Here is a 1,032,731-nt window from a genome sequence, read left to right on the forward strand (position 1 = left end):
TCGGGCCCTTGTGCTCTTGACGCATTTAAGCTCTTTATTGCGTCAGTGATGTCGTCTACATCCCACTCGAAGTGCCATGAAGGAGTCTTTGTGCACTTTTTGTTCTCCTTCTGGAATGTCTTTTCTCCATATAGAGCCATGAAGTATTTTGTCCAGCTTGTCTCCGGGACATTTGCTGTCATGGCGTCTTGTGTCTGTGGCTTTGCATTCAGCAGTGACCATAGCTGCCTTGTGTTCTGGTTTCTTGTGGCATGTAGCATGCTCTCTGCATCATCTTGCAGTATCATTACTTTGTTGTTTTTCATCCAGTTTCTGTGTTGCTGCTTGGCCCACTTCACTTTTTTTTACACGATTTAGTGAGTTCTCTTTCTTTAATATGTTTATTGCATGTCTCAGGTCTTTCTTCTTTTGTACTACTTTGTGATTATACGCATGTTGATGTCTCTGCATTGCATTTTGAGTTCTTTTAGTCTCTTTCCTGTATGGGAGTAGGAGCCAAGCATAATTCAGTTTTTGTTTGTCCTCCAGATTTGATTTTGACATTATGCTTGGTAGCTTTCCTACTTTGTGCTGGCTGATCCTTAGTCTGTTCATCCCTTCGTTTATCTCCATGTCAGGTAGGGAGCAGGTGGCTTTCTTCATGGCCACGGTGTTCAGGACTCTTTTCAATATGTAGTGATCACTATTTGTGTTTTTGAGGTTGGCAGCAGACTTTATCTCTTCATGTATTCCCTTGGACATGTAAATATAGTCTATTATTGTGGTTTTGTTACCGTTTGCCCAGGTTTCGATCATTCGGCTTCCTGTATTATCCCTGCAGTCTGATCTGAGCAGTTGTCTGTTTGCTGTCTCTTTGTTCCATTTTCTCGCACGATTTTCTAGTGCAAGATCGTTTAGTTCATTACCTTCTTTATTGTATAAATGTATGTTTAAGTCTCCACAGATAATACATTCTGAGTCTGGATATTTGATTTTGGCTTGGTCAATAGTTGTGAACACATTGGGCCTCATTACGACCCAGGCGGTAAGTTACCGCCTGGGTCGTACCTTTACCACCATGGCGTAAACTACGTTTACGCCATGGTGGTTGGTGGACTTACCGCCCCATTCCGAGGTGAGTGGGGCGGTAAGTCCCCATTAACCCATTTACCCTTCCCCATTCCCATTTTTGCCCCATAGGGCATAATGGGAGTGGGGAAGGCGTTAATTACGCCACCGTAAATTACGGTGGCGTAATTAACAACAAGGTCCCTTAGCGCCATGGATTTTAACACCTGCTAAAAGCAGGTGTTAAAACCTCCATGGCGCTAAGGGACCTCGGAATCAGGCGGTAAGGGTCGGCGCTGTTTACGCCACTGTAAACCCCTTACCGCCTGGGTCCTAATGAGGCCCATTGTCTATGAAAGTTTCTTCTTTTATTGCGATAGGATTACAATATATGTTGAGAATGCACCATATGTGCTCTTTCTCAGCATCTTTGTTGGAATTGGTCCCAGCTTGTGTATTCCTTAATTTAAGCGTTGTTGCTTGAACCCAGGGAGTGATGTTTTCCGACTCAATTATTCCTATGTTTGCTATGAACTTTATCATAGTCAAGAGTCCATCAGATGCCCAGCTCAGATGCCCAGCCTTTTTTCCTTTTTATCGCTGGGTTCATCAGTACAATGTATCCATCACAAATGGGTTGGTCCATTAGCCAGGATTCTTGTATGCAAACGATGTCGCAGCCATGTAGAATTTGACCTGTTTCTCTAAAAAGATGACTATGTCCACGGGTATTCCAGGAGCATATTGAGAGTGATGTCGTCTTCGCATTCTTTAGTTGTTATCTTTGTTTGGTTTAGTAGTCCTGTTCGCTTATGTCGGAATCTTCGAATTGTCGCCATATTCCTTGTTTGCTGCGAGATTCCTGCCACTTTCTCTGTATTTCTTTCTCTGTTGGTTCCAGCGCTGTGCTTCTTTCTCAAGTCTTCTGCCCTTTATCTCTCTTAATGTGTGCAGCATCTCCTTTGATGTATTTTGGATTTCATTTCCCTTATTGCAATCTTTGTTTTTCTGTTGCATCATTTCTTGAATGTCAGACTTCGATCTTTGTTCTCTATTCCTTGTTTCTTCCGGGTCTGGAAACGCTAGGCTGAATCCCAGTTGTTTTAAAATCATCATATTTTCAGTCATCCTTGTTAGCGCTTCTTTGTTGGTAAATTCAATCCCGACTTGATCTGTTGTTACTTCGTCGAAGAATTCTATGATGTTGATATCTTTAGTCGTTATTTCTTTCATATCTGGTATCGCATGTAGCAGTCTTAGTACATTTGTTCGATTTAGTATCAAGTTATCGTTTTGCTTCTTTATTCTTTGCAATTTTATCTTGTATTGCTGTCTTTTTACTTTTTCAAGTGGATCGATGAATATCGGTAGTTGTGGTTTGGTTTTCGCTTCTTGTTCAGGCAATTCTCGCTATTCCTTTTTTTTCTGTTTTTCTCAGTCGAGGTATCATGTTCCTTGGATCTGCTTTTTCCATAGGACTTTTCGTTCCTTTCATCTGGTCTGTATTCTTCTTCAGAATCTTCTTGGGTGTATGTTGTATCTTGTGTTTCTTCATTTGAAATGTCTTCAAGAGAAAAATCATATCCCGTGGAATCCTGCAAATGGATTTCCTCGTAATGATCTAAGGTAATCATGGAGGCTTGGCTCATTTGAATTTGTGCCTCTTCTGATAGATCAGTAATTGCATCTTCATGTACTGACATCTCCATCAGTTCTTCCATTGATCTTTCTTCTGTATCTCCTTCACATCTTGGGGATTCTATTTTCTCCTTATTTTCGCTCTTTGTGGAGATTAAGGGCATTTTTGCCGTCTGCGCCTTATTTTTGGTTTTTTCTGTGCTCTCTATATCTGGAATTTTTAAATTTCTCAGAAATGCTTATGAACCAGTTTTTCTTTTATGTTTCCCATTGGTGCAATTTTTTTGTTTCTCTTCTTTGGCCTTAATTTTATTTCCTTTACTGAAGATGTCATAATTTTCTGTTTTTCCTAAAAGAAAATTTGTCAGAATCGTCGATGGATTCAAAGGCTCAGTTAGATCATGGGGGTATTGTGTATTATTCTTTTGTGCAGCATGTTCCACCCCTTCAGCAGCATCGTTCTCTGTCCCTTTTTGATCTTTATTGCACGACTGAGTGTTTATTTTTTCTTTTGTCATGTCAATCTTGGGCTGGTTTCTCTGGTAGTTTCTTTCAGTCATCATCGTGATCAGCACGTGCGTTAGATCCGATTTTTCCGCACGTTCGCTCCTTGCAATATCAATCAGTCTTGATTGCCATAGATGGCTAGTGGTTGCTTCTGTGTCTAGGCATTCCTGCAGTTTCTTCATATGTGCATCTTGGTAAGTTTGTTTTGAGTGTATTAATGCTAATAAGGTGGCTTGATCTTTTATTGTTTCGGTTAGAGCTTCTTGCAATTTCATGTATAGAATGAGAGATTGTGATGTTGTCGTGATTAACATGTTTTGAAGATCCAGTAGCGATGTTGGTATTGATGCCATTTCATGATTATATCCCTTCTCGCATCCACATATGTTTGGCGTTGATGATTCTTCTGGATAAAATGATATATTGTTTTTTTTAGCTGATTCGTCTGCAAAAGAATTGCCTTTAATTGACCTTTTCTGTCTTTCTTTGTTTTCTCTCTCAATTGGGTTTCTGCTTTCTTGTGTATCTTGGGCATTGATGTACTTCGCGTCTGTTGTCTTAGGAGGTTGTTTGTTGCCAAATAACTCTTTCCTTTTTTCATGGCTTTTCATAAGATTTTCTATTTCCGCTATGTCTAGCGATAGTCGCGCTACCTTGGGGTTTGCTTGTTGATCCATTTTATTTGATGGCGCTTGAGATTGTCTTCTGCTCTCATAGAGTGATTGCCATTTTCTTCTTGCCCTTTTGACTTTCTTATTTATTTATTTATTTATTTATTTATTTATTTATTTATTTAAATTTGTATAGCGCGCAGGCAGCCCAGGGACATTGAGGCGCTGTTACTTGCATGAGCTTAGTTACAGGCATGGTATCAGTAAGAGGCATAATACAGATAGGAACAAGCAAGGTTATCATTACAGCTTATGCGGTTGGTCAATACAACTTAGGCAATGGGTCATATGGTTGGTATTATGCAGCTGCGAGGGACCTTATGAGAAGAGAGTGGTTTTCAGCGCTTTGCGGAAGGCTAAGAGGGAGGGCTCACCGCGGATGGTGGGAGGTAGGGCATTCCAGTGAGTGGGTGCGAGATAGGGGAAGCTGGATCCACCTGCTCTGGATCTTTTTACTAATGGCACAGAGAGCATGTTGGTGTAGGGTGATCTTGTTGGTCTTGTAGAGGCGACGGAGTGGATTCTTTGTGAGAGGTAATCGGGGGCAGTGTGATGGATGCATTTGTGTGTCAGTGTGAGCGCTTTGAAGATTATTCTTTCCTTTATTGGGAGCCAGTGGGCTAGTTTTCTGGCTTCAGAGATGTGGTCCCTTTTGGCAATACCTTTCTGCTGCTGGGTTAATTCCTTTTCTTTATCCTCGCGTGCAATATGGTATTTCCATATTTCTTTTTCATGCTTCGCTTCATTTGTTGTGATATTTGTTTCGCATTCTTGTCTATCAGTTTTTGTGTCCGTTTCAGGCGTATTGCTTTTTTTCATTGGCTTATTTTGTTTGTCTGTTGTTCTGGGGGTAGTGTGATTTCCAATTTTCTTGTATTCTGTCGCTATTTCCTCTCTCATCTCTTTTCGGTCACTTCTTTCGTCTGCATTTATTAAATCCCGTTCATCATCCTTTGTTTTTCGATGATTTAGAACGCTGTTGTTTGTTTCTGGCGAGGCAGGTACAGGGAGGGTTTTCTCTACCATGTAGTGTGCGCTGTTATCATCGTATTCCTTTGATGGATCCTTTCCCAATTCCTTGCCACCTGGTTTTTGTGGTTCGCTTTGTTTCATGTCTATACTTCCCCCTTCCTTTTGAGTTTCGCCATTTACGCTCACCTGGTATCCACGGGGACACCACCCAGCCCTGTTAGAACGATTTGCACTCTCAAACCCTCTCCCGGTCCCTTGGTAAGGCCTCTGGTTAAAGATGGGTCTGCAATATAGGAGAACTGGATTCAATACCAGATTGTCTTTATGTTTTCCCACCTCCCTTGGCCTCAACTTCCTCCTCCACCTTTGGCATTCTCCTCACCTTAATATTGTAAAAGGTGGATGGATTTTCTGTCCTGCTCCTCGTGGCAGGGGCACGTAGATGTGGGGGCGACCAGCAACCAAGTTACTTCACTGGTGCAAGCCCCCCTGTGGGAATCCAGGCCTGCTGCGACTCCATAGGTTTGCTGCTTTACAGTCTCTACACGCAGTTCTTATGTTCCTCTTAGTTGGAATAATAATGTCTTGCTTCTTTCCTTTTAGATATGGAAAGGTATTTTGGTGTTGTCATGCAGTTTGAAGATGAGCATGGGCCGGTAGACGAAAGCGCAGTGTGCGCGATGCTGTCCGGTGAGTAATGCGCGATGCGTGGCGCTGTTTCGCCTTTTATATTGCTAACCTTTGTCTTTTCTCTCCTTGCAGGTTGCGATGTTCCTCACTGAGTGCCATAATGTTCCAGCAATGATACTGACCAGGAGATGACTACCCAGGTAAGAATTGTGTGGCTTTCTTCATTCGGGAGGAAACGTGAGTAAACGCTTACTAATGCTGTCTTTCTTTCTCCTTTTTCCAGGCTATGGTATTCCGGGAACTGAAGTCAGCGATGGATTGAAGACAGGATACTGTTCCATGTAAGTTTCGTAGTGTTCTTTCTCTCTCTGCAGGCCCATGGTTTCAGGTAAACTGGCATCAAAGAACTGGACACGGTGAGCGTTACGCTGCCCACAGCAGAATAATGCAAAGCATGTTCTGCTGTTTGGGTGTGGTTTACATAGTCTCAGGTAAAGTAGTCCAGGTAAAGTAGTCCCAGGCTTGCCACACCCATAATGTTCCAGCAATGATACTGACCAGGAGATGACTACCCAGGTAAGAATTGTGTGGCTTTCTTTATTCGGGAGCAATCATGAGTAAACGCTTACTAATGCTGTCTTTCTTTCTCCTTTTTCCAGGCTATGGTATTCCGGGAACTGAAGTCAGCGATGGATTGAAGACAGGATACTGTTCCAGGTAAGTTTCGTAGTGTTCTTTCTCTCTCTGCAGGCCCATGGTTTCAGGTAAACTGGCATCAAAGAACTGGACACGGTGAGCGTTACGCTGCCCACAGCAGAATAATGCAAAGCATGTTCTGCTGTTTGGGTGTGGTTTAAATAGTCTCAGGTAAAGAAGTCCAGGTAAAGTAGTCCCAGGCCTGCCACACCCAAAAGGCTAGACCGCATAGCTCGGTTCCTTGTAACTGAGCTATGTGTGTGCCCCCATGTTGGTTGAACCCCCCCCCCCAAGTTAAATAGTCCCAAGTAAATAGTCCCATTCTAATGTTGGTCTTCATGATGTTTATGAGCCTGGCGGCAAAGGCGCCAGGACTGACTCCAAGAGTGTCTTGGATGAGGTTTTAAGGCCTTTGACCTGGCCCTAACTGGAAGGCTGATTTGCCAGTGAGGGCCAGGGGCAAGGGTCATGACAGCTGGTGGACCCCTGGGAGACTTTGTTCCTTGCAGGATCAAAGGAGAAGTAAGGAGGTTGGGGTGCTAGGCAGCACAGCAGTGTTCTAGGCTGCATGGCGGAGGGGCAGAGGCAATGTGGCGAGTGAGCTGAAACCCATAGATGGTGTCCGTAGCCCCGAATGACCCTGGAAGAAGGTAATGAGGGAACCCGGAGGGCCGCTGCTGAAATAAGCTGCATCTACACCATTTGCCCAGTTCAATTGAAGTGGTTGGGTGCTAGAAGAAATAGGGTCCTCGGCTCCCCTGAAGATCCTCATCGAAGCACATATTAGAGGGGCAGGTGAGCTTGCCTTGCCGGGGTTGGAGGCATTACCCCCATTATTTGTACTGGTTGTTTTTAGAATGCTCCTCAGTCAGGGAGTTGGAGTGCTTCTTTTCCCCCAAATGAGTTGGAAGGACTTGTTGCAGTAATTTCAAAGGCAAGAAGTGCAAAAATTTGGAAGGGGAAGTTCACCGACTACACTACCCAGATATTGAGACCCAGGTGCCACCAAGAGTGACATCCTTGCTGTTCTAGAGGAGATTAGAGGTATTCGTGTGGATATAGGTTTGTGTGAGGGTTCAGAAATGTAAGGTGGACAACTGGATAGAGTTTTTTTTCAAAAGTAGTGTAAAGGAGGTATGGTATCAACAGCAGACACAGAAACACTTTATTTATTTATTTTATTTGTTTATAAAGTCCTGGAGCCCACTTCAGAGTGCTATGACAAGAAAACAACTTACAACATAGAATAACATAAACAGATCACAATCAGGTGGGGCACAAGTAATAACAGAGCTGTCACAATTAATCATGGTAACAATCATTCTGAACAGGGATTTATTGCCTAAAGGTAGCCCAATATAAGGCTTAAGTTTGAAGGACCCTTAGGCAGGTATTTGCAACTAGTAAGAAAAAAAGGCAGGTTGCTGGCCCCACATCCTACCAAAACGCAGTCTCTATTTTCCTGAGTACACCAGTCATCAAATCCAAGCCTATGTAACATTTTCTGAACATCTAACCACTCCTGGCCCATTTCTTTAATGAAGCCAAGCTAACACCGTATTCCTTAGTGCCTCTCATTGCTTATTTCCCGCATGGCTTTCCCGCATGGCTTCTCTATGTTGATTATAATGAAATTCCTGTGGTCTATAGATGGAGTTCGAACTTTCACAGGTTGACATAAATCTGTAGATCCTGGCTTTGGTTTCCAATAGATGCAATAGATGCACGTTTCAGAAACCTTTATTTTGGCATTTTGGTTGGGTTGGTAGAATTCCTAACTGGCCCTAACACTAGAATGGGAGTAGTCTCGACCATTAAACAAATAATGAACAAGTCCACGTCAGTCTAGTCAAAATAAAAAGCCTATACTAAAAATAATGAACCTTGCCCTCCTTCTGAAATGACAAATGTGTAAAGGGAAAAATAGTGTCTTAAAGGAAATGTCAGAAGTGGCTTATGTAACAACTCCCTTCCCCACTTTCAGAAGCACAGGGGCTCGCATGTTTCTTAAAAAGGATAGGTGGATGGCACAGTTTCTATCAGTCTTGCACACTTTGGCTTACTGGTACAATTCAACAGTTCAGGCTTGGCCTTCAAGCTTTTGCAAGTTCAATCAGTTCTTTAGGCTTTGTCGGCCTTGCTACAAATTCACAGTTCTACTCTTGACATTTGCTTTGCCACAATTCAACACAGGCTTCCTTCCACCGTCCTCGAGCCTGTCTTTCTCTTTGTGGGGGTTCCCTTCCCCCACATTTTGTCTTTATAACTCTTCTTTACTGTCGAAGACTTTCGAAACTGCAAGGATTTTACCTGCTTTCCTGCATCTGGGAGTCTGTAAGTTTTCAACTGGACCACTTTCCCCTTTGGAGTTCTGATATAGTGGTAAGTACCATGTACTCTCCCTCATTTCTCACAAAAAACATTGTGGAATTCAGTAATAAGGTTGTTCAAATCCCTTTGCTTGTCTTTAGTTCTTGGGAATAAGTTCTAAATTGTCACTCTCCTCGGGTACCAAACAGGATAATATAGAGGAGGTAGTAGCTGAAGGATCTTCTTTCCACTCGTTCAGGAGATTTATGTGGTAAAGGTGGGTCTTTTCCCATCTATCGGGTTGGGCTATTTTATAGGTACAGGTTCCTGTTCTCTCTAGCTCCTCATAGGGGCCGTGCCACTTCAAAACTAGTTTATTTTTACTGGTAGGTAACAGGACTAAAACTTTCTGAACTACTGAAAATGACCTTAGATTTACCTTCTTGTCATAGGTAAGTTTTTGTTGGGCTTGAGCTTTCTCCATATGAGTGTGGACTAGACTTCGGATGAGTTTCATGTGTTCTCGCAATCAAGTAGCTGCCTGTTAGAGGGGTATTGGCGCCTCTTCTCTTTCTTCCCAGGTCTCCCTGACCATGTCTAACACATCTCTTGGTTCTCTACCGTAGAGTAACTCGAAAGGGGAGAAACCGGTGGATGCCTGAAGGGTCTTTCTCACTGCAAACTGGGCCCAAGAGATCATACGATCCCAGTCTTTCCCAGCCATCGTCCACTTACTTTCTCAGAATCATTTTGACGGTCTTATTAACTCTCTCCACCAATCTGTCTATTTGGGGGTGGTAAACTGAGGTTCCTAAGGTGGTAATGTGTAGTAATTCTTTAACTTACCCATGAGCTTACTCATGAAATTAGATCCCTGATCCGTTAGAATTTCCTTGGAATAACCAACCCTAGAAAAGAATGATAGCAGATGTTTTAAAATTTGCTGTGTTGTTCCATAGGTGGAAGGCTTCTGAGTACCGTGTACCATATCAACGATTACAAGAGCATATTTATTGCCCAGTTTAGAAGTTTTCAATGGTCTGATAATATCCATCCCGATTCTAGAGAAAGGAACTATTATTGGTAGTGGGTGTAAAGGGGCAGGTAGGGGAATATGTGAGCAGTTTTTTTGGCATATCTCACATGTCTGAATGAAGTTTTCTATGACAGCATGGATACCTGGTCAGTAGAATTTCTCACTGATTGTCATGATGCCTACCTCCAAGGAGCCAGGTCTGACCCAGCAACCCCAGAGGCAGGCATCATTCCCCCCAGGGAAGTGCCAGCGGGCCCAAGCTGGGGCCCTTTGGACACAGTCCTGGCGCCTTAGGCACCAGGCTCATGTTGGACCCCTGACCTGGCGCCTTAGGCGCCAGGCTCATAAAGCTAGACATGTGTTCAAGTGTTTTAATGTGCACTTACCTGATGCAGACCATGCTGCTACATCCAGGCCCTCTTGAGGCCTGAATGGAACTACTTTACCTGTGGGACTACTTTTCACCTGGGTGTGGTCGGGGAAGGATACAAACCTGATCGGTGGAAGGATACATACCTGGAACTTCTTCCAAAGCTATTTAAACCACGCTCGATCAGCAACTCACGCTTCGCGTTGTTCTGCTCCTCGCAGCTGGATGCTCGCCGTGTCAGCTCCTGCATCTGGACTTCAGCCACGCCTGTCAGCATCCTGGGTCACCTGCAAAGGGAGATAAGAGAGAATTGGGGTGAAAGAAGACCTTACCTGCTAAAGCTGCATCACGGAGACATCACACCGACGATCCTGAAAGGGAAGACATCATTTTTTAAAGCATTTCGCTTTGATCGCTGCAGCGCTGCATTTCACTCACCTTTCCTGGGCACCTCCATCTTCAGCAGCGATCATCCCGATCCGCAGCCACTTCCCAGAGCCTAGATAGAAAAAGACAAGAACACAAGGTGAGAGAAGGAAGGGAATAGGAAAAGCTCAGTTTCCTTCTAAGACTTACCTGTTGGGTCATTCCCATTTCATTTGGGGTCCTGCCGCTTCCTGGCATTCCGGACCCCGGCCCCTATGGGGAAAAAAGACAAAGACATTGAATGAGCGATTGCAAAGACATTACCCGAACGCTCCTCCAGAACTTACCTGTCATTTACTGGAACTGCACGTTTCACTTTGGGTCGGCGCCATATCTCCGGCATTCCGAACCCCGGCCCCTAAGGGGAAAATGACATAAGCGTTAGCGCTTGCTGCAATAAGACAATGAACATTATTATTAAGCTTGAACTTTGGTACTTGCAACAGAACTCTTACAGCGCCTCACCTGAATAGTCAAGCTTATTTTGAACTCCCATCAAACCTCAATCCAGTGAAGTAACTGGGTTTCAACGCGCCCCTGCATCAGAAGCAGGATGGAGAACTCATCCTTCCAGACCCTAATGTGAGACTTAACGAGGAATCGTGGAAGGGTATCGTGGAGGGTTGGAAGGGAGTGGGAGGCTTGAGCATTATTCCGTCAGTAGGTAATACTCCTTTTTCACGCACAGGGGAATATTCCTGCAAGCCAGAAAAGCCAGAGTAGAGGGGCCCTTCCTGTCCATCTTCAGAGTCCTGCGCTTCACCATTGAAGAAGCATCAGCACTCGAAGCCAGACCTGCGCCTCCATGGGAATCAGGTGAGCGTGACAGAACGCGAAGCCTACCCACAATTTCCCACCCGGGCGCTATGGAGACTTCCGAGACAGATCAGCTGGCCCAGCTTTTAGGGGAATTACGGGCAGAAATGCACTCAGCCCGCCAGGAGACTAACGCTCTCAAAAGAGAACTGATCCTATCCAAGGAAAGAACAGATGACCTGGCCAAAAGGTTATTGCAGGCCCAGGCAGGGCACACTCCTTTACCTAATTCCGGAGGTACTTCCACATCAATGGGTTTGAATAACCCGGTACAAATCAATCTACCTGGACACATGCCTTTGGCCCCGCCTGAACGTTTTGCGGGGGATCCCAAGAAATATGCCGTCTTTATGAACCAATGTCGTTTACACTTTCTATGCAGACCCAGGGCCTTCCCTAACGACCAGACCAAGGTAGCCTTTATACTATCTTACCTCAGTGGCAGTGCTGCCGATTGGTCTATTCCATTGGTAAATCAGGATGATCCCATTTTCCAGGATTTTCAGGGCTTCCAGGCCAGCATGGAAAGATTGTTTGCTCGACACTCTCAAGGACAGGCCCTTGATAACAAACTGCTATCCTTACGACAAGGTAATCAGGATCTCCTGTCCTACGTTGCCACCTTTAATAGACTGGTTGTGGAAACTGGATGGCCAGAAAACAAAAGGATCACATTGTTTCATCGAGGCCTGCGCGGGGAGCTTAAGGATGTTCTAGCTCAGATAGTAGATCCACCCCAGGTCTGCGCAGACTACATAGACTTGGTGGTTCAACTTGATCACAGACTTCAAAATAGAAAAGCAGATTGGTTCAAGTACGAAACCCGAGTACCGATCAAAACCCATGCTAACTCCAAGAGTATCGACGTATCTGAACCTATGCAAATCGGCGGTGTTAAAGGACCATTAACGCAGAAGGAACGAGAGAGAAGGCGGCAAATGCAACTTTGTCTGTATTGCGGGACTTCCGGTCACTTTCTTCGAAATTGTCTGGTTAAACCACCTAAGAAGGTGGTTGGAGCCACTGATAACGATTTATTGACACCTGATTCGGGAAACGACCTAGCCCAACAAGCGTAGGGGTCCGCTTGCAGAGATTCAAAACAAACTCTTTGACCTCGCATTTTGTCATGCCAATGGTGCTCGTGGATCCAAAACAGCCTCAGCAGTTGCATGCTATAAAAGCATACATCGACAGTGGAGCTATTGGAAATTACATAGACCTTGAATTGGCTTCCAGGATTAAGCTCCCTCTCCGCCCGAAAGTAACCCAAGATGTCATTACTACAGTAGATGGAACCGAAATAGCCTCAGGGCCTGTAACGCATTCCACTGTTGAAATGACACTGGTGGGTCAGGATGGACATCGGGAAGCAATCGTGTTTGATGTGATCAAGGCCCCACAATTTCAAGTAATTCTTGGAATTCCTTGGTTAGAAACACATAATCCCAGAATTGACTGGCGAGCAAAGAAGATAAGTTTTCCTGATTGTGAACCAACTTGTTATCTAAGAAATCCAGTTATGGGTCTGACCTCAGCAACTTCAACCCCTGTACAGCTACCGTCAGAATACCAAGACGTTTTTCAGAAGGAACAGGCGAACACGTTACCTCCCCATCGGTCTTATGATTGCCAAATCGATCTGGTACCCAATGCTCAACTACCTTGTAGTAGGATTTATGCTCTTACGGAACCTGAGAACCTGCATTTGCATCAGTATTTAGATCAGTACCTAGCCAATGGTTTTATTCGCCCGTCCAAGTCTCCTGTCTCCTCAGCTCTGTTCTTCGTGCCGAAAAAAGAGGGCGACCTTAGAACTTGTATAGACTATCGCGCCCTAAATCAAATAACGATTAAGAATCGTTATCCTCTGCCCCTGATCCCTGAGCTTATGGACCAGGTGAAAGACGCTTGTGTGTACACCAAGTTAGATCTCCGAGGAGCTTATCACCTGGTGCGTATAAAAGAAGGCGACGAATGGAAGACTGCATTCCGCACCAAATTTGGGCTCTTCGAATATCAGGTGATGCCCTTCGGTTTGTGCAATGCACCTGCCGCCTTTCAGTACTTTATGAATGATGTTCTTCGGGAACTTATCGATGTCTGTGTCATTGTTTACATTAAAGACATCCTGGTGTACTCTTCTTCAGAATCCGATCACAGAAAACATGTTAGGGCAGTTCTTGAGAAATTGCGCCAGCACAGACTATTTGCAAAGCTCAAAAAATGCATTTTTCATACCACAGAAGTTGAGTTTCTCGGATTCATCCTGACACCTCAAGGAGTCCGAATGGACTCGCGAAAGGTGGACGCCATCCTCAAATGGCCATCTCCTAGCTCGGTGAAGGGAGTTCAGAGCATGCTCGGCTTCGCCAATTTCTATCGCAGATTCATCCCGGAATTTTCCCGAACAGTCCAACCCATCACAGCTCTCCTAAAGAACAACAAACGCTTTGAATGGACTCTTGAGGCCGAACAAGCCTTTCAGGACATGAAAACCAAATTCACCTCTGCACCTGTATTGAAGCACCCGCACCCAGATCTCCCTTACATTGTGGAAACCGACGCATCCAGTTCGGCCATGGGAGCTGTCCTGTTGCAAAGAGACCCAGAAACTAACCAACTACACCCTGTGGGCTTTTGGTCCAGGAAATGTTCTCCTCCTGAAATCAACTACGCAATTACCGACAAAGAGTTACTTGCTATAAAATCTGCTTTCAAGGCTTGGCGTCACTACCTTCTCGGGGCAAGACACACCATCACCGTAATTACGGACCACAGAAATTTACAGTATTTAAAGACAGCCTAAGCTCAATCTTCACGACAACTCCGATGGGCTCTATTCTTTGCGGAATTTGATTTTGTAATTACCTATCGCCCTGGCTGCAAGAATGGTAAAGCGGACGCCTTATCCCGGATTGGCATGGAAGAACCCAATTCGAGTTTAGAACCTGTGCCAATCATACCTGAACAAAGAATCTTAGGCCTAACTTCATTGCAAACTATTGAGGACATCCAAATGCAAGTAAAACAACTTCTAGACTCTTCAGCCTTACTGGAATGGAGTCAAAAGGGTCCTCATTACACCGTTAAGGATGATTTACCCTACTTCCAGGAGCGGTTGTTTCTGCCAAGTAAAGAATTGCAAGAACATGTTATTGCCCATCATCATGAATCATTAATGGAAGGACACCCTGGTATCGCTAAAACGGAGGAAAAAATCAAACGCCACTTCTGGTGGCCTTCTTGGAGAAAAGACATAAAGTCTTTTGGATTGTCTTGCGGAATTTGCGCCCAAAACAAGGGTCAAAAGAAAAGGCCAGCCGGCCTACTTCAACCCTTGGATATTCCACCGGCACCATGGCACACCTTGTCAATGGACTTTATAACTGACCTGCCTCCTTGTGCTGTGTTACAACACTATCCTTGTAATTGTGGATCTATTCTCCAAAATGGCCCTCTTTATCCCTTTAAAAGGTTTGCCTTCAGCTTCCACCTTGGCCAAGGAATTTCTGGAGAATATAGTTCGCATACATGGTTTCCCTTCCATATTAGTCTCGGATCGTGGAAGTCAATTTATCTCCCATTTTTGGAAGAAGTGTTGCCAACTAGCACAAATAGATGTGCGGTTATCCACCAGCCACCAGGGTCGGACTGGGACAAGAAATAGGCCCGGACACCCAAGAAAAAGTGGCCCACCCATCACCTCATAAAAGTGGCCCACCGCTCGCCTCATGACCCTTGACCTCTGATGACATCACCGGAAGTGATGTCATTTGAACCCACCCTAAAGTGACATCCCAGGAAGCGATGAAACGTGACCTTTCACCCCTTGACAAAACAGGAAGTGGCATCAAATTGCATTGTTCCTAAGTACCCTACGAACAATATGGTTATGATTTCACTAATGTGATCTACATTTCCACCATATGTATCATTAATATCTGTGTGTGTAGATCATATTGTCAAATTAGTGTGAATGCAAGTAGACGTCCAAGGCAAAATGATATGTTATTGTATAGCACTTACACTTAAGCTCTTTTTTATAGAACAAATATGCATACAATATCACCCAACCTGTGTTGGTACTCATTTATTGACCGCAGAAGAACAAAAGGGTGAGATGGCCTTGCTGGGATTTGAACCTGCAACCTGTAGATCATGCACACATCGCAGCAGCGAGCGCTCTACCCACTGAGCTATCATATCAGCTATAGTAAAATGACCAATTATTCTATAGTGGATACCATTAAACTGGTAAGAGAGATTTAACAGCAGACCAGTTAAGTTCATCTGCAGGTCTGGGGCAAGCATGTCAAGCCTGCGTGCATCTACTTTCAGGCTTCGGAGGTTGGCAAAATTGGGAAAGCAGCGCACTCACAACCAAATGCCCAAGAATCTCCAGGTAGAACTGAACATATAACATTTCAGCAACAGTTACTCAACCTGCTGGGCTACCTTTTTAGCTTCCTAGTTTACATTTGTCTTCAATCTGAACGTTCAAATAACTCCTTGTGAATCGCTGAAACTGCCCAAAATCGCTGCATTACATGCAAGCAGTTCATTCGTGTATATGACTTTAAAGCCAGTGGTATTTTCTCTCCAACAACATTGACACTGCACACCGATTACTTGGTATGTATGGCCACAATTGGAAATTGTTTAATATGTTATTACCAATGTGAGGTTGCCCATGTACTTAGTGCCTATCGTGCACATTTTAAATCCTGTGAGCATGCTTAAGCACAGTAAGATCCCCCCCTTTAAAAGAAAAACGGGAGGGACATGGAATTGGTAAACTAAAATGACCTGGCAGGGAGAAGCACTTGCCCCCATCAATCCCCTTCATTGACAGCTTACCCTGTAGCCAGAAATATGTATTGCATTTGTAGCGGAGTGCTGCATTTTGAAATTATTTTCTGAAATAAACTGTTTCTCAGGGTGGCACGTTCCTCTGTGGTGAATGTCTAGTAATGATTCATGCATTCTAATCTTTACATTGACTCCCGCTGCGGGCCTCTGCATTGCAATGAAATATAATTAACACCCACTTCAAGCTATGCTGTGACCTCACCTAAGACGGGCAGTGGTGAAATTCGCCAGTTGTAAATGTCAGTCCTTTGATGTATTCTACACAAAACGTTGCCTTAGCTGGCTGCATGAGTGCACTTTGGAAGGAAAAAACAGACGTACCATCCCAGGGAAAGTGTACTCAACGGACAGACTAGTCACACTGTTAGGTTTAGTGTCAAACTGCAGAAGAATCGTTTAGCACAGTACCCTCCCACCCCACGCTCTCCATACCTGCTGTGTGCAAGTCCAGTATCAGTCACACCAGTCCAGTTTGTTTGGTGTGCCGAGGGTAAGAACTCCTCTGGGTCTGCTGCTGTTAGCGGACTGAAACTGCAGTCAAGATGCACGCTAGAATTACTGGGCACTGGCTGCTCGGCAGTCGTGTCCGACAGTCCACAGTACTCTGGGACAATGAGACCATGCACCAGCCTTTTCCCAGCCGGAGCAGAGCAGCCCAAGCTATACCCCGGCCGCTAGCACACGCTGCTGAAGCTTTTTGCAAAGCGTGCTGCGCTGCAAGAGCAAGGTAGAGGCACGTGTTAGAGCTGGGTAAAATAGTTACATTGGTCTTCTTGGGGGAGGGGAATATTGCAAAGCAACGAGCCTTGCTGTCTGTCTGGCGGCTGCTGATCACCTAATGTGAATGGGGTCAAGCGAAAAAACAAAAAGGTCATGTTCAAATTTGAGCATCTTTTCATGAAAATAAAACACATAGCTCGCCTTGCAAAGGTACTCTCAAGCACCTGTGTGATCCCTATTCATGACAGCCCGGAGGCCTCGCAAGCTGCAAATTTGAAAACGAGGGATCACAGGGGCTGGAGAGGACTGAAAGGAAAGCCCTGTGTTTTGTTTCAGGGAAAGTCTTGTTCAACTTGAGCATTTTTCTTCTCCCGCACTCTACACAGCACGTCGTTAGGAGGCAGCCCCGGGCAATTTGGAGGCTGCCATTGGGAAGCGCTGTTTAAGTTAAATCGGTGCTGTCTGTATCTTGGAATGATAAAAATATTTGACAGTAAAACATAAGTACTTTACTGTCTCCCCCAAGGTAGCAGGCAATGCAGGTGTGGCGCATGGTTCTGAATGCGATCGGCATTGGAGCAGAGCCTTGGGGGACAAATGGCAGTCCGCACTGGATGTTCGTGTGCTCTCGGCTCAGAGGGCCACTCACGGAGCTGGCTGGTGGTCCAGAGTCTGACTGCTAGCTCTGATTAGCTTAATCACAGTTGAGTATGGGCAAAACAGCAGCACACTACGTGCAACGTCACACTTGTACATCAAGCAACCCATGCAGACTCTGGTTCCCAGACTGGATGCAAATAGGGAAACCACACTATGCATTTTGCGGTCTTTAGTGAGCCAAGTAATGGTTATTAAATGCAGTTCATATTGTTCACGGTATACAAAGCATTCATTGTGGCACAATGAAGTCAATGGCCAATTGATGTGCTATGGTCAAACATTTCTACACTGTACTGTAAAGAAGCTTTTAGGCACAAGTATTTTGTCAAAGGTCTGAGGACACCGAGATGGAATGTAACAGAGACAACCACAGAAAAAAATATGCTTTAAAAAAAAAGAAAACACGAATGGCCGATGGGGCCTGTACGGTAGATAACTTATCTCAGCCCTCTGTGTAGAGATCGGAGGACTGCACGGCAGAGATCTCATCTCAACCCTCTGTGTAGAGAGCAGAGGACTGCATGGCAGATATCTTACCTCAGCCCTCTGTGTAGAGCGGAGAGGACTGCAAGGCAGAGATCTTATCTCAGCCCTCTGTGTTTGCTCCATCTCGTCATTGCTGCACAAGAGTGGTGAATGGAGGCATAAAGGCATTACACCTTGCTTGTATCCATCTATTTCTTGCTCTGCCCCATTTACATTGTGGCATATGTAGTTATTTACTTAATATCCCCTTTTCATGTCTCGACCCCTACTCCCGCCCTCCAAATCACCTGGCTTATCAAAGCCCATAGAAGCAAGTTGACTAAAAGACCCTCGAATACCGAACGCACATTTCCTTGATAACAATTCCGATTGTCAGGGAGCACTTGCTTGCAGGAGAAGGGCATATTTGTGGGTGCAAAGGGCCCATCGCCAAGCCCCTGTATGGGCTCTCTGCATCAACATCCGAGTATGGCTGGGATCACCCACATCGGTGCCGGGTGCACATGTGTATAGGCGTGGGAGCTTTGCACGGACATTTGCATCTGGGGATTAGAAAGGTGTGCAGGGGTCTGTAAATTCCCCTGTCAGTATTAAAGTTTCCGCTGCACCGAAACAGAGCCAGTGGCTTTGGGTGAAGCTGCATTCCAGAGTACGCCCCTTTATTACACAGCAGTGTGGTGTGGCATGTGGCAACCACACGCGTGCTGTGTTCCATGCATTATACCCTGTGGCTAACAGGAAGATGCATAGGCAAGGAAGACTCCCTTTTGCAAATCATTCCAAAAGCAACATGCAATATGTCCTATCACTTGCATGTACACATAGTGCATGGAAGTTGCACAACACTCCTGCGAGTTTGCCCCGCAGTCTTGTCGCGCCTACATGCCACATGCAGAACGTAATTTCCCATCATTAGTTTCATTCTTTTTAAAGAGGGTAGGACCTTAATCCTAGAAAGTTGGTCCAGAGGATTGAAGTTCGTCTTTTCATTAGCAGATAGCAATTACACTATTAGACCTACCGTCTTTTGTAATCAACGCTATTATTGATCTGCACTTATGTCCAAGGTGGTTCCCTGTAAAATCACCAATATGTATTGTGCATCATTGAACAAACTATTGCACGTTAAATGCCTGTTATTACCTGACGATAAATGGGCACTGCGGCAGAAGGAAAATGGGAGTGCAGATGGGGCATAGGGCGTACAATGTGACAGAAAGAATGGCATACGAAGGCACTCAGAGGGTTTGCAGGGTGGAACTTGCAGCCTGGCTCCAGTGTAATACAAAACACTGGGAGGGATCAGGCCGGGCTGAGGCAGCTCCGCCCAGCATTGCCGCTCCCTCCCAGTGTTTTGTAACACTGACTGCTGCTGGCGCCAGGGTGTCGCGGCCGGGCCGCGGCAGTTTGCCGCCGGCCCGCCGCATTTATCAAAGAAAGGTAACACTTCAGTGTTACCTTTCTCTGCATCTGCGGCGGGCGGCGGCGGGCGCAGGGCTGCAATTGCAAAGGATCTGTAAGTTGCTTACTTACAGATCCTTTGCAACTTGCATCCATCCGTCCGGCGAGGCTGAGGCCCTGGGGGCTGGTTCCTGAAGTGTGAAGGCTTCACAATGAAGCCCATGCCTGGGCCGAAACCGGCCCACATGGTCTTCAGGAACCGGCCCCCAGGTCTCCAGCCATGATTTTGCATCGGCCACGGGCCGATGGGCCGACGACCCAATCCGACCCTGCCAGCCACCACCCTCAGACCGACGGACAAACCGAGAGAACCAATCAGACTCTCGAGCAATATCTTCGGTGCATGTTACACCAATCCGAGTTAAATTGGAAAGACATCCTTTGGATCGCAGAATATGCATACAACAATTCAGTGCATTCTGGAACCGGACAAACTCCTTTTTATACTTTGTATGGTCACCATCCTCGGACCTCTGACCTAGATCCACCTCTGACCCTGGAAATGCCCGCAGTAAATCATCTGCATTCCACAATAACCCGAGCCTTCAAAGAAGCTGCAACTCATTTACAGCAAGCCAAGAAAAAGTATAAAGAAAACGCTGATTTGCACCGAAGTAAAACTCCTCCTTACCAAGTAGGAGACCAGGTATGGCTAGCAACGAAACATTTACCCCTCAAGGGCCCGCGAACCTTCAATCCCAGATTCACAGGACCTTATCCCATCAAGGCTATAATCAATCCCGTGGCCTTTAAACTGGATTTACCGTCTAACATGCGTATTCATCCAGTTTTTCATGCATCACTTTTGAAGCCAGTACAACCAGGGCCCCGACTGTCCAAGCCTCCAGACCCAGTTCAAATTGAAGCGGAATTAGAATTCGAAGTTAAAGACATTTTAGACTTCAAGGTGTTAAAGTCAAAACTCTTCTATCTTGTTGACTGGAAGGGATATGGACCTCAGGAGAGATCGTGGGAGCCTAGTAACCATGTTCACGCACCTCGATTAATACAAAGGTTCCACCGGAGATTTCCGAACAAGCCAAAACCCCTGGAGGGAACAACCTTGGGAGGGGCCTTGAGGGGGGGTACTGTCATGATGCCTACCTCCAAGGAGCCAGGTCCGACCCAGCAACCTCAGAGGCAGGCATCATTCCCCCCAGGGAAGTGCCAGCGGGCCCAAGCTGGGGCCCTTTGGACACAGTCCTGGCGCCTTAGGCACCAGGCTCATGTTGGACCCCTGTCCTGGCGCCTTAGGCGCCAGGCTCATAAAGCTAGACATGTGTTCAAGTGTTTTAATGTGCACTTACCTGATGCAGACCATGCTGCTACATCCAGGCCCTCTTGAGGACTGAATGGAACTACTTTACCTGTGGGACTACTTTCCACCTGGGTGTGGTCGGGGAAGGATACAAACCTGATCGGTGGAAGGATACATACCTGGAACTTCTTCCAAAGCTATTTAAACCATGCCCGATCAGCAACTCACGCTTTGCGTTGTTCTGCTCCTCGCAGCTGGACGCTCACCGTGTCAGCTCCTGCATCTGGACTTCAGCCACACCTGTCAGCATCCTGGGTCACCTGCAAAGGGAGTTAAGAGAGAATTGGGGAGAAAGAAGACCTTACCTGCTAAAGCTGCATCACAGAGACATCACACCGACGATCCTGAAAGGGAAGACATCATTTTTTAAAGCATTTCGCTTCGATCGCTGCAGCGCTGCATTTCACTCACCTTTCCTGGGCACCTCCATCTTCAGCAGCGATCATCCCGATCCGCAGCCACTTCCCAGAGCCTAGATAGAAAAAGACAAGAACACAAGGTGAGAGAAGGAAGGGAATAGGAAAAGCTCAGTTTCCTTCTAAGACTTACCTGTTGGGTCATTCCCATTTCATTTCGGGTCCTGCCGCTTCCTGGCATTCCGGACCCCGGCCCCTATGGGGAAAAAAGACAAAGACATTGAATGAGCGATTGCAAAGACATTACCCGAACGCTCATCCAGAATTTACCTGTCATTTACTGGAACTGCACGTTTCACTTCGGGTCGGCGCCATATCTCCGGCATTCCGAACCCCGGCCCCTAAGGGGAAAAAGACATAAGCGTTAGCGCTTGCTGCAATAAGACAATGAACATTATTATTAAGCTTGAACTTTGGAACTTGCAACAGAACTCTTACAGCGCCTCACCTGAATAGTCAAGCTTATTTTGAACTCCCATCAAACCTCAATCCAGTGAAGTAACTGGGTTTCAACGTGCCCCTGCATCAGAAGCAGGATGGAGAACTCATCCTTCCAGACCCTAAGGTGAGACTTAACGAGGAATCGTGGAAGGGTATCGTGGAGGGTTGGAAGGGAGTGGGAGGCTTGAGCATTATTCCGTCAGTAGGTAATACTCCCTTTTCACGCACAGGGGAATATTCCTGCGAGCCAGAAAAGCCAGAGTAGAGGGGCCCTTCCTGTCCATCTTCAGAGTCCTGCGCTTCACCATTGAAGAAGCATCAGCACTCGAAGCCAGACCTGCGCCTCCGTGGGAATCAGGTGAGCGTGACACTGATGTGAGCTTGGGTTTTAACTTGTCCCAAGTGTCACCTGGTCAAGTGAGAGTGTGCAATCTGTAGCACAATCTTACGATGGGATTTGGGTATTACTAATTGAGTCTTACTTAGGCCTTCCCTGGAGTTTTCCCTTCTATATAGTAATCTCTGTTTCAGGAAGAAAAAGGGACTTCTCTTTTCTTGTCTTTCTCCATCAGAAATCACTTGCAAGAACGCCTCTGGATGGATCATTTCGCTGAGCGAAGGCTCTGTCGGTACGTATTTCATTGGCCTCTCCAAAGCCCTGGTTACCTCTATAGTTTCCTCGGGTTCAGTTTCTTCCTCAAAACAGGGAAATAGAGCTTTCTTAAAAATGGCAATGTTGTCCCCAGGACGTATCTCAAACAAGCTCTCACCATGGTTCTGTAAAATAACTTTTACGTCTCCCCGAAAGTCTGGATCTATAGCGCCTGCTATGACATCCAGACCAAATTTCCAGGCTAGGACAGACTTTGCAGCAAGTCTTATATATGAAGCCGTAGGGGGTATTAGAGCTAAGTCAGTGGGAATCATCCCTCTTTTCCCAGGAGGGATAGTGGCCTCTCTGCTGCTACATACATCAAAGCCTATGGATTATTTTGTGGCGGTAGAGGGGTCTGAGGGTCTGTGGCTACGTTTCTGTATTGTTAGGGTCCCCAGTTTCTCTCAATTGACTCTAATCCCAGCTCTTACACCATATGTAAGGGAGGCATGGTATCATAAGTATGACACTGACACAAGAGGTACACGTTTCAAAACCTTTATTCAATTCTTGGGGTTTGGAAAAACTCCCAGTTTGCCCTATAGCTATGATGGGAGTAGTCTCTACCATCAAATAATAAAGAAAACACAGTCCTAGTCAAGTCAATGTCAAATCAAAATGGCCTATACTAAAAACCTAATGTAACCTAACCTGCCCTACTTCTTATACAAAAGTGTGTAAAGGGGAATCTGTATGTTGAGGAAAGTCAGTATTATAACATAAAAGATGAAGGTTGTTGTGTCAGCTCTCCTCTCCACGTTGGACAGCACAGAGTAACACGGCCCCCGTAAACAGGATGACACACTCTGGCTCAGCTTTTTTTAAAAAAGGCAGTTCAAGATGTGGGTAGAGGCCCACTTGGCTTTCCACGTTAAAGTCACTTATTCCAGTTTTCCTAAAATTCTTTCACAGTTCAGCAAAAATTCACGTAGGGCTCCCTCTGTCGGACTCGGACCTTTCAACACAGAAAGTACCTGATTCAATGTAACGTCAGTCTCCCTTAGTTGGGCTCGGACCTCGTAATCACAGCACTTGCAGGGGTTGCCTTCCCCAAGCTTTATTCACATTCGTTAGGGGTTCCCTTCCCCTATCTTATTTCATATTCCAGGTCTCCCTCGGTTGGGCTCGGACCTTCCACTGATATCGAAGACCTTCGAATTTGTGAGGATTTCTCCATAGACCTCCGCAGGACCATTTCAACTTTCACTTTATCTCTCCCTTATGGTATTTTCCCCAGTGTCTATTGGTCTTGGTAGTTCCATAACTAATCAAAAAAGTTCAAAGAGATCTTTCTCTTAAAGCAATCACTTTTTAACATCCCCTTTCGACGGGATTAATCTTGACCATTGCGCATTTCAGAGTTTGTTCATTTCCCTCTTTATAACAAGGTATACATGAAACATTGACTGAAAGATCAATGATGGCAAGAAACTATTCAGTGATTATTTCCAAAAATATATTTATTTCCAAATCTGACACTCATTTAGTGGTACTGAACTAACATAGGTTTACTAAGATCATCCATATATCAAAATACAAATCCAACTCCAGTCAATTCCCTCTATCAAGCATACTAATTCATTCACAGGCATATTTTAAATAATTTGTCCAATGGACCTATATATTATGAGACCTAAACACAATGTGGAGAAGTAATATATGCCTGTGAATGAGTGAGTATGCTTGATGGAGGGAATTGATGGAGGGAATTGAATTGAGTTGGATTTACTCTGTCACCTTGTTCCGCAGCCCTGTTTCTGTGTAGAAAGGGAGCAGGGGAGTTGGGACGTTGGAGAATCCTATAAAATAGGATGGGGTATGGGCACAGGATAGGGGGGATACCGTGTCTCACAAATGGTTGTCTCATCCCCACTCCCCAAAGATCCCTCACCCAGATGATCCTCCTGCACTGGTACACCCCCAGGGTCTGGATCCATAGGCGATGGCTTTGCCCTGGCCACCTGAGATATTCCTGGCGGCTAGCAAGTGAGACACCCTTTGGTTTCTCATAGTAAACTAGTACATTGTGCCTGCTTGAGTGTTCCTGCTGGGTATTTTGCATATCTCAAAATCCGGATAACATCTTGTTCTGAAACTGCTCATTTAAAGTCCTATTGTTACCACAGTGTCTGCAGGGCTTATTGCCCTGTGAACCATGGCAGTATTCTATTTGTTCCTAGGATTTAATCCGGAAAGGACTGTGTGAACTGGGCATTTGTTATACCAGAGTGACTGTTGGGCTTATTGCCCTTTGAGAGGTGGAATTAAATACGTGATTGTGGTTGAGAAGCGTCTCAGCAACACACTCAGCTTCCAGTAAGGGGGAATATGTCTCACGTGTACAACCTTAGAAGTGGCCCACTCTGGGATGACCTAAGAGCTCCAGAATTGGACGATTCAACAACTTGTGGGAGTCTGCTCCTAAGTCTGGTCAAGGTCTGTTTAAACACCTCCCGCACACTGCTGGTGCACGGTCACAGCTAATAAGAATGTCGGGGTAATCTCCCGGGGGCCGGCAGAGCCGTCTGCGGACCTTCGGGGCTGGGGAGGCCCCAACTCATACCGCATCCCAAAAAGGAGTATGAGGCACACGCAAGAGCAAAGTAATTACTGCTGTTTATTATAGTAACGGCAGGGATCGTTCTCCACCTGTATGCATCCGGGGAGATGCTGTTGACTTTAGTGGGGCTCGCAGGCCCTTTTTACCGTAGTATGATGCGCTGCTCGCGTCACCTGGGAAAAACCGTCACAAAACCTATCGCCACTTCGGGTTGGCTCCACGAGTGGTAAGGTTAGTATAGATGCTTATATGGAGGAATGTTAGTAGATAAGGACAGGTCAGGTGGCACACTTGGGTTGTCCCTAACACTTGCTACAATAAATTGGTTACACAGGGACCCTTGGTGATTGGCTACCCAAAATGGCATCAGTGAGGAGCCCCTCGTACTCTGATTGGTTCCCTCGTGATCCCCCATGCCTGGGACCATTGCTGTTTCCAGGCCGCGAGGTACCTGGTGTTGGCAACATTGTGCAGCTATGTGTTAGTGGCAGACAATGGACAGGTCTTTGCTAGTGGCTGATGATCACGCCTTTCCCATCAGTGTAGGTGTCCAACTTGTCGCTTCGTTGTTGCAACCTGCGTCCCAGACGAGGGACCTCGGCGACTTTCTGTCTCGCAAGCTTGGCATCTTGCCAGTTTGGCTCGGTCACGTGTGTGAAGACCGTAGCTGGAGCAGAATTATTAGCGTTTAATTTGTTTTTTCGGCCCAGAAGGGTGCTTGGCTGTGGCAGGTGTAGCCTTGGCACTGAGAGCTCGGCATGTGGGTTGCAACATTGTGGCCTTGGCGGTGGGCTCTCGCTGGGACTCGTTCTGCATGGTCAGCACATTGCTTTTCGTCTCGAGAAGGTTTTTCGTCTAAGAGGCTCCGGCCTGAGGAGTCTTGCTTGCGGCCTACTCGGCCTAGTTTTTCTGGGAGGTGATGTATAATTACTAACATAGGTGCCGCAGGGTGACAGAGTGTCACAAGTAGTAGTAGATATATATATTTATGATGGCATCTCTATGGGGATAGGGTAGCATGAAGCGTCTGCAAGCGTATACACAAGCTCTTCAGGCATCTTGCATTTCTGCGGTGCTGTAGGAGGCCTATGTGAAAAATAACAACGATGCATGCCCGTGACTGTGTCAGTTCGCTACGTCATAGCACTGAGTATGTTCTTCGTGTGAGTTGGTGTGTGAGTGACCAGGGTGCATGGTGGCACGGGTGTTCTTGTCTGTTGGCTATGTCGTCATGGCATCTCTAACGATGTTGATGCATTACGGCTGTTGTTTTAGTCAATCTGGTCCATGTCGCAGGCGTCCGCTTGGCCAGGGCATGGTAGTGGGCATGCTCCTCGTGCATGTGGGCCACGAACACATGGTACCTTGTCGTCTGGTAAGGAGGTGAGCGGGTCAAACTCCTCTCGCAGGGGGTGCTTGGGCTGTGATCCTCTAGGCCAGGGTCTGGATGAGAATGGGGGGAGAGTGTTTTCCCATTTTCCCACTTCCATCCCCCCTCTGGTCGACTTGTCGACTTGTCGACCACAAAATTATCCCCTCTCTTGTGTCTGCGTGGTCTCCATAACTTTATTATCCCTCCTAATTTTCCATACTGGTTCACATGATTTTCAAATGACCAGTACATATACACACATCCACCACCGGGTTTGCAGTAGACCCACTTCCCAACATAGCTCTTCGGGTTCCTTGAGTTATCTACCTTCACAGACAGCGGGTGCGGATCATTTTCTAATATTTGCTTGCGCAATCTCTCCCTTTCCTTTATTATTCTATCTGTGTGTCTGTCGTCTTCTGCTGGCATTAAGGCGTGCATGCCTATCATTTACATCATTTCATCAGTCGTCCGTGGTGTCCAGGCTTTCCACAACCTTAATCGTAAAAGGGCAGCCATTCCCAATATTATGCACCCAGCTATTATTTTAAGGCCATCTGACAACCATGATGGCATCCATGACCACAAGTAAGAAAACCAGCTGCCATCTTTCTTCACTCCCTTAGCTTCTTCTATCATCTTGGCGTGCATCTTGGCAAGTTGTGATACTGCCTCGGTGAGGGTGCCGTTATCTGCGTTATTAGCAGGGATGAATGTGCAACATGATTTTCCAATTTTTGCACAAACTCCTCCTTCCATTGTAGTAAGGAGATCCAGCACATATCTAGTTTATTGTCATCATTAGCTCCCATCTTGTTATTTGGAGCCATTTTGCATTTGTATACGCCTGCAGTCCTGGATGTATTATTGATGAGAAGAACATTGCCGCTCTGCTAAACAGCCTGTGTCCTGGTGGAATGTCACTGAGAGCTGTTTCTGATCTTCCCCATAGGTAGTTTCCCGTCAGTGGCTCTCCTGGTCTTTTTACTCTTGACAATATATTTGTGCCGTTATTTTCTTTTCCTCCTTCAATTGTCACAGATCTTTTCCTCCTTTTATTCCCTTCATCCATTTTAGGGAAGTTCGCCAAGTTCACATCTTTCTGTGGTACCACTAAGGATGGTACATTTATGTGTACCATGGTGCATAGTCCGTTCCAAGATGACGGCAGGCTGTGGTATGCCTTATCTCCGCAGGCTTAATAGTGGTCCATTAAAACCGCTGTACCGGCACCCTCCTTAGTTATGGTTACTATAATTTTGCAGTTGCTGTTCCTTCCGACATGCACGTCTTTGTTGTGTTGATAACATAGTGTTGGTGCAGTTAGTGGAAGTATTGATACCGGGTCTTCGTCCTTCTCTAACCAGGTCACCAGTCCGGCTGTCTTAATCCATCCGTTGAAACACTTGTTGTTTTCATCATCTATTTTTGCTATATTTGGTTTTGTCAGTGTTACCATTTCGCTCCCCACAACCCCATCTGTCCATCCTTCCTTCGTGTATACTTTCCCATATATTAGCAGCAGGGGTCTTTCCCAGCACCCCAATACTCCGGCAACTTCACTTGCGCGCCATTCACATGGTAGGTAATTCAGCATTACTTCCTTCGTCTCTCCTTTGTCCGGCCCATCCGTCACGTACTGGAGTCCTTCTGTTAGCTGCCTGTAGTTAATGTACATGTGGAGTGTCTTGATTAAGTTATTTTCATACGGGTATGTGTCTCTCGTCTTCCACTTTATTATTGCCATCCTCCCTTGGAAACCTCCTTTTGTTTGGAACAGGGCCAAGTATAGCAGGCATTCTACTGATGTTGCTGTTACTTTAGTAGCTACAAATGTCCTGGAGGCGCTCATGGCGTATGGGATCAGTGAGCACACATAGCAGCAATGTTCCCTCTAAGATGTGCGCATGTGCGCTTGCCCAACTTCCTTCTGGGTGCCGTTCAGAAGAATTTCAGCAGCACACAGACAATTCCCACCTATTTAAAATGATTTACTAATGCACAAGGCACAGCAGGTATCTAATATTTGCTTTCTCTCAAAATGAAGCTAAATTATTTGAACTAGTATTGATATTCTGGTTTAGCTCATTTTCATTGCCCTACTATGCAAGCTTGACCTTAAAACCCCCCAAACCCTAAAAGTAGAATACATTCACAATAGGCTAAAAACTAATATGAAAAAGTTACTGCATGAACAGAAGATATAATTAAGAGATGTCTGGACACATTAACCAAATTATCTCCCCTCCATACCCATGACTCCTATACTTGAATCAATCACACGTATACCTTATGACTCGAACTTCCGCCCCAGGCCTCATTCAGATATTACCAGACAACCTAGACTCTGCCTACCTTGGCTCTGCAAAAGGTTACCAGATTTAAACCTACATCCACTTGTTTTATGTTCCTAATATGAATGACGTGTTACTCATGGCGCCTTAGCAAAAGCGTCAGCCAGACTATGTAGCCCAACTGTCAGCTCAAATATCAGCTACTGATTGCAAGTAACCAGGCTACTTGAATGTGTAACCTCATACCAGGATTCCTATTCTGTGTACGTATATTACACAAGCACTTTGAAGCGACCACCCTTGCAAGTTAATACATTCTAAAACTCAATTAATTTGCCCTCTAAGGATTTTGAGTAGGCAAATGTCAGGTCTACTTTATAGGCGCAGAGCTTGCAATATCATTTACCTGGCCTGCAAGGGATAATGGGCATGGGCTATGCCTGCCATTATTCGTATATAGTATTAGGGCAATGGATATTCGGAATACTAGAATACTTTTCACACAATCTGCCACCTTTGCAAGTTTTCAAAGTTCCATGGGGCATAGACCTTAACAAATTATATGCTAACTCGCCGCAATACAAAAACAGTTTAACTGAGCATTTTTATAATCCTGCCCAACAATTTAAAGTTGGGGTATGTTGCAAACAATCTTGTATACACTTCATAGGAATTGGGCACTTACAGATTCATGGCATTTTCTTAAACTGCACATTTTATTGCTACAATCCCTCACTTTTTACAGAGCCCTGTCAACTGGTATTGGAGGCTAGCACAGGAGCCGGGGTGGGGTACAGATGGAAGGGCACAGGAGAACACTCCTTTGGGGTGAAAAACAAATCAGCAACTTTCAAAAACCAAATCAGACTTTTGTTTTGATAGGGCAGTACAGTGAAGGAAAGGAGTTTGTTTTCTGAAGGATAGGATACTCTAGGAACACTCTAGGAAACTGTGCCTTTGGTTTCTTTCTCTGCTCAGCTGCGGAGGGTTTTTCAATATGTTAATGTCTTTGTGTTTATTGCCTCTGGCATCCCCATGTATCTTGTCCAACTGATAACAGTGAATTTCATAAGTGGGGTCGTTAGTTAAAGAAGAAAGCACCCGATCTGTTGTACCTAGGAACATTGCTGCTATTGACTTAAAAGCCAAACATATGTGATTTGCTTCAACGGTGCTCCAGAAAAAAACTTCAGTAAGACTCTAGTGGAATTGTGTCTATGCTGTGGTGAGAAAGGGTGGGCAAAACTGTAAGCTATATTATGTATCCTGTCATATCACTTCCCATGTCAGGGTTACAAGGAGAGATCTGATATGATATTACTTCCGAATGAAATTATTTTTCAGGGAATAAGAAAGTAATTAGCTTTGCCAGTCGGGATATTTCATGTTTAATATGTTTTCCCTTAAGATTCCTCATAAGATTGGGCAGTAGCATTATTTGAGTTTCTACCAAAGCCACTGCTCTGCGAGTCACTGATTCAAAAAAATATCAGTGGAACTTGTGGGTAGAAGCAGAGTGTAGGATCCTATATGTTCATGGTTTTTCATTTTTTTGTTGGGTACATTTTCCTGTTTTAGGGAGCAACAATGGATCGTGTATATGCCTCTCAGCTGTAAGGCTGGTTTTGAGCAAATGTCACAACTCACAGGACCACGTAATGTGTACAGCAAGCAGAGGCCAAGGAATTCTGGTCATCATATTCTGTGGTGCAGTTATTCAATTATTATCCTTACACACATTTTGAGGCATGTTCTCCTGTCCCTTGAATTACTTCATTAAAGTGGCACATGAATTCCTATTTGCATGTTTTCTGACACATTCCTTTTAGCTGCCATTATTCCATTTGCAAAAATGTTATCCTGTCTGAATTCTTTGCCAGCCACATCAGTGATAAGTGAAATTTGTTTTTTGTAAAGTATTTTTTTTCAAATGGTTTTACACACTTTCTGCATTGTCTCCAAGCAGTGTCGACAAATGAATAGCCACAACTAAACCTATTGTGTATCCCGACCATACAAAGCTTTTTAGTGCATACACAATTTTTTCTCTGCACTTGAGTAACTTTGGTAAGGAACTATGGCATATCCTATGGCATATCTTGAAGTCTTGGACTGGTTGATGAGCTCTCCTTATAACCACATCAAATATTTGGTTTTGTTAAGCCTATGTTTGGAAAAAAGTGTTTCAAGATGCACCTCTTACACTGGGACTCATTACGAGGTGGGCAGTAAGGTATTACCGGCACCGGTGCTGGTAATCCCTTACCGCCTTACTACGAGTTCCCTTTGCGGGTCCTCCCTTAACGCCTGGTTTTCCCAGGCGTTAAGGACGAGACCCGCAAAGGGACTCTGGAGCTAATAACGGTACCGCAATTTTTCGGTACCGTTATTAGTGCCTTCCCCCTTCCCACTGAGCCCTATGGGGGCGGAAATGGGAATGGCGAATGGCCCTGGTGAATGGGGAATTACCGGTCCCGCCAACCTTGGAATGGACCGGTAATTGCTCCATTCACCAAGGTGGAGTTGGAACGAGTTTGGAGGCAGCCATGGCGCTAATAGCACCATGGCTACCTCCAACCTCGTAATGAGGCCCACTGACTCGTAAAGTATTGCAGTGGTTGGGAAGGAGAAATTCTGTTCCAAACTCTGTGGAGATGGTAGCTCACCAACTACGCATGCTCAATGCTCAAGTAGCTTACCTCGTAATTTAGTTGCGCACATGGAAAATAAGTAAGCATTTCCGCACTTAGGGAAAAATAATTAGAGGGAACATTGCATAGCAGTTGTTCTTAGTTGTCTCCTTACCAATTTTGGACGTGTGTTGATACCACATGTTGTTTGAAACATGTGCGGAATCTCTAAGATATGTGTCAACCCAATTATTATCAACATATGTGTTACGTTTAATCCTCCCCCCGTTTAATCTTTTTCTGCTCGTACCACCTGACACCGTACCTGTTGCAGCCGGGGTAGAGGGTTCATTAGTAGGGGGTGCAGCCAATACATGAGAAGCATAGTGTGTCTGCCAGACAGTGGCAAGTAGACCAGTGATAAACAACAAACCTATAATTTTTAATACAGTAGCTAATATCACCGGCATTTTCCTCTTACCTTTGCTGCGGTCCTGCAGCTTATTATTGACGATATATGTGCCTGCCTGAACAGTTCTAAAAATAGGTGTTAATTTTGTTAGTTCTGTTTATTCAAGCTCTCCCTATCAAATAATCGTTTAATGCCCAAGCGAAAAGCTGCTCCCACGCGCATCTTAGCGACCTATCTCTTAGGGCTCGTAAATGTTCGTGGAGATGTGGGAATGATTGCTCTATGGCCAGAAGGAAAGTGTTGTAATACACACGTATTTCTCTCTTCTTTAAATATTTTGGTCTTTTCATAACATATACAAATTGGTGTGACCGTGCTTCGGGTGTGTCGTTATCTGTGGGCAGCATTTACCCCTGGGCAAAACGCAATGTTAGTTACTTCACTTTTCTTTATACGTAAACAGTTGTACGTGGTACCTGCATGTGCGAGACAACAAGGAGAAAGAAAACATGCACGTGTCTACAAGTGTGGTGTGATATGACAGTTTGTTAGACAATGTCCTTTTATTTAGGTAGTGGCAGGGGCGGGGATGGGCGTGGCAGTGTTTTGTTTGCTTTGTGATCTCGTGACCATGGGGTGGGCTATGGGCGATTGTCCATTTGAGTCCTTTGGGGTGTTTGGGGTTTGGGAGGGGTCAGGGGCTGTGTCACCATTGTCTTTTGTTGCTGTTGCTGCTGCGTGGGCCCTGTCGTCGACGCAAGGTCGGGTCTGATCTTTGTAGGGCTTGATGTCGTGCAGGTGAGTCCATACCTGTTTATCCCGTAGCTTCACTGCTTTAGTAGTTACTTTCTAAACCTCGTAGGGCCCAGTAGATCTTGGGCTATTCCACTTTCTATCTAAATTACAAAGGAGGACGTGATCTCCTTCTCTTACAGTCCAATGTGCTGCTTGTTCCTGTCCTTCACTTGTATTATCTTCTTGTTGGGTGGTCTTCGACCCGCCCTGCGTCCTCTCGAGCTGTTGAGAGATAAAGGTGACACTAGTAATCAAGGAATTTATATATTCGTACATTTCATCACCAAAAACAGTTTGAACAGGGTGGCAATCTGTTATGGCCCTTAATGGTGGTGTCAGTGGGAGGTGCATCTGGCGCCCGGTCACCACCTCGTGGGGTGTGAGGTGGTGATCCGACCCTGGGCTGTTTCTTCACTCAAATAGTGCTAAGGGGAGACAGTAGAGCCAGTTTGTCTTGGTCGATTGCTGAATCTTTGCTATCTCTTCTTTTAGGAGGCCGTTGAGACATTCACACACGCCATTCGCCTGTGGGTGGTACGCACATACAAACTTGTGCTTGATGCCGAGGAGAGCAGTTATGTGCTGAAACATTTCGTTGGCGAAGTGTGGGCCATTGTCTGACCGCAATACGTCGAACACCCCCCCACCTTGGGAACACCTCCCTCACTAGGAACTTTGCTGCTCTAAAGGCGTCTGCATGGGAGCATGGACCGGCTTCGATCCACCTTGAAAATGGGCATACTACCCCAATAATGTATCTGTACCCTTGGCATACGTTGATCATGTCAACGTAGTCAATGTGGAGGTGTAGGAAGGGTCCTTCCAGCCGGGGTATAATACCTTTGATCACTTGCAGCATGTGACCGGCTGTAAACTGTTGGCAAGTGAGACAATTACTAATGAAATTTGCAATGTGTGAATGTAATTCGGGACAGAACCACCCCTCCTTAATTCGTGCTGGAATCACCTCTTTTCCTGTGTGTGCGGGATGGTGTAGTTGGGCCAGGGCAGTTTTCAATAAGGCCAGGGGCATGACTATTTTACCTGTATTGTTTGCCGCCATAACACATCTGTGGGGGACATTGTGCATCCCCTTTTAACCCATAGTTTTTTCTCTGCCATGGGTGCTGCTGCCTGTAACTCCATTATTTAATTCTCAGGGATATGAGTGTACCCATCTTTCATCAGCATCTGTCTTGCCCCCACTCTGCCCTTATCTTTTCCTTTTTCTGGGGGGATCAATTCAATTACTTCAATTAGTTCAGCAAGTAGTGGGGCATGTTGCACTGGGGTGCCGTCTGCCCTTCTAAATCCTCTTCGCTGCCGCTTAATTAACCCAGAGTGTACAGTTTATGTGACATATGCACTGTCAGAATATATAGTTACTCTTTTGTCATTGCTTTCTTTTAGTGCCAAAATTAAGGCCACTAACTCTGCTGCCTGGGCAAAGTAGTGTTGTGGTAGCTGGACACATTTCACTGGAACATATGTCCAATCCTCTGTCAATCTCACCACTGCTGCACCTGTTCTGAGGACCCCATCACTTTGGTCTATTATTGAGAACCCATCAATGTACAGTATTTCTCCCCCTTCTAGGGCGTTTTCCAAAACTTTTCTTGTGCTGGAATATGTGTCGATAGCTTGTGTGCAGTCATGTGCATAGTTGCCATCTTCCGCTACCTCTGCTATGAACCTTGCTGGGTTCACATTGCTGCACCTTACAATTGTTAACTCAGGCCTGGAGAAGATTACTTTGGTATCCTGATGCCCTTTGAGTGGTCAGTGTTGATTTTGGTTTATTCAAAATGACAGAAAGGGCATGCTCCACATACAGTGTAGTTGGGCAACCCAGTGTTATTGAGGACTATTTTTCCACCGCAAAGGCTGCAGCAGCCAGGCTCTGCTCGCACGGGAAGTGTCCTAACATTACAGGGTCCAGGTGCCCGCTGTAAAATGCTACTGGTTTGAGCCCCATGCTAGTTTTTTTGTGTCAGTACTGCTCTTATCACTGCTGAGCTACAATGTGAAAAGATGAAAAATTGTTCTTCATGAGCTGTAATCAAAAATCCAAGCCCTGCAGTAATTGCATAGGCCTAAGAACTGCTGTAGTTCTCTCACTGTCTGCGGTTGCGGTGTGTTTGTTATGGCCTGTGCCCGTTGAGGTGCAATGTTTCTTCCATTTTGTGAAATGAGCTGGCCTACGTAGAGCACTTGTTCTTGGCAGTATTGTAGTTTTTCCTTGTCTACCTTGTACCCTTTTTCCGCTAACACAGTGAGCACCTTCACAGAGTCTCTCCTGCACTCTTCTATTGTGCTGCAGATGATTATGTCATCTACATATTGTAGCACTGGGCTCTCTATCTCAATGTTTCCCAAGTCCATTTGTATCACCCTGTTAAAGATGGATGGTGACTCACAATACCCTTGGGGCAACCTCGTGAGTTACCATTTTGTGTTGCGGTATGTGCAACTTGTCAAGTCTTGTGAGTCAGGGTGTAGAGGTATTGAGAAAAATGCGTTTTTGAGGTCAATCAAAGTGAATCGTGATGCCTCAGTTGGTATCCCACATAGTATAGTGGCTGGGTTAGCCGCTATAGGGTATTCTGCCTCTACAATGTGGTTGAGGGGTCTTAGATCCTGAATGAAACACCAAGACCCTCCCTTAGATTTGCACACAGGGCACACAGCAGTGTTGCATGGGGACTCTGATGGTACTAGTATACCTCTTTCTATTAGGGCGGTTATTGTTTCATATATTCCTTCATCTGCCTCTTTTGATAGCGGGTATTGCTTTACTCTCGGTAGTATGGCCCCTTTTTTAAACTTTATTTTCACACCTCCAATGCTCTTTATGCAGCCCAGGTCATATGGACTGGTGGTCCATAGAGATGCAGGTACTTTCGCCATATCCTCCTCATAAAATGGCACTACTGTAGCTGCTGGTGCTTCTAGCGCCAGTGCCATCCTCTGTGCTACGTCTCTGTATGTTACGGTCACCCAGATATGGATGCTCATTTGAAACACCATCTCTCCCTCACCATTATCATCTGGGAAGAGCTCCTTATCAGATACTTGTGTTAGTTGGCACCCTTCTGCTATAGCTATAACTGCCCGCCATACCCTCCCTTCCCTTGGGCATGCACCGCGATGTAGTCCTGCGTTGCCACAATACTCTCAATGCTCAGTGATATCCTCGTCCCTTCCCTCTCACTGGATGGTGTTTCGGGTCGGAAAAGGTAAGCTGCTGGCCTCCTCCAAACCTTCCCTTCAATTCCTGGCAGCCATGCTATTGCCATGTCTGTCCCATATTGGAATAGTTCTCCATCTATTGGTTATGCTCTTGCTACTGTTTTGCCACAATAAGCCTGTAATATTTGTCGTGCTGTGAGCATGCTTATGCCTGGTATAGAGCAAATTATTACATTGTCAGTAAAGGAGATAGTCATATTCAATCTGCTTGTGATGTCTCTACCTAGTATGTTCACTGGTGACTTTTTTGAGTATAGCAGTGGCAGTGGCATATCATGATCACCTACAGATAGGGAGATGTTATCTGTAAAAGGAACCAACCCATGAGCCTCAGAGTATCCTTGAGTGTTCATAGCTTCGCCTGACAGTTGAAACTTCCCCTCTCTTCTGCATGACCTAGTGGCCCCTGTGTCAACTAAGAAGGAACATTTTTTGTCACCTATCGTCACCTGTATGCGTGGTTCCTCCGCAGGGTTAGGTGTTATTGATAGGATGGGACACATCAAGGACGTCTGTGGGCTGTCCTATTGTGGGTATAGTGACTGTCCTTTTCCTGTGCATGGGTTGTGACCCAATATTGTCACCTTCCCAAGCTGTGTCTGGGCTACAGTTGTGTCAGTAGAGGTTATCACATTGTCTTGTATTTGTGCTAATTGTTGGCCAGTTTGTACCTGCTGCTGCTCCTATATACTTGGCTGTTGCTGCGGTGGTATGTGTGCTTTCATGTGTGGTTGTTGCTGTTGTGGTTGCAATGTCTGTTGTTGTTGCTGTTGTGGTATTTGTGTTTGTTGTGGTGGTAGTTCTTGCTGTATCCCCTGCTGTTGGTAAACCTGTTGTTCCCCCTTAGGCCCTTGCTGTCCCTGTTCTCCCCAGGTTGCCTGTGCTGGTCTCATCCTACATGTGCGCGACATGTGTCCTACTATCCCACATATCCAACATGTCGGTGGTTCCCGTGCTTGCCATTGAAGTCCCCCCATGTAGTCCTGATACCCCTGCTGTCCCTGTTGATTGTAACCTCAGAACCCTCCCCCTATCTGGTGGTTGTGTGGGCCATATCCTCTACCTCTCATTTGCCCGCCCCTCCCTCTGTAGTTGTTTGAGTACCCGTTTCCCATTTGCATATAACCTCTCCCCATTTGTTGTATGTATGTTGGGGGAGGAAGCAGTTGCTGTGTCACTACTTGTGCTTGCTGTGGTGGTGCTACGTGTAGTTGTGTTGGGCCTTGTGTTACCGTTGCCTGTGGTTGTGCGGGGGCTGTTATCAGTGCTCCCTCCATGGCATATTTTGATAGCTTCTTCTGAACCAATTTTGCTTCCTCGGCCTTCCTATCCTCCTCCTTTTGTTTCATTTTTTCCTGCCACATCCTGCAACAATGTACTATTGTCAGTTGTATTTCTGGCCCTCCTTTAGCTTCCATCCCCACTAACCTCTTTAACTGTCTCTGTACTTTCTCCGGGAGCCCTTGTACTAGTATGTGGTAAAAAATGTTAGTGTTTTGTCCCACAGTACCCGTGTTTCCAAGCGCCACTTCTGCTGAATTCTCCTGAATCTCCTGGATGCATTCAACAGGATCTTCATTCTCACGCATCTTTCGTGATGTAATTGCTCCTATGTCTGAAGTGTCTGGGAATTGTACTCTCAATGCTTGCCAAAGCGCATGTCTGCAATTGGCAAATGGTGCTCCATCATGTGCTGTGTCATGTATTGTCACCCCAGGGAATCCCGCCCTCTTCCATATGTCATCAGCAGCATCCCCCAGTATGGAAATTAGAAGGCCCTTCACGGATCCCACCGCTAATGTTTGCCCCACAGTGTGTTTTTCTATCTCATATATCCAATTCCCAGCTCCTGAATCAACAATGGGAGTCTGCATTTTATATTTTCCTTGTCTGCATGCTTCCAGGGGATGTATTGTGGTCTCGTTCCTCCCCTTTCTAGTAGTGGCATTAAATTGTACCCCCTCTCCTCTTTCTTTATCCTCCTGTGTGGTGCTATGTCATTATATTCATCATTTTCCTCCATGTCTGGTAGCTCTTCAATGCTGTCGATGTTACAGGTGTTTACCCTTTCACTCCCTATATCCTTCCTCCCCCTTTTGTGTCCTTCTGGTCCTACCATTGGCATGCTTGCTCTCTCTTCCTGCCTGCGTCCTGGGAGATCCCTAAGTCTGCCAACATATGGTGTGTGCACGGGGGCTGGTGTCAGTGGGCGTGGTGAGGGGCGTGGTGTTTGTGCGGGTGTGGGCGTTAGTGGGCGTGGCATTTTCCCTATCGTGTTCCTGTTTTTTGGTTCTCCTGCACTTGTCCTCCCCTTCTCTCACATGCCCATGGTGACTCACAATTAGTGCGCGATATGTTTAGTTTGTCTAAACTCTTCCTACTTCCATCTCTTCCATTGATGCTCGAACCTTCCTCTTCTTCGCTGCAAAACCCATCAGCTTATGTCAATCCCCACTCTGTGCGTTTTCTCCCCACTGTCACTGTCTTTAGATCTAGTCTGCATCTGTGTTCTCACCTCCTCTACCCCCAGCTATCTCCGTTGATGGTGATGCCATTTCCTTATCATGGCGTGTATATTTCCTTGCTCCATTTTCCATCCTCCTATCTCTTCCCTCCCCTTCCTTCTTTTCCACTACTTCACACCTATTTCCTCTCTTTTCCTTTTTATTTCTTCCAATATTTCTTCACTTACCCTTGCTAGTATCCTTTCCTCATCCTCTTTTCATCCCTTTATTACCCCTTCTCTTCTTAGTATGCTTTCTATTACCTTCCCTTCTTCATACTTCTTTGCGCTTTCAACTATAATCCTCTTTTTCCACATTCCCATTTCCCTATCGTTCTCTTCTCTCTCCTCCTCCTTCCTTCTCATCTCCCTTTGTTCTGTGTGCGCCATTCTTTCCGCTATTGCCCTAATGCGCTCTCCTTCCTTTTTTCGCTCTTCCTCCTTCAACTTCATTCTAGCCATCTCTTCCTTATGTGCTTTCTTTTCATTATGCCTCTTCCGTGTCTCTTCCTCGAACTGCTTGAGCAAGGCGCTTTGCACGTTCCTCAATTCCGCCAACCTTTCCTACAATATCTCTTCCTCCACTTATGATACTCGCCCTTTTCTTTCTTCACTTACCTCTGACCCTGTCTGTGTGTTTTCCTTCTCTTCCTTATTTACCTTTTTCACTGTATCCTCCTCTTCCTTAGTTAATGTTCCTCGGAGCTTCAGAAGCACCTGCACTGCTATCCACTCCTCTGGCCCTACGTCTGCAAACCTCCCCAATGGCCTCCTGTCATCCGCCTTCCTTACCTGCGTAGTTGTCGAAGCTACCGTACCTACCGTACCTACCTCCCCCGTCCTCTTTTGGCAATCATCCGTGGGTGCGTATGGCGGGGGGCTGTATGCAGGGTTGGAGTATCATTCAGCAGCCGTTAATTGCTGTCTAGCCGCTTCTCTAAGTTCTGTTAGTGGGTACAACCCCCCTTCCTCCTTTTTCACTACCTTAGCCACTTGTGCTCCTTCTGCCCCTTCTTGCTTGACCTTCACCTCTGCTACCGCGAATGATTCTTCCGCCTCTTCTTCACTTTCTTCAGGGCTGGGTACATTTTTGTTTTTCTTATCCCCGCCCCCTCCTTTCTTTTTCTCTTCCTTTATCTGGTTTTCCTCCCTTAGCCCCTTCTCCTCATTTACCCCCTGTACTGCATACATACCTGTATCCCCAGGTCTAGTTCCCTGGAACATCTTCCAGAGGTCAAAAACTTCTAAGTGGTTTGCTAATTTCTTCCCCTTGTAGGTATTGTGACTGTATGTTAACAAACCATGTTGTGCATATGTAGCGAAGCTGCCGTTAGGCGGCCACGGTACTCTTACTTTGTTGTCCATTCCTTGTGTCCACTCGATACTGTATTTAATCATTTTCTCCCTGTGTGGTGTCAATGTCGTGCAGATGTGCTGAAGTGGAGTGGTTAACGCGCTTCCCATGTTTCTCCACCCCGCTCCTGCCCCCGAGCCATGGTACAGGGCCATGTTACAACTTTTACTTTCCCAAATGTCAACCTTTTCACTGGCCCCGTAAACTGGGGACTTCAATTGTCCACTGGAAAGGAAAGCAATCTTTTATATGGTACAGTTGGTACTTATAACTACGGCCCCTTCGGCCGTGGCACACAAAGCCCCCTGCGGCGATGTGCCCTGTGCAGCGTGCCTCTGGGCTGCCCGACCTTCCTCTTCCTTTGTACTTGTCACACCTTCAACTCAACTCCTCCTCCTCCCCTTTTCCTCTTTCCCCTCAAACCACACCCTCTACTTTCGTAAACCCTTGTTGAGCGCTGCCGGCGTTCTCCATGCGCGGCCGCCACTCCCCCATGGCCCCTCCCCGTCTGAGCACGGCCGGCGTTCTCTGTGCGCAGCTGCCTCTCCCCCTTGCCTCCTATCAGTTTGCACCCTCTGTCCCCGGCCACCCCTAGATAGACGCGGGGTGCATCGCGATGTCCTATACAAACTCTATGGGTGACGTCACCAACTTCTACAACACACTGTAAGTACTTATAAATTTCAACACTTCACAAATGCGTTCTTGTTCTCACACTGTTATCCCCCATTGACCCCACAGCTATCTTCTCGCCTCGTCTGGAGCAAGGTAATCAACAATAAATTCACTTAATATAATCGGTCTGCGCACGCTGCGTCGCCTCGCGTTTGATACGCCCCCTCTCCAGAGGAGCTTAACCAGCCAATTATCTTCTACACTCGGTAAACAACCTAGCTACCCCCTGCGGGAAAACGTCATCTACTTAATAAGCTTCAACACTCAATTAGTAGGGAACCTCATCTATTAATTGATCTACAACGTCAACTCATAGGAAAGCCACACCCCCCTCTTACACAGGTGTCCGCGATCTCGAACCAATCCGCGCTCTCTAACCATCACACGTGGGTGCCTGAGGCCCCACCCAACCCACTTGGTGATGCTGTAGGGGACGGTCCTCGTGCCTGTCCCGTTACACCTCACACCTCTATTGCTGCGGAACAGTCAAAATCTATTTCCACACACTGTTACAACCGCCCCCCTCCCTCTCTAAAACTCCCCCCCCTCCCGCACAACATTACGTTGCTGGTTGGGTGTGCCATACTCACCAAGTCCTCGCAAGTCGGGGCTGCTCGACCGCGGGCACCCCTCCAAAGCGGCTCGCCACCGCCCCTCGTCTGTACCACGTCTGGACACACCGCGAGCGGGATACTTTTCAAGTCGGCTTCCGAGGGCCAATGTCCGGATTGCGCTGTCTGGTCTTCTCGCAGTTCCGCGATGGTCCTGTAGTCCTCAAAAGGGGCCAACGGCAGAGGGGGCTCGCGCTACGGGTTGCCTCGCTGCAGGAGGCCTGGTAGTTATGCTCTTAGGGTAGGTTAAGTAGACCTCAAACAGATCCCAGCAGTGCCTCCAACTTGTCAGGGTGATCTCCCGGGGCCAGCAGAGCCCTCCGTGGACCTCCGAGGCTGGGGAGACCCCAACTCCTCCCGCGTCCCAAAAAGGAGTATGAGGCACATGCAAAAGCAAAGTAATTACTGCTGTTTATTATAGTAACAGCAGGGATCGTTTTCCACCCGTATGCATCCGGGGAGACGCTCTCGACCTTAGTGGGGCTTGCAGGCCCTTTTTACCATAGTATGACACGCTGCTCGCGTCACCTGGGAAAAACCGTCAGAAAACCTATCGCCACTTCGGGTTGGCTCCCCGAGTGGTAGGGTTAGTATAGATGCTTATATGGAGGAATGTTAGTGGATAAGGACAGGTCAGGTGGCACACTTGGGTTGTCCCTAACACTTGCTACAATAAATTGGTTACACAGGGACCCTTGGTGATTTGCTACCCGAAATGGCATCAGTGAGGAGCCCTTCGTACTCTGATTGGTTCCTTCATGAGCCCCCAAGCCTGGGACCATCGCTGTTCCCAGCCCGCGAGGTACCTGGTGTTGGCAACATTGTGCAACTATGTGTTAGTGGCGGACAATGGACAGGTCTTTGCTAGTGGCTGATGATCACGCCTTTCCCATCGGTGTAGGTGTCCAACTTGTCGCTTCATTGTTGCAACCTGCGTCCCAGACATGGGACCCCGGCGACTTTCTGTCTCGCGAGCTTGGCATCTTGTCAGTTTGGCTCGGTTACGTGTGTAGAGACCGTAGCTGGAGCAGAATTATGAGCATTTCATTTGTTTTTACGGCCCAAAGGGGTGCTTGGCTGCGGCAGGTGTAGCCTTGGCACTGAGAGCTCGGCATGTGGGTTGCAACATTGTGGCCTTAGTGGTGGGCTCTCGCTGGGACACGTTCTGCATGGACAGCGCATTGCTTTTCGTCTCGAGAAGGTTTTTCATCTTAGAGGCTCCGGCCTGAGGACTCTTGCTTGCGGCCTACTCGGGCCTAGTTTTTCTGGGAGGCGATGTATAATTACTAACATAGGTGCCGCAGGGTGACAGAGTGTCACAAGTAGTAGTAGATATATATATTTATGATGGCATCTCTATGGGGGTAGGTCAGCATGAAGTGTCTGCAAGCGTATATACAAGCTTTTCAGGCAACTCTGCGGTGCTGTTGGAGGCCTATGTGAAAAATAACAACGATGCATGTCCGTGAGTGTGTCAGTCCGCTACGTCATAGCACCGAGTATGTTCTTCGTGTGAGTTGGTGTGTGAGTGACCAAGGTGCATGGTGGCACGGGTGTTCTTGTCTGTTGGCTATGTCATCATGGCATCTCTAACGATGTTGATGCTTTGCGGCTGTTGTTTTAGTCGATCTGGTCCATTTCGCAGGTGTCGACTTGGGCAGGGCATGGTAGTGGGCATGCTCCTCGTGCATGTGGGCCACGAACACATGGTACCTTGTCGTCTGGTAAGGAGGTGAGCGGGTCAAACTCCTCTCGCGGGGGGTGCTTGGGCCGTGATCCTCTAGGCCAGGGTCTGGATGAGAATGGGGGAGGGTGTTTTCGCATTTTCCCACTTCAAGAGACAATCAAATACCTTTGTGTTCCAATGCCCTGGCCCACATGGATAAGGGGTGGCTGCATCTGGGGATGTCCATGGTGTATTTGAAAACTGTCTAGAGTACATGCTTACATCAACCTTCATAAAGAGGAAAATTACAGACTTTTTTGGTAAAAGGAAATGTATGAGTTAAGGTGACAATTAATTTTGTGTCTCAAGTGAAGGAATGGAGCTCCTTTTTACGAGTCCCCGAGTTACTGAGGGACATGCTTTAATCTTGTGCAATGACCTTTCAGGTCCACCGCCAATGACACAATCACCACTATCCCCGACTCATTCCACCTTGTTGAGTCCTATTTTAATAAACACAAAGCGTCAAGGGTCAAATGACCAAAATGAACTATCACTCACCATCTATAGGCAAATAACATTCCAGGGGGGCCACCAGGAAGCCCACAAGGAGGCTAGTGATAAAACCTTGGCAGCATTGAATGTTGTCTTAAATTTCTTGATTTTTGTCTTTGAACATTTAAAAGCTGAGGTCCAGGTTCCCACTGGAATCCTCCTTGAGTTAACCTGGGAGGTTTCTGGTTGTGAATCCTCCCTGGTGGGCCTAAGGACAGTCTTACATGGTAGTGTGACTGACTCTTTGAGGGATCTGAAGGCTGGAATTCAACAACAGGTAATGGGTCTTTCTAATTTGCATGTGAAATGGGCTGCCACGAATCAGCAAGTCGAGTCTCAAAATAAGAACATTACATCCCTGATGGAGAAAGAGCATCCCCTTGGTCTCAGTGGAATGATCTTGGAGTCTGCAGTCGAGGCCGGTGTTGATCTTTGTTTAGATGATGCTCCTTGGTCGGAATCTGTCTTGGAGGAGTTTATTAGGCTGGCTCAGATTAACAACGCTCCTACCAAGGAAAAAGGAAAAAGAGCAAAAAAAATCAATTAGCTGAAGATTGCTAAAACAAGCCGGAGCCTCAAATTCAACTCAAGACCAAACCTCCGAAGGCTCGGAAGATATCCAATGCCACAAAAACTAAATTTGGGAAGTCCATTAAATTCCCTCAGAGAGAATGCCCAAGTACCTAGCATAAGGGATCTAAAATGTCTAAGAATCACGCTCAACAACATGGAAATGGGGTGAATCAATCGATGTGTAAGGGATTTAGTCTGGACTAAGGGACTCAATGTACTCAAACCGTTTGGTTAGTCAGCAGCTCAACAAGGGGAGAATGATTATCAAGGTGGGACTCCAGACTGACACAATTCAACCTACCACTAAGTGGAAACACATATTCTATTGAGGGAAGAAAAATAAACAGGTCCATCAAATCAACCATTAATACCTGTGAACCAGGCACAGGATAAAAAATAAAGTGCTAATGCAGAGTGCATTGGGTTCCGACCGGCCAAAGATCTGTCAGCAGACAGTGCTGCACAGGGGTTACACTCCCCTCGTCCTGTGGAACCATGCACCCAATTTCAAAGAACGTTGAAAAACAATGACTTTGGCCAGCTTGGTGCTTCTGTTCCCTGTTTGACCTTCAATTCTGAGGGTGTGGATGTGACGTGTAGCAAAGGGGAAAGGTCCCAAGGCGTTAAATCACAGTGTAATCCTTGACAGAAACGATCAACAAAAAGGTCATGGGAAATTGTCAGGATTCGCCCTACATCAAACCCTTCCCATTCATACAGACATAAGTATCAGGGTGTTACACAGTACTTGGATAGGAAAGGACCGTTGCTTGTACGGTCGTCTAATCTCCCGCTTCATCTACACCGTACCCGATTCCATGGATATAAGGGACACGGGTTACCATGGTGGCTCTGGCATCCATTACGCTCTCTCTACAATGTGTCACACTGAGGGCGTGGTTTTGACCCGGACCGTTATACTGATTTCCTGCTTGCCTGCCGATTTGGACCTGTTTGCTTACCTGTGTACCGAACCCGGTCTGCTTTCGACATTCTGCCTGCCTGCTGATTCGGAATTGTCTGCTTTCCTGTGTACCAAACCCGGTCTGCTTTCCGACACTCCCGCTTGCCTGCTGATTTGAAACTGTCTGCTTACCCGTGTACTGAACTCAGTCTGCATCCCTGACCTCCAGCTGCCTGCCGAGTACATTCAATATGATATTCTATTAACGATCCCGGACCGTTGTCTGGTCTGCTCCCCAGTAAACAGGTCCGGTTTTGTTTGCCATCAGTAACCCGACTGGTTGCCTTGATCAGGAACACTCAGCGACTTCACCTACCTGTATTGCCAACTTTTCATCACTCCTAACTTGGAAGACACCAACCACACCCAAGTGTATTACAAGAAAGCGCTGGAACTTGAGACTGCCACCACCTGCGCTGAAGTCGTTAGGCGTCTTCGTGCCAGCGGGATAGAACTGGGACTAGAAAATGCCTCAATTCGTTTAGGTGTCCTCGTGATGTCTGTTTAGGAATAGAATACACTGGGTGTCACGTTGGTGTAGGAATATCATCAGAAAGATTATTGTTAAGTCTCTGTAACTGCTGTTCCTTATTTCTTGATCCTCTATTCTATCCTTGCCTCATGTTACTCCTTATGTCTCATTAGATTGCATACTACAATCCAGTCTTGTGCTCCGAATTGACCCAGAGCAGTCAGGAAGAGTTGTTATTCACTCTGGTCAGTGCTTTGGTGTTTTTCATACGTTGTTCATTACATAATTTGAGATTAAGGGCCTCATTACACGTAGTGCGGTAAGGGTTTACCGGTACCGGTAAGGGCACCGGTACCGGTAAACCCTTACCACCTTACTACGAGGTCCCTTTGCGGGTTGGTACTTTAGCGCCTGCTGTTTAGCAGGTGTTAAAAACCAACCCGCAAAGGGACCAGGGTGCTAATTACGGTACCGCAATTTGCGGCACCGTAATTAGCGCCTTCCCATTCCCATAGAGCCCTATGGGGCAAAAATGGGAATGGGGAAGGGCAATGGGGGAAGGGGGAATTACCGCCCCGCCAACCTTGGAATAGGGCGGTAATTCCCCTTTCCTCCAAGGCGGTGTCAGTATTTTTACCAGCTAATAGCACCTTGGTCCTCCGCCTACCGTGTAATGAGGCCCTAACTATCCAAGTAACTTGCCCTTGTTTCTTTGCAGTGCCTAGTCGTTCCTGTGGTGTTCCTTATCTTTCGACTAATACATCCCTCGGTATTTTACCTTGTGTGTCCAGAGGGTTACATTGGTAGGAAGAACTCGACAACTACACTACGGGTCCAACCTCGTGTTCTCCTACCTCGGATTCTGACAGGAATAGAAAGGATCCGTTTGGAGACTTACAAAGTGTAACCAAGTCTAAAATCTGCTCCATCTTGCCTGACACCTTAACACAGATCTTTGAAAAACTAGGGGCTTCCGAGGATTGCCTCTAGTGAGGACTAAGTTTAGGTCTATAGGTTGGAACACAAACACAAAGGGATCCAGCTCCTTTAAAAATCAGGAAATAAGGGAGGATATTTTTGGAAAGTTGATTTGGTAATGTTCCAAGAGACCTGGCCAACTACCTCCTTTAAGCTGAATGGGTTCTTAATATCAGAACAATTGTCAGTAAGTCATGGAGAGGGCCGCTCCCCTGGTGGTCTATTGTTTGCAGTAAGGAATTCTTTTTTTATTAAATATTGAACTTCTGCACTGTGAATTTCAAGGTATTTTGGCAGTGAAATTTGATTTAAGAGGAGCTGCCTCCTCTATGTCTACAGTTGAGATAAACATCTACTGGAATCCCTCAAGTTCCAACCTGTCAGTCTTTCTATCCTTGTTGTCCGATATGTTGTCGAGAATTAATACTCTATATGGTCCCTCAGGCTTAATCCTAATGGTCGATTTTAACTCCCAATGTATTCGGTCAAGTAGAGGTGTAGGTGCCTATATTAAAGCGCCCATGGACAATGGCAATCAATGGTACTCTTTCCTAGTAGAGTGGGACCCGGTAATGATCAATGGGAACATTGAGGGGGACGTTCCCCCAGTGTTTACATGGAAGAGAGGCCCATCAGGCTCGACCATTGATTATCTCTTTTTTTTCAAGGGATTGGTTTGGGAGATGTAGGAATTTTCACATCAGAAATTTGGACATTAGTGATCATAATATGCTGGTTGGAATTCTTTTTGCTTCTTGGCCCGAACTTGCAAAAATGCAAGTCTGGCCCACTGATTGTTAACAATGGCAGGAACAGAGTGGTGAGGCTTCAAGGGGGCGGTGCAAGGTTAAACCGCTCTCTGAATACCTCTCTACTCACCTTTCTGGCGTCAAAGCTGAGAGCTGTGTGTAACCCTTTGAATTTTGCTGACTTTTTTGTGGAACCCGAATCCTCTGAGTAACGCTTCAGTAAAATTGAGGCCACATCATACCCAGGCCTTGATGACGCAACTTGGTTGCAGAAAAGAGATCTGAGACTGTCTATTCGAACCTTGAAAAATTCCTCATTAGGCCTCTCTTGTCAAACAATGCAAGTAAGGGCCCTCCATAACAACTATGAAAATTGGTCAAGATGCAATAGACAACTGTGCCATCAAAGGGATGGCGATTTGATGTTGAGGGCAGTGAATAAAATGAATTCCCGAACCTTGTTGAGCATAGGGGTGACAGAAATGTCCTGGAATAATTTCCTAGAGAAACTTTACAAGAAGCCGCCCTGTTTGGACTTTGATTTGTCATCTGACATTTCTTGGCAATTAAATCTAAACAAGATGTCATAGCTGATTTGATCTTAAGTCTTCTTCGTCCAGGGCGGCTGGCCCCATGGTCTATCCAACCAAATCATAACATTCGATATTGAACTGTGGGTGAAACATCTGCTGATATTGTTCAAAGAGATTTTGAGGACATTCATTGGGAGGCTGTGGGCAGGGAGATGGTTATTGCCTGATTGTTAATTTTGCTTTCTTATTCAGGTGTCTAGTGCTTTTTTGAGATTATCACCTATGTAGCCATGGTAGAACAAAGTGTTAATGATCTCAGTTGAGACTGGGTTAAGAGCATTGATAAGATCCATGAATCTGTTTGGGAAAGCCTGTGTCCCTGTGAAAGAGTAATACTGAAAGGATTTCTCAAAAACAGCGCCAGTAACAATTCATACCACTCAATAATTCATGATTCCTTTTTTATTTTTAGTTTTTTGTTGTGCCCCTTAGCGACACGTGTTTCGGCTAACTTAAGCCTTTCTCAAAGCTGGGCAAAAAACTACAAAAAACAAATGCCAATACACAATTGTTCAGCCAAATCAAGACACAAAATTAAAGAAGCAAAAGAAATAATGTTTACAAGAACAGACAATATATAGTCATAAAAAATAATTAAATAAACAAAGACGATTATTTGCATACATTTAACAACAGACATTGTATTTCAGTTGTTATGTCCAGACAGAGAGTTGGGGTTGGTATAGGGAAGGACGGTGAGGAGGAGAGACAGGAGAGAAGACCAATATTGTCAGTTCGAGGGAAATCTTATTGCTCTAAATATCATATTTATTGTGACTAGGAAGGTGCTTGGCTTACCTAGTTCAAGCCGTTTTCATAATAAGTTCGGGTTGAATCCCATTTTGCCTGTGGAGATTAGTTTGGAGGAAACATCTGCCCATTAGATGCATCAGACAAGTATATATTATTCATCATTAAGTTGGATATAGAAATAAATGTATGCGCCTTAGTACAACGGTTAATTCTTGTGCTAAGTGGTAAATCGGAGCGTCCATAATTTGCAAAATGCCCTCATTGTTAGCATTGTGTCTCTCATTCCGAATGTGATGGTACTTATGCATTATTGCTAGTCCAATTCTTTGTTTGTGATATGATTTGAAACAAGTTCTAGTAGAATCTAATACGGCATTCGGATAGTGTAAAACCATGAATATTAATAAGGTCCTGTTCATAATTGCAAAGACAGCTCGTACTATTCCTGTGGGCGGCAATGACCCCACTGTGTAACTAGTTTGTTTCATTATTTTGATACGATTATTTTAAAAGACTGTCGGGCATTTCCTTCCCCAGCGAAATATGTGAATACAAATGCTAGTGCTGCAAGGAGCTTACCGTAAGGTTTGTTGAAGTATGCGTTCCAATCCGCGTCTGCTCCAAAGTAACCGTGGCGCCACAGTTACTGCTTAAAGCCTTCGGTTTCCCTTGGAAATGTCACGCTCACCTGATTCCCACGGAGGCGCAGGTCTGGCTTCGAGTGCTGATGCTTCTTCAATGGTGAAGCGCAGGACTCTGATGATGGACAGGAAGGGCCCCTCTACTCTGGCTTTTCTGGCTCGCAGGAATATTCCCCTGTGCGTGAAAAGGGAGTATTACCTACTGACGGAATAATGCTCAAGCCTCCCACTCCCTTCCAACCCTCCTCGATACCCTTCCACGATTCCCCGTGAAGTCTCATCTTAGGGTCTGGGAGGATGAGGATGAGTTCTCCATCCTGCTTCTGATGCAGGGGCGCGTTGAAACCCAGTTACTTCACTGGATTGAGGTTTGATGGGAGTTCAAAATAAGCTTGACTATTCAGGTGAGGTGCTGTAAGAGTTCTGTTGCAAGTTCAAAAGTTCAAGCTTAATAATAATGTTCATTGTCTTATTGCAGCAAGCGCTAATGCTTATGTCTTTTTCCCCTTAGGGGCCGGGGTTCGGAATGCCGGAGATATGGCGCCGACCCGAAGTGTAAGTTCTGGATGAGCGTTCAGGTAATGTCTTTGCATTCGCTCATTCAATGTCTTTGTCTTTTTTCCCCATTGGGGCCGGGGTCCGGAATGCCAGGAAGCGGCAGGACCCGAAATGAAATGGGAATGACCCAACAGGTAAGTCTTAGAAGGAAACTGAGCTTTTCCTATTTCCCTTCCTTCTCTCACCTTGTTTTCTTGTCTTTTCTCTCTAGGCTCTGGGAAGTGGGTGCGGATCCGGATGATCGCTGCTGAAGATGGAGGCGCCCAGGAAAGGTGAGTGAAATGCAGCGCTGCAGCGATCGAAGCGAAATGCTTTTAAAATGATGTCTTCCCTTTCAGGATCGTCGGTGTGATGTCCCCGTGATGCAGCTTTAGCAGGTAAGGTCTTCTTTCTCCCCAATTCTCTCTTATCTCCCTTTGCAGGCAACCCAGGATGCTGACAGGCGTGGCTGAAGTCCAGATGCAGGAGCTGACACAGTGAGCGTCCAGCTCCGAGGAGCAGAACAACGCGAAGCGTGAGTTGCTGATCGGGCGTGGTTTAAATAGCTTTGGAAGAAGTTCCAGGCATGTATCCTTCCACCGATCAGGTATGTATCCTTCCCCGACCACACCCAGGTGGAAAGTAGTCCCACAGGTAAAGTAGTTCCATTCAGGCCTCAAGAGGGCCTGGATGTAGCAGCATGGTCTGCATCAGGTAAGTGCACATTAAAACACTTGAACACATGTCTAGCTTTATGAGCCTGGCGCCTAAGGCGCCAGGACAGGGGTCCAACATGAGCCTGGCGCCTAAGGCGCCAGGACTGTATCCAAAGGGCCCCAGCTTGGACCCGCTGGCACTTCCCTGGGGGGAATGATGCCTGCCTCTGGGGTTGCTGGGTCGGACCTGGCTCCTTGGAGGTAGGCATCATGACAGTACCCCCCCTCAAGGCCCCTCCCAAGGTTGTTCCCTCCGGGGGTTTTGGCTTGTTCGGAAATCTCCGGTGGAACCTTTGTATTAATCGAGGTGCGTGAACATGGTTACTAGGCTCCCACGATCTCTCCTGAGGTCCATATCCCTTCCAGTCAACAAGATAGAAGAGTTTTGACTTTAACACCTTAGAGTCTAAAATGTCTTTAACTTCGAATTCTAATTCCGCTTCAATTTGAACTGGGTCTGGAGGCTTGGACAGTCGGGGCCCTGGTTGTACTGGCTTCAAAAGTGATACATGAAAAACTGGATGAATACGCATGTTAGACGGTAAATCCAGTTTAAAGGCCATCGGATTGATTATAGCCTTGATGGGATAAGGTCCTATGAATCTGGGATTGAAGGTTCGCGGGCCCTTGAGGGGTAAATGTTTCGTTGCTAGCCATACCTGGTCTCCTACTTGGTAAGGAGGAGTTTTACTTCGGTGCAAATCAGCATTTTCTTTATACTTTTTCTTGGCTTGCTGTAAATGAGTTGCAGCTTCTTTGAAGGCTCGGGTTATTGTGGAATGCAGATGATTTACTGCGGGCCTTTCCAGGGTCAGAGGTGGATCTAGGTCAGAGGTCCGAGGATGGTGACCATACAAAGTATAAAAAGGAGTTTGTCCGGTTCCAGAATGCACTGAATTGTTGTATGCATATTCTGCGATCCAAAGGATGTCTTTCCAATTTAACTCGGATTGGTGTAACATGCACTGAAGATATTGCTCGAGAGTCTGATTGGTTCTCTCGGTTTGTCCGTCGGTCTGGGGGTGGTGGCTGGTGGATAACCGCACATCTATTTGTGCTAGTTGGCAACATTTCTTCCAAAAATGGGAGATAAATTGACTTCCACGATCCGAGACTAATATGGAAGGAAAACCATGTATGCAAACTATATTCTCCAGAAATTCCTTGGCCAAGGTGGAAGCTGAAGGCAAACCTTTTAAAGGGATAAAGTGGGCCATTTTGGAGAATAGATCCACAATTACAAAGATAGTGTTGTAACCAGCACAAGGAGGCAGGTCAGTTATAAAGTCCATTGACAAGGTGTGCCATGGTGCCGGTGGAATATCCAAGGGTTGAAGTAGGCCGGCTGGCCTTTTCTTTTGACCCTTGTTTTGGGCACAAATTCCGCAAGACAATACAAAAGACTTTGTCTTTTCTCCAAGAAGGCCACCAGAAGTGGCGTTTGGTTTTTTCCTCCGTTTTAGCGATACCAGGGTGTCCTTCCATTAATGATTCATGATGATGGGCAATAACAAGTTCTTGCAATTCTTTACTTGGCATAAACAACCGCTCCTGGAAGTAGGGTAAATCAACCTTAACGGTGTAATGAGGACCCTTTTGACTCCATTCCAGTAAGGCTGAAGAGTCTAGAAGTTGTTTTTCTTGCGTTTGGATGTCCTCAATAGTTTGCAATGAAGTTAGGCCTAAGATTCTTTGTTCAGGTATGATTGGCACAGGTTCTAAACTCGAATTGGGTTCTTCCATGCCAATCCGGGATAAGGCGCCCGCTTTACCATTCTTGCAGCCAGGGCGATAGGTAATTACGAAATCAAATTCCGCAAAGAATAGAGCCCATCGGAGTTGTCTTGAAGATTGAGCTTTGGCCGTCTTTAAATATTGTAAATTTCTGTGGTCCGTAATTACGGTGATGGTGTGTCTTGCCCCGAGAAGGTAGTGACGCCAAGCCTTGAAAGCAGATTTAATAGCCAGTAACTCCTTGTCGGTAATTGCGTAGTTGATTTCAGGAGGAGAAAATTTCCTGGGCCAAAAGGCCACAGGGTGTAGTTGGTTAGTTTCTGGGTCTCTTTGCGACAGGACAGCTCCCATGGCCGAACTGGATGCGTCGGTTTCCACAATGTAAGGGAGATCTGGGTGCGGGTGCTTCAATACAGGTGCAGAGGTGAATTTGGTTTTCAGGTCCTGAAAGGCTTGTTCGGCCTCAAGAGTCCATTCAAAGCGTTTGTTTTTCTTTAGGAGAGCTGTGATGGGTTGGACTGTTCGGGAAAATTCCGGAATGAATCTTCGATAGAAATTGGCGAAGCCGAGCATGCTCTGAACTCACTTCACCGAGCTAGGAGATGGCCATTTGAGGATGGCGTCCACCTTTCGCGAGTCCATTCGGACTCCTTGAGGTGTCAGGATGAATCCGAGAAACTCAACTTCTGTGGTATGAAAAACGCATTTTTTCGAGCTTTGCAAATAGTCTGTGCTGGCGCAATTTCTCAAGAACTGCCCTAACATGTTTTCTGTGATCGGATTCTGAAGAAGAGTACTCCAGGATGTCGTCAATATAAACAATGACACAGACATCGATAAGTTCCCGAAGAACATCATTCATAAAGTACTGAAATGCGGCAGGTGCATTGCACAAACCGAAGGGCATCACCTGATATTCGAAGAGCCAAAATTTGGTGCGGAATGCAGTCTTCCATTCGTCGCCTTCTTTTATACGCACCAGGTGATAAGCTCCTCGGAGATCTAACTTGGTGTACACACAAGCGTCTTTCACCTGGTCGATAAGCTCAGGGGTCAGGGGCTGAGGATAACGATTCTTAATCTTTATTTGATTTAGGGCGCGATAGTCTATAAATGTTCTAAGGTCGCCCTCTTTTTTCGGCACGAAGAACAGAGCTGAGGAGACAGGAGACTTGGACGGGCGAATAAAACCATTGGCTAGGTACTGATCTAAATACTGACGCAAATGCAGGTTCTCAGGTTCCGTGAGAGCATAAATCCTACTACAAGGTAGTTGAGCATTGGGTACCAGATCAATTTGGCAATCATAAGACCGATGGGGAGGTAACGTGTTAGCCTGTTCCTTCTGAAAAACGTCTTGGAATTCTTGGTATTCTGACGGTAGCTGTACAGGGGTGGAAGTTGCTGAGGCTAGACCCATAACTGGATTTCTTGGATAACAAGTTGGTTCACAATCAGGAAAACTTTTCTTCTTTGCTCGCCAGTCGATTCTGGGATTATGTGTTTCTAACCAAGGAATTCTAAGAATTACTTGAAATTGTGGGGCCTTGATCACATCAAACACGATTGCTTCCCGATGTCCATCCTGACCCACCAGTGTCATTTCAACAGTGGAATGCGTTACAGGCCCTGAGGCTATTTCGGTTCCATCTACTGTAGTAATGACATCTTGGGTTACTTTCGGGCGGAGAGGGAGCTTAATCCTGGAAGCCAATTCACGGTCTATGTAGTTTCCAATAGCTCCACTGTCGATGTATGCTTTTACAGCATGCAACTGCTGAGGCTGTTTTGGGTCCATGAGCACCATTGGCATGACAAAATGCGAGGTCAAAGAGTTTGTTTTCAAGCTTGGCAAGCGGACCCCTATGCTTGTCGGGCTAAGTCGTTTCCCGAATCAGGTGTCAATAAATCGTTATCAGTGGCTCCAACCACCTTCTTAGGTGGCTTAACCGGACAATTTCGAAGAAAGTGACCGGAAGTCCCGCAATACAGACAAAGTTGCATTTGCCGCCTTCTCTCTCGTTCCTTCTGCGTTAATGGTCCTTTAACACCGCCGATTTGCATAGGTTCGGATACGTCTGTACTCTTGGAGTTAGCGTGGGTTTTGATCGGTACTCGGGTTTCGTACTTGAACCAATCTGCTTTTCTATTTTGAAGTCTGTGATCAAGTTGAACCACCAAGTCTATGTAGTCTACGCAGACCTGGGGTGGATCTACTATCTGAGCTAGAACATCCTTAAACTCTCCGCGCAGGCCTCAATGAAACAATGTGATCCTTTTGTTTTCTGGCCATCCAGTTTCCACAACCAGTCTATTAAAGGTGGCAACGTAGGACAGGAGATCCTGATTACCATGTCGTAAGGATAGCAGTTCGTTATCAAGGGCCTGTCCTTGAGGGTGTCGAGCAAACAATCTTTCCATGCTGACCTGGAAGCCCTGAAAATCCTGGAGAATGGGATCATCCTGATTTACCAATGGAATAGACCAATCGGCAGCACTGCCACTGAGGTAAGATAGTATAAAGGCTACCTTGGTCTGGTCGTTAGGGAAGGCCCCGGGTCTGCATAGAAAGTGTAAACGACATTGGTTCATAAAGACGGCATATTTCTTGGGATCCCCCGCAAAACATTCAGGCGGGGCCAAAGGCATGTGTCCAGGTAGATTGATTTGTACCGGGTTATTCAAACCCATTGATGTGGAAGTACCTCCGGAATTAGGTAAAGGAGTGTGCCCTGCCTGGGCCTGCAATAACCTTTTGGCCAGGTCATCAGTTCTTTCCTTGGATAGGATCAGTTCTCTTTTGAGAGCGTTGGTCTCCTGGCGGGCTGAGTGCACTTCTGCCCGTAATTCCCCCAAAAGCTGGGCCAGCTGATTTGTCTCGGAAGTCTCCATAGCGCCCGGGTGGGAAATTGTGGGTAGGCTTCTTCGCGTTCTGTCACGCTCACCTGATTCCCACGGAGGCGCAGGTCTGGCTTCGAGTGCTGATGCTTCTTCAATGGTGAAGCGCAGGACTCTGATGATGGACAGGAAGGGCCCCTCTACTCTGGCTTTTCTGGCTCGCAGGAATATTCCCCTGTGCGTGAAAAGGGAGTATTACCTACTGACGGAATAATGCTCAAGCCTCCCACTCCCTTCCAACCCTCCTCGATACCCTTCCACGATTCCCCGTGAAGTCTCACCTTAGGGTCTGGAAGGATGAGTTCTCCATCCTGCTTCTGATGCAGGGGCGCGTTGAAACCCAGTTACTTCACTGGATTGAGGTTTGATGGGAGTTCAAAATAAGCTTGACTATTCAGGTGAGGCGCTGTAAGAGTTCTGTTGCAAGTTCAAAAGTTCAAGCTTAATAATAATGTTCATTGTCTTATTGCAGCAAGCGCTAATGCTTATGTCTTTTTCCCCTTAGGGGCCGGGGTTCGGAATGCCGGAGATATGGCGCCGACCCGAAGTGTAAGTTCTGGATGAGCGTTCAGGTAATGTCTTTGCATTCGCTCATTCAATGTCTTTGTCTTTTTTCCCCATTGGGGCCGGGGTCCGGAATGCCAGGAAGCAGCAGGACCCGAAATGAAATGGGAATGACCCAACAGGTAAGTCTTAGAAGGAAACTGAGCTTTTCCTATTTCCCTTCCTTCTCTCACCTTGTTTTCTTGTCTTTTCTTTCTAGGCTCTGGGAAGAGGGTGCGGATCCGGATGATCGCTGCTGAAGATGGAGGCGCCCAGGAAAGGTGAGTGAAATGCAGCGCTGCAGCGATCGAAGCGAAATGCTTTTAAAATGATGTCTTCCCTTTCAGGATCGTCGGTGTGATGTCCCCGTGATGCAGCTTTAGCAGGTAAGGTCTTCTTTCTCCCCAATTCTCTCTTATCTCCCTTTGCAGGCAACCCAGGATGCTGACAGGCGTGGCTGAAGTCCAGATGCAGGAGCTGACACGGTGAGCGTCCAGCTGCGAGGAGCAGAACAACGCGAAGCGTGAGTTGCTGATCGGGCGTGGTTTAAATAGCTTTGGAAGAAGTTCCAGGCATGTATCCTTCCACCGATCAGGTTTGTATCCTTCCCCGACCACACCCAGGTGGAAAGTAGTCCCACAGGTAAAGTAGCTCCATTCAGGCCTCAAGAGGGCCTGGATGTAGCAGCATGGTCTGCATCAGGTAAGTGCACATTAAAACACTTGAACACATGTCTAGCTTTATGAGCCTGGCGCCTAAGGCGCCAGGACAGGGGTCCAAAATGAGCCTGGCGCCTAAGGCACCAGGACTGTGTCCAAAGGGCCCCAGCTTGGGCCCGCTGGCACTTCCCTTGGGGGAATGATGCCTGCCTCTGGGGTTGCTGGGTCGGACCTGGCTCCTTGGAGGTAGGCATCATGACAGGAAACCCGAATGCAGAGTTTACACATTGCTAGAGCAACGAATCATGCCCGGGGGAGTCCTTTTTCGACTCCACTGCATTCAACGCTAAGGCAGTTGCCATCTTGGAAAGGACTTATCGAATGTAATAAAAGCCTATTATGTTAAAAACAGGTTCAGAGCTGGCTAATTAGCTTGAACAAATGTGATAATTTAAACAGTATATGTATAATAATTATGCAAGTTACGACGGTAAAGACCAAAAAATGTAACATTGTGATAATATACATTCTATTTAGTGACAATCTTGATAGATTGTTAAAAGAGGGTAATACGTGAGCGGCAATCAATGTAAGGTTTTGTGTATCATGCCGCTTGCCCAAATTTCGTGGTTTTATGATTGCTCCATCACGTATAGCCCTTGTTTTGTTTGAAGAGGTCCATAAGAAAACACATCGTTCAAGCCGTTATTTGCATCCTTTCTCTCAAGGCATTCATTCTCCAAGAGGTTTGAAAAGCTAATTTCTGTAGAACGTGCATATGTTGCATGGTAACAAAAGAGCATTAGGTTACCTGTAATTGCATCGAATTACTCAGTCAAGTAAGGACTAGATTGCCAATTGGATAGACTTGAGACAATACTGAGAAAGAAAAAACCTGATAATGGGTAATAGTAAGGTTAGAACATTATGTCAATACATTGATTCCAACAGTTAATCCCCCTTTGTATTAAGTTTAATAATATAGTACAGAAACTTTGTTATGTGGGCCACTTACATATAGACCATTATTCAAAGGAAAGAAATCATCGCATTATCAGAATTCAACCCATAAACAGTAGTATTAAAAAGACAAATGATTTTGGCCTCTGCTTGTCTCAGTTTTAGACGTCTATTGCCCCCTCTTCTTGTTTGAGGAATTTGTTGTAGTCATATGAATTTAATTGCAGTTTTTTCTTCCATCTGGTGGTGTGTCTGCCAATGGTCTGTCAGAGGGAATCTCAGGTCCCGGCTCCCAATTGTTGCCATATGCTTTCTGATTCTGGTGCGAAGCTCTCTCTTGGTACTACCAATGTATATTTTACTGCAGGTACAAATGATCCCTTACACAACGAATTTCGTCCTGCAGTTGATTTCTTGTTTGATCCTGAAGGTAAGTCAATTTTTGTCCTGAAATTCTTTGGTTTGTACATGTGCATACTTGCACATTGTGCAAATGCTACATTTTCTAAAACCAATATGGTCAGTTTCTAACCATGTCCTCTTTCTTTTTTCTTTTAGGTCAGGTAGGGGTGATGGGCTCACAATGTTCTTTAAAGTGTCAGCTTTCTTAAATGTGATGATTGGTTTAGTATCAATATAGTTCTTGATATGTTCGTCCAATTTCAATAAATACCAGTGTTTTTGTAAGGCTTTCCTTAGTACATAATGGTTCAGACTGTATTTGGTGATGAACCCGATTTGCATCGGATTAGAGACACTGGGCCTCATTACGAGGTAGGAGGTAGCCATGGTGCTATTAGCACCATGGCTACCCCCTTCCCGCATTCCGAGTCCGTGTTCTCGAAATAGGGATTTACCTGGTCATTCCAACCTTGGAGGACCCGGTAAGTCCCCATTCCAAAAACCATTCCCCATTCCCATTGAGCCCTTATAGGGAATGGGGAATGGGAATGAGGATGGAGCTCATAACGGGCCCGCTAATAGCGGGCCCGTTATTAGGTCCCTGGTCCCTTAGTGGCTCCCGCTAAGGGTGCCTGGTAAAACCAGGCGCCCATAGCGGGACCCGCTAAGGAACCTCGGAATAGGGCAGTAAGGGTTTACCGGCACCGGTCTCCTTACCGGTGCCCATTAACCCTTACCGCCCACCTCGTAATGAGGCCCACTGTCTTGTTTCTTGTGAAGCATATCTATCTGCTTCTTGGTCCTGGTAACATTGTAGGCTTTCTCAATGTTTTTTTGGTGCATCCTCGTTGCTTAAATATAACTCTTAGCAAGTTACATTCTTCCTCAAACTTGTCATCTTCCTGACAATTGCGTCTTGCTCGAGTATACTCCCCAATTGGGATATTGTCTATTGTTGGCTTGAAGTGACAACTTGTATCGTATAAGGTGGAGTTAACTTCCGTTTCTTTTCTATATGTCCAGGTCTCTAAGCCATGTCCTTGTACTTTTATAGTGAGGTCCAAAAAGTTAATGTTTGAATTGTTGCATTGGCCTGTGAACTCAATACCGAAGTCATTAGTATTGAGTCTGTCCATAAATTGAAGAAATTCGTCTGTACTTCCCTCCCAGATTAGGAGGACATCGTCAATATAAGGCGTCCAAAGTTTCACTTTATTCTTGTACCCAGGGACCTTGTATACAACATAGTCCTCCAACATACCCATAAATAAGTTGGCCAGGGTGGGGCATATCTGGTACCCATGGCCACTCCCTTGGTCTGTTGGTGTAGATGGTTGTTGAATGTAAAGATGTTATAGTCCAGGGTTAATTGTAGCATCTCTTTAATCATTTGTATTTGCTGAAAATATGACACCGAGTCATCCTTGAAATCCTAGTCAATGGTGGTGATTGCCCATTTGTATTTTATTGACGTATAGAGGGCCTTTACTTCCAAAGTAGCTAGTTGATGTGTTTCTTGCCATTTGATAGATCTAAGAGTATTACTGGCACTTGTTGTGTCTTTTAGGTATGATTTAACCAGACTTGCTCTGGGTCGGAGTATATTGTCAAGATATTGGGATATATTCTCTGTTACCCATCCGATTGTCACACTCCCCTGTGTCTCTGCAGGAGTGATGGATGAGCCTCCTTGGACCCCGAGTTCTCACTTCCCCAAATTCACCCGGAGGAGCACCTGTCAAATATAAGATGCACACTCACACCTGGATTCACCTGATTCCCCTGGGCCCCTGCCCTTCTCTCTACTGTGTGCTGTGATATCCCCTAAAGGCTTACCTTGCTTTTTAATGGGGTGTGCACTCCGTCCTGCATCTGCAGGGGCGCAATTCTATGGGAGATTCACAGCCCTAAACTTGTAGGGATGATGCCAATGTCTGTTTGCCGAGTTCTGATGCCACACGCTGTTATATGCCTTCACAGCAAGGCAGAGTGTTCAATGTGCTAGTTTCTTCACTAGCAAGAAAGTCTTTTCCACAAGGCGAACGTTGCGCGTTGGATTTTGAGAGTCTAGAATTGTCCGAATTGTCTTTATTTGCCAAGGTATCTTGGGTGAGTAGCACTGCGTGTAGAACTCAGAACCGCCGGTAGGTATGCGCAGCGTTATAGGTTCGAGTGCACCCAGTAATGTCTCTCCTTTCCCTTGCAGGAGTGGATTATTGAGTTGCGCCATGAGCTTGGATTCAGCGCTACTGGAGAGCCTCGGTGGTCCGGTAAGTATGCACAGAGACTTCAGTAAGTATGCACAGTGTTACTGGAGCGAGCGCAGTAAGTAATGTCTCTCCTTTCTTTTGCAGGAATTTGGGCGCTTGAACTACGAACCTGAATTCCAGCCAGACTCGGTGAGTATGCGCAGCGTTACCTGAGCGAGCACGCTAATGAAAGTTCCTCTTTGTGCTTACAGGTGCCAGTGTAGGTTTCCCCTCATGACCGGAAAAAGCACGGAGGTTGATCCGGAGCTGGTAAGCAGAAGCAGGATGATCCGGAGCAGGTAAGTAGAAGCAGGATGATCCGGAGCAAGTAAGCAGAAGCAGGATGATCCGGAGCAGGTAGGCAGAAGCACAGTGAGTGTGTTGCTGATGCAGCTTACAGAAAGCAACACAAAGCACTGGAAGAATCTTGGGTGTGGCTTATATAGCCAGCCACAGCCAAACACTAGAGAGCTCATGGACTGTCATGCACTCGCTGTTTGGCAACAGGAAGTGGTAACCAGGAAGTTACTACAAAGACCAGGAAGGAATTAAAACATGGTATCTGCTCTGGTTTTTTTTTGTGTGCCTATGCCAGGCCTGCCAGGCCTCCACCCAGCTTGCCCCGACTACATGCCTGGTACCCATGACACCGATGCCGCTGAGTATTGGACGTCCCTCGGGTATTGTCTCGTAGTCCTTGTGTATCTTGGATAAAAAATACATAGTCGAGGTTGTAGGTTCCTTGATCATTAAATAAGTTCTTTCATCTTTCATCGTCAGTCAGTAGGCCCCTCTTGTGCCAGGTGATGACATGTTGTTCCAATTCCAAAATTATTTTTGTTCTCAGGTTTTCTGTTAGAGTCTTGTAACATCCTGGTAAAGATAAATGGTTCACAGCCATTTGTAAATAGTCTTCCCGGTTCATAATAACAATATTACCGCCTTTTTCTGCTTCCTTGATGGTTATCGATGGGTCAACCGCAAGTTCTTTTAGTGCTTTCCTTTCTGCATGTGTCAGGTTGTTATTATAGTTGTCATATTGTTTACTCCTCTTTCTTTCCTTTTCAGAGATTTTGTATAATTCGTCTGAGACAGCTTTGTAAAAGGTGTCGATCATATTGTCTGTGGAGCTGTGGTAAGAATTGTTATTTGTTCTTAAGTTCCTTTGGGGTCACAGAGTCAGATCTGATGTTCAGTTCTTGTAACAAGTTCCTCATTTCATAATCTTCATTTTCCACAAGGGAACGCAAGACACAAGTGTCATCTATTTCTTGAATTGTTAGCTCACTGATCGGTTGGGATGCTTCTGTGGAATTGTGCAGGTGCTTTCGTGGCAAAGAATTTCTTCAATTTGATTTTGCGCACAAATTTGAACAAATCTATATGGGCGTCAATATGATTGTATTTGGCCGATGGTGCAAAGGAAAGTCCTTTATTCAGTAAGGATCTTTCATCTGGAGTGATGCTGTGTTTGGAAAGGTTGAGAACTAAGTCTTTCATTACTTGTTTCGGTTGACTTCTTTCGCACTGGCCCTCATGTTTCTTTTGTTGAAGTTTGCCAAGGCACCTGGGTTGCCGCAGTCTTCTACCCCCCCTCCTTCCTCGCCTTCTGGTGTGACTTGGGTAATTCCCATAGGTCCTGGGATTTGAAAATGGACAGATTTTTGTGAAGCATTAGGTTGGATATTTCTATTCCCCTTTTTATAACATTTAATCTGGTTCATGTAGCTGTGTTGGTCTTTATTTTCATTTGTAGATGTGTTGCAGTTGCCATTTTCTGATGCTGTTGTTTCTTCCTGATCCTGATTATCCATTTCCGAATCTGCATCCGAGCTCGCAGATGATGTGTTTGGGGTTGTATTTTTAGATGAGGGTTTTGAAACCTGATTATATTTCAACGGAAATGTGTATACTCGATCTCCTTATATTCTCTTTCATCTCTGTAGCTTTTTCTTCATTTCCTAATTTTCACTTCATCTTGATATACTTGTAATATTTCGTACATTTTGTCAAAATTATTTTCCTTTGTGGCCTCCAGTGCTTTCATTTCAGCTATTTCCTTCTTAAGAGCTTCAATTCCTTCCACTGCCCTTTTGTGTTCCCTTTTGGCATGTTCAATCAGTAGTTCTATCATTGATGTTGAGCTAGCATTCAGGTTTTTCTCCCAAGGTTCCCCTAGGTCGCTATCCTGCTCATTGTTGAAGTTAGGGAATATTAGTATCCTTAGTACTCTAGGAATGCGATTTGTTTTCAGATAATTTTCTAGGGATACTTGCTCCCAGTATTTATCTATTTCCTTCTTTGAGACTCTTTCTAGTTTCACAAATTTATATCGTAAGTCCTCTTTTCTAGTGCCTAAGATGGCAAACGCATGTGTCATATGCGTTACCAGGACAAAGAAGCAGATAGATAGTTAATCCGATGCCAATCAGGTTCATCACCAAATACAGTCTGAACCATTATGAAAGCCTTACAAAACACTGGTCTTTATTGAAATTGGACGAACATATCAAGAACTATATTGATGCTAAACCAATCATCACATTTAAGAAAGCTGACACTTTAAAGAACATTGTGAGCCCATCATCCCTACCTGACCTAAAAGAAAAAAGAAAGAGGACATGGTTAGAAACTGACCATATTGGTTTTAGAAAATGTGGCATTTGCAAAATGTGCAAGTATACACATGTACAAACCAAATAATTTCAGGACAAAAATTGACTTACCTTCAGGATCAAACAAGAAATCAACTGAAATGCGTTGTATACGGGATCATTTGTATCTGCAGTAAAATGTACATTGGTAGTACCAAGATAGAGCTTTGCACCAAAATCAGAGAGCACATGGCAACAATTGGGAGCCAGGACCCGAGATTCCCTCTAGAAGACCATTGGCAGACACACCACCAGATGGAAGAAAAAACTGCAATTAAATTCATATGACTACAACAAATTCCTCAAACAAGAAGAGGGGGGAATAGACGTCTAAAACTGAGACAAGCAGAGGCCAAAATCATTTGTCTTTTTAATACTTCTGTTTATGGGTTGAATTCTGATAATGAGATGATTTATTTCCTTTGATTAATGGTCTATATGTAAGTGGCCCACATAACAAAGTTTCTGTACTATATTATTAAACTTAATACAAAGGGGGATTAACTGTTGGAATCAATGTATTGACGTAATGTTCTAACCTTACTATTACCCATTATCAGGTTTTTTCTTTCTCAGCATTGTCTCAAGTCTATCTAATTGGCAATTGTTACATCCAATTTCAGCACCTGTAGAAGAGATTTTGAATTTTCTAGCTTCCCTAGCGGAAAAAGGGCTCGCCTACAGGTCTGTGCACGCCTACCGTTCAGCAATTTCCGCAGGTCATGACCTTAACCGTCCCACCTCCAACTTGCTATGACAAGCTTTGGGACGTTAATAAAGTAGTGAACCTTTTCCTGACATGGCCTAGTAACGAAGAACTATCACGTACAGCCCTATCTGGCAAACTCACTACTCTACTCTGCTTGGTCTCCTGCAGGAGAGTCTCAGACATCAGAGCTCTAGATCTAGCAGGCAGAACCTTTTCTCCTGATGGCATTGTATTCCATATTCATAGAAGAACAAAGTGAAATTCCAGAGTGATTTCCTTTACCGCCTTTAGAGATCAACCGAAGCTCTGCTTGGTTAAATGCTTGAAAGTCTACGAACAAAAGACGGCTCCACTCAGAACCTCCCCTAACGGGCAGCTACTGATCACTCTGCATAAACCGCACAAAGCAGTATCAGCACCGACCTTAGCACGTTGGGTCCGGTGGACGCTAGCTCAAGCAGGGATAGACACCAAGCATTTCGGAGCCCACTCAGTTAGAGGAGCCATGGCCTCCAAAGCCTTTCTGGCAGGAGTTCGCCTAGAAGATATCATGAGAATGGCAGACTGGGCTAGTGAATCAGTTTTCAAACAATTCTACCTAAAACCGGTAGATCAGCCAGCATCTATTGTGGTAAGTAAGCTTTAAACAAGCATAATGGGAGCCTCCGGTCTTGACATAGAATAAAGAGTTTCCATAATAACTTACTAGAAAGTCTTGATTCTATTAAAGCCTCGGAGGTGAGCATTATCCCACCCGGCGAGAAAATAACAGCATGTTACCTGATGTTAATTAAAGATGTAATGTAAAGATTAATGTTCTGAAATTTACATGTACCCTATCGGAATAACTCCTCGATTTTCTCCCACCCTAATAAAGGATCTAGGGTTGTCATATACAAGAGACTAAAATTTTCCTTTTTCTTGACAGCGTCTACAGACAAGTCTGCCTGATCACGGCCCGACACAAGTTCTTCTTCTTCAAGTTAGCTACAGTTATCCTCTACTATGGACAGCCAAGTTCGCAGCCCAGAAAGAGGAGGTGTCATCATGTTTAGGACTGTTTATGCAGGGGATCTGAACTACTATTGGTGGACTAGGTCACGTGTTGATGGTCTCTAAATGAACTGGAGCTTAGCTCCCTGGGAAATGTAGTTTTCTTCAGAGACCCTTACCTTTTATGTTAAGATTTTACTGTTATATTACTGTTATATTGCTATGTTTATTATATATATTTGGTGCACCTGTTTTTCTGCACATTACTCATGGCACATTCACTTTTGGTGCACAAATATCTTGCTGCTGAGCTCTTTTCTTTATTGTCGAATAAAAGAAAGAGAAGCATAATGGGAGCCTCCGGTCTTGACATAGAATTGGACTAGCGTTAATGCATAAGTACCATCACATTCGGAACGAGAGACACAATGCTCACAGAGCGCATTTTGCAAATTATGGACGCTCCGATTTACCACTTAGCACAAGAATTAACCCTTATTCTAAGGCACATACATTTATTTCCATATCCAATTTAATGATGAATAATATATACTTGTCTGATGCATCTAATGGGCAGTTGTTTCCCCCAAACTAATCTCCACAGGCAAAATGGGATTCAACCCGATCTTATTATGAAAACGGCTTGAACTAGGTAAGCCAAGTACCTTCCTAGTCACAATAAATATGATATTTAGAGCAATAAGATTTCCCTCGAACTGACAATATTGGTCTTCTCTCCAGGGCTGTCAGAAGATGTGGTGAGGCCCGGGGCAAAACATTTGGTGAGGCCCCCTTACAGTTTTTTGCACTCGGCCAGCGGCGGCATATCCGCACACAGGAGACTTGAGAAATCTACCCTTGAGTTTGTGTGCAGGATCCCAAATATGGTTTATTACTACTTTCTCTACTGAAGAAAGGTTCATGCCAGACTAACTTTTTTATCATATGAATAAATATATATAAGGTGGCATGAGCTCTTTACTGCGCCACCTCCAATTCTCTGAGGGTCAATCACTTTTCCAAGCAAAGAGTTGAGGGCAGATCTCTTTCTTCGGCTGGGGCCTCCCTCTGGAAACAGCCTCCCTGCCTCGCTAAAAACGAGGAGCCCCATCTCCGGTTCCGGAAGCACCTCAAGACCTGTTTATTTGCTTCTGCCTTCTTTCTTCCTCTCCCTTGCTGATCACCTGCCTGATCCATGCACTGGTCACCTGGTCAAGCTCTGAATTCGGTCCCAGGTCCCTGCCTGTACGTCCTATTGCAATCCCGCACTGCCTCTTGGCTCCCCTGCACTTGTGGTCTGTATCTGTAACCCTACAGTCCCCACTCTTGCTCGTATTGTCCACCCGTTGGCTACACTTATGAGTACTCACACTTGCCACCAGTTGGCTGCACTCTTGTTTCTACTTTGTTCCTGCACTTCTGCATCCTACCCCACCCTCGGCACTTCTCCCCTCCCCATTCCCTGCTCTTGTACGATCTGAATGACACAAGGCCTAGTAAGATCTGTGTTTTGTCCTACTCTTTTGTTTCTCCCTCCTTGCCTTGTCGCGCCTAGAAACACTTGCGTACAGGCACGTTATAAATGCCATATCATATAATTAAGGAGCACCCTGCCCCTGTTTGCGCATTAAAACACACATCATACACAGTGACAAATGATGTACAGTGGAGGCTGGTACATTTCTGAACTTAAGAGGCTTAAATGTTTGTTCCAATTAGTCAGGATCAACAGAGCACAGTGAGGGAGCCCAAACCAAAGGGTGGCTTGGGGGGGTGGGGGTTCTCACTCCCAAGAAAATGTTTGAAACATTGGGTTAAAAGTATGCATTTTATAGCACTTTCTTTGCAAAATTGGTATAAATCCACACAGTTTGCAATTGGTTTTGTATGGAAGCACATGGAAATTCCCAATAGTTGCAAATCACAAATTGTGCATAGGAACATTTTCCAATACATTTCATGCCGCCTTTCCACACGGGATATGCTAGTATAAACATATATTCATGCTGGTTGTTCTAATTATGTTGAAGCAGGCTGCATCAATATTTGCCATTATTACCATGTACGGATTCCCAACCAGTAAAAATGCCATGCCACAGAAAGTATATCCAGGCTGACTGTGTACCATAAGTGTTATTACTGGCTAGATTGGCCTACATTCAAAGTGGGCCAATTTAGCCAAGTAGTATGTTTGCTTTAACCTTGATGCATAGTCCTGTGCATCAAGGGTAAAGCAAAAAGAGCACTGGCAATGCTAACAGTTTGGGCATTTGTGTAGGCATGGCAAAGGCACTTCTGTATTGGTATTACCTGGCCATTGATAGTGCCAGTGCAAAATGGTTTGAGTACCTGAGCAGCTAATAGCAGTGCCTCGTAAATGCCTAATACTTATACATAAGCCAAAACTGTTGGCTTTGCCAATGCTTATTTTTAAAAGAATTTCAGCGAAAGACATGCAGGGTGTTTTTAAATTGAGTGGCCAAAGGCAGACCTGATTAAGACATTTTTATTACACCAGTTACGTGTTTACAACTCCAATGAAGTCATGAACTCTTAGAAGACTCCTTTGAGGAAACACTTGCAGGCACATTGAGGGCAAAGTTTGATGGCTAGCCATGTTTAAAGCTAGCCCAAAGAGTTCCAGTGAGGAGTTGTTTTGGGTGGGGAGGACAGGGACTGGGTGAGAATGCCATAGGGATAAGCATGGCCATGAGAAGTCATTTCACTGTTAGCACCTGCATTCATATCCATACACTTTTAGGTAATTGAAATCGTGATGTGGGGTTAGCACTTGCATGCTAGGGGAGTGATTAGAAGGGAAGTGGTGACATGAGACATCTCATTCTCACAGCAGTCCTTAAGTGTGATGTTTCAGAAATGAAGGCAAGAGGTAGCTGCTTGTAACATCGAAGCTTCACCAGAATAGTCTCATTCGAAAAGTGGAAAGATTTTAGGTGCCCCCACACAAGGAAGTTTGCCCCTTCCTCACAGCTACTGACGTTAGCACCTCTCCCAACATTTTAAGTATTAGTCCCCTTTCCCCCCTGACATTTTAGCCTAGGTGCACCTCTGATGCCATGAGCCCACCCCTTAATGAAGTGGCCCCTAGGGTGGCTACATTTAGGGGTGGTGCTGAACACACACTCACAAAAAACACTTTCACCCATGCATTCAACCACCAGTTACACAACTCCATACATGCATTTATACATAAAACCAAACACAGCATTGACACAAACATCAACATGCACGCATGCATTCATACATACATACACATATACATACTAATTTAAATACACATACACACTTTTAATTTAAAATAAAAAACACTTACCTTACCTCCATGCACCCTTAAAAAGCATCCACGCAGCCGACACGTAGACATGCTGCCTGACAAGAGAGAACTCCTCTCCCATCAGTCAGCGGGGTCACGCTGAGCAACGTGAACACACTGACTGACAAGAGAGAACTCCTCTCCCATCAGTCAGCGTGGTCACGCTGAGCAACGTGGACACACTGATTGACAAGCGAGGAGTCCTCTCTAATCAAGATGAACACACTGACTGACAGGAGAACTCTGCTGTCAGTCAGCGTGGTCATGCTGAGCAACGTGAACACACTGACTGACAAGAGAGAACTCCTCTCCCATCAGTCAGTGTGGTCACACTGACAACATAACACACTGACTGACAAGAGAGAACTCCTCTCCTGTCAGTCAGCATGGTCATGCTGAGCAACGTGAACACTGACTGACGAGAGAGAACTCCTCTCCCATCAGTCAGCGTGGTCACACTGACAACATGAACACACTGACTGACAAGAGAAAACTCCTCTCCTGTCAGTCAGCGTGGTCATGCTGAGCAACTTGAACACACTGACTGACAAGAGAGAACTCCTCTCCTGTCAGTCAGCATGATCACGCTGACATGAACATACTGACTGACAGGAGAGGAGTCCTCTCCCATCAGTCAGTGTGGTCACACTGACAACATGAACACACTGACTGACAAGAGAGAACTCCTCTCCCATCAGTCAGCGTGGTCACACTGACAACATGAACATACTGACTGACAAGAGAGAACTCCTCTCCTGTCAGTCAGCATGATCACGCTGACATGAACATACTGACTGACAGGAGAGGAGTCCTCTCCCATCAGTCAGTGTGGTCACACTGACAACATGAACACACTGACTGACAAGAGAGAACTCCTCTCCCATCAGTCAGCGTGGTCACACTGACAACATGAACACACTGACTGACAAGAGAGAATTCCTCTCCTGTCAGTCAGTGTGGTCACGCTGAGCAACCTGAACACACTGACTGACGAGAGAGAACTCCTCTCCCATCAGTCAGCGTGGTCACACTGACAACATGAACACACTGACTGACAAGAGAGAACTCCTCTCCTATCAGTCAGTGTGGTCACGCTGAGCAACGTGAACACACTGACTGACAGGAGAGGAGTCCTCTCTTGTCAGTCAGCGTGTCCATGTTTTCAGCTGAATGACGGGAGGCAGCAGAGCTCACTTCTGAGCCCTGCTGTCTCCCATTATTTTGCTGTTTGTTGCGGAGCCAAACGGCTTCACAAGAAACAGCAAAATCACTGCAGGGGCAGCACAGTCCCCCGTGTGAATAAAGGACACGGGAGACTGTGCTGCCTTCCACTTAGGAGAGGGGGCCGCGAGGCCCCCAGCAAGCGCGAGGCCTGGGGCAGTTTGCCCCCCCTGGACGCCCCTCGTGACGGCCCTGCTTCTCTCCTGTCTCTCTTCCTCCCCATCCTTCCCTATACCAACCCCAACTCTCTGTCTGGACATAACAACTGAAATACAATGTCTGTTGTTAAATGTATACAAATAATCGTCTTTGTTTATTTAATTATTTTTTATGACTATATATTTTCTGTTCTTTAAAAAATTATTTCTTCGGCTTCTTTAATTTTGTTTCTTGATTTGGCTGAACAATTGTGTATTGGCATTTGTTTTTTGTAGTTTTTTGCCCAGCTTTGAGAAAGGCTTAAATTAACCGAAACACGCGTCACTAAGGGGCACAACAAAAAACTAAAAATAAAAAAGGAATCATGAATTTTTGAGTGGTATGAATTGTTACTGGCACTGTTTTTTTAGAAATCCTTTCAGTATTACTTCCTAATAGTGGTTTCTGGCTATATCCGCTCTTCTCAAAAGGCGACAGTTTTTGGAAGTAACATCATTCTCCAGTCAATTAACACTAGCAATTGAATACAATGGGCCAACATTGAGGTGTCGCCACTTAACCAGTTTACTAAAGCCAAACACAGTCCATTTACTCCCTGTGAAAGAGTCCTTCATGAGATTGATTATGTGGGATCTACCACAACAATCAATGCAAAGAACGTGAATGCTGGAATGGGATGAGGGGGTGAAATGCTTTATGTCGCTGAAGATTATGGTAATGTTTTTAAACTCCAGGAAGCAAAACCAAGCTCCAAAAACCAGAAAAAATAAATTTTTTGAATATTTTGAATATCCTTCTCTTACTTCTTGATGATGCTATATTCTATCCGGTTCCTCTTTCCAGACTCTTTCAGTGTCCCATATACATCTCATGGGTTCAGTGACCCTCTTCTGGTCACTGAAATGAGGAGCTTCTCCTCGACAGTTTGTTTCACTTTGTTTAGTGTCACAGACCCCACTTCGTTCTCTTTCTTTACTTTGGCAACTTGGTTTACTCTCCTGCAAAAAATCACCCGGAGGGGGATTGCCCCTGATGCGCAACTGTTCTTTTTCAGCTCTTCGCTTGCCACTGATACCAGGTAGATGACTCCTGATGCAACTCTGGGCTTCTTTACTCCCAGTGGCCTTTGGCTTGCCACTGGTATGGGGAAGATGGTCTCTGGTGCAATTCTGGGCTTCTTGACTTCCAGTGGCCTTTGGCTTGCCACTTGTACGAGGGAGATCACTCCCGAAGCAACTCTGCGTTTCCAAACCCCTGTCCGGGCCATCGTGGGCCCCATTACCAGGGGCAGCTGGTGAACGTTTTAGCAAGGGAAACCGTTTGCAGTTGGTTTTGTAGGGTAACTCATGAACAAATCCAATAGATGCGAGTCACCAGCAGTGCACAGGAACCTTTCTCCAACACATTTTCATGATGCCTTTTTTCACACAATATGTGCCAGTATAAAACATTTTCATTCATTAAATGCCATTATAGGTACATATTAACACTTATCATGATTGCTTTATCAAAGATGCCCAATACAAAATGTCATGCCACAGAAAGAATATTGCCACTGATCATGCTTGCTTTATCAAAGCTGCCCAATATAAAATGTCATACCACAGTAAGAAATGGCTAGACCGCTGCATTAAAATGCCATTCTAGTTACATAATAACACTTATCATGCTTGCTTTATCAACCAAGCCCAGTAGGCAACGCCATGCCTGCTGCATGGTGCACCAGCACCTTGCAATCAGACATAATCACATTATTGATAAATGTGATTATGTGTGATTGTGAGCTGATGCGGGCCCAGGGAGCAGATGCGTGTCAGGAGCTGGGGTCCCAGGGTACAGCCATGGCATTTTTTACTGGGCATCAATGCCGTAAAAAGTGCCATGCCTGCCCCCTGAGTCCCTTAGTGGGTCACAGGCACACATTAATTGTGTGCATGTGAAGTGCTGGGAGGCCAGTCATGGTATTTTTTACTGGGCATCTATCTACCTGTCCCTGGATCCCGAGCTCCTCACACACGTACACAATCAACGTGGTTATTTGTGTATGCTAGGTGCTATGGGGCACAGAGATGCAGGTATGGCATTTTTTACAAGATATCTTGTCCATGCCTCTCCCTTGGGCTCCACAGCACCTAACACACACACACAATCAACATGATCACATCTATGATAGATGCCCAGTAAGAAAATGCCATCCCTGTCCACTGGGCCCCACAGCGCCAAATACACGCACCAAATCAACATGATTATGTGAGTATGCGTGGTGCTGGGGTGCCCAGGGGGCAGGCATGGTATTTTTGACTCTACATCTATCATAGATGTCCAGTAAAAATGGTTCCATCCCTGTCCGCTGGGCACCACAGCACCTCAGAAGGAGAACTGATTTTGGCCGGTGGGGAGGTGGGTTGTGCCACAAAGGCATTTTTAAAATGCCTTTGTTGTACAAATCCCCCCCACTCACCAAAATCAGCTCAGACCCGCACAAACACACACACACATTTACACAACATACACACAGCAAGCACTCTCTCGTTGGCACGAGCACCCATCATGCACTCACTCATAATACAAGCAAACACGCATCCATACAGATACTTAAATAATAAATAAATGAACATACAAGCACACACATTTGGACAACATGCAGACAGCAAGCATGCTCTCGTTCACACCAGCATCCATCATCATACATTCACCTAACAACACAAGCATGCATGCATCCATACACATAATTTAAATAAAAAAATACATGAACATAAGCAAATGTACCTTCTGCCGTTGGTCTTTCCTCTCCAGCGCTCCAGCCCGCTAGCATGAACAGGAAGCTTCCGGGCTCCTGCACATGCGCGCAGGAGCCTGAGCCTTGGTGACTAGATGCCCCACTCCAGCCTGCTCTGTATGTATGTATGTGCGAGGAGGCGCAGGAGTGCCACATACAGACATGCAGTTCCCCAGCCAGCATTTCCAATGAGCCATGCAAGGCTGGGGAAGCAAAACACCTCCAGCCTTGCATGGCTCACTGAGCTTGCGCGGCTCAGGAACTAAACTGTCAAAGGGAAACAAAGTTTTCCTTTGACAGTTCAGAGCGCTCCCTCAGCTGAAAAAACCGTTGAGGGAGCGCTCAGTGTTTCAATGGGCTGGCTCCTCCATAATAGGCAAGAGGGGGCCAAGACCTGGTGGGTTGACGCCCCCTTGCCCATTATGGACAAGCCGCCCCCTGCCCCTTATCTCCAGGGAGGTTCCACGTCGCTGGTTCTTCCTGGGGTGCTGGGTGCAGCCAGTTCCTCCAGCCGCTGTACTTCTTGGCTATCTTTCTTCCGCGGCTCCGAGCTAGTCCACGTTCAGCGTCTTTCCAGGTCGACTTTGTTTAGCTCTCAGAGCTCCCATCACCTGCAACATCCTTCCGGACCCTTCTCGCATCGGCACCTTCACCGACGAGGACCTTGTCGGAGAGAACTCTGCTTGTTCCCTTCTCCGGTGAACCTGCTGTGGCAGCTCCATCTCACTCTCCCAGGTTTGGGCTTGCCGGGTTTGCCTGTGTTCACGCCGGCTTCTTCTTCCTCTTAAGGTTAGTCTGTCTTTGCTTTTATTATATCCGAATTGAACAGTCCTCCGCGAAAGGCTAGAAGGTTGTTGTTGGTTCCACAGAGGCTTCTTCACGCCTCTGCATATCATCCTCGTGTCAGTACCTGATACAAGTACCCTCTCTCTGTTTTCTATCATCTTCCTTGTCTCAGTATAAGCAATAGGTACAGAGTGACAATAGCACATATATGTACTAGGCGTGGGGGGTGGTTGTGAGGAGGTGGTAGATGTCTTGTGGGGTTTAGGGGCACTGTGATTTACAGGCCTATGCCCTAGTGGTCGTTCTTTTCCCCAAGGAGGGAGTTCCTCCCCATGAGGTCCTCCCGCATTAAACCACCCATAGGGGGACTATCGAGTAGCGGCCTCACCTCCCTTGTCTCATGAGAAGTGACGACACCCAGTGACTTGTCAAATAATCCTCATCCAATGGCAAGAAAATGCCTGTTTCCTGGTTTTGCTTCACGTCTTACAAACAAATCTGCATCGTATAATCCCCTAATATATAGTTGGGGGCCTCTGCAGAAATAATTTTCCATATGGGCACCCCTCTGCTTGACGTTATTTCAAAGTAATTCCTTCTTTGAGGTATCCCATATTTATTTATGAGTGCAGACGGGGATACGTAGCCTCTGGTTTAGTCCATGAACCTCTAGTTTGTGGATTGCTTGTTATATGGGGTATATATAAGTGGTCAATCTGCACACTTTCGTCTCCGGTAGCAGACCTCATTCAAGATTCTTGGCCTCAGGGCAATCTTTGGTCCTATGGCGCTGCAATGGGATTCCTGTTGCTGGAGATTCCAAGGAGACTTGATTCCGCTTAAGGTAGATTCAGAGTAGGCAGTAAATGTTTTGGCTCCGGTTGCCAGGTGCCCCATCTGACCTCCCAATTACTATTTGCCAATATCGAGGAATATCCATTTGCTTGTGCCCACTGCCCACACGGCATACACCCCCTCGTCATGGACGAAGTGGAACAAAAAGAACTAGTGCCACTCTGGCTGCAAAGGAGAGAGTAGGCTGGCAGGATGGGGGAAGGGCAGGTCAGGGAAGGGCGGGACTTGCCCTTTGGTTTGCAGTCTTCATTGGCTCTTGTTGCATGGGGGCTTGACTAGACCATTGGCCTCATTCCGAGTAGGGCGGTAAGGGATACCGGGCACTGGTAAGGAGACCGGTGGCGGTAATCCCTTACCGCCCTACTATGAGGTCCTTTAGCGGGTCCCTTCCTTAACACCTGGTCTGTGCAGGTGTTAAGGACGGGACCCGTTAAGGGACCTGGGCGCAAATAACGGGCTTGGCATACACTGGCCCATTATTTGCGACCTCCCCATTCCCATTTGAGCCCTCTCGGGGCTCAAATGGGAATGGGGAACGGTTTGGTGAATGTGGACTTACCGGTCCCGCCAAAGTCTAACTAGACCGGTAAGTCCCCATGGCACCAAACCGGACATGGTACCGTTATTGGTAGCAGTCATGACGCAAATAGCGCCATGACTACCACCAACCTCGGAATGAGGTCCAATGTCTGGAATAATAACAAAAAAGGGCACTAGATTCATCCCGACAGAAATATCCAACTAATATATTGATAAATAGAAATCTTTGATCCAACTGGGCATGCAAATTAAGCAAAATATTATTTGGAACACATATTTCTACAGAATATGTTTATTACTTTATTACTTTTATCCTTGAGTCATCATTTATACTAATAATCACAAGTAAGCCATTGCTTAAACATATTGTAACTAAGCAATAACATCCTAGCCAGCAGGTGGGATTGGTTGGTAACAGCCTTGGGCGCAAGAGCCTTAACGATGGGTCCAGATGCCATTACCAGCTGATCCGGCCCATCGGTGAGGGTGTTATTGCTATTAGCACCCCAGGATTTTATTCCAAAAGCCTGGTGTGCTGATAGTTATCTATTTGTGTGAAGAACAGGACGTGCCCTTGCGGCGATCCGTTCATTCAAACAAATACTAATCTAAGATGGCCACCATGGAAATGGAAGGCTTAACTGGTCAAGGGCCTTAACGATGCCTACAGGTGCGTTACCAGCTGATCCGGCCCATCGGTGAAGGTGTTATTGCTATTAGCACCCCAGATTTGTACTCCGAAAACCCGGGCTGCTGATAGTTATCTATTTGTTTGAATGAACGGGACATGCACTCACAGCGTTGCGGTCATTCAAGCAAATGTTCATCTAAGATGGGTTCCATGGAAATGGAAGGTGGGGCTTCTCTTCCATTTATATCTGAGCCCGGGATGCGGAAGCAGCAGAGGAATGAGGTAAGTGGGTTGGGGATGGGTAGGGGGTGAATGACTGGAGGGAGGGGAATGCGGGGGACAATGGAAGGGTGGCACTCACAGTTACAAACTTGCTTGGATCGTGGGATTCACCATGCAATGTGGGCAAGCTTATTGGCTGCGGCGCCCACCCCAGGCGCTAATTGGTATTAAATTAGAACTGCATAGAGCTCTAAACAGAGCTTCATTTAGCAAGTGATTTGGTGCTTTCCAAGGTACATTTATTGAAGTCCTCGTTTAGACCGTGTAAGACAAATACACAGTATTGTATTTTGGTTTTAAAACTGAAGATGGAACAGTCCGCTGTACAAATTGTAAATTGTGGAACCAGAAAACCAGGGTTTCACCATTATGTCATCCTCAGCCAATCACTTTACCTCATTGTGCCTTTTTTTCCTTAACTCCCACTAAATCTGGGATCAGCCAGCTGTGACTCAATGGGCCACATTCCAATGTTGCCGGTCTGGAAACAAGGGTGCCAGTAAGCTCGCTGGTACCCTTGTTTCCAGACTGGCAAACTACGTGTTTGCCTGTCGAAGCCGTCTGATGGGACTCTATTGGAATGGGGACTAACAAATATACTGGCGCCTGACTTTCCGGCCGCCGGACTCATAATGAGTCGGTGGCACCGGGAGGTCAGGTGCCAGTAAATTATTGCTGGTCTGGCGGCAACCCGCCGGTTGCACCGGCAGGGTTACCACCGGACCCGTAATGAGGCCCAATGCATTCTGTTCTATAATGTATCGCTCATACTATGTCTGACTATATTATTACTCCATAGATAATTATAATTCTAACCATGTATATAATGCAGGCCTTTATTTCAATTGTTTCTGCTCACTCATGGCAGCAGCTTTTTGAGTCATGGTTTCTCACAAAGAAAGCGAAACATGCTATATTACAATGGTTACTGAGAAATCTGTTCTAAATGTATGTATATTTACAAATGGACACATATGCTATGTTTTGACATGTGTACCATATGTCAGCATTTTTCTACAGCCATCCCCAGTGGTGGGCTATGTCAGGATTTCTTTTTTTCCCATTGTGCCCTGCAATTCCACTCCCATACCTGGTAACTGAAGTATTGCAATATATCATATCATTAACACATTTTACCATGTTAAGATGAAAAAAATGAACATTTGAAATCGCAACTATTTTATGTTTTTACTTAATAGGCATTATTGTAGTTCACACTAAGGCCCTGATTCATGGAATTATTTGCGTGTAAAATGGGGATTTGCGTGCCATTCTGCCCGTAAATCCCCATACGTCAAGAAGGGATTTGCACGCATATGGCAACGAAATCCCCATTTTACACACAAATAATTCCATGAATCAGGGCCCAAGGGTAGAAAAGGTACTGCCACTAAATAACCCTACTAAAAACCCACACTTCTTTATACACCGTAGGGGTGGTAACTGCTGCACACCAGAGTGCACGACAGGGGAAGGGATATGGGCCACAATTAGTCAGAACAGCATGGGTAGGAAAGGGTACTGCCACGGTTATAGGTCAAATGGTCAAAAAAAATGATCGAAATACAAATTGATCGAATCGAAATGGTCGAATGTCAAATGGTCGACATCCCATGTACACAATGTAATCGGGTCATTACATCGAATCCAACTGGTCGAAAGTCAAATGGTCGACACACACATAATATACACGGGTCATTGAGAGAAAATGGAAGCCGATTGAAAGGACAATCAACATAAAAGAGGGTCACAGGAGATAACATTAAGTGAAGAGTAAAGCACCTTGTACGAGACCTATGATCACAGATGACGGTTACAAACAAACTGTCAGTGCGTCAGGAAAGTGACAGAGGGAGCAGCTGATCAAAACACGCAAGTGAATACCGTATACGTGACTAGAAAAAAATGGTGAGTTAAACACACTAAATAAGCAAATTAAAGAGTGGTTCACACAATTTTATATTATGAATGGGTGGGGGTTCCCCCCAACCCTCCATCTTTTTTTTAAATAGAAATGCGAACCCTCCCAAAAATAGAATTACAAACCGATCGTTTTTTTACCATTTATATATTCCATTTTGCATTTTTAAGAAACAAACTTTAACTACACACTTGTTTACCAAAAATAATAACACAATAGGTGGATTAATTTCTAAAATTTGCTATTTCAGATACGGCTTCATAAAAAAATGGAATTCATAAAATCCCAAAGGGGCGCAGTGCAATTAACGTATGAAAGATATATATACAATAAGGAATGCACAAGACAAGAAAAGAGCTATTGGAAGTGTAAGGAGTACAACAAAAATACATGCAAAGGAAGAGCAATAACGGAAGGCGAAAACATACGTTTAACTTGCGAACATAACCATATGCCGGAATTACGGCAGTTTTCATAAAGAAAACGCTTAACAAATTGAAGGAAAATGTAGAGAAGAATAAAAATGAAGCATCGACTTCACAAGTAGCCAAGGCATGTGAGAGTTTACCGCTTCATATAACGGCACAGATGCCAAATACGAAAACAGTAAAACGGAATATAAATAGACAAAAACAACAAATAGAAAACTTACCCATGGCACCACAAAATTATGAAAATATGATTATACCGGAAGTATTGCAAATAACAGAAAAAGGAGAGCAGTTTCTATGGAAATCTTTAGAAATAAAGAAGGAGAAAATGTTAATTTTTACTACTTTTCAGAACATAACACACTTAGGAAATTCAAACACTTGGCATGGAGACGCTACGTTTAAAATCTGTCCAACCCCTTTTCATCAGTTTTACAGCGTTCATGGAACAATAAATGAAACAGTTATACCTCTGATTTTCGTTTTAATGCCAGGAAAAACAGAAGAACTGTACAGCTGTATATACAAATTAATTCACGAAACACTGCCAGATAAAAACCCAGAAACAATAATCATGGACTATGAACAGGGACAAATGAACGCATTTTCAAAAATGTATCCAGAAACTCGTATTCAAGGTTGCTTTTTTCATTTTAGTTAATCATTGTGGAGACGAATTCAAAAATTAGGATTACGGACATTATACATAGAAGATACCGAATTTCAACACCAAATAAAGAGATTATACGCTTTAGCATTTGTGAGAGAGGACATGCTAATTAAATATTATGATACTTTGATTGCATCTGATTACTACACTAATGATGAACAATTATGTAATTTACTTGACTACATAGAAAACACATGGATTGGGCAACTTACTAGACATGGAACCAGACGAAAGGGAAAATATGACATTAAAATAGTGAATTGCTATACATCTGTGATAAAAAAAGGACCAAGAACAAACAACGTACAGGGAGGTTGGCACAGCAAAATAAATAAAGAATTTAATTCTAATAACCCAACACTATGGCACTTCCTCAAAAGTCTCAAAAATGAACAAAATGGACAAGAAATAAAACTATCCCAGACACTATCACTAGAAAACCAACCAGTAACCAAAAAAAAATACAGAGACCATGAAGATAGAATTGCAAGCATAGTACACAATTTTACAAATACAGAGCCTACACAGTTCCTGGAAGCAGTAGCCTACAATTTGAAATGTTAGGAATAAATAAAAATAACTCACCGGACAGAAAACGCCAGCTCCAGGCACGAAAACCATTCACCAACTAGAGGAAACCAACTCCAAAAAGGGGCTCGCTGCTAAATCCATAAATGGCAGAAAAAACCAGAATCCCAAAAAACACGAACTCCATGAAAAACCATGAAAACCAGAAATCCTCACGTTGCAAAATGAAAACATCAGTTGCAGTGAAAAACCCAAATCCATGAAAAAAAAATCATCTAGGACACAATCCAGCGAAAAAAAACATCCAGACAGGGGAAATCCATTATAAAAGCCATCGATAAATCCAAGAAAAAAAAATCCATTAGAAAATCCATTAAAAACCATGAAAAACAGGAATCCTCTCTTTACAAAAAAAGACATCCTTAGCAGTGAAAATCTCGAAATCCATGAAAAACTCCTTCCAAGACATGATCCAGGGGAAAAAAAACATCCAAACGGGGAAAATCCATTTAAAAAAACCATCGACAAATCCCCCAAAAAAAAATAAAATCCATCAGCAAATCCGGAGCGCGAGAACCAGGTATCCAACCGCGAACAAGGAACTTCTAAAATGGCGTCTACATCGAAAACGTAACACGTCATGAGTTACATTATTTGACAAATTTAATGTTAATATACTAAGCAAAAATGATACAATTACACCACCTAGTGTTGGAAAAGAAATACACATTTATAACTTTTTTTTCTGAAACAAAACAGTTGTTATATTTAATTAATTTTAAAAGTTAACTATAAAAAGTTTGGAAAAGTTTGAAATGTTGAAATTATACAAACTGTTTTGCAAAATACGACAAATATTAATACATTAATTTTTACCAAAACAAAATAAAATGAATGTTTTACTCTAAAAAAGTGTATGCTTCAATCATTTCGACCAAAATTAAATCATTTCGACCAAATTGTAATTAGACCAAATTGTAATTCGACCAAATTCATTCGACCAATTGTCTGTCGACCAATTCACTGTCGACCATTTGACTGGACAGCTACTGCTACTAACCAACTAACCAACCCCACTAAAAACTCACCCGTCTACATACACCTCTCACAATCTAAACTAATCACAATCATGCCTCTACAGCACAACAATCTGCACGCACTTCTCTATACCACAACAATGAAACAAACCACACATAGCCTCGCCCAACAGCACACGGCAGCAAGCAACTGAAAAAAACACCTACGCTCGGTGAACGGTGTCAACTGAACTGAAGCGGCCAACAGCTCATCACAACTTTCTTGCTCTTTCTGCCGCTCAGTGCTACTAACTTTCCCACCTCCCTCCCCCCTTGCTTTACAGATCCACCAGAGCGCCAAGAAACCACGCAGGTCGCAACAGTGTGCCGTATACAAATGTTTACATGACATAACATTAAGTTACTATCTACATGACAGAGTTGTTATGTACCACATGCATGTGTACCTCGCATCTCAAGTTTAGGCACTGGGCCCCAACCCAATTCTGCTGAAACGCAGGGCTATCAGTCTGCTGCAGTGTTGCTGTGCCATTAGCATCCACTTATTTCAGAAAAGGCTGGAGACAGCCTTGGGCGCTTCGAGGCTTGAATACTGGGGTGCTGCCCACCAAGAGAGCACTTCTTTCTACTGTCATGACAATATTATCAACAGGAAACACGACTTGTTTGAACAGTCTTTAGAGATTGCCCGCTATGTAAACGAACTGCAATGGGATGTGTTTGTAAAATGAGCATCATGAGTTGCTTTTTTAATTAAATATTACAATATACATTGAAGGGCTTTCAAGTGCAGCCATGCCATGCTCGAACTGGTCACCCTGGCCTGTCTTTTGCTAGTCTTGCAATCAGTCCAGTATCCCCATGTCATGTTGCTCTGCATGCATCAAAGCCCTCAGTATCAGGCAGGGCTCAAGTCAAGGGTGCACGCGGGTGAACGGAGCCCCCCCTTTCTTTTCAGAGGACCCCTTGATATGCTAATTTCTGGTGACGCCTCATTCAATTGGTATGTGATTGAGTCCCCCCACTTTATTTTTAGGACTTGACCCCTGCTATCAGGGCCTTCCGCAGGACACACGCTTTCTGCGCAGTTTCCCAGCACATGGCTCTATCATCTCATTGCTGGTCCATTCATGGCCTTAACCAGTCTTTTTCAACTTCGGACCTGCCAGTATAAAAATCATATCTCGGCACTTTCATGCCTTGCATGGGATATGAATTTCATGCTCAAATCAATACATGTTGTGTATATATTAAGTGTATATACACAAGCACACAGGTGTGTCCTTGCTATTGCCCCTTATAGATGCCCCCTTTCTTTTTCCTTTGGCCCCCTGTGTGTCCACCCTAAGTATGACTCCTGGAGACGCCACTGGGTATTAGGTGGTGCTATAGCAGCACTTGCGAGTCAAAACTATTGCATAAGAGTAGAGATAGGAGAGAGATGAAATGTGAGAATGGGCACATAGGCCATGGGCTTTCTTTGGTTTTTTTAAATGTATTTTTGTTAAATTGGTAAACCTTACACAAGACAGACAACAACAAATCAAGTTATAACATTTCATAAATGATGACTTGCATAAACCTATATTATTTGGTTATGTGCCCACACACTGCACGTTAATCTCAATTTAAATTCCTATGGCCATACCCACCCACTACCTGCCCACACCCCCAAAAAACACGCTCTGCAATGACTTCCTTCTTGTTTAAAAGATTTTATTGGATGAAGTTAGGTATACAAGGCAAATAAACAAAAAAATCATATATCAAGAATAGCAATTCATGTAAAGCCAGGTGAACAAGATCTAGTAAGGGTAAAAAAACAAAGTAAGCCTAGTATCCTTATATCATATAGTTACAAACTTGTGCTAATACATTTTTGAATATCGGGTGGTTGGGGGGTGGGGACAAACATTACAGACAGCAAGACAAAAACACTAAAACTGACACGCACCTATAAGAGGAGGAAGAAGGGAAGGGGATGAAGAGTGGGTACAAATATTGCATACTTTTTAACAGACTAGTGATACACAGGTTTCTAATGCAAATCTACACAGATAAATAGTCATTAAATGATTGCCATTTCAACTGAAACTTCTTTTGTAAATCGGGTGTAGGGGCATTACAGCCTTCCAATCTATGAATATCACATCTAGAATTCCACCAAAATATATAGTGAATTTGATTCAGGTTTTTCCAATTAGTCGTAATATTTTGGATTGCCACCATTAAGCATAAATCAAACAGATATCTAGGGTGTTTGTTGACAGAGTTGTTATGTAACATAGAGCTACCCAAGATAAGAACATCAAAACAAAAATCCATTGTAAGGTTCAAAATGCATTTGATGGTATTCCACACAGAGTTCCAGAATGATTTGACATATTGGCATTCTATACACATATGTTTAAAAGAGCCTTGAACTTGTAAGCAGCTCCAGCAGTTATCATTAGGTGATAAACCACATTTAAAAAGGGATACAGGGGTGATAAAGGCTCTGTGGTGAAAAAAGAATAATGTTTGGATGAGACTTGCAGAGGAGGTAATTTTAGAAATACACTGCCATTGGGTGGGGGGGGCAGCAAAACTGATGATCCAACAGTGCACAGTCTCTTCTCCAGTAATTGTGAAGACATTCAATCGTTGAGGTAAGTGAAGTATTTAATAAGATGTTGTAGTATATGGATGCTGTTGTATTAGAGCTGAGCATATGAAGCAATCTCAGCGCATCGGATTATTGGAACTATACAACAATGGGCCTCATTACGACCCAGGCGGTAAGTTACCGCCTGGGTCGTACCTTTACCACCATGGCGTAAACTACGTTTACGCCATGGTGGTTGGCGGACTTACCGCCCCATTCCGAGGTTGGCGGGGCGGTAAGTCCCCAATCCCCATTTACCCTTCCCCATTCCCATTTTTGCCCCATAGGGCATAATGGGAGTGGGGAAGGCGTTAATTACGCCACCGTAAATTACGGTGGCGTAATTAACAACAAGGTCCCTTAGCGCCATGGATTTTAACACCTGCTAAAAGCAGGTGTTAAATCCTCCATGGCGCTAAGGGACCTCAGAATCAGGCGGTAAGGGTCGGCGCTGTTTACGCTGCCGTAAACCCCTTACCGCCTGGGTCGTAATGAGGCCCAATGTCTCTAAATGTTCTACTATTGCTGCAATAATTGTAAGAAATTGCATCAGGGAAGAGTCAGGCATATGAAATTTGAAAATAAATTCATCAAATGTAATGGGAATACCACCTTTAAACAGCCGATTACAGAATTTGATGCCTTTAGAGAGCCACGGCTTCCAAAATATGGATTTACCTTTCATTTTAATCAAGTGGTTAAGCCAAAGGAAAGGGGATATGAATGAGGATTGCTTAGGTATAGATGGGACCATAAATACCTTAAGGGAAAGGATTGATTGACGAAAACAGGAGTATTTAGTACATTTATTTTTCCCTTTAGTGAAGTATAGGTCCGCAAGGGACATTGAGGAAGCCTTAGCTCTCTCCAGGCGAACCCACTTACGCACCTGAAATGATATATCTCAATCAAACCACCACTGTGTTTGTTTAACCGTAAAGGTAAGATGATATTTTTTTTAATCTGGGAAACCAGCCCCACCGTGGGAACGGGATCTTTTGAGCTTACTTAGCGAAGTTCTATGTTTCTTTCTCCCCATAAGAATTTCATGAGACAGGAGTCTATAGATTTGAAGACGGAAGGGGGAAGAGGATTAGGCGACATATAGAGAAGATACAGTATTATATGGGAGATTTTCATCTTAATCGATTCAAGTCTACCCCACCAGGCGAGATGCAGAGGGGACCAAGAAAATACTAACTCTTTAATTCTGGCTGAAGTACTATCTCGAGTTATACGTATGATTCGCCTAAAAGTACAATGTACAAAATGATGCCTCCTCCGCAGACGCAAATACGATTATTTGTTTGAATTTGAGTGCCTGGCAAAGGCTCATCAGCCCGACAGATCGACCTATTGAGAAATTATTTAGGTGTGTTGGGCTCTATACCATTTTAACTTGTACATACCCTATTTTTGAGCCATAAACATGGTAGGCGTTTTCGATCTAGACCTGGACAGCAAAGACGCTTTCGATCTAGACCTTTGCTCCATCGTCATGGCAACACCTATAAACACTAACACAGCACTCGATTTAGCGTTTCCAGATTGCCAAGCCGACACAAGCAAAGGGTTCTCTGCACTTTGCACGTAAGCCCTTGGGAACCTGTGCACTATTATCTCTTGCTTCGAATTATTTTGACACTCGTTTAAACTTGCCGAACAGCTAATGGAGTATGGGCATAAACTTTGCAATTTCCCTGGGTTTTTGCATTGCCATGCAAACTTTAGTAAAACGATTACACGCGCATGACAATGAGCGCCGGTATGTTTTTAATTATTTGTATGATCTTACTTCGCAATAATGGACATATGTGCATTAAGAAGCCCACACGTAGAACACAGCCCCATCTGTTTACGTTTAGCAAATACCTATGGCCAAGGTACGTGAATATCAGAATTGCAGTGAAATAATAGGTTCTGAAACATACGGCTCATATCAACGCCATAATATGTTTAGATCCATAACTACAGCATATTGTAGTGAAACCAAAAATGTTTGGGGCAAGAATTTGGCAAATAATAACCAGTGTATCTTCAAATCATCATTTTAACATATTGCAGTGATTAACACTTTTGAAACAAAATGTAGGCTCAAACCCAGGAAGTATTAACTGTGAGCATATATTGGGACATTTCACAATTCTCTAAAAACATCATACCTTACAGGTGGGATTCGAACCCAGGGATTCAAGCAAGTGACCACTATTTCTTACATCCATACATTTGGTACATCATAAGTGATGGTAAGAGTTCAATCACCATATCTAAAAGTGGAATGCACTTGGCAATCGAATATAATTATTTTCTTTTCCTACATTAGGAGATGACAGTACAAACAAATGTCTGACTAGTTGGATATTGTTAAAGCCATTAATATTAAAAACATCCTTCAAACACTGTGGGCCTCATTACACGGTAGGCGGTAAACCATGGTGCTATTAGCACCATGGTTGCCGCCGGTACCATACCGGCACCACCATGGAGGAAAGGGGAATTACCACCCCATTCCAAGGTTGGCGGGGCGGTAATTTCCCCTTCCTCCATGGCCCTTCCCCATTCCCATTTTTGCCCCATAGGGCTCAATGGGAATGGGGAAGGAGCTAATTACGGTACCGCAAATTGCGGTACCGTAATTAGCACCAAGGTCCCTTTGCGGGTCCCAACTTTAACGGCTGGTCTACACCAGCCGTTAAGGTCGGGTCCCGCAAAGGGACCTCGTAGTAAGGTTGTAAGGGTTTACCGGTACCAGTGCCCTTACCGGTACCGGTAAACCCTTACCACCTACCGTGTAATGAGGTCCTGTATGTGAAATGTTGCACTTAATACCAGAATGTGAGATTCAACATGTGATTAACCTGAGTTTTATTTTAATTCTCTTTTGCATTTTCTCTCATTTCCATGTATTCCTACCCTACACCCCTCCCTAATCTCTGTCCACATATGCATTGTTTTTACATTGTGTGATCAATAGTGATGCAATGACTATGAGATACGCCCTGTTTTGAAAAAGGCTCAGCATGAGCCAAAACACGTGTCAATAAAGAGGGGTCTCCCACGGGAGATTTGTGATTTAAACCTATACTTAAAGGATAGTTCCGGGACTTTTTTTTTATTGTTCCTACGGTTCGGCCATGTGTTTTTAAGCATAAATCGGTAGATCGTAGAAAACTTTCCTATGGACCTTACCCGACTTTTCGTCCATTAACGCACTCGAAATCAGCCTCCATTTTGTGATAATCCTAACATTTCCCCCCATCGCCCTGGCTCACCTGCGTTTGCGGCACTAAATCATACCCCCCACCCCTGAAACAGACTTTATCAAAACATTCATATTCCCCGCCTCTATACGTGACGTGACTGTTCTGCGTAGGCAAACGCGCCCAGGCGTCTTCTACGCGACTCCACACAGAACCCGGAAACCAACACAGATCAGCTCACAACACAGCGCGCCACAATTCGGAATATGAAACTGTACTTTTAAATCAAACCGCAAGATTGTAAATTTGGTAAAGTACATTTATTTGACATCAAATGTTTAGAGAATATTCAGCGATTTGCATTTTTCTTTGCTCTCGATCCAAAATAGTTCGTCTTGAGGCAAGCGATGTTCGTGTGCAGTACACAGGGTGTTGGTTTACGATAAAATAAGCTCTTCGGTCGCACTGATAATCGCATGGCTGTTCCAACAACGAGGCACTAGGCCACCACAACGGTATGTATGTTGCATCTAGCCATTAGTACCGCGTAAGGGCATACTTGTACTTGGCGATCGTCCCATAAAATGGTCAGGGTGGTAACGTTGTTCATGCGGAGAAGCAACTGGCGGTTGTAAAAGCCATCCGCCGGTGTCTGGTACTCGTGACACATACAATAATGAAGGATGTACCTGTTTTAAAAACATAAAAAATGAAATTAGTCTCACCAACAGATCTTTATTAAAATTATTCATTTTATATATTAGGTCGGGAAATTATTTCATAGCTAGGACAGTGCAACTGGGTATTATACGTCATTTCCAGTAACCCACCCCCTCTCCTCCGCCTTTTTCAGAGCCGCCTGAGCGCCAGTGGACCACTTCGTCACTGATATGATATAATATCGCATTTGCAACGCGCCTATACACAAGTTTTTCAAGGCGTGGCGAGGCAGGGAGGGGGGGGACAAGGAGAAGACAGACAACGATCCTACTAGGCCAGGTGTCATTCAGATCGCGCAAGTGCAGGGGTAGGGAGAAGGTAAAAGTGCAAGGGGAAGGGGAGGGGGGAAGTGGAGTACAAGGTAAGTAGCATAAAATAATAAATACATAGGGCCAGCTGGTGGCGAGTGCAAGGTAAGTGCAGAACAAGTGCTGGGAAGGGGGGGCTGTAGGATACTGAGACAGTCCCCCAGTGCAGGGGTTGACAGGGAGGCAGTGCAGGTGGAGAGTGGAAGGGCCCAGGACTGAGGTCGCAGACAGTGGACCAGTTGTAGCAGGGGAGAGGGAGAGAGAAAGCAGAAGCAAAGAGGAAGGTTTTGAGGTGCTTCCGTAAAAGGAGATGGTTCCCCTCAAGATAGTGCGCGGTACAAAACAATATGCCACATAGAACGAACAAGTACAACTTAACCCGTCTTTAAAGCTACTGTATAGTAATTAAATTGCGGTATAAACTCATCTAAAGAGTTACTTACATTATATTTGCATTTTCCATTGTGTCTGTGCGTAGGGCAGCCCCGAAATACCACTCCTTCTATGCCGACGTTATTTCTTCTAATGAACGAACATTAAATGGCTTTCGTTTCTGAAATGATATTCATTATCGTTTACGTTATTGCACCACACCGCCAAAAAGAAGTCTTTCGGGATGGTCCCGGCCTGTCAAGGTCAAATAACAATAAAACCTTATACTGAGTCGTGGGCCATTCCGGCACCCGAGCAAAAAATCAAAGCAGCTGACCTTCACTTTGAACGAGCACACATTCCTAGTTAGCTACATTCAGTGTAAGGCCATCTCACAGGACTTGAAATTTACCCTCCATCTTTGCATTTTGTCTGCGTGCATTTGCAGTCCCAGAGAACCATAAATACGGAGACATTCTATATTTTTTGAAAAATGATTTATATTACTGTTTGGTTTAATTTAATGCGCAAATGAACAAGGTTGGATAGACACATTGCATGTACACTGAGCAATCACTTTTATTTACACAATACATAGCTACACATATTCAATGGGCCTGCGACATGAGGAGACTCCAGAGCAAAGTCACAGGTGACACCCGGGTGGTTCGCACAACTGCACGGTGAAGGGAGGGGCAACGGTGGAGAGACACATTGCATGTACACTGAGCAATCACTTTTATTTACACATTACATAGATACACATATTCAATGGGCCTGCAACATGAGGAGACTCGAGAGAACAGACAATCAAATTACAATCATTTAAACCGTGATGTGTATTTCTCAATGAGCTCTGCTTTAGGTGGACATGGAACAGAGGCAATGTTGGGTGGCAATGCAGTTGTCCCCTGCACAGGTTCGTTCACAACTCCATGTATGTGCCTATCTAGGACATCAACAACAAGTCTCTCAATAAACTCATATTGCATATCCTGAAACACTGGTTTGATCACCCATTGTTTACTTCTTTTAGTGAAGGCCTTATTGTAGCGAAGCGTCCCTAAAGTTCCGGTCGTCCTACTTTGTTGACGGCCAACATTATGGTTATGTGCCAAGACCGCTAGAAGAGTCCGATTTATCATGCCCTCCATGCCAAAATGCAATCGTTTTGGCCTGTACTTTAGGCACATATTGTGGAACACCTCCAAATCTCCTGTGTGGCAGAATTCCGTGAGTCCCCTCAAATCTCTTGTTATAGTTTTATCAAATACAATCTTTTCAATGGCTTTGTGAGTGGGTGATGAAGGAATCAACCACTTTTTCTTCCGTGCCTCCTCTGTGGACAAATGGCCATGTTCACAATTGTGGAAATGTTGGTTTGTGGTCCAGCGGTGAACGTTGCTACAGTGTAGCATTACTGACCGCCATTTTTCCAGTAGAATTTCCAACGACCCTCCACATGTTTTTGAGCTCCACCAAAGATGGTTGCTGATTGACTTGGACCACTGTGAAATACCTTGCATATTTTTTTTTTTTTACCTGCAGCCGACATTTTTTTATTGATTGTTTTTGCAAGATGCCATACGTCAAATTGGTGATTTATATTTTTGTACTCTTCTCTCATTGTCTTGGCAATTGAAACGTGTCTGTCCGTGGCTATCAGGTCGATCACCATTCCCCGCGATTGTAGTTCTTGCAATGATGCTACAAAGCCAACTTTCTCCATGGCCACTGAGGATGTACTTTGTGACACCTGCACGACCACCGAACTCACAATTTTCTTACTTTCCATGTCCTGAAAGTGGTAGGTGCAGTACTTGGCTGAAAATCCTGGGCTGTCGCACTGTCCATCACCGGCTAGCCTGAACCGTTTGCCCGCGAATGTACTATCAATGGACATTTTTTCCATTCTCCAAGCTTCGCTAATGGCTGGAAATAGATAATCGATTTGGTATTTGTAGAACTGAGTTTTCGCAATGAAATGGATTCCCACAAACTGAAAGAAATACTCTAACTTTTTAAAACTTGAACCACTAAAAAGTGCAGCCGCTGCACAAAGTAGATTGCCTGCTGGCAGTTGCCCCAGCATGGGTTGTGCAGACCATGAGAAAGGATGATATTTTGTACAGGTGGCATGTATTTTAAGGTTAGTGCCTCGAATTGCACGAGTCACATTAATCAATGGCTCCCCACATACTTCCCCACCAACCGAATGCCCACATTTCATCCTAATAATAATATCAATCAAACAACTATCGAATACAATGAATTTGGCCTCTTTCCTTATACTGTCACTCTGCATCCCAGCTGGTTCAGCCTGTAACGTTGAGGACATGTCACTCACATGAAAGGTAGAATCTCTGATATTGTCTTCCGCTATGTTCAGTGATATTGATGGTGTTTCATTGTCGTCCACTTCATTCTCTTCCATTGCAACATCTGTTCCTTCTCCGGCGATGGGTGAATAAAACAATTTCTTCAACTTTCTCGCGGTCTTAGTTTTTGCGGGTGTGGATTCTGTGAATTGATCTTCGACTGCATCCGAACTACCAGGAGGACATTCACTATCAATGGCTGGTGGTGGTATAGCTCCGTTGTCAATCACTTCATATTCTTCCCATTGGCACGATGCATCTCCAGTCTCAAGTCCCTGCCAAAAGGTTTGACAAGCAACATCTCTCGTTCGCTTCACTGTCTGTGTAGATCTAGTTCGTACACCCACTCGCAACTAGAGGACAGATTGGAAAAGGGATGTTCAGTTTAAACACAACTTACAGTATTGAACTATTAACAGTGAAAAACAACATAATATAGTGACCAGGACACTAACCTTCTTTTGCTTTCTTTTCTTTGAAACTTTCTTGCCTCGAACTTCAACATCAGGACGCTGTTTCTCCGACTCGTGTGTGCATGTCTCCACTTCCTCTTGCGCTGCAACGACTATATTTTCATGATAAGCACATCCATCACGCACTGACGCTCCATCGACTCCCTGAAACATAGAACTTTCATTAGTATGTATAATAATATTGAAAACACAAAATGTACTTGTGGACCAATACCCACGTACATCTCAATAGCAAAACACGAATGAACGCATTGTGTAGAACATTCAAACGACAATTATTAACGCATTGTTGATCTAGTTAGATGGAACTGTCAAGATCCATACCTCGGGCTCCGCATAGACTTCCATTGTTGATATTATTGAAGATGACGCTTCAGCAACTCCCTGAAACACAGTAATTGCATTAGTATGGTTTTCTATTTTGTTAAAAAGAACATAAACTTTGTGCAGGCGTCAACGGCTCCTCTAAATAGACCTGCACAAATGATCAGTTGTCTAAAATAAGTAATGGATATCTAAATATGATTCGATTTGCTCGATCGTTGGAAGTGTCACCACCCAGAGATCTGCATCAACTACTAGGGGTGATGTTCTTGTAGAACATTGCGCCGACCCGTAACTGCATGCTCCCCCTTCTTCTTGGACTAATGCTCCATCGACTCCCTGAAACATAGGACTTTCATTAGTAATGAACACAATATTGAAAAAAGAAGACACATAGGAGGGCGACGACAGAAGGACATATCAATGGGTAAAAACGAAAGAAACATTGTGTGTAACAATCACGCTACAGGAATGCAAGATCTGATGATCTCCATCGATGGAACTGTCCGGAAAAACGTACCTCGAGCATCTGAGTGACATCAACGGTTGTTGTCAATGCGTTGGACTCCTCAGCATCTCCCTGAAAGACAGTACTTGCATTATTTTGGATAACAATAATTATAACTGAAAACAAAGACTAGAGGACGAGTACTAGGGTGTACCATTAGGTAAAATAATTACACGATAAATTAAAACTATTGATTTACATGCCTAAAACAAGTCAGTGGCAGAATAGCTAAGTAAGATTACCCGATTACCCGATAGGCGCTTGAAGTGGCTGATGACTGCAATAACGACACGGATGGAGAATCTTCCGCCTTCATATTGAGTGGATACATAAAAGGGGAAATTATTGTTAGCTAATGCTACACACTACCGCAAGGCCGAGAGCTAAATCCGTAAACTTGACTCACCAGTGGAGGGATGTGGACGAATAGAGTGGGAATAGCGGTTGAGAGCAATTTTCGCTTCGCTCGCGGTGTGTTCTTCTTTATTAGCAATGATGTGGAGTACATGTCTGAGCTAAAGTGCCTGCTGCAGATGCGGTATCGATCACCCCTCTTGTCCGCAAAGACTTCTAGGACTCTACTTTCAAGCTCAGACGGTGGATATCCGCAATATCGGACCCATTCTCTTATCTGATCTACTGTCTTAGGGAAAACATGCATTATAGTACCTTCAGATTTTTTATGGGTCTTCGAAGGGCAACCGCCATTGGAACAGGCAGGCATTGTGGAAAGTTCTGAAAAGTAAAGATCAACAATTCTCTATGAATACCAATGTGTTAAAAAATTAAATGACACATAAAAGGTTCAATGCAAGGTTCGTTTTGGTTCTTGGAACTATACACGTTATTCACATGCGGATAAGTATTTGAATAACTTTAAAAAAATAGAAAAATAATTTGACTAAACTCAGAACATGTGACTAGTTCCTTGCATGTACTATCTTGAACGAAAAGAAAACATGGATGCAATTTGATGACTACTAGCAAATAGATATAAATTAAAAAATTGGACGCAAAATGATTATGGTACATGGCCTTACCTTGACGAACAAAGTTAGATGCAGTGATCAGAGTAGTTTCTTGTCGTAGAACAGGGAGCAGTTCACAGGTTGCAAACTGACGAGTTTGCTCGAAGTGGTCACGGAAGTTCACAGAGACGAAGAGCAGATAACCAGCACCTTCACGGGTTGACTAGCAAAGCGCAAAGAAGTTCTCATTAGAAATATGAAGTGGGTTATAAAGAATTCGAAACAGGGGTGTGTTTGTGAATGAATGACGTGAATATGTCGTGGCATTATGCGGTTTGCAGGGGGGCGTCCATTGTGAGGGGGGATGCTTGGCCGGAGACACGGGGTCTGGAGGTAGACATGGGAACAACAACCCATGCTCTATAGACCACTTTGAAGTGTACATGGTCTTTGGCACCTCTTGGCCTTTATCGCTCCCTGACAGCTCCACTTGCCAGCGCAAGTACCCCGGTGCGAACTGCCTTTGATAGGGCGGGGGGGTGGATTGGGGCGGTGGTCGTGCAGACAAGACACAGGAAGACTCGAGAATGGAGACACACTTATGTGGATTGCAGGGGGGCATCCAGCGTGAGGGGGGATGCTTGGCAGGAGACACGGGGTCTGGAGGTAGACATGGGAACAACAACCCATGCTCTATAGACCACTTTGAAGTGTACATGGTCTTTGGCACCTCTTGGCCTTTATCGCTCCCTGACAGCTCCACTTGCCAGCGCAAGTACCCTGGTGCGAACTGCCTTTGATAGGGCGGGGGGTGGATTGGGGCGGTGGTCGTGCAGACAAGACTCGTTTGCCGCAGGGCCTCACCAAGGAGAGGCCATCTAACTGCATGTAAGAGGCAGGCTGCAGGATCTAGTACATGGAAGGCAGGGGGGTGAGTTTATAAATACCTCACCCTCACAGGAGAATATATGGGTGCAGTTCACCCTGGAGACCCTGGATGCCTAGGCAGTTAGTCAGCAGCAGGCTGGCCTGTGGTGGCAAGGCGGCACGGGCCAGAGGTGTTCATCTCTGTACCCGGTGCCCAAAAGGATGATTTATTATGATCAACCATATTGATTATTTACCTATAACCATGTTTTGTATCAATAAAATCCAACGGCCTTTTATTGCCAACGCTTGAACAAAGTGGTGTGGTAAGTATTTTTGGGGGAGGAGGCAAGGCCGGGAGGCTTGATGCCAACCCGCAAAATAACATATGTATGTCTGCTGCATATGGGTTCAACGGTTATGTGGATTGAAGGTGGGCGGCCAGCGTGAGGGAGGATGCTGGCCGGAGACATGTGGTGTGACAAGACAAGGCACAGGAAGACTATTCAATGGAGACACACTAGATTCATTTAAAAAATCAAAACAACCATTGTTAAAATATATGTTGGGTTTTATTTTAGATCTTAATTTCAATTGAACATAAATAATAAACATTACACATTGTAAAGTTCCGGTTGCAGTACATCCAGGGAAAATCCGCGGTATCTGTCGCTGGGGAAATGTTGTCTAATGGCAAGTACCGCACAGGCAGGTATTACTCTCCGAACGCGGTGTCCGAGCCTACCGTGAAGCCACCAAGTGAAGCAACGATAGGCCACCAGCCTGTGCCACCAGCCTGTACCACCTGTGAAAAAGAAAGATGCAAACTGTATTAAAATGACAAAACTTTCTTATCAATGTCGATTCAGGTAAAAAATGTCATTCTGCTTTGAAAAAAATTCTATCTAGAAAATACACAATATGGAACCAATTTACATGCGTTCGAATGATATGTAGATGTAATTTTATATGTGGGAGACGACCATGAAATAGTAGTGGCATCACTGACATCACAACCAGAGTATACTTACTCGTTACTCGGATTACGCGGACGAACAGTGCCGCGAAGTTCGTGCATAAGCACCATCATCATCCTCAACACGGTCCGTGAGAGGCAGGCTTCCCTGAACTCTGGCAGCTCGGTGATGCATTGCGGACTTGGCTCGCCTTCCGAAATGTAGGCCAAGCACCCGGAATTTTCACGGCAGCAGCAGTTCTCCTCCTCAGTTGGCATTAGCTCGCACCAATTGCACGTGCACCAGGTGGAGACGCCGTCCATGCGACAAGGTCCAGGTTCTTCATCCGTTGACTGGTCCTCCCAACTGCCGTCCGAATCCCCATCGTTTTCGCGTGCTTGCCTTTCCAGTAGTTCCTCCTCGGTGTACTCGGGCTCGTACATATACGGCATTATTGTAGCCATTGTGTGGTAAAGAAAGTAAAATAATTTACAGAGATGGTACAGGTGTTCACAAGGCCTAGAAGCGGCGAAGGTAGCTGACCAGAGCACAGAAATGAGTCACAGAATACTCAAAGTAACACAGAGAGAGTAATGGAATCGAAAATCTGCTGCTGTGTGTTGTGAAACGGTGTGTTTATACTTATTGAGGAAAGAGGCGTCCTGCCATTTCCATGGCGACACTTCATTAGCTGAGGCGTAGCGATTGTTGACACGAAACATGCTTTGGCGTTGGGAAATGGGCGGTACGCGTCTGCTGATGTCAGGCTCAGGGGCGGGGGATTTGATTTAGTGCCGCAAACGCAGGTGAGCCAGGTCGATGGGGGGAAATGATAGGATTATCACAAAATGGCGGCTGATTTCGAGTGCGTTAATGGACGAAAAGTCGGGTAAGGTCCATAGGAAAGTTTTCTACGATCTACCGATTTATGCTTAAAAACACATGGCCGAACCATAGGAACAATAAAAAAAAGTCCCGGAACTATCCTTTAAATCTGTTTCATTTTTTAAAAAAAAATGAATTCTTTAATTCATAACAAGTGTGTCGCAGTCACAGTGTGTAAACCCCAGAATTTCCTTTTTACAAATACCATTGATAGATGCCGAAATGTGGATACCTAAATATTTGAATCCTAGGGGACACCACTTAATACCTAGAGTACTAGTGTGAAACGGGGTACAATGTATGTTGAGTGGGAGAATCTCATATTTATCAGTGTTAAATTTGTTACCTGATGCATCTGAAAATCTGGATATAATATTGAGTAAATGTTGGGCACCCAGCTAAGGATCTTTCAAGAATAAGAGTACATCATCGGCATACGCCGCTATTTTGATATTTAATTTTTTGTCTTATGGCTTCGAGAAAGGGTTCTAACGCTAAAATAAACCGAATAAGAAATAATGGCCAGCCCTGACGTGTTCCTCTAGTTAAAGCAAAGATGGAGGATGATTGATCCTTTACAGAAATTGCAGTTTTGGGGTTGGAGTACAGGACCTTAATCATAGATAGAAAAGGGGAATCAAAACCATTCCACTTGACCGCCTGGATCATAAAGTCCCATTCAACTCTGTCAAAAGCTTTTTCAGCATCGAGACCGATCGCCGCAAAGGGGTCACTTGATTTATTGATAATGTCAATGATGTCTAAAAATAGTCTAATATTAGATGAGGCCACTCTACCTTTAACATAACCTACTTGGTCTTGCTTAAGGAGATTGGGTAGGAAAGGGAGGATTCTATTGCCGAGAATTTTAGCGTAAATCTTACAGTCAGTAATAATAAGGGCGATTGGACGGTAGTTTTGGGGGAGTTCGGGATCTTTATCCGGTTTAGGGAATACTATTAGCATAGCTTCTGAGAAAGAACCTTGGGCCATATTATTTAAAATAAAATGAGAGAAAAGTTTGCTAAGTTTAGGGACTAAAGTATTGGAGAAATGGGCAGTAAAATCAATAGGGAAGCCATCCAGTCCTGGGGCTTTACCTTTTTTATGATTTTTGATAGCTAAATGTATTTCAGGGAGAGTAATTGGGGCATTGACAGAAGAGAGGTCGATTTGAGGATAGGAGTCTCGAGGTATGTTATATAGGAAATCATTAACAGCGGGATTATTAGGAGGGGCTTCGGAAGTATATAATTTGGAGTAGAATTCCTTTAAAACATGCACTATTTCTTTATCCGACAATTTTCTATTCACCGAATGATATTTAATAACAACAATTTTGGATTTCTCCTTCTTAAATCTAAGTTAAAAAGCCAAAGTTTTACTGGTTTTATTGGAAAATTGGTATATTTTGGCTTTATATTTGAGCAGATTGAATCATGAATATTGTGTAATGATTTAATTGCATTGAAATTTTAGTTTTAAAATGTCCCTAAGGAGTACGTAAGAATTAGTGTAAGCAAATTGATTTTCTAGAGGTTTAAGCCGTTTGAGAATAGATTCAGATTCAGCTTTAAGGTTTTTCTTCCTATTCGCTACATAAGAAATAATATGACCTCTGAGGACCGCTTTATGGCAGTCCCAATTATTGGGGATAGAAGTATCCTGATCTTTATTTTCAGAGAAAAAGATATTGTGAATTGTGTAGTGTAAAGGAAGCATCATTTAATAGGCTAGTGTTAAATCTCCATCTGCAAGAGCTGTTGGAGGTTATTGGGGTAGCAATTTTAATGTGTACTGGGGCATGGTCAGAGATTGGGATGTATTCTATCTGGGCATCAAGTAGAAGGCTAACCATAGAGTTAGGGATACAAATATAATCTAGCAGTGAAAAAGAGTTGTGGGGTGTAGAATAAAAGGTACATTCTGAGTCAGTAGGATGTAGGATACACCAAGCGTCACTGAGGCCAGTTTCAGATATAAAGTTAATAAATTGTGTATGTGGTAGTATACTGCACATTGGATTTCCTGTCCAGAAAGGGATCTATAACTTGATCTCCACATACAATCAAATTTAGAGGGTTGTTGAGTAGTATATGATTTTTGAGTTGCTTCCAAAAGGTGGGGTCTGCAGAACTAGGTCCATATACATTAAGAATTGTATAGTTTGTAGATTCTACAGATATATTAAGAGTCACCCCTCTTTCTAACTGATGAGCTTCCGCAGATATAACTTTACATTTAAGGGTTTGTTGATGAGTGTAATTACACAATTCTTTATCCCGTTGGCAGCACTAGAAAAAAACCTGACCTACCCAATGTTGCTTGAGTTTTGCTGCTTCATCAGTGGAGAGATGTGATTCTTGTATACAAGCCACAGAGGGCCTTAATCTATTGAGGTGTGAAAGTACTTTTTGTCTCTTAATGGGATTATGTAATCCTTTAACATTCCAGGATACGATATTCAGTGGCATCAATCAAAAACAGAAGGATAAATGTATATTGACCTAGGCAGTATTTTGAAAAAACAATAACTTTAGAACATAAAATCTTATTAACGAGTAGAAAAGTATATGAACCCAGCAAGCTATTAGCAAGCAGAGAAATACATGTACCCATCAAAACAAAGGACAACATGAATGGAAAGAAACATGAGGAAGGGGAAAAGACAAACGATAAAGGCAAGAAAATCGGTAAAAACGAGTTGTATTAAAAAAAAGTCAAGATAACAGTGGCTAACAGGAACCAGCCTCACCAATCCATGTCCAAAAAGTGAATGTGATAGGGGTGAGGAGAACTGAAAAAAGAAAAAGGAAGCGGTCAGCCAATCATTCTCCGCTCCGACGAAGAATGATACATTTCAGCATAAGAACGTACAAGGTTGTAATGTTCCTTCAAGTGATAAGGTTGGAAGTATCCATATCAATTCTTTTATGAGATTGAATATATTGTCTCAGCTCCATTGTGTTTTGAAATGTAGAAGTCTGCCCATTTAAGGTAACCTTCAGAATAGCAAGGTGGATGATGCCATAGCTGGCATTTAATTGCCTAAGAGCCGATCGGAAAAAGAGAAGGTCCCCTCTTCTTGCAGCAGTTATCTTGGAAACGTCTTGTGTAATAAAAATGTTGTTTCGTTGCCATGCCAGTGTAAGTCTAGAAACTACCCTAACAAAGTATAGAAGGTATATTATGTTGGCCAAAAACCAATCGCATCATATGCCCTACATCGCCAATAGGGAATCGTCAGCATAACCATAGGGTGTCCATTTTGTGCTGTAACATCCCGCCATTTGCTTTCTCTTCCTTTCTGTTCAACGCTTTGCAAAATTTATTTTATTTTCAAAAGCTCATGCACGAAGCGAGGCCACAGTCCACATGTTGAGAGACCGGCCCAGACAGAAATGCCAAACAGTACAGAAATACATTGTTTTCCTCCCTCACAAGTCCTTGAAGGCGAGCAGAGAGGCATTTAATCGGCGGCCCAGGTGCCGGCTGGTCTCGCTGAAACTGTAGAAAAAGACCGTTAAACATGAATTATACTTTCCTAGCGGCCCCCTTCGGGGCTCTCCTTAGATCAGGCTGACCCCTAGTTCACTAATAGAAACCAGTAGATAACACGCTTTGGAATGTGTCTCTCCTACGAACACAGTATCCTTGCTGAACAAGTGCCTTATGTTCATCATAACAAAGAACTATGTCTGCTTACTGCAAATTGCAACTGTTGCTAAAACGAGTAATATAGATTGGGTAAGAAACGTGTCATAATGTGTCATATTTGTCATAATTGTCAATCACCGAACCCTAGCTCAAGAAGATACATTATGGGCAGTTTTGATGTGTCACAAAGAGATTGTATGATTGTCTTTTTATATATATGATACTGTTGTAGAATGTTCGCTTTCTTGCGTCTCACGAGGTCTGGGTGCCAAACATTGCGAGACGTTAGACCCAGTCGGCCGACTGAGAATATATTTGCTTTGCAATAAACCCTAGTACTTGGAAACTGAACCTCGTGTCTGTCGTATCACTAGTATATGGTGATTATGCCTTGTTTCCATATGCGAAGGGTCTTCAGGGCCTAGCAAAAAATGGCGCCCGAACAGGGACCCTCTCCATTTTGCTCCATCGTGTACGTTGAATTTGAAGAAGGCGAAAACGAATCGAGGACGAGGCCATCGAGCCGGGATCGAAAGGTGTTGGGGGCGCCCCTGTGAAAGTGATGAGAGATTCCTTTGCAGATCTGTACACAGCCGATTCCTGATCGACGAGCAGCGGCCAGAGAACATCGAGGCGAGGGTCCTGAAACGAGGCAGATTGAGTCAGATACGCAGTCACAACGATTCTTGGTTGCATCTGTATACGGAAGAATTGCGTCTTGAGTAACAAACTGATTGATCAGGTGAGTCATGCCCCGATTCTCAACAGCCCTGATAGTGGTTGAGTGTTGCTCTTGTAAAATCAAACACCCAGGATAAGGTACGAATAAGATCAATATGCCTGGGAAATTGTCTTCCTGTCTAGTGGGATTTTTCCACTGCTGTAGACAATCTTTGGAAACTGGCCAGGTTGCGCCACCCATAGGGTCGCCAGCGTTTGAAATGTATGTAAAATATGGGATAAGGGCAATAATGTTTAATGAAATTTGGCATAGGCAGGCCAGACATGTAGTAGATTTGCAGTGGCCGAAAGGTGGTACTTTTGAAATGGCACGTATAGAACACTTAAGGCCTCATTACACAGTAGGCGGTGGACCAAGGTGCTATTAGCACCTTGGTCCATGCCGGTAAAATACCGGCACCGCCTTGGAGGAAAGTGGAATTACTGCCCTATTCCAAGGTTGGCGGGGCGGTAATTCCCCCTTCCCCCATTGCCCTTCCCCATTCCCATTTTTGCCTCATAGGGCATAATGGGAATGGGGAAGGTGCTAATTACAGTACCGCAAATTGCGGTACCGTAATTAGCACCCTGGTCCCTTTGCTGGTTGGTTTTTAACGCCTGCTAAAAAGCAGGCGTTAAAGTACCAACCCGCAAAGGGACCTCGTAGTAAGGCGGTAAGGGTTAACGGTACCATTACCGGTGACCGTTAACCCTTACCGCCTTCTGTGTAATGAGGCCCTTAGAGTCAGTACTGCTGCACAAGAAAGCACGCCCCGCGTCATTTGACGTCATAAGAGACTGGAGGAAGGAAGCCAATCTCTGTTTAAAAAGTAGGGAGAAACATGCACGCAGACACAAATCAAAAACAGAAAAAGCGCTAGAACTATAAGAGTTCAGAATGACTGAGGATATCAGAAGAGGGGATAGGAGTATCCAATTAGGCATACAAAAAATATATCCACAACAAGAGTTGCATGCATCAGATGAACTGATAAAATCTTGAACGAACAGAGAAATGAGCGTCCTCAAAGTAATGTTGACACTATTGCACCAATGCACATTGGTCCACCTCAGTTGCCACCCCCCCATTCCTGTTCTTCTAACTGCACCATCTCCCCCTGTGCACATGACACCATTTCCCCCACCACCGACAGAGCATGAATTAGTAGCTTCTGCAGGTGGCAGTTCTACGGTGGCGGGGCCTGCACATAGAGGGGGCACTAGAGTAACTCGTAGTACAGTTAGCAGGGAGAGAAGAGAAGAACTGAAAGAATGGGCAGAAACATACATTGAAGGCAATGACGAGGGATCCGCGCTGAGTGCTGTGTATGACTATAAGAAGCTCGGTGAACAACAGGTATTGTTAGAATGCATGGGGGAGTATCTTATAAATAGATGGAAGAAATTGACTGGTATGTTAGCACCGCAGAAATTGCGGGATCTAAATGCTGACTATTTCAATAGATTTGAAGAAGTATTTACAGATTTAAGTGGCCAAGATGTAAGCACTGAACCCGGGAAGAGATTATTTGTTGACAAATATGTGAGAGGGTTGCTACCGAAAATTCAAAATGTAATAATGACGTCTGAAAGTGCGTGGCAAGCCAAATCACGGAGTGAAGTATTACACATGGCACAATACTATGAGAATAGAGTAAATACAGAGAAGGAGAAAGAAATGAGGGAAAGAGTTAATCTAAAAACGAGAGTATTAATGCAGCAGGTTGCGAATAATAACAGGGGCAGAGGAAATGCACAAACAAGAGGGAATTTTTCCAACATGCACGGAGGTCCAATTGGACTGAATCAATGTGCATATTGTAGAGAAGAAGGTCATTGGCGAGCACAGTGCCCACATTTGGAGAATAGAAATGGAAATGCCCCAAGAAAGCAGAATAGAGGTCACCTGGGAACACAAGGACAAAATAGAAACTCAAGGATGCCACAAAATCAGAATAACCAGGGAAATAACAACCCGAATCAGAACCAAAACCAACAACAGCAGAATAGTGGAGGAGAAGGAAACGTTTTTGATACTCAGTCCAATTCATACTGCTCTGGAGACTACCAGTGTCTATTCCCGTTGACCAGAAAGGGCCCTACATAGAGATGAAAGTCGGGAATAGAGAGCATACTTTTCTAGTGGACACAGGTGCGCGAAAGTGCTCAATAGACCATCACTTGGTTCCAGAAATACCACTGTCAGGGTAAAAGAATGTTTCAGTAGGGTTCACAGGTACACCAGTAATTAGCCCTGTGTCACAGTCTGTACCTATAACATTAGGCCCATTCACAGAGTCTTGCCCATTTCTTTTGTCACAAAATTGTGGTGAAAATGTATTGGGTTTAAATTTGTTGAAAAAATTGAGTGTGGTTATTCATTGTTCCCCTGATGGTGTGTATTTGACAATAGTACCACAAAAGATGCCAGTGTCACAATTTTTGTCTCAACCATTACCAACTGAATTAAGTAGTGTACCAATTTGTATATGGACAATGAATTATAATGATGTTGGCTGTTTGAAAATAGAGCCAGTAAAAATATATTAAAGGAAGGAATTACATTGCCACGCATTCCACAGTATAACATTTTGGTAGAAGGTGAAAAGGCATTAAAATGCATTGTTTCTGATTTGATTAAACGGAACGTAATTGAAGAAATTACTGGTAGCACTTGCAATAGTCCAATTCTTCCAGTTTACAAGAAAGGAGGGAATGAAATACCATATCGTTTCATAATTGATTTTCACGGATTGAATAAAGTAGTTGATCCCCAATTCCCATTGGTCCCTGATGTCACTACCATTTTAACTATGATTCCAGCGTCCGCATCGCATTTTAGTGTTGTAGATTTGAAGAACGCATTCTACAGTATTCCGGTACATCCAGACAGCAGATATTTATTTGCTTTTACATTAAGAGGATGTTCTTTCACATTCACACGAATTCAACAAGGTTACACTGAGAGCCCGAGTATTTATAGAAGAGCATTAAAAGAACAACTAGACATGCTAGAATTATCAACGGGTTGTGTATTATTGCAATACATGACGACCTGACACAGAAGACATTTGTAAAGAAAGTACAGCTAAGTTGTTGACACATTTGGCAGCACATGGACATAAAGCTTCATTAAAAAAAAATCCTGTATTTTCGAAAGGAGGTGGCCTATTAAGGCTACCTACTTTCGAAAGAGGGAAGAAGACTGACACCAGAAAGAATAGAAAGCATCTCTGGCATGCCTATTCCAAAGACACAGAAGGAAGTCAGAGCTATAATAGGCATGGCTTCATATTGTAGGCAGTGGATTGCTAACTTTGCCATGATTGTGAAACCGATGGTGGCATTGACAAAGAAGGATGTTGCTTTGCCTTTGCCATGGAGCGTGGAATGTCAGAATGCATTTGATCTGCTCAAAGTTGCATTATGCTCGGCTCCAGTTTTGGGCACACCAAATTATGAAAAGGATTTCAAATTATTTGTGCATGAGAGTAATGGTTGTGCTTTGGCTGTTTTGACTCAGGAACAAGGAGGGAGAAATAGACCACCCTGGATCCTGTTGCATGCGATTTGTAGCGCTGTGTGCGAGCTGTTGCTGGGGCTGCTGCATCAGTAAAACAAACCAAGGGAATGGTTTTGGGTCACGCCTTAACCTTAATGGTGCCTCACACAGTAGACGTTCTTCTAAATAGAACGCAGATGCAACATCTTACATCAGCCAGACTGACGAGATATGAAATTGTCCTATTTGCACCGCATATTCAAATTTTGAGATGTTGCGCTTTGAATCCTGCAGAGTTAATGCCCCCTCCCAATGAAAGAACGGGTGATAGGGAATCACCACCCATGATTGCATAATGGTTACTGAACAAGAAACAAAAGGAGGAATTGATTTAACAGACACCCCACAGAAAGAGCCAGATGGAGAACTGTTTTGTGACAGTTCCTGTTTCAAATTACCTTATGGTACATCAACTGCTGCATATGCTATCACAACACTAAAGAGTATTGTAGAGAGCAAAAGGATCCCATATAATTCAGCACAGGCTGCAAAGATAATAGCGTTGACCAGAGCATGTGAAATTTCTGAAAACTTGAATGTAAACATATATACTGACAGTCAGTACGCATTTGGGGTGGTACACAATTGTGGTCGACTCTGGGCTGAGAGGGGTTTTCTAACATCACATGGAACCAAGATTCAACATGGTCCTTTGATAGCAAGATTGTTATCTGCACTTGCGCGTCCTAAGCGATTAGAAATAATGAAATGCGAAGCCCATAAGAAAGTAATATGTAACGTTGGAAAAGGAAACGCATTTGAAGACAAAATTGCTAAACAAACTGCCACTGATCTACACACAAAGACGTTTATTGAGAGGTCAGAAGAAGAACCCTGTATGATAGAAAATAGGATTGCCACAGTAAAGGAGATGCAAACAGAAACAACTGCAGATGAAATAAAAGCTTGGGCTGAGGGTTCAGCAGAATTAGACATAGAGGGTTGCTGGGTAGACAAAAAGAGTAAAAAATGGATGCTGCCTAACTCCTATGTAACAGCGATGGTCATTATGGCCCACAGTCCCACACACATATGTGCTAGGAAAATGATTCAGCATTTAGACACAGTATGGCAAAATCCACACATTAGAAAAACTGCTGAAAGGCTGGTTCAGAACTGTATGACATTGTGATGCTGGAAATGCATCGGAGGGACAGGGCCTCCGTATCCTTGTCCTTTACTGCTTTTTATCGTGTGTTCTGTCGTGTTTTCCACGCAGGAGTTCATGTGGGACTCCTGGCGGTGCAGTTCTCTCTCTTTTGGTTTGGTGAACAGACCTATGGGTAACCCTTATGGCACCCATCGGTAGGGGTGCAAACCTGCGCCCCTAGTGTATGTTTTTGGGTACCTTTGTGTGACCCACAGAGCAGGGTACGGCTGGTGGCAGCTCCGTGCTGAAATGACTGGTGCCCTGAGCGTCCTCCATTTTGGGACGCCCAGGCCCTGCCATTGGAATCGGTAGATTCCGGATGGAGACAAAATGGCCCCCATGGCCTCTTGCCTTCCATCACCTGTTACCTTGATCTTCCCGAAGTCCTGGGAAGCCCTGCAATCTGTCCCTTCCCCCTGACTGGCTGTTGGGTGGAAGTTCCACATATGGTAGTGTGGGGAAGTGCCGACCAGACTGGCTGGAGCCTTCTCAACGACCGTATGTTGTGGGTACGCCTGTGGGACCTGGGTGAAAGGAGTGTGTGACAAATATACACTCTATGTTGTGGCTGTCTTGTATCTGGTGGTTGACACAATGGTTGAGACAGCCCTGCCCGAAACCGGTATGAATGCAGCTTGGAGTGTAGAATGGCTCGGTACTTGTCCCAATACACATAACTTCTTGTGAGTGTCTGGAGAGAAGTGACTGGCCTGAATGCCCCGTGTGCTTGATTGGCTGCCTGCCTGCATGAATGACCGTAGTCGTGATTGGATGCTTGAATGTGACCCAGCGGAATGAATGGGAGATCAACAGTATATCTGGAGACCTCTCAGTGCTAGGAATCGTGTTCAGAAGCTGAAGTCCACTACGACGAGTAACTGGAGTAACTGAAGCTTGATCTTGAAACCCTGCTGGACGAGATGAATTGCTGTTGCTCTCCTTCACAATCTGAAAGCTGCTGTGCTTCAAGAACTGACCCAGAGAGGACCTGGTAAGGCGCCCTCTTCCCGAGCTACGAGGGACCATCGTGCACAGCAGATCTTTGCCTAAACTACCTGGTAGACAGAACTTCGACAGGCTTCCGACCCGATACGGGGATTGCTGCGGAACTCCAAGGAGAAGCGCCCGGACTGTTGTCCGCCACTGCCGACGACCGCTGTCGCCGACTCGAGCCGCCGTGCTCCCGTTGCCTAAGAACTTCATTGATCCAAAGACGCGCTCATCCGCATCATCGCTGCTGTATCCTGCTGGAGAAGGCCTGACCGTCGACGCGCCGAGGAGCATCCACCGGTGGGTTTCCCGCCACCCAAAGACCACAGAGACGTCAATGACTCGACGCCCTTGCTGGGCCACAGTTCTTCAAATCTTTGCGGTCCAGAACTATCGACACCGAGGTGCCCCTCACGCCTCTTCCTGGCAGGACGTTTACGCTTCCCCGTCAACGAGCACCGCTAGGAATGATGCGGCCACTTCACCGTCGTAGCTCAACCTGTTCTCCGTCGGACGTTCGACGACCCATGACTCCTGCCTGAAAGAGAGGACACTCAAGAAGGGCCGTCGATTCCCCGACGCAGAACACTACAACGCCAAGGTACTTTGGGGGTTGCAAAACTATTGGAAAGTCTAGTGTGAACAATATATGGACTGGGCTTGTATCTTTCTTCTACAGGTTGCCCAGGTGGGGGGATCTCCACACAGATCTGTGTCTAGGTATCTGTCATGACCTACAGAACGTGCACCTTTTGGACTTCCTGGTCCTTGTCTCAATGGGGCTTGCCCTCCCTGGTACATCCAGCGTGAAACACCTTCCTCACTCTACACGTTGGACGTAGCGTGTTCTATTAATAGACCACGCCCCCCGCGGCTCTGCGTGTCTCAATGCTATTGCGAAGTAGCGACCAGACGTATGCTCCGTAGCTCGCGGTATTGCTTCCCTGATTCTGTCCCTACTAACTCCATTCCTAGTCCCTCTCCTTTCTTTCTTACTTCCTGGACTCGTGGGCTGAGTAGTGCACTTTCTTAATTTCCCGGATTCCTGGATCGTTGCATCCCGGAACTTGAACGCACGCTGGAGTCGGAAGAGACTCATGCAGCCTTATTCAAGACCCGATCCGTCCGCAAAAAGGCATCGACCAAGAAATCCAGCAAAAATCGGACTCAGGTGAGAAGGGGGGAACTTCTTGACAGTTTGAGACGCCACCCGACCGAACTCAATATGGACATGGAAGCGGCCGTTCAGGACCTGATGCGTGGCATGCAAGAACTAACAACCGAGGCACAGAATCTAAAGGCGGAAAACGCCGCTCTCAAACAATTAGTTCTATCCCGTGATTCTGTCACAAAAGAAAGTGTGTTGCTGGGTGGCATAGTTGACAAATACGATGGGTCGGCAAAAACCCTTCATGGATTCCTGGATTCATGTTTGGTCCACTTTACTTTTAAGCCCTACTACTTTTGGACTCCCAGGGCTAAGGTGGGTTTCATAATTTCTAACCTTTCAGGAAATGCCTTAACCTGGGCTACGCCCCTCGTTAATTCCGGCGATGCTCTCCTAGATGACTATGATGGGTTCATACAGGCCCTTAAAACCATGTTTCACTACCCAGAGCAGGTCTATAGTGCCCAGGAACGCCTGTTACACTTTCAGCAGGGATCCCAGGATATGCTCACCTTTGTAACCCGATTCAAGCAATTAGCCAAGGAAGCTGATTGGTCTCCTGAGGTGAGTCTTACCCTTTTCAGGAGAGGACTGAATGAGGAGATTAAGGATGAGTTGGCCGGAGTGGCTTGCCCAAACTCATTCCAGGCACTAATGGATCTTGCCATGCAAATAGACTTTCGTATCCAAGAAAGGAAGGCAGAGAAGAAGAAATCCAGAGGAAATCCTCCGAAAGTGTCCTTTGAGAGCACCACCAAGATGGACACAAACCCAGGCTCAGTCACTGAACCAGAACCCATGCAGATAGGAGCCTTCCGTGGGCCTATATCCCCGCAAGAAAGGATGAGAAGGATTCATACGGGGTTGTGCATGTATTGTGCCTCAGATAAACACTTGGTTAGGGAATGTCCTCTAGTCCCTCCTCAGCGTTCGGGAAACGCCAGCTCTCGATACTAGATGGAGCAGAGCTTCGGGAGAGAGATGTTTGCTCCACATCAATTCCATCCTTGAACTCTCCTGGACAAAACAATTTGGTGATACTGCAGGCCTACCTATCACCCTCCAAGAATAAGACCTATTCCATTTTGGCCTTGGTAGACTGCGGAGCTATGGGAATATTCATTGATCAAGATTGGGTTGTTAGTCATCACATTCCATACAAGACACAAAGCACTATGCAGCCGGTGGAAGCAATCGACGGAAGACCCCTCACTTCAGGGCCCATAAGCCCGCAGACTAAAGAGATCCAGCTTTCTATAAACCATCACCAAGAGTGGATTAGATTCAACAACATTAAGTCAGCTCATTACCCCATGGTATTGGGTATGCCCTGGTTACAGAAGCACAATCCGTATATCAATTGGACAGCAGGATCACTATTCCTAGGCTCAGCGTTTTGTATGTCTCACTGTCTATTCCTGGATCCCTCCTTGACAACCCCTAAAGAACCACCAAGAGACCAGCAAACACCACTCATGGTTTCCAATATTATACAAGTCCCTGAGGCCTATCAGGGATATGCTGATGTATTTTCAACTGCCATAGTCCAGGCCTTACCCCCTCACAGACATAAAGACTGCGCCATAGATACAGATCCCTCAGCAGTGATTCCCTTTGGCAGAATGTTCATCCTTTTCGAACCTGAGAAAAAAGGCCCTCCGAGAATACCTGGATACCAACCTTGAAAATGGCACCATAAGACCTTCAAAATCTCCAGCGGGTGCTTTGTTGTTCTTTGTTCCCAAGAAGGACACCAAGGAACTCAGACCTTGCCTCGACTATTGTGGCTTAAATCATTGCAACCTCAAAGACCGGTACCCATTGCCCTTGATCTCGGATATCCTGGAAGCTGTGAGAGGCGCCGTAATAGTCACGAAGTTGGATCTCCGGGGTGGCTACCATTTGATCCGTGTCCGGGAAGGAGACAAATGGAAAACAGCCTTTAGAACACCCTTTGGTCGCTATGAATACCTAGTCATGCCCTTGGGACTAGCTAATGCCCCCGCAGTTTTTCAACGTTTCATGGATAGGGTGTTCTCTGACATGTTATTCCTCTTCGTCATTGTCTATCTGGACGACATATTGATCTTTTCCAAGGACCTTCTAAAGCATGAAGAACATGTAAAGGCAGTATTACAACGACTCCGTGAACACAAACTTTTAGCCAAACCCGAAAAATGCTTGTTTCACGTTACTTCTGTTCACTACCTAGGATTCATCCTTAGCCCAGAAGGAATTGGTATGGACCTTTCAAAGGTAAAGGCCATACTGGCAGGGCCCACTCCCACGTCCGTGAAACAAGTTCAATCCTTCCTGGGGCTTGCCAACTTCTACCGGAAGTTCATATCCACCTTTTCCGAGATCGTTCAGCCGATCGTTGCTCTCTTGAAGGAAGACACCCCCTTTATCTGGTCTACATCGCAAGATAAGGCATTCCAATGTTTAAAGGCAGAGTTCACGCAAGCCCCCATCTTAGCCCAACTCGACATAAATCGACCATTCCTAGTGGAAACGGATGCCTCTAACTACGCCATAGGAGCGGTGTTGAAGCAGGAATTTGAAGATAAACTGGAACACCCCATTGCTTACCTTTCACAAACCCTGACTCCCAGTGAGACACACTACTCCCTCCTGGAAAAGGAACTGTTAGCCATCCGCCAAGCCTTCACTGAATGGCGACATCTACTTCTGGGTGCTAGACATCAAGTTCAGGTCAGCACGGACCGTCGGAACCTTCAAATTCTACAGTCATTGGAGTGTAGGAACAGTCGTCAGGCACGTTGGGCCTACTTCTTTGCCCAGTACCAGTTCCACATCACTCATGTTCCCGGATCACAAAACCTGATTGCTGACGCCTTATCTCGACGTCCTGACTATGTAACTACTGAAGATAGGGCCTATCCTAAGATGTTTCCCCACTCGATCTTTGTAGCTCAAGCAGTCAATCTCCTGGAAGACATTCAAGTGCAAACCCAATCCTCTGATCTTTGGAAGGATATTTCAAGGAAGAATCAATGGAATCTAAGAGTCAAGGAAGGATATTTATTCAGGGACAATGCACTGGTCATTCCCACACAGAAATTACAACAAAGAACAATAAACCTCTGTCATGATACCCTTCACTCCGGACATCGTGGCATAACCAACACCCTCCGCCTCATACAAAGACAGTTTTGGTGGCCTGGAATGAAGACCGACGTACAGCAGTACATCCAAGCTTGTGCTATCTGTAGTCAAAATAAACATGATAACAAGAGACGGTGGGTCTTCTACTGCAACCTACACTGCCAACAAGGCCATGGGAATTAATGGCTACAGACTTCATTGTGGAATTACCACCTTCCCGAAGATACACGACCATCATGGTTACAATTGACTTGTTCACTCATATGGCTCATTTTACACCCTTGTGTAAGCTACCATCCTCGTCCGAACTTGGTGGAATCTTTCTGGAACACATATTCCGTCTGCATGGACTTCCTTCCAAGATCATATCTGATCGAGGACCTCAATACGTCTCACAATTCTGGAAACATCTCTGTCGCAATTTCGGAATCCAACGCGCCCTCTCATCAGGTTATCATCTCCAAACCAACAGGGCCACAGAACGTGCTAATCAGACCCTGGAACAGTATCTTCAATGTTTCGCCACCAAGGTTCAGGATGACTGGTCGCTCCTGATGCCTGTGTGGCTGAATTCGCCTACAACAATTCCGATCATTCGGCACTTAAGACCAGTCCCTTTTATTGTAGCCAAGGTTTCCATCCATCGGTTCTACCCTCTGTTCTCCCTCATCCCACACCGGTACCTACTGTCGACTCCTGGATCGAAACCCTCATCAACGTACACCAGGAGGCCAAAGAAAACTTAGAGAAGGCCGGAACACAGACTAAGAGGTATGCAGATTCCAAAAGAAGATCAGGGCCTTCTTATGCAATTGGTGATCAAGTCTGGTTGTCCTCGAAATTACTACCCCGACATCTACGGCCAAACAAATTGGCCCCTCGGTACTATGGTCCATTTCCCATCAAGGAAATTATAAATCCAGTCTCATACCGATCAAACTACCAGACTCCTGGAAGAAAATTCACCCAGTTTTTCACACATCCTTATTAAAACCCTACATCCAATCCTCCCGGAAATCCTGCAGACCCCCTCCTCTGCTGGTCGACAACCAACTGGAATATGAAGTGTCCCGAATATGCGACTCCAGGTATAAACAGGGTCAGCTTCAATACCTGGTTGAATGGAAGGGATATCCTCCTAGTGAAAGAACCTGGGAACCACCTTCTAATCTCAAGGCCCCTCGACTGCTCAGAAAATGTCACCTCATACACCAGGGCAAACCTGGAGGAACGGGTCTTCGGAGGAGGCATGCTGTCATGACCTACAGAACGCACCCCTTTTGGACTCCTGGTCCTTGTCTCAACGGGGCTTGCACTCTCTGGTACTCCCAACATGGCCGTCCAGCATGAAACACCTTCCTCGCTCTACACGTTGGACGTAGCGTGTTCTATTAATAGACCACGCCCCCCGCGGCTCAGTGCGTCTCAATGCTATTGCGAAGTAGCGACCAGACGTGTGCTCCGTAGCTCACAGTATTGCTTCCCTGATTCTGTCCCTACTAACTCCATTCCTAGTCCCTCTCCTTTCTTTCTTACTTCCTGGACTCGTGTGCTGAGTAGTGCACTTTCTTAATTTCCCGGATTCCTGAATCGTTGCATCCCAGAACTTTGAACGCACGCTGGAGTCGGAAGAGACTCGTGCCGCTTTATTCAAGACCCGATCCGTCCGCAAGAAGGCATCGACCAAGAAATCCAGCTAAGATTGGACTCGGCTGAGAAGGGGGGAACTCCTTGACAGTATCGGGGCAAGTATTCTGCCAATTGTTCAACCAGCTTGCTTTCCTTCCTCTCTCTACTGCTGGTTTCCTCTTTATTCTGATCTTTGTGTCATCCTGACCGTATGCACTTTAACGGGATCTAATAACGTTCTCAATAATAGAGAATCTTGGCAGTGGTCTCTGTGCCTCACCTCTACCATATAAAGAGCGGAAGTGCAGACGCCCCCTTCGGTCTTTACAGACATGTTTGCAACACAACATTGGGAAAGGAACAACTAGGCCAGTTGGTAGTTTTGGCCCCGCCTCAATGCCATTTGAAGTGGTACATTTAGATTTCATAGAAATGGAAAGATGTCAGAACTTGAAGTACGTCCTTGTGGTAGTCTGTGCATTCAGTAAATGGGTGGAAGCATACCTGCTTAATGACTGCACAGCGATGAGCACAGCAAAAATGATGCTGAAGGAGTACTTTTCCAGATTTGGCCTGCCACGTGTCATATGGTCAGACAACAGTACGCATTTTGTTGCCGCCGTGATATTACAAATTTGTGCAGGTCTCCAGATTGATAAACGATTCCATTCGGCCAGACACCCAATGAGTGCCGGTCTTGTTGAGCGCCAGAACGGTATCTTGAAAAACAAGATTAGTAAAATATGTTCAGGGAGTCAGTTGAAGTGGCCTGATACGCTGCCCTTAGCTTTGTTGTGCATGCGCACATCTGTGCAGGCAAGGACTGGACTCTCCCCTTACGAAATCTTGATGGGGAGACCCGCAAATGTTTGGAGAGCCCCGCAGCCTAGGCGTTTGAATGAAATTGAATATCCTTTGCTCAGCACTTATTGTAACATGTTAACTCAAAAACTGTGTTTGATTCATCAGAAGGTGCAGGAGACTCTTCCTGTCAGATACACTGGCCCAGGGCATTGTCTGCAGCCAGGTGAATGGGTTCTGGTAAAGAATTTTGAAAGAAAGTCTTCACTTGCACCGCGTTGGAGAGGCCCCTACCAGATCCTCCTGGCAACACAGACTGCAGTCCGAGTGGATGGGCAAAAGGCATGGATCCATGCCACTCACACGAAAAGAATTCCATTCCCGTTAAAAGAACTGCCTGATCCAGACATCAAAAAAGAAAAAGAAAAAGCTGCACTTGATCAGAAAGACACCATCGCCAGTTCTCTGCCAAAAGTGCTGCCCAAGCACGAGAAAGTGCCTAGGGAAATTGCAACGAGGAAAAGAGGGCCGCAGGTGCCTCAATTTTGCCCAGCAGTGGCTGCATCATCACTTGCTGCATCACAGGCTGGCACTGAGCCTGCATCCGGAAGTGAAACTGCATTATTTATGGATCACACAATACCTGGAGCGATAAGGTACAACCTATGTTCTCAAGCTTGGAAGTGATCTGATTTACATGTTTTGCCTCTATTCCTGACACGGATGAATTGGGAATCAGAGGCCTAGGGAAGTGGAGGGTGGGATCTGTATCAATCTGCATCAACTTAAAAAGCTCTGGAACGCAACTTTCCGGTGCTATCTTTTAAAAATGAATGGCCTATGTTGATCACCCCGTGCGAACAAGCGGGGCGCATATGGTACCGACACAACTGATGCTTGCTCTAACGTTTTGGAGCACTGTGCAGAGCCACAATAAGCTTGCTACTTCTTTATAAAGCAGGCTAATGAGAACTGGCCTAGACGCTTTGCTGATTTCTTTGGACGCTCTGCTGTTTAAAAGGGTGCTGCTGTGAAGTAATTATTCACGATGAACATTGCCAAGAGAAGAATTGCAGACAATTCCTATACCCACTTCTGTTCCCTCCTGCACCAATGCTGATGACGTTATAGATATAGAGACTATAAAGATGTCTAGAAGGATTTGCTGTAGGAAATGTATGCTAATGATTATAACACTACTTTGCATTCTGAGTACACTGATCCCAGTATTATGGTATCCGGAGAGCATGCATCCATTAAGTTCTCTTTTGCCTGCTACCAATGCACCTGCCACAGACAGTCCAGTCCATGTACTCTCTTATACTCTCCCTCCACTAGAAGAAAGACACAGAAGAGGGTATGACAATAACACGTTGCTTTTGACCATGAATATGACTCACTCTGTCCTGAATAGAACAAATTGCTGGGTCTGCTCCCATTTACCCCAGCATGGCAGGAAAGGAATGGATTGGTATGTACAGCCATTACCCCTTAATACGGCATGTTATGCATCATTGAGTGCACTATTTTATGGGAAATGGAATAAGAGTGATACGGGTCAATTAGATGGAACAAACATAGACGAGTTTGAAAGTGTAATAATGGAACCGGTGGGTTGTTCCATATTTAACAGAGCAAGGGTAATCAAACCAGTGGTAAAACCAGTAGATAGACTTTATGTGCCTTATAAATCATCTGTAATCATTTTTCTCATGAATCCTGTAGGGAACAAGGACGTTGTGCCCCTCTCCATTACTATTAATTACAACCCGCGCACTGTCCCATTTTGCTTATGATAGAAGGGTTCCTATTCAGTAGGGACATTCACTAGATGCATGAATATTGCAGTACTTAAGAAAGAAGAAGAACCAATATATGTAGGTGATCCCGTTTATTTTATATGTGGAGAAAAAGCTTATCCCTGGTTGCCTAGAAATTGGGGAGGGACTTGTTACTTAGGGATCCTTTTCCCTGGTGTATTCCTTTCTAAAACATCAGACATATCCAAATTATCTAGATCTCGGCCCCGGCGGGATGACACAGGATTAATTGCGGAGGACATAGCAAAATAATTTATTCCATTTTGGGGGCAAGCCATAAACTCCTGGAATATACGAAGACTGTCCAGGATATTAGAAAAAACGAAAATTGGAACAACCGACATATTATATAATATGACCCTAGAAGAAAAGGCAGTTAGATTAATGACACTTCAAAATAGAATGACTCTTGATATAATCTTGGCCGACCGTGGAGGCGTGTGTAAAATTGTGGGGTCAGCGTGCTGTGTATTTGGAATCCCCTATGATTTTTGAGGCAATCAAGAAATTGCACATCTTGAGTTCTGACATTCATACTCCGACAGGCGGTTGGGAGCTGAATATAAGTTAATGGTGTTGGGAGTTACTGCGCTCATGGGGATGGAAACTAATTGTAATTCTAGTAACATTACTTGGAATCCTCATGACATGTTGTTGTTGCATACACTACCTGCCAATCCTTTGCTCTGAAATAGCAAATTAATGTGTACACATGCTAACAGAACAAAGAACTTCCAAGTTGAATACGAATGAAAACCACGAGATAGAAACAATGAAATAATTCATGTCAATTAATATTGATGATGACGATTACAGTAGCATGCATAGCTCAGAACTAGATACATGGTCAGATGAAGATGCGATGTATGGATGATGCTCTTGGCCAAAAAGAGGGTTTGTAAGTCTAGAAACTACCCTAACAAAGTATAGAAGGTATATTATATTGGCCGAAAACCAATCGCATCATATGCCCTACATCGCCAATAGGGAATCATCAGCATAACCATAGGGTGTCCATTTTGTGCTGTAACATCCGCCATTTGCTTTCTCTTCCTTTCTGTTCAACGCTTTGCAAAATGTATTTTATTTCAAAAGCTCATGCACGAAGCGAGGCCACAGTCCACATGTTGAGACACCAGCCCAGACAGAAATGCCAAACAGTACAGAAATACATTGTTTTCCTCCCTCACAAGTCCTTGAAGGCGAGCAGGGAGGCATTTACTCAGCGGCCCAGGTTCTGGCCGATCTTGCTGAAACTGTAGAAACAGGCTGTTAAACATGAATTATACTTTCCTAGCGCCCCGCCCCCCCCGTCGGGGCTCTCCTTAGATCAGGCTGACCCAAAGTTCACGAATAGAAACCAGTAGATAACACGCTTTGGAATGTTTCTCTCCTACGAACACAGTATCCTTGCTGAACAAGTGCCTTATGTTCTTCATAACAAAGAACTATGATCAATGTTCCCTCTAATTATTTTTCCCTAAGTGCGGAAATGCTTAGCTTTCGTGCGCAACTTATTTTCCATGTGCGCAACTAAATTACGAGGTAAGCTACTTGAGCATTGAGCATGCGTAGTTGGTGAGCTACCATCTCCACAGAGTTTGGAACAGAATTTCTCCTTCCCAACCACTGCAATACTTTACGAGTCAGTGGGCCTCATTACGAGGTTGGAGGTAGCCATGGTGCTATTAGCGCCATGGCTGCCTCCAAACTCGTTCCAACTCCACCTTGGTGAATGGAGCAATTACCGGTCCATTCCAAGGTTGGCGGGACCGGTAATTCCCCATTCACCAGGGCCATTCCCCATTCCCATTTCAGCCCCCATAGGGCTCAGTGGGAAGGGGGAAGGCACTAATAACGGTACCGCAAATTGCGGTACCATTATTAGCTCCAAAGTCCCTTTGCGGGTCTCGTCCTTAACGCCTGGGAAAACCAGGCGTTAAGGGAGGACCCGCAAAGGGAACTCGTAGTAGGGTGGTAAGGGATTACCGGCACCGGTGCCGGTAATACCTTACTGCCCACCTCGTAATGAGACCCAGTGTAAGAGGTGCATCTTGAAACACTTTTTTCCAAACATAGGCTTAACAAAACCAAATATTTGATGTGGTTATAAGGAGAGCTCATCAACCAGTCCAAGACTTCAAGATATGCCATAGGATATGCCATAGTTCCTTACCAAAGTTACTCAAGTGCAGAGAAAAGAGAAAAAATTGTGTATGCACTAAAAAGCTTTGTATGGTCGGGATACACAATAGGTTTAGTTGTGGCTATTCATTTGTCAACACTGCTTGGAGACAATGCAGAAAGTGTGTAAAACCATTTGAAAAAAAATACTTTACAAAAAACAAATTTCACTTATCACTGATGTGGCTGGCAAAGAATTCAGACAGGATAACATTTTTGCAAATGAAATAATGGCAGCTAAAAGGAATGTGTCAGAAAACATGCAAATAGGAATTCATGTGCCACTTTAATGAAGTAATTCAAGGGACAGGAGAACATGCCTCAAAATGTGTGTAAGGATAATAATTGAATAACTGCACCACAGAATATGATGACCAGAATTCCTTGGCCTCTGCCTGCTGTACACATTACGTGGTCCTGTGAGTTGTGACATTTGCTCAAAACCAGCCTTACAGCTGAGAGGCATATACACGATCCATTGTTGCTCCCTAAAACAGGAAAATGTACCCAACAAAAAAATGAAAAACCATGAACATATAGGATCTTAGACCCTGCTTCTACCCACAAGTTCCACTGATATTTTTTTGAATCGGTGACTCGCAGAGCAGTGGCTTTGGTAGAAACTCAAATAATGCTACTGCCCAATCTTATGAGGAATCTTAAGGGAAAACATATTAAACATGAAATATCCCGACTGGCAAAGCTAATTACTTTCTTATTCCCTGAAAAATAATTTCATTCGGAAGTAATATCATATCAGATCTCTCCTTGTAACCCTGACATGGGAAGTGATATGACAGGATACATAATATAGCTTACAGTTTTGCCCACCCTTTCTCACCACAGCATAGACACAATTCCACTAGAGTCTTACTGAAGTTTTTTTCTGGAGCACCGTTGAAGCAAATCACATATGTTTGCCTTTTAAGTCAATAGCAGCAATGTTCCTAGGTACAACAGATCGGGTGCTTTCTTCTTTAACTAACAACCCCACTTATGAAATTCACTGTTATCAGTTGGACAAGATACATGGGGATGCCAGAGGCAATAAACGCAAACACATTAACATATTGAAAAACCCTCAGCAGCTGAGCAGAGAAAGAAACCAAAGGCACAGTTTCCTAGAGTGTTCCTAGAGTATCCTATCCTTCAGAAAACAAACTCCTTTCCTTCACTGTACTGCCCTATCAAAACGTCTGATTTGGTTTTTGAAAGTTGCTGATTTGTTTTTCACCCCAAAGGAGTGTTCTCCTGTGCCCTTCCATCTGTACCCCACCCCGGCTCCTGTGCTAGCCTCCAATACCAGTTGACAGGGCTCTGTAAAAAGTGAGGGATTGTAGCAATAAAATGTGCAGTTTAAGAAAATGCCATGAATCTGTAAGTGCCCAATTCCTATGAAGTGTATACAAGATTGTTTGCAACATACCCCACCTTTAAATTGTTGGCCAGGATTATAAAAATGCTCAGTGAAACTGTTTTTGTATTGCGGCGAGTTAGCATATAATTTGTTAAGGTCTATGCCCCAAGGAACTTTGAAAACTTGCAAAGGTGGCAGATTGTGTGAAAAGTATTCTAGTATTCCGAATATCCATTGCCCTAATACTATATACGAATAATGGCAGGCATAGCCCATGCCCATTATCCCTTGCAGGCCAGGTAAATGATATTGCAAGCTCTGCGCCTATAAAGTAGACCTGACATTTGCCTACTCAAAATCCTTAGAGGGCAAATTAATTGAGTTTTAGAATGTATTAACTTGCAAGGGTGGTCGCTTCAAAGTGCTTGTGTAATATACGTACACAGAATAGGAATCCTGGTATGAGGTTACACATTCAAGTAGCCTGGTTACTTGCACTCATTATCTGATATTTGAGCTGACAGTTGGGCTACATAGTCTGGCTGACGCTTTTGCTAAGGCGCCATGAGTAACACGTCATTCATATTAGGAACATAAAACAAGTGGATGTAGGTTTAAATCTGGTAACCTTTTGCAGAGCCAAGGTAGGCAGAGTCTAGGTTGTCTGGTAATATCTGAATGAGGCCTGGGGCGGAAGTTCGAGTCATAAGGTATACGTGTGATTGATTCAAGTATAGGAGTCATGGGTATGGAGGGGAGATCATTTGGTTAATGTGTCCAGACATCTCTTAATTATATCTTCTGTTCATGCAGTAACTTTTTCATATTAGTTTTTAGCCTATTGTGAATGTATTCTACTTTTAGAGTTTGGGGGGTTTTAAGGTCAAGCTTGCATAGTAGGGCAATGTAAATGAGCTAGACCAGAATATCAATACTAGTTCAAATAATTTAGCTTCATTTTGAGAGAAAGCAAATATTAGATACCTGCTGTGCCTTGTGCATTAGTAAATCATTTTAAATAGGTGGGAATTGTCTGTGTGCGCTGCTGAAATTCTTCTGAACGGCACCCAGAAGGAAGTTGGGCAAGCGCACATGCGCACATCTTAGAGGGAACATTGACTATGATTACTGCAAATTGCAACTGTTGCTAAAACGAGTAATATAGATTGGGTAAGTAACATGTTATAATGTGTCATATTTGTCATAATTGTCAATCACCGAACTCTAGCCCAAGAAGATACATTATGGGTGGTTTTGATGTGTCACATAGAGATTGTATGATTGTCTTTATATATATATGATACTGTTGTAGAATGTTCGCTCTCTTGCGTCTCACAAGGACTGGGTGACACACGTTGCGAGACGTTAGACCCAGTCGGCCGACTGAGAATATATTTGCTTTGCAATAAACCCTAGTACTTGGAAATTGAACCTTGTGTCTGTCGTATCAATAGTATATGGTGATTATGCCTTGTTTCCATATGCGAAGGGTCTTCAGGGCCTAGCACCAGCTGACTTTTTGCATAATGAGGGTGATGTGAGTGAAGTCCAGAAGGGCTCAAATGAGAGTTCTGGAAGGAATCCAAGAGGCCGAGGATAAGTTCCTGGGGCCAATTCGATGAGCTCTCTGGATGCTGAGTTGCACTGATGATGGTAGGTTACGAATGTGAGGAAGGAACAGATATACAAAGGCAATAGCATCATCTTTTTCAATTCCTTCAATTCCTTCAGGAAGGCCCACAATGCGCAGGTTGTTCCTTCTATTTCTATTTTCAAGATTCTCAGCTTTTTGTTGTAGGGAGGCAAATTGAGTTTCTAAGTTAGTAACCTTGTTAGAGATATCTTCTGCGTTGCTAATTCGTTTTTCGACTTCATTCATGCGGGCATCAAAAGCAGACCATTTATTGTCGAGTAGTTGCAACTTGGCATTAGTATCTTCCATGATTGGCTTCAGGGCTCTGATTTCTGATAGAATTTTTGCATGACCAGGTCTGTTGCATCTTCTTTGGTTGTCAGAGATTCACTCTTCTGTCTCTTTAGGGTAGTAGGGGACGACACACAGCCTCTTTAGTTTGACCATTTTCAGTGGCCATATTGTATATGTATGGGGATGTAGGAATAATTTAGTTTGACAGAAAGCAGAATTCTCTTAGGTCTCTTGTTTTCCTCTTTTTTCCCCCTACCTCTCTCTCCTAAGCAGAATTAATGCAAGAGAGTAGCACACTTAGAACTCCCTTATGTAGTTGTCATTAGATAGCATCAACAAATCAGGGTATTGAATTTGAGGAATAAAACCCTAGCAGCAGAAGCGCAAACAATATGAGGCAAGATGTGAGGTAAGAAAAATGAGTTTTGCTCGAAGACATCAGTACCAGCAATGAAAATTATGTATGTGAGGCAAAAACAATCAAACCTCACTGAGAAAAAAGTAGAAAAAAACAATTGTTGTACAGGAAGTATAGTTACTTGTGATAAAGGCAGTCCAAAATACTTTAAAAAAGAGTTCATAGTTGATAAAATGGAAGAGACGTTAAAAAAGAGGGAAAAAAACTTGTGTTGTGAAAGAAACCGCCTTCCCCCAGCAGGGCGTGGCAGCCGACCTCTGACAGGGAATGTCGGCTGCCCGCGTTACTGGATGACGTGGCTTGCTCCTCGGCCTCCGGAGGGTTCTGTGAGCAGATATGCTGGCCACAACGATGTCCACACGGCGTACACAGACTTCTGGGGCTGAAGAAGGGCTTCACAGAGGTGAAATGCCAACTAAATAAAGGTACGTTTAATTTAAATGACATGAAAATAATTTGTTGGAGCGGAGCGCCTCCTTCAGACGACCGCTCTCATCAGCACCAAGCCACGTCCCCTTTAATGTCGATTAAAATTCCTATGGCCATACCCACCAACTACCTACCCTCAAAAAACACGCTCTGCTGGGACCTCTTTGAGCTAGCTCTATTGTGCACTAAATTGGGGCCTGTGGATGGCCTATCACTGTTATTTGTAAGCAGGTTACTGAGATGTAAAGGCTTGATTGCTGCTTTAAATGAGCTCCTGGCCAGTGGTGTAATAAAAATGTCTTAAAGAAGTGTGTGTGTGTGACCTCGCATCTGTTCCTTGCATTGAAGGCCTGTTAAAAACAAGAATTTGGCAGAGGCAGCAGTTCTGGCGTGTGGAAAGTTATTTGATAGGCATTTGTCAGGCACTGGCATCATATGCCCATGAGGTCACACCATTTTCCACCTGTTGCCATCTTATGTCCAGGTAGTACGGTTATGCCAGTAACTGGTAAAAAGCCTAGCTCATGCCTACATAAAAGAAAGAAAACGGTTGGCGCTGCCAATCTGAGTTAAATGGTGATGTTTACCGCCACGTGCTTGTGGTGTTTCCTGATTACAGAGACATTTAATATTGAATATGCAAGCTTTCACCAGAGAAAGGTGGATTCCCAGAGATCATTAGTACAAATAATGTGCCGATAAGCATAAATGGTCAGTGTTAATTCACTTTTTTAGACCGAATAATTATGAAGAACCACTAGATGGCAGCAGATAACAAAACTAACAATTATTTTCATTTTAAAACATGCACTTTTTTAGGTCATGGCAGAAATGCATTTTTTTCTTGGTCTCTGCTAATTCCTAGGCCGATCCTAACCAATCAGGGTGTGGTTTACCTTTGCAAACCCTCGGCCCACGCCCTGTGGCACACCTCTGCGGTGGGATCGCAGGGGTGTTACTTTCGTGAATATATTTTGCTCCTCCCTTGCAGTTGGCCGTCGTAGAGAAACATGTCTCTTTCTGCGCCTGAACCGATGGAGAACTATGACATTAACCCTTAAAAACCCAGTCCCGTTTAGGGCGGGGCAAAACGCCAAACAGCGCTACTGTAGGTCTAAAAATAGCTGTCGTACAAATGACCGCCACGTACGCAGCAAATGCACAAGTGGCGAGTGCTAGCCTTATGTGGTATTTTTACTTTACTATAGTGTATAATTTAATTTTATGCACTGCAGCTTCTCAGAACTAATTATACGAAGGTAATCGAAACATTATTTTTATTTATTTTTTTACATTTGTATAGCGCACAAACAGCCCTGGGGCATCGAGGCGCTCTAACTTGTAGGGCACTTAGTTACATGGGCAGAGTACAGGTTAGATATACATTTACAGATTATACATTTATGCAGTCGGATTTGTGGGGGTGGAGGGGGTGACCAGAAGAAGAGCATTGTTTTCATGGCTTTTTGAAATGCTGTGTGTGATTCGTCAGCTCGCAGAGGTGGTGGCAGGGCATTCCATTGTAGGGATGCTAGGCACAGGAAGCTGGCACCTCCTGCTCTCACCCTCTTGACCATGGGTACTGTGAGCATGTTTGTGTATGGCGTTCTGGTCGGTCTTAAGGATGTGGAAAGGTGTATCCGTTGTGAGAGGTAGGAAGGTGCAGTAAGGTGGATGCATTTGTGGGTCAATGCCAGGGTTTGAAAGATTATGTGCTCTTTGATTGGCAGCCAGTGGGCTTGTTTCCTGGCGGCAGTGATGTGTTCCCTTTTGAGGATGCCAATAGCTGCACGTAGTGCGTTGTTTTGGGTGACTTGCAGCTTTTCCAAGTTCTTAGCAGATGTTCCCAGGTCTGGCTGCATTCAGGAGTTTGGAATGGTATGCTGCGGAGGAGGCAATCGCATTGACTTGCCTAGTCATGGATAAATTGGAGTCCAGGTACGCTCCCACTGTTTTCACTGATTCAGAGACTGGGATTCTGATGAAGTTGATGGTGAATTGGCTGAATTGAGTGTCGAGATTCTTGAGTGTGTCGGTGGACCCTACCAGGAGAATCTCAGCGTTGTCCGAATTCAGGCACAGTCCGTTGGCCGCCATCCAAGTCTGGATGGTGGTGTAAATGTTGTTGAGGGTTCTAGAGTAAGTGTCGTAGTCGCCTGTAAGTGTGAGGAGGATCTGTGTATCGTCCGCGTAGTTGGTGTAGGAGATACCTAGGGCACCGAGGATGAGGGAGAGGGGCAGTGTAAAGATGTTGTAGAGGGTAGGCGAGATGCAGGACCCTTGTGGCACGCCGCATAGCATGAAAGTCAGTGATGTGGAGGCTAAGTCAGAGAACACTTGCATGGTTCTTCCTTGTAGAAAAGAGGTGATCCATGCAGTAGCATTTCATGAGAATTTGGCCGTGGAGGTAAGGTGGTGGCAGAGGACATTATGGTCAACGAGATCAAATGCCACAGAGAGGTCAAGAAGTAGGAGTAGGGCAGGTTTACCAAAGTCTCTGGCATAATCCATCTGATTTTTGAGGTCAAGTAGGGCGGTTTCCGTCCCATGCCCTGGACACAAACCCGATTGGCGCAGACCTAGGAGTTTGTTCTCCTCAATGAATTGTTGCACCTGTAAGTAGGCTGCTTTGTTCATTATTTTCAGTAGAAATGGGATGGTGGTTATGGGCCTGTAGTTGTTCGGTGAGGTGGGGTCGAGGGTGTTTTTTTGTAGAAGAGGGCGGATCCAAGCTTCCTTGAGGCAAGAGGGAACCTTCCCTGTGGGAAAGGAGGCATTGAAGAAGGCTGTCAGAAATGGGGCGAGGGTGCTGGCACAGTCCTTAATGATTGCTGCAGGACATAGGTCCCCTTTACAATTGGAAGGCTTAATAGATTTCATGAGATTGATCATGTCATGTTCCTCAATTGCCTTGAATGAGAATAAGGTGGTGGTGCTGGTGGATTGCGGGGTGTTGGGGATGGGAGTGTTTCGGAGAGTGTTAAGTTTGTTGCGCATGGCTGTTTGTATTTCATAGCACCACATCTTGTCTTTAGTGATTTTTTTGGGGGGGGCTCTCTAGATCCCTGAAGATAGCGAAGATTTCTTTGGTATTGGATTTAGCTTCAGAGATCTTGGTTTTCAAAGAGTTCGCTTTGGCGCGAACGATCGCTTTTTTGTACTCTTTTGAGCGATTCTGGAAATCCTGTTTATCTGCGTCAGAGTGGGTAGTTTGCCATAAGCATAGGGCTGTATGTTTCTTAGTGCAGAGTTCAAAGAGGTCGGGGGAGAACCAGGCGTTAGTGTGGCTGGTGGGTTTGGCTTTCCGAGGCTTGAGAGGGGCAATGGCGTTGACTGCCGATTTGATGGCATTGTCATAGGATAGTGCGAGGGTCTCTGGGTCAGTGGAAAATGGAGGCCTGATGGCTGGTAACATGAATTATTGTTTGTTGACAGATTAAGAAACAGAAAATAAAACAGAAACGAGCCAATACATTAGTACAGTAAATAAACCATGCAGAAAAACAAGGTCCAGAAGAAAATTCATTTTAAGGAGAAGAAAGAACGGAAGTTGAGGCAAGAAAGAGAAACAAAAGACAGGTGTTATTGTCCTCCAACAGCCCGAACGATCATGGCGAGTGAGCCTGAACCATTTTGGGGTGTCCCGGAGGACCATCTCCCCCGATACATTTTTTAAAGTCATGAGTTGTCATTGTGCGCTTTGCACCACACATTTCAGAAGAATTGGGTAAAAAGCTGTTGATTGTGTGGTGTTGTACGATCGGACCGAAAAAAAAAGGTCAGACCGTACAAAACGACTGAAAAATGCTACCACTAAAGGTTCGAACACCAAAAGTTCAAACCTTTGGTGGTAGCATTGCAGGTAAGTAAAAGTACTATGATGTGTGGCATAGTGAGCGGGGGACACCCCCACAGCACACCCGCAAAAAAAGAAAAAACAGGGGGTGCAGGGGTGTCCCCCGCAACACTCCGCTGTACACTACACTTTACAGTATAGTGAGCGGGGGTTGTGAGGTAATCCCCTGCAGCCCCCGTAGTATGTAAGTGTGTCCGCATGAGAAAGGTGCACCTTTCTCATGCGAACATTCCGGCCACGGCAAAATCAGCCGTGGCCGGATCACTTAGAATCGATTCTGCAACGAAACTCAGGAAACGTGCCTATAGATACACGGTCACCACAAGTGCACGGTACTGGTTTAAAACACATTTTCATGCTGGCTGTGTCCAAAGTAAATTCACAAGGGCTGTCTCAGCAATATGTACCAGGTCTCTCATAGAAACACATCTTGGTGCTGCTAGTTCCCAGTAATATATGCCAGCAAACAATTTTTCATGCTGATGGTGTCCAACAATGTACATCAGTATTACCAGTGAAAAAAGCAATTTCCTCCTGTTTGTGCCTAATAGAGGCCAGTATTGCCACTCTAAAAAAAGTTAATGCTGCCTCTGCCAAATATGCTAGCAAACCACTGTAAAAACACACCTTTTACAATTTCTTTTATTGTACAGTTTATTTCAAATTTTATACATTCATAAAATCCATACAGAATGATTAGCAAGCGATATACAAAACTCTTCAAAACACATAAAATGCCATGATTCCCTCTCAAAACCTTAATTGAAGCTAAAAAGAAATGTATTAAATAGTCTTCGCTTTCTTTAAGAATTGTACCACACTAATTAAAAGTGTTTTGGGACTACCCTTCAGCATGTATTGCCAAAAATATTCACTATTTAAAGTTTCAACTTCATGAATAAATCTACAAAAAAATTCCTCCCTTATTTCCTGCAGCTCAAAACACGAAATCATCAGATGTTTTAGTGTTTCTAGGGGATTTCCACCGAAGCGACATATTGCACTTTCCCATTGGCCTCTGATAAATAGAATTTCTGCAGTTAATATCAAATGAAACCAAATTCTCATACACATTTCTCTAAAACGCCTATGCAGACTCTGTTTCAGGTAATTCGTGAGTATTCCCTTTTTTTGACTCAGTAATTATATCTGTAAATAACTTGTATTTGCTCCTCTCAAGCAGGTCCCAAACCAATCCAGATCCAGGATTTTCTCTTTTCGCCAGATCAGGATTAAACAATAAAAGTTTCTATTGACACCTCATACTTCCCCATGATGGATTGACATTTTTCTTTATAATTCTAATGATAATTGGTTATTTGTAATGCACTTAATACCCAGATTATTCTAAGCGTGGACGCAGGGACCAAACCTGTGTTCTCCGCGTCGTCTTGCTTCCACGGCGAGTGAGTTGCCCCTCAGCTATCCTCTCAGGATTAAAGAGACAAACCGGTTCACCACACACTTTGTCCATCTGACCCTCCATGAATATGTACAGCGTATTAGGTTCACCTAGAACTAACTTCCTATATAGTAACAAGATCTTCACATGTATCAGGGCTGCTAATGAATTAAGCCCCGGTTCAAATCTCAGCATGGTTACAAGAACACAACTTGGAAGGGACAATACTTTCTTTCAAATCCAGCCCTCTAGCTTACCAAACTTCAGTTTCTCAGAAAAACAAGTAATTTCTAAGCCATATAGCAATGAGGGAATAACTTTGGTTGTATAATACTGTACCAAGGGCTGAACTGTAAAGCGACAATATTTTTTCCAATATAAGACCATTGTCCTGCAAATTGTCTAGCTTTAGCCCAAAATGTCCTCTTACCTACCTTGCATTCCATTGGTCTAATTAACCCAAATCTAAATTATTTAACCAAAGGAACAACATTCAGACTGGATGATTTCATTCTCCACTTAAACTTTTCTGATTCATGTATCTTTCCACTATGGCACAAGACACTTGATTTATTCATATTAGCCATTAAACTATTTAGTTTTACGTATTCTTCAAAACGAGACAGAAGTCTCTGAAGTCCGATTGGTGTCTTGTCTATAAGAAGAACGTCGTCCGCACTGACCACCCAAAAAACGAGGTTCCCCGTTTATCCTTGGTGGAACGAATGAAGCTTCCTCCAGAAACTCACCTAAATCTGAAAGCTATAAATTAAAGAAGCAGGGGGCCAATGTGCATTCCTGCCTCAATCCTTCAGCAGTTTTTATAGGTTTAGTCACTTCACCATTAGTACCCAGCCTCACTTTTACAACAGTATCGTTATATAGCAATATCAATATATCAATATATCCAGAATATAATTCGGGAGGCCCCAGTTTAGTAATTTTGCCCACAGCCTTGCTAAATCCACTTTATCAAACACAAGGCTCAGGTTCACACTTGCTACATAAATAGGGACGTTTCCCTCCACACAAGCCTGGTCAATTAGTGACTGGATTAGCAGGCCACTACCGTCTGTTTCACTTGCCCTCCTAAACCCAGTCTGAAAACAGGATAATCGTTCTGTCGCTGTGCTCCAGTCCTATATGCTCTTCAGGACGTATCTAGCAAACATGTTGCTCTCTATGTCCAGGAGAGTAATTGGACGATAGCTTGAGGGATCTGAACAACTTCCCTTTTTAAAGATAGGGACGATTATAGAGGAATGCCATGTCATGGGAATATTTTTATTTTTGAATCTATTTTGGAATAGTATATTCAACATCTGGGCCCATAATTCGGGACAAAGTAGCCCAAGTGATTCAGACTTAGATTATTTGTATAACTCTATATCCAAACCTCTTCAGAAAGAGGACTTGTCAGGCCCATATCAACCTTCCCATTTCTTTTATTTACAATATCACAAAAGTTTTTCCCTGTTTTTTAATAACACCCTCTAACATCAATTCCCCATCTTTTTGTAACAATAGATGCCTATGACTCTTCACCCAATTTTTATAGGATTGCTTTTGATGCCTGATTAGAAGCTGTTTCTCTTTCTCGCAGGATAACCTGGAGCGTATCTCCCTAATGTTCCTCTGCATTTCCTTTTTCCTCCACTGAATCACCCATTCATAAATGTGAGAGCGAGTTGAGTATGGTCAAGAACCCCGATGTGGCAGTGATTTGAACACCTTATCCATTATAAAAGTAGGGAAGTTCTCTACTTTCCATCATTAATTTTAATGGGAAAGGAATTATTTTTCCAAAAATCTTCAATCATCCTGTTTATGTTTTTGAGACCTTTATCGCTCCAGCTATTTATAAATGCCTTCTTTCGGGCAGTTTCAACTCTATCAAAAAGTATAAGACCAATACGTCATTGTTACTAGAGGAATTGGTGCATACTTTAAACAGATCGACTTCCCTGAGTACACCTTCTGAAACCACCATGCAATGAATCCATGAATGGGAATCGTCTCTATGTCAGGTGGCTCTTGCAGGACAATCTCCAGGAGGAAATCCATTCAGAATATATAAGACCCAGCCTTTAAAAGGGGTCCCTCCATTACTTGCCCTGCTCCATTTGAAGTAATGCATATTTGTTAGAAGAATCCAAATCCGTTTCCACAGCTATGCCCATGGGCAGACAATGGGAATTGAAATCCACTAACATTATTATTTCTGAATCAGGGAATCGTACTTTGTAATGTACCGGAGTATTCTCTATTTCCCCCAACATCAAAGATAGTCCACAATGTGTTGGGTGCCGATAATACGTTCACCAAATCGATGTGTTTCCGTGATATGTTGATTACTAGCTCCACGTCCACACCTAAAACCCCCTGAATATCACAAGAGAGAACAATTTTTCCTAATACCCACCCCAAGTTTAATACAGGTACAGAACCATCCTGACGGACGTCCTCCATTTGGCCTGGAAACCCATTGGTGGTAGATAAAATAATCATTCCAGGCCAAATTTTGCAATGCACAAGTCTCCTGTAAGCATACAATCGTATAACCATTTAACATTTTCATTACACTTAAATCATGGCTTAGCTTGCCAAAGCCCTGTACATTCCATGTGGCCATGGCAAGGTGCTATTAACGCCTTGGTTGCCGCCGGTATTTTACTGAGTCCGCCATGGTGAATGGCGGAATTACCGCCCTATTCCAAGGTGTGTGGGGGCGGTAATTCCCCATTCACCATGGCCCTTCCCCATTCCCATTTCTGCCCTCATAGGGCTCAATGGGAATGGGGAAGGTGGTAATTACGGCACCGCCAATTGCGGTACCGTAATTACCTCCTAGGTCCCTTTGCGGGTCCCGTCCTTAACGGCTGGTTAAACCAGCCGTTAAGGTAGGGTCCCATAAAGGGACCTCGTAGTAAGGCGGTAAGGGTTTACCGGCACTGGTACCCATACCGGTACCGGTAAACCCTTACCGTCGTCCGTGTAATGAGGCCCTTTGACTGTTATTAATCAGATCTATCGCTCCCCGGCTACCCAGGTTTTCAGACCTCTGATGCAATGTGTCAGTGACTAGCTGTTCGCCACAGGGTTGTGATAATGGTAGACCAATCTACTTTGTTTGTACCAGGTCTGGGGAGGAGGTTGCCACCCTTGCCGCTACCAGCACCACCAAAGGGCGTATACACCCCCCACCATAGTATCAGTAGTCCGCTGCTCAGTTACCCCTATGACGTTTAGAGACACCACAAGAAAACCCATATAACTGAGAGCTTCCAACTTTGATAAAACCTGTACAAATACCAATTTGGAGTTAAAGTGTTACGCCAAGGAGACCGCCAGCGGCTCATGGAACTTCTAACCTTACCTGGTATGTTGGCCCGCAACGTTCTGCCAGGCGTGCCGCATTTCTATGTCATCGAATACAGCGCTTTGCGGCCCTGTTTCATAGACTCTGGAGGTTACATTAATGGTCCGTGACGCGGATGGACTTCAATTCCCATCATCCTTGGTTCCTTGCTTTCATCCAATAGGAATCAGGGAGCCTTGCATTAGATTGCATATTACGTTTCACGTAACACGGAAGTACGCTTCCTATTGAAGTTACTCCAGTAGTTTGTTGCTCCTGAAGTTCCGTCTTCACTTACCTTCGGCTTTATTACCTTGAAGTTTTCTGCCTATGTACCGAACCCTCAGTCTGTTTACGGATTATTCTCTTAGCCTTTGCCTTAATTTCCGATCGCTCCTACCTGTGTACCGAACCTTCAAGCCTGCCTACGGGCCATCCTCCTGGACGCTGATGTTGCCTTGAGTAGCTCCTGCCCGTGTAGCGAACCTGTATTGTTATACGGATTGGAATTGGAACTCCTCCCCTCTACAGCGCGAACAAGCACACCGCAAGTATTTTTGTCCTTACCTGGATAACCTAGTTTGTCTTATTTCCTTTATGTTGTGGCTGCTTACCAGTTAAACTGTTTCCTCATACTTCCTGTTTAACTTACCTTCTCTGTGCACTAGAACGCTCTGCAGGGACGTGCACCATCCCGACTCTAGAGTGAACCACGTGCCGTCGGGTGTAGTTCCCCTACTAACCTCCCTATTTGTTGTTTTACAACAGTCATTGTGGACTTCCTCCTTCTCCTTGTATATATTAAGCTCCAATCAACACGGTAAGACTAACAACTCAGGAATACCTCTGCTTCTTCAGGTTTTGCCCTGTCATATTTGTTGAGCCTTTCACTGATTCCATATCATATCAGTCTTCAGTGTTAGGTTGCCTAAAGGGAGAATCAGCTATAGTCAGTGCAGGTATTACTAATATTAGACTGAGAAATAACTGTGTTGAATTCTTTATTTTTCCTTGATAATAACACATGTTCATTTCTTTACAGCTGGTGACTATAGCGGTGTGTGTTCCCGCTCTTTTGAGTGATCGGTCTCCTCGATTGTATCCTTTGAACAGTCTGGGGACATATTGCTAAAAAGAGATCTCTTGCCCTCAACAGAGAGGAGGCCCTGGTTAGGTCTAACTACGGGCTCTACTATCAAGTCCTGGGTCAACGTTCGGCTGCATCACCAGGATTACCAACCGGTGAGTGACATAAAGTGGATAATACAGCAGTTTGAATCCCCTTTATCTGGAAATTCAACCCTGTCTAAGTCCACCTTAGACAATGCTTCTGTGGGCCTGGTTTGCCATATGCAAAACACTGCAGAGCTCCACTGGCAGTTCACCCTTCGAAATAGTTTATGTGCGAGAACCCTGGGATGTGCTAGTCATGCCCCAAAAAGGCTGGGAAGGTCAAGAGAACCAGGGTGAACGCTAGCCCAGTTCACCCAGTATCCTAATACAAGAATTAGTAAAGGAGCATCTTTCTAAGGCCCAAGAAAAGAAGGTGGTCTTCAAGACCAAAAGTCCTGTATCCATAGATTCCACATCGGAGACAAAGTTCTCATACTTACAGCAGCAGTGAAACTTCTGGCCGAATGACAGGGGCCATACAAGATAACCAAACTGGTTGGACATGTTAACTACAGATGAGAGAACCAGATAGGTAACAGAAGGAACAGGTCTACCATGTCATCTTGTTAAGAGTAGAAATATCCTAATGCCCCATCTCACTCTATAGCCACTTTGTGAGACTCCAGAGTTACGTCTGAACTCATTCCTGAAAACCTAGGAATGCAGGAGAAGCAGCACCTACAAAACATGTTGGACCAGTTTCCCAACATGTTTTCTCCAAATTCTGGAAGACAGGAGGGTTTCTCCCATCTAATCTTTGCCCCTCAAGGTCAGCAAGTCCATAAGGGCTTATCAAACCAGTAAGTGCTGAAAAACCAAAGGTCTGCAAAAGGCCTGATTACACAAATTCAAAGAAACCTATGGTCTGGAAGAGGCCTGATCAAGCAAGTGCCGAGAAACCCAAAATCTGCAAGAGTTCTGATCAAGTGAATGCTCGATATCTAAAGAAGAAAAGAAAGAGCCCACAGCAAATTTTCCTCGGGTGAGATGTACAAGGACATTTGGAAAGCAGGGAGACTGAAGGAGGGCCTAAACTAGGAGTAAACCCTTGTACCAGGGGACCTCCATCACAAGTTATCCCAGTAAAGAAAAGTAATCCAAAAGAAAAGGACCGTCCACCGTGCATGAAGTAACTGTCATGCCTGCGCCATGGGCGCATACATTTACGATCAATATGGACTTTATTTTCCATTTGCGAGACTTTGGTGCTTTTCTATTTTTCCCAACAAACTACACTTACCACAATGCACTTGGCTATAACCATCTATTCCTGGCCATTCCTATTCGTCATTTTCGGAACTACAATCCCCAGAAGCCCTAGGGATCTGCTCTGCTTCCACCAGCTCAGGAACAGAGAGGGAGGAGGCCGATTGTCTGCAGGTGTGCTGATCCAGGTGCGACCAATTAGCCTGCCTCTGTGCTGGGCAGGGCGCTATAAAAGCTGCTGCCTGCAGGGGCTCGGTCTCTTGTATTATGAGTCCTTCCGGCACCTTTTTGCTTCGAGCTACGGATCTTGTATGCGGTTCCTCCTTACTTTTTGGATCCAGTGCCCTGCTGGGCTCTCTACATTGCAGCTGATCATGCTCTGCTGCTTTCCAGCCTCCGCCCTTGCCCTGCCGGGCTCTCTGCTTTGCAGCCGATCACGCTCTGCTGCTTTCCAGCCTCCGCCTTTGCCCTTCCGGGTTTCTGCCTTGCAGTCGATCACGCTCAGCTGCTACCTTCCACCCTGGTCTTCCAGGCTCCTGCCCTGTAACCTGCCTCACTCCGGCTGCCTACAGTCCTTGTCCTCTGGGCTCCCTGCTCTGCAGCCTGCCTCACTCCGGCTGCCTACAGCCCTTGTCCTCTGGGCTCCCTGCGCTGCAGCCTGCCTCACTCCGGCTGGCTACAGCCCTTGTCCTCTGGGCTCCCTACCTTGCAGCTTACAGTCCTCTGCAGCCTGCTACACTCATCGACCCTGCTCCTCTGGGCTTACTCCTTGCTGCCGGTCCTTCTGGCTCCTTGCCGCGCAGCCTGCTTCTCTCCGCTGCCAACAGCCCTTGTACTCGGGCCTTCCTATCTTGCAGCCGATCACGCTCCGCTGCTTGCTACCTACAGCCTTTGTCCGCTGGGTTCTCAGCCTAGCAGCCCTCTACAGTCCTCTGCAACCTTCTACGGTCAGCGGCCCTGCCCCTCAGGGCTCACTCTTTGCTGCCCGGCCCTTCTGGGCTCTTTGCCGTGCAGCCTGCTTTACTCCACTGCCTTAAGGCCTTTCCCTCTGGGCTTCCTACTTTACAGCCCTGCTCCTGTGGGCTTGCTCATTGCTTTCCTGATCCTCTGAGCTCTCAACCTTGTTCCTTACTGTCCTCTGCTATCCAATCCTGTTACACGACTTTCCCTTCATTTCCTTCGGCTAGTTTGCTATCAACTTCCATCAGGCAACCTCTGCCCCTTCCCTTGTCTCGTTTCTACGTTACAGACACCCATAGCTGTTGTTCCAAGCCATGAGCAAACAGCGTGGGCCTCTGTTATAGCAAACTGTGCAGAATGCTAGAGTTTTTCCTAAGGTCCGTGGAATACTCTTTTCCTATATCTGCATACACCCCTAGAGGACATCCATTCTGTAGTACCTTATTCCTTGCTACACTTGACTACTCTTCGTTCTCATTACTTTCAGCTGTGTGTGTACTTATCTGTCCACCTTACTTCGTCACAACCACCCGAAACCCTTCCTGGGTGTCCTGTGCCTCTCTTTACAGGGTGTCATCCCGTGACAGTAACGCATATTTATTTGACCCAAACAGCTGGGAAATGAAATGGGTTCTCGATGCCACCCACTGCAGCAGTGCTTTTTATACACTGACCATACATTTTAGTTACATTTTTCGGGCAGGTCAGAGGAGCTGATTGGTGGAAGTACATCAGACCCCTATAGTGTTTCTTACATTAGGCGGCTTCCATTGGATAAAAAATGTTTTGGAACAAATCATATCAACACCACACGTGACATCACAAACCTTCCCACACCGCAGTGCAATTATGTTATTGTTCTGAACAGTCAAAAACACATTATGGTCATTGGTTGGCACTGTTCAATATACAAAAGGATAACCTGCTGCATACTGATTGGACATGACATCTTGAGATGGCACAGGGCGAGACCTTCTCACTGAGTCTGAACAATCAGCAAGGACACTGGAATGTTGCACCATAGGAACACTGAACCCTCTCTCTGCTGATTGGCTCTCTGTCCCATGCCCCACAACCAATACCCCGTTGCACTAGCCCCCCAGCTCCAGTCTCACATCTAGCTACCAGGTGTGCTTCTAAAATGTAACCAACACAGTGAATATATTTGAATTAACTGTATTTGATTCCCTTTTCCCTGTCAATTCTTCTCGGACACCCAGGAACCTAGCTCAGTGGCCTCAAAAGTATCTAATGAAGAGATTTCGATAGGACTGCATTCTCCCGGGAAACTGCAGTCTTGCAACATCACTGTGCACTGTTTCTGCAGATTATTTAAAAAGATAATTTCTGTCACACAATCCTGCAGTCCTTTATTATAAGCTGTCTTCAAAAATACTTTCCTAACATGGGCCTACAAAACATGGCTTCTCTAATGTTTGTGTATTGCTCAAATGCCCGCTACCACGTTACCCCATAAGACACCTTTCACCCACACCCGTATGCCCGCGCTACACCGGCTACACCATCACTAGATGAGTCACACATACTCCTTCCCTTTCCCCTTGGGACTTCTTGCGCTGCGCCAGCTCTTGTGTCTTAACAAACTATATCTATACTACCTGCACTAAGCTCAATGACGGCACTACTCCTGATGTCACCCACTACGTGACATTTATGTCACCACGTTACTTGCGGAACTGGTACATGTGCCCCCTTTGACAGCGCTGGATCTGGACCCTCACAACATTCCCACCTTTGATCGATCTATCGATTGACACATATTTTTCCACCAGCTCCCTACTGTTGTCCTTTGGTATCCATACCCTTGTTACCATGCACTATGTAAGGAACTCGTGGTGGCAAAAGTACAGACACAAATGATCACAGTTCAAGGGTTTATATTAAACTGTATGAATGGGTGAGAAAAATGCCTAAATGAAACCTAAATCTAAGATGGGAGCAAGCTACGACCATCAAATAATAATAAATCAGTCGTAGTGGCGTCTTGACGACAAATAAAAAGGGCCTTTACTAAAAAAAAAAACAATTGCCAATCCTTACAACTAAGTTACAAGTAGTGCAGGATAAATTCACAAGAAAAGAAAGACGTGTTCACCAAATGATAAGTCAGGATGGTAGGGCTGGTGTCTCCCTTCCCCATGTTTTTAGCACGGAACAAGCCAGGACCTTTGAGCACAACACACACCTGGGCCTCGTCAGCACAAGGTTACAGTTCCTTTCAATGATGCCAGGACCTTCTGGGGCCAAATCTCTTTCCGGCAAAGTCTCTTGCCTTAGAAGGCGTGCTGAACCATAAACAATAAACAAAACAAAACTTCCTTTGGTAATCTTTCACGTTGGGCGATTTCTCTTCGCCCCTTACATCCCCCTAAACTGGGCTCTGATCCTTCCTGTGATGTTAGCCATCCTCAATCGGGTTCACTACAGCCTTTCACTCAAAAACTTATCATTCAAAAATCTCAATGGGCCTCATTAGAAGTGTGCCGGTCTGAAAACAACGGTACCGGTAAGCTTACCGGCACCGTTGTTTCCAGACCGGCACACTACAACTCTGCTGGGTGGGTGCCCACTTGGTGGGTGCCCACCCACAGACCTTTCACAGGAGCACCGGCACCATTAGCAACAGTGCCAGTGCTCCCGTGTCCCTATTCCCATTGAGTCACAGAGGACTCTATGGGAATGAAGACTAACAAAATTACCGGTGCCTGACTTCCCAGCCGCCGGTACGTGGAATAGCCCGGTGGTACTAGGAAGTCAGGCGCCAGTAATTTTGTTAGTACCGCCGGACCCGTAATGAGGCCCAATGTCTTTTTAAACAACTATTCATTGTGGACATCCCTCAGCCGGGTTCATACTTGTCGGCACAATGTTTGCTGGTATATCATTGTTTACCCTCATTTCGCAGGCATCCCTCTGTCGGATTCACATTTGCCAGCTTCACCATTCAATCAGTTTGGCATCCCTCTATCGGGTTCACATTTTCCAGTTACACAGTTCATTCAGTTTGGCATCCCTCTGTCGAGTTCGCATTTGCTAGTTTTACAGTTCAATCTGTTTTCTTCAATGTGTCCAAGACTTTTGAGCGTACGAGGGGTTTTGCTTGACCCTCATAGGACCACTTTGATACTTCACTCCGGCCTCGGCTCTTGGCTTTTGTAGCTTCAACAAAAAAAACACAACCCAAAAGGCTTTAGTTAGAGTCCTTCGAATGAGCGCCCTGCGACACCTGACCACTCTGCTTCTGAACCTTTTACTGAACCTTTTACTAGGGTTTCTTTAAAGTTCAGTTACACATGTTCTTTGTTCAACAAGGTTGCCGTCTGTCTTCTCCGACTCACCAGCTGTGCTGAACTGTTGGAGTTTCTTGCCTCAGGAGTCAGGGATGGCACCATGGCACCAAGCTCTTCTCCCTGCTTTGGCTATAAGCGCGGGAGGACCCCGTGTGCCGTTGACATCTGTCACACCAGCTGGACTTCCCGGTCTTATGATTTCCCTTTCTGAGGCTTTGTGAGTTGAGTTGAAAAGGACAAGGGCAGTTCCCCCTTTGTCGTCCCTCCAGGTCTCGCGGCCTTTCTCCTCCATTTGAACTGCCAGCCCGGTGCAGCTGTTTCCTCGTGCGTTCAGCCTTGCTCAAAGTGTGCTCTCGTGCTCCTCCTTTTATCCCTGTGGGGAAGGGAAAGGGCTGTCAGGTGTGCATAGTTATTGTCAATTGCCTGACTCTTGCCTGACCCTTGTGTTGGGACATGTCAGGTAAACGGCTCTGCTGTTAGTCCGTTGTCTTTCACGGCGTAAGGGAAGGGTTTGTATCAAAAAAGAGGGGGTAGAACTTTTGAATATCCTACAGCGTAGGATGGAAAAAAGGTGTTATGGGGAAGGGGTTACCGCGTCTCACCCGTCGGTGTCCCACTTCCACTCCCCGAGGATCCCCTATCCAGGTGATCCTCCTGCACTGGTCCACCCCCAGGAACTGGATCCAATAGCGATGGCCGTGTCCTGGCCACCTGGACGACCGATCCTCGAGTACTAGTAAGTGAGACACCTTTAGGTTTCTCACAACAAGGTCCCCCTTTGTTCCTCATATTCTTCCGGGGAGCAATCCAATATCAAACAAGCCTCCTTCTAAGCTAAACGATCTACCCAGAATACCTCATAGTTGTCTATATCCAGGGGTGGCATTGTAAACAGTCCCGGAGGCCACATTCAGGCATTTCAGTTTTTGTTTGTATGTGTCGGATACAGGGTATCACTTCCCTTGCCCCATCAGCAATCAGGGCACCAAGCTTCCCATGCAAATACTTAGCCCTATTTGACATGCACAAAAGGTGATGAGTACCAAAACGAGAATTGGGACAGTTGTCTTAAAAATATTGGACAACCACATGGGGACCCAGGAAAAAAGGTTTATCGAGCCAGTTTTCAGGTGTTAGTATGCTCGATTCTGTGATCATAGTCTCATGGAGTGTGTGCAGTTCTTCAATAGCTTCAGACAAAGTTCCATGGGATGCATCATTTTCTGGTATGAATGTATGAATGTACAGCAGATGCTGCCTATTTTCTTGCAAACCCTACCCTCTTAAAAGATACAGAATGTACTGATTTTGGAGTGCAACCAACCTTAAACTCCTCAGTTACTTCCTCACTGCATTCAGCCGAATTGTCGAATATTTGGATCCACTTGGAGTTCGCTGGTGCTTGGACCACGCGAAGCAAAAGTGACAAGAAATATGTAGACGCCTTGCTGAACAGATAATTTTTGGGACCAGTAGTAGTTGTCACTGTGGACGCTGTGAGAGTTCAATGATCAAGCTGATCATGTGTTCATCCACCTGCTCAATGCTTTATTAACATATGAGTCTTTATTCAACAGTGCAGGATGATCAACAAAAGAAATTAATTCTGATCGGGGTACCACAAGGGCACAGCTATGCAGTGTCACTAGGGAGCAAGTACCACCCCAGTCCGGGGGAAGCTGGGCATAGGCCTGGGTCCCACGTCCACCAAAAATCCATTAACGCTGCAGTCCCACTCCTCTATGAGGGCAACATTATCACCTTTTGGTACCCTTTGTTGGTCCCCAAGTAGATCGAGGCCTTGCATCTGAAACATAAAGAATATTGTCTGAGTTAGTTCCCTTATGCATAAAGTATGTTTATTTCCATCCACCCACGTTAGAGCATGGTGTCAAGGCTACACAAGGGAAGAGTACCAACACTCTACCCCGAACCACAGAAGCCAAATGGATTCGACCCTCCCACCGTGGTTGGCACAGGCACCTGATTGTCAAGACCACAGGTAGCCATGTGGCAGCCAATGGGCGGCAGAGGGATTAGGGAGAGGTTGTGGATAGGGTGGGGAAGTTAGGAAAATTGGAAAGAGGTATAGGGAAAACCTTGTTGGGATGGGTAAGGGGAAGCAGAGGGAAAAAATGTATACACCTACTTTCATAACCTGACACACACCTGTAAACCTACACCAGCCTACTCCCAACAGAGCTCTTCACCTCCTGTACCTAAATCTCTTTCCAAATAACATGTACTTTACTTTCTACTGACAACACATATCTTGGAAGGTAAAACGTCTAACATGAAACAGGATGAGCATGGAAACATGAATAAAACCTAGCAAGCAGATGAGACAGACGAGGATATGTCTCCAAATGAATATACAAACTCATGGCCCCACGGGCAGGCAAAAGCAGACATGACATGAACATAAATTAGCTTCCCGGCTTTAACATTATTGTACTTGAATTCATCTAGTGTACATGACACGTGTTTGTGGAGCACACGCGTCTGTGACTACACTTAATCTCATGCTCCCTCCCACCAAACAGCCCCTTGTTTATGCCGTACTCTTTCCCTACTTGGAGCATAATAGTTCACAAAAGAAACAAACAAGTTCCTCCTCGGAACGTATGGTATTCACAAACAAACATATCCCTCATTCACTGCGTAATGAATTGGCAAACAAACATATCCCTCATTCACTGCGTAATGAATTGGCAAACAAACATATCCCTCATTCACCGCGTAATGAATTGGCAAACAAACATATCCCTCATTCACTACGCAATGAATTGGCAGTCAAACATATCCCTCATTCACCGCGTAATGAATTGGCAAACAAACATATCCCTCATTCACTGCATAAGGAATTGGCCAAAACAAACATATCCCACATTCGAAGCGTGTAGCAAAATTCCTGCATGCAGTCAGAACTCCGACCACCACACAAATACTTATGCATACATGCCAACCCTCCCAATTTAGGTGGGAGACTCCAACCTTTCATAGAAAAATAAAGCTATTTTTCACGTTCTCCCGCCTAAAATAATTCCAGTGCCAATGTATTCCTATGGGGAAAGTAACGTCTCCCGATTTCTTACACAAAATCACCCTCATAGGTTTATCGGAATGTTGGCATATATGCTTATGGAATACAAGTACTGTCAACTTAGCCTTTGGTCCGGGAGCCCCACGGGACTACCCCGACGAGAAGAAGTTGAGCGTTGGAAGCAGGCAACCCACTAGTCACCACTGCGTGGCCCAGAATCCTTTCTCTCTGCCCAATCTTGCGGCATGCCGTTGCTGCTCCCCATGAATCTCCTCCTCACATGCCGTAACAACTCGTGCTAACAAAATAATCTGCACCTGGCACGAGTGGACATCAGCTGATAAGCAGGTTGCAAATACTTACAGCTGCCACAAGGTGCGAATGCACAAAACTACAAGATTTCCCCAGTGCTGCTGGGATATGAAGTTCAAAGTCCTAATCCAATCTCCACAGCATTTCCCTTGCTGTGATGACACTCAGTCATCTCCCATGCTGCAAAACCCCTCGTCTGCCCCAGGCCTTAATCCTGACACATGGTCATGCTTGATCCAAATTACATGACAACTACTATTCATCTTCTTCACCACATCTTCTTCAAACCCCACCAGCCCTTCCACCCTACATTTCAGCATTCCCTTCTCTCAACATTCATCATAGAAAACGGACCCGTGAATGTGCATTTATGGTCTGCTATGACACCATGGTATACTATACCCTGCTGCATTGCAGCACACTAGTCTGCTGTGGGTGTTATATATTGCAATATTATGTGTTTGTTGGCCTCTACATTCTCCATCTTTGTAATTTTCAAATAATTATCAGCATACACTACCTCCCCCTTATCTATCCTGTGGACAGTAACTATATATCCCTGGACAGACCCCTTGTTTTACACAACACCAGATGCATCAAACATCCCCCCACCCAAACCGATACCTCTTGAGGGAGAAAGAGCTTGGGTGCCCCTGTAACGTATGGAATGAGAGAGCACACATAACGTGTCATTGGCCCTCTCTCGCCCCACCGTTCTCATATGGTCCTACCATACGTTGCCATACTCAATGCCATTTCTGCCCCAAATACCATCTTCAAACAATTCAGAATTAAACACTTCTCTTTTAATTCACACTGCATTATTACTTCTACTGGGGACAACCTCTCCCCTTCCAGCTTAAAACAAAATAAAATAAAAATAAAAACAAAAACAAAAATACTACACTACAAAAGCATAGCTTATGCAACCTCTGCTCTTTCCCTGCTACTTCCACATGCAGCAACTCCTTTGGACCACGCACTGGTCTTCTATTATGGCGAAATAACGATAAAAATGTCATAGTCAATTGGGTAATTCTTCCTATCAATCGGCCCTCTTTTCTTCTTTCAAGTCCCGGCGGATGTCTATAAAATGAAGGAAGGCATCCTCTTTACTTCGTACTCTCTAGCAGCTCCTGCTGCTGAGCAGAGATCACAGAGGCTCCCAGACTGACAACGCTTACCCAGCCCCCTTGCTACAGGCTGTGTACGCATTGTCAGTCTGGGAGCCTCTGGGCAGTTTGCCGGCATCCTGGCTCCTCGCCTGGTCCCACTCCAGCTTACTCCTCGAGAGCACGGTTACACGGTTACACGCTGGTTACTTCCATCAAGTCCTCCCTCTTGCTCTCTGCTAAGCTCTACCTGTCTTCTTTTATACAACTGCAGCCCCTTGATAGGCTCCAGGTATAGGTCTCTAATGAGACTTGCCTGACCATAATTACAGGGACATGCCTGATCTTTACAGCTCTCTGCAGGCATCTTCCTCGTCCCAGTAACAAAGTGGTGAACGTGTGTGGTGTTGTCTCTTCTTCATTTTAGTGATGTTAAGTGTTATATAAGTGTTGTATGTGGGGAAATTAGGGGAATAGCTTTACAATAACCTATAAAAGGTCAGGGGTCAGTTTGGTTGAGTCTCAACGGGATAAGGGGGATATCATGTCTCGTCTAAGGGTACCCCACTCCCAGTTCCCAAGGACCCTTCACCCGGGTGATTCTCCCTCTCTTCTCGACCCCCAGGGTTGGGATTCAAGAGCGATGGCCACATGAGAAGAGGATCCAGGGGATCTAGAAGTGAGAATGCCCTGAGGTTTCTCACAGTGTCCGGCTGTAAATTGCTAGCCTGTCACACACAGTTATTTACAAACTCAGTTATCAGTTCCTGTAAATTTGGCATGAACTATTGTTGGTTAAGCTCAGCAACAACATGTTCCTTTGAGACATGTGCTTGGCAATGCAACTGATCCAATGCTGTTTTGAGCAGCCCCGGGGGCACTACCAGTTTCCCAGTGATGATCTGTCTCCACACCAAATCCATGGGTGACTGTCATGACCCCTCGGAACACAACACACACACCCTTAGGTGGTGGCAGTCACAAGCGTAGGAACTGGGGGGAAGGCAGGACTTCCCTGGTGGCTGGCTGGAACAGACACCTTATGACCAATATAAACAGAGAGGGCTCTGGGAAATTGCGCTGGCCTGGTAAGTATTATTCTCTTGACAAAGGTAAGTGATTAAACTCCAATTCGTATTCAATATAAGTCAACACAAATGTCTTGTTGCGCTAATACAAATGTAATTTTAATTCAGTGTGAATCAAAAAAAAAAGTTGAGCCTTCCAGTCTACACGTGTTTTGACAAAACTGTCTTTGTCAAGGCAAAGTTGGTCTTAGAGAAAGGCCTGGTAGTTGAGACTAGGAAGTCTTGTAGCTAATGATAATCATTTCATAGAGCCCTTTCTGTTTATACTTACTCAGCTTTTGTGTTTTGCAGTAGAGCCTCTTGGATCTGCTGGTGCAGCAAGCCTAAACATACTATAGGACCCCTAGCGCACTAAGAGTTGGATCTACCCATACAATTTAACTCAGTACCTTATGGCCAATGGAGGTGTTCCAAGCAATCAGCCACCACCAAGATGGCCGGCAGGTACGGAAACAACCTGGAATCCAATATGGACCCAAGACATCCCCATTGTTTCAGCAGGCCATGCGGTCTAGGCGCACAGGGTGAAACCCAGGCCTATAAAACCACGCCCTGGGCCACACCGTGTGCTTTGCGTTGTTTCTGCGGTCTAAAGCAGCAGCTTAACGCTTACCGCTCCAGCTTCTGTGCTTCCCTGCTCCCGTCTGTTCCCATACTCACCGGACCTCAAACCTGTAACGCGCCTGCCTCAAGCTCCTGCCACGCTTCTCCCTCGAGCTCCTCTGGCGCATCCCTGGAAGAAAAGACAGCCCTGTGAGGAAATTGTGCAGAACAGGAACGTCAAGCTTTGCCTATGTTTCCCTCCCTGGTTTATATGACACTTCCAGTTCTTCGGGCGCAGTCGCCCCATTCTTCGGTGGCATCAGACATTCCAAGTAGGTCCACCTGCAAGCAAAAGAAGGAAGAAACCTTCGAAGAGACATTAAAGCAGTGCTTCGCACCGCGCTGTGCATACATTGCAAGAGACATTACGGAAACATTAAAGCAGCATTGCAAGAGAAGATCCTAAAGCAGTGAGACAGAGAGGGCACCTTGCCCCAGCACTACGCGAGTCGCAGCTGGACTGAACCGCTCATTGCCAGTGGAGGAACTGATCTGGTGCGTTACCTTGCACACTTGGGGGCATGCCAGCATAATAAGAGGTAAACCAGCCTACCTGCAGGCCAGCACAACCAGTGTGTATGGGGGAGAGGGGGAGGATATGTGAGGGAAATAGGTGAGAGCACTCAATAATTTCTCATTGTCTGGTTCCTAGATTCCACACCTCAGCCACATCTTGGCCCTGCTCCACCAGTATTAGGATCTATCCATCCATCGCGGAGGGAATTTCATTCCAACCACTCCCTACTGCACCTCAAGCTGGGCCTATTCTCGCCAAACTTTGTAGCTGTGGGGAAGGAGTGGTTTGGAACACACACTCGACATCAGAAGGCAAGATGCTCCTGCTGGGCATCAGGTAAGCGTTACAGTGACAGTGAGCAGCCCTTCCTTTTCCAGAACACCTGCTCTTGCTCGGGTGCACCCCTCTATAACTCTTTCACTTGGGCATTGAGTAATGTATTGACTGCTCCACGAGTGTGGACCTCTGCCATTTCAATAATGCCATCAAGTGTGTCTGATCCTTTTGAAAGGGCATATACAGTGTTGTGTGGAGTGGCAAATATGTTGCATCTTTTGCTGCGTAATCGCTGCTGTCGTTGCCTTTTGAAATTAAATCTGTGCCGTTTGTATGGGTGGTGCATTTTACTAATACCGGTGCTGCTGGGAGGTGCAGTACATCCATTAGCTGAGACAATAATTCTGCATGTTGCACTTTGTGGGCTACATTGACCCATTCAACAGAATACTTCCCCATATCACCAAGCTGCACTTCAGCACAACCAGCAAAATGGCTGTGCTGGGTCCTCTGAGTACCATTGCATCCAAACTGCGTTTTGCAGTGACAAAAGGAGGGCTGCGCTGTTTTGCCAAGTACCATTGGCCAATATGGAACAGGAAGCACCCCAAGAAAGGCTACTAGGGTGTGTTCTTGTTTGTCTTAAAGAAATGGAGTGAAAATGCAGCGCTGCTTTGCTGCAAGCCCAAAGTTCCTGTTGAAAGAGGGAATATTTCACCTTAAAAAGGATGCCGCTCTGATGATATTTTTCCCTGTTCTTCATCACACTACCTTTATCAAAAACACCCTGTCATGCCCAGCCATATTCACATTGTGCTCCATCAGAAAAGAGCCTTATTCCTAAATGGCAGGCTGTGACAGCCAAATCTGAGAAAATCCACAAAAGCTTTACTTCAGCTGCACGGAAAAACGCTTAAACTTTTGTTACAAAATGTCAAAAACCACTGCTTGAAAATAAATTCTAGCTTTCTGTGCACATGTCAATTTCAGGAGACCTTTGCCTTTGCCTTGTACAGACCTTTGTGTACAAGAAGCTAACTATGGCTACAAAACAGTGCAGATGGAAGAGACAAACCTAATTTGCAAGGAAAATGCCAGCTGGCTTTACACATGGAAAAATTGGCTTTTGCAAACCAGAAAACAATGCCTGTTTTAAAAGTACCATGATGAACAAAAACTTGTCTGTGCCTAGCAATGTAAAGGGGTTTGTTGCTGGGAAACATACAGGGGATGTTTTATCCAACAGGTTTGTTTTGATCCAGGACAAAATAAAATAAAAGGAATTAAACTGCATTGGCTGAATTTTGCAAGCTCCAGAACAGGTTTTTCCCTACTGGCTAAGCTAAGGCTTCCCCCAAAGGAACCACCATAAACTTCCAGGACACGAAAGTGAGAATTACTAGATTGGAAAACTTTGACTGACTAACCAAGACAAAGAAAGTTCACATACTCAGACTTTGGTCTGGGCAGGAGCCTCTTACAAGAGAAGTTCTGGGACACGGGGATGTGAAAAAGAAAATCACACCTCCCTGGAACTTCTACAAAAAGCTTCAAAGAAAAACCCCATGACAAACCCTCAACTTAGGGGGATGTCCTGGAAAAGCATGACCATATTTGAAGGACAATGCTGACCATTTGGTTTAAACAGCTATTAAGTTATTAAGAAACTTTTCAGACTGCAGTTTCATAACTTCAACCCCTTTTATCCTTGCAACAGGTCTTTGCAAAAATGTGAAAAGTTAACAGTTTAAATGTGATTTTATGGGCTTTAATTTAAGACGTCATAGAATTCACTGCCACATGGGGAATAGAAATGGCAGAGAATTGGGTATTATAAGGAAAGTATCCATGAGGCCATTGCACATTTTAATACTTACATGCCTAATGATAATCCACACCCATGTATAAAGTTATGGAATTTTAGTCCGAAGATTTTCACTAAAAACGACAAAAACTGTTAAACGGACAAAACAGAGTCTCACAAACTGTAGAGTTGGACTATCAGGAGCTGCACAAAATATGTAATCTGCTCATGTAATTTGTTACAATGCTACTATTGTACTCATGTGCCATTTATGGCAAAACTGGGTTGTGGCAAAATTAACTGTGGGAGGTTTTGAACATTGTAAAACTCAAATCATAAATCTGACATCAAGCCCTTGAAACCCAACCAGCTAAAAGCAAGGTGTCAACCATTACCTCTGACCAATCCAGTGGTTTAGAGGTGTGCTTAGCTAAGCCTGCCCTACCATATACTTCTATGATGTCACCATGCTCTATATAAAGAGTGGTTGACAGAACTAGAGCTCTTTCCTGAATTTCCTGAGCGTGTGTTCCTGAACTTCCACATTCATCCTGCCAGACTCCAGATCCCACTGAAAGGCCAAAAGCAGAGCTGACCCTACTCCTGCTAGGCCAAAGCATAGCTGAACCATCTCAGCAAAGGCCTTAATCCGGAAATCCCACTAAAGTCCCATTAACCAGGGAAAAGCTGTGGTACCTTTAGTATCCTGAGACCAGACCGGCTTGTCCACTACCTGCATCCAGCTGTACTTGCCTTCCGGTGACCAGACCTTTGCCCAGCTGTCTTTTGACAGGAGAGTCTGCTATCTGGTGACCAGAATCTTTTGTGACCAGAACCCTGACCGTTCCAAAATCCCAAAACTCAAGCATGGACTGTGAATATTTTCCCATCCCAGAGAAACACATAGTCTACCCATCTTGATTTTTGCCTTTGTTCCCCTCTCTAAGCAACCTATCCATATCCTGATAACTTGCCCACCTGTCAATTCTCTATGCATCTTGTCCTTGACCTCCAAGAGTTAGCTCCACTTCTCTCTTTATTTCTGTATGGCATAGATCATAAGTCATTAGCAATATTTTGATTAAATTAATTAATTTTTCCAAAAGAAAAGGGGTACACTGCGTGAAGGGTTACAACTGCAGCGTAACTTGTATATTCATGGGTGGCTTTCCTCTTTTCTTTATTTTTTTAAAAAACTTATTTTTATTGATTTACAATATAAACATTATGCAGTTTCATAACCTCAACCCCCAACAGCCATCCCCCATCCACCCACCCACCCCCTCTCCGGAAGAGTGGCTGATTGTTATTTTGGTTCTCGGGACTGGTTATGAGGAAAATATGTCTGTAAGTTTAATGTTGTGCGGGCACCATTGTTCCATATGCTCCGATTGCAGGTATTCCAAACCCCCCCATTCCTTCATGAAAGATCCGCTCGAGCCCTGCAGTTGGTGTGTTATCTTTTCCATGGCCATTTGTGACCAGATCTTCTGTAACCATGTGAAAATTAGTGGTGGATTGCCCTTCTCCCAGTTCTGTGCAATTGATGCTCAGGCCGCGATCACGAGGCACATGAAACTGTGCCATTGTGCTTTACTGTATCTCTTGGCCTGTTGCTCTTTCCAACCACACAACCACACTTTCTCTCCCAGCTGGTCCGCCTGAGGGAACATCTTTTTCATTTCCAATATCATTTCTTTCCAGAATCCTTTGACCCCCTGACAGTCCCACCAAATATGCCTCCAGGTGCCGGCTTCTGGGCAGCCCCTCGAGCAGCGGTCTGAAGAATGCAGATACATGGTTTTTAGCCTTTCTGGTGTGTAGTGCCATTGAATGACTATTTTATCCACATTTCCCTAGTCTGCACTGCTCGTGTTAATTTAGGGATATCCGCCTGCCATTGGTGTCTTGGAATTTCTTCTCTTAATGTTCTTTCCCATCGTTTCATGTAGGCCCATTTTATTTTCTCGTCTTGTGCATTGATAACACTGTAGAGTGAGGAGACTAGTTTCTTGTCACCGGAGTTAGTTAGGAGGAATTTTTCGAAGTCGGTCAGTTCACTGGTGGCCACCCTTCTAATTTCTGGCGTTGATATCCAGTGCCTGAGTTGTTCGTATTTGTACCTGTCCGCTGTGGTGAGGTTCCACAACGTTTTGCATTCTGTGAATGTTCTCACTTCATTGTCATGAAACATTTCCCCTATTTTCCTACATCCTGCGTCTTCCCATTTCTCGAAGGCACCCTGCTCTTGACCGGGTGGGAATTGGGGGTTCCTATAAATTGGCGTGAATGGGGCTGTCACCGTAGTCATTTTGCCCTTTCTAGTTTGCTCATCACAGGCGTTCAGTGTGGTTTTCATGATCTCACTAATGCGGAGATTTGGGTGTCTGTGTTGCTTGAGTTTCCATAGCACATCCTCTAGTGGGGTTCTGGCTACCGCCCTGTCTTGGGATACCCAGATTGTCCATTGGTCGTCCCCCAACCATTCTTTCAGCACCCACAGCTGTGCCGCTTGGTAGTCATTTTTGAAGTGGGGAAGTGAGAGTCCCCCCTCTCTGGTATGAGTCGTGAGGACAGTTCTTGCGACCCTCGGGGGCATCCTGTTCCAGATAAATGACGAAACAGACTTATATAGTGCCTTGAAGAACGTGTTAGAGATTGATATCGGGAGAGCATGGAAGTAGTACAACAATTTGGAAAGAATGTTCATTTTCACCGATTGGATTCTTCCCCACCACGAAATCATTAGCGGGCACCATCTTTCTAGGTCTTTTTTCACTCTTGCAAGTAGTGGGGGGTAGTTCCATTTGTATAGAGAGTTCACCCTGTGTGTGATTATAATCCCCAGATATTTGATTCCTACTTCTGCTATTTTCAGGCCTAACTGTAAGAGGATTCAATTCAACACTACAGCTAAGTCAATGCCTAGTCTGGGATGCTGAATGGAAACCCTTATTGATATATCTTTATGTCCAGTTCATGCGTTCTGGATGACTACCCCTATATAACACCCCTCCCTGGGAATCCCCCTGACCCCACTGAGCCAAGAAGTAGTTCTGTTTTGCAAGTTGAAAGGTTTATTTGATAATTTAAACAATATATATATATATATCACACTTTATAATAATTTAATAATTGAATATCACACTGAATCTGAGCAGTAATCAATAATGGATAGTCTGGCACTAGCACACTTCTTTATAATCAATGATGAGTGGTTATAGGATGGATAAGATAGCAACAATACTTTATGGTTTCAAATGGATGGAAGGTGGAATGAAAATGCAGTACAGAAAATACTCAATATGCGTTCAACAAAACAATGTAATCACTTTTCTCTGGCAATCCCCTCCCCCCTTTATGCAATGCAAGGAAATGGAAGGAAAGCACACAGTTCTCAGAAATGCAATCAAATGTAATTCAGTTCACCCCAGCAACTTAGACTACAGAAGTTTACAACACAGGCCCAAAATGCTTTTATATGTGCTGGCAATGAAGTGAAAAATACGCTAAAATGCTTTTAATTCCCTCTAGAGGTTCAGGGTGAGTGGTATCAAGTTAATATTAGTCCAGGCTCACTTTAGCAAGGATCTAGGAGTAACTAGCAGGTTAAACGAATTTTTAGCAACTGAAAGCAAGAAAACTGCTGTTTTCACACGTTGAGAAATTTGCAAATCGCCGCAAATTCGCGAGTGCGTTTTTTCGCGATTACAGAGGACTAGCACTATCATTTTGGGGTCCTAGGACAGCCTAGGATCTCAGCTTCCAGATGAAAGTTACTGCAAGTCTCTAGGACAAACGGTCACGGAGATATGAGCGATTAAATAAAGGTAGTTTTTCGGATTTGGAATGTTAAAATTCAAAGTGACAAGTGCAGCTTGCAACTAGAAAATGACAGGTGACAGCTTTACAAATGACAGGTGACAGTTAGGAGGCAGTTCTACTTAGATTAAAATAGCTTGAATTATATTATTTTAACTAAGAGATTGGTTCTGCACAGTCTGGTCAGGTTTTAGACTGGACTCTGGTCTGGTCTCTGCACTTCACAGTGATCTGGGTCAGCTCTCTCTCTCTCTGGATTCTGGAGATTGATGAATTTGAAGTCTGGATCTTTCTGCACAGCTTTCTCTAGAGATTGATGGAGGTAAAGTATGGATTTTCCCGGCAGAGCGTCCCGCAGCAAATGGATTTGAAGGTCCCTATCTGTCCTGTCTGTCTGCTTTTATGTGTTTTGAAAATGGGTGTGTGCAGCATCACTAGGCTCTACCCCTCTCCACTCGTCATTGGCCACTTCATCCTCTTCCACTTGATTGGGGGAATGAAATGAAGTGTCATCATGATGAGGTCTGTTTATGATACAGAGAACCCACCCCTGTCAAATTACACACAATCTATATTTTGACCCAAAAGACATATTTCATAGCTACACAGTGGTTTGAAATTACATGCACCCATCATGCATCACAGGAGGTATACCCTGTCCAAATCTGCTCTTCCTGGGAGCTTGCATTCAGAAATGGCGACATTTGCACTTTTTAACTGGTTTCGCAATATCGGACATTAACCCAAATTTACACACATGTGCGCAAGGAGTATGGACATTACTTGATGAAGTGTCAGATTTTTAACATGCATACATTTTAAGTAATACCCTCTTAACTGCTAGTTTGCCCCCAGATCATGCCACCGGTTCTAAAAACCTCTTAAAATGTGGGCAGAAAAATCACAAGAAGTATGGTATCATTTAAATAATTTTCACAAGTCCGCTCTATGAGTTATTCATCTATTTCTAAAACCATATTCTGGCTACAGGGGTGTGGTTTCCCCCCAGCACAAGGTTGAATTTCTGGTTTTTCCAGTTCTGCCAAGCCAGCTTGCTCTCACAGGCAGTGCTCCTCCCCTTTGCTTCAGGAGGAAGCTACTTTTACAGCCCCCGTAATAAAACATTTGCCTGAGTCAGGACATGGCTTTGTTCAATTTCCTGCAGAGCCCAGGTAATTCAATCAGGGAAGTGTCATATCCCTTTTGGTGGGAGCAGCAAAAGGCAGGTAGGCCTGGGAACACAGCTGTTGTGCAAGTCTCAACTCCTGTCGGGGGTAGCTGGTGGGCAGAATTCAGTTCCTTAAACCAGGTTTCAGATAAAATGTCACTTTTTGTTCCCCTGTTTAAGTCAAGACAATTTTTACATATGCAGCTAGAATGCTGATTTTAAGTTTAAAACTATGACATTTCAACAGTTACAGACTATGTGACACTCAAAAGTAGGTCACTTATTTATTTTAAACATTTGGATTTTTAATGTCTGTAGTTCAGTTAAACTTAAAACTGCTGACTCCATAGCTCAGCCAGTTTGGTTATAAGCACAGTTCTGGGCTCTTCATCTTCCCAGATGTTTGTAGGCACACAAAATTTCCTTCTGCCAAATGTCTGCTGGTGTTCAGTGAACATTTTGCATATGTGCAATGTTTAAAATGGGCATTCGAAGCTTGCATTCAGGGAAACCAGGGTGGTTTTTGAAGCGCTGTTTTGAGCTAACCGGCGCTACTGTTTTTCCTTTGGCAACCCATTTTGGTGTGCGCACAACTGCGCAGCTCTCCTGGATTCTGGGATGAAATGATGGGCGGCGACAGCGCATCCCCATCTTTACCCACTCCAATGATTTATTTTTGTTCTGGGGTAAAATGATGGGCAGCGACAGCTTAATCGCCACATTTACCCCGTCTAATGATTCCACATGGGTCAAAACCCTCCACAAACCCCCCCGCCCGACTGCGCTTTGACTTGAGTCGAGGGGGAGTCGGTTGCAAGGGAGGTTTTGAACCCTGGCGCTGGTATGTCCACATTATCTTCTTCCAATTCTGTAGATGGCACAGTTCAGCATCTTCCTCTCCATCCGGTCGGATCGGTCAGTTCTCCTTGCCGGTCCTGATGGGAATGTTGGGCGGTACCCCGGGCCCCTTGGATATTCGTTCCCGGTCCCTGGGTCGTCCTCCTTGGTCATTCTCCATGGTTTCATCTCTCCTAGGATGATAAAGCAAAAGCGGCAATACCTACTCATAGACGTTTTTCCACAACTGTCGAGATAGTGGGGCAGCATATACATTTCACAATAACCTAACATTACATTCTTATTTTAAAAACGAAAGGATAACTAAGAGACAGTTTCATGCAAATCACAATATTTTAGAGACTAGATGTGGTATGTTTTATGGTTGGAACTGAATTAATCTGAGACAGTACCCGCTAGGATTCCAGAGGATTCCTCCAGTTGTTGCAGAGTGTGCCTGGGATGGCAACATTTCAACTGGTTTATGTGGACCCACTTGTCTTCCCCCTCTGCCAAATGACCTTTGGGGATGTGGATTTTGTAGGCCACAGGGGAGATTTTGTCTATAATCTCAAAGGGTCCCTTCCATGTAGGCAAAAATGTTCGCTGCTTGGCCTGGTTCCTTTGGAAGTTGTATAGATAGACCCGGTCTCCCACCTGATATTCCTTCCTGGAAGTTTTCAGGTCATAATGGGTCTTCATGCTATCAGCCGATCTTTCTAGATACCGCTGAGCGTAAGCAAAAGCATGTTGGAGGTGTTTCCTTAAATTCTCCACATACTCATGAGTAGTGGAGGCATTTATCAGTGTCTGCTCTTGGGTCCTATAGAGCAAATGCTGGGGAAGCACCATCTTGCGTCCAGTCATCAACTCAAATGGTGACATTTTGGTTGCAGATGAAGGGGTAGATCTGATGGCCATTAGGACCAGAGGTAATCGGATATCCCAACTTGGCCCAGAATCTGCCACAAACTTCTTTAATATGCTCACAATGGTTCGGTTATATCTCTCTACTGCCCCAGAAGAAGCTGGCCGGTAAGCAATATGCAACTTCCTTTTGACCCCCAGTATCTCCCACATCTTTGTCATTACTTCACTGGTGAAGTGCCTACCTCTGTCTGACTCAATCCTTTGAGGTAGGCCGAAACGAGAAAAAATGTGGTTAATCATCAGGGCAGCTGCTGTTTCTGCCTTGCAATTTGGGGCTGGGAGACATTCCACCCACTTGGTAAACAAGCATGTCACAGTCAACATGTACTTATTCCCCCTAGCAGAGCGAATCACGGGGCCTACAAAGTCGATTTGTAAATCTGACCATGGCAGTGTCATCCCCCTCTTTTGGAGAGGCGTGCGGTGCGTGAGGGATGATGGCTGTAATTGTGCACACACAAGACACCCCTTCAAGTATTGGTCGAGGTCCTGCCCCATGTGTGGCCAGTATGCAACCTCTCTTAAGATTTCCAATGTTGTGTGAAACCCCCTATGACCGGCGGTGGCCGCATCATGGGCGTGACTTAACATCAGGCTTCGGAATGAGGTAGGAACCACCCACTGATCGTGGCCAGCTTTGGATTTCCTTACCAGCAAACCGTCTTGGATTCGGAACATTTTTGGGCATTTCATCAACACTCTTAGGTCCTCTTTCCCAATGTAATCGGTATCCGTCAGGGGAAAGTTCTCAGGGTCCTCAAGGTGCTGGTAAAACTTGCCAATAATTGGATCCCCCTTCTGAGCTGTAATCAAATCAGCATCAGGGGTCTCCTTACTCCATTATGCAATTGAAAGGTCGTTGTGAGCATTTGTCTGGGACCCAGTGATAGCAGTGACCTGGATTTCCCCCAACAGGGACTCAATCTCAATTAGATCCCCTTGGATGGCCCCGGTTTTGGCCAGCTGATCAGCTAAGTCATTTCCAGTTTTGTCTGGTCCCTCTACTTTGGAATGACCCTTGATCTTTTTCCAATAGATGGTCATCTCATTTGAGGTGACCAGATCATCAATGTTTTGGATCAACTTCCCATGTTTCAAGGGTTTGTTGTTAGCACATAACATGCCTCTGGTTTTCCAATTAACCAGGTGCTCCACGAACCCGTTCCGTACATAATCCGAATCTGTGATTATGACCAGTTCGTGGAGTTGATGCTGGACAGCAGTGAGGATGGCCTGATGCACAGCCATCAATTCTGCCACCTGACTACTTCGGGGAACAATTTTGTATCCAGCGGAGGGTTCTGGGGACTCATTCACCCATGCATTCCCTATGCCTGCCACCAGTTCTTTCTCCCCGTCGTTGTCAACATGGTAAGAGCATCCATCCACATAGACAGTGGGCATTCCCTCACACTTGTCCTCTTCAAAGACTTTGTGTGGGGAATTAAGGTATGCCTCCGTGTTGTCCTTGATTTTTAGACTTTCGTCCTCGAGACAGTTTTCTCTGGCACAATCATGCAAGTCCGCCAGACCTTGCGCGAGGGGACTCTTCTTGTTTTGGCCATATCTGACCTCCACAGGAAAGCCTTGCATTGACAGAATCCAGGAAGTAATTCGGGAATTACTCACATTTCCGGCCCGGATTCTGTCACTTTGGAGATATGGCAGAGGCTGGTGTGGAGTCTCCACTATGATGTGTTCCCCATGGATAAACGGGCGGTAATTCTTCAATGCCCACACCATCGCCAGGAGTGCCTTCTCACAATCGTTGAATTTTTCCTCCACAGAGGATAAAGTTTTGCTCGCATAGGAGATTACTTTATTGACCTTGTCATGCTTTTGGTATAATACCGCCGTCAAGCACGTATTAGAGAACCCCGTCTCCAGGAAGAACTCCTTGTTTCTGACAGGGTACGCTAGGCAAGGCGCTTGTGAGAGGCTTCTTTTGAGTTGTTTTACTGCCTCGGCTTGTTCTGGACCCCATTCCCACTTGACCCCCCCCTTCAGGAGATGAAACAGGGGTCTGGCGATCTCTGCGTAGCCCTCAATGAACTTTCTGCTGTAATTAGTCAGTCCAAAGAGGCTCCTTAGTTCCCGCAGAGTTGTGGGGTCTTTCAGTTTCTGAAGTGCTTCCACTTTCTTTTCCTGGGGACAGAGACCCTGAGGAGTAATCTCATGCCCCAAGAAATTAACACGGGTTCTACACCACTGTGCTTTCTGAAAGGAAAGTTTTGCTCCGGCGGCCCTCAACTGGGTCAAAACATAACGGATCTCCGCTATGTGTTCCTCCACAGATGAACTTTTGATGAGGACATCATCTACATAAGCCAGGTTACCCCTCGCACCCAGGTCGGGCATGGCCTTATGTATGAATATTGAACTCATTACCGGAGTTAAGGTATCCGAAGGGAGTCCGGGTCCATGTGTACTGCTGGCCCCCAAAGGTAAAAGCCAGCTTGTATTGGTCCTCCCTACTGACAGGCACAGTCCAGTATCCATTGGTCAGGTCTATTGCAGTGAATACCTGTGAACCCTGGATCTGGGCCAGCCCTTGGTCAATGTAGGGCAGAGGCCATCGGGAAGTATGGACCCGTTTGTTGAGCTCCCTAAGGTCAGCGCTGAGTCTCCACTGGCCGTTTGGCTTTAATATTCCCAGCACCGGATTATTGAAGGTGCTGTGGATGGGACGGATTATTCCCCTGGACTCAAGGTTCTTAATTATTTCAGTAAGGGACTCCATTGATGCGAGAGGCAAGCAATACTGCTTCACAAACACTGGAGTCATTCCAGGGTCCGTGGGGATTGTTGTTGTGTGGATGTCGGTGCGACCACAGTCATATGAGTCTACCGCAAAGAGATCTTGGAAATCCAAGAAAACTTGTTTCAACTTTTGCTTCTGTTCCAGAGTCACACAGGCATCAGCTCGGTTGACTCTCTCTTCCACCATCTGCCTGAAGCCTGGAAAGACTTCTGGTTTGGCTATTTCAGCGGCCTCCTCCAGCTGGGTGGAGAAGTCCCTGGTCAGAGTGCTGATTTGGACTGGAGGCTTCAGGTGGGAAAGGCAGCCCTCATGGACCTGGAAAATCACCTCATCCCTCCTGAAGTCACAAGTCACATCTTCCTTACCATAGGGGCAGGAAGTGTACACCAGGAAGTTCCCCCCATGCCGGGTAAAAATCCTGTCTGGTGTTGTATTGTCATCACTGTCACTGTCAAAGCAGTCCTTGGGGATTGGCCCTAACAGTTCATTACCTAAATCGATGGAAAAATGACGGTCATCAACCGCCATTCCAATAATGGTGCCTGCGGCTAGAATAATACTCTTTAAGTCGCTGTTATCCACCTCTATTGGAATGGTGTCATGTTCTATGTTGACTAATGGTGTTGGGTTTACCCCCAACCTTTGCTGTTGGAGAGAAGCGTTTAGATGTATGTAAGCATCAAGGTTTTGCAAATATTGTCCTCTTTTAGCTTTCACTTCCAGGGAGAATTGTCGGGTCCTTTCTGGGATGGTGACTTCATCTGAATTTCAACTGCATAAGGTAGCAATTGAGCTGACCTAAATGCTTTTTCTGGATCATCAAAGCCCATGGGATTATCCGCTAATCGGGACCAAGCTTTGAAGTTTATTAGGTCCAAACTAATGGCAAAGCGATTGAGAATGTCACTGCCTAAGTAAAAGGCGGCAGGGACGTCTCGCACGACCCAACAATTGTGGACTATGCTCTTGTTGCCAATGGAGATTTTGAGCATACACCTGGTGGGCAGGAGATGTTTGGAATTAGGTGCTTCCAGGTCCATTTCCCATTTGTCTATCAGTTTGAATGTGGGAATGGCTGGATCTTTTGGGAGTTGACGGAACATGGCTTCGCTGATGAAGCTCTTACCGTTGTTCACACACACTCGAGCGAGAACAGAGTCCTTCCCATCATTTAATTGGACAGGGATGAACAACTGCTCTCCAATTTGCTGAATATCAGCCAGGCTCTGAGCTGATTTCACATCTTTCTGGACTATAGGAGTGGGAGTTTCTGATTGTGGATTAGTATAGAATCTCAGAGTGTTTCCTTCCAGCGTGGAGTACCACTTTAGACTAGAAGGAAGGTTGATTTTCAGAAATAGAGAGGACCCTCCATCACCAGTCTGTTGTCCTACTGCTATTACTGTCACGTCTGGAATTTGGCTATTCTGGAAGTGAAATTCTACTTGGTCAGATTTTTGTTCAACCATGTGGCAGGTGCCGTTTAAACTAACATGGTTGACACTCTGTTTTAATTTTATTGGTCGGCTAGTCTGGGTCCAGAGGACCTTGTTTACGCAATCTATTAGGGGTGACAACCTTCTCAGGAGGTCATTCCCTAGTAAACAAGGGGTGCCCTCTGGAGTCACTACTATGACTGGGTGTTTCAACTTGTGTTGCCCAATTTTAATATCCAAACCTGCCGTCCCCTCGACGGGAATTTCCTTCCCGTCAAAGTTCTGGAGTTGTCCAGGAAGAGAGGTGAGAGGAATTTGGTAATTCTCTCCCCTTCCTGCATTCAGTTCATCAAAGGCCCTTCTGGACAGAAGGGTAGCTTGAGATCCAGTGTCCACCAGTGCCAAAATTGTACCCTGCCCCTGTACTTGTATCGGGGCATAATATCTTCCCTCCTTCTCCTCAAGGGGGCACAGATAATGCACATTTTTGGACAACTGGTGGGCTAACTTTCTGGTTTTGGACATTTCCAGAGAAGAAATTTGGGCAGAATTCTGTGGAGAGCCTTGGGAATCTGAAAGAAAAAGTTGGCAACTGGAGATCAGAGCCATTGTGGGTTCCCCTGGCTCCGGTTCCGGGCCGCCCCCCCCTTTTTGGAGGCAGTCACCAGGATGGGTTTGAACCAGGGGATTTTCTTGCTGTTGGTTCTGGGATGAGATGGTGGGCGGCGATAGCTCAGTCTCCACCTCTCCCCAGTCTGGATTTGCATCCCTAGGGACCCATTTTTCTTTGGGAGGAGTTCCCCCATCCCTGAAGGAGAAGATCCTTTTCCCAGGATCCTCTGAGGATCCCTCTCCCTCAAATTGGAAGATCTCTACCTCCTCCTCAAACTGAGTCTGTTTGGGTCTTTTGTTTCTCCTACCCCCCCTCTGCTCCTTAGGAGGCAGGCTTTCAGGGGCAAGAGATTTTGTTTCCGGTTCCTGGGTTTCCAGGGGCTGTTTACAAGTGAGGAAGGAAGCTTCCTCCAAGGCTTTACACCCCCCTTCCCCTTGTGCCTCCTCCCTGGGAACCGGTGAGTTATCGGGGTGCTGCCCCCGTCATTGTTCTGGAGCACCAGGTCCAGAGTTGGGTGCGTTCTGCGCCGGCATGCCGATCTGAGGGTTCTGCTGAGCCCTCAGTATGTGACCCAGATCCCGCGCCATGTTTTGAACCTGGCGCTCTAACAGCTCAGGCTGATACGGGGCCCTGTTTTCTCCCCTGGGCTGATCCCGGGAAGGGTAGCTATCCCTTCTTTGGTAGTACCCCTGGTTGGGAAGATTTGGATACCCCTCCACCCTTGGCCTCCCCTCTCCCGGATTAGGTTGTCTGGGCTCAGGGAATTGGGGAAAGAAGGATGGATGATTTTGGGGCTGGAAATTGGGTGGATACCTGGGGAAAAAGTTCTGCCCAGGATTTGGAGAATTTCTGCCCTCCTGGGGGAAGTTAGGAGGGAAGTTCCCTGGGTTAGGTGCTTGGCCGGATCCCCCCCCTTGGGCTGGAGGAGTCCACACATAACCCAGGATGGGTCTGTTTCCCTTGTAACGGGGGCTTACATAATCAGGAGAGCGAGGGACCCCATTTGTGGGGCTGCCTCCCTGGCTCCCTTTCTGTGACTGGCCCGAGGACCTTCTGGGCCTAGCATTATTAGGTGTAGGTAGGTTTTTAGGCCCCCCCATCTCCAAATCTAAAACGGGGTGACCTTTACTTCTGCCACCTTGGCAGCAGCAGGGGTGCTGTTGGTTTTGGGGTTTTTAGGCTGGTTTTTGTTTTCCACCGGTTTCTGCACCTCATAGATGCGGGTGGCTTGTTCAATGACCCATTCTAAAGATCTTTTCTCATGAAAATCTCTCACGAGCTGGGTCATTTTATATTTGGGCAAGGCATGGAAAAATGTATTGACAAATTCTCTGCAGTCTGTGCGCACCCTTCTGGTGGTCTGCGCAAAAGCACGCTTTAACTCCTGCACAAATTCTTGTGGGGCCTGATTCTCCCCACATTGTAAATTGTAGGCTGCCTTGCGAGCCTCTTGAGGATTTCTATGAGTAGAAAAATGTTTCAAGATGGCCGCCTTATAGGTGGACCATCTTAAATGATTTTGGTCCTCCAGCCCCGCCAAGAAACTGGAGTATTCTGGGGAGAATGTCCACTTTACATATTGGATACAGCTTTGGCTGTCCTTCAAATGAAAAGTCTCCATCATTTGCTCATAGAGCTCCAAGTGTTCCCAAACAGAGTACTTGGCGTTCTTATGATAAGGCATGATGACACTCCTGATTGCCTTAATCTGTTTCAATGGGTCCTTAATCAAGGCCCTTTTTGCCTTATTGGCCTTTTTGGTTCGGGTAACCCTGGTCCATTCATCTTCTGACTCAGAGGCACTGCTCCCAGAGGTTCCCGTCTGTTCTTCCAGGTTTTCCCGGATTCTGCGAGCCTGGGAATGGCTGGCAGAATGTGGGGACCTGGTCTCCTGTGTCCTGTACCGCTCAGAGGAGTCTTCAGATCCCTCCTTGCTGCCAGGGTTTGATGGGTACCCCCCCACTGACCTAACTGGGCAGTGGTTTTCAGGATGCCCTTAATGGGCCTACTCTCCTGGGGTTCCCCATTAAATTGCACTGTGCTTGGGTGCCCAGACCCGGATGCCCGCCCCTCCATTCCTGGGTGGTACTGGCCTATGAGCCCCATGCTTCTGGCTGGATAGTAATCTGCCATCCCTGTGGCCCTGTGCTCATGTGCGCCAGGGGACATGGGGGTGGCAGAGTCCAGGGACTGAGAGAAATAAAGGCCTCTGGTACTAGGGCTCCTGGGGTTATGCTCAGGAGTTTCTCTTTCCCAGCGAACCTCATCTCTATCCGCCCCTGCTCCCTGTTCCAATGCAAGAGCCTGCGCCTTCAGTTCCTCAGTTAAGGCCTTACTACACTCTATCAATCTCTCCTGCATCGCTACCTGTTGTTGGAGCCTATCATTGTGCTGGCAGAGAGCCTCATTCTCTCTCTGCGTTTCCTGATTGGTCCTGGAGTACTGGGCCAGTCTTTGCTGCAGGAGGGTTACCTCCTGAGCTGTGTCCCTATTGGCCTGCTCCTTTCTTGCCAGAGCATCCTCCACCTTCCTGGTGTGCTCTAACAAGTTATGGTGTTCTTTTTGGAGGTCACCCAGTCCCTGGAGGGCCAGGTGATTTTCTTCCATTTTCCTTTTTAAGTGGCAGACTTCCTGGCCTAAGGTATCCCTTTCCTGACTAAGAGCCTGCATCTGTGCCGCCAGGTCGTCCCTTTGCCTTTGGAAGGCACCAGCTTTCTGGCGCTCCTGGTCAAATTCTGCCTGGGTATCCAGGTCTTTCAGAATCAGTTTATTGCTCTCTGCCTTCTCCCTATCTAGGTGGCTTTGCAGGGTGACTACCTGCTCAGCACATACCCTATTGAAGTCTAACTGTTGCTCCAGCTTTTTCTGGCTTTGCAGTAGGGAGTCCAAACCTTCTTGGTACTCCTTCTGCAAGGCCAGAAATCTGGTATCCTGGTCAGCCTTTTCCTGTTGCAGGATGTCCATATCCTTCTTTATTTTAATGATGTGCTGTCTACTCTCATTTTCTGACTCCTGGCTCCCCTGCAGCCTCTGCTCAGAAGAGACCAGGTCAGATTGGACCTTCTCTAACGCCATCTGTCGCTTATTCGCCAGATCTTGGCTTTCAGTACATTTATCCTGCATGTCTCCCATATATAGGTACAGGTATGCCGCTATCCTAACCATCTTGTCTTGTTCATCCTTAGCTTTAGGAGCCATGTATAGTTCACTCAGGGCCACATGTAGGGGACCCTGATCTCCCCATATATCTGACCCTGTTTCAGTGACCTGTTGCGTGATGGCCTGCAACCAGACCATGCGGTCCTGGTGAGTCCACTCACCTCTCACAAATAACTTATGTAAGAAGTGCTCTCTGGCTATTTTCATGTCTACTAAGGTCGTCATTCTAGAGATTGGTCTCTGTCCTGACTTACAGAAGTTTGTATTTTATTTTTGCAAAACAGACCTTTTCCTTAGAGCGTTCCTTTGAGGAGTGCTTTACAGCGTAACACAGCGTGTGATCCGACCGGATATGTGTATCTGGTCAGCTGGCACGCTGTATTAATCTGCACAAGTGATAGATCTAACCCAAACGTCCGACACGAGCCCCCAATTTGTAAGAGGATTCAATTCAACACAACAGCTAAGTCAATGCCTAGTCTGGGATGCTGAATGGAAACCCTTATTGATATATCTTTATGTCCAGTTCATGCATTCTGGATGACTACCCCTATATAACACCCCTCCCTGGGAATCCCCCTGACCCCACTGAGCCAAGAAGTAGTTCTGTTTTGCAAGTTAAAAGGTTTATTTGATAATTTAAACAATATATATATATATCACACTTTATAATAATTTAATAATTGAATATCACACTGAATCTGAGCAGTAATCAATAATGGATAGTCTGGCACTAGCACACTTCTTTATAATCAATGATGAGTGGTTATAGGATGGATAAGATAGCAACAATACTTTATGGTTTCAAATGGATGCAAGGTGGAATGAAAATGCAGTACAGAAAATATGCGTTCAACAAAACAATGTAATCACTTTTCTCTGGCAATCCCCTCCCCCCTTTATGCAATGCAAGGAAATGGAAGGAAAGCACACAGTTCTCAGAAATGCAATCAAATGTAATTCAGTTCACCCCAGCAACTTAAACTACAGACGTTTACAACACAGGCCCAAAATGCTTTTATATGTGCTGGCAATGAAGTGAAAAATACGCTAAAATGCTTTTAATTCCCTCTAGAGGTTCAGGGTGAGTGGTATCAAGTTAATATTAGTCCAGGCTCACTTTAGCAAGGATCTAGGAGTAACTAGCAGGTTAAACGAATTTTTAGCAACTGAAAGCAAGAAAACTGCTGTTTTCACACGTTGAGAAATTTGCAAATCGCGGCAAATTCGCAAGTGCGTTTTTCGCGATTACAGAGGAACTACAAGGACTAGCACTATCGTTTCAGGGTCCTAGGACAGCCTAGGATCTCAGCTTCCAGATGAAAGTTACTGCAAGTCTCTAGGATAAACGGTCACGGAGATATGAGCGATTAAATAAAGGTAGTTTTTCGGATTTGGAATGTTAAAATTCAAAGTGACAAGTGCAGCTTGCAACAAGAAAATGACAGGTGACAGCTTTACAAATGACAGGTGACAGTTAGGAGGCAGTTCTACTTAGATTAAAATAGCTTGAATTATATTATTTTAACTAAGAGATTGGTTCTGCACAGTCTGCTAGGTACTCACAATATATTTTTGAAATAAATGGGCCTCGCCACGGATCTGGTCAGGTTTTAGACTGGACTCTGGTCTGGTCTCTACACTTCACAGTGATCTGGGTCAGCTCTCTCTCTCTCTGGATTCTGGAGATTGATGAATTTGAAGTCCGGATCTTTCTGCACAGCTTTCTCTAGAGATTGATGGAGGTAAAGTATGGATTTTCCCGGCAGAGCGTCCCGCAGCAAATGGATTTGAAGGTCCCTATCTGTCCTGTCTGTCTGCTTTTATGTGTTTTGAAAATGGGTGTGTGTGCAGCATCACTAGGCTCTACCCCTCTCCACTCGTCATTGGCCACTTCATCCTCTTCCACTTGATTGGGGGAATGAAATGAAGTGTCATCATGATGAGGTCTGTTTATGATACAGAGAACCCACCCCTGTCAAATTACACACAATCTATATTTTGACCCAAAAGACATATTTCATAGCTACACAGTGGTTTGAAATTACATGCACCCATCATGCATCACAGGAGGTATACCCTGTCCAAATCTGCTCTTCCTGGGAGCTTGCATTCAGAAATGGCGACATTTGCACTTTTTAACTGGTTTTGCAATATCGGACCTTAACCCAAATTTACACACATGTGCGCAAGGAGTATGGACATTACTTGATGAAGTGTCAGATTTTTAACATGCATACATTTTAAGTAATACCCTCTTAACTGCTAGTTTGCCCCCAGATCATGCCACCGGTTCTAAAAACCTCTTAAAATGTGGGCAGAAAAATCACAAGAAGTATGGTATCATTTAAATAATTTTCACAAGTCCGCTCTATGAGTTATTCATCTATTTCTAAAACCATATTCTGGCTACAGGGGTGTGGTTTCCCCCCAGCACAAGGTTGAATTTCTGGTTTTTCCAGTTCTGCCAAGCCAGCTTGCTCTCACAGGCAGTGCTCCTCCCCTTTGCTTCAGGAGGAAGCTACTTTTACAGCCCCCGTAATAAAACATTTGTATGAGTCAGGACATGGCTTTGTTCAATTTCCTGCAGAGCCCAGGTAATTCAATCAGGGAAGTGTCATATCCCTTTTGGTGGGAGCAGCAAAAGGCAGGTAGGCCTGGGAACACAGCTGTTGTGCAAGTCTCAACTCCTGTCGGGGGTAGCTGGTGGGCAGAATTCAGTTCCTTAAGCCAGGTTTCAGATAAAATGTCACTTTTTGTTCCCCAGTTTAAGTCAAGACAATTTTTACATATGCAGCTAGAATGCTGATTTTAAGTTTAAAACTATGACATTTCAACAGTTACAGACTATGTGACACTCAAAAGTAGGTCACTTATTTATTTTAAACATTTGGATTTTTAATGTCTGTAGTTCAGTTAAACTTAAAACTGCTGACTCCATAGCTCAGCCAGTTTGGTTATAAGCACAGTTCTGGGCTCTTCATCTTCCCAGATTTTTGTAGGCACACAAAATGTCCTTCTGCCAAATGTCTGCTGGTGTTCAGTGAACATTTTGCATATGTGCAATGTTTAAAATGGGCATTTGAAGCTTGCATTCAGGGAAACCAGGGTGGTTTTTGAAGCGCTGTTTTGAGCTAACCGGCGCTACTGTTTTTCCTTTGGCAACACATTTTGGTGTGCGCACAACTGCGCAGCTCTCCTGGATTCTGGGATGAAATGATGGGCGGCGACAGCGCATCCCTATCTTTACCCACTCCAATGATTTATTTTTGTTCTGGGGTAAAATGATGGGCAGCGACAGCTTAATCCCCACATTTACCCCGTCTAATGATTCCACATGGGTCAAAACCCTCCACATAACAGACCCACCTCCCTCTCCAGAGCCCCTCTGTTCCCTTCTAAGTGCAGGATTTCTGACTTATTCCTATTTATTTTTAAGCCAGATATTTCCCCAAATGCCTCCAGCACCTGCAGTGCATATGGCAGTGTCTTCCCAGGGTCGTCTAGTACCAGTAGGATATCGTCTGCATAGGCAATTACCTTGTGCTGTCTGCCTGCCATTTCTATCCCCTTGATGTGAATAGCTTCCCTTATTTTGATTAGTAGTGGTTCCAGAAAAATAGCATAAAGGAGGGGGGATAGCGGGCAGCCTTGTTTATTTCCCCTGGTGATCTGTACCCTTTCTGTGACTTCCCCATTTACCGCTATTCTTATCGAGGGGGAGTTGTAATTGGCCTTGACCATGTTTATAAAGTGGTTCCCAAATCCCATGTGTTCCAGGGTTTTAAAGAGAATAGACCATTCCAGCCGGTCAAAAGCCTTTTCGGCATCAAGCAACAAAAGAATTGCTGGAGTGTGCGTAATGCCTATTTTTTCTTTTTAATGAATTACCCTTCTAATGTTGTGAGTTTGTCTGCCCGGGATAAAGCCTGATTGATCGGGGTTTATTATTGTGGGGAGTAATGGGTTAAGCCTAGCAGCCAGAATTTTTGTGTAAATCTTGGAGTCCAGGTTTATCAGTGCTATGGGTCTATATGATTGGGGGAGGGAGGGGTCCTTACCAGATTTGTGGAACACCAGGACCTTCGCTCCATTCATGGATGGGGTTACATTTCCACTTTCCTTGAAAGTGTTAAGCAGTCTCGTTAAAATTGGGGTGAAGATGTCCGCATATTTTTTTATAGAAGGGGGCCGTGAAGCCGTCCGGACCAGGCACCTTGTTATTTGGTAGGTCTGCTAATGCGTTTTTCACTTCTTCCTCCGTGATCTGGGTAACCCAGTTCGAGTTTGGCTTCTTCAGATATTTTTGGTATGGGGACGGACTGTAAAAAACCCACTTGCTCATCCTCGTTTGGGTGTCCTGTTGCGTATAGTTTTTGGTAAAATGCTTTGAATGCCTCCCCAGTGTCCTTGGAGCGTGTAAGGGTCTCTCCCCGTGTCTTTTTGATGTTTAGGATGGTCATAGACTTTTGCTTTGCAGATAGCTGCCTTGCTAGATATCTGTCCGCTTTGTTGGCTTTATGTAATATTTTTGCCTTAGGTATAGGAGGGATTTCTCTGCTTTTTTGCTACAGAGGAGTTCTAGTTGTCCCTGCGTGTGTCTGAGCGCTTTCTTGAGTTTTCTGGTGGGGTGTGTCAATAGTTCCTCTCGGATGTCTGTCAGTTTTTTCTCAAGCTCTCCTTCCCAAGCATACCTCTGTTTGTCCTTGGAAGCCTTTAAGGCGATCATATGTCCCCTGAGTACTGCCTTAAATGCCTCCCATACTGTTCCCATTGGGACGTCCCCCGTATCGTTATGCTCAAAGTATTCAACTATTTTGTCCATTAATGCCTCTCCCGCGACCGGGTCCATAAGAAGATCCTGCAGAAGCTTCCAGCGCCAGAGCCCCACTCCTCTCACTGAGGTCAGTATATCTAACCACAGCGGGGCGTGATCTGACAGTGAAATAGGACCTAGTTCTACCCCCTGGACCTTGCCTAACAGCCCTACTGACACCCAGAAGTAGTCGATTCTCGACATCGTATTATGTACGTGCGAGTAGTATGTGAAGCCGTTGTTTTGACCATTCAGCTCCTGTCATGATTCCTGTCCCTCATGTCCCCAGCCCTCCAAGATGTCAGGCTGGAGCCAGGCCACGATCACCTACATGGCCCTAAAGGGCCTCTCCATCCCTCCAAAGACCCACTTGGAGTCAGACTTGGCACTTGTGGCATCAAACTCATTCACTCCCATAGGATAACATTGGGGATTGGACTTGTAGTGCATTGATGGGGACAAGATGGATACCGCCACATATTTCGGTTCCCAGAACTGCATGTGCAGTCTAGTCTTTTGGGTGTGGTTCAGCCCAGAGACACCTGGGATACCCAGAGACTAATTAAGCCACGCCCAGGCTGAGAAACATGTTTTGTGTTTTCTGCACCTGCAGCGTGACACTCACCGTGTTCGGATCGGTCTCCAGTAGGCCTGCATCTTTCTTCTGCTCTCAGCTCCTGCAAGAACAAGAACACAGTTAGGAACAGCCTTACCTTGCAGCGCTTCTGCCCATCATTCATCGCTTCTTCTGTTCTGCGGGCAGCTTCGGCGGTGTCATTCCCATCCCGGCACGCTGCTTCCTAAGGAAAAGGGAAAAGAACAGAAAAAAGGCATTAGTAAGCATTCAGCAAATCTTTGCTTATTTTTAAAGACTGTACAAGCTTCAAACGCTTACCTGAATCTCAGCCGCTCTGGGGGAACTCTGTCTCCGGAACTTCTCATCCATCTGCAAGAGGGAAAAGACACTCCAGGTTAGCGTGGAAACATCTAGAGGCGCAGCACTCGCTCTTACTCACCGCATTTCTTCTTCATAACCGGCATCCACGCTGAAAACGTTGCGGCCCCTAAAAGACACAGAAAAAAAACTCAGTTCAATACAAATACGAAAGGGTTGCATCGCGCATCGCGCTCTCACTCACTTTCAGTGCTACTCATCTCAGCAGCACGTCGCCATCCCCGGACGCTGGCCATCATCTAAGGAAGGAAAGGAACGAAGTTAGAGAACTGTTCAAAAGACTCATTATACTTATCTGTCAGACTCTTGCCAGTGAAGTAACTAGGCAGCAACGAGCCCGCATCAATAAAGGCGCCTCTGCGCTGAAAGCAGGATGGAGAGCACTCCAGGTTAGCGTGCAAACATCTAGAGGCGCCACATACCGCGCTTACTCATCGCATTTCTTCTTCATAACCGGCATCCACGCTGAAAACGTTGCTGCCCCCTAAAAGATACAGCCTCATCACGACTTGGGTGGTAACGCTGGTGGTATTACCGCCGGCGGTATTAGCCCTACCGCCGAACTCCCCGGCGCTAATAGCGCCGGATCACAAGTTCGGCGGTAATGTTAATCCCCATTCCCCATTGAGCCCATTCGGGAATGCCCCATTCCCCATTGGGCTCAATGGGGAAATTCTGCGCTAATACCGCCGGCGGATTTCCCGCCGGCGGTATCAGCGGGAATTTTCGGCAGATTTCCCCCCAGCTAAGAGCTGGGGCGAAATCCGCCGAAGTTCTGATTTGGCACACCCTTCAATCCGGCGGTAATAGCGCTACCGCCAGATTTAAGGGTTACCGCCAAGGTCGTGATGAGTCCCACAGAAAAAGAACTCAGTTCAATACAAATACGAAAGAGTTGCATCGCGCATCGCGCTCTCACTCACCTTCAGCGCTACTCATCTCAGCAGCACGTCGCCATCCCCAGACGCCGCCCATCATCTAAGGAAGGAAAGGAACGAAGTTAGAGAACTGTTCAAAAGACTCATTATACTTACCTGTCGGACTCTTGCCAGTGAAGTAACTAGGCAGCAACGAGCCCGCATCAATCAACGCGCCCCTGCGTTGAAAGCAGGAGGGAGAGCAGACTTTCCAAGAAAACAAGGTGAGCTGTGGATCAAAGGGAAGGGTTGGACCCCGTGGAAGAAGGGGTTCAAGCACACAGAGACAATAGGGAGTTAAACTCTACCAATCCTGTGTTTCAGGCCCAGTCTCCAGTCGAGTAGACTCCAGCGAAGGGTTTGAGGTCATAAGAGGTCAGAACAGGCTGAGTGACGTCCCCGTGGATACCAGGTGAGCGTTACAGAACACAAAGCCTCACATCAAAATCCACCTGGGCGTCATGGAAACGTCAGAAACTGACCAGTTAGCCCACATGTTGGGGCAGCTACATTCCGAAGTACATGCAGCCAGGCAGGAGACCAACACCCTGAGGAGAGAGCTGATAGTAGCCAAAGAACGCACTGATAATTTAAGCCGGCAACTTCTTTAGTCACAAGCAGGGCATGCACCATTGCCGGGAAGCGTGCCCTCGATGCCAGCACCATCAGCCAATCCTGTTCAGATAACCCTTCCTGGGGAAGTTCCCTTGGCCCCGCCTGAACGATTTACGGGGGATCCCAAGAGGTTTGCAACGTTCATGAACCAGTGCCGCCTGCACTTCCTTTGTAGAACAGGGGCCTTTCCGAATGACCAATCACAGGTCGCTTTTGTGCTATCCTACCTGAGAGGTAGCGCCGCGGACTGGTCTGTACACTTTGTGGCCCAAGACGATCCTTTGCTGCATGACTTCAGGCGCTTTCAGCAGGAGATGGAAAAGCTGTTCGCTCGTCGTACTCATGGGCAGGCATTAGACAATGAACTTCTGTCCCTATGCCAAGGGAATCAAGACCTATTAACATACATAGCCACGTTCATTAGACCCGTAGTTGAAGCAGAATGGCCAGTGGAGAAGAGAACCACGTTATTTCATCGGTGGGTTGCGGCGGGAGCTCAAGGATGTTCTCGCACAAGTAGTGAACCCCCCCGAAAGACTGCTCAGAATTCATTGACCTTGTTGTTTAACTGGATCATAGGTTGCAGGACCAAAGAGTAGATCGAACCAGACCGGACCCTCGGCTTATGTATGTGCATTCAAAGGACAATATTGCCCACACAACGGAAGGTTCAGGAGAACCAATGCAAATCGGGGGGTCAGATCCCCCTTGACTAAAGCGGAAAGGGATAAAAAGAGACAGCAGCAGTTATGTCTGTACTGTGGAAGGTCAGGTCATTTCCTTTAAGAGTGCCCTGTGAAGCCACCGAGGAGGAGGGTAGGGGCCACGGACAAGGAAGATACCATCGAGGAATCGGAAAACTCCCCAGCCCGGCAAGTGTAGGGGTCCAATTGCGAGCGAAGAAAGTAAACTACAGACCTCCCATTTTGCACTATCTGTGGTCTTGATCAATCACCAACAACCATCTCAGATGCACGCAGTAAGAGCGTACTTTGACAGTGGAGCTGTTGGGAATTACATCGATCAGGATCTTGCGGAAAAGATGGGGCTTCCATTATGCTCTAAATCAACCACCGACACTGTTACCACTGTCGACGGCACGGAAATAGCTTCTGGTCCAGCATCCCAATGCACTGCAGCTTTAACCCTTCTGTGCCAGGATGGACACCAAGAATCTATTGTGTTCGACCTCATTAAGGCACCACAGTTCCGGTTGATTTTGGGAATGCCATGGTTGGTAGCTCACAATCCCACACATGTTATCACCAAGAGAAACAACCAATAGACACCAGAACCTCCACGCTTGCGACTGTGGCAATCGGCACCCTACCAAGTGAATACCAGGACTTTCAAGATGTCTTTCAGAAAGAACAGGCTAATACCCTGCCACCGCATAGACCATACGATTGCCAAATCGACCTGATACCGGTGCACAAATCCCTTGTGGGTGAATTTATGCACTCACAGAACCAGAAAACCAGCACCTGAAGGCCTATCTTGACCAATACCTGGCCAACGGGTTCATCCGTTTCTGGAAGTCTCCAGCAGCCAGTCCTTTCTTCTTCGTACCGAAAAAGGAGGGGGACTTGAGAACGTGCATCGACTATCGCGCACTGAACCAGATTACCGTAAAAAAACGCTACTCCCTGCCACTGATCCCTGAATTGCTTGATCAAGTCAAAGATGCCCAAATCTACACAAAACTAGACCTGAGGGGGGCATATCACCTTGTTCGCGTAAAACAGGGGGACGAATAGAAATCCGCTTTTCGCACCAAATACGGCCTGTACGAATATCAAGTAATGCCCTTTGGCCTTTGCAACGCGCCTGCAGCATTTCAATACTTCATGAACGATGTCTTACGGGAATTGATTCATGTCTGTGCTCTAGTGTACATCGACGATATTCTAGTATATTCTTCATCAAAGCAGGACCACGTTAAACACGTCCGATCTGTATTGGAGAAACTCTGTCAACACCAGCTCTACGCCAAGCTCGAAAATTGCTCACTCCACGTCTCCGAGGTAGAATTCCTGGGCTTTATTCTCAGCCCGAATGGAATCCGAATGGATGTACACAAGGTAGATGCTATCCTGAACTGGCCATCCCCAAATTCATTCAAGGGGGTTCAAAGTATGCTGGGTTTTGCAAACTTCTACCGCCGGTTCATCCCAGGATTTTCGCAAATCGTGTATCCCATCACGTCATTGCTAAGGAAAAGCAACAAAAAGTTCCAGTGGACAACAGAAGTCGAGGAAGCTTTCCAGGAACTCAAAGCAAGATTCACATCTGCCCCTTTGAGGCAATCTTATGTCACCCTCGCCCTCATCTCCCATACCTGGTGGAAACTGACGCCTCAAGCATGGCAATGGGAGCCGTCCTCTCACAAAAGGACCCCGAAACAGGCCAGTTACACCCTGTTGCCTTCTGGTCATGTAAATTCACACCCCCTGAACTCAATTACGCTATCACAGACAAAGAACTCCTAGCCATTAAGTCAGGCTTTAAGGCATGGCGGCACTACCTCTTGGGCGCCAGACACACAATCACCGTAATAACTGACCACCGGAACCTCCAGTACCTAAAAACGGCAAAGGCCCAATCCTCACGACAACTACGTTGGGCTCTTTTTTTTGCTGAATATGACTACGTGATTACATTTCGACCAGGGGTGAAAAACGGGAAGGCCGATGCCCTTTCCCGTATGGGGGTGGAAGAGCAAGGGTATCAGACCCCTGACCCAATAGCAATCATCCCGAGTGACAAGCTCCTAGGAATCACAGCAACCATAACTCAGAAATAATTACATGAAGAAATCTAAAACCTGATGAGTCCGGAGCAATTATAAGCGTGGAGTGCATAAGGAGAACATTACATGATAAAAGATCAGTTGCCCTACTTCAGGAATCGTTTATTCTTACCAAACCAAGAACAAGTCATGTCCGGTTATCATGATTCCTTGATCGAGGGCCACCCCGGAATCGCTAAAACCCTAGCCAAGGTAAAACTAAATTATTGGTGGCCCACGTGGCATAAAGACATTTTCCAATTCATCCTATCTTGTGGAGTGTGTGCTCAAAACAAGTCATCCAAGCAGAAACCGGCTGGGCTATTCCAACCATTGGAAATCCCACCAGCACCCTGGCACACCTTGTCCCTCGATTTTATTACTGACTTACCACCCAGTCAAGGGTTTAACACTATTCTTGTGGTCGTGGACCTATTTTCAAAAATGGCACATTTCATTCCTCTTAAGGGGCTCCCAAATGCTCCCACTCTGGCAAAGGTATTTCTTGAAGGCATTGTACGGCTCCATGGGTTTCCTTCAGTTTTAGTCTCAGACCGAGGTACTCAATTTGTATCTAACTTCTGGAGAAAATGCTGCTCTATGGCCCAGATCGATATCCGGCTATCCACCAGTCACCATCCCCAAACGGATGGTCAAACTGAGAGGACAAATCAGACGCTCAAGCAGTATCTGCATTGCATGTTACACCAAGCTGAAGGAAGATGGTTCGACCTATTATGGATAGCTGAATATGCTTATAATAATTCCCTACACACCAGCACTGGGCAGACACCCTTTTATACCATCTATGGCAGGCACCCACATACTTCTGGGTTGGACGTTCCTACAACCCTGGAAATACCAGCAGTAAAAACCTTGCACGTGACCATTTCTCAAACCTTTAAAAGGGTAGCTGAACACCTACTTCAAGCTAAGAATCGCAAAAAGAAGTTTGCTGATCAACACCGAGCAAAGGCCCCCAACTACCAAGTGGGAGACAAAGTCTGGCTGGCGACTACACACGTGTCCATTAAAGGAACCCGAACTTTCAGTCCAAGATACCTTGGTCCATTCACCGTCAGCTCCGTGATAAATCCTGTGGCGGTCAGACTAGCTTTGCCGTCAAACATGCAGATTCATCCTGTGTTCCACGTGTCTCTCCTTAAACCTGTTCAACCTGGGACCCGGATAGCAGCGCCACCGCAGCCAGTAGTAGTCGGCGGGGAGCCAGAATTCGAAGTCAAGGACATCCTGGATTCAAAGTACGTCGGATCCAAATTATACTACTTAGTAGACTGGAAGGGGTATGGTCCACAAGACAGGACATGGGAGCCTTGTGAGTACATCCATGCACCTCGCTTGCTTAGACGATTTCATCAAAACCATCCAAACAAACCAGGACCAGACAGAAGAGCCACCTTGAGAGGGGCCTTGGGGGGGGAGTGCTGTCATTATTCCTGCCCCTCATGTCCCCAGCCCTCCAAGATGTCAGGCTGGAGCCAGGCTACGATCGCCTACATGGCCCTCAAGGGCCTCTCCATCCCTCCAAAGACCCACTTGGAGTCAGACTTGGCACTTGTGGCACCAGATTCACTCACTCCCATAGGATAACATTGGGGATTGGACTTGTAGTGCATTGATGGGGACAAGATGGATGCCCCCACATATTTTGGTTCCCAGAACTGCATGTGCAGTCTAGTCTTTTGGGCGTGGGTCAGCCCAGAGACACCTGGGATACTGTATTGCTCGCCAATAGTGCACGGACAGTAATTTATCACCAGTACAGCTGCAGAGCCAAAACATGTATTGCTCGCCAATAGTGCACGGACAGTAATTCATCACCAGTACAGCCGCAGAGCCAATACTTTGAACGCAGGTAGACAACGCAATGACTTACAACCACACGCACGCTTAGAGAGTAAGTAGCACTTGTACGGCTATTTATTCATAGTTAGGAATATATACAATACAAGCATTGATCAGATAAATCATAGGAAAGACAGTAAATTAGCAAGAATACATCACCATGGGCGTAACTTGACGAAACCTCATCTCGCCACAAGCGGCTGAAAGACCCCGATAACAGCCAGGCCAAGAGCACAACAGCCCACAGGTATATCGGACCAGGGCGTCCCCCCTCCGACTGAGGTCTTTGTGCTTATCCCGTCTGACCGTTGAGGGTTTCCGCATATATGCTCTCCTCAACAAGGGGTGGCAACTTCTCGAACCTTCTGGCAATGCGCTTGCGCATTGATGGGTGACCGTTGGTTGCCAGCTGGGTCAACCGACAGTAACCTCAAGGAGCAAAGCGCTTCCCTCTCCTAAACGCCCTGGAAAGCAATTCCATAACTCATCTCAAAACCTTGGCACAAGCATAGCAAACCAAAACAAACCTCGTTATCAGGTACCAGCCGGCACCTGCGGATCTTAGCTTTCCCAGCGCCGTGTCCTTGGCTGAGAAGGCCTGCATTCCAAACACATCAACGAATAACGTTGAAAACATGTTGTTTCGCAAAGCAAGTGCAGCTTTCCACTGAGGCATGGATAAATATCCATTATGGCTCTGAGTTCCCCCAGAATGCACTGCGCACCAGCGCCATGTTTTTTAGCTCGAACACCACAATCCACCCTTGGATATTTATCTTCCATAGCCCAGTGCAAAGGAGGCGGTCTTTGAAACCGCCGAAATATTAGAACCAAGTTGGGAATACATTGAATACAACAACAAGCTATTATGATAGCTAATATAATACAAATGCAAGCAAAAGCATAACGCAGTGTACCTCCAATATCAGGAACCCATGAAAATAACCAATCCCACCAATTCCCAGTATGCTCTTGGGACACTTGAGAAATGAGATCCCTCAAACCTCCAATATGACTTTCAATGGATCGTGAATGGTCACTTAGATTGAAACAACACATATCTTCAACTGCGTTACAACCTAAATTATGCTTTAGCAATAAGTAATCAACAGCAGCTCTGTTTTGCAAAGTAGCTTTTCTAATAACTTTGCTGTCAAGGAGTAACTCTTCTAAAGCTTGAGAAGTATGATTGAGTCCTTTTACTACTAAACATGCTAATTTGATCAAAGACTTGTACCCCCCAGCAGCTAAACCCCAAACTCCCACTAATGAAAGGGTTAATGCTAGAACTTCAGCTTCTGATAGCAAATGCACATGTGAATCCACAGATTCAAAAGTTGATCTTTTGCTTCGAGATATTGCTGGGTGTAAAGGAAACATCATTAGTCCTAATCGAGTTAAGGCACATGGACCTCCAGAAATGTTAGCTGGAATATAAGTGTATGTGATGTTACCACATGAAAAGAGCCATCCTGTTGGAAGTTTCACATGATTCAGATGACTGGCAGCTATCACGGTATGATTGCAAGACATAGTATTATTCACACTGGTACATGTGCTTGGAACTCGTGAACACAATCGTTTCTCGAACACAGTTTGATTTTTCTGTTTGGTTAAATTTAACTGTTGGCATTTGCCAATTTCTTTAGCATTGCAGGTCATAAAGTAGCACACATCGCCTTGAGTTATATTGTAGGTTATAATACGTGTCAAATTTCTCCATTTGCGATCCGTTTTCTGGCAAAACCTGCAGTAACCATAGATGGAAAAGGATTGTCTGATATCGGAATCTTGAACTAACGAATCATTGCGTGTGACGCCAAAAATGTGCTTTAGAACCGGAACTGGCGTCGGCACTGCAACTAAACACGTAGTCAGTAAAGCTTCAGCATTGGGCACATCGGTTAAGCAAAAGTGCGTAATGTTGAGTACTTGTTGTGCCAGGTATGTCCACATATTCTCCGTTTGGGTAATCATCGGGGAATATTTTCGCCGTCCTAAAGACGCCTCTTGCATAGCTAGCATCGATGTTGTTTGCACTTGCACCTGACGTGTTCGTCGCCTTCCATGAATCCATGTCGTTGGTCTGGCTGGCTTTTCGGCATCGGTATCGAGCTGCTTTCGGACATATTTGCTCCTCATCATCGGTCTCCCATGGATCGTTGGCACAGATATGACATTTTTTATCCGGAGCATCATGCCGTTTGACTCTCCCAAATGGAGTCCATTTAGTTCCACAATCACACCAGCCAGACACAGGATCTACAAGGCAAACCCAGAAAAGAGATATCAGTGTTGAAAATCACTCCCATAGGTAACATTTGTCTGCGGGCACATACTGCCATCTGTCTTTACCAGGTTCCATTACTAAGACTATCTGGTCTTTGCCTGATGCAATAACATCTGCGGGCACTGGTGGACCACTTGGCCTTTCGACCCACACCTTTGCACCCGGTATCATGCTTTCTGAAGAGCCAAAACCACGATTTCCACGGGTAGTTAACACTGTGGGAGGCTCCCCCTTTTTAATCATGGACAACTTAACAGGAATGATAATTAGCTGAGCCACTCTATCACCCTTATGAATCGGTAACACTTGGTCCCCACTATTCATCAAGATGACTTTGATCTCGCCTTGGTAATCAGCATCAATGACCCCTCCCAGCACTTGAACTCCCTTCAATGCTAGTCCAGATCTAGGGGCAATCCATCCCATATGCTCTGGAGGAATTTGTACCCCAATCCCTGTTTCAATCACAACAATCCCTCTCGGGTCTAATCTGATTTCTTCATGAGAATACAAGTCTACCCCTGCTGACTCGGGAGTCGCCCGATAGGGAGCTAAAGAGCCCGGGGTAATTTCCCAGTACAATAGAGTCTCTCTAACTAGGTTAGGTTGAATCTGTAAAGCAGGAGTCATTAGTCGCAACAATGGAGTCTCATGATTGTTCACCGGTCTATTATTCAACACTTGCACCGCATCAAACACACGATCACGCCAACCTGCCAAACTGCCATCTCCAGATTTGCGTAGCTGTTCCTTCAATAACCCATTCATTCTTTCAATTAACCCTGACGCTTCCGGGTGATAGAGCACGTGGTAAAGCCACTCTATACTCTTCTCCTGGCAATAGTCCTGAATTAATTTGCCTTTGAAGTGTGACCCGTTGTCACTTTGAATTTGCAAAGGCACTCCGTAATGCAACGTGATCTGATCTAGCAACTTAATGGTATTCAGTTGTGTGGCACGCTTGCATGACAAAACCATCATGTATCCAGAGTAGGTATCCACAATGGTGCATGCATACTGACAACCTTTGCTGATTGGCAGAGGACCGATATAATCGATCTGCCAAATTTGACCTGGTAACTTTCCTCTTCGCAACGTGCCGTGAACAATCTGAGGGATAGGCCTATGCGGTTGGTGTTGGCACACCGGACATTGCAAGATAACTGTTTTCACTACCTCTAAAGGAATACTAATTCCTCGAGCTTGTGCCCACCTGATAGTAGCCGCGAGGAGAAGGCCAGAGGACAAGGCCTGCACTCCTCTTTGCAGCTCCGCTGCGAGTGCCTCCATCAGCTGTGCTCGATCAGCTGGCAGCAGAATTCCATCTGCTTTACGGAGCTCCAGCTGATCTCGCGCACATTGCGAAGGCCTCCGCCTTGGAAGGCATGATCACCGCTGACAAAACATCTTTTGAATTACGCGCCAAAACGACGCTGCTTCCCGCCTGCAGCCCGCAGCCTGATACGGCTTCCCGCCCTGCCGGCTCCACCCCCCCCACCATAAAGGGAGACGGGGCTCACCGCCAGGCGAAGCCGCGAGGAGAAGGCCAGAGGACAAGGCCTGCACTCCTCTTTGCAGCTCCGCTGCGAGTGCCTCCATCAGCTGTGCTCGATCAGCTGGCAGCAGAATTCCATCTGCTTTACGGAGCTCCAGCTGATCTCGCGCACATTGCGAAGGCCTCCGCCTTGGAAGGCATGATCACCGCCGACAAAACATCTTTTGAATTACGCGCCGAAACGACGCTGCTTCCCGCCTGCAGCCCGCAGCCTGATACGGCTTCCCGCCCTGCCGGCTCCACCCCCCCCACCATAAAGGGAGACGGGGCTCACCGCCAGGCGAAGCCGCGAGGAGAAGGCCAGAGGACAAGGCCTGCACTCCTCTTTGCAGCTCTTCGCTGCTCGGCTGCCATTTGCCACGATACTTTGCAACATCACAGAGGTAAGGAGCTTGCCCACTGCCTCCTCCTACACCAAGACTTGGCCACCAGGAGCTCCAGACTACGTGCTCGCACTATAGAGCCCACCATCAGCTCCAATCCCCTTCCCTCTAACATCCGCAATGCGCGGCTATGCTCCTGTTATCTCGCAACCCAACCCACCCACTTACATGGCCATACCCAGGCGGTTAACCACAAAGCCTAAAGCCTTCTCAATTACCCCCTATACAGTAGCAAATGATACACTCCACCCCACCCCTAATTGTTCCACCTCTACCTGCAATTTCTCCCCATCCGTGCCCACCACCACTGAAACTGCGCCCCCCAGTGCAAAATGTGTGATATGCAATTCTTCTACCCCCTTTGTGAATGCTATTGTGCCAAATGTGATCTCACCTGTGCCCACCACTCCCAAAACTGTGCCCCCAGTGCAAAATGTTTGATATGCAATTCTTCTACCCCCTTTGTGAATGCTATTGTGCCAAATGCGATCTCACCTGTGCCCACCACTCCCAAAACTGCGCCCCCCAGTGCAAAATGTGTGATATGCAATTCTTCTACCCCCATTGTGAATGCTATTGTGCCAAATGTGATCTCACCTGTGCCCACCACTCCCAAAACTGCGCCCCCCAGTGCAAAATGTGTAATATGCAATTCTTCTACCCCCATTGTGAATGCTATTGTGCCAAATGCGATCTCACCTGTGCCCACCACTCCCAAAACTGCGCCCCCAGTGCAAAATGTTTGATATGCAATTCTTCTACCCCCTTTGTGAATGCTATTGTGCCAAATGCGATCTCACCTGTGCCCACCACTCCCAAAACTGCGCCCCCCAGTGCAAAATGTGTGATATGCAATTCTTCTACCCCCATTGTGAATGCTATTGTGCCAAATGTGATCTCACCTGTGCCCACCACTCCCAAAACTGCGCCCCCAGTGCAAAATGTGTGATATGCAATTCTTCTACCCCCTTTGTGAATGCTATTGTGCCAAATGTGATCTCACCTGTGCCCACCACTCCCAAAACTGCGCCCCCCAGTGCAAAATGTGTGATATGCAATTCTACCCCCATTGTGAATGCTATTGTGCCAAATGTGATCTCACCTGTGCCCACCACTTCTAAAACTGCGCCCCTCAGTGCTAAATATATTATATCCAACTCCTCTACTGCCGTCCACCACAACACCACTGGAGCCCCCAGCTCCACACCGACCATGCCCATCACCTCACCCTCTCCTCCCACATACCCCTCCCTAGTCGTCACAGAACCCCACCTCAAATGCGCCATGATCAATGCTAGATCCATCAGCGCCCACGCTCTAGACATTCATGACCTCATAACCACCCATGACCTTGACCTGCTCATGATATCAGAAACATGGCTGCACGATGCCTCTGGCCCTGCGCTCTCCCTGGCACTCCCTTCTGGCTACTCCATCACCAGACAAGATCGCCCATCTAAAGGTGGAGGGGTCGCAATCATCGCTAAGGACTGCTATAGTATTAGAAAGGTAGAAAAACCCCTACACAGCAACTATGATTACCTCCAAAATTATCCTCTCCCCCAACTGTACCATTACCGCTCATATTGTCTATCGCCCTCCTGGCCCATTAGAAGACTTCCAAGCCGCCCTCATCCATCTCCTATCTGACAACCTCAAAAAACATTCGAAAGCCATTCTCCTTGGGGACCTCAACTTAGGCCTCCAGGATAAAAAGGACCCAGCAGCCAAATCCTTTGACTTAGCCCTAACAACACTAGGCTATAAGAACACCATCTTTAGCCCAACGCACACTCAGGGCAGAACACTCGACTGGATTGCTCAGCACAACTGCCCACTCATCATCACTGGAAACACTCCCACCCCATGGTCTGACCACCATATCATCACATTTAGCATCCTCACCACCAGCTCCTCTACCCCGCCACCCCAACCCCTACCACCTTGCCTCACAAGAAGCTCCTGCCAGCTCACTAAGGAAAGACTACTGCCCTTCCTACAAGGCCCAGCTTTCAGACCACCTTTCTCCGCAGACCCAGAAACTCTTGCATCAACCTACGATGCTGCCATTAAAGCAGCTATCAACTCCATTGCCCCACTAAAACCCCGTAAATACAAACCCACCACCCACTCTAACTCCTGGTTCACCCCAGACTTGCTCGCACTCCGTAACGAGAAAAAGGCAGCACTTACTCAGTGGCAAACATCCCACACTGACAAAGACAAGCTGATCTTTAAAGCCTGTTCCACGGAGTACAAAAAAGCTATCACCCGGGCAAAATCCAAATCCTTTGAATCCAGAATTTCGGAAGCCCAATCCAGCACAAAAGAAATCTTTGCAATTTTTAGGGAGCTAGAGACTCCTACGCCCACCCCCCAGAACTTCACCAAAGACAAAGCCTGGTGCGACGAAATTCAAACGGCAATGCTAACAAAACTGAGCCGCTTCCAAAGCAAAATACAAGCTACCAAACAAGCCCTGCCCAATACTCATATCCCTGTCCCACCACCAGCCCAAGACCCTCCCCAACCCTTCTCCTTCAAATCCATACAGGAAAAGGACATCATTAACATAATGAAGAACATCAAAGCATCCAACTGTAAAGGTGATGCCTGCCCAGCCACTCTCATCAAGGACTGCACTGAAGCACTTGCTCCCTTCCTGACAGCATTTGTTAATGCCTCCTTCGCAACAGGGAAAGTCCCCACCTCCCTCATGGAAGCATGGGTCCGCCTCCTCCTAAAAAAACCTACTCTCGATCCCACCTCCCCCAACAACTATAGACCCATCACCACTGTCCCTTTCCTCCTCAAAATACTCGACAAAGCAGCCTATCTGCCGGTTCAGCACTACATCGAAGAAAACAAACTCCTGGGACTCCGCCAATCTGGCTTCCGCCCTAGACATGGGACTGAAACCGCCCTACTTGACCTGAAAAACCAAATGGACGATGCCAGAGACATGGGCAAATCAGCTCTTCTCCTACTCCTTGACTTGTCTGCAGCGTTCGATCTCGTAGATCATGACGTCCTCTGCCATCATCTCTCCTGCACTGCCAAGTTCTCCCCTGACGCCACAGCATGGATCAAATCCTTCCTACAGGACAGAACCATGCAAGTATTCTCCGACCTAGCCTCTGCCTCACCCACTACCATACTCTTTGGCGTGCCCCAAGGCTCATGCCTCTCCCCCACACTCTACAACATCTTCACACGACCCCTCTTCCTCATCCTCGACGCTATGGGTATATCCTACACTAACTACGCGGACGATACCCAGATCCTCCTTACCCTCACAGGCAACTACGACACCGACTCCATGACCCTTAACAACCTCTACAACACCATCCAAGCCTGGATGGCAGACAATGGACTATGCCTCAACTCTGACAAGACAGAACTCCTACTGGTAGGTTCCCCCGAAACGCTAAAAAAAGTTGACTCCCAATTCAGTCACTTCACCATCGACACCATCAAAATACCTGTTTCAGACTCAGTCAAAACTCTTGGAGTCTATCTAGACTCTAACCTCTCCATGGACAGACAAGTCAACGCCATTGCCTCCTCAGCCTCATATCATGCTAAACTGATCAACGCAGTCAGGCCTTTCCTCTCCAAAGAGAACTGCACAAGCATAGCCAGAGCCATCACCGGCTCCAGGCTAGACTACTGCAACATACTCTTCCTAGGAACCTCAAAAAAAAACTTGGAGAGGCTACAAGTCATCCAGAATAGTGCTCTCCGAGCAGCCCAAGGTATTGCCAAAAGGGACCACATCTCGGAAGCCAGAAAACTAGCCCACTGGCTCCCAATAAAGGAAAGAATAATCTTCAAAGCGCTCACACTGACACACAAATGCATCCATCTCACTGCCCCCGATTACCTCTCACAAAGAATCCACTCCGTCGCCTCTACAAGACCAACAAGATCACCCTACACCAACATGCTCTCTGTGCCATTAGTAAAAAGATCCAGAGCAGGTGGATCCAGCTTCCCCTATCTCGCACCCACTCACTGGAATGCCCTACCTCCCACCATCCGCGGTGAGCCCTCCCTCCTAGCCTTCCGCAAAGCGCTGAAAACCACTCTCTTCTCATAAGGTCCCTCGCAGCTGCATAATACCAACCATATGACCCATTGCCTAAGTTGTATTGACCAACCGCATAAGCTGTAATGATAACCTTGCTTGTTCCTATCTGTATTATGCCTCTTACTGATACCATGCCTGTAACTAAGCTCATGCAAGTAACAGCGCCTCAATGCCCCTGGGCTGCCTGCGCGCTATACAAATTTAAATAAAATAAAATAAAAAAAAAAAATAGCCTTTTCTCCAAGGTGCCCACATTTCTGGTGAGCCCACTTGGCCAAACCCTCCAAATCGTCTTCCTGAGCCTCCGCATCCACAGATGAAATCTTGGTGTGTTCATCTGTAACAGAATTAAACCAACGTTCCAATGAATCTGTCGCACAATGCGCATCCACATGATACACCGTGACTTCACTTTGTGATAACATTTCTGCAATATCTTGCCACAATTCTTTTCCCCACAACTCTTTCGAATGAATCTTCCACCCATTCTTTTGCCAGGTTGGCAGCCACACCGCCAACCCATTTGCCACTGACCATGAATCTGTGTACAAATGACATCGACCAGGGGCCTCTTGTTTCAATGCTTGGTAAACTGCGTAAAGCTCTGCAAACTGACTGCTCTTCCCTTTCCCTGACGTCGTCAAAATCTTTTTTGTCTTGGGATTATATGACACTGATTTCCAGTATCGCTCTGTTCCCACATATCGGGCTGAGCCATCAGTAAACCAGGCATGCTCTGTCTGCTCTACGGTCAAATCGCCATATGGTACTCACCATTTCACGGGAGACTCGCGTTTCTCAGACACATCCGGTGGTATGTAATCCGAGGGCGGTATTTTGGCTACTTGCTCATGTAACTTTGCAACCCCACCCTTTCCTGATTTGGCTCTGTCTTGAATGTAGCATTTCCATTTAATTATGCTGGCTTCCTGGGCACGTCCTATTCTGTGTGTTTTAGGAGAACTCAACACCCATTGCATAATCGGTATTTCTGGCCTCATCAATACATCATGGCCCACCGTCATTTGCTCAGTATCAACCAGGGCCCAGTAACATGCCAGCAACTGCTTTTCAAATGGAGTGTATGAGTTACCAGCATCGGGCAACTTACGACTCCAAAACCCCAATGGCACACGTTTCCTGTCCTGTTTCTGCCACACACTCCAGTTAGCATAATTGTCTTGTACAGACACATTCAATTCCACTTCGCCTTCCTTTAATGGCCATAGATCGAGCACCTGCTGCACGGTGTCTTTTGCCAACTCAAATGCTTTCTGCTGCTCTTCCCCCCACTGAAACTCATATTTCTTTCGTGTCACTTTGTAAAGGGGGGCCAGTATCTGCCCTAAATGGGGAATGTGCTGTCTCCAGAACCCAAACAGCCCTATGAACTGCTGAGCTTGCTTTTTATTCATTGGCGTGGTAAACTCAAGTATTTTCTGTCGGGCCTTCGGCACCATTTCTCGATGCCCATTATGCCACTGAATTCCTAGAAATATCACTGTCTCAGCTGGGCCTTGAATTTTGTTCGGGTTAATCTCCCACCCTTCCTTCTTCAATCCCTCCATAATGACTTCTAACTGGTTTTGCACACTGCGCTCATCCTTGCCCTGAATCAAAATATCATCAATGTAGTGAGAGATTTGTATGTCAGGTTTACACGGTATCTTTGTCTAGGTGCTCTGCCACCAGCCGGTGACAGATAGTGGGGCTATGTATGTACCCCATAGGTAACCTTGTGAAGGTGTACTGACGCCCGCTCCAAGAAAATGCAAACTGCTCTTGACACTCTTCAGCAATTGGCACAGAGAAAAATGCATTGGCTAAATCTACCACTGCATACCACGTCCCCTCAAACTTTTGGACATTTTCAATCAAGGTAATGGCATCTGGGACTGTGGGCACCAAGGGAGGAGTGTGTTTATTCAACTCGCGGTAATCCACCGTCATCCTCCAAGACCCACCCCCTTTTTTGACGGGCCAGAGGGGGTTGTTCCATGCAGTAGTGATAGGTCGTAACACACCCGCCTCTACATACTCTTTGATGGTGTCGGAAATTTCCTTGTGCCCCCCAGGAATGCGGTATTGCTTCATTGCTACCCGCTTGGTCGCCACAGGCACATGTACTGGGGGCATCTTCAATTTGCCTACTGTAATGGGTGTACAAGTTAATGCACTCACCCCAAACTGGTATGTTTTACCTCCAAGTCCCAAAGTCAACCCTTCCAGAATGTCAAAGCCAATTATGTACTCAGGTATCGGGACTATCAACACTTGGTATTTCTGCCTAGCCAAACTGCCTATTTTCATTTCCACTTCAGTTTGCACTGCGGGGGTCTCCTTCCCCCCTAGACCTGTAATAGTAAAGTGTCTGCCTTTGAATCGTGTCGGATTTCCGTGAATCAGAGAGGCCTTCGCCCCGGTGTCTATCAATGCTCGCACCCCTTGCGTATTTCCTGGTCCCCAAAAAATCTTAACATTAACATGGGGCCGCCTATCCACTTTTATGCGAGCAGACGCTGCCGGAGCTTGGCCGTAACCCTAGTCGAATTTTTAATGAGTGTAACCTGACTCTGCCTCTAGCATCGCACTCACCACCTTCCTCAAATCAGCATATGTCGGTTGGTACGGGGAAGGTGTCCCCATAGACCCCTCCTCCTGTTCTTCCTCAGGAGGGGCAGAAGGTGTGGTGTCCCTCTGTGGTTTAGTCACTACCTGTTTCTTAACCTGTTTGTAGCGCATGACCCTGGTTTCAATGCCATCAATTTCTTCCCGTGGCACACCATCTTTTAACAGGGCCAAAAACATGTCTTTTCTGGACACTCGGGAGTCTCTACTATCTTGCCTCCTGCCTTCAGTTCTTCTCTCACGACGCCCCTCTCTCTCCCGTGGCTTGTTATCACTCTTATCCCACTCCCCTAAATCTGCCAGTTGCCGAATGGCATCCACTACTTCATCTGTGGGTTTGCCCGTCATACCTACGAGCAAAGTCATAATGACACTTTTGTATGCGGGCGGTGCAGTTCTGATCACCATGTTTCTAGTTGAAACTGAGAGCGACACGGCCCCCATGTGTCCTGGAGCATCTATATGAATTGCCTCTTTCATAGCATGCTCTCTGACCTTTTGAATTGCCTCTTTCAAAGTATACCACTTTGTTTCCTCACTAGGCCAATCTGTGGTGATGGGGTACTTGCGGTAACATGCTTGGGCTGCTAAATTCAACAAGGACATTTGTGAAAGTTGGCCATTCTCATCAGGGGGCGGCCCTGCCCTTAAGACCTCCTGTACATTAGTGTCATTGGACAAAGGCAAAAAGCGCGGTGAGTCTGCAGCATCTACGAACAACCCTACAGCTCCCCCGTCTAGCAATCTCACCATCCATGTCAATAAAGGTTCCCCTGACTTTTGCCTCAAACGAGTAATGATTTCTCCAACCTCCTGCTGAGTGTAATCTTCCAGCGTGGTTAAATCCACAACCCCGCCTTCAGGGTCCTGCGGGTGGGGCCCAGCACGGCGTCTTCTGACCGGCTTGGCTGCCACTACCTTTTGATTAATTTCTGCTTTGGAATCTGACTCATTTGCCGAGCTACTCTCTGGGCTTGTTGAGTCAAAGATGTCTCCATCCCATTTATCGGGATCCCAATTTACATCTGCGGTAGCGATTACCGCTGCCACTTTTCTTTGGTTGAGCCCTCCCCGTCTTTTTTTGACCTCTCCCCGTCTTTTTCTATACTTATATCGGGCTACTCTGACTGCTGCCCTTTCAGCCACAGCCTGATATTTGTCAGCTTTATCTTTGAAAAGTTTTATCTGAATCTGCTGCATTAACGCAATCTGTTTCTCAGCAGCTAACTCTTTTTCCAGTCGCAAAATATTATCCTTCATTTCCACATTTTTCTGATGTATCTTTGGGTAGGCATGCAGGAGAACCCAACCCCGCCTGCCTAGCGCGGCATATTCCTTTCCCCTCTCTACTGAAATCTGTTGTAAACAAGACATTACTTCTGACGGATCAGCGTCTCCCACTTCATCATCGCATGTTTCACACAGCCCCGCACCGCATGCCCATAACTGAGCCAATTTATCATATGGGCTTTTCACCCACCCTGGAATCATCACATCGGGACATTCACCGCCAGCGAGAACTTTTTCTTGAACAGACTATTCATCACTGCAGTAATGTACAAAGCCTCTGTATATATATATATAAATATTTCTTCCTACACCGCAGTCACTTGCGCAGACACGCACACAAACACAGATTAACACCATCCAGCACTCTCTGCCAAATGAAAACAACCTTTTGCTCGCAATGTAAGCAAAACCTATCTGCGTTCAAACGGATTCTTTAATATTTGGAACAATTCATCACAAATATCCCATCCTCGTCGCCAAAAATGTATTGCTCGCCAATAGTGCACTGACAGTAATTTATCACCAGTACAGCCGCAGAGCCAAAACATGTATTGCTCGCCAATAGTGCACGGACAATAATTCATCACCAGTACAGCCGCAGAGCCAATACTTTGAACGCAGGTAGACAACGCAATGACTTACAACCACACGCACGCTTAGAGAGTAAGTAGCACTTATACGGCTATTTATTCATAGTTAGGCATATATACAATACAAGCATAGATCAGATAAATCATAGGAAAGACAGTAAATTAGCAAGAATACATCACCCTGGGCGTAACTTGACGAAACCTCATCTCGCCAGAAGCGGCTGAAAGACCTCGATAACAGCTAGGCCAAGAGCACAACAGCCCACAGGTATATCGGACCAGGGCGTCCCCCCTCCGACTGAGGTCTTTGTGCTTATCCCGTCTGACCGTTGAGGGTTTCCGCATATATGCCCTCCTCAACAAGGGGTGGCAACTTCTCGAACCTTCTGGCAATGCGCTTGCGCATTGATGGGTGACCGTTGGTTGCCAGCTGGGTCAACCGACAGTAACCTCAAGGAGCAAAGCGCTTCCCTCTCCTAAACGCCCCGGAAAACAGTTCCATAACTCATCTCAAAACCTTGGCGCAAGCATAGGAAACCAAAACAAACCTCGTTATCAGGTACCAGCCGGGACCTGCGGATCTTAGCTTTCCCAGCGCCGTGTCCTTGGCTGAGAAGGCCTGCATTCCAAACCCATCAACGAATAACGTTGAAAACATGTTGTTTCGCAAAGCAAGTGCAGCTTTCCACCGAGGCATGGATAAATATCCATTATGGCTCTGAGTTCCCCCAGAATGCACTGCGCACCAGCGCCATGTTTTTTAGCTCGAACACCACAGATACCTAGAGACTATCACTCACCGTGTTCGGCTCGGTCTCCAGTAGGCCTGCATCTTTCTTCTGCGCTCAGCTCCTGCAAGAACAAGAACACCGTTAGGAACAGCCTTACCTTGCGGCGCTTCTGCCCATCATTCATCGCTTCTTCTGTTCTGCGGGCATCTTCGGTGGTATCATTCCCAACCCGGCACACCGCTTCCTAAGGAAAAGGGAAAAGAACAGAAAAAAGGCATTAGTAAGCATTCAGCAAATCTTCGCTTATTTTTAAAGACTGTACGAGCTTCAAACGCTTACCTGAATCCCAGCCGCTCTGGGGGAACTCTGTCTCCGGAACTTCTCATCCATCTGCAAGAGGGAAAAGACACTCCAGGTTAGCGTGGAAACATCTAGAGGCGCTGCATTCGTGCTTACTCACCGCATTTCTTCTTCATAACCGGCATCCACGCTGAAAACGTTGCGGCCCCTAAAAGACACAGAAAAAGAACTCAGTTCAATACAAATAGGAAAAGGTTGCATCGCGCATCGCGCTCTCACTCACTTTCAGTGCTACTCATCTCAGCAGCACATCGCCATCCCCGGACGCTGGCCATCATTTAAGGAAGGAAAGGAACGAAGTTAGAGAACTGTTCAAAAGACTCATTATACTTACCTGTCGGACTCTTGCCAGTGAAGTAACTAGGCAGCAACGAGCCCGCATCAATTAACGCGCCCCTGCGCTGAAAGCAGGATGGAGAGCACACTTTCCAAAAAAACAAGGTGAGCTGTAGATCAAAGGGAAGGGTTGGACCCCGGGGAGGAATGGGTTCAAGCACACAGAGACAATAGGGAGTTAAACTCTTCCAATCCTGTGTTTCAGGCCCATTCTCCAGTCAAGTAGATTCCAGGGAAGGGATCGAGGTCATAAGAGGTCAGAACAGGCTGAGTGACGTCCCCGTGGATACCAGGTGAGCGTTACAGCTCCCTCCATGCGTCACAGAGTGCCATATGATCCATTCTTTGTTTGAGATGGCTGGAAGGAGTGCCCTGATTTTGGGGGCCCCCCGCACTCCTGTCTAACTGCGGGTGCCATGCCATGTTCAGATCACCCCCCATTACTATCTCTCCCTTCGCAAACCCATCTAATCTCCCCATTGTATCCCGCAGGAATCCATCCTGGCCCGTGTTTGGTGCATATATTGATACCAGTGTCAGCATAAAGCTGTCCAGCTTGATATTGGCGAATGCATATCTCCCGTCGTTGTCGGTCTACTTGTCTAAGATAACTGCATCCAATCCCCCCTTTATTTCAATCATTAGCCCCGCTCTTTTCCCCTCCGCGTTAGATTGTACCATTACCTTGTATCTTCTAAAACATATCCTGCCCTTATCCTGTGCTTTAATGTGTGTTTCCTGAAGCAGCAAAATGTCTGCTTTCTCCCTCCTTATCATATTCTCTATTTTTTTCCTCTTCATGAGAGAATTCAGGCCCCTTACATTTAGTGTTAGTATTCTGGTCTTAACCATGTTGCCGGCCCAGATTGGCTGCCTTATGTGCCCGGATACTGAGGTCCCTTCTCTCTTCCGATGATAACCACCCTCCCCTACCCCCGAACTCCCTAACTCCCCCCCAACATATTAACGGTAACCCAACTTTGATCCCGAGGAGGGCCCAGGTCCCTATGGTAGCTATGGTGTTGCGCCTTTCGCTCCTTGCCCTCTGTGTACTCGGGTCGAGCTTTACGGGGAGTCCTAAACCCTGTATCTTCCTCGGACCTTACTGTGTGTACATTCCATATCCCCGGCCGGACCGAGGAAGGAGTTAACTCTGGTCCCGCACCATGAGTTCTATCAGAGCTTCTCCAGATTCAGTGGCTGGTGGCTGTTCCTTGTCGCCGCCTTGCTTTGATGCATGCCCTATTCCACTGTTGCCAGCTTGGTGCCCCCCTTTTCATTTCGTCTTTTTCTCTGCCAAACCTCCACCCACCCTCTTGGTCTTTTTGGCATTTCCCCCCTTGCCTTCGTATTCCTGCCTTCTGATTCCTCTGGATGAATGTCCATTACATGGAGTCCCTCCTCGCAGGTTGTCACCCTCCTTTGCTTTCCCTCCCACTCGAATAGCAAGCCGAATGGAAAAGTCCACTTGTACCTTATTTCTTTTGTGACCAGTTCCCTGATCAGTGGGGCCATTTCTCTCCTTTTTAGAAGTGTCAGTGCTGCCAGGTCCTGGTACAACTGGATGTTCACCCCGTTCATCTTTATTTGGTTCAGCTGCCTCGCTCTCCTTAGTATGTTTTCTTTCTGTGGGTATGAGGATAGAGCTACTAGGACGCCTCTGGGTCTTTCCCCAGGGGCACCTGTGCGTTTCGGACCCACTCTATGTACTCGGTCTATTCCTATGACGTCCACATCTTGTGCCTCAATTATGTCTCTAAACACCTCCTGTACCGCATTCTTGAGGTCTCTCTCCAGCACTGTCTCGGGCATATTTTTAAGTCGGATGTTTGATCTGCGGGACCTGTTTTCCAAGTCTTCACATTGGATTTCCAAGTTGTGGGTTAATCGCACTAATTGTTCTTGTGTTTCGCTTGTCTTTAGTGCTTCATCTTCCACATTTTGTACAATCTTTTCAAAGGTATCTGTCCTCTCTTCTAATTTGGCTACATCACTTTTTATCTCGTGGACTGCTTGCTTCATGTCGTTTCTCAGTGAGGCAAATTGGTCTTGTACCGTCAACATGAACTTGTCCTGCAGTTCAACGAACCAGGCGTGCATGTCTTCCTTCGATGGGGGTTGATTGCCTGGTTTAGGAGGGATGCCGTCTGCTGTAGGGTCTTCCTGTGTCCTTCCCCTTGAGGTCACTGGGGTGTCTAAAGCCCACATTTGTAGAATGTTTGAATCTTGTTTGGCCGCTTGTGGGTTCGATTGGGCAGCGCCCCCTTTACCCTTTGCTTTGGACATTGCCCCGTTGAGGTAAACTTTTTGTAGAAAGAATTTTCTCTCTCCTTTAAGGGGTGTAAGCAATGTGCCTTCGTGACGTTGCCTCTGCGACACACTTTCTAACTTGGAGGGGGGTGCCTGCTTGAAATTACTTCTTTTTGTGGGTTCGCTGTAATAGTCCTTTAATGGGCCAGGTTCCTTCCCACCTCTGACGAATTGCCGGCTTATGCGCCTCTTTGCTGACAGTGGGAGAGAGTTTAGACAGGTTCCACCACTCCTGCTTTCACTGCCCTTCCCGCGCTATAAGGTTCCATATGCAGTGTGAAATGGGGTGTCCACCCCCAGCTAATTGTGGGCCTGCATGGCCAAATGTGTCCTCTTTGCAGTGGGAAGGGTAGAAGGAGGGGGGCCAGAAAAGGGCCTCTCACCTTCAGCTCCTCGTGAGCCTATGGTTGCTGTCCTTGTGCTCTCTCCTGCTCCGGGGCCGCAATCAGCCCCTTTCACCTGTTGCTTGCCGCCTCTTTCTCTGGCTGTCACAGCGCTGGAGCGCGGGCGGAGTCCTCCACGCCCCCGCTCGGGATCAGCCAAGGTTTTTCTCGTTGGTTGCCGCGTCGCTGTGGGTCCCCGGACGGGTTCCCTGTGCCCGCGGCTTCTCCTCTTCTTACCGCGATACAATCCGCACCTCAGCCGGTGGGGGAGGGGCAGGGGATCTCCCGGTGTAGAAGTGCTGCTTCGTCTGCCCGTCGGCCGGTCTTGCGAGGGTTTTCCCCACCTTCCGCTGTCCCAATGGTGTGCCCTCTGCTCCGGTGGGCCGTGTCCCCCGCTCCTGCGGACCCAGCCGGGGCCTCCCTCTTCTCCCGGCCGAACCGCATTCGGGTGAGTTGCTGCTCTGGTGGAGGCAGGGGTGCTCCTCTCCGTCGGCGCTGCATTAGACTGCTTCTCCAGGGTGCCAGCTCGTATCTTGGGGTGCCGGGTGGTCAGGGGGGCATATGAGTGCCGTGGAACAGGTCAGGATCTCACAGATCGGTGCATTTTTGAAGTGCTTTATTTCGGCCCGGCAGAAACGAGAATCACACACGTCTCCCTGCGTCGGCGGCCATCTTGAAGTCCGCTTTCCTCTTTTCTTAGCTATTAAATCTAGTTTAAGTAAAATTTGCCTTTCATCTTAAAACCAATTTTCTCTTTTTCACTGTTGTATTTTCCTAAAAACGAACCTCACTCTACCTTCCAAATCTCCCTAAATTCACCAGCTAGAGACCTACTTTCACATCTACATTGTCCCTGTGATATATATCTATTCCCCAGTCCAAAAACCGCATTTAAAATCCAAGTATTTCACCCGTTTTTCATATAATTCGTTTATGTCAATTTAAACTGGAATTGAGAAAATGCAACTTTCCAACGCGTGAATTCGACTGCAGCATGTTTTAACTTTCCACTTGTTTTTGAATTGTATGCCTCTTGTTTATCCCTTGCCTTGTGATTGCTAGTGTTTATGCATTCCTTTTGTCTTGAGAAATCATATTTGTCTCAAAGATTTAACCGCACATTAATTATTTATTTGTCAATATCCGAGTGTCATTTCATGCTTTTGCTGCCTCTTATCCCTGATTACCTGCTGCTTCTTTCTATCTACTCAGAATTCGATTATTTGTGGGTTGAGGTAACATTGCAGGGGGAAACCTTAGCTTGGGTGCTATCTATACTAATTCAAAAATTGCTCCTATACAATTGTGCTTTGGATATGTTCATGTAGAAGGTTAACCAAGTGTAGGTCAGTAGTTTTTATTGATTGTAATTATCACCCCATTGGTGATTGCTGCCCAATATAAAAAAAAACTGTGATTGTTTGTGAATTCTAAAAAGAAATCAATATTGTATTTTCACAAACCGGCTTGGTACATGGTCCATTGTGACCTGGGATATTTGTAAAAGGGGGTGTGAGACAGGTCGGGTATTGGCACAATTTGAATTCATTGAAATTAAAGAAAAAGCATTCCTATTGAGTGCCATATCACAGGATAAGACCAAGTGTCCTGGTCCGGTGTGTGAGGCCGATTGGTATCCTTAACAACTTTGTGAGAAACCTGAAGGTGTCTCCCTGGCTAAACCCCAGGGATCTATCATCCAGGTGGCCAGGACACAGCCATCACTATTGGATCCAGTTCCTGGGTCTGGATAAGTGAGGGAGGATCACCTGGGTGGGTGGCCCTCGGGGAGTAGGAGTGAAAGACTGATGGGTGAGACGGGGTATCCCCCTTCCTTTAACACCTTTTCCCCATCCTTTTCTGTATAACATTCAAAACCACTGCCCTCTATTTCCCCCAGGAACACTTTTGCACAACATGAAAGATAACGGACTAACACCAGAGCATGGCCCAATACAAGGGTCAGGGAAAGTCAGGCAATTGACAAGAATCACAGACACCTGATGGCCCTTTTCCTTCCCAACAGTTATAAAAGGTGGAGCAAGAGAGCACAGTACGAGGAAGGCAGACCGCACAACGAGACAGCTATCCAGACCCGGCAGTTCAAGAGGAGGAGAAAAGCAGCAAATATCGAGAGGCTGACGAGGGGAGACATGACCTTGCCCTTTTCGACAAAACCCTGCGAACCCTCCACTGAAGGAATCATAAGACTGAAGACAATAGCCCAAGTGTGCTGCAGCAGATTTCAACGGTACACAGAGCATATTGACGCTAATAAGCCGAAACGAGGGAGATTCCTGCTTCCGTGGTGCCGGCCTTGACTTCAATTAAGAGACAAGCCAAGCGGTTCATCACAGCCGGTGAGTCGAGGGGAGAGCCGATGTGAACCAGGCTGTGGTGAATGAAAGTCGCAAAGTGGCAAAGTGAGAGAAGTTCAAAGAACTATAAAATTGCAAAGGGGAGGCCAGCGGCAGAAGGGGCCAGCACCACGTGGGTGCTAATCCGAGAAGCTCTGGTTGATCCCCGTCTGAGTGAAACTACAGATACCAGAAGGTCGTAGGAGAGCCACCAAGGTAGGTCAAATTGGTCATAGAGGTGGTCAAGCAAAATCCCCGTACAGTCGAAAGCCTTTGACCTAAGAACTATAACTAAATCAAGGGAAGTTAATCCCACCACATGAGAAAGCAAGGGAAGTGAATCCAGTGAACATTGAAAGTAAATGTGAATGTGAAGTTGGCAAGAGTGAACCCGGAAGAGCGATGCTGAAGAGAAGGGGGCAAATCTAAAGTCCCAAGAAACAGTGTGATGACAAAAGTGCACACAGCCGAGGGATGTCCACTGGAACTGGTTAAAAAGACATTAAGATTTGTGAATAAAGAAAAAGCCATAGGGAACCTGGTGGAGGGAGGCTGAAATCAAAGAGGGGTCTGCGCACGGAAGAGGGGGACCAAGGGGTGAAGTCATCACGTGAGAAATACATAGAATAGAACTTTGTGTTTGTTAATTGTTTTTGTAAACCTATCAGGCCCTCAGAACCAAGACACCACAACCACTGAAGGCCTTGACAGCAATAGGAACTATTTTAAGATCCAAGCCCAAAACAGGGACATTGAGAGGGTGAAATGTTATCACCCAAACAACGCCCGGAAGAGGGGGACCCAGGGGTAAAGAACCCTCACCCTAAAGTAAAACCAGAAACCAAACTTTCATTTTGTTTAAGAAACTTTTTGTTTGGTTACTTGAATACAGCAGGCCCTCGAAGGCAAGAGGCCCTGATAGCTGCAAGTGGAACTGTTGTCTCATGCTGGGGAAGCTCGAGAGTGTACTATGCTCCAAGATCCCACCTTACCCTTTGCTCAAAACGTGCATAAGGGGGACCCAAGCTACCACATCCTGACATTTTATTTGTGAACCCTTCTTATCTTGAAAACTATCCCACATCCTTTTTGTATTAGTTTCAAGGTTTGGCAATAGATTTCTTAGTATAGAGCCTTTTTATTAGACACAAGGCCATTAGGACTGGCTTATTTTCATTTGAGGGTCGACGCTTACTCCCATCTTAGATTTAGGTGATCACTGTGTCTGTCTTTACTGTTGCCACCATGAATTCCTTACAATGGGGGAGCCATTGTTCCTCCGGAACCCCCTACTTTTCCATTGGGCCAATCCTGAGGGCACCTTGGATGTGACATAGTCTATCATCATCGAGCCATCAACGAAAAGCATTTCTCCTCCTTCTATGGGCTCTTCCTGCACTCGTGTCATCCTGAATGGTTTCCATGTATGAGGCACAATCGTACACATACTACCCTTTCTCTGCCGGCTGTGCTATGAATGTTGCTTGGTTGACAACCCGACACCTCACTACCTCAAATGATGGATTGGACAATATCACTTCGTAGCCTGACACTTTTGGAGTTGTTAGTGTGGACTTTGATTTTTCAAGTGTTGCAATAAGCGAATGCTGCACATAAAGCGGGACTGCACAGCCAATAGTCGTGGTTGGCGATTTCTCAATGGAAAATGTTGCTGCAGCGAGTGCCTGTTCACATGGGAAGGGGCCTTGTATTACTGGGTCTAAAAGACCACGGTAATATTCCAAGGGTTTGTGCACTTGTGGCTTCTTTTGAGTGCCCCCGATGTCGCAAACCTGTACATGGCCAATCACGAAAACAAGTTCATTCTCGGGGCTGACAATTCTCTTCTGACTCATCCGATGCTAAAATTCCATCTTCAGCTATGGCGTCCTTATATTGATGATGTGTTCCTCGTCTGGAGGGGGTCTGTTACATCTCTAATGGAGTTCCATGAGTGGTTGAATCAATGTGACACCAACATAAAATTCACCATAGAGTATAGTCACCGACAGGTGAGTTTTCTCAATCCAGTGATTAAAAAATCAATGAACCGACTCAACACTACCCTATTCAAAAAACCTACTGACAAGAACTCCCTCCTCTACTTTAATAGTTTTCATCTTTCCAGCCTATGCCAGAACTCACAGTATGGACAAGTCCTACGAATTAGGAGGAATTGTACAGAGAAAGCGGAATTTAAAATTCATGCTGAGCAGCTTAAACAGAGATTAGTGAATAGGGGATATCCGAAGAGACTGGTGAAAGACCATATGAAAAGAGCAGAACATACTAATCGTGATACATGTCTAACCACTCGAGAGAAACACAAGAACAAACGCCTAGTGTGTGTAAATACATTGAATCCAATAAGTGGAGATATTAAGAGGATTATAAACAAACATTGGAATCTTGTTAAACAGCCGGGGTCACTAATACAGAAACCGATGTTTGCATTTAAAAGAAATCAAAATCTTAGACAAAGACTGGTCCATACTTACAAAATACCCATGAAAGAATAATCAATCAATAATCAGTGGGGACTGCCCCCCATTTTGGGTCATTATACATGTGGAAAATGCGTGGCATGTCCACTTACTGAGACTAAACGCGAATTCCATTATGGAAATAGAGTGTGGAAAATGAGCCATCATACAAACTGTCTCACAAAAAACGTTATTTATGTTGTCGGTTGTCCTTGTCAACTCCTCTATGTTGGAAAAACCACACAGGAGGTTAGGCAACGTATATCCGAACACAGGAGTTGTATAAAGAATAAAGTAGCAGATAGACCACTGCTCGTAGAGCATTTTGTGAGACTACAACCTAAAGACACTGATCTAAGATGGTTTGTCCTTCAACATATCAAAAATAACATGAGAGGTGGTGATATAGGTACAGCATTGCACCGTATCGAACAACGATGGATCCATACTCTGGACACGGTCCGAAATGGGTTTAATGTTTCAGTGGAATGGAACGCCCTCATTACAAAAAATTGAAGGACTATAGATGTTATTATGTATTGATGTGGTATATTTATTTATATCTATTTATATTTTTGACTTCAAAATTAGACCAGGAAATGAATAATATGGACTAATAACCATTGCTTTTATATATGTACATTCATGCACGACATTCCATCATAAAGGGCTAGGATGCATCTAGATGATGAAAAAACTGTGGTATTGGTTAATATATATAGTTGCTTTGGGATCGTCTAATGCTGTAGCCAGGGTAAATAAATAGACTGAAACAAATGTTAGACAATTAGACTCTTTCATGTGTGTTTAGTGTACATTGAGTTTTAGTAAGGGTACGATAAAAGAAAAAGTGATCCCAGTTTGTTTTCTGTGCATATTGTGGACATGTGATGCATTGAATGAAAATCTACCACATATATGATATTAATGGAATTGAAATCTTTGGTCCTAAAGTAGCACTATGAAACAACTTGTTAATGACCCGGTTCCTTTGCTTGGGGAGTTTAGCTAACCTGATGCGGGGTCCAACAATAACAACATTGACTCTTGCCCCTTTGTTGTGTTTATCATGGACACAATCAGAGATACAGTCCATTTTTTGTGTCTAGCGAAAGCTACAAGGATATAAACAAAGTGCTTCATCTATTTCACTGTTACAGAAGAAATGGCGTGCTGGTGAAATGCTCGGCAGTTTATGGCGACGAGGTTTCCACGAATGATTTAAACAAATACTGGTGAGTCATCCACAAAGTGCATTCTGGTGTCTCTCATACACGGTATGCGAAAGATTATTATGCGCATGCTGTGAGCAGGCCGGTAAATACGTAAGACGAGTTAGAACAGCATAAGACTACCAGGTACACTGCCAGTCTATTATATATCCTCTGATTTCTGACTGATTGGGATTTGTATGCAATGCACTAGTGATTCTAATATTTTGAGCGTCTTGAGAGCTCGCTAACATTATGTACCATCATATATACTTTACGTGCAAACCACGAGATACATACTAACAGACACTCCATGGCGTGTGTAGCTGCACATTAATTCTATAAATAATACGATACTATCCTTGCAATATTGCAGACGTGGCACCCAACTATCAGGATGTGGTGTATATCTTATATATCGGGCATTTACTAATTAGGAAGCTGACTACATTATTAAGGTACCCCCATTTTCTATATTCCCCTTAGGAATTTCAACATAAAACCATTGGTTGGGGTGTGCAACCACAGCCGGAGGACATTTATCAACATCTGTCTAATCTATACAGTAATATTCTGTGGGTGAGTCTATACATATAGTGCATTTGCACATTTTACAAATATTGCAAAACCTTAAATGAAGGAATTAAAGGATACATTTGTATGTCTTGTTCTTGTAGATTGTACAGCCTGATGCCGCTTGCTTATACCTGAGAAAACACTGTACCGCACAAATAAGTGGAGATTGTAAGTGCAGATATTATAATAATATATATCTTGTTATTAAAAGTAGAGCCAGATATGTTTCATTTTGCCTACCATTTATGAAAAAACAGAGAACTTAGATCTTTCTCTGTTGGTCCACAGGATCTTAACAAGGTTATAGATGCCAGTGGAGGATTGAATCCGACTTCCTACCTGCTATCCCTAGATTTGAAACGTGGGGGTGAGTAGGTTCTTATGTGTTTACTGATAAGAATTACACATGTGACAATATTAGTCACCGATAACAAGAAACAGTGATGATACCAGATCCTGATGGGTTTTTATGTATGTGTTACGCTCACCTGGTATCCACGGGGACGCCACCAAACCCTGATTGGATGATTTGCACACTCAACCCTTCTCCCGGTACCTTGGTAAGGCCTCTGGTTAAAGATGGGTCTGCAATATAGGAGAGCTGGATTCAATACCAGATTGTCTTTATGTTTTCCCACCTCCCTTGGCCTCAACTCCTTCCTCCCCCTTGGGCCCTCTCCTCACCTTACTATTGTAAAAGGTGGATTCTCTGTCCTGCTCCTAGTGGTAGGGGTGCGTAGATGTGGGGGGCGAGCAGCAACGAAGTTACTTCACTGGTGCAAGCCCCCCTGTGGGAATCCAGGCCTGCTGTGACTCTGTACGTTTGCTGCTTTACAGTCTTTATATGCAGTTCTTATGTTCCTCTTAGTTTGAATAATAAAGTCTTGCTTCTTTCCTTTTAGGTATGGAAAGGTATTTTGGTGTTGTCATGCAGTTTGAAGATGCGCGGCACTGTTTCGCCTTTTATATTGCTAACCTGTGTCTTTTCTCTGCTTGCAGGTTTCGATGTTCCTCGCAGAGCGCCGTAATGTTGCAGCAATGATACTGACCAGGAGATGACTACCCAGGTAAGAATTGTGTGGCTTTCTTCATTCGGGAGGAAACGTGAGTAAACGCTTAGTAATGCTGTCTTTCTTTCTCCTCTTTCCAGGTTATGGTATTCCAGGATGCATGCGGTGCCAGATGTTGGAGTTCGTACCTTCAGGTGCGTGGAACTGAAGTCGGCGATGGATTGAAGACAGGATACTGTTCCAGGTAAGTTTCGTAGTGTTCTTTCTCTCTCTGCAGGTCCTTGGTTTCAGGTAAGCTGGCATCAAAGAACTGGACACAGTGAGCGTTACGCTGCCCACAGCAGAATAACGCAAAGCATGTTCTGCTGTTTGGGTGCGGTTTAAATAGTCTCAGGTAAAGTAGTCCAGGTAAAATAGTCCCAGGCCTGCCACACCCAAAAGACTAGACCGCATAACTCAGTTTCTTGTAACTGAGCTATGTGTGTGCCTCCATGTTGGCTGAACCCCCCCAAGTTAAATAGTCCCAGGTAAATTGTCCCATTCTAATGTTGGTCTTCAGGATGGTTATGAGCCTGGTGGCAAAGGCGCCAGGACTGACTCCAAGAGAGTCTTGGATGAGGTTTTAGGGCCTTTGACCTGGCCCTAAACGGAAGGCTGACTTGCCAGAGAGCCAGGGGCAAGGGTCATGACAGCATGTTTTTTAGATTCAAAATTGGCCTATACGATTTCAAAAAGGGCGGACCAACTATATATTGCCCTACGTCCTGAAGAAGGTCTTTTTAAGAAGAAGAGACAGTAATTTCTGTTATATGTGGACCGAAACACATGTCGACGATTATGTGAACAATCTGGAAAATAAAAACCAGATGAGATATGACACCTGATACTAAGGACTGGGTCACTAACAACTGCTATAATTTATGGAAATGTTTGTGTAGTATTATGAATACACAATGTATTAGATGCCAAATTGGTTTTATATACGAATGTGTGAATGAGTAAGTATGGGATTGAGAATGAATGTTTGGAGTTTGAAAGATATGTTGAAGGAATGAATTATTGGTGTTAAGCTATTCATACAGTTATTTTGTTACATGATTATTGATTAAAATGTATAATTACTGAATAATCTGTGTCATCCCGTTCCACTGGTCTACCTTTTGCTCTAATTTCTTTTGAGTGAGGACAGCCGTCATCACTGTGCCATCAGAATGTGAAAACAAATACACATTTTTCTTGCAATCCAGGGTTGCTAAAACTGGTGCATGTACTAACGCTTCCTTGAGTTCTAACAAATGAGTCAAGCATCTCAGGGGCCCATATTATAGGGCCTTTTTTATTTCTGTACTTATTTTAGACCCTGAAGGAGGGGCTTTGTAAATGTGGAGTAATCAAAGGCCCAGGCCCTGCAATAATTGGGCAGACCTAAGAACTGCTGCATCTGATTGACCGTGCATGGCTGTGGTATGCCGTGTATGGCTTCTTGCCTTTCTGGTTTGATCCTCTTGCCTTCTACTGATATTATCTGGCCTAAGTACACCACTTCTTTTTGCCAGCACTGTAATTTGTCCCTGCCCACCTTGAATACCTTCTCTGCCAGTAATGTCAGGAGTGTCACAATCTTTTCTGCACTGGTCCTCCAATGTGCTGCACACCAGGAGGTCATCCATGTACTGTATAATTATGCAGAGCATTTGCAAGTTACTTAGGTCAATCTGGATCCCTCTGTTGAACACACTAGGTGACTCGCAATGACCTTGTGGTAAATTAGCATATTGGAATCTGGTCCTGCGATGCATAGAGTCTGGGTGCAAAGGGATGGAGAAGAACACATCTTCAAATCCATAGCTGTGACCTACATTTTCTGTTAAAGGCCTGGGGGTCTTCAACTATTTAGATGCTGCCCTAGACAAGTAATTCACGGAAGATGATCCACCCTTGACTAAATCTGCGAGCAAAAGCCCTGTGGTGGCATCACTGTTTAAAACACTTGAAGAGAAAAGAGCTTTCTCCTGCTTCTTGCAAAACCCGGGTCTCCTAATATAACCCCGCCACCATTCCGACATGTTAAATTCAACCTTCCGGCGGCAAAGGCTGTCCGCACCTCTTCTCACCCTCCAAAAGGCATAATCAAAGTAGACCGCAAAGCTACGATTCTTTCGTTGGAGCGAATCCTTAGGATTAAAGACAATCTGACCCTGAAAAGATCTAATGTTATGCAGCTTTTCAACACTATCCCAGCACTAAACCTGATAATATCTAAAGACCTACTGCTGGTGGAATTTCCAGAAGAACATTGGCTGGATAAAGTCTTGCTACACCTTGTGTCAACGTGCCAGAAAGATATCCTATTGAAGCATGGGGAGTCGGGAGAAGTTGTTACCATTTGGCTTTAGGATATCGGACTATGAAGGTAACTTCTCCGAGCTCTCCAGTCCCCCTCGTATTCAACCACACGAAGTACCCCAGGGGGAGTGAGCAGATCACTGCAAAGGTTTCTTGGTCCACCACTCAAGCAATAGGGCCGTTGAAGCTAGATTTTCTTCCAGTCTGAGTCTTCCGTCGTCCCACCATCAACCTTCGACTTCTGTCCGGGTCTCTACCTCTATGGGTAAAACAGTACAGAGTCCATGGCAGTCATCTGGCCGTAATCTGGAAACAGTTGATTGGAGCTGGCTGGCAGGCAACCTTGCTGGGGGGCATTCATCCCCATAGCTTCGGGCGTCTGGGAGGGGGGAGCGGTTGCAGGCCCCTAGTGGGTCGATTAGAATTTGCTGTTGGAACACACAGGGGTTCCTCTATTTGTTTGGCGAGGGCATCCCTAACCTCCAGGAATTCGACTTAATCTGTCTCCAGGAGACGTGGTTGAGGACCCTGCTCTTTTAGATGGTTTCTCGATCTCATTTAACCCGGCTGTGAAAGGCCAGAACAGTCGACCAATGGCCGGCCTGCTTATGTAGCTAGGGGATATAAGATTATCTCTGAAGACTGTCCCTCGCCCTTATTGCAGGCTGTTATAATATAGACGGGATCGCCTTCAGTGGGCTGCCCCCCGGAAGGTCTTGGTGGTCAGTTTGTATTGGAATGTGGCATCCAATTGGAGCGAGACGTTTTTGGGTACAGTGCTCGCTCTTATTGATGAAGCCAGGGCCGTTCATGAAAATCTTGAGCTGCTGCTGTGCGGAGACCTAAATATCCACTGCTTTGACTCTACACCCTCCCTTATCAAAGATATGACTCCGATGGCCCCAAGGCCAGTGGTAAGAGGCCTCCTCTGGAGGAGAAAATTGGAGGAAACAAATATGCTCTTGGCGAATGGTCACATTCCTGGCGATTGCCCCCCAATTCCAACTAGGTATTACCGCCGGGGCTATTAGCATTATCGGCAAACTCCCCGGCGCTATTTGCGCCAGATCATGGGTTTGGTGGAACGGTAAATCCCCATTCCCCATTGGGCCCATTCGGAAATTCCACATTACCCATTGGGCCAAATGTGGAATTTTGGGCACTACTACCACCGGCGGTATTAGCGTGGCGGTAATAGTGCTGAAAATCGGCAAAATCGCTGGGGGTAAATCCTGCCAAAGCCCTGATTTGGCGGACCCTTAATTGCGGTGGTAATAGCATTACTGCTGCATTTAAGGGTTACCGCCAAACTCGTAATGAGGCAGTATGTCTTTGCCTCGGAATATCGGTTCTGTTATATAGTCGGCATGGAGGTTAGGGAAACTACTATGAGTGACCATAACATCGTAAACATAGCATTGACAAATTGCCCGGTCAAAAAGTGTGCACGCAAATCTTAGCCTTGAAATTGAACTAGGTAGAAACAGGCTGAGCATGAGACTTACCCAAGCGATTGCATTGGTCTTAAACCAAAACACTCTGATAGAACCACTCAAAGCCTTTGACTCTAAAGATCCGGCTTCATGTAAAACTGGTTTTACTATGTGCCACAAGTACGATTAGGAAGTGGTCAGGAGGAAGAAAGCTATGAATAAGGAAATACGTCTTAACACCAAAAGTCACACGGCAGAGGCCAGGGAACACTCGAGACGGCTAAAGCAAGCCTTCAAGAATTGGCTTAAACCGCATAAGGCCCTGATGCTCCAACAAGAGACTCCTTAATCACTTGCTGGCCGCCAAGATGATCTCTTGCTCAACCCGATTCCGGAAGCAATTTGGACGTCCCATTTTTACCAGCTTTTTGCAGGTGTTGACGACTTAAATCCACAGGCAACAATGGGCTCAGATAGCCCTTGCTCTTTTCCAACAACCACAAGCGATATATACGACCTGATCCTTAGGACAAGTAACTCAAGAGCGCTGGGCCCGGATGGGATGTCTAATCACCACCTGAAAGAAGACCCGGAGTTCTGGTCCTCTAAACTGGGTGTCTGGTTTGAGCAAATTGAGAAGGACAAAAAAATTCCATCATCGTGGACCTGTTCGTTGATTGTACCGATTTATAAAAAGGGCAATAGAGAGGTTCCGGGCAACTATAGGCCCATCGCCCTTCTAGATGTCAGTGGCAACATTTTTGGGACTTTACTCCTTAAGGCCCTTTCTAGCTGGGCCACATCTACCCACCACTATGATCCCCGGCAAACAGGTTTTAAAAGAGGCGTGGGGACGTTGGTAAATCTCTTCATCTTGAATGTCCTTAAGTCTAAGGCCAAGGCAAAAAAGAGCCAAGAACTACACATGGCCTCAATCAATTTGGCACAGGCCTTTGACTCTATCGACCGCCAAATCTTGTGTAAAAATCTGGAAAAGTGGGGCTGTCCCCCAGACATAAGGGAAGTCCTAAAACATTTGCATACAAAAAACTTCATTACGAGTGAGATTAGATCGCAAGGCGATATGACTGATTCAATTAAAACCTTTAATGGCCTAAAACAGGGCTGCCTGTTGGCACCAGCTGTTTTAATTTGTTTATCTCGGATATAGAGTCGGCCTTTGATGCCATCAGATGTTTTCCTTCTTCATTGGAGGGGGTCCCGTTTGGAAGATTGCTTTTCACTGACGACCTAATTTTGCTGGACCAAACTAAGGTGGGCCTGCAGAGGAAGTTGGACACCTTGGATAAGTAGATAGAGCTGAATAAATTGAGAATCAAAGCCAAAAAAATCAAGGATTGTAACCTTTGGTCGCAAAATGAAAAAGAAAGGCTGCGCCATTAAAGCATGGTTTATTAAAGACGAAAAAATCCTTGAAGTGTCGGAATTCACTTATCTGGGGCTTTGCCTAAATGACAGTGCCGTGGACGCCGAGAGGAAATGCTCCCTTCGGAGCATGACAAGAAACCTCATCGCGCAAGCCAACATCATTATGACCAGATATTGCACGTTTTCCTTGATCCCTCTGATTGACTTTTTCCGCCTAAAAGTGGCCCCGATATTAACCTATGGGGCGGAAACTTCTTTTTCACTATCGACCCTCGAATGGGGGAAATTGGAAGGGCTATTTTGGCGAAAGGTGTTACACTTGCCAAACTGTGTGCCCATCCACGTCATATGGGTGGAATTGGGGTTGACATCCCTCTACTCCATAATGGTTTGGAAAACACTTTCGCTTTACAGAAAATGTTGTGCCAAAGGAATGGAAGGATGTCTCGCTGCTATTGGTTTTGCTTTATCAAGGCCTTCTGAGACTCTACTGTGCTCCTGGAGCTCATTGTGTAAAGACATCTTGACTGACCTAGGTAAAATATTGGACTCATTATGGCTACATCAAGCGCAAGTTAAAAGGAAACTGTATGATCTCGATTGGATCCAAGCGCTGGAAGCTCGAGAAAATTCGAGGATATATGGCAACAACTTTAAGGACACAAGAGCAAGGGGCTCTCTACCTCCATACATCTCTAAATGTCCTTGTAAATTCAAACACCAAAACATTTTAAGGGAGAGATTGAACTTGTACCACACCAAGGACGTTATTGAGGTTAGGAAACCATCTGATTCAAGGGACTTCGATTGTAGGCTGTGTGACTGTGATCGAGAGACGTTACATCATTTGATCTTAAATTGTTCAGGCGCTAGAGATCTCCGTTCAAAATGGTTGGCTAAGCATTTTATCAGAAGCACAACTTTTTCCGATGAGAAATAGTGGGGAAGATTGATGTTGACTCACAAACCTCAATGACTTTAGCCTTGTTGGCCTTTTTGAAAGAACTCTTTGAAATTTTTGCGACAAAGTAGTCCAAAGAAGGAGCTGACCTCTAAAGTGGAAGAGCTTAGATTTTACATCTGTTATGTTTAGCTTGATCAGCTCCTTGTCTAAGGATCTGCCCAATTCTGGTCTTTAGGAGCAGACAGGATCATAGTCTGACTAAATTTTAAGCTTTATACTTGCTCTATTCCTCTTTTTCTTCCCTTCGTTCTTTCTTTGTTATTTTTTCTTCCATCAATCTTTCTATTCCTCTGTGTTTCTAGAGTTCTTTCAAAAAAGAGAATTTTGTTAGATTGTTTACATTTTTTGTATCTAGCTAAGGTGTAAGGCTAAAACCAATGGCTAAATAAAAAAAAAAGATAGAACATATGAACGGAATGTGTTGAATAAATCTGTTACACAAAGATCTACATCACCAGAGGCCTTCTTTTCTTGTAGAATTAAGCGTAAAGAGCATAGAGCTAAGAAAAGAAGAGCTAACAGAAATAAGCAAACTGGTTCGTCACTCAAAAAATCTAAAAATATACAACTGAATAAAATAACGGGTCATAATTCCTCTGTTAAAAATCTCTGTAATTTATCCAAAGAGGATGAGATCATAGATCGCTATCAGACAAATTCAACAAATGTAAAGTCACAAACAAGAAATTTCAGATGGGACTACTAAAGACACTAATTCTAACCTCACCATTAAATGGATAAAAAAGAAAGTTGCACCTGGAACTTTACCTAATGTAGTTGTGGCTGATGTACAGGCACAATCGTGCACGCAGTCAGTAGACTCGATGACTTTACCGGCACGACTACTAAGTGGTGGTAGTGGCATAAAACAAACTACAATGGGCCTCATTACGAGTTTGGAGGTAGCCATGGAGCTATTAGTGCCATGGCTGCCTCCAAAATCGTGTCCGGGTCCGATCTGGTAGAGTGGGGACTTACCGGGATATTCCGCCCTTGGCGGACCCGGTAAGTCCCCATTCCAAATGCCATTCCCCATTCCCATTTGAGCCCCCATAGGGCTCAATGGGAATGGGGAAGGCGCTAATAACGGGCCGGCAAATTGCGGGCCCGTTATTAGCTCCAAGGTCAGACCAGCCGTTCCTGCTGGGACCCCCTAATGGACCTCAGAATTGAGCGGTTAGGGATTACCGGCACCGGTCTCCTTACTGGTGCCCGGTATCCCTTAACGCCCAACTTGTAATGACCCCGAAAGTCTAACTTCTTCCCCTGTACAGGAAAGAAAATAGTACGGGGTGATCTTGTATCTATGGGAATGGCTGATTCTAACAATATGAAATCAAACACTGGTGACGGGTAGATTCCCCAATCAAATATCAACAGTAATGTTATTGAAAAAAGAGTAGCATTTAAAGGAGAGACACCTATTCGTCCAGTAACTAATCCCACGGATGTGCTAGAACATAATTCATCTCACTCTATTATTTCGAACATTCTCGGGTGGGAAAGTGAGATTAAAATTAATGGGACAAATAGAATTAATCAATCCTACATTCTAAATACATTTAAACAAATTCCATCGTTGAGGTTATTGAATTCTGATGATACTGATTGGGTGGCCTTGTCTCTGAATAATAATAATCGTGATATATGTCAACTTTACTCACTTATTATTATAAAACTAATTTGGGAACAGCACACTGATCTTTTGTTATTGGGCTTTCAACTCACTATGTTGAACTCCAAGGATGAAGCTCATGCGTTCATTGAAACTCACAATAAAGAAATTGTGAATGTGAACACCAACCAACCACACAATGGGCCTCATTATGAGTTAGCCGGTCTGGATTTAATGGTGCCGGTAAAACCGTACCGGCACCATCTTCTGGACTGGTGAACTCCAAGTTGTGTGGCCGTGTGATGTTACGCCCGCCAGGTCAGACCTGGCGGGTGTAATGCCACCAGCCACACACGGACGTGGAAACACTGGAACCATTACCGCATGGTGCCAGTGTTTCCACTGCCCCCATTCCCATGGAGTCCTGTGGGACTCCAAGGGAATCGGGAATAACGGAATTCCGGCTCTGGAATTACCAGACAACCAGGGCTGTAATGTCCTGGTAATTCTGGCAATTCCAGAGCCGGTAAATCCCTACGGGTCCGGCCGCAACCTGCCGGTTTTACCCACACAGCTACCGCCGGACTTGGAATGAGGCCCAATATCACTTTAACACCACTAAATGAAAATCTGCTCAACCAATTATCATCCTTGTTCAATTCTGTTCAGGACTGGTCGTGAATTGAACCATTGATGAAAACAGTTGTATCGATAAAACAGGGACTTCCCAACCGTAGCATTGAAGTATTGAGGTTCATTTCATGGGAGTTCTGTGGTTTTAAGAACATGTACTTATGGTTAACAATTTGGATTTAGTTAGTAAACCTATGGTTATTTTACTGCAATAGACTATGAAACTAAAACAGTTCTACTTAAAAGGATATATAACATATACCTCCCTAGCTAAAATAGGTCCTTCTGAAAGACCCTTTGTGGGGTAAGCCATTGCTATTGATACCAATCTTAAAGCTAAAAGTGAGTTGATATCCGCATTGGAGGAGCTATTGGTTGTAGAACTGATACTGCAAGATGTTCAGAACTCTGCATTTCTCATTATTCTCTACTGGAATCCCATGAAGATGGACTTATCTGTTACACGTCATTCATTGCAACACAAACAATATGGTTATCATCGGTGGTGATTTCAACTGTAATTGTGTAGGGGGAGCTCTCTCTAACCAATTCTTATACACCACAGAGCGATACTCACATTCTGATATTAAGGGTCACAGGTGGGATACATTCCTATCGGAATGGGATATTTACTTAGTGGAATTGGATGGAGAAAGCAGCTTTTTTACTTGGCAAAGAGGCAGTTACAAATCACATATAGATTATTTATATGTTTCTTCGCATATAATGACTAGATGTGAAAAGGTTAAATCTTCGTGTAGGTGATCATATGATTATTCAATTTAATCTCATGAAACAATGCCTTAAGCGCTCACATGTAGAGTTCGAGCGGTCTGGGTTGTCTCTTGATGTAATAATAAATTATGTAACCAATTTCTCATCCTACTCAGGAGGCAATTGCAAATTATGCATGGATGGAATTTACATTTGTGAGACAGATTTTTAGCAAGCTGAAAATCGTATGCATGATATTGTTAAGGGCATCTTTACAACACTTGCTGAGTCTACGCATGTCAACTCTATTCGTAAATTCAGATGTTGCAGATTCCAAACGAGTGAAAAATAAAAAATTAAGCAAAACAATTCCCAGAATCTTGACTACAATCACTTGGCTACAATCACTTATAGTTCCAATACATAAGAAAGGTGCCCCTCTTAATGTATCCAATTATAGACTGATTGCTTTAACGGATGCTTCTTCTAAAGCCTTTTCCATCATTCAAGAAGACGCTATCTTGTCCCGTTTTCAGATCGGCATTCGAAAAAGAAGGGGCACTGCATTAAATTCAACTATCTTGTCTCATCTCCTTGAAACAGTAAAACAATTCGAAATCGGGCCCATCCATATGGCATTGCTCGATATGACCTCAGCTTTTGTATCATCCGAGCCCTTTTATGGCAAAATACGCAACCTATGGTATCTCTGCCACTTTAATTCTACTCATTTCTATGTTACATCAAAAGTTATTGTGTGTGTATTAACCAGGAAGGTTCATTAACAGATGCCATTCCCACATTTATTGGAATTAAACAAGGATGTACTTTGGCATCAACCTTGTTTAATCTTTACTTAAGCGATTTGGATGAGATATGGCAAGACCACAGAAATTTCCATTAGACTAGGTAAACTACGCATTAATTGGATGGCGTTTGCTGATGATTTAATATTCTTCGACAGAACTCCTTATGGGGCTCAATGGGAATGGGGAAGAATATTTTGCGGCGGCCAGGAATGGGCAATTACTGGGTCCAACAAGGCCGTAATGACCCGGTACTTGCCCATTCCTGGGCGCCGGAAAAAAAAAAAACACCGGCGGCAGCCGTGCCTGTATTACAGACATGGCTACCGCCAGCCTCGTAATGAGTCGATTCTGTTGAGATACAAATGAAATTGAAACTCTTAAACATCTTATCATCACATGTCCTTACTTTGAACTAGTTAGGATAAAAATGTTTGGCGCAGAGAACGATGGGGACACAATTTACTCAAGACATTTTCTTTGGATGAGATGTATGTGGGGGAAAACAACTTGTTCATTATTGCTCGCACCCGTTTTGTTACTGTTATTAATAAGGTAATAAGGAACTGATGCCAAATGTAATTTATTAAGACCAACTATGCTTAACTATGTGGTCTAGTAAAATTAATAACTTTGTATTGTATGATGATAATTTATGTATTGTGATCATAATTATATGTTCTCCTTTTTTCAGATATACGATGATTTGTACAGTGTGTTATGGAAAATTGTGTTCTCTGTCTTGGTTACAGGATATCTTTAATAGATGCTGTCTTTTATGTAAATGTATGTAGTGTATGACATTTGTTTTAACAAAACCTAAATCTTAAAAAATAATGTGTAAAGGTTTTGTACAAACCAAATACAAATAAAAAAACAAAGAAAGTGTCAAAAGAAATTGTCTATCAGTGCCTGGCATGCCAGTCTCCCACCCCTCACGTCATCTCTGGCAATGCATGTATTTGCCTCAGCCACAGGCACTGCATCCTCATCCTCTGGGGGGTGGCATGTCCAGGTCAGGGGTAGCAGAACATTTCTCTTCAGGCAGATATTGTGCAGCATTGCACACACATGCACAATTTTGCCAACTTTCTCTGGAGCGTACATCAGGGCTCCACTGGTATGGTCGAGGCAGCGGAAATGTGCCTTCAGGAGACCGAAGGTAGGCGTAATGCGCACACAGGTCCAGATGTGAGCGTGGTAGTAGGCATTCTCTTCCAGTGTTTGTGGATCATGCACAGGGGTCATTAGCCAGGGCAGCTGTGGGTATCCAGAATCACCGGTATGAGTGGAGGCACAGGCATCAGTCACAGTGTAAGGTGTGGGAGTGAACTTACACAATATTAAGTGAATGGACTCCTTGTGCATGCAGATGGGCCTTCATTTCATGGCATGTGTATATTCTATGTCTGTCCATGCAGTGTCACCCATGCCATGCATTGTTTGTGCTTCACATTCACCCATTTCCTTTGCAGCATATGTTATGTACAGTGTCTGACAGTGACATGTGCATCGGACATGGTGTCTTTACACCGTGCTTGTGGCATGCTGGGTTCCCCATGGACACACCCTGGGCATTTGGTGGAAATGGGTGGGCATGGTGGGCTGGCCGCAGATGGGTGCATGGGCGTGGCACTGGCAGGGATGTAGTTCTGTGGGCCATTTTAGCCAATTGTCTGCATTGCTTTGGTGTGCGCATGTTGCATTGTGGTAGCGATAGTCATGTTGATGTATTTGATTGATACTGCATGTGTACTACTGCTTCTACATGCAGTTAAGTCCAACATGTGCATGCTCCCTGGTCTGTACTGTGATGTTGGTGCGGGAGGTGGTGAAGTGCGGATTTCACATTTGCTTGTCATGCCATCCTTTGTGTGGTCTTTTGCACCCCCCCTTTGGGCATGTACCCCCAGCACATGTGCGCTAGCTTTCCTACTCATTCACTATCAATGTCCGTTGTCATCTGTGCCTCCCCATGTATCCTGGCAGTGTGCTGTTCCATAGGAACATGGCATCGTGGGTGGAAACAGGGTAGCAGGCACAGCAGTGGCTGATGATGGGGTTGCAGGTCACCTACATATTCAGGGAGTGGTAGTGCTTGCAGTTTCAGAACACTGCTTTGTGCACCGGGGCGCCACCAGCGCAACATGGGTACAATCCAGGACAGCAATCACATATGGCATTTGGACAACGGCATAGAAGAACAAGTTACTTACCCCTGGTAATGTTCTTTTGATTGGATGTTCTTCCCATGTATTCCTCATCTTATGATAATATATCTCTCCAGCTTCGCTGCTTCAGAATTTTATTTTCGACAGAGGGCGCTGTATGCAGTGTCGTTGAGTCGATCACCCTTGAAGGCCCCTGTCGACCGTGGCGCCATCATCAACATAAATAGCACATGCAGTGCCTGTTGGCTTCAGTTCTGTTTTTCTTTTCCCCTCCGAAGAGGAATTACCAGGCGTACCCAAGACCATAGGCTCTCAGAAAGCATATAGTGTAACAACACGTAAATTGTACGGCGGCGTAGGCTGGGAGGGGTGATGAGGAATATGTGGGAGCAACATCCAATCGAAAGAACATTACCAGGAGTCTTGTTCTTCGAATGGATTGTGTCCTCCCACGTATTTCACATCTTATGATAGACTCCCAAAGCAGTAATAACTAGATCTGATCATGGACCGAATGGAGGTCGACTTTTGCAAAAAGTCCTTCCTGACTGGAGTAAGAATCCAGACAATAGTGTTTCATAAAATTATGAATAGACGACCAAGTGGCCGCTGAACAAATATAATTTACTGGGACACCCCTTTCAAGAGCCGAGGTTGCCATGCCGCATTTGGAATGAGCCCTTAGGCCCTCCAGTGGGTCCTTTCCCGCTAGTCTGTAGCATTCTCCAATTGCCTGAATAATCCATCTGGATATTGTTTGGTGACTGCAAGACCCAATTTGGGACCAGTATATCAAATAAAATGTCGATCAACCTGGTGAAATTTAGCCATCCTGGATACATAAAAACTGAGAAACCTTTTTGGGTCCTATCTATGTAGCTTCTCCTCCTCTTTTCCCGGATGAGGAGGTGGGTAGAATGTTGGTAAAGTAATTTTTTGAAACAAGTGGAAGTCTGAGACTACCTTCGGTAAAAAAGAAGGTTTTACCCTGAGAGTTACTTTTTCTTTATAGAATATGGAATGAGGAGGTTTGCAGGAAAGAGCCTGCAACTCGCTTACCCTACGGCTTGATGTTATTGCAATAAGCAAAACAGTTTTAATGTCAAAGTTCTTAAAGGACATGAGTGAAGGGGCTCAAAGGGAATACATGTTAAAAATGTTAACACTAGATTGAGGTCCCAAACAAGTATATTAAATAGAACTGGTGGGTATACATTAGTAAGGCCCTTCAAGAATTGGCCAATCAAAGTGATCTTAAAATATGAATCTCCTCCGAGGAGCACTTGAAAAGGGAAAGTGCTACTAGGCTGCCCTTAATGGTTCCAATCTGGAGCCCCAGATTGGCTAAATGTAACAGAAAGGAGAGCACCATCGGTGTGTCACATAGAAATTGATCCACATTCTTATCTTTGCACCCGTTGCTGAACTTATTCCAACAGCAACGGTACCAAGATTTAGTTGCTGGCCTTCTGGCCGAAAGCAAAATCTCCATTACGTCATCCATGAGGTCTCAATCCTTGTATCTCAGCCTTTCAGAAACCATGCGTGAAGGCTGAGCGTCTTGACCTCTTGATGGAGAACCCAACCTTATTCTTGCGAGAGAAGATCCTCTCTTTGTGGAAGACATATTGGAGGGCACATGGACAAGTCCAGAAGGTCCGGGTGTGATGCTGGAAATGCATTGGAGGGACAGGGCCTCCCTGTCCGTGTTCTGTAGTCCTTTTTTGTGTATGTTCTGTGTTATTTTCTGCACAGTAGTCCATGTGGGACCCCTGGCAGTGCAGCTCTTCCTCTTTTTGGTTTGGTGTACAGACCCATGAGATACCCTTATGGCACCCATGGGTGGGGGTACAACCCTGTGCCCCTAGTGTATGTTTTTGGGCACCTGTGGGTGGCCCACAGAGCAGGGTATGGGCTGGTGAAAGCTCCATGCTGAATTTGACAGGTGCTCTAAGTATCTTCCATTTTGGGGATACCCAGGCCCTGCCATTGGAATCAGTTGATTCCTGATAGGAAACAAGATGGCCCTTGTGACCACCTGCTTTCTATTGCCTGTTACCTTGTTTGTCCCAAAGTCCTGGGAAGCCCTGCCTCTGCCCCTTCCCCCTGACTGGCTGTTGGGTGGAAGTTCCATATATGATATTGTGGGGAAGCACAGGCCAGACTGGCTGGAGCCTTCCCAATGACTGTATGTTGTGGGTACACCCTTGGGGTCAGTCCTGGGTGAATGGAGTGGATGACCAATATGCACTTCTTGTTATGGGTATCTAGTTTCTGGTATGTGACACAAAGACTGAGACAGCCCTGCCCGAAACTGGTATGAATGCAGTGTGTAGTGTTGAATGGCTGGGTACTTGTCCCAATACACATTTCTTGTTGTGTGTGTCTGAGTGGGAGGATAATGGCCTGAATGCACTGTAAGCCTGATTGGCTGCCTGCCTGCTGAATGCCCTTCTGAGTGATTGGTTGCCTGAGTGTGACCCAGCAGAATGAATGAGAGTTGAAACAGTATATCTGGGGGCCTCTCACTGCTAGAAATCATTCAGAAGCTGAAGTCAAAACTGATGCTTGATCTCGACCGCCGAGCCCGAAGAAGAAGATTGACTGCTGTTACCTTCACCGCAATCTAAAAGCCGCCGTAACGTCGAGACTGATCTGAGAGAGGACCTGGCTAGGAGACCTATTCCCGAGCTACGAGGGACTATTGTGCACCGCTAACCTTCTCCGAAGCTCCCTGAAAGTCAGACCCTCGACAGGCTGCCGTTGGGAGACGGGGACCGCTGAGGAGAACAAAGAGAAGCACCAGACATTCTGTCCACCATCGTCGACCCAGTTTGCAGGTTTGCTATAACGGCTGGAGGCCCGTCGAAGCCGTGTTGCCCAGAAGTTGGAACCGCTTGACGCTGTGCCGCCGTAGACCAGAGCCGCAACGTTCCACCTCATTAAGACACTTTGAATCCAAGGACGCTCTCGCCTGCACCATCGACTGCTTTGTCCCATCGGAGAAAGTCAAGGCCGCTGATGCGCCGAGGAGCATCCACCGGTTGGTCTCCTGCCACCCGAAGACTGCAGAGACACTGGACAATTTGAAGCCCTTGCTGGGCCAAAGTTCTTCATAGACTCTTTGCGGTAACAAACTATCGACACAGAGGTACCCTGCATGCCTCATCTTCGCAGGACGTCCACATCCGATCGTCGACGAGCACTGCCAGGACCAAAGCTGCTGCCACAATGCCATTGTTCACCATTTCTTCGCGGGATCTCGATGATCTGTGGCTTCTGCCTTAAAGGGAGCCGCTCAAGAAGGATCCGTCAACGACCCGACGTCAAATTCTGCTATTCCAGGTACATTGGTGTGGTAGAACTATTTTAGAAGGAAATAAGACTCATAGAAACAATATATGGACTGGGCTTGTATTATATCTTTATATACAGGTTGCCCAGGTGGGGGGAATACTCATACAGAACTGTGCCTGGTGGTAGGGGCCCAGTATTCTGCCTATTGTTCTAACCAACTGCTTTCCTCCTATGTCTATTGTTGGTTCCCTTTATTAATTGATTTGTGTGACATTTGACCAGAGTACAGCGGATGCACTTTAATGAAATCTGGTAGTAATTACGGTACCAAGTAGAACTGTGTATATATTTGCCATTGTAGATTAACTGAGCACAGCGTGAGTTATTGTGATTGAGTATATAACTTTGAACCTTAATTATATAAAGACTGTGTTTTCACTAATACAGTGTGTGGACATTCCTTTGTGGGTGATTGGGGACTACACTGTACTTAAGAACCACCCTGCATCACCTCCTGAGAGCTAGGCATTGATTGCTAACCCACGTTTTACCAAATAGAGAATCTTGGCTGGGGTCCTCTGTGCCTCTCCTCTACCATATGGAGAGCAGGAGTACAGACACCCCCCTCCAGTCTTTACACCGGGTACCACGTCCTCCTGGCCCAATCCAGAGCAATTGGGATCATGGATTTCCCAAACTTTCTCAATCTGCTGATCACATGAGGAATGACGGGGACTGGCGCAAACACGGACAGGAGTGTAAACTCCCAGTCCACCACGAACGTGTATCCTAGAGGTCTGCTTGGGGGAAATTCCCAGGAGCAATAATTTTTGCAATTCCGGTTGACACTGGTTGCGAACAGATCCACTTGAGGGGTTCCCCAAAGGGTGAAGATCTCCTGAAGGACTTACTGAGCTAGTTCCCACTCGTGGGAGACTTTGCTCTGCCTGCTCAGAGCATCCACTGCTGTATTCTGCTCTCCTGCTAGGTGATTCGCCGATAGAGAGATTCCTTCTTGAATTGCCCTGAACCACAGCTGCATTGCCTCTCTGCACAGTGGTATAGACCCCATATCTCCTCTCTTGTTGAGGTAGTACATGGCCACTGTGTTGTCTGTTATTATCAGGACATTCTTTCCCCGTACAAAGGGTAGAAAGGCCTTCAGCGCTAGTCTGATTGCCCTCAGCTCCAAAAGGTGGATGTGAAGTTTGGACTCCGATGGAGACCAACGACCGCTGATTGTCAGATCGTTGGTGTGGGCTCCCCACCCCGTGAGTGAGGCATCCATCACTACCGTTATGTCCAGCCATGGTTGCCAAAAATATTCTCCCTTGAGAATGTTGTCTTTAGCCCACCACAGAAGGTCCTGAGCAACTCTGCTCGGAACTTGCAGTTATGCCTTGCTGCCAAACAACCTCATGCTGTCAAAGGGTATGTTGAGCAGTTTTGCCTGCACTTCTGCTGCAAACCCCACAATTCTTCAACCACGTAAATCTGTGTAATACCGTTCTAGCAGCCATGGCTTTGGGGATGCTGTCTTCAGTATCCAAACCTGACTGGAGACATTCAGTCATTGTCTCTTTACCATCTTTAATAATCGCCAGGAAGCCATCTCTTTCTTCGCCTTCTGGGATGTGTTCAGCCGCCATAGCAACACAGTCCCACAGGGTAAACGTGAATCTGGACAGTGTGCAAGTCACATTAGGGGATTTTAAGGCCATACTGCCTGCAGTGAAAACTTACCATGCCCAGTCATCTACCCTCTTGTCATCCCTATCAGGGGGGATGGAAGGATAAGGTGATTGTCTGGTTGACGTAACTGCCTGGACTACTAAGCTTTCAGGAGCGGGATGCTTGGTAAGGTATTCCGGGTCACTGCTGGAAGGCCTGTACTTCCTTGCAAAGTTTTTGTTAACTGGAGCCGCACCTTCCGGGGTCCCTCAATTAGCTGGAACTTTTTTCTGCAGGGCCATTTGGAATGATAAAATCAGGTCTGTCAGAATCACTGTCCATCATGTCATCTTGTTTGTATGATGGAGTAGGCCTACTCCATCCCATAGACTCAATGACCTTTCCCATCAGCTTTCTGCAGGATGAGTCTGTGTGTTCAGAGGGGTCAGGCCTGCCAAACTCTAGTTCTGGCGAGGTATCCAAGCCACTAGCTGACTGGAGATTATCATACAAATCTCTCAGTCTTGATTTGTCTGAAATAAGTTCTACTGGCACATTGGGGGTGCCAAACTGCAGACCAAAATGTGTTGAACCCTCATCAGAGGATCCGTAATTGACATTTTCGACCCGCAGTCGTGGCATTTTTTGAAACCCGACTTGGGCATCGAAGGAGTTGATGAAGAAGACATTTTCTCACGACAATCTCACTGAAGCGCGCCATAATTACTCAAAGCGTAAGCTCAGAAAAACGGAATTGAAGCCAACGGGCACTGCATGCGCTATTTATGCTGATGATGACTTTGATGGATGCCCTCGAGGGACATCGACTCAACGACACTACATACAGTGCCCTCTATCAAAAACAATTCCGAAGCAGTGAAGCTGGAGAGATATATTATCATAAGATGAGGAATACGTGGGAGGACACAATCCATTCAAACTGTGCCTTCATGGCACTGACGTGTGCTGGGGTGGTAGGCAGTGACATCTGACATTGCACTTGCCGCAGGAGGGCTTCAAGTACCTGGGCCAGCACTGCACAGAATGTGGGCTATGCCATGACGTGCATCATGGCCATGAAGTCCTGGAAGGTGCAAGTTCCAAGGAATTGTAGGTTGGACACTAGTGTCAGCAGTGGGGGCACAGCTGTCCGGATGTTGGTCCTGCTCCCTATGTCGACCTGTATTGTTATGGTCTCTCTGTTGAGGCGGTACAGGGTGACCAACTGGCTGTCAGTGAGGGTCCACAGTGAGTGCCTGCTTCATCCTGGGGATTGAGGCGTGCCTTGCCTGGGCTCTCCTCCTCCTTCTGCCCATCCCCCTCCCCCTGTACTCCCTGTGCCCTATCCTGGTTGTCCAGCCTCTCTACCTCCAAGCGCAGCAAGAGCAACTGCCTGTCCCAGCTCACAGTGGCTAGTGGCAGCATGGTGTTGGAAACAGTGTTTGGGGTAGGGTGTGCCTGAAGTAGCCCTCTGGAATGTATTGGGATCACCTGTGACTTCATTTCAGGACCTGTGTTCAATTATATCCAGCTGGAAGCTGGAGGTAACTGCGCTGTGCTCTCGACGGTATTAGCTCCGGACATGGACTTACAGCGACTTTTAAGGGTTACCGCCGGATTTGTGATGAGGCTCAGAATATTTATGGTTCCTAAATGTGCCCCTCAATATGAATGGTACACTATAACGAATATCGTAAATTGTGTCTTCTGTAGGTCAACTTTCTTTAATAGAGTTAAAACCTTCAGCCCTCCTGTTAAAAGTGATCAGGGGGTGTGGGAACGTGGCTAAGCGTCGAAGCAGATGGCCACTTAATCCTTGAGCTCCAGCCCGGCATTAAGATAAAAGATAAAGCCGGCTCATATTTACACAAATATAGTGTAAAACTCACTGTGGTGCCTGTATATCAATGCCACAACATTCTATGAACTCAGCGAAGCTGTGTGAGGAAGTTCAGGTGAGTGACATTGCGAGGAGGTGCGGCCTGTGAGGCAGCAGAGTCACGCTGAATTTGCAGCCGCACGCCACATCAGCTGATCGGTGAATGTGACTGGGAGGTGCCGGAGTCGTTGGGAAGTACGTTTGCTTCACGATTAAGGTAACCTCTGACAAAAGTACTGTTTTACACACACAACTGTGCATTATAAATACATAAAAGCATCCTATAACAAAAGCGGATTACCACTTTTTTTTAATATATATCTTTTTTTTCTTTTTATATATTGATAAGCTTATTAAGGAATTTAAGTCTTGTGGACCGTATTTTGACCAAATTAATGGTTAATAAACCTGCTGAAATTACAATGAATCTGTGAAAAAGATTTCCTGAGAATTAACAAGGCATCTTGATACATGAAGGGTTTTGGTCTGAGGAATATATATATGTTAATGTGACTGACCTTAAAGCATTAGTACACTGGATGGCACTGGAATAAATGAAGCGCCTGAGAGCGTTGTACTGGGAATGTAATACACAAACCTGGATTGCCATAGATTTATCATAAATAATCTGTGAAATTAAATTTGCTATGTCTTTCTGATGCCTGGATATAAGAGATCAAGTTCATATTAGGATTTAGCGACTATACTAGTAACAAGGAAATCACAGATATTTCATCTTGCGTACTCAAACTAAAGGAAGTACCTCTGCAGTGAGTAACCAGTGTGCATAGCAGAGTTCATAGCCCTATCACAAAAAGAGACTCTATCCAGATTTGTGCAAGCAATCGACTCGCTCAGGAACATCTATCCTGCCTCAGCATTTATTTCTAAAAAGGAGCAATCCAAAGAAACAATATCAACGCCTACCAATTTACCAGCAATGCCCCAAAACGACAAAAGAGTGACTCTCCTACACCTAAGGAGGATTTACAAGATCCAGTTATAAATGCTATCCTAATGGAAATCAAATCACTTAAACCCTTTATGGAAGCCTGTCATGATGCCTACCCCCGGGCATCCAGACCAAGTCCATCAACCCCAGGAGCAGGCATCATGTTGCCCGGGGAAAGCCCAGCAACCCCTGCTAGAGGCTATCTGGGTACAGTCCTGGCGCCTATGGCGCCAGGCTCATAGGGGGCATCAGTCCTGGCGCCATAGGTGCCAGGCTCATATGTTTTCACTTACCTGATGCAGACCATGCTGCAAAGGATCCAAGCCAATGTGAGGCCTGGAAGGGACTACTTTACTCTAGGGACTATTTTTTACTCGGGTGTGGTCGTGGAGGAATACTTACCTGGGACTACTTTGGAGGCTATTTAAACCACGCCCGAAGAGCAGCACATGCTTCGCGTTATTCGGCATCCTGCAGCGCGACGCTCACCGTGCCTGCAGCCAGCATCCAGCCTTCTGCCACGCCCGCCTCGAACCCGGAGCATCTAGAAAGAAGGGAAAGAAGGAGAAAGGTTAGAACAAGAACATTACCTGATTTTTTACCTGATTTCAGATCCATCGCATCTTCGAACCTAAGGAAAGACTTCCTTTTAAACGCGTCGCTTCGCCAGCAGCAGCACCGCGCCATACTCACCGTTCCTGGCAGCATCTTTACGCTCCGGCTCTGCCTCCATCATTTCTTCGCTGAATCCCGGCACCTAAGGGGACAAGAAAACAACAAGGTGAGCCAGGGAACAGACAAAGACAATCTCTTTTGCCACCATAGACTTACCTGATTTTACCGCCGGAGGTATTATTCATAAGCACGCCAAATCTTCATACGCTGCACCTGAAGGAAGGAAGAAAGCAGCAAGTTAAACCTTGGCATCATTTACCGGACAGTGTTGGGTAACACAGACTCTTACCTGGACACTTTCAACTGCCACAGACAATCTTCTTTTGGGTCAAAGCTGCAAAACAGAAGTAAGGATTGGACAAAGGTAATTATCAGACATTTTGAACTCTTAAGAACTATATACTTACGGCTCTTCGCCCAGAGTTTTGGAGTCAGGATTGTTCTCGAACTCTTCCAATACCTTCAGGCCAGTGAAGTAACTGGTCATCAACGCGCCCCGGAGTTCGTCGCAGGATGGAGAGCTCATCTTTCAAATCCATAAGGTGAGATTCTTGAAAGGGAATATTGGAGGCTATAGTGGGGACGCAGTGGGGTGGCTAATTCCCTTTCTCCATTTCCAGGAGATTACTTCTACGGGTCAAGCAGACGAAACTAGGCAGGCCAGTCCAGTCAGTCATCTCTGCACTACGCATCACGTTGGTGGAGACCGCAGCAGTCCAGTCCCTCTTGACACCCCTGTGGGAACCAGGTGAGCGTAACAGAACGCAAAGCCTTCCTACAAATCCTCACCCGGGTGTCATGGAGACCTCAGAAACTGACCAACTGGCCCAATTATTAGGGGAACTTAGGGCTGAAGTACATGCCGCCCGCCAAGAAACTAATACCCTCAGGAGAGAACTGATTGTTTCTAAGGAACGCACTGATGATCTTGCTAAACAATTACTGCAAAAACCAAGCTGGGCAAACACCCTTACCTGGACACAGGGGGAATCCAACCCCTGTTTCACCAAGCAACCCGGTGCAAGTGATTTTACCAGGAAATATCCCTTTAGCACCACCAGAACGCTTTGCTGGGGACCTGAAAAGATTTGCCGTGTTTATGAACCAATGCCGCTTACACTTTTTATGCAGACCTGGAGCCTTTCCAAACGATCAAGCCAAAGTAGCCTTTGTATTATCATACCTTAGCGGCAGTGCAGCGGATTGGTCAATTCCACTAGTCAATCAGGATGACCCTATTCTTCGAGATTTTCAGGGTTTTCAAATGAGCATGGAAAGACTATTTGCCCGGCACGCCCTTGGACAGGCCCTGGATAACGAGCTTTTATCCCTACGACAGGGCAACCAGGATCTTTTAACCTACATCGCAACCTTCAATAGGTTGGTGGTGGAATCTGGATGGCCCGAGGTAAAACGGATTACATTATTTCACTGTGGACTTCGAGGAGAACTCAAAGATGTTTTGGCTCAAGTTGTGAATCCACCTCAAGACTGTGCTGAATATATAGACTTAGTGGTCCAGTTAGATCACAGACTTCAGAATAGAAAGGCTGACGAGCCAAGTTCAAGAACCGGGTATTGGTTAAACCCAACGCTACCCCCAAAGGAACAGATACCTCAGAACCCATGCAAATCGGAGGCGTTAAAGGACCCTTGACTCAGAAGGAAAGAGAAAAGAGACGGCAAATGCAATTGTGTCTATACTGTGGAACTTCGGGACATTTTCTTCGGGATTGCCCTGTAAAACCACCCAAGAAAGTGGTAGGAGCTGCTGAGAAAAGCCATATTGAGTCTGACTCGGGAAACGACCACGCCCGACAAGCGTAGAGGTCCGCTTGCCGAGCTTAAAGAAGGATACTCAGATCTCGCACCTAATCATGCCAATGGCCCTTATTGACTCAAGCCAACCATCGCGTATGCATGCAGTAAGAGCATACATTGATAGTGGGGCAGTAGGAAATTACATAGACCATGATTTGGCTTCAAGGATGAACCTACCTCTTTGCAAAAACACCACGACTGATGTCATCACCACAGTCGATGGAACTGAAATCGCCTCTGGGCCTGTAACTCATTCCACTACAGAGGTGACGCTGTTGGGTCAAGATGAGCATCAAGAAGGCATTGTGTTTGACTTAATCAAGGCGCCGCAGTTCCAAATAATTCTGGGAATGCCATGGTTAGAAACACATAATCCTTGTATTGAATGGCGAGAGAAGAGAATGACCTTTCCGGATTGTGCACACACCTGCTACCCAAAAACCTTAAATAAGGGCTTGGCCACAGTCACCAACCAGATTGCGCAGTTACCTCAGGAGTATCAAGAATTTCAGGATGTTTTTCAGAAAGAACAGGCAAACACCTTACCACCCCACAGATCATATGACTGTCAGATCGATCTCGTGCCCGGTGCACAACCTCCATGCAGCAGGATTTATGCCCTTACTGAACCTGAAAACCTTCATCTACGACAATACCTGGATCAATACCTTGCTAACGGCTTTATTCGTCCGTCGAAGTCCCCAGCATCCTCTGCTTTATTCTTCGTACCTAAGAAGGAAGGAGACCTTAGAACATGTATTGACTACCGCGCATTAAACCAAATTACGGTAAAAAAACGATACCCTTTGCCTCTGATTCCCGAATTACTGGACCAAGTAAAGAATGCCTGTATCTACACCAAATTAGACCTCCGTGGGGCATATCATCTGGTACGTGTAAAGAAAGGCGATGAATGGAAGACTGCCTTTCGCACTAAGTATGGACTATTCAAATATCAGGTGATGCCTTTCGGGTTGTGTAATGCGCCGGCAGCCTTCTAGTATTTTATGAACGATGTCCTTCGCGAACTCATTGACGTCTGTGTTGTTGTATACATAGATGATATCCTAGTGTACTCCTCCTCAGAATCTGACTATGTGAAGCACGTTCGGGCAGTCCTTGAGGAACTAAGCCAGCATAAGTTATATGCAAAATTGGAAAAATGTGTTTTTCACACTACAGAAGTTGAATTCCTTGGTTTTATCTTGACCCCAAAAGGAGTTCGAATGGACTCTCGAAAGGTGGATGCCACCCTCAAATGGCCATCGCCCAGCTCAGTTAAAAGTGTACAAAGCATGCTTGGATTTGCTAATTTCTACCGACGGTTTATTCCCGAATTCTCGCATATTGTGCACCCCATTACTGCACTCTTGCAAAAGAACAAATGCTTCCTATGGACCGAAGAGTCCGAAAAGGCCTTCCAAAATCTGAAAAGAAAATTCACCTCTGCACCTGTTTTAAAACACCCACGCCCCGAACCTCCATATGTAGTGGAAACTGATGCATCCAGTTTAGCCATGGGAGCTGTTCTTTCCCAGAAGGATCCTGAAACCGGACACCTTCATCCAGTGGCATTCTGGTCAAGGAAGTTTTCAGCACCTGAATTAAACTACGCAGTTACTGATAAGGAGTTGTTGGCCATCAAATCTGCTTTCAAGACTTGGCGACATTATCTTCTCGGTGCCAGACATACCATCACAGTAATCACCGATCACAGGAACTTGCAATATTTAAAGACTGCCAAGGCCCAATCATCACGCCAACTTAGATGGGCATTATTCTTTGCAGAATTCGATTTCGTGATCACCTATCGACCAGGTTGTAAAAATGACAAAGCAGATGCCTTATCCCGTATAGGGATGGGGGAAACATATTCGAACCCCGAACCGGCACCTATCATTTCTGAAAAAAGGATTCTTGGTGCAACCAGTCTACACACCCTAGAAGATATTCATTTAAAAGTTCAACAACTTTTCGATCCAGCAGCCCTGCAGGACTCGTTAAAGAAAGGTCAGGATTATTCAGTCAGCAATGACCTACCTTACTATCAAGGTCGTCTATTTCTACCACACAAGGAACTACAAGAACTAGTTATCTCTAATTACCACAACGCTATCATTGAAGGACACCCAGGAATCGCAAAGACTGAAGCTAAAATCAGGAGACAATTCTGGTGGCCCACCTGGCGAAAAGACGTGAAATCCTTTGTGCTTTCTTGTGGTATCTATGTCCAAAACAAAAGCCAGAAAAAGAAACCAGCTGGTCTTTTACAACCTGTGGACATTCCTTCTACACCTTGGCACACCTTGTCATTAGACTTTATTACTGATCTGCCCCCATGCAATGGATTTAACACCATTCTAGTTATAGTGGATCTATTTTCCAAAATGGCCCACTTTATTCCCTTAAAAGGGTTACCTTCTGCTTCGACCTTGGCAAAGGAGTTTCTTGAAAACATTGTTCGAATACATGGATTTCCTTCCGTATTAGTCTCTAACCGAGGTAGCCAGTTCATTTCGCAGTTTTGGAGAAAATGCTGTCAATTGGCGCAAATTGATGTGAGGTTATCAACCAGTCATCATCCCCAGACCGATGGTCAAACGGAGAGGACCAACCAGACTCTTGAACAGTACCTGCGTTGTATGTTACACCAGACCGAAGGTAATTGGAAGGATATTCTATGGATTTCCGAATACGCATAGAATAACTGTACATTCAGGAACTGGACAAAGCCCCTTTCATACCATATATGGGCACCATCCTCGAACCTCAGAACTTGACTCGCCGCAACACTTAGAAATGCCCGCAGTAAACCATTTGCACGCTACTATTACACAAGCCTTTAAGGAAGCAACAGAACATTTGAAACAAGCGAAAGAAAAATATAAGAAAAATGCTGATCAACATAGAAGTGATGCTCCACAATACCAGATTGGGGATCAAGTTTGGCTGGCCACAAAGCACATACCTCTAAAAGGAACGCAGACCTTTAACCCTAGATATTTGGGACCTTACACTATTAAGGCCATTATCAACCCAGTGGCCATTAAATTGGAATTGCCTAATATGCGAATTCACCCCGTCTTCCATGTTTCACTTCTGAAGCCAGTACAACCCGGGACAAGACTAACCAAGCCACCTGACCCCATCCTTATAGATGGGGAACCCGAATTTGAAGTTAAAAGTATCCTGGACTCCAAGATGGTTAAGTCAAGACTTTTTTATTTAATTGACTGGAAGGGTTACGGGCCACAAGAATGGTCATGGGAACCTATTGACCAAGTTCATGCACCTCGTTTGGTGAGAAAATTCCATCAGAATTTCCCAGACAAACCAAGACCAAGGGGAAGAACGACTTTAGGAGGGGCCTTGGGGGGGAGTGCTGTCATGATGCCTATCCCCGGGCATCCAGACCAAGTCCATCAGCCCCGGGAGCAGCCATCATGTTGCCCAGGGAAAGCCCAGCAACCCCTGCTAGGGGCTATCTGGGTACAGTCCTGGCGCCTATGGCACCAGGCTCATAGGGGGCATCAGTCCTGGTGCCATAGGCACCAGGCTCATATGTTTTCACTTACCTGATGCAGACCATGCTGCAAAGGATCCAAGCCAATGTGAGGCCTGGAAGGGACTACTTTATTCTAGGGACTATTTTTTACTCGGGTATGGTCGTGGAGGAATACTTACCTGGGACTACTTTGGGGGCTATTTAAACCACGCCCGAAGAGCAGCACATGCTTCGCGTTATTCTGCATCCTGCAGTGTGACGCTCACCGTGCCTGCAGCCAGCATCCAGCCTTCTACCACGCCCGCCTCGAACCCGGAGCATCTAGAAAGAAGGGAAAGAAGGAGAAAGGTTAGAACAAGAACATTACCTGATTTTTTACCTGATTTCGGATCCATCACATCTTCGAACCTAAGGAAAGACTTCATTTTAAATGCGTCGCTTCGCCAGCAGCAGCGCCGCGCCATACTCACCGTTCCTGGCAGCATCTTTACGCTCCGGCTCTGCCTCCATCATTTCTTTGCTGAATCCCGGCACCTAAGGGGACAAGAAAACAACAAGGTGAGCCAGGGAACAGACAAAGACAAAGACAATCTCTTTTGCCACCATAGACTTACATGATTTTACCGCCGGAGGTATTATTCATCAGCACGCCAAATGTTCATACGCTACACCTGAAGGAAGGAAGAAAGCAGCAAGTTAAACCTTGGCATCATTTACCGGACAGTGTTGGGTAACACAGACTCTTACCTGGACACTTTCAACTGCCACAGACAATCTTCTTTTGGGTCAAAGCTGCAAAACAGAAGTAAGGATTGGTCAAGGGTGATTATCAGACATTTTGAACGCTTAAGAACTATATACTTACGGCTCTTCGCCCAGAGTTTTGGAGTCAGGATTGTTCTCGAACTCTTCCAATACCTTCAGGCCAGTGAAGTAACTGGTCATCAACGCACCCCTGCGTTCGTCGCAGGATGGAAAGCTCATCTTTCAAATCCATAAGGTGAGATTCTTGAAAGGGAATATCGGAGGCTATAGTGGGGACGCAGTGAGGTGCTACCACTTAAATCCAAGGGTGGCTAATTCCCTTTCTCCATTTCCAGGAGATTACTTCTACGGGTCAAGCAGACGAAACTAGGCTGGCCAGTCCAGTCAGTCATCTCTGTACTACGCATCACGTTGGTGGAGACCGCGGCAGTCCAGTCCCGCTTGATACCCCTGTGGGAACCAGGTGAGCGTAACAAAGCCACAATTGCCAAACTATAAATTCTTGATGACAAGTGGTCCAATTTTGAATCTAGACTAACAGAAGTGGAAAGAAGAGTAAGTGATGCCGAGGATGTTGCAGGGAAAGTACGGTCTTTGGAAAATACAGTTGTTTCTTTGCAAAAGCAAGCAGAAAACTTAGAAAATAGAAATAGGAGGAACAATATATGCATAGTTGGCCTTCCCAAAAATTTCAAAAAGGATAATCCAATCCAGTTCTTATACGACATGCTTCCCATTCTTTTGGATCTTTCTACACCTTCATAGTTCAGTATCCAAAGAGCTCATCATATTGGCCCCATAAATCAGTCTCATAATGCACCGAGAACTCTAATTTTGCCTTGCTGTCATGACCCCTGCCCCTAACCCTCATAGGCAAGGCACTGGAGCCAGGCTACGATCCTCCATAATGGCCTTAAAGGCCTTCACATCTCATCTGAGACTCTCCTGGAGTCAGTCCAGGCACATACATAATGTGAGGAAGACTTGAGAACTGGACTTGGTAATGAACTTTTGTGCAATAATGGATGCCCCCACATAGCTCAGTTCTATGAACCATGCTATGCGGTCTAGTCTTTTGGGTGTGATCAGACCTAGGGCCTGGGATACCTGGGGGCTATATAAGCCACACCTGGCAGAGGAACATGCTTCGCGTTACTCTGCCCTCTGCAGCGTGATATTGACGATATCCTAGTATATTCAGCTTCAAAACAGGACCACGTCAAGCATGTTCGCTCTGTTCTTTCAGAACTCCGCCGACATCAGCTCTATGCCAAACTCGAAAAATGCTCATTTCATGTCACTTAAGTGGAGTTCCTTGGTTTCGTCCTCACCCCAAAAGGAATCCGAATGGATGTGCACAGGGTAGATGCCATTCTAAATTGGCCGTCGCCAAGTTCGTTCAAGGGAATCCAGAGCATGTTGGGTTTTGCAAAGTTCTACCGCCGATTCATCCCAGGGTTTTCCCAAATAGTGCATCCGATCACATCACTATTAAGAAAACGCAATAAGAATTTCAATGGACAGAAGAAGCAGAGAAGGCCTTCCAAGAACTCAAGGTGAGGTTCACATCCCCCCCGATCCCACAACATCCTCGCCCAGATCTTCCTTACGTGGTGGAAACGGATGCCTCAAGCATGGCAATGGGAGCTGTTCTCTCGCAAAGGGGCCCAGAAACTGGTCAATTGCACCAAGGAGCCTCTGGTCACGTAGATTCTCACCACCTGAACTCAACTACGCTATCATGGATAAAGAACTCCAAGCCATCAAGTCAGCCTTTAAAGCCTGGCTCTTAGGTGCCAGGCATACAATCACCGTAATAACTGACCATCGAAACTTACAATACCTAAAAACAGCGAAGGCTCAATCTTCACGACGGCTACGCGGGGCCCTTTTCTTCACGGAATACAATCATGTGATCACGTTTCGACCAGGAGACAGAAACGGAAAGGCTGATGCCCTTTCCCGTATGGGTATTGATGAGCAGGTATACATGACCCCCGATCCAGTGGCCATTATTCCAAGTGACAAACTCCTGGGCATTACAGCAACAATGACTCAGAAAGAACTACAAGAGGAGATCCAACGCTTGATGAGTCCTGAGCTGTTACAAGAGTGGAATACACAAGGAGAGCACCATACAATTAGAGACCAACTACCATATTTCAGGAACCGTTAATTCCTGCCAAGTAAAGAATTACCAGAACAAGTAATCTCTGGCTATCACGACTCTTTAATTGAGGGTCACCCTGGAATTGGTAAAACGCTAGCCAAGGTAAAACTAAGCTACCGGTGGCCGCGTGGCGTAAGGATGTTATTCAATTCATCCTATCCTGCGACGTGTGTGCGCAAAATAAATCATCGAAGCAAAAACCAGCTGGACTTATTCGACCATTGGAAATTCCACCGGCACCCTGGCATACATTATCTCTCGATTTCATCACTGATTTACCACCCAGTCAAGGATTCAACACCATTCTAGTGGTCGTGGACTTATTTTCAAAAATGGCACACTTCCTTCCTTTTAAAGGTCTCCCAAATGCATCTAGTCTGGCAAAGGTATTTCTTTAACATATCGTACAGCTCCAAGGGTTTCCTTCGGTACTCATCTCAGACCGAGGTACTCAATTTGTGTCCAACTTCTGGAGGAAGTGCTGTTCTATGGCCCAAATCAATATCCAATTATCCACTAGTCACCATCCCCAAACGGATGGCCAAACAGAAAGAACTAACCAAACACTCGAGCAATACCTACGCTGTATGCTACATCAAGTGGAAGAAAGTTGGACGGGCTTGCTATGGATAGCTGAATTTGCCTATAAAAATTCTTTACACACCAGTACGGGGCAGACTCCTTTTTATACCATATACGGCAGACATCCACGCACTTCCAAACTAGATGTTCCTACTACCCTGGAAATGCCAGCAATCAAGACCTTACACACGATTATTTCTCAAACCTTCAAAAAGGCAGTCGAACATTTACTCCAAGCTAAGAATCGTCAAAAGAAATTTGCTGACCAGCGTTCTGGAAAGGCTCCCAATTACCAGGTGGGAGACGAAGTTTGGTTGGTATCAAAACATGTGCCTATAAAAGGACTTTTCGCCCATGATATCTAGGTCCTTTTACAATCGAATCTGTAATAAATCCAGTAGCTGTTAAGCTGGCCTTACCATCCAACTGTCACACCCTTCCCTCTTTCTCACATGTTTGTCCTTGATTGCCGTCTTCTCGGGAGCTCCTTCCTTTTTCCTGAGTGATCGGGACTTGTACAGGAAAGGACGTGAGTCTTCGGGTTCCAGTGTGAGGAGTGCCGACTGCCTAAAGCAGAGTTACGTTCAGTATCCAGGAAGGTTACGGCTGCGGAATCCAGGAAGAAAGGAAAACAGGGTGTCCAATGCTCAGAGAGTGCCGGGGAGCCCGCGGCAACGGAGCACGAGACAGAGTCCAGGATGAAAAGGGAGAATGGTCTGGCAAAGGTGAGGACAGGAAAGAGGGGCTTCCAGGAAGGAGAGGTTGGTGGAAATTGGGGGATAACACAGATAGAAGGAAATGATACACTTGCTGAACAACTCGGAACAGCAGCGTTGAGACGCGCAGAGCCGCAGGGGGCGTGCCTATTTTCTAGGAGGCAGCACGTTGCACGTAAATGCTAGAAGGCCGCGTTTCCGTGCTGTCGGCCATTTTGGAAGAATCACTGACCTGATGTTGCGATGCATCATGGACCACGAAGTCCAGAAAGGCCAGAATCGGCGATTCATGACACCAACATGCAAATTCACCCTGTGTTCTACATATCTCATCTGAAACCTGTCCAACCTGGAACTCGTGTTACAACACCACCAAAACCAGTTATGATCAATGGAGAACCGGAATTTGAGGATAAGGACATTTTGGACTCAAAGTATGTCAGATCTAAACTATACTATCTAATAGACTGGAAAGGGTATGGCCCGCAGGACAGAATATGGGAACCTTGCGAATATGTCCATGCACCACGTTTGATAAAACAGTTCCATCAAAATCATCCAACCAAACCAGGACCAGACAGAAGAACTACCCTGAGAGGGGCCTTGGGGGGGAGTGCTGTCATGACCCCTGCCCCTAACCCTCATAAGCAAGGCACTGGAGACAGGCTACGATCCTCAATAATGGCCTTAAAGGCCTTCCCATCTCATCTGAGACTCTCCTGGAGTCAGTCCTGGTGCCTTTGGCGCCAGGCTCATACATAAAGTGAGGAAGAATTGAGAACTGGACTTGGTAATGAACTTTTGTGCAATAATGGATGCCCCCACATAGCTCAGTTCTATGAACCGTGCTATGCGGTCTAGTCTTTTGGGTGTGGTCAGGCCTAGCGATACCTGGGGCTATATAAGCCACGCCCGGGCAGAGGAAAACGCTTTGCGTTACTCTGCGCCCTGCAGCGTGATGCTCACCACGCTCTGCTCGGTCTCCTGCGATTCTCACCTGCCTTCCCGGAACCGCGTACCTGAAAGAACAAGAACATCATTAGCACAACACTTACCTGTGAGTAGAATCCTGTTCGCCATCCATCGCTCCTCTGGTTCAGAGAACACAGCACCCCGGCGACTCCTCCTCCTCCATCGCCGGAATGCCGCAACTTGGGAAGAAAAGAACGAAAACAGCATTAGTAAGCGTTCCATATTCCAATTCCGAAAATAGCAAGAACAATAACACGCTTACCTGGGTTCGAGCCGCTCTTGGTCAACATCCGCTCCGGAACATAACAACGACCTACAAAAGGGAGGAAACACAGGTTAGCCCATGAAAGGTCAAGAAGGCGCCGCGTACTGCGCATTACTCACTGCTTTGTACTCTCTCAGCCAGCACCCATTCTGAGACATTGCAGCGGACTGCAAGAAAAAAGAGAGAGACAGGTCAGCACAAGAAGAGGCAAATAGCGCTGCGCATCGCGCTTTCACTCACCGCCTCGTGATCAACCCCAAGCAGCACATCACCAATGACCTCTTCCTGCAACTAGAGGAAGAAGAAGAGACATTATCAGGGGCAAGAGAAAAAGAAAAGGACAGATCATAAAAACTGCAAAACCAACAAACCTACCTTCACGGACTGGAGTTACAGCAGGTCTGGACTCATAGGGCCCGCACCAGTGAAGCAACTAGGTCGCGACGCGCCCACATCAACAATGCACTCCTGTACCGAGAAGCAGGATGGAGAGCGCTTCATACAAGAAAGCAACGTGAGGAGAAGACTTAAGGGGAAAGTTTGGCCCTCAAGGCAGGTGGGAGCCAAGCAACAAGAGACAGTAAGGTTAAATCTGATATTCCTGTATTTCAGGCCCAATCCTCAGCCGAACAGATTCCAAGGGAGGGATTCATGATTGCAAGCGGTCCAATCAGGCTGAGTGGCGTCCCCGTGGATATCAGGTGAGCGTTACACTTACTGGACTATACCCATATCACACTCATAATGGAGAGAGTAAAACTGAAGAAAACTCTCATATGGGAAGGCACCAAAATCTGTATCACCCAGGATGTGTCAAATATCACGGCAGCTGGAAGAAAAGAACTATTGTCATTTAGAACGGTGTTGCGGCAGCTCAATGCCAGATATGGGATTATTCATCCAGCCTCTTTAAAAGTCACCCACGATGGTCAGATCTACACCTTTCAGGCACCATTAGACTTACATAATTTTATTCAAAATCATAAAAGGGAAGCGATGGATACTTCTAGACCGCACAATTGAGTTAAGTTGAGCGTGGACTAATTCAGTCTGCAAATGACAGTGTTGCCGAAACAGAGCTTGCAGTGGCCCATTCGTATTAGGCTCTCCACCCCCGCATATTATTGACTTCATTTAAACATGGTTTGGAGTGGCTGTATGCAGTTAGCCACTACTCGTTCATACACAAGTTTTTTTCTACGTAACATGCAATACTCCATGTTTTTCGTGTTTGTCCTTCCTCATCCCTTTTGTTTCATTCCCTTATGTAATTCAGCTCACCTGGTTATTACCAGAATTGTTATATTGGCGACACCTTTTCCATTGTAATCCATGGATCTTAATATTGTAACATGGAATGTCAAAGGTTTACATAATCCAGTTAAGCAGCAAAACATTATATTGCATCTCAATAGGGCCAAACCAGCCATTGCTTGTTTACAAGAATCCCACCTTACTCACAAAGAGGCTGCCAAACTGTAAATATTATGGGTAGGCCATGTTTCATCCAGTGCAGCAGATGGGAAAAAGAATGGAGTTATTACTCTTATTAACAAAAACACCTATAAACTATTGTCCTCAGAAACAGATGATGTTGGAAGATGGGTTTTAGTCAAAATGCTTATTGAATCTATAGAATACTCTATTCTCAATGTATATGGCCCCACTAATGCTGACCCAGGATTCTGGTCTAACTTAGAAATCGTATATCCAAATCCTGTCCCAATAACCTTATTGGATGCAGAGACGTCAGTGAAATCGTGGATCCTATCCTTGACAAAAAATCTAATGTACGTTTTAGAATCACTAAGTCCCACCTTCAATTTGTTAATTTTGTGTCAGAATTAGGTTTGATTGATGCTTGGCGTATTTTACATCCCTTGGACTTAGATTATACCTTCTCTTCTCCTCCTCACAACTCACACTCAAGTATTGATTACATTTTTATATCCAAATCTAATAGAGGCAAATATAGAACCTATTGTTTTATCAGATCATGCCCTGGTCCAGATTAAATTATCTAATGCGCAAAATACACACAAATTTAACAGATGGAGATTCAATTCAGCCCTCTTGAAGGATGAAGAGTTTGTGAAATTCATACACCAATAACACTCTTTCTTCTTCGCAGACAATTCTCCTACTGATACTTCGTTCGACAACATCTGGGATTGCTATAAAGCAACAATGAGAGGTCATATTATTTCCTATATGGCAGCCAAAAAGAAAAGACTTAAAAAAGACCTGGAAGATACTCTGAAATAAATAGAAATTTTACAATCACAATATATACATACTAACTCTGTCCCTATTCATCAAAAAATAATCAAACTTAGAATACATTATAACAACCTTACCACTGAATACTTGTGCGCCAATCTTTTAAAATATAAATCTAAAATCTATCAGTTTTCAAACAAATCGGGTAAGGCAATAGCATCCTATCTCAATTTTTTTTTAAATAAAGCAAGAATTATTGTTATTAAAGATCAAAATGCAAATAGAGTCCTCTCTGATGAAGAAATTCTACAAGTCTTCTCTAAATTTTATCAAAAATTATATTTATCAGAAACTACACCTGAAAGTACCCATGCCTCAGACTTTCTCAAAAATATACATCGTCACACTTATGTTAACACAAATTTCAAATCTTTATATTATCCCATATCATTAAATGAAATAGACATAGCCATTAAGAATCTCAAAAAGGGAAGGCTCCAGGTCCAGATGGGTTTTCTATCGATTCCTTTGCCCATTTCAAGCAAATTTTAGTTCCAAAGCTAAATGAATTATATAAGTCTTTTATTACCAACAAAAAAAGCCACAGGTTCCTTTTCAGAGGCTATTTTGATTGTATTTCCTAAACCCAATAAAGTCCCTGAATTGGCCCAAAATTATAGACCTGTATCCCTGGCTGAAGCTGATCTTACCATAACCCAGATACTAGACAATCTATCCTGAGCTAAAGCGAAATTATATCAACGGGATTGGATAAAAAACAGAGCGAACTGCATGAAATATAAGGACTTCAATAGTGATCAATTTGGATACAAAAGGTTGCGGCTCATGGCGCCTTATTTAATAAAGTGCCTTTCCACAGTAATAAGATATCAATTTTTAAGATTCAGGCTAAACCCCTGCCCCACAAGGGAGATCTTGGCTAGAAGGAAGGCTATTATACCTTCTTTAAATTACTGTCGCTTTTGCAAGGTGATTACAGAAAAGGAGACTTTACAGCATTTATTGGTATCATGTCCTGAATTGAATGTTCAAATAATGCTATATTTTAAAAACCTTTTAAGCCTATACAATGATGAAGGAGAGGCAAAGGTCTGGCGGTTGTTGTTCTCGACAGAGAGAATGGTAATTATGAAAGCGATAACTCAATTTGTAGACTGTGTTTTACCATCAGAACAAATATCATGAAGGAATGTCTAATTTGCCCTTGTCAATATGTAGCAACAGCCCATGTTAATTTTATAATACTTGACTTGAATATTTTATAATATTTGTTGGATGTAATTTAATGTAACTAACACATTTTATTTGAACAACATTTACAGGAGGAAATTAAATCTTTTTATTTCTTATTGTTAACTTTATGAATCGATGATTTCTATCTGTATTTTGTGATGTATACAAATAATTGTATTTGAAAAGTTGATTTTTCAACTAAATCAAATAAGAATGATCAGGTGGGGTATGTGAAAGGTAGACTGTCCTCTGCAAATATAAGATAATTCACTAATATCATCAGTATCATTCTAAACTCTCCCAATCCCTATCTGGCAATAGCATTACACGTCGAAAAAGCTTTTGACAGGGTCTAATGGGATTATATGTTTAACACTCTGGCATGGGATCCCTGATTCGTTCGTTCATATCAATGGTTAAAGTGCTATATTGTAATCCTACAACATCAATCTTTGTAAATAATTAAATGTCCTCATTATTCCCCCTTCACAGAGGTACTGGTCAAGGATGTCCCCTTTCCCCTCTTTTGTTTATATTAGCACTAGAACCATTTCTAGAAGCTATCAGACAAGAGGATAATATAATTTGCATGCTATTTAAAGACATTAAGATCAAAACGAGTGCGTACACAGATTATGTACTACTTCTATTAAGAGCCTCTGATCCATGCTTACAACATCTAAAATGTATTATTTAAGCAATATGCCCCGAGCGGCGGGGGCATTACTGACTCAGGTAATGCCCCGGGGCCCATAGTTATAGGCCCCGAGCGAAGCTAGAGCCGGTAATGCCCCACCACGAGGGGCATATAGCTATTAGTACCCCAGCCTGCAAAAACTGCGTGACCGGGGCACTAAAAGCTTTATTTTTTTGCCGAAACGCTGCAGAGTTTCGGGGAAGAAAAAAAAGACGTCAAAGAAAATGGCCGCCATGGAAAGGGAAAACGGATTCCGTTTTCCCTTTCCATGGCGGCCAACGGGAGCGGACACGCTGGAAACAGAAGCGTTTCCAGCGCGTCTGCTCCCGAAAAAAAGAAGGTAAGTGGGGTTGGGAGGACGGAAGGGAGGGGAAAGGGAAAAAAAAGAAAAAAAAAAACGTACCTGGGTCCCCGGCGGGGGACGATGGAAGTCTCCAGCCGTGTGGAGGCTCAGAGCGGGGATGGCCCCGCTCCGAGTCTTCACACAGCTGGAGGCTTTCATCGTCCCTCGTCGGGGACCAAGGAATAGAAGATGAGTGGGGAGGGCAGGGAGGTGGGAGGAGGGAGGGAAGTGTCATGATCACTGCTTCCAAGGAGCCAGGACCAGCCCAACGTCCTTGGAAGCAGGCCCCTAACCCTAATCCTAAGCACCAGCCGGTCCCCACTAGGACCTTTTGGACCTTGTCCTGGCGCCGGTGGCACCAGGCTCATCAAAACCATTGGTCCCGGCACTGGAAGCGCCGGGCTCATAATAGGTGTGAAGATGCTTGGGTGGACTTACCTGCAGCAGACCATGCTGCTTACTTACCAGCCACTTAGAAGCCATCTGAGAACAGGAACTACTTTCTTACCTGGGTGGGGCAGCTCCACTCCCTGGATACAGCACTGGAACTCTTCTGGAAACTGGAACTCTTTTCTTACCTAGGTGGGGCCGTGGAAGAAGACGCCTCATCACTCCAAGGCTATTTAAACCACACCCGATAGATGAAGCGTGCTTCGCGTTATTCTGCATCTGCAGCAGAACGCTCACCGAGTCTGCTCCGGCCTTTCTTCTTCCGATCCTGGACCTGCAAGAATCCTACTTACCATTTCAGTATCCAGACATCATCAGCACCTGCAAAGAACAGAAACAACAGGTTAGCAAGGCGAACTTTACACGCAGTGCTTACTTACCTGATCCATCGGCTGCGGCAGTTTCTTCACGCCGCATCTCCACCTGCAAGAACAAAAGCATTGCCATACTTACCGGCACGCTGTGAATTCCGGATTTCTTCATTCTGCATCGCCGCCTGTGAAGACAAAGTATCGTTAACAACTTACTGGCATTCCGCGGACTCTGGCCCTGCAACCCAACATCTGAAAGGCAAAAGAAAAGACATTAAGCAGGTATTTACTTACGTCCATCACGCTCGTCGCAATAAAATGCCTGCGAATACTCCGGCGTCTCTTTAAAACGAACTAAGCTGCAAGGAAAGAGACAGTTAGAGCGCTTGCCATACTTACGAACTTCCAGGCGCTTCACTACATCTTTCATTTCAAGAGCCCTGCAATACATAAGGGAAAGGCATTATACAGAGTCTGCATATAAACGTGCCACGCATGTAAAGACTATAAAGACAAAAGGTGTCCAGAAACTCACCGCTCGTGCAGATAACGACGGTAACCATCCTCTAAATTCAAGAGGCCTGTGTTTCACCAGTGAAGGAACTGGCAACGGCACCCTGCACCAGACGCAGATGGAGAGCCCAGCATTCACCTATATAAGGTGAGCACGTGGACCTGGGGGCTCTACGAAAAAGCTGGGAAGAGAGAGAGAGAGAGAGGGACATTCAACAACCCAGACCATTAACCCCCATATTCTTTCACCTGCAGAAACCTCACTCTTCGAGTCCGACACACAGTGCGAAGAGGTTCGACTCCAGAAGCCAATCGAGTCCTGCACATCACTTTTCGAGTCACAGACAGCTTCCTGCCAAGACCCGCGCCTCCGTGGGAATCAGGTGAGCGTTACAGAACGCGAAGCCCACCACAAAACTCCTACCAGGCGCAATGGAAACCTCAGACACTGATCAACTAGCCCAGTTTCTCGGGGAATTAAGAGCAGAAGTACATGCAGCTCGTCAGGAAACGAACTCTCTAAGAAGAGAACTGATACTTTCCAAGGAGCGAACAGAGGACCTTGCTAGGCAGTTGTTACAAACGCAGGCAGGACAGACACCTTTGCCTGTTCCAGGAGGAAGTTATCCTTCTGCATCATCTTCAAATCCAGTGCAAATCAATCTGCCCGGTAATGTTCCCTTGGCTCCGCCCGAACGCTTTTCTGGTGATCCAAAGAAATTCGCAGTGTTCACCAATCAGTGCCGCCTACACTTCTTATGTCGACCAGCTGCATTCCCAACAGACCAGACCAAGGTGGCTTTCGTGCTTTCTTATCTCAGTGGCAGCGCTGCAGATTGGTCGATCCCTTTAGTCACCCAGGATGATCCGGTTTTACATGATTTTCAGGCCTTCCAGTCCAGCATGGAGAAACTGTTCGCAAGACATGCACAAGGGCAGGCCTTGGACAATGAACTTCTCTCATTACGACAGGGTAATCAAGACCTCTTGACTTATATAGCCTCCTTCAATAGACTCATAGTGGAAACACAATGGCCCGAGGACAAGAGAATAACGCTTTTCTACAGAGGCCTGCGTGGAGAGCTCAAAGATGTGTTAGCGCAAGTTGTGAATCCTCCACAAGAATGTTCTGACTATATTGACTTAGTTGTCCAATTGGACCATAGACTACAGAACAGGAAGGCAGATCGTTCCAGATTTGATACCCGAGTGTTTTCTAAACCACAGACCTCGAATAAGGGAGCTGACACTGTGGATCCCATGCAAATAGGGGGCATGAAAGGACCTTTAACCCAGAAAGAGCGGGAAAGAAGAAGGCAGCTGCAATTATGCCTCTATTGCGGAAACTCAGGACACTTTCTTCGGGTCTGTCCAGTGAAACCAGCTAAGAAGACTGTAGGAGCCGCGGATACCTGTACCACAAATTCTGAGCAGGGAAACGACCTCGCCCGACAAGAGTAGAGGTCCTCTTGCCGAGCGTTAAGATCTGTCCCGTGACCTCGCATTTCGTGATACCCATGGTCCTCATTAGTCCTGAACGTCCGGATTGTTTGCATGCAATTGAAGCTTACATTGACAGCAGAGCAATCGGTAACTATGTGGACCGTGAAATGGTATCAAGGATGAATCTACCCCTTGTCCCTAAGGCAATGAAAGACGTCATCACTACTGTGGATGGCACGGAGATAGCCTCCGGACCAGTAACGCATGCCACCCAAGAAGTGGCACTAGTGAGTCAAGATGGACACCGGGAGAGAATCGTGTTCGATGTAATCAAGGCCCCTTAGTTCCAGATCATTCTGGGGATCCCTTGGTTAGAGAAGCACAATCCTCAGATCGATTGGCGAGCAAAGACGGTTCAGTTTCCAGAGTGCTTTACCACTTGTTATCCTCGGCCTGATGTTTCACTGGCGGCAATCTCTTCTGAGGAGGTGCCCAAATTACCTCCGGAATACCAGGAATTCCAAGACGTCTTCCGGAAGGATCAAGCCAACACCCTGCCTCCTCATAGGTCTTACGACTGTCAAATAGATCTGATACCTGGAACAACTCCTCCTTGCAGCAGGATTTATGCCCTCACCGAGCCAGAGAACCTTCACCTCAGACAATACCTAGACCAATACCTAGCTAACGGGTTTATCCGTCCTTCAAAATCTCCAGCTTCATCGGCTTTGTTCTTCGTTCCGAAAAAGGAAGGAGACCTTAGGACTTGCATAGATTACCGCGCCCTGAATCAGATCACCGTTAAAAACAGATACCCGTTACCTTTGATCCCTGAACTCCTGGATCAAGTCAAAGATGCATGTATATACACAAAGTTGGATCTCAGAGGAGCCTACCACTTGGTACGGATAAAAGAGGGCGATGAATGGAAAACGGCCTTCCGCACCAAGTACGGGCTATTCGAATATCAAGTGATGCCCTTTGGACTGTGTAATGCTCCTACTGCTTTCCAGTATTTTATGAACGATGTCCTTAGAGAACTCATAGACGTGTGTGTTGTTGTCTACATTGATGACATCGTCGTCTATTCATCATCTGAAGAGGAACATCAGAGACACGTTAAAAAGGTTCTCGAGAGATTGCGTCAACATAATCTTTTTGCTAAGCTTGAGAAATGCGTTTTCAACGTAACGGAAGTCGAGTTCCTGGGATTCATATTGTCACCTAACGGAGTCCATATGGATTCAAAGAAAGTTGATGCAATCATCAAGTGGCCATCACCAACCTCTGTAAAAGGAGTTCAAAGCATGTTAGGGTTCGCTAACTTTTACCCCAGATTCATTCCTGAATTTTCTCGGATAGTCCAGCCCATCACCGCTCTGTAGAAAAAGAACAAACGTTTTGAGTGGTCTTCTGAAGCAGAACAAGTTTTTCAGGACTTAACAGCTAAATTCATTTCTGCACCTGTTTTAAAACATCCTCGCCCAGAACTCCCCTATATCGTGGAAACGGATGCTTCTAGTCTGGCTATGGGGGCAGTTTTATCACAAAGAGATCCGGTCACACACCAACTACATCCTGTTGCCTTTTGGTCCCGCAAGTTTTCGCCTCCCGAGATCAACTATTCAATTACAGACAAGGAACTTTTGGCCATCAGATCGGCCTTTAAAGCCTGGCGGCATTATCTTCTAGGAGCCAGACACACAGTCACCGTAATGACTGATCACCGCAATTTACAATATCTAAAGACAGCCAAAGCTCAGTCTTCCAGACAGCTTCGCTGGGCTCTGTTTCTAGCAGAATTTGACTTTATAATTACTTATCGACCAGGCAGTAAGAACGGAAAAGCAGATGCTCTCTCCCGGATGGGAGTAGATGAACATTTGACCAATCCAGAACCAATACCCATAATCCCAGAACAAAGAATTTTGGGTTTGTTCAGCGCTCAATCTTTTGAAGACATCAAGACCATGGTTAAATCAATCCTAACTCCGGGCGATTTGCAAGATTGGCAATTAAAGGGGAAAGAATTCTCAGTGGATCAAGACCTACCATATTTCCGAGGACGATTGCATTTACCCTGTGAGAAAATACAAAAACAAGTAATCTCCTGTTATCACGACTCTCTAATGGAGGGTCACCCTGGCATTACCAAAACCATGGAAAAGATTAAAAGACATTTCTGGTGGCCGTCATGGAAAAAGGATATTAGAGACTTTGTAATCTCCTGTGGTGTGTGTGCCCAGAATAAAAGTCAGATGGAGAAACCAGCCGGCCTATTACAGCCACTAGACATCCCTCCCTGTCCATGGATTTCATCACGGACTTACCTCCATGCTCGGGGTATACTACCATTTTAGTAGTCGTGGATCTATTCTCCAAGATGGCTCACTTCATTCCCCTGAAGGGTCTACCATCAGCCTCAGTATTGGCCCGAGAATTCTTAGAAAACATCGTTCGGCTACGCGGTTTTCCCTCGGTTTTAGTCTCCGATAGGGGAAGTCAATTCATCTCTCACTTCTGGCGCAGTTGCTGTCGTCTAGCCCAAATTGATGTAAGACTTTCAACTAGTCACCATCCCCAAACTGACGGACAAACCGAAAGGACAAATCAAACTCTAGAGCAATATCTACGTTGCATGCTCCAACAAACTGAAAACCCCTGGAAGGATATTCTTTGGATCGCTGAATACGCTTACAATAATTTGATTCATTCTGGAACAGGGAAGACTCCCTTCTTCCTACTATACGGACACCATCCTAGAACCTCTAACCTGGATCCTCCCCAAGAATTCGAAGCACCTGCTGTGGATCACTTGCACTCGGAGATCACCCATGCTTTTAAGGAAGCGTCGGCCCATCTGCAAAGAGCTAAAGCTCAATTCAAAAGAGGAGCAGATCGACACCGTAAAGAGGCTCCTCACTACGCTGTAGGAGATCAGGTCTGGCTATCCACTAAGCACCTGCCTCTAAAGGGACCCCGCACCTTCATCCCGAGATACCTTGGACCCTATCTCATATCTGCCATAATTAATCCGGTGGCTGTCAAATTGGAGTTACCTACGCATATGAAAATACACCCAGTATTCCATGTCTCCTTATTAAAACCAGTACAACCAGAAACCCGATTGACTGAATTCCTAGAACCGGTTTTAGTAGATGGAGAACTTGAATTCGAAGTTAAGAACATCCTAGACTCCAAGATCTCCAAATCTAAGTTATATTATCTGGTTGATTTGAAAGGTTACGGCCCCCAGGAAAGGTCTTGGGAACCTTCAGAATATGTCCACGCACCTCGTCTGGTCAAGAAATTCCATCTGAATCACCCCGACAAGCCAAAACCCCCGGAGTTGACACGCTTAGGAGGGGCCTTGAGGGGGGTACTGTCATGATCACTGCTTCCAAGGAGCCAGGACCAGCCCAACGTCCTTGGAAGCAGGCCCCTAACCCTAATCCTAAGCACCAGCCGGTCCCCACTGGGACCTTTTGGACCTTGTCCTGGCGCCGGTGGCACCAGGCTCATCAAAACCATTGGTCCCGGCACTGGAAGCGCCAGGCTCATAATAGGTGTGAAGATGCTTGGGTGGACTTACCAGCAGCAGACCATGCTGCTTACTTACCAGCCACTTAGAAGCCATCTGAGAACAGGAACTACTTTCTTACCTGGGTGGGGCAGCTCCACTCCCTGGATACAGCACTGGAACTCTTCTGGAAACTGGAACTCTTTTCTTACCTAGGCGGGGCCGTGGAAGAAGACGCCTCATCACTCCAAGGCTATTTAAACCACACCCGATAGATGAAGCGTGCTTCGCGTTATTCTGCATCTGCAGCAGAACGCTCACCGAGTCTGCTCCGGCCTTTCTTCTTCCGATCCTGGACCTGCAAGAATCCTACTTACCATTTCAGTATCCAGACATCATCAGCACCTGCAAAGAACAGAAACAACAGGTTAGCAAGGCGAACTTTACATGCAGTGCTTACTTACCTGATCCATCGGCTGCGGCCGTTTCTTCACGCCGCATCTCCCCCTGCAAGAACAAAACCATTGCCATACTTACCGGCACGCTGTGAATTCCGGATTTCTTCGTTCTGCATCGCTGCCTGTGAAGACAAAGTATCGTTAACAACTTACTGGCATTCCGCGGACTCCGGCCCTGCAACCCAACATCTGAAAGGCAAAAGAAAAGACATTAAGCAGGTATTTACTTACGTCCATCACGCTCGTCGCAATAAAACGCCTGCGAATACTCCGGCGTCTCTTTAACACGAACTAAGCTGCAAGGAAAGAGACAGTTAGAGCGCTTGCCATACTTACGAACTTCCAGGCGCTTCACTACATCTTTCATCTCAAGAGCCCTGCAATACATAAGGGAAAGGCATTATACAGAGTCTGCATATAAACGTGCCACGCATGTAAAGACTATAAAGACAAAAGGTGTCCAGAAACTCACCGCTCGTGCAGATAACGACGGTAACCATCCTCTAAATTCAAGAGGCCTGTGTTTCACCAGTGAAGGAACTGGCAACGGCACCCTGCACCAGACGCAGATGGAGAGCCCAGCATTCACCTATATAAGGTGAGCACGTGGACCTGGGGGCTCTACGAAAAAGCTGGGAAGAGAGAGAGAGAGAGAGAGGGACATTCAACAACCCAGACCATTAACCCCCATATTCTTTCACCTGCAGAAACCTCACTCTTCGAGTCCGACACACAGTGCGAAGAGGTTCGACCCCAGAAGCCAATCGAGTCCTGCACATCACTTTTCGAGTCACAGACAGCTTCCTGCCAAGACCTGCGCCTCCGTGGGAATCAGGTGAGCGTTACAGGAAGGAAAAAAAAAAGCCTTACATCTGTCCCCGGCGGGGGGCGAAGGTAGCCTCTCAGCCTTGGGGAGGCTCGGAGCGGGGATGGCCCTGCTTTGAGCCTCCTCATTGGCTGAGGGGCTGCCACGCCCCCAGCCGGGGACAAAGGCTGTGGAATCCCGATGGAGGGATTCTCGGCCTGGTAACGACTCGGCGAGGGCCAATCAGAATGGCTCTTTCACTCTGATTGCGCCCTCGCCGGGTACTAATACACAATTTTCCCTTGCATCAGGTTACAAACTTAACACGGACAAGTCCGAAATGTTACCACTTAATGTACACTGTACAAGCCATGGGTTCCAGCCTTGGAATTAAATGGTGTCCAACAAATATTAAGTACTTGTAACGCTCACCTGGCTCCCACGGAGGCGCTGGTCTGGTCTGGGTTGCTGTGGCCTCTTCAAGCGTGATGCGCAGAATTCGGACCACCGATTGAACAGGACCCCCAAATCTCGCGTGTCTGGCCCGTAGGAATATCCTTCTGCAGATGAGAAAGGGGATTAACTGTCTGCTGAATAGTGTGCTTGCTCCCCCCTTTCCCCCTTCATTCTTCTCTGACTTCCTCCAAAACCCCAGGTTTAAGCTCACCTTATGGTTTGGAAGGATGAGCTCTCCATCCAGCTTCTGGTGCAGGGGCGCGCGTTTGTCCAGTTACTTCACTGGTTTTCAGAATGGCGCTGGCAAATCCACTTGACTTTTCTGAGCGATACGCCGTAAGTATGAAGATGCAAAAGTTCAAGTGTGAGCCTCCCTTTATGTTGTTTTTTCCTAACCTGATCTGTCCTTTATTTCAGGTGCAGAACAAAGGTGATGCGTTGAGGGGTTAAATTGCCGGTGAGGGCGACCCCTCTAAATGTCTTTATAATTCCCCAGTAATGTCTTTTGTCCTTTCCCCATAGGGGCCAGGGTGCGGTACCTGCCAAAGATGCGGCGCCGACCCGAGATGTGGAATGGTTCACCAGGAAAAGCCGGTAAGTAATATGGCTGAAAATTCGGCTTTCCTCTTGTGTTCTCTTGCTCACCTTTTGTCTCTTCTTCTCTCCCCTAGTTTCAGAGATGTGGCGACCGGTGCTGAGAGCCGCGATGGAGCCGGGTGGCGTCTCGGGAACAGGTGAGTGAAGTGCAGCGCTGCAGCGAGCAACGCGGTGCTTTTAAATGGAAGTCTTCCTTCAGGAATGCTGGTGTGAAGATTCCGGATGCAGGTAAGAAGGTTGAATAAGTTCTTGGTTTTCACCTTTCTCTTCTCTTCTTTCCTTACAGGTGTTCCAGGTTCAAGGCGGGCGTGGCTGGAGTCCAGGTGTAGGAGCAGACACGGTGAGCGTTCAGCTGCTGGGATGCAGAACAACGTGAAGCACGTGTGGCTGTCCGGGCGTGGCTTAAATAGCCTTGGAAGAAGTTCCAGGTGAGTATTCTTCCACAGCCCCACCCAAGTAACAAAATAGTTCCTTCAGAAAAATAGTCCCTCCTAAGCCTCATTTAGCTTGGTTCTTCATGCAGCATGGTATGCATCAGGTGAGTGTGCAGCATGGTCTGCTTGAGGTAAGTGCACCAAACACTTCCCCTTATGAGCCTGGCGCCTATTGAGATCTTAGAGTCCAAAATGTTCTTCACCTCGAATTCAGGCTCCCCATCTATCTGGATTGGTTCTGGTGGCTTTATTAATCTGGTTCCTGGTTGCACTGGTTTCAAAAGCAACACATGAAAAACGGGGTGAATCAGCATGTTAGCTGGTAGATCTAGCTTGACTGCCACTGGGTTAATTATAGCTTTGATCGAGTAAGGGCTTAAATACCTTGGATTAAAAGTCCGATGTCCCTTGAGCGATAAGTGTTTGGTAGCCAACCATACTTGATCCCCTATTTGGTATGGAGGCGCCTCCTTTCGATGCAGATCCGCATTCTTTTTGTATTTCCCTTTCGCATGTTGTAAGTGTGCAGTAGCATCCTTGAAGGCTTGAGTAATCGTAGAATGCAAATGATCCACTGAGGGCATTTCGAGGCTCAAAGGTGAGTCCAAGTCTGAAGTACGAGGGTGATGTCCATATAGGGTATAAAAGGGGCTCTGACCAGTTCCAGAGTGTATTGAGTTATTGTATGCATATTCAGCCACCCATAAAATATCCTTCCAATTACCCTCCGATTGGTGCAACATACATCGTAGATATTGTTCAAGGGTCTGGTTCGTTCTCTCCGTCTGACTATCGGTCTGTGGGTGGTGGCTGGTTGAGAGTCTTACGTCGATTTGTGCCAGTTGACAACACATTTTCCAAAAATGAGAAATAAACTGGCTTCCCCGATCGGAGATTAGTATGGACGGGAATCCATGCAGACGGATGATATTTTCGAGGAATTCCTTGGCAAGAACAAAAGCTGAAGGTAATCCTTTCAACGGAATAAAATGGGCCATCTTGGAAAATAAATCCACCACAACCAGAATAGTATTGTATCCATTACAAGAAGGCAGGTCCGGGATAAAATCTAGTGACAAGGTGTGCCAAGGTGCTGGTGGGATGTCTAAGGGTTGAAGAAGATCGGCAGGTTTTTTTTTTACCTTTGTTTTGGGCGCAAACTCCACAGGACATCACGAAAGATTTAATATCCTTTCGCCAGGACGGCCACCAGAATTGTCGTTTAATTTTTTCCTCTGTTTTGGCAATGCCAGGATGTCCTTCCATCAGAGTATCGTGATGACGGGAAATAACCAGTTCTTGCAATTCCTTTTCTGGCAAAAATAAACGTCCTTTGAAGTAAGGTAAGCCATCGTTGATTGAAAAGTCAGACCCCCTTTTGATCCAATCCTGCAAGGCTGAAGAGTCCAGGAATAGTTTTACCCGTGCTTGAATGTCTTCAAGGGTTTGTAAAGTGGTTATCCCCAAGATTCTTTGTTTGGGAATTATCGGCACAGGTTCTGAGTTTGTGTCCATTTCTCCCATTCCAATTCGAGATAGCGCGTCCGCTTTGCCATTCTTATAGCCGGGACGGTAAGTGATTACAAAATCGAACTCAGCAAAGAATAAAGCCCATTGGAGCTGTCGTGAAGACTGAGCCTTGGCAGTTTTTAAATATTGTAAATTTCGGTGATCAGTGATCACGGTGATGGTATGCCTGGCACCAAGAAAATAATGCCGCCAAGCCTTAAAGGCGGACTTAATGGCTAATAATTCCTTATCGGTGATTGCATAATTTATCTCTGGCGGCGAGAACTTTCTGGACCAAAATGCTACGGGGTGCAGTTGGTTGGTTTCGGGGTCTCTCTGAGACAGGACAGCTCCCATGGCTAAGCTGGATGCGTCGGTTTCGACTATATATAGATCAGGACGCGGGTGTTTCAAAATAGGTGCTGACGTAAATTTAGCTTTTAATTCCTGAAAGGCCTGTTCAGCTTCCTCGGACCATTCAAAACGTTTATTCTTCCGCAAGAGTGCAGTGATGGGTTGCACCACCCGTGAAAATTACGGGATAAACCTGCGATAAAAATGGGCAAAACCAAGCATGCTTTGGACACCTTTCACCGAACTAGATGATGGCCATTTGAGGATGGCATCCACTTTCCGTGAGTCCATTCGGACCCCTTTAGGTGTCAGGATGAATCCAAGAAACTCAACCTCGGTGGTATGGAAAATGCATTTTTCCAGCTTTGCAAACAGTTTGTGCTGGCGCAATTTCTCAAGGACGGCCCTGACATGTTTTCTGTGATCTGATTTCGAAGAGGAGTACACCAGAATGTCATTGATATACACGACAACACAGACTTCGATGAGTTCCCGAAGGACATCGTTCATGAAGAATTGGAAGGCAGCAGGCGCGTTGCACAACCCGAAAGGCATCACCTGGTATTCGAATAGTCCATATTTTGTACGGAAGGCCGTTTTCCATTCGTCGTCTTCTTTTACTCGTACCAGATGATAAGCCCCCCGGAGATCTAACTTGGTGTATATGCAAGTGTCCTTCACCTGGTCAAGGAGTTCAGGGATCAAAGGCAGAGGGTAACGATTTTTAACAGTTATCTGGTTCAATGCGTGGTAATCGATACAAGTTCTAAGGTCGCCTTCTTTTTTTGGCACGAAGAACAAAGCCGAGGATGCCGGAGACTTTGACGGGCGAATGAAACCATTGTCTAGGTATTGATCTAAATATTGTCTCAAATGCAGATTCTCTGGCTCAGTAAGGGCATAAATCCTGCTACAAGGGGGTTGTGCACCGGGCACCAGATCAATTTGGTATTCCGGAGGTAGTTGCATGGAGACAGAGGTTACTGATGCTAGACTGATCTTCAGATTTTCTGGGTAGCAGTTTCGGGCACACTCCGGAAAGGTTATTCTCTTTGCTCGCCAATCAATTCGAGGATTATGTGTCTCTAACCAAGGGATTCCGAGAATAACCTGAAACTGTGGAGCCTTGATTACATCAAACACAACTGCCTCCCGATGGCCGTCCGGACCTACAAGTGTCACCTCAGCTGTGGAATGTGTTACCGGTCCCGAGGCAATTTCGGTTCCATCAACTGTGGTGATGACATCTTTGCTGGTTTTAGGACGCAGAGGGAGGTTAATCCTGGAGACCAATTCACGATCCACGTAGTTTCCTATAGCCCCACTATCGATGTATGCCTTTATTGCATGCAACCGCTTAGGCTGTTCCGGATCTATGAGGACCATTGGCACACTGAAATGCAAGGTCTGAGAGTTCGTTTTCAAGCTCGGCAAGCCCTACGCTTGTCGGGCGGGGTCGTTTCCCGATACAGAGGTTTCATGGATTTTATCAGCGGCTCCTACTACCTTCCTGGGCGGCCTTGCCGGGCAATCTCGTAGGAAGTGTCCAGAGGATCCACAATAAAGACATAAGTGCATCTGCCGTCTTCTTTCACGTTCCTTTTGAGTTAAAAGGTCCTTTAATTCCTCCGATTTGCATTGGCTCAGAGGCTTCAGCCCCCTTGAGGTTAGCGTGGGTCTTGACTAACACCTGGGTCTCAAACTTGGACCGATCTGCTTTTCTGTCTTGCAGTCTGTGATCCAATTGGACCACTAAGTCTATATATTCTGAGCATTCTTGGGGCAGATTTACAACTTGGGCCAGGACATCTTTAAGTTCTCCGCGTAGACCTCGATAAAATAACGTGATTCTTTTATCCTCTGGCCACCCAGTTTCCACAATTAGTCTATTAAAGGTTGCAATGTAGGAAAGGAGGTCTTGATTGCCCTGTCGCAGAGATAGAAGTTCGTCATCTAAAGCCTGCCCCTGGGAGTGACGAGCAAATAACCTTTCCATGCTTGCTTGAAATCCTTGAAAATCACGAAGAATCGGGTCATCTTGAGTTACCAGTGGAACTGACCAATCGGCAGCACTGCCGCTGAGATATGACAATACAAAGGCTACCTTGGTCTGGTCATTAGGGAAGGCCCCAGGTCTGCACAGAAAATGCAAACGACACTGATTCTTGAATACGGTGAATCGTTTGGGGTCCCCAGCAAAGCGTTCGGGTGGGGCCAGCGGCATGTTTCCAGGTAGATTAATCTGCACCGGGTTACTGGAAAGCACAGGAGCGGGGTTCCCTCCAGAACCGGGTAAAGGAGTTTGTCCAGCTTGACCTTGCAAAAGCTGTCTAGCCAGGTCATCAGCTCTTTCCTTTGTTGCAATCACTTCCCTCCTGAGAGCATTAGTCTCTTGACGAGCGGCGTGTACTTCGGCCCGTAATTCCCGCAGTAGTTGGGCCAACTGGTCAGTCTCAGAAGTTTACATAGCGCCTGGGTGGGAATTTGTAGGAAGGCTTCGCGTTCTGTAACGCTCACCTGGCTCCCACGGAGGCGCTGGTCTGGTCTGGGTTGCTGTGGCCTCTTCAAGCGTGATGCGCAGAATTCGGACCACCGATTAAACAGGACCCCCAAATCTTGTCTGCTGAATAGTGTGCTTGCTCCCCCCTTTCCCCCTTCGTTCTTCTCTGACTTCCTCCAAAACCCCCGGTTTAAGCTCACCTTATGGTTTGGAAGGATGAGCTCTCCATCCTGCTTCTGGTGCAGGGGCGCGCGTTCGTCCAGTTACTTCACTGGTTTTCAGAATGGCGCTGGCAAATCCACTTGACTTTTCTGAGCGATACGCCGTAAGTATGAAGATGCAAAAGTTCAAGTGTGAGCCTCCCTTTATGTTGTTTTTTCCTAACCTGATCTGTCCTTTATTTCAGGTGCAGAACAAAGGCGATGCGTTGAGGGGTTAAATTGCCGGTGAGGGCGACCCCTCTAAATGTCTTTATAATTCCCCAGTAATGTCTTTTGTCCTTTCCCCATAGGGGCCGGGGTGCGGTACCTGCCAAAGATGCGGCGCCGACCCGAGATGTGGAATGGTTCACCAAGAAAAGCCGGTAAGTAATATGGCTGAAAATTCGGCTTTCCTCTTGTGTTCCCTTGCTCACCTTTTGTCTCTTCTTCTCTCCCCTAGGTGCAGAGATGTGGTGACAGGTGCTGAGAGCCGCGATGGAGCCGGGCGGCGTCTCGGGAACAGGTGAGTGAAGCGCGGCTCTGCAGCGAGCAACGCGGTGCTTTTAAATGGAAGTCTTCCTTCAGGAATGCTGGCGTGAAGATTCCGGATGCAGGTAAGAAGGTTGAATAAGTTCTTGGTTTTCACCTTTCTCTTCTCTTCTTTCCTTACAGGTGTTCCAGGTTCGAGGCGGGCGTGGCTGGAGTCCAGGTGCAGGAGCAGACACGGTGAGCGTTCAGCTGCTGGGATGCAGAACAACGTGAAGCACGTGTGGCTTTCCGGGCGTGGCTTAAATAGCCTTGGAAGAAGTTCCAGGTGAGTATTCTTCCACAGCCCCACCCAAGTAACAAAATAGTTCCTTCAGAAAAATAGTCCCTCTTAAGCCTCATTTAGCTTGGTTCTTCATGCAGCATGGTCTGCATCAGGTGAGTGTGCTGCATGGTCTGCTTCAGGTAAGTGCCCCAAACACTTCCCCTTATGAGCCTGGCGCCTATGGCGCCAGGACCGATGTCCAACATGAGCCTGGCGCCAATGGCGCCAGGACAGAGTCCAAAGAGCCCCTATAAAGGGCCGCTGGGCTTTTACCCGGGGGCGTGATGCCTGCTCCCGGGGATGCTGGGCCTGGCCTGGTGCTGCGGGGGTAGGCATCATGACAGTACTTAGGTATCCAAATTTCATCCTCAATTAAGAATATTTTTAATCTGAAAACAGACAACATTATCACTAAAGTGAAGGAATTAACAAACATGTGGTCACCGCTCTATTTGTCTTGGTGGGGGGATTGGAAACTGTTAAAATTATGTTGTCACCCATTATATTATATTTTCTTTATATGCTTCCTATGCCCATCCCGATATCTTTCTTTAAATCTCTGGACTACTGCATCTTCAAATTCAAATGTGGTAAAAAGAAAAGATGGATCTCATTCTGTAAACTCAAAAAACCCAGATCTGGATGTGGAGTGGGATTTCCAGATTATAGGAAGTATCATGTTGCCTTTATTCTAAAACAGACTCCATTATAGTTTTCCCCAAACAATGTAGATCTACCAAACTGGTTGCTTATAGAGAAAGCGATGGGCTCACCCCATGTTCTCTTAGACTGCCCTTATATCAATAATTATAATAGAAGCTTTACTAGCACCACTATTAATATCTCTATTAAATACTTACGTTCATATATATTTGTGCCTCATACAAATAACTCTCAGCTTATTTCCAAATATATTTGGATGAATCACCTACTAAAATAAATAAGAGAACTATATGTTGGATACCATGGCTATATATTGGAAACAAGTATATAGGACAGCTTTTTACTCAAGGCACCCCATTGACTACAGAAATATATTAGTTTGATAAATGCAGTTATGGAACATTATGAATTATTAGTCTTCAACTATAATAATTATCAAGCTCAAAGATTACTCCATTTATCTAATCCTAATGTTACAGCATCTATGTTTTACAAAGTTTGCTCCTCTACATCAACAGATGAATCTCTAATCAAATGCCAAGAAGCGTGGAATCAAGATTGCTCCCTCAACATTACACAATCTAGATGGCCTTGTATATGGACTGATATTTCGAAGGTAATTGTCTCAGCAAGCCTGCTGCAAACGCTCTATTTCTTTCACCATAGGGCTTTTCTTACTCCTGTAATGCTTTTTAATAGTGGAATATCTCAAGATAACAATTGTTGGACATGTATAAGTTCTCAAGGTTCCTTTAAGCATATGATTTTTGAATGTTCATATGTCAAAGCCTATTGGGGAAAGATTGGGGATACCTTGAGAAATATCTTCCGAATTCAATTGACTATGTCCCTTGATCTTTTATATCTGGGTAGTGAAACACTCCAACCTGCTTTGCATAAAAATGATGGCTATCTGTTTGACCTATTTATTGCTATAGCTATCCAGACGATTTCGTGAAATTGGAAAAATCTCAAAAATGTACACTTCAAATTATGGTGGAACTCAGTTTGTAATCTTAATATGATGGAAAAATGCACTGCTGTATCGCCACCCTTGATGCAAAAACATCTACTAAAATGGAAATCTTTTGTAGATTGTTTAAATAATGCAATGCACAATCAAGATTAAGAAGATGGTTAAAGAGTATTAGTCATTCTCTTATATATAAAAAGAAAAACCTTCCCTCCCCTCCTGATGTTCATGTATTTCCTGTTAGTTGTGTATGTCCACATGTTTTATCGTAAGTTGTATAACTATTAGCTTATTATAAATTGCATTTTATGCATTTGAATACAATATACATATATTACATAGGGTTGCATTGTCATTTAAATGTATTGTTAATGATTTACCGCAATATAGCCTTGTGTAGCGTTTACACTTTCCTATAAATTGTATTACTTGCTATAAGAACCTAATGTACTTAATGCTCTTAATAAAATACTAAAACAAAAAAAAAGTGATAAAGAAATTACATCTGTCACTAAAAATAAAACCTAACTTTAATGAAGCAGACTACATGTCCCAGAATCCTACAGGGACTGAGACGAAGAAGAGGACTGAGGAGGCATGTAGAGGTTGTAGTCAGGCAAGTAAGCCTAATAGCCTTTGCCAGGGTCAGGTAATTGAAACAAATGGCTCACACATGAAGCCAATTGCCACATCTGAGAGGCATAAAAGGTAGCAGCCAGAATGGAGCTGCAGAAGACTGGCAGTAGGAATAGCAGTAGAAGATAACGAGGCGGGCAATTCATGAGGAAGTGAGATCACAGAAAGGAGACCTGATCATGGAGACAACAGATTTCACCTGCAAGCTCTGTGAGGGGCGTCTCAAAGCCTGCATTGCTGTGAATGAACTGTGGAAGAAAAGATAAGAGTGGAGTTTTCCCCATGTGCGCCGATTAGCTGTGATTGCAGAGCTGTGACCTTGCTGACACCCGAGGCCTGTAGCAGAAGGCAAGTCAAGGGATTTAGGCGTGAAGGAGGCTCCTCATTGGCATAGCCAGATCCCAGACACCTGTTCTGCAGAAGGGTGTGGGTCTCAAGAGTGCTCGAAGCAGTAGTTAAAGAAGTCGAGAGAGTCAAGCAGCCCGCAGTCGCAGTGTTTCTGGAGCCGGTGATTGAAGCTTGGCTTCCATATTCACACAGAAAGCCTTGCCGGTAACTGTTACCAGTTCCAAAGTCACTCAGGTAAGTTAATAAACCAGTATGAACTGTTCTTCGTTTTCTTTGACAATGGAAATGTAACATGTGCACTATTAGCAAGTCTTTTATTTCCCTTTGTTGAACCAATTGCTGTTCCCCGAGTGGTCATGTGTCCCTAATTAAAAGAGGGAACGCTTACTGAAACCCATTTCGGAAGATTAACAGTAACTTTTCTGAATGTTACAAGTGAAAGCAGAATCAAAGGGAAGTCGTGTGTGTCCAATCGTGTTTCCCGAAAAGGAGGTTAAAACTGTCTATATAGTATTATATGGAAATATGAACATTCCCAATACTTTAAGGTAGATCTATTTTAAAAAGTAGTCGCGTATACCTAAAATTGGTTTTCCTTTGAAGTCTGAATCTTGTAGAATCCGAAACACTTACTCTTAAAATTCAGAAGTTGTTGTACTGAATAAAGGAACAAGCATTACCCTGAGCCAAGAGGCAAACCCTTTCCAAAGTGGAACAGGCCCTATTTAGATCTGTCCATCTGGTCTATTAAGTTGTTGAAGGTCCAGTGTCCTCTGATACAAGTGTGACATTCTTACCTCAGGCTGGAAAAGTGGTGATTCAGCATTAGGGTAATTACTGAAACCAAAAAGGGGTGAACAAAGTTGGGGAAGAGGACTGTGTGCTTGTGAAGAAGATTCCAAAAATAACCTGTAATGCTAAAGGCTGCTGGAGTTGGAAGAAAGTTGGTCTTGAAGCAGAGTCAGGTTATACTTGTGGCAGTAATGCAGACCGAAGAGGAAAAGAGGCTGCCCTTTTCGTGGGGCATAGGAAAGAAGAGTGCCTTGCCTACCTCTAGAGGTCGGAGAGTCTTGTCTTTAATTGCCTAACAATCCAGAAGTCTTAAGTTGAAGCAGAAACACCTGAACTGTAGTGGTGTATATAAACTGTCAGTGGATGTTACATTTCAAGTTGGTTGAAGTAGTAGTCATCATCCTCATCATCATCATTAACTTTATTCGGAAGCTAAATCTGCATTAAAGTGCAATTTTCACAATACAAAATTTACATTAATATCCACATTGATCTTAAAATCTTAAAATTGTTGTGCACAAAATGTGTACAGTAATAAAACCAATATCAATTTATATAAATCCAAACCTTAGTATCACACACACATCCCACGCAACCTACTGCTCTGTCAAATTTGTGCATATTCTAGTCTCTAACATTCGCTACTTAAATACGGATCTTAGACATTTTGAGACTGCTAACACATATTCAGGTTGGGTGCAGCATTCCAAGGTTCGGCTAGCTGACGGGATTGAGTGCTGGGCTAGGTGGCTCCAAACCGGGGTGAGCCAACGCGCCCTTGCCCGTCAGTGAGCCCTACAAAAAAAGAAAAGATGCGCCACATCATCGTGCCCCGTGCCACAAAGAGGGCAAAGGGACGAGGGACAGGAGCCACTCTTCCACTTGGCCGACCCATGTAGTAGTCTACTGTGAAATCAGAGAGTATGTCTTCACGGTAGTAGTAGAAGGGTGGTTGCCCAGAAGAAAGCAACAGCCCAAAGGGAAGCATCATGACAATTGTACAATGTATTGCAGAGGTCTTAACCAATTGTAGAGTTGCAGAAGAAGATATTATTAACCATTCAATTGAACTGTGTCAAATAATCTTGGAAGAAGGATATCCAGGATTACTATTCGTGATATTGTTTTAGCTGAAATTGGAAGGGGATCTTTTCATTTGAAAGCTGAAGAGATAGTACCAGTGGATTTGTGTATGATGAACTTTTGTTTACCCTTGGAACTGATAAGCACCGGTTTAAGACTTTTCTTTCTTTGTGAACTTTGGTTGAAAGAACTTATAAGAACTGGTTCAAGACTTTTCTTTTCCGTTGAAAAGAATTTCAAAGCAGATTCTGAATTCTTGGAGAAGGGATTAGACCGAAGTGCTATTCTTCCCTGCTAACATTATCCCGCCTCACCCTCCACCTCTGTTAATATCTTTTCCACCTCCTAGTCTTAATATTTCTCCCACAGCTCGGAATCTATCTTGGTCTTTATCTTGACTCTAATCTCTCCTTTGCTCACCATAGCTCTTACTTCTCATTCCTGTCATTTCCATCTATACAACATTTGCAAAGTCCACCCTTTTCTTACCTTTCAGGCCACTAAACTCATGCCTCATTATGACCCTTGCGCTGACGGAATGAAGGGGGCCGGTACGGGACCGGCCCCCTTCATTCCGTCAGGGCTGATTATGAGGTTCCCTTCGCAGGACCCGGATCAGACGTCTGGTAAAACCAGACGTCTTTTCCGGTCCCACGAGGGGAAGAGGGAGGTAACAACAGGACACTTGTTATGCGCCCGTTGTTACCTCCCTCCCCATTCCCATTGAGCCCTATGGGGCTCAAATGGGAATGGGGAATGGTTCCTGCAAGGAGGATTTACCGGGTCCTCCAATGTTGGAATGACCCGGTAAGTCCCCATTGCAGGAACCCGGTAATGGAGCCCAGTTTGGGCGCAGCCATGGAGCTAACAGCTCCATGGCTGCCTCCAAACTCGGAATGAGGCCCATTATCTCCTTAATTTTCTCGCAACTCTTCTACTGTTCTAACACTCTCTTCGGCCTCCCAAGTTCTCACCTTGCTCCTCTGAAATCAATCTGTAATTCCTCTGTTCGTCTACTTTGCCTTCTTTCCTATCGCAACTCCATTTCTTCTTCACTTGCATCACTTGGCTGGCTACATTTTCATTCTCAACTCAAATCCATTTCCTATGGTGAATATTAAATCACTCTACCAGCTTGCACCTGACTATCTTGCTTCACTTCTTTCCATCTCGCCCCTTGCGTTCTTCCTGTCTTTTCAGACTGAATGTTCTACGCCCACCATGTGCCCAGTCCTGCTTCCGCTCTTTTCAGCTTCTTGCCCCCCAACATTGGAATGCCTTCCTGTGGCCTTTTGTTCTATCACTGACTATTCTGTTTTCCGCTCTTATTTGAAATCTCATCTTTTACATTGTCCTCGATTGTCTGCTACCAGTATTGATGTTTTGATGTTTACTTACCATTATCATTGTACTGTACTTTGTTTTTAAATTGTACAGCGCTTTGGATAAAAGCGCTATATAAAACACAATAAAATACAAATAGGGGTTCACCCTTTTATTGTTTATTCTTGAATGTTTTGTTGTTCAGTGTGAGGGCCAGTTTATCTATGTTGTCCCCATAGCCTTTAGACTAGGTAGGGAATTTCCTGATAGAGTAGGGTAAGCGAAGTTTGTTTATTTAAATTTGACTTTAATAAAATGTCTAAACTTGAGAAAACTACAACCAGTTGTCCGCCTCACTTTACTGACCCCTTACATATGGTGCGATAGGTGGGATCATAACCAGCTGATACAAACTGGGGATCCACAATGTATTTAATAGATTCAGATCAAACTGAGGCTGTTTCAGAGAGACGTTGGTCTGTGCCGATTCTACCACACATGCCATTTGTACTTCCCATTCAAAGCCTGGTTCTAACCCCTCCCTGATCAGGGATGAAACGAGTTCTGAATCCTTTTCCATCAGAGGAACCAGGGACATTAGAAAAGTCCCCTGTAACCAGTGACCTCTTAAAATGAATGTGGGAATACATTTTTTTAAAGTCTCAGGCCAAGCTCTCTTACCAAAAAGACATTGGCCTCATTACAAGTATGGCAGAGCGGGAAGAAATTGGCGGTAACGAAATTACTATTCCTGCTCAGCCATACTATGAGTATGGCCCTGGAGTGGAGGATTGACCTCCAGAATTCAGCTCTCTGCCGAAAAAACTGGCAAAATCGACAGAATTAGCGCTGCGGTCATTCCGCCAAAAAAGCCCCATAGAGACCGAGTGGCGGTAACAGTAATTCATTTGGCCAGTATTCTGGCAGATTTACTGCCAGAATACTGCCCAACTCGTAATGTGGCCCAATATGTTGAAGGGAATGTATATCATCTGTATTTCCGTCAAAATCATATTATACCAGGAAGGGACAAATTGATAGTGTCTTTGCTACTACAGGCAGAATTTCCCATTTATATCTCTGCCTACATAATACCAGAAGAAAGACCCATATTTAAGATCTATCCCCTCATTTCTAGTGGAAACAAATGGAAACTTATGGTTCTTAATTTTTCAACTACTACTCATGAAATCTACAGAGGAGATATATTGGGTAGATTAATGTATGATGTAGCTTGGAAGTCGTGACATCAGGAAAGAAATTCGCCGGCAAATGCCGGTAGTGACCCTAGACATTCTCTTTCTGCCTGTGAACTTTATGACACTGTTTCATCAAATCAGTATAGGGAAGGTCCTCCAAGAACATCGGGAGACAAAACCAGGGCACACTAGGGCAAATTAATTTCTGAAGGATTCAAATGAATTGCACAGTTTTAATTATAGAGTGTCACAGTTTATTGGTACATACAATTAATACAAAAGTGACGATTCAACAAATAGATAATCATAAGTAAAAAATAATTAAGATTTTTGTTGCACAACATTTATTGATAACTGAAAGTTTTTCAGTGTCCACACAAAATAAAACAATTACTTTGTCCACACAAATAAGACACATTTCAGCTAGCCACCAGGTGGGGATGTCCCTTTGTGGCCAGTTGTGTAAGTACTTTACATACAGGCGTAAAAGAAAAAGTTACTTACCCCATGTAACGTTCTTTGACTGGATGTTCCTCCCACGTATTCCTCATCTTTGACACTTGTTGTCCAGCTTCAGCTGCTTTGGAAAATCATTTTGGCAGAGGGCGGTGGGTGGGTCGATGGCGTCGAGTCGCTGTCCCTCGAAGGCCTCCATCAAGGATGATGTCATCAAAGGCATATATAGCACGTGTAGCGCCTGTTGGCCTCAGTTTGGTTTTTCCCTGCTCTTGCAGCAGAGATACCCGAAAAACACAGGAGTGACTGTACTCACCCTTGATGGAGTGGGAGCTGTAATAGCACAGAAAATTCTACAGAGGGGTACAATGGGATGGCAATGAGGAATACGTGGGAGGAACATCCAGTCAAAAGAACATTACCAGGGGTAAGTAAATTGTTCTTCGAATGGATTGTGTCCTCCCACGTATTCCTCATCTTTGACAGACTCCCAAAGCAGTGTTAGGTTTGGGGGAGGGAGTAGAATTGGAATTCATACATTTTCATGCATAGAGTGAAGGATTGCCTAGCCAAAAGAACTATCCTGGCCAAGGGAATAATCCAGGGAATAATGTTTAGTGAATGTGTGTATGGAAAACCACATTGCCGCTTCACAAAATGTTCTGATTGTTATGCCCCTCTGAAGGGCCGTAAATGTAGCCATGCCCCTGGTGGAATGATCTCTTAAACCTTGAGGAGGGTCTTTTCCTGCGTGCCTGTAACATTCTGATATTGTCAGAATTATCCATCTAGACAAGGTCTGTTTGGAAACAGCCTGACCTAGCTTCTGTCCTGTATATCCAACTTAGACATTCTGGAGATGTAAAAGCTTGACGCTCTCAGAGGGTCTAACCTATGAAGTCTTTCCTCTTGCTTACCAGGATGAGGTGGGGAATAGAAGGAAGGTAGAACAATATTCGGACTCAAATGAAAGTTCGAAATGATTTTGGGCAAAAATGAGGGTTTGACACTTAAAACAACCCTGTCCTTGTGGAAGATGGTAAAGGCTGGCTTGGATGAAAGTGCCTGCAACTCGCTCACCCTTCTACGGGCTGATGTCAGAGCTACCAATAGGATTGTTTTGAAGGTTAATAACTTTAACGGACATGTGTGCAGAGGTTCAAATGGAGCAAACATCAGGAATTTTAAAACCAGATTAAGGTCCCAAAGCAGAACCTGGAAAGGAGATGGAGGGAACACATTAGTGAGCCCCTTTAGGAATTGAGTCACCAGTGGAATTTTGGAATAGGTACATTCCTCTGACAAGCGCTTAAAAATGGACAGCGCTGGTAGGTAGCCTTTAATGGTACCAATCTGGAGGCGCAGATTAGCTAAGGATAGAAGAAAGGATAAAATATCCGGAGTTTTACATAGAAAAGGATCAACATTATTTTCCTTGCACCAGTTGCAAAACTTATTCCAACGGCAACAATACAAATACTTTGTTGCTGGCCATCTGGCCGAGAGCAATACCTCCATTACATCATCCGGGGGGTCCCAATCCTTATATCTCAGTCTTTCAGATACCAACTGTGAAGGTTGAGAGTCTTGACCTCGGGATGGAGAACCCGACCTCCCTTTCGCGAGAGAAGGTCCACTCTTTGTGGAAGACTCATCGGAGGACAGATGGACATGTCCAGAAGGTCTGGGTACCACATCCTCCCGGCCCAATCCATGGCATTAGGATCATGTGTTTCCCGAACCTTCTCAACCTCCTGATTACATGAGGAATGACGGGGACTGGAGAAAAAGCGTACAGAAGCGGAAGATCCCAGTCCACTACAAACGCGTCACCTAGAGCTCATCTCGGAGGAAATTCCCTGGAGCAATATCTTTCGCACTTCGGTTGACCTCGGTCGTGAACAGATCTACTTGAGGGGTTCCCCAAAGAGTGAAGATCTCTTGAAGGACTTCCTGAGCTAGTTCCCAGTCATGGAAGACTGTGCTCTGCTTGCTCAGAGCATCCACCGCCGTGTCCTCCTCCCCAGCTAGGTGAACTGCCGATAAGGAGATTCCTTTGTGAATTGCCCAGTATGAGAGCTGCATTGCCTCTCTGCACAGTAGTAGTGACCGTATGACTCCTCTCTTACTGAGGTAGTTCATGTCCATCATGTTGTCCGTCATTATCAGGACATTCTTTCCCCGGACAGAGGGCAGGAAGGCCTTCAGCGCTAGTCTGATTTCCCTCAGCTCCTACAGATTGATATGTAGTTTGGTCTCCGATGGAGACCAACAACCGCTGACTGTCAGATCGTTGGCATGGGCTCCCCACCCCGTGAGTGAGGCGTCCGTCACTACTGTAATCTCCGGCCATTGTTGCCAAAAGGGTTCTCCCTTCAGAACATTGTCCTTGCAGGCCCACCACAGAAGATCCTGTGAGACCGTTTGGAATCTGATTTTCCTGAGATCTGGGACCATTGAGTTCTTAGAGCACACTGAAGGGATCTCATTCTCAGGGGAGCCTCTGGCACCAGAAAAATGCAGGATGCCATGAGGCCGAGCAACCTCAGAAAATCTAAGGCCGGTAGACTGTGGACATTCTGAAATTTGGACACCATCAGAATGTCTTGAGCCCTCACCTCAGGTGGTGAGCTTTTTCCCAAGGATGTATCTAGCATTGCTCTGATGTATTTGAGCTTTTGGGAAGGTGTCATATGGTACTTGAGGGAGAAGCCCAGTCTGCGAAGAGAGTGGCAGGTGATGTTGAGATGATCCCGGGCTTGTTCGGGAGAACGCGCCCTGATCAGCCAATCGTCCAGGTAGGGGTAGATGTGAATCCCCCCCTCTCCTGAGACTCGCTGCCACCACTGCGTAAAAACCCTTGAGGCAAAGGTCAGCCCGAATGGCAGAACTCGAAATTGATCATGAGAATTGCCAACTGCGAACATCAGGTCTTTCTGTGCTTGAGAAGGATTGGCACATGAAAATAAGCATCTTGAAGGTCCAATGACACCAACCGATCCAGGAGTTGGAGGGCCAGAAGGATCTGAAAAAGTGTGACCATCCTGAACCTGTCCTTCCTGAGTAACTTGTTCAAGTATCTCAAGTCCAAGATGGGTCTCAGTCCTCTGTACTTCTTGAGTATCAAAAAATATGGGGAGTACCAACCCTTGTTCCTCTCTGCTACAGAAACTGGTTCAATAGCACCTTTCTCTAGCAGGGTTAAAATCTCCTGCACAAGGAGCAGATCCGGAATCCTCAAAGAGCGGTTCCCCAGTGGATTGTTCCAAGGTCTCTTTATAAAAGGAATGCAGTAACGGTGGGCTACGGTTTCCAGAACTCAAGCATCCGAAGTAATGTCTAGCCATTCTTCTAGATGCTGAGACAGTCTAACCCCCACAGGTGAGCTGTGACTGAAGACCTCTGAGTGGTTTTGTGGCGGCTGATGCAGAAGCCGATGGTAAGGAGGCTTGGCTTGGCACCTATACCTCGTCCATCACGAGAAAATCTTCTCTGGCCTCTTTGACTGGCCATTCCTCTCGCTGTTCCAACTGAGGAGTAGTAGCAAAAAGATCTCCCCTCCCCAAGGTTGCCCACTAGGACGAAAAGGCTGAAGTTGCCTAATAGCGGCGCCTAAAGATTTGGCTGCCGACTTTCAGGTCTGCAATTTCTCAAGGCTCTCATCAGTCTTGTTGCCAAAAAGATGAGACCCGTCAAAAGGCATTTTGAGAAGCCTAGATTGCATATGAGGTGCAAAACCCAACTTCCTCAACCACACAAATCCATGCATAACGGTGCTGGTAGCCATGGATCTGCTGATGCTATCCACAGAATCCAATCCTGATTGAAGGGACTCGCACATTGCCTCTTTGCCGTCCTTAACAATAACTAAGAAGCCAACCCTTTCAGCCCCTTCTGGAATGTTGTGCTCTGCCGCCATTGAGAAACAGTCCCATAGAGTATACGAAGACTTGGAGTTGGCAGATTTTAGTGCCATGCTCCCTGCAGAAAATACCTGCAGTAATATGTTTAAATAGGTATAAAGAATCCCTATTAACATGAAAACATCCTACTCCACCAACGGGGATATAGATATATGTAATACAATAAACACCAAGATGATACGTGTTGTTTACTTGCCTCCAACCCCCTCACACAGGAACTGTATAAGGTTTTCCAGCATCACTAGTCCTGAAAAAATGGACCGTCTGCTATAACTGATTTACACAAATGTATAACAAGTTTATTATTCAAATAATTCAAACTGAATTTAAACAAAAAACACTACCCTCACCTAACACAGTGTACTAAACATTAAAAAACAAATATAAAACAAATATAAAACATCAGATAACTTATTTATACGACACAGAAGATATCACATAACACACAAAAAAAATCTCAATGTGTCACTAAAACAACAAGCATCCCAACATGTTTCTGTTCTTAACTGCCCAGTTCAGGCGAACATTCTTCAGGGGATAAATTTAAAAGCATCCACTAATCTCTTCCACACCGTGTTGAAAGGGTAGATTCAGGCACCCAAGAGGGTAAAAGGAAAACAACCTCCAAGCCTGTAAAAATAAAGGAAAGGAGAAACCTAATGAGTTCTAAAGAGGGAAGGAAGTACTACAAAATGTAAATGGAGGCATGGCACAGGGATTATGCCACACTCACAAGGGTCCCAAAGGGCACCCGCAGATTTACCTTTAAATGGTGAAACTTCAAAGCACGTCACAGGATGACAAATTTGCTGGTTTCCCTCCAAATGAGAAATCAATACTTCAACAAAGCGTCACAGTCCGCTAGAGTATCGCCACACCTAAGTAAGACAAAACCAATACACAGAGACCACATGCTCTGTTATATCCAGAAATCACACTGGCTTCAATACCACTGCACATAAAATCAAGGCTCCAAATAACAAAGTGAATTACCTCCACAAATGTAGGGATCAAGACTGCAATTCACAATTCAGTAATGAACAAGTTGAAATGGAAACATCCATACGATCAAGCAATAAAGTACAGAGTCAATCTGGAAAGCAATGGGAACATAACAGTAAACACCATTTATCTGGCATTACCAAAACCTCAGCTAACAACATGCCGTCAACATGCACTAGAGGGCAAACAGAAGGGGTTGCTTATATTTCACACACGTGAGGAGACCATGCATTATCTAATGTGTAAAGACAACTACTCAGCGTCCATGCTGTCCAACCTCCACAACGTAAAAGAAACGCGGAAAATGGATAGCCACACAACATGTGTAAAATAAGTGTAAGATAAAGTACCCCAACCACCAAATAATGCAAAAGGTGTCCCGACATGGAGACAATATCATGCACAGAGTCACATCCAAAGGCGAAATGCTGGTAGCGTGCTCACCTATACACACGGAGGGGTTTATTCACTCCACTTGCAGCATTCAAACATACTCGGCCAGCACTCGATTCAGAGGAGCCATGGCTGCTGCACAATCTCAAAGCGTCTATGGTTGCGCAGCAACACAAAGAAAGGACTCTGTTAAAGCGTCTATGGTTGTGCGGCAACACAAAGAAAGGACTCCACTTCTCGAAGTTAATCAGGAGTACAACAACCAAGGGGGCCATATTGGAACAGACCCAGGATCAACTGGTGTAGAGGAGTTTAGTGGACACTCAGCGCATCAAAAAGATGTAAATTGCACTAACTTCATCAATTGAACTAAAAACCAAATTGTTCACCAAAATTGGGTGCCCACATGGTATATGCATCACACAATGTCCAAAATTATATTTGGCTAACCAAATTCCAATCAATGCTTTCATTGAGCCCTAGCACATTGCTTTGTAATTTGAAAATTATTTTTTGCTCTATATTCAATAATTTTCAATCTGTTTCAATTTTGGTATTTCCATGCACCTTTTTCAAAATCAGCCATGTGAAGTCATTGAAACCATGTTTCTTTTCAATAAAATGTTTCACAAGAAGGGCAGTTATCACTTGATTCTTGATACAGCTGCGATGTTCCACCATTCGAACTTTACATTGCCTATTTGTTTTTCCCACATAATTTAGGCCACATGGACAGGTGATCAGATATACAACATTAGCTGTGTTACAATTCGTCATTTCAGTGAAGACCCACTTAACATCAGGTAGAATTTGCAATAATCTAGTTTCTTTTGTTTGTCCACACATGCTGCAATTCCCACATGGAAAATGTCCTTTTACTTCAGGCAAACCCCACAGTCTAGTTTGCCTAACTTGTGGTATCTGCATTTCTGTCACATCATTTCTGATCAGAATATTTCGTAAATTCTGGCTTTTTCTGAAAGCCACTAGGGGAGGCAACAATTCTTTACCACGATATATTTTCTTCCAAGTTTTCATCACAATGTTTTTGATTTTGTAGGACAAATTTGAGAAAGTATTAACAAATACAGTGCCAATCTTTTTAATTGGCCTACTACTTTTCTCCAAAAGTGCCTCACGATTGTTATTGTAAGCTCTTTTTGAAGCATTTCTTATAACTCTAGGCGGATAGCCTTTGGCCAACAACTTGTTGGTCAATACATCCGCACTTCGGGCAAAATCATCTTTAAGACTACTATTGCGATGCAGCCTCAAAAATTGTCCAAATGGCAAATTGTTCTTTAAATGTTTAGCATGGTGGCTATTGAAGTGCAATAAAGAGTTCTTATCAGTAGTCTTATTATAGGGCTTCACTTTTAAAGAACCATTGTGATGGAAAATGGTGATGTCTAGAAAATGAGTCTCACAATCACATATAGACCAAGTGAATTTCAGAAACCGATTTTGTTGGTTAAGCCATGTCACAAAACAATCTGCCTCTTCTCTTGAGCCATCCCATATGATCAGTATATCATCTATATACCTCAGCCACTTCCTCAAATGATTGCTGAAAGGGTTGGTGGCTGGGTATATTACTGCCTTTTCAAAATACTCGACATAAAGATTGGCTGTACCCTCAATCTGTTGAAAGAAAGAACCCTGGAATTGGGAAAAAATTTTAGTCAGGGCAAACTCCGTGCACCACAGAATGAAAGCATTACTCACAGGATGGCCATCCTCTCTATTCATCAACACTTCTTCAACCACCTCAAGTGTGGCTCTTTGGGGTATCACAGTGTACAAAGATTGAATGTCCAAGCCTATCAGCAAGGACTGGCCCGGAATAAACTCAATGTTTTCCAATTTATTAATAGCGTCAGTGGTGTCTCGCAAATAGCTTTTCATTTTCAAAACAGACGGTCTCAAATAGAAGTCTGCAAATTTGGACAAAGGTTCCAAAATCGAATTCACACCAGACACTATGGGTCTACCAGGGGGATCAACAAGTCTCTTGTGTACTTTGGGCAAGGTGTAAAAAACAGGTACTCTTCCTTGATCCCTAATCAGGAATTCAAATTCTTGCTTACTAATCATTTCGGCATCAAAAGCTGCAGTCACCTTTTCTTTGATAATTTTTTTGAGTTTGGCAGAGGGGTCATTAGCCAGTCTCAAGTAACTCACATCATCAGATAGCAGTCTTTCACATTCTCTTACATAATCACTACGGTTCATCAACACAATCGCTCCTCCTTTATCTGCTTGTCTAATAATCAGGTTCTTGTCTTTTGCTAACTTTAGTACCGATGCTCTTTGTAACCTACTAAAGTTGGAGTTGCGAGACTTTTCACCAGACTCCAATTTAAGAACCTCTGCCAGCACCTGTCTTTCAAAAACCGTAGATTCGGCAGTATAAGAGTAACTGGGAGCACAGAACGTAGATGTATTGCGCAACCCACTGAGATTATTACTGGTGTATCCTTCATGTTCACTGAAGTATTCATTCAACCGTACCTTGCGCATAAATGCAAAAAACTCTGTTCTAAATTCAAAAGGATCATGAGATTTAGTAATGACAAAACTGAGACCCTTATTCAGGGTGTTTTCCTCTTCCGAGGACAGCATGGACGCTGAGTAGTTGTCTTTACACATTAGATAATGCATGGTCTCCTCACGTGTGTGAAATATAAGCACCCCCTTCTGTTTGCCCTCTAGTGCATGTTGACGGCATGTTGTTAGCTGAGATTTTGGTAATGCCAGATAAATGGTGTTTACTGTTATGTTCCCATTGCTTTTCAGATTGACTCTGTACTTTATTGCTTGATCGTATGGATGTTTCCATTTCAACTTGTTCATTACTGAATTGTGAATTGCAGTCTTGATCCCTACATTTGTGGAGGTAATTCACTTTGTTATTTGGAGCCTTGATTTTATGTGCAGTGGTATTGAAGCCAGTGTGATTTCTGGATATAACAGAGCATGTGGTCTCTGTGTATTGGTTTTGTCTTACTTAGGTGTGGTGATACTCTAGCGGACTGTGACACTTTGTTGAAGTATTGATTTCTCATTTGGAGGGAAACCAGCCAATTTGTCATCTTGTGACGTGCTTTGAAGTTTCACCATTTAAAGGTAAATCTGCGGGTGCCCTTTGGGACCCTTGTGAGTGTGGCATAATCCCTGTGCCATGCCTCCATTTACATTTTGTAGTACTTCCTTCCCTCTTTGGAACTCATTAGGTTTCTCCTTTCCTTTATTTTTACAGGCTTGGAGGTTGTTTTCCTTTTACCCTCTTGGGTGCCTGAATCTACCCTTTCAACACGGTGTGGAAGAGATTAGTGGATGCTTTTAAATTTATCCCCTGAAGAATGTTCGCCTGAACTGGGCAGTTAAGAACAGAAACATGTTGGGATGCTTGTTGTTTTAGTGACACATTGAGATTTTTTTGTGTGTGTTATGTGATATCTTCTGTGTCGTATAAATAAGTTATCTGATGTTTTATATTTGTTTTATATTTGTTTTTTAATGTTTAGTACACTGTGTTAGGTGAGGGTAGTGTTTTTTGTTTAAATTCAGTTTGAATTATTTGAATAATAAACTTGTTATACATTTGTGTAAATCAGTTATAGCAGACGGTCCATTTTTTCAGGACTAGTGATGCTGGAAAACCTTATAGAGTTCCTGTGTGAGGGGGTTGGAGGCAAGTAAACAACACGTATCTTGCTCTTTATTGTATTACATAGAAAATACCTGCAGAAAATACCTTCCTCACCCATCCATCTACGCGCTTGTCGTCCCTATCAGGAGGGAGGGAGGGTATGCTACCTGTTTAGAAGTAGCCGTAGCTGCCTGCACCACCAGACTCTCAGGAGTGGAGTGTTTCAACAGATAGTCGGGGTCACTACTGGAGGGGAGGTATTTTTTGTCAAGATCTTGTCGACTGCCGGATTCTTGTAGATTCTGGAGTCTCCCAGTTCCTAGCCACCCTTTTTTGCAGTGCCAAATGAAAAGGCAAAATAGGATCAGAATGTCTGAGAGGTCATCTTGGTCATCGGGCAATGGGGGCCTACTCCAACCGATGTTTTCTACCACTTTGAACATGAGCTGTCTATAACATGCATCCGCATGCTCCCCAGCCTCTGGTTTTCCAAACTCAAGTTTGGGCGAGGTATCTACCCCACTTGCTGTTTGCAAGTTGTCATAAAGGTCCTTCATTCTGGACTCTTCAGAGATAAAACGCTCTGGTACATTGGGTGTACCGTACTGCAAGTCAAATGGGGCTTCATCATCTTCAGAATGCTCTTCTTCTTCATAAATGTTATCGAACGCTTCGACGTCGAAGACCTGGCGGGCGTCGAGGGCCTGGCGGGCATGTCAATGCCGGTAAAAGCATGAAATTGATGCCACTAACACCGGCATCGCAGGCTAGGCGTTAAGTGGATCCTGGTGTGGCCAAACATGCCACAGGTGGACAAAATGAGCACAGGTGGGGCAAATGGCCAGTGCAACGCCACAAAAGGACCACTCCCACACCCCACACGCCTCCCAAAACCAAACTGCTATCATTAGCACTAGCTTTACAGGAGCTGGAGGACATGCCTGCAGAGCTCCTGATTGAAGAGGCAGTGAGGCGGAGGCACATGAGGAGAAGGAGGGCCATCATGGCCCAGCAAATTCCTAACGTGCAGCCGGTTGTACCCCGCAGGCAGCCAACAATCCCTCGCCTAAAGACCCCCACATTCAATCTCACCCCTGCTCAGATTCACACCCTGTACCGACTAGACAGGGACACCATCACCACTATAGTGGACCTGATACATGATGACCTGATGAGCCTAATTGATATCCGGACAGCCATCCCCCCTTGCTGAAGATAGTGTCTGTGCTACACTTCCTAGCCACAGGGACATATCAGCGCACTGTGGGGCAGCTGCATGGAATCTCCCAACCCTGTTTCTCCCATGTCCTCTTCCAGGTGCTAGAAGAACTTCTGTCTCACGTACGCAACCACATAAGCTTACCATGGACTGCGGAGGAGGTGAATGCAACTAAAATTGCATTCCATGCACTTGCTTGCTGGTTGCTGGGTGAGTCTAACTACAAGGCCATGTGGATTGTTGAAATAGGCCCAGCATGAGCTGCATTACCAGCAGATGTGCACACTGCATGCAACAATACATCATTACTCCATCTGCAATATTCTGTAACCCAGAGGCGTTGCTAGGTGGGGGCTGAGGTGCTACAGCCCCAGATAGAAGCTCGGGGGTTACCACCAAAAAGGCTAGCTAGCCCCCCGTACCGAAAGTCCCAAAATTAGCACAGCCCCAGATCTTTTCCAGACCTAGCAACACCCCTGCCGTATCCTTTAACAAACATCTGTGAAAGTACACAGAGGCTGGATAGGCTATCAAAAGGCAAAGGTAGATGCGGAATAAGACCAAGGTACTTTACTACCCGCAACCTGCACATAAAAAAAACACACACATAAAATGGGACATGACCATACACAGCACTGTCATTGCATCAAAATACGCGAGTGTGTAGGTGTAATTGAAAGTGCAACACAGTGGTAGCATGCCAAAGCACAAGGCCTTCACAGCCGTGTCTCGATGCATGTAAAACATTCACTGCGTACACAACTACATGTAATGTTGGCCAACATGAAAATGAAACCGCATGTACTAGAATGCACCACACCATATTGAGCATGAATGACTAGCAAAAAAAGAGTCAAGTAACGACACAAGTCATGATGCTCAGCCTGAGATTTCAGTAGCTGCTGCACAGAATACTTCAGTGACTGCAGACACATTTTGCATGTACGCTGCCTGTTAGTTCCCTTCTCATGTCTCCTTAAGGGGCACCTTCAATAGGGACGTCATTTCACCAAAATGCCAGGGGTAGTGGAAGTGATATCACATGACCCTTGACCCCCAGATGACATCACAGGAAGTGATATCATTTGACCCCACCCCGAAGTGATATCGCGGGAAGCGATGGAACGCGACCTTTCACCCGTTGACAAAACAGGAAGTGGCATCACATAGCATTGTACACTATGAAAAATATGGTTACGATATCACTATAATGTGATGTACATTTCATCCAAGAATGGATTGCCATATGTATCATTAAGATCAGTGTGTATAGGCCCATATTACCAAATTACTGTGAATGCAAGTAGACGTCCATGACCAAATGATATTTGATGTATTATTATATAGCACTTACCCTTAAGCGCTTTATATAGAAATAATATACACCCAATATCACCCAACCTGTGTTGGTACTCATTTATCGACCTCAGAAGGATGAAAGGCTGAGTTGAGGCGTTTAAGAACAGACTTAATCAGTGACTCACCCCCTGAAGTGTGCCTGAAATAAACCTTTAATGAGTCTAGCAATCATTGTATAGAATTCCAGAAAGACACATCATTTGGTATTCCTATTCTTTCTTATTTAAGGTCAGTGTTGAAAGTGTTAGACTTGGGGCACTCCTGTTCTTATTTTTCTTCACAAGGGAGACCACAGAGGTCACAAGGGAGACCTCAGAGGTCGCACATGCGACCTCTGGCGCCCCCTAAATGGCATCCCTGACCTTCAAGTAGAATGCGTTCAGACAATATTTTAAGAAATGGAAATGCCTCTACTGCTGATAATACATGATTGTAAATTTGCAGCCTCATGAAATTCATCGTTTATCATACATGAATACACTCACCCACCCTTATTGATGTTATGTCACCCTTGACCCCTCACACATACAATCGGAAGATATGTGTTCTTGCCAAATGGGTTACGATGTTTAAGGATGTCTACACGAAGGACTGCAAGTAGAGACTGCATACCATGAATACCACTAAATCACAAATGCCAATCTAGTAAATGTCTAAAGTACCGTTGTACAGGGACAGTCCACCTTCTTTTGTAACACTTGAATGGATTTTACATCAATTGTCGTCAGACGTACGTACATTGCAGAGGCCAAGTTGACTGTGAATGGTCCATGTTAAAACAACTGCACTATCCCCCCTACACGCATCCTGCCTAAATTCCCTTGCGGTACACTGAAAAGTAGATATGCCAACTAAATAATTATTGTCTGTGCATGTTAGTCTTCTCAAATGGACACCATACAGCATATAGCAACATGAAATGGCAAATAAATTGACATGTACTCTTTCTCCTGCCCCCCTGCAGGTGATGCCGGGTAGCCCCTGAAGCCATGGCTCATGACCCCCAACAGGCAACCCAACAACAGGCACAAACAGGCCTACAACTGTGCCCATGTACGCACTCGCTGCACCATTGAGCAGATGTTTAGCCTGTTGAAGGCCAGGTTCTGCTGCCTCAGCAGATCTGGGGGACCCCTCACGTACCAGCCAGAAAAGGTGGGCAAAATTATGCTGGTATGTGTCATGTTGCACCACATGTGCATCCGGCGCAACGTCCCTCTGCCCCCAGACACGGACATGCTGCCACCAGAGACTGAGGACGAGGATGATGATGAGGAGGAGGATGCACAGCGCCTCGATGGCAATGATGGTCGTCCCACATGGCGTGAACTAATTCACCATTACTTTTGAGCAACTCTAACAGACACTGCACTTCACGTCAAGCACATTGGGCACTGGACATGGATCACACTGGGCACTGGACACTGTACATGAATAAATGCACTCACACTCAAGGAGCAATGTCCAGTCATGTTTTGTTTGCGACACCAGATGTATTGTGAAAATATCAACTAAGTACAATTGTGAATGTCCTTGCCTACCACTAACATCCCCTCCTACTATCCCCACCCCTTCCCCAACTATCCCTCCCCACCCCTTCCCCAACTATCCCTCCCCACAGCCCCTCCCCAACTATCCCTCTCCACCCGCCCCTCCCCAACTATCCCTCTTCACAGCCCCTCCCCCATATATCCCTCCCCAACTATCCCTACCCACACCCCGTCCTCAACTATACATCCCCACACGCACCACATCCTTGGCCTATTTACGCTGCCTTTTTGTCAGAGGGGTGTGCCCCTCTGCTGGGCGAGTGAGCTGCTGCGAATGACGCAAAGGGCTGCTTTGCCTGGACTGGAACTAGTGGGTGTTGTGCTGGAGAATGGCCCCAGTGACTTTGTTATGTGCCGTTGTTCGGCAACTGCCTGGACCAGCACAGCTATGGACTTCACAAGGGATGAGATGCTGCCATTGCCCTCCCTGACGAGCCGTGCAAGATGGTACACGCCATCCGTGGCTCTGCCCAGCATGCATGCAGTGTTCCTGCTGGGGGTGTCCTGAATTGCCTGCTGCATGAGCTGCGCCTCAGAATTGTATTGGTGCACCATTGTGTGCATTGCTTGTTGATGTTCCTCCATCCTTGAGAGGCATCCCTCAATGTCACAGACGTTATGGAGTGGTGGTTGTTGAATGGGTTGTGGGCTACGAGGGCTCATGGGACTAAATACAGCTGCATCCCCATAGCTCTGGTCACTGAGAATGTTATCCTCTCCAACATCATCCCCAATGATGTGCACTCCAACTCCTTGAGGAAGTAGTGCAGGTTCCTCCTGCTGGCATGGGGGCTGGGCGACGGGTTCACTGTGCTGGCGTTGGGGCTGCTCGACAGGTTCATCCTGCTGGGGGGGAGCTGCTCGACAGGTTCATCCTGCTGGGGCGGGGGCTGCTTGACAGGTTCATCCTGTTGGCAGGGGGTCTTGGATGCAAAGGCCTACTGCTGGCGGGGGGTCTTGGACGCAGTTGCCACCTGCTAGTGGGGGATCTTGGACGCAGGTGCCACCTGCTGGCGGGGGGTCTTGGTAGCAGGTGCCTCCTGCTCGTGTAGGGTGTTGGACGCAGGTGCCTCCAGCTGGCAGGGGGTCTTGGATGCAGGTGCCTTCTGCTGGCATGGGGGGCTGGGACAGCGGTGTTGTAGCCCACTCCGGTCTGCTTGTGGAGATGCTGGTTTCCTGGCTGGAGGTGGTGGTTGACCTGTGGCGGGGCCGTGCCCTGGTGCCCCTGGATGTGGTTGGCAGTTCCCCGTCATTGCCAGATGATGTGCCTGTGGGGGACAGTAAGTCAGGGCATCAGTGATGGGTGTGGATCCATCAGACAGACATCAATGCTAGTACTTTCTAATTAATGTGCATTGTCATTGACATGGTGGAGGGTATGGCATGGTGCACACATGCATGTGTCGGGATGCAGTGTGGTTGCATGTGTGGTGTGGGTACATAGTGTGAGCAGTGTCTGTTGTCTGGGGTACTGGTGTTTACTGGTTTGGGTGTTGGGGGCATGCCCCACAAGCTCTGTGACATGTGTCTGAGAGTGAGACGGATGTGTTTCACAGGTGACTGCTGCCTATTGCAGTTGCTGCATTGATGGTGATTTTGCGTGATGTGACATGGTGGGTGGGACAAGTGGACAACATGTGTCATTGATGTGTGCAACTTGTCATGTGCTGTTGGTGGGGGTACGTGACACTGATGTCCTTTTGCCCATATGGTAGCACAGCATTGACAACAGCAGTAACGCTTTGTCTGGGGGCTGTGTGTCTGAATGCATGCAGATGGGATTAGTGGGGGCAATACAGGTGACCTGCGTGATGTTTGAGTGGTGTATGGGTGGGGGTTGCGGGCAAGTGCAATGTGCATGTGTACAACGAGGTTGACGGTGGGTGGAATGCCAGCAGGGCCTCGGGTTCAACACACTTGACATATTGTCCTAGCCATTTTCTTTGGGGTTACAAGGTGTGTGATGTGGCCTTCGCCTTACGGGGACTCACCGGCATCATCGGATGACACATCTCCTGCCTCTGCATCTCCTACACCCTCTATCGCCTCCATGTGCAAGACACTGCTGCACGTTTCCTCCTATGCCTGCAGTTTGATCGGGGGATGGTGATCCTCCTCCTGTGGCCATGCCCTGGGTGCGATGTGCAGAGAGGAGGTTGCGCACATGGAGACGTAGATCGTCCCACCTCTTTTTACAGTCCTGCACTGTCCTGGGTGTGGTCCCCACCACGGACACCTTACGGGCAACCTCCTCCCAGATAGCCTTCTTCCGGGTCTGTGTTTGGCGCCGCAGATCGCTGCAGAACAGTTCAGCTGAGTGTTCTACAAGTATGTCGGCAAGCATGTTGAGTTTCAGAGAAATGCCCGAAATACGGGGAGGAGGATGCTGGGATGGTACACATGTTATGGGTTTGCCCGGAAATAACAAAGTACTGGGCAGAAATAGCACACCTCTTGGCTAGCAAGGGGATTAAACTGGAAGTGGACTCCCTGTGGGCGTGCATGGTGGGGGGATTCCCAAGACCGCACAAATCTAAACTGTGATCAAGTTAAAAGACCTGGCTTACATTCTGGCTAAGCGCAGGATAGCGATGGTCTGGAAGGCAAGTAAGAGACCAAATGTGGAAACCTGGTGGCGGGACCTCCTGAAGTGGGCAGATGCAGAAACAGTGGTCTGGAGGGAAGCGGCAGGTGGGGGGGGGAGAAGAGGACGCATTGATGCTCACTGCTTGGATACATCTAGTTGCGTCGCTGTCGAGCACAGAACTTGAGGAACCTGAATCAGATAGCTCCTCAGAAAGTGAAGGAGATGTAACGAACACGAGTTAAATAAGAGACGTTGTGGACTGCAAGACTCTGAAGGGAGGGAGGGGGGAAGTGGGAGGTGGGAAGTTGGTAACTGATTGTTTTTTAACACTATGTTGAAGTGCACTGTATGTAATTTGGTGTGGAAATTATAAAAATATAAAAAATTTAAAAAAGCATGTTGAGTTGCAGGTTCACTGATCCTGGGCTTGGGCTTGCGCTGCAAACAGCAGGTAATCTGGTGGGCATGTCTGGCAATCTAAGTAGTAGCTCAGGTTTAACCTCACACTCCTGTGTACTGAGGATTGCAATGGATTGTGTTTTTATAATGGCCGCCGGAGCATTTCCTGTGCCAGCGATGAGGTTAATTTTGGTGCCGGTAATACCAGTGCCGGTAACAGCGGTATGCGGGAAGACGGAATCGGAGTCAGCAAGGAAGCCGGTATGTTTTTGTTAACCCATTACAGGCATGCCGGTGCTACCGTTTCCAGCATGCAGGGATGCGCATGCAGGCTAACTCGGAATCACCCGTTGATTTCGGCAGCAGTGCTAAAGGACACAGTTGCACCGGCATGCCAGTAATTTTCTTTTTTTACCGGCCAACTCGTAATGAGGCCTGTGTCTCTGCGAGTTGCCTATCTATTTACAATGCGTTTCGGGCTAATGGAAGCCCTTCATCAGGTAAACAATGGGCCTCATTACGAGTCCGGCGGTAACCAGGCGGTTTTACCGCTGCGGTTACCGCCGGACTCGTATTACCATTCCGCCTCTGTGATTCCCGGAATTACCGGGGCATTACAACCCCGGTTTTCCAGGAATCACGGAGGCGGAATGGTGTAAATCCCCATTCCCATTGAGTCCTATGGGACTCAATGGGAATCGGGATCATGGAAACACCGGCAGCATCTCGTAATGCTGCCGGTGTTTCCTCGTCCGCCTGCATGCGGGAGGTGTTAAACCCGCCAGGTCAGACCTGGCGGGAACATCACCTCCCGCCTGCAGGGGTCGGGATCAGGCGGTCCGGAAACAACGGTGGCGGCGGGTTTACCGCCACCGTTATTTCCGGACCGCCAGGGTCGTAATGAGGCCCATTGGGCCTCATTACAACCTGCCAGTCCGGGACCGTGCAAAATCCGTGACGGCGGTAAAAACGTTTCTGTGTCCGCAAGGTTGCGGAAAAACCGTCCGATTACACGCTGTCGGTCGCGCGCACCACACGGACTCGGAAACGTTGTTACCGCCGTCACGGAAAACCCCACGGAAATGGAAATAACGCAGCCACAAGTGGCGCAAAACCCGTTTCCGCCTCCGCCGCCACGGACACAGAACCGGAAATACCATGATCGCCAACACAGGAAACAGAGAAGCGGCCATCATATAAAAGCACAATCCATTGCCATCCAGAGCCAGCACAAGCACAATCCTAACTCTGAGAAGCCAAAAGGGACCACCAGCATGTCTGCCAGGATTCCTGCTCAGAGGAAGCGCAAACAGCGCTTCAGCGAGGCGGAGCTAACCGTCTTGGTGGAGCACATTGTGGACAATGCTGAGATGCTGTTCAGCGCCGACCAACGGCGTGCCACACAGAAGCGGAGGAAGGAGGTGTGGGCCGAAGCTGCACGCAAGTGCACCGCTGTGGGAGTGGCAGTGAGGAGCTTGAAGGACTGCCACAAGCGGTGGGACGACCTGAGGCTGAGGGTACGCAACCTCATTTCCACGCACTGCCAACGCAGCAGTGGGACAGGCGGAGGACCCCCTTCCCCACTGAGGCTGCAAGCATGGGAGGAGCGTTGCAGCAGCGTCCTCCACCTAGAGGGAATCCATGGGATCGGGCAGGCTGAGGCAGGAGTGAGCCCACCTGCAGATGCCGGTAAGTGCCCAAACATGAATGCCACATGTAAATATGCAGTTGTGTGTACTGGGCCAAAGGACCCATTAACAACCCCTCCCCCCAGGCAGTGCATGTGTGGGCCAAAGGACCCATTAACAACCCCCCCCCAGGCAGTGCATGTGTGGGCCAAAGGACCCATTAACAACCCCCCCCCCCCCAGGCAGTGCATGTGTGGGCCAAATGACCCATTAACAACCCCCCTCCCCCCCAGGCAGTGCATATGTGGACCAAAGGACCCATTAACAACCCCCCCCCCCCAGGCAGTGCATGTGTGGACAAAAGGACCCATTAACAACCCCCCCAGGCAGTGCATGTGTGGGCCAAAGGACCCATTAACAACCCCCCCCAGGCAGTGCATGTGTGGGCCAAAGGACCCATTAACAACCCCCCCCAGGCAGTGCATGTGTGGGCCAAAGGACCCATTAACAACCCCCCCCAGGCAGTGCATGTGTGGGCCAAAGGACCCATTAACAACCCCCCTCCCCCCCCAGGCAGTGCATGTGTGGACCAAAGGACCCATTAACAACCCCCCCCAGGCAGTGCATGTGTGGACAAAAGGACCCATTAACAACCCCCCCCCCCCCAGGCAGTGCATGTGTGGGCCAAAGGACCCATTAACAACCCCCCCCCCAGGCAGTGCATGTGTGGGCCAAAGGACCCATTAACAACCCCCCCCCAGGCAGTGCATGTGTGGGCCAAAGGACCCATTAACAACCCCCCCCCCAGGCAGTGCATATGTGGGCCAAAGGACCCATCATGATCCGTATGGCAACCAATATCACTGAATGCAGACAACAGCAATCAGATGCATGTGACTAACACTATTCAATGTACAATCTCAATGACGCATGTGATGCACCCATCTGCCACCACAACAACACTAATTGCATGCCCTTTGTGTCCCCACAGCCGTTTCAAGTGACAGTGATACTGCACAACAGTCCAGCCAATCTGCACCGGCAAGTACACTAGCCACCGCCACCACAAAGGAGGATGCTGCCGGCAGTTCTGCACCTCTGGCCACATTACCAGCCACTTCAGATGTGCGGCACACCACCACCACCGACATCCACACAGTCTCCACTCTGGCTGAATCTATACAGGTGCCACGGGAACCTATCATGGCCACCCAACACAACACCGAAGGCAGCAGCACTGCAGAGGGGGCGGCCTGCAGTGATAACAGTGCCCCGCAAGAGCACTCGGAAACGGGGCCACAGGGGGAGATGCCCACATTGGAAGACCTGGGCTCCTTCCGTGAGCTGGGGTTCAGCCCCACTTCACTGGGGAGTCCCATGAGGTCGCCCACCCCATCCATGGCCAAACTGAATGCCCGCATGCAGCGGATGGAGGACCAGCAGGCTACCCTCACCCAGCTGGTGGAGAGGCAGCTAGAGGAATCCAGGCTGCAGAGGGAGAGCTACAGCGCCTCAGTGCGTCGCCTGTCGAGGTCCATTGGACGCTTTGCGAGCACTATAGTAACCCTTGCACGCCATGTGCGGGAGGGCAACGACCACACCTCCAGGCTTGTAGAGGCCATGTTGGTTGGCCCACAGGCAAATCTGGCACGGATGCCCTCAATCCCAGATTCTGGCCAATCAAACACAACCACCCCATCCAGCTCCACTACTGCCAGTCCAAGGAGGCGCTCGAGTAGGCTAACGGGTCCCTCGGGCAAGGTTGCACAGGCACAGAAGCGCACACGGAAGTGATGGCATGTGTGTGGGGCAGTGCAGGACACATGTGGACTACAAGGGTGTGAGAGGGGTGGGCACGTTTGGGTGGTGGTGTAGGTAGTTTTGGGGATTGAACAATGGGCTCTGGGTGGGGGTGGGCACGTTTGGGTGGTGGGTGGCCCCGGGTGTACAGCTTCCCTAACCAATGCACCTTCTTCCCTGTTGTTATTACATCAATACATCACCATTTCAAATCAAGACATACATGTGTGGACATTGATCATTTATTTTGCAGTGCAACTATTAATTCATTGTCGTCACCATGTTTGTACATTTCTGTGAATGTGCTGTGACTCAAAAGTAAATGCGAATCAGGGCATCCCGTGCTCTCTGGCCATCATGTGGACCCCCAGGGGGAGGCGGTGCCATCCCATCCCCATCTCCATCCCCATCCCCATCTCCATCCCCATCCCCATCCCCATCTCCATCCCCATCCCCATCTTCCTCATCTGCGTCTGGTGGCATTGGGATGTTCCTGCGCAGGCATATATTGTGCAGCATGGCACATACGAGCGTGATTTTACCCGTCTTCACTGGGCTGTACAGCAGTGATCCGCCAGATTTGCTCAGACAGCGGAAACGGGCCTTCAGCAGTCCAAATGTCCTCTCAATCATTCCACGTGTGCGGATATGTGCCCTATTGTATGCCTCTTCATGCCTGTTCCTTGGTCTCTGTACAGGTGTCATCATCCATGGCGTGAGTGCATATCCCGCATCACCTACATGGGATGTAGATGGGGGAACATGTCAGTGTTTGTGGCATCATGTCCTCATCTGCTGCTGTGCATTCTTGTATCATCATTCATTCATGCATATGTCCCATGCAGTGTATGGAGGTATGTTTTGGGCATCACGAGGTATGTCGCTGACTGCATATGGGCCTACACATTAACTTGCATGTTTACTGTGCCCTGCGGGTGACATTTGATTGTGTGCATGTCATGGTGCAGTGCTGTCCACACATGGCAGAGTGACTCCAATGTATGGAAGTAGTAAATACACGTCGTCTCATTTACACGCCTCTCGTGCTTTTTGAGGCAGTGTTTCAATTGAGGGTGGGTGTCTGCAGGGGCACAGGGTTCATGGGACAGTGACGGGATTGGCTGTGGCAGCGTGTGCACGGGCACATTGTGGTGCCCTGTCATGTCTTCCTTCATGATGTTTGGCATCCGCTGTGTATTTGGTAGATGGAAGGGGGGTGATGCATGTGCGGTCACAGCGGCACACTCACAATGCTTATTGGCCTGGACACACACACACCACTTCGACAGGGTTGTAGCATCGTCAGCTGTACTCACCCAATAGCCATGTGCTTTGTCCGGCATAGCGTTCCATGTACCGTGGCAACGTGGAATTCCGCAGTACCCTTGAGTCATGTGATGAGCCTGGGAAACGTGCGCAGCAGTGTGTAATCAGTTGCATGGCATCACAAACCATCTGGACATTCAAAGAGTGATACTGTTTCCTATTGCGGAACACCGCCTCAATTGCATGTGGTACTGTCAGCTCGACGTGGGTGCAGCCAACTGCGCCTATGCAATTTGGCATGCCTGCTATGGCATGGAAGGCCAACTTGGTGGCAATGACCTCGGGGAGGGTGCGGGGTAGGGCTATGTGTTCCGACACATGGCGCAACAGGGCATCCAGTACCTGTACCAGGATTTTGGAAAAACACGGTTGTGATATGCCGTGCAGCTCACCAACCGTGTGTTGATAGGTGCCAGTGCCAAGGAAATGCAGTACTGAGACAACCTTCAAGAGGGGGGGGGTGGCAGTGGGGGTGTCAATTAGGCTGCTGATGTTGTCCTCAATCATGGCGGTGATGTGCAGGATTGTTACACGGTCCAGCCGGTATAGGGTGTGGATCTGTCCTGGGGTGAGGTTCCAGGGTGAGGCCCTGATGTGTGGTATTGCTGGCTGGCGGCGGGGTCGGGCTGGCTGGGCAATGGGGTTTGCCATAGCTGCAGGGTTGGCTGGTTGCCGCCTGCGCCTCCTCCGCCTACGCCTCCTCCTCTGCGCCATTACAGCCACCATGTGCAGTGCTGCCTGTTGGTTGAGTAGGCCCAGTCCCAGTGCTACTAGACCTGCTACCTGCATGGTTCTGTGTTGTGTTGGGCTGGGTGTGGCCCTTTTGTAGGCTCCCAGTGGCCTGCTAGGTCCAGCTGGGCTGATTTGGTGCACCTGTGCCCCGATTCAGTTCAGCAGGCAGTGTATAACGCCATGTTCGCGGTGGCGGCGGTTGCGCCACCGTGATCACGGTATTTCTGCCATTTTTTTGCCGGTATTTCCGTGTCCGCGCTAGTTGTGATGCTCACGGTGTTTCGTGTTGACGGTAACGGAGGGGTTTCCGTGCAGACGGACTTAACGGGAACCCTATTTCCGCGGTGGCGGTTTAGGGTGGTGCTATTACCGGGGCCGCGGGTCATGATTGGGCGGACATGGAAACGGTGCCGGTATGGTTTTACCGACAGTGTTAATTCCGGACCGGAGTACTTGTAATGAGGTCCAATATCTTTATTTGCATGTTTCACCTACAAGTGAAGGGTAATGTAGGGTAAGTATGACTAAATAGCTAAACTTTCTGTAGCATTTAATACTTAACATTAGTGTCCTGTCCTCACAGATAACTGACCTTGAAGTTGGGGAGGTGTTGGTGTTTCAAATCAGACCTGACAGGAAGAGCAACAGAATACCATGATATATTGTGGGAAGGAAGAGAGTTGTTGCCCTAACCTTGAGCCCTTGTATAGAACAAAAAGGGACAATTCTCAGGCTACCATGTTATATTGTGTTGAGAAAAATAATAGTTACCAAGAACTTGAACCTCTTTTCCAAGAATCAACAGGTGATACTTGGATGATAGAAGAAGAACAAAACCCTCATTCTTTTGAAGAAACTACCAGATTCAGTAACAAACGAGCACATGAGTGTCCATCATCGTATCTAGATAAGAATTTTTCCACTTAGAAGCTGGAAAATAAAACTTTACCTCCAGTTTTTGATACATCAAATGCTCTAACTCTGGAAGTACACAGGAAAACACTTTTCCTTTTAGAGACTTAGGTGCCTACGGCCATACCACCCTGAACGCGCCCGATCTCGTCCTTTTAGAGACTTAGGTTGCTTTAAGATTTTTACGATGTGAGAGTTTTGACCATCATGACTATGGATGTAGACCTCAGCATCCATATAGAGTCTTGCTAGATGAGTGGGAAGAGGAAAATCAGGAGACTTGTAAAGACAGTGGGCCTCATTACGAGGTCAGCGGTACCTCGCCAGTGCTAACAGTGGGTTGCCACTGACCTCGTAACACCGTTTCCACCGCCTGATATCCGGATGCCACCGGGATATTCCAGTTGGTGACGGGCAGGGATGTCAGGCGGCGGAAACTGTTAGTTCCCATTCCCGTGGAGTCGAATAGGACTCCACGGGAATGGGGACACGGAATCTCCAGCACCGTTGTTTTCTTTTTAATACTTGATTTTAATTTTTCAACTCAACAAAAACATACAAGGAGTCAGTTTCCACCCACCGTAACAGAATGCAATCTGCATGGACAATACAGATGACATTAGCTTTGCCCACCATTCACAGTCTGCAATGTGCGTTGACAGTACATATGACATTAGCCTCGTCCATAGTTCCACACCACAGTTCTAATCAACCGCAGTGATCAAGTATCGTACATATGGAGACCCGACCTCTGGTGGCCGGGCGTGCAGCGGTAGAGTTCGAATAAAAGGCAGGCTCCACATCAAGGTAGTATGCTACCTCTTGCATCCACCCCTGCATGCTGGGGGGATGACCCCTCCCCCAGACCATGGCCACCCTCCTACGATCCAACACCAATAGCAGCCCCGTCAGGTGCCTGATCCCCAGCGGAAGGGACCTTGTACACCCAGGAGTGCAAGCTCAGGATCCAGCTCTAGTCATTCACCAATGATTAAAGGAACTTTCTCCAGTACCTCGGGCCAAAAGTGTAAGATCTGCGGGCAATCCCAGGCCAAATGAAGAAACAGCTCCGCACCTAGCACAGGAATCCAAGGCAGAAGAAAAACGCATGTGAAGTCTGGCCAGTGTATGATAAACCTGGTGTAGAAAGTTGAAATGTATTAGCTTAAATATGGAATTCAATGACACCCCCTGGGTTTGACCTAGTAGATAAGTCCAATCATCTTCCGCTATGCCCTCACCCAGGTCTCCTTCCCAATGCCGTCTCAGCGATTTCCCCTCCCGCGGTATATTTGCTATAAGGCTACTGAATATGCACGAAACAAGACAACCCTCTCGCCAAGATTGAATCACCCCCTGTAGCAATGCCCATGTAGGGGGCTGTTTGGGGAATCAGGGGAATAGTGCCTTGATATATATCTAGAGCTAATTCTCCCCCTTTCTCTCTTGCCTGCTGTATGGAGAAGAACTGATCGCCAATAAAGAAGTCCCCGAAGGTGACAATACCCAATTTGCTTGCTTACTGGTCATAGCTTGACCGGCCACATGTCGCACCGGAAGGAGAGGTGAATATACTGTATGTACACCCAACTTCCCCGCAATCTTCTCCAAACCGTGCAAGTGATCTTAACAATATTCAGGGTGCTGGGCAATATTGCAGGGGCCCCAAGGATTACTGAACGCAACAGGTCCCCAGAAATTACCTGTAGATGAGGCTGCACGAAGTAAGTAGCATACCAATGTCAAAGGAAATACGCCTGTGCAGCCCAATAGTATTGTCCTAAATTTGGCAAAGCCAGGCCCCCCCTCACATGTGGTTGTGTAAGCATGGCATACGCCACCCTCGCTAGTTTCCCTACCCAAAGCAAGTCAAGGATGAGCCCCGTAGCCGTCAGAAAAAGCCTTCGGACAGAAACAAGGGAATGTTAAGGAAAAGATACAGAAATTTAGCGAGCACAATCATATTCACAATTGAAATACGGCTCAGCAATGTGAGTGGGAGCGTCCGCCATCTCGCCACTGCCTCTTGAAGAGTCCCAATGTCACAAAACAGGTCGTCCAGACTGTGCGACACCTCGACCCCCCAGGTACCAGACTCCGTAAGATTCCCACTTGAGGCCGAACACATTCTCAAACGTACTCGTCCTCTAAGTGAGGGTAGAGACCACAGATTTGTTATGATTGATCCTCAGACCCGAGAACTCCCCAAACCTCAGCATTCTTGCATCAGTGGCCCATGTTACGTGCCAGATCCTCGTTGAATAGGACCACGTCGTCCGCATACAAGAAGATGATCAACGTGTGCGGCCCCAGCCTCAACCCAGCTCTGAACATGCTCTTCCCGTAGAACTGCAGCCAGTGGCTCCATTGCTAGAGAGAAAAAGAGTGGGCAAAGCAGGCAGCCCTGACGTGTCCCCTTGCCCATTTTTTAAGCTTTTGGATCTGGCGCAACCCACCGCGATTCTTGCTGATGGGTTGACGGACAGCAGGGACACCAGCGTTATAAAGTAAGCACCCAAGCCGAGTTTTTGAAAACACAAATGGCCATTCGACAGAGTCTAATGCCTTTTCAGCATCTAAAAAAACAGCAACCGCCTGTGACTCCTGTTCAAGCGCTGCTAAGATCCAAAATAAACTTTGTAGCCTCCCAGGAATAAACCCGCCTGATCTGCCAGCACCAGTCCTGGCATCAAGGGGAGCAGCCAGTTAGCGAGCACCTTGCAAAGATCTTGTTATCTACAGTAATTAAGGAGATCGGTCGGTAAAATGTGCAGTCATCTGCCAGTTTTCACTTCTTATGCTATAGCACAATATTTGCCTCACGCAACGAGGTGGAAGAGTCCCAGAAGCAAGCGACTCCGCTTACACCCACAGGAGAAGGGAAGCAAGGATGGGAGCATACCGCTTACAAAATTCCCCAGATAGTCCATCTGTCCTTCCAGAGAGATCTCCCGGTTTAGAGCCTCACGGAGATCGGGCTCCACCCAATACACCTCCACTTCCTCTATGTAGTGTTACAGACTCTCTGAGTCTTGCGAGTGCCTGGACCCATACAGGCGCTTATAAAAGGAGCAATATTCTGCCTGGATGTCCACCTCCACATAGAGGGGGTCCCTAATACACTCTACCTGCAGAGGTCTTCTGTCAACTGCCAATAGCCGAGCTAATAGAGCCCCTGGTTTCTGCCCTTCCCTGTACTGCCATACCTGATGGCCCCTGCCCAGAAACCGAATCTCCCGGTCAGCATTCGCACTTAACCCGTCAAGCTCCTTCCGGAGCTCTGCCAGGGTCCTAGGGTCTGCTGAGGATGCATAATCACCCTCCAGCTGTTTCAGTCACGCCTCGCCTGCCGCTAAGTTGCCCCTTACGCCCGAGTATCCCATTCTCCTTAGCCATACACACCCCTCTGACATAGCACTTAAAACATTCCCAGAGAATGCCCTGCAGAGAGACAGAGCCATCTTTAAATTAAAAAAAGACTCTTGACCTCGTCTTCCAATTCCTGGTGGAACAACGAGTCCTGCAGTGCATCAGATTTACATCTTCCCTCCCTCACTCAATGCGCACTCTGGGATCACAGGCGGGGTCTGAGGTCGAATCCAGCAATCACCCCACGTGAATCCCCCCACCAGGGACACCAACAAATAATCGAGCCTGCAGCTGGTCCCGTGAACCCAGGAGTGAAAGGTATAGTCACGTTCATCCCTGTGTTGCCTCCGCAAACCGTCCACAAGTTTGTAAGTCCTACAAATCTCCTGCATCTGCAAACTCGCCTTGGATACAGAGCCCCGGGTCATCCCAGATCTATCCAAATGAGGGTCAATTACTGTATTTAGATCTCTGCCCCACACTATGGTGGCATCCTGACACCCGGCCAGCTGGACCATTAGCCAGTCAAACGCATTCCCGTTATCTACATTGGGCCCGTAGGAGTTCACTAGCGCCACCGTCACCCCTTCTAGGATGCCACAGACCAATAGGGCCCTCCCCTCGTCATCCCTTGCCACCGAGACCATGCATAACTTGACCCCCCTGCCGTTAAGGATGGCCACCCTCCTAGCGTTGGATGAATATGATGAGAAATACCTGTGACAGTCCCAGGGTGCACCCCACCTAAGTTCCGAAGCAAGAGTGAGGTAGGTCTCCCGATGAAAGGCCACCTCCACCCGGTCCTTATGGAGGTACTGTGCAACCTTCCTGACCATGGAGGCGCGATTCCCCCACTAATATTCCAGGTGCCTACCCGACAGGTCATACTCGCTCAACAGCACCGTTTCGGCAAAGTCAGGCTTCCTGATATCTCCTATAAGGCAGCACCAAATTAACACCAGCCACGGACCGCTGGGCAGGAATTGGACTGCAAACAAACAGAACAGAACAGACACCCCCAGCCGAGCCCTCCTCCTCCTCCTCTTCCACCCAGCAAACCCCTGTTTCCTCCTCCCAACCTCCCACGCTCCCATGCCCCCCAACCCAATGGGCACATCCCAACCCACCCGAACACCCCCCCTCCATTTTTCCAAATTCGAACATAAACAATGCTGTGCTCGAGGGCGCTAGTGACCACCCATGCAGGTGTCGGCTCATCCACCTTCAGGCAGTCAGAACACATTTCTAAGGCAGCCCGAACTATCGGATAAAGGAGCCAGCGTAGCATTGTCAGCTATCAAGCATCTAAGTCATCTTTCCTCCCATACAATCTGAAGAGCAGCCAGCCATCAGGGGTCCTCTTGGCCATCCTGGCCTCGATTCCTGGCCCCATTTCAGGGTCTCATGCCGTGGGGATGATGTGGTCTGCCAATCTCTTCCAGAAATACACTCGCTCCCTCCGGGGACATGAAGAATTGTGTTCTCCCATCGTGCTAGATACAGAGTTCCGCAGGGAATAGCATGGAATATGGGATGTTCATATCTCTAAAACGACGTTTAACCCCTGCAAAAGATGTCGATGCCTGGACTGCCGCCAAAAAGTCAGGGAAGACCTGGAACTTGTCTTCATCATAATCAAGATCTCCCTTCTGCCTAGCTAATCGAAGGATTGTGTCCCGGTCTCTATAGTTCAAGATGCGGGCAATGATGGGACGACAAGACGTTCCAGTATTGGCCATGACGCCGGGATCCAGTGAGCCCTCTCGACCACAAATAGAGGAGCTAACTCTACCCCTCCAAAGACCTCCCTGCAGAGAGCCTTAATAATTTCCTCCATCTTGACCAGCCCATGGCGCTCCCGGATCCCAACCAGGCGGATGTTATTCTGGCAGGCCCTGCCCTCCAAGTCCTCATTTTTGGCAGCCACTGCCTTGAGTTGCACCTCCAGGTCCAATACCCTGGATGTGAGTAATGTTGACCCATCATTGAGAGCGAACACCCTATGTTCCACCTCATCCAGGCGGTCGCTTGTTTGTCCAGCTGGTGTTGGAGCATGTCCACCTTAGAGGAGAGCGAGTCCAGTTTATACTCTTGCCCGCCAATGCCCGCCTTAAGGTCCCGCAGAATCTCCCTGATATCCATTCCTAGCGCCAGGTCAGTTGCTCCTGCTGCTGGCTCCCCGGCCACCATCTCCTCTTCCTGGGGCTGGACCTGGCAGGCATTCGAGGATGAGGCCCTCTCAAATGTAAGCTTTCTCTACAGTTTATCTTCTTTCCCCATGGTAGGAGCAGCAGGCCGGGCCCACCGCCAATCACAGCGACAGACAAGGGAGAAACGGTTGCACAATGCACAAGGGGGCCGGAAGACACTGGCAATTAAGAGGGAGAACCACAAGCCTAGGTCTCTGTACCCCCAGGTCCCAACCGTGTATCTCCCTGCCCGTCAAAGAGGATTCCAGTCACACTGAGACCGGGGACGCTCTTCAAGAGGTGGTCCCACATGCACCGGAGCAGGGGGGGCACTCCTATGCCCCACTAGGCCAGTTCAACCTCACAGTTCAGGGCCTCTGACCCCAAATGCCCCGAAGGCTCTGCCACTAACAGCAGCCCTGATCAGGCCTTCGTTTATATCAGATATTAGCAGCATGTCGGGTGCCCCCGCAAGGTCTGCCTCTCAAAAGACACCACTGGGGAGAATTCAGCTTAGGGCCACTGACCCCCTAACTGCACCGCACCCAGGACCTCCTCGGGACATGCAGCCATCCTCTTCCGTCACCGCCTGAGGATCAGGTGTGCACACCACCATCCGCATTCACACAACAGGGGCAGCCTCTGGGGCCTTCATAGGCCTCAGTGTGTATACATGCACTAGACCAGTGCAGTGCACATCCCTGATGCTGTTGACAGGCTCCAAACTGCCTCTGGCCTCCGTTATGTGTCACTCCAGTGCTCACGTCCCATAGTTCTCCGCTAGGGATCCCCCTCCGGGCTGCAATGTTCTCAAAGCCCGCGTCTTGGCTAGGGCAACTTTCTCCTTTCACCTCAGGGCATACGTGGGGGTAGACCGCTCATTGCAAGTCAGCTCCTCCACTCCTGGCATGTGGCCTTATCTGGGGACCCCTCGGGGCTCGATTTGCACACAGCCTGCATCCAAGCTCAAGCCTCTCACCCTCTCTCTGCCTCAGGATATCCACGGTAGGTGGGCCGCCCACCACGAGCCATCTTCTCAGCAACTGGAGGGCCCTGTACCGCAATCTTCGCGTAGTTCCAGGAGCTCAGATTTGCCAGTTATACAAGACACACCGGGCCAAGACGCAGACAGGTTGGGGTAGCCACTCCCCGGCACACTAATCCACTGAAAGAATACATCGGGCTGCCTCCAAGCCGCTGTTATTCAGGATATTGTTGAGCCGACACACGGAGCTCAGCACGACTCATATCTGGACTAGCTCACTGGGGGTCCAGTGGCACAGTTGTTAACAGTGCTGATGCTTCTGTGAAAACCATGTCTGCAGGAGCCGATGCTCCCGGGAGGTGAGACAAGCCGGGAGACCCGGCCCCTGCAGGCATTCTCGTAGTCTTGCGGTCTGGAAAGAGTACTGGGACGTTGCTACCGGCACCCTTATTTCTGGACCGCCAGACTTGAAATGAGGCCCAGTATGTCTGCTGTAACTTTGTCTAAATCCAAACAAGAAGATTGGGCAGGTAACATGTTGTGTACTGGGGAAAAGAACACTTATAGAATACCCATGGTGTTTCAGGGTAAGGCTATTTGGGCCCAGTTAGATACTGGAAGGAAAAACTATGGGCTATAAAGAAGTAAATAATATATATGGACAGTTGGAAAAACACCCCTTAACCCTTCTTGATGTTACAATTATAGGGAATAATTATTCAATATTTGTGACTGTAATATCTGATCTTCCATTATCTTTGGTTTTGGGTAGTGAAGTCCCATGTTTTGATGAGTGGATTGATAATATTGCTCAAAAGAAACTAAAAACGGAGGTGAAATCTGTTAAGCAAACTGAAGAAAGAAATCAGTATATCCCCTTTTTAATTCATGGTTATGTGAACACTTTGTTGATAGTTATCAATTCTGGGACTGAAAAACTTGTGGGCCTACTAAAAATGCAGGGGAGGCATAAGTAGGAGGGGAAATGGAACCTGGACCGAGAGGTCAGGTCTTTAGGGTAAGGCTATGTGAAGAATCCTGCAGATCCCTCACTAAAACCCTGCCTAAAGTCTCGTCCCAGGTGGCATGGGGAAGGCAGGCGCTTCCGGATCACAACACTGGGTGTAGTGTACTGTGGAAGGATCGCTTTGATGGAGACAAGGCCCAGGGAAGTGGGGAGAATCCATGGGATGAGAGACAGTATTTTTCCTATGACAAGGAGGCTCTTACCACTGTACCAGAGGAGGTTATGGCTAATTGCTATTTTAATATATCTCAACCTCCCATTAAATCTAAGGTGGTAAAATTCAAGGTTGTACCACCCAAGCCTATTATGCCAAAAAACAGAATCTTTTTGGTTCATAAATGTCCACCTCAATATCAAAGGTACATTATAAGGACTAGCTAAAATTGTGTCTTCTCTAAGCCAACTTTCTGTAATAGAGTTAGACTAGTTGCATCCCACAGGAGCATAAGGTTGCAACCGTCATTCCCCTTTTTAAAAAGCCATCGTTAGATCCTACACTTCCTTCTAATTTCTGCCCCATTTCACTCTTACCTTTTTTCATGAAGCTCTTGGAGCCCCTGAATTTCCCCACTCTTGCCCTCCTTCATGGACTCCTCTGAATTCCTCGACCCTGCTCAGTCGGGCTTTAGGCCTGGCCGGGGTACAGAAAGTGTTCTGGTTTCGGTCCAGGACAATATGGCTAGGCTGGTCGATGCAGGTGGGGTTGACGCCTTGATTTTACTTGACCTCTCCGCGGCTTTTGATACTGTGGACCATCCTACCCTGCCTGTCCTCCTGGCTCAGGCTGGAATTTCAGGTCAAGTGCTAGCCTGGTTTACTTCCTTCCTGGCAGACAGAACTCAAATACTTCTACTCCCTCCTTTCTTCTCTGGCTCTTGCCCCCTTGGTTGTGGGGTGCCGAAGGCCTCCGCCTTGTCGTCCATTCTTTTTAACATCTATATTTGGCCATTAGTGTTTCTCATCCGCTCCTTCGATATCAGGTCCTATTCATATGCCGACACTCAGATCCTGATCCGTCTAGATCATGAGCAGGCTGAGATGTCATTGTGCCTGCATAAGTGCCTGTCGGCCGTGGGAGATTGGATGAACCACAATTGGCTGAAGCTAAATGGAGACAAGGCGGAGGTGTTGGTGGTTGGCTCTCTCCCTGATCCTACACTCTGGGTGTCCTCCTTTTGTCCATCATCTCTTGGCCATCTTCCTGTCCCGGTCGTTAAAGTAAAGAATTTAGGAGTGGTTATCTCTGCTACTCTTTCTACAGATTCACAAGTATCGGCGGTTTGTCAAGCCGGTCATTTTCATCTCAAGATACTGAGAAAAGTGCTTCCCTTTTTACCCCTGAACCTTCGGCCACCCGTGGTAGCCGCTATGGTTCTGAGTCGCTTGGACTATTGTAATGCATTAAACTTGACCCAGCCTAAAAGCATTGTCCAGCGGCTGCAGCGCCTGCATAATTTGCCTGCAAGTGCGGCTGCGGGATCCCCTTATGGGATTCATATCTTGCCAGTTCTGCGCTCCTGCTTTGGCTGCCTGTGGCTCAACGCATTAGGTTTAAGGCGTTCTGCCTTGTCCATCGTGCATTGCAGAATCAAGGGGCAGAATATTTACAGGCTATATACACCCGTTATCTTCCAAATCGGACATTACGATCGGCTTTGGCGGGTCTACAGAGCGTACCATCCTTTTGCTGCTCTCGAATATTTGTTCTACCGTTCTCGTATATTTGTTCTAGAAGATCTATTAGTTTTAGATGGGCATGCAGACCATGTACCTCCCTCTCTAGCCCCATGATACCTTTGTGTGACTGTGCGCTTTATACATTTTCGTAACATAACAAACATAACAGAGTTCAAACCTACAGCCCCTTTGTTAAAAGTGATAAGGAAATTAAATATGCCCCTCAAGCTACCAAGGAAGTAGAAAAAACCTGACTTTACTGAAGCAGACTACATGTCCCAGAATCCTATAGGGAGTAAGATGAAGAAGAGGGCTGAGGAGGCATATAGAGGTTGTAGTCAGGCAAGTAAACCTAAAAGCCTTTGCCAGGGTCAAGCATTGAAACAAATGGCTCACACAAGTAAGCCAAATAGCTTAAGCCAGGGTCAGGCAATTGAAACACATGGCTCACACCTGAAGCCAATTGCCACACCTGAGAGGCATAAAAGGCTACAGCCAGAAAGGAGCTGGAGCAGGAGTTGGAAGGCTGGCAGTAGGAGTATCAGTAGAAGAGCACAAGGCTTCACGAGAGAGTGTGATCACAGAAAGGGCGCCAGAGCATGGAGACAGAAGATTTCACCTGCACGTTCTGAGAGGGTCCTTTGGTCTTAAAACCCTGCATTGCCATGGCTGTACTGAGGAAGAAGAGTTAAGAGTGGATCTTTTTTCTTTTTTTTAGTTTATTTCAAACCTTTAACAAATATGTTTTCCATATACAAAACAAAGGGTGGTCTGGGAATCTCTCTACCAGCACGAACACAGCCCAATGACCTGTTCTTGGGTGAATAACCCCTAGGACAGACTCTACCAAGTCTTTAGCTCACTGTCCCTTTCACAGAGAAGACATTTCCCTGCATATCAGTCTTTGTCCTGCCCAGGGGCAGTCCAGCACCGAAATGCTAGGCAATTCTCCTCTGAACAAGAGTACCAACAGCAACCCCATACACGTTTTTCAGCCTTGTTGGGCATCATCAGTGAGGTGAAGCTGTGCCTCTCTAAGAACAATGAGCAAGGGGTCCACGTCTGGATCGCCCTGGCAACTTAGGGTGAGACCCAAAGTTAATTTATTCAAAACAGGGGGGGTTCTCCATATATTCTATTTAAGAGAAAAAGAGAAAGAGAAAATAATGATTAATATCAAACAAAACAAAACAATCCAGACAAACATGTAACCCATTTTAACCACATTACCAATCTAATGTCTAATGCAGTAAAATTCTTTCAATGAGATTCATTGTCTTCCAAATAGTCCTCACGTTCCTTATAACAATCAAATTACACCTCCAGCGGGGCTTGTCCTTTCTGTACCACCAAAACCCTGCATGTTACATGCCTATCTGTATTCATTACCCTCTCTCCTCCAACAATCCATTCAGAAAAGTAACCAGGGCAAAGATCACCGGTGGGTATTTGCCCATCAGGAATCTATGCCACCATTCATTCATGGACAGCGTCAGAGCCATTGCAATACTGGACCCCAGAAACAGAGTGCTGCATTCCGTTAGGCCTACGCAGGAGGTTAGCAGATGTTTTAGTGATTACGTTTCACTCAGCATCATACATAATCTGCATACCATCTCAGAGTTAGTCAGCTGTTTCCTCATAGCTAAAATCTCTTGGTTTGGATAAAGATTTAGATGCACTCTCAAAAAGTTTCCTCTGATCACAGGGCATAGAAAACTCTTCAAATATTTGGGTGCCTGCATTAAAAACCTACGCTTGAGGGTGTAATCTTTAATCAAAATCAGATTATTTCACTTGGATTGGGTGAGTATCCAGTCCTGTCGGCAGAGTTTATTCTTTACCATGACAGGATTTGATATTAAGGTTAGCACTGTCGAGTCCACGTCCACTAAAATATTCACACAAATTGTTTTCCACAGATTCAAATGGTCAGAGTTTGGGCTCAATGCATTATCACTCAAGATATTCAATTGAGGGGCTGTATGAGACAGCAGGCTTTTACAGAAAAGAGATAGAGTTTTCCAAAGGGATATAGAATACAAAGAGGGCAGGACTAATTCAAATCTAATACAAGCCATCGGCAAACTTCTAGGGAGCCGTAATATTATCTTCCAAAACACTTCCTCCAAACTCTCGCATACTTGCCATGCCAGATTTAAAGTTGATTCAGCTCCATATGACAAAATGCGGATCACCTTTTGATCTTAACAAGTTTGCCCATGGGGTTCCTACTACGCTTTGGTTGATGCATACTCCCAAATAGACAATCAAGTCAATGCGTTCAAGTGATTCACGGTTCAGTTGCGATTGTAGATTTCTTGTTTTCCCAACTATCTTTCCATTGAACACCAAGATTTTGTTTTTTTTAACATTGACTTTTAGATCATTTATAGTCGTATATGAGTGTAGGGCATTTAGGCGTCTCTCTAGTCCTATTGGTGTTTTATCAATCAAAAGAAGGTCATTCGCATAAATTAGCCAAGTCACCAGCTTCCCATTGATTTTTGGAGCCCCGAACCCCATTCTGTGTAGTTACAAAGTTCGACATATAAAGGTTAAAAAGGATCGGCGCCAAGGCACATACCTGTTTTAAGCATCTATTAACCTTAATTACCTCTGACAGGAGGCCCTGCTGGTTAGGGAGGACCTGAATCGTTGTGCCCATATACAATTCCTCCACCAGGTTCTCCGGGCAATTCCATTCCCTCAGTTTTGCTCATAGACTACCTCGATTCACACTGTCAAAGGCCGGCTCCAGGTCAACAAAGGCAACATAGAGTTTAGTCTTTCCCTTGATAGCCTGGAGCTTTAGTAGGTTCAGCAGGAATAGATTGAGGCTAGTGCCTATGCCCTTTACAAAGCCTGTCTGCCTAGGATCTTGATGACCTGAATTTCTAGGCCATTTCTCCAGGAGTTATTAGGGTAGCAAAAAATGTTCTCAAGCTGTCAAGAAGGGCTGTAGGCCGATAATTATAAGGGGCTGTTCGTAGCCCCTTTTTGAATATTGGTATAATCACTGCCTTATTCCAACTAGATGGAATCTTCTTTTCTCATGAGAACTGGCAAAAAAGAGCATAGGCAAATTCCGACCATTCCTCCGGAGCTAGCTTCAGTGCATAGTTGGAAAGGCCATCCGGGCCGGGAGCCCTGGAGGTACTCAGCCTTAGGATCACCTCAAGGATTTCATGTTTATTTAGATTCCACGGCCACTGGGAGGATGTCCCAGACTGTCGCGCTTCGTATGTTCCACAATCAGTCTGAGAGATCACTTGGGCTAGATGCCGCTAAAGTAATTCAGACTTCCTTCCCGAGAGCACAGCTTGCAGGGAAAAGAACACCTGTCAGGCCAAGGGCTCAGGCAAAAAGGCGGAACGCACAGCGGAGCTAGAGGGAAGAAAACAAGCAAAGCAAAGATTACATACCGTTTGTTGACAATTCCAGTCCCTCTACCCCCTCCGAGCCCCACAAGCTTACCTGTGTATTCCTTTTTTCCAGCGGAATACCTACTTGTGACAAGACACAAGACTGGGAGTGAGTGAAGGTCAGGGGAAGTGTTCTTGCTTGAAAGAAAGGGGGACCAAAGACTTCCCCCAATAATGGATCAGTGATGTCAACAGCAAAGCGTCCCCCAATCCAATGAATGAAAGCAGAATCCAATGTTCCGAAAGCAAATAAGCGGGAAAAAACAGCAGAGCGTCCCACAATCCAAGGAGTGAAGCCAAGGAGTGAAGCCAGGAGCCAAGTGTCTCAAGATCCAAGGGGGCGGAGCAACACAGCAAAGCGTCCCACAAATAAAGAACCAACAAGTGTGTAGTTAAACAGCGCCGTACTTGCTAGCGCGGAAAACGACACTCAGGGAGAGATTAGAAGTGGTGTTTCTTTCTTCGCTCGGGGAGCGGATGGCAAGGAGCGATTGGAAAATACGGGATTGAAGGGAGCCGGGAGCCAGACATGAGGAGCAGAACCCAAAGCAAGTCCGATGTGTATTCCGTGGTCGGGCAGGGGAGTTGATCAAAAACGGAAGTCTAAGACAGGAAAACGGATAACAAGGATAACAAGGTCCAAGGCAAAGGTAGAATTCAGCAACCAGGTAAGCAAGGAAAGAATAACTTATCCCAGGAGCGTAGCTCGCGTAACACAATGGTTTAGGAGCACCGGCTTACTGGGGGCGTGGCCAAATATAGGAAGTGAATACAAAGGAGGCGTGAAACGCACGCAAAAGAAAGTGAAAACATTCCAAAGGTTCCTTGCAGGCACGGTCCTCTTGGGAGATGTAGTTAATTACCGGCGGTGGCGTCGGCGTTGCTGTAAACGCCAGGGCAAACGCCATGGGCTTCTCACCTGAGCATAAGAATGTCCTTGGAAACCGGAATGCATGACACAGACGTCTCAGCAATCGGTTTAGTCAATTTAGATGAAAAAAGTAATCCAAAGTGGTCGACCCATTTCTGTTCGTCCAACATTTGTATTTGCACAGCATTCCGGGAAGTTCCAGTTTTATTAATCCATTCCCATGTAAGTCTAGAATTCTTTTTGTTGAATACACTGAGCATCCCTCCACTTGCATGCAGTCTGCTCTGAAGCCACGCAACCAGTTTGTATATTGCTGTTTCCTTATTTTTAATGTTGTGCTCGACTGATGAAAGGCCTATCATTTAAAGTTTTCATATCAGCCCTACATTTTTTACGCTCTGCCACCAATCGACTATTAAATTTATGTTTATGAATGAAGTTCGGTCTACCGCCTTTATGGTCCACCTACTCATATTTTGCTTAATTTAGTGTATTGTTTCCCAGTTCAGATCTAGAGGTTATGATGGTAGCTATATCTAAAACATCTTGCGGCACCTGGCGGAGCCCATTGCTCCCTTGAGAGACTAATTGCCGCCTTAAGAGACCCTCTTTGCTACAGGCGGCGCAGCCCAGCATATTTTCAGGAGGGAGTGATCGCTGGACTCTATCGCAATGATTACCAATGAATCAATTCTCTTTTGAACATTGCGTGAAACGAAACAGTAATCTATTACTGCCTTAGATGGGCCACATCCCCACGTGTATCTTGCAGGGAAGTCACCGGCCGTGTTGTTATTTAACATCAGTAAATCTCCAGCACTCATTTCCTCAAGTCATGCTTTAGTTCTTACTCTGTTAACCTTGTTTGAGACACACTCTGGCTCGGCTTCCAACATCACAAACAGTTCCAAGACGTGGATTGAGGCCCGCCTGGCCTTGCACGTTAGTCTCTTTTCCTAACTTGCAAAATAATGTTTCATCAAAAAGATCACAAACGTCCCCATCTGTCAGGCTCAGACCTCTCATGATAAACATTTAATTATTTTTTTTAAAACGTGCAAGGGTCTCCTTTTCCCAAGCTTATTATACTTCGTGTCTCCCTCTGTCGGGCTCGGACCCCTTTCAGATATCGAAGACTTTTGAATGTGCATGGCTTTGTTTATAGAGCACCGCAGGACTACTTTGACTCAAGGTTCACAATTTAACTTTCACTCTCCCCTTTTCTAGGAGTCAATCTGTTCACTTTTGCTGTTCATTCGCTTCAAACAATGTACCTTTCACAGAGACTTTTGAGTAGGCTACTTCCTTTTGCTGGACCACTCTGTTACTTAGTATCACTGATTTCGCTGCTGTACTCACTTCAAAGTTAATTCACAGGTCTGCCTTTATTCACGTCTCACAACACCCGTGTTCAGCTTTCACTTGCGATATAATGTTGCTACTTCAAACCTTAACACACACCGGTCTCTCAGTTCGCTTGCCTCTCGGATCACCTGTCTCGGGTTTCGCTCTTATATAACCAGGCTAGTAATCTGCCTGGTTTATCCCCTTCCGCATGTTGTCTCTCTATATATTTCCTATAGTTGACGTTACATAATCTCTCCCAGTGGGATTTACATTTTTCGGTTAACTGTCTTATCACCTTAGTCTTTTCTGGGGAGTCCGGCCTCTCTTGCATTTTATCCTCAATCTCCTTTTCTGTGGATTGTAGGTCTGCTGCTATGCCCCCCAGTAGCCCAGTCGACTTTGATATCGCTGCCCCCCTTATTACTACCTTAAATGCGTCCCAGAGTGTGCCAGCTGATGCAACACTTCCGTTATTTAGTTCAAAATACTCTTGTACCGCTTTCCTCAGGTCTTCCCTGAACATGGTATCCTTAAGTGCCTCTGCTCGAAGTTTCCATGTCGGTATCCTAGGTCTAGGCGGCGATATCTGCCATGCCACCAACAGTGGCATGTGGTCTGATAGTACTGCTGCTTTGTATTCCGCATTCCCTAATCTCCTCCACCATGGAACTAGACACTAGTATGTAGTCTAACCTGGTGTGTAAGTCTTGTGGGGCTGCATAATGTGAGTACCTCCTACATTCGGGGTGAAGCTTCCTCCATATCTCAGTGAGCTGGAAATCTCGTATGAGTGTGGTCAGGGCCTTTGCGGCCGTGTTAGGCTTAGTTATTTTATCATCTGATCTATCCATCTTGGGGTCTAGTGTGCAGTTAAGGTCCCCTCCAATTATGACCACTCCTTCCATGTATGGGCTAATAATGGCATAAAGATTCCTGAAATAAGATGCAGTACCATTGTTCGGGGCATAGATATTAATCAGGTTGACTACTTTATTGCCCACTATCCTCTTTACCAGCACCATTCTCCCATCTTCTCTCACTTCCTGTTGCAACAGTTTGAACGGGACGTGGGCAATCCATGTAAGGACCCCCCTAGCATATACTGAATATGTGGCCCCTATTGTGGTGCCTTTCCACTTTCTCTTCATCAATTCTAGTTTCTCTTTAGTTAAGTGGGTTTCCTGTAGCATTGCTATATCTATCTTTTGCCGGTGTAAATACATCATAACTTTGTTGCACTTAATATAAGTGTTTAACCCGCGTACATTCCAGGTCACAATTAAGGTCCCCCATTTCAGCTATATCCTACTGCGCCCACCCTCCTCCCCAACCTCTTCCTGTACAGCTTTAGTTGTGTTTGTAGACGTCCTGTGTTGTGCTCTTGTGCCATCTTAGTTGTTCCCTCCCTCCCCCGCCTCCCTTCCCCAAACCAAACTCCCCCTACCACTACAACCCCCGCCATCCCCCCTTTTCCCAACTGTTGCCCAGCTCCATCTCTGGATCTCAGGCTCCTCCGCATCTCAACCCCCACCCTGTGTCACTGGTGTAGAGGTCGCTGCGAGTGGATACTATACTATAATATCCTACCTAATCTAACCTCTGGGGGTGAAGTCGTGTTCCATGGTATTGCTCCTATATGTTAGTTTCAGTGCTACTTGTCCTGTTTAACAGAGTGCCCATTATCTACCCAGATTCTCCTATTTTATCGTTCCTTTCACCATACCAAGTAATCTAGCTGAGTCCCATGCTCTCCCCCCTCATGACGCATATTGGGGTGATGCTTTGGTTTACCCCACTGGGCCCCCTATTTGATGAGAAAAGAAAACAGCTGGCCACTTATCCTTTGCGTCGGGTCCTGGTCACCGTCCCAGTCTGGAAGTTTATCCCGTCCATCCACTGCGCTGCATCTTCCAGGGTCTCAAAGAAAAGTGCTTTGCTTCCGTGTAGAACTTTAAGTCTTGCCGGATAAAGCAGTCTGTATTTCAGGTTGGAGTTTCGCAGTCTCCTCTTGATCACCAACAAAGTTCAGACGTTGCTTTTGCACCAAGAAGGTGTAATCCGGGTATGCTGTGATGGTCGCTGAAGCCCTTGAGATGGTTCCGCCTTTTCGAAAGTACTCCAGTATTTTCTCTCGATCTCTGTAGCTCAAGATCTTGGCTATGATCGGTTGGGGCGGGGCTCCTGGCAGCGGCTTCCTTGTCTGAGCCCTGTGCGTCCTTTCCACTGCGAATCCCTGGGACAGCGTTCCTGCCCCTATCTCTTGTATTATCATGTTCTCAATGTACTCCGTGGGGTTGGGGTTTTCTTCCCCTTCGGAAGCCCTACAATTCGGATGTTGTTCCTTCTCGCCCTTCCTTCTGCTTCTTCAGCTCGGTTTTCCAGGTTCTCCACTTTCTGTTGTAAAATATATATCTTTTTTCTGTTCTCCTTACTAGCATCCGCAGTGGCCTTCATCTCATTCTCCAGTGTGCCAGTTCGTTCGGCTATGGTTCTAATGTCCTGCCACAGGAAGTTGACGTCGATACTGACCGTGTCTATCTTAGCCTCCAGGGAAATTTTTAGTTCTTCGAGTTTGGATTCCCATGCGGTTTTCAGAACGGAGTTAGCTTCTAGGATCTGCTGATCACCTCTCTGAGGCTCGCTTTTGCCTGGCGTGATTTGTCCCGACTGGCTTGTACCTTCCCCAACTTGATTAGGCTTGGCAAAAATATCCAGCGAGGATTGTAGCCAAAGCTGCGGCTACTATAGCTAGAAGTGCAAAAAAACTCACAGCAGCCAATATCAGCGCACTACTCGACGTCCCCTGTCTAAAGCCCCCGTTCTCATCAGACCCTAATACACTCGCTGAAATATTTAAAGACTCTATCACAAGGGCAGTCAACACTGCCGCCCCACTAGAAAGCAAAAAAGAGAAAAAATCCTTCCACTCCAACTCCTGGTTCTCAGAGGATCTGCGCACAAACAAACACCAAGCGCTTAAGACCTGGCAACGTAATCCCTGCGACAACACAAAAGATATATTCAAAACAATAGCCAAAAAATACAAAGAGGCCATCTTCCTAGCTAAATCCAAAACCTACAACCAACGTATCTCTGCGGCTAACTCTCAATCTAAAGAACTATTCTGTATCTTTAAAGAACTAACCATACCTCCCACTTGCCCAGACGAGAACATCAAGGACGAGGCCTGGTGCACAGGCATACAAACAGCCATGCTAGAAAAAATAAACCTCCTCCAAGAAAAGATATCACACCACTACAACTCCTTACCCAAGCTAAGTTCACACGCACATATGAAACATAGTGTCAAAGCCAACAACATACCCAAGTTCACTTTCACCGAAATCTCCAAAACTGAGGTCATCAACATCCTGAAACATCTCAAACCCTCACTTTGTAAGGGTGACATATGCCCCCCAAAAATCATCAAAGAATGTGCTGAGCAGCTCGCACCTCTACTCACTGCGTTCATTAATGCATCATTTAGGTCAGGCATAGTCCCAGACACTCTCAAAGAGGCCTGGGTGCGCCCCCTCCTAAAAAAACCTACACTTGACCCCACGAACCCCAACAACTATCGTCCCATAAACACAGTTCCATTCCTCCTAAAATTACTTGACAAAGCCGCCCATATACAGATCCAACACTACCTGGAATCTAATGCAATCCTAGGTAAAAGGCAATCTGGATTCCGTAAGGGACACGGAACTGAAACCGCCCTTCTAGACCTAAAAAACGAAATCATCAATATCCTTGACAAAGGCAAACCAGCTCTCCTCCTCCTCTTCGACCTATCAGCAGCATTTGACCTAGTAGATCACAACACTCTCACCAACCATCTAACACATGCAGCACACTTTTCCAAAGACGCTGCCTCATGGGTAACCTCCTTCCTACAAGGCAGAGCCACGAAAGTCTTCTCCAACACAGCTCATGCAGCGCCATCCATCATCCACTGCGGGGTTCCTCAAGGCTCATGCACGGCCCCAACGCTATACAGCCTCTTTACCAAGCCCCTATTCGACAAACTGGACGCTATGGGGATCACCTACACGAATTACGCCGACGACACGCAGATACTTCTGCCGTTGTCTGGTAACTACCATCAAGACTCCACCGCCCTTCAACTAATCTACTCCACCGTACAAGCCTGGATGGCCACTAACGGCCTCTGCTTGAACGGGGACAAAACTGAAATCCTCATTTTAGGCCAGAAGTCCACCCTCGCCAACCTCAACCCACTTTACATTAACTTTAACATAGACAACTGCACTATCCCAGTCCTATCATCAGTCAAAACACTAGGAGTCCACATATATGCCACCCTATCTATGGATAAACAAGTAAGCGCAATAGTCTCGGCCTCGACATTGAGCACTAAACTCATCAATGCAATAAAAGCTTTGATAGCTTCCTATCAAAAGATAACTGCCTGTCCATCGCAAGAGCCACCATCGGAGCTAAATTGGATTACTGCAACGCGCTTCTAGCCGGCACATCCAAAAACAACCTAGCAAGGCTCCAAACCACCCACTCAGCATACCAAAAAGAGAGCACATCACCCTAGCCAGGAAAGCTGTCCACTGGCTCCCAGTCAAGGATAGGATTGCTTTCAAAATCCTCACCACGACGCATAAATGCATCAATCATACAGCACCATCCTACCTATCCGACACCCTGTCTAGATCCCAGTCCACAAGACCAACCAGATCTACATACACCAACTGTCTCACCATACCGCGCATCAATAGATCCAAGGCAGGAGGTATAGGCTTCCCCTACCTGGCACCAAAGCTTTGGAACGCACTGCCCACCAACCGCAGAGCAGAAACATCCCTCCTCTCCTTCCGGAAACAGCTTAAAACTGCTCTCTTCAACTAACTTGTGCACCTGACCACTCTCGTGTTCTCTATGTACATGTACTAAGCATAACCACTGCCCAATGTAACCAAGGGTACAACGGTCTGTAACTAAGTTTAAGAAACACTGTAACCAGCGCCACGATGCCTTCGGTCTGATGTGCGCTTAACAAATGCGAATAAATAAATAAATTGTTTTGTTTTTGTTTTGGTCACCTTAGATGTCATTGTGTTTGCGATCTGTGTCGGTGACCTTATCTCCGTGACTTGTGGGTTTGGGTTTTCTTCTGCGAATAGCTGCTTAGGCGTCCTAGCTGAATGCACCCCGGTCCGGCCTGCGGCCACTCTGGTTTGTCTTGGTGTGTGCTTGGTTCACCTTTATATGTCTGGGAGACTTCTGTCCTCGCGTCTTTGTGTATCTGTGTCGCTATCGGAGTCTGGGCCTCAGCGGTACCGTTTCGTGGTTTCTAGATGCTCAGGTTCATTCGGTCTGCTCAGGTTATGCAGCTTCCTGGGTATCGTTCCCCCGCTGATCTTGCCCTTTCAGCTCTGCAGCATGATCATCCTTGACTGGCTGACTCGGTTGGATGCCAGCATTACCGTGGGCCTAGTTTGCAGCCAGCAACTTTGTGTGCTGCACATGCACACTCGGTGTCTACACTTCCCGTTGTCTTGTGTGTGCTTGTGGGCGGTAGTCTGCTGTAAGGTCTTATGTCTACCTCTGCGCTTCCCCCTCTTTGGGTACCGTGTCCAGTAGTTTGGCTTGAGTTGATTCTACCTCAGTCTGTCTGTGCGTCTACCATGTGGAGCCCTCGCTTTTGTCATAAAGCGCAGGTCCCTTACATGCTGGAACCAGCCTTAGTGGGGGTCGTGGGGAGGATTTTTCCTTTTGTGCGTAATTTGCCTTACTGCTGGCCTTCCGTCTCCCACGTGGCCTCTTTGACTTTGTATGCAGGGGCTCCTCCGTCCTCCACTGTATGCAGTCTTCCCTGCTCCTACTGCGCGTGTATGGCGAGCTTGTGTGCGGGCGACCTTGTTCACGTTGTTCTTTCTGTTATAGGTCCGCTCAGATCGAGCTTTGCGCCCTGCACACTGATTGTTGCGAGACTGATCAGCCTGTATGTCGCTCGCCCAGTGTCCTGGCAATATACTCGTCTCTTCTTCACCTCCACTGTGAGCTCTCAAGTGTGAGGCGTGCCACTGCGCTGCTTTGCCGGTGGCCGTGTCCCCCTGCGGCCAGTTTCGTAACTACAGATAGGCCAGTTCTGAACAAAGGATCCTAAATCACACAGTCCAATGTGTTCCTAAGTGGTCCTCAATTTAGCGTCTCATCCCATCCGGCCCTGGGCAAATACACTGCCATAACACACTATCTGCAGCTCATCTCCCACCAGATTTATTGACTGTGCTCACAATAAATAAAGCTGCACGCATCGTGCCTGCACTCCACAGTTGTATCAATTTTACTCAGCTGGCCCATGTATCAGCAGTCAACGTGTTATGCCCCAGGCTCCATCAGCGCTACTTCTGGAGAGCGACTGTGTTCAGCATACCTCCATTCCGTTCTGTTTTCGCTGCTCCTTTCACCCGAGCTGGCAACATTCGTTTATCTTCAGTGTGCGTGTCACAATGTAGCCGTCCCAACGTGATTGTTCGCAGCTGCTCCTGTGTCTCCCACCTGAAACACCGGCAGTTCACTGAGTTCGCAACAGTAGTAAGCTCACGTCAGCGAGCAATCTCGTCTTCATGGGCACCTTGTAGCTCTGTCCCTCGCTCTGTTGTAGACACTCTTCTCCTGCAATGGAACCTACACGAGCGCATTCAACAATCACCTTTACGTTGCACCGGCCGTGCATCACTCTGCTGCTACTTGCTGCCAACAACTTTTGTTGCTGTTAGTGGTCTTTACATCCACTCCGGCGGCGATTCTGGTTCAACCTCTTATATCTCATTCCCGTCTCTTTGTTCCGAGCGGGCCGCCATTTTGGTTTCACCTCCGGCGAGCCTCAGAAAGTTCCTATTACTCGTAATGTATGCATCCGAGCACCAATCATCGCAAATCCTTGCTGCCTGTGTGCCGTAGATCTTTATACAGCTGCTCCTTCGAGTTTATGTTCTGTCACGCATTTTCTTGCACAGTACTTGTCTGTATCATGTAGGATCAGCAGGAGCTCCCCCAAAGGCACGTCCTATTGTATGGCACTGTAGCCACGCTCCCCCCATCGCACAGACTGGACGTTTGAAATAGCATATTCCTTGTGAAATATGGGATTTGCCCATCTGATTTGTATAATGGTGACTATTGAAAATATGAAGTTGGATTCCATAACTGCTTTTGTGAAAAATGTGGCTTGAGGAACAAAAGGGGTCATAAAACACACACACTTAAACTGATGTCACTTTCTTCAGTCCAATCAGCTCTGAGGGAGGTGGCGACAGGATTAGCCTGACCTATCCCATCCAAGAGTTATGTCCAGGTTACTTCCGCCCACATAGTAAAAGTCTCTGATGTCATCCTGCTTATATAATAGGTAGGCATAGGGAGATTCAAGATATTCAACATTCAAAATTCACCCTGCAAGACTCCAGAAACCAGATCCAGGCAGAACCACCTATCCAGAACCTCCTATCCAGGCAGAACCACCTATCCAGAACTAAACGCTACAAAATCCCAATAATTCAGGGAGAAAGGAGGAAAGGCTGCTGATTCCTTTGGGAGAATCCAGTGACCAGACCTGTCTTTGCCCAGCTGATTCATCCCGCTGCCCAGTGACCAGATTCTTGCCCTGCTGTCCAGAGACCCGGCTGAGCCTTCCCAATTCCTCAACTCAGGTGCATTTTGTAAGTATCACCCTTCCCAGTAACAAAAAGCTGCATACACCGCTCTGTTACCTTGCATTCTGTCCCACCCTATAAAAATCCTATAAGAACACTAGTAACTTCCCAAATTGTCAGCATCCTCTGTGTATCCTGTCCTAAGAAGAATCTGTGTTAGTCTCTCTGTGTTAGCATAATTCTTTTCAAATAATTTCAGTCCTTTGTGTAAATCCGTAGTACCAATTTTAAATTCATTAACTAATTTCCCATAAGGATGAACGCAGCGCAAATAGGTAACATTTCAAATTAACCTCCTTGTGTGCAGTGTCTTTCTTTAATAATCTAACCACTAAAATATAGTCTCTGTAAAACAAATCATTTTGCTAACAAAACTGAATTTGCCCGTGAAATTGTTTGCATTCTAAAATCCGCTTTTCCTTTCCTATAAAGAAACTCATACTGTCACCCCATAAGTGTAACCCATACACTTATCCTATCTTTTATGTGCATTTGTGCCCCATCAGAAAAAAACTATTTCCAAATTTGGCTGTTTAGCTAATTTCTTTCGCTGTTTGCTTGTTTAAATCCGTGAAAGATAAGAAATTGCAATTCTGCCACGTTGTGATTTTTGCTGCACTGCTTTCCTTCCCAAAGTCGATTTCCTCACCTGTATTTGTGTTGATTAGTACCTTGCCTTGTAGCTTGTAAGCTTTCTTGCCTCTTTAGTCCAGCCACACAAATTCCTGTCTTATTCATTCTACCGCACATGTAAACTGATCTCTCTCCAGTGAATTCCTTGTGCCATTTTGCTCATTTTTCAAGGGTTTTTCATTTTGTTTTAACCTCCCATTCTGGGGTGGTAGGTTGGAATTCAAATCTGATTTTTGCCTCTTATTTCTGAGTCCTTGCTACTCCTTTCCATCTACACAAAACTTGGTCAGCAGGTGTTTGGGGGAGTGTTGCAGGGGGAGTGCATAACCTCAGTGCAATCTAACGGTATGACAAAGAGTGATCTTGCTTCAGCCTCCACTTCTGTAACTGATGTTAGGTAAAGTGAAAGTAATTGTATGATAACATTTTGCTGTATAGTATCACCACACTTGTGATTGTTGCCCTACCTTTGATTTGTTTGATTTTGCATTTGAAATTTAAATATAAATAAATATTTAATTACTACACACTGGCCTGGTTCATGGTCCATTGCGACACATGGTGTTTGTCCAGGGTGGTGTGAGATGGGTTGGCTGCCTTCTCAAAGCAGAATCTGAAATTAATGCATTTAAAAGGGTTTTTTCTGTGCACCACATCCCTTACCAGTGGGAAGAGCCCTGGTCTGGAGTGTGCCGTGTCTGTAAATGCTTTACAACTGCTACTTTCATGAACCTTCAAGAATAGGAAACGTAAGACCAGGAATCAAAGCTGAAGAATCCTGTATTGTGTGTCAGAAGTACCGGGGCTCTCCCGCGTCAATAGTCAAGGCGGGCAGAATAATGTTCTGCTGTGGTACTGTCCTTGGCTCCTACAACAAAGCAGCACCAGTAAAGTCAGCATAGCCGGTGAGTTGGGGAAACTTGATACCAGACCGGTCTGTGTTGAAGCTAAGGTTGCAAGTGGCAACATTGTATAATGAAACTAAAGAGAACAGTGTATGAAGCGTATGTTGAAAGTGATGCAAACACAATTAAACTGCAGATGAGTGATTGAACTTTGAAGCCAAGATATGCTACCATAGACAGTGGTCCGGCACCACATGGCTGCTAATTCGAAACGTCTCTGTTAGGTATCCAGGTGAAAGGTTGCAATTGTGAAGCGTGATAAAGAACTATGAAATTGAAGTGGTCCTGCAACAGGTCAGGCAAAGCCCTGTGCCATTTGAAAGTCATTGATAGTTGATGGAAAAGATATGTAGTTGGTCCGAGCCTGGCTGAGTGAGATCAGCTAAACGTTTTTGGTTAAAGCAAGTTTGTGTAAAGTTACATAAGAAATTGGAATTAGTCCGAGCCCGGCGGAGGGAGACTAACTGAACATTGTGTTAAAAGGGATCTGAGACCGACTGAGTGAGATCCGAGATCTGAGCCCGGTTGAGGGGGATCCAGGGTGAACCGTGAGTCACCGGAGAAAGAATATCATATGAGAAATTAGAGGCATAAATAATTTATGGATATTGTGTTCAGATGATCTGAGCCCGGTTGAGGGGATCCAAGGTGACTAGTGAATCACCAAAGAAATTGAGTATGTGTGAAAATCTTTGCTGGCCTCTTCATTCCAGTGGCCCTTGCTAATTTCTAGGAATCCTTTACTCTGTAGATCCCGAATTAACGCCACAACGCACTCGTCCTCACAGAATGTGGTAACCTTCTCTCTGTTTCCCGGTAGTCTGGACATGCAGTCTGCCTAGGCTTTCTTCCACCCTGCGATGTGCACTATTTCATTAGTATACTCTTGTAGTTTTGCTGCAATGCGTGCTAGTCGAGGCGTGGATGCATTTGTCCCTCCAGGGCTTAACATATGGATCAATGGTTTGTGATCCGTGACTAACACTCCATCCTCATAAAACGGCTCCATGATACCCTGGGTATCTTGGAGCGGGCACTGGACTGGCTGACCACCTTCCTAAGTGATCGCCCGTCCCATGTTACTCTGGGTACCTTCTCCTCCCCTACCTCTTTCTCCACCTGTGGTGCCCCCCAGGTCTCCAACCTATCCCCCTGGCTCTTTAACAATTACCTTGCTCCACTGGCACTCCTCATTTCCACCTTCTCTGCTAAATTCCAGTACTACACAGATGACACTCAACTCTTCTTCAAACTTCCTGTTGACCCTCTTACTTTGTCCTTCATCCCGGACTGCTTATCCGCCATCCAGTTCTGGTACACTTCCAACGATCGCTATCTCAATACCAGCAATACGGAAATCCTTTCTGATTGAGACCCCTGATCCCTCTTTCTTCACTCTGGCCATCCTCTATGCGCCCCCCCCTGCTCCTTCATCTGAAGCCAGAAACCTTGGCGTCCTCTTCTACTCCTCTCTCCTTCCTCCCTCACATTCAGGACATTGCCAAGGAATCCCACTTTCAACTCTTCCTTCTCAAAGGAATTCTCCCTTTTCTCATTTCCCCCCAGAGGATCAATGTTACCAGAGCCCTGGTTCTCACGAGGCCAGACTACTCCAATAGCCTTCTCTTGAATCTACTCTCTTCCTCCCTACGACCACTAAAGCTAAACCAGAATAGGGCAGCAAGACGTATCCTTTGCCTCAAGCCCAGGGACCACATCTCTCCTGCCCTGAAAACGGTTGCTGCAAGGATCAAATTAAAATCCCTATGGATCATCCATAAGGCTTTCTGGGGCCAGGGACTACGCTATCTGCCACTTGTTTTTACTAAATACTCTTCCTCTAGACCTCTACGTTCCTCTGGTACCAACTCGCTGTATGTAAAGTGTTTCGCTAAACAGAGGGCCGTTGACTGGTCTCTTTCCTCAGTTGGCTCCCTATTATGGAACAGCCTCTGCCTTCCTCTTCTTCTTGAGCCAGATCTCCTTGAATTCCAGAAGCTCCTCAAGACTTTCCTTTTCACCTCCTCCTTCCCTTCTTCCATCCTCTGCTAATCCCACTGTTGCTGAGATTGGTGACCAGGGCCCTAATGTGTCCATTGTGGCCCTGGCCTCCATCACACTCAATGGCCCATCAGCCTCCACCCGCACACAGCACTTGACTTGGCACCCACTGGCCTATGCCACTGTAGGCCTGCACTTACATACTTATTGCATCTGAACGCCCGCTAGCACTTCCTACACTGAGCACATACACCTGCTGCTCACCCACGTGCACTCCAGCACTTATCCCCCACTCCCTCTTCCCCTCTACTCTCTCTGCACTTGCACGTTCTCAATGCTCACAAGGCCTAGTAGGTTTGTGGTTATCCTCCAGTGTATTAAATGTCAATCCCATACTCCCTCCCTGTTGCCTTGTGGGCGCTTTGAAACACAATGTACTTGCTGTATAAGCGCATAACAAATGCACAATTAAATAGATAAAAAACAAATGTAATAACCTGTATTTGGTGCCCAATATGTATGTCCTGAAGTATTCCACCGCCCACGCACAGCCTAACATCTTTCTCCACCATCGAGTAATTTCTTTCAGCGGTTGACAATGCCTTGGACGCAAATGCCACTATGTGTTCTGTATCTCCCTTCTTTTTGGGTCAGCACGGCTCCTAGACCTTACGCGCTGGCACTGGTGGTGATGACTGTGTCCCACGCAGTATTGAATGGTTGCAAGCATGGACCTCTCCCGATTCGTTCCTTCCCTTTATGGTTTCAAACGCCACTTTCTGCTCCTATGAACATGCAAACTTGGCTCCTTTCTTGTCCAATGCTCTCAATGCCGCAGTGACCTCCGAGAAGTTGTGGACAAACTTTGCGTAATATTCATCAAGCGCTAAAAAGGATCTTAACTAGTCCTTGTTACAGAGTGCTGGGGCTTTTACAATGGCTTGCAACGGGTTCTGCTTGGGGCTGATTCCCTGACTGAATATCTTCTACCTAAGGTATTCCACTTTCTTGGCTCTCAGCATGCATTTATCGTAACTCCATTTACCCCTGTGTCTTGTAACTTCGTGAGGACTTTACGCTTGATCATCTACCACGTATACTAAGATATTGGGCCTCATTACAAGTACTCCGGTCCGGAATTAACACTGCCGGTAAAACCATACCGGCACCGTTTCCATGTCCGCCCAATCATGACCCGCGGCCCCGGTGATAGCACCACCCTAAACCGCCACTGCGGAAATAGGGGTCCCGTTAAGTCCGTCTGCACGGAAACCCCTCCGTTACCGTCAACACGAAACACCGTGAGCATCACAACTAGCGCGGACACGGAAATACCGGCAACGAAATAGTGTAAATACCGTGATCACGGTGGCGGAACCGCCGCCACCGCGAACATGGCGTAATACACTGCCTACTGAACTGAATCAGGTCACAGGTGCACCAAATCAGCCCAGCTGGACCTAGCAGGCCACTGGGAGCCTACAAAAGGGCCACACCCAGCCCAACACAACACAGAACCATGCAGGCAGCAGGTCTAGTAGCAATGGGACTGGGCCTACTCAACCAACAGGCAGCACTGCACATGGTGGCAGTAATGGCGCAGAGGAGGAGGCGTAGGCGGAGGAGGCGCAGGCGGCAACCAGCCAACCCTGCAGCTATGGCAAACCCCATTGCCCAGCCAGCCGGACCCCGCCGCCAGCCAGCAATACCACGCATCAGGGCCTCACCCTGGAACCTCACCCCAGGACAGATCCACACACTATACCGGCTGGACCGTGCAACAATCCTGTACATCACCGCCATGATTGAGGACAACATCAGCAGCCTAATTGACACCCCCACCGCCATCCCCCCCTCTTGAAGGTTGTCTCAGTACTGCATTTCCTTGGCACTGGCACCTATCAACACACGGTTGGTGAGCTGCACGGCATATCACAACCCTGTTTCTCCAAAATCCTGGTACAGGTACTGGATGCCCTGTTGCGCCATGTGTCGGAACACATAGCCCTACCCCGCACCCTCCCCGAGGTCAATGCCACCAAGTTGGCCTTCCATGCCATAGCAGGCATGCCAAATTGCATAGGCGCAGTTGACTGCACCCACGTTGAGCTGACAGTACCACGTGCAATTGAGGCAGTGTTCCGCAATAGGAAACAGTATCACTCTTTGAATGTCCAGATGGTTTGTGATGCCATGCATCTGATTACACACTGCTGCGCACGTTTCCCAGGCTCATCACATGACTCAAGGGTACTGCGGAATTCCACGTTGCCACGGTACATGGAACGCTATGCCAGACAAAGCACATGGCTATTGGGTGAGTACAGCTGACGATGCTACAACCCTGTCGAAGTGGTGTGTGTGTGTCCAGGCCAATGAGCATTGTGAGTGTGCCGCTGTGACCGCACATGCATCACCCCCCTTCCATCTACCAAATACACAGCGGATGCCAAACATCATGAAGGAAGACATGACAGGGCACCACAATGTGCCCGTGCACACGCTGGCACAGCCAATCCCGTCACTGTCCCATGAACCTTGTGCCACTGCAGACACCCACCCTCAATTGAAACACTGCCTCAAAAGGCACGAGAGGCGTGTAAATGAGACGACGTGTATTTACTACTTGCGTACAGTGGAGTCACTCTGCCATGTGTGGACAGCACTGCACCGTGACATGCACACAATCAAATGTCACCCGCAGGGCACAGTAAACATGCAAGTTAATGTGTAGGCCCATATCCAGTTAGCGACATACATCGTGATGCCCAAAAACATACCTCCATACACTGCATGGTACATATGCATGAATGAATGATGATACAAGAATGCACAGCAGCAGATGAGGACATGATGCCACAAACACTGACATGTTCCTCCATCTACATCCCATGTAGGTGATGCGGGATATGCACTCACGCCATGGATGATGACACCTGTACGGAGACCAAGGAACAGGCATGAAGAGGCATACAATAGTGCACATATCCGCACACGTGGAATGATTGAGAGGACATTTGGACTGCTGAAGGCCTGTTTCCGCTGTCTGAGCAGATCTGGCGGATCACTGCTGTACAGCCCAGTGAAGACGGGTAAAATCACGCTCGTATGTGCCATGCTGCACAATATATGCCTGCGCAGGAACATCCCAATGCCACCAGACGCAGATGAGGAAGATGGGGATGGGGATGGAGATGGGGATGGGGATGGAGATGGGGATGGGATGGCACCGCCTCCCCCTGGGGGTCCACATGATGGCCAGAGAGCACGGGATGCCCTGATTCGCATTTACTTTGAAGTCACAGCACATTCACAGAAATGCACGAACATGGTGACGACAATGAATTAATAGTTGCACTGCAAAATAAATGATCAATGTCCACACATGTATGTCTTGATTCGAAATGGTGATGTATTGATGTAATAACAACGGGGAAGGAGGTGCATTGGTTAGGGAAGCTGTACACCCGGGGCCACCCACCACCCAAACGTGCCCACCCCCACCCAGACCCCATTGTTCAAACCCCCAAAACTACCTACCCCACCACCCAAACGTGCCCACCCCCACCCAGACCCCATTGTTCAAACCCCCAAATCTACCTACCCCACCACCCAAACGTGCCCACCCCTCTCACACCCTTGTAGTCCACATGTGTCCTGCACTGCCCCACACACATGCCATCACTTCCGTGTGCGCTTCTGTGCCTGTGCAACCTTGCCCGGGGGACCCGTTAGCCTACTCGAGCGCCTCCTTGGACTGGCAGTAGTGGAGCTGGATGGGGTGGTTGTGTTTGATTGGCCAGAATCTGGGATGGAGGGCATCCGTGCCAGATTTGCCTGTTGGCCAACCAACATGGCCTCTACAAGCCTGGAGGTGTGGTTGTTGCCCTCCCGCACATGGCGTGCAAGCGTCACTATAGTGCTCGCAAAGCGTCCGATGGACCTCGACAGGCGACGCACTGAGGCGCTGTAGCTCTCCCTCTGCAGCCTGGATTCCTCTAGCTGCCTCTCCACCAGCTGGGTGAGGGTAGCCTGCTGGTCCTCCATCCGCTGCATGCGGGCATTCAGTTCGGCCATGGATGGGGTGGGCGACCTCATGGGACTCCCCAGTGATGTGGGGCTGAACTCCAGCTCATGGAAGGAGCCCAGGTCTTCCAATGTGGGCATCTCCCCCTGTGGCCCCGTTTCCGAGTGCTCTTGCGGGGCACTGTTATCACTGCAGGCCGCCCTCTCTGCAGTGCTGCTGCCTTCGGTGTTGTGTTGGGTGGCATGATAGGTTCCCGTGGCACCTGTCTAGACTCAGGCAGTGTGGAGACGGTGGGGATGTCGGTGGTGGTGGTGGGCCGCACATCTGTAGTGGCTGGTAATGTGGCCAGAGGTGCAGAACTGCCGGCAGCATCCTCCTGTGTGGTGGCGGTGGCTTGTGTACTTGCCAGTGCAGATTGGCTGGCCTGTTGTGCAGTATCACTGTCACTTGAAACAGCTGTGGGGACACAAAGGGCATGCAATTAGTGTTGTTGTGGTGGCAGATGGGTGCATCACATGCGTCATTGAGATTGTACATTGAATAGTGTTAGTCACATGCATCTGATTGCTGGTGTATGCATTCTGTGATATTGGTTGCCATACGGATCACAATGGGCCCTTTGGCCCACACATGCACTGCCTGGGGGGGGGGTTGTTAATGGGTCCTTTGGCCCACACATGCACTGCCGGGAGGGGGGGGGTTGTTAATGGGTCCTTTGGCCCACACATGCACTGCCTGGGGGGGGGGGTTGTTAATGGGTCCTTTGGCCCACACATGCACTGCCTGGGGGGAGGGGGGTTGTTAATGGTTCCTTTGGCCCACACATGCACTGCCTGGGGGGGGGTTGTTAATGGGTCCTTTGGCCCACACATGCACTGCCGGGGGGGGGTTTGTTAATGGGTCCTTTGGCCCACACATGCACTGCCTGGGGGGGGGGTTGTTAATGGGTCCTTTGGCCCATTACTCACAACTGCATATTTTCATGTGGCATTCATGTTTGGGCACTTGCCGGCATCTGCAGGTGGGCTCACTCCTGCCTCAGCCTCCCCGATCCCATGGATTCCCTCTAGGTGGAGGACGCTGCTGCAACGCTCCTCCCATGCTTGCAGCCTCAGTGGGGAAGGGGGTCCTCCGCCTGTCCCACTGCTGCGTGGGCGGTGTGTGGAAATGAGGTTGCGTACCCTCAGCCTCAGGTCGTCCCACCGCTTGTGGCAGTCCTTCACGCTCCTCGCTGTCACGCCCACAGCGGTGCACTTGCATGCAGCTTTGGCCCACACCTCCTTCCTCCGCTGCTGTGTGGCACGCCGTTGGTCGGCGCTGAACAGCATCTCTGCATTGTCCACAATGTGCTCCACCAAGACGGTTAGCTCCGCCTCGCTGAAGCGCTGTTTGCGCTGCCTCTGAGCAGGAATCCTGGCAGACATGCTGGTGGTCCCTTTTGGCTTCTCAGAGTTAGGATTGTGCTTGTGCTGGCTCTGGATGGCAATGGATTGTGCTTTTATATGATGGCCGCCTCTCTGTTTCCTGTTTTGGCGATCATGGTATTTCCGGTTCCGTGTCCATGGCGGCGGAGGCGGACACGGGTTTTGCGCCACTTGTGGCTGCGTTATTTCCACTTCCGTGGGGTTTTCCGTGACGGCGGTAACAACGTTTCCGAACGGAAACGTTTTTACCGCCGTCACGGATTTTGCACGGTCCCGGACTGGCAGGTTGTAATGAGGCCCATTGTCTTGAAAATACGAGACATTTTCCACATCGCGTAGCAACAAGTCCATCATCCGCTGGAATGCAGAGGCTGCAGATGACAGGCTAAACGGCACCGTTGTGAACTGATATATGCCGAATTGGCTGATAAACGCAGTGAGGGGCCTTGATTGTTTATGCAAGTATATTTGGTATTATGCATCCATCATGTCAAGCTTGGAAAATACTTGGCTTCCTTCATCATTAGTACCAGTTTGTTTATGCTGGGGAGAAGGTAGCTGTCTGTAATAAGCTCCAAATTTAGACTACAAAGGTCTATGCATACCCTCAAATCGTTTGAGTTCTATTTTTCAATTAGCATAACTAGACTCAACCACTTGGATGACTACACTTCTTCAATGGTGCTCTCCATCATCTTTTCTAGTTTCAGCTTCAACATGTTTCTTGCCGTCGCTGGCACTGGATGCACTTTGTGCTTTACGGGGACTGCATTGGTTCTGACCATTATCTTGTGCACATAGTTCTTGATTCTACCAGGTCCTTCTGAAAACAACTTGGGGAAATCGCCTTTGGACACCTGCGCTCCTCCTGCATTGACCACTATTACTTGTCCTCCCTGTTGGGGTCCAGCTTAATTTTCAGTTTGGCTTGCTCGTCCCATCCCAGGACCGCTAAACTTTCCTTGGCAAAGTAAACTCTGGTCCTGGTTTCTCTTCCTTTAAACTCAATGACACAGTTAGCGAACCCCAACAAACTTACTGAGGCGCCTCCGAATACAGTGGGCTTGTGTTTGGTGCTTAACACTTCTACATTGTCACTTCCTACCATTTTCTTATACGTTTGGAGGGGTATTATAGTCAGATCTGATCCTGAGTCAACCATCACTCTTGTTTCCTTACCATCCACCTTGATAACGCAATGTGGCCTTTCCCTCCTGGCTCTTGAACTATTAACCATTGTTATGGTGGGTCTTCTGTTATGACACAAAAGCTCAGTATAGTAGTGGTGGCTTGACATGTCGTGATGCAATTTAGGCTGACAATATACCCCTCAAGAGTACAAAAGGACAGATTGAGGTGAGTATTGCCCGAAAATATGGTACACCTTGGTACTCCAACAGCTGGCTGCAAAAAAAACTAACCAGATATTAACATGTGGGTTAAAGCAATGGACTCTCCAAAGCAAGATACTGAACTGATACTCACAAACAAGAAAATCAGACTGGGACTCAATAGTTCCAAGTTAGACTGGTGAATACCTTGAAAACGAGGAAAATCACTGTTACCAAGAATACAGAAATAACAAGAAAGTAAGAAACAAATAGTCTTGTGCTTACCAAATGAGTGCCCTGGATAGGGGTTGCAGGAGAGTTGGTAATGGAGTGACAGTCGGGAAACATAATGTTTTGTTTTCCTATACCCGCCGGCACGAGGACACCTAAAGAGTTAATTGATCCGGGCGCTGTTGCACTGGTGTCCTTTGATCCTTGCGCTGATGTGCCAATGTCCTTTGGTCCTTGCGCCGATGCGCGACAGTCCTGAATGTTCCAAAAGAGTCTTTGACAGTTCCAGAAAGAAGATATGACACAGGCGAGACTCAAGAGATGAGATGTATGCAGTCCGTGGGTTTTCCGATTGTAATGGAGCAGGTAAGACTTGTGAAATGAGATAACTGCAGTTCGTGGACGTTCCGGTTCTGGTATGAGCAGGTAAGACTTGAGGGATTAGACGAATGCAGTCTGTGGACGTTCCGGGTCTGATATGAGCAGGTAAGACGTGAGGGATTAGACGAGAGCAGTCCGTGGACGTTCCGGGTTGGGTTTGAGCAGGTAAGACTTGAGAGCAATGACACAAAGGAAGCAAGGATGGTCACAAGGCGGGCCGGGGATTCAATGAGTCAAGAAAACAAGGTACAAGGTACGTAGCTTTGAAAATAGACAAATTCAGAAGCCCCGCCGTGCACATGGGCACGGCTTAAATACTGGTCACCTGACCGTACGCGCAGGACGGCGCCGTAGGCCTGAGTACCTACGCGAACACCATGCCCGCCAGCGTTTCCATGGCAACCCATAGTGTTCTGTAAAAGGACACGCCAGAAACGAAGCAGCACAGTTCTGAGGCTTAGCAGACTACCTCGATTTGGAACCAAAAACGTTTGCTCCCCTGGGTTTACTAGGTAGGTTGTTATTGCTTGTTATAGGTACTGGCACCTTAATTGTGGAACAGCCTTCCCGATTCACAGAGGTCAGAAGCAAACCACCTTGTATTTAGGAAACGGATGAAGACACTCTTCTTCAGATAAGATCTCTAGCGGTAGTGGCTGTCAGGTCTTCCATGCCAACTGTTTCGCGTCTCTTTATGCCTGCTTTCTTCTCTTCTATGTTGTAATGTTCAAGCGCCCTGATGCCCTCGGGCTACCGGCGCTTTATAAAAATATATACATACATACATACATACATTGCGCAAGCTCCGTCTATGTTTATCCAACGAGGCATTCAATGGAACCCTGATAGTCTTCCTTCTTCTTCTGACAAGCTGTTTCCTTCACCCCCTTCTTCAGCTTGTATGGCCGTCACTTTTTTGTTGCACCACTTACATGCAACTGCGAAGTGCCCAGACCTCTTGCAGTTGGAACACTCTATGTTCCTTGCAGCACATTCTCTGTTGTTGGCTAAGTGCTGTATACTGGCACATCTATGACATTTGAGCGGTTCCCCTCTTCCCCCTCTCGCCTCCCTGAGTTCCGATGGCTGCTTCCCTTTCTTCCCTCTGAATGCTACAGCCTGTACTTCCGCAGCCACTTGGCCACCAGCAAACTCTTTGCGTCTGCCCATAGTCTCTTCTACTGCTCTTGGAATTTTGATGGCCTTTTCCAACGGAACTTCTTTCTCCAAGATAAACGTGTCCTGAACCTTTCTGCTGTTCGTGTGAACCGTGATCATGTCGCTAATCATATTTTCTGCATCATTTCCCAAATTGCAAAGGGCAGCCAACTCACGTAACTTTGTGATGTAATCATCCACGGGTTCAGTAGGTTCTTCTTTTCGGCTGTAGAACCTTATTCTATGTAGTAATGTGTTCTCCTTGCTGGAAAATCTCTTAATAATCCTCCTCACGGCTTCCTTCTACACATTATCTTAGTCGTCCACAACCACCTGTGGCGTAAGGCTGGCAAACACTCTTTGTCCTTCCACTTCCAATGCGTGGAGAATCATCGCCCTCCTCCTCGCAGCCGTGAAGTCCACACCACCCAGCGCGTCTGCATATGTTACGAACAGGGGCTCCCTCTGAGGCCATTGTATAGTGGGCCTACCTGGAGTTTGAAGAAATGGTGGAGGTGGTGTTGCACCTTGCATCATTGATCGTGGGGCTTCGCTTGATCCTCGTGGCCTGTCACGCTCACCTGGTCTCCACGGGGGCGTAGCACGTGGCTGCACGAATGATGTCTGCACTGGCGTGGCACTGCGCAGATGATGATGCTTGCTGCGACTTCTCCCTTGTTATCACCCTACGAGGCGTTTGTCTGCAGGATCGGAATAAGATATTAGCTACTGAGTGGGGTTGGATTGGACCCACCTCCTCAACCACCTGATACCCTACTCCTCTTTGATCTCACCTTAAAGTTTTGTAAAGTAGGCTCTCCGTCCTGCAATCTCAAGCAGGGGCGCAGTAAACACAGTCTTTCCCTGGATCTAGTTACTTCACTGATCCGTTGAGCGGTTGCCAAATCTTAGAGAGCTGGGTCAAACAGGTAAGTCTCTATGCCAATGGTTGCTTGGTATAGATGCTTGAAGTCTTTATTCCCCAAGTCCTTTCTTTGATCTGTGTTTTGTCTTTTCTTTCAGCCGCGGTCTTGAGCGGATTTTTGAATGGAGGATCAACTCTTCCTAAAATGCTGAGCAGATTTCCTTCAGGTGAGTAGTAGCGCAAGAATGAGGCGCTGAATGTCTGAATAACTGTTTTCCCTTCCGTGCGGGACTAACCTGCTGTGTCTTTTCCTTCTTTTGCAGAAGCGGCGTGGCTCCGGAATGAAGAATGGAAGAACCGCTCCGAGGTGTTCCGGAAGAATGCTGACCCCGGGTGAGTATTAGATGCCTGAGCGGATACCTTCCCTTCAGCAGGTGCGGAGGTCCGGAGAACGGTTGAAGGAGCAACCGATGGATGGTATGCTGCAGGTAAGGCCTTTGCTGCTGTACTGACTCTCTTGTCTTTCTTCTTAGAGGTACCGATGGATGGATTTCTAGACAGGCGTGGCTGTAGCAGTTCGAGGACAGGAAAGACACGGTGAGCGTTATGCTGCAGAAGTGCAGAATAACGCAAAGCGTGTTCTGCCTGCAGGGCGTAGCTTAAATAGCCTTGCAAGTAGTTCCAGGTAAAGTAGTCCCTTTACCACACCCTGCCTTTCAGGTAAAGTAGTCCCTCAGCCACACCATGGGTAAGCAGAAAGGCTCAGCCTCACTAGACTGAGTAAGTAGTTCCATGCAGTTTAACCCATCTTATGAGCCTGGCGCCAACTGCGCCAGGACTGAGTCCAGGAGGTTCTGGGACACTCCTTTGGGGCTTGATAAGCCCTTATGGGCGTCAGTGACTGGGGTGGGCCCATCAGATCCAGGGGGTTTTGAGTACGAACCATAACATGGCCAAGTATGTTGTATAATAATCAAGCCTTGTTGTGGGATGGTAACTTGCTTTAATAGTTACATGGGAAAAGCAACTTGGAAATATAAATATCAGTGACAGTTATGTTCACTGTCATGGCACATCTATTCTCTGACAAGTTCATCAGTCTCTGAGTGCTGGAGAGCTGCTGTTCTCCGATTCAAGGAGGATCGCCGGGAGCTGCTTCTTGCTCAGTTGCTCTCTCTCACTCTTCGCCGTCACCCGCTTCCGTCGGGCTTCCGCGCCTCCCGTAGCACGTGTCTCGCGAGAACTCGGCATTGCCGAGTTTCGCAAGTATGTTTCACAGGGTGTTATTATTTTAGGTGGGAGAAAGTTAAAAATAACAATATTTTTTGGGGGGAATATATTTTTATTATGATCAACAGTTGCACAGCATGTACATTTTTTTATTTTTATTTGTATTTAATCAATTTTGATTTTTACAAAGACTTTTTCTGGTTGTAGAATAGAGAGAATAGTCATTTTCTGTACATTAGTAGATTTCTCAAGCGGGTGCTTTATCGAAGAAAGGTCTCTTTTATGTCACTTGCATAGTCTTCTCCATAGCGATGGTTATAATTTTTGCATTTTCCTTTGCAATATAAGGCAAAAACATGACCAAGAGTTTGAAAAGTTTACTTCAAACCCCATTCCCTCTCTTCCCCCCTCCATGTTGGGTGTTGGCAAATGGCCTGTTGATTCTGTTAATCCCCAATGGACTAGATATATCAGGCAGCATGTTGGGGTCCTTGATGTCCGGTTCTGGCTTGGGATTTCCCCCCCCAGCCCAAGAGCGGGGATAGTCTCTATCATTCTGTAGGGTTCTACTGAGCCCAGGTATCATGGGGGAGGTATGTTCGATTCCTAAAAGACAAGGAAGGGAAGCCACTGTGCGTCAATGTGTGTGTGGGATTCCAAAAGTGCAGCAGTGAGGATTTCCATCTCATAGATTTCTTTGGCTTTACGCAGCCAGTCCAACTTTGCTGGGAGGACACTACCCTTCCACTTTATGGTTACACATACTTGCACTGCTAAAAGCAGATTTCTGGGCAGATGGGGTAGAACCAGGTATTGTCCCTTCACTACTAGTTCAACCCCAAACAGCACCAGGAGAGGGGAGAGTTCTCTATCAATTATCTGGATCCAGCCCAGGATCTCTTTACAGTAGGTTTATATGCCTGGAAAATCCCACCACTGATGCCAGTACGTACTAATCTGTGCACATCCGTGCCAGCAGTATGGGCTTAAACCTGCATACATTTTTGCTAAGCGCTGGGGTGTTAGGTGCCATTGCGTGAGTAGCTTGCAGTTGTGCATCTTATATTGGACCGCTATTGATGACGTCCAGACCACTCTGAATATTGCGGTCCATGCTTCCTGGTTGCCTTCCCACCCCAGTTCCCTTTCCCATTTCAACTGAGTGCAGGGGGTTGGCAAGTGCCCTCTTTCTATTAGGGCCATTTTAGCAATTAGCCCTTTGGTCCCAGATTGAGTGTTCAGAATGTTCTGAAAGGGGGCATTGCAGCTGCGCTTTCAACTCTGGGTCTGTGAGGACTCTCTTCAGTTGCAAGTATGGAAGTGGCCTAATCTTCAAGCCCTGTTGTGCATTTTCTAATTCCTCCCTGGACAGGAAAACTCTGTCCCTCCACATCTGGCCTGCTCTGACTAACCCCTGTTCGTACTGGGGCTGTAAGCGGATCAGGTCTATAATGAGGTCCCTGATCAGGGGGCCCAAATACAACTAAGGGGAGAGGACCAGGCTGTGACTCCGCTCATGTTTGTGCTTTTTTTCTATATCGTCCATAATACCCCTGCATGCTCTCTAACTTTGTGTGGAAAAGATTTCAAGGGGGCCCAAAGCCATTCTCCCAGGGTGACCGGAGCAAATCAGCCGTTCTCCAGGTGGACCCACTGTTTGCTCTTGGACTCCCGAATATGATCTACTAGCACTCGCAGCTGCGCTGCTCTATAATATTCTTGGAGGTCTGGGTGCGCCATACCTCCCTTTTCCTTGTGGAGAATCAAAGTGTTATATGCGATACAGGGTTTCTTGCATACCCATAAAAACACTTACAGGGTGCTCTTGGCCTCGGGAAGAAAGGAGTCTGGGAGAGCGATAGAGAGTGACTGAAACAGAAAGAGAAGCTGTGGTAGCACATTCATTTTTATGGCTGTGAACGTCCCCGCACAGGAAAGCTTTAATTTTGCCCACGTCTCTTTATAACGCTTTATGGTTGTCCAGAGTGGTTTGTAATGTGCCTGGTACAGATCTTTCAGTTGCTTTATTGTGGTGATCCCTAGGTAGCAAATTCTACTGCTAGCGACTTTTAGACCCCACCTCGCTGGGCTCGAGTCCGGGTGCATGCATTCGTTTTTCAGTGATAAGGCTATGGTCTTTGTTCGGTTCATGCGGAACCCTGACAGTGCACCATATTCAACCATCCTGGCCAGGAGTACCAGGGTGGACTGTGACGGGGGAGTCATGTAAACCAGCACATCGTCGGCAAAAAGGGCAAGTTTATATTCCTTGATGAACTTTTTAAGGCCTACTATTGAGTCATCGTTTTGGATAATCTGGGCCAGCGGCTCCATTAGCAGGGCGAAGACCAGTTGCGAGAGGGGCACCCCTGCCTAGTCCCTCTGGTCATGGCAAAGGGGGGAGATGCCACACCGTTAAAAACGACTCTTGCTCGCGTGTTGCTGTAAAGTGCTTGCGCCCCCTGTATCCACCCAGGCCCTAGGTTTGCTTTTTCCAGAACCTTGTGCATAAATAGTCACTCCACCCGGTCAAAAGCCTTTTCCGCAAAGATCAGGTTGGGGTCTGCGTTGCTTGCCTCGACCGATGCCATTAAGTCTAGGGTCTTGCTAAAATTATCCATACCCCACCTGGTCACTGTGCACCAAGAGCGGGAGGACCCTGCTCAACCTATTGGATAGGATGGTGGCGTATATTTTAGCGTCCACATTCAATAATGAGATTGGCCTGTAAGAGCTGCATTCAAGTCTATCCCTCCTCTATCTAGGTATCACTATGATTCTAGCCTCCGTAAAGGAGGGTGGAGCCTGTCCAGTAGTCATCATATCATTGAACAAAAGAGACAAAAAGGTGTTACAGCGCCTCTCAGCCTTTTGTAGTAAGCCGAGGTAAAGCCATCTTGACCCAGTGCCAATCCTGCCTTTAGGTTGGAGATGGCGGAGTCCACCTCTTCTGCTGTTATGGGAGCATTCCATCGGTCACGGTCTGAGGTTTGCATTGAAAGGAATGTGATATTAGCCATGAATTCCGCTATACTGTCATGGGAGGAGTCACAATCTGAAGTGTACAGCCGCTCATAAAATGTAGAGAAGCAAGCTGTTATTTCATTTGGGTCATCTAGTGTGGCACCTGATTGGGATTTAATCTTGTTGACCGCCCTTTCCGCCCTTTGCTTCTGCAGTTTAGCTGCATGTAGGGTGTGGGCCTTGTCCCCCTTTTCGTAGTATCTTTGTTTGACATATCTGAGATAGCCTACAGCCTTACCCTGCCAGACTTCCTTGAGTTCCTGCCTAAGCTCTCTAATCTCAGCTAGGGTTTTGGCTGTTTCCCCTTCTCCCTTCCCTAGGGTAGTTTCTTTGCTACTTATTTCCTTCAACTGGGTTTCTCTAAGCAGTTTCATTCTTTTCACTGATGCCCCTTGCACTAATAGGCATCTTATTGTGGCTTTCATTGCTTCCCATAATGTTGTGCGTGGGAGATCGCCTGTGTCATTCGGTTTGAAAAATGTGTTTATCTCTTCATCTAGAGATCCCTGAAGAGCCTAACCTTAAAATGTGTGTTGTTGTATATCCACTGTCTGTCCATGATCCTACTAGGGCCCAAGTCTAACCCGACCACTACCATATCATGGTCTGACCACCCAACTAACTCAATGGTTGAGCTTTTTAAGTGGTGTTCAAGTTACCCTTCCAGAAATATATAATCTATCCGGGAATATGTTGTGTGGGGGGGGAACAGAAGGTGTATGCTTTCTGTGGCGGGTGCTGGGCTCTCCAGGAATCGACCAAGAAATATTCCTTTTAGCAAATTCTGAAAGGCTCCCTTATCCTGGGTGGTTGGAGGGGGGACAGCTCCTTCCTTGTAAGATTTCCAGTCCCAACCTGGGTTCACAATCAAGTTAAAATCACCCCCGAAAATCAGGGCTCCTGTCCTCGCACTGTCCAGTAGCACAAAGAGATCCCTACAGAATGTTAGTTGATGAGTGTTTGGGGCATATACCGAGCACAAGATGACCCCCCTTGATGTAATGGTTCCATGGACTATAAGATATTGTCCGTCTGGGTCTCTGTGTGTTTGCAAAATCTGCAACCCTAGGGAAGTGCTTTATAAGATCCCCACCCCTCCCTTCTTTTCTGGCCCAGATGCTCATGTGGCTCCCCCCAATTGCCTGCCCCTCTGAGTAAATTCCTCATTACTTTTATATTTGGTTTCCTGCACAAATAAAATGTCCAATTTAGCCTGTTGGAAAGCTGTCACTAGCATGGACCTTTTCTGTGGCGAATTAAGACCCTTGACATTCAAAGACCCCATTTGTACTGAATCAGCCGCCATGGCTTTTATGAGGTGTGCGCAGTGTGTATGGCTGAATATGTTGCCCCATCCCCATCTCCTGTATGCTTCTACATCTTTGGTGTGGCCATGTTCCAGAGCTTTGTATGTTTGGCGGCCAGACACACAATCTGCCGGCCCTTTGACTGTTTGGTGTGTCTTGACGAACAAATCTGTGTTTCGACCTCTCACCCTTTCTCTTCTTCCTGTGAAAATGTCCCTGAAAACCCCTGCTTCCCCCATCCCCATTGTGAAAAAAAAGGATTAAAAAGGGCTCCACCTAACGTTGGAGACGCCCTAGGAAAAAATATATGGCCACACAACGGTGTCTCTCCGAGGACCCATTGAACATGAATCATTAACTTATCAACAGCTAACAAGCGTGAGAGCATTAGAACTACTCGATACATCGCCCAGCCCGGCTCACAGTCTGTGATGGGTCATGGGGGAGAGGCTCACAGTGTCTCCCTTGCGGTAAGTCCCTTTATTTCCTTGGATGGTCAGATCACTGTCCCCTTGCCTCCTGCAGAGTGTCTCATCTGTTTTTTCATGGCCCACCCTGGTTGAATCTTTCTTGTGATGAACCCTCCTCATTCAAGGGGTGTTTAGCCTCTTGTATTTTCTTGTGCCTTTTGATCAGCCCCTCTTTGGCTAGGCCCCTATTGGCTTCCTGGCTGGCTCTGAGGAGGACAGCAGTTCTTCATTGTCGGCTATTCCTTCCTTCTCTCTCAAGCCTTGCAGCACTCTGGTCGGTTACTCCCCTGAGACCATCTTGTATTCCTCGTTTGCGTGCTCAAACAGGAGCGCGAGGGGGGAGCCCCATCTATATCTTATGTTGTTCTCTCGCAGCTAGGAGGTAAAGGAGCGACAGTCTCTTCTCTGGTCAAGTGTTGAGGCTGACAAGTCTTGATATATTTTAACTCGAGTCCTCGAAGTCTGTGTACTCTCGTTCCCTGGCGTGCTGCACTATTTCCACCTTGTGAATATAGTGGTGGCACTTGGCGTGGACCTCCTGCTCGATGAACTCTCTCGAATTCTAGCTCTGGGACAGGGGGGATGGGAAGAGCCACCCTGACCAGTGCTTTTACCCTTCTTTCCAAGCTCGCTGGCGTTTTGTTAGGGGCTTCCTTGAGTCCTTGGATTCGTATGTTCACTCTTCTCTCTCTGTTCTCCACGTCGTCAACCTTTGCCACTAGGTTTAAGTTTCTTTGATCCAAATCTTGAAACCGACTCTCCGGCCTCATTTCTATGATATCGGTCGACTGCTGGTAGCTTTCCAGGGCCTCCACTTTGTCCTGGATCTTATGAACCCTCTCGTGAAGGGCGTTAACTGTCAAGAGTCATTCTACTTCTGAGTGAATATCATCTAGCAGAAGACGCACATCAGCTTTTGTGGAGGTCTCCTGGTCACCTTGGGAATGAGAGGGGCCTCCTGTGGCGGGAGAGCTGCCATGGTCGTTCTCTCCCGGCAGAACTTTTGAAACTTCTGGGCCATTGATGGGTCCAACCCGCTCTGCACATGCACTTGGCTGCACTGTTCTTTCGGGGGAGGGGTGGATGGGTGAGCCACTGTGAACCAAGCGTTACAGCAGGGAGTGCATCTCCTTTCTCTTCTATGCTTTCCCAACAGCTGCTAAGAGGGTACGTGGGGAGGTAAATGGTGCTGTGTCTGTTTGGGGGGGCTCTGCCCATGGCTTGGCCCTTCTTTCAGGCACTTCATACGTTTTTGCACGCTCCTTTCCTTTTGCTAGTGGTATCTGCTATCCCTGTTATCCTCAGTTCGCCCTGTTGTGCTCTCCTCTTCCCTTCTGGGCGCCGTTCCAGAGGGTGCCTCGGGGGAAGGGGCCTCCCAACGGTCGGACCACACTCACTGCATTGGATTTGCCCGCATCTCTGTGGAGTAACTGGTTTTTGGCCCTTATGTGCATGCACTCTGAAACATCTTGTTTGTGAGACTGGACTTGGTTTCCGACTCTGTTCCTTTGTAGCAGTGGGGAGAGTCTATGGTGCTCCCCGGTGGGCCTGCCTTGGGGGGGCCTCTGCCCCTGGTTGAACTCTACTTCCAAGCACGTAGTGCAACTTTGCATGCTTCTTTTCTTACATTAGTGATGTCGGCAGCACACTCTGTGGCCCTCCGTCCGCCCTGTTGTGCTGTCACTTTGTGGGCAGCGCAGTGCTGGTCTATGCCAACTTTCTCTCCGGTTCCCCCTCCTCTCCTTAAGGCAGACCGCGGTGTTGGGCGCTGTTCTGGGTGATACAATCCGGGAAGGCCTCCCCGCTGTCAGTTTACATCAACTGCGTAATTTTTGCCTGCTTTGCCATGGAGGGACTAGACGTTGGCATTGTTAGGGAGAATTCTCATAAATGTGCTAATTCCCTTCACCTTAGAGACCCCTAGCAACTTTGCTGGATTTTGAGGACTTGATTTTTTTACCTGGAGAGACTGAGAGTCTTTTTTTCCCACTCTCTCATGTATTTTGATGTATGTTTTACTCTTGTGTTCTTTGATTATGAGGTTTTAGATAACTCCATAGGCATCATCTTTTCATGTGCGTCACACAAGAACCTTCAGTGCAGTGACAGAGGGAAGCCTTTTAGGCTGTCCCAAGGTGTAAATACCTTCTCTGGGATAAACTACTGTTTCCCAGAGAATGTAAAGTTAAATTAACTACTAGTCTTTTTAAATTCCTAGTCCCAGCCCACACTATCTTATCATAGAGTGCTGGAGGGGTTACCTAGTATGCCCTATGTCTAGAAACTCATGTAACAGTCAAATTCTACCCTTTCCTATCGAAATGGCTGGTGGCAGTGGTTTTACAGCTAACTATCATGATTTTTCCCGACCGCGTACACCAGTAGCTAAAAATCACGGGAGACATGTTTTTTAAGATGGCATCTGAGCCCCCTTTGTTTAAACAGGTCCCGGTCTTCTTTTTTCGCCATTTCTTTTTGGAAAGGTCCTACTAGTGTTTGTCTCTGCACGCCAAACTAGGTTTGGTCACTTTGCTTCTATGCTTTTGGTGGGCTTCAGGACTGAAGTCCGCCTCTGGCGCCCGAGTATCTGGGGTGGGCAGGAAGGGAGGGAGGTGCCCGAAACTCCCTGTGCTTAGTTTATTAGGAGACCCAAGTGCACTCTGGTGTGATTGGCTGGCTGACTGTCCGGCAAGGACAGCCACCCTGCTGGGTGTGTGGCATCTAGGCTGGAATGATTGGGAGAAAACTGCTTAAAAGTTGAGTCTTTTGGACTGGAAAACAGAGTCGACCACTGGAACGAAAGAACCGGTGAAGAGCTGGAAGAGGACGGCTGCTGCAACTACTGGACCATTGGGGTGCCTGGTGGAGCCATGCTGCAAGTACCGAATCGCCAAGTTCACCTCGACAGAGAAGCCCTTCAAGGACGACTTCTTCCTTCGAGTTGGTAGGACCAATCAACTCGTAAGCCACCTGGATACCATTCTTGGAGCTGGTTAGGATTAACCAGGGGAAAGGACACCAGATTGTGTGCTTGAAGAACAGCAACTGGAATCGAAGATGTGCCACTTTGCCAGCTTTGCGACCAGTCCCTGTGCAGTGCAGGAGTCCCCCAACGTCCTCCCTCTTGTCCCCACGACTGAGGCTCAGGAACAGAGACATCGGCAGGAACTGCCAGGAACAGAAGTCTTCAGCTGCATCTTTTTCTTCAATATAAGGTACTGTGAAAACCCGACTGAGAGAATTTACCTCTCACTGCGAAAGTGCGTACACCTTCGGCAACTTGCAGGCATAGTCAGCTTGTGACCCGACATACAAACCTTTCTTCCGTGAACTACTTCTAAGAACCGTGGCAAAGACTTTTCCGTTTTAAATACCAGAACCGTTTTTACTAATACAAGACACTAGCCCATTGACTTTGGCCTACCTATTGCATTGAATCAACTCCTCTGGTGAACTCAAACTATTGGCACTGTTTTAGAGTAACTAATATTCGTTTTATGAACTTATGCCTTTTTGCTCCTATTTCCATGCTATTTTGCTCCTACTTCAAGGGAGCTCAACTGCTTAGTAATCAGTACTGTAGTATGATTTTCGTGTGGTATTGGTTGCCTCATCCAGTGAATGCTTTATAAATGATTGTGTAATAAATTAATAAGTGTTTCACCATGAAACCTTGAGTGCAAGTCTGAATACTCACATTCCCTCTTGAGATAAGCCTGGCTGCTCAGCTTGTTACCAAAAACTGTGTGGTACAGACTTATACCAAAGGTTGGTTTTGCTTACACCTGTAGTCCTAGAAGTAGCCTCCCTGATGAATGTTAGAGACATGAAAGCGCTTGGAGGAGAACAGCAACTTGAAATGCAGCAGGTATCTAACACTGGGAACCAGAGTGCGCGCCTCACCCACCCTCTGTTTTTCTACAAAATACTTGTCATTGTGGGCTTATTTTGGTATCTTCCCCCTTCCTCCTACCTCACTCCTTACCGGTTTCTGTGGGAGGGGCCTCTGGTGGGTGCCGTCTGTGCAGCTAGTGTCAGTACTGCGTGCTGGGGTCGTTAGGTGAGGCGACTCGCTGTGTCGCAGCGGCCGTCTCCGGAGCCGCTCCTCCGCAGCCTGAACACACAGGGGCAGTGCTCCAGCCCCTGCAAACTCCTCCGTACTACTAGCTCTGCTTTTCTTTGAAGCGCTGCGGCTCCTTTCCCTCAATCTAGCCTTCTGGGTATGATGTTTGGGCTGTGGCTGTGCTGTTCCTCTCAGCGGTTCTTGTAGCACGCCCACATGGTCACTCTGTTGGGCCGCTCACCCACGTTGCTTGCTCTCCGACAGAGCACCAGGGACTAGCGGTCTTGCAACGCACCATTAGTTCTATGGGATCCCTGCACCATTTTTCTCCAGAATTAGGTCGGGGGACCACTAACACCTTCCCACACCAAAACGCTGCTTCAAATCTGCTTGCGGGCTGGGCAAACGTTCACTTCTCTGCCATCACTCATGAGTCCTGGGGGATGCGAGCATTTAGGCTGCCGTTTCGCCTGCGCCCCCTGGTGGTCTCAATAGCAATATTGTTAACTGAAAAATCAGGAGTCTCCCGCCTAAATCAGGAGGGCTTGTGTGGCGCTGGCCCTATAAGGGCGCGCACGCGGTGGAGTGACGTCTCACTCCGTTGCGTGCCTGTATAAATAAATGGGGCGTTCCTGGCGGCCTCAGAGCCACCGGGGAGCCCGCACTACCAACACTGTGTCTGAGTACTTGGGCCTCATTACGAGGTTGGAGGTAAGTAACTGTCCTTACCGGCATGGAGCAATTACCATGTCCGTGTAGGAAAGAGCCCGATAATAGCGGGCCATTATGAGTTCGCAGGCACAAGCTTTGCGCCATGCCAGTAAGGACATTACCGCCATGCCACTAAAGACCCAAAAATGGCACTTAGCGGCATCAAGGAATGCGCTGATAGCACTACGGCCATCGATGGACCCGGCATTAGTGGTGACCGCTAATAGCGGTGACCGTAAATAAGCGGAACCGGAAGAAGCGTCATTGGACAGGAACGGGAAAGAGCACGACGGCCATCTTTAAAAACACAATCCATTGCCATCCCAGCACCCAGGACCTGCGTCAGCACAACAGCAGCCCCAACTTCACCTAACACTCCATCACAATGCCCAAGGCCCTGAAGAAAGGTGCTGCGCACCAGCACAAGGTCCGTTTCTCTGTGGAGGAGCTAAATATGCTTGCCGACACACTTGCTGAAAATGCAGACGTAGTGTTTGTGCAAGACATGCGGCGTGCCACCCAGATAAGAAAGAAGGAGATCTGAGAGTAGGTGGCACGCAAAATCAGTGCGGTGGGCACCACCCCCCGCACTGTAAAGGACGTGTGCAAGCGCTGGGATGACCTGCGCCTCCGTGTCAGGAGCATTCTTGCAGCCAATCGGAGCCAGGGCATGGGAACAGGTGGCAGAGGAGGCTCCCCGATCAAGATGACACACTGGGAGGAGACATGTGCCAGCACAATTGGCATAGAGACAATTGAGGGAGTGGGGGAAATGGAGCATGGAGCGCCGTCATCGGCTGATGGAGGTGAGTGTCCACACAAACCACCGTAATGCAAAGCATGACGATGTCCCCCAAATGTGACAGAGCAATGAGGCAATGCATGGGCCATCACACACACATGTACACAACCCTGCCTATAGGCTGTCCACAGCACCATCACATCCTCATGTATTGATTGATTGATTGATTGATTTATTAAGCGCTTTACACCAAAGCGCTGTACATTGGAACAACAAATACAAAGAAATAACAGCAATTAACAATGTGAGCAAAAAATTACAACTTGAATCATTCCACAAAACAGTGTAACGAGCAATTATGTGAGAGGGGTGGATGTGGAGTGGGAGTTGGAGTGTAGAGGGGACCAGGAGAAGGATTGAATGAATGTAGAAGGAAGGGAGGGAGAGTGTAAAGGGAGAGGGGAGAGAGGAATTGAAGAGGGGAAATCAGGGGGGGTGAGATGGTACGGGGGCTTCACGGAGGGGAATGGAGAAGAAGGGATTTAAGGGAGGTGCAAAATGAGGTGAGGGTGGTGGAAGATCGGATTGGGAGTGGGAGAGAGTTCCAGTGCAGAGGAGCAAGAAGATGGAAAGAGCGGAATCGGGAGGAAGCGCAGGGGGAAGGGGGTACAGTCAGAAGGAAGTGGTCAGCGGACCGAAGGGAGCGAGAGGGGGAGTAGAAGGAGAGAAGGGAGGAGAGATAAGGAGGAGCAAGACCATGGAGGGATTTGAAAACAAGGCAGAGAAAGTGGAATTTTAGTTGTAGGTGGAAAGGTAGCCAGCCAAGGTGAGAGAGCGAACAGGAGATAGAATTGCGGGGGGTAAGGAGACAAAGGATACGAATAGCAGAGTGGTATATGGATTTAAGAGGGGCAAGTTGAGAAGAGGGAAGTCCGAAGAGTAGAGTGGAGCAGTAGAAGAGGAGGGAGAAGATGAGTGAGGAGATTAGGAGTTTAGTAGCGTGGAAAGTGAGGGAGGGACGGATTTTGCGAATGTTATAGAGGTGGTATCGGCAGGAGCGGGAGGGGAGTGAAATGTGTTGCGAGAAGTTGAGGGAGGAGTCAAATAGAACGCCTAGATTGCGAGCATGGGTGGAGATAGGGAGATCAGAAGGAGGAAAATGGATAAAAGGGAGAGGAGAGGGAAGGGGAAGAGTATTAGCAGGGAAGAAAAGGACTTCGGTTTTATCGGTGTTGAGAGAGAGAAAGCGGGAGGACATCCAGTTCTTAATGGCCGTGAGACAAGAGGAGAGTTTAAGATGGATGTCAGGTGTGAAGGAGGAGAAAGAGAGAAAGAGTTGAGTATCATCTGCATAAAAATGATAAGAGATGCCAAAGGAGGAGATAACATGGGCAATGAGGGAGGTGTAGAGAGAGAAGAGGAAAGGGCCAAGTACAGAGCCTTGAGGAACACCGTAAATTAGAGGGAAGGAAGGAGAGGTCTGGCCTCCCCATGAAACAGCAAAAGAACGGGTGGAAAGGTAACAGGATAGCCATTTTAGGACAGGGCCTTTAAACCCGAAGGAGGAGAGAGTATGGAGCAGGAGTGGGTGATCGACAGTATCAAAAGCAGCAGAGAGATCAAGGAGAATAAGAATAGAGGATTGCTTAGTATGACGAGCAGAAAGGAGCGAGTTGAGAATGGAGGTGAGAGCAGTTTCAGTGGAATGTTTGGGACGGAAGCCAGATTGAAAAGGAGGAAGGAGAGAGGCAGTAGAGACGAAGGAAGAGAGTTGAGAGTAGGCAAGGCGTTCAAGAATTTTAGAAAGGAAAGGCAGAAGAGAGATAGGTCTGTAGTTAGCAGTGATCAGGGGATCCGCAGAGGGTTTCTTAAGAATAGGAATAATCGTTGCATGCTTGAAAGCAGAGGGAAATGTAGATGAGGAGAGGGAGGAGTTGAAAAAAGTGGTGAGGTAAGGGACAATAAGAGGGTAGATCTTAGGGATGAGAACAGAGGGGAGAGGGTCAGAAGGGGGCGGACGTGGGGTGGCTTTGGATAGAAGGGAGGAGATATCAGAAGGGGAAACAAATGAAAAGACAGACATTGTGGAAGATGGGGGAGAGAGGGGAGGAGGAGACGAGGAGTCAGAGAGGGAGATCATTTTTTGCCTGAGAGAGATGATTTTAGAGGAAAAGTAGTTGGCAAAGTCAGAGGGAGAAAGTGTGGAATTGGATGAGGGATCAGGAGTGGGAGGAGAGAGAAGACGGGAAAGAGTTTGAAAAATCTGACGAGGATGGGAGGCATGAGACTGAAGAAGGTTAGAATAGTAGGAGGATTTGGCCGTTGCAATACAAGAAATGTAAAGTGCATGGTAAGAGAAGTAAGAGGTTTGATTAGAAAGTGAGGGAGTTTTGAGCCAAAGTCTCTCGAGTCGCCTGAGAAGGCGCTGCATAGAGTGGAGATGGGAAGTAAGCCAGGGTTGAGAAGGTTTTTGAGTAGGACGGAAGAGAGAAAGGGGGTAGAGTTGGTCAAGGGAGCACCTCATACATGTGTCACCCAGACGTATGCCTGCATGACCCACCTATATGGCAAGCAACCTGTATGTCACAACTCAAAGTCCAAATAGCTTAAAATGTAGAGAACTGCAACAATACCAATATATACATGATGCACGTAGAACCATCACCGATGCTGTCCCTCTCTTGGTCCCCTACAGGCTCATAATCTGACAGTGAGGGTCAGGACTCCGCGGCGCAGGCCACAACACCAATGAAGAAGGGCAGGGGCATGGAAGGAGGCAACAGGCCCACCACATCAAGGGGCTCTGGCAAACCAGGACTGTCGCTGAAGCCCAAAGCCACTCAGGATGCTACGTCACCAAGGCGTGAAAGGGGCACTGAAACCACAATAGCACCCACACCAGCCACTACCACCACACAGGAGTCAGTGGAGGAAGGCTCACTATCCACTGCCAACAGTTCGGTTGGAGAATGTCATGCCTTCCACATCACGTCCCTCTAGTTTAGATCCTCCCCTACTTCCAGTTACCCCAGGCAACCCCTCTACCTCGAGATCCCCTGCGTGCACCCAGCGGCAGCATAATGTTGTCAGGCGTTCTGTTTCTTCCTTTTCAGACGGCTTGTTTTCATGCTGTTTTCGGAAAACATTCCGCCTCTGGCTGCAATGGAGAATGCGGTTACAATGGAGACGAGGCACAAACCAGTGCCACGTAACGCGCAACCAATCACGTGACCACGCACACTCCGATCACGGGACCGGAACAGAACATCCATAAGGAAGTTCCTCGCTTACAACTTTGCTTATCAGCTGTTCGCAACAGTTGCTACGCGGCTCCTCGACCTTGCTACCTTGGATCTGTTTTCTGGTTTTTGGACTTCTGCTTCATCCCTGGATTTGCTTCTGCCTCTTGTTTTTGGAACTGTTCACCCTACACTGCTAACGACTTCGCTTTGTTTCCTGGACTGCACTCGGATTACGTTTGGCTCTGTTATCGGTCTGCAAGATTATTTGCAGTTTGGACTGTTATCTGGATTGCAGTCTAGCCCTCTTGCTCCTGTCATTATAAGGAGTATCTGTCCCTCCCTGCAGTGACCTGCTACGGCTCCTTTCAACTTCCATTTTCTGTCAGCCCTCTTGCGTCCTTTGGAATAACAGTATCGTCACGCTAGTGCCAACTTAGTTCTGCTGCTGCTGGATCCACTTCCCAGTTCCTACTCCAATGGTCTTCCCTCAACTTCCCCAGGTGTAGAGACAGGATCTCTTTCACAGTACATCACCACCCTTATTTAGGTAGGTGTTCTTTTCTAGTCGTGGTACTATTCTTGCAATATCCTATTGGTACTTAACCCCTGCCTTTCTTTGCAGCGATCAGGGTTCCTGTGTTCCTGCTCTCACCTACCTGTGGCCCTAATAACCGGTCAGCGAGTTTATTGTATCTCTCTGACTGGTGCTTCGGGATGGAGGTTTTCATAGTCCACGTGGTTGTAGTTCCTGACAGAGAAGCAGCTGGCACGGCACCCCTGTCGGATGAAGAGGGCCAATGCCATACACCCATAGGACAGGGCACACCCAGCCTGCAGCTGTCAACCCACCTCACCCTACGCCCCACATCCAATGCCAGCAGCCATGAGATGTCTGGTGGTGAGTCATTGCCAGGGAGATGGAGCCCCAGGGAGAGTTCACCTGATGGCGGACCCATACTGCACGCTGCGTCGACATCCATCGGTGTCAGGGACAGAGACCAGGGAATCAGCCTCATCCAACAGCGCCAGGAAGAGCTCACTTCGCTGGTTGGCCAGCACGTGAACGAAGGTGCGCTGGCAAGAGAGGAGTGCCGTGAATACGCTACGGCCATTACACTCGCAATAGAAGCGAGTATCACATGCATCTGTGATGAGTTGGCAGGTGTGAGGCAGGTCCTCCGTCGCATCGCGGATGCCATTGAGAGCCAGCGTCCTGCACAGGCACTGGAGCAACCAGGCACCTCCTCCTCTGCCAGCTCCAGGCAGACCAGCCCCCTGCACAGGTCCGCGTGGACCTTGCGGCGGCCAGACATCAACCACCCAATGCTGGTAGAGGACATGGGAAGTAGGGGCAGCCTGTTATTGGTGACTCTTGCGGACTAATGCTGCACTGAAGTGCACACCATGTGTGGGAGAGTTGTCGGGGAAGGGGGAGGGTGGAGAGGGTGTTTGGGGGAGTTGTGGGGGGAGGGGGAGAGGGTGTTTGGGGGAGTTGTGGGGGCAGGGGGGAGAGGGAGAGGGTGTTTGGGGGAGTTGTGGGGGGGGTGGAGAGGGTGTTTGGGATGGAGGGTTCATGCACTTTCTAATCACTTTATGGTTAATACACCCGTTGTGTCAAGAACAAACACATGACTGGACATTGGTTATTGTGTATGTGTGCTTTATTTGTGAACAGTGTACAGTGTCCATTTCCCCCCAACACCCATTGCCCTGAGTCCCACATCCATTGCAGCCTCTGCATCCATGTATGTTAGAAATATTGGTCTATCAGATTCTGGTGCACAGCACGTGCCTCCTGTGCATCGCCACCTGCCTGACGTGCAACCCCATCTTCTTCCTCCTCCTCAGCATCACCAGGCCGTTGCAGTTCAATGTCAGGGGGCAGAGGCACGTTCCGTCTGATGCACATGTTGCGCAGCATTACACATGCCATGATGATCTTGGCCACCTTCTCATGCCCATACAGGAGTGCCCCACCCGACATGCTTAGGCAGCGAAACCATGCCTTCAAAAGGTCAAAGGTCTGCTCGATCACCACAAGGGTACGGGTATGTGCACGATTGTAGTCCTCTTCGTGCCTGTTCTGTGGGTTCCGGACAGGGATAAGGAGCCACATCTTCAAAGGATAGCCAGCATCACCTGCATGGGTGCAACATTGGTTATGTGTAAGTGATTTCATCAAATTGAACCTGCACCTATCACACACAAGCCTGCAGTGAATTGTTGCTCACATCCACATATCCCTGCATGAATGGAGATATTCAAAGTAACCGCAATGTGTGAAGTCCCATGATCCACAGGTGTGCGTAGTATCATCTAGTTGATGTAGGGGTGTCCGATTCCTTGTTGGTGTTCATGCACTGTGGTTGCCTACGGCAGTTGTTGCCATGATATAGGTGATGTTTAGTTAATCGTATGCTTTGATCCGGTCACTGTTGGAACCAGACTCTTAATGATCAGCCATTCCACACTTGATGTCCTCATGCTGGCATGCTGCACTTCTGTGTTGGTGTGCCAGTGACTTTCTGTATGTTGGCTTTGTGTGATTCCTTAGTATACACTCATGGACGCATGTCCGGTGTGATGCTGTTCAGCAGTCATTTGCATTGGGCATAATTGCAGCATGTTGCTGCATTGTGTTGCAGAGGGTATGTCTGATGATATGCAGTGTACATGTTGATGGATATGGTATGGTTGCAGTACTGGCTTGTTGTCATTGTTGTGCAGCTTACGTCTAGCCAGCTTTGGGGCACAGTGTATTACATTATGGGCATTGTTCAGTCTCTCAACAACTACCACCCAAGTGAAGTATGCATCTCCCTCCCCCCAATCTCACCCAGGTGAAGTATGCATCTCTCCCCCTCCAATCTCACCCAGGTGAAGTATGCATCCCCCCCCCCAATCTAACCCAGGTGAAGTATGCATGTCTCCCCCCCAATCTCACCCAGGTGAAGTATGCCTCTCCCCCATCCCACTGTCATGTGCTTGCCATGCAACTCACCAAGTAGCCAGGAACGTTATCCGGCATGTCGCTCCAGGTAAGGTGGTATCGTGGAGTTGCGCAGGACCATTGAATCATGAGTTGATCCAGGAAATCGGGCACAACAATGTATGATGATCTTGTTTGAGTCACATACCATTTGCACGTTGATGGAGTGGTATAGTTTACGGTTGCGGTACACTACCTCCATGGCATGTGGGACCACCAATTCCACATGGGAGCAGTCGAGGGCACCGATGCAATTTGGGATGCCTGCCAGTGCATGGAAGCCAATTTTGGTTTTGGAGATCTCCTGGTCAGTCCGTGGTAGGGATATGTGGTCGCTTGTGTGCTTCAGGAGGGCATCGAGCACTTGGCTCAGCGTGCGTGAGAATAATGGTTGTGATATGCCATGCACCAACCCTACAGTGTGCTGGTAGGTGCCTGCCTTCAGACACCACCTTCAGTAGAGGGGGGATGGCGGTATGGATGTCTATGAGGCTGGTGATGTCGTTTTGTATCATGTCCACAATGGTGGTGATGGTGTCCCGGTCCAGACGGTACAGGGTGTGGATCTTCTCAGGGGTTAGGTTGAATGGACTGGCTCTGATGCGAGGGATTGGGGGCTGCCTGCGTGGTACAACTGCCTGCACTGGTGGGGCATGCAGTGCCTGTCTCACCCTCCTTCTCCTCCTGCGTCTCCTCTGTGCTGCCTGTTGTTGTTGTTGCTGGTGTAGCAATGCAAGCATGTCCTCCAGCCCCAGCATTGCTACTAGTATTGGAATCATTTTGGTGTGGGAAGGAGTGTGGTGTGCTCCTTTTGTGCTGGCCCAGTCTACATTGCCTCCACCTGTGCTGATTGTGTGCACCTGTGGCAGTTGAGAACACTGCACATGGCAGTTTACGGGTGGTTCGCGATGCCGGTATTGCCGGCATGCCGGTATCCACTTTTAGCGCCTTCTTCATGCCGGTATTTGCATGTCCGCCTGACTTGTGATCTCCTCCTGTTTACGGCATGCCGGTATTGCCGCCATGAAGGGTCGCATGCCCGCGCCCATGCCGCTATTAGAGGCACCGTTATTTACGTAATGAGACCACTTGTGTTCGGGGAGTGGGGGGCTCACGGGGCATTGGTCATACGGCGACTGCTAACAGTGGCGACGAGTTGGGACAGCACCCGGGAGAGGCGGTGACTGTCAGTAGCGCGCGGATGATCGTATGTGAAGCGCACTCCATGAAACATGCTACGGAGAGGGGACTGATCCACGCAGTCGGCGGCCATCTTTGATAAAAGGCCCTGGGAGGTTCCGGCTTCGTTTGAAGCGACGGTGAGCCATCCATGCATAATTTTGGGATATTCCTGTGGCGGATAGTCACAGGATGCACAGATTGTGTTTTTGCAAGTGCATTTTTCGCATTTTCACCGTTTTTTACCGAGTGTTGGGTGTGAAGCCAAGGAAGGCTTGATGTGTGTGTGCATACCCTGGGCCACCCTGCTCAATTTTTGGGACCTCTGTACTGCCTGGCAGTAGCCCTGACATACTGAGGGACATTGTGACTGTGGAGAAGCCTGGCACTGAAAACTACTGGCCACATCTGGTGCCTGTTCATCCCCTAAGGCCTGTCTGGGCCCATCTGGAAAGGAGGTGGTGGTGAGTTGCAGCCCCTGTTCATTTTCATTTCATCAGGGGCGCCTGTGCGCTCGTCATCATGCAAGCTGCAGCCGCTGATCAACAGCAAGCCGCTCCAGTAGTGGGCCAACAGCCACCGCCAGTACTACCACCAAGACCACTTCCCAAACCACCTGGTGCCCTGCAGCCAATGCCTGAGTTTGATATCTCCGGCGCACCATCAAGTCTGGGGCCAAGGTGGAAAATGTGGACGGACAGGTTAGCAATGTACTTTAGGGCCACCATGGAGACCAGTGATGATAGTAAGGTGGCCACCCTTTTGTACTGTGCTGGCCCTGCGGTACATGAGGTGTTCCCGTCCCTCCAACCAGCAAATGGTTCATATGCGGCAACCGCTCTCCACAATCATTTTCTACCCATGGCAAATGCCGATTATGAACGATTCCTCATGGGCGCGGCCCACCAAAAGGACGATGAGACACTGGATGTATTTTATGGGAGGCTGCGCAGACTGGCAGTCCCCTGTGCCTGGAATGACCCCGAGACGATGATAAGGAATCAGCTCATCCAGGGGTGCGTGTCTGGCAAGCTGCGCCGCCAGATCCTGAGGGAGCCGGGCATCACCCTTCCTCGCATTCTGGAGCGAGGGAGGTGCCATGAGGTCTCCGAGTTGCGGGCGACCAAAATGGAGGCAGGAGTGCGCCCCAGCCAGGGGGGGAACATCTGTGCCATCAGCAGAGGCTAAGGGTTTCAATGCCCAGCGGCCAACCAAGGGATAAGAGAGCAGTCAGTAGTCAACTCATGCCTGAAGTGCGGATATGATCTCCCACATCCTACAGAGTGCCCGGTTATGGGTAAAACACGTGGTCGCTGTGGAGGTGCTGATCACTACGCCCGCATGTGCAAGGCCATAACACCGGTAATCGTTCCCAGAGGGCCGGTCCGGGCGAGTTTCTTCTGCCAACAGCGAGCTTCAAATGTGGCTCAGGTGGACCAAGGGGACGATGGAAATGGTCCGGAAGGTGAGGGAGGAAGAAGAAGACGAAGAAGAAAACATTTTCTTCGTGTCCAGTGTGGGTGTCTTGCGGTCAAACTCCAAGCGACAGCCCTGGTGTAATGTCATGGTGAATGTGGACTCAGTACCGATGCTTGTGGGCACTGGCGCATCTGTCAATGTAATGGCCAGGGAACATTATGACACCATGCAATCTCCGCCTGGCCTGTCCAAACCGAAGGCGCGTATTTTCACGTTCGGGGGTGGGGGGACAGCCTATTCCCCTGGATGGTGCATTCATAGCAGATGTGAAGTATGGCGAAGCTAAAATACGGGCCAGGTTCTACGTCAACCAGTGAGTAACAACACCTTACTGTGCTGTGGCAGAGGCTCTAGGCATCGTGACCTTTGCGTACTCGGTGTACGTGGACGATATCCAGGTGCTATTGGGCAGACACTCAACTCTATTTGAGGGCATAGGAAAGATGGTGGGTGAGCCTGTCTGGCTACACATTGACGAGTCTATCCAGCCAGTGGCGCTCAAACATCGGCGAGTGCCATTCCACCTCAGAGATCTGGTGGATCAGGGGCTTGAAAACCTTGTTAAGCTGGACATTATTGAAAAGGTGGAGGGCCCCACTCCATGGGTCTCCCCGATCGTGATTGCCCAGAAACCCAAACAGCCTGAGTCTGTGAGAATCTGCGTGGATATACGCCTGCCCAACAAGGCGATAAAGCGGGAGAGGCACCTAACCCCCCACGACTGACGACATCACAACTGATCTGCAGGGTGCAAGGTTCTTCTCCAAACTGGACCCCAGGGCCGGGTACCATCAGGTGGTGCTTCACCCTGAGGCAAGCTACATCACCACCTTCACCACTCACCGGGGGCTGTATAGGTACAAAAGGCTCAGCTTTGGGGTGTCATCAGCGGCTGAGGTGTTTCAAAATATCATCAGAGGGGCCCTTGCAAACCTGGAAGGGGTGCTGATTATCAGTGATGATATACTGGTGTTCGCGAAGTCAGAGGCGGAAACACCTGGCCCGTCTGGCAAAGACATTTCAACGCCTACGCTCTCTGGGACTCACACTGCAAGAGACAAGTGCGAATTTCTGAAGACCACCATAGAATTCTTTGGATTTGTCTTCAAGACGGATGGTGTGTCCCCTGATCTCTGCAAGGTGAGAGACATTAAGGAGGCCAGGGCGCCAGAAAACGTGGCAGAGGTGAGGAGCATCTTGGGCATGGTCATGTACTGTGGCCGGTTCATTCGGAACCTGGCATCCCATTCTGAGCCACTGCGGACACTAACAAGGAAGGACGTCACCTGGCAGTGGGGGCCACTGGAGCAAGCGGCCTTCGATGACATCAAGGGCGCCCTCACTGCAGAGGACACTATGGCATTCTTTGACTCTGCACTGCAGACGGAGATCATCGTGGATGCCAGCCCCTATGGCCTCGGAGCGGTCCTCACTCAAGTGGGTGCTGACCAAGAAGTCTGCACGATAATGTATGCCAGCAAGGTGCTTTCGGAGACTGAGCAGCGCTATTCACAAATTGGGCGGGAGGCGCTGGCTGTGCTGTGCGGCTGCAGACATTTTCGACTGTATATCCTCGGGAGGCCGGTGGCGGTGGTCACAGACCATAAGCCCCTGTTTCCCATTCTGGCGGGATCATCCTCCAAACCCCCTGTGAGGATAGAACGATGGATGCTGGCACTCCTAGAATATGGTGTGTCGCTGGTTTACCGCCCGGGCAGCAACAACGTGGCGGACTATCTGTCCAGGCACCCGAGGGGGGGTGATCAGCCATCCACATGCGCAGAGGAGGCAGATGAGCACATACGGCTGGTGGTTGACGCGGCCAGGCCCAATTCAGTGCCGGTAGAAGAACTGTAACGGGCCTCGCTGGCGGATGAGTGTTTCGGGATACTGAAGGTAGCCATGGGACAGTGGGCCTGGAAGACGGTGATGGAGTCTTTGGCCCGGAGAACACACAAGGCCACTCCCACTCAAAGGCAAAGGTGGCCCTGGAACAACTCTGGCGGGTCCGAGAGGAACTGGCATTTTCAGATTCGGGATTGCTGCTAAGAGGGGACAGAATAGTGATCCCGCAAGCCAAGGTGGAACAGATCATCGCACTGGCACACCAAGGACACCAAGGTGCAACAAAAACAAAGGCCCGGCTCCGGCAGAAGGTGTGGTTCCCCGAGCTAGAAAGGAGAGTGGAGGAATTTGTGTCCTCCTGTGTGTGGTGCCAGGCAGCCTCACCGGCACAGCGTGAGCCAACCATTGAGACCATGCCCAGATGAACAAGATCATGGGAGGTGGTCCATGCAGACGTTGGGTCCACGACCAGGGGCACCCACTTCCTGGTGGTTGTCGATGAGTGGTCCCGGTACCCGGAGGTAGAATTTTTGGAACCTGTGGCGTTCGAGGGAGTGGTGGTGGCGCTGGAGAAAATCTTTGCCACCCATGGACTACCCAAGATACTATGCGCCGACAATGGAGCCCCATTCCAGGGCGAGAGTTTCGCTAACCTCATGAAAGAGTATGGCATCCACCACAGGAAGGTCACTCCACTGTGGCCCTGAGCAAACGGAGAAGCGGGCGGATAATGCGCACACTGAACAAGGTCTTCCGGATCGCACAAGGAAAAGGCGAGTGCCTACAAAGGGCACTATATGTGTTTCTGGAAGGGTACAGGGCCACCCCACATTCTTCCACAGGGGTAGCGCCAGCGAAGGCATTGTTCCAGCGGTGCCCAAAGGATGTCATACCGGAGGTGAGGGAACGTGAACCTGCCGTCATCAACAATGAGCAGGTGGAAGAGAAGAGAAGGGCACGGACAGAGATGGAGAATGCCCGGAGGGGCTTAAGATCCCTGAGAATTGCCCGGGCGATGAAGTTCTGGTGAGAAACCGTCACCCTCAAGGCAAGCTATCCCTCACCTATGAACCGGCTCTGTTGGACGTTGTGGCGGTCAAGGGGTCCATGGTGACCGCGTCTGATGGAACGGCATCTGTCACCAAGAATCCAGGTTCTTTAAGAGACTGGGTGAGTCAAGAGCTGAGACCATGGCGGACGTGGGCCTGGAGGAGGTGCCAGACGAAGGAGGGGGACCCTCAGTCTGAGTGGAGTCCCCGACCCATGAGGTGCATGGCGAAGGAACACCAATCAGAGAGACAGGCAGGAGGTACCCTCTGAGGACAGGGCGAGGGAAACTTGCCCGTCTTACGGACTATGTCATGGACTAAATGATGGTTGTCTTGTTGTGAAGATCCCGGAGCCTGTGCAGTATGGTGCCACCCGGGGACCCAGGGTAGGTATCATTAAAGGTGCTTCCGGGGATATGTTGATGTTGTGCATGCATGCCAACATTCGGTCGCACCTGGGAGGGAAATTTCATCAGGGAAATCTGGAGACCAACATTTCCCTATAGCAATACATTGGGGCTACATTTATTTTAGGGGGTCGACCGTGAAAAATAGCTATACTTTTCACAGAAAAATTGGGATTCTCCCGCCTAAATCGGGAGGGTTGGCATGTATGGTTGTGTGCTGTGATATTTGAATAGTTAGGTTCTCCTTTTCAGTTGTTTGTTGTTATGGAAAAGGAGGAGTGTGGTGCTGGCCTTTTAAGGGCACGCACGCGACGGAGTGACGTCTCACTCCGTCGCGTGCCTGTATAAATAAACGGGCATTTCCCGGCGGCCTCAGAGCCACCAGGGAGCCTGCACTACCAACACTGTGTCTGAGTTTGTGTTCGGGGAGTGTGGGGCTCACGGGGCATTGGTCATACGTGGACCGCTAACAGCTGGCATGTATGGTCACCTGCCATAGAACAATTTCACTCACCTGCCAAGCCCATCAGCTTCCCATACATTTAACTGGACTCTCCCATGCCAAAAGTTTGAGTGGTGTGTACATCCCTTGACAGAGCCATGCATTATGTACAGTAGGGTATGTTTTCTGAGGTTTGCATAGCTCTCAACTCACAAGCTTTTGGCGGGTGTCACCCGCATTGCAATCAGCTGACTCATCAGTCAAGCAACCTTTGCGCCCAATGACTTCAATGGGATCTCACCCGCAAAAAAGAAAAATAGGGTGTTTTCACCCGCCGTGGCTATACAAAAGGTTGCGAGTCATGGGTTTGTGTAATGCAAAATAGTATAACTATAATAATAAGCTCAACCTTTTGATCCGATAAAGGTGCCCTCTAAAACTTACTTGGACAACATAAACTAAAAAGGTGCACGCACCTCATGTGCCTTTGGCATCCATCGCATCTTAACCGTTCCATATCAAACCTAGACGCTTTGACTCAAAATTCCAAATTACTACCACTCAATAAACGTGGCCCGCCTCCAAAGGCAGGCGAGCTGTGGTCGGTGGCGCTGGTGGATCTGTTTCGCCTCCTCCAAGATGGCCGCCATCTCGCACACGTGCGGCCATGCTGGACGTGGCAAAAGGCTTGGGAGAATGTCGCGTGCGGATGACGCTATCAGTTCGCACTGCCACGTCTCTCCCGGGCAGCTGCAGCAGAGGTAGAATTTAACCAGAGACCCAGGCTGTTCCTGCAGAGGGGAGGGGGATCTCCTACATCTGGGCTGCAGCATCCCCCCCAATGAGCCTTCCACGCGCCCTCCTGCAATCCATAGCCGCCCCCTGCGACAGGAACCAGAAGCAGCAGCTGTCAGTGCAACTTTTCCCCACCATGCAGTAGTTGCACGTTCTCTTTGGTTCGCTGTCCCCCTTGGGGTGTGGGTACATGCATACTCTGACCCCGTCTCGACCTCCTGCTGGTTTGCTATTTTTGCCCATTGTGTGCTGTGAAGGCTCCTCCATCTGATGACTGTCCAGCTGCTCCCCCCTTCTGCACTTCCATGTGTGAGTATTTCCCATTTACAGTCTGCTATTCCCCCTCACCGGAGAAAGTGTTGTTTGAACTGTACATATGTCATCTGCTTATGCACCTGGCGCAGATTATTTCAGAATTTGTGTTCCAAGAAACATGTTGAAGAAAACCCCTCGTTGATTATTTTAATTGAATAATGTATGCATTGTCACACCGTGTGTTGGCGATGTGTTTGTAGAAGTGACACATGTTCTTAAATAGCTGTAGAAGAGACGTTTGGCGATCATGGGAAGAATAACACAGCCCTGCACCGGACATGTGGCTGCACGTTTTTGTTAAGGGGAACTTTTCGCTAAGAAGCTGACAGCAACAGTATAATTAGCAATTGATTTCGTGTTGCTGGGCCCGCCGTGTTTTGTCCATACAACTTCAATTTGCAGTTCGCTGAAGTTTTATTTCGCCATTTGGTTCAGTGGAAATTGGCATTTTAAGGCAGACTCCCAGGCTGCCTTATGCTTATAAATGAGATCTCGGTATTAGAAGATCTTGACTTGGGTGACATGCATTCATCTGGTAACCCTAGCAGAATGCATGTGAGACTGAGACAGTTCTTTGTATGCACGTGGAGAAAGGACAAATATCGCTCAGCACCTGTTTTTTTTAAAATAAATACTACTGATAATTACGCCTTGAGGTACATACAAAGCATTACATTAGGTAAACATTCTTTAAATTTGTATCTCATGCCACACTTCCTATGAACACAATGTCGATAAAATCTTATGCAATCCCAACTGCTAATTAGGTGGTGTGTCAAAAAACAAGTGGTACTTAAAATGCCACAGGTATTTACTGTTCGGACCATACTCATTTCTGGTCCGTTTCCTTTCACACACATTGGTATCGAGTGCTTGCATATACTTTGTTCCATTGGCGTCAACCAATTCTACGAGTGTGCTTAAGGGTGCCCTCTGGCAAGGTGTGGCCTTGCGCTTTCCTTTTCCATTGGCGTCAACCAACCATACGAGTATGCTTAAGGGTGCCTTCTGGCAAGGTGTGGCCTTGTGCTTTCCTTTTCCAAAACATTGGTATCAAGTGCTTACATTTTGTTCCATTGTAGTCGGCCAAGTGTAAAAGTTCCAAAAAAGGGAAGTTAAACGAGAGAGTCGCAAAAGTAGGGCAGCTATCTGGGCACTGTAGAGCTAGGCCAGCAGACTGTGCATGGGTTTTGGATGCACTGCACTGGCAATGCCAGCGGTGTCGTGCTCTGCTAATGCCAACACTTTTTAAGTTGTCCAACTATAGGGTTGATTGAGTAGCTCATCCTGTCCTATTTTCTTGTGGTGCGTTTAATTTAGTTGCGTGTTGGTTCAACAACATCTCGCAAGTCACGACAACAGTGAGACGCTTCGGGGTTCTGCATACAACCTGTAGTTAGTTACCTGTTCGAATCTTGCAGGGCCTAGTCAAACCTTTTAGCCGTCGGTGTATTTGCCAGTAATAACACCCATCGTTCTAGGGGAGGAGTGGGAGGTGTCAGACACGAAGCCCTTTACTTTAAGAGATTATTATTGTTTGTAATGTTCTTGAACCAGCATGGCTACAGACTTTTTCAACATCTGGAACCATGACAGCAGTGTGTGTTTCATCTTTGCTGCTTACCGAACTGCAGCGTGGATACACATTTATTATAAGTACTAGTTGATGGTTAAGTAAGCTTGCTCTGCCTTGTGATATCGCATCAGAAAGCATCTTTATTCGAACTTCCTGTTTTTGGCACTTCTTTCTCAGTTCGTGGCCTTTTTCCGGGTAGGGACACAAGGCCATCTTTTTAATTTCTTTGGAAAGCAAACACTGCACATTTTTGCCCCGGTTCTCCCGCATGCACACTGTTAATTTTGCTTCATGTATATTAACGTGATTTTGGTAAACGCTACATGTCTTAATGTGGCCCATTCGAAACACCTGTCAACTTGTCGAGATGGAAGTTCAGGCTTCGTGCTGGTTCGTGTGATCGTCTGTCATTTCTTTTGTATTTGGAACAGCAGAGACTGGCTCAGCAATCTGTGATTATTTGGGGGGAGGGGTCCCTCAGTCCAGAGGAGGGAGGAAGCACTACTTCAGGTCCTCCACCTCTGCACTGATAGGGACCAGATTTTAGCGCTGTCTGAAACTTTGGTACACCCAGGCAGAGAGAGAGCGAGGTGGTGGTTAGGCATTTTGGACAGCCACTCGCCCTGTAGTTAGTGACATTTTGGATCTTCAATGCGTGAAGAACCCTTGACCTGCTGTTGCCGGAGTATACGGTGGCAACAGCAGGTCAAGGGTTCTTCAAGCACCGAAGATCCAAAATTGCATCCATCATGTATTTTATTCAGGAATGGCACAATGTTTTTTTTTTATTGCGCATACACTGCTGCTGTTCTACTTTTTTAAAAAAATGTACTCTTCCACATCTGCTTATTTTTTTAGTTTAGCTTAAGCGTGTTGGTACCTGTGGGCCTGGAATGCGATTGCACTGTGGGCTTAGTGGTTGTACCTGTATTAGAGCAAAGCTTTTACAGGGATTTAAATAAAACATGAGTTAAGAGTAGCTCCTTGGTGTAGGACACCAGGAAGAGAGCAGGAGCAATTTTTGGAAAATAAGGAGCTTGTGGCGTGTATAAATGATGTGCTACAAATCTTACCACAGGACATTCAAGAAATATCACCTTCTCGTCGCGAATAAAGCTATTGACATAACGTGTGTTCGAGTACATTCTATTGCAGCCCACCTGAAGTAATGTAGAAATGAAGGAAAACGTTCCTGAACAACATAAAAAGGGACTGCATCTGTATTAAGCCGATGAGCAACACCTTACTTGTGGTAATCTAAGTTCCCAAATGGCATATAAAGTGACTTGGCAATTATGTCCTAATATTGCATAATTCAGAAAAAAATGCTATTAGAATTGCTTAATTATTTACCGACAATTTTCATTACTCCTAGTCTTACTCTTCCCTATCCCAGTACTTGCTTCATGGATGCTCCACCTTTTCACCATGCCTTCAGAACTCCTCGTTCCTCTTCCTGTGCCCTTTAAAGGACCCTCACAACCTTCTGCCGACAGACGCAATGTCTGGGAAGGAATAAAGATGTCTTGTGAGAGATGGAATACTGACACCACTGTTGGAAAGGTGTAGTCGCATTTGATCCTCTCTACGGAGACCACCAACCAAATACACAACAGCGCCCCTTAATCCCATTTCTTCTGTGCCAGTTGGATTGCCACCAGAAGATTGTTTTGAGGGAGAGGAGCGTTGGATCAAACTCAGCCATATGTTCAAATGGGACCCCCTGCAAGGCTCCGAGCCGGTAGGTAAATCCTAAGTATAGCTCAACAAACTGACCCAAGGATGGGTTAATGCAAAGTGTTGTAGTAGTCTGCGCTGCAGGCATGACTCCACCCCAGGCCTTCCTGAACGCCCAAATAGCCACCTAGTGAGATCACAAGGAAGAATGTGCCAATCCCATCTAATAAACCATTTTACAGACATCTGGTAAAACGAGGTGTGTTGCATTCAAATGGCAATATCCCATACCGGATAGACCAGATCACAAACACCCAATGTCGGGAACATACTCTCGGGGTAGATGTGTGATGCACCTCTTGCAGTACCTGAGACATGGCCCTCAGGAGCCTGTGTCTCCTCAACCCTCCCTTCAACCTCCAGGCTGCCCATCTGCCACCACAATTGGGTCCTAAGCCCTCTCCCTCGATCATGGGTTATGGGAGAAAACACAAGGGGTTCTTCCACTGTCAACCCCGGGAGCAGTGGAAACCAGGCTTATCTCGGCCAGAAGGGAGCAATACAAATCACTTCCCATCTGCTGCGCCATATTATGGGAACAGTTCTGTCTATTAGTGGAACTGAGGGCAAGCCATAAAGTAAACCCCTGGACCAAGAGGCAGGTGGTTTATCCGACCGCACAAGCTGTCTGCTCCCAGATTCGGGGTAAGAAACAAAGAAGATGTGTGTTGTACACAGTGGCAAATGTCCACCCAGGGAACAATACAAGCATGGACCACCCTCTGGAATGAATCCAGAGACAGAACCCACTCCTGGAAGTGGGAAAAATCCTACTGAGCAGGTCACCACCCCTTTGTCGATACCCCAGATGTGTGCCTCCCTCAAGGACCTGGAGGTAATGTTATTAGTTCATATATATGGGAATTCCAAATGTCCAACACACTGGTTGTTAGAAGCATATAGTTGTGTAGGACCAGTTGTCTTGTGTGTCAAAAGTGGCTTCAGGTGATATAAGTCTCTGTACAGCTCACCAGGGTCTTGTAAGCTTCAAGCAAGAATCTAAGAGTTTGCAGTTATTTCAATTCCATGATTGAATTCGATGCTGGCATAGTCTTAATCGTCCACCACACCACGTATTTTAGGACCAGTGTTAACCAGAGTAGTAGTGGGGTTTAATCAAGGGTATACATTTTTGAAATTCTCAGTCATGGGGGTAAGCCCTTGTGTCGGACACATCCACAAACTTGTTGTTATTTCACTGCTCTAAACCACATCGTTGGGTCTCCAGAGCCGTGGGTGATAACAATGAGGCAGTGATTGACGTTCGTCAGGCAACATCAATGCTGCATTTTTAAGCACTGAAACTATATATTGCACTTGTTTTTCGTCTGAAGTGGGGATTTCGTTCTAGTGCTAAAATTGCCAGTGGAAATGGTATTTTGTATTGAAGAATTTGGTAAGAAGAAAACTTATTCAGGATATTTGCTCATTAAATTCTCACGTATGTGTGAAGTGCACATCCCTTTCTTTTGAAATCTACTTTAATCATCATGGGTTCGGTTGGCTGCTTTGAGTGCTTTTTCCCCCCTGTAGTTCTAGGTTTGTTGGTTTAGGTTGTGCACACGACAGTCATTTAGTTTTTGTTCAGCCCTGAAGTTTGTGCTTCTAGCACAGGGTTGGGAGCTTTTAGGCCTTTGACCAACATAGGCGTCCGGCAGAGTGTACAGTTGTGCCCAAGTTCTTCTGTGGAGTGGAGTGTGACCAGATGGTTCAAAATGTCTTTATTATGTAGTTTACCCCCCTGATGAGACAGGGGACAGCCGCGCATTGGATACTAACCGTAATGGTGGTGGTTGTTTACAAACTGGTTTCTGCACAGAGGTGCCTTGACGCCTTCTACCGTGGCACATAGGAAGATCAGGCGGCATTGCATTTATGAAGGATTGATGCAGCGATTGAGAAGCTGAGCTGCCCGGCCCAAGGGCAGCCTATGGAAGTGGGGTGATAAGAAAACCATCTTCTCAGCAGGTCCCAGAGAGTGGCTGGGATTGATGAATTGTGCTCTTGGAAATAGTTGATGCAGTTCTTGAGAACGAATGAAGACCATGCATTGCGATGTACCTGCACACTCAAGACTTTGTGGATGTTGTGTGGTGTCTGCTTATTTTTGTTTGTATCAAAGGCATTCTGTAGTTTATTTATTCATTAAGTAGACTGGGACTTTCCTTTCACAAGGGCAATTATGTTGACTCTGGACTCAGTAGGCCAATTTCTTTTCTTTTTTTTTTTTTACAATTGCCTTCTTATCTTGACCATCATGTGATCGTGGGCAATTTCCCTTTTGTATTTCTGACACCCTTCCCTTTTGCTACCATTTTTAGATATGCGTGTATCAGAATATATTTTCATTCTCATATTAACAACCATCCTCGACTTGGTTAGGTTAACCCCATCGCCCCCTCTTTCCAGTTTATAACATTTTAACTTTTTGTAGTTCTAGGAGAATACTTAACAGTAGAGGTTTTGTTTGCGGTTTGTCTTTGTAAAGCAATTTAGCTCGGGGGAGGTGGTGGGGGGTGTGTGTGAGTGTGTGAGCTTGGCACCCTTGTTCCTCAAAATAAAGTAGAGATTCTGGATCCTAAACTGTATTTTCGTTGTCAGTGGTGGAGAAAACTGAACCATGAAGGCGTTGTTTGCTTTATGTTGCATATTTCATTTACTTCAGTTTGTTGAGGAGCCGCTGCAAACACAAAGGCAATTCATTGGAGTTTTCCCCTTCTGTCATGGATGGCATTCTGTTAAGAGTGGCACAGGACACCCAGGAAGGGTTAGGGTGGTTGTGCCGAAGTAAGGTGGACAGATAAGTAAACACATAGCTGAAAGTAAAGAGAACAAAGATTAGGCAAGTGTAGCAAGGAAATAAGGTACAACAGAATGGATTCCCTCTTGGGGTGTATGCAGATATAGGAAAAGAGTATTCCACGGACCTTAGGAAAAACTCCAGCCTTCTGCACAGTTTGCTATAATAGAGGCCCATGCTGTTTGCTCATGGCTTGGAACAACAGCTGTGGGTGTCTGTCACGCAGAAACGAGACAAGGGATGGGGCAGAGGTTGCCTGATGGAAACCAACAGACAAGTTCTGTACAAAGGGGTCTACAAACAGTTCAAGAGAAGACACTAACCGACAAATCCAGGAAAAAGGAAATCGATAAGCAAACTAGCAGAAGGAAATGAAGGGAAAGCCGTATAACAGGACTGGATAGGGATAAAGAACAGAGGGTTGAAAACAAGGAAGAAAAGCAAGGGAGCAGCAGTCGGGTAACAGGAGGACTGCAATAACTGAAAGTAAATAATGTAGGTAAACTGTTGTGGATAGCAGAGGATGGTAGGGTACAAGGTTGAGAGCTAAGAGGAGCAGGAAAGCAATGAGCAAGCCCAAAGGAGCAGGGCTGTAAGGAAGGGAGCCCACAGGGAAAGGGCTTAGGGCAGCGGAGTGAAGCAGACTGCACGGCAAGGAGCCCAGAAGATCCGGGCAGCAAGGAGTGAGCCCAGGGGAGCAGGGCCGCTGACTGTAGAAGGCTGCAGAGGACTGTAGAGGGCTGCTAGGCTGAGAACCCAGCGGGCAAAGGCTGTAGGTAGCAAGCAGTGGAGCGTGATCGGCTGCAAGGTAGGAAGCCCCGAGGACAAGGGCTGTTGGCAGCGGAGAGAAGCAGGCTGCGCGGCAAGGAGCCAGAAGGACCGGGCAGCAAGGAGTAAACCCAGAGGAGCAGGGCCGATGACTGTAGAGGCTGCTAGACTGGAAGTCCAGCGGACGAAGGCTGTAGGTTGAAGGCAGCGGAGCGTGATCGGCTGCAAGGCAGGAGCCTGGAAGACCAAGGCGGAAGGTAGCAGCAGAGTGAGATCGGCTGCAAGGCAGAAGCCCGGAAGGGCAAAGGCGGAGAGTGGAAAGCAGCAGAGCGTGATCGGGAGTAAGGAGGAACCGCATACAAATATCCGTAGCTCGAAGCAAAAAGGTGCTGGAAGGACTCTTAATGCAAGAGACTGAGCCCCTGCAGGCAGCCGCTTTTATACCGCCCTGCCCAGCACAGAGGCAGGCTAATTGGTCGCACCTGGATCAGCACACCTGCATACAATCTGCCTCCTCCCTCTGTTCCTGAGCTGGTGGAAGCAGAGCTGATCCCTAGGGCTTCTGGGGATTGTAGTTCCGATTATGACAAATAGGAATAGCCAGGAATAGATATAGCCAAGTGCATTGTGGTAAGTGTAGTTTGTTGGGGAAAAATAGAAAAGCACCAAAGTCTCGCAAATGGGAAATAAGGTCCAAGAAGTGAATAGTGGTTGATCCAAGAGTTTTCCGCAGATAAATGAATAACAATTAGTCCATATTGATCGCCAGTGTATGCGCCCATGGCGCAAGCATGACACCTTCAGCCACAACATGCACTCCTGCACGGGAGGCTTCGCTGCAGAAAAAAGAGGAGCCACGTCTTCAGCCATTTCCCTAAAAGCAAGTGTTCTCTGTAGGATCTTCCTTCCGAGGTTGCGTGGTTACGAGTTGAGGGAGCAGAGGCTGAGGCACTTCGGCCATGTTTTGAGACCTGGCGGGTTCATGAAATGTCCCATAGATGAGATTTGGCCTGTAGGTAAGAAAAAGAAAACCGTAGGGTAACCGCTTCAGAGTGTGCTTGCCCACCAAAATTAGTAGTTACCAATGTGCTGCAGAGCTGGTTAATATAGGTCCTACCCTAGACCCAAACGCATATACTGGAAGTATTCACAGCTAGGGCTATGAAAATTAATTTCAACCCATGTGACTTATTATTTGTGTTGGACAGCTAGATCTGAGAAGATAGAGGATCATATTTCAAATATATTATTGCATATTTAACTATGATGATTACTAGTTCAATTTTGTTAAGATGTTACTTTGGATATAACTAAATGTATGATGAGCACAGGCTACTGGTTTACTTTATATCCCATGGCCTGTAGGTAGTTCATAGGTTGGTGGTGTTTGATTTTGTTTGGTTGGTAGGCTGGCTCGTCTCTCATCCTCCTTAATGTTTTATTTGCCCTTTGGTTGGGTGCAGTACAGGTTGGGGTTTGATTTCTGGTTCCTGGGTGTCACTATCTGTGCACAAATGTAGTACATTTGTTTAGAAATAAGGTAGACAGCATTGCAGCAGTCAGCTGAGCTATTCCTAATCGACATAAATAGAATGTTGAGGCAATCTATGAAAGGGTGCTTTCCTTTAAGGTTTTAGTTTTTTACTTGTGTAGGATGTGGGCGTCTGCATCCTAGTTTCATCCACTGTCATTGCAGGCCTGCAGTGTGATATGAACCTCTGGCACAGCTGTGCCGTAAAGCTGAGAATGACGGTATGCCATCATTTTTTCCGGTGTGGGTTAACTATTGCTCCAAGCTTTCTTGCTTTCAGTGCCTTTTGTGGCGTTGAAGGGTGTGGGGTTGGAGGTGATGGTACCAATTGTTTGGTTTGCTGTATGCAGGACCTGATATACATTATAGCTCCTCCTATTGCCATCCCTGCATACAACAAACCCTTTCTCTTATGCAACTCAACCACCAGTTCAGAGAAAGTTGACTTGCGTGGGAGTTTCAGGTGGTTCCCGCTGGAAAGAACGGTCTGAGGGAAGAAAGTGGCAGTGATTCACTAACAATTTGTATCTTCTTTTTAGGTCCTCGAAATGTTAAATGTAAAGTTAGCAAGAGAATGTCAGTTGTGGCCGGAAGGGGTATGGTGTGAGTTGCTTTTAATAGATTGGCCAGATTGCCAGTCACAATCTCCCTCAGACTCATTCTGAAGACCTAGTTTGTGCCTCACCAGAAATGTACTTCCAGATAGCTTTATAAGTCCTGGAAGGTCATGTAGGTGAGTATGAGGTTGCCAGTGCAGCATGCCCCTGATTAGGCAAGTGAGATTCTCAACGCCTTTCATTCGAGTTACCAGTCTAGCAGCTGTATTTTTGACAGCATACAGAAGTAATAGCCGGGAAGGCCTAGACCCAGGTCAGTTGACACATTCCAACTAAGAGCCATCCAGCATTGGCATTGACCACTCTCAGCAGTGGTGGTGAAGGTCTGTGAGGAAGCCAGACGTCTTATTTGGAGCGGATTGCCACAGGATCACCTTAACACCCAATGTGCTATTTTGGTCCAGTATGACTGCAGGACTCTTTGTTTTAGGTTATTGATCTGGTTGAAGGTGGAAGGTGGGATCTTGCTTTGTTGATTATGTCTAGAAATATGTTCTGTTTTGAATTTGTTGAGCATTGGGCATCTCATGGGCACACTGAGCTTTTTATTGCATCTACAGTGCACCCTGGTGTAGGCTTGAATATGATCCATCGTGTTGGCTGCACCCAGGCGAATTCTGCGCCATTCACATAGGCGTGAGCAAGCATGTTTTGCATTCACCTTCCATGCTGCACCGCCTTCAAGGCCTGTTCATGCACACACAAGTGCCTTTGTTCTCAGTCTTTTTCAGTTTGCTGTGAGTTTTATGAAGCGGCATATGGCTAATTTAGTGGCACGTTGGGCATTTGCCAAATCCTGCATAATGCGCTACTTATGGGTTTGGTGAGGAAAAGTGCTGAAAGGAAAGTGGAACAAATTCACCTCACTCCAAAGCATTGTATAAACGAGTTCAGATTGAGAGGACTTGATGTGGCTTTCAATAGGTTTTTTTCTTGTTAGTATAACCTATCCATAAGTTACACATGTCACATTAATATAGGAATAGACTGGATGACTTTCTGTCGAGTTGAGAATGGGCCTCATTACGAGTTTGGCGGTGCGGTGGCAGTAACTGAATTACTGCCACTTCACTGCTTTGCCATACTAAGAGTTTGGCCCTGGGGTGGGGGATTTTTTTCCAGCATCATGCTGTAAGTAAATCCAGCCACTTATCGGCAAAATCTGTGGAATTACCGTAGTGGTAATTCTGCTGAAATCCCCAATTAATGTGGACTAACCGTCACCACCTGTAATTTGGCGGTAAATTAGCCGGCCAATTGGCAGGGTAAATTCGCCGGCCAATTGGCAGGGTAAATTCGCCGGCCAATTGGCAGTAACGGTAATTCCGTTGCCCAGATTTACTGCCCAACTCGTAATGAGGCCCAATGTCTTTATTCAATTGTCAGTAGTGGCTTAGCTCCTTCACACGTCTGTTATCCACTAAAGTCATCATTTTTAAAAATGTATTATAAAGCACATTACTAACTGAATTGCGCGTGAAGAGGCTGGTCACGCCAAACCCCCATACTAGTCAAGTCAACCTTGTTTAAATTCAGATCTATGAGCGGCTTGTTTCTGAGCAGGCGTTCCACTCTGCAAACGACTTCAACAAAAAAAATCACTTTTCAACATCATCCAGCTTGGCCTTTACTTGTCACCAGTTACTAGCTCCATCCCTTGTGTGCCAAAGAATGAGGCTAATATTGATGTTTGCTCCATTTACACCACCTGCCTCATTAGCTATGCACACAAAGTTACTATTCTACTTTATGTGGACGTCCAAATCTCTTCGCTGGGGATTGGAGCGGCTTTTGCCCCCTCCCCTCCGAATCTTGACTTAATTATGCAAAACTAGATCTGGGCAGAATGGTGCTAAAATTTCCCAATCCGACTTTCTCAGCATACCTGTTTTTGCAGACTAAAAAGACTTTTTTTTTTCCCCACACACGCACTCTGTTTTAAGCAATGCGTTTTTTTTGTACGGTACTGCAGCAGACACTGCAATCCAATGTCAGTGTCCGATTATGAACACTACCATGCCACATAGGCTTCTCCAATACTTGAATTGCCTTTTCAAGCGAGGCTACTGCCGAAGGAAATGCTATTCTGTGATGTGTGCTTGTTAAATGGACAAAACGTATTTGCATTTTTTTCTGCTCTGGACATTTAATTCACAAAATGCAAAAACAAGCCTCGTGCCTGTATCAAACGATGATTAAAAGCAGGTGACATTATCACACTCGGTCTTCCGAGCTGAATCTCCAATTTCAAAGAAAAATGACCAGTATAGCAGCTTGCGGCATTCTCAAGTTGTCCTAAATTCGGTGTTTCGTTGCTACTGCTCCTCATAAGTGATGCATGCTGGGAAAACGGGAAGTTGTATGTTGGCATTACTAGCTAATGTGAGTTTTTTGAATTTGTATACTCCAGTTATGGTATGTTACTTTAGTTCAAACACAGGTGCTGCTGAAGGGCACAACATAAACCTTTACTGCTGACGTTGAAGTGGATTTAAGGTCCGCATATATTAACGGTCTAAGGAGGTGTGCAGAGGCCTGCGTGCAGCCTGCAAGTATGTTTGAATTCTGACAGGGAGGTCTCTGCCTTTCTTCATTCCTAATTCGATAACGCGTGCAACCCTGAGTAAGTTTTAATTCGCCCGTATGCAAAAACAAGCTTATTGAAGAAAAGTGTGAGAGGAAATGACGGAATGGTACAAACATTTAACTGTCGGTGTTGGATGGTGCGAGGAGGTTGTCTAAGGGGTGGTGAATGTTCTGTGAATGGGCGGAGCGTGTGCTGCTGTAAGTGGGTTACTTTTTGGGTGAATAGGAGTGAGAAATATACATATGGCTGCTGTCTGCCCTGTTCCTAGAACTGGAACATGGAATGGAAAGTGTAGAAACGGGGATATCCTAATGTGGTGCCTGGGCACAAGAAACCATCTCTGGGATATTACGTGGACGGATTTGCCTGTGCACGTGCAGTTGAGCATTGTTCCTAGCAGCATGCAGGCTGGTTACACTGAGCTGTTCTGGCATATTATGGTTGAAAATTAGCATTTGAGGAAAGACTTCCATATACGATGACTACATATTTGCTTATGATACTCCTCATGGCCATGTGAGGCTGAACCTGGGCCTATGGATGGATGGATGGATGGATGGATGGATGGATGTATTGCTTGCTAAAGCAGTGCATATGCAACTGAACCGTGGCGTTTGAAATCCTTCCTGGCATATGTTGTCTAGGCACGTTACGGTGTCCCTGGCATAGATGATGCTATATGGGGGAGTGTGGAACATCAGCAAATGAAAATGCATAAAGAAAATATTTATCTGATGTTGGTGGTCACTACTAAAGGCTATTCACGTATTACTTGGAACGCCCTTCAGAGTTACTCTCAAAGGCGCCCCAAAACTACCATTTAACTCCACCCCTTGCTGGGGAAAGACCCTGAGAAAGTAAATGTCCCACCATCGTTTGCGTAAAGCCAGAAGGTGGGCTTGGATTATGTACTGTACTTTCTGCAATATTTATACATAGATTCAAAGTCCACCTCGATTCTAAACTTAACAACTAGAGGTCAAATCGATTGCGGACTAATTGAACTGAGGGCCACTCATTTATTTATAGTTCCCTTTTTTCTTTTTACAACCACTTTGACGCTTTCAGAACTCAGCATAAAAAGTGATGTATATAAAATCATACTGTTAAGAATTAAAGCTAACCATTAATACAAGGTGTAAGTCACAACATCCAACACAACTCATTTGGGAGCACTAACATCAGTATGTCACCTATCGGGGCCACTCATCTGGTCCAACCAGTTTATTACCATGTAGATCTGAAACCCACCAAGGAATGGAAGGTCTTCAAATCAGGCACCCAAAATCTAAACTTTTGTTGAACTACTAACCCCTTGTAGTAAGAATGTGTTCTTTGCTCTCATGTGGCGGGTCAGATGAAGCACGCAGACTCTTGTCAGACACTTGAAGTTTTAACTTTAGGAAATACAATGATAATGCCCATCACTCCCTATTTCTATGGGGTGTCCCCTACCTAACAAACTAATTAAATTGCTTGTCAATGAATGTCTGAACAGAATCCATCCACTGTTCACTAACCCTAACTGACCCTACCGGTATCTTCACCACTAAGGACAGAATCATGCCTCCCTTTCTCCTGGAGTTTTGCGTCTTGAAAACCTCCATTCAATAGTCGAATAGAAGGGAAGGTCCTCCCGCAGCAATCTATATAGTTTAGATATTCCTCCCTTATCTAAGTCCTCCCCCATATTAAGTTCGAGTGGGCTCTGGGGTCGTGTGGCCTTCTCCCTTGTTTCGGGATGTGATCCAGTGACGTATCTGAGCGTATGAGAACCTGTCCCTCTGTGTGAGTTTACATTCTTTTTTTGCCTATTTCTCAAACGTGCATGGCTGTCCCTCCTTGAATAACTGACCCAGCGTACAAAGCCCTCCTTCTTTCCAGCTCCTGAATACTCCTGGCGGGATACCCGGAGCAAAGTTGGGGTTACCAAAAACTGGGGAGAGTGGACCCATTCCCCTAGCAGTCTTCTTCCTCCGCAGGACCCCATCCGATGCCTTCAGAGTAAGTTTAGTCGCAGAGAGGAGACTAGACCATTGCTTACGTGCTAGATGCGGAATAAAGGGTAAGCAGCGCAAGGGGCACAGGACTTGATGCTTTCTCTATCTCCATCCATCTTGGTGTTGGATGCTCAGCCGCCCTCTTGGGCAAATGAGTCCATTGGGCTGCCTCAGCAAATCTCAATATGACAGGGACCCCCAAACCACCTAGTCCCGAACCCCCCCCATCACCCTCTTCGGGATCCTAGATTCCCCCAAAAAGCCAAGTAAAGCCCAGCGCTTTACATTGTCGTTTTTCTAATAGGGATTTTGGGACCTCCACTGAGAGGGATGAAAAATAATATAGCGAGCGTGGAAGAAAGTTCATCTTGACAGCAGTAATTCGACCCATTAGTGAAATTTCTTGGCCCACCAATCTTTTTAAATCCTATTCAAGAGACTTAATCAGGACGGGGGGGTCAGGAGGGGCATTGGCCCCATAAACGGCCTTCGGTATCGCTGTTAGGTAAACCCCCCCAAATAAGCTACAGAGGCTTTGTCCCAGTGGATCAGACAGATGGCCTCAATGGCCCCCAACTCCTGAGTATTGAAGCCCACCTCCAGAGCCACTGATTTTCCAAAATTGATGTCAAACTCTGCCACTTGACCAAACGCTCGGCGTTCCTGTAACGCCGCTCGTAGAGAGGGGGTGATGCTGGTAATCCATAGGAGCCCATCATCGGTGTATAGGGAGATCTTATGGGGTGAATCGAGCACTCTCGGGCCCTGTATTGACTCATTTCCCCGTATATGTTGTGCCATCAGCTCCATGATAAGAGCAAATAAGAGGGGTGAGAGCGGGCATCCCTGACGTGTCCCACACGTGAGAGGGATCGGGGGCGATCGCTCTTGGTTCACCTGGAGGGAGGTACTCTGGGCACAGTAGTTAGCAGCTATCACTCTCTGGAACTGGGTGCCAAAAGGAAAGGCCTCGAGCTTCAGGTGCATAAAGGACCAGTCCACCCTGTCGAACATTTTGTGGCATCAAGGGCAAGAAGCAACAGTTTTTCCTCGTTCCGCAAGGCCAGTTCTATCGGATTTGATGCCCTCCTGATGTTATCCCCGGTTTTCCTACCTAGAATGAAACCTGTTTGGCCCAGGTTAATCAATCGCGGAAGGGGAGGGGCCAAGCGATTCAGTATCACCTAGAGTAGATGGTTGCGTCGATATTCATGAGGGTGACTGGCCTATACGAGGCAGTCTTTCCCGGGTTTCAGCGCTAGGATTGTAGAGGAGTTCTGCATTGTGGGGATGATACTTCCCGTTTCTTGAAACGTGTTAAACGGGGATGTTGTGGGCACCAGGAGCTGAGGCCTAAAGAGCTGGTTAAATCGGGACGATAGACTATCTGGTCCCGGGGCGCAAGTTTTCAGTGACTCGATGATGGCTTCCACTTCTTCTTGTTGAATCGGGGCTTCCAACGCTTCTGTCTTCCTGTGGCAGTTGCGCTAGGGAGGCCTCTGTGATGTTTTTTTCTGAGCCTCGATTGATCTGTCTCCCCTGGCCATATTTTCCAGTAAATGCTCTTGTGCTAGCTGGAGTTTCTTCTGTTTTTCGAAGTGGGTAATCCCTTCTCGGTATCAGAGGCCAACAATATGATTCTGCTTTCTGTTATTCATCAGTTTTGCTTTTACAAGGTGATTCACCTTGTTACTTTTGGCATAATAAGTCTGTTTTACTGATAATAGGGTCTGCGCCATTACGGGCCACTGGTAAGGCTGAGTGGGTCCTCTGAGACATCCATTTTTGTGTATTACCTCCATGGTCTGTATCTCTTGTTCCAATTGGGTACTAGTTTGGTTCTTCCTCCTGTGGTATGCTTCTATGTGTGCAATCAGAACCCCTCTGATAACTGCCTTCATGGCTTCCCATGTCATGGCCGGGGAGGTTAATTCCGTGGGGTTGTCTTCGAAATAGTTCTCGATCGCTTTCGCCACCTCGTCTCTTAGAGCAACATCGGCCAAAATTGGATCGTAGAGGCGCCACTGTGGCTGAGAGGCCGAATAGGGGCTCCAGGATCTGATCTGTAACCTCACCGGAGCATGATCTGGGAGCACCTACGGGGCTATGGTTACCTTGTTCGTGAAGGACTGGGGCTGGGGCAAAACCAGGAGCCGGTCAATTCGTGAAGATGTGCAGTGGACATGTGCAAAGAAGATAGTCTCTTTCTCGTGGGTGTAGCACCCTCCAAGCGTCCACCACTCCCAGAGTTCTAAAGAAATGGAGGATCCCCAGAGATAATTTGTAGTCCTTGGGAGAAGGCGTATGAATTTTGTCCTCGTCAGGGACCTCATCAAAGTCACCTCCAATGATGATCTGGCCTTCTAGGAATAGGAGGACGGTTTCCAGGTCAGATGGAAATCGCTTCTGACCCTCATTCGGCGGATAGACCGAGACCATTGAGTGCAGCTAGCCCAGGAGCATTCCCTTCACTGCTAAGAAGTATCCTCCCGGGTCTATGATGGAGTTCCTCGAATGGGGTGACCTTAGATGCCAGGATTGCTGTGCCTCCCTTTTTGGATCCATCTGAGGCAGTTACTGCTTTGGGAAGTCTCTGTTACGGAGACGGGAGTACTCTCCCGGGAGTTGGTGGGTCTCCTGCAGGAATACCACCACTCCTTCTAGGTCTTTCAGTTGCTTCAAGATGGATTTTCTCTTCACCGGCGAATTGAGGCCCTTGACATTCAACGTGACACAGTTCATGTGTTGCAGAGGATATTCTTGAGTGACCACTGGCGTTGCTGCAGGGGGAGGTCAAGAGGCCAGTAGCTGCGATCTATCGCCTAGTAGACCTTGTGAACGTGCTCCAACTAACTGTACTTCCAACATCACAACTGGGAACTTTGAACTGAGTCGAACCATGGACTCCACACCACACTCCTGCCCCGCACCACACTCCTGCCCCAAACAGTCGTCGGGATTCTCCAAGGGTTTTCAGGTGACATCCACCTTGGAGTTGGACATCGACCGTGTAGAGCCCATTCTTGCCATCATTTTGTTTCTTGTTTCCGCATATATCCCTGACACTGTCACAGACCGGAGCTTTGAATTGCAGGGGGGGGCCCATCATCTCAAGTTGCGACCATTTTGAACTCTTGACCAAGCCACTCGTCTCGCTTTTGGGGGAAGGGTTTCTGTACCACCGGGGGAGTCTGGAGCGGCACCATCTCTTTTCCGGGAAGAAGGATTCAGGCTCATTTATGCGTCTTCTAAGGAGAATTGGGCCGCAATTGGGAACAACAAGCGATATCGGATCTTTTGGTCCCGTAGAAAAAGCGTCAGCGGCCGGAGGTCCCTCTGTTTCTGAATTGTCACTGTAGCTAGATCTCGATATATCTGTAGCGGGGATCCTTGAAATTACAGTTCATCTTGGGAGTGGCATATCTCCATTATTGCCTCCCTTGTTGTAAAAAAGTGTACTCAGGTGATCACATCCGGGGGGTGGGAGGGTTCCGTTTCCAGGCCTCTCTGGGGGCGAAGTCTCAGTGCGAACCAGTAGCAGTTGAGATTTTTCAAGATTTGGAAGGAGGGACTGGAATAAATCACTGATTTATTCTGCCAGGCCATGGTCTGGAACCGTAGAGCGAACTCCCTTGATGTGCAGGTTATTTCTACGGGCCATGTTCTCCAAGTCCTCCTGCTTGTACTCTAGCATTTCATTCCTACCGGTCAGGGTCTGGATCTTACGTTGTACATCTAGCAACGTTGTTGAGTGCTCTCGAGTCAGGTCTTCTATTTCTCCCAACCTTTGCGCTGCCTCCCCGTCACTAGTTGGTCAGTATGCTTAAGTTTGGTAGTGAGTTCCGACATACAGGAGCGGAATTCTGCTTTGATGTCCAACATGAATGCTTGAATGTCCTCTCTGCTGGCCAGATGGCCCATTCCTTCTGAAGTAGTTTGCGGGGATAATTTTGTTGGCTCCAGTTTTTTCCCTCCCTATTGCCAGTGAGCAGCATGGTCGAGATGTCCCCCTACTCTTTGGGGTCTTCAGGTGTTTAAACATGGTTGCTGGCAACTGCTCTGTATTGGGGGGAGCCGCTTCCCTGGGGACGCCTGTCCCGTTCGTTTCTATCTGGGTGAGTGACCCTTCTTCTGGGTTCGGATTTCAAGGGGGGGGGGCATGTCGGGCTGTTTCGGAATTCTCTTGTTTCGTCCCCTTCGTGGATATCAAGGTTAGGATGCAATTCCCAACTTGCTATTGTGTCGACCAATCTTTTTGCCGCCTGAATCAGACCCCCCCCTCCGAGCGTGGATAGAATCTGCAAACCCGTCGGCGTGGGGGCCGGTTTAGGAGGGGCTGCCTTGCATGTTCAGGTCGGCAGGAGCTGTGGCGGGGGGGGGGCTGCTATCCCCTGAGGCACGAGGCCAATATGGAGGGTAGTTTTCTGCTTTCTTCCGTTGGCCCACCTTGGTGTGAGTCACCTGGGGCTGGGGTGGCGATCGGCTGGCAAGTGACCACTCTTCGGGGGCCTGCCGCGCCGCTGTGGTGGCCTGCTTGTGTTTTTCCCCCCATGGTTCCCTGCTCTTTCATGCTCTGTGGCGCGCTTAATGGTGCAGCCAGGGGTCCCTTCCCCTCTCCGCCCCTAGCTGGATCTCAACTCTACAGCTGCTTGGCCTTCGCACATCATCGTATGGGGTGAAGGAGGAGCAGCTCATGCCACAGCTCACCATCTTCCCTACAAGGATGCAGCTGGGTTAGCAGGGCTCTTGCTCTTGGGTGTTTGGCAGGGTTTGTCGGCGGTGGGATATCTGGCCTGCAAGTTCTGCTGATTCTCGCCCCCGCCCTGCTGTTCGTTGAGATCCTGCGGGTATCAGGTACCCTATTTGTTCATGAGGCGTGGGCCAGTCCTGCACGCTTGCTGTGCTTCCTGCAACCACGGTATATTTATGCTGGCCCTCTAGGGGCTGCCCAATGCTGGGATGGGACTCGAGATCGGGGTATCACTCCGTGCTGTATGATTCAGTGTTCATAAACTGGGTCCTGATAGCGGACCAGCATGGGGGAGGCCAGGCGCCTGCTGTTTCCCTCCTGGTCCGCTCTGCTTTCTCACCAGTGCCCCTCACCGTCTCTCCACGGAGTCGGGCAGCTGCACACGTCCTTTCCCTGGACTAGACAAGCCGGGTGAGTTTCTCCACTGCTCTTACTTGGGTTGCGTCTCCCGCTCTCCTTTTCACTTCGGCCATCCGCTATCTTGGTTCGTGGGTGTTGGGGTCGCGGGTCCACCTACGCTGATCTTGCTTCATAGGAGCCAGTCGACGCCCCAAGTCGGCTCATTAGGTACTTCAAAACTGCCAATCCCTGCATCTCACTTCATCAGCTTCGGGGAATTGCAGAAACTGCCTGTTTCCTCCAGAGATGCTGGTTAGAACTGGGTGCAGGTGGGGGGAATCAGGAACCAACGTTATGTAGCTATCTTCTGAGAAGAACCGCACGAATCCCGTGCTGCAATCCGCAGGCTGCTATCTTCAGTTCCTGCACCATCTACACGCAGTACCTGTTTGGCCACAAGAGCCTCTCTTCTGGCTGGGTACCTTTTTATTGAACGCTCTGCAAGTTACCAGCAATTAAGCAGACGGAGCAGCCCATCCATATTGTGCCCCATACTTTTGGCACGTTTTGGAAGACAAATCTGATGATTGATTGAACAAATGGTCCTGAAGAAGATGGTCTGAACTTCCTACTCCATCGAAACTGGTCGACCCTCTTGGCCATGGGTGGTTCCATGGCCATCTTGTAGATATCGCCAATAACAAGGGGCGATGCCTTACAAATAACATTCCACGCTCTTTACTCACACTACGTGAGCTTGTTGTGTGTTACACTCAGACATTGATGTACCAACACCAATTGCCCTTTTAGATGTTAAGAAGATTTACCATTCCAACATGAGGCTTAACCAATATTCCCTTAGGGTAAATAAAGCATATACAGAAAATGAAAATCCCACGGTCATTCGAACACGCATGGAAAATATTTAGCGGTGCCGGGCAGTGAATTAATTAGCAGCTCTGCCGCACTAAGATGCATTGGAAGTGGTATGGTGTTGTTTTTTATGGTTGCTCCTCATTGCTACATCCCGTGTCCAGAATTCTTCAATGCAGGTCGGGCGCCCACATTTTTGGCAGATTAAGGCACAGTTTTCTTCCTACCCTATCCCTATTAGATAGGCGTTGCACCATTCGCAGGCTAGGGATAGGCACCCCCGAGTAGGGACAGGGTGTTCTTCTAGTAAGGGCTAGATGGCTACATAACGTTGGTTCCCGATTTCCCCCCCCCCCACCCCACCCGCACCCAGTACTAACCAGCATCTCTATCGACACCAGTTTGCAATATCTTTTCTCCTATGAACCGTTTGTATGGCTTTATCACTTTTTACCATTGTACAGCGCTCCATTAATCATGTTTAGATACGTTTCATGCTTTTATGTATGTCTTAAACAAATTAAAAGCCAATATGAGTTGACCCCAATGTAATTATAGATGAAAATGAAAAGGTTCTCTCCAGCCTGCACACTTGACAATGTAGCAGTGACCAACCTCTCCTGTTAGTGGCAAGCTCTCCTCAGATGGGGAGAGCCACTTCCTCTTCAGGGCTGCTACGGTTTGACATCCATTCCGAGATTGTGACCCCATTAAGTACTTTGTGTTATAGAAGTAGGAGGTACGGGCCCTGTATATTTGTGAAATGGAGAATCCGTACGGTCGGGAGTGAGGAGAATGGCATGAGTGGCCGGATGCATGGGCTCTTGGTTGACTGCTCCTAGTAGAGTGCAGGAATACACGGCCATCCTTGGTTGAATACCAAGTCTTAGGTGGAGAGTTGCTTCGTCTGGATGAAAAGGTTCTACGTCATCCCAAATACTGCAAGGAAGGTCTGACAATGAGGATGGTGGTACAGGACTCTATTGTGATGCAGGAATTCACGACATAAGGAAACGCGGAAACGTCCTGGACCTTTGATTTTGCCATGGGTTATTTCTTTTCTTTTTGGAGGAAGATGCGTGTGAACTGGCTAGAATGCTGGGGCGAGTGCTGAGGCGGTTCATGGGGTGATTGGTTGGTGGCAGCACGAGCAGGGGCTAAAGAAGATGGTGGCACTGTCTTCGCCCTGTGTGTGAGCTGTCCCCTGGCAATGCATCGTGCCGCTCTAATGGTAGCTGGCTCGGAATCCTCTTTGGCCACTTTGCCACTATATGTAAGTGCACCATTTCCATGGCTTCTTGGTTCTGGTTATTGACACTGACATGATGCAAGGTGTATTTAACGCTGCGTTTGCTTGGTGATGGCTTTTCGGACCTTCCAATAAAAACTCCAGTTGTGTGCCCCTCTGGCTGCACTGGCCCATAAGTCGGATAAAAGCCAATAAGTACTTTTATTGACTGGCTTTGCTATCATAGACATGACAGTTGAGCATCCTTTACCAAGCCAAGGCAGCTTCTCGTAAAGCGACTAAAGCCCCTCCTTCTCAAGGCATCTCAAGATCCAGCCATCTTGCTGTGATGTTTCCAGTGCATGGTAATGTTTGGCAGGTCGTTGTATCTGGTATGACCTGAGCAAAGGTCTTCCAGATTCCATGACCACTGAAAATCAAGATCTACACTCATAGTTCGATCATGTTGCAAAATTCCTGAATGCTTTTGGGCCCTAATTCAATTCTTCTTCTTCTTTTTTTTGTCTATAAAGTGGTGCTACAGCACCATCGGTTAGCCAAAACTATTGTATTGGAGTACGGATAGGAGGGAAATGGGTTATGAGACGGGACACCTTGCTCGGCCGGTTGCCGGGGGTTGGGGCGTTTAGTTAGTTACCCACCCATTGACTGGTCATGGACGTACTCATCCTGATGGTCATTCCCATCAACGACTCCACCACCACGCCTCCCCCAAAACATATTCTCCTGGGATCTCTTTGAGGTAACTTTTATCAGGCAGTAGGATTACAGGTTCTGTGCTAAGTGTCTGCCAGTGTTATTTTAAAGCGGTCCTCCATGAATTAATTGCTCAATTGCAGCTATACATGGCTACTGGTGTAATAAAAATGTCTTCATCAGGTGTGCCTTCTGCTACTTGAGTTATAAGCAGCTTTATATTGTTAGGCAGGTGCCTAGAACTGCTAATGTATATAGCATAGATCGGACGCACTCGCACATTTTGAAGCTGCTACCATTAATATTCAAGTAGTACCATTCTGCCAGTGCATTGCAAATACCTTCCCGATGCCTACATAAAAGCCAACACTGCTGGCTTTTGACAGTGCCACCTTCTCCACCCCCTAGGTTATATGTGTTTCCTGATATTTTGACTTCCCGGGCTAAGTAGTGGTTGGTGCAGATCTCGAAGTAAAAACGCTACATTGCAGCCTTGGAAAGGGAGGTATTCTCTTAATATGAACACCCTGGACAACCGCTCGTATTTACCATGTCTGGAAATGTTATTATTCAGGCTTGAGATCTATCTTCTACATTGCCTGGCAAGTTTCGTCAAGAGGAGAGAGGAATGTCGGGTTACACTACCCCTTGGTAAGGTTCCTCTCACACATTGCATGGACTCACCGAGGGTTGCTGAGGGATCCAACTCAATCAGTGCTTTGTGTACATATCACGTGTCCCTTCATTATCTTCCATTCATTAATCATTTCTTTATCGATCGTCTTCTCAGAGGCCCATTGAAGGTGAACAGTTGCCAACTGATTTTCTATGTCGTTGTCGTTTGGTAGCAGCCCGTTTTGAGGCAGGGTGGGAGCTTTACACAAGGCACCCTTTGAATGAGCGCATTTCTCATTTGAGCCTAGGCAGCTGAAGACCAGTTAAGGGTATTTACAAGCGATAGAGAGGGGGGGAGGAGGGAATGGGGGGATAGAGCAAGTGATACCCCCTGGAGGGACTTCACCCAATCAAAGCGGTTGGTCACAATGTTTTCCTATGGGACCACTTACATCAGATTCGAGGCAAAAGCGAACACTTTGTTTCTCCCCTCCCCCTCCCTTTGCTTTCAAAGATGACTTGGTTGTCGAAGGCATAGCCCAGGTTCGAATCCCGAGGAAACTGACTCAGTTGCTCATCGTTCTGTGGTCCATGAAGTCATTCACTTGTTTCTCAATAGCACTATTTCTTTAGCGCAGAAGTGAGAATTCCAGGTGTAATTCCAAACTTAATAATTGGTCGATATTTGTGTATGCGATCTATGTACTTATGTATGCGAGGCTTGTAAACGTCTGTGTCTGTGTCTCCCTCTCTCTCTTGGCATGGCAATATGATATGGGGGAGGGTGGTGGGGCAAAAACCAGCGAGTTAAGTTTCGAATCCAAGTCTTTATCTTCCTGGACATGCTGCGAGCATCAGGAGGAGGGGTTTTTCGTGCATCCAGGGGCATCTTTCGCTGATATCGGATGCTTACTGCTACCCAAGTCCGTCGAACTGGAAAGATAAAGGGCTCAGTGAACCTGCATGGATTCAAACCTGGAACCCTCAACCCCGAGGCAAAGGACTAGATAGTGTCCCGCGCAGTCCCTTTATTCGCATGAAATGTGGCGAAATGTAACGTTAATATACTCGTTGAGAAGATGTGTTGCGCTCTCGTTCTAACCGGTTGACCATTTAAACTGTGGCCGCCTGTGTAACTTTACGTTGGGCATGGGTTCGCGTTGCAATGGGAGTTGCCTTTGTGAGTCCAGAGGAAGCTACTGTAATGTAGTGCTGTGCCCCTCCCTGGATCCCTACCGAGCCGTACCACACTCCACGGTGCGCAGTGTGTGTGTGCATTTTCTCACCTGCACTTGCTGAGGCTCAGCAGTTACTTGATGATATGTTGAACAGATGCACCAACATCCTATCCTTTGGCTTGTTTCATAGAGAGACGTTTTTGTCATCCGATGTCCTACCCAGAGTGCTTTGGAAAGGGTTAGTGGAGCGGGATGTTCGGAGGCCCTAGGAAAATCTCCAAGATTGTGTGACGCCTCTGGGGCTGCAGTTCTCTCCTGGGCTAATAACTCCTCCCCATTCATCAGCCTACATCATAAGTGAGCTCCCTTGCCTGTCTTTTGAATCATTGAATGTTGCTCTACCTCATGGGGGCGGTTCCTGTCTTCCTGGGAGCTGCTCATTCCTTCCCAGGTATGGAAAAGTCTGTCGCTGAGCTTAAATCTGCATGACTTGTGTTGGGGTGAAACTCGAACCCAAGCAATGAATACACTGGAGCCCTTGACAAGGAATGTTCGAAGTAACCATGCTGATAATAAAATATCAAATGCTTGTGTCTGCATAATTGTGTAATCCCAGAAGTCACCATGCCAAATCCAGACATGGTTTATGCTTCGATAGTAATCTGCTACCAGACTTATGGGCTGTACAAATATAGTAACTTGAGTTCTATGCATACTAAATGGAAATTCTGTGGATGCCATTTTACTGAGAGAGTCGTGCATCTGCCTTCCAAATTGTCGTCTTCTACCACTTAGTTACATACTTGGGAGAGGGCAGAGAAACCGGTTTACGCTTTTTAGTAAACCATCCAGCTTGGCACTAAAAGTGAAGTCTAATTGCAGCTACACATGCTGCATGTATGTCACACTAGTGCCCAGCGGCAGGTATACAAGGGTTGTGTTTTTATATGGATGTTGGTAAGTTCAGTAATGCTATAATGCAGAGTAGTTGGGTAGGGTTCCGCGCCAGTGTTAAATAGACTCAATTCAAATGTGAATATGTACAAAATAGATGTATTATACAAAAAATATTTAATGTCTTTAGGTACACAAATCAGTCCTAAATAATCCTAGGCTAATATTTTAACCTTCCTAAGCCAACATCTAAATGCTTCTCACGTCACCAGGCTTTGTCAAGGCCTAGCAAAAAAATCAATCCAATTTGAAACCAATTGACATTTCTATGTAAATGTTATTTCCTTGATCTTATTATTATCCACGGGACTGTTCCTTCACAATCTTAGATGGTGTCCACCATTAGTTGATCTAATTCAGTCCCAAGTTGTTGTTAAGGAGAATTCTCTGTAAAGGCTAATTTCCCAAACCTAGTGAGTCCCCCAGCAGCTTTTCTGGATTATTGGGGTTTATTTTTTTTCTCCTGCTACGAGTGAGACTCTTTTTCTCCCACTCTTGGGCATGATTTGAGAATGTCCTTTGACTTTGTAATGTGTTTTATGGGCTATGGGGTTTTTTACTCCATAGGGCTTCATGTGTTTTTGGTAAGTGTGTTACACAGCACCCTCAATGCAGTAACACAGGTGTGTCATAGTGGCCCCCAAACATAGACTCCATACCCTGGGACTGACTACTGTCTCCCAGGGCATGTAAAGTCACCATTGACTTTACTAGTCTTAAATTATGAACATAACCAGTACAAACCATCATATTGTGGAAGTACTGGTAGGGGTAATTCGATTGCCCTTGGGTCTATTTTTCAAGGGGCACTGTCCAGTCCCCCCTTGTCGAGTTTCTGGCTGGTGGCAGTGGTTACCACGCGAAATATTCCACCGGAATATTTCCTATGGGATTTTCCCATTCATTTTAAACGCACCCCTTTTTTGGTGCAATGTTAAAGATACCGCCGGGTTATTTATTTAATATTTATTCCCCGGTTGGGTCTTTTTGCCAGGACTCTGTTTTAAAATGGCGTTTGTGTTCGCCTCTGTAACTCCAACCTAAATCGAGCCCTTCGTGCCACTTTTGGCGGGCTTCTGCACAGAAGCTTCCAAAAGTGGTGCCACTCTGTCTGGGTCTACAGGATGTGTGGGGGGGGGGGGGAATAGGCACCCTGGACTGAGTTGCCTCTGCAACTCAAGTCGCACTCTTGTGTGATTGGCCCAGTGGTGAGCCACCCGGCTCACCACTTGGCATGTTTGAGTGACAGCTAGGACTGATGAATGGGGGTTTTCTGCATAAAAGCAGGGCTTTGGGGACTGGAACTTCAGAAGTCGCAACAGGACCTAAAGAATCCGAAGAGGGAGAAGCTGAGCTGACCTGCAACGACGACACCACCGGTGGAGTCCTGCTGAACCGAGCTCGCCACTTCCCAACGACCGAGAAGATCTTCTTCCAGGAGAGTCTTCTTCCTTTGAGCTGGTGGGGTTAACCAGTTCGGCTTTTTTTCCGCCTTCCTGGATCGTCTCGTGGTCGAATCGCCCGTGCCAAGCACCCGGGCGGCTGGAAAGCCACGCTTCACCACTACTGTGAATAAAAGGGTAGTACCTTTTAACCGGGAAGCTCCGCGTCGCAACAACCTCCAGCTTTCCTCCACATCAAGATCTTCTCTTCCCCTGGACGAAGCACTGCTTTGCACCCACTGCCAGGAACAACTGCCCCCGCTGGAGCTTTCTCACCATTTCAGGTACTGTGTCCCGCCTGGTCTCCCTTGCAACAGACTGTTCAAGGTGTCCCGTAAATCCTTGACTCTCTATCCTGGGGTGACCTCGGACCTGTTAACTAACTTTTCTGAACTGATCTAACTCCTTTTTGAACTATCTGCAAAGACTTTTAAAGTGTACTTCAACTGTGTGATCTTAGGCACATTCCGCCTTGCTCTCCAAGAGTGGGCCTGGCCTATGAACCTTTTGCTCTACAGTAGACCCTGCCTTTCTTGACTTGCTGTGGTTCTTTAAAAGTGTTGGTATTGTGTGTTTTCCTATTTCTGCCTTTTCTCTCCCTTTTTAAATCATTATTGGAGTGCCATCTATGGTTACGCGCTCACCTCTGTTTTGCTAAATAAGTGGTGTACTAACCTAGACTTGTCAAATAATTAGGGAGGTGTATATATTTCTAGTGACTGTGTTGGAACTTGCTTGACATATTAGTGCCAGTGTATTTTTACAAGTGTGTTTTTAAATAAAAATTATATACTTTTATACCAAAGGTCTGGTCAGTGTTTGCTTGTGCTACTGTCTCTTTGTACCTATTGTGTATACTCTGTATACTGCCTAACTCTTCTTGAGAGAAGTCTGACTGCTCAGCCACAGCTTCCAGTTAAATCTGGGTGTGCAGACTGCTACCAATTGGGTTTACTGCTAACGCCTGTAGTCTTAAACTTTTTGCAGTGGTCCCTAAGGGAACTGCACATGTTTCTGCCTAACAGTTGTATAGTCCTGCATATGTTATAAAGACCTCTTCATATTTGTTTCACATTAGTTAATGATTACAATCATCATGTTTTTTAAAAAAATACATTTACAGTAGGGCATTGCCTATGTTACATGGAAACCTGCGGAGGCATGTAAAGTAGGGGAAAAGAGGAGGAGAAGATAAAGAGGAAGGGCATTAGGGAGGATGTTTGATAGATTTATAGCCATTTAAATTGATTGGTCATGTATTGAGCCAACTATAGGGTTCATGCAATCCTCTTACTAAATTTGTCCAGTGTCTACATGCCTTTCTTAAGCTATCGCCCATCTTTCTAGGCAGGTTTAAATTCTAGGTATCAGTCCATGTATGCATTCGGGGTTAGCTGTCTCAAGACATCCCAGGTTTCTCTATGAATAAGTCTGTACATTTATAATTGTACATCATAGCATGGATGCTGATAGGAGCGGCCGGTTACTTCATGAAAAACCTGTGCATGTCAGCCTTTATTTTTGCTTACCCTAGTGTCTCAAAGTTACACTATATACTTCCATTGATGGAGCTAAATACCTTTAGTCTCGTGCACGGTAGTAGCACTTGGGTGAGTCCTTGAGGCACATAAAGTGCGCTGATCTCCCTTCTTTAATAGTGGTATTTGTGAATCAAAAAGCCTAGAGTTGCTACAGTAGACTATATATTCGAATGCTATTCATTATGCGTTTACAATGATTCCTTGTTAAAATAAGTGTTCAGTACATTACAGATACCTTATATCCCCAGAGTTCATCCTTCATTATTAATGTACTGCGCTTCCGCAGAAACTGTTTTAACATTCATATTCCCATAATTCAAGCTTTAAGTTCTGGTTGGAGTCCTTGTCTATAGAACCTGATGAACATAAAGAAAAAGAGAATGCTATCTAGTTTGGTAATCCCAATTGAGGTGGGTTACTATACTGGGCCCTGGTTAGCAGTACACTTGCCTAATTAGGTAGAGGCTCTAGTAATTTTCAGGATGGCAGCGCTTTGTGTGTGTGGGGGGAGCACCGCCCTCTTGAAAAAGAGCTTTATGGTTCTTGCGTGATGACGTCACGCTTTGATCAACGTTGTGACATCATTGCAAAATGCACATGTCCTCCTAAATTGGTGTTCAAATGCAATTGCTATAAAAAAAAAAACAGGACCTTTCATAGATTTTCAAAAGTGGGACCGTACCCATTGCTAACAGATGAGATTAAGTACCAAATTGCGCTTATTTGGCTATTATGATGCTCATGATTACGGGCATAATAAAAAAGCCGATCCTGCATAATACCAATTGTGCAAATGCCCTTGGCTGCAGCACCTGATCTGTTCCATACGTTGAAAATGGGAGAGAGTATGCCTGTCTAGGCTGGATCCAAGCACTGTACAGGACAGTTGGTGGCTACTGTGTCTAGAAGCAAAAGGGGCCATTACTAATATATACCAGTACTACATAGGTGCCAAACTGTGCTTTTTTTTGGCTTATATGATGCTCTAGATTACGGTTTAAAAAATGCGAGTCCTGTATAATACATTTAGAAAGTACCCTTGGCTGTAGCATATTATTTGTTTCATAAATTGAGTGGGACAGAGAATCCCTGCCTAAGCTGGATAAAGGCAGTGTCCATTACAGTTGATGGCTACTGTGTATTGAAGCACATGGGAGTCCTGCACTGTACAGAGAAGGGACATGATATTTTGATGTACTCCTAATCAGTTACTTAAGTTGCAAAAGGTGCCTATTTGGTTGGTTGTGATTCTCCTATAGATGAGTACTCTGAAATTACGCATCCTGCATAATTCCAGTGTGTGACAATGCACTTCACTGTAGCAAATGATAAGTTACAAAGAGGAGAAAGTCTTCCCGTCTTGGTCTAACTATGTATGCGGTCATTAATCTCGTTCTGTTATGGCTAACTCTGTTTGTAGTTTGATGCGTCTTAGAATGTCTTCCTTAGATTCTGTTTGTAGTTGGTAGATTGTTTGTTGGGGTCCAGGGAACGGTGTCTTCGCTCATCGTTGTTGCCAGGTATGTGTGTGCCATTTGAGCAGTTTCCTGAATAATAGGTTGTTTCTTGTGTTGTGTATATTCTTCAGTAAATCGTTCCACACTTTTGATGAGAGAAAGAGGATCCTCAGAAATTTCTCTTGTTACAGGGTTTTGCTTTCAGGCGAATGTTGTTGCTTGATCTGAGCGTTCTTGTTGGGTGATGTATGTGTAATTTGTGTCTCATGAATTCTGCGCCTTGATTCTGGATTGCTCTGTGCGTGATGCACATTGATTTGAATTTGATTAGTTGTTTTATTGGTAGCCAATGTAGTGTTTTTAGCGCAGGAGTGATGTGTTCTCTTCAGGGAAGTTTGAGGAGCAGCCTAGCTCCCGCATTTTGTATGCGTTTAAGTTCTTTTTAGAAGTCGTTCAGGCATACCCAGGTCTAGGCTGTTGGCGTAATCTACTCTGGACATGATGAGCGTGATGATGGTTAGTGTTTTGTTGGCAAATGATGGGAACGGTAGGATCCTTTTTGCCGCTCGCAGTCAAAAGAAGCATTTCTTGAGTATAGCATTGACTTGTAGCTCTAGGGTAAGTTTGTTGTCCATCAGGACCCCCATGTTTTTTTACAGTCAGCGATGGGGCAGGGGTTGTACTGAGTTCCCTTGGCGAGGGGGTGTAGTGGTTGTCTCCTCCGTTTGTTGTGATGATCATTATTTCTGTTTTGGCTGTGTTGAGTTTGAGTTAAGTTAGAGTTCATTCAGTTGAATACATCACAAAGGCAGTTCTCAAGTGTACACGGTATATTTTTAAAAATTAATTGAAGGCAGAATGTGGCAAATGTTTTGCCCCTACAGGTTTGTGAAAATAGGTAGGATTATTGATGTTTTCCAAGATGGAGGAATGGAACGAGATCTTAAAATGTCGCGGAAAATAGTATCTAGGGTGGAGGCCCATTCAAAGGGGTGTGTCTTAAAGATCATGTTCGAAGTCCATCGGGACCTGCTGCTCTCGATGAGCTTGCTTTCATGATTTGATCCTGGATCAATGGGATCGAGAAATCAACTAGCCATGTGGATTGAGACGTCAATTCATGTATATAGTTAGCAAATTCTGCATCAACATATAGAGTGGAAAAATGGCTCAACCAGCATAATTCTGATACACCATTGATTTGGGAAACACCCTGTGTGTTGGAAGAATGATTATGAAGTAATTGTAACATGCTTCCCGAATTTTTATCGGCCATGGCCCTGGACATTGTTTCACTGTCTCGCTGGAAAAGAAGGGCCTTTCTACTTCTGAGCCAATTCTTGTATCTGAATTGTGCAGTCTTGAGGTCTTGCCAGCACATGGATGATTTGGTTGATAGAACAACCTTCATCGTCCTTCTATAGTCAGCTCGAACGGTTTGCACTTCAGGATCGAAGGAGTGTTTGTGCTTACCTCTCGTTCGAATCGGTATGGTCAAGGTATTAGCAAAAGGGTGCAAAAGATCTGAATAATGTGCTGTGTTGCCCAATTGCGTATTATATTCGATTATACTTCTGAAAGATATTGCACGCGTGATTTTGCTGTATTTATGACCAGTTCAGGGATAAAATAAAGGTCTTTCCCCTGTGAAAAGTTCCACTCAGTGACCATAGATTGTTGTCCATGGACATTATGTACTTGATCAGTGATGGTCAATTTTTTGAACATTTTGGAATAACCTGGCATCTACATAGATGTAGACAATGGTACTGAAACTTGTCCCTCGATGCCAAGTGTGTTGTGGAGGTGAGTCACCCGGAACTGAGCCGTTAACTATGTGGAAGTTACGCTCCTTCATAAATGAAGACCACATACGTGTGGCTTGATTTGCCCGTTCCAGATTCCAACAATCGAGATTTAAATCACCTGAGACAGTTGTGTGTGTTATACAGGGAGTCACCAACACCATGTCGAGAATTGAGGCTAAGCCCTCATAAAAGGCCTCATCTGTTTGTCCTAAAATATTGCGATAGATGTTAATCAGTGCAATAGTGTGAGTTTTGTTAACAATTTTTACAAATTGAATATAGGCATGCACAGAAATCCAAGGTGAGATGGAAAAACCCATTTTGGCATTAACTGCAACGAGGAGGATACCAGAAGCGATTGCTGGAACCAGGGCAAGGTCGAAGCCATCCCATATGGGTGGAGTCAGTAAACAGGTTTCTTGTAGGGCTATGATGTGATGTACCTTAGAAAATTTCTGCATGGACATTTGTAGATGAGAATTGCCTCGGGTGTTCCAACATGCAGTTTTCAAGACCAGTGTTTCAAGGATTGGTGGTTAAGCGGGCTAAACCCATGTCAAAAAGTTGCATTTTGCAACACCAGATTATATTCTAAACTACACCAGACGGAATCCAAAGTCTAACCACAAATGAACTGGTATTAGAAATTAATTCGATTTGGTTTTTGTTGTGTGGAGATATCATGTAGTTCCTCTGTCACCAAAAATGTTCAAGACACTGGAACGATTTAAGTCGTACATCGGGAAGTTCCCATCTCTGCACTTAAGAATGAAAGAATGAAAATTGGAACGTGATGGAGTTAGATGTTTGGAAGGGGTCTTGAAGGAAGAGTTCAAAGGGGGCCATTTTAGGGAAGAAGGGACTGGGTTAGCCCTTATACAAGAGTGCAATAGATTTTCTTCTTCTTGCATTGATGGGACAAAGTTGGAAATGGGGACTGGAGCTTTCAAAAGACCAGAAGTTAAATGTGAGGTCGAAGAGGTTGTAACAGGTGTCTGTACAACCGAGCCACACAATGCAGAACTCTGAGAGGCCAGGTGCTGGGCGAGATGGGCATCAACACTGGCTTTTAGTTCAGAGATTGCTGAGTCAGGGAAGGAACTTTAACGCACAGCAGGTACTATAGGTGGAAGTTGAAATGAGACAGTTTTTTTTTTTTGCTTGGTACAGCCTCACTTGCAATTTGCTGAGGTGGCTCAGTCTGTTCAATTGACTGAACTAGTTGACTTAATGGAGAGAGGGAAAGGGGCTAAATTGCAGATTGTGGAGCTAGTGAGACTCGAGTTTGAAGAACCAAAGATGGAGTGTGAAGAACAGTTTTGGATGCTTGAGGTTGAACTGAGAGCTTGAATTTGTCTTGAGTTATGTTAGAGTTGGAAGAATTACCCAACGCTTTACAAAAAGCCATCAGTGTGTTTTTTGTGTTTGAGGTCTGTCAAATGTTTAGTTTTTTTTTTTTTTTTTTTTACAGATGGACAAAATCTTCTGGAAATTGAAATCTCATTCGTAGGCACACTTTCCAACACTAAAAGGGTTTGAAGTGGTGGGGTTGGGGAAGGGTGCAAATTGTTTGCATGCGATGGAGCCTATGAAGGTGGAACGGTCAAATGGTCGGGAGAGGTCTCAAGAGTGGTTGGTGGAGCATGGATAGAGTCATCAGATACAGCTTTGCGTCATGCAGCAGATGGAGAACAAGGAGCAATTGGGCGAATGATGCCTGATGACTAATTGAGGGGACAATGAAACATTCGGGAAGTGTAGAATGGTCGACGGAGTCAGAAGGAGGTTGGGCATCCATACAAACAATAGAATGGTTTGAGTTATTAGACTGGGAAGAATTACCACTCCTATTGTGCATGGAGGTAGAGCCGTGGGCATGTCGCAATTTTGATAGCTCTTCAAATAGAGACGTCTGGTTAGAAAGTTTGGTGTCAAGGGTATCGTATAATTTGCACATAGTAGAAATGGCCAAGTTGATGGCAATGAGGGCCGGCTGAATCAGGGCAAGTTGATGGGTCATGTTATCATGGGGAAAGGATTTCTGGGGTCTAGGCGTAGGCAGGGCAAAGGATTGTATGAAGGAAGAGGAGTGCTATGGTAGAATGCACAGATATCCCATCCGTGTCTTCTCCTACCCTCAGAGAAATGGGCGATTCACATTGGCTGGCATGAATGGAAATGCCAGAGGAGTCTGGATGCAAAACAGGAAAGTGAATCGGAGAGGGAGGGAGGGGGGGACCTTGGCTGGAGCTAAAGAGGTTGGATTAAGTGAGTTGAGCATAGTGACATCTGACAGAGGGTGGGGATTAGCGCGGACATGGGGCGTGCAAAAGGAGGATGAAGATTTATTGGCATTGTAAGAGGTCGGACTGAGCCTGCCCTTGGAGATGTGCGAGTAGGGGTGTATACTTCATCCATCTGGGGAGGTTTGAAGGATTGGGGGGGAGGAAGGAAATGTTGATGGGAGAACTACTGTGTCTGGGCTGTGGCAAGAGGGGAGTGAAAGTAATGGCAGGGGCCACAACATCACCAAGCGGGGCGAGAGTAAGGAGAGGGCGCGCATTATCGGGCATGTTCGTAGTAAGTTTGTAAAGGGCAAACACCATTCACCAGTTAACAAAAATAAAAATAGAAATAAATCCAAATGACACAATTGAAGACTCTGACAAGAGACTGTGTACAACGAATCAAAACAAAATAGTACAAATGAAATAAAATAAAATGGATACCGCAGTCCACAGCTTTCGCGGGTACTTGCCCAAGATGCGCACGCGAGTTTAAACTAAATACACATGAGCCAGTAGGCTTGCAGAAAAGAAAACCAATCCAAAGAGAGCAGATCACTCTAGGGAAACCAAAACAAGGTGTCGTCAGAGAGCGCTGTCAATAAATGTTCATAGTAATGTTCATAACAACGCTCGTAACAAGCACAATAAAGCGTGAAAGTGCACCACTCTCGTGCTAAAGTCACCTGGTCCCTTGGCAACCGGGAGCTGCAGCAGCAACCAAGTTGAGTAGCAGATAACGGAGGTCTGTGCAGCAAGGCAGTGTAGAGCAGCAACTCCAAGTGGGAAAGCGGTACTTGCCTGAGATGAGCACCTTTTTTAAGAAAGTTATCTACTTTTACCTCCTAATTGGCATGAAGACAATCTGTCCTTCATTAACCCCCTTTTAACCTTGTGTGACAAATTGAGGGAATTTGCATGCCCTCCGTAGGGCTAGAGGGACATCACTGGGAGAGACTTCCCTTTTGGGGACAATGACTCCCGTTCTGGCAAAGCACTCCCTAGAGGACATGTCAATACTACATACATAGGTATGTGATGAATAAGAATCCAATGGAGTCATCACTAATTCCCCGGTAGTGTCCTCCTCCCATGTGGCAAGGGGACTGCAGCTGCTACCTGACCCTATGGTCAGCTATATGAGGATCACATCGGATGAAGCATGGTTACCCTCCCACCTCCCCATTTGCCCTTAAGGATAATCTTCCCATACCCAAGACCCATATGGATTACTGTCATTTGGCCACACCCCCCCTTTGAAGCGTAGGGAAAACCTTTCCCCACATCAAATGAGCCAAACCTCCAACCTTGATTAATAATTTGGTAGAAACTGCAAGAACACCTTCTCCAGGTCCAATTTTCAATCATCCATCAATATGTCGCCATTTAAAATTATGTCAAATGATTATGTAAGCTCTAATAATCTACCAACAATGAAATTCTTGTCCCATAATTCCTCTGGGACGAAGAAGAGGGAAAGAGTAACGGGAGAGCAGGAAAAACCAGAAGCTCATCGAGCGTTCTAGTCTTTCCCTGCAACTACCTGTGCCCGGTAAATTTAAAGGACTGAGCCAAGATGCAATAGGCTACTGTTGGCGAGGAGGCATTTCACTAGTCTGCGGGGCTCAAGGAACGGAGAAGCGGAAGCAAGCATGGTGGAGCCGGGCGGCTCACCAGTAGAGAAGATCGGGGGGACACTAAAAGAGTGGGTGGTGTTGTCGAGATCCCAGAAGCGAGAGGAAGGAGTCCTCCGAGTGAATGACAATTATTACTATAACGCTCGTGCTTGTTCCAGTGAGAGAGAAGAAAACATCCTATTAATACCCAGAAGGGGGAATCTTTAAGCTCTGCTAAATCAACAGAGGGTAAGTATTGAAGAAAAACCAAAAACCAGGGAAAACATCAAAGGAGAGACTTGCTTACCAGAGCCAGAGAAAAAGCGGACATGTGGAAGAGAGGAAATGGGGAAATGAGAAGCGGAGCAGGAAATTGCAATAAAGGGGAAACCAAATGGCTTACCTTAGCTGAACGACCAAGAACGCCATCAAGAACTAGTGAGTCAGCCTCCAGGCAGTGGGGTACCGGGGGCGTATCAGTGACAACGCCAAAAAACAATCAGTTATACGAACTACAGAAAGGGAGAAAACAAAGGCACTAACTAAAAAGGGAAGAGAAGTAAAACCCTTATCAGAGTGTGAATGGAGAGAATGTAAAAACACAAGAGGATGCAATATCCAAGCGAATGAATACACGGTTGTGGACATGGTTAGAGACCCTATATGAATACGAGAAGCATTGGCTAGAAAACTGGGCAGTTAAGTTTGAATATGAATAGCCCTGGCAGGAAAGCATACCAAGCAATTGTAAGTGTACAAGAATAAGAAGCCCTGGCAGGAGAGTATACCAGGCAATGACAAGTGTATCAAGAACTTCTAAGTACCGAAATATCAGACCTGTGTTAAGCATAGGAAGAAAAGCCTAGTGCTGACGAGAAGAATTACAAAGCTAGAAAGCCTTGTTTGTGTGACAGTGTTATTGTGGACCAAATGAGACGCAATGAACTGTTGTATTAAACAAAGAGAAACCCAGGGGAAGGGAACCCCTTTGTGGAACAAGAGCTCCTCCGATATTGAGAACATTTTGTGTTGGAACTACTTAATCTTCTTTTATTAACACTTTGCAAGAACTTCAAAGGTGAACACCATTTCCCTTTTCACCTTTTTATAATTTAGTTTGTGTGAGGGTCCACATAAAACTTTGGGACACAAAGACAGTGTGTTGTTTTTTATTTTTTTTTATTTTATTTATTTATTGTTTTACATCCTAACACAGGCCGATCCTTAGTTTTGGCTTAGTTATGGAAATTGCTTTTAGACCAGGGTCAGAGGCCTTTTCCCAGCCCTTTTATTCTTAATAAAAATCTTTAAAGCAAAACATGACTAACTTGTGTCTGAGTTTCATTCGTGACTCCGAACCGGTATCGTATAAAGATTTGTGCGAAGAAAAAGTGTGATTGTGAACAGGAAAATGTGACTTGCTTTAACTAAACATTTCCCAATGACTGAGACGAAGAAGAGGACCTGTGGAGGTGAAGAGAAGCCATAGGAGACCGAGAGAAAGGACTACAACACTGCGTCGGGAAAGTCCCATGGCTATTATAATTTTTTTATAGTTAAACATGCCCATGGGCCTCAGCATGCTACAACATAAAATGTACATACATTCACAAAACACAATAATGAAGGATAATGATAAAAAATAAAATAAAAGCAGAATAGGCAATATCTCGCCCAAAAAATATAAACTATTCTAACAAGGCTAAATAAGGAGCGGATGCAAATCGGTCTAGTATAATTCTTAGATTTGACATAGATGACGTATTACTCCGTTTCTTGCATCGACTCAAAAACAATGGGAGATTACTCTGGCTACAGCCGGTCACAATAAAGTCGGTATTATGAACAGAGCACCACTCCTTAATTTGTATCCTCCGAAGCAATCTGAAGTTTTGTTTTACTAATAGCCTTATCCTGCCCTCATATGTAACCAGGCCAAGAGGAGCTAACCAAACTATGTGTGGGTCCATCAAATTCAGATTTTTGAAGAGACGGTGAGAAACCACAGGATGACTCTGCAGATGCTAATAACAACACTGGACCGGCCACTAAGCCTGTAGGTTCAGTTTGACCTTTGATGACGACCTTGCCAGCAGTAACCACACTACTGGTTGCCTTCAGATCAGTGTGACACCCTTTATCAATCCTGTTAGGAGGTACCTGTATCAAGTTCAAGTCACTGTGACAAAATGTGTCTTCCCTACCCGGATGTACCTTTGTTGCCACCTTATAGCCTAGGTCAGACCTATTGGGAGATGTCTGTGTCACATCCAGGCCAGATTGACAACATTTATCTACCCCATCTGGGTGGGCCTGCATTGCAACGTTGCCAAAAGAATCGACCCATAAGCAAAAATCCAAGAGGTTATTGCACCGATTAAGATTCCAGATGATCTTTTCCTTAATATATTGCTTTCTCACAGGGTTCATAGGGCCATCCACCATCCACTTAGTTTCCAACTGGACCTGTAAAAGGGCATCAGTAATAACATAATCTCCGTAGGGGACTGCATTGCACTGGACAGGGCCACAGATCAATGGTCAGTATTTGTTTTGACTTTCAGTCCCTCCCAATAGGCTCTTTTTCAGGCCGCTGTGGCTCATCCCGTATATCAGTTCTGTGTGAGCTGGTTAGTGAGATAATGGGGGATTTAGCCACTGAAGCTAGAAGATATGACTGGGGTCTGACAGGGTTTATATCTGAACAAGTTACCTGGACCCCCAGCCTCCTGAGAGATTTCAGATTCTCTGATTTTTCTTATTCCGTTCCGCAAGCGATGTTTGCGCCTTTGCACTCAAGGCGAGAACCTCTGACAAACTATTCCATCTGGATATGGAAGGGTGTAGAGGACTACTTAATTCTGAAACGGGGCTGAACTCCCCCCCTCATTTGAAAAAACCTGAAGAAACCACACATCAGGCAATCTCGGCTGATTAACGTGCCATCGATCTTATTGACTGGAATACATGCCGAGGGTGACTTTACAAGCTGGGTCCTTGTTAGAGGAATTACAAATACAGCTTTGTCAGGCAGACCACACCAGGGCACGTAGAACTTCCCAAAACGGAGGCAGCGTAGGGAGCGTGAACAACGGCAACTCGCTACTTGTCACGTGTCCCCCTCACCGCTCGTCACCTGTCCACCTCCGCACTAGGCTCTCATAGCCTCTCACCACCCAGGATGGGGGCTGGGGGAGGAGCAGGGTAGGGAGCACTGACCCTAGTCTACCATCCGACAAAGATGGAGACAGAGGCTTGATGGGCACTCATGTCTGTGCTGACCCCTCGCTCATTGCAGCCAGCGTCCTGCTTTCCTTGCGTTGCATCCGGATCTGGAGCCTGGGCCCACTAAGAGGACAAAAAAACAGTGCTGTCAAACCGCACCATACCAGGGAGGAAGGGCCGCTTCCGACTGAGGTGTCCTTACTTTAACCTGATTTCGTAACCAGAACAAACCAATAACTGGGAGACGCAGAACCTGCAGACCCTAGTAGTAAAGCCAAACCTGACGAAACACAGATGAGCAGGAGAGGTCGGAAAACCCGGTGACGTTATCTCTTACAGGTAACCTATGTAGTGTATGAAAGTGGACCAGCCTGGTGGAACGAGAGAGAAGCCCGTGAGTTACAAAAGTGCTCGCATACCAGCAATGAGCTAAAGCTAGATGCTTGGTATCCTGAGCTAGCGAGAGAACGGGAACCGGACTGATAGGCGCAGCATCTCACATCGACTCTAAGGAGAGAACCAGAATGGGAGGCCTCGCCTCCTAAAGGTTGGAGAACAAACGAGGAGGAGAGTGGTGGCGTGACCTCAAACACATGGTGGACCTGCAGTCCTTTAAAGAATGCTGATACCGCTCAAGCAAAATGGAACAAACCAATAACTGGGAGAATAGGGCCCGCATAGCCAGATGCAGGAAGGAAGAGATGTGAAGGAGATCCTAAAGGCAAACCCGATGAAACGCAGAGATGAGCAGGAGAGGTCGGAAAACCCGTTGAAGTTATCCCTACCAGGTACAAGTAACGGGGAATACGGGAGACCCAGGAGGGAATGGAGAACCCTTATTGTAATGTTCAGGCTCTCCCCAGTACAAGAAAGGAAACAATAGTATTACAAACCTGTGCAGCAATTGAGATGCCTTATGGGAATATTTCTTTTTTATTTTTAAATCTTTTTTGATTATTGTTATACATATGCAAAAATACAACACCTGAAAGCACATTGTCAGTTACAGTAGCAATATGAGCTTATTCCATGTTCAAGAACAAAAGCAAACAGAAACCTAAAACATAAACCACCAAAGGTAAAATAACCAAAGGCAAACAAGTGGTGTAGTAAAACAGGGTTACGGAAAATTCAACCTTAGCAGCGTTATGCTGTAGCGGTGAGTTCAGTCATTTAATCATTATCCACGCGGGGGTTATGACTCTTTACAGGCGTGGCATGTCATGGACCAGCAGGAGTGGAGGGGAATGTGGGTTCATCCTGCATCTGTTGATCAAAACGCTTTAGGCGATGGTGGGGTACAATACCCAGTTACTCATGGGGGTTTATCACCTGCCGAACGAATTCTGACTACCTGGAGGGCCTTCCAAGCCACCATGTTGTCTGTGGGTCCCCATCACTGCCTTCGAGCTCCCGGTGCCACGCCAATATTTCAGCCTTGCTCCATCTCGCAAAATCTTTCAGCCATAAACCATAGATGGGGGCGGTGGAGGGGGGTGTTTGGCCCCCAAGCCATCGCTATGCGTCTTTTAGCCAACACGCATGCCAGGTCCATAATTTTATGTCCACGTTTATATTTGTCGGGTCTACAATAGATCCTCAACAAGCATTCTGTCGGTTCCCAGTTATATCGCGTGATTCCTGTCTTAGTGCAAGTAGTCCAGAACTGATGCCAGAGGGACGGCACCTGCATGCAGCGCCAGAACATGTGAATCATATCTGCCTCAGTTATCCCACACCATCGGCAGGAAGGTGAGACGCCAGGGTTAAACCTGGCTATTCGGTTAGGTATCATGTATGTCCTATATAGCACATTTTAATTGGAGCAGTCGATCTGGTATTGCGCATAGACTTTTTTTAACGAAGAATAAAGCAGCGTCCCATTGGGCGTCATCCAGGTCTCTCGCCCATAGTTCCCTAAGTGAGGCCTTCCTTTTACTGACTACTTGAAGCATGTGTGTATATATATATATCCTCGAAACCAGGCGCCAGCCGTTTCCTAGCTCATACATAAATGTCTGCAATACATTCAGCTCTGGTACCCAAGGCCAGGTCGCCCCCATTTTTTCTTTGCAATCGCAGCCAATCTCTGATACCATAGGAATTGCCCCCCTGGAAGACCTTCCACCCGGATTAAGAATAGCATATCCCTGAAATTCCCCCTCATTGTACAAGTCTCCCCAATTAGCGAGTCTCCAATTTTCCCACCTTCTGGTCACCCCCAATTCCTCCTGCGTCGAACATGAGTGCACCGCGTTGGGCAGGTGTGATGAATAGAGAGATACTATTTTCAGAACCTTCATTATCCTAACCTAAATCCAGCGTACAAGTGTGATCAGTAAACTGTGCTGTCCCATGCAGCCCTTCGCAAACCATAAAGCTTCTTTCAGCCTTGCGGGACAGGCAAATCCCTGTATCAGACCCGTTTCTGTGGTGCATTCATCCGCCAGCCAGCTAGCTACATATTGGAGTTGTGCTGCCAGATAATAGAGCTCAAAATTTGGAAGTTGGACACACGTCTCTATATGATATGCAGAGGGTGGTAATTTTCTGTCTGCCCAGGGCCGATAGGAACTCCCTGAAGATAGTGTTCAAATGTCAAAAGAACTCTGCAGGGCTATAATAATATACGTTTGCAAAGTTATAAAAGAGTCTCAGCAGACTTATCATTTTAACTATTGCGACCCATCCCAGTAGCGATAGTGGTACTTTACCTCAGAATTTTATAAAGCGCTGCACCGCTCCAACCGTATTCTACCTGTGCATCTCCTCTGGGCTATGGGCTATGTTTATCCCCAGGTATCGAAACGGCTTAAGCTCCCATTGTAACCCCATGTCTGGTAAGTCGCGTGCGTCCCATCGCCGTAATCCCGCTAGGGGGGGTGGGGTGCGACTTCCTTATTGAAGGATATCCCAGATCATTTGGCAAAGTTGCTCAGAACTTCCATTATGATAGGTAAATTATGTTGTGGCTCCCCCAAATATAGGAGAACATCGTCTGCATATAAGGAAATGAGGTGTGGCATTCCTCCCACCATCACGCCAGCCACTGTGAATTCACTGCGTAAGAATACTGCTAGGGGTTTCAACGCCAATATATATAACATAGGCAACAGCAGGCATCCTTGCTGTGTACCCCTTTGGATGTTCCATGCCTTAGACCCCCCCCCCTATTTCCCAGTTTTTACTCTAGCCTTCTGGTGTGTGTATAATAACCTCACCCATTTAAGGAACCCTTCTCCAAAGCTGAAACCTTGCATCGCCATCAGCATCCACTCCCAATATACGGAGTCAAATGCTTTGGTGGCATCCAGTGATGCCACCATCATAGGGGCCATGCAACCATTAGTCTGATCTATTACATGCTGGAGGCAGTGCAAATTCATGGACTCGTTTCTTCCAGGGACGAATCCCATCTGATCCACGTGAATGAGGGACCCATTTTCCTTTTGTAACCTGCATGTCAATATTGTCATCATGATTTTGACATCCTGATTGAGCATGGCTAAAGGCCGATGAGATTTGCACAGCTCCCTTTTACCTGGCTTAAGAATTGGGACTATCAGCGCCTCTCGCATACTATTAGGAAGTATGCTGATGTCATATGCTTGGCCATATACCTTCAGCAGGACCGGTGCTATAGCTGGGCTAAACGCCTTGTAAAAGTCTGCTGGGAGTCCATCCCCTACCGGCGTCTTCCCAGCAGGCAATGTCCCCATGACCTCCATTATCTCCAACTATCAGAGGCAGGTCCAAGGTGGCGGGCTGCTGCGTGGTCAGTCTGGGTAGCCGGATTTGGTTAAAGGCCATTGTCAGTGCTTCACGGTCAACTGGAGTCTCGTGCTATAGAATTAGTTGCCAACCCCATTTATAGCCGGCCTGCGATTGTCGGAGGGCCTCACACTCCTCGCTTATTGCGTAATTGGGTGCTGTGGCTGTTCTGATTTACACAGCTACGGCAATAGTCTTCCGGATCTGTCCCCCTCAGCATTCTCTTTCGCTGTGTATGTTTTGTAATCGAAGTGGCGCAGTCTTTCTCATGCTTTTGTGCATTGGGCACGCAATGAGTAGAACTGTTTCAGTCTCTTAGTCGTGTCTCCCCCAGCTTTGAGGATTTGGATCCCAGCTTCGAAGATCCGGATCTGTGCCTCTAGAAGTTCCAGTTGCCTGCGCAGTGTGCTTCTGATTCCACCCCCCCCACCTCCGAACAAGCGATCGCTTCACCTCTGACTACCACCTACGTAGCTTCCCAGACTACCCGCCCCCCAGCTATCCACACTGCCTAAGTTGGTTTCAAGATGACCATTAAGGGATTCTCCCAGTTTCTCTTTAAAAATATCGTCGGATAGCACTTCAGCTGTTATGCGCCATGAAGGGATTACCGGCCTGGGGCCATGAGGGGACCAATATACCATCAATGGGAAGTGCATCCCATGTACTCTGCTCCTGAGCAGTCCGGTAAGTGATCTGCGCTTACCAGTAAGTAGTCAATAAATGTGTATAAACCAGGCAGATACGAATAGTAGGAGTATCCCTGCCCATCCATGTTCTGCTCCCTCCAAACACCTGTCAGTGCCACATGTATTAAAGACTTATTTAGGGCAGTAGAAGCTTGTAGTGATCTAGGACTAGTGGAATTGGACCTGTCCAGGACCAGGTCCCGGACTCAGTTAAAATCCCCATCTCCCCCAGATAATCAAAGCGTTTCTCATACAACCCAGTTTAGAGCGCAAGGAGCACAGGAAAGTCGGTCTGGCATGGTTAGGGCAGTATGAGTTTAAATGTATATCTTCTGGTGCTCTATATGTGCATGTACCATTACATATCTGCCCTCCTTGTCTGTCTCGGCTTCAATAATTTGAAGGGGACAGTTGCATCCATCCATATCAACACCCCTCTGGCAAATTTTGAATATGTAGGTCCGTACCCTTGTATCTCCCATCTCGTTATAAGTTTCTCCTGTTCCGTAGGGCGCAGGTTCGTCTCTTGTAGGAGGGCTATCGTTTATTTTCTACGAAGTAAGTATTTCACATGGTTCCTGCACAGGTAAGAGCCCAATTCCCTGACATTTCAAGTTTGTATCCTAGCAATAGTCCTTAAAAAGCTTAAATAGGTTCACAGTCACGTTAAGACCAGCATCCTGGTGCCGCCCACCAACCAAAGATTTCCCCCACCTCATCCAACACTTATGGGAATACTCCTACTCATTGCAGTGCAGGAAGAGAAATTGGAACCTTTAAAAGCCAATGAAGAACAAGAGAAGTTGTTCTTCAAAGCCAGTAAAAATCATTATTGGAATACTCCTACTTGTTCCAGTAAAGAAGAAGAGTATATCAGATTGATGTTTAAAAGAGTGAATGACAATCATTACTATAATGATCATACCCGTCCCAGTGAGAGGGAAGAAAGCATCCTATTAATACCCAGAAGGGGGACTCTTCAGGCTCAGCTAAATCAACATAGACGAAGTACAGAAGTGAAACCAAAAACCAGGGAAACCAACAAAGGAGAGATTTGTAAATTTCGAATATTCTTGCCAGGCGAAAGGAGGAAAATGCATAGTGCTAAAGAAAACGGCAAGGAAAACCATCAGGAATTGAAAGAATATAATTTATATTAATTTCTTTATTGGCATTTTGTCATAGTTACATGAGTGGTCTGATATTGTATTCATGACAAGCAGAAAAAAGGTAAGAAGGAAGAGAGAGATAAAGGTAACCTAAACAACAATAATTGTCTCCATACATTGACTGTGTGTTCCAGTATGAGCTGTCCCAGCTCAGGAAGGACCTGCCGGGAAGCAGGGGGGGGTGTAAAGAAGGGCTTCGGAAGACGCTGCAAGGTATTCCTGCTTGAGTGCCCTCACAGTAGGTTGCGTTCATGTGGGGGCGCTCATGGGGCTTATCATCTGAGGGATGGAACATGCTCCATGTCAGTTCCTTCCATGCGTCCAAAGCCTCGCTTGTGCCGTCTGTGGATCTGGCAACGCTATCCTCCCAGGCTTTGGTTTCCGCGGCCACCCATCCTTCCATTTCTTTGAACCATGTGTTATACTGTGGTTCAGCGGGGCGTTTCCAGGCCATCGCTATTGTCCTTTTGGTTAGCACACACGCTATGTCCATGAGTTTCATTGTGTGTTTATATTTAGCCAGCCTGGGGTAGGTTCCTAGCAGGCATACACTGGGGGACCATTTGTATCTTGTCGCGCCCGCCCTTTTGCAGGCCTGCTCCACTCTCGCCCATTCATTGAATCAATATAATTGCCAGAGAAAAAGTTCAAGAAAGTGCTGTATGAACTCTATCTGGTAGAAGCAGCCACTAGACTGTTTGAAGATATCCTGTTGAACTGAAGTTTGCAAGAAGTGAACACACCAGGAGAAGGAAGTCCTTCTCCTGACCTTAGTTGTTAGGTTAGTGGTAGGGTCAGCTAGGGTCCGTTTGGATGGGGGACTGATTACTTTAGACTTTCACGTCTGACAAGCTCCTTAGTTAGTTTTTTAGGTAGGGACGCCCCATAGTGTAGGGAAAGTTAGACGTGTATCTTTTTCTTTAAATAAAATAATCAGTGAAATGATCTTGGGTGTCTTTCTTGTGACCCGCCACACTTGCCGTTGTCTATACTGCATACTGGCGTATCATCAGTGATACTTGATTTGACATCTTAATGGGTGCAGCTCTGGGTGCCTACATATTGTGCCTTGCTCTTGCAGCAGCAGTGCTCCAATGTTGAACTCAAGGTAGTGAAGTCCTAATCCAACATTCTGGAACCTGTGCACTTAAACAGGCATAAATTGACTTTGTTCAGGAACCAAACAATCTATAACTGCCAGTAAAATAGCTTATCGAGTTGAACATGCTCTGCTGCAATCCGTGTCTGTTCTGCAGGTTCAAATCCAGACATGGCGGACTTCCATCCTTCCGAGGTCGATAAATGAGTACCAACTTCAGTTTGGTGATAATTGTGTGTAGAATTTTCTTTGTACAGCTCTTTGGCGAAAACGCTATATAAATAACAAATCATTATCGTCTAGAACACTTTTGTTCCAGAGAGACCACAGTCTTTGGTGTTGTCTCCATCTGGGTAGGTAGTACACAGGTTGAGCGCTGTCCTTGTAGTGTCTACAAATTCAGGTAAGAAGTAATGTGGGAATGTTGGGCGATGATACAAGGGGTAACCCCTTGTTTTATTTCAAGTATTTTGTGATTATCAATAAGCCTAAGTACCACTTACACACACAACAACACACACCCCACCCACGTACATCCTCAACACACCTACATATTCACCTACCAACCCAGTGTTTCTTTCCCCTCAATCTGGCAGTTGATATTATTACTCCCCTGCCATGGTTATTTCCTTCTCAAGATTTCATTAGACTCTAGGTCCTCATGGAAGAATCCAGTCCTTGCGTATTCTGCCTTCCTCCTAGTCTCTGTGGTAGAACCTTGATTTGGGCGGCTCCTCCTCCACATCACTCGTCTTGGCAGTGTGGTCTCTCCCAAGGGTCTGACAGAGCCTCTGTTTGATAACTGCCAGCAGGCAGGATACCTCTTTCTTGGCCTTTATCTTTCCCCATCGAGTAGCACATCTAGTTCCCTCTGGCTTGATCCCCTTACTGGCCTTCTCCAGCTCCTTTTGTAAATCTGGGCACAGGATGTATTTGTAAGCCAGCTCGGGATTGGTCTTTCTTTCAGGTGACCTGTCTCTGTTCTTTTTTCTCCTTTTCCATTTGGTCCCCTAATATTTGTCTTTAGGTAATTATTGCTAGTCTTCTTGTATTTGGTAAGTGATACAGTGCCTTTTATTCTCACCTGCTGGTTCCATGGCTGAAAATATGTGATGTGCCATCTTGGAATTCCTTTTGGTTATGTTTGTGGTTCTGCAGTTGTCTGAGACTGCCTGTGTTTTCTGTGCAATTGGTTGTGGTGCTCCCGCCTGACTGTGAGGTCCACAGGTGACCTGCGATTTGCCTTCCCCTCTGCTATGCAGGTGCATTGGTTTTGTTAACCACTCGCAATACAGGATTAATTCCTCCATTTTCTGTCCCAGTCAGGGACAGGGTCTCCTTGGACTTGCAATCTAGTGATGATGTTCAAGGTTCTGCCATCCTCCGTGGGAAAACATAACCCTGCAGGCTTACTGAGTCCAGGGAAAATCACTCTTGATCCACCCTCAGGGAGGCATATCAGTTTGTATCCAGACCACCTCGCCACTCTGTGGCTCAGCCACCTCATAGCAGATGATGGCGAGTGCCACTTACTCGCCTCAGTATTCATATGTCAACATGACTGCTTCATCTCCTAGTCTGCAGATTTCTCTGGTCTTCTCTTTTAGTGCTTTGAAGGCACTCATTTTTTTTTTTTATTTATTTTTTTTTATTCAAACCATCTCGTCTTAATATAGCCTGGAACTACCTCCTTTTTCACCATCCTTCTCTTTATTCCTCATCACTCGCCCGTTCGTCCCTTGGAGCATTTGGAACAGCTCTGAGCCGTGCGTTCTTGAACGGAAGGGAGCTAGTGGCACTTGGTGCGCTTTAAATGGAGAGCAAGCGTGTAGGTTGAATTGTGTACTTGTGGCAATAGACACTTCGCTGCAGCAATGCCTAGGAGATTTATTTTGAATTTGTATAGCGCACTACAACCCTTGGGCAACAAGGCGCTGTACGAAGACTGAAAGTAGGCTTGCTTCAGGGTTACATGTGTGCAGCCCCATTTAGATACGATTGCGTAGTTACAGTACATGGTATGAAAGCGAGAGAGGGCATGGAACACAGAACAGGTTAGAATGAGAAGCTGTTGTACAAAGAGGCTGGTTTTTATTGCCTTATGGAAGGCTGTATGGGATTCGATCATTCTGGTTTGGGCTGGGAGGGTGTTCCAGTATGTTGCTGCCATGGTTGGGAAGCTGGAGCCGCCAGATCGGACTTGGGGTGTTGTAGGGACAATGATGCAATTGGTGCAAGCAGATCTGGACGGTCTAGAGGAGGTTTGTCTGATGATTCTTTGGGCTAGATAGGGGGGCGCTAATCCATGCAGACATTTATGTGTGAGTGCAAGTGTTTTAAAGACAATCCTTTCTTTGACCGGAAGCTAGTGCACTTGTTTTCTGACACCGGAGATATGTTCCCTGCGTGAGATTCCAGTTGCAGCCCTTAGCGCGTTGTTTTGAGCCAGCTGAAGTTTAGCCAGGTTTTTTTGGATGTTCCAACAAAAAGGGAGATGGCCCTTCATTAGACGAGGGGCTTGCAACATGCATCTCTGCAGATGTTTTAGGGGGTAACTTCCATGATCCCTCCTCTGCCTTAACGATGCTCGCTAGGTTTCATAGTCGGTGGAAAGCCACAGGATGCAGATCCCTGGTTTTAGACAATAATTAATACAGACCTGAGATGATGACATTTTTTTTTCTTTGTAAATATCGTCTATGTTGTGGTTTACCTATTACTTTTATGTACGTGTCAACAAAACGTCATTTCATTTAGAATTATTTAATGATGTTGCATAAGGAGGCAGCTCAATTCAGGGTTTGCAGAATGGGAGCAATGTGGGAAGTGGGCTGTGTTCCAGGGTTTGGCCTTGTCGCAATATTTGCTGGAAACTACCTGGCTTTTATTGATGTAGCTTAAAAATATTAGGTGTGACTGTGATTGCCACTTTACATTTAAGAAAAAAAAAACGATTTGAAATATCCCATTGGGAAGGAGCTGTTGAAGGGCCAGAACCCTCATCAAACTGTGTTTATCTTGCACCCACCGGAAAGTGACTGATGAGGATTCTGTGGCCGAACTGCTCAATTAAACCAGGTGCGCCTCCCCTTGCTCTCTCGATGCCCCACCTCCTTCTAGCACGTCAGTGACTGGCAGTGCTTGCTCCCTGTCTCTCCAGGCTTCCCTTAGGGTCTGCGCAGGTCAGCAAGCCATGCATGTGCACTTGGGGGGATAGAGAAAAGGAAGGTTTGGCGTTGAACCACCGAGGTAATGTTCGAGGGGGAAAAGACTGAAGATTGTTTTTGAAAAAACCTTTGGCCTTTTCTCCCCTGAACAATTCAGACTTGGCCAAACCCCCGCCCACACCCCCAACACACCCCACTACTTAACCTTGCCTCTGACTTGCTGGTGGTCCCTGCGATGCTGGTTCCTTTCACTTGCGTGATCAGGAACTGGTGCTGCAGGTTCATTTTTACTTTTATTTATATTTTTTTTTGGGTCAGCTGCGGGGGTGTTCGCCGCAACCCCTGCTCACTGTACTGTGCTGTATTGTGTGTGTGTGTGTGTGTGTGTGTGTGTGTGTATATATATATAAATATATATATATATATATATATATATATATATATATATATTTTTTTTTAACTTTTTATTATTTTCATCGTGATAATCAAAGACAGGAGAAAGGGGGGAAAAAAACGAACACAAACCAAGAACAGCATCAAACTGAACTCCCCCAGCCCCCCCACCATAGCACCAATGGATCTCCCCGCCCAGCAGTATCCCCCGCCACTTATTAACCATAAATGTCCAAGAGCTTGAGTCGCTGGGGGCACCATTGCTCCCTGAATTCCCCTTTCAAGTAGGCCAGTGCCTCTCCCCAGTCTGCCGAGAAATTCTCCAACTTGTTATTAACTGCATAAAATGCCCATTCCATCGAGACTATATCCCAAGTTTTCCTTAACCACTCTTGCTCCGTCGGGACTGTGGGGCTATTCCATCTCTGAGCGATGAGGGCCATTGCGGCCAACGTGAAGATAACTTTTGCCTTGGTTCTACCCTTCGCCTCCTCCTCAACCCCCAACCCTCTCTTTCCCACTAGAATCTCATGTGGGTCCTGATTAGCTCCCTCCCCCAGCGACTGAGAGGGCCTGCGTGACACCGCTCCAGAAAGGCCTGATGATGGTACACCATATGTGGGCTGCTGAGCCCACTTCCCCACTCCCCCCCCCCCCCCCCCAACATTTCCCCTCAGTTGCCGGGTACATCGAGTGCAGGTGAGCCGGAGTATAGTGCTAACCATACAAATATTTATACCAAGCCTCTTGCAGCTGAGTCGCCCTTGTCACCTTTGGGATCATCTTCCAAAGCCTCTCCCAGTCCTCTTGTCCCATACTGACCCCCGGCAGCTGCTGCCACCTCCTCATGTACGCCCAAGTGGTTTCTGGACATGCATACTATAGTTGTCTATACAGGTCTGAGATTAACCCTTTGGACCCTTCATGGGTGGTGAGAAACTGCTCAAACTGCGTGAGGTCCCGAGTCGCAGCCTTCCTTGTTTCCCCAGACATTACCCAATGCCTAATCTGGAAGTATCGATGTCTCTCCCGTTCTCCCACCCCAAACTCCTGCTTGCATTCCTCAAACGTTTTCACCCTTTCACCAATAAACCTATCCCTCAAGGTTCTACAGCCCCCTTTCTCCCACTGTAAGAATGCCCCTTGCTCCAGCCCTGGTGTGAAGTCCCCATTATTGAAGATTGGGGGGGACGGGAAGGTCGTGATCCCCCGCTTCTCCACTGCCCTGTCCCAGTTATCCACCACTCCCTTCGTAATTGCACTTAAGTATAGATGGGATGGCGTCCGTCTACGCGGGAGCCACAGTACTTCCCCCCCCAGATGGTGCCGAGCTACAGCTCTATCCATTTTTACCCAGTGCTTACGATAGGCTTCTGAAAACCATTCCCTCATTACCCTTAGTTGAGCTGCTTCATGATAACGGCAAAAGTCAGGGAATGCCAAGCCCCTCCTACCTCTGGAAGCCACTAACAGCCGCCTGGACAAACGCGGCCTCTTGCCCTCCCAGATGAACTCCTTGGCCGCCTTATCTAGTCTCTTGAAGAAAGTTTCTGGGACTGGAAGGGAGATAGCTTGGAAAAGATACAGTACCCGGGGAAGCGTCACCATTTTAAGGACGGCACCCCTTCCCAACCAGGACAGTCTTGGGGCGCCCCATCTCCTTAAATCTTTCTTGATTGCCAACAACATGGGCTCATAATTGGCCCCATACCAGCCCGCCAGAGAGGGTGTAATCCTGACTCCAGGTAGCGCAGCCCAGTGGGGCTCCACTTGAACGGTGAAATCACCCGCATCTCTTCCGCCTCTTGCTCCCCTAGGGACAAATTCATAAGCTCAGATTTCTGAAAATGTACCTGCAAACCAGATAGCTCACCAAATTTGGTCAGTAGTTCTATGCTTGCCCTGATGGAGACCTTAGGGTTCGCGAGGGTGAGCAACAAGTCATCGGCGAAAGCCGCTACTTTATGTTGCCCCCCCCCCAAATGGTATTCCCTGAATCTCCTCCGCCTCACGTATAGCCAGAAGAAGTGGTTCCAGATATATTGCATAAAGTAAAGGGGAGAGGGGGCACCCCTGCTTCGCCCCCGCTCCCATCTAAACGGCTGGGACATCTCCCCGTTCATTAGGATCCGCGATGTGGGATTTCTATAATTAGCTGAAACCATTTTTATAAATCCGAACCCAGGCTCATCCTTTCCATCACCTGGAATAAAAACGACCACTCCACTCGATCAAACGCCTTTTCGGCTTCAAGCGCCAAAAGGACCGCCGGAGTGGACGTCTTGTGCGATTTCTCCACCAGGTTGGCCACCCTTCTAATATTATCAGTGGTTTGCCTCCCCACAACAAAGCCTGTCTGGACCTGGTCGATCAAAAAGGGTAGATGCCTTTCCAGGCGCTTAGCCAGAATTTTGGTGAAAATGTTTGCCTCTGTGTTTATAAGGGCGATGGGACGGTATGAAGTACATTCCTCCGGGTCCTTCCCTACTTTGTGGATGAGGGACATTTTGGCCTCCTCCATTGAAGGGGTAATACCACCCCCTCAACAAAAGTGTTAAACAATTTCGTTAAATGCGGAACCAAGAGGTGGGAGAAAGCTTTATAGAAGGAGGCTGGGTAGCTCACAGGCCCGGGAGCCTTCCTGAGGAGGGGGCCGGGGGGGGGGGGGGTGTTGATATGGTGGCCCTGACCTCGTCCTCTGTAATAGGCCGGCCCAGATCCTCGCCTTCCTCTCTACATAATCGCAGAAGAGGGAGACTCCCCAGGAACTCTTTCTGCAGCTGCGTGTGCGGGCATTGTGAAGAGTACAGCGCTCTGTAAAATTCTACCAACCTCCCTTTTATCTCTTCGCCCCGAGTGAGCCTCTTTCCCCCCTCATCTCTAATTGCTGTTATAACCTTCTGCTCCCTTTGTCCCCTCAGAAGGCGAGCTAGAAGTGAGTCTGCCTTGTTGGCCTTAGCGTAGAATTTTTGCCTGACCCGGATCATAGCCTCTTCCACTTTTTTAGTCCGCAAGATCCCCAGCTTGCCTTCCACCAACCTATATTTCCCTATGCCTTCCTAGTAGGGGTCGCCCGTACCTGCGCCCTGGCCGCTTCGACCTCGTTTTCCAGCTGAGTTTCCAGGCCTCTCAGTAATCTACTTCTCTCTACTTTCATAGCGATGATTTCCCCCCTCAGGGTCACTTTAAAGGCATCCCACCTCACACTCTGGCTTGTGTCCCAGCTGTTGTTCCTCTCGAAGAAATCCCAGATCCTGCCTCCTAACTCCTCTCGCAATGCTTGAACCCTCAGGAGCTCCCCCGGTAATCTCCAACTCCACACCCCCGGCCTACACCTCCCGAGCCGCATAGTCCTTTGCACAACCTTGTGGTCTGCTATCCCTAGGGGGCCCACCTCCACATCCTCCACTCCCCCCACCAGGCTGGCAGAGATCCAGATGTAATCAATTCGGGATTGTGTTCTATGGACATCTGATAGAAAGGTAAACCCCTCCTCCTCACCCCGTATTGCACGCCATATATCGTGCGCCATACATCGCGCAGCCCGGCCTCCTCCCATCTCGCCCTCAACTGAGGAGATGCAACAGCGTCACCCCCATTCCCTTTCATGTCGGGACCAGTCCCCCTTCCCATCCCAGGCAAGATTATAGTCCCCCCATCAATATCACCTGTCCCCTTGCAAAATTCTCTAAAATGCCTAGAGTATCCCGCAAGAATTGGTCCTGGCCCCCATTGGGGGCGTACACCGAAGCAATAGTATATTGAGACCCCATTATCTCCCCCCTCACCATAATGTATCTCCCATTACTGTCCCTGAGGATATCATGGGGTCTAAAGTTAATTCCCTTCCCAAAAGCCAAGGCGACTACCTCCCCCTCTTTGTGGGGCCCGATGCAAATAATATCAGTGGGAAGCCCCTCAGGCGCAGGCGACCCTGGTCCTGCTTTAATAGATGCGTCTCTTGCAACGCCAGCACATTTGGTGAACAGCTCCAGCTTTGTTCGTTTGAGGGGGTGGGGGGAGTTCAGCCCCCTCACATTATGTGTTAGCCACCTGAATACTGCATTGAGGTGCATTGAGGTGCAACTCGCCAGCTGCGCCCCCATTTTGCCCTTACCGCACCTCCCCTTCCCCTCCTGGGGAGGGTTCACACATCCTGCTCTTCCTTCTGCCCCTTTCGTATCCATTCTGCCCAGCCCAGAGCTCCATCCTACTCTATTGGCAACCATGGTGTCCCCGATTTCCCTCCTCCCCCTCTCTCCACCCATAAAACCCAACTGTGGGTGAGACCACTCCCTCCCCCCTCCCCCCTCCCCTCATGCCCGACCCCCCCCCCCCCGCCACCCCCCATTTCCCTCCCAGTCCGTCGCGCCCTCCCTCCCCATCCTTGGGCGAGAACGTAAACTCCCCCACCCCACTCAACCAAAACGAATGCCCCCTCCGCTCCTTCCCTTTCCCCCCACCGGGCCTCGACGCTCTTGCTGATCCCAACATGTTGCGCCCCTTGTCCCCGAGCTCCTCTGCCACTTTTAAGGGTCTACCAACCCTTGCGCATTGTGATCCAATTCAGGACCACTCCCACGGCTTTTGCCTTGGCCTGTTGCCTATGGCTCGCCCTGCGCCGCCCGAGGGGTCCTCATCCAGGTCGATCCGCAGCGCATTAGCCCCCTCCTGGACAGTCGTTATCCTTTTCTGGGAGCCTTCCCAATCAAATAGTAGGCCAAATGGAAATGTCCACTTGTAGCGAACACTGCGCTCTTTCAGCACCTTCAGCACTGGCGCCATCTGTCTCCTCTTGATTAGGGTGATATTTTCCAAGTCTTGATATAAAGCTATCTGTTGGCCTTTGAACAATATTGGTTCCTTTTTCTGCGCAGCCTGGAGAACCGCCTCCTTTTGTGCGTATCTAGCAAAGGCGGCGAGTACGTACGTCTCTCGGTCTCGGGGGGGGGGGGGGGGAGGGGCCCTTAGCAAGCCTGCCAACTCTATGGATGCGATCCAACTCAATGGTGTTCTTTCTCCTAGAATGTCCACGAAGTTCCCCTGAATTTCCCGTTTCAGATCCTTGGCCGAAACTGATTCCGGTAGTTGCTTCACCCTTATATTGATTCTTCGGGACCTGTTTTTGATGTCCTCCATCTGAATCTCCAGGTTCTGTGTCGCCACATCAAGGCGCTCTATGGCCGCACTATTGGCGGTTCTATCCTTTTCTATTTCCTGGAGACCCCTTTCCAGAAGATCGGTTCTTTCTCCCAATTGCCTCAGGTCCTGCTTGATCTCCCCGAGAGCCTCATTAAGGTCTGCCCTCATCAGCTGAAAGTGATCTTGGAATGTCTTTGCCACGTTGGTATGTAGCACCTGAATCTCGCCCAGGACATCTTGTATAACCGCCGGGGTCAGCTCCTGTGCCCCCTCTGCCGCCCTCCTTTCCTCCAAATCCTCAGTGCCACATCCGAGCCCTCACCCATATCCTGCACTGGCTACAACGAGCGGAGGGTGCCCGGGGACTCCCGCGGGTGCTGCAATGACTTTCCACTTTTCCCTTTGTGACGTGCAGCCATTTGTCCAGACTATAGCACGCTGTGTGGGGTCTGGCTCCTCCTTATCCTTAACTCCCCTGCCGCCCACTGGAGTAATCCCTCCGCTAGTTGTCTCCGCGGAGGTCAATCCACCAGCGCCGCGCCTCCCGTAGCTCGGCACAGTAACACAAACCTCCCTCACCTCCTGCCACCTCCAGCGCTGCCGAGCTGCCGTGCTCAAAGTGTCCCAGTCTGGGTATCCTCGCCAAGAGGTCGCTGGAGGGGTTCGTCGCCGGTGAATTTATCAAATGCAGGTGTAAATAAAGTAGCCCCAGGTGCCGACCCCCCGCCCCCCCGGGTGCAGGCATGCAGCAGTTCTCACAACAATATGTCTTTTGTATGCAGGGGGCCCCAGTTTGTAGACATACGTGATAGAACAGTCAGTGAGGCACAAGGGGTGTTCTTAGCTTATAGGTCTCATGGGGGGGGGGTCTCCTAGGATTACCACTATCGCCTCTATGCGGGCCTCCGCGGCTGCAGCCCCCACCTCCCGCTCCTTCTTTTACTCTGCCTCCGACGCCTAGGGGCCCGCCCGCTCCTCTGTGAGCCGCTCCTCCTCAGTACCTGGGCCGCTGCCCGCCATCAGCTGGGGCCACTCACATCTCTCCTTCTCCGTCTGTCGGGGGCGAAGCCCGCCCGAAGCGGCGAGGCCGCTGGCCGTCGCCCCCCCACGGCCACACCACCTCCTCTGCCTCCTCCTGCAGGGCGGGCACCCAGCCAGAGCCGCAGGTCCGCATCGCTCCCAGCCCTCTGCTTGCCAGCCGCCGCTGGCTACCGAGCTCAGGTGCTCGCTGCCAACAGGCACCCACAGCCGAGCACCTGCCACCAGGGGCCCGTCCAGTACCCCCCTCCTCCGCCTGGGCCTCGCCCGCCAGCCGAAAAGACGGGCACACAGTCTTCTCCCTGCACCGATCTGCCCATCCAGCCCGGGGCAGCCACGCCACGCCACGGGGCAAAGCTTTCCAGAGCCCCCTCCTCTCCATGCCTCACAACGCTCCCCAGTAGGCGTCGGGAGCTTCGCCACTCTTCTCGGGATTCGTCCACAGTTAGCAGGGTGGTGGACCGCTTTGTAGTTGCTCAGAGGTCGGGAGCGCCTCGGACAGTATGTCTACTCCCTACTGGCCGCCATCTTGGAATCCCTGTACTGTATTTTGAGTGGGGTGGAGGGCACGCCCCTGCAGCCCTAGACAGAATTGAAAAGACCTACCCAACCAAAAGTCGAACTTTTAGAAGGTAGAACATTTGGTAGTACCTTATTTTGGATTTTTTGTTGGGTAGGTCTTTTCATTTCGGTCTTTTTGGAGGAAACCCAACGGCACAGTGGTTGCTAATTTCAAATCCTCTGTGGGGCCCTGAACACACTTGATGTGTGCATTAGCATGTCCTACCAGCAGTGGCGCGGCTAGGTGCTGCCTGAGGGGGGGCAGCACCCCCCCTCTCAAATCCTTAATGTATGCCCCTTACCTCAGCTGGCATGCTCTTATCTCTGATGTGAACACAACACTACAAATGAACTTAACAAACAAGCTGTCGTAAGTCTTCTTAAGCACTCGGCTTGACTCCATCAGAATGTAGGGTACAAAACTGCTAATGATGGGCCATTAGTCACTGAATTGTTTCGTGCCTGCATTCTGATGGGATGGGAGGGGAGGTGCAGTTCATTAGGGTGTGGGTAGTTGGTGTGCACAAACGCCTTTCTGCAGGAGTGCTTGTGACATCACAGTCCCTTTTTATAGGCGACCTCCCCCTCACGCCCCCCCCCACTTTTGTCTGTGCCACCCCCACTTTTGTCTGTGGCCTCCCTACTTTTGTCTTTGGTCCCCTCCTAAATTGGATTCCTGGCGACGCCACTGCCTACCAGCAACCAACTTTAGGTCAACCTCAGCTAAACAACTGTTCATTCTCCTTTTTTTGGGGAGGAAGGGCAGCATTGTTAATGCGTTCGCTTCACCGTTCTTGGTTTGTTGCCTTTAGTAAATTACAACATCTGTACCGTGTGCTGGTAGAGCATGTCTGCCCTTTTTCTATTCTTTATTTTGTTGGCTTTTCCTCATGGCCCAATAGGTGTTTGTTCACTATCCACTCTCCATTAGGGCAGCAGCCATCACTGCGCGATACATGAAAGAAAATAAGATGGTGATGGACACGTTTTGAAATGAAAAGCCTGGAGGAGGTGCAGCGTGCACGGGTTGTAATGTTGCCTTTTGGTAGGATCTGTTGCCAATCTGGTGAACGGGTAGGCAGTATCCTGGGCAGTAAGGGATTGGTTCTAAAACGTTTAACCATTGCTCTTCCTGGGTCGAAATTCAGATTTGAAGAGCAGGAGCTAAAACCAGCTCCTTGGTGTTGGGCATCACCCAGTAGGCTGGAGTTACCAATGGGGGAAGCAGGAGCAGTACTATGTGCACTGCAAATATAACTTTTCCCATGAAATTCACTCTATTATATATGATCCATTGTATTTAAATGTGTCCTAATTCTTGTTTATCTTCATTCTAAAACACTCGAGGTTAATGTCACATGTGTATGTATGTAAGGCGCACTACTGCTTGAGGAGCCAAAAGTAGCTCCTGAAAACGGTTGGTTTTGAGCTAACCAGGATCCCCTAAGGTTGGAGCAGGAGCTAAATAGCTTCCAGGGATTTCTCACCCTGCTTCTGCATACACAACATTTTGAACGTGCCTGAGCTCATGAGCGCTTCCACATAAAAACACGTCTTCACTCCTTGCTGGCATGGCTGAGTCGGCAGGAAGGGAATTGATGTTCTCACTAAAATACTTTGCTCCACATCTGACAGTAGCGTGCAGTGGCTGTATTGAAAATGGAAGGGCGCTCGCTGCTCAACCAATCCGGTGGCAGGAAGAGCGGGCGAGAACTGCCAGTGTATTGTCTGTGTTTTACCAGCCACCCATGGCCTTTCCCCAACACCTTGCCCCCTGGGATGCACATCACCACCCCCAGCCCACTTGCGTGCTGGGGTTCCCAGCTCCTGTCTCTTTCCCGTCTGGGCCCACCATAGAAATAGGAAAGGGAATTAGTTCCTTTTCTGTTTTCTATGGCAGTGGCCATATTGTTTTTCCCCCTCACACGAGCTTGGGCGGCTCTCATAATACACGCGGATCCAGTATCCTTTGTGGAGGGTTGGGGGGGGGGGGGCGGTAATTATTCACACCCCCCAGATGGCGTTCCGGGTGTGACTAGCTATCGCCTTGTTGTTGGGTCTGTAACAGCCATGGTCGCTCATCGAGGCCTTCGCTTTGTTCAGGCCTGCCTAGTGCACGTGGGTGCCAGCCCTGTACGCCCTACCCCCTCCCTCCCTGACACCAGGGACCAGGCGATAGCTAGAACTGATGCTGGTGGCCCTGCTTCAGAGCACTTTTGTTAATATTAGCTAGTTTAATAGGACACGTTTTCTCAACCTCGGAGATTTATTACTGGACTCGAAGCACGGATGAACATGCAGCTAACGCAGTTGGCTCTTTGCCCAGTGAGGGAACATGAGCCATGTCGATGACTAATGCCTACCCTGCTGCGTGTAGGAGGGAAGGCCCAAGTCTCCCAAACCATTTAGTTATGCTGTTATGCTAATATATGATTTGTATTGGTGGCTTGGAAGAGAATCGGCAGAGTAGTGACCACCGAAAGGGAGGCAGGGCACCCCTAAACTAACACGAGAGCAGCCTCCGATGCTGCTGCTACTGGCCCATCGGATGAAAGTACGATCTGATTAATGCCCAGTCCGCCCTTGGAGACTGCTCAGTTATCACAGTTACAGGTGGGAGGACCACTGCCACGTCACTTAAAGGTGAATGATCTGAAAGTAGGAGTCCATTTTTTTTATATTGTATTTGGAGAGGGGCTCCCATGAACGGCAAAGCCTGCCGCCGCCCACCTGAGTCACCCTTTTGCCACGGAGGTGACCACACCAGCCTTCTTTTTCACAATCATGAGACTCTAGTGCTCTGAATGAAGACCTGTGGCATGTAGGGCTCTAAAGAAATGAAATCCTAGCCCAAGCTGTCCCGTCCTCCGCTCGGCCACGCAAACCTTTTTGGTGTTATCCCCTCTGGCCCAGAGACTGAGTGTATACAGAGACAAACATGTCCTTTCTGTGGCCATTTTCACTTCTCCTGTCACGCTTTAGCCCAGACCTGGCCAGATGCGTAGATCTCCCATCCCTCGCGTGCTGACTCCCCACAGCAGAAAGCCAATCGAATCCCTGCTCTTCCTATAGTGCCATATATGCCACAGTGCTAGGACATTCCTTTCCCAGGGTCGCAAAGTGATGCAGGGTTGCCCCCCAGTCTGTATTACGTATCTTCTCTGCTTTGGGGGGCACACCTCGACTTTAAATAGCTACTAATACTGTGGTTTTATTGTTTTTACTTTTACTAACTACCCTATGTTCCACAAGAAAGCCAACTCTTTTCGTACCTGTCGAACAAGCATTCAAAGCGTGTAAAGGCACCTGAGGAGAAGGGCAGGGTGACATGTTGTGAATCAGTTTAATTATCTTGCCAGAAGGCGCGGATTCGGTTGTAGGTAATCTCTTCACAACCACGACGCAGATTTTGGTTCAGAGAGGTAGGCTTGCTTGTTGTGTTTGCATGAATCTCGTTATCACGCCACGGTTGTTGTAATCCAAAACAGTGTTTTTATAGAGAAAATGCGGGATTTTCCAAGGTGGATCTCAAAATCAGCGTGTGCTCGCTTTGACAGACAAGTGAAGTCTTGCCTTTGACTGGACTGGGTGTCTATTTAGGAGAAAACTGCTTTTCAAGCTTAGGAACTGATTAAAAAAAAAGTCCCTGTATTTCTACATCTCACAGTTGAACTTAAGGAGGCCGCAGAATTTCCCTCAAAGTGCACGTTAACCTGCAGCCTATTGAACGTCCCAAAAGTCTATTTCAGATGGCTCTGCAGGCCCCTTCGACGCCCTTGAAAAGTACCCTTCCATCCTATGGTGCTGCAGAAACGCAGCTACTTACACACATGTGCACATCTTTGTTAACCCACGCCCCCAGCCCAAGAAAAGATGCTTCAATACGGTACTGCATTGAGAGTGTTCAGTGACCGCACTTCCATGTCACAATGTCGCCGTGAAAAAAGTCGCCAGGTAGGCGACTTTGACCCCTAAAATTCTTTACCCAAATATTTTAGCAGTGGTATAATTTATTACCTCCAATCCTAGAATATTTGGCGAAAGTGTTTGTCTAGCGGGTGCTTTTTTTGGGTAAATGTCACCACCTGGTGGCTATTTTCGCAGCAACATTATTACTGGATATGGTGTACGCTAGCTCTGGCGGGTTACGCTGCCCTCCATATTTGAAGTGGGGGTATTTTTGACTCCCAATTTTTATTTTTAGGGAATAAGTGTCTGATACACCCCATATGTTTAAGGCTGCCCTGAACGCCTATTCACATCTCAGTCTTCTGCAACCCCTTCTCGCAGCCTGTTGCACATGGCAACAGTCGGTCACTTCTGGCTGCAGTTTTTGCTAAGAAAGTGGGAAAGCCAAGAGATGAACCACAATCCTTAGTCTGTATGGCCATGACTGTGCTAAAATTAGGGGACATTCCTGAGTGACGAAATAATAAGGCATGTTTCAGGGCAAACCAAGTGTTGCACATATAAATATGCAAATGCGCATATGACATAAATGAGGGGCAAACACTGTTGCACACAAAAACCAATAGGCGTAGCAAATTATAACGTATACAGTCGGGTGCCATTGAGAGCAGGCACATAGGTATTTCACTTTCTCAGACTCCTGGAAGGCAAAGGAGCTTTACTACTACAATTTTGCCATGAATAATTGATTTAAGCACAATATCCGTTAGGGGGGAGGGCGTGGAACAGAAACCCAATCATCAAATGATGAATGCCTTTAAAGAAAGGCAGGCAAAGTTGAATATAAATACTTTGCCGTCAGTTAAAAATGGTGTTTGCTTGTCAAGACACAGATTCAAATCAGCCAGGGTTTGGAGACCGGTTTACCTTGCTTCCATCTCTTTGGTGTAGAGCAGTGAATTGGAGATTATGTTCATGGTAAAAACAGGGAAATTGCCATTGCTATTTCCATTAGGAATCTATAAACCAAACACCTACCAAAGTCCTTTACCTATATTGCATTGAATTCATGTTTCCCCATTCCTTGTAATATATTGATCCAGTGATCGGGTATGTTCCCCTTGCATACAAGACTGCACCAACTGAATCTGATTGTATTCCAAAAATCCTACTTGCTGTGTGTGTATCCACTGCCCTTTTTTAGTCCGTACCCATAGCTTTGTTTTTCAACCTATGTAAGCAGATTTTCCCAGATTTAGAAAATGTGGGGTGGGGCTAAAACCCATTTTAAAACCTGCCTCTTGCAATTAAATTGTTCCTGTGGCTTTATAAAAGGGCACATGTCATCAGAAGGCCACTCCTCTATTCTAAAGCTGCCATGGTCCGAGAGGATGATGGCCGAGAGATGGGAGAGTTTAGTATGGGGCAGTATCCAAGGTTTATTTCGAGAATGTGATGCCTCATAAAACGAAATCCCAGCCATACCGAACACAAAACTAGTATTTATGCACCAAAACACCTCTATCCTATTACAAATAAATATGAAGCCATAACGCAGCAAAAACAATATCTGACGTCCTTGAGGAACTTAGGGGGCAGATAGTAAAATATTCCAGATAACAGGATGTCTATATTCAGGTTGGGAGAGTTCCAGGAAATGGACCAAAAGTTCTAGATGATGAAGCATTCCGGATATCTGCCGTTTCCATGCAAAATGCAGTCTTTTCCACATTTATTTACTTGGTATACAGCACTTCATTTCGCAAAATACTTGCATTAATGGCTCGGACGGGTGCCAGTTAATAGAACATTGGTTCATAAAAACGCTTGATCATTTAGATTCAGTACAAGAAGTGAAATATCTTCCAATTTGATTTATTCAATGCACAATTCATTCCATTACCGCATGACCTCGCATGAAAGGTTTTTCAAGTGCTATCTGCCACTTGCTGGTCGAAGTCAAAATGTGGTTTAGTTTTCTGCCCATTTGAATTTATCGAAGGTACTATGTGTCTTAATTGGCCTTTTTATGCCGTTGGCGGCTGTATTGTGATTTGATCTGTAGAATATGTCTTAACTTGGAAGGTTTTATGGAAATGGCATCCCCTTATCTAATACGCTCTTCCACGCTCTTCCACAACAATTGCACCCAAACATTCTGGGACACAAACAAGGCCATATTTGATATTGTGTTTTTATTTAAAATAGTAAATCAAAACCGAAGGCGGTCACCCAACATTATGGTGGGGAAATCGCCCACAATATTTATTTACAAACAAGTACAGGCTACTTGCATACAGAAAAGAAAATGAACCTGCCTGCTTTTTGTCTCACTATTGTTAACACCCACAATGCATAAACATCCATTCTATAAAATCCGATCTGACTAGCCATTCTTCTACGGCAATATGCAGTGAACTTGCAAATTATCACTGCTTGTCGGCATCTGTACTTTTAAATACTTTCATCAACAATTGACAACGTACAATGCACTTTATTTTCTCAAAACCCCATCAAAGTATTTGGACCAGAGAAAACCTTCATAATAGACACTTCACTTCACAAGTATTGGCATCCAGAGAAATTCTTCATCAAATTAGTTTCATGTATCACTTTTTCAGTCACTGGGTAATTCTACTCTGAATAAATGGTACTGTTGGTTTCTAATGTGGGGGAAATACAAAGGGTGGTGTGTTGAAGTAGTCTGTAGGGTAGGGTTGGGTTTAAAATAGAAGTTTATATTTTTGGAGCACACAAAATCTTAGTTTATTTAAAGTGTTGCACCAGCATGAAAATATATAATTTTCTGCTGAAACTGGAATTACTCCTCAAATTCTACTTGACGTTATAAGTCCGCTTAATGCTGCGTCTTTTCGGCGCAGTTTTGTCCGGAAACTGCCAAATGTAATTTAAATTGGCCTTATCTTCGATTAGTGGACTAACTTCAATTGAAAGATATAGCTTAGCTAAGAATGTATTTTATGTACTATGGTGTCATTGGGTCAGAACATTAAGTGGTGATCTAAAAATCTGTGAGTATACGATTTCACAAATCCTGTCCTAAAATATACATGTGCAAACTCTGGAATTAATGTATTTGGCTACTGTGAGAGAATAACATAATATATATCTATGCATTTTGCACTATGGTGTTCTATTGTTTAATACACTTCCCCACTGTTTTCCTTTCAGGCCAGCCCCCATTCAGTGGCATAGCTGGTAAAGAATTCCCCTGAAGGATTTTCAGTTGCTATAAGGGGTTTAACCCATTCTTGGGACATATATCTAATGCCCAGGGATTTTGATACTCCCCTTTGGTTTGTCTTTTTAAGACCAGGGGCAAGACAACAGCCCTAGACCATCTGTCATTTAAGCTTGTGTCTCAGTCCATCCCATGGTTTCTGAATCTCTCTCACATCTTGCCATGCCTGCATCCGGCTCCCTCTGTCAAAGGGTATTTTTAAGGGAATTCCTTTCCGCTATACCCAAGGTAGAATCCAACTCAGCTCGACTTTGGTCGGATAAGTCCCTTCTTATGCAGATTTTCCAGGCTCTTTGTTTTCTGTGTATTTGGACTTAAATAGCTGATATGTTTTCCCCCCATGCAGCATTATGTGATGAAAGATTGTATCATTGATTTTCTTAGATACTTTCTCTCCCAATTCTACTCCCCTCTATTTGGATTGGTCTACTCTATTTTGCCATGTGAACATGGGAGGTTTAGCACCCACCCTTCTGTAGATCTGGTCAGATTTGGATTCAAATCAACTTTTCCTCGATGATATCTGTTACAAACATATCCTATTATTGGGATATATATTTTAAAAACTGCATGATCATTCTTCATCCGTAATGTTGCATACCCCAATAGCATGGTTATATGAAACAGTTATGGAAATATATATATTCATATTTTGTAAGTGTAGATATATCACATTTAGTCGGAGGCCCTGTCTAATCGGAATCTGTTTTTGCTTTCTAAAACAAGTAAATCGTGACCAAGTAATGGTTGATCAAATGATTAGATTTCTTTTCTCTATTAAATGGACATGGCAATTTATTATTTGTATTTTTTCTGTGCATTAGAGGTTCTTTTAGAATTCACCATTAACTTAAAAAGACTGACTTGGGACCCTTTGGATCCATGTATTGAAAACTGACATGCACAGATGGTATTTTATAATTAAGCTGTAAATCAAATGGTTGAAGCTGGGCTGGATCTTTTAATCTCTTCAATGCCTTCTATGTGAGAAACCTCATCCATTCCGAAAAACAAGCTCCTAAAACTGAGGAGAAACAACCAAAATCAGGATTCCGGAATGCAAAATCAGTATTTACCTATTTTTCATAGTTCACTCATGTTCTGAATACACAATCTGTTTCCATTGTGTTGAGCTAATAGATTTTATTGATTAATGGTGGACCTTGTTCTGGCAGATGGCTGACCTTGTCATAAGAACTGCTTTTCACAAGGTCCGACTTAGATTCTGAACATTTCTCAATGCAGTAACCGAACACAAAGCCTTGGTGTGTTTTTTCTTTGTGTTTAGCAATCTGTAATGTGAGTTATTCCAATATGTATCAAACTTAGCACACATCTATAAGACATGGTCTCCCTCTTCAGCAATCGGATAATTTTTATTATTTGTGGAGCGCGGCTGCACAAAAATGAACAGTTGATTAAAGACAATTTCTGTGTGATTACACGTGCGATTACACGTGCATCTTAAAACACAGGTCCTGTTTTACTTGCGCAACAATGCTGGGAAAGACTTTGTTGATATTTTAACAATGATGACAAGTCATGCACAATGTGTTTTGCTAAGTAAAATGGGTTTTAAATACATTGACTGTCTTTTATGATAAATATCAAATGTTACAGTATTTCTATTGATCCCTGGTTAGTTAACCAAGCTGCCTTCCACAGAATGACCAGACCATTCGGGGTGCAGGTGATTGCTTTGAAACTTTGTCACTAGCGTTATGGCGCTTTTGATGCTTAATCTGAATATGATAATGTTCAATTCAAGCCCCCTGTGTGATGGGCAACTAGACACACAGGTGTTTGTTTTGTTGGTCTTTAGTTGTATCTTTAGTTGCTTCAGTTGGCTCGTTACTTCAGATGGCATGGATTTCCTATCTGTGATCTCATCATTCCTCGTTATCTCTAAAACTGGCATGCAATGGGATTTTTCTTGCAAATCCCATGCTTAAGTTCTTCAATAATACTTTTTGTTAAGAGTGTGGCATCCTTCTGCCACCGTCATTTGTTTAAATATGGCCGCACTGATTAGTGCCTCGAATACCTATTTGAAAGGTGGTGTGGCCTGTGATACCCCTAGCACTGTATGGGGGAAGGGGATCAACCGTGTCCTACTCATATTTTAATTTCACAAGGGGCCCATGCTTTAGATTTTATCTCGTATACTTAACAGGTCTACAAAATTGTCCCGTAATATATACCATTCCTTTTTTAAACTTTCCCCATTTACCCAGTCGGTCTGTTATGCCTTTATATTTCTTATCAGAGTAGACTGGAATACTGCTGTGGGACCGTAGGAAAACATGTGTTTACAAAATGTCCAATATTCTTGCAGGTTTTAATGCAAATTGTCTTTAATTTTAAAGACCCAGTCTCTGTGGGTGGCTAAACTAGAGCCTAGGTTGTAGATTTCTGAAATCTTGGTGATAAAAGGCAGATTGCATATTATTGCAAATTGGTTCATGTGGTCCAGGACTACCATTTCTGTTGGCTAACCACAGTTCTTTTATTTCTCCCTAAAGTGTTATTAGGGATGGGATATCAAATATGAGTGTGATCTCAGTCCCAGTTCTCTCTCTCTCTCTCTCTCTGATCACCACAGGAACTGTGACTCCCAAGTTGTAATATTTTTTTGATATAACATGTTTTTATTGTTTTGTGGACATCATCAAACACAACAACAATATGTAGTTGACATTTGGTCACCACACATAACCCTTTAAACATTTATAACATTTAAACACACAGGTATACATTTCTTCCTGGCATCTGGTTTCTGTTTGCATATATTGTAAAGTTGTTACATCAAGAGTTTCTCAAAGTCGTTCCGATGGCTTATATCAGTTCACTGCTCGGCGCTCAGTGTCCCCATGTCTGTTCTTTACTTGCCTTCAGCTGTCCTCCCGTTTTTGCCATATCTTGACTGCTTTCTCTGGGCATCCTCTTGTAGTGTACACTCTCCCCTCCATTGGGATACACATGTCCACGTCTGCTACCCATGTGGTGTATTGTGGCGGTGTGGGCGAGCCCCCTAGTTGGGCTATGTTTCTTTTGGCAAGACTCGTAGTCGTTGTAAACATGAGTTTTTCAAATCTGGATAACTCTATATCCGCAACTATTCCCAGTATCGGGAGTTTTGGGTCCATCGGTATTTCACGGTCAAGTACTGCTGAGAGCTTATCGCAGCATTGTTGCCAAAAGTCTTGTATCTGCGGGCATTCCCATAGGATGTGGAAAAAGGTAACCCTCATCTGGTGACATCTCAAGCAATTGGGGTCTGTCGCTCTTCCCCACTGGTGCAGGGCCTCTCTAGGATAGTAAACCCTATGTAGGATTTTTAACTGTACTAGCCTGATCCTGGCTGAAATTGCTGATTCCCGGGGGTGCATAAGTGCCACTGTCCAGTCTTCCTCTTGTATTTGACCCACACATCTTTCCCATTTCTCTAAGTCCTGTGAGTTCTTTCTTGGCAAAGGAGTTGATGGCATTGTACATTGTGGAAGTTACTTTATGCCCAATCCGTTCCATCACTATGTTCCTCTCGATCGGGGTGCATTCCGGTATATTCAGGAGATCTATTTCGCTTGCAGTAAGTGCATGCCTTATTTGTAAGTAGTGGAAGTGCTCTGTGATTGGGAGGTCGAATTCGTCCTCCAGGACTTGGAATGTCTTGATTTCGCCATCCTGTACCAGGTCTTCTAGTGTCTGTATCCCCGCCTCCTCCCAGACCGCCCATTTGGGAATGTCTTTAAGTTCCGGGAGGTGTTTATTCCACCACAGGGGTTGTTTCAGAGTGACTTCCCCTCCCATCCTAGGTATTTATGCGCATCCATCCAGATCTGTGTTCTCTGAGCCATCATTGTGGGTGTAGCTTGTCGGGTTTTCTTTTGATACAGGCTTTCTAGCGGGGTGACTCCATGGTCCGCTTGGGCATCTGCTCTGTTGTGTGGTATCATTGGATCAGCATGCAGGCTATCATCCACTATCGACATTTGGGCAGCCCAATAATACGTCTGCAGGTGTGGCAGCCCGATTCCTCCCTCCCACACTGAGCGCTGAAGGGTTCTGAGAGCAATTCGTGGGTGACCCCCTCCCCAAAGCAGTTTCCTGAGCGATTCATCTATTTTATGAAATTCTGTTCGGGGTATATATAACGGTGCGTTCTGCAGGGCATATAAAAACCGGGGGAGGGCCAACATCTTGAATAAAGCAGCTCTTCCCAGTAGGGTGAGCGGAAGGGCCATCCAGTGTTTAACGTCATTTACAAATCTATCCCTTACTGGGTGCAGGTTCCTCCTTATATACTGACTTAGGTCTGTTAAGATTTGTATCCCCAGGTATCGGAATTGCTCTTTCTCGATCTTATATGGGTTATTTGCTAAGGTCGCTGCATCTAGTCCTTTTATTGGAAAGATCAGGGATTTATCATAGTTTACCTTCAACCCGCTAAAGGCTCCATATGTAGTTAGTATGTTAGTCACAATGGGGCTGGAGATCGCTGGGTCACTAAGGTAGATTAGTAGATCATCTGCGTATAGGGACACCCTGTCCTCCCAATCCTGTGCCCAGCGGAACCCCCTCCAATCCATGGATTCCCTCAGCATTATCGCCAGTGGTTCTATTGCGAGTGCAAACAACATCGCCGAGAGGGGACATCCCTGCCTGGTGCCCTTCCCATGTTTAATGGTTCGTGAGGACCAGCCATTGACTCTAACCTCAGCCATCGGGGCATTATATAGGAGCTTAACCCAGTTTGTGAATTGCTCTCCAAATCCTATTCTACCCATAATGCACCACAGGGCCTCCCAGTGGATCGAGTCGAAGGCCTTCTCAAAGTCAATAGTGAGCAGTGCCAATGGGTCCTGTAGAGTAGCCGATCTTTCAATGGCAGAGTAAAGCCTGCGTATATTCATTTGCGTGGATCTTTGTGGCATGAAGCCGCATTGGTCTGGGTGGATTAGGGAGGTTATCACTGTTTGTAGCCTGTTGGCCAGTATTTTGGCCAATATTTTAGCTTCCGTGTTAATGAGAGAGATTGGGCGGTACGAGCTACATGCGTCTGGAGGTTTGCCTTCTCTGTTTATTACCACTATGCCCGCTTGTCTTAGGTCCGGTGGTAGGATGCCTTTCTCTTTTGCCTGCAGGAACATATTGAACATGTGCGGCGCCACTTCTCGGGTGCCAATTCCATATTTCTACTGGAAGGCCATTCGGCCCTGGGGTTTTCCCATTCTGTAGCTGGGAGATGGCTGTCGTCCGTTCTTCTGTTATTGGAGCCTCAAGATTCAGCTTCTGGGTTTCGTTTAGTATTGGGATGGTCACTGAGTCCAATGTGGTGGCGTCCAGCAGAGTTGTCGGTGGAGCATATAGCTTTTCGTAGTAGGTTGCAAAGGCCTCCGCTATGCCTGAGTCTGTTGAGGCCCATTCTGTGTCTGTGATGCCTATTCGCCGTACCAGAGGTGTCTATCCTCCCTTCTTTCCAACCATGCCAGCATTCTGCTGGCTTTGTCTCCCGTTTCATATATTCTTGCTCGTGTAGTTCTGTGCGCTTGTTTTGCGCATGTCAGCGCCACATTGTGTAGTTTCTTTTGTGCCACCTTTAGGGGTGTGTTGTCATCTGTCATTCCTGACCTTATGAGGTTCTCCTCAGCTCGTCTCACATCTGCTTCTGCTTCTTTTACTTCTTGCTGGTGTAATTTTTTGTGTGCTGAGGTCCAGCTTAATATTTCACCCCTTAAAGTTGCTTTATATGCTTCCCATATTATTCCGGCATCGTCCACGGAGTTCTGATTTAGTTCAAAGTACATTTCGGTTGTTTCTTGGATTTTCTCCGTTAGTTCTGGGAATCCCAGGTAGTATGCATTTAGTCGCCACTTCGGTGGGGGCTGGGGGTCTTTGTCTCTCGAGCGTCATCGTGAGTGGGGAGTGATCGGATATTCCTCGGGGCTGCAGGGTTGACTCAATCACTTTGTGCGTATTTACCCCAGGGAGGAAGAAATAGTCTATCCTGGACATCGATCCGTGTGCACCGGAGTGGAAAGAGAATTGTTTCTCACCTGGGTGGAGATCCCTCCATGCATCTTTAAGGCCCAGTGCTGATGCGAAGTTGGCCAGTTTGGTCGGTCTTGCCGGATTTCCTCCTCTCTGATGTGTGCAGTCCTCCACGGTGCTCATCACCTCATTGAAGTCTCCGCCCATCACTAGTGTATCCGCTGGGTTATTTTACTATTATCGGTGTGATTTCTTCTAGTAGGGGGGCCAACAATGCTGGGGGCGAGTAGATCACCATTGTAGTTATGGTTTGGTTCCATAGTGTGCCATGCATAAACACATCTGCCTCCCGGATCTTGAATTATTTGTGTTACGTCTAGCAGGGTTCTTTTGTTTATCAGTATCAGCACACCTCTCGAGCCCATGGAGAAGCCTGCATGGATTGCTGTTTTGTATTTGGTTCTCTTGAAGAATTGGCAGTTCGTGCCCGCCAGGTGTGTTTCGGTTAGCATCACTATATCCGGATCATGTCGAGTAATATATTGCATTACTAGTCTTCTCTTTATGCTGTTCCCCAGGCCATTCACATTCCATGTCATGAAGGCAAGCTTTTTTTCCTTAAGTCCAGCCGTAGACATTGCTCACTTGGCCATATGTGGATGTTTGGTTCTTGCCATTTTCAAGTTTGTTTTATTCGATGTGGTCCTGATGAGCCAGTTGTCATTTGGATACCTGTGTAACTCCCAATCCCCCCCCCTCCCTATACTCCTTCCCCAACTGAAGCATCTGTCGCCTATTAAACAAAACATCTATCTACTTATAGTCTCTTTGGTATTAGGAATACCTCAATGCGCTCTTCGTAATTGTCCGGGGGGTAGTGCCGCGCCAGGTTTTGGGGCCGCCAGCATTAATTTCACCAATTGTTATGTTTGTTAGGTGGTCCTTGTTTAATTTCACATTATGATAATTTTATCTTTTGTCCGCTCTTTCATTTATTTGTCTTAGTTTCATGGTATCGCTTCCATATCTTGATAGGGTAGTTTTTGTGGGGGTTCGTTTAGCTTTGGTCCATTTCTTTTCGATTCACTGCTTTTGCCTGGGTCTCAGGTGTCATGAGTTCTTTCATCTCTGTCATGTTTGTAATTAATCATTTACTCTCTGGGGTCTCGCCTCTATTTCTCGATGGGGTATCTCATTTGGGGGCTCATTCAGACGTGGTCTATTCCTCCTTGGTTCTAGTCGTTTGCATGGGTTCCATTCCCCCTTCAGATGCCCCTCAGCCCAGGCCCATGCCTCTCTGGGGTCAGTGAAGTGTACTGTCGTACCATTGTGGTATATCTTAAATTGCGCAGGGAACAGGAGGCCATACTTTACATTCAGTGTCTGTAGGCGCTTCTTGAGGGGGTCAAAGGATTGTCTCATTTTCTGCACCTCCCTAGTGAAGTCTGGAAAGAGGCCTATTCTGGAGCTGTTGTATGTTATATCTCCTTTTTGTCTGGCCATTTGCAATATAGCATCACAATCTCTGTAATTAAGGATCTTGGCTATCACCGTTCTCGGTTGCTTCCCAGGTATTGGTGTGCCCGTTGGGACTCGGTGCGCTCTCTCTATTGAGAAGAGTGTCGACAGGGTCTTGGGAGCGAATAGGTCGGTCAGCCATTTCTCCAGGAAGAGCTCCATGGAGTCCCCTTCAGTCTTTTCCGGCAGCCCAAGTATACGTATATTATTTCTCCTTGATCTGCCCTCCCCCTCCTCCACCCTGGACTCTAGTACTTTGATGCGTTCTAGCGCTCTGTTCATTTGCTGACCCATACTTCTCAAGTCATCCTCTGCAACAGATATACGGGTCTCGGCCTCACCAGTGCGGGAGGAGAGTTTTTGGAGATCATGTCGCAACAGAGAGACTTCTGTGGTGATGCCATCCATTTTGACTTCCATTGATGATCGTGAGTTGGCAATGGCATTCATCACATCCCTTAGGGATAGGGATTCTCCAGGGTTTTGTGGGTCTTCAAGTCTATCTGAGTCCGTTGGTGGGGGCAGAGTGGTGGTCGTGAATTGTTCCATGGTGCTCTGGTTGGCCCCTTTTTTAGTGGTTAGTGCCTTATCCTTACCCATTGCAGCAGCTATCTGCTGGTTTGCTGTCGTTATATAGTGCGCAGTTTCTGGGTCGTTTTTTTGGGGTAGTTCGTCTGGTGTTGCTTGGTCAGGAGGTTACTTTCTCAGGCAAGTGGTTCACTGTGTGAGTTCCTAATCTTTACATGGATACCTCCACTGATTCGTGTTATTGCATCATTCCACCAGTGGACTTCATCGGCTGGTGGGTTGGTGCTTGGTTTCACCCTTTCCCTATGTGTCGGCCACAGGCTGGTACAACGGTATGACAGTCTCGGTTTCCCTGTTGCTTTCACAGTCTTGGTAGTACCAGCACGATTCTGAGGGCAGTTCTGCGTTTGTGTGTGGTCGTCGCTGCACTGCAGGTGAGAGGACTAGCAAGTGCGCCTCGTCTGGGAGTGTCATGCGCTACCTTAATTGTGCTACCTTAATTGGTCCTTATGTCATGTAGTTGTGCAGGTGGTTAACTTCAATTTGGGGGAGGCCCGTCCCCCGCCACTCTCTTCCAGTGATATATTTTAGGGTGCTTCCCTCCTGTACTCTGGGTTCCCAAACGTTGGGGTACAGGTGGAGTGACCCCAGGGATTGTACTGTCTCGCAGGGGGTGTGGGGGGGAAATATGGCTCGCCCACTCCAACCGATCACCCTCTCCTTACCGCTATGTTTGATGCGGGTTTGGCGCGCGCTCTACGTGGTGCGGAGCGCCCGCAGTTCTGCTTCGGGCCCGGGGCGGGTTATGGCGGATTGGCCCCCGTGTCTCGGCAGCGGGATCCGCTGGGCTGTTTGTCCTCTGGGTGTCGATCCCCTCGTCCCCCTCCGCCTCTGTTCACACCGGGTCTCTTACAGGCCGTGGGGGTTGCAGTCTCCGCACTGTGGATCTGGAAGGCGCCCCTCGTCGCACGGCGAGCCTGCGGTTTCAGTTCGGGTTTGGGCGGTTCAGGAGTATCGTGGCCCCTGTCGCGGGGGCGGGCTATGGTAGGCAGCCCTCCATGCGACGCATCGGCAGCAGCGACAGCCGAGCAGTCCGGCCCGCAGAGGATTGTTTTTCGGGCGAGGTCGCTCGTTTTCTGGGGCCCGCTGCCACCCCGCTCGCCGATGGGGAGCAGGCAGCGACTTCGACCACGCTCACACTGTCCCCCAGTGCACGGCAATCCAGCACCCACACTGGCAGTCTCTCTCACGCTGTCTCAGCAATCGCACGGGGGCCTCCTCCCAGGATGACTTCACTGCTGCTGCAAGGCGCCCCAGGTCAGTTGCCGCGTACGGCGGCCATTTTGTCGGTCCCGCGCGCTGCGGGCCTCGCTTCTTCCATGCGTCTCAGCCAGGGTTTCCCGCACCGATTTCGGTCCGGGATCAGGCGGTTTTGCTCCGCAGTGGTTCTTGCCTCACTAGAGCGATTTTGGTCCTCACAGGTCAGTGATTGTGGCAGGATTTCAGCAGGATCTTGCTGGCGGCCCCGGAGCGATGCGAGATCACGTCTGCATCGTCCGCCCGCTGGCCACGCCCCCAAGTTGTAATATTTAGTATTCTTTTCTTTCATCAGTTGGGTTTAGTAACTTTGCCTACAAGTTCCACCTCCTATCTTTCTCAAATTATTCTAGAGTGTTATATCTTGACCATCACATCTCATGTCCATCCTGTGACCTTCTCCTTGGTTTGCCTGTTCCATAATGGCAGACCTCTCCAACCTCTGATCTGTTTGCAATCTTCTCTCTGTCCCAGTCTGTCTCGTCACTCACGTACACTTCCCAGTCAATACATCCTATGATGGCTTGCGATGTCCCTGTGTCTGTTGCATCTTCCCTGCCTGTACCTCTCAACCACTCTTTGTGGTGTGCCAGTGTCCTGCTGTCCTGGCTACTCCTTCAAAGCCTTGTGTCCGACATCCTGGACACTCTGCAGCTGCTTCTTGCACTGCAGCTTCATCTTCTTAGTGTCTCTTCCTTTTCTGCTGTGGCATTGCTTTGATGGAGATGGAGATGTAGATCTAGCAAATACCTTGCATATTGGCCCTAATCGGTTAGAGAAATGCAGGGTCCATCTCGTCTCGCAATGACACGTAGATGGCCTGCTGCTTTGCCTGATCTTCAGTCACAGTTATATAATGTCCAGATGCTATTTTGAATCCATCCAGGGTGATCTTGCCTGGTTCAATTTTTCCTGCTCCACTGGAATATGGTGGCCAGCTCACTTTGGCATACAGTGCCAAGCTCACTGTTCAGCAGTCCCAGGTCTGCCACTTAGGAGACTAAAGCCTTGCCGCTTTGCAAGCATCTCTGTGGCATAAGAATCCCAAAATGTTTCCGGTTTCCAAACTTTCCATGCACTCTTGCCATTGGCAGCTCTGTAGTGGCACAAAACAACCCGGTTTTGTGCTCCGTTTTCCATGGAGTCTAGATGCTGCTGGTAGTGCCCCAATTCCTAGGTGACTGCTTATCTCTTTCTGCATCATCTATAAGGCAGTCACCCAGCTACCTTGTGGAGATACTCTGCAGCTCAGGCGGACAGTGCACCACCAGAAGCCAGGACACGTGCAGGCTTGAAATCCGCTGCTGCAAAAAGGAAAGGACCAGAAAACAAGCCTAAACCCAAAGACTATGGAACCTCCTCTCAGCCAGCATCGGACTCGCTCCCACAATTCAGAAAAGAACTCAAGACCCACCTCTTCAAGGAGTCTCTCCTCCTCAACACCTAGACCATCCCGTTGCCTCCCGCTCCTCCTGACCCGCAAGACACTGTCTGCCCCTCTGCTCCCCGCCACCCTGTACAGCTATACTTCTCCTAGGTGCCCTTCTATATCCTACCCCCACTGTATATCTGTTTTCTTGTATACCTCTGTAAAGTTATCTGTTTCTTGATGCTAGGTCTGCGCTCAAATACCATAATAATCATTTCAGTGGCCTTGGAACTTTCTGTTCAAGGACCTTTCTCTGTTGGTCCCCTGTTGGACACAGAGTAGCTTCTTCGTTTAGCCTCAGAATAGTCTGTGTATCCTAATGTGTTCATCTGCCCCAGATGTTACTGGTCTGTGGCTTTCCAAGGTTTCATAAGCCTTGGTGCCCAACTTTGGCCCAGGCAGAAGGTTGATCTTCTGTGCGCTGCTCCTTTCTGGCACACTGCAGGTGTTTGGTGGCTTCCCTGGCGTGTGTAACGTTTCCTTCCTCCATGCGGCTTTCACTTGGGTATAGATCTTCTGGTAAGTCTTAGCTGTGCCTACAGGGATCCCCACTGACATATGGGAACCTGTGGGGCCGCACCTTACGTCGCACCATCTCCTGTCTCCCTTCCTTTCTCTTGTCAGTTCTGCATCTGTGTGTCTCCTGAGATGCGAGAATCTGGTGCATTGGGAATTTCTTCTGCAGGGTTTCTTGGCATGATTTCCTATATCTTGAGGTGGAAGTTCAGCAAGGCAGAATAGAATGTAAATTCTTGAGCAGCTCAGAAAGACAGCTGAAAGTATTTGTCAGACCACCTGGTCAAATGCGTCCTGAGAATAGCCTTTTGATGTAGCGGAAACCATAAGCTTGCCCATGGAATCTTCACACTCAGTAGATTTGAGGAAAGGAGACTGGCAGTGGTTGGCATGTAGTTGTGGGACACACTCCCCAAGGAGCGGAGACTACAACTACACCAACTATGATATGATATTTTATTTATATCACGCCTATACACAGGTGTTTCAGAAGAAACGCCCATTCAGAACTACAATTCAGAAGGACAAAATCCCTCTTGTTTAGTCTCAAACTGCGAATGGGTGGTTAGAGTGAGCAAGTATGTTATCGGGATCGTGCACTTAATCGGTTGTATCAATGCAAAAAGTTGTCTTTAAAATTAATTTGTTCCCTGGTCACATGGGTTATATATCCCACGGATTCCATCTTCGCTTTATGCCAATTTTATGTATGCACTCACTTGTGTTCTGTTTACTAGTGGCATAGTTGGAACACACACGAAATGAATGAATAAAATAAAGCGCCCCCACTAACCTATGTCCCCTATACTTTGCATTTCCCACTTCTACGGGCCCAGTGGTACAGGGGCTGCGTTTCTCCTTCCTTCCTTCCTTCCTTAGTGATTTGGTGATATGCAATTCTAGTAATCTTACTGGAATTTAGTCCACCATATACTTACCTCATATACAGATGGATACAGGGCAGAGGTACCTCACCATAGTGCAGATCTTGCTAGGATAGGGCGCCAGGCTCTGAAAGGCAGCATAGATTAGGGGTTCGGGCAGGGGGCGGAGGTTGTTTGGGACATTTATCGCTTCCAGGTAGCACACAGCTATGGCACTTAGGTTCTGATAGGTGAACCTTTCAAGGTCGGAGAATCCACTCTGTGACTTGGGACAGGGCCAGGCACCTGACTTTATCACAGATAGCCCTGAAAGTGGAAGGTAGGTTGGTTTGGTGAAGTGTCTTATGCAAGGCTGGTTGGAGAAACTGTTCCTTTATTTAAAAAACAAAACACTAAGCAGTTCTTTTTCCCGCTGGTTGAATATTTCGCTTAATGGAGGAGCTGGGGCCTGGAACCAAAAATTCTCGTTACCACCATCACTCTGGCATATGGTATGCTAAGGATCCTTTACACTGCACACATCACCATATTGTTCCTAAAATGCTGATTCTTGTAAACCCTGTGAATAGCTGAACCCTGAGGGCTTTTATTCGAGAAATCTTTAGTAAGTATTGTAGTAGTAGAAAAGTTTATTTCAGGAATACAAAACCTGCCCATAAAAACAGCAGCAAAAAACTCAAACCACATTAAAACTGTCAAAACATATCATAAATACAGAAAAGAGAAAATGTATAGCACATTTCAATACTAATGTTCTCACAGATAATGCATTCTTTAAAAATGACAAGAGCTCAGCCCACACAGATGAGTTCACCCATAATAGGTAACAATGAGCAGGCTCATAATGACGGAATCCCTGGCCCTGCAGGCTGGTTTCAGCGTGTGCTCTCCAATGGGCGGAAAAGCTGGACAAAACCACAAAGTGTTGCAAGTCTTCTTTAGGCGCATCACAAAAGAGACACGATTAGGTCTCATTCCATTAGACCCGGCCGCCACCACTGCTCTCAAACGAATACAATTAAAATGTGCACTGCTGGTAACAATGCGCTGAGAAAGATTCTGGGCCCACTGCAAATACCTCTGGAGACCTCGGCGCGCAATAATCCTATGCTTCCTATTAGCAGGCCTCATGATCTCCGATGACTCCTGTTCATCCAGGATATGCTGGAGTACCCCTGGCTTTCAGAGACTTTAAAACCTTGGAGGGCAAGGCATCTGTCACATAGAAACATTGTGCCGCATCCACTTCCATCATGTAGATATTACATGCCTAAGCCAGGGGATCTTCAAATGGGGGTTCAAGGGCACCAGATGTCTAATTGGCTCATGAGTCATATCAGCTTTGCTGTTTACCAAACTCTGAGCCAATGACTTGCATGCTAGCTGCAATAATATCACAGTAGAAATATTGGTTGCCCTGGTATTTATCTGCCCTGGCTCACTGGCGCTGGCCATTGCCACTGCCACTAGGCCACAGTGAGAGCACTAACCATTCCGCCCCCCGCCCCCCAATGGATCAGCTGCAACGAGAGGGGCGTTAGGCAACCTGCAATCCAAAGCCTGCCGTTGATTCCTACCTACACAACTGGAGATGGGCTACCCACTGAGTTCTTAACCGCCTGTGATGCTGTGAACACTTCGTGCAAGACAATAGGGTGGATGTTTAGGTGCCCCCTTTCATTTATAACCATAAAATTAGTTGCTGAGGTTTACAGACCCCTCTGTCTTACCCTGCTGTGATTCTCCTTATAGGGACCTGCTCAGCCAGCGCACAATAAACGAATACAGAAATAGATAAGTAATATATATACGTTGTTATATTATATACAAGGGTATGGCAGCTACAGTTAGACACACCCAGATGGCCCTTAAGTTCTTTCAGGGCACAGTACCTTTGTTTGATGTGGGCCCTTGGGGCATAGGCCGGCCTCCTGAGGGTCTAGCCCATGCTGAATATTCCATGGCAGGCTCCTGTGCTCATGTGGACACTGCCACGTGATGGGGCTCAAGGGGTCTTTTCATCCTGCGGCACCAGCTGCCTCTCGAGGTGCGGCCAGCCCAGCGGGTTCATCTTCTAGGGACATCTTATCTCTGTGCGTGTGAAGCGACCCGGTTGTGCTTGCCTCTGCCCTTTTGTGGCCTGCCCATTCCTAGCCATGCTAATTAGGTTCAAAGCACCCGAAAACCAATTTTCGCCTGGGCCGCAATGAGGGTGCAGCCCTGGGACCTTTCCTTCTTGCTTGCCCACCCTCTTGGATTTTGGCAGGCTGGCACTGCACCAGCTCCACTCTTCAACTGAGCCACCTCATGGACGCATCCTGTGACATCCAGCTTTGGCGGCTTGCCCGCCACCCTCTTCTGGCTCTTGGACTGCTCCTGGCGCACATCGGCCGTGGGACCCCTGATCTTCTGGGCTTTCACTGCAAGGCTGCAGTGCCGTGTCCTGGGACTGTTCTGCATACCCAACTCGGGGTTGGGTGGCCCTGATCTGTACACCGTCCCCCCCGCCCCAAGCCACCCATGACTCATTTTCTGGGACGGTTGACATGCCTGATGGTGCACGGGCTAAATTGGGCACCCATGTAGGGGCTTTTGGTTTATGCTGGGCTGCTCTTGACATACGCTGCCTGAATTTCCAGATTCTTGTACCCCCCCAGTGGGAGAGCAGAGGTGGCTGGTGGCCACAACCCATCACATAGTATCCCATGCTCCTCTCCCCCGCTGTTTCTTGCCTCTTCCCCCCCCCCCTCCACTCCCCGATGATCATTATTTTTCTAAGGTTTTTCTTCCCTTTAGTCCTCCAAGTTCCTATTAATTGTCCTTCGTTGAATAACATTCCGTCCAACACCAGGATGGGTTTGGATGGCACGGTCCTAGGTGACAAGGTAAGCCCGAGTGAACCACAACCTACATACACTCATCTTGGTGTCTGTGTCTATCTGTTTATCTAACTTTGTAATGCAACCCTCCTTGCTGGGGTCCCGATTGGTTTTCAGATAGAGATTTTTTTTAAATAACTGAGAGCTTACTTGATTCGGATGATAAAGGATGGACAGTGCTGAGAACGATGGTTCAGGAAATCAACTGTTGCCAGTTGGCAAAATATGGAATTTTTTTTAATGCACCGTCCTTTTAAAATGACTGCGTATTGTGTTCATCATCCTATACTGTTGATTTTGGTTTGTATCTTTGAATAGTTGGCTAAGTGTAACCCTAGTTGCTTTCGGGCGAGGGGGGGGGGGGGTTTAAATCTTTAATACTTTGTTTGGTCAATGTAAACATGCTCTTAAAACTCCAAGGCATCTGTTTTAAAAGGTTATCAGCAACTGAGATACCAGGGAGCCGTAACACATAAAGCATATCCAATCCAGCTCCATTAGACAGGATGAGATGAGTACTCATTCGTGCAAGCGCATGCTCTCTGGATTCCTTGCACTGGGTTATGTGATGAATCCTGTGGAGTCTTCACAAAGACCCTATCTAAAGTATCCTACCAGGTGGCCAGGGGAAGGCAGCCGCCACCTGGTCCAAACCCTGGGGGGGTGGTATTATCTTGGAACATCACCTGAGAGGTGAAGGGCCCCAAGGGAATAGGAGGACTCCATTTGTGGGGGGGGGGGGGTGGGGGGAAGAGGAAGAGGAGGAGGAGGAGGAGGAGGAGGAGGAGGAGGAAGAGGAATAATTTAATAATTACTGTGTTGTGATTAAAGACTGTGGCAAGACCACGATTACATGTGATTTTAACAAATCGCAAAACAAATTTATTTTTTACCAACCATAAACACCTAAAATAACGAATGTATTTTCTTTGTTTTGGGTTTGTCCAAAATTCCATTTGTTGTTTGCATTAGTTAAAATCTCTGCATACCCAAGACCACTACCCTGACAAAACATTGCAGTGGCTATAGATGAACTGTGGAAGTGTTTTTGGTTCCTAAGAAGTTGGGTTGAACTCTTTGCTACAAGTGGAGAGACAAAGATTTGTCATTTCTTTTGATCTGTTGGAAAGGCCAAATCGGACTTTTTCAAGCAAGAAGCGCCTCATCGCCATAATTCTGTTGTAAAACAAGCCTTTCCTATTTTGAACTGTTGAGACACAATTCTGCTTTGAATCTGGAGAAGGGAACATTACCCAGGTTACAAGGAGAAACAGCTATTAAGTTTGTTGGACATATTATTTTTTTCCTTTTATTTCGGCGCACAAAACCCACAAGCATCTAAGGGCTAGTTTAGGAAAGTGCATAGCACATTAGAGAAGTGCAAGAGTAGGCATATTGGTTACAAACGCAATATGTGAGTGTATACAGACTAGTGAAGCCTCACCTCATGGTGCGGGCGGGGAGCGTGGGGTCAGAGCTCCATCAAGTGTGCAGGTACAGATTGATTTGATTGTTTATTTGTATAGCGCCTATAAAAATGTGTTTCAAAGCGCTTCATGGAGGAAGGGAACATGGGAGAATACAATTACATTCTTACAAGTCCTTGAAACAATTTAGAATGTGAGAAAAAAAAACTATCGTAATCAGCTAGGCGACATTTCAGATAGTGCAAGTAACAATTAGGGAGAAGAGGGGAAGGCAAAATGAGACAAACCAGCAGAAACATTACTATGCCTGACGACAATTGATGTAGTGCACGAGTACAGAGGAGGACGACGAGGAGGACGACGAGCTGTGGAATGAGGGAGAAGGAGGGGAACAAAACAAGTGGCTATAATAACAGGTCAGATGACGATTCTGAATAGTGCTGGGGTTAGTGGGAGGAAGACGAGGAGGGAAAGGGGGGGACAGACAAGCTATCATCAAAGGTCACGAGACACATGATAAGAGTAAGTGCTAAAGGACATAAAAAGGAGGGGGGTGGAGGAGGAGAGGGCAGGTGGCTGCAATAGGCAAGCAGCTAAGATTACTATGCCTGACAGCAATTTGGCAGTGCCAGTCTAAACAGGGAAGAGGGGGTGGGAAGAGGGCAAGGGGATGGGTAGGGGGACACAGCGACATTACAGGGGAATGGGGGTGGGTGGGGGGACACAGCCAACAATCACAGGGGTGTGGGGGGAGACACAGCCAACAATCACGGGGCATGAGGAGGGAGGGGGACATAGTAACAATCATGGGGGCATGGCGGGGGGGCACAGCCAACGATCATGGGGGTATGGGGAGGGAGGGGGGACACATCGAAAATCACGGGGGCATGGGCAGGGAGGGGGGGGGACACAGCCGACAATCACAGGGGGAGGGGGAGGGCATAGCGACAATCACAGGGGTAGCTAGTGGCATGCAGTGGTGGACAGGGATAGACGGGGCCTTTGATGTGGGCCTAAGGTGGATGGGCCGGCTCCTGCCTCCCGGTTGCCATGATTGGCTTACCAAGCAGAGTGGCAGCCAATGGGAGGGCGAGCCGGGCCAGGCCAAGCAACAAAACGTGAATTAAAAGGGAGGCTGTGTTGGAAGTCCTGAAACAAAGAAGGGCTGAGGGGTGCCACGGAACAGGCACAAAGATGTCACAATGCTGGGAGGAAAACATTTTTCTAATTTTCCGCTGTGCCATTCTGTGAGATGCCGGAATATTAAGAGCATACAATTTGAATCTTGGCAAAGTTAACGTACCGTCATGCGAACTTGTAGAACGCTTACCCCAGTGTGAGGAGGGGAAGCAGCAAGCATGGTGGGGCAGGTGGATGACCTCCACATCGTGTCGTCGCTCCTCCAATGTTCCTTGCAACAGATGGGTAAGATGCAACATTAGCATGGGTGCACAGGTTGGAAAAGCTTCAACTTGTGGTGTGGTGCGGGGGCTACATCAAGTATGCAGGTACAAATAGGTAAGATGCGACATTAGTGTGCGTGCACTTACTGGCAAAGCCTCGCCTCCTGGTACAGGGGGCTACTTCAAGTATGTAAGCAAACATGAATGACGAAATAAGTTTGAATGCACACACAGGCAAGCCTCACCTAAGGTGTAGGGCCCATTTCAAGACATGACTGACAAAGTAGGTGTAGCAGCGCATATCTGCACAGTACAGGTATTGCTAGTGTGTTAAAGATTTAGCAGAAGGCTGAGCGAACATAGGCAAGGGGTATTACAGACAAGTTACAGTTATTGAGTCCAAACATGTTGCACATGCAGCAAAGCGCAGCCGAGTGATAGATAAACAGCAAGATGTTAAAGAGGTCAAGATAAGAGGGTTGCAGATACAATACAGGGCTGCTGGCCAATCGGGTATATTATAGATGGGTCCAGCGCATTGCTGCAGGACAAGTCGGAATGATGTGGCAAGTTCATGAGGTATCGACAGCAAAGGACTGTGGGTCAATTCGATGGGTTGCAGAATAGGCTAAGTTGTGTATATCGCGCAACACTAAAGTACAAATGATATGCACGGTAAGGCTCTGAGTAGCAAGTAGATGTGTTGTATATGCAGTGCCCAACTGCTGGTCAAGTCTGGCGATTGTCGAGTAGAATAATGAATGAAACCAATGCAGGGTTGGCAGAGTCCTATTGGGCGAGTGCGCTGGCCGGTGGCTCCCAGTCGCAAAGGGTCGGGGGGGGGGGCAGAGTCTGGAATCCTGGCGTGCGAGGGTGGGTAAGGGGATGTGAGGCTGCTCATGCAAACATCAGGGTGGGGACAGCCCAGGCGGAGCACTGGGTGTGCATAACAGGAGCGCAAAGGTCGCAATGGCTAGTGATTATGAATTAGAGTTTGTGCGTTTACCTGCAGATCCGACAGGCACACAGGCTTGCAGTCTTTCCCAGCGGCCTTCCCCGGCAGAATGAGATGCATTAGCCTGCCAGCTGTAGGGATGCCCTGGAAGCAGGCTGGTCCTGGCCAATACGAGTGCAAGGTTGGAGGCACTCTTCCCAGCTGTAAACGAGTGCTAATAGTGAAAGACGGTGGCAGCCATCTTGGGAAGGCATTGGGCTTCGGTCAGAATAATTTTGGAAGCTGGTGCCACAGAGTGCAGCCCCCTCAACTCCTAGGTGGAATGGAGGGATGGATGGAGGGAGGCAGGCAGGCAGGCAGGCAGGCAGGCACAGACAGGCTTGAAGCCTTTCCCAGCAGCCTACCCTGTTGGACATAACTGATTTTTATTTGTTATATATGAATTGCTACATAGTCCCTTCATATGTTTGTTGTATGATAAGTGCGAAGGACAGATTCCTTTTGTTAGTGTTTGCTTTCGTTTATTTTGATAGGCAGAGAAATCCTCTTCAGGGTAGGGATAGTGAGGCGTTTATCAAACCCTTTCAAGTTAATAAAAATGTTATTTTATGAAAAACCTTTGCAAAGTTGTCCGTCTCACACTCACATTTCTGATCCCTCACAGTTCACACTATTCTTTCCAGGGTGGCCAATGGCTTTGTTTCCACTGCAAGACACAAACCATGCACGAGCCACTGAAATTTAATTACAATGGACAGGTGTGCTCCGTTTGCATTTCAGTCCCTAGTATCCATGCGGAAAACCATTAAAACCGATCCAGAGCTAGCAGCACAGTTGTATGATCATTTATTGGCTTGATTGTATCACACTCTTCTAATTATCATTTGGGTTGAACGAATATAATGCCTCAGTTGCTGCGCCACCTGTACCTCCATGGTCCGTGCACCACACAGAGATCTGTGTGCCAAGCGGTGGAGGATGAGGATTCTCGAAGTTCAAAGCTTGGCTGCACAGACCTGGTGACGTCAGGAGAGCATTTGCTGTTTTGGCATTTGGTTTTAATGACTTCAGAGAACCACCAGTTGCATAAACCAGATATTAATATACACAGTTCTAATGTTGGACCTCTGGCTACAGAGAGAAAGAGGATCTGCTTTGAAGAAAATTCCGTTTAGTTTGCAACAATATCACAATGGTAAGGCTTGTAATCTCCTTTGGGGGTTTATGCTGTTGCGGTTTATAGAGCACAGGGCGTACAGGTATTAGTATGCACCGTCACCTAAGTTAAACAGGGTGACTTTTTACCCTATTTTTTTCATGGATAGTATGCTGTAAAAACCACAATTTTAATCTATTATTTTTAAAATCTTCTCAGTTGATAACTCACCCAAACACCACTTAGTTGGTTTAGGCTCTGTCGCTTCTGCATTTTAATACCCAAGATTTACGCCCCTCCAATTTAAACATTTCCCCAGTCACTACTGGAGCGATTGGTAGAGTTTATGATCTCGTTGCTATAGTAAAACGACGTGTGATCTTGCAAAGATGGTCATGTAGATGGTGTTGCTATTGGCAAGTTTGTACGCAACCGACAGTTAGGGTAAATTTGAATTACCCTGGCGACCGAAAAGGGTTGAAGTGGTAATATTTGTAGTTTTAATTGCTGCTTGATGATGTCTGGGGTCCTTCTTTCTGAAAAGCACGAATTAGTTGTTGTAAAACTCTGTACTGCCTGAAATTGGAGAGGCGTGAAGCAATATAGTTCCTATAGATGCCTATTGGCGATTCACCCAGAATGTGGAGGTTTTTCATAAGTGTCCCAAAGTGCTTAGCTGGTTTCAAGATTGGGGATGGAAGGCTTAACTTTGCATGGCCCTACACTGGCACAGCAGCATTGACTCGGGGTAGCCTTCTGCCGTTCCCTTGAGGTAGAGGCCTGTGGCATGGACTCCCAGGATTAGGGAAAGGTGCTGCACTTCCTTTGGGAGACATGATGCTGCATCTTTTACAGTTGTCTTCTCCATCAGTGTGACGTTACAGTAATGATTAAGCCATTCACAAGGCTACTCATTGCAGTAGTTTTCTTTCTTCTCCCATGTCATACTCGCACTTGGGTATAGGGCACAGGTCTGTTTTGCGCACATAGACGGCCCTCTCCCCTTTCAGCTTTTTCTTTACTCCTTCCGTTTTATTGGCGCGAGGTCATGAGTTGTTAAGATGGTAGACTAGGTTTCTCAAATAGACATCTCGGATCCCAGGCTCTACAGCTATTCGGGACAACCTGTTTCCCTCCAAATGCTTTGGCCTACAGCCCCCGGGATCTTTTGCCATTTTCTATTCTATCTAGGGCTGACAGGCGTTGTAGGCCAACCATTGCTTTACAGACGTGCACTGTAATTGTCTATATCCCTTCTCGGACAGCTTTTCTTGCGATTGTCAGAATAGTGTCCCTTCGTTGCCAAAAATGGAAACCTATTGAAAACCTGATTAAACTACCACAGCATCATGTGCGCACCCCTCGAGTGCTGTCCTTCACATACCGTGCATAGCTGAGACTAGAACACCCATCTCAAGAGCAAGAAAGTACACTCCTCTTCGGTTGTTGATGGTGCTTGCTTGTGCTTAGGTTTTTTGTGCATGGGTTTTTAGGAGCATTTATCAACATTAATATGATAGGGCATTTATAACGTGCCTGTACACAAGTGTTTCTAGGCGCGATAAGACAAGGGGAGATGGGGGACATAGGGAGGACAAAACGCCGATCTTACTAGGGCCTGTGTCATTCAGAGCGCGCAAGTGCGGGGAAGTGGAAGAGGAGAAGTGCGGGGTTGGGGTTTTGGGGGAGGGAAAGTGCAGGTAGCTCATAAGTCCACAATATTATAGAACTGTCTGAGATATGACATTGCATGTTCACGTTAACTAGATATTTTGACACACAATTCACACTAAATCAGTCTCTGCCCACTCACGCACACTGGAGCCACTCTGCCACCTTTTATATAAAGATTTGCAAATGGTTGTAGCGCCCATATTTCATTTACGTAGAGCAGGGCTAGTACGCCAGCTATCTTAGTAGTACCCTCAGCCATGCTTCAATATGCTCTTTCACACCCCATGCCATGCTCGGATATGCATAGCACACCCTCGGCGAACATCCTTCCAAGTGGCCTTGCTGTGCACCCCCCATGCTAATCTCCGTCCAGCCTCATCCCCACTCTATGTACAGGATGCTTCTGTTGTGCCAAATGAACATCAGCCGTGGGAGGTGCGAGCGGTGCGAAGGCTCAAGAATATACGTTTCTGATTAAAATAGAAAAAGGGTCGCAGCTCCCCAATGCGTCACCAAAATATTCCTTACATTTGTTGTAAGTGACAAGTTGGGGAATTCTTGAGTCTATGCAGACTAGCAATGGGGAGCCAGAGAATTCGTGGGTATGGGATAGCCAGGGGTGTTTGGCATGATTATCGGAGCCAAACACAAGCTGATTTGCGAAAATAATAGGCAGGTATATCTTGAGTGGAATATTTTGTAAATCTGACCGAACATAATTTACATTGCGAGAGGCTGATGGGCATGGGTAGATCAATCCATCAATTACAAATGTCCCAAATTCCCTTTTACCACCTGGGATGATGCCAAGGAATTAGTCCTTTAGGACTAGGGAAGTGACCCTGCTCCACTTATACCCTTAGGGGACAGGTTTCTGATCTAGTTCTGTTAACAAACCTCCCTGAAGAAAGAGACTAATGGCCTCTACTCATTCGTTCCAGGAAGAAACATAAAAAAAACCTGAGACCCATGCAGAAGTAGAAAGAGCCAGACTTGGGGCGAAACACGGAAACTTGTGCTTGAGCACAGAGAAGGGGACATCTACCTTCCAGGAGGAGACTTTGGGCAGGACCATGCTGAGAACGTGGTGGCGGAGGAAGCCCAGAGAAAGCTGCTGAGTCTAAGACGGAGGAGAGGTTGCAGCTTGTGGAGCCACCTAACGAAGGGAGAAGCGAGTTGCTGCCGGAGGGGTCTCACAACGTCTTGACACCAAAGCCTTGTTGGTCGCAGGCAGGTGGAACCGAATGATGAAACCCAACCGCGCAGATGTCGGAGTAATGGTTCCGCGATGAACGGTACAGCTGCTTCCCCCGAGAAGCACCGCTGAAGGCAAACAGGTATGCAGCAAACCAAATGAAGTGGGTCGAGGGGAGGGCGGTGCAGCACCAGAACATCCCACAAGAGGATGAACCTGAATACCCCACCAGGGGGTGAAGGCCATAAGAGAAGCAGACTACCAAAGAGGCCAGGCACCCACGAGGAAGAAAAAACTATAAAATAACCAGTCGACCTGGGAATTCGTAGAGTCCAGTAGATAACCTCATGAACACTTCATTTCGGATCCAGACAGCCTGTAGGGTCAAATAGCCCACGTTGGGCTAACAGATGTTAGGTAGGGCTAGCTGAAATATTAAACCTTGCATGGAGATCTCAAACAATCTATGGGAAGCAGAGAAAAAGACTTAAAAGGACTTGGTCTTGAACTGTTACAGCAGGCTGACGCTTGTAAATAGAGTGAGGGAATCGGAGACCCTTGGGTGGGGGTTAGAAAACAGCCACCAGAAGCCAAGTCTAGCAGACAAAAACTTACTTGGGCTAAACGTTTGTTGTTTAGTTATTAGTGGTAGTGATCGAACATAGGCTAGAATAGGTTTGGACAGCGGATCGCTTTTTTGTGAGACATCCTGACGAGCACCAACATGTTTACCTTGAGGTTAGGGAAATCCATCAACATGACTATAGGGATAAGTAAGGCCTTATTTTATTTAATACAAATTGTTGAACCATGTTGTCTTGTCTGTCTCCTACGCCTGACTTGGCACACACCATAAATGCTGGGGCAACTGAAAATGCAAATGTTTGGCTGTACAACAGTAATCTGCAGGTTTAGTAGCCTGACATCAATGCTCGGCATAACCATTCGAAAGGCTGCTCAGTCTAATTATGCCCACAAACCACTGGCCACTTTTCCCACTGAACATCACCAGAGAAGCATTTGGTGATGAAACGGCATTCACAAAAGCATACAAGGCCATGTATTAAGCCTTAGCTTAGCCTTTTTATGTTGGGTTACTTTATTATTGGCCATGAATTCTACAACATGCCATGTGTTTGTTTTGTGGTTGTGCTACATTACCCTATTATATCTTCGGTATGCTCTGTCCAACTTTGAAAATGCTATGCTCCTTTAGGTGGGGATAAGGTATGCAATTTTATAATCCTACAGCATGTCATATTTAAACTGCTGGGACATGTGCAAAGTTATTTTTTTAGCATCTGTTTGCTTTGTTCACAAAAGCATCTGTCAGGAATATTCACTTGAAATTGTGCTTTGATGTATGTGTACTTTTTTGCTTTTTGGGGGATTACCCCCACAATTCCCCAGTTTGGACTCCCGCCCCCACACACCCCCCCCCACTCCATTCCTCACGTCATCAATACCGAATCCTGCACTTCACTTGTTTTCCTTAATTAATTCTCCCCCCCCCCCCCCACCCCTCCAATTGGGAACTTGTAACCGAAGTGCATTTTCGGTATTAAGGGAGGTTTGCTCTTTTTCATTCTTTAAATCCCAATTTCATGGAGTATTCAGTGCCATGATTTCGGTTTATGTTCTATAAGCTGGTTATGTCCTTGTTGTATTGTCATGTTGCCCTGTACAATGCTGACAAGTCCTTTTGAGGCTGCCAGAAAGTGACCAGCGGCAATCCAAAAATCGCCCCGTAAAGAAATGATACACTTGAGCGACACTCTGTTCATGGAAAGGGTCAGAATTACTAAAGTAAACCTGCAAGTTAAACTGGTTTGCAGACTCCACACCCTTGTTGGATGCTGCCCCCTATAACAGAACATGGTAACTGCAGCCTATGCCGAGCAGGATAGACCCGGCTGGATTATGCAGATGAACTCTGAGAAGAGCACAGCCTCAGCCACAATGAGTACTGCCTCGCACAGGCACACCACTTCAGTCATGCCTACAACGATCCTAGTAGACCTCACGAACTTCCTTAAAGCTCTGTCCCTGCCCCAGAGAAGCTGCAGTTTAAAACGCCCTCATTTAAAAGTGCCCCTGGTTCAATTTTCAAAACACCTGACAGTTCATGGTCTAGGGGAGTAAGTGGAAGGACTTTGCTTTCCTGTTTTCCTAGGCATGGTTTCAACATGACCAGGCTCACAATGACACCCTGGCACTGTAGTATGCTTAAGCCTGACCACTACTGAAAAAAAGAAATGCTCGTGTGCTTAGCACAAAAGGCCAAGCCAAAGTGCTCCAGGATGCGTTCAGTAGTAAACGCAGAATGTTTTGCCAAATTAAAATGGAAAATGTTGCATTTTTCAGGGTCTTGTGACAATGACATCTTTGCATTTCTACGTACAGTCACTCTTGAGTTAATAAAAGGGCTTTCAAGTGTACAAACTGTCCATGTTGCCATTTCCCCTGCCTGTGAGTCCATTTTGGAGCACATTCACTTCTGCTTCACACCCATTTGCTCCACTTTGGCTAGCTATGGGGCCCTACCGTGCTGATCTTTGGGCTCACTGGTGTTCACACTGTTGACTTGCAGCCTGAAACATTGCTTCCCACCTCCTCAGTCCTGCGAGGTGACATTACTGTGGCAGCATGCAGTATGTTACATACATTCAACTCCCTGCAGCTCTCTGCACAGGGACATTGAGCTGGGCAACCACTGCACTCTGCAGATAGATTTTCAGAATATCAGACAATTCCTCCGTCTTGCTGATTATGCGGCTTGCAATGCAGCCTAGAATGTGCCCAAAGACTGCTAGCAGCCAGTCCTAGGTTTTTGTTCTCCAACTAAACGTATCTTTCGTACAGTGTACCTTAGACCGAGCCACAGCTGGCCCACTGTCTTTAGTCGCAAATTCCTACTTGGGAGATTGCCCCAAGAAATAACTTAAACGGTAAGTATGGATGAAAAAGCCAGCCTAATTTAATTGGGTGGCTGGAGCAAATTCTGAGCGCATCATGCAGCCAGCACTGCATGTTATTACACAACTCTCTTCACATAGACATTCGCCTCCATTACAGATCGAATTTCTCTAGGAGATTGATTAATCTCCAAAGTTAGGGTCTAGATAGACTGAATACACACTAGCTGTAACTGAAACTTCCTTTCGGGGTGCACACTGCCATGTCCGATTCTCGGATCTACCAAGCCGGCAGCTAGCAAATCAGCTCAGTCCTTTTAGGATTGGCCTTTTATTGTTCAGACTGCTTTGTTAAAATAAAACAAAGTTCCTTTTTGTCACCTAGCTCCTGAAGGGCATCCTATGCCTCTAGGTTGCGGGCAAAGATGTCAAGTTGCAGTCTATTAGCCAGTCTTAAATAGTAACTCACCAACTCTCTCTCGATACATACAACACACCATTTCTTACCTGCCAAAAGTAAATTTCTGACTAGCCATTAGCTCGCCACGAGTTTTCAGCCTTGCTGCTCTAGGTAGTGCAAAAGCAGATAAAATACAAGAGGAGCATGATTTTCATTAGATGCCGCCCAAAGTCGGTTGCCTTGCGTTGTACTGATGTATGTCCGTAACGTTGGAGCTTGAGCAGGATGCAAGCCCGAGCCCATCCGCCCTTTGCCAAATCACACAATGATTTGGCTCTCTGTCTTGATGCTTTTCCTTGTGGTCAACCAAGGAGAAGTAGGATACACAAGTGTTTCAAGGCACGATCAGACAGGCAGTCGCCCACCCCTTGATTAGTCCCTGCTCGGGGGCCTGCAGAGAGGGAGACTTGGCTTCACATTGCACAGTAAAAAACATTTTTTTTTTAATCACATGCATGTTTAGTGCTGAAAACATTGAATATCAGTGGAGGTTTGCATGGTCTGTCCTAGGAAGAAAGGCGCTCGAAGAACGGGGCAAAGCTGTGCAGGCTCCCTAGTCTACAAGCGGACACCGCTTCGAGTCCCGTTGTTGGAACAGGTTGTGCTCTAAACTCTGCTCGGGCTCCAGCCTGGCTTTTGACTCGAGCCGGGCCCAGCTCCCCTAGCTCCAGTACTGACTCTGTAATGCCGGGCAGTCTATAAGGCCTGGGAGCTGTGGTTATTCTGTAAGGGAAATCTCAACGACTAGAGCAAGGTCATATGGTTGTGCGGCTTGTCGGGCCTGCACCCGGGTGTGTGCAGTGTGGAGTCGCAAGGCATGATGCTTTTTTGCCTTTGAGAACTTTTGTTTGAGTTGGAACCTGCTCTGTGCCTTGGGTGCGTTCGGTGACCGATTTATCCCTGTGCAAACAGGTGTGTGCTCAAAAATAAGAAAAGAAATGACTAGAATGGGTGGCAGCAGAAACTCCCAATCGGGCGTCCTCTCCAGTCGGACTGATCTCTCGATACATGAGGCGTTCGTAATTAAGGTTAGATGGCAATTTAAACAAGAAAATGCAAAACATTTTGCTCTGTCACAGGCATTCTCATCCATGAAAGTTAACCAAGTATGGCATGTGTTAGGGAGAATTCAAATTTATGGCTAATTTCCCTCACCTAGTGAGTCCCTCAGCAGCTTTTTTTTCCCACCTGGTAAGAGTGTGAGCCTTTTTCCCACTCTTACATGTGTTTTGCCTTGTGTATTTCTAATGTTTGTGTGATCTTGGGCTCTGGAGCGCACCACTCCATGAGCCCCACTTTTTGTGTTACACAGCACCTTCAGTGCAGTGACACAGGGTTGTCTTTTAGACTTCCCACTGACTCCATTTTTCTGGGGCTGACTACCGTCCCCCTGAAACCTGTAAAGTTGCCATTAACTTTATGTAGTCACATTTAAACTACAGACCAAGTACACCCCATCCTACATGGAGTATTGGAAAGGGTTAATTCCTGCCCCTTTTTGTCTGTGCCTCTCTGAGCTTTGTTTTGCTCTTTTAACATTTAGACTTGGGTGGTGGCAGTGGTATAAACCCTAACTTTTCTTCCGCGATTATACTACATAAATGTGGTAGTGTTCCAGGCTATTGTGGTAGCCTCGAACTTAAACCCGCTTGCCCAAATACTTTTTATTTCGGCTACGGTCGGGTTTAGTCACCATTTCTTTTGGCAAACAAGGTTTGCCTTCTTTGTTCACTGTCTTTTGGCGGGCTTCTCTGTCCTCTTGGTGCCTGGGTGTCTAGGTAGGCTGAATGTAAGGGAGGGGTGTAGTCACTCCCTGCACAGGCCCAAGTCGCACTTTGTGTTGATTGGCTGACGTGGTTGTCCATGCCGGACAACCCCACCCCCCCCCCGCTGAGTCATTGACAGCCAGGCTGTGTGAATGGGGGATTTTCGCATAAAAGGCAGGCCTCTTGGGCTGAAAGTCAGAGTCGCCACTGGAACTGCAAGGAACTGAAGAGAAGCTGAGAAGAAGATGGCTGCTGCAACCCAGAGTCCCGGTGAAGCCCTGCTGCAGTTCTGAGTTATCTCCCCTTCAATGACCAGAGAAGATCCAGTCCGGAGTATTCTTCCCTTGAGCCTGGTGGGGTCAACCAGCTCATCTTCCACAGCCAGAGGACCCTCTTCATGGTCGAAATCGCTGCACCCTGTTGTAGTGGTCCGGATAGCCATCTGAAGAGCCTCTCCTGTTTTAAAGGAGCGCACCTTTTATTCACTGTCGCTGCTGCTGGCCTCATCCCTGGGTAGTGCAGATCCCTCCAGGCGTCCTCCTTGTCTCCACGACTGAAGCTCCAGGAACCGTGAGTCTGCAGGAAACTACCAGAAACTGCCGTGGCACCAGCTTCTTCAAAGAATAAGGTGTTGTGTCCGACTTCGAGGAACTATGGTGAACCCTTTTCTCTTCACTAAAGGCTTGTCCTTTTCTTCCTTCCCTCTTATAACTTTTGCCTCCTCTTCTGACAATATCGAAGTCCTGGCAACCTTGAATCGTGAACCATCTGACTATGTGATCCTCGACAACAGGAACCCTGTTCCACTTAACATTGGCGCAGGCCTTTTTAACTTCTCGTTAGAAAGTGTTCTCTGATTCTGTCTGCCTTGACAAAAGTATTGCCTATGATTTTTGTCCCCAACTCTCTTGTGTTAACTCAGGTGTCTTGACCCACGTTTGAACTATTATGCTACAACATTTGGTGCTGTGGGCTTAGAAAATCTAAGATGGCTGAAAAGCCCACATTTGCGCCAGAATCCAGGAAAGCCGTGCAGTTTTTGCACACACCAAAATGGTCGCCTGACCTGCCACCCACCAGTGCGAGCGTGATGGGCCAGAAGCGCCATGAGTGAAACGTGGTGCCAAAGGAAAAACAGCAGTGCCTGTTAGCTCAAAAAGCACTTTGAAATCACCTTTGTTTCTCTGAATGCAAGCTCAAAATGCCTATTTCAAACATTGCAAGATATTCAAAAATCTTACTGAACACCAGCAGACGTCTGGCAGAATGAAGTCTTGTGTGCATACCAAATCTGGAAAGATGAAGAGCCTAAAATAATGTTCATAACAAAACTGGCTGAGCTGTGGATGTCAGCAGCTTAAGTGAAATGGGATTTAAAGCCACTAAAATCGTAATGTTTAAAATAAATGAGTGACCTACCTTTGAGTGTCACATAGGTTGCAACTGTTTAAATGTCATAGTTTTGAACTTAGAATTAGTTCTAGCTGCATGTGTCAAAATTGTAAGTTTGATTTCAATGAAGAAAAATGGGAACAAAAGTGACCTTTGGCTGAAGCCTGGCTTAAAGGGACTGAATTCTGCCCGGCAACTACCCCCGACAGGAGTTGAATCTTGCCCAGCAACTATATTCACAGGCCTGGCCTGCCTTATGCTACCCCACCAAAAGGAGATTATACCTCTCTGATTGAATCAGCGGAGGAGTACCTGGGACTGCAGTGGAACAGAACAATGAACTTCCCTTTGCTCCAAGCAATTGCTAAATCAGGGGGTCGTAAATGGCTTCCTCTTGGAAGGAAATGGGAGGGGCACTGCCTCTGTGAGCCAGCTGAGTTTGGAGGAAGTGGACAAACCAGAAATTCCCCCATGTGCTTTGGGAAACCACACCCCTCTGGGCCAGAGCATAATTTTAGAAAGATGGATAATTCATAGTACATAATGTCAAAATTATATCAATAATATCATGATTCCTGTGATTTTTCTGTGCACGTTTTAAGAGGTGTTAGGACTCTGTGGTATGTTCTGGGGGGTAGTAGTGGAAAATAGGGTATTACTCAAAATGTATATATGTTAAAAATCTGACACTTCATCATCTGATGCCCATATTCCTTGCACACATTTGTGTAAATTCTGGAAAAGTTTAGAAGTTGTGTTCTGGATGAAAAGGGCAGAATTCTGTCAGAAGTGAACACAACATCTTACAAAGACAGGGTTCGGATGGTTTGGCGCTACAGAAAATATGTTAACTGGACATATAATATTAGAAAAATTGTACATAGATAAATATGCATTTAAGTCAAAAATAGATTTGTGTGCAAAGTGACAAGGGGAGTGTTCTTTCTCTATGCCATAAAAATGATGTCTCATGACACGGGATGACTCACAACTCTGTTCTCCAGTGAGAGCACAGACAATCCTTTAACCTATCAGGATCCTCAGAGGGTTGGGCATAGAAAGTCAGCTTTCCCACCCACTTTCAAAAGACATAAAAAGAGCCACTGAGACCCAGGTAGGGACATTCACTTCCCACTTCAAACTGATTTCTTGCGAAGCACTTTGACGGACGACATCCAAATTCAGGCAATATCCAGAGACCAGAACTTGGAAAACCAGACTCCAGACTTCAAATCCAGACGATCCTGAGATCCAGAACTTAGACTTCAGAACTGGTAACAGAGGGGCCTGAACCACAAGCGGAATCCATTTTCAGCAGGCCTCAAAATCTTTTGCAACCTGATATTCAACAGCCGGGCGAGCTGTTTTGCTTCTGGCTAGAACTTTTGCCAGAACCAGACCCAGAGAGCAGTGCTGTATCCAGAACCACAGACCAGACCGCTGTGCAGTGCCAAGAACCTTTGCCAGAACCAGAGATCCACACCAGCAGAGCAGAGAGAACCCAAGCTAAACCTGTTGACCAGATCTGTGACGAGTCCCATTCCTTCCAAAATTAGGAGTGAGTATCCAGCCAGAGCTGTGCGGAACCAATCTCTTAGTTAAAATAATCTAATTCAAACCATTTCCACCTATTTAGAACTGCATAGAAATCGTGTGTCCGTTCTGGGATTTCAAACCTGTGAAAGTGTCATTTGAATCTTACTTTATTTCTGAGAATCTACCTCCACCAAATCGTCCCTATCTTTTGAACCATATGTCCTTATAGTTTTTCCGTAATCGCACTCGACGCACTTGGAAAAAGTGCCGCGAATTGCAATTTGACTCAAACTTCTTCACCTGTCAAAAATCGCTGTCTTTTGCTTCCCTTGCTGAAATTCGTTTTCAACATGATAATCCCTCATGAATTATTGCTAGTGTTGACCTGAACTAATTCAAAGTATCTGTCACCCACCCTGAATCTCCTATAGGAATTAAAATCATTTTTAGCATATATTTTCACTTCATAGCAAATAGTATTTCTAGAATTTGTATTGCTTTTGATTGTATTCCTGAAAACCTGTGTGCTCTTTTCCATCTCTTTATATTGCATGGGGGGGGGTGAATTGTCAAAAGTAAAAGTGATCATATTATCTCTTGTTGAAACCATATCAGTTTATTTCTGTGCTGCATTCTTTTCCATCATTGCATTTCCTTGAAACCATAAAAGTATTCTCAGCTACCTTATCCTTTCTCTACCAACTCCTAAGTAATTAAAAAAGTGTGGTAGTGTAATATTATCCATTGTTGATCACTGTCATATTCGTAAGTGTGCTATCAAATATTAATTTGACAGACCGCATGGGGTACACCTGCCCAGCCACCATATTCAAAGACTGCTCTAAAGAACTTGCACCCTTTTAATCACCTCTTTCATCAATGCTTCTTGTGACCAGTCAAGTGCCATCTAACCTGAAGGAAGCATGGGTTCTCCAATTGCTCAAGAAACCAGACTAGACCCAGTCGTACCAACCAACTACCGTCCCATCACTACTGTCCCATTTTCTTCTGAAGATAGATCGAGTGGCCTATCTCCAGATTCAGCAATACCTAGAAGCTAACAGCATCCTACGGCAATCAGGCTTCAGACTTGGCCATGGAACTGAATCTGCTCTATTATATCTGAAAAATCAGTTGGACAATATCAAGGACGCAGGCAAGGGTGCAGTCCTGTTAATGCTCAACCTGTTGGCTGCATTTGACCTGTTCGATCACTAAGTCCTATGCCAGTAACTGCATACAGCAGCTAAATTCCCACCAGATGCCATTGACTATCTCCTTTTTCCTGGCTGATAGAGCCACGCGTGTTCTCGCAGACAATGTTGCCGCACCCCTAATACCTCTGCCAGATGTGGTTTCCCCCAAGCCTCCTGCGTTTCCCCCACGTTTTACAAAATATTTACTAAACTGCTATTCGATCTGCTGGATGAACGTAGCATCTCATACACCAAGTATGCAGGTGACACGCAGATCCTCATCCCCCTCTCCAGCAAGTACTGACATGCTGCAAGCAGTATACCAAACTATTCAGGCATGGATGGCCTCACTGGCTCTGTTTGCATGACGAAAAGAACAAAATCCTTCTCATTGGTTCTCAAACGGTCCTCAAACTTTACAAAGCTTACACCTCATTCACCATCGAGGGGAATCTCCATCCCAGTATCCAGCAACGTAAAGACTCTGTGCGTCTGTCTTGATGCCACCTTCTTGATAACACGGCAGGTTAACGCCATTGCTTCCTCAGCAGCCTATACCACAAATGTAATTATACCAGCAGACCATTCACATCCCCGGACAGCTGCCTTCACATCTCCCGGGCACTCCTAGGCTCGAGGCTTGATTAGTGCAATGCCCTATTTGCAGGCGCCTCCACTCGAAACATTAATAAACCTTGTCATACAAAACAATGCTCTCAGAGCCTCATAAAACATATCTACGCAAGTGCACATATCTGCTGCCAGATATCCAGCCCACTTAAAAGAACAAACTTGTCCAACAATGGCTCAATGATGTGCGCCTAGAAAGATTTGATCCACAACTCTGACTCGTCAAAATTCTTAGACTTCACCATTGACAGCAGCCTGTCCTTCCAGAAACAGTCAAGAAGGCCCAAATAGCTTGGCTCAGAATATCTACCCTTTGAAAAATTAAACCCGTCATCCTGCCACAGTACGTCCGGACTGCAGTCCTTGTGGTCTTGCACATAGATGTGGGGAATGCTCTCCTGATGGGGCTTCCTGCTTCTCACTTGGCTTCCCTAAAAGCAGTCCACCCCACTGCAGCACGTCTTACTGCGGGAGCATGGAAATATTACCCCCATCCTATGCAAACTACATTGGCTTCCACTCCAAGCCAGGGTACTGTTCAAGACTGCATATATCATCTACAAAGCAGTCAGAAGTAGCACACCAGCCTACCTGGCGACTAAGCTCCACATATCTGGTGGCACATGCTCCTCGCGCAGCAAATTCACCAATCGGCTAGAATCCCAACTCATCCGCAAAGAGAGGACCCGCAAACAATCCTTCTCTTGTCCATAGCACTGGAAGCTGGGCAGATCGCGGCAATACGGTGGGCAAGAAGTGCCAAGTATTGGTTGAACAGCCAGGGAGAGAGGTTAGACCCCGGGGGAACACCACAGGTAGAGCTACAGGTAGAGGACAGGAAGGACCCAAGTTGAACCTGGGAGGGTCGGTCAGAAAGAAAAGAAGTCGGCCACGCCAGGACCTGACCGGTGATCCCCATGTTATCACAGAGACAGTTGAGCAGGATGGCAGTGGCATATCATATATCACGCACCCACCCTCTGGTACTCGATCCCGGTGTCTGCTTGGAATGCCCCCACAATTCTCCAAATTCATGGCTCTTTCAACACCTGACCAAGAACCTATTCCAATGGATGCACATATCGACCCACAGACCTCACCATACTGTTCTACTGTTAAAAGATGCCAGCCCAAATGCTGGTTACCCACACTCTGTACAGCGCTCTGTTTCTCTTGAGCTTGGTCTGCACTCTAAACAATCAAATATAATGTAACTAAGGTGCTCGTCCGGTGTCTTGTAATGTCAATAAAGAGTGAGTCCACCGCCCAAAAAACGGATACTATCTGACCCTACCACTAGGTTGGGCCAAAAAGAACAAGGTTAGGCGAATGTCTCCCTATTTGCACTGTTCTTTTTAGACTTTAAACTCCTGTTTAATATGTAATTTTCCAATGGTCTTCATGACTCCTTGTGTTGGCTCATGCAACGCTCTCAATAGGCACTTGCTGCTCCCTCTATCTTTTGTACAACTTTCCTTGAGTCTGGCTGGTTTTGCCAGTGATTTCTCATGAATGTTTCTTGGGCCTTCTGCTACTTTTCTTCTATCTTTCTTATATACCTTTCATACTCTGGGTTAACCTTCCCTTCTGTCCAGGATAATGCTGTGTTTCTGTGTAGGTTTATCATAAAGGCTTCCCAGCTTTCCTCACTTACCTTTGAAATATGTTTTATTTATTGTGCATTTATTATGCGCTTATACATCCACATTGTGTTTCAAAGCACATCAAGACAAGTAGGGTGTGGGGACAATGTTGATGAAACCAAGACAAACGCTCCTACTAGGCCTTGAGACATACGGAATTGACAAGTGCTATAACAAGATGGCATCAAGACATAATGCAAGGGAACAAGGATAAGAACAACAAAACAAAACCATTCCAACTAGCCCATGGGACATTTTGAACGGCAGTGCTGAAGCAGAAAGCAGGGGGAAGAGTGGTGAAAGTGCAGGTACAAGTAGGTAAACTGCTTTATGGAAAACCAGACATGCAATTATGACAAAGCAGGTGTGAAGGACTGCAGACTGGAAAAGCCTCGCCTCTTGACATGAGGTGCTTCATCAGGCATGCAGATGACGGTGAAAACAGGAAGGTGAGGGTTACAATAAGATAATACAGAGGAACATTAGGGCTAAGTAAAGAGTCGAGAATGGAAGCTGCAAGCACATAAGAAGCGAGGCAGCACAAGGCTGAGTAATAGAGATTGCAGGTAGGTAGGAATGCAGAAGCCTGCCAGGCTGATAAGAGGATGGGGGTTAAGGCACTTAAATACGCCACCAGTAGGAGTCTGCAAAGGTATTGAAGGCAGGAGGGGGAGCAATCATCAAGGGGTTGGCGACGAGTAGAGGTCGAGCCGGCGGGGATAGTTAGAACTCTCCCAACTCTGCGGAAAGGGAGGCCGAAACGGCAGGGGCTGGCCTCAATGAAGGCTGAGGTGATACATAGGATTGTTGCAGCTAAGTGAGAGAAGGAGTATAGAGGCAAGGGTGGGGGGGGGGATGTGTCAAGTGGTCGCTGCAGGTAATATGGGCAGCAGCGAGGCTTACCTACTAGATACAGTAAGGCATGCAGTGTAGAAACTGGTCGGCAGAAGACCGCATGTAGCTTGTCCAGCGCGGACAGGCAGCACATGAGTGGCATTGCCCGTGCGTCGGCTTTGCCTGCCGGCTTGTGGGGGCATGCCAAGAATACTGTGCGACCCGATTGGCTGCCTGGTTAAAGGGCACAGCCAGCCAATGAAGTTTGGTGCCAGCAGTGATGTGTGGCATGGTGGTGAGGTCCGCCATCTTAGAGTGTTCCAGCATTTCTGTTCTGTAAATGCAGTGAGGGTCTGCCGGCTGCTGAGGGCAGTCTCCCAGGCAAGGTGGAACAGGGTCTGGGACCTTAACCTCACAGCAACATCAGGCAGCCCACAAGTGCCTTTGCCTTTGCCAGTGCCTTTCGCCAGCCCAAAACTTTCTTAAGTCTTTCTCTTCCTTTCAGGATTAGTTTGTATTCTTTGTCAGTTATTTAGATAGTTCATATTTAGCAACAAATACTTTTCTCTTCCAACTCTATTGGTTTCTCTTTCAGGGTGGGTTATGATTCTCTTTCACTGATGATGTTTGTCTGATTTACTTGTTCACTTTCCTCTTTTGTACTGGGATGAGTTTCAGTGCTCCTATAATGATCCCCACCTTGAGTCCCATTCCACCTGGGTTCCCGGTTATCTTCTCTTTCAGGTGGGAACGTCTCAGGGATGCTTACGGTTCGGGTACCTTCGGGCATTCTCTCCTTAGTTCCTCTCCTCACTGGTGACTTCTAACGAGTTTTGTCTTCTATCCTGGATTCAGTATTCCTCACTGGGGGACCTGGTTGGCTGTAGTGGCTTCCTCTCAGCGTAGTTATCCGTGGTTCCTTAACTCTGGGTAAGGAAGAGAGAACGAGGAGAGAGGGTACTGTGGTGAATCAGAGGAGGTCCACTGGTAACGTCAAGCTAGCTGGAGGCGGGGCCGGGGACGAGTCCAAACTTGCTGGGAGCCTGCAACGGAGGTTATCCACTTGAGGGCTGAAGGAGCCGAGACTCCGACTCGTCCATGTCCCCGCCTTTAGCTAGCGGACTTTACCAGGGGTACTCCCCTGCATCAGCACACAATCCTCTCTCCTCGCAATCTCTTCCTTCCCCCGGAGTTGACGAATACTCCTCCTCCTTAAATCCACTAGTCACAGTAGATCTAGGCTTTTCACTTAAAGAGCAAGCTGTTCTTTTCTCTCATGGGTAACATGTTTTATCTTGCTCTGACAATTGGAAGTATTGGCTATGAGAGACATTCCCATATATGCCATCACATGGCTTGGCTTCGGGAGTTCCTCACCGGAACAGGAGTCCTTGTCCCCTAAGAAGGAATCTCTCCTGGTGAGGTCTCGCTTGCCTCAACCCCTAGGGAGGGTGTTGTGGGGTGGGCTCATCCCCCTAGACTCACAGGGAGGGCTTCCCCCTTGGGGAGAAGTGGCAAGTTCCCTCGATTCATCACATGGTGAAACGTAAGTTAAGGTTTTGTTTACAAATTGGTGTGTAATGGATGAAAGGTGCATTAATTGTGTTTAATGTTTTTGTATTGTAATAAATATAGTTTGGTTTCTATTGTAAACCAAATATGCACTTTAAAAGAAATAAAATGAGTCTAGCTTTACATTGGCTTTGTGAAAATGTGTACACTTCACTTTTTTTATAGGCATTAACCTTAATTTAAATCGTTACACACACAGGATAGATAATCAGTGGGAAAGTGTTACTCTTAGGTGACTTAGAATTTTCTTTTCATGCATGGTGGTGGTGGTGATTTCTTTTTTTCCTTCCTTTCAATACTTGCTCTCTTGCTAACTTGCAAGAGATCTTTCAGTAGTTGACGCATATAATGTGGAATATATTGGGTTGACAGAAAATATGTTAAGGAGTTTTATACAATGCATTAAAAAGCTGTTTCTGGTTTAGAAAAGTGATAACCAAGAGCCTGGCTCTCCTGTGCTAAACTCCCGTAGTACACAGAATAAACCGGGATCTCCATAAACAGTTCATTGATTTTGTATGGCTGTAACATGTCGCAGCAAGCTATTGTCGATTAAATGCCCGCAAGTTACAGTCGCAAGCATGTTGATCTCACAACCTGCATGTAATACATTATTACAGATGTGTAATGTCATTTAATTACACGTGTGAAGTGATGGCAGAAATAGCCGGTGCTAAGAATTATTCATAGGTTTCAATTGAGTTATTGCAGACTGCCATTATGATATTCAGTAGCATCACAGTTGCAACCCCATTGCTCGGGCTACTTCGGAGGTGTGGGGGGGGGGAATGAGAACATATGTCACTCTCTCTATCACACCGACACCAAGAGTGCACACTTAAACACTTTTACAGTTACACAAACAAGTAAATAAGTGTACACGCATTTCCTCGGTGGGTGCTTGATTTTATTTATTTAAAAAAAAAAAGTTAGGTCTCCAATCCTTACCTTGACTTTGCAGTTATAAAATGAGTGAATATCCGGTTTTAATTTAGAGGTACATACATTTCTATATGCCTCCAATTCACTCCTTTCCAATGGTGAGCTTTCCTACCCCGTTTTGGATACTCTCAAAATAGCTGTTGTAATAAATCAGATAATTTGCTCCCTATAAACTAAAAGGGGCGCAGATGCTTTCTATTGAATCTGGGGAAACCAAACACTGGGAGTAGGTAGGCAGAAAGTGAAGGGAATAGATACCCCACCAACCAATTAATGGCGGTCTAATTTCTTTTGTCAGCGTGTTTCCAATTTCAGATCTCGAGATAAAAATATTTTGGAACAAAAACATTTCGAAAAGAAATCCGTGGCAATTAAAGTAGAGGAGTGCTCTCGACCTATTGGAGTCCAAATTCAGTTATTTTGATGCAACCCGTCTCAATAGAGGCATAGACCCAATTTTCCAAAGACCACTCCACATTTAAACGGCTGCGTTAATGAGTTTTGACATGCTGGGGCTTCACTCAATGGTTTCAGTTCTCTCTAGGCTTTTAAGGGGAGTGCCAGATGGAGGAACCAGGCAAGGCATCCTAGACTGCTGCAGTGAACTGTAAATGTAACTCCACATACATACATTTTGGAAATGAGCACATGCATCTTGGAAATAAGCAGGCAATAAGTTTACTAGAAATAGTCGTGATAAGAATGAAATGGTAAAATTAACATGGTATTTCTTTTTTTTGAAGCGATTTTAATAATACATTGACCAGCAAAAGAGCACATGAGAAGGGTGGCAGAGGTTTGGAAGGCGGCTGAGAGCACTGAAAGTATTGATTAATGGATGGAAATGGGCATGTCCCAAATAAGGTGTGATTGCCTCTACTGAACTGTGCGTGGTTAATACCAAATCAATTAAAGGATAGTTCCGGGACTTTTTTTTTATTGTCCCTACGGTTCGGCCATGTGTTTTTAAGCATAAATCGGTAGATCGTAGAAAACTTTCCTATGGACCTTACCCGACTTTTCGTCCATTAACGCACTCGAAATCAGCTGCCATTTTGTGATAATCCTATCACTTTCCGCATCGCCCTGGCTGACCTGCTTTTGCGGCACTAAATCAAATCCCCCGCCCCTGAGCCTGACATCAGCAGACGCGCACCGCCCATTTCCCAACGCCAAAGCACGTCTCGTGTCAACAATCGCTGCGCCTCAGCTAATGGAGTGTCGCCATGGAAATGGCAGGACGCCTCTTTCCTCAATAAGTATAAACACACCGTTTCACAACAGGCAGCAGCAGATTTTCGATTCCATTCCTCTCTCTGTGTTACTTTGAGTATTCTGTGACTCGTTTCTGTGCTCTGGTCAGCTACCTTCGCTGCTTCTAGGCCTTGTGAACACCTGTACCATCTCTGTAAATTATTTTACTTTCTTTACCACACAATGGCTACAATAATGCCGTATATGTACGAGCCCGAGTACACCGAGGAGGAACTACTGGAAAGGCAAGCACGCGAAAACGATGGGGATTCGGACGGCAGTTGGGAGGACCAGTCAACGGATGAAGAGCCTGGACCATGTCGCATGGACGGCGTCTCCACCTGGTGCACGTGCAATCGGTGCGAGCTAATGCCAACTTAGGAGGAGAACTGCTGCTGCCGTGAAAATTCCGGGTGCTTGGCCTACATTTCGGAAGGCGAGCCAAGTCCGCAATGCATCACCGAGCTGCCAGAGTTCAGGGAAGCCTGCCTCTCACGGACCGTGTTGAGGATGATGATGGTGCTTATGCACGAACTTCGCGGCACTGTTCGTCCGCGTAATCCGAGTAACGAGTAAGTATACTCTGGTTGTGATGTCAGTGATGACACTACTATGTCATGGTCGTCTCCCACATATAAAATTACATCTACATATCATTCGAATGCATGTAAATTGGTTCCATATTGTGCATTTTCTAGATAGAATTCTAGAAAATCACTGAATCGACAGTGATGAGAAAGTTTTGTCATTTTAATACAGTTTGCATCTTTCATTTTCACAGGTGGTACAGGCTGGTGGCCTATCGTTGCTTCACTTGGTGGCTTCACGGGAGGCTCGGACACCGCGTTCGGAGAGTAATACCTGCCTGTGCGGTACTTGCCATTAGACAACATTTCCCCAGCGACAGTGGACAATACCGCGGATTTTCCCTGGATGTGCTGCAACCGGAACTTTACAATGTGTAATGTTTATTATTTATGTTCAATTGAAATTAAGATCTAAAATAAAACCCAACATATATTTTAAAAATGGTTGTTTTGATTTTTTAAATGAATCTAGTGTGTCTCCATTGAATAGTCTTCCTGTGCCTTGTCTTGTCACACCACATGTCTCCGGCCAGCATCCTCCCTCACGCTGGCCGCCCACCTTCAATCCACATAACCGTTGAACCCATATGCAGCAGACATACATATGTTATTTTGCGGGTTGGCATCAAGCCTCCCGGCCTTGCCTCCTCCCCCAAAAATACTTACCACACCACTTTGTTCAAGCGTTGGCAATAAAAGGAAGGCCGTTGGATTTTATTGATACAAAACATGGTTATAGGTAGATAATCCATATGGTTGATCATAATAAATCATCCTTTTGGGCACCGGGTACAGAGATGACCCCCTCTGGCCCGTGCCGCCTTGCCACCACAGGCCAGCCTGCTGCTGACTAACTGCCTAGGCATCCAGGGTGAACTGCAGCCATATATTCTCCTGGGAGGGTGAGGTATTTATAAACTCACCCCCCTGCCTTCCATGTACTAGATCCTGCAGCCTGCCTCTTACATGCAGTTAGATGGCCTATCCTTGGTGAGGCCCTGCTGCAAACGAGTCTTGTCTGCACGACCAGCGCCCCAATCCACCCCCCCCGCCCTATCAAAGGCAGTTCGCACCGGGGTACTTGCGCTGGCAAGTGGAGCTGTCGGGGAGCGATAAAGGCCAAGAGGTGCCAAAGACCATGTACACTTCAAAGTGGTCTATAGAGCATGGGTTGTTGTTCACATGTCTACCTCCAGACCCCGTGTCTCCTGCCAAGCATCCCCCCTCACGCTGGACGCCCCCCTGCAATCCACATAAGTGTGTCTCCATTCACAAGTTTTCCTGTGTCTTGTCTGCACGACCAGCGCCCCAATCCACCCCCCGCCCTATCAAAGGCAGTTCGCACAGGGGTACTTGCGCTGGCAAGTGGAGCTGTCGGGGAGCGATAAAGGCCAAGAGGTGCCAAAGACCATGTACACTTCAAAGTGGTCTATAGAGCATGGGTTGTTGTTCCCATGTCTACCTCCAGACCCCGTGTCTCCTGCCAAGCATCCCCCCTCACGCTGGACACCCCCCTGCAATCCACATAATGCCACGACATATACACGTCATTCATTCACAAACACACCCCTGTTTCGAATTCTTTATAACCCACTTCAGATTTCGAATGAGAACTTCTTTGCGCTTTGCTAGTCAACCCGTGAAGGTGCTGGTTATCTGCTCATCGTCTTTGTGAACTTCCGTGACCACTTCGAGCAAACTCGTCAGTTTGCAACCTGTGAACTGCTCCCTGTTCTACGACAAGAAACTACTCTGATCCCTGCATCTAACTGTTTGTTCGTCAAGGTAAGGCCATGTACCATAATCATTTGGCGTCCAATTTTTAAATTTATATCTATTTGCTAGTAGTCATCAAATTGCATCCATGTTTTCTTTTCGTTCAAGACAGTACATGCAAGGAACTAGTCACATGTTCTGAGTTTAGTCAAATTATTTTTCTAATTTTTTAAAGTTATTCATATACTTATCCGCATGTGAATAACGTGTATAGTTCCAAGAACCTAAACGAACCTTGCATTGGACCTTTTATGTGCCATTTAATTTTTTAACACATTGGTATTCATTGAGAATTGTTGATCTTTACTTTTCAGAACTTTCCACAATGCCTGCCTGTTCCATTGGCGGTTGCCCTTCTAAGACCCATAATAAATCTGAAGGTACTATAATGCATGTTTTCCCTAAGACAATAGATCAGATAAGAGAATGGGTTAGATATTGCGGGTATCCACCGTCTGAGCTTGAAAGTAGAGTCCTAGAAGTCTTTGCGGACAAGAGGGGTGATCGATACCACATCTGCAGCAGGCACTTTAGCTCAGACATGTACTCCACATCATTGCTAATAAAAAAGAACACACCGCGAGCGAGGCGAAAATTGCTCCCAACCGCTATTCCCACTCTATTCGTCCACATCCCTCCACTGGTGAGTCAAGTTTACGGATCTAGCTCTCGGCCTTGCGGTAGTGTGTAGCATTAGCTAACAATAATTTCCCCATTTATGTATCCACTCAATATGAAGGCAGAAGATTCTCCATCCGTGTCGTTATTGCAGTCATCAGCCACTTCAAGCGCCTATCGGGTAATCTTACTTAGCTATTCTGCCACTGACTTGTTTTCGGCATGTAAATCAATAGTTTTAATTTATCGTGTAATTATTTTACCTAATGGTACACCCTAGTACTCGTCCTCTAGTCTTTGTTTTCAGTTATAATTATTGTTATCCAAAATAATGCAAGTACTGTCTTTCAGGGAGATGCTGAGGAGTCCAACGCATTGACGACAACCGTTGATGTCACTCAGATGCTCGAGGTACGTTTCCGGACAGTTCCATCGATGGAGATCATCAGATCTTGCATTCTTGTAGCGTGATTGTTACACACAATGTTTCTTTCGTTTTTAGCCATTGATATGTCCTTCTGTCGTCGCCCTCCTATGTGTCTTCTTTTTTCAATATTGTGTTCATTACTAATGAAAGTCCAATGTTTCAGGGAGTCGATGGAGCATTAGTCCAAGAAGAAGGGGGAGCATGCAGTTACGGGTCGGGGCAACAGCTAGCAGAAGTGTGCACCGCAGTTACATCGTCCCTTGATGTTCTTATGCATTTCGAGGTATGGATACTGACAGTTCGATCAAGCGAGATCGTATGACGTGATTACATCCGCTATACTTCCTTCTTTATTAACGCAAGTACTATGTTTCAGGGAGATGACGGAGCTTCTTCTACAAGAACATCACCCCTAGTACTCGATGCAGATCTCTGGGTGGTGACACTTCCAACAATCGAGCAAATCGAATCATATTTAAATGTCCATTATTTATTTTTGACAACTGATCATTTGTGCATGTCTATTCAGATGAGCCGTTGACGCCTGCACAAAGTTTATGTTCTTTCCATACTAATGCAATTACTGTGTTTCAGGGAGTTGCTGAAGCGTCATCTTCAATAATATCATCAATGGAAGTCTATGCGGAGCCCGAGGTATGGATCTCGACAGTTCCATCTAACTAGATCAACAATGCCTGAATAATCTTCGTTAGAATGTTCTACACAATGCGTTGATTCGTGTATTGCTATTGAGATATACGTGGGTATTGGTCCCCAAGTACATTTTGTGTTTTCAATATTATTATACATACTAATGAAAGTTCTATGTTTCAGGGAGTCGATGGAGCGTCAGTGAGTGATGGATGTGCTTATCGTGAAAATATAGTCGTTGCATCGCAAGTGGAAGTGGAGACATGCACACACGAGTCGGAGCAACAGCGTCCAGATGTTGAAGTTCGAGGCAAGAAAGTTTCAAAGAAAAGAAAGCAAAAGAAGGTTAGTGTCCTGGTCACTATATTATGTTGTTTTTCACTGTTAATAGTTCAATACTGTAAGTTGTGTTTAAACTGAACATCCCTTTTCCAATCTGTCCTCTAGTTGCGAGTGGGTGTACGAACTAGATCTACACAGACAGTGAAGCGAACGAGAGATGTTGCTTGTCAAACCTTTTGGCAGGGACTTGAGACTGTAGATGCATCGTGCCAATGGGAAGACTATGAAGTGATTGACAACGGAGCTATACCACATCCAGCCATTGATAGTGAATGTCCTCCTGGTAGTTCGGATGCAGTCGGAGATCAATTCACAGAATCCACACCCGCAAAAACTAAGACCGCGAGAAAGTTGAAGAAATTGTTTTTTTCTCCCATCGCCGGTGAAGGAACAGATGTTTCAATGGAAGAGAATGTAATGGACGACAATGAAACACCATCAATATCACTGAACATAGCGGAAGATATCAGAGATTCTACCTTTCATGTGAGTGACATGTCCTCAACGTTACAGGCCGAACCAGCTGGGATGCAGAGTGACAATATAAGGAAAGAGGCCAAATTCATTGTATTCGATAGTTGTTTGATTGATATTATTATTATGCTGAAATGTGGGCATTTGGTTGGTGGGGAAGTATGTGGGGAGCCATTGATTAATGTGACTCGTGCAATTCGAGGCACTAACCTTAAAATACATGCCACCTGTACACAATATCATCCGTTCTCATGGTCTGCACAACCCATGCTGGGGCAACTGCCAGCAGGCAATCTACTTTGTGCAGCGGCTGCACTTTTTAGTGGTTCAAGTTTTAAAAAGTTGGAGTCTTTCTTTCAGTTTGTGGGAATCCATTTCATTGCGAAAACTCAGTTCTACAAATACCAAACCGATTATCTATTTCCAGCCATTAGCGAAGCTTGGAGAATGGAAAAAATGTCTATTGAAAGTACATTCGCGGGCAAACGGTTCAGGCTAGCCGGTGATGGACAGTGCGACAGCCCAGGATTTTCAGCCAAGTACTGCACCTACCACTTTCAGGACATGGAAAGTAAGAAAATTGTGAGTTCGGTGGTCGTGCAGGTGTCACAAAGTACATCCTCAGTGGCCATGGAGAAAGTTGGCTTTGTAGCATCATTGTAAGAACTACAATCGCGGGGAATGGTGATCGACCTGATAGCCACGGACAGACACGTTTCAATTGCCAAGACAATGAGAGAAGAGTACAAAAATATAAATCACCAATTTGACGTATGGCATCTTGCAAAATCAATCAATAAAAAAATGTCGGCTGCAGGTAAAAAAAAAGATATGCAAGGTATTACACAGTGGTCCAAGTCAATCAGCAACCATCTTTGGTGGAGCTCAAAAACATGTGGAGGGTCGTTGGAAATTCTACTGGAAAAATGGCGGTCAGTAATGCTACACTGTACCAACGTTCACCATTGGAACACGAACCAACATTTCCACAATTGTGAACATGGCCATTTGTCCACACAGGAGGCACGGAAGAAGAAGTGGTTGATTCCTTCATCACCCACTCACAAAGCCATTGAAAAGATTGTATTTGATAAAACTATAACAAAAGATTGAGGGGACTCACGGAATTCTGCCACACAGGAGATTTGGAGGTGTTCCACAATATGTGCCTAAAGTACAGGCCAAAACGATTGCATTTTGGCATGGAGGGCATGATAAATCGGACTCTTCTAGCGGTCTTGGCACATAACCATAATGTTGGCCGTCAACAAAGTAGGACGACCGGAACTTTAGGGACGCTTCGCTACAATAAGGCCTTCACTAAAAGAAGTAAACAATGGGTGATCAAACCAGTGTTTGAGGATATGCAATATGAGTTTATTGAGAGACTTATTGTCGATGTCATAGATAGGCACATACATGGAGTTGTGAACGAACCTGTGCAGGGGACAACTGCATTGCCACCCAACATTGCCTCTGTTCCATGTCCACCTAAAGCAGAGCTCATTGAGAAATACACATCGCGGTTTAAATAACTAGGAATGTGTGCTCGTTCAAAGTGAAGGTCAGCTGCTTTGATTTTTTGCTCGGGTGCCGGAATGGCCCACGACTCAGTATAAGGTTCTATTGTTGTTTGACCTTGACAGGTCGGGACCATCCCGAAAGACTTCTTTTTGGGGGTGTGGTGCAGTAACGTGAAAGATAATGAATATAATTTCCGAAACGAAAGCCATTTAATGTTCGTTCATTAGAAGAAATCACGTCGGCATAGAAGGAGTGGTATTTCGTGGCTGCCCGACACACAGATACAATGGAAATTGCAAATATAATGTAAGTAACTCTTTAGATGAGTTTATACCGCAATTTAATTATTATACTTTAGCTTTAAAGACGGGTTAAGGTGTACTTGTTCGTTCTATGTGGCATATTGTTTTGTACCGCGCACTATCTTGAGGAGAACCATCTCCTTTTACGGAAGCACCTCAAAACCTTCCTCTTTGTTTCTGCTCTCCCTCTCCCCTGCTACAACTGGTCCACTGTCTGCGACCTCGGTCCTGGGCCCTTCCACTCTCCACCTGCACTGCCTCCCTGTCAACCCCTGCACTGGGGGACTGTCAGTATCCTACAGCCCCCCTTCCCAGCACTTGTTCTTCACTTACCTTGCACTCGCCACCAGCTGGCCCTATGTATTTATTATTTTATGCTACTTACCTTGTAGTCCACTTCCCCCCTCCCCTTCCCCTTGCACTTTTACCTTCCCCCTACCCCTGCACTTGCGCGATCTGAATAATTTTAATAAAGATCTGATGGTGAGACTAATTTCGTTTTTTATGTTTTTAAAACGGGTACATTCTGCATTACTGTCCGTGTCACGAGTACCAGACACCGGCGGATGGATTTTATAGCCGCCAGTTGCTTCTCCGCGTGAACAACGTTACCACCCTGACCATTTTATGGGACGATCGCCAAGTACAAGTATGCCCTTACGCGGTACTAACGGCTAGATGCAACATACATACCATTGTGGTGGCCTAGTGCCTCGTTGTTGGAACAGCCATGCGATGATCAGTGCGACCGAAGAGCTTATTTTATCGTAAACCAACACCCTGTGTACTGCACACGAACATCGCTTGCCTCAAGACGAACTATTTTGGATCGAGAGCAAATAAAAATGCAAATCTCTGAATATTCTATGAACATTTGATGTCCAATAAATGTACTTTGCCAAATGTACAATCTTGCCGTTTGCTTTTAAACCACAGTTTCATATTTCGAATTGTGCCGCTGTATTGTGAGATGATCAAAGAACCTGTGTACAGCAAAGGAACATCGCGTGCCTCAAAACGAACTTTTTGTAACGTGAGCAAATAAAAATGCAAATCGCTGATTATTCTCTAAACATTTGATGTCAAATAAATGTACTTCACCAAATTTACAATCTTGCGGTTTGATTTGAAAGTACAGTTTCATATTCCGAATTGTGGCGCGCTGTGTTGTGAGCTGATCTGTGTTGGTTTCCGGGTTCTGTGTGGAGTCGCGTAGAAGACGCCTGGGCGCGTTTGCCTACGCAGCGCAGTCGCGTCACGGATAGAGGCGGGGAATATGAATGTTTTGATAAAGTCTGTTTCAGGGGCGGGGGGTTTGATTTAGTGCCGCAAAAGCAGGTCAGCCAGGGCGATGCGGAAAGTGATAGGATTATCACAAAATGGCAGCTGATTTCGAGTGCGTTAATGGACGAAAAGTCGGGTAAGGTCCATAGGAAAGTTTTCTACGATCTACCGATTTATGCTTAAAAACACATGGCCGAACCGTAGGGACAATAAAAAAAAGTCCCGGAACTATCCTTTAAACAGTTGGCACAATTATCTTCGAGATTTGGAATGAACTTGTTTCCATTTTCCTGGCAGACCCACAACAAAGAGGTTTCTTCTGTAAACTTATCCATTAAAGCAGATGTCTGCAAACCTTTGCTCTCCATATGTTTTGGACTACAACACCCATGAGCCCTAGCAAGCGTAATCGATGGTAAGGGACCATGATCCAAAACATCTGGAGAGCCAAAGGTTGCAGACCTTTGCAAAGGAATCACTTCCTCGTTGCCCCTTTTCACTTCTTGAAACGTAGTTTACTCGAATTTAGAAGGGCCATAAAATATGCTTAAACACATGAATAATGTATAAAAAGGAAAATAGTAATATTTTCATGAACTATTTCATGCAAGTATTTTCTTGTTCCCCCTTTCCCTCTCTCCTCTTCCCATTCGTATTTGCGCTCCATTCTTCGGCCCTGCATGCTTGCTTAGCCTAGGGGACCATCACATCAACGTATCTGTATGCCTGGGTAATTCTTAGGGTGCTAATAGCTGCCCTGGTATGAGCTCTGCGCCACCTCTCCTAGAATGGGTTTTTATGTAGTTCGACCATAAATGTTGTTCGCTCCATATTCCTACTTGTGGCATCTCTCTTTGGGTGTTCCACTCACCACTGGTTTAGCAGAAGGCCTTTTTGTATGCATCTGCCATTATCCTCAGCATGTTTGGATGCATTCCTGAAGAACGTACCAAGTAAAGGGGATAACTGCGTGTTGTCTTGCATCCTTTGATACATCAGGTCAAAATGCCCAGTTTTATTGGAGATTTGGGCTAGCGTTAAAAGCTGTGCCGAGGTGGGCCCACTTTAGGACACCCGCTTTAACCTTTTCATTTAGCTACTATTGTTGGGACTCTAAACAACATGCAATTTCTTTTAATTTGAATTCCCTCAACAATGGTTCAGGCGTGGTCTGCAGGACATACTTTGTGTCTTCCCATTGTTCCCCTGGGGAAAGCTTCACCCAGGTGGTTCCTCCATTTCTCCTTCAGCTCTATTCGGTTATCTAGTCTTACCAAAGCTGCCCCTTTTTCTGTTAATTGGATAATATGGCTGCAGGTCTCTTGTGTGATCCTTTTGATAGTTGGAGAATGTATGGAGTTCCGTAATTGCAGATATTTTTAAATTGATCGGTTTGGGATATGGTGTTTCCATTACAGATCTTTGAAAGAGTGATTAATCCATTCCATTAAGTTTGTAAAAATAAATACAGAGATCTACTCTCATCACACTTTTAGGGTGGGTCCTTCAAATCCTTACCTGAGCTGGTATTGCCCTTCAGTGGAGCGATTTAGCTATATACATGGTTGGGGTTGTTTATAATTCCTCACTGACAACTTTTGGTTTCCATCTGCGCCTCTATAGGCTTAAGCTGTCATGCGTGAGATACAAATACAAAAAATCAGATCAAACTGACTCACCAGGATGGCAAAACATTGGAACAAGTAGAGAACCTTCGGGTGAATGTTTAGCTTTTAGTAAGATGCACGGTTATATGTCATTTCACAGACTGAAATCACTTCAAAGTGATTACTGCAAAATGTTACTTCAAAATTTCTTTTATTTTACATTTTGGGGCGGCTTCCCCTTCACTATTAACCCCACCCCAAGTGCCTCCCCAACCAAATTTTACCTCTAAACTCAAAACTCGATGTATGTATTTTCGAAGTAATCATTTCAAAATAAATAACGTCTAAATGATTTCAGTCTGAGAAACGACAGGATATTCGATGCACACCCTAAGAGATTGAGTTTCAAATCCCTATAGAAGGTGGGTAATGAAGGAATACAGTTTTTTTACTCCTATCCACTTTAAGCGGTATGTCTTTCAAGGGCTTGTTGTTTGTTACTATTTTATTCCGGCCTCATGAGTGATGTATGTATGTATGGGGTTTATATAGTGCAAACCTAGCTAGAAATCAGTGGAGCGTTGTACAAAAAATGGGCAAGAGTGTGACAGGGAGAATCCGGATAACCTCTCTATCAAAGAACGTTCATTGGAGAAATGTTTAAAAGCGAGCTGGAGAAGTTGTACTATGTTTCATAGAACAAAAAACTTAAACCTGAACAGGGTTTCAATTACAAAGCTAAAAGCGACATGTATTCTCATTGTTCTATTTATGTGTGTTTTGCGCTGTTGAGTCGCTGGGTCTACATCAGCGATGCCCTCCTACACCCCCCCCCGCTCTCCCAAACCCACCCCCTTCTTAGTTCTTTCCTTAACCAGCATGTACAGGAGACTCCTGTGGATATATATTTTTTAGTTTTGTCCACACCAAGTAGTGGTTAAAGGAATCAAAAGCGACTGAAAAATCTATATATGCAACGAAAAGTGGCTCCTTCTTAATATAACTTTTTGTGCCGTGCCATCATGCCCCTTTCTAAAACCCACTTGAAAGCAGTGTAATCGGTGGCAAGGCATAAAGAATGATGGTGTACTGGCTGCATTGTGCCTAGGAATTTGGAAGCTCAAAATACCTCTGTGTTTTAGTTTTGGGAGATGGGCGACAAAGCCACAATTTGCCAACCGTCATCAGTGTCCTAGTACAACATTTCAGACATTCTATGCTGTGTGCGTCCTCACACATGCAAAATAATACAGACCACACTCTGTTGTGCATGTCCTCAGAGGCGCAGAGTAAGGGCAGTGTGTCCTTGCTAGTGTTGAAGCTGTACAGGTCCTGGCCATTCATTTGAGTACCTGGGCCTACTTACAATGTTGGCTGGAAAATTGCCCCTTTCTAGGAAATGCCTACAGAAAAGCTCAAACCATTTCTGTGTCAATACTTGTTTTTATTACAATACTAGCCTGACTGGTCAGAATTCAAGAGGTGCAGGGGCAGCCACAAAGCGGTGGCCATTGCCTCCCCTAAATGCGGTCTATGTCTCTCACAAGCTGGAAGTTGAATGACTTGTTCCGAAGTCCATGATTTTTGCTTCTTTCTCGGGAAGTGGCCATACTACGTAGAAATATTAATATTTTGGTGCCAAGGGACTTGGAGTGCATGTACACAAAGCATTAGACCAATTTGCACAATGTAGATAAGCCCGTCATGATGAACTGAATTGCTCCAGTGTTCACGAAGACAAACTGTTTGAGGATGTATCCTTCACATTTAATCTCTTCAGTGGTTTCATCAATGCAAAAGCGCTGAATTTTAAAAATCAAGACTTCTAAATGTACTATTGTAATCCGCCGCCTCGATGTGAGTATTAGATCAAAATCCAAGTATGTGGTGCAGGTCACAGCATGATTCAAAGATACTGCTGTAGTGTCAAAGGGATTCCTTTAAAACATTGTAAGTAGTTCGTGAAAATGTATTATTTTTGCTCCAGTCTACTGCACCCCCCCCCACCTGCAGATGGCAGTGGAAAGCCAAAATATGTGGACACTATGGGCAGTGGGGTGCTAGTGATAGGGGCTGATACCAACAAGGGACTATGCTTGCAATGAGTGGCATCCTCACTCCTCCAACAAAGTGTACTCTAACACTTCTTTCTTTTACAAATTAAGCACTGCCCCCATGATTCCAGGTTTTTAAATGGTCCCTTGCTTCAATGATTTTAGTTTGCTATAATCAGGACAAATATTCACCAAGCAAAGAAGACCTTTGCATACGATCGGAACAGGTGTTTGGGGGGGGGGCAGGGGGGAGGGCAATGTCCCAGTATTACCAGTGTTTGTTTTGCTTATTTTCCCTATTGTGGTGAATCAAGGTTTTTCCTCGACTCACACAGATAACATATCTCTGAAACCCAGTGGTGGTGGTGGTGGGGGTGGGGGGAGCGTAGCAGCTGATCAAGTTGGCAACATGCAGCAAGACGTGCTGCTGGCATGGAGAGAGGAAAAACGCTTCAAGGCTGCAGCAATAAAGACTTCATCCTCCCTCACCACTGAATACCAAAATAGCACTGTAGTAGAACTGATACTTCCCATGTGGAAGACCCAGGTTCAATTCCCCATTAAGGACTGTGGGTACACTAAATATATGAAATAACAATTACACCACCACAAAGGCGTGGGGAAATAAAATCTTCTTGCAGAAAGCAAGAGGAAAATGGAAAGCCATACCTACCATCTACCCAGGAGGAGAAAACAAGATAAACTGAAGCAGAGCTCTTATATAGGAGAGTTCATAGGGACTTCTAATTGACCCAACTGTCATTCTAAATGACAAATAAGGGATGACCTAGTCTAGGAGGATATGATATAAGCACTACTTCCACCATGGTCAAGCCGGACAGTTCAGCCAATTCATAGTCTTCTAGGGGGAGAAAGGAATGAATAAAAGGAGAGCCAGCTCAGTTTTCAAGTTCCCAGCTGGGGACTGGTTCCCTATGTCACTGTTTAAAGGAAAGTGGTGGAGAAGCGGCCTGAAGCAGGGGGATGGAAGGCTGCCTTGTGTCTGGTAGCTGCCCTACTATGCTGAAAAGGGAAACGTGAGAGAGCCCAGCTGAACCTGAGGAGAAGAGTCCCACGCCCCGCTGATCCAGGAGGCCATAGGAGCTGTAAGAAAGGAAGCCCACGCGAGCCTAAGAAAAGGGCTATGCAATCTAAAGTTCCGTAGTGAAGAAGGGACTGTGGGCATTTCCTGGAGATAAAGAAGCGAGAAGGAGGGAGTCCAGTGCAAAGGAGTCATGTAAGAGACTCATCCATTTGCTCTGACGCTAACCCAACAGAGTGAAGATACCCCAAGAGAAGGGGATGAGAGTCAAGAGCAGGAGAGAGTGACGATAACCCAAGAGAGGAACGAGAATCATGAGACCCCAGAAGAGAGGGAGAGAAGACACCCAGAAACAGGGATTTAAAAAAGAAAAATGTATTTTATTTATAATGCGCTAAAGCCAGTGGGCATTAAATGGATGGAAGAGAAACAAAAAATACCCTGAACGGAGTGGAAGGGTGTGTGAAGTCCTGCAGGGGAACAAACACTCCGATGTTGGGTAAACAAGTGAAAATGGCACCCCGATGTGTCAGGAGATAGGAAGACCAAATTGCCTCAAGTAAGATTTTATTTGGGACTGTATTTGGAACATTTAGCCATTACAGTGGCACCTTTTAGGAGTGTTGTATCCTGGGGAGAAAACCTTGTACAGAAGCAGGAGTCGAGCATCTTTTTAGTTGTTGAACACTTGGGATTTATGTGTTTGTTTTTCTATAAATGTGGTAGGCTAGTGGGGCTTTGTTTTGATTAATTCTGACAAGTATACCCTTCCTTTTAACATTTGAGTTTTAGAATAGGGAACTTAGCATTTTGAGTTAATTTTCATTATTTTTGTTTATTTTCTTTGAAGCTAACCAAGAGGTCAGACTAATTGTAATTGAAGACAATACAAATACAGGAATATGATGTCCCAGAGTCTGAGTCCTACTTTTGGTACACCACACTATCTATGCATCACCTTCCCAGTAGCGTGAATTGAAGTTTAAGCGGTGAAAGGTATGTTGTTGGCAAACAGTGATATTTTATTTATCACTCCATCGCAATTCCTTCTTTCTGGGTGTTACCTTATGGTTTCAGCTAGCATCCACTTTGGCCAAAGCAGACCATAGAGAGACAGCTGGCATACCTGTTGCATGCTTCTCAGGCTGAAGGATTCGATAGGATCCTTTTTTTCCTGGCCCATGAGGTGGGTCCCCACTATAGCCTGTACATTCAAACTACAAGCACCCTCTGCCGCAGGACCACTAGCAAATATGACCACCTTAGTCTATCAAAGGCCCTTTCCACTTCACTGCCAGCACCAAGGCGTGTCCTAATGCAGGACTAGCCATCGACTGTACTGGCAAAAGCCTCTGTATGTCTCAACACATCCCTCCCGTCATAAAGCCCAGTTGACCAAAGTGAATAAACTCGTTTGTCCTCTTTTTGAATATTGCCGGTTAGTTTTGAGAAAACCACCTGATCACAATTAGGTGAGAGGATGTATGACAAACCTAGTCCCATGTAATCTGTCTGGTGGTATTGTGGTGACTGGACACAGATCATTGAGGCATCTCAAGAGGAGTGGGGCTATATCTTAAAATATTTTGGGAAAACCAAAACCTTTTTCTATGAAACTCTGGGGACAGCCCTTCGAGCCCAGCTTGTTTTTTACCACCTCCAGTACCTTATATTATCTGAAGCTCCCCTCCCCATGTTGGGCCAGCTGTCAAAATGGGATTTGTGCGGGTTAAGCCTCAATATCATGAGATTTCAATAAGCACTTAATTTCATTTTATGGCTGTATAGTAATCTGTAAAGATGCTATCCACGTCTGTGGCCCTAGTGGTTAGTTTGCTTGTTTTACCATCTTAAATTACCACTTTGGCTTTTAACCAATTTGGTGGGCTGGCTGTACCCCGCTTTGTTTCCCTTTTTGTAGAACCATTGACGTATGAATTAAAGACACCAATTCACGTGTTCCTCTAGGGTCTTGTTTGGAGTTTCTTGTCCAGTGACCGATTTGAAAACCAAATACATATATTTTAACAATTTCTTGCTTACAAAAAAAGAAGGAAACTTACAAATGGGGTTATTTTCACATTTATCATTCACAACCTCTTTATATTTTCTGTTCTAGATTATATTCAATAACACATTTCTGTATTCACCTGTTTATCTCTGGCTTTTTACCTCTTCATTAGCAATTAAGATTTCCCTAGCTTACAGCGCAGGAAGTCTTGATTCTATTAAAGACACAGAGGCGAGCATTATGCTTTAACTTCTTTAATGACTGCTTCCAACAGCTTTTTGAAACTATTAAAATTCTTTTATTTTAAAAAAAGTTTTGTTTAACATCAGCCACTGGTTGTATAACAAAGAATTTGTTCTTCACTAAAGAGAGGAGATGCTACAAATCCCCTTGATGCTCTCCTTTATGGTAGTCCTGAGACCCTCTCTTGCTCTCCTCCAATTAGGACCCTTCCTGTAGTACATAACAAGTCCTCACTTGATCCTTTCCTCATCTTTTCGATGCTTTTATTAGTGCTCTTGATGAACAGTCTATGAACAAAAGGAAACTTGTTCTGGTGTCCTCTGAAATCGCTCATCTGTCAAACTAACTTCTTATCGTCTGATTGGCTATCCTCTCTGCTCCAACTGTCCATTTACCCTCGATTGTTCTTCTGGTCATCTACTATATTGGAGACGTACTGTTAGGGAGGGGATTATCCTACCAACAATGAAATAATATACATTGCAATAAGAGACATTGCGTATTTGCTGGGTGGGATAATGCTTGCCTGTGTCTTTAATAGAATCAAGACTTCCTTCGCTCTAAGCTTGTGCAATCTTCATTCTATGTCAAGACCAGATGCAAGCATTATGCTTGTTCAAAGCTCTTGATCACAGCCGTGGCAATAGCTGAAATCGGCTTAAAGTAGAAAGTTCTGAACACGTAGTCACTTGACCAACCTGCTGCTTTCATGATCTCCTGCAGTGGGACTACCACTGCAAAAGCCTTTGAAGCCATAGCTCTTCTAGCGGAATGAGCTGCGAACAATGAAATATCAATACCTGCTAAGGGCCATAATCTCTCTCCCATCTTGCTATAATAGCTGTTGCTACCGCGTGATACGGCTTCCTGCGCTTTATCAATAATTGGGTTACGCTCTGTGGCCTTAAACCTGCAGTTGCGACTTTGTAACTTTTAATGCACTGGGCTATGCATAACTTTCTTCTATTTGCAAAATAGGGGTATGGGATGACTACCGAGCCGGTCTGTGCGCTGCGCAATGCTAAACGCCATTCCCTCTGGGTAAAAGACTTTCCTGTCAATCTATAATTCCTTTACGTCTGAAACACGCCTAAAGGATACTAGACAAAGTAGGGTCGCCAGCTTCCCTGATAGCTTTTTCATCAACAGGAGGAAAATTGGCCATTGTTCAAAAAGGTTTAGCACCCTGTTAACATCCCAAAAGGAAGAATATTTTGCTGAGTGGATTTGCTCACTTGCAGTCCTTTAATCAATATAACTACGGCTGGATGTTCTCCTACTGGTGCGCGGTCGACTAACTCGTGTCCCGCTGAGATGGCTGATCTCTATACTCCTACTGTTCTGAAACCCCTCCCTTGACTGGGCAGGCTCGCTAGAAAGTTTATTACTTGTACTATAGGGGCTGAAACGGGAGGAAAACCCCTCCCCCTACACCATACCTCCCAGGCTTTCCAAGCGATACTAAGCTCCTAATGGTGGGCGGAGCCCAGGATACTCCAATGAGCTCTGCAGCTTCCTCTGAAAGTCGTGGCAAACAACATCTGCGCCTGAAATTCTGCATGCAATCAAGGCTAGAGTTTGTTCCTGTACTAGTGGATGCGCTGACCCTGACTGATCCGTCAGGGGATCCGCTCTCTGCAGAATCCTCTGGGGGAAATCCAAAGAAAGTTCCATCAGAACTGGAAACCAGGCTTGCGATCTCCATTCTGGTATCACTATCACTATATCTGCTCTCTGCGTACTTTTGCTAGTACCCTCGCCAGCATAGCGGATGGGGGGGGGAAGCATAATGGACTTGCCCTGTGCTGCTGTGTAGGAAGGCGTCCGTTCCCAGTGCCTCTGGATCCAGCCTCCAACTGAAGTACTTCGGCAGCTGGGTGTTTAGCCTCGATGCGAAGAGATCCGTAGTGAACGGTCCCCACACTTGCGGTAACCTCTCGAATACAGACTAGTGTAGCTTCCAGTCGCTCGAGTCTTGCAGATAGCGGGAGTTCCAATCTGCTACTGTGTTCTGAACTCCCAGCAGATATTCCACTGCCATGACTGCAGTCTTTTTCTCCAGTCAGAAATGCCAGAAGTCCTTGACTAGCTCTGCTAGCATCTTTGATTTTGTCCCCCCAGTTTGTTTATATATGTCACTGCTGAGATGTTGTCCATCTGAAGGACACAACAGTGTGATTTCTCTTTGACAAACGCTTTCACTGCAAATGAGCCTGCTAGCAGCTCTAGGCAGTTGATATGTAGATCGAGTTCTGTCTGTGACCTCTTTCCTCCTGTTTCCGTTAGACCACATGTTGCGCCCCAGACTGACTGCTGGCATCTGACGAGCTCTGGAACATCCCCAAAAATGGCCCTGCCGTTCCACGCTTCCATGTTGTGAAGTCACCATAGACGTTCTGACTTGCTGTCTTCGTCTAGCGGCACTAACTGATGGTAGCGCATACACTTCTGGAGGTGTTTCATTTTGAGCCTCTGTAGGGCTGATAGTGTAGAGGACCGGGAAAAATCTCTTGAATGGATGCCACAAGTAGGCCCACTACTCTGTCTAGATTCCGAAGCGATATAACCTGACTCTTGAGAGCTACTCTCAGAACTTCTTTATCGCTCTCAGCTAGGGTACAGGTAGTTCTAAGGTCGCCTTTTGGGTGTCTATCACACATCCTAAGAATTCTTATCTCTCGCTCGGAGCTAGGGTGGATTTTTCTTTGTTTACTAGGAAACCTAACCCTGTTATAGTCGATCACCCACTGTACTTGCTTGGTGAGCCTTTCTTTGTCGTTTGCCATGAGCAAGATGTCATCTTAGTATACGATCATCGAATTCCTTGTTCTCTGAGCGCTCCTGCTGCTGGCCTCCTCAGTTTGGTAAAAGCCCTTGGGGCTGAAGCGAGGCCGAAGGGAAGACTCCTGAACTGCCAGGTTTGACTCCTCCCCTATGAACCTGAAGATGGGATGGTGCTCTGCTGCTATGGGTACCGTAAGGTATGCGTCTTTTAGGTCTAGTAACGCTAACCAGTCGTCTTTCATGAGCATATCCCCAGCAGATGGATCCCCTTCATCTTGAAATGCCTGTAAAGTAGCCAACTGTTTAGTTCTTTGAGATTTATTACTGGGCATACTGTGTCTCTGCAGTGAACTAAGAACATGTTGCTCTGAAAGCCTAGTGTTCATGTGTCTGACCTTCCTATCACTTTTTTGTGCTAGCAACTGTAGTTCTTGTCTGCACGTGATATGCAAATGCGCGGGGGAGAATGGGATTATTTGCGTGTCTCCATAAATTCTAACCGGAACCCTACTATGGTTTGCGGAACCCATGAGTCGGAAGACAGATTGTGCCAATTGCTTACAAAAAGTGTTGTCCTCCATCCTACCGGAGGGTAGTTTGCGCTGCGCACTCTCACCTGAGGTAATTCCGAGATGCTTGAGGGTGTGATGAGAGCGTTGGAGCCTCTGGTGTTGATAAATTGCAAACCGCCTATCCGAACGCTGAAGGAAAAGGCAGCGTTTGCTCTGTAACTCTTTGCCGTCTTTTTCACAGTTAAAATACATGATGCGCATTGCGCACTATGCGTGTCGGCCTTCTTCCCAGGGGTCCGTGCACGCTTGCAGATGCCAGCGGTTGAGGTAAAATAGAGAGATGATAATCTGTGGGATGTGTGTGTGGGCAGACCGGAGCCCTAAGGCGAGCGAGTTCGCTCACAGGCTCGGTCTGCCTCACTAGAAGTAGAGATATTATTTGAGCTCCTTAGAACGTGCGGTCGCACGTCGCAGAAAATGAGGCACGATTAACACGCGCTGGTTATTGCAGTACAAAATACCTGTTACTGCGCACTCCTAATACATATAATAACAAAAGGCAAATCAACACTTATAAGTGTACGTTCTGGTAAATAAATTCAAGGAACACTTAACTGTCAGAGCAGCAAAAAAGAGGAGGGTCTCAGGACTACCACAAAGGGGAACATGGGATTTGTAGTTTCTCCTTTGTTTAAGGACAGATTTTTTTGTTATACAGCCAGTGTCTGATGTGAAGAGAAAAAAAATGAAAAAAGAGCATTTTAAGAGTTTTTAAAAGCTGTTGGAAGCAGTAATTAACGAAGTTAAAGCATAATGCTCTCCTCCAGTCTTGACATGGAATGCAGCTTATTGCTGACTGGGTTGTTATTCCTTCGAATCTGGTAAACAGATTGTTTTTGATATTGCTCTAGACCTTTGATATGTTTCTGCAAGCGAAGGGCATTTTTAAAATGTCTTTAATTTCCGACAAAGATCCAGTGAGGTGACTACCTGACTGGGTGTTTGTTATCTAATGACTACTCGTAAATCATTAAATGACTTTAATATCGACATTTGGCTATGGATTCCTTGATATTTGGTGTTTACGTAAATTAGAAGTACATGACAAAATTGCCTTGATTGACAATACTTCTGAAACCTCAGGATGATGAGTAGTAGAAATTGCTTGGATTCTCTTGAGTTAATGCTGCTGGAACTGTATGTTCTTCATAGCTGCATAGATTTACTGTTTTGAAGACCTCTTAATGTTACTAGTGCCATTCTAGTTCCATACAGACTGGACATGTAGGGAATTCGGCAAAAAAGTTGGGTGGGACATTGAAAGACACAGACATCATTCCTCAAACCCTTGCACAGACTTATCTTATTTCAGCCTTTTAAAGTTCGAGGTAACCGCTTCCATCCAATTGGTAAGGCTTTAGTCTAGGATTAAATATTGGCTTTAACTGCTGCCCATCCATTAGTACACGTGTCAGTTGCCAGTATGTAGATGGTACGATAATACAAATGTTTGGATCCTTGCCAGATGTGGACTTTAAATGAGAATGGGGTAAGTGCAGGAGCCTTGAGGGACTCCACAGTCAGGTAGAACGGCCCCAGCGGCATTCCACCTGTTTCAGAATGTACTTATCTCTGATCTCTTGGCATCCTCAGGACAGTGTCTCGTATTGATTTACCATCGCAAACTGAACAGATGCACTCATGCATGAACCTTGCACATTTCCACACAAGACGCCTGTCATGTTTGCAAAACAACATACTTTTGCAGAGGCCATTCAAATCTCCACAATAAAATACTACCCCCACCAAAAGGTATATGCCCCATATGTGTAATAAAATTAGCCCATACTTAAAGCGCTGCTAAATACAAATTGACAGTCTCTCGGTTTAGATTTGAAGCAAATTGGCATGTTTTGTACTTGATGGTGATCTTGCATAAGCAACGTTAGGGATCTCTTGCTGTTAAAGTGTTCGCTCTTTGCTTGGCACCTTGAGGCTAGCTCTGCTGCCTCAGTCATCACCGAGATCTTTAGGGCTTCAGGGCTAGCGCTGCCGTCTTGTTCATTATCCAGACAGCGCAAAGTTCTTCTATCCAGGGTGTTGCTCACAACTGTCCTGAATACCCACGCCGGCTCCGAAAGCCTTGGAAGCCATAGTTCCTCTTACCGAATGTGCTTAAAATCTAGACACATCTACGCCTGCTAGGGACATGATCTGCTCCACCCAACGTGCTATGGTCACTGCCGCTACAGCTTTAAACGGCTTCTTGTGCATTGAGTAGTTGTGTTATGCCTGCCGGCCATATCACATTTGTCCTCACTTTGTATTCTTTGATATAGTCTGCCACACAACTTGGGTTGCTCCCGGAAGTAGGGATACAAAATAATTGACTAGTGACACTTGGTCCTTTTGGCTATGGTAAAGGTCACCCCATTTGGACCAAAGGATTTCTGGTCTATCTTCAAAGCCTTTAAATCTGACACTCTCCTACACGACGCTAAACATAGCAGCAACTACCCTTTGCTTGCAAAGCCTTAATAGCTTGTGATAGCAATGGTCTCTTGACATGTTTGTCTAGCATAATTCATATTTGAATGGAGGCCTACAATGCAATACTTTAGAAACATTCTCTAATTGCACCAACAGTGACTTGTCCTGTTTCTTGTTGGTGGCTTCCGTGTGCTATGCGGATACAGTTTAGCATGTTGAAGTGTTCCAATATAATCTGTTTGAATTCGGACTTTGCAGCTGGAGTTGTTTGTGTCTGCTTGCAGGAGCCGGTCTTATTGATCTTCAGATCTCAGTCCGTATGTCCCCTATCACTGTCCTGTTGGGCAATAGGGCAATACCCGAAGTGCCAGCCCATGTTTCTACTATGTACTCGTTTTGTGGGCCAGAATGTGCCACTTTCACGTTTTTTAGCCAATGTTAGAAGCAAACATGCTTTCAAAGGCATTATTTGCCACTTATTTTACCAAAAACACCCCTTGGGTAGTACTCGGTCTGTTCTGAAAAGTTATGAATTGTAATGTGTACTTGTGGGCCACTTTTTCATTGGTGCCTAGACTGATTTTGTGTCTCAGTACGACCCTGCCTGTAAGGTCTTACGCTCCCGCTCCCTCATCCGTTTCTGGGAGAACCTCCCCCAGACCCGCACGCCTCCCACTCTTAACTACTCCAGCACGTACCTTCCCGCTGCAGCCCCATGACCCCGTCCATAGGCATCACTAGTGGGGTGGGAGGGGCTGGGGAAGGTATAGCACTGTATCTTTTGGTTGTAGCCCTGGATAGAAGCTCAGGGACATTGCCACAGATCTTTTCCAGAGCTAGCAACACCCCCCCCCCCATTGCTTGGCTCCCCTCTTTTCCCCGCTTCTCCTTTATTCCGGTCTCCACCCCTGCTGTGCGTCTGTGGCAGTCTTTTGTGCATTGTGCTGTGGGCCAGCTGTCTGCAGAGCGCAATCCTCATCTTCATTGCCTGAACAGCTGATTATTTCATCTCCTTATCCATTTCATGGCAAATTGGTTAAAAGCCATGGAAGAATACATACACCACCATAACCTCCGTCTAAACATTTACATAGGATATGCCCCAGCCCAGCACACACATTGGGTCCATAAAGGACAGATTCCCCATGTCTGTGTGAACCATATTCATATGGTTCCCCTTCTCAGAACTTGTCAACTGTCTAGACGAATTAAGTCTTGTTAAGCAGTCTTTGCAAGTATGTATGCAGTAGGGCTGTGACGTAGTAGCCTGCCTGGATGGGCCCTTTGGGGTGCGATGAAACTATATTGTCACACAGCATTGAATTGATTAGAATTGTTGCAGCTTCCATGACACTTCAATGATAACATGATAAAAGACATTTTTCTCCTGGCTATCTTGCTTCAGTGGTTGAAATAATCGTTTTAACACTGTAGTTAATGCGATACAGGATTCACTTTTATTAGTGATATTGTTGAATTGTTTTTCATATTACATTGATAAGCGTCATGTACACTTAAAGGCAATTTTGCGCCTTGTTTGTCAGCTGACACGTGTTTCGACCCGTGGGTCTTTATCAAGGCTATTGTCAAAGGTCTTGAGCCCCCTGTGGACAGCACCCACACCAGGACCCGGACGTATTTACCTGGTGGAAGGAGTATACTATAAAGAGGTAACTTTTACCACCTTCCCCCCTTAGTGGTACAGAGTGCAGAAAAAAAGCGAGCTTCAGAGAAGGTCACCTGCCACCTCTCTCTGCTGGCTAGCTGAAGAGCAATTTAGCTTTGGTTCACCAGGGATGTGTACATGGAAATGGCCCTTCTAGCTAATTCTGCGACTGTGCATGACTTGAGGGAAGGGGCCTCCTAATGATTGGTTGTCCATCAGTTCGGGGGTTTAGGTTTCATAGTTTGGATCACCATTGTCGGTCATACCACGAACACTGCAACAGGATATACTGTTCTCAATTTCCTTGGTAGTGGAGGTGCAGTCCACTGTCACTTGGCTCACTAATTCTCAATTAATTTGAGTTCCATTGGTTCATCCTGTGATTGTAAAACCTCCTTTTGCTTCAAGGTTTTCAAGTGGACTAAATATACTGTGGGTTTATGGCTTTGCTCAAATACTTGCTTCCATGGGGGGGGCATATGGCCCCTAGTGCCCCTACCTCTTAGACCGGGGCACTGTTTTTTTTTTTCCAGCTGGGAGATGATTTGCGTTTCGCAGCCGGGAAAATAAGTTTTAAAAAAAAGTTGCAAAAAAAAAATGCCCACTGCGGCCATAAAAAAGTCTTCCAAAAGCACATGAGTAATTTGTTGGCTCGTAGTCCGTTTTCTGTTTCTGTGGCGGCCATCGTAAACAAAGAAAATGGCCCCCATGGAAGGGGGAGATGGGAGTACGCGTGGCCATAGGTAGCTTCTTTTGGGATGAATTGGTTCCTGTCTTTTCCTCCCAGGTTGGCTTATCAGTCCCTGCCAGGTTCTGGTGATGCGGTGATCTGTCTACAAGCCTTCCCGTAATCTCTGCTCTGCCTCCCTGACTGCCCTTGTAGCACCTCACCCTCCCCGTGCTTCCTCTCTTCTTGCTCCTCTTGTATGGTATTCTCTTCCTCCGGACAACCGAGAAACCGTCTGCACCAATTTGTTCAAAGCCAAATTGAAAGCCTAACTCCTTGCCACAATTATCCTCTCATCTGCCTTCTAGCTAACATGTTTCCCTCACTTCTAACCTGAATCTGTCCCTCACTTTCTCTGCCTCCACTCTAACACTTCCTCCATCATGGTTTCATCCCTAACATAAATGGCCATACAACCCACCTGCACTTAAAAATGTCCGATTGTCCTTAATAGAAGTCCACCCATGTATGGTGCCCGGTGACTGTTCATGTAGTCCCCTCCACAACCTGGTCAGAATGTCACTCCACCTCACCCTGTTGTAAGTAGCTCCCTGCTGCTCATCAAATCTGACATCTTATCTATTGTACGTTATTTTGCGATCAAAAGAGCATTGTCTGCATGTAAGTTAAATAAAACTAAATTCTAGCCAGTGAAGGTATTGGACGGCAAGGGTTACAGTTCTCTAGTGACCATCATGTTGGGAGATTACAGAAGCCTGGTCTAGGGTGGAGGGAGCTCACAAGAAGACGAAAGGGAGAGGGACAGCCATTAGTTAGACCCCCGCCCCATCCCTTCAACTGTCTTTGAGACTGTGTGTGTGCCTTTGAGAACATCTGTGACAGGTGGCAAGTCAGGAATATGTTCGCACTGGCAGAGCTGTGTGCAGTCTCACTAGCGGCCCAGCAGCAGGCGATGCATGGCCAGAGCTGTTTGGATGCAGTCCTGGAATAGCAAGGGTTGCAGCAGATCAGGATTTAGGTGTTATGGAAGTGCTGCTTGTGGATTTTAATGGAAGTATAGGAGGGGGTGATGTGATGCAAGGCAGGTTTGGTTTTGGTAGAGATCTGTGCACGCACCTCCGTACTGGAAGAGCAGAGTTGTGGGTGTTAAGAATAAGGTGCATTGGCAGACCTTTGGGTGTGGCGAAGTGCATGAATCAGGGGGCCGGGGGTACTATATGCCACGATTGACGTATGATATCAGAGCTGTGCTTGAGTCCCACCTTCTGGAAAAGTAAGGTGTGCAGCAGTTCTGGATTTGGCTGTTCTGGGAGAAGCTGGCAGGTGTGGATTGTGGGTGCATCGGCAATGTTATGTGTGGACCAACCCCGGAATAGCAGGGGGCTGTAAGTCTGGATTTGGCTGAGTTTGTAGTTCTGTGTAACAATCGCACTATGTGTGTGTGAGGAGTGGAGTGGGAGAATGGCTAGGGAACAAGCTTGCTGGGGCTGGCCCGCTACAAGGGCCTCTCCTAGGCTTTGCGGTTAGACTTTGGGCTCCCCTGTGGGCCAAGCTGAAGGTCTTGGAACTGCCAGAGGTCAAAACACCCAACACTCTTATTTTAAAAATGAGTTGCATTTAGATAAGCGAGCAAAAAAAGTAAAGGTCCTCAAAAAGAGTTGTGTGTGCGCGCAAGGAAGATCTTCAAAGTGGTCGCCATATCCAATAGATGAAGCTGCGCTTTCTTGCAGTCCTTGCCATATATTGCCGTCACATGCTCATGTCCTAACCTACATTTCACCGTTCTTGCCATGATTTGCATCTCGCATCATATGGCAAGTGCTGTTGGACCGCAGTTGTTGACATCACCAACTCAAAGCCCCCCCTGCCAGTGATGGGCACCAAATGCCCTGGTACTCAAACAACTGTCCGGCATTGTCATCACAGGACCAGGTGCTTGCATTAGTGTTGAGTATGGGCTGCCATCATTTATACCTCTGCTTGAACTATTGGAAGGCATTAAATTACCGTCTGGGGACACCTATCATTGTCTGGGGTCACATCAAATGGACGGGCTGTCCCCTCCAATGTCGGGTATTGCCATCATATGCCCTGTGATGCACACCATCAAGTGAAATCCACATGCCAAATGCCAGCAATTCCCCATCAGCTACTCTATTACATGCCCAGATACCCTCATCACAAAACCACATCATAAGACACCACATTAAGCACCAGCTAATGCTTTCCAGCCAATCCCCGTGTCCGCACGCCATCTATCCGGTACTCTGAATGCAGAATGTACAGGGTGCTGCTGGTTGGCAAGGGTCTGCAGTAAACGCGCACACACATTTAGCATCAAATGGCGCTGTCTGTTGGGGAGAGCTTTCTGGATCCTCCCCCTGCCGGTCGGTAGCCGACGTTTTGCACAGGTTACTAGCTACTGGCGGCGCGTAGGAAATGGTTTGTTGTGTGTTTGGTGGTGAGTGACATTGTTATGTTAAAGCGATATCGGAGTTCCCAGGAGGAGGTGTTTTGGACGGGCAGTGTCAGGAATGCGTGGGAATGACCATGGGGAATGGCATGGCCACGGGCAGGCAAATAACCAAACACCACCAATCGGCTGTGTCCCTCTTCATGTGTCATTCCTCTGTGTCGCCTCTTACATGCCATTCCTCCCTAACTGTACTCGAATGCAATATTTCTGGCTTATAGGTGTCCCTTGCGACGCCGAATAGCCCAAACTAAACAGCAGGACAGGCCACCAGCATAAAAGTAAGACTGCAAATGTATTTGTTGACCCTACCTGTGCAGACAAACGAAGTTGGGTTTCGAGGAGGGGCAGAGGAGACTGTAGTTGGACCCTGGGTAGGAGACTGACGGCATTCACCACTAGATGCACAATTGAGCGCTTTATGCATCACAGCTCAAGCGCAGATTAGGCATCTGAATAGAACCGTTTTTTTTTCTAGTGGTAGCTACTGGAGGATGGAAACGTCCAAAATGACCGATAACAAATTACCGAATGCGTGATTTGGGCGAATTTCGGCCGTTCGAAAATTTCGAACGCCTGAAAATTTCAAACAGATCAATCATTCGGTGCTGGGGGCTGCGGGGGTGTCTCCTGCCTCTTTGCTCACTATATTGTGAGTGGGGGTTTCCCCCGCAGACAACCCAAAAAAGAAAAGAAAGACCCTGCAGCGCCAGTTCTCGATCACTGAAGTGAAAGGGAACAAGCGTTGCAGGACCACTGCGAGTCAGCGACCGCCCCCTCATGTGGTGAGTGGGCGGAGTGGGTGGGTGGGTGGGGTGGGCTGGGCTGGGTCCAAGTTGGAAATGTTCAGGGGAGAAAAGACCGAAGGTTATTTCAGAAAAATATTTGGTCTTTTCTCCCTGGAACATTTGGATCTTGGCCTTTCAACCCCGATCCCTGGAGGATCACTTGTGTTGGCAGTGCTCTGTATGACCGTTCTGTGCCAGTGCATTTCCCACTTTAAGCTACCTTCTCTCACTGCCTTCCCTGTCCACCAACAATGTCAACAAAACAAATTCTTTGCCTTTGTGTGTTTGTGGGGCGGCACGAAGCTTGCACGTTCTCCCCTTCTCGCTTTCTCCATTCCACAAATCTGGGCCGGGAGCATAGCTCCGGTGCAACACATAGCAACACAAATTTGAATCCTGGTCTCCAGCGCGTTATAAAAGAACAATTATAATGATAATCTTCAATAAATGAATAAATCTCATACCCGTTGCAAATGCACAAGCTGTCTTCATTAAACAAGTGATCGACTGAAAGCAAGTGCACTACCTCTGTGCACACTAAATCTTACAAAAGAGAAAACGTCTTGACTTTGCTCCATATACGACAAGTGTTGGGGTCCCGCGTGTAGGGGAATATGGACCTTGCTTGTAAGAAAGAACAGTACCAGATAGTTCTCTTGCGAGCAAAAGATGGGGGTCTGAATAAAAATCTGGATTTGGAAATGACCCAGTTCATATTTTTGTATTCATCTAGATAACGCTGTTTGTCAGGGTGGGTTGCAAATACAATCATTTTCTTCGAGTCATCATAGATCTAATCTAAAGGGGGATGGGGGGTGCTCACTTTTGGTATGTTTGTTAGGAATGCAGCAACTGCTTCAGTTTTGGGGTAAGGAGGATATCCTGTAGCCGTTTTTATTTTTGATTACTACTGCGATGTAGCAACATGTACTGCCGAGATCGTGATGGCCGACGCCATGGACTGTGTTTTTGGCAGCCAGCCCAGAAATATTACATCCTTTTATGAAGGCTTACCTACACACTTTGTTCTAGTGTTACAATTTTCACTACAGAAGGAAACTCGATGTACATCTTGTTGTACTAGTCGGGAAGCGGTAGTGATGTAGGTGCATCCTGGCCCATTTCGCACTCCCCTTGGGTAAGGCTGACTTGTGACCTTGTTGTTGCACTAGTAATGCCACTGCAGTCCGTATCCGCATCCCCCAGCCCCCTTGGCAGCCTCTGATGAGCCCTTGGATGATTGTGTTTTTCATCTATTGCGGGCTAGGAGATTATTTGATGTTCGTCTTCTTGAGTGCATTTACTTCTGAGATACAAATTGTACGGTTTCCTGTTCATGGGCTCTGTTCTATTGGCCTGACAGCAGGTCTTCAACGCGCTTTGGGGTCGGGACAGCCTTCACATTTAAGCATCTTTTCCAATCCCTCTGCAGAGCGTCTGTCTGATTATTTTGTGGTGGAGTCCGGATTCTGCTCTCTGAAACTAGATTTGACTGGAGATTTACTTCAATCCGAAATGGAACTGGGAGGCATCTTCCTGGTGCCAATCTTCGGACAGATGCACTGTTTTATCCATTCAAGAATGTGGATGTTTGCTGGCATAGGTCCATTCAATGTATGTAGTGAACACAGCAACAGATTACCAGTAATTGGAGCACTTCTTCTGTTTTCACTGTAAGAGATGTGCATAGCACACACCACTAGACAAAATGGTGTCACTAAGGGGATCAATGCTTTCACCATGCCTGCAAGTGTAAAGTGCTCTCCTGCTCAAACTAAACAGAGGTGTCCTGCACAGGCCCCAGTGTGCATGCTTAGCAGCTTGCCTAACTCAGAAAATCAATGCACTATCTGCTTGCCTTGAGTGCCAAAATACTAACCAGGAGTGTGCAGCTGCATAAGGCCAAAATATAACCTTGACTAAAAGATGAATATTACAATCGACCACAGAAAATGACAAAAGACCAGCAACCACATTGCAAACATGAAACCTAAATACCCCCAGAAATTGTCATCTAAATAAATATTAACAGCACCGAAGAAATAAAGGTTATGCATACTTCCAAATCCAACAAACATTGGCAAAACTGAACATTTTTGCTCTTGTGTAAGCATGAGAAAGACCTTTGTCAGGAACTGCCGTCACGCCATTACGGCCCACAAAATGGTGAGAGCTACAGAATATTTATACACAAGCCTATCCTGTTGGCTTTGGCAGTGCTTGTTTTAGGAGGACTTGAAACTTTTTTTAAAAAAAGGACATGCATACTGCTTAAAAAATCAAGAATCAACTTTTATAGTTGCAACTAAGCCATTAACTCTGTGGATACGGTTTTGAAATATCACCGGCAGACACAGCTTAACGTTTGATAATACTGCTTGATAAAGCTAGCTCAGATATCAGGCGGATGTGTTTTGGGCAGCGAGGGGCAGGTAGTGGGTGGGAATGGCAATCTGGATTAGCCTGGTCATGGGCAATCAATGGGTGGCTAAATAACCAATCCGTCCCCTCAACTGTATGTCTGTCCCTCACATCACGTCTCCCTACCAGCTGTACTCCAATTCAATTGTTTTGGCTTACAGGTCGTGCATCAGCGCAACCTAATAGCCAAAAAGTAAAAATGTGGCACTGAGCCAGGAACAACTGTCCAATCAAATCACGGTCCAGGAAATCCACAGTAAGGTTAGAATGAGAACAAAAGGAGAGGGGAGAAATTTCTTGTGAAGACCGAAAAGGACACAATCACGATCTTGCTTTCTTTCCCTCCTCCTCTGTTGTTATGATATATTTTATTTGTATCGCGCTCATACACAAGTGTTTCAGAGCGCAACGAGGCAAGGGAGGACAAAACTACGATCTTACAGGGCCAGTAACATTGAGAACGTGCAGGGGATAGGGAAAGTGCAAGGGAGAGGGGAGGAGTGGAGAGTGCTGAGCAAGGGATGAAACGTCAACAAAATGGTAGTACAGCCAGCAAGTTGGCAAGTGCAAGGTTAAAGCACAGGCAAAGGGTGTCTGGTAAGTGCAGGAAAGGGGACTGTAGGGTTACAGATACTGGCCCAAGTGCAAGGGTTGCCAGGAGGCAATGCGGTGTGTGGCTGGGTCGGCAGGGACCTGGGCCCAAAAAACAGAGGGTAACCAGGTGCCCAGTGCCGAAGCAGACAGATCAGCAGGGGAGCAGAAGAGCGAAGGCAGAAGCAAAGAGGAAGTTCTTGAGGTGCTTCGGGAACCGGAGATGGCCCCCCTCAAGTTTCAGAGAGGCAGGGAAGCTGTTCCAGAGGGAGGCTCCAGCCGAGGAAAGAGATCTACCCTCAACTCGTTGCTTGCTGACCCTGAGGGGGTTGGAGGAACGAGGAGGTCGAGTAGGAAGGTATTTACGGAGGGAGAGTAACTTTTCCACCTTGGTCTCCTCGACTACTCTCACCCCAAAGCTCCAATATTTGATTTCCCTCGTTGTTAATAAATGTACTTGCGTTTTCTCCCTTCTTCGGCAGCCTTCGCTCGTTGCTCCTTTCGTGGCGCTTTTTAAGGTCTTGCCTAACCTAGGTTGGCCTGGCTCCTTATGCCCTCTAGTGGTTCCTCTGTTCTGCCTGTCCACTTCTTCTCCCCAGCCTCATCTGCCTCCTGTCTGTCCATGCGGCTATTTTGCTCTTTTTGCTAGCTTCAGGGATTAGCCCAAGCATACAGGGCTTGCAGTACACAGCTCACAATAACTGCAGGCTCTGAGGATTTGCCATTAACTGAAAGTCGGCTTACGTCCAGGCTGCTCTTCTAAGCTGTCCTTTTAGCAGCATTGTGCTCTGCAGGCACACGTGGCCTTGAAGTGCTTCTAGGGAAGCCTCTGATGCAGAAATGGCTGCTTCACGTGAAGTCGCCAGATGAGGGATTTATTGGACTGTGCATCTGAAGCGGGTCTAGTTGGATGTGTGTGCAAGGGCAATGTAGCTGTGTGGGCGGAGTGGTAGCTTCCAGTAATGGGAATGGGACTTGTTCTGTTGGACTGTGACCCCGTCTGCTTCCCTGGAGGGGCCTCGAGGCTGCAATAAAACTCTGGGTGGGGGGAGCTGGCATTCTTAGCCCCTCTGTTGGCAAACCAATTCTCCAGCATGCATGTTTCCAGGTGGTGCCCTGTCCATAATGGGCGATGAGTCGTTTGCCGGCCACCCGCCATGCGCCCACCCGACCTCAAAGAACCGCCCAGACCCACTGTCTTTCGATCCCCAGGTTCAAACGCCAAAAAGCGGGTGGCATAAGCTTCCCTGTCCTTGCCTCCAAGCTTTGGAATGCCCTCCCTACCACCATTAGATCTGAAGAGTCCTTTAACGCATTCAAGTCCAAAACGAAATCATGGCTCTTCAATCAGCACTGAGGCATGCTCTGTACACCACACCCTTACTAGCATTGGCCTACTGACCCTGCCTAATGTACATGTCTGTCCTTGTGTCTCATGTCAAACACTTGCTATGTAAATTATGTAAATTGATATTTTTGTTGAGTATCCTTTGCAAAAAATCTATATACACGCCTCGTTAAATTATGTATGTACTTGCTTAAGTTGTGCCCTGTTGCCTCCGGGCTTGATGGTGCGCGGTATAAATAAAACAAATAGAAATACACCCTTTATGGAGGAGCCCAGTGAAAATGTCTTGGTGTAGTTGGAAAGTTCTGCGACAAATGCCTTTTTCATTTATTGCTGACAGCCAAGGCTGGCCAACAATGGGTATATTAGAGGACAAGGACGAAGGCTTTTTGGAGGAAAGGTGTTAATAGTGCCATTGCTTATGTAATGTAGGCATTGCTTATGTCTGATGTGAGGTGTTTAGTTTCATCTTGCACCGCGCAGAGGCTGCGGGTTTGGGGTCCCCAGATTCCTTTCTGAATCTCAGTGCATGATCCTGTTGAGGATAGTCTCTTCCTCCATCAGAATGTCGTCACTGGGGACCACTATTCTTTTTTTTTTTTTTTTTTTTAATGCCCAGTGTGACCGCTCTAAATTATACCTTCTTGTTCGTTAGGAATAAAACAGGCCTGCAAATTCTTAAAAATCCTTCTAGACCTGCAGGTCATTTTATATTTTACCTACTCGACACATGGCCATGGGTGACGCATTTGAACCGTTTTTTCTACAAAATGGTTCATGTCACAACAGGGTCGGAACAAAACCTATATTTCGGGGTGGGGACTCCATGGTGATGGGAGGGGCCAATTCAGAAATAGGCTGGGCAAACTTAGAGGCTCCGCCCGCTGTTCAAACTCCCCCACACCATCCTCGCCCCCCATGGTCTGGTGACCAACTATCAAATAGTATATTTTAAAATGTGAAGCTTTAAAGTACCTTTTTCTAAACAAACACAGTAAAATTTACACCGCCAGTTCAGGGAAAGGCTTCCCTTACCTCTCTGCCTAACAAAAGGTGTACCTAGGCTAAAATGTAGGCAGAGGCTAACCATTTAAATGTTGGGAGAGGCGCTAACTTCAGAGACGGTGCAGGAGTGGCAAACTTACTTGTGTAGCGACATCTATCTTTATTACTCTATTCTACTGCAGTTTCAATGTTGCAATCAGTTAACTCTCCTTTAAGTTTGAAAACACCCACTTCTTGCAGACCTTGAAAGTGTGAAAATGGCAGATGGTGTGCAATGAAAGACACAATCTCATAGCGTGACAGGACATAGCGTAGTGTGGGGCAGTACTCTGGACGGCCCAAGCAACTTCAGTGGCTGGGAGCAACAAGCGAGAAAATGTCATGTTGGTTCTACCACAGTTAATACGCTATACTAGAATATCTGGTGCACTGACTGGCTGGTGAGACTTTGTCTGCCTGTCCAATCAAGTGATGCGAGACTCAGCGAGGGCCAGTGCAGCAATAATGCAATTATATGCGAAAGTATTGGAGCCACCAGCAGAGGGGCACCAGGGTACACCAATTCGTCCCTACACTTATTAAAACTGTTCTATTGTAAGGGTGTAATCCCATATAAACACCAATTTTTACAGTTGCATTTAGGGTGCGATTACATTATTTTCCTTGGATCACACACTTAAGCTAAAGAGCAAAGCAGGGATTTTAACCCACTCTGCAATTTTGGCATGGCCACCTTCTTCCACGCATTACTTGGAACAAATATTTAAGTATTGGGTGTCAAGACCGACAATAATACTGTCTTATAGAGTTTACTTGCAAAATTCACAAATTGCATAGTAAAGCATCATGACAACATGTAAATCCGTATAGCAGCATTTTGGGTCAAAATAATATCAGTGTACTTTTATTTTCCACATCCTGAATGGAAAACTAAAAGATGCAAAAGGCAAAATATCTATTTACCCACTTTATTTTAGGTGCTTTAAGAAGCACAATAAATTAAGTTGTCATAAACTCACTTGGGTTTGGAGATTCGTCACAACCCTCCAGCGTGGTGTGTGCTTTGAAGAACATTCATCTAAGGACATTAAAGCAAACGTTACTTTTTAGTGTTTCAAGCTATTAGAAGTTATGGGTATGAACACATTTTCAAAGGGTGTTTTATTGTGTTGCTCGCTTTAACTGTCACAGATTTGCAAGGTGACTGGTGGTCTTTCCCCCATCATGCATAAGAAAGGCTATGCTGCTGATGACAAAAGAAATGCGTTGTCGAGTTCATTACGGCTCTGGCTGCAGAGCCAGGGACACAAAACCTGTGTGTCTCAGTGGGGGGCTGTGACTCTGGGAAATGGGCAGTGCTTGATTATCCAAGACAAGCAGATAGTTTCGCCTCTGGGAGAAACAAAATGCCCCAGAAGCATGTTCCTGATCCTTTGAACTGTGAAATGGCACGGAAGCCCCGCCCCTCAGCTAACATTTCAGGGGGCGGTGGTGGGGGCTTCAGCCTGGTCAGCTCAATGACGTGGCATGCCTGTGTCACCATGAGCCCACTTCCTATTTGGCCCAATGCTGCCAGTAGGGGTGGGTGGAAATCCCACTGGTGAAACGGAATCTGCTAAATTAGCCAAAATTTCCATTCCGCTGGCTGAGCAAATTTGCACTTTTTTACTGCACTTTTGGCAGTTTATCTTTTGTGGCGGAAATTTCGTTTTGTAGACCAAAACCCACACCAAAACGAAATTTTAAAGATGCAAAACACCCCTTTCCTGTACAAAAAGTCATGTAACAAAAAGAAAAAACACTTCGGCAGGAAAAGGCCCCACAACTGCCAGTTCTGCTGCGTAAAATGGCGGATTGGGCACAATTTGACTGCAATCTGCCAATTTTCCTGCTGAATGGAATTGGGCATTTTCGCCCACCACTAGCTGCCACCCAGAGGCCAGCCAGGCACATTGAAACTTTTATTTACCATTTATTGCAGACTGTTTGCAGTAAATGTCAAATACAAATTTCAAACATCCCCATACTCGTAAACAAAATCAAATACCATGCGAATGGCACTTTGCCGTCATAAAATCTTCTCGATGTATGCAAGTCGATTTTTTGTGAGTCCTGTGAACTATCCTCCTTCCTGTTTTTCTGCCCAGATATTGGGATGAAGGGGGGGGTGTTGAAGTCTGTGCATTTTTATAAGGATGTGAATCTCTGGGTGCGTTTAAACAACCCCCTGTGGAAATTGATGACCTGAAGTATTTTGTTGAACTTGAAAGTTTGTTGGGTCCTCAAAATGACTTGGTGCTATTTGGTGTGTGCTGTGAGTCTCGTTGGAGGCAGAATTGTCATTGTAAGGTGACCAGGGGGTGAGGTGTGTTGTACAATCCCTAATCTATGTTAAAAACCAGTCATCCCTTCTAATATCCCCTTTGTGGAGATAGTAGAGCTACTGGGAGACCCTGGAGACAGCAACGATTCACCTGCGGTAGCTTTTAGTGCCATCAGCATTTGCAGTAACTGCTAGAATTGCCTCCTGCTAGGATTGGCTCGGGCTCCCCCCAAACCAAAGGCAGCTGGGCCTGGATTGGAGAGGGTGGATGAGAATGGTGATGAGGAGGCTGTGCCTGGTCGTGGCTACCCAGGTCGTCTTCGAGGGGTGTAACCTAGACGCACAGCAGGTGACATCCTATAGGCTGTCATTGACATCCTTAAGTATGCCCTTGACCCACCGTAAAGGCGGCCCTTTTATCATATTGCAAAATCAAATTGAGGTGCAGCAGTGCAGGGTTGGTTCCTCAAACATTTGCTGGCTGTTCTTCCTGCAGGCTTATGGTTTTCGTATTGCTCAGGGGTCGACCTGAAGTGCTTTCCCTCCTGCTCCTCTGCCAAGCAGCAATAGTAATTATACTGAACAGGAAGAGCTGAAAGTGGTATGTGGTTTTTCTGTCTTCGCAGCCTGTAGTTCCTCATCCATCCATCCAGCCAGTGTCTACCCAGTCTGTGGGTATGCCCTGCTCAGTTAGATAGGAAAGTGATGATGGACCTTCTACCATAGGCCAGCCCTTTAGTCCTTTTGATGAGAGAGAAATGGCGTAGGTTTGCAGGAGAGGGTTGTGGAGTCGACCCACGCATTGCAGTGGATAAATATGAGGCGATTGCGTGGCTAGATGAACCCCTCTTGGACACTCGTGGCATGCAGAGTTTCTTCTGGGAGCGGTGCTGACCATGGAAAAGGTGCTCCTGGTATTGTAATCTTGCTCATTGCATATATCCGTTCCCTATACCCAAGGTGAGGATTGGCTCTGCTGGCAGAAGGAAATGATCCTCCTAGTAGATGTAGGTGGTCCCTGAATCCTCTTCCAGCCGCTGGCCTTGCGATGCACTCCTGCCAAGGAAAGGGAACATCTCTGCTGAGGATAGAAATGCAGAGGGGCTTATTGACAGCTGAGGCGGCCTGAGCAGGAACGGGAACGGCCTGAGCAGGAACTGAGAATTCCCACCTGAGGAACCCTCAAGTAGGGGAAGGGATACCTTGGGCTTCTAATGAAGATTAATAGTCTCCCCTCGGTTTTCATAGGATGACTTGGTTGAGTTCTTGGGAGTGTAAGAGAGGGTTCGACTGAAAGCGGAGGTGCTCAATTCTGAGGGATCCCCCCCTGCACCGCTTGGCTGTGCAGACGCTAAAAAATATTCTTGAGCTTGGGTCCCTCTCATCTTAAACTGCAATTTTGCAGGTTTAATGGAAAACTGTGAAAGACTGACTGCCAAGAGTGTGTGTGGCCGAGTTACACATTTGTGGTTTCCATGAACCATGGTCAGTCCCTGCCCCTCCTGAGGAATGCCATTAGGTCTTCTAATCCGGGTTTGTTTTAAAATGAGTCATCCATAAACTGCTCGGGAACATCGTGCACCTCTCAGTCTTTGCTAAACCTGTATAGCACATTTAGAGGCCATGGGCGTCAATCTCCAACTTTCAGGGCCCTGGGTGATCTTCTCAGACAGATCGGTATAGGGGTGGGGGGGGTATGAGAGATGGAAAGAGGTAATCTCACACAATAATCACCTGAATGGGGTTCTTTAATGAGGGTCTCTTGGGGAGTTCAGTAGAGGAGCAGGCCTGTGCAACCCCAGAATCACCACCTGCTTGTAACTTTTTTAGCAAAGCAAAGTTGTCTGTGTGATCTAGAACTCTGGAGTGGCTCCAGTCTTGTTAACAGAAGAACACCAGCCAAGCTTCCTCAGGGTTCTGCTCGTTTACGCTGTTCCTGCTCAGTGGCTGCAACTTGGAAGGAGGCCCCGCTGCTTCTTTCTGCCTGCTTCTCAAGCACGCGAAATGGCAGTCCCGCATTTTTGTGGAGAACATGGGGAAATTAGGAAAGGAGGGGGCAACTGAATAGAAGCAGATGAGTGGCAGCCTCTCCTGTCCCTCCTGATCTGTGTAACCTGTACAGTAAGTTTGAGCTAATACTATTTTTAATTATTTGTATTCACGATTCTATGCTAGGAGTTAAACGGTTGTGCTTTGCAATAAGTTGAAATGTATCTGCAGGATGTATTTGACGTTTTACTGAGATTTTGCGTAATTGTAGAGTGTTATTGTTTTGGAATTTGAGGATATGTGATTTCTATTCTTTTTCAATGCAAAGGATTTATGGAAATACGTGTATTTGCGAATAATCTTACTTCTGATTATGATTAATTCACAACTAGACCACACTAACTCACTGTTAAGGCAGCCAGTGTTCCTCCTCCAAAGACTCTATCGGAAGTAGATTGATCTTCAGCCTGACGAAAAGGCAACCAGTGCCCCCCTCCCTGACACGGATCTTTCGCTGGCTTATAGTGTGACCAAGAACCTCGTTCTGTGTCCCCTGGTTAACTTACGAATGCTCGCTCCTACCTACACAACGCAGTAGATTGGTGACGACCGAGCTGTAGTGGGCAGGGTAACCAAAGCAAGTATGAAAAAAACATGCAGGCCCACATTGCATGAAACGAGCCTAGTGAGCGAGCCTCACCCACTGCGGCTGTGTTAGGAGGTTCTCAGGGGCCTGTACCAGGGCTCAAAAGCCACCATGGAAAGGAGATGCCCCAAAAACACCTAGCCAAAAGCCAGGCCCTACAGGCGAGCGCAGGGCAAGATTTATTTACCATACATTTCCCCCCCCCCCAGCCCTTCACAAACTAAAGGCCATTGCAAACATGATTCACCTATAAAGTGTGCACCCCCAATACGAAACGCTGGATGCACAGCTGGCAAATGTGTGTGTGACGGGCGAAAAGCTGTCCCTAACGGATAGTGCCCATGCCGGGAAAAATAACAATAAGACAGTTGCGTGTCTGGAGAAAACAGGTCCTATTTAAAATTGATCCCGTAAACATTATGCCCTCGAACTGTGCCAGATCATCAGCCAGAAAATAAAGTAGGATTGATGCCAGGGTGCCTTGTGGGCTGCTCCTTTCCATCCACAAATCATTGCCCAACACAGGCCCGCCCCAGCACTCTACCTTGGGAAATTGCTGGTTCCTACATGTCCAACCTGCCGCTGGCAGACAGCGAGCATCTGGCAATGAGCAACGCAAGCTGCAGAAGAGGAGACTAGCGATGCTCTGCCAGCGGACGGAGAGGTGAGTGGGCACCACAAGGTAAAAAATCTTACGAATTTGAAGTCAATGTGAAGGTGAGGACTAAATGTCAAAAATACAGTTTAGAAGGAGCTGGCTGTGATAAGTCTGTAGACACCCTGACTCAAAATTGCAACAAAAGCTGGAGACCAAGTACCAATACTAGGTCACACAGTCGCTCTCTCTAGAACCCAATCACGGGCAAAAAATTATTCAGAATTTAAAGCAGTTAGATAAGGTATCAAAGGTGATGTGCTTGTTCCAAAGAAAAAGAGTCTGTTGGTAGTTTGTAGCAAAATGATGATTTATCCAAAGAAATTCAAAACAAAGCTATCACTAATGGTTTCTAAGTGAAGAAGCAGTTGCCACAAATCATACGTAATCCAGACAAATATGCCAATGCATTTCGGAAATAATTCCTTCTTCAGGGCAAGTCTGGTGGTAAGTAACATAATGCATCAATGTCAACATGAAACACACATTATTGTAAAAATAGTTGTAAAAATAAAGAAGAAAACATAAGTCAGTCGTGATTTCAAAGGTGATAAGTAAAAGGAAAAAGTAAAAATAAAAGACACAATGAGTGGATTGTCATGTAAATAACCTGAAAAAAAGTGTAATACTAAGTTTACCTTAATGGTAAAACAAATACATCTTCTTTACAGCTGAAAAAAAAAATAAAGAATAATTCTTCCAAAAGAACATGAGTAATTTGTTAAGTTTACCTTAATAGTAAACTTAGTATTACACTTTTTTTTTCTTCACGTTATTTACATGACAATCCACTCGTGTCTTTTATTTTTCCTTTTACTTATCACCTTTGAAATCACGACTGACTGGTATGTTTTCTTCTTTATTTTACAATTATTTTTACAATAATGTGTTTCATGTTGACATTGATGCATTATGTTACTTACCTGGTATTCACCAGACGTGCCCTGAAGAAGGAATTATTTCCGAAATGCATTGGCATATTTGTCTGGATTACGTATGATTTGTGGCAACTGCTTCCTCACTTAGAAACCATTAGTGATAGCTTTGTTTTGAATTTCTTTGGATAAATCATCATTTTGATAGACAACCAACAAACTCTTTTTTTTTCTTTGGAACAAGCACATCACCTTTGATACCTTATCTAACTGCTTTAAATTCTGAATAATTATTTGCCCGGGATTGTGCTCTAAAGAGAGTGACTGTGTGACCTAGTATTGGTACTTGGTCTCCAGCTTTTGATGCTCTGCCGGCGGGCCACAATATCTGTACTGTCCCTCTGCAAAGCGCTCCAAAATCATTGCCCAACCCAGGCCCGCCCAGCACCGCTTGTTGGCAATGAGCAGCTGGCAATGAGCGATGCAAGCTGCAGAAGAAGAGGAGGCTGGAGATGCTCTGCCAGCGGGCCACAATATCTGTACTGTCCCTCTGCAAAGAATGCCATCCTAATAATAGCCCCAACCCGATGGCGCAGTTGCCCACTGGCATTGGAACCCTCCACTGACCTTGTCCTAGTCAGAGGGGAGCTGAAAACGCACTCACCTGTAGGAACATAACAGTCAGATTTCATGGACCAGGGGCACGAACACAGAATGTATCTTTTCTGCAATGTGCCCCACTGCGGAATCTGCTAATACGCAGCCCCCGATGCGGGCTGAGTAGTCGTTTAGCCCACCTTCCTCGCATGCTGTTGGCCGCTGTGGCTCCTTGCCCCCACCCCAGAGCCATTAGCACCCTGAATGTTTGGCCGGGCCTCTAATGACCATAATGGCTGCAGTGGTAGACCTGGCCTCTCATTTAAAGCCATTGCTTGGCTTGGGCTGGTCAATACTGGCAGTGCATTGGGCTGCTGGCATTAGCGCCCACATGGCACCGTTTGCTCGCTCTCATTCAGCTGCTCCTTGTAGTGCAGGGAGCGGTTTGCTTTTTATACATGTGCATATACTGAAACCTTCTGTGCGAACATGTACACGTTTTGCTCATGTCTGCTTTGTAACAGTGGCAAGGCTAGTGACTTTGCCAGTGCATGTTATAGATGCTTTCATTAAATGCATCTCCGACTACACGTCTGCTGCAATGATAATAACTTGCATGACGTGTAGCAGACGCCGTCACCGGCCTGTGCTTCCTAACTGCGTCACTAGGCAGATGTTAGACAGCCAGGGCCGGCTGAAGATGTTTCAACGTGATGGCTCTCCCTCCCGTTCCTTGCTGAGAGGGGAAAGCAGCGCGAGACACCCATGGGGGGCGGGGGCGGGGGGGGGCATGCATTATATATAATGGAGACAAAGATGAGGTTAAAAGCTGCCAATTATCACTAGTCTGTGAGCCAGCAGGGCCCTGAAACACTGAATGCCTGCGGAATAGCTATGTGATCCTTCTGTGTAAACCAGCCCCTGATGTGGATAGACCAGTGTTGAAAGTCAACGTGGTGATAACACTTCTGTTTTTCTGAATGGAAGGCGAGCGCACACTGTAAGGAATATTCTGCCGTGTGACTGGTGACTGCCAATATGGGAGTAGTTTCTGAACCCACCCCCCATAGGCATAGGCTCAAGGTTGGAAGGCCCAGCCGCTGTTCCTGTGTACAGTAAACCAGAGGGGCCTAGCGTTTAAAGAAAAAACACAAAAAGGGCGGGGCCCGGCGGGTTGGGGGCGGGAGGGTCCGAGCCAGAGTTTGCATAACCCTCGCAACTCCTCGTCTCCTAGGATAAATAACCCAGCACGGGCCACCAGCTATTGCGGATAGGGTCGCTGCCAACATCCTTATTGGTTTTGTTCGTGAGGCAGCGAGTGTTTCTCCTCGTGTTCTTTTCAGTTGTTGCATTTGAGCAAGGGCGGAAGCCGCGCTAGCATGGTGCGATAAGATGTGATGTTGAAAAAGTCGGCGGTAAATGATGCCCGCAGAAGAACCACCAGTCCGCATGTGCCTGGATGTAAATATAACCTCGGCTGTGGCCGAGCGGCGGCCCCCCTCCCCCGGCCCGCCGCGGCCGGTCTGCAGACGGCCGGGACTGTGAAGGACTTCGTTTAGGCACGGCCGACCCTAAGATTTGCGGGGCCCTGAAGCTCTGTGGGGCCCCGCCCGTGTTTGCGAGCATTGGCAGAGCCAACCGTTTGGCTAGGCATGCGATAGGCATTGCCAGGCACTGATATAATGGTACTGCGTGGCCATAACGGCTGGAAAAAGGAGCGATTGGCAGGGCAGAAGACGCCAGCACTTGCCACATGCTGGTCTAATGCTGAAGCCAAAACTGTTCGCTTTGACGTAGCATGTTTTTAGGAGGATTTCAGTGCATGGAAGAGACATGCATTAAGTGGCTAAAGGCAACTTGTTTATATATATATATATATATATTACACCTGTAGCCCTTTACAACTGCAATTAAGCCATTAACTATCAATAGATCACTTAGAAAAACACTGGCATGAGACTGAGTTTAGGGGACGGAGGGGCAGGCAGTGGGTGGGAATAGCTATAGGGTTTAGCATGGCAGTGGGTGGGGTAAGCACCCAAATAGCGCCTTCAGGCATTGTGGCCCTCCTCCCATGTCATCTCCCTCCTACCTGTACACCAAGGCAATAGTAATAGTGTTGGCTTATAGGTGGCGCTAACACACCACCTCGTAGCTCAAACTAAAACTGTCACTGCACGAGTTTAATATTCCAGGGGATCCTGGGAAGTTTCCTAAACACAGAGCCAGGTAGAAGCTATAAAACAAACGATGATCTCCACTACATGGGTTGTCACTCTTAATATATGTGGAAATATTAGTAGTGAGGCTTTTTGCACTAGTGAACAGTGTGAGCTGAATCACTTTTAGAGACTTATGGGCAGATGAGGTGTAGTGAGAGAATGATTTGCCCTGGAGCACACACTGCTTCAGTCTGCAACTCTGACTCTTAAACATGTCTTCCCAGCTGTAGTTGGTAAAAATGTTGTTCGCAGAACTTTGATTTGTAAACCCCATCTGACTGTGGAATGCAGTGCAACAAAATGCTGATTATGTAACTTGCTTTTATGTGTATGGTGTATTTATTTGCTATAGCGGACAAGCTAGCAATATGCTTTTAATTCAGAACCTATAGATGCGTGGTTTTGACCTTGACTCGCCTAGCAATGCTTTTGTTATTTTTGAAACCTGTGGGAGCTGCATACCTAAATGATGTCTCCTGCTGTGCCCACGGGTGCCAAGGACGTCCGGGCAGTAATTGGTCCCGTGGCACACGGGAAAAGTGGCTCTACTGCAGGATTTCATTATAGTGCGTTTGGAGCAGAGACTATTTGCTGGGAACGTCTTGAGGCAGTCGGAATAAGCAGTTTCGCAGGTCATGAAATAACGAAATTAACAGAGCTCCGATCCAGGCGCGCAACCCCATTGAACTGGCCGAGCTGCAGCCTTCTCTTCTTTGACGAATCAACTTCCGGGGCACCAGTGGTCGACGGATGAATATCTGCTTTTGAACCATCAATCGACCCCACACCTCTAGTACACCAGAAGGGATTGGAACAGATTAGAATACAAGTAAATTATAAGACCTCCATGTCCAATTTTGGTAAAGTGGACGGAACGGCAGGTTTATCCCCCAATGTCGTGGATCGTTGGTTAGTTGCAACACAGTGAAAATACAATTTATTACCCAATGATGATAAAAGGGACTGTACAGTTAAGGTTCTATACACATCTATTTTATTATTACTACAACAGACATGTCTAGCACACTATAATTACAACCCACACTGTAAAGGAACACGGAGGACAGCCAGTTTCACAAAGGAAAGGGATGCACTCTGGATACTGACAAGAGGGTAGTTGGTAATCAGTCTTCTAGTTCAAGATTATTCAGTTCCAGCACCAAAGTGGCAAAGGGTCGTAACTGTCTCTAGGGGCCTTTGGAGAAGGACCAGGGGGGGGGGGGAGAAGAACCACAATGTACCTGGTGCTGAAGAAGTTCTTGGTGCATGACGGCATCGAGGCGGTTCCAGGGCGCTTCGCAGCCCGTAAGACAGTTGGTGGTGGCAGACTGCTGCGGATACCAGGCGGCAGGTAGTTCGGCAAGCGAGGCTGGACATACGTCTGCAGGCTGTCCGGCGCAGTGGCTCTGGGCCAAGAATTGTTGTCTTTGTGCTGGTTGGCGGATCTGGAATGCTGGTCAAATCGTGTCAGATGGCTCTGGCAACTGCGTCGTGACAACAGTACGCTGTGCAGCTGGATGCGGTTGGAGGTCTAGACTGTCTTGAAGTTGTCCTAAAAAGATGGACGCTGGATGATGCTTGTGTGGCACTCCTCTTGGCTTCTTCGCAGGGCTCGTGTCCTTTCAAGGCGGATGGCCCTAATCTGAGGAGGATGTTAGCAGGCAACGGCCTTGTCCTTTGTCCAGAGACTCTCCGGCAGCTCCCACCTAGGAAGCTTGCTGTCAGAACCTAGCAGGGCACGGTGTGTGCTGGCTGGATACTGGTTCTGGAGCTGCTGGACGGATCCTCCGAGTACGGCATCTCCCTCTGTTCCCTCGTAGATGTTTAGGGGAGGGATCTTGCTTCCTTCTTGGAACTCCTGGCCTTCCTTCAATGGTGGAAGATGTAAGGTAGACTGTACCGTCAGTTCTGGTCCAGATGAGTCCTTCTTCTTACTCCTTGCAAAGTCTTCAGATGATCTGATCAGTGAGGGGCTCAGCCCTCGTTTAAAGCCCAATGGGCTCCATCGATTGGTGTAGGCTATGCCCACCTTAATGAACCAATCCTGGGTTCCCACCAACAATCTTAAGTGATGCTTCAGGTCAGAACCAGGGCACTTGGCAACAGGCAGGAGAAGGATACCAACACATACTTCTAAGTCCCACCCATCTTCCTGTCTGCTGTACATCAAAGTGTCTCCCTAATTAACTGAGCCCTATGCAGCGCATGATCACAACATGGGCCTCCTTTGAAGTAGGGTGTTGCAGGCAGACTTTCGTTTCTGCTCTCACGGATTGGTTCCAGACAGGACATTCACTGCCCTTTCATACCAAGGAGAGGGGGAGGGGGTTAGTATCAAGTTGACGCATTGCATTACAAAGAGGTGTTGGTCTCTGGTCTCCATTGTCACTTCCGGCACCCAGACCTACCTGAGGCCTGCTAATTAACATTCTTCATTATTCGCTGCCACCAGCATGGTTTCACAATGGAGATGCAAATCCATGGGGCCTTGAAATTCTAATCAGGCTGCCTATGGCCAAAGGCTTATGATGTACCCATGGCTGTCGGGTGTTGGCTACACATGACTGGAGAGGGCGGCACTGGTAGCTGTGTCCTCCCAGAGTACATGACTATTTTTCTGCTGTGCAGTGAGTGTGGAAAATGTGCATGGGAATGGCCCCATCATTCATTCTTTTTAAACAAACAAAAAAGCCCTGGTGAACGCACTTTTCCCGTGCGGATGGTCTAATTCCTCACACCCTCCCTCTCTGAAATTTGAGCAGAGGGGCGGGGCTTTTTGTTAGAGGTGCGAGAAGCCTTCCCTAAAAACGGCAGTTTTAAAGTGTTTGTGCAGAAACATTTATTTGCACAAACGCAGCAACACTTTTAAGCTGCTAGTTTCAGGAAAGGCTTCCTTCACCGCATGGCCTTACAAAAATGAAATGCACTCATCAGCCCCCTCCCCACGGATGCAAGTGAGCATATAACGTCGTCATGTATTCTTTCACATCCTAGGGAGGCGGCTGATGTGCACACTTTCTTTTTGTTAGGCAGAGAGGCGAGGAAAGCCTTTTCTAAAACTAGCAGTGTTAAAGCTCATTCTACACATGTGTGCAAGAAGTAGGGTGACCAGATAAAACCATTTACAAAACGGGACTGGCCATAGTCACTGAAGTAGAACTACAGTAAACAGAAACAGGACGCCAACAAAACTTTAGTCCTACTTCTATGTCACTGGCATGTTGCAGGTGTGTGTTCAGTCCTCTGATTGGATGAGAGCGACCAGGGAGAGGAAGGGGGAGGAAATGGGGGCGTGAAAAGCCTTCACTCGCAGTTGAACTGCCCCCGATTTCAAGATTTTTGAATCGGTTTTTGGCAAAAACCGGGACCGCAGCCACCTGCCCATCCAATCCCAGGGTGGGGGCTCATTAAATGAAACTCTGTGGACCCCGGGACAGAAGGTGATTTTCCCCAGACTGTCCTGGGACAACCAGGGCGTCTGGTCACCCGAGCAAGGAGTATGTATGTATGTATGTATGTATGTATGTGTATGGGGGCTGGGTGCACATGTAAATTAGCGAGTTTATGGTCAATAAAGTGCGTGTGTCTGTGTGTGTGTGTTTTCGTGTGTGTGTGTTCACGTTTGCCTATTTGGAATGCTGGACTGAGGAGCTGGTTTCTGGCGGGTAGAGGGTGAGAGGTGTGATGGTTGGTAGGAGAGGGACGGCTGGGGATAGGATCTATGGGATTCCTGCCAGACAAATCTAGAATAGAGGGTGGAGCCTCCAAGTTTGCCATGCCCCATTTCTAAAGTGGCCCCTCCCATAACCTATTAGCCCCTCCCTGAAATATAGGTTTTATTGCAAACTGAATGTGGGGTCAGCGGGGGCGGCGAACATGTCTTAAAGTTGAATATGGACATGCTGTTCAGAAGACCTTTCCTAATAGGAGAAAGTTCACAAGTCAAATGAGCATTGCCCTTTCAAAAAATGTATCGTTGAAAACGGAAAGGTAACCAGAGGTAGGAGATTTCCCTCTAATGGTGCAGCACAGCATGGAAGAAGTGCACTTTTAAAACACAACAATCTATATTGAAATTCCCTGCAAAGCAAAAATCAAAATACGAGGCATATGATGACACTTTCATGTGGTCTTGTGGGTTAGAATGTGCCCTGGGAACATGCCAACTGGGCTCATAGCCTATTTACTGAACATTTGAGCAAATTGTATTTTAAATCCGGCCTCAAACGCCCAAGTGGGTGCCATCCACCTACATGTACTTTTCACTAGTGTTCTGGAATACAGCACAGGAACACGCCCAGGGAAAGCCACCTCTCCGGTCTCCAGGCCAGCACCTTTAACTTCCTGCATCTCTGGACCTGCACATGATCGTGACATACCCCCCCAGACCTCACTGCCCTCTCCTCGTTTCTCCGCCTCGCCCGTATGTTTGGCTAAAAGTAGCCCATATGTATATTTCATCATAGAAACATGTTAAGCAGTGACATGCATATGATTGTTTGTGGTGTTCCTTTCCCCCATCTTAAATGTACCACTACAAATATCAGACTGCAATTCAACAGAAGGCTAACGATGGCTTGTGTGTTTTCTAGAGTCAAGGCTCCCAAGCATAACATAGTGTGAAAGGGTAGCCTGGTTGTTTTTCATTGTTTGATAAAGGCATGTTTCACATATGATGTGAGGAAAATGTGACATTCTACCAAAAAATAACCAAGCGCATACAAATAACGGAGATGGTGTAAAGCTACTTTGCAAAAACAGAGTGATAAGTAGTGCATCTGCTGGGCCTGGGGGGTGGGGTGCGGGGGGTATTTAACTCTGGGGCTTCATAGGGGGCGGCCTGGCCACGTTGGGGCAGGCAGAAAAAGAGCCCCATGCGTTGAAGCAGAAAAACCCTCTTGAAAACAATCTGTACCACTCTACTTGTGTCCAGGGCCTGCAGAGGAAGCAGGTGGCACTTGCTATGTTAACATGCTTTTATACTGCACGAATTCACCACCCAAGTCGTTTCAGAGCGCTGAGGCTTGTCCATGGAGCGGCAGATCCGGGTGGCACACCATCATCCTTACACTTAGTGGCCTTAGGACATGTACAAACATGCCGCAAAGGTGCTTCGATTTTACCCTGAAGCAGGGTGCCCCGGGAAAGGTGGGGCGCTCAAAATAAAACATTGCTCGCACAACCAGAACGCACCACACACGCAGCAAGGCTACTTTGAGTTAGCTGCCATCAAATTCAAGGCCGAGAGCGCACACCGCATGACGTCCAAGCACACAGTTGTTGTGATAACTGGGCATGGCTCCCATGGTGGCTGGAAACACCGTATAAGAGCACCACCCTAGGGAAACGGACTCCTGACGGATATCCATCTCGGAATTGGAAGATTCCATCCCAGCAGATTTGATCGAATCCAAGTCCAAAGAATTGTTTTGCTCGGATTTGTCCGCAAATATGTGGGGTGGGTAATGATAATTAAGATGAAGGGGTGGGGGTGTGTGGGGAGGTCTCTCCACAGCATATATTTGCGGCCAAATGGATTAAAAGGGAAATAAATGCGATGGCTTTGGATTCGACCAAATCTCCTGGATGAAATAACATACAACATCCATCGCGCGCACATCCGTCAATGAGGGCGATAGCTTATAAGTAAAACACTAGTCTCAGGCCTGGGACCAGTTTGCCCTTCAATTCTTGTGGCACGCCTCACTCAACCCTCAACCCTTCACCCTTCGAAGTCCACATAGTATGTACCATTACATTCTTGAAACTGGTTAACAATAACTACACCTGTGGCTGCGCATAGAAGCAGGAAATGTCTATAGTGGAATGCTGTATAAGAAGAGAAACTAGTATGGGCATCAGTCAAGTGTTTGAACAGGCAGCACTCTCTAGGCAACTGGGGGAAGGTCACACAAGCACTTTGTTGCCTAGACCATTTGGCTTTCTTACATCTCTACACAGTCGGTGTAAGGCATGCTTTGCATCAACCCAACTAGCGTATATGGGTGCTAGACAAACGGGAAGACCGTTCCACAAAGCTTCCAAATAATGCACACATGGGTGATGGTCATTCATAAATCTACCCCACCCGCTGCCCCCAAATCAAGGTCTTCTTACAGATAACGTTCCTGTGGAAGCCCAGTTCCACATATTATTCTGCCTGAACCCTATGCCTTTAAAAAGTAAGCTGGCAAACGTATGCCTGGCATTAACCTACCTTACCACACATTACTGTTGTAAAAAGGTGCAAGGCTCCATGCTTTCATCAACTTATCTTTTAATGAATGGGAAATCTGCCCCCAAGCAAAGTCATTTTGGCTATTACCTCCCCTCTAGCCCTTTGCCCTTCGCAACCCAATTTGAATCTTTTCTGCTTACACGCCTTCCTTACCTTTGTTGCAATGCTGGCTGAGACTCCATGCACCACAGAGGCCTTTAAAATGTCTTCTCCTAGTCTTTAAATCTATCCACAGCCTTTCCCCTCCTTACCTTGTACACTCCAACCCCTAGTATTCCTCTAGTGACACTCTTTTGACACCCTTTGCTCCAGTGCTTTACTGCCCACTGCCCACGGGGCCTTTGGCTTTTACTATTTTCTCCTCCTTGCCCCCTTCACTGAATCGGTTTCCCTCATAACAAATATCACCACTATGTCGGCTTTCAAATCTGCCATGTACACTCCATTTCGGGTGACCATACCTCTTCTTTCTCCCACCGGTGCCCGCAATAATATAAATACTGTGCCATGGCTAGGACTTTGGCCTGTGCTGTGCTGTCCCCGTCAGATCCTTTCTGCAATCTTCTCTCTGTGGAAGGGACCGTGCAAAGGGATTGCCCTAGCTACTGTTTAATTCGTATGTGCAGTGTTTTAGTAGTCCTCACCTATCCTCGCTAGGTACCAATTCTATGACTGGACCGGAGGCGAGCATTATGCTTCAACTTATTTATTTCTGTCTCCAGCAGTTTCAAAATAGCAAACATTTTAACTTTCCAGAGGAAACCTTTTTTAAAAATGTTTTTAAACAAAAACTACATGTCCCCTAAAATGAAGTCTTTCTGTAGTTCATTCCAAGCAGATAAGTTGACTCTTCGTTTAGCTGCAATAAGTGACAGTTGTGATTGTGTTTTTTATACTGTAGAGTGCGCACAGTGAGATCAGAGCAAGCTGAAGCATTGCAGCGCGTGAAAAGTAGAGCGCACGCGACATTTGTTTACTTTTGACGTGTTTCAGAATAGTTGTCGAGGTCCCGTGCCGGAACCCGCCATGCTTCGATGAAGGACAGACGCTCCAGCCCTCTCCAATGGGGAGGCAGAGCCGATCGGGAGCATTGGCCCCAACCCTTGCAGAGGCGGGGCCACACCTCCCGAGGCCATCCAATGCGGACCAGACCCACGGCAAGCGCATGCGTCGAGCAGAGGAGCTCGAGAGCCTGCACCCTCGGCAGGCAGGTGTTAAACCTCACTGCAGCTCGCACACCATCGCAGATCTTGCTGAAAACTCGGCGAGACAGAATACAGCATTAAACAATATAGAAGTGCCAAAATAACGAAATCTGTGCGCTCCAGAGCGCACACGACAACTCCCTGAGGCAGGGAGAGGTTGCATGGCAATAGCTGAAGAAATATGACGTTAAACACGAGGCCAGACCGCTCATCTGATTAGCAGCAAGGCTGCAAGACCGAAAGCTCATAGAGCAAGCCAAGGGACCCACATAACAGGGCAAGACAGGTGCAGCCACGCTAGAGACCACAGGATAGAAGTGGACGTGCCACACAACCTGGCCACACGTATTAAGGCACCAGCATGCATAATGGCAGAATTTGAGTGGAGTGAGGACGAACCGGCTGAAGACCGGGCCTGCAGCTTCAGAGAGGTGCGGGGAAACTCACTGGTTGAAGTAGTGGCGCAGGGAGTGAAACCTCTGTAGGAGAGACTGGCTACAACTGAAACATTTGTAAACCAGAAAGAGAAAAGCAGCAACAGTAAAGATAGCACGTCCACAAAGGCCACGCCAGAGGGCCCCCAGGGGTGTACTAAAACCCAGAAGAGGATCGCTTCTGACCCTCTGGGTCAACCAGACTGGGCAGATGAAGAGGCCCCAGAGGCTACAGACGCTTTTATGAAGCAGAGAGAATTATTCATGCGCAAGTCAGGAGTGCCGAGCCTCACAACCCCGTCCCAGGGGAAGAGAATATGGGCTACGAAGGGCAGGACTCGGAAGAGCCACCTGATACCCCACGATCCTCGCAAGAAGAGGACAATAGAACAGAGGAGGGTGAGACCTAACCACCCGAAGAAAAAAAAAACGGAAGAAAGCGAACAACATAGAGGATAACGATGAAATATCGGACATGTTTGAACCAGAAAGTATTAGAAACCCGAAATTCTCGGACTGGCTGCCATCACCATGAGTCTCAAAATATGATGCAGAGGTTGCGCAAAGCACTCTAGAGAGAAGCGAGGCAGCGCATGCGAGCTGAATCCCAGAGGCCAGAGCTGCCAGGAAAGGTGGCAGAAGCCCCAGAACTAGATCCGACGATGCTAGCGTTTGTATCAAAGACCTTCATAGACCCTCAGAAGGGAATAGACGGGTCGTGGAGAAGCTGCCAGGAGAAGCTCCTTGACATCGCTGGGCTGCTTGCAAAAATCATGGACCTAGCCGAGTGATCACGGGACACCGGGGAAGAGGTGGACCCAGACATACTAGAAAACTGGGCGCAGAGAGGCGTCTGCCTTCTAGGCAACGCAAACTCTGCCATCTCCTTGGAGCGCAGGAGAGAAGGACTCCTAAAGATTGACCCCAAGCAAGGGGACCTAGCCTCATACGAGGCAGGCAAAGCTGCACAGGGACTCCTGTTCGGGTTGACATTTGCAAAAGAAATGAGGAGATTCGTCGGGGCATACACCTCCCTGGAGAAGGCACAAGCATCCATTAAGAAAATATTCCTGGGCAGAGTCTTCATCGGGACCGGTCGCTACTGAGGCCGTGGGACCGGTCACTATCAGGGCGCGAGGAGGCCTCAAAATAATGGGGCCCACTACTGAGACAATAAGCAGCAGGACGCCTTCTTCCCCATGAGAGGGTTTTTCTAGTGAGGATGTCGAGGAATGGGACCGGGAAGAGGACAAAGCTTCCCCACAGGTGAGACGTGCAGCATACCCTCCAGTTGGTGGGGTTACTACAGTGTTTCTGGCAAAACTGGTGCACACTTTCCAGCAGAGTTTACACAAGTTCCCCTGCAGAAGCACCCCACCCCTGATACACATGTCGCAGACAGAGAAAGTAACCTTACACTCCGAACTGCAAAGTTTAGCACTAATGAAGGCTATCGAGCCTTGCAGCACACCTCCGAGATTCATAAGCAATATGTTCCTGGTCCACAGGAAAGAAAAAGTAAGACCCGTAATAAACCTTAACAATCTGAACAGAATGGTGGCGTACCACCATTTCATGATGGAGGGGAGCTGCGAGATATTCTGAGACGAGGCGACTGGCTCACGAGGGGCGATCTAAAGGACGCATACCTCACGATACCCGTACAAGAGGAATAATCTTCCTAGCGTTCGACTGGGACGGACGATATTGGTAATTCACGACAATGGCGTTTGGGCTAGCATCAGCGCCATGGGCCTTTATGAAACTTATGAGACTGATGGCAGCAGCGATCCGAGTGAGGGGGATCCTTATAATTATATATCTGGATGATATTTTACTGATGGCGGGCAACAGAGAGACACTCCAATACCAAACAAGCTAGGTGAAAAAGCTCCTTTCATCGCTAGGCTTGCTAGTGAATCGAGAGAAGTCCGATATGACACAGAAGAGAATAGATATCCTCAGGTTCATCATAGACACCAAGGCAGCCACCCTAGAACTACCATCCAGGAAAGTGAGAGACATCAAAAGAGAAATCAGAAGCTGCCTAGGCAAGAACATGGTGTCCTTGAGGACGATAGCGAGAGTAGTGGGGCTACTAGCAGCATCTTCAAGCAATATTTCCAGGGCCCTGCAAAGACTGAAAATAAGGCACCTGCAGCAGGAGCAAAAAGGTACAATCAGACGATACCCCCCATCTAGATTCCAAGACCGAACTAGAAGGTTGGCTATAGAATATGGACCAGAAATACAAAAAGGGGGACTAATAGTGGGTGTCAACCCTAACAACTCACCTAATGTTTTTCATACAAACAGTGTTGGGTCACTGATTATTTGCTTTACATGTGTAAAGTTACCCTACGTCTAACAACTTGCCCTCCAACATTCAAACTATTCCCTAGTATGATGTCTCGCCCTAGAATGCGCTGGGGGGGCGCTTATCTAGGGTTAGGGGATAGAACAAGAAACATGTATACCTATCTGGGCACCATCTATATTATTTTTTTGATCACCTCTAAAAAGCAAAACCTGTGGCAGTCTTGCCTAATTATGTGCATCCAGCCTATCCGGTGAAGTAACCTTATTTATTCTTCCCTGTTTTGGCTACTAAACACAATTAAAAATTGAAAACAATACCATTTAATATCTGAAAACTGCTTCGTAATGTACTAAGTGATTAGTATGGTAAGAAATTCCCCAAGCAATATCTCTCTCATGCAGTTACTGTGCTGTTTACTGATGACAACCTCTGAAAGGCACAAATTGGCCTTAGTTGCAGGAGCTCTAGAAAAGCCTATAGTAAGGTTACTTCACCTGATAGGCTGGGTGCACATAATTAGGCAATCCTTGAGAATTTGATGTTAAATCTTGGTACATAACCACCACTTTAACACAAGAGTAGCTCTTTTTAAAAATGAGTTGAGGGTTATCCTGCTTCATCCCAATTGTTGCTATCCCAACAAAGCCTGGTGGCTGCATATTGGTTGTTTGCAGGACTCAATGAATTTGGAAAAGTGGCTACACATTTCTTTTACTTTGGCACCTCCTGAGTATAGCTTGAGTTCTCTGTTCCTGTACAGCCCGATAGTCCGAGATCACAACCAGACAACGGAGAAGAACTTGTGCAAATGTCCAAACGGGTGAATGCTTGAAAAGTGGGCTACATGCTGTCAACAGACATTTGACAATAGCACAGCTTTTTAGGTGTGTGAAGCGTGTGCCAAATCTGGTGGCACACAACCAGTGGAAAGCGGGTCGATTTGAAAATCACTCCGAAAAAAAACAGTAATTGCAAAAAGTCAACGGGAAAAGGCTGTGGTTTAGATGCCGTAATTATGGTGTTTCATCTTGTCGCCTGCAGACCCCAAACCCATTATACTTTCGATGGGAGCGGGGGACATCCCTGCTCCCCTCGAACTTATAATGGGACTCAGCGTCTTTGTGTGACGAGACCGTTTCTCCCCCGCCCCCTCGACTTTTTGAAATGACGGTCTTTTTTTTTCGGGGACTTTTTCACTGGATACCTGGAAAGCTTGGCCTTTCCCTAGATCTGTCCTTACTGACTTTGAGGGAGCTCCTTGGTGCTTGTGGAACTTTCTCGGAGTACCCCAGGGAGAGCCCCATTGCAACATTGTCCTGCTCAGCAAGCGTAAAGAAGGGTTGTGCCTTCTGCAAATTGGCGGGATTTGTAGGTCATCTGGATGCAGGCAGGCTTGCCCATGTACACCTTGTTTTACTAGGTTTAGTGCAGTGCTGCTAGGGGTTAGGGTGCCACAGTGCTATATATGTATAAATGGTGTGGTAGGTTAAGTGTTTTAGCATCGCTAGCAAATTAGTTCCATCTTGTCCCCCTCGTGCCCACATTCCAGCTTGAGAGAAGGGTAGATAGCCTGTATTTGGACACCATGCATCAATCAGTGAGTTAGCAGGTGGACTTGCATTCAATTCCATCCCTTCAGTAATTCATAAAATAAGACTTTTACTTTTAGTGCACATCAAAACAAGGAAAACCTTTTATTTGATGAGGGGAATGTAATAAAGTAATTTCTAAAAATCTGTTTTTGCCAGTGTTCTCTTCCTTTTTTGTTTGGATAAAAAAATAACACCAGTCTAATATTCAAAGCGTAACTTTCTGTGTTACTGTTGGTAATGTCTAAGCATCTCATTCATACATTCCCTTCTACATCACAATTACAAGCAATGGCAGTGCCAACAGTTTGGGTCTTTGTGTAAGCATGGCAAAGGCACTTGCCAGGCCCTGCCGTAGTGGCCTTTACTGGCTACTGATGGTATGGCTTGATTAAAGGGAGCTCAGAGTTCCATGATCAGGTGTTTTGGGCGGGGAGGGTCTGGAAGGTGATGGGAACGGCCATGGGGATTAGGATGACCATGGGCAGTCAGTTGGTAGGCAAATAGCCAAACAACACCAACACGCTATGTGTCCCTGCTCTGGGCCCTTTCTCCTCCACCACTACACTTTCTTCCTACGGCGTCCCCCAGGGCTCTATCCTATCGCTGTCTCCCTTCGATATCTGTCTCGCCCCTCTGCCTCACCTGATTTTCTCCTCCTCTCCTCATTTCCAGTGCAATGCTGATGACCCACAGCTTTCCTTCAAACTTTCCTCTACTACCTCCTCTTACTCTTCTCTCATCCTTGACTGTCTGCCAGCCATTCAGGCATGGTGTGCGGCTAATGATCTGTTTTAATGCCAGTAAGACTGTGATCCTTCCGATTGGGACACCCTCCGTTCCTCCTACCCTCTGGCCACCCTCTCTGGGCCCTCTACCCTCACCATCCTGTGAGGCCAAAAACCTCAGGGTCATCTTCGACTCCACTCTCTCCTTCGCCCTCACATTATGGACCTTACCAAGAAGGCCCACTTGCAGCTCCACCTCGTCAGAGGCATTCTTCTTTTGCTAACCTTCCCCCAGAAGCTCAATGTATTGAGAGCTCTGGTCCTCTCTAGGCTGGACCACTGCAACAGCCTCTTTCTAAATCTCCCTCTTTTTCCCTCCCTATGCCCCCTCCCGCTAATCCAGAATAGGGCTGCAAGACTTCTCCTTGGCCTCAAGGCCATTGACCGTATCTCTCCAGCCCTACAATCTCTCCACTGCCACTCTGTGACTGCAAGGATCAAATTCCAGACCCTCTGCATCATCTAGAAGGCTTTCTGTGGCCTGGGACCATGCTATCCCCAACTTTCCCTCCCTAAATACTCCCCCTGCTAGAGTCCTACACTCCTCTAACTCCAACTCTTTGACTGTCAAACGCTTCTCCAAGCAGAGAGTGGGGGGGCAGGTCTCTCTCCTCGGCTGGTGCCTCTCTTTGGAATAGTCTCCCTGCCCCTCTTTGACTTGAGCTGGGCCTCCTTAAGTTCCGGAAACTGCTCAAAACTCTGCTTTTCTCTACCCCTTTCCTTGCCAATCACCCCACTGCTGCTTTGACCGGTGGCCTGATCCTCATGAATCTCACAGGATTCCAAGCCATTCTTCCCAGTCAATTACCAGCACCCTCCCCCTCACTGCACTGCCCTTGCGGGCCCTGCTCGGCGGCTCTTCATCCCATCCTTGGGAGTCGCCTGCACTAGCACTTAGTTTGAGACCTTCTTTGCTCCCCTTGGTGGTTCCAGCCCGGGCTCCCCACCAGCACTTGTTCACTCCTTGCCCCCCCCCCCCCCTCTATCCCTATCCACTGCACTTCTCTCAGTGGAGTAACTTTGTTAAAAATATTGGGGGGGGACATGACATCTGAAGAAAAGGTCCCCCAGCCAAATGAATGGGGACAAAATGGTGTGCCATGAAAGTTGGGGGGAGGGAGGGACAAACACCCCTGTCCCCCCTAAAATTACGCCCATGATTTCTCTTCACTGCACTTGCATGTCCGAATACCACAAGGCTTAGTAGGACCACTGTATATTTACTGTTTTGACAACGTTTTTTTCTCTCCTCTGTTCCCTTCCCATTTAGCCTTGTGGCGCTTTGAAACACAATTCTGTTGTATAAGCGCCTAGCAAATGCTCCATAAACTATATGCCATTTCTCCCTATCTGTACTGCAGAAGTTTCGGCTTATGTCGCCTAATAGACGAACTAAAAATGGCATACCTCTAGTGCTTGACAAAGCCACATAGGAAGTGTCCCAGTGCTTGGGGCCCTTGAACTTTGGCACGGTCCCCTGAGGGATCCGTAATTTAATGTTGGGCGTCATAAGTCGGCAAAAGTGTAATCGCCAGAATGGCCAGGCTGTGGGCCAACATGACTCCATGACTCCACATGGCGTGTTGTATTCTCTGATTTTCTGCAAACTTGCTGTGTGTAGGGTGAGACCGCACTCATCCAGTGGCTCCCTAACGAATCCCTATGTGCAAATGAAAACGCCAATAACTCGCTTTTAATTGGTTGCAAATATTTTATGAAAGAAGTTCGTTGTAAGTCCCTAGAAAAACCGGTTTTGCAGTTTTAAATGGGCCACAGATGCAGATGCGTGCTCTTTTAGTGAGCTCCAGCAGCGCACTAAATAAACATGGCCGCCATCCAGTTCCCTTTCACTTAACACATGTGCCCTGTCGGTTACTTTTTTCACACTGTGCTTGGGCGCAGGGTTTCTGACTTCAGAGTCAATACGTTGCACTACGGAGGCCATGATAGTGGCACCTTTCTCTTACCAGTGAGTAATCGTTGCAGCCTTCCATGTTTTAGAAGGAAAAAGTATTCTTGCGAATGCTATGAAGCTTGTATAGGACAGAGTCGCCCCAACGGTATATTTTGAAAGCATTGGAAGTGACCTCCGAGTACCACGTCCCCTCTAGTGGCCCCAGAAAGAGCCCATCTGCAAGATCACGGATCTCTTGTTTAACCCGAAACGTCCGTTTATGTGAACAGTTCGTCTGCATTATTATTCCTCACAATACATTGTCGTCATCTGCTTCACTCCCAAAACCCTGGTGTGATTTCTATTTCCCCGCCCCTTTGCCTATGCAGTTTTCTTTGTCCTTGCATTTGTTTTCCCAGTGTCCTATTTGCCTCTCTTTTACTAGCATTGATCTCCCACCCCCCTTTCTGGCTTTTTGTCTTTCTGTTGATCTTGCCAGCACTTCTCGTCTCTGCTATTTCTCTGTTGCTAGTTTTCTTGTTCCTCGAGTATTTAGTTTCTTTGTTTCTGCATTTTGTATCCTTTCGTAGTCCTTCCCTCCTTTTTGTCTTTTTCTGCAGCTGTCTGCTAAGGGTGTTGGGAAATGTTGGTCAGCATGAGTTTGAGGATGCCTGTCCCTTCAGCCATCTTGGCTCCCTCTGGAATAAACAAAGCAGCAAAAGGACTGCACAGTATCCATGACATGGAAAAGCCCAAAGGCAAACGCCTCTGTACTGGAATCTGATCATAAGAACAGAACTGCGTGTTTGAGGGTAGGGAGTGGAAATGGCGACAAGGGAGTTCCGCTTGATGGGCGAATCCAGGAGGCCAAGGCATCACTGGAGGCAGGCAGGACCCAAGGATGAGAATGGCAGTGAAGACTGCTCCACTCAAGAGAAGCAGTGGAAGAACTATAGGCAGGTAGTAGGAGAGGAGAACACAGAGGAACGGAAGCGAGAGACTGAAGATCTGCGACCGATGAGCGAAAAAGAGTAGGAATCAAGGAGGCAAACCATGCCAATGGCTCTAGGAGCAAACCAGAAACATCTCTTGAAACCAGGCACTCTTCCTGCTGACTTTTTGCTGAGGCTTTCGCTTCTAGGAAGCTACAAGTGGAAATGGCGTATTTGCCATCTTTGGACAGGCTGCTGAGTGTGTGTGTGCACCACTCCTGCCAGCTTGGGAGGCCAGTTGATTATTTGTTGGTGGCGCACACAGACTTTGGGAAGGAGTAATGCATGCTGAACCCTGCTGCCTGCATTGTGTAGAAGCCACAAGTACCATCTCCCTCGGCGGTTACACTGCCAAGTTTAGTCCTGCCCATCATGTCTCCTGTATGTGTTCTCCTGCGAGGATTGGACATCTGAACTTTGACATGCTTTCCTTTTTCATGAAATTTGCATCCCCTTTAGTGTACTTTTTTTTTTTTTTAAACTTTCTTTTCTTGTTCCCGAATTCTCCTTTTTTTTTCTAGTCGCACTTTTTTTTTCTTTTGCTTTGATTTTTACCAATCCCTTTATCCGTCTCCTGCTCCAACCACACAATCTTTAATTGCCGATCATGCTCAACGTACAGCACTATCTCATTAACATCGTAGGAGTTTCAAGCTGCTTAGCGGGTGGCTTGGATCACAAGCTGTACCCACTGCTGGATTTTTCAAGTAATTACATTTTAACCAAATACAATGTACAGTAGTTTCAATCCTTGTTCGATTTAGTTTGAAGCTGTTAAGTTTTAACTGTTTTATATAGATGGCTGCTTGAGCTCCTGTCCGGGGCACCTACACGCTGTTATGCTACATAGTATGGTGCATCGAGGCGGGGAGTTGTTTTTAAGAAGTCCCCTGAAATTGAGCACGTTGTAGACTCCTCACGAAGATGGCGAGGTTGTTCCAGGGACTTGAAACTTGGGAGCACAATAGGTGTCCTCCTGGTTTGGCCTGTTTGAATGAAGGACCAGAGAAGAGTTAACCCAAGGCTGTGTGTAACTTTCCCAATGGTTTCGAGAGCGGTAAACATTCCTCTAGAATACTGGATCCCGTGCCATAAAGGGCACGTGTGCTATACAGGTGGACCTATACCTGAATGAGGAGCAGTGAAGTGGTGAAAAAGGATGGTCATGGAAAACGCACATTACTTCAGCGCTTTAAGAGGACATTTGTTGTCCTCGGACATTTCTTTATGGCATCCTCTGAGTGACCAATATAAGCTAAATTATTTGTCATCACCGGAGCCTATGAAATCATTTATTAGTGTAACTTGATGGAAAAAGAAATGAGGACACCCAATTTCTTAGTCGTTTCAATTGGGAGAAATGTCTCGAGTCTCCTGTGATTCCCTCCCGGGTGCCCCCACTGCCCCTCCCCCTAACCCGGACTTCCTTAATCCCCGGGTTTATCGCTAGAGATTGGTTACCCCAACTATCTATAATGCTGATTAAAAGTGATGGCCTAACGGCTTCAGCATTTTCAATCCCATTCCCTTCCTGGGGGAACCTATCCAAATAATTCCATGAAGTGTTGACTTTTTCAAATGCCCAGACCCTTCTACGCCCTTGCCTTCCTGTCCCTGATGTTCCCCTCCTCTGCTCTCCCTTGCTTGCCTACTCCGCTTCCTCCTTCTCCTCCCTCCATTGATCACACAAACATCCAACTACACTACGCTTCTACTCTACTATCTTTTCTCCAACACTCGCACTCCTTCTTTCTTCAGGATTCTCCTTCCCTCCTCTTGCTTGGGGGTAGACGTCGTCAACCTACCTTTTCCCTACCTTTTCCTGAGAAAAGTACAACCATAACATTCGCTCAGGCACACGTATGATCACTCCCACATCCGCCTACTCTCTCTAACAACCATTTATTTATTTACATTTTTAAAGCACTCACACAGCCCGCGGGCGCCGCATGGAGGTGGTGTTACAGGAATTGTTTTTGTCTTAGTTGCGTATTTATAACACGCTTAAACGCACAGAGGTTTCTAAGCGCGGACCCGGGGATCGAACCTGTGTTGCTTCGTGTAGTCTTGCTCCCAAGAAGCGCATGTTGCTGCTGAGCTATCCTACCCCTCCCATCATCTGCACACTCTTATACAGGTGCCACTCTCTCTTACAACCAACACCTCACCTGCAACAGTCTCCACCATAGTCTTATCAATGCTCTTCTCTATCGTCTTTTTCTGCCTGGTCTTTTGGTCCACCTCCATTGCACCTCACCCGAACAACCCACACTCATGCCATTTACTGCAGGGTTTTTACCCCCCTTGTGTCCTGTGATTTTCTTCTCCATCTCTTGCCCTTTGGCTTGTTGGTTCACCTGTTCTTTCAGAACAATGTCACCTTGCTTTACCTCTCTGCTTGGTGCCACAGCGGCATGAATTTCAAAATCCCTGCTTAGCTGCACCCCTCCAACCCCTCATTGTCTGTAGTGTTCATGGCCGTCACTTCGTCATGGGGTTTGGTGACGTTGGGTCGCAGCTGCAGGGTTGCATTGAGTTTCTTTGCACTGTGGCAATCGTTTGCGGGTCTCTTGTTGCCCATTCTGTGCTCTTTAGGAAGCTGCAAGTCCTTCTCCCGGAGTGCGGCAACGTATTGCTGCTGCAGTGCTTTTGGTACCTAGAGTCCTGATGTTGGGTGTCCTGACCCACGTTTAAGCTATCATGCTGCAACATTTGGTGCTGTGGGCTTAGAAAATTCAAGATGGCGGAAAACCCACATGTGCGCTGAAATCCAGGAAAGCTGCGCAGTTTGTGCGCACACTAAAATGGTTGCCTCACTTGCCACCCACCAGTGCGAGAATGAAAGGCTGGGTTGCCATGAGGGAAATGGGTTGCCAAAGGAAAAACAGTAGCGCCGGTTAGCTTCAAAGCGCTTTAAAACCACCATTGGACTACCCACACAGTAGTCTGAAACCATTGGGAATGGCAATGCTGATTGCCAAAAGCAAACCCACAACTGTTGGGAATTCATTTTCTTAAATCCCAAAAATGGGTGCAGTACCAGTACTCACCACTATCCAAAAGCCGGCAGTTTAAAACCACCCTGTGTTTCTCTGAAGGCAAGCCAAAGTGCCTATTTCAAACATTGCAATATGTGCAAAATATTCACTGAACACCAGCAGACATTTGGCAGAATGGAGTTTTGTGTGCCTACAAAATCTGGGAAATGAAGATCATAAGACAAGGTTTATAACAAGACTGGCTGCGCTGTGGATTTCAGCAGTTTAAGTTGCACTGGATTGAAAGACACTAAAAAAAAATCTAAATGTTTAAATTGACTGAGTGACCTACTTTTGAGTGTCACATAGGTTGCAATTGTTTAAATGTCATAGTTTTGCACTTAGAATCAGCATTCTAGCTGCATGTGTAAAATTGCAAGTTAATTTAAAAAGCAACAAATAACATGACAGTAGCTGAAAGTCTGGCTTAAGGAACTTGATTCTGCCTGGCAACTACCCCCATCAGGAGTGAAATTTGAGTCACCACTGTGTTCCCAGGCCAACTTTCCTTTTGCTGCCCACACTAAGGATATGCCATCTATCTGATAATTGAATTACCTGTGCGCTGCAAGAGAGTGAACAAAGCCCTCTTCACTCAGGCAAAGGTTTTTATTACCGCAGTCGTAAAATGTAGCTTCCTCTTGGCAGGAGCTGGGAGGAGCACTGCCTGTGAGAGCAAGCTGGCTTGGCAGAAACTGGAAAGACTGGTTTCTATACCATGTGACCTGGGAAACCACACCCCTTTGGAGCCAGAACATAAATTTAAAAAGATGAATAACTCATAGAGCGGACATGTGAAAATTTTATAAATGATACCATAATTCTTGTGATTTTTCTGCCCACATTTTAAGAGGTTTTTCGACCCGGTGGCATGTTCAGGGGGGTTTTAGCGGAAAAATGGATATTACTCTAACTGTATGCATGTTAAAAATCTGAAACTTCTTCAGTTAATGTCCATACTCCCTGCACACATGTATGTAAAGTTGGGTCAATGTCAGAAATTGAAAAATCAGTTAAAAAGTGAAATATGTGCCAGTTCTGAATGCAAGCTCCCAGGAAGAGCAGAGTTTGAACAGGGGATACCTCCTGTAATGCATGATGGGTGCATATGATTTTAAAACAATATGTACCTCTGCAAATATGTATTTGTTTCAAATCTAGATTTGTGTGTAAGTTGACAGGAGGAGTGGACTTTCTGCAGGCTGTAAAATGACATCACTCTGACTCACAGTTCATTCCCCAATCAAATGAGAAATGGAAGTTTGACCAATTAGAAGCTGAGAGAGAGGTAGGGTCAGTGATGATAGAACACACCCACATTCTAAACACATAAAAGCAGACAGACAGGACAGATAGGGACCTTCAAAAATCCATCTGCAGCGGGACGCTCTGCCGGAAAAATCCATACTTACCTCCATCAACCTCCAGAAAGCCAAACTAGAGACTTCAATCTATCCAGAACTAAGAGACCAGACCAGAGAGAAAGCAGTGCTGTACTAAGAGACCAGACCAGAGAGAAAGCAGTGCTGTACTAAGAGACCAGACCAGAGAGACCCAGACCAGCAGAGAGAGTGACCAGAGCCCAGTCTAAAACCCTGACCGGATCCGTGATGAGGCCCATTTAATTCAAGAATATAGTGTGAGTACCCAGCAGAACTGTGTAGAACCAATCTCTTAGTTTAAATTCATCTAATTCAATCTATTTAACCTAAGTAGAACTGCCTCCTAGCTGTCACTTGTCATTTTCTAGTTGCAAGCTGCACTTGTCATTTTGAGCTTTTGAAATTTGCAGACCCAAAAACGACCTTTATTAAATCGCTCATATCTCCGCGACCGTTTGGGCTAGAGACTTGCAGTAACTTTCCTCTGATAGCTTAGAATCGTAGCTTTGAATCGCACCAAGAACCGCATTGCTACCCCGTATAGTTTTACCGCAATCGCGGAACACGCATCCGCGAATTTTACCGCGATTTGCAATTTCTTCACATGTAAAAACTGCTGCTGCTTGCCTTCCATTTGCCAGAAATTCGTTTAACCTGCTAACTATCCCTGCATCATTGCTAGTGTGAGCCTGGACTGATATTAACTAGATACCACTCACCCTGAACCTCTGAAAGGGAATTAAAAAGCATTTCCAGCATATTTCTCATCCATTGCTAGCACATATCAAAGCATTTGGGCCCGCGTTTTCAAAACTCCTATCTGTGTTTTAAACTTCTGTTGTCTAAGCTTGGGGGGGGATTGAACTGATTACATTGATTGCATTTCTGAGAACTGTGTGCTTTCCTCCCATTCCCTTGCATTGCATAAAGAGGGGGGGAGTGAATAGCCAGAGAAAAGTGATTACATTGTTTGGTTGAAATCATATTGAGTATTTTCTGTACTGCATTCATTGAATATTGCATCCACCTGAGCTTACTTAAAGCATCCTCTACCACATTATACTTTTGTTCCTATTTACCAGTGTGCTACCTTATCCATTCATGTCAACCCCTTATTGATTATAAGAAGTGTGCTAGTGCCAGATTCTCCGTTGTTGATCTTTATCATATCAGATTCAGTGTGCTATTCAATTATTAATTTATTATAAAGCGTGATATATATATCTATTTTAAATTATCAAATAAACCTTTTAAACTTGCAAAACAGAACTACTTCTTGGCTCAGTGGGGTCAGGGGGATTCCAAGAGAGGGGTGTTATACAGGGGTAGTCATCCAGAACGCATGAACTGGACCTAAAGATATATCAATAAGGGTTTTCATTCAGTATTCTAGACTAGGCGTTAACTTAGCTGTAGTGCTGAATTGAATCCTCTTACACTGAAATGAAATAAACAGAACTCTGCCCAGCTCAAGGTAGTTGAGCATTTGGAGAGAGTAGGAGGGGCCCCTTCCACCTGTAACATGGCAGATGCAGTGAGGGACAGGCAGTGGGGCCCTCGCAACTCCAATACCCCACCTATGGGGCAGGGCTGGCTCTGTTAAAAACCCTGGTAGGCCTCCTGCCCAAATTTCATCCCCAAATCATGATCCCTGTCTTTTTGCCATTGAATTTAAGCCCGTTGTTCGTACAATTGACAAGCAATGGCATGCAGATTGGGAAGGATTCCCATCTCATCTGCAACCACATATATATATATATATATATATATATATCTAAATGTGCACAAGTGTATACTTGTATCAGATTTTGTTTTGTGTTAGACCACCTAAATTCGTGTTTTTCCTATTACACGCTCGCTCATGAGCATATACACTGCTTGTGTTCATAGAGGACCACTGTCTCCCCTGCATTATAATACCTGTTTTGACGATCCGCTTTATAAGTCCCTCGGTTCCCATTTGGCACACCAGTGCTGTGGCGTAATCCGAGCGTGTCCGCCGTGAGCAGTTGGACAGTGATTTGTAATGGCTGGCTCTCCACTGGAGATGAGGTACCTAGCAACCTTTTTGGTAATAAAGCCAACAGTGGCCTTTTGTAAATGATTGTTGCTTCTCTGAGCTGGCGAGAAGAGTAGCCTACCATGATGGAGGCACTGCCCACAGCAAACGCCACGCATTGAGCACTCCAGGTCTGCCATGGCTGGAGAGCTTATCAACTACCTAATGAGCTCACAGGTGACTGCTTGCCCGTGCAAACCATATGCTAGCACTTCGTTGATTGAGGGAAAAGTCATTTGTGTACCTTGAGTGAAACGAAGCAATACGTGATACCAGAAGATGGAGGATAAGGGACATTAGGGAAGCTGTAATGCTGGCAGGGAAGCAAACACATTATGAAACAGCGATAAGATATAAGCCAAGCAAAGGACAGTCCATAGGAAACTGCCCCAGTGCATAAAAGGGCCCAGTTACAACGCAGCATGAGATCAATGATTGGGTATCGGGTTGTCAAACCCAGCTGTTTTTTAGATGTAATTAAAAGAAAAAAAAGATTGCATCGAAAAAACGAATTTAAATATTTTGCAGGGGCTGAGTAAGGGGTTACCAGGGCCGGGGAGGAGGTCGGGGTAGGGTTTATAATTAAGGATATTGGGGGGGTGTGGGGGATTAAAGGAGGACCCCCCCTTAAAATATTTAGAAAACACTCATGTTGATGCAGGGACATAGAACCCAATGATTGTTAAGTCCAATTTATTTAGTGTACTTATTGTTCAGTATATTTCATTGGGTAATTAACATTGAAGTTATTTAGTAAAAACAGCATATTGCAGTCTTGATGGTGAACATTTACCAAAAAATGATTTCGGAAAATACACAAAGGGTACTTTGTCCATAGTAGCGAGTGCCACTTTTCATAGAGCAAGGAGTGGTTAGGCATGCAAACTTTGTGCCTGTCCCTGAGGAACCCGTTTCAGCGTTGCTGATAGCTCAAATGTTTGGTACATACAAGCATTTCAACATCTCTATTTAGAGGTGTAGCTGAGTTGAGGTAGGTAAGGAGTAGGTCTATTTCATTTCTTTTGTAATGTAAAATGTCATTTGTATAGTGCCTTTTCCCATTTGTATGGCCTCAAAGTGCTGTAGATGAACAGCCTCTGGGGACTAAAGTCTATGGTATGGAAGATTTGTCAGAGGAGATGAGAATGTGTGTGTGTGCGCATTTTATCCATTTTTTTTTATTGTAACAAGACAATGTTTTTACATTGTTTGTGACTTCTATGTTTAGATGTAGATTTTAGGTTTCTTACTTCCCTGTTTGTGTAATGTATTTTGAATCCAAGTCAAGCTCTTGAAGGAATTTAGCTGTAGCTATGGTCAATGATACGTTCTCACCACTCGTAGACTAGATCCACCAGTCGTCTTCTGATAATGTTTACTTGAAGTCTGAAAGATTGATGGTAAGTGAGTTTAAGATGTGTGGTTCCTGGGCAGAGGGTGAGAAGATGGCGCACTGTTTCAGCAGATGTAGGATTTTCACAGAATTGACATCTGTCAGTTTTTGATTGGTTACCTCGATATAATAGTTTGTTTGTTTTCAAAAGGTTTAGTCGTGTTCTCAAGAGTGTTGTTCACAGCCATTTGTTGGGGAATTTTTAAAAGTATTTTCTGGTCTCATTCACTTTGTGCGAGACCCAGAAAGGTGCGGAGATGATTTGTATTCGTTAGCTCTGTCAAGGGTCACAATCCATTCCCAGAGCTTCATTTTTTTCCTTAACCTTGTCTGGAATAAACTCAAGCTCCCATTCGGAACTGCCGGTTGAGTTTAGGAGATCGAGATGCTTTTTAACCCATATTTTGAGGAAGGTACTTTTGCCATTTATTAATTCCTTGTGGAGAATCTCAATGATTTTAGGTCTTGGGCTTCGTAAGATGTTTCCCAGGAGAAGCAGTGTGTTTCTCTCCACTATTGATTTAACTGATGGGAGGCATAACTCTCTTCGGATTATGGCCATTGGGTTGAGGATGGGAGTCTCAGAACTTGTCTCCAAAATAGACCTTCAAGTTTGGGCCACAGAATAGATGGTAGTTGGGGCAAAGCGTCAGCCCCATAGGTTATTGCCGGCGTAACCTTTGTTTTAAAGAAATTAATTACCAGGAGTAATTAATATTTTCCGAATTTTCTTTCTAAAATTCTTGCTTGAGCTGAAAGAATTTTAATTTTTGCAACAAGGTGCTCTTGCATAGATTTTTCAATGAAGCTTTGTGAGATTTTAACTCCCAGGTAAGTAAGGCTCGTGACAACTTCCAGTTTTTCCAAATTCATGAGCCACTGGAATTTTCCGTTGGATTTGGTATTCTTTTTTTCCATGATGAGTATCTTAGTTTTGCTCGGGTTAAAATCCAGATTATTTTTGAGGTATGTTGCCAAGCTGTTTAATTGGTGCTGAAGGCCTATGGCTGTCTGGTCCATAAGTATTATATCGTCAGCATGGAGGAACCGGGTAACTTTGGCTTCCCCTATCGATGGTAGAAATGAACAGATATTATTTTCGTTATCCTTGATGTCCGCCATGTAGGCATTGTAGAGGGTAGGTGCCATAGGGCACCCTTGCTTGACCCCCCCCTTGCTGTAGATATGGGGGACGATAGTTGACCACCTGGAACTAATTGCACCCTCATTGAAGTTTCAGAATGTAATGCTTTAATCGGATCAAGGATAGAAGCTGGACACGAGGCCTTCTCTAATTTTTCCCATAGTTTCGTTCTGTTGATGCAGTCAAACGCCTGGACCAGGTCTATTGAAGCAATGAATATTTTTGGGTGATTTTCCATAACTGACATTCAATATATTTATCATCAAGATATTGATCGAAGTATTTAGATGTTTAACAAATCCAGATTGAAATGGGTCCATTGTGTTGGATTCTTTTTGCCAGATTTGAAATGACTCTAGGATCAGGTTTCCGAACAATTTCCCAATAATGTCAAGTAACGCTATGGGTCTATAGTTTTTAGGGTCGTTCTTCGGGCCCTTCTTATAGATTGGAACAATGGTAGCCGTCTTCCAAGATCCGGGTATATTTCTGGAGGCCTTGCATCTGTTAAAATTCTCAAAGATCAAAAAGGACCATTGTTCTGGGTCTTGTTTTAAATGAATATTAGATATTCCATCGGGCCCAGGCGCTAGAGAGTTGAGTTTCTTTATTTTTTTCAAAATACTGGATTTATCATATGGTATATCCCAAGTGGCTGAAGTTTGTTTATCCCTGGTGTTATGCAGATTAGGGGTATGTTTAAACAATTCGGAAAAGTGTTTTGTCCAGGCGTCTTCACTGATATTACACAAGATTGCAGTTGATGACGGCACTGTTCTTTAACGATGGACCAAAAGTCTTTAGAGTTTTGTTTGCAAAGGGCCCCTAGCATTAATTCGGCATCTTATTGGTATAAGCTCCATCTTGCCGATTTTAGCCAGTTTTGGTAGTTTTTTCTTAGTTCCACCGCTAAATTGATGTTTTCAGCTGATGGAACAAGTGAAGCTAGCTTTGTTGCTTTTCTAAGGCCATGTTTTCTTTTGATTTCCTCGTTATAAGTGTGAAGATGGTGGTTGCCTAAGCCATTTCTTGCCTTATCCAATATTTAGGTTGATAGGGGAGGCCAAGTCCCCTACTAGCGACCCATGTTGAGTTTGCTTGTGGGTGAGTGCTGAGGGGGTTATTGGGAGATTATGCTCCTCATCAAGGGCCTACGCAGATACGATCACATCACTCTGGCCCACCTCGACCAACACTGGCTCCCACTGCACGCACGACTCCCCTTCAAGTCTTGCTGCATCAACTTTAAGGCAGTCATCCTCGAGTCACCAAGCTACCTCGCAGAGAAACTCGGCATCTCCAGCGGACAGCGCACCACCAGAAGCCTGGACATGTGCAGCATTGAAATCCGCTGCTGCAAAAAGGAAAGGACGCGAAAACAAGCCTTCTCTACCTACACCCCAAGACTATGAAACCTCCTCCCTGTTCGCATCAGACTTGCCCCCACAATCCTACAATTCAGAAAAAAACTTGAGACCCACCTCTTCAAGGAGTCTCTCCTCCTCAACACTTAGGCCATTATGTCTCCCCACGCCACTTGTTTATTTTTAAATCTGTTTATTGGCATTTGTTATTTGTTACAAGCACAGAAAAATTGTCAAATCTGTTATCAAGCAGTAAATCAGATTGCGGCTCAGGTTATTAACATTTATAACTTAACAACTTAACATAGAAACTTTAACTATCTCCAGGTGTCTGCTTCTTGAGGGGTCGGTACCAAGTGGGGCTCAGGGAGGGTCAGGATTTACAGGAGGTGAGGGGACTTCCTTTAGGAGGGTTCACATGAAGGTATGGCTGGACTTTCTCGAGGACTCTGCTCCTGTCCTCGGGGCCTTCTACTGCATGCTTGTGGTGATTCATGGGGGCTTATCATCAGAGGGGTAAAACAGGGGGTCTGTAAGCCCTCTCCAGGCATCTAGGGTCATACTCGATGCATCCGTGGATCTGGCTACACTTTCTTCCCAAGCTTTCGTTTCAGCTCGCACCCATCGTTTCAGTTCTCTGTGCCAGATTTTTGGTTGTGGTCCCGATGGTTTCTTCCAGGACATTGCAATTGTCCTCTTAGCCAGAATGCTCATAATGTCCATTAATCTAATGAGGTGTTTTAGTTTTGCTGGTCTGGGGTATGTGCCGAGTAGGCACTCCTTAGGAGTCCATTCATATCTGGTCAGCCCCAGAGTTTCGCTTGTCTGCTGTATGAAGGACCACAGTGAGTGTGTCTTGGCACACCGCCAGAACATGTGGAACAGGTCCGCATTGTCCATTTCGCACCAGGGGCATCTGGAGCTCTGAGTATTATGGAGCTTGGCAAGCCTGAATGGGGTTAGGTATGTACGATGTAGAAGGTTCAATTGTATTTGCCTAAATCTATGGTTTCTGGATACTGTTTTAGGAAATATGAGGGCTCTTTCCCATTCACAGTCTGTTAACTCTCGACCTATGTCTGCTTCCCATTTGGATTTTAGCCCAGCACTGCGTGGATTGGGGGTGTCGTTTAAGTGGCTGTAGATCTGTGACACTGGTCTCCCTCCCTCTCCTAGTTCGTATAGCAATGTGATCAGGGGGTTCGTGTCCGGTTCCTCCGGCCATGTCGACCATCTGGCGCGTGCCGTGGATCTAAGTTTCTGGTACCATAGAAACTGGCCAGTGTGGACATCATTTTGTTCTTGAAGTGTTTCGAATTCCATGAATTCCCCCTCCATGTACAAGTCCCCCCATGAGTAAATCCCCTTCTGTTCCCAGTGCCTGAGGTGTTGCAGATCTGCAGGAGAATTGCATAGGTCTGAGATAAGCGGTATGTTTGGGGAGTACTGGTGTCTGACGTGTGCGAGGGATTCTGCCCTATGCCAGATTTTGCGTCCAAGCGAGACCAATAGGGGGGAATTTCTTATCAAATGGGTGGGGGCCCAGGGAAGTTCTTTCAAGTATAACGGGGAGACCAGCGGCTGCAGGAGTGGCGTCTCCGATGTGGCATCGTCTGCTAGCCACTTGGTGACAAAGCCAAGCTGCGCTGCTAGGAAGTACTTTTCGAAGTTTGGAAGTTGGATTCCCCCTTGAGTGTACGGTAGTGACAACGTGGCAAGCGCTATCTTTCGTCTTCCCTTCCCCCACAGGAAGTCTCTCAGGATAGTTTCCAATAGGCGAAAGAAGGGCGCTTTGATGTAGAAGTGTACGTTTTGAAATCCGTACAGGAATCTGGGAAGGACAATCATTTTAGTTATGGAGGCCCTGCCCATCATGGATAGGGGGAGTTTCGCCCAGAAGGCCATGGATTTCCTCAGGGCCGGGAGAGCAGCTTTAGTGTTGCGCTCATGCATTTGTTCCGGGGAATGCATTATGTGTATGCCCAAGTATTTGAACGAGGTGTGTTCCCACCTTATTCCCACCAAAGGAAGCTCCGATGGTTCTTTTCCCTTAAGACTTGCCAGGGGGAAGAGGCAGGATTTGGCTCTGCTGAATTTTATTCCAGAGACCTTCGCAAAATTATCTAGGACCTCCAGCATCGTGGGCACATTATAATATGGGTCCTTGACAAATAATAGGACATCATCCGCATAGAGAGAAATGATGTGGTCAGTGTCTCCCAGTCGGATCCCAGCATCAAAAAATTGCTTTCGAAAATAGATTGCAATGGGTTCCAGGCCCAGTACGTAGAGCATGGGGGAAAGGGGGCAGCCCTGTCTGGTCCCTCTGCATATGTTCCAGACCTCCGATACATGCTTCCCAGTTTTTACTCTGGCTCTAGGCTTCGTGTAGAGTATCTTGATCCACCTTATGAACCTAGGGCCAAAACCAAACCCCTCCAGAACCGCCAATAGCCATTCCCAAAAGATCGAATCGAACGCCTTGATGGCGTCTAGGGATAACAATGCGAACGCTTCTGTGCCATCCCCAGTTTGGGCGATGACATGTTGCACTCGGCGCAAATTCATGGTTGTGTTTCGGGCAGGTATGAATCCGCATTGGTCCTCATGTACTAATTCCCCTATAATTCTGGCCAGTCTATTTGCTAATACTGTTGTCAGAATTTTCGCGTCGTAATTAAGCATTGCTATCGGGCGATAAGAGTCGCATCTATCGGGGGGTTTATTAGGCTTGATAATCGGGATCAGGAGGGTCTCTCTCATGCTATCGGGTAGTATCCCTGTCTCATATGCTTCGAGAAAGACCTCATGTAGCAGGGGCGTTAGTGTGGGCTCATACGTCTTGTAAAACTCTGTGGGTAGGCCATCGCTCCCAGGGGTCTTGCAAGTGGCTAGTGATCTAATAGCGTCCGTGATTTCCTCAGTTGTGATTTCTGTGTCTAGGGCCTCTGACTGCTCTGGGGGCATCCTGGGGAGTCCTATCTCTTCAAGGGTGTCCGTGATTTTTTCTAGGGGGACCTGGTCATCATGTGAGTAAAGGTGTTCATAGAAGCCCTTAAACGTTTCGTTAATAGCTCTCCCCACGCCACTTGACTTGCTAGATGCCGTCCGACCCTCTCCTCTGCGCCACCCTGTATAGCTGTACCCCTCTCTATCCTACCCACACTGTAAATCTGTTCTGTTACCTCAGAAAAACGCACTGTTATGCATCTGTATATACCTCTGTAAAGTGCTCTGTCGCTTCATGAAGCTAGGTCAACGCAAAAAAAACCCCCATAATATGCTAGTCCAGGAGACTGATTATGTGTCCAGCTAGACCAGATTTTGTCGTGGGACTTAGCTTCATTCTAATGGCAGAGGTGTTGTGCGAGGTGTCTTCAAGTAGTGTGTGATAGCAGATTATTGCGGGTGGGTGGCCGTGCCTGTGTCTATCTTACATCGGAATGGAGTGTGATACGTACCTGCGTGTCCTGGAAAGGTTTCTTGTTTCATTGATGTTTTGTCATTCCTGTCTTGCTTTCTACCAGTGACCTTTCTCTGCGTTGCTCGACCTTGGTGGTACAATTGAATCAAATGTATAGACCTCAAGAGGAGGTTGGCCATTGAGTATCTCATTTGCTGCCCAACCTTAATTGACTGGGGGTTGAATGACACAGGAGGCAGCACGGGTTTGTCGGGACGCAGGGGGGAAAGCCAGGTCTTGAGGGTCTTCCGGGTGGCAAGGTGATCCTCTAAGCGGGGATCACGTTCCATATTGTCGGAGCCTAGACAGAAAAAGGGGGATCCCCTCTACTCTGGTTGATTTTTTTTTTTAAAGGGTGGGATGACGAGGAGTGCCAGTTTGCCTGCAGCAGAATAGTTGGGAAGATCGTGCTACTCGTGTCCAGCATCGCCAGTAGTCGAAGATTGCTGCGCTCAGTGTAAGTGACCTACTTGTGTACGGAAATGAGCGTGAAACTGTGACACTATTAGGTATGACACCGTTACAGGCAATGTTTATGAATACTGTATGAAGCAATATTGCCCAGTATGCTGGATTGCTTTTTAGCACTACATTAGCCATCCCATCGGCCCCGGGGCCGTGGATGCCTTGAGCTTGAGTCCTCTCCAAAGTGTCAGCCTCATTAATTTCCATCTCAAGACTACCTTGCATGAGTTTTTGCCAGTCGGGATCCGAACACTGTCAGCTAGGATCACAGTATAGCTCCGTCACATAAGATGTCCATGCCGGCTCTATCTATTGTACAGCTCTTCCCGGGGACTTGTGCAGAAACATGGCTGCGGTAAAGATGCCAGAACGTCCGTACATCATTAGATTTTATTAAAGCAACCACCATCTTCCAGTAGGAGGAAGTGATGTTTGTGCAACCTACACCAATTTGTATAGATGCTGAGCTTCGCTCCAAACATGTTTTTTGGCATGGAAATTGAGAGGTGCTTTTTACTCTTGATATCCGCTATGGTTTTGCAAAGGGTAAAGTCAAATAAGGGTATTGCACCTTGCTTTTATATTGTGACTTGTTTCAAACGCTGACTCTGGGGCCACAATTGTTCGAGCAGCACTTGCAGGTCACCATTGCACCCGTGTAACAACTTTACAGGGGAGCAGGAATGCATTCATTTACTTTACTTTTGTGTTGTAACGCTTGTAATGCATTCAGAGAAAATGATAAAGCTTGGTAAGAAATAGAAAAACAATTGAAATAATGTTTACTTCCGTGTTATTGCACATGTCTCTAACTGGCAGTGATCACAATGGTTCATCGGTGTAGGGTCGGCTCATGCATGTTGTGCTGTCACACTAACCAAGCTCTTAAATAGCTAATTTACTGCAATCCACACGTTTAATGACAAATTGATGCTTTAGCTCAAAGTATAGAGGGGGAAGAAGGATAGCTCAGTGGCAATGCGTTGGTCTTGGTAGCAAGACAACGCCATGTAACACGGGTTCGAATCCCCATGCCGCGCTTAGAAACCATTCGCAAAAAACAATTATAATTCGAGCTCATTCATCCAGACAAAACACATTGATTATCTGATGTTCAGTAGATGGGCTCAATGGTTGATGATATGCTGAGCAGTATTGCCCATGTTGTCCATGCTCTCAAGACCAATAATGTTAAAATGCAAAAAAGTCAAGTATTTGGAAGATGGGTCATACTACAATAATATGGACCCTTTCTGGTGTTGCAGGGGGCATCAAACCATTTCTCTGAACTGCGTGGCATACCTTTGCCTGGAGCTGATGATTTGGTGGACTAGATGGTGGTTAGAGTGCACCCGACACCTTTAAGGAGACCCTTCCCTGGTGCTCCTTCGCAGGTGATCACTGTGAAGTTATTCAGATGGGGTCTAGATTCTCTGGACTGGTAAGGAGCAGAATGTCTGCAAACCCAGGCAGGGAAGAAGTTATCAATAGTACTATTAATACTGTTTATTCTCCTTTTTGGGAGTCACATTATACTGTTTGGGTTAATAAAGTACTGTTTATACGGTGGTCTTGTTATTTACTTGTTAATGCTTTTGAGTTATATTGTTTACATTGCGCCTTTATGCCAGGCTAGGTGTCCGCTTACACTTTGCTTAAGCGGGTTACATGTAGTCTTAGATATTTGTGCTGTGGAAGGCAGGCATGGAATATTATACATGTTTGGAGGTGGGGGGGAAATCTGTGCTTCTTCACCTGGCTTCCACAGGTGAGTGGCGAAGCTTCTTTCTTGACGGACATAGCTGTGATGGCTCCTAAACTTGACTTCTCTTGAAGTGGTTTCATTTTTGGATTTGGGTGAAGGCTCACAGAGGCTCTTTCAAGCTGATGGCTAGTAATTTCTGCATCTCAGTTCTTGGTAGAAAGGCCAAAGAAGAGTGTATGTTTCTGTGGACGTTCAGACCACTGAATTCAATCCAACTGTGCTACTCGTCGGTGTCCAAGACAGTAATGGGGTATCGCATGGACACATGGGGGTACGTTTGCAAACCCATTATTAGAATAGCTGCAACTCCACAACGCATCGACACAAGTTTGGGCACTCTTTGGCACCATCCAGGCTGGTACTGGGGAACCACTGGACTCCTCTTCAACTTCGTTGATCAACCAGTCTCTGCTTTTCCATACCCGAAGTCACGAGTCTTCCATTGCCGTCGACCAGACATTGCTCACTGGCAAGTCCTCGCTGCTGCTGAACAGCACTGCATCATGGTACCTAGCACCAGCACTCCAAATTGACATTGTCCTGGCTTCAGAAGCTTCCAGACCCCCGGTTTTATGGCAAAATGCCTGACTCTATACTGTTGAGCCCCAAAGACAAGAGAATCCCAGTCCCCCAGCTCCACTTTTGGTAGTATAGCGACATTTAAGTCCCCCAGTGCAGACACTAAATATACCAGTAGAAAATAAGGCTCCATTTGGCAAAGCAGTCGATCAGGCCAAAGCTACTCAATGTCTGCAGCACAGACAACTTACTACTCAGGTGCAGGTTCCTCCTCGTGGTTTGGAAACCAGAGACCTTTTTCTTCCTCTCAGTCCTAATTTCCAGGACAATTCAGAAGGTGCATAGGAAGAGAGAGAGGCCAAACCTAAAGAGGTTTGTCTGTCTGCTTCTGCAACACAATAACTTGCTGTTCCAGGTCACTTCCCATATCACTGATAACATCATTCAGCCACTTTTGGGATGGGGATCACCTCAAACAAGTCATTGGTAAAAAAACGGGTATTGCATAGAATTTCAAAACAACCATATGATCACCTGCCGACACACAGAAGGATACTAGTACATCTTCAGATTCTACAACACGAAAGACAAATACAGCTACAAAAGGGAGCCATAGAAACATGTTCCGCCATTTATTCTGTGTACTTTCTTATACCAAAGAAAGACGAAACAAAACACCCAGTACTGGACCATAGCCCAGCAAACACTTCTATAAAGCCACACAAATTCAAAATGAGAACACAAGAGGTCATCCCACTGCTGAAAATGGGAGTCTTTATGACCGCATTAGATATGAAAGATGCATATGTTCATATTTCAGTGCTGCCAGCACATCATAAATACCTACAGTTCAAAGTGGGTTAAGCGAATGATCAATTCGGTGTGCTCCCAGTCAGGATCGCATCAGCCCTTCTGGTATTCACAAATGTACTAGAAGTAGTGGCAGTGCATCTACGCAGAGAAAATATTCCAGTGTACCCTTATCTGGACGACTGGGTAATAACAGGAGAGCCACCAGAAAGAAATGTTGGATAAATATGCACAAAACAGTGAATCTTATGCACAAACTGGACATTTCACTCAATGAAAACAAGTCATGCCTAATCCACAGTTGGCAAAAACAATTCCTCGGGGCAGGAGACCTCCAACGAGAGGGTCCAAAACCTAATACAACAAATACCTTGTTAAAGAGCCAGTCGGTGGATAAGTCAGAAAGGTTATGTGCCTTCTTGGCATGATGGTGTCCTGAATCTTCATTGTGCCACATGCAAGGCTTCATATGCGTCTGGTCCAAGAGTGGTTAGCAAAATAATGGCTGCAGGCAGAAGCCCATTGGGACGATCAAGTGGCGGTTTTGCAAACACTGGTGTCAGCCCTTCAATGGTGGACAAAAGAAAACCTTGTGTCAATCCACCAGCACACCATAAAATCGCATCACTGTCAGGTTGCGGAGCCCATTGTCCCCACCAAACGGTATAAGGGATGAGGTCACTCAAACCTGCCATGAAATATCACTCTAGAGTTGCTTGCAGTTTTCAAAACTACACGCTTTCCAACATCAGTTAATTGGAAAGAATGCTTAACTATTACAGATGGCACAACAGCTGTGCTTTACATCAACAAACAAGGCGGGACTCACTCCGTCAGTCTGTACACACTTGCACAGAAGACCTGGAACTGGAGCCTTTAAAGAGTGTTAGGAAGAATTCTCTGTTTAGGCTGAATTTCCTAACCTAGTGAGTCCCCCAGCAGCTTTGCTGGATTTGTGGGGTTTATTTTTTTTCTCCTGCCAAGAGTGAGACTCTTTTACCCTCACTCTTGGACATGACTTGAGAGTGTTACTGTGACTTGCTATGTGCTTATGGGCTAGGGGGTAATTTTCCCCATAGGCCATCATTGGTTTTTGAATGTGTGTTACACAGCACCCTCAGTGCAGTAGCACAGGGGTGTCTTAGAGACCCCCAAACATAGACTCCACACCCTGGGACTGACTACTGTCTCCCTGGGTCAGTAAAGTTACCATTGACTTTACTAGTCTTAACTTAGGAACTTAACCAGTACAAACCATCCTACTGTGGAAGTATTGGTAGGGGCAATTAGATTGCCCCTGGGTCTGTTGTCGAGGGGGGACTGTCCCGTCCCCCCTCGCCGAGTTCTGGCTGGTGGCAGTGGATACCACGGAAATATTCCACGGGAATATTTCCCAATGGGATTTCCCATTGGTTTTTGATGCACCACTTTTTGGTGCAATGTTAAAGATACCGCCGGTTTATTTAATTAATATAAATTCACCGGTTGGGATTTTTTGCCGGAACTCGCCGCCAAAATGGCGTCTAGGTTCACTTCAGTAACCCTGAACCCGAGTCGAGCTTTTGTTCCACTTTTGGCGGGCTTCTGCACAGAAGCCCTCCAAAGTGGTGCCATTCTGTCTGGGTACCACGGGGGTTGTGGGAGGGGGTTTAGGCACCCTGGACCGAGTTGCCTTGCCAACTCAGGTCGCACTCTAGTGTGATTGGCCCAAGTGGTGAGCCACCCCGCTCACCACTTAGCATGTTTGAGTGACAGCTAGGCTGTATGAATGGGGGTTTGCTGCATAAAAGCAGGGTTTTTGGGACTGGTTCTTCAGAAGTCGCCACAGGACCTAAGAAGCCGAAGAGGGAGAAGCCGAGCCGACCTGCCAAGACCACACCACCGGTGAAGCCCTGCAGAATCGTCTCGCCACTTTTCCCGACGACAGAGGAGATCTCCCGCCGGAGAGTCTTCTTCCCTTAACTGGTGGGGACAACCAGTTGCTGCCTTCTTTTCGCCGTCCCGAAGCATCTAGTGGCCGCCTTGCCCGTGCCAAGCACCCCGGCAACCGGGATACCACTTTTTACCTCAACCGCGAAAGAGGGGTAAAAATCCTTTGTGACCGGAGAACTCCACGGCTGGCCTCATCCCTGGTAGTGCAACAACCTGCAGCCTTCCTCCCCGACGAGATCGCCTCTTCCTCGGGACAACGCCGCGACTTGCACCCACTACCAGGAACGACTACCACCGCTGGAGGATCCTTTCCACTTTTAAAGGTACTGTGTTCCGCCCGTCCTCCCTTGCCACCGATTGTACGGGGTAGATTTAGCCCTCGGCTCTCGAACCTGGGTAGGTCTGGGACACCCTAACTAAACTTTTCAGAACCATAGTAAAACCGTTTTCTACTCACCTGCAAAGACTTGTGACATTGTGTGATCTTGGGCACATTTTCGCCTGGCTCCCTCTAACATGGGCCCCGAACTAATTCCCCTTGTTCCACTATTGACTGCCTTTGCTAACCTTACGTGAAAAGTGTTTTACCTTATTGCTCTTTAATCTTTGCCTTTTCCCTCCCTTTTGGTAATACTTGTTGGAGTACCATCTAACGTTAAGCACTCACCTCTGGTTGGAAATAAGTGGTGTTAACTTAGAATTGTCCAACAAATGCTTAGGGATGTACATATGAGTAATAGTAACTGTGTTTGACTTTCTTACCTTTTCTAATGTGCTAGTGTAATTTATGAGTGTACCTTTAATAAATAAGTTTATACTTTTACACCTAGCTCTGGTCAGTGTTTGCTTGTACTACTGTACCTCTGTGCCTAATATGTATCCTCTGTATACTGCCTAACTCTTCTTGAGGGAAGTCTGACTGCTCAGCCACAGCTACCACAGTGAATCTGTGTGGTACAGACTGCTACCAAGTGGGTTTACTGCCAACACCTGTAGACTTAAATCTTTTGCAGTGGTCCCAGAGGGAACTGCACAGGTTTCTGCCTAACAAAGAGGAATACATCTCCACTCCCAACATCTTCTGCCTAGCATACACGCTAAGCGGAAGCACATATCGGCCCTCAGAACACGAGTGGGAGTTACATTCGGACATTTTAAGCAAAACGTTTCCAAGTTGCGGGCAACAAGACCTAGATCTATTTGCCACAAGAGAAATGTAAAATGCCTAAATTACGCCTCCAGGTTCCCGCAGAGGAATCGAAGTGGAACGCACTGTGGATTAGTTGGTCAGGGATATTTGCTTACGCTTCCTCCGATCCCACTATTAAACAAAGTAATCCACAAGGTGCACTAGGAGAAGTTAACATTGATTCTAATAGCTCCAATGTGGGCTCTTTAGACATGGTTTTCCCACCTCCTCAGAATGTCCATTTGCCCACCAATGAAACTAACCTGTCCTTACAACATGTTGACACAGAATCGCGAGTTAATCATACATCCTCAAGCAACCAATAATGGAAAAGAGTTGTAGTATGGTGTAAGAAAATCAAATGTCAACCCTATTGACTGTTCACCATCGCATATAGTGCACTACATGTTGCATTTATTAGACTCCGGTCTTGTTTTTAATTAATTAAAAGTCCATTTCACAGCTGTTTCTGCTTATAAAACTTTGCAGAGTAAAGTCTCTTGGTGGAGAGTTCCGGTCGTCCAATCTTTTATGAAAGGAGTAAAACGACTTTACGCTCCAATTGCAACACCACCCCCAGGATGGCATTTGAATGTCCTAAGCAAGCTCATCGGACCCCCTTTTGAGCCAAGGCATAAAGCAATGCTGAAAGATCTCACTTAAAAAGTTGCCTTTCTCATAGCGATTGGATCTGTTCAGATGGTAAGTGAGCTTCAGGCTTTGTCCGTGACAGACCCCTTTGTCACAAAAACAAGGTGGTCTGAAGAACACACCCACAAATCTCACCTAAATACATTTCAAAGTTTCATGTCAACCAATCAATTGCACTGCCAGATTTCTTTCAATATCCTCAAAATTCAGGCAAAGAGCACTCCATACACTGGATGTTCGAAGGGCAGTCCTATAGTAACTCAATAAAATGAAACCACTCAGGAAAACAGAACAGTGCTTTGTGTCCTTCAGTCGGGAGAGAAGGTGACCCTGTCTCAAAGGCTATCTCTAGATGGATTGTAAGATCATCCAGGACTATCACACACTGTCAAACAAAACGCTGCTATTTACGCCTGAAGCACATGCCACACTTGGTACAGCAGGTGAGTTAGCATTTGTTGCTAATGTGCCATTAGAAGCTGCAAGGCTGCAACATGGAGTTCAGTACTCACGTTCACACAGCATCATTAGCTGAGTCAGGCTAATACTGAGCGTATCCTGGCCGCTGCTAATGTGAAGCTTTGGAAGGAGCTCGCCGAGTTTCAGAATTGTATTCCTCCTGATGGGCTCGAAGACTTTAAGGGCAACTTAACCGATGCCAGGGTTCTGGCACAGGATCTACTTGAGGCTGCGGCTCATCATGTAGATACTTCCGCTCAGTGTCTTATGGGTGGAGTAGACATGTCTGAGGACATATCATTGTCTCCATGTCCACTCCCCTCATCGACTGTGGTGGCAGCAGCTATGCTCCAGTCAAAGCAGGCCACTACATCCTCCATTGCAGCGTCTCAGATCATTTCCAAAGAAGACATCTCCCGACAAGCGTGGCTGCATGCTACAAAGTTTTCGAAGGAAGTTCAGGACAAGGTGCTTGATCTCCCCATCAAGGATAAAGAACTGTTCCGCTAATCCACAGATGAGGAACTCGCAATGACCAAGGCAAGCACTCACTTGCGAAAACCCCAGCAAAGGCACCCTGCAAGGACATGGGTATAATTTAAGCGGCACAAAAGCCCTCTAGGAGAGCTCAATACAGGAGCAAGTGGCTCCTTTTTTGTCATTGGTGTCTAGCCAAAGAGCTTGATCCAAGGCATGCTTCTATTGACACGGTTTTGTCTTTTGTATCTGACCTTACAGCCTCTGGCATCCATGTCTTATGCAGGATATATTTGTCTGCCATTGCGGCTCACCGGTCTACAGACAGTTGCTCATTTTCACTGGCTAATGCAGTCATCAAAAGACACTTTGCAGATCTTCATCTTTTTCCACTAGTTCGTCTCTCGCATCCCAAATGGGATCTGAATGTGGTCCTCATCGCTTTGTCATAAGCCTTTTGAACCTATGGTCACTACCGAACTCAAGAACTTTTCTTGGAGAGTGGCCTTTTTGATTGCAGTAACATCTGCAAGACAAATAAGTGAGCTTCAAGCTTTCTCTGTGGAACATCCATTCCTTACTTTCCACAAGGATAAGATTGTGCCAGTGAATATCTTTACCAGTCTTCTTCCCGAACCCGATCTCTGATGCCGAGAGCTTTCTACACAACCTAGACGTCAGACGAGCGCTGAAGTTTTACCTCAACAGAACAAGCGAACTCGTCTTTTCACAACTCTTTGTTAAGTTTGGTGACCCAAAAGGGAAACCACCCTCAAAAGCATCCTTTTCCTGCTGGATAGCGTCATGTATTTCCGAGGCCTACAAGATTCAAGGCCTTCAACCACCAAAGGGCATTCATGCACATCTGATCCGTGGCAAAGTGGCTGCTGTTACCTTCCAAAAATAAGTCCTTTGGGAGTCCATTGCCAAGGCGACTACGTGGGCCTGCCCCATCAGTTTTTTGCAGACATTACTGTGTTGACCTGAGTATGGAGGAAAGGGGACGGGACGTAGGAGTGTGACAGTTACTCACTGTAGCGACTACCTTACTCCTAGTCCATAGTCCTCTTTACTCCATACGCACGCCCGCCATCCCCTCTAATAAGTATCCTCTATTGTTGCTAAATGGTCCTAGACCTGGTGATAGAAAAGGACTGAAGGCCGATTCTCGGGCCTGAGATCTGGACGTGGGGCTATGGTCATGTGCGGTGGGCTTGCGTAAAAAAAATAAAAAAGGTAATTTTTTGATGCTTTAAAGTGCTCTGGTGTCGTCTCGAACGACGGAATGTCCCACAAGTATGGAGGAAAGTGGGCTATGGACTAGGAGTAAGGTAGTCACTACGGTGAGTAACTTTGACAGTATTTGTCTCTCACATGAATGGACTGCATCAAAGCAGGCACACTAACATCAGATATTATGCATTTCGAGGAAGCTTTCACACGCTATACTCTTAAGTATAGAATTTTTATAAAGCATGGCTCTTACCGCTAAGCAGCAGACTGCTTGTCATAGGGGATGCATCATAGGGTTCCAGTGGTTGCTGAGAAATACAGGGAGGGCCTGAAAGATGCACAGAAATGGTAGAAGCAGGGTTGAAAGGAGTGATCAAGAGTTGGCAAGATGCTCTTTGAAGAGTATGGTCTTCAGATCCTTTCTTAAGTGGACGATGGAGGGGGTCTGGATAGTCGGCTCTCATTGGTAACTTGTTCCAGGGACATGGTGTGTAGCTTGATGTCATCTGTTTTAGTGTGCTTTTTTTTTATTTTTTTTTTTATTTTATTTATTTGTTTACTCTTATGCTTTTGTTTCCGTTGTGGCACAGCTTCTTCCTGGTGATGTGTTGGCCGCCGGAGACAGTGAAGTTTGGACCAGGTAAAGTGGTCCTTTGGTTGTGACTGCTTTGTAGGTTGTGCCGGCTGTCTTGAACATGGTCCATGCTTGATGCAGTAGCGAGTGTGGCTCTGGAGAAAGAGGGGTGATGTGGTTGAAATTGTCTTAATGCTGGGTGGCTGCCAAAGGGACCAATGTGGCCTTTGGAATTCACACTAATGGGTTCACTTGAGGCAAGGCCATGGCTTGGATGAAGTTACACGAGATTGAAGGGCTAGAAATTGCAGAGGAATGAGAGGCAACACCTTGCTCATTGTGTCTTCTTGGTAATGTCCATTTTGAAGGAGAGGTCACAATACATGGAAAAGATAGATTTTGCACTATTAGAGTTGAGGCATGAATCGGTCATGCTTTATAGCAGTCATCTAGTTTTGACTTGGGCATGCTTGGTGGGGTTACCTTGGATAATTAATTCTTTGTCTGGTGGAGCTCCATGTATGCACCAACATTCATGCTTGGGTGAGAAGCAGACCGTGCTTCAATGCATGAATGTCATTGATGCAGTTGATCTTTAGGTAGAGCTACGTTCCATCTGCATATTGGTCTAACTTGACGTTGACGAGGAGTTCCCTGGAGATTCCACATAGAGGTTGGGAATGGTTGACCGGATGGTACCTTATGGAACGCTGCAGGTTATTGGGAAGTGCTGGGATCTATTGGGACCCATGTGAATGTGTTGGTGTCAGTTTGAGAGGTATGAGCTGCTCCAGTGCAGAACTGTTCCATTGATGACTTGGCTGATAAGGCCATTGAGAACGGCTTCATGGTGTGGAAGGTGTCTGAGAAGGTGAGTGAGGTGTGCAGGCAGATGGGCTTCTTTTTATATTGGATGTGGAGGAAGTAATTTGCAACATGAATGAGGATGGTCTTTGTGCTGCATGAAGATTGGATTCTGGATTGATGGCCCCGAGGGAGGTTGTGCTGTGCAATCCTTTAATAAAGCTCTATGGTAAATAGCTTCTGGATTACTTTGTCAAAGAAGGGTAGTTTTGTGCTCAACGGATAGTTGGCCAAGTTATACAGATGTTCGTGTGCGGTATAAATGTCTTAACACTATCACCACTGGAGTGGGTCCCCTGGTGGTTCTGAAAGGTAAGGGGGTAGGGTGGCTTAGTGGGGTACAGCAGGTAGATTGAGAAGTTTTGGTGTCCTGTTGACAGCTTCAGTTCGGTTGACATTGTTCGTTGAGCATGGGAGCGTTTTAAAAAAAAAAATATATTTATTTATTCACTTGTAACATGCCAAATGCCCATAGGCCTTAGGGCGCGCACAAATGTCGTACAGAAAACAGATACAGGGGTACCGGCCTTGGAGGGAGATGCATAGCCAATAGGACTAGCCAAAAGAAAATGTGTTTTAACTGCTTTCTTAAAGCGGAGCAGGGTGGAAATGGATTGTATTTTGTTTGGGAGGGCATTCCATTCCTTAGATGACTACACTGAAACTGCATCCATCAAATTTAAACAATTTGAGGCTTAACTGTTGAGTTCATGCAAATCCCCTGATCGCAAGACACGTACAGGTTTATCAGGAGTCTATTGGTTTGTGAGATAGGAGGGGGCAGTAGATGACCAGCATTTGTGAGCCAGTGTGATAATCTTGTGAGGGATGCTGTGTACTACAGGCAACCATTGTAACTTTTTTCTTTTTTCTTTTTTTTAAAACTTTTGTTTATTGGCAAAACGGAAAGTCAAGACAGGAATAGCATAATTTGCACAGAAATACACACATTCACATTAGTACAGTCGGGTATTACAACATATATTTTGAAATGGCTCGAGGAGGGGGGAGTGGGGTGCTGGTAACTTAAGAGAAGGTGGGTCAAGGCGCCCAGTCTTTACTGTGACGTGTCCGGAGGATCGGTCGGGGGGACCGAGCCCTCAGTTTCAGCCTTATTGTTCAAATAAGTGCAGAACTCCGTCCACACATTCTTTGGGCGCGACGGTGCGGGCAGAGATCCGATATACTCCTCCTCGCAGGTTTGTACCCAGGTGAGGGCTTTCAACCACATTTCAAAGGTGGGGGGAGAGTGGCGTTTCCAACATTGCAAGATGCATCTTTTAGCAACCATAGCACCCACGTTCAAGAATTTAGCCGCTTTTTTAACATTTTCCCCGGTCCATATTCCAAACAGGGCTTGCGGGACGGGGTCTACGGGGGACCCAATTATCTCTGTGAGCGCTCTCGTTACCTCCAGCCAGAACGCACTCAGCGCGACACAGGACCAAAACATGTGCATATGATCTGCCTCTTCGGAGTTACATTTCGGGCACCTGTGGGTAGAAGAGCGTGTGAAGTTCGCTACTCTAAGCGGTGTGTAGTAAAGTCTGTTGAGTAGTTTATATTGTATGCAGCGGAATCTTGCGCTTAGGGAGACCTTACGTGTGTGCGTACACATGTTGTGCCACGTATCGTCAGTGATTTCTATTTCCAGCTCCCTGGCCCAGGCTTCTCGTGGTTTTAGGGACGTATTCTCTCGCTTTGCCAGCTGCATTTTATACAGGGAGGAGACTATACCCTTGCCACCCACGGAGTTTGCTATGAATTGGAGTTCAGGCGAGTCTGGGGGCTCGTTTGGGTACGATGGCCACATTACCCGGACCGCCGCCCTTAGCCTAAAGTATTGCAGTAGCTCCAGTGCCGAGTTAGAGTGCCCGGGTTTCCATGTTTGGGGGGTAATGAATTTGCCCTCTGGATACAGGTCTGTGAGTGCACGGTATCCCAGGGCTTCCCAGTGTTGGATGAAGTGGTGGTCATGCGTGGGGGAGAGACCCGGGAATTGTCGCAGGGGTAGCCATTTATAGTATGGGCGGTGTCCATTTGCTGGGTTCAAGATCATGTTCCATGCTCTGATAGTGGTGGCCACCGGGTCTGCAGGGGCATCAGTTTGGAACATATGGTGTAGCAACAGGGTCATAATGTTGGTGCCGTCCCCTGCAAATTCCTCTAGTTTGACGTGTGGAGGTGGGTTCAGGTATGCATACCAGTGCGTGGCGTGTTGGGCCTGTGCCGCAATCCAGTACATGGTTAGGTCTGGGGCTGCGAAACCCCCTTTCTCGTAGGGGGGGGTCATGTGCAGCCACTTTTTCCGGACTGCCCCGGAATGCCAGAGGAATTGGGCACACGCAGCGTGGAGTCTCTTAAAGTATTGCTTCCCGGGCCAAACTGGAACATTAGAAAAGATATAAGGGAGCTTAGGGACCACAATCATCTTGACCAGCGACAGTCTGCCTGCTAGGGACAGAGGGAGGTTACGCCATTTGAGCATCTTGGATTCGACGTGCTCTGTCGTTGCCTTATAATTAGCCGCCAATAAGGAGGCCCTGGTCAATGAAGCCTGCACCCCCAAGTACTTGATGCCTCCCGGGGACCATCGCAGGGGGAATTCACATGTTGGCTGCCGGGTTGCCGTAGTGAGGGGAAATATCTCGGATTTTGAGTAGTTGATGGTGAAGCCAGAGTACGTTCCTATTTTTGTTATGTCTCGGATAATTGGGTCGAGATGTGTAGAGGGGTCTCTGACATATAGGAGAACGTCATCGGCATATAATGAGATGATCTCTGGTGTGCTCTGTAGGCGGATACCCTTGCGAGTATGTCTGTTCCTGATGTGATCGGCCATGGGCTCGATAGCGAGCGCAAAAAGGATGGGGGAGAACGGGCAACCCTGTCGGGTGCCCCTATGTAGCACAAAGGGAGGGGAAACAATGGAGTTAACCAGCACTTTGGCCCGTGGGTCAGCATATAAAAGTTTAATAAAGGAAAGCATGTTCGGACCTATCCCCATTTTTTCCAACACCGCCCACAGGTACCTCCAGGAAACCATGTCAAATGCCTTCTGGGCATCCAGCGTGACTGCCACTGCGTCTGCCTTCGGGTCAATTCTGGACATTATATTGAATAATCGGCGGATGTTAAGAGCAGTGGAGCGGCTCGGAACAAATCCATTTTGGTCAGCATGGATCATATGGGGCATGAATGGGAGAAATCTATTCGCAATTACTTTGGCGAAAATCTTCATGTCCGTATTGATAAGCGATAGGGGCCTATATGATCCGCATTCATCTGGGGGTTTCCCTGGTTTGGGGAGAACAATGATTAGGGCTTCCCTTAAGGAGGGAGGGAGAGATGCCATTCGAAGGGATTCCGTCCAGACACCGTGCAATATGGGGGCTAGGATGGCAACGTGTTCACGGTAGAATTCAGATGTGAGCCCGTCGGGGCCCGGGGCCTTGTTTTTCGGGAGGTCGGAGATCACCCGGACTATCTCATCCAGGGTGAACGGAATGTCAAGTTGTTCCTTGGTGCTCTGGGAGATGATGGTCATAGGGATGCTTTCCAACATGTCGTCTAGGTCTTGAGTGTTGTGTTCCGGCTGGGGGCCATAGAGCTTGGCGTAGAAGCCAGAGAAGATGTCAGATATGGTCTGGTCAGACCAGTGCCGCTCGTTATGTTCGTCCAGGATGCTATCTATTCGGGATCTGCCACCCTCCACTCGTATCAGTTTAGCCAGGGTCCTGCCAGGTCTGTCGCCCTCGCCATAACGGCGGGCGGCCACGGGGCGGGTTAAATACCGCAGTTCGCTCTGGGCATGAGATTCGAACGTTTCTAATTCCTTTCTGATTTTTGCGAGGGTATCCGGAGTCGGGGCGGAAATGTGTTGTTGTTCTAGCGTTTTGAGCCTCGTTTCGGAGCAGTGTAGGGCTTGCCTTATAGCTTTGAGAACCCCGGCCTCCCTCGAGATACACATCCCTCTGATGTAAACTTTAAATGCTTCCCAACGGGTCCCCTCAGTGGTATCCTGCGTGTTGTTGTTTTCAAAAAAGGTATTTATGTCTGACAATATCTCGGCTTTGAAGACAATATCAGACAAGGCCTCCGACTTAAAGCGCCAGGATGGCCGGGCGGTCACAGTGCTACCCAGTTGGATCTGCAACAGCACGGGGGAGTGATCAGAGAGTGTGCGGGGAAGTATCCTGACATCCAGCACCCTGCCCACCCGACATCCCGACAGCAAGAACATGTCTATTCGGGAAGAGCTATCATGCACCGTGGAGTAGAAGGTGTAATCTCTGTCCAGGGGATGGAGCGGTCTCCACACATCATATAGGTTCAGGGAGTTCATATGTGTAAGGAGCCGTCTGGCGGCTCGGGGCACAACCCTGCGAGTCGAGGTTGTCCTGTCCAAGTCATTATCGAGTATGAGGTTCATATCCCCGCCCCATATAATGGGCACTGCCACGTATTTTGTAATAATGGCCGTCACAGCATCTCTAAATTCGGGGGAGTCGGTGTTGGGGCCATACGATTTCACAAGTAGGCATTCCTCACCCGCTAGGGTGCAATGAAGGATCACATACCTGCCTTCCGTATCGATGTGGGATGCATGGAGTCTAAACTTTAAAGATTTGTGAATGAGTGTTAGGACTCCTCTGGATTGAGTGGAGAATTGTGTATAAAATCTGTTGGGGCCCCAGGACGGTGCAAGATTGGATGATAGGAGTTTCTGGGCGTGTGTCTCCTGCAGCAGGAGTACTGTAATTCCATGCCTTTGTGCGTACGCTGTGATCCTACGGGACTTTGTAAAGTTTGTCAGTCCTCGAATGTTCCATGTCATTATTTTAAGAGACATGCTGACATTTTATGGGACATCCCAACTGTAAGAGATAGAGGATCTGTGTCTGTTTACCAAGAGATGTGCATCTGTGGCGTTGTCGTGCATCAGTTCAAACCCCGTCATCACTTTCCTGCCATTTTTCTTATAACTTCCCACAACTTTCACGCCCCCCTCCCTCACCGCCCAGGCAGAGCCAGCAGTGTAACAAAACCCACCCCCAATACAACCAACCGCGTGCCATTCCAAATTAGGCAACGCTTCACCAACGGCCCAACAGGGCTAAACCATAAACTCTTCGCTTCAGAGGGTATTGCAGCTGCAGTGGGGGCTACCGCTGCCGAAGACCCACATTTGTTAACACATGTCATGATGGTACATCATTGATGTTTTACACGGCTGTTGAAACAAAGGGTTACAAAGAGAGCAAGCATGTTTTTTGGTCCCAAGGTCCCCGCCATTGTTGAAGTGGTTCGGCGCCTAGTTGATAGGCAGGGGTGACAAGGTTCAGGACCAGGGGGTGCCACACTGGCCTCAAATCGCAGTGGCACACCTTTCTTTTACATATCGTGCGAATGGAGCCATCGGGACTAGTTAGGCCCCAATGAGCGGGTGGGGGGGGGAGAGGATCAATTTACCCCCCGAGGGGGGGGCTGCTTTTGGGAGAGGCCTAGCTGGTAAGGTCTATAGCGGGGTCCTGTGAACTCGTGTTTCAGACATCGTTCACTGGTTCCCCCATTTGGTTCACTGGCGGGATTTGCGCCTCGATAAATTTGACTGCCTCATCTGGAACGGTGAAGAAGTATACTTTGTTACGATGAGTAAATTTTAGGCGGGCCGGGAAGAGCATAGCATATTAAATTTTTCTGTCTCTCAGCATCTTTTTGACTCATCCAAATTGCCGACGTTCCATTTGTACTCCCAGAGAGAAGTCCGGGAAGATTCTAATTGTTTGGGAGTCCAGCTTTAGTTCCCCCTTCTCTCTGGCAAGGCGGAGTATATGGTCTCGGTCTTTGTAACTGAGCAGTTTTGCGATTATTGGTCTAGGAAAGTCTCCGGGCTTGGGTCGAGGTGCCAGTGAGCGATGTGCCCTCTCCACCGTGAAGAATGGTGATAGCTCAGGGTTGCCGAGTAGGTCTTTGAGTAGCTGTTCGACCGCTAGTTCCATGCGACCTTTTAGAGCAGTTTCGGGAATCCCCACGATGCGAATATTGTTTCTTCGCGACCTCGATTCAAGGTCATCGCACTTGGCTTTGACTTGTTTCATATCTCGGACGAGTTCTGCGACTGTGCCTTGTAGTGCGTGGACATTGTCCTCATTGGTCCCTATTCTTTGTTCCGCCTCCGTGATTTTTGCACCATGTTGGTCCAGCTTGGCTCTCAGGGAGGCCACATTGGCGTTAATATCGTCCAGTTTTTCGTGGAACGCTGCAAAGTTTTTGGCCATAGACTCCATCATTACCGTCAGGTCAGGCTGAGGTGGATCCGGCAGGGCATCGCAGTCTTCTTGTATGGTGGAGTAGGATGCCTGGTCTGGCCTGGGCGCCGCCTGGGTGAACTTGTCCATAGCGCCCGCCTTGTTTGCTCCCCGTGCTCTGTTCGACATCACTATCTCAGGTGGGCGGTTTAGTAGCGAAATCTGGTTCAGGAGCACTGTAACAGGGGTGGCAGCCGGCCAGTGGTTTGGTGAGTGGATGAACGTCTACTGTTACAGGTATTGCCCCAATCCGTGGACTACGGACCGCGCAGTGTGCGCTTTGTGGAGAGGGGTTGGCCAGTATGGTGTAGTTGGAGGGATTTGATGGTCTCCAGGGAAGCTAGTGCTGTACTTGGCGGTATTTGGGGCCCTCTGAGGTAAATTCCATGAATGGGCAATTCGGGGGCCCTCCTGGGCAAGGGATCGTTTTGCAGGAGTTACCAGTGGAGGGTGCTCTCCCTTCTTGGGGTTTGTGTTGTTGTCGCAGCTCCCTGGTGTGGACCGAGGGCTCTCCAGGGCGACTCAGGGCGCTCCAGGGCGCGAGTGCAGCCCGCGGGCGTCAGTCACTCCCTCCGCGGCTCCGTTCTTGTGCTGCTCCCAGCCCGTGGATGTGTGAGGGGGGGTCCAGTTCCAGCGTCAGGATCAGGGTGTCGAGGCCGCGGCCAGCCGGGCCCTGGGCCGGACACTGGGCGCCTGCGGACGCCGCCGCACTCGGAAAGGAAGACAGCCGAGGCGAGGGGGATAGACGGGAGCGAGCCGCAGCTGCCTCGGGGTTGATGCCGGGCTTGGGGGAGCCCCGGCGAGGCGAGGCAGCGGATGGTTGGCGGCGCGCTCGACCGTCCCTAGCCACTCACCTTCTCCGCCCACGGTCCGTGGGCCTCGCGGCGGCAATATCGTCGGGGCCCGCGCCGGCGTCTCAAGGCGGCGGCCCGGCGGGAGATCTTCCCGCGGCACAGACTTCTCAGCCCGGTGGGGCCGCTCCCGGATGGGCAGGCCCTCCACCCCTCAGGGCACCCGGAGGCGGGCCCAACGGCTGCACAGGGCCGGCCGGCGCCATCGGTTGTATCTTGGCCGCCGTTGGATCCCGGCCGGCGGGATTTCGACGGTGTGTGCCCCACAACTAGGGGAATAAGCTGGTACAGTTGTTTGGGTCAGAGGTGTGCGGATTCCGCCGTTGTTTATCGATAGTGATCTGTGGGTCTCGGAGCTCCGTAGCTAGGCGGCCATCTTGCCGGCGGCTCAACAGCGTCCCCCAGTGTAACTTTTTTCTGATCGTATTTTCCCCGGCCAAAGACTGCGCGGACTGCACTATTTTGCACCATCTGTATCGACTGAATATTGTACTTCGAGGTCCCTGCCAAGAAACTATTGCAGTAATCAGGCTTGAATTAATAAGTGCCGATGTCAATGCCGAGGATCTATTCTCAACAGTATTCTCTAAGGAGTTTACCACAGGAGGTCCTAATATAGGATAGATGATCTTACATATTAAGCTCTGCATCAACATGGATACTTAGCGTTTTTACGCTGGTTGACACAGGAATCTATCTATCAGTGATGTAAAAGTTCTTGTATGTGGCATCAAGTTTGTTTCACCTGTGATTGGTTGCTACAATAAGAAGTTCAGTCTTGCTATCATTAAAAGCAAGTGAATTTGTGAGGATCCAAGAGTGAATTGCCAAGTAGACTTCATTAAGTGTCTCAGAGTCCAATTTGTAATCCCCAGAAAGTTCAAAGACCAGGTGTCGTCAGCATAATTCGTACAGTGGACACCCACATGATCAAGCAAGTCCAATAGTGGTCTGATATAAAAATTGAACAGTGCTGGTGAGATACAAGAGCCCTGATGTACTCCGGCATTAAGAGTATCGGGAGGGGATTGAGCCCCCTCCAGGCCTATTCTTGATACTCGTGGACCAAGAAAAATGCCACCCAGTCTTATGGATTGGTAGACTCCCATGTGCTGTTGTGCGGGGCTATGTATGGTGTGTTCTGTTGTTGCAGTGCAGTGAAGTGCATGCAGATTGCTGTGCAAGGATGTGGTGGTTTTTGTTTAGAGTTTGAGAGGTGTATGCAGAGGGAAGAGTTGAGGTTTAGCAGTTGGGTTAGTGGGGCTTTTATTATCTCGTTGCTTCTGATATCCATCACTCGCTGGGTTCTGTGCATAGTGCTGGCGTGTCTCTGTAATTGTCTAGTGGGGCTTTTATTATCTCTTTGCTTCTGATATCCATCACTCGCTGGGTTCTGTGCATAGTGCTGGCGTGTCTCTGTAATTGTCCAGTGGTCCGTGGGCATGAAGGTGGTGAAGGCCCTCCCCCTCCCCACCCTTGGTCGAGATGGGTTATGGTAGTGGGATTTGCTCTTAGTCTCGCCCCCTGTCCAGTGAGATCAGGAGGCGAGAGACGGAGTGAGAGGCGGACAGTGAGAGTGAGACTCTGAGAGAACGAGAGTACAAGTAGAAGAGAGTGGAGGGTAGGAACATCAAGGGAAAGGGCCTGGGTGCCTGTGGAGGCACAATATTGATAATCCTTTACAATTTGATCATTGCATAGTCTGACGGGGAACCCCCTGAGAAGAACCCTGGAGGGGGTCACCTCGAGAAGGCTGTGGCTTTTAGAGCCTCACTTTGGCCAGCTTTTAAATAGTAGTGATGAACCCATCACTAGTTACCACAGGGTGTAGGGACAACTGGGCTAGCGAGACTGGAGCCTACTGAAGGGACAAGCGAGGAACCAAACACTAGTGTTTCCCAGCTCAGTGCCATACCTGGAAAACAACTGCACATCTTACATTGTTTAAAATAAAAACCCTTGAATCACACCTTGGAGTCTGGGAATTTGTAGAGCCTTCTGCGACAAGGTGCACTTGCTGTCAGTTATTTCCTTTGTGTACCACAGATTTTTTTGAAAGTGTGGTGGGATGTCTTTGTTGGTTTGGGGATACCTGTGGTGAAGCAGGATGGGCATGGCTGTATTTTCTTTCTACTGCTAAAGTAGGTGAGGAAGATTTATTGGCTGAAGTGGATGTGAATACAAGGCTAATGTGCCTTTGTTGTGGTTTGGGTCTGTAACTAGTTGCTTGCAGACTGTTGTGAGCAGTTCTAGAAGTCTCTTTGGTTTTCTTGATGGCTTCCTATTTGTGCTGGTGAGCTTTCTGAGGAAGATGCTAGTAGTGTTGTAAAAAGATGCCTTTGCAACGAGGTCTGTGATTTTTGTTGGCAGTGTCATTGTTGGTTTGAGATAGTCTCCACATGTCTGAGTGTAAGGTAGTAGGAAGTGGGCAGGAAGGAGTTTAATGGATGCGTGTGTGGTGAGCACCTCAATTAATGCTTTCACTCCTGTACCTATTCACTAATTCGAAGGACATAAAATGCATTTCGGGATCACTACTTCCATTTGTTTGGCAGCAGTGTCTGTTTGTAGTTCCTTTGAGACAAGTTCCTTTTGAGACACTTTCCTTGAAGTAAGTGTTTGAGTTACTACTTCTTCCTCTATAAACCATAGCCTTGGGTTGAACTGTAAGCAAGGCTGTGGTGCTAATCAGTAGTCCGCATTTCCAAGCACGGCTCTGATCTCCTCTTCATTACCAAATCTATCGTTAGGGTTTTTCAGAGCATGACCCTAGCTTGGAAACAATAGAAACCTTTGGGTACATGTAGAGGTTTCCTGTTAGGGTGGCAGAGATAGCTTGAATGTGTGAGGTCAGGAGCTCTGAAGGAGTAGAAGGGCTAAGTGGGGTGGTCATAAAGTGAATGATGGAGGGGGCCAGTCTGATGTGGATTGGTAACCCGTACAGAGCCCTATAAGATTGTTATGAGTGTCCCCAACACTTCCACCCCTCTCACTTGAAAAGTAAATGCTTTTTGTTTCGTTGTCCGACTGTCCTAGTTAACTGCAGAAGCTGCGACCTTTGACTTGGCAACTGATCTTTTCTTCTGAAGATCTTAGTTGTGTTTGGTGCAGAATTCAATATTCTACCCATTGTAACTTTTACATTTTTTGTTTCTCTTTGCTTAGAGCGTAGTGGGTTTGGAGGTTGCTTTCTGGATCCTGGGGCGGAGCCTGCTGGTGGCACTGGAAGTGGATTGGTTCCTGGTCATGCCCGGTGGAAGAAGGGGTCCTAGTCGGCAGCAGCTAAGCCGTTCAGCGTTGCCTTCTCTTCAAACTTTGGTTGGTGGGACCTGTGGCAATGGCACCGGGCTGAGAAACAGGTGAGACCTATGCATGCGTTTTGTCTGGCCTTCTGGCCAGAATGGCTTTGGGGAGGGGCTTTTGTGTGGGTGTATGGGATGACTATGGAGGGAGTTTCCATCATGGAATTAGGTTTATGGGATGAATAGCATGGATATGCCCTTTTCCACAGCAATTCAGAAGCAGCATCTACCTTGTACTCGAGGGGCAGACAGATCTTCTCACCAGGATGTCTAGAAGTGCTTATCCTCTTGACAGACAAGGCCATGTAGTACTTAACTTTGACAAACAACGGCAAGAAGTTCTTAACCTCTTGATGGATGATCCCAAGAAGTGCTTAACCTCCGGAGTAGCGGTGCTGCCTTTAGAGATTGTGAACGGCTACCAGTTGGACAGGCATTTATTCAGTACTCAAAGTTTGCCCTCGCCATTGATCAGTTATACTTGCCCTCTTGGCGAGTGAAAATGTTTGTGTGCATATGGAAAACTGGGGGCGAGTGAATCTTTATGCTGGACTACTAGCTTGAAACTTCTTTTTTACCAATGCGATCTTGTACTCTTCAACACCAGTGATTCAGTGACTGATGCATTCCTCCCTGTCACATTGATTCCTCGTTATATCGTTTTCAGTGATGCACTGCTTTGTCTTCATCTATCTATCTAACATTTGTATAGTCCAAGCTTTCACCAGTGGCATCATGTCGCTTTAGAAATACCGACAGACAGACCGAGGAGTTATTTAAACGGGTAGGTTTTCAAGTGAGCCTTGAGTTGATGAAAATCTATAATGCCATAAAGGGACATATGAAGTCCATTCCAGAGCTTTGTGCCAGCCACAGCCTTCATGAGGCTTGCACAGCACTGGCATCGACCCTTCAGATATCCTTCTTGACGCAAGAGACTCCTTTGCAGTGCCACCTGTCCGCAAGGAAGGTGATCTTCAGCCGGTGATGAACCTAGAATGTGTCTGCTCTGTAGATCCATGCACCTCTTTTGCCAAAATGGGCTCCAATCATATTTGTCAATCAAATGTGAAGTGTAGGTGCAATCAACTCCCAACATTAGTAATTATAGTCTGGTGGTTGCTTTGACCTTTATAAGGCTTTGTCGTTTCTCAAGAGGTGTGGGGATTTGAATCACTGCATTAAATAGCCTTGTGTCCGGCCACAGAGGGTCCTAAATCCAAGTGATTGTTGATTCATCTGTAAAGAACTTATTCTAATATCATATGGGAAAGGGTGTGCATATGAGTGGCATGTGCAATGCTCTGCTTTGCAGTGTTAGGCCTTTTTTTAACAGTTATTACAAATGTTATAAAGCAGACTAATGCCAATTTGCCATTTTTAAGAAGAGGCGTATTAATGGAAAAATGCATTTTATTGTAAATGTTAATAACGTCAGCAAAGCAAGGATGGCACCACACAATACTTTTTTTATTGTATGAACTTTGGTAAGTAGAAAGTGCAACATGAACATAACATTCCCAAAATGCATTGAAAAGTGTGTTAAATGATGGAAAGACTAGTCATGAAAACAAACCGTAAGTGGTCTGAGAAGGAAGTGGTGCTGAATCTAGCGATGTCATGACTGTCTCCCTGGGGAAAGGCAGTAGCTAACTGATCTTAATCCTGGGGGTGTCTAGCTGAGGGAGGACCACAAATGTGGGGAGATGACCCTCATGCAAGTGAAGTGTTATTTAAACCTGAACAGCGCTCAAACACCAAAGGCAACTTCGTGCTAAAGAGAACAGAAGGATCAGAGTCTCAGGACAGGAATAACACACATTTTTAACAGGCGCCTAAGCGTAAAATGATTTTCCATAGCCCTTAGGGTAGGTGGGAGATAGTTCCACAGCCTGGCTGTTGAAACGAAAAAACAGCGCCCACAAGAACTGGCTAGGTGAAACCGAGGGACCATGATCAGCCGGGAGTTCTGGGAGCGCAGGGCACGAGCGGGACAGTATGATGGAAACATGTCCGGTAAGTTCTCTGCACCCAATCCATATAACGCACAGTGCACTATGCAAAGCGATTTAAATGAGATGCGCTTAGATACAGTCTACCAGTGCAGTGAAGAGAATATGTGGGGAATATGAGACCCATAATGGGTGTCAGTAACCACTCGAGCTGCCAAATTCTGCAGGAGCTGAAGTCTTTTAGTCAGATATAGTGATTGTGCTAGGAAAACGGAGTTACAGTAGTCGATGCGGCTCAAAACAAGAACAACCGCCGCCCAAAGATGGGAAGGAAGAAAGGCCAAGATTTTCTGTAGAATTCTTAACTGAAGGTGGCCGGTCTGACAGACTGCACTGACCTATGGCTCATTAGATAGAGAAGTGGAGAACCTGAACCCCAAGTTTTTCACCAAAGAGACATGGGTGGGTAGCGGGCCAAGTTCCTGAGGCCAGAACGAAGAAGTCAAAAGTGGGACAGGGATGAAGGAGCAGAAGAACCACCAATTACCAGGACTTAAGTCTTCTCTTCATTCAGACAGTTGCTGCCCATCCACGCCGCGACAACTGCCAGGCAACCCCTAAGCCGAGGCGCTTTGTCCGACTGAAAAACATCAAGCCGGACGATGATTTGAATGTCGGCATAGGAGTAGTAGCGGAAGGCGCAGGATCGGATCAAGCAAGCAAGAGGCTGGATGTACACATTGAATAGCATAGGCAACATAACAGAGCCCTGGAGAACACCACAAGAAAGAGAGTGAAAGGGGACCAAAATGAAGAGAGCCAGAGTTTGGCCCCTGTCCGCCAGGAAAGACGTAAAACATGCCAGGCCATGGGCCAGAGAGGCCAGCCAGCGCAAGGCGGTCAAGCAGGAGGTATCTGTCGACCGTATTAAAGGCTACTGATGGATGGAGGAGAATCAGAGCACCAACTCCCCCTTGTCGACCAACCACTTTAGGTCATCCCTCGCCGAGACCAGCACACGCTTTGTGCCATGTCCTGGGTGAAAGCCTGACTGAAATGGGTCCAAGAATCTGGAACTCAAGAGGAGAAATTAGTGCTTCCAGCAATTTCATGGAAAAAGGCAGAGAAATGGGACGGAATTGAGCAGGGACAGTGGGATCCAAAGAGCGCTTCATTAGAAGAGGCGTGACGAGTGCATGCTTCAGCTCTGCAGGAATAAAACCATGTGAACAGGAAAGATTCACTGCGTGAACTCCTGCTAGGCAATGGCTGGCATGACCTCTTTAATAATATCTAGCAGCAATAGGGTCTGATAGTGAAGAGGATTTCGGGCATAGTGTTGCCGCTAGAATTTAGTCGGTGACAAAAATGGGAAGAGATGCCAAGTGTGTAGGGAGGGTCATGGACTGGAGCCGAGGCTGGTGGAAGGTTGGCAGCCAGAGAAGATGACTAAATGTGATTCCTGATGTCCTCAACCTTCTCAATGAAGAAAGCAGACTGGGAGTCACACAAAGTCTGAGACAGTATGACCCCAGCCAAGGGGTTGGTGTTGGAGGATAGACTGGACCAAAGGGATCAACTCCTTGGGCTGGTTCAAAGTCAAAGGGCCTCATTACAAGTTTGCCGGTACAGTAACAACGGTACCAGTAAGCTTGCCAGTACCGTTGTTACCGTATTGGCAAACTACGAGTTCTGCTCGCGGGTGCCTTACCGCCCGCCAGGTCTGACCTGGCAGGCGGACCGTCACCTGCGAGCAGACCATGTCGGTTGCACCGGCACCATTCAGAATGGTGCGAGAGCATCCGGTCTCCCCATTCCAATTGAGCTCTATGGGGCCGCCATTTTTTAGCGGCACCTGGGAATGGGCACTTACCGGGTCCGGCAGGGCTGTAATGACCCAGTAATTGCCCATTCCCAAATGCTGGTAAAAAAACAACTTTTACCAGCACGGCTACTGCCGTAGTCGTACTGAGGCCCATAGACTTGGTCACTTTGTCAGCATAAAAGGAAGCTTTAGCTTCCCGGTGGCCAGATGATAATGTTTAGTGGCCAATTGAAACTTCAGCCTGGCTGCAGAGGCGTAGTCTGTGCGCCATTTCCTCTCCGTCTGCCTCTGCTTTAGACCAAGAGATTACATTGCTTCATTAAACCATAGGCAATAGAGATGGTAGTGTACTTTCTTGGAATTTAAGGGGGCAAAATTATTAGCTACAGACTCAAACAAGTGAGTAAATTGGTGACAGCCAGATGAGGAAACCTTGAGGTGTCTAGGAGGAAAACTGCCACCATACCATATAGGAAGGGAATCGAACTGCTGTGGAACACATTGGGGAATGAGGACTCATCAATTGTCTTCAAGGCGGTCAGGGAAACGTGGAAGAAGTGCGTGTGGAAGAAAGGGCTGGAAGGGCTCTATGACGGATACCTGCCTTGGGGATAGGTCTAAAACTGCAACTGTAATAGGAAGAGCGGGGACACAGAGACTTCGAGAAAGGATGTGAGAAGGTAGGGGATCTGTTTGAAGTGGGCAAGCTATTGACCTTTTTGGAATGGTCAACAAAATGTGATCTCCAGAAGGGCGTGTTTTTGGCATATGGGGGAATAGTCCGGAGAGTGGCGGAACTATGGCTACTACAGCTACTGTTGGAACAATCGGGGGGCACAGCTAGGGTTTCACGCATTTCTAAAACTATACGGGAAGGGGAACCCACAACAACGTTGAAGATAAAGTCAAAATTGGGAGAGAGACATGGGGTAGCAGATTCTGGATAAGGAATGGGAGGCAATATGGGAATCTGTCCGTAGGGTCTCGCAGAACACTCTATTCCCGCTGATCCAGTTTAATATAATGCACAGGACATATGTGACCCCGACCACATTGACCACATTGAAGGCATTGAACAACACCTTAGCAGATGTATGCCCAAGATGTGGTAGGGGCCCAGCTGGATTCTGGTACTGTGGGGTCACTACAGTCTACTGGGATAATGTTATGGAAGAAGTGAACAGGCTAATGGGGTCTGAACTGTAATGCAACCCGAAAGTATGTATCTGGGGGCTTGCTGCTAGTTGTTTGTACTTAAGAAAATGCAAATAAAATGTGTTATTAAATTTTAAACAAGTGAGTAAAAAATGAGCAATCAAACCTGTTGAATTTGTCCTGAATTGAAGAGACCATCTCTTCCCTAGACACAGTATGTCAGTTGCGTTTCAGGGCAACCTTAACCTGCAGGAATTAGTCGTGGTACTGGGCTCTGAAGAGTAAAAGGAACAGCGAAGTGGTCTGGCCAGGACAACAATTTTAAATTAAACTCCCTATTGGATGTGAATACTGCATACGCAAGCTAGCAGCAAGTTCCAGGAATTGGTCACAGAACGAGGGATCACTACCCGGGTGGTAAACTGTTAAGATGTAAAACGAGAAAGAAGCTGAGAGCATGAGGTGTACCAAGAGAGCTTCACACTTAATATTAAGTGAAAGGAGCAGCAAGGTTAAGGCAAAGTGAGAAAGATAAAATATAGCTACCCTGCCGCCGGGATGAACTGAAATACGGTTGAGGCGAATAATGTTGTAGTCGTTCGGGGGGTGGGGGGGGCTTGGATGATGATTGGCTTGCAAGGTGGATCATGGTATCCTCCTTTCCCCTTGTAGCCTGACAATACCCCCGTAACTCCCCAATCATCCATGGCATAATGTAATGTTGGACAAGAACATCAGCCACGACTAATAACAAAGCTCTGTGAAATCCTTATTTTGAAACCTCAGACAATACTGAGACGAGGTGAAGGACTAGAGCGGTGAAGATTGCTAAGGCTGAGAAGCAAGAGTCATGCTCTAGTTGTTGGGAGAATTTTCTAGGCGCTGGGACTTTCAAAAGGACCAAGCATCAGGGAAGATTGAGTCCCACTACTCAATGCCCCAAAGCGAATCAGGAAATACGATGGAAGCAAACTGCAGCGGAGAACAAGGAAGCTCCTGGAGGCACCGTCAGAAGAAGCTCTGAAGCGGGAAGTTCGCCATGAGCAGACAAAGCTTCAGCGGGAAGCCCGAGGCATCACTGGAATCGGAGAGCTGACGAGAAACTTTCAGGCAAGGGAGCAAGCCGCTGGTAGGACAGACTACTGCAAAGGACGCTGAAGCTGCTGAGTGAAACTGGTGAGCCCATAGAGGTAAGTTGGGACGCAAGAGCACTTCCTGGCATGTATCGCGTGCCGTTAGAACAGAATTGCATGAACTTGGTGAGCCCGAACAGGGGAGCTGGAATGTTGAGACATTTGTTGAGACCAACAAAGGCAGATGAGAATGGGCCGAGGACCCAATGTATAAAGGAAGCAAATAGCAAATCTTGGGACTGTTTAACATTGAGAAAGAAGTACAGTCTGTTCATTGAAAGAAAGCCCTGGAAGGAGAGTATACCAGGCATAAGGAGTGTGCACCCAATTTTGTTGATGCAAATCATTGCATAAGAGGAGAGTGTACCAGACCGACAGACTCACTTTCACAATTTTGTGGAGTGTTTAGAATCCAGGGGAAGAGAGTCGGTACCCTGGAACTGGAATTGGGACATATTGTGACCAGGAAATAATTTCCCCCTGGTGCCATCAAGAAGCGAAGAGAAGTGGAGCTGCTTCTTGATCTTGTGTAAATCTGGAAACGCTTAAGGGAAGAATCATAACACTTAAGATTGTGAACTGTAACAATCTATAAAGCCACTTTGTTGCGTTTAGCCTGCAAGGGTCTGGTTAGGATTTGGAGACAGGACGGTGAACTTGGACATTCTGACCCAGATACCATTTTGTTTTGTTGAGGCAGGGAAGCCCCTCTTGGAGTTAGGGTGAGGTGGGATTTTCTCCAAACCCCCCTTTTCTTTGGTTAAAAAAGGTCTTTGCCAACCACCATGAAACCCCTGTGTCGGCGTCTTACTCCTGGTTCCTTAAGTGTTTTCCTTAAAACCATACAAAATGTGGTATGCGAGAAGTTAAAGTAAGCCAAAAATAAAACGCAGACCTCGGTATAGTAGAAAGTAAGTGTATGGAAGTCTTTGTACAAGCAGAAGAAATGTATAGAGCAGTTTAAATGAGATAAAAAAACACAAAGGGAGGGATTGAATTTTGGGGTCGGAAATGGCTGCAGTGGAGATGAAGGTTAAGACGAGAATGCCAAGGGCCAAAGGCACACACAATGCAGTTTCAGGAGATATGAATAGGAAAAGGGGCCTGTAAAATGTTTGGCCCTTATGACTCTTCAATAACTGTCTTAATTTCTCATTTTGTATTAGACATTTTCTATGCTGTGAAGTCCTAATCCAGAAGGCTACCTTTTTATCTTGTTGCTCCCTCTGAAGACCGCTGTGATACATTCAGTGGCCAAGATGTCATCCTATCAGGGTCACAGTGATGAGACTATGAAAGATGACTGGCTGATGGTGATCTTGAGTCATTGTCATATATATCGCAGCAAAGTGGTATTGAATCTGAATTGTGCTGTCTCTTCGTGCCCCCCACATATGGACGTTTGCATGGACAGAACGAAACGTACATAGTGAAGATCGGGAGTTGGTTAATACATTCCTTGTTCTGCAAACAGCATGAATTTTCATAGTGCAACCATTCTTGTTAATTCAATATTAACAAATGCTGCACTTTGTGTAGGTGTAATATCCTTTCGGTGGTATAGGGATCTAGCCAGCACCAGTGGTTACAGATGATTTGACTCAGCTGGAACAGTTTGTTGTGAAGATTCTTTTTTCTTCTGAATATGAGCTCCATGTTTTTTTAATCTAGGTTTTTAATGTCTGTCAACTGTAATTGGGTGGCAATTAATTTTCAAGATTATACTGGAGTAAGGGGTGATGAGTCGGCTCATCATTCTCCTTGTTAGTCATCTTATTCTTTGAGGGAATTGTGAAGGTTCTGTCTGTTTTCATCTGCCTCTTTCTTGGTTGTTTGGATTATCTGTTATGTCTTCTTATCTTGAATCTGTTGCAATAAAGTTGGATTCTAGTTGGTAATTAGTATAGCAATGTTGGTTGCTTCCCAAGAATTCTCAGAAGATATTGTTTCTGGTGAAGTTCTTTGGATGGGCTTGGTCTGCTATCTGATGGTATTGGTGATTGTAATATGTTAGCAAACATACAGCAAGGTAATGGAGGTTTTGCTTCTTGAGGTGGCAAATTCCCAGTATTATCCATTGTGGTTCAGGTGTCTGAAGTTATCCAGGGTTTAAAACCAACCTTCTCAGATCATGAAAATATCATCAATCCTATTTACTCACACCACTATTCCTTCACAGTAGCCCATTGCCCATAGCCCTTGTGGGGTCCCATTCAAATATCCACAAAGAAATAGTGAATTAAGTGCAAATTTAGCTCACATAGCTGTTCTTGATTGTAAGCAATTTTAGTTTTTTTTCAAAAAGAATATATTGTTTTTCAATGTGGAAGCTAGCATATATCTCAGTTTTAAGTAGCTGCTGATCTATTGTCCAGGAATAGTCTGACGTCTTCAGTGCCTGGATGGTATCATATGGAGGTGTTGAGTGGCTTGATGCCATTAAGTGACGAGAGTAACATTTTGTTGATGGTTGGTATTGACTATTCTGTGGAGAATCTCAAAACGATTTGTTATTTTTTAGAAGAGGTGCATAAATATAGGAACACAGATTTTATTGGAAAATCTATTATTAGACAAGCATTTTGTGCAAAATAATTCCTTTATGCTTTACCTGTTACTCTTTTGTGTCTGATGAACAAAGTACAAACTAAATTAGAATTGCTGTTCTTTGTAATTTTTACATTAGTATGTAATTTAGTATTTCAGATTCTTTTCAATCAAATAATACTTTAATGAATGAAGGAAAAAATGATGATCCTTTTTACAGGAGGTTGTTATATTTTCTCTTGTGGGTTGACACCCTTCTGTGAAATCCCGCATTCTTTAAACCCGTAGGACACTAGCAGTGCCATGCAGGGTGGGAGACTTTCCCCATTTTGGGAGACACAGCTCAAATATCTGAGTTTTGGCTGGGACTGGCACTCCTGCAAAGGATCCTGTACCGTTCCCTCTCATATTGAGCGAACATTCAGCACTCCCTGGCAAAGTTGGTCTGTAACTGTAAGATGCCCACACTGAATGTGGCCTCTTTTTCCCTGTGGCCTTCTTGGGTTTCCCTGTGTAGGCTGGATTTCCCTTCCTGTGTGTCCAATCTCTGTACCGTAAACTACCATTGGTTGTGAAAGTGTGGGGGCCACAGTGCTAGAGATGGCCCAAACTCTGCTTTCTGGTGGGAGTTGACCTACACGTGATCTGTGATCTCCCTTTGGGTTTTTGGGGGCCTTTCCTGGATAAAGTGTCACAAGATTGAACAGTCACTAACCTACCATTGTACACCCTGCCCTTGGTGGCACACTTAGAAATAAATTGTGTACCCTTGTCCACTCCACTATGGTGTCACTTTTTTACTGAGAGAAACCAGCAGATTGTGGAAGACCTCCAGCTGTCTAGGAGCTCTTTCCCCAGTTTTCAGAAACCAGAGTTTTGCCCCAGACCTCCATGGAAGAGATTTCATGAAATGGGAAAGAGAGGAGCTTGCTAACCTGGTGCAACTGTACCATGAGGACACAATGCTCATCTTCGAAGAATGAAAAAATACCTTCTAAATCTCAGAAGCTGAGCGGTTTACAAGGTACTACCTTAGACACTGGATCACAAAACCTGTGGTCTGAAGGGCCAGCACAAGTCATCCCCACTGCACTAGACAGACAGTGGAGGAAGGGTGTTATAAATAGAAAATGTCCAGACCATACAAACTCTTGGACAGCTCTGATCCGGACACCAGGCTCCCTTACATGATGCAATGAGAAAGGGACAAGGAACTTACAATGGACTATTGCCCCCCCGCCCCCCCGAAGGGACAATCATTTTGGAAGGAAGTACTGGCATGAAACAAAGATCACAGGGGGGGCATCTACTGATGGATCTGTCATCAGTCTTACTATGGGTAGACAGCCAAAACAATTTACCCATTGAAAGGGTCCAAAACATCACTGATTTGCCATCTATAATTAGCTGGCCAAATCATTCACTAAATGTTGAAAATCGTCAGACGGACTGCAGATCAATATTTGGTGGTCCAAGATCTGTGCTGCCTGTATAGGATGCCTCCCTAGTTATACTAAGGTCTGGCTTCCCCTTCACAGGTTTTGTCATAACTTCCCCCACCGATCTGTGAAAGCCCAATTTCTTAAATACCTTTTTGCTGCTTTAAATTCAATACAGCATGGATTGCTGCCAGATGAACATCTTTCCAAAAGCACTCAACGTTTGGGGTTTAGTCAGTGTCATTACCTATTAAGGCCAGATGATCAGAGATATCTCGCAATGAGATGGGAAGGCACTACTGGTGCCTGACTGGCCGCAGGGATGAAGGGGAGGACCTTCCGAAGGACCCTAAGTTTAAAGTGGCCCGATTTACAAACTGCTCCCACCTGTTCATCCATAGTAAGTGTAGATGAGAACCGTACTCCCAGATTCCTGACGGATAGAACCGGTATCGGCAGGGGACCTAATGAGGAGGGCCAAAAGTAGGCCGTCAAAAACAATTGAGGAGTAGCTGTACCCACAACCAGAACTTCAGTTTTGAAGCCATTTAATTTAAGCCAGTTCATCATCATCCAGATAGCCAGCTCTTCCAGGCACATTTTTAGCCTCTTTGCTGTTTCTGGTTTAGTAAGGTCCAAACGGACCAATATCTGAGTGTCATCCACGTAAGAGTAAAAGTGAAACCCATGAGATTCAATCAGAAACATTAAGTATTTTATGTAGATATTGAACAAAATGGGGGGTGGGAGGGGGAGTGCCGATCCCTGAGGAACACCACAGGATAGTGAGACTGGGGCAGAGCAGAACAGAGGAAGCAACACTGATTGAGAGCGACCGGTCAAAAAAATTGTGAACCATTCCAGAACCTGGCCAGAGATACCGGCTTCAAAGAGGCAGGAGATCAGAAGGGCGTGATCGACGGTGTCGAAAGCGGCCGACAGATCTAAAAGCAGGACTGCTCCGACATCGCCCTGGTCAACAAGACACATAAGGTCATTCATCACCGAGTTAAGAACAGATTCAGTACCTCTGCCCGGCCGAAAGCCTGATTGGAATACATCGAGGAACTGAGTGGATTCCAAGAAAGTAGAAAGCAGAGGGGATACCAGCACCTCCAAAACCTTCATCAGAAAAGGCACTGAAGGCAGGTACGTACATGAACTCGCAAGTCCAAAAAAAGACTGAAGCACATGCACCCGATCTTGGTAAATAGGAGGGAAAAGACAGGTTCTGATACTTTATCAATGTGGGTGGGACAAAGACTGATATGCAAATGGATATTTCTCCCATGTGAAGGGTGCAGTGAGATAAAACGTGGTTGTCGAACCTCCTGATTTGAAGAAATTCCATAGAACAGGGTATTTGACCCATGTTCGCTCCCAGTAGAGGGGCTCCCACGTGCTTTTGTAATTTTGAAACATAATACTTAATCATTGTACAACATGATGTTAGTACATGCCAGAGAGATTTCATACCTCCCACTCTTACAGAGATGACGGCCCCTTTCTAGCATTGAAAGATTCAACTAGGTCCCTTTCACCTCCATAACCGATCGTTTGTTACCTCATCTGCATAAATATTTGCCTCGCTGATGGGCTTGGGCATTGATAGAGGTTTTTTAGCCTTTCGATAGAGAAATAATAATTTAGTATAAGTGCATTTCATTTGTAATTTAATAGGAAATGTAGTTTTTGAAATTCTCTCTGCTTACATGTTTGGTTGCTGAAGAGTTAAGTAAAGAAAGATGAAGCATAATGTGTCTTTAATGGACTCAAGACTCCCTGCACTATTCTAGTCGGGGTATTCTTCATTATTGCCTTTGTTTCTTTCAAATAAGAACCAATCAAGAATAAGAAACGGTGAGGGCTGGTAAACTACCCCCTCTCTGTATGAACACTACAATGCATCCACCAACTAGCATCTCCCCAATCCATGGGTTGCACTTACCAGTGGAAGGCAGGAAATCTGCTTTGTGTGAAACAAATTCAGCTGTTTGTTCTCCTATGGGGGTGAATACTGACAAAAATGAGCTGTGGTATATGAAAAATGACTGCAAGGAAGAAACCTGCTTTTTGAATTATCGAAAAGGATGAACACCTAATCTGTATGTGTGAACATGCAAAAATATCAAAACCATTCTTCGAAAGCATTCCCACTGCAGGTTATTCACAGATGGTGGTATGGCATTTATAATGCGCCTGTACACCACTGTTTCTAAGCGCGGCAAGACAAGGATGGGGAAACAGAGGGAGGACAAAACAACAATCTTACTAGGCCTCGTGTCATTCAGATCACGCACGTGTAGGTAAGTGGAAGGGGAGACGTGCTGAGGGCCGATGAGGGGGAGAAGAGCAGGTAACTCAATAAGTGCAGCCAGCGGGTGGGTCATAGGTGCAGAGAGAAGGGACTGTAGGGTTTCAGATACAGACCATAAGTGCTGAGGGAGCCCGGAGGCAGTGTGAGGGCAACTGGACATGCAGGAGCCTAGGCCCCGGGTTCAGAGCGTAGCCAGGTGACCAGTGCTTGGAGCAGTTGGGACATCAGCAGGGGAGAGGAAGAGCGAAAGCGGAACTGAAAAGGAAGGTCTTGAGTTGCTTCCGTAACTGGAGGTGGTTCTGCTCAAGTTTGAGGGAGGCAGGCTGGTTGTTCCAGAGGGAGGCCCCAGCCGAAGAGAGATCTGCTCCCAACTCTCTGCTTGGAAAAGCGCCTGACCCTCAGAGTTAAAAGTGCATGAGCGGAGAGCTCGAGAAGGGAGATATTTAGGAAGAGAGTTGGAGGTAATGCGGTCCCAGGCCCCAGAAAGGCTTGTGGACTAGGCAAAGGGTCTTTAACCTGATCCGTGCCGCTACAGAGCCAGTGAAGAGATTTCAGAGCTGGAGAGATACGATCCCTGGGCTTGAGGTCAAGCACAAGTCTCGTAGTCCTGTTCTAGATAAGTTGTCGGAGAGTAGAGGCAGTCAGATTTATAAAGAGGCTGTTGCAGTAGTCCAGCCTAGAGAGGACCAGTGCTCTGGAGACTGTGAGCTTCTGGGGGAAAGTGAGGAAGGGAGGAATACCTCGGAGGAGGTGCAGCTGGTAGTTCGACTTCTTAGAGACGTCAGTGATGTGAGGTTAGAATGAGAGGGTGAAGTCGAAGATGACACCAAGGTTGAAACCAGCAGAATACTTTACTGTTCAAAATGCATAGGTCACTCCTCTCAGGGCTTCAGCAGGAGGATTTTATTGATGATCCTGGTTATGGTAAACTAATAAACCGAATTTGTTCATTTGTGACTGCCAAAAACACATTAATAAACAGCCTCATGGCTTTTTGCGGATAAACCCTCTGTCTTTTTACTTTTAAAGGCACTTGCATAGGGATAAAAAAAAAAAAACATATGTCTTTACAGCACAGTGGGAAACGAAGGAACTGAAGCTCAGTCCAAGCAAAGTGGAACGTGGCAGCATGCCTCAGAGCTTTATTTACTGTATTGAGTCCAGAACTAAAACAATTTGTACCCAAAATGGGCGAATGACAGCACGACAGTTGTTGTTGCCTTGCATTCATAGTTTGCCCTCCTGTTTTCTTTCTTACACTTTTAAGTTTACTCTAATGAAGTGCTGCCCTGAGGGTTCTACTGAAACCTCAGGCGCAGTGGTGTGTGTACACGCAGCACATATGCAGACTTAATGCAGGAAGCAGTGTTTGCATTCACATGTTCATAAGCAAAATATTTGTGGTCCTAAACATGATACAGTTTGCCATCCTGCTACATCCAGGGAATGTTGACAAAACTTGGTCACTCGGCTTTCCCAGAATAGACCAGATTCCACCCTGCGTCTGAGGCACACCTCAGTTGGAATTCATTCAGAAAGAGCAGGTTCTTTCGTGTTGCAAAGCTTTTCCTTCAAGCAATTGTCACGCTCACCTGGCGTAGCTCATGGCTGAAGGCTGCTGTCTGCACTGGTGTTGCACTGCTTCTAAGATGGTGCTTGCCCGCGCCTTCCCTTCGATCTCACTTCGGAAGGCGTTTGCCTGCAACGTCGAAACAAGATATTGGCCAACTGAATGGAGCCGGATTGGCTTCACCACTTTCCGATTTCCTTCTGGCTCACCTTGGGTTTTTAAAAGGTGAGCTCTCCGTCCTGCACTCTCTGGCAGGGGCGCGGTATGTACAGTCTTTCCCCAAGATCAAGCTACTTCACTGATCCGATGGGTGTTGCTGCTGATTTGGAAGAACCTGAGTAAGCAGGTAAGTCTCTATACCAATGCCTTCTTGAAATAGATGCTTAAAGTCTCTGTTGCCCAAGTTTTCTAATTAGCATTTGTTCTTTTCTTTTAGGCGTATTGTCGAACGGCTTCCGGATGACGGATTGACTCTCCTTGCAATGTTAAGCAGGTTTCTTGCAGGTGAGTATAGCGCTATGTGAGGCGCGCCAAATGTTCGAATAGCCTTTCTTGCTGTGCGTGACTAACCCGCTGTGTCTTTTCTATTCAGCAGGTGCGGTGCGATTCCAGGAAGATGATGGAAGGACCGCTCGATGAAGTTCCTGGAAGATGCCGGCCCAGGTGAGGATGGATGCTCGTGCGGTACCTTATTTTCTGCTTCTTCCCTGCAGATGCGGCGGTACGGGAATAAGCAGAAGGCAGGGCCGGAATGTTCGATTACAGGTAAGGCCTTCGTTGCTTAATAACTCCTGTTCTTCGCTTTTCCATTCACAGGTGCCGATGGATAGAAAACTCTGGACGGGCGTGGCTGAAGAAGAGCTGAGCAGACAGTGAGCGTTACGCTGCAGGAGTGCAGAATAACGCGAAGCGTGTTCTGTTTGCAGGGTGCGGTTTAAATAGCCTTGCAAGTAGTTCCAGGCAAATAGTCTCTTAACAGTATCCTGCCACTTCAGGTAAAGTAGTCCCACAGCCACACCCTGTACTGGAAGGCTCGGCCTCATTAAGCTGAGAATATAGTTCCATGAGTTCAACACCTACTATGAGCCCGGTGCCAGGACTGTGTCCAGGAGATTCTAGGGTACTTCGTAGGGGCTTGATAAGCCCTTAAGGATGCCCTCCCCAGATTCAAGGGTGTGGGAGCATGCACCATGACAGCAATGTTCGGTTTGGGTCGTCTTACCTTTAGGCTAGTTTAATCCTATATATCATCGTACTTGAAAGGATGCCAAATAGGACTTCCTGACTGCCCCTTATATCACAGCTTTTACACTGCGTCAAATCGTAACTATTGATCTCAAAGTACCTAGGATTGTCTGCAGTTTGTCATATTGTTCCCCAGACGGGGGAATCCAGAGCTTAGTCTGTGGAGGAAAAGAAGCAAGGGGTTGGGGTGGAGATACGGGGAAGGGAAAAGATGGTGCAGGTGAAGGATGGATGCAGGGGGGGGCGCAAATGTTTTATGATAGTTTGGATGCATGTAGATCCCTCTATCGTGACCCATAGATCAAGAGTGCATAAAAAAGGAGAGTATATTCAGACATGTCTAACAATTGGCACCACGAGTACGGGGAGCAGCAGCTTCAGTTCATCTCGCTTGTCTGGCTGCCATGGTAATGGAAGTGGGACTCTGTAAAGAGTACCCAACCCCCACCCCCACGTCCCTCCTTCCCCACCTTCTACAACCATGGCTGGCATTTTGGATGAGTATTTTCATTAATTGAACGGGAAGTGGGTGGCGTCCTGTTCTTTGAATGATTAAAGAAAAAAAGTATTAACACCCCGGGTTACCGCTTAGGAAAGAGCTTTGGGTGCTAATGTGTTCAAGCTGTTTCTTAAAGTGCAGTGACTTTTTTTTTTTTCCTCTGGATTACCTTTACATTTTTACCTTGGGTCAAACTCTGGAATAGTAATTCTGGATATGTTACACCTAGGAGCCATGATTGCCCCAGCCAAGAATAGACTTTGTGAAAGGTGAAGCTTGGTGGAGAGAAAGCTGGTGGGAAGAGCCTGCATATTCTGAATGACTGAAATTCCAGTATATGATGAATACCTGGCTCCCTCAATGTCTATGGTTCTCGTGATCCAATTGTATTTATTGGACATTTGTTTGGCGCCTATACACGTGTTTCCAGGTGCCACAAGACAAGATGGGAGGGGCTGGGGGGAGGGACATGGGAATCAAAAAAAAGTATAACAGTTATATCGGCCTTGTGACAATCCTACCATGCAAGGGCATGACAATGTGGTGAGGGGGAGGGGGAAGGGACAGAGTGGGGGGGGTGCAGAGTGGGAGGTGCAGAGGGGGAGGTGCAGAGGGGGGGAGCCCCCTAGGGTGGGGAGCAGACAAGTGCTGGGTGGGCCAAGGTGACAAGTGCCAGTGGAAGGTGGGGCAGGGGATGAGTGCAGTGGACAGGGAGGACCAACTTGGGCTAGTCCGGGGAAGGTAGCCAGAGGGAAAGTGCTGGCAAAGGATATTGGGGGAACTCCTAAGGGGTGGTCTGGCCCCCCTATGACTCTGAAGGGACCAGGCCCCAGTCACACCATCAGATGGTGAGTTGGCAAGGGAGGGGGAGAGTGAAGGAGGAGGAGAAAGGGAAAGTCTTGAGTAGTTTCTAGAATTTAAGAAGATCTGGCTCAACTCTGAGGGGGGGAGTTAGGGAGGCCGTTGCTGATGAAGGGGATCTACCTCCTTCTCTCTGCTTGGAGAAGCGTTTGACCTGCAGAGAGTTGGAGCCAGAAGACCGAAGGACTCTGTCTGGAGGTATTTAGGGAGGGAAAGCTGGATGTAAAGAGGTCCAAGGCCCCAGACAGCCTTGTGGATGATGCAGAGGATCTTGAATTTGATCCTTGCGGTAACCGGGAGCTAGTGGAGATATTTTAGGGCCGGAGAGATGCGGTCCCTGGGATGGAGCCAAGGATAAGTCTTGCAGTCCAATTCTGGTTTCGTTGAAGGGGGCGAAGGGAGGAAAGAGGCTTGTTGAGGAAGAGGCTGTTGCAGTAGACAAGCCTAGAGAGTGTACCAGGGCTCTGGAGATGTTGAGCTTCTGGGGGAAGGTGAGGAAAGGTAGGATGCCTTTGAGTAGGTGCAGCTGAAAATTGGACTTCTTGGCAGGGTCCATGATGTGTGGAAATAAAGGGAGAAGGAGTCAAAGATTATCCTATGGTTTTTTGCCTCACAAGTGGGTGAGGGAAGGTGACTCAGGGAGTCTGGCCAGAGAGTGGGAGGGGTAACAATGAGCAGGCGTCCCAATGAGAAGGATCTCTGTCTTGCTGGCTTTAAGGCAGAGATCTTTGGCAGAGCGCCATGCCTGAGTGGCAGTCAGGCAGTCGGGTATGAGGGAGGAGGTGGTAGAGGAAGGCAGCTTGAAAGATATCTGTGTGTCATCTGCGTAACACTGGAAATGAGGGGAGACAGTGCAGATCCGGTGGGCCAGAGGAGCCAGGTAGATGTTGAAGAGTCAGTGATAGGATAGAGCCCTAAGGGACGCCACAGGTAGAGAGTGAAGTGGAGGAGAGAAAAGGACCCCCTTGTATTTGGAATGTCTGTTTGAAAGGAACGAGGTCAACCATGCCAGTGCCCAGTCTGTGATGCCTAAGGTATCAGACGGGTTGAGGATGGAGTGGTTGACTGTGTCAAAAGCAGAAGAGAGATCGAGGAGGATCAGAACAAGTGTTGGAGTTCAGGTTGGAGAATAGGTCTTAATGGGTGTTCAGGAGAGCAGTTTCCGTGCCTCTGGCAGCCCTAAAACCGGACTGGTGATCATGCAGGCAGCTGGGCATTTCGGTGTGGAGGGTTCAGTTGAGGGATGACCAGCTTCTCCATGAGTTATCCCAAGAAAGGGGTGCTAGAGATAGGGCGATAGTTAGCTAGGCAAGAAGGGTCAGCGGATGGATTTTTCAGAAGGGTGAGGGTGCCGAAGAGTGCTGCGGGAAGTAGCCAGTGGCATTTCGGATTTTTGTGCCTGGTAGCTTTTTCAGCATCGCATGTTTCTATGGCATTAACTTCCAGAGTCAATAAAAGAATCTGAATGTATTTCTATTTGTTATGTGCCTAACTCCAAAAATGGGTACCGGGCTGATTCGAACCTGCATTTGGTTGCAGGTGGAATGTACAAGTCCAAGCAAAAAGGTAACGTAGAATGTAGTAAGACAGAAATGTTTCTGACCAATTAAGTAAAAAGGTGAGTTTTTAACTTTTTCCTGAAAATCCTCTTGAAATTCGAGGCGCAAAGCTGTAAAGAAAGGTTGTTCTGGGTTGGGGGCTGGCACTGAGAATCGCCCGTCTCCTCCAGTTTGGCATTGTGTTGGCGGAACATGTAGCAAACATTGATTAACACAACAAGCGCCCTGTAAAATGGGCTTTAATTTTCGCACAATGGCACTTCAGCAAATTGTTGCATAACCACTGTTATTTTCGTCCATGTGTTTAAATGAGGCCTCGTGTTTGCCTCGGGAGTTCATTTGACGCTATTGCCAGGTTTTTCCAGTGGGCACTTTCAGGGTGTCTCGAAGGCCTGTTAGAGCATGGTAACGTTCTTTGTTGGGGCTTTCTTGCCTTTTCTCAGTAAGCCACTTATTTCTTCATCCTTCCTGTATTTCAAGGGATGGAGGTATTTGGGAATTGGTGGTGGGGGTCGGGTCGGGATCAGAGGTGCCGGTTTTGTCCTGTTCGGGTTCAAAGATCTCTGCATTGAATTCAAAGCCATCCACCTCAAACCCCCATTTTACCTTCATGAAAAACTGAAACCCATCACACACAAACGCCTAGCTAGCCAGCACCTTCTACACTTTCCACTCTGAAAACGTACATGCACACAAACAGGCATTCACGCAGTGGGCACCCAGAGCCTGGAACACACTACCACTTCACATTGGCACTGCACCCTGCCATCCCAAGTTTCCAAAGGTCTCAAGACAGAACTGTTTTGACACTTCTAACCCAGCCTCATCTCCTCCCCTGTCTTCACCGGTCAATCCTAATCTTCCTATACAATCTTGAAGGAATGACGTTCTATTTCACCACGTAAGGCACTCCAAGTTCCTCTGGGTAAGGACAGCGCTGAACAAAAAGTCTAATAAATGCAGCTAGGAAGGGGATTTTTGCCTGCACTAGTGAGACGGACACGTTTTTGATCAAAATGCTCTTGTTCCATTTGTTTGCTGTAAGGTTGATGGACTGACATTGCAAGGCTGTACTGATGATCGTGAATTTTGGCAAACGGGGTAATAGACCACAGAGGCAGAAAGTTAATTTCACATGGAAAGGAAGCAGTCATTTTAGGAGTACGGGACTGTATCCCTGTATTGAGAAGCTACCTATATTTGGCAGATAGTCCTGGCTACTTCACCAGAGCTAGAAACCTTCCACGTAGCTTTGGGAACATCACGTTATATGGATCTCGTATCTGGGTGAAGTGGTTTTGCTAGACCACTCGATGGTGGGCCTATCGCGTCATGCAAAGCAGTTATAACGATATGCCTCTGAGAATGATCTTATTGGTAATTGTAAAAAGACCAAGTATATGTTAATTGGGAATTCCCACAAGAAGAAAGTAAATGTTTATGGAAATGCACATATTGAGAGGGTCACTAGTTTAAATATCTAGTAATATACTTGAGCCAAGGAAAAAAATGGTAATGGCATGCAGTACGCAAAATTGAATAATGCATAAGGCCTAACAGCGACGGTAAAGAAATTTGCTAAAAAGATGGCATGGTACAGTCTGAAAGGAGTAATTGCAGTATACAGGCTAAGTATACTGTCCGCAATCACTTACAAGCTTGAGTCTATGTATATGTCCAATCTGGAGTGGCTAAATTTGGCACAGGGTAAAATCTGGAGGCGTTTGTTGGGATTGGCGTAATTTGTTCCAGGACAGGCCCTGGAGCTAGAATTGGGGCAGACCTTGCTGATTGTCCATTTGATACAAGGGCGCCCCTAAATAAAAGCGATGAAGGACCCCAAAAGTCTGCTATTATCTGTAATGGGCCACGTTATGAAAATGAAAGGGTCACAAGATTTAGGAGAATATATAAAAATGTGTACAGATACATTAGCTAGGATAGGCCGGTCTCCAGTACGGGAAAAGGAAGGAACATATCCTGAACACCAAGTTTACAGATACATTTGAAATATGGGACTGGGTTCTAAATCATGTACGTTTGGCCACATTTAAAACGTAGCGATTTTGTGGAGTGTCAAACTTCCTATTCATTTCCCCAGAAAACTCTTCAATTGTCTGCGGCCCCTGCTTTAAATAGGTTTCTATCACTTATCTGTTATCTAGACTGGGAGTTTTAGGGCCCGGACGTGGGTTGCCTCTTGAAGAAAGGGCCTGTAGGCCATGGAAGATGAAGCACATGTCAGATACCATTCACCATGTCATGACATGCTGCAGAACCCTGGGATCACTGTGTGTTAACTATTTGAGTGAGTATGTACAAGAACTGGATGAAATCAAAAGGGCCTCCCTTTTGGAGGAGGTGCTAAATGGCTAGTAACAGCCACTTAAATAGGGCTCCTTTTAAATTATGGTTGAGTCGCTGCCCGTTTAGAGAAAGTCTAATGAATCTTAGGGCACTGTTTATAGTATTTGTATTTGTTTATTATTTGTATCACGCACCAAACTGTGGCGTAACTGGGCACTTGAGAACTTGGTGCTTACATACAGAGAAGTGCAATACATTCATGTTACAGTCAAATATAAAAAACAGAGAGGGACCCTGGTTACAGCTGGGTCTGGTATAAGATCAAAGGCATACAGTTTGGTATGATAGAAAAATGATTAACAGATCATAAGTCATGACAGACAAAAGAGTGGCAAATCATAAATAAGCAGTGGTAAGTTTACGTGGTGAGGTCTCTTAGTGGAAAGACTTCTTGCTCAGCCAATTTTTTATGTTGACTTTAAAGGTGAGGAAGGAAGGTTCCTGTCTGAGGGGGATGGGAATGGAATTCCATCATTTGGCGGCATGTACTGGGACGATAGCTCCTCCGGCTGTTCTTAGATTGAATCTCGGTACCATCAGGTTGTGGGAATGAGATGATCTGGTAGTGCGTGCAGGTTGGTGTTTGCAGAATTTGTCTGCCAGGTATTTCGGAGCTGAGTTTGTGAGGCATTTGTGTGTGATGGCCAAGGTGCGTAGTGTGATTCTGTCACGGATGGATAGCCAATTGGCGTTCTGTCTGTGTGAGATGTGGTAGGAACTGGGAAGGTTGAGCTGCTCTGTTATTCTGAAGTATCTGGAGTTAATTAAGGTTATGTTGAGAAGAACCCAGGAAGAGTGTGTTGCATTAGTTGAGTTGAGATAGAGCGAGTGCTCTAGCCAGGGTTAAGCAGCTGCTTGTGGAGGGGTAAGCTTTGCAGCTATAGATCAATTTGTTGGTATTGGTCGTGGAGGAGGCCACGCTGTTTACCTGTTTTTTGAGAGAGTTGAGTTACCTGTTTTTTGAGAGAGTTGAGTCGAGGTAGACCTCCAATGTTTTTATTTCTTTGGACACATTGATAATATTGCCGTCAATGACGAAAGATGAATATTTGATGTTGAGTTTACTCAGGAGTACTTGAGTCACCACGATCATCAACTCTGTCTTGTTGTCATTGAGGCAAAGACTGTTAGTAGCCATCCAGGCCTGGATTTAGAGGTAGCTGGTGTTTAGTAGTTTGGAATCATGGTCGTAGCAGCCAGTGAGTGGGATAAGAACTTTAGTGTCATATGCATTGTTAGTGTAGATGACACCCAAGTTGTCTAGTCGGTCCAATAGTAGCTTCGTAAATATATTGTAGAGTGTGGGTGACACACAGGATCCCTGTGGGATGCCGCAGAGTATCAGTGTGGGGGTTGGCTGAAGCTGACCGGGTGAAGACTCTAGTGGTCCTGTTTGATAGGTTTGGTGAGAATTTGGTGGTGGTCGAGGTTGAAGGCAGCGGATAAGTCTAGGAGTAGGAGGATTGCTAGCTTACCATTGTCCTTTGCCTCGTCCATTTGAATCTTAAGATCTAGGACGGCTGTCTCAGTTCCATGTCTGGGTCTGAAGCCTGACTGTCTTAGTCCCAGGAGTTCATTTTCTGCTAGGTGTTTCTGTATTTGCAGATGGGCCACCCGATCCAGTATTTTTAGAAGGAATGGGACGGTGGTGATGGGCCTGTAGTTAGTGGGGGCATTTGGATCGAGTTTTTTTTTTTTTTAGGTAGGGGCATAACCCAGGCTTCCTTAAGGTTGTTGAGTACTTGCTTGGTGGCAAATGAGGAGTTAATTAGCGCGGTGATGAAGGGAGCTAGGTCTTTGGCACCTTCTTTAATCATGGTTGCATGGCAAATATCTCCTTGGCAATGAGAAGGTGTCAGACTTTTTATAATGTCCTCAACTTCCTTTGGCATGACTTGAGAGAAGCTGAAGGGCGTGCACGGGTGAGCCATTTTCTCTGGGTCAAAGGTGTGTTGGGCTCCAATGGAAAGGCTTGCTTTTTTAGCACTGATCTTATTTTGGAGCATGGTGATTTTATCTGCTAGTGCTTGTTGGATTTTAGTACACCACTCTGCATCCCTGATGCAGTCTTGTGTGGGCGGTGCAGGGGATTCAAGCTCTTTTAGGATACTGAATAGTTCCTTGGAGCTGGAATTTGCATTCTGGATTCTGGAATTATGTCTCTTTTTTTGGTTGCGAGGATAGCTGCTTTTTAGGTAGCAGACGCTGACAGAAGTGCAGTTTTGTTTATGATGGAGGGGGATTTGCGCCAGGTGGATTCGGCTGATCTTTTTATATTTCTGAGATTTTTTAGTTTAGGGGTGAACCATTTGTTGAGGTGAGCCAGAGGTTTGGGTTTCCTGAGTTTAAGAGGGGCTGCAAGATCCAGAGCAGATGTGAGTGTTATTGTATAAATCTACCAAATTAGGTGGATCGAGGTTGCTGAATTTGGTCTCATTTTGGATGTCGCTGATAAGTGGCTGGAGGCTATCTATGGTTATGTTGTGACAGTTTCTGGATAGCGTTGGAGGTGCTAAAGTGTTTTTGGTTGGAGAAGGTCCAGGGATGGAGAATAGGATGAGATGATGGTCTGACCAGGCTAGGGGTTCATTTAGGGTAATGGATATAGAGCAATTCAGGTCGGCGACCCAGTCCAGCGTTCTACCTTTGGAGTGGGTGGGTGTTGTAAGTCTGTGTATAAAGCCCAAGTTAGAGATCGAGTTGTCCACAGCTAGGGCGTGATGATCATTGGGGTCTAGGAGGCCAAGGTACATATCTCCTAAAAGGATAGTTTGGGATCCAAGTTTGGTGTGAGTAGAAAGGAGGTTCAGGATGTCCTACTCAAAGAAGGGGTAAGGGACCGGTAGATAAGATGCAGGAGAATTGTTTGGAAGGGTGCGAGGGTTAGTTTCACCAAAAGGAGTTCTGCAGAGGGGAAGCTAGCATAGAGAATGGCTCTGAGGGCTAGTTGGGTTTTGGCAATTAAGGCCACGCCTCCGCCTTTGCGCGAAGTTCTGTCTGCTCTGATGATGGTGTATCCTTCAGGTAGGGCAAGGGAGAGGGCAGGTCCTGCTGCTTGGTTTCTGTGACAGCCAGGAAGTCAAGGCTGTTTGCAACGATAAGATCTGCGATCTCGGATGCATGGGCCACCAGGGAGCAAGCGTTGATAAGGGCTCCTTTTGATATTAGATGGCTGTGAAGTAGTGTTGGCTGAAATCAGGGTCACATTAGGTGAATAGGGTGTTGTATTGGGCAATGAGGTGGTAAAGTTTTGGGAGTTGGGTTGAGAATTTTTGGGACGGCGATGATTTTGTTGTTGAGGAAACGAGAACCTAGACTTTGGTTCCTGGAATGGGCTGAGAGTGTGATGAGGGGAGTAGGTGGAGTGGCGAAGCGATGTATCCATTCGAGAGGGCTCAAAGGTTCAAAAGTGGCAGTGTTTAAGGGTATTGTACTAGTTGGTTTGAGGTTGAGTGTGGGTGGGAGAGATGGCAGAGAGCAAAATGAGGGGGCGGTCTGGTGAACTAGGGGGAGGAATGAGGCAAGGGCCAGGGTGGCTCTCTGGAAAGAGGACATGGTGATTCGTCAGTAGGCTGGTAAGGTAAGTTTATGAGTTAACAGCCGGTCAAGTGGCACAGCGAGTAGAGCTCTCGCTTTGACATCGTGCAGAGCCTGCTAAGGCAGGTTCGAATCCCGGCGGGGCCAAACTCAGCCTTTCATCCTTCCGAGGTCGATAAATGAGCACCACACACCGTGGGTAATAATGAGCAGCGCTCAGATACCTGAGGGTTCGTAGCGCTATATAAATGCGAAATTATTATTATTATTATTAAGGGATGACTTGAGAGAAGCTGAAGGGCGTGCACGGGTGAGAATAACAGAGGGGTGGCTAAAGTGGCACAGTGAGTGGGATGATAGCAATAGTGTATTAGTTACCACAAGTGGGACATCTTTCATGCAGTATATTGGTTCACAAATTGGTCTGATTGATAATTTACATGGAGTAAACTGGATCAGAATGGCACAAAGGGTACAAAAGCATGCGGTAGGCTGGTTCACAATGTAGCACAATGGGCAGATTATGGACAATGGGCTGTTTCAGAATTATCAAGGTATAAAGAGTAGGCCAGTTCAAAAACAACACACTGGGTACATGGTGTTAAAATGGATTTCTGAACTCTGACCTGGAGGGGCAGAGGTTCAGAAGGCCAACCTAGTTTCTTGGAACAGGGTAACCTCTGGACAAGCCAGACCAATCAGGGTAGCGATGGCGGCAGTCAAGACTAAGTCTCAAGAGGGGTGAGTGTGACGGAAAGACCTCAAAGAGCACACCAAGCAAGGACACTTACAAATTACTCCAGACAGGTGTTATATTCAAAATATAGACACATTTATTACAAGGCCTTTGTAACATCGACCATAGCAAAGAATCACAATAATACTAAAGTAAACCAACACATCACAATCAATACAATATATATACATGACCGAGGGGTCTAAGGAGAGCACGTAATATGTAGACCACCTAGATGGGGAGGAAAACAGGCAGTGCATGTAATCATTAGGCCCAGTTCGACATCCGAAATACATCTAACTAAGAGGAAGTCCGAGCCCTATGAAGAGAGGAGCCTTATGCTCAAAAGTACCTGCATGTGCTGGTGCCAATGGACAAAAGAGGGCCTCTTCAAGGATATCGGGCAGTTCAGGAAGGTGAATGAAGCGATGCAGAACAAGTCCCCACTACTCAAGCAAGGACTCCACTTATGGGCAGAGCAGAGCAGAGCAGGGCGAGAGTGCGGGATAGAGTCGCTATTTTGCAACAGCGGTAGAAAAGAAACTGGCTCCTGCGCGAGGGGCCAGCGATTGGGGTATGGACTACTCACCGGTCCCCGACGCAGGCAGACCCAGACTTCTCCAGTTCAGGTCACGATGCTGGCAGGTTCAGCTGCGATCATCAGGACGTCTCGACACCGTGTAGATTCTGTGTAGCAGGATGCAGGGTCGAGGGTGTCCCAAATGCAGTGGATGTGTGCAGGTTGTTACCACAGCAGGGCAACACGGAAACCGCGTTTACTCTGGTCCGGGCGCACTCGTCTCACTTCAGACCTGGGAATGCCAAGTGTACGAAATTCGGTGTGAGGGTGCCGTGGACGCAGAGCAAGCGGTAGACCAAGTTTCGAGGGCTTCCCCGAAACGGCGGCGATGACAGAGCAAAGCGTCCTGTGTAAGCTGGTCAGCCCACTGGTTGGCCCAGGGACACTTCCGAAGAGGCTTACTTGCAGGGTTTGATGAAGGTGCCGGGAATAGTTGATCCCACTATTCCAATGAGTCGAAGCGCCTTCGTAGACCTTCTAGGAGGATCAGATGCAGAGGGGTCTCGCAGGACGACAGCGGCTCAGGGTGCCAAACCTTCAGCGGGTCACCAGCGGTTCCTCGACTCAGCTTCTTGTTGCAGGATACTTGGCTCCTTATCCCTTGTTCGGTGTGAACTCAGGAGATCGACATGGTAGTGGTGTTTTCAGCCTCCTCTTATCCAAAGTTCCCTTCGCGCCAAAACGGAGAGGACCCAATGGGAGATCTGCTCACAAACACTCGCACCATACGTGGACCTATCACGGACCATGGTGGTCCCAGGCATTCAGGACACTTCAGACTCTCTGGCACCCAGGATGTGTATTGGGAACAGACATCCCAGGCCACATCCTGGAGGCACACGCAAGGCATGCAGAAGCCCGCGAAAGCTTTGGGTTTCGCAGGAAAGTGCATGACCAAATAAGGACTGACCCGGGTTGGCTCGACCTGGGGAAGGTGAGGGGGGCAAGACGGTCAGTGGACAGGACAAAGAACCTCGTGGCATGGCCATTTTGGAGCCAGGCCACTCATTTGTGCCAAACGCGGTAAGCACGGATAACATGGTGAAAAAGGGTTCAAAGCACTAAGAGAAATGATAGCTGCCACCAGTCCTGTCCGTGGCACACCTGCACAGTTCATAAGTCCAGCGAGAGTTTCTAGGGCCTTTGGAATGACTAGGGACCCAAGAGCACGGTAAAGTAAGTTACAGTGCACTCTGGTTTCATGTTACACAAAAGCTGCAACATAAGGAAAAGGACTAAGGGAAACAAAGTCTCCCAGTACTGACTGTTTTAAGGGCATGTCAGTTTCCCCATAAGAATTGAGCGAAAGCCCAGAGGAGTGCGGCGGAAGGCTGCACTTCTCTGGCAAAGTCTAGATCAGGGTGTAAAACAGCAGCAAAAAGTTTAGTGGTTGCCACATTGAGGGAAAATTACATACAATATGAAATCTTTCCTAACACTTGGCATGCAGTAGGCTAGTACACAAAATAGCACAATGGGCAGATAATGGACAATAGGCTGTTTAAGAATTATTTGGATATAAACAATAGGCTAGTTCAAGAACCACCCAATGGGTGAATTGTATGCAGCAGTCCAACTCAGATTTAGAGAAAGGCTAAAGTAGAAGTGGTAAGCTGCATCAACCTTGGCGCAGTGGGCAGTTTATAGGCAGTAGGGTAATTTCATAGATGGTGTAATATGTATGGTGCACACAATAAACTGGGTTGAGAATAGTGTGATTTGCCAAATCAGTACCGTGGTGCTACTACAATAGAGTGTAGCCCTGCTAGCTAGAAACCAGGAAATCATTAGTGATAGTACTACAGTAATAGTGATAGGTACCTTGTGCTGGCCGGTTTCTACGAACTGCTGTTTAGTGTTTTGAGGCGTGGTAGGCGAGTGTTGACATTTGCTAAGCGACAAATACAGGCAAGTCAATGACGTGGATTGGATTAGGATGGAACACGGAAGGAGTGAGTTCATAGAGAGTTAGTACCTACGGTGGAAGACAGGGTCGCCTTATAATATGGATCAGACGGTAAGCGGCGCTCACCGGCGAACAAGCGGCAAACAAGGCCTTTTTCCTTCTGGCCTTCTTCCTGAGGCTGGCTTCCTTCCGCCTGCTGGCGGAAGCTTTCCAATAAAACAAACACTTAGGTTGCTTAGCAACCAAAGCGAGCCTCGCTTTCGAGCCGCGTTGTGCCGGCCATTTTAGGGCCAGGCGTGTTTTTTTTAATAGAAAAGCAGCTGATTAATAGATTGCGGCGTCAGCTGCAGGGGAGGCACACAAGCTGGGCAGCAGGGCGCACACCGTGGGGGCTAGATGCTGTATAGATGGTGGGGGATTCAGTGACTAAAGATGTTAGGACATTTGTGTATATAGGTTCAGTTTTTTAATAGGTATATTATGAATTTGAGTATTTTTAGATGTAAATTGTTTGGACGGAATAGAGAATATTTATGTGTGAATGCAATAATGTGTATTTTGTTTGTATTTGTATTACAAAGTAGATTCATTGTTATGATTAAATGTATGTGAAAAGTTCTTTGAACTAAAATACAATAACAAATTGTGCAGCTACTGTAGGGGATTGGCTAGAATACTAGTTTGCCCTAAAATCTAAGAGCTGATGTTTGTTGGCATCGAAGCGCCTTCTCCTTTTTCAGCCTTAACCTCAGACTGCAGAGTACCTCACATTTGTTTAGATGTGGGCTCTGAACACTGTACTCCATTGTTGCAATCTATGGACACAGTCTTCCTGGACATGGAGGTCTCCCGAATAAGCCACTGAAAAGGATTGGCACTTTTAAAACTACTGTGGTTGTGCTTCGAACGCTGTACAAAAGCATAATTACCAAAGCTAACATTTTAGTGCCTCTAAGTGGGTTGCACTTCACTTTGTATAATTACTGAATGTCCCCCATCCAGCTGCCTACACAATGCGCAGCTTGGCGAGCCCTTATGGCTTTCACGAATTCCAGCTGCTTCCGGTTCTGTTGGAGCATTCAAGGCAAGAAAGCAAACTGTGTTCCTAATGTTTTATAATCACAAGTATATTTGTTGCTTGGGGCTCTGCAGTGCAGGAGCACATAAGCATTGCAGGTATTCAGCAAGTGTTATTGACACCCCTGCTCTAGAAATGTGCACATTTGCATCAAGAGTCCGACTACAGGACAAGTAGAATAAGTTGGGAAGACCTTGAATGCTGCAGGAATTCCACTGTGCTAACTGTTAACTGGCATGGAAGGGGTAGCAATAAAGAGGTCTGTGACGAGGAAAATTCAGAAACACCCTTCAAAGTCCTAATTGGTTAACCTGAGTCCCTTAGTGAATGACCCACCATGAGGACTAGGACATTTTGATTAAGACATACTTGCATAGTTTCAGGTCCTCTTAGGAAACGAGGATACAAGTGAATGGGTCAGTAGTTCACTAGTGCACTCTCCTTCTATTCAGTCACAGTAGACTAAAGAACACACTTTGAGAGTTGTACCTGGGTATGGTGATTTTTAGTTTTTATATAGTAACATCTATTTTCGTAAGGTGAGGTACAAGGTAATACATCTCAAAATTCCAGGTTTGGTCATATAGAAAATCACAAGAACATAAACAACAAATCAACACAAATTCTTGTGCATTAAACAGAGTACAAATCCTCTACTATCGACATATAGCGGATAGTGTCAAAATACAAGTGGACATTTAGAACAAAAATACAAAAAGGAGGATTTTACAAAACAGGGTAAATACATTGGTAGCAGTGTGGTTACAAAAGGTTTGTCTACATCTGGGTGTTTCAGCCGTCTATAGGGGCTGGATGTGCCTCTTGTCTGATACAGCCTTCTTCAGGACGGGGGACTGTATGAGCTGGATGTTCATAGAATGCTGTGGAGGGGAAATGGCGTTATAATGGGAAAGACATTCTCATCAGTGAAGGTCACAAATGGACTCCTTTACATGGGGCTGTGGGAGCAGTGTATGCATGGGCATAAGCTCGAAGGATTTTCTTGCGAGTGTCCTCTGCACTGGTCTATGTGTGCGTGGGCTGCGTGCAGCAAGGGATGAGCTCCTGCGTAGACAAACGGTGTAGACGAACCTTTTGTAACCACAGTGCTAACAATGTATTTACTGTTTTGTAAAATCCTCCTTTTTGTATTTTTGTTCTAAATGTCCACTTGCATTTTGACACTGTTCGCTATATGTCGATAGTAGAGGATTTGTACTCTGTTTAATGCACAAGAATTTGCGTTGATTTGTTGTTTATGTTCTTATGATTTTCTGTATGACCAAACCTGGAATTTTGAGATGTTTTACCTTGTACCTCACCTTACGAAAATAGATGTTACTATATAAAAACTAAAAATCACCATACCCAGGTACAACTCTCAAAGTGTGTTCTTTAGTCTACGGTGACTGAATAGACGGAGAGTGCACTAGTGGACTACCGACCCATGCACTTGTATCCTTGTTTCCTAAGAAGCCCTCCTGGGCAGAATAGGGTCTCTTCCAGGAGCCCTGATTTCTAAATCATAGTTTCAGGTCCTCCTGTGAGATCCTGTGAGATCTGGGCATACTTGGAACTGTCCCCCCCCCCCCCGACCACTGTGGGGATGGCGTCCCACAGCCCACAGTTGGCAGATTATGCCTTCTGGGGACTTGTGCATGGGCTGGATTCACTAGGGAATCCATGCCCCAGAGCACTACGGGCAAGAGATTGGGCTGTACGAGTGCCGCTCCCATGGTGCTTCCCAAACCCTTGTGCCTTGGGAGACTGGAGTCCATGGCGAACAGCCTTTGCTTCCAATTCGGTGCGAGAGAGAAAGGGACTCCCTGTGCTCCTTCCCAAATGCAACACCCCGGAGGTCCACACTGTAACTTACAAAGATCATCAAATCCCTGTTTGGGACAACAATGCCTGAAACAGGCTCAGAACAAGCCCAATTACACTGAGCAGACACACTCCACACACCCCAGGTTTGCACAATCACACAGGGACTTGGCAGGCCGTTTGCAAGATGTATGGCAGTTTTTAGTCTTGCAAAGATGTCTTCACCAGGTAGTACAGTAGAGGGTCTCATGGAAGGGCCATAACCAGGGTAGACTGGCAAACGAAGGAGCCGCTATCGCAGTCAAGCACTTTAGACAGACTTAAAAAATAGCAGACCAAGATTTTAAACCCTTACTCACTTTATTGAAGGAAGAGCGACGCAAACAGTTGTGAAGTGCAGGAAACGTACTATCGACCGCATGGAAACATAATGGAGAAACCAGAGAGATAAACAATGGGGGGGAGGGCCACAGTCGGACCAGTTCTGAGACCGAGGTAGAAGCAAGAGAGGAATCAATTGGGAGATTTGGTAGATAATCGGGGTAATCGGAAGAGGTACATTAGCAATCCAGTTGAGGCGGGGAATGGCACAGTTGATGCAAGAGCCACAGGGAAAGGGGGGTGGAAATGGTATTGCAAGACTTTTGGGTATGTGTGGGGAGAGACTGGGGGGGTTATATCTTGGAACAAGACGCGCGCTGGGTGGGAACTGCGTGTTAGCATTGGAACCGTGTTAGCATTGGAACCTTGACAAAGGTGCCCTTCAGAGAAGTCCTTTCACTTTTTGTGGTGTTAGCCCATCCTGACACTTTTGAGAACTGTTACTCATTTTGAAACACTAGGCCTTCTAGGCATTCATACCATTATTTATCGTTGTACAGTAGAAAGCCCAATGGTTAATTAGGGGCTCCAGCCTCAGAGAGCAGAGCCTCAGATTGCAGATGAACCAGGGAAGCTGGTTAATGGCAGAAACACGGTCAAGTCACCCACACATTGAATTATTTAACCGATTCAGTGTCTGGATTCTGAAAAAAAGATTTCCATCCAGATGTATTGGACTACAAATCCCATCAGACCTATCATAGTAAATGGTGAGAAATCATGAGAGTAGTAGTCAAAGGCATCTGGAGAGTCATAGTTTGAAGCCCTCTGATCTAGTATTTTGAAATCCAGTACCTGCCTAGACAGTCGGCCCACTCAACCCATTGTGTATTAATATTAGGGTGAACTGGCTGTCTTGTGTGTTCTGCTGATCCTTTGTTACAGACAACATTTTGATTGCCTACACAGTAGGTGTGAAAAATGCAACAAGCATGAGATATTGTGTGTAGTGGGAGTGAGAGGTGGAGTGGGGTCAGCATTAATGGGCTTTCACCTTGCTCACCACAAAAATAGCCATCAGTATAAGCCGCTTGCGAAAGATGAGTGCAAAGTTGCCTTATAAATGATCAAACTTTACCATGTACCGATGAATGGAACCAGTGGGTGGGGGGGGGGGGTTTCTACACGTAGGCAACAAAATGGTCCTCATTTTGTGGGTATCAAATGGCACAAAGCAAAATGGCCAAGAAACTGGTGTAGAGTGATACAGTTATGGAGAGATTCCTTCCCACATTATGTGAAAATACAGATGCAGTCATTGGAACCATGTCAACTGTTCTCAGTGCAGAAGGTGGGCAGGGAAGATCTCTCTCGAGGAACAAGAATACCAATGCTGGTAATCCTTCAATCCACACTACAGTAGACTCCCCAGCCGCGTAACATTTGAAGTAAGAGATCATGTCAGGTGGAGATGGTTAGTGACTAGATTGGAGATGTGCTTGCTGTGAATGCTCACTCGTCTGCAAAGTGCCCTGTGTAGACCACACAACTCACATACTCGTTCAGTAGGGGTTGGAAACTGTCATCTCCGTTGCCTTTTAGGAGTTCAATCACCCATGTATTCATCAGTGGAGTCCCGCCTGAATAGAAGTGTATATATACATTAAACAACTCAAGACTTTTCTCTTCCCCTCTTCCCTCCCTCCCCCTCTTCCATCTCTCCCACCTGTGCTAACCATCCCCACACTCGCTGAGATTGGCGGCCAAGCCCCTCAAGAGTCCAAATAGGGTCCTGGCCTTCTACCCAATTGCCATCAGCATCCACCCCAACCCCCTCTAGGCCCACACCTGCCGCCTGTTCAGGCGTGCACTTACCTGTTGGATGTTGATCTTCCTCTTCACTTGGGATGTTTCCGCCCGGGCACTTGCCAGAGGTGCCTGCTGCAGGCACCTCTTGCACTTGTCCCTGGTGATCCCTCTAGCTCTTACACACCTGCCCCCTAGCCCTCTTGTCTTTTCGCTGCACTTGCATGTTCATGTCACAAGGCCTATTAGGACTGATTTTTGTCTTTTTTTATTTTTTTCAAAATTATTTTTTATTGAAATCTCAGACCACATAAAGTACATCACAATATGTAAACCATTAATATAGCAAAACTGGTTAATGTCTTCGTGCCAAAATTTCATTTTAACTAATGTCTGTTGCTCTTAAACTCTGTCACACTCCTGTATACAGGTTCGGATAGGTTATCATGAACTGGGATTACAAACAATTAAATAGGCAAGGCAAAGGGGGGGGAAGATAGAGATGGAAAGAAAAGAGAAAAAAAACCTCATAACACCTTCGGTACTTCTTGTCTAGATCATACACGTCAGAACCATTGTCACGGATTCAACAGGTATTTCACAAGTCTCCGTTGAAAAAACAAGTGTTCCTTTTCGGCTACATACTCTAGGAATGGCCCCCATATGAGCATATACTTGGGGTGCTTCCCTTCGATCATGGCTGTCAGTTTTTCCATACATTCCAAGTAATTCCCAAACATTTACCCACGAATACGCAATATGAGGACCCTCCACATCTTTCCAAAAGCAGGCTCGTGTGAGTTGAGCGGCCATAAGTAGCTGAGAGATTAGTTTGGCTCTGGGGCCCGACATTGGGTAGGACCAGTCTTCGGGGACATCCCCCAGCAATAGTATTTGTGGGTCCTTTGGAAGCGATGTATTGCAAATCTCCTTAATCTTAGATCTTATCTCTAACCAGAAAGATTGTATGGTCGGGCAATGCCGCCAAGTCGCCTCTCTTGCCACACCCTTGCCAGCATGTGTCGGGATAGTCTGGATTCATTGCATGTAGTTTATGTGGTGCTAAATACCAGCAAAAGCATAGTTTGAGGAAATCCTCCCTAACTGCTGTGCATCGTGAGGTCCTGTGGGCACTACCCCATATCTTTTGCCAAGAGTCCTGGAAGATCGTTATCTCTGGTTCCCTCTCCCACGCTAAAATATAGGGTCATTTCTCCTCCATCGGGGCATTCTCCAGAATACGGTAACAAGCATCTATTCTATGGGACCATTGGCTGTCCATGATTGTTAACTCTATCCCTGTGGGGGGTCTAGTGGCTGCTCGAATTATGCTCGGGTTCGTTACCCAATGGGCGCAGTTGTAGCTATTTGAATCTCTATTTCAGGGAGCTTAAATTTCTCTTTACATTGTTCAAAAGTTAGGGGCAAGTTAATATTATAGAGATCTCGTAGTCTAAACGGTTTCCCGTCTGACCAGAGTCGATATGCTTTAGGTTGAAGACCCAGAGAGAAAGCTGGGTTCTGTGTAATAGGAGAAAGTGGGCCCAGTCTGGTTTTAAAGCCCTGTTGTGCACAGGCTGTATCCCAGCATCGGAGCTTCGTTGCAGTGGTAGGCAGCTTTGGTAATTGCGTGTTTTTCTTGGGAGGAACGGCAGGAGGCTCAGGGCAGCGGAAGACGCTGTCTGCTAAATGTCCTACCATTAAGGTGACGCATCAGTTGGGTCGGACCAGCCCAGCATTACCGCTACTTGAGCTGCTCGGAAGTATCTCGGGATAGAAGGAAGCCCCAAGCCCCCGAGCGCTTCCCCCCCCCCCCCCCGGTAAGAAGTTTGCGCTGGCGTCTCGGTTTTTTCCCTAGCCATATGAAACAGCCAATCTCTTTTTGCTGCTCGAGGATCTCGTTCCGGGATTGGTATCAGAAGGGCATGAAATGTGTATAGGAGTCTCGGGAGTAGGGACATTTTGATTGTGCTAATACGACCGAGCCATGTTATTTCCTGCGTTGCCCATCTTTGCAAGGAGTCTCTGGCTTCCTTTAAGAGATTGGGAATGTTGGCCTTCAACAGGCCCGCATAAGTTGGAGTCAAGTGCACGTCTAGGTACGTGATGTACATGGACCACCATTGAAAGGGGCATGTGTTCTGTAGTGTCATTAAAGTGGCCGGAGGTTCCAACAGGCCCATTTCATTGATTTTCCAGAATTTATCTTGAACCCGGAGATCGTAGCAAATTGGGCCAATGAGTTCATAAGGACAGGTAGGGAGCTGTGGGCCTCTTTAAGGAAGCAGCGCACGTCATCCGCGTACAACGCAACTTTATGACATTGCCCTCTGACCTCGAACCCCTGGATCCCCGGGTGAAGGTGGATTTGTTGGGCTAGGGGCTCCATCGCCATTGCGAAGACCAATGGCGACAGAGGGCAACCTTGCCTAGTTCCCCTGCCCTGCGCTATTTGAGTAGACCACTGCTAGTTGACTCGCACGTGGGTGGATGGATTCAGAACGTTTGACAAGATTAGCCTAGAGAATTTTGGGCCAAAGCCAAAACCTTTTAAGACTAGATCCAGATATTCCCAGGACATGCTCTCAAAAGCCCTATGGGCATCTAGGGACAAGAGCAAAAGGGTGCCCAGGATTGACGGGGCCAGGGGTATCGGGTCTATAGCTCGGCGGATGTTATCATGCACCGATCGCCCCTGGATAAATCCAGTCTGGTCTTGGTCTATAATTCGAGGTAGAACCTCTCCCAGGTGGCGAGCTATGATTTTGCTGTATATCTTTGCATCTGAATTAAGGAGAGCTATAGGCCGATAGGATGCGCATTCTGTTGGAGCCTTTCCCGGCTTCAAGATCCCTGCTTCCCACAGGGAGTTAGTTTTGTGAGGTGGGGTGTGAGCTCAGCTCTGAAAATGTTTAAAACTTATTTGTAAACCCATCTGGGCTGGGGCTTTACCAAGAGGAAGGGTTTTGATCGCATTTTCGACTTCTTGGGCAGTTATAGGGTCCTCCAATGGGGCGCATAAGGCTTGTGGGACTTGCATGACTCGTGCATCTATTATACATTTTTTGGCACTTTGTAAGTCCCCAGCATGAGGGGCTGTTTGCTCCCTAAAGAAGTTCTCCACAATGCAGAGTTTACCTTCTTCAGAGGAAACCTATCTGCCTGTGTGGTCTCGCAGGGTGCCTATCCTATTCCGTTTTGATTGCTTTTTTAAGTTAGCCGCCAACAATCTATTAGCTTTATTCCCTTTTGTATAAAAATATTGCTTTGTCTGCATCATGTGGTGTGCTGCACAAGCCCTTCTCTTTATGTATTGCTTCAAATTTACGGGCCTCCCCTCCAGTTGAGACTGTAAAACCTTTCTGCTCTACCCCTCTGCGCGGCTTACTCTATCAGATGCCCTCGAATAACTGACTTTGCAGCATCCCACACTATGTCCCAGCCCGTATTCCCTATGTCGTTCCCCCGAAAGAAGAGATTTATAGTTTCCGCTATGAGAGTTCAGACTGCGAGGTCCTCCAATAGGAGATCATTTAGTCGCAAAGGTGGTCTCTGGAGTGGGGTTGCTTGAGGGGGGGGGTCAGTGTTGAGTGCACCGGGGCATAATCTGAGAGGGCATCTGGGAGAATTTCCATATCTGTCACCCAGGGGATAAGTGTATCGGAGAGAAAGAGCATGTCCAATCTGGAGAACCCTTTGTGAACTGGTGAGAACCATGTGTAATCTCGTTCCTCCCGTTGTAGGAACCGCCAAACCTCGATAAGGGAGTGTTCCCGCAATAACGTGGTAAGGGCTAAGAAGTTTTTCCTGTCGTTTGCCGTTGGGGGTAGTGTCTTATCAACTAAGGGATTGACCACTGCATTGAAATCCCTTCCTAATATCTCACCCTCCGCGTGCTGTGTCAGGGTTTCCGAGAGCGAAGCAAAAAACAAATCTCGTTTAGCATTTGGAGCGTACAGCGAGACCAGAGTCATTTTCCGCCCCCACAGTATTGACACTATTAAGAGGAATCTTCCCTCCCCATTGCATACTATCTTCAGTGCCTTTAGGGGAATTCCCTTACACACCTAGATGGCGACCCCACGTTTCTTCAAGCCACTGGAGGTGAAGAATTTTGTTGGATAGTTTATTGTTAAGGCGAAACACTTCGGCGGGTTGAAGGTGGGTTTCCTGGAGGAATAAGAACGCAGAGTCTAGCGTCGCTAGTCTAAGGAGTAATGCGTTGCGTTTTAGGGGGGGAATTCAACCTTGGCCATTGAGGGTGGTGAATTTAATGTCCGGGGATGCCAGTCTGTGGACGCTCACGCTTCTGTGATTCACTGGTTGACCTCTTCCCCCCAGCCCCCTCAGAGGGACCCCCTTCGCCCCACCCACCCCCATGGCACTACCAAAATTTCATCTTGTATGAATGAGACAACACGAGCGGTCTGGGAGAACTGTAAGGGGGGGGTAAAAAGGAAGGCCCGCCCAGGAGGCCAGAAGCTAAATCGTGACCTGTGATTGACCAAAGGTGTTTGAGGCCATGAGAAAGACCTAGTGGCAGAATGATCGAAGGATAACCAAGTAAAAAACAAAAATAATACGAGTCGTATAAACAAAAACAAGAGAGGCTCCTAATAGCCTCGATCTCTTATCCAACTTTAACAAACCGTCAGCAACTGTGGGCGCAATCCACCTGGGGCACCCCGGAAAAAATCTTATGCAATTTTTAAACTCTGTGAGGTCCTCTTGCGTCGAACGGTCGCTCTGCTAAAGCGTCTCGGCAGGCAGCCTCCACCTTTGCTTCCAATTCCTTTGAGGCTAGCGCTGTAGTTCCTCCGTCGGACGATGGTCCATGAAGCTTCCTACATGAAGGCGTGGGGACTCCACGCTCTTGAAAGGACCCAGTTCCGACTTCATCTCAGGGTGAATCGGGGCAATGCCAGGTCATTGTCTTCGTAAGGCCCCCTATTGGGTTCACACCATCGGAGGTTAATTTGTGTTGCGTATCTTATTCAATCGATTCCTTTCAGTTAAGTGTCTCTCCTGGATGACTTTTGAGTTGTTTAGTCGGTCCGTAGTGAGCCCCTCCGAGACTGATCTCCATGCTAGGTTGCGGGCCCTCAGCCCACCATGTCGCTAAGTGCATAATATAAAAGGATTGCAGGAGTGCATCTCCCCTTCAGTTGATCCTATCACTGGTCAACAAGGTGCTATCATGTTCTCAATTGGTTCCATGGCCATTGTTTCCTGGTCAGTGCCCATGTCATTCGACGGGTGCTGAGTGTCTGTGCCATCTGTGGTTTCCATTTCCTGGTGTGGGGTCGCCCCACTCGTCGCCAACCCCTGGGCTTTATCCGTTTGTCTTTTGGCTTGGGTTGAAGGTCAGGATTTACCCATTCTTGGGAGCCTCGCTCTGGGGTGACTTCAGCCCCTCTTTCCGCCATTAGATCCGAAGAGATTATATAGTGTTGGTTGTGGAAGTCAAAGATCAATTTACAGGGAAATCCTCAGCAATGGCGAATCTTCCGGGCTTGCAGCCATGAGGTCCCACTCTGCATTTGATGGCGGATCGCAAGGTTGTATGGGAAAAGATCCTGAAACAGCTGTATTGTTGCTCCACGGAATTATATTGAGTCGAATTTCCTGGCTGCCACCATAATTTATTCTTTCTGACGGAAGAAGTACACCTGGGTAAGGACATCCGGGAGGAGGTTCCTCCTCTGTTGGACCGACGAGCATACGCGATGGGCCCTATCTAAGATTAGTGTCTCAGAGGAGGGAAAACTCAGTAGATTCCGGAACAAATCACTTACATAGCTAAACAATTCCTGGTGTGAGACTTGCCGGGGAACCCCTCGAAGACGCACATGTTCCTCCTCGACCTATTTTCAAGGTCTGCCTGCTTTCCCCAGATGTCCTCTAGGTGCTCCTCAATCGTCCTCACTCGATCCGTGAGCACTTCGGTATTGTGCGTTTGTTCGCATGTTATATTTTCTAGTTCATTGACCCTGGCTTCAAGTCCTTCAACATGAAGTTTTGATCTCCGATTTGATTTCTTGGGTAATCTCTTGTTTAAAAGATTTTAGCATCTCTTCAAAATCATTTTTGGAGAATGCCATATATGGAGATTTCGCTGTAGCAGGGGCTGGGTGAATATCCGCTGTCACTGTGTGTCTTTGGAGGGTGGGTGCCTGTTGGGGTGCTAGGAAGGCTTTAATGCCCTGTGTTTTCCGCCTCCCTATTGCTTTAGACATCGCTGAGAGTTCAGAAACTGAGTGTTTCAAAGGCTTGGTGCATGCCCACATGGAAACGGGGAGACCAGCCGGCGCAATTGGGCTGCACTTATATGGAGTTGTATGGGGTCATCCAGGGGACTTCCTATGCCTAAATCCCTTTGAAAGGCGTTGGACTAAGCCGGCCTGGCCCTCTGTTAATCAGGCACGCTTCCCAATTTATGGCTTAGTGCAGTCCAGGATCGCTGGTACAGGACTCTAAGATCCGATCGCTAGCTAGAGTTTAGCACTTTAAGATGCAGCTGCCGCTCTGCAGGGGCCTTCGTTGGAATGGGCTTCCCCAGGAGAGTGTAAGGGCGAGAACTATCCCAGACAGACAGCCAGGGCCAAATCACAGGAGGCCTCGGCCTTACCGCACTACCTCAACCCAAACCACCCAAACTAAGGGGTTACAGGGCTATTGCCTCATTCCACTCTCCTTCATAACTTCAGGCCAGGTTTCCTTCCCAACGTGCCGCTTGCTAGGTTAGCATTCCTCTTCACGGAGCTGTTGTTGGCTGTTCAAGGATCTGCGGTGTCCCCCATTGTTTTCAAGGAGGCGGGACTACCGCAGCCGCTGGAGACAGGCGCCAGGCATTCCAACCCACCGAGGCTCAGTGTTCCTCTAGGCGTGAGTAGGGCTTCTTCTGGTCCTGGACTCTGATGGCATTCCCAGGACAGCGTGGAGCGATCCGGGCTGGTGAACCTCAGGTGAGCGTGTGTCCGCGTGGAACCTTTCCTCCAGTCAGCGCGGCCAGCACTCCATGAGATCTTCAGAGATCCGCCAGCCACGGTCATCCGACCCTCTGGCAGCAGACCAGCAGAGCTCGAGGGGGGGGGGGCATCTTCCACCCTGCCTGACCAGGGTCTGTCAGAACCTAATCACGGCTCCCACAATCCATCGTCTGGTCCGCTCTGCCTTCCACACCATGGGCTCCAGGCTCCTCCTGCCTGTATTATGGAGCCGCAACGATTTCGGCGCTGCTCCTCTCTGCTGGGATCCGGCCCCCGCACGTAACGCTTCAGCAGTCACTCAGGCTGTTCGGGCTATGGGGAGTCCTGCAGCTTCTTTGGCACGCTCCGCCATCTTGAGAGTAGAGGTCCTGGGGAAAGTTTTATTGATTTCCTCTGCATCATTGCTGCGGATTCTGCGCTTCATTCCCCAGATAGTCCTGCCAAAATCTTCTGGAGATAACATTGCTAAATGCTGATATTGCATTGTTTGGGGCAACCTTCGGCGAGCTCACAGCAGGCACAGCCTCATTGCGTTCTGCCTAGCCACGCCCCTTTATTTGTCATTTCTACTGATGATTTGTTCCCTTCCCTTTTGTCTTGTGGCACTTTGAAACACTGTCTTGCTGTATAAGCACCTTATAAATGGCCAATAAAATAAATAAAATAAATAAAATAAGTGAGTGCAAGCAAAATAAAGAGGATTCTGAAATGTTGGTGGCATGCCAGTGGTACAGAAGGTGGTCTTCAAATGTCAGTAGTTCGTTTTTCGAATGGATTGTGTCCTCCAACGTATTCCACATCTTTGACTTGTAATGTCCACAGCTGTTTACTTCGGGTACTTTTTCGGCAGAGGGCGTCCTGCGTTGATGGTGTCGGGTCGATGTCCCTCAAAGGCCTCTGTTGAGGGCGACGTCACCGGATGTTATAAATAGGACTCACAGCGCCCGTAGCCTCGGTTCTGTTTTTTCCGTAAACGTGTTTGCTTCGGAGACTCGGCACGCCTCGTGTATTCCTCGTGAATATGTCTTCTTCTTCAACCCCTCTGACTCCGCAGTCTGGCTTTAAGACTTGCCAGGACTGCAAGTCTAAGATGTTGATTACGGACCTGCATCGCATTTGTTTGTGGTGCTTGGTCGAGAGTCATGACACCGACGACTGTTCCAAATGCCAGTCGCTGACTGCTAAGGCCTTGCGGGAGCGTAAGGGAAAGCTACAGGTAGTTAGGGGTTCTAAACCCAGTAAGTCTCTCAAGCTTTCTAAAGGGATGTCCTCCGACGACTCAAGGGGTGACTCTGCGTCGGAAGGAGTTCCTGGGATCTCTGTCCCAGAGTGGTTCCCGCCATTAGTCCTCCTCGGCATTCCAGGAAGCGCTGTCACCAGTCGCCATCCCCGTCCTCGGAGTATGTGCCGCGAGGAAAGTAGGTTGTCCTATGAAGTCCTCGACTCCGGAGGAGTGGGCAGCCTTCAGGGAGCAGATGCTGGCGATTTTCCAATCCAAGGGCACATTTCTGTCCGCGCCTTCGCAAGAAGCCGGCAAGGAATGTCTCGATACTTGGCCCGTGCGCCTTCGGGCTCGGGTCCTTGGCGCGATTCTCATAGGGAACCTTCGAGGTCCTGTTCGGACAAGGTTCAGGGTAATCGCCAGAGACGTGCTTCCAGATCTCGGTCCTGCAGAAGTCTGGTAAGGGCTCGAGGTCAAGTTCGACTCCACTGGTGCCGTGTCCATCGGATACGGATGTCGAAGCTTTGCCTTCACACCAACCCTTTGTCGAAGCCGTCGGCGCCCTCGACGCCCTCGACGCCTTCGGGCCTTTTGGCCGGAATTTGCCGATGGAGGTCCCTGGTACGGTGGATCCTCCAAGGAAGGCTACTTCCAAGTCTGTGAGGCCTGTTAAGGACTCCAGACCCTCTTCTGTCCCGAGGCAGGAATTCTTCCTCCCTCTGGATTGTCATCTATAACGATGAGGAAAGGTCAGATTTAGAATTTGGCCCTGTTGAGCCTGATGTGATGCATGTCTTTTCCGAGGACAGTCAGTTAGAAGAGTTACAGCAATCTCCACATGATGCCAGTGGCTTGGACACTTCTCCTGAGGTGGAGTTTGGCAGGCCTGAGCCTGGGGCGCATGCTGAGTCGTCCTAGAGGAGACTGATGGCTAGGGTCACTGAGTATCTAGGTTGGTCTAGTCCTCCAGAAGCTTTTGTTCAGGATGACTTGACGGATATTTTGGATCAAGGTCCGTCCTCTGCCCCGGTGTTACCTTTTCATTTGACCTTGCAGAAAAGGGTGGCGGCTGCTTGGCAGACACCAGAATCTCTTCCGGCAGTTAACAAATAGTTAACTAAAAAATACCACCCTTCCGGTAGCGACCCCGCTACCTTTCCTCTCACCCTACTCTCGAGAGTTTGGTGGTTCAGGCAGCTACAGCCACCTCGAAGCAGGCGGCGTACCCTATTATCCCTCCTGATAGGGACGACAAACGCTTTGACGGTTGGGCACGCAAGGTGTTTTCTGCAGGGAGTATGGCGCAGCCAACTCCACTTGTGCCGTGGCAAGATTTTCACACTCTGTGGAATTGTGTTTCTCTAGCGGCTGACCATATTCCCGAAGGGGAAGAGAGGGATTGGTTCCTTGCTCTCGTGCAGGATGACAAGGATGCCATGTGTGAATCCCTTCAGTCGGGTATGGACACAGCCGACAGTGTTAGATGGTCCATGGCTGCGAGCACCATTATACGCATATTTGCGTGGTTGCGGAAGTCAGGTTTTGATCCGGATGTGCATGCCCGTCTTTTGAACATGCCCTTTGACGGCGCGCCTTTGTTTGGAAGCAAGGCTAACGGTGGTGTTCAAATGTGAGTTGTTCGTTTATCTGGGTTAACCTCTCTTCAGATTCCAGTGACGACAATGCTAAACTATGGCTTGTGCTTTTGCACTGGCTCTTTACAAGGCCCTCACCAATGCTGGTCAATGATTATAAAGCAATAAGTCTGAAATTCTTACGCGCCCACCTCAGAAATGTCTTTTGGGAAATGTAACGCTCATCTGGTATCCACGGGCACGTCACTCAGCCTGTCTGGGCTTCCGACCACCTTGAACTCCTCATTGGAATCTGTTCAGCGAACTCTGGGTCTGAAACACAGGATTGCCAGAGGTCAACTCCCTGTTGGTTTTGCTTGCCGATTTTCCCCCCCCCCCTTCTTCCGTGGGTCCCAACCTTCTCCCCCCCCCCTCCCCCCAAGGCTCTCTCCTCACCTTGTTTTCTGATGTGGGGCGCTCTCCGTCCTGCCTTTGGAGCAGGGGTGCGTTGGGTGATGTGGGCTGGAAGGTGCCTAGTTGCTTCACTGGTTCGTGCCCGGCAGACAGGGCTTGCTGTGACTTCAGACCGACCGGTAAATGGAAGAGCCTTGCAAAAGGTCCTGATGGCTCTTGTCTCTTTAATTATGTATCTTTCCTTCCTTAGGTGGTGAAGATCTTGAGGATGGCGACGCGCTCCTGAGGTGAGTAGAAGTGCGGAGCGCGATGCTAGTTGGTTTCTTTCATTCTAACCCATGTTCATCTTTTCTATATCCTTTTAGGTGCCGCAATAATTTCGCGTGGAAGCGAGGTAAGGAGGTGAGCTGCGGTAAGTAAGCGCGATGAGTGGCGCCTCTTAAGTGTTTGTTTTTGCGCTAACCTGATGTCCCTTTTCCCCTTTTCAGATCAGCGGAATGTCCCGGAACCGAAGTTGTCCGATAAGCAGAATTCAGGTAAGATTCTAACTCTACTTGATGGTTTCGAGAGAGAGCTAAGGTATTGCAGAAAGCTTACTAACGCTCTTCTTTGTTCTTCTGTCCTTTCATAGGGCGGGACGTGCCGAGATGGAGATGACCACGCCGTAGGAACCTGCAAGGCTGGCAGAGAGCTGGGCAGAAGCGGGATGCTCTTCAAGGTGAGTATTATTAATGATGTTCTTGCAGAAGCGCTGAGGAAAAAGAAAGAAGTAGGCCTCTTTGAGAGAGATCCGAGCACAGTGAGTGTCACGCTGCAGTCTGCAGGTATCCCAGGTGCTAAACCACACCCAAATGGCTAGACTGCCCATTCAGTTCAAGGAACTGAATTACATGGGGGCATCCATTGGCCCATAATACATTGCAGGACCAATGCTAAGTGGATCTTAGGGTTGTGTGTCATATTGGTGCCACAAGTGCCAAGTTTGAGTCCAAGTAGGTCTTTGGGGCGATGGAGAGGCCCTTAGGGGCCAAGTAGGGGACCGTGACCTGGCTCCAGCCTGGTATGCCGGATGGCTAGGGGCAGGAATCGTGACAGGAAATCTGACGCGAGGTACTGCATTATTTGGGGGAGTGTTAAGGGATTTGCTGTAAGAAGTGCAATTCCTGCTCAATTAAGTACACCAAGTTCATCTGTTTAAAGGGCAGGTTACGTCCTAACCCTTGATTGTCCCAGCCTTGTGTCTGTCCCAGCATTGGGTGTGTCCAAATGTTGATAGGAGAAACAGTAAAATGCTCTTTAGTCAGTTGCCTAAACACGTGGGTGCTACCAATGCCACCAGGTGAAACGCTAATGTATAAATAACTACCAATGGTGATGCCAAAACACGACCCATCGGACTGTGTGCGCGCGCATCATCCCCACCTGCAAAATTGTATATTGACCAGATGGTTTTCCAGCACTGGCTCCAGGCGCTATGAAATGTACAGTCATGTTTCAGCTGTACCGACACAAGGGCAAGCAAGGGTTCAATGGAAGCAGGGACAATTAGAAATCCACTTCAATGGCACTACTGTTTACCCAAACTTTACAATAGAAGTGCTGAGGTGAAGATGGTTATTTGAAGAAGTAGAAATTCAAGGCAAAACATTGTGTGCCTATGCAATTAATAGACACGACATTAGATGGAGAAGGAGCAGATTGACAAACACAAAAATGAATGGCTTATATACATTAGAAATAGAAGGTAAACCAACACATTTCGGTGTGGACATGCAATACTGCAATAGTCTGGGCACGAGGAATCTGGTATACCCAAGGCTGCCCACAGACTATTATGCACATAATGTTTGTGGCTGGTAAGGGAGGGGGGAGTGAAAGGGGTGGGAACCCCCCCACCCCTTTTACCCCCCTCCCCATGATAAAAAAAAAATCCCACCAGCGCAGGTGAAGAAGGGCACAGTGCAGGTACGCAGGGCCGGCTTTAAGGGCAGCAGCGTCCTGGGTGGCGGGGCCAGGATGGGCCACTTTTTTTTTTTAATTGTTTTTTTTCTTTTTTTACCTCCTGGGTAAATGATATGGTAATGATAGGAGGGTGCATTCAATGACAATGAGGCGCCTGCCATGCCTTCTGCCCCCGCGCCAGCTCAGGGAAGCCCTTGAAAGACTCCCCCGAGCTGGCGTGGTGGGGGCTAATGGTGCCCGAGGGGGCGTGGCACCCCGGGCAGTCACACAGCTCACCCCTCCTAACCCCCCCCCCCCCAGGCTGGCTCTGCTGAGATACGGTTGGTCAGGGTTGTTAAAAACCCACCAAACTCGCCATTTCTACCCGTGGAAGGCAGCATCAAATATTCTTAATCAGACTTCTTGGGATGGGGCCTTTAAAGGGCAGGAACTAGAACCTACAGGGTAGGTGTGTGAAACTCTTACTTCAACAGCACTTGACTGTCTGTCCTTTAGGAACAGGAAAAGTGGGGCAGAGGGTGGGGGGGGGGATATGGCAACTGCCACAGCTTGACAATGGCTGGGTTTGGCTTTCCATATTGGGATCCAGTATTACAGAGTTTGCTGTTAAGTGGTGGGGGTCAGAGGTCCCCTGGTATCGGGTTGATGGCTCCATTGCTAGGTTCCCACCATATATTTTGTTGTCATTGTCCTTGATGCTACTAAAAATATTTTCCTCTGTATAGCTGCTCTCCTGGGATTGTACCATTTTGATGCCACTGTCCACTTGTCAGAGACTGCTTCCCTGTTGACTTGTCTGCGGGTGGGGAGATGGCTGCCACGCAAACAACTGGTCAGTTGTCTGCAAACATTTCCCTTATGTGGCTTCCCTTGTAATGGCTGCTGCTTATTGGATGCTAGTGGCTCCAGCGGAAGAGTACTTGCGATAGCTGCTGGTATCACTGCTCTCTGACCTCTAGCAATCGACTGCTTCTGCGATTCCTGCTCTTCGAATTAAGGAACGGGATTATTTTATAATTATAATTGCCTAAAGGATGCTTAAAGGTTGTCTCACTTTGGCTACCCTGTCAAATTCTGCTTGTACTCAGTCTGTCAAATTGTTTCATCCGCTGATTTTTCTGAGGACTTCGTGCCACATTAAAGAAACTCACCCAAGTCAATGTGTACTTACCCCAAGACCCCAACATGCACTTTGCATCAGCAGCAATGATAAAAACCCACCTTGGTCCACCTGCGGAATATTGGCAATTCAATTTATCAAATTCTAATCCTTTTGGCAGTACTCCGCTCTACACTCTCCACATTGACTCATATGTTTTTCCGCAGGTGGCGATTTTGCTGAGGATTCCCAGCACCTAAAATAAATAGACTTTCTCGTCAATGGACCATGGTATCTAATGCCAGCCGACACCTTACTCCCAAACCCTCCTTTCAGTTCTCCATCTTATGCATGTTATTACTGTATTCTTTTTAAAGGAACTATTTCGACTCTTTTAGTTCCTGAAGTACCACATATTTTTTGCATTAGTTGTCTTGCTAATTTCCCATCAGTGTGCTATTGGGTAAAGGAAATCAAGCCACTTACTTTAAATACATTTTTTTACAATGCTAAACACAGCAGTATAATAATACAGACAGCGGTGGAGAACCAGCAATCACAGTCCTTAATCCGGGTACACCGTGTTCGCTGTGGCAGTGTCCGAGGTAAGCCTCCAGAGGGCCCCAAATGTTTTAAGGCCTTGTCCGTGGCCCACATAGGAGCCCATATCAAGATCAAGATCACCCAGCCTGGTCAGACCAACCACGCCCAGGTAGTGGGGGGTGGAGGGGGGGCGGTTGGTCCAACGCATCAGTGCACATTTCCTGACCACAATCCTACTGGTGGGTAGACATTTTCATCCGACCCCCGGGAGCCACCCAAGCATGCAGCACAGCAGTTCATGAGGCATGTCACAGTCCAGCATTCCTAAAAAGGGTGTCCGTTGCACCCTGCCAAAACTCTCGTAGCTGAGGACATGACCACAGCATGTGGAGGAAGTCAGCTGAGTGCGCTTGACAGTGCGGGCACTTGTCACTCTTGTTGGAATCGAACAAAACATGGCAGGTAGTCGAAAGGTATACCCTATGGAGAGTCTTAAGCTGGATCAGCTGGCGTCACATGTTAAACGCACCATTATGAGATCTCGCGCACATTGCTGATCACTGAATATGCCCCCAACATCCTGTTCTCATTGTAGTCTGCATTTCAACAACACTTGGGGAGACTCGCGCTGTACCATCCCATAAATAGACGACACCAATTCAAGAGATGCCGTAGCAGGGGGGGAGTATCAGGGGGTGAGTCTGGAAACGTAGGGTACCATGCTTTAAAAGCAGTCCTTATACGGAAATACTGAAGTCTTCTTTGGAGCCCACCCTCCATTTTAGCCATGAACAATTCGTGTGAAACAAACACACGTCAGGATACAAATCTGCTTTAGTGCCTATCCCCTCCCCATTCATTCATTACGGCCATATCACAGGTAGGTTTTAAGGCATTTAATCTTCCAAAGCTGAAGCCCACGGTCGTATGGGATGTCTACACCCAGCCCCTTGAGAAACCTATTCCATGCATGCACTGTGCAGGCAACTGGATCGAATTTGCACCTATCGGCGACCTTCCTCAACACCAGAAAACCCTGAATCGCATAGGGAAGCAATGAGCATTTTTCAATATGCACATGTGGGTATGCCGGAGATTCCGGCATCCCGTAGGAAACAAAATGCAACTGGGCTGCTAGAAAGTACAGCTCCATATCGGACGCACCTTATACCCCTTGGTCCCATGGAAGGACCAGTGTGTCCCAATTTATTCAGAGAGACTTGGGAAACCGCACCAACATCATCTTCAACTTGAAGGCTGCACCAGGCCATACAGGAATGTTCTGAAACCTATACAGCAACTTTGGGACAATGACCATCTTAGCAATAGCAACCCTACCCAGCAGGGACAATGGGAGCATTCACCACCTATCCACTCTTTCGTTCAGGGTGCACAGATATGCCAAATGATTATCCTCCAGCAAGGACCGGGAGTTCCTGCTAACCCACACCCCCAAATATCTTATGGAGGATTGCTCTCACCTGGACCCCGCTCAAGCTTCTCCGGCCTCACTGTGGCATCCGTCAGCGGGAACAAAATAGATTTGGTCCATTTCACACAAAGCCCTGAATACTGACCAAAAACCGCAACCTCTTGCGACAAGTGCTGTAGATTGGCTCCAGGGTCTTTAAACTATAACACAGTATCGTCCCTGAACAGAGACACCAATTCTCTTGCCCCTCCCCCGAGCACCACCCCCATGTGCAAAATGGAACTTCTGCAAACCTAGCCGCTGGGCGTTATTTTGCGAGTGCAAAAAGTAGTGGGGACAGCGGCCAAACCTGCCTAGTACCACGTCCCAGGGCAAACACATCAGAATGCTTTCCATATAGGCCAATCCTAGCCACCGCGCCGGAGTATAGAAACCCCACTGCCGAGAGAAAGTACGCCGGGAGCCCCACAACCTTCCAACACCTCAAAGGAAGCCCCACTCCACAGTCGAAAGCCTTCTTCATATCAAGTAAAGCTGCCACCGCCTGCACCTTGGGGTCAACCTGAGCCAATATAAAGTATCTGCGCAGATTCAACAAAGTCAACCTTCCAGGAATAAAAACAGACTGATCAAAGTGGACTAAGCCTGACACAAACGGCAGTAGTCAGTTTGCCAGGATTTTAGCGAATGTTTTTGTATCTAATAAGGGATATCGGCGATAAGAAGCGCAGTCCAAAGGGTCCTTTCCTTCCTTCAGGAGAGGATCACCATAGCCTCACACATTGAGGGAGGCCACTCACCCAAAGTCATAGCTTCCTCCCGAACCCCCACCATATATTTCGCAACCTCCGGCCCTAGCTCCTTGTAGAACTCTGCAGATATGCCATCCGACCCAGGAGTTTTCACGATGGAAGAGCCCGCACTGCCGCTAGAATATCAACTGAAATTGGCTAAGCCAACACATGACGCGCCTCAGCTCTCAACCTCAGCAGTGCGCCTCCTCTAGGTATTCGACGACCACACCCGGGGCCTGTGAACCCCTGGACGCATACACTCCTTTAAAGTATTTCTCGAAAAGCACCTAAGATAGCATCAGATTCAGCCACAACTTGCTAATCCGCTGTGTGTATTGCTGCAATATCAGGGGACCCTCTCTCTTTCCGCAGCATAGCTGCCAACAGGCTACCTGGGTGACCCTCCTCGCCAAATCTGCACGCCATCGCAGGACGCACCAAGTATTTAACCTCACGGTCAGCCAGGTCACCGAAACTGCCCAGAGTTTCCTGCAGTTCAGCCCTGGCCACTGCATCATCGGCGGCCGACATGGCAGCCTCCGTAGCCTTGATTTCCCCTTTCAGGTCTGCCAGTTGCCTTCTAATCTAGTGGAAGTGGTTTTCTAGTGGTTTTCAAGACCACAAACTCCAAGGCCATACACCTCCTGCGAAGAACCACTTTAAATGCCTCCAAAACGGAGGCCATTGAGGCGACAGAGCCCATGTTGACTTCAAAGTACTACTGCACAACATCCACCACCTTACTGCGAAACACTGTGTCCAATAGGGCCGCAGTCTTAAACCTCCAACAATATAGCGTCATGGGCATCAAATGTGGGCTAGCTAGCACATAATCCAGTATTGATGGTACCGTGTACTGACGAACCAAAGGAAAACTCGAACACCTCCGGGTGGAGTCTTTTCCTAAGGAGGGGAAAGGTGCTGGTCAACTGCTCCTAGGACATTGGACCTGGGGCGGTTGGTGCACTGCCTGAATCTTAAGTTCATACTGTTACGGCTAAGTGGGATTATAAATACCCAGTACGAACAATGTGCTGGAGCTCCCGAGCATGTCAGTTGCTGGTTTTCCTTGAAAGTTTGGGTCTCCTCCTGGGTGGTCTTGAAGTGGGTTGGCCGTGTGTGGTCGCAGAGTCCAGTGCCCCTAGGCTGTTAACCCAGTGTTGCTTGTTTAGGGGGTGGGTGGGAGCTGATGGGGTAGGAGTGTTCCACTTTTTGTTGAGGTTGGGCAGTGGGGGTGGCATGAGTTGAGGTAGTGCATGGCATTGTTGGTGGATGCGGGCAGTGGTTTGGGGTGGGGGTTCAGGAGTGTATTTGTTGAAAATGGATTCTAGTGGCCGCCAAGAGTCTGGCGGGGTATGCCACAGCCCCCTCCACTGATGTGATGCCTGGGTCTCCCGCAGGGGAAGGCCCCTCCAAGCTTCTACCGGCCCGACACACCCACTGTATTTTCGTTCCTATGGCACCCAGCAGATGTGACTTCACACTGGGGGGGCCGTGTGGGGGTCTCGTTTCACACGCCGATTCACGGCAAGGCTGGAATAGTGTCACCCCAAAATCGAGTTGTTGGGACCTGACCCCCTCACACACCGGATCAGCCAGTCAGAGCTTCCATCATCGGGCTCGAGCACAGCATAGCAGCCTCCTCCTTCACACTGCCTTTGGAGCTCAAAGAAGAGCAGCCATCTTAGCCGCGAGCCTCCTACCCTCCAGCCCCCCCCAAATCACTCTTGGCACACAATTCAATCCTCGCTTTCGTGGAATGATGTAATTGTGTCTATTTTCTAGCCACATAAGCAGGCAAACTCGCCTCTTTACATGAATGTTCTTTTCTTTACGGAATGGTGATCCGAGCGTTATCTTTTATGCTTCTGACCTACATATGCATGATCAATAAATGGGGACGCTGTCCTCTTACGCCTTAGACTGATTCAGCTTGTGGCACACTTGTGTTGGCATAACGTGTGTATTATTCTTTCCCCGTGTAACCTTTTATTGCGCCAATTCCTGTTTGTTGACACGTGCTTTTGCCTTTTAGTCTTCAGCGCGTTCTTGTAAATACGTTTCACGTTTGTGGGAAGCGTTCAATTATTGCCAATAATGTCGCACAAGTTGAGGAGGGCGCTTTAATTCTAACGGTGCAAGCACCGATGGCTTCTTTTCCAGCCCTCCTTTTTATTACCATTGCCAGTTTTGTTGCGGTGAGTGGTGGAGTTGTATTTTTTTTGTATTGCCTCAAGCTCGGCCCATGTAAGAATAATGCATTGGCTTTTCCCTTCTCTGTAAGACTACCTGGGTGATTCTTATTACAGCCACTTTATCTTTTGCATTATTGTCTTTCCTCATTCGGTCACAATTCATCCTTTCCCCTGGGGTACAGTATTGCATCCTACCCCAGTGTGTTATACTTTTAGCCAGGGATCCCGTATAAACACTTTGAGATGATTGCTTTGCTTTGTGGTCACACCCACACAACGCACTTCTTGAAGTACTAGCAGAATCAGCATGGACATATTTTCTTATATTATAATTACTGCCAATATGGGCAAAACAAGCCACAACATGTTCTTAAATGGGGATTCTGGCATAGATTGGTGAGGGAGCCAAATTTGTACTCCCCACTAGCCCCACTGGCTAGTAATTGGAATTGTGCTGTATCTATGTATATAATTGAGGTGGCAAATTACTTTTTATGGCTGGCTAGTAGCTTGTAACTTGAAATGTGTACCATCTGTATTGATGCAGCCAGCATTGACAGACATTAGCACAGCCAGCATGAACATTATTTTATACTGTCACATATTGTGGGCAAAAGAATCATAAAAATGTTTTGGAAAGTATTCCTGTACACTGTTGCAGACTGGAATCTATTGCATGTGTTCATGCGTTACTGTACAAAACCAGTAACAAATGTCACCAGCCGAAACTCGCCTACTGTTTCTTTCTCCAGCCGCTAATTCTGATGGCATGGTAGCTCAAAACTGAGTGGCTTTAAATCCTAGCTGGCTGTGGAGTTAATCTTTTCTTCCAACAGAACAACCATTGCAGTGTATTGCTCAAACAACCTGCTCCTCTCCCTGTGAGCCAACGCATTTCCAACGTTAATATCAATGCTTTATTTTGCCAGACGATGTTGCAGAAGAGATGGAAGACTGCCATGTTGGCTGCAGCTCCCAGAATTGGCAATTCAACTTTGTTTGCGTTTCTAATTAAAGTTCCAATTAAGTACTTTAGGCAAATGACACATGTTAATTGAAAAAGAACAAAATACTAATAGGATGCCATTACGTTATTTTGTCTCCCAAGCTAGTGCGACATGTGTCAATGTACAAGACTTGATGTCATGCGTTGAGCTTCCCAGTTGATGCACAGCGCCTACATGCAATATGAATCTTCTGTTTTAACCACTGGGAGTTTAGAACACAGTTGAACTTCTAGTTTCCTCTGACGATTCGTGCTGCAATATGCTGGGCAACCTTACTGGAGTCCATGTGCATCGCTGTAACACCGGTGAGGAGGGCATTTTCCCCCATCAATGGGGGAGATTGCCAGGGCCTGGACTATGATTCAAGACCTTCGATGGAAGTAAGGGTTCTCTTTCGGAATATGGTTATCTGGTACCGGGCGGTTTAGCCAACCTTTTTGATATGTTGCTGGAAGGAGTGCAGTCTATAGTGAATTGGAGTGATTTGGCAGTTTGGGTCAGGTGAGGTGTGACACCAACAAGGTGCATGTCTTTAGTTGCCCTTGAATGCAGAGTAATCGGGCTAATAGCCTTTGAAATCTGTGCTGTAGCTGGCGGGAGTCCGGTGGAGACGTGACTCTCCGGAGCTCTGCTGCACTGCAGAGCTGACGGTTACACCTCAGCATGGCAATAATGGCGTAAAGAAGCACACACTTGCATGAAATGCATTGGAAGGTGTCCAGCATGTCTCAGTACCTTCTTTTTGGCCTGAGCCCCCCAGCGTTTTGGTGGTTTTCCTGGGCAGGAGTCACTCATCAGAGAATCAAAGATGACAGATCTTCGAGGGCTGGTGAGGCACCAGTAGAGCAGGGACCTGGGTTCCCCACTTGCCAGGGAAGCCTGCGCAGCGGAGCTTGTCAAGTCACTCCAAAAGGGTTGACAGGGGGCGGCCCTTCCCCAGAACATTGGGACCGCGAAGGTGCCCCAGGACGGCAGACGGGCAAGGAGCGGTCTGACGCTTCAGTCCCAGAGCGGGACACATGCCCACCGGGGCCAGCAGCTGCCGGACCCAAGACTATAGGAAGGGACAGCAGAAGTCTGTCAGATTGCTCCCACGGTCCCCCATGTGGAGACGGGGCACCGGGTCAGCACCTGTAGGAGGGGGGACACTACGCAGTGTGGAATATCACGTTGCAGTATTCTCGGGGGTTACAAGTGGCTTATAGCGCATGTTTAGCGTGCAGCAGCAATTGGCCCCTGGTGGAGGCTCAGGGTGGAGAATGGGAGACTTCTATATGGGTGCGAAGAAAGGCTCCCAACCACCATCCTGCCCCCTGTCCATACCCATATGGTGGTGAAGATCCCCAAAGGTTGAAAAGGGGGGGCAATACCCCTGCAAATCGTCAACGAGCCACACTGGAATGGAGGTAGACCCCTTCCTCCTCCTCCTCCCCTTGGGATAAAAACATTTTCTTAAGGTAAAACCATTGATGCTAAGGCCCCGAGAAATGAGCCCTTCCAAGTCAAAGGGGATACAATCGTCCTCATCCTTCTCCTCTATCAAAGATATGCTGCACCCAGTAATTGAACCTCAGCCAGCTCTTCGACATTTGACTGTGTCAACATCCTCAGGACAAGAGTTGGACCCACAGCCAGTGACTAAAAGAGATGTAGCTAAGCTGCTGCAATGTTTACAATGCCACATCGCTGCAACTATGCAAGAATTGAAGGCTCCTTTCATGAACTCTTTAGAAAGACGTAAGTGGCGATCAATTGGAGAGGACTTTGTTGTTTGGGCAAATTCAGTCTTAATTTATGCAAGGGTATATGAAATTAGGGTTTGGTTGTCAGCTGTGGGTTGTACTGTTATCTTGATTACCAGAGATAAATTATATAGATTCAATGAAGTTGTACATTTCCCAATTGCGCCAATACAAAAAAAATTGTATTCAACTTTTGTCAGTGAGAGCCATAATAGTAATTTCCACACTGGTTGAAGAAGAATGTTTTGAACAGGTTTTTATTTCACAAGGTATTTAAATAATCTCTACACGTGTTTCACCCATTTTAATAATCAAAAAGGATCCTCCGGAGAGTTCCTATGAATAAAATAAATGGACAAAATGACTTGTTTTGCAAGAATTAAAGTAATTAATAAATTGACATGCATTGCAAACCTTATTATGACAGTCTAAGAGTCATAAATAAGGAAGGAAGAGAACAAATAAAAAAATGGGAAATAAGAAATAAAATGTAGACAACTTCTAATTAAAATAGTTAATTTAATGGGATAAATAACTCATTGCTACATAAGCTTCATATTTTTGCTTATTATGACACTCGCCAATTCTTTGTAATCTTGGTTGGTTAGATATGTGAGCAAAGTAATTATTATTGTTCTTGAAGGGAATAGATAATGTGCTTCAGGGGCCAGTATTTGTAATTCACTGGCTTGGAAAGAAGGGAACAAGGGGTGTCAACCACAAAGCTATAGTGTGGCTATGGATGTTAACTTCAAGAAAGTATTATTCCTGAAAGGAAAGAAGGATTATTTGAATGCAGAATAGGATTTAACCATGCCAAAGTTAGAGAGAGATGCTTAACTTAAGATTAAGTTGATTATTGGTCCAATGGATGGGAGAAGGATGAGATTGTCCCCTCCTAGGCGCACTCGGTTTTGCAACACAAACCGCGTGCTTAAATAAGCTATCCGGCTAACATGCATGATGTCATCATGGCCGCGTCAGGCGTGCGCGATGTCATCACGCATCGCAACATTGCGGCCATTTTTTGTGCCGAAATTACATACAGTTGTTGGGATGAGTTCCCAAATCAGGCTATATTATGTTATTGAGGTGTTATAAACGTGGCCAGAGAGATATTAATACTTTACTTTGGCCATACAGTGCTATTTAGTGGACATTACTTACTCAGTAAACAGAGATGGTAATTATTATTTGAATATGTTTGTGAATCTGTATGCCAGATTTCAATAGAATAACTCTGGAAAGACAGTGATGTTTTTTCATTAAAATATCTAAGGAAAGACAGTAATTAATATTGTAGTAAAATAATATAAAGTGAAACAAAAGCCCAAAATACCTAAAGTAAAGAAGCCCAAAAATATATTTGAATGGGAAAGAAGATGGAAAAGAGAGAAAAGAAAGGGAAAACGGAAAAAATAGAAGAAAAAGGAAGATATATACTTTCTTCTTGACAAGAAATATTTAAGAGTGTGAGTGATAGTTATGAAGGTGGTATACACACTGTATAGAGAATTGCTTACAACCAATTAAAGAACTCATTGTCCGAATTTAGACCTGTGTCACATGTGTCCATTAAACAAATCCATTTTGATTCTCTCTGCTGTAAAATAAGTTCCTTGTTGCCACCTCTAGGTGGGTCGTTGATTTGTTCCAAAACATACATTTTCAGTTTAACTTTTAATCCTGGGTGTTCCATAATGCAATGTAATGCTAACAGATATTTTAGGTCTTGGTTTCTGATTGCCCGTAAATGTTCAAATATTCTGGTTTTTAGGCATCTGATAGTGCTCCCTATGTATGTTTTCATGCAGATTCATGGCATTGCATAAACAACAAATTTGCTATTGCACTTGATTAGTTGTTTCACTGGTTTTTCTTTCCCATTCGGCAATACAATGTTCTTCATACCATTAACTATCTGTGGGCAGAGATTGCAATTTCCACATTTATATGTGCCGTGGATTGGATTGTGTTTAAATAGACTCACAAGGTCTTGTTGAGCAGGCGATTTGAGATGGCTGGGACTAAATAGATGTTTTAGAGTTGGTGCTTTTCTGTAGCAGATCCTAGGTTCTTCATCAATGTGTTGAGATATCTTGTCATCAAGTTTCACAAATTTCAAATGTTTTTTTAAGGATTTTCCTAAGGATTGGAGCATCTGATCCATAGGTGGTGATGAATTTTGTATTTGTTGGTACTTTTGTTTTCTTAGGTTTGTCTTGTAGTAAGAAATCTCTTTACTTGTTTTGCTTTTTTAATGGATTCCTTCAATTTGCGTATGTTGTATCCTCTTTGTTTAAATTTGTCTGTTCAATCCTGGATTCAAATGTTGTTCCCTTACAGCAATTCCTTTTTATTCTGAGGATTGCTCCATAAGGGATGTTGGCAATGATGTGTTTCGGCTGGTTACTGTTAGCATGTAAGATTGTATTGCCTGCTGTGGGTTTAGTATACAGATTGGTCAGAATGTTGTTTTTTGTCTGTATAGATTTTCAGTTCTAGAATTTGAATTTGATCTTTACTATGATTTATGGTAAACTTGAGGTTATATTCTTTGTTATTTAGATGTTGCGCATATGAGTTCACTTGCTTTATTTCTCCTTCCCAAATCATGATAATATTGTGATATGTTGACCCCAGAAAACAATATTTTTGGAGTCAGTAAAGGCTTTGTCTTTCCATGCCTGGTTGATTTCAAAGAAACCCATAAACTGATTAGCATATGATGGGGCAAATGTGGACCCCATCGCAGTTCCTTGTAGTTGCTTATAGATTGCTCTGTCAAAACAGAAAATATTGTTATTCAGTGAAAAATGCAGCATTTCCAATATCATATTGTTTTGTTCTTTGACAGAGATAGACTAGGTTTTTAAGAAAAATGCAGTTGTCATGAACTCAGTCACAATGTTCAGGCAGTTGACCAAAAACGGAGAGACTGTAAACCACGCAAATAAGCAATATACTCTGGAGCAGAGGGCCAGTGATTTAGGAAATCTATACTGGAGGAAAAACTGGGAGTCAGAGCAGGTCATGAAGAAACCACAGTAGGCTCAGAGGGGTCCCTTAAGAGATATCCAGTCAGGGGCTGGAGGATTATGGAAGAGCTTTATTTACAGAAATCCTAGGGAACGAGTCAGGGGCTGATTTAACTTTGGATTGCACACATAGAATATTCTAACTTTCAACAGCGGTAAGATCTCCTGCCAGATGTGCTTTCCAGATTGCACTTCTTCAAATCCAAGGAACTGATGCTCCAAAAAGCTGCATCACAAAATGGAATCCCCTATAGAGGAATCACCATTTATCTCTTTCAGGATTTGGCTCCAGCCACCATATGGAAGCGCTGACAAATGAAACCACTTACCTAATGGTTACAGCAGAAAGGGATCCCATAGCAGTGGAAATACACTTTAAGATTATTGTTAATCTACAGGGACATGCAACACCAATTATGCTTCCCTTCAAGCGACTGTAGAAGTGCTCAAGGTTCCCAGATCAGAGATTCAGATGCTGGAACAGACAGATCCTGCGGGCTCTGTTGGGTTGGGCTTGGACCGGCTCCAGATGGGCCCGCGCAAGAATCTCAGGGGGCCCTAGCTAGACTGAGGGAGAAGTTCAGACACGTCATTGGCAACTTAAGGGATGGGGCGGCAGGAGGTTGGACAGCAAGAACAAATCAATCTGAAAGTTACAAGTAGTTGTAATAAAATGAAGAATAAGAGTTTAGGTCAGCCTAGCTGAGGCTTCATATATAGTACCTAGATATAGATTATTGCAGTTGCATAGGGTGCACGCCTCCTATATTGGGTACTGTACCTAACGTTTCCTCATGATGGGGTTTATTTGCTTTTAGTTTTTCATGTATCAAGGCATTGTTGGTTTTTTACGTTTGCACAGATCACATTGGTGTTATTGACACTAAACAAGTTTTTTTCCACAAAGAAAGCAAAGTCAATTTCTCAACCATTTAAACTATGGGGGAGGTCCCATGTAGGAAAAAGCTCAGTACTTGAATATGGAATAACTAAGACATGGGGAGCCATCTCCTCTGCATTTTTTCAGTTGGTCCAATCAGAGATGAATGACGACCCTTAAGATAGTTTACCTGAGTGTTCAGGGCCTGAACTTCCCTATGAAGTGAGAACATTCTCTTGAAGCTAATATAACTGGAGCCGGTCATAGCGCTACTTCCAGAAACTCGCCACCTCAAATCTGACTGGGCACGCCTGAATCAAGATGGTTCCCACACCAATATTTTGTGTTATCCCATGTTAAAAAGGTAGGGTTGTCGGTTCTGGTCAACAAAACTATTAACTTCAAGAAGGTGGCAGAGATCAGTGATAACCAATGAAGATTTGTGGCTATTAGAATATGCTTTGGGGTTTTGGCGGGGGCAGACTTAGCTGTCTTCTCGATTTATGGCCTCAATCAGGTACAGGAGAGCTTTCATGCCAGATTATTTTCACGTATAGCCCTATTCCAAGTGGGAGACTTAATCATGGGGGGGTGACCTGAATGTAGCATTGAGTGGATCTGGGCGGATCCCAGCCCTGGGACCCTCGAGAAACACACATACCCATACACCTATCCCTTCACAGAGCGATTGCAGACCAATACACTAGAAACACAATACTAGGACTATTCAATGTGGATGGCCGGATTTAAGAAGCAGAACCAGCAAAGATGCAACTACTAACGCAAAACTTTGTACAGCCACAAATGGATAAGTTTGATGAGGCTGAGCAGGAAGCATTTATTCAGGCGGCAAATCTCCCGAAAATATCAGCACAAGAGTGGGAACATTTGGAAGCCCCAATCTCTGTGGGCGAGAGCCCGGATTATAAAAACACTTCCCAATAACAAGATGACAGGGCCAGATGGGTTTTCCATGCTCAATTGCGACACTGTTGATGGTTTTTGTATACAATAGTTTTGTGACAATGGGATAAACTACCCTCACAATGAGGGAATTTGTTCAACTCTGCTTGGGAAGCGGGGGAAGGATTTGGCTAAATTTGAATCCTATAGACTTATTGCAGTCCTTAACAACGATGCCTGATCTACTCTAAAGTGCTGGCCAATTGATTAGCGACTGTCCAACCAGGCATCATTCATGCAGACCAAACGGGGTTTATTCCGGGCAGGCAAGCGCATCACAATATAAGGAGAGCAATTTGACTTTGTTGAGTTAGCTAGGCATGAGAACTCCCAGTTAGTAGTACCAGGGTTCGACATTCACGGGAGCTGGGAGTTATTTAGCTCCAATTTGTAACCTAGAAGAGCCTGATTAGCTTGACACCATTCGCTACCAGGAGCTACTTCTGGCTCCCCAGACCAACTGTGGTCATTTATACCACACACTATTGCAACCGGAGTGGTTCTCTGGTGCATCTAAAAGGCAAGATGGTACGGTGGGTTAGTAGGGCATAGTGGGAGAAGGGGTGTGATGTGCTATTGACAGCTTCAGTTTGGTTAACACTGTTCACTGAGCATAGGTGTGATTTCTCGGTCGGAAGCCTGTCATGTGCTGTTGTCCGAGGCATGTGTGGCTTGTTTTGTTGTTGCATTGTAGTGAAGTATGTGTAATTTGCTGTGCAATAGAGGTGGTTGTGTATTTAGAGTTTGAGAGGTGTGTGTGGAGGGTTGAGATTTTTAGCAATTGGGTTAATGGGTTGCTCCGTCGTACCTCCTCGCTTTGGGCATCTGTGTTGTGTCCCTGCCTTTGCCTCATATTGTGGTGTTTTATGGAGGGTCTCTCGCCAAATTCTGTAAGTTTTGTGCTTGTCTGTGGAGGTGTCTGTTAGTCTGTGTGGCTAAATCGTGGTGATGCCTACCCCCCATTGGTTACATACTTGTAGAAAACTACATCGGTTCACTGTTAGATTATAGGGTGCATTTGGCATTGCGTCCAAAGTCTCCTAGAGCAGGATCCATTCCCTCTGATCTAGGGGAACTCTCTGGGTTTAGGGATAGACTGTTTGGCCATTACACCCTATCCTAGTGTTAGATCCCTTGCTAAGTGGTGCATTCTGAGAGGCTGTCATCCCATCCCTGAAAGCCTTGGTTAGGGCCCTGCAGCGGTAGTGGTGTATCCTGGGTTCCCTTCCACCCGCAGGTTTGTTGGGCCGGGGTCTGTTTGTGTGTTAGTGATTCTCATTAGTTTCCGCTTCTGTGGTGAAGGGCCAGGTTTTAAGTAGTCTTCTGAATTTTAGGTGGTCCTTCATGTTGTGTATGTTTCCCGGGAGAGTGTTCCAACTTTTTGCTGCCAGGTGGGAGAATGAAGTTCCCCTTAAGTAAGGTTTTGGTTCCAGGCGGATGTCGTTGCTGGATCAGAGTGATTTTGCCAATTGGTAAATGGGGATTTTCTTTTGTAGGAATTCAGCTCCCTGGCCATGGATTGGCAGACCAATACAACTATGTGAATTTAACAATTTATACATAGACTTTAGGACACATCTGTACAACATTTAAAGCATAGGGGGTCATAAATAATTGACAAAATGATATGTTTCTATCTTATGTGGATGTGATTTGCGAAATGTTATTTAGTAGCTCCTCATTCCCCCTTGATAGATCCTGGTTAATGTTGGATACTGTAAGGAAGGCATGATATCAACAGTAAGACGGACACAAGTGACCACAGTGCAAGGGTGTTTATTGAACTTTACCTACGACCTTCAAATAATAATAATAATGCAGTCCTAGTGGTAGCTTGTCAAAATAACAGTGCCTATACTAATAAACGTATTGCTAATCCTTACCTCTAAATACAAATAGTGTGGGAAATAATGTTACAAAAAAGAAAAGTGTTCACAAAGGATATGTCAGAATGTTCAGGCCCTTGGCCTTCCTTCCCCAAGTTTTCAGCACAGTATAAGGCGGTTCACTCGAGCGTAGCACAGCCTCTAGCTTCTCTAGCACAAGGATACAGTTCAATCATTAGCATCAGGGCCTTCCATGCCTAAGTCGCTTTACCAAAAACAAAGTCTCTTCATTCAGAGAGCCTGATGCGAGAAATAATTATTTTCTTCTTTCAGGTTTTCACAAATGCTCAAATTCACGATCCACTTGGGCGATTCACTATTCACCCCTGACCCGCCTCGCCGGGCTCCGATCCCTTTAAAAAATGTTGTTCGCCTTGGATCCCCCTCATTCAGGCCCAGATCCTCTCTCAACACAATGGGCCTCATTATGAGTTTGGAGGTAGCCATGGTGCTATTAGCGCCATGGCTGCCTCCAAAATCGTGTCCCGGTCCGGGTTCCTTGAATGAGGAATTACCGGGTCATTCCAACTTTGGAAGACCCGGTAAATTCCTCATTAAAAAAAAAAACTAATCCCTATTCCCATTGAGCCCTCAGAGGGCTCAATGGGAATGGGGATGGAGTTAATAAGGGGCTTGTTGATAGCAGGCCCATTATTAGCTCCCTGGTCCCCTTGCGGAACCCGCAAAGGACGTCTGGTCTGACCAGACGTTCTGAGCGGGTCCTGCAAGTGAACCTTGTGATAGGGCGGAATTGGTTTACCGGCACCATTACCAGTGCCGTTAAACCCATTCCGCCCACCTTGTAATGATGCCCAATGTTAACAATATTCTTTCTCGGATGACTCAGGGTTCACCTCGGGTCCCCCTCAGTTGGGCTCAGTTCCTTTTTTAAACACAATTAGTTTTGATCAGCCAGTTTTGGACCAATTTCAAATTCACATGTCGATTCTTAACAAAATTAACAAAAAACTTCAGACCAACTTCAGTACTCTTTATATTCTTACTATCAAAGTCATTCGAATGTGCAAGGGGTTTTGCTTGACCTGTGGCAGGACCACATTGATTTCACTATTCTTTATCTTGTAATATTTGCCACCTCTCAGTTGGAAACCTAACAGACTTTCGAATGAGCACTCACATGGTGCTGGCCCACTCTTATCGATCTTGGCTTCAAAGTTCAATCACTCATCTGCTGTTTATGTTCACGTCACTTGCCACATGGGCTTCCTACACTGTTCTCTTGTGTTTTCACTATACAATGTTGCCGCTTGCAACCTTGGCTTCAACACAGACCGGTCTGGCATCATTTTCCCCAACTACCACGGCGGCAAACTATTCTCCCCACCTAGACTATTGACGCAGGAGAGCCCCAGGTACCTCTGACGCACAATGCAGGTTTCTTTAGCGTTGATTCTAGGTCTTGCGTTTCTTATTCTCGAAACATCATGAAAGTAATGGTCTTTCGCTGAAAAGATCAAGGCCATGTCCCTCCTTGCAACCACCTTCGGTCTTGCCGTCTTTTGCCTTGTATTGAACTGCCATTTTGGAACTGCTGCTTCCTTGTGTGCTTTGCCTTGCTCAGAGTGTGCTTTCGTGCTCCGCCTTTTATCCGTGTGGGTAAGTGTGATGAACTCAAGTGTGTGTAATGGTCAGTAATTGCCTGACCCTGCCTAACCATTGTATTGGGACATTTCAGGTATACGGCTTGGGTGTTAGTCAGTTTTGTCTCACAGTGAGCTGTCTGTGAGAAAGTGTTCATGTCGGAAAAGAGATTGGGTGTCAGACGGGGGTGAGCTCCTAAGTGTCCTACCTGGTAGGATGGGGTGAAGGTTTTACAGGGAAGGGGATACTTGTCTCACCATCCAGTGTCCAACTTCCACTCCCAGAGGACCCCTCAACCCGTTGATCCTCCTGCACTGGTCCACCCCCCAGGAACTGGATCCAAAAGCGATGGCTGTATACTGGCCACTGGGTTGACGGATCACTGGGGACTAGCGGGTGAGACACCTTCAGGTTTCTCACAACACCCAGTGGTTGCCTTTAGCTCCTGCTTATCCAATCATAATTCTGAGCCTTGGCAGTACTGTCGATTGATGCCAAAATGGCAATCAATCGAATCAGCTGGGGGTACCTTCGTAAGGTATTGCAGGGGTTCACTTTGGCCCTAATTTCACCCAGAAGTTGTTGGCTGACTTTGTCCACCCATCCACCAGGGTACAGCTTAACAGTCAGCTGTCAGACCTTCTATTGCTAATGCCAGGCACCCACCAGGGATTCCCTTTATCCCCCTTGCTGTTTGTGCCATTCATGGAGCCACTAGCACAAAGGGTCCTCTCCTGCACCACGATCAATGGAATTGAATCATTTCAGCTTCACAATAAAATTTCATTATATGCGGATGACCCGTTTATTTTTATGCACAATTCCATGGTCACATTGCCAAATGTAGCCTCTCTCCTCGACTTATTTACTAAGATAAATTATACAAAATTGCATATATACTTAATATTTCCAAGCTACCTGGAGTGTTTATCGCATTAGGGGAGATGATTTTCAGTGGAATAGGAATTTCTTGAAATATTTGGGCATATACTTCCCAACAGCGCATGATCAATTATTTAAGAAGAATGTACCAGAGGTTTGTAGGAATCTTAGGGAAGACCTAGCATGATGGGGCAAAACTGGAATTTCCTGGCTGGTTAGGATAATGTAGCATTTAGGGTTCTTCATGTAGCAGGGACCAGACAGGAGGCAGGAATGTATAAAAGGAAGTTACTTTATTTAGTTACAGGGTAAGTTAAAGGAAGAAGGTAGGAGCGCAAGGTATGTACATCTTCACTGGTCTCTCTCCCATCCTGTGTGTGCCAACTGACTCCACTGGAAGCTTTGTGTAGTGTAGGTTCCAGGCACTAGGCTGCATTCTCATACTTGCATCTGTGCACCAATGCAAGCAGCATACTACACATCCCCTCTCTTTATAACAGACACACACACACACACACCAAGAAGAAGCACTGAAACATGAACTCTCATCAGACCACTTGAACAAACATTCATCACCCTCACAATTTCTAACCACTTTCACAACTCTCTAGGTGTACATCTACATTCGCGTAAATAACGTTTCTTAGCCATCATAAATATCACCAACCATATATTCAGAACTGCCACTACTGGATTTCGTTACTGCCACTTCGAGCACAAACCACATACAAGCCACATTCCAACACCTTCCAAGCGTACACACCTTCTACCATGTCTGCCACACCTGCAGCACTAACGCGCGCTCACACGCAACCAACCAAATACACAACTAACATTCTGTGACCTTAGCCATACACATAACATACCATACAGCACCACCTCTCATTCTCACACAAAGAACCTTCAGATTGCACTCACACTCTCATACTCAACTGCCCCAAGGTACATATAAAAGTAGGAAAAGTGAGAAAAGATACAAACTACACAAAGATCACACAAAAAAACTGAATAGGCACAGCATGTGAAAGGAAAACCCTGCGACAGGAAGTTGGTCAAACAACCCATCACGCGTAAAGATCTTTCAAACTGGAATGCATTCACAAAACATATGCGCACAGATTCAAACAAAATATCTCGCTCTCAATTCCTAGATATCTGTTTTTATATCATGATAAACGCAAGAAAATGCGCTGCACAATTGCACATTACCACCTAACCGGCAGCTAACCATAGTCCGGCTCATAACCATTGGCCGTACATCATCACACAATTTTTCCGTTGCTCACTTGGGCTTCTCATTCATTCATTCATACTGATTCACAGACAAATATACCGCAAGTTGACCACAAGCGCGCTACCACCCAGTCAACATAATTTATGGGGTAATCACAGTGGCATTCTACTCTTGCCTAAACATTACACTATGGCATACTAATCAGGACTGAAATCATCACATTACCTTTACCTACATGAACCACACATAGGCCCTCATTACGACTCTGGCGGTAAGTGAAACACGATGCCGGTAAAGGATTACCGGCATCGCTTACCGCTACGGCCGATTATGACCGGAGATAGCGCTAATAGTGGCACCGTAATCAACGGTGCCGGTAAAAGCGACAAGGGCATGGGAACACGACCCCCATGCCGTAAATACCGCCATGGCGCTAAGTGGGGAACAGTACAAGTCACGCGGACATGCAAATAACGCCTTTGTGAAGGCCGTAAAGTACCTTACCGCCATGGTGCTAATACCGCCATCGCGAACCAACCGTAAATGGCCATGTGCAGTGTTCCCAGCTGTCACAGGTGCTCTCAATCAGCACAGGTAGAGGCCATACATACTGGGCAAGCACAAAAGGAGCAGTACCCCACCCCACCCCTTCCCACAACCAGTTACACTCCACAATGAATGCAATACTACTAGCAATGCTGGGGCTGGAGGACCGGATTGCAGTGGAAGTGCTACAACAGCAACTACAAGAAGAACAGGCAGCACAGAGGAGACGGAGGAGGGGAGGGCAAGGCAGGGCCAGCATGCCCCCCTAGCACAGCCAGTGCCAACACGCAGGCAGCCCCAATCCCACGCATCAGAGCCAGTCCATTCAACCTAACCGCTGAACAGATCCACACCCTGTACCGCCTGGACCGGGACACCATCACCACCATTGTGGACATGATACATGACGACATTGTCAGCCTCATTGAAACACGCACCGCCATCTCACCCCTACTGAAGGTAGTGCATGTGCTCCACTTCCTAGCCACAGGCACCTACCAACACACAGTGGAGCAACTGCATGGCATTTCACAACCATTATTCTCACGTACGTTGAACCAAGTGCTTGATGCCCTCCTCAAGCACACAAACAAACACATTTCCTTACCACGGACTTCCCAGGAGATCTCAAACACCAAAGTGGGTTTCTATTCACTGGTCGGCATACCTGGTTGCATTGGCGCCATCGACTGCACCCATGTGGAATTGGTGGTCCCACATGCCATGGAGGTAGCGTACCGCAACTGTAAGCTATACCACTCAATCAACGTGCAAATGGAATGTGACTCAAACAAGATCATCACACATTGTTGTGCTCGATACCCCGATCAACCCACGATTCAATGGTCCTGCGGAACTCCACAATTCCACGCTACATGGAGCAACATGCAGGGCAGAGATCCTGGCTCCTGGCTTCTCGGTGAGTCGCATGTTAGCCTCATGGTAATGTGATCTGGGTAGGTGATTGAGGCATAGATGCATACTTCACCTGGCTGAGAGGGGGGGAGATGCATACTTCACCTGGCTGAGATGGGGGGTGGGGGCAGATGCATACTTCTCCTGGCTGAGATGGGGGGTGGGGGCATGCATACTTCACCTGGCTGAGATGGGGGGGGGGGGGTGGAGAGATGTATACTTCACCTGGCTGAGATGGGGGGGGGGTGCATACATAACCTAGCTGCGAGTGCCAGAGGGAATGAGCAAGCTCATACCCCAAAAGCAGCCCAGACTGGACCGGACACCTGACCGCATAATGCAATATGTAAGCAGCCCTACCATGCGAATGAAGCAGTGTCCCAACCATCCCACAGACATCTGTATGTGCACTGTACCAAATCGGACCGCATTCCCCTCAACAAAATGCAGCTACAAGCAGCGACTATAGCCAATATACTGCACAAAACACCATGAACTGAAAGGCCAGTCCCCCATTACTGTGTACAAAGGAGTCACATGAGGGTCAAATACATCAATACATCAATACACCACCAAACTGACAGAGGCCCAACGAAATTGCATGACACCATTTGTTGTGCGCAGTGAGTGCATCATGAGGCTGACATCAACGTTGCCAGGATGAAAGCATACAAATAACTGGACATCTACAAGATCACAGAAACAACGGTCGTGGACTGACACAGTGCATGTGCACTCACAAGCCACTGGACCCCCCAGCGCACACTAATCGATGACATGCAAAACAGTCCATTAGAGGAATACACACAGCAGTCACATCGTGTGACTCCATTCATGCATGGAAATGGGGTTGAGATGAAGAAATTAATGGATGCCATGGTGTCACTTAATGAGGTCAAACAGGATGAGTTGACTTACACATACATTGTTGCCCACATGCAGGTGATGCAGGCTATCCCTTGAAGCGGTGGCTCCTTACCCCAGTCCGGAACCCACAGAACAGGCACGAGGAGGACTATAATCGTGCCCATACACAAACCCTTGTGGTGATTGAGCAGACATTTGGCTTCTTGAAGGCACGGTTTTGCTGCCTCAGCAGGTCTGATGGGGCACTCCTGTACCGCCATGAGAAGGTGGCAAAGATCGTCATGGCATGTGTCATGCTACACAATATGTGCATCAGACGGAATGTGCCCCTGACGCAGAACAGCAACCACCTGACGAAGAGGATGAGGAGGGTGGGGATGGGGCAGCACCTCGGGGAGGAAGCGATGCACAGGAGGGACGTGACATGCGTCGGACTCTGATCAACCAAATCTTCTAGCACACATGGATGGGGGGTGTCACATGGAGATGGCACTTGGGGCACTGGGTGTGTCAGGGACATGGACACTGTAGACTGTTAACCAATAAAGCACACGTACACAATAAGCAATGTCCAAACATGTGATTTCTGCATAACCAAAAAGTGTATTGGAAAGGTAAATCTAAGTGAACACACCCACCACCCCACACACCCACTCCCCCCTACCCCCTCTACTCCCCTACACACCGACTCCCACCTCCCCCCTCTACTCCCCAACACACCCACTCCTCCCTCTCCACTCCCCAACACAACCACTCCCCCCTCTACTCCCCAAAACATGGTGAGGATGACTGTGCACAAGTGCATCATGTGGCACCAGTTCGCAAGACTGCACCTATTGGCATCCCCCGCTCCCAGCACCCGGTGCACCCCTGTCGGAACGCCGCAGGTTCCTGCACGATCTGCGCACGGGGCTGGTTCTGGTTGAACTGGCAGCCGAGGAAGAACTGGGTTGCTCACTTGGACGCATGTCCCGCATTGTTTGTACTAACTCAGAAAGTACGTGCCGCACCGCGGCCAGTTCAGCACAAATGTCCTTAGAACTGGACTCGATAGCAGACCTAAGAGTAGCAGCCCAATCATGCATTTCCTCCCTAGTGCTGGTGCATTCTGTGACATGCTGTGTCAACAGAGCTGTAAGTTGCTGTTGGCGCGTAATGATTTCCTGCATTGCCTCTTGTGGCCTGTGGCTGATGGTTGTGGCGTGTCCATTATACTGCTGCCCTCCTGCACATGTGCGGTTGGGCTGGGAGTAACCGGCAAAGAGTTTACAGGAGATAGCCCCTGTATGATGTTGTCATGCTGGCTGCACGTGGACAGGTAGGGGGAATGCAAGGGGCCAGTGTGGGGGACTCACAACATTATCAACATCCCCTTCCTCGTTGTCGGAGATCGCTGCGGTGGCAGCAGTTTCACAGCACTGGGCAGATGGTGGATGCCGGTGGCGCCGAAGTGGTGGACTTGGTAGCCATTGGTGCCGTGGCCTGTGCTGTGCTGTGGGACATTTCCTGTTGGGGTTTCCTTGTTCCCCCTGAGATGGAGGGACGGTGTTGTGCCTCTTCAGCCCTGGCCCTCTTGGCAGTGGTAGCACCTGTGTCATCATCGGCGCTGTCCGAATGTGAGCCTGTGGTGGACCAAAGGAGGGAGAGGGTTAGTGATGGGTCTATGGGCATTGAGCAGGCATTGTGATGGCTGCATTCATTTTGATTGCTGGATGGTTCACATTGGAGGCAGTGACATACAGGTAGTCTCACTCTTAGGTGGTTGATGCATGGAGGCATGTGGATAGCTACAGAAACGGGGAGCATTATGCATGTTGAAGGCAAGCGTCCACAGCCAGCACAATCCTCCCTGCAATGAGAGACAATGAAGGACTCTCCCAAGTCGGGAATAAAGCCAAGACAGAGTGCGGGTGAGCTTAAATGGGAGTTTATCAATCAGAATAGGGCATGCAAAGAACTCTGCAAACTCTGAGAGCGCTCTGTCTGACAATAGCAAAGACAGGCGTATATACTTACAAAAAACGTCATCAGTTCCTACATACTATAAGGGGCACAAGTTCAATGGGATTGGATGGCGATGACTAGCTATAGGTGCTGCTGCGATGTGGTTGGCCTTGGCTGGAGGACGTCACTGGTCAGCCTCGTGGGTTCGGCTGGGCCTGGCAGGTCAGCTGAGTTCATCCGGGCGGTGTTGTTGTGCCATTGTGGCCAGTGTCAGAGATGAATGTCTTTTTCCTGACTTATTTGCCCTATGCCATGCACACCGCAGTCATTCAGTCATTGCAATGTTATCTTCTTTAGTAAATCTATCAATAGGTTATTCTACAGGTTAATGCAACACAGGATGAATGCACCCTGTGAGGGGTTTGATGGTGATTTATCCGTGCATGGTTACCAGTGTCCTGTTTGACCGGTACCATAGGTCGTGGGGGTAAGTCTCCGGGCATGGGACGGGCGGTACATGTCTTTCTGTCTCGTTAGAAGTTATTATGAATGGGCTGTTGTGTGTTGCCACAGTATTGGGTGTCCTGATTGCACAGGGCTATAAGTCTAAGATGATCCGGTGGGTTGTGGGGTTTGCAAGGGGGCGCCTTTGAAAGTGTGTGTCCAGGCAGAGGTTTACTGCTGTGCTGTAAATAATACAGGTGGCGGGCCGTGGCCTTGGGTGCTGTAGAGGGGGCTACAAGTCTTTGAAGCGGCTCCAGTCTGGTTGGGGGAGGTGCAGCAGCGCGGCGCGGGCCTCTGCTCTCATGTTTGGCAGTCTTCGCAGGGTGGGAGGGGGAATGGCCTTGCACATATTCACAAAGGTATCTTCCTCGTGTGTTGCCGGCCTTCAGAGGTGAAAACATCACAATCGTTTGAACACTTTATAATATTTGTTTGAATCACTTGAAAACATACATTTCAACTTGCTGGATGTGTCTCGATTTATATCCAGTCTGAGCACCTTATTCATACACTATGTTTTAACAACTACAGTATTTAGTTATATGCATATACATTTGCAGTAAGTGAGGTAGTAGTGAGGTTGGTGGAGTACATAGAAAATGACCCGTCACTGTACATGACGGTGGTGGCACATAAGGGGCTTAGACATACACGCATGACAAGTGTATCCTCGCGCATCCTTCACATGAGCCCTCTGTATGGTTACATTTGTCTTCTCGTGTACTCTAGCAGCATTAGTTCGGTTATGGCGCAGGACCGCGGGGTGTACGGTTTTCAATGATACATATAGAGAATAATCCCCCGGAATGCTTTTTATCATTTGCACACCCCTGCAGGGGTGTGGGTCCTTCATTGCTGGTGTCATGTAAACATGCGTTTCTTACTATAATTACACAATTTTACAGGTTTCATTAGTAGAAGTAGTTTTATGGAAAGGATACACGAATTACAAGTAGGTTTTGACATTCGTATTTGTGTATTTTTCTGCTTTCATCGGATGACCCTTCTACAGTTCTCCCCATCACCCAGGCCTCGCTGACCGGGTCATGCTGGGAGCAGTGATACACTGTGGACGGTGAAATGTTAGTGTTAGTATCTTATGCTAGCTCATGTCCGTTTTGTTCGTGGGAACGGGCTCACAGCGGATCTGCCAGGGTGCTGCGACGATAGGGATAATTGAAACTCTCCGAGGGTGGGGGCCGCGCTACAGTGCGCTGAGCTCACACCATCTTTGATAGACAAAATGGTTTCTGGGCCTAGCTAAATTCAATACGTGTGGGCAGTGTCTTCAGCAGGTGAACCCTCCACCACCTGGGCCCGGGTTGTCTGAGGGGACGCCCAATGAGCCATGGCCCTCACCTGGGGAGGGGATGTAGGCAAGGGGGGGGTCTTTTGGACCACTCCTCCCCTACAATGTGTACAAGGTGGAGGTCAGCACTGCCTGTAGGCAGTCTTGTGCTAATGTGTCCGGTGGACCCTGGTATGCATCATTGCACTTCCCAATCATCTGGACATCATCGTGGTGAGATTGGCATAGTTGCACTTGAGGTACCTACCTGCATCGCCTGATGTCGGGGCTCCTCTCTCCATGTCCCCAACTCCCTCAATGCTCTCCGTGCCTATGGTGGCGGCACATATCTCCTCCCACAGCTGTAGTTTAAGGGGCGACTCAGCACCTCCACCAGTCACCATGCCAAGATTCCGATTTGCCGCCAGTATGTTTCTGACGCGGAGACGTAGATCGTCCCACCGCTTGCAGCATTATTTGGCAGTACGGGGTGTTGTGCCAACGGCACTGACCCTCTGGGTGACCATGGCCCATATTTCCTTTTTTCTCTGCAGCGCCGGTCTGGTCATCTCTGTGGAGAACACAACATCAGCATGCTCTTGGAGTGTTTCGGCTAACATTGTTAGCTCCTCCCTTGTAAAGCGCTCCTGGCGCAGCCGATCTCCGCTCTTTTTCAAGACTTTAGGCATTGTGATGCCAAAGGGGTGGTGTAGGAGGTTTGTGGAAGTTGTGGGGGTCGGGTGTCTACTGGTAACAGAGGATGGCAATGGATTGTGTTTTTAAAGATGGTCGCCATGCTCTTTCCCGTTCCTGTGCGGTGACGCTACTTCCGGATCCGCTTACTTACGGTCACCGCTAATAGTGGTTCCCGCTATTAGCGGTGACCGCCAAACGCCGGCTGCAACGAAGGCCATCCGAGGCCTGTTCTGGGACCAAGACCCCCACTCCACCTTCCTACGGCAAGGGAAGAGGGCAGGAGCCCTCTTCCCCCCACCCCCCTAGAAGCCAGAATCTAGCCCCAGCATCTTGCGAGCGCGGGCACACGGAGCAAGGCCTGCCTGACCTTGTCCGCATGGAGTGCCTGACCCACCAATGCCGGGCGCATCGCGGCGCCATAACGAGGCTGAGGCCGCACTCTCCATTTGAATCCCGGCATCTGCCGGCAGGCGGAAACGCCGGCTGCAACGAAGGCCATCCGAGGCCTGTTCTGGGACCAAGACACCCACTCCACCTTCCTACGGAAAGCGAAGAGGGCAGGAGCCCTCTCCGCCCCCTAGAAGCCAGAATCTAGCCCCAGCATCTTGCGAGCGCGGGCACACGGAGCAAGGCCTGCCTGACCTTGTCCGCACGGAGTGCCTGACCCACCAATGCCGGGCGCATCGCGGCGCCATAACGAGGCTGAGGCCGCACTCTCCATTTGAATTCCGGCATCCGCCGGCAGGCGGAAACGCCGGCTGCAACGTAGGCCATACAAAGGCCTGTTCCTGCGCCTGTTTCGCGCATGAGAGCGCGGCGCGGCCACCCCCACTGTTCATTTCACCATTCACCGACCGCCTTTTGTAATGACTGAGGCAAGTAACTCGAACCAAGTAACCTTACAACAGGAGAACTTACTGTAAGTACTTTGCCACCGTCCTGTAAACTAATCGTATTTATTTAAAGTACTGACGCTGCCGCAATACGACTCCCCTTAGTCTGCATATATAAGCATTCAATTTACATTGCTCACCAAGAGGCATCGGGGACATTACTGTATGCATGTTCTCTTAGCCACCACTATTTGAATGTATTTCAGACTACCATTGGAACTCTTGAACCTAGGCATATCTTGATTGTATTGTGCTTTATGGTCACCAATAGACCACTTCTTGATTGCGCTGTGTCCTATGGTCACTAGTAGACCACTTTATGACTGCGCTGTGCCATGCATCTCCACTATTGACCTCTCCCTACCATTAGTGAACCTGCACTAAGCTGCCGATGTATACACATTAGATGCCTTCAAATCCTTAGCTCTCACCTCCATTCCTATCAGACTACTGTATTTGAGACATATGCCTATTTTGAATCTAGGTACCACTGCCTACTGCATTTGTACCATATGCCTAATTTTGAATCTAAGTACTACTACCTATCTGATTACTGTATCTGTGCCATATTCCTGATTCTGAACCTAGAACCTAGCCACCACTGCCTATCTGTATACTGCATTTGTACTGCCCTGGATTGAATTGCACAATTTGAGACTGTTGGGGAAGTTCCCTAAGGCCCTCCTAGACCTTATCTCCTAGATAGTATCCACATTGCTACTCTGCTCACTTAACGTTAGCGTTGATTTGTAGAAAATGCTAACTGCATTACTCACCTTCTGTGCAATGGCCACGCTCGCATCCCCAGACATTCCCACTCAGGATACCGACTCAGGAGCCCCCCCCCCCTTCAGTTAGGCACCAGTCCTCCCAACGACTCCTACATAGCAAACTACTAATCTGACCCTTCTTGCCCAAGGTATTATCGCAGGCCAGGACTAATAACCCTTGCCACCTGCCCTTGCCCTACCACCGAAAGAAATAACAAACTTCGCGCTAGACTCTCTAAACTATATGAGCTGGCCCGAAGACTCCTTTCTGAATCCAAATGTGAATCCAAAAGCCACCATACTAGAAAACCTATTGCCCTAAACCACCAGCTTGCCTCCCCCACCACCAAAGGCCCTACCATTCCCATAACCAAGCCCAAACTTAGCTCTCATACAAACATCTCGGTAAAAACGGATGAACATTCCTATAAAGGAGCTCTCCTAAATACAAGATCATTGGTCGCTCATGCCCTTGATATAGCAGACCTAATCATTAAAGATAAACTAGATTTCATTGCTCTAACTGAAACTTGGCCCCACAATGCAGCAGGCCCGTCTCTAATGCTGGCTATCCCAGATGGCTATACCATATCCAGGCAGGACCGGGTGGGCAACCGCGGCGGTGGCATTGCCATCATATCCAAAGAAAGTTTAGCTCTCAGACTAGCCCCGACCCAAACCCTGCAATCGTGCGAATCCCTCACTGCCAAACTCCCTATAAACAACACCCAATCCCTCACCATCCACTTGGTCTACAGACCACCTGGTCCGCTCGGGACCTTCGAGGAAGATTTGCATAGCCTAATATCCAACAATGCAAAAACCACCTCACAAATACTAGTACTAGGCGACTTTAACCTAGGATTCAACGACCCAACAGACATACATGCCTCCACCATAGCCAATGCTATCTCATCACTCAGACTTTCACAAAAAGTCAACCTACCCACTCACCTGAAGGGAAGAACCCTAGACTGGGTTGCTGATGCTAATTGCTCAGCGGTCATCTCCTCTACCACACCACTATCTTGGACAGACCACTCTCTGGTCTCATTCAACCTACTGACCTCCAGACCACCCACCACAACTGAGTCACTGGCACCGCCCTGCCTAACAAGAAATAAGAAAAATTTAACAGTTGAAAGAATCATCCCAGCCATCCTTCCAACGCTAAACGCACTGCCAGACAACCTAGATCCCAACTCACTAGTTCATGAATATAATAAAATTATGTTAACTACCATGGACAAAATTGCCCCACCAGCAAACCCAAAACTCATTTAAATAAATGGTACACACCTGAACTCAAAGCCCTTCGCCTAAAAAAGAGAAAATGTGAATCTGCTTGGAAACTATGCCCCTCTAGTGAAAAGAAAGCCATTCTCAATACGATTTCTCGTCAATACAAAGCTGAAATCTGCCTAGCTAAACGGAACTCTTACAACATTCGCATTGCCAATTCCAACTCAAGTATGAAGGAACTCTTCTCCATACTGAAGGAACTTGAATCACCCATTACCACACCCGACACCTGCACGAAGGACCAGACTTGGTGCACAGACATCCAACAGGCAGTAGCAAATAAAATAAATACCCTACAAAACAAAATTCAACTAAAAAAAAGACTCCTTAAACCTCACTAACCCTCCTACTCCTCTGCCTAACGCTTCACCAAGCACACACACTAACTCATTCTCCTTTTCTAAAACTACCACCTTGGAGGTCGAGAAAATCATACTTTTTCTCAAACCCTCAAATTGCAAAGGCGACATCTGCCCTGCACACATAATCAAGGATGCAGCCAGAGACCTGTCGCCATTCATCTCCAAACTCATAAACGCCTCCTTTTCTTCAGGCAGCATCCCCTCCAACCTAAAACAATCCTGGGTGCTCCCCCTTCTCAAAAAGCCGACACTTGATTCTCTCAACCCCACCAATTACCGCCCTATCACCACGGTACCCTTTCTACTGAAAATCCTGGACAAAGTGGCCTACGTCCAAATCCAAAAATACTTAGAACTACACAAACTACTAGGCTCCAGATAATCAGGTTTCCGCCCTTTACACGGTACGGAAACAGCCCTCATTGATTTGAAGACCCAAATCGATGATCTGAGGGACAAGGGTAAGACAGCACTCTTCCTCTTACTTGACCTCTCAGCGGCATTCGATCTTGTCGACCACAAGGTCCTCTGCAGACACCTGGATTCAGCTGCTCATTTCTCCCCAGAAGCCATCAGATGGATTGAATCCTTTCTGAGTGAGAGAACAATGAGAGTCTTCTCCCCATCAGCAGCAGTAGACCCCTCTCCTATTACGTGCGGAGTCCCGCAGGGCTCATGCGTCTCCCCCACATTATACAACATCTTCACCAAATCTCTGTTTGACAATTTGGATCTTCTGGGTGTCACCTACACTAACTATGCAGATGACACTCAGATTCTCCTCCCACTTTCAGGGGATCACAGTAAGGACAGAGTTGGTGAATAGGGTGTATCTCATCATTCAGGCATGGATGGCATCTCATGGCCTATGCCTGAATGATGACAAGACATAGCTCATTATCCTGGGTACCCCCGCCAACATCAACAAACTAGACCTTGAATATGCCGAATTCAACATAGACGGCAATATCATCAAAGTATCCAGGGATGTAAAAACCCTCGGCTTTTACCTGGATGCCACTATGTCATTCACTAAACAGGTCAACTCACTAGCATCTAGCTCCGCGTATACCTGCAAATTAATAAGAGCAGGCAGACCTTTCCTATCCAATGATAGTTGTATGATCTTGGCAAGAGCACTCATACTCTCCAGGCTCGATTATTGTAATGCCCTATACAGTGGTGCTAACAAAGCTATAACCCATAGGCTACAAATCCTACAAAATAACGCCTTGAGAGCTGCCCTCGGCATCAATAAAAGAGAACACATCTCCAGTACCAGACGCCAACACAAATGGCTCTCCACTGACAGTAAAATCAAACTAAAGGTGGCCTCCCTAACCCATAAAGCCCTCAACAATGCTGCCCCGAGCTATCTGATGGATAAAGTAAAAAGAAAGTCATCCATCAGAGAAACAAGAACCATCAATTCCAACTGTCTGATAATTCCCAGATTCAAACTCTACACCATCGGAGGTAACAGCTTCCCTGTGAAAGCTGCTACATTTTGGAATTCTTTGCCACACAACTTGAGAGCCGATCAACCTTACTTGCTTTTTAGAAAGAATCTCATCAGTCACTTGAACTCCACAATTCTTGTATTTAACTGTACATCTTAAACCTCTGTATAGATACTGATGCTCTCTGCTTGCTTTCTTACTTTTCTGCAAACAGCATGTACATACATGTATATTTCACTCCTTTGTATAGATATTGATATTTATTGTGTGAATATTTTGCATATTTCTTATTCCTGTAATCCTTAATTTCAAATATCTACAATTTTTACCTCAACTGTATATTTCTGTAACATTGTAAGCCTTGAATATTCTTCTGCCTGCGCCCTGCTGCCCCTGGGTATGGTGCGCCATATAAGTAAATAAACAAACAAACAATGTCGATGGCTAGGGTGGCGGAGGTGCTATTTGCACGGCATATGATGCCGGTAAGTGGGATTTTACGCCCTTTAGCGGCATGGCGGTGATTCCATTACCGGCATGGCGCAATGCTCGTGCCCGAGAACTCGTAATGTGCCGCTTTTAGCGGTCTCTGGCCAGCTCGGACACGTTATTTGCGCCATGCCGGTAATGGCCGATACTTAACGCCAGGGTCGTAATGAGGGCCATAGTGCCTTAATGCATATACATTAGTATATGCCCATGAAATAAATATACACAAAATAAATTAAATTTCCTACATTTCTCATGTAATTCCACTTCTTAAACACATTTCTCAATATAAATCTTAAATCAGTAGGTGCCTATAAATTCAGGGTGCGTGGTATCATAACCCTACAAATCCTCAAATTGGTTAAATCTAAACATCCAAAAATATACATATTCAAATACACTTTCAAACTTCACCTTACTGCACTTTCTAAAACTGTTGTGCACCTAAAAACCCTCAAACAGGTTAAATCTATTTATCCATAGAGCAACACAATAACTTCAATTTATTTAAAATCATTTGCAATCTCCATACATTAAATAACCAACTCTCAAATAACACTCCCCACTGCATTAGAACTGTACCTTTCCAGCCAGGCCAGACACGCTCTCCACTAACTCATCACAACATACTGCTGCATCACCTTAAACTAGTAAAACATCTGCATATTTGAACAAAAATAATATTCAAACCAAAGTAAACCATTGCACAATACATCTTATATTCACAAATATTCACAAATACTGTGTATGCACTTGTTGCCCTTAACCATTTTAAACAATGTCACCCTGTAATAACATGAATACAAAACATTACCATAGTCCATAAATTACACGTAGATCTCTATGCTTCACTTTTACCTATAGCCATAAATGGATACCTCACTTACATAATTCTCTCTCCCGTCCAAAGAACGCTCCATTTCCTCTTTTTTTTGTTATCTCCAGCATTTCTTTATATACTGCTCGGAATTAAAATAAATCACACAAATTAAAATAAATTGCATGCAGTATACTTATCAATATGATCCATAAAAGTGTAAACTGCCAGCTGATATAAGGAATACCTCTCATTCCCTCATCGCAGTGTGCACATATGACCTTCCCAAGAAACTGCAAGAGGCATATTTTCTTCTTTTTTAAAGGCCGCTACATCTCTTATTATCTTTCCTCATGCAGCGGCATACAAGGACTTCATTCAGAGTTCGCGCACCGGCAATCCATGAAACTTGCTGCTGGATGCACGCACATATCCACATATTGAAATGTAACGGAAATCTGCCCTTCCGTATGTGTCACGGCGTTTCTGCACATTGATATGGCCATTCCTCTAATGTTCTCCAACCGGCAATACAGCGTACTGCGAACGCCTCAGCTACAGCATTCGTGAAGCACTTGGAAAGCTTTTCCTCCAGCATTCAGTCGTATATGGAATGCTTTCACACGAGTGTTCGGGGTTTGCCAATACCTCCTTAATGTTCCAACTATTCAGATCTGCTGCAAGTGACCATTTCCAACGGTCAAAACAGCACACATCTGTTCAAATGCAGAGTCAGTCTTACGTGCTATTACATTACTGTAAACATCATTAACGTTCCTCCATAGACGATAGCACGCTCCAATCAGCCACTTTACCAGGCTGACATTTTCTGTATAATAAAATAATTTTACAGTACTTTACAGGATTCTTTCAAGAAAATTGCAACATTTTCTTCTGTCTCCTCTGTTATGAAAACTCACTCTCCATCCAGCTGTCAGGCATTTCATCATTTTACAGTACCTTGGGCAGTTTTCTTTCTGCACTGCACCTACTGCCTCCTTATGTGCATCATCTTCAGTGCCTGCCGGCTGCCTCAAAGGAAGGACTTCTACCTAGAGCACCTTAACGTGGTCTTTTAAAAAAAAAGAAATTTCAGCAACTTTCCCACATGGACACTGCTCTCTTGGGCACTTCTCCTTTATCTTGTTTCTAGGCGCCATCACCTCTGGACTGCCATCAGCCATCTTCAAAACATCCTCATCGCCACTGTAGCATTTAGGGTTCTTCATGTAGCAGGGAACCAGACAGAAGGCAGGTATGTATAAAAGGAAGTTACTTTATTTAGTTACAGGATAAGTTTATAGGAAGAGGGTAGGAGCGCAAGGTATGTACATCTTCACTGGTCTCTCTCCCATCCTGTGTGTCAACTGACTCCACTGGAAGCTTGGTGTAGTGTAGGTTCCAGGCACTAGGCTACATTCTCATACTTGCATCTGTGCCCCTATACAAGCAGCATACCACAGCTAACTGCTGTAAAAATGACCCTTCTGCTGAGGCTGCTGTAAAAGTTGTTGGCTTTTCCGATAGAGGTTCTATGGAAAACGATACAAGACTTAAAAGCACAGGTTCTTAGATTTATTTGGGCAAATGGATTCCCCAGAGTGTCTCGGCACATGCTGTTGGCCACTAGTGAACAAGAGGGATTTGGGGTTCCAGGTCTAGAATGCTATTTATACACTACACAATTAGCCCCGATTGTAGAGTGTAGGGCCAACCATACATGAAACAATGGGCAAGAATAGAACAAGCAAAACTGATGATCGCTATGCATGAATGGTGTTGGCTTTATCTGAAAGGCAGGTGGGTTAGTTTCAACCGCAAGTGTAACTATGACCTATTTGGATCAGGCAGTAAGCAAATATGCCAAAACCGCACCCCTCACCACTCACTCCACTAGGGCGGCATCGCTGGTTGGAAGGGCTGCTTACTTGTTTAGGTCAACAATTTGAGGGGGGAGGATTGCTAACGTTTGACAAGTGTTAACAGGCATTCCTTCTCACTGACACAACCAAGTATGAATACTTTCAAGTGAGACATTGTGTTAGAGGCAGTCCAGTTACATAGGGGGCAATAGGGAAATGACAAAATTTGACTCATTTTTATCGGCGATCCCCCAACAAGAAGGGTTTCATCACTTCATAAGCTTCTCAGTGCCAGTTGGTTTAAACCTCCCCATAGATACATGACTAAATGGGAAGAAGAGGTGTGGGGTCCCCATTGACCAGACGGCATGGTTTAGCATTTGGACCAGAGCTGCATTCAGCTGAAAGAAAATGGCTATAAATTGGTATCACATCCCATTGAGGCTCCATAGGATTAACCAGACAACCTCCCCCAACTGTTGTAGATGCAGGCTATCGCAGGGCACATTATTTCATATTTGGTGTTCGTGCTCCCTTATACAGCCATATTGGAAGGAAATGCTATCTTCTATTAAAATCATAACAGGGACTGACTTGACTCTTGATCCTCTTACGATACTGCTGGGCAATGAGGACCCAGAGGGTCACTACAATCTGACAACGAATAGCTCTAAACTGCTTGCAAAATTTAGTGGCTGCTCGGGTCGCAATAGCATGGAATTTGAAAATAAATGTACCACCAGACATAAGAGAACAATGGTTGAGAATATGATTTGGAGCAGCCATGGAAAAATTGTGGACTGCCTTAGGTATGAGATGCGAAACTACTTTGAGGTGTGGAACCCATTTATTAGTTTTGTGCAACAGAATGATTTTCCAAATATACACCACAGGCCTTACGATCTGCAGTCCTTTACACTATTGTAGCTCTTACTGGGAGGAGGTAAAGTATAACAAAGGCTGTAAATACATACAATTGGGCAGTGAACTTGCTCTGGAAGGTTTTATACTGTTATAAGTTGAATTTCTTTAAAAAAAAAATCGTTTTCTGGCCTTTTCTTGTATTTTCTTTTAATGAACGCATTACAACATGGATCTATGTAGCGATTGAGAGGTGCTGTACCTGGTAGGAATGTCACTGGTGCTTCGAATTGTTCGTAATGTGTGAGGAAGCTGAGGCGTTTCTCCTATGTTATTCTCTGGGGATCCTTTGTTCAGGTGGCCAGGGGTGGGCCCTCTCCCTTGGATCCCAACCCTGGGGGCGGACGAGCGAGGGAGGATCACCTGGGCAAGGGGTCCTTGGAAACTGCGTGAGCAGCGGCTTTGGTTGAGACGCGCTATTCCAGATGCACCCCTACCCGATATCCCAGCAGTCCTTCTGGGATATTGCCACCAAAATCCCCCCTTCCCCTAGAACTTTACCTTACGGAAAAGGAGAAAACATGGGATCTCAAGATTATCTCTAAACCCAAATACAAATGTTTTCCCTCCACAACACTACAAATACCATAATCCCTCGCTTCTCTTAGAATATCAAGGGGGATGTAAACCAACACGCTGGGGATATCTCCATCTTAACTCCCATAATTCCATTCCCCTATTGAAATCCACAAGGACTGGGACAAGGGAAGAGGCAGATGGGAGTCATGAGGATTACCCATAGGAATAAATGGGCAATGGATTCCTATGGGCAATCTCCATGTTGTCCCGATAATGTGGTCAGGCAGGGAGGGACAACTACTCACATCTGACTCAAATCAACTCTAGCTGGCAGTGTAAAAGAAGCAGCCAAAAACAAAATTGTGAGTGAGTCTGGGATGCTGGAAGGTGCTGGAGAGAAGGAGATACCCTGGGAGACATGGAGGAGAAAAAAACCTCTCAAACACTGGCCCTTCTACCAGAGAGGAGATTGCAGTGTGGAGGAGGAAACCACTTCCAGAAGGCAAGACCAGTGGCAGCTGGGGTTGCCTGGCAGTACCAACAGTCAAACTCCTCCCCTGGCCCAGGCTGGCGAACCCAGGTCTCTGTGGAGAAGAGGGAAAGACCCTGACCTAGTAACAACCCCTTATAAATGTTGCAGCTCCCAATGACAGAAAATGCCATTTCGGGGAGCAATGAAGTGGGAGCAAAATTAGCCCAGTGCATTCTGGGACTAGAAGCCCCAAAAACTTTTTGTTGAAAGTGTGAACTTTGGAAGGATGCTCGAGCCCGTCGGAGGGAAGCTTTCTTTCTGAACTTTAAAGAAGGGTCCGAGCCCGGAGGAGCGAGACCCAGTGGTAAAGAACCCCAAACAAAGCCTTCGATGCAGCCGGTGAGTCAGAGGAAACTTTCGGTCTGTGTCAAAAGAAGGTTGCGAACGGCAAATGTGTGAAAAGACATCCCTTGAACTGTACATAAACAACTGTTAACACTGCAGTTGAAAGGTCAGCTGCAGAGTGGACCAGCGCCATGTGGGTGCTTAGTCTAAAGACTCTGGCTGATCTCCCTTACTGTTGAAACTACCAATACCAGAAGGCCTTAGGAGAGCCAGAAGGAAAAGGTCAGAGTGGTCATACTGGGGTCTAGCAAAACCCTCTGTACATTCGAAAGTCTTTGACCAGCACGTAATTGGAAAGCTAAGGGAAGTGAATCCTGCGTAGTAAGAAAGTAAAAGGAATTGTGTGTCTGGCAATAGTGAACACACCGGAGGTATGTCTGCAGAACCAAGGTGAAGCATGAGGCCCCATGAAAACTGTGACGGGAGTGAACCCAACGGAGCGAGGTCCACAGTGAATTGTTTAAAAAGATATTGAGAGTAAAAGCTGTAGTGAACCCAACAGAGGGAGGCAAACAGGCGAGAAGGGTCTGAGCCCGGAAGAGGGGGACCCACGAGTGTAGAATCCGCACCCTAATTACAATCCGAAAGGAACTTTTTGTGATTTTGAACATATCGGGCCCTCGGAAACGAGAAACGTGACCACCGAAGGTCCTGATACCGCTAGGAACTTTTGTGGATCTGAGCCCGGAAGAGGGGGATCCAGAGGTGAAATAATCACCCAACGTACATATGGAAAGGAACCAGAGGCTTAGACAGAGTAGGGCCTGAGGGGAAAGGCCCACCCAAAATCTGTAAATGCCCGCTCAGCAGCGCTGTTATTAACCAACCTGCCACCACACATTCTTGCATGTCTTTGTGTCTTTCCGGTTCCTCTGGTGGAGCTTTCAGTTTCTAAACATCGGGGAGTTTCTAACAGCTGATTTCTGGGCAAACCATGATGAAAACCGATGTTCCTTATTTTCTGTAGACAACTAACGCATTTAAAGAGCCGCAGGGCTACCACAGAGTTTGGTGAGGCCTCCTACTATTGTTTTTGCACTGGACCAGCAGCACCATCGACAGGAAATGCAAGAATGTATTTCTTTTAGATCATGGATGGAGGAACCCAAATGTGTTTGTTTTTTATTATAAGTAAAAGAAAACAAAATAAAGGCCCTTTCAAGCAAGTTATCAGAAGACCACCCTACAAGTTTCATTGAAATAACCCCATGTATTCTTGTATTTGTAAGACTTGCTCCAACGTTGTAACTTTTGTCATGCAGTTCATCATTCTGTTGCTTCACCTTCACTTCAGCTGTTCATACAGTCCATTCTTTTCTTTCTGTTGGTATTCTTTACTTTATTATTTCCTTTGTATCCTGAAGTTGGTTGTCATAGAATTTTATTGTACCATTTGGTTCATTTGTTTGTAAAGCATTATAGAAGCAAATAAACACCGACCATTAAATACCAGTAACCAGTTCCTAGATGGCATGGAATTGGAATGAACTCTGTCTCTCTCTATGGGAGTACAGAAGATGACACAAAATCCGCACGCCACCAAATGGAACCAGTAAAAAGCATGAGTAACGGTGTGGCTGGAATATCCACCAAGGTAAATGGAACAGTTGGCCAATTGAGTTTCACTTGAGAGCCATGAGTGTCACTATCGTGTGCCAAGCATATCACCAGCGCACTCAATGTTTACAAGCAGTGCCAGAAAATTTTGCCAAGCCTACAAAGCACCTTTCTTAAGAGCGCACAGCTCGTTCACATAAGGTGTTATTTCCAAGGTACCCTCCTTCACCTTGTACATTCCAGTTATTATCTGCACCTCCACTGCCCAAGTAAGGATTCTATCCCATCTCCCTTTGCTTCTAAATCCTTAATTTTTGTAGGTTACATAGGGGTGGACAGGGTAATCGTATACAGGACCCCTTTAAAGTGGATGGCTTGGTTTCTGACCTGTTTTTATATCGCCTTCTTGTGAAGACAAGCACCAATGTCATCTTCCCCTCCCTTCCAGGCAGAAACCCAAATATAGCTGTCCAACAGCAGCAATAGAGAGGCAGCCGGAGAGCGAAAAACGCCCGACTGTGCAGAGGAGTTAGTCCCTCTCACAGGAAGACGCAGAATGAAGTCCCAGGTCGTTACCTTGGTGGGCCGAGAGTTTGGAAAGACTGCAGAATTCTGACACTTGGTGCAAGGCGGAGATCCCAGAGAACCTGGGACCACTGAAGCAGGAGGAAGCACTAAACCAGGAGCAGCAGGGTGAAGTCACGAGTCTGTCCGTCCCAAAAGGGCGTAGTCGCAGAGGGCACCAAGACTGCACAGACCAAAGCCAGATCTGAGACATGTAACAGCGCTGGCAAGAGACACTGTAGCCACGGTTGGACCCTTCTGCTGGAACCGCAGTACACAACCTACTACTAAGAGTGGTAAGGCCATTGCAAAGCCCACACCGGGCTAATAATCTGTATAGCCCACAAGGGGGTGAATGGGCTGAGAAAGCCAAAAGCCCATGCAGGGCTGCGAGACCACATCCCCCCGAAGGGGAAAAGAAACCGAGCGAAGAAATGCTGAGCTGAGTACACAGATACCCCAGGAGGGGGTGAGAAAAGCAAGCTACTAAACGGGGCTAGAGCGGCACGTAGCCCACACAATGTGGCAGAGAGTAGAAGTACTGCAGGAGTGGGTGAGCAAAGCAACTAACCATAGTAGGGCTCCACAGGCACGTAGCCCACCTGGGGCTGAGAAACCGGTTACCCCATTAGGATGAGCGAAACGATAAAGCAAACGGGGCTTGCCAAACCTGTAGCCTACATGGGGCTAAGAAGGCTAACAATCCGGAAAAAAGAAAGAGTGAACTGTGTTGCTAGTGTGAATACTCACCTCTGCAAGTTCGGAGGAGATTACAAGGAGACTGGATAAAACAAAGACTGTTTGGTTTATCTGGGGCGAGAACCATATTGCAAAGGGAACCACACAATGGGTCCTGACGCCGCAGCGGCAGCTTTAGAGCAAGTAGAAACTACCCGCAAGAGTTGATAGAGTGCCTACTGTGATTAATCCAAGCATCACATCCCTATTTACAAACGAGCATGAACTGCTCCAGTGCTTAAAGCACAACAGAGCCAGTAGATTTTAACCACTTTTGCTACTTTGAACACTCGTATGCCATATTGATCCACGTACTGTAAAAAGATAATACCAGTAATGGGGACACTGGGACAAGGAGGGCTCGGGAGGATGCACAAAACAATCACGAACTACTGCCAACGTTCTAGTTGTTGTGCGTAGAGGGAAAACCGACGGTGAATAAGAGACAACCGACAAAGAAGCACTAGTAGCTGGAGCAGGAGTAGTTGCGGATGTAGGAGGACGAGAAAGAAACTGAATAGAAAAGAGAATGCTAGCCTGCAAAATGTAAGTTGGCCAGCTGAACGGCAACCGCAGAAGGAAGCAGGGTATCGGAAGGAGGCCCGGAGCAATATTACCAGAGGAATCCACTTCAGTGGAGGTGCCGCCTACACAGACACCAGAGCCCTGGGGGTACCACGACCCTGAAGCCATACAGCAGCAAGGCATATTGCTCAGGAAACCGGACGAGCATCCCCCCACTCTCGAGGCAGCCGCTGGTGTGGAAAAAGGTCAGAGGGCGACCTTAAGCAATGAGGGTTGCCTGTTGGGTGGGCAGTCTGTTAGGAGCAGAACGCTGAGACAGGCCAACTGCTGCAGCTCAGGGAAAACCGGTAGGCAGAGGGTAGACAGACCCGTGCCGTTGCTGGACAGGCGTTTTCCTGGCGACAGACTCCGCAGACCAGAGGCAGTGTTGGCTGAATGTCGATGGTAGAGCTGGGCAGGAGAAGGAACCCAGCTTACAGTGTAAGTGTCACTGAAAAAAGGCAAGCCTGGCATAAACTAAAATAATGAAAGCATTGTTTTCTTTTTTTTCTTTCATCCCGGCGTTTCAGAGAAGGTAACAGTTGGCAAACTGTGAAGGCACAGACCTTGGCAGGAGATTGAAACAAGGCTGTGCCTTTGCCTGAAAATGGACAAGGAATATTGAACTACAATGAGAATTTAGGAGACTGAAGACTTCTCCTATGTTTTGGCGGAACAGAGACCAGGTCAAGAGATTGTCCCCCATGGCAAAGATAAAGTAGGAAAAATATAATGAGGAGAAAAAAAGTTCCCCTGAAGATTTGTGAGTACAATATATATAATTAATTTAAAATACAAATGGACTAACTTGAAATGACAAGGGAAGTTCAAGTGGAAGTTTCTATTTGTTTGTCACTGCGTGTTTTCTTTCACCTGTGCACTGACTTGGGATGAAACTTTCTTTTTGGAACCCCAATAACTCATGTGGAGCTTTTATTGCTGGAAACTAGAGAGCTCTAACGGAACAGCCAAGAGACACTTTATTGTCAAATTCAGAGAGTGAGGGTCAGATTATGTTTTGGACACAGGACGGAGAACTTTATTTTGGACGACAACTGTCTCGTTTGTTTAGCCAGGGAAACCCCCCAGAGTTGGGTCTAGCGAGGCATTCCCCACTATTATTTAAATAAAAGTATTTCACAAGAAGCTTACTACCCGTCAGTCTCTTATGTCCGACTCCTCACACCAGCCTAATGTGACCTTAGAACCAGGTCCTGAGCTGAGGGAGAAACAATCTTGCATGACTTATTTTTTTCTTGGAGCATGAAAAATCCCAATCAGCACATATAAATCAGTAGAAAAAAAAGATTCTGATAACAGAATAAAGATTGGATTCCAAAATTCCCCTCTGGAACACGTGAATTACTCCACAAGAACAGAATACTAAAACTAATTAGTTGGGCCACACTTGGCAGGTCAAATCATTGAAAATGATGAATAATGCTACTCGGGTCATTGTGTACTGACCCACTGTTTCTATTGTTGCTCAGACACATGGGTCCTGACGAGGCAGCCCATTAATGATGGCCAAAACATTGCCAGTTCATTCATTTGTATTCATTGATTGATATTCTGATCGATTTATTGACATTTCATTGATATGGTGATTTATCATAAATTCCTAGACCATTAAGTGCATTGTAATCTAATGAATTTAATATTTATTGAATGGTCTGTTAAACTACAGTAACTCATTTACTATGCATTTGTTTTTGAATGTTTTTGTAAACACGATTTGTTGAATGTAATAAGTTCAGGAAATACCTAGTTTGAGCCATTGCACACACTTTTTTAATTCATTTTTCCCTAATGTTAATTTGATAGATCTGTATATGAACATACATTGTGTTGTTCTGAAACATTATTTTGACTTAATGCACACGTTCCATGTTACTATATTTTTAACATAATTTGCCATTTATATATGAAATAATATTTATTCTGTTACACCAAATAAAAAGATGGCATTTAAGGTGCACATAAAGCGAAACAAGGACTATGCTTGAATATGTTAAGTTGGAACAACCCCCTCTTTTTTTTTGTAGACCACCAAAAAGTTTACCTGAAAGACCTTTTTGTTTTGGAACTTTGATACTTTACTAAGAACTCTATATCGAAAAGGGGAAGTAACCCCATCCTAAACTCAAGCGTGAATCCTTCCTTTCCGAACCCTTTCCCTTCCACCCTTTCCCTCTCCAGGGCTGGTGAAGGTGGAGCGCTGCAGCTTTCCATTCTGAGATAGGAAGGCCTGTGGTGGGAAAAGGGAAGGAGGGACGTATCTAAATGTATATGAATGGCCTTTAAAATGTGATGCCCTTGTGGAGCAGTGAAAGCTACGTCAAGTTGTTAAAGGATTGGACTGGATGCCCATTAGGTCTGAAAGGATGATTAATGCCTAGGGAGAAGGTTTACTGCCACCCTCTCTAGAGAGTCAGTCTTTGAGTGACCGGTTTTTCATGGCAATACTACTTTCTAGAGGCCTATACAAAGTTAATGGGCTAATCTGAGAGCAGGTGTGGCACACAGTGTACAGTTGTACAGTGCTTGAAGTGCAAGTCATTCTGGAATCTGAACAGAGATTGTGGTAACTAATCCAGCCTGGAATGGTGGCCGGTGAAAAGATTAATGGGGTAAGATGACTGCCCTCAGACCAGGCTCCCCTTTGAAACTCCTGGAGCAAGAAAGAAGCCGAAAGACGCAGTAGAGACACAGAAGGAACATTTCACATCTATGGACATGTCTCATCAGAGAGATGGTCTGGATCTTGATATTAAAGACATGTTCTTGCAATTGAGAGCTGGTGTGAACTCCCTCCACCCCCAAAATGAACCCACAAATGTGTCAAGTGGATCCATCTACAAGCGTGTTTGGTCAAACACAGGACCAGGCAGAGGAGAGGAGATCAACTGTTGTGGCCAAAAATGAAGATTTGGAGAGCCAATCAGGGAGGACGAATATTAAAATTGTGGGATTGAGCAAGTAAAGTCCTATACGTTCAAGGAAAACATACGGGAGAAGCTTATTAAAGGTCTATTTGGTGGCAAACACTTCACGGCCCTATATGTTTTTTTCACGATGATCAGGCCTGCTTTGGTGGGTGACCCTTCTCGGCCGATTGTTTGGCTCCAGAACGTTAGGGGCAGAAACACAATACTCAGGCTGGTGAGAGAGAAAGGAAGCTTACTACAACTTGATGGAGACCCAATACAACTATTTACAGATTTTACTTGATCAGTACAGGCTTCCAGGATGTCCTTTTGTGGCGGTCAAGAAATCATTTAAAGATATGAATATTAAATATTCTATGGTCTACACCGCCAAACTACAGGTAGTTTAGGAGGGAAGCATGTTTAAATTTATGTGGTGTAAATATTTCCGTAGCCAAGGAGCCCGACCCAACCAATGATGTTTTGGGGTGTCATTTCTCTTCCCCGAGAACATAAACATGTTTTGAATAATGTGTTAAAATTGTGCATTATACAGCATTCTCTCTGTGAAAAATGGAGTTTACAGCCACAGTTTGCAATTGGTTTTGTTGGGTAACTCTATATTGAAATAAGGATTTGTTTAGCAGGAGCTAAAAGCAGCTCCTGAGTATCGGCATCTCCCAGTAGGCAGGAACTATCTCTGGAAACCAAGAGCTATTATATAGTGCCACAAATATATCGCCCAGATGAGATGCAAACTAACTTTTTGTGAATTAAATATCACCCATTAGGCTTTAAGTGTCTTCTGGTTGTGTCCTACTGCTAATTTATGCACATTCCTAAATGCACAGGATTAATGTGATATGGATACATTTGTATTGCATCAGTTGGCCTGTGGCGCCAAATGTAGCTCCTGGGGTAACTCTTGGTTTTAAGCCAACCAGGCTCTCCTGGGGTATAACCACAAGCAAAGTAGCTCCCAACTGCCCTCAATTTCGAAATCTGCACTCCAATCCAAAAACGAAAGTCGCAAACAGTGCACAGGAGCGTTTCCAATGCATTTTCATGATTTTCATGCATACCACAATATATGCCAATATGAAAACATGTTCACGCTGGCTGTGCCCATACATTTCGATGCTGGCGCCACCAATATATACCAGTATTCCAATAGGAGAACATGCTTATATTTGCTCTGGGCATAATTCCAGTAATGATATTATAAGAAAACATGTCCACACTGGCTGTGCAAGTGTATTGCTGCATCCTCACATAAAAACATACTCATGTTGACTTTACCTTTTAAAAATGCCATGCTACAGTAAGAGAACATGCCCAAAATGGTTGCACAGTGTAGGCCAGTTTAGACACGTAATAACTCTTCATGTTGTTTTATACTTGATGCCCAGCAAACAATGCCATGCCATAGTAAGAAATAGCTAGACTGGATGCACCAAAATGCTAACATAACCACATAATAACACATACCATGCTTGGTTTATAATGGATGCCCAGTAAAAAATAAATGTCATGCCACAGTAAGAAATGACTAGACTGGCTACCCCAAAATGACAGTCTGGCCACGTAAAACAAAATGCTTCATAACCTTTATCTAATGTACAGAATTCTTGACTGGGCATATGATGGATGCACAGTAAAAAAAAATGCTGTTTCTGCAACGGAGCCTTCCCTGCCCCCCACCTGCCAAAATCAGCCCCTCAGATCAGCACAAACACATTTACACAACATTCACTCGCTCATTCACACACAACATTCACCTTCACACCCATACATTATTCACTCGCTCATTTACACACACATTACATCATCCTAATAATTTCTTTTTTTAAATCTCATGCTGCCCCAGCTTGGACTCTGCCCCACTCCAACGCCACCAAGAAAGCCCTTCGGCTCCCACGCAGCACAAACAGGAACCAGGAAGCAAAGAGGACTTCTGACATTGCACCCGATCTGTCTGTGCGGGAAAGTGCAGGAGTGCCCCCTCACACATAGAAGCGTGCAGTTCCGAAGTCTGTATCCCCAAAGCTGGGCACGCAAAACTCTCCTGGCCTTTTATGGTGCATTGGGCCTCAAGCTGAGGAACTAAACTGTCAAATGGCATTCGGGTTACCCTTTGACAGTGCAAGCCAGTCCAGGAGCGCACTCCCACAGCTGCAACAAGCAGTTGACGGTGCGCTCCTTTTTTCCACTCGGCTGGCACTGCAGCTCGTCCATGACGGGCGAGGGTTCAGATGGGTCAGCGGCCCATCACCCATAATGGACGGGCCGCCCCTGAAAGACTCTGCTTCATTTCAGCAGAATCTGCAAACTATTTCGTAAACAAAATACCACGCAGATTAGGGCAGTCTGAGAGCACCACCGCCAAGCAAAATGGCACCTGGACTAATTATCGGGGGGGGGGGGGGAATAAATCGTGGTCTGTTGGAAAAGAAGAGAATGACCTGCGTTTGAAACCCTTTTGAGATCTGTGTTGAGAGATGGAAATACTTTCACCAGACAATAATAATATCCTGGTAAATCGATTGACGTTCCAGTTATAATATCATTAATAACAACTGGCAAAAGGTTCTCCCTCAAAGCTGCATATATCAGCACTGGGAGAGACATAATGGCTGTGAATACTGCATAGTGCAGCCCGCTTTTTTGGTTTGGGATGTTCGATGGTTTGGATTTTTTAATTCTGTGTGGGTGTAGAGCACTTGCTGTTTGGAATTGTCGAAGAGGATGGGGTGAGAATTTGTAGCAAATTGACTGGGATTGTTTGGTGGCGATTATTTCTGAAGTAGTTGAAGATGCTCTCCAAAATATTAAAGACACTCCTGCGACGTACACAACCATTTGATGTAATTGAACTGGAGTTAAGATGCAGAACTTGGTCTCTTGGACTTTGTTTGAAATATTCCTTGTTTGGAAGGTGGCCAAAAGTCTTTAATATTTTGGCCCAAAGAAATGGTCATTCAATGTGACGGGGCGGTGGTGAACATGATGAAGCATTACTGTTGTTGATGACCCAGAATAGAATGGTACTGTTCTCTTTAAAGAGATGGCAGGTAGATATTGGGATTCTGCTGTAGACGCACTTGAATAAGAAAGCAAAGGCTGGGTTTGCTAGAAAATGGGGATGCTACAGGTACTATTCATTCTTTCCTACACATGCTAGGGAGAGTAGCTATCCTGATGCATAGATCCCTGGGTATTTGGTTTCATGACGTTTTTGGTGATTAGAGAAGAGCAGGTCTCTTATAGTCGCATGTTTTCTTCATAATTGTAGAGTTACATTAGTTAAAGGAATAGTGCGCTCAAAAATATTTGCTAAAACAATGTTAAATAGTCTAAAACATAGTTTAAACATATTTTGAATAAAAGTTCCTATGTAAACACTTTGAGCAAACGAGGCTCAAAGCGTTTACATATGAGCATCCATTTTGCCATTTCAGGCAGCCTCCTCAGCTCAGCCCTGTTGGCACTGAACAAGCAGCAAAAGCCCCTTACCGGGAGCGTTTGCTACTGCAGCCAGAGCAGAGCTGAGGAGGCTGCCTTCACTCTCATTTTATGTTTTCAGTGCTCCCCAAGCCCAGAGAAGCACAGAAAACGTAAAATGAAGGCAAAAAGCAGAGGTGCAGCAATTACAAATACAACTGGATACAATTGGAAAACCACAGAAATCATAAATACAGCAACGTTGTTATTCTGACTGCGGCGGCTTTCGCGTGGAGTCTCCTGGGCTCTCCCTACCCTGAGGGAGTTCAGGAGACTCCAAGCGAAAGCCGCTGCAGTTAGAATAACAACGTTTTTGTATTTGTAAATGCTGCAGCATTTACAAATACAACAACGTTGTGTTTCTCACTGCGGCGGCTTTCGGGAGACTCAAAGTGAAATCTGCTGCAGGCAGAAACACTGCAGCATTTGAAACACAACCGCGTTGTTTCTGCATGTCTTGGCTATCACTTTGAGTCTCCCGGGCTCCACCGAGTGATGGCTTCCCCGAGCCCGGGAGACTCAAAAGAAATGAGCATTTACCGAGATGCAGCTTTCCTGCCTGCTGTCTTTGGTCTCTGTCCTCCGGCACCAATGAAGCAAAAGCCACCCAGTGGTAGCTTTTGTTTATTACAGCTGGCTGGCTTTTGCTCCATTAGTGCCGCAAGGGCAAGCACAGGAGGCATCCATTTCACAAAATGGATGCCTCATAGTGCTTCCCATTTTTAAGTTTGAGCTTCATTTGCTCAATACTTTATATAGGGACTTTAAAAAAAAATGTTTAGATATATTTTTTATTATTGGTCATCTTTTTAGCCAATAATATTTTTGAGCGCACTATTCCTTTAATTCATAACCCCCCAATTGGGATATTCCAGAATAATATGATTGGATAGCTGGCCACCTAATTATATCTAAGGATGCCATCCTCTTTTTAGGGGGTGCAGGAGAAACCTTTAATACAGTTTTGAAAAGGCAGATGGACAGATCGACAATGTCCTGCGCCATGTCAGCATTGGCTCAGAGAATACTTCAGAGAAGTGATTTGCATGGACTATGTGATATATGGCGATTAAGAGGTCCTGTAGATCGTGAGCACTCTTTCTTCTCTTTAGTACATGATACTGCTACAAGAATAGATTATATTTTAAAGTCCGATATCTTACCCCGTATGCTCTCAGACCACTTACCAGTATACACTCAGTTAATTCCAGGGGCATGGATGTTCAAGGTAGACTCCCTTACTAATGCTGCCTTTCGAGCTGAAATATTATAAGAAAAGTGTATTTCTTTCAAATTTAATGTAGGATTAGTGTGCTCATACTTAGTATTGTGAGACACCTTTAAATGTTACATACGGGTTGCCATGTATTTCCAAGGAGTCCCAGGGTATTGCAAACAATCGGGAAAGATCTGAATAAGCAGGAGTTGGAATTGAAAGATTTGGAAAGGAGATGCACATTGACAGGGGACAATGCTGTATTGGTTGTGTGACGGGGCCAGCGTTGGGGCCCTGTCAAGGGGATGGAGCTCACCCAAATCCAACATGGGTGCCTGAGTTCAGGCAGGCCCCAGTTATGGTCTTATTTCCTTAGTTTGTAATTACGAGCCAGCATCGCTTATGCTTCTTCATACAGCTTTATTCATACATCAACTAAACTTCCTAAGCTTTACATTCTAGTGTCCTACTCCTACCATTCTAAATTGTACCTAAGCTATAACTATGTTAATCTATGCAAAGACAATACACAACACCCCCCCCCCTTACTTATCACTTAACTGCTTATTAAAGGTGTCAACTATTACATTTGTTCAATCAGTCTAGCTGGCTTGCGAACAATTCTTTGAGATCTGCTTCTCATGTTCACATCATGGGGCTCTTCCCCAATGTCCATGTTCTGTGAATTCACACCAAAGTCAGAGTCTCTGCCTTCAGAATCTTCTCCGCCCAAATCTACTTCTCCACTACTACTTGCACACTCTTCTCTTGGAGCAGACCCCTCACCACCACCCAACAATTCCTCATCATTCACATACAACCATGTCCATGTCAGAACTATTTGACTCAACTCATCCCATTTTTTTCCACACTGTTCCCCCTCATGCCTATCCTGTGTGAATCTTTTGAAAAAGGATACATTTCTCGTGACTTCACCATCACTACCAGTCGCTGTGACCATGGAGCCTTTTACATTTTTGACCTTCAACAGTGTTGGCCTATATTTCGAGTCCATTTTCTTTTGCTGCTTCTGCTTCACAACCACCAAATCTCCTTCCTGTAGTTTTATCTCCGCAGCCTTCCTTTTGCAATCCACCCACTCTTTGGTCTTCAATCGCTTCATTTGATCTCTTTCTGAGTTCGTCATCTTCCTCAGCTGTGTAATCCTCCAGTCTAGGAAGTCTGATTTGCGGCTTGTACCAGATCATCAATTCCACTGGAGAGTGTCGTGTCATCTCATGAGGGGTGTTTCTATAGTTCCTTAGCATCTGTGAAACTACTTGAGGAAACGAGATATCATCCACCAGAGCCCTTTGTCTGGTTCTTTTTAAACTACTCATAAATCTTTCCACCATCCCATTCGCTTGTGGCCACAGGGGCGTTCTTTTGATTTCGGAAACCCATGTGAGCGGCAAATTTACTAAATTCATGCCCTTGAAAAGGTGCTCCATTGTCTGTTTGATTATTTGAGGTATTCCCCACTCACTGAAAAGCTCGACTAATACCAACACCACATGATGAAACGCCGTGGATTGGACTAGTTTTACCAGCGGAAATCTTGAGTATTCATCTATAGCCACTAGTAGATATCCACCTTCCTCCAGTGGGCCAAAAAAATCCAAAGCTACCCGATTCCACAGTCCTCTGGGCAATGGTACCATCTTCAGAGGCATTGCTTGAGTCGCAGGGGACGTTACTTGGCAGGCAAAACAATTTTGTATTGTGTCTTCCACAATCAGATCCATACATGGAAACCATACATGATTTCTCAAAATTTTCTTTGTGTTCACTACTCCCCTGTGCCCCTCATGAGCCAACATCACTTAGGTCTTCCTCAAACTCCTGGGTGCTACGAGCCTATTCACTCTTAGAAGCGTTCCATCTTTGGTTGCAGATAATTCACTGCTTATTTTCGCTAACTTCCTCAAATCTTTCATATCCCCTTCCTCCAAATCCTTTTCTTGGTCAATGCATTGCCACTTCCCAGTCCTTGTGAGTCTAACTGCTACTCTTATCATCGGATCAGTTTGGCTTCTATCCACAAATGTCTCCTTTGTTATCGCAATGGGCAGTGCATTTAATGATATATACGATATATACTCTTCCGCCTCCATCTGCATTATTGAATCCACCATGCTCACCGGATGTCTTCATAAATAATCGGCTGGATTTGCATCTTTCCCTGTCCTGTGCACAATCTTGTAATTGTATTCTTGCAGTCTCATACCCCAACGCTCAATCCTTGGGGGCATCTTGATTCTGGGATTTCCAAATATTGAAATTAGTGCCTGATGATCTGTCACCAACACAAAGGGCTTTCCAATTATAAAATGGTTGACTTTTTCGCAAGCCCACACAGCGGTGAGACTCTCCCTTTCCGCCTGCGAGTAGGCCTGCTCATGTCCCTTAGTGCTCGACTAGCGTAAGCAATAACCTTTGTTTGCTTATCTTCTAATGTCTCATAAGGATTCGTTTGTGCTAGAATTGCACCTAATCCCACTGGGCTAGCGTCAGCAATCACTTCAGTATCCCGTTTAGGGTTAAAGTACGCTAACTGTCTATCATTTGCCAGCTCACTCTTTATCCTCCTGAAACTCTCTTCCCATTTTTCACTGCATGCATACGCTACATCCTTCTTTAAAAGATGTCTTAAAGGCTCAGTCAGCGTAGCATAATCTGGCATGTATCTTGCACAATATCCTACCATTCCAAGGAAAGATCTCAGCTCGGTTACATCTCTTGGGGCCTGCAATTTCAATATCACTCCCACTTTCTCCGGATCTGCTTTCATACCGTCCTCCTGTGTCCAAAACATTTCAGGCTTAGTTTGTTTATTTCAAATTTTTGTGCATTCAATGTTAGTCCACTTTCCTGTAACAGTCTACACACTTGTCTCAAAGCGTTATCATGCTGAGCTTGGTCAATTCCATACACAAGAATATCGTCACTATAGTTGAACACATTTGGTACTGGTGCTATCACTTTCCTGATGGCTTCTTGGAAAATGTCAGCAGCAGAAGAAACTCCAAAACTAAGTCTTGTACCTAAATATCCCTTCATGAGTACTAAAAGTGGTTATTGGACGAGATTCCTGATCAATCACCAATTGATGGTAGCCCTGGTTTAGATCCAATTTACTGAATCTCTTGGCCATGTTCAAACAAATAATCATGTCTTCTATCTTTGGGCCTGGATGCCTCTCTCCCTCAATATGTCTGTATTTGGTATCCTCATGTTCACACAGAGCCGAAGCCGTCCATCAGCCTTGGGAACTACCACCCGAGGAGAAACCCATGGAGTCGGGCCATTCTCCACTCTTTCTATGAGATCATTGTCCCTCAATTGTTTCAGTTCCTGCGATACTCTTTTCTGCAGATGAAAACCTACACGCCTTGGGTGTTGTGGGACAGGCTGAATTGAATTAACAATGTGCAAATGTATGTCATTGGATCTCAACTTTCCGATTCCTTGGAACAGTTTTGGGAATTCCACTTTCAGCTTCTCTAGATCCACCTTTTCTTTCGTCATGGACCTTACGGCTTGAGGCTCCGATGGAATTCCTTGTATCTTTTTTCAGATTGTATCGTACATCAATGAGACCTAAATTAGTTGCAGTCTTGCAACTGATGAGACACCTGCCAACAACGGGACTTTTAATGAAATGTACTTTGGTTGGAATGCATTTCCCCATGTAAATTAAATTGCATTGAAACATTCCTGTATTCAACAATGGCTGTTCCGCTCCCCATTGAAAAATTGTGGCTCTCGAGGCCCTCAGAGGGTATTGGTTGGCTACATTTCCTTGCTCATAACGTTGACTGTTCCTCCAGTATCCACCAGGAACGTTATATCTTCTCCATTCAAATTCACTATTACTCTTACTTACTGCATTTTTATCACTTTCGTGGTTGCCTATTAGCCTCACATATTCTCTGCTGTACCGGTCATATTCATATTCTCTATGGTAGTTCATTGGTTCCACTTCTTCCTCATATGACATTGTTGGTATTGGTGGATTCTCATATGGGTCTTCATATTTTACTCCCTCTTGAGTTTGTGGTTCATCATTGTTTGTTGTTCTCTGTCCCAAATCCTGTGTACTTTGATCAGTTCTTACAATCTGTAATTCATCCATGGCTCTAACGAACCCAGTTTGAGCCAATTGTGAATTTACTCTTGCCCCAGGATAATACCTCATATCCCTTTCTGTAAGATGCTGCCCTCCAACACTTCTTTGGATATCATATCTTCTGTTCGACATGACTTGGGAATTATTGTTTATAAGCGGCATGTTTGTCCTTTCTATGCACATTGTATGGAAATGGTCCTCTTGGCCACATCTTGGGCATAGCTGGCCCATCGCTGGGCAAGGCCCTTTGTGGGGAAATTCAAAGCCACAGCGGTAACACTGTCTTTCACTGCTGCCCCTGCGCATTAAATTAGGTGATCCCACTCCAGGATGTCTCCTTTGCCACTGGACATTTTTATTCATGACAGCTATGGTGTCTATATTCTTCAGGTTTTCTATATTCGCTGCTTGTGCGTCTACCCTCTCATATACTCTGGCTAGTTCTAGTACCTCTTTCATCGGCAGAGGTTTCTTCAAGAAGTGCTTTCTAAATTGTGATGATAGGCATCCTTCAATCACCCTCAGCCGTATTGCCTCATCATCATCATTGAAGTTAGTAAATTCACAGAATGTGGTTTTCTTTTGCAATCTCAGCACAAATTGGGTTATTGTTTCATGAGGGCTTTGTTTGCATTGGTTAAAAACATATCTCTCGTAATCTCTATTTAGCGGGATTATTATCTGTGCATTGATTGCAGACACCAATAGCGGATAGGTCATTCTCTCTTGGGGAGGAATCGTCTTGATAATGCTTTTTATTTCCTTTCCGACCAAATTCGTGAAAATGTCCACTTTATTTGCGGCATTTTGATCCCCTACAGCCCTTAGGAACTCCTTGAATTCCTCAATCCACTCTTGCCACCTCTGGCCCTGTGTTTCTTGTGGCTCCAGCATAAATGGATTTGGCCTTCTTAGATAGTTTAGTGGATTTGTTGACATTAATGTGCTTGCTGCCATCTGGGACATGCTCTGTTGTTCATTTGCATCTTCTGCAGAATGTGTCTTCTAGTGACATTTTGTAACTTTTTGGTTTATTTCCTGGGATAGTTATATGTTTCCTCTCTCTGTGCTTTATAGCTGTTTTCACTTTCTTGTTTGATTGTGCATGTGTATTTCCACTTACAATGTTGCTATTTTGTCTTTAATTGGATATTATTTATTTGTCCATTTAGTGTTTTATTTTCCTCCTCACAATTTCAGTATAAAACATTTTCACTCTATCTGTTTCATTCCGTTTCCTCTTTGTTCCGGTTTACACTTTTGTATCCCTTTGCATTCCTGTGTCTTTGGATGCCCATCTATTTAGGTTTCGTTTATTAAAAAAATGACGTTTTCAAAATGGCGGCACATTTTTACATCCGCGGGTCCTTTTTTCTATTGTCCGTCTGTTATTTCCTTATTATTGTACATGCATTTGCGCACGCAGGTCCCTTTTTTATGTCAACGTCGCTCGCAAGTCAGCTCGCGCGTTTATGTACATTGCTCCCCGCTTGAATAATGCTTCAATGTCCCAAATTACTTTACTCGGCCCCACAATGCACGCGCTTTTCCTCTTCGCTCCCGGAGGTCATATTTCAACATATTGCCGCTACTCCTATCTTAAGCTCAGCTGGTTGATGAGCTGTGTGTCGCTTGTGTTCTTCGTTTTATCCTCTGCAACGCCACACCTACGGTGCTTTTGTTTATGGCGGTCACGGTCCCGCTTGCCTTCAGGTGAGTCTTTTAATTATGTCCAGTTTATCCTCGTCGCCATTGTTATGGTCTTATTTTCTTAGTTTGTAATTACGAGCCACCATCAGTTATGCTTCTTCATACAGCTTTATTCATACATCCACTGAACTTCCTAAGCTTTGCATTCTAGAGTCCTACTCCTACCATTCTAAATTCTACCTAAGCTATAACTATGTTAATCTATGCAAAAACAATACACAACAGCCCCCTCCCCTCCACCCCACCTTAACTGCGGTGATGGTAGCCTCCAGCAAGGAGAAGCAGCACAGCAGTGTAAGGTAGACGCCGGGGCGGGTCTACGAAAATCAAAGGGGTGCTGCGAGCAGCACAACACAGCCTGCGTAACGCAGGAGGATATGAATTGCAGAAAAACAAGGGGTGTTGGAGCACCCACAACACCGGCCATCAAAGAAGCAAGGCTCCAACTGACTGTGTCACCTGGAGCCCACACTGGGATAAGCCCCCACTACACCACCATGGAAATATTCTTTAAAATAAAACCCTTCATGAAAGCCTTTCCCCACTAAACCACCATTGAGTTTTGTGAGGAGGAAAAAGCCTTCAGCGAGGCTTGGGAAAACAGTGGGCCTCAGGGAGCCAGTATAGGCGCAATGTGAGAAATGCAGCAGGGCCCATGTTGGAAAGGGGTAGGGCTTACCCACCCTTTTAAGCACTCCCATGGCCTTCCCCAGTCACACTCCTTGAGCCAGGTAAGTAGTTGGAGAGGGTAAATATCCAATCCTGGGGGGGGGGGGTAAATATCCAATCCAGGGGGGGGGGAGGGGAGGGGAGAGGAGAGAGGTACGCAAGTGTGTGGAAGGAGTAAGCGTGACACTGGGCGAAAGAAGGCAGCATTCATAACTCCCTCAGATTACTAAGCGGACTAGGTTAGGGAAAGCCTAGAAGATCCCTAGGGAGACGGGTAGCATCGTCTTGGGGAAAACATCCGTAGTCACATTCAGAAAAGATCACAGGTGGCACCAATCAACAGCTACTAACATCCCATTTACATATTTGTATTTATTTGAGAGACCCCTAGCCCGACCAAGTGCCAGATTATCCCAAGAGGACCCAGTAGGCCATAAAGAACCTTGACAACAGAAGCCATTCTGACCGTTTGTATTTTAACAAAAATCCTTCGACTTCCCACCAGAGTCAGTGTGGTTCTTTGTGGCGGGCCACCCCGTCATAGTTGAGATATTAAGAGTCCTATTGCCATTAGGGAGGCTGTATTTATACAACAGTCACACAATGCTCGTCAGTATGGGGAAGGTTAGAAACCGTGGAAAATCATGGCCTGGCTGGCAAGAGAGGAATGAAGGAGCATGTTTATTACAGTGCTGGATAGCCAGGAAAGGTGCAATACTAGGACTCTGAGATGTCTGATGCTTTTTTTAGTTTTCCCCTAAGTTGTATTCATCATCACTGGTTAAGGTACAGGCACAGGTTGAGCAGTATTTAGATCAGATAGGATTACATTGGTCAGAGAGTCAAGAGCGAGATGCGTTGGATGATCCGATTAACATTAATTACATTTTGAAGGCCATCCAGAAAATGGCCATCGGCAGAATTCTATAACGTATTTGTTAATATATTGGCACCCCACCTATTTAATATGTAGGATGAAGCCATGGAGAAAATTGACAAGGGGGGGTCCTGGGAGTGTCTCTGCCAGACATTAGTCCTGGTTACGAGAGACTTACCCAGAGTCTTTTGCTCACTATCTTTCACAGAGAAGAAAGCCATGGAGAAAGGCATTATGCCAACGACCATAAGAGCAAATATTATATTAGTGTTAAAGCCCCAAAAAGATCCACTAGACAGTTTATGTATCACTCATCAATATAGACAATAAAATACTTGCTAGAATATTAACAGAGATTTCTTCCTCTGACTCCAGCGTGTGTTCAGCCAGATCAGTCTGGCTTTATCCCTGGGAGATGATCCTCCACCTATGATTTGAGGCGGTTGTTTGGTCTATTACATTTGTTGAAGCCAGAGCTGCATGTGTTTGTTACTCTATTGAACGTAGAAAAGGTGTTTAAATCTGTTGAGTGGACTTTTTTGTTCAGTTCTTCGTAGGATGTGGCTCAGGTTGGGGGGAGGTTCTTCCTTACAGGGTTATGTGGCTACATTGTCGGCCTACAGCTAGATTTTTCTTGAATGGCTGGTTGTCAGAAGGGATACAGCAGATTATGCATGCTAAGCGGGACTGTCCCCTTTCTCCATTCAGGTTTGCCCGGACTATGGAGCCCCTTGCGGCTCTAGTCCGGGAGTGTCATACATAGGTGTATCAAACTATACACAAATCAATTCATTATTTTCCCATATGCGGACAACGTGGTGTTTAATAAAACACTTGAAAAAAGCAGTGCCTATAATGCAAGCTTGGTGGAAGGGCCCATGCCAAGATTGCAGACATATCTGCGGAATGTTACATTTTACTATGACTCGGAATACATTTGAAGGATATTGCAGCCAATAACACGTCCTAAGGTTATATGGACGCCCTTTAGCAATTATTTGGTTCGTAAACTGTCCGATGAGTCTTGGATTGGGTTCCTGTTAATCAGACTCATGAGATGGATAGATGAATTGTTATGTAGTGGGGTGAACTTAAGGGGAAACAAAATAATAAGAGATGCAGCCAGACAGAGCTAACCTTAAAGATCCATTCATAAAATAGAATGGTGAACCACGTGTCGAGAACTTTAACATGTGTGATTGAAACACCAATGAAAGACTTTTATTTCAAACTGAAATCGTTTGTTCTTGTGAATTAGGATTACGGAACTTCTTCTTTCAACTAAAAAATGATTTGCATTTGGATACCCATAACAAGCAATTGGTGTGAAGTAAAACAAATTGTGAAGTTGGACAACTTAAACAATTAAAAGAATATCAGCTTATTGCTCGAACTCTTGTGTTATAACTCGTACTAGTAACATTTGACTCATTAGCTAGCTGCTTAAATTTGTTTTCATAACCTGTTCTTTTGACTGGCGCATTGAGAAATAATCCCAATAATTTCTTTTGTCTGTAAAGGGGAACCAATACCTTGGGATGAAGGGCAAGGGTGGATGTTAAAGTAGATGTCTGGAATTTGGATGTATTATGTTTTGTATTCATGTGGTTCATTATTGAAAGTAAGGAGCATAGATTGCTGTGAAATAGATGATCTTTCTGCTCCCATAAGCAGACTTGTCATCCTGCCCATCTTTCTGTCCTGCAGGAATGGAAGTACCATTGGCCTGTCGGCACCACCCATCACTGCGCTGATCACCCCGGGTCCTGTGCGCCACTGCCACATCCCAGACCTGCCGCTGGACGGGAGCCTCCTCTTTGAGTTCCTCTTCTTCATCTATCTGCTGGTGGCCCTATTCATTCAGTACATCAACATCTACAAGACTGTGTGGTGGTACCCATACAACCACCCTGCCTCCTGCACCTCCTTGGTAAGCCGCATCTTATTTCTCTTCACAGCGGTCTGGTTGTCCCTCCTCCAGATGAGAGCAGACCGTGCTTTCACAGATGGTTTAAGGTTCGAACCAGAAAACTAATGTTTACCTCGTTGGCATCCTAATAGTTCAGATTATTTCATAATACTGCACATACAACTCATTGTGGGGATATATTAGTTTTACGTGCCTGGCACATCTCTAGAGCGGAGTTAAACAATTGATTTAGGTGGTAGTTGCCAAACGTTTTGATTAGATATTTTATATTGGGCAGTAAAACTGTGAAGATAAACATCTGACGTCCTTTGCAGCATTGGCTTATAACAACATTGGTCTTGCTACTGACTCAATGCGAAATCCACCAGTCGAGGTGAGTTTTGGTTTTAGATTAGATGTTTTGTTCAGGGCTCCTTCCTGTGGCCCTGATCCAAAAAACATAACCATGGAGCTGTATGGGTGCAAGCATGGAGCAGGCTCGGATCTGTTAATTGTTTCCTATTTTCTGTTGAGTGTTTTTATTCTCCACTTAGTTGTGTTGGAATTTTTGCCTTGTTTTCGGGATCAAAAGTGGCCTTTATGCTGCTTCAATGTTCGTGCTTACCCATGTTTGAGGTATTGTTAGGCAGAGTATACAGTTTTCAAACAATGTTATAAATATATTTATTACAGCAAGGATTTATCGCATAATTCAGCTACCACGCCTCAAGTTTGGCATTGTTTCTGATGAGGCTGTTTTCCAACTCCAGCTCAGGAAGAGCACCCTCCGCAGAGATCTCAAGGGTCCAAGTGCCATGGGGTTAGAACCATCCAGTCTAGTTTTCTTTTCTCTTGGAATTCGGAGATTTATAAGGAAAACCCCTGCATGTCTCAGAATTCTACAAAAAACGGACTGGATGGTTTTCTCACGCATGGAGCTGATAAACCTAGGAGCTCCGCCTTTTGTGTTTGGAAATTCCATTGTGATGGAATTCAACTTTTTAGTGGAGACTTGGGTTCCGCTGGCAGAGCCTTCTGGGTTCGGTGGTTGTGCATCAATGGGCAGTCGGAACAAAGAAGGTAAGATGATGCTGCTTTGAGCATTTTGTGAAGTATGCAATGTACATGGGTCATTTATTTGGTATATGCTGCCGTACTCTCAGCAGTGTGTAGATCTGAGCCATAGTTCCCTGACTAGCTAAGCCAAAACAGTAAACCCTAGAAATATTGTGCAAGAAGATGGCAGAGTGGGAAGATTTACTGGTCTGTATAAAGCTAGTGCATATGAGTTTAATGCTGACAGTCAGAAAATCAATGGGGAGACGTTTAGGGGCCCCGCCACTGGAGATGAATGGTACAGTATGTTTTTGCAGTGTAACAGGAATGGTGCTGTGAAAACTTGCACCTGAAAAACCTACTCATTGCCCAAGATGTAAATATTCCAGGGCTACATTTAGATATATGGTATGGGATCAGGACCCATTGAATGCCTAATCACGTTGCGTCTCTCACTCTACCTATGTGTGTCTCCTCTCTCTCTACGTCTCTCTCTGTTTCTCTTGGCCTCTGTCTCTCAGCCAGCCTCTGTGTGTGTGTGTGTGTGTGTGTGTGTGTGTGTGTCTCTCTCTCTCTCTCTCTCTGCCTATACCTCACTCTCTGCCTCTGTGTGTCTCTCAGCCTCTGGATCTCTCTCTCTCGTCTTTGTGTCTCTGTCTCGCTCTCTCGGCCTCTGCGTGTCTCTCTGCTTCTGTGTGTCTCTTCTTCTCTCTTTTTTTTTATTCTTTTCTCTTTCTCGCTTATCTTCTTTCTCTTTTTCTTTCTTTTTTCTTTCTCTTTTCCTCTCTCTCTTTCTCTCTCTTTCTCTCTCTCTCTTTCTCCCTTTGTGTGTGTCTCTCTCTGGGTGTGTCTCTCAGCCTCTGGGTCTCTCTCGGCCTCTGTGTCTTTCTCTCTCTCTCTGTCTTTTTCTTTCGGCTCGGCCTCTCTCCTTCTTTCTGGCTTGGCCTCTCTCTCGCACCCAACCTGAACACTGGAACCAGAATACTGTTCTCTGGAGATGAAAGCACTTACAAGTGCTTTCTTTCAACCATTTGGGGCAGAAAAATGATTACCTTTCTCCCCAGAGACCCTGGACGAGGCTCCTCACACCCCCACATCCCAGAAGTCCAAGAACAGCACTGGGCTTTATTTCACACCTTGATCTGCTTTCGACCCGCTGCACACCCCCAGATCTGCTTTTGACACTAACCACTTTTTCAAACTGATTCAAGCCATCCAGTTGCGGACTCTTCTGTCGCCTGCTTGTGCCTCAGTGGTTTTTAAGCCGGTAATTGAAGAACAGTATCACATCGTTGGACCTCTACGTACCATCTCAACCACTTGGAGACACAGACTAGAACATTCTCTCAAATCGGGTAAACAGCAAGAAGGCAATCACTGGGGCAGGACCACACCAAATCACTGCACTATGTCAAGCCGACTGCAACGTTTCGACTCAATTGATCGATTGAGAGCAACTGACTCCACTATCTTGACTCATTGTCAATCACCTAGAAGCCTGTTTCGTCACTGAATAATAAGCCTAAAAAGTATCAGTAGTGGTTCTGTTCTTCTGGCCTTCCTTAAAGGTCACTAGTGAGATTTAAGAACCCACTCTGTACGTTTCTTTGTTTATCCTTCTTTTTTGTAATGTGGTTTAAAAATGTAACCTTACACAATTTCAGCATATATAGAATAACAATAACAGACAAAAAAAATGCAATAATCACAATTAAGATGCTCATAAAATCAACTACTTGTGTAACAGAACATTGCATTTCTAAAAATGATTCACTTGTTTAAAAGTAAATCATAAAACTATTTCAATTGATTTTTTCTGCAATAGTTTAAAAAGTGCTATTACAAGTGCAATACTGCCTTCTTCCATCATTCACGACCAGAACGACTAACTAGCGTGTTCGAATCGATAATATCCAAAGGTGCTAAAATACAATTGTCTGATTTGGCCTCTTCTCGGGCAATCCAGAATTAAATGTTTAAGTGTTTCGAGATGGTCAATACTCAAACATAATCTACAATTCCTAGCTACTTTTATGTAGGCCAATTCTTGGTCTGAGACATAAGTGTCGGTACTAAGTTAAACATAAACCCTAACACAGATGGTACGAACCATATTACAAGGAAACAAATATATTTAGTTAACCTATCGCGTTTCCTTGTAAATTTAGAATACTCAGCTAGAAACTGGTATTTACTTAATTGATCGATCGTTGCCCTCCATAAAGACATAACGCTTTTGCTTTCCCTTATTCGGATTTCCGATTAATTTGATCAGACTCAAGCAAATGTACTATTACACTAAATTCAGTAAGCAAAAGAATGGTGAAATCCATCAGAGCCATAATGAAGTGTACAAACAAGGACTCTGAAGGGGGATCAATGATATTCAAATCAAAGCTTAGTTTCTTCCACAATACTACTGTACCCAAGGAGATCGGGACCAACTCATGTCTTATGGTACAATTTGGGAGAGAAGAGGGAAGTCACAAAACTCCTTTCCAGATTAAACTCTGATTGGAATTAAGGTATGTCCCCAAATCTGATCAAATGGTGTCGAGTCCATAAATAATATCCAGAACTATTTATCTATATAACCTTTTCAAACTGGAAATCAAGAGAATGTACTCAGTCTCTTACAAACTCGATTCAATTGAGCAATGAGAGGCTGTAACCTACCTCTGAAATCCTGCTTTACCCTAGATATGGAATTGTTACCAAAAAAATTGAAATCAAGGTAACGAATGGTATGAACTCCTTCCAAATTGGCTCAACTGACACTCCAATTCATAACTTTTGGCTTCCTTTTCGTTGAGAAAACTCGTTTTTGAATTGTTCCCATTTATGGCCCGATTATTATCCACTGCATAGACGTCCCATTTAGATAGATTCCTCTGTAATCCCGCCGGTGTGAGATCAAAAAAGATCAAGTTACTCCTTAACTTTGTAAAGACCTCTTCATTGAACCTGAACATTGCTTCTGAAAAATAGTGGCAGTCTCCCTCTGTCTTCCGATTCAGAGTGCCCCTCTCACTCCAAAGTCTGCATTTCTGTATCTTCCTCAACAGGGGTAGATCATTAGTGATTTTATTTGTTGTTTGTAATTTTTGTTTAATTCAAGTCTCCTATTCATTGTTTGGATGCCTATTTGCTGCTGCACACCCTTCCTGAAGTAAATAGCCTGCCCATGGCCCACATGACCACAAGAGACAAATTAGGTATTCCGGTCAGGCTGTGTCTGTTTATCCTTAATCAGTGAGATCACAGCTGTTTCTTTAGTGGTGCGGGGCTGAGTGGATGTGTACACCACTCAACCCTATATTCCTGAAAAGCTGTAGTCCTGACATACCTCACTCTCACTCCATCTGTGTGTCTGTCTCCCTCTCTCTCTCTCTCTCCCTCTCTCTCTCTCTCTCCCCCCCTCGGTCTCTCCCTCGGTCTCTCCCTCTCCCCTTGTCTCTCCCTCTCTCTCTCCCTCTCCCCTTGTCTCTCCCTCTCTCTCTCCCTCTCCCCTTGTCTCTCCCTCTCTCTCTCCCTCTCCTCTTGTCTCTCCCTCTCTCTCTCCCTCTCCCCTTGTCTCTCCCTCTCTCTCTTCCTCTCCCCTTGTCTCTCCCTCTCTCTCTCCCTCTCTCTCTCCCTCTCTCTCTCCCCTTGTCTCTCCCTCTCTCTCTCTCTCCCCTTGTCTCTCCCTCTCTCTCTCTCCTTGTCTCTCCCTCTCTCTCTCCCCTTGTCTCTCTCTCTCTCTCCCCTTGTCTCTCTCTCTCTCTCTCTCTCCCCTTGTCTCTCCCTCTCTCCCCTTGTCTCTCCCTCTCTCTCTCCCCCCTTGTCTCTCCCTCTCTCCCCTTGTCTCTCCCTGTCTCTCTCTCCCCTTGTCGCTCCCTCTGTCTCTCTCCCCTTGTCTCTCCCTCTCCCCTTGTCTCTCCCTCTCCCCTTGTCTCTCCCTCTCTCTCCCCCCTTGTCTCTCCCTCTCTCTCCCCCCTTGTCTCTCCCTCTGTCTCTCTCTCCCCTTGTCTCTCCCTCTGTCTCTCTCCCCTTGTCTCTCCCTCTCCCCTTGTCTCTACCTCTCCCCTTGTCTCTCCCTCTCTCTCCCTCACCCTTGTCTCTCCCTCTCTCCCCTTGTCTCTCCCTCTCTCTCTCTCCCCTTGTCTCTCCCTCTCTGTCTCTCTCTCTCTCTCTCTCTCCCCTTGTCTCTCTCTCTCTCCCCTTCTCTCTCTCTCTCCCCTTCTCTCTCTCTCTCCCCTTCTCTCTCTCTCCCCTTGTCTCTCCCTCTCTCTCCCCCCTTGTCTCTCCCTCTGTCTCTCTCTCCCCTTGTCTCTCCCTCTGTCTCTCTCCCCTTGTCTCTCCCTCTCCCCTTGTCTCTACCTCTCCCCTTGTCTCTCCCTCTCTCTCCCTCACCCTTGTCTCTCCCTCTCTCCCCTTGTCTCTCCCTCTCTCTCTCTCCCCTTGTCTCTCCCTCTCTGTCTCTCTCTCTCTCTCTCTCTCCCCTTGTCTCTCTCTCTCTCCCCTTCTCTCTCTCTCTCTCCCCTTCTCTCTCTCTCTCCCCTTCTCTCTCTCTCCCCTTGTCTCTCCCTCTCTCTCTCTCTCTCTCCCTTTGTGCAGTATGAGTAGTGGGGCCTCCTAGGACTTTCCCATTAAGGAAGAAGCGCGTTTGTCAGGTGTTTATCAGGCGATCAGGGCTTGCCGACGAATCGGTCCATCTGCAGCAGTGGCTCCTGAACTTTGAGCTTGCCGCTCCTGAACCCCACAAAAAGTTGCTTCAATTCGAGTAACACCTGAGGGCTTGGGCTAAAAATCCCTCTTTTGATGTCATGTTGGGTCTTTTGTCACAGATGGCCTCAGGATCACAGCAGCTAAACAGGTCAGGGTTTTGAATACATGGTTTAACTAAGGACCTTTCTTTCTTTTTGTGTCTGTGTCTTTGTTTTTCTTCCTCCCCTTCTTTCTTCCTCCTTTCTTTCTCCCTAGCCCATATTTCTGTGAATTACAAAAAAGTCACTAGAGATTAATAACCCCTACTGTCTAGGATTTGGCTGGCTAGTTGTGAGGGCCTAAAGGCAATCTCCTTCTCTCTTACTCTCTCTGGGAATCTCTTGTAGGTGGATCCTACGAAGGGGTGCCTTCCAATCACTCAGGTCTCGCTCTCTTAGCCATTCAAGCGCTTGTACTCCCCACCTTCCCACTCTTCTTCCTCAATCTGTCCCTCTGATGTTCCACTCTCCTCTACGCCCGCCTTTCTCTCTCTACTTCTCTCCTCTCCCACTACTCTCTTCTACCTATGTACTCCACTCTCCTCTCCCACTAGGCTCTCCTCCCACTAATTCCAACTGTACACTCCAACCCTCCTTCTTTCAGTCACCCTTATTTTACGCTCTTTCAACCGTTCCATTCACCCTCGCATACACCCATTACTTTAACACTTAATCTCAATTACTCTGTTCACTCCCACTACACGCACTCTCATGTGCAAGTACTACTTTCTCTTGCCAACCAATGCCTCTTTTTGCACACCCTCTCTGTAATTGTCTGCCACACTCTGCTGTACTGTCCGTCCATGGCCTGGTCTGTCTGCCTCCTCCTTCCTTGTCCTCACCTGAATAACCCCCACTACCCTGACCGTGCCCTCATTTATCCTCTCCTTTCCCATGGTCCACACCCTCGGCTGGTTCCCTGGGCCAATCCCTGTCTTGCAGTACCCCAGGTGCCTGGTTACACACGACAAACCATAAACTAGTCCTTAAGCCCTGGCCCCTTTTTATCTGTAGGTCCACTGGTGTTCTGCAACTGCGGCCCACTGTAAACAAAGTCAGTTGATATCCATGTTTAATGGAACATCTGGATTGCCGGTCTGTGTTGCGCAACATTCCACTGTCTTTCTGTTCGCTGCCACATCTCTCTCTGGTGAGCTGTCTGATCGGGTCTCCACTGAAGGATTCCTTGTCTCTGCATCCTACTTGACAAGAGCAGCTACTGGACAGCATGTTGCACATCAGGTATGTAGCAAGTGAAAGTGGTACTTTGTCCTTTCTACATGTGCCTGGCTAATGCAGTGACTGGGACCCTCCCAACTCCCTCACACCGCCTCTGGGCAGGACTGGATTTGGCCAACACAGTGGTAGGCCTGCTGCGCAAGGGTAAGAGAGGTTCCTCATTCCCCCCTGACAGGGACAGGTCCCTTTCTGCCTTTAAAGGTGTGCAAAAGCAACAGGGAAGCTCCAATGCATCTGTCCGTTCCTGTGACTTTCTCGTATTTGATTGGTGCAACATTGCAGCACTCAAAATCTGGCATTCCCTGGAAAGGCTGGATATGAGACCGAAGCCCGTTTTATTTTTTATTTTTTTTTGCTGGGAGGATAGCTTGCGGAGGGTGGGGGGAGGGGCAATGTGATTGTTTATGAAACAAGACTACGCGAACAGCATTGGTTAAAACATTTGTCACCCATGTAGAGGCTGGAATTCGACATGTAGCACAACAGAAGAACCCAATTTCTTATTTTTCTTTAATGCACGAAATTGTACAGTTTGCCCTTCTAGAGAGATGTGCCAGGAAATCTGGCACATCTTGCAAGAAACAAGACAACAAAGCATAGCAATTTTACTAGACAATAGACCATGCTTTCCAGGAAAATGAGACATTACCACACCCCCAACCATCGAATAGATGTAAGACTATATTGCTGTCACATAGCAAAGACTACTTTGCACCCTTCTGGGGATGACTGAACAGCAGGTATTTCCTCACTGGTGCTCCAACTGGCACTTTGTGTCCTGCTGAAATGGCTGACCTGTAAACTCTTGCAGTCGCTATGGCCTTGCCATCAACTGAACTTGCTCACTGTCGCCACCAACTGCATCAGTACCTTGACCACACACCAGTCACTCATTCTGCCCATGTAACCCTGTATCTCTTTGCCCTAGAATAGGTGTGAGAGTCCTTGATGAGGAACCTAGCTGACGCTAATAGGTGATAAGTTCCAGCATCCCATTTGCTATCCTATAAGGGATTTGATCGGAAATAAGTTCTCTGGGGAAGTGGGATTGGAGAATCTGAGGAAAGTTCAGAAAATTGAGAAACCAAGTATGGGTCATCCAAAGGGTGCTTGACATTAGACCTAGTGACAACCTCTCTTGCATTGCCTTCACTAGAACTCCTACTATCTTGGTGAAGTGGGGAGAGAATATCCCGGACCCAAGTGGTATCCAAAAGCATCCATGGCTATAACTAAATAGCCAGTCTCCAGCTGAGAAAGCGGGGCAACTGCCTCTTGAGAGTCGAGGTGAACAAGTGAAACCGAACCCAAGTTTCTCAAAATAACATGAAGATTCTAGGATCCAGTTCGGCTAATAAACAGCTACCACTCTTGCACACCCCACAGGTAGCTGATGTATCTCACTGTGGTTATGTTGACTATCCTGAGGAGGATACGGGCATCCTTCACATAGGGCTCTGATCGTAACCGAACCAGCCAGAATCTCCAGGGAGTTTATATGACCTCTCCATGGACCAGTTGTCTCTTCTAGGAACCTCACCACATTGAGAGCCTCAGTCCCATCTTCTCCTATATGGTTAAAAAACCAGACCTGTGACAACATAGTATGGCTGTTCAATACGTACATGTGGTCTAACTACGCAGTGCAGTTCTATTCGAGCCCCTTAATCCAAGAGCAGGGTCCAAAATTGCTGTGGAGCTATTTAGCACCTGGTTATAGCCCAGGAGAACGTGGTTGGCTTGAACCAACCGCTGCCAGGAGTTACATTTGGCTCCACAGGCCAACTAGTTCGGTGCAAATGTATCTGTATGACATTCCCCCTGTACATTTAGGAATGTGTATAAATGGGCATTAGGAAACATACAGCAGGCCTTGAAAGCATAATGAGAGAGATCTCGCTTACTGGGTAATGCCAGATACCCAGGAGCTGCATTTAGCTCCTGCTAACCAAATCCTTATTTCGATCCATGAAGGGCACCAGGTCATTGTATGATAGGCCCCTTATTTTCAGCCTCTGGAGGGCCTTGTGATGTAAAGGTATTGGAAATATCGTTTGGATGGATGTTGAGCAACTTCAGGGACAGCTTAATGTTAATGCATTAATGCTTAATTTCCCTTGGTTGCCAAAGTGGCTTTTATTTGGAAACCGAGACATTCTAATGCTAGGAAGGGAGTCTGTTTGATTTAGAATTGATCAAGAAACCCATACTCTGCAGGGGCGCTACTGACATTTTCCAACTCAAGTTTTCCTCACACATGAGAATCATGACCTGCAGGTAAATAATCAAATGTGCTCCCTCTGGATAAAAAGCTGATGCCACTGGTAACTAAAAGAAAAGTTTCTTTGGGTGAACAAAATGTACTATCATGTGCACAACCAAATGCTCCAAACCAAATGAGACTGGCTTCACCTTACACAAAGAAAAAGATCAGTTAGCATTTTTAGATTTCTGCATCGGCATAATCATACAGAACTTTACAGAAACCTAACGGATAAAAACACTTCACTGCATTTTGATAGTTTTCATCTGGCGGGTCTTAAAAGTAATCTAGCCGTTGGTCAATTTGAAAGGGTCAGATGGAAGTGTACCAAGAAAGTTCAATTAGACTACGTTGCAGATGACTCGAAAACATACTTCATGAAACAAGTTTCTCCTAAATAAATTGAAACAAGCAAAAAAAGAGATGCTAATGAAACTGAGAAATATCCTTGCAACAGAGATCCAAGAAATCCACCAATAGACTAGTTTGTGTGACTACTTTTAGTCCTATTAGTAGCATTCTATAAAAAGCAATCATAAAGTACTGAGATAAAAAAACATGTAAAGCCTGGAAGTTTAGCATTGAAACAATTGTTTGCCTTCAAACAGAACAGTAATCACACAGATTTCGGTACACACTTATCCAACTCTGGAAATCTGTTCCTATAATGACATTGTGGGCTTTAACTCATGCCCATGCCCACTTTAAATGTGGTCATTGCACAGCATGCCCGTTTACAGATAATGTAAAGATCTTTCAACACAATTTTGTATGGCATCTTAATTTTCACACTAACTGCATGAAAGTAATATATGAAATGTAGTGCCCATGTGGCCTACTATGAATAGGAAAAACTACTACACAAGTGAGACAAAGGATATCTGAGAACAAATGCAGTATATGCAATCGGGTAGAGGATAAACCACTTGCTGATCGTTCATTGAAAGCTGAACACACGGACTGGAATTTATCCTGGCTAGTTATGTAACACATTTTCTCTGTCTTTGTGATATCATCTGTAACTGTGTTGTACATCATTTTCATTGATCCCACTGTAAAATTACATGAGTAGACAAGGTGACTAATATTGAACCACTAGGGCTTGACACCAGAAATATTTTGCCATAACTCAATGCACTGGTTTGAAGAATATGGTCCTGTTTCTGCAACAAACGAATGGTTGGAACATATGTCGACAACAATCTGATAGTTTTATTTTTTGTAATCTAATGTTAGACTTTGTTTGATCACGCATAAGATAATCACTGAGGAAGAATTGCTGTATTAATTTGAGGTACAATGAAAGTTAAATGAGTCGTATCAAGTGACGGATCTTAATGGGTTTTAATCATGTTGCATCATACAGAAGTTTTTTGCTCAATATGGCTTCCACCCCCTAACCCCCCTATTTCTTCAGTATCGGTCCAGCACTTGTGAAGTAGCTATTTTTACTTCCAACATGTATACTGCTATGAAACAGATTCGGTACGCCATGCATTCAGATGCGATCGCACGTAGTATAAACAAACACGTGTTTGAATAGTACTCCTTTTTGCTGTGCTGCCGGGCAATATTGTTTTGCTGAGAGCCTTCCGATGCTGGTAATAAACTTGGAGGAATGCCAAGAACGCAAGTTGGGAGTCGGATAGGGTGTGAGACGTACAATGTATGAATTTGTTAAAATGATCTGTACATTTACTAGATAAAGAGGAGCAATTTGGACTTTTTCTTTGGATAGTGTCAAAGGTGAATTTCAAATAAGAACCGGAAACGTTGAATTGCAACAAATGAACATCAGTCACATGAGGTTATGACACTATTATTTTGGTAAAAATATTTTAAATACAAAAATATAATTATATAGCAGATATTTCATTTCATTGGCGGCTGCATATATTTTTAGTGAGATTTATAGAGCCAACAGAACTTTTTTTAACAAATCTTTCTTGAAGGCGCACATTGTTTATGAATTTCTCATAAATTGAATCTGCATTCATTTTTGCCCTGTATATTACATATACAAATGAGGATTGATTTGCAAACAGGTTTAAATGAATACACCTAATTTGTTTACCTTTTCCGTTGTCCAAATACATGTCACTTTCCTAACAGAAGCCAGGATCAGTTATTGTGCCTTGTTCCTTTTTAATTTTTCTTATCTTGATAAAGCCCTCGATACTAGAAGTGACCTCTGTGTGCTAAGCAGGCCAACACACTGCGTAAACATGGATTCTGTTTGCATATGTGAGGTGCGTTGAGTAGGAAAAAATAGCATTTTCATTCATTTATAAGATTGATGGGATGATATTCATGCAGTGAGCACGACCTTCCCACATCTGTAGTTTTTGAAATATGGTCTTCTGGGAAACCATATAATCCACTTTGTGATAAATAATGGTTTGTATGTCCATTGAGATTTGTTGTTTATAATAAAAATGGCTGTGGATTTTGACTATAGAAAAAGGTGTTCCTATAGCTACTTATGAATGATTACTGTTCATTCTTTTCAGTAAGTGATATTGTATAAATATATAAGTAGTCGTTTCTTGGTGTGAAGCTGAAACTGCATACCTTAGCCAGTCCAATTTGGTTTATTTTATTTTGAAATTAAAGACCCCACGTTTTAGAACTGAATAGAGGGGTGCCCTTTCTTTGTTATAACTCTGATGCACATCCTTAGGATTCAGGCGTGCAAGTCGGTCTTCCTGTAAAATGCCTCGACAGAGGTGCACGCTCATTCTCTGGAAAGTCGCGGTAGGGCACCCAATCATTGAAATATTTCAAATGTATCAGTAATTGGAATTTCCCCTTGTGATGAATCAAAAAGAAGAGTTTGCTAAAAAAAAAAACCTGGTGTGTAATGTCCTTTGTCAAATGGCCTTCTTAAGGTTAAGGTCCACCCCTCTGTCCAAGAGTTCCACCTCCTCTTGTGAGAAGGGAATGGCGTTAAGGAACATTGCCTGCTTGTGGTGTTTGTAAATGTCCAGGTGCAAACATTGTACTGCAGTAGTAATACCCACATATCTGTTGATATCAGCCTGCAATTGTGCCCCTATTCTGCTACTCGACTACCCTCCTTCTATAAAGTACATACTCACCTGCTGTTACTGGTTGGCAGGAGTCCCTCCTTATGAGATCTTGGTCTTCCCTACCTGTGCTGGGGAAGGAGTCCTGAAGACGTAAATCCAACTAGCTAGGTCGCTCCTTCCTTGGGGTCTGTTGTAGTTCTTGTGGCAATTGTCAGACAATTGATGCCTGACATGTCCAGCTCTGCAAAACACTCTGGTGAGGAAAACTCTCTTGAAAGCTCAATTGGCCATTCTCAAGGCTGTAAAGGCACTGATAAACTTGGTGACTTATTTGGCGAATGGTTCCCCAAGGAGAAGGGGTGAAGCCATGGACCCACTTCGCATCCAGCATGGCCACTAATTTCGTGTCCGTTTTTACATGCATTCTCTGTTCGCTCTTTGGAAATGGCACAGTTTAGCAGTGCCAAAAGGGAGACTGCTTTCAGGGCAACACCGAAGGGTAATGGCTGGAAGGTTATAAGTGAATCTTAACCCTTGTGCTATTTCTCTGAGCAACCCTTCCGACCATTGCTTTTAAGCCTTCTATGTCATTTCAGAAGGGTATGACCACATGCATATCAGCCGTGGTTCCGCCCCATTGGGAGAGTTTAGCCTGAACTGCTAGGTCATATCCCTTCTGCACAATCAACCCTCAACATGGGCACTGATCAGTGAGGTGTAGGCTGGACCTCTAGGTACAGCAGGCTGGAGACCCACATTTGGGCATACCTGCCCCGCTGGGGGTGACAAATGCAACACTGAACTGCTTTCTAGGCCAAGCCTGCTAGGTTAGGAGGTTACACTGTAATGCCAGTGTCCAGTGCATGCTCTGATAGATCCATGCTCTTCGCGAAGTGGACCGGCATAGCCAAAAGCTTATCTGATGTCCTGCCTTGCGTCCTCTGCTAATACAAATGAGGACCTGAGGCTCTGTCGGGTTTTAAGTTTCCTTTCACTGCCAAGGAGGGTGTATGGCACCCAGCCAGGAGTTTGTCTCTGACTTTCTTTTCAATGTCCTTTCAAAAATGCAGACTCATGTGATGGACTACCCCTTATGAGGGGATCCACTCAAATGAGCGTCTATAATGAATCATTTTTGGAGCTAACATTTCCGAGGCTGAAAAACCTGATGGTGTCATCACCATGGTCTTCCTGCTTTTTGGATTGGGATAGTCCTTTTTGTCGAAACATCATCGCCACACTTGTGGGCTGACACTACCTTGAATGGTAGTTGGTCCTACCTGTCAAACGTGCGTTGATGCTCCTGTAGGTAATTCCTCTAGGCTAAGTATAATAAGCCTGGTACAATCCCTTGCACTATGCAGGTAACTTTGAGCCTCTCGAAAATTGACTTTTTCTCAGGAAGAGACGCCTTCCCTATTCAAGTAGGGCCCAAGAGGGAAGTAGAGGCCAGTCTTCTCTGGATATGTGCACTGCTCCCTTGAGATGCTGCTAAAGGTTCATGCAAGTGGAAACCTCGCTCATCACCCTGGTCGAGGATGCACTTTGTAAGCACCGGCTTCAGTAGCCTGTCTGCCTGCAGTGGACCTTGATCAAATCCATTGTTGCTTGGACTGATTTGAAAACCTCATCAAGTGTGTGGCGTGTTGTGGATTGTGAATTTACCAAGGGCTCCTTTTGAAACACACTGCCAGGATAATCCTTTTCAATCTCATAGCAATAGTCTTACAAATTCAATAGTAATAATATGTATACATTCACACATTCAGACTTCAAAAATGCTGTTTGTCTGATGAAATGCAGCAAAGAAGATTAGCCAAGGACAGAACATGAGATCCTCGGGATCGCCTTATAGGAATTGGGCATGTGTTACCCAAGTTAAACTGCAAATAATATCCAGGGACTTGGGTTCATGTGACGTGGAGGAGTGGAGTAATTTTCACCGCATGGAACTCATGCTCCTTACACCTAATAAACTTCAAAAACAGTGGTTTGAACTACTGAAACCCGTAGCGAACAGTGCAATCCATGTGTAAGAGACCCAGACACCCGGGACATGGGTAAAGCTGAGAAGAAACAAAAACAAATGGACACATTTGCATGCCCTGCAGTACTGAAGTGCAGTGTGGCCATATCACGGGATGGTGCACTGCCCAAGCTGGTCCAACCCCCTGAAACTTGTGAGCATCATGCCCTGTTATAGTGATCATACTCTCCAAGATAAAGGCCTTGAACAATTATTTAACCAGTAAACTGGACCCCATTGGAGTGAAGCTCGACTTGATGTGAAAGTGCATGAATGATATTGCAGATCGGTTGGCCAATGATGGAAAGATTATTGGTTATTCTAAGGATTGGATGATAAGCATGGAGGAAAAAGTCCATACTATGGCTTCAGACTTAAACCTAAGCCATGGCACAAATTGATGGCATCCAGTGAAAATGTGGTCAGCAAAAATGAAGTCAGTGAAAAGGTTGTGCTGACAATACCTCTGCAGTAAAAAAGTTGCTAAGCAAAATAAAGTAAAAAATGCAGCTGAAATGTAGTGCTGCTAGGGAATTATAAGGGGGTTTTGTGGGCTTGTGATTGACTGGTTTAGGGTAAGGATAGAGTAGGGGTTAGGTTACAAATATTGGTTAGAATTGGGGTAAGAGTTAGGGTCAGTGTGGTTGCTGCAGGGTTGGTCATTGGGGTAGATTAAGTGTCTGGTTAAGTGTTAGGATAGGGGTTTATGGTAAGATTAGGGCTAACAGAGTAATGGTTTGGGCAAGTGTCAAAGAAAGGGATAGGGAAGTTGGGGAGGGCTGGTTATGTTGGCATTAGACAGCGGTTTGGATAAACCTAGTGTTTAGAGCAAAGTAATCATTCGGGTAAGTGTTAGAATTGCAGTCAGGTTATTGCTAAAGTTAGGATTAGAGCAAGGGTTTGGGTTAGGGGATTGGCTATATTTGTGGAGTGCTGGTGATGGTGTTGGAGTTAGGTTCAATGTTCATTTTTCATTATTTTGTGGTGAGTAACAAGCAAATAAAATGCTTTAGCACGCTGAAGAGTTTGTGTTCTGTAAGAGTTCAGGGTAGCAATCAGTTAGCGGAAGGTTTCGGAATGGAGTTACAGTGATTGCAGAGATTTTATTAAAGGTTTGGGTCATTGTTAGGGTTACAGGCGTGTACCTTTTTTTTATTATTTAGAAATATCTTTTTTGGCGACCTTATTACTGGCAACATATTTGCATTTTACATTTTTAAAAACATTTTTCTGGCTACATTTTCACATAGAACCAAATTGATCAGTGTCAGTGGGCAAGGCAGAATGACACAAGTGTTCTGGGGGTTTGAGAATTGTACAAGAAACTCATGTCAACATTCCCTGAAATGTTGATACAGGAGCTACTGCCGATAGCTGCACTATTAAAAGTATTCATGAATGATTGGCCACACCAGTCCCTGTTTACACAGCCGCCCTCTGGGATTCGATCGCAAGATTATTGAACTACAGGTACCGAGATGCAAAGGTGGGTGCAGCATGCAAGAAAGAAGATGCAGTACAATGGAAACCGCATCAGCTTATATGCAGACTATACACTTGCTGTGTTGAGAGCCAGTTAAGACTTTGCTGCAACAAGGGCATGCAACATAAGATCTACAATGCTGCACCCAGCCAGGCTTAAGATAATGCTGCGAGACAGGGCACATTTTGTATGTGTCCTCTGAGGCTACACTGTAGTTCGTAGACCTATAATCCTGGAGTCCAAGATACTCACCAGGATGAAGAACCTGAGAAAGCGGTGAGGAAGTGCAGAAGCTCATGACGGGTTGTGAAGGGCACACAAGTAAAGAGCCATGGAAGCAGTTGTGACCAAAGAGACTGTGGAGAGAATCAAACATTAGTGAGCTGACGAGCAGTGGTGTTCTACATAACTTGAATAAATATATGCTTATTTTCACCAGTTCAATAGGATTCGTTTTGTTGAGGACATTGAGTGTAAAATAAAAAACAAAGTTGGTATTATAGAAAGTTCAATGGGGTTGGGGTTTGTTCTTCTTTCCTCCTTTTTCTCCACTTCATTTAATTGTTCTTGTATTTATGATGCTCCATGGAATCAAGATGTACAATAAGGGACCTGCCTGAACGTATGGGAAGCTGGGTATGTGTCTCTGCGCATCAGTGTTAAGGCTGTTGTAATTCGCTGATATGGGCTGGGCCGGATGGAGTGCTAGACCATAGTACTACAAAGGGATTTGCTGGGGCTTAGCCTGAGGATGCTGTCATGACAATGTTATGGAGCACTATAGGGAGAGGGCATGAGAAGGGGATGGGCATGTAGATGGATATTGTACCCGAAAATTGTGATTTTAGTATGAGTGTGATGATGGGCATTTGTGTACAGAAGTGTTGATGTGTTGGATTACATAAACCGGTGGGAAAATAGGGTTGTGAAAGCATTCTCGGATTTTGTGATTGAACCTGGGTGGATTGACATGTCAGATGAGGTATTGGGTTGCTGACCTGGAACATCGGAGCTCTAGGTCAAGCAGAGGACCATCCTGGTGGACATGATCTGCCATAGGATAAAAGTGCTAATACTAGAAGAAACCCACTTCTGGATAAGGAGCATAGTATATTTTTGAACATTTGACCGAAGTTTTAATAAGTTGATGACAGGAGTTTGGGGTGTGATGACACTGGTTTAAAAGTTTCTAAACTCCAGATTGGAGAAACAGCTGACAAGTGGGCCAGGCAGATAAGTGCCTCTCAAGTGATCCGTTTTTGAGAAATAAATGTTAGCGAATGCGTGTGGGCACCATATAGGTGATCATGGTTTATACAAGGACTTGTTTTATTTATGTCCGGATTCACTGGCTGTAGTTTTCTGGCCAGGGACTTGCACCTAGTCTTGGATAATGAGAAGGACAGATCGTTGGACAGATGTGACCCTGAGGAGCTATATGGATGTTTATGACTAGGTTGACACTTGAAGGATGTTGCATGAAACAGGGAGTACACATTTTGGCACTCTGTCCATGATAACACCACAATTATAGATCTATTACTCAGCGAGGTACCATAGGGTAAAGTGAGAACATGTAATATCTTACCATTTACATTTCTGGGTGACGCCCCACTGGTAAGGGACCTGGCAGCATTAGGGCATCATGTGCAGGCCTGCAGCTTGAGGCACAAGCCAGATGCCATGTCTCGTCTCGGGAGGATAGCTCAGCAGCAACGTGCTCGCCTTGGAAGCAAGACGACACGGGGCAACACCGGTTCGATCCCTGTGTCCGCGCTTAGAAACCTCTGGGTATTTAGCGCGTTATAAATAACCTATCATGTCTGTCTGAAATACCTTTTAGGGACTTGATCCCTGGTAAGGTAGAGGAGTTCTTTCAAGAGAATTGGGAAAATTAAGTGGACAATTTCATTACGAGAGATATGTAGAAGGCGGTCATAAGAGGGAAATGTCTGTCGACTGAGGGTAGTATCCTGAGTGACTAAAGCAGCAACTATTGGATTTGTAGTGTCGGTATGTTGAGGGAGAGACAGGGCTTTACCATAGCAGAGATCAGACACCGTCAAAATGAATTTGAGGCAGTGTTGTTCATGTCCAGATACATGTAAGAAAACTGATACGCACAGGGGGAGAGAACGGGCAGAGCACTGGCAATTAAAAAAGTAAGTCGCACATCTGAATACATTTCTGATATGAAAGGCTGCAGTTGGCTCTCCAAGGAATGCAATCAAAAATGAGTTTATTCGGATAAAATACATAAACTGATACACAGCATAAAAAATACACCAATAAAACAAAAGTTAATATGGAGCATATCATATAGAGCGCCTGAGTGTACTAGAGCGCCTGAGTGTACTAGAGCGCCTGAGTGTACACGAGCGGATGAAGGTATAGAGCAGATGAATGTAGAGGGCAGACAAATAGATAGAACAGGATTACTGTGTACTAGCGAATTACTTTATAAGGCTGATGGGTGCATATTGCTGTTGAATGCGCGGGGAGCGGATGACTGCGGAAGGCGGATGCACGTGGCGGTCGAATGCGCGTGGAGAGCTGGTGAGTTCGGGGAGCGAGCGAGTGCGGGGAGAACGCAATTGCGTAGGGTGGGTGAATGCTTAGAGCAGATGAAGGTATGGTGCATACGAGGGGATAAAGCGGACAAATGCCTAGAGTGGAGGAGTTACATATACCGGGCGAGTGTGCAGAATGGATAAGCATGTAGAACGGATGAGTGTGGGGAACTGATGGATGAGCGGAGCGGGATGGATGAGCTGAGCGGAAGAACGAATAGAGTGGAGGACTGCATAGAACAGACTAGTATGTAGGGCCGACAAGTATATAGAGCAGACGAGTGCCTATGATCGAAAGAGTACATATGAAAAAAGGGGTGCGTAGAGGGGGCCGAGTGCGTAGAGCGGGTGAATGAGCAAAACAGGTGAATGCATAGTGCGTGTGAGGGCATAAAGAGGACGAGTGCCTGGAGCAAATGAGTGCCTAGAATGGAACGGACGTGTTGGGTAGTGCGGACGAGTTGCGTAGAGCAGCTGACTGCATAGAGCGGATGGAACGAGTGAAGTAGAGCGCGTGTGGCAGACACTGCATGCGTGTGGCAGACACTGCATGCGTGTGGCAGACACTGCATGCGTGTGGCAGACACTGCATGCGTGTGGCAGACACTGCATGCGTGTGGCAGACACTGCATGCGTGTGGCAGACACTGCATGCGTGTGGCAGACACTGCATGCGTGTGGCAGACACTGCATGCGTGTGGCAGACAAGAGGGCATGCGCGGGGCGGACTGGAGCGCGCGGGGCGGAATGGAGCGGGCGGGGCGGACTGGAGTGCATGAGTGCGTCGAGCGAACCAGTGTGTGGAGCAGATGGAATGGATAGGAGTGCATGGAACGGACTGGAGCAAAAAAGAATTGCGTGACGTATATAGTATGGTTTGGAATGCAGAGAACGTTTTAAAAGAACATATAACCCATCACACCACCACACTTACTCTCCCCTCTACACCACCACTCAACTAGAACACAAAGATACTGTGACACCATTCGGTATAACTGTTCTCATACCAACATCCGCCGCATACTACACATCATTCTAAGTAAAAACTGCTGGTTACACCCCCCCAGCCAGGCGTTCTCCTCCGGCGTAACGCAGCCACACTCGGTCTGGATAAATCCTGCCAGAACAAACACATTCTCCTGATCTCTCAACCACCACACCTACCACTAAGAAGCAGCTATTACACGAATACTGCACCAGTTGCACACATACCCGGTGCTCACACGCACCGTTGGCTCTCTCTACTGATCTGAACTTCGGTTCCCAAGGGCGTTCAACCGGTTGTATACGAATTGTTCGTTTTACAACTGCTCGAATGACAATTGACCTTTTCACAATTGACCGAATTGTGAAGGTCAATTGTACCATATATGTGGTGGGAAACCCCCCACCCAACGCCAAACCCCCCAAAACATATATATATATTAGATCTATAATTGTGGTGTTATCATGGACAGAGTGCCAAAATGTGTACTCACTGTTTCATGCAACATCCTTCAAGTGTCAACCTAGTCATAAACATCCATATAGCTCCTCAGGGTCACAACTGCTTTACTAGGCTGCCACATCTGTCCCACGATCTGTCCTTCTCATTATCCAAGACTAGGTGCAAGTCCCTGGCCAGAAAACTACAGCCAGTGAATCCTGACATAAATAAAACAGGTCCTTGTAGAAACCATGATCACCTATATGGTATATATATTTCGGTCAATTGTGACCATTTAAATTCGGTCAATTGTTCATTCGAACAATTGTAAACGAACAATTTGGGTAATACCGTTCAACCTACCAGCGCCTTCAGACCATACCAATGGTATATAAGGCGCTATATAATGCAAAATAACATAACATAACATATAAACAGTATAATTAGAAGACGTGTCACAGTAAAAACCAACTTCTCATACTGCACATTTACACCGAAGTATCCACCATACGCTTTCTGAAATTCCAGCCCTCCTCAAATATACAAGGAAGCACCAAGCAAGAATGCATAGTTCGGCCTGTAATAGAAAAAAAGAGGGCTGAACGGCATTTAGTAAATTTAGCTTGTTTCAATAATGGCATAATGGTCGGCTTTCTAATTTCTCTATAGCATGGACAGAATAAAACTATATGCAAAAGATCTTCAGCTGCAGCACTACAACACGGGCAAGCTGAATTCTGAACATAGCCCTGCTACTTCATAGTGTTTGCTTGCACAACAGCAATAGGTTAAAGCGTGCTCTTGCCAGGGTCCAGCGATCTACTTGGTTGTTACTATGTATTTCAAATAGGATTGCAGGGCATCCAGTTTCGTTATAATATGTTTCCTATTTGATTCCAGCGATAGCCCTATTGATTCTCGCCTGGCTTTGATAATGCAGCAAAAGTTCCTTTTATAAATCTTACCCCCAGTAGTCAACCAGTTCGCAGGGCACAAAAGATTAGGAGCATTCACCTGATTTAAAGAATCACGGATTAACCTCAACCACAGTATCCGGCTCCAAAGAGCACCATGCATCAAGGCTCTGATTATTTCTCTAGTTACTCTGGGATTTGACTAAATGCTAAGCCTGTCATACCCAATATGTTTAGCACCAAGCTCCACATGCACTGCATAGTTCGGGGACGAACATGGTAAACCCCACAGTTTCTTAAAATCTGTTTTCAATGGTCTCAATCACAGATGTTTTCGAGCCCCCACAATTAAGCCCCGTAATTGGTTGCTGCCTTCATCTGTGCACAGTACACCACCATATTCATTCCAAGTGGCTGCCCTTGACCTATCTTCATAAAAAACATAATACACCCCCCAATGCCTGACTCATTTTAGTACTTTGTGTTCATTTGCTGACCCCTTCCAGTTCTCGCCAATAGAATGCCCAAATAATCAAATTCTGTTACCCGTGGGATTACCAACCCATTACTAAGCATACCATGCATCTTCAAATGTTTTGCTCTCCCAGAAGTACATGCCATGACTGCTCATTTGGTAGTGTTTATTTTTAAATCTAAGTTTGTCATAAAATGTGTGTAAACATTGATAAGTTTCTGACGAGCGTGGGAGTCTGAGCAACGATGACAGTGTCATCAGCATATGCTAGGATTGGAAACAGTGTATTGCCAAGTTGGGGGAGATCTGTGCTTAAGTCAACAAAGGCCTTATTAAAACCAATTAATATATAAAGTAAATAAAACCAGAGCCAGGACACAGCCTTGGCAAACTCCTGATGCAACCTCAAAATATCTGGTGCACTGTCCCTGTTAACCAAAATGGACACATGCCTTGGTGCCCACGTGGACCAGTTGTAAAATCCTCAACTGGGCAGCCCATTGAACCAAGCACCCGCCACAGTTTTGCTCTGTTAATCTTGTCAAATGCAGTGCTTAGGTCCATGAAGGCCATGTAAATTGGTTCACCCTTAACAAAAACAAAGTGCACCCCCACTAGATACAAGTTAAGGGCTTGTTCTCGAGTTCCCAAACCTGGCCTAAAGCCATATTGAACATCTGTGAAGACTGCATGAGTTGAAATCCATTCCTAAACATGCCTCCATCAAATGCGATCAAACATTTGAAAAGAAGAATCCAAAAGTGATATTGGTCGATCCCCTTTTTTAAAATAGGGTAAATGGGGCCGGCAATGCGGACGCTCCTAGGAGGCCTCCGTGATGGGCCCATTGCATCTCCGACTTTTATGAAGTTCCCGTTTTCAACAATGCACCAAAACCCTACTTGAGACGTCGGAAGCTCTGCGGCGTGCGGAGGATCAAAAACAGAGGTTGTCAGTGGTCTGGAAACCCCATTTCGAGCCCCGAATTCAGCGGCCCCTCGCCGCCTCTCTTCAAAATGGCAGACGGAGCTGCCAGAGCCTGCGGTGACGCGAGACGAAGTCTCGGTGATGAGCCCCTCGGACTTGAAAAGCCCAAGCTGCGCTCTCCCCCCTGCCTGCTCCCAGCTCCAGCACAACTGTAACCCCCGCCTGGCGACCCCACTTGCCGCAGCACATAAAGGCAGCCTCGAGCCGCCAACCCCGGGCTCCCCGTGTACAGCGCAGCGCCTTTGTGGGAGAGAGCTCCAACCCCCAGACGGAAGGAGAGGCCCCCCCCGGCACCACCGGAAACCCAGACCACACACTCTAGCTCCGACAGGGGGTGAGTGAAGGCTCCGGACGGCCCCCTGCCTTGACCCCCTGCTGATCCGCTCCAGTGCTGCAAAGGAGCAGCAACGTTCCGCGCCCTCCACGCTGCGGAGGCCCTATAATCAGCGTCCTCCGCTCGCCATGTTCCTCTGCAACTGTGAAGGGGGAGCAACCCAGGCCTGATCACACGGGGCAACCCAACCGAGGCTCTACACACGGGGCAACACCCCATGAACACTGGATCAGACCCAGCGCGGTGCGCTGCGCCCTGGGGGGTGGCCTCCCCCTGGCAACATCTCCCTGGGATCGGCTTTCTGGCCCCTGACCGGGGTGGGCACTAAGCTGACCTGGTGAAACCACAATACCCAGCTGCTAGGCAATACGCCTTGCCTATCCAGGTCCTTTAGCCCCACACCCGGACCACTACAAGGCACAGTCCTCAGAGGGGTCCCTCACTGCCACCAGGGACTTTTTAGTGCCCGACACGACGGGCCCCAGCTCTCTTCCTTGAAGACACCCTAGTGAGCAGGGGTGTTTATGTTGCTGCTCTGCCCCCCCCCTGCTCTCGCTTCACCTCCTTCCTGGGGCACCCCTGCCCATTCTTCTGCTCCGATCGTTCACTAACCACATCAAGGAGCCAGGAACAACTTCTCAACCGCAGGTGGTCTCAATCTACGGAATCGCCTGCCCCCGCAAGCACCAACCAGAGAACTGGGATTCTGACACTAATATCTTGAAAGCTCGGCCCTCAGCCAATAGCCACCTTCACCCCACACCACTGAGAAATCTCTGGACTACTTACCTCTCCTCCAATCTGGCGCAATGAAGAAGCAACCAAAAGCTGGATAAGAATCCAGATATCGCCACCATGTTCACGTCGACTGACAAGGGTAAGAAACTCGATGCCCCCCGACCTCCAAGCTTACCCCACAGAAATCCCACGAAGATAAAGAAGCCATTGCCACCAAAGAGGACATACAGGTCTTTATGGCTGATATTAAGTCTGAATTCGGGTCCTGCATGATGGAGCTAACCACTAGGCTAGAGCACACCGATCAAAGGGTGACTGAAGTGGAACAAAGGCTGGGGGAGGTTGACGACCGCTCCCAAGATCATGCAACCACGCTGGGGGAAATCCAACGCTCAATCAGAACCCTGCAGGACAAATGTGAAATCCTCCGTTCCGGACAAAGACCTGGCGGAATATGTGGGGGACCTTTTCCAATCCCTGCTCCCGCAACTGGACAAACCCCAACTCCTTCTGGATCGCACCTACATGCTGTGCCCACACCGGGGAGTGGACCCAAACCTACCCCCTGACGTCATAACTAGAGTGCATTTTTTTCACCACAAAAGAGGCAATTTCGGCAATCAGCCGCTCACAGGACGAGCTCTCCTTCCAGGGTTCACCCCTCCAGATCTATCAAGACCTCTCTCTACTCACCCTTCAGAAAAGGAAATCTCACAAACCTCTGACTCTCTTTCTGCAGGAACATCAGATTCGGTTCAGATGGCTATTCCCGACTGCCCTACAGTTTTCATACAATGGCACCCTATGCAGAATTAGCCACCTGGAGGACGCCGACAATATTGTGCACCCTCCCTCGCTTAAAAAGGCCACAGCACCAAGATCAGAGGACACTGCAGACCCTGGAACTGCCTCCCTCCCAAAACATAGGGGGTCCTCCTGGTCGAGGGTCCCACGGAGCAGCAGGAAAAGGTAATGAGACGCAAAACCATAACCTGCGGAACGGTGCCTCACACTCTCGCTAACCTTCCTGTGCCTTCGCAGAGGAACTTCACCAACCTTGACCCAGCTCACATATAATTACAACCAATGCAGCGGGCCCCATTCACGGCCCATGCCCATTTCCAAGGCACATCCCATCTATGAGTCCTTGGAATTCTACAGTACAAAGTTGGCTGATGACAGCCTAGGTGGCTAGGGGAGGCAACAACAGTTCAAACTCGGTCCCCCTGGTCACAGTTTGGGCCTCCCGTTGGAGGCCAATGTTGGAAGTCCGTATCTCCTGTTGGAGACTAGTTAAAAAACCTCAGCCACAAGAGAACCCAAAGCTGCTAGCCCCTCGCAGCTATTACTGATTTGACTCCCCTGCCCCCTCCCAAATCCCCCCTCCCGCGCCAAAAGAGCTCGGAGAGCCAGCCCCCGCATTTAAAACTAAAGTTCACCACCCTGAATATCAGGGGCCTAAACTCCCCTCGGAAGAGGAAATCCATCCTGCAAAAGCTACAAGATGATGAAACCTATGTCGCTTTCCTGCAAGAAACTCATCTAATCCTGGCGGATTTCTCCTGCCTGCAAAGCAGACTTTTCCCCCTACAATTGCTGGCGTCCAACGGCACCAAGAATGGTGGCACGGCCATTCTTTTTGAAAAAGACCAGAACCCCAGATCATGGGCTCGCTACGATGTCGGGAGGGCAGTTTCATTGCAATCAAATGAGTCATCTTGGGCCAACTCTATACCCTCATCTCAGCCTGCGCCCCGAACGAGCACCAGGAAGGGTTCTATCAAGACCTAGAAAAGCCCCTCCTTCCATTCATTGAGGGACAAGTCATCGGAGGAGACTTTAACGGAGCCCCGGTCCCCCTCAAAGATAGATCCCACCCTCCAGCATCCAGGGTTTTGAAGTTGGCGAAGGTCCTGCTCCACCTTTTCCGTACACTGAATGGAGTTGACACCTGGAGAGTGCTATCTCCGGAAGAGACAGACTACACCTTCTATTCGTATAGGCACTGCACCTTCTCAAGAATCGACTTACTGCTGGCCTCCCCCCAGATCTTGGCCTTCACAGACTACGTTACTATTGGCCCCCGGATCCTCTATGACCACGCTCCAGTCTCACTTACCCTGCAAGCCCACAACCCAGACCCTCCCCGCCGATGGAACTTACATGCCCCTATCTTGGGTGACATGGCAGTGAGAGACTCTGTCGCCAGAACAATTAAAAACTTCTTTGCTGAAAACCGTGACGAGGACACCTCCCCAGCCAACACCTGGGACGCCATGAACGCGGTGCTTAGAGGGGAATTGATTGCCCAAGGCGCAGCTTTCCATAAACAAAAGTAGGCGACCCGCGCCACTTGGAAGCAGAAGTCCGTGCAGCAGAGGCCACCCACAAATGGAAGGGTTGGTCCCCAAAATTCTACAGGGTCCTGCAAATGGCAAGACAGAGGCATGAGGTGCACTATGCTGACGCCACAGCAAATCAACTAACCAGAACCAAACAATGGTACTATGTCAATAACAATAAAGCTAACAAGCTGCTGGTAAATAAGCTGGCCAAAGAGAAGAAAAACACCATCCTAGGCCTCCGTGACTCACAGGGGGTGGTCCATTATGCGGAATAGGAGAAGTTACGCCTGGCGGTAGCCCACCAGTCGGAGATAATGACGGCAGTCTCGAGGGACCTAAACGAACAGCGGTCCTACATCCAAGAGACGGCTCTCCCACCCCTGACACCCATGACGAGAGAAGAACTCGAAGCACCCATTACAAATGAGGAAGTGGAGGTAGCCATAAAAAGCTTGAAACCTAGAGCCCCAGGCCCAGATGTGTTCTCAACCCGATTCTATAAACTCTTCCGCCCCCAATTAGTGGCCCCCCTAACTCGTCTCTTTAACTCATTTGCGGCCACTGGAACTGTCACTCCAACTATGCAGGAGTCCATCACAGTCCTCATCCTCGAGCCTGGAAAGGATCCCCAAGACAATAGCTCGTACAGACCCATCTCCCTATTGACCTTGGACGCCAATATATAATCCAAAGATTCTGGCCAACCGCCTTGCACCTATCCTTCCGAGCATTATAGAACTGGATCAAACTGGGTTCATAAACCACAGGTCGACAAAAGACTACATCCGCAGAGCACTAGACCTAATAGAGGTCGCTAGCTAGGACACCAAACAACTTGCCCTGCTGGCGCCAGATGCAACCAAAGTTTTTGACAAAGTGGGCTAGTCTTATTTGCGCCTCACCCTTGAGGCTCTCAGCTTTGGCCAGACTTTCAAGAAAATGGTCCTAGCGAACTATCAAGCCCCTAAGATCCGGCTGAGAGTTAACAGCCGCCTGTCGTACCCAATCCCTCTCACATCTGGAACGAGACAGGGATGGCCACTATCCCCCTCCCCCCCCCCCCCTGCTCGTTGCTTTGGCCATGGAACCTTTGGCCCAACGAATCCGCCGAAACCCTCGGATCATCGGTTTGCAGATGGGCCTTACTCAACCTAAAATTGCTCTCTATGCAGACGATGTGGTGTTAACCATCACAAACATTAAGGCGTCCATGAGTGCGGTCCTGACCAAAATCAGCGGTTTCGGGAGAGTAGCAGGATTCACCATTAATTTCCAAAAATCAATGGCTCTCGGAATAGGCCTGGGCCCAGGCGGTAAGGAAGCCTTGAAGAAGCAAAGCCTGTTCTAATGGAGCACCCAATCCATCCCATACTTGGGGGTCCAGATCCCCGCCCACCCAACAAAGGTTTACCAGGCAAACTCCTCCCCCCACCCTCTCTTTGAGGAATTGGAATGGGACCTTACTCGTTGGCAGTCACAGGGGATCTCCCTGTTGGGCCGCATTACAACATGCAATATGAACCTCCTCCCTCGGTTTCTTTATGCCTGCTCCTCCCTCCCAACCTCAATCCCACTGCCCCCCCTGCAACCCCCCCTCCACAGCGGCTCCAAAGGAAAATGATTTTCTATATCTGGAGGGGCAAGAAAGCATGGATCCTCCGAAGAACCATGATGGCCAGCACGAAACTGGGAGGACTAGGAGTGCCAGACCTCCGCAAATACCAAATAGCAGCGCAGCTGGGCCACTTTCAAGCATGGGGAATCGCCATAGGGTGCCCAAAGTGGGTTTGGATCGAATAATCCCGCCTTCCCCTCCCCCTACGCCTCAGTGTTGTCCTCTACGAAACAAGCGATAAATGCCTGGGAGTGGGCCTGCAGACATGGAGGTATCCCAGGGGACCCCTGAGTACATTCTCCCCAATCTTTCTTAACCCAGACTATTCCCCGGGTGCCCACCCAATGAACTTCAGGAACTGGGTTGCAGGAGGCCTCGAATCGCTGGGGCAGCTCTTTGAAGGGGACGCCCCCTCACCTTTGAACAATGCAAAACGTCTTTCCGTCTGGCGGAAACAGATTTACCTACGCCCAACTGAGGCACTGGTGCTCCCACCCCCAGACCCGAGCAGCAGCAACACGAGCCCCTGCCCCACTAGAGCTCACAGTAAATGACCTGCCGGCCCGAGGGAAGATCTCAGCCCTCTATAAACTACTGCAAGAAGACCCCTTCCACGCTAAGCCTTCCTATATGTCTCAATGGGAGGCGGATCTAGGTCATGCTATAGAGGACCACACATGGATGGACATCTGGACAAGAACACACACAGCATCCTGCTGCATCACTAATCGGGAATGTGCCCACAAACTGCTTTTGCGCTGGTACTACCCCCCCATACCCCCACGTCTTCACCACTTGCAGCAGGCATTGGATCCCCACTGCTGGTGTCTCTGCGGCCACCGAGGATCCTACCTCCATATGTGGTGGACATGCCCTAAAGTAAGGGAGTTCTGGACCCACGCCTTGCCACAATAAAGGACATTACCCAAGTGTTAATACTGCTGGCCCCCGAGGAAGTCCTCCTGGGAATCCCTTTCCCAGACTCTTACCCGAGAACAGGAAGGAGGGCAGCGTTAGTATCTCAATTTTATTGGCAGCCAAAATTACGGTGGCTCGCACCTGGAAGTCCGTGGAAGGACCCCTGATGACCCTCTGGTGGGTTAAACTTTGGGACATTCTAATAGCTGAAAAGGTCACGGCAGCAAAAGCGGATCTGCTCCACCGATTTACAAACATTTGGGCACCACTGCTAGACTATGACCAGAACTACCCAGCCCTGACCCATAAGCCACACTTGATTGCGAGAGCCCTCCACTTTACTAGCGAACACTCGCCGCCTGGCCCGGCCGAATGAGGGCCAAGAACAAAACCCAGTTGGGAATACCGGGGGTGGGATAAAGGGACATCATTCTAAGTTTACAAGCAAATGTTACTGTATATGTTCACCTGTACGCTGAGTTATAAATAAACAAATAAAAATAAAATAGGTTAAATGATAGCATTTTTCCAAGATTGCAGGAATATCCCTGTATGGAGAAATAAATTAACACATTGTCAGCAGGGGCGCCCACAAATCCACCTCTCCCTTATAAAGTTCAGCGGGTACTGCATCTGGACCTGGTGCTAGATTTTGTGCTTTTTGGGTTAATCGCAACCTCCACTTGCCTTGTCGACAGCCGCAGCAAAGAGTCCTGTTCTCCACCCATGCACTTAATTGTAGGACCCTTGTATGGAGAGGCAAAATGGTCAGCCCCACGATTTAGCTTCAACATGGTTTTCCCTAGATGTCTGTACTCTTCTATATGTGGGGCCTCCTGCCACAAACTCCCAAAACCTTTTGGGTCTTTGGAGGAAACAGCAGTCAAAAGATCTTCCCACGCTTGATTTTCTAGAAGCTCTTTTCTGGACTTTACAGACAATTTATACTCAGCGGTAGCTTTAATAACCTCCCCCCACGTCTTATCATTTTTGTGCTTCTACAGGCCTAGTCAAAAAATCTTGTCTCCCTGCTTTGCCTTAGATTAGAGTAATGCGGGAGCAGGTTGGTTAAAGATCCCATCAGATCCTTAAACAGAATTATAACCTGGTTTGAGTGTATATTATTAACACAAATTGACAAAATTAAATGCAATTTTGATGATACAACTTCCTGTTGAAAAATCTTGGGATCACGGTTTTCCTATTTCAATCTGCGTTTACAGTGCCTCACACAAAGCGGAGAGAGGAAAGATGGAATCAACTGAAGACATTCCCACTTAAGGATCAACCTTAGCGGAACGTGGTTGCTACAAATTTCCTGCACTAGCTTAAAATCTTATCAGTTTCCTGTGTTGAACATGCATAAAGAAAAATCAATTGTAGACGACACGTGTGTTTTTCTAAATGTCAGTGCACTAGGTGTAACACATCCATTTGAATCAGAGCATCAAATCGGCATCATTTTAAATGTAAAATATTTCGCTTTTTCAATGGAAAACTTTGGGCTAGCAGCAAAGCAGCACTGCTTTTTCACTTTGCTTCTTTAGTGCACATAAGCAAACACTGGCGGCCTTTCTTGGTGTGCTCCCTGTTCCAACTTGCCCAATAGGTGCTTGGCAAGACGAGGCAGCCATAATTTTGTAGCTGCAAAACGCAGCTTTGGTGTACAGCAGTGGTGCTCAAAGGAGCCAGCGCAGCCATTTTGTTAACTGTTGAAGTGCAGCTTGGTTATGGATGGGAATTCTGATGAGTGGGTCAATGTATCCCCATCTCTTTATACTTCCCCCCTCTTTCTGCTGTCATGGCTAAATCTAGATCATCTTGCCATGTTCATGTGGATAGCTTGCAGATCTTTCTATCATTCTCTTAATTTTCTGGCAGTCTTCATTCTTCTCTCTACTTGTTTGCTCCACAGTCAACGATGAATGCTGTTGTAGCCGAGTGTTGGTATGTGGATGCAAATTAGGTGGTGGGTGTCAGGTAAGGAAGGGAGGTGTGTTGTATCTTGCTTTGCTAGGTGGATAAATGCAAGGTAGTCTAGAATGCATGATGTCAGAGACAACCGGTAGTCCAACCGAGGCAGTTGGAGATATGTAGCCTGGGCGGTGGGGCCAGTGGATTCCTCTCCTGTAACCTAAGGACTAATAGCATAACTAATAAAGGATCTTATAAGAAACGTACCCCCCTAAACCCGTGCGGTTCACCTTCCTTTTTCTGACACTGCACGCAATATTGATGAGTTATCTTTGATTGCTCTAACTTTTTCTTCCCACATTTTTTATTTCTGAGTTGTCGCTATCAGCTTTTTAACATTCGTAAAATGTGTTCTTTCTTTATCTGCGACCAAATTTCTTCTTTATGCTCTTTTATTTTCTCTGCTGTTTGATTGCCCCTCGCTCCTTATGGGTCTCCCCGCTTTCCACTTTGCTCCTCTTTGCTTTAAATATAACTATTCAGTTTGTATCATTCTATCTCTTTCCATAGCTCTCAACTCACACGCTTTTGGCGGGTGTCACCCGCCTTCTAAACAGCTAACTCACCCGCCAAGCCTCCTGCACGCCCATTCATTTCAATGGGCCTCTCACCCGCCAAAAATAAAATCGGGTGTTTTCACCCGCCTTTGTGACACAAATGGTTGAGAGCTATGTCTTTCCCCAGTTCTTCCATCTCTGCTGCTCTCCATTCATTGTCCTGGCACTCGCAACTTCTTTTTCAGTTTCTTCGTCTTATACCCCACCTTATCTTTCCTCACGGATCTTTCTATTCCCTCTTCTTTCTCTATCAATCTCTTTTTTTCCTTTCTTTACCTGAACCACCCTGTGTGCAGTCCCGTTTCTGCTCATTCTCCCTTCTAGCATCCACATATTGGAACACTCTTCCTCTTTCCATGTGTTCTTTATCTTCCTCTGTGCTCATTTAAAGACACATTTAATATCCTCTCCGCCCAAATGTAACTTGTTAAATTTCTTTGAATGATTTCCCTCCTTTTTGTACTGTTTATTTTCATTGTACCATGCTTAATAAGTGCTTTATAAATAAAAATACATGAGTCACCCTGACTTGTTATATAGGCAACCTGGGTCTATGGTGAAGTCCATTGAACTGACAAGCAGCCTATTCTGTTAACATGGAGGCAACAGACAAGGAGCCATGGAGATGCTGGATGGATTATCAAAAGGGAACTGGCAGGTTGGGGGATTATGGCATAGTCCAAAGTCTCACTGTATGGTAACGATGTACTTTTATTAATACGGTGTGCTAGGGAAAGTTTGGCTGTTGTTCTGGAGGTTATCTACAAATTTGGGGATGTCGTGGGCCTCTGTATATTTGGACTATATTCAAATGCAGGGGTACAAATGCCCCACTGGATGTCACATTTAGAGTGGTTCTGCACATTTATAAAGGCCTGGAAATCTGAATTATCTGTTCTCTGAAAGAGACACAAATACAGAGCATGCAAAGAAGCCCAAATTTCTTTAAGCAACGAGTAAGAATATGAATAACCCTTTCCATTGGGATGGCCTGCAGATTAGCCTTTCACGAAATGGTGACTTTTCCAAGGTTTGTGCACTTTTCTGCCAGTATCCACCAAATTCCACCAAAGGGATTCTTTGACAGATGCAGGAACTTGCTGATTAAGCTGTATTGGTGGGTAAAGGCCATTGGAATAGCATTAGATACCATGTTTATAATGTTTGAGTAAGGGGGATGCAAGTCCCAGATTTATAGCAAAGATTGGGTGCAGCCAACTGCATTATGCAGTAGCAGGGTGGATATGGTCCTGTGCATATGGATAGAGCAAGGGAATATATATCAATTGCTGTATTCAAAGGTACAATGGTGAATGCACATAAATGGATTGTAGTAAGAGTAATCTGGAAGAGGGTGTGTAGGAAGTAAACAAGGTAGACATCAGTCAGTAGACATATACCAGTACGGGAGTATCATAGAGACGAAATACAGGAAGCGGGACTTTCACGTATATTTGGGGATGAAACAGCAACTTTGAAGGACCTCTATCTAAAACAAATAATTTAAAGCACTGGATGAAAAAATCAGGTTGGACAGCCCATCTGCATGCATCCAGTAGCCAGTTTGCTGTTTTGGAAGGATGTTCTCAAGGAAGCCCAGAACGCTTGCATGCTCACTCTCTGCACAAGAACAGCAGTAGAGCTCTTCATGATCATGAGGCAAAGGATCCACATTTATTGTAGATCTGCAGGTTGCCCAGCATCCCTCTACAAGCAGCTGGTCTATGGGGATGAAGGTGGTAATTGGGTCTGTCCCTGGCCCTTGTGCTAGGGAATGTGCACTCACCCGGGTCACGGCAAGGAACACCAGGCCTACACGGTGCTTACCTTCCTTGCCGGTATCTGGTTGCAGATACATCCCCAGTGTCCCATTCATCCCCAGGGGGATTCTAAAGTTCATGACCGGCACAATTAGTCTTATTCTGGTAGGACCATTTTGGCAAAATGAATTGTAGATTTTTGTTCTGCGTCACAGATACCTCGATCTATCATCCTGCAGAAGAGAAGGGGGCAAGCCTTCTGTTTAAACAAGGGGTTTGGGTTCTCCCCTTCACCCACCAATTGCTGAACCATAGCTGCCTGTACCCTGTACCCTGACAAGTCTGGCAAGCCTCAGTTTATTCTTTCTCAGAATAACATGCAAATCCTTTGCGGTTCCAGAAAATAACTTGGACCCTCTCCATCTAAGAGATTGTTGCTGGCTTGGGTAGATGTGAGGTATTTTAGGGCTTACCTTCAATTGCCGCTTCAATGCTGCGATTGACGTAATCCAGACAACAAATGTTTCTCTTTGTTGAACCTTGATTTTGGCTAAAGAAAAGTACGTGGCAAAAGAAAGGGGTCTCAATCCAGATATATAGTGCACCAGAATTGCTTACTGAAACAAAACCCTGATTGCAGGATATGTACCAGGAATAAAGAGCACCCATGTAGATTGGCCTACATTGGCCAGGTGTGAAACCCTGAAGATTGCTTTGTTCGACTTCATGTTCTGAGGAAAGGTGTGCTCTGCATAGCCATTGATATGAGCACACAAGTCAACTGCTCAGCCTTGGCTTCCAAGGTCCCTCGGGTGACATTGATGGTGCTGACAGTTTCCAATAGTTGGAAGGAAGAGGTTCTGTATTAGTTATTCTTGCTGGCTGTATAAACTGAAAATGCCTTGCCCCACCGTGATTCTACTAAAGCCAATCAATGTGAGCTAGATATTGGTACACTTCCCTCCACCTGTCAAGCTCAGACGACTGCATGAAGGTCTTCCTTAACTACTTCATTAAATAGCATCCGAAGGTCTTGTCACAGGGCATCCCAGCCAATTGGGAAGTTTGGAGGTAGGCTTTATCTCATGATATCGCCTGTGTTCTGAGCCTTCAGAGAAACAGGAGGCCACTGTCATCTTCTCTCCTTGGGCATAAGCCTTTGACCTCCTGTGTTGTCTTCACTCGTTCCCTCCCCAGTTCCACCTACTCCCCCCCCCCCCCACCCCCCACCACCACTCCATCCTCAGCCCCACTTACTTCTGGCTGCCTCGTCCCTCACTAGCTCTAAGATCAATTGCTGCCCCGCCCCTTTCCTTACATGGCAGTGGCCGCCATGGAATGTGAGAAGGGACTATATGTAGTTCCCTTCAGCCTAAATTCACGGTGGCCGTTTTTTTTTCATTGAGAAATGGTGCCTGTGTCGTTTATCAACTAAGATAACTAATAGCAATCGCGAAAAGCATGCCATGGTGCTCATAGCCACAAACCTTTCAGTCAAGTAATGGCGCTGGGGCTCCAGTTAAGGCCCTTGCTTCCCTCGGGCTTGTAACTTGGGCCACAGCATTACCTGATCTGTAATGCCCACCCACCGAGGGGTTTATTGCTTAAGGAAATGTCACGTTGCTACATGCACCAATCACAATGATGCTCTGCTACAAAGAGGTCAAGACGCTCTTCTTTAGTAAGATTCGCAAAGAATGTTGCAGTGACTTGTAGCATAACTCTCCCGCACCCCCCTTCCCTGTACCCCCACCAGTTAGATCATCTGATCCGATCAATTCCAGCTATACTTGGGTGGTTGATCTAGTTAATGACTGCTATACATGAGCCGATGCATGCAATATAACGAGGAGGATTGTGAATTCCACCTGAACCATGTTTCTTTGAAACCTTTTACAAAGAGAACCTCCAGTTGCCTCATCAATTGGAAATACACATTCAAGGCAAACTTTGCAGCAGTTTATTGCTTGTGGCTCACATGAGGAAGGTCAAACAATTGCAAACACCTTTCTTATCAGATGGTTGGTGGTTTGCTTGAATGTTCGCTGCAACAAAGCAAAGAGACAATCGCCTGGCTAGATAAGGCCGATTCACAAGCTGCAACGTGGTGACACTGGTGTTCCTGGCAAAGACCCCACAGAGGGATGTTTGTACAGCTGCAACATGGAAGTTCTTAAACGTGTTTTGCAAGCATTGCTGCTTGGATACACCACCAGAACAAACACTTGCATAGGGTATGCAGTCCTGAAAATGTCCTAACCTTGAAGGCCGCCTGAGGACCACCCTCCCAGTTAGATGCTGCATGTGAATCTTTAAAGGATCCAGTGCTGGAGAACATATATGCACTGTATGTATAGTTCGAGGGGATTGTGTCCTCCGACATATTCCACATCTATGACAGGTAATGACCACAGCTGTGCTGCTTCTGAAAATTTTCGGCAGAGGGCGTCCTGCATCGATGACGTCGATACGTTGTTCCTCGAGGGCCTCCATCGAGGGTCAACGTCACCGGATGTTGTGTATATATAGGACGCACAGCACCCGTAGCCTCAGTTCCGTTTTTTTCCGCAAACGTGTTGGCTTCGGAATCTCGGCACGCTCAATTCTTCTCTTCGATAGCGATGTCTTCTTCTACTATCCTGAAGTCGGGCTTTAAAAAATGTCGGGGACTGCGGTTCGAAATGTCCATCACGGACCCGCACGACATCTGCCTCTGGTGCCTCAGCGAAAGCCACGCCACAGACGACTGCGATGATTGCCAGTCCTTGACATCTAAGGCCTTGCGGGAACGTAAGAAGAAATTAAATGTAGGTAGGGTGTCTAAGCCCCATAAATCGAAGTCTACTGGGCTTTCGACCGATGACTCTAGGGGTGACTCTCCGCATCGGCGAAAATCCACAGGGTCTCGGAGTGGTTCCTGCCATTCCTCTGCCTCTTCGAGGCATTCTAGGAAGCGCCGTCACCGGTCGCCTTCCCCGTCCTCGTCGGATGACTCCGCCAGACGGTTGACTTGTCCCACCAAGTCTTCGCCGCAGGCAGAATGGGATGCATTCCGCCAGCAGATGATGGCAATTTACGAATCACAGGGCACAGTTCCAGCCGTGCCTTCAAAAGAAGCCGGCAGGGAATGGGCCCGGTCCACCACTCGCATGCCTTTGGGCTCGGGCGGTTGGCGCGATCATCGGGAGCCGTCGAGGTCCCGATCAGACAAGGAAGGTCGCCGTAGCCGTGCCAGATCCAGGTCCCGGTCCTCAACGCCATCGAGACCGTCGGAACCTGTGAAGCCTTCGAGGAAGGCGTTGACGCCATCAGCGTCGTGTCCGTCGAGGGATGCTCTCGGGGCTCCGCCCTCGAAGAAGTGGACGATGCCGTTGGCGGCTCGTTCGCTGCTGATTCCCTCGACGCCGTTTGTGGAGGATTTGCTGGAGGTGCCCCGGAGGGCTGTGGAAACTCTGAGGAAGACTCTCAGTAAGTCTATGAGGCCTGTTTTTGAGCCCTACTCTGTTCCTCCTCCCAGATTGGATTTGTTCCAAACTTTGGATTATATTTTGGAGGTGGAGGAAGGGTCTGATGAGGAGATGGTTGTGCCTCCTGATGTCCCTGATGACCTTTTGTCTGGGCACAGTCAGATGGAGGAACTCCGTCAGTCCTTGCATGACGCCAGTGGTCTTGACACCTCTCCGGAGGTGGAGTTTGGCAGGCCTGAACCTGGGACGCATGCCGAATCCTCCTAGAGGCGTCTCGTGTCAAGGGTGACTGAATACTTGGTATGGTCTGCTCCACCTGTTGATTCTGATCAGGATGACCTGACTGATATCCTGAACCATGGTTCCCACTGACCCGGTGTTGCCATTTTGCATGGCTTTGGAAAGAAGGGTGGCGGCGGCGGCTTGGACTGCTCCGGAGAATCTCCCGGCAGTGAATAAGTTGCTTCCGAAAAAATAGCGCCCTGCCAGTAGTGACCCCTGCTACTTGTCGACGCACCCTACTCTGGAGAGTTTGGTGGTGCAGGCGGCTACGGCCCCCGAGAAGCATGCTGCGTACCCTACCATCCTTCCTGATAGACGATAAGCGCTTTGATGGTTGGGCGAAGAAGGTATTTTCCTCTGCGGGGTATGGCTTTGAAGGCAGGCAACTCCGTTTGTGCCTTGGCGTGATTCACTCACACTCTGTGGAATTGTGCATCTTTGGCGGCTGAGCATATTCCCGAAGGGGAAGAACGGGATGGTTTTCTAGCCCTCGTGCAAGACGGCAAGGATGCCATGTGTGAATCCGTTCAGTCGGGTTTGGACACGGAAGACTGTCAGCCGATCCATGGCTGCGAGCAGCGCAATACGCAGGTTTGCGTGGTTGCGGAAGTCGGGGTTTGCTCCTGTTGTTCAATCCCGGCTTCTCAACATGCCCTTTGATAGTGTCCATCTGTTTGGCAGCAAGGCTGACGAGAGCCTTGAGAGGTTGCAGACCTCCAAAGCTGCAACAAAGTCTTTGAGCGCTGCAGTACGTCAACCTCTGCATTTTTGTCCTAGGGGACAGCAATGCAGGGGAGGTTCCTTTCGGTACTACTCTTCCTTTGGTAGATCGAGAGGAGCGGCCAGTCAAAGGGGCCACCGTGGGAGTACCAGAGGTAGAAAGCAAGGTACTCGAGGTGCCAAAGCCGCTCGGGCAGTTGCCTCTTTGCCCTCAGTCACTGCCCCAGCCGCGTCATTTCAGTCATGAAGCCATGTCCCATGGTTCGCTGGTTGGTGGCAGACTTGCGCAGCATCTTGGAGAATGGTGAGCCATTACTTCAGATGTGTGGGTTCTGGAGATCGTAACCCACGGCTACTGTTTTCCGTTCCGGCAGAGGCCTCACAACAATCCACTGGGGAAGCTCTTTGAAGTGTCCGGATCTGCTCCTTGCACAGGAAATCCTATCCCGGCTGGAGAAAGGCACCGTAGCACTGTTGCCTGTAGCGCAGAGGAACAAGGGATGGTATTCCCCTTATTTTTTGATCCTGAAAAAAGACGGAGGATTGAGACCCATCATGGACTTGCGTTGGCTGAACAAGCTCCTCAGGAAGGACAAGTTTAAGATGGTAACTCTTTCTCAGGTCCTCCAGGTCCTTCAACTTCAGGATTGGTTGGTGTCTCTCGACCTCAAGGATGCTTACTTTCATTTGCCGATTCATCCCAAGCACAGGAAGTACCTGAGGTTCGCGGTTGGCGACTCGCATTTTCAGTTTCGGGTCCTGCCGCCCTCGGTCGCACAGGATCTTCTGTGGTGGGCCGTCGAAGGCAATCTGATGAAGGGAGCACCATTTTGGCAAACTTGGCCAGAGGTGACAGACGCATCCCTCACGGGTTGGGGAGCTCATGCCAACGAGTTGACAGCCAGCGGCCGTTGGTCTCCGTCGGAGTCCAGACTCCACATCAATCTGTTAGAGCTGCGGGCTGTCAGGCTAGCCCTGAAGGCTTTTCTGTCATCTGTGCGGGGGAAGAATGTCCTGATTATGACGGACAATACGGTGGCCATGCACTACCTAAACAAAAAAGTGGGGCAGGGTCACTCCTGTTGTGCAGGGAGGCGATGCAGCTCTGGTTCTGGGCCAGCCAGCAGGAAATTCCGATCTCGGCAGTTCATCTGGCCGGAGACAAAAAGTGGCGGTAGACACTCTGAGCAGGCAGAGCATGGTCTCTCACGAGTGGGGGCTGGCTCAGGAAGTTCTGTTGGAGATCTTCGCCCTTTGGGGAACCCCAAAAGTGGATCTCTTCGCCACCAGTGTCAACCGGAAGTGCGAAAGATTCTGCTCGCCGGAATTTCCTCCAAGGGGAACCTTAGGGGACGCGTTCATAGTGGAGTGGTCCTTCCCACTGCTGTACGCATCTCCTCCAGTCCCCGTCCTTCCGCAAGTGTTGCAGGGGTTACGAAGGTTCGGTTCCCGGATGATCCTCGTTGCTCCAGCATGGGCCAGGAGAGCGTGGTACCCGAACCTTCTAGAAAGGTCCATCTGCCCTTCACGCCGTCTTCCCTACCGAGACAATCTGCTCTCATGGGAGGGGGAGTCGGGTTCTCCATCCAGAGGTCAAGTCTCTCAGCCTTCATGCTTGGTATCTGAAAGGTTGAGGTATAAGGATTGGGACTTCTCCGAAGACGTGATGGAGGTGTTGCTTTCGGCCAGAAGGCCTGCAACGAAATCCCTGTACCGTTGCGTGACTGGTGCAGGGTACAGAATGTGGATCCGTTCCACTGTTCCATTCCTTTGGTTTTGTCTTTTTTGCTTTCTTTAGCCCACAAGGGCCTGCAAGTGGGTACCATTAAGGGTTAGCTGGCGGCGCTGTCTATATTTAAGCGCTCATCTGAGGAATGTTCTTATTTTAAGTTCCTTTTGATTTCTCAGTTTCTAAAAGGGCTAACTAATGTGTTTCCACCATCGCCTTTCCAGGTGCCGGGATGGGATTTGAATTTGGTTTTAAAGTTCCTAATGGGAGCTTCGTTTGAGCGCTTACATTCTTGTCCATTGAGACTGTTGTCCTTTAAAACGGTGTTTTTCGTTGCGGTTAATTCCGCACGCAGAGAGAGTTGCAGGCACTTTCCGCCAAGCCACCCTTTACTGTGTTCCATAAGGACAGGATTGTCCTGCGGGTGCAGCCTTCTTTTCTTCGAAGGTTGTGTCGGAATTCCATTTGAGCCAGAAGGTAACTCTTCTGGCGTTTTATCCTCCTCCTGGTAAGGAAGAGGAGAGGCTCCATAGGTTGGACCCTAGGAGAGCTTTGAGTTTCTATCTCTCACGGATGTCCCGGGTCAGAGTGGACGATCAGCTCTTTGTTGGTTATGCTGGAAGGCGCTTGGGTCAGGCTGTTTCCAAACAGACCTGTCTAGATGGATAATTTTGACTATCTCGGAGTGTTACCGTTTGGCAGGAAAGGACCCTCCAGTGGGTTTACGGGCTCTCTACTAGGGGTGTGGCTGCCTCCACTGCTCTGCAGTGGGGTGTTACTATTTGCAACATTTGCGAAGCAGCCACATGGGCCTCTGTCCATACTTTTGTGAGACATTATTCCTTGGGCTCTGTCCATGGGCAGGATTTGGCCTTTGGTAAGGCAGTCCTCTATTCAGCCATTTGATTGGGCATTCTAAAATTGTAAATTCTTTTCCCACCTCCATGCGTTGGTACTGCTTTGGGAGTCTGTCATAGATGTGGAATACATCGGAGGACACAATCTCCTTGAAGAACAAGTTACTTCCCTTATCTGGTAACGTTCTTTCGATGGGATGTTCCTCCGACATATTCCACATCGCACCTTCCCACCCTGCCCATCTACAGAATTTCTTATGAGATTGCAGCTTACGTTTCTGCAAGGCTTTCTGCAGTCATACTGACAGGAGATTGGTGCCACACATGCTGGGGAAAAAAGTATAACTGAGGCTACGGGTGCCGTGCGTCCTATATATAACACCCGGTGACGTCGACGAACAACGTATCGACGTCATCGACACAGGATGTCTTCTGCTGAAAATTTTCCAAAGCAGCACAGCTGTGGTCATTACCTGTCATAGATGTGGAATACATCGGAGGGACATCCCATCAAAAGAACGTTACCAGATAAGTTAAGTAACTTGTTCTTTTCCAGCATGGGGGTCTTTTGGAAATTAACATGCAACCATCGCCGGAGGTTGAATGGCAGGTTGGTCTTGTGCTTTGAAATTGAGGAGCCAGAGATTTCCATTGGCTTTTTGAGGCCAGCATAGCTAAGTTCTGGGGAAAAAACAAGTGATAACGACCTTAGAAAAACATCTTAATGTACAGATATGTAATAATGTAGATTGATACCTGTATAGAAGATGTATTTATAATTTTACTGGGACTTCTTACTTTGTCAGGTAATATTCATACAAGCATGTGAATCTGTAAAAGAGGCCAGTGTTGGCAGCCTATACCTTAAAGGTAAGTAATTTTATGTGTACTGTAGTGACTCTATTTGCGCTAGTCTGTAGTAGCCCCTGTGCCTAATGTCTGTCCCTTCTTGCCCCTAAAAAGGGTACCTGCCCCAGTTAATCATTCATCGGCCAGACAGGACTGATTGGCAAGTGAATGGAGACCTAGCCGGGCCCTTGAGGTTTCTTCATACAGCCAGAATTAACAGTGATGTTTAAAATGCCTGTTGTGCAGAAAAAAAGCTCTGGTCCAGTACAAGTATGAAGGAAAGGGAACTTGGAATAACATTGAGTTGTGTTGGGAGAGTGGTGGTGAACATTTTCCTAGTACTCAAATAATACTTAAATTGCGTCTTTCTGTGTTCTAGGGCAGCAGCTTCAAACCTGAATTGTAAAAAATATGTTCCCTAAAGCTCAGCTTGTGAAGCCAGTGATTTAGAAAAATCTGGTCAGGGTTTTACAATAACTTGGAAATATGCCATGACATTATTTGTAAATTGTACCCCTGCATTTTTATCGCAGACACTTTGGATTTTTCTATTCATTGGGCCAGCAAGCCTTCTAATTCTGCTTATTTGAAATTGCACTGTTTGATTTGTTGGTCTCATGCCTTCCCCCCTCTCTCTCTTGTCCCTGCAGAATTTCCACCTAATCGATTACCACCTTGCAGCGTTTATCACCGTCATGCTGGCAAGAAGGTTGGTGTGGGCTCTCATTTCAGAGGTAAAGTTGTTACGTGACCCCCTTAACTTTTTCACTGTCATTGTCCCGCACCCCAATGTCTGTTTACATGAACCCCTCAGTTGCTGCAAAGTGGGACTCCTCACCGCTGAGGTGCACCCAGGAGCTGATGCAGCCTGCCCACAGGCCCTCAAAGGCAATAATCTGATCAATTATATACAGTATACCGCTTTAGGGTTCAGGAAAGTTGGAAGGTTGGAGGTTGATGTTGGAGGAGAGTGGAATCCGTCTGACATTCTGATGTTTTTGAGAAATATGGATCCGATCGAAGTAATACTGATTACTGTGCAAAGATCGCCAGGCCAGATTGTGAAATTGTACTACAAGTAATACTGGTAATCTATCTGCAAGCGCCAGCTCCAAATATTGATATTTATGATGATTCAATCCAAAGCGTTCTTGCGGTTACCAGGCTGAGCTGGATACTGTCTTTGCTTCGTTCACTATGACCTCAGGGCTGTTCCAAGCACAGGTAGTAACTGGCATTGGCAGCTGGCACACTGGGCTGCCCTGCTGCTTCGCTCAGTGGCTGCAGAAAAGCCGAGAAGCTCGCTGACTGACTCGCTGGACAAACCGCATTTGTGCTGGGACTGAAAGCCTTCCCCGCCTGCTGCCCAGGCGGCTGTTGCCAGGCTGTAGTCGCAATTTGGGCCCAGGGTGATCACATCACAGTACAAGTGTGTTGTGCAATATGCTGGTGGCGATGTAATTTACTTGCTTCAGCAGGGGTGCCGTCATTTTTACTTTATTAAGAGCCAAATTAACAAATGTGGTAGTTATTGTGGTATTAAAGGCATGCTCTAGTAAAAAAATGTATTGTCCCTACGGGTCGTCTGTTTTTTTTAAGCCTAAGTGGCTCGGTTTTAGAAAACTTTCCTATGGACCTTACCCGAGTTTTCGGCCATTAAACGCACGCGAAAACAGGCACCAGGGAGCTGCCATTTTGTGATAATCCTATCACTTACTGCATCGCCCTGGCTGACCTGCTTCTGCGGCACTAAATCAAATCCCCCGCCCCTGAGCCTGACATTATCAAAACATTCTTATTCCCCGCCTCTCTCCGTGACGTTACTGTGCTGCGTAGGCAAACGCGCCCAATCGTCTTCTACGCGACTCCACACAGAACCCGGAAACCAACACAAACCATCTCACAACACAGCGCGCCACAATTCGGAATATGAAACTGTACTTTAAAATCAAACAGCAACACTGTACATTTGGTAAAGTACATTTATTTGACATTAAATGTTTAGAGAATATTCAACAATTGCCATATGAACTCCGAAAGCCATTTATTTTCTTTTATCTGTATCCGCAAATTCGTATAAGTTTATATTGAGTCACGCGCTGTTCTTTTATGGTACACAGGGTGTTGGTTTTCGTTAAAAGAAGCACTTTGGAAGCACGGTGAACCGCAAGGCTGTTCCATCAACTAGGCACTAGTCCATCGTAAAGGTTATGTTGCTTCTAGCCACTAGTACAGCGTAAGGGCATGTGGGCCCTTGGCGATCGTCCCATAAAATTGTCAGTGTGCTCCAGTTGTTCACATGAAGCTGCAGGTGTCTGTTGAAAAAACCATCTGCCGGTGTCTCAAACCGATGACAGCAGAACGGGATCAAATACCTGTTATGAGAACAAAAAAATTATTTTATTTATTACGGCCGATCAGAAACTATTTGCTTGCAAGGATAGTTCAATGGAGTATGTTCGGCTCTAAAATCAATGCGAAAAGTAACGAAATAAATCGAGGCCAACACACAATGAGAAACGACAGTTTATCTACATGCGTATGGAATGATATGATATATGATATGGCATTTGTAACGCGCCTATACACAAGTGTTTAAAGGCGCGACGAGGCAGGGGGGGAACAAGGGCAGACAGACAACGATCCTACTAGGCCAGGTGTCGTTCAGATCGCGCAAGGTAAAGGGGAGAGGGGGTAAAAGTGCTGTACATGGTTAGTAGAATACAAGATAAATAATAGGGCCAGCTGGTGGCAAGTGCAAGGTAAATTCCGGGAGAAGGGGCTGAAGGATATAGAGACAGTCCCGTAGTGCAGGTAGGCAGTGCAGGGAAAAGTGGCTGGGCCAAGGACCGGGAACGGTGAGACCTGTGGACCTGCATGCCCATGTCCCCACTACGAACACGTTTTCCTTGCTTTTCCTAGCTCTTCATTCATTCATTCATGCATCCATTCATTAATTCTTCATTCCGGTATAAAAGCGTGTAAAGATTTACTCACATTATATTTGAAATTTCTATTGTGTCTCTGCGTAATGCAGTCTGTAAATCCGACGGTGCTCTTGACAACGATTTTTCGTATACTGAACTAAAATGAAACTGTCTAGTTTCTGAATTTTCTGCCTTATCGTCTCTTACGTTATTGCGCACCCCCTTCAAATGAAGTTCTTTCGGCATGGTCCCTGTCTCAAGGTCAAAAAACAATAGACCCTTATACTTCCAGTGTGACTTGTGGGCCTCTTCTGGGCGCGAGCTGAAAATCAAAGCCGCTGTCCTTCGCATTCTTTATTTGCAACATCCCGTAGTAAAGGCATCTGTGAGAACTTGAAGTTTACAATCCCTCTATGTAGTGCGCCACAATGTGCAAATGCGAACTGGCTTCTCTCCCAAATGCCACGGCCCGCTTGGCACGTTCTAAGGCCCCCAATTTTGTCCCCGTTGTCTGCGAGCTTTGCAGCCCCAAAGAATCATGAACTATGGAGACATTTAATTTTTGGCGGAAGGTCAGGGAAAGTATAAAGTACCACAGGAGTTGAGTTAAAAGTGAGATTTATTGTTTGTTTGTTTTATTATTTGCAATACGCAAGCCTCCCCTCCGTTAACAGTGCGCAACAGTGCGCAGCATTTACATTTACATGAGGTGGGACATGAGAAAAATATATACATAGACATATATGAGGTGAATAGAGAGAATTCAAAGATGACACCCATCTTGTTCGCCACCCATGATGGTGAAGGTAGGGGTTACCGGTACACTGTACAATAACATTTATTTACAAAAAGACAATCGTATTGCAATTATTTAAACCGGGATTTGTACTTCACAACCAGCTCTGCTTCGGGTGGACATGGCACAGTTGCAATGTTCGGTGGCAATGGATCACTGCTCTGCACAGAAACGTCCAGAATTCCATATCTGTGCTTCTCTAACACAGCAACAATAAGGCCTTTCACAAAGTTGAACTGCATTTCATCATAGACTGGTTTGATCACCCATTGCTTATTTCGTTTTGAAAACACCTTAGTGTAGCGAGGCATCTTTACCTTACCCATAGTCCTAGATTGTTCACGTCCGACATTGCTGTTATGGGCCAAGACTGCTAGTAGAGTCCGATGTTTCATGCCCCGAAAGCTAAAATGCAAGCGCTTTGGCCTGTACTTTAGGCACATATTGTGGAACACCTCCAAACCTCCTGTGTGACAGAATTCTGTCAGTCCTCTCAAATCTCTTGATAGAGTTTTGTCGAAAACAATCTTCTCAATGGCTTTGTGTGTCGGCGAAGATGGAATCAACCACTTCTTCTTCCTTGCCTCCTCTGGGGACAAAGGGTCATGTTCACATTGGTTGAAATGTAGGTTTTCTGACCAGCGGTGAACGTTGGTACAGTGGTGCATCAGTGACCGCCATTTTACAAGTAGTATTTCCACTGACCCTTCACAAGTTTTTGAGCTCCACCAAAGATGGTTGGTGATAGACTGGGACCACTGCAAAATACTTTCAAAACCTTTTTTTTTTCCTGCAGCCGAGATTTTCTTACTGATTGATTTAGCAAGGTGCCATACGTCAAATTGACGATTAATAAGCGGGAACTGCTCTCTCATTGTCTTGGCAATTGAAACGTGTCTGTCCGTGGCTGAGGTCGATGTGCATGCCCCTTGATTGTAGATATTCCACTGTTTTTATAAATCCTAGTTTCTCCATGGCCACTGAGGATGTACATTGTGTTACCTGCACGACCACCAAACTCACAATTTTCTTACTATCCATGTCCTGAAAGTGGTAGGTGCAGTACTTGGCAGAAAATCCACGGCTGTCGCACTGTCCATTGCCGGCTAGCCTGAAACATTTCCCTTCGAATGTACTTGCTAGAGACAATTGTTCAATTTTCCAAGCATCACTAATGGCCGGAAACAGATAATCACGTTGGTATATGTAGTACAGCGATTTAGAAATGAAATGGAGTCCCACAAACTGAAAGAAAGCCTCTAACTTTCTAAAACTGGAGCCACTAAAAAGTGATGCAGCTGCACACAGTAGATTGCCTGCTGGCATTTTCCCCAGCATCGTTTGTGCAGACCATGAGAACCTATGGTTTAATCTACAGGCGGCATTTATTTTGGCGTTACTGCCTTTTATTTGACGAGTCACATTAATCAATGGCTTCCCACATACTTGCCCTCTGACGGAATGCACACATTTCAGCATACTTATAATATCCATCAAACAACTGTCGAATACAATGTATTTGCTCTCTTTCATTAGACTGTCATCCTGCGTCAACGTTGTTTCGGCCTGTGACGTTGCGGAGATTTCACACATTGGAAAGTAATATCGCTGCTATCAAGTTCTGATGCGTCTATAGATGCTGCGGCTAGTTCATTCTCTGTCATTTCGACATCTGTTACTTCAACATTGATGGGAGAACTCAACAATGTCGACAGGTTTTTGGGTGGCAATTTTTTGGCGGGTGTAGATTGTGTGACTTGATCTGCGACTACTTCAGAGCTATCTTCAATACATTTAATATCTTTTGTGGTGGTGCGGTCGCACTGTAGCAATGGTCCAATGCAACTTTGCTGTATTCTCCAAACACAGTTAATTCATGTTCTGGCCATTGGACATGAGCATCTCGAGCCTGAACACGCCTCGCCTCAATTAATAGTTCCTCCATAGTGTACATGGTCTGGCAAGCAACATCTCTCATTCGCTTCACTGTCTGTGTATGTATAGTTCTGACACCCACGGGTAACTAGAGGAGAGATTGGAAAAGGATGTTCAGTTTAAACACAAGATAAAGTGTAGTCCAATTGACTGGAAAAAAACATAAAATAGTCCCCAGCACAAACATTTTTTTAAAGTTATGAACTGTTTGTAACTAACATTTTTTGTTTTTTTTTCTTTGCAACTTTTTTGACTCGACCTTCAACATCTGCACGCTGTAGCGCCGATTCGTTTCCGCATGTCCTCCCTTCCTCTTGCGCTGCAACAACTATATTTTCTGTATCCACATAGACAGCACGGAATGAGGCTCCGTCTCCCTGAAACATAGTACTATCATTACTATGTATCAAAATATTGTTAGCATAAAACACACGTGAGGACGAACACACAGGTACATCTCAATAGCCTAACACGATTTAAACATTGTGTGCAACAATCAAACGACAAGTATTCGATCTGTGATGATCTATTTCTATGGAACTGTCAGTATCCATACCCCTGGCTCTGCATGGACTGCCATGAATGGTTGTATTGGAGAGGAGGCATCAGCATCTCCCTGAAACACAGTACTTGGATTAGCATGGTTTTCAATATTGGAAACATAACACACACTTGGGGTCGACGGCACAGGTACATATAAAGAGAGAACCACAAATGATGCATTGGCTAAAACAATCAAGGAAAATATAAATATGCAGATTTCATCTACTTATTTCTCAGATTCCTTTACATCTGCATCATCAAAATGGGATGTTGTGATTGTAGTGGAAGCTCTGTCGTCTCCCTGAAACAAAGCACTTGCGTTAATAGGGAAGAAAGTATAGCAAATGGAATCACGTTATATGATCACGCATGATGGAGCTGTCAGTATCCATACCTTGTGCTGCTGAAGAATATCTATGGATGTTGCAAATGTAGTGCGCACTTCCGAAAGCTGTTGCGCCGATTCGTATACGCATGGTCCCGCTTCCACTTCCCCTGGAATTACTTTAATGTCAGGCTCGGCATCAAGTGCAGGGGTTGACGCTCCATTAACTGCCTGAAACATAGTACTTGCATTAGCGAGGATTACAATAGTGAAAACATAACACACACCTGGGGTCGACAGCACAGGTACATAACAACGGCTAACCACGAATGAAGCATTGTGTAGAACAATCAAACGACAAGAATTCCAGCTCTGATCATGACGCTCGATGGAGCTGTCAGTATCCATACCTCCTGCTGGTGAAGAACATCTAGAAATGTTGTAGATGTGGCAGACGCTTCAGCATCTCCCTGAAAGACAGTACTTGCATTAGTATGGATAACACTAATTATAACTGAAAACAAACACCAGTGGACGATAACTAAGGTGTATATCAATTGGAAAGCACTAACCAAACATTCGGTAAAATAATTACACGATAGAATAAAACTATTACTTGACATGCATAAAAAAAGTCTGTAGCGGATTAGCCTAGTAAGATTACCTGATACACGCTAGAAGTGGTTGATAACTGCGACCACGTCAAGGATGTAGAATCTTCTTGCTTCAGATTCAAGGGATAGTCAAGAAGTTGTAAAGGTAAATTAATGATTGATAATGAAATGCCAATATTAAAAATAGCCATGTAAGGCGACAGAATACTTGAAAAATGCTCAATACAGCACAGTTCCCTGTTCCCATATATATACATTTCGTTTGTGGGTTATGAAATCGAAAAAGAATATATTGATAAATGTCATTATTCAAAAAGCTATACACTCATATCAATATCGAAATTATTACAAATGATAGAACACCTACAATATCAATTAATCCATTCGGCTACCTACACACTACCGCAAGGGCTAAAGCTAAATCCGGACACTTGACTCACCAATGGCGGAATGTGGACGAATAGAGTGGGAATAGCGTTTTCGAGCAATTTGTGTCGTTCGCCGTTTATTCTTCTTTGTTACCCAAGATGTTGTGTACATGTCCAAGGAAAAGTGCCGGCTGCAGATGCGGTATCGATCACCCCTCTTGTCCTGTAAGACTTGTTGGACTCTACTTTCCAGCTCATCCAGTGGATATCCGCAATGTCTGACCCATTCTCTTATTCAATCAACAGTTTTCGGGAATACATGCATTGTAGTGCCTTCAGATTTCGCATGGGTCTTCGAAGGGCAACCGCTAATCGAACAGGCAGGCATTGTTGATAAATCTGAAAAGTAAATATCAACATTATTATACAATCTTCATGAATAAAGATTTGATACAAAAGTAAATAAATCATACAATGATCAATGCAAGGTTTGTTTTGGTCGCAGGAACTATACCGGTTCATTATGTGCGGCTTAGTATTTGCATAAGTTGCAGAAATGTATAAATGATGTGACTAAAATCTGAACATGTGACTCGTCCCTTGGATGTTCTGTCTTGCACGAGAAGGAAACATGCTTACATTATAGACTGAACCCCCGAAGGATGCAATTCGATGACAATAGACAAAGATGAAAATAAATAGATCTATTGATAGCATAGCAATGGAAACTCAAGTCAATAGCAATGAGACCAATGAACATAGCACTATTGTGTACTCTACTCACAAATAGATAGAAATTTAAAAATCTGCGAAATATGACTAGGATACATGGCCTTACCTTGACCAACAAACAGTTGGATTCAGCAAGAAGAGCAGTATGTTGCAGGAGAATATGTGGGTGGCCACAGGTAGCACACTGATGGGTTTGCTCACGGATAGCACGACGACGAGCAGATTAGCGTAGATCTCAGTGTTTGCCAGGTAGCACGTTTAGGAGTTGACTTGCAAAGCACAAAGATGTTCTCATGAGAGATATCAAGTGGTTTATAAAGTATTAGAAACAGGGGTGTGTTTGTGAATGAATGACGTATGTATGTCGTGGTATTAGGGGGGCGGCCTGCTTGAAGGGGAGGCCTGGCTGGAGACACGGGGTCTGAGGAGGCCATGTGACCGATGGCCCCTTGGCGTGGGATACCTTTTGAAGTGTACATGTAGTTTGGCACCTTGGTCTTTCGCGCCCCTGACAGCACGCATCCACTGGTGCGAACCGCCTTTGATAGATGGTGGGTGGCATGGAGGGGCCTGGGGCGTGCAGATAAGGAACAGGAAGACTGCTGAATGGAGACACACTTATGTGTGTGGATTGCAGGGGGGGAGGCCTGGCTGGAGACACGGGGTCTGAGCAGGCCATGTGACCGATGGCCCCTTGGCGTGGGATACCTCTTGAAGTGTACATGTTGTTTGGCACCTTGGCCGTTCGCGCCCCAGACAGCCCCACATGCCAGCGCTCATCCACGGGTGCGAACTGCCTTTGATAGTATATCGTTGCTTATCAATAACAAATGCCACATACCGGAGATTCTTGTGAGCACAGACCCACACTTCAACCGGTGTATTATAGTGGTCAAGACCCTTAACCTAAGGCCTGTATAATCCAATGGTAATTGTTAGTATAGATATATGTGGGACTTTTATAGAGACATAACCTACTGAAAGACTTTGAACAAGTGTTATTTAGTGCATGCATTATCGAGAATATTTTGTGAGCTTAGATAGTGACCACCCTGCTTCACAGCGACCAGACCTTCACCCATTCGGAGCACAGATGTCTGACGTCCATCCTTGAATGGAGACACTTGATTCATTTAAAAAATCGAAACAACCGTTGTTAAAATATATGTGGTTTTATTTTGTATCTTATTTTCATGACACAAAAATACAAGACTTTAAAGATTATACAGGTCAGGTTGCAGCACAGCGAGAGAAAATCCCCTGTACTGACCGCTGTCACTCGGGAACGTTTCTCTTATGGCACGAACGGCACAGGCGGGTATCACTCTTCGAACGCGGTGTCCAAGCCTCCCGTGGAGCTACCATGTAAAGGAACAATAGGCCACCAGCCTGTACCACCTGTGAAAAGGAATGAAACAAACTGTTTTTAAATGACCAAGATAAGTTTAATAAACGTGTGTTGTCAATGACAATTCTTGTAACTAATGGCATTCTGCACGGACAAATGCTATCTAGACAATGCACACTATTGAACGACTTTCATGCGTTACTATGATATGAATATATCATTTTGCATATAGTAGAAGAACATGAAATAAGAGTGGCATGACAAGCAGAGTATACTTACTCGTTACTCGGATTACGAGGACAAACAGTTGCGCGAAGTTCGTGCATAAGCACCATCATTATTCTCAACACGGCCCGTGTGAGGCAGGCTGACCTGAAGTCTGGCAGCTCGGTGATGCATTGCGGTCGTGGCTCGCCTTCCGAAATGTAGGCCAGGCATCCCGAGTTTTCACAGCAGCAGCAGTTCTCGTCCTCGGTTGGCATTAGCTCGCACCGATTGCATGTGCACCAGGTGGAGACGCCGTCCATGCAACTAGGCCCAGGCTCTTCATCTGTTGAATCGTCCTCTCAACTGCCGTCCGAATCCCCATCGTTTTCGCGTGCTTCCCTTTCCAGTAGTTCCTCCTCGGTATACTCGGGCTCGTACATGTAGGGCATTATTGTAGCCATTGTGTGGTAAACGAAGTAAAATAATTTACAGAGATGGTACAGGTGTTCACATGGGCTATAAGCGGCGAAGGTAGCTGACCAGAGCACAGAAACGAGTCCCAGAATACTCAAAGTAACACAGAGAGAGGAATGGAAATCTGCTGCTGTGTGTTGGGAAACGGTCTGTTTATACTTATTGAAGAAAGAGGCATCCTGCCATTTCCATGGCAACACGCCATTAGCTGAGGCGCATCGATTGACACGAGACGTGCTTTGGCGTTGGGAAATGGGCGGTACGAGTCTTCTGATGACAGGCTCAGGGGCGGGGGATTTGATTTAGTGCCGCAGAAGCAGGTCAGCCAGGGCGATGCGGCAAGTGATAGGATTATCACAAAATGGCAGCTCCCTGGTGCCTGTTTTCGCGTGCGTTTAATGGACGAAAACTCGGGTAAGGTACATAGGAAAGTTTTCTAAAATCGAGCCACTTAGGCTTAAAAAAACATGGCCGACCCGTAGGGACAATAAACATTTTTACTAGACATGCCTTTAATGTATTTCTGTTAAAGTCCTATTTCTGGATAACATTTACAACCCACCGTTTGTCTTTTAGGACCATGGGGCAGGCCTGGAATGGCTGTCTTCCTGGCGTAGGCCTACTTTCCACACCCTTTAGATGTGGATTTAAAATAGATCAGCCTGGTTTCCTGCCCAGACAAAGCAAATCGACATTAAGACCAATGTGTTTGGTCATCATCTGGAAGACACTGTGAATTTTTTTTAATTCTTTCCTGAATAGCTGGAAGACTACTGTGAAGATGGACATCTGCTGCTGAAGACCAGGTTTGCCCATATTGGCTGTACTCTGGCTCCTTTATTCTTCAGTTTCCTCTAAAGCTGCCGAAAATCCATCCTTGGCTTTCCATCACCTCTACCCCTCGACCAGTCCTACTTTGTGGTTGGACTGGTTGTTATATCTTCTGACTGTTTCCTGGGTGCTCTCGTGTGTTCTCCATGCAAATTCCTCCTGGACACAAGCCAAGCGCGAGATGGGGAGTCTCCCTTGCTTGGATGAATTGTGGCTCGCTGCTACTCCACCTCGGCTCCATCTTGAGATCTTCTGGGTCACCTCCAACCATTCCTCCCATCGTGGGACTGTTCTTCTTTAATAGCTGACAGGATCCTTTTGCCCCTTAAACTTACCTGATCCCTTGGTCATGTTTCTCCCTTCTCCTGGTGTCTTCTCTTCCGCTGCTGCTTCTCTGCATGATAGGGTGTCGTCCTGGGCACCCAGATTATTCCTCAGTTCAGTCGACTGGGTCGTCCCTGTTCAAGGATTCAAGTCCTTTTGGTATCTGAACTCTTCTCCAATTCTATAGAGCAACATCCATACTCATCAGGCTCTTCCCCTATTCCTGGACCCTCCTTGCAGTGACTGTTGCTGCGATTACTTGCCCCGGGTTCTGATCTAGTCTTTTGAAGTCATCAGGGGTCCTTTGTGTTCTCAGTGTAGTGTCGTTTTGTAGGACCCGCTCTACTGTGTATTGCCATTGACCTGCATTGGTAGAAATACTTCCCTGCATCTATTCTTGATTTGCTGTCTGGGTCTCGAACATGGAGCTGGACCTCTACAAAATGGCTTCCCTGGGGCTTCTCTTAGTATGTTACTCCTTTAGCTGCACTTTGGAGCAGGATCCTGTACTTACTTTACCCTATAGCCAAGTTTTCCCTATGGATTTTGTCCCGTTTACTATGATGAACCTGGAAATGTCTAAACTCCTCTAAAGTACCTGAAATAGCTACTTACCGGGACTTGGCAGTTTTTCTAGGCTCACCTTTGGGTCCCATGAAGCTTTATACCTAGAAGTATATATTTCACTGTGTTGTAAGTTGTGGAGAAGAGTTTTCAAACATGCATATTGACAGTATGATTCTTAAACTGTGGATGCATTTACTTGCCTTTAGGAATCAATACCACCCTCCCCAGCATTACTATGTATATCGTTTGCTAAAAGGTACAGGTCTTACATAAGTTGTGTCATAAGTTGTGTATGTGTAGTTCAGAGTCGTGTGAATCGGTCCACCCCTTTTCGGTGTGGGCCAGTTTAGCACAGCCTATTAGGTGCAACTGGTCCGGCACTGGCATCTTTTGGCGCCAGCATGTTCTGGCGCGGTAGCACAATGTTTTGATGAAAAAACAAAATTAAATATTGATCCTATCTCGGACCCAGGCCTGCAAGGATGCGAGACCCCGGTCGCCGAGGTGTCTTTAACCTGGGGATTCCTTTACATATTTCGAGGTTTGACTTGAAAAGTACACAATTCAAGCCATCTTTTATAAAAGCCGACGCCTCAGGCTTTCTGTCGTCAAAGCTTAATAAAAGATGGCTTGAATCGAGTACTTTTCAAGCCATCTTTTATAAACATAGAAATGTTTAAAAAAGATGGCTTAAAGTATGCAAGTCGTAGAGTTTGCATACAAATATATAAATGTTATATATTTGTGTGCGTACCTTTTTTAATATGGTTTGTGTACTTCTCAAGCCATCTTTTATAAACAGATATTTATAAAAGAGGGTTTGCAAAGTACACAAACCACAGTAAGGTATGCTTACATGCATTTATAGATTTGTTTGCGACCTTACTATGGTTTGTGTACTTTTTTAGGCCATGCCCATCCCATAAGCCAAACTCCCAAATTAGCCCCCCCCCTCGATTTCTTACCCCACTCAAAGCCCTGCCCTTGATCCCTCCCGCGTCAACTTGCTCAGCATTTATTTCTGCCATTGGGTTAGTCATACACATGTAGAGTTAAAGATTTACAATAAGCAGCTGGATTGAGAACTTCACTGAAAGGTTTGGTATTTTAAGTTGTCCATACATGTAGCTGTACCCACATATGTAAGTGTTACATAGCTCACTCATATTCCCCGTCTCCCAGGGAGAAATATACCTTTGAAATTATGCCATTCTTGTAATACCAAGTTTCCTTGGAAGGACATGCACTGCGTGTGCAATAGCCACCTTCGAGGGGTTTACAGGTTTTGGTGCCGAGCGTGTGTTTTTTTTAAAAACCGAAAACATTAAAGGGTCGCCTAACAATGCTGACAAATCGGAGACTCTGTACAGCTGGATGTCTCCATCGGTTTCAAAAGCAATACCGATGAGGAGCACCTGGAGGAAACGTCAAATGTTTTCTTGCAGCGAGCCTAACTAGGCCCAGGATGAAAAAATGTTGAAGGTCGATCAAATCAGCATTCGACAGACTTGAAAATTAAACCAAAAATAGATGAACCTTGTACAAAGACAAGCGGCGAACCCTCGGCGCAGACACAGAGAACACTGAAAACTAGTTAAAAGAAGGTTCCAAGTACAGCCGATGAGGTTGGGAAACAAATGTGTCCCAGGAAAATGAAGTTACACAAAGAGGTCTCCGCTCAGAACCTGACACATCAGCATTGTTACAGGTCCTTAGCGGTCATCAATATCCCCGTGAGCTCCCTCCCGCCCACAGACAGTCGGACACTGGTGTGTTCGGTTCGGGCTCCCCGGTCCCTCTGCGGCAGCCGGGAACGCACCTTTTTATTCATAGGGCACGCAGTGGAGTGTAGCGTCACTCTGCTGCGTGCTGAAACCCTTAAAGGGGCAGCAACACACTCCTCCATTTTCATAATGACAACATTGAACAAAGGATCACTACTTTACTCAAAACACATAACACACTGCAAACCTAACCCACAAAACCTCTTTAATATCAACCACCCTGGATCCCTGCACCAACTGTCGGGACCCTGGTGTTGCTCCCAGTTCATGACTCAAGCAGTCAGTGAGGTGAGCAGGTTTCCCTCGCCCTGTCCTCGGGGGGTATCTCCTGGCGACCTCCCGGATGGGGACTCCCTCGCTTGTACTCTCCCGAGCTGGAGAGCTGGGTGGTGGAGCCACACCCCCACCCTCATCTGGAACCTCCATGTCCCTGTTTTGGGCCGCCTCAGCCCGGGGCTCCCCAAGCCTCTTGAAGAAGCTGGCGTTGCGAGTGACAGATGCAGTTCCATCCGAGGCCGTCACCATCGACCCCTTCACAGCCACCACGTCCATCGGCCCGGCTCATATGTTAGTGACAACTTCCTGTGGGGGGTGCCGGTTCCTCACCAACACCTTATCGCTGGGGGGCAAACTGCTGAGGCCCGAGTCCCCTAGAATATTCTCCTGTTCCGTTCTTTGCCTTATTTCCCTTTCCACCGGCTGATCATCGATCTCTGTGGGCTCCTTCTCTCCCGTCTCGGGTAACAGACCTCTAGAGTACCGCTTGAACAGTGCTTCTGTAGGCGCCACCACCCTGGATGTGTGCGGGGTGGCCCAGTATGCACGCAGAAACCGATACAGGGCCCTTTTCAAACACTGGCCTTGTCCCTGGGCGATGCAGAACACTTTGAGGGTCCTCATCATCCGCTCTGCCTATCCATTGACCCTGGGCCACAACAGAGTGACCTTCCCGTGGTGGATCCCATAGTCATCCATCAATCTGGCAAAGCTCTCACCTTGGAAGGGTCCTCCGTTGTCTGAGCACAGTACCTTGGGCAGCCCGTGAGTGGCAAAGATTTTCTCGACTGCCACAACCACATTCTTGAATGCCACTGACTCGAACTCCACCTCCGGGTACCTGGACCACTCGTCCACGACAACCAAGAAGTGTGTCCCCCGGGTGGTGGAGCCAACGTCCGCGTGGACCACCTCCCACAGTCTTGTGCCACGCAGCATCGTCTCTATGGAAGGCTTCTTTTGGGCTGGTGACGCCGCCTGACACCACATGCATGCCATGACAAACTCTTCCACCCGCCTCTCCGTCTCATGAAACCAGACCTTCTGGTGCAGCTGGGCCTTTGTTTTGGCTGCGCTCTGGTGTCTCTGATGGGCCAGCTCGATGACCTGCTATATTTTCCCCTGCGGGACCATGATCCGGTCGCTCCTAAGTAAAAGGCCAGTCTCGGAGAACATCAGCTCGTCTCTCACCCTCCATAGCTGTTCCAGGCCTCAGGGCAAGCGTGTTCCACACTGCCTTCCATGACTCTTGCTGAATGGCCGTCTTTAGGATGAGGAAGCATTTGTCTTCCGTGGCCGCCTGTTCCAATTCGCCTAACGGCACAGCATTGGGAGTCGCCGCCTCCACCACCAGTTGAACGTGCACGTCTGCCTCCTCCGCACAACTGTCAAACAGCCCTTCCGGCACCCCTCTTGGATGGTGAGACAGATAATCCGCCGCATTGTTGCTCCCAGGCCGGTACACAAGGGAGACCCCATATTCCAGTAGCGCCAACATCCATCACTCGATCCTCGCTGGTGGCTTGGAGGAAGAGCCTGCCAGGATGGGCAACAGAGGTTAGTGGTCAGTAACCAGTCACCGGTCTCCCCAGGATGTACAGCCTGAAGTGTTGACAGCCCCATAGGACCGCCAAAGCCTCCCGCTCAATCTGGAATATCTGTTCGTTTTCCGAGAGGTCCTTGCTGGTGTATGCCACTGGACGGACACCCAGATTCACGTCAACCTGGGTGAGAACCGCCCCCAGACCAAAAGGGCTGGCGTGCACCACGATCTCCGATTGCAAGACGAGGTCGAAGAAGGCCATGGTGTCCTCAGCCATCAGGGCACTCTTAATGTCCTCATATGCAGCCTGCTCCAGCGGCCCCCCACTGCCAGGTGCCATCCTTTTTAGTTGGCGCTCGCAGTGGTTGCGACTGCGAGGCCAAGTTCTTGATGAAGCAGCCACAGTAGGTGACCATTCCCAGAAAGCTCTGCACTTCCGACACGTTCTCCGGCGGTCGTGCTTCCATTATATCTTTTACCTTCCTGGGGTCGGGTGACACATCCCCTTCCTTAAACACGAACCCAAAGAATTTGATGGTGGTTTTGAGGAACTCGGACTTGTCACAGTGAAGGGTCAAGCCAAGTGGCTGGAGCAGCTCGAACGTCCTGGCCAACTTGTTCAGGTGCTCCGCCTCCGACTTGGCAAAGACCAAAATGTCATCACTTTTATTGAGGACGCCATCTAGGTCAGCAAGGGCCCCATGGATGATGACCTGAAACGCCTCAACTGCGGACAACACCCCGGAGCTCAGTCTCTTGTAGCGGTACAAACCACGATGGGTGGTGAACGTGGTGATGGACCGCAAGTCAGGGTGTAGCACCACCTGGTGGTACCCAGCCCTTAGGTCCAACTTTGAAAAGAAGCAGGCACCCTGCAGCTCCGTGATGATGTCATCAATGGTAGGCGTCAAGCGTCGTTCCTTTTTGATGGCTTTGTTGGGGAGCCGCATGTCTACGCATATTCTGACTGAGTCTGGCTTTCTGGAAATGATGATTAGGGAAACCCAAAGAGTCGGGCCCTCCACCTTTTCGATGATGTCAAGGCTGACCACATTGTCTAGCTCTCCATCGTCCAAGTCCCGCAGGTGAAATGGCACAGGTCGATGTTTCAGAGCAATTGGTTGAATCGACTAGTCAATGTGGTGTCTTAAGGATTCTCCTGCCATTCGCCCAATCCCCTCAAATAGTTGTGAGTACTTGTCCAGCAACATTTGGATGTCTTCCACATACACAGAGTATGCAAAGCGGACGATCGCCAGCAACTGTGCAGCCGCACAGCAGGGTGTTGCTGCTCACCGTCGTGACATAGAAACGTGCTCTTATCAGGGAATTCCCTATGCCTCACATCCGCCACGAAGGCCCCATTGAGTGGAATCTGTTGCACCCCCCCCAAACGCGAATATACGCTCATTGGGGGCGGCCAGCTTCGGGGGACACTCCATGGCGTCGTAATATTCTCTTGCCATGACGTTCACAGAGGCTCCGGTGTCTACCAGTCACAGTGACTCCTTCGCTGTGACTAGACATCTAGGCTGGCACCTGTTCTTGGAGCGTAGGACACCCACACTGGACACGAAGACGTTCTCTTCTTCCTCCTCGTCCTCATCCAGCTGGGCACCCTCTTCTCCCTGATCCACCTGGGCAAAGTTGGGCGGGCGTGACTGGCGAAAAAAATCCGGATCACCCTGAATCTCGTGGAACTACCGGTGGCAGTGGGGCCCTGCAGATACGGGCTTAGTGGTCTGCCAACCCACAGCGGCCACACGCTTTCCCTCGCCGCTGGGCACGGCAAGTCGTACCCACATTTCAGACATGAGTCCCCCGACCTGTTACCACGGTCGCAGATGTTGCCACCAGGCCTCCTGGCACCCCTGACACCTGTGCCATGGCCTCCGGCACAAACCTCTTTGCCAGGGCGCACACCTGCTTCCATCCGGGATCTGCTCACTTCAGATATTTCCTGGCACCGACCCAACTCAAGGATGTGAGGCAAAGTGATGCCGTGCTCCCGCAGAACCTGTCTGCGGAGCTTGCCTGATGCACACCCTTGGATCAGCTGGTCGCGGAGCATTGTGTCAGGGTTGTCCCAGGCGCATGACACAGCAAGCCGGCGCAGGCGACATAGAATTTGTCCAGCGTCTCGTTGTCTTTTTGGCGAGTAGATCTCATCACAAAGCGCTCATCGTCCACATTTGTCAAGGGCAGGAAGTAATTGTGTAGAGCAGTCTTCGCTGCATCGTATGAGTCGTCGGCGGTCAGAGATTGAAAAACGTCATGTACTGCAGGGCCGGCAGAATACAGTAGCGTAGCCAGTTTACGGTCATCATTTATTTCCATGGTGGCTCTAAAGTACATATCCAGCCGATTGATCCACATTTTCAACCGGAGCCCCAGGCTGGAGGGGGCACCCGAGATGTCAAACTCGGTCATTGGCTGCAGCGCCCTTGGTGGTCTCATGCGGGGCAGAGGCTGGGGCCCTGGGGGCGGAGGCACCACTGCGGGTGCCGCTTGGTTGTTGATCACTCATGACCGTGAGCGCACAGGCACCCACCCAGTTTAAAGATGGGGCTGCAACTCACCCAGACAGTCCTCTCACAATGCCCCGCTGTAATGCTGCACCAACCTTCCAACTGTAGTAGGGCACCTTCCACACCAACACAGATGGCAAAGCAGGCTTCTGTTCACTTCACCCCCAAAACGTCCAAAAACAAAAACTGGGTGCCACAGACCTGCATCCCAGTCCAGAGTCCAGGCAGGGTAGATTGAATTGCCACAGGAGAAATGAGACACCACAGTGACTCAAAAATTTGAGCTGGGTGGGCCCAGGGGAACAACAAAGAACAGCAGGCCTCCCCTGGCTCCTCACCTCAACGAAAAATGCACTTCAAAATCACCTAAATGACTTCTGACGTGCAGTGCGTGCAGTAACAGCTGCCCGCTGAAAATGTGTCCAAAAACTAAGGCTGGATGGCGCACAGGCACACCTTCACAGGACCGCGACCATCTCAGGCCTAATCACCAAAATGGCTGCTGAGCTGCGTGGTCCGTCCCCTCTCTGCGGCATGAAAACAATGAGAATTCGCCCAAATTGAGATAATATTCACTGCCTTATCACCGCCGTGCCCGGATGTTAATCAGACCTCTTTGCCGCTGTTACAGGTCTTCAGCGGTCATCAGTATCCCTGTGAGCCCCCTCCCGCCCACAGACGCAGTCGGACACTGGTGTGTTTGGTTCGGGCTCCCTGTTCGCTCTGCGGTAGCCGGGAACGCCCCTTTTATTTATAGGGCATGCGGCGGAGTGCAACATCACTCTGCCGCGTGCTGAAACCCTTAAAGGGGCAGCACCACAAGCATCATCCTTGGCTATATTGGAGGGCGAAAGTACACTTTTTATGGCCAGGCAAAAGAAAGGCCTTGTACTTTTTTCAAAATCTGAGTATGAATTGGAGGAAGGGATAGCACACCTTTAAATAACTTCAGCAATGTGTGGTGAAAAGCAGGCCAAACAATGGTCCAAATAGCAGTTTAGCTCTACTATGAACAAAATTGAATTCCTTCATGGGATTTGAAGAATCTGCCCATGAATACAAAACAGGGATTTGCAGAAGAAAGTGCACTGCTCAGTGCACTGCTCAAAAAAGCTAGAACTATGCTAAGCCAGCCTACTGAAGAGGAAAAATACATCCTCGATTTTGTCACACCACCAGTTACCTCATCACCTATTGAGCATCAGTGCCTGTACAGAAATTCTAAAAGGGCTGCAGGCAGATTTGGTATTCAGACACATGACTCAGATTTGGGCACTGAAGAGAACACAGATTTGATAGAGGATATACAAAAAAAGCCTGTCTGTCAGTCCATACCACTCCTAAAATCCATTAAAGAGTGACTCCCTTGTTCATTAATCAAGTCCTTAAAAAGTCATTAAAACTACGGATAGAATAAAGTGCAAACCCACACTAGTGAACCAGTTTACGTTAGGGGATACTTAGCAACAGATTCCCTCTGTGTACTACAACCACACAAAGGTGTTGTACCCCTTTTGTGCACCTATAAATACCCACTGTATGAGGAAAGCAAACTAATATGTGCCTTAGCATGGAAGGTAGCCACTTCTGTGGCATGAGTTATGGATTGCAAATGCCACTGCATTGATGGCTTGATGCAATGAGCCCATTCAGGCGAAATGAATGGCTACAATACCTCTGAGCTCATCTAAGACAACAATAGCTAAAGTGATTAACGGAGTGAGACAATTGGCAGACACAGTGGGGGAAAAAACGTGTTACACTCCACAGATACTGACCACCACACTCATGGTTTCATGGGACAAGATGTAAAATCAAGACGCAAGCCAACTTGAAGGACAAGCCAGTTGAGGAGTCTTGTTGGTTTGGGAAAGCACTTGATGAGGCTCTGGAGAAAGCAAAAGGGGAACATGACGATTAAAAGCCTACGTCAAATAACAGGCAAACCTGATCAGCGGAGGGGATGCTCTGCTAATAAGTGCCCCTTTCAAGCCCATCCATTACATTGGCGCAAAATCCACTACAGCTACTCATCAGGCAGCTGGTGGTTACCCAGTTCAGCTTCCCAAACATGTGTTGTTAGTTAAACACCAGACGAAATGTGGCCTAGAGCCCAGCGAAGGCCATAGAGGGACAGCCGCAAAGCAGTGACGCCAGTGGTGGTCCCCTCCCATGTTACCCTTGTAAGTGGGTCGAATAAAATCTTATAAACACACACACACACACACACACACACATGCTAGGGACTATGTAAGGAAGGCATGGTATCGAAGTAAGACTGACACAAGTGACCACAGTTCAAGGGTGTTTATTGAACTTTAAAAGCAGTGTGATGAACGCCTATCCAAACCTAAATCTAAGATGGTAGCAAGCTACGACCATCAAATGATAGAGTGCAGTCTTGTCAAAATAAAAGGGCCTATACTAAAAAACCTATTTCCAATCCTTACCGCTAATTTACAAATAGTGTGGGGGAATTAGAAGTGTTCACAAAATAAGTCCGGATGTTCGGGCCATTGGCCTCTCTTCCCTGCGTTTTCAGCACGTGGCAAGGCGGTTCACTCGAGCCAAGCACACACACTGGCTTTCTTGACACGAGGATACAGTTCCGATTCCAGCATCAGGGCCTTCTGTGTTGAAGTCCCTTTTCCAACAGTCTCTTGATTCGGAGGGCCTGATGTACAAAACAAAAATAGAAAGTTATTTTCTTAAAATTATATGATTTGGGTGTCTCTCCCACGATCCCGCTCAGCTGGGCTGAGATCCCTTTATTTTACGTGTTCAAAAGTATTCCTTCTCTGGGCACTCACGGTTCACCCTGCATCCCCCTTAGCCGGGCTCAGATCCCTTTATTCCTTCTCTGGTGACTCACGGTTTACCCCGGATGCTCTTCAACCGAGCTCAGATCCCTTCTTCACATTCAGTTAGTCTCCCTCAGCTGGGCTTGGACCAATTGCAGCTCACTTTAGCGTCGCAACATGCTGAAACCCCTTATAGAACCTTGATGGCAAGGATAATGGAGTTTATGGGATGGTCCACACCCTCACCTGCTTTTCAGCAAGACGGCCTCACAGACATCTTGGTCAAAGGTCCACAGGAGGATCCTGTGGTGCCATTTCATGCGGCATTACAAAGGAGAATATTGGCAAACTGGGAAACACCTGAGGTAATCCCGGCGGTTAACAAAAAATTATCAGCTAAATATCGTGTGTCTTCTGCTGACTCTGAATATTTATCCAAACACCCAACTCCGGAGAGTCTGGTTGTTCAGGCAGCTACTTCAGCAGGTAGTAAATCGGCTTACCCTACTGTTCCACAGGACCGGGATGATAAGAGATATGACTCTATGGCCAAAACAGTAAATTTTCCGCATGTAGCATGGCGTTGAAATCCATCAATGCTACTTGTACGCTCGCAAGGTTCAGCCACACACTTTGGGATTGTGCTTCATCAGCGGCTGACTGCCTCCGGGAGGGAGATGAAAAGGGAAGCGTTTCTCAACATCATTAAGGATGGTAAGGACGCAATGTGCGAATCCCTTCAGACTGGCATCGATTCTGCTACAGTATCAGCAGGGCCATGGCGGCAAGTACAACAACCAGGAGATTTGCTTGGTTGCGAAAGTCTGGTTTTGCTCCAGATGTGCAAAGCAGACTCTTGAATATGCCCTTTGACGGCTCTTCTTTGTTTGGTAAGAAGGCAGATGACAGTTTAGAAAAACTACAAACATCAAAGGCAGCAGCAAAATCCTTAGGAGCTGCTGTCCGTCAGACACCATATCGCCCCTCAGGAACCTCTTGGAGAGGTAAGTCCTTTCGCTTCTATTCCGCATTCAGAAAGGGCCGAGGACAGCCGGTTCAAAGGGGTCAGAAGAAATTCACCCGAGGTGGACTGGGTAAAAACACAAATGCCGAAGCAGCAGCAGGTTGTAACGCTCACCTGGCTCCCACGGAGGCGCTGGTCTGGGTTGCTGTGGCCTGTTCAAGCGTGATGCGCAGAATTCGGACCACCGATTGAACAGGACCCCCAAATCTTGCTTGTCTGGCCCGTAGGAATATCCTTCTGCAGATGAGAAAGGGGATTAAGTGTCTGCTGAATAGTGTGCTTGCACCCCCCTTTCCCCCTTCGTTCTTCTCCGACTTCCTCCAAAACCCCCGGTTTAAGCTCACCTCATGTTTTGGAAGGATGAACTCTCCATCCTGCTTCTGATGCAGGGGCGCGCGTTCGTCCAGTTACTTCACTGGTTTTCAGAATGGCGCTGGCAAATCCACTTGACTTTTCTGAGCGATACGCCGTAAGTATGAAGATGCAAAAGTTCAAGTGTGAGCCTCCTTTTATGTTGTTTTTCCTAACCTGTGATCTGTCCTTTATTTCAGGTGCAGAACGAAGGCGATGCGTTGAGGGGTTAAATTGCCGGTGGTAAAATCAGGTGAGTTAGTGCTGAGGGCGACCCCTCTAAATGCCTTTATAATTCCCCAGTAATGTCTTTTGTCTTTTCCCCATAGGGGCCGGGGTGCGGTACCTGCCAAAGATGCGGCGCCGACCCGAGATGTGAAATGGTTCACCAAGAAAAGCCGGTAAGTAATATGGCTGAAAATCCGGCTTTCCTCTTGTGTTCCCTTGCTCACCTTTTCTCTTCTTCTCTCCCCTAGGTGCAGGGATGTGGCGACCGGTGCTGAGAGCCGCGATGGAGCCTGGCGGTGTCTTGGGAACAGGTGAGTGAAGCGCGGCGCTGCAGCAAGCAACGCGGTGCTTTTAAATGGAAGTCTTCCTTCAGGAATGCTGGCGTGAAGATTCCGGATGCAGGTAAGAAGGTTGAATAAGTTCTTGGTTTTCACCTTTCTCTTCTCTCCTTTCCTTACAGGTGTTCCAGGTTCGAGGCGGGCGTTGGAGACAGTTGCCCAAGGCTACTGCCTGCCTTTCTATGCATCCCTCAGTCATCCACCGGGGAACAGCTCTCAGAGTTCCAGATCCGCTCCTCTTGCAGGAAATTGTAGACCTGCTAGAGATAGAACCGGTACCTGTAGCGGAGAGGAACAAGGGTTGGTACTCCCCGCCTCCCCCCGACTTCCTCATACCGAAGAAAGACAGAGGACTAAGACCTATCTTGGACTTACGAGAATTGAACAAGTTCCTCAGGAAGGGCAAGTTCAAGATGGTAAGATGGTAACTCTCTCTCAGATCCTTCAGGCCCTCCAGCTCCAGGACTGGCTGGTATCTCTGGACCTCCAGGATGCTTATTTCCATTTGCCAATCCATCTCAAACACAGGAAATACCTGAGGTTCGCAATTGGCGGCTCTCATTATCAATTTCGAGTTCTGCCATTTGGGCTGACCTCCGCCCCGAGGGTCTTCACCAAGCTAATGTCGGTAGTGGCTGCAAGTCTAAGGAGGGAAGGGATCCACGTCTACCCCTACCTGGACGATTGGCTGATCAGAGCTGTATCTTCGGAACAAGCTCAGATCCAGCTAGATTGTCTGCCACTTCCTTCACAAACTGGGCTTCTCCCTCAATTTAAAGAAGTCGCAGATGATACCATCACAGAGACTCCAGTTCATTGGAGCGGTCCTGGACACTTCCCTGGGAAAAGCCTCGCCACCAGAGGTGAGGGCTCAAGATATTCTGCAGATGGTCACCAAGTTTCAAAATGCCCAATGTCTCCCAGCCTTCGACTTTTTGAGGTTGCTAGGCCTCATGGCATCCTGCATCTTTCTTGTGCCAGAGGCTTGCCTGAGAATGAGATCTCTTCAGTGGGCACTGAGAATTCAATGGTCGCAATTCTCAGGGAGAATGACAGACCTCCTTCAGATTCCGGACAAGGTGGCTTGAGACCTTCAGTGGTGGGCCTGCCAGGAAAACATCTTGAAGGGGGAACTGTTTTGGCAACCATGGCTGGAGATAACAGTAGTCACAGATGCCTCACTCACGGGGTGGGGAGCCCATACCAACGACTTGACCATCAGCGGTCGTTGGTCTCCATCGAAGTCCAGGCTACATATCAACCTGTTAGAGCTGAGAGCAATCAGACTAGCGCTGAAGGCTTTTCTGCCATCTGTACAGGGCAAAAATGTCCTGATAATGACGGACAACACAGTGGCCATGCACTACCTCAACAAAAGAGGAGGCATAGGATCACTACCACTGTGCAGAGAGACAATGCAGCTCTGGTCTTGGGCAATTCAAGAAGGAGTCTTTATTGGCAGTCCACCTAGCCGGAGAGAAGAACTTGACGGCGGACGCGAGTGAGAACTAGCTCAGGAAGTCCTTCAGGAGATCTTCGCCCTTTGGGGAACCCCTCCAGTGGATCTGTTTGCCACTAGTACCAACAGAAAATGCGATCTGTTTTGTTCAAGGGAATTTCCCCCGAGAGGAGCTCTAGGGGACGCGTTCATAGTGGACTGGGAGTTTCCACTCCTGTACGCGTTTCCACCAGTCCCTGTTATTCCTCAAATGATCAGGAGGTTGAGAAGATTCCGGAGAACCATGATCCTAATTGCCCCAGACTGGGCCAGGAGAACGTGGTTCCCGGACCTTCTGGACATGTCCATCTGCCCTCCAATTAATCTTCCACTCAAGGAGAATCTTCTCTCACGGAAGGGAGGTCAGGTTCTCCATCCAGACATCAGAACCCTCAACCTTCACGCCTGGCTTCTGAAAGGTTGAGATGCAAGGATTGGGACCTCCCTGATGACATCATGGAAGTGTTGCTTTCGGCCAGAAGGCCAGCAACAAAGTCTTTATACCGCTGCCGTTGGAACAAGTTTTGCAGCTGGTGTAGAGAAGAGAATATCGACCCCCTTTTCATGTGGTACACCAACAGTGTTATCCTTTCTACTCTACTTGGCAAATTCAGGCCTTCAAGTTGGCACTATTAAGGGCTATCTCGCAGCGCTATCGATCTTCAAGCGTTCTGCGGAGGAACCTTCGTATTTCAAATTACCCTTAGTAATACAATTTCTAAAAGGATTAACTAATGTCTACCCTCCAAGACCTTTCCCGGTTCCTTTATGGGACTTAAATTTTGTCTTAAATTTCCTGATGTGTACTCCTTTCGAACCACTCCACTCTTGTTCGCTAAGATTTCTCACCCTTAAAACTGTCTTATTAGTGGCTTTAACATCTGCTAGAAGGGTGAGCGAATTACAAGCTGTATCTTGTAAACCCCCTCATACAATTTTCAAGACAAGGTTGTCCTACAGGTGAAGCCTAATTTCCTCCCAAAGGTGGTTTCTGAATTCCACATCACTCAGAAAACTACCTTACCTTCATTCTATCCGCCTCCCCATCCGGGGAAAGAGGAAGAAAGGCTACATAGGCTGGACCCAAGGCGGGCTTTAAGCTTTTACATCAGCAGACTTGCTAGGATTAGACAAGCAGACCAACTGTTCTTGGGTTACTCGGGGCACAAGTTGGGACTGCCGATAACAAAACAAACCATTTCCAGATGGATTATTTTGGCCATCCTGGAATGTTACAAACTGGCAGTGAAAGCGCCTCCTCAAAATCTTAGGGCTCATTCAACCACGGATATCGCAGCCTCCTCGGCCCTCCAAAGAGGGGTTCCGGTTGGAGACATATGTGCGGCTGCCACATGGTCGTCCGCACATACCTTCACAAGATTTTACAACCTGGATTCCTCCTAGTCAAGAGACTAGGTTTGGCCAATCCGTATTACATTCGGTTGATTCCTAAAAGGAAACATGGCATTTTACTCCCACCTCCAATTGCACACCACTGCTATGGGAGTCTATCAAAAATGAGGAATACGTCGGAGTACACAATCCCTTCGAAGAACAAGTTACTTCTTACCTTGTAACGTTCTTTCGATGGGATGTTCCTGACGTATTCCTTATCGCCCCTCCCATCCATCCCCGCAGTAATACTTCCCTTGTGGTTGCAGCTTACGCTCCTTCAAGGTCAATAACCAATTCATGTACAACATCTATTAACATCAAAACGGAACTGAGCAACGGACGCTGCGCAAGTCTATTTATACGCATGGTGACGTCGGCGCCGATACGGAGGCCGTCGAGGGAAATCGGCTCGAGGGACGTCGACGCGCAGCGCCCTCTACTGAAAAAGAATTCCGAGGCCAGCAAGCTGTAGATGATCTATCAAAGATGAGGAATACGTCGGAGGAACATCCCATCGAAAGAACGTTACAAGGTAAGAAGTAACTTGTTCATCTGTTTCATAGGGGCACTGGGAAAGGAAATCTACATTCCCTTGGTCTTTACCTTTTCGGTGCTCCACAGTGAAAGTAGGGTTGCAGGTCTAAGAACCATCGCATGACTGGAGGGTTGGAGTCCTTGCATTGGCTAATCCAAACTCGTAGGGAACGGTCCGTGACAAGTGTGAACTTTCTTCCTAGGAGGTAGTATCTAAGGTGGATAATGGCCCACTTGATGGCAACTGCCTCTAATTTCAGTAGAGTAGTGTTTTTCACGTCGGAAAAGTTTGCGACTCGTAAACAGGATGGGATGTTCTAATCCATCGCAGACTTGTGATAAGACTGCTCCTAACCCTGTAAGGGAGGCGTCTATTTGCAATACAAATTCTTTTGTGTAATTTACCTTTAGGATCGGGTTCTGGCGCAGGGTTTGTTTTAGGTTGTTACAACATATATCCTCGTCAGTCCAATACATTGTCTAGGGTTTGGCGTTCTTTAGTTTGTCAACCTAGCTGTTCTGTCCGAGAAGTTTGGGATAAACCTCTGGTAATAACCGATTAACCCTAGAAATGCTCTGACATCTTTTTGTTTTAGGTGTATCTAAAACAGCTATCACTTTCTTGTGTTGAGGTTGTACACTACCATTCCCTACAAAGAAGCTGAGGTATTTCATGGCTGACGGGGTCAGTCTGCATTTTGATGGATTGGCAGTTATGCCGGCCTCTGAGGGCTCTCGTAGTAAAGAGATGGAAAAGGTTGTCCTCACAAGTTTTACTATAAATGACAATATTGTCAATTATGCTCGACATAAACTGGAGCAGGTCTGTAATATTTTGTCCATACGTTATTGAAAAGTGGATGGGGTTCTGTGTTACCCAAAAGGGAGGACTTTGCACTGAAATAGTCCGAAGGGTGTTGAGAAAGCTGCCTTTTCCTTATCAGGTACATATACTAGGACCTGCCAGTACCCTTTCGTTAGATCTAGGGTGGATAGAAAAGTGGCATTTCCGAGTTTATCAATTAGGTCATTGATGCGTGGTATGAGATATGCATTGAAGTCGGAAATGGAAGTAACTTGGCAGAAGGCTATGCTAAACCTCCAGCAATGATCAGGTTTGGTGACCAGTATGATAGGGGAGGACCATGGGCTTGAAGAGGGCTTGATAATATTTGCTCTCAACATTTTATTCACTTTCTCAACCACTATCTGTTTAAGGGCTTCCGGGAGTCTATACAGTTTTAGATGAACTACCTTTGCGTTAGATGTTCTAATGTAGTGATAGGTGCCTTTGACTCTTACTGGTTTCTCCGAGAATATATCGGGAACCGATGTGACAAAATCTTTTAAATCTTCTTGTTGTTGAATAGATGGCTCTGGAGGAATTCATTCAAAGTTGTCTATCTCTTCTGGTATCAAACAGGATATTATCGGGTGGCCGACAGGTTTTCCTTCCATTCTTGTAAGAGACTTCCATGATATAGATGGATCTTTTGTTTCCTCTCAGGTTGGGCTACCTTATAAGTACAGGTTCCCGTTTGTTCCAGTATTTCATATGGCCCGTGCCACTTGGAGACGAGCTTGTTTTCCCAGGTGGGTAAGAGGACTAGTACTTTTTGCCCTATGGCAAACTATCTTAAGCTCACCTTTTTGTCGTAAGTGGGTTTTTGTTGGATTTGGGCTTTTTCCATACAAGTACAGACTAGATCTCGAACAAGTCTCTTATGCTCTTGCAATCTGGTAGCGGTTTGAGAGAGGGGAATGGGTCCCTCTTCTTGCCACGTCACCCAGACCATGTCTAGGACATCTCTAGTGTTGTACCATAGAGTAGTTCAAAAGGAGAGAATCCAGTAGATGACTGAGAGGTGTTCCTCACTGCAAATAGTGCCCATTTTTTTTATTGGATTTCTCTGCCAAACCATCTATTTGGGGATAGACACAGAAGTTTGTAAAGGTGGCAATATGGAGTAGCTCTTTGACTTCAGCCATGAGCTTGCTCATAAAATTTGAACCTTGATCCGTCAGAATTTCCTTAGGAAAGCCAACCCTGGAAAAATATGGTAAGAGGTGCTTTAGGATTTGCTGGGTGGTATTGTTGCGCATAGGGATTGCCACGGGGTATCTGGTGGCATAGTCAACAATCAAAAGGACATCTTTTTTTGTCCAGTCTAGAGGTTTCTAAAGGTCCAATGTTGTCCATCCTGATTCTTGAAAAAGATACTTCTATGATTGGTAGAGGATTCAGAGGGGCAGGCAATGGGATAGGAGTGCTGTTTTTTTTTACATATTTCACACGTCTGGATAAAGGTTTTTATATCCGTGTAGCTACCTGGCCAGTAAAACATCCCACTGATATGTGCCTGAGTTTTGGATTGTCCTAAGTGCCCCCGGTCAGATGGGAATGCGCAATCTGTTGTACGATCTTTCGGTGGGTTTTGGGGATTACTAAATGCGTTTTACCTAAGCCTTCTATAGATGTTTCTTTTCTATATAGCAGCCCCAGATTTTAAGAAGAAAAAAGGGCTCCCCCTTTCCATACCTTCTCCTTCTGGTATAACTTGTAAAAAAGCTTCGGCGAGGGCTGGATCATTTCGCTGGTCGAAGGCCAGGCCGGAATAGATGGTAGGCTCTTCTCCCTTCAATGTTAGGTTTATCAGCTTCCCCAAAGTCTAAGGTACCTCTATCTGTTTTGTCTGGCTCACTTTCTTTAAAATGAGGAAATGGAGCCTTTTCCAGAATTCCTTGGCAATATGGTCCCCACTATGTACTTCAAATGGAATCTCACCATGATTCTGTAAGAGAACCTTTGTCTGCCTGGAAGTTGGGATCAATGACACCTGCTAGAATGTCTATACCGAACTTCCAAACTAAGCCAGATTTTGAGGCCAATCTTATGTAACAGCCAGGAGGGGGTATTAAAACCAAGTCTGTGGGAATCATTCTGAAACGGGAAGGGGACACGTTGGCACCAAATAACATAGCGGCAGAAGCAAGGGCATAGAAAACTCTCTCCTAATATCTAGTGGGAAGACGAGCAGGGGTGAACAGGGGCCACATCTGAGGAAGCATAGGAGGTACAGATGGACAGGCTCCCGAAGAGTTCACTCCATGGCAGGGAATAGGTCGCAGAGTATACTCTCTCATAAGATACGGGGCTTGAACACCCCTAGGATGCGGAAGAAAATAAAAGCGCAACTTAGAAGAGAGGCGGCAGACATAGGGGCACATATTAAAAGGAGCACCAGCTCTAGAATACGTATACATCAACTTCCACATGTTTATCAGGCAAATACCCAAAAAAAAAAAAAAAAAAAACCGGGAGTCCTGATAGGCCTAAGAAAGACGCTGGGAGCCAAGTTAATTTGTTCCCTGGGTGATCCAAACGGTAGATATTTATTTCTTCAAAGTCGCCTAGAGGATAAAGTATTCACGGTAGGCACCCTGTATGCCCCCAACAGGACAAGAAACTTTCATATATCAGGCTCGAGTGAAATTGGAAAGGTTTGCGGTAGGGGAGGTCCTCCTGACAGGGGACTTCAACTCAGCATGGGACTCAAAGACGGGAGCAATTAAGTGCCCAACCGGCGTAGTGGCCCATCCAGCGCCCTGCAGGGAAAGTTTATAGATTTAGCATTGAGACCTATGGAGAGCAAAAAAAGGGGATGAGGCAGGGTACACTTGTTACTCACACGGCCACCACACGTTCTCTTGAATAGATGTGGGGAACCACAGGGATACTGGGGGCATTAATGGAGGTAAGGATAGACCCAATCTTCTTGTCGGACCATGCCCCTATACGGGTGGAGTTAAGAAATGTGACACGGCAGGCTTAGGTGTGGTCTTGGAAAATGCCTAGAGAAGTACTATATGACACTGTAGCGCATGATACACTGAGGGAGAAGGCCAGAATGTACTTTGAAATAAATGACACACAAGGGGCCACACTAGGTGTAGTTTGGGAGGCCTTTAAGGCAGTGCTCAGGGGGGGAAAAAAATCTCTCAACACGCAACAGAGAAAAGAGAAAGAAAGGTTGGAAAAAGATATGGAGGCAGAATTGAGAGGCCAAGAGGATATTGGCTGAAAAGAAGAATAAGCTAAACTACAGCAGCGTTAAGGACTGATGAGACAACTAGATCTCTTAAAAGCGAGTAGGGCAAGAAAGCATAACTGAATCTAAAACAGAGATACTATATAACGGTGTCTCGGGAGGATGGCTCAGCAGCAACGTGTTCGCCTTGGAAGCAAGACGACACGAAGCAACACAAGTTCGATCCCCATGTCCGCACTTAGAAACCTCTGGGTATTTAAGCGATATAAATAATCAACTAAGACAAAAAAATATAACAATTACGCAACTAAAAAACAAACCATTCCTGTAACAGCTCCTCCATGCCCACGGGCTGTGGGAGGGCTTTAAAAATGCAAATAAATAAAATAAGGCAGACAGAATGCTAGTGAGGCTCCTAAAGCAACAGACGAGTAAAAGTAACATAGTTTCAAGCTGACAGACGGCACGACGGTTACAGAGACCGGAGGCATAGATTTTGTCGACATTTTATACACAGCTCTATTCCACAGAGAGACCGGATCAGCAAACCATAAAGGAATTCCTAGGTGGGATACAGTTGCCGAAGGTATCCCTGGTAGACATGGACATCCTTGAAAAGGATTTAATGGAAGAGATGGGAAGGATTATCGAAACCCTCCACAGTAACAAAGCCCCGGGCCCAGATGTATTCCCTGCACTTCTATAAAATACTAAGCAAGGACCTTGTACAATTTTCAGTCTGCGTGATCCTGTGGGTGAGTTGCCCTGAAATTGTGGCTATTTAATTCCTTCTTTGTGTGCCAAGACCCATTCCAGTGCTCCCCAGACCCCTGTTTTCCCTCCCGCGACCCTTGCTTCCTACCCGGTTCCTGATCCAACTCCCTCTCGACCCGCCCACCGTGCCCTGATTGGCCCCATGAACCGTCTTACCCAGACCATTACCGACCCTCCCCAGGGCAACCCTCTGCCCGGCAGCCAATCGGCTAAGGACCCGATGCAAAGGACGGCTCCTACAGAGACGGCTCCAGGTCGTATCTGCAGGTATCCGCAGGAGAAGCAAGAAGCCAACAATAAGTGTGGCAAGGGCAGGGACAGAAGCAATTACTTCTCGCCATACTACCCTACCACTCAACCCCGAAAGCTTAAACTGTTGTAAACTCTTCCATCTGTGGTCTACATTGCATTCAGAAAGTCTGCCTAATAGCATTCTGTAGTCTAGTTGCATTTAGTAAGTCTGCTTAATAGCATATCTGTGGTGTAATTGCATTTGGAAAGTCTGCCTAATGGCATATCTGTGGTCTAGTTTGCACTTAGAAAGTACACATAATAGCATATATTTGGTCTAGTTGCATTTAGAAAGTCCACCTAATGGCATATCTGTGCTCTACTTGCATTTAGAAAGTCTGCCGAATGGCATATCTATGGTGTAATTGTGTTTAGAAAGTCTGCCTAATAGCAGATCTGTGGTGTAATTGCATTTAAAAAGTCTGCATTATAACATATCTGTGGTTTAGTTTGCATCTAGAAAGTCCACCTAATAGCATATATGTGGTGTAGTTGCATCTAGAAAGTCTACCTAATAGCATATCTGTGGTCTAGTTTGCTTTTAGAAAGTCTGCTGAATAGCATATCTGCAGTCTAGCTGCACTAAAAGTATGCCTAACAGCATATCTGTGGTCTAGTTTGCATTCTGAATGTCCACCTAATAGCATATCTGTGGTCTAGTTGCATTAAAAAAGTCTGCCTGCCTAATAGCATATCGGTGGTCTAGTTTGCATTTAGAAAGTCTACCTAATAGCATATTCTGTGGTGTAGTTGCATTTTGAAAGTCCACCTAATAGCATAGCTGTGGTGTAATTGCATTCAGAAAGTCTGCCTAATAGCATATCTGCGGTATGATTGCATTTAGAAAGTCTGGCGTATAGCATGTCTGTTGTCTAGTTTGCTTCTAGAAAGTCCACCTAATAGCATATCAGTGGTGTAGTTGCATCTAGAAAGTCTACCTAATAGCATATCTGTGGTCTAGTTTGCTTTTAGAAAGTCTGCTGAATAGCATATCTGCAGTCTAGCTGCACTAAAAGTCTGCCGAATAGCATATCTGCGGTCTAGCTGCATTTAGAACGTCTGCCTAATAACATATCTGTGGTCTAGTTTGCTTTTAGAAAGTCTGCCTAATAGCATATCTGTGGTGTAATTGCACTTAGAAAGTCTGCCCAATAGCATATCTGTGTCTAGTTGCATTTAGAATGTCAGCCTAATAGCTTATCAGTGGTTTAGTTGCATTTAGAAAATCTGCCTAAAAACACATCCATAGCTTAGTTGCATTTAGTAAATCGGTGTATTAGCATATCTGTGGTCTAGTTGCATTCTGAAAGTCTAAATGGAAACTGTTATAGTTGTACTTAGAAGCAGTAAATAATCTCACCCTGTTGTATAGTTGTACCTAGAAACTGTGAATAATACAACCCTGTGATATAGTTTAGCTTAGAAACTGTGAAAAATCTCACCTGTGTTATAGCTGAATTGAGAATCTGTGATTATTCTGACCCGATAGTATAGCTGAATTTAGAAACTGTGAATAATCTCACCCTATAGAATAGTTGAACTTAGAATATATGAATAATGTCACCCTGTGGTTTAGTTGAATTAAGAAAGTGCGAAATATCGCCAAGGTACAGCGGTAGTACAGTTAATCATAGAGTGTGTAACACTAACATCCGATGGTATAGTTGAAGTGGGAAGGTGTGAACGAAATCATCCAACGCCAACTATAACACAGCTCAAAATAATCCAAACCATGAATCCACCCAACCCACCAAGAGCCACTGAAAAAGACACCCTCGCGCCCGCCGACCTTCCCGCCCACCCTACCTCCCATCCCGCCTTCCCCAAACCATCCTGCCCTCCACCACATCCCCTACCCATCCCCTATCCAAACACCAAGCCAGAGGGGCACGTTGGTGAGCCAACCATCCTAAATCCTCTGCCCCTCCCATCCCCTCCTCCGACCCGCCTACTATCATCCTACCCGCTCCCCCCAATCCCCTGACTAACGGCCAGCCTAGCCGCCCACGCTCACCCTGCCCCGCTACAATCCACCCCCAACTCCCCTCATCAACTCCCACCATCATCCCCGCCCCCGACCCTACTCCTTCCCCTCCCTAAAAGCTGCATGCCTCGCCCTGGCAAGAACAGTAGCCGCTTCCCATTCCCCCTCTGACCCCTCCTACGCTCTCTCTCACACCGACCGCAACAAAAACACTGAAGAGAAAACGTACTTGGTCTCCCTCAATCTCTCAGTAATCTTCCCCTCTCCTGTCATGACCCACCTCTTCATCCTCCCAATCTCGATCACCACCCTCCCCCCCGCCTCGCCCTACCTGAAACCCCTCTCCCTCGAATTCTCATCCACCACATCTGAAACTCCTAACCCCCACACCCCACCTTCAAAGCCTTCGACCCAAATCCAATCAACCCGTCACACCAGTCCAACCCCTCCCCCCCAATCCCACCAACTCAACTGCCTGCCTACTCTTCCCATCGACCTCCAAGCACCCCCCACCCTAGCTCCCCATTTCCCACTCTCTCCCGTCCCACCCCCTACCTCTGCAACTCCATCATCCTCCTGTACCGAAGTAAACTGCATCCTTTTTAATGCCCGATCTGTAGCAAAAAACAGACACAGCATCTTTGACCTCCTCGCCTCTTTATCACAGAAACCTGGTTCTCCGACGACTTTGCCCGATCGTCAACGAAGCCTTCCCCCCCCAGACTACTCACTCATCCCACTGAACCGTCCCTCTACAGGAGGAGGAATAGCAATCGCCTTCAAGTCTCACTTCCACGACTCAATCATCGACAACCAGCCATCCATTTCTTCCTGCGAATCACTCCTTGTAAAACTATCCCTCCCCCCTTGTTCTCCCACAGCTTCCTAATCATCTACAGACCCCCTGGCTATGATGGCCAATTCTCAAACAACCTCTGCGACTCTATTGCCACCCTCCAACTAAACCATCCCACCCTCGCCATTCTAGGAGACTTCAACATATGGCTTGACATCCCCACCAACCCTATGACCCACTCTCTGGTCGACGCCCTAGACGCGATTAACCTCCATACCCACATAAACGGCCCGACTCACTATAAAGGACACACACTTGATGCCCTCTTCAGCTCCCACGACCTGATACATCTAAATCCCCCCCACCCCTATCATCTGGTCTGATCACTTCATTGTTTCTTTCGCCATTCGATCACCCAACCCGCTCTACCTGAACCTGAACCTCCGAATCTACGCAAATGCTGGAAGAAACAGAGGGCGCTAGAGGACTACCCAAGATGGCGGCTCCTCTGTGAGCTCCCTGGAGGCTCCCAATTAATCCTGTCAAATCGCTGCAATCCTGACACTTTGCCGCGTATACTTTGCAGCCACGGACCTTCTGGTGACTGTCGTGCGGTATGTGCCCGAAATCACAGAAGAAAACGTTCCCGATGACCCTGTACACCTGGTGGCGGAGGCCCACGCCGGGCCGTGCCCACGAGGCCTGGGCTGGTACCCTTCCCCCCCCTCACTCCCCCTTGGAGGATCAGAAGATCGCTGCTCCAGACACCCGACGCGCAGGTGACGGCAGCCCAGAGTGCAGGCAGGGGCCAACCGCGCCGGCAGAACCGGTGGGAAAAGCAGGCAGGGCTTGCGGCCCGTGTCGGCGCCTGAGGAGGCGAGCAGGGACGCCGGGGTGCTACAGCAGTGGAGCCAGGGCGGGGGAGGAGCCGCCCAGTGAGGGGGCAGCCGGCCCTGGTGGGGGCTGTGCCCCAAAGGTGAGGAGCGCAGCGAGGGACCAAAGGGCATCGGAGCGCGCGCATGGGAGGTGTGCAAGAGAAGCGCAGCCGAGCATGGCGGACCTGCATGGGGAAGGCGGGAGTGGGCAGCCTCCCCGCAGTGTTCCGCCTCGCCTGTACAAGACCACGGCCCGAACATTTTAAATTTAATAACAGAAGGGAGTGGAGCGCTGGGAACGGAAGGCCTCCCCTTTTCTGCCCAGTCACAAGCAGCACAAGTGACAGCTTACCGGGGGGCAAATAGTAGGGGCAGGCGCCCCAACAGTATTACAGCGGGCAGCCACCAGAGTACCCACTGATTACTCCTGGGATAAAGTCTGGAAAACTCCTGGGCCTTCCCAACGCACAGTGCGCTTAAAGAGCATACAATAATATCCAACAGAAGCCTCAATCCCAGTACCAAGGGCGCCAACCTCGCTCATCCTGTTGGTGCCCGCCTGCAGACACGTGGGGATGAGACCCTTGCCATTCGGCAGCCGAGACTTTAGAGCCGCTCATTAACGTGCGCCCTGGCGCCGGGTCTGACACCGCACAGGACCACGAGGCCGGTCCTCCCCGCCACCTCTCTGCAGCGGCAGAGCTTGGTACCGAGACCACCCTTCAGAACTGTCTCGTCAGCAGACGCCGGCAAAATAAATACACTCCAGGCAGCCCGACCCCACGGGATCACACCCCCTGTCGGAGTAGGATGTGCCAGAACATCCAGCCCAGACCCGATTCCCAGCGGGCACATATATTGTGGTGGCGCCGGGCGATCCTGTGACAAGCGCCAAGATGGGCAAACACGATAAATCGCAGCAGAAACTTAACTTTGACGCAGGACCTGCATCCAAAACCCCAAGACAAGAAAACTGCCGGACTCCCCACACAACCACGACAGACTGGAGGAAGAACACCAGCGGCAGGTAGACATCTGTGAGATCCTCCTAGATCTCAAAACCGGGATAGAGAATCTGGACAGCAAAATGGATACGCTAGCGTCCAAGGTAGACTTACTTCAACATCGCCTGGACAAGCACAAAGATAGATTGGACAATGCCGAACAAAGAATCTCGGATCTAGACGACGGCGCAGCTTCACTACACACAGGAGTATCCACACTAGAAAACCAAATGAAAACGGTCATGGCCAAGAACGAGGATTTGGAGGGGCTCTCCCGTTGAAACAATATAAGAGTGGTTGGGGTTAGGGAACAAGCAACACTCAACAAAATGGAAGACCACATGGAGAAAATATGCAGAGACCTCTTTGGTGACATGGCTCTCTCTCAACTGTTCGTGATAGAAAGGGGCTCACAGGATTCCAACTGCCAAACCGGTCCCTGGGGCGCCCCCTCGCCCGATCATAGCCAAGCTGCTGAATTATAAGGACCGGGATACCATCCTGAGGCTGGCAAGGGAGAAAGGGAACCTTCAATACGACGGAGACGCAATACAACTCTTTCCCGACTTCTCCCCAACAGTCCAGGCCCAAAGAAGATCCTTTGCAGCTGTCTAACATCGGCTACGGGAGAACCAAATTACATATTCAATCCTTTTCCCCCGCAAAACTTTGCGTCCAGTTCGAGGGGAAAGTCCAATTTTTCAACTCACCGGAGGAGGCCACCCTATTCCTTGATAAGCAAGGATGTAAAGCACCGAGCGGTGGCCGGGCAGCTCCACGGATGGAGCGCGCCAAGAGAAATCCACCATAAACCGCAAAATTAACCATTGAAGACCTGGCAAGCAAAGTTAAATGTCGGGATATAACACACATTTTAAAGAAGGAGCACCTACACCTGGGGGGTCGGTAGCGCCCCACGCGCAGTAGCATTACATTTACTTTGGAGGGGAGGCCAAACGGACAAGTAGGGGGTTGTCCGTGTATGGTAATGTTCATTAAAGTTGTTGTGGTTACGGACCGACTAGCCCTGACCCCGCTCTGCCTCGTCCCGCCGCATACTGCACTTAATTCAACAAGCACTACCATGCCTACAGATAGACCACTGCTCCACTACAGACCACCACTGGTCTGCTCCCAGCCCAAGCATCGTGAACAAGGATCCCACCAGCTTAATTCAAGGTAGCAACGTGGAATATTAGGGGAGGCAACATTTCAGCAAAAACTAGGAAGATTCTGCAGTTTCTCAAACATCACAATGTAGATGTGGCAATGATACAGGAAATGCACCTCATCCCACAAAAAGAACACCTCTGGGCCCGAAACTAGGGCTGCCACTGCTACTTCTCCTACTCGTCGTACGCCAGAGGGGTGGCCACCCTCATCAACCCTAAAGTCGGCTTCCGCCTGACGAAATTGGAAAAAGACGATGAAGGCCGAGTCCTCCTGGTACAAGGAGTCATAGCCGGGAAGGACGTCACATTCATAAATTCATATGGTCCCAACATGGACGGAGCGAATAACTTCGATTGGGTCCTCTCACGACTTGCACAGCGCGGGGCAACAACTATTTGGGGTGGCGACCTTAATACCCACCTTGACCCGCACAAAGATAAATCACAGGCCACCACAGTACAAACATCTAGGGCTAGCCTTCAAGTGCAAGAGATTTGCAGAGCGTACAATCTAGTTGATATTTGGAGAACTGGAAATTGGGAGAAGCGTGAGTATACTTTCCACTCCGAAGTTCACCATTCCAGCTCTTGCATAAACTGTCTGCTCGTCTCAGCGCAAAGCATATTCCAATGGGGATGTTGCCAGATCCTGCCAAAAACTTTCTCAGATCATGCTACGGTGACACTCAAATGCAATCTCCCCAACGCAAAACCAATGGCACGGCACTGGCGCTTTAAACCCGGAGCGCTGACGGACCCGGTATTCTCAGCTGAGCTACGAGAGGAGATCATATCCTTTTTAGACATTAATCAAGACTCGGTCTCTTCAGCGGGAACTTTATGGGAAACGTTAAAGTGTTATGTAAGAGGAGTCTGCATCGCCAAAGAAAACTGAATCCTAAAGACAATACGTCGTGAATTAGTGGCCAGTGAGGAACGCCTGAAGGCTCTAGAACTACAGCTCACTGATACAAATTCCAAACACGCCCAAGCGGAACTCAAAGAAGAACTACTTAAATTCAGAACCATAGCAGAACGAGAGTTGAAGTTCTTACGCTGTGGCTACCAGATATGCCAGTATGGTGAGGGGCAACGTCCTGGAGCGCTCCTGGTCCGCCTGATCACCGCTGACAGAAAACTCACCCTGGTGGAAAGAATCCGCACCCCACAGGGGACACTAGGCCACACAAAACCAGAAATAATTGAAACGTTCCGCACCTTCTACCAAGACGTTTACAGCACACAACACTCAAACGATTCTGAACTTTTACATAACTACCTAGCAGAGACAGAACTATATTGGGTAGAGCGAGAATTACGCGAACCCCTAAATGACCCCATCACGCTGGAAGAGATCCTAGAAGCAATAAAGCGCTTGCCCAACACCAAAGCCCCCGGCCTCGACGGCCTAATTGCAGAATTTTATAAAGCATTTGCCTCATTAGTAGCCCCCCTCCTTCTGAAAGTTTACGAAGAGGCATTAGTCAGGTATCCTCCCGCAGACCTTAAGGGAAGTGAATGTAATTCTCCTGCTTAAAAAAGACAAGCCCCCCCGAGGAATGCTGCTCCTACAGACCGATTTCCCTAATAAACCTAGATAATAGAATACTGGCCAAAATTCTATCCAACAGATTAATCCCTCTGATGCCGGCACTGGTACTTGCCGACCAGGCTGGTTTTGTGCCCAGACGTAACTCGACATTCGGTATCAGGAGAATGTTCGGAGCCATGGCAGCGATAGAGCCCACACATCAGGCAGCCGCAGTCGTCCTAGACGCTGAAAAGGCCTTCGACTCTATCGAGTGGCCCTTCATGTTTGCGGTACTCAGACAACATGGCTTAGGGAACCCGTTTATCAAACTAGTGGCGCTATTATATGATAAACCCCAATCAACCATCGTCCTCAGCACATCGAAATCTACACATGTCCCTCTCCAACGCGGCACTAGACAAGGCTGCCCATTGTTGGCGCTAATATTTGCGCTGGTGATGGAACCTCTAGCCTCCGGCTTGCGTGCACGGCATCTCCAGAGGTCTTACCATATGTCCCCATAAATTGGTCATTTCCCTCTATGCCGATGACGTAGGGCTATTCATCCAAAATCCCACTGAAAATCTAAATCCCATAATGCACGAGATAATCAAATTCAGCACGGTCTCAGGCCTGAAAATCAACCACTCCAAGTCGATCATTTTTCCTCTAACTCCTGGTACCAGAAAATTTGTGGATGATTATAATTTCAAGTGGGAGTGTTCCTGTGTGCGATATCTTGGGATTCTCTTATCTCTAAGCCACCGAGATATTTTCCAGGACAACTGAGACCACATTAAAATTACTTCAAGAGAAGGTAAATAGGTGGAAGTCATTACCACTGACACTCTGGGGAAGGGCGTTATTGGTCAAGATGGTGATCCTACCAAAACTCCTCTACCTGTTTACGAATATATACCACTCTTGCTCCCACAGCGTTATTTGGGGAAGCTAAAAAGTCTCATACTAGACCTGATCTGGACCGGCAAACCGGCAAGGGTGCCTATTCGTCGCTCATACTGCCGACGAGGGGTGGGCTCGCACTCCCTGACCTGGAACGATATTATTGGGCTGCACAGGCGCATTTTCTGAGCCACTGGTACTCTACCTATTTTATCAGGCCTCCTGTGCAAATAGAACGAGTTCTGGCATCACCCAATCTACTAGGAGCAGTCATCATTAGTCAACAGTCGGTACCACACACCACACTAAATTTGATGCTGACTACTTATGCAATTTGGAAAAGAAATTGCCCAAAAATATGGGGTAATAACTAGATACTCGCCGCTATTACCAATTAGATTTATACCGGGGATACCCCTTACAAATGAAAAGGTTTTTCTCCAATGGGCAGACAAAGTACAAATCCAATCACTCAGCGACCTATTTGTTTAAAAAACATTCTCGTCACCCCAACAAGCTAATGAGAGAGGTAGCACCTCCTCTCTAGATATATTCATATACTTAAGACTGCGCTATGCTATCCAAGCTCTATTCCCTTCATTCCCACGGCAATCTCCAACTTGGTCACTACTACATGGAGTAATGCAAGCACAGGGGGCAGGCAAATTGGTATCCTCAATATATAGATCCTTCCTAACAGACACAGCACCAGAGAACGCGCACACAAAAGAGAGTTGGGGGGAAAAAGCGTTGCAGACTACCATCCTCAAAGAAGAATGGGCATACATACTCAATCAAACTCGGAAGGTTGCTCTAAATTCGCGGTTTAAGCTTATCCACTTTCATTACTTACTCCAAACATATTACACCCCAGCTAAAAGGTGCATACGCAGACCAGAGTCAGCGGTGAAGTTTGAGAGGTGTGGAAAACCAGCTGCCGACTTCCTTCACCTCGCCTGGAGCTGTCCGGCGATGTCCAAATTTTGGTCACAAGTCATCCAAAAGACGGAGGCGATAATAGAAGTGCTAAAACCTATCCCCACGGTAGCGTTGCTTGGCATGACTAAACACCTGACATCTGCAATGAGGAAATTAGCAAATGTTTTGTTGATCCTGGCACGCAGAAGAGTGGCCATGGCCTGGGGTCATCGGCCAGCCCCCTCAGCTGCAAGATGGCAGAAGGATGTACTCTACTGTCAGGACGTGGGACTGAGTTCATTAAAAAGTTACCCGTGCACGCGAGTCCTCTGGACATCTGGGGGCCCTATGTAGCATATCTGATCAATTCCAAAGGTGATTCCTCATCTCCCTCATCCCCAAGTTGACCAACGTGCTGGACACTGACAAACAGATGCCATAGGAGAAGCCTCAAAGGAGAACAATATTAGGCATTCCAGAACACTGGTGGGACTATGTGTTGCGGGTGGTGGGGGGGAGGCGGGGGCAGGTTTAGGGGGGCAGGGTTGTTATGGTGCAAGTTATCTGGCCCACAGTTGGGCAGATCGAGTTTTCAACTCGTAATTGTTTTTTGCTGAAAACATAAATGAAGTTTTTTTTTAAAAAAAATGCTAGAAGAAACTAAAAATCCTTCCCGACCTAGCAGATGCGCCTCTTCAGTCTCCTCCCCCTACCCACCTACCCAACAAACTCCTAACCCCCGACGCCTTTGACTCATGGCTCAACACCTCTCAAATCCCACTCACCCCCTCTCGCAAACTATCAGCTCGCCATGGCCTTTTTCCTAGATGGTTCACACCTGAACTGAGGACCACTAAACAGCTATATAATTCCCTAGAACGCAAATGGCAGAAAGACAAAACAGCCATGAGCAGATCCTCCTTGGCCCGGCACCACCGCCACTACAAGGCTGAAATCCGGAAAGCTAAAAAAGCCCATTACAACTCCCGAATCCTAAACTGTAAAACCCCAGCAAAGAACTTCACAAAATCATTGCCGAATTCACCAAACCATCATGTACCAACACCCTTCCCACCCCCTCACAATCACTGTGCGACTCACTCTCTCTACACTCTTACACCACAGCTCTCAAAAGAACAAACTCTCTAACCAACAAGCTAGCTCTCTTACACCCACCAACCAATCCATCCACCCTACCTGCCATCCCACTGCCTGTGACCGCTACACAACCGACTTTCGACTCCTTCACTCCAATATCTACTGACCAATTTCTCAAACTTCTCTCTGCCCGCAAAACATCTGGCTCCCCGCTCGACCCCTGCCCAGCCACAACCCTCAAAGAAATGTTCACATCTACCTGCGCAGGAGAACACACAAGAACCATCATAAACGACTCCCTCTGAAACACCAGGTTCCTTGCCAAACACATTGACCGAACCACCTACTCCCAACTAAATGCCTTTGTTGAAGCCAACAGTCTCCAAGACCCCACTCAATCAGGTTTCAGAGCCTGACTCGGAACCGAAACCACCCTAACCTCAATCTGGGATGACCTTAAAACCACTGCTGATTCTGTGGGATGCGCCGCTCTAATCCTTATTGACCTATCCTCCGCCTTCGACACAATCAACCACTCAATCCTCCTTGACCGCCTCCACTCCCTGGGAATCCGTGGAATCGCTCTCAAATGGATACCATCCTTCCTCGACAATAGGAACCAATTAACCCTACTCTCCACCTATGCTTCCCTCGCCCGACCAGTCAACACTGGAATTCCACAAGGAGCATGCCTATCAGCCCTCTTGTTTAACCTCTATACGTCCACCTTCCCACGAATAATCCGCTTGCACAATATCCTGCGCTATTACTATGCCGAAGACACACAACTAATCCTGAAACTCCTGAATTCAAAACCCATCTGCCAACCTGACCTCGCTTCCTGCCTCCTCGACATAGATCACTGGATGACCCCAAACCACCTCTTGCTAAACCCCTCCAAAACTGAAATCCTGGTATGTGGCAACACCGAACTTCTTCTGCACCCGCTACCCTGGCCATCTGCCATGGGCAATTCCCCGACACCTCAAATTCAGTAAAAAACCTTGGATGCACCCTAGACTCGGACCTAATCCTCTCGCTCCAAGTCAACGTCTACAAGCCCTGCCACTACCACCTTAAAACTCTTAGGTCAATTTTTCCACACCTCTCCTTTCCCAACAGACTCTCAGCGGTCCAATCTATTGTTAGTCAGGACTTGTCTATGCCAACCCCCTCTACCTCTGAGTCCACACGTACCAACTGACTAAACTACAAAGAACACAAAGCGCCGCAGCCAAACTGGTACTAGCACTTGGCCCAAGAGATCACATTCCCCCAGCCCTCAAAACTCTGCACTGGCTTCCGGTTGCCCGAAGGGTGACCTTCAAAACCTTATGCATCTCCACCGAGCAATGCATAAATCCGGACCTCATTATCTTCAAGACAAACCAAAAACCTATTAGCCTCCTCGCACTCTAAGATCAAGCTCTGTCGGCCTCCTAGTCATACCAAAGACCAACTCAGTCGGGTTCGGTGGATCATCATTCTCAGCCCTGGCCCCCGCTCTGTGGAACGCACCGAGGACCTCTTGTCTTTCCGCAAATTACTGAAAACATGGCTCTTCCCCTAAAATTCGACTCTTAACTCAAACTGGATAACACCAATCAGTGACCTTAGCCCAAACCTGCTTTATCACAAATTACGATACAGCATCATGATCTTGGCAAGAAATTGAAAATTAATAACAGCCAATGTAAATTAAAACAGATAAACTGAATAGAATGAGTGAAATGGATGAATGTAGTGAAGTGGATGGAAGGAATAAGCTAGATGAAAGCTGTGAAGCGGATGAAACTAAGGAAATGGATGAAATCAATGAAATGAAAGACAGGAACGAAATGGACTGGAGAAATAAAGTGGACGAGAGAATGGAAAGGATGAGTACATGATACGGATGCGTGCACGGAATAGATAGTGCATGGAACGGATAGATGGCATGGACTGACAGAGTGCATGGAATGAACGAAACAAATAGAATAGATGAATCAAGTGCATGGGACGGATGGAGTGCATGGGACGGACAACTTGGGTAGAACGGATGAAGTGGAGCGGATGGAGAGTGTGGCGCGGACGGATGACGAGGGTGTAACATATGAAGTAAGTGGAACCGATGGAATGCATGGATCGGACGAAGTGCATGAATCAGAAGGAATGCAAGGAACAGATGGAGTACATAGAGCTGAAAGAGTACATGCGATGGATGGAATGCATAGAACGGATATAGGGCATGGAATGGATAATATAGACAATGTGCAAGAATAGATGGAGTGCGTGTGAACGGTTGGGGTGCTTGGAGCATGAAGGCGCTCGATCTCATGCACCTACTGAAAACCACCATATCACATCACCACGCTTACTCACTCATATACACTACCACTCAACTAGAACACAGCGATACTATGACACATTCGGTATAGCTGTTCTCATACCAACACCTGCCACATACTCCCCATCATCCTAACTAAACACAGCTGGCTGCACACTCGCTGGCCTAGGCGTTCTCCTCAGGCCTAACGCAGCTAGAACCAGTCTCGTATCACCCTGCCAGAACTAACACATACTCCTGATCTCCCAACCACCACACCTACCGCTAAGAAGCAGCTATCATACGTGTGCCACACCTGCTGCACACACATCCGGTGCACACATGCACCTTATGACTCTCTCTCTACTGACTTGAACTACGGTTCCTGAGGGCCTTCAACCTACCAGCGCCTTGAGATCATACCAATGGTACCTAAGGCGATATATAAATGCAAAGTAACATAACATAATCATTTAACATTTCTAACAAAACGAAATAATTCATTCTGGCATTCGGCGGGGGTATAACACGTTCAATGTCCGATGCGAGGGTCGTTCTCTTTGGGAAACCGAACAAAGATTTAACGAGCTGCTACTCATACCGGCCTATAGCATTACTAAACATAGACGCTAAAATATGCACTGGGATCCTGGCAGATAGAATCACGAACGTATTGCTGATGGTGATAGGCCAGGACCAATCCGGCTTCATCTCTGGTAGGCAAACGTGGGGTAATATGAGAAAGGTCCCCATCTGATAGAGAAGGCAGAAATCAAACGGATCCTGGCGGTATTAATATCACCAGATGCTGAAAGGGCCTTCGAAAGGGTGGAATGGGCATACCTGTTCCAAGTAAAGAAATGCGTGGGCTTCGAGCCAAATTAAATTCAAATGGTGGAAGCAAACTACAAAGACCCGTCGCAGAGACTCCATCCACACAAACATAACCATTGTTAGCCCTAATTAGATCTGACACTAACATAAAAGGTATCCCATTTGGCGGGGAAATTCACAAGACGGATGCATATGCAGACAATATGCTGATGACATTAGTGGAACCGGAAAGGTCAATTCCAGCCTTGGTTCTAGCCTTGGTTAAAGCATTGGCGGAACAAGAAAAGATATTGGGACTTAAAATAAATGACTGTCAGAATTGCTGGAGATGGGCATACCAAGAGAACAATCTGAGGCCTTGCGCAATACTTCTCCCTTCAAATTAGTCGTAGAAGGTATTTCATATCTTGGGGTAGAACTGATCAGTAAGATGTCCACCCTGTATAAGGCCAACTACCCAGGGCTATTAAAGAAAATTCAGGAATATTTCTTGAGATGGGCCCCTCTACGAAACTCTTGGCTGGGGTGAATAACGTCAATTAAAATGGTGACCCTCCCTAGATTGTTGTCTACATTTCAGGCCCACCTGATGGCAGTCCCACAGTCGTTCTTCAAGGTGATAAATAGGATGGTGTCAACGTTTATTTGGCAGAATAAACGCCCCAGGGAGGCCTTGGATCTGCTTATGACCGATAGGGGGACTGGGACTACTCAACACAAGTAGCTATTATGAAGCGGCCCAATTGAGAGTGGTGCGAGAATGGCTCACAGGAAGCAGGGAAACGGTCTGGGCTAGGATGGGCAGAGCAGTGGTGGGGTGCTCTCTGGCTGGGCTACTCTGGTTACCAGGGATAGATAGGCCCCCCAAGCGCAAGAGGCAGTGTCATCCTCCGTACAACATGCGACATCTAGGATTAATGGCTTAAAAAGGCACACCTTTCAACCCGCCCATCCCCATTCACTCCACTGTTCGAGAATCCAAGCTTCAGCCTGGGGACAGAAGAGGGCAAATTTAGTCAATGGTGGAAGCATGCGTGCAGAAAGGGAGGAGACATGGTGTCGGAAGGAGAGATAGCAACATTTGAAGTATGCAAAATTAATTTGGAAGTGAAGGAAGCTGAAAGATACAAATATATGCAATTAAGACACTAGTTAAGGCAACCAGAGATTCGAAATGCAGCAACACGACAATTGAAAGAATAAGAAATATACAGAACTACACATTCTGTTGATAAACACCTAACCTCGAGCATCTATGCTATTCTTCAGGGTTGTTCAGTTGGTGAGAAATGGCCATATCAGGTAGCTTGGGAGGGTACGGTACGATAAGATCAGATTAGACACGGGAACAGTGGGAAGGCTTATGGAAGAACATCCCAAAGCTAACAAGGTCCATTCAATTAAAGTAACCTGGTTTAAGATGATGCTACAATGGCATTACACACCCAGTGAACTTCACAAAATGTATAAAACAGCCTCCTATGAATACAGCAGGGGCTATAAGGGGATGGGGGGGATTGGAGGCACATATGGTGGGATTGCCTTAAAATAAGGGAATTCTGGGAAGAGGTGATGGCTCAGATAAAGAATATTATACCAGAAATGCAAGAACTTTCCCTAGGGTTGAATTTAAGCAGACTATTGGACCTGGAATGGTACTCCATCTTGAAGCCCCGAAAGAGTTATGATGACACAATTGATAGTGATAGCAAAACATTGGACAAAAAAGATTCCCCCACAAAGCTGGAATGGATACACAAAATGTGGGACATCGTAGTGATGTAGTGAATCACGTACCGTATACAAGGAGATGCAGATAAATTCTGGATAGACTGGGGAGGGTTGGTAGAATACTTAAGTGACTACATGCAACAATGGTGCCCACAAAATGTGAGAAATCTGGACCTAAGGTGATCCCCAGGGCAAGTAGTTCTAGAATCAGATAACCGAGTGGAAAAAGAACAGTCACAAGACAATCTTGGTTAAGACACTGCAGGACCAAGGGAGGGGGGTGGCAGAGCAGCGGGAGGGGCGTGGGGAGTTAATCAGTGCAATGTTGTAAAAATGCTAAAAAAAACTATTTTTAAAAAAGGGCCTATACTAAAATACCTATTGCCAATCCTTACCGCTAATTTACAAAGAGTGTGGGGGGAATTGGAAAGAAGTTTCACAAAATAAGTCGGGATGTTCGGGCCATTGGCCTCCCTTCCCTGCGTTTTCAGCACGGGGCAAGGCGTTTCACTCGAGCCAAGTACACACTGGCTTTCTTGACACAAGTATACAGTTTCAATTCCAGCATCAGGTCCTTCTGTGCTCAAGTCTCTTTTCCATCAAAGTCTCTTGAGCCAGAGGGCCTGATGTACAAAACAAAAATAGAAAGTTATTTTCTTCTTAGAATTATGATTTGGGAGTCTCTCCCTGGATCCCCTAAGCCAGGCTTGGATCCCTTTAGTTTATTAAAGTATTTCTTCTCTGATGACTCACGGTTCACCCCTGATCCCCCCTCAACCGGGCTCAGATCCCTTCACATTCAATTAGTCTCCCTCAGCCGGACTCTGATCAATTTCATTTCACTTTATACTTATCGAAGACTTTCGAATGTGCACAGGGTTTAGCGCGACCCGTTGCAGGTCCACTTCGATACAAAGTTCCTTTTTAACAATGCAGTTGCCATTCAGTTGGATACCTTACAGAGACCTACGAATGAACACCCACGTGACACCGGACCACTCTTTACACAGTATCACATTTGGCTTTTTTAAAGTACATTCACTCCTTTTAGTTTCCACTTGTTCACAACTCTGATCACATGCACTTTAAACACTGTCCTTTGTGGATTTCTTCATACAATGTTGCCCCTTGCAGCCTTGGTTCAAACACAAGCTGATTTTGTATCAGTTTCTCCGACTCACCAGCTGTGCTGCTTTTAGTGGCGCGGCTTTCTTGCAGGAGCCAAAGACAGTACCACAGCGGGAATCGCTCCTCACGGCCTGGGTTATCAACACGGTAGCGCCCCGGATACCTTTCATGCACAGTGTCTGATAGATCAGCGTCAGTTCCTGGTCTTAGGCTTCTCACTTCCCAAGGCTTGTGAAAGTAAGTTTCTAGAAGTTGAGGACACTTCCCTCCTTGCAACCCTCTTCGGTCTCGCTGCCTTTCTCCTTGTGTTAAATCGCCATCTTGGAATTGCTGTTTCCCCGTGTGCTTTCCTCGCTCTGAGCGTGCTTTCGTTCTCCTCCTTTTATCCGTGTGGAGTAAATGTAATGGGAGTCGGGTGTGTGTAATAATTAGTGATTGCCTGACCAGGGTGTTGGGACATGTTTGGTATACGGCTCTAGTGTTAATCCGTTGTTGCTCCTGATGAACTGTCAGTAAGAAAGGGTTTGTGTCGGGAAACGGGGGTAGGGGTTGAGCTTCTAGGCATCCTACCTGGTAGGATGGAGAAAAGGTGTCACAGGAAAGGGATACCGCGTCTCACCCTTCGGTGTCCCACTTCCACTCCTGAAGACCCCTCATCCAGCTGATCCCTAGGAACTCGATCCAATAGCGATGGCTGTGTCCTTGCTACCTGGATTTCAGATCCCCGGGAACTAGAGGGTGAGAGACCTTCCAGTTTCTCACAGACAGCATCAGACACGCGAATAGCAAGTAAAGTAAACACGGGGCAGGGGGATAAGTACTGCATGGAGCTGCAAACCAAGCTGCGCAATCCTCCAAGAAACCTAAGGCTGCTGCGCGAACATCTGGTATTTTTCCAAAAAGAAAAGAAATGGAAGCACCCAACCAGAAGAAAGCAATAGAGCAAGTACCTCAAGAACAGGTAAAAGAAGGGAATTTACTTTTTATGCTTTCAAGTTCCCAAAAAAGACCAAAAAAAGAAGACCTATGAAACTTACGACGAGCAAACGCATATGCCAAAAACGCCAAAATTCAAAATGACTAATCTACAAGAGGTATTTCCATTGTTCAAAAGGGGGCGATTTGACGACGTTGGAAATGAAAAATGCATACTTTCTTATTTCAATGTTTCCAAGGCATTGCAAATATCTCTGCTACAAAATAGACCAATGACCTTTCCAATTTTGGAATTGCATCAGCACCTTGTGTGTACACCATATCTGTGGTGCAAAGGCATAGTGTATCCTTGTCTGCATGATTGGCTAATAACAGGGTAAAGTGCACAAATTGGCCTCCCAGACGCACATCCCCCATCCCTCCTGTCAGAAAAGTAACGAAGGCCCAGGGCATGACAGCATCATGTATCCATCACCCTGCATGCATGTTTCAACATGTGTCCAATACAGCAGTGGCTGGCGGAACAGTGGTCTCAAGGATCAGGCGAGTGGGACAATCTTGGGCTGGTATTGCATAAAAGAAGTAAAAGCTCTTCAGTTGTGATCAGAAAAGAACATGCTAAAAGAGAGAACTGTTGTCAACCCACCACTATAAGTATCGCATCAGGCACATCACTGACCAGTTGGTGGGCGCATTGCCAGCACATCACTGTTCAGGGGAAGTGGACAAGCCAAGCAGCAAATACATTATTTTGGCGCTGCTAGCAAGCAAAATGGCCCTTGTGCTCATTTCAAAACATTCTTAAAGGAAAGTGCATTCTCAACACAGACAATACCACAGTCCTGTTTTAAATCAACAAACAGGGCGGCACACTCAGTAGCATTCTGTGCTCGCAGAAAGCATTTGGCACTGGTGCATCCAACATTTGCATTGAAGCACAACATGTTCCAGGGGAACGCAATTGTCTTGCACACAAGCTTAAGCCTAGATCTTGTAAATGAACGAGTCCGTAATCGACACCAGAACACTCAAAATAGATTTTTACAAAATGGGGCCAACCAACAGTGGACCTGTTCGCAACAGAAGAAAACACAAAATACATAAACTTTGCATCCAGATCCCAGAACAGATGTCCCTAGGCAATGCACTATGGATGAGTTGGTCGGGATATTTTAATTCTCAATTTCCTCCGACAAGACTGCTCTGCAAGGTGGCTCACAAAGAGAACATTGAACCTCGATACTCATTGCTCATATGTGGGCAAGACAGATGTGGTACTCCAACCTGCTGAAAATGCAACCACCAATGAAACTTAAGTCATTGCATAATCTACAAACAAAACAAAAGCAGATAACCCATCTAAACCTTTAACCACTAGCTTGGCTCCTTGGGTTATAGGATTTGGACATTTGCAACTACCCACATGATGTATAAATATCTTGTGGGAAGCACGCACACCAAGCATTGCTATTACAATAAATGAAAGAGATTACTTGACATTTACTTGATACAGCTCGTTCAAAGTGCATTTGGCAGCATACACATCACAGAGCTGGTGGTGAGGCAATAGCTGCAATCCAATGTTGATAACAAGGGACTATAGGATTATGTACAGGCAGGGTTTCCTCCTGGCTGTAGTATTGACCTCATGGTTGTGGATGTCATAGTTGACCTCAGGCGGTTTGTGCATACTGGAGGGGTGGAAGGTCTTATTTTGTTTGACCTCACCTGCATTCTATACCATTGACCATGGCATTCTTTTGTCTCGCCTTTATGATATGGGTATTGGAGACTAAGCTTTAGCCTGATTTAAAATCATTCCTTATGGGTAGAGTAGAAAAAGTGGTGATTCTGCCTTTTAAATCAACAAGTACACCCATCTCTTGCAGAATACCACAGGGTGCAGCCCTTAGTCCACTGCAGTTTAATCTCTACATGACCTAATCAGATCTTTTGGAACCAAGTTTTACATCAATGTGAATGTTATGTAATTGGTTCTGTGCCGAGTTCATTCTGATGTTCAACAGATCAACAGTCTTAGGGATTGTTTAGTGCAGGTAAGTCTATGGACGCATCAGAATAGTCTTAAGCGGAACATGCAAAAAACGAGATCTTAATCTGCGCATTTTAGACATGATAAAACTATACTTGCAATGTACCAGAACATTATCCAATATAAGATCCTTGGATGGATTTCCTTTGGCCCAAAACCTTTGGTAACTGTCCAGCTTCCTCTGAGTGCAGGATATAGGAGTTTGGTTGGATCCAAAGTAGTCTCGGGATGCTACTTCATAAACTGTAGATAATTCAAAATTCGGACTCTAGGCTTGTGCTTTATTTAGGACATAGAGTGTATGTCTCGATAGCCTTGCATTCACTTCACTGTCTTCCAGTTTACAACAGGTCATGTTCAAGGCCTTGTGCCTGGTACATAAGACTTATTATCATCTCATGCCTGTGTTTTTTGGAGACATGTTCTGCAAATGTCTTCTTCCAGCACTTTACGCTTACCATCAGTTGGGTTAGATTACCAGGATGAGGCATTCTGGCTTTTTCAGGGATTTTATTCTTTAAAGGAATTGAAAGCAGCAGCAGTGTATGTTAATCCGACATACGAGCCCCCACACCCCACGCTTATAACCGTAAGGACAATGCAGAAGAGAGCAAAAGTAGAGAACGCAATTTATATGCCAACACGCGGTGAAAGTAAACCGCGTGATGAGAGAAGAGACAGACTGGAAAGACAGGTTAGACAGATGGGATTGGAGGAAGACGCAAGTAGACAAAGGGAAGTGAAGGACAAGGCTAAGGTAGTAACGATGGTACAGTATGAATGAATGGCAGGACAGATATTACTTAAACTATACAAGGACATTGATGGAGTTCGAGAGGGAGAAGAAAGAGCGGAGAAAGAAAGAAAGAAAGAGAAGAGAACAAGGGAAGAGATGGAAAAAGAGGCTGTAAAAGAACAATGAAAAAGGTACCAGGCAAGGTAGAGTAGAAACGAGAGGGGATAGAAATACAGAGATTGAAAGTATGCAGGTTGCAAAGAAAGCAAGAGGAAGTAGAGATGAGAGCGATGAGAAGGAATTAAGAGATGAACAGAAGTAGGGGGCAGAAGGATGACGAAATAGATCTACTTAATAGAAGTATAGTGCCGATCGAAGCACAAGAACAATCTGAGGAAAAGAGAGGGTCACAACAGCCCTGCAGGGAGCTGCAAAGTATACCAAGAATACAGACATGGTCTGATGAACATGAATCAGAAAACCTAGGGAAGAGGATTGGGGGTTTACATAGACAAATGAGTGACCAAGATGGGTGTCAAACTAAAGAGAATGTCAAAGGATCTCTATTGAGGAAAACGGGAGGTAGGTCAGATGATGTAATAACAGATTAGCATAGAATGCGGTCTTTAAGTAGACTGGATCTTGATGATGTGGAGAGGGATGAAAGCCATGCAAGCTGCGGCATAATGATATCGGACGAAGAAAAGGAAGAAAATGAGAGCTCAAAGAAAGCGCATGCAGCTTTTCAAAAGACTCTATTGTAGAAAAAGGGGTCAAAGTGTCCGATTTAGAGGCCCCTAAATAAAAAACACTGGAACAGCAGCATACACTGACTGACCACAAGTATGGTTGTGCAGTACAACCTTATGTAAGCAGATTTGAGTCACTACCAGGACGGAGACAAGCGGGCGAGACTAGCACCACCTGCAAAACAAGTGTAGGTGGGTGTAATTTGTATGTAAATATTGTATCCTATGTAACTAAGATATTGTCTGTAACAAGCGCCACGATGCCCCCGGGCTGATGTGCGCTCTACAAATCTGAATAAATAAATATGATTATAGATCAGGATTTGCAAAATTCCCATTATTGGAGAGAGGGGAGGGCGACCACAATATATTTTGTGTCCACAAATGGATAGGGATAATTTGAAATGTAAATTACCTAGTTAGACTTTAGATGAGGGAAAATGGATTTATGAGTTAGAAATAATGACATCAGGAATGACGTTAGCAATAGGCGACATAAAAGGTGAGCTAGCAGCCATTCTAGGGGAGAGGGCTGACCACATTTGGAAATGAGCAGGGTATGTGGGTGGGACTGCACAAAACACGACACACGAGGGAGCGCCATTTATTAATTGCAGAGCAGATGTATAGTGGGTGCTTGAAGTACAAATTCCCGATACATCAGATACAGGTGTGATTAATACTAGGAAAATGGGGGAGGATGAAGACCCTATTGCCTTTAATAAAGATATTCGAGTGTTGGCGCCTCGAGACAAGAGAGCCGTAGTAAAAAGCTGTGGCATTATTTTACCACATTTTATGATCAGGACTAGGATGAATTTATAGCCACAATAGGACAGCCCACAGAGTGACCTGATGTGTTCAGTACTATCAGTGACACTGGACCCCCAAGAGGAATCAAGGATCAAGGTAACGGTAGGAGGCAAGACAAAGTTGCTTGTAGACACTTGAGCGACCCGTACCAGTGTCAGTGAGGTAAAATACCCAATGTCAGGTATTGCCATGAATGCGCAGGGATTCTCTACGGCGATGAGTTTAGTTCCTTTTACAGATGAATTACCAATCTCTATAGGAGAGCATGATTTATCCATGCCATTATTATATTCCCGGCAGACACCAGTTAAAATATTAGGGCGTGACTTGATAACCAAACTTACGGATGAAGTAATTGTGTGCTCCACTCCAGGAATACATTACCTAAATGTGAAAGTTTATATTAGCCTTCACAGGTCAGAAGGCATTACGAGGAGTCCCTTTAGATTCAGAAGTATTTTTGTATGTGGTGACTGTTTATCATGGTTGCACAAGTTGGTAGTTAAAATATTGAGAATACCTGAAGAGTTTTTGTTAAGACCAGAAATACCTATGGATGATGGACAGGTTATCCCCTTAGAGTTAGAAGCAGCAGTGGTCAGGGAGGAAAGGGTGGTTGTCCATTGAACAGATAGTGACGGGAGAGTATGGAGAGCAGTGATAGCCCTCAGTGAAGGATATAGGTTGACGGACGAGGAACATTTTAGGGATGATTATTCTGATGATGAATTTGTATTTTTCATAAGTCTCACTTATTGGATTAAGGTGTAGAACAGAGAAATACAGCAGAGAATGGCGATGGTGAAAAAGAAACTAATTGTTTCAGGAAGATTTAGAGAAAGTGTCAAATATTTTATGAACTATCAGTCCATATGATGTGTGTCTATTAAAAGGAGTAGGGACAGTTAAAATCAAGCATAAACCAGGAGCAACCTTGCCATGAGCAAAACAATATCCCATGTCCAGAGAAACGGATGAAGGTATATTTGAGATTATTTCTGCTGTGATGAAGCAAGGAATATTGGTGCCATCTGAGTCCCCATGTTACACGGCTGTGTACCCAGTGACGAATTCGACTGGGGGGGTCGTGGAGATTTATTCAGTATTGTGATGCTGGAAATGCATTGGAGGGACAGGGCCTTTATTGCTTTATAATGTATGTTCTGTCTTGTTTTCCGCGCAGGAGTTCATGTGGGACTCCTGGCGGTGCGGCTCTTCCTCTTTTTGGTTTGGTGAACAGACCGTTGGGATACCCATATGGCACCCCTGGGTGGGAGTACGACCCTGTACTCCTAGTGTATGTTTTTGGGCACCTGTGTGTGGCCCACTGAACAGGGTATGGGCTGGTGGCAGCTCCATACTGAACTAACCGGTGCTCCAAGTATCCTCTATTTTGGGATACCTGGGCCCTGCCATTGGAATCTGTTGATTCCTGATAGGAAACAATATGGCCCCTGTGGCCTCTTGCTTTCTATTGCCCGTTACTTTACTTTTCCCAAAGTCCCGGGAATCCCCGACTCTGTCCTCTCCCCCTAACTGGCTGTTGGGTGGAAGTTCCATATATGGTGTTCTGGGGAAGTCCAGGCCAGACTGGCTGGAGCCTTCCCAATGACCGTATGTTGTGGGTATGCCTGTATGGTGGGACCTGGGTGACTGGAGTGTGTGTCGAATATGCATTCTGTGTTATGGGTGTCTAGTATCTGGTGTTGGACACAATGACGGAGACAGCCCTGCCCGAAACTGGTATGAATGCAGTGTGTAGTGCTGAATGGCTGAGTACTTGTCCGAATCCACATTCTGTGTTGCGAGTGTCTGGTTGGAGAAGAATGACCTGAATGCACTGTGAGTCAATTGGCTGCCTGACTGCCCTTCTGAGCGATTGGTTGCCTGAGTGTGACCCAGCAGAGTGAACGGGAGATCAACCGTATATCTGGGGGCCTTTCCGAAGGTGAAGTTGAAACTGATTCTTAACTTTGAAGCCCACTGGTAGAAGAACTGCTGCTGCTGTCCTTCGCCAAATCTGAAAGCTGTTGTGCCTTCAAGGAACTGATCCAAGAGAGGACCTGGTTAGGAGACTGTAACGCTCACCTGATTCCCACAGAGGCGCTGATCCCTGCTGGGCTGCTATCGTTTCTTCAATTGAGAAGCGTAGAGCTCGGACGACTCTCAGGACTGGGCTTCCTCTTATCGAATGTCTGACTTGCAGGTTAAGTTTTCTGCAGGTGGAAGAAAAAGGGTTAATCACCGTTTGATGGGATTCCTTCTCCCACCAATCGCCAGTTTCTCAGACAGCCTAGCTTTCTACTTGTCTCGGCGAGCTCTCACCTTAGGCGTATAAATGCTGAGCTCTCCATCCTGCGTCTGGTGCAGGGGTGCGTGGATTCCAGTTACGTCACTGGATGAGTTCAGTGTTGAGGCTCAAGTCTTTTGCGGCCTTAGTTGTGGCACTGGTGCTGGGATGCCGAAGAGCGATGCCGCCGTTACTGCACGAGCGGATGCCTGTAAGTATACTGTAGTCTTTAGGCTTTAAAAGATGGGCACCTCAATAATGTCCCTTTTCCTTTGTTTCAGGCCTCGGGATGCTGTGGGCGTAGTTTTCCGTTGCCGCTGCAGGTGCCGATGCACTTAAGTATAATGTTCGTTGGCCGCTTTTAATGGCACCTCTAATAATGTCCTTTTTCTAGTTTTCAGGTGCCGGGATGCTGCGGGCTTTATATCCTTTGCCACTGCACGTGCCGATGCACGTAAGTATAATGATCGTTAGCCGCTTTTAATGGCACCTCTAATAATGTCCTTTTTCTAGTTTTCAGGTGCCGGGATGCTGCGGTTGATGCGGCCGCTTCTGCGCGTGCAAAAACTGGTAAGTTAAGATGAATGCGACTGCCTTCACCCAAACCCCTTTTTAATTATGTCCTTTGCCTTTCAGGTGCAGAGAAGCTGCCGAAGAGAAGGCCGCGGTTAGCTCCGTTGCAATCATGGATGGATCAGGTAAGCGGGCGCGACTGCGAGCGAGTTGCACTTTTCTAACCTTATGTTTATTCTTTGCAGGTTTTGCCGGTGACTGGATTCCGGGATCTGGTAAGTATTGTTCTGTGTCTTTCTTCATCCACAGGTTGCTGCGCGGAAGCTGAAGATGACTCTGGACCTGGAATGCAGGAGCCGACTCGGTGAGCGTCCTGCTGCTGCTGCAGAATAACGCGAAGCAGGTGTTTTCCATCGGGCGTGGTTTAAATAGCAGATTAGTGCTTCCAGTGTGTGTTCTTCCACCGGTTCCACCCAGGTAAGAAAAGAGTTCCTGAATGGAGGGAATAGTTCCTCCCAGCCCTGATGGCTGGGGACTTCAACCAGACTGGATTGTTCTGGGTAAATATGCAGCATGGTCTGCCTCAGGTAAGTCCACCCAAGCATTATTACACTGTTTATCAATATGAGACCGGCGCCTATGGCGCCGGGACTGAAACCCTTCATGAGCCTGGCGCCAAAGGCGCCAGGACACGGTCCAAAGGGCCCCTGTAGGGGGTCTGCTGGGTCCGGAGTAGTGGAAGACGGGTCTGCTTCCGAGGGCGCTGGGCCAGTCCTGGCCCCTCGGGAGTAGCGCCCATGACAGAGACCTTTTCCTGAGCTACGAGGGACCATCGTGCACCAGCTGATCTTTGCCAAAGCTCCCTGGTAGACAGACCTATGAAAGGCTGCCGACTGGAGACGGGGACCGCCGCGGTATCGCAAAGTGTTGCGCCCGGACATTGAAATCCATCATCATCATCGACGGCCGCCGCCGTAGTGCTCCTTTGCCTAAGAACATTGAAACAAGGACTCCCTTACTCATCTTCGACTGCTTTTGTCCTGCCTTAGAAAGTCAAGGCTGCCGATGACCAAGGAGAATCCGCCAGTGGGTTTCCCGCCACCCCAGGACAGCAGAGACACTGGACGACTCGACGCCCTTGCTGGGCCAAAGTTCTTCATTAACTCTTTGCGGCAACAAACACTTGTAGTCGAGGTGCACCGCACGCCTCGGTCTGCAGGACTTTTTCGACCAATCATCAACGAGCACCACAAGAACCGAAGCTGCTGCCGCAATGACAGCGTTCACCCCTTTTTCCTCGTGGGATCTCGACGATCCGTGGCTCCTGCCCTAAAGGGAGCCGCTCAAGAAGGATCCGTCGACGACCTGACGTCGAACTCTGCTATTCCAGGTACATTGGGGTTGTAGAACTATTTAGAAGGAAATAACTTTTGTGAACAGTATATGGACTGGGCTTGTACGATATATCTTTATTTACAGGTTGTGAGATCCTCATACAGAACTGTGCCTGGTGGTAGGGGCTCAGTATTCTGCCAATTGTTCTAACCAACTGCTTTCCTCCTATGTCTATTGTTGGTTCTCTTTATTACTTGATTTGTGTGTCTTTTAAAGTAAGTACAGTTGATGCACTTTAATGAAATCTCATAGTAACTGTGATACAACGTAGAACTGTGTATATATTTGCTATTGTAGATTAACTGAACACAAAGTGAGTTATTGTGATTGTATAGAACCTTGACCCTTAATTATATAAATACTGTGTTTTCACGAATACAGTGTGTGGACATTCCTTTGTGGGTTCTTGGGGACTACACTGTACTTAAGAACCAGCCTACATCACCCCCTAAGAGCTAAGCCTTGATTCCTCGACCACGGTACTACTAATAGAAAATCTTGGCTGGGGTCCCCTGTGCCTCTGCTCTGCCATATAGAGAGCAGGAGTACAAACACCCCCTTGCAGTATTTACAAGTATGTCCGCCCTCTAAACAATATTGTTGAAATAGTTCCCTTTCTGTTCCAAATCCTGCCACAATATTATGTAATATCCCATCTAAGTTCAAATATTTCACAGTTCTAGATTTAAAAAATATGTTCTTCTCATTACTCCTTCATGAGGACTCGCAATATTTGACATCATTTTCACATAGAAATATCTACCTGAAACATACTCGTTTACCTCCGGGGTCCTGTAAGTTTCCCTCCATTTTTAACAGGGTTCTCCAGATGGGCCCAGGTAATGTACAGCTTGAGAGTGTAATAATTCAGTACGTGGATGATATTTTAGTGTGCAGTGAGAGGGAAGAAAGTTGCAGAGAAGACTCAGTTCGACTCATGACAGTATAAGCAGAGAAAGGATACAAAGTGAACAAAGAAAAGCTACAACATTGTCCGGAAGAGGTCCTGTATATAGGGCAGTTAATCTCACAAGAAGGTAGAACAGTGACCCCTAAAAGAGCAGAAGCATTTATGAAGACTTCAGAGCCTAAAACAGTGAGGGAAGTGCAACAATTTCTAGGCCTATGTAACTATTGTAGCCCTGGGTTTTCGATTACAGCACATATATTCGACCACTTTTAAAAGGACTAAAAGAAGCACAGGTAGACAAAAGTAAGATGACATGGACCAATGAAATGACTAAAGGATTTGAAGAGTTAAAAAAAACAATCAGTAGAGCCTGTGTGTTAGGGATTCCAGTTTATCATGTAGAATTTTATTTATTCTCCCATTCCAATGGAGAAGTTATGAAAGGAGTCCTCACACAGAAAACGTCACCGGGACATGGACACAAACCATTGGCTTACTATAAGGGGATTTTAGATCCAATAATGAAAGGGCATTACCCTTGCAAACAAGCTTTAGCTGCTGCTGCAATTGCTATTGAAAAAGCTTCAAGTATTACAATGGGGTGTTCAGTAACATTATTTGTTAAGCACACATTATTTGCTATTTTAGAGAAACCTAAAAGTGCATTGACTACACAAAGAGCATCAGGATATGAAGTAATTAGTTCGAACCCTGCTATCAAAATTGTTAGATCCAGAATAGTGAACCCAGCAACATTTATAGCAGAACCAATAGAGGATGATTATGAAACAACTGCACAACATATACTGAGTTCTATGATGAAATTTCCCAGTGTTAAAGAAAATGCTCTCGGATGGGGGTGGGTAGGTTCTCTTTATTGATGGATTTTCAAAAATAGATCTGGCAAAAGGCATATTGGATCACCAGTAGTAAAGCTGAACTGAGAGGGTGAATTTGAAGTAGTAACAAGTGCAAGACTGCCTTCGCATTGTTAAACGCAGGCTGCAGAATTGGTGGCGCTTATCGCCGCACTTCAGAGATACGAGGATGAGTAAGTGACGGTGTACTCCGACTCGGCCTACACACAGGCTAGTCACGCTGGAAAAGGAGGGGCTTCCTCCATGCAGACGGCACTCCAGTGTAACATGCGGACCTATTGGATAAACTTATTGAGGCGTTGAGGCTCCCATTGACTTTTGCTGTTGTGAAGTGCACAGCCTACACTAAAAGAACACACCTGATTTCACACGAGAACAAAGCCGCAGATGTAGAAGCCAAAAAGGCAGCGTGTTTCCAAAGTATTTCTGATTTTGAAGTAAAAAATGTTAAACAGATGTCAGGGCGATCTATGATGGTAAAGGAGGGTTTTAACATGCTGTCTATTCAATTGAGATACAAGGTCGAGCCTCACAAGAGGTCAAGATTTATGGAGCAAATGGCAGTGTTCTTTATCCCCCACCGAGGCATTCTGGAGGCAATATAGCACTGGAAAGACAATTGCACCTCTAGCATTATTGAGGGTGGCGCTGGAGCAGCTTCACTATCCCGCACATACGACTCAGTCTTACTGCTACAGTTGCAGAAGATTGGTTTTCACCAAATTTACTAGAACATGTGGCACAGTTTACTGTAAATTTCATTGTGTCCCAGAAATATACTGCAGGACACACTGTGATCAATGAGAGGAGCAATCCCTAGACACAATGGACCATTTCAGCATCTACATATAGATTATGTGGATATGTTGCACACATGCAATGACTATAGATACATTCTGATGGTGGTATGACCCTTTTTCTAGATGGATTGAGGCAGGTCCATGTACGCACCCCGATACCAGATGCGCTGGCAAGTTCCTCATGCGTGAGGTGTTTCCAAGGTGTTGCGGTCTTGCAATGGACCGCATTTTGTAAATGAACAATTTGAGCAGGTCACTCTTTTATTAGTTATAAAGCTTAAGTTCTCTTCTGGTTATCACCCACAGGCGAATGGGATTTGTGACCATTTAAATAGACCTCTTAAAGAGGGGATAGCAAAAATACAAATTACTTTATACAAGGGTGGTTACACTGCCTACGCCCTTGCATTATATGCACTGTGATATCAGCCTGGCTCAGATCACCACCTGACTCCTCATGATTTGGTGAATGGATGACGAATGAGAATACCTCTTGCTCCTCCTACTAGGTTAGAAACTGATACCCACAGTGTAGCAAAGACATTAGGTGATGAGATGCATGATTATCTGGCAATAATGACCACTAGTGTTTATTTCTCAACGGATCAAGAACTGGAGGGAGGGGTCAAAAGGGATTGAAGAAAACAGTCAGCCAATTGATACCGACAGTCTATTGAAACAACCTAGTTTATATCCAGGGGACCAGATGGTGGTACCCAAGTTTGTTCGCACTTGGAATAAACCCTGTGTTGAGGGACCATATAAAGTAGAAGTTACTCCCACAGCTATGAAGCTACAAGAACGATGAGCGCGATTGCACCTACACAATATCAAGCCATATAAAGGAGAGACCTTAACCCCTCCTGCCCCTACTGACGGAGAAGCAAGAAAAGGTCCACGCATGCAGATAAGATGGAGTACTAGGAGCAAAGAAAAACAGTGTATGAATAACAAAAACACTTTGAAACAAAAATTGAAATTTTATAAGTCTAATAAGGAATGAATGGATTTGCGGCTGTTCTGGAACTTTTTAGATCGGAACAAGAGACAATGTATTGACGTACCAGATCCAAAGAAAAGGAGCACACCATCTTCTATGCTGCCAATTGTAATCACATTGCACACGTTCATGGATGCTGTTTTTACCTTTATATTGCTGACATACCCAGCTCCAACTCCAGACAGACGACACGTGAAAATTGTGACATTTCTTGCCAATCCTGAAAACAATTATATTTTTTTTTCAGAATCATTTTGGCAATTATTTAATTATTTTACATCTTACAAAAGGTGTGATTTACAAAAAAAACAATTACATATTGAATTAAAAGATGGGATGGTTTCAAAATATGAGGGACTCACTACTTTTCTGGAATAGTAATTGTGATTTAATTTTGCATTATGATTTCTTTTCTTCCTTATTATGGTATGTAGACACATAATGATTAAGAATGAAGATTGCCCATGCTAACTGCACTGGTCAGTCTTGATTCTATTAAATACAAGGAGGCGAGCATTATGCTTAACTCTTTAATTTGCCACCAACACAGCAATTCAACATTTTTAATAAACTTTTTCAAAACAAATGTTTCTTTCTGCTTTCAGTAAAAGAAATCTTTAGTTTAAAAGTTTGTTTCTCTTCCCAGAGGCGCTATATCGATCTCCTACAAATCCCAAGAGCCTCCTTGTAAACAGTAGTCCTTCCTCCACCAATCCGGTGCCTGCCTCCACTATAAGGACTCCCCGTACAAGGGTCCTTCCTCTTTCTTTGTCTGCAGAAAATCTCAAGTCTGAATAACCTTCCAACTTTAAATTCCTCCTCGAGGTAGTTGCGGTCCTGGCTTGCTATCCATAAGGTCCAACGGGACAACTGGGATCACTTTTGCCTTAGCTAGCGATGCTTTCATGCGGGTTTCTGTTCTTCTCCTACGAAAGACACAAAATAATGTAAGGGAGGGAATGCGATGTTCTGACTCAATCTGAACAGTTTCATATACATTACAAAGTCAATCTCAATTCATCTTTTACATTCATTTGGGTGGGATATAATGCTCGCCTCCTTGTCTTTAATAGAATCAAGACTGACCAGTGCAGTTAGCATGGGCAATCTTCATTCTATGACAAGACGGAGGCGAGCATTATGCTTGTTCAAAGCTCTGTACCACCCTACTAGCCATTTCTGACACTGGCTTAAAATAGAAAGTCTTAAAAGTAGATTCTGAGGACCAATCAGCTGACTTCATGATGTCTTGTAAAGACACTCCTACCGAAAAGGCTCTAGAAGCCATTGCGCCTCTAACCGAATGTGCACCAAAAAGGGTTAAATCAATGCCTGCCCACTGCATCACTTCTTTCACCCATCTAGCGATTGTCGCTGTAGCTATATCATGATGGGGTTTCCTACGCGCAATTAGCAATTGAGTGACGCCTTGCGGCCTAACCAGCGCTGTAGCGGCCTCGTAGTCTTTAATGCACTGCGCTACGCATAGCTTTTTGTTATCGGGAAAATAGGGATAGGAAATCACTCTGGAATCGAATTTCGTCCTCTGCACAGTAGTAAACGCAATTCCTTCAGGATAAAAGATCTTTCTGTCTATCTCTAATGCTTTTACATCTGAAACTCTCCGACATGCTGTCAGAGTAACATCGCCAGTTTCCCTGAAAGCTGAGATCTGGATAGCTGACTATTTTCTGGCCATCTCATAAACAATTGTAGTACGTCACGGACATCCCATAAGGTAGAATATTTGGGCTCCAGCGGCCTCTTTAATCTAATCCCTCTCAGTAGCCTGTGGACTGCTGGGTGTTCTCCTACTGGAGCTCCTTCCACCCGGTCGTGTCCTGCGGGTAGGGCGGATCTATAAACTCCCAGCGTCCTGTAAGCACAGCATTCGAGAAATTTGTTCAGTAGGAAGTTAAGGACCTGTACTACAGGTGCTGAAACGGGATCCAACTGCAGGTTTGTGCACCATCGCGCCCAGGCCTCCCATGCCGAACTATAGCTCCTAAAGGTGGAAGGCACCCAGGAATCTCTGATAGAATCTGCAGCGATCTGTGAAATTCCCGGCAGTTTCCATCTCTTCCTGAAATTCTGCATGCTATGAGATGCAGGGAGCCCGCCTCCACTAGAGGGTGATACTGGTCGGATGGGCTGAGGAGGAGGTCCGGGCGATGCAGAATCTTCCTCAGAAAATCCGAGGAAAGTTTCATCACTACTGGAAACCAGGGCTGAGATTTCTAAAGGGGGACTACTAGTACCAACTCTGCTAGGTCTCTGCGAACCTTCGCTAGAAGTCCCGTGATCATTATGAAAGGCGGGAACGCGTAATGAACTACTCCTGTCCACGACTGTAGGAACGCATCTGTTCCCGCTGCACCCGGGTCCATCCTCCAACTGAAGTAATTGGTTGTCTGCGCATTCAGTCTGGATGCAAACAGATCTGTGTGTAGGGGACCCCACACTTGGTTTAATTCGTGAAAGACTTGGGGAAGTAGTTTCCAGTCGCTGGAATCTGTCAGGTATCGAGAGTTCCAGTCTGCTACGTCGTTCTGAACTCCCGGAAGATATTCTGCTGCTACTGTTATCTGATGCTGAAGGCAATAGTGCCAGAAGTCTTTCGCTAGTTCTGCAAGCATTCTCGATCTGGTACCCCCCAATTTGTTTATGTATCGTACTGCGGAGACGTTGTCCATCTTCAACAGTACGGAGCACTTGACTCTGTCCTTGGTGAAAGACTGAATCGCGAACGAGCCTGCTAATAGCTCGAGGCAGTTTATGTGCAGATGTTATTCGTCCATTTTCCTCCAGTCTCTAACTGACCACATCTTGCTCCCCACCCTGCTCTGCTCGCGTCGGATTCTATTATGAGCTCTAGCCCGTCGCCGAGGATGGCGCGACCGTTCTAGGCTTCCATATTTTGCAGCCACCAGTGAAGCTCTGAGATTGCTTCGCCGTCTAAGGTGATCAATTTATGGTAGCCCAGACCTCCTTGCAAGTGTCTGGTCTTGAGCCTCTGAAGGGCTCTGTAATGTAGGGGGCCCGGGAAGATGGCCTGAATGGAAGCTGCCAGAAGCCCTACTATTCTGGCTAGGTATCGAAGTGAGATGGTCTTCTTCGTTAGGACTGTCTTGATCTCCTTCTTTATCGCTCTCACTTTCTGGTTCGTGAGTTCCAGTGTTGCTTTCACTGTGTCTATGAAAAAACCCCAGGAATTCTATTCTTTGAACTGGCTGTAATTGAGACTTGTCGAGGTTCACCAGGAATCCCAGTGAAGATAGTAAGGTGAAAACCCAACGCACATCGTTGACTAGAGAGCATTTGTTCTGGTTTAGGATCAGAATATCGTCTAGATAAATTATGATCCGAATACCTCTTTCTCTTATGGCCGCAGCAACTGGCCTCATCAGTTTGGTGAAGGCCCATGGGGCTGAGGCGAGACCGAAAGGAAGGCATTTGAAATGCCACACTTCCCTGTTCCAGCGGAAGCGTAGGTACCTGCGATGGGCTTCTGCTATGGGCACTGTAAGATATGCGTCTTTCAGGTCTAGACGTGCTAGCCAGTCTCTTTCGCGCAACAAGTCTCTGAGAAGATGGATTCCCTCCATCTTGAAGTGATTGTCATTCGTTTAGGTTCTTTAGATTGATAACTGGACGGACTTTTTCTTTTCTGTGGATGAGGAACATATTGCTTATAAACCCTGGGGAAGACTGCGTCTCACGTTCTATCGCACCTTTCTGGAGAAGCTTCACTAGTTCGCTCTGAAGAAGCGCTGCTTCCTGCTCTGATGTGTGTATCGCTTGCGGCTCTTGGCATTGAAAGGGGTCGCCTAAAAAGTCTATGCGCAAGCCTGCTACGGCGTTTAAAACCCAAGCATCGCTGGATAATGCGCGCCAAGCGTCCAGAAATTGTAGGGCCCTGCCCCCCATTTGCACACTCGAGGTACTCACCACCAGTGGCGCCTGCATGTCTGTAGGATCCTCTTTGCCTGCGACCACTCGGAAACCTAGTCCTGGAGGGGAAGAAGGCATCTTATTGTCTTCCCTCCCAATATTGTGCTCTGTGACCTTGGGGCCTGCGATGATAGGAATATCGACCGGACGCTCGGCCCCTTTGTCGTCCGGTCCTGGAAAAAACTCTACCAGGAAAGATTCTTTTAATGGAGCTCTGTGCTTTTTCGAGGGCTGAATAGGTCCCTACGAATTGCGACATCTCCTTCGCAAATGTTTCACCGAAAAGCAGACCTTTTGCTCCTTGCCCTGCTTCATACAACGCTAAATCGCTTAGTTTTGAGTCAATTTTTATGAGAACTCCTCTTCTCCTCTCAAGAGCGAGGGCGCAGTTGGCATTCCCCAAGAAGCACATCGCTCTCTGCGCCCAGTTAGCTAGTACCAGAGGATCTATGGGAGTCCCAGTGTCCTTGGCTTTCTTAGCCAGATCCATAATTTTCGCAAGTGGCACCCTCTCCACGCTCTACCTACGCCCTTTCTAATGTCTTTTAGAAACTTTCGTTACGAATTTGACCATCTTCGGGTCTAGATCGGGGGTCTCCGATAACTTGTCAGGGAGGTCTGGGGGGGACATTCCGCTCTCATGCGAGATCTTACTTCTCTCTCAAGTGGTTTGCGTATATGTTGCGCCATGTAGAGCGCCACTTTCGGGGAGGGTATCCACTCGGATGATTTTGGGTGCCTGATGGCCTCTGGATCAAACATATCGTTCGTGTCCTCCTCTTGATCTAGAATCTCCTCTCCTGCTGCGGGGTGCCCTGGAAGGTCATCCTCTTCCCCCTTCATCGTCGGGCGAGTAGCCTTCATCTATGTCCCCTAAATTATTCACCCCTGGGGGAGGGGGTCTGGGGAGACATTCTGCTGACTTTTCCAGGAAGGCCTTTTTCAATCTTGCGACGGAGTCGTCTGTCTTGTGGGGGTCTTGGTCAACCCTCCTTTCTTTGCTCGGGGGAGGGGGGGGTCAAAGAGACTTTGCTCTTCCGAGCCTTACACCCCTGTTCAACCCCACTATGAGGGTGTCCAGTCGACGGGCCTTCGCCTGGGCTAAGTGCCCTCTTTTTTCCTAGGGGATTCCTGCTCTTTTTGTAATATCCACGCTTCAAGCATGTCAAGTCTCTGAGCAATAGTTGTACTCCTTCCGAAACTGCTAGTGAAAGGGAGTCACCCAATATTTTTTTAAAACTGAGGGACAGGTCAGTTTCTTGAAGAGAAGGTTCCTCCTCCCACTCTTCCTCGGTATACTCAGGAGTTGTAGAATGTTCGCCTTCATAATGAGCCATAATGTCCTTTAGTTAGCAGAGCTAACGTTCTTTTTGTCGACTGAGAAGATCAGGATCACAAAATGAGTCGGCTGTAGGACTGCAGGCCTTCTGGAGTCGCGCGAGAGTTTCTGTAATCGCACGTGCTCCGTGACAGAGTAATTTATTTATTTTTTTTTTAGTCAGAGGGCACTCCACACAGCTTTTCTCCTCTCGCTCGCGATCGTAATACGAAAGCCGGAGGGGCTCTGGGGAAGACAGGGAAGGTTCGAGACCTCCCGCTTCCCCAGGGTCCTAGCGCACGCCTGCCGTGCGATGCTCTGTGGAGCGGGCTGGATGCCTCTCACAGGCGAGAGCGCCCGCGGCTCCGGCTCCGTCTCCACAGTCTCCCGAAGTTCGGGTTAGTTCTATTCGTAGCGCGGCTCTTCTGAGCCGCTTTAATATGATTTGGTGCGGGCGCAAAGGCGTCGCTCTAGAGATACACTCGCAAGAGCACTAATCATGTAAGAAATATAATATAAATAATATTCAAAACAAGATATTTTTTCATTTTTTTATATATATATATATATATACGCTGCGCACTAACGTTCAATATAGTCATTTTAATCGAATTCAGAAACAAAATTAACTATAGAGTCACATTTAATAGAGAAAATAAGCACTTATCTCGTATGTTGGCAGCAAAAAGAAAGAGGAAGGAACCTTGTACGGGGAGTCCTTATAGTGGAGGCAGGCACCGGATTGGTGGAGGAAGGACTACTGTTTACAAGGAGGCTCTTGGGATTTGTAGGAGATCGATATAGAGCCTCTAGGGAGAGAAACAAACTTTTAAACTAAAGATTTCTTTTACTGAAAGCAGAAAGAAACATTTGTTTTGAAAAAGTTTATTAAAAATGTTGAATTGCTGTGTTGGTGGCAAATTAAAGAGTTAAGCATAATGCTCTCCTCCGTCTGGTCATAGAATGCAGATGCAGTGGGGGACAATGACATTTTTTTGTGTTCTCTAACAAAAGCATGAGCAGCATCTTCCCTTTTTAGTAATTGTTTGACTTAAGAGATGCTGGTGAAGATCATGAAAATATAAATGCATTTCTTGATAATTCGGCCCATTTAAAGAATATGTGGTATCCGCACATGAAGGAGGGGAGAGTTAGAATGACAGATAAAAGCTATGCCATTAATGCAACCGGAACATTAATTGCAAAAGAAACGTGTGCATATGATGCAAAGAGCCTCCGTCATCTAACAGCATGCACAACCAGAGGGCAATTCGAAGGTAAATGGGAAACCCTACAGTGGCGATCAAGGAGAACCTTTCCATATGAAGATGCTTATGTAAAAACACAAAAGACAGAAAAACAGATAGGTTGGAAAAGCAAAAAGCGTCTCATCCATCCCTGATTGGAGAACAAGTAAAAACTGTTGAAACGATAAGGATGGAATGTTCAGACATAGTGGAAAAATCAGGAGTAACGGGATGCTGGTAGAGACTTCAGCTATTGGTGTATGGACACATTGCCACCAGTACAGGATGGGAAGAAGGAGCATCGAGTAATGTTACTTCTCCAGCATGGGGTCTGGCATGGATTCACATGCTCATGAATATTCCCCATTGTCAGTCTGGGAATCCTCTGTAAAAGAAAAAACTGTTCCATTTTCACTTACAAACTGTATTTCTCCTTTAACCAATCACTGTCCTATGTGTTATACTGTCCCCATCCAATGACGGTCCTCTTCCCTAAGCCCCTCCTCTGGCAGCCATCTTCAGATCTTTACTGCCTGCTTTAGTGTTGGGAGTCCTCAAGTTTTCTGATGGAAAAAGATTCTATTTTTGTTCCGAAAGAGCCTGTGTGCTCTTTGCTCTATCTGCTGAGAGCAGGGATCTGTTGTCTGTGAATTTCAGCACCCCTCAAGGACGAAAGAAGGTCCCTCTTCAAGTCCTGCACCAAGTGCGGGCTACAGAATGTGTTTGTGGAGGACAAGCCCCTGCAATCTCTCTACTGCCTGCATCCGGACCACAAGGAAGGAGATTATGAGATATGCTGCGGCTTCATCAAAATGATGACAAAGGACAGGCACGGTAGACTGGCAGCATGGCTGAACGCCAAGGCCTCTGCGCAGTGCTCCGAGCAGGATCATGCCTCAGCCAGGACCGGTCGGTCCGAGAAGCGGTCTTCTAAGTCCTGGGAGGGCGCCTCATCTGTGGTGGCCCAAGATAAGGCCAAGAACCGCAATTCCAGGTCCACCGGGGTCACCGCGGAAGCTTGTCCCATGGCAGACATGGCGCCATCGACATCACCCTCTGCTTCAGTTTCCAACTGGCAATCGAGGTCCTCCTCGAAGAGAAAATCATCCAACCCGGCTAAACTGCGGGAGAAGCCTGAGAAGCCATAGACGGACGAGAAGGCCTAACTGCCTAATTAGGCCCAGGCGGAACAGGATAAGTCTTAGTCGTAGACGACAGAGCTGGTGGCGGCTGCTCTCTCGAAGGCTAAGGGGGAGGACCCTGAGAAGGTAACCCCCACAGCGCAGAAGGTACCCCTCTGTCCGAGCCGCAACACCGCCGTAGTGACTTTGACAAGGTATGCTGGCACGCCGGAGAAGGGGACACCATCTCAGAACACGGTTCCAGCCCTTCAGGTTGGAAATGAAAGAGGGAGGGACTCTTTTGGACTATGTGGTCTTCTTAGGTCATATCTCTGTTCTTCTCTAGTAGATTAACTGCCTCTTCTAGGGGAATAGTTTGCTAGTTCTGGGAATTATTGTATGTATTGTTGGATCTCCACCCACCTTGGTGCTGGGATCTGTTTTCCTGGAACCAAGGAGATGGTGGAGGGCAATTTTCTTGATAATTACTTCTAGAAGGTGGTGATTGGCTTCCCTCCTTGTAAACATTCTGATTCGGATTTCTGTGTGAATTTTTGTCTGGGTTCAAACTATTTCTCTCGGTAGGAGAAAGGTACTTATAGCCCAGGATAGATTTTGAGCCTAAATACAGATGTCTCTGGTTTTGTAAGGTCAGTATTTTTCATGCCCGTTGGAGGACTAGTCGACTGGCTTTGAATAGAAGGTCTTCTCTGTCTGTTAGCTTCCTTAACATCAAAGAAATATGTCTTTCTTCCCCGTCTTTAAGTCCAACTGAGGAGTACTTTTCACCTCAGCTACCTTTACGGTGACTGAAGCAGGGATCCTTTTCCTTGCTTTTGGGTATAGTTGTGTTCTGTACATAGATCCTTGTAGCCTGCATGATTATTCACTCAAGGGTTCTGAGTCATTAAAATCACACACTGAATCAGTACGTATTTGGGAAGAGCATGGAAAAATGTGTTTTTTGAATTCTCTACTTTCTGTATTGACATTTCAAGAAATCTGGGCAAGTGCACGCTGGTGTTCTTGCGCAAAGTCCCTAGCAGAATGATCCTTTGCACGCATTAAATTAAAAGATGCTTTTCTAGGCTTCTTGTGGATTTGCATAAGTTGACACATATTTTAAAATGGCTGCCTTGTAAAAGTACCATTTGTAATGATGTTGATCTGCCAGCCCAGCAAAGAAACCTAGAAAACTCGGGAGAGAATGTCAATTTTTGCGAAGTCAATGTTATTTTTATCGTTCTTTAATCCAAATAATGCCATCATCTGTTCATACATTTCTAGATGTTTCCAAACAGAATGTTTAGCGTTTTTAGGCTCAAAACCTTCTATGGCTTTGATCTGTTTGATTGGATCTTTCACTAACTGTGATTGCTTTTTTCTTCTTCTGTCTCTTTACTTGAATCCAGTTTCCCTCAACAGAATCAGAGTCACTGCTTTAATCCCCTTCCCTTTTGGCATATTTCCCCACCTTTGTCACTATGGATATAAGGGGGGTTGCCTGTGTGGATGGTAATGGAGGCACGCTCTCATTTTTCTTTCCCATTGGTTTTTGGATTATGGGCCTCAAATCTTTTCAGAGGAGCTGGATAGTATAGTATGTCATAAGGCTGCACAAACTCAGCGTTTCTCCATCACTTGGGGGTTCTGTAGTGTTACTAGAGTCTCTTGCATAGATGGGAGCTTTTAAAATGCTCTTTTTATGTTTCAATGTCAGCCAAACAGGCTAAATGGTCTGTTTGATCATGCACTTTAATTCTCGTTCCCTTAACTCCTTTTCATCTCTTGACTCAGTTTGGTTGTACTCTCACTCAGTCTCCTGTCTGCCCTTGACATGCTAGGTGTGCCACTTCCCTCTCCTCTCACCTGGATTTCTTTGTATTCCTCTGTATCTGACAGAGAAATTAGATCTCCCTGTGTATCTGGGTGGGTTTGTGAAGAAGCGAGAGTCTGTCTGGCACGCCTTATATCTTACATATGGCTAGGGCACCAAAGTGAATCTCATGACTCTGGTAAGCTTTTGACGGAGATTGAGGACAGTCCACCCTCCATGAAAATACTATCTGTGCAGGTTTTAGACTAAGAGTCCAAAGTTGCATGGACAGCTTTAATTGCTTGCCTCAATCTAGCATTATGATGCATTTCAATGATCTGATGTTTACTTTGTACTAGCTGTTCCCTACACTCAGACTATCCTGACTAGTGTCAAATTTCCTAGTTTTGATGCTAGTGCTTCTTCCATATATTGTAATTCCTTAGTGACTATCTTTGTTTCTGATAAATGTGTTTCAATTTCAATGTATTGATAATATGCGCACAGCAATAATAAAAACTTTACATATATATACACATAATACATCTTAATACACTCATAAAACATCAATTCTCTAAAAGGTCTAAAATATTCGATTTGCTTACATAAAATAAAATCATTTTGGTAAAAAGAGCAATATTACATTAGATAATTCTTTTAAAATATAGTATTGACGCATAAAATGTCATATAAACAATGAAATTCATTTCATTCCCTTCTAACAGTTTTACCCAGATATCACCTATATTACAGTTATGCGCGGTATTATCATATGCAAAAAGATATTTACTTCGTAACCCTATTAGGCTTTCACAAACACATATGATATGCTGCACATATTCTGCTACATTTATTCCACATAATCTGCAGTATCTATGTACTTTTTGGATACCAACTTGTGCACCTAATATTTCTAAAACATTATATATTTTGAATTCATCAAATATCAACAGATGGTTATACAGTCTGGATATGCTGATTGATAGAATGGTTTACAATCTCTATTGTACCAGTGTTCTAAGTACATGCTACTATTCGAATTTTGTTGCCAGATTAACCATCTTCTGTTCTCTGTCTAGATCATATATTATGCTTTTCAGCTTTCTCTTTATCTGACAAATAGAGTATAATAACCAACCAGAGACGACATTATTAATCGATTTCAGATAAACTCCGCTCCATCTATGTAATGTTGATAAGACAGCTTTGTTAGTTAGCAATCCATACTGTTCTATTAGCTTCACAATAAAGGTACCATTATCTAATCTTGTCAGTTTAGCATACACCATAGCCATTATATATTGGACTCTTCAGTTCACACTACTTAGCTTGCACTCTAGAATATATTCATACGACAAATTGTTAGGCATTCTCAGTCGGCCATGCAGAAAATATCTGATCACATGGCCAACAGCTACATCCAAATCTGCTCCAACGTTCTGTGATATCCTGGCTATATCGTGTGTCTACAATTCTTATCAAATTAACTGAAATTATCACCCTTTTATTAGCATAGACATGCCCTCTAAAACAAAAAACCTAATGTCTCACTTTAACTTTTACATGCAAAATGACCAGCACTGTCTGTACATTCTATGGCACCGTACAAAAGGGATCATCTAATTCCATGCACTAATGAAATCTCTCACACATGCCCTCCTTGTGCACATTCTGTGTTACTCAATGCACTAATCCATGTACATCAGTCATGTCATCAACCTAATGATGCTCCCCCATTTATGTTCAATATTTTTATATTTTATTAGCTCCTGCAGATGTGAACACGCCCCTCACAAGTGTCTCTCAAATTCTCCTCTTGGTGTTTCAGGCCTTGGCATGTTTATGCAGTACAAAGTTGCTTGATTTTCTTTGCCAAAAGGGTGATTCCTGACATCCCTCACGAAATACTTGCCTAATTTATAACGTTTGTTCTTGAGATTTGATATTTGTGAAACCTTCAGTTTTGTAAGCAGTGTCCTTTGTTCACCCCTCCAGGGTATTTCAGTTATTTTGTAGCAGTGGACTTTATTGGTGTAGCATGGACCTTCTGATTCTACTGGCAGTTTTGACTTAACATGGTTTTCCACTCTCGGTGAGTGGCTAGCGTTCTCAGCCCTGACTGGGCTCTCTGGTCCTTCAGATCTTTTGTTTCTTTGGCATTTATCACCTTGCAGGGTCTTGCTTCACTCCTCATAGGTGTTTCTACTTCTCTTTAGTCTGCCTCGTATTGTCCTAACCCCCTCTTGGAGTGCATTGGAGCTCTGCTGACCGCCTCCCTCTCCTCAGTGTTAGCCGAGGACCTGCTTTATGCAGCATTCTTTTTTGGAGAGGCAGCTGCTCTAGTAGTCTGTTCCCTCAAGCAGTTGGCCATCCGGGCGTCATGGTTTGTGCACGCTTGTGCGCTGTCTGGAGTGGTTCGGTCCCTCTTTCTCTGCCAGAGACCTGGGTGCCCTAGGCTCTCCATCCATCCTCATGGACTCTGCAGCATTCCGTGCGCTCTGGGATTCCTATACCCACCACGTATTCGACATGGTCCTGCGTTGATTCGGTGCTACAGCGCAGGCTTCTGATGTGCGCAGCCTCACTCCGGCAGAGTCTCTCACAGCAGGTGCTTCTTCCCAGTGGGCTCTCCTCCCTCTCCAAGGAGCGCTGCAACGCCATTGGTTCTGTGTTTCTGGCATCAATGTGGTGTCAGCAGCCAAACCAAGCACAGTTAAATGCCCCTGTACATTGTGTTCATCCCCCATGTATCAACAAACACCTGGGACTCCTGCTTTAAAGGGTATGTTAAACATTTTCCACCTGGGGATTCCTTGTTCTGTAATGGTGTGGGAAGCCATCCTAAGCCAGATCCATGGGGGCAGAGCAAGAAGGGAAGTGTTTTGTGTTGTGGCCTCACCTCCCTAAGGGGGTGGCTCACCATTCAGAACAAGTAACACATTCCCTGTATTGTCACACACCCCACAATTCTGGGCAAGGAACAGATTGTGAGGTAGTCAGAAATTGAAATGTATTTAAAAGAATAAGGCATTTCCAAGTAGCTTGATCTCCAGCGTTACCATGGAAGCCAATACAAAACATTAGGAAAATCAAGCCAATAATCAACATTAAAATGAATGGCCTGCTTGCATGAATCTCACGTATTGATATTCATTCAAGCCTTCACTCTATAGTCAGTATACATCATAGTCTATATAAGATAGATCTTCCATATATTTCTATTACTTTTTTTCAGTCTAACTACACAGATTACTTCATGGATAGCATTTTGACAAGATAAACGTGTATCCTTTTCTCCATTTCAACATTCTTTTGGCACTTGCTTTTCTCCAGTGTCAAAACAAGTATGGTACCAGAGAGGGGCTGCCTAACAGACATTTATCAATCACTTTTCCAAATACTTGTTTGTCTCCAGGACTAAAAATAGTATGGGGGTCAGAGAAACGCAACTTAAATTTAACATGCATTTCTACTCCTTTAATTTAACCCCTCTGTACCAGTGTGAAGTTTAATTTGCTTGTACATGTGCACTGTTTTCAATTTACTTGCAAGTCCAACTTTCGTTCTATGTATGCCTCCACACTTTATCACATCTATGTGTTGAGTCGAGCCTGCATGTATGTTCAGGCTGAAAGTACAGTAACATTATATATGTTACAGAGGAATATAGACCCCCCCCCCCTTTCTTTCCAAGTTACTCCTGAATCTACAGGGGCATTGAAAGAAAGGGGAATGCACGGTTCTTAACAATAGAATTAATTCTCTCTACATGTATTTCTTTGTGCAAACATTTGGTCTATAATGATGGCCTTCCCGGTGCACAAAAGCATGATATCTCTCGGATAATAGTATGCCACGACTAACACTATGGTCAAAGGGACTCAACACTTGCTTAAACCACTACCTTTACTAAAATTAATTTTTACACAGGCTATTCTGCATTAAAGTGGCACTAATTGAATTCGAATTCAAATTCCATTTTTCATACAAAGTGAACTGGGACTTAAACCGCATCTCACTTTATTTTCGATATAGACGAGGAACACCGAATATTTAGATATTCATGCCTTTGTCCCTGTTTTCAAATTGCATTTTCCAGCTAGTCTCTTATCCTTTCCTCCCAGAATTCACCCTGCACAATTAGGGGTACATTTAAATGACCAGATGTGACTTCTGGTTTTGGGAGAACTGGTAGGGAACCGGGTCATCCGGACATAATTCCTACAGAAAACCCTCAATTCAGGTGCTTATTTGGAAATCGGTCCCCAAGCACAGACTAGTCTTCCTCCCATAGGTTGTTCCCTCTCTCTGGTCTGTTCTCCCTGATGCTGTCAGATCCCATGGACCAGTTGGTGCCTCCATCTTAATCGCCCTCTCCTTCCTTCTTTATTAATCCCTAATCCAATAAGTATCAACATATATATCCTGTTGGCTCCACCCAAGCCTTGAGGTGTAGTTTCGATCCACACTATCAGCAAAGGTGGGAGGGAATAAACTGCTCATATTTAAAAGATGCTCATTTTGTTTTTGGACATAACTATTTACTAACGTGTGGCAGAATGATGATACTTATATTTTCAAACTCTGCAAGTCGGTACGAACATTTAGAGTTTGATCAAATTCTGGGTTTTTTTGGGCAATTTTATGCATCATTGGCATTCGATGCATGGGACGCCATATATATTTGTGTATTACTTCTGATGGGTATTACGTCTATCTACAACATATCCAAGTTTGGAGTCGAGCGATGGTTGGATGGCGATTAACCCATCAATTTCATGATTAAACATTTTAATGTGAGGTTCTCTTCATGTTAACTGGATGTATTTCTCTGGTGTGCAATGGAAGCGGTTCTCCATCAGGTGGCAGAGATGATACCTTACCTAAACATTCCATCTTGATGTTATCAATATCCAAAGTAAATGACACTAGCGGTGCATATTTTCCATAACATTTCACCTTGAATAATTCAAAGCAGATGTCTGTGCGCCGGGCATCTGAATGTCAGTTATCTTTTCCCTTAACGTTACAAAACTGCAGTTTGACAGAGTATGGCAGGGCCCCGTTGAAGATGAAATCTTAAGACCAATTAAATACACTTGGCAAAAGGGTGTGTTGATATAATCTCTGGAGCCAGCTCAAACTGCACCAAAGAAACCCGTTATGTATGCCCCTGTTTTATTTATTTATTTATTTAATACTCTAAACCCAGAGGTATCAAGGCACTTTTCACAACATAGCGGTAGCAGGTAGGACAACCTACAATTTCAGTTTGTTTGCAAGGTAAACTAGCTCAGACACAGGTCGAGCTTGGAGAGAAAAGCAGTGTCTTAAGACCTTTGTGGAAAGGTGTAGTAAGATTATTCAGATCTATGTAGGGGGTAGAGAGTTTCAGTTCTTGGCGGCGATGTCGGAAGGCTCAATCCCCCCGCCCCTCCCCACCCCCCGATCTCTTTAGCTTGAATCTAAGGGGTGATAAGTCGTTCAGTATAGGAGGAGTCTGTGGGTCTGGATGATTGTTCTTTTTTTAAGTTTTTGAAATAGGTACCTCGGGCCACTGTTCGACAGGCATTTGTGAGTGATGGCTAATGTTTTGAAAATAATGCACTTGAGAAACGGTAGCCAATGTGCACTTCTTCAGGCGGCACAAATATGCTTGCGCCTTGGGATGTTCAGTGCGGCCCTGAGTACATTGTTTTGGATGACTTGGAGTTCATTAATGTTGCGAGTGAAGGTGCCTACTAATAAAGCATTACAATAATCCAGTCTAGAGCCAATAAGCACACAGGCGATGGTGAAACAGCTGTCAGTAGACTTGGTGGTGTGTGCCGCAGAGGATGCAATAGCGTTGACCTGCCTTGTTAGGGACAGGGTGGCGTCTAAGTACACGCCCAGAGTCTTGACATCACTGGATAATGGGATGGTGATGCCATCAATGGTGAAAGATTTGTAGGCTTGGCCTAGTTTGCTGATTTGCTGAGTGAGATTTGCGAACCAACCAAGAGAATATCAGTCTCGTCATCATTGAGGCCGAGAAAGTGGGAGGCCATCCAGGCCTGCATGGTTGGGTAGACTGAATGCAGAGTGTTGGAGTCAGCAGAGTAGATTCCAGTGAGAGGGAGGAAGATCTGTGCGTCATCAGCGTAGTTAGTGTAGGATATGCCCAAGTCATCTAACATGTCAAATGGGGGTTTGGTCAAGATGTTTTAGGGGTTTGGGGGGACGCACGATTCTTGGGGGACACCCCAGGTGACTGGGGCAGGCAGGCGGCATCGTTGGCTGAGAAGACTATCGTAGATCTATCGGTTAGAAAGGAGGAGATCCAGAAGATAGCTTTGTGAGAGAAATGAGCTGGCGACGTGATGTCACAAACTTTGGTGGTCTACAAGGTCAAAGGCTGCAGACCTAGGAGGTTATTGGAGTCCAGCTATAGCTGGATGTGTAGGTATGTTGGTATGTACACTGTACAGGATCTTAAGTAAGAAGGGGACGATGATGGGGCGATAGTTAGTTGGGATGGCCGACTCTAGAGTAGGATTTTTCAGCAGAGGAAGGACCCAAGCGTCCTTTAGGCTGGTAGGCACTGAGCATGAGCAGAATCGGGTGTGGTTAAAAAGTTGTGATGAGGGCTCCAAGGGGTTTGGTGCAGTCCTTGACAGCAGCTGAGCAGACATCCCCCTGGCAGTTGGATGGTTTAAAGCCTTTGATCTGAATAACCTCAGTTTCTGAGACTGGTTTAAAGTTAGAGGTACATTTTGTAAGGAGGCCGGGGGCCTAATGGCAGAGGAGACTGGAATGACCCTACTCCGGATGTTTTTTTTTTTTAATAATCTTTTTTTTGTAGCGTATCAATTTTATTGGACCAGTGCATTTTGGATATTTGAGCAACAGGAACTGTCCTTGGTGCAGGATCACAAAAAGCTACTGGGAGTTAGATTTCGCATTAGAAATTCTAGTATTAAAGGTAGTGCTTTTTTCTTGGAGTATCACCTTTTTATATTCCCTTGCTGAGGAAGTGTGAAGCCAACTTTATTAGACTCAGTGGGGTTGTTCCTCCACTTAGTTTCCACCTCACATTTAATAGGTGGAGGGCTTTGAGGTCAGCAAAAAACCAGGCATTGAGATGCAATGCAGATTTAGCTGTATGTAGGGTGACTGGAGCCACAATGCTGATGGCCCGTTTAAGGGTTTGATTGTACATGTTGCCAGTGAGGCAGGATCACTAACTAGTGTCTGTAAGGAGGATAGCTCATCCAGCAGAGGCAAGATGCTGGTTTTGGTTATATTATGAGTGCTCTGTGTTGGTGTAGGGGGCAAGGGCATTCATGTGCATTCGGACTGTGTCAGGCCAGGAAAGGTAAACATGCAAAGTGTTTCAAATTTTGTTCTCTGCAGTTTCCAGGCTTCCTCCTTCCAACTTGCTTCGCAAAGCAGAAATGAAGTCTAAAGGCTCCTTCAGTTTTGTTCTTGTGTTTCAGATACTCTTGATTAAATTAACACTGGATAAATTCTACAGTCCTGTTTCCCATAATGCTATAATATGGCTAGACAGTACCCCACGGCAGGAGACACATATTGACCTTGGGCTGACCAGGGCCCACAGGGAAGAAAGGGGTCAGGAAAACCCCAGGCGGGGAAGAACAGCAAAGGACCGAATAGGGGAGCCTGTGGCCAGAAGCAGCACAGCACTGGGGCTCGTGGGAAAGCAGGGGCTGCAAGACAGTTAGCAAATGGGACAGGAAGAAGCCACGATAGTCACCTGGAACGTCCAAGGACTGAATGCTTACATCAAGAGACTAAGAGTATATGCCTGGATGAACAGGGCAAAAGTACAAATAGCAATGCTGCAAGAAACTCACCTGACAGCAGAAAAACAATCTAAGGTAGCCAAGAAATGGGGTGGACAAATGTATAGCTCAACGTATTCGAAATACGCCAGGGAAGTGCTGACATGGATGGCTCCGGGAGTCCACTTTCAGCTCATAAAGCAAGAGAATGAGTCGGAGGGTAGAATGGTGATTGTACATGGAATGCTTGAAAATAAGGAAGTATGCCTGGTAAACGCGTACGCCCACAATCCCTATGCGACTGAGTTCTTCTGAAAAGTAGCACCTAAGCTGCCCCTATAAAGGGAGGCGTCCTTGGTCCGGGCAGGGGACTTCAATTCCACACTGAACCCGCTGCTGGACAGATCGGGCACAAAACACAGGAAACCAGCGCCGCTGGCGAGAGCCCTGCAGAAGATCCTGGATCAGTCTGGAGGAACGTACATGCAGATACTAGGGGATACACACATTATTGTGCCCCACACAGAATATTCACACAGATAGACTATTTGCTTACAGGAAGAGAGACCCTGGGGGAATTCACGGGGATACACATCAAAGCACGAACACTATCTGATCACGCCCCACTAGTAGCGACATGGGCATATACGTATAGAGGGGCCCCCATACCCACGTGGAGGCTCAGGGCAGAGGCACTAACGGACGGGGAATTCCAAGAGCATATCCAGGAGACAATAGATGACTATTTTGAGCATAATGAGGGCAGCGTGGATAGCATGAGAAAGGTCTGGGAAGCCTTTAAAGTGGTGGTCAGGGGGGGCGGCGATGGGGAAGGCACGAGGACTCTGGGAGCATCCTGGCTGAACTGGGGGATATAGAAAGGGAGATAAAAAGCCATGAAACACAGGCGGGTAAAGCTGGGGAGGAACCAGGGGAACTTACATCTCTGAGGTTGAAGTGTGTGGCCATGTGGGAGAAACTGGGGGGATTGGATGGTTCATAGTGAAAAAATCGAAAACAAAAAGGTCGAAAGTCAAAATGTCGTTTTTATTTATTTTTAATACGTTTGTTATTCGAAATTGTTGGGGATTCCCCCCAACCCGCCCTTCTTTTTTTTTTTAAATTTTTTTTTTTTATTCCCGGACCCTAAAATAAATTTCTGATGTTTGTTAATCTGCTTAGAATCACATGCTGTGCATAGGTCCGACATCCAGTGGTCACTGCGGAGTATTGCATTTTGTTTTTCGTAGTCGAAAAGGGGACGTCGACAAGGCGTGTCTGTAACACTATCCCTATAGTGACGTGCGTTGTACCCACAATCCCTCACGCGTCGAGGTCCCTCAGATTGTTTTTTTCCGCCCAGCTACTGGTCGCCTTTACGCGGAGCTCCTCGAGAGACATTGCAGATTTCATCTCCTCGACCTTTGGTCGTTTTCCTATATTAATATAGAACATATCAATCCCCCCCTCGAGGCTGTTGTGAAGCTGTCTCCGCCGAGCAAGATCTTCGACGGAGGGGACGAGCGGAGGAGATCCTTCGGCGTTGCCGAACACGTGGCCTGGCCTCGCAGGCCAAATACAGTAGGGAGAGTGGGGGTCGTGGGACATCTCTAGTTCTTTTCTGAGAATGCCTTTCCTTTTCCCCTTCCTTTCCCTTGGGGTGGTTATCACGATTTATTGCCTCGGCTATGGAGAGGACACCCTTTAGGTTTTGCCCGCTTTGCAAGGGCAAGTTTACTTGGAAGGACAAGCATTCACGGTGTAACCGCTGCTTGCCCCTCAATCACAAAGAGGAAGGTTGCACGGCTTGTCAGCTTCTTAAGCCGAAGACTCTAAAAGACCGTAGGGTCAAGAGGTGGGCGGCCTACGCTATGTCGAAGGCCGACGCTTCACCCACCGTTGCTACCTCCGACAGTGACGAGGAACGTGATACCACGACCTCCGCTACGGAAGTCGAAAACCCCCCTAGAGAGCGCACACGCGCTTCGTCGTCTGTCCCCGGCCCCGACGGGCTCGGCTCACACCCTGCTTATGGGGATGAACACCCCGGCGACATTGACGCACACAAGACCACACATAAGCACACAACCCATGGCTCTTCTTCGTCGAAGGCGAAGAGAGCATCAGCGCCCAAGGAGACGCAGGTTCCACCGGCGACCTCCTCGGACCGTTCGGGTTCGAAGCCCCTCTCGCAGCCGCGACCAGCGACTGGGCTTTCGGCAAATAAGGGCGCCGCCCCAAATCATCGGCCAGCGCGCATCAGCAGAAAGCGCATGCCGCCGTAGAGCGATTGACACCCATAACGTCGAAACCACAGCCCTCCGCTGACAAACGAGTCGCTGAGAGCTTGGCGAGGATCGTGGTAGCCGACGCCCACAAGCGTACGCCGAAAGACACGTCGAGCGCTACGCAAAGGTCGAAAGACACGCCGAAAATGCCCGAAGAAAGGCAGGGACGATCTCCTTCAGTCGAAGGGATTCCCAACACACCTGAAGGCTTTTCGGAGGGCGACAGGACACTTTCCTCGACGTTGTGGGAGAGGTCGAGCCGTTTTCAGCTACAAGACACCATTTTTCCCCCGCTAGACCGCTCAGGGGTACCCCATGAAACCATGGAAAGGCTCCATCTCTGCATGGAAAGAATGGAGAGGTTTATGAATACCCAGAACCCTCCCACTCCCAAGAGAATAAGAGAAGGGCCTCAGGAGGACCCCAGGGCCAAAATTCCGAGACTAGTCAATCCCCACCAGGACACAGCCTCAGACTTCCATAGTGTGTATGACCTCACTGGGGAAGAACATTATTTTGAGGAAGAGGATGATTTTATGGACGAGGAAGAGGGACGGAACCAGGAGAAAGGTCTGGAAGACAGCCCAGACTTGGTAGGAGAAGGCTTCGGGGAAAATCCAGAAGAAGGACCTTCTCACCCCTGGCAATCCCCATCAATATATTCCGACACTGATGTCCTGAACCTAAATCCTCCTGACAATTCACCTATTAGAAACACGTCTCCCATTGACGATCAGCCCACATTTAATGCCCTGTTGCGCAGAGCAGCAGCACATTTCGAACTGGACACTGGGGAGCTCTCTCCTGAATTAGACTTTGTGGAAAGAGTAATTAAGGAGAAACCCCCGGTCAGTCAGACCATTCCCCTCCTCGCTTCGGTGAAGAGAAGAATCATCCCTTCGCTGTCCACACCCGCACTAATCAGAGGGGTCAATCCTAGAATTGAAAAACTTTTCACTCCTTCACCCTCAGACCCGCTGTACATCAGGGGACATTCCATTCCGGATTCCCTGGTAGTAACCAACACAAGAAAGAGGGCAGGGGTACCACTTTCCACCAGTGAGGCACCACCTGACAAGGAGTGCAAGCGGTTATATGCCCTTGCAAAAAGAGTTACATCCTCGGCTGCCTTTTCGGCAAGAATTGCGAACAGCAATTCTTTGCTCACTAGCTATGCGGACGCGCAGTGGGCCAAACTGCGCAAAGACGCTGAAGAAGCGCCGGAACCATTACGTACACGCCTGCTTACAACTATTGGCGAAGGAACCCAGGTCAACCAGAGTATTGTAAAGAACTCTCTGGATGCGGCAGAAACAGCAGGACATTCCCTAGTTCAGGGAATAATCCTAAAACGCCACGTATGACTGCGCAACTCAGGGTTCAAACCGGAGACACAGGCGTCTTTAATAAATAAACCTGTTGAAGACTCAAACCTCTTCGGGAAAGCGGTGGATGAGGCTCTGGAGATGGCTAAAAAAGAGTTCGATACTATCAAAACTCTTGACCAAATCTCTAAGCCCTCTACCAGGCGCGGCTATGGCAACAAACGCTTTTTTCGTGGCCAACGCCAACAACAAAACCAGCAGCAACAGTACCCTGCCACCAATTTCCAGACCAATAGTGGCCAGTACAGCCAAAGAGGCCAGCGCCGGGGCAAAGGAAGAGGCCGGGGGTCCACCCCCAGAGGCTCCCAAGCCCCCAACAACACCAAGTGACGCGAAGATTCGCGTCCCCTCCCATGCAACACCGGTCGGCGGCCGGATAACATCCTTTCTTCCAGCATGGGAGGGTATAACGTCAGACCGCTGGGTACTTTCCACCGTAGCCCACGGATACTGCATCGAATTCAACAGTTCCCCAACATACAAACCCCCGAGGGGGCGTCGCATGACACCGGAACATCTTGCCATCCTTCTCCAAGAAGTACAACAACTGCTGGAAAAAGGAGCCATAGAGGTCGTACCTCTATCTCAGGTAACGGAAGGTATTTATTCAGTGTACTTCCTTGTACCCAAAAAGGATCTAACCATGCGCCCTGTATTAGATCTGCGCCCAGCGAACAAGTTTATCAAACCCCAAAAGTTTCGTATGGTGACCTTACAAGAAGTGATCCCACTGCTATCACAGGGAGATTACATGACAACATTGGACATGAAAGATGCATACTTTCATATTTTAATGTTGCCAGCGCACAGAAAATACCTCCGGTTCATGATAGAGGGCAAACACTACCAGTTCAGAGTGCTACCCTTCGGCATAGCATCTGCACCAAGGGTATTCACGAAGGTGCTGGCAGTGGCAGCGGCCCACCTGCGCAGGTTGTCCATCCCAGTTTACCCTTACCTCGACGACTGGCTCATAACAGGGGATTCTTACGAAACATGCTTCTCCAATACCCAAAAGACTGTAGACCTTTTGTTCCAGTTGGGCTTCTCCATCAACGAAAAGAAGTCCAGCCTAGACCCCAGCCAAATCAAACAATTCCTAGGGGCTCTAATTCAAACAAAGGACGGCCTCGTCTTCCCCTCCAAAGAGAGGGTCCAAAACATGCTGTTTCAGATCCCTCAATATGTGACCGGTCGAGAGGTGACGGTACGCAAAGCAATGCGCTTGCTAGGCATGATGGCGTCGTGTATTTATTTGGTACCTCACGCGCGCCTGCGCCCAATGCAAGAGTGGCTCAACAGCCAGTGGTGTCAGGCCAGCGGACTATGGGACGATCTAGTGGTGGTCTCGCAGGCCTTAGTTCTCTCGCTACGGTGGTGGACAAAGGAAAACCTGGAAAAAGGGAAACCCTTTGCCACACCCGCGGCGGAAGCCACTCTAACCACAGACGCATCCCTCACAGGATGGGGGGCTCACCTATCCCATCAGACTGCTCACGGAGTGTGGACTCCGAACGTAGCATCCAAACACATCAATCTTCTGGAGCTACTAGCGGTGTTCAAGGAGCTAAAAGCCTTCCAGGAACACCTACAAGGCAGGACAGTGATGGTCCTTACAGACAGCACCACAGCCATGTATTACATCAACAAGCAGGGGGGAACCCACTCTCAGGACTGTCCAAACTGGCCCAAAATATATGGAAGTGGGCTCTCAAACAAAATATGTTCCTACTGTCACAACATGTACCAGGGGAACTCAATCTGCTGGCAGACAAACTCAGCAGGGATTTCCCCCTGCCCGAAGAGTACGAATGGCGACTGCACGAAGACATCGTCTTCGACGTCTTCACGCAATGGGGTTTCCCAGAAATAGACATGTTCGCAACCCTGGAGAACTCACAATGCCAAAGTTACGCCTCCAGGTACCCCCAGAACCAATCCAAGGGGAACGGTCTGTCGATTCAATGGTCAGGGAAATTTGTTTACGCTTTTCCCCCCGACTCCCCTTCTCAACAAGGTGGTGCACAAAATGCACCAGGAACAAGTAACCATGATACTGGTGGCCCCAATGTGGGCCCGACAGCCATGGTTCGCTCACTTGATGGAGATGTCTCTATCTCCCCCAGTGAAACTCCCCTGCCCGTACAACATGCTGTCTCAGGACAAGGGCAGGACTCTGCATCCATGCCCCCAGAACATGAACTTAGCAGCCTGGCTCCTGAGATCATAGAATTTGGACATCTACAGCTCCCGCAGAGATGCATGGACATCCTCAGGGAAGCCAGAAAACCTAACACTCGCCACTGCTATTCTAGCAAGTGGAAGAGATTTGTCATCTGGTGCAGAGGAAAGAGCATCAACGCAATTGACTGCTCTCCCACACATATTGTTCTATACCTGACCCATTTATTGGATTCAGGTCTAGTGTTCAATTCCATTAAAGTCCACCTAGCGGCACTTTCTGCATACACCACTTCCCAACTCAAAGTGTCGTGGTGGAAGATCCCTGTTATAAAGGCCTTCATGGAGGGAGTAAAGAGAATACACCCCCCAATAGCTGACCCAGCTCCCGGATGGGACCTTAACGTGGTACTTACCAGACTCATGGGCTCACCATTTGAACCCATGCACAAAGCATCTCTTAAAGACCTCACTCTTAAGACTGCTTTTCTAATAGCTATCACCTCCATCAGGAGAGTAAGTGAACTACAGGCTCTTTCTGTTCTAGACCCCTTTGTTACAGTTCAGAGATGAGGTGGTTCTACGCACTCACCCAAGGTTTGCTCCGAAATTCATCTCAAAATTCCACGTAAACCAGTCTATAGCACTACCAGCGTTCTTTCAAAATCCTTCCAACTTGGGAGAAAGGACTCTGCACACACTAGATGTCCGCAGAGCGGTCATGTTCTACATGGAAAGAACCAGACCACTGAGGAAGACTAATCAGTTCTTCGTCTCGGTGGCAGCAGGAAGAGAAGGGGATGCAGTTTCAAAGTCCACTATTTCTAGATGGATTGTTCAATGCATCACTCTCTGCTATACTCTTGCTAAGAGAGAACTGCCCTTTAGGCCAAGAGCACATTCTACTCGAGGCACGGGGGCGTCCATAGCATTCATTGCAAATGTTCCCCTTGAGTCCATCTGCAAAGCGGCTACCTGGAGTTCTGTGCACACCTTTACAAAACACTACTGTCTAGATGCACACTCTAGATCTGACTCCCAGGTGGGACAGGCAGTATTAAGACATCTTTTCTCTACTGTTCCTTCTCATAACCCACCGCCAACTCCGGGTACTGCTCGCTAGTCTATGCACAGCATGTGATTCTAAGCAGATTAACAAACATCAGAAGACAATGCATTACTTACCGTAAAAGCATTTCTGATGGTTGTATCTGCTTAGATTCACATGCGCCCACCCTTCCTCCCCGCTCGGATGGAAGGAACATAGACATCCTTTTCTATATTTCTCTCTTTTCTGTACTCACTCACGTCTAGAAGGCTCCCTCAGGGCAGAAAAATACAAACAGAGGGACCTCGACGCGTGAGGGATTGTGGGTACAACGCACGTCACTATAGGGATAGTGTTACAGACACGCCTTGTCGACGTCCCCTTTTCGACTACGAAAAACAAAATGCAATACTCCGCAGTGACCACTGGATGTCGGACCTATGCACAGCATGTGAATCTAAGCAGATACAACCATCAGAAATGCTTTTACGGTAACTAATGCATTGTCATATAATTAAAAGGGAATTCAGCTTTTTATCGACTTTTTTTTCGACATTTTGACTGCACACCGGATTGGATTATGGGAAGTACATACAGAGGCTACACACAGAAGGGGATAAGCTCAGTAGGCTCCTAGCCTGGCTAACCAGGCAGGAAAGTAGACCCTACACGATAAATGCAATAAAAGATGAAAAGGGCACATAAGTGAGGACCCAGGAGGGCATTAATAGGGTCTTCTCGCAATTCTACGAAAGGTTGTACTCCCAGAACCAGGAAGCAGAGGCTGAGGACATAGCTGACGCCCTAGCGGAGATTAACCTCCCGAAAATATTGGAGGAGCAGGCACAGATATTGGAGGCACCCCTCACAATAGAGGAACTGGCAGCTGTAATAGCCAGTCTCCTGACCAGCAAGTCCCCGGGACCTGATGGGCTACCCGGGGAATTTTACAAGGAATGTAAGGACACCCTGGCTCCTAAGCTGCTAGAGATGTATGAGGAGTCATATGAGAGAGGACAGCTCCCGAACAGCATGTCGTAATCGGTAATGAGACCGATACTAAAACCAGGGAAACCACCTCTCGACTGCAGCTCCTACAGGCTGATTTAACTGATAAATCAGGACTCAAAAATCCTAACCGCAAGCCTAGCCTGCCGACAAACGGGTCATACCCATGATGGTGCACCCAGACCAGACTGGCTACGTACCGGAGAGGAACACTACGTGGAATCTGCGCAGACTCCACCATATAGTCGATCAAACAAACTAGAGAAGGTGTGAATACGCTGTGGCGTTGTCGGAAGCTGTCAAAGCCTTTGATTCTGTCAACAGGAACTGGCTGCTGAGCGCACTAGTCCATTTTGGTGCTGGAGAGGGACTTCTTCCCTGGATAAAGCTCCTTTGCAAAGATACCAAGGAGAGGGTGAAGACAGGTAGACCATCTTGGAGGCTTGAACATCTGTAGGGGCATGAAGCAGGGATGTCCACTATCCCCGATGTTGTATGTATTGACCCTAGAACCATTTGCAGCCTTCCTCAGAGCAGAGTATAAAGAACCTGGGATAGAAATAGACGGGGTCAAACACCAAATCTCGATATACGCGAATGACATGCTCCTTTATGTTAAGAATCCACGAGAACACTTACCAGATCTGCTAGAGGCTTTGGGTGCATTTGCTAGACTGTCGGGAATCACTGTTAACAGAGGAAAGTTTTTGCTGTTCCCCCTAACAGACCCCTGGCCAACTGCCAGATCTGGGCCTCACATGGACACCAGACACCTTCCGCTATTTAGGGGTGGACATGCATCATGACCCTATAAAAACACATAAGGCCAACACTCGGGCCGTCCTGGAAAAAATCAGGAAAGTAATGAAGTTCTGGGTTACACTGCCACTAGGGATGATAGGGCCCTGCTGAAAATGACAGTACTGCCCCGCCTGTTATACTACTTTACAAGCATACCACATCATACCCGGGTCATTTTTCAAACAGCTAACTGATGGCACGGGAGTTCCTGTGGGGAGGAGGGAGGAACAGTATAGCCCTGAACACACTACAAAGAGATTATGAATCAGGAGGGATCAGCTTGCCAGACTTTGAACGCTACTACCTGGCAGGACAACTCAATTTGTGGTACGGTGATTGGGAGACGAAACAGCCATAGACTCACTGCTTCTACAGCCAGCTCTGCAACAATACTACGAGAGAGTTGCCATGGATAGATGAAACCCGGATTAAACCCCTCCCCAACATGACCAAACTGGGCCTAACCCTATGGGAAAGGGACTGGAAAACACAAGGGACCCCTGCTCCACGCAAATTCCCCTTGCAGGGCTAAATGGGCCCATACAGAGACCCTGACAACATATCAAACACATTGGGAAGACAGGGGAGTGGCCCAGATTGGGGACTTGTGGCAAGATGGACATTGGGTGGAATTCCAGACCCTGATTACAGAGCAAGACATACACAGGGGTCCATTTATACTGTATAACAGCATGATCCAGACAATCAGTAAGTGGTGGACGACACTACCCCGTGGGGAAGACACTGAGTGGGCACTGGGCAATGGACGCGTGGGACAACGTATCAGAAGGGGGACACACGGTATCCAGACTCTGTGAACAGCTCCTAGGAAGTAATAATGCACGAGAGCTGCAAGCTTGAGCAAGATGGGAAGATGAACTCCAGAAACCCTTCACATGCGAGGAATGGTCCAGGGCCCTCAGGTACACGAAGAAAGTCTCCAGGAATGCGAGATTTAGACCAGCACAGCTCTACCTCACACATAGAGCATATGTCATGCCCAGGAGAATGTCCACCATGGGTAATAAGCAAACCCGAAGCTGCCCAAGATGTGCGGCAGAGAAGGCAGATATGCTGCACATGTTTTTGGTCCTGCAAGGTGCTGACAAGATTCTGGGACACTGTTTGTTTGAGCAAAGGCGGCGGAAGGTGGAATCCATATGCAGGCGTGGTCACCGGAATCCTATTTACTAGGCCTGTTCCCTAGAGGCGGCAAACAAAGGACACACATTGCAAAAATGAAAGACCTAATGGGCATGCTGGGGAAGCGCTGCATAGCAAGGTCATGGAACTCGAGCACTGGCCGAACATAGAGACAATGTGGGCAGATCTGAAGAAATGGGTGATAGCTGGAATGTCAGTGTGGACTAGAGCAATGCAAAGGGAGAAAGCGAGAGCAGAGCCAAGATACTTGCATGGAACTCGCTAGTACAGGAACTGTTCGAACATGCAGGAAGAAATGGCACAAGCAACCCCAGCGGGCCAGAGGACTGTTGATAAGCTGGCAGTAATGTGAGGGGAGAATCCTCACTTAGGAAAGAGGGGGCTGACCCAACCCAGACAGTGCAGGACCCTGGGGGGGGGGCGCAATCTGGTGGCGTTACAGAACACTGAGGACATGGGCGAGAGAGGCCAGGGAAGCGCACCAAGAAAGCTGATACTGGGGAGTGGATTCCGACCATGAAGTGCAGTTTATGTGTGATGTTTGTTGTTTGTAAAAACAATAAAGAGATTTTAAAAAAATGCTATAATATGGCTTATACATTTCTATGAATTTGTTTTACACTCTTAATAAAGGCAGTCACTTAAAACGTGTGCAGTATTGCTTTTTATCGAAGTATAGCAGCAAGCAAAATGCACACTTTAATAAGGCATCCTTTTAGTCGTGACAGTAAGCTAGAGGCATAAATCTCCAATAAATGACAATGGGCCTCATTACACGGACGGCGGTAACCATGTGTAACCATAGCTATTAGCGCCATGGTTGCCGTCGGTATTTTACCAAGTCCGCCATGGTGAATGGCAGAATAACCGCCCTATTCCAAGCTGTAAGCGGGCGGTAATTCCCCATTCACCATGGCCCTTCCCCATTCCCATTTTTGCCCCCATAGGGGTCAATGGGAATGGGGAAGGCGGTAATTACGGTACCGCAAATTGCGGTACCTAATTACCTCCTAGGTCCCTTTGCGGGTCCCGTCCTTAAAGGCTGGTAGAACCAGCCGTTAGGGTAGGGTCCCACAAAGGGACCTCGTAGTAAGGCGGTAAGGGTTTACCGGTACTGGTACCCTTACCGGTACCTGCAAACACTTACCGCTGTCCGTGTAATGAGGCCCAATCTATTGTCGGTTTTCTTGCTCTGCCAGAAAGACCTTACACATTGTTTTATTTTATGCCTCACATTTGCTGTAAAGCTCCTGGCATACATACCTAACTTAGGTAGTCCTTCCACATCAGGTAAGTAGTTGGCAGGTCATTATCTGAAAAGCGGGTGGAAGAGGAGGAAGTCTTAAAGTTCCCCTGCACACATTTTGGCTATAGCCAATAGATAAGTAAATATTCAGTTTACAGTACACTTTTATGGAGACCGTTTTCAGGATGAAATTGGGGGTAAATGCCCAATTTCTCCACACAAAGTATTTCCCTGGGGAAATCCTACCATAGAACCTCACCAAACAGAAATGTAAGCATAGTTCTATTAGTATCACTACATATTATCCCCACCAAAAATATCGCTGTATATATGGTCATCTGGAATGGCCATAGGCGATATTTTTGTGAGGGATTAGGAGCGGGGGATGCGGGGGTGTCCCCCGCAGGTTCCATGCCTTAATATTAGCACAAAAATATGGTGATATTTTTGCGGGGATATTAACAAATGGAACCGTTCTATTGAGTGGCATGCACACTTCCATCCCAAGTAACCAACCATGAGGTACTTGGTCTCTGGGGAGAATGACTTCTGTCGTTGGCCAATCGGTGGGGGTCTTGAGGTTGTGGATCCAGTCGCTAGAGATGTTTTCGGGATTGGGTCGGCTGGGCAGCAGTTCAGATGTCTGTTTACAGGACAGTACTTGCAGACTTATAGCAGGATAGACCAGATGCCAAAATATGAAGTGCCCAATCAGGAGGAACCCACAGGATGCCATAGTTAAGAATCCCTGGTTCAAGAGTCAGTGGCAAAGGACAGACTCCAAACAGGCCCTCTTCATGCAGGAGACCATCAGTAGAAGGTGACAATGTTCCTTGGCCACTAGTTGAGTATCTGCAGAGTCCCAAGATTGAGCTTGCGACCGCCTCCATAGCAGCAGAGAAGCCTGGTCTTTGGATGGCCAGCCCACCGGATGCTCCCGGGACACTTCTGAAGTCCACCGATGGCAGGACTAGTTGATCCCAACCGTTCAAGGGAAGAAGGCACCATTGATTGTTCAGTGTTTTGCGGGATACCGTTTATTAGACTACGATTCCGTGATGCACACAAAGGTGCAGACTAAAGGCCTTGATTACCTGGGACTTTTGTTCAAACCAAAACTAATAGTGCACTAAAAGGCAGAAAGTGTTGTGTGTTGTGAACGGCAAATATGAATACTCTGCCACTTACTGGAGACTATATTCTCTTGTTTTCAGCATTGAGCTGTGATTTATCCAGATTTGTGGAAGAAAACTGTTACATGTGTATTTTTATAAATCGGATGTTTAAAAGGAAGCTGAGGCAGGCCTGTAAATGCTGCTATGATGTTACTGTTGATTTGTGGAGCCTTATCCAACTATTCATTTTTAATTCCGATGTGTGTCCTGGACCATGCTGGCTGTTTGTGGTGTTTTTTTGCCAATGTCCTCCTTGCATGCCTACATGTCTTAGCAACATTCCTCATTCTGGCAGAGATTGACGTTGGTGTGGCCCTTGATTCACAGCTTGCACCTCTAACTCTCTGGCTGCGTGTCGCTTGCAGGCCTCCCAGGTGGGCACGACGTCCATGATCCAGTACACTGCCCTGATCAGCGTGCGACTGGTGCTGCTCACGCTGTGCGGATGGGTGCTCTGCTGGACGCTGGTCAACTTGTTCCGGAACCACTCTGTCTTAAACCTTCTATTCCTCGGCTACCCGTGAGTATGACCCCAACATCTCCTGCCTCCACCTTTCCTGTATGCTTCGGTTTCAATGTGATTTCCGTCCACTTTTCACTTTGGTCCATTAGTTTCCAACCTCTCTAAAGTGCTAAACCCGCCCCTTCACTCCTTCATATGCATTAACCCTGTTCCCACCCTAGGGTCAGTTCTAAAAGGCATAGGATACCTATTTCTATCCCGTGACGTCAACGCCCCCCACCCCACCCCACAAAACTCTAAGGGCGACTCAACATTCTTCTGTTAATCGCAGTGGTCGTTTAACAGTCCTCTGGGTCGACCAGCACCCTCACTTCTTTCTGGCATCACCGCCCAAATTGCAAAAGACGGATGAGTCCTTATTGTTCAGAACTGAGGACGGGGAGAGTGACTGGGTCTGTAATCATTCATCACGATTGATGATTACAGCAGGGACCCTCGTGCCCTCCCCTTTTCATTACGCGAGAGGGCTCAATGTAGGCCCGACCCTGGAAATCCTACCCCGGTTTCCCAGTCTCTATCCGTGTGTGAGTTTGTGCGTCACACATCAGACGTGATGACTGAGATAGAAAATGCACCCATACCACCGTTTTACGGCACTGCAGTTTCTTTTTTTTTTATTTGTAGGGTTTTAATCTATTGTATGCCTTGCTACGTGGAGCAGCAAAGAGCTCTACATATTACATGTTTTGCAACCAAAGATCCGGAACATGAGCAGCGCTTTTGAAAAATATGCTCTGTTGTCCAGTTGAAACAGTTTAAAGAAACCAGGGTGTGAAAAGGGGCACGAACACCTGCGATTATGACAGTGCCACAAGGCCGCGATTTGGTTTCCTTTCTTTTGTGTTGGTGTCCTGGCCTTACCTTCTTAGGACTTCCTGGGTTTTCCTGTTTTCATGCCGGATTCTTTTATTTGAATTTTGGACTTGCTGCGTTTGTTTTCAGACACAGTTGACAGTCCCCACGTGGGTAAATTGTTCTATTCACAATCTGGACATCACTTAGTATGTGTATACGTTAGAGTGTGGGGCAATCATTATTATTGCCGCGGTATTAGTTGCACATTTTTAGAGGAGAACTTTTACTGCGTTTGTGCATCGTTTTATGGACATTAGTGGTGGTTATTTTTGGTGTAAATTTCTTTCCGGTAACTTCATTTCGGGTATTGGATACAAATGCATAATGTGAGTGTATACAGTCGTGTGATTGTGTTCTGTGCTGTACAATTTGTTTTCATAAAGACGTAGAAGTTTGTCTCAACTTATATTTGTCGTATGCAAGTGATGTGCGGGGTTTGGCGAAATGAGTTGGTGACTGCATTCTACGGTATTGGCATTTATGTAGTTATATAAATTCTAGTATTAGCCGTACGGGTGCGTGGAGGTGAAGCAAGTGCGTTATGAGTTTCCGGGTCCATCGATAATTTGCATACCATGTAGTGAGTGTGGCAGTTGTATTCTTAACGTCATTTCTGTTTTTAGGGAGGCGTGTGTTGGCGGTCGTGTCAAGGCAAAGATCTTGTCGTTTTTGCCCTGTTGGCCAGATTTCGCCAGTTTTTGCGCTGTTTTTCCATTTGGATGGGTTTTGTATAAGTTGAGTTGATAAGGTTTTCGGGTTAATGTGCCACTTATCATGGTGCTAGATAATGCCGTGTTGTGTGCTAGCGGGACTGCAAGACTTGTCCTTTGCCTCAAGCCCAGGGATCGTATCTCTCCAGCACTGAAATATCTTTACTGGATACCCGTGCCTGTAAGGATCAAGTTCAAGACCCTCTGCATAGTCAACAAGGCTTTCGGGGGCCTGGAACCACTCCATCTCCAACTTTCTCTTCCTAAACCTCTTCCTTCTCGAGCTCTCCGCTAATCCACCTCCAACTCTGGGGGTCAACCGCTTCTCCAAGCAGAGAGTTGCAGGGCACAGGGGCAGATCACTCTCCTCGACTGGGGCCTCCCTCTGGAACAGCCTCCCTACCTGCAACTCAAGACCTTCCTTTTCGCTTCCGCTTTCTCTCTTCCTCTCCCCTGCTGACATACCTGACTGCTCCACGCACTGGTCACCTGGATACCCTCTGAACTAGGACCAGGCTCCTGCATGTCCAGCTGCCCTCGCACTGACTCTGGGCTTTCCCAGCACTCCAGGGTCTGTACCTGCAACCGTACAGTCCCATCTCTTTGCACTTATGAGCCATTCGCTGGCTGCACATTTTCAGTTACCTGCACTTCTCCTTTCCACTGCCCCTCCCACCCCCTGCCACGTCTCCCCTTCCCTCTTACCCGCACTTGCGTGATCTGAATGACACAAAGCCTAGTAAGATCATTGTTTTGTCCTTCCTTTGTTTCCCCCTCCTTGTCTTGTTGCACCTAGAAACACTGGTGTACAGGCGTGTTATAAATGCCATATTATATCTAGTGGTGGAGTGTAGGAGTTGTCTGGGTGGTTTGGTGTTTGGCTGTTTGGCCAAGTTTACATCTTGCAATTTTGTTCCCATGTGTGTTTTTTTTTTTTTTTTGTATTCCTTCAAGGAAATGCAAGGTTTGTTGTTCATCAAGGGTATCAATAGATTCGGCAATAGGGAGCGTCTATTTTATTGGAACTTTTGTTCTGTGTTTGGAAACAATTGTTTTGTTGATTTTGGGGTGCAAGATGTCGGTGAATCTAACTAGTTTGGTGTTATGCTGACTACGTGCTGCGTGTAAGTTTTGTGCCGGAAGTTTTAGGTGATCATCCAACGGGATATTGTTTGTGCAGCGCAGTTGCTCGCAGTTGAGCCGGTTGCGCTCAGGTGTGGCAGGCTTGAGGCTCTGGGGGCAGCCCAGGGCGGTAGGAGTTTGTCCATTGGTGGTTAGGTTGGTTAGTTGTTTGCTCTTTTGAGCAAGGGTACGCTCAGGTGTGGCAGGCCTGGGGCTCTGAGGGGCAGCTCAGGGCAGGTGGTTGTGCAGTTTTAACATTTTTTTTGTGTCCTCGTGGGTATTCCTTTCTGTTGGTTGGCTTTGTGGGGAGCATTAAGGTAATTTTTTTTCCACATCGGTGGGCTTTTGCTTCTCCAGCATGGGGTCTGGCATGGATTCACATGCTCATGAATATTCCCCGTCGTCAGGCTGGGAATCCTCGGTAAAGAAAAAACCAGTATCAGTTTCGTTTCTGATCTGTCTTTCGTAGTAGTAACCAATCACTGGTCTCTGCGTCATACTGACCACGGCCAATGACTGCCCTCTACCTAAGCCCCGCCTCTGGCAGCCATCTTCAGATTTTCACCGCACGTTCATGTGTTGGGATCCTCGTGCTATTGCTCTCGAGCGTTCGTGCTATTTTTTCACGTTTTTTCTCAAAAAACTGTTTTTTTTTTCGGTCAAAAGAGCCTCAAGCTCCACCGACTCTCCATCCGATCAACGGGGACCCGTGTCGGATTCGTCTACGCCCCTCAAGGGTGAAGATTCGTCGAGCTACGCTTTTGGAGGATTCCAGAAGTTTCTCAGGCCCATCTCGGTCATGGCCCAGGAGAAGGGAAGCTCGACGCCCGGAAAGCTGTGCAGGGTCTGCCCTGGATGCCAGCTACAGAATGTCTTTAAGGAAGACTAACACTCCTTTTGTCTTTACTGCCTACATGAGGACAAGACGCACGTGGAGAAGGACTGTGCGTTTTGCGGCAACATGTCGGAGCGGACCATGAAGGACCGCCATCAACGTCTCGCCAACTGGCTGGAAGGGAAGAGCCCGCCCGGCGAGAAAAGGAGGAAGAAATCCGAGCGGTCTTCTAAGACCTTTGAGGACGCCCGGCGACGGGGGTCCAACACAAGGCCAAGCACCGCGAGTCCGCTGGCACCGGGAGCGCCGAACGGTCGGGCTCTACGGGCGCCAGGCAGGGCGCACCCTCCCCGGCACCATCAACCACGAGCCAACGCTCTGGGTCGGGTAAGAGGAAGGCCGAGCACCCGGCAAAGCTCCTGGAGAGGCCCCGGTCGAGCTCGAAGGCGGAGGGGGAGCGAGGCAGTGTCCCCCCCCCCTCAAGGAGAAGGCGGTGAGCGCACCTAAGGTGGTGAAAGCCTTAATCCATCCGGCCAAGGCCTCTATCGAGACAGTCGCGGCGGCCCTGGCTCAGCCTGTGGAGGCTACATCAGTGGTGGCGACCTCGGGGCTCAGAGTCTCCCTGCCACCGCGGAGGGAGTCCTCTTTTATGCCCATCGACAGGACCCCCGTGAAACCTCCGACGGAGAAGAAAAAGGGGGGGCAGGAGGTCGTCGTGGATTCGGCCTCAACCTCTGAGGAAGAACTGGTCGAGGTCTTAAGCCACGGCGTTGGCGTGGAAGAAGACCAGCCTGTCGGGAGGGATCCCGACGCAGGAGACGACGACATCGTCGAGGGTACCGACGGGGCCCCTGACCGCCCGTCGGACTCCCCTCTACCAGCGCCGCAAGACAACTCTGCGGCCATTTTGTTGGCTATACAGTCCTTATGCTCAGAGATAAGGACGAGACTGCCGTTGCCAGTGGAGATCCCGTCAGGGGACCCGGAACCAGGCCCTTCGGGCAGCCCCCCTCCTAAGAAAAGAAGGATTCACCCTCCACCTCCTTTTCAGCCGTCGCGCCCCGTTCAGCCCTCCTCCCTGTCCACGACTCGAGGGGATGACAAGGGGACTGACACGGCCGCGACGGGTACGGACGACGAGGTGTACGACGAGGATCTGCCGTCGTCGCCTCCCACCCGGGCTTCCCCGCCCGACGAGATTGGATCTTTTCACTCCATGATTGCCAGGGCGTCCGAGCTCTTCCAGCTCTGCCCTGAGGAGAAGAAGAAGGAAGGTTTCCTTTATCAGCGGCGCGAGGCCAAGAGGAAGACGGTCCTCTCGGTACCTCTGCTGGACGATATTTGGGATGAGGGCCTTGCCCTCCTCAAGAACCCATCCACGACGCCGGCTAGAAGAGACCGGTACGAGAAGAAGTACCGGGTCCCGGACGCGGCCCCCTTGTGCCTCCGGGCACAGCCTACCCCGGACTCTGTCGTCTCCGCGGCGGCCAGGAAGAAAGCGGGGGGGGTGCGGCCTCCACGTCGACTTCCCCGCCGGACGGCGAGGGAAAGAAATTGGACACGATGGGGCGCAGGGTCATCTCGTCTGCAGCGACGACGATTAAGGCGGCCAACGCCCTGGCTATCGTAGCCCGCTACGACAGGGAGCTGTGGTACAAACTGGCTCCCCTGCTGGACTTCCTACCGGACGACAAGAGGGCGGATGCCCTGGAGATCTTGCAGGAAGGTGAGGTGGCGTCAGACCACGCCATCACGATTGCGACGGACATCGCCGACACTGGATTTCGCCAGTTGGGCAACGGCGTGTGCCTTAGGCGGCGTGGATGGCTCAGGGCTACTGACTTCCGTCAAGACGTACAGACCAGAGTCCTGGACATGCCGTTCGATGGGAACAATCTGTTTGGGAAAACAGTGGACGATTCCCTTCAAGCCATCAAAGCGGAGACGGCCCGGGCTCTCGGGGTTCTCCAGCAACGGCGGCCGCCCTTTCGGAGCGGCGGAGGCAAGGGTGCCTCCAAAGGTTCCGGCGGCGGATTTTCCACCTACCGTCAAGCGGCCCGTTCATCGTCTCAAGAAACTTACAGGGGACGAGGCAAGTCAGGCGGACCCCGCCGTCGTCGCCAAGGAGGTCAAGGCGGCAAAGCCTCGTCTAAGCAGGATTGAACCGGCCGTGGGGTCTGGCCCCCACCGAAGCACCCCGGTGGGAGGCCGGCTGGCGAGCTTCGTCAGCGTGTGGGAGTCCATCTCCACCGACCGTTGGGTGCTGGACGCCCTGGCCCAGGGCCACGCGCTCGAGTTTCAAAGAAGGTGGCCGCGCGTCCCCCCTGTGGCCAGGAAAGAGCTTCACGTCCCTCAGCTTCTCTGGGAGGTAAAGGCGATGCTCAGGAAGGGCGCCATCGAACTCGTCCCAAAGAGGCTTCGGGGCTCGGGAGTTTACTCAAGATACTTCCTCGTGAAGAAGACGACGGGAGGATGGCGCCCCATCCTAGACCTACGACGGCTGAACAAGTTCATCAAGGCGCAGAAGTTCCGGATGGTCACCCTCCAGCACGTCCTGGGTCAGCTGGAGGAGGGTGACTTCCTGTCGTCGTTGGATTTGGAGGATGCCTACTTCCATATTCCCATCCTAAAGGGGCACCGAAAATTTCTCAGGTTCGTGGTCCAAGGGCGTCACTATCAGTTCAGAGCCCTTCCCTTCGGTCTGCGGTCGGCGCCCAGGGTATTCACCAAGTGCCTTGCACCAGTTTCATCTGGCACAGCTGCGCCGAGAGGGGATCCACGTCTACCCCTACCTGGACGACTGGCTCATCCGAGCCAAGACGAGGGAGCTCGCCGTGGAGCACACGGCAAGGACCGTCCAAATTCTCACGGACCTGGGATTCTCCGTGAACTACGCCAAGTCCCACCTGGTACCCTCGCAAGACGCACTGTTTCTGGGAGCGAAGCTCGACACAGTGTCCCTTCTGGCCTCCCCGTCGGAGGAAAGGACCAGGACCAGGGCCATCCTGGGCAAGGTACAGCGGATGTTGGTCGCTGACGCGGCCAAGGTGAGGTCCATCAAGTCCCTCCTCGGAATGATGTCTTCTTGCATCTACCTCATTCCTATGTGCAGGCTCCGGATGCGCCCGTTGCAGGAGTTCCTGGACGCGCGCTGGATCCAAACGACGGGCAACTTCGAGGAGAGGATCACACTCGACGAGAGTTTCCGACGAGCGATCCGGTGGTGGGGCACCCGCGCGCATCTGACGGCGGGCATGGACTTCCAGACCCCAGGCCACCAGGAGACAGTGACCACGGATGCCTCCCTGGAAGGGTGGGGAGCGCACACCGGAAATCTGCACGCGAGAGGCCTTTGGCTCCCGACGGAGAAGTCCCTCCATATCAACGTCCTGGAGCTCCGTGCAGTGTTTTGGGCCCTCAGGTCCTTCCTTCCGTCCCTCAAGGGCAAGGTGGTGAGGATCTTCACCGACAACATCACCACCATGTTTTACATCAGGAAACAGGGCGGAACCAGGTCCCCAGCACTGTCCAAGGAGGCGCAGGACCTGTGGCATTGGGCCGTCGCCCAAAGGATGTTTCTGGTGCCGTTTCATCTGGCAGGGATAAAAAACACCATCGCCGACTCACTCAGCAGGGAGCTGCGCTCGTGCCACGAGTGGGAACTACGGCAGGATCTAGTGGATCGCCTCTTCCGACGGTGGGGCACACCCCAGATCGACCTGTTCGCGACAGCGACGAACTCCAAGTGCCGGAGGTTCGCCAGCAGGTTTCCCCAGCCGAGGAGCATGGGCGATGCTTTCTCGTTCCCCTGGGAAGGCCTGTTCCTATACGCGTTCCCTCCTCTGCCACTGCTGATCCGGCTCATCAACCAGCTCAAGAGGTCACGGTGCAGGATGATCCTCGTCGCACCTGCGTGGCCGTTGCAGATATGGTTCCCGGACCTTCTGGACTTGTCAGCGTCCCCGTCAATCAAGCTGCCAGTGGACGCGGATCTGCTCTCCAGGGAAGGAGGCGCCATCCTCCACCACGACCCGAAGTCGCTGAACTTGCAGGCCTGGCTCCTGCAGCGCTAGAGTTTGGAGGATACGACATACCGGCCGACTGCAGAGAGGTTCTTGCAAAGGCCAGGGGTTCCTCGACTCTTAAATGCTACGGACACAAATGGAAGAGGTTCTCTGTCTGGTGCCACGCACAGAAGATTAACCCTCTAAGGATTACGGCTCCCCAAGTGCTGCCGTAACCTGTTGACGCTGGCCAAGGCTGGACTGGCACACGCGTCCATCAAGATTCATCTTGCTGCGATCTCCCGATACACCAGAACCACGGGGCGGACGTCCTTGTGGTCTCATCGTCTGGTGAAAGAGTTCATGAAGGGACTGTTCAGATCGTTCCCGCCGGTGAAGGCTCCGGCCCCGGCGTGGGAGCTCAACGTGGTGCTGACCAAGCTCATGGGACCTCCGTTCGAGCCTCTGCACTCGGCCCCGTTGAAGTTTCTGTCGTGGAAAACAGCGTTTCTTGTGGCCATCACCTCCGCACGACGAGTGGGAGAGATCCAGGCCCTATCTTGCAAGCCACCATACTTGACTTTTCACGACACGAGGGTGGTGCTCAGGACGCACCCCTCCTTCATGCCCAAGGTGCCTCAACGAACCCTTGGTGTTGCCTGTGTTTTTCCCGTCGCCTTCGTCGACGGCTGAGAGGACTTTGCACTCGCTGGATGTGGCTAGAGCGCTGAAGTTCTACGTGGACCGCACAAAGTGTTTTCGGAAGACGTCACAACTCTTTGTGAACTTTGGACCTGTCAATCAGGGGAAGGCTCTCTCGAAGGCTTCCATTTCCAGATGGCTCTCCGGCTGTATCATGTACTGTCATCGGTTGGCAAACCGACCGCTGCCTGGCTGTCTGAGAGCCCATTCCACCAGAGCGATCGCAGCTACCACGGCGTTCCTTTCTGGTGTACCCCTGCTGGACATATGCAGGGCTGCTACGTGGAGGTCGACGCACACCTTCACGAAATTCTACTGCGTCGATCGGGATTCCAGGGAGGAGTCCAGGGTCGGCCAAGCAGTGCTGCGCAACCTGTTCGCCTGAGGTGAGCCTGGTGAGGAGGTAAGATTGCTTGATGTTGAGTTTGATGTAATTCTTAATGTTGAGCCTTTGCCACCTCCCGTGGTTGTGCATGTGTGTACTGCTATGTATTCTTTATTCATGAGCATGTGAATCCATGCCAGACCCCATGCTGGAGAAGGAACAAGTTACTCACCTGTAACTGTTGTTCTCCAGCATGGGTCTGGCATGGATTCACATGCGAACCCTCCCGCCTACCCCTCTGCGGCTCTTCACTTGGTCATACTGCCACTTCACGTGCTTCCAAATCTGAAGATGGCTGCCAGAGGCGGGGCTTAGATAGAGGGCAGTCATTGGCCGTGGTCAGTATGACGCAGAGACCAGTGATTGGTTACTACTACGAAAGACAGATCAGAAACGAAACTGATACTGGTTTTTTCTTTACCGAGGATTCCCAGCCTGACGACGGGGAATATTCATGAGCATGTGAATCCATGCCAGACCCATGCTGGAGAACAACAGTTACAGGTGAGTAACTTGTTCCTTCTGGTCTTTGTTGTATGTAAGGAGTGAGTGAGTCGGAGCAGAAGAGTTGGTAGCAGAGTTTGGGGCGTGTCTAGAGCTTCGGGGTTGTCTATCTGGCATTGGCTTGGTTCAAAGATTGGTTTAAAGTTCCAGTGTTAGTTTCTTATGTTCCATCTGTTCTGCCTCCCATATTTTGGAGTGTTTCCTGGCATTTTGTCTGGTCCGGGTCTTGGTCTGGTGGAAGGTTCTTAACTTTTGTTCTTCCATTTACTCTGGCGTTTGCCTACACTGTTGGCCACTTCGTGGAATAGGTCGGGTGCATATTGTGTGTATGTAAGGTAGTGTTAGCTGTGCAGGTCACCGCTTTCATTGCGTTTTCAGTATTGTGTAATATGTAACGGAGGGAGAAGTGTAGTATGGTGTCCTGCGTGTCTTGGTGGTCTAATGTCAGAGCTTTCTGTTCTGTGTGGATGGAACGTGGGGACGTCTGGGTTCTAAAAGGGACCGTTGGTCAGTTGTAATGAGAGAGGGTAGCTGGGGATGTGTGGGGGAAATCGAGTTTTCGTATTTGTTTACATGTTGTCTTCGTTTACCTATCCTTCCTACTGTCCAATGACAATAAAGCGTGAACATAAATTACCTCAAGGAGTGCACATCTGTCATTTCAGAGTTATACTATGCAGTCACCTTTTATGCAAATTTGCATTATCTTAGATGTATTAGTAATTCAAAGCCCAGAGAAACTGGGTTTATGTGAAACCACGAGCAGACCAGCACCACCTGCACTTTATGCCTGCGTTTTTCCTCTGTGATACTTGTTCTGTGGCCCTCTGCCGGTGGTCCTGGGTATTTAAGGCCACTGCCCTTTTTGCTGTTCTTGTTTATTTATTTCTCATCTTACACAACCCCTCCAGCTTATTTCCCTAGTGTACATCTCTCCACCCATCCACATGCCATTAGACATAGGTGGCTTGCGGGGACTCGGCAAAGTCTTTGGCCATTATGCACACATGCATACTAGCACCTGCTAACGTTCCCATACTTCGGACCCTTCAAGGGCATTCAACCGACAGCACGTTGGGACCATACCCATGATGAAAGGCGCTATACAAATTACGAAATGATATGAAAATCTGCACAGGGTTTTGGGAGGTCTTGCTAAAATCCCCATGCATTCACCCCTTGAAAATCTCCCTGCAAACGATCACTCGAACCTATCCCTGACCCTGCCTGTCCTGCTGCATACCACATGTCTTTCTGCCAAGCCAACCTCTGGCGGGAATACAATGGCCAATTTGAAGGTGGTGGTTTTCCTAGCGGGGCAATCCGCTGCAATCCATTTCACCAGCATCATACAGGTTTTTATGTTCAAATGGAGATGCTGCAATTGGAATGCTCGTCTGCAGGCCAGCAACTATGCTACATCGCATTTGCGAAAGTCCTGAAGACTTGCCTCTTTCGTGTGTAATGCCCCCTTAATGGTTGCTATAAATCTGAGGCCCAACTCCTGGGACAATTAACCTCTCCACAAGGAAAATAACATTAAACATTAGCAAATGTAGTTGCCTGAGGCATCCAGGTGCAGGCTTGTTGATCAGAAATAATAGGTTGAACTCCTTACTGAAATTACTAGAACTGTTTTGTATGGGTTGTCGAAGGTACAACTCTTTACTAAAGGTTCTTGTGTTTTGCTCTGTTCGTTGTTAGGCGGTAGAGTTACAGGGACGGTGTCCTTTTAAGTGTGAGTGACCAAGACAAATGGCTAGTTTTCTGTTCTTAAAAAAGGTTGAATATGTACTTGTGATGACAAAATACAGCATATCTCGTGATCTAGTGGACCCAGATGCAGCTATTGCTCTTTTTAGACAGGTTATTCTGCTCCTTTCACACAATGAAACTATAACAGAGGCCTTGTATGTTTTTGCAAGATGTCATATTCATCAACCAGTCTACATGGGGCAAGTCTAGCTAATTTGCATTTATTTGAGATAACAAAGTTGGAACAGAAATACTATACATGAAGTCACAACTTTGAACACAGCACTCGCCTTTGTGGGTTTTTGGTGATTGTGCAGTGAAATATGGGTGTGAAATGAAATAGGTGGGGGACTGGGAAGTAGGAAGATAACAAGGGGACTTGCAGTTCAATGATATACAGCAAATTAGAAGTGTGGTAAAGTCGAAATATGTGAAGATCACAGGAGGAGTATGGTTTTGATGCTACTGTAAGTCTCTGATCTCCTAGCGATGAGTGTTAGGAAAGATAACACTTTTTGCTGATTTGTAGCCTGATTTTCAAGGAGTCGGAGCAAATTTGCGGTCTCTTTTGGTTTTACCTGCCACTTCTTGGCAATGAGGTTCTTTTTCTACCTCACCTGCCACAGCTACTCTTATCTTAATCAAGTACTGGTCAATCGTTTAAAGAGAAGTTCTCCCAGGAATAATGTTGGCTCAACGGATAGGGCGTGCATTTTGAGCATATATCGATTAATCACAATTATTTCCCAATACATCTTTCCTCCGATTTTCTGGCATTTACACATGTGAAATGCATTGGGTAGGAAACCTCCCTTTTGTGATAATCTTATGTGTTGATCGATTGCCCTATGGTCAAGTGCCTGGTGGCAGTAAATCATAACACGCACCCCTCAAGTTGACATGGCCATGTCAAAACGATAGGCAATGCCTTTTGTCATGGCATTGGTGCACAGCGCAGCCAAACGTCCACTGTTGGCAACTGCAGAATCACGTTACCCAACATAAAATGCGAAAGATAAGCACACGTGTGCTCTCTTACTCTCTCTCTTGCTTAATGTTTGCTTGCTTTTCACAAAAAGATAACAAGTAACACTTTTCAAAAATTAGTCAGTTGGGAATTTAGTAAGTTGTTCTATTTCTCATTGCAACGGAAACAGTCAACTACATCGAACAGAGACATTACAACTTTTCTCGCACGTAATCAATAGAAGAACAGATTGTTGACTCAAATCCTGTTTTGGTTGACATTTACATTATGTGAACTCTTTCAGATTACATTCTTCAATGTTTTAATCCCAGTACTTGAATTGTGCAAGGGAGAATTTTGCGGAGTGAAATAGAATTGATTATAGGTCCATCATCTGTTTTCTCCCAAAGCAAATGGCGATCCATTTGGTAGAAAAAATGATTAATTACACATCCGAAATAAAACATCGCTCTCCGGATGCGTTCATTGATCTGAAGTTTGTCCTGATGACGGGCACCGCAAATGTGCAAACAATGACTCTATGATCATCCCAGAATATCTATATTTTCCCATTAGTAGTGATCCAGTTTTGTTTGAAGAATCCGTCGCATGGAAAATGGACACACATTTTTAGGATGTAACTATTTGGAGATAATAAGGGCAACCAATAATTTAGTACCCATTGTCAAAAGACATAGCTCTATTACCTGCATTTAAATAAAATATAAATGTGCATGTATGCTTCTGATGCCAGATGTACAGCTTTTTCTTGTTTACTGGATAGCGAAAAACTCACCCAGTTACATGGGGCTGTATTCGAGCCAGTCCTGTTTTTCTTAGCACTACATGCTAGCACGTTTTATCACTGTGCTTACAATGTGCAAACTAAACTACAAGTTCCATCCGTTAATTCAAAGGTAAAACCGCATCGTGCAATAAGATGGCCAATAAGTTGAAACGTTTTGGAGATATCTGTTGCGCTTGCTTTGCGATTTATTCCCTATTTCAAAATTCTTTCTACATGCTATATTCTAATAAACAAAAATCTGTTTGCGTCAAGTCGAAGATAAATGTACAACATCGATGCACGTCAAGCACAATGTTACATTATTATAATCATTATTAAAGCAATAGATGGATGCATTTTTGGGTGTCCGTTCTTGCAATGCAAAATGCAGGTTGTTCACTTTAGAGAGCTATTCTTAAATGAAACTTGCTTCTAGGCCAGTGTTTTGAAATTCATGTTATCCAGTTTATTTTCTGCATAGTAACTAAATGTTAGCCTTAGAATTGTTACGCTGCCCATTTCATGGACACCTTACAATGACTCTCCATTCAGTGTTGAAAATTCCAAGGTGCCTCCTTAACTTTTGGTTTTGCCTTGACCGCAGAAATGAACAATATTATGTTCCTATTTCTAGTTAGATGGCAAGAGAAAATCTTTCCTCACCACACTACAATTTCTTTTTAAAATGTTACTATTAATATACATTTATTTGATCAAACCAGGTTAACTTAGTAGAAAATAAAGATACAAGACTACGTGAACCTGCTCGAGAGTCTTGTGTTATTTCTGGTCTGCCACTTTTACAGTTCACACTAATTGGTTCTGTTTTTTCGGGTAAAATGAATAACAAGTAACTTTTTTGTAACCCAAGGAAACATGTTGCTTTTCTAACAATGATACATGAATATGATTTTACTGGTATTTGAATAAAAGTATCACAAAATAGTCATCTTGCAAAAACCAAGCAATCTTACATTGTGACCAGGGAAGGAATTGGGCCAGAAGAAGATGGAGCTTTGCTCTAGCAAAAATTGTCTAGCTGGAGCGCCCTTCTGTGTAGACCCGAGGTCCAAACATCCCCATCGAAGCTCTGTCCCTGACTGCAGCGAGTCTCCTGAACCCGGTGCGTTTAGTTTTTCAATACGAGCAGCGATATGCAAGGTTTCACAAACTGTATCCGAAAGTCGTCCTTTGCTCACTAGAACAGCACAAACTCAAACAAAGTGGTATATATGTCTCATTCTTTGCACACATTTTACTATCCTAGTGTCTATTCTGACAGATAAAATGAGCATCATACCAAGTGTGCATTGTACGCTCAGAAGGAATGGACATATGCATTACTATCACAGACATGCTTGATACATTGGTGTCCTTTTTATGTTCCCAAAATGCACTTGTTTTTTTATGCAAAGCAGCCAACCTCCTATATTAAGGGCACCCACATTACACACCTGGCTACTCCCCTCGGTTCCACCCACATCACTGACAATCCACCTCCCCGGGTGCACCTGAGTGGGGGTATTCAGAGGAGTTCCCCCAGAAAATGTGGTCCATTTCCAGCACTGATATTGACCAATAAAATGAGGGGATTGGGTGTGGCGGGGACATTGGGAGGGTAGGAATGGAAAGTTACTATGGGACATCGATGCATCTACACAAGCTGGCTATGATCGATCAAGAGCACAAAGGCTAGATTCATACATGAACTTTTGTACTATGAATTCTGTCTGTATGACCATGTTTTGGACGGTTTGTGGGGTACAGAGTTACAAACGGAAATCGATAAATCAGACAGAGACAGACATAGACAGACAGACATATACACACACACGTATGTTGGGGGCGACAGGTTTATTGAGTGAGACAGAGTTTTAAAAAAAGGTCATATATGATGAGAGAGATGTATAGAGATATAGACAATCCATATGTTATTGTAGTGGTAAACCGTTAGCATAGTAGTTGCGCTAAGGAACAGCACCTACTATCCAACTGGGGCCCTAAATAAACACCAATAAGTACCATACCTATTGCCTTTGTTCCTTAGCGCAGCTACTTTACTAACGGTTTACCATTATTATTTCCTACCCTCTGACTAAAAGTGAATATCAGTCCCAGTTAGACCCTTGCAGCAAGGACAGAATTAAAACACATGTATCCCAATAGATGACAGAGTGGCACACAGGCACTATATTCACTTTACCAACAGAGCAATATGTAAAGTTGATCTATACTTTGCACTGCTATCATTTGCATGGTCTCCAGGTGCTGGCGTGGCTCTGTAAGAAAGTGTGTGGGGTTTGGTTAGTGAGGGAAGAGGGATAGGATAGAGGGTGTGCTCTTCTGTTGGTGCTTGTCAAACCAGGATAAACTGGCATCTGTGCGTGTCTGCTTTCTAGTTGTGCTTGGATTGTGTGCACTGGAGTTAATGTGTCCGGAGGGCAACGTCCAGTGTCTGGGTGATTTGTTTGCGGTAGTTTGATTTTCATTTTTGGAGGATATGTGGGTTGCATGTTTTGTGTTAAGAAAGGCAGGCCCATTGGGGCGTGTGTGGTATGTGGGGGGTTTGCTGGAGAGGAGCAGGGTTGGTTAGTACTTTGTACAGTGTGGTTGTTTTTAATGTTGTTTCCAGGATTTGTTATGTCCTCTGATTACCTTGGGTACGAGGTAAGAGTTTGGGTTGAGGGGCCCGTTTTTATGCTAGTCTCGTTCAGTTGAATAGCCAGGTTTTTAGTCTTATTCGGAAGGTTACGTGATCTTCTGGCATTATTTCCTCCATAGATTGCTTATCAAATGGGAAAATGTGGTTCCTCCAAATTTCCATTTCTTGTATGTTTTCAATTTGGACGTCATTGCTCGATCTTGTGTTTCTTCCTAGTTATTAGTAGTTGATTTTGGCTTGGAGGAATTCAGCTCCTTTTCCGTGTAGTGATTTGTGAGCGATGCAAAGGATTTTGAAGTGAATGTGTTTTTTTTACTGGCAGCCCATTGTAGGCTTCCAGTAAAAAAATAAGATGATAGACAAAGATGTAGACCGAGAAATCTGCATAGAGGGAGATGTATACAGAGAAAAGGTAAGAGAGCTAGAGTGATTCATACAAGGAGATTGATAAAGCTAGATGGATATAAAGCGATGAAGGGATAGATTGATAAAGAGATACATAGTTACATTTGCAGGGAAAGATGAATAGAGAGCCATAGAGAAATGCATACAGATGTATAAAGGTATATAGATAGACAGAAATGGATATATGGATTGATCGAGATAGATACATGGAGCAACATGTATAGCGAAATAAATAAATGCATAGATGGGGATGTTTATAGATGCATCTGCATAGATGGATAAGTAGATGTAGAGAGATGGATAGGTAGATATGAGACATGCATGGAAGGTACTGGTTATAGACAGACATGCATAATCATAGGTGGATGGATGGATGGATGGATGGATGGATGGATGGAGAGAGAGAGAGAGAGAATGAGAATGAAGCTATTCATGTAGAGAGATGCTAAGACAGATTTGCATGGAGAGAGCTATAGAGATGGATACAGTGAGATATAGAGATGAATAAAAAGAGGTAGATGGCTATAGAGAGATAGGGGTAGATAATTATGACAAGAGGAAGTGGTAGGTGTCAGATGTATAGGAGAAGGTGGGGGAATATTTAGTCTTTAGTGCTTCCATCCCTTGCTAGGCTACTGAGAAGAACGAGTGGTTGAGTAGTCTCAATTTCAGCAATGTTGCCGGTGCACCTGGTCGGCCCCTACACATGGGCATACACATTGACAGAAACAAGCCAGTCAAGTGGCACAGCGAGTAGTGCGCTCGCTTTGACATCTGTGCAGAGCCTGCTAACGCAGGTTCGAATCCCAGCGGGGCCAAACTCAGCCTTTCATCCTTCTGAGGTCGATAAATGAGCATCACATACCGTGGGTAATAATAAGCAGCGCTCAGATACCTGAGGGTTCGTAGCGCTATATAAATGCCAAATTATTATTATTATTATTAGACCAGTGGTCTTCAAACTGTGGCGCTGTGCCCCCTGCGGAGGCCCGAAGGTTGTCCAGCCAGGGCACAGGTCTCTTCTAAAAGGGAGTACAGTTACTGATCTCAATAGAAAATATAATCAGAAATGACATCTAAGGGGGCCCAGCAGCTATGTCTTTACTCCAGGGGAGGCTCGGCAACAACATTTTTACTCAATGGGTGGGGTGGAGGGCTTGGCATAAAAAAAAGTTTGAATACCACTGCTCTAGACGCATGGTTATTGATCCCAGTGTTAACCTTTGTTGGTGATAATGGCACCACTGAGTCCCATATACTATTGGTCTCTTTCAGTCCTCATCTTACAGCGCCTCTTACTTGCCAAGTCAGTCACAGTCCATAATCTTTTAGTTGGTTCAATGTGAAGATAGCCTCGTCCATGCTTTTTGTTTTAGAAATGTCATGCTAAATGGTGACTTCATTACAATATAGTTTAATCTTCAATATGACCCATCCATGCTACTTATGGTGCTTGGAGAAAACTTTTAATAATATATTGATGTTAATTTGCAGCAAAACAAATCCTGGATGATTTAGATTTGTTATTCCACCTCTTCTTAGGTGTAGTGAAAAAGAAGCAGAAGGCAAGCATAGAATACAGCTCCAAGTATTTCCAAGTAATACTGTCAGTATTATCCGATCAAACCCAGAATTTTTAAGACTTTATAGTCTTAAAAATTCTGGGTTTGATCGGATTTACAATCTGTCATTTTCCAAACGCCAATAATTCTAACATTACCACCCAACTGTGAATGACTACCCAAGCATTACATTTAATGTCTCTTGCAGAACTGGTTTATGTGACCAAGAAGACACAAAATATATCTTATTCAAATATAAAAACACTTGATCACATGAACATAAACTACTTTGCCCATTCGCAAGTACTCTCACTAACATCAGCACAGTTAGTCAAAAATAAAATAAATACACACACAATCTCCACCTTCCTTGAACACAAAAATAAATATATGTCGCTGTTAATCCTTCTCCTTTAAACGGTTCCTTTGTGTACTCCACTCACATATAGCTCTGCTTCCATGAACTGCAATCTGCATGCTACTTTCCAATCAAGTGCCCCTTTGTTGCATAATAAAAAGCCAAGTACACTCTGCCTCTTGCTTCTGCCTTGTCCAAGTGCAGACCCAGTGTCACAATGCAACACCACAACCAATGATTCTTGTCCTGTCTGGCTGAAGCTCACTATCAAATGAAGGTGGTCTACCATTTGCATTTGAGCCTGGCCAATGTGTTTATAACTTGTAGTGTAAATCAACGAATACATATTATTATTAAACATTTCAGAAGTGTGTGCTAAATGGGAGGCAGGGTGGCCAGTAAGTTTCTTATGTTGTGCGTGGGATGCTTTGACAGGGTGTCTCCCGGATGGCTTTTTGGCTCTGGTGTATGGAGGCAGGAAGGAATAGAATATTTGGTTGACGTTCCTGCACATGTTTGACTCTTTGAGCGAAGACAGACTCTCGAATTGGTCTCTATCAATCAATTCTTTAGCTTCTCTGACTCTTTCCATTGGTCTACAAGCAAAGATATAATGAGGTGGAGTTAGAAGGGAGGACATGCATCCTGTTGTGAAATAGCAAAATGGGACAGGAGGACACGTCATGTATCAGCTTGCACATTTGTACATAATCTAATGTCCTTTGAGATGGTTCCATGCGATAGTAACGAATGAATAATAAACTTTTGTAACTAATTATAAATCAGGAAAAAATATAGCATTTCTTTTCTCTTTTTAAATTTGGGGGGGTCCCCCTAAGCCCCAATTTCCCTAGCTTTATTACCCCACTCCAACCCCCTTACACATTTTAATCCCTTATCCCACCCCCATATATACTTTTAAGAAAACAGTTGATATGTTTTCGTTATTTATTATTCATTATAAAAGTTATTAGTTATTTTCATTTCATTATAATCACTGTATATTCATTGAGATATAGTTTGACTATTTTTGCTATCTGCGGGGAGATCCACTGGGGCCCTGGTCTCTAATTTATTTTTTTTAAAAACACCAAACATCAGTGAGATATTGTGACAAATCCTATGATGACCCTTTCCATTAGGCCAGGGAGGCGAGGCCGCTGCCTGATAGTCCACCTGTTGGTGATCTCGTGGGGAGGGATTCCCCCTCTGGGATACAGGGAGGACATCATAGGCCAACGCAGTATAATCATCCCTCACCCACCTTTCTCCCCTTGCCTTCCTCACCTTCACCTTACCCCATAAGTTCCCCCATGTACTTATACCACACCAATAGTACCAGTAGTACTCGGATGAGGAAGAATAGGGTTTACTCCACTGAATTATCACCACAACATAATGGGATGAGGAGTAAGCTCGGGGGCATGAAGAACCCTCAAGACAATCTCACTGAACAATCTAGTTCTCGTATGAGATGGGACTTAAGAAATTGGAAGAGGGGTCTAACCATGGGGACTCAATCCCTCCCTGGAGGCACCACAAGCAAAAGAACTGTACCGCAGACAGAGAAGCAGATCCTGCAGCTGCTGACTGGGACGTGGCTGGGGAAGTTATGCCGTCCCTACCTGATCCAGAGGAGACTGAGGAGCCAAAGCCGGAAGAGGCTGAGACTCCCAGTACGGTGTGTGAAGTGGGTACGCCAAACTCACAGTGCTGGGAAGTATTGTACGGCAGTGCGCAAACAGGAAGCAAATTCAAAGAACAATCGGAAGAAACGTAGAAGCCCGAAAACTGAAGTGAGCGACCGGGAGCCCATGCGGAAGGTACGCAGGCAGCCCGTGAACCTCGAGAGGCACTAGAAGCCAATACAAAGGTGTCTGGGACTCGAGAGTGAGAAGCTGTTTGTGACTCGTTCAGGACCCTGTAGTGAAGAAACAGTATACCTGGCAGGTGGGTATACCAGGTCTGCCCAACTGAGCCACTGGATAAGCTCATTGAGGGCCTAAGAGAGGCCAGGGGAAGGGAGAGATTCCCCCTACTTTGTGAAACTGTAAATACCAGACTGAGAGGGGCCAGACGAATGCAGACATTCCCCCTACTTTGTGAACTATACCCTTCCAGTCATTCTTGTGGGCCCAGAAAAGACAAATCCAGTTTAGTTGTGTTATAAGTGTAAGGGATCGAAATAGGGGTTTTGACACAGGACAGTGGCCTTTTTAGTTAGACTGTGAAGTTTCCTTAATATTTTGTTGAAGCTTTTGTTGAAGCAGGGAAACCCCTCTTAGAGTTGAGGACAAGTAGGATTTATTTTCTTCTTTTTACCCAAAAGTATGTCACTTGCTTCCACACACTTAAAATATGTTGCTTAAAATTAAAACAAAGTAATGTCAGGAATATTGACTTATATATACTTCATCATGTGTGCTTGGAGTAGAGTTTGTTTTTTAGGTTGGGGAGACTTCATTGTTTGTCTTGTGCCACTACATCATCTTCCAGAGTATTGTACTAGCCCCCAGGCCAAAATGTTCAAGTTTTCCCTTGTGTATATGGTTTAAGATTGACAGATTGATGGGTATATATTGTGAGGTGTGAAATGCAACTTCTGGCGGTCTTTACACATGCAATAAGAAGAAACATGTAAAGCCACTTCTGTCACCTGTAGGAATCTAAGGCTTCGAATGTGTCCATGCTGTCCTTGGCACCTATGTGCCTTTTCTTGTTTTTGACTATTGAAACGAAACAATTTAAAATGTCAAAATATTAAAGTTTCATTTTGACAATCAATATACCCTAAGTGACTAAGAATGACAAACAAAATTATTCTTAACAATAAAGTATTTTTCAGTATACCTCAGCTTTTCTATTGATTAGGCACAAGGAAGGATATATTGAAGTCCTACCTTCAGCAATCACGCTTGACCTCGCCCTCTCAACACACCAAAACAGGTAAAAGAATTCTTTACCTCTGGAGGTTTTATACTCATTCGATGAGTTAGACTATTAACTAGAGAATGAATAGCTCTACTTAGTCTTTGTTGTTTTTTGTCTGTTAGGACAAGGAAAGAAGAAATTCCTCGCTGGCCCCCCCACTCAGGTCCCAGCGTAGTCTAAACGCTTGTACATGAACCAGAGTTGCTCTCCTGACGAATGTTCCGGATTTAAGACCATTTTTGTGAACTGAAATATGTTGAGAAAGTGTATTGTCTATTTTGAAGACAGTGTTGCACCTGATGCAAATAACTAAAAAGTTTCTGCGATAACCCTATGTGATGTCAATATGTTTAAACACTAGGATACAACTGAATGGACAACTGACTTCGTTTAATTACCCTGGCCACTAATGTGGTATTTTGGAAATGTGTTTTACCTATGAGAAACCAATTGAAGTGTTGGTCTCTAAATATTTTTAGTGAAATCTCATGTATGCAGTTTTATGTGAACATTCTTGATGATTAAATTTACTGTTAACTACTGAAAGAAAACTCCCCTTTCAGTTATTCCTAACCCTACAGACCCCTCTCTATCTTCTAGATTGTTTCATAGTTCACCCCCACCCGGGACTAGATAGAGGCAGCACCCAGACATTTGTTTAATGACTGCACACCCGGGTTACTTCCCTTATCTGAAGTGTAAGATACTCCTGCCACACAATATTATCTCGAGCACTGCTTGGATGGATGCATTGACTTGGAGAAGGAATTTGAAGAGGAAACTGTGCTGCACCAAAAGCTGCCCTTTGAAGGGACAAGTTGCAAAGTTCAGTACTTTAATGGGAGTAAAGGAATAGAGAGAATTTCTGCTGAAGTGGCTGTATGTCTATTGATCCCCCAAAAAGAACCACCTTACCAAGGGATTGATACCAAATGATTCCCTTTTCAAAGTGGTTGACCTTGGTAACGATCTATAGAAATGTGACTACTGGTGGTCGATAGTTGGTATAGCCGGACATGTTTTTAAAATATAAATGGCTTTTATCACTAAATGTTTCCCTACTGCCTCCTCTTTTTGCTTCTCTTGAGTGATGGGTGAGGTGGGTACAGATTATCAGTATGCCAATGGTTATCCCTGTCGACCTATCCCTTCCAGTCTGAGCACTCAAATTTAACACTATCCGATAGATCCCAACCAAGAAGTGGAGAACAAAGTGTGAAGATTATCACACTTACCGCTACACCCCAAGGCATAGGGAAAGAATACAAGTAGATTTCAGCAAAAAAGTGGTATTGGAGACTAAAAAGTAATCCAGCACCTGAGGAAGGCTTCGATAGAACATGGATGGTAAGGACGTCCAGTGAATACAATACTTCAAGGAAGGTACATCGCTCCACACTATTCCTGGTCCCCGGCAGAATATGGATGCACAAGAAGTCCAGGCTAATCCAGGAGATGGAAGTCAAATGTTCCCACTAATGCACCAACCAAGGAAGTCTGATAACTGGGCAAACAAAGATGCCCAGATTGCCAGTTGGCACATGGATGATAATGATGTGTTATTTATAGAGCGCCTTAATCCAAAGCGCTTTACAGAGCACATATTTACATACAATATCACCCAACCGAAGTTGGTACTCATTTATCGACCTCGGAAGGATGAAAGGCTGAGTTGGCCTTGCCGGGATTCGAACCTGCGACCTGCAGATCACACTCGGATCGCAGCAGTGAGCGCTCAACCCGCAGAACTATCTTACCGGCTTGATGGTAAGGGATCTTTTTCAAAGACAGGAGTATTGCCCCGAAGACACCAAGATGGAATCAAGGGGCAGGACGAAAGGGAGAATGAGAAATTAAAAGGCCTAAAATCTTAGTTTCTGTCCACAAGTAAACATCCCATAACACCTTCTCTTGGTCCATGAAAAATGTGAAAATAGAGAGGGTTCAGCAGTACACGTATTTAGGGATGATGATTTGTAGTGATCCCCACAATAAAGTCAATCTTGAGAATTTGGAGCGGAAACTAACTACAGCCATTTCCCAAACTAAGATCAGAATAAATAGATATGGAAAATTCTCATTAAGTCTGGCCGTGACTTACTGCAATCAAAAAGTCACCCCTGTACTACTATAAGGCCTAGAAACGGGAAAAATATTACCTGAAGTATTCCTTAATAGACTTGAAGGAAAATATTGGAGGCAAGTTTTGCAACTACCATAATGTACACCGGTTGCTTGGCTAAGATATGAATTGGGACTCATATCCTTGAATGCCTTGTACCAGTGGCGTCTTTGTGCTCTACTGAGGAAATGTCTTATACCGACTGATCTAGACAACTTGCTGAAAATATTATCCAATTATATTTTCTTTGCAGATCATAATTTTGTAAGACAATGGAACATGAGCATCTACCAAGTGTTAGCTAATGCTGATGTCACCATTGAAGTATTAATCACTGATCCAAACAGAGAGAAAACAAAAATTTATTTGGCAGATTGGATAAAGACAAGGAGAATATGCCTTTGTTATAAACATTTTGCAGAAAACTCATTTGGAGAAAAAAAAAGTTGAGTGTAATGGAACCATACCTTTTGTACACACCCCTCACCACTATATAGATCAGCGATTCTGCGCCTAAGACTAAATGTATGGCCCGTTAAGAGCTTATTGACGAGTGCAAAATGATAGGCGAGGAGATGAATATCTGCCGCTTCTGTAATAACCCTAATTGCAAGGAAACATTGCGTCATTTAATAACCCAGTGTCCTAACTTATCTGCACGAAGAACGTTTTTTCAAACATGACTATCTTAGTGAGCTGGACCCTGATCTCGGATAGCAACTTATTTTATGTACTCCCAGCCCTAGCATTAGAAAAGCCACTGTAAATGTTTTTAACTCATTGGTATTGAATAACAATTGACCAGTGTAATTAGTTAACATAGTATGCTTTCTTGGACCTGTTGCTTAATGACTTTGTACTGTGTTCAAGTCTCTAATAGATGAATAATGAACTCATTTAGATGACTAGCTCATTTATATCTATTGTCCATCAATATAACAACCACCGGCTGATGAAATAACGCCAGCAACTATACAGGGATAATGTTCTACAGTTTGAACACAGACCCAAACCAAACTGCTTGAGGAGATGTCAATGAATTAATCCTCTTGGGTGCCCTTCCAATTGCACGCACTGTCGTGGCAAAGTGTCTGGTTGCAACATAGCTGTGAGATGGATGAATTTTCATTAATGTCATCATGATGGATTTCAATGAGAGTACACACGTAATCAAGTGTAATGTAACAGTTGAACAGAAGCATGATCAGATGACTAAATGTCGAACAGATCAACATGTCGAACAACAAAGATGAATTCCTCTGCTCAACATGTAAACTAATTTTATTTATTTTTATTTAACTTATTTTTTCAACTATATGATTTTATGTGAATTTTAGTAAGTTTTATTGTGCTAGCAATGTATAAACATGTCAAATCTGTTAATTTTTAATAGTTATTATGAAATGTACGAATTTATATTGTAAAGTTGATTAATTCATCTGAATCCATAAAACAAATGGCCAATCGGGACTGGAGGGAAATAAGGAAGAGTACTAGGGAACTCCACAGATTACTATATCAAGGGACTGGCAGGCAGAGTTCAGAAAGTGGAGCAATCATTAATAGTCCAGTAGAAAACTGTATGAATGGATAAGTGGAATCAAGGAACCGTGCCAAGATTGACACTGGTCTGTGTGAGAAACTCTTGGTGGCAACAAGTCAGACGGACACAAGTGATCACAGTTCACGGGTGTTTATTGAACAATGAATGCTGTAAACAGTTTGGTAAAACTCCTAATCTAAACCTAAAATGGGAGCAAGCTTCAACCATCAAATGAAAAATAAGGCATTCCTGGTGGTGGTGGTGTGTCAAATAAAAGGGCCTAAACTAAGAAAACTATTGCCAAACCTCACAACTAATAAAAGAATTGGGGCGTGGGATAGTTTTCAAGAAAAAAAAAAAGAAGTGTTCTCAAATGATATGTTGGGATGTGGTATCTTCGAGTCTCCCTTCCCCACGGTTTGAGCCTGGGTTAAGGTGGGAGTTTGGAGCACATTACAGTCTCGGGCTTCTCCAGCACGAGACAACAGTTCCAATGGCGGTTCTCAGGACCGTCAATGTCCAAGTCTGGTTTCTTTTGAAAAGTCTCTTGCCATCGGGGCCGGACGTGTTGAAATAACAAAATCAAATGTTCATTTAATCAAATGAAAGTTCGTTAGGGTGATGGTGATTCCCCACTGGTTCCCCCTCTTCTGGGCCCTGACCCTTCTCAATTGTAATACCTCAATTTGTATGTCCGTTCTTTTCTTACTTGAAGTTTGGATGATAGCTTCACCCCTGGATCTCCCTCTGCCGGGCTCGGAGCCCTCTTGACTGCAAGTGCTTGAGTGATAGCTTCACCTCTTCTCCTTCTTGGGGCAACAACTTTTCATCCTTGGATCCCCTCTACCGGGCTCAGACCACTCTCTTCAGCAGGTTTATTTTGGCTCTCGATCAGGATGATAGAGGCTCACACCTGGGTCCCCCTCTTCTGGGTGCTGACCCCTCATTACTTACACAGTTCAATGTTTACAGGATTCACCTCCCTTGCTTTTCAACAGTTTGGAGATCAAAATCTTTCGATTGTACAGGGATTTTGCGTGACCCTCAGTATGACTACTTTGACCTATTCTGCTGGCTCTCCTATGGCCTGCTGGTATCTGTAGTTTCTCTCAAATGGGGGATCAACCAGAGTCTTTTGAGTTAGCACTAATGTGGTGCTGTTTCCTTCTGCAGCTGGTCCCCCTTAACACTTTACAGTTCTTTCACAGTTCCTGGAACTTGGTTCACAACTTGCCACTTTGGAATTATCAATTGAAAACAGCCTGGTTCTTATCGGCTCTCTCCTCGACAGCTTGGCTATCCTCTTCATTGGCGTCAAGGCCGGTACCACGGTCGTAGGAGCTTCCCTCGGTGCTGCTTATCGGCGTAGGGTTGCCCTGTACTATTGTTCAGTCTTAGGCTTTCTTCCACAACGGTTCTGCAGAGCTGGCATGAAAAGGGCAAGGTCGATTCCTGATACCTTTTTCCTTTTCTTGAACTGCTGCGCCTGTGTAGCTGTGCCGTCGTGCTGTCTGCCGTGCTTGCGTTGCTCGTATTATGCTCTCCTGCCCCACCTTTTATCCCTATGGGGAAAAGGAAGGGCCGTCGGGTGTGTGATTTAAGTCAATTGCTTGACCCTTGTGTCGGGACATGTCCGTTAAACCGACTGGTTGGTGTCTCTCGACCTCAAGGATGCTTAATTCCATGTGCCGATCCATCCCAAGCACAATAAGTACCTGAGGTTCGCGGTTGGCGACTCGCACTTTCAGTTTCGGGTCCTGCCGTTCGGATTGTCCTCCGCCCCGAGGGTTTTCACCAAGCTCATGTTGGTGGTGGCAGCGCATCTCGGGCAAGGGGGATTCATGTCTACCCCTACCTGGACGATTGGTTGATCAGGGGGAACTCTCCCGAGCAAGTCCTGGATCATCTGTCCGTCACCTGCCACTCCCTTCACAGGCTGGGCTTCTCCCTCAATTTAAAGAAGTCCCATTTGAGACCAACGCAGCGGCTCCAGTACATCGGAGCAGTGCTCGACACGTCCCTGGGGCAGTGTTTTCCTTCCCAGGTGAGGGCTCTTCACATTCAGCAGATGGTGCACAAGTTTCAGCATGCCCAGACGCTCCCAGCGTTCGAGTTCTTGAGGTTGCTCGGCCTCATGGCATCCTGCATTCTTCTGGTGCCAGAGGCTCGCATGCGGATGAGATCTTTGCAGTGGGCACTCAAGATGCAATGGTCGCAGGCCTCCGGCAGGATGTCGGACCCGGTTCAGGTGCCGCCCTCGGTCGCCCAGGACCTTCTGTGGTGGGCCGTCGAAGGCAACTTGATGAAGGGGGCTCCATTTTGGCTTCCCTGGCCGGAGGTGACGAACGTGATGGATGCATCCCTCACGGGATGGGGAGCTCATGCCAACGAGCTGACAGTCGGCGGTCGTTGGTCTCCGTCGGAGTCCAGACTCCATATCAATCTGTTGGAGCTGAGGGCCGTCAGGCTAGCCCTGACGGCTTTTCTGCCGACTGTGTGAGGAAAGAATGTCCTGATCCTGACGGACAACACAGTGGCCATGCACTACCTCAACAAAAGGGGGGGGGGCAGAGTCACTTCCTCTGTGCAGGGAGACGATGCAGCTCGAGTTCTGGGCCATCCAGCAGGAAGTTTCGATCTCGGCAGTTCATCTGGCCGGAGACGCAAACTAGACAGCGGACGCTCTGAGCAGGCAGAGCGCGATCTCTCACGAGTGGGATTTGGCTCCAGGAGATTCTCCTGGAGATCTTTGCCATTTGGGGAACCCCTGAAGTGGATCTCTTCGCCTCCAGTGTCAACCGGAAGTGCGAGAGGTTCTGCTCGCGGGAATTTCCTCCAAAAGGAGCCTTAGGAGACACGTTCGTGGTGGAGTGGTCATTCCCACTGCTGTACGCTTTTCCTCCAGTCCCCGTCATCCCGCAAGTGCTGCGGAGGTTACGGAAGTTCGGTTCCCGGATGATCCTCATTGCTCCGGCGTGGGCTCGGAGGACGTGGTACCCGGACCTTCTCGACTTGTCCATCTGCCCTCCACGTCGTCTTCCCTACCGAGACGATCTGCTCTTACGGGAGGGGGGTCAGGTTCTCCATCCAGAGGTCAGATCCCTCAACCTTCACGCTTGGCTTCTGAAAGGTTGAGGTATAAGGATTGGGACTTCCCTGAAGACGTGATGGAGGTGTTGCTCTCGGCCCGACGGCCAGCAACAAAGTCTCTGTACCGTTGCCGTTGGCGTAAGTTCTGCGACTGGTGCAGAGTTTAGAATGTGGATCCTTTTGCATGCGACATCCCCATGGTTCTGTCCTTTTTACTTTCTTTGGCCCAAAGGGGCTTGCAAGTGGGTACCATTAAAGGGTTACCTGGCGGCGCTGTCCATCTTTAAGCGCTCGTCTGAAGAGTGTTCCTACTATAAAATCCCTTTGATTTCACAGTTTCTGAAAAGGCTCACTAATGTGTTCCCTCCGTCACCTTTCCTGGTGCCCGGTTGGGATTTAAACCTTGTTCTTAAGTTTCTTATGTGTGCTCCGTTTGAGCCTTTGCACTCTTGCCCTTTGAGGCTGTTAACTCAAACTGTGTTTTTGGTTGTGGTTACTTCCGCTCGCAGAGTGAGTGAGTTACAGGCACTTTCAGTTAAGCCACCCTTCACTGTATTTCACAAGGACAGGGTTGTCCTTAGAGTTCGTCCTTTTCTTCCGAACGAGGTTTCGGAATTTCATTTGGCCCAGAAGGTTGTTCTTCCGGCATTCTATCCTCCTCCGCATCCTGGTAAGGAAGAGGAGAGGCTCCATAGGCTTGATCCTAGGAGAGCTTTAAGCTTTTATGTTTCACGCATGTCCCGGGTCAGAGTGGACGATCAACTCTTTATTGGTTACGCTGGAAAGCGTTTGGGACAGGCTGTGACGAAAAAGACTTTGTCTCGCTGGATTATTTTGGCCATCTCGGAGTGTTACCGCTTGGCGGGTAAGGACCCGCCGGCTGGCTTGCGGGCCCATTCTACCAGGGGTATGGCTGCATCTACTACCCTGCAGAGGGGTGTTCCTATTCGCAACATCTATGATGCAGCCACCTGGGCTTCAGTACATACATTTGTACGTCACTATTCCCTCGATTCCATCCGAGGACAGGATCTGGCCTTTGGCAAGGCGGTTCTTTGCTCTATTTGATTGGCAATTCTAAATTTTGATTCTAAATTATTTCCCTCCTCCTTGCTCTGGTACTGCTTTGGGAGTCTGTCATAGATATGGAATACGTCGGAGGACCCAATCCCCTCGAAGAACAAGTTACTTTCTTACCTGGTAACGTTCTTTCGATGGGATGGTCCGACGACGTATTCCATATCGCTCCCTCCCTGCCTTCCCCGCTGCAGAATTTCTTTTGCGATTGCAGCTTACGTTCCGCAAGGCTTTGTGTCTGACTGGCAGTTGACTAATGTCACACGTTCTGGGGGGAAAAACTACAACTGAGGCTACGGGCGTTGTGCGTCCCACTTATCACATCGGATGACGTCGGACGTCGGAGGAGGCCCTCGACGACGGCGCATCGACGTCATCGATGCAGGACGCAGACGCCGAAAAAAGTTTCCGAAGCAGCACAGCTGTGGTGATTACATGTCATAGATATGGAATACGTCGTCGGACCATCCCATCGAAAGAACGTTACCAGGTAAGAAAGTAACTTTTTCTTTTTTATCGTCGCTGGTCTTGGAAGATGCCTATTTTCACATCCCCATACACAAGGGGCACCGCAAGTACCTACGCTTCGTGGTTCAAGGGCAACATTACCAGTTCAAAGCCTTTCCCTTCGGATTGAAGTCAGCGCTGCACGTGTTCACCAAGTTCCTGTGCGGCTATAAGGGATCCACGTTTACCCTTACCTGGACGACTGGCTCATCCGGGTGAGCTCAAAGGACATCACTGTCGACCACACGGCGAGGACCGTCCAACTTCTGATGGATCTGGGCTTCTCGATCAACTATGCAAAGCCTTGCTTGACTGCATCGCAGGATGCTCTGTTTCTGGGAGCCCGACTCAACACAGTGTAGTGCCTAGCGTCTCCGTCAGAGGAGAGGATCACGGCCATCCTGGGCAAGGTGCAACGGCTGTTGCCTCTGAAGATTGCAAGGGTGAGATCCATCAAGTCCCTACTCGGCATGATGTCGTCATGCATATACCTCATTCGACTGTGCCGGCTACGGATGCATCCACTGCAGGAGTTTCTCGACGCCCGGTGGATACAAGTGTCTGGAAGCTTCGCGGACAAGATCACGCTCGATGAGGGCTTCCATCGAGCGATACGGTGGTGGGGAGTGTGCGCGCGCATCTGTCGGCAGGTGGACTTCCTGTTACGCTCACCTGATCTCCGCGGGGGTGTTGGGGCCCTCCCTGCAGTTGGCTCCCCTGGATCCGGTTCTACTCCCAGCTGCTGTAGGGTGGACTGCTCTGGTTGCTGGCAAAGCCCTTCGGAGAAGGTGAGAGGCAGTGAAAATGTGGTAGTTGGATTGCGACCCCCCTCGAACTCCTCTTGCCAGAATGAGGGAAGCAATCGTTTCCCCATAAACTCTCACCTGTCTAGTAAAGATGAGCTCTCTGTCCTGCTTCTCTTCAGAAGGGGTGCTGTAGATAGACCTAGTTGCTCCACTAGTCCGTATACGTGATGGCCCAGACCGGCTGCGACCAATCCCCTTTTTGAGGTTAGTGTTCGTAATAATGATTATTGTTCGTAGGTTTTTTCCAACGGTTCCGGCACGTAATTCTAATAATTTCTTTCCTTTTGCCAATAGATGCTAAGATGGCCCTGTAGAGTTGCGGTGTTGGGAACGAACCTGCATGGTGCCAGAAGGGTGAAGGAGCAGCCCCACTGGCGGGTAAATTGGGTTTTTAGGTAAAAACGCAAGGCTTAGGTATTGCGCGGCCAAGCTTTAAGTGTTTATGCAGTTTCTAACCTTGTGCATTCCTTTTCTCTTGCAGGGATAATCGGGCGTCGACTGGTGGAGAGCAGCGCTCCAAAAACCTGTCAGCGGCTGGTAGGTGGAAGATCCCTGAAGATCCTGGATGAGAAGAAGACTCCCGCGTAGGCGCGCTCGGACAGGTGAGGACGAAACGAGCTGCAGGCAATGGATTTGCAGGAACAGGTAAGGTGCGCAGTGCGTTGAGAGCGATGGTTTGGCTGGATTCAGATGAGATGCGCGTGGTGCTGTGAGCGATGGTATGGCTGGATTCAGGTAAGGCGCGCGCGGCGCTGTGAGTGATGTTATGGCTGTGTTCAGGTAAGATGCGTGCGTTACAGATGAAGTCCAGGCCCAGCGTGCAGAGCTGGAAGCAGGTAAGAGCTGCAGTCGGCGGTGAGCGTTACGCTGCCCAGGGCAGATTAACGCGAAGCCTCTTCATGCGGGTGGGGCTGGCCTAAATAGCCTGGCTCCAGCCACTCCCCTTTAGCCCCGCCTTGTGGCCTCATCTCACCACTCCCATAGTCTCCTGCACGTGCCTGCCAATGTCTTCTAATGGCCACGCCCAGCCTGAGTGCATGTGCCTTGGAATCAAAGTGTGCAGAGCACACCTTCTTATGAGCCTGGCGCCAAAGGCGCCAGGACAGGTTCCATTTGGACCCTTTAGAGGCTGAAAGTGTTGACCCTGGGTTGGTGGCCATGACACTTCCAGACCCCACCTCATCAGGAGACGGTCATGACGTACGCCTCCCTGGAGGGTTGGGGAGCACACACCTGAAGCCTTCATGCAATAAGTCTGTGGCTACCGGAGGAGAAGATGTTGCACATTAAACGTGTTGGAGCTGCGGGCTGTGTTTTGGGCTCTCAAGTCATTCCTTCCATTCCTCAAGGGCAAGGTGGTACGGGTCTTAAACGGACAACACCACCACGATGTTCTACATCTGGAAGCAGGGGGGGGGGAGAAACAAGATCCCTGGCGCTATCCAAAGAGGCGCAGGACCTTTGGCACTGGGCCTCAGCCCAGGGGATGTTCCACATACCGTTTCATCTGGCAGGATTGAAGAACACAGTCGCCGACTCCCTCAGCAAGGAGCTACGCTCTTGCCACAAGTGAAACTTCGACAGTACCAAGTGGATCACCTGTTCCGCAGATGGGGCAATCCCCAGATCGATCTGTTTACGATGGCGACAAACACCAAGTGCCGGAAGTTCGCCAGCAGGTTTCTCCAGCCGCAGAGCATGGGGGACGCTTTCTCTTTCTCCTGAAACTGCCTGTTTCTGTATGCGTTCCCTCCGTTGTCGTTGCTTCTTCGACTAGTCAATCAACTCAGACGGTCCCGGTGCAGGATGATCCTCGTCCAGTCAGCTTACCCTGGCAGCTGGTGCAATGGAGCTAATACATAGTTGAATTTTAATGTTACTATCAAAGAGAATCCCTGAATTCTGAAAGTGGTTGATGAATGGAGCGAACTGGTTGGCTGATATCCGATGAGGCGAACAAAAGTCCCTGCCCACAATATAAACAGAGCTATGCATAGCACCTTAACTGTTGTCCACCGTGAGCTAGTGTAGGGCTCTTAACATGGGGTTAAATTGTCTCAGAAGAAAGGGCCTTGAGCATTCAGTCGACAGTATTCTGCAACCGCTGAACTTTAAGCATCAGATTTGTTTGATAGCCCAAGTAGATTACGTTTGCATAGCCCAGGTATGATCGTACAAGTATGATCAATGCAAGGATTTAGCAAGCATAAGAAAAATAGGGAACTCCTCAGCATATAAAGGTGCTGAAAGCCAGATTGGGCTATCAATTCAACATTTATTTTGGAAAGAAAAAAAGCTTTCCATAAAAACACTGCATCAATAATGCACTATTTCATTGGGCTTGGGCTATCTGTGGGACCAGTACCAATCTATATCAATAATTACTCCCAGATTTGGTACCGCTTTGCCTGGGGAAGGGACAGCCATCCCGGGTGGATGGCCACATGAATCAATTTCCACCTTGATGGGACCAGTAAAGATAATTTGGATTCTAGATGGGTTGAGCGGAAGAGTTTTTTTCCCCCCAACTTCCTTTTAAATGCCAATTAACATTCCAAGATGGCCACCTGCAGGGGGAGTATGTGCTATTAGTAGCTAGTCTCCGGCCCCAAGGAGATCAATAAGCTGCTTTACTCCCTCAGCCACCTTTGGGAATCTGCATAGTCGGCGGCCCCCCACCCCACCAGTATGGCAAAGGTGCGAGCGACCCAGTAGACTAATGGTGTGCTCGCGATATCGAAGCTGATGAACGTGGGACCAAAGGAGTAGTATGGTGTGGCGCCGTCTCTAGATGCTCCAAACGGAGGGAGTTTGCCGGCGTGGGACATGGTGTATAAAAGGGAGCTTCAAGGAGAAGCTCTGTGAGGGGCGACCAAGGAGGAAGTATCTTTCCCGTTGCTGTATGTGGGAGAGAGGCAGCAGGAAGAGCACAACTGATGGGAAAATAAAATACAGCGCACTCCGGCGCATGGAAAGGTGGGATGGGACAGCGGCTGTCCGGGGATCCCAACAATAATGAACCACTCCGGATTGGCGATTATTCATGAAGTGCGCAGAGCCCAATTTCCACCCCTATATATGAACAAGCAGCTTAAAAATTGAACGGAGGACAGGGACTGTGCAGAAAGCTGTGCCAGCCAAGCCCCATATTCAGTGACTGTGTGGAGAGCGGTGAAGGTGAGAAGGAGCACGGGCCAGTGTGAATTAAGGAGCAGTAACGTGTTTGATGTGGGAGGAGTGAGGTGGCCTCTGGGATTCAATACCTTAATAGATAGTACACGACCCCTAGCAGACCCCTAGGTTACTTACAAAGGGGGAAGACCCTCATTACATTGTGACCCTCAGGTGTGCTGCGGGAGGCTTACCTCGACTCATGGACTCCGTGATAAGGAACAAACAAAAGTGAGTCAAGGCTGCCCCACCCTTAAACACAGTTAGGTAATGATGGTAACTAACAGGGGGGACTAAAATATAGATCCCTCTGTCATTTTTTGATCAGGAAACAATCTAGAACACTGATAAAACAAAATGTATTCAAAATTGATAATGCACCAAAATTAAACAAACACATGAACATATATTTAAAAACATGACTGATATGTTCATTCTCAATATCACAATATATAACAACGTTAACAGTGAGCAGGTGTGGTTAGTAACTAAAATGGTTTAATGTACTGCAATCATCCGCACATTTCGTTGGTCAGTGATAAGAAGAAACATAGAAGCGAGAGACTTTGTGATTGGGCAATACAGTGGTGAATACAGTCCCTCTTGGAATGAAGTATAAGGGGCTGAACAGTGTTGGTACTTTGCTCTATGCAGATCACAATGTTGCTGGTGTAATCAGTGGATACTAACGCTGTTTATGTAAGCAGGCACCATTGCACTGAAACTGGGCTGAGTGGGGTCAGTAACTCCTGCAGACCTGTCACTCCACCGAGTGAGGGCTGTCAATTGGAAAGCGCCTAGGGAAGCATATGTCGAGTACTAAAGGATGAGGATATAAAAAGGGCACCCTGACACACCCCAAGGTGAATAATTGGGGGGCAGAAGGGACAATCATCAATGCTGGCAAACATAGAGGCGAAGGGAACGTCTAGTGAGACCTGATCTCCAATATTTCTGGTATCACATACTGTGACTTCAGAAAATGGGGATATGATGGCAATCGCTAAAGAGGAATTTATGTACTGCATAGCGGACCACCACCAGCGCTTAAAGGAAACCCTCCAAGAGCTGATTTCCTCCTTAAACACTGACAAAAAAAGTGTGGTGCAGGAAATAAAAGGGGACATTTCAAAATTAGGAGAGCGTGTGGACATAACCGAACAAGCTCTACATGAATTGGCAGAAGACTCTTGGAAAAACGGTGAAACCTTGGAACAACTCGCACGACTGTCACACAATCTTGAAATTCTGTGCGCAGACCTTGAGAACTGATCAAGGCAATCGAATATTCGCATTAAGAACGTCCCAGAGTAGATTGCAGACATGGATCTCAAGCACTCGATTCAAACTCTCTGCACGGGTTTGCTTTTGTAGATTCCCCCGGAGGATATCCTTCTAGACAGAATCCATAGAGTGGGCCCGTTGAGAAAAGAGCCAGGGGCTCGACCACGGGATGTGCTGGCTGCATTTACATCATGGATAGAAAGAAGGAATTTTGAGGGCACCACGTGCAGGCACGTCCTTAATATCAATGGCTCAGAAGTAAAGCTGCATCAGGATCTGGCATATGCCACCCTATTTAAAAGGAGGCTGAGAGGCCCAGTCACTATCATTTTAAATCTGATTTGATACATGTGGACCTTCCCTTTTGGCTTGCTATTTTCCTGGAAGGGTAGACCGTTCCGAGTAACAACATGTGAAGTTATGGATGTGGTGGCACCAGCGAGTAGTGACTGGACTGGGATATGGGATACTGTAGGCAAGAACAACCAGCAGAGGCGGCAATGGGAGTGGTCCATGGCAAAGCGACACAATAGGAAAGCCAGCACTCTGAAAGGCTGGGATAAGCTGAGGGACACGCTACACTCTGAGGGGTGAAGGCGGGCGGGGGAGAGGTTATGGTATACTGGTGAGTGTTGGTGGGACATTTGCAATCGAACTGGGGAGGGAGAACAAAGTAGGGCATGGGGGGGGGTCGGGATGTGATCGGGGGTTGAAGCACGGGACTAGATTAGAATCTCTTGGAGAGGGATAGAGCACCCTCCGCAGTTGGTTGGTCCCGGGTAGTTTATCCGTACATGGTCCGTATTTCCCTGTGGTTCACTAGAACCCATGTCCCGGCCTGGGTCAATGTTTTTGGCGAGGGAGGGGGAAGTTGGAGGGTTTGGGGTGGGATTGGGGAGGGCGATCAGCTGGATAAATGAGGAGGTATGGCAGGGGTGGCGGGCAAGATAATACGAGACTCAATGTTCCTAATATGTGCAACTTACTTCAAAGGCAGCAAAGTTTGTTGATACTGGGGGATCCCTACAGGGATTAGTGGCAATGAGTCAGCGGACGGGGATGGGACTAGTAAGGCCAGGTGTTCACCATGGGTTTTAAAGTAACCACGTGCAACATTCAAGGGCTTATCTCGCCGGCAAAGCGATGCAAGTTGGGATCCTTCCTTAGCTCCGAGATTTTGAATTCTGTTAGCGATAAGCATGGGAGATACCAATTCGTTAAATTTTGCGTTCAGTGGAAGGTATTTACTGTAGCTAGTGTATGCACCTAACTCTGGACATTAATGTTTTTTGAAGCCACCATTGGGGGCACTTGAAAAAAAGCTGAGGGGCATGTCATATTAACCCGGGATTTCAACATAATATGGGATGCAGAGATTGACAGTAGCCGAGTGGGATACACGCCACTGGGCACACCATCACAATACCTGAAGACAAATTCACACAACTGGGGTTAGTGGATGTGTAGCGAGTTAATAGTGGTAAGGAGCTGGGATTCGCGTTCTGCTCGCGCGTTCAGAATACCCAGTCGCATATACATTATATTTGGGTATCTGCCAGATTGGCGGGACGAATTGGGGACGTTTCTGTGGGGTCGATCGCGCTATCTGATCATGCACCCGTGGGGGCGATATTGACCATGACATCTCGAAGAAGGGGGCTCTGGCAATGGGTATTACCAGAATGGATCCAAGCGGATACGGTTTTGTCAGGGGAAATGGATGAGCGAATTCGGGCCTATTTTGGGGAAAATTCGATGGCAGATACCCCCTCTCCCCTGGGATATGATGGGATGCCTTCAAAGCGGTAATTGGGGGGGTGGGGCTGATTGTACATAAAGCCCTGGAGGAAATGAGTCACTGATTGGTAGAGGATTTAGAGACACAACTTAAGAATATTATATGGAAAATGGGTAATTATCCTACCAGGGATACTATGAAAACGTATAGAGCGGTTGGAGGGCAGCTCGAAATATTAAGAGAAAACAAATTATTATGTAAAGGGGAATAGAGCCGGTAGGTTATTAGCACAACGATTAAGACAGAGGATGGCCACCCAAACGATTCTAAAAATGAGGGAAGGAGAAGTGGAAAATGTGACGGATATGGAGGGAATTATAGGGTGCTTTGAACGGTTTTATAGCGCTCTGTATTCATCCAATAGACTCCGGGATGGCCCACTGAATGCTTATTTGGCAGATGTATCTCTTCCGAAGCTGCCTAGACCAGACAGGGAAGATCTAGAGGAGGACATTTCTGAGGTGGAAGTTACTGCAACCAGAAGAAAACCTCCCCTGAACAAGGCTTTGGGCTCCGACGGCTTAACAACTATTTTCTATAAGAAATATCTGAGAATCCTGGTTACCCACTTTACGAGATTGTATAATTCCTTCACTGACGACATTACAGCTTCAATGGATCAGGCCCATCTGGTAATATTCCATAAACAGGGCAAAGACCTGTCACGGTACGGGTCTTATTGCCCTATAGCGCTAATAAACATTGACACTAAAATATATACTAAGATTTTAGCCTCTCGATTGGAGGATACACTTCATATTTTAATAGGGCCCGACCAAGTGGAGTCCATTAGGCAATGCCCAAAGTTCGAAAATATAAGGAGGGTTTGTTATCTAATAGAGAAGGTACAATGGTGTGGGATTCCAGCTGTGCTTCTCGCATCAGACGCCGAAAAGGCATTTGACTGGGTAGAAATGCCCTTTCTTTTTCAAACAAAGAAAATGGGGTTTGGCAAACACTATCTTCGTAGGATACAAGCGAATGATCCAACCCCTCCGCCTGGCCGTCAATGGACAGCTCTCGGGCCTGATCCGATTAGAGAGGGGGACTAAGCAAGGATGCCATCTGCCTCCCTTGCTATATGCGATTTATTTAACATTTCCAGTAGCATATACAGGAAGCACTGGGCGTGAAAGGGTTCATTTCGGGGTGTCAGAACACAAAATAATGGCATTTACCGATGATATGTTGTTGGCTATATCAGACCCCCAAAATCTTTAAGGCTGATCACCTCGGAACGCGCATTATTCAGGGAAGTTTTGGGATTAAAAATCAATCCAAATAAATCTGAGATACTCAATCTCACACTATCAAGTGGGGCAATACGGGGGCCCACCCAATTTCTGTGGGAGGAAGAAAAATTTCATTATTTAGGGATTCACATCACTAAATCTGTGGTTACGCTATATGAGGCAAACTATCCTCTGCTGCTTAACACTCTTGAGAGTAGACCTGCAACGGTGGAGCCCTCTTAGTATATCATGGCCTGGGAGTATGGCTTCGATAAAAATGGTGACCCTATCACGCTTTCTCTTACGTCCAAGCTTTACCGGTCTCTATCTCTAAGAGTTTCTTTAAGTCACTTAATCGCCTTGTATCCGCATTTATATGGCAAAATGAAAGACAGTGGGTGGCCTTGCGGACCTTCATGGCCCCAGGCTATAGGGGAGGTATAGTCCTTTCCTGATTTTAAATTGGGAGGCCCAGTTGAGTGTACTGAAACAATGGCTCTCAGGGAAAGATAGTAAGCATTGGGTTGCTATGGATAGAGCAGTCCATTAGATAAGGTTTTATGGCTCACTAGAGCTGATTGTCGTCCTAGTATGAAGGCTTTGCTAATATCCGCACTCGTGGGAGAGGTATGGGATGAAATGGTGAAGCAGAAGCATATTTCAACTTTTCCGGGTCCTTTTACACCAATATTCGGAATCCCCAGTTCACCCCCGGGATGGAGGTGAGAGCTCTTGGGAAATGGAGGGAGGCGGGTTGTTTAGGATTTAAAGACTTAATGCTTGGCCAAGAAATTAAAACGTTTGAGCAATGTAAGCAATCCTTTGACCTTACGGAAAGGGATTGGCTGTTTGATCAGCTTCGGCACTGGGTTATGCACTCCCTCAATAGGATATGCCAGTAGACGGTGCACTGCATTTGAAAAATATATTGCATCGCACACAGGGGACACACATCTTATCTCTGCATTTTATGCTTTGCTCTCGGAAGGGGGGCCCCGGGAAAAGTGGTCCTACATGGGCAAGTGGCAAGGTACCTTAAATGGCCAAATATCTGAAGAGGAATGGGAGACTCTTTGGTACAATATCCTGAAGTTAACTCGATCCATTCAACTACGGGAGATGTAGTACAAAATTCTCACTCAATGGCACTATACTCCAGAGAAGCTCAGATCGATGTATATGGAGACATCGCCGGACTGCTGGAGTAAGTGCACGGAGCAGGGGGTTTTGCTCCATATCTGGTGGTCCTGTCCGACTTTGAAATTATTTTGGGGCCAAGTGTGCATGGCAAAGCAGGTGGTGTTAGGGCCAAGTATCACCGTGGGGCCAGGCAAGTGTCTTCTAGGCATTTGGTCAAAGGACATGGCTCCACAAGAAAGGGCACATAAAAAGGCATTGATGGTTTGGACTTTGGCGACCCTACTTATGGTTGCTCGGAGCTGGAAGAAAGAGGCTGCACCCACCCATCACAAGTGGCTAGATAAACTATGGTATGTTTTAGACATGGAATGGGTTACCTATAATCTACAATGGGGGGACCGAAGGTTCAATACAGATTGGGGTACACTATTGGAATATTTGAAGGATGATTGTCGGATTCAACTGTGCCCGAAAAACATTCTGATTTCGGACATTGCCTAAGGCCCCTCTAATGTTTGTAATAACTGTGGATCTCTCACTGGTGCTACCTATTACTAAAGGAACAGCTGATAGTGGGCAAGCAAGATGATGGTGGGGGATGGTGACTTTAAATAAGGTAAGATAGCTCAGCTGGGTTGAGCACTCGCTGCTGCGATCTGAGAGATCTGCAGGTCGCAGGTTCGAATCCCAGCAAGGTCATCTCAGCCTTTCATCCTTCCGAGGTTAATAAATGTGTGCCAACTTCAGTTGGGTGATATTGTATATATGTTCTATGCAAAGCGCTTTGGCAAAAGCGCCATATAAAGAACACATCATTATCATTTAAATTCACCAAGGTCCACCTGGAGAGCAGAGTTCTCCAAGCCATCTCCGCATGGGTTTTCAATAACTGTAGCCACTCGCAGATTAAGGTGCATTCAGAGACCTTTGCAAAGGACTATCAAATAGCTTTCAGCATAAATTCATACCAAACATATCACCCGCCAATTAAAAGCTGCCAATATGTGATTAAGGGCTGGATAGTCTCAAACAATCTACTCCTGATTGCACTTAAAAGAATTAATCTTCTTTGGCACTCCAACCCCTTCGTACATTACTTTCAGCTTGTCTACCCCAGGGGCCACTGCGCTAAAACCTAGGTGGTGTTCTAGACAACCTCTCTCTCACTGCAGGCCAATGAGGTGTCTTGTAGATCCCACTTCCAGTAACTGAGTAACTTAAGTATTGTAAGTATCCACTCCCTGCCTGAGATGCATTACAGAATACTTTCAACTAGGGCATTAGCCGGATCCAACTTGGATCCACCTTACACTATCACATCTCTACAGCTACAAGGAATATAAAAACTGCGCTTAAAAACTGCGCTGCCTGGCTGATCCTCTGCATTAAACATCGCAACTGTACCTCTTTAGGCCTTAAAATCCTCAGATGGGTCTACTTTCATGACAAAACCGTCCTTACATCTAGCACACAAGTATCCAACAAATATGGCCCAAGTATCTTGAAACACGATTACCCATCAGGAACACGAGAGCAAGCTGTCTCCATCCAGCTTTAAGAGACAATAAATGGGAGGTATAATATTCACACCCATTACCCTTTCATCCCTGTCTGGAACCCAATACATTAGCTTTAAGAGAAACGGTTCCTTAAATTAAAAGAAATACATTCTTGCTCGATCTATCCCCTATAGGGAATCCCCTTGCCCCTTCTTACCTTGACATTTCCTTGGCCACATACCCTACATCCTCTTCCTCAACTATCCCATGGGCCTCTCCTGTACTTCCTGCTACGTACATAGCACTTTTCTGGGACTCCCTGATTCTTCTTAACACTGGATGCCCTCATCCTAACATCTAGCACTACGATTTATATACTTAATTCTACTGTTGCCATTTAGTCATTGCTCCACATTGGATCATTCATCATCATCATCGGCAACATAACTTTTTTGGCCAGAGGCCATCAAAGTAAATAAATACATCATTACATAAGCATAAAACAATTCTCATGAACATCAAGACTGCCCACCAGACCAGATAACAGAATCTGCCAAGGTTACGTCCCCACTGATGGCCTAGTTGAAGGGGACAGCTTGGCACAGCTAGCATAACCCAGTGTGCAGTCATCCCATCCCTATTAATAACTCCCTTCAGACTTTCCCCCAATGGGACTGCATTTGTTCAGATAACAGGGGGCGCTGAGACATAGATCCTGTGGAAGCGGAGCTGATATAGTGGGCGAATGCACTGATTTTAATAGAGCTGCTAGATGATTGTCCACGTCTCTTCCCAATTGCCAGTAAGCGAAAAGCCATTCCATGCTCCTTCGGGTCAATCCGAACAGAGTGTCTAGTGTCTCTCCTTGTTCCGGATTCTTCTGAAGCATTCAATGAGCTCTCTGATCAGGGAATAGCACCCTTTCTGAGCCAGTGAGTACACTTGTATGTTAAGGACTCTGTTTTCATATTGGGCGCCAGTGCTTTCCGGGACTCCATGCAAGAATATTGCCCCCCACCTCCCTATGCAGACTATAAAACCTTGCTCTGCTACTACCCACAGTGCCATATCTTTGGTTTTTTAAAGGTCTGTGGGCTGGAGGTCTGCCAAAATCAGAAGCCACTCTGCATTTTACATTGGATCTTTTATAGATTCACATGCTGCAAATATTCCCTGTCATCAGGCCGAGAATCCTCGGTAACATAGAGCAGTTTAAACTTAAACTGAAAACGTTGTCACTTTTGTGCTCCCATCATAGTCATTTTGGGTCATACTTCCCACAGCCAATAGGAACACGTCTCTTAACTCCTCCCTTGTTGGCCATCTTCAGATTTATTACCGCACATTAGTGTACGGAGGCCTCAAGAATCATCTCTTTTCTACGTAGAAAATTGGAATTGAATAAATATTCCACTAAAAATGTATATTTTTCGACGTTTAATTGACGACCAGCACTGACGGTGACAGTGCTACCTCCGTGGACTGTTTCCGCTGCCGATAATCTTTGACAAAGCTACATCTGCGCAGTTGGGAATACTGTGTCCGCTGTGGATTGAAGAATGTCTACATGGATAATCACCACAATGACTACCTCTACTGCCTTCATCCTCTCCATTTCATCCAGGACTCTGAAATCTGCCAGTCGTTCTCCAACAAGACGCTGAGGGATCGTCAGTCGTCTTGTTGCATGGTTCAAGGACGCTGGCCGGGCCTCTGACTCTGCTTCAGTACGGAGTCATGCCTCATTAGGGAAGGGCAGGGCAGCCCAGGGAACCACCTTTAGGTCTAGGTCATATGAAGTCCAGGCCACCAGCAAGAACAAGGCATAAAGACACCTCCAGCGACAAGCCCAGATCTTCGCACACCGGTCTTCACCAAAGGCAGGTGGCCAAAGGGTGTCAGCAGAGGAGGAGAGCCAAGGCCTTTTCCATCGTCCCAGGAAGGTGACGTCTTCCAAGTCAACGTCGAAGTCTGGTGGCCACTCTTCGCCTTCAATGTCGAAAACAAGCTTGTTTAAAGCGATGAGGCCACGACTGCCAACAAAGCCATCAACAACCACAACTACCTCGTCATCGAGAAGACTATCATCGCCTACGGCCACAAGGATCTCGTTGATGGCATCTACGTCCCCAGCTGTGATACCCTTGGGCAAAAGTGGTTCCTCCCATACTATTGTTAGCACTACCATTGTCACTGGCGTCTCAGACACCCACACCAGCACAGTGTCTGCATTAACGGCCTGTCACAGGCATCATTCCCAACTCTTGGGGTGGCCTTGCTGCCGGGTGGTATTGTGGTGTTGTGCCAAGTCTATCACAATCAGATGTGAAGGAAGCAGAGGAGGCCATCATGTCACTGCTGCCGCCGTCATCGCCAATATGCAGAACATCGCCTCCCAGAAGTTCACCGCAGGGTGAGGCAAGCCTGATCAGGCTGCCACTTTTACCCCCTCTGCTTTCAGCTCAAGCGATCAATCTACCAAAGCCATTGCTGCCTCCACGAATAAAGGGACATGCCACTGGGCATTTTATCTACTCTAACCACCTGGTGGCGACCTTGCCTCAACGGCTGCCTACACCAGCCCCATTTACTGAACCTATCGGGCGACCTGGCACAGAGGTCCCTGGACCTTCCAAGGAAATGGGTAGCATCCGTTGTCCCCCCAAACGGGGTAAGCACCAGCCGGTACTGCAGTGACTGTCAGATACTGGAACAGACACAGATCCCGACAACGGGACAGGGGACACACCCACACCCCACGATGGAGAACCTGATGACGTCCCACTCATAGGCTCACCCCCTGCTGAAGTAGGGGCCTAACCATGCGCTCATGGTTAGGCCCCTTCTAACCATGAGGGCACGTTGTCAGCCTTGCACTGGAGGAGCAACGAAAGGAGTGTGCTGTACCAGCTCAGAGAGAAGCACAGGAAATCTGTTATGTCTATCCCGCTGTAGGACGATGTCTGGGTGGAGGCCTCATCGCCTTGGTGCATCCCACAACTACCCCAGCAAAAAAAAGACTGGTTTGACAAAGTACAGAGCGCTGCTGCCTGCCTCTGCACCCAACCCACACCCGACTTCGTTGTCTCGGTGGCTACCAGGAAAGGGTTGACTAACCCCTCATCATCTTGCTCTATTCCCCCAGACAAAGAAGGCAAATGCCTTGACGCCTTCGATAAGGAGATCATTACCACCGCAGAAACGGCTATCAAGGCGGCTAATGCGAGCTGTGGTACACGTTGGGTCCCTTGCTGGAGCTCTTGCCAGATGGCAAAAAGCAAGATGCCTTCCACGAAGATTAGTTGGCATCAGATCATGCCATTCCGGTCTCTGTGGACATTGCCGACACTGGGTTTCGCCAGCTTTGGAATAGAACGGTTGGGTTGGCTCAAGGCCTACGATTTCTGACCCAATGTCCAGTCCTGGGGTGTAGATATGCCCTTTTACGGATCTGCTCTTTTAGGGCAGAAGGTGAATGAGGCCTTACAGTCCATAAAAAACGGACACGGAAACTGCTTGCTCCTTGTGCACACTACTAGCCAGCCCTTCTGCAGTATCCCCCGCCCTATTCCTTCTCAGGCCCTCTGCAAAGCACTCGCAACTCACTTCACCACCAAAACTCAGTACATTCGGAACAGCCTTGTTACTCATTCTCCCAACCCATCCCTCACCCCCTTGCCATCCTTGGCCACTCACCCTCCTCCTTTCTCTTTCTCCTCCTTCACCTTTGTCTCATCTGAAGAAGTCATCAGAGTTGTCCGCTCCTTGAAGGTCTCTTCCAAAAAGGTTTCCCCTGGCTCATCCATAACCATTAAGGACAACATTGGCTCTCTTGCCCCTGCACTCACTGATCTCTGTAACCAATTGTTTGCTACTGGTTCTTTCCCCTCCTCCCTCAAGCACTCCCTTGTGCGACCCCTCCTTAAACTGTCAGCAGACCCTACCTGTCCAGCCAACTACTACCCTATCTCCACCATCCCCTTCCTGGGGAAACTACTGGAGAAGTTGGCCCTGTCCCAACTCAACTCACCGAACACTGCTCTTCTGAACACCTGTGAAGAATTGCTTGCATCCCTTGATTCCAACTCCCCAGCTGTCCTCATCCTGCATGATATCTCCTCTGCATTTGACGCGGTCAATAACTCCATCCTCATACAGAGGCTCCACGACACCCTTGCTATCTCGAAGTGGGCACTGTACTGGCTGACCTCCTTAACTTATTGATCCTTCCAAGTCATCCTGGACACCTTCCCCGCTCCTATTTCCATCTCCCACCTGTAGTGTTCCCCAAGGCTCTATCCTCTCGCCTTGGCTCTTTAACAGCTACCTTACCCAACTGGCACTCTTATCGCCTCCTTCTCCCCCAACTTCCAGTGTTAAGCTGACGACACACAACTCTTCTTCAAACTTCCTGCTGACCCACTTGCACCTTCCATCATCCATGATTGCCTTTCTGCCATCCAGGCCTGGTGCACTTCCAATGATCTCTGCCTCATTGCCAGCAAAACGGAGAGCCTTCCCATTGGGACCCCTGCTTCCGCCTTCTACCCTTCATTCTGGCCTTCCTCCATGGGCTCTCCCCCTGCTCCCTCTTCTGACGCTAGAAACCTTTGAGTCTTCTTTGACTCCTCTCTCTCCTTCCTCCCCTGCACCCAGGACATTGCCAAGGAGTCCACTTTCGGCTCTTCCTTCTCGAAGGAGTTCTACCATTTCTCACCTTCCCCCAGAAGCTCAATATTACCCGAGCCCTCGCTCTCTCTAGGCTTGACTATTGGAATAGCCCCCTCTTGAATCTACCCTCTTCCACTCTGCGACCCCCTCCAGCTAATCCAGAATGGGACAACGAGACTTCGCCTTGGCCACAAGCCCAGGGACTGCATTTCTCCTGCCCTAAAAAGTCTTCACTGGCTCCCGGTTTCAAATTCAAAATCCCTCTATCATCCACAAGGCTGTCTGGGGCCAGGAAACCACACTATCTGCAAATCTTATATTCCCCCTCTAGACCTCTGTGCCCCTCTGGCACCAACTCTGTGTGTAAAGCGTTTCGCTAAGCAGAGGGCAGGAGGCGAATCGCTTTCTTCAGCTGGCTCCCTTCTTTGGAGCAGCCTCACCTTCCCTCTTTGTCTTGAGCAGAACTTTCTTAATTTCTGGAAGTTCCTCAAGAGTTTCCTCTTTACCTCCCCCCCTCTCTCCTCTGCTAATCTCACAGTTGCTTGTTTGGGGTCCTTATGCATCCTCAGGGCCCTGACTTCCCCACTCCCAATCGCCCCAAGCTTCTGTATATCCTCAGCACTTGCCTCGGCTCCCCCTCCACCCTGGAGGCTCACACTTACCTTCGTTGCACTTACCCAGCAACTATCCCATTCCCCCCTTCCTTCTGCACTTGCACGTTCTGAACGCTCACAAGGCATAGTAGGTTTGTCCTCCCCTCTGCCCGCCCTGTATTTAATATTTGTTATGTTTTTCATTGTTTCTCATGCCCTGTCCCCTCCATGTTACCCTGTGGGTGCTTTGCTTTGGAACAGTATTTACTTCCTGTACAAGCACCTAACAATCGAACAATAAATGCATAAATAAAGGTGCAAATGTTCTACATGACTACAGCAGGTGTTGTCCCAGCTACAAGGAGATTTCTTGGCATTTCTTGGCGTCCCTCAACCACCTGCTTTCACATCCCTGTTCGCTTCACACCGACGCTACCTTAGCTTCGTTGTGGCAGGAGTACATTATCAGTTCAAGGCCCTTCCATTCGGCCTGTGGTCTGCTCTATAGGTGTTCACCAAATGCCTTGTTCCAGTGGTGGCTCACCTGCGGCGGAGGGGCATTCACGTCTACCCTTATCTGGACGAGCCGTTAGTAAGAGCCCCCTCTTATCCACTGGCAGAAACCAACACGCCACAGCCACCATACTGTGCCTACAGCAACTGTTTCTCCATCTTCCCAAAGTCGCGCCTGGTTCCATCTCAACATGCACTCTATCTCGGAGCAAGGCTCAGCACTCAAACCTACACCGCCAGACCCTCGGATGAAAGGGTGGCAGCTCTCCTACACAAGGTGCGCGTCTCAGGAGCGCCCAGGTAACACCAGTTTGCAACTACAAATCTCTGCTGGGGATGTTGTCATCATGCATACTGTTGATCACCAACTGCTGGTTACACAGGAGACCAGTGCAGGAATTCCTGGATGCCCACTGGATCCAGGCCTCAGGGTCCTGGGGCAACCGCATTACTCTTAACACTGGTTTTCAAACTGAGCCTTTGCTGGTGGTCAGTGACAAAACATCTGGTGCAGGGCGCCCCCTTCAGGTTGATGGACCATCAGACCACCGTCATGACGGATGCTTCACTAGAGGGCTGGGGCATCCACTGTCAGGACCAACGGACCAGGGGCCTTTGGCCGGAGCAGGGAAAGAGCCAGCACATCAACCTGCTGGAGCTACGAGCAATTGTTTGGGGCGTGAAGTCTTTTCTTCCCCTCCAGAGGGGAAAAGTGGTACAAATTTACACCAAAAACATAATGTTGATGTTTTATGTCCCCAAGCAAGGAGGAACAAGGTCCCCAGAGCTTTACAGGGAGGTCATGCCCTGTGGCATTGGGCTCTACGGCAGGGCATGCTTCTCATTCCCCTTTGTGTGCCAGGAATTCAGAACACTCTGTTGGACGCCCTCAGCAGGGAGTTATGCTCTTGCCATGAATGGGAACTGCACAACGACCAGCTTTACTTGTTTCAACCGTAGGGCACCCCAGCCATCAACCTCTTTGCCACCCACAACAACAGTCGCTGCAAGATCTTTGCCAGCCGCTTCCCCCACCCGGACAGCTTGGGGGACGCCTTTGCATTTCCATGGGAAGGGAAGTTTCTTTATTCATTTCCCCCGATTCCTCTGGTGCCTCGAGACCTCCACATCTTCAGACTGTATCGGTGCAAACTGATAGTAGTGGCTGCGACCGTGCTCTGACCTCGTTTCTCTCACGTCAGCAACACCGATCAAGCTGCGCCTGCACCATTCGCTCCTGTCCAGAAATCGGGGAGCAATATTGCACCACAACCAGCCCCTCTCAATCTGATGGCCTGGCTCCTGTGTCCCTAGAGGTCAGGGCTCTGTCCCTTCTGCAAGATTGCTGGGCAATCCTGGCTAGGGCTAGAGCTCCGTCCACCTTGAAATGCTACAAAAGCAATTGGAAACGATTTCAAGAATGGTGCAAAAACCATCGACTGTGTCCTCAGACCATCCGACCGGAGGATCTGTTGTCATATCTGTTGTCCCTGGCTCAGTCTGGCTTAACACACCTTTCCATTAAGGTGCCACCTAGCTGCAATCTCCAGGTACAAATGCCCTGCTAGGACGCAATCCCTGTGGTCTCACCGGCTGGTGAAGGAGTTTTTGCGTGGCTGTTCCAGTCTCTTCCACCTGTCATTCACCCAGCTCCAGCATGGAAGCTCAATGTGCTACTTGCAAGACGCATGAAACAACTGTTTGAGCCCAAGCATCTATTTAACAGCTTTCCTAGAAAACAGCATTATTGGTGGCCATAATTCCGGCCAGGCAAGTGGGGGAGATGGTCCTTTTCCATAAAACCGCCCTATTTCACGTTTCACAAGGACAAGACTGTTCTACATACCAACCCAACTTATGTGCCAAAATTGCCATTTGCCTTCCATCTAAATCAGCAGGTGGTTCTGCCTGTATTCTTTGGCACACCAACATCTCCAGCAGAGCGAACACTGCACACGCTGGATGTGGTGTGCGCTTTAAAGTACTATGTGGCGCGTACAAAGTCCTTCAGCTGTTTGTTTCATTTGGACCTTCTGGACCTGGGAAGGCTCTCTCAAAGTCCTCCATTGCAAGATGGATTGGTGCCTGCATCTCATTCTGCCATCAGCAAGCCGGCAGACCGCTTCCTGGCAGGCCTCGAGCTCACTCTACCTCTCCTCTATGGAAATTCTGCTGCCTGACATCTGTTGTGCATCCACCTGGAGATCGGTGCATACGTTCATCAGGTTCTACTGTGTTGATAGACATTCTGGTTCTGTGGAAGCCTTTTTTCGTGTGGTGGGTAAGTCTCCAGTGGTCATTTATGCTGTGAGGTATCCTCCGTCCATGGGTATTATTGTAATACTGCTTTATAATCTATTCGCAGCATGTGAATTAATGAAAGATCCAATGCTGGAGAAGGAATAAGTTACTTGTAACTCAGGTTCTCCAGCATTGGTATCTTTCATAGATTCACATGCACCCTCCCTCCTACCCTGCATGGCTTGTGTTTTGGCTCTTATTGCCACTCCTGTATGCTGCCAAATCTGAAGATGTCGACTGGGGAGGGGAGGAGTGGAGAGGTGTTTCTTTTGGCTGCGGGCAGTATGACCCAAAATGACTGATGGAGCACGAAAGTGACAAAGTTTTAAGTTCAATTTTAAACTGTTGTATTACTGAGGATTCCCAGCCTGACTGGGAATATTCACAGCATGTGAATCTATGAAAGATACAAATGCTGGAGATTCGGAGTTACAGGTAAGTAACTTATGCCTTCTATACCCATCTTTTCTAAGTGCTTCAAGATATTATGTATGCAGTTTGTGCACTGTGTTAAACAATATAATGAAAACTTTGTGTTGCTTCTCACTTTTATTGCCTTCACTGTCTTGCTCCACCAAACCTTTCTCTCCTCCACTATATTTCCATTTGCCCTGTCCCTTTTTTGATGCATGCTATTATAATAGCCCTCTTCTGATCGCCCCATGATTAATTGCTTTCATCTCATTATGCGCATACTCTATACCCTAGACTGCATACAAGCACTTTACAATCCTATAGATTTACAAACTAAAACAGTGTTACAGTACAGTAGTCTCTAAAGCCCCATTTTAAGTCTTCGAATGAAAGGCGGGAAGTTGTAGAAGACTATTATTTTTGTAAACTTTGTTCATTGGTCAGCTGGTGGTTCAACATATACGATCATCAATATCGGGTGAGGTAAGGGAAGTTAAAACAACATTCAGCACCACTTAAAATAGCATTTTGCTCGTCCCGTAAATGCACTGGCTTTTATCCGCTCTCGCCATGGTATTCAAATACTCTTCGAAAGTCAACCATTTGCCTTCAGGGTGACATTCCATCGGCAGCAATGTGGCATATAATTCATCCATGTCATTGTCTCAAATCATACTGGTCATCCACATGTCCACAGACGGTGGCGCAGCACCCTTACATATGAACAATATGCACTGCTTTGCTAACAAAAGTTCAAGATTCAGGAATCTGAGGATTATAGACTTTCTACCCGTTAACCTAAATGCACATGCATGGGGGTCTCCACCACCCGAACCTCGGATTTCAGACAGTACCTTGCAATTCTCAGAGCAGTGAGTGCTCAACTCGAGACAGGTCCAGTACATGTGAAGGTATCTCTACAAAATATCCCCACCAAAAATATCGCCGTACATATGGCCGTTTGTCTCGTCCATGGGTAAATATCACCACAGAAATATGGCACTATTTTTGTATTGCAATATTTTTGCGGGGATATTAACACATGGAACCCATGTGAAGTAGATCAGTATCATGATCGTGGCATCCAGCCTCAGTCGGGATTAAAAAGTTTAGTTCTAGCTGGGGGGTGATGCAACCTATTGTAAATTTTAAAGAACACCAGTCTTAATTTCAAATTGAAAGACACTACCTTTATCAGTTTGCATGTATCTGCCCATTGTGCGCCAGTGAAATCCTGCTGCAAATCACAACACCACCTTAGCCTGATGATAATCGGTGTGTGCCAAACTACGCAGACAAACTCAAGCAGTCCAGACACCACTCTCCTGACTCCAGCCGCTCTGATATACGTCAGGCACACAGGAGAGGTTGGCTCCACATGGGCCAGTGTGCTTTAAATGCACTTGCATGGGCCAGTGTGTTTTAAATACAACTTGCATATGCATGGGCCAGTGTGCTTTAAATGCAGCTTGCATGCGTCTATAGTTTAGTGCCTGAAGCAGTCCACCACCTACCCGAGCCTTGCCATTTTTCCAGTTTATGAATTGCCCCTCTACAAACATGTGACTCATTGTGTAGAAGCACGCCACCTATCAGGACCCACGTTATGGCCTTGTCCATGGTAGGGGTCAGGGCTGGGTTGGTCCAGTCAGGAAGCCACCATCATAGGGAATTGTCACCCCCAGGCAGCACAGTAATTTCTGCCAAGCCAGAAATGTAATTCCCACCAAATCCAGCAGTCCATCTTGTTAGTAGTGGTAGTTTAATAGCAGGGTTTTCAGGTTGGCTGCCCTCACCGCCTTTACCTCCCGCCGGGCGTGCAGATGGTTTTTCCCTCCCTCATCCCAGTGTCTTGCGAACTGTGCCTAGTAAGTATAGTACAAAACCAAGTGCCCCAGGCCGCCTAAGACAAAAGGCTGTGCCAGGCCAGACCACTTAATTTTGATGGGGCAGGACACCCGAACGAACTCCGAGCACAGGCTTCCGATTTCCGCAAAAAAAGATCCTTCCGGGCCACATGGGTATGTTCAGGAAAAGGTATAGCAGTTTGGGAAGTATGGTCGTTTTGAGCAGCGAGACCTTGCCCATTAACGAGATTGGTACCTTACCCCACCTTGCTAACTTTGACCGTAATCGAACCATGTATGCCCCATATCTGCAATCCATCATGTGGTTGTCTAAATGCGAGACATGTATCCCCAAGTATTTAACCAGTTCTGTAGTCCAGTTTAGGCCACCCAGATTTGCTGGCACCCTTGTCATAGGTGTCAATGGAATACTTCAGACTTTGCCCTATTTATATGTAGGCCTGAATATTTTCAAAAAGTGGTCACTGCTTGAATAACAGATATAATATTGTGGTCAGGGTCTCTCAAAAATAGGTATCGTCTGTCTATAGAGAAATTGATTCAGGGATGCCACCCAATTGAAGCCCCTCATTATTAAATCTGCCTCTGATGTCTGCCAGTGGTTCAACACCATAGCAAAAAGCAAAGGTGAGAGAGGGCACCCCCCTGCCTCGTGCCCCATGTCAAATGAAGAATCGGCCAACAGCGTATCATTCGTTCGCACCCTGGCATAAGGTTGTGTGTATAGGAGCCTAACCCAAGACACAAAGCCGCATTTCTTAAGGACTTTAAACAGGAATGGCCAGGACACTGAGTCGAAAGCCTTTTGCATGTCTTGTGAGATAGCCACCGGCTGTGTCTCTGGATCCAGTCGTGATTTCACATTTAACAGTCTACTTGAGGTTTAAAGTAGTGGAGCGCTCTGGGATAAACACAGACTGTTGCGGATGGATTAGATGTGGCATTAGGGGTAAGAGCCTGGTAGATATGACTTTGGCAAAGATTTTTACTTCGAATGGATTGTGTCCTCCCACGTATTCCTCATCTTAGATATTCGTATTGTCAGGTTTGCTGCTTCGGCAAAAATAATTCCATACCAGAGGGCGCTGTGCTCGATGGCGAGGCGTCGACATCCCTCGAGGGCTGCCGTAGAGTGTCTATCATCCGTAGGATAAATGGGTCAAGACGCGCCAGTTGGCTTCAGTTCCGTTTTTCCGAAAGCTTTCGTTTTGTGTGTACGAAAACAGCACTTCAGTCTTTCGAGATGTCTTCTTCATCAAACCCTTCTACCCCTTAAACTGGATTTAAAAAGTGCCAGAAATGTGGGAAGACAATGTCTATTACTGACACCCCCTCGAGCCCCCCAATCGAGTTTCTCTGGTGCATCGGTCCGGACCATCGAGTTGACGAGTGCGGTTCCCGTCAGGCTATGACAAACCAAGCTCTGAAGGAACGAAGAGGTAAATTGGCGGTGGGGGAGGAATCTTCGAAGGCCTCTTTGAAGAAAAATAAGGAGTCCAGGGAAAAGTCCTGACGTAAATCAAAGAAATCTAGGTCGAGGAGTCAGTCAAGAAAATCTTCGTCTTCGAAGAAGGCGAAGAGGCGTCACCGATCTCACTCTTCCTCTTAGTTGTCCTCTTATACAGGGGCTATCATCTGTCCATCAAACCATGATTCCCCTAGAAAATGGGATGCTTTTAGAGCCTCGATGATTCAAATCTTTGAGAACGCGGCTCAGACCCCCTCAAAGTAATCACATGAAGACCATGCACTGGCTCATTCTAAACCTGACAGAATGTCCTTCTCATTCCGACGAAGAATCGTGAAGGGTGTCCTCGAGAGAAACCTCTCTGGCACCTCATAAGAAGAGCAAGACCGGCCTATCATGCATAAACTGAAGGCGACACCAGACAAAATGGCGTTGGGTGACAAACCGTCATTGAAGTCTGTCAAAGACCTTCCTCGGCGGCTCTTACAATGAAGGCTTCTTTGACTTTAACGAATCCAGCGTCGACAATATCGACGCCATCAACCCCTTTGTTGAGGGCAACATTGATTTCGGCACACATATTGATGCCTTTGGCGAAACCAAGGTCCATGCTTTCACAAACCATGGGTAACATTTTTCACCCTGTGCCAAGAAAATACTTTTTCAAGTCTATGGCCTCTATTTATGAGGAACAATCCTCTGAAGAGGAGATTTCCCCTTTTGGGGTAAGTATGGTACAAGGGATGTCCCAGAAGAATTAATTGACCCTAGGTCCAAAATGTCTGATCTGACTGTCTACAAACAGCTAGTGGTATCGACCCGTCTCCTGAGTTGGAATTCAATAAGCCTGACGCCGCTGATCATGCAGACTCTGCATATAGAAATATTATGAATAGGGTGGTGTTCATGGGGTGGAACAGAAATTCACCCACTTACGAACAGGATAACATGACCGACATTCTCAGTCAAGGTCCTCAAAAGGATCCTGTTCTTCCCTTTCACACAGCACTTCAGAGGAAGGTTATGGCCGCATGGGAAACCCCAGAGTCTGAACAAAAATGTCGCTAGGAAATACAGACCTTCTTCTGACCCTGACTATTTAACTAAGAATCCTACACCTGAGAGCTTAGTAGTCCAGAGAGCAACAACCACTAGATAATCTGCATACAATTCTATTCCCCCAGATAGGGGTGATAAAAGAATTGACGCCTGGTCTCGAAAAAATTATTCTTGGAGCAGTATGGCTTTAAAGTCAACAAATGTGACATAAAACCTTACAAGATTCATGTACACCCTGTGGGATTGTATTAGTGCAGCGACTGAACACATTCCTAAGGGTGAGGAGCGAGACGGCTTCTTCGCGATTGTGAAAGATGGAAAGGAGGCTATGGGGGAATGCCTTCAATCAAGACTGGACACTGCGGACAGCATCAGCAGGTCCATGGCGTCTAGCACAGTGCTACGCAGATTTGCGTGGCTGAGAAAGTCTAGCTTTGCACCGGATGTGCAGGCCAGACTTCTTAATATGCCATTTGACGGCTTGAGGTTGTTCGGCAGCAAGGCAGATGACAGTTTGGAGAAGCTGCACACCTCCAAGGCGACGGCTAAGTCATTTAGCGCCTCCATACGAAAACCTCAGCAACACTCCTACTCAGGCTCATCTTCCTGGAGCGGTCATCCTTTTCGTTTTTATTCCTCATTTGGAAGAAGAAAAGGACAGGCTAGCCAAAGAGGACAAAGAAAAGTTCCTCTGGGTGGACAAGGAAAGGGTGCTAGATCAGCCCCAGAGCGGCATCTGTCCCCTCAGCCGCGGCTTCAGCCACCGCAATGCCACTCTGAGGCCTTGACCCACAAGACCCCGGTGGGAGGCCGGAGATCTCAGCATCTGAACGAATGGCGGGGCATTACGTCAGATGCTTGGGCACTGGAAACAGTGGCTCAAGGTTACTGCCTTCCTTTTCAAAAAAGGCCTCAAGACCATCCACTGAGATACAACTCTGTCAAAATTCCAGATCCGCTCCTGTTGCAGGAAATGTTAACCCTGCTAGAGAAAGGTGCAATACAACATGTACCTGTAGCAGAGAGGAACAAGGGTTGGTATTCCCCATACTTCCTCATCTGAAAGGAGGACGGAGGATTGAGACCCATCTTGGACTTAAGAAACTTGAACAAGTGCCTCAGGAAGGACAAGTTCAAGATGCTAACCCTTTCTTAGATCCTTCAAGCTCTCCAGCTCCAGGACTGGTTGGTATCATTGGACCTTCAGGATACTTACTTTCATGTGCCGATCCATCCCAAGCACAGAGAATACCTCAGGTTTGCAATTGGCAGTTCTAACTATCAGTTTTGAGTTCTGCCATTCGGGTTGACGTCCGGCCAAGGGTTTTCACCAAGCTGATGGCAGTAGTGGCAGTAAGTCTCAGGAGAGGGGGTTTCGTGTCTACCCCTACCTGGACGATTGGTTAATCAGAGCACGTTCACCCGAACAGGCCCAGGAACATCTGAGCATGACCAGCCACTTCTTACAGACTGGGCTTCTCCCTCAATTACAAGACGTCAAATATGATACCATTCTAAAGACTCCAATTCATCGCAGCAGTCCTGGATACTTCCTCTGGCAAAGCCTCGCCTCCATTCTGCAGATGGTAACAAAGTTCCAGAATGCCTGGCATCTGCCGGCCTTTGATTTTTCTGAGGTTGCTCAGCCTCCTGGCATCCTGCATTTTACTGGTGCCAGAGGCCAAATTGAGAATGAGATCCCTTCAATGGGCCCTCAGGAATCAATGGTCCCAATTTTCAGGTAATATGTCAGATCTTTTGCAAGTTCCGGCCAGAGTGGCACAAGATCTGCTATGGTGGGCTCGCAAGGACAATATTCTCTAGGGAGAACCTTTCTGGCAACCATGGCTGGAGATGAAAGTCGTGACAGACGCCTCGCTCACAGGGTGGGGAGCTCATACCAGCAAACTGACAATCGGCAGTCGTTGGTCTCCATCAGAGTCCAAACTACACAACCTTTTGGAGCTGAGGGTAATCAGACCTGCGCTGAAGGCCTTTCTGCCTTCTGTGCGGGGAAAAAAAAAATGTCATGATGACGGACAACACAGTAGCCATGTACTACCTCAACAAGAGAGGAGGGATAGGGTCACTACCACTGTGCAGAGAGGCAATGCAGCTCTGGTTCTGGGCAATAGAAGAAGGAATCTCTGTCGGCAGTTCACCTAGCCGGAGAGCAGAAAACGGCGGCGGACGCTCCGAGCAGGCAGAACACAGAATCCCACGAGTGGGAACTAGCTCAGGAAGTCCTTCAAGAGATCTTGACCCTTTGGGGGACCCCACAAGTGGATCTGTTCGTGACCAGTGTCAACAGGAAGTGCAAACTGTACTGCTCAAGGGAATTTCCTCCAATAGGAGCTCTGGGGTACGCGTTCGTAGTGGACTGGGAATTTCCACTTCTATACGCGTTTCCTCCAGTCCCTGTGATTCCTCATGTAATCAGGAGGTTGAAAAAGTTCAGAAAAACCATGATCCTAATTGCCCCAGATCGGGCCAGGAGGACGTGGTACCCGGACCTTCTGGACATGTCCATCTGCCCTCCAATATGTCTTCCACTAAGAGAGGATATTCTCTCGCAAGAGGAAGGTCTGGTTCTCCATCCAGAGGTCAAAACACTCAGTCTTCAGGCATGATTTCTGAGAGGCTGAGATATAAGGATTGGGACCTCCTGGACGACGTAATGGAGATTTTGCTTTCGGCCAGAAGGCCAGCAACACAATCTTTTTACCAGTGTCGTTGGAACAAGTTCAGTAACTGGTGCAAAGATAAGAATGTTGATCCTTTTCTATGTGGTACACCTATAGTACTTTCTTTCCTATTACATTTGGCCAATCGATGTGTAGAATAAAAGGTTACTTGGCTGCGCGTTCTATTTTTAAGCGCACCTCAGAAGAGGCATCTTACTTTAAAATTCCACTGATAGTTCAATTCTTAAAGGGTCTCACTAACTTGTACCCTCCAGTCCCTGTTTGGGATCTAAATTTAGTATTTATATTTATTACATGCATTCCTTTCGAGCCTTTGCATTTGTGTCGGCTAAGGCTTCTCGCTTTGAAGACAATCCTACTAGTGGCTATTACATCAGCCCGCAGGGTGAGTGAGTTACAAGCTCTCTTGTAAGCCTCCTCACACCATCTTTCATAAAGACAAATTTATACTTAAAGTCAAACCTTCATTTCTACCAAACAAATAGTCTCTGACTTTCACTTGTCTCAAAAGATCACTTTGCCATCTTTCTATTCTCCCCCTCATGCAAGTAAGGAGGAAGAAAGGCTTCACAGACTGGACACCAAAAGGGCTCTGTTTTTACATTTCTAGACTGGCAAAATGACCAACTATTCATTGGATACACCGGCCATAAATTGGGCCTGGCGGTAACGAAACAGACCTTATCCAGATGGTTAATTCTAGCAATTGGAGAGTGTTGCAGAATGGCAGGTAAAGAACCTCCAGATGGGTTAAGAGCCAATTCTACTAGGGGCATGGCGACTTCAACGGCTCTTCAGAGGGTTGTCCCAGTGCAAGACATTTGTGCAGCGGCCACCTGGGCGTCGATGCACACTTTTGTCAAACACTATTGTTTAGATTCCAGCTCATCCCAGGGGGGTCTTTTTGCTAAGGCCATCCTACATATGGTCCATGAGTAAAATTAATTAGTACTCCCTCCTCCAAATGTTCACTGCTTTGGGAGTCTATCTAAGATGAGGAGTATGTGGGAGGACACAATCCATTCGAAGAACAAGTTACTTACCAACTGTCGAATTCTTTCGATTGGATGTTCCTCCCACATATTCCTCATCGACCCTACCAGCCTACCCCTCCGTACAGTTCACGAATTTTACTCTCAATGTTCTTTGAGAGCTTCCGGTCTAAGGGAAGCCTTGTCAACTCAGCAGTTAAGAATATCGAAAAAAACAGAACTGAAGCCAATGGGCACGGCTCGAGCCATTTATACTACGGATGACGTCGACACTCTACGGCATCCCTCGAGGGACATTGACGCCATGACATCGAGCACAGTGCCTTCTGGTGTGGAATTATGTTTCTCCGAAGCAGCAAAGCTGACGATATGAATATCTAAGATGAGAAATACATGGGAGGAACATCCAATCGAAAGAATGTTACAGTTGTAAGTAACTTGTTCATCTACATTGAGGGACAGCGGGCTGTTTGAGCTACAATCATCGGATTGTTTATCTGGTTTTTAAAATATTATTATTGCTTCTCTCATCAACTCTGCAATATCCGCTGTGGTGGGTCAGAAGGACAGAGACCGATCTCTTCAAATTCCAAGTATTTTATTGATTGACTTAAATGGTGCAAACTTCTAACTATCCCTAAACTATGGATTTTCCCTGCCTAATGCAAAACTAACTAGGGTGCTTGTCAGTCGTCGGTGAATCCAAAAGGAAGATCTATCCTCTGTCCAAACACTAAGCTATTCTTTGCCTGCCACTAACAAAAGGATCTAAGGCGCAAGAGAAGGACTCCTCCTGTGGTCTGCGTTTCAGCACAGTGACTTTATTAACGTATTCATAGGTAGTTCTTAGCAGCTACTTTGACCAATTTGTACAGTTCAGAAATAGTGTTCTTCAGCTTCTCTATCATGTTTGACACCTTGCTCTCCCCTTCTGAGATTCCACTTCTCTCTCCTTTGATTTATTAGGTTTCCTACTTTTTCTTGACACAATTGGCCTCATTACAAGTTTAGTGATATCTTGGCAGTAAATCTGCTGAGATACCACCAAACCGAATTACTGTTACCTGTTCCGGTGGTATTACTGCTGGATTACAAGTGGTGCTAGGTGGTGTTAGTCCCCATTAACTGAAGTGTTTAGGGGGATTTTGGCGGCATTATCACCGTCGGCAATTCTGCTGAAATAGGAATTTTTTTGGTGGAAAGGTGGCAGATTTACACCGGCTCTTAGCTGGAGGTGATTCCTCCACCTCGCCACCAAACCCGTAGTTGGGCGGTGGGGTAATGGTATTTCTGACGCCTTTTCACCACACTTCCCAAATTATGAGGCCCAATGTCCACTCTTTTCTCTGACAGGGCCAGTTAGAAACACTCTCAAATTGATTCTCACTTTTCTCTAGTTCTTTGGTTTTACTAGGATGAATAATGGTCTTCACGTTTCCTCCAGTAATGGTTCTGTGGATTCTTTATGGCTCTTTTCCTTATTGATGCTTGTATCGGAGTTCGCAAAGTAATTCTCAGTCTTTTCAGTTATTTTGTTTTCACTGAAACGAGTATGATGCACGCACTTGTTATATTAGTTATCCCTCCTGGGTCTCCCGCTTTACCCATTACCTCTTTTCACTGGGGTAAGCGTCTCCGGGCCTGCTCTCAGAACGGGAAGCTTCTCTCGTGTCGTCAGGTTTGCTTTGAGCTTCTCTTTCTCTCGCTCGGTGTCCGCTCCATGATGCAAGCAGGTCTGTGGTCCCTGCGCCATTGCAGGACTTAACAGACTTTCGGTCACGCCACAACCTAAGCATTGGTATCTTCTTTGCGGTTCCCTTTCCCCAGCTTTTCCTGCTTTCAGCTTTTCTTTTGTCCTCTTCAAACTCCAGCTTTCATCCAGGTTTAAATGCTGCATGTCCCGGTCTCTCTCAGCACAGCTGACTTGAAACTCCCGGCATCTCTCTCCAATAGAACTCCTCCTCCTGCTTTTATGATGCGTTGCTGGATCTTCCCCAACGGAACCTCGTAGTCCTTTCTCTTTGTTGCTTGAGTGTTCTGTATTACTTGGGCACTCTTCTGAGTATTTCAATAATACTTCTCCTCTTGATGAAACCATTTTTTTTTTACACCACAGTAATAAATAGCTAATTCTTCTTGTCTTCTTTGTGTTGTAGCTGTTATGTGTGGGTTGTGAGTGGAGAGTTCCTCTTCGCAACAGGAGTCCTTGTCCCAAGGGGGAGGGTATCCCTTCCAGTGAGGTCCCGCTTGCCTCTACCCCTACGGAGATATCATATGATAGGTTGTTTATAACGCGCTTAGTACCCAGAGGTTTCTAAGCGCCGACCCGGGGATGGAACCTGTGTTGCTCCGTGTCATCTTGCTTCCAAGGCGAGCACGTTTCCCCTGAGCTAGCCTCACAGGGAAAGGCTCCCCATTGGGGAGAAGTGACTGAATCCTGTGATTTGTCGCGCCACTTAGTGAGGGACTCCTCCCAGATTTGTAGCGGGTATGGGCCCACCAGTTCCCTTGATTCTTTATATTATTTAGAGCACAGCCCATCTGATCCAGGTACATTACCATTAGGTAGCTCGTAACTAGCTCTGTGTATTTTTTCTAATGACGTGGGTATCTCAAGCTGAGAGCAAGGGACCTGGAGATCCTGCCTAGGTATCGCGTGAGCTCAACATCAGACAGAATATGTGGACCATAAAGATCGGAGTAATAATGGTAAAAGGCATTGTTTGTCTGAATTGGCATGCAGTGTTTATAATATACAGAATGTTGCCTGCGTCAATTCTGGCAAGTCATGCCAATCGTCTTCCTGATCTATCCGCTTTGCCGTAGTGCCTTGCCATCTGTGGTCTATTAAGGTATTTCAGTTCTCTCTGTGCCACTTCTCGAAATGAATCCAATTTAAATTTGATATTTACTTTCAGCTGGGGTGTGGGGTTCGTAACGTAATTGGTTTCGAGCTCCACAAGCGGACTTTCGGCATTTCAGATGTTTTTTTCTTTATTGGTTTTAAAATGCCAAATTCAGTAGACTTAGCTATACCCTATACAAAGGTTTTAAAAGTCTGCCAAAGAGAGGCTGTGGATGTAACCAAGCCATCATTATGGTGGAAGTGCTGTGTGATCTTGTCATGTAAACACTGTATTCAGAATTGCCGCTGGTTTAAACCATGGGGCTTTGTTAGAAGCCTTCAAGGAGATGTCTATCACCAGTTTGATGGGTGATGGTCCTAGTGTGGTTTGGACAGAATATTGCATGCTGTGACCCTATTAAGCAAGTGGGACGACACCAACCAGACATCTATTCTAGGTTGCACACCATGCATTGAGTAGTAGAAAGAGTATTCTCTAGCTTCCTTATGTAGCATGCTCCATGCATGTAGGTAATCCCCTTCTTCATGCCCTGCTGTATTGCACGGGCCGCATTACTCAGTGACCTAGAATGCTGTCCCTGTACGGTCCAGCCTTGCTTTTAAGATATTACTGTCTAACCCCTGCGTACCACAAAAATCTCCCCGTAAAAGTAAGCATCGTCTGTGTTCGGCCCATAGACAATGACCTATTAAAACGTCGAGCAGATTCAATTTATCATGCACTATAACATAGCGACCTTGTGTCTATCTTAGTATTCTGTACTTGGAATCGCTGCTATTTGTGCACAATGACCATTACCACTCTAGCTCACAAGTAAAATGTTGTGTAGAATGTGTGGTATCCTCATTGTTTTGTAAAATAAGTAGCGTGGGCCACAGTCGCATGTATTTCCTGCAGGAATAATATGTGGGCGCCATGCTTCTGAGCATGGAACAGTACCTTCCGAGCTTTAACTGGATTGCTCAGCCCATGTGTATTCCAGGAACGTGACTCCCTGATCTCCTTACGTGACCTAGCCATGTAAGCTAAAGGTGCCATTCACAACAGGCTTCCATATTCTTATTCCACCCCACCTCCCCACATACAGTACCCACCAAGTGCCACCTTCATTTTTCACCCTCACCGCAACTGTAGCAGTTTGCTGAATCCCTCCCCCCGAACAGATGAACCAAAATAAAAACAGTGCATTCACATGGGCGCTGTGTACTTGCCCAGTGGCGACCATCAGGGAACAAAGTAATGAACCAAAGGTTGATAATAGAAGACACACTCTGGCGATTACGACTTCATAGGTTACTGTACACGTATTAACAAATCCTCCTGATTTGCACCCCTAAAGTTCCAGCAAGCGCACGGCTATGTGGAGAGGGATCTTGGCCTCAATTAATGTTACAGCAGTGTCCAGTGTTGTGAAGATGTCAGTCTTGTTCTAAAATTGGAACCTTAGTCGTTCTGAGAACAGCATTGCATAGTGGATGTTCCTTTCCCTAAGGAGCTTCTTGACTCCAAGGAGTGATCTTCTCTCTTGTTGCACCGCAATGGAGTAGTCTGTATAAAGGCAAATGGTGCAAGACTCAAAACGCTGCTACTTCATTTCATGTGCCTTTTTTTTAGGAGAAGGGCCCGGTTTCTGATATTCAGGATACGTGCAATTATCAGATGCGGGTAGTTACCAGGTTTGGGCTTGTAATCGGAGCACGATGCGCGCTCTCCACTATGAAATTTGCTGATAGTGGGGGAATTGCCCAATATTTCACATAGATCTTCTACCGCACTTTCCATGTCACACAGGAGCATCTCCATCAGGAACACCAATGATCTGCACATTATTTCAGCGTGATTGCGACTCAAGGTCATCATACTGTGCTCTTACTACCTTCATATCTTAAATTAAGGAATGAATGGTGTCCTGCATTGTTGTGATGGCGTCTTCTTCTGTGCAGATTCTGTTTTCAGCTACATTGATCCACTGCAACTCCTTCTCGAGCTGGGCCCAAATAGAGGTAATGCTAACTGTGATGATAGGCCTGAGGCCATGGTTGTTGTGGCAGAGCCTGGAGGGCTGGAGGTGCTGCCTGGTCTGGATTCATGATGGTTAGCGCACAGGCACTGCACTATGTGTGGATGGGGCTGCAACTCACCACCCTATCCTCAGACGAAGAGTCGGACAAATGTCCCAAAAACAGCGATGTCGTGGCATATAGTGTGGGAGTGCGCAGCAAGAACCTACAGTACTTCTAATCCTCAGACTGTGATCGTTAGATGGCCTCTAATGGCACCACACACATGGTAGGCCTGTGCACCCTTCCATGCTCCTCACAAAAAGTCCAAAATGATGATAAATGTGGGACCAGGCATGTACTGTACAGATTGGGCAGATGGCACTGCCAAGGGACTACTGGCCACTCTAGTGGCTCCAGAAATTGAGCAGGGTAGGGCACAGGGGAAGACCAAGAACTGCAGACCTCCCCAAACTCCTCACCTCTTACTGGACGACAGAAAATCAAGAAAATGACTTCAAATGCACATTGTGTGCAGTATCAGCTGTTTGCTAATAAAATTTCAATAAATTAAGCACGGAATGCGCACAGGCACTCTCTCAAAGTGCCGTGACCATCCCGAGCATGTGATCAAAGATGGCGGCCAAACCGCATGGTCCTTGCCCTCTCTATGGCATTAAAAAACATAAAACGGAGCTTCACTTTCCTCACCACCGTGCCCGGGTAGACCATCCCATGGGTTCGTCGCCACTGTTGTCTCTCCGGTTCCCCCAGGAGTACCGTGAGCCCCCTCCTGCCTACAGACACACGGCTATGCAGCTGTTCTTGGTTCAAGCTACCCAGTTGCTCTGACGCGGCCAGGAACGCCCCGTTTATTTATAATGCATGCAGCGGAGTGAAATGTCACTCCTGCGCGTGCGTGTTCCCTTAAAGGAGCAGCACCACAGTCTACTGGGCAGTAGAGATGGATGACTCTGCATTTTTCTGTAAAAAGAAATATAGGCAGGTGGCCTTACTTTCTAGTTCTGATGTCCAGCATTGCCGCAACATGAAGCCCTTCCCAAAGGGTGCATTACCGCGTATAATCCAGGACATCAACACAACTTGGAACTGGGGCAGAAACGTTCAAAGGAGAAACAAAATATTAAAAAGCTTTCCACGAGTGTGAGTAACAATAAACTGGGGCAGAAACGTTCAAAGGAGAAATAAAATATTAAAAAGCTTTCCACGAGTGTGAGTAACAATAAGCCAGCCTGGCGCGGACACACTGCTCTACGCCATTTGAGCAGACCGGGGTGAGTCCCATGTTGCTAAACCAAGGCTAGTGAAGTGGAAGCTGTGGTGGTCCTGATGGATGAATCAGTGACTTACTTGTGAGCCCGCCTCCCCCAACCCTCCCACCTTCTCTCAGACCTAGTGAGGACTAAGAGTCCAGCATTGTGATGCAATCCAGAGATGCCCCCATAACCCTGCAAGGCTTGCGGCATAGCATTCCCGAGGCCTGGGAGCAGTAGAATATGGGATTTACACCTGCTGAGAAAGATGGCAGGGCATACAAGAATAAGGGGGATCGAGCCAGAATAGAATGGGAGAAGGCGCTAGCACCCAAAGGGTAGCCTCGGTGAGTAGCCTGGCCCATTATTGCTGTGTAGAGGATGACTCAGATATTCTGAGCTGACCAAACCTTCCAGGCCATGTGATCGCTGTATGGAACAGTGCGGAAATAAATAGTCCCCTGCGTATGGGTTCTTCAGAAGCCTAGAGCTACTGTTTGTCAGGTGTGATGCCGCCAATGGAGAAACAAAGCAACCACAGCCCACTTCTTTCATGAGGATGGTTGGGTGGGAGTAGCCTGGAAAGTGGGGCGCTGACCCATGAGGATTCTTTAGGAACCTGAGAGAACTCAAAGTGTAGAATTCCAAGTCATGACTGTGGAAAGAAATTTGAAGGCATGCAAGCTAATGTGTTGCAAATGTCTAGCATAAGATGGAGGCGTCTGTGTAGAATCTGATTTAGTACTAGGTTATGAGCAATCCTTGTTCATGGACATTCGGAACCGTGGGTTAATCTCCGCCAGTAAACCGGAAGCTAAGGGTGAGCACCCGGAAAAACACCATTGAACTCGTCAATTCAAGATGGCTTGGTTTTCCATTACCATAGGGGCTTTAGACCCTTGAGAAGCAGCCCATCTTTCCCTAATGCGAGTGCTGCCTTAAGGGGCCTTTCTGAAAGGCAACACATACGGGAAGCATGTAGTTCTTGCCTTTAAAAAAAAAAACACCAAATAAAGGCAACTGGTACTCCGAGCAGTGTGGGCACAAAGAGGGATTTGACATCTAATGGGAACAAAGTGTATTTTTATTCTGGATCGAATTAAAGAAAGCCAGCTATAAAGGAAAGCAGTTAAACGTTCTTATAAAAAAAAGAGGCATCACAATTTGGATGTGGTGACGTCACTGTGGTACCCTGCAAGATTACAAGGAGTTTTACGAGACAGATGATTTCTTCCCACAGGTTGAGGTAGCTAATGGTGCTGGGACACGGGGGTAATGTGGTGTATGGGGCGCCACTCTCTTTGCCATACACAGTGACGAATGGTTCCGCATTATATCTGGTCTCTTTTGTTAATTTGGAGGTTTGAGTATATAAATGTCACTGGAGTGTGTGTATGTGGAGGCATTCTCTAGTTACTGATTTTGTGGGATCTCTACCCTGAGTGGCAGCAATGCTCAGCAGATTGGCTCCCCTATTTTTCTGAATATGGCTCCTTGCCATACTGAAATATTGGCTCCCCCTACCCATTCATTCGTTCGATGCCCCTAAACATACAGTACTTGTCTGATTCTCTTCCTTGTTTGGCTTATCCGTTTAGTATCCTCCATTCAATGTTAGTTATTTATTGGGTGTAGACCTAATAGCAAGGAGCCAATCATGTGCATAGACGCAGGCTGGCATTTGCACAGAAGCGGGCTGACTAACAGGCATGTTGTGTACTTTATATGTTTAGGCAGTACAGTGAAATACATCATTGGGTAGATCTGTTATAGAGTGCATCAGGCAGTTGTGCACTATTTGCAAAATAGACAATCGTAATTTAGGGTGTCCTAGCAATAAGTTTTTGGTTAAAGGCAATAAACTTTTGCTTTTTTCTGCCCTCTTATCCCTCCCAGAACTGGCCAATTTGGTGTTGTAAATTGGTTCTGGGGAAGATGGCTGGCATGAATGAGTGTGCAGGTTGGGTACTTAAAATTGTAAGGAAACATTGATTGCAGCTGAACGGGATATAAAGTGCATTTATTCACGCAATGTTTTTTTTTTTTTTTCCTTTTTACATGCGCAATACATCAAAGTTTGCATCAGAGCGTGTATGGGAAGTTCAAACCGCAAGAGACGTAGGACGGGGAACAAGGAAAAAAGGGGCATACAATTCGCCATTGTCTTGAGCTTTGGCATCACTTTCCGAGGGAAGTCGTCTGTAGTGCTCGTTGCATGACTGCTTAGTTTCAGGTACAGTTAATATTGATATTGATCTTCCAATTCAGACAGGTCTGCTTTTACACTTTAAAGAGAAGCCTCTTGGAGGAGTTTCATTTGGAATCTGTTAGTATAGAATCCAGATATATTGCGTTTAAGTCTTTGATATATGCCTAATATTAGGCCGAGATACGTCAGGTTGTCTAGATAACTTTGAAGACGTTAATGAATTAATGATACTAGATTTAATAGTTTAAAGTATGAAATAATTAATACTTAAAGTATCAGTAATTTCTGTGTAATGCTAATCTTATTTGGTTTACTTGCTGATTTGTGCTTGCTTATAGAATGCAGACAAGTGTACAACATGTACAATAATTACATTTTCAATTTATGAAATTTAATGGCTTATGGATTATAAGCACACGTTTTGAAAACATTCATATATATTACTGTGTCCCTCTCATTCCGTTCATTATGGCATTTTTGAACCTCTGCAACATGTTGCGAACCCGCAACTTCTTTTTGTCTGGTCATTCCAAAAAACCTTACTTTGGAGAAAGGTAACGTGATCAGATATAATCTGTGATGGTATCATTGTGGTCATATGCTGCGCAACAGGGGGACGCATAGTTAAGGTGTACTTGCTCAAAATGAATTGCTGACTTTCTGATCGTTTTTTTCCACTGAATTTCAAAGGTTTTGTAATACTATATTTTCTTTAGCTGTGGCAATTTTACATGTTGCACCAATAGGTTTCTGTGGGGCCCACTAGCTATGGCTATGGCCATGGCCACCACTGCACATGCTTCCCCAATAGATTGCTTAAAGGGTACCCATTTCCTTTTTAAAAATGTTTTAAAGTCTTTTCCCATGCCCCTGTTTATTGACGGCAATGAATTACCCATAACCGCAGTTATCCCCAGTATACCCCTGGTTATTTGAAAACGGTCACATTTGAAAACTCTTCCCTGCCCTCGCAGGCACTCACCAAGTACCTCTTGCCATGGTGCCCCACTCTCCTCGGGTGCTTTTCCCCTCCATAACCTTCTCCCGTTAACCTCTATCACTCTTTGTTGTATGTGACTCACTTTCATTCCCGATTACATCTTCCGTTATAGCTGCAGTTAAGTCGCGGGATTCCCCCGGTGATCTTGTGGTTAGACCACCCCCTACTACTCAATTTCGCATGATGTGCTCTTTACCCCTCCAGACCTCTAGCCTGATGCAAATTCCTCCCTTTTCTTCCTCCAAATAGCATTTTTTGAACTTTTCATTTTCTGCTAACCTCGATTATCTCTTGCATCAAGAAAAAAACGAAAAGGCGTTTTTTCATTTCTAAAGAGCATCTCTGCTGCAATGCACCATGGGAGATATAGCTATTATTTTTGGAGAAGGGGACAGCCCCTTCCCAATCAAATATTTTAAAACTACTGGCCTAAATAACCCTAGACCTGTTCCGGAAATTACATCATTGCTTCATGCCCAAGTTGTTTCCTGCTTGGTCCAATACCGTCCAGTGTTTTGTGCTCTTCGCCATTCACAAATATGGGCTTTTTCTCTATTGTAAAATGAATGGGAGTAGGCCGAAATCTTTCCCACAATTTCCAGTCTGGGGATGGCGAGGTGGCCGAGGTAGGGTTTGGGGGGCGAGGGGGGTAGGGAGGAGAAGAGGGAGCATGACAAACTTTGTTTGGAAAATTTCATCCAAACCCATTCACCAAGTCAAAAGTTATTAGCAGTCCAATTTTGGGATTGACAATCACCCAAATACTAAAGCTGTCCGAATGAGTATGTATATTTCATGATTACAAGCACCTTAATGCTAGGATGAGTGTTGTAAAAAATTAAATGAGGAACAAGTACTGTATGCATGATGTATGCAGTGACTCAAGCATTCAACTCTCCCGCTCCCCACCCCCAGATATATTAATCAAATACAATGATCTGTGGTCCTTATGTTCCCAGAATGCGCTTTCATTTTTTGTAAAGCAGCCAGAAACCTTCATTGCACACACCATTTTGTCTCTCAAAATGTCCTCCTTTTTGGAAAGTAGTGTGCTCAGATTGAAACCAATGATCTATTCTTCTGTGTTCAGGACATTCCTGAGGGACACAAGTAAGGATAGTGTGGGTTTTCAAATACCGCTTCTGCTCTTAGTCTAGTTTTCAGCATACAAACGCAGCATCCCTGGTGCCTCCTTCAAGAATCGTGTTTTTCTATGGTTGCCCTGCTGTCAGTAGTGGCTGGAGTGGCTCTAGCAAAGGCTAGATGGCATGACTCACCTAAAAAGAGAGAGTGGGAGGGAGACCGAGATGGAGACAGATCGCACATGCTGTTTCGGCATAGGATATGATGGGTACAAATAGTAATCCACAATTCCTTCTTCTTTCCATTCACTCTCTGTAATTATGTTCTTTTATACACCTAAGTGTTGAGCGATCTCTCATTTTTTTATTTACATGTGTATTCTTATTCAAGTCTACATCATATGCAATTATCCTAAACATTTTCCTTTTTGTTTTTGCGCAATCTTCCCCAATGCCCCTTGCATCCTTTATCGATAAGGCATTACATCTTCTACATGCAAGGTTGCATGTTACAGAGATCATGTATGTATTGATAAAGAGCTTTTACTTAGAATCTGCACAGGAAAACATTGATCTGCATCTGCCACCATGCATTCTTCCATTATCTGGTACAGTTACGTTGTCAACAAATGTCATTCCAGTCTACACTTAATATGTCCCAGCAGAGCTCTGAAAATTGTGCAGTATAGGAGTTACATGCTCAAGGTGAGAGACCTATCTCTGCACCAGAAGGTGCATCCGAAAGTGTGCTAAATGCTTGCAAAACCAGTCCTGTTTATGAAATGTATACACCTTGAAAGACAACCTAATTAACATACTATAAGAGCAAAGGCAAGAGTGTAGACTAAATACAGTTTTGCACAATGCAGCAAATACGTGTCACAGATCTCCTCAAGAACACACCAACTCTCAAAGACGATCCAATTGTGTTCAGAAAGATTTTTCTTTTGCTGCTTCCCTTCTGCAGACATCTGTGGACCCCTCCCACCCCCCACCTTTTTTCTGTTTTGTACCTGTTCTGACTTTTGAAGGCAAATTAAACCTTTTTTTTTACTTCTTTCCTTTGCTATGCTCATGTGTTAATCAGTCCCTAGGTATATCAGTGCAGAAGAACGCTGTTTTCCATTGTGAAAATCTTTGCTTATTGTACACTGCACTATTCACATTACAGAGAGGTGTGTCCCTATGATTTTGTTTTTGGTAACTGTGGTTGTTACTTGCATGATGTGCCCAAAACGGTGGCTGGTGGCAGCAGATAATTTTCTACTGTCTTTCCTTTAACTTTTATGTTTACTTTTACATTTCACAGCTTAATGCCTTTTAGAGCACCATATGCTCTAAAATGGCTGTACCTTGAGATTTTTGCGTGTCCTTCAACCATCTTGTATGTTGGCATTCTTCCTGCCCTAGACGGACTGTATGCGCAATGTACTGTCTTTCCCGGGGAATGCAGTGGTGTTTGTGGGCCAATATGGGGCTGGGACTTTTTACTCCCTGTCCACATCCATGCCAAAGTGTATGTAGCTCAGCAGATCTAGTGGCCAGGGGCTGTCTATGATTGGACAGCGCCTGCCAGTTGGAATGGTTCTGATACAAGGCATACATTAGTTAACACAAATTGATTAGCAGGGTTTGCTAATTAACAGTTTCTGGATTAGCAAGCTCACTTATTTGAATAGCAATTTTTTACAAATATTTATGTCACCAGAAATAGTTTGCACTCGAGACATAAAATGAGCAACGAGCCAGCATTTCTGTGTACGTCTGAAGTAAGACATTAGTGACATTAGTGTCTACAATGTAAAGTTTAGCTGCGTCAATGGAAACAAGGTAAATACATAAAATAAGGCTCTGAAAACAGACCAGATGCAACTATTGATCACTACTTTGAATAAACATCTAGTATTCATTATGTTAATGCTAATGGGTCATGTACCGCACACTCTTGCAACTTGTGTGGTCTCTTGGTGCTATGGTGGATCTGCAATGGAAGGAGTTTTGGTGGTATGCTAGTGGGATCGAGAGGTTAGAGCAAGAGAGATTTGATGTGCTGTTGGCAGCTTCAGTTAGGAGAGACCAGTCACTGAGCATAGGTCCGCTTTCGGTTGATAGCCGTCGTGTGGTGCTGAGGTATGATTGTGTATTGTATGTTTTGGTGTTGGTTTGAAGTGCATGCAGTTTGTGGTGCGGTAGGTGTGGTTGTGTGTAGTTCAGAGGTTGAGGGTATGCAGAATGGTGAGTTTTTAGTATGGTTAGTTAGGAGTAACACATTTCCCACCCCCAACACTCCATCCAAGTGTGGTACATTTCCTAACCCCAAAATCCTATCCAAGTGCGATAGATTTCCCACCCCCAAAAATTCATCCAAGTGGGAAAGAAAGTAAGAATAAGTAGAGCAAATGGCGTAGCAGGCAGAGAACTTGGGAAACTAGGTTGAATATTCTATTTTGCAGACATCTCACTTTCAGCATCACTGGTAGAAAGCGACAGGGTTATAAGATAGTTTCAAGGAGTTTGTGTTTACTCATCAGTAAGACGCACTTTACCCTACAAAATGAAATATAGTTGACATTATGAGATTTCCAATACATTAACCTAAACATTACTGAAAAACATGGAGACAATGCAGTATTTCACAGTTGCAATACTGTGTACTGTAATTATGTAAAACTTCCATTTTTAGGAATGGAATTGCAGCACTGTCTTTTAAAAAAATAAAGTTAACACATTGTAGTCTTTTCCAAACAGACTATAGTTGGCATAATGAAAGTAGTTTCCTGATTACTTCCGATTTGCAATTGTTTGAAAAAGGGAGACCCTTTCTTGGCTAGCACTCCCACATAGGACCTAGGCACTTTCAGGAGCGGAGGAGATGTTTACTGCTGCACTCTCCCGCCGTTAGCCCCTTTAAACTTGCAGTGAGCAGAGAAAGGAGAGCCTAGAGAGCCCTGAGGACAAGAGTGGAATGCAGGGTGAGCTGTGTTCTCATTGAACAAGGTAATTTAAATCTTCTGCTGTGCTACACAAGTGTCATTTAGCAAACCTACAGAATTGCATAGCAAATTGCTAGGCAATTGCTTTTGCAGATCATTACTATTGGTTAGATTGGAAGGGCGACTTCTGGATATGGAGGACTCTTGCAGCCCTTCATCAGATCGTTGTTGGAGTGAAGACCCTTGTGAAGACCCTGAATTAGTTGTTTCAGCCAACCAGCATTGTCTTCAACCGTCCTGTCAAAGCACTGTTCCTTTGCTGATCTTCAGAAGGTCTTCACTGGTTCTGTGATGCCATGACCGGTAGGAATAACCAGTCTTGACCCCTCTTTGAGGATCCTGCCCTTGGAAGCCTTTGGAGGTGCCTGGAATCATCCTGTAGTCTTACCAGCTCTCTTGCTGCATCGGTCGTCACTCTAAGTTTGGACTTAAGACTCGTTTGGCCTTCAACTTGTGAAACAATTACCTCTCCCTACAGTTGCTGCTCTCCAGCCGAAGAGGGACCTTGCAGGCCAAGCTTCTTTGTTTCCACCACAAAGGTTGACTACCGAAATGACTTGGCCCACGCTGATCACTGCCTTCAACATGGCCAGGGGGGTCTTCTGAGGTAGTCCACAACTTGGTGATCCTTTCTTCATTGTGCCAAGATCATCCATCTGTCCAGTCCTAGGAACCGTCTTGCAAGAGTGCAGAACCTCTGATTAGCCAGACCTAAATCCCAACGTTGAAAGTACCCCTCTGCACCTGTGACTCCTAGAGCTGGAACTGAACCAAGACTCCGAACACGGGTTCCAGCAATTATAGGAGTTGCCAAACTGGTCCCCGAGTGAATCTGAGTACAGTTTGTGAGTACAAATACATGTGCCTAACCCCCAACCCCTACCTCCATAGGTTCGACAGGCATAAGGTCCTTAACCTACCTGTTCTTTGTCTGAATGTGATCTGTGGAGTTCTGGTCAAAGATCCTTCTCTGTGCTTCTCTTAAGGTTCGTTGGATTGGGAGATGGTCTCCAAAGAGCTTTACTTTCATTATTCTTCCAACTTTGAGACATTTACTTTCCCAGCACTGGTTGCCACTCCTTTAAAGACTCCTAGCCTTCTGAAAAGAGCTGCATTGGGACCTGTGACTCTAAGGTCATTTGGCCCCATCTTTCGTAGCTATGAAAGTCGTTTTAATGTGTAGTTCCTCTATAAGGCTGTGTATCTTATTTCTAACTCCTTACTTGCATATTAGTTCTCTAATTTGGTCATTAATTGCCTTGTTCTTTAGGCACTTGCTTTTCTACATTACTTTAAAATACAGTTAACACAATACTAATCCACAATTTTAAACTGTTAGTGCTCTGTAGCCACAGCACCCCGAAAGTGTACATGGATATAATAATAGTGTATGTTTAGTGTGAAACCTACCTGTGGTATGTAATTGCTAAGAGATTGTCTAAAGGCTTAAATAAATTGTGTTTTTATGCATTCTGCCTAACTTGTATTCTTGAGAGTGCTATTTGTATGCTTAACTTAACTCTTGACCTCGACTAGTGTCTTTCCTGGTTCTTCAGCAGAACAGGGGGTCCTCGCCAAATCTGTCTGTAGGGCTGATTCTGAAAACCCATCGTAACAAAGGTTTAATATTAAAATATTTGAATCGTTTTTTTTAAAAAAAAAAGGGTTCTCTCCCTATAAAAGCAAAGCTCTCCAGCAGCACTGTCTTTTCACTTAGTCTATCACGACCTGATTCTCCTTGCTGTGATGTTCTATCCTTCCTTTCCCTTCCTTCTACTTCCCTCCCTTCTCTTGCTCCCACTCTCCTCCTTCTCTCCCGCAGTCCCTCTGAAGTTCTTCCCCCCTACTGCTTCTCTCACTTGCTCTCTACTAATCTTTCCCCTCTCTTCTACTATTCTCCACGCCCTCTGCACTATACTCCAACTCTACATCACAAACCAACCTCGCAGCGATCCTTATTTCACTTTTTCATGCACCTGGTTCAAGGCTCACATACACCCCCTACTCTTACACTTAATGTCGATCACTCTCTTCACTCACCATGCATGTACTCACACCCAAGCTCGCTTTCTCTCACCAACCAATGCCTTGCTTTACACGCATTCTTTCTAATCCTCCTCCAGGCTCTATTGCACTTGCCTTCCTCCCCTTGTTCCACCTCCTCCTCCTCCTTCCTTGACCTCACCCGAACAATCCACACTGCTCTGTTTCCTGTAACCCCTTTTATGATTCTCCTCTCCCTCCCATTGGTCCTGGCTTCCACCTGGCTCCCTATTGCTAGGTTGTTTATTCCCTGGGGTTGTGTCATACAGATCTGAGGGTTTGAAATGCCTCTGAAACTTTACCCCCTCGAGCTCTGTAGGTGTTCTGCAATGCCGGAAATCTGCAAATGTGACCCCTGAGAAACATAATCCCTCCCAGTTCTTAGGAACGTGTTTTGCAGAGTCGCGTCTGCAGCACGTAACTCGTTGTGGCCTTGCCTTGCTGTTCACTGCCGGCTCACTGTTGGGCTACTCTTTTCATCCTCTGTCGCAAGGACTTCTGGGCTCTGGAATCCTTAAAGACAGGAGAACAAACCTTGGCCAGAACAGGGCACAGCAGGTATGGGGTGATAACAAGTAGTACCTCAGTTGTAGCCAGGCATATGTATAAGGAATAGAGACTGGACCCCTCCAAACTCTGTCACCCCACCTCTGCGGCAGGACTAGCTCTGGCAAACACCCTAGTAAACCACCTACCCCAGGTCGAGAGGGGTCCCAATCCTTCTAATCCTCTCTTGACAGGGTCCGGTCCCTTGCCCTGTCACATAAGGAAGACCAAATGGGCTTGCTTGTCCTTACCTTGCCTATATCTGGATCATTAACCAAGCCAAATGGTCTCACTACTGGTTTTTTGCACTGTACACACTACTATTGGTTTACTGCATACAGATCCTTCAGAAAACCCTGTGATGTCACTTCAGCTTTGTAACACAGCCCACACCCTCCCTATTACTGGTGTTTGGCACCACCTATTGCTTAATGATGTTCCACACTACATAACCCTCCCTCCCCCACGTTCCACTTCAACACTGCAGGAACATCTCAGTTGAGGATGGAACTCTGCAAGAATCCTCTCCTCACCTGTTCCAAACATAAGTAACCCTCCACTTGATTTCTCAAAGATCACCCACCTTCTTCCACTGTGTTCTATCTCTTTCCTTTGCTCTTCGTAGTAAGTTACCCACCATTTGCATTATGTGACCTACCTCTCACCAGGAACCCTTTTCTTCTCTTGCCAGGTTTGGTGTTTATGTGCCGCTCTGCTGTTTTCATCAGGATAACCGAACGCAGCCTCTTCCTACAGATTGCAGCTACTTGGTACAGGACCACATGGTCGAAGACAATGTGTCCAACATCAGCAGTCTGGTTAAACCCAAAGACTTCCTCTCACTTCTTCGAGAGTCATTGCGGGAACAGTTTAATAACCCCACCTCCATCCCTGCTCACAGTTGTCCACTCTCACCAGATCTCATACGAAATGAGGTTGAGTGCTTGAAAGTCGACTTTAACCGAAGAATCAAAGAAGTTCTCTTTAACTCACTTTTCAGTGCCTACTATGTAGCGTTTCTGCCACTCTGTTTTGTAAAGGTACGTACTGGCTTGCTTCATATGAATAGGTGCTTGGCAATTACATTATTAATGAATCCCTTCCTCACACAGATACTTAATTTTATGAAATTGTTCCAGTGGAAGGCTGGATCAGATATCTTTAAATAGTCACCAGTGGGCATTGGGCCATCTCCAAGAAATTGCAATCCCAGTTGTTTACTGGTCATTTATTGTGGTTTCCCTAAAGACTGTTTTCAGCTTTGTTATGCATGCAAAAGGCAGATGTCTCTTTCGGATTCACACCAACGCTTTATAGTTATTTGGGACTTGTGTCCCTACCATACTTGACATTGTAGGTCCACCCTGGCAAACATTTCAAATCTCTATAAGGCACTGAGCAAGTTAAGTAGGGGAATCCATTCCAGTACTCCGCACTGAGTCATCCTCCTCACGATGTGACCTGACCTGTGTTCATGTCCACGGAGCTGGACAACAACAAAAGGAAGGCATTTCACAGAGAAAACCTCTGGTCCTAACAGCATTCATCACTGATTGGAGGTAGTGACACTTAAGAACGCAGAGTCTCGAGCATGAGAACAGTTCTCTTGAGGAAGAACTGAACTAATAAAAGGAAAGATAAAAGAAAAGGTACTATTTTCTTGCAACTCCTCCGTAAAGACCTGTCGGTCATTGTTGGCCTTGTTTGAACTGAAGCCTTCACCCTCTGATCCACCTCAAACTGTACATACACAAAACAGCAGCATGAAGCATAACCCCGAATGCTGTATGCCCTAGGAATTGGCTTTGAATCAATCTTTCTGTCGGTGCATGGGCATCAGGGATGCCATTAATAATTGTTCTTCTCCAGGGGGGCCTTCCTTGCTACATGTTGGAACATGCGCAATTTGTTCAGCCCGGGCCTCAGAAGTGGAAAAAGTCCATAGAAAACCGGTCTTAGGTTGTACTGGAAATGTTTCATAACACTCATCAAGTCATCTACCTTGTCTTTTAGGAATTTGGGGCTCATCTGTCTGAGCCTAATGCTGAAGATTCTCTTGACTAGTCTTTCAACTGATCCTTAATTTGTAGAGCTTGCTGTTTGGTTACAGAATCCAGTGGTATAGATACTTCTCCATTGTTGTATTTTTCTGATTAATATCTTGGCCTTCAGGTGAATTCAGCTTCATGGATGTCATTCTGTCTAAGGCAGCAGGGACCGTAAGGCTGTCAGCACCTATGAGAGCCTTGGAGTGCCATGCACTGACTGACATTCTTAAGGTGGATATGAAATCAGAGGTTTTAATGTCTTTTAGTGTGAGTCTAATGAAAACCCTGTATTTATGGGGGTGAAACCTTCCTCTTGCCATTCTGCAATCCAAGAGAGCAAATAAGCATAAGCCGGCTCTCATCTGCTGACCTAAGTCAAACTTATTTTCACATCTTCCCCCTTATATGAAAATGTTGTACGTTTGTGGGCACCTGGAGATTACATCCTGTAGTCCTGGCTTGCACGCTGCCAATGTCAAGCATCCCTTGGCATGTTGCAGTCACACCTTGTGGGATGTGGTGTAATGGCATTGACAAACTCATCACAAGACATTCAGAAGTCTCATCTAGAGTCGCTACAATGCTGCAAAGCAAATCCTGAAGGTCTTGGTTGAGCCTGTCAACTGTTTTGGTATGGCAGTGGGCACGGTTACCTTGCAGCATTTTGGGGAGGAGGGTCATCTAGGTTTTCACTTGATTTGCAGAGCATGTTGATGAATACGATTGTTTGACGGACAACCTTTTTTTGGATTAAAAGCAGATGAGTCCCTTTCCTGCCCTTCACCCTCCCTGATGTGTGTTTTCGTATAAATATTGTTGTTAATCACAGCATAACTCTGCATTTAGTGGTAGGAAGCGGATGCTATACCTCACTGACGTGTTTACCTCATCAACCCACAGGGTTTTGACAAAGGTCCTAGCAATGGTGGCTACTCGCCTCAGGAGTGAACAGGTGCACACATCTCTGTACGTGGCTGCCAAGGCCATTTTATTATAAATGGTGTTCCTTTATTTCGGGAGGACATGCATGCTTCTTTCTTAGGTGCTTTCCCTAGGCTTCAAGAAAGGTCCAATCTGTCACCATCAGAGGTGAGTTAGGTTGTTATTGCAACTCAGGTCACTTGGTATTGGCCCACAACTCTTAATAATAATTAATAATTAGCATTTATATAGCGCTACGAACCCTCGGGTATCTGAGCGCTGCTTATTATTACCCACGGTATGTGGTGCTCATTTATCGACCTCGGAAGGATGAAAGGCTGAGTTTGGCCCTGCCGGGATTCGAACCTGCGTTAACAGGCTCTGCACAGATGTCAAAGCAGCACTCTACTCGCTGTGCCACTTGATGCCTGCATCACTCTTGGTTGTGAGACAGGAGGATGACCTTGGCGATGCAGGTTAGGCCTGAACTGATTAGTTTGTAATGACCTTTATTTAGGGAATATATTTACTTTCCTAGTGACAGCTAAATATCCCTGATCTAATACCTCCCACCATGACCCAAAATCTGGGGCAAGAAACAAGCTGTTAAATCTGAATATTCGTTTTTATTTAAATTATTTCGGGCTGTTTGTGTATGAAAACAGGCCTGCTGCTGTATATTTCAATTCACAATAGAATATCCAACTTATTTTGCCTAATCTCAACAATAGCTTTAAATATATATTCATCATATAAAATGGCAATTTTAGACCTGATTTGGACAGTCTAATAATATCTGAAAATATGAAACAGAATACTTCATTCTCTGTTTTAAATGACACAACCACGAAGAAACAGTTCAATAACATGGGGATAATGCGCGCGCAGTTGGGAACAGTGCTGTGGGCGAGTGCTGTCTCGCTGTGTCCCTCTGTGAATTTAAGCGAAGGAAAAGGTGTTGAATGGACATTAATATTCTTTGTTGCTGCTGCTAAAACACTAAAGTGCTGGACTGCTGTTGATTGGCCCCACAGCACGACAGTAATTAATTCCATTGGCTATCAGGGCGAGACCTGCCCCATACACCGGAAGCCTACAAAAAGAGCAGGCAGTACGCAGTCGGGAAGAGTGCTGTGGGCGAGTGCTGTTCCAGTGACTCGGCGCTCAGGGGGAACAAGGAACATATAAGGCAGTGAGTAATTATTTGCATTTTCTGAATGCTCACAAAGCTTAGTAGGACTGGTTCTTTTTTCCCTTCATTGTTATTGTATTTTCCTTTCATTCCCAAGTTCCCTCACCATTGCCCTGTGGGCGCTTTGAAACACAATTTACTTGATGTATAAGCGCCTTACAAATGCACAATAAAGAAATTACAGCTGGTGAGCTTTCGAAGTTACTGTTTTGGTATTAAAAATATCACTCCAACGCTAGTGCTAGCATAATTATGGTTGTAAAAAGAAAAGATAAAAACGATTGCAACCTAAGAAAGGGGCGTGTTCGAGCAAAAGAGACTGGAGTCCTTCATTCGACTCTCAATATTCCAAATGGCAATAATGAGGTCGAGGTGCAGGCACATGTGCATGGAAACTTGAAAGAGTAAACTTACTTTGTTTTATCCAATGCAGCATGTAATGACCCTATATTAATCTCTTCCGGGCCGGTCATGTGTAATGGGGCTCTACCAACCAATATAGATAAGAATGCTGCTGAACGTAGCACATTTGGAGGTATAGATTAACCACTCCCTCCTTGACCTGTGCTATTTGATACAGCGGAGTATCGCAGTGGAGGACATAACACTGAACGTGAGTAATACATTGATTGTGACTGGAGTGAAAAAGGTCATGGATACCACTGCAATTGAAAATAAGGAAACTATCTGCTTATCGGCCTCACCTAATATATTTTGACAGTCTGAAACTATTGGAGAGTGGAGTGGAGTGCTCTCGGAAAGCATGAAAATCTGACCACAGACCTCCAATCTTGTATGGCAACCACCCATTTGCACTAAAAGTGCTTAAAGGGCACCGTCCCCAGAATGAGTTGTTCTGCAAATACTTGATTTGCAAACAGCACTGCTGTGGACTGCCATCTGACACAGTCCACAGTGTGTTGAGGTAATCTCCCAGCAAAGTGAAACAATGTGGAAATAGAGTTGGTTGAGGCCTCTGTGTGCTCAGAAAGCCTGCTTTCTAAGAAGCTGCATATGCACGCAACCTGAGCAAAAGAGGCATCCAGGAAACAAGACACTATGAATAGAAGTGACCAACAAATCGGAAATAAAAGTGTTAGGTGGCGCTGTTGAGCAGCCCAAGATGGCTGCTTAGCTTTGGAGCTCCGTGTGGCTCCGGCCAAAATCCGCCCACAGCTGCGGTCTTCTCCATCCCTGCCACACCACACTTTGCTGAGCTGTTCCTCTATCCCTCCTGCCTGCTGCCTGACAATCCTGGTCCGAATGGGCCCCTGGTGACCAGCTAACGGGACTCTTGAGTCGGCTGCCTGTTGGCCTGCAGGGGCCTCCGTGCCCACCCGGCTCCGCCTCTTTCCTACGGCGGGTGGTGGAGCGCTGCGTTCTGTGCCCGTGTGTCCTGCCCCCCTCCTAAGGGCACCCGCAGCACGGCCGGCGAACAACTACTTGAGGCGGGATCGCGCCATCGTCTGTGACGGCCCCCTCCTTGGAGCGCGCTGTTGCACGGGCGGCCGCCACGGGGGCCTGCGCTGGAGAGTGCCCCGGCTCCCTCCCTCGCTACTACCGCCGGAGCGCTCGCCTTGGCACAGCGCGGGGCGGCTGGGCTGGAGTCTGGCTGCCCTTGGGGTTACGTGGCCCACTAACCTGGGCGGAAGACCGCAGCATCCAGGTGAGGAGCGGAGGAGGGGCTCACGCTGTGGTGCTCGCGGTGCCCCAGGGCTGGCCCTCGACTCCTCGCCTTGCTGCTCCCTGGAGCCCGGATCCTTTCACCCCACCCTGGAGTGGGGCACCATACCCTGCCTGCCCCGGGGGTGGGCTTGCAGGGACACGTGCTTATAGCACTGGACACCTCTTCAATCCCCATCATTGGGGCCCCGGACTGCACCATAGCCCCCCCCCCCTTACGCTCGCAATTGAAGAACCCTTGGGCTAGTGGTGCGCTTGGCCTACATTCCCCCCCTTTGATTGGAGGCGTCTGGGCTCCTGGGGGAGCGAGGCCTGACAAACTGAACTTCCACAGTACCCCCAACCTAACAGAAGTGACCCCATATGCAACTGCTACATTTTTGTCAGGTGGCTACTCGCATTTGTGGATTGGCGGCCTCCCCCTCTTGGCCCCTGAGGGGCCTTGCGCTCTCTATCTGGCTGCGGCCTCCATTGCTGCCATAGTCTGTCCGCACCACCGCCACGGGCGTTGTGCCCGCTGCCTGCCATCGCCTCGATCCCTTCGCCATCCGCTCTCCCCCATTTGCTGCAACTGTGAGCCCCCGCATCACCCGGGATTGTCCCGGCAATGTCGAACAGATCTAGAGGGGCCTTGAAGGGGGCAGCCATGGACAAATTTACTAAGACTGTCCCGAGGTCGGAGGCTGGTCACACATCATCCCTGCAGGAGGAAACTGAGCCTGACCCTCACCCCTGTACAATGACCCTCGATTTGACTACACTTATGGAATCTATGGCCAAAAAGTATGCCTCCTTCCACGAGAAGTTAGATGACATTAATGCCAATGTGGCCTCCCTAAAAACAAGAGTGGACCAGGCGTCTACCAGAATAACTGACACTGAAAGTAGAATATCAACGAATGAAGATGATATTCAGGTGCTGCAGAACACTGTTGCCTCCTTATCGCGGGACATGAAGAGTGTGAAAGCAAAGTGCGACGACTTGGAATCGCGCTGTTACTCACCAGTTGCTGGACTGGTCGGGGCGTTGCTCAACCTTGTGATAAAACCGAAGAGGGAGCAGCTCCGGTAAGTATTCAGTCTAAGCTGGAGTGTACAATGGTACGATCCAGAACCAGACCTCCTCAACTCGAGGACCTCTTTAAGGCAACATACCCCTTTGCTGTATAACAAAAACAGTCAGAGGAATCAATTACCCAAAAGAGCGGTGAAATCCACACCATCAAACCCAGGCTGTAAGAAATATACAAAAGCACATTTATACGTCACTGACTTTGGACATCACTGCATTAATTCAAGATCAGACCAAACAACAGTACCTGAAGGAAGGGTTTGATAGGGCTCTATGGCAACTGCGGGTGGTTAGACTGGGACCAAGAATACTGGAAACAAAGAAAGGATAGGTAAGAATGATAACCTCTTGATTCCCAGGAAAATAAACACCAATGACCCCAGGCTTACCCAATAGGTGTTTTCAGGAAGGAATGTACTAGGCAACGGAAGGAAAAAATAACAAACAGGAAGGTTAGGATAGGAAGACTAGCCCGAACGGAACGAGGGTCGCAACCTAGGTCCGGGATTGTGCACTACAGGAGAGCGTTCAGAAAGTCCACGTTTGCTGGTGAAAAGTGTCCCAAACACAGTAGTTCACACGATAGTTCCCTGGGTAGTTCTGGTAACTTCCAAACACAGGAGTGTTCGAATCCGTCTATAACTGGCTTTGGTATGAGTTTGTTGAGCAGCACAGAGACTTGACAGCCGGAGAGGCGGGCAGGCAGGCAGGCTTACCTTAAGGAACAAAGGCAGCGTGGGGGCTCAGCAGGTAGGCAGAATCGCTGCTGAGGAAACTGCTGCAAGGTGCGGCGCACTGGCAGGATGGCTGGCTTGAAAGAACGAAGGCAGCGTGGGGGCCCGGCAAGCAGCTGGGACTACTGCCGCGGAGCCGCTCCGAATGAGGCAAGCCGACGGGATGGCTAGCCACGGTCCAACTTGATATCCAAGGGTAATCTGATAGACAGGTCGAGAAATGTTCCGAGTTCAAAAGGTGGAAGAAATCTGGATCAAAGTAATGGTATGACGAACGCTAATTAGAAGCAGCGTTAAACCTTTGGCAATCGTATTTAAAGGAGGAGGCGTTACCTTCCGCGTAGTGCACGTAATCGCCGAGTCATGTGACTACCCGAAACACGGGCAGCGGAAAAGCCACGTCTCCATGTTAACCTCCAGCGTTGCCAAACTGGAGATGCTTGGAGACGGGGAACGCGGCGGCGATTCATAACAGTATCCACCCGCAAAGGCCACGGCAACCCCCTGGCAGCATGGAAGGCTCGTAACACAGCAGGTGAGTGTATATCAGACAGGGGTTCCCATGTGCGGTCCTCCGGACCATTTCGAGGGGATTGGGTCCTCTGACGTATTTCATATCTTTGACAGTAATCACCACAGCTGTGCTGCTTCGGAAAATTTCCTGCGTCGATGACGTCGATGCGCCGTCCCCGAGGACATCCTCTGACGGCCGACGTCACAAGTAGGACGCACGACGCCCGTAGCCTCAGTTTTTTCCGCGAACGTGTTCACTTCGTGAATCTCGGTACGCCTCGACTCTTGGAGTTCTGTTATATTCTATCTCGGTTCTTTGAACCTGTTCGGTCTTTGTGAAAATCCTGTTCGTGACGATGTCTACCTCGTCTTCAACCCCGCGTCCGGGCTTCAAGAAATGCGGGGATTGTGGGTCCAAGATGTCGGTAACGGACTCGCACAACGCCTGCCTCTGGTGCCTCGGGGAGGCCCACGACACGGACGACTGTGTCGACTGCCAGTCGCTTACGGCCAAGGCCTTGCGGGAGCGCAAGAAGTTGTCAGTAGGTAGGGTGTCTAAGCCCAGGAAGTCGAGGTCTGCGGGGCTTTCAACGGATGATTCGAGAGGCGACTCTCCGTGTCATCGTCGGAGGTCCAGTGGGTCTCCTTCCAGGAGTCGGTCTCGCCACTCCTCTGCCTTTTCGAGGCAATCCCGGAAGCGCCGGCATCGGTCGCCTTCCCCGTCCTCTTCCGAGGACACCGCCTGTCGGCGGGTCGCTTATCCCAACATGCAAGCAACACCAGAGGAATGGGCTTCCTTCGGGAAGAAGTTGTTGGTGATTCTTGAATCGCAGGGCACCGGTCTGTCCGCACCTCCGAGTGGGGTCGGTCGTGATCGGTCGAGAGACACCGCTCGCACGCCTTCGGGCTCGAGTCGTCGGCACGGTTCGCGGGAGAGGTCCCGCTCGGACAAGGGTAACCGTTCTCACCATGCCCGTTCCAGGTCCCGGTCATCGACGCGCTCGAGACCGCGTGATCCTGTGCCGTCTTCGAGGAAGACGTCTACGCCTGTGGCGCCGAGGTCGTCGACGACCTCTCTCGAGGTGCCGCTTTCGAGGGGGTCGTCGACGCTGTCGGCGCCTAGGTCGTTAAAGGACACGCTCAGAGCCCTGGCTTTGAGGCCTGCGTCGACGCCGCCGGTGCTGGCGGCACTGCAGCTGACGTCGACGCCGATTCGCTCGGTGCCGACTCGTTCGTCGCCCTCGGCGCCTTTCGAGGCGGTGGTGTTGGAGGGGCCCCGTGGCATGGGGGTAGCCCCTAGAAAGGCTCTGGCTAAGGTCAGGCATAGCTTTGGTCCCCAGGTGTCTTCCTCTCACCGCCTGGAGTACATTTCAGAGGGTGATGAGGGCTCTGATGAGGGCTTGGTTCCGGTTACGGTGCCTGATGAGCTTCTTTCGGGCCATAGCCAATTTGATGACCTGAGGCAGTCACTGCATGATGCCAGTGGACTGGACACCTCTCCGGAGGTGGAGTTTTGTTGGCCAGAGCCTGGCACTCATGCCGATTCTTCGTACCAGCGCCTTATGTCTCGGGTCACCGAGTACTTGGGATGGTCGGCTCCCCCAGGGGAGTTTGTTCAGGATGATCTCACGGACATCCTTGATCTTGGTCCCCCCACTGACCCAATACTGCCGTTTCATATGGCTCTGCAGAGAAGGGTGGCGGCGGCTTGGACTGCTCAGGAGAGTCTCCCGGCAGGGGGCAAGTCTTTGTCACGAAAATACCATCCAGCCAGTAGCCACTCCGGAGAGTTTGGTGGTGCAGGCGGCGACTACACTGCCAAAGCAGGCGTCGTATCCTACCATCCCTCCGGATAGGGACGACAAATGTTTTGATGGCTGGGGGAAGAAGGTGTTTACTTCAGGGAGAATGGTGCTTCAGGCGGCCAACTCCATATGTGCCTTGTCTCGTATCACACACACTCTGTGGAACTGTTGCATTAGCGGCTGAACATATTCCAGAAGGGGACGAACGGGATGGTTTCCTTGCTATGGTTCAGGATGGCAAGGATGCCATGTGTGAGGCCGTTCAGTCGGGTTTGGACATGGCAGATTGTGTCAGCCAGTCCATGGCGGCGAGCACCGTAATACGCAGGTTTGCGTGGTTGCGGAAGTCGGGGTTTGCTCCTGATGTGCAGTCCCAGCTCCTCAACATGCCCTTTGACGGTGAACATCTTTTTGGCAGCAAGGCTGACGAGAGAGCCTTGAGAGGTTGCAGACCTCCAAGGCTGCAGCGAAGTCGTTGGGCGCTGCAGTTCGACAACCTCCGCCTTTTCGTCCTAGGGGACAACAATGGAGGGAAGGTTCCTTTCGCTATTACTTCTCCTTCAGTAAAGCGAGAGGAGCTGTCAGTCAAAGAGGCCACCGTAAGAGTGCCAGAGGTGGAAAACGGGGTACCGAGGTGCCAAGGCCGCTCGGGCAGTTGCCTCTTTGCCCTCAGGCAACGCCGCAGCCGCTTCAGCTCAATCATGAGGCCATGTCCCATGGTTCGCCGGTTGGGGGAAGGCTGGCGAAGCATCTTGCAGAGTGACGCGCCATTACTTCAGATGTGTGGGTTCTGGAGATCATAACCCACGGCTACTGTCTTCCCTTTCGGCAGAGGCCTCACGACAATCCACCTGGGAACCTCTCTTTGAAGAGTCCGGATCCGCTCCTTGCGCAGGAAATTCAAGCCCTGCTGGAGAAAGGCGCCATAGAACTGGTGCCTGTAGCGGAGAGGAACATAGGATGGTATTACCCTTATTCTTTGATTTCGAAGAAAGACTGGGGATTGAGACCCATCATGGACTTGCGCGGTTTGAACAAACTCCTCAGGAAGGACAAGTTCAAGATGGTTACTCTCTCTCAAGTCCTCCAGGCCCTTCAACTTCAGGACTGGTTGGTGTCTCTCGATCTCAAGGACGCTTACTTCCATGTGCCAATCCATCCCAAGCACAAGAAGTACCTGAGGTTCGTGGTTGGCGACTCGCACTTTCAGTTTTGGGTCCTGCCGTTCGGATTGAGCTCCGCCCCAAGGGGTTTCACCAAGCTCATGGTGGTGGTGGCAGCGCATCTCAGGAAAGGGGGGATTCACGTCTACCCTTACCTGGACGATTGGTTGATCAGGGGGAGCTCTCCCGACAAGTCCTGGATCATCTGTCCGTCACCTGCCACTCCCTTAACAAGCTGGGCTTCTCCCTCAATTTAAAGACGCCCCATTTGACGCCAACACAGCGGCTCCAGTACATCGGAGCAGTGCTCGACACATCCCTGGGGCTGTGTTTTCCTCCCCAGGTGAGGGCTCTTCACATTCAGCAGATGGTGCACAAGTTTCAACTTGCCAGACGCTCCCGGCGTTCGAGTTCTTGAGGCTGCTCGGCCTCATGGCATCCTGCATTCTTCTGGTGCGAGAGGCTCGTCTGCGGATGAGATCTTTGCAGTGGGCACTCAAGCTCCAGTGGTCTCAGTCCTCCGGCAGGATGTCGGACCCTGTTCAGGTGCCGCCCTTGGTCGCCCAGGATCTTCTGTGGTGGGCCGTCGAAGGCAATCTGATGAAGGGGGCCCCATTTTGGCTGCCCTGGCCGGAGGTGAGGATCGTGACGGACGCATCCCTCATGGGATGGGGAGCTCATGCCAACGAGTTGACGGTCAGCGGTCGTTGGTCTCCGTCGGAGACCAGACTCCATATCAATCTGTTGGAGCGGAGGGCCGTCAGGCTAGCCCTGAAGGCTTTTCTGCCGACTGTGCAAGGAAAGAGTGTCCTGATTCTAACGGACAACACGGTGGCCATGCACTACCTCAACAATAAGGGGGTGCAGGGTCACTTCCTCTGTGCAGGGAGGCGATGCAGCTCGAGTTCTGGGCCATCCAGCAGGAAGTTTCGATCTCGGCTGTTCATCTGGCCGGAGACGACAACGAGACGGCGGACGCTCTGAGCAGGCAGAGCACGATGTCTCACGAGTGGGAGCTGGCTCAGGAGATTCTCCTGGAGATATTCGCCCTTTGGGGGACCCCTCAAGTGGATCTCTTTGCCTTCAGTGTCAACCGGAAGTGCAAAAGGTTCTGCTTGCGGGAATTTCCTCAAAAAGGAGCCTTAGGAGACGCGTTTGTGGGGGAGTGGTCATTCCCACTGCTGTACGCGTTTCCTCCAAGCCCCGTCATCCCGCAAGTACTACAGAGGTTACGGAGGTTCGGTTCCCGGATGATGCTCATTGCTCCGGCATGGGCCCGGAGATCGTGGTACCCGGCTTTTCGACTTGTCCATCTGCCCTCCACGTCGTCTTCCCTACCAAGACGATCTCCTCTCACGGGAGGGGGGTTAGGTTCTCGATCCAGAGGTCAGATCACTCAACCTTCACGCTTGGCTTCTGAAAGGTTGAGGTATACGGATTTGGGCTTCTCTGAAGACGTGTTGGAGGTGTTGCTCTCGGCCAGACGGCCGGCCACAAATCTCTGTACCGTTGCCATTGACGTAAATTCTGCGACTGGTGCAGAGTTAAGAATGTGGATCCTTTTGAATGTGACATTCCCATGGTTGTCTTTTTTGCTTTCTTTGGCCCACAGGGGTTTGCAAGTGGGGACCATTAAAGGTTACCTGGCGGCGCTGTCCATATTTAAGCGCTCGTCCGAAGAATGTTCCTATTTTAAGATTCCTTTAATTTCTCAGTGTTTGAAAGGGCTCACTAATGTGTTTCCTCCGTCACCTTTTCTGGTGCCAGGTTGGGAAGTTTCTTATGGGTGCTCCGTTTGAGCCTTTGCATTCTTGCCCTTTGAGACTGTTAACTCTGAAAACTGTGTTTTTGGTTGCGGTTACTTCCGCTCGCAGAGTGAGTGAGTTATAGGCACTTTCAGTTAAGCCACCCTTCACTGTGTTCCATAAGGACAGGGTTGTCCTTCGAGTTCATCCTTCCTTTCTTCCGAAGGTGGTTTCGGAATTTCATTTGGGCCAGAAGGTTGTTCTTCCGGCATTCTATCCTCCTCCACATCCTGGTAAGGAAGAGGAGAGGCTCCATAGGCTTGATCCTAGGAGAGCGTTGAGCTTTTATATTTCACGCATGCCCCGGGTCAGAGTGGACGATCAACTGTTCATTGGTTACGCTGGAAAGCGTTTGGGACAAGCTGTGACGAAACAGACTTTGTCTCGTTGGATTATTTTGGCTATCTCTGAGTGTTACCGCTTGGCGGGAAAGGACCCACCGGCTGGTTTGCGGGCCCATTCCACCAGGGGTATGGCTGCATCTACTGCCCTGCAGAGGGGTGTTCCTATTCGTAACATCTGTGATGCAGCCACCTGGGCTTCTGTACATACTTTTGTACGGTACTACTCCCTCGATTCCATCCGAGGACAGGATCTGGCCTTTGGCAAGGCAGTCCTTTATTCCGCAATTTGATTGGGCATGCTAAATTTGTATTCTAAATTCTTTCCCCACCTCCTTGCTTTGGTACTGCTTTGGGAGTCTGTCAAAGATATGGAATACGTCGGAGGACCCAATCCCCTCGAAGAACAAGTTACTCTCTTACCTGGTAACGTTCTTTCGATTGGAAGGTCCGACGACGTATTCCGTATCGCTCCCTCCCTACCTTCCCCGCTGCAGAATTTCTTATGCGATTGCAGCTTACGTTTCCGCAAGGCCTTGTGTGTCTGACTGGCAGCAGACTGGTGTCACACATTCTGGGGGAAAAAACTACAACTGAGGCTATGGGCATCGTGCGTCCTACTTATCACATCGGGTGACCTCGGCCGTCGGAGAAGGTCCTCGGGGACGGCGCATCGACGTCATCGACGCAGAACATTTTCCGAAGCAGCACAGCTGTGGTGATTACTGTCAAAGATATGGAATACGTCGTCGGACCCTCCCATCGAAAGAACGTTACCAGGTAAGAGAGTAACCTGTTCATCCCTTCCAATCCACCAAATAGTAAAGGGAACCTCTGGATGCCTTGACATCAAGAATGGCAGAAACCTCTAATTCTTCTTGCCCGTCAACCAGAACGGGCGCCGAGACAGACGAGTAGCCGGGAGGCAGGGTTTAACCAATGCCACATGAAACACCAGATGGATCCGCCATGTGGATGGAAGGGACAATCGTACCGCCACAGGGTTGATTGACCGCCGAGATTTCATATGGGCCAACATATTTAGGCAAGAGGGATTTCTTTCCCGGTGTCATGATCTCTGCTTCCAAAAGATCAGGACTTGCCCGACTCCCTTGGAAGCAGACCCATAACCCCGGTTCCGAGTGCCAGCCAGTCCCAATTGGGACCTTTTGGACCCTGTCCTGGCGCCAGTGGCACCAGGCTCATAAAGATGCCCAGTCCCAGCGCTGGAAGCGCCGGGCTCATAATGCTTGGGTGGACTTACCTGCAGCAGACCATGCTGCTTACTTACCTGCCAGTTGAACCCCTGATCTTCTTCTGTTTGGGACGACTTTTCCTGTTGGGTGGGGCAGGAGCCACTCCCTAGGTTCAGAACACTGGAACTCTTCTGGAAAGCAGGAACTCTTTTCTTACCTAGGCGTGGCTGTGGAAGGAGACACCTAAGCACTACAGGAGGCTATTTAAACCACACTCGATGGATGAATCTTGCTTTGCGTTATTCTGCATTCTCTGCAGCAGAACGCTCATCGTGTCTTCTGCTTCTGATCCTGGGCCTAAGGGAACAAAGGCTTACCATCCTGGAATCCAGTCTTCAGCAGCACCTGTAAAGACAAAGAAAGAACAGGTTAGCACTACGGTCTTCAGTGGCAGCGCATCTCTTACCTGGTCCATCGGCTGTCACCAACGCCTCGCGCTGCATTCCGGCATCTGAAAGACAAAAGCTTACCGGCTCTTCGCACGCTCCGGAGGCCTTCGGCGCTGCATCCCGCATCTGAAAGACAAAAGAAGGTGCGTTTAAAGACATTGGGCAACTTTATTACTCACGTGCCATTACTCCTTCCCACGCCGAATCCAGTGGGTATTCCAGCACCCTTCAGCTTCTCTAAAGCTCCGAACTTGTACCTGCAAGATAAAAGGGACAGTTAGTGCGCATCGTGAAGCAGGCTACAAGCGCTTTCTTACGTGCTTCCAGGCGCTTCTATTCCTCACGCGGGTTCGATCCTCAACTCTCATCAGCCCGCCATCCGCCATCGCCGGAACCCTGCAAAACAAGAGATATCATAACAAAAGACTTTTAAGACATTTGAAGTGCCCAGAACTTACCGTTCGTGCAGTTAACGACGGACAGCAGTCCTCTGAGGTCAAGAGGCCTGCACCCTTATCCAGTGAAGAAACTGGTTACGGCACCCTGCCCCGAGGCAGATGGAGAGCTCAGCGTTCACTTACCTAAGGTGAGGGCGTTAACCTTTGGGGTTCTACAGGAGAAGAGAAAGGGAAGAGGAGAGAGGCACCCAATAACCCCAGTTCATTAATCCCATATTTTCTATCTGCAGACATCTTACTCTTCGAGTCAGACATACAGTGCACAGAGGTCCAGCCCAAAGAGCCAACCGTGTGTTACACATCACCTTTGAAGATACGGCATTCACCCAGTCAAGACCGGCGCCTCTGCGGGAATCAGGTGAGCGTTACACCCGGGATCTTCAAGTTGACAACCACACCTTCATGCCCGGGGTATAGACCGGGGCAGGGTTTCGGTGTGCATCAGCAGACTTTTTAGCACTAACCTGGGATCGTAGCAAGTGCAACCGGACATCTCGATGTAGCTGATCCATATCTCTAATGCTAGTCAAAGCCGCAGGGTTGTCCATGGGTAATGAAGGGTCCAAGGGTAAGGAACGTGGATGGAAACCATACAGAGCAAAGAAAGGAGACACCCCTGTAGTGGTATGTAGTGAATTGTTGTATGCAAACTGAGCCAGAGGTAAGGCTGATAGCCAAGAGAACTGAAACTGGAGACAAAGACACCTCAGATATTGCTCCATAGTAGCATTGAGGTGTTCTGTTTGCCCATCCGTTTGAGGATGGAATGCCGAGGAGTACCGGCCATCTATAAGGAGAGAAGAAGTAAGAGCCCTCCAAAATCGCGAGGTGAACTGCGTCCCTCTGTCAGATACAATAGAAGGCAAACCAAAATGCTGAAATATGTGCAAACGCACCAACTCAGCCAGAGTAGGGGCATTAGATATACTAGCACAAGGGATGAAGACTGCATACTTGGTAAAGTAGTCAATTACTACTAGGATAGTGTTCATTCCTTTAACGGTTGGAAGTTCCACCACGAAACTGAACGGAAGACCCCCTTGAATGTCTAAGTTAAGCAATGTTATTTCGGATGGGTTGGAAATCACCCAATCCTCAATGATGGAACGTAGAGTGGGTTGGACAGTGCACCCGCATATCACCTTTTCCCCCAATAAAGGCATCGGATTTTTGGGAATGGTTTATCATCGGCCGACTGTCTTGACAAGGCATCCGCAGGAACATGCAGGCGTGCTGGTCGATAAGTGATGATGAACTGGAATTGCGAGAAAAACAAGTGCCAACGAACTTGTCGGGCGGTGAGACACTTCATGGTCTTAAATGCCAGTAAACTCCTGTGGTCTGAATAGACAGTAACCACATTTCTGGCACCCGAGAGATGGTGCCGCCATTCCATGAAGGCTTCTTTAATGGTGAGCAGTTCTTGTTCCGTGATTGGATAATTCCTTTCATAAGCCGTAAGTTTTCTGGAAAAGAAAGTAACCAGATGTATTTCCCCTGTTGGTGAACAGGGTTGTGAGAGTATGGCGCCTATGGCATACCCTGAGGGATCTGCTTCAACAAAGAAAGGTATGTCCTGATTAGGATGTTGTAACAGAGGAGCCGAGGTGAAGGCCTCCTTCAGGGTATCAAAGGCTGACTGAGCATCATCGTTCCAGGTAAAACAGACCTTTGAACTGGTCAAGGTTGAAAGTGGAGCTGAAATAGCCGAGAATGAATGAATAAAACACTGATAAAAATTGGCAAAGCCAAGAAATGATTGCAGTTCTTTGACTGTCTTCGGGATAGGCCATTCTAAGACCGCTTTGACCTTGGACTGGCTCATCTTGATGCCTTGGTTGGTGATATTAAAGCCCAAGAACTCCACCTCCGAGGAGTGAAAGACACACTTTTAGGCCTTGGCATATAGGTGTTTTTCTCTTAGTCTCTGTAGGACAATTGAAACGTGTTGAACATGCTCCGTCATTGAGGCAGAGTAAATGAGTATGTCGTCGAGGTAAACTACAACGAAACGGTCTTGGATGTCATGAAACACGTCATTCATAAACGCCTGAAAAGTGGCAGGGGCATTACAGAGACCGAAAGGCATCACTAGATACTCAAATAGGCCAAAACGGGTTTTGAAGGCGGTCTTCCACTCATCACCATTCTTAATGCGGACAAGGTTATAAGCCCCTCGAAAGGTCCAATTTGGTAAACACGCTGGAGTTGCCCAATTGATCGATAAGAGTGGAAATCAGTGGTAATGGATATTGATTTTTCACTGTTGCCTCATTCAATGCTCTATAGTCAATGCAGGGCCGTAGGTCCCCTTCTTTTTTAGGAACAAAAAACAACGGGGATGCTTCTGGGGACTTGGATGGGCGGATAAACCCAGTAGTAAGAGCTTTGTCCAAATACTCCTTCAGTACCTGATCCTCTTTAATAAACAATGAATAAACACATCCCGATGGAATCCTGGCCCCTGGTACCAGATCGATTGGACAGTCATAAACACGATGTGGAGGCAAGGTCTCCGCCTTGCCCTTGTCGAACACATCGAGAAACTGCGTGTATTCGAGAGGAACAGGAGATATAGATGTTTTGGTTACTGCCCCTATGTGAGCAGATAATCCCGATAATAACCAGCTAGGATTGTCATCAACAATACCTAATGAGGAAAAACAAGTGCCGTTACAAAAAACGGATGGAAACTGAACCAGGCCCAAGGACCAATCTATCAATGGGTTATGTAGTTTAAGCCATGGGATGCCCAAGATCACTCTGTAGGCAGGGGCTTGGATGACATCAAAGCATATGTCTTCAGTATGGCCTTTGGCCGTGGGCATGGTAATAGGTATTGTCTGTTGAACAACCAATCCTGAAACGAGTGCTGATCCATCGACTGCACTCACGTTTTCCGGGTGAGGTTTCTTTGTCAATGCTATGTCAGCGGAGGCGGCAAAGCCTTGATCGATATAATTTCCGGTGGCTCCGGAATCAATGACCACTGAGATGGGAACAGGAGATTTCAAGGCACCCGTGAAGGTAACTGGTAGCTTGATCAATGCAGTCTGGGTTTGGGATGAACAGAGGGAGTCCAAAACCGACTTTCCCGATGTATGGACCCTTTTTACTGTTGGGATTTGGCGTTTCCCGCCTTCTTCTTTGGTTTTTTAGGACATTCTGGCAACAAGTGTTCTGAGGATCCGCAGTACATGCACAAATTATGAGTACGGCGGTATTCACGTTGTGCCGGAGTCAGCGGCCCTCGCGCAGCTCCGATCTGCATACGTTCCGGGGTGGGAATCCCAGCTGTGGGGATGTCTGGGATAGAAAGCGGAATGCTGGGTCCTTTCTCCTTTGCGTTCAGCCCTTCTTGCGTCTATTTGAAGAACCATGTCTAATAGTTCATTAAAGGCACTGGGCACCACAGGTACAGTAGATAATGTATCCTTTAGCCCGTCGGAGAGACCCTGATAGAACACCGCAGATTTCTTATCTTCAGGCCAAGCTGTGTCTGCTGCCAATTGGTTAAAACGTGCCAAATAGGCAAGCAAAGGCGTGGTTCCTTGTCTCAATTTGAGTAGTTCGAGATTGGAAGCTTGTGAGGTGTAACGGGTGTCAAAAACCCGACTCATAGTGGTCAGGAGGGCATCGCAATTGTAAAGAACATGGCTATTTGATTCCAGCAATGGATTTACCCAAGAGGCGGCCGTACCTCCCAAATGCGATAGGACAAAGGCCGCCTTAGTGGTGTATGTAGGAAATGAGGTAGGACGACACAAGAAGTGTAATTTACACTGGTTAATGAAGGTCCGGTAATGTTTCGATCCCCCATAAAATGGTCAGGAGGAGCCAGTGGGAATTGGGCTGAAAGCACAATGGACGGGGACTCCTGAGCGGGTGTAGGAAAACCCGCACTGGAGGAGGAAGCCCCAGCTCCTCCCTCCCGCCTAGGAGGAACAGATATAGCTGATTGGATCTCGTTTATTCGCTGCTGGAATTCAGCTTTCGTGGTAGACATTTCCATTCGCAATTCTGCGAGGTGGTGCAGGATTTCTGCCCTGGGATCGACCGGCTCCATAGCTTCTGCCATGGGCTGGTCAGGTTCCATGGTATTCGGCTTCTAATTCTGTTACTCACCAGTTGCTGGACTGGTCTGGGCGTTGCTCAACCTTGGGATAAAACCGAAGAGGGAGCAGCTCCGGTAAGTATTCAGTCTAAGCTAGAGTGTGCAATGGTACGATCCAGAACCAGACCTCCTCAACTCGAGGACCTCTTTAAGGCAACATACCCCTTTGCTGTATAACAAAAACAGTCAGAGGAATCAATTACCCAAAAGAGCGGGGAAATCAACACTGCCAAACCCAGGCTGTAAGAAATAAACAAAAGCACAATTATACGTCACTGACTAATTCAAGATCAGACCAAACAGTACCTGAAGGAAGGGTTTGATAGGGCTCTATGGCAACTAAGGGTGGTTAGACTGGGACCAAGAATACTAGAAACAAAGGAAGGATAGGTAAGAATGATAACCTCTTGATTCCCAGGAAAACAAACACCAATGACCCCAGGCTTACCCAATAGTTGTTTTCAGGAAGGAATGTACTAAGCAACGGAAGGAAAAAATAACACAGGAAGGTTAGGATAGGAAGACTAGCCCGAACAGAACGAGGGTCGCAACCTAGGTCCGGGATGGTGCACTACAGGAGAGCGTTCAGAAAGTGCACGGTTGCTGGTGAAAAGTGTCCCAAACACAGTAGTTCACACGATAGTTCCCCGGGTAGTTCTGGTAACTTCCAAACACAGGAGTGTTCGAATCCGTCTAGAACGGGCTTCGGGATGAGTTTGTTGAGCAGCACAGAGACTTGACAGCCGGAGAGGCGGGCAGGCAGGCAGGCTTACCTTAAGGAACAAAGGCAGCGTGGGGGCTCAGCAGGTAGGCAGAATCGCTGCTGAGGAAGCCGCTGCAAGGTGCATCGCACTAGCAGGATGGGTGGCTTGAAAGAACAAAGGCAGCGTGGGGGCTCGGCAAGCAGCCGGGACTACTGCTGAGGAGCCGCTGCAAGTGCGGCAAGCCGACGGGACGGCTAGCCACAGTCCAACTTGATATCCAAGGGTAATCCGATAGACAGGTTGAGGAACGTTCCCAGTTCAAAAGGTGGAAGAAATCTGGATCAAAGTAATGGTATGACAAACGCTAATTAGAAGCAGCGTTAAACCTTTGGCAATCGTATTTAAAGGAGGAGGCGTTACCTTACGCGTAGTGCACGTAATCGCCATGTCATGTGACTACCTGAAACACGGGCAGCAGAAAAGCCACGTCTCCATGGTAACATCCAGCGTTGCCAAACTGGAGATGCTTGGAGACGGGGAACGCGGCAGCGATTCATAACACGCGCTCTAACAAACAACCTGCGTAGTATTGGGGTCCCTGAAAACACCCCGAAAGGGCGCATGGAGGACGCTGTTGAAACCATGCTCCGATACCTGCTCGGCAACCCAGCCCTCTCGCCCTACTTCACCGTCGAACGTGCCCATCGAGCTTTGTCACCACGCCCCAAACCAGGCGACATCCCAAAGCCCATCATCGCCAGGATTCTAAATTACCTCGACAGGGACCTCATTCTCCACCTGGTGCGTGAGAAGGGAGGCCTACGCCTCGAGGCCAACACCGTCCGGATTTTCCCAGACTTTTCAATAGCGGTACAACAGGAGAGACGTCAATTCCTCGGGGTCAAGAAATTGCTTAGGGAACAAAGTGTCCCGTACGCCATCCTGTTCCCTGTACTCAAAATTACACACAATGGCAAATTGTACTTTTTTACTGTACCCGACGAGACGGTGAAATTCATTGAGACGCACATCCCTCTTCGTGATCCAGCTGATGGCCGCGCCAATGATTGACCTAGCGTATCTTACCCTAGTGCGGCCTAACCCGTCTAGTAATCCTTCACCTTGAATGTGTCAATGACAATAATGTACTGCAAACTCAGCAAACTCAGCCCCTTCTACAAGCACCCGGCTTCGGGCTTACCCTTTGTGCTTTGGACATTGATCTCCATTTCCCTCTCGGGTTGTGGAGCTGGCCATGAGCCCTAGTTACTTCCTCAGTCCCATCCCGTTTCCAATAGCCTACTGAATTTGGGGCCTGACATAGGATCTGTTTACCGCAGAACCTGTCCTCGACAGCTCTCGCTGTCCTATATGACGCTCAGACGGCCGTCCACACGGCAAAAGCACACCTCGCTGCAATTGCAATTTTCATGTTTTGTTGGGTGTTACTGTTGGTTGGCCCCAGTTGGGCCATGGTAGGAGCATATCCCCATTGGATATTGCCCTTTGACCTCTACTTCTCAGGGAGTGTCGATTTAATTGGTTGTACCCGCACTTGGGGGGGGGGGGGCGGGGGGGGATATGCACTGCAAGTTGGGGGAGGGCAGTGAGAGTGGGGGGAGGTAAGGTTGGAGTTTTGGAAAACGTTATTGTAAAAGGCAGAGGCAGACCACACGACATCGGGGCGCCCACTTAAGGGCTTGCTCCCCCCCATTTGCAAACTACAGCGACAGTGGTGGAATGTTCCTTAGATTCTTAGAATGCCTACCACAGTGATGTCCTGGAACATCCGGGGCTTAAGTAATTACACCAAGGAGTGTAAAATCATGATCTACGCCAATAGACATGGATGCAAAATACTACTGTTACAGGAAACTCATTCCACGGGCCCCATGACCAAGTGTATGGCACCATCATGGGGTCCCCACAGATATTCCACCTCCTATTCGACCCGAGCCAGAGGGGTACTGACGATGATTCATAAATCACTTAAGTATTCACTCCACAAGAGCTATATAGACCTAGAGGGAAGATATATTATATTGTACTGCACAATAGCTCACAGAGAATATTTGTTAGTGAACACCTATGGCCCTAATGTGGACTCCCCTGACTTTGTCGACCAGGTGGTATCTATACTACTGGGCTATGTGGGGGTGCATATTATCTGGGGGGGGGGGGTATGAACTTCATTTTAGACATTACACTGGACAGAACAGGCACAGCTCCCAGACCCCTATCCGTACACTCACTACTCCTCGGTGCACGATAGCTCGTCCAGAATTCACATGTTCCTTCTGTCAAGCGCAATGTTCGGGAGAGTGGTGGAAACTCAAACTCTGAGTCGCACTCTGTCGGACCATTCACCGATCGTGATGTCCCTGGAACTGGGAGTACCTCCCCCCCACCATTAACACTTGGAGGTTCAAGTCTTCTGCACTACAAGACATAGGGCATCCTTACACGGATGGCGGAGAACCGTGGCGCTGTTAGCGCCATGGTTAATGCCGGTAAAATACCGGCACCGCCTTGGCGGAAAGGGGAATTACCGCCCCATTCCAAGGTTCGCGGGGCGGTAATTCCCCCTTCCACCATTGCCCTTCCCCATTCCCATTTTTGCCCCATAGGGCTCAATGGGATTGGGGAAGGCGCTAATTACGGTACCGCAAATTGCGGTACCGTAATTAGCTCCCTGGGTCCCTTTGCGGGTTGGTTTTTAACGCCTGCAAAAAGCAGGTGTTAAATCCCCAACCCGCAAAGGGACCTCGTAGAAAGGCGGTAAGGATTTACCGGTACCGGTAAATCCTTACCGCCATCCGTGTAATGAGGCCCATAGTATTTAAGGCGGACATTCTTGCCGATATTCAGTCCTATTTTGAGCTCAATACACCCCGGTCCACCTCCCTGGGAGTCTGATGGGACGCTTTCAAAGCCTTTATCAGGGGAATGTCTATATCCAGGGAGGCAGGAGTCCTTAAGACTATACGAGCAGCCCTTGGCCACTCCGAAACCAAACTGCGTGGACTAGAGAGGGCCCACCTGTAGTCAGTTGACCCTGTCACTTTTCTCCAAATTAGCAAAGAACTCCAATTCTTTAAGCCACTAGGGAGGTGCAATACTTCAGCCCCCCACAGGCTGCGCGGAAATATGGAGAGGGTGATCGGCCCGGAAAAACACTGGCCGCCTTGGCTAGGGGTGAGTGGGGCCAAACTCGGATCACTTGCGTTAAGGACAGACCGGGAACAGCGCAGAGATCTGACCAGCAGATCCTGGAAGTCTTCACGGACTTCTACTCAGAACTATACTCTCAGCCCCCCGAACACAGCACACCCTTTATGCGAGACCTCCTCGAGCAGATTCCCACAACTTGTATTTCCCCCGCAACCAGAGACCAACTGGATTCCCCCTTCCAACTAGATGAAATAGTTGAGGCCATATCTAAGTTCCCTAAGGGCAAGGCACCGGGCCCCGACAGGCTGACCGCAGAATTTTACCAAGAGCACATCGCCATACTAGCCCCCAAACTACTTGAAGTATGGAATGAGTTACTACGACTAGGGTCCCTTCCCCCGACACTGCGTGAGGCCGTTATAACGGTTTTACTTAAACCCGGTAAACCCAACGATGAGTGCGGATCATACAGGCCCCTCTCGTTAATGAATTTGGACACTAAATATTTCGCTAAAGTAATCGCCAATCGCTTCCTCCCGGTCATGTCATATATGGTCCATCATGACCAATCAGGCTTTGTGCCTAGGAGGTCCACATCCCATAACATTAGAAGGCTGCTCAATGGTATGTCGCGTATTGACCAAGGGGCGAGTGCAGTCACAGTCACACTAGATGCCCAGAAGGCATTTGACGTGGTGTCCTGGAAATACATGGGGCTGGTCTTGGAAACCATGGGCATAGGGCCTAACATGATTACATACATTAAGTTACTGTATACCTCCCTGGTGGCCAGGGTCGGTGTCAACTCCCAGACGTCGGGCTTGAGCCCCCTTTTTAGAGGTACCCGGCAGGGCTGCCCGTTCTCCCCTATCCTATTCACCCTGGCAATAGAGCCAATGGCGGACTATGTAAGGGAGCGACACTCGCATAAAAGGTATACGGCTGAAAGACTCCCCTGAAATAATTTCGCTCTTTGCCGGCAACGTATTGTTGTTTATAAGAGACCCGGCTGTTCACCTTGACCCAATTTTGCGCGATATTACCCGTATAGGCACACATTCTGGGTTCACTATAAACAATACTAAATCCGTAATCTTCCCCCTCACCAGCTCCACGCTACAACCTGCCACTGAGTACCCGCTCCGCTGGTCCCCTGACCAGATCAAATATCTGGGAGTCCAGGTGTCCCTGACCAAAGACACATTATTGGCAGACAGCTACCTGGCTGCGGCAGAGAAAGCCGAAGACAAGATGGTGCGCTGGCGCACCCTTCCACTTTCACTAGCCGGGAGACTCTCACTGGTGAAGATGATTTTGCTCCCCAAATTACTGTACATATTTACCAATGTCCCCATCTGGCCTGGAAAGAGAGACTTCACAAACTTACACAAGCTGTATGCCCAATTCCTGTGGCACTCTGGTGCCGTGCATAAAAAATGGTCAGATATGACACTCCCCCATGATAGAGGGGGATTCACCGCCCCCGATATGCTACGGTACTGGATCGCAGCACAGGCACAGGTCGCCTCTTATTGGTATCCCGGGCCCCCACCTCGTCCCCCATGTCAAGCTAGAAACACTGGCAACGGGCACCAACATGTCTTTAATTCTACACCAGCAGTACATACCTAATTCACCCATCAACCTGGTCCATGCCACGGTGCAAGCCTGGGGCCGGATATTCGAGACCTGCACCGAACACCACCCATACTACAAATGGCGCCCCGCCTGGCGATTTCCCGGGCTGGAACTCACATTCGACACAGCACTGGCACGACGCTGGGAGGACCTGGGATATCACGCCCTAACTGACTTCTACCCTGAAGGACAGTTTATAACGCCACAAACGTGGAGGCCGGGTCACTCGGGCTCCGCACTGGAAACTTTGCAGGTCTATCTGTTCTGTGTCGCCTTCAAAGATGCATGGCCTGACTTCCTCAATGAACCCCCGGACTCCCTTGGGATTGCCTACATCGCCAACTCGGGTGGGGCTCGTGGGGTGGTTTCTTCACTCTACAAACTCTTACTGACCACTCCCCTCCCACCCCCCGACCCTCCAAGGCCTGAGACGACTGGGCGTCTGAGCTGGAGTTGGAGCTCACTGACCACCTATGGGAGAAGATGTGTTCTCATACCAATATGGTTTCCTTAAACTTCCGCTATCGAACCATACAGTTTGTTATTAAACAGGCTGTACTACATCCCAGGCAGGATCTCCAGCTTTGCGCGTGCTGACCCACGACATTGCCCTCACTGCGGCGCGGAGGGAGCTGACCATTTGCACATGTTCTGGAACTGCCCGGGCCTGACTGCATTCTGGGGCAGGGTATTGGAAACGCTATCTGAGATCACTGACTCTGTGGTGGACACTGACCCGTTGGGAGTTCTGTTTGGGATATGGCTGACTGAGGGGGCTAGGAGCATGGCTAAGTTCCTAAATATTGGCTGTATAGTAGCTAAAAAAATGTGTTTTGCAGAACTGGAAGAGTCCCACCCCCCCTACATTCCAGAAATGGCTAAATCTGCTCACGTGGTCCCAAAACTGTGAAGAAGAGTTTCTTGAAATGATCCCAGCTCGCTCCCGCCCCAAAAACATATGGTCCGCCTTCAACAGTTACTTGAATGGCTTAGATGATACTTCCACAGTAATTCTCCCCAGCCTCCTCCTTGAAGTGCTCAGGGACTTGTCCCGTGATATGCAATCCCCACCATGCTGTCGTTTTATTGTTTCTGTATACCCCTGTATTCACTTATGCATGTACCTAATGCTTTGACTGCTCTGATGTATGTATATGCTTTATGCCTCTGCCAACTAAAAAGCAAAGTTTTAAAAAAAAGTAATAAGTGTTAACAGGGTGCGTAAAAGGGCTGCGTGGGTGAAGAAGCGCAATTCCAAACAGTTTGGGATGCTTACTAGTAGCTTGGTGGATGAGGGAGATGACACTGTGCTAGGAAATATTGAAGGTGCTACGACAGACATGGTGAAAATGAGAAATACATGTAACGTCTATGTTGACGGCAGACTCGGGGGAGGGTCGTAGGTCATCCGTGGGAAAACTATAGGAGAGGAAAAAGGAAGGAATGTTCCAAATGGGTCTGGATCAAATTAAAAGATTTTTTAAATATAAAATGACTGCATCAAAGGAGGAGTGGGAAGTGGATTAATTGCTCAGCATTGCTATCTTTTTTGCAGGAGATCCCACAATTGTGAGTATTAGTGACTAAAGATTTTGATTTTATTGAACCACTTAAATGTGTAAATCCAGAGGTTTCCAATGTGCATTGCAAGAATGCGAGTACGGTAGCCCTGATGCGGAAGTACCAATCCATTTTATTATCTATGGGAGTGGCCTTAGATGTAGATCCTAATCAGGGTGATTCAGAAGTGCCTCTAGAGTGTGGAAAAAATAAGGGGGCATGGAAGGGAGTACTGTCAAGCAAACCAACACAGTGAAGACCCCCAACAAATATAGAAGTACAACAAATGATGAAATGGCTGGCAGACTATTGGAGGGAACATCAAGTACACACTGATCTATTGCAGTAGTTTCCTGGAGCACTTAAGGCTTTAGCCACTTATTTTGAGCCGAGGAATCTTTAAGACTTAACAGAGAGTCGTATATTCCTGCCGCAAGAAACATTGCTAGATTCCAAAGATTTGGTGGTTGGTTATACCTTCTACCAACAGATGGCCAAAAAAAGGAGGAAGGAGAGCGTATGGAGGGCTAATAGTAGGTGTTGGCCATCAATTTCAATCTAAAAGAGTGGACTGTGGTGAAATGAGTGAATATATGCTGGCACGTGGGACTTTATGTTTATTCATCTCATGCCCTGTTTGTGAATATCCATAACCCGCCGGGACGAAATATGGGTGATGATATTTTAGACACACTTGGTGAACTGCTGGCTAAATGGGCATAGGGAGATGGTAGAGAATCGATGTTTATAGTAGGGGACTTAAATTGTTATTGTGCATGCTCAGAGAAGCACATGGAATATGAAAATGTTGACAAGAAAAGAGTCATGCTGCAGGCCATACCCAATCGTATGGGTGAATTTTATGTCCAAATTGGAGCTAATAATGTTGAATGCTAGGCCAAAAAAAATGATTGTCTGGGTAAATATACATGGAGATCGGGGAAAAAGAAAGCAACATTAGACTATATATTCACAAACATTGTACCACTGTCTGTGGTACAGAGTTTGAATATTAAGTCACACTACTTCAGTGACCATGCTGTTGTAAATCTCATATTAAATTATGAGAATAATGGAAATAGAACTTACAAAATGGGTGCAGTGGACAGAAATCATGCGGGGAGCTACATAAGATGGACATCGAGAAATATAAAGAAAGCCAGGAGTTATATATTATATTCCCTCATACTCTATGTGAACTTGAACATCTAAGTGCAAAGGGGATGGAGGATTGGTTCCTATGATTCTCACAACATTGTGCACTCCATACACAAAGCCTTGTAGTAGTTATTCGGAAAAATTTGTTAGACTATGACAGAGCCATAAGGGACTGCAAAAGATCTATGCAGCGTGAGATCCCTAATGTAAAACGGAATCAAGAGTGATGGCTATTACCGGAGAATGATGCAAGCCATTCAAAATAAATACTACAACTGGGTTCATTGGTGGCTTTGGGTAAACGAGCAGGCTGGCAGAGAATGGTGGGGTGGGGGGGTACTATGTTCCTGTGATTTTAGATTTATTTGGCAAATGCTGGGTGAGATGAAGGGGAATAAGAAGCGTGCATTCATAAACATGATGGATGAGGCCCAGTGGAGCGCTCACCTGTTAAATCATTTTACAGGGAAAATGGTCAATGGCAAAAATATTGATCAGATATAGAGCAGATCCTATATTTATCATAGATCAGGGGGAAATATTAAGTCTGATAATGTGGCTAAAATCCTCTAGAGCACCAAGACTCAAATTGGCTAACTAATTTCATCATTAAACAATATCCGACCTTGTGGCCAAGTGTAATGAAGTAACTGTTCGATAAAGTTGTGCGTACTGGTATGCTACCTCGTTCCTGGAGAACAGTGATTTCTGTGCCAGCATATAAAAAAGAGGACCCTCTGGACCTGCAAAATTATTGAATGCTATCCATGTTGGACTCTTCTGGCAAGATTTTTGCAGCATCTATACTCACTAGATTAAAGCAATATGCGAAAGATGAGGACCTATTAGACACATTTCTATCTGGTTTTAGACTGGGCTATGATACGGTACAAAACTTGAGAATGATGGACCATCTTGTATGGAAAGTATGTAGCCCAGAGAGCCCAGGTCTGTATACTGTCTTCATAGATATTCAGGCGCTTTTGATTCAGTTCATAGACAGAGGTTAGGGCAGAAAATTGAGGCGCATAATTGTCCAGAGTCTTTGCTCCATTTTGTAAAGATGCTGCATGTGGATACATCTGTACGGATCCGTCTAAATGGAATATGTGCCATGACCAACCCTATAGCAGTTACCGGGGGGGGAGGCAGGGTTGTGTCCTGGTACCTCTCCTATTTAACATCTATTTGGCAGATCTGCCTAAGATCTTGGAGAAGGCGAAGGGATGCCTTCCCAGAGTAGCTAAACAGAAGTGTACCGTTCTGGCATACGCAGATTATCTAGTGATCCTGGAAAATACTTACTCTGGGGTGTCCAGAGCAGTAAAGAAGTTATGGCAGAGTGCCAGGGAGAATCACCTGCATATAAGCGAGAGAAAAACCAATGTGATTCTCTTTATTAAGTCTAATAAGTAGACTGAGATTAAGTGTGGAGGAAGACACCGTTTACTATGTGGGGAAAATACAAATACCTAAGGCTGGAATTTCAAAGAACTAGGGGCTATGCTGATTGCATACAACAAGGCTGTCGGGGGAATATTGCCCTCGTAGTGTAGCCGAAGAATTCTTCTGACTATTATACCCCGCTGGCTGAAAGTGAACAACCAGTGCGATTTAGTAGCCAAAAGATGGGATGCCAAACGAAGGCCAGGATGGCTGCAGTACTCAGGATAAGGTGCGCACCGACACAGGAGTATAGGTAGACTGGAAGCGACTGTAAGGAAAGTGACCTAAGTTATCCACAATCCGTAACAGTAATACAGTGTGAACAAAGAATAACGGAACACTGACCTTTGAGTTAAACACTGTCAAACCCAAAGAAATGAACCAGCCAATCTACCAGTTTACCCCTGTGGATAAGAAAAGTAAACAATAAATGCTAGCTACTGGAATTGACAGGCTAATGATTACAAAAAGGGAAACTCAAGACACCCTTACCGTGAAGGAAGCTGTACTGGAGCAGTTGAGGCAATGATGATTCGAGGGTCCGTAGAGGAATGCAGAGAATCCAAACAAACTATCCCGACGGAACGAGGACTCACTGGGAGTCTTAAGTTCAAAGTACACACAAAGTTTCAAATCCAAAAGGAAGATCCAGAACCAAAATCCAAAGTATCCGTAAACCAAGGCAGTTCAAAGGCCGTCCGTAGCAATCCATAAGGCAAACAAACGTAGGCTAGTTCGAAATCCGTGGACGTTCCGAGGTCAGAGCAGTACAATGAATAGATCAAACAAAGTTCAAACACCAAGGAGGCAGGAGACAGGCAATATCCAGGGACAGTTCGAAATCCGATACACAGGAATGCAGTTCCAAGATGGGCGGGGAAAGGGAGGGAAGGTACACAGGATTCAATGATACAAAGTAACACCACTGGAAACCAGGAAGTTCAGAAGCACCGAGTGATTCCCGGCGGCGCTATTTAAACAATCACGTGAGCGCATAGTGATCACGTGAACGTGCTAGCAGCACGCCGGAGGCGGTGCAATGAAGAAATGACAGGACGCCAGCGTTGCCAAGCCAACTTCCATGCGCCTGGTAATCCTCGTCTTAAAGGGCCAGAACCTGTCGGAGCACACCTTCTCTTGCGAACAACAAAGGGGGTCACAAATCTTCTTGAGCCTGAAGCTTTATTCATGACAAAGGCTCAGTAAGAGCAGCGCAATCGATAGGACTGATATGGCAGTTTATGAAACGTTCTGGCGAGTTCTCTTTCGAGGGAGCCAGACGTTTGTACCATCAATGTTTTTGTCCTGCCATATTGTATGATTTAGATGGTCTGACAATCTGAAACTGCTCTTGGCTGTAGGTGTTGAAGGGCAAATGTTGGTGGAAAATGCTGGGTTTACCTGTGTGTGTCCCTATGGCTATTATCTGGTTGGAATTAGGACTCATATCGTTGATATCAATTCTGAAAAAAAATCAAGCATTAATGTACATTAAAACTATGAATGCCCCAAGTAGACCTCTGCTACAAAGTCTAGGCAATGAATGTATTGTTACTTGGAAAAAGTGATGGTTATTTAAATTGACATTATTTTCTTTGGAATGAAGGAGAAAAACTAACCTCCTTTCCTGGTCCACTTTAATGAGTAGGTAACTCTGTTCAGGATATTTGTATGTAGACTATGGTTTTCACATGCCGAGGTTATCAATCCCTGCAAATCTGTAAGATATGTTGTACTGCACACTTGCAAACCCAGATATAATTTGCACTTGTGAAAACCCAGGGAATTAAATATACTATCTGAGACAAATGTGCAATGATAGATTCTAGAATAATCTATTTTAAATATACTTCCACAACTTTTCCTTTTCAGGCCCAGTTGTCCATTCAGTGACGTAGCTTGTAAACAGGGTTCCTTAAAATATTACATTTTTATATTGGATTTCTCTAATTCTTGGGACATATTTTCTAAATTATCTGTCATTATGGTATTCACTTCTGTCTTACAAAGACCCAGGATAGATGGTAACATCCACCAGTTTACTACATTACCGCCATCTTCCTTTCAGTCTGTCCACCTGCTCCCAAATCCCTCTCTGATCTGGTTCTGTTTTAGGGAAGGCCTCTGTGTTCAGCCCTATCTGGAAAATACCTTCTTAAGGAGATGGTACATCAGCTATATTCAGGTGAAACGCCAATCTGCTAACCTGCTCTTACTTTTCTGCTTTCACAAAACTCCTCTTCAAATGTGTTTGAGTTTAAATACCCAGCAAACTCCACCAATGTGGCACCATTAGACATATTGGATTGGACAGAGCCTGCAATAGGTTCCCTTCACTTACAACTACCAGGGTCCTCCTCTTTGCTTCAATTGGCCCATTATATTCTCTTTGTCATAAGGGGGGGAAGAGGACCACGACCCACTAAACCACCATGGAACCCCTATAATGTAAAGGTGCTAGCCCACCAGGGAACTATATAATACAAATAGACCTGTACATTATGGAACACGTGTTCCTTATGACCCACTGCAGGAAACATCTCAGAAACAGGGAAGGATTGCATGGAGAAGGGGGCAGAACTTGCAAGCCCCTTTGAAGCTTCACCAAGTTCTTCCCCTGTCACAGACTCTCAGCCAGGTAAGTCATTGGTTAGTGGTAGTTGGCATATCCTGGAAGTGGTAAGGGTATTTACAGGGAAGGTGGGAATAGTTTAGTGTGGCTTGCATAAGGGTGAGGTCAGAAGGTGAAAGGAGGAGGACTGAGAGACCAGTGGGGGGACGGAGGATGGAAGACTGGAGCCAGCAAATTAGGGTAGTCACCCTGAGTCTAAGTGGAGATGTACATAGTAGATGTCACCGAGCTCTAGCACTATCTTTCGTTACGGATAACTTGGCTACGGAGGTGGAAAGACTGAGGGAGTAAGAGCGAGTAAGAGAGAGGGGCGGCCTTGGTGCCAAATTCCCTGAAAGCCTTGTTTGCCCTGAGTTGTAACAACCCTCACACATTTTGTAAAGTGCTGAATAAAAACTGTTGAAATGTCAGTTGGTGTCAGCATGGCTCATTTCTAGGTAAGGACACATGCTAGTAATAAGAGTTTTATATACAGGCATTTGCAAGAATGTTCTGTAACCCGACATCCTTGTTTGTGATTGCATGCATGATCTAGTAAAATATGTGGATTTCTAAATAACTCATCCATTTTATTATAAACTGCAATTCTCCCCTTATTCTGCTGAATTCAGATCTATTTTTATTTTTCAAAGCAGACTAATGGTCCTAAAATGAATGTGGAAAATGTTATTTGCAACTGGTCCTTTTTAAAAGCAATAGTCGGCGCACATCCTACTGTCCAGTTTAGCTTTGAATTGAATTGCATGTGTTGCTGGGGTCCTGGCATCAACTGAACCAACTGCTGCCATGAACGCAGAGCCTTTTAATGACTACCTTTAATGGAACAGACACGTTCTACATGAAGCTTCATTGCTCTACCAGGTTGGAGGTCCGTGTTTGTGGAGGGACTGCATTTTCTTACTATCAGTGTACTTACCAGGGTCACCTCCCAGATAATTATACAAAACACATCAATGAAACCCTGCGCTTGTAATTCATTTTGATTTTCTTTTTTATGTGTATTTTTGACAGACCTTTATCTCCAGTAAACACAGATGTGTCATTCCTTTTTTAATGCCAAGATGGATAATGGGGCATCTGCATTCCTGGTTTCAAGAAAGCGGGCTCTTGCATAAACTCAGTTTAGTTGAACCAGAGTTCACAGTGCATTAAAGCTACATGAGCTATATATAAACTGTGTTCCATTTGACACAGAGCACACATTGATCAACAATTAAGCCAGATAAGGGAATTGAGTTAACAGAGGGTTTTATTAACAAATGTGGTCAAAATAAACAAATTGGGCTCGAGTAAAACTAAACATTGTCACAATGGTTATCCTCGATGAGGTCATACTTTGGAACACCTATCCAAGTGCAAGTGTCTCTCTTGAAAGTAAAGTGCTCCAAATAGTTTTGCAAATACTCCATTCGTCTAGGGGCCGGATGTGTCCCAGAATAATTCACCCAGTGATTGGGAGCTCAGAGTCCTAGTTTTTAAGAGGTTCTGCACCTGGTTTCCCACAGTTCCCATAGTGTTTTATCCTTGAATCTTAGTGCTGCACTTGGAGCTTGTGGGTGGATTCCATATGTGGTGTCATGAGGCGTGCCTTCTAGGATGGATTTGTGCCGGGAAGATGACCGGAGGCTGCCCTAACGCTGGGACAGGGTTCTCACTAAGTTTCCCACTTCCTTCCTCTCTGTCTGGGTTCTGCTCCTCTAGCGGCCTGTTCCAATCCTTCTCTCCACCACTGGTGTCTGGTCTCCCACAGAGTCAGCCTGCCTCCTGCTGCAAGACCTACAAAAACACCATATGTCAACCTACTGCCTGTCCCAAGAATTAAACGTGCCAGAGGCGGTGATGCCAGCTTCCCATTCATCTCTCCTTCCGCAAGGCTATCAAAACTAAAGGGTTTGCCTAAATAATACACAACTGATAATGCCTTACCCTCATGCTTACCTCTCTAGAGATAACCACCATAGTATGGCTCTATTTCCCTAACCAAACAACTGTTTTATGTATATGACTGCAGCTCAACATGTAACCCTGCTGCCGTCCACACTTGTATAACCAATGTAACTAAGCATGTACACTGTAACCTCTCACGCTTATTTAACCTATGAAGGGCGAATGTAACCAAGCCTCCTACCTAAGATATGTACAAAAACATGTATTTTTTGCGGGCCAAAGTAACCTAACCGCCCATTCATGTTCTTCAACTATGACATCATCTTGGAACAGCGCTTTGATGTCCAAGGGCGCTGTGAGCGCTTTATAAATATAAATAAATGTTTGCCCCCAAAAATCTTTGTCTTTTTGTCATTTGTCTTTTTGGGTGTGCCCTTTATCTTTTAAGTCCATCACCTAGATCTGTGTAATTCTCTGCTCCCCACTTTGCTCTAATACCCCCCTTCTTGTCCTTTCAGTCCTCCACCTCACTTCTTTAGTTTTTCCTACATTCTCCTCCTTCACTTCCTGGAGGATACAAAATGTATGCCTCCTACACTTTTTTCTGTCTCCCTCCTTTTCCACATCCCCGAGATTTCTCTGCGCTTTTAATATTTACGCCCCTTCCCATTACTCCATTTCCTCATCCATCCCTGATCAATAGTTTTTCACTAGCTGTTTATTCGTTTCTATGTGAAAAGACTTATTTACTCTGACCAATTTTCTTTTGATCAGTAAACCGGCACTGTAAAGGTCTTTTTCTCTTGAGACCTTTAAACTGCGGTTTCCCTTTTCTTTTTTTTACGTATTCAGGGATTTCATCCCCCAAGCCCTCAAATCCTCCTACCACCCCCTACCCCGTTCTCCCCAAATGAAAACACATACATACACACAACAAACACACACACACCCCAACACACATGCACCGACGAACCCCCATCTGTCAGCCCCATCCCTCTTCCCCTCCCCACCACCCCATCCAGCACTCTCCCAAACCAAAACAAATACACACACGCAAACGCACATGCACCCTTACACTTACCCGTTCTCCTAGTCCTGCGCTTCTGGGTCTCCACCTGCCTGTCGGCCCCTGCACGCACTTGTGTGTGGCAGGGTTGTGATAGTTGGATTTAGAAAGACCGCTCCGTGCGGTCACAGTGATCTTTCTAAATCGGTCTTTAAGTGAAAAGATTGTTTAAAAAATATATTTTCACATAGGACCGTTTATTCTCCTCTCCATCTTCTTCACCCATTTGGGCCCCTTCTTCGCCCCTTTGGGAACTTTCCTCATAACCACAGCAATTCTCCTATGTATCTGCCACTTTCTGGACCTTCCTTTCCCTAGCCTCTTGGGTGGTCCTCCTGCCAGCCCACGGGATCTCTTAACTCCCCATGTTTTGTCCTGCCTTTATCTAGCCTCCTACGTTCTCTATGCAGCATCCTGTATCCTCCTTACCCCAGCCTTCTGGGTCTCTTCCACCCTTCTGCCTCTTGCACTCCCCATGCTCAAGGGGCTCTGCTCCAGTCTCCTGCCTCATGCTCCTATTCCAGTTACTTCTCTTCCTCTCCAGCCAGCACTGAAGGAGCTCTTCCTCCTACTGCCACTGCCCAATAACTAAGTCCTTGAGGTTTTCTAGGGCTGTGGCTCATCCTTCCAGCCTCCCTCTGGTGGAATGGGGATCTGGTGTAGTTATTTCATATGGAGAACTTAGGAATCATCATACTCTGGGCCTGCATGTTTCTGGGGTCGTACCCAAACTAATTGGTCCCAATTGATTGTACGGTAAATCTGACCGAATTCAAAATTGGGAAGCGGGAGTTGCAGGGGTGTCCCCAGCTCCCCATGTTTGGTAGTGATGGCCTTTGGGGGTAACAGGGGTGTCCCCCCGCTTCCGGAGGTTTGAAGGTGGAGGACGAGGAAAAAAAGGAAAAGCGGACCCTGCGGCGTCGGATCCGACCCTTGTAGGAGGGACGGATCTGACGCTGCAGGGTCAGAAGATGAGTGGATGCCAAAAAGGTAAGTAGGGGGTGGGTGGGGGACTGTAAGAGGGACTGTTGGGGGGGTGGGGGGGACTTCAGGTTGGCCATATTTGGCTGGCGCAAAAATGTTTTTGCGGCCGAATTGACCACTGTCAATTCGGCAATGAACAATTGTGCCATGGCCAAATCGTATACATCCGGTTCTGGACCGCAGCTTTGAGAACCATGTCTGCCATACTGGAGATCCCAACTCCCTCTGGTTCTTAAAGCTTCTGACTGTCTTGGTGCCATTTCAGTCTTGCTCAGGTCCCCCTCTTGGTGTACATGGATTTGGGAGCAGCTTTAGCACGCACATGAGGAGGTATGGGGGGGGGGGAACACCGCGCTTCAATTCTCTTAAAGGGGCCACAGAAGTTACCGTTCTCCAACGAGGACGTGCCCCCTTTCCAACTCCAACTCCAACATCCACAGACTTGGTCAAACAGGGCACTTGGTTACACATGTAACAGCAATGTGCTATTTACCTTGTCTTTTAATAACACTCAAATAATACAATGTTCTGTTCAAAACTATATTAAATCTCTCATGTGAATGGCAGTTAACATTCTGTCTATCATTTCAATGCAGAATACAGAAATACATGTTGTAAAAGACTGCATGTTCACTTTTAACATGTCTGCATAAATGCAGCGGCTCCTTTACATTAGCTAATTTTGGTTTTCAATAAAACATTTGGTCGTTTTAGATTTAACATGAATTGCATGACATTTCATTGTAAAGCCATTCTGAATATAGATTATTTGATGAAGAGCATTGCATTCAATCGATTGCTTACAAGGCCTACCTGTTCAAGCGGGGGAGGTACAGTGGAAGGTCTCCTCTGGTGCAGACCTTTGCCTAGTGGTAGATGGCTTGGGCAATGGTTGTCCCAACAGTAGTCTTTCTGCATCCTTTTGTAGCTTCTCATGCCTTGTTTCCTTGGCTCCAGTGTTCGGCTAAAGAATGGTTTCAGATCCTCTTCTGCTAGTCAAAATCCTGGGCTGGGGGGCCCAGACCACCTTTTGGCAGAGGTGCAGCATTCAAACTCTGTTAGTCATGACCGACATAAGGTTTGTGATATGTATTGGGCCAGTCTGAAGGCCCTTTCTAAGCCCAAATCAGTTCCATGTACATTGAGCCCGCAAAGAGGATGCTCATATACAGCCTTTTCCTACCTCTGCCATAAACTTACCAATGCCACCCGCCTATCTGGGCTTCATGAAATAGGGGGAAAAATGTCCATTCAGTAAAAAGAACAGGAAAACCTGGTTCCCTTTGCCACTATCCATATGGGAGAGTAGCAGTGCTGAACACTTAGCCTTAAGGACTAAGTGCTTAAAAATTAACAAATAAGCAATGGAGTGAACCCCAAAACTCAGGCGAGGCTCTCCTAAGACTCAGCAGATATGCTTGAGCGTCAATGAAATAGATGGGGAAAGCTGCAAAAGAAACCGCTTTCCCATCAACTTGCACTAAGACGTCTGAAGCAACAGCTGAAGGTTTGATTGTGGACTTGCAATCACGGTTGCCCGTTCCACCCCCACGCTACAACTGCTTGAAAGGCATCCAGGTCTGTATGTTTGCCAAGTGATTAGCACAAATGGTTCAAAAATGAGACCAGAAATACAAGATGTGCATTTCTCTGAGAATTGATTTCCTGTGGGCAAATCGTTGGTCAGGGAGTAATATTTTGAGATCCTCGTTACTCAAATGATCAAAGAATATTCATGTATTGTGGGTTATCATGCACCGCCTTCAAACAAGTTGCTTCGGGATGTAAAAATAATCTTAAATTTTAATTTGTGACACAAGATCTCTTGGATAGTATCCCTGCAAAACAGAAATCTTATAACCGCTCCTATTACACCTGAGCTTGATTGTGCCTATACAGCAGATATTGGTTCCACTAATAATTGCAAGAAATTCAAAACTAGGCCTACCCTCTAACTTTGTGACCATGCTCTAATCGTACCTAGAGCACTCAGTGGCTGCTCCTCACCTTTAAGTGTAAGGCAATGTGCTTGATGCATATTGCACACTGATATCAAATCCTCACCACCAACCATGCATGGATCGCCTTCTAAACTCATATACCAAGTTGATTAAAGACGTAAAGCAGGTGGGCCCAATTTGTTGGTCCAGCACTGACATGGATCAAACACTCTTCTATTACAATTAAGCCTTAAAAGATCACAGTGCATTTCACAGGACAAGCGCCATACTACTATCTCAAAGATAGCCATTACTAACAAAGACATAGTCGGTCCTAAGATCAAGGGAGCCTTGATCAACACCAGATCGTTGGTAGCCCATGCTACAAAAATTGCAGACTTAATCCTTACAGAAGACCTTGACTTCCTCGCCATCACCGAGACCTGGTTACACCCAGCAGCAGGCCCTATGCTCATGTTGGCAGTCCCAGATAACTTCACTATCTTGAGACAAGACCGCCCCAATTCGAGAGGAGGTGGTGTCGCCATTATCCATAAGTGCAGTCTTACCATGAGCCTAGCTACTTCTATAGACGCCCTCTCTTGTGAAATATTAGTCAAAATACCACTCACTAATACCCAAACTCTTAACATTTATTTGATCTACCGCCCACCAGGCCCCATTGGCACCTTCGATGAAGACCTCAATTCTATTCTATCTAGCAACCTTAAAAGCTCCACTCAAGCACTCACCTTAGGAGACCTCAACTTGGTCTACAATGACCCAGAAGACCATCCCGCTAGCACCATAGCCAACACTCTCACCGAATTAGGCTTCGCGCAAAGATGCACGTTACCAACACACTCGAAAGGCAGAACACTTGACTGGGTGGCCGACTACAATTGCCTAGTCGATATCACAAATATCTCAACTCTAGCCTGGTCTGACCACCACTTGATATCATTCATGCTCTCCAACGATAGACCTCCACCTCTGCCTACCATTAAGGTCCCACCCACCCTCACCAGAAATAAGAAAAACATGACAGCAGAAAGACTTATCCCAAATCTACTCCCCACTCTCAACACATTGCCAGACAACCTGGATCCTGAGTCCCTGGTTGAAGAATATAACAAGATTATGGCCACTTCGCTGGACCGCATCGCCCCCCTCAAACTCAGATCCAGTAAACCAAAAACGCACCTCAACAAATGGTACATACCATTCATCAAAAACCTAAGGCAGCAAAAAAGAAACTGCGAGGCCATTTGAAAAAAATCCCCCTCAAACTCAAACTCTCCAAACTAGCTGCACTTTACAAAAAAGAAATCTACCTGGCCAAACAAACACCATTTGACTCTCGTATATCCCAAGCTAAATCCAACATGAAAGAACTCTTTTTAATCCTCAAAGAAATAGAAACCCCCATAGCACCCCTTGACACTTGCACCAAAGATAAAAGCTGGTGCTCAGAAATTCAAAATGCCCTAGCAAATAAGATTGTGACTCTTCAAAGTAAAATCTCCAGCAAAAGAGCCTCCTTGAATGACACCCTCAACTCAAAAATTCCCGACAAGCTCATGCCCACTGATCTAGCCCGTTTCCAGTTCTCTAAAGTCAACATATTGGAAGTTGAAAAAATCATCTTATCTCTGAAACCGTCCAATTGCCAGGGAGATCTGTGCCCTGCACAGCTCATTAAAGATGCTGCCCGTGACCTCTCCCCTTTCAATACAAAATTGATTAATGTCTCCTTCGCTACTGGATCCATCCCTACTAACCTAAAACAATCCTGGGTACTCCCATTATTGAAAAAACCCACTCGACCTAGCCATACCCACAAACTACCGACCCATAACGACCGTTCCCTTTCTACGTAAAATTTGGGACAAGGTTGCCTATGTACAAATACAGAAGCACTTGGAAGAACACAACCTCCTAGGATCTAGACAATCTGGGTTCCGTCCACAACACGGGACCGAAACCGCTCTCATTGATTTGAAAGCCCAGATCGATTTGCTCGGAGACAATGGGCAAGCCGCCTTACTCCTTCTCCTTGACCTATCTGCAGCTTTCGATTTGGTGGATCACTCTGTCCTATGCTCACACCTCTACACTTCAGCTCACTTCTCAACGGAGGCCATCACCTGGATCACATCCTTCCTTAACGGTAGGACCATAAGGGTCTTTTCTCCCACGGCTGCAGCAGACCCCATACCTATCACCTGTGGCGTTCCTCGGAGCTCTTGTGTCTCCCCCACACTATACAACATATTTACAAAGCCCCCTTTCGATGATTTGGATCATCTCGGTATCACCTACACTAACTATGCAGATGATGCTCAGATCCTCCTTCTGCTTTCTGGAGATTATGGAAAGGATTTGGCCTTGTTAAATAGGGTGTACATCATCATCCAGGCATGGACGGCCACTCATGGACTATGCCTGAATGATGATAAAACAGAATTTATCATCTTGGGTACTACACTCAGCATAAAGAAACTTGGCACGGCCTACAATTCCTTCATTAAGACCCACCAGAACTGCATACAAAAACTGTATCTATTCCCCACTACAAACGGGCCACCATAGGGGGCAACAGCTTCCCGGTAAAAGCTACTATGTTGTGGAACTCCCTGCCTCCAAAGCTTAGAGTAGACCTGCCCTATCAGAACTTCCGCTCCCTGGTAGTCTCCTGGCTGAAACTGGAGACCCACTAAGACTATGAAGTGCCCAGCGCTACCTGCACAAACTGTAACCACGTGTGCCTTCCTGCTTACCTGTATATAATAGACTGTTGGCCTACTACTGATTTGTATATAACACTGGTGTACTTTATTCTTGTATTATGTATATTCTTTGTACTGTAAGCAAGCTTTGAAAATTCTTGTAAAGGCTGCGCCCTGATACCCCCCGGTACGCTTGCGCATTATAAAAAATAAAACAAACAAACATATACATGTAGAAGAAACTGAAGATGGACACCTTTTTACATAGATGTCAGCACTGAGAATCACCTTGGATTGCGATCTCTCCCCTTTGTTTCCAAGGCAACAGGTGGCCTAGTGCCAGCTATCATGCCTCAAGTTACTCAAACCATTAATCCAAGCCTCTCAATGTAGACATGGTCCTTGCTCTAGGCCCCTTATCCTTGGACTCTGACATGCTGCAGCAATCCTAATCAAACGGCAGAAGAAATTCAACATTGTCATTCCCCATTGCCTGCAACACAAGAAATGTTGCTGACTATCCCCCGTTCCCCAGGCCAACATCGTCTTAAAACCCCCCTACAGTACTGTGAGGGCCAATGCAGCCTCATACCTGGCTGAATGTTCTTGGGAAGCCAAAGCACCACCATAAGCAACAACCTGCCAAAATCAATTAGTGCTAGAAAGAGAAAAGTAAAGAACAGTCCTTCTTGTGCTACACTCCTGAGTCGCTGGAATATGTTAACACCACCAATCGGGATGGCCCTTGCATGCATATATAATCTGCAACAGCAGTATGAACTCTAGGTCTGATTCAGTGTTACAGGAACTGGCACTCCCTTAAACATCAATTTCCCTGTGATATATTGGTAGCAGAAACATTCACCAGCCCTACCTTTATAATTCATGTTTTCCACATACTCTTTTGTCCTTATTAGTTTTATTATTTGTGGCAGAAATCTGTTTGGATGTGGGAGATGTACAATTTAGGGATTATCTAGGTATTAAGGTATTTGTTTGAAGAGCAAGCCGCATTCTTATTTTTTCAGGGTTAGATATGATCAGTCATCTGAAATTTGCTCAAAAGAATAGCATTGACAAGGTTTGTTAAATGAAAAAGTGTAGTATCCTTTAGAGCAAATGTGATCAAATATTCTATGTGTGAACCCGTTTGTAGACTCTGTCCCGGTTTATCAATGATAATAATTCTCGAAATTAAATGTTCATCACTTTATTTAGTGGTCTGTTGTGGTATTGACAGTTATCCAAATGGCATACTATTATGTGGTTTGTTTGTGGCCTCCTACTGCATATTGTTGATGAGGTAATGACACCAACTCATCTGCTGTCCAACTACCTGCGTTTTGTCTTTGTCTATCTTAAAAACATGTGCCTAATTTGTAATGCAACATTGTCATTATCTGAGAGCTAGGTCTTCCTCATAAGACTGATTTTTCTCGTCTGATCTTTTCCAGAGTACCCAGTACTACGACATGCGGTGGTCCTGCGAACATCTTATCATGGTGTGGATCAATGCATTTGTCATGTTAACAACACAGCTATTGCCGCCCAAATACTGCGATCTGCTGCACAAGTCTGCTGCACACCTTGGAAAGTGGCAGAAACTTGAACACGGGTCTTACAGCAACACTCCACAACACATGTGAGTACACATGCTTGCCGAGTTGGGCCTGCTTATTAGGACTGAGTTTTTCAACCCACATGCTAGCAAAATCCACCAATGTGCAAGTAGTCCTCAGTTAATACATTCTAATGTCTAATATCCTGAGAAGCTGACAGCATTTAATAGCCCAGTCATATTACTAACCGTATGACATCTTGTTGCAAAGCTTTCAGCTTTTGTTATTGGACTGAGTCAGATGTATGATTTAAGAGGATTCTCTATTTATTGCTGTGTGTCCAGTCACCAGAGTATCCCCATTGTGGAGAACATTGGTTTGTAGGACAAATGGTCATCCCTCACCATGACACAGCCAGGACCACTACATATTATCCTTATTATGATTATTAAACCATGCTTTGACTTTTGGTTGGTGGTAAGCTGTACCTCCGATTACACTTTGGGGTTGTAGGTCCTCTCTGATGTCCACTGTGCACATGCATCTGGGGCTTTCATGTTGATGGTTGTGGAAGACTGCCCATTAAACTGCACTTTCCCAGGCAGTGTGCCTGGAATTGGTCTGTTAAGATGGACTTCCAGAAGCAGCTCTGAAGGAGGGTTGTGGTAGGCCACCCTATTACAATGAACAGTGGGGATTAGACACTTAGGTCTAGTCAAACTCTATCAAGATAGCCCGCTGAGCAGTAAGGCTTATACTTTAGGAATAGTGGGGGTGTTGAAGTGGTACAATGAAACACACACAGAGAGCACTTAAAACTACCTCAGCAGCTGCAGACCCTGCTCCCATCACGTGTGGTGTTCCCCAGGGATCATGCGTCTGTCTCCCCTACCATGTATAACATTTTTACTAAGCCCCTGTTTGATGATTTGGACCATCTAGGCGTCACCTACACTAACTATGCAGATGACACCCAGATTCTCATCCCACTTTCTGGGGATTACAAACAGGATTTGGCCTTGGTGAATGATATACCTATTCATCCAGGCATGGATGGCACGTCATGGTCTATGCCTGAATGATGACAAAACAGAACTCATCATAATGGGGACCACACACAACATCAAGAAATTCAGTCAAGACTACACAACCTTTGTCATAGACGGCCACACAATCAAAGTTGCTAAGGAGGTAAAAACACTAGGTTTTTACCTCAACTCCAGCCTAACCTTAGCAGTGAACGCTGTGGCATCATCCACAGCCTACACTTGTAAGTTGATCCGATCAGCTAAACCTTACCTGTCCACAATCAGCTGCACCACGCTGGCACGAGCACTCGTGCTGTCCAAACTAGATTATTGTAACCCTCTCTATTTAGGCACAAATAAATACATTACTCAGAAAATCCAAATACTGCAAAATAACACCCTTAGGATTCCCCAAAAGAGAACATATCTCAACAATTAGCAGACAATCCAACTGACAAAATCAAACTTAAAACTGCATCTCTAACGTTCAAATGCCTCAATAACCTAGCACCTAGCTACCTAACAGAGAGGTTCAAAAGAAGAATCACATCCAGACCCACGAGAGTAGCCTATACGAACTGCCTAGCAGTTTCCCCATTCGAAATGACTACAACTGGAGGGAACAGCTTCCCCGTCAAAGCTGCCCAACTGTGGAACGACCTCCCGCCCACCTTAAGGCTTGACCAAACATACCCACACTTCAGATTAAACCTCATCAAGTGGCTTAAAGGAAACAAGCCATTACCAGCTAACTGACCAGTTGCATAGCTGACCGTTCTACAGTAACCTATATCTGTGATGTAAATGTACCTGCTGTATTTCCATTGATCTGTACTTTTTTGATTGTGTAACCTTGTAACTTGTAAGTCTAAAGTATTTGTGTTCTCGCGCCCTGATACTTTCAGGTCTGGTGTGCGCTACAAATAAACAAACTAGTCAGACTGGAGAGTACAAGAATACACTATTAGGCCTGTACACATTCTGTAATAAAACCAATAGGTAAGTATTACTACAGCATTAATCACTTTGCAGATTTCTTTGAAATCTGAGTTTATTGCTTGTGATCGAGCATACTTTGGTATAAATATTATTATCCCCACATTTACGCCTTCTTCGCTGACACCGCTCAACGGTGCTTGCCGAATACATCATCACACGTGGCTCTCGCAGGTTCCGATGGTTCAGCGTTAGATGGCCTATACTTCTTCAGGCTTCGCCCTACACAGTAGGGAGAGTCAGGGGGGGGATCTAAAGGAGGGGGGTGCACTTGTAACTATACAGTTCAAGGAGAATGTCTCCATATTGTGTCCCCTTAATACCTACAGTCTCACTGTTCACCATCGTTAACCATGGAGAATATCCATTTAAATGTTGTCCCACATGTAACTGAAAATCTCCTTGGCAAGATACCCAATCGCGGGCTGAGTAGGACAGTCCCGGTTTCATTAGCGATACCAGGGAGACTTCTGATGGGGGGAAAAGGAATAGTCTAGAGTGCAGGGTGCCAGCTTTTGAATAGCAGGCATCACCCTCTGTTATGGAGGCTTCCCCTGGCGACAAGGCCAAATATATAAAACATCCTCATGGAAGAGGCTTGGCGCACAGTACAGGGACACCAAGCAAACCGAAGCATGTTGCGTCAAAACGGGGGCATGGAGAGTTTTTGTGAAGCATTATAAAGAGTCAGTCTTTGATGGAACATGCAACCTCACAAACAAGTGATTCAGTGCCTCAAAGAACCTTGGCGCAAGTGGTTCTTTCTCGACAGATGTTCAAAAGACTTCACAAACACTGAATAGAACTGGTTATGCACCGAAGATTACTGCACATACTCAAAAACATAAACGCAGGCGCTGAAACAAACCATTTTGTCACCAGTTGAAACACAAGTCCCGGTTACACATGTAGTAGTTCCCCTTGTGTACATACACTAAGGGAAAATAAACAGGCACATGTAGAAGCACTAGAAGGTCAAGACGAAGAGTTTCATACCTTGTAGTGGTGCATCGACAAAAGGAAGGTTTGAAAACGCATTAGATAAAATGGCCTCCTTCATGGATTTTTCAGACAAGCATTCAATAAAACAAACACATTGCACATGAGAAGAAGGTTCCACATAAGCAATGGTAGAACCTACACCTACTTATGGGGAGCCCATTGAAATTCAGCTGTATTCTGAGGATGAGGAAGAGCTTGCTGAGGAAGACCCAGGCACTGAGCTCGATGACTTCCCGGTCCCATCCCCAGATATTATAGATGGCCCCATATTCTCTTCACTGGTAGATCACCACATTTTATAGAACCTCCTTAAGAAGACTGAAGAAGACACTGATTACAATATGTTAAAAGGAGATTGGTACCATTACTTTCTACTCCAGTTCTAACAAAAGCGGTTAATCTCTGCAACGAAAAGCGGTTTAAGACTGTACCAACAGATCCTCTATTCATCAGAGAGCATCTCAAACCTGATTAACTGGTAGTCACTACTACCTATAAAAGGGCACAGACACCCTTAGCCACGTCCAAGGCGGACTGCCTGACAAGTAGAGTAAAAGGTTTTATGCCCTTGGTAAGAAGGTTGCAACATCAGCAGCTTACCAAATGTGCATCGCCAATAACAAAGCTCTTATGTCCAGCTTTAACAGAGTACAATGGGATCACATGGAAGGTCTTGTTAATGGCGTTCATAAGCCCCTTTGGTCAGATGTTTAAACTCCTAGCAGCAGGCAAACTAACGGCTAGCACCGTTCTCAAAACCCTGATGCCACAGGGAGCGCTGGTAGGATAGTTGCCAAAGGCACTTTAATTACAGGACACATGTGGCTGAGGAGTTTTTAGACCAGAGGCTCGACCCACATTGCTAAACATGCATGTAGAAGAGCAAGGCAGTGGATGATGCTATAGAGACTGCAAAGAAGGGGCACAAAACACCTAAATCATTGGGACAGATTACAAGTAAACAATTTCAGCAGAGGTTCCTTTTCCATCCACCAAAGCAATCATGGCCAAAACTGCCCAAGATCCTCAGGGCAGTCTGGCTATACCTCAGATGCAGGTTCCAGTACATGGTTCACCAAGCAGGCTCGACATTCAACATTGTATTCCTCATTTTCGAGACAATTCAGAAGGGGGCATAGCAGGGGGTAGAGGCCAAGCCACTAGAGGTTTGGCCACCCTGAAAATCAATAGCTCCCTGTTTAGGTTCCCTCCCATGTCACAGCGCTAGGCAGTCGCATAACATAAATCATCTACATATGGGAAGGGATCACGTCAGACAAGTGTGTGTTGTCAACAGTAAAGGACAGGTCTTGCATGGAATTTCTAGAACAACCGTGCAATCTTCTGTCAAGACCCAAGAATACTGTTAGAAAGTCACCAGATTCTGCAAGCCGGAGTAGAAACACTGCTACAAAAGGGAGCATTGGAGGGAAACACTGGTATTTATTCTGTGTAATTCCTTGTTCCAAAGAAAGACAAAATAAAATGCCCAGTGCTCGACAATAAGCCCAGCAAATACTCAAACCACAAAATGAAGAATGACAACTATGCAGGAGGTCATCTTGTTGCTCAAAAGGGGATCTGGATATGAAAGTTGCATACTTTCATATTTCAATGCTGCCAGCACATCGAAAATATCTAAGGCTCAAGATGGGTCTTGCACATTACCAATTCAAGGTGCTGCCCTTCAGGATCGCATAAGCCCCTTACGTATTCACGAAGGTGCTAGCAGTGGCAACGGCGCATCTAAGCAGAGCGGGTATTTCAGTGTACCCATATCTGGATAGCTGGCTAGTAACCGGAGAGAAACAGGAAATATGTCAACAAAATACGAAGGACAATAACTCTTCGGCATCAGCTGGGCTTTACAATCAACGAAAAGAAGTCAAGCCAAATTCCAAGCCAGCAAAAACAGTTTCTATGAGCATTAATTTATAGAAAAAACACTTCTGTCTTTGCATCCATTGAGAGGGTCCAAAACCTACTAAAGCTTAATCCCTAGTTATATGGCCAGTTGTCCGATAAGTCAGAAAAGTAATGCACCTACTTCATTGTGCCACATGCAAGGTTGCAAATGATTCCGGTGCAAGAGTGGATAGCGAAACTATGGTCACAGGCTACCGGCAATTGAGACGATCTAGTGGAAGTTTCACATGCAGTGGTGTTAGCACTACGGTGCTGAACAAAAAAAAACATATTACAAGGAAAACTATTTGTCAACCCGCCAACACATCTGACAATCGCAAGAGATGCATCACTCTCAGGGTGGGGAGCCCGTTATCTCCACAATACAGCTCAGGGAATGTATAAATGTTCTGGAATTACTATTAGTTTACAAAGCACGACAATCATTCCAACATCACTTGATGGTAGTTGAGGGGGAACATAACAGACAGCACACCAGCCATGTTTTACATCAACAAACAGGGCGAGACTCTTTTCCTACTGGAAAAGAAAATCTGGAAATGGAGCCCCCACAGAGGAATACATCTCAAAGTACACCATGTTCCACGGGATCACAACTGCCTAGTACACTAAGCAGAAGCACAAATCAACCCTCTAGACATGAGTGGGAGTTACATTCGGACATGCTAAACAACTTTTTTACATGCTGGGGGCAACAGATACAGATCTCTTTGCCACAAAAGAGAATACAAAAGGCTGAAGTTACACCTCCAGGTTTCTTAAGAAGGAATCCAAGGGGAATGCACTGAGGATCAGTTAGTCAGGAATATTTGCATAAACTGTTTCTCCAACTCCACTCTTGAATAGAGTAATCCACAAAATGCACCAGGAGCACTTAACAATAATTCTGGGTGATCCATTGTGGGCAGGTCCGATGTGGTATTCCCACATCCTAAAAATGTCCTTTTGCCCACCGATGAAGCCAACATGCCCTTAGAGCATGTCACAGAATCCATTATTAATCCTACATCCTCGGACAACAAATTAGCAGCCTAACTCCTGAAGTCAGAGTTTGGACACCTTATTTTCCTGACTGGTGCATGGAAATATTAAAGGAAGCATGTAAACCTAACTAGACATTGCTACTTTAACAAATGGAAAGACTTTGTACTGTGGTACAGAAAGTCCAATGTCAACCTAATTGATGGTCAACCATCTCATTTAGTGCATTTTCTACTACACTTGTTCGATTCAGGTTTAGCTTTTAATTCATTAAAAGTCCATTTAGTCACACTATCTGCATATACAACATCGCAAATCAAGTTTTCAAGGTGGATATTCCCAGTCTTTAAAGCTTTCATGGATGGAGTAAAACTGTTACACTCCAATTGCTAACCTACCCACAGGTTGGGATTTAAATATTGTCTTAAGCAAGTCCATGGGCTCACCTTTTGAGCAATGCATAAAGCAAGCCTCAAAGATCTTACAAATTCGAATTCCTTATAGCCATTACATCTATTCGGAAGGTAAGTGAGCTTCAGGCATTGTCCGTGACATAACCTTTTGTTACAATACATAAAAACAAGGTGGTCGTAAGAATGCACCCTCGCTTCTTCCCAAAATACATTTCTAAGTTCCATGTCAACCAATCCATTGAATTGCCAGCTTAATTTAAAAATTCACAAAACTCTGTGGATAGAGCACTACATACACTAGATGTTCAAGGGCAGTCATGTACTACCTCAACAAAAAAAAAATACTCTGAAAAACAGACCAGTTCTTTGTATGTCTAGCAGCTGGAAGAAAGGGGGACGATCCTGTCTCAAAGGCTACCATTTCTATATGAATTATGTTATGGAGATTTATCAGTTTTATGCTAAATCTCCTCTCCTAGTGAGACCACCCCCCAAGCACTTTTTGCTGGGCTTCTGGACCTTTTTCTTTCTATCCTGAATGATATGAATTGGAATTTATAACGTGCCTATACACTGTTTCAAGACGCGACGAGGCGGGGGGGGGAGCAGAGGGAAGACAGACAACGATCCTACTAGGCCAGGTGTCATTCAGATCGTGCAAGTGCATCGGAAGGGGAGGGGGGAGAAGTGCAGGGTGGGAAGGGGGAGAGGACAGTGCAGTACACTGGATAAGAAATATAACAATAGGTAAAGTATGGCCAGCAGGTGGCAAGTGCAAGGGTAAGTGCAGACAACAGGTGTCAAGTCCTGGTAGTGGGACTGTAGGGATACAGAAACAGTCCCCAAGTGCGGGGTTGCCAGGAGGGCAGTGCAGGAGTGCGACTGGCGGGGGAGGAGACCTGGGCCCGAGATCAGAGGGCGGCCAGGCAACCAGTGAAAAGTCAGTGTCAGCCAGGAAGTCAGCAAGGGAGAGGAGGACAAAAAGCAGAAGCTAAGAAAAAGGTTTTGAGGTGCTTCCGGAACCAAAGATGATTCTCCAAGTTTCAGGGAGGCAGGGAGGCTGTTCCAGAGGGAGGCTCCAGCCGAGGAAGATCGACCACCAACTCGTTGCTTGGAGAAGCGACTGACCCTGAGGGAGTTTGAGGCAGATGAGCGAAGAGCTGGAAGGAAGGTATTTAGGAAGAGAGAGTTGAAGGTATTGAGGCCCCAGGCGGCCTTGTGGATGATGCAGAGGGTTTTGAACTTAATCCTCGCAGCCACAGGGAGCCAGTGTAGAGATTTTCCTCTCATTCATTCTTATGTGCACTGATGTTTTGGGAATTCTGTTTTTTGTTTTTTTGTTAACTTATCTTATGGAGTCTGCTTTCCTCCATACCTCTTAAAGGCATCTGCGTTACACTTTTGCAGCACACAGCACCCTCTGTGCAGTGTTGCTGGGAACACTTTGGGTTCTCCTTTGATATTATTTATCCTTAAAAACAAATGTTCTTAAGGATAGAGGGATACTTTGTATCCTTCCTAAAACACTAACTTATGAAAGATTAGCGCACACCACATTATCTGGAGGGCTAAGGGGATACATAGTACCCCCTTCTCTCTACTAATGTGGCTTTCTAGTGACAGTGACAACCCTAGTTATGGCTGGCCGCAGGGGATGCGTTCTACCAACTATTGTGCTATTTTATTTTACTGCAGACTGTATTCACTGTCTCGGTTATGCACAATCGGGTCACCTGTGTTCTAACATGGTGGCTCCTTTATTTTTTCGCCATTTCTCATGTGGTTGTCGTTTGTTAGCCCTTCCTCTACCATTCTGGGAGAGGGGACGTCTGGGTGTGAGTTTTGCCTTTGGCAGGAACCCTTGGGTGTCCCTGTCTAGGCTCCAGTGTGTCTGCGAAGGCAGGAAGCAGCAGAGGAGTTTACTACTCCCCTGTCCTTTGTCTGCCAGAGTGCCTGAATGGAACCAGTTCCCACTGGGGGGCTGGCTGTCCTGATTGGACAGCCAGTCGCCCCTTTCTGTAAACAGATCAGACAGTTTGCTAAGAACTCAATGGGAAATCTGAATAAAAGTGATGTTCATGAGGCAGAAGTCAAGTCAACCTCTGGAACAGAATATTCGAAGTTGAAGACGACCCGAGACTCCTGCAGAGACCCTTCCAGTAACTGTGACGCGACCACTGCTGTCCTGACCCCGTTTTCTTATCGACGGAGGAGCTCCGCAGAAGAAGACTCCTTCCTTTTGGCTGGTGGCATCAACCAATCCCAAGACGAACTTGAGATCAAGTCATCCCCCCAGATGCTGTGACCTTGCAGGGCCAGTGGGACCAACAAGCCCTGAGATGAAATACAAATTGAGCCATCTCCCGAGGTGCTGTCTCTCCAGAGCTGAAGACCGCAAATACCAGAAGACCTCTGACTCATTTGCAGTGCAAAGTCTTTGTGAGGCCGAATCCATCCAGAACTTGGACCTCCGGAGGTGCGATCTGACGGATCGAAGTCCCCTCACCAGAGTGCAGGACTTCAGAAGCGAAAATGTTCGACTAGGTGAATACCGTACCTTGTTGGTGCTTAGAAAAAAGGCACCAAAACCGCAGACCGACCAATGAGACTAAAGAAATCCATGCAAGGGTCCTCTCTCGAGACTGCTGCTGAGACATCCCCTTCAGAGTCCTTCCTTTCATCAACAGATTGAGGAATCGGGAGACCGTTTCTGTTGCTGCTGCACAGAGGAGAATCCAGCTACGCTACTTTCTTATAAACGAAGGTACTGTGGGGTGAAAAGGTAGAACTTAATTTGAACCAAAAAGTCGCTCCAGCTGACTGGAGTGTGTGAAGAGGTGTCCAGCGTGTCCACTCTACCTCTGACCCCAGCTTGCCAGTTATGTCCCTTTAGGGCGTCCTTTTGCAGGGTCCTCCTGACTTGTGTTATATCTTCAAGTAATCTTATCCTAGAGACAAAGTAAACTGTGGAACCGTTGCTATTCTTCTACTTCGTAAAACGTTTGCGCCACTCCTACACTGACTTTTTCCATATAGTTTGGGATTGGACTTTGAAAGCGTTAGAAGCTCTGAAAAGTGTCTATAGAACACCAAGCTCTGCTGCTGTGTGTCTAACCAACCTTTTTCCGTGCTAAAGACTTAATCTTATGTGGTTTTGATAACTAAATACAATTACTGCATGTCCGTGAAGTAACGCGAGTGGGCTGTAGTACCGATATTACGGTAGAACTGTCATTAGTGTCAAACTCTGTAACAATTGTAAGTGCAAGCAACTACCATTGAAGTAATCACATTTGAAAGTTATTATTGGGAATTCCTATTTGTTAGTAAATTAAGTATGCAGCTACCTTACTTGTGTAAATAATAAATGTACTTACCTACACCTCACATCTTCCTCCTAAGCATGGCTGCTCTGCCATTCTACCAAGATCCTTTGGGTAGTACATACTGATACCTAAGAGTTGGGGACCTGTATGCCAAGGTATAGATTTATGAAGTCTTATGAAGTCTTACCTAAAGTGGACTTTAGGAAAGTTCCCCTAACACTAGATTTGTTGGGCGCTAGGGTCTGCAGATTCTCTGCTGACGGCTCTCCCAGTGGTTACCCCTGCCTGCATTTGAACAGCCAGTCCTTTTCTTGGGTTATGCTTCGGACTATTTGTTGCACCTTGGATCTGCTTGCTTGTGATCGAGCCATGTGCTTTTGTTTGCTTGCTCAGAGGGGTAGCTTCTAAGTTATATAAGGGCCTGCTGCCATTTTTAAACTCACAAGGGCCGAGGACCATAGGTGTTGTCCTCCTTTTAACAGTGCTGCTGAAATGCCCTGCTGTTACCAGTGAGCCACTGCTTCCCCTGTGTGATTCAGAAGCCAAGGAAACCTTGAGTCAGCAAGGGGGCCGGTTCATTATATTCGAAATGTTTGTCAACGAAAATCAGTAATTATTTATGGGAATGTTTATTTATGTAGTGACTTGTATACGTATTGCGTGTAAGCATAATTTCATATATATTACTCCGCTCTGCAGCAACTGTACGAACTGTCAGACAACCCGAGCATTCCTACAACAGCTCTGCCGGAGTAGTAAATACTTAGTTTCCTTTACTCATATTCTGCACCAAAGGAAGCCAACTTTTACAGGACTCTCTGGTGAAGAACAAGCTGAATCCCCATTCCCCTAGAGGGGAACATTTACTTTTTCACCCAAGGTGTTTGGGTCAGACGGGAGGGAGCTTCAGGCTCGGCGATTCTTCTCTTTAGTTTTTTCACCCTTGGTGTTTTTGGGATATATCAGGGGTGCCCTTTGGAAGCCTACCTGTGACTGTGGCCTGTCCAAAGGCAGGAGAATTTGTCCCACTGCTCAATCATATTTTTCTAGCACCTCCTTTCTTCAACTTTTTAGAATTGTTTGTCTCCTGTCTGACTGCCTTTCGGATTTACTTAATTTTGTATGTTGCACCGTGCCTCAATTCTTAAACGTGCTTCTTTTCTTTCTTGTTCATGCAGCTATCAAAGAGAACCCATGCAGTCGATGGTGTTGTTTTAGCTAAAATGTGAACTCCCCACTACAGACAGTCCCTGCAGTGTTTTGCAATGCGAATGCCCCCTCGCTTGGTATAGATCATCCAGATTTTGCAGTATTTAAACTAGTTATTGGATTCTCAGGATATAGTTATGCTGATTCTAGGGCAACCCTGCTAAGTCACTGCAAAGGAGCAGAGCGGATGCAGGTGTTGTGAAGGTGCAGCATAACAGGATGGGAGTGGGGTGGTATGGCTAGGCTCTTTCCGGCAGCCATTGACCTCTTAGGTGTCTTAATACACTGCCTTTGCACCCATCCTTACGCTGGTACCCAGGGGTCTGCTAAAACAATTATTTTCTAGCAAGGACTTTAACAGCAACGGTTTGCATCTGCATTTCTTGAGGCCTCATTCAGATGCAGAAACAACCTTCAAAGAAATATAGGGTTTGGTAGACACAAGGAGTGTGTCTCACTTAACGGCTTTATTTTCCTATGGGTCAAGTGCTCCTAGATGACCCGCCTCACTTAAATGGCCTTCAGACTAGTAGGACATATGCACAAATCTCTATGGAATAGGAGGGAAGCTCATTGGACATTCACTGAGAATCACTAGATTTTAGTTTAAGTACTTTTGTTGATGTAAATGTGCCAATCTAGATTTTATAAGACAATCCATCAGATAATAACCCATGCAACTAATATATTCATAAACTCATTTCAAATCTGAATACATCTTATTTTCCTTACAATCGTAAATAATTCAGATACATATTTAGCTAGCAATATACCCATCACGTTTGTGTCTGAATCTTAAAGCAGACTAGTTAGCTAAATAACAATGTCCATATAAACACCCTTCTGATCCAAAGAAAGTCAGTTAATTATTTTTATACTTACCTCATTACAATATGCGCTTCTGGATGACTTTCTGATGAGTATTTTTCATATTCATAATCTATTATTGGCTATTTGCCCATACCTTCTGAATCCTTGCTTCTCCTTCAACTCTGAGATTAGAGTTAGTTCAAATCGAAGCAATCACTTCTTACTTCATTGTATTTGTAAGCTGGAGCAAACAATGTAATCTTCAACCTTGGGTAGTCTACTATTCTGCCCGCGGCCTTTCCAAATTATTGGTTCTGTGTATACTGTGATAATGTGGTCTTTGCCCACTACCCATATGCCTGCCCCATTAAAACGCCCATCCAACAAGAGTTAAATGTTTTATGTGCTTCAAATGAAGCAGTGATTTAGTCTTTGTCACTATTAACTTCTTGCTTGAAATATGTGTGTGACGCTTGTCAGGTTAGTCACCTTGTTACGTCCAGGTAGAAACCCACTCTTTTTTTCGTTGTTCTGAAGTACTTCTATATGGGAGCGGCAAGGTCTAGATGTACATTGTATGGGTGCTCTGCCAGGTTTCAGGGCCACTACTATGACTTTCTACATAGATGGCTGTAAAACCTTCTTTTGCTATGCTGCTGCGAACACTGCCACTAATGTAGGCACCAGCAGTTCTACTCCTCAACTGTAGAAATCCATTGGCAGTCCGTTACTTCCTGGGGCCTTTCCTCTAATCGCTGGTTAAATAGCAACACTCACCTCTTGTTGAATTGTTTGTGCTGCAAAACTATCCCCTATCTTCAATGGGCATCTTGCCAGTAATTATAGTCAAAGCATTTCAAGGACTCTAACATATCCACGTTTTGTCTTGTATTTTTGTGTGTCTGTGTGTGTAATATATAATATATATATATATTTCTGAGGCTTGTGGAATCTGCTTAGATCACATGCTGTGCATAGGCCGACATCTAGTGGAAGCTGCAGAGTATTACAGTTTGTTTTTCGAAACTCGAAAAGGGCCGTCGAACTAGGATGTGCCAGTAATACTATCCCTAGTGTGATGTCCACTGTACCCATGATCCCTCACGTGTGTAGGACCCTCTGATTGTTTTTTTCCGCCATACTTGTCGGAAGCATAGCTGCGGAGTTCCCTGGCTATCAGCCATTTATCATAAATTAACCTAAAATTCCCGTTCCTCAAATCCCACGTCGAGACTGCAAAGATAGACGCCAGTACTGGAGAACGAACAGCCGTCGAGACTGCACGACAGACTTTGGGCCTCGGAAGGCCTCTGGGCTCGGCTCGGGCCTCTGGCCTCGGCCCTGCAAGTAGGGAGCGTGGGGGGGTGGACATACTCACACGTTTATTTTCCTACATACACTCGCCCGCTGCCATATATTAACATATGGAGAGTACTCTATTTAAATTCTGCTCCAAGTGCAACCGTAAGTTCCCTTGGGTAGATAAACATAACACCTGAAATCTGTTTGCCTAGGGACCACCCCGAAGGAAATTGCAGAGCGTGTAAGCTCTTTAAAGCTAAAACACTTAAGGACCGCTCCACCAAACGTTGGGCCCATTACGCCGGGCAACTCGAGGCCATGGGCACGGTGGGTTCCTTCAGTGATGGTAGCAACACCGCCGTATTGGACGGCAAGGGCACACGAGTGGTGTTAGACGCGCAAGCCCCCGACCTCGGAGGACTGTCCGGCAGGGCAGTTATGGGGACCACACCCAGCAGCATGAGCGCTACCTATACATCTACTTCGAAGGACATTTTTTCTCTCTAGAGGGCGCTGCGCGTCGACGTCTGCTGAGTCGATGTCCCTCGACAGCCGCCGTATCGACGTCGATGTCATCCTGCCTATAAAGGCCGCGCGCAGCGTCCGTTGCTCAGTTCCTTTTTTCCGCGCTTACTCAGTGCCTCGGAATATCGTTGCTCAGTTTCGTAGAGATATTATTCCTTTTTCCTCGAGATATTCGAGCCATACTCGATGGCTTCCTCGTCTGAACCGACGACCCCTCGGTCCGGCTTTAAAAAATGCCGAGACTGTGGAAAAAAGATGTCGCTGACGGACCCTCACAGCGTCTGTCTGTGGTGTTTGGGAGCTGAACACCATTGTTCGGAGTGCGAGGACTGTATGTCCATGACAGCTAAGGCCCTGAAGGAGCGTAGGGGGAAGCTGGAAAAAGGTAAGACTTCTAAAGCTTCTTCTTCCTCGACGAAGTCGAGACATTCGTCTCCTCGTCACCATTCGCGCTCCAGGTCTCGAAGCGGGTCCCATCACTCCTCGAGATCGAAGCACTCGAAAAGGAGACGCCGAAGATCCCCTTCTTCATCCTCCTCTTCCTCTGTTTCACCTAAGAGAATCCCTTGCCCCACGAAACATAGTTCCCGGGCTGAATGGGAGGAATTCCGAAAAAATATGATGAGCGTCTTCGAGAAAGCTGCCTCGACCCCCTCGAAGACTGCCGAGAGCGATGCTCTGGTCGAAAGACCTGAAGGTCCAAAACGCTGCGAGTCGCAGCACCCGGCGAAGGAAGCTCCTCGAGCGCGTCACAAACCCTCAAGTAAAGCAAACACCTCGAATCCTTCTTCGAAGGTTCCGTCGACGCCGTCGACGAAGGTTCCGTCGACGCCGAGGTCTGTGTCTTCGACGCCGTTGTCGAAGGGACCTTCGACACATGGGTCTGTCGACTCGACGCCATCCTCAACACCGGCGTCGACGCCAAGGAAAGTCACGGTTGCGGCGCACCCAGTGGCTATTCCCAGGTCTTCGATGACGATGTCGTCGAGATTGTCGATATCCTCAAGCAGAATTCCGATTCTATCGAGGACCTCGAGGCCTCCACCTTTGTTTTCGACGCCACGTTCGAAGCCTTCGACGACATCGACGTTTTCGAGGCCGATTACGACCAGTTTGGCACCCTCTGCCTTGGAGATGGGTTTCACACCCTTTGTGAGTTCAGACCAATTGAGAACAATGTCCTCAATTATGGAAGGAGAACTGTCTGACCAAGAAGAGACATTTGAGTTGCAGGGATCTGCAACCCCAGTTCAAGAGGAGTTATCCTCAGAGGAACGCAGATTAAAGGAACTCCATGATTCCTTACATGAGGCAAGTGGTTTAGACACTTCCCCAGAGGTGGAGTTCGCTAGGCCAGACCCAGGGGAGCATGCTGAAACCCCTTATAGAGCCTTAATGGCCAGGATTACAGAATTTATGGGGTGGTCAACACCTTCACAGGCTTGCCAACAGGATGACCTCACGGATATTCTTGATATAAAGGTCCACAGGAGGATCCTGTAGTACCTTTTTCATAAAACTCTTCAAAGAAAAATAATGACGAACTGGGAAACCCCAGATGTCGTCCCGGCAGTAAATAAAAAACTGTCTACTAAATACAGGGTATCTTCTGCAGACCCTGAGTTTTTGTCCAAACACCCACCCCCAGAAAGTCTGGTGGTACAGGCAGCATCTTCTACTGACATCAAGACTGCTTACCCTACCGTCCCACAGGACAGGGACGATAAAAAATACGATGCTATGGCTAAGAAAGTCTTTTCGGCATGTAGCATGGCATTAAAATCTATTCATGCTACTTGCACCCTTGCTAGATTTAGCCATACACTTTGGGAGTGTGCTTCTACAGCGGCTGACTGCATCCCGGAGAGAGAAGAAAGGGAGGCGTTCCTAAATATCATAAAGGACGGTAAAGACGCTATGTGCAAATCCCTCCAGACGGGCATTGATTCGGCTGACAGTATCAGCAGAGCAATGGCTGCAAGTACAACAACCAGGAGATTTGCTTGGTTGAGAAAGTCTGGTTTTTCCCCAGATGTGCAAGCCAGGCTCTTGAACATGCCATTTGATGGCTCTTCTTTGTTTGGGAAAAAGGCGGATGACAGTTTAGAAAAACTGCAAACATCAAAGGCAGCAGCAAAATCCTTAGGCGCTGCAATCCGTCAGACACCTTTTCGTCCCACAGGAACCTCTGCGAGAGGCAAGTCCTTTCGCTTCTACTCCGCATTCGGAAGAGGTAGAGGACGACCGGCTCAAAGGGGACAAAGAACTACCCGAGGTGGACGGGGTAGATATTCAAAAGCCGCAGCAACAGCAGGTGCCTCTTTACCATCGGCATCTGCATCAGCCGCCCCAAAACCACTCTGAGGACTTCCCTCACAAGACACCTGTAGGAGGCAGGTTAACTTAACATCTGGCGTAATGGCAGGCTATCGCGTCAGATGCTTGGGCATTGGAGACAGTTGCACAAGGTTACTGCCTGCCTCTCCTACGCATACCTCAGAGTCATCCACCGGGGATCAGCTCTCAAAAAGCTCCAGATCCGCTCCTCTTGCAGGAAATTTTAGACCTGCTAGAGAAAGGTGCCATAGAACCGGTACCTGTAGCGGAGAGGAACAAGGGCTGGTACTCCCCTTACTTTCTCATACCAAAGAAAGACGGAGGACTGAGACCCATCTTGGACTTGCGAGAATTGAACAAATTCCTCAGGAAAGACAAATTCAAGATGGTAACTCTCTCTCAGATCCTTCAGGCCCTTCAGTTCCAGGACTGGTTGGTATCTCTGGACCTTCAGGACGCTTATTTCCATGTGCCAATCCATCTCAAACACAGGAAATACCTGAGGTTCGCAATTGGCAACTCTCATTATCAATTTCGAGTGCTGCCATTTGGGCTGACCTCCGCCCGAGGGTCTTCACCAAGTTAATGTCGGTAGTGGCTGCAAGTCTAAGGAGGGAAGGGATTCACGTCTACCCCTACATGGACGATTGGTTGATCAGAGCTGTATCTTCGGAACAAGCTCAGATCCAGCTAGATCATGTTTGCCACTCCCTTCACAGACTGGGCTTCTCCCTCAATTTAAAGAAGTCACAAATGATACCATCGCAGAGACTCCAGTTCATCGGAGCGATCCTGGACACTTCCCTGGGAAAAGCCTCGCCACCAGAGGTGAGGGCTCAAGATATTCTACAGATGGTCACCAAGTTTCAAAATGCCCAACGTCTCCCAGCCTTCGACTTTTTGAGGTTGCTAGGCCTCATGGCATCCTGCATTTTCCTAGTGCCAGAGGCTCGCCTGAGAATGAGATCTCTCCAGTGGGCAATGAGAACTCAGTGGTCACAATTCTCAGGGAGAATGACAGATCTTCTTCAGGTTCCCGACAAGGTGGCTCGAGACCTTCAGTGGTGGGCCTGTCAGGAGAACATTCTGAAAGGAGAGCAGTTTTGGCAACCTTGGCCGGAGATAACAGTAGTCACGGATGCCTCGCTCACGGGGTGGGGAGCCCACGCCAACGACTTGACCATCAGCGGTCGTTGGTCTCCATCGGAGTCCAGACTACATATCAACCTGTTAGAGCTGAGGGCCATCAGACTTGCGCTGAAGGCTTTTCTGCCATCTGTACAAGGAAAGAATGTCCTGATAATGACGGACAACACAGTGGCCATGCATTACCTCAACAAAAGAGGAGGCGTAGGATCACTACCTCTGTGCAGAGAGGCGATGCAGCTCTGCTTTTTGGCAATCCAAGAAGGAATCTCTCTATCGGCAGTTCACCTAGCCGGAGAGAAGAACTTGACAGCGGACGCTCTGAGCAGGCAGAGCACAGTCTCCCACGAGTGGGAACTAGCTCAGGAAGTCCTTCAAGAGATCTTCGCCCTTTGGGGAACCCCTCAGGTGGATCTGTTCGCCACCAGTGTCAACAGGAAGTGCGATCTGTTCTGTTCAAGGGAATTTCCCCCGAGAGGAGCTCTGGGAGACGCGTTCATAGTGGACTGGGAGTTTCCACTCCTGTACGTGTTTCCACCGGTCCCTGTCATTCCTCAAATGATCAGGAGGTTGAGAAGATTCCGGAAAACCATGATCCTAATTGCCCCGGATTGGGCCAGGAGAACGTGGTACCCGGACCTTCTAGACTTGTCCATCTGCCCTCCAATTCAACTTCCACTCAGAGAATCTGCTCTCACAGAAGGGAGGTCAGGTTCTCCATCCAGACATCAAAACCCTCAACCTTCACGCTTGGCTTCTGAAAGGCTGAGGTACAAGGATTGGGACCTCCCTGATGACGTTATGGAGGTGTTGCTTTCGGCAAGAAGGCCAGCAACAAAATCTTTATACCGCTGCCGTTGTAACAGATTTTGCAGCTGGTGGAGGGAAAAGAATATCGATCCCTTTTCATGTGGTACACCAATGGTTTTGTCCTTCCTACTTTATTTAGCGAATTCCGGCCTTCAAGTTGGCACCATCAAGGGCTATCTCGCAGCGCTATCCATCTTTAAGCGCACTGCGGAAGAACCATCCTATTTCAAGTTACCCTTGGTAATACAGTTTCTAAAGGGGTTAACTAATGTTTATCCCCCAAGACCATTGCAGGTTCCCCTATGGGATTTAAATTTAGTCCTAACTTTCCTGATGGGCACACCTTTCGAACCACTCCACTCTTGTTCGTTAAGATTTCTTACCCCTAAGACTGTTTTATTAGTAGCACTTACATCTGCTAGAAGAGTGAGCGAGTTACAAGCTCTTTCTTGTAAACCCCCTCATACAATCTTTCACAAAGACAAAGTTGTTCTGCAAGTGAAGCCTAATTTCCTCCCAAAGGTGGTTTCTGAATTTCATATCACACAGAAGATTACCCTTCCAACTTTCTATCCTCCTCCCCATCCGGGGAAAGAGGAAGAGAGGTTACACAGGCTGGACCCAAGAAGGGCTTTAAGTTTTTACATTAGTAGACTGGCTAGGATAAGACAAGCAGACCAGCTGTTTGTAGGCTACGCAGGTCACAAGCTGGGGTTACCGATAACTAAGCAGACCATTTCCAGATGGATTATTTTAGCCATTTTGGAATGTTATAAACTGGCAGGAAAAGAGCCCCCTCAAAATCTTAGGGCTCATTCGACCAGAGGTATCGCAGCTTCATCGGCCCTCAAGAGGAGTGCCGGTTCGAGACATTTGTGCGGCTGCCACATGGTCGTCCGTCCATACCTTTACACGGTTTTACAAGCTGGATTCCTCCTCCAGTCAGGAAACTAGGTTTGGAAGGGCAGTATTGCACTCTATTCATCAATAAGAGGAAGCATGAAGTCAGTACTCCCACCTCCAATAACAGAATACTGCTATGGGAGCCTATCTAAGATAAGGAATACGTCGGAGGACACAATCCCTTCGAAGAACAAGTTACTTCTTACCTTGTAACGTTCTTTCGATGGGATGTTCCTCCGACGTATTCCTTATCGACCCTCCCATCCATCCCCGCAGTACTACTTCCCTTGTTGTTGCAGCTTACGCTCCTTCAGGGTGATTAGTTGAGTCCAGAAAGAATTATTGTGGGCTACAAAACGGAACTGAGCAACGGACGCTGCGCGCGGCCTTTATAGGCAGGATGATGTCGACGTCGATACGGTGGCTGTCGAGGGACATCGACTCGGCGGACGTCGACGCGCAGCGCCCTCTAGAGAGAAAATTTCCGAGGCCAGCAAAGCTGGAAAGAGATATCTAAGATAAGGAATACGTCGGAGGAACATCCCATCGAAAGAACGTTACAAGGTAAGAAGTAACTTGTTCATCTAAACACACTAACCCCTCCCGAGACTCGACACGTGTGTCGAGTGATCGGCAGAAAAAGGAACAGAGAGCGGTCCGCAGAATCGGTGAACTCTGGGCGTTCCTGATCACGGTCGCCTCATGACACACGGCAACCGTCTACGGTTGCTAAGAGTGCCACGTTAAGTAAAGTCACAGAGGTATGGTCGTCGGAAGATGAATCCGACCTCCACCCCTAAGCAGCACGTTCAGAGTCGACTCCGCCAGTTCGTTCTACGTCTGCCTACGAGTCTCGACCTCCCTCCTCCGAAACTACAGAACCTCCTAAACGCACCTCCGAATCCCAGGCGTCGAAAGATTCTGGGAAAGCCATAGAGTCGGGGAAACATGCCTCTACACACGGTAAAGGGGGGAAACAGAAAAAACATTCTGAACACAAACATAAATCTTCTGAGAAGTCCAAGGCCCCGGACCCCGTCACTAGGCCTAAAGTTGTCTCTCCCACTCCACAGGATATGGGAATGGAAGAGGAACCACAGCAGGAAGTGGTCATTCCCAGTTCCAAAGAATGGAGCTCTGAAGACATCGAGAGAGTGATGAGGAGGATGTCATTTATGGCAAATTTTTATGAGAAAAATCCTGTTTACTTCCTAAGCTATCAGAATACCCCTGCTACCTCTACTCCTTCCGGATCCAAAGACCCTCAACCTCCTAGTAAAAAACCCTGAAATGAGACTCCAGTTCAGGGCCTGATTTCAGACCCACTCACTACTGAACCTTATCAGTATGATGAAGATCCAGACATACAAACACTGGAGGACCAGGCAGGGATGGAATATTATGGAGATGATGAGTACCAGGGTGAGGAGGAGATAGACGAGGCAGAGGCCTATAGTCTCGACTGCCCCATTCCCAAGTACCCACCTGTGAACGGCTCACCTGTGGATAATCGGCCATTACTGAACAAGGTCTTAGCTAGAGCTGCAGACCACTTTCAGATACACTCAAGGGGCTCAAGAAGAGAGGGACTTTGCAGAGCAAATTATGGGGTATAGGAAATCCATTGCCCAAACCATACCAATTCTGAAGTCTATTCAACGCAGAATTGACCCCTCTCTACTCACCCCTAATCTTAGCCGGGCAGTTAACCCAAGAATATAAAAATTATTCAGGGTCGCCCCCTCCGACCCACTTTACATAAGGGGTCAGCTTAAATCCACCTCATTGGTGGTTACAACAACCAGGAAAAGGGCGGGATCACCTCTAGCATCCTCTGAAGCTCCTCCAGACAAGGAGAGCAAAAAGATATATGGGCTAGGAAGGAAAGTAGCTTCCACTTCCGCTTACCAGGCAATAATTGCTAATACCACCACTCTGCTGGCAAGTTACAACTGTCACCAATGGGAACAGCTAGCTGCCCTCACTGCCTCCGCACCTGAACCCTTAAAGGGCCAGTTGGCTCAGATTGGGTCGGAAGGGAGATCGGTGGCCAGATGCATCCTCAAAGCGACTTTTGACGCAGCAGACAATGCAGGCTGGCTCATTGCATAGAGACACGCTTGGCTGAGGCAGTCAGGGTTTAAACCCGAGACCCAAGTCACACTCATTGACATGCCGGTGGAACCAAATGTCTTGTTTGGGAAAGCGGTGGAGGAGGCACTCAAAACAGCCAAGGATGAATATGATACCCTAAAGTCCCTGGGACAGTTAACTAATAAACCCACAAACCAACGAGGGAATAATAATTTTCGTCGCTCTCGCTGCCAAAATTCCCAGAGAGGGTCTAATTACTTTCAAGGGCAAGGAACATCGTGGGGAGGCAACCGACAGGCTTCACAAGGTTTCCCCAGAGGTCAAAAGAGGGGCTGTGGTAGGGGGAGAGGCAGCCCAGGTAGAGGCGCTACACCCCCCAACAAACAGTGACATTTCGCTCCGGGTCCCTTCCCATGCATCTCCAGTAGGGGGTGCATTTCCACCTTTACCCACGCATGGGAAGGGATCACCTCGGACAGATGGGTGCTGTCCACACTGTCCGCGGGATACTGTATCGAACTGTTGGAATGCCCCAAAAACAATCCTCCAAGACTGAAAATACACTCCTTGGACCACCAAAGAATCCTCCTCGAGGAGATTGTCATTCTTCTTGCAAAGGACACGATAGAACTCGTCCCGGGCAACCAGGTAAACAAGGGTATTTATTCAACTTACTTCCTTCTGCCAAAAAAAATCTAACAATGCGCCCAGTATTAGACTTGCGCCCTGCAAACAAGTATGTCAAGCCTCAAAAATTTCGCAATGACTACACTCCCAAGAGGTAATCCCCCTACTAAAAAGAGGACATTACATGGCAACATTGGACATGAAAGATGCCTATTTTCATATTTCCATGTTCCCAGCGCACAGAAGATTCTTGTCCTTCAAGGTGGACAGTCAGCACTACCAGTTCAAGGTGTTGCCCTTCGGTATAGCCTCGGCTCCAAGGGTATTCACCAAGGTACTGGCCGTGGTGGCGGCGCACCTACGCAGGGAGGCAATCCCAATGTACCCTTACCTGGACGACTGGCTCATCACAGGGGAAACCCCCGTAATTTGCAGATCCAACATTCAAAGAACGATCAACCTCCTCTTCCAATTGGGCTTCTCAATCAACGAGAAAAAATCAAGCCTGGTGCCAAGCACCTCCATACAGTTCCTAGGAGCTGTCCTAAACAACCAAGAGCGGTTGGCCTTTCCATCAGAGGAAAGAATTTGGAATCTGTTGCTGCAAATTCCTCAATATCAGTCCGGTCACCAGATAAGGGTTTGGAAAGCGATGTGTCTGCTAGGCATGATGGCGTCTTGCATTTACCTGATTCCCCACACTTGCATGCGACCCATGCAGGAATGGTTGCCGAAACAGTGGTCTCAGGCTGTGGAATCGGAAAATAAAATATTAAGGCTTTTACACCATGCAAAGAGAAATACACCGACACGGGCTTGTTAAGATTCCCAGAATCTTTATTGCAAAACAGAAGAGTTTACAAACAAAGTACACAAATAGCTATTTGGCCGTCAGTACATCAGAGTCCACCAGCAGGGTTCAATGTGAGCAGTGAACAGGATTTGCTAGCTGGACATCAGCGTATTTATACAATTTCGTTATAACGATGTCCAGCCTCTTACAAGTTAATCATGTACTGGGCTAGGGTCACGCCAGGTTCGTTCCTAATTTACATATCTCGTGCATGCGGTTTACTTTTTAATACATTTACTAACAAACACTATTATTCTCCAAGTTTAACTTTACACTCTTTACACATTGCTTTAATACAGACCAAACAAATGTTTTGCATGTCGTGTTTGGATAGCGTTATTGTTCTTGTATACTTGTAGGTTAACATCGCCAATTCAAGTAATCCCCTGATCCCGAAGTCAACAAAGGATAAGGTCTACATGACCCTAACATGTAGCCTGAAGGCAGGTTGGACATTAACTCTCCTCCGGAGGTTGAAGAGGTTAAAGCAAGAACAAGAGAACACAAGACGGCCATTTTAGGCCACAGGGTGACTTTGTACAATAAAGTAAAAATGGCGGCTCTAACCTAAAATGGAGGCTTGATTCACTTAAGGTCACGACCTTGTAATAAGGATTTCCTCGCTAAGCGACTGGGCATAGGCCAACATATACAATGAGAACGAAACAATATTATATCAGTTCTAACAAACCCTCCTTTTGGCCTATGCCAAGCGCTAAACTACCTTCAATCATTTTGCGACTAACTCCACATTTCAACATCTATACACCCCGAATCATTGTCAGACATATCTATTGCCATTAGATCAGACACTAGAGTTTCTTTCAACACATACTCCTTGGAAACCTTATCTGGGGTGTATATTTTAAGCCCTAATACACTTGTTGCTTGTGCGCAACATCCCCTTAATACTGAACATATACCAGGGAGACACTGTATACAACAACAAAGGAACGGAAAACTTTCCAAGATAATCAGCAGGGCCGAAAACAACTTCCATCCCCACGACCGTAGGAGGTCCCAAAACCATGCACTAAGTTTCCAGTTTCCCTCAGGAACATGCACTTCTGAACTAAGAACATGTAGATTTTGGATAGTCCTAAAGATGGTTGCAGAGGAGTCTGGTACGTAAACGCAGCAAGCGGACCCCACTAATTTACATACTCCTCCACGCTCAGCCAGAATGACATCTAATGCCATCCGGTTCTGAAGAGCCACTAATCTAATCGCTTTCTGTTCTAACGTCATATTATAGAGTCTGTCAGTGTTCCGGTTGATGGTTCTCTCCAATACTCTCGCTAGTCCCCTGATATCTTCTGAATTCGTAATTTGCCCAAAAAATGGCACAAAGGATTTCATGATGTCCCATAGAGTTTGCGCTGGAGTATCCCCTTTCACACCTCGTCGTGGACGAGTTTTACGAAATTTCTGCAGTACTGTCAATAAATACCCCAGGTAATAGAATCCCTAAATGGTAGGTTCCTTGCCAATCCCTGGGCAACCATGGAAATGCCACATTACCGCAAACAAAATAGACAGGTTCGCCTACGTACAGAGGTCTGTTCTCACTAGTCAAATTCGCAACGTTGGCGCATTTTCTAAAATTATCGATTGACGGTGTTCCATTCCTCTGTATGCAGAAGGATACTGAATCGGGGCTATGATTAACAGAATAAGATGGAGGCGTGGCATCCTTATTGCCTATAGGAGCCATTTTGAAAGAGATCAAAGACTGAAAAGGACGAGACAATCTATCAGAGGGTTTAACAGAAGCAACGTTTGGTTTACTCCTATTTGCAAAAAGCAAGCATCCCAGGGGCATCAAAACATGTTTTTCAAAACTATTCAAATTTGTACCATCAAAGTTCCCTGAGATGCTGTCATTCCATCGGTCAAAGAATAGTGCTCTAAGAGAAGCAAAACAAGCAGTTGTCAAAGGTAAAGGATGAATATACCAACCTAGCCCCTTATCCCCATGTTGAGGTAGATGTGAACAGATCCAGCAATTGGTCCTATTTAAAATTGCATGAGTGGCATTCATTATTAACAAAAGGGTATTATTCTGATAGTTCTGTCTATGCGAAGAATCTCTAGGTGATAAAGTATGCAATTGCACGGAAGGAGTGGGGAAAACAGATACATTTTCAATAGGTAAAAAGTCCTCTAGCGGATATGCTTCCTCCAGATACCATAACCCAAAACCAACAGTTACTAAAAATCCAGTTATTACAAAAAGGCAACAATACACTTTGAGGGTCCCATTGCATGCTTGATCATGGTCTCTGCTAGTCACATATTTATCTAAAAGTTTGGTACGAGCGGTAGCGGGTGCAGGCATTGTAGTCTTCAATCGTAAAAACACCAATTGTTCGTTTGCTGGCGACACCAGTCGCGCGTCTTCTTAATGTCTTTCCCACAACCCTTAGCCAACAGAATCCTTCCGTACAGTCGGGCCAAAATGCAAGCCCTCAAATGATTTCCTCAATCGCACAGTCAAACCGTGCTGCACGTCTATTTCCTTGGACGTAAATTATATTTCACAATTTCTGGTGCTGAAGGATCAGAAAGCAAAGTGTCGTCACTTCCTACTGGAGGTGGCGAGTGAACAGAAATGGGATCAGAAAAGGATTGATCCGGAAGTACCACTGTTGGAGAGTGCGGAGACAAGATGTCCGTTTTGTCTGGCCTTGCAAATTCTGGAACGGTCTCCGATACTCTCTTGTCGGTTGTTAATGTTTCAGGCACGTTGGTTACAGCAGTAGGAAGGGATTCTGTGTCTTCTGTATTGTATGGCACGGGCTGCGGGATCCGTTTGGTGTGCGTCGCATGGATCCAGTTCTTACGACCCGCTACCCGCACAGCAGTCTGGGTGAGTAGCAGGACCTGGTAGGGACCCCTCCACCGAGGTGCAAGGCAAGACGACCTCTCAAAAACTATCGTGAGGATCCAGTCCCCCGTCGTAGACTGTGACCAGGACCCTCGTAACGTACAGGTAATGCCTCTCGCACCTGGTGATAAATTGAAAACAGATTTTTAGTCAACTGGTTACAGTAATCTGAAAGAAGCACATTCTCTATATCCCGCAACAAGCTACTTTTTGGCATACCCCAAATATTAGCAGGTCTCCCCATTACCACCTCAAAGGGAGAGGGCCCAGTCTTAGTTTGAGGGGTTGTTCTCATCGACAGCAACACGATCGGTAAGGCGTCCTGCCATTTTAACTTGGTGCCAGCACACGTCTTAGCGAGCTTGTTCTTTATAATGCCGTTATGCCTTTCCACTAATCCGGCACTTTGGGCATGACTGGCCCAATGGAACCGTTTATCAATCTGTAATCCTTTGCAAATTTGTAGGATTACAGTGGCAATCAAGTGTGGCCCATTATCTAACCAGATGACTCTCGGCAGCCCGAACCTAGGAAAAAACTCTCAACAGAGTTTTTGTCGTGGTTATGGCCGTTGCATCTCTAACCGGGAAGGCCTCAACCCACTTACTAAAGGCACAAATAACAACCAATACATATTTAAGATTGTTACACCATTCCATTTCAATAAAATCAAAGTGAATAACCTCAAACGGGACAGAAGGTGGAGCGAAACTTCCTCTAGGAGTCGAGGTACCTTTTCCTACATTGTGCTGCAAGCAGACCATGCAGTTCTGGTCAAAACGCTCCGCAGTTTTGAAAATCTTATTGGCCCATACACTGTGTAGCATTTTTGTCAATTTTCGCGCACAGACAGGTGTCGGACCATGAGCCATAATGACCATCATTGTAATGTAGGCGTCAGGGAGTAACCATTTCCCTTCAATATTGTCTACCCAACACCCATCGTCATCCAATCTCCCTGCACCCTTGATCCATCTCTTAGTTTACTCTATGGTAGCATCTGCTTGAATATCTTTTACAGCATCGATACATTCACCCAAAGTGCAAACATTTTCAATTTCTTTTACAGCATACATTTCTGAACTGAAATCCGTGGCAGTCTGTTTAGCTATCTGATCGGCGAAAGCATTCCCTTTTCCTACATCATCTGTAACCTTTTGATGTGCTGAACATTTTATGATCGCTAACTGAACAGGGAGTGCGAGTGCTGAAAGTAATCGCACTATTAAAGTGCCATGCTGAATTTTCGTGCCATGTGAGGTCAAAAAAACCTTGTTCTTTCCAAAGTCTACCAAAGTTGTGAACCACCCCAAAAGCATACGGACTATCGGTTTATATATTTACTGTAAGCCCTTCAGAAAGTTCACAAGCTCGAGTTAACGCTATAATTTCTGCGGCCTGTGCGGAATTATGCATAATTCTTTTGGTTTCCACAATCGTGCTTAAAGTAGTAACCGCATAATCAGCCGTGGATGTACCATTTGGAGGTTTAAAACAAGAGCTATCACAAAATAGCTCTCCTTGTGGGCTATTCAGAGGCGTGTCTTTCAGATCGATTCTACTCTTTTAGTCTCTTGTTCTGTCGCATAAAGGCAATCATGTGACGTTTCGTCACCATCAACAGTATCTTGCGGGACAGGTAAAAGTTCAGCCGGATTTAATACACAACACCTCTGAATTTGAATGTGGGGAGCAAACAAGATCAGTTCGTATCTTGTCAATCGTGCGGAGGTGAGGTGTTGCGTTTGAGTTCTATTCAATAAAATATCTACAGAGTGAGGTACCATTAGGGTTAACGCATGACCCAGGACCATTCCCTCACTCTGTTTTACAGACGCAGCAGCAACAGCTCTCAAACATCTCGGCAAAGCGCATGCAACAGGATCAAGGGCGGATGAGCAATAGCTGCACGGCCTATTCCTCCCTCCATGTTCCTGCGTTAACACAGCCAAAGCACATCATCACATTCATGCACATACAACACAAAGGCCTTGTCATAATTCGGAGTTCCTAAAACCGGGGCTGAATACAGCGCAGATTTGAGCAAGTCAAATGCTGTCAGGTGTTCCAAAGTCCATGGCAATGGCAAAGAAATGCCCTTCTTTGTCAAAGCCAGCATTGGTTTAATCGTTGACGAAAAGTTAGGGATCCACAATCTACAGTAAGAAGCCATACCTATCAGGGCTCTAACTTCCTTCTGCATATTTGGGACAGACATGCCAGAAATAGTCTTTATTCATTCAGGTGGCAACCGTCTTCCCTCGTTTGACAGGAGATAGCCTAAATAGGCGACCTCCTGACAACAATATTGGAATTTTTTTGAGTGAAGCTTTGTGGCCATGTTTCGCTAGATGACAAAACAACAACACGGTGCCTTCTTTACAGGCACTCTCAGAATCAGCAGCCAAGAGGAGATCATCTACATACTGTAGTAACGTGCAAGTAGTAGGCTACTCGAGAGCATAGAGCTGCTCTTTTAATGCCCTACCATAAATACTTGGACTCTCAGTGTACCCTTGTGGTGCACGAGTGAATGTGAACGAGCGTCCACCTAGGATAAACGCGAACAAATACCTACTATCTTTGTGAATGGGAATATTGAAAAACGCGTTTTTGAGGTCAACAACGCTAAAATGAGTGGCAGAAGCCGGAATCATGGTTCGTATCATTGTAACATCAGGTACAATAGGAAATTGAGGAGCCACAATTTTGTTAATAGCACGTAAATCAATTATAAACCGAAAGGGAATTGCATTATCACCTTTTTTGTATACTGGCAAAATGGGGCTGTTACACAAGCTACCCGTAATTTCCTCAATTACTCCACGATGTACAAAATCAGAGACTATACATTTCAAAGCCTGTTCGCCTTCAACTGAGATCTTATATTGCGGGATGCGAGGCAATATTACTCCATGTTTCAGAATAATTTTAACAGGTTCAATTTGATGAATGCCCCCATCATTATCATCAATTGCCCATAAGCATTCCAGAACATTACTGAATTCTGGCGGTAAAGGTCGAGTCAAAAACTGAGAGGCGAGTGATTGCTGAGGTGAAATTGTTAACCGAACTTCATCCGGAGAACAATGTATTACTGCATGCAATTCCTTCAACAAATTTAACCCCAGCAAGTTCTCCCCACAGTTTGTGGTAGGTAGAAATGGACACTGCTCCGTGAAAGGACCCAGTGTTATCGGTACCGGCAAAGAGACCGGACAAAATACAGGTGTGCCTGAAAACCCTATGGAAACATTGGACTGCCCTGACGGGGGAATATTTGGAACCCGTGAATGGTCAATGGAACATTTCTGTGCTCCCGTATCTACTAAAAATGGATGCTTCCTATTTCCCACCGCCATCTCAACGTAGGGGCCTTTCTGATGAACGGGAATAGGCGTCGGTTCCAAATCCTGCTTCGGGCAATCCTAACGAAACAGAATATTGTCAAAAGGAAGCTCTTCAGAGGTACGCGGCAGAAGGGTGATCAAAAATGTTTCTATTATGCACATTCGAAACTTGCTTATCCTGTGAAGGAGGTTGCTGTGATTCTGGTGCAAACTGACCTCTGCCAGGGCCCCCTGCACCTGGGCGACCTCTGGATCGTCTACCCATGTTCCCAAATGACCGTTGCTGCAAGGTCAGACATTGTGCGCGCCAGTGGCCTTCCTGTCGACAATAGGCACACTGGTTAATGGTTACCGGAGCCAGGGGCGTACTTCCCTGTGGAATGTACGGACCTCTAAATTGATTACCCCCTCTAGGGTTTCTAACAATCTGTTGTAATAGGACTTTTGTTTTCAGGTCACCCTTTTTTTACTCAATTTTTTCCTTTTCATTATTCACACAATTTTCATAGTACTGAGCCATATGCAGTACTTCTGATTGAGACTTCACCTGCTAAGCGCTTTCGGAAGACATAATCTGTAACTGGATATCAGGCAGCAATCCACGTACAAATTTGTCGACAAACAACCTTTTCCCTGACTCTGTGTCATGATCTCTGCTTCCAAAAGGTCAGGACTCACCCAACTCCCTTGGAAGCAGACCCATAACTCAGGTTCCGAGTGCCAACCAGTCCCAATTGGGACCTTTTGGACCCTGTCCTGGCGCCAGTGGCACCAGGCTCATAAATATGCCCAGTCCCAGCGCTGGAAGCGCCGGGCTCATAATGCTTGGGTGGACTTACCTGCAGCAGACCATGCTGCTTACTTACCTGCCAGTTGAGCCTCTGATCCTCTTCTGTTTGGGACTACTTTTCCTGTTGGGTGGGGCAGGAGCCACTCCCTAGGTTCAGAACACTGGAACTCTTCTGGAAAGCAGGAACTCTTTTCTTACCTAGGCGAGGCTGTGGAAGGAGACACCTAAGCACTACAGGAGGCTATTTAAACCACACCCGATGGATGAATCTTGCTTTGCGTTATTCTGCATCCTCTGCAGCAGAACGCTCATCGTGTCTTCTGCATCTGATCCTGGGCCTAAGGGAAAAAGGCTTACCATCCTGAATCCAGTCTTCAGCAACACCTATAAAGACAAGAAAGAACAGGTTAGCACTACGGTCTTCAGTGACAGCGCATCTCTTACCTGGTCCATCGGCTGTCACCAACGCCTCGCGCTGCATTCCGGCATCTGAAAGACAAAGGCTTACCTAATCTTCGCGTGCTCCGGAGGTCTTCGTACTGCATTCCGGCATCTGAAAGACAAAAGCTTACCAACTCTTCGCACGCTCCGGAGGCCTTCGGCGCTGCATCCCGCATCTGAAAGACAAAAGAAGGTGCATTTAAAGACATTGGGTAACTTTATTACTCACGTGCCATTACTCCTTCCCACGCCGAACCCAGTGGGTATTCCGGCACCCTTCAGCAGCTCCGAACTTGTACCTGCAAGATAAAAGGACAGTTAGTGCGCATCGTGAAGCAAGCAACAAGCGCTTACTTACGTGCTTCCAGGCGCTTCTATTCCTCACACGGGTTCCATCCTCAACTCACTTCAGCCCGTCATCCGCCATCGCCGGAACCCTGCAAAACAAGAGACATCATTACAAAAGACTTTTAAAGACATTTGAAATACTCGGAACTTACCGTTCGTGCAGTAAACGACGGACAGCAGTCCTCTGAGGTCAAGAGGCCTGCACCCTTATCCAGTGAAGAAACTGGTTACGGCACCCTGCCCCGAGGCAGATGGAGAGCTCGGCGTTCACTTACCTAAGGTGAGAGCGTTAACCTTTGGGGTTCTACAGGAGAAGAGAAAGGGAAGAAGACACCCAATAACCCCAGTTCATTAATCCCGTATTTTCTATCTGCAGACATCTTACTCTTCGAGTCAGACATACAGTGCACAGAGGTCCAGCCCAAAGAGCCAACCGTGTGTTACACATCACCTTTGAAGATACGGTATTCGCCCAGTCAAGACCGGCGCCTCTGCGGGAATCAGGTGAGCGTTACACTCTGTGCCTAAGTCTTGTCCACTGAAATCTGAAAATACCTGTTCAAACCGATTGAAGAAATCGGTAGCACCCTCAGACTTTCCTTGGACACAGGCCGTAAGCTTGTCCCAAATTATTCTTTTTTCAGGAACTATAGTTTTCAATTTTACAATAATCCTATCAGGCAAGGTTAATATCACTTGAGGCGGTCGCTCGGTTATTCCATGTATCTCCTAACCCTGGTACATCATCTACAGTCCTAAATCTGTTTCCACAAATCAACTGGCAGGAGTACGGGAAATAATAAATCAATATCACTTAAGGTGAATACCGATGACTAAGACCGACTCTATTTCTTTATAGAACCCGGTCGGATTCTTTCTTACATCAGGAATAGATTGCTTTATGGTGTTCACTTCCTGTCTTGAAAACGGGACGTAAACGAACTGCGATACGTAATGTGGAGGGATGTCCACCGCGAGTATTTCTCGTGCAGCATCGGCCGCAATCTCAACTTTCGGGACAAATGTCGGAGGGATCTCTCTCATAGGCAACTGAGAAGTAGGCAGCTCCGAACGCTTACTAAGCAACAGAGCCAAATCAAGCGCTAAGGCAGTCGAAGTATCAATCGAAAAGGCTCTCTTATAAACACTCAACAATTCTGCGTGACAACAAATATTTCTTATTACAAACTCATTCTGCAGGTATTCTACCATAACCTGTATCACTTTCTTTTGCATTTCTAACGTATACTGACTATATGTGTCATATACTTCATCTGGAGTTATCGACATATCCGAAATCCATCTTATCGCATCCTTTGTACAAATTCGTGCTTCCTCGCCTTTTAATTCACGGCGAGGAGAAAACCGTTTCTGTAAGAACATAGTACCTAAATTATCACCTTCTGCTTCCTCATTCTGTAACTCTTCCAACTCCTTCCTATACACAAAAATCCTCTCAACATGCTCATATACCTTCTCCGCAGTATCTCTGGACAACGCTAGGGCGTTCAAATCCCGTAACCCTTGTGGGAAATCTACATCGTTTAATCTATTCCACATTATACTCAAATGAGTCCCTAATCCTTCAATAAAAACATTTTTCTCAGGGATACCTTTTAAATTTTCGAGTGTGAAAAAAACATCAGCTTGTTCACCCTTCTCCATACAGTGTTTAGCCCAAGCGATCAATTCATTCTTTTTTCCTGTGGACACAGTATTACGAGTCACAACCCTTGATCCCGCTCCCTGGTCTACTACAAGAGTTGCAGAATCATTTGGAAGAGGAAGAGTAGGCACATTCTGAATATCAACAGGTGGAGGCAAGGGGGCAAGCAAAGGAGCGACGGCTGGAAGAACAGGGAGGACCGGAGGAACGATAGGAGGGGGAATAACAACGGGAAGGGGCGAAGCGCCAGGAGGAGGGAGGCACGGAGGTGGCGCGGAGGCACCCGGCCTTCATTCATGCAAAAGGTTATTAATCAATTCATCTGACGTATGAAAATCCTTTGAAGGGTAAATTTTCTGAATGCCTAATTGAAACGCCCTGTCCGTGTTCCTAACTGACTCCAATTGTTTATTTTGATCATATAACCGTGACTTTTCGACACTTGTCATATGTCTACGCATATGTTTCTCTCTACTCTTCTGTTGCTGCAAAGCTTCTGTTTTCCAACTATGCAATGCGTCAAATGCTGCAGGTCTAGCCTTTTTCTTTACTAATACAGACTCTAGATATTCTATACAAGGGATTTCAAAGCTACCATTGGTTGGCCACCGAAGATTAGAATTATGTCTGGTCTGTCTGTGCCAAATGTCATTAAATGCTGTACTACCAGAGCCTTTCTTACAGTACAGAGTACATGCCGGCGACCCCTCCTGTGGTGCGGGACGGCTATCTTCCAAAGATTGTCTGTCGCTGCGGAATAATGCCCTAAAGCAGGCAGACAATTTCCCAGGCATATCAAAGTTCTGGTGTTACCTGGTCAAATAATTGTGCTCGCGAGTACAATGCGCCAAATTCAAATTGTCAGGGTTAAATTAAGAATCTGGTCACGATTCACCTGACCAAAGGACTGGGAGGCCCGATCGGGTTACTAAGGACAATGCTAAGGACCCACGTGTCTGGTGATTTCGGCAAATTTACCCACCTCGATATATGGACCCTCGTCAAGATGTCGTCTCGGGCTACAGCTCACCGTTCAGGGATCGGATCGTGCAGTACTGTCGAGGAATTCACTTCTCGTCCAGAGGGGCCATTTCTGTTGGCACTGTCCGATCCCGGTCCGATAGCCGAGCCAACCTTCAACGAGACAAAGTCGATCTTGAGGGTCCCTATTTGGGCGCCATCTGTGGAATCAGAAAATAAAATATTAAGGCTTTTACATCATGCAAAGAGAAATACACCGACACGGGCTTGTAAAGATTCCCAGAATCTTTATTGCAAAACTGAACAGTTTACAAACAAAGTACACAAATAGCTATTTGGCAGTCAGTACATCAGAGACCACCAGCAGGGTTCAATGTGAGCAGTGAACAGGATTCGATAGCTGGACATCAGCGTATTTATACAATTTCGTTATAACGATGTCCAGCCTCTTACAAGTTAATCATTTACTGGGCTTGGGTCACGCCAGGTTCGTTCCTAATTTACATATCTCGTGCATGCGGTTTACTTTTTAATACATTTACTAACAAACACTAAGTTTAACTTTACACATTGCTTTAATACAGACCAAAGAAATGTTTCGCATGTCCTATTTGGGTAGCGTTATTGTTCTTGTATACTTGTAGGTTAACATTGCCAATTCAAGTAATCCCCTGATCCCGAGGTCAACAAAGGACAATGTCTACATGACCCTAACATGTAGCCTGAAGGCAGGTTGGACATTAACTCTCCTCCGGAGGTTGAAGAGGTTAAAGCAAGAACACGAGAACACAAGACAGCTATTTTAGGCCACAGGGTAACTTTGTACAATAAACTAAAAATGGCGGCTCTAACCTAAAATGGAGGCTTGATTCACTTAAGGTCACGACCTTGTAATACGGATTTCCTCGCAAAGCGACTGGGCCTAGGCCAACATATACAATAAGGACGAAACAATATTATATCAGTTCTAACAAGGCAAGTGGTCAGTGAGACGATCTAGTGGTCGTTTCGCCAACACTAGTACAGAGTCTTCGCTGGTGGACCTTTCAAAGGGGAAACCCTTTTGCGATCCAGAAATACAGGCCGTAGTCGCCACAGACGCATCCCTGTCAGGGTGGGGAGCACACCTCCTTCACCACACAGCTCAGGGCCTCTGGCCTCAGACAGTTGCCAAAAATCACATCAACCTCCTAGAGCTTCTGGCAGTCTTCAGAGCGCTTCGAGTGTTCGAGCCCCGCCTGTCGATCCTGTCAGTGCAGATCCTAACCGAGAGCATGACCGCAATGTTTTACATAAACAAATTCGTTCGCCAAATCGGTCCAGGCTTGCCCTGAAAATTTGGATATGAGCACTCAGACGGAACATTTACCTGTCGTCTCAACATGTTCCAGGGGATCTCAATTCACTAGCGGACGCTTTGAACAGACCCCCCCCCTTCCAGAGGAACACGAATGGTGTCTACACGACAGTCATAGCAGACCTCTTCTCACAGTGGGGATTCCCCACTATAGACCTATTCGCCACAAGCGAAAACGGACAATGCCCCAGATTCGCATCCAGGTTCCCCCAGCCAGGCTCCAAGGGGAATGCCCTATGGATGAACTGGTCAAGGATGTTTGCCTACGCTTTTCCACCAACCCCTCTGATGAGGAAAGCGGTCAACAAGATACACAGGGAATCAATGACGCTCATCCTAGTTTCTCCCATGTGGGCGAGACAACTGTGGTTCCCGTGCTGGTACGGAGGAAAAACAGTGCATCCTCAACCCAACTCCATGAACTTGGCAGCATGGCTTCTGAAGTCATAGTTTGGCCATCTCAATTTACCACAGAGATGCATGGATATCTTAAAAGAATCAAAGAACCCGAACACAAGGCACTGTTACTTTGATAAGTGGAAAAGATTTGTTATTTGGTGCCAGAATAAACAAATCAACCCAGTTGATTTCACTCCTTCCAATATTGTCACTTACATGCTCCACTTACTGGATGCAGGGTTGGTATTTAATTCACTCAAGGTACACCTGGCAGCGCTGTCAGCCTACACCACCTCCCATAACAAGGTGTCATGGTGGAAAGTGCCAGTTGTCAAAGCCTTTATGGAAAGGGTGAAGAGACTCCACCCTCCAATTTCTAACCCACCTTCAGGGTGGGGCCTTAATGTGGTGGTTGGTAAACTCATGGGATCCCCCCTTTGAACCCATGCATAAAGCTAGTATCAAACACCGGACTTATAAGACTGCCTTCTTAGTAGCCATTACATCCATAAGAAGGGTCAGTGAAATCCAGGCTCTGTCAGTGCAGGATCCTTTCTTTTCTGTTCATAAGGATAAACTGCTTCTACGAACTCACCCAAGTTCATTTCAAAATTCCATGTTAACCAGTCCATTGAGCTTCCGGCCTTCTTCCAAGAACCCAAAAGCTCTGCTGAGGTGACACTATACACACTAGATGTGCGAAGAGCGGTCCTCTAATGCGTAGACAAGACCAGACCGCTAAGAAAGACAGATCAACTGTTCATCTCCGTAGCTACAGGCAGAGAAGGAGATCACGTCTCTAAAGGTGCCATCTCGAAATGGATAGTCAAATGTATCCAGCTGCGTTACTCCCTTTCAGATAAAACTCTGCCTTTTACGCCAAGGGCCCACTCTACAAGAGGTACCGGGGCCACGCTGGCTTTCATTGCAAATGTACCACTTGACACCATTTGCAAAGCAGCTACATGGAGCTCTATTCACACTTTTACTCAGCACTACTGCATTGACACTCATCCCAAGACTGATACTCAAATGGGACAAGCGCTTCTAAGACATTTGTTCGCTCATGACCCTTCTCACATCCCACCTCCTTCTTCTAACACTGCTCGCTAATCTATGCACAGCATGTGATCTAAGTAGATTCCACAAGCCTCAGAAGGGATACATTACTCACCGTAATCGTATTTCGAAGGGATTGGTTACTCCGACGTATTCCACATCTATGACAGGTAATCACCACAGCTGGGCTGCTTCGCAAAATTTTCTGCGTTGATGATGTCGGTACGCTGTCCTCGAGGGCCTCCCTTGAGCCGACGTCACCGGATATTATAAGTAGGACACACTACACCCATAGCCTCAGTTCCGTTTTTTCCGCGAACGTGTTCGCTTTGGAGATCTCGGGGCGCCTCGGTTCTTTTGTTCTATCGGTTCTTCGAACTTGTTTGTATTGTGAAGATATCATGTCTTCATCTTCTTCTACCCGGCGGTCTGGATTCAAGAAGTGTCGGGACTGCGGTTCCAAGATGTCTCTTACGGACCCGCACAACGCCTGCCTCCGGTGCCTCGGTGAGGACCACACCACGGATGACTGTGATGATTGCCAGTCGTTAACATCGAAGGCCTTGCGGGAGCGGAAGAAGCTTTGTCGGTAGGGTTTCGAAGCCCCAAAAGTAGAAATCTGCTGGGGTTTCGACCAACGATTCGAGGGGCGACTCTCCGCATCGTCGTCATAAATCCAGGGGGTCTCGGTCCCGGAGTGGTTCCCGCCATTCCTCTGACTCTTCGAGGCACTCGTGGAAGAGCCGTCACTGGTCGCCTTCCCCGTCCTCGTCTGAGGACTCCGCCAGTCAGTGGGTTGTTTGTCCCAACAAGCACTTTTCTCCTGCGGAATGGGATGCATTTTCGTACGGAGATGATGGCGATTTTCCAATCGCAGGGCTCCGTTCCGTTCGCACGTTCGCCCGAAGCCGGCAAGGAACGCGCTAGGGCCACCGTTCGCACGCCTTCGGGCCCAGGCGGTCGGCGCGATCACCGGGAACCGTCGAGGTCCCGGTCGGACAAGGTGGATCGCTCTAGCCATGCCCGCTCCAGGTCCTGGTCCTCGACGCCCTAGAGACCGGTAGAGCCTGTGAGGTCTTCTAAGAAGACGTCGACGTAATCGGTGCCATGCCCGTCGAGGGACTCTCTCGAGGCTCCGCCTCCGAGGAAGTCATCAATGCCATTGGCGCCGAGGCCGTCGAAGGACATGCACGGGGCACCGCACTCGAGGCCTGTATCGAGGCCATCAACGCCATCAGTGCCAAGGCCGTCGAAGGACACACTCGGGCACCACCCTTGAGGCCTGTGTCGAAGCCATCGGCGCCACGCGAGACATCGACGCCGATCCCGTCGATGTCTTTTGAGGAGGCTTTATTGGAGGTAGCCCGGAGACCCGTGGAACCCCCCAAGAAGGTCCTGGCCAAGTTGAAAAATGTGTTTGTGCTTTTTTCTGTGCCCCCATTCCAGCCTCTGGATTATATTTCTGAGGTGGATGAAGGGTCTGATGAGGGTTTGGTTCCTGATGAGGTCGAAATCTTGTCTGGTCATAGCCAGTTGGAAGACCTGCGTCAGTCTTTGCATAACGCCAGTGGTTTTGATACCTCCCCAGAGGTCGAGTTTGGCAGGCCTGGGCCTGGTACGCATGCTGAATCTTCGTACAGGTGTCTCATGTCGAGGGTGACGGTGTACGTGGGGTGGTCTGAGAAGGGTGGTGGCGGCTTGGACTGTTCCGGAGAGTCTCCCGGCAGTGAGCAAGTCGTTGCCTAAAACAAAATACAGTCCTGCCAGTAGTGACCCCTGCTTCGTGACTACGCACCCCACTCTGGAGAGTTTGGTGGTGCAGGCGGCTACGGCCCCAGCAAAGCTGGCGTCGTACCCTACGATCCCTCCTGATAGGGACGACAAACCTTTTGATGACTGGGGGGAGAAAGTGTTTTCTTCAGGGGGTATGGCTTTACAGGCAGCCAACTCCGTGTGTGCCTTAGCACGTTTCACTCACACTCTCTGGAATTGTCTTTGGCGGCTGAACATATTCCCGAATGGGAGGAACGGGGTGGTTTTCTTGCCCTCGTTCAGGATGGCAAGGATGCCATGTGGGAATCCGTTCAGTCGGGTCTGGACATGGCAGACTGTGTCAGCCGGTCCATGGCGGCGAGCACCGTGATGCACAGTTTTGCATGGTTGTGGAAGTCGGGGTTTGCTCCTGACGTACAAGCCCGGCTTTTCCACATGCCCTTTGATGGTGTACATCTTTTTGGCAGCAAGGCTGACGAGAGCCTTGAGAGGTTGCAGACCTCAAAGGCTGCAGCGAAGTCGTTGAGCGCTGCAGTCCGCCAACCTCTGCCTTTTCGTCCTAGGGGACAGCAATGGAGGGGAGGTTCCTTTCAATACTACTCATCTTTTGGTAGATCGAGGGGTGCGGCCAGTCAAAGTGGCCAACGTAGGAGTACCAGAGATGGAAAACCAGGTACTTGAGGTGCCAAAGCTGCTCGGGCAGTTGCCTCTTTGCCCTCAGGCACTGCCGCAGCCGCTTCAGCTCAGTCATGAGGCCATGTCCCATGGCTCGCCGGTTGGGAGGAAGGTTAGCGCAGCATCTTGTAGAATGGCATGCCATTACTTCAGATGTGTGGGTTCTGGAGATCATAACCCACGGCTACTGTCTTCCTTTCCGGCAGAGGCCTTACGACAATCCACCAGGGAATCTCTCTTTGAAGTGTCCGGATCCGCTCCTTGCGCAGGAAATCAAATCCCTGCTGGAGAAAGGTGCCATAGAACTGGTGCCTGTAGCGGAGAGGAACAAGGGATGGTATTCCCCATATTTTTTGATCCTGCAAAAAGACGGGGGATTGAGACCCATCATGGACTTTGAACAAGCTCCTCAGGAAGGACAAGTTCAAGATGGTTACTCTCTCTCAAGTCCTCCAGGCCCTTCAACTTCAGGACTGGTTGGTGTCTCTCGACCTCAAGGACGCTTACTTTCATGTGCCGATTCATCCGAAGCACAAGAAGTACCTGAGGTTCGCGGTTGGCGACTCACACTTTCAGTTTCAGGTCCTGCCGTTCGGATTGACCTCCGCACTGAGGGTCTTCACCAAGCTCATGGTGGTGGTGGCAGCGTATCTCAGGAAAGGGGGGATTCAAATCTACCCCTTCCTGGACGATTGGTTGATCAGGGCGCGCTCTCCCGAGCAAGTCCTGGATCATCTGTCGGTCACCTGCCACTCCCTTCACAGCCTGGGCTTCTCCCTCAACTTAAAGAAGTCACACTTGACACCTACCCAACTGCTCCAGTACGTCGGAGCAGTGCTTGACACATCCCTGGGGCTGTGTTTTCCTCCCCAGGTGAGGGCTCATCACATTCTTAAGATGGTGAACAAGTTTCAACATGCCCAGAGTCTCCCGGCGTTCGAGTTCTTGAGGTTGCTCGGCCTCATGGCATCCTGCATTCTCCTGGTGCCAGAGGCCAGGCTGCGGATGAAATCTCTGCAGTGGGCTCTCAAGATGCAGTGGTCACAGTCCTCCGGCAGGATGTCGGATCCCGTTCAGGTGCTGCCCTTGGTCGACCAGGATCTTCTGTGGTGGGCTGTCGAAGGAAATCTGATGAAGGGAGCTCCATTTTGGCTACCCTGGCCGGAGGTGACCATCGTGACGGACGCATCCCTCATGGAATGGGGAGCTCATGCCAACGAGTTGACAGTTAATGGTCGTTGGTCTCCGTCGGAGTCCAGACTCAATATCAATCTGTTGGCGCCGAGGGCCATCAGGCTAGCCCTGAAGGCTTTTCTGCCGTTTGTGCGCGGGAAGACTGTCCTGATTCCGACAGACAATACAGTGGCCATGCACTACAACAACAAAAAGGCGGGGGGGCAGGGTCTCTCCCCCTCTGTGCAGAGAGGCGATGCAGCTCTGGTTCTGGGCCATCCCCCAGGAAATTTCGATCTCAGCAGTTCATCTGGCCGGAGACGAAAACGCTGCGGCGGACACTCTGAGCAGGCAGAGCACGGTGTCTCACGAGTGGGAGCTGGCTCAAGAGATTCTCCTGGATATCTTCGCCCTTTGGGAGACCCCTCAAGTGGATCTCTTCGCCACCAGTGTCAACCGGAAGTGCGAAAGATTCTGCTTGCGGGAATTTCCTCCAAGAGGAGCCTTAGGGGTCACGATCGTAGTGGAGTGGTCCTTCCCACTGCTGTACGCGTTTCCTCCACTCCCTGTCATTCTGCAAGTGCTGCGGAGGTTACGGAGGTTCGGTTCCCGAATGATCCTCATTGCTCTGGCATGGGCCAGGAGAACTTGGTACCCGGACCTTCTCGACATGTCCATCTGCCCTCCATGCCGTCTTCCCTACCGAGACGATCTGCTCTCACGGGTTGCGGGTCTGGCTCTCCAGCCAGAAGTCAAGTCCCTCAGCCTTCATACTTGGCTTCTGAAAGGTTGAGGTATAAGGATTGGGATCTTCCTGAAGACGGAGGTGTTGCTTTCGGCCAGAAGGCCTGCAACGAAGTCCCTGTACTGTTGCCGTTGGAGGAAGTTCTGCGACTGGTGCAGGGATAAGAATGTGGATCCTTTTTCATATGCATTCCTCTGGTTCTGTCTTTTTTGCTTTCGTTAGCCCACAAGGGCCTGCAAGTGCGTACCATTGAAGGTTACCTGGCGGCGCTGTTCATATTTAAGCGCTCGTCTGAAGCGTGTTCTTATTTTAAAATTCCTTTGATTTCTCAGTTTCTGAAAGGGCTCACTAATGTGTTCCCACCGTCCCCTTTCCAGGTGCCCGGTTGGGATTTGAACCTGGTTCTAAAATTCTTAATGGGAGCTCCGTTTGATCCTTTACATTCTTGTCCTTTGAGACTGTTGACCTTGAAAACTGTATTTTTAGTTGTGGTCATTTCCGCTCGCAGAGTGAGTGAGTTGCAGGCACTTTCCGGTAAGCCACCCTTCAGTGTTCCATAAGGACAGGGTTGTCCTTAGGGTTCGTCCTTCTTTTCTTCCGAAAGTTTTGTCGGAATTTCATTTAAGCCAGAAGGTCATTCTTCTGGCGTTCTATCCTCCTCCGCATCTTGGTAAGGAAGAGGAGAGTCTCCATAGGTTGGACCCTAGGAGAGCTTTGTTTCTTCATCTCGCGCATGTCCCGCGTCAGAGTGGATGACCAGCTCTTTGTGGAGGATGAATCCTTCTCTTAGGAGGAGGGCTCCCAGAAGGGCCTGGCAACTTTGGTCCTCCACAGGGAATTATGGGGGGAGGGTGGGATGGAAGAAGTGGGAGGGGGGGGTTGAAGTGTGGAGGAGCGACAAGTTAAGTTGCAGGGGGAAAAGGGGTGGAAGGGGAGGGTCTCGCCAGAGAGAAGAAAAGGGGTCAGCGACGAGCGACTAAGAGCACAGCAAGGGAAGTCACATTGTACTGATGGCTATCACCGTCAATGTTGGGGGCATGAATACCCCGGTCAAGAAGAAGAAATTGGAGGCATTTTTGAGAGGGGAAAAACACAACTTCTCCAGCAGGGGTCTGGCATGGATTCACATGCTCATGAATATTCCCCGTCGTCAGGCTGGGAATCCTCGGTAAAGAAAAATCCGTATCAGTTTCGTTTCTGATCTGTCTTTCGTAGTAGTAACCAATCACTGATCTCTGCGTCATACTGACCACAGCCAATGACTGCCATCTTCCTAAGCCCCGCCTCTGGCAGCCATCTTCAGATTTTTACCGCACGTTCAAGTGTTGGGATCCTCGTGCTATTTCTCTCGAGCTTTAGTGCTTTTTTCGCGCTTTTTTCATAGGAAAATGTTCTCTTTTTACGGTCAAAAGAGCCTCAAGCTCCACCGTTTCTTTATCCGATCAACGGGGACCCATGTCGGATTCTTCTACGCCCCTCAAGGGTGAAGATTTCGTCGAGCCACACTTTTGGAGGACTCTAGAAGTTTCTCGGGCCCATCTCGGACATGGCCCAGGAGAAGGGAAGCTCGACGCCCGGAAAGCTGTTCAGGGTCTGCCCTGGATGCCAGCTTCAGAATTTCTTTGAGGATGAACACTCCCTTTGCCTCTACTGCCTGCATGAGGACAAGACGCACGTGGAGAAGGACTGTGCGTTTTGCGGCAATATGTCGGAGCGGACCATGAAGGACCGCCATCTGCGTCTCGCCAACTGGCTGGAAGGGAAGAGCCCGTCGGGCGAGAAGAAGTCAGAGCAGTCTTCTAAGACCTTTGAGGGCGTCCCGGCGACGGGGGCCCAACAGAAGGCCAAGCACTGCGAGTCCGCTGGCACCGGGAGCGCCGAACGGTCGGGCTCTACGGGTGCCAGGCAGGGCGCATCCTCCCTGGCGCCATCAACCATGAGCCAATGCTCTGGCTCGGGTAAGAGGAAGGCCGAGCACCCGGCGAAGCTCCTGGAGAGACCCCGGTCGAGCTCGAAGGCCCCATCGGATGGGGAGCGAGGCGGTGACCATCCCCCCAAGGAGAAGGCGTTGAGCGCACTTAAGGTGGTGAAAGCCTTGATCCACCCGGCCAAGGCCTCTATCGAGACAGTCGCGGCGGCCCTGGCTCAGCCTGTGGAGGCTACACCAGTGGTGGCGACCTCGGGGCCCAGAGTCTCCCTGCCACCGCGGAGGGAGTCCTCTTTCATGCCCATCGACAGGACCCCCGTGAAACCTCCGACGGAGAAGAAAAAGGGGGGGCAGGAGGTCATCGTGGATTCGGCCTCAACCTCTGAAGAGGAGCTGATCGAAGTCTTAAGCCACGGCGTTGGCGTGGAAGAAGACCAGCCCGTCGGGAGGGACCCCGACGTCGGAGACGACGATAACGTCGAGGGTGCCGACGGGGCTCCTGACCGCCCGTCGGAATCCCCTCAACCAGTGCCGCAAGACAACTCGGCGGCCATTTTGTTGGCTATACAGTCCTTATGCTCGGAGATAAGGACGAGATTGCCGTTACCACCAACGGAGGAACCGCTCCCGACGGGGGACCCGGAGCCAGGCCCTTCTGGGAGCCCTCCTCCTAAGAGAAGGATTCATCCTCCACCTCCTTTTCAACCATCGCGCCCTGCTCAGCCCTCCTCCCCGTCCACGACCCGTGGGGATGATACGGGGACGGACCCATGCTGGAGAACAACAGTTACAGGTAAGTAACTTGTTCCATAATTAGGTTCCAGGAAACCCACATAAGGAAAAGAGACAAAGGGAACCTTGGAATTAGAGGATATTCCCAAATGTACCAGGCCAATGCTATTGACAAGACAACCAGGGTGCTCATAGAGTGGCGGCCCCATACAGGTCTTAGACTCCCAAGCAGACCCGGAGGGAAGGTTTTCTTTTTATCAGTGTGTCCATAGAGTCCCAAACGCTCACGCTGGCTACGGTCTATACCCCCAATATTGGCCAAGATGGGTTTTTAAGATGGGTTTTAGCACACCTAGAGGGCTTTACAGAATGGGAAATAATTCTGACGGGGTATTTCAACATAGCATGGGGTCCCCCAAGAAGATCGGAGTACACATGCAAAGCCAACACGCGCTAGCACCATCGAAAGCACTCAAACAGAAAGGGGCCACGATGGCTCTGCACGATGTCTGGCAGGGAGTTCAAGGGACAGGCAAATGGATATATGTACTATTTGCATGTCCACTCCTCTTTACCTAGAATAGACTACGTATGGGTCTCCACACACCTATTGTGGCGGGTTAAAGAGGTAGAAATGGGCCCCATTACTTTATCTGACCATGCTCTGTTGAAGATGGGGTTCTAAATGGGGTGCAAATCGAGAGGGCTGAAAGTGGCTTTCCCACCAGATATAATGCAGGACCCGGTCCTAGTAAACACAATAGCCACTTACTTCGCTGAGAACGAGACACCGAACATGTCCTTAGAGTCTATTTGGAATGCTTTTAAGGCTGTGTTGAGAGGCCAATTAATAGCTATAAAAGCCACAATGGACAAACAGAAAAGACAGTGGGAAAAAGAGCTAGTGAATCAGGTAAAGACAATAATGGGGTAACAGGAAAGGGGCCTGGACAGGAAGTTGCAGAGATTGTTAAAACATACTCTGGGCCAACTGGAGCTCCTTCGCACAAAACACGCTGAAAAATCCCTACTATACACTAGACAACAGTACTATATAGGTGCCAATAAGGCCGATAAGCTGCCAGCAAGGCAGCTGAGGAACAAAACATTAACCCGGATGATCTTGAAGATGAGAAATGGAGAGGGAGGACTGGCCACGAATAGTGAAGCCATCCTAGAGATCTTTGAGAAATACTATACTGAACTATATGCTACTGAAAACCTAGAGAGCGACAAGCAGGAGGCCTACTTGAAATCTATACCGCTGTTAAAAATCTCGCCATTCGAGAAGGAAGAGCTAGAGAAAGAGATCCATGAAAGTGAAGTTGCAGAAGCAATTCAAGCACTACCCCTAAACAACGCTCCGGGCCTGGATGGTTATTCGGCAAGCTTCTATAAATAATTCTAAGGCAACCTAATCCTGTGCCTCACTAAGCTTTATAACTCATTCAGGGCCACCGGAAAGATCACAAGGTCAGTGAATGAAGCGAAAGTGGTAGTGTTCCCAAAACCAGATAAGAACCAGACGCTTCTGGGTTCATATAGATCTATACCATTAATTAACTTAGATGCTAAAATATACACCAAGATCCTGGCTAACCTGTAGGCAAAACCTGTAGGCACAGACCAATCTGGATTTATACCAGCGAGACAAACGCATTATAACATATGTCGAGTTTGTCACCTGATAGAAAAAACAACTATATCTCAACATCCTGCACTTCTTGTCTCGCTGGACACAGAAAACGTGTTTGACAGGGCCGAATAGTCCCTCCTGTTCCGCACAATGGAGAATATGGGCTTTGGATAAGAGTTTCTGCAGATGATACGGGCTTATTATCAGACTGCCTCCATTTTCCTAGCAGTAAACGGAGTGCTCTCTGAGTATAAACATAAGGCGAGGCACCTAACAGGGCTGCCCATTGTCCCCCCTGCTCTACGCCATTTACCCTGAGCCCCTCTTAGCTCGGCTCCGGAATCACGGACCGGGTTATCGTAATAAGTATGGGGATCATAAAGCGATCGCATTTGCGGGTGACATGCTGGTTGCCCTGTTGAATCCAGAGAGATCGGTACCAGCACTCATGGCAGAATTAGAAGAATTTGGGACAATAGCAGGGCTTAAAATTACCAGACAGAAGTCAGAAATTCTGAATTTAACGGTCCACCAAGATGATCTGGAACGGATAAGGGGCCATGCCCAGATTAAATTAATGGACCAGGGAATCTCATGGTGGAAACCATAAACAAGACATTAGGACAACTGTATGGGGCCAGCTATCCCAAACTACATGTAAAAATGAAAGCGGATCTGTCTACAAAGATGGAGCCCCCTATCAGTCTCTTGGCTGGGAAGGATGACGGCAGGTACGATGGTGCTCCTACTTAGAGTCCTATACTACTTTCAGACGCTCCCGATCGAGGTAACCAAAGCATTTTTAGTTCCCTTAATAAAATTGCTTTGGCTTACATATGGCAAAACAAGCCTCCCCGGATAGCAATGAGCACCCTTAAGGCTTATGGGTTTCCCCCATTTCCGTAAATATTGTGAGGCAGCGCAACTCCGGGTAATCAGGGAGTGGTTCACTGGAGACAAACTGAAGGTATGGGTGCAGCAAGATAGGGCAGTGGCGGGAACACCCGTATCTGGTTAGGCAAGACGCATAGACTGCTGAATGTAAAAATCAGCAAAATAGTAGGGCTGGTAAAGACGGTTTGGGATTCAGTGGTGGCAAGGGGGGCCTTTACTATGACCCTGTCCCCGTTTTTACCATTATTTGATGACCCTCAATTCCTGCCCGTAGTGGAACAGGTAACCTTTAGGGCTTGGAAGGAGGCAGGCTGTCTAAAAATACGGGACATGTTCCAAAGGCAGAATCTAAAATCGTGTCGGGAATGCAAACACAGTATGGGGATAAGCGAAATGGATAGACTCTTTTACTGCCAACTGAGCCATTGGTTATCTGATCACTGCATTAAATCAGCTTCCACATGCCAGCTAACCCCATTTCAGTTATTTATTACTACCCACTCTGGTTCAAAGAAACTAGTTTCAATCCTCTATAAATTACTCAACGAGGACACAGCCTGACAAAATGGAGATATATAAAGGGGTGGGAGACCACATTCGAAGCATTACATCCAGGGAACTTTGGAAACATCTCTGGGGCAATATTCCGAAATTCATGCGCTCCATTCAGACAAGGAAAATGTGGTACAAGATAATGCTGCAGTGGCATTACACCCCATAGAGGCTTCATCCAATATATACGGCGGTATCACCGGATTGCTGGAGGAGATGTAAGGCTAATGGTGATTGGCTTCATGTCTGGTGGGATTGTCCTGTTCTCCAGCCATTTTGGAACGGGGTAAAGTCCCAGATTAAAGGGTTATATTGAGGGGCGGAGAAAATGGAATTGGCGGTATGAATGTGTGTGTGGTTTATGGAACCCGGAGCGTAGATCGTACACAAAGAGCCAGATGTGAGGATATATAACCCTCCTCCTAGCAGTATGGTTGGTGATGCACACAATTGGAAACTTAGACAGGCACCAACAGACTTTGAATGGCTCCAAAAGGTATGGAAACTTCGTATCGTTGGAATGGGCAATGCATATATGATCCAAGGAGAACAAGCAAAATTCGCACAAGACTCGGAAGTGTGCTAACGTATCTGCAGAGCAATTACAAGGCATAAATAGTTTTCAAAAATGGATTAGCAGAGTTTGCCAATTAAACATTTCTCAATTAGCAAACATACATATTTGATTTGAAACTTTGTACTCATATTTTTTTTTAAAACCTTTTATTTTTGGATCAAAGGCATACAGATACCACAAAGAAAAACAGTACAGAATAATTAAGTTATCGTTACTGCACAGCCTCTCTCTCATTCTGATATTATTCAAAGATGGTCAAAGTCTCTTAGCCTTTGAATGCTCTCGTTTTTCATTTTTCAATTCCTTCACCCATTTCCCACCTCCACCCTCCCTGCTTTAACCATAACTTCAAAAATAAAGAGATTGACATGTGTGAGGTCCATGGTTCGGGTTTGATTTGTGTTCGTTCCCTCTTTCTGTTGGTGGAATTTATGACATGTGTGTTCCTGAGAAGACGAGGCTTGAAGTATTGGTCCTCTCTGTCGCGCACCCACTCGTGGAATGGAGTCCAGACCGGCAAGAATTTTTGATATTTTCCAGCACTGAGTGCGCATATTTTCTCCATGGCCATCACTCCCCAGACGTTAACCCACCACCATGCTGTTATGGGGCCCTCTTTGTTTTTCCAATTCTGCGCTAAGGTCATTCTTGCCGCTGATAGCAGGTGAGTGATGACAGTGGCTGTCGCCCCCGACATTGCATATTTGCCATCTATAGGGACACCTAGCAGGATGGTTTTCGGGGACCTTGGGATTTCGACGCCGGAGATGTCTTTTATGTGGCCCAGTATTTCCTTCCAATAGGCCACTGCTTTAGAGCATGTCCACCACATGTGAATTTTCTCTTCTCTCGCCACCATTTCTCCACCAGTTTGGCGAATACGTCTTAGTGATCTTGTGTAAGTGGTATGGGGGCATGTACCACCTGATGTACTAATATTTTTAATGTCACCAGAAGTTATTAGTACCCAAGACATAAAATGAGCAGCAATACAGCATGTTTGTGTACTGCTGTAGTGAGGCATTAGTGAGATGAGAGTATGTAAAATGTAAAGGTTCGTTGCATGAATGAACACAAATAGATATATAAAAGGCTCTGAAAACAGGTTTTCAGTGCAAGGCGCTGTGCAGCTGCTCCAGTTGGTGTTGCTCCAGTTGGTGTCCCGTGTACTGTATGATCCACATGCTTGACCCATCATTTGCTCTGCAAGGAGAAGTTCAGATGTTTCATAAATCAGAAAGTTCACATAGCCAGAGGCTATGTATGTAGTATGATGTTGCAGCAGGCAGGGTAATTGTCAAATTAAGGTGGACAAGATGGGCCTTGCCGGTCATTGATATGATTTTCAATATAGTGTTACATACTCTTTCAGGGGATGGGAGGGCCTCTAATAACCTCTACCCTTGTTGCCTTGTGTCTCCCCAACCCTTTAAGATATCTTCATGAAACCTCCATTCACCCTACTAGACTCAATGAGCATATCTTATACAAATTATGCCGATGACACTCAAATCTTACTTCCTCTGTGTGGCAACTACCTTGAGGACTTGTATTCCCTAAACTCTGCCTACATGACCACCCAGGCCTAGATGACCGGTCACTGTCTAAATGACGAGAAGACAGAGATACTCACAGAGGTGATCAAGAGGTTTGATGCCCAATACTCCTCATTTAACATTAATGACATCCAGATTCCTGTTTCACATTCAATGAAGACACTAGGAGTCTAGCTGGATGCCACGCTCTCACTCACACAGCAAGTGAATACCATAGCCTCCTCGGCTGCCTACACTACTAATCTAATAAATGCATCTAGACCCTTCCTATCACCAGACAGCTGCTTTACAATTCCCTGAGCCACCATCGGATCGAGGCTTGTCTACTGCAATGCTCTTTTCACGGGCACCTCCGAACACAACATCTGAGAGATGCAGGTGATTCAGAACAATGCACTTCTAGCACCAATGAATATCCCGAAACTCCAACACATCACCTCAGCCAGGAGAAATGCCCACCGGCTCCCCATTCAGGCGCAGATCTTATTCAAAGTACTTTTAATCACCCACTGGTGCGTCCACAAGCAGGCCCCCCTACCTATTACAGAAGATATCTAAAGCAAACTCTTCCAGACCAATGAGATTTGCCTATGCCCACTGACTCACCCAGGTGGCTCAGCTTTCCAACCATTGCAGCCAAACATTGGAACCTATTCCCTCCAACCCTACGAGCTGAACAATCCTACTGGGATTTCCGGAAATCACTAAAAACACTGCTATTTGTCTGAACACTGATTCTGAAACTAACTGACTGACCTGTACTCACTTTTTTACATGTACTTATGCAAGTAACTAGTTATGTGAAAGCGGCTTGATGCCTCAGGGCTTAGTGCGCTATACAAATGTAAAAATAAATAAACTCCAGGCCAGGTAGACCCTCACAGATCATTTCAGCGCTGTACACCCACAAAAGTGGTATTTAGCACCATTAGTACTCCGAGCCACCATCTGATAATTTTGTTTTGGCCTTTGGCACTTTTAAGATTTAAGAGGAATATTACTGTTGCACACTCTCTCTCCATTAGCACCTTTTGAACTTGCAGTGAACTGAGAAAAGCGGGTGGAAAGACCCATGAGGGCAAGAGAAGAATACAAGGTGAGCCATGCTTTCTTTGACCAGGCTAATTTAATTAGCAGTCTGTGCTACACAAGTGTCAGTTTAATTAGCAAATGAACAGAATTGCATAGGAAATTTATGCTACACTGCTTATTTTATGCCTTGAATTACATGCTGAATTGGTGCCCACAAAGAAGTTCTGGACATACTGTGAGGTGGCAAAGATTTATGAGGGAGGACATATGCACTATAACAACAAGCTCTCTGGTGGGGAGTATGGGTGCGGGGTAGCAGGGTTATTAGTGTTCTGATTATTAAGTAAAATTGTTTAAAAGAAAATAAAAAAAGAAAAGTGTACTTACTTGTAACTGAGTTAGTTGGTAACTTTAAACTCTGAGTGAATAGTTACAAAACGTTATTACTTACCTTGGCTATGTTCTGCCATTCTGAAAAGTGTGTGTGTGTGTATAAATACACACACACAAAGGGGACAACAGCTGGTGCTCCGGCGCCCCAAAGGAGGATCTGCACTCCAATCGATCCGCACGTCTGTGCTGCGCTGAAGCTTCAAGAACCAACCTGACTCTGTTGTATTCCTCTCATAATATCCACAATTTTATTTAATTATTAAACCATTAAAAAATTGTTATAAAAGGAAAACGCTCGTATGACGCGTTTCGCAGCGTGCTCGCTGCTTGTTCACATACAAATGTTTCAAACGCCGGGGTGATATATACACTCTTTCACATCGTTAGTCTCTATGGTTTCCACTCTGTGATTGTCCTATGTCTATTTCCTCTTTTCTCCACATTCTACACACAAATACCATGGCGGCCATTTTGAGCTAGTTTCTGAACCAATACTGGTGCGCTTGTATAAGTTTAATTATGGCATATTTTCTCAGTGGCAAATATGATTAGCCATTTTCAGAGGCTATTTTCCTGTATAGAAAATACGGTTTTACAGAAAAGGACAATTACATGTGTGTTGCTAAAATATATCAAAGCCATGACTACAATAATATGTAGCACTTGCGAAATGCTTTACTCATAAATAAAACCAAAACATCAGTTTTTTCGATATTATGATCATAAAGTGCTTAATGCATTTAAGAAAAGGGTAAATAATACTGTTCTTGTTTTCATTAGAAGTGTAGGGTGCTTAGTGCATCAGAACCATAATAGCGACAATCGCTATTTCCTTGATAAAGTGCATAGTGCATAAGGTGCATAATTTTTTAGCAAAAACATAGCAGCAATTCTTATTCCGCTTACAATTTTAAAGTGCTAAGTGCATAAATATAAAAAACATAGTTGCCAATATTTGTTCTTTTCTGAATGTAAAAGTGTAGTGCCTTCTTTGAAATTATAGATCATAAAATGCATCATGCATAATCATTGTCACTGCATTAAAGGTTTGTGTTAAGATGGGATACTCTGTGTCATTGGTGCCTACCTATAGCAAATATTATATAGAATAGACTAAGCTTGTCTTAACATTTAGACAATGGTCTTATATTTATACTCAGGATCCCAACTATCACCAGTATTGCATTTCTCCACCACATGGATGTATGCCATGACTCTTTTTGTGCAACTCTAAAGGATTCAAGATAAGGAACACACACGAGACTGTGCTATACCACCTAATCACCAATAAAAACAAAATATGGCACCTGCCATTTTTGTAAATTCTGAAGTAAAACTACAACCACACTGTAAACAAAAATTCTGACAATTGCATCCACATCAATTTGCTATTTGATGATGGAACACACTTTTTTCCTTTTTTCTTTGCTTTTTTGATGATTCTGAGCCATGCTATATTTTGACGCAAACAGAGACCTGTTGGGGGAAAAAAGATGTTAGAAACAGCTACATTTGCTTCAGACTTGTATGTCCATTTTAAGTTCCTAAAAACGTGTACAATTCTTCATACAAATTGTGTCCCTTTTGGCTTTTTAGTTTCAAAATCTAGAATAAATCTAGTTTCCATTTGTCGAAGTTCCAATTCTCGGATTTACTTACCTTACCTTGAATAAGCTGTGTGTCTTCTTAGATAGTACTTTCTAAGTCTTGCTTTCCTTAGAAACTGTCTCGCCATTCAAACTGAAAATAGTCTGAAGGAATTGGGCTGCCCTCTTCCCAAAAGTAATGTTGTTGGTTTCACTTTATTATTCCTGTTAGGATAATTGTATGAGTGTCCCTAATTGGGTCTTGCTTTCCCTGACTTGCTGTTAGCCTGTCCCGAATAAGTCTGTCTAGGTCATACTTACCTTTTTAGGTTGCTGGTAGCTCCTTACAAACGTATAGAGGTGTTACTTGCCTTGTGTTAGCTGTGTGCCTTCCAAAAATAAGTTAACAAGATATTGCTTTCCTTAGTCTTTGTACTTAAAAGCAACTGTAATTGAAGATTACACAAAAGGGCTTACTTACCTTGAGTATAACTGTTATTTATATCCCCAAAAAATGTTTAGGTTTATACTGTTCCTGCAATAAGTGTCACTATTCCCAAAAGTATATTACCCAGTTAACTTGTGTGATTTCTTGCTGAGCGTCACAGTACAACTGTTGGGTTCTACTACCATTGAATTACTGTATGTAATCTAAAAGTAATTATTTCTAGGACTTCCCCAGACTCCTGTTAGGTGTTCCAAATAAGGTTATATGCTTTGGCCTTTGTGCCTTCAAGCATTCTGGTCTGTGTTTTTATAAAAGTGTTTGACTAGTACTTACCACAGACCTAACTTGGCCTATACGTATATTTATAATAAACCTTTATTTTGTATAATACTCCTGGTTGTCTGTGTATCATTTGTATCCTTGGTGTACTACAAGTTCAATGTACTTTCGTACAGCCCTCTCTCGCTCCTAATATAAGCCTGGCTGCTCTGTCTACGCTACCCTGTACTCGGGTGGTACAGCCTTATACTAAGGGTGGAGTCTTGTACTGCCTAAGTTGAATGGTTTCGCTAAGCCCTTAGTTGGACTTCAGAAAAACTGTCCTAAGTGAAAATTGCTGGACGTATTTGGACCAGTAGTTTTGTTTTAACCTTGAGACGCAGTTCTCCCCAGTCCCATGGTGCCTTGTAGCACTAAGGTTTTTTTCAGAAATTAGAAGCTCCCCTATGTCATTTTTTCTTTTGCCTGATGCAAGCGATTTATGCGCTAATCCTCTGGAAAGCAGACTCAGAAAAGGGCTTAAAATGATATTTGAAATGGAGGTGGAAAGAGGACCACATGGGTAGTTGGAAAAATTGGGAAGGCATCGAGAGCCTGTTTTAAGTGACTTGCACCAGCTGGTGAAAGGAGGTAACAGGAGAGGGTTACCGAGGATTTACACAGTAGAGGGGGCAGAGGGGAGTTCAGAGATGGGGAGACCTAGAAAGAAAGAGCAGTACACATGAAGTGTCAGTGAGGATGGGGAAGAAATGTACTCTTTTTAATGGCTTTTTATCCATTACCATCGTAATTGTCAAACACTTGGCACAGAAATACAAGGTTATGTTGTTGAAGTGACTGTGGTATGTTTCTGTGTATTTGTCAGAAGAAACAACTGCAGTAATAAAACGAGGGTGAATAAAACGAGAGGGGTAGGGGCCACTGGCAACGGCTTGAGGCCCATACCCTTTTGGTTCTATTGATGCAACATCGACAAGTGGCCACAGCTGAAGGCCCCGGCCAGTGTCATTTGGTTATTTGTTTGTAAGGGGGAGGGATATGGGCCATGGTTGCAAGTCATAACCACTAGCCAAGGAAAAAGTCCATGGCCGGTGGAATCTGGTTAGTTACTAGCCAGAGGGATGGTCCATGGCAAGTTGGCAAAAGTTTTGTTATTATAATTATTTCTATTATTTATTTTACTATTGGGGGCAATATGGACAATGAAATGAAATTGAATAAGACTGCAGCACCTCTTAACTGAATATAGTTTTATCATTATACATGATTGGTGTTTGATCCTTAATCGTTGACCAAATTTGCACTATATTAATGTGAGATTCGGGAGGTGGACGTCATGTGGTGGTGTTCAAGGTTGTGGGTGCCATGTCTTGTTGCAGTGTTGTGACGTGTTTGCTGTGCTGAGGGGATTTGGTTGTTTTAGTGCAGTATGTGAGAGGTGTATACAGAAGATTGATTGCTATTAATCACAATTCTGTCTAGATATGATGCAGGGTAATATTCCCAATTATGTGTAGATGTGACGCAGGCTAATATTCACAATTCTGTCTAGATTTGACACAGGTTATGGAGAAACATATGGTAAAGACAACGATTCAGGAGATCCTTCTAAATAAATCCAGCCTGGGGAATGCATTAAATAGCAATCTGCTTCTCTGCTCTCAACCCATTACCTGGGTTTTCTTATTTGATCTACATTTTGACTTTGTGCCTCATTGTGCTCGGCCCTTTCAAGATGGATGCACTACATTCCCTGGAGTGAGCTGCCTTGGCCAGCTTTACTCCCTCTCCCATTGGTTGACTTGGTCTTGAAAGGGCAATTGCAGCAACTGGGAGGCGGGAGCCAGCCCATTCATCCAAGGCTTGCAACAAAGGCCCCTGTCTGCACCCTGTCCGCTGCTGGTACACTGTGCGGGCCTTTCCTGCACCACCTCCCCTCACTTGTGCATTGAGGATGTCGCTACCACACTCTTCAGTGGAGCCTTAACTACTATGACTTTCTCACCTCCATAGCAATGGGTTAGTCCCCTCCAACTGGACATATTCCTACCCCTCTGACTTTCCCTCCTTCTCTTCATCTCACCTGACTCCCACGTTACAGCCTGGGACAGCACTGGTTTCACATACTGCTACCAATTTGAATTTAGCTATGTTTTCAGCTACTGCTACCAAGTTGCTGTGCCCTGTGGCTGTACTATGTGCTTTTTCTCTTGTACTTGGTTGGCCCAGTGACTGCATTGTACTACTCTGCTGTTCCTTCCCTGATCCTCCACCTCTGCTTCCCCCCTCTCCCTCTCTCCCTCTCTCCCTCTCTCGCTCCCTCTCTCCCTCTTTCTCTCTCACACTCACTCTCTCTTCCTCACCCATTGTGCTCTGTTTCTCCTATCTTCTCCAACTGTTTCTCCCTTGCCTACCCTTCCCTTCTCACTAAATCATGGATGAAAGAAGTTCAAGCTACCAGTGGGGGAGCTGGGAGTTGGGCAACGTTCTGTTTAAAATCCTGGAATACTCATGGCAACTCCCATCTCTTAAATACGTCTTGTATTAATACCTTAAGGCTTGCTAACTATATCGGTTTGCAGGAGACTTGTAAAAATAGTATTTTTACACAGCCAGCCAAGGTCTGCCCGGGAGGGAGGCCCTCAGGGGGACTCTTCATAGCAGTCAAACTCCTTGGGACTTAATGGGTTAGAAATCTCGTCTTCCTTTTGGAGCCCTGGGCGTGGGACTCAGTAATGTATATGGGATGACTAATCTTTTATTGGTAAATATCTACTGGCATAAGGGTATGGAACAGGTCGATTGCTTTTGGACATGGTTTGTCTTGCCATTGATGAATGGATTGGGAATCATCTAAATGGGAAAGTGATGGTCATGGGGGATCTGAACGCAGACTGCGATCCAAAATACTATGCAGGGGACCCTGTAGTGAATCTAAATGTTATTTCTGGGAAGCAATTCTTGGGCCAAAAATGGCCAGCTGGTTTAGGGGGACGGGGCATACAGCCTTTGGTGGGAAGATCTGCTGAACAACATACTGTAGGGGAGTGGCATACATGGCATAGAGGTAATTGCTCTTCCTTAATTGATTACATGTATGTGGACCCATTCCTTATGAATCGCTGCTGTCTATTTGAGGTTCAGAGAACCGATTGGAGTGATCATTCTATTCCAACTGCGCTGTTTAACTGGGCATTCTATTTGAGGGAAGTCCGTCCCAATTTACAAGTAATTGCGAATGCATTGGGCAATGCAGTTAGATGGACGGATCAGAATATTCGGTATCTAAACTCAGATTAATCTGGCACTTAATCAATTTACCTATGAGTGGAAGCTGAGCACTTTAAATGCTAATGTGTTCAAGAGGTTTGTGGGCTCAATGGTTGATGGTCTAGGTGCACAAGAAATATCAGTGCTAATCGACCAGTCAGGCATCTCCACTGCTATAGTGCTGATTTGGCAGATGCAAAAAAAGCGATGAGGTGGGAAGTGAAACAAATCCAGCATATTCACCTGGATGAGGTAACTTGTAAGGAGTTGGTTAGGAAAACTAAGCAATCTTATACAAACTATTTTAAATCAATGAAATCTCATGTTCAGCAGTGTGATGCAGAAAAGGTGCTTGGAATTCTAATTAACTCCATTCACCAGGTACCAGAAGGCACCAACATCGGACAAGATCCTAAATATGCGATCTCTCAGCTGAACTCAATCTCAGAAGTGGATTGGGTAAAGTTTTATGAGGAAAGATTTGTACCGTCTAATATTGACCACTCACCAATGTTTTTTTTTTTTAAAGAATTTTTATTGATTTTATTTGAACAACAAAACAACAAACAAACCAAACTTACAGTGGATGCATAACTTGCTGACAATTATACATACATTGTATATTCCGCCCACTGTATTTCCCATCCCTCCCCCCTCCCGAGCCTAATTTCCCACATTACTAGTCTCCACCTCTTGCGGTGGGGAGTCCTCTTCCGCCATGTTCATTAAATCCTCATCACTTGGTCCATTATACGAGGGCCCAAATAGTTCTGCTATCAGTTGTCTCCAACCCAATATGGCTCCAGCTTCACCTTCCACGTCCCCTTTATACGCTTCCTGCCATGCCACTGTTTCCACCTCCGCCCACTTCTGCAGATCCCTCCACCACATTTCCACTTTGGGCCTATGACATGCTTTCCAGCCCATTGCAATCCTTCTCTTTGCCAGGACATACGCTAGAACTTTTAATTTACTTATATGTTTAAGCTTTCGCGGTCTGGGGAACCCTCCCACCAAACAGGCCCACACGGTATCCACCTTCATGCAGATCCCCCTGTCTTCCATTTTCTGTGCTATGTCCCTCCAATATCTTGCTATCAACGGGCATGCCCAGAACATATGCACCATACCTGCATTTTCCTCATTACATTTTGGGCACACTTGGCTTCCAGCGTTTTTAAATTTAGCTATCTGTAGTGGCGTCAGGTATGCTATGTGAGTTATATACAGTTGTATCTGCTGCAGCCTAGCATTTCTTGATACTTTTTTATGATATCCTTGTGCCCTCTCCCACATCCCATCACTCATCAGGTCCCCTACTTCTTCTTCCCAGTCCAGTCTAAGTTGCACCACCTCCTTGCACACTCTAGTCATTACCATCTCATACACTCTAGACATTTCGTGCCCCCCTTCCGCCATATCATATATAATATCCAGCGTGGTGTCCGGTTCCTCTGCCAGTTCCACCTCGGACCAGCCAGCTTTAATTCGTTGCACCATCCCATGATACGTAATATATTGCCCGGCACTCAACCCCGTTTGTTCCACCAGCTCCTCGAATTCCATTATCTTCCCCTCCTGCCACACATCCCCCATCGTTGCTATACCCACCGGTTCCCAGGGCTTCCTAATCATTAACCTTAGTTGCTTCCCAGTTCCCGCCACTGTAACCAATGGGATCTGTGAGGAACACGTGGATGGCTTGTCCATCATCCGGCATGCCCTATGCCACATTTCCCACCCAAGACCCAACATCCTTGGGCGACCTCCCAGCTCACGCTTGGGCAACCATATCATCTCTTTCAGGAAATATGGGGCACAGTCCCCCTGATGCAGCCCATGTTCTAAGGTGGGCTCTTCGGAGAGCCATTTGACTACATATTGTAATTGGCTTGCTATATAATAGACTTCCCAGTTTGGCAGTTTGATGCCTCCTTTCTCATGCAGATTTTGCAATTTCCACAGGGCTACCCTGTTCCTCATCCCGTGCCATAGAAATTCCCTACATATGCTGTCCAACTTAGTAAAGAATTTCCGAGGTATGGAGTATGGGATGTTCGCAAAGCAATGCAACAGTCTGGGTAATGCCACCATCTTGAGCATCGCCCCTCGCCCCATCATGACCACTCACCAATGTTGATCTGTCGGGTGCTTCTATCTGGGAACCCCGTCTAGATATCGCCACTACCCAAAACTTGATTACAAAGTGCAAGAGATCCCGCGCCCCGGGGCCCAGTGGTTTTACGAATAACAGCTTTAAGGATAACCAACAGATCTGGGCTAATCTGATGTATTTGGAGTTTAGAAACATTCTCTCCTCCGGTATTACTCAGACCTCCTGGAATACAGCCCATGTACTACCCATATTCAAGTGTGGCAGCAGGACCGATCCATCAAATTATCGACCCATTTTGCTTATAGACGCCGACTGTAAGATCTTTTCAGAGTTTCTGCTGTCACATCTTGAATAATGGGCATCTATTTACCATCCTATGGACCAATTCCAGACGGGCTTTAGAAAGGGCCACTCCACTAATATCAACGGCCTCGCTCTTAAATGTGTGCAGGAAGAGGCCTGGCAGGGTTGGGCACTGTTCATATGTAGCCTCGATCATCCTTACTGCCACATTTGATACTGTTGATCGGGGCAGATTGTGGTCTAAATTAGCTAAATGGGGAATGCTGGCGTGGCTATTAAGATTGGTCAGTGGGGTATATGAAAATTGTGGAGTTCAGGTCCGTCTTAGTCAGAGGGGGACCTCTCGAAGATAATCCGTACCCTCAGGGGGGTGAGACAGGGTTGTACCTTGGCCCCTCGGGGCTATTCAACCAACATTTCTCATGTTTCACTCTCTCTGAAAAAAAGATCGGCAATGAAAAAATTGTATGGCTTGCCTATGCGGATGACCTTCTGGTTTTTGACCTCACTAAGGTAGGGTTACAAAGGTCTCTTAACTTTGAGACCTATGCTAAAGATAATGGGCTTCTTATTAACCCTTAGAAAACTAAGATCCTTCTGTTTAGAAAGGTGAGGCCAAAAATCTTTGAATCGGTTGGTAAGCTTGGAGGCATTCGCCTGAAGCTAACTGAGTCCTTCCAGTATTTGGGCTTCTGTGTCACAGCTTATAGGGGATCCAGGGTGGTCACTGAGTCTGATACAAAAGGCAAAATTACTGGAGGCTCAGATTGTAAGGATCAACAAAGTTAGGAAAATTCTCTCTTAAACCAGCAGCAACATTTTTTGAGGATAAAATCGTGCCTAAGTTGATCTATGGTCTCAAATTAAAATCTGACAAGGTCCGTAGCACCCTCGGCAGAATAGAGGGTTGAATCTAGAGGAAAATTTTGGGAGTCTCTTATGCTGTGCCCATATCGGCAGTACGATTTGAAATGGGGTCTGTATCAATGTGGGCACGAGTACAATGGGCTGGTCTATCTCTCTATTCTAAAATCAGGACCCCCTATCCCTAATACTTTATACGACCTAATGGGAAGAAACCTGAACTTTTTTCAGACCTTGATTTCCTTATGAGATAGATCGGAGCTGGTCCTTGAGGAGATTGGCTTAACCCTAACGACCTTGATAGAGATCCCTATGAAGGTTAAAAGATCATTATTCGATCAGGATTGCAGTGCGACTATTGAGGCCCTATACTCCTATCCTTCTCTGGGGCATTTGAGATACGAACATAAAAGTGGAGGTTCTCTTACGAACATCATGTTTCAGTTTCCAAATAGAGCACATAGAGATATACTGTTAAGTGTCCGTTGGAATTTCTTACCCACTAGGGAAATCCAACTGAGGAGGTTGTTAATTACTGCAGACTCTGCCAGCTGTAGGTTCTGTAAAACAAAGTTTGAAACCTTAAGGCATCCGGTATTGGAATGTGTATCTCTAGATGGCCTGAGAGCTAAATTCTTTGAGCCTCTGAAGATGAATTTCATAGGGTACAATGGAGAGTGGCTATGGTTGCGTTGCCTAAATATTCATTCCACTTATGAGGGATTAGCCCTGTCCGGATTCATTAAGAGTTTAAACCTGTTGGTCTGAAAAAATGTTAATTTCAGCTTGCTTATTGAAAACAGGGGTTTATGCAAAATATTGTTGATTTTTACTGCTGATTTTGATATGCATCTCTTCTTCTTGTTTTCTTTTAACTGTATTAATTGTTGTAATTTATGCAATTAGTTTGATTTTCTGGACTAAGTTAGTCGGTATTAATGAATGTTTGATTCACTTATGTATTGATTTGATTGACTTTTTTTGTAAAGGTTTATTAAAAGCAATTGCAATAAAAAAAAAAACCAGGATATCTTGGTTTATAGCCCTGGTCTCCTACCTATACCAGCGCTTCTTCCAGACAGACCCTCACCAACATAGTCTTTGTCGTTCCCTCACCAAATCTATGGACTCTTCATATGGTCTCTGTGCTCTTTCCTTTCTCCTCTTCCATTAATGGTGGCACCCAAAGGGAGGCCCTCCTGGCCCACTTCCACTCCTCTAAGGTCATCATTAATGTCTACCTGAATGGCACTGTTTTGGTCCAAGGACCTCAGGCCAACCATCTCCTCTTTAATAGATGCTTTCCATGCCTCATCAATTTTCTTTCCTCTCCTGCTGTCCCCTCTTCCTTCCTCAGCTGCCTTGCCTCCCCTTCTGCCTCCTCCTTGGCTACCTTGTGCTCCCTTCATTCTTCTCCTGCCCCCCGTCCCCCTTGGGCCCTGTCTACACCTCCGCAGGGCGAACCTCTGATCTGTACCCCTACCTGGAAGTCTGTCAAGGATGGCAACCTTCGCCATATTGCCACTCTCAACTCTCGCTCAGCCGTCAAACACTCCTCTGACATCTGCCGCCACCTGGAAGAATTTGACCTCAGTGTCCTCGATCTCACCGAGACATGGTGCAAGGCCAGCTCTGTCACAAGCTTTTGACACACTCCTCCCCGACGGCTACAAGATCCTCTCCGCACCCAGATCCACCCGGTCTGGAGGGGTTGTGGCCCTGATCTTCCCGGAGTGGATTCCTGCCTCTGTCATTCCTATGCAGACCTACTACTCTTTAAAATGCCTTGTCTGCAGGCTTTTTTTTTCTCTCTCTCTCGCTTTCTCTCTCGCTTTCTCTCTCGCACTCTCTTACCATGGCTATTATCTATCGGCCTCCTGGTCAAATCACCTCCTTCCACTCTGAGTGGGCGGACCTCTCCTCCTTTCTGTCCTCAAACACTCAACTCCTCCTTCTTGGAGACCTCAACATCCATCTGGATGCTCCCTCTTCCTCCTCTGGACTCTTTTGCGACCTTTGCAATTCTTTCTTTCTTTTTCTTTCTTTCTTTTTCTCTTTCTTTTTCTTTCTCTCTCTTCTCTCTCTTTTTTTCTGATCCAACTCACTCTGCAGGGCACACGCTGGTTGCTTTGATCTCCTCTTACCTTCCCCTCTCCATCCCTCTGACCATTCCACTCTCCTGGAGTGATCACTCCCTCCTCTCCTCTCCTCCCATCTCTCCCTCTCCACTCCTCGGGCCAATCCAACTCCAACACTGCCACCTACCTTCTCGGTCATCCAACCCATGAAACGTGAGTCGGTTGAGGCTTTCGCCGTCGCTTCCCCCCATCCCCCCCAACCCTCCTCCTCTGGCTGACACAGCCCTTTCCATCCTCTACTCTTCTATCTCTGATACTCTCGATGTTCTTGTGCCTGTCATGGGGATCCGCTTGAAGCCGAAAGCCAAGTACAACTCTTGGTACGACTCTGACCTAGCTACCCTTAAACGCGAGTGTAGGGTGGCTTCTTGTACATCCTCTGGCAAACTGGCCTGCAGCCTGCTCCAAAGGCCATACCGGGTCTCTGTCTGCTCTCAGAACAGAGCCCACATCCAAGCCTGCGTCTCTGCGGCATTTTAACAATTCGGCCGAACTCAGATCTGCAAGGAGCTGGCCAACCCTGCTGCAGTCTCTACCTCTCCTGTCACCTCCCAGGCCCTTTGCACAGCCTTTGCCTCTCATTTATTCTAAAAAACCCAGGATATCCTGTCCACCCTCTTGTCCTCTCCTCCTCTTCCCCCTTCTCTAGCCCCTATCTCTGGCCCTCCTGCAGCTGCCCCCTCCCTCTTTCACTTCTTTCCTCTGTTCCCCCGATGAGATTTCCAGATGAGTCTGATCTATCAAAGTCTTGTCAAATCAAGTTCCTCCCTGTTCATCCAAAACCATCAAGGACCACATTGATACCCTTGCCCCTGCTCTGGTAGACTTCTGCAACCTCTCCTTCGCCTCTGGAGCCTTCCCCTCCCCCCTGAAGCACTCTCTTGTGCACCCTCTCCTCAAGAAACCAACAGCCGACCCCTCATGCCCGGCTAACTATCGCCCATTCTCCATCACTCCTTTCCTGGGCAAACACCTGGAAAAGCTGGCCATCTCCCAGCTTAATCTTCCCACCGATTCTGTTGGTTGTCTCCATGACCATCGGGCTGGCTTCAAGCTGCCAGAAGCACGGAAACTGCTCTCCTGAACATCCGTGAAGACTTACTCTCCAACCTCGACTCTAACATCCCCTCTATCCTCATCCTACTTGATCTCTCTTCTGCCTTTTGGCATGGTTAACCATGCCATCCTGCTCAACCGTCTCCGTGATAACCTGGGTATCACTGAACAGGCCCTGGCCTGGCTGACCTCTTTCCTCTCTGATCGACCCTCCCAAGTCCAACTTGGTTCCTTCCTTTCCTCTATCTCACTCTCCACCTGTGGTGTTCCCAGGGTTCTAAGCCCTCTCCCTGGCACTTCAACCAATACCTGGAGGCCCTTGGCCACTGCATTGCCGCTCTCTGCTCCAACTTTCAGTGCTATGCGGATGACACTCAGCTCGTTTTCAGGCTTCTGTCTGCCACCTCTTCTCCTTCTCTCATCTCTGACTGTGTCTGCTATCCAGGAGTGGTGTGCCGCCAATGATCTCTACCTTAATGCCAGTAAGATGGAGATTCTCCTCATTAGCACCTCTGCACCCTCCTTTCCTGTCACTCTCTGGCCGGCCTCGCTTGGGGTCATCTTCGACTCCACACACTTCTTTTCTCCTCACATCTCTGACGTCTCCAAGAAGTCAAACTCCAACTGCACCTCCTCAGAGGTATTCTTCCTTTCCTCTCCTTTCCCCAGAAGCTCACTGTCTCCAGAACTCTGCTCTAGGCTGCACTACTGCAACAGTCTTTCTCAATCTGCCTGCTTCTACTCTCTGCCTTTGCAACTCATCCAGAACCGGACTGCAAGACTTGTCCTTGGCCTCAAGCCCTGTGATCGGATCTCTCCAGCCCTGAAATCTCTTCATTGGCTCCCAGTGGCTGCAAGGATTGAATCCAAGACCCTTTGCATTGTCCACAAGGCTTTCTGGGGCCTGGGTCCAAAATACCTTCAACTCTCCCTCTGCAAATACCTTTCTACTCAAGCTCTTCACTCCTCCACTTCCCTCAGGGTCACTCGCTTCTTCAAGCAACGAGTTGGGGGTAGATCTCTTTCCTCGGTTGGGATCACCCTCTGGAACAGCCTCGCTGCCTCTATGAAACTTGAGGAGAACCATCTCTGGTTCTGGAAGCACCTCAGGACCTTCCTCTTTGCTTCTGCCTTCGCTCTTCCTCTCCCCTGCTATCTGTCTGCTTCGGCACTGGGTACCTGGTTACACTGTTTTTTCAGGCCCAGGTCCCTGCCCACCCAGCTACACACCTGCACTGCCTCCTGGCAACCCTTGCACTTGGGTCTGTATTTGTAACCCTACAGCCCCCTTACCTGCACTTATCAGACACCCCTGTCTGCGCTTTAACCTGCACTTGCCACCTTGCTGGTTGCACTACCAGTTGTTTTATCCCTTGCTCAGCACTTTCCACTCCTCCCCTCTCCCCTGCACTTGCACGTTCTCACTGTCACTGGGCCTGCAAAGATCGTTGTTTTGTCCTCCCTTGTTCCCCTCTTTTGCCTCGTCGCACTCTGAAACACCTGTGTATGAGCGCGATACAAATAAAATATCATATCATATAATACTGGGTGCACCCAAGCAGTGGAACTGCATCCTTTTTTATGTTTGTGAAGGCAGATGTAAACGGCCAATGCACTTCGGTCATGTTGTTTTTTTCATTGGAACAATATCTGTGAATAACATAGAAAAACATAAGATAGTGATCCCTGATTCTCTAACATAGGCAAGAATGAATAACAATAGGTACAGCATTCTATCCACTGGGCTGCAGTTTTACAGATTAAAGTCATACCTGTCTTCAGGCTTTATTAAGAACCAGGTTCTACGAATTTAAACCTAGACAGGAGAGATAAATATGTATATAACATGTATCAAACATGTCGTTGAATGTGTGCATTACTCTCAAAAGGATAAAATAGTGATAATAGGATTTATACAACAAATATATATGTATAGTTGGGATTCTAACAAGTGCGATATTAATTAGCAGTATAATATATCCCAGATTAAGTTAGTATACAGTGTCTTTGCCCAGGTTAAGATATGTTGCTCTTTATCATAAACTTCTAAGACTTTATGTAACATGCACTGTCCAACATCCATAAGCATAATCTAGTAGAGCCGTGTGACATGGCAAAAACAAATACAGGGAGTTTTTTTTTTTTTTTTTTTACAAAAACCAAGCAGTTAAAGGAATGACATTTTTTGTTTTGTTGTTTGTTGTCTCAAAGCGGAATAAATAATAAGGAAGAGAAAAGTTATGTTCCTTTTTAATTCCTCTTCGAATAACTGAATGCAATCTATCAATCCAAAATGATTGCTTTTGTGCCTGCATCCTTTGGATGCTCTTTTGTGTACTATGGTGTTGACCACCTCTAGAATTTGAAACCACAGTTGTGATATCTGAAGGCATTTTTCATGGTAATGTATAGCCACTGAAGTGTTGATTCCCAGTTCTAATATTTGATCCATGTTGTACTGTTCATTCTATTAACATGTTTCTTTCCGAGTAGATTACCCAACATAGTATGTGGCATAAGGGAATCAGGTCATGTAGACAATATTTGCAGTGTCACAGGTAGCAAAATGTTCGGGTTGTATCTTCTCACCCGTTTTTGGATGAAAAAAATCACATTGCCTTTTCTCACATTATTGCATTTGCTACAATGTACACAACGGAATGTGCCCGTTTTCTTTTTTTTAAGATGTCTGTCCTGATCTTGCTTATGCGTAAATCCCTCAATTTACTGGTCCGCTTGTAAGCAAAAACAGGTTGCGTTTGGAAAAAGGCTTTTGTTTTACTATACCATCTCAGGATGGCCCAGTGTCTGCATACTCTTTTTCTTTGTTTTTTGTAGCGGAACTATGTGTGAAATATATAGACAAATAAACCAGAGGAAGTTCAGAGAGATGTGATTATGTAACGAGGAGTGTCTATTTTGATCTGTCACCCTGACTCTAGCTACTTATAATTATTCTCCAGAATAGCCATGTTAAGAGAGTTTAAGCATGTTGTCCAATTCTTTAGAACATTGAGTTTCACTGCTGACAATGTGCTTAGCTCTTAAACAACTGTATGGCAGTCGTTTGAGTGTGTCAGGAGGTCGGAAGCTTAGGGGGGGGGGTGTAGTAAATTGTTCTCAGCTGCATTTCTTCCGGAAATTTAAGTCGCCAAATTGCCCTCTTCTGGTGTGATTTTCTACATCAAGGAAATTAACTCCTGGTGCTCCCAAATCTGCAGTGAATTGGATGTGTTCATCTATTGTATTTTAAATAATCCAAAACACATTTGTGTGTTAAATATTTATGCACACTCAATGATGTAAAATGTGGCTTGCGTCAAATGTGTGCATAAACCAATTTACATCTTCAGGTGCCATAGTGGCTTCCACGGAGGTACCGGATATCTGTAGGTAATATTGATGTCTGGTCCTAAGCAATGTATTTTGAGAGATGAATTCTAGCACTATCACAATTCTTTAGCTACTCCAGTTTGATGTGTTCTTCTTGAAGTAACATCCACTCTACTGCTGCTAGACCTAATCCTTAGGTCTATAGGATATTGAAGTATAGACACTCTTAAAATCCACAGTAAGTAACTTGTCATGCTATAGGATTTACAAAAAGTATGTAGCATCCTTAATTTAGGTAGTATTTTTCTGTACCAAATGTTGCAAAAAAGGGTCAGAGTAGGTGCCCAATTTAGGAATATTCCATTGGCTGCTGCGACTATGGGGCTGCCTGGGGGAGTTAGTAGGCTATTTGTGATGTCATCTTTGATGTCCTTGTTATTAGTCTTAGCAGTGCACGGTGGTCGCGCGAGTTATGGTTGCTTAGCTTACCATGACTGGCGAATTTCAGAGGTTTTTCCGTTTTACTTGTAATCATAACGTCCCTTTAACAAAGTTTTCCTACTGAATCTGATAGGTTTTTATTAATGCAACTTAACCATAACGTCCCATTTAATGTTTTTTAATTAAATTTCATAGGTTTGTATTAGTGCTTGACAAAATCCATTCAGACTTTACACAAACGTCCAAGGTTTGGTCTATTATCTTTCAGAAAACTTTTGTCCACATTTTGTTAAGGGCAACAAAGTAATAAGACATCTAAAAATGTTGAGAACCCCTCCCCCCTCTAATTTAGCCCCCTCTTGACAAAATCCCGCCAAACATTACAAAAACATTTAGATCTAGATCTAAGATGGTTTTGAAAACTTTTTTGTAGAATCATCAAATGGAACCACATGAATAAGCCTTTACAATATTTTGGGACCCCCCCCTCTAATTTTGTTCCCTCTTGACAAAACAGCTTCACGCTTTCCAAAACCGGAATCCAGAATCGGATCTAGAATACAATTCCACATTTTCATGTAGTTTCATTGAATGGTTATAAGCCATCCAAAAACAGCTTTTCACCAACCCTCTAATACAAAAATAGGCATAGATGTCCCCCAACATCTGAAGTGTTTGCGAACATCACAGGACTGCACCTGAACATCCGGACAGTTTGCGGACTTCAGGGATGAAAAACATCTGTTTTTTGGCTTATGATGGCCATATCCCATCCCATCCCATCCTCATCACCCCTTCACCTCCACAGAGATTCTTTGATAAGTTTGACAAGTGCAATGTTCTGTTTTTTAACATGTTTCTACCACGATGTTACCGGACACAGGCGGTTGTCCGCGAAACCAACATGATGTACATTTCCAAAAATCTGATGCTCTTCACTCTTTTCACCATCCAATCAGTGGGCGTGTGTGATGTCCGCAGACTTCACATCGCCTTTGAGGCCAATCGGATGCCTGTCTGCAGACCGAACCCAGATATCACTTCTTTTTAACCTGCTTTTAGCCTGTTTTAAAGAAAACTACAGGACAAATTTACACCAAATTTACAAAAGCACGCTTTCGGGACTAAGCCGCCACGCCTGCCACAAATTTGATGAAAACCCGTCCAGCAGTTTGGGCTGTAGGCGCGAGCAAACCTTTATTTCCATTGAGTCTATGGAAAAAAGAAATGTGGGTCCCCAGTATAACATTGACCCCCTTTGATGAAACCTCTCCAAACTTGCCCAAAGAATTCAGACGGGGACATATACTTTTTCTGCAAAATTTGGTAAAGATTCGTCCGGGGGGAGCAAAGTTATAAGCCACCCTAAAAGTATTCTTCCTGGGAGTTGAGCAACTTAACCAACTACAGGGCTGCTACCGCAGGCCCTGTAAAAAATATATATGTATATGTGTGTATATATATATATATATATATCTCTGAGGCTTGTGGAATATGCTTAGATCACATGCTGTGCATAGGCCGACATCTAGTGGAAGCTGCAGAGTATTACAGTTTGTTTTTCTAAACTCGAAAATGGGCGTCGACACAGGGCGTGCCAGTAATACTATCCTTAGTGTGACGTCCACTGTACCCATGATCCCTCACGCGTGTAGGACCCTCAGATTGTTTTTTTCCGCCATACTTGACGGAAGCATTCTGCGGAGTTCCCTTGCTTTCAGCTATATTTTGCTAAATATCATATTTCCTTGTTTCTTCCTCTCCCACGTCGAGTCATCGAAGTTCGAAGCGCGACGCCGGCCCGGAGAAGAAACAACCGTCAAGAGCTGCAAAACGGACTTTGGGCCTCGGAAGGCCTCTGGCCTCGGCCCTGCAAGTAGGGAGAGTGGGGGGTGGAAACATACTCTACACTCGTATATATATTTCCTACACACTAGCCCGCTGCCACAGGGTGCGTATGGAGGGTACCCCTTTCAAATTCTGCCCTGAGTGCAACCGCTGCTTGCCGAGGGACCACACCGAGGCGAACTGTAGAGCGTGTAGCCGGTTCAAGGCTAAGACACTAAAGGACCGCTCGACCAAACGTTGGGCCCACCACGCCAGGCAACGCGAGGCCATCGAAGCAGAGGGCACCTTCAGTGATGGCAGCAACGCCGTACTTTCGGACGGCGAGGGCAACGAGGCGTCGAAAAACGGCCAAGCACAAGTCCCTGACCTCGGAAGGTTGTCTGGCAGGGCAGTTATGGGTACACACCCGGCGACACGAGCGCTACCCACACCACTTCCACACCTAAATACTCTAAGTCCAACCGAGACTCGACGCGCGTGTCGAGTTCTCGGAAAGAGGCACACAAAGAGCGGTCCACCGAATCGGTGTCCTCTGGGCGTTCTCGGTCAAGATCGCCTCACGACACCAGGCAACCATCCACAGTTGCCAAAAGTGCCTCACTCACCAAAGTCATGGAGGTACTCTCGTCAGAAGGCGAAGCCGACCGCCAGCCCCAGGCCGCTCACCAGGAGTCGGCGCCAGCAGACCGTTCGGCGGCTGCTTTCGAATCCCAACGCCCTCACTCTAAGTTAAGGGACACTACCCCCGAATCTCGACGGTAGGCGTCGAAAAGCTCTGAGAGGGTGAAAACACCAGGAAAACGCTCTTCCTCTCATGGAGAAGGGGGGAAACAGCAGAAGAAACCATCTCACCCTTCTTCTGCACCACAGTTACATAAAGACAGTTCTAAGTCTTCTGAGAAACAGCTAGATAACACCCCTGCACAAGCCCATAGGTCCAGTCAAGTCATAGAAGGGGTACCCTTGCAAGAAAGGGTCATTCCCAGCTCCAAGAAATGGACCAGTGAGGATATAGAGAGGGTTATGTCTAGAATGTCCTTCCTAGCAGACTTCTACTCCAATAACCCAGAACACTTCCTCTCCTATACCCCTGACGGTGCTACTCCCTCAGGATCTGGTAAGAAACCTCGGTTTGAGACCCCAACGCAAGGTCGGTCTTCAGACTCTTTTTACATCCAGCCTTACACCCAGTATAGTGAGGATCCACTACAGGATGAGGATCCAGACTTGGTAACGTTGGACGACCAAACTGGGGTGGACTATTATGGGGACGACGAGGACCAAGAGGAGGAGGAAGATGACCCAGAAGTCTACAGAATAGACTCCCCGGTAGGCAAAGAACCTCAAGTTACAGACTCTCTAGTCAACAACCAGCCCCTCCTAAATGAGGTCTTGACTAGAGCGGCAGAACACTTCCGCATAGACACTCAGGGGGCACAGGAGGAGAGGGACTTTGCTGAGGGACTAATAGGAGAAAAGAAACCCATTGCTCAGCCCATTCCAATTCTCAAGTCCATCCAACAGAGAATTGATCCTTCCCTTCTCAACCCTAACCTCACCAGGGCGCTAAACCCCAGAATCAAGAAATTGTTCAGGGCAGCACAATCAGACCCGCTTTACATAAGAGGGCAACTGAAGCCTGACTCCCTGGTAGTTACTAATACCCGGAAGAGGGCGGGTACGCCTCTCATCATCTGAGGCTCCCCCCGACAAGGAGAGCAAGAAAATCTACAGGTTGGGAAGGAAGGTAGCCTCCACTTCCGCTTACCAGGCAAGGATTGCCAACTCCACCACTCTGCTGGCTAGTTACAACTGCCACCAGTAGGAGCAAGTAGCTGCCCTCATCGACTCCGCACCGGGACCTTTAAAGGGCCAGTTGGCCCAGGTTGCGTCGGAGGGTAGAGCAGTATCCGGTCGAATCCTTAAGACAACCTTTGATGCCGCAGATAACGCCGGCAGGCTAATAGCAGAGAGCACTGTCATTAAGAGGCATGCTTGGTTAAGACGGTTAGGGTTTAAACCCGAGACACAAGCATCCTTTATCGACATGCCTGTGGAGCCTAATCTACTGTTTGGCAAAGCGGTAGAGGACGCATTAAAGAATTGAATAATGCCGAAGATGAGTATGAGACTCTGAAATCCCTGGGACAGTTGATCAACAAGCCCCCTAATCAAAGAGGCAATAATAATTTTCGTCACCCACGCGGCCAAAATTCACAAAGAGGCTCCAACTATTCACAGGGGCAGGGTGCATCATGGGGTAACAACCAGCAGTCTACCCAGAGTTACAGCAGAGGAAACAAGAGGGGCCGTGGGAAGGGTAGAGGCAGCCCCAGCTGAGGCGGTACACCTCCCGCTAAACAGTGACGCAGCGCTCAGGGCCCCTTCTCACGCATCCCCAGTAGGGGGACGCATTTCCAACTTCACCCAAGCTTGGGAAGGGATCACATCAGACAGATAGGTGCTGTCCACAGTGTTCGCAGGATACTGCATGGAACTGCTCGAGCGTCCCGGAAACCACCCCCCATGTCAAAAAGTACATTCCTTGGACCACCAGAAGATTCTCCTCAAGGAGATTGTCGATCTTCTAGCAAAGGACGCGATAGAACTCGTCCCGGGCAACCAGGTAAACAAGGGTATTTAGGTATTTATTCAACTTACATCCTTGTGCCAAAAAAAAATCTGACAATGGGCCCAGTATTAGACTTACACCCTGCAAACAAGTATGTCAAGCCCCAAATGTTTCGCATGACTACTCTGAGGTAATCCCCCTCCTAAAAAAGGGGGATTACATGGCAACATTGGATATGAAAGATGCCTATTTTCATATTTCCATGTTCCCAGCGCACAGAAGATTGTTGCGTTTCAAGGTGGACAGTCACCACTACCAGTTCAAGGTGCTGCCCTTGGGGTATAGCCTCGGCTCCAACGGTATTCACCAAGGTACTGGCGGTGGCGGCGGCATACCTGCGTAGGGAGGCAATCCCGGTGTACCCTTACCTGGACGACTGGCTCATCACGGGGGAGACCCCAGTAATTTGCAGGTCCAACATTCAAAGAACGATCGACCTCCTCTTCGAATTGGGTTTCTCCATAAACAAGAAAAAATCAAGTCTGGTGCCAAGCACCGCCGAACAGTTCTTAGGAGCTGTCTTAGACACTCAAGAGGGGTTGGCCTTTCCATCAGAGGAAAGAATTCGGAATCTACTACTACAAATTCCTTTTTACAAGCCCGGTCGCCAGATAAGGGTGCACAAAGCGATGCGTTTGCTAGGCATGATGGCGTCATGTATTTACCTGGTCCCCCACGCGCGCCTGCGCATGCGACCCATGCAAGAATGGTGGCGAAACAGTGGTCTCGGGCAAATGGTTAGTGGGACGATTTAGTGGTCGTTTCGCCAACACTTGTTCAAAGTCTTCACTGGTGGACAAGAGAGAACCTGTCAAAGGGGAAACCCTTCTACGATCCAGAAGTACAGGCTGTAGGCGCTACAGACGCATCCATGTCAGGGTGGGGAGCACACCTCCTCCACCACACAGGTCAGGGTCTCTGGTCTCACACAGTAGCCAAGAATCATATCAATCTGCTAGAGCTTCTGGCAGTATTCAGAGCGCTTCAGGCATTCGAACCCCACTTGTTGAACATGTCAGTGCAGATCCTGAAAGACAGCACAACAGCGATGTTTTACCTAAACAAACAGGGAGGGACTCGTTCGCCAAATCTGTCCAAGCTTGCCCGGAAAATTTGGAGATGGGCACTCAGACGGAACATTTACCTGTCATCTCAATATGTTCCAGGGGATCTCAATTCGCTAGCGGACGCTTTAAGCAGAGATCCCCTCCCAAGAGAACACGAATGGTGTCTACTCAGAGAAGTCGTAGAAGACATCTTCTCACAGTGGGGTTTCCCCACTACAGACCTATTCGCCACAAGCGAAAACAGGCAATGCCCAGAATTTGCATCCAGGTTCCCCCAGCCAGACTCCAAGGGGAACGCCCTGTGGATGAACTGGTCAGGAATGTTTGCCTACGCTTTCCCACCAACCCCTCTCATGAGGAAAGTGGTCAACAAGATGCACAGGGAATCGATGACGCGCATACTAGTTGCTCCCATTTTGGCGAGGAAACCGTGGTTCCCACACCTACGCAGACTAGCGGTGTGCAAACCCATCAGACTCCCGTGCTGGTACAACCTACTGTCCCAGCACCAAGGACAAACCGTGCACCCTCAACCCAACTTAATGAATCTGGCAGCATGGCTCCTGAGGTCATAGAGTTTGGACATCCCAATTTACCACAGAGGTGTATGGACATCCTAAAGGAAGCTAGGAAACAAAACACAAGGCACTGTTACTTTGACAAGTGGAAGAGGTTCATTATCTGGTGCCAGAGTAGACAAATCAACCCAGTTGATTGCACTCCTTCCAATATTGTCACTTACATGCTCCACCTGCTGGATGCAGGCCTGGTATTTAACTCACTAAAGGTACATCTGGCAGCGCTGTCAGCCTACACCACTTCCCATAACAAGGTTTTGTGGTGGAAAGTACCAGTGGTTAAAGCCTTCATGGAAGGGTTAAAGAGACTCTACCCTCCAATTTCAAACCCACCACCTGGTTGGGACCTTAATGTGGTGAACCATTTGAACCCATGCATAAAGCCAGTCTCAAACACATGACCTATAAAACTGCCTTCTTAGTAGCCATTACATCCATAAGAAGGGTCAGTGAAATTCAGGCTCTGTCAGTGCAGGATCCTATCTTTACTGTTCATAAGGATAAACTGGTTCTACGAACACACCCTAGGTTCTCGCCTAAGTTTATTTCTAAATTCCACGTTAACCAGTCCATCGAGCTTCCGGCCTTCTTCCAGGACCCTCAAAGCTCGGCTGAGGTGAAACTACTAAAACCCTAGATGTGCGTAGGGCGGTCCTCTACTATGTAAATAAAACCAGACCGCTAAGGAAAACAGATCAACTGTTTGTCTCCGTAGCTACAGGCAGAGAGGGGGATCGCGTCACTAAAGGTGCCATCTCGAAATGGATTATTAACTGTATCCAGCTGTGTTACTCACTCTCTGAAAGAACTCTGCCTTTCACGCCAAGAGCCCACTCTACTAGAGGCATTGGGGCCACTCTGGCTTTCATTGCAAATGTACCCCTTGACACCATTTGCAAAGCAGCTACTTGGAGCTCTATTCACACTTTTACTCAGCCTTACTGCATTGACACCCATTCCAAGGCAGATACACAAGTGGGACAAGCGGTTCTAAGACACTTATTTGCTCATGACCCTTCTCACATCCCACCTCCTTCTTCAGGTACTGCTCGCTAATCTATGCACAGCATGTGATCTCAGCAGATTCCACAAGCCTCAGAAGGTATACATTACTCACCGTAATCGTATTTCTGATGCTTGTATCTGCTTAGATTCACATGCGACCCACCCTTCCTCCCCTCTGAGAGAAGGCGCATGGTTGCTTGTAGTCTTACCTTTCTATCTATCTGCTTGGATTATCTGTACTCACGCTACTCCTCATGCTACCTCATGTCAGAAAAAATACAATCTGAGGATCCTAGACGTGTGAGGGATCTTGGGTACAGTGGACTTCACACTAGGGATAGTATTACTGGCACGCCCTATGTCGACGCCCATTTTCGAGTTTCGAAAAACAAACTGTAATACTCCGCAGCTTCCACTAGATGTCGGCCTATGCACAGCATGTGAATCTAAGCAGATACAAGCATCAGAAATACGATTACGGTGAGTAATGTATCATATATATATACATATATATATAAATATATATATAGTTTGTGTGTTTTTAATTAGCTACAGTATTCTATGTTAATGCATCAGTGTTGTTAAATAAGTGTATTGTTCTGCCTACCTGTGTGGACACTCTGTTGCTTGACAATCCGATGTACATGTTATTTGTACTTTGCACCAAGCTTCTGACCTATTTAGTCTAAGCCTTACTGCAAAGCCTTGACCTTTGTGTTAAACCTGTGCCTTTCACTGAAATTGGGTTCCGGGAACACTACACCAGTAGTAGCTCAGTAAAATCTTCAACAAGGACACTTGATGATCCAACTTATATGCTGGCTGTGTGACACTATCACATGTAGATGTGTTTGTGTGTTTGTCGTGGTGATTGCAGTGCTTGTAGAACGTTACAATGCAAATGGATGTGTTGGTTGTCAATTTCAGAGTGTTGTGCATCAGAGTATAACCCCAGTCTCTGATGCTCAAGTCAGGACTACATTAGAGCTATATGGCAGGCAGTTTGTCTTCCCATTGGACTACATGGACAGGTGCTACCCCTCCATTAGCCCATTATGCAGCATTAAACTTTCTGCCAAGCGGAATGCAGGTTTACCAATATGGAATGTGTTTTTATGGCTTAGGCTTTATTGAGTGTATAATCCAGCATGCCACTATTGATGCAGACATAAAGTTTCTAAATTACTTTTCCTAATGTTACATTCCTATTCCTTTTCTACAGTTGGACAGAAAACACAATATGGCCCCAGGGCGTACTGGTACGACACAGTCGATGTTTATACAAGGCAGTGGGATCTTATAATGTAGCAGTGCCTTCCGATGTCTCTCACGCTAGATTTTATGTAAGTATGCAGCAGTGGGCATTTTTTCATATTTGAAGTGTCGTGCCCTTAATATCTGTGTGTTTTGTGGTGTATTTCAAGTGATAATGTATATGGACTGGAGGAACAGTAAATGAGCAACCCAAGTGTCACCATTCAGCTTGGAGAATGGACATATGGCCACAAATAGACTCAATCGGCAATCACATGTCTACTTTTATCACAGGAGTCTCTACTCTCCAACTACGGTCTGTATACCCTCCTCACTGTTCATGGAAGGACCAGCAGAAATGGCAGAAGTGTGCATCCTCCACAATCCTAGGTGGAAGTCCAAACGAAGAACACCTAAAACAAAATCGCCATGATCAAACGATGCAATTTAAAATGCTCCTCAACATACTGTTGTTTCTACTATGCCAAATGTTTAAGCACATGCTGCTTCAAACACTGCACACCACCATTAATACCTGGGGAAAGTCCTCCTGCACTGCACATTCCAGCAGTGGAAGTGGTCACCAGCACTATAATGTAGAGAGTAATGGCAAGACTATTGTAGACCCCAATACCTCCTCTGGGTCGCCTCACCACTACTGATACTTGAAGGTAAGTCATTTCACTGAATTATGTCACCTGTTAAGTTATCTGGGTCTGTTCCCTCCAAATTTTAAGGGGTGCCCGTTCCCCCACATTAGATATTAACTTGTCTTTTGGAAATTGCTATCTTTGCGCTAAAGTTTTAGCAGCGAGCATGAACTCAGAATGTGATCACAATGACATTTCATAATATAGTTCAAATATATTGTCTGCAAACTCCTAAATTCTTATCATTAAAGTGACCCCGATAATACTTGATGTGATACAATACTTCTAATAAGAACAGCATAGCAAGTGGTCTTTAAATCATTTGTTCAGCAGATGTTTTACTTGTAGGACTGTGTGCCCCCTTTGCCAGCCAATCGAGCTAGGCGTATCATCTGCTTGCAATTTAGCACAACCTCTTGCATGGTAACGTTTCCGAAAACTCCAGCCCAGCATGCAACAAAAGCAGTTTTTAATGTGTTATTTCCAGCAGAAAGAGGTGATTCTAAATGGCACTCTGCACACTTCCAACCACCAGAAGTCTAATAGAAGCCCAGGAGATGAGAAAGAAGGACATACCCTTTAGCAAGTAGCTAGAATAATTGTCCTGGGAGTGGTGACAATCTGGCATCTTATCCCTGCCAATGTTGGTTCCTGAGCAGATCTCTACCCAGTCCCAACCTCCAGATTGGCAGCTTTCGACTATCTGGTAGAGAGAGACTGTTGTGAGGTCCGAGAAAAGTAGCACAGGTTTCTCATTTTTAAAAGACCTACATCAAGAAATGAACAAACTTGTGTCAAGGGTAAAATCTTATCAGTGGACCAGATATTTTGTATTTGTGAGCATGCACACTGGGCACCTGCACCATCATAGCAGTTCCCATTGCGCTGTAGGCATGTTGACGGTCAACTATTCCCTATAGCAAAAATTCTAGGAACCATGCCATCTTTCTACTGTAATGGATGGCATGGTTGCTGAACACCTTCCCCTTGCCTGCCGTTCATACACTCCTCTACGACCTCAAACAGAACCAGGCTTATAAAATTGTCTTTGTCCCAATGTGGACCAAAAGTGGTGTTATTGTCAAAGGGTATGAACCCATAGACCTACGGCCCTTTAAGACGATGTAGCAATACTTTGAGTAAATTCTGCATCCCCATCCCCGACTCAGGAAGTTGTCAAAACAGGGTACACTTTTATTTGCAATTATCTAAAACCGGGAGTTACAACGGACATCGACATATGCTCGATTTCTCTCAGCACATCTTATACAAAACACAACTTGTATAGTAAAAACTTGTCATCAATCACGTCGCACTACGTGGCAAACAACAAAAGCCTATTTGGGGATGTGATGGGTTTACAAGGAACATCGAAGTATACTGTAAAAAAAAGAGGAAGGCGAGCCGCGCACTTCAATTCCCTTGTGCACTAGGAGGGGTGTTGGTTTCTGGTCACCTGATTTGGTAACATGTTAACACTGCAGCTACCAGAATCCCTAGAGACTAAAATAGACTAAAAGAGCTGCTAATTGGAATCACCTGAATATTAGCACAACCTCCCTGATGATTGATTGTGACTGGGAAGCGCTAGGAGGAGAAGAAAAACTGAGGAACTGAACAGCAGATTCAACCATGTTAATACTTGTTAAATTGTTTTTTGGGATCTAACCCAGTTACTTTTGTATCAGGTCTAATTTGACTGGGAACTGGATTGCGCGCCTCGCCATCCACCTTACATCGAAGTATACGTTCGGGGGAAGTGATTGGGTCTCTACTGTCATGTGGGCAACTAAGCCCATCCCAAGTGCAAGTCATCTTCTGTGTCATACTAATACTCGACACTTCATTGGTTACACAATCTATAGGGCTCTTTGATACATGGCCCTCTACAATTAGTTGGGACCCTTGTACCCTTCTGGAATATTCCACACGCTAGCAGCACACAGGCTACCACTCCAGGTGCAGGGAGGGCCGGCGTGGTCATGCCTCCCCTCCCAATTAGCCCAACATCTATCATCACTCTTGCAGTCTGCCAGTCAATTAAGGCTTTGAACTTGGCCTTGCAGAAGCGCTCTGTGCCTGAGAATAAAAGGGAGTATAGGCATAGTTTATCTTCTGGTTTCGGTGTAGCTCGACCCATTGTCTATTTTGATCTGAACATGTGATTGGAGACCGCATTTTCAAGCTCTTTGCTGCATTTAATACTATTAAATGATGAACATTTGACGCCTTCAGTGTTTTTCCATTCCACCTCAAACAGAAGTTTGTTTCTTTCTCACGTTCATGTAACTACTGGATGGACAACCAGGCTCACGGTGGCCTCAACTTCTTGGTGCTGGGCCAGCCAAGCCTTTCTTGAATTTCTCCTTCGCCATCAGTTATTTTCCAACTGCGCCACACTGAAAACCCTTTCCAATCACCGGGTTTCAACATCCAGATTCTATACATTCCTATGTATATAAATTGGTGCATCGCCGCAAACTATTCACTATGTAGCCAGCCTTTAGATCACTTTGTCTACTTGCGTTACTGCATCTGAACAAGTGTAAACTGATTTTGCATCTTCAGCGTTTCTGTAGCATGAGCATCTTCATCTCGAGCCCGGTATGTTGATCATCTTTAACTCCTCCTCTTCAAATCTTATAGAATGTCTGTTCTTTTGCTTCGTGCATCTGTTCTGGGTGCGTCATTTCTGCTTTGCATGATGTTACCAGTCTTCTTTTTCACTCATTCTCACACTTGTTCCGGGACTTTATCCAGAAGGCCATCATATCTTTGTGAATGCATATAGGGTTTTCTCAATGGTTACCTTGTTTCAAAGATTCTTTGCGGTAGAGGCACCCTCACTGCTACGGCTTGTGTCGCAATTTCTGGCTCCCAACATATAGGCAGCATGCGGGCGGAGCTATTGGTGGGGGTACTTAACTCCTTCTCTACAGATATGCTATTAGTTGTACCTTGGGAATGTGCAGAGAAGGCCCTCCACTCAGCCCTTAAATTGGTAAACGGTAGGCCTTGTTCCTGATGGGTTATTTTGCAGAAGACCTTGCCCCTGGACATTACATCAACCAAAGCCTTCACGGTAGACTCGACAGGTCTGAATTAAGTTACTGCCGTTATAAAGCACTTAGTGTTGTGTTTTAATCGATCCAAAAACAACTTACTCCATGCCTTTGATTTTCACTGCATAAAAACTCCCCACCTTGGACAAGTTAAAGATGGTAAATGTTGTGGCCCTCAAGTTTTTTTTCACATGTATTTTCTTCCCAAGCACACAAGTCTTCTCCGTTTAGGTTGGAGCATTTATATTAAAAGTTTATGATCACCCATTTGGCAATACTGACATTTATATAATCCTGGCTCTAGAGACGTAAAAAGCACATACTTGGAAATCCAATGTCTGCCCGTGCCTGGATGCCTGACCATCATGTTTTCTCAGCTAATATATATCACAAGAGTTTTCTGATGCCTGTCATTTGTAGGGTATTTTGTGATTCTCCAGCATGGGGTCTGGCACGGATTCACATGCTCATGAATATTGCCCGTCAGGTTGGGATGGTCTCAGGTAATAATGTCCCCATACATAATGTTGCCGGAAAAAGGCAATGGCGACTTTATATATGGGGACTGGTTGCAGGGATGAACCCTGCTCCCCTTGCAAAACCAGAAAATATGTCAACTTTTTTGTCAGGAGACATTTCTGCGTGGACGTTATTAAATGGAACCTCTGGGAATCCTCTGTAAAAGAAAAAACTGTTAACTTTCACTTACGAACTGTGTTTCTCCTTTAAACCAATCACTGTCCTCTGGGTCATACGGCCCCATCCAATGACAGTCTTCTCCCTAAGCCCCTCCTCTGGCAGCCACCTTCAGATTTTTACCGCACACTTCAGTGTTGGGAGTCCAAGTTTGCTCTACGAGCTACTTCTACGTTTTTTCATATTTTCGACAGAAAAAGGTTCTATTTCTGTTCCAAAAGAGCTTGTGTGCTCTCTTCTCCATCTGCAGGCAGCAGCGACCCGTTGTTGGTAAATTTCAGCGCCCCTCAAGGGCGAAGATCGTCGAAGATTCCAGAAGGCCATCAGGCCTCCTTCCCGCCCTCCGACCATGAAGGAGGGAAGGTCCCTCTTCAAGCCCTGCACCAAGTCCGGGCTACGGAATGTGTTTGTTGAAGACGAGTACTTGCAATGCCTCTACTGCCTGCATCCAAACCACAAGGAAGTGGAGTGCGAGATATGCCTCGGGTTCTCCAAGAAGACGAGGGATAGGCACAGTAGACTGGAGGCCTCTGCCCTGTGCTCCGAGCATGGTCATGCCTCACCTAGGACTGGCCGGTCCAAGTAGCAGTTTTAAGTCATTTGAGGGCACCACATCCTTGGGGGGCCTAAGACAAGGCAATGAACCGCAAGCTTGAGTCCTCCGGGTTCGTTACGGAAACGGGTCCCTATGTGGACAGAGCGCGATCGACATCACTCTCTGCCTCCATTGCCAGCTGGCAATTGAGCTCCTCCTTGAAAAGGAAGTTATCCAACTCGGCTAAACTGTGGGAAAAGTCAGAGAAACCACTGACGGAGGAGAAGAAGGCAGAACAGCCCAAGCAGGCCCAATTGGCACAGGATAAGACCTTGTCGACGATAGAGCGAATGGCAGCTGCTCCTACGACAGCTAAGGGGGCTGACCCTGTGAAGGCAGCCCCCCAGCACAGAAGGTATCCCTGCCCCCGAGGCACGAATCTGCTGCAGTGACTTTGGCAAAGTCTGGTAGCACGCCGGATAAAAGGGAAAACCGGCTCAGATCCTAGTCCCAGTCCGTCGGGGGGCGGGGGGAGGAACAGGGGTGAGGGAGGCCCCAAAACAGCCCTCCCAGTCCTTGGCCCAACCCATGGTGGTCTTGTCCACGGATGACGAGGACCAGGAGTCCTTACACACAGTTCACGAGAACGTGGAAGAGGACGGCAGCGGCACAGGCCCTAGTGTTCGGATCCCACCAGCTCAGCCGAGGGATGTGTCTATGGACATTCTGTCGACCCTTCACACCTTGGTGTCGGAGACCCAGAAGAGGATACCACTGGGCCCGGTTCCAATGGCCCCCAAGGCTCCCGATCAGCCTCCAGTGAAGAATAGGAACAGTCATCCGTCGCCCCCATTTCGGCCTCCACTCCCGCGTTGGGACCTTTCTCCCCCAGCAGACACACTGGAACGGATACTGCCATGATGACGACGAGGATATTGTCACAACAGACAGAGATTCTCCACACTTGGATGCGATACCTAGGGCATTCCCCCCCCCCCTGGATGAGGTGGGGTTGTTACATTCCATGATCGCCAGGGCCTCCTAGCTATTCCAGCTTGTTCCCGAAGAAACCAGGAAGGAGGGTGTCCTGTACCAGAGGCACGAGGCAAAGAAGAAGACAATCATGGCGGTGCCCCTTCTCGATGAAGTGTGGGAGGACGGCAGACAGGACAGGGGAGGTAGCATCTGATCACGCCATCACAGTGGCATTGGACGTCGTAGACACATGATTCGGGCAGATGGGGAGCGGTGTCTGCCTTCATTGCCACGGTTGGATGAAGGCCAAACATTTCTGCCAGAAGGTCCAAGCGAAGGTGCTGGACATGCCCTTAGTTGGAGATAACTTATTTGGGAAGGTCGTCGATGAGTCCCTACTGGCCATCAAGGCGGATACGGAGACAGCCTGTTCCCTGGGCACCCTCCAGCAGCACCGCTGTTCTTTTTGCTCCACCAGAGGAATGTCGAACAGGTCTTCCAAAGGTTTCTCCTCATCTTACCATCAGCCTTCCAGATCCATGACTCAGGAAGCCTACAGAGGCCGTTCACAGGCCTACAATAGCGGAGGACAGCGTCGCCGTTGCCTACAGGGAAGGACGCCAGCGCCGAAGCAAGCCTGACCTGACGAGGACATCGGGCCCCCACCCGTGCACTGCGGTGGGAGGCCGGCTGACTAAGTGAGTCGGCAAGTGGAGATAGATCAAAACCGGCAGATGGGTGCTGGACTCTCGCCCAAGGACATACACTGGAGTTTCAGCACAGGTGTCCGCGGATCCCTCCGGTGGCCTCGTCAAGAGCAGCACATCCCTCAGCTCCTAGAAGAGGTACGGGCCATGCTACAAAAAGGGGCGATGGAGCTAGTTCCCCAGCAACTCCGGGGCTCCAGAGTCTATTCCAGATACTTTCTGGTCAGAAAGAAGACGGGGGCTGGAGTCCCATTCTAGACCTACGACGTCTGAACAAATACCTCACATCCCAAACATTCAGGTTGGTCTTGTTGCAACACCTGCTGGGCCTACTGGAAAGAGGAGATTTCTTGAAGTCACTGGACCTGGAGGACGCCTACTTCCACGTCCCCATTCACAGGAAACACCAGATCTTTCTACGCTTTGTAGTGCAGGGACTGCATTACCAGTTCAAGGCCCTACCTCTCCGTTTGAAGTCGGCACAGGTGGTGGCCCATCAACGCCTACAAGGCATGCCCGTATACCCATACCTGGGTGACTGGCTGACTCGCGTCCACTCACAGCAGCTGGCACAAGGACACACGGAGGCGACCGTCCGGCTACTAACTAATCTGGGATTCTCTGTCAACTATCCAAAGTTCTGCTTGACGTCATCGCAGTACACACTCTTGCTGAGCTCCAGGCTCAATACAGTGTCTTGCCTGGCGTCTCCCTTGGAGGAGAGGAAAGCAGCCATTCCAGGGAAGGTGCAGCGGTAGTCGGTGAGGACGGCGACTGTGCGGGCCATCAAGTCGTTGCTGGGCATGATGTCTTCCTGCATCTACGCGTCCGGCTCTGCAGGTTGCAGATGGGGCCCCTCCAGGAATTCCTGGATGCCCACTGGATACTGGTGTCCAGGAGCTTCACAGACGAGATTTCATTCAATGACGAGTTCCGGTGGGCGATAGTATGGGTGGGCGTTCGCTCCAACATTGCCCAAGGCACGGGGCCTTCGCTCCAACATTGCCCAAGGCACAGGATTCCAGAACCCACCATACCAGGAGACGGTCACCACAGACGCCTCCCTAGAGCGATGGAGAGCACACACACCAGACGTCTGCACGCCAGAGGCCTGTGATTGCCTGAGGAGAAGGTTCTTCATATCAACTTACTGGAGCTACAGGCAGTGTTCTGGGCCTTAAAGTCATTCCTCCGGTCCCTGAAAGGCAAGGTGGTGAGGATCTTCACGGACAACACCCCTACCATGTTTTACATCAGAAAGCAAGGGGGCATTCCATCCCTGGCGCTCTCCAAGGTGGCGCAGGACTTATGGCGATGGGCCTTCTTACATGGGATGTTCCTTGTCCCTTTTCACCTGGCGGGAGTCGATAACACCATCGCAGACTCCCTCAGCAGGGAACTCCGCTCCTGCAATGAGTGGGAGCTTTGTCAGGATCAGGTGGACTGCCTGTTCGCCGAGTGGGGCAGGCCCCAGATAGATCTGTTTACGATGGCGACTAATTCCACATGCAAGAAGTTTACCAGCAGGTTCCACCAGCCAAGGAGCCTGGGGCACGCGTTCTCCTTTCCATGGGAAGGACTGTTTTTGTATGCGTACCCTCCGTTCCCTCTCCTGCTACGAGTCATCAACACACTCAGATGGTGTCCGTGCAAGATGATGCTCATTGCCCCGGCGTGGCCGAGGCAGATTTGGTATCCTGACCTCGTCTGTCATTGTCACCCCCGGTCAAGCTGCTGGCAGTTCCAGTTCTTCTCACCAGAGAAAAAGGCTCTTGCAGCCCTAGAATTTGGTGGAGATGAGTTGCCCCCAGACTGCAGAGAGGTCCTCGCCAAGGTCAGGGTGTTGTCGACTTAGAAGTGCTACCGTCACAAGTGGAAGCATTTCACTACGTGGTGCCGGTCGCAGAAGATCACCCCGCTGAGGGTCATGGCCACGCAAATTCTTCCATACTTGCTTCCCTTGGCCAAGGCGGGCTTGGCACATGCTTCTATCAAGGTGCATCTGGCGGCTATCTCCCGCCACACCAGGTCCCCAGGAGGTTCTTTGCTGTGGTCTCATCGACTCGTCAAGGAGTTCCTCAAAGGACTTTTTAGATCTTTCCCCGACGGTGATGACGCCTGCCCTGGCTTTGGAATTCAGTGTGGTTCTGACAAGGCTCATAGAGGCCCCCTTATAGCGGATGCATCAGGCCCCTCTCGTTCCTCTCTTGCAAAGCTGCTTTCCTTCTGGCCATCACCTCTGCCAGGAGGGTGGGTGATATCCAGGCCCTATTCTGCAAGCAACCATACCTGACTTTCCACGATTCGAGGGTGCTGCTGCAGACGCACCCATCTTACATGCCGAAGGTTCTGTCGGAATTCCACCTAAACTATCCTTTGGGGTTACCTGTTTTTTTTCTGAAACCTTTGTCACCAGCACTCACTGGACGTTATACATGACTCATGAACGTTTTTGGAAGACTTCACAACTGTTTGCGAACTTGGGTCCTGTGAACCATGGGAAGGCCTTGTCCAAGGCTTCCATCTCAAGGTGGCTCTCCGGCTGCATCATGCACTGTCATCTGTTGGCGAGCTGACCTCTGCCCGGCCATCTGACAGCCCCCTCCACCAGAGCGATCCCTGCGATGACGGCGTTCCTGTCTGGTGTGCCCCTGCAGGGCAGCAATGTGGAGGTCCACGCACACCTTCACAAAGTTCTACTGCATCAACAGGGATTCCAGGGAGGAGTCCAGAGTCGGCCAAACAGTGCTTTGCGACCTGTTCGCTTGAGGTGAGTCTGTTCCAGAGGTAAGTTAATTGCTTCTGTTGTGCCTTGCCACCTGCCGTGGTTGTGTAATTTTGTACTGCTATGTATTCGTTATTCATGAGCAGGTGAATCCATGCCAGAGCCCATGCTGGAGAAGGAACAAATTACTTACCTGTAACTATTGTTCTCCAGCATGGGTCCGGCATGGATTCACATGCGAACCCTCCCGCCGTCCCCTCTGTGGTTCTTCTGGTCATACTACAAGAAACAATGAACACATATGCACTCCTATTGTTGTCCTGGAGAAACCTATTTGTTGGTTTTATGATTAGTAGTGAGGTGCTGAGGAGTGTAAAACAACCTTGACACGAGGTTGTGGGTGTGGAAAAACTGGAAGAGGGAGGGTAACCACAAGATGTGGGCCCCTCGCGTCCCCGGCGCATTCTAGGTACTGTCACAGACAGTCAATATGTATAGTTCTCTAGATATAAATGTTAATCATCATCTAGACATACCGCTATGTCAAAAGCTTTGTAAATGATTCAATTATCGGTATTACCAAAGAGATTTATTCACATAAACTTTAGTGGACTTCTCTTATTAACATACATATAGTTTGCAAACAATAAAGTTGTGTGAAACTTTTAGAAGTCTCTGTAATTCTGTCATCTTGTGGTTACCCTCCCTCTTCCAGTCTTCTGGTCATACTGCCACTTTACATGCTTACCAAATATGAAGATGGCTGCCAGACGAGCGATTTAGGGAGAGGACTGTCATTGAATGGGAGAATATGACCCAGAGAACAGTGATTGGTTTAAAGATGAAATGCAGTTCTTTTACAGAGGACTCCCAGCCTGACGACTGGGAATATTCATGAGCATGTGAATCCATGCCAGACCCATGCCTGGGGAACAATAGTTACAGGTAAGTAACTTGTTCCATCTTCGCAGGTCGCCGGCAAGCGGCTCTACACTAGAGAGAAAAACGTCCTTCTTTGAAACCTACTGAAGACAATACTTTCCAAATTGTAGCTGTTGACATGTCTCCAATTGCTCAAGGGTTTAGTTGTGCAATGGAACTTCTTTAAATAGAAACCTAAGATTCAGGAGAAAATGATCAAGGTTAAAATCGCCACGCTCTGGTCACTACACATGTAGAACTACGGATAATAAAGGTGTAATAAATGGGTCCCTTGCCTGTCCGATTTCACTGGAGAATGTCTTTGACCTCAAGGGGAGATGAAGCCCAAAAATATTCATATGCCCTTGGACACCTTTTTCCCCATGGGTCTGGTATTAGTAATAAAAAGAAAATTGGTATATAGAGGCATCTCTGGGAAGGATGATCTTGAAAAACTAAAATGAAGCTCCTACATAATGTGCTATCAACTATGAGATGGAAAGCAATTTGAAAACATTATATCACAAAGAGAAATCATAGTTCCTACAGCAGGGCACTAGTATGGTTAAACCAGGGACGATCGTCCTTGAATGTATGTTTGAGTGATATTTTGTGGTTTATTTTTGTAACCATTAAGTTATGTCAATGTGTAAGAATGCAGAATTGGTAGAGGATTTGTTGCTTTGTACTGTTAGTAAAAGGGCCATCATAAGGATTTAATTTATGACAATGTCTTGCACATTTAATAAAAATGTTTGGCTTTGAAGAATATAGTACAATTTTCATCATTAATGCCCAATTGTTTATTTACCATTCTAAACTCCAGTTTTAGAATATTTAGGGAAAGTGCTCGATTTTCTTCAGAGTGCAAATTTGAATGCAATTTTCCTTGGCGACTTTATCACTGGATACCATCTTCACGGAGTGTGCTGTTGGGTTGTTCTTTGCTGAGAGGTGAATGGCAAGACACCCATCCTGGCGAGCTGCACCCACTGCTTTTAGTGCTTTTCAGCAGTTGAAATTTTAATTTAATGTATTCACCTAAAACATCAAATCTGAGTGTACATATTATTGTGCACTGCACTGCTTGCTACCACAATGGTCTCCCAGTGCTTCTCTACAGGTTGGAGAATATACCCCCAGCTTGGGGGCATCTATACCTCAGTCTAAGTGGCACAGGGTCAGTTAAAGGTGAAGGAGGATGGCATGGTGGTCTTCAACAGGGATTACATCAGTGTTTTATTGTTCAGTGAGGATCTTGACTGAGGAGTCGAACTGCGTGGGATGGGGATCTTTTTTCTTTCCTGAAACTAGTATGCCTGGGGGCAGGAAAGGTGAACATAGGCAGGCAAAGAAGTGCACATCCTATACTCTTCCCAATCTGCAGTGTCCAAAATGTCAGCGGCCGACGCAGTTGAAACTACTCTGAATGGCGCTGGTACGGTGCTCCTGGATGCGATTGCAGCCTTGAGAACATCGCTGGAAACAAAGGTGGAGGAGGTGCGCATGAATATGTCGCTCCTGTGCCAGGACCTCTGTAATCTCTTGGATAAAGTGCATGGCCAAGGTATAAGCATTGCCGAAGTGTCTGGTGTGATGATTACACTCCAGGATTGGATGAAGGAGCTACAGGAACATGTGAGAACCTTGTGAAATAGGGTTGAAGAGGTGGAATGCAGCGCTAGATGGAGGGAGAATGTTAAAAACGACGTGGAGATCCTCCTGCTGCACTCTGTGGGTGTGGGTAAACTATCACAAGGCTTTATGGTGGAGCGTGCGCACTGTGCTCTGACTGGAAGACGCACACATCTTCACCCCTGCCTCCCTCCGGGTCTCTCCCGCATGCCATCATAGCGAAGGTCCTGAACTATAAGGACAAAGGAACTAATCCTACAACATGCTCGAGAAGAGGGCAAGATTCATGGAGACAATAGATCTTTGGCAGTCTTCCCAGACACAAGGATTGTCCAGTTGCACCACAGGGCCTTCGACAGGGGCAAAGTCTAATCTAAGATGAACACAGGTCTGATATATGCTCCTGTTCCGCACCAAACTTCAGATCCTGCATCAGGGTAAGTCCATGTTTTTTGATACTCCAGAAGAAACTATGGCTTGGTTACAACAAGGATGTGATACTTGTTTGCAAGATGAAACCGAACTGGACTTGGAGATGGGCTCCAAGAAACGAGGGACAGCAACAAGTTTCAAATTAGTTGTTCTGGCCTGAGGCATAGCCTGCATGGGAGACGCACAATACCGGCGAGCGGATTGCTTGCGACAAGCCGAAAAGCACTGAAACCACGCACTTGACTGTGACTGATGGTATTCCATCCTGAAATTGGATGCTTCAAAGGGGGCTCGTGGTTTCACACAGCCCTGGAACTACAGTTGTTTTTGATCGAGGTTGACTCAAGCACTGATCGATATTCTGGGGGTGCTTTGTCACCACAGAATATTTATTTTGTCATTAAAGGGGATCGGGTTCTGGTCTCCTCCTAATTTGTGGAACTGCATTTGACCCACTAGTGGTTCCCGCCTGGCGGTATAGAGTATGCCTGTACGTTGGAGGGTGGTCTTTCCGGGTAGACCCTTCCACTAGTAGCTGACATGTGGATGAGCCCTCTGTTTCTTATGGCCTCTCTGATGGCACTATTCTGTCTAACAAAGTTGTTTTGTCACAGTTCTACAGTATTTGTTGTATAGTAGGTTTCGGTTATAAGGGTGGGGTTGGTTGAGAAGAAGGGGACTGGAGCCCACAAATTCAGCTTTATAAGTAAGATGGGTGCCATGTTTGACGTTTCCCTCTTCATACGTCAACTGGTGGATGCACCTTTTACATGTACCCGCAAGGCAGGGTTCGTTAAATGTATATCCTGAAATGTATCGAGCCTGAATGGTTTTGTCAAGAAATGTAGGGTGAGAAATTATTTGAAGAAATACGGAATTGATCTAGTTTTTCTCCGAGATACGCCTTCTTTCATTTATTTTGTTACGAAAGTGGGGTGGACAGAGGTATGGCTCAGCCTATTCAGCATGTGCCAGGGGAGTGTTGATTTGGATAGCGGATGCTGTCCCTTTTTTTCGGTCACTGCTGTGTGTCACGACCCTGAAAGGACATGAGTAATTGTGCAGGGTTTATTGTAGGGCAGGTAAACGTGTCTCATCAACTCGTACGCTCCCAATGTGGACACTGATGGATTTTTTTCCAATGCTCTTGGGCAAGTGTGGTGAACTAAGGCAGGCTATTTGGCTGTGGGACAGTGACTCGTAACTGCACGCTTGTCTGGATTTGGCTAGGTTGCTAGAATAGATCCCTTCTTTGTGTGAGATTGCTTACAATGGTAAAATGCCATCTGATCCTTCACGGGGTGGTGATGCATGTCAGGATACACCAATATTGCGTTGGGGGCTCCTTTATGGAGACTCAAGGGTGAAGGGTTGAGGGATGGTGCTTATAGAGATATGCTGGATGTGGAAATTGATAAATATTTTTAGATGTATGAAGGATTAGTTGGCGATTGTAGCGGTGGAGTGTGAAGCATTTGAGGTGTATGTATAGCGTACATTCGACTGAGGAAATCGCTGGAAAAAACTGAACGCTCCATTGAATTGATTAATAATGGGGAAGGTGGACTGGTGCGGAAAGAGGACGTACTCATTAATCTGAGAATGAAGTGTATAGAGGATTGGGAGAATTTATGAAATTAAGACTACAGCGTTTACGTAAATGCCCTACCCAAAGAAGCTGATGAAGCGCGTAGGCACCCATCATCTCTTTTCAGGGCTGAGCAGCCGCATTCCGCGATCAGGTCAGTGCGTACACGGAGGGGTTGAAGGTTCACACCCAATTGTCATTTAACAAGCTTTTTGCAGGGTTTTATGAGACTTTGTGCGCAGACGATGCCCCACCATCACTTCATGATGTGGAGTTCACACTGGAATTAATAAATGTGCCTGGCCTTAGCGAGGTGCAAACAGCTGGTCTTGATGAACCGATCTCTTTATTAGAAATTAAGGCTATTCTGCATTTACTCTCACAGATAAAAATTCCCGGCCGGACAGTGTCACATCAGATTTATTAAGGCGTATGGTTCAATACTTGGTGGTAGACTGTTGGCAATACTTCAACATGCTTATGAGACTGGTGTTTTGCCCCCATCTTAGGGAAGCATTGATGGTCACAGTCCCTAAAAAGGGCAAAGACCCGTGTGATATGGGTTCTTATCGTCTGCGGTCTTTGCTGAATACTGATGTACAGATTCTTATTGCCCTGATAACGGCTCGACTACAAAGAGTTATGACATGCTTGGTCCACCCAGGCCAGGCATGTTTTATGCCTGGAAGAGACACAATGCATAACCTGAGGTGCCTGTGTCACTTTATTGCACATATACAAGACTGGCCTCTCCAATGCGCAGTCTTGTCCCTTGATGCTGAGAAATTATTTAACTCTGTGAGACGGGAGTGGATGTTTAATGCCCTGAGGAAGGTGGTGACTGCTAGGGTGAAAACAGGGGAAATGGTCTCTCAAATCTGGAAAGTGGGTAAGGAGATATGGCAAGGTATGCCCTTTGGCCCCTATCCGATTTGTACTGGCCTTGGAACCTCTGGTGTGCATGCTCCATCAGGATATGAACGAGGCGGGGATTACGGTAAACTGTGAGACACATGTCTCCATGTATAAGGAGGACATGCCTTTCCACATGCAAAATCTGGGGATAAATGTCCCAATACTGATGGAAGTGCTCGATAACTGTGGACGACTGTTCGGTATATGAATTAACAGCAGTAAATTCTGTATATTCCCACTAACGACTTTGGCGTTTACTCGCATTGCTGACTTGCCTCGCCTCCCAGTAGAGTGGAAACAGGAAAGGATCACGTATCTGGGCATTAAGATATGAAGATGTTTTACTGAAATGCATCGGGTTAATACTCTTGATGCCATTGCAGGTTTAGAACAATCAGCGGACATTTGGAACAAACTACCACTGTCGTTAATGGGCGTGACCAAGATGGTGGTTCTGCCTAGATTACTGTACTATTTTTCAAAATGTCCCATACACAATTCTTAAAAGTACATTGAGCGCATTAGATACTCTGATACGGAACATACTTTGGGTGGCCGTCGCGGAAGAGTGGATCTGTCCACCCTGCTGGAACCCTATCAGTAAGGTGGCTTACAGAGCCCGAATTTCGAGGCGTACTACCTGGCAGCTCAACTACAGTATGTCACGCAATGGCTTTCTGACGAGGAAACCCCCTTGGTGGAGACTTTCGGCAGAGTTGGTGAGACCCTATAATGTTAGAGATACTATGGCTGTCGGGGGAATATGGCCACTGGCCTTACTTAATAAGACTGGGTAGATGGATCTGGGTACTTGGGAAATTACTGATGGGTGGCAGAGCCCCATATTCCCTGAATAACCCTCTATGCATGGTCCTTAATCACCTGAGGAATGCGGGTAGGAAACATTTGACTGACTGGGAAAGGTTGGCATTGGCAGTGTGGGGTGATATGTTTGACAATAGGTGCTTGAGGCCCTTCCCGGATCTTTGTACGAATATGAACATGCCCGGGGGTCAGTTCTTATTTTAAGCAGGCTTAGCAGGTAGAGCTTCGAAGTATTGGAATAGGCTGGCCAAAGAACCCCCGACCTGTCCCTTGTTGGATGGCATGTATTCTTTGGGGAAGGGGGTTGGTCGATTGCCACGTTCTATACAGTATTAATTGAAAATGTGGTAAGGGGCGGAGAAAGGATGATTGGGGGTAAGACCCGAGTGTACCGTTTTGATGAGCAACAATGGCAAAGGTATGTGCTTACGTGAAGTCTATCACGCATTGCTCGTCTGATATTGATACAATATAATGTTCTGCTGAGAACATATTTATTGCCATAGAGATTACACAAGATGACTCTGAATAGGACCGATCTCTGCCCGAGGTGTGGTACAGCAGGAGACTAGCTCTTACATGTGTGGCAATGCCCGAAGATTAGCAGTGATGTCAAACATCAATGACATGGGGGGCGTAATGGGATAACGAGCTAGCTACTCCTGTCTCCTGGGACAGTTTCCCAGACGGAATCACTGAAACGACTGAACAAAATGGTTGACCTTGCCTTAGCCAAAAGGCGTATTGCTATGTCTTGGTATAGTCCTGTGGTCCCCAAAATAACGGATTGGTCAAGAGACTTGGTCAAATGGGCAAAAGCCATACTTGCGGCATTGATTAGAATCGAGACCCAGTACGCTGCTGTGGAGGTGACTACTAGGATGGAATGGTTATCACTCCTGAACGGCTTGCTCTACCCCTCTGATGAGAAACCCGGTGAATATGTACTTTTTGTCCACAATGTATATTGTAACAATTGTAAAGTGGTTAAGGTTGTGGAGGGGAAGCCAACACATGGGTTGTTGGAAGCTTGACCTGAAGTTTGTCTGCGGTGGGTCGAGGGGAGGCGCTTAGTTGAGGTTTGGGGACCATGGAAGAGTTGGGGTTTGTGCTGTATCTGTGTATTATTTTGAAAGAGTAAGATCCAAAGTGTAATTTGCATTTTTTGTTTTGTTAAAACCAATAAAGAAAAAAAAAAGCAACTTCACACTGACGATGCCGAATGTTGCTGAAGCATGTCTGGGGTTGCTTGAGGCCTTGTGCAGAAGGGATGTGATGAGTAATTCAGGCTGGACTACCCTACCTTTTTGTGGTACGACCATTACTCGTTCTGCATATGGTCTTTCCCCTTCTCTAAGGGCATGGCATGCTGAGAAATGATGGTCTCGGGGTTGCCCAAAACCATGTCAGAAGTTGCGATTTACTCGCATCATTTCAGCTATCACAATTTCCGTTGTTGCTCCAGTTGTAGCAAAGCTATCTCATTTACAACAATCTCTTAACATTTGTCTTGGTTAATATAATCTTCTGATCTTTCTCTCCATAAATAAGATGCACTAATTGATTTTTTTTTTCCCCCCTTGCCTTGTTCGTAGATCTGCTCACGCTCGCAAGATGGTGAAATCTTCGAGCAAACTTGAATATTTATATGCTTGTAGATATAGCTGCTGAACTAGCCTTTCTTTCCTTTTCCCTTTCCCCACTCGCCCTCCCCCGTTTTCCTTGGCACAGCATGCAGCCACATCATTCCTTGTCTCCAGGGCCATGTATTCTAGGAATAGAATCTGAAGCGTTCTCGGGAGTGTAAGGGTGGTTCGGAGGTTGGATGATTTTGCAGGCTGCTGGGGCTGCATGTCCTGTAGAAGTTAAATGATCTCTTAAGCTAGTGTCACAATAAAGAAGTTGGTCGCCATCAGCGCACCAACTGCAACTCTTCTTGAAGTGAGAAGTTAAACCATGTACCCTAAGAGTCCGTCTAAACTGCATCATCCTGTCCCTTATGTCGTTTTGATATTGTCCAAATCATTTTATATTTTTTCTTTTATTTTCTTTTTAATCGTCTTCCTTGTAGCTTCTATTTTTCAGGTAATATCCTCTATTTTCTTATATTTCTCCCCATCTTCTATCCCTAAATTCAACTATGAATATCCTATTTTTGACCTTTCATTGGTGATACCCCACTCGCTCTTGGAGCGACTCCGGATTGAAATCATTGTGCGGGGATAGTTAAATTCCACAGTCCAGGTGAAAACCTTAGACTTTAAATTATTTTCCCAGGATGGGACACATATTTCCACCACTTAGGTATTTCTGCTTGCTAAGTTTCTCCAGCTGTACACATCAAATTACTTCATAGTTATAACTTCTATTTTATGGAGTGTTCTTGGTTAAAATCAACATGCCCCTCTCTCTTAGCACATCATCAGCCAACCAACGGTGTTCAGTGCCACAGTCTAATCTCGGATGCCTTGTCCACTGCTGACCTTCTTGCCCAACTTCTAAAGTAGGATGAGAAAGCAGAAGACCGATAAGTATGATTTCATCCCATTACACCACACCCAAAAGGAACAAAAGGTATTTTATCCCCATGCTCCACAGGGATCAATGGAAATGTTAAAAGGGTATTTATGAACATGAGATTTTGCAAAAATAAATGGATATTTCTCTAACAGAAATTCTCATCTCAGGAGTGTAGTGAGTGCTTTCTTTGTGTATACCTTGTTCAGACGTTCTGCATCACTGCACCTCTTCCATAAGAGGCAAAATCGTTTTGCCTCCTATGGCATTGGAGGCAGAAAGTTAAGTGGATCCCTCATGAAGCACTTGGAAACCGTCCGGAGGGAGTGTGAGCTCTTTGCAAAAACAATCAAAATAATCTCAACAAGGTGGTGTGTGCATGCCACCATTAAGCCTCACAAAAGGGTGTGTGATCTTTGTTAATGAATACATTATCCATATCTCTCTCCTTCCCCATTCTCTTAAGTACTCGCACGTTTGGATGAAGGATGCATGTAGACACTCAACATGGCAACAAGTGTGTACCACTATATATGTAAGGAGTTTTCTATAGGGTGGTGCAACACAGTGGTGTACAATGAAGGCGTGGAGAGGAATACAATATTAGAGCATGGAGAAGGTTGGGCGAAGAAGAGTATTTAGGTACAACCAGGGCCCTATGATCAGCAGTGGGCAAGAGGTTATACTACATGCATGCCACCATTCATCTGGAGTAAGTTGTATGTGCTATTGTTTCCCAGGGCAGTGTGTGTATGCCATGGCTCACCAGGTTGTGTTCACCTGGACATGGCTCTTTTACCAGGGCCTTTAGTCGCCATGTCAATATGTACATGCCTAAGCTCTCCTGGTGGCCTTTTCGCCTGTGTAGTTTTGCGTTTCTGCTCATCATTACATTACGGGTCAAAGAGACTGCTCCCGCCCCGGTAGTGGATGTAAGGGTTCATATTTATTTTGATCTTGTGTAAATTGAATGTCCAGAGTTGTTTCCACAGCACACAGAGGCATTCATTGAAACTGTATCACATACTCCTACCTGTCCAGACAGGTCCTGTTCTTCTGCACTTGTGCATTGTAACAATATTGCATTTTTCTAGTACTTAAGCAATGCATAACTTGACAAGACAGCTTTTGAGTGTCCAGAGTTACTGTATCACTTAATGCCGATGCTGATGTGGTTTTTATTTTCCTTCCTCCGTGTCAGTTTCTCTTCCACCGTCCCTTACGGCTGCTCAACCTGCTGATCCTGATCGAGGGAAGCCTTGTGCTGTACCAGCTCTACTCCCTGCTGCGATCGGAGAAGTGGAACCACACGCTCTCGATGGCGCTCATTCTCTTCTGCAACTATTACGTCTTATTCAAGCTTCTCCGGGACCGAATTGTATTGGGCAGGGCCTACACCTACCCCCACAGCAGCTTTGGACTGAAGGCGCAATAAGCCGGTTCTGCGCGAACTGGGCGATAGGAACTGGCCGAGGGCAGGGATCACAAAGAAAAAAATATTTTCATACAGTTCTATTTTTTTCTTGCAATGTTTATAAATATTTAAGATATTTTATATTTTGTATACTGTTGTTTGGTGGGAGGGCATCATGTGCTATTAAATGTCTTTCCGTTTATTAAACCGGGTGTTGTTTTGTGTGTGTGTGTGTGTGTATATGTGTGTGTCTATTGATATACATATGTGTATCTACATAGTGAGTGTGTGTGCATCAATACAGGTATATGTATCATGCCTGGTTACACTCCTGATAGCTCATGTGTGACAATAATCCAGTCCTGCCTCGTTACTTGCAAGGAGACTGAATTTCCATGAAAGGGCCTCATCACACACGGGACAGATGGATTGGGGAGCAGCTGTGATGTACATGTGTGCACATGGGGTCACAGACTTCACGTTGCATCATTATATTTTTTTAAGATAGGTTTGACTAGGGGGTGGTGTCTCCCTGAGATCTGCTTCATGGTACCTCCAAGTTATCGCCCCGTCTCCTCTAGGAGGTAGACCTACTTACAGTGTACATTTCATCCACATCTTGGTATAAGGGGTTCAGGGCTCTGGCCTATCAACAGGTGGCGTTGCAGAAAACTCAAGTTCCACGGTCCATAAAACTTATGCAGCAAATGGATAGGGATGTTTGCAACCCTATTGAGGAAATGAAGGGGGGGGGGGGCGTCTGTATTACTGAACCATTCTTTATAAGATGTGCCCTCAATAGTGAGCAGTTCAGAAAAGCACTCCACCCCCTCACCCCCCTTTTCCATCAAGCATTTTATGATACTACACTGATGGATGGGTTCATCTTGCTCTGGTGTGGATTCTCACTACACTGATGGATGGGTTCATCGTGCTCTGGGGTGGTTTTTCACTACACTGATGATTTCATCTTGCTCTGGGATGGATTTTCACTACACTGATGGATGGGTTCATCTTGCTCTGGGGTGGATGTTCATGGTATTGTTTTGAAGAGGCATTCACCAAGCACTGTAACAGTAGTAACTGAGCATGCATCTCATACTCCCTTTTCTCAAAGAACGACCACCATTAAATCCTAGAAGAGCGCGTTCGTAGTTGCTTTTTCTGAATTTGTACTTCCTGTAATCCCACTGATTCAATCTCCTACATCCTCCTTCTCCGAAGCCCTCGTATCGCTGTCTCGGGGCCATACACTGGAGACTTTGGTAGAAGGCCTTGAGCAAGCAGCATGGAGGATACTGGTTTGGAGAGACCGCCCCTGGCATTAGGGATGTGACCGAGTAAATGACCATTGTCCAGGTACAGTCTGATAGAAACCTGGCATGCTCTCTTGCCTCATTCCTTAACAGTGCACTTTCCGTGCCCGCTGCCAGAAATGAGTTCCTCCACCGATGGCAGGATCAAAGGCATATGGTCCAGGGAAGGTAGGCTTGAGTCGATGAGTTCAGTCATCAGGCCAACTCCCTGAAGGTGTGCATTTCATTTAAGATGGTGAGCATGAGACCGACAGGCAGTTAAACCCGAGTCCTCATGAATGTGTTTATTATTCAGGCGGGCAGACGTTTGTCTCTGGGTGTTCACCGCAGTTCACAGTAACACAGTAACGTGAACTGAGATAGTATGGCCATAGTGTACCCATGTGGACTCCTTTGCTGCTAGCTTGCTATTCAGTGTATTATCTGTGCTATGCCACATGAAAAGCGTAGATCCCTGAAAAAAGTTGCACATGTACTTGAATGTATTTCGTATATACTGAGCCAAGCATGCCATTTACACTCTAGGCCCAGCTGGATACAATCCAGTAGCAAGTATGTGGTAAAGAAAGTCACAGCCTGGCCATAAATCTGGTTGGGCGGCTGAAGCCCAGGTTTTTTCGACGTGGATAAATACATCTGTTAAAGGCCACCCATTTGTTTATGGATCGAATACATGGACTCAGCTATAATTCAGTCTCTTTGTTTATCAGATATGCTGAGACCGTATGTTATTTAGAGGTTTACATGTTGTCTTGGACCTTTTTTCCTCTTTTTTTCCCTCTTTTTTTTTAAATTTCTTTTTTTTTTATTCCAGCAGGTTGCCTGAACTCTACTGGGCTAAACTCTTCTTCGGTGCCAGGAAAATCATTTGCTGACCTGTGAGTTGCACTAATGCAAACGTCCAGGAGTATGTCCTTGTTATTCTTGAGGGGCAAGCATTGGTTTGTTCATAGGCATACATTTGTATTCTTGTTTTCAAATATTTCAGTGGAGATTTTCATCATTTATCTTTCACATACATGTTTGTTTTTCAATGGAGGACGTTCACGTCTGATTACAATCCTGTACAGAAAAAGCGCCACCCCGCTTCACATACACAAACATGAATGAATCTTTTCATTTGAGTTTACCCAACCTCAGGAATCGTGAATGTTATTCCATTGTTTTTTTAACTTTGCCCTGAGCCAGTACATTCTAGATTCCCCTTTCACGCCTTTCATCGGAATTGATTGTTCGAGAAGTATTTTGCATGAACAACAATACTCTCAGGGTAAGCTGCTGATCATATTACTCATTCATACACATCCGCTCTTCAATGCGCATGCCCAGTTCACATTTGAATTGTTCTTATGCTGCATGGCACAGTTTCTGTCCACCCGAACATCCCTCAAGAAAATCTTCTGTGTGTGTACTCTATCCAGTCGTGTGATGGTGGCAAACAGTTGTGTGGCTACTCTGTGGAGGAGAACGTTACTAGGATCAACTGCATGTTCCTTCTGTAACATAGTACGCCAGCCCATGAGTCTCCAGTGAAGGTTTTCTTCCCAAGTGTCACGTACGATGGAGCAGTGCTAAACTCAGGTATTCCTACAGCTGCCCAGGTCCCTTGGGTTTCTCAATATCAAATCTATATTTATCTTGCAACTACCACTTCAGGGAGCTAGAGCATCTGCACACCACAGAGACTCTTGCAGTTTTCTCCGATACATATGTATCGGTGCTGTGAAGTACACTGCTATTACCTACACGTTCTCCCCTACTGTAATGCGTTGGCTCTCTGACTTCGATTACCAGCGGGTTCTTGGTCATCCACCTTGAAAAAGGTAACTCACCATAAGTGTTGTGTATTTTCATGATGTAAAAATGTTACCCAATCCACAACCAATGATATGCATGGTTCGGAGCAAAACGATAACAAATATTAGTTTGCCTTGATGCAGAACAAAGGTACCGAAACATGAATGTTTTCAATGGTATATCTTTAATCAAATATTATATGTACCTTTTTGTCTTCAATGACTGCCAATCTGCCTTCCAAGCAGGCGGTCACAGGCTACATCTCGCGCATCATTTCATTTGAATGCAGAATATGGCCTGGGGGGCCCTGGCATGTGGATTTTGATGTGTGCAGTATGGTTGCTCTTCAGTGAGGTTCCAGAGTTTTCCAATACTAGGCAAAGAAATAACAGCCCTTGTTGCATTGCTACAGCCAGAACATGTGTGTAACTTGTAATAGAGTTTGTATGTTTGCTACAACTGGCCTACGTTCATGGTTTCCCATTGGGTAAATTCCACTTGAAAACAGCCTTTTATGAAGGGATTGGTTAGGGTTGAGTGAGCGCGTAGTAGCTATTCAATTTGTTGGAGGTAAAACTTTGACCTGGTGTATAATCATTTTCCCAGATCTCCCATCATAAAAGACCCAGAAGTACTGACAATTTGGGAAAGATGATATTAATGGCAGAATTGTTTCTGAAAACCTTTGAAAATATTTTACTACCAACGCTGAACAACGTAGTATTATCCAACATGGCGTAGAAGGAAAAGGTGAAACATACATGACATTTAATGAATGCTGTATACTGCACACATTGGTAGGTACTAACAATTGTGCGCAATTGATGCCCCTGACACCCCACTGCACCACTGTGTGTGCGCAGCTGCAGGCAGTAGTTGTTCCATAGGCAGGAGTTTGCTTGTTCTAGCTAATTCATTGCGGGATACATTATCTTTATTGGGTGTATACAGGTCTGAGATCCTCATTGTTACACAGGAGCCACAACCCTCTTTTACCTGCATGTGGGAGGGGTGGACCGGAAACAGCCACAGCATTGAGTGTACACTTTGCTCCTGTGCTTAACCACACCACAGAATGTCCACGTCATACCTATTCATTTCTCCTTTGAAAAATCTATCCTAAAAATCCCAGCTCCAATAAGTGTTAAATTCTCTTCCAGTGCAAATGTTTTGTGTGGTCATTTAAGCTGCTGGGGCAGCCTGTTTATGGTATAAAGCTTCTCCAATGCCACACAGATCTTCACATGCCTTGCCACCCAGACTGCTGGTGTGGCAAATGTGTTGATCATGGTTGTCTGATTAATGCATGTGTATCATGTTGCTTATGTTGTCATACAGTGTTAGCAGGGCTGAAGACACATAATGTACAAATACACACACCAATTAAGTGTGGCCATGTGTTTGTGCACTTGGCTGTTAAGGTTGCCTCACTCATCACTCATTATTACACAATTTCAGTGCCATATGCCTGTGTTGACGGCGATGCTTGATATTATTGGCAAAGGACAGTAATAAACAGAAGCGTTTCATAAATCTGCCTGCACTTCGCCTCCTGTTTTTCTCCCGCAGTGGAGTGTTGTAGCTGTTGTTGTGAGTGACGAGAGCAGAGTTTCATTTAAAAATGTTAATTTAGGCAAAATATTTCAAGTGTTCTACACTTAATCAGCAGTGCAATACAAGTTGAAACGTATGACTTGCAGTGAAGTGTGACGAGGTCTGTGGGTATCTGTGTAGGAGGCTAGACTAGTTATTATCGGCTAACAAGCTGCACATGCCTCCACGCCACCTTGTTGTCCTCCCTCGAAGTCCACCTCCAGTTCAAAGCCAATGAGCAGTGCAATGTGGCTATGCAAAGTAGCTCAAACCATGTCTTTTTGCTCCAGAAAGTGTTCTTTGTGATATAGGGCAGTGCTATTTTACACATAGATTTTTCAACCCATGACGGGCAGATCTCAAGACTGCAGACAACCACTTATGCATTATACACTTATTCTTTATTCGTTTTGGTTTTATTTAAACATTTACAAAAACATTTGATCAGACATTTGATCAGACAGAAAATTGATTTCAAACAATACCAAAACATTAGATATGAAACAAAACATAATCATAACATACGAATAAGCTAAAAATTCCTAAAGAATAAAAACAACTAGAAAATCAGTTAGCACAGAAGAAAAAGATAATTTAGGCAAAACAGAAGTTTTACAAAAGTGCAATAGCGTGTATCCTATGCCAAGTCCGGCTTCCTTTGATCAGAAAGACACATTAGCTACAAATATTACTAAATCATTTAAAACAAATCCAAATGTAGCATACCTCTTCATTAAAATTGTACCAATAGTATAACTTAAACAAGATTGCTAAATATTAACATAGGAAATCAATTAAATAGGATCTCAGAATAGTCCCAAAGAATTCATTAACATAAGTCACAAAAGTTTTAAAAAAAAGCAGTAACCCGTATCCTTAGCGCAGTCGAGTTACCATGTCTCATTTGATGACACAGTAAATCTCTATTCACACAATATGTATGCTCAACAAATTGACCAAAATATAAAATGTGTTCACTAGCAAGGGCAGGGCAAATGAGTAAAATGTGCTCCAGAGTTTCCTCCATTTCCCTCATTATTACAAAATCTGCACCATTTCCATGTATCGGTCAACAAATTCCAATTCTTTAGTATAAAGTTTGTCTTCAACACATTTGTCCTAAATCTCATAAATACATTTGGTAAATTTCTACAGGGGTATTTAACCAAGTAACCCTCAATTGCAGGAAAATATTTCCAAAAGGAGCATGTCTGGTTGTAGATTTTGGACTGCATTACAGCTCTTGTAGTTTGTTGCCAATCATCACTTTTCAAAATCTTTTTCACATTCAAAGGGTTAGACAACAACATTTCAATAGAGACACCCAAATGAAAGAGAATCCCTTCAATATTAACCTTCATTTGGTTTCGAAAAACATTTATGTGGTCCATTCCAACTGCTGGATTTAAGCATTTTCTCCATAACAGTATTTTTTTCCACAGAATAATCAATTTCAAGGATTGGAGACCTAACTGGTACCTAATGATCTCCGTAGGTACACATTTTGGTAGTAAAAACAAAATTCCTCTCCATATTAAACTTTCCAGAGTTTGTACAAAATCCGTAGAGTCCATACCATACAATAGTCTTGGAATACCTTTCATAATATAGAAAGTTCTCGGAGGTACAAGTGTGTATGTGCAATATATTATCTCCAATTTGCACATTTGTCAGAGGGTCATTTCTGCCTTTGTTCTCAATTGATTTTTTATTGTGGTTAGTGAACCAGAACCTAAAATATAGTAGCCCAAGTATTTGAATGCACTCTGACATTTTATGCGTTTGCCCTCACAGTGCCATGGGTATCCAAGCTTTTATATTTACCCAGGCATACAGTAGTTGTTTTAGATGTGTTAATTTTTAGATGTAGTTCAGTCACAAATATCACAAATCATTAATCATTTGTTGCAGGCCGACTTTGGTGCAATCTAACAACCAAAAGTCATCAGCAAATGCCAACCATTACCAAGTTTAGGCGCAACAAATACAAGTTGAACAAAGTAGGCGCTAGTATGCAGCCTTGTCTGAGCCCATTAGGAATATTAAACTCTGACGTTAGTAAACCTTCCGAGTTTAACCTTACTTTTATCTTAGTCTCAGAGTATAATTCAATGATTATCTCTAATAGGTGATTAGACATATTCAAGTCTCTCAATAAGCACCATAGAGTAGGACGGTCCACCAAGTCAAAGGCTATACTTCAGTCCATAGAAGCAACATAAATGGGATTCCCATCTTTCATTAAAGCCTTTGATTGGAGACTTCTTAAAATTAACCTCCCGCAATCAGTGCCTGTGTTTTTTTTAAAGCCAATTTGATTAGGGATCGAGTATGTTATTACATGTGATCCTTTCTTGCATTTGTTCAAGCACAATTGATGCGAAGATCTTTGATTCTGGATCAGATATGGCTATTGGTCTATAACTTTCCAGAGAAAATCTAGAACCCTTTTTAAATACTGGAAGTACCAAAGCAGGATCCATGACTTAGGTATAGTCTTAGAGTCTAAGATATCTCTATATAGTATATGTAGAATTTCGGCCCAATGTTCAATATTGGTTTTTAGAATCTTATTAGGGAGATTATTGGGGCCAGGGGCAGCTGAATTTTCTGATTTCCCAATTAAGCAAGATATATTTAGGATGGAGATATTCAAGAACCATTCACAAGCTTTACTGTTATCTCCCATAAAGGTTGCCGTACTACAGCTAACCATCTTGGTAAAATGTTCATGCCACCTTCTTTCACTGATCTGGGTAAGGAACAGTTGTTTTTGGGAAATTTCCATACAATTTATAATTTGCCAAAAGTTTGATGTATTGTTACCTCTAATTGCATGTAACATTTTTCCCCATCCAATTGAGCTCGTATCCCCCTATGACTTATTAGCCAATTTTTATAATGTTTAATTTTTTTTTAATCTGGATGAGTGTATGATAGTCAGCATTCCCTTTTTTCAAAATTGACCGAACTTCCCTCCTCATTAACAGCTTCTGATTTTGTACCTCAATATCAAAACAATGTTCATGATTTGGCCCTCTTAACAGCAAGCCTGTCACAAGCTACAGATTTGAATATAGTGTCATTGACATGCGTTGTACAATTATTCGCAGAGAGGTTATGCATGCATTGTTCTAAGGACATTTCATCAAACTCCTGCACCAGAACTGATGTAAATCTTATTGTTTTGTTAAAGGTCCATCTCATTCTATTGCCTCCAGCATTCACCAGCAATCCCTCAGCATAGCAGGATGTTTCCTCTATTTCAGATTTATTAACTAGATCAACATGTAGCAATATGTGATCACTAGTAGGCATCTCAATCACATCAACATTTGGGGTGTATTTGTCTGAACCTGCAGAGACAAAAATGTAATCTAAAATAGAGCTACAGCCCCTTGTGTTCCACTTATGATAGTTATTCTAAATCATTACTAACCCCAGGATTTCAATAAAGTTTAACCAATCAATGTTGCAGTCTGCATTCAGATCACCTGCTATGATTATTAGCCCATTCATATTTACTGCACACCACGCATCAATTCTCTTTGTCAGGTTATTCATTTCTTTTTCCAATTGCAGATCTGAGTATTTCAATGGGTTCCAGTAAACATTTATAATACAAAGATGCACATATTTGTCACTAATTCTAAGCTCGGGAGTCAGACAATAGCGAATTCAAGCTTGATCATTCAATAGTTTTTATAGTCTGGGGGGTCTGTTTGCATGCTATTAACATACCCCCCATAGGTTGACCTTTAGTGCCTTTTGTAGCATGGAGTTGTTACTTCAAAACCTTCCCATAGAAGACTGTAGGTGGCCCAAGTTTCCTGCAGTAATATCGGATCATAAGATTGCAATACATCTGTCACCTCAATATTTTTTGTCACATGTAAGTGACCTCTTGAGTTCCAACATACCAGCACAATCCTACCAACCCTGCTAGAGAGGTTTCCCCATTTCCCCTCGGGAGTTGATACTTTCCCTAAGGGAAAGTGCAAGCCATCTCCTTTCTTGCTTATCTACAATGTCATTTGTTGTGGTATTGAGGTCAGTACTAAAAGCCGCAAGAACCCCTACCTTCCCAAACATTCCTAGAAGGTTCCTTCTCATTGCCCACCCGTAATGGCTGGTTATACTGAAAAAGGTCAAAGCCTCTACATTGGAGTGATTCAACCTCCTTTAACAACAAGCTTCTTACCAGTAGAGAAGGAATTACTAACCGCACAAAGTCAAACCTCTGCTTGTGTATAAAATCGACGAGAGTTATATCAGCCGAGGAAATCGGTGGCAATTCAGGAATACTGGCAAATAATGAAAACATATTGCCGGTTTAAGATTATTTTGTTTCCATCCTCAAACAATGTTGTTAATATTAGGCTAGGTTGATCGAGCAATACTGGTTTTCTCAGATCATATTCCATATTTACCTTTACTGTCAATTCTTGTGTTTTTTGTTCTGTAGTATTAGAGCTTGTGACATCTTGTTTATTCTTATAAGGAAATTGCCACCCATTATCATTAAGGGATAGTTTATCAGCCAATATTTTCTTTACTATATTAGCTACTTCCTCTTCCTTAGTGGAAGTATTTGAGGTTAAATTAGTTGTAATTTCAACCGGAGTAGGCAGCATGTTATTTTTTAAGATCGATGGTTCGGTAGAGGAGACAGCTGTAGAAAAGCATCTGGCATAAATCGGGCGGTATCAACAATATCCACTTCTCTCTGCCGTTTGCTGTGGCCCAAACCGGTATTAACCAAATAGAAAGCTGCTCTATTCTGAACACTCAAATTTTGGATAGTTTGAGTCTGTTCACTAGTAGTCGTATCTTTATATTATTTAATGTACCAATATTTTTTTTAGGGACTTTGGTAGTATTTGCACAAACAGGAATTGAGTTAATAGATCTTACAGTTCCTATCGAGTTTGTCTTAAATATTTCAAAGATGTTATCCAACCCAGTTTTTAAGGTTGATAATTGGGAAGCAATATCACAGGATTCCCTTTTTTTTCATTACTTCTGACGAGTCCCCAGCCTCACAGTATTCCTCTTGGGGAGCCTGAATGCTCCACATAGATTGCTTGGGAGCACTCTGCTTCATTCCCACCTCAGTAATTGCATGTTACGAATCCAAGCTCTCAATGTCATCTCTGGCTTCCAAAATAGAATTTTTAAACTTGGGATCTCTTAAGAATTTTCGTGAGGATTTAGCCATGACATTTCCTCTATTTGCCTTCATTTGTCGTAGCCTTTTTTTTCTTGTTTTTTATTTAGCATGTTTTTCTGTTTTGTAACTATTCCCAGGCCCCCTTAATTTTCCGGGATCTTGGGGCTTACTATGGCTTCATCAATATCATCCCCCACCTTTAATGATTGAGTGTCTGGTATTGTAATTATTTCATCAATAGTGTTGGGTTGAGATATAGGTTGTATTAATATCGGCTCAGGTCTCATCGTCCCCATTTTTGCTTCCATAATTGTTTTCAGAGTAGTGAGCGAATTTGCATTGACTCAAACTCTTAAGGGGATCTGATCCACGCAGGTGTTCATTTTGACTAACACTTCTGTCTGTTGCCTCAATTCATGCAAAATTAGTCTTATTAAAAATCCCCATCATAGGACAAATATTTTTTTTTCATTTAAAGCCCCCCACCCTCATCTGAAGGTCCATCAAGGTTAGTCGATAGGCCCACGAGTTCAAAATCAGCAGTGCAAAAAACACTAGGGGTGTCGCAAAATGAATAGTTTAAATTGGAGGCAGTATTCAGCTTTATGCCGCATTCCCCCACTGTTGCTTTAATGAACCTTTCTCCATATTGATGGAGTGTTCATCCACAAACAGCGATTGGGAGGCATCTATAGGCTGCATAGGTTTGTAATTTAGGTCATCATGTGTTTTAAGACCATTGGAACACACCTGCCACACTGTAGGAGTTCTTCCTCCTCCGAGCATGGAGGAGGTAAAGGTAGTGCTACTGCACGCGCCAAGCTTGCCCTGCGCGTGCCTAACGGCCATAAAGAAGTCAGCACCTGGGTCCTTCCTCATAATTGGTATTTCGAGGGGATTGGGTCCTCCGACGTATTCCATATCTATGACAATGATCACCACAGCTGTGCTGCTTCGGAAAATCTTCGGCGTCCTGCGTCGATGACGTCGTACGCCGCCCTCGAGGACCTCCTCCGACGGTCCACATCACTGGATGTTATAAGTAGGACGCACAACGCCCATAGCCTCACTTCCGTTTTTTCCACGAACGTGTTCGCTTCGGAGATCTCGGCACGCCGCGACTCTTTAGAGTTTCTGTTCTTTCTCGGTTCTTCGAAAAACCTGTTCATATTGTGAAGTCCTCTTTGTGATGATGTCTACCTCGTCTTCCACACCGCGTCTGGCCTTTAAGAAGTGCGGGGACTGTGGGTCCAAGATGTCGATAACGGACTTGCACAACGCCTGCTCTGGGAGGCCCATGACACGGATGACTGTGTCGACTGCCAGTCGCTCACGTCCAAAGCCTTGCGGGAGCGCAAGAAGTTATCGGTAGGTAAGGTAGTCGAAGGTCTGCGGGGCTTTCGACGGACGATTCGAGGGGCAACTCTCTGCGACGTCGTAAGTCCAGTGTGTCTCGGTCCCGGAGTCGGTCCCGCTACTCCTCTGCCTCTTCGAGGCACTCCCGGAAGCCCCGTCATCGGTCGCCTTCCCCGTCCTCATCCGAGGACTCCGCCCGTCGGCGGGTCGCTTACCCCACCAAGCTTGCGACGCCGGAGGAATGGGCTTCCTTCAGGAAGAAAAGGTTGGCGATTCTCGAATCGCAGGACACTGGTCCGTCCGCGCCTCCGAGTGGGGTCGGTCGTGATCGGTCGAGAGACGCCGCTCGCACGCCTTCGGGCTCAGGTGGTCGGCATGATTCACGGGAGTGGTCCCGCTCGGACAAGGGGAATCGTTCTCGTCATGCCCATTCCAGGTCCCAGTCCTCGACATGCTCGAGACAGTGTGCACCTGTGGTGTCTTCAATGAAGACGTCCACGCAGAGGTCGTCGAGGGACACGCTTGGGGCTCTGGCCTCGAGGACTGTGTCGACGCCATCGATGCTGCATTCGGCGTTGACACCGATTCATTTGACGCCCTCAATGCCTTTCGAGGCTGTTTCGACGGGGGTTCCCCAGGGCTTGGCGGAACCATCTAGAAAGGCTCTGGCAAAGGTCAAGCATGGCTTTGTTCCACATTCTGTGCCTTCTTACCGCCAGCTTGAGTTTTTCAGAGGTGGATGAGGGCTCTGATGATGGCATGGTTCCGGATACGGTGCCGGATGAGATTCTCTCGGGCCATAGCCAAATTGAGGACCTGCGGCAGTCCCTGCACGATGCCAGTGGGCTGAACACCTCTCCGGAGGTGGAGATTTGTAGGCCTGAGCCTGGCACTCATGCCGACTCCTCGTACTGGCGCCTTATGTCCAGGGTCACCGAGTACTTGGGATGGTGTGCTCCCCCAGGGGATTTTATTCAGGATGACCTTACAGATATCCTTGACCAAGGTCCACCAACTGACCCGGTACTGCCATTCCATATTGCTCTATAGAGGAGGGTGGCGGCGGCTTGGACCGCTCTGGAGAGTCTCCCGGCAGTGGGCAAGTCTTTGCCGCGAAAATACCATCCAGCCAGTAGCCAGTTCCTTTCGTTATTACTCCTCCTTTGGTAAAGCGAGGGGAGCTGCCAGTCAAAGGGGCCACCGTCGGAGTGCCAGAGGTGGAAAACAAGGTACTCTAGGTGTCAAGGCCGCTCGGGCTGTTGCCTCGTTGCCCTCAACGCGCAGCCGCTTCAGCTCAGTCATGAGGCCATGTCCCATGGTTCGCCGGTTGGGGGAAGGCTGGCGCAGCATCTTGCAGAGTGGCGCGCCATTACTTCAGATGTGTGGCTTCTGGAGATCAGAACCCACAGCTACTGTCTTCCTTTTCGGCAGAGGCCTCAAGACAATCCACTGAGGAATCTCTCTTTGAAGAGTCTGGATCCGCTCCTTGCGCAGGAAATTCAATCCCTGCTGGAGAAAGGCGCCATAGAACTGGTGCCTGTACCGGAGAAGAACAAGGGATGGTATTCCCCTTATTTTTTGATTTCTGAGAAAGACGGGGGATTGAGACCCATCATGGACTTGTGCGGTTTGAACAAACTCCTCAGGAAGGACAAGTTCAAGATGGTTACTCTCTCATGGCCTCCAAGCCTTTCAACTTCAGGACTGGTTGGTGTCTCTCGACCTCAAGGACGCTTATTTTCATGTGCCGATACATCAAAGCACAAGAAGTACCTGAGGTTCGCGGTTGGCGACTCGCACTTTCAGTTTCAGGTCCTGCCGTTCGGATTGACCTCCGCCCCGAGGGTCTTCACCAAGCTCATGGTAGTGGTGGCAGCGCACCTCAGGAAAGGGGGGGGGATTCACGCCTACCCCTACCTGGAAGATTGGTTGATCAGGGCGCGCTCTCCCAAGCAAGTCCTAGATCATCTGTCATTTACCTGCCACTCCCTCCACAAGCTGGGCTTCTCCCTTACCTTGAAGTCCCATTTGACACCAACTCAGAGGCTCCAGTACATCGGAGCAGTGCTCGACACGTCCCTGGGGCAGTGTTTTCCTCTCCAGGTGTGGGCTCATCACATTCAGCAGATGGTGCACAAGTTTCAGCTTGCCCAGAGTCTCCCAGCGTTCGAGTTCTTGAGATTGCTCGGCCTCATGGCATCCTGCATTCTTCTGGTGCCAGAGACCAGGTTGCGCATGTGATCTTTGCAATGGGCACTCAAGCTCCAGTGGTCTGTCCTCCGGCAGGATGTCGGACCCTCTTCAGGTGCCGTCCTCGGTCGCCCAGGACCTTCTGTGATGGGCCGTCGAAGACAATCTGATGAAGGGGGCTCCATTTTGGCTACCCTGGCCAGAGGTGACGATCATGACGGACGCATCCCTCACGGGATGGGGAGCTCATGCCAACGAGTTGACAATCAGCGGGCGCTGATCTCCGTCGGAGTCCAGACTCCATATCAATCTGTTGGAGCTGAGGGCCTTCAGGCTAGCCCTGAAGGCTTTTCTGCCGACTGTGCGAGGGAAGAATGTCCTGATCCTGATGGACAACACGGTGGTCATGCACTAATTCAACAAAAAGGGGGAGGGCGGGGGGCAGGGTCACTTCCTCTGTGCAGGGAGGCGATGCAGCTCTGGTTCTGGGCAATCCAGCAGGAAGTTTCCATCTCGGCAGTTCATCTGCCGGAGACGAAAACTAGACAGCGGACGCTCTGAGCAGGCAGAGCGCGATCTCTCACGAGTGGGATTTGGCTCCAGGAGATTCTCCTGGAGATCTTTGCCATTTGGGGGACCCCTCAAGTGGATCTCTTCGCCTCCAGTGTCAACCGGAAGTGCGAGAGGTTCTGCTCGCGGGAATTTCCTCCAAAAGGAGCCTTAGGAGACGCGTTTGTGGTGGAGTGGTCATTCCCACTGCTGTACGCGGCATGATTGGGACTGGAGGAAACGCAAGTACTGCGGAGGTTCGGTTCCCCGATGATCCTCATTGCTCTGGCGTGGGCCCGGAGGACTTGGTACCCGAACCTTCTCGACTTGTCCATCTGCCCTCCACGTCGTCTTCCCTACCGAGACGATCTGCTCTCACGGAAGGGGGTCAGGTTCTCCATCCAGAGGTTGGATCCCTCAACCTTCACGCTTGGTTTCTGAAAGGTTGAGGTATAAGGATTGGGACTTCCCTGAAGACGTGATGGAGGTGTTGCTCTCGGCCAGACAGCCTGCAACAAAGTCCCTGTACCGTTGGCGTAAATTCTGCGACTGGTGCAGGGTTAAGAATGTGGATCCTTTTGCATGTTACATTCCCATGGTTCTGTCTTTTTTGCTTTCTTTGGCCCAAAGGGGCTTGCAAGTGGGTACCGTTAAAGGTTACCTGGCGGCGCTGTCCATATTTAAGCGCTCATCTGAAGAGTGTTCCTATTTTAAAATTCCTTTAATTTCTCAGTTTCTGAAAGGGCTCACTAATGTGTTCCCTCCGTCACCTTTCCAGGTGCCCGGTTGGGATTTGAACCTTATCAAGTTTCTGATGGGTGCTCCGTTTGAGCCTTTGCATTCATGCCCTTTGAGACTGTTTACTCTTAAAACTGTATATTTGGTTGCGGTTACTTCCGATCGCAGAGTGAGTTAGTCACTTTCAGTTAAGCCACCCTTCACTGTGTTTCATAGGGACAGGGTTGTCCTTAAAGTTCGTCCTTCCTTTCTTCCGAAGGTGGTGTCGGAATTTCATTTAGGCCAGAAGGTTGTTCTTCCAGCGTTTTATCCTCCTCCACATCCTGGTAAGGAAGAGGAGAGGCTCCATAGGCTTGATCCTAGGAGAGCGTGAAGCTTTTATATTTCACACATGTCCCAGGTCAGAGTGGACGAGGAACTCTTCATTGGTTATGCTGGAAAACGTTTGGGACAAGCTGTGACGAAACAGACTTTGTCTCGCTGGATTATTTTGGCTATCTTTGAGTGTTACCGCTTGACCCACCGGTCAGCTTACGGGCCCATTCTACCAGGGGTATGGGTGCCTCTACTGCCCTACAGAGGGGTGTTCCTATTCATAACATCTGTGATGCAGCCACCTGGGCTTCGGTACATACTTTTGTACGTCACGACTCCCTCGATTCCATCCGGGGCAGGATCTGGCCTTTGGCAAGGCGGTCCTTTACTCCGCAATTTGATTGGGCATTCTAAATTTCTGTTTTCTAAATTCATTACCCACCTCCTTGCATTGGTACTGCTTTGGGAGTCTGTCATAGATATGGAGTACGTCGGAGGACCCAATCCCCTCGAAGAACAAGTTACTCTCTTACCTGGTAACGTTCTTTCGATGGGATGGTCCAACGACGTATTCCATATCGCTCCCTCCCTGCCTTCCCCGCTACAGAATTTCTTATGCCATTGCAGCTTACGTTTCCGCAAGGTTTTGTGTGTCAGACTGGCAAAAGACTGGTGCCACACGTTCTGGGGAAAAAACTACAACTGAGGCTACGGGTGTCGTGCGTCCTACTTATAACATCCAGTGACGTGGGCCGTCGGAGGAGGTCCTCGAGGGCGGCGTATCAACGTCATCGACGCAGGGCGCAGACGCCGAAGATTTTCCAAAGCAGCACAGCTGTGGTGATTACTGTCATAGATATGGAATATGTCATCGGACCATCCCATCGAAAGAACGTTACCAGGTAAAAGAGTAACTTGTTCTTTTATACCTTTACCCATGATGTAGTTTTGGCGTGGCTTATTAGTTGTCAAATAGTTTTAGCTAATCAAAAGCCCAATTACCTCAAAAACAGGCTTTAGTAAAGTGTGTAATTAAGCGCTTTCAAATGCCTTGCCTAGGAAAAGTATCACAAAAACACATTTTTTCCTTTCAGAATCAAGAAAAAATGAGCATTGGCAGCTGCCGCCTCGCACCTGAACAGCCAAACAGCCAGCCACTTGGTCCACTTGGGTGCACTTATTAGAGAGCGTCAGTGTGTTGTATAGTCTGACACTGATGTGATTGGAGTATTGGGATATGTTAAGGAAACACCATCTCGGTTATGCTGGGCATGGCTCCAGATAATCTTGTGCTGTGGAAATGTATTCTTGTATATGGGATCGAGCTGTTTTTTGGGATTACAAATATAATTCCCATTCAGGTTTTTTGGGCCAGTAAAAATATAGATTTCCATTTAAGATTTTTGATTTAAAAAAATCCTTTTGCAGATATGCCAGTCATCATTGAAAACGTGTTCTAAGCTTGGCTAAGTGCACTTATCTGTATACGTTAAATAATGTTTCAGGAATTAGGGGTCCACCTGTATATAGTAGAAAACATCAATAAGTATTACCAAACAATAGGGTGAATACGGCCAGTAAAGGATCGGTGTGCACATAATGAACCCTCTCGAGTTGCGCTAAAGATGCTACAACATCACAAGGAAATGGCAGTCTCTACTCAGCAAGTAAATGGGCAAATAGCCTGGGGCCTACATCTGGTTAGGCGAAGGAAGACAAGGTTCTTTTCAACATGAATATATAGATCTATAAAATGTCTTCCATTTTGTATGGGTCAAAAACATGTGTTAATGTACAACTAAATATCTTCCTCTGATTCGCAGAGAGCCTCATGTTATTTAGGGATTTACATGTTGCCTTGTTTAGTTTGGGCTATTAGGTGGTGCTTGCGCTACCTATGAGCCAAAACTATTGAATTAGAGTTTGGATAGGGAAAAATGGCATATGAGGAGGTATACAGAGCTTAGAGGTATTTTGGTTATTTGCCCACCCATTGACTGCCCATGGCCATGCTAATACCTATGGACATTCCTACCCAGTTCCTGCCTCTCCACACCCAAAACACCTCCTCATGGGAACTCTTTAATGGCAAGACTGGATTATAGCAAGCTCAGACTTTACACTCAAAGTGCCTGTCAGTGTTTTTTCAAAGCAGTCCTTCTGAGAGTTAATGACTTAATTGGAGGTGTAAAATCCGCTACTGGTGTAATATAGGCTTAAGCAGGTCGGTCTTTAGCCACTCTAATTATAAGCACTATGCGTGTCCTTCACTGAAGTCCTGTTAAATACAAACATTGGCAAACCAACAGGTTTGCCTTGGTTCCATGTGTTAATATCCCTGCAAAAATATTGCCATATGTTTGCGGCGATATTAAGCCACAGTCCCAATAACCCCATTAGTTATCCCCACTTTTATAGCCTATGGCCATACCCGACGACCATGTATATGGTGATATTATTGGTGTGGATAATATTACCTGATAGAAGTAGTAGGGATTTTCCAGGCACTGCTATTAGATGCTCAGGTACTCATGCCATTTTGGACCTGCTACTATTAATGGGCAGTTAATACCAATGCAGCAGTGCTTGGCACGTGCCTCTCACAAGCCTAAACAAAAGTCCAAACTGTTGGCATTGCCAATCCTGGTTTTAATTCTGCTAGGTTAGGCTGAACTCTGCTGGGCCAAACTAAATATACAAATTCAATTTGGATGGCACACAACCCGTCCCACACCCCCTTTTACAAATACCCCGAGTCACAATGGACCATGAACCAGGCCGGTTGGTGGGAATACTATATTTATTTATTTATTTATTTTTTTTAATCACACCATTTTTATGTTGGGCAGCAATCACCAATGGGGTGATAATTACAATGAAAACTACTGTAATACACTAGGGTATGTGTTATATCGTGCCTGAGTGTGTTGTGATGTGCTTGTCTCTGCATGTGAAAGCTGGTGATGTCATGTTGGAGTGTTGCCTTGTGAATGTCGGAATGTTTACCCAAGGATTCCACACCCAGCCAGTTAGAGCTCCCCAGCCTGGGTGATGGGAGCCAGTGTTATGTCCTGTCCTCTTATGTATATAACTTCATGTAACTGTGACTTAAGTACTTGTAATAAACATATAAGTAATCCCAAGAAGCCTGGAAGTCACTTTACAACATTGGCGACGAGGATGGGATTAAAAAGAAGAACATGCGAGTAAGAAACTGAAGAAAGTGGAAGAAGCCTGCTGCTGGGGGTGCAGGAAGAAGATGGAAAAGAAGGACAACACTGCCCCAAAACACAAGTAAGACCCATCACCCAGGGCACCAAAAGGGAGGAAGGAAGCCCTATATAGGAAGGATAAGCTGCCCATATAATGGAGGGAGAGCTGGGTCCTGGGGCTGAAGAGAGGAGCAGGGCCTTGAAGGGAAGCTCAAGAAGGGAGCTAGGCCTTTACGATTGAGAAATCTGTGTGAAGAAGTGAAGCCTGTTAAAGTAAAACCAGAAGTGTTGTCTGTTAAGTGAAGATAAAAGGAAGCTTAAAATGACACCTGGTCCCTTAAACTGAAGAAGGAATCCCACCCCATTAGTTTAAGAAACCTGTAGATTAAACAAAGCTTGTAGTGAAGATGACTCCCATGAGAGAGGGAGGAGCTAAGGAGCTGCGGGCAAGAGAAGACAGCTGATGTCATGACCAGCAGCAACTCTTTGTGTTAGGAAGGTGTTCCTGGTGTATGGCGTGCTGGGTGGAGCTGTCGCCTGTCAGAGGTTGCATTGCAAGTGTGAAGTACTGAGGGGTGAAGAAGAAAGCTCTGCAGTGATGTTTCCATTCACCAGTCAAAGTATCATTCCCCAGTCAAGCAGCGCAGGGATGAGTGAATAAGCCTAAGTGCGTTGTGGGGTGAGAGGAGAGACCCCCTTACGAATCATCTTCACAGTGTGCCTACGATTTTATTGGTATTATCCGGCTGAGAGATGTAAAGCACTGCTGAGCACGTCGGTGAGTCGGAAAATCAGATAGGAATAAGAGCGCAGTAGGAAATCCGAATTCCACTATAGGATTTGCCAAGGATGTCATTATTGTTGTCATGAATGTCGTTCCTGGTGAAGGAATGCGGCAAATTTGGGTTATGGTGCATCAAGGTGCTGCGACTGCAGAGGAGGCACAAGGACCGCATTTGAAGTAATGGCTGCAGTGTATCATTTTATGTTTAAGTGATTATGATGGTCACGAATCTGGTCTTTCAGAAGATAACGTTGGACATTCAGGAGCAGCAACGTGTATCCTTTAACTGTTTTTGTCAAAGTCCGCATTTGAGGATGAAATGAAAGGGGCAGTGTCGACGTTGGCGGTGCCGGACATTTGTCCAGGGGGGTACAACGAAGACAAGATTGAGCTGCTAGGGTATGTCTGGAGTAAGTTTGAATTTAAAGGACGATGTTGTGAAGGGAAGGTGTATGTGACTAAGAAAGGTCAATCCTTGTTAGGGTGGAGAGAGCAGAAGAATTTGGGAATCAGATTGGATCCCAACCATCCTGATCAAGTATTGCAAGTGTCAGAAGTGTGTTCGTTGTATAGCAAGTATGTGAGAGAGCATAAAAAGGTATTTGATGAGACATTGGGAAGAGTGAAGGGATTTCAGCACCAGATATTGTTGAAAAGAGGCAGTGTCCCTACCGTGGCGAAACTCAGGCCCGTCCCTTTTGTTTTAAGGGACGGAGTGAAGAAGGAATTGGAGAAACTTCTTAAGTCAGGTGTGATTGAAAGAGCTGGGGGAGTTGAGTGGGTTTCCCCGGTCGTCATTGTGAAGAAAAGTTCAGGAGATCTGAGGCTGTGCGTTGATATGCGCGAACTGAATAAGTGTGTGTTGGTGGATAGACACCCGCTACCAAACATGGGTGAATTGTTAACCATGGTGGGTGGAGGGAAGTACTTTTCTAAACTGGATATGACCTCAGCATATCATCAGGTAGAGTTGGAGGAGGGATGTAGAACAGTTACGGCGTTTGTGACACACGAAGGAGTGTTTCAATTTAGGAGGATGCCCTTCGGGTTAGCCTCCGCTTCATCAGTGTTCCAGAAAATCATGGATTGCTTGTTGAAGGGGATTAGGGGTGTGTTCTGTTTTCAGGACGATGTGTTAGTCAGCGGAGTGACATTGGAGGAACATGATAGGAATTTGTGTAAGGTGTTGAAGATATTCGAGGAAAGAGGAATCACTCTTAAGGAAGAAAAATGCAAATTTGCGGTGACTAAAGTGGACTATTTGGGACATGAGGTGTCAGGAAATGGTATCAGACCCAAGGAAGAGATGGTGAATGCCATAAAGAGAATAGAAAGACCTATTGATAAGAGTGAACTACGCTCTTTTTTGGGAATGACGGAGTTTTATCAGAAATTTGTGATGAATTATGCTGATAAGATACATGAGATGAGGAAGATTTTAAGGAAGGGTGCTGGATTTGAGTGGAATAGTCAGTGTGAGGCGGAATTCAATGGTATAAAAGAGGAGATAAATTTAGCCCAACCATTAGGTTGTTTTGACACAAGAAAGACATCCATCATCACAGTGGATGCCAGTGGATGTGGTTTAGGTGCCGTGTTGTCTCAGAGACAAGACGACGGGTCCGAGGAGGTGATAGCTCATGCCTCAAGGGGCCTCAAGGGAGCGGAAGTGAGATATTCTGTTCTCGAGAAGGAGGCGTTGGCATGTTTCTGGGCGGTGGAGAGATTCAAAAACTTTGTGTGGGGTGTTGAGTTCGTAATTCGTACGTATCATAAACCGCTAAAAGCCATATTCGAGAACAAGGGCCTTGATAAGGTTTCTCGCAGGGTGGCAGGATGGGTTCGCCACATCTAGGCATATTGTGCATGTTCAGAATGTCCAAATGAGTCCTTTTGAACCTGAAATTCCTCAAATGTGTTAAATCTAATACATTTAACTTTTAACCTCACTTTCTGCACGCATATATCCACACAAAAACTTCTCATGCACCTCCCATGCTTGTCAATCCTTAACCTGTTACAAAACTCTGTTGGTACCACAAACTTAATGCATACGCATATTGTGCAAGTCAGTAGCAGGGTGTGAGAGAGGTTAGAGTAACCATTGAGGGATTGCAGGGTAGGCTGCAGCCAACATAGACATGTAGGAATAAATGCGCATATTTCTTGGTTATGCCATAAGGGCTGTGCATGCAAATGTCACTATGAAGTTGAGTTGTTAGGCAGTGTAGACACAAGTGTATGGGTGGGTGAGTGCCACAGAGGTGCAAGAACATAGTGTATCAGAGTGATTGTGGGTGAGTGCCACAAAGATGCAGGGTGGTACATAAACTGGCCATGGATTTTAGGAAATGTAATTATATAGTTTGCTATTGCTTTAATGGTGAGAAAAGAAGTATATGTATTGTGCAACACGAATTATTAGGATTTTAATTTTTGCAAAATGGTAATGCAAACTGTTGTTTTATGTGACTCATGTATGAAATGGGTGCACATGGGTAAAACATGTGTTTTGCTAAGAGTCAAAGAGGTTGAGTGTTGGGTAGCACCCAGAATATGTATTGTATGTCGGTGAAAGTGCCACACGGGTTTGGAGGTAGCGACTCCAGTGTATATGTAAGTATGAGTGTGGTTAAGTGAAACCACAGCTGTATGGGTGGTAGCGCCGCCATTACACTAGAGAAATGTGGTGAGTGTGCCACAGCGGTCTGGACGGTAGTACATCCAGTTGTGCAGGGTAAAGGTGGAGAGCCTGCGTGACCATTTGGGTATGTTAGAGGTGTGTGTGGTTAGGAATACCACAGGAGTTGCGGAATACCACAGGTGTTGCTGGGAGGTAGCGCCGCCAAGCATACTCTACTTCCCTTTCAAGCATAGCAGTGAGAATGTATGTGAGTTGGGAGGTAGCATTTCCAAGCATAACAGTGAGGATTTATGTGAGTTTTCATCACTCCATAATAAGATGCATTCATGTTCCCTCATTGTTCCAGTGTGGCTTTATGTGTGTAGATTAGGAGATTAATGGGGAGTACCATTCTCCATTAAAAGGCAGGTTTTTGAGAGATGCGAGGTTTGGAATGTTATGAAATAGTGTAATGGGTGAAGTTAGGTGAGAGCGAGAATGAGTCAGAGAAGATGTGAAATGGGGCAGCACCCATAGTGTGTGTAGCCTGTGGATGTGCTACAATTAAGTGAGGAGGTAGCGCCTCCGTGACTATAGTGGAGGTAGCACTTCCGCGAGTACAGTGGAGGTAGCGCCTCCCACATGAGGAGCATGAAAGTATTTTTGGAGGTAACGCCTCCGCCAGAGTAATTGGAGGTAGTGCCTCTGACACTGTAATTGGAGGTGGTGCCTCCGACAGTGTATTTGGAGGTAGCGCCTCCACCAGTGTAATAGGAGGTAGCGCCTCCACCAGAGTAGTTGGAGGTAGCACCTCCACCAGTGTGATTGGAGGTAGCGTCTCCGCCAGAGTATTTGGAGGGAGTGCCTCTGCCAGTATCATTGGAGGTGGCGCCTCCACCTGAGTATTTGGAGGTAGCGCCTCCACCAGTGTGATTAGAGGTAGCGCCTCTGCCAGTGTATTTGGAGGTAGTGCCTCCGCCAGTGTGATTAGAGGTAGCGCCTCTGCCAGTGTATTTTATTTGGAGGTAGTGCCTCCGCCAGTGTAATTGGAAGTAGCGCCTCCACCAGAGTATTTGAGGGTAGGGCCCCGCCAGAGTATGTGTAGGTAGCGCTTCTGCTTGTGTCATTTGGTAGTGCCCTGCCAGTGTATTTGGAGGTAGCGCCTCTGCCTAAGTCATTGGAGGTAGCGCCTCTGCGAGTGTGATTGGAGGTAGCGCCTCCGCAAGAGTATTTTCAGGTTGCGTGTAGCGAATCTGCTAGAATATTTGGAGGTAGCATATCCACCAGTGTGATTGGAGATATCACCCCAGATGCTTGAAGGTGTAGGTGGGTGTGTAGGGTTAGTGGCCTACAGAAGTAGGGAGAGTGTCCCTAAGAATTGATATTCCCCTTGCTGGTGATGGATGTGGAAAGGAGGGGAATATGCTGTGGTGTGCTTGTCCGTGTGTGTTGACGTTTGAGAAGAAGGGAGATATGTGTCTATTTGATGTATCTGTGTGGTTGCATTGTGAATCAGTAAAGGAAGGAGATGTGTTATATCGTGCCTGAGTGTGTTGTGATGTGCTTGTCTCTGCATGTGAAAGCTGGTGATGTCATGTTGGAGTGTTGCCTTGTGAATGTCGGAATGTTTACCCAAGGATTCCACACCCAGCCAGTTAGAGCTCCCCAGCCTGGGTGATGGGAGCCAGTGTTATGTCCTGTCCTCTTATGTATATAACTTCATGTAACTGTGACTTAAGTACTTGTAATAAACATATAAGTAATCCCAAGAAGCCTGGAAGTCACTTTACAACAGTAACCTTCTACAAGAACATATCCAAAGCACAATTGAAAAGGAACACTTTTCAATCAGGATAGATAGCACCAGAGTTAAGATTTCCCCCTGCAATGTTCCCTCAACCCACAATTAATCTAATTCTGAGTGGATAGAAAGATGCAGCAGGTAGTCAGTCAGGGATATGAGGCAGCAAACAGAATCAAAATCCGACCTTCCCTCACAAAATAAGAGGCAAAAACAAACAGATTTTAAACCCTTTGCAATGGCCTAAAATGACACTCGGCTTTTAACAAATTATTTGTGTAATTAAATAATGATGTACATATGTTTTATCAAAGTCTCTGGGATCTCATATCACAAGCAACTATAAAGGTAAGGTATCGCAAAAGGCATACAGTTCACAAAGCAGGTTGAAATTGAAAGCGCAATGCAGTCAAATCACACATGGAAAAGTTTTAAATGTCAAAACGGTTTTTAAGAAAAACGGGTGAAATACTCTGAATTGGAATGCGGTTTTTGGGCTGGGGGATAGAGGCACATCACAGGGACAATACAGAAGTGAAAGGATGGCTATAGCTGAAGAACTGGATGAGATTTGCAAGATAAAAGAAGGGTCAGTTTTGGTAAAATAAAGCTGTTAAAGAGAGGAAATCGGTTTGGAAAGAAAAAGGACAAGTTTTACTTAAACTAGATTATTCAGACTAGATTGTTAAAGAAAGACACGGTATGATCCAGGGTTAGTTTGTAACTTAACCCTTTAAGCCCATGTTCAGATCTATGTGGAAATTAAATTATTCCAAATATTACTAAGACAGAAATGAAGACAAAAGTGGCGCTGACACTTGGAGGTCAAGGACAAGATGCACAGAGAATTCTAACAGTCTTAAACAAGTTACTGAGGCAAGTATACGATTACTTGGAAAATAGGGACAAGACAAAGGGGTCAGGATGGGGTATTCTACGTATTACTATGAGATGGGGAAATACTCGCAATCCGCTCTTGGATTTGGGATTAGGAACAATCATCCGGTTTCTGGACCCAAAGGCTCAGGTCACCGGATAGCAGGCTCTCTTGGCAAGACAGCTGGGCAAAGGTCTATTCATGGCAAAGCGACGCCTCAGCTGGATGGAGCGGGCAAGCAGGTGGCACTGGAGAATCCCACAGCGGGCTCAGCCACCTTTCCCCCTTCTCCCTAAAGTTAGTGGGATTTTTTTTTTTATGGCCTTTGTGTCCCATACATGCTAGGGGCAGCCACGATATCTTATTGGAAAGCCACGGAAATCACATTTAAACTGTACAACTTTTAGATTTCTGAGCTATCCGGTTACAGCATCAACAGTCTTAAGTGTATTCATCAAATAATATCTTGAGCCATATGGGGCTGGCCTTTGTTCTTCAACTCGGCCCATTTTTTTCTCAGCTACCACCAACTGTCAGCTCAGCCCAGAGTGGCCATGGGGGTTTCCCCAACTTGACTGAATGTTTATTGCCACTTCCCCGCTTCACAGGTAGTTGTCCCAGAATCTATTGTCTCAGCCTGGAGCACAGACAAAAGTCTGATGAGCCTGTGATATGCGGCCTTCTGGCCCATTCAAAGTTTTCCAAAGGTAGCAATTAACATTCAGATGTCCCAGAATATTTTGTGGCTCCTTCTTTCGTGGTTAGGCCATTCCTGTTGTCAACCAAATGTCTCTTGATCCATGGCAGAAAAACCTGTTTGGGCTGATTTCCCCAGTGTAGCTAATTCCATTATTTCTTTATTTTGTTTTGTTTTGCATCAGAAGCAAGCCTGTTGACTAAAACATCCCATATATGTTTCCAAGCAAAATCCCTTTACATTGCTAGGCCAGGACACGTTTTTATTCAACATTGTACTTTTAAAATAGGCATTTATTTTGGTTTGCAAAAGCTAATTTTAACACATGTTGAATGCTGCTGGGATTTCCCTTTTAAAAGGTTTGCTCTTCCATCTGACTTCCCCATATTGTTCAGCAGCCCCAGCCAGTTTCTTCTATACAGCAGTTTGTTCAAGACACAGGTTCACTGAAATTGACATATGCCCATAGAGCTAGGGTTTCTTTGAAGCATTGTTTTCCGACATTTTGCAACTCAAGACATGCATTTTCCTGTGTGGCTGAAAATAAAGCTTCTGTTAATTTCTCACTTCGGCCTGACACAGACGGTCATGCAGGGATAATGCTTTCTTCTGCTAGAGCACAATCCGGATATGGATGGGCATGGCAGGGCCTCATTGATGAAAGCAATGTGATGTTGAATAGATGAAAATAGCATCAGGGCAGTCCTTTTTCATGTAAAATATTCCCTTTTCAATGGGACGCAAGAAGCAGAGCAGCGCTGCTTTTCAATTCACTTCTTTTGGTGCACACAAGAACACACACTGGCACCTTTCTCCCGCTTCCAACTTGCTCAATAGGTGTTTGGCAAGATGGTGCAGCCATTATTTTGCAGCTGCAAAACACAGTTTTGATGCAGGGCAATGGTCCTCCAAGGAGCCAGCACAGCCATTTTGCTGTTGACTGCAGAAGCGCAGCTTGGTTATGGATGAGAATTCTGCTGAGTGGGTCAATGTAGCCCACACATCATATGCATTTTCTACAAACATCCTTGCAGCAGCCGGGCCAACAAATACGTATTTCTTCTCCTGATGAAGCCTTCTGAGCTTGGCTGGGTGTCAGACCGAGGCTGACACACCTCAGAGTATTCAAACCTTCATCTACTCAAGCACCCTCTTTTGGTCATTGCAACAGGGCTCCCATCCAGAAAGAGGAGCAATCTCTTGTCTTTCCACATTACATTCTTATTTGCAGCTGCCTTGCGAAAGCGCATCTGTTTTCAGGGACATTGAGAGTCATTAGCATACCAAGGCCACCTTCACCATATGCATGAACCTTACTCTACCCTTACTCTACAGCTGTCAAAATTCCTTACCAAGAGGGAAATAACCCCCTCTTTCCCTTTCAGTTAAACTGTCTAGGAGAGTTGATATCCCCTGCCGCTGATCAGTTCCTTCTAAGTTACGAACATCAGGGATCTGTACATTGCTTGCTTGCCTCTGATTGTCCTGCCCCAACAGCTCTAAAACAGATTGCCTTCTTTAAGCATGGCCTGGTAAAGCGTGTGGGGGAAAGATAAGTCTGTCTGCAATATCCGGCAAAAAGACCGAATAGGCTGGTTCCTAACCAACCTCTGGTCCCCTTCAAATCTTTTACACTCTGACACTTACAATGACCTTCCTAAACAATTGTCAATAAGAGTGGCCTCTCTGCCGTGTGTCTCAAGTGTATGCAAATCCGGCTTAGATGAGACCCATTTGCTCCTGTTTTCTTGACTCCTACCCTATGTAGTGTTCCTTCCCACTTCTGGTGCAGTCTCATGGAGATACATGTTTGCTCATGTGTCAGACAATGTATGGCTAGAAGTGATTGAGGCTTCCTAATCACTGGAAATCCCCCTGTTAATTGCATTCCATTGTTTCAGTCTCCCAGTGACCATTACAGAAGAGCACCAACCCTATATCGAAATCTGCCTCAACCCTTCCTTTGAAGGAGCAAGGCTGCTCCAAATTCTGGCACGCTTTCCTTCTGTACGGTAATACAAGCAACTTCAGACATGGTCTTAATTAGTGATATACAGCAGGATTGCACTTGTTTGGGTGGGACCAAGACTGAATAGAACGAATGGGCTAAAATCAATGATTGATTGGCAAGCAGTCCAGGGGAACTGGCAGTGGGTATGATTGATTGAGAGATTTCTATCAATTACATTTTGGTGGTATGGGTAACACACCTCTGAGATAACAGTTTGTAACATGAGTCAAATGAACTCTGATTCCGAGGGCCTGTATCCTGCCTATCTTTCAATCACCTTTTACACTCTACTTTCTGTGTCACCTTTGTACCTTGAGGCTCAATGAAAACGTCACTGGTATGCTGGAAGCCTGTCCTCATGTAGCTTGTTCGTGCCAGCCTGAGATCCAAAGAAGGTAGCAGTGAAGTAACAGCCAAGTAATCTGACTCAGGATTGTAATGGGGATCCCTAGACATGAAGTGCAAGCCAGCATGTCCTTTTGTTTTACAAATCCTCGGAAACTGCTGGACATAGTGTGCTTACAAGAAACGTGGCTTGTAAACCCCAATGTGTGGATGGGTATGAATTTGCGTTAAGCCCTGCGATTAACACTGTAATAGGACGTCCAATGGCTGGCCTAATCACCTTGATCAAGCTAGAAAGTGGCTTGCGAATACTGAATACACGAAATCCGTCATCATACATACAATTGACAACCATTGAATCACAGCGAAAAACAGCCGGGAAAAAGGCAAAAATCCATATTAACATTTATTGGCAACATCAAGCCACTGATGAAATGTCATTCCTCGAGGTATGCGAGCTGATAGATGTCATCATGTCCAATGAGTCGCACCCAAATATTATCCTTTGTGGAGAGTTAAACATGGAGCTAATTAGTATGGAAACTAATAACAAAGCAAAAAAACTAAACTCAACAATATGCTTGCTCTAAACACAACTTGGCTGGAAGAAATGGATGCTAGATGCATGTTTTTGATGAATAGAAATCTCCAGGGAGACATGCTATTGAATCCAACCTGGGAAAGAGACACCCAAAGATCGATACTGGATTATTTCTGTTTCAGAAAACTTGCCCAGAAATATTGGCACCGTTGAGGTGGTTAAAACATCACAAAATGATCATAACTTGGTGAAAATAATCCTTGTAGGAGAAGATCGCAGCATTCATACAACATGGAATCCTCTGCTAATTATAGAGCCTGGCAGAAATCGATTGAGAAGGGACAGCTCAAAAATTATGAAGCTGACAAAGGAGCTAAATAACAAAGATTTTAGGAAAGAGCATGATCAGATAGAATACTGCACCCTGCTGCAAAAGTACATGGAAATAAACAATGGATATGATAAACAAGGGTTCAAAAGACATGCTTATGATCCGGAAATCATGGCAAAAAAACGAGTATTATGTAAAAATATAAGATCCCTAAAGAAAAGCCACAATCTAAATCGAGCCAAAAAGAAAGATAAAAATGAAATACAAGAACTGGCTTTGTGGACCCAAAATCATTATGGAACAACGCGATGCCGAAAGGATGAGGGAAACCTTGGCAAATAGAAACTTAAGAGACTTCTGGGCTATAATCAGTGACATGGAGGCTCCACAAAGCCCAATTCAGAGCAATATGGTTACATAAGACCATTATACAACTTTATTAAAAATAAAACAAGGCTCACAGAGCTTTCATGCCCTAAATGTTGGCACATTTTGATCTTGAGAGAAGATTTATTCACAAATATCAAGCGAATCAGCTCATTTCGGGCCCCTGATCTTGACGGCCTCACGAATCAAATGCTACAGAAGAACCCAAATGAGTGGACTGACTTTTGTGTTAATCTCTTTAAGATTATATTGAAAGAAAGCATGATACCATCATCATGCAAGGCAGCAATAATTGTGCCCATCTTCAAAAAGGGGCAAAGAACTGAGCCCAAAAACTATCGACCTATTGCACTCCTGGATGTGGTCGGAAAGATCTTCGCCACACAGATCCTAAACCATTTAACATCACGGATAAAAACAGTGGGTGCCTTTAATCCGCAGCAAACTATTTGTCAGGCGAGTAGGCTGTGGGCTGACCTGCTAATGCTAAATTTGCTGAAGATGGAAGTAATAAACGAACGACAGTATACCTCGCTTTCGTGGATTTAGCACATGCATTCAATGGCATTGATAGGGAGTTGCTATGCACTAAGATGGCAAAAAACAATTGTCCTTGAAGCCTGATTTTGCCATAAAAGAATTGCACTTGAATACACAAATTAAAATTCGCCTGGATCAAAATGGTGAATTAACAGCCCCAATAGAAACATCTCGAAGAGTAAAATAGGGGTGTCTGCTTGGCTCAACGCTCTTTAACTTGTTTATAGAGGACGTGGATTGTGCATTGGAAGAAGTGATATAATTTCCGCCTAAAATCAATGGAAACCATCAGAGTTGGATGATCTACGCAGATGACCGTGTGCTCCTGGACGTGAGCCCAATTGGCCTACAGCGTAAATTGACACCACTTAAAAACTACATCGATGATAATGGCCTGGAGATAAATGTGTCAAAAACAGGGGTCATGCTCTTAAAAAATCTAAAAGGCAGCAAGAAAATGTTTCAATGGAAACTGGGGCACAAAACCTTGAAATAACCTTGGCAGGCTCCGTATTTGGGGATCCTAATCAATTCCAACATCACGGATGAACCAATGACCCAAAAAATAAAATTTAAATGCAAACAATTGGCGGTACAGGGTGCCTTGTTACACAAGAAGTTCAGCAAATTTTCTCTAAAACCTGTCTTGAACTTCTATAAATTGAAAGTCATTCCAGCTCTCCTTCATGGGGCAGAGGCCTTGTTGGGATGTCCTTACGTAACATGGTCGCAGTGTGAGCATGCCTTCTGGAAAAGAATCTTACAGTTGCCAAAGGGTACACCAACAGCCTGCATTCTGTATCAAATGGGCTCGACATCTACATCTATTAATGCTAGAGATCTATGCAACACCTTGTCACTGTATAGGAAGGTAATAGGAGTGGATGGCCTCGCGCAGTTTAAGATCTTGAATTGATCGCGCATTGGACATGTGGATTCAAAGCTGTGAACTGACCCTTACGCAACTAAATACCAGCAAAGATATCTTGCTAACTAATCCGAACGCTGTAAAAAAGAAGCTCTGGGAGCGTGATTGGATAGAAACCTGCGATCCGAGAGTCCAACACACATGTATGTGGAACAATGCCTCTGAGTCGAAACCCGATAACAAGTTGCCAAAATACATAGAAAGGTTTCCATGTAAATATTGCAGAAAACTCTTAAAGTTCAGACTGAATTTATTTCCAACGAAAGAGATCCAAAACATGAGAAGAAAAGATGTTGGAGAAGACGGCAAGTGCAGATTCTGCTCAAATGTAGGGGAGAACCTTAAACATCTTGTGCTTTTCTGCCCAAATCTTCAAGATCTAAGTACTAAGAATTTGGGTACTGAAATTACAAAAAATGTGTTGCTAAGTGATGTGGATTGGTGGAAGAGAATGCTGAATGGTGTGGTCACTAAACTGGTCTTTGCACTGACCTTCTTTCTTGAAAGCCTGAAGATCAAGAGGCTGGAAAATCAATAAAAACTGTAGTGACTGAAGTAAAAAGCATGATAACGTGATGCAAGTAGTCTAATCATTAGGGAAAATATAGCCTCTAGGTAATGGACTTAATGACAGTATTTACCGTAATGGAACAGCTTGTGTGTCTCTCTCTCTCTCTCCCTCTCTCTCTCCCTCTCTCCCTCTCTCCCCCTTTTCCTCTCTCCCCCTTTCCCTCTCTCTCTCTCTCTCTCCCCCTCTCTCCCCCTCTCTCTTTCTGTGAAATAAAATAATCTTCAACAAGTCTCAGCTGCAGCCTACCCAGAGCCTGACCTTTCTGGGCCTCATCTGGGACATGGGCTCTGAGAGAGTTTTCCCCTCGGAGGACAAGATCATGGCCATCAAGAGGGCAGTAGGTCACTTCCTCAGCCGAGATGTGACCTCCTCCTGGTGATACCAGCATGTACTGGTGCTCATGGCAGCGGTCTTACTGGCCATCCCCTACACGAGACTCAAGATGAGGAGATTACATCTGCACTTCGCAGCGTCATGGAATCAGGAGCTGGGCTCCCAAGAGGGGCTTATCAGCATTCCTCTGTCTCTCCACCCGGACCTCACATGGTGGTCCAGGGACTGTAACATGAGGACTGGTAAGCCCTTTTGGCAGCTGACCCCTCAGGTCACCGTCACCACGGATCCCTCCAGTGGAAGACTGGTGGGGCCACTCTGGACAACCACAGTGTCCATGGAGTTTGATCTCTTTAGACGCAGGAGTCCCATATCAATTGGCAAGAGCTGAAAGCTATGGGTTTAGCTCTCCAGGCCTTCCTCCCGCACATCGGGGGCAAGTTTGTCCTTATCCAGACGGACAACTCCACCAGAATGTACTATGTCAACAAGCAGGGGTAGCACCAGGTCCCCACCACTGTGCAGCCTAGCAATCAGCATGTGGGAATGGGCCCTGGAGAACATCTACCTGATTGCCATCCATCTCCCGGGGGGTCCAACCTAGAAGCGAACAGGATCAGCAGACTGGGAGTGGACAATTACGAATGGCAATTGAACGACAAGGTCCTGCTCGGGATCTTCAACAGATTGGGGCATCCTCAAGTGGATCTCTGACTCCTGGGCCAACATGAAGTGCCAGCAGTTCACGTCCTGGCAGTGGCTGTGCCTCGGCTCTCTGGGCGATGCACTCCAGATACAATGGGACGGCATGACAGCGTGTGCATTCCCGCCCACACCACTGGTCCACAAGGTGATCTGCAAGTTGGGGGAATCATATCACCTCTGCATCATTCTGATGGTGGCCGGCCAGGCCATGGTTCTCGGAGCTCCTCAGCCTTTCGGACAGGCCTCCCATTCACCTACCACTAAGCCCGGCTCCCCTACTCACGCAGCAGGGGGGCATGGTCATCCACACAGCTCTGCAGAAATTGGCCCTCGCAGAGTGGTTCCTGAGTAGGTTACACTGAATCACCTGGGACTCTCTCAGGCTAACCTGGATATCATCCAGGGTGCTAGAAGCAAAGCTGCTAGGACCCATTACCAGAGTAAATGGACAAGGTTCTGTCACTGGGCGGACTATAAGGAGATTTACCCCCTGACTTGCACGTTGGATGATGTGGACTCCTTTTCTGCACACCTCGCTAACTCTGGGGTGCAGGTGGACACATGCTGCACCTACTTGGCAGCCATCAGCGTTTACAGGAACTCGGAGGAGGAACTCTTCTCTTCCAACCCGGTGGTGAAGCAACATCTGGCAGGCCTCACCAGGCTCTGCCTGCCCATCAAGAAACCACATCCCGTGTGGGACCTCAATGTAGTGTTGGGCGCACTGGCACAGAAACCCTTTGAGGCAATGGCGTCCACGGACATCAGACTGGTCACCATTAAAACAGATCTGTTGGTGGGTCTCACCTCGGCTCGCAGAGTCAGCGTGATACAGGCTGTGGTGGCCTCAGAGTCCTACACTATGTTTGACAAGAATAAGGTGGTCCTGAGAACCCACCCTGCGTTCCTACCCAAAGTAGTCTCTGCTTTCCATCTGAACAAGGAGATAGTCTTACCTACCTTTTTCGCTGACCCTAAGGATGATGCTCAAAGGGTTTTGCACTGTCTGGACGTCAGACGCTCTCTGAAATTCTATCTGGACAGGACCAAGGGCTTCCGCAAATAGGATGCACATTTTATCACCTTCGGGGAGGAGAGTTGGGCGGAGGTGTTAAGGCCTGGGTATCAGGCATCCAAGGCCTCTATAGCAAGGTGGATGGTTGCAGCCATCAAAGCGGCATATGAGGGGTAGCACAAATCGCAACTAGCTAACATGCATGCCCACGCTCTCCGGGCCAAAGCCACGGCTGTAGCATTCCAGAGACTGGTCCCGTGGCACGTCAACAGCAGGGCAGCCACCTGGGCTACCCCTTCGGCTTTCTGCAAGCACTACTGTTTGGACGCAGGCTCTAGGTCAGACGTTGCTTTTGGACAGGCGGTGCTAAGGAACTTGTTTTTATTAAGGAGGGTCTCCTCTCCACCCTGGGGCTACATTCAGTTGTAATCGCCCATGCAGTATGGAGGAAAGGGATGTAAGAGTAATTGTTATTCACTGTAGTGACTAATGTAATCTTAGTCCAGTCCCCTTTCCTACATACGTCCCACCATACGCCCCCTAATAATACTGGTGTCATTCAACAATGTAATATTGTTGACGCGTCAATGGGGACTGAGGAGTGGCGCCGGTAGGTATAGTCAGGGGACCACATGCTGCCAGGGCTGCACCTCCAAATCTAAAGGGGAAGAAGATTCTTTCTGGTGAAAAAGGTTCCGTCTACCGTCCCTAGCGAGGGACGCCACATGCAGTATGGAGGAAAGGGGACTATGGACTAAGAGTACGTTGGTCACTACGGTGACTATTAATTTATCCTCCCATGAGTGTTTATTTGAACAATGGTGGATCAGTGAATTCCACTTTTCAATCAGAATATGAACTAAACTCCTAGAAGGGTTTGAACACCCCCATTGATGGATGCTTAGGAACGGACAATTTAAGAATTTCCCCAACTGCAGTAACTATTTTGGATATTGAATTGGTGACGTGCAATTCTTCAAAGAGATACTTTATCTCCGGGAACCACTCTTGGAAGACCTGTGCTATGCCCACATGCCGGTCTGTAGCTATCAATTCTGTCTGAAATGCCTTGATTGCAGAGGTTCAATGCATTTAATGAAACCATATTTCCCGATGGTAAGAGGTTGTACATTTTGACACTTGCACAACAACGGAATGAACTATTTTTTGTAGTCCATTCCATGTCCTTGAAGTGGTAGCGCAGTACTTTACTGAAAATCCAGGAATGCTGCACTGTCCATCACCAGCAAGCTGGAGTCGTTTGCCTGCAAGAGCATTGTCAATAGCTATCTATTAGAGATTCCAGGCCTGACTAATGGCATGGAACAAGAATTGTCTTTGATATTTGTGGTACACAGTTTTAGCAAAAGGCCTAACTTTTTACAGGAACTTGAGATTTTACTAAACATTGATCCACTGAATAACGGAGCACAAGAACTAAGTGCATTTCCTGCTGGTACTTTTCCAAGAATGGGTTGGGCAGACGACAGAAATGTTGAATGTTTGTGCACACAGCTCCCCTTGATCTTCAAGTAAGTGCCTTTGATTTCACGAGTAAACTTCACCAACGGCTGTCCACAATTCAACCCACATTTCCCATAGTTCCATTGAATATATTTATAATCTGAAACACTTTCCAGTTTTGCAGACTGTATTGGGAATACAGGGAAGATTATAGCTTTCTTTGACAGGAATAGTTTTGAAGGTGTACATTGTGTGAGAGGATCAGCAAATAATGAAACATCATTTTCTGTGTTGTCTGCCAGTTCTGGTGGACGTTGTGTGCTGTAACTATGATCCATTGTTACTTTCCAAGGGTCACTGGTGATATCCATTTCAAATTCCGGCCACTGCAGATTGGCATCCCGATTCTGAACCTTGGGAGCATTCGCAATCTTAAGCAAAAGTTGCTCCCAAATGACATCTGTTTGACAAGCAACATCAAATGTGAGCGGTGTGGTCCGAGTCTTCCTGTTCTTCTTGCTAGGTCTCTAATAGATTAGCAGTTTTTGTTTCCCATTTTCAAAACATTTACAGAACATAATATCAACCTTTCAATCTAATAATTAACAATTTTGAACACAATTTTAAATCAAGATTCTTATTTACCCTAGTTTTCCTAGTGTATGTTGAAACTGTCAATCTTCCCATCTGTAACGGAACATTCACAATAAGTTTTAAATCATCATAAATTGAGTTTCTGGTATCTTTCCTCCTTGTGTTGGTTGACTGTCAACTACATCAGTGTTTAAATCTTTGTACATTCCAGTGCAGGAAAAATATTGAATAACAAAGTATTTGTCATTTGATTTATATTTAAGTTTATACTTGTGTTATATTATGAATGTTGGCAATATTCCGGATCACTATATCATAGCCACGTACACCACCATAATTTGCTATTAATCTTTTTAATCCAGTTCGACCACAAGATGTCATTAAGTTTAGAATTCACATGAAATAAAGTATATATTAGAAAATAAATTATGAAGCCATATTAAAAATACTTACTCTAAATAAGGATCATATGTTTTTGAAGAGAAAAGATAATTACTGCTTTATTTCGCAGTACTTTTGCTGACAAAACCTATTAGAAAATGTGTTTTTGTTTTACATACCTGGTGACCATCCCCAGTGTAATGGATGCAACAGATTCCACTAATGTATCCTCCTGTGAATGATATAGAAAAAGATATGGGTTGAACACAAATTAGAAATCAAAACCTGTTTTAAATGTGTTTCAAATACGCAATACTTTAATAAGTAATATGTTCATTGCCAAGAAACAAATACATTTATTTTAAAAAAAGTACACTATTTCACTTTGATGAACACTTCATACATTGAAAGGAAGTCCAATGGATGATAAATGTTCACTGTCAATGTTTTTTTTTTATACTTGTGGGGATTGTCTTGTACATCTCCACCACATCAGAAGTAGACTACTTGTACATAACACCACATGCAATAAACATTTGATAATAAATATGTATTAGAATTGTTTGATAAGAAGGTACATCTTGATAATTGAACTTCTATGCTTCATAAATTTCCACAAGTGATATAAAGACCAAAGATAAGGTAATGATATAGAAAAAGTGCACATTATCATTGAACAAACATTTCATTTTTATAAAGAGAAAGTCAACCATTATAATTATCGACAATTTTGAAAAATAATTAATTATGAAATATACCAGTGGAACTTCACGGGCGTCATGGGGAGCACTGCCCTCCTTAAAATCAAATTAGAAATAATTCACAGAAAACAAATGTAGCATTATAAAGTTGGTTTTCATTAATTTCTCTTTAGTTCTTCAGTATATAAAAACAGAACATTTAGAGAATAGCAGAATCCATGAAATGCATCTTCAATCATACTTTTATGTAGGCATTACTGTCTGTTGCATGTTGGAAGATGCATGACATTACATTGAAGATTGCATGCATTCATATTTTTCAAAACTGTTACTCATTGTAAACATGTAGAACATATAATTAATGACAGTCAAATGTAACTGATTTCTCTTACATTTTACTAATTGTAATCGAAAAAAGGTCAAATTTAACTTTGTATCATTCAAAAATGTTGATTTATCACCTGCCATCACTCCTCAGCCTGATCAGTTCCAAACGAAGAGGCATATTTTGCCGGAGCACAGTCATCCTCCTGCATATGAAATATGGATTTTTCCAAAGATATTGTTTGAAAAGTATGATAGGAATATTGAAGCCAAAAATAAAATCAAAATATTGATTGTTAAAAGTTAAACTTGACATAAATCTACAGTATACTAGCAGAAAAAAAGCTTAATCCTTTATTCAATTGATATAGGATATGGCATTACTTATAGCTTCATCCATGTTTTACAAATTACAAAGAAAAAGCAGAATGTTTTTCATAGTCCTAAGCAGGCAAATTATCCCATGTACTAAAGAAATAAAACCCACTTATGTTTAGGATGGTGTGGTATCTCTGGTGTTGGGGGCAACCATATTGGGCATTAAGCTGTTTCCAGAGTGCCACCCTATGGGCAGTTCCAGGTCATCCCTTTTGACACTAATCAATCTATAAAAGCGTGCCTTGATACACCCTACTCAAAGTCTGGTATGTTGGTAGTCCACGCCTTTATTATATATGTTGTTCAAAGAGTGCCCATAGTCTATTGATTCCAATAGCCACGTCTCTGACTGGCACATGCTCTTGAGAGGAGGCTTTCCCAAAGATTGCAGTCCAGTGGCCTTTTGGCCTTTCACTTGATCAGTATGGCTTTACATGCTGCAAATAGCATATGTATAAGCTTTCTTACTGAGGCATATTCATGCCAATTCTATACTTCAGCACAAACAATGCAGGTATAGGTGAGTCTGTTGCGGAGGAGCCCTGTATTGGTGAGATGCTTGGCAATACCATCCCCCAGAATGACCGAATCTCCAGGCAGGCCCAGAATAGGTGTCCCATGGTACCCAGTTGTCCACACAATTGGGAATAATAATTGTCTGACTATTCCTAAATATAAGCTCACCACCATTGGGGGTAACAGCTTCACTGTTAAGGCAGCTAAAAGTTGGAACTCATTGCCTCAGGAGCTGAGAACAGACCAACCATGCTTTGTCATGAATGATGACAAAACAGAACTCCTCATTCTCGTCACCTCCTCTAACCTTACCAAACTAGGCCCAAATTACTCCTCCCTTGTAATCGACAACAAGATTACAGTAGCCAAAGAAGTCAAAACTCTCAGCTTCTACCTAGACTCGAAACTCACCTTCTCAAAACAAGTAAATGCTCTGGCATCCGCCACAGCATATACATGCAAACTTATTAGAGCAGCCAAACCCTTCCTCTCATCGTCCAACTGCATTACACTAGCCAGAGCATTAATATTGTCCAAACTGGATTATTACAATGCCTTATATGTAGGTTGCAATAAATATATCACCAATAAAATCCAAATCCTCCAAAACAATGCTCTATGAGCCGCCTTGAGCATCCTGAAAAAAGCACATATCTCGGATACAGAAGATCTGTCAACTGGCTGTCTACCAAAGACAAAATCTTCCTCAAATCTGTGTCCTTGATGCCTAAGTGCCTCCACCAGGCAGCCCCTCAATACCTAATAACTAGATTTACCAGACCTATCTCCTCCCGACCATCTAGAAAGGCCAATTCCAACCTCCTCTTTGTGCCCAGATTCAAACGGATGATGTCTGGGGGGAATAGTTTCCCCGTCAAAGCAGCTCAATGTTGGAACTCACTACCCCCATCACTCAGGGATGACCTGCCGTACCTACAATTTGGGTCCATGGCTATCCACTGGCTTAAGGAACATGATTTTTAATATACTACTAGGCTGTGCCTTACCACAAATCCCACAAATCTCGTACACTAATGCTCACCTTGGCCTATTAGAGGTTACTTGTTTGATTACCTGTATATATTGTATACCTTGTGTGTGTGCTACTTGATTGTCCATAAATGTCAAGGTGCTTCCAGCAATGTAACCTCTGCTGGACCTACCTCTGTTGCTATGTAACTAAGTTTTTACAATCCTCTTGTCACTTTTTGCGCCTTGCTACCCTTTGGGTTAGGTGCGCACTATAAATAAACAAAACAAACAAACAAACCCTACTTACATTTCAGGAAAAATGTAATAAAACATATCACTGCTACGGATCCTTAGTCTCCCACCACCCTCAGAGGACTTGCCCACTTCCTTAGTGACTTGGTCATCCTGCAGTAACAGCGGACTACTGTAATAATTTTGACTTTTACATTAATCTCTGAAGACCTTGCGCATTGGGATCCACTCGGGAGCCTAGTATCTTGCAAAGGGCCCCACGTGGCACATTTATCCTCTGTACAGTGTCTACTGATTATTTATTTCATTGGTTATTCTTGTCTTCGTCTTATTTTGTACATTGTATATATCCTGTATTCATGTAAAAAACTGTATCTTGCTATTATGTACATTTTTGCAACCTGTTTATACGCAACTATGCAAGTCTTGCATCTCCATATAAGTGTGCCCTTTTACTCACGAGTCTGGTGCACTTAACAAATGAATAAACAAACATCCCCTCCACCAGGTAGGTGTTTTCACAGGTTTCATTGTATAAAGACGGACTGGGGTGTAATAGATGCACTGTACCAATATGTATTGAATTTCTCTGATCAGATTATACAATACCACATTAATCCATTTAAAAAACAAATATACATCTTCATTGCCCAGAGGAATCCTTAGTTCTTCAGTTCAGTTGGAAGTGAGGACAGTGTTTCTACCTAGATTATTCAGGATATATAATACATAGAACGTCTTGAGTTTGGGGGAAATCGGTTATATCCCTGGCATGCTCAGATTTTCAAGCTGGCTGTTCCCTGGCATGTGTGGCCTCAGTTGTTCCCTTTTACTAATAATATCAGTGCCCTGTGTCGCAGCCATTCGTTAGTTGTGAAGCCTAAGGTTTCTGTAACCTACGAGAAAGGTGTCAGTTTGGTCTTGTCATATATAATCCATTATTCAAACATTATACCAGTCTGTTTTGTGTCTAAATTTCATTCATTCACCTGTGCAGAAGGACAAGGCTGAGCCAGGGTGGGATGCAGTTCATATAAGTGCCCATCATTTTTATAATTTGATACCAATGTCTTAATGCATTTTGGCAACTTTGTGGGCGGTATCGTGGATATCGCTTGGGGTGAATGGTTGTATTAGGTCAGGTCAATTAGTCGCCAGCTAGTGATATCTTTCTCGTTGAGCCATCTCTAGGCACAGCATATCTGCACTGCTAGATAAGCTCTTCTTGATGGAAGCGCAAGCTCCACAATCTATTTTAGTTTGATGTTAAGCCTCGCCTTCTTGTGGCACCATATAATTCTGCCAATCTGTTTCTCGGGTGATGGGGACGATGGAATCATCTGTGCCAAGCATACCAAATTAGGTAGTGTGTTCATTTTAACTGCACGAATCCTGCCCATGAGTGATAGCGGTAGAATGTTGGTCATGTCATCCTTTATTTTGAGCAGTATAGGGGGGTAGTTTACTTGAACCAGCTCATTGAAGTTAGTACTCACTCGTACCCCTAAGTATTTTATCAATTGTGTCTGTAGCTTGAATGGGCGAACCCTCCCAGATCCCCTGGTATATCTGTTCACAGCAGCATCGCCTCAGATTTGTCCCAATTAACTTAGTACCCGGCTGAATACTTGCAGGATTTTGCATAAGTGTGGGAGATATGAGGCACACTTGATAATGTACAACAGCACATAATAGGCGATGCCTCAACCTGTCCTCTGTCTGTAATCTCAAAGCCAGCGGTTATATAGCATGTGTGTACGAAAGTGGTGACAGAGGGCATCCCGGTGTATACCTGAGTATAATGGGAATGTATCAGACGTGTGGGCCATTAATGACTACCCTCATCAATGGGTGATGGTATAGCAACTCAATCAGGTTGATAAAATGTCCCTTGATGCCGTATCTGCTCAGGACTGTTTATTATGAAGCCTGTTTGGTCCTGATGCATGAGGTGTGGTAACACGTGTTCTAAGCACCTTGCTAATGGTTTGGACAGTATTTTTGCACCTAAATGAATGAGCGATATTGGTCTGTATGAGCTGCATTCAGTGGAGTCCCTACCAGGTTTATGGGAAACCACTATATTCGCTACAAGCATGGGCCCTAGCTGGTGACCAGAGACGCATGCTTCTGCATATACTGCAGTTAATCTTGGTGCTAGCATCTCAGTTAGTGCCTTATATAGATTGTGTTGTACAAGTCATTTATATAGCGCCTTTTTCCATTAGGGCCATGCGAAGTCCCGAACACACCTACATAACATCGTGCCTGGGTGAAGCACAGGTTAAGTCCTGCTGTATGCGGATGGCGGTGGTCTAACCCAGACCATGTCTGCCCCCCAGCACCGGACGGACTACCACCTCAGGACAAGCCATGGCAGTACTGCCTGTCTACCATTTTGCCAGCACAACCATCACTGCAAATTGCTGGCTCTCTGATTCTTTCCATTCTGTTGCTGGTACAATTGTTCCTCTTTCCTCCTGCCTGTAATATTGTGCCACCATTAAGCTATCCATCTCCTTGTTGACTGACTTACTCAGAACTACTCTAATCTTATCTAACGCTTCTGTACTTCTTACCCTGCACTTATTGATCTTGGCTTATGGAATTCCAGATCTCTCTGCAGTAAGTCCTCTGCTGTTCTCGATGTCTCCCTACGGATTAAACTTCACTTTCTATGTATTACAGAGACCTGGATTCCATCTCTCAACACTAAGTTGCGGCCTCCCAGACTTCCTTCTGTCATACCCGCGTCCCCTGTCGCGGGGAGGGGGTATTGGCATCCTATACCAATTCTTTATAATCGCATCCTCGACCCTGTCTCTTCCTAGTTTTTCCTCTAATTTTTCCTTTAATACCTTTTCTAAGCCCTATCCTATCTCTTCCCTTCTTATTTACAGCGCAAGGGTAAATGCCCAAGAAATGAAGTAGTGGGCAAGCGGGATATGGGAGGCCCTCCTTGCCTGAAAAAAGATAAGTGCAGTACGGGCACAATGCAGTCCAAGATTACTATTTTTCCTGGGCTGTGCGCAAATTGAATCTAGTAAAGGTCCTGTGGCAAACCCTGTTGCCTCCAGCAATGATATGGATTGTGCACCGGAACCCATGAGAAATGCGATAGATCTTTCTCCTGGGTTTTCGAACATTGATAACAATGAATCACTGCCTGGAGTTGCGTCGTAACTCTCTGCGTCCTACAAAACCAGATTATAACAATGTGATTGGGTCAACTCTTTCCAACACTCCAGACTTGGAAGAGCTGTTATCAACGGCTGATTTCTCCACAAGCGATGGAGAACTGTAGGACCAAGTGGTTCACTACCATTCATTGAACTGGGGGGGAAATCCACCCCAGTGAAGGAAAGCATGCTGGCAAAACCCAGAAAGCTTGATAACCTGGAGTCCAAAATGGAGGCCTTGTTTCGGCTCTGCTCAAGCATAGCTGAAGATCAAGGGGTTTTAAAAATGCTAATGGGCAAAGTACATGAAGCAACCCAGATGTCATGCATCATGGACAACGATGGCCGCCGAAAAGCAGCGGAAGATGGAACAAAATAAGCCACTAGGCAAATCTGCAAAACCAAATGAAACAACTTCACAACCAGCCCCACTTTCACCTGAAGTTATTACTATTGCCTCAGGGGTGGCAGGACCATCTAGTCTACTACGTGCAAACCCTGTGCTGAACTCACGGGCTCTTAAAGCTGTAGACTTTGACAGTACCTATCCTAGCCTCAGCAGAGTCTCTGCTGATTCAGAGGAACAAAATGAACAGTCTATTTTGAGCTCACCAGTGTCACCTGAGCCGATTAAACAAAAACCGAAAACCAAGGTGAAGCCTGGGGCACAAATTGTCCATTATGAAACAAAAAACACTGCAGCTGGAGGGTTCACCTGATCCTAAATCCAACAGCAACTCCCAAGCATCTACAACATCGAGGCCGTACTTGTTATCAATGAGTTAACCAATCGTGAAGTTAGGAGGGTTACACTTCAAGGCCCTTTAGAGAACTGGGTGGCATCCAGAGATGGTCAACTTGCTCTTGTATCGGGCTCCACTTCTCCTGCAAAACCATTTGCACCTATGCCTAACGCGCAGCAGGGCCTACCATCAAAACCAGGCGATATAGGCAATAACCAGCCTAGGGAGTCCTCCTTGGTTGATCAGGACGAAGTGCATGGATCTGGAGCGAAGGCCACTCCTATAGCTCCCTGGTACGATTTGTGTTGTAACACCTCACAATTCAAATGTCCATTCCCCTGTTGACTCTACCTAGTATGCAGATGTTCGAAATCTCTGGATGAAATCTCGCCGACATCCAGTAGCCCTTATTTTAAAGAGAAAATGGCTTATTAGATTACTGCACACTATTCAAGACTTGTATACAATAATGAGTAATAACATAGCCTCACTAGAATTGCCTCGCTATTCAAGTGCAATGAATTGGGTGAGTGCATCCTTCCATTCACCAATAGTAATTGAGCGCATATGCAAGCATGTTCGAGTACTTTTGGTCCTGGGTTTTGCTGAATTGCCTCACTATTCAAGTGCAATGAATTGGGTGAGTGCATCCTTCCATTCACCAATAGTAATTGAGCGCATATGCAAGCATGTTCGAGTACTTTTGGTCCTGGGTTTTGCTGAATTGCCTCGCTATTCAAGTGCAATGAATTGGGTGAGTGCATCCTTCCATTCACCAATAGTAATTGAGCGCATATGCAAGCATGTTCGAGTACTTTTGGTCCTGGGTTTTGCACTTACTGTTTTTCACCCTGCAGCCGTCAATAACCAACAATGGGGGTCTGGGGCAACTTGGATAGATGCTCGCCAAATTGTAGATCGCAAGAGCTTCATCTATAGGGCAATGGCTACAAGACTAGAGGGTAGTTGGTCTGAAGTGTACGCTTCCTGTTGAATTTTCCCCTCTCAGGACACCGCCATATTAAAGGTTGTGTCTTGAAATACAAGAGGGTACAATTCTTTTCTTAGAAATCAATTAGGCTTAGCCCATCTGATTGGAGCCGAGGTATTTACCCTGCAGGAAACCTGGATGATATCTCCATTTGAATTAGACTGCTATTGCAAGGCCCACAGCTTTGCAGCTCCTGTGAAAAAAGGGGCGCCCTAAAGGTGGGCTCTATATTGGTACAAAGACTGGTTACAACTTATCTGAGCATAATGATAGGCCTATTCATGAAAACCTTTTGGCTGCCACCCTTTCCAAATCCCTGTGGGGCCTTGATCCACTTTGGGTGTTAACTCTGTATGATCCACCGGGTGGGGACCTCATCAAAAGTCTCATGTCTGCAGTTAGAGACCTTGGGGATCTGGTGCGGTAGTCCTCCTCGAGCGGCCGTTCTACTTACTGGGGACTTTAATGTGGACTGCACAGATACATTATCAGAAGCTAAAAGGGGAAGGCAGCTCAGACAGGGGGCCCCGGTTTGGCAAGCAGCTCTTAGGATTTGATCTACATATGCTTGTCAATAGCTCCCGGGGGCCTCAATGGTGACTTGGTCTAATAGAACCTATAACCGATGCGTTGATTTTATTTTTGTTAATTCTGTAATTTGTAAGTACTCACCTCAACTGCAAGCTGGCTCCATAGACATAAGTGACTTGCTGTATTGAGCATAGAATGCCAAAGAATAACTAAGCAGTACAGAATGAATCTGGGTACAAATCCGATTTTAAATTCCCTGTGGAATAGACTATGTTGGTCTTCTCTTAATATTGGTTATTTCAATTTGAATCTGAGAAACAGTACGGAGACCCATGAGGATCTTCGGTGTGCATATGACTGGGACCTGAAATGCTTGCTAGAGAGGTACAATGTTCATGAAACGAAATTAGTCTTGAGATCAAAACATTCAAGTAGGTTAGGGCTTCTTTATGATCTGGAAATTGCAAAAAAGGAAGAGACTATTAAATGACTCTATTGAAGAAATAACAATAAATTACCCAATATGTTTGAGAGAAAAGAAATGCATATAGGGGCAGCAATGTCTAATTATAAAAGCTGGCTGCGTGCTTACACATATAACGAACACGCTCCCAACTGGCAACTAATAGACAGAATCCTCAAGATCAATGATACCAAGAAATTCTAGTTCTTTCTACGAAATTTTAGTTCAGAAAAATCTGAACGATTGGTGTGCGGTATTGCTGAAAACACTTGGGCCACACACATTTTGAAAACTTGTTGGTCAGTTGTTGAGCCCAAATCCCCTGTGTTAAAAGGCCCCAAGATAGGCTCAATGCTCTTGGATTTTGTGAAGGAGGCATATATAATCTCAATAATTGTGAGGCCCAAATCATCAAGGGGCCATGGCTCCAGACAGATTTTGTAACTAGGTTTGCGAGAATTATCCTATGTATGAGCAGAACTATTCCAGACTTTGTTCCTCCATGTTTGTGAGACTGGTTTCTATCCTCCCACATGGTTTGAATCAATCCTGATCAAAGTTCATAAGACAGGGCCACAACTAGACCCTAATAACTATTGTCTACTGGCCATGCTGGACAGCAGCTCGAAGAGCTTTTCACGACTGCTGCTGGAGCTGCTCTCCTCATGGTCATGTTCAAATTCCATGTTGAATTTCAAACACATGGGTTTTAGAAAGGGGTACAGCACAAAACATGTTATTTAAGTGCTTCTCACGCTCATATCCGATACGCTACATGATCCAGGTACAAATCTTTATATGTGCTTTGTGGATTACAGCTCAGTGTTGGACATTGTAGACAGGGGCAGGTTCTGGGCCAAATTGTCTGGCTGGGTACTGGACTCCACATTGCTGTATTCCATTAGGCAGCTACATGAAAACACTGTGGTAAGGGTGAGGCTTACACAGGACGGTGTACTTACAAAACCATTTTACACCAACATTGCTATACAATCTCTACGTGGCAGGTTTTGCTTCAGCCCTGGAAGCTGTACAAAACCACCTGAGCTATGGTGGCAAAACGATACGCTGTATTACCTATGCAAGTGGCTTTGTTTTTTAAATGTATTTATTTATTTGCATTGTTAAAGCGCTCACACAGCCCGGGGGCATCTAGCCACTGTTACAGAATTGTTTTTTTTGTCTTAGTTGCATATTTATAACACCCTTAAATACCCAATTCTAAGCACGGACCCAGGGATCGAACCTGTGTTGCTTCGTGTCGTGAGCTATCCTCCCAGGATATTGTGGTATGTGTAGGGTAACTGAGGAATCGGCAAGACACCTGCTTATGCAATGCAGCATATTACACGCTCTCTATGAGAAGGGCTAGCATGAGAGTGTGGACTATACATCAGACCAGTTCTGGAGTTCTATATATGGGGCAACATCTCTGGTCATGACTGCAGCTACATATGAAAAAAGGTGGAAAAATGTTTGGCTACTCCATGAGGCTTTCTTTTTTAAAAATAAAATGGAGGATTCTGCACCTGTTGGAAAATTGGATGTGTGGGATATTTTCTTTCTTGCAATGAATTGCTCTGTCTGCATTTATTAATGGATAACACTGATTAAATGTTTTTTATTTAAATTTATATTAATGAATTGTTTTGTTTTTAAGCTAAATGTATTCCTTTCCTTTTTTTTGTGGAAAATTGACTGCCAATTTGTAATATTTGATGGGTATAGTGTAAAGGTCACATGTGACCATAGACACTTTAATTACATTTTTTTTTTAAAAAAAATCTGTCTTTTGACATCAACTTTTCCTCCATCTTTTAAACACTCTATTTTCCCAATTCTAAAGAAACCTTCCGCTGAACACTCGCTCGTTTAAAAATTTCATCCTATTTCTCTGTTACCTTTTCTTTCTAAACTACTTGAACGGTTGGTGTATTCTCAGGTTCCTACATGTGTCTCCAATTCTTCTATTCGTCCACATTTGCAGTCAGGCTTTCGTCCCTGCCACTACACCAGAACTGCTCTTCACTCTGTTCTGAATTCTTTGCTCACTGAATGCTATTCCAAACACTCATCTTTTCTTATTCTGTTGGATCGCTCAGCTGCCTTTGACACTGTTGATCACTCTATTCTGTTGGCTTCTCTTGCTGCCTTTGGTTTTTCTGGTTCTGTTGTTTCCTGGTTCCAGTCATACCTGTATCCAAAAACTTTGTGTTTCCTGGGACAGTAAAACATCTGACAATTTCTCACTTGTCCATGGTGTCCCACAAGGGTCTGCTCTGGTTTCTTTTCTCTTTACACTTCCCCTCGTATCTCCTCGTTTGGTCTTTCACATCACTTCTATGGTGATGATACTCTGCTGTTTCTGTTCTTTTCTTCTTTCTCTTCCGATATCCATCACAGACTGTCCTCCTGTCTATTAGCTTTTAAATCTTGTATGTCAGCTCACTATCTTACATTCAATGCTATTGAAACAGAGGTTCTCTTCTTCCCTGCTAATGCTCTTCCTCCTACTATATCTCCCCCTCTTGTTTCATTTCCTCCATCCCAGCTTTCAATGTCCTCTACTGCTCGTAATTTGGGGCTTCACTTTGATTCTGCCTTGTCCTTTACTCCCTGTCCTCGTGCGCCTTTCACTTTCCTCTACACACCATATGTAAAGCTTGTCCCTTTCTTACTTTTCAGGCCACAAAATTACTGATATTCGCTGTGAACTTTTCACTGTATTATTGTTCCACCGCTCTCTTTGGTCTTCCAGCTACTCGCCTTGCTCCTCTGAAATCTGTCTTCAATGCTTCTATCAGTCTTCCTTATCTTCTCTCCTTTTGTGACTCACTTTTTTCATCCCTTTCCACTCTTGGTTGGCTGTCTTTCAATCCTCAACTTACATGTATTTTTCTTTTTCTTGTTTTAAAGTCTCTTTACGGTCTTGCACCGGATTATCGCTCCTCTTATTTCATTGTACACTCCTTCCCGTTCTCGTCGTTCCACATCCCAATTTCTTCTAGTAGTTCCTGTTCCGAGTCCTGCATTTGCCCTCCTGGCACCCCTACACTGGAATGTTCTTCCTTAATCTCTGCTCTATTTCCTCTTGCTCTTTATTTCGTAAGTCATTGAGGTTCCACCTCCTACATCTTGGTTAACATGACAGATTGTGTTCTATTTTATTGTTGTTAATAATAATTTTTTGTACTGTTTGTATTCTCTGTACAGCGCCTTGACTTAAGGTGCTTTTATAAAATATAAATAAATACCAAATTAATATGGTCTAACTGTGATTATGGTGGCAATGCCTTCGGGGACCGCAGTCCAGACTCTGGAAAATTGCTCAGAGAAGGCTTAGAATGTGTGGGCATTTTGGCCAAGATAAGGAATTAGGTGGGCTGGCCGAGCTGCAATAAGCAACCCAAGAGATCAGGCATGTGTATGGGTGCTGGGGGAAGTCAGGAGAGCGTTTTCTGATGGCAGAGGCTTAATCTGGTGAAGGGAGGTGAAAGCATTATGTGTCCAGCTAGACCAAATTTGTCATGGCGTCGCTGCATTCGGGTGCATGCATGTGGGTAGCCATGCCTGTGGCAGATGTCCACTCAAGTGGTGTGGTTATACGTACTGGGGGGCTTGGATTAAACTTTACTATTTATGCCACTGTTTGATACGGTTGTTCGTGTGAGGGAGTCCTCAATCGGCAGGCCATCTGTTCTGGCTGCCTTACCTGAAGCTTAAGTTTGTGATAGCTTTGGTCACCTTTGCTTCTCTCAATGGACAGTACTAAAAAGACAGTTCCTCTGTCGTGGACACAGGGATTTCCATTTGTTGTAAAATGCGTGTATCCCTATGTATAGGTGTGACATAATTCACTATAGTATTCAGCAAAACGTACATTTATATCCCTGTCAGCATCTGACATACTTTTTTTTCGAATCTGTTCGATTATTTGGGTGCTCGGCTGGCATTTTAAAATCAGAGCCATCACTCTGAGGGGTCTGTCACCCTCTTCATAGAAAGTTTGGGACCACTTGGGGAAGAACTTCTGCATGCATGCCGTAGTGATACCTTTGATTTCTGACCTATGTCTTACTTGATTAAGTACGGCTGGCTCTTTGGTCATCTTATGCAAGAGTTCGGCTGTTTGTATCTCAGAGATCAGTCTTGATTCCTGAGCTTTCCATTCTTTAGTCTTTATGTCCACTGTGTGATATATCATCTCCTGAGAAAGGCCTTCTATGCATCCCAGCATCAGAGCAAAATATATTCCCTTCCCAGATGTATTCGGTCTCCTAGATCAAGTCCACTATGAAGTCAGTGTATTGTAGCATCATCAAATTCCTGCCTATCCATTATATGTGACAGGGCGATATTAATGTCCCCCTCCCCTTTATAAGTGTCAGTTGTCCCATATAGGATGCACACAATGCAAAAAACACATGTAAAAAAACTGGGATTATTTTCCGGAACATATATGTTGATGAGGGTGAGACTGTTGATATAGCAACCTGTGTACTAGAATATATCTTCCCTCTTGACCAGATATAGCGTTGAGAACTATAAAGGGGACGCGTTCTTATGCTATAGTGCATGGAAGGCCTGATCCACCCATCCCCTTCATAGGTTAGCCATTTCCATCTTATCAAGGTGTATGTCTTATAAAAAAAAATATTATGCCGTCCCCGATTGTGCATCATATAGTTTAATAGCCTGCGTCTTAACATCCTTTCTATAATGAAAATCATACATGTAAGAGTAACCATCTCAGAATAGATGCAAAGATCACAGTCCCCATTACTCATGGTTAGGTTCACACCTTCCTCCCCATCAAGATTGTGTAGGCGTGGCTGGCAAGGACTGTAGAGATGTTTTCAGGTGATACAGCACACTTGTCCCTGACTTAAGAGATGCTTGTTACTTTGTTCCACCATTATCAGTGTATAATTGTAACAGATTTTCACACCCTGCCCTATACATTGCCTCATATGTCTAAAGGAGCTGAACCTTTTAATAATAAACACAAAAATACATTGAGGCACAATAAAAAGGCCCTGATAAGAAAACAGAGCAACCAATGCCAAAGATAAAGCCACAGCAGCCGGCCTGTTGACTCTATGCTAACTTCATAACTTTAGCAGGGAAAAAAAAACATTTGTTTCAGTGGGGGAGTGGTAGAGTCCCCTCAGTGTAGTAAGCAGCAGTAGCAGTTGAGCCACCTTTTTTTTTTTTTGTTATTTTTTTTTTGTTTCATGTGTGGTCAATAAGTAACCTGCAGGCCTGTCAGTGCAGAGATGGATAATTTTTTTTTTTTGTTTAAATCAGCAGGTCTGCTAGCAATGGTTCCTTTAGGTTATCATGCATTATAACAACTGGTTATTGTCTGATCCAATATATTCAGCAGGTAGATCACCCAAACGTCCAATGTCTCTGTACGATTACAGTTCCTTACAGCTTCTGCCTCAGTTCACCTTCCGGGTCTTTTTTTCTCTTCTCCATATCAGGCCATTGGGTTTCCGTCCTAATTTTTTCCAGTGGTTTTGGGTATCCAGGCATTATTGTGGTTGCTGATCAGTGTCCCTCTGCGGCCTTGTTCCCCCGTTCCCATATAAGATCTACATCAATTACGTTATGCTGTTACAGATGTATTGAAGGTGCTACTTCAGCACCAGCCATAGGGACACACATACCAACTGCTGGAATAGAAAAAGGGGGGGAGGGGGAATGAGGAAAGCAATTATAGGGGAATTAACATAGATATTAGGGTGATAGAAGTCCTCTAAAGAAGTGGGCTTTGCGAAGTAACTAGGGTACAGCTCAAGAACCCGCTACTGTTACAGACAAGCATAACTTAATTATAAATACACGCAGCAGGAAATTCCTCACAGCAGACTGGGTTTGGGAAACCTCATGTAGAAACACATGGTTAGAATACCAGGAATTTGCTCTGAGGGGTGTAGTACGGGCTGCTCATCATGGGACACTTGCCACCACTGGAACTGGGTGAGGAAATTACAGGGTAGCCAGACAAATTGGCCACTCCACGCTGCAGCAGGAACAGCTGACTCACAGCTAGTGTGCCAGTCACATGACCACCAATGCCTATTGGCAGGCAGCTATCGGAACGGAACATAGGGCCAATTGGCTTTCCGGGGAGTAACAATCAGACGTTAAGTTTAAGCGCTCTGACGAAGTGGACAGTCTCTGAAGTATCAACTGCAAGGCCGCTTACTAACAGGTATTGTGTGAATGTTCCCTTTCCCACCAGCTGCAGGGTGTCTCGTGTCCTGTTCTCAATGGAGCTGATCCATAGCAGTGAATTAAAATTCCGGAGGGCAGCGCAAATGTTAGAGCATTAATAACCAAATTGAACCGGGGCAGGCTGTGAATAAAATGTGGCACCACATGGGAAGGTAATGGGATGAGAAACTATTGAACTGTATCACTCAATTACCAAGTTACTAATAAATGTCTAATTCCGAGGAGTTTACATTTTTTTTGGACCAATCAGATAGCGGGGAAACATTAACAAAATTGCAAGTGTTTAGATGGCTTCCTGACCACTGTATAAAAAAAACCATAGTATATAAAACCTGTACCATCTGTTATAAACCTCTCCAGAGACCATTCCAATGTCGGCCTTCTTGATCAGAGCCTATCCACTGTTCTGTTTGACTTGTGCTTACCCAGCTGTAAAAAACAGTGTTACTTCTTGCCTGGTTTGTACTCCGTTTTTAGGAGAACCTGTTCTTGATTTTGATGGTATTGGTGGGCCCTTGACTACACAGAAATTGCCAGGTGACCTTGTGCACTCTGAGTGCAATTGTTGTTGATGCTGTAAGCATCAAACCACAGGAAATCAAGATAATAGCTGCAATCCAACCATTTCAAGACCTCAAACAGCGGGTTAAATTGTTTGTATCTCCTATACACCTCAATGGAGAATTTGTGAAATAAGTGTATAGTTAACCCCTCTTTATTGAGAACACCTTTTTCTCTTTATGCTTTCATCACTGCAAGCTTGTGCTGGAAGTTCAAGAATCTCAGTGTAATGATTCTCGGTGTGCCCTCTCAATGATGTATTCACATGGGTCAGTGATTTGCAGGTTGTCTAGAAATAGTGCATACAGGAAGACTTCCATATTAGTCTTCCAGATATTCAGGGACATCCACCAGGCGCAGAATATTGCGCCTAGAGCAATCTTCCTGATCTTCCATTTTTGCACTAAGCCTTTGAACCTCCTTAATCGCTGCATCCAATTCAGTAGAGAAGGATTCATGATGGTCTCCCAGTGCACGTATTCAGCGTTCAGCTTGTAGATTTAAGCAGCTATTGATGTCTTTCACTATATCCTGTACTGTTGTGTTAGTCTCCTGGGTACGTTGGTTTATGGACGACTTCTCTGCTAGAATAGCTTGTAGTTATGTTGGCAGATCCGTTTTGATGGGGTGTCTGGAGGATCTCTGTGGGTTAGTGGGCCTTGTGCCATTTCCTTTGTTGTGGTCCGTTTCGGAATCATGGTCCAGACATGTCCAAACACTGGTCTATGTGGTCATGTGACCCACTGGTGTAGCTTGCCCATTTAGTTCATACCCGAGGCAATTGCAGCTTGTCACAAATCAGAGCAATTCATGTGCAGTGGGGCTGTGGCGTGAACAGCCGTTTCATGCAATATGTCTTGTCACTAGGCAAGGGTGGGTACATCACTGTAGTAGTCCAGCTGGTTCTGGCTCAAGGGTGGTTACCAATTAATTTATTGGCCTGTGGCCCAGCCTCACCACAATGCTTCAATGTCAGACCAAACATCTTAGAGCCACTGTGTTGTTGCAACATGGAGTGAGACAGAGACCCGCTGAACTGGTGGTGCAGGTTTATCCTCCCTCAGCTCCACGCATCATCAGATTGAGTATGTACCCTAACTCTTCCCTCCTTGGTGGCATTTGACCAGCTTTGCCTCCATTGGGTCGGGGGTGGCACACTCAGATGATCCACACTGAAGCAACACGCTGAGTGCCCCTGCCATGTCTTCCTTATCCCTTAATATATAATATGGACCTTGTTCAGGCATAAGGTCGAAGGAATCTAATTGCACGCCGAACTGATCACACCTCCATTCCATCCTTGCAGGTCACACACTTCCACAGGCGCCTCCTTACAGCGTTAGAAGTGCAGCGCCAGCACTGAAACAACAATCATCTATATGCCAAATCCACATGGGCGGATCAATAATGCAGCATGGACAAGTGCGGGCCAGGGGGCCACATTGCTACCAGCCTCCATGTACTTTGCTCTGACATAGATATGGGCAGTCTGCTCAATCCGTATTCATCTGAGATCTTGGCCATGGTACAACAGACCTGACCTCACGTAACCACCTTCCTGGGACCCTCTGCCACCCCTTCACAGGTGCAATTCTCATATCATGGCAGCATGGCTATATCTCCATCTCAGGCTAACTAAGGTTATGCCTTGTTTGTTGTAGGGCAACATAACAAAAGGTAAAGTCTTCATGTGTGTTAATAGTAAAAATAAAAAACCTGAAATGAAATACACTAACTTTAAATGATTACAAAGTAACCAATTCCACGTTATTAGTCATTTAGTATTTAAACTAACATTTTTAATAAAAACAGCATCTTTAAAAAATGTTTAATGTCTAATCAAACTACAGATTATATTGGTCTGGTACTATATAAGTCCAGTGTATTGTCCAGAGGTACTGGGAAAGTCTTCACGGATGGCTCAAACAACGCTGCAATGAATGTGGAAATCCCAGTCTTCCATGAATCCACCACGTAAACGTGCTATAGGCCACACGCCTGTACCAACTGTGTAAAAGATGGAGAAATCGTTTTGTTGAATGAATCCAATAATTTAATTTATCTTTTTGGCATATCTTTGAAAAAATAAAGCATACTAGGAAATTCAAAAACATTCTGTGTGTAAAGGCCCACAGTCCATTCATGATATAAAAATGTATACATTATTTGAAACAAATCACTAGATAGGATGATCATTTGGTTCCAACTTGTAATTGAGAACACTAATGTTGTTGACTCTCAAAATATAAGATTGAATCGTTTAGCATGACCAAAGAACAATACACTTTTTAATATATTGAAATATAGGGGACAGCCACCAGGGGGTGCCGAATGCAGGCCTAGCCATGTGTCGCTCTGTCGGTACTGCCCATATACAGTAAAGAGTGGCCCATGCACAGTAACCTGCCCACTAAGTGCGCACGGGTAGAAACAAGGACCACCCCGGGACGAAGGGCAGGGGTCCTCCCCCATGGGATACGATCCGGTCCGACGGAACACATCTACATCTTGAGCCGCCTCAACAGGCCAAAATGGGGAAAGACCTGCCCCGTAGGGGAACAACGCAGAACAAAATCAACAGATACACAATGAGCACCCCAGCAAGGCTCCTGGGACCGACAAGCGAGGTAGAGGAGGAGACAACAAAGGGGGGGCAGTGGCCCAACGCTGTCGCTCACAGACATCATGGCGCCAATCAGTGACTCCAGCACCTTAGTGGAGACAAAAATAGATGGCCTTGCCCCTGCATTGTCCTTTTTGAGACCAGACCTAAGTAACCTGACATCCAGGGTAGGTGAAACAGAGAAGCAAATATCTGACACAGGGGACACTGTTCAAAATCTGGGGGCCTGTCTGGAACAAATGGAGCAGAAAATCACCACTCTGGAGAACAGAGCTGAGGGCAGTGAGGGGAGGTCCCGCCGCAACAACGTTTGCATACTTGGCCTCCCCGAAAAAGAGGAGGGACCCTTGATGGAACTCTTCCTGGAAGACTGGCGAACAGACCCGATGGCCCCTAAGAAAGCCTCCAAATTCTTCTCTATAGAAAGAGCGTGTAGGGTTCCGGCAGGCAGATCAATAGCTCCCCCCCTCACACAGTGATTGCAAAACTAATCAACTATAGGGATCGGGATACACTCCTGCACATGGCGAGGGAAACCGGCCCGATCACCTACAATGGCAATCGGATCAGATTCTTTCCAGATTACACGAGGGAGGTCCAGAAGTTGCTGCAATCTTATGACTCCATAAAGAAGAAACTGACGCCTCTGGGCATCAAATATGCACTTTTCTTCCCAGCAACCTTCAACGTGTACTACAAAAGCAAGGTGCATGTGTTTTACAACCCCCGGGCAGCTTGGGAGTGGCTGGAGACACAGATCCTCCTGCCCCACACCCAGAGAGGAGAAACACCCCGCAAAGACAACGAAGGTGATGCCCAACGCTCTGAGCAAACCTCACCAGTATGTCAGATCTCTGGCCGACCCGCCTGAAATCTGATTGCGCACGAAGAGACCCATAAGAGAACCAGAAAGGGACCTCAGCATTGGCAGCCTTGGTGGGGATGTTGAGAGAAGAAAGGAGCGCCTACCCCTTTTTTTTTTTGTTTTTTTTTTCTTGGTGCCCTGGTGGCTGCCCACCGCAACCGACCCAACGAGGCAATGACCAAAGCAAAGGCCCAAGTAACTAGGCTGGAGGAACAACTGCTAGAGGAGGGGACTCAGAAGGCGCATGACGCCCTAAGAACCTCCCAAGCAATTTTGAAGGACAGGGCCCTAGACAGCACTCGAACAGCCCAGTGGCTGGTCCGGAGCCAGATAAATGAGCGAGGGGACAAAGCAAACAAGACCTTAGCCTGGCTAGAATGACAGAAGAAGAGTAAAGGTCAAGTATGGGCTATCCCTACTCAGGAAATAGAAATGTTAACAAGTGACTCTGAGATTGCATAGGTGTTCGCAAAATACTATGAGGAACTATATTCCCCCACCAGTACATAGACCCATACCAAATATCCCATGCTTTTTAGACTCAGTCACCATCCCCCACCTCTCAGGGCCACAGCTAGATGCAGCCATTTCCGAGGACAAGGTAGGGGAAGCCCTCTCGCAATTAGACACGGGGAAGACCCCTGGCCCCAAAGATTTCTGGTAGAAACGTGGAAAAGGCTGGGGGAAAGAACAAAGCACATGCATGGCATGTTCCTCTGCAGCAGGGAACAGGGCAGCCTTCCCCTGCACCACCGGAAAACGACTATTGTGGTGATCCCCAAAGCGGGGAGACCCCCCCAGAGAGCTGTACCTTGTATAGGCCCATATCTTTAATAAACAGGGAGGCCAAAATATTAGCTAGAGTCCTTGCAAATAGACTGCTTCAGGTGATCAGGTCCCTAATACACCCAGACCAGTGCAGATTCATGCTGGGGAAATCCACACAAATGAACCTCAGGGTCCAGGTCGCCCTTCACCCGGCAGTCGAGATCCCGTCTCCGTTGGCCCTCCTCGCGGTCGACTTTGAAAAGGCCTTTGATTCGGTGTGGTGGAACGCCCTGTGGGCCATAATGGAACGTATTGATTTCGGGCAACATTTTATGTCATGGGTCAAGCTCCTCTACACCCTCCCTGTGGCATCTGTACAAGTCAACAGGAGGACTTCTAGGACATTCCTGCTGGGATGAGGGACCAGGCAGGGCTGCCCCTTCTCGCCCCTGCTATTTCTCCTGGCCATTGAACCTCTCGCAATTAGGCTATGCACAGACACACAATGGACAGGGTTCACCTGGCCAAGTGGTGGTGAGGAACACTTCTCGCAGTAAACGTAAAATCTCCTGCCCGATTGTGACCAGAACTCTGGAGGAATATCAACACTTCGGGGGACTGCGGGTGAACACACAAAAAACAATCTACTTCCCGGCCCAAGGGGGGTACAATGCAATTCCAGAACCCTGCTGTTACGAACCGTTCCCAACGGTGGTCTTTTCTGCACCGGTGGCGCTTCATGCCATCTATTCACGCCGTCACTCCCAACATGGCGTCGCGGAATCGAATGGATGGTCTAGAACCCATTCCATCCTTGAGGAAACTCCGCCCGGTGATTTGATCACGTTACTTAAACCGCCGGAATGGAAGACTCAGCGCATTGCTACTGTTAGTGGTCACGCTCCGTAAGTCTTCGCTTAGGAGAAATACTGGAATTTCGTTTCTGAATTGGTTCCAATCTTCCACCTCCTCCCTTTATTGAAACCTGCTTGTCTATCCTCTTTTCTCTTTCCCAGGCTGACCGCGACCAATCACTGTCACTTCATAGCGTTCAAGAGCTCGTTACCGGTGAAGTCGCCTTCAGACCTGCTCACAGTCCGTAGGTTACCTCCCCTCTCACTTCGATTCACATTTCATCACACAGGAAGCCTCGTTCTATACTTACCTCTCATTGTTTCCCCCTCGTGTCTATTCATTAGGAATCTCCAGACTACATCTCCCATCATTCATCCCAGGAATCTCCATTCACATCCCCCTTCGTACTCAGACTGGGTAGGTGGAGCCAAATCCCTTACATATTCCTACAACCTGTCTTCTCTTAAAACATCACTGACCTTGTTTTCTTCCTCTCCCAAAGTTCCCGCCGGTCCCGAACCTCTCAACAAACCCACCTCCGAGAATCGGCATAGCAATCGGCGAACTATCGGAGAACCTCCGGGAGAAACCCGCACGCTGAAACATTTCCACCTCGAGGCTGCAGCAGAAGTCTTGTCAAATCCCATTAACTGAAAGCTCTCAAGCGGCACAGGGTTTATTCCCCTTTACAAAGGGTTTCCCTGCCGCATCCTTCATTTGCCGAGTTAGAGGCGAAGGGAGGGTGTAACAGGTGAACTCCTGATAGCCTCATCTCACTATTGAAGACAAGGTAGGAAATCTCCAGTTGTTGTGTGGTGTTTGGGGGAAACTGAGTGAGCCATTACGTTCCCACAGTTACAACTAACTCTAAAGTTAACAGATAGCAAAGCCTGTGGGTGGTAGCTGGGTAGCGTTTTGACTCTCTTGGTGCTCCCTACCTCACCGCAAATTAGTATGGAGCAGCAGGTCCAACAGTTGATGCCGGCTGTACAAGCCCTCTCAGGGGAGGTCCAACAGCTTAAACAGCTAAACCAAATATTGCGACAACAGGTGGGTCGCTCAGCCCATAGCTCAGAGGTTCCCCCGGGTCCACTTCCATTCGGAAAATTCGATGGAAATCCACATGCCGTTAAGGAATACCTAGAGGCTTGCACAGTTCAGTTTGCTTTTAAGGCAGCCTTTTTTCCTACGGATCGCGACAAGGTGGGCCATATGATCGCCCAAATGACGGGCGCAGCATTAGCATGGGCTACCCCCCTTGTCACTAATAATAACCCGATTCTGGACTCCTACCCCGCCTTTTGCAACAGTGTCAAAAGCATGTTTGGCAGACAAGAAATCACGATAGCCTCACAAGAGAGGCTGTTGGACCTTAAGCAGGGAAGTCAGGACCTCTTGACATACATTACTAGGTTTAAGCAAATGTCCGCCGACACCTCCTGGGCGGACGACGCTCTAGTTACCATATTTCGACGAGGGCTATCTGAAGACCTAAAGGACGAAGTTTCACGAGTCCCCCGTCTTCACAACTTAAAGGAATTTATTGCATTAACAATGCAAGTAGACTATCGCCTCCAGGAAAAAGAGCGAGAACGACGCAAGGGTCGTTCACAAAAAGCCTTTTCTGAAGGGACAGTCCCTCTACCCAAGACTTCAGTAACAGAAGAACCGATGCAATTAGGTTCCACTAGAGGTCCTCTTTCTCCAGAAGAAAGGTCCAGAAGAAAATCATTAAATTTGTGCATGTATTGTGGGGCTAGTACACATACGGTAAAGGAGTGTCCCCTTACTCCCAAAAGGAAATCGGGAAACGCCAGCGCCCGGCCGTGAGGGGAACAACGGTCCAGGGCTCTTTGACAGTTACCGGTTCGCTATTGGCCATACACTCGGATCCCGACCCTGTCCCAGAAAGCGCCATGATTGTGCTAGAAGTGACCCTATCCTGGGACAGCATACAGCTTCAAAGAGTGTCTGCTCTCATAGATAGTGGAGCTGCAGGGAACTTTATTGACGATGTCTGGGCGGCACGACATGGTATTCCGAGAAGAGCAAAACCCATAGCAATCCCAGTGGAAAGCGTGGATGGTAGCCCCTTAACCTCAGGACCCATTACTAATCATACTGGCCCTTTAGATTTGAGCATGTCTAATCACCATGAATCACTGGTGTTAGACATTATCAAAACAGCCCATTACCCGTTAATCTTAGGGTTACCTTGGTTGAGGAAACACAATCCTTACATAAATTGGGCTGCCGGCACTTTGTTCCTAGGCTCGGAACACTGTGTTCAACACTGCTTAGGATCAAACAACCCGTCCCTAAACCAATCAACAACTAACCAGGGGCTCCACCAGGTGAAGATTCTTCCCCCTGTCTACCAACAATATCAGGAAGTCTTTGCACAGACAGAGTACTCCTCTCTTCCACCACACCGCAGAGATGACTGCGCTATCGATCTAATCCCTGACAGTCCTCTCCCCTTTGGGAGAATGTATATACTATCTGCCAAGGAAAAGGAAGTACTGAAAGATTACTTACACACACATGTACAGAAGGGGTTGATTACTGAGTCTAATTCCCCGGCAGCAGCTTCTTTGTTTTTTATCCCGAAAAAAGACTCTGCCGAACTTCGCCCATGTATAGATTATCGAGGGTTGAACAAAATTACAGTCCCAGACAGGTACCCTATGCCCTTAATACCTGACATATTGGAGGCGGTCAGGGGTGCACAGATATACACCAAGCTAGATCTCAGGGGAGCCTACCACTTGATACGTGGTATCGGATAAAATCCGGGGATGAGTGGAAAACAGCCTTCCGCACCCCTTTTGGTCACTACCAGTACCAAGTTATGCCCTTTGGTCTTACCAACGCTCCCGCAGTGTTCCAAAGGTTCATGGACCGCTTGTTCGCAGATATATTGCTACATTATGTTATCATCTATCTGGACGATATCCTGGTCTTTTCTCGTAATGAAACTACACACGTTCAACATGTCAAAAGTGTCCTTTCCCGTCTGCAAGATAACCATCTATTTTGTAAAATAGAAAAGTGCGAATTTCATCAAACTTCTGTCACTTACTTGGGGTATGTCCTTTCACCGCAAGGAATCTCTATGGACCCGACAAAGATCTCCGCCATTAGGGACTGGCCATACCCCAAGTCCATCAAAGACATACAGAGGTTTTTGGGATTCGCCAACTTTTATAGACGGTTTATTCCACACTTCTCTTCTCTTTCTCAATCACTTACACATTTGCTCAAAAAAGGGGTCCCATTTGTTTGGACTCCCGAAACCCAGACCTCCTTTAACGCTTTGAAATCCGTGTTCACTAGAGCACCCATTTTGGCGGTTCCAGATCAAAACCGATCATTTATAGTGGAATCAGACGCTTCCCATTCGGCACTTGGAGCGGTCCTATTACAGTCGGATGCACAGAATATGGAAAGACCAGTAGCATATTTGTCAAAAACCCTCACTCAAGCGGAGATCAACTACACAGTCTTGGAGAAGGAGCTCCTAGCTATAAAAAGAGCTTTTGAGGAGTGGTGACATCTCCTGTTGGGAGCGCAACACCCTATAGAAGTGAGGACGGATCACCAAAATCTACGAACCCTGCAGTATGCACAGACATGCAATAGTCGCCAAGCTTGATGGGAACATTTCTTTTCACCGTTCCGAATCACTTTTACCTTCATTCCAGGTAGACTTAATTTAAAAGCGGATGCTCTATCTCGACGGGAGGGCAAGGACCATAAGAGCTTTAAACCGGAGCCCTTATTCCCCGTTGCTAAGTTCATTCCAGTCATACATCTTTTTATACAGAAAATCCGAGATCATACTCAGAGGATGTTGACGGTCAATCCAGACATTACCACTCAGCAAGAGTTATCCGTTAACAACGGACTCCTATTTAAAGGAGATAGGCTATTCATCCCTAATGAAACCCTTCAATTGGAGGTACTGCGACTATGCCACGATTCACGGATCGCTGGGCATAGAGGAATCTCCAATACCGTAGAACTGATCCTCAGGCATTTTTGGTGGGCCACGGTTAAGGAGGATGTACGGGAATACATAGCTTCCTGTGCAATTTGTCTACAGACTAAAGTTCCTCGCAGACCACCTGTGGGGAAATTGGTGCAAATGCCACTACCCAATAGACCCTGGCAAATTATATCCACTGACTTTATTGTGGACCTTCCAGACTCGGACCATTGTTCCACCATTATGGTCACCGTGGATTCGGTAACTAAAATGGCACATTTCATCCCCCTGGCATCTGTACCTTCTGCCCTACGTATGGCCCAAGTCTTTTTGGATCGTATCTTCTCTTTACATGGTCTTCCAGACACGATCATCTCTGATCGGGGTCCCCAGTTCACCTCCCGGTTCTGGAAACATTTGTGTAACACCTTAGGAATCTCACGTGCTCTGAGTTCGGGCTTCCACCCTCAATCTAACGGACAAACAGAACGCCTAAATCAGAATCTAGAGGGATACCTCCGATGCTATATTTCGGCAGCACAAGACAATTGGAAAGACCTACTACCTCTTGCAGAATTTGCGTATAATAATGCTGTGCATTCGGCCACAAAAGTCAGCCCTTTCTACTGTACCTATGGCTTTCATCCTTCCGTATTTCCATCAGTCTCCCCTTCTTCCTCAATCTTCCCGAGCTTGGAGAAACTTTCGTACTCCGTTCGACAAGGACACCAAAGGGCATTGGAAGCCTTGAAGGTGGCACAGGATAGAAGCAAGGCGCAGACGGACAAACACAGATCCCCAGATCCTCCTCTTGCTGTAGGGGATCGTGTATGGTTGGCCAGGACATTTTTGCCCCGGAGACTCTTCCCTTCTAAACTGTCCCCTAAGTACTTTGGACCTTTTAAAGTGCTTGAGCGGAAGGGATTGGCGGCCTTCAAATTGGAGCTACCCAGGTCATGGAGCAGGATCCACCCTACTTTCCATGTCTCTCAGCTGAAACCGGATATTCGGAACAGTTTTCATCTTGTCCCTACTGGTACACCCCCTCCGATACTTTGGAGTTCTGGCCCCGAATACGAGGTATCAGATATCTGTGATGCACGTTTTCACAGGGGGTCTCTGCAGTTTTTGGTCGATTGGAAGGGCTGTTCACCGGCTGAGAGATCCTGGGAGCCCGCCTCTGCGGTACATGCTCCGCGCTTGGTTCGCGCCTTCTATGAACCGGGTGCCGCCTCCTTTGGCAGGGGGCATACTGTTACGAACCGTTCCCAACGGTGGTCTTTTCTGCGCCGGTGGCACTTCATGCCATCTATTCACGCCGTCACTCCCAAGATGGCGTCGCGGAATCAAATGGACGGTCTAGAACCTATTCCATCCATTTAGGAAACTCCGCCCGGTGATTTGATCACGTTACTTAAACCGCCGGAATGGAAGACTCAGCGCGTTGCTACTGTTGTTAGTGGTCACGCTCCGTAAGTCTTCGCTTAGGAGAAATACTGGAATTTCGTTTCCGAATTGGTTCCAACCTTCCACCTCCTCCCTTTATTGAAACCTGCTTGTCTATCCTCTTTTCTCTTTCCCAGACTGACCGCGACCAATCACTGTCACTTCATAGCGTTCAAGAGTTCGTTACCGGTGAAGTCGCCTTCAGACCTGCTCACAGTCCGTAGGTTACCTCCCCTCTCACTTCGATTCACATTTCATCACACAGGAAGCCTCGTTCTATACTTACCTCTCATTGTTTCCCCCTCGTGTCTATTCATTAGGAATCTCCGGACTACATCTCCCATCATTCATCCCGGGAATCTCCATTCACATCCCCCTTCGTACTCAGACTGGGTAGGTGGAGCCAAATCCCTAAAATATTCCTACAACCTGTCTTCTCTTAAAACATCACTGACCTTGTTTTCTTCCTCTCCCAAAGTTCCCGCCGGTCCCGAACCTCTCAACAAACCCACCTCTGAGAATCGGCATAGCAATCGGCGAACTATCGGAGAACCTCCGGGAGAAACCCGCACACTGAAACATTTCCACCTCGAGGCTGCAGCAGAAGTCTTGTCAAATCCCATTAACTCAACGCTCTCAAGCGGCACAGGGTTTTTTCCCCTTTACAAAGGGTTTCCCTGCCGCATCCTTCATATACCGAGTTAGAGGCAAAGGGAGGGTGTAACAGGTGAACTCCTGATAGCCTCATCTCACTATTGAAGACAAGGTAGGAAATCTCCAGTTGTTGTGTGGTGTTGGGGGGAAACTGAGTGAGCCATTACGTTCCCACAGTTACAACTAACTCTAAAGTTAGCACCTGCCCATACTCCACTTTGATACTGGGCTTCACCTACTTGGGGATACGGATCAGTGCAACAAGGGAAGATTTTTCTCAAACTGAATCTGCACCCGATAATGGAAAAATTCAACAATGACGTCACCCACTGGCACTCTCTCCCACTCTCATTACTTGGGAGGGCAGCGCTGTTTAAGATGATGCTGCTCCCGAAGTTCCTTTACGTTCTTCAAAATGCCTCACTCCCCATAACGACTGCAACATTTGCAGACATCAATAGGACCCTACGTCTGCTACTTGGGGGGGTGGGGGGGGAACAGCCGCGCATTGCACTAAAAACACTTCACCGCTCGGTGTGGGAAGGAAGGAATTGGATTGCCAAACATCTGCACATACTATTGGGCTGCACAAGCAGGAGTGGCAAACGAGTGGCTACATGGGGACCCACTGCTCCCACACACTCGGGTCGAGATAAACGGCGCGGACTTCCCTTCTCCCCCACACATACTATACGATGATGAAAAGAACCTGAGGGGGGGGGTTCCGAGCGGGTCCCTTCACATCCACCAAGTCTGGAAGGAAATACATAGATGCATCGGCAGGGACGGCCAACCAACCCTGATCCAACCCCTATGGCAAAATGCACACCTCCCAGAAATCCAGAGAATGGGACACTTTGAAACCAGGGAGAGAAAGGGGATATCTACACTGACAGATATTAAACAATAGGGGAGATTGATAGACTTAGCAATCCATGTTTCCTTTGTAGAGTTTCAACCTATGGACTGCTTTAGATACCTCCAACTCACACAGGCTATCAACACCCAATTCACAAACCTCACTGATATACCCACCTGCTCTCCCCTGGAAACAAATGTCCTGCCACACCGCATTCCCTTCAAGGTCACCTCCACCCTCTACCAGGCAATCAACTCCTTTGGCTCGGGGGAACTCGCCCACCTCAGAGAAAAATGGGAACAGGACTTGGGTGCACTGGAGGCAGAAGAATGGGTGGAGGCACTGATGTCCCCAAGGGAAATGGGTATTGACACCAAACTCAGATTGATACAGCTGCGAATCATACACATGGTTTACTATTCCAGAACGCCAATGGCTAGGTGGGGAAGGGAGGAGGATAGAAGGTGTCTGATGCAAAAGAGCGGAAGTCACCTTTTACCACATGATGTGGGAAGCTGCAGGAGTTTTGGACAGCATGTTTATTGACCCTCTACAGGACAATGGGTGCCACAATCCTGAAAGACCCAAAACACATCCTGCTGGGAATAGGAGGCGAGACCAACCTCACAAAACACATGAGGACATTTTTGGGGTGGCCCTAGGGGCAGGCAAGAAACTAACGGCAGCTTCATGGGGCTCGGCAGACAAGATAAACAGATCATTGGTCCAACAAAATGGACAGATGCACCTCCCTAGAAAGCCGAATCTATAACGCAAGTGGGTGACCCCGGAAGTTCCAGAAAATATGGGGGAAGTGGGAAGATCAAACATAGAAACCAGGGAAAAAGTGAGTCTGTGTACCCTGTGCGCCCACCTGATGGGCAGTACAAACATTTTGCTCCTGTCGTGTCACTTATGATCAGTTGTTGTTCTATGTGCTGCACGCCCTGGTGAAAGGGACTCTAATGTTAATGCCATTGTGTACTCATGTGGTTGTTTTTCTTGTTTGACAAAACCTAATAAAAAGAATTTGAAAAGAAAAAAAAAATATTGAAATCTATATTGTGAGTGAACCCATGATATCTCAATTGGCATGGAAACCAACATAAAACACTATAGTCCAAGGTTGGCACAGATAATTCTTACTCATTACTAGGAAGACCAGGGCAAAATGTTGCAATAAGTTTGTGTATCAGCACCATCATCATTCTGACCACAGATCTTGTAAGGTAGGCTGCCCTGAAGTTTTGCTGCTGGGTCACACACAGTGGTGGAGTTTCTACTTCAGCTATGTAGGCCAAGTAGCCAGAGTTTTTATAGCAGCAAGTGTTCTCTCCCAAAGCGGGCATTATACTTTACATCGATGACACATACACCCAAGTGGAAACTTCTTCCATGTGACATGGATCTGGATCCTGCAACTGACCGTCACCAATCTCACTCGATTATTCATATTTTTGCTGACTTCTGATCTCAAGCATTACCTCTTCAGTGTACTTGGGCTCATACAGGAATGGTTGAATTCCGGCCATAATGTTTGAGGATTGAAGGCAGGATAAATGAACGGTGGGAGAAAAAAATATATACATTTCGTTTTTTTAAATAAATGAACACATTGATGGTTATTTGAAAATAGCATGTATAAAACTGTGTGAGAGGAGAAAACACAAACATGTTATAAAAATCCATAGTGCAAAGAGAACATGAATAGGCCCAAAGATGGAAAGTAATAATTTGAACATGAAACAATCTACTAATCTAATACTATGTATATCTGCTTTAGGAAACACATTTGTCAATTAAGTAATACATATTAAAATGAAAAGCACTTGTAGAGATACCTTTTTATGTTGTGTCGCAGGTGTTAGGGAGCAGAACAGATCAAAAAGAGTTGTGGAGGCTCAGAATGAAATGGATTGACACAGGCAGGAGAAACTCCAATGTTGTCTGATCAGAAAAGGTTTGTTGATATTTAGAGCCAAGAGGCGTCTTGCGATTTCCATGTAGACACGTCAATGTATTGCACACAGAGGACATTCTAATTAAATGTTAACTGGTGTGGTGACAAGGGGCGTAAGCTTAAAGTTAGCATGCGCTGTCAGCTTGAGGGGTGTGTGTTGTGATAATCTTAACTGTTTATCAACATCAGTGCCCTGGCAGCAGTAAATCACAAGATGGCAGTTCCCAACCCATGTGGGTCGCATTTCTAAATGTCTGATAATCAGAGGTAAGATGGATTGAGGAAAGAATATGATTGATATATGGTCAAAAATAAATGCCCTGTCCATTGGGCCAATTCAATTACTTAAGAGAACTTCTCCTTTAAGATCAAAACAATGCTCTACACTACTTTCTACAGACATTTTGAGGGGGATACCATTGTGAGTATAGATCTAAACTCATTAATTTTGCCATAATTTGATCACTTAGGTAGGATGCATACACGTTTTAATGTGGTATTGAAGTATGTAGAAAATAAGCAGATCAAAATGCAGCTGAGACACATGTTTCCATATTGTAACCCAAATGTAAGGGATTATTCTGTATTCTCCTATGCACACAGGTCACAAACAAGAATAGTTTACATTTTAGTCCAAGTACAATCCTCTTACCCTCCTTAGAGGATGTTAAAATGGAGAGCATTGTCCGATCACCATGTGGTATAAGGCATCTAACTATGTAAAGGACAAAAAGTCTGTTTCCTAGATCAGTACGTTGAATCATCCACACACCATGTCACATACCTAAAGGGGTCACTTTAAAAAGCATC

General features: G+C 46.4%; 1 protein-coding gene and 1 long non-coding RNA gene across 2 annotated transcripts; one reads left to right on the forward strand and one right to left on the reverse strand.

Annotated features, from left to right (window-relative positions):
* Positions 1–255,596: 255,596 nt before the first annotated feature.
* LOC138526517 (uncharacterized) lies at positions 255,597–256,997 on the reverse strand. The gene is made up of 3 exons (XR_011283601.1): positions 256,662–256,997; positions 255,979–256,093; positions 255,597–255,845 (listed from the first exon to the last, which is right to left on the reverse strand). It is a non-coding gene; the product is annotated as an uncharacterized lncRNA (long non-coding RNA).
* Positions 256,998–334,202: 77,205 nt separating this feature from the next.
* TMEM39A (transmembrane protein 39A) lies at positions 334,203–967,092 on the forward strand. The gene is made up of 9 exons (XM_069635929.1): positions 334,203–334,597; positions 527,043–527,236; positions 628,086–628,308; positions 669,295–669,378; positions 759,303–759,457; positions 832,563–832,911; positions 873,735–873,922; positions 947,257–947,377; positions 966,673–967,092. Exons 1-9 carry the CDS (start codon positions 334,559–334,561, stop codon positions 966,904–966,906), a joined length of 1,587 nt encoding a protein of 528 aa, XP_069492030.1. The 5' UTR covers positions 334,203–334,558; the 3' UTR covers positions 966,907–967,092.
* The last annotated feature ends 65,639 nt before the right edge of the window (positions 967,093–1,032,731 follow it).

This window comes from Ambystoma mexicanum, chromosome 7p (assembly GCF_040938575.1).
Source record: "Ambystoma mexicanum isolate Mex_15411 chromosome 7p, UKY_AmexF1_1, whole genome shotgun sequence".
Classification (NCBI taxonomy): Eukaryota; Metazoa; Chordata; class Amphibia; order Caudata; family Ambystomatidae; genus Ambystoma; species Ambystoma mexicanum.

What these genes read in the sequence shown, in the direction of transcription:
- TMEM39A (XM_069635929.1), top strand. Translation starts at nt 334,559, where the DNA reads ATGACTGTCCAGCTGCTCCCCCCTTCTGCACTTCCATGT. An exon ending in TGCCACTCTGTTTTGTAAAG is followed by an intron (nt 832,912 to 873,734) that starts GTACGTACTGGC and finishes GATCTTTTCCAG; the next exon opens with AGTACCCAGTACTACGACAT. An exon ending in AGCAACACTCCACAACACAT is followed by an intron (nt 873,923 to 947,256) that starts GTGAGTACACAT and finishes CCTTTTCTACAG; the next exon opens with TTGGACAGAAAACACAATAT.